The sequence below is a fragment of the Triturus cristatus genome, chromosome 4_2 (genome assembly GCF_964204655.1).
Source record: "Triturus cristatus chromosome 4_2, aTriCri1.1, whole genome shotgun sequence".
In the NCBI taxonomy this organism is placed as follows: Eukaryota; Metazoa; Chordata; class Amphibia; order Caudata; family Salamandridae; genus Triturus; species Triturus cristatus.
Genome location: NC_140586.1, coordinates 136,538,568 through 137,692,000, shown reverse-complemented (window position 1 = coordinate 137,692,000; position 1,153,433 = coordinate 136,538,568). Strand labels below are relative to the sequence as shown.

Genomic DNA, 1,153,433 nt, shown 5'->3' with positions numbered 1-1,153,433 from the left:
CAGGCATTAAAATGACTCTAAACACACTTATTTTAGTTCCAAAAGTGATAATTCACATTCAATAGTCATTTACAGTCAAAAAATTAAACATAAAAAGTTACCATTTCTGACCATCTGGAGAAAGTTCGACAGGTCACGGGTCATTGTTTTTCATCAGAAAATTGATTTTTTGAACTGTAGAAAAATTGATTCAAAATGTCATTTGGATTGTGCCTCATGTCGAATAACTACTTTTTAAAGCCTCAATGTGACCAAAATTGCCATTTTTACTGACTTTTTCTCCTACTCAGAAGCTTCTATTTCGACCAATTGTAGGCATTAAAATGACTCTAAACACACTTATTTTAATTCCAAAAGAGATAATTCACATGCAATAGTCATTTATAGTCAAAAAACTTAAACATTAAAGAATTACCATTTCTGACCATCTCGAGAAAGTTCGACATGTCACGGGTCATCGTTTTTCCTCAGAAAATGTATTCTTTGGACTGTAGAAAAATTGATTCAAAGTGTCATTTGAATTGTGCCTCATGTTGAATTACTACTTTTTAAAGCCTCAATGTGACCAAAATTGCCATTTTTACTGACTTTTTCTCCTACTCAGAAGCTTCTATTTCAACCAATTCCAGGCATTAAAATGACTCTAAACACACTTATTTTAGTTCCAAAAGTGATAACTCACATGCAATAGTCATTTACAGTCAAAAAATTAAACATTAAAAAATGACCATTTCTGACCATCTGGAGAAAGTTCGACAGGTCACGGGTCATTTTTTTTATCAGAAAATTGAGTTTTTGGACTGTAGAAATATTGATTCAAAATGTCATTTGGATTGTGCCTCATGTTGAATAACTACTTTTTAAAACCTCAATGTGACCAAAATTGCCATTTTTACAGCCTTTTTCTCCTACTCAGAAGCTTCTATTTCAACCAATTTCAGGCATTAAAATGACTCTAAACACACTTATTTTAGTTCCAAAAGTGATAATTCACATGCAATAGTCATTTACAGTCAAAAAATTAAACATTAAAAAATTACCATTTCTGACCATCTGGAGAAAGTTCGTCAGGTCACGGGTCATCGTTTTTCCTCAGAAAATAATTTTTTGGACTGTAGAAAAATTGATTCAAACTGTCATTTGGATTGAGCCTCATGTTGAATAACTACTTTTTAAAGCCTCAATGTGACCAAAATTGCCATTTTTACTGACTTTTTCTCCTACTCAGAAGCTTCTATTTCAACCAATTTCAGGCATTAAAATGACTAAACAAACCTATTTTAGTTCCAAAAGTGATAACTCACATGCAATAGTCATTTACAGTCAAAAAATTAAATATTAAAAAATTACCATTTCTGACCATCTGGAGAAAGTTCGACAGGTCACGGGTCAGTGTTTTTCATCAGAAAATTGATTTTTTTGGACTGTAGAAAAATTTATTCAAAATGTCATTTGGATTGAGCCTCATGTTGAATAACTACTTTTTAAAGCCTCAATGTGACCAAAATTGCCATTTTTACTGACTTTTTCTCCTACTCAGAAGCTTCTATGTCAACTAATTTCAGGCATTAAAATGACTCTAAACACACTTATCTTAGTTCCAAAAGTGATAATTCACATGCAGTAGTCATTTACAGTCAAAAAATAAAACATTAAAAAATTACCATTTCTGACCATCTGGAGAAAGTTCGACAGGTCACGGGTCATCGTTTTTCATCAGAAAATTGATTTTTTGGACTGTAGAAAAATTGATTCAAAATGTCAATTGGATTGGGCCTCGTGTTGAATAACTACTTTTTAAAGCCCCAATGTGAGCAAAATTGCCATTTTACAGCCTTTTTCTCCTACTCAGAAGCTTCTATTTCGACAAATTTCAGGCATTAAAATGACTCTAAACACACTTATTTTAGTTCCAACAGTGATAATTCACATGCAGTAGTCATTTACAGTCCAAAAATAAAACATTAAAAAAGAACCATTTCCGACCATCTGGAGAAAGTTTGACAGGTCACGGGTCATCGTTTTTCATCAGAAAATTGATTTTTTGGACTGTAGAAAAATTGATTCAAAATGTTATTTGGATTGTGCCTCGTGTTGAATAGGTACTTTTTAAAGCCTCAATGTGACCAAAATTGCCATTTTTACAGCCTTTTTCAACTACTCAGAAGCTTCTATTTCGACCAATTTCAGGCATTAAAATGACTCTAAACACACTTATTTAAGTTCCAAAAGTGATAATTCACATGCAGTAGTCATTTACAGTCAAAAAATAAAACATTAAAAAATTACCATTTCTGACCATCTGGAGAAAGTTCGACAGGTCACGGGTCATCGTTTTTCATCAGAAAATTGATTTTTTGGACTGTAGAAAAATTGATTCAAAATGTCAATTGGATTGGGCCTTGTGTTGAATAACTACTTTTTAAAGCCCACATGTGACCAAAATTGCCATTTTTACAGCCTTTTTCTCCTACTCAGAAGCTACTATTTCGACCAATTTCAGGCATTAAAATGACTCTAAACACACTTATTTTAGTTCCAAAAGTGATAATTCACATGCAGTAGTCATTTACAGTCCAAAAATAAAACATTAAAAAATTACCATTTCTGACCATCTGGAGAAAGTTTGACAGGTCACGGGTCATCGTTTTTCATCAGAAAATTGATTTTTTGGACTGTAGAAAAATTCATTCAAAATGTCATTTGGATTGTGCCTCATGTTGAATAACTACTTTTTAAAGCCTCAATGTGACCAAAATTGCCATTTTTACAGCCTTTTTCTCCTACTCAGAAGCTTCTATTTCGACCAATTTCAGGCATTAAAATGACTCTAAACACACTTATTTTAGTTCCAAAAGTGATAATTCACATGCAGTAGTCATTTACAGTCAAAAAATAAAACATTAAAAAATTACCATTTCTGACCATCTGGAGAAAGTTCAACAGGTCACGGGTCATCGTTTTTCATCAGAAAATTGAGTTTTTTGGACTGTAGAAAAATTGATTTAAAATGTCAATTGGATTGGGCCTCGTGTTGAATAACTACTTTTTAAAGCCCCAATGTGACCAAAATTGCCATTTTTACAGCCTTTTTCTCCTACTCAGAAGCTTCTATTTCGACCAATTTCAGGCATTAAAATGACTCTAAACACACGTATTTTAGTTCCAAAAGTGATAATTCACATGCAGTAGTCATTTACAGTCCAAAAATAAAACATTAAAAAATTACCATTTCTGACCATCTGGAGAAAGTTTGACAGGTCACGGGTCATCGTTTTTCCTCAGAAAATTTATTTTTTGGACTGTAGAAAAATTGATTCAAAGTCTCATTTGGATTGTGCCTCATGTTGAATTACTACTTTTTAAAGGCTAAATGTGACCAAAATTGCCATTTTTACTGACTTTTTCTCCTACTCAGAAGCTTCTATTTCAACCAATTTCAGGCATTAAAATGACTCTAAACAAACTTATTTTAGTTCCAAAAGTGATAACTCACATGCAATAGTCATTTACAGTCAAAAAACTTAAATATTAAAAAATTACCATTTCTGACCATCTGGAACAAGTTCGACAGGTCACGGGTCAGTGTTTTTCATAAGAAAATTGATTTTTTTGGACTGTAGAAAAATTGATTCAAACTGTCATTTGGATTGAGCCTCATGTTGAATAACTACTTTTTAGAGCCTCAATGTGACCAAAATTGCCATTTTTACTGACTTTTTCTCCTACTCAGAAGCTTCTATTTCAACCAATTTCAGGCATTAAAATGACTCTAAACACACTTATCTTAGTTCCAAAAGTGATAATTCACATGCAGTAGTCATTTACAGTCAAAAAATAAAACATTAAAAAATTACCATTTCTGACCATCTGGAGAAAGTTCGACAGGTCACGGGTCATTGTTTTTCATCAGAAAATTTTTTTTTTTGGACTGTAGAAAAATTGATTCAAAATGTCATTTGGATTGTGCCTCATGTTCAATAACTACTTTTTAAAACCTCAATGTGACCAAAATTGCCATTTTTACAGCCTTTTTCTCCTACTCAGAAGCTTCTATTTCGACCAATTTCAGGCATTAAAATGACTCTAAACACACTTATCTTAGTTTCAAAAGTGATAATTCACATGCAGTAGTCATTTACAGTCAAAAAATAAAACATTAAAAAATTACCATTTCTGACCATCTGGAGAAAGTTCGACAGGTCACGGGTCATCGTTTTTCATCAGAAAATTGATTTTTTGGACTGTAGAAAAATTGATTCAAAATGTCAATTGGATTGGGCCTCGTGTTGAATAACTACTTTTTAAAGCCCCAATGTGAGCAAAATTGCCATTTTACAGCCTTTTTCTCCTACTCAGAAGCTTCTATTTCGACAAATTTCAGGCATTAAAATGACTCTAAACACACTTATTTTAGTTCCAACAGTGATAATTCACATGCAGTAGTCATTTACAGTCCAAAAATAAAACATTAAAAAAGAACCATTTCTGACCATCTGGAGAAAGTTTGACAGGTCACGGGTCATCGTTTTTCATCAGAAAATTTATTTTTTGGACTGTAGAAAAATTGATTCAAAATGTTATTTGGATTGTGCCTCGTGTTGAATAGGTACTTTTTACAGCCTCAATGTGACCAAAATTGCCATTTTTACAGCCTTTTTCAACTACTCAGAAGCTTCTATTTCGACCAATTTTAGGCATTAAAATGACTCTAAACACACTTATTTAAGTTCCAAAAGTGATAATTCACATGCAGTAGTCATTTACAGTCAAAAAATAAAACATTAAAAAATTACCATTTCTGACCATCTGGAGAAAGTTCGACAGGTCACGGGTCATCGTTTTTCATCAGAAAATTGATTTTTTGGACTGTAGAAAAATTGATTCAAAATGTCAATTGGATTGGGCCTTGTGTTGAATAACTACTTTTTAAAGCCCCAATGTGACCAAAATTGCCATTTTTACAGCCTTTTTCTCCTACTCAGAAGCTTCTATTTCGACCAATTTCAGGCATTAAAATGACTCTAAACACACTTATTTTAGTTCCAAAAGTGATAATTCACATGCAGTAGTCATTTACAGTCCAAAAATAAAACATTAAAAAATTACCATTTCTGACCATCTGGAGAAAGTTTGACAGGTCACGGGTCATCGTTTTTCATCAGAAAATTGATTTTTTGGACTGTAGAAAAATTCATTCAAAATGTCATTTGGATTGTGCCTCATGTTGAATAACTACTTTTTAAAGCCTCAATGTGACCAAAATTGCCATTTTTACAGCTTTTTTCTCCCACTCAGAAGCTTCTATTTCGACCAATTTCAGGCATTAAAATGACTCTAAACACACTTATTTTAGTTCCAAAAGTGATAATTCACATGCAGTAGTCATTTACAGTCAAAAAATAAAACATTAAAAAATTACCATTTCTGACCATCTGGAGAAAGTTCAACAGGTCACGGGTCATCGTTTTTCATCAGAAAATTGAGTTTTTTGGACTGTAGAAAAATTGATTTAAAATGTCAATTGGATTGGGCCTCGTGTTGAATAACTACTTTTTAAAGCCCCAATGTGACCAAAATTGCCATTTTTACAGCCTTTTTCTCCTACTCAGAAGCTTCTATTTCGACCAATTTCAGGCATTAAAATGACTCTAAACACACGTATTTTAGTTCCAAAAGTGATAATTCACATGCAGTAGTCATTTACAGTCCAAAAATAAAACATTAAAAAATTACCATTTCTGACCATCTGGAGAAAGTTTGACAGGTCACGGGTCATCGTTTTTCCTCAGAAAATTTATTTTTTGGACTGTAGAAAAATTGATTCAAAGTCTCATTTGGATTGTGCCTCATGTTGAATTACTACTTTTTAAAGCCTAAATGTGACCAAAATTGCCATTTTTACTGACTTTTTCTCCTACTCAGAAGCTTCTATTTCAACCAATTTCAGGCATTAAAATGACTCTAAACAAACTTATTTTAGTTCCAAAAGTGATAACTCACATGCAATAGTCATTTACAGTCAAAAAACTTAAATATTAAAAAATTACCATTTCTGACCATCTGGAACAAGTTCGACAGGTCACGGGTCAGTGTTTTTCATAAGAAAATTGATTTTTTTGGACTGTAGAAAAATTGATTCAAACTGTCATTTGGATTGAGCCTCATGTTGAATAACTACTTTTTAGAGCCTCAATGTGACCAAAATTGCCATTTTTACTGACTTTTTCTCCTACTCAGAAGCTTCTATTTCAACCAATTTCAGGCATTAAAATGACTCTAAACAAACTTATTTTAGTTCCAAAAGTGATAATTCACACGCAATAGTCATTTACAGTCAAAAAATTAAACATTAAAGAATTACCATTTCTGACCATCTGGAAAAAGTTTGACAGGTCACGGGTCATCGTTTTTCCTCAGAAAATTTATTTTTTGGACTGTAGAAAAATTGATTCAAAGTCTCATTTGGATTGTGCCTCATGTTGAATTACTACTTTTTAAAGCCTCAATGTGACCAAAATTGCCATTTTTACTGACTTTTTCTCCTACTCAGAAGCTTCTATTTCAACCAATTTCAGGCATTAAAATGACTCTAAACAAACTTATTTTAGTTCCAAAAGTAATAATTCACACGCAATAGTCATTTACAGTCAAAAAAATAAACATTAAAGAATTACCATTTCTGACCATCTGGAGAAAGTTCGACAGGTCACGGGTCATCGTTTTTCCTCAGAAAATGTATTCTTTGGACTGTAGAAAAATTGATTCAAAGTGTCATTTGAATTGTGCCTCATGTTGAATTACTACTTTTTAAAGCCTCAATGTGACCAAAATTGCCATTTTTACTGACTTTTTCTCCTACTCAGAAGCTTCTATTTCATCCAATTCCAGGCATTAAAATGACTCTACATGAACAAAGCAAACCCAACGACGGACCAAGGTCAAGCACTTGGATTCCAACTATTTTCCTTCCTATTGGAGTACACTATGTCTATGTACGTGGTGCAACAGCTTCCAACATCCGTCCTTGTTAGATGCGGGACAGGACAAAACGTTTTTAACACAAAGGAAGGTGCACTCAAAAAGACAAAGTCCAAAATGGTATATATTCAAAAGAATAGTTCCAAAAGTGATAATTCACATGCAATAGTCATTTACAGTCAAAAAGTAAAACATTAAAAAATTATCATTTCTGACCAGCTCTAGAAAGTTCAACATGTCACGTGCATCGTTTTTCATTAGAAAATTGATTTTTTGGACTGTAGAAAAATTGATTCAAAATGTCATTTGGATTGTGCCTCATGTTGAATAACTACTTTTTAAAGCCTCAATGTGACCAAAATTGCAAATTTTACTGATTTTTTCTCCTACTCAGAAGCTTCTATTTCGAACAATTTCAGGCATTAAAATGACTCTAAACACACTTATTTTAGTTGCAAAAGTGATAATTCACTTGCAATAGTCATTTACAGTCAAAAAATTAAACATTAAAAAATTACAATTTCTGACCATCTGGAGAAAGTTCGACAGGTCACAGGTCATTGTTTTTCATCAGAAAATGTATTTTTTGGAATGTAGAAAAATTGATTCAAAATGTCATTTGAATTGTGCCTCATGTTGAACAACTTCTTTTTAAAGCCTCAATGTGACCAAAATTGCCATTTTTACTAACTTTTTCTCCTACTCAGAGCTTCTACTTCGACCAATTTCAGGCATTAAAATGACTCTAAACACACTTATTTTAGTTCCAAAAGTGATAATTCACATTCAATAGTCATTTACAGTCAAAAAATTAAACATAAAAAGTTACCATTTCTGACCATCTGGAGAAAGTTCGACAGGTCACGGGTCATTGTTTTTCATCAGAAAATTGATTTTTTGGACTGTAGAAAAATTGATTCAAAATGTCATTTGGATTGTGCCTCATGTCGAATAACTACTTTTTAAAGCCTCAATGTGACCAAAATTGCCATTTTTACTGACTTTTTCTCCTACTCAGAAGCGTCTATTTCGACCAATTGTAGGCATTAAAATGACTCTAAACACACTTATTTTAATTCCAAAAGAGATAATTCACATGCAATAGTCATTTACAGTCAAAAAACTTAAACATTAAAGAATTACCATTTCTGACCATCTCGAGAAAGTTCGACATGTCACGGGTCATCGTTTTTCCTCAGAAAATGTATTCTTTGGACTGTAGAAAAATTGATTCAAAGTGTCATTTGAATTGTGCCTCATGTTGAATTACTACTTTTTAAAGCCTCAATGTGACCAAAATTGCCATTTTTACTGACTTTTTCTCCTACTCAGAAGCGTCTATTTCAACCAATTCCAGGCATTAAAATGACTCTAAACACACTTATTTTAGTTCCAAAAGTGATAACTCACATGCAATAGTCATTTACAGTCAAAAAATTAAACATTAAAAAATGACCATTTCTGACCATCTGGAGAAAGTTCGACAGGTCACGGGTCATTTTTTTTATCAGAAAATTGAGTTTTTGGACTGTAGAAATATTGATTCAAAATGTCATTTGGATTGTGCCTCATGTTGAATAACTACTTTTTAAAACCTCAATGTGACCAAAATTGCCATTTTTACAGCCTTTTTCTCCTACTCAGAAGCTTCTATTTCAACCAATTTCAGGCATTAAAATGACTCTAAACACACTTATTTTAGTTCCAAAAGTGATAATTCACATTCAATAGTCATTTACAGTCAAAAAATTAAACATTAAAAAATTACCATTTCTGACCATCTGGAGAAAGTTCGTCAGGTCACGGGTCATCGTTTTTCCTCAGAAAATAATTTTTTGGACTGTAGAAAAATTGATTCAAACTGTCATTTGGATTGAGCCTCATGTTGAATAACTACTTTTTAAAGCCTCAATGTGACCAAAATTGCCATTTTTACTGACTTTTTCTCCTACTCAGAAGCTTCTATTTCGACCAATTTCAGGCATTAAAATGACTCTAAACACACTTATTTAAGTTCCAAAAGTGATAATTCACATGCAGTAGTCATTTACAGTCAAAAAATAAAACATTAAAAAATTACCATTTCTGACCATCTGGAGAAAGTTCAACAGGTCACGGGTCATCGTTTTTCATCAGAAAATTGAGTTTTTTGGACTGTAGAAAAATTGATTTAAAATGTCAATTGGATTGGGCCTCGTGTTGAATAACTACTTTTTAAAGCCTCAATGTGACCAAAATTGCCATTTTTACAGCCTTTTTCTCCTACTCAGAAGCTTCTATTTCGACCAATTTCAGGCATTAAAATGACTCTAAACACACTTATTTTAGTTCCAAAAGTGACAACTCACATGCAATAGTCATTTACAGTCAAAAAATTAAACATAAAAAAATGACCATTTCTGACCATCTGGAGAAAGTTTGACAGGTCACGGGTCATCGTTTTTCCTCAGAAAATTTATTTTTTGGACTGTAGAAAAATTGATTCAAAGTCTCATTTGGATTGTGCCTCATGTTGAATTACTACTTTTTAAAGCCTAAATGTGACCAAAATTGCCATTTTTACTGACTTTTTCTCCTACTCAGAAGCTTCTATTTCAACCAATTTCAGGCATTAAAATGACTCTAAACAAACTTATTTTAGTTCCAAAAGTGATAACTCACATGCAATAGTCATTTACAGTCAAAAAACTTAAATATTAAAAAATTACCATTTCTGACCATCTGGAACAAGTTCGACAGGTCACGGGTCAGTGTTTTTCATAAGAAAATTGATTTTTTTGGACTGTAGAAAAATTGATTCAAACTGTCATTTGGATTGAGCCTCATGTTGAATAACTACTTTTTAGAGCCTCAATGTGACCAAAATTGCCATTTTTACTGACTTTTTCTCCTACTCAGAAGCTTCTATTTCAACCAATTTCAGGCATTAAAATGACTCTAAACAAACTTATTTTAGTTCCAAAAGTGATAATTCACACGCAATAGTCATTTACAGTCAAAAAATTAAACATTAAAGAATTACCATTTCTGACCATCTGGAGAAAGTTTGACAGGTCACGGGTCATCGTTTTTCCTCAGAAAATTTATTTTTTGGACTGTAGAAAAATTGATTCAAAGTCTCATTTGGATTGTGCCTCATGTTGAATTACTACTTTTTAAAGCCTAAATGTGACCAAAATTGCCATTTTTACTGACTTTTTCTCCTACTCAGAAGCTTCTATTTCAACCAATTTCAGGCATTAAAATGACTCTAAACAAACTTATTTTAGTTCCAAAAGTGATAACTCACATGCAATAGTCATTTACAGTCAAAAAATTAAATATTAAAAAATTACCATTTCTGACCATCTGGAGAAAGTTTGACAGGTCACGGGTCATCGTTTTTCCTCAGAAAATTTATTTTTTGGACTGTAGAAAAATTGATTCAAACTGTCATTTGGATTGAGCCTCATGTTGAATAACTACTTTTTAAAGCCTCAATGTGACCAAAATTGCCATTTTTACTGACTTTTTCTCCTACTCAGAAGCTTCTATTTCAACCAATTTCAGGCATTAAAATGACTCTAAACAAACTTATTTTAGTTCCAAAAGTAATAATTCACACGCAATAGTCATTTACAGTCAAAAAATTAAACATTAAAGAATTACCATTTCTGACCATCTGGAGAAAGTTCGACAGGTCACGGGTCATCGTTTTTCCTCAGAAAATGTATTCTTTGGACTGTAGAAAAATTGATCCAAAGTGTCATTTGAATTGTGCCTCATGTTGAATTACTACTTTTTAAAGCCTCAATGTGACCAAAATTGCCATTTTTACTGACTTTTTCTCCTACTCAGAAGCTTCTATTTCATCCAATTCCAGGCATTAAAATGACTCTACATGAACAAAGCAAACCCAACGACGGACCAAGGTCAAGCACTTGGATTCCAACTATTTTCCTTCCTATTGGAGTACACTATGTCTATGTACGTGGTGCAACAGCTTCCAACATCCGTCGTTGTTAGATGCGGGACAGGACAAAACGTTTTTAACACAAAGGAATGTGCACTCAAAAAGACAAAGTCCAAAATGGTATATATTCAAAAGATTAGTTCCAAAAGTGATAATTCACATGCAATAGTCATTTACAGTCAAAAAGTAAAACATTAAAAAATTATCATTTCTGACCAGCTCTAGAAAGTTCAACATGTCACGTGCATCGTTTTTCATTAGAAAATTGATTTTTTGGACTGTAGAAAAATTGATTCAAAATGTCATTTGGATTGTGCCTCATGTTGAATAACTACTTTTTAAAGCCTCAATGTGACCAAAATTGCAAATTTTACTGATTTTTTCTCCTACTCAGAAGCTTCTATTTCGAACAATTTCAGGCATTAAAATGACTCTAAACACACTTATTTTAGTTGCAAAAGTGATAATTCACTTGCAATAGTCATTTACAGTCAAAAAATTAAACATTAAAAAATTACAATTTCTGACCATCTGGAGAAAGTTCGACAGGTCACAGGTCATTGTTTTTCATCAGAAAATTTATTTTTTGGACTGTAGAAAAATTGATTCAAAATGTCATTTGAATTGTGCCTCATGTTGAACAACTTCTTTTTCAAGCCTCAATGTGACCAAAATTGCCATTTTTACTAACTTTTTCTCCTACTCAGAGCTTCTACTTCGACCAATTTCAGGCATTAAAATGACTCTAAACACACTTATTTTTGTTCCAAAAGTGATAATTCACATTCAATAGTCATTTACAGTCAAAAAATTAAACATAAAAAGTTACCATTTCTGACCATCTGGAGAAAGTTCGACAGGTCACGGGTCATTGTTTTTCATCAGAAAATTGATTTTTTTGGACTGTAGAAAAATTGATTCAAAATGTCATTTGGATTGTGCCTCATGTCGAATAACTACTTTTTAAAGCCTCAATGTGACCAAAATTGCCATTTTTACTGACTTTTTCTCCTACTCAGAAGCTTCTATTTCGACCAATTGTAGGCATTAAAATGACTCTAAACACACTTATTTTAATTCCAAAAGAGATAATTCACATGCAACAGTCATTTACAGTCAAAAAACTTAAACATTAAAGAATTACCATTTCTGACCATCTCGAGAAAGTTCGACATGTCACGGGTCATCGTTTTTCCTCAGAAAATGTATTCTTTGGACTGTAGAAAAATTGATTCAAAGTGTCATTTGAATTGTGCCTCATGTTGAATTACTACTTTTTAAAGCCTCAATGTGACCAAAATTGCCATTTTTACTGACTTTTTCTACTACTCAGAAGCTTCTATTTCAACCAATTCCAGGCATTAAAATGACTCTAAACACACTTATTTTAGTTCCAAAAGTGATAACTCACATGCAATAGTCATTTACAGTCAAAAAATTAAACATTAAAAAATGACCATTTCTGACCATCTGGAGAAAGTTCGACAGGTCACGGGTCATTTTTTTTATCAGAAAATTGTGTTTTTGGACTGTAGAAATATTGATTCAAAATGTCATTTGGATTGTGCCTCATGTTGAATAACTACTTTTTAAAACCTCAATGTGACCAAAATTGCCATTTTTACAGCCTTTTTCTCCTACTCAGAAGCTTCTATTTCAACCAATTTCAGGCATTAAAATGACTCTAAACACACTTATTTTAGTTCCAAAAGTGATAATTCACATGCAATAGTCATTTACAGTCAAAAAATTAAACATTAAAAAATTACCATTTCTGACCATCTGGAGAAAGTTCGTCAGGTCACGGGTCATCGTTTTTCCTCAGAAAATAATTTTTTGGACTGTAGAAAAATTGATTCAAACTGTCATTTGGATTGAGCCTCATGTTGAATAACTACTTTTTAAAGCATCAATGTGACCAAAATTGCCATTTTTACTGACTTTTTCTCCTACTCAGAAGCTTCTATTTCGACCAATTTCAGGCATTAAAATGACTCTAAACACACTTATTTTAGTTCCAAAAGTGACAACTCACATGCAATAGTCATTTACAGTCAAAAAATTAAACATAAAAAAATGACCATTTCTGACCATCTGGAGAAAGTTCGACAGGTCACGGGGTCATTGTTTTTCATCAGAAAATTGATTTTTTGGACTGTAGAAAAATTGATTCAAAATGTCATTTGGATTGTGCCTCATGTTGAATAACTACTTTTAAAGCCTCAATGTGATCAAAATTGCCATTTTTACTGACTTTTTCTCCTACTCAGAAGCTTCTATTTCGACCAATTGTAGGCATTAAAATGATTCTAAACACACTTCTTTTAGTTCCAAAAGAGATAATTCACATGCAATAGTCATTTACAGTCAAAAAATTAAACATTAAAAAATTACCATTTCTGACCATCTCGAGAAAGTTCGACATGTCACGGGTCATCGTTTTTCCTCAGAAAATTTATTCTTTGGACTGTAGAAAAATTGATTCAAAGTGTCATTTGAATTGTGCCTCATGTTAAATTACTACTTTTTAAAGCCTCAATGTGACCAAAATTGCCATTTTTGCTGACTTTTTCTCCTACTCAGAAGCTTCTATTTCGACCAATTTCAGGCATTAAAATGACTCCAAACACACTTATTTTAGTTCCAAAAGTGATAATTTATATGCAATAGTCATTTACAGTAAAAAAACATAAACATTAAAAAATTACTATTTCTGACCATCTTGTGAAAGTTCGAAAGGTCACGGGTCATCGTTTTTCATCAGAAAATTTATTTTTTGGACTGTAGAAAAATTGATTCAAAGTGGCATTTGAATTGTGCCTCATGTTGAATAACTACTTTTTAAAGCCTCAATGTGACCAAAATTGCCATTTTTACTGACTTTTTCTCCTACTCAGAGCTTCTATTTCGACCAATTTCAGGCATTAAAATGACTCTAAACACACTTATTTTAGTTCCAAAAGTGATAATTCACATGCAATAGTCATTTACAGTCAAAACATTAAACATTAAAATATTACCATTTCTGACCATCTGGAGAAAGTTCGACAGGTCACAGGTCATCGTTTTTCCTCAGAAAATTTATTTTTTGGACTGTAGAAAAATTGATTCAAAGTGTCATTTGAATTGTGCCTCATGTTGAATTACTACTTTTTAAAGCCCCAATGTCACCAAAATTGCCATTTTTACTGACTTTTTCTCCTACTCAGAAGCTTCTATTTCAACCGATTTCGGGCATTAAAATGACTCTAAACATACTTATTTTAGTTCCAAAAGTGATAACTCACATGCAATAGTCATTTACAGTCAAGAAATTAAATATTAAAAAATTACCATTTCTGACCATCTGGAGAAAGTTCGACAGGTCACGGGTCAGTGTTTTTCATCAGAAAATTGATTTTTTTGGACTGTAGAAAAATTGATTCAAAATGTCATTTGGATTGAGCCTCATGTTGAATAACTACTTTTTAAAGCCTCAATGTGACCAAAATTGCCATTTTTACTGACTTTTTCTCCTACTCAGAAGCTTCTATTTCAACCAATTTCAGGCATTAAAATGACTCTAAACAAACTTATTTTAGTTCCAAAAGTGATAATTCACATTCAATAGTCATTTACAGTCAAAAAATTAAACATTAAAAAATTACCATTTCTGACCATCTGGAGAAAGTTCGACAGGTCACGGGTCATCGTTTTTCCTCAGGAAATTTTTTTTGGGACTGTAGAAAAATTGATTCAAAGTCTCATTTGGATTGTGCCTCATGTTGAATTACTACTTTTTAAAGCCTCAATGTGACCAAAATTGCCATTTTTACTGACTTTTTCTCCTACTCAGAAGCTTCTATTTCAACCAATTTCAGGCATTAAAATGACTCTAAACAAACTTATTTTAGTTCCAAAAGTGATAACTCACATGCAATAGTCATTTACAGTCAAAAAATTAAATATTAAAAAATTACCATTTCTGACCATCTCGAGAAAGTTCGACATGTCACGGGTCATCGTTTTTCCTCAGAAAATGTATTCTTTGGACTGTAGAAAAATTGATTCAAAGTGTCATTTGAATTGTGCCTCATGTTGAATTACTACTTTTTAAAGCCTCAATGTGACCAAAATTGCCATTTTTACTGACTTTTTCTCCTACTCAGAAGCTTCTATTTCAACCAATTCCAGGCATTAAAATGACTCTAAACACACTTATTTTAGTTCCAAAAGTGATAACTCACATGCAATAGTCATTTACAGTCAAAAAATTAAACATTAAAAAATGACCATTTCTGACCATCTGGAGAAAGTTCGACAGGTCACGGGTCATTTTTTTTATCAGAAAATTGAGTTTTTGGACTGTAGAAATATTGATTCAAAATGTCATTTGGATTGTGCCTCATGTTGAATAACTACTTTTTAAAACCTCAATGTGACCAAAATTGCCATTTTTACAGCCTTTTTCTCCTACTCAGAAGCTTCTATTTCAACCAATTTCAGGCATTAAAATGACTCTAAACACACTTATTTTAGTTCCAAAAGTGATAATTCACATGCAATAGTCATTTACAGTCAAAAAATTAAACATTAAAAAATTACCATTTCTGACCATCTGGAGAAAGTTCGTCAGGTCACGGGTCATCGTTTTTCCTCAGAAAATAATTTTTTGGACTGTAGAAAAATTGATTCAAACTGTCATTTGGATTGAGCCTCATGTTGAATAACTACTTTTTAAAGCCTCAATGTGACCAAAATTGCCATTTTTACTGACTTTTTCTCCTACTCAGAAGCTTCTATTTCAACCAATTTCAGGCATTAAAATGACTCTAAACAAACTTATTTTAGTTCCAAAAGTGATAACTCACATGCAATAGTCATTTACAGTCAAAAAATTAAATATTAAAAAATTACCATTTCTGACCATCTGGAGAAAGTTCGACAGGTCACGGGTCAGTGTTTTTCATCAGAAAATTGATTTTTTTGGACTGTAGAAAAATTTATTCAAAATGTCATTTGGATTGAGCCTCATGTTGAATAACTACTTTTTAAAGCCTCAATGTGACCAAAATTGCCATTTTTACTGACTTTTTCTCCTACTCAGAAGCTTCTATTTCGACCAATTTCAGGCATTAAAATGACTCTAAACACACTTATTTTAGTTCAAAAAGTGACAACTCACATGCAATAGTCATTTACAGTCAAAAAATTAAACATAAAAAAATGACCATTTCTGACCATCTGGAGAAAGTTCGACAGGTCACGGGGTCATTGTTTTTCATCAGAAAATTGATTTTTTGGACTGTAGAAAAATTGATTCAAAATGTCATTTGGATTGTGCCTCATGTTGAATAACTACTTTTAAAGCCTCAATGTGATCAAAATTGCCATTTTTACTGACTTTTTCTCCTACTCAGAAGCTTCTATTTCGACCAATTGTAGGCATTAAAATGATTCTAAACACACTTCTTTTAGTTCCAAAAGAGATAATTCACATGCAATAGTCATTTACAGTCAAAAAATTAAACATTAAAAAATTACCATTTCTGACCATCTCGAGAAAGTTCGACATGTCACGGGTCATCGTTTTTCCTCAGAAAATTTATTCTTTGGACTGTAGAAAAATTGATTCAAAGTGTCATTTGAATTGTGCCTCATGTTGAATTACTACTTTTTAAAGCCTCAATGTGACCAAAATTGCCATTTTTACTGACTTTTTCTCCTACTCAGAAGCTTCTATTTCAACCAATTCCAGGCATTAAAATGACTCTAAACACACTTATTTTAGTTCCAAAAGTGATAACTCACATGCAATAGTCATTTACAGTCAAAAAATTAAACATTAAAAAATGACCATTTCTGACCATCTGGAGAAAGTTCGACAGGTCACAGGTCATTTTTTTTATCAGAAAATTGAGTTTTTGGACTGTAGAAATATTGATTCAAAATGTCATTTGGATTGTGCCTCATGTTGAATAACTACTTTTTAAAACCTCAATGTGACCAAAATTGCCATTTTTACAGCCTTTTTCTCCTACTCAGAAGCTTCTATTTCAACCAATTTCAGGCATTAAAATGACTCTAAACACACTTATTTTAGTTCCAAAAGTGATAATTCACATGCAATAGTCATTTACAGTCAAAAAATTAAACATTAAAAAATTACCATTTCTGACCATCTCGAGAAAGTTCGACATGTCACGGGTCATCGTTTTTCCTCAGAAAATGTATTCTTTGGACTGTAGAAAAATTGATTCAAAGTGGCATTTGAATTGTGCCTCATGTTGAATAACTACTTTTTAAAGCCTCAATGTGACCAAAATTGCCATTTTTACTGACTTTTTCTCCTACTCAGAGCTTCTATTTCGACCAATTTCAGGCATTAAAATGACTCTAAACACACTTATTTTAGTTCCAAAAGTGATAATTCACATGCAATAGTCATTTACAGTCAAAACATTAAACATTAAAATATTACCATTTCTGACCATCTGGAGAAAGTTCGACAGGTCACAGGTCATCGTTTTTCCTCAGAAAATTTATTTTTTGGACTGTAGAAAAATTGATTCAAAGTGTCATTTGAATTGTGCCTCATGTTGAATTACTACTTTTTAAAGCCCCAATGTCACCAAAATTGCCATTTTTACTGACTTTTTCTCCTACTCAGAAGCTTCTATTTCAACCGATTTCGGGCATTAAAATGACTCTAAACATACTTATTTTAGTTCCAAAAGTGATAACTCACATGCAATAGTCATTTACAGTCAAGAAATTAAATATTAAAAAATTACCATTTCTGACCATCTGGAGAAAGTTCGACAGGTCACGGGTCAGTGTTTTTCATCAGAAAATTGATTTTTTTGGACTGTAGAAAAATTGATTCAAAATGTCATTTGGATTGAGCCTCATGTTGAATAACTACTTTTTAAAGCCTCAATGTGACCAAAATTGCCATTTTTACTGACTTTTTCTCCTACTCAGAAGCTTCTATTTCAACCAATTTCAGGCATTAAAATGACTCTAAACAAACTTATTTTAGTTCCAAAAGTGATAATTCACATTCAATAGTCATTTACAGTCAAAAAATTAAACATTAAAAAATTACCATTTCTGACCATCTGGAGAAAGTTCGACAGGTCACGGGTCATCGTTTTTCCTCAGGAAATTTTTTTTGGGACTGTAGAAAAATTGATTCAAAGTCTCATTTGGATTGTGCCTCATGTTGAATTACTACTTTTTAAAGCCTCAATGTGACCAAAATTGCCATTTTTACTGACTTTTTCTCCTACTCAGAAGCTTCTATTTCAACCAATTTCAGGCATTAAAATGACTCTAAACAAACTTATTTTAGTTCCAAAAGTGATAACTCACATGCAATAGTCATTTACAGTCAAAAAATTAAATATTAAAAAATTACCATTTCTGACCATCTCGAGAAAGTTCGACATGTCACGGGTCATCGTTTTTCCTCAGAAAATGTATTCTTTGGACTGTAGAAAAATTGATTCAAAGTGTCATTTGAATTGTGCCTCATGTTGAATTACTACTTTTTAAAGCCTCAATGTGACCAAAATTGCCATTTTTACTGACTTTTTCTCCTACTCAGAAGCTTCTATTTCAACCAATTCCAGGCATTAAAATGACTCTAAACACACTTATTTTAGTTCCAAAAGTGATAACTCACATGCAATAGTCATTTACAGTCAAAAAATTAAACATTAAAAAATGACCATTTCTGACCATCTGGAGAAAGTTCGACAGGTCACGGGTCATTTTTTTTATCAGAAAATTGAGTTTTTGGACTGTAGAAATATTGATTCAAAATGTCATTTGGATTGTGCCTCATGTTGAATAACTACTTTTTAAAACCTCAATGTGACCAAAATTGCCATTTTTACAGCCTTTTTCTCCTACTCAGAAGCTTCTATTTCAACCAATTTCAGGCATTAAAATGACTCTAAACACACTTATTTTAGTTCCAAAAGTGATAATTCACATGCAATAGTCATTTACAGTCAAAAAATTAAACATTAAAAAATTACCATTTCTGACCATCTGGAGAAAGTTCGTCAGGTCACGGGTCATCGTTTTTCCTCAGAAAATAATTTTTTGGACTGTAGAAAAATTGATTCAAACTGTCATTTGGATTGAGCCTCATGTTGAATAACTACTTTTTAAAGCCTCAATGTGACCAAAATTGCCATTTTTACTGACTTTTTCTCCTACTCAGAAGCTTCTATTTCAACCAATTTCAGGCATTAAAATGACTCTAAACAAACTTATTTTAGTTCCAAAAGTGATAACTCACATGCAATAGTCATTTACAGTCAAAAAATTAAATATTAAAAAATTACCATTTCTGACCATCTGGAGAAAGTTCGACAGGTCACGGGTCAGTGTTTTTCATCAGAAAATTGATTTTTTTGGACTGTAGAAAAATTTATTCAAAATGTCATTTGGATTGAGCCTCATGTTGAATAACTACTTTTTAAAGCCTCAATGTGACCAAAATTGCCATTTTTACTGACTTTTTCTCCTACTCAGAAGCTTCTATTTCGACCAATTTCAGGCATTAAAATGACTCTAAACACACTTATTTTAGTTCAAAAAGTGACAACTCACATGCAATAGTCATTTACAGTCAAAAAATTAAACATAAAAAAATGACCATTTCTGACCATCTGGAGAAAGTTCGACAGGTCACGGGGTCATTGTTTTTCATCAGAAAATTGATTTTTTGGACTGTAGAAAAATTGATTCAAAATGTCATTTGGATTGTGCCTCATGTTGAATAACTACTTTTAAAGCCTCAATGTGATCAAAATTGCCATTTTTACTGACTTTTTCTCCTACTCAGAAGCTTCTATTTCGACCAATTGTAGGCATTAAAATGATTCTAAACACACTTCTTTTAGTTCCAAAAGAGATAATTCACATGCAATAGTCATTTACAGTCAAAAAATTAAACATTAAAAAATTACCATTTCTGACCATCTCGAGAAAGTTCGACATGTCACGGGTCATCGTTTTTCCTCAGAAAATTTATTCTTTGGACTGTAGAAAAATTGATTCAAAGTGTCATTTGAATTGTGCCTCATGTTGAATTACTACTTTTTAAAGCCTCAATGTGACCAAAATTGCCATTTTTACTGACTTTTTCTCCTACTCAGAAGCTTCTATTTCAACCAATTCCAGGCATTAAAATGACTCTAAACACACTTATTTTAGTTCCAAAAGTGATAACTCACATGCAATAGTCATTTACAGTCAAAAAATTAAACATTAAAAAATGACCATTTCTGACCATCTGGAGAAAGTTCGACAGGTCACAGGTCATTTTTTTTATCAGAAAATTGAGTTTTTGGACTGTAGAAATATTGATTCAAAATGTCATTTGGATTGTGCCTCATGTTGAATAACTACTTTTTAAAACCTCAATGTGACCAAAATTGCCATTTTTACAGCCTTTTTCTCCTACTCAGAAGCTTCTATTTCAACCAATTTCAGGCATTAAAATGACTCTAAACACACTTATTTTAGTTCCAAAAGTGATAATTCACATGCAATAGTCATTTACAGTCAAAAAATTAAACATTAAAAAATTACCATTTCTGACCATCTCGAGAAAGTTCGACATGTCACGGGTCATCGTTTTTCCTCAGAAAATGTATTCTTTGGACTGTAGAAAAATTGATTCAAAGTGGCATTTGAATTGTGCCTCATGTTGAATAACTACTTTTTAAAGCCTCAATGTGACCAAAATTGCCATTTTTACTGACTTTTTCTCCTACTCAGAGCTTCTATTTCGACCAATTTCAGGCATTAAAATGACTCTAAACACACTTATTTTAGTTCCAAAAGTGATAATTCACATGCAATAGTCATTTACAGTCAAAACATTAAACATTAAAATATTACCATTTCTGACCATCTGGAGAAAGTTCGACAGGTCACAGGTCATCGTTTTTCCTCAGAAAATTTATTTTTTGGACTGTAGAAAAATTGATTCAAAGTGTCATTTGAATTGTGCCTCATGTTGAATTACTACTTTTTAAAGCCCCAATGTCACCAAAATTGCCATTTTTACTGACTTTTTCTCCTACTCAGAAGCTTCTATTTCAACCGATTTCGGGCATTAAAATGACTCTAAACATACTTATTTTAGTTCCAAAAGTGATAACTCACATGCAATAGTCATTTACAGTCAAGAAATTAAATATTAAAAAATTACCATTTCTGACCATCTGGAGAAAGTTCGACAGGTCACGGGTCAGTGTTTTTCATCAGAAAATTGATTTTTTTGGACTGTAGAAAAATTGATTCAAAATGTCATTTGGATTGAGCCTCATGTTGAATAACTACTTTTTAAAGCCTCAATGTGACCAAAATTGCCATTTTTACTGACTTTTTCTCCTACTCAGAAGCTTCTATTTCAACCAATTTCAGGCATTAAAATGACTCTAAACAAACTTATTTTAGTTCCAAAAGTGATAATTCACATTCAATAGTCATTTACAGTCAAAAAATTAAACATTAAAAAATTACCATTTCTGACCATCTGGAGAAAGTTCGACAGGTCACGGGTCATCGTTTTTCCTCAGGAAATTTTTTTTGGGACTGTAGAAAAATTGATTCAAAGTCTCATTTGGATTGTGCCTCATGTTGAATTACTACTTTTTAAAGCCTCAATGTGACCAAAATTGCCATTTTTACTGACTTTTTCTCCTACTCAGAAGCTTCTATTTCAACCAATTTCAGGCATTAAAATGACTCTAAACAAACTTATTTTAGTTCCAAAAGTGATAACTCACATGCAATAGTCATTTACAGTCAAAAAATTAAATATTAAAAAATTACCATTTCTGACCATCTCGAGAAAGTTCGACATGTCACGGGTCATCGTTTTTCCTCAGAAAATGTATTCTTTGGACTGTAGAAAAATTGATTCAAAGTGTCATTTGAATTGTGCCTCATGTTGAATTACTACTTTTTAAAGCCTCAATGTGACCAAAATTGCCATTTTTACTGACTTTTTCTCCTACTCAGAAGCTTCTATTTCAACCAATTCCAGGCATTAAAATGACTCTAAACACACTTATTTTAGTTCCAAAAGTGATAACTCACATGCAATAGTCATTTACAGTCAAAAAATTAAACATTAAAAAATGACCATTTCTGACCATCTGGAGAAAGTTCGACAGGTCACGGGTCATTTTTTTTATCAGAAAATTGAGTTTTTGGACTGTAGAAATATTGATTCAAAATGTCATTTGGATTGTGCCTCATGTTGAATAACTACTTTTTAAAACCTCAATGTGACCAAAATTGCCATTTTTACAGCCTTTTTCTCCTACTCAGAAGCTTCTATTTCAACCAATTTCAGGCATTAAAATGACTCTAAACACACTTATTTTAGTTCCAAAAGTGATAATTCACATGCAATAGTCATTTACAGTCAAAAAATTAAACATTAAAAAATTACCATTTCTGACCATCTGGAGAAAGTTCGTCAGGTCACGGGTCATCGTTTTTCCTCAGAAAATAATTTTTTGGACTGTAGAAAAATTGATTCAAACTGTCATTTGGATTGAGCCTCATGTTGAATAACTACTTTTTAAAGCCTCAATGTGACCAAAATTGCCATTTTTACTGACTTTTTCTCCTACTCAGAAGCTTCTATTTCAACCAATTTCAGGCATTAAAATGACTCTAAACAAACTTATTTTAGTTCCAAAAGTGATAACTCACATGCAATAGTCATTTACAGTCAAAAAATTAAATATTAAAAAATTACCATTTCTGACCATCTGGAGAAAGTTCGACAGGTCACGGGTCAGTGTTTTTCATCAGAAAATTGATTTTTTTGGACTGTAGAAAAATTTATTCAAAATGTCATTTGGATTGAGCCTCATGTTGAATAACTACTTTTTAAAGCCTCAATGTGACCAAAATTGCCATTTTTACTGACTTTTTCTCCTACTCAGAAGCTTCTATTTCGACCAATTTCAGGCATTAAAATGACTCTAAACACACTTATTTTAGTTCAAAAAGTGACAACTCACATGCAATAGTCATTTACAGTCAAAAAATTAAACATAAAAAAATGACCATTTCTGACCATCTGGAGAAAGTTCGACAGGTCACGGGGTCATTGTTTTTCATCAGAAAATTGATTTTTTGGACTGTAGAAAAATTGATTCAAAATGTCATTTGGATTGTGCCTCATGTTGAATAACTACTTTTAAAGCCTCAATGTGATCAAAATTGCCATTTTTACTGACTTTTTCTCCTACTCAGAAGCTTCTATTTCGACCAATTGTAGGCATTAAAATGATTCTAAACACACTTCTTTTAGTTCCAAAAGAGATAATTCACATGCAATAGTCATTTACAGTCAAAAAATTAAACATTAAAAAATTACCATTTCTGACCATCTCGAGAAAGTTCGACATGTCACGGGTCATCGTTTTTCCTCAGAAAATTTATTCTTTGGACTGTAGAAAAATTGATTCAAAGTGTCATTTGAATTGTGCCTCATGTTGAATTACTACTTTTTAAAGCCTCAATGTGACCAAAATTGCCATTTTTACTGACTTTTTCTCCTACTCAGAAGCTTCTATTTCAACCAATTCCAGGCATTAAAATGACTCTAAACACACTTATTTTAGTTCCAAAAGTGATAACTCACATGCAATAGTCATTTACAGTCAAAAAATTAAACATTAAAAAATGACCATTTCTGACCATCTGGAGAAAGTTCGACAGGTCACAGGTCATTTTTTTTATCAGAAAATTGAGTTTTTGGACTGTAGAAATATTGATTCAAAATGTCATTTGGATTGTGCCTCATGTTGAATAACTACTTTTTAAAACCTCAATGTGACCAAAATTGCCATTTTTACAGCCTTTTTCTCCTACTCAGAAGCTTCTATTTCAACCAATTTCAGGCATTAAAATGACTCTAAACACACTTATTTTAGTTCCAAAAGTGATAATTCACATGCAATAGTCATTTACAGTCAAAAAATTAAACATTAAAAAATTACCATTTCTGACCATCTGGAGAAAGTTCGTCAGGTCACGGGTCATCGTTTTTCCTCAGAAAATAATTTTTTGGACTGTAGAAAAATTGATTCAAACTGTCATTTGGATTGAGCCTCATGTTGAATAACTACTTTTTAAAGCCTCAATGTGACCAAAATTGCCATTTTTACTGACTTTTTCTCCTACTCAGAAGCTTCTATTTCAACCAATTTCAGGCATTAAAATGACTCTAAACAAACTTATTTTAGTTCCAAAAGTGATAACTCACATGCAATAGTCATTTACAGTCAAAAAATTAAATATTAAAAAATTACCATTTCTGACCATCTGGAGAAAGTTCGACAGGTCACGGGTCAGTGTTTTTCATCAGAAAATTGATTTTTTTGGACTGTAGAAAAATTTATTCAAAATGTCATTTGGATTGAGCCTCATGTTGAATAACTACTTTTTAAAGCCTCAATGTGACCAAAATTGCCATTTTTACTGACTTTTTCTCCTACTCAGAAGCTTCTATTTCGACCAATTTCAGGCATTAAAATGACTCTAAACACACTTATTTTAGTTCAAAAAGTGACAACTCACATGCAATAGTCATTTACAGTCAAAAAATTAAACATAAAAAAATGACCATTTCTGACCATCTGGAGAAAGTTCGACAGGTCACGGGGTCATTGTTTTTCATCAGAAAATTGATTTTTTGGACTGTAGAAAAATTGATTCAAAATGTCATTTGGATTGTGCCTCATGTTGAATAACTACTTTTAAAGCCTCAATGTGATCAAAATTGCCATTTTTACTGACTTTTTCTCCTACTCAGAAGCTTCTATTTCGACCAATTGTAGGCATTAAAATGATTCTAAACACACTTCTTTTAGTTCCAAAAGAGATAATTCACATGCAATAGTCATTTACAGTAAAAAAATTAAACATTAAAAAATTACCATTTCTGACCATCTCGAGAAAGTTCGACATGTCACGGGTCATCGTTTTTCCTCAGAAAATTTATTCTTTGGACTGTAGAAAAATTGATTCAAAGTGTCATTTGAATTGTGCCTCATGTTGAATTACTACTTTTTAAAGCCTCAATGTGACCAAAATTGCCATTTTTACTGACTTTTTCTCCTACTCGGAAGCTTCTATTTCGACCAATTTCAGGCATTAAAATGACTCCAAACAAACTTATTTTAGTTCCAAAAGTGATAATTTATATGCAATAGTCATTTACAGTCAAAAAATTAAACATAAAAAAATTACCATTTCTGACCATCTGGAGAAAGTTCGACAGGTCACGGGTCATTGTTTTTCATCAGAAAATTGATTTTTTGGACTGTAGAAAAATTGATTGAAAATGTCATTTGGATTGTGCCTCATGTTGAATAACTACTTTTTAAAGCCTCAATGTGACCAAAATTGCCATTTTTACTGACTTTTTCTCCTACTCAGAAGCTTCTATTTCGACCAATTTCAGGCATTAAAATGACTCTAAACACACTTATTTTAGTTCCAAAAGAGATAATTCACATGCAATAGTCATTTACAGTCAAAAAAGTAAACATTAAAAAATTACCATTTCTGACCATCTCGAGAAAGTTCGACATGTCACGGGTCATCGTTTTTCCTCAGAAAATGTATTCTTTGGACTGTAGAAAAATTGATTCAAAATGTCATTTGAATTGTGCCTCATGTTGAATAACTGCTTTTTAAAGCCTCAATGTGACCAAAATTGCCAATTTTACTGACTTTTTCTCCTACTCAGAAGCTTCTATTTCGACCAATTTCAGGCATTAAAATGACTCTAAACACACTTATTTTAGTTCCAAAAGTGATAATTTATATGCAATAGTCATTTACAGTAAAAAAACGTAAACATTAAAAAATTACTATTTCTGACCATCTTGTGAAAGTTCGAAAGATCACGGGTCATCGTTTTTCATCAGATAATTTATTTTTTGGACTGTAGAAAAATTGATTCAAAGTGTCATTTGAATTGTGCCTCATGTTGAATTACTACTTGTTAAAGCCTCATTTTTACTGACTTTTTCTCCTACTCAGAATCTTCTTTTTCAACCGATTTCGGGCATTAAAATGACTCTAAACACACTTATTTTAGTTCCAAAAGTGATAACTCACATGCAATAGTCATTTACAGTCAAAAAATTAAACATAAAAAAATTACCATTTCTGACCATCTGGAGAAAGTTCGACAGGTCACGGGTCATTGTTTTTCATCAGAAAATTTTTTTTTTTGGACTGTAGAAAAATTGATTCAAAATGTCATTTGGATTGTGCCTCATGTTGAATAGCTACTTTTTAAAACCTAAATGTGACCAAAATTGCCATTTTTACTGACTTTTTCTCTTACTCGGAAGCTTCTATTTCGACCAATTTCAGGCAATAAAATGACTCTAAACACACTTATTTTAGTTCCAAAAGTGATAATTCACATGCAGTAGTCATTTACAGTCCAAAAATAAAACATTAAAAAATTACCATTTCTGACCATCTGGAGAAAGTTTGACAGGTCACGGGTCATCGTTTTTCATCAGAAAATTGATTTTTTGGACTGTAGAAAAATTCATTCAAAATGTCATTTGAATTGTGCCTCATGTTGAATAACTACTTTTTAAAGCCTCAATGTGACCAAAATTGCCATTTTTACAGCCTTTTTCTCCTACTCAGAAGCTTCTATTTCGACCAATTTCAGGCATTAAAATGACTCTAAACACACTTATCTTAGTTCCAAAAGTGATAATTCACATGCAGTAGTCATTTACAGTCAAAAAATAAAACATTAAAAAATTACCATTTCTGACCATCTGGAGAAAGTTCGACAGGTCACGGGTCATCGTTTTTCATCAGAAAATTGATTTTTTGGACTGTAGAAAAATTGATTCAAAATGTCAATTGGATTGGGCCTCGTGTTGAATAACTACTTTTTAAAGCCCCAATGTGAGCAAAATTGCCATTTTACAGCCTTTTTCTCCTACTCAGAAGCTTCTATTTCGACAAATTTCAGGCATTAAAATGACTCTAAACACACTTATTTTAGTTCCAACAGTGATAATTCACATGCAGTAGTCATTTACAGTCCAAAAATAAAACATTAAAAAATAACCATTTCTGACCATCTGGAGAAAGTTTGACAGGTCACGGGTCATCGTTTTTCATCAGAAAATTGATTTTTTGGACTGTAGAAAAATTGATTCAAAATGTCAATTGGATTGGGCCTTGTGTTGAATAACTACTTTTTAAAGCCCCAATGTGACCAAAATTGCCATTTTTACAGCCTTTTTCTCCTACTCAGAAGCTTCTATTTCGACCAATTTCAGGCATTAAAATGACTCTAAACACACTTATTTTAGTTCCAAAAGTGATAATTCACATGCAGTAGTCATTTACAGTCCAAAAATAAAACATTAAAAAATTACCATTTCTGACCATCTGGAGAAAGTTTGACAGGTCACGAGTCATCGTTTTTCATCAGAAAATTGATTTTTTGGACTGTAGAAAAATTCATTCAAAATGTCATTTGGATTGTGCCTCATGTTGAATAACTACTTTTTAAAGCCTCAATGTGACCAAAATTGGCATTTTTACAGCCTTTTTCTCCTACTCAGAAGCTTCTATTTCGACCAATTTCAGGCATTAAAATGACTCTAAACACACTTATTTTAGTTCCAAAAGTGATAATTCACATGCAGTAGTCATTTACAGTCAAAAAATAAAACATTAAAAAATTACCATTTCTGACCATCTGGAGAAAGTTCAACAGGTCACGGATCATCGTTTTTCATCAGAAAATTGAGTTTTTTGGACTGTAGAAAAATTGATTTAAAATGTCAATTGGATTGGGCCTCGTGTTGAATAACTACTTTTTAAAGCCCCAATGTGACCAAAATTGCCATTTTTACAGCCTTTTTCTCCTACTCAGAAGCTTCTATTTCGACCAATTTCAGGCATTAAAATGACTCTAAACACACGTATTTTAGTTCCAAAAGTGATAATTCACATGCAGTAGTCATTTACAGTCCAAAAATAAAACATTAAAAAATTACCATTTCTGACCATCTGGAGAAAGTTTGACAGGTCACGGGTCATCTTTTTTCCTCAGAAAATTTATTTTTTGGACTGTAGAAAAATTGATTCAAAGTCTCATTTGGATTGTGCCTCATGTTGAATTACTACTTTTTAAAGCCTCAATGTGACCAAAATTGCCATTTTTACAGCCTTTTTCTCCTACTCAGAAGCTTCTATTTCGACCAATTTCAGGTATTAAAATGACTCTAAACACACTTATCTTAGTTCCAAAAGTGATAATTCACATGCAGTAGTCATTTACAGTCAAAAAATAAAACATTAAAAAATTACCATTTCTGACCATCTGGAGAAAGTTCGACAGGTCACGGGTCATCGTTTTTCATCAGAAAATTGATTTTTTGGACTGTAGAAAAATTGATTCAAAATGTCAATTGGATTGGGCCTCGTGTTGAATAACTACTTTTTAAAGCCCCAATGTGAGCAAAATTGCCATTTTACAGCCTTTTTCTCCTACTCAGAAGCTTCTATTTCGACAAATTTCAGGCATTAAAATGACTCTAAACACACTTATTTTAGTTCCAACAGTGATAATTCACATGCAGTAGTCATTTACAGTCCAAAAATAAAACATTAAAAAATAACCATTTCTGACCATCTGGAGAAAGTTTGACAGGTCACGGGTCATCGTTTTTCATCAGAAAATTGATTTTTTGGACTGTAGAAAAATTGATTCAAAATGTTATTTGGATTGTGCCTCGTGTTGAATAGGTACTTTTTAAAGCCTCAATGTGACCAAAACTGCCATTTTTACAGCCTTTTTCAACTACTCAGAAGCTTCTATTTCGACCAATTTCAGGGATTAAAATGACTCTAAACACACTTATTTTAGTTCCAAAAGTGATAATTCACATGCAGTAGTCATTTACAGTCAAAAAATAAAACATTAAAAAATTACCATTTCTGACCATCTGGAGAAAGTTCGACAGGTCACGGGTCATCGTTTTTCATCAGAAAATTTATTTTTTGGACTGTAGAAAAATTGATTCAAAATGTCAATTGGATTGGGCCTTGTGTTGAATAACTACTTTTTAAAGCCCCAATGTGACCAAAATTGCCATTTTTACAGCCTTTTTCTCCTACTCAGAAGCTTCTATTTCGACCAATTTCAGGCATTAAAATGACTCCAAACACACTTATTTTAGTTCCAAAAGTGATAATTCACATGCAGTAGTCATTTACAGTCCAAAAACTAAAACATTAAAAAATTACCATTTCTGACCATCTGGAGAAAGTTTGACAGGTCACGGGTCATCGTTTTTCATCAGAAAATTGATTTTTTGGACTGTAGAAAAATTCATTCAAAATGTCATTTGGATTGTGCCTCATGTTGAATAACTACTTTTTAAAGCCTCAATGTGACCAAAATTGCCATTTTTACAGCCTTTTTCTCCTACTCAGAAGCTTCTATTTCGACCAATTTCAGGCATTAAAATGACTCTAAACACACTTATTTTAGTTCCAAAAGTGATAATTCACATGCAGTAGTCATTTACAGTCAAAAAATAAAACATTAAAAAATTACCATTTCTGACCATCTGGAGAAAGTTCAACAGGTCACGGGTCATCGTTTTTCATCAGAAAATTGAGTTTTTTGGACTGTAGAAAAATTGATTTAAAATGTCAATTGGATTGGGCCTTGTGTTGAATAACTACTTTTTAAAGCCCCAATGTGACCAAAATTGCCATTTTTACAGCCTTTTTCTCCTACTCAGAAGCTTCTATTTCGACCAATTTCAGGCATTAAAATGACTCTAAACACACGTATTTTAGTTCCAAAAGTGATAATTCACATGCAGTAGTCATTTACAGTCCAAAAATAAAACATTAAAAAATTACCATTTCTGACCATCTGGAGAAAGTTTGACAGGTCACGGGTCATCGTTTTTCCTCAGAAAATTTATTTTTTGGACTGTAGAAAAATTGATTCAAAGTCTCATTTGGATTGTGCCTCATGTTGAATTACTACTTTTTAAAGCCTAAATGTGACCAAAATTGCCATTTTTACTGACTTTTTCTCCTACTCAGAAGCTTCTATTTCAACCAATTTCAGGCATTAAAATGACTCTACATGAACAAAGCAAACCCAACGACGGACCAAGGTCAAGCACTTGGATTCCAACTATTTTCCTTCCTATTGGAGTACACTATGTCTATGTACGTGGTGCAACAGCTTCCAACATCCGTCGTTGTTAGATGCGGGACAGGACAAAACGTTTTTAACACAAAGGAAGGTGCACTCAAAAAGACAAAGTCCAAAATGGTATATATTCAAAAGAATAGTTCCAAAAGTGATAATTCACATGCAATAGTCATTTACAGTCAAAAAGTTAAACATTAAAAAATTATCATTTCTGACCAGCTCTAGAAAGTTCAACATGTCACGTGCATCGTTTTTCATTAGAAAATTGATTTTTTGGACTGTAGAAAAATTGATTCAAAATGTCATTTGGATTGTGCCTCATGTTGAATAACTACTTTTTAAAGCCTCAATGTGACCAAAATTGCAAATTTTACTGATTTTTTTTCCTACTCAGAAGCTTCTTTTTCGAACAATTTCAGGCATTAAAATGACTCTAAACACACTTATTTTAGTTGCAAAAGTGATAATTCACTTGCAATAGTCATTTACAGTCAAAAAATTAAACATTAAAAAATTACAATTTCTGACCATCTGGAGAAAGTTCGACAGGTCACAGGTCATTGTTTTTCATCAGAAAATTTATTTTTTGGACTGTAGAAAAATTGATTCAAAATGTCATTTGAATTGTGCCTCATGTTGAACAACTTCTTTTTAAAGCCTCAATGTGACCAAAATTGCCATTTTTACTAACTTTTTCTCCTACTCAGAGCTTCTACTTCGACCAATTTCAGGCATTAAAATGACTCTAAACACACTTATTTTAGTTCCAAAAGTGATAATTCACATTCAATAGTCATTTACAGTCAAAAAATTAAACATAAAAAGTTACCATTTCTGACCATCTGGAGAAAGTTCGACAGGTCACGGGTCATTGTTTTTCATCAGAAAATTGATTTTTTGGACTGTAGAAAAATTGATTCAAAATGTCATTTGGATTGTGCCTCATGTCGAATAACTACTTTTTAAAGCCTCAATGTGACCAAAATTGCCATTTTTACTGACTTTTTCTCCTACTCAGAAGCTTCTATTTCGACCAATTGTAGGCATTAAAATGACTCTAAACACACTTATTTTAGTTCCAAAAGAGATAATTCACATGCAATAGTCATTTACAGTCAAAAAACTTAAACATTAAAGAATTACCATTTCTGACCATCTCGAGAAAGTTCAACATGTCACGGGTCATCGTTTTTCCTCAGAAAATGTATTCTTGGGACTGTAGAAAAATTGATTCAAAGTGTCATTTGAATTGTGCCTCATGTTGAATTACTACTTTTTAAAGCCTCAATGTGACCAAAATTGCCATTTTTACTGACTTTTTCTCCTACTCAGAAGCTTCTATTTCAACCAATTCCAGGCATTAAAATGACTCTAAACACACTTATTTTAGTTCCAAAAGTGATAACTCACATGCAATAGTCATTTACAGTCAAAAAATTAAACATTAAAAAATGACCATTTCTGACCATCTGGAGAAAGTTCAACAGGTCACGGGTCATTTTTTTTATCAGAAAATTGATTTTTTGGACTGTAGAAATATTGATTCAAAATGTCATTTGGATTGTGCCTCATGTTGAATAACTACTTTTTAAAACCTCAATGTGACCAAAATTGCCATTTTTACAGCCTTTTTCTCCTACTCAGAAGCTTCTATTTCAACCAATTTCAGGCATTAAAATGACTCTAAACACACTTATTTTAGTTCCAAAAGTGATAATTCACATGCAATAGTCATTTACAGTCAAAAAATTAAATATTAAAAAATTACCATTTCTGACCATCTGGAGAAAGTTCGACAGGTCACGGGTCAGTGTTTTTCATCAGAAAATTGATTTTTTTGGACTGTAGAAAAATTTATTCAAAATGTCATTTGGATTGAGCCTCATGTTGAATAACTACTTTTTAAAGCCTCAATGTGACCAAAATTGCCATTTTTACTGACTTTTTCTCCTACTCAGAAGCTTCTATTTCGACCAATTTCAGGCATTAAAATGACTCTAAACACACTTATTTTAGTTCCAAAAGTGACAACTCACATGCAATAGTCATTTACAGTCAAAAAATTAAACATAAAAAAATGACCATTTCTGACCATCTGGAGAAAGTTCGACATGTCACGGGTCATCGTTTTTCCTCAGAAAATTTATTCTTTGGACTGTAGAAAAATTGATTCAAAATGTCATTTGAATTGTGCCTCATGTTGAATAACTACTTTTTAAAGCCTCAATGTGACCAAAATTGCCATTTTTACTGACTTTTTCTCCTACTCAGAAGCTTCTATTTCGACCAATTTCAGGCATTAAAATGACTCCAAACACACTTATTTTAGTTCCAAAAGTGATAATTTATATGCAATAGTCATTTACAGTAAAAAAACGTAAACATTAAAAAATTACTATTTCTGACCATCTTGTGAAAGTTCGAAAGGTCACGGGTCATCGTTTTTCATCAGAAAATTTATTTTTTGGACTGTAGAAAAATTGATTCAAAGTGGCATTTGAATTGTGCCTCATGTTGAATAACTACTTTTTAAAGCCTCAATGTGACCAAAATTGCCATTTTTACTGACTTTTTCTCCTACTCAGAGCTTCTATTTCGACCAATTTCAGGCATTAAAATGACTCTAAACACACTTATTTTAGTTCCAAAAGTGATAATTCACATGCAATAGTCATTTACAGTCAAAACATTAAACATTAAAATATTACCATTTCTGACCATCTGGAGAAAGTTCGACAGGTCACAGGTCATCGTTTTTCCTCCGAAAATTTATTTTTTGGACTGTAGAAAAATTGATTCAAAGTGTCATTTGAATTGTGCCTCATGTTGAATTACTACTTTTTAAAGCCCCAATGTCACCAAAATTGCCATTTTTACTGACTTTTTCTCCTACTCAGAAGCTTCTATTTCAACCAATTTCGGACATTAAAATGCCTCTAAACATACTTATTTTAGTTCCAAAAGTGATAACTCACATGCAATAGTCATTTACAGTCAAGAAATTAAATATTAAAAAATTACCATTTCTGACCATCTGGAGAAAGTTCGACAGGTCACGGGTCAGTGTTTTTCATCAGAAAATTGATTTTTTTGGACTGTAGAAAAATTGATTCAAAATGTCATTTGGATTGAGCCTCATGTTGAATAACTACTTTTTAAAGCCTCAATGTGACCAAAATTGCCATTTTTACTGACTTTTTCTCCTACTCAGAAGCTTCTATTTCAACCAATTTCAGGCATTAAAATGACTCTAAACAAACTTATTTTAGTTCCAAAAGTGATAATTCACATTCAATAGTCATTTACAGTCAAACAATTAAACATTAAAAAATTACCATTTCTGACCATCTGGAGAAAGTTCGACAGGTCACGGGTCATCGTTTTTCCTCAGGAAATTTTTTTTTGGGACTGTAGAAAACTTGATTCAAAGTCTCATTTGGATTGTGCCTCATGTTGAATTACTACTTTTTAAAGCCTCAATGTGACCAAAATTGCCATTTTTACTGACTTTTTCTCCTACTCAGAAGCATCTATTTCAACCAATTTCAGGCATTAAAATGACTCTAAACAAACTTATTTTAGTTCCAAAAGTGATAACTCACATGCAATAGTCATTTACAGTCAAAAAATTAAATATTAAAAAATTACCATTTCTGACCATCTGGAGAAAGTTCGACAGGTCACGGGTCAGTGTTTTTCATCAGAAAATTGATTTTTTTGGACTGTAGAAAAATTGATTCAAAATGTCATTTGGATTGAGCCTCATGTTGAATAACTACTTTTTAAAGCCTCAATGTGACCAAAATTGCCATTTTTACTGACTTTTTCTCCTACTCAGAAGCTTCTATTTCGACCAATTTCAGGCATTAGAATGACTCTAAACACACTTATTTTAGTTCCAAAAGTGATAACTCACATGCAATAGTCATTTACAGTCAAAAAATTAAACATAAAAAAATTACCATTTCTGACCATCTGGAGAAAGTTCGACAGGTCACGGGTCATCGTTTTTCCTCAGAAAATGTATTCTTTGGACTGTAGAAAAATTGATTCAAAGTGTCATTTGAATTGTGCCTCATGTTGAATTACTACTTTTTAAAGCCTCAATGTGACCAAAATTGCCATTTTTACTGACTTTTTCTCCTACTCAGAAGCTTCTATTTCAACCAATTCCAGGCATTAAAATGACTCTACATGAACAAAGCAAACCCAACGACGGACCAAGGTCAAGCACTTGGATTCCAACTATTTTCCTTCCTATTGGAGTACACTATGTCTATGTACGTGGTGCAACAGCTTCCAACATCCGTCGTTGTTAGATGCGGGACAGGACAAAACGTTTTTAACACAAAGGAAGGTGCACTCAAAAAGACAAAGTCCAAAATGGTATATATTCAAAAGAATAGTTCCAAAAGTGATAATTCACATGCAATAGTCATTTACAGTCAAAAAGTTAAACATTAAAAAATTATCATTTCTGACCAGCTCTAGAAAGTTCAACATGTCACGTGCATCGTTTTTCATTAGAAAATTGATTTTTTGGACTGTAGAAAAATTGATTCAAAATGTCATTTGGATTGTGCCTCATGTTGAATAACTACTTTTTAAAGCCTCAATGTGACCAAAATTGCAAATTTTACTGATTTTTTCTCCTACTCAGAAGCGTCTATTTCGAACAATTTCAGGCATTAAAATGACTCTAAACACACTTATTTTAGTTGCAAAAGTGATAATTCACTTGCAATAGTCATTTACAGTCAAAAAATTAAACATTAAAAAATTACAATTTCTGACCATCTGGAGAAAGTTCGACAGGTCACAGGTCATTGTTTTTCATCAGAAAATTTATTTTTTGGACTGTAGAAAAATTGATTCAAAATGTCATTTGAATTGTGCCTCATGTTGAACAACTTCTTTTTAAAGCCTCAATGTGACCAAAATTGCCATTTTTACTAACTTTTTCTCCTACTCAGAGCTTCTACTTCGACCAATTTCAGGCATTAAAATGACTCTAAACACACTTATTTTAGTTCCAAAAGTGATAATTCACATTCAATAGTCATTTACAGTCAAAAAATTAAACATAAAAAGTTACCATTTCTGACCATCTGGAGAAAGTTCGACAGGTCACGGGTCATTGTTTTTCATCAGAAAATTGATTTTTTTGGACTGTAGAAAAATTGATTCAAACTGTCATTTGGATTGTGCCTCATGTCGAATAACTACTTTTTAAAGCCTCAATGTGACCAAAATTGCCATTTTTACTGACTTTTTCTCCTACTCAGAAGCTTCTATTTCGACCAATTGTAGGCATTAAAATGACTCTAAACACACTTATTTTAGTTCCAAAAGAGATAATTCACATGCAATAGTCATTTACAGTCAAAAAACTTAAACATTAAAGAATTACCATTTCTGACCATCTCGAGAAAGTTCGACATGTCACGGGTCATCGTTTGTCCTCAGAAAATGTATTCTTTGGACTCTAGAAAAATTGATTCAAAGTGTCATTTGAATTGTGCCTCATGTTGAATTACTACTTTTTAAAGCCTCAATGTGACCAAAATTGCCATTTTTACTGACTTTTTCTCCTACTCAGAAGCTTCTATTTCAACCAATTCCAGGCATTAAAATGACTCTAAACACACTTATTTTAGTTCCAAAAGTGATAACTCACATGCAATAGTCATTTACAGTCAAAAAATTAAACATTAAAATATGACCATTTCTGACCATCTGGAGAAAGTTCGACAGGTCACGGGTCATTTTTTTTATCAGAAAATTGATTTTTTGGACTGATTTCGGGCATTAAAATGACTCTAAACATACTTATTTTAGTTCCAAAAGTGATAACTCACATGCAATAGTCATTTACAGTCAAGAAATTAAATATTAAAAAATTACCATTTCTGACCATCTGGAGAAAGTTCGACAGGTCACGGGTCAGTGTTTTTCATCAGAAAATTGATTTTTTTGGACTGTAGAAAAATTGATTCAAAATGTCATTTGGATTGAGCCTCATGTTGAATAACTACTTTTTAAAGCCTCAATGTGACCAAAATTGCCATTTTTACTGACTTTTTCTCCTACTCAGAAGCTTCTATTTCGACCAATTTCAGGCATTAAAATGACTCTAAACACACTTATTTTAGTTCCAAAAGAGATAATTCACATGCAATAGTCATTTACAGTCAAAAAAGTAAACATTAAAAAATTACCATTTCTGACCATCTCGAGAAAGTTCGACATGTCACGGGTCATCGTTTTTCCTCAGAAAATGTATTCTTTGGACTGTAGAAAAATTGATTCAAAATGTCATTTGAATTGTGCCTCATGTTGAATAACTACTTTTTAAAGCTTCAATGTGACCAAAATTGCCATTTTTACTGACTTTTTCTCCTACTCAGAAGCTTCTATTTCGACCAATTTCAGGCATTAAAATGACTCTAAACACACTTATTTTAGTTCCAAAAGTGATAATTTATATGCAATAGTCATTTACAGTAAAAAAACGTAAACATTAAAAAATTACTATTTCTGACCATCTTGTGAAAGTTCGAAAGATCACGGGTCATCGTTTTTCATCAGATAATTTATTTTTTGGACTGTAGAAAAATTGATTCAAAGTGGCATTTGAATTGTGCCTCATGTTGAATAACTACTTTTTAAAGCCTCAATGTGACCAAAATTGCCATTTTTACTGACTTTTTCTCCTACTCAGAGCTTCTATTTTGACCAATTTCAGGCATTAAAATGACTCTAAACACACTTATTTTAGTTCCAAAAGTGATAATTCACATGCAATAGTCATTTACAGTCAAAAAATTAAACATTAAAATATTACTATTTCTGACCATCTGGAGAAAGTTCGACAGGTCACAGGTCATCGTTTTTCCTCCGAAAATTTATTTTTTGGACTGTAGAAAAATTGATTCAAAGTGTCATTTGAATTGTGCCTCATGTTGAATTACTACTTGTTAAAGCCTCATTTTTACTGACTTTTTCTCCTACTCAGAATCTTCTTTTTCAACCGATTTCGGGCATTAAAATGACTCTAAACACACTTATTTTAGTTCCAAAAGTGATAACTCACATGCAATAGTCACTTACAGTCAAAAAATTAAACATAAAAAAATTACCATTTCTGACCATCTGGAGAAAGTTCGACAGGTCACGGGTCATTGTTTTTCAGCAGAAAATTTTTTTTTTTGGACTGTAGAAAAATTGATTCAAAATGTCATTTGGATTGTGCCTCATGTTGAATAACTACTTTTTAAAACCTCAATGTGACCAAAATTGCCATTTTTACTGACTTTTTCTCTTACTCGGAAGCTTCTATTTCGACCAATTTCAGGCATTAAAATGACTCTAAACACACTTATTTTAGTTCCAAAAGTGATAATTCACATTCAATAGTCATTTACAGTCAAAAAATTAAACATAAAAAGTTACCATTTCTGACCATCTGGAGAAAGTTCGACAGGTCACGGGTCATTGTTTTTCATCAGAAAATTGATTTTTTGGACTGTAGAAAAATTGATTCAAACTGTCATTTGGATTGTGCCTCATGTCGAATAACTACTTTTTAAAGCCTCAATGTGACCAAAATTGCCATTTTTACTGACTTTTTCTCCTACTCAGAAGCTTCTATTTCGACCAATTGTAGGCATTAAAATGACTCTAAACACACTTATTTTAGTTCCAAAAGAGATAATTCACATGCAATAGTCATTTACAGTCAAAAAACTTAAACATTAAAGAATTACCATTTCTGACCATCTCGAGAAAGTTCGACATGTCACGGGTCATCGTTTTTCCTCAGAAAATGTATTCTTTGGACTGTAGAAAAATTGATTCAAAGTGTCATTTGAATTGTGCCTCATGTTGAATTACTACTTTTTAAAGCCTCAATGTGACCAAAATTGCCATTTTTACTGACTTTTTCTCCTACTCAGAAGCTTCTATTTCAACCAATTCCAGGCATTAAAATGACTCTAAACACACTTATTTTAGTTCCAAAAGTGATAACTCACATGCAATAGTCATTTACAGTCAAAAAATTAAACATTAAAAAATGACCATTTCTGACCATCTGGAGAAAGTTCGACAGGTCACGGGTCATTTTTTTTATCAGAAAATTGATTTTTTGGACTGATTTCGGGCATTAAAATGACTCTAAACATACTTATTTTAGTTCCAAAAGTGATAACTCACATGCAATAGTCATTTACAGTCAAGAAATTAAATATAAAAAAAATTACCATTTCTGACCATCTGGAGAAAGTTCGACAGGTCACGGGTCAGTGTTTTTCATCAGAAAATTGATTTTTTTGGACTGTAGAAAAATTGATTCAAAATGTCATTTGGATTGAGCCTCATGTTGAATAACTACTTTTTAAAGCCTCAATGTGACCAAAATTGCCATTTTTACTGACTTTTTCTCCTACTCAGAAGCTTCTATTTCGACCAATTTCAGGCATTAAAATGACTCTAAACACACTTATTTTAGTTCCAAAAGAGATAATTCACATGCAATAGTCATTTACAGTCAAAAAATTAAACATTAAAAAATTACTATTTCTGACCATCTTGTGAAAGTTCGAAAGATCACGGGTCATCGTTTTTCATCAGATAATTTATTTTTTGGACTGTAGAAAAATTGATTCAAAGTGGCATTTGAATTGTGCCTCATGTTGAATAACTACTTTTTAAAGCCTCAATGTGACCAAAATTGCCATTTTTACTGACTTTTTCTCCTACTCAGAGCTTCTATTTTGACCAATTTCAGGCATTAAAATGACTCTAAACACACTTATTTTAGTTCCAAAAGTGATAATTCACACGCAATAGTCATTTACAGTCAAAAAATTAAACATTAAAGAATTACCATTTCTGACCATCTGGAGAAAGTTCGACAGGTCATGGGTCATCGTTTTTCCTCAGAAAATGTATTCTTTGGACTGTAGAAAAATTGATGCAAAGTGTCATTTGAATTGTGCCTCATGTTGAATTACTACTTTTTAAAGCCTCAATGTGACCAAAATTGCCATTTTTACTGACTTTTTCTCCTACTCAGAAGCTTCTATTTCAACCAATTCCAGGCATTAAAATGACTCTACATGAACAAAGCAAACCCAACGACGGACCAAGGTCAAGCACTTGGATTCCAACTATTTTCCTTCCTATTGGAGTACACTATGTCTATGTACGTGGTGCAACAGCTTCCAACATCCGTCGTTGTTAGATGCGGGACAGGACAAAACGTTTTTAACACAAAGGAAGGTGCACTCAAAAAGACAAAGTCCAAAATGGTATATATTCAAAAGAATAGTTCCAAAAGTGATAATTCACATGCAATAGTCATTTACAGTCAAAAAGTTAAACATTAAAAAATTATCATTTCTGACCAGCTCTAGAAAGTTCAACATGTCACGTGCATCGTTTTTCATTAGAAAATTGATTTTTTGGACTGTAGAAAAATTGATTCAAAATGTCATTTGGATTGTGCCTCATGTTGAATAACTACTTTTTAAAGCCTCAATGTGACCAAAATTGCAAATTTTACTGATTTTTTCTCCTACTCAGAAGCGTCTATTTCGAACAATTTCAGGCATTAAAATGACTCTAAACACACTTATTTTAGTTGCAAAAGTGATAATTCACTTGCAATAGTCATTTACAGTCAAAAAATTAAACATTAAAAAATTACAATTTCTGACCATCTGGAGAAAGTTCGACAGGTCACAGGTCATTGTTTTTCATCAGAAAATTTATTTTTTGGACTGTAGAAAAATTGATTCAAAATGTCATTTGAATTGTGCCTCATGTTGAACAACTTCTTTTTAAAGCCTCAATGTGACCAAAATTGCCATTTTTACTAACTTTTTCTCCTACTCAGAGCTTCTACTTCGACCAATTTCAGGCATTAAAATGACTCTAAACACACTTATTTTAGTTCCAAAAGTGATAATTCACATTCAATAGTCATTTACAGTCAAAAAATTAAACATAAAAAGTTACCATTTCTGACCATCTGGAGAAAGTTCGACAGGTCACGGGTCATTGTTTTTCATCAGAAAATTGATTTTTTGGACTGTAGAAAAATTGATTTAAAATGTCAATTGGATTGGGCCTCCTGTTGAATAACTACTTTTTAAAGCCCCAATGTGACCAAAATTGCCATTTTTACAGCCTTTTTCTCCTACTCAGAAGCTTCTATTTCGACCAATTTCAGGAATTAAAATGACTCTAAACACACGTATTTTAGTTCCAAAAGTGATAATTCACATGCAGTAGTCATTTACAGTCCAAAAATAAAACATTAAAAAATTACCATTTCTGACCATCTGGAGAAAGTTTGACAGGTCACGGGTCATCGTTTTTCCTCAGAAAATTTATTTTTTGGACTGTAGAAAAATTGATTCAAAGTCTCATTTGGATTGTGCCTCATGTTGAATTACTACTTTTTAAAGCCTAAATGTGACCAAAATTGCCATTTTTACTGACTTTTTCTCCTACTCAGAAGCTTCTATTTCAACCAATTTCAGGCATTAAAATGACTCTACATGAACAAAGCAAACCCAACGACGGACCAAGGTCAAGCACTTGGATTCCAACTATTTTCCTTCCTATTGGAGTACACTATGTCTATGTACGTGGTGCAACAGCTTCCAACATCCGTCGTTGTTAGATGCGGGACAGGACAAAACGTTTTTAACACAAAGGAAGGTGCACTCAAAAAGACAAAGTCCAAAATGGTATATATTCAAAAGAATAGTTCCAAAAGTGATAATTCACATGCAATAGTCATTTACAGTCAAAAAGTTAAACATTAAAAAATTATCATTTCTGACCAGCTCTAGAAAGTTCAACATGTCACGTGCATCGTTTTTCATTAGAAAATTGATTTTTTGGACTGTAGAAAAATTGATTCAAAATGTCATTTGGATTGTGCCTCATGTTGAATAACTACTTTTTAAAGCCTCAATGTGACCAAAATTGCAAATTTTACTGATTTTTTTTCCTACTCAGAAGCTTCTTTTTCGAACAATTTCAGGCATTAAAATGACTCTAAACACACTTATTTTAGTTGCAAAAGTGATAATTCACTTGCAATAGTCATTTACAGTCAAAAAATTAAACATTAAAAAATTACAATTTCTGACCATCTGGAGAAAGTTCGACAGGTCACAGGTCATTGTTTTTCATCAGAAAATTTATTTTTTGGACTGTAGAAAAATTGATTCAAAATGTCATTTGAATTGTGCCTCATGTTGAACAACTTCTTTTTAAAGCCTCAATGTGACCAAAATTGCCATTTTTACTGACTTTTTCTCTTACTCGGAAGCTTCTATTTTGACCAATTTCAGGCAAAAAATGACTCTAAACACACTTATTTTAGTTCCAAAAGTGATAATTCACATGCAGTAGTCATTTACAGTCCAAAAATAAAACATTAAAAAATTACCATTTCTGACCATCTGGAGAAAGTTTGACAGGTCACGGGTCATCGTTTTTCATCAGAAAATTGATTTTTTGGACTGTAGAAAAATTGATTCAAAATGTCAATTGGATTGGGCCTCGTGTTGAATAACTACTTTTTAAAGCCCGAATGTGAGCAAAATTGCCATTTTACAGCCTTTTTCTCCTACTCAGAAGCTTCTATTTCGACAAATTTCAGGCATTAAAATGACTCTAAACACACTTATTTTAGTTCCAACAGTGATAATTCACATGCAGTAGTCATTTACAGTCCAAAAATAAAACATTAAAAAATAACCATTTCTGACCATCTGGAGAAAGTTTGACAGGTCACGGGTCATAGTTTTTCATCAGAAAATTGATTTTTTGGACTGTAGAAAAATTGATTCAAAATGTTATTTGGATTGTGCCTCGTGTTGAATAGGTACTTTTTAAAGCCTCAATGTGACCAAAATTGCCATTTTTACAGCCTTTTTCAACTACTCAGAAGCTTCTATTTCGACCAATTTCAGGCATTAAAATGACTCTAAACACACTTATTTTAGTTCCAAAAGTGATAATTCACATGCAGTAGTCATTTACAGTCAAAAAATAAAACATTAAAAAATTACCATTTCTGACCATCTGGAGAAAGTTCGACACGTCACGGGTCATCGTTTTTCATCAGAAAATTGATTTTTTGGACTGTAGAAAAATTGATTCAAAATGTCAATTGGATTGGGCCTTGTGTTGAATAACTACTTTTTAAAGCCCCAATGTGACCAAAATTGCCATTTTACAGCCTTTTTCTCCTACTCAGAAGCTTCTATTTCGACCAATTTCAGGCATTAAAATGACTCTAAACACACTTATTTTAGTTCCAAAAGTGATAATTCACATGCAGTAGTCATTTACAGTCCAAAAATAAAACATTAAAAAATTACCATTTCTGACCATCTTGAGAAAGTTTGACAGGTCACGGGTCATCGTTTTTCATCAGAAAATTGATTTTTTTGGACTGTAGAAAAATTCATTCAAAATGTCATTTGGATTGTGCCTCATGTTGAATAACTACTTTTTAAAGCCTCAATGTGACCAAAATTGCCATTTTTACAGCCTTTTTCTCCTACTCAGAAGCTTCTATTTCGACCAATTTCAGGCATTAAAATGACTCTAAACACACTTATCTTAGTTCCAAAAGTGATAATTCACATGCAGTAGTCATTTACAGTCAAAAAATAAAACATTAAAAAATTACCATTTCTGACCATCTGGAGAAAGTTCAACAGGTCACGGGTCATCGTTTTTCATCAGAAAATTGATTTTTTGGACTGTAGAAAAATTGATTTAAAATGTCAATTGGATTGGGCCTCGTGTTGAATAACTACTTTTTAAAGCCCCAATGTGACCAAAATTGCCATTTTTACAGCCTTTTTCTCCTACTCAGAAGCTTCTATTTCGACCAATTTCAGGCATTAAAATGACTCTAAACACACGTATTTTAGTTCCAAAAGTGATAATTCACATGCAGTAGTCATTTACAGTCCAAAAATAAAACATTAAAAAATTACCATTTCTGACCATCTGGAGAAAGTTTGACAGGTCACGGGTCATCGTTTTTCCTCAGAAAATTTATTTTTTGGACTGTAGAAAAATTGATTCAAAGTCTCATTTGGATTGTACCTCATGTTGAATTACTACTTTTTAAAGCCTAAATGTGACCAAAATTGCCATTTTTACTGACTTTTTCTCCTACTCAGAAGCTTCTATTTCAACCAATTTCAGGCATTAAAATGACTCTAAACAAACTTATTTTAGTTCCAAAAGTGATAATTCACACGCAATAGTCATTTACAGTCAAAAAATTAAACATTAAAGAATTACCATTTCTGACCATCTGGAGAAAGTTCGACAGGTCACGGGTCATCGTTTTTCCTCAGAAAATGTATTCTTTGGACTGTAGAAAAATTGATTCAAAGTGTCATTTGAATTGTGCCTCATGTTGAATTACTACTTTTTAAAGCCTCAATGTGACCAAAATTGCCATTTTTACTGACTTTTTCTCCTACTCAGAAGCTTCTATTTCAACCAATTCCAGGCATTAAAATGACTCTACATGAACAAAGCAAACCCAACGACGGACCAAGGTCAAGCACTTGGATTCAAACTATTTTCCTTCCTATTGGAGTACACTATGTCTATGTACGTGGTGCAACAGCTTCCAACATCCGTCGTTGTTAGATGCGGGACAGGACAAAACGTTTTTAACACAAAGGAAGGTGCACTCAAAAAGACAAAGTCCAAAATGGTATATATTCAAAAGAATAGTTCCAAAAGTGATAATTCACATGCAATAGTCATTTACAGTCAAAAAGTTAAACATTAAAAAATTATCATTTCTGACCAGCTCTAGAAAGTTCAACATGTCACGTGCATCGTTTTTCATTAGAAAATTGATTTTTTGGACTGTAGAAAAATTGATTCAAAATGTCATTTGGATTGTGCCTCATGTTGAATAACTACTTTTTAAAGCCTCAATGTGACCAAAATTGCAAATTTTACTGATTTTTTCTCCTACTCAGAAGCGTCTATTTCGAACAATTTCAGGCATTAAAATGACTCTAAACACACTTATTTTAGTTGCAAAAGTGATAATTCACTTGCAATAGTCATTTACAGTCAAAAAATTAAACATTAAAAAATTACAATTTCTGACCATCTGGAGAAAGTTCGACAGGTCACAGGTCATTGTTTTTCATCAGAAAATTTATTTTTTGGACTGTAGAAAAATTGATTCAAAATGTCATTTGAATTGTGCCTCATGTTGAACAACTTCTTTTTAAAGCCTCAATGTGACCAAAATTGCCATTTTTACTAACTTTTTCTCCTACTCAGAGCTTCTACTTCGACCAATTTCAGGCATTAAAATGACTCTAAACACACTTATTTTAGTTCCAAAAGTGATAATTCACATTCAATAGTCATTTACAGTCAAAAAATTAAACATAAAAAGTTACCATTTCTGACCATCTGGAGAAAGTTCGACAGGTCACGGGTCATTGTTTTTCATCAGAAAATTGATTTTTTGGACTGTAGAAAAATTGATTCAAACTGTCATTTGGATTGTGCCTCATGTCGAATAACTACTTTTTAAAGCCTCAATGTGACCAAAATTGCCATTTTTACTGACTTTTTCTCCTACTCAGAAGCTTCTATTTCGACCAATTGTAGGCATTAAAATGACTCTAAACACACTTATTTTAGTTCCAAAAGAGATAATTCACATGCAATAGTCATTTACAGTCAAAAAACTTAAACATTAAAGAATTACCATTTCTGACCATCTCGAGAAAGTTCGACATGTCACGGGTCATCGTTTGTCCTCAGAAAATGTATTCTTTGGACTGTAGAAAAATTGATTCAAAGTGTCATTTGAATTGTGCCTCATGTTGAATTACTACTTTTTAAAGCCTCAATGTGACCAAAATTGCCATTTTTACTGACTTTTTCTCCTACTCAGAAGCTTCTATTTCAACCAATTCCAGGCATTAAAATGACTCTAAACACACTTATTTTAGTTCCAAAAGTGATAACTCACATGCAATAGTCATTTACAGTCAAAAAATTAAACATTAAAATATGACCATTTCTGACCATCTGGAGAAAGTTCGACAGGTCACGGGTCATTTTTTTTATCAGAAAATTGATTTTTTGGACTGATTTCGGGCATTAAAATGACTCTAAACATACTTATTTTAGTTCCAAAAGTGATAACTCACATGCAATAGTCATTTACAGTCAAGAAATTAAATATTAAAAAATTACCATTTCTGACCATCTGGAGAAAGTTCGACAGGTCACGGGTCAGTGTTTTTCATCAGAAAATTGATTTTTTTGGACTGTAGAAAAATTGATTCAAAATGTCATTTGGATTGAGCCTCATGTTGAATAACTACTTTTTAAAGCCTCAATGTGACCAAAATTGCCATTTTTACTGACTTTTTCTCCTACTCAGAAGCTTCTATTTCGACCAATTTCAGGCATTAAAATGACTCTAAACACACTTATTTTAGTTCCAAAAGAGATAATTCACATGCAATAGTCATTTACAGTCAAAAAAGTAAACATTAAAAAATTACCATTTCTGACCATCTCGAGAAAGTTCGACATGTCACGGGTCATCGTTTTTCCTCAGAAAATGTATTCTTTGGACTGTAGAAAAATTGATTCAAAATGTCATTTGAATTGTGCCTCATGTTGAATAACTACTTTTTAAAGCTTCAATGTGACCAAAATTGCCATTTTTACTGACTTTTTCTCCTACTCAGAAGCTTCTATTTCGACCAATTTCAGGCATTAAAATGACTCTAAACACACTTATTTTAGTTCCAAAAGTGATAATTTATATGCAATAGTCATTTACAGTAAAAAAACGTAAACATTAAAAAATTACTATTTCTGACCATCTTGTGAAAGTTCGAAAGATCACGGGTCATCGTTTTTCATCAGATAATTTATTTTTTGGACTGTAGAAAAATTGATTCAAAGTGGCATTTGAATTGTGCCTCATGTTGAATAACTACTTTTTAAAGCCTCAATGTGACCAAAATTGCCATTTTTACTGACTTTTTCTCCTACTCAGAGCTTCTATTTTGACCAATTTCAGGCATTAAAATGACTCTAAACACACTTATTTTAGTTCCAAAAGTGATAATTCACATGCAATAGTCATTTACAGTCAAAAAATTAAACATTAAAATATTACTATTTCTGACCATCTGGAGAAAGTTCGACAGGTCACAGGTCATCGTTTTTCCTCCGAAAATTTATTTTTTGGACTGTAGAAAAATTGATTCAAAGTGTCATTTGAATTGTGCCTCATGTTGAATTACTACTTGTTAAAGCCTCATTTTTACTGACTTTTTCTCCTACTCAGAATCTTCTTTTTCAACCGATTTCGGGCATTAAAATGACTCTAAACACACTTATTTTAGTTCCAAAAGTGATAACTCACATGCAATAGTCACTTACAGTCAAAAAATTAAACATAAAAAAATTACCATTTCTGACCATCTGGAGAAAGTTCGACAGGTCACGGGTCATTGTTTTTCAGCAGAAAATTTTTTTTTTTGGACTGTAGAAAAATTGATTCAAAATGTCATTTGGATTGTGCCTCATGTTGAATAACTACTTTTTAAAACCTCAATGTGACCAAAATTGCCATTTTTACTGACTTTTTCTCTTACTCGGAAGCTTCTATTTCGACCAATTTCAGGCATTAAAATGACTCTAAACACACTTATTTTAGTTCCAAAAGTGATAATTCACATTCAATAGTCATTTACAGTCAAAAAATTAAACATAAAAAGTTACCATTTCTGACCATCTGGAGAAAGTTCGACAGGTCACGGGTCATTGTTTTTCATCAGAAAATTGATTTTTTGGACTGTAGAAAAATTGATTCAAACTGTCATTTGGATTGTGCCTCATGTCGAATAACTACTTTTTAAAGCCTCAATGTGACCAAAATTGCCATTTTTACTGACTTTTTCTCCTACTCAGAAGCTTCTATTTCGACCAATTGTAGGCATTAAAATGACTCTAAACACACTTATTTTAGTTCCAAAAGAGATAATTCACATGCAATAGTCATTTACAGTCAAAAAACTTAAACATTAAAGAATTACCATTTCTGACCATCTCGAGAAAGTTCGACATGTCACGGGTCATCGTTTTTCCTCAGAAAATGTATTCTTTGGACTGTAGAAAAATTGATTCAAAGTGTCATTTGAATTGTGCCTCATGTTGAATTACTACTTTTTAAAGCCTCAATGTGACCAAAATTGCCATTTTTACTGACTTTTTCTCCTACTCAGAAGCTTCTATTTCAACCAATTCCAGGCATTAAAATGACTCTAAACACACTTATTTTAGTTCCAAAAGTGATAACTCACATGCAATAGTCATTTACAGTCAAAAAATTAAACATTAAAAAATGACCATTTCTGACCATCTGGAGAAAGTTCGACAGGTCACGGGTCATTTTTTTTATCAGAAAATTGATTTTTTGGACTGATTTCGGGCATTAAAATGACTCTAAACATACTTATTTTAGTTCCAAAAGTGATAACTCACATGCAATAGTCATTTACAGTCAAGAAATTAAATATTAAAAAATTACCATTTCTGACCATCTGGAGAAAGTTCGACAGGTCACGGGTCAGTGTTTTTCATCAGAAAATTGATTTTTTTGGACTGTAGAAAAATTGATTCAAAATGTCATTTGGATTGAGCCTCATGTTGAATAACTACTTTTTAAAGCCTCAATGTGACCAAAATTGCCATTTTTACTGACTTTTTCTCCTACTCAGAAGCTTCTATTTCGACCAATTTCAGGCATTAAAATGACTCTAAACACACTTATTTTAGTTCCAAAAGAGATAATTCACATGCAATAGTCATTTACAGTCAAAAAATTAAACATTAAAAAATTACTATTTCTGACCATCTTGTGAAAGTTCGAAAGATCACGGGTCATCGTTTTTCATCAGATAATTTATTTTTTGGACTGTAGAAAAATTGATTCAAAGTGGCATTTGAATTGTGCCTCATGTTGAATAACTACTTTTTAAAGCCTCAATGTGACCAAAATTGCCATTTTTACTGACTTTTTCTCCTACTCAGAGCTTCTATTTTGACCAATTTCAGGCATTAAAATGACTCTAAACACACTTATTTTAGTTCCAAAAGTGATAATTCACATGCAATAGTCATTTACAGTCAAAAAATTCAACATTAAAATATTACTATTTCTGACCATCTGGAGAAAGTTCGACAGGTCACAGGTCATCGTTTTTCCTCAGAAAATTTATTTTTTGGATTGTAGAAAAATTGATTCAAAGTGTCATTTGAATTGTGCCTCATGTTGAATTACTACTTGTTAAAGCCTCATTTTTACTGACTTTTTCTCCTACTCAGAATCTTCTTTTTCAACCGATTTCGGGCATTAAAATGACTCTAAACACACTTATTTTAGTTCCAAAAGAGATAATTCACATGCAATAGTCATTTACAGTCAAAAAATTAAACATTAAAAAATTACTATTTCTGACCATCTTGTGAAAGTTCGACAGGTCACGGGTCATTGTTTTTCAGCAGAAAATTTTTTTTTTTGGACTGTAGAAAAATTGATTCAAAATGTCATTTGGATTGTGCCTCATGTTGAATAACTACTTTTTAAAACCTCAATGTGACCAAAATTGCCATTTTTACTGACTTTTTCTCTTACTCGGAAGCTTCTATTTCGACCAATTTCAGGCATTAAAATGACTCTAAACACACTTATTTTAGTTCCAAAAGTGATAATTCACATTCAATAGTCATTTACAGTCAAAAAATTAAACATAAAAAGTTACCATTTCTGACCATCTGGAGAAAGTTCGACAGGTCACGGGTCATTGTTTTTCATCAGAAAATTGATTTTTTGGACTGTAGAAAAATTGATTCAAACTGTCATTTGGATTGTGCCTCATGTCGAATAACTACTTTTTAAAGCCTCAATGTGACCAAAATTGCCATTTTTACTGACTTTTTCTCCTACTCAGAAGCTTCTATTTCGACCAATTGTAGGCATTAAAATGACTCTAAACACACTTATTTTAGTTCCAAAAGAGATAATTCACATGCAATAGTCATTTACAGTCAAAAAACTTAAACATTAAAGAATTACCATTTCTGACCATCTCGAGAAAGTTCGACATGTCACGGGTCATCGTTTTTCCTCAGAAAATGTATTCTTTGGACTGTAGAAAAATTGATTCAAAGTGTCATTTGAATTGTGCCTCATGTTGAATTACTACTTTTTAAAGCCTCAATGTGACCAAAATTGCCATTTTTACTGACTTTTTCTCCTACTCAGAAGCTTCTATTTCAACCAATTCCAGGCATTAAAATGACTCTAAACACACTTATTTTAGTTCCAAAAGTGATAACTCACATGCAATAGTCATTTACAGTCAAAAAATTAAACATTAAAAAATGACCATTTCTGACCATCTGGAGAAAGTTCGACAGGTCACGGGTCATTTTTTTTATCAGAAAATTGATTTTTTGGACTGATTTCGGGCATTAAAATGACTCTAAACATACTTATTTTAGTTCCAAAAGTGATAACTCACATGCAATAGTCATTTACAGTCAAGAAATTAAATATTAACAAATTACCATTTCTGACCATCTGGAGAAAGTTCGACAGGTCACGGGTCAGTGTTTTTCATCAGAAAATTGATTTTTTTGGACTGTAGAAAAATTGATTCGAAATGTCATTTGGATTGAGCCTCATGTTGAATAACTACTTTTTAAAGCCTCAATGTGACCAAAATTGCCATTTTTACTGACTTTTTCTCCTACTCAGAAGCTTCTATTTCGACCAATTTCAGGCATTAAAATGACTCTAAACACACTTATTTTAGTTCCAAAAGAGATAATTCACATGCAATAGTCATTTACAGTCAAAAAATTAAACATTAAAAAATTACTATTTCTGACCATCTTGTGAAAGTTCGAAAGATCACGGGTCATCGTTTTTCATCAGATAATTTATTTTTTGGACTGTAGAAAAATTGATTCAAAGTGGCATTTGAATTGTGCCTCATGTTGAATAACTACTTTTTAAAGCCTCAATGTGACCAAAATTGCCATTTTTACTGACTTTTTCTCCTACTCAGAGCTTCTATTTTGACCAATTTCAGGCATTAAAATGACTCTAAACACACTTATTTTAGTTCCAAAAGTGATAATTCACATGCAATAGTCATTTACAGTCAAAAAATTCAACATTAAAATATTACTATTTCTGACCATCTGGAGAAAGTTCGACAGGTCACAGGTCATCGTTTTTCCTCAGAAAATTTATTTTTTGGATTGTAGAAAAATTGATTCAAAGTGTCATTTGAATTGTGCCTCATGTTGAATTACTACTTGTTAAAGCCTCATTTTTACTGACTTTTTCTCCTACTCAGAATCTTCTTTTTCAACCGATTTCGGGCATTAAAATGACTCTAAACACACTTATTTTAGTTCCAAAAGTGATAACTCACATGCAATAGTCATTTACAGTCAAAAAATTAAACATAAAAAAATTACCATTTCTGACCATCTGGAGAAAGTTCGACAGGTCACGGGTCATTGTTTTTCATCAGAAATTTTTTTTTTTTGGACTGTAGAAAAATTGATTCAAAATGTCATTTGGATTGTGCCTCATGTTGAATAACTACTTTTTAAAACCTCAATGTGACCAAAATTGCCATTTTTACTGACATTTTCTCTTACTCGGAAGCTCTATTTCGACCAATTTCAGGCAATAAAATGACTCTAAACACACTTATTTTAGTTCCAAAAGTGATAATTCACATGCAGTAGTCATTTACAGTCCAAAAATAAAACATTAAAAAATTACCATTTCTGACCATCTGGAGAAAGTTTGACAGGTCACGGGTCATCGTTTTTCATCAGAAAATTGATTTTTTGGACTGTAGAAAAATTCATTCAAAATGTCATTTGAATTGTGCCTCATGTTGAATAATTACTTTTTAAAGCCTCAATGTGACCAAAATTGCCATTTTTACAGCCTTTTTCTCCTACTCAGAAGCTTCTATTTCGACCAATTTCAGGCATTAAAATGATTCTAATCACACTTATCTTAGTTCCAAAAGTGATAATTCACATGCAGTAGTCATTTACAGTCAAAAAATAAAACATTAAAAAATTACCATTTCTGACCATCTGGAGAAAGTTCGACAGGTCATCGTTTTTCATCAGAAAATTGATTTTTTGGACTGTAGAAAAATTGATTCAAAATGTCAATTGGATTGGGCCTCGTGTTGAATAACTACTTTTTAAAGCCCCAATGTGAGCAAAATTGCCATTTTACAGCCTTTTTCTCCTACTCAGAAGCTTCTATTTCGACAAATTTCAGGCATTAAAATGACTCTAAACACACTTATTTTAGTTCCAACAGTGATAATTCACATGCAGTAGTCATTTACAGTCCAAAAATAAAACATTAAAAAATAACCATTTCTGACCATCTGGAGAAAGTTTGACAGGTCACGGGTCATCGTTTTTCATCAGAAAATTGATTTTTTGGACTGTAGAAAAATTGATTCAAAATGTTATTTGGATTGTGCCTCGTGTTGAATAGGTACTTTTTAAAGCCTCAATGTGACCAAAATTGCCATTTTTACAGCCTTTTTCAACTACTCAGAAGCTTCTATTTCGACCAATTTCAGGCATTAAAATGACTCTAAACACACTTATTTTAGTTCCAAAAGTGATAATTCACATGCAATAGTCATTTACAGTCAAAAAATTAAACATTAAAATATTACTATTTCTGACCATCTGGAGAAAGTTCGACAGGTCACAGGTCATCGTTTTTCCTCAGAAAATTTATTTTTTGGACTGTAGAAAAATTGATTCAAAGTGTCATTTGAATTGTGCCTCATGTTGAATTACTACTTGTTAAAGCCTCATTTTTACTGACTTTTTCTCCTACTCAGAATCTTCTTTTTCAACCGATTTCGGGCATTAAAATGACTCTAAACACACTTATTTTAGTTCCAAAAGTGATAACTCACATGCAATAGTCATTTACAGTCAAAAAATTAAACATAAAAAAATTACCATTTCTGACCATCTGGAGAAAGTTCGACAGGTCACGGGTCATTGTTTTTCAGCAGAAATTTTTTTTTTTGGACTGTAGAAAAATTGATTCAAAATGTCATTTGGATTGTGCCTCATGTTGAATAACTACTTTTTAAAACCTCAATGTGACCAAAATTGCCATTTTTACTGACTTTTTCTCTTACTCGGAAGCTTCTATTTCGACCAATTTCAGGCATTAAAATGACTCTAAACACACTTATTTTAGTTCCAAAAGTGATAATTCACATTCAATAGTCATTTACAGTCAAAAAATTAAACATAAAAAGTTACCATTTCTGACCATCTGGAGAAAGTTCGACAGGTCACGGGTCATTGTTTTTCATCAGAAAATTGATTTTTTGGACTGTAGAAAAATTGATTCAAACTGTCATTTGGATTGTGCCTCATGTCGAATAACTACTTTTTAAAGCCTCAATGTGACCAAAATTGCCATTTTTACTGACTTTTTCTCCTACTCAGAAGCTTCTATTTCGACCAATTGTAGGCATTAAAATGACTCTAAACACACTTATTTTAGTTCCAAAAGAGATAATTCACATGCAATAGTCATTTACAGTCAAAAAACTTAAACATTAAAGAATTACCATTTCTGACCATCTCGAGAAAGTTCGACATGTCACGGGTCATCGTTTTTCCCCAGAAAATGTATTCTTTGGACTGTAGAAAAATTGATTCAAAGTGTCATTTGAATTGTGCCTCATGTTGAATTACTACTTTTTAAAGCCTCAATGTGACCAAAATTGCCATTTTTACTGACTTTTTCTCCTACTCAGAAGCTTCTATTTCGACCAATTGTAGGCATTAAAATGATTCTAAACACACTTATTTTAGTTCCAAAAGAGATAATTCACATGCAATAGTCATTTACAGTCAAAAAATTAAACATTAAAAAATTACCATTTCTGACCATCTCGAGAAAGTTCGACATGTCACGGTTCATCGTTTTTCCTCAGAAAATTTATTCTTTGGACTGTAGAAAAATTGATTCAAAGTGTCATTTGAATTGTGCCTCATGTTGAATTACTACTTTTTAAAGCCTCAATGTGACCAAAATTGCCATTTTTACTGACTTTTTCTCCTACTCAGAAGCTTCTATTTCGACCAATTTCAGGCATTAAAATGACTCCAAACACACTTATTTTAGTTCCAAAAGTGATAATTTATATGCAATAGTCATTTACAGTAAAAAAACGTAAACATTAAAAAATTACTATTTCTGACCATCTTGTGAAAGTTCGAAAGGTCACGGGTCATCGTTTTTCATCAGAAAATTTATTTTTTGGACTGTAGAAAAATTGATTCAAAGTGGCATTTGAATTGTGCCTCATGTTGAATAACTACTTTTTAAAGCCTCAATGTGACCAAAATTGCCATTTTTACTGACTTTTTCTCCTACTCAGAGCTTCTATTTCGACCAATTTCAGGCATTAAAATGACTCTAAACACACTTATTTTAGTTCCAAAAGTGATAATTCACATGCAATAGTCATTTACAGTCAAAACATTAAACATTAAAATATTACCATTTCTGACCATCTGGAGAAAGTTCAACAGGTCACAGGTCATCGTTTTTCCTCCGAAAATTTATTTTTTGGACTGTAGAAAAATTGATTCAAAGTGTCATTTGAATTGTGCCTCATGTTGAATTACTACTTTTTAAAGCCCCAATGTCACCAAAATTGCCATTTTTACTGACTTTTTCTCCTACTCAGAAGCTTCTATTTCAACCAATTTCGGACATTAAAATGACTCTAAACATACTTATTTTAGTTCCAAAAGTGATAACTCACATGCAATAGTCATTTACAGTCAAGAAATTAAATATTAAAAAATTACCATTTCTGACCATCTGGAGAAAGTTCAACAGGTCACGGGTCAGTGTTTTTCATCAGAAAATTGATTTTTTTGGACTGTAGAAAAATTGATTCAAAATGTCATTTGGATTGTGCCTCATGTTGAATTACTACTTTTTAAAGCCTCAATGTGACCAAAATTGCCATTTTTACTGACTTTTTCTCCTACTCAGAAGCTTCTATTTCAACCAATTTCAGGCATTAAAATGACTCTAAACAAACTTATTTTAGTTCCAAAAGTGATAACTCACATGCAATAGTCATTTACAGTCAAAAAATTAAATATTAAAAAATTACCATTTCTGACCATCTGGAGAAAGTTCGACAGGTCACGGGTCAGTGTTTTTCATCAGAAAATTGATTTTTTTGGACTGTAGAAAAATTGATTCAAAATGTCATTTGGATTGAGCCTCATGTTGAATAACTACTTTTTAAAGCCTCAATGTGACCAAAATTGCCATTTTTACTGACTTTTTCTCCTACTCAGAAGCTTCTATTTCGACCAATTTCAGGCATTAGAATGACTCTAAACACACTTATTTTAGTTCCAAAAGTGATAACTCACATGCAATAGTCATTTACAGTCAAAAAATTAAACATAAAAAAATTACCATTTCTGACCATCTGGAGAAAGTTCGACAGGTCACGGGTCATTGTTTTTCATCAGAAAATTGATTTTTTGGACTGTAGAAAAATTGATTCAAAATGTCATTTGGATTGTGCCTCATGTTGAATAACTACTTTTTAAAGCCTCAATGTGACCAAAATTGCCATTTTTACTGACTTTTTCTCCTACTCAGAAGCTTCTATTTCGACCAATTTCAGGCATTAAAATGACTCTAAACACACTTATTTTAGTTCCAAAAGAGATAATTCACATGCAATAGTCATTTACAGTCAAAAAATTAAACATTAAAAAATTACCATTTCTGACCATCTCGAGAAAGTTCGACATGTCACGGGTCATCGTTTTTCCTCAGAAAATTTATTCTTTGGACTGTAGAAAAATTGATTCAAAATGTCATTTGAATTGTGCCTCATGTTGAATAACTACTTTTTAAAGCCTCAATGTGACCAAAATTGCCATTTTTACTGACTTTTTCTCCTACTCAGAAGCTTCTATTTCGACCAATTTCAGGCATTAAAATGACTCTAAACACACTTATTTTAGTTCCAAAAGTGATAACTCACATGCAATAGTCATTTACAGTCAAAAAATTAAACATAAAAAAATTACCATTTCTGACCATCTGGAGAAAGTTCGACAGGTCACGGGTCAGTGTTTTTCATCAGAAAATTGATTTTTTGGACTGTAGAAAAATTGATTCAAAATGTCATTTGGATTGTGCCTCATGTTGAATAACTACTTTTTAAAGCCTCAATGTGACCAAAATTGCCATTTTTACTGACTTTTTCTCCTACTCAGAGCTTCTATTTTGACCAATTTCAGGCATTAAAATGACTCTAAACACACTTATTTTAGTTCCAAAAGTGATAATTCACATGCAATAGTCATTTACAGTCAAAAAATTAAACATTAAAATATTACTATTTCTGACCATCTCGAGAAAGTTCGACATGTCACGGGTCATCGTTTTTCCTCAGAAAATGTATTCTTTGGACTGTAGAAAAATTGATTCAAAATGTCATTTGAATTGTGCCTCATGTTGAATAACTACTTTTTAAAGCCTCAACGTGACCAAAATTGCCATTTTTACTGACTTTTTCTCCTACTCAGAAGCTTCTATTTCGACCAATTTCAGGCATTAAAATGACTTTAAACACACTTATTTTAGTTCCAAAAGTGATAATTTATATGCAATAGTCATTTACAGTAAAAAAACGTAAACATTAAAAAAATTACTATTTCTGACCATCTTGTGAAAGTTCGAAAGATCACGGGTCATCGTTTTTCATCAGATAATTTATTTTTTGGACTGTAGAAAAATTGATTCAAAGTGGCATTTGAATTGTGCCTCATGTTGAATAACTACTTTTTAAAGCCTCAATGTGACCAAAATTGCCATTTTTACTGACTTTTTCTCCTACTCAGAGCTTCTATTTTGACCAATTTCAGGCATTAAAATGACTCTAAACACACTTATTTTAGTTCCAAAAGTGATAATTCACATGCAATAGTCATTTACAGTCAAAAAATTAAACATTAAAATATTACTATTTCTGACCATCTGGAGAAAGTTTGACAGGTCACAGGTCATCGTTTTTCCTCAGAAAATCTATTTTTTGGACTGTAGAAAAATTGATTCAAAGTGTCATTTGAATTGTGCCTCATGTTGAATTACTACTTGTTAAAGCCTCAGTTTTTACTGACTTTTTCTCCTACTCAAAATCTTCTTTTTCAACCGATTTCGGGCATTAAAATGACTCTAAACACACTTATTTTAGTTCCAAAAGTGATAACTCACATGCAATAGTCATTTACAGTCAAAAAATTAAACATAAAAAAATTACCATTTCTGACCATCTGGAGAAAGTTCGACAGGTCACGGGTCATTGTTTTTCATCAGAAAATTTTTTTTTTTGGACTGTAGAAAAATTGATTCAAAATGTCATTTGCATTGTGCCTCATGTTGAATAACTACTTTTTAAAACCTAAATGTGACCAAAATTGCCATTTTTACTGACTTTTTCTCTTACTCGGAAGCTTCTATTTTGACCAATTTCAGGCAATAAAATGACTCTAAACACACTTATTTTAGTTCCAAAAGTGATAATTCACATGCAGTAGTCATTTACAGTCCAAAAATAAAACATTAAAAAATTACCATTTCTGACCATCTGGAGAAAGTTTGACAGGTCACGGGTCATCGTTTTTCATCAGAAAATTGATTTTTTGGACTGTAGAAAAATTGATTCAAAATGTCAATTGGATTGGGCCTCGTGTTGAATAACTACTTTTTAAAGCCCGAATGTGAGCAAAATTGCCATTTTACAGCCTTTTTCTCCTACTCAGAAGCTTCTATTTCGACAAATTTCAGGCATTAAAATGACTCTAAACACACTTATTTTAGTTCCAACAGTGATAATTCACATGCAGTAGTCATTTACAGTCCAAAAATAAAACATTAAAAAATAACCATTTCTGACCATCTGGAGAAAGTTTGACAGGTCACGGGTCATAGTTTTTCATCAGAAAATTGATTTTTTGGACTGTAGAAAAATTGATTCAAAATGTTATTTGGATTGTGCCTCGTGTTGAATAGGTACTTTTTAAAGCCTCAATGTGACCAAAATTGCCATTTTTACAGCCTTTTTCAACTACTCAGAAGCTTCTATTTCGACCAATTTCAGGCATTAAAATGACTCTAAACACACTTATTTTAGTTCCAAAAGTGATAATTCACATGCAGTAGTCATTTACAGTCAAAAAATAAAACATTAAAAAATTACCATTTCTGACCATCTGGAGAAAGTTCGACAGGTCACGGGTCATCGTTTTTCATCAGAAAATTGATTTTTTGGACTGTAGAAAAATTGATTCAAAATGTCAATTGGATTGGGCGTTGTGTTGAATAACTACTTTTTAAAGCCCCAATGTGACCAAAATTGCCATTTTACAGCCTTTTTCTCCTACTCAGAAGCTTCTATTTCGACCAATTTCAGGCATTAAAATGACTCTAAACACACTTATTTTAGTTCCAAAAGTGATAATTCACATGCAGTAGTCATTTACAGTCCAAAAATAAAACATTAAAAAATTACCATTTCTGACCATCTTGAGAAAGTTTGACAGGTCACGGGTCATCGTTTTTCATCAGAAAATTGATTTTTTTGGACTGTAGAAAAATTCATTCAAAATGTCATTTGGATTGTGCCTCATGTTGAATAACTACTTTTTAAAGCCTCAATGTGACCAAAATTGCCATTTTTACAGCCTTTTTCTCCTACTCAGAAGCTTCTATTTCGACCAATTTCAGGCATTAAAATGACTCTAAACACACTTATCTTAGTTCCAAAAGTGATAATTCACATGCAGTAGTCATTTACAGTCAAAAAATAAAACATTAAAAAATTACCATTTCTGACCATCTGGAGAAAGTTCAACAGGTCACGGGTCATCGTTTTTCATCAGAAAATTGATTTTTTGGACTGTAGAAAAATTGATTTAAAATGTCAATTGGATTGGGCCTCGTGTTGAATAACTACTTTTTAAAGCCCCAATGTGACCAAAATTGCCATTTTTACAGCCTTTTTCTCCTACTCAGAAGCTTCTATTTCGACCAATTTCAGGCATTAAAATGACTCTAAACACACGTATTTTAGTTCCAAAAGTGATAATTCACATGCAGTAGTCATTTACAGTCCAAAAATAAAACATTAAAAAATTACCATTTCTGACCATCTGGAGAAAGTTTGACAGGTCACGGGTCATCGTTTTTCCTCAGAAAATTTATTTTTTGGACTGTAGAAAAATTGATTCAAAGTCTCATTTGGATTGTACCTCATGTTGAATTACTACTTTTTAAAGCCTAAATGTGACCAAAATTGCCATTTTTACTGACTTTTTCTCCTACTCAGAAGCTTCTATTTCAACCAATTTCAGGCATTAAAATGACTCTAAACAAACTTATTTTAGTTCCAAAAGTGATAACTCACATGCAATAGTCATTTACAGTCAAAAAATTAAATATTAAAAAATGACCATTTCTGACCATCTGGAGAAAGTTCGACAGGTCACGGGTCAGTGTTTTTCATAAGAAAATTGTTTTTTTGGACTGTAGAAAAATTGATTCAAACTGTCATTTGGATTGAGCCTCATGTTGAATAACTACATTTTAAAGCCTCAATGTGACCAAAATTGCCATTTTTACTGACTTTTTCTCCTACTCAGAAGCTTCTATTTCAACCAATTTCAGGCATTAAAATGACTCTAAACAAACTTATTTTAGTTCCAAAAGTGATAATTCACACGCAATAGTCATTTACAGTCAAAAAATTAAACATTAAAGAATTACCATTTCTGACCATCTGGAGAAAGTTCGACAGGTCACGGGTCATCGTTTTTCCTCAGAAAATGTATTCTTTGGACTGTAGAAAAATTGATTCAAAGTGTCATTTGAATTGTGCCTCATGTTGAATTACTACTTTTTAAAGCCTCAATGTGACCAAAATTGCCATTTTTACTGACTTTTTCTCCTACTCAGAAGCTTCCATTTGAACCAATTCCAGGCATTAAAATGACTCTACATGAACAAAGCAAACCCAACGACGGACCAAGGTCAAGCACTTGGATTCCAACTATTTTCCTTCCTATTGGAGTACACTATGTCTATGTACGTGGTGCAACAGCTTCCAACATCCGTCGTTGTTAGATGCGGGACAGGACAAAACGTTTTTAACACAAAGGAAGGTGCACTCAAAAAGACAAAGTCCAAAATGGTATATATTCAAAAGAATAGTTCCAAAAGTGATAATTCACATGCAATAGTCATTTACAGTCAAAAAGTTAAACATTAAAAAATTATCATTTCTGACCAGCTCTAGAAAGTTCAACATGTCACGTGCATCGTTTTTCATTAGAAAATTGATTTTTTGGACTGTAGAAAAATTGATTCAAAATGTCATTTGGATTGTGCCTCATGTTGAATAACTACTTTTTAAAGCCTCAATGTGACCAAAATTGCAAATTTTACTGATTTTTTCTCCTACTCAGAAGCGTCTATTTCGAACAATTTCAGGCATTAAAATGACTCTAAACACACTTATTTTAGTTGCAAAAGTGATAATTCACTTGCAATAGTCATTTACAGTCAAAAAATTAAACATTAAAAAATTACAATTTCTGACCATCTGGAGAAAGTTCGACAGGTCACAGGTCATTGTTTTTCATCAGAAAATTTATTTTTTGGACTGTAGAAAAATTGATTCAAAATGTCATTTGAATTGTGCCTCATGTTGAACAACTTCTTTTTAAAGCCTCAATGTGACCAAAATTGCCATTTTTACTAACTTTTTCTCCTACTCAGAGCTTCTACTTTGACCAATTTCAGGCATTAAAATGACTCTAAACACACTTATTTTAGTTCCAAAAGTGATAATTCACATTCAATAGTCATTTACAGTCAAAAAATTAAACATAAAAAGTTACCATTTCTGACCATCTGGAGAAAGTTCGACAGGTCACGGGTCATTGTTTTTCATCAGAAAATTGATTTTTTGGACTGTAGAAAAATTGATTCAAACTGTCATTTGGATTGTGCCTCATGTCGAATAACTACTTTTTAAAGCCTCAATGTGACCAAAATTGCCATTTTTACTGACTTTTTCTCCTACTCAGAAGCTTCTATTTCGACCAATTGTAGGCATTAAAATGACTCTAAACACACTTATTTTAGTTCCAAAAGAGATAATTCACATGCAATAGTCATTTACAGTCAAAAAACTTAAACATTAAAGAATTACCATTTCTGACCATCTCGAGAAAGTTCGACATGTCACGGGTCATCGTTTTTCCTCAGAAAATGTATTCTTTGGACTGTAGAAAAATTGATTCAAAGTGTCATTTGAATTGTGCCTCATGTTGAATTACTACTTTTTAAAGCCTCAATGTGACCAAAATTGCCATTTTTACTGACTTTTTCTCCTACTCAGAAGCTTCTATTTCAACCAATTCCAGGCATTAAAATGACTCTAAACACACTTATTTTAGTTCCAAAAGTGATAACTCACATGCAATAGTCATTTACAGTCAAAAAATTAAACATTAAAAAATGACCATTTCTGACCATCTGGAGAAAGTTCGACAGGTCACGGGTCATTTTTTTTATCAGAAAATTGATTTTTTGGACTGATTTCGGGCATTAAAATGACTCTAAACATACTTATTTTAGTTCCAAAAGTGATAACTCACATGCAATAGTCATTTATAGTCAAGAAATTAAATATTAAAAAATTACCATTTCTGACCATCTGGAGAAAGTTCGACAGGTCACGGGTCAGTGTTTTTCATCAGAAAATTGATTTTTTTGGACTGTAGAAAAATTGATTCAAAATGTCATTTGGATTGAGCCTCATGTTGAATAACTACTTTTTAAAGCCTCAATGTGACCAAAATTGCCATTTTTACTGACTTTTTCTCCTACTCAGAAGCTTCTATTTCGACCAATTTCAGGCATTAAAATGACTCTAAACACACTTATTTTAGTTCCAAAAGAGATAATTCACATGCAATAGTCATTTACAGTCAAAAAAGTAAACATTAAAAAATTACCATTTCTGACCATCTCGAGAAAGTTCGACATGTCACGGGTCATCGTTTTTCCTCAGAAAATGTATTCTTTGGACTGTAGAAAAATTGATTCAAAATGTCATTTGAATTGTGCCTCATGTTGAATAACTACTTTTTAAAGCTTCAATGTGACCAAAATTGCCATTTTTACTGACTTTTTCTCCTACTCAGAAGCTTCTATTTCGACCAATTTCAGGCATTAAAATGACTCTAAACACACTTATTTTAGTTCCAAAAGTGATAATTTATATGCAATAGTCATTTACAGTAAAAAAACGTAAACATTAAAAAATTACTATTTCTGACCATCTTGTGAAAGTTCGAAAGATCACGGGTCATCGTTTTTCATCAGATAATTTATTTTTTGGACTGTAGAAAAATTGATTCAAAGTGGCATTTGAATTGTGCCTCATGTTGAATAACTACTTTTTAAAGCCTCAATGTGACCAAAATTGCCATTTTTACTGACTTTTTCTCCTACTCAGAAGCTTCTATTTCGACCAATTTCAGGCATTAAAATGACTCTAAACACACTTATTTTAGTTCCAAAAGTGATAATTTATATGCAATAGTCATTTACAGTAAAAAAACGTAAACATTAAAAAATTACTATTTCTGACCATCTTGTGAAAGTTCGAAAGATCACGGGTCATCGTTTTTCATCAGATAATTTATTTTTTGGACTGTAGAAAAATTGATTCAAAGTGGCATTTGAATTGTGCCTCATGTTGAATAACTACTTTTTAAAGCCTCAATGTGACCAAAATTGCCATTTTTACTGACTTTTTCTCCTACTCAGAGCTTCTATTTTGACCAATTTCAGGCATTAAAATGACTCTAAACACACTTATTTTAGTTCCAAAAGTGATAATTCACATGCAATAGTCATTTACAGTCAAAAAATTAAACATTAAAATATTACTATTTCTGACCATCTGGAGAAAGTTCGACAGGTCACAGGTCATCGTTTTTCCTCAGAAAATTTATTTTTTGGACTGTAGAAAAATTGATTCAAAGTGTCATTTGAATTGTGCCTCATGTTGAATTACTACTTGTTAAAGCCTCATTTTTACTGACTTTTTCTCCTACTCAGAATCTTCTTTTTCAACCGATTTCGGGCATTAAAATGACTCTAAACACACTTATTTTAGTTCCAAAAGTGATAACTCACATGCAATAGTCATTTACAGTCAAAAAATTAAACATAAAAAAATTACCATTTCTGACCATCTGGAGAAAGTTCGACAGGTCACGGGTCATTGTTTTTCAGCAGAAAATTTTTTTTTTTGGACTGTAGAAAAATTGATTCAAAATGTCATTTGGATTGTGCCTCATGTTGAATAACTACTTTTTAAAACCTCAATGTGACCAAAATTGCCATTTTTACTGACTTTTTCTCTTACTCGGAAGCTTCTATTTCGACCAATTTCAGGCATTAAAATGACTCTAAACACACTTATTTTAGTTCCAAAAGTGATAATTCACATTCAATAGTCATTTACAGTCAAAAAATTAAACATAAAAAGTTACCATTTCTGACCATCTGGAGAAAGTTCGACAGGTCACGGGTCATTGTTTTTCATCCGAAAATTGATTTTTTGGACTGTAGAAAAATTGATTCAAACTGTCATTTGGATTGTGCCTCATGTCGAATAACTACTTTTTAAAGCCTCAATGTGGCCAAAATTGCCATTTTTACTGACTTTTTCTCCTACTCAGAAGCTTCTATTTCGACCAATTGTAGGCATTAAAATGACTCTAAACACACTTATTTTAGTTCCAAAAGAGATAATTCACATGCAATAGTCATTTACAGTCAAAAAACTTAAACATTAAAGAATTACCATTTCTGACCATCTCGAGAAAGTTCGACATGTCACGGGTCATCGTTTTTCCTCAGAAAATGTATTCTTTGGACTGTAGAAAAATTGATTCAAAGTGTCATTTGAATTGTGCCTCATGTTGAATTACTACTTTTTAAAGCCTCAATGTGACCAAAATTGCCATTTTTACTGACTTTTTCTCCTACTCAGAAGCTTCTATTTCAACCAATTCCAGGCATTAAAATGACTCTAAACACACTTATTTTAGTTCCAAAAGTGATAACTCACATGCAATAGTCATTTACAGTCAAAAAATTAAACATTAAAAAATGACCATTTCTGACCATCTGGAGAAAGTTCGACAGGTCACAAGTCATTTTTTTTATCAGAAAATTGATTTTTTGGACTGATTTCGGGCATTAAAATGACTCTAAACATACTTATTTTAGTTCCAAAAGTGATAACTCACATGCAATAGTCATTTACAGTCAAGAAATTAAATATTAAAAAATTACCATTTCTGACCATCTGGAGAAAGTTCGACAGGTCACGGGTCAGTGTTTTTCATCAGAAAATTGATTTTTTTGGACTGTAGAAAAATTGATTCAAAATGTCATTTGGATTGAGCCTCATGTTGAATAACTACTTTTTAAAGCCTCAATGTGACCAAAATTGCCATTTTTACTGACTTTTTCTCCTACTCAGAAGCTTCTATTTCGACCAATTTCAGGCATTAAAATGACTCTAAACACACTTATTTTAGTTCCAAAAGAGATAATTCACATGCAATAGTCATTTACAGTCAAAAAATTAAACATTAAAAAATTACTATTTCTGACCATCTTGTGAAAGTTCGAAAGATCACGGGTCATCGTTTTTCATCAGATAATTTATTTTTTGGACTGTAGAAAAATTGATTCAAAGTGGCATTTGAATTGTGCCTCGTGTTGAATAACTACTTTTTAAAGCCTCAATGTGACCAAAATTGCCATTTTTACTGACTTTTTCTCCTACTCAGAGCTTCTATTTTGACCAATTTCAGGCATTAAAATGACTCTAAACACACTTATTTTAGTTCCAAAAGTGATAATTCACATGCAATAGTCATTTACAGTCAAAAAATTAAACATTAAAATATTACTATTTCTGACCATCTGGAGAAAGTTCGACAGGTCACAGGTCATCGTTTTTCCTCAGAAAATTTATTTTTTGGACTGTAGAAAAATTGATTCAAAGTGTCATTTGAATTGTGCCTCATGTTGAATTACTACTTGTTAAAGCCTCATTTTTACTGACTTTTTCTCCTACTCAGAATCTTCTTTTTCAACCGATTTCGGGCATTAAAATGACTCTAAACACACTTATTTTAGTTCCAAAAGTGATAACTCACATGCAATAGTCATTTACAGTCAAAAAATTAAACATAAAAAAATGACCATTTCTGACCATCTGGAGAAAGTTCGACAGGTCACGGGTCATTGTTTTTCATCAGAAAATTTTTTTTTTGGACTGTAGAAAAATTGATTCAAAATGTCATTTGGATTGTGCCTCATGTGGAATAACTACTTTTTAAAACCTCAATGTGACCAAAATTGCCATTTTTACTGACTTTTTCTCTTACTCGGAAGCTTCTATTTCGACCAATTTCAGGCAATAAAATGACTCTAAACACACTTATTTTAGTTCCAAAAGTGATAATTCACATGCAGTAGTCATTTACAGTCCAAAAATAAAACATTAAAAAATTACCATTTCTGACCATCTGGAGAAAGTTTGACAGGTCACGGGTCATCGTTTTTCATCAGAAAATTGATTTTTTGGACTGTAGAAAAATTCATTCAAAATGTCATTTGAATTGTGCCTCATGTTGAATAATTACTTTTTAAAGCCTCAATGTGACCAAAATTGCCATTTTTACAGCCTTTTTCTCCTACTCAGAAGCTTCTATTTCGACCAATTTCAGGCATTAAAATGACTCTAAACACACTTATCTTAGTTCCAAAAGTGATAATTCACATGCAGTAGTCATTTACAGTCAAAAAATAAAACATTAAAAAATTACCATTTCTGACCATCTGGAGAAAGTTCGACAAGTCATCGTTTTTCATCAGAAAATTGATTTTTTGGACTGTAGAAAAATTGATTCAAAATGTCAATTGGATTGGGCCTCGTGTTGAATAACTACTTTTTAAAGCCCCAATGTGAGCAAAATTGCCATTTTACAGCCTTTTTCTCCTACTCAGAAGCTTCTATTTCGACAAATTTCAGGCATTAAAATGACTCAAACACACTTATTTTAGTTCCAACAGTGATAATTCACATGCAGTAGTCATTTACAGTCCAAAAATAAAACATTAAAAAATAACCATTTCTGACCATCTGGAGAAAGTTTGACAGGTCACGGGTCATCGTTTTTCATCAGAAAATTGATTTTTTGGACTGTAGAAAAATTGATTCAAAATGTTATTTGGATTGTGCCTCGTGTTGAATAATTACTTTTTAAAGCCTCAATGTGACCAAAATTGCCATTTTTACAGCCTTTTTCTCCTACTCAGAAGCTTCTATTTCGACCAATTTCAGGCATTAAAATGACTCTAAACACACTTATCTTAGTTCCAAAAGTGATAATTCACATGCAGTAGTCATTTACAGTCAAAAAATAAAACATTAAAAAATTACCATTTCTGACCATCTGGAGAAAGTTCGACAAGTCATCGTTTTTCATCAGAAAATTGATTTTTTGGACTGTAGAAAAATTGATTCAAAATGTCAATTGGATTGGGCCTCATGTTGAATAACTACTTTTTAAAGCCCCAATGTGAGCAAAATTGCCATTTTACAGCCTTTTTCTCCTACTCAGAAGCTTCTATTTCGACAAATTTCAGGCATTAAAATGACTCAAACACACTTATTTTAGTTCCAACAGTGATAATTCACATGCAGTAGTCATTTACAGTCCAAAAATAAAACATTAAAAAATAACCATTTCTGACCATCTGGAGAAAGTTTGACAGGTCACGGGTCATCGTTTTTCATCAGAAAATTGATTTTTTGGACTGTAGAAAAATTGATTCAAAATGTTATTTGGATTGTGCCTCGTGTTGAATAGGTACTTTTTAAAGCCTCAATGTGACCAAAATTGCCATTTTTACAGCCTTTTTCAACTACTCAGAAGCTTCTATTTCGACCAATTTCAGGCATTAAAATGACTCTAAACACACTTATTTTAGTTCCAAAAGTGATAATTCACATGCAATAGTCATTTACAGTCAAAAAATTAAACATTAAAATATTACTATTTCTGACCATCTGGAGAAAGTTCGACAGGTCACAGGTCATCGTTTTTCCTCAGAAAATTTATTTTTTGGACTGTAGAAAAATTGATTCAAAGTGTCATTTGAATTGTGCCTCATGTTGAATTACTACTTGTTAAAGCCTCATTTTTACTGACTTTTTCTCCTACTCAGAATCTTCTTTTTCAACAGATTTCGGGCATTAAAATGACTCTAAACACACTTATTTTAGTTCCAAAAGTGATAACTCACATGCAATAGTCATTTACAGTCAAAAAATTAAACATAAAAAAATTACCATTTCTGACCATCTGGAGAAAGTTCGACAGGTCACGAGTCATTCTTTTTCAGCAGAAATTTTTTTTTTTTGGACTGTAGAAAAATTGATTCAAAATGTCATTTGGATTGTGCCTCATGTTGAATAACTACTTTTTAAAACCTCAATGTGACCAAAATTGCCATTTTTACTGACTTTTTCTCTTACTCGGAAGCTTCTATTTCGACCAATTTCAGGCAATAAAATGACTCTAAACACACTTATTTTAGTTCCAAAAGTGATAATTCACATTCAATAGTCATTTACAGTCAAAAAATTAAACATAAAAAGTTACCATTTCTGACCATCTGGAGAAAGTTCGACAGGTCACGGGTCATTGTTTTTCATCAGAAAATTGATTTTTTGGACTGTAGAAAAATTGATTCAAACTGTCATTTGGATTGTGCCTCATGTCGAATAACTACTTTTTAAAGCCTCAATGTGACCAAAATTGCCATTTTTACTGACTTTTTCTCCTACTCAGAAGCTTCTATTTCGACCAATTGTAGGCATTAAAATGACTCTAAACACACTTATTTTAGTTCCAAAAGAGATAATTCACATGCAATAGTCATTTACAGTCAAAAAACTTAAACATTAAAGAATTACCATTTCTGACCATCTCGAGAAAGTTCGACATGTCACGGGTCATCGTTTTTCCTCAGAAAATGTATTCTTTGGACTGTAGAAAAATTGATTCAAAGTGTCATTTGAATTGTGCCTCATGTTGAATTACTACTTTTTAAAGCCTCAATGTGACCAAAATTGCCATTTTTACTGACTTTTTCTCCTACTCAGAAGCTTCTATTTCAACCAATTCCAGGCATTAAAATGACTCTAAACACACTTCTTTTAGTTCCAAAAGTGATAACTCACATGCAATAGTCATTTACAGTCAAAAAATTAAACATTAAAAAATGACCATTTCTGACCATCTGGAGAAAGTTCGACAGGTCACGGGTCATTTTTTTTATCAGAAAATTGATTTTTTGGACTGTAGAAAAATTGATTCAAAATGTCAATTGGATTGGGCCTTGTGTTGAATATCTACTTTTTAAAGCCCCAATGTGACCAAAATTGCCATTTTTACAGCCTTTTTCTCCTACTCAGAAGCTTCTATTTCGACCAATTTCAGGCATTAAAATGACTCTAAACACACTTATTTTAGTTCCAAAAGTGATAATTCACATGCAGTAGTCATTTACAGTCCAAAAATAAAACATTAAAAAATTACCATTTCTGACCATCTCGAGAAAGTTTGACAGGTCACGGGTCATCGTTTTTCATCAGAAAATTGATTTTTTGGACTGTAGAAAAATTCATTCAAAATGTCATTTGGATTGTGCCTCATGTTGAATAACTACTTTTTAAAGCCTCAATGTGACCAAAATTGCCATTTTTACAGCCTTTTTCTTCTACTCAGAAGCTTCTATTTCGACCAATTTCAGGCATTAAAATGACTCTAAACACACGTATTTTAGTTCCAAAAGTGATAATTCACATGCAGTAGTCATTTACAGTCCAAAAATAAAACATTAAAAAATTACCATTTCTGACCATCTGGAGAAAGTTTGACAGGTCACGGGTCATCGTTTTTCCTCAGAAAATTTATTTTTTGGACTGTAGAAAAATTGATTCAAAGTCTCATGTGGATTGTGCCTCATGTTGAATTACTACTTTTTAAAGCCTAAATGTGACCAAAATTGCCATTTTTACTGACTTTTTCTCCTACTCAGAAGCTTCTATTTCAACCAATTTCAGGCATTAAAATGACTCTAAACAAACTTATTTTAGTTCCAAAAGTGATAACTCACATGCAATAGTCATTTACAGTCAAAAAATTAAATATTAAAAAATTACCATTTCTGACCATCTGGAGAAAGTTCGACAGGTCACGGGTCAGTGTTTTTCATAAGAAAATTGATTTTTTTTGGACTGTAGAAAAATTGATTCAAACTGTCATTTGGATTGAGCCTCATGTTGAATAACTACTTTTTAAAGCCTCAATGTGACCAAAATTGCCATTTTTACTGACTTTTTCTCCTACTCAGAAGCTTCTATTTCAACCAATTTCAGGCATTAAAATGACTCTAAACAAACTTATTTTAGTTCCAAAAGTGATAATTCACACGCTATAGTCATTTACAGTCAAAAAATTAAACATTAAAGAATTACCATTTCTGACCATCTGGAGAAAGTTCGACAGGTCACGGGTCATCGTTTTTCCTCAGAAAATGTATTCTTTGGACTGTAGAAAAATTGATTCAAAGTGTCATTTGAATTGTGCCTCATGTTGAATTACTACTTTTTAAAGCCTCAATGTGACCAAAATTGCCATTTTTACTGACTTTTTCTCCTACTCAGAAGCTTCTATTTCAACCAATTCCAGGCATTAAAATGACTCTACATGAACAAAGCAAACCCAACGGCGGACCAAGGTCAAGCACTTGGATTCCAACTATTTTCCTTCCTATTGGAGTACACTATGTCTATGTACGTGGTGCAACAGCTTCCAACATCCGTCGTTGTTAGATGCGGGACAGGACAAAACGTTTTTAACACAAAGGAAGGTGCACTCAAAAAGACAAAGTCCAAAATGGTATATATTCAAAAGAATAGTTCCAAAAGTGATAATTCACATGCAATAGTCATTTACAGTCAAAAAGTTAAACATTAAAAAATTATCATTTCTGACCAGCTCTAGAAAGTTCAGCATGTCACGTGCATCGTTTTTCATCAGAAAATTGATTTTTTGGACTGTAGAAAAATTGATTCAAAATGTCAATTGGATTGGGCCTTGTGTTGAATAACTACTTTTTAAAGCCCCAATGTGACCAAAATTACCATTTTTACAGCCTTTTTCTCCTACTCAGAAGCTTCTATTTCGACCAATTTCAGGCATTAAAATCACTCTAAACACACTTATTTTAGTTCCAAAAGTGATAATTCACATGCAGTAGTCATTTACAGTCCAAAGATAAAACATTAAAAAATTACCATTTCTGACCATCTCGAGAAAGTTTGACAGGTCACGGGTCATCGTTTTTCATTAGAAAATTGATTTTTTGGACTGTAGAAAAATTCATTCAAAATGTCATTTGGATTGTGCCTCATGTTGAATAACTACTTTTTAATACCTCAATGTGACCAAAATTGCCATTTTTACAGCCTTTTTCTCCTACTCAGAAGCTTCTATTTCGACCAATTTCAGGCATTAAAATGACTCTAAACACACTTATTTTAGTTCCAAAAGTGATAATTCACATGCAGTAGTCATTTACAGTCAAAAAATAAAACATTAAAAAATTACCATTTCTGACCATCTGGAGAAAGTTCAACAGGTCACGGGTCATCGTTTTTCATCAGAAAATTGAGTTTTTTGGACTGTAGAAAAATTGATTTAAAATGTCAATTGGATTGGGCCTCGTGTTCAATAACTACTTTTTAAAGCCCCAATGTGACCAAAATTGCCATTTTTACAGCCTTTTTCTCCTACTCAGAAGCTTCTATTTCGACCAATTTCAGGCATTAAAATGACTCTAAACACACGTATTTTAGTTCCAAAAGTGATAATTCACATGCAGTAGTCATTTACAGTCCAAAAATAAAACATTAAAAAATTACCATTTCTGACCATCCGGAGAAAGTTTGACAGGTCACGGGTCATCGTTTTTCCTCAGAAAATTTATTTTTTGGACTGTAGAAAAATTGATTCAAAGTCTCATTTGGATTGTGCCTCATGTTGAATTACTACTTTTTAAAGCCTAAATGTGACCAAAATTGCCATTTTTACTGACTTTTTCTCCTACTCAGAAGCTTCTATTTCAACCAATTTCAGGCATTAAAATGACTCTAAACAAACTTATTTTAGTTCCAAAAGTGATAACTCACATGCAATAGTCATTTACAGTCAAAAAATTAAATATTAAAAAATTACCATTTCTGACCATCTGGAGAAAGTTTGACAGGTCAGGGGTCATCGTTTTTCATCAGAAAATTGATTTTTTGGACTGTAGAAAAATTGATTCAAAATGTTATTTGGATTGTGCCTCGTGTTGAATAGGTACTTTTTAAAGCCTCAATGTGACCAAAATTGCCATTTTTACAGCCTTTTTCAACTACTCAGAAGCTTCTATTTCGACCAATTTCAGGCATTAAAATGACTCTAAACACACTTATTTTAGTTCCAAAAGTGATAATTCACATGCAATAGTCATTTACAGTCAAAAAATTAAACATTAAAATATTACTATTTCTGACCATCTGGAGAAAGTTCGACAGGTCACAGGTCATCGTTTTTCCTCAGAAAATTTATTTTTTGGACTGTAGAAAAATTGATTCAAAGTGTCATTTGAATTGTGCCTCATGTTGAATTACTACTTGTTAAAGCCTCATTTTTACTGACTTTTTCTCCTACTCAGAATCTTCTTTTTCAACCGATTTCGGGCATTAAAAAGACTCTAAACACACTTATTTTAGTTCCAAAAGTGATAACTCACATGCAATAGTCATTTACAGTCAAAAAATTAAACATAAAAAAATTACCATTTCTGACCATCTGGAGAAAGTTCGACAGGTCACGGGTCATTGTTTTTCAGCAGAAATTTTTTTTTTTTGGACTGTAGAAAAATTGATTCAAAATGTCATTTGGATTGTGCCTCATGTTGAATAACTACTTTTTAAAACCTCAATGTGACCAAAATTGCCATTTTTACTGACTTTTTCTCTTACTCGGAAGCTTCTATTTCGACCAATTTCAGGCATTAAAATGACTCTAAACACACTTATTTTAGTTCCAAAAGTGATAATTCACATTCAATAGTCATTTACAGTCAAAAAATTAAACATAAAAAGTTACCATTTCTGACCATCTGGAGAAAGTTCGACAGGTCACGGGTCATTGTTTTTCATCAGAAAATTGATTTTTTGGACTGTAGAAAAATTGATTCAAACTGTCATTTGGATTGTGCCTCATGTCGAATAACTACTTTTTAAAGCCTCAATGTGACCAAAATTGCCATTTTTACTGACTTTTTCTCCTACTCAGAAGCTTCTATTTCGACCAATTTCAGGCATTAAAATGACTCTAAACACACTTATTTTAGTTCCAAAAGAGATAATTCACATGCAATAGTCATTTACAGTCAAAAAACTTAAACATTAAAGAATTACCATTTCTGACCATCTCGAGAAAGTTCGACATGTCACGGGTCATCGTTTTTCCTCAGAAAATGTATTCTTTGGACTGTAGAAAAATTGATTCAAAGTGTCATTTGAATTGTGCCTCATGTTGAATTACTACTTTTTAAAGCCTCAATGTGACCAAAATTGCCATTTTTACTGACTTTTTCTCCTACTCAGAAGCTTCTATTTCAACCAATTCCAGGCATTAAAATGACTCTAAACACACTTATTTTAGTTCCAAAAGTGATAACTCACATGCAATAGTCATTTACAGTCAAAAAATTAAACATTAAAAAATGACCATTTCTGACCATCTGGAGAAAGTTCGACAGGTCACGGGTCATTTTTTTTATCAGAAAATTGATTTTTTGGACTGTAGAAAAATTGATTCAAAATGTCAATTGGATTGGGCCTTGTGTTGAATAACTACTTTTTAAAGCCCCAATGTGACCAAAATTGCCATTTTTACAGCCTTTTTCTCCTACTCAGAAGCTTCTATTTCGACCAATTTCAGGCATTAAAATGACTCTAAACACACTTATTTTAGTTCCAAAAGTGATAATTCACATGCAGTAGTCATTTACAGTCCAAAAATAAAACATTAAAAAATTACCATTTCTGACCATCTCGAGAAAGTTTGACAGGTCACGGGTCATCGTTTTTCATCAGAAAATTGATTTTTTGGACTGTAGAAAAATTCATTCAAAATGTCATTTGGATTGTGCCTCATGTTGAATAACTACTTTTTAAAGCCTCAATGTGACCAAAATTGCCATTTTTACAGCCTTTTTCTCCTACTCAGAAGCTTCTATTTCGACCAATTTCAGGCATTAAAATGACTCTAAACACACGTATTTTAGTTCCAAAAGTGATAATTCACATGCAGTAGTCATTTACAGTCCAAAAATAAAACATTAAAAAATTACCATTTCTGACCATCTGGAGAAAGTTTGACAGGTCACGGGTCATCGTTTTTCCTCAGAAAATTTATTTTTTGGACTGTAGAAAAATTGATTCAAAGTCTTATTTGGATTGTGCCTCATGTTGAATTACTACTTTTTAAAGCCTAAATGTGACCAAAATTGCCATTTTTACTGACTTTTTCTCCTACTCAGAAGCTTCTATTTCAACCAATTTCAGGCATTAAAATGACTCTAAACAAACTTATTTTAGTTCCAAAAGTGATAACTCACATGCAATAGTCATTTACAGTCAAAAAATTAAATATTAAAAAATTACCATTTCTGACCATCTGGAGAAAGTTCGACAGGTCACGGGTCAGTGTTTTTCATAAGAAAATTGATTTTTTTTGGACTGTAGAAAAATTGATTCAAACTGTCATTTGGATTGAGCCTCATGTTGAATAACTACTTTTTAAAGCCTCAATGTGACCAAAATTGCCATTTTTACTGACTTTTTCTCCTACTCAGAAGCTTCTATTTCAACCAATTTCAGGCATTAAAATGACTCTAAACAAACTTATTTTAGTTCCAAAAGTGATAATTCACACGCTATAGTCATTTACAGTCAAAAAATTAAACATTAAAGAATTACCATTTCTGACCATCTGGAGAAAGTTCGACAGGTCACGGGTCATCGTTTTTCCTCAGAAAATGTATTCTTTGGACTGTAGAAAAATTGATTCAAAGTGTCATTTGAATTGTGCCTCATGTTGAATTACTACTTTTTAAAGCCTCAATGTGACCAAAATTGCCATTTTTACTGACTTTTTCTCCTACTCAGAAGCTTCTATTTCAACCAATTCCAGGCATTAAAATGACTCTACATGAACAAAGCAAACCCAACGGCGGACCAAGGTCAAGCACTTGGATTCCAACTATTTTCCTTCCTATTGGAGTACACTATGTCTATGTACGTGGTGCAACAGCTTCCAACATCCGTCGTTGTTAGATGCGGGACAGGACAAAACGTTTTTAACACAAAGGAAGGTGCACTCAAAAAGACAAAGTCCAAAATGGTATATATTCAAAAGAATAGTTCCAAAAGTGATAATTCACATGCAATAGTCATTTACAGTCAAAAAGTTAAACATTAAAAAATTATCATTTCTGACCAGCTCTAGAAAGTTCAGCATGTCACGTGCATCGTTTTTCATCAGAAAATTGATTTTTTGGACTGTAGAAAAATTGATTCAAAATGTCAATTGGATTGGGCCTTGTGTTGAATAACTACTTTTTAAAGCCCCAATGTGACCAAAATTACCATTTTTACAGCCTTTTTCTCCTACTCAGAAGCTTCTATTTCGACCAATTTCAGGCATTAAAATCACTCTAAACACACTTATTTTAGTTCCAAAAGTGATAATTCACATGCAGTAGTCATTTACAGTCCAAAGATAAAACATTAAAAAATTACCATTTCTGACCATCTCGAGAAAGTTTGACAGGTCACGGGTCATCGTTTTTCATCAGAAAATTGATTTTTTGGACTGTAGAAAAATTCATTCAAAATGTCATTTGGATTGTGCCTCATGTTGAATAACTACTTTTTAAGGCCTCAATGTGACCAAAATTGCCATTTTTACAGCCTTTTTCTCCTACTCAGAAGCTTCTATTTCGACCAATTTCAGGCATTAAAATGACTCTAAACACACTTATTTTAGTTCCAAAAGTGATAATTCACATGCAGTAGTCATTTACAGTCAAAAAATAAAACATTAAAAAATTACCATTTCTGACCATCTGGAGAAAGTTCAACAGGTCACGGGTCATCGTTTTTCATCAGAAAATTGAGTTTTTTGGACTGTAGAAAAATTGATTTAAAATGTCAATTGGATTGGGCCTCGTGTTCAATAACTACTTTTTAAAGCCCCAATGTGACCAAAATTGCCATTTTTACAGCCTTTTTCTCCTACTCAGAAGCTTCTATTTCGACCAATTTCAGGCATTAAAATGACTCTAAACACACGTATTTTAGTTCCAAAAGTGATAATTCACATGCAGTAGTCATTTACAGTCCAAAAATAAAACATTAAAAAATTACCATTTCTGACCATCCGGAGAAAGTTTGACAGGTCACGGGTCATCGTTTTTCCTCAGAAAATTTATTTTTTGGACTGTAGAAAAATTGATTCAAAGTCTCATTTGGATTGTGCCTCATGTTGAATTACTACTTTTTAAAGCCTAAATGTGACCAAAATTGCCATTTTTACTGACTTTTTCTCCTACTCAGAAGCTTCTATTTCAACCAATTTCAGGCATTAAAATGACTCTAAACAAACTTATTTTAGTTCCAAAAGTGATAACTCACATGCAATAGTCATTTACAGTCAAAAAATTAAATATTAAAAAATTACCATTTCTGACCATCTGGAGAAAGTTCGACAGGTCACGGGTCAGTGTTTTTCATAAGAAAATTTATTTTTTTGGACTGTAGAAAAATTGATTCAAACTGTCATTTGGATTGAGCCTCATGTTGAATAACTACTTTTTAAAGCCTCAATGTGACCAAAATTGCCATTTTTACTGACTTTTTCTCCTACTCAGAAGCTTCTATTTCGACCAATTTCAGGCATTAGAATGACTCTAAACACACTTATTTTAGTTCCAAAAGTGATAACTCACATGCAATAGTCATTTACAGTCAAAAAATTAAACATAAAAAAATTACCATTTCTGACCATCTGGAGAAAGTTCGACAGGTCACGGGTCATTGTTTTTCATCAGAAAATTGATTTTTTGGACTGTAGAAAAATTGATTCAAAATGTCATTTGGATTGTGCCTCATGTTGAATAACTACTTTTTAAAGCCTCAATGTGACCAAAATTGCCATTTTTACTGACTTTTTCTCCTACTCAGAAGCTTCTATTTCGACCAATTTCAGGCATTAAAATGACTCTAAACACACTTATTTTAGTTCCAAAAGAGATAATTCACATGCAATAGTCATTTACAGTCAAAAAATTAAACATTAAAAAATTACCATTTCTGACCATCTCGAGAAAGTTCGACATGTCACGGGTCATCGTTTTTCCTCAGAAAATGTATTCTTTGGACTGTAGAAAAATTGATTCAAAATGTCATTTGAATTGTGCCTCATGTTGAATAACTACTTTTTAAAGCCTCAATGTGACCAAAATTGCCATTTTTACTGACTTTTTCTCCTACTCAGAAGCTTCTATTTCGACCAATTTCAGGCATTAAAATGACTCTAAACACACTTATTTTAGTTCCAAAAGTGATAACTCACATGCAATAGTCATTTACAGTCAAAAAATTAAACATAAAAAAATTACCATTTCTGACCATCTGGAGAAAGTTCGACAGGTCACGGGTCATTGTTTTTCATCAGAAAATTGATTTTTTGGACTGTAGAAAAATTGATTCAAAATGTCATTTGGATTGTGCCTCATGTTGAATAACTACTTTTTAAAGCCTCAATGTGACCAAAATTGCCATTTTTACTGACTTTTTCTCCTACTCAGAGCTTCTATTTTGACCAATTTCAGGCATTAAAATGACTCTAAACACACTTATTTTAGTTCCAAAACTGATAATTCACATGCAATAGTCATTTACAGTCAAAAAATTAAACATTAAAATATTACTATTTCTGACCATCTCGAGAAAGTTCGACATGTCACGGGTCATCGTTTTTCCTCAGAAAATGTATTCTTTGGACTGTAGAAAAATTGATTCAAAATGTCATTTGAATTGTGCCTCATGTTGAATAACTACTTTTTAAAGCCTCAATGTGACCAAAATTGCCATTTTTACTGACTTTTTCTCCTACTCAGAAGCTTCTATTTCGACCAATTTCAGGCATTAAAATGACTTTAAACACACTTATTTTAGTTCCAAAAGTGATAATTTATATGCAATAGTCATTTACAGTAATAAAACGTAAACATTAAAAAATTACTATTTCTGACCATCTTGTGAAAGTTCGAAAGATCACGGGTCATCGTTTTTCATCAGATAATTTATTTTTTGGACTGTAGAAAAATTGATTCAAAGTGGCATTTGAATTGTGCCACATGTTGAATAACTACTTTTTAAAGCCTCAATGTGACCAAAATTGCCATTTTTACTGACTTTTTCTCCTACTCAGAGCTTCTATTTTGACCAATTTCAGGCATTAAAATGACTCTAAACACACTTATTTTAGTTCCAAAAGTGATAATTCACATGCAATAGTCATTTACAGTCAAAAAATTAAACATTAAAATATTACTATTTCTGACCATCTGGAGAAAGTTCGACAGGTCACAGGTCATCGTTTTTCCTCAGAAAATCTATTTTTTGGACTGTAGAAAAATTGATTCAAAGTGTCATTTGAATTGTGCCTCATGTTGAATTACTACTTGTTAAAGCCTCATTTTTACTGACTTTTTCTCCTACTCAGAATCTTCTTTTTCAACCGATTTCGGGCATTAAAATGACTCTAAACACACTTATTTTAGTTCCAAAAGTGATAACTCACATGCAATAGTCATTTACAGTCAAAAAATTAAACATAAAAAAATTACCATTTCTGACCATCTGGAGAAAGTTCGACAGGTCACGGGTCATTGTTTTTCATCAGAAAATTTTTTTTTTTGGACTGTAGAAAAATTGATTCAAAATGTCATTTGGATTGTGCCTCATGTTGAATAACTACTTTTTAAAACCTAAATGTGACCAAAATTGCCATTTTTACTGACTTTTTCTCTTACTCGGAAGCTTCTATTTTGACCAATTTCAGGCAATAAAATGACTCTAAACACACTTATTTTAGTTCCAAAAGTGATAATTCACATGCAGTAGTCATTTACAGTCCAAAAATAAAACATTAAAAAATTACCATTTCTGACCATCTGGAGAAAGTTTGACAGGTCACGGGTCATCGTTTTTCATCAGAAAATTGATTTTTTGGACTGTAGAAAAATTGATTCAAAATGTCAATTGGATTGGGCCTCGTGTTGAATAACTACTTTTTAAAGCCCCAAAGTGAGCAAAATTGCCATTTTACAGCCTTTTTCTCCTACTCAGAAGCTTCTATTTCGACAAATTTCAGGCATTAAAATGACTCTAAACACACTTATTTTAGTTCCAACAGTGATAATTCACATGCAGTAGTCATTTACAGTCCAAAAATAAAACATTAAAAAATAACCATTTCTGACCATCTGGAGAAAGTTTGACAGGTCACGGGTCATAGTTTTTCATCAGAAAATTGATTTTTTGGACTGTAGAAAAATTGATTCAAAATGTTATTTGGATTGTGCCTCGTGTTGAATAGGTACTTTTTAAAGCCTCAATGTGACCAAAATTGCCATTTTTACAGCCTTTTTCAACTACTCAGAAGCTTCTATTTCGACCAATTTCAGGCATTAAAATGACTCTAAACACACTTATTTTAGTTCCAAAAGTGATAATTCACATGCAGTAGTCATTTACAGTCAAAAAATAAAACATTAAAAAATTACCATTTCTGACCATCTGGAGAAAGTTCGACAGGTCACGGGTCATCGTTTTTCATCAGAAAATTGATTTTTTGGACTGTAGAAAAATTGATTCAAAATGTCAATTGGATTGGGCCTTGTGTTGAATAACTACTTTTTAAAGCCCCAATGTGACCAAAATTGCCATTTTACAGCCTTTTTCTCCTACTCAGAAGCTTCTATTTCGACCAATTTCAGGCATTAAAATGACTCTAAACACACTTATTTTAGTTCCAAAAGTGATAATTCACATGCAGTAGTCATTTACAGTCCAAAAATAAAACATTAAAAAATTACCATTTCTGACCATCTTGAGAAAGTTTGACAGGTCACGGGTCATCGTTTTTCATCAGAAAATTGATTTTTTGGACTGTAGAAAAATTCATTCAAAATGTCATTTGGATTGTGCCTCATGTTGAATAACTACTTTTTAATGCCTCAATGTGACCAAAATTGCCATTTTTACAGCCTTTTTCTCCTACTCAGAAGCTTCTATTTCGACCAATTTCAGGCATTAAAATGACTCTAAACACACTTATTTTAGTTCCAAAAGTGATAATTCACATGCAGTAGTCATTTACAGTCAAAAAATAAAACATTAAAAAATTACCATTTCTGACCATCTGGAGAAAGTTCAACAGGTCACGGGTCATCGTTTTTCCTCAGAAAATTTATTTTTTGGACTGTAGAAAAATTGATTCAAAGTCTCATTTGGATTGTGCCTCATGTTGAATTACTACTTTTTAAAGCCTAAATGTGACCAAAATTGCCATTTTTACTGACTTTTTCTCCTACTCAGAAGCTTCTATTTCAACCAATTTCAGGCATTAAAATGACTCTAAACAAACTTATTTTAGTTCCAAAAGTGATAACTCACATGCAATAGTCATTTACAGTCAAAAAATTAAATATTAAAAAATTACCATTTCTGACCATCTGGAGAAAGTTCGACAGGTCACGGGTCAGTGTTTTTCATAAGAAAATTGATTTTTTTGGACTGTAGAAAAATTGATTCAAACTGTCATTTGGATTGAGCCTCATGTTGAATAACTACTTTTTAAAGCCTCAATGTGACCAAAATTGCCATTTTTACTGACTTTTTCTCCTACTCAGAAGCTTCTATTTCGACCAATTTCAGGCATTAGAATGACTCTAAACACACTTATTTTAGTTCCAAAAGTGATAACTCACATGCAATAGTCATTTACAGTCAAAAAATTAAACATAAAACAATTACCATTTCTGACCATCTGGAGAAAGTTCGACAGGTCACGGGTCATTGTTTTTCATCAGAAAATTGATTTTTTGGACTGTAGAAAAATTGATTCAAAATGTCATTTGGATTGTGCCTCATGTTGAATAACTACTTTTTAAAGCCTCAATGTGACCAAAATTGCCATTTTTACTGACTTTTTCTCCTACTCAGAAGCTTCTATTTCGACCAATTTCAGGCATTAAAATGACTCTAAACACACTTATTTTAGTTCCAAAAGAGATAATTCACATGCAATAGTCATTTACAGTCAAAAAATTAAACATTAAAAAATTACCATTTCTGACCATCTCGAGAAAGTTCGACATGTCACGGGTCATCGTTTTTCCTCAGAAAATTTATTCTTTGGACTGTAGAAAAATTGATTCAAAATGTCATTTGAATTGTGCCTCATGTTGAATAACTACTTTTTAAAGCCTCAATGTGACCAAAATTGCCATTTTTACTGACTTTTTCTCCTACTCAGAAGCTTCTATTTCGACCAATTTCAGGCATTAAAATGACTCTAAACACACTTATTTTAGTTCCAAAAGTGATAACTCACATGCAATAGTCATTTACAGTCAAAAAATTAAACATAAAAAAATTACCATTTCTGACCATCTGGAGAAAGTTCGACAGGTCACGGGTCATTGTTTTTCATCAGAAAATAGATTTTTTGGACTGTAGAAAAATTGATTCAAAATGTCATTTGGATTGTGCCTCATGTTGAATAACTACTTTTTAAAGTCTCAATGTGACCAAAATTGCCATTTTTACTGACTTTTTCTCCTACTCAGAGCTTCTATTTTGACCAATTTCAGGCATTAAAATGACTTTAAACACACTTATTTTAGTTCCAAAAGTGATAATTTATATGCAATAGTCATTTACAGTAATAAAAGGTAAACATTAAAAAATTACTATTTCTGACCATCTTGTGAAAGTTCGAAAGATCACGGGTCATCGTTTTTCATCAGATAATTTATTTTTTGGACTGTAGAAAAATTGATTCAAAGTGGCATTTGAATTGTGCCTCATGTTGAATAACTACTTTTTAAAGCCTCAATGTGACCAAAATTGCCATTTTTACTGACTTTTTCTCCTACTCAGAGCTTCTATTTTGACCAATTTCAGGCATTAAAATGACTCTAAACACACTTATTTTAGTTCCAAAAGTGATAATTCACATGCAATAGTCATTTACAGTCAAAAAATTAAACATTAAAATATTACTATTTCTGACCATCTGGAGAAAGTTCGACAGGTCACAGGTCATCGTTTTTCCTCAGAAAATCTATTTTTTGGACTGTAGAAAAATTGATTCAAAGTGTCATTTGAATTGTGCCTCATGTTGAATTACTACTTGTTAAAGCCTCATTTTTACTGACTTTTTCTCCTACTCAGAATCTTCTTTTTCAACCGATTTCGGGCATTAAAATGACTCTAAACACACTTATTTTAGTTCCAAAAGTGATAACTCACATGCAATAGTCATTTACAGTCAAAAAATTAAACATAAAAAAATTACCATTTCTGACCATCTGGAGAAAGTTCGACAGGTCACGGGTCATTGTTTTTCATCAGAAATTTTTTTTTTTTGGACTGTAGAAAAATTGATTCAAAATGTCATTTGGATTGTGCCTCATGTTGAATAACTACTTTTTAAAACCTAAATGTGACCAAAATTGCCATTTTTACTGACTTTTTCTCTTACTCGGAAGCTTCTATTTTGACCAATTTCAGGCAATAAAATGACTCTAAACACACTTATTTTAGTTCCAAAAGTGATAATTCACATGCAGTAGTCATTTACAGTCCAAAAATAAAACATTAAAAAATTACCATTTCTGACCATCTGGAGAAAGTTTGACAGGTCACGGGTCATCGTTTTTCATCAGAAAATTGATTTTTTGGACTGTAGAAAAATTGATTCAAAATGTCAATTGGATTGGGCCTCGTGTTGAATAACTACTTTTTAAAGCCCCAATGTGAGCAAAATTGCCATTTTACAGCCTTTTTCTCCTACTCAGAAGCTTCTATTTCGACAAATTTCAGGCATTAAAATGACTCTAAACACACTTATTTTAGTTCCAACAGTGATAATTCACATGCAGTAGTCATTTACAGTCCAATAATAAAACATTAAAAAATAACCATTTCTGACCATCTGGAGAAAGTTTGACAGGTCACGGGTCATAGTTTTTCATCAGAAAATTGATTTTTTGGACTGTAGAAAAATTGATTCAAAATGTTATTTGGATTGTGCCTCGTGTTGAATAGGTACTTTTTAAAGCCTCAATGTGACCAAAATTGCCATTTTTACAGCCTTTTTCAACTACTCAGAAGCTTCTATTTCGACCAATTTCAGGCATTAAAATGACTCTAAACACACTTATTTTAGTTCCAAAAGTGATAATTCACATGCAGTAGTCATTTACAGTCAAAAAATAAAACATTAACAAATTACCATTTCTGACCATCTGGAGAAAGTTCGACAGGTCACGGGTCATCGTTTTTCATCAGAAAATTGATTTTTTGGACTGTAGAAAAATTGATTAAAAATGTCAATTGGATTGGGCCTTGTGTTGAATAACTACTTTTTAAAGCCCCAATGTGACCAAAATTGCCATTTTACAGCCTTTTTCTCCTACTCAGAAGCTTCTATTTCGACCAATTTCAGGCATTAAAATGACTCTAAACACACTTATTTTAGTTCCAAAAGTGATAATTCACATGCAGTAGTCATTTACAGTCCAAAAATAAAACATTAAAAAATTACCATTTCTGACCATCTTGAGAAAGTTTGACAGGTCACGGGTCATCGTTTTTCATCAGAAAATTGATTTTTTGGACTGTAGAAAAATTCATTCAAAATGTCATTTGGATTGTGCCTCATGTTGAATAACTACTTTTTAAAGCCTCAATGTGACCAAAATTGCCATTTTTACAGCCTTTTTCTCCTACTCAGAAGCTTCTATTTCGACCAATTTCAGGCATTAAAATGACTCTAAACACACTTATCTTAGTTCCAAAAGTGATAATTCACATGCAGTAGTCATTTACAGTCAAAAAATAAAACATTAAAAAATTACCATTTCTGACCATCTGGAGAAAGTTCAACAGGTCACGGGTCATCGTTTTTCATCAGAAAATTGATTTTTTGGACTGTAGAAAAATTGATTTAAAATGTCAATTGGATTGGGCCTCGTGTTGAATAACTACTTTTTAAAGCCCCAATGTGACCAAAATTGCCATTTTTATAGCCTTTTTCTTCTACTCAGAAGCTTCTACTTCGACCAATTTCAGGCATTAAAATGACTCTAAACACACGTATTTTAGTTCCAAAAGTGATAATTCACATGCAGTAGTCATTTACAGTCCAAAAATAAAACATTAAAAAATTACCATTTCTGACCATCTGGAGAAAGTTTGACAGGTCACGGGTCATCGTTTTTCCTCACAAAATTTATTTTTTGGACTGTAGAAAAATTGATTCAAAGTCTCATTTGGATTGTGCCTCATGTTGAATTACTACTTTTTAAAGCCTAAATGTGACCAAAATTGCCATTTTTACTGACTTTTTCTCCTACTCAGAAGCTTCTATTTCAACCAATTCCAGGCATTAAAATGACTCTACATGAACAAAGCAAACCCAACGACGGACCAAGGTCAAGCACTTGGATTCCAACTATTTTCCTTCCTATTGGAGTACACTATGTCTATGTACGTGGTGCAACAGATTCCAACATCCGTCGTTGTTAGATGCGGGACAGGACAAAACGTTTTTAACACAAAGGAAGGTGCACTCAAAAAGACAAAGTCCAAAATGGTATATATTCAAAAGAATAGTTCCAAAAGTGATAATTCACATGCAATAGTCATTTACAGTCAAAAAGTTAAACATTAAAAAATTATCATTTCTGACCAGCTCTAGAAAGTTCAACATGTCACGTGCATCGTTTTTCATTAGAAAATTGATTTTTTGGACTGTAGAAAAATTGATTCAAAATGTCATTTGGATTGTGCCTCATGTTGAATAACTACTTTTTAAAGCCTCAATGTGACCAAAATTGCAAATTTTACTGATTTTTTCTCCTACTCAGAAGCGTCTATTTCGAACAATTTCAGGCATTAAAATGACTCTAAACACACTTATTTTAGTTGCAAAAGTGATAATTCACTTGCAATAGTCATTTACAGTCAAAAAATTAAACATTAAAAAATTACAATTTCTGACCATCTGGAGAAAGTTCGACAGGTCACCGGTCATTGTTTTTCATCAGAAAATTTATTTTTTGGACTGTAGAAAAATTGATTCAAAATGTCATTTGAATTGTGCCTCATGTTGAACAACTTCTTTTTAAAGCCTCAATGTGACCAAAATTGCCATTTTTACTAACTTTTTCTCCTACTCAGAGCTTCTACTTCGACCAATTTCAGGCATTAAAATGACTCTAAACACACTTATTTTAGTTCCAAAAGTGATAATTCACATTCAATAGTCATTTACAGTCAAAAAATTAAACATAAAAAGTTACCATTTCTGACCATCTGGAGAAAGTTCGACAGGTCACGGGTCATTGTTTTTCATCAGAAAATTGATTTTTTGGACTGTCGAAAAATTGATTCAAACTGTCATTTGGATTGTGCCTCATGTCGAATAACTACTTTTTAAAGCCTCAATGTGACCAAAATTGCCATTTTTACTGACTTTTTCTCCTACTCAGAAGCTTCTATTTCGACCAATTGTAGGCATTAAAATGACTCTAAACACACTTATTTTAGTTCCAAAAGAGATAATTCACATGCAATAGTCATTTACAGTCAAAAAACTTAAACATTAAAGAATTACCATTTCTGACCATCTCGAGAAAGTTCGACATGTCACGGGTCATCGTTTTTCCTCAGAAAATGTATTCTTTGGACTGTAGAAAAATTGATTCAAAGTGTCATTTGAATTGTGCCTCATGTTGAATTACTACTTTTTAAAGCCTCAATGTGACCAAAATTGCCATTTTTACTGACTTTTTCTCCTACTCAGAAGCTTCTATTTCAACCAATTCCAGGCATTAAAATGACTCTAAACACACTTATTTTAGTTCCAAAAGTGATAACTCACATGCAATAGTCATTTACAGTCAAAAAATTAAACATTAAAAAATGACCATTTCTGACCATCTGGAGAAAGTTCGACAGGTCACGGGTCATTTTTTTTATCAGAAAATTGATTTTTTGGACTGATTTCGGGCATTAAAATGACTCTAAACATACTTATTTTAGTTCCAAAAGTGATAACTCACATGCAATAGTCATTTACAGTCAAGAAATTAAATATTAAAAAATTACCATTTCTGACCATCTGGAGAAAGTTCGACAGGTCACGGGTCAGTGTTTTTCATCAGAAAATTGATTTTTTTGGACTGTAGAAAAATTGATTCAAAATGTCATTTGGATTGAGCCTCATGTTGAATAACTACTTTTTAAAGCCTCAATGTGACCAAAATTGCCATTTTTACTGACTTTATCTCCTACTCAGGAGCTTCTATTTCGACCAATTTCAGGCATTAAAATGACTCTAAACACACTTATTTTAGTTCCAAAAGAGATAATTCACATGCAATAGTCATTTACAGTCAAAAAAGTAAACATTAAAAAATTACCATTTCTGACCATCTCGAGAAAGTTCGACATGTCACGGGTCATCGTTTTTCCTCAGAAAATGTATTCTTTGGACTGTAGAAAAATTGATTCAAAATGTCATTTGAATTGTGCCTCATGTTGAATAACTACTTTTTAAAGCTTCAATGTGACCAAAATTGCCATTTTTACTGACTTTTTCTCCTACTCAGAAGCTTCTATTTCGACCAATTTCAGGCATTAAAATGACTCTAAACACACTTATTTTAGTTCCAAAAGAGATAATTCACATGCAATAGTCATTTACAGTCAAAAAATTAAACATTAAAAAATTACTATTTCTGACCATCTTGTGAAAGTTCGAAAGATCACGGGTCATCGTTTTTCATCAGATAATTTATTTTTTGGACTGTAGAAAAATTGATTCAAAGTGGCATTTGAATTGTGCCTCATGTTGAATAACTACTTTTTAAAGCCTCAATGTGACCAAAATTGCCATTTTTACTGACTTTTTCTCCTACTCAGAGCTTCTATTTTGACCAATTTCAGGCATTAAAATGACTCTAAACACACTTATTTTAGTTCCAAAAGTGATAATTCACATGCAATAGTCATTTACAGTCAAAAAATTCAACATTAAAATATTACTATTTCTGACCATCTGGAGAAAGTTCGACAGGTCACAGGTCATCGTTTTTCCTCAGAAAATTTATTTTTTGGATTGTAGAAAAATTGATTCAAAGTGTCATTTGAATTGTGCCTCATGTTGAATTACTACTTGTTAAAGCCTCATTTTTACTGACTTTTTCTCCTACTCAGAATCTTCTTTTTCAACCGATTTCGGGCATTAAAATGACTCTAAACACACTTATTTTAGTTCCAAAAGTGATAACTCACATGCAATAGTCATTTACAGTCAAAAAATTAAACATAAAAAAATTACCATTTCTGACCATCTGGAGAAAGTTCGACAGGTCACGGGTCATTGTTTTTCATCAGAAAATTTTTTTTTTTGGACTGTAGAAAAATTGATTCAAAATGTCATTTGGATTGTGCCTCATGTTGAATAACTACTTTTTAAAACCTCAATGTGACCAAAATTGCCATTTTTACTGACTTTTTCTCTTACTCGGAAGCTTCTATTTCGACCAATTTCAGGCAATAAAATGACTCTAAACACACTTATTTTAGTTCCAAAAGTGATAATTCACATGAAGTAGTCATTTACAGTCCAAAAATAAAACATTAAAAAATTACCATTTCTGACCATCTGGAGAAAGTTTGACAGGTCACGGGTCATCGTTTTTCATCAGAAAATTGATTTTTTGGACTGTAGAAAAATTCATTCAAAATGTCATTTGAATTGTGCCTCATGTTGAATAATTACTTTTTAAAGCCTCAATGTGACCAAAATTGCCATTTTTACAGCCTTTTTCTCCTACTCAGAAGCTTCTATTTCGACCAATTTCAGGCATTAAAATGACTCTAAACACACTTATCTTAGTTCCAAAAGTGATAATTCACATGCAGTAGTCATTTACAGTCAAAAAATAAAACATTAAAAAATTACCATTTCTGACCATCTGGAGAAAGTTCGACAGGTCATCGTTTTTCATCAGAAAATTGATTTTTTGGACTGTAGAAAAATTGATTCAAAATGTCAATTGGATTGGGCCTCGTGTTGAATAACTACTTTTTAAAGCCCCAATGTGAGCAAAATTGCCATTTTACAGCCTTTTTCTCCTACTCAGAAGCTTCTATTTCGACAAATTTCAGGCATTAAAATGACTCTAAACACACTTATTTTAGTTCCAACAGTGATAATTCACATGCAGTAGTCATTTACAGTCCAAAAATAAAACATTAAAAAATAACCATTTCTGACCATCTGGAGAAAGTTTGACAGGTCGTTTTTCATCAGAAAATTGATTTTTTGGACTGTAGAAAAATTGATTCAAAATGTTATTTGGATTGTGCCTCGTGTTGAATAGGTACTTTTTAAAGCCTCAATGTGACCAAAATTGCCATTTTTACAGCCTTTTTCAACTACTCAGAAGCTTCTATTTCGACCAATTTCAGGCATTAAAATGACTCTAAACACACTTATTTTAGTTCCAAAAGTGATAATTCACATGCAGTAGTCATTTACAGTCAAAAAATAAAACATTAAAAAATTACCATTTCTGACCATCTGGAGAAAGTTCGACAGGTCACGGGTCATCGTTTTTCATCAGAAAATTGATTTTTTGGACTGTAGAAAAATTGATTCAAAATGTCAATTGGATTGGGCCTTGTGTTGAATAACTACTTTTTAAAGCCCCAATGTGACCAAAATTGCCATTTTTACAGCCTTTTTCTCCTACTCAGAAGCTTCTATTTCGACCAATTTCAGGCATTAAAATGACTCTAAACACACTTATTTTAGTTCCAAAAGTGATAATTCACATGCAGTAGTCATTTACAGTCCAAAAATAAAACATTAAAAAATTACCATTTCTGACCATCTCGAGAAAGTTTGACAGGTCACGGGTCATCGTTTTTCATCAGAAAATTGATTTTTTGGACTGTAGAAAAATTCATTCAAAATGTCATTTGGATTGTGCCTCATGTTGAATAACTACTTTTTAAAGCCTCAATGTGACCAAAATTGCCATTTTTACAGCCTTTTTCTCCTACTCAGAAGCTTCTATTTCGACCAATTTCAGGCATTAAAATGACTCTAAACACACGTATTTTAGTTCCAAAAGTGATAATTCACATGCAGTAGTCATTTACAGTCCAAAAATAAAACATTAAAAAATTACCATTTCTGACCATCTGGAGAAAGTTTGACAGGTCACGGGTCAGTGTTTTTCATAAGAAAATTGATTTTTTTTGGACTGTAGAAAAATTGATTCAAACTGTCATTTGGATTGAGCCTCATGTTGAATTACTACTTTTTAATGCCTAAATGTGACCAAAATTGCCATTTTTACTGACTTTTTCTCCTACTCAGAAGCTTCTATTTCAACCAATTTCAGGCATTAAAATGACTCTAAACAAACTTATTTTAGTTCCAAAAGTGATAACTCACATGCAATAGTCATTTACAGTCAAAAAATTAAATATTAAAAAATTACCATTTCTGACCATCTGGAGAAAGTTCGACAGGTCACGGGTCAGTGTTTTTCATAAGAAAATTGATTTTTTTTGGACTGTAGAAACATTGATTCAAACTGTCATTTGGATTGAGCCTCGTGTTGAATAACTACTTTTTAAAGCCTCAGTGTGACCAAAATTGGCATTTTTACTGACTTTTTCTCCTACTCAGAAGCTTCTATTTCAACCAATTTCAGGCATTAAAATGACTCTAAACAAACTTATTTTAGTTCCAAAAGTGATAATTCACACGCAATAGTCATTTACAGTCAAAAAATTAAACATTAAAGAATTACCATTTCTGACCATCTGGAGAAAGTTCGACAGGTCACGGGTCATCGTTTTTCCTCAGAAAATGTATTCTTTGGACTGTAGAAAAATTGATTCAAAGTGTCATTTGAATTGTGCCTCATGTTGAATTACTACTTTTTAAAGCCTCAATGTGACCAAAATTGCCATTTTTACTGACTTTTTCTCCTACTCAGAAGCTTCTATTTCAACCAATTCCAGGCATTAAAATGACTCTAAACAAACTTATTTTAGTTCCAAAAGTGATAACTCACATGCAATAGTCATTTACAGTCAAAAAATTAAATATTAAAAAATTACCATTTCTGACCATCTGGAGAAAGTTTGACAGGTCACGGGTCAGTGTTTTTCATAAGAAAATTGATTTTTTTTGGACTGTAGAAAAATTGATTCAAACTGTCATTTGGATTGAGCCTCATGTTGAATTACTACTTTTTAAAGCCTAAATGTGACCAAAATTGCCATTTTTACTGACTTTTTCTCCTACTCAGAAGCTTCTATTTCAACCAATTTCAGGCATTAAAATGACTCTAAACAAACTTATTTTAGTTCCAAAAGTGATAACTCACATGCAATAGTCATTTACAGTCAAAAAATTAAATATTAAAAAATTACCATTTCTGACCATCTGGAGAAAGTTCGACAGGTCACGGGTCAGTGTTTTTCATAAGAAAATTGATTTTTTTTGGACTGTAGAAAAATTGATTCAAACTGTCATTTGGATTGAGCCTCATGTTGAATAACTACTTTTTAAAGCCTCAATGTGACCAAAATTGCCATTTTTACTGACTTTTTCTCCTACTCAGAAGCTTCTATTTCAACCAATTTCAGGCATTAAAATGACTCTAAACAAACTTATTTTAGTTCCAAAAGTGATAATTCACACGCAATAGTCATTTACAGTCAAAAAATTAAACATTAAAGAATTACCATTTCTGACCATCTGGAGAAAGTTCGACAGGTCACGGGTCATCGTTTTTCCTCAGAAAATGTATTCTTTGGACTGTAGAAAAATTGATTCAAAGTGTCATTTGAATTGTGCCTCATGTTGAATTACTACTTTTTAAAGCCTCAATGTGACCAAAATTGCCATTTTTACTGACTTTTTCTCCTACTCAGAAGCTTCTATTTCAACCAATTCCAGGCATTAAAATGACTCTACATGAACAAAGCAAACCCAACGGCGGACCAAGGTCAAGCACTTGGATTCCAACTATTTTCCTTCCTATTGGAGTACACTATGGTGCCGATCACGATCCGGTAAAAAATTCCCCCGTGCGACTCGTATCGGGTCTTATTACCGTACGAATCGTACAAGTGCCGTACGAACTGGCAATCACGATTCGCATGGTAAAAAGTCCATACGAACCGCACTGGGAATCATTCCCCACACGTCCTCGGGTCGGAAAATGTGTCCGACACGTCCTCGGACGATTTACCTTACAAACGTAAAAATCCAAGTCCGACCGAGCAATCACGATCCATCCCGTGCGTCCGAGCGTACAACCGTATGGAAAAAACACCGTCCGCACCGAACACCCATAGCAACCATGGAGACATGTGCCCGCATACGCGCCCAACACTCCCCCCAGCCCCCGTACGTCCGACACGTACCCCCCGTATATGTATACCCCCACCCGTCTAGGTACACCCCAGTACGTTCCAGTCGTACCCCCACCCCAGTACGTGTTGTACCACCGTCAATGTACACCCCCCCACCCCTGTACGTGTCGTACCACCGACTATGTACACCCCAGTACGTTCCAGTCGCACCCCCACCCCAGTACGTGTCGTACCCCCCGTGTACCTACACCCCAGTACGTTCGAGCCACACCCCCACCCCAGTACGTGTCATAGCCCCGTCTACCCACACCCCAGTACGTTCCAGTCGCACCCCCACCCCAGTACGTGTCGTACCACCGTCAATGTACACCCCCCCACCCCTGTACGTGTCGTACCACCGTCAATGTACACCCCCCCACCCCTGTACGTGTCGTACCACCGTCTATGTACACCCCAGTACGTTCCAGTCGCACCCCCACCCCAGTACGTGTCGTACCCCCCGTGTACCTACACCCCAGTACGTTCGAGCCACACCCCCACCCCAGTACGTGTCGTACCACCGTCAATGTACACCCCCCCACCCCAGTACGTGTCGTACCACCGTCAATGTACACCCCCCCACCCCTGTACGTGTCGTACCACCGTCCATGTACACCCCAGTACGTTCCAGTCGCACCCCCACCCCAGTACGTGTCGTACCCCCCGTGTACCTACACCCCAGTACGTTCGAGCCACACCCCCACCCCAGTACGTGTCGTACCACCGTCAATGTACACCCCCCCACCCCTGTACGTGTCGTACCACCGTCTATGTACACCCCCCCACCCCTGTACGTGTCGTACCACCGTCTATGTACACCCCAGTATGTTCGAGCCCCACCCCCACCCCAGTACATGTCATACCCCCGTGTACCTACACCCCAGTACGTTCCAGTCGTACCCCCACCCCAGTACGTGTCGTACCACCGTCAATGTACACCCCCCCTGTACGTGTCGTACCACCGTCAATGTACACCCCCCCACCCCTGTACGTGTCGTACCACCGTCTATGTACACCCCCCCACCCCTGTACGTGTCGTACCACCGTCTATGTACACCCCAGTACGTTCCAGTCGCACCCCCACCCCAGTACGTGTCGTACCCCCGTGTACCTACACCCCAGTACGTTCGAGCCACACCCCCACCCCAGTACGTGTCGTACCACCGTCAATGTACACCCCCCCACCCCAGTACGTGTCGTACCACCGTCAATGTACACCCCCCCACCCCAGTACGTGTCGTACCACCGTCAATGTACACCCCCCCACCCCTGTACGTGTCGTACCACCGTCTATGTACACCCCAGTACGTTCCAGTCGCACCCCCACCCCAGTACGTGTCGTACCCCCCGTGTACCTACACCCCAGTACGTTCGAGCCACACCCCCACCCCAGTACGTGTCGTACCACCGTCAATGTACACCCCCCCACCCCAGTACGTGTCGTACCACCGTCAATGTACACCCCCCCACCCCAGTACGTGTCGTACCACCGTCAATGTACACCCCCCACCCCTGTACGTGTCGTACCACCGTCTATGTACACCCCAGTACGTTCCAGTCGCACCCCCACCCCAGTACGTGTCGTACCCCCCGTGTACCTACACCCCAGTACGTTCGAGCCACACCCCCACCCCAGTACGTGTCGTACCACCGTCAATGTACACCCCCCCACCCCAGTACATGTCGTACCACCGTCAATGTACACCCCCCCACCCCTGTACGTGTCGTACCACCGTCCATGTACACCCCAGTACGTTCCAGTCGCACCCCCACCCCAGTACGTGTCGTACCCCCCGTGTACCTATACCCCAGTACGTTCGAGCCACACCCCCACCCCAGTACGTGTCGTACCACCGTCAATGTACACCCCCCCACCCCTGTACGTGTCGTACCACCGTCTATGTACACCCCCCCACCCCTGTACGTGTCGTACCACCGTCTATGTACACCCCAGTATGTTCGAGCCCCACCCCCACCCCAGTACGTGTCATACCCCCGTGTACCTACACCCCAGTACGTTCCAGTCGTACCCCCACCCCAGTACGTGTCGTACCACCGTCAATGTACACCCCCCCTGTACGTGTCGTACCACCGTCAATGTACACCCCCCCACCCCTGTACGTGTCGTACCACCGTCTATGTACACCCCCCCACCCCTGTACGTGTCGTACCACCGTCTATGTACACCCCAGTACGTTCCAGTCGCACCCCCACCCCAGTACGTGTCGTACCCCCGTGTACCTACACCCCAGTACGTTCGAGCCACACCCCCACCCCAGTACGTGTCGTACCACCGTCAATGTACACCCCCCCACCCCACTACGTGTCGTACCACCATCAATGTACACCCCCCCACCCCAGTACGTGTCGTACCACCGTCAATGTACACCCCCCCACCCCTGTACGTGTCGTACCACCGTCTATGTACACCCCAGTACGTTCCAGTCGCACCCCCACCCCAGTACGTGTCGTACCCCCCGTGTACCTACACCCCAGTACGTTCGAGCCACACCCCCACCCCAGTACGTGTCGTACCACCGTCAATGTACACCCCCCCACCCCAGTACGTGTCGTACCACCGTCAATGTACACCCCCCCACCCCAGTACGTGTCGTACCACCGTCAATGTACACCCCCCCACCCCTGTACGTGTCGTACCACCGTCTATGTACACCCCAGTACGTTCCAGTCGCACCCCCACCCCAGTACGTGTCGTACCCCCTGTGTACCTACACCCCAGTACGTTCGAGCCACACCCCCACCCCAGTACGTGTCGTACCACCGTCAATGTACACCCCCCACCCCAGTACGTGACGTACCACCGTGGACCTACACCCCAGTAGTTCCTGGCGCACCCCCAACACAACCTCCTAAGTACGGAGCGCACCCCATGCCCCAACATCACAACCGCATGTACGAGTCATACAAAGCCACACACAAGGACATAATCGTACAACCAAATGGGCCATGTACACACCGTACACACGCTCAAAACGCACGTACACAACCAGGACAAAATAAAACAACACAAGAATACACCATTCGAAAGGCACACAGCCACTAAACATGGCCAACAACCACTAAAATAACACAATCACTGACCTGCAACTGCCAAAAACAAACAGAGGCCCAATACACCACCACTCCTTATAACACACCCACCCAAAATTCAAAAACTGCCACACCCACCCATGGACCAATAAAAAGGGCCCACACACACAAACCATGAGCCTTTGCAACAGACTCACTGCTGCCAGACACCACAGAACCAGACTACAAGCTACACCACACCTTACACTTTCACACCTTCACACGACCACCCTCACAAACACCCTCTCATCACATTCACACACACACACAACCATCCACACCCCCCCCAACATCCACACACCCCACACACCCACACCATCCCCACCCACACCCCTCACCATGCCCACTACCAAGAATCCAAAGTTCAGTCACCGAGAGTTGGAGGTCCTTGTTGATCAAATCCTCAGAGTCGAGCCACAGATCTTTGGAACATTGGTCAGAAGCACCAGCCAGGCAGCCAAAACAGCCATGTGGCAGACCATCGTCGATGCTGTGAATGCTGTTGCGGACACCAGGAGGACCAAGCAGGATTGCCAGAACAGGTGGTACGATCTGCGGAGGAGGGTCAGAGCCAAGAGGCAGGAGGAACACGACCAGGCCAACGCCACCGGAGGAGGACCCTCCCGCAGAGCCGTACAGTACCATCCCTGGGAGGAGAGGGTGATGGCCATACTGCCGGTGGAGGCAGTTGAAGGAGTAGAAGGACTCCGAGACCCGGGTGAGTACACAAACAACGCACCTCACATGGGGGGAACTGCAACCACAACCAAAATTACTAACAGGCACGCAACCACCACAAGCCATCGCATGACTCAACCACACTCCATGAGCAGGCACATGCCACTGCTGCCACCATGCCCCATGCACCCAGCTGGACAATGTCAAGTCACAGGCCACAGAAGACAACAACACATGACACGGTAACCCGGATGGCGGGAGGCTGGGCACCAAAAATCACATAGTACGACTCCAAAGCAGACAACAATGCCCTCTGCCCATATGGCCTAGGTCACAGCCAGACAAACACTGTGTCCCAACACAGGAATGACTTGCCAGCAAATGGCGGACGCCTTGCATCAACACATGGGGTGAAGGCACTGTTTTGCACATGACAGCAGCTAATGAACAGCCAACATTGTGAAAGAGTGGCAGCACACACCACCACAGCAGCAGCGCACAGACACACAGCAGACAAAATGGGTGCCTGGAGATCAGAAACAAACTCACATCAACAGGCCAAGGGCCACTCAAAGATCTGCTAACAGTGTGTGCCCAGGAAGCTGGGCCAAGGTGACAGAGGGTGACACACGGAGGGAGGGAGAGGGGGACACAGAGGGAGGGAGAGGGGGACTGAGAGGGAGGGAGACGGACAGAGGGAGGAGGCTGACACACGGAGGGAGGGAGGAGGCTGACACACAGAGGGAGGGAGAGGGGGACAGAGAGGGAGGGAGAGGGGGACAGAGAGGGAGGGAGAGGGGGACAGAGAGGGAGGGAGACACAGGAAGACGGACAGAGGGAGGAGGCTGACACACAGAGGGAGGGAGAGGGGGACAGAGAGGGAGGGAGAGGGGGACAGAGAGGGAGGGAGAGGGGGACAGAGAAGGAGGGAGACACAGGGATAGCAAATCAGTCCTTTGGTGTGCGGGAATGTCTGCTCGTCAGCAGATGGACTGCGTGCATGTAGACAAGGGTGGCCAGTGCCAGAACCCCCCCTCTTCATCATGGCAAAACGCAGGGCCATGTCACAACCTGTACACGAGCACAAGGACAGCCACCTGCATCATATAAGTGTGTGGATCCACTCCATGTGCACATGTACAGTGCTACAAGGAAGGCGCAAATGCATGGCTCGCCACACCTGCACACTCCACTGCTGACTGCAGTCACACTTGACGCAGCAAGTAAGACTGTGCCACACATAGTTAAAGGGGCCAAATTGGTGCCCAAGGGACACACCCATGCACAAGTGCACTGTGAGTGGAATGCAAGACAGATCCTAATTCCAAGAGGAAATGTGCCAACTTTGAAACGGATGAAACATGGATGTTGCATGGACCAAAATTAACATTTTCTCTCTCACACACAGGTCAACGTCGTGCTGCACCCCCCAACACTGGGGGGGAACACTCACAGGACCCGGATCTGCAGGAGACCGATCCCACCGGCAGCGACCACTCTCACCACTCTGCGGACGACCCCAACCGACCTGGCCCCTCTGGTGTCCAACCACCTGCAGCACCTGCGTCAGGTACAACCGTGCCAACCACCACCCCCACTCCTGCCACATCCCAGGAGACACCCAGGATCCCTGCCCCAACACCACAATGCAGCTAGGCTCGCCAGGAGGGACACGGTGTCCTGGGCACCCAGGAGGAGGCAGGCGACAACGCCAATGCCACCCCTCAGGGGTCCCGGAGACCCGATGTGCCCACAAGTGCAGGCCAGACGCAAGTGGGCAGGGGTGGTGGGAGTGGAGGACGGCGGAGGCGCGAGCCTGACCAGTTGGCTGGGGATCCGGTATTTTCCCATGTCCGTAACATCCTGGACTCATACCGGCAGGACACCACGGGCATGGCCCAGGTCGTGTCCGTCCTCGAGGGGATCAAGGTCCAGCAGGCCCAGCAACATGCGGAGCTAATAGCCTGTCTACAGCTACACCAACGGAGGATGGAGGACAGACAGGCTGAGCAAGTGACGGCGTCCCAGGGGATTCACGCTGAACTCCGTCGGATGGCCGACACCATGGCCGACCCTCCCTGTGCCAGAAGGCGGAGAACATCACCACCCACAGGGAGGGATCATGAGGAGGAGGAGGAAACATCCGACGGAGCATCCCAGACGTCGTCACGGCGTGCTGCTGAGGTTCCCCGCAGGAAGCCGGGTCGTCCACGGAAAGGACCGTGAGGGTGGCTGCTACATCACCATCTCCCAGGACACCTGGCCTGGCACCTGGCCCACTGGAGCAACAGCATCACAGCATCAAGAGACATTCTCTGCCACATGGCCCTGCTGGTCACTGGCTGACCAATGTTGACAAAGACTGTGGCATGGACTCTGAGGATTTCCAATGGCAAGGACACCAACTCCCCTACTGAACTTTGGATTCCCTAATCCCGGAAAGCCCCTCACTTTGTCCCCCCCCCCCCAATAATAAATCACACTATTAAGAGTAGATGCCTGCTGGTAGCATTATTACCTAACATGTGTCTTGTACAGTCTAAACATGCCTGAGTCATCTGTTCACTTCAACCATCCACACCCTGGGGCCTGAGTCTGGCACAGGACACATGGGTCACAGTTTATTAGGCAAGACAGACATGGAGCACCACACACACCCGTGATGGTCAGAACCAGCTGAGGGGGTGGCCGAACAACCGTGCTGACAGACACATTGAGTACAGCAACAGTCATGCGCAGAGGTCAGGGATCCTGGCCCGTGTCCTGGGGGGCACCCAGGTATGTGTAGACAGGTGGCAGAACCATGTCCTGCAAGCTTGAGTCCGGTGGATGCAGAGAATGGGGTCATGGACAACGTTGGATGCATGGGGATGGCACATGTCACAATACCCACACAGTCATGGACATCATGCCCAATACACAGTCTCAGCACACACACACAGCTTGCATCTTGCCACTCGAAACATTGACACATAGCCACAATCAGGGAATACCATGCCAGACATGCAGGATGCACCGTGCCAACACACCAGCATTGACTGAGAAGAGGCACCTTGGAGGCATAGGGACACCTTTATTAGTCATGTTTTTGGGATTGCAGAGGCAACTTGAAGTACACATGAACACATCATGTGGAGTAACATGTGGCTCCAACACTGGCACCCCCCTTCTGCAGCACAAATGCGTGATAGCCAGGGAACTGGCACACAAGCGTCGGCTAACAGCTAAACACCCACAGCTGCTCACGGAGAGCCTGCCATACACCATACATCCGCTGATGTGGAAGTCCCACGCCATGTCAAGACAATGTTAACCGTATATGTCCGAGGGCAGTGTCACACACATTGATGCCATCATCACAATCCACTATCCCATCACTGATGACGGACAACCAGGCAGCCCATCTATTCAGGTGTACCCAGCTGCATGTCGTGTCCCATGGGGATGCCACATGTCTGCAGAGGAACCAAACCCCGACCGGGCCAGTGTGCACACATCGTGAACAACTGCCACACCCAATACACCCCAGATGCATCCCTTACCCCATGGAGACTTCCAAACGTGTCCGTGCCTGTAACGCTGAGTCAGCCCACGATGTCATATCCATGAGGAATAGCAGTGCCACAACAATGCAACCAGCAAACGGCATGCGCAGGTACCTGGGGAAGAGAGACACACAAGAAGTCAGCCACAAAAAGCACAGCCACTTGCATGTGCAGTTACTCGACACATGTATGGATGACAACATGCTAGGTCACAATTATGACTGGGGAAATACTACCATCACTGCCACCATCACTCCAGTGACACACCCACACACACCTCTGACCCACGTGCCATACATGCAGGTGGAGACACACATCACAACGCATGCCACACGGGGACCAATGCGTGCACACTCAGACCCTGGTACTCACCACTAAGCAAAGAAGTCGCGTATGAGCCGAGTCCGGATGTCCTCTTGCGGCTCCACATCCTCCACATCACTAGCCCCATTGCCAAGCCCTTCGTCCTCCACGGGTGGATGGTCCTCGTCATGTTGATTCAGGATGAGTGGCACAGCTCTTTCAACTGCCATGTTGTGCAGCATGCAGCAGACCATGAAGATCTTGCAGACCTTCGCCGGGGCATAAGGGAGTGCACCGCCGGTCTTGTGGAGGCACCGGAATCGGCTCTTCAGCATGCCAAACGTCCTCTCTATCACTCGCCTTGTCCGGCCATGGGCGGTGTTATAGCGGAGCTGGGCCGGCGTGATGGGGTTGCGGAGAGGTGTCAGCAGCCAAGGCATGTTGGGATAGCCAGCGTCCCCTACATGGGAAGCACATGGACATCGTTAGAACTGGTGTAGCGGTCGTGCTGGTCGGCTATACAGAATACAGGACAGACAGACTGTACCCACCAACAACACATGCCCGTTCGTTGCGCAGCTGCATCATCATATCAGGCATCCCGCTACGCCTCATGATGTAGGCATCGTGTGCTGATCCTGGGAAACGAGCACAGACATGTGAAATCACCATATTGGACAGACACACCACAAGGGCATTGATGGAGTGGTAGTGCTTCCGATTGCGGTACGCCACCTCCCGTGCGTGTGGTGGTACCAAACCTACATGTGTCCCATCTATGGACCCAATGACATGGGGCATCCCTCCCAGGGCATAGAATCCACGCTTGACCTCAGTCATCTGTTCAGGGGTTGGGAACTTGATGAAGTCATCCAGGTGAATCAACATGGCCTCCAAGAAATCATGCAGCACACCGCTGAACATGCTCTGGGACATGCCACCAACATGAGCTATGGTATTTTGGAAGGTACCCGTGGCCAGAAAATGTAGGGCAGCCATTACCTTCAGCTGGGGTGTCAGTGCCGTAGGATACCTGTGCTGCGGTTGCAGGTGTGGTGCCAGTCTCGCCGTCAGCTCCAGAATCAACGGTTGGGTGAAGCGGTAGAGCCGGATCCTGTCATTCTCCTGCATGGTAGCCAAGTCTGGAATTCTTCGGGCAACAGGAGGCGCTCTGCAGTAATTTGGAAGTGACAAGGAAGAGTGAGTGCACTACGAGAACAACTCATGTCTACTGAGCACATGTAAATCTGGCAATACACACATGCCACATAGGGAGTCAGGCATGTGCTACATGCCCAGGACACGTATGGATGCAAGGTGACACTCCTTCCAAGACCCAGCTACACACGGTGATTGAGAACCTCCCCATGCCACGCCATGGGAATAGCTGTGTCCCAGTGCAAGTGCACTGCCCGACGCAAGACAGGAGTGACATACACCCACACATCAGCAGAAGTGTGATGCCGATTGCAGAGACTGGTAGCGGGACACTGGAGCCACAGGTCACATGACATTACACTAGTCCAGCCCACACACCTTGCCATGAAGGTGCACATGTCATGACTCACCACACATTCCTTGTGAGTTTGCTGACATGGCCTTGTCACGCTACTCCGTGTCCCATGCATACATGTGCACCTCACATCCGATAACACATGTGGCATGGTGTTGGGAACAGTGTGCAATGACAATCTACACACAGCCACATGTTGGTTGCAGCAACGGCTGCAGCTTTTGAGGGTGCTACAACATCAACCTGATGTAAATCCAGGACACATATATGACATAGTCACATTGTGCACTGTGGGTAGTGACAAGTCATGTGTCATGACCCCTGTACCGGGCATCATGGGACACTTCCGTGTGTTGGTGTCCGTGCCATGCCAGTGACGCTCACCCCAAGTGCGCAGTCCCACATGCACACATGTCAAAGGAGTCAAGGGCATGCCTGGCACACATTGCACCCTCACACAGTACACATGTACACATCTCATCATACATCTGGTGCCTTCTCCACTCAGGAGGCATGTTCCACATCACAGCCTGTGACACCTGTGCCCCACACATGTAGTAATGCACAGACGATGCCTTGATGTCCATTCCTGGACAAGTATGTCCATCCATGGACAAGTATGTCCGCCCTATTCCTACATGTGTGTCGCCTATCACCACAGTGATGTGTAAAAACCGCCGTACTGCTGCTGAGAGGGCCTGTGCATGTTCCCAAATCACTGTGGGAGTGCTGCCGTATGTGTACCCATCGTGATGGCGAGCGTACAGGCATTTGTACGGTCCGTAGCACTACGGGTACGCATACGCGTGCAGACCCATAGTGATAGTGAGCGTAGATGCGTGTGTACGGCCCTATCACTATGGGTCTGCACGCGTATGCGTACCCGTAGTGGTACGGACCGTACACTCGCATCTACGCTCACTATCACTATGGGTCTGCACGCGTATGCGTACCCGTAGTGGTACGGACCGTACACTCGCATCTACGCTCACTATCACTATGGGTCTGCACGCGTATGCGTACCCGTAGTGGTACGGACCGTACATACGCATGTACGCTCACTATCACTATGGGTCTGCACGCGTATGCGTACCCGTAGTGGTACGGACCGTACACTCGCATGTACGCTCAGTATCACTAGGAGTACGCATACGCGTGCAGACTCATAGTGATAGAGAGCGTACATGCGTGTGTACGGTCCGTAACACTACGGGTACGCATACGCGTGCAGACCCATAGTGATAGAGAGCGTACATGCGTGTGTACGGTCCGTAACACTACGGGTACGCATACGCGTGCAGACCCATAGTGATAGAGAGCGTACATGTGTGTGTACGGTCCGTAACACTACGGGTACGCATACGCGTGCAGACCCATGGTGATAGAGAGCGTACATGCGTGTGTACGGTCCGTAACACTACGGGTACGCATACGCGTGCAGACCCATAGTGATAGAGAGCGTACATGCGTGTGTACGGTCCGTAACACTACGGGTACGCATACGCGTGCAGACCCATAGTGATAGAGAGCGTACATGCGTGTGTACGGTCCGTAACACTACGGGTACGCATACGCGTGCAGACCCATAGTGATAGAGAGCGTACATGCGTGTGTACGGTCCGTAACACTACGGGTACGCATACACGTGCAGACCCATAGTGATAGAGAGCGTACATGCGTGTGTACGGTCCGTACCACTACGGGCACGCATACGCGTGCAGACCCATAGTGATGGAGAGCGTAGGCATGCATGTACGGGCCGTTGCCATGCATTTGGGGTGCCCTAGGGCCCCGAAACGCATCGTACCTGTGTGTGATGCTCCAAATTACATAGGGGACAAGTATTAAGGCCTACATGCATGCTGGTTGTCATGGAGACCAAGTTCAAAATTCGAAATTGTTCTGGAAGGTGCACAGCAGAAGTCAGTTGGAATTCTTCTACTTTGTTGCAATGTGTTTGTGGGGCTGACATCATGCAGGAGAATGAAACCGATAGAGAACCCACAGACTGCTAGGTTTGAAGTGATTGGTGGAAACATAGGATGCAAATGTGAGTGACCAATCACTCTGTACTCCTGTGCATGAGACTGGGCAGAAGGGCACATATAAGGCAGCCAGGTCCCATGAGGGAGCACTTGCCTGCACATCTTTGCATTCGTCGACCCAGCTGCTGCGACTGATTCCCTGGAACCATGTCAAGGGCTGTGGAGAGGACACAGCCATTCACCCTGGAGGAGAACATGGCTCTGCTGGATGTGATCCTCCCACAGTACTCCATGCTGTATGGGCGACCAGGGTATCAGGTGAGTGCATAGGCCACTGCCACAGACTGTCCCTATGTTGTGACTGTGACTTCTGCCATTGCGTCCAGGTGTAACACACATGCCATGTACTGTCGGGGGGGTCCCAGGGGGGGGGTGCCTGATGTCTCCCAGCAGTGCCCTGAGACAGGAGGGGTGGGGGCCTATCACTCCCAGCAGTGCCCTGAGACAGGAGGGGTGGGGGCCTATCACTCCCAGCAGTGCCCTGAGACAGGAGGGGTGGGGGCCTATCACTCCCAGCAGTGCCCTGAGACAGGAGGGGTGGGGGCCTATCACTCCCAGCAGTGCCCTGAGACAGGAGGGGTGGGGGCCTATCACTCACAGCAGTGCCCTGAGACAGGAGGGGTGGGTGTGATGCACAGTGTGAGCCTTGATCATTGATTGTGACATTGCCATCATTCCACCTGTGTACCCACTGTGGCACGTACTGCTTTTTCCCTCACCAGGGGATGATGTCCCTATGACAAAGGTGCAATGCGTTGGCTGCATGACATGCCTTGTTGTAACCAGCTAATTTGTACCCATATGTCTCTCTGTGACATGTGGCTGGTGTATTGATGTGGTGTCACTTGTTCCTCCTCACAGGTAGGCGCCACTGCCAAGGAGCAGATCTGGCTGACCGCCGTCAGTGCCGTGAGGGGTGTGGATGGTCGGAGGCGGAGCCTGCCCCAGGTGAGGAAACGCTGGCAGGATATCCGGTGCTGGACGCGGAGGATTGCACGGCTCCTGCTGGGGGACTCACCTGAGAGCCACAAGAACCGCGGCCGCCGCCGTCTGAGCCACCTCCACAGGCGTGTGCTGCCGGTGGTCTTTCCAGACCTGGAGAGGCGCTTACAGGCGATGCAGCAGCCGGAAGGGGGTAGGTACATGTGTGTTTGTTGTGTGTCACCGGCATTTGTAAGGGCACAGTAGCATGAATTCACTGGCAGGGTTTAAGGGTGCTGTGCAGATCCTGTTTGCCCCAGTATAGCGCTGTGCCCCTGCCACCCTTCCCCTCCTTGCAATGTGCTCCCTGGTCTGTGTGTAGTCACTCCTTCACAAGGTAATGTAGGGTGGCGCTTTGTCCACGAGAACAATGACTGTAGCATCATGTGTGGGGGTGGTGTGTAACAGGTTGTGGGACCTTGCCTGTGCACTGTCAAGTTCACTGCATGTGGGTTCCATGTCAGTTGGCACTGATGCTGACTCCAGACATGGGAGTTGGTCTCTCATGTGTCATGCCTTACAGCGCGCATGTCCTATGTAGTGGCCTGTGACATGATGTGCATGAGTGTGCGATACACATAGTGCAGGGATGGTGACGTGTGTTGCAGTCATTACCATTCAGTAGCATGTAGTTGCGTGCCCACTACTGTCCCCTGGGGCACCTTTTCCTCAGTGGTGTATGTGTCATCATAAACGTGGCCAATCTCAGTGTCTACAGCGTAGGTTGTGCTCTGTGCCATTGTCCCCTGTCACCATGTATATAGACGTGCTATTTTGTACAGGTGTCCACTGTGCAGCCTGACCTGATTGTCCTTCTTCATACTCACAGTTGCCAGTGCCTGTGTGTCTTGTTATACTCATCTGAGGATGGGCACTGGTACCTCATTATTTGTACAGGCGCACCTTGGCTGTTTGGCGTCCAATCTTGCTTTTTGCCTGCCCCTGTGTGTATCACCCAGACTATGAGATGTTGGTGCCACCTGTGTCTCAACAATTTGCCTCGTGTAGGGTCTTGTTGGGGCGGGCAATGCCTATGTGTCAAATCCTGATTTCCACTTGCCGGGTCTGGGCAGTGTGTGATGTGTCTGGACACACACGCAATGTGCAGTGACCGAGTCATGTTGGGCATGTTTTCAGCATTACCTATGCAGCATGTGTCTCAAGTTCATGGATATGGTCCCTGGTCATCGGTATTTTCGCCAACGCTGTGTGGTGCAGATGCAGTGCTGGATTGTCCCCAGGGCCTGGGTGCTATGTCAGACTCCGTTTCCTGTCTTTAGCTATTGTCTCATGCTCTCCATGGTATTTCAGTGGCATGGTGGCTCAACCAACTGTGTGTTTCATGCCCTACATCGGTACCCTGTTCAGTAGATGTTAGGGATCTTCCTTTTCAGGCTATGCAATGTTACCTATGTAGATTGGACTCATGTGACAGATGTGTACAGGTGTCTGATTAATTTCTGTCTCTCCACCCTGCCCACAGCATCGTCGGGGGACACAGAGGGAGACATGGACACAGACCAGGCGGAGGGACCGAGCACCAGTGCCAGCCGTGACATCGGGTCTGGCACATCGAGTGGGACAGAGGCGGAGGAGAGTGTGGCCGAGGACCTGTCGACTGGCACATCAGACTACGAAGCTGACAGGTCCGAGGACGATGTCTCCGAGTGGGCGGAGGCTGCACCAGCAGCTGACAGCGGAACAACACCTCGCACCGCCCCCTCAGTTTCCATCAGCCGCCTCCCACTTGCTCGTGTCCCTTCCCAGCGTGCCCGGTCACAGCATGTCTCCTTCCTGCCAGGCACCGCACCCCCTGCCCCTGTCTCCACTGCTGCCGCCAATGCAGAGTCTGTGGACATCCAGCGGCAACTGCAGGTTGGTCAGGCTGCGATCCTTAATGTCCTCCATGCCCACGGCAAAACCCTCACCAACATCGAGGCTTTCTTGGAGGGCATTCATTCATCGCAGGCTGACCAACGCAACTTGCTGAGGTCCATCGACTCCACACTGACTGCAGCAGTGGGTCTCCTGCAGCGCGACCTCCCCCCACCTACCCCTGCCCCATCCACACTTCCCACTCCCATGCCTGTCCCACGTACACCCAGACGTCGGCATGCACCCACATCAACGGACACGGGCACCACACCAGCAGGGAAGGTCCACCGCACTCCTCCTGACACGCACACACAGGGTGAGGTAGGCACACCCACTGGGTCGGGGGGCAAACGTGTGACACGCAGCCATAGTGGGAGTCCGCATTCCACCCAGTCCACTCCCTCCAAATCCCCTCCCGTCAGCTCTCCTGGCCACATCTCCCCCAAGGACTCCTTCATGGCCGCTCTGTCCCTGAGCCCCACGGTTACACCACCACGCAAGCGGTCAAGGAGGTCCCCGGTCAGGGTGGTTGAGTCTCCCCCCCTGTCTCCACCCTCCCCCAGTGGCGCTGCGACCCATCCCTCTGACCCCCCCCCCCTCCTTGGGGCCTGAGGTCCCTTCGGGTGCAGGGGACTCCCTGGAGGACCTTGCAAAGGTGTGTAGTGCCATCCTGGCCTCCGCCTTTGGCCCTGCCCCACCCCCTGTGGTGGAGTCCTCCATCCCTGCACCCACAACGCCGCCCCTTTGCCCTGATGTCCCTGCGGTGCCTGTTGCTTCCCCCCCCTGATGCCCTCACCAGTGTGGAAGACGATGCCATTTGACTGTGCAGGCAAGGTAGGGGACACGCATCCCACTGTGTCCCCCATCCAGCTGAGAATCATTGACTGCCCTATGGGCTTTGTGAAGATTGAACTGCCTGCGATCCACAGACATTGTGCTCATGCTGAATAAAGCTTACTTTTATTTTCATTATCACACTACTGCTATGCTGGTATTGGTGTTGGTGGGGCTGCTACATGGTTTTGGGTGGTGTGTAAGGGTTTTGGTGTGTGGGATGTGTAGTAGTGTACTGCTCATTGGTGGGACCCTGGGATCTGTGTGCCATCACAAGGTGTTGGCTAACTTTCTTTGTTCATGTAAGCAGTTACTGCATGGTGCACTTGTCCCAGGGTGTATTCCTTCCTCTGTGTACCCAGCTTTCTTCCCTGCAGGGTGTTCCCAATGTTTAGCGCAGAGCTGTGTCTACATGAGCTGTGTGTGTGACGGAGCCCTTCTACTTTGGCCATGCATGCAGGGCCATGTGTCCACCTGCAACAATCGTGGCATCCTTGGTGATCACTGTACTTGTGTGTGGAGTCTGTTGACATGAGTTCATGGGGACATGTTCCCTTGTAGCCAGTATGCATGTGGATAATTCTGGCCTCACACACATGTGTTACACCCCTCCTGTCTCAGGGCACTGCTGGGAGGACTCCACACCCACCCCTCCTGTCTCAGGGCACTGCTGGGAGGACTCTGCACACACCCCTCCTGTCTCAGGGCACTGCTGGGAGGACTCTGCACACACCCCTCCTGTCTCAGGGCACTGCTGGGAGTGATAGGCACCCACCCCTCCTGTCTCAGGGCACTGCTGGGAGTGATAGGCACCCACCCCTCCTGTCTCAGGGCACTGCTGGGAGGACTCTGCACACACCCCTCCTGTCTCAGGGCACTGCTGGGTGGACTCTGCACACACACCTCCGATTTCAGGATATGTACGCTTGGAACATACACGGTGGGGGTACGCTCAATGCATTCGAGGTGAGGGTACGAGTCTACTTACACTGGTGTGGTGGGGGTACGCTCCATGCATACGCGGGTGGGGGTACGGGTCGTACTTACACTGTTGGGCTGGGGGTACGCTCCATGCATACGCGGGTGGGGGTACGGGTCGTACTTACACTGTTGGGCTGGGGGGTACGCTCCATGCATACGCGGGTGGGGGTACGGGTCGTACTTACACTGTTGGGCTGGGGGGTACGCTCCTTGCATACGCGGGTGAGGGTTCGAGTCGTACTTACACTGTTGGGCTGGGGGGTACGCTCCATGCATACGCGGGTGGGGGTACGGGTCGTACTTACACTGTTGGGCTGGGGGGTACGCTCCTTGCATACGGGGTGGGGGTAGGGTCCGTACATATCCGTCCCCACGCTATGTGATGTTTGTGCGGCCCGTACTCAGGCCTTTGCCACGTGGGTGCGATCCGTCCCGCCATTGTTGGGGTGACGTGTGTGGGCGTGGTCCGACTCGTACCCACGCTCTTCAGGCGTGGGTACGGGACGTACCTGTCTGGTTGTGTTGCCGGTTCGCGTGGTGACGGACTTCCGTTGTGGCGGTCGCTGGCTTATCAGGACACGCCCCCACCCCCTCGTGGTGACCAGGGCATGGGAGTCAGGTATGTCCAGGCCATGTGTGGTGTGTGACTTATGTGGTTGTTTTGTGGCCTGCCCTGGTCGTGCCACCCCCACCCCACCCCACTTTCCCCCCTCCCTTAGTTATTCTGACCTTCTGCGGCGTCTGCGTCGTAACCTGTAGAGGAGGTGTACTGCTATGAGGGCAGGGATGACTCGTAGGTTCGGGTCCATGTCTGTCCGTCGCGTACTGGTACTCCTTGCTCGCGTCGTCCTGTCGCGTACGGGTCCTCCTTGATCGCGTCGTCCTGTCGCGTACGGGTCCTCCTTGGTGGCGTCGTCCTGTGTGTCCGTCACGTACTGGTGGTCCTTGTTCGCGTCGTCCTGATTTCCCGGCAGTTTTTGGCTGCCGCAAAATATTCACCGTGCGGTGTGACGTCGGTGCGAATCGTGATTCCTGGGTCGTGAATGGCTGGCTGCGAGCGTCCCGACGTCAGGTCGGAGCTTTCCCGGATCGCATTGGTAGGTGTTTTTTGGTTCGGTCGGGCTTTTTTACGATTCGTACGGTGATGGTGTACCCGTGCGAATCGTAATTCCTTGTTTGTGAAAATTGACGACCGGGTACGCGTCGGGCGGAGATTGTGCTCCGTCCGACGGTTCGTACCCGGTTTTTGCAGGATCGTGATCGGCACCTAAGTCTATGTACGTGGTGCAACAGCTTCCAACATCCGTCGTTGTTAGATGCGGGACAGGACAAAACGTTTTTAACACAAAGGAAGGTGCACTCAAAAAGACAAAGTCCAAAATGGTATATATTCAAAAGAATAGTCCCAAAAGTGATAATTCACATGCAATAGTCATTTACAGTCAAAAAGTTAAACATTAAAAAATTATCATTTCTGACCAGCTCTAGAAAGTTCAGCATGTCACGTGCATCGTTTTTCATCAGAAAATTGATTTTTTGGACTGTAGAAAAATTGATTCAAAATGTCAATTGGATTGGGCCTTGTGTTGAATAACTACTTTTTAAAGCCCCAATGTGACCAAAATTACCATTTTTACAGCCTTTTTCTCCTACTCAGAAGCTTCTATTTCGACCAATTTCAGGCATTAAAATCACTCTAAACACACTTATTTTAGTTCCAAAAGTGATAATTCACATGCAGTAGTCATTTACAGTCCAAAGATAAAACATTAAAAAATTACCATTTCTGACCATCTCGAGAAAGTTTGACAGGTCACGGGTCATCGTTTTTCATCAGAAAATTGATTTTTGGACTGTAGAAAAATTCATTCAAAATGTCATTTGGATTGTGCCTCATGTTGAATAACTACTTTTTAATGCCTCAATGTGACCAAAATTGCCATTTTTACAGCCTTTTTCTCCTACTCAGAAGCTTCTATTTCGACCAATTTCAGGCATTAAAATGACTCTAAACACACTTATTTTAGTTCCAAAAGTGATAATTCACATGCAGTAGTCATTTACAGTCAAAAAATAAAACATTAAAAAATTACCATTTCTGACCATCTGGAGAAAGTTCAACAGGTCACGGGTCATCGTTTTTCATCAGAAAATTGAGTTTTTTGGACTGTAGAAAAATTGATTTAAAATGTCAATTGGATTGGGCCTCGTGTTGAATAACTACTTTTTAAAGCCCCAATGTGACCAAAATTGCCATTTTTACAGCCTTTTTCTCCTACTCAGAAGCTTCTATTTCGACCAATTTCAGGCATTAAAATGACTCTAAACACACGTATTTTAGTTCCAAAAGTGATAATTCACATGCAGTAGTCATTTACAGTCCAAAAATAAAACATGAAAAAATTACCATTTCTGACCATCTGGAGAAAGTTTGACAGGTCACGGGTCAGTGTTTTTCATAAGAAAATTGATTTTTTTGGACTGTAGAAAAATTGATTCAAAGTCTCATTTGGATTGTGCCTCATGTTGAATTACTACTTTTTAAAGCCTAAATGTGACCAAAATTGCCATTTTTACTGACTTTTTCTCCTACTCAGAAGCTTCTATTTCAACCAATTTCAGGCATTAAAATGACTCTAAACAAACTTATTTTAGTTCCAAAAGTGATAACTCACATGCAATAGTCATTTACAGTCAAAAAATTAAATATTAAAAAATTACCATTTCTGACCATCTGGAGAAAGTTCGACAGGTCACGGGTCAGTGTTTTTCATAAGAAAATTGATTTTTTTGGACTGTAGAAAAATTGATTCAAACTGTCATTTGGATTGAGCCTCATGTTGAATAACTACTTTTTAAAGCCTCAATGTGACCAAAATTGCCATTTTTACTGACTTTTTCTCCTACTCAGAAGCTTCTATTTCAACCAATTTCAGGCATTAAAATGACTCTAAACAAACTTATTTTAGTTCCAAAAGTGATAATTCACACGCAATAGTCATTTACAGTCAAAAAATTAAACATTAAAGAATTACCATTTCTGACCATCTGGAGAAAGTTCGACAGGTCACGGGTCATCGTTTTTCCTCAGAAAATGTATTCTTTGGACTGTAGAAAAATTGATTCAAAGTGTCATTTGAATTGTGCCTCATGTTGAATTACTACTTTTTAAAGCCTCAATGTGACCAAAATTGCCATTTTTACTGACTTTTTCTCCTACTCAGAAGCTTCTATTTCAACCAATTCCAGGCATTAAAATGACTCTACATGAACAAAGCAAACCCAACGGCGGACCAAGGTCAAGCACTTGGATTCCAACTATTTTCCTTCCTATTGGAGTACACTATGTCTATGTACGTGGTGCAACAGCTTCCAACATCCGTCGTTGTTAGATGCGGGACAGGACAAAACGTTTTTAACACAAAGGAAGGTGCACTCAAAAAGACAAAGTCAAAAATGGTATATATTCAAAAGAATAGTTCCAAAAGTGATAATTCACATGCAATAGTCATTTACAGTCAAAAAGTTAAACATTAAAAAATTATCATTTCTGACCAGCTCTAGAAAGTTCAGCATGTCACGTGCATCGTTTTTCATTAGAAAATTGATTTTTTGGACTGTAGAAAAATTGATTCAAAATGTCATTTGGATTGTGCCTCATGTTGAATAACTACTTTTTAAAGCCTCAATGTGACCAAAATTGCAAATTTTACAGATTTTTTCTCCTACTCAGAAGCTTCTATTTCGAACAATTTCAGGCATTAAGATGACTCTAAACACACTTATTTTAGTTGCAAAAGTGATAATTCACTTACAATAGTCATTTACAGTCAAAAAATTAAACATTAAAAAATTACAATTTCTGACCATCTGGAGAAAGTTCGACAGGTCACAGGTCATTGTTTTTCATCAGAAAATTTATTTTTTGGACTGTAGAAAAATTGATTCAAAATGTCATTTGAATTGTGCCTCATGTTGAACAACTTCTTTTTAAAGCCTCAATGTGACCAAAATTGCCATTTTTACTAACTTTTTCTCCTACTCAGAGCTTCTACTTCGACCAATTTCAGGCATTAAAATGACTCTAAACACACTTATTTTAGTTCCAAAAGTGATAATTCACATTCAATAGTCATTTACAGTCAAAAAATTAAACATAAAAAGTTACCATTTCTGACCATGTGGAGAAAGTTCGACAGGTCACGGGTCATTGTTTTTCATCAGAAAATTGATTTTTTGGACTGTAGAAAAATTGATTCAAAATGTCATTTGGATTGTGCGTCATGTCGAATAACTACTTTTTAAAGCCTCAATGTGACCAAAATTGCCATTTTTACTGACTTTTTCTCCTACTCAGAAGCTTCTATTTCGACCAATTGTAGGCATTAAAATGACTCTAAACACACTTATTTTAGTTCCAAAAGTGATAACTCACATGCAATAGTCATTTACAGTCAAAAAATTAAACATTAAAAAATGACCATTTCTGACCATCTGGAGAAAGTTCGACAGGTCACGGGTCATTTTTTTTATCAGAAAATTGATTTTTTGGACTGCAGAAATATTGATTCAAAATGTCATTTGGATTGTGCCTCATGTTGAATAACTACTTTTTAAAACCTCAATGTGACCAAAATTGCCATTTTTACAGCCTTTTTCTCCTACTCAGAAGCTTCTATTTCAACCAATTTCAGGCATTAAAATGACTCTAAACACACTTATTTTAGTTCCAAAAGTGATAATTCACATGCAATAGTCTTTTACAGTCAAAAAATTAAACATTAAAAAATTACCATTTCTGACCATCTGGAGAAAGTTCGTCAGGTCAGGGGTCATCGTTTTTCCTCAGAAAATAATTTTTTGGACTGTAGAAAAATTGATTCAAAGTGTCATTTGAATTGTGCCTCATGTTGAATTACTACTTTTTAAAGCCTCAATGTGACCAAAATTGCAATTTTTACTGACTTTTTCTCCTACTCAGAAGCTTCTATTTCAACCAATTCCAGGCATTAAAATGACTCTAAACACACTTATTTTAGTTCCAAAAGTGATAATTCACACGCAATAGTCATTTACAGTCAAAAAATTAAACATTAAAGAATTACCATTTCTGACCATTGGAGAAAGTTCGACAGGTCACGGGTCATCGTTTTTCCTCAGAAAATGTATTCTTTGGACTGTAGAAAACTTGATTCAAAGTGTCATTTGAATTGTGCCTCATGTTGAATTACTACTTTTTAAAGCCTCAATGTGACCAAAATTGCCATTTTTACTGACTTTTTCTCCTACTCAGAAGCTTCTATTTCAACCAATTCCAGGCATTAAAATGACTCTAAACACACTTATTTTAGTTCCAAAAGTGATAATTCACATGCAATAGTCATTTACAGTCAAAAAATTAAACATTAACAAATGACCATTTCTGACCATCTGGAGAAAGTTCGACAGGTCACGGGTCATTTTTTTTATCAGAAAATAATTTTTTGGACTGTAGAAAAATTGATTCAAAGTGTCATTTGAATTGTGCCTCATGTTGAATTACTACTTTTTAAAGCCTCAATGTGACCAAAATTGCCATTTTTACTGACTTTTTCTCCTACTCAGAAGCTTCTATTTCAACCAATTCCAGGCATTAAAATGACTCTAAACACACTTATTTTAGTTCCAAAAGTGATAATTCACACGCAATAGTCATTTACAGTCAAAAAATTAAACATTAAAGAATTACCATTTCTGACCATTGGAGAAAGTTCGACAGGTCACGGGTCATCGTTTTTCCTCAGAAAATGTATTCTTTGGACTGTAGAAAAATTGATTCAAAGTGTCATTTGAATTGTGCCTCATGTTGAATTACTACTTTTTAAAGCCTCAATGTGACCAAAATTGCCATTTTTACTGACTTTTTCTCCTTCTCAGAAGCTTCTATTTCAACCGATTTCAGGCATTAAAATGACTCTAAACACACTTATTTTAGTTCCAAAAGTGATAACTCACATGCAATAGTCATTTACAGTCAAAAAATTAAACATTAAAAAATTACCATTTCTGACCATCTGGAGAAAGTTCGACAGGTCACGGGTCTTTGTTTTTCATCAGAAAATTGTTTTTTTTTGACTGTAGAAAAATTGATTCAAAATGTCATTTGGATTGTGCCTCATGTTGAATAACTACTTTTTAAAGCCTCAATGTGACCAAAATTGCCATTTTTACTGACTTTTTCTCCTACTCAGAAGCTTCTATTTCGACCAATTTCAGGCATTAAAATGACTCTAAACACACTTATTTTAGTTCCAAAAGTGATAATTCACATGCAATAGTCATTTACAGTCAAAAAATTAAATATTAAAAAATTACCATTTCTGACCATCTGGAGAAAGTTCGACAGGTCACGGGTCATCGTTTTTCCTCAGAAAATTAATTTTTTGGACTGTAGAAAAATTGATTCAAAGTGTCATTTGAATTGTGCCTCATGTTGAATTACTACTTTTTAAAGCCTCAATGTGACCAAAATTGCCATTTTTACTGACTTTTTCTCCTACTCAGAAGCTTCTATTTCAACCAATTTCAGGCATTAAAGTGACTCTAAATACACTTATTTTAGTTCCAAAAGTGATAACTCACATGCAATAGTCATTTACAGTCAAAAAATTAAACATTAAAAAATTACCATTTCTGACCATCTGGAGAAAGTTCGACAGGTCACGGGTCATTGTTTTTCATCAGAAAATTGATTTTTTTAGACTGTAGAAAAATTGATTCAAAATGTCATTTGGATTGTGCCTCATTTGAATAACTACTTTTTAAAGCCTCAATGTGACCAAAATTGCCATTTTTACTGACCTTTTTCTCCTACTCAGAAGCTTCTATTTCGACCAATTTCAGGCATTAAAATGACTCTAAACACATTTATTTTAGTTCCAAAAGTGATAATTCACATGCAATAGTCATTTACAGTCAAAAAATTAAACATTAAAAAATTACCATTTCTGACCATCTGGAGAAAGCTCGACAGGTCACGGCCAGGAAAGACCTTATAAGGACTTTCAGACAGTTTTGGTTTTACTGGTTTCCCTCCCAGACTGTCTCTGTCTAATTCCTTATAGGATTTTTCAATTATTCTGGCTAGTTCTTGAGGTTGTTCTGGTGCATCAAATTCCCTTAGTTTCTGGAAGATTGCCACTGATGCTGCTTCTCCTTTAATATTAGATAATATTATTGTTGAGACCTGGTCGAAATGTTTAAGTAACTTCATACCTAAATTTAGAGCAGGCTCTGCCCCATATTCGTTTTGAATCTGTTTCAGGACGTCAGGTATTACCGCCATAGACAGAACACCATGTGTTTTCGTGTAGATTGCAGCAAAGACTGTGCCCCAAGTAGTGCAGTCTTCCAGATGTGGCGTGATCCCCATTGGTAAACAGATTGTTAGAATTCTGTGTTTCTCATAAGGGCAAGTATTCGGAAATACTGCTACGATTTGAGTAATTTTTTGAGCTATCCAGAACGGAATTTGTTCAAATTTAATGGCCATTTTACCCATGACTGCATGTAAAGTCTGTGGAGTGATTTTAGTGTATTCCCCTGATGAGGGGGTGGATTTTGAAATGTTAACCGTGGTTGGACTGTGAAAGTTCTCATGACATATTGAACCAATTGTCTATAAATGTTAATTAGCTCCTTTAGTTGAGCAAGTAATTCTACATCTGACATTTCTTCAATGTCAGGATGAGGTGTGTAGCCGGCTAAAATCGGCCATATTGCTCCTGGTCTACCTAGTGGACCAAGCCTGGTAATGTGATTGTAAACTTTTAGGGCGCCTTTAAACCAGAGCTCATGCTCCTGGTATGTGAGTGGAATTTCAATATCCTTGAAAGGAATATATTCCTCAGGTGGTTCATCTTCTTTGTAGAAGTGAAACAAGTGTGTTACTGGATTTGATTCTGGGAATACTATCCATGAATAGAATACCTCTGTCTGGTGAGATTCAAGTGCCTCTATCACAAAAACTGCTCTACCACCTCTTGGTGTCAGACCATGTTTTATAAGTTTTAGAGTGATGGCTCTCCTTAAATTTAGTGGGATGTGTATAACACCCGCTTCGTTTTCATTAAAACCTGTTACGTCAGCCGCAGCTGTACAGTTTTCAATGACAACATCACCGTGGTCGGACACTGTTTAATGAAAAAATGCAGAACAAGTTTCAAGGGAACAAAGATAAGGTGCACAATATTTTGGAACACTGTATCCTTCAACAATGAACAAAACCAAACAGCTAATACATAGGACTTTCGTCCTACTCAGCTATGGCAGATATTATCCCTACCCACCCCACTCCAGACGTCTTATGGAGTTTAATGAGTAGGGGTCTCTGAGAAAAGTATGACTGAGTTACTTCAGTATCTGGCGTTAAATGAGTGCCTTACCAAACCGTTGGGCGCCATGTAGTGTAGTTCCTATATCTGATAGGCTCTGCGCGTTGGAATAACATACACTATAGATTTGACATAGGACTAAGGTCAGTATGTCTCTATCGACTATATTAAACTAAATTACTTGTGTGTGCCAGCTAACTCAGAGGTCACTAGAAGCTTCTTGAATATCCAAGAAGGGATTAGTCTCTGACAACCGCATAAACATGACAACTTTGTTTCCTTTTAGAATCGGAACAGTCTCAGAATCGTGGAAACAATAGATAACAGTTTCACTCAGTCAATCGTGCGTGCTTCATTTCTACAGAGTTGCACAGAAATAGAGAGACGGGCGTTTCAATAAAAGGGTTTATTGAACAGTCTTATTTTTCATGCAAGAGATATGAATTGCTACAATCGTAAGACACACTGCAAAGTACAATATGTACGAGGTTAGCAGTAAGATAAAATAATACTGCAATAGCATAGTTTGTAGCTATGACATATATTAATCAAAATACATATATAAATAACATAAGCTAAAATGTGATACTCATCTGAGGTTCCTAAATTGTTCTACCCCAGTGTACCTAACCTAAGTGCAGTACGAGGTTTGAAGTAGGTGCCATTTCTAAAGTATAGCTAGCTATATTTTAGTTTAGTCAAGAGTTGACAAAAGTGTCTCTGAGTTCTATTCAGCTCCATACCTTAGAATGAGAGAGGTTGGAATCTCTTTTTTGGACTCGATAGTCTAACCCCTCGCAAGGGAAGTCAGAGAGCACTGGAGCTAGATTCTCTGCGAGGAGGATGGCAGCGTCAGGTCAGTGCATCAGGCTGGAACTCGATCTCCTTCCGAACTTGCCAGGGCGAACCACGTAGTCTGGGTTGGATCAAATCCTCCGGGAACCGCCATTTGCCAGGGCAAGTGCTGGTATATGTATACCTTGAAGGTGTCTAGGAATGCCAGTACTGACGTAAAAGTCGGCCAGAGGAACGTCATGAATGAACCCCTAAGGATAAGATGTTCATGCATACTTAATGAGTTCTTGGAGAAATAAATATTCAAGCTGAGGGAAATTCCTAAAGGCTTAAGGGTCTGGTTTTCCAAGAATTCATTGTGACCTGGATGGACGGATGTAGGTGGCCATGCCTGTATTTGATTTGTACGGACAATGTCTAAATAAGGGCCGGATTTCTATGTCCAAATAAGGGCATAAATCGGGAAACCTATATATGGAATCTAAATCTGCACACAACAGCCCCCCCCTCCCCCCGTAGTGTGTGTTAGCCCGGCCTGAGACAGTTTATACCGGGCTGGCACCCATCTTATCGCAGACGCACCCGAGTACTTCACAGGTCTTTAAAAGACCATTTACTTGTTAACGTGGCTTTGGTGTGTTTACCCCTTCTTAGAGCCCCTGCAGCTCCACTCTGCCTATTGCTGAAAGACTTAGCCCCCCCCCGCCCCCAAAATGTTTATTAGCCCCCGCCGAAGTTTGGCTTTAGTTGCGCCTCTGGCTCAGATTGGAATTTCTTACATTGTAGTTGGCAGGCAAGATCAGCAATAGTGACTCTGAACTGAACGTAGATGATTGGTCCAATTTATAATCTTAATCTAAAATACATTCACTTGATAAGTACTGAAATCAACACGCTGTAACGTTTATCAAAGATTAACGAGGCATAGGTTGAAGATAAAGTAGATATTTATTAATCAACACCTCAGCCATCAGTAAACCACAGTAACTGCCAACAAGAGAATCTCACAGTAGATCTTAGTGTTCCATGTTCTATGGAACTTTGAACAAGGTACAATAGAAAAGGGAATACCACACATCTCCATTCTAACAATAAATACAAACATGAATACAGTTTTATGATGGAAATAACAAATTAACACATATCACACCTCTCCTCTAACAATAAATAAAAGGAAAGATACAAGTTTGTAAAATAACAAAGCATAAACAAACCTTTACATCAAAAATTGCTACTTGATATAATCTTTTAGATATAAAGGCAAAGTAGTTTTCCGTCCACTAGTCCTAGGCTCTGAAGATAACTCAGAATGAGAGACATCTGGCTGAATATTCTTCTCCAAAACTTTGTCTTGATAAGAATTAAGAATGGCAATACGATTAAGTTTCCAAATCCTCCCATCCTGTAATTTCACAGTATTTTTAAAACAATTTATTACACGGTATGGCTTTGTAAATTTAGACCAAGACAATGTTCCAACAGGTGCTTTAACTCTAACAAGATCTCTAATTTTAGCAACAATATTCTTGACACATTTTGTTTCATCAAAACTCATTTTATTTTTTAACTGCAGTCTTCTTTCTCTCTCTCTCCAATTCCCACACTATTATCCTTTATACCTTTGCCCCAAATCATCCAACCTGGACTCAATTTGGTATTAGGTACCCTCCGTTTAAACAGCTCAAAAGGAGATTTCCTGGTTGATGTGTGAGGAGAGAAACGATGAGCTAGAATACATTTCTGTAGCTCCTCTTTCCAATTTAAACAATTGACTCTAGATAATTGAAGATTCTCTTTCATAACTCTATTGAATCTCTCAACTGCCCCATTTGTTTCTGGGTGGTAAATTGATTTTTTTTTATGAAGGATCCCACATGATTCTAAAAATATCTCCATTTGTTTCGAACAAAATTGTGGACCATTATCACTTAAGAAAGTTTTTGGAAAACCTCTTCTGAAAATTAACTGCAAAAATGAAATTACACAATTTGAAGTCACTTCTGACACACTTAAAATTTCTACCCACCTTGAGTACAAATCGATGAGAATTAGCAAATAAGGTGTGGTCACCTGAAAGTGATCCAATTATGTCCATGGCAACATCCTCCCATGGACCATCCGGCAATTTTCGACATACCATTGGTAAGGTTCTGGGAGAAAGAACTTTCTCACTGACTTCACGTTCTATTTCTAAATCCATGCCAGGCCACCAAAAGCTTGCTCTTAACCTTTCCTTAGTCTTGACTATACCAAGATGACCCTGAGGCGCCTTTTCAATTAGTCCCTTTCTTAGCGATGCTGGAGAAATCAACTTATCACCTCTTAGCAAAATACCATTATCTACAGACAATTCATGTGCAATCAAGCCCCAGATTTTCGCTAAAGAACTGTCACATGTTTTACCACACTGAATTATGTTTTTGACTTTCACAAGCTCAGAATCCTTTTCTAGTTCATCTTTCCATTCTTTTTCATTAACAATATCTGAAGTTATTTCACACACCCTCACTTCATTTTTGAAATTCGCATCATAAACTTGATCTTCTTTTCCAATATCAACCAAACGAGATAGACAATCTGCTGTTACATTATCTACACCAGGAAATGTTCAACCTCAAAGTTGAAATTTTGTAAACCAATCACCCAACGTCTAATTTTTTGCTGAAATGAAATCAAGACCTTTCTTCTAAAAGACTTCATTAAGAGGTTTATGATCTGTGCATACTTTGAAATAAGTCCCCCAAATAAAGTTCCTGAACTTATTAAGAGCCCAATAGATGGCTAATGCCTCTTTTTCTATGACAGAAGAATTTAACTCTGCACCCCTCAAACTCCTAGATGCACATATTTACATTAACGTAGAACAAAAATTGGGCAAAATTTTAAAGAATGAGAAGGTAAATGACGTCATGCACAGTATTGCTCTAGCTGCGTTACTGATGGACCAGGAGGGGTGTTAATCCTGTTATGGACGTAGGCTGCCAACCAAGCGTTCATACTAATGGTTGAGCCGAAATCTGAGAAGCCAACGCTTTTGACACTTCAGTAGCAGAAACCGTTTCTCAAAGGCAGGGGAATGCTGCAAGGACTGACTACTACAGAGGTTGGAACATGTCTAGGACCTGTCCCAGCTCCGCCTTCCGCACTAATATCTGCCAGTAGCGTCTATCTGACACGCTTACCAGGACCTTTCCGTCTTGTGCCTTACAGAAGCTAAAAGCAGTGCTTAATTTGAGCCGGGCGTGCCACCGGCACCTATTATTGAGACTGGCACTTATTTCCCGTGTCAGATGTTTACTGGGTGCAAGAAAGGGGAAATATGCACAGTTTGGAAAGACTGAGAGAGGGAAAGGCTGCAAAACCATCACAAAGGGAAAAACTTGTAAGAGCGAGAAACGTGCCTGGGAGTGTGTGGTAGTGGCTGAGACTACCAGCTTTGGTATTCCCAGTGCTTATGTTGAATTCCGCCGGCTTCTGAGCAGAGCTTCGGGTACCGGCACTTTCTTTCACAAATGAAGTACTGCCTAGAAGTATCCCCAGGCTGAAAAGTGTCCTGTTATCACCCTTATCTGTGGCCTCTAAGTGCATGGATAGGGCCTCGTGTGGCACCACCCTGGTACTCTCCGCCCCCTTATTCCCTGGCTGCGCTTTCATCTGTCTGGCGGAGAATCATGGTGCTGGACTTTGCTGACGGGTGCTTATTGCCCCCACCCACCCCTTTCTGATGTCCCAACTACGAACAAGCGCACAGGGCGCCCCCTCTGGGTACTGTATCCCAAGACAGCTGCTGGGCCAGGTGAAGCAGGCCAGGTTTCACTGCCGGAGCAGTGTTCAGAGGCGCCGCCCCTTCCTGCCTCAAGTGGGTACCCTGCACTGTCAACAGGAAGTATGATGTGCACTGCACTGCCTGTCGCTGGCACATTGATGATGCCACATCCACGCAAACACTTGTAGAAGTAGTTTTCGCCTTGGTCTGCAGTTTCTGCTGGTCAGTGCGAGGCACATTGTGTTGTGAAACGTCCACAACTTTCCCCCCTAACCACCATGCAAGCAAACACTACTGGCCAGCTGCTTCCCTCCGCCTCTGTCCATACATCCAGGGTCGGTCTTTGTTCAATAGTGCCCTGGCTTGGCTGGAAGTGTATTTAGCTCCCTCGTTATCGCTGGTGAAGACAATTCGGAAGCAGGGGCCCCCTTTTTATGTCCATAAGGCAGTCTCCCTAGCAGAACAGCGTCAGGCATCTTGACAGACACCATAGCACCTTCCACAACTCTCCTGAATCACCATCTGAATATCTCCATCACCCAGGTGGAGTTTTGGGGCTAATGGGAGGTGAGTGTTGGGGGGAAAGCTGCATGGGGTGGGTGAGCGGGCTAGAAAGGAAACATAAGGCGTTATAAACAGCGCTTGTGGTGTTAATAAGCGATTAGAGCCACTTAACACAGAAGCACTGGAGCTAGGTGAGAATGGCACTGCTTACTGCTTCATGCACCCCTCTGTAGCTTGGTGTTAGAAATGGGGTTTCTGGTTGGTTACGGTATGCATTTAAGCCATGCAGAACCCACCACTCTAGTTAGAGTAAGGGAGTTACACATCCAAGATAACCCCTGCGCACCCCCTTGGTAGCTTTGCGGAGCAATCAGAATTATCCCAGAGGCAATGTGTAAAGAGTCTCTTACTCTTTTTTCTCTCTCTTTCTCTTTTTCTCTCCTTCTCTCTGTCACTCTTCCTCTCTCTTTCACTCTCTCTCATGAGTTCCCTTCTTGTTAATTTAAATAATAGGTCGAGGCAGCAGGGTGAGCGAGACTTGTTACTAGGTCCTGTACTTTGCCAAAAGCTGATTGCTTCTGTAATGGGCTGCTTTTGACAAGTTAATGTTGATTATCCACACAATTCCACACCACACAATTCAACTCCATACATTTCCAATCCACACTGCAAAATGTTACACCAAACCACATAATGCAACTCAACAACACAATTACACAACACACCACATACATCCAATCCACACCACAAACGTTTGCACCAAACTACACAATTCAACTCAACAACACAATTACACAACACACCACATAAATCAAATCCACACCACAAAATTCCACAGCGCACCACAAAATTAAACTACACCACATACCACTCCACAGCACAAAATGCCAATCCACATAATTACACTATATAACACACAATCCCACTCCACATATTTCCAGTACACTCAATACCACACAATTACTATCAACATATTTCCACTGCATACTACGCCACATAATTCCACTACACAAATTCACTTCACACCACAAAAATTTTACACCACACAATTGCCCAACTAATAATTGCTATCCAACCCCCATAATGCCATTACACACCACATACATAACACATAGGTACAAAAAAATTGTCATTTACAGCGCCAATAGCTCTAACTCAAGCAAATGCAAAACATATTGGTATTTCTAATGCTTGTTTAATAGGGTGGGTCAGTTGTACATAATGCCTTCCTGGTTATATATAAGGTCAGAAAAATGCTTCTAACACTTTTCTATTATAACTTTCCAACATGCTGCACAGCAGGCACACTGCTCTACACCATGGCTTAAAGACGTTGGCAAAGCCAATAGCTCCGGCTAAACACTTACAAGGTCCCAAAGGCGAGGCCTATTGGCTATGCCAATGCTTGTTTTAGTACTTGCTGGTTATGTGCTGTGCCAAATTATCCCACGTCTTTTCGTGCCACTCTTAAATGAAAAGTGAAGGCTTGTTTGTGCATACCTGATGTGGCATGTAAATACATGCAGCTGATCTGAAAACAATACCAGTTACTTATGCTGACTATTGCATCTTTGAAGTTCTGCAATATAGTAAAACAGGCCCACTGCGGTGGGAAGCACTGAAGTAGAATTCCTCTTTGCAAGTCATTTTCCCAGCGGACAGGCAATTTACAAGTTGGACTTAGAACATACTTTCCCTGTGCGAGGAAGGCTCCCACCTTGGTCACACCCTGCAGCTTGCACAGAAGCGCTGCTTTATGTAATGGGTTGATGCAGAGTCCAGACCCCCGTTTGTGACCCATCACGGGCGTTGGTAAACCCAGAGGAGGCAGTCCTTTCCTCTGATGCCCCGAGGAACACGAGCCGGCATGGTTGCTCTGTATCTACAACTCACATAGAATGAAACCACAGGCTTCCGAGAAGCAGGCACACTCAATGGTGTGCACGTGTAAGAGCAGTCTCTCAAATACATGCAGTGCACACATGAACACCACTTAGCTTGACTTTGACGTACGGGCTGCACAATACACCAAAGGCTTTGTTAGAATCCAGATTCTCTGGTTGGCACAGGTAGGTACTTGTGCCAAGCAGGGGACCTTTCCTCCAGTCAGGGTAAAGGGTTACACTCTAACAATGACCCCTGCTCACCCTCTAGGTAGCATGGTGCGAGCAGACAAGGCGTTATCTTAGGCGTAATGGTTAAGCATTTGGGACCACATACAACAATTCAATGATATCCCCACAAATGGACTCCACACTGGGTTTATCAATAATAAGTATTTTATGTATAAGCAGATTTAGCACAAGACCCAATAACGTTAAGACGGGCCCACAATACTTTGCAGTTTAAGCGTATTTCAGGAGTTCTGTGCACTTCGTGCGCGTCGTCCGGTTCGTATGACTGGAAGAGACTTGCGAGCGGGTCTCACAAGCGTTTGCAGATGCTCCGGGCGATGCGTACAACTTACGGTGCGAAGGGAGCACAGTACCTTTTATCTTTCAGGAGCTCGTCACGGACGATGCGGTGAATCCCAGCGCGTTTGTACGGCGCGATGTCCTTTCAATTGCGGTGCGAGCTACGGCTCGAAGGGGGCCTCAGTCGCGTTGCTCAGGGGGACAATGCGGATGTAATGGAGCCCTGTTCCTAAGAAATTAGAAACTGCTACAAGACGAACCTCTGCCTGAGGGGAAGGAACCGGGAAAGCTGTAGGAGGAGTACTGTCCCTGACATGGGGGATTGGCCTGCAGTGGTTGCCTTGCTGCTGAAGGAGAGGAGAAAGATTGCTGAGAAACTTTGCTTCAACTTGTGCTGTTTAAGGTCTCCAAGGGCTTGTGCTGAGCTTGCCCCCTGAACGAAGTCCCAGGACCAGTGGACTTCACCCCCTTGAGAACCGCCATTCTCCCTGTGATGCTGACGCTTAGAAAAGTGTGCGCCACTCAACTCGGCGCGTACTTTGGCAAGCCTGTGCCCCCCTGCCCGGCCCGAGCACCGCGACTAAGGCCCCTCGAGCCGTAGCTCACAACGTAAAGGAAGGACTTTGTGACACTTGCTATTTGCCCCTCTCCGCATCGTACCCCTTGTGCGTGCACCCCTACCCTTGCTGAGGGCAGGCTGTAGTGCGTAGAGTGGTTGGTACGCGACTCCCCCCGGGAGTCTACTGCCTGCTTCGCATCGCGCTGAGAACAAAGGCGCCGCTCTCAAGGTACGGCTCAAACACCGCAACGAAGAGCCAGCGCACCGTACACCCGGCATTGTCCCCCTGAGCAATGCGACTGAGGCCCCCTTCGAGCCGTAGCTCGCACCGCAATTGAAAGGACATCGCGCCGTACAAACGCACTGGGATTCACCGCATCGTCCGTGACGAACTCCTGAAAGATAAAGGTACTGTGCTCCCTTCGCACCGTAAGTTGTACGCATCGCCAGGAGCGTCTGCAAACGCTTGTGAGCTCCGCGTAAAAGGGTTTATTGAACAGTCTTATTTTTCATGCAAGAGATATGAATTGCTACAATCGTAAGACAGACTGCAAAGTACAATATGTACGAGATTAGCAGCAAGATAAAATAATACTGCAATAGCATAGTTTGTAGCTATGACATATATTAATCAAAATACATATATAAATAACATAAGCTAAAATGTGATACTCATCTGAGGTTCCTAAATTGTTCTACCCCAGTGTACCTAACCTAAGTGCAGTACGAGGTTTGAAGTAGGTGCCATTTCTAAAGTATAGCTAGCTATATTTTAGTTTAGTCAAGAGTTGACAAAAGTTTCTCTGAGTTCTATTCTGCTCCCTACCTTAGAATGAGAGAGGTTGGAATCTCTTTTTTGGACTCGATAGTCTAACCCCTCGCAAGGGAAGTCAGAGAGCACTGGAGTTAGATTCTCTGCGAGGAGGATGGCAGTGTCAGGTCAGTGCATCAGGCTGGAACTCGATCTCCTTCCGAACTTGCCAGGGCGAACCGCGTAGTCTGGGTTGGATCGAATCCTCCGGGAACCGCCATTTGCCAGGGCAAGTGCTGGTATATGTATACCTTGAAGGTGTCTAGGAATGCCAGTACTGACGTAAAAGTCGGCCAGAGGAACGTCATGAATGAACCCCTAAGGATAAGATGTTCATGCATACTTAATGAGTTCTTGGAGAAATCAATATTCAAGCTGAGGGAAATTCCTAAAGGCTTAAGGGTCTGGTTTTCAAAGAATTCTTTGTGACCTGGATGGAAGGATGTAGGTGGCCATGCCTGTATTTGGTTTGTACGGACAATGTCTAAATAAGGGCTGGATTTCTATGTCCAAATAAGGGCATAAATCGGGAAACCTATATACGGAATCTAAATCTGCACACAACAGCCCCCCCCTCCCCCCCGTAGTGTGTGTTAGCCCGGCCTGAGACAGTTTATACCGGGCTGGCACCCGTCTTATCGCAGACGCACCTGAGTACTTCACAGGTCTTTAAAAGACCATTTACTTGTTAAAGTGGCTTTGGTGTGTTTACCCCTTCTTAGAGCCCCTGCAGCTCCACTCTGCCTATTGCTGAAAGACTTAGCCCCCCCCCGCCCCCGAAATTTTTATTAGCCCCCGCCGAAATTTGGCTTTAGTTGCACCTCTGGCTCAGATTGGAATTTCTTACATGGTAGTTGGCAGGCAAGATCAGCAATAGTGACTCTGAACTGAACGTAGATGATTGGTCCAATTTATAATCTTAATCTAAAATACGTTCACTTGATAAGTACTGAAATCAACACGCTGTAACGTTTATCAAAGATTAACGAGGCATAGGTTGAAGATAAAGTAGATATTTATTAATCAACACCTCAGCCATCAGTAAACCACAGTAACTGCCAACAAGAGAATCTCACAGTAGATCTTAGTGTTCCATGTTCTATGGAACTTTGAACAAAGTATAATAGAAAAGGGAATACCACACATCTCCCTTCTAACAATAAATAAAAACATGAATACAGTTTTATGATGGAAATAACAAATTAACACATATCACACCTCTCCTCTAACAATAAATAAAAGGAAAGATACAAGTTTGTAATATAACAAAGCATAAACAAACCTTTACATCAAAAATTGCTACTTGATATAATCTTTTAGATATAAAGGCAAAGTAGTTTTCCGTCCACTGGTCCTAGGCTCTGAAGATAACTCAGAATGAGAGACATCAGGCTGAATATTCTTCTCCAAAACTTTGTCTTGATAAGAATTAAGAATGGCAATACGATTAAGATTCCAAATCCTCCCATCCTGTAATTTCACAGCATTTTTAAAACAATTTATTACACGGTATGGCTTTGTAAATTTAGACCAAGACAATGTTCCAACAGGTGCTTTAACTCTAACAAGATCTCCAATTTTAGCAACAATATTCTTGACACATTTTGTTTCATCAAAACTCATTTTATTTTTTAACTGCAGTCTTCTTCCTCTCTCTCTCCAATTCCCACACTATTATCCTTTATACCTTTGCCCCAAATCATCCAACCTGGACTCAATTTGGTATTAGGTACCCTCCGTTTAAACAGCTCAAAAGGAGATTTCTTGGTTGATGTGTGAGGGGAGAAACGATGAGCTAGAATACATTTCTGTAGCTCCTCTTTCCAATTTAAACAATTGACTCTAGATAATTGAAGATTCTCTTTCATAACTCTATTGAATCTCTCAACTGCCCCATTTGTTTCTGGGTGGTAAATTGATTTTTTTTTATGAAGGATCCCACATGATTCTAAAAATATCTCCATTTGTTTCGAACAAAATTGCGGACCATTATCACTTAAGAAAGTTTTTGGAAAACCTCTTCTGAAAATTTCCTGCAAAAATGAAATCACACACTTAAAATTTCTACCCACCTTGAGTACAAATCGATGAGAATTAGCAAATAAGGTGTGGTCACCTGAAAGTGATCCAATTATGTCCATAGCAACATCCTCCCATGGACCATCCGGCAATTTTCGACATACCATTGGTAAGGTTCTGGGAGAAAGAACTTTGTCACTGACTTCACGTTCTATTTCTAAATCCATGCCAGGCCACCAAAAGCTTGCTCTTAACCTTTCCTTAGTCTTGACTATACCAAGATGACCCTGAGGCGCCTTTTCAACTAGTCTCTTTCTTAGCGATGCTGGAGAAATCAACTTATCACCTCTTAGCAAAATACCATTATCTACAGACAATTCATGTGCAATCAAGCCCCAGATTTTCGATAAAGAACTGTCACATGTTTTACCACACTGAATTATGTTTTTGACTTTCACAAGCTTAGAATCCTTTTCTAGTTCATCTTTCCATTCTTTTTCATTAACAATATCTGAAGTTATTTCACACACCCTCACTTCATTTTTGAAATTCGCATCATAAACTTGATCTTCTTTTCCAATATCAACCAAACGAGATAGACAATCTGCTGTTACATTATCTACACCAGGAAATGTTCAACCTCAAAGTTGAAATTTTGTAAACCAATCACCCAACGTCTAATTCTTGCTGAAATGAAATCAAGACCTTTCTTCTAAAAGACTTCATTAAGAGGTTTATGATCTGTGCATACTTTGAAATAAGTCCCCCAAATAAAGTTCCTGAACTTATTAAGAGCCCAATAGATGGCTAATGCCTCTTTTTCTATGACAGAATAATTTAACTCTGCACCCCTCAAACTCCTAGATGCACATATTTACATTAACGTAGAACAAAAATTGGGCAACATTTTAAAGAATGAGAAGGTAAATGACGTCATGCACAGTATTGCTCTAGTTGCGTTACTGATGGACCAGGAGGGGTGTTAATCCTGTTAGGGACGTAGGCTGCCAACCAAGCGGTCATACTAATGGTTGAGCCGAAATCTGAGAAGCCAACGCTTTTGACACTTCAGTAGCAGAAACCATTTCTCAAAGGCAGGGGAATGCTGCAAGGACTGACTACTACAGAGGTTGGAACATGTCTAGGACCTGTCCCAGCTCCGCCTGCCGCACTAATATCTGCCAGTAGCGTCTATCTGACACGCTTACCAGGACCTTACCGTCTTGTGCCTTACAGAAGCTAAAAGCAGTGCTTAATTTGAGCCAGGGTGCTACCGGCACTTATCTGACGCGCTTGTTACCAGGATCTTTTCTTCTTGTGCCTTACAGAAGCTAAAAGCAGTGCTTAATTTGAGCCGGGCGTGCCACCGGCACTTATTTTTGAGACTGGCACTTATTTCCCATGTCAGATGTTTACTGGGTGCAAGAACGGGGAAATATGCACAGTTTGGAAATACTGAGAGAGGGAAAGGCTGCAAAACCATCACAAAGGGAAAAACTTGTAAGAGCGAGAAACGTGCCTGGGAGTGTGTGGTAGTGGCTGAGACTACCAGCTTTGGTATTCCCAGTGCCTATGTTGAATTCCGCCAGCTTCTGAGCAGAGCTTTGGGTACCGGCACTTTCCTTCACAAATGAAGTACTGACTAGAAGTATCCCCAGGCTGAAAAGTGTCCTGTTATCACCCTTATCTGGGGCCTCTAAGTGCATGGATGGGGCCTCGTGTGGCACCACCCTGGTACTCTCCGCCCCCTTATTCCCTGGCTGCGCTTTCATCTGTCTGGCGGATAATCATGGTGCTGGACTTTGCTGACGGGTGCTTATTGCCCCCACCCACCCCTTTCTGATGTCCCAACTACGAACAAGAGCACAGGGCGCCCCCTCTGGGTACTGTATCCCAAGACAGCTGCTGGACCAGGTGAAGCAGGCCAGGTTTCACTGCCCGGAGCAGTGTTCAGAGGCGCCGCCCCTTCCTGCCTCAAGTGGGTACCCTGCACTATCACCAGGAAGTATGATGTGCGCTGCACTGCCTGTCGCTGGCACATTGATGATGCCACATCCACGCAAACACTTGTACAAGTAGTTTTCACCTTGGTCTGCAGTTTCTGCTGGTCAGTGCGAGGCACATTGTGTTGTGAAAAGTTCACAACTTTCCCCCCTAACCACCATGCAAGCAAACACCACTGGCCAGCTGCTTCCCTCCGCCTCTGTCCATTCATCCAGGGTCGGTCTTTGTTCAATAGTGCCCTGGCTTGGCTGGAAGTGTATTTAGCTCCCTCGTTATCGCTGGTGAAGACAATTCGGAAGCAGGGGCCCCCTTTTTATGTCCATAAGGCAGTCTCCCTAGCAGAACAGCGTCAGGCATCTTGACAGACACCATAGCACCTTCCACAACTCTCCTGAATCACCATCTGAATATCTCCATCCAGGGGCGGCCTTAGGCATGTGCAAGCTGTGCACCTGCACAGGGCCACCAAACCCCAGGGGCCACCACGAGGAATCGGATACAATACATATTCGTGGCGGCCCCTGGCAGGGATTTGGCGCATGAACGACTGAGGCGTGCTAAATCCAATGTGATGCACGCTGAATGGTTGTTCTTATACTCTTTTCCTTTCTAACCCAGTCTCGTCTTTGTGTGGGGTCGGCCTTGTTTCGGGCTCTTCTGGTAGGTCTTGTGCTTGTTTAGAACTTTTTTTCCAGGAGAATCGAGCTTGTTTTAATAGTCCAGATCTGGCACCTCCGGAGGTTCGCATGCGCGCGCATGTGCAGTGCCCGCGAGTCCTGCAGTGAAGGGGTTACGGAAGCACCACGCATCACTGGCAGCAGGAGGGGTGGCAGCACCCGTGCCCGGCGTGCAGCGAGCAGCACCGAGACCGGCCGAGGCCATGCACAGGCGCGCCTAGAGACCCTGGGCAAGAAAGGCCGCCTTGCAGAGGATAGCATGCCAGTGTGCAACCTTTGGTGCCAGCTGCGAGGTGAGCAGCCCGAGGGTCAGGGCATGGGGAGGGGGAGTGAGGAGGTCAGCGTGTGCCACTGCAGAGTGAACCCGAGTGAAGGTGAGCCATTGGACGAGGGTGTGGTGAGCCCTGGGGAGGAGGGCAGATCAGGCGTAGGAATGTATCCCAGCCCGTGGGGGTGAGGAGCCGGGGGCGTGGGGAAGGTTGGGTGAGGATGTTATTGTAGATGGTGTGTGCTTTGGGTCTGGGTGGAGGTAAGCCATGTGAGGTGGCGAGCTGGAGGTATTCTGGTGGTCATGGGAAGGGAGGGCATGATGAATCGTGAGAGAGAGCCTCTCTCTCACGATTCATCTCTGAGAGGGCGCGGGTCGGAGAGGTGGTCACCGTGCGCCAGGGGTAGGGAGTGGTACAGATCGGCGCTGTATGTCGAGGGAAGAGTGAGTCAGGAGTGCAGGGGCGGTGTTTACTTGTGGCTGAGGGGAGGCATGGTGACTTTTGGAGGTGTAACTTGGGAGGCACGGTCGTATTGGGGGGAAGAGGAGAGCAAGGTACGAGGTGTTAGACGTAATGTTAAGGTTCATTAAAATGATTACAATTACTTATCAACAATCATGAAAACAGAGTATGAAGCTGATACTTGTGATCTAATGAGTGGATCTGCCTGCACAAATCTTTTAAAACATCGAGTGTTGGAATGTACTTGGCATTTGGTTATGTCTGTTTATATGGTGTTGAGGCAGACATGAAATGCAAGCACCTATGGATGGACGCCTGGAATAGAATGGCAGTGCCTACCCATGTTAACTCAATCTAATGACCTTTTGCAGAGACCTTGGTAGGAGACTGGCTTCTTGATCATTTCTTTAATTACATTCCAGTGCTTGTCATGTGACTAGCAGAGAAAACTAGTTTAACTAGTCCTCAGTTTGCAATTGGTGAAGCAGCCTTCTCTGTCCATACTAGGGGCATAGTTACCATTGGTTCAGCAAGTACAGTGGTACTGAGACCCAAAACCCTCAGGGGCCCATTGAACCCTGATAATTGCTATATTTACTTCCTGAGCAGCAGCCAAAGGGGCCATTTTCTTTGCTTATGCCACGGCCCATGGGGTCGTTGGTACGCTGTGCTAGTGATTCGTACGTCTGCTTGAAAGTTGTCTCCTGACTGGATGTTCCTTGCACATTAATTTTGCTTCAGTGAACCTCTAGTGCCTTTTCATAGCCTTAGGACTCACTGTAATTAATCCTTGTTTAATAGGTGCTCTGAAAGCGAGCAGAACTGGTTGCTGGAATATGGCACTATACAAGAAACCTTAATTAAATATATTGTATTTTGTCTTTTGACAATGTGGTAAAGTGGACGAGTCTTTGGTTACCTGTAGGCTGTCTTCAGGATCAGTTAGTGACGTACTGAGACAGGTCTCTGTGTGCCATGATTTCAAGGTAGCTTACTCTCTTCCTGCTAAGGTCACTTCCCAAATAGATCATGAACGATTCTCCAGGCTCTACTGTTCTCAGCGGACTGAGAAAACAGACCTTGTATGCCAAGTCACATGATCTACCCTATAGTTTTATAACACTCTTCAAATAAACCTTCCATATGTGGCTAGTCCTCATAATGTGTCATACAAGTAGTGGTAAGGGTAATTACTATCAATCAGTCAGGGTTTGTAAAGCTCAGCTGCTTCACACAAAAGGGTCTCGAGGCGGTGTGGGATTCATGCTGCTGGATCATGCTGCTTGTTGGTTGAACAGCGAGGTCTTGTGGTCCTTCCTGAACTGCTGGAGCGATGGTGAGGCTCTGAGGTGCAGGGGGAGGGTTTTCAGGTCTTCACTGCCAGGTGGGAGAAGTAGCGGCCTCCACTGTTTTATCAGCGGCTGCATTGGGTGGCTGCTAGGGAGATGGTTCTGGAACATATTTTCCTGGTAGGTTGGTGGAAATTTACTCGTTCATTAAGGTATGTGTGGAAGTAACTCCTCTCTCATGAAGAAGCCATAGACAGGCGTAGGTATTAAATGAGGATTTATTCAGGAGAGAGTACACATAGAGACCCCATCCAGCAGTAAGTTCAAGGCAACTGACACAAGTTCAAAACAAAGCTCAGTAGCCCACATTCTAATCAATCAAGATTCCAGAACCCACTACTGCAAGGACATCAGTAGATTTGCTAAGAACACCACATCACCTCCCCCTTTCACAAATTAAAGATTCGAAACCATAGCAGAGAAAACAAAATAAAGAAAACTACGATAAAAAACAAAACAAAAACAGCAAGGCCATAACATCACTAAGGAAGACAATCTTGTAATCTCAGAGGAACACGTTTCACACGAACAGGTCTGGTTGATCTTTCATTAGAACCAGACTGTGTTGGGGGCACAATAGTACTATCAAAAGAGGTGCCAGGATGAAGTTTCGCAATCCTACTCAGGTTCCAAATTTTGTGATCACTTGTTTTAATTGCATTCTTAAACACCTTGATGACCTGGAAAGGCTTGCTGAACTTGGAGATACCTCCTGTTCTCCTAGGAGATTTGACCTTAACCCAATCACCAAGACCAACAACAGTACTCTTCACAGCTCTTCTCTCATCATACCGAACTTTCCGTTCATCCATTTTCCTTTTCTCTCTTTCTCTCCAACCATCTGTGCTTCCCACATTATCACACACCAAGGATCTTTTATCACACACCCACCATGGGACAGCTTCGGTGTTTGCCATCCTACCCTTAAACAAACGAAAAGAAGCCACCCCAGTGGAAGAATGAGGAGTGAACCTATACTCCCTGACCTTTTTCCTTAAAGCAATCTCCCAATTTTCACCAGCTGACCTTGCTTGTTGCATAGATTCCTTCAATACTTTGATAAATCTCTCTACCACGCCATTGCATTGAGGGTGATATAAAGCAGACCTCTTATGCTTAATTCCTCTTGAAGCCAAAAACTCTTGCATCATTCCTGATGTGAATTGTACACCATTGTCAGACAGCATCGTTTGTGGAAATCCCTCACTTTCAAAAATCTCATCTAAGAATTCAATTACAACACCTGCCTCAACCGAACTGACCACCTTGATCACTGGCCACCGAGAAAAGAGATCCATGCAGACAATGACATATTTATCTTGAGAACTAAACCTTACTGGTCCTAAGATGTCTATCGAGATGTCTGACCAAGGACTGACAGCTTGCTCTCTGACAACCATGGGTTGCGTTCTGCATTTAAGCAATTTGTCACAATCCGCACATTTTACACAATCTCGTACAATCCTTTCCACAAAAACATCCATCGCTGGCCACCAGTAAGCTTCCCTAATTCTTTCTTTGGTCTTAGCAATACCCATATGAGACGCATGAGCATTATCGACCAATTTACTTCTTAGTAAGGTAGCAGGAACAAGCTTGCTTCCACGTAACAAAAGTCCCTCTACCAGAGCCAATTCTTCTTTCACATTCCAAAAACCTTTCAGTTCCTCGCTACAATCTTTCTTTTCACACCAACCATTTTTCCCCATGGTGATGACCCTCTGCAAAACCTCATCACCCACAAGACATTGCCTCTACTCACTCTCGGAGATTATTCCTTCAGTAATCAAACACACATTAACCTCTTCCTCAAAACACTCACCACCAAACCACTCTACATCATCAACATCATCATCACTAACTGACCCAAGTCTCGAAAGACAATCAGCAACAACATTATTTTCACCAGGCAAATAGGAAACATCAAACTCAAATTCCTGAAGAGCTACCACCCATTTACGAATCCGATGAGAGACAAAGTCAATGCCCTTCCTAGTAAAAATTTCTTTCAGAGGCTTGTGATCAGACATAACCCTGAATTCCTTGCCCCACAAAAACTTCCTTAGCTTACGAATAGCCCAGAATACACCAAGAGCCTCTTTCTCCACAACAGAATAATGACTTTCTGCACCCCTCAAAGGTCTGGAGATAAACAAGATTGTCTTTTCTTCCCCATCAACATTCTGTAATAGTACAGCCCCCAGCCCAGTTGAACTTGCATCAGTCATAAGATAGGAAATTTTTGTCGGATCAAAACTACTGAGAGACGGGGCATTACTAAGATCCCTTTTTAAGCCAACAAATTCTTCTTCACAACCTTGCGACCAGACAAATTCGCAACCCTTCTTCAAAAGACACCTCAAAGCTTCAGTTTTTGTAGCAAAGTTCCGAATAAACTTATGATAGTATTCTGCCATCCCCAAAAATTTTACTAATTCTTCTTTGTTTGATGGAGAACGCAAGTCAAGAATGGATTTGACCAAAGCATTTTTTGGTCTGATACCAGTCGCTGAAACCAAATGACCAAGATATTCTATTTCCTCAACTTTGAATTTACACTTCTCAGCCCGAAGCGTAAGTCCAGATTCCTGTAAAAGACCAAGCACACGCCTCAATCTTAAATCATGTTGATTAAGGTCTGCCCCAAAAATAAGAACATCATCCTGATACACCTTAACCCCTTCGAGACCCCTCAGTATACCTTCCATGACTCTCTGAAAGACAGAGGCCGCCGAAACAAGTCCAAAAGGCATCCTGACATATTTAAAGGTCCCAAAGGGAGTCACGAAAGTAGTGAGGTCCTGAGAAGAAGCATGAAGTTTAACCTGGTGGTAAGCCGAGGTTAAATCCAGCGAAGAGAAGTATCTTGCTCCTTCAAGAGAGGACAACATTTCAGTGATGTTAGGCAAGGGATAGTGATCTACAATCACCGCCCTATTAAGCTCCCTCAAGTCCACACATAGCCGGGCCTCACCATTAGCCTTTCGAGCCATAACGACCGGAGAAACCCATTCACTTGCTTCAACTTCTTGAATAATGCCTTTCTCTAAAAGTTTGTCCAACTCACATTTCATGCTGTCACTAGGAGAGGGACATTTCTCACTTTCGCAACTTTTGGTATAACATTTTTCTTTACTAAAATACGATGTACATACTTTTTCAGACAACCCAACTCACTCCTGAAAACAGCAGGAAAGGCCTTGATCCAGTCCTGATTAGAACAATCAACAACACTCACTGGTGTAAACTCTTTCAAGCAGACAGAAGGTTTCTCATTGGGATCGAGATAGATACGAAGGTCTCTCTGGTGAAACCAGCTGATAAGCGAATCACCCTTCATGGAAACATAAATCTTCCCAGGAATGATTCTACCTTTAAAATCAATAGTTCCCCAAAAATATCCTAATAAATCTATCGTGACCCCACCATACCCCTTGGGTTTAATGTCGGGTTTGGTAAGAGACACCTTCCCCAACAAGCTCTTGTCATAAAAGGTTTTTGGTATTAGAGTTATCTTTGCTCCAGAGTCAAAAAGCATATTAACAGGAGCGTCATTGATTAATACAACTTCGTAAGGACCATCAGAAGACTCCCCTAGGATTTGAGAAACCACAATCTCTTCTTCATCATCACTTTCTACGAAGAGATCAACCTCACTGACTTTCTTTTGGCTTCTGTTTGACCTGCAGCATTTAGAGGTATGACCCCTCTTGTTACAAATCTTACAAATAGTCTTCCATCCAGGACAGTCTTTGAAATTGGCCAAATGACCTGAGTCACCACACCTAAAGCACTTCCCCTGAAAACCCTTCTGAGATGTTGTTTTCTGAGGAACAGTATTTTTGGACTTTTGTTTCACAGATTTGTCCTCCGACTTATCCGTGATCACCTTCACATCAGGATTCTCTTTCTTTTCAACAGAAGAGTCCTCCTTAATGACATCAACACAAGCTTTAGAGTGTTCATGGCTCTTAGCTATCGTTATAACTTCTTGAAGTGTAGGATTGTCTTTTTGCCATAATGCATCCCTAGTCTTGTCTTGAACACAACCCAACATGAACTGATCCCTCAAGCGTTCCTCCAAGTTTGCGCCAAAATTACAAGTTGAGGCTAACTTTCGTAGAATGGTGATGTATTGTTGCACCGATTCATCCTCCCTCTGCATTCTCCTACCAAAATGGTAACGCTCCAGAACAGTACTAATTTTAGGCAGATAATGTAGATCAAGCTTTTTTATGCATATCTCGTACTCATTAAGAGATGCCCCTTCACTATCGGATAAATCAGGGAGATGTTCAAACACCTCTTGCCCTTCAGAGCCCAAACAGTGCATGAGAAGAGATGTTTTCCTTTCTGCACTCAAGGAAGTGCCGCAGACTCGTGCATAATGCACAAATACTTTTTTCCATTTTTGCCAAGAAAGAGGTGGATCACCTGGAGTAGTGAGAAAAAACGGTGGTGCTGTGACATTCTGCATTTTGACAGAAAAGGTATAGTAAAGAAGGCAAAGTAATTTAATTACACAGAAATGAATAAAAAAAATAGTCTTCTATTGAGAACTGTGTGCATCAGTGAGATAAAACAGTAAACTGTGCACATCAGCTGTGCACATCAACGTGAAATATGTATGCAGTAGCAAAGACTTCAAAATAATCAAAAATGTATCCAAACTCTCTCAACTGTGCTTTATATTGAGCTGTGTGCATCAGCGCTGTAATCAAAATGTGAAACTGTGCACCATCAGAACACTCAGATCCAACTCTGTTAACTGTGCTTTCTACTAAGCTGTGTGCATCAGCGCTGTGATCAAGATGAGTAACTGTGCACAGAAGAATGGAAGAGACTGTAGACTTTCTCTCTATTGACCCAAGTTGTGAGAATGCATAGACGAAGTGCCTTTCTTCTATACTCCTGCTTGATATAACATTCTCCAACAACGCCAGTGCTCAGTCAGTGTGAAACAACAACTTGAATGCCACGGAAAGTCTCGTACCGACAGTGAGCATGCGCAGGAATAACGCGCTCTCAGTGTTGCAGTTGCGCGTTACGACAACAAGGCAGAAGCTTATAACTCAGACATGCGCATAAGGGGCTCTCAGCGATGCAGTTGCGTGTTACAACAACGAAGCGGACGCTTCCTACTCGAGCATGCGCAAACGAAAGCCTTAAGTCTGAACTTTACGAAGAAAGCGAGGGTGTGGGCTCCTGAATCACATTACAACTGCCGCCGAAGCCCGCGGAAGAGAAGTGAGACGCCACTCAGCAAACAGGTAAAAAGAAAAGATCCTACCGTTTCACGATGTATTTGTTCACATCAATTCGTGGTAGTAGTTCGATTTAGTAGTTCGATTTACACAACTAGTCGCTCTGATCTCTTCGCAATCTTCGAATGTCGAGCAGGGAACGAAGTCTTCTTCTAATAGTTCGCTGTTGAGGTCTCATATGCCTTTAAACGCGTAGGTAAATCGTCGCCAAATTGTGGAAGTAACTCCTCTCTCATGAAGAAGCCATAGACAGGCGTAGGTATTAAATGAGGATTTATTCAGGAGAGAGTACACATAGAGACCCCATCCAGCAGTAAGTTCAAGGCAACTGACACAAGTTCAAAACAAAGCTCAGTAGCCCACATTCTAATCAATCAAGATTCCAGAACCCACTACTGCAAGGACATCAGTAGATTTGCTAAGAACACCACAGTATGCTGGTCCTTCATTGTGTAGTCCAGGGAAGACATGGCTTGGCAGTTCAGGCTGGACTGTTCCCATGAGGCACAGGGTCAAGGCTGATTTGCATATGGCCATGTCTGAACTGGGGTGGTGTGGTGAGCAATAAAACGATGGATTTAGGCCCAGATCTCTGTACTGGGGTGAATGTATGACATTGTTCTGCATTCTGTCCATCAACTGTTGTTTTTGCAAGAAAATAAAAATGACACATCAAAATCTTTCAGCAGCCGCCACTGCTGATTGTCTTCTTTTTTTCCCTACCCACTGCTAGCCTCGCCCGCTGCATTGCAAGCAATATGAAGAGAATTCGAGTACACAAATCCGTTGTTCGAAACGAAAGAGAAAGGTGGCTCAGCAGGCTTTCGTAGTGTCACAGGAAGGAGCAATCCTGAACTTTATCACCCAAGGGAAACCTAAAGATGGAGAATCCTCTGGCCAGAGTACTGCTGATGCACTAGGTAAAACAGGCGCTGACGACCATAAAGAAGAACAAAAAAATGATGATATCCATGAGCAGAATGATACTCATGAGCAGACCAATAAAAATGATCAAGGTGACTCTGAAATTGATACAAACATGCAGCAATTACCAACTCAGGATGAGGATTATTACAAAAGACCCTCAGACAGAGAAACTGAAACATCATTCATCGGTCCATCAACATCTGGCATTCTGAAGGAGGTTCAGAGTTTACAGACGGATGATGCTGGTATTGAAAAGGAAGCCAAAGAGCAAGACCATGTTACAGACCCGTGTTCTGAATATGATTTATGTGATTGGAGGGATCCTACTTTGTGGCCGAACTCTCTTACGGACGCGCAACGTGTTTTTCTTGTTGAAAGGGGTCCCTCCAGAGACCCAGATTCTAAAATAAAGTATCCAAGTGATGAGCACTCAAAAAGTAAACGTTGTTTTTCTGTTACCATGTTACTGGTCATCTAACGCCTTTTCTGGACGTTTTATTAAAACACCTTCCTGAGCTCCGCCCCGCCCGGACCCCCTCTTCCGGGGCCCCCTACCTGCGCTCCCTGCACAGGGCCACCATGAGCCTAGAGCCGCCCCTGATCCATCACCCAGATGGAGTTTTGGGGCTAATGGGAGGTGAGTGTTGGGGGGAAAGCTGCATGGGGTAGGTGAGCGGGCTAGAAAGGAAACGTAAGGTGTTATAAACAGCGCTTGTGGCGTTAATAAGCGATTAGAACCACTTAAAACAGAAGCACTGGAGCTAGGTGAGAATGGCACTGCTTACTGCTTCATGCACCCCTCTGTAGCTTGGTGTTAGAAATGGGGTTTCTGGTTGGTTACGGTATGCACCTAAGCCATGCAGAACCCACCACTCTAGTTAGAGTAAGGGAGTTACACATCCAAGATAACCCCTGCGCACCCCCTTGGTAGCTTTGCGGAGCAATCAGAATTATCCCAGAGGCAATGTGTAAAGAGTCTCTTGCTCCTTTTCTCTCTCTTTCTCTTTTTCTCTCCTTCTCTCTGTCACTCTTCCTCTCTCTTTCACTCTCTCTCATGAGTTCCCTTCTTGTTAATTTAAATAATAGGTCGAGGCAGCAGGGTGAGCGAGACTTGTTACTAGGTCCTGTACTTTGCCAAAAGCTGATTGCTTCTGTGATGGGCTGCTTTTGACAAGTTAATGTTGATTATCCACACAATTCCACACCACACAATTCAACTCCATACATTTCCAATCCACACTGCAAAATGTTACACCAAACCACATAATGCAACTCAACAACACAATTACACAACACACCACATACATCCAATCCACACCACAAACGTTTGCACCAAACCACACAATTCAACTCAACAACACAATTACACAACACACCACATAAATCCAATCCACACCACAAAATTCCACAGCGCACTACATAATTAAACTACACCACATACCACTCCACAGCACAAAATGCCAATCCACATATTTACACTATATAACACACAATCCCACTCCACATATTTCCAGTACACTCAATACCACACAATTACTATCAACATATTTCCACTGCATACTACGCCACATAATTCCACTACATAAATTCACTTCACACCACAAAAAGTTTACACCACACAATTGCCCAACTAATAATTCCTATCCAACCCCCATAATTCCATTACACACCACATACATAACACATAGGTACAAAAAAATTGTCATTTACAGCGCCAATAGCTCTAACTCATTTCTAATGCTTGTTTAATAGGGTGGGTCAGTTGTACATAATGCCTTCCTGGTTATATATAAGGTCAGAAAAATGCTTCTAACCCTTTTCTATTATAACTTTCCAACATGCTGCACAGCAGGCACACTGCTCTACACCATGGCTTAAAGACGTTGGCAAAGCCAATAGCTCCGGCTAAACACTTACAAGGTCCCAAAGGCGAGGCCTATTGGCTATGCCAATGCTTGTTTTAGTACTTGCTGGTTATGTGCTGTGCCAAATTATCCCACGTCTTTTCGTGCCACTCTTAAATGAAAAGTGAAGGGTTGTTTGTGCATACCTGATCTGAAAACAATACCAGTTACTTATGCTGACTATTGCATCTTTGAAGTTCTGCAATATAGTAAAACAGGCCCACTGCTGTGGGAAGCACTGAAGTAGAATTCCTCTTTGCAAGTGATTTTCCCAGCGGACAGGCAATTTACAAGTTGGACTTAGAACATACTTTCCCTGTGCGAGGAAGGCTCCCACCTTGGTCACACCCTGCAGCTTGCACAGAAGCGCTGCTTTATGTAATGGGTTGATGCAGAGTCCAGACCCCCGTTTGTGACCCATCACGGGGGTTGGTAAACCCAGAGGAGGCAGTCCTTTCCTCTGATGCCCCGAGGAACACGAGCCGGCATGGTTGCTCTGTATCTACAACTCACATAGAATGAAACCACAGGCTTCCGAGAAGCAGGCACACTCAATGGTGTGCACGTGTAAGAGCAGTCTCTCAAATACATGCAGTGCACACATGAACACCACTTAGCTTGACTTTGACGTACGGGCTGCACAATACACCAAAGGCTTTGTTAGAATCCAGATTCTCTGGTTGGCACAGGTAGGTACTTGTGCCAAGCAGGGGACCTTTCCTCCAGTCAGGGTAAGGGGTTACACTCTAACAATGACCCCTGCTCACCCTCTAGGTAGCGTGGCGCGAGCAGACAAGGCGTTATCTTAGGCGTAATGGTTAATCATTTGGAACCACATACAACAATTCAATGATACCCCCACAAATGGACTCCACACTGGGTTTATCAATAATAAGTATTTTATGTATAAGCAGATTTAGCACAAGACCCAATAACGTTAAGACGGGCCCACAATACTTTGCAGTTTAAGCGTATTTCAGGAGTTCTGTGCGCTTCGTGCGCGTCGTGCGGTTCGTATGACTGGAAGAGACTTGCGAGCGGGGCTCACAAGCGTTTGCAGATGCTCCGGGAGATGCGTACAACTTACGGTGCGAAGGGAGCACAGTACCTTTTATCTTTCAGGAGTTCGTCACGGACGATGCGGTGAATCCCAGCGCGTTTGTACGGCGCGATGTCCTTTCAATTGCGGTGCGAGCTACGGCTCGAAGGGGGCCTCAGTCGCGTTGCTCAGGGGGACAATGCGGGTGTAATGGAGCCCTGTTCCTAAGAAATTAGATCCTGCTACAAGACGAACCTCTGCCTGAGGGGAAGGAACCGGGAAAACTGTAGGAGGAGTACTGTCCCTGACATGGGGGATTGGCCTGCAGTGGTTGCCTTGCTGCTGAAGGAGAGGAGAAAGATTGCTGAGAAACTTTGCTTCAACTTGTGCTGTTTAAGGTCTCCAAGGGCTTGTGCTGAGCTTGCCCCCTGAACGAAGTCCCAGGACCAGTGGACTTCACCCCCTTGAGAACCGCCATTCTCCCCGTGATGCTGACGCTTAGAAAAGTGTGCGCCACTCAACTCGGCGCGTACTTTGGCAAGCCTGTGCCCCCCTGCCCGGCCCGAGCACCGCGACTAAGGCCCCTCGAGCCGTAGCTCACAACGTAAAGGAAGGACTTCGTGACACTTGCTATTTGCCCCTCTCCGTATCGTACCCCTTGTGCGTGCACCCCTACCCTTGCTGAGGGCAGGCTGTAGTGCGTAGAGTGGTTGGTACGCGACTCCCCCCGGGAGTCTACTGCCTGCTTCGCATCGCGCTGAGAACAAAGGCGCCGCTCTCAAGGTACGGCTCAAACACCGCAACGAAGAGCCAGCGCACCGTACACCCGCATTGTCCCCCTGAGCAACGCGACTGAGGCCCCCTTCGAGCCGTAGCTCGCACCGCAATTGAAAGGACATTGCGCCGTACAAACGCGCTGGGATTCACCGCATCGTCCGTGATGAACTCCTGAAAGATAAAGGTACTGTGCTCCCTTCGCACCGTAAGTTGTACGCATCGCCAGGAGCGTCTGCAAACGCTTGTGAGCTCCGCTCGCAAGTCTCTTCCAGTCATACGAACCGCACGACGCGCACGAAGCGCACAGAACTCCTGAAATACGCTTAAACTCAAGAACTACTTATTGCAAAGTATTGTGGGCCCGTCTTAACGTTATTGGGTCTTGTGCTAAATCTGCTTATACATAAAATACTTATTATTGATAAAACCAGTGTGGAATCCATTTGTGGGGGTATCATTGAATTGTTGTATGTGGTTCCAAATGCTTAACCATTACGCCTAAGATAACGCCTTGTCTGCTCGCGCCACGCTACCTAGAGGGTGAGCAGGGGTCATTGTTAGAGTGTAACCCCTTACCCTGACTGGAGGAAAGGTCCCCTGCTTGGCACAAGTACCTACCTGTGCCAACCAAAGAATCTCGATTCTAACAAAGCCTTTGGTGTATTGTGCAGCCCGTACGTCAAAGTCAAGCTAAGTGGTGTTCATGTGTGCACTGCATGTATTTGAGAGACTGCTCTCCATTGAGTATGCCTGCTTCTCGGAAGCCTGTTGTTTCATTCTATGTGAGTTGTAGACACAGAGCAACCATGCCGGCTCGTGTTCCTCGGGGCATCAGAGGAAAGGACTGCCTCCTCTGGGTTTACCAACCCCCGTGATGGATCGCAAACGGGGGTCTGGACTCTGCATCAACACATTACATAAAGCAGCGCTTCTGTGCAAGCTGCAGGGTGTGACCAAGGGGGGAGCCTTCCTCGCATAGGGAAAGTATGTTCTAAGTCCAACTTGTAAATTGCCTGTCCGCTGGGAAAATCACTTGCAAAGAGGAATTCTATTTCAGTGCTTCCCACAGCAGTGGGCCTGTTTTACTATATTGCAGAACTTCAAAGATGCAATAGTCAGCATAAGTAACTGGTATTGTTTTCAGATCAGCTGCATGTATTTACATGCCACATCAGGTATGCACTAACAACCCTTCAATTTTCATTTAAGAGTGGCACGAAAAGACGTGGGATAATTTGGCACAGCACATAACCAGCAAGTACTAAAACAAGCATTGGCATAGCCAATAGGCCTCGCCTTTGGGACCTTTTAAGTGTTTAGCCGGAGCTATTGGCTTTGCCAATGTCTTTAAGCCATGGTGTAGAGCAGTGTGCCTGCTGTGCAGCATGTTGGAAAGTTATAATAGAAAAGTGTTAGAAGCATTTTTCTGACCTTATATATAACCAGGAAGGCATTATGTACAACTGACCCACCCTATTAAACAAGCATTAGAAATGCAATAGGTTTTGCATTTGCTTGAGTTAGAGCTATTGGCGCTGTAAATGACAATTTTTTTTACCTATGTGTTATGTATGTGGTGTGTAATGGAATTATGTGGGTTGGATAGGAATTATTAGTTGGGCAATTGTGTGGTGTAAAATTTTCGTGGTGTGAAGTGAATTTGTGTAGTGGAATTGTGTGGCGTAGTATGCAGTGGAAATATGTTGATAGTAATTGTGTGGTATTGAGTGTACTGGAAATATGTGGAGTGGGATTGTGTGTTATATAGTGTAATTATGTGGATTGGCATTTTGTGCTGTGGAGTGGTATGTGGTGTACTTTAATTATGTAGTGCGCTGTGGAATTTTGTGGTGTGGATTGGATTTATGTGGTGTGTTGTGTAATTGTGTTGTTGAGTTGAATTGTGTGGTTTGGTGCAAACGTTTGTGGTGTGGATTGGATGTATGTGGTGTGTTGTGTAATTGTGTTGTTGAGTTGCATTATGTGGTTTGGTGTAACATTTTGCTGTGTGGATTGGAATTGTATGGAGTTGAATTGTGTGGTGTGGAATTGTGTGGATAATCAACATTAACTTGTCAAAAGCAGCCCGTCACAGAAGCAATCAGCTTTTGGCAAAGTACAGGACCTAGTAACAAGTCTCGCTCACCCTGCTGCCTCGACCTATTATTTAAATTAACAAGAAGGGAACTCATGAGAGAGAGTGAAAGAGAGAGGAAGAGTGAAAGAGAGAAGGAGAGAAAAAGAGAAATAGAGAGAAAAAAGAGTAAGAGACTCTTTACACATTGCCTCTGGGATAATTCTGATTGCTCCGTAAAGCTACCAAGGGGGTGCGCAGGGGTTATCTTGGATGTGTAACTCCCTTACTCTAACTAGAGTGGTTGATTCTGCATGGCTTAGGTGCATACCGTAACCAACCAGAAACCCCATTTCTAACACCAAGCTACAGAGGGGCGCATGAAGCAGTAAGCAGTGCTATTCTCACCTAGCTCCAGTGCTTCTCTGTTAAGTGGTTCTAATCGCTTATTAACGCCACAAGCGCTGTTTATAACGCCTTACGCCTCCTTTCTAGCCCGCTCACCTACCCCATGCAGCTATCCCCCCAACACTCACCTCCCATTAGCCCCAAAACTCCACCTAGGTGATGGAGATATTCAGTGGGTGATTCAGGAGAGTTGTGGGAGGTGCTATGGTGTCTGTCAAGATGCCTGACGCTGTTCTGCTAGGGAGACTGCCTTATGGACATAAAAAGGGGGCCCCTGCTTCCGAATTGTCTTCACCAGCGATAACGAGGGAGCTAAATACACTTCCAGCCAAGCCAGGGCACTATTGAACAAAGACCGACCCTGGATGTATGGATAGAGGCGGAGGGAAGCAGCTGGCCAGTAGTGTTTGCCTGCATGGTGGTTAGGGGTGAAAGTTGTGGACGTTTCACAACACAATGTGCCTCGCACTGACCAGCAGAATCTGCAGACCAAGGCGAAAATTACTTGTACTAGTGTTTGCGTGGATGTGGCATCATCAATGTGCCAGCGACAGGCAGTGCAGTGCACATCATACTTCCTGGTGACAGTGCAGGGTACCCACTTGAGGCAGGAAGGGGCGGCGCCTCTGAACACTGCTCCAGGCAGTGAAACCTGGCCTGCTTCACCTGGCCCAGCAGCTGTCTTGGGATACAGTACCCAGAGGGGGCGCCCTGTGCTCTTGTTCGTAGTTGGGACATCAGAAAGGGGTGGGTGGGGGCAATAAGCACCCGTCAGCAAGGTCCAGCACCATGATTCTCCGCCAGACAGATGAAAGCGCAGCCAGGGAATAAGGGGGCGGAGAGTACCAGGGTGGTGCCACACGAGGCCCTATCCATGCACTTAGAGGCCACAGATAAGGGTGATAACAGGACACTTTTCAGCCTGGGGATACTTCTAGTCAGTACTTCATTTGTGAAAGAAAGTGCCGGTACCCGAAGCTCTGCTCAGAAGCCGGCGGAATTCAACATAGGCACTGGGAATGCCAAGGCTGGTAGTCTCAGCCACTACCACACACTCCCAGGCATGTTTCTCGCTCTTACAAGTTTTTCCCTTTGTGATGGTTTTGCAGCCTTTCCCTCCCTCAGTCTTTCCGATCTGTGCATATTTCCCCTTTCTTGCACCCAGTAAACATCTGACACAGGAAATAAGTGCCAGTCTCAAAAATAAGTGCCGGTGGCACGCCCGGCTCAAATTAAGCACTGCTTTTAGCTTCTGTAAGGCACAAGAAGAAAAGGTCCTGGTAACAAGCGCGTCAGATAAGTGCCGGTAGGACCCCGGCTCAAATTAAGCACTGCTTTTAGCTTCTATAAGGCACAAGACGGAAAGATCCTGGTAAGCGTGTCAGATAGACGCTACTGGCAGATATTAGTGTGGCAGGCGGAGCTGGGACAGGTCCTAGACATGTTCCAACCTCTGTAGTAGTCAGTCCTTGCAGCATTCCCCTGCCTTTGAGAAACGGTTTCTGCTACTGAAGTGTCAAAAGCGTTGGTTTCTCAGATTTTCGCTCAACCATTAGTATGAACGCTTGGTTGGCAGCCTACGTCCATAACAGGATTAACACCCCTCCTGGTCCATCAGTAACGCAACTAGAGCAATACTGTGCATGACGTCATTTACCTTGTCATTCTTTAAAATTCTGCCCAATTATTGTTCTATGTTAATGTAAATATGTGCATCTAGGAGTTTGAGGGGTGCAGAGTTAAATTATTCTGTCATAGAAAAAGAGGCATTAGCCATCTATTGGGCTCTTAATAAGTTCAGGAACTTTATTTGGGGGACTTATTTCAAAGTATGCACAGATCATAAACCTCTTAATGAAGTCTTTTAGAAGAAAGGTCTTGATTTCATTTCAGCAAGAATTAGACGTTGGGTGATTGGTTTACAGGATTTCAACTTTGAGGTTGAACATTTCCTAGTGTAGATAATGTAACAGCAGATTGTCTATCTTGTTTGGTTGATATTGGAAAAGAAGATCAAGTTTATGATGCGAATTTCGAAAATGAAGTGAGGGTGTGTGAAATAACTTCAGATATTGTTAATGAAAAAGAATGGAAAGATGAACTAGAAAAGGATTCTAAGCTTGTGAAAGTCAAAAACATAATTCAGTGTTGTAAAACATGTGACAGTTCTTTAGCGAAAATCTGGGGCTTGATTGCACATGAATTGTCTGTAGATAATGGTATTTTGCTAAGAGGTGATAAGTTGATTTCTCCAGCATCGCTAAGAAAGAGACTAATTGAAGAGGCGCCTCAGGGTCATCTTGGTATAGTCAAGACTAAGGAAAAGTTAAGAGCAAGCTTTTGGTGGTCTGGTATGGATTTAGAAATAGAACGTGAAGTCAGAGAATGTCTATTATGTAAAGTCAGTGACAAAGTTCTTTCTCCCAGAACCTTACCAATGGTATGTCGAAAATTGCCGGATGGTCCATGGGAGGATGTTGCCATGGACATAATTGGATCACTTTCAGGTGACCACACCTTATTTGCTAATTCTCATCGATTTGTACTCAAGGTGGGTAGAAATTTCAAGTGTGTCAGAAGTGACTTCAAATTGTGTGATTTCATTTTTGCAGGAAATTTTCAGAAGCGGTTTTCCAGAAACTTTCTTAAGTGATAATGGTCCGCAATTTTGTTCGAAACAAATGGAGATATTTTTAGAATGATGTGGGATCCATCATAAAAAAAATTCAATTTACCACCCAGAAACAAATGAGGCAGTTGAGAGATTCAATAGAGTTATAAAAGAGAATATTCAATTTTCTAGAGTCAATTGTCTAAATTGGAAAGAGGAGCTACAGAAATGTATTCTAGCTCATCGTTTCTCTCCTCACACATCAACCAGGAAATCTACTTTTGAGCTGTTTAAAGGGAGGGTACCTAATACCAAATTGAGTAGAGGTTGGATGATTTGGTGCAAAGGTATAAAGGATAATAGTGTGGGAATTGGAGAGAGAGAGAGAAAGAAGACTGCAGTTAAAAAATAAAATGAGTTTTGATGAACAAAATGTGTCAAGAATATTGTTGCTAAAATTGGAGATCTTGTTAGAGTTAAAGCACCTGTTGGAACATTGTCTTGGTCTAAATTTACAAAGCCATACCGTGTAATAAATTGTTTTAAAAATGCTGTGAAATTACAGGATGGGAGGATTTGCAATCTTAATCGTATTGCCATTCTTAATTCTTATCAAGACAAAGTTTTAGAGAAGAATATTCAACCTGATGTCTCTCATTCTGAGTTATCTTCAGAGCCTAGGACTAGTGGACGGAAAACTACTTTGCCTTTATATCTAAAAGATTATATCAAGTAGCAATTTTTGATGTAAAGGTTTGTTTATGCTTTGTTATATTACAAACTTGTACCTTTCCTTTTATTTATTGTTAGAGGAGACGTGTGATATGTTTTAATTTGTTATTTCCATCATAAAACTGTATTCATGTTTTTATTTATTGTTAGAAGGAAGATGTGTGGTATTCCCTTTTCTATTGTACCTTGTTCAAAGTTCCATAGAACATGGAACACTAAGATCTACTGTGAGATTCTCTTGTTGGCAGTTACTGTGGTTTAGTGATTGCTCAGGTGTTGATTAATAAATATCTACTTTATCTTCAACCTATGCCTCGTTAATCTTTGATAAACGTTACAGCGTGTTGATTTCAGTACTTATCAAGTGAACGTATTTTAGATTAAGATTATAAATTGGACCAATCATCTACGTTCAGTTCAGAGTCACTATTGCTGATCTTGCCTGCCAACTACCATGTAAGAAATGCCAATCTGAGCCAGAGGCGAAACTAAAGCCAAATTTCGGCAGGGGCTAATAAAAATTTCGGGGGGGGGGCTAAATCTTTCAGCAATAGGCAGAGTGGAGCTGCAGGGGCTCTAAGAAGGGGTAAACACACCAAAGTCACGTTAACAAGTAAATGGTCTTTTGAAGACCTGTGAAGTACTCAGGTGCGTCTGCGATAAGACGGGTGCCAGCCCGGTATAAACTGTCTCAGGCCGGGCTAACACACACTACGGGGGGAGGGGCTGTTGTGTGCAGATTTAGATTCCGTATATAGGTTTCCCGATTTATGCCCTTATTTGGACATAGAAATCCGGCCCTTATTTAGACATTGTCCGTACAAACCAAATACAGGCATGGCCACCTACATCCTTCCATCCAGGTCACAATGAATTCTTGGAAAACCAGACCCTTAAGCCTTTAGGAATTTCCCTCAGCTTGAATATTGATTTCTCCAAGAACTCATTAAGTATGCATGAACATCTTATCCTTAGGGGTTCATTCATGACGGTCCTCTGGCCGACTTTCACGTCAGTACTGGCATTCCTAGACACCTTCAAGGTATAAATATACCAGCACTTGCCCTGGAAAATTGCGGTTCCCGGAGGATTCGATCCAACCCAGACTACGCGGTTCACCAAGTTCGGAAGGAGATTGAGTTCCAGCCTGATGTACTGACGCTGCCATCCTCCTCGCAGATAATCTAGCTCCAGTGCTCTCTGACTTCCCTTGCGAGGGGTTAGACTATCGAGTCCAGAAAAGAGATTACCACCTCTCTCATTCTAAGGTATGGAGCTGAATAGAACTCAGAGAAACTTTTGGCAACTCTTGACTAAACTAAAATATACCTAGCTATACTTTAGAAATGGCACCTACTTCAAACCTCGTACTGCACTTAGGTTAGGAACACTGGGGTAGAACAATTTAGGAACTCAGATGAGTATCACATTTTAGCTTATGTTATTTATATATGTATTTTGATTAATATATGTCATAGCTACAAACCATGCTATTGCAGTATTATTTTATCTTACTGCTAACCTCGTACATATTGTACTTCGCAGTCTGTCTTACGATTGTAGCAATTCATATCTCTTGCATGAGAAATAAGACTGTTCAATAAACCCTTTTATTGAAACGCCCGTCTCTCAATTTCTGTGCAACTCTGTAGAAACGAAGCAGGCACGATTGATTGAGTGAAACTGTTATCTATTGTTTCCACGATTCTGAGACTGTTCCGATTCTAAAAGGAAACAAAGTTGTCATGTTTATGCGGTTGTCAGAGACTAATCCCTTCTTGGATATTCAAGAAGCTTCTAGTGACCTCTGAGTTAGCTGGCACACACAAGTAATTTAGTTTAATATAGTCGATAGAGACATACTGACCTTAGTCCTATGTCAAATCTATAGTGTATGTTATTCCAACGCGCAGAGCCTATCAGATATAGGAACTACACTACATGGCCCCCAATGGTTTGGTAAGGCACTAATTTAACGCCAGATACTGAAGTAACTCAGTCATACTTTTCTCAGAGACCCCTACTCATTAAACTCCATAAGACGTCTGAAGTGGGGTGGGAAGGGATAATATCTGCCATAGCTGAGTAGGACGAAAGCCCTATGTATTAGCTGTTTGGTTTTGTTCATTGTTGAAGGATACAGTGTTCCAAAATATTGTGCACCTTATCTTTGTTCCCTTGAAACTTGTTCTGCATTTTTTCATTAAACAGTGTCCGACCACGGTGATGTTGTCACTGAAAACGGTACAGCTGCGGCTGAGGTAACAGGTTTTAATGAAAACGAAGCGGGTGTTATACACATCTCACCAAATTTAAGGAGAGCCATCACTCTAAAACGTATAAAACATGGTCTGACACCAAGAGGTGGTAGAGCAGTTTTTGGTGATAGAGGCACATGAATCTCACCAGACAGAGGTATTCTATTCATGGATAGTATTCCCAGAATCAAATCCAGTAACACACTTGTTACACTTCTACAAAGAAGATGAACCACCTGAGGAATATATTCCTTTCAAGGATATTGAAATTCCACTCACATACCAGGACATGAGCTCTGGTTTAAAGGCGCCCTAAAACATTACAATCACATTACCAGGCTTTGTCCACTAGGTAGACCAGGAGCAACATGGCCGATTTTAGCCGGCTACACACCTCATCCTGACATTGAAGAAATGTCAGATGTAGAATTACTTGCTCAACTAAAGGAGCTAATTAACATTTATAGACAATTGGTTCAATATGTCATGAGGACTTTCACAGTCCAACCACCGTTAACAATTCAAAATCCACCCCCTCATCAGGGGAATACACTAAAAATCACTCCACAGACTTTACATGCAGTCATGGGTAAAATGGCCATAAAACTTGAACAAATTCCGTTCTGGATAGCTCAAAAAATTACTCAAATCGTAGCAGTATTTCCGAATACTAGCCCTTATGAGAAACACAGAATTCTAACAATCTGTTTACCAATGGGGATCACGCCACATCTGGAAGACTGCACTACTTGGGGCACAGTCTTTGCTGCAATCTACACGAAAACACATGGTGTTCCGTCTATGGCGGTAATACCTGACATCCTGAAACAGATTCAAAACGAATAAGGGGCAGAGCCTGCTCTAAATTTAGGTATGAAGTTACTTAAACATTTCGACCAGGTCTCAACAATAATATTATCTAATATTAAAGGAGAAGCAGCATCAGTGGCAATCTTCCAGAAACTAAGGGAATTTGATGCACCAGAACAACCTCAAGAGCTAGCCAGAATAATTGAAAAATCCTATGAGGAATTAGACAGAGACAGTCTGGGAGGGAAACCAGTAAAACCAAAACTGTCTGAAAGTCCTTATAAGGTCTTTCCTAAAAACACTCCTACCTCTTCTAAAAAGAAGTGGGAAAATAGCAAACAGAATTCCAAAGAGAAGCGTTCTCATTCCCGAGGCAGGTCTCCTCCACAGAAGAAGCCCTCTGAAAGGAGGTACAACCTCAGGAATAGGGATAATTTGAGAAAACCTGACAGATATCAAGATAATGATACACGTCCCTCTCGTACCTTTCAGATATCGTCACAGAAGTTATCCCAGGTGTGTGAGTCTTGGAAGCCCAGGAATGCAAACAAGTTTTCAATAAGCTTAGTTGGGTTCAGGAGGTGATGTCCTCACATCAAATGGGTTGCACAAGAGGGGTAGCTATGATCATAAGATGTAATATGGGGATCAAGGTGGAGAAATGGGGCACCGATCAATCCGGGAGGTGGATAGTGGCAACTCTCTCTATTTGTGGTATATCAGTAGTATGTGCCGTCTATTATGGGCCTAATGAGGATAATCCGGGCCCTCTTTTGAATCTCCAGGCCAGCTTGTTAAATACATCTGCTCCAGTTATACTTGGAGATTTTAATTTAGTGTTGGATACTCAAATGGATCGCACATCTAAAGTAAAGTATAATGTGCCGTCCAGAACCTTCTCCACACTTAAGACTCTTGTTAAGGAGCTTAGGCTGCTGGATATATGGAGAGTGGATAAAGGGACTACTAGGGAGTACTCCTTCTATAGTAAGAAATATAGACAATATTCAAGAATTGATTACTTCTTAGTAGATCAGAGTCTGCTCTCAGATCTCAAGTCCATAGCCTACATTCCTGCGTCAATATCTGATCATTCCGCAGTTGAGCTGAAGCTTAACCTTAAGCTTAAAGGGTGCCAGAGGAGATGGACTTTAGACAGGACTTTACTATTAGAGGAGAGGGTGAGGGTTGAGCTTAACGCAAAAGCAGAAGAGTTTTTTAGGTTTAACATAGACTCCACGAGCGATCAAATAATGTGGGAGACTTTTAAGGCATAGCTGAGGGGACTTTTGAGTTCCTTAATGATCAATAAAAGCAGAATATCTAAAGAAGCAGATATAGATAGCCTCAGGAAAATTAAGGAAAAGGAGAAAGAACTGCAACAGGCAGCTCTGACTTCCCGAAGCCTTATGCCACAATTAGAAAGGGAGTTGATTTCCTTGCAAGCCGATCTCCAAGCCAGGATTGATAAAACTGTGAAGGATAGATGGGATGCCAGTAACCTACAGCATTTCACCTATGGTGAAAAATGTGGTTCTTTGCTGTCCTGGAAATCTAGAGTAGATAGGGTTAGGAACCATATCAAGAGCCTGGTCCAAAGAGGGTCTGGAGTTCTGCTGCAGGAAGATGATGAGATCAGGGAGGAGGCTAGATCCTTCATGCACGATCTATATAAGGAGGACACTTTATAGACCGGATGCTGTTAAAACATGGCTGAACCTGAGGGATCTCCAAGGTTGTACTTATCAACTAGTATCTCAGAGGGGGAGATCAGAGAACAACTCAAAAAAATGAGCAGGGGTAAAGCTGCGGGGCCAGATGGGCTCCCCGTTGAGATATATTTGGGCATATCAGATAGGGTAGTGCCGGTTCTAAAAACTCTTTTTAACAAAATATATCTATACAGAGAAGCGATCCCCCCCCTCATGGTCGGAAGCAACAGTGTCCTTGATCCTTAAGCAAGATAAGGATCCTCAAAATATTGAGGCATACAGGCCTATTTTGTTACTTAATTCAGACCTTAAGATTTTTTCTGGGATTCTGGCTGCTAGGATGGCAAAAATTATTAAAACTATCATACATCCCGATCGGAGGGGGTTTATACCTGGAAGGCAGCTCAATGAGCTTACCTTTCAAGCCATAGTTGCAATTGATGTTGCAACTGAAAGAAGGTTGCCACTAACGCTTGCTGCAATCGATGCCTCTACGGCGTTTGATCAGGTCAGCTGGAATTATCCCTGGGAGACCATGCGTAGTTTTAGTTTTCCTATGAATTTTATTGAGGCTGTCAAATCTCTTTATTTAACCCCACGATCAAAAGTTTTAGTTAACGGTATTCTATCGAAATGTTTTGGTATCTCAAGAGGTACCAGAAAGGGCTGCCCCCTGTCACCCTTATTGTTTAATTTAAATATTGAACCCTTTGTCTGCTCCCTTAGAGAAGATCCCCTTATTTTGCCTTTTAAGATCGCCGACCTGGAACTTAAGTTTGCTCTTTATGCAGATGACCTTTTAATGTATACATCTGACCATGTAAAAGCCATACCTAGGCTGTTCGAATTAGCTGGGGAATTCGGTAAGGTCTCTGGTTACAAAATTAATAGAGAAAAAACTGAAATAATGAGTTGGAATTGCGCAAATGCAATACCAGGGGCTAAGGGTCGGATGAGATATTTGGGGATCCACTTAGCGCAGAAGCTAATAGATACATCTAAGATCAGCTGGGCGAAGGTTTCTAAGGAGGTGGGCTGCCTATTGTCACGCTGGGCGAATTTACCAATGAACATATACGGGAGGGTGAATCTTGTAAAAATGATGATCTTGCCTAATCGTGCCTTTTCTGTTTAATTCAATCCCACTTTCTTTCAATATCAGAGATCTTGCCACCCTTCAAGGTAAAATCGCGTCATTTATTTGGGCCACAAAAACCCCGAATAGCGTGGAAAAAGCTCAGGAGAGGGCTAAAGATAGGAGGATTGGCCCTACCTGACCTATTTTCTTATTGCCATGCTTTTCATTTAAAACATTTTAGAATGTTAGCAAACAAGGTGGATTCTTCCTCTATGCGCCGTTTGTTTCAGGCATTGTTGCATGATGTTCCACAGGGACAGGAGTTTTTCCTCTATAAATTTGGGGATCCCAAGTTTTACAAAAAAGTTCGACTCAAGATCCTATCAGCTGCACTAAAAAACTGGGGGTATATTAGGAATATATTGCGAATACCATATTACACGTCACAGGCCCCAATCTGGGACTCTCCAGGTACCCCGGAATGCATTCAGGACCAATTGTCACAACCACTTAGATTAGCAAGCATCAGACTGTGGTGAGATCTTCAGAAAGATTCACAACTTATCAGCTGGGACTCAATGTCTAATATAACCAGTGGAACACTGACGAGATTTAAGTTCTATCAATTGTCCGCATGGTGGGCAACACAGTCATGGAGCAATGAAGATTTGAGCACAACCATTGACTCTAATTCTAGAACAGGATCATGGAAAGGTGAAGTGTTCTTTTGGTATGGGGCTTTTATAGATACAGGGGATCGTCTAGATTTAGAGTTGATGAGACGATGGGGCAGTGCTTTCTCCGAAAATGGGGATGACTTACGGAAACTCTGGTGTGACTCCTTTTCTATGTTATAGGCTGTGGTTAAACCAGCTAATCTCAAGAGAAACCATTTATACACCGCTTATAGAGTGTACTGGACTCCGGGTAAATTATCTAAGATGTCTGTAACGATCTACCACTGCCCCAGATGTAAGTATCCAGCTGCTGATGACCTGCATATATTTATGGATTGCCCGAAGATCGGCACCTTTTGGACTGAGGTATGTGGTTTCCTGGAGGATGTGTTGCATATGCAGATTGAAGTGCAAGGCTAATTTTTTTCGGTCTTTTGCCGGACTATTGTTTGAATGCCCCAGCCTCGAAGTTTGCATTCTATGTAGTAATCATTGCTAGGAGGGAAATTTGTAAAGCTTGAAAGCTTGAGGCACCTCCCTCCTTTGTGGACTGCCTAAAGAACATCATCATGACTAGTCAATCTGATATGGCCTGTGACAACTCTATCGCCCAAAAAATCTGGTCTGGAGAGGGAAGTAAGATCAGTCCTATGATTATGCCGGAGGTCTGTCGGTCCGGTCCTCCCCAGTAACAGGTGGTGCCCCAGGTGTTGTGAACGGGAGTGGGACCAGTACACAGCCGTACCTCTGGGAAGACTCTACCTCTCCTTCAGGCCCACCATTAGGGCGGTCTCCAATAAGGGCTTGTTTGAAGGGTGTGGAAATATTCCATCTAGAGCATTTTCCGATGGCATGTATGAGGACTAAAAAAAAAAAAAGATATCGTCACAGACATCCGAAAGACAAGGACGGTCAGAAAACAAGGAAGAACGCGTGAAGTCCAAAGACGTGCAGAAAAATAAAGCAAAACCTCGATTCTCCAAGAAAAAGGTAGCAGGTCTGAAGATCAGACATGCCGAGAATACTGAGAACCCAAATCAAGAACGGAGAATGGGCCCAGACCATGCTGGATAGTGCAGCAGAAGTTACAATAGCTCGCCAGAACCTGAAGGGACTTCTGATGACAGTGGACTTGAATGAAGACATACAAGTTGAGACTGTAGACACCAGGGTTAGTTCTCCACATAGGTTATATGAAATAACACTCCAGATGGTGGGAGACATACCAAGAAAAGTGAAAGCACTCTTTTGGGAGCATCTTTCAAAGGGTTATGATATACTTCTTGCAGAACATGACTGGCCACAAGAGTTTGTCAGGGAGTGCCCACATGGCGAGGACATCATTATGCCTGCCTTCTCCAACCATTTTCCAGTTCATTTAAAATATACATTAGCCAGGAAATGGGCAGTAGCCCAAGCCCCAGCACGGTATAAAAATCATGTAGGATGGGATGAGGACTCACCTCACCATAAAATCCAGTTAAAAAATCAACCGACTGCACAAAGGCAGTACCCTGTTAAGCAAGAAGCTAAAAAACAGGTCAGGGACATTTTAGATCAACTTGAATATCAGGGGGTGATTGAAACATGCACCTCATCAATGAACAATCCTTTGTTTCCTGTCTCCAAACCAGACAATACATATCGTATAGTTTTGGATTTCAGACACTTAAATTCTTGTTGCAAAACATTTGCAGTGCAAAATGCACATAGTACAGCATTAATGAATAACATTGTACGTAAAAAATATAAAACCACATTAGACATTTCAAATGGTTTCTTTTGTCAAAATATTGCGCCAGGGGTTCAAAAACAGCCCGAGGTTATTCTCAGCAAGGGTAACAGAGTTACTACAAACTTATGATGACGAGGCATTGTCATATGTCGATGATATATATCTGACAGACGATGACCTGGATAGGCACTTGAACAGGGTGAGCACCATAATATTGGGCTTCGCCTCAGAAGGTTACAAATTCAACTTTAAAAAGTCAAGAATTGCCCACCTCAACGTCCTGTTCCTAGGATATGAACTATCAAGTGAAGGCAAAAGCCTGGCAGCCAACTTTTTAGAAAAGTGTGTGCTGCTCCAACCGCCAAAAATGCTGAAAAATTTACAGTCGATTCTAGGTTTCCTGAATTTTGGAAGAACTTACATTTTAAATTACGCAGAAAGGGTTAAATCTCTCTACGAATTAATCAAACCTGATTTTAAAATCACACATTGGACACAAACACACACATAAATTTTGCGTTCACTCCAAACAGACAAGTTAGCAACGAAATACTTGCAAACACGCGTAAACGCACGCAACTTAGTAATCCGAATAATTCCGGGTCAATGTGGATTCACCTACTTAACTTTTAACGAAGGTGAAAAAGTACCAATTGCATACAAATCCCACTTGTATACACAAGCAGAAGTGAAATTCACTTCTACAGAAAAAATTCTGACAGCAGTTCAAACCGCTGTAGCAAAAGAAAGAGCCCTAGCACAGGGGAAACGCATTATGGTTGTGACTCCTGTACCAGCCCTAGAGGCAGTTACAAAGGCTAGCATTCCAAATGCAAAAGCTTTACATCCGAGATTGATACAATGGGTTAATTCTCTTGCTGCAACTGATGTTGAATACGTTTTTGATCCATATTTAAAAACACAAGCATTCCTGCAATATGAACACGAATGTCCTCTGCCTACTGAAATTCTCCCTCTTGACCAGTACGAATTTATAATTTATACTGACGGATCTGCACAGCCTGCTACGGGGAGTAAACAAGCTTACAGTGTAGCGTGTGCTATCATTAAAGGTCGCATGCGAGATGGCAAATTCAGACCAATGGTCACAAAAACCCAATCTCTAGGAGATTGTACAGCTCAGCGAGCTGAACTACAAGCATTTAAGATAGCACTTGAAAATACAGATTGTGAATTCCCCACACTGATAGTGTGCGATTCTTTTTACTGTGTTCAATCTTACAATTAATATTTACAGAATTGGATTCAAAATGGTTTCAAAGATGCAAAAGATGGCACAATCAAGCACAAATTGCTTTGGGAACAAGTAGTTCAGTTGCAAAACGGACTGCAGAACACTCACGTGATACACACGCTGAGTCACCAACGTGATGGCGTTCACGTTGAAGGGAATTCATTGGCTGATAAAGCCGCGAAAGGGGCTGGGCAAACGGCTTCCGTAGTTGCAATCACTCGTTCAAAAACGAAAATAGACAGAGAAATAATGCTGGCTGCCAATGTATCAAGCAAAGGCAGCTGTGAGGCATTACCTAACAAGTTTCCACTCAAATACTCATATATGATTGATGTGAATGGCGTTCCGTTTGCTCGAATCCCTGGAGTGGGAATAGAGTAATTCCAAACAGGGAACGTAGAGCAGCTTTGATTTACGAAGCGCATCTGCGAAAGGGTCTGATACATCAGGGGATCTCAAAGACAATTTTAGAGTTAAAAGAGAGGTACTGGTGGCCAGGGATGAATACTCTCATTCACATCTTCATTAATAACTGTATAGCATGCAATATAGATCGCAGTATAGAACCTCACCAGACACCTGACTACAATGTAGCCAGCCCAGTTCAGACACCATTGTTAGATAGCATCAGACTAACGATATACATGTGTCCTCATGAACAAATGCAATCCCAGAAACACTAAGTCTAGGTTCCTATGGATGTGGCCTCAGCGCTCGGCTGACGCTCAAACTGTTATAAAAGATTTGCGAGTCTTTATCGGCACATACGCATTAGGCACACTACATTCTGACCAGGGTCCTGCGTTTAGCTCTAGGGTTTACAAAGAATCCATGGCCAGTCTGGGCGTAGCAGTGCGGTATTCTTTTCCATTCCATCCTGAGGGAAATTCTGTTTTGGAAAGAAAAAACCGGGACAATAAAGCAGTCTATAACAGCTAGGGTATTCGGTTCGGGTGATGGGTGGGTCAAACATTTATATGGGGTCCAGCGCGCAATAAACAACTTGCCAAGAAGTTCTCTACGGGGTGTCACTCCGCATGAGGTCCTGTTTGGGACTAGAATGTTGGTTCCGGACTTAGATATGAAAGGCACAGTGGTGGAAAACAAACTGAGAGACTCATCACCTTTGAAGATTCGACAGTAAGAAATAGAGGAGTAAGCAACAATGCTATGGACCTTGTACCTCTTGAGACCCAAATAACAGTTCGTCCAGATACACCTGTCTACAACGAAGTAACAAGTGATCAACTGGTTCCAGCAATTTCGTCAAATACGGATGCAATTCCAACCATTGACAGAACTGCTTCTGGCTATTTCATGAACTTTGATACGTTTTCTGAGGATCCCAGCGAGCCTGAAACGAAGCTAGTACAAAGAACTTTCAAAGAACAAGCAACAGACTTTTTTCATCTACTGGAAAAAACTTATCTGGTTTCACCATGGATTGAAGTATGGATTGTTTTGGGAATATTCTTCTTTCTACTTTGGTTAGCTCTGGTAATAACTCTGGGTATGCTGATTAATGGAAGATATATTCAAATGGACACAGCAAGTAAAAGAGTGAACTTACTTCTCCAGCCCCACAAATCATCCCATCGTGAAGCAAGAGACTTGTCAGCAGTGAACATCACAACGATTCCTATACCTGATGGTATAGTTTGGGACAAAACCGAATATGACATTTTTGGCCCGTCTGAGCTTTTGAAAAATAATTCCACATTTATTTAAAATTTCATTAAGTGACTTTATTACCTCCAGTACCTTTTCTGATGATTGGGACTTCGAGACTGTTAATAATATGATGTCTGATCTAGAGATGTCAACTGCATTCACTAATAATGAATATTTACAAGGTTCATCAGACTATGAACAACTGTGTTGTTATAACCACTATGGTCATCATTTCTTGCATAAATCTGCAACACCTAGAAATGTATTTATGTATAACCAATGGGAACATTGTCCTACGCCACCAAAGAGTAGCTCAAACATTTGCAATGAATTTTCCATATTTTTCAGGGTTTAATATCTCGAATGCAGAGACACTTTACTTTAAGAATGTCAACAAGACAGGAATTAAAAATATGTTAACGAATACCAAACAGATTTATTCTACAGCCTTTATTGCCCAACTGTCTAGACAGGGTTACGACTTTTGGAAAGACAACATTGAGACGAAAACTGTCTGGGGTACTAAAGATTGGCAAGTACAGGGAATAGAAGCTTTGTTTAGATCCTGTATCATCCCTGAGCAAATTATGTTTTTGAACGACACTGTCCATCAAACATCATGCCTTGGAATAGCCAAAATAAAAGACATGAACACTCCGTCTATACCTGCACCTACAAGTGAAAGCACTACACAGTGGGAAGTCGACGTACATACTATTTTGAAAAATAACAGATCAGATCCTGAATGGAAAACACAAACACAAACACAAACGGACACAAACAACTGTCATGATAGATTCCTGAACAAAACACAAGGTTTTACCTTTCATAGGTTAGACCCACGTTGTGTCCAAAGACAGCATCCGGGGGTAGTAACAACTTACAGTGTAGGGAAACTTTGCCTTGATTGGCTACAGAAAGCTACACTAGAGGATGTAAAACAACACTTAACTTTACTTCAAGAAGGCGCAGACCTTAGGAAATTCTTGCTAGGGCCAAGAAAACTGCGTCAAAATTTTTTCCATATATGCTGGTATCTACGCTGCTTATAATGAAGCATGGAAGGTCACCCAAGCAGAGACTACGGAACAAATATGAGAAATTGATCATATTAATTTAGAGAAATCTCTCTCTGTAGTAGGCAATGGGTTAACGACTCCGTCGTCCAGGATATATTCTTTGGACAGCATTGTGTCCTCTGTCATAGACATCATGGAACAAGACTTGGTCATGTTGCAACATGGTCAGTCTCAGCTACGTTCTATCATGCTATTAGGCTGGACGCCTCAAATCCTGCGCCATGGCTATGTGCCTTGGCGTTTAATCAATACTACGTCACTGTAGTGAACAAGACTTTTTGTGTTCTGACACCCTATGATGACCCTTAACCACCACCATTTTGTACTGACTTTAGAGTGTTCTATTACCCTAGCCTTAACGTAGTATGGCCCTGCATATGTCTGCTTCTCTTCTGTCCTATAATCTTGGTGTCTTTCAGTAGAATAGTCTTGCTAAGAATAGAAGGTATGGGATGTCGAGCTGCAGTGTTGTGGGTGGTGGTGCACACATGTGCTCAATGTTGTATCCTGAGGGATAAAGTCTATAGTGTTATTTGGTTTATGTGAATTATGTGTTGAACTATTGCCTTTGACATGGTTTCATGTCATCCTTGCTTTTCTGATTCCATCTTGCTTTGGGCCTTTCTGTGTGCATGGCTTAACTAACTCCATTTTCATGACTGAAGCTATTTTCTGTGCCTGCACAAAGCTGCAGAGGTGGGGAGGGCATGTTTTGCTGTTCTCCTTTTTGTAGCACTTTACTGCCTAGAGAGAACTGGTTCTTATCAGAGGAATGTACATGGTCTGTCTCGGAGCCATAGCAAAGGCCTGATCAACCGATGCTGTGGCCTTGGAGCAGGTTGGTACGGGCTCTCATGAGAACGAGGGGGCGAGGCTTGCTAGAAGCTTCGTTGTGTTTGAATTTGTATTAAAAAGAGGAGCCTACACTGGCCTGGTGGAAGTTCACGCCATGGAGCAAACGTGTTATCACGGAAGAGTGGGGGCTCGTGTCACCTCTGAGTTTTCACCCGGTTCAAGCAATGGACTCCCCTTGAGAGAAGTGGGGTGAAATGATGAAGCAGTACGTGAGGTGTTTCTGCTACTAACTGTCTCTTGATTCTTTACTGAATTCTTCCCATTCCTTCTTAATTTCTGATTCTTATAGACATGCATATATATTTCTACATATATATATTTGCATTTATTGTGTATTTCAATCGGTTATTTGATATGTGAGAGTCTGCCATGATCAAGATATATATATATTCGGCCTGCCCGAGATTGAAGTATTGTGTTAATAAATTTATATATTCCATATGTTTGAATTCGTCTTTTCCTTGTCGTAGGAGGTGATGAGTGGGCCCTCCTGGCAAGTAATGTGCAAAAATATCTCGCTCTAGAGAAGTGTTGTGTGTGTTACCTTGGTCTAGAGGAGACTCATGTGATATTGTTTTCTTGCCTTGCCTTTGGGGGAGTGTTGAAATTTTGCCCACCTTAGGAAGTGCTGTTTATATGTTATATTCCATAAATTTGGAACTGATATTCTCGCCCTGGGAAAGTGACGGTACATACCTTGGTCCAGGGGAGATCTGAGACCTTTCATTACAGTTACTGTTTGCAGAATTCAATCTCACTGATAGACAGATCAATCTGGCACAACGGGGAGCAGACTATACGGTGCTGAGCATTGAAAACTGGAGAAATTACCATTCACAGTGGCAGAAAAACCAGCTACTGAGTGGATCATACATGGTAAGGTTACTCTGCCTGTTGCGACTTTCCATTTTCAGTATTGCCTAAAAAATATACCAGCAGCAAAATATGAAAGGTTGGGTAAAGAATACATCAAGACAGGCGAGGACATTGTTTTTTTACTTCCCTTAATCTGCAAAATGCCCTGGATGAGCTGACTGGCCACAACTGAAGGTGCGACTTTTCCTGTGTGGGGATATTAACTGTTGGGACTGCGAGGACCAGTGTGCTTTGCCGCATCTCTATTCACCGCACCTGGATCCTCTTCCCGGCTCCTCCTCCCTCCTCCCTCTGCTACATAATGCCTGAGGGCCCCCGCTTCGCAGGGGCAGCTCGCAGGCGAGGACATTGTTTTTTTACTTCCCGTAATCTGCAAAATGCCCTGGATGAGCTGACTGGCCACAACTGAAGGTGCGACTTTTCCTGTGTGGGGATATTAACTGTTGGGACTGCGAGGACCAGTGTGCTTTGCCGCATCTCTATTCACCGCACCTGGGTCCTCTTCCCGGCTCCTCCTCCCTCCTCCCTCGGCTACATAACGCCTCACGGCCCCCGCTTCGCGGGAGCCGCTCGCAGGTGAGGACATTGTTTTTTTACTTCCCGTAATCTGCAAAATGCCCTGGATGAGCTGACTGGCCACAACTGAAGGTGCGACTTTTCCTGTGTGGGGATATTAACTGTTGGGACTGCGAGGACCAGTGTGCTTTGCCGCATCTCTATTCACCGCACCTGGGTCCTCTTCCCGGCTCCTCCTCCCTCCTCCCTCGGCTACATAACGCCTCACGGCCCCCGCTTCGCGGTAGCCGCTCGCAGGCGAGGACATTGTTTTTTTACTTCCCTTAATCTGCAAAATGCCCTGGATGAGCTGACTGGCCACAACTGAAGGTGCGACTTTTCCTGTGTGGGGATATTAACTGTTGGGACTGCGAGGACCAGTGTGCTTTGCCGCATCTCTATTCACCGCACCTGGGTCCTCTTCCCGGCTCCTCTTCCCTCGGCCTCATGTCCACTTAAGTCACGCCTAGACTCGTGCGAGTGGGACGCGTGCGGGGCGCAGTCCGGGGCTAAGCCCGGGCAAAGGGCGGGCCCTCTGTGGCCCTCAGAGGCACGAGGAGACCGGACCGGGCCTAGATATTAACGTATTGCTGTAGATTCCCTGGGTATATATTTTATTTTGTTGTAATATTGCTATGGCTACATTTGTGGATAAACATTTACCGTTAAATGTAGGGGGTAGTAACAAGGGGACACTAGTTGATTATTTTCCTAGGGTTGCTGTAGATAACGGAAGGGAGAGTGTACTTGCAGAGCTCAGGGCGGAACGGCGCCGCTCCATTGAATGTATGAAAAATAGATCGTCTGTGGAATCTTTGCACCAAACTTTGCCCCCTAATGTAAGTTACCCTATTGGAACCCAGGATCTATTATTTACAGATAATGTTCCCATACTTTTACGAGATTCTCCCCCTCCATTTGACATTCTTAACAGTTTGTATATAAATAATAATGCACCCTTCCCTAGCAATCCCACTATGGGAACTGATACGATTATACAACCTCTTTTACCGGTGGTTAAGGTTGCTAAAAAGAAGGTTGGGAAAGCTGTTAAGTCTAAAATCTTAGGACCTCCGCCTACTAAAAGAAGGAAGAGGGTAGGTGTCCCACAAAGATGTAAGATCAACCATTCTGAGTTCGGTTAAACATCAAGGGCCCCTATAACGACTGTACTTACGTCAAAGTCCAGCGTATTAACTACTTCACCTTTATTGGTTCCCTTAGAAACAGCTATAGCCCCAAAAGCTTCAGCAGTAGTCGCATCTCCTTCATCCGGCCCAGCCATTTCTTTACATTGTTCGACTAAGGAAGTATTTCCTGCTGCTGCCCTCGAGAGTATTGAATGTTTAATAAGGTCACTTGTATTACCCATATTAGAGAGGCTAAAAAAGATGGAGCAACGGTTGGGGGACCTAGAATTGGCTATTAGCAATAATGTGGGGTTACTTAAGGACTTTGTAAATTTGGTGCCCCCTTCTGTTGCACCAGTGATCCCACCTATGTTAGATATTCACAATGGCATAAGCAAAAATAGTAATTCTATTACTAGTGCTCAATGTGGAGCTATTTCCCCCAAAATAGTTCAACAACTGGTACAGCCTGACTCTGGTGAAGCTCCAACGGGAAGGAATCGACCTCCTATAGGAATTTTGCAAGATGAGAGGGGAAGCACCAGCCCTGTTAGGGCTGTGGATCACAAGAGGTGCCAAGTTCAACTACCTCCTGAAGCGGTTCCCTATGTGATAGTGCTTACGGGAGTTCCGATATTGGAGAAGGGTAGGAGGGAAGGGTTCTTTCAGTTAAAAAATAAAGTCATGTATTGGCTTAGCCAAAATAGACCCCTTCCTCTTAATGTTAATGGCGAGATTTTGCACGTTCGGCGACTCCCCTGGTTGGGATGCAGAGCCAAAGACATTGAGGGGGACTTAATTGTTATCAACTTTAGAGATCCTAGAGCTGTTAATTACATTTTAAATTATATTCCAGGGAAAACTAGCACTTCAATTCTCCCGTGTGATTTGACACATTTTTATCCGAGACCCCTAGCGACCCCTATGATGTACCCTGGGGCTACAGTGCGTCCGCAGTTATTACTGCCTGCTCCATTTATACCTTTAAATAATTGGCATACAACTTATGCACCCAATCCCGTGCCTATTGAAAATGCACCTGGATGGGATACTGTACCCCCCTGGAGCTATAGATATAGTTCTAGGAGGGCAGACTCTCGGTTACCATTCACCCCGTTGGAAGTTACTAACAGATTTGATGCCTTTTCAGGCTTCGATGATTGCGACTGACAGGGGGGATCCCCTAAGGGTGTGCCGCCCACTACCGAGCATCAGGCTCTGAATGACAAGTCAATCCCTCCAGTGAAAACTTTGTTATTGGAACAATTTATCCATCCTGTAACTGCCCCCTCCCCTACTGACCAACTCTCACTGACTTGTGAGAATGAGCCGGCAATAGAAATTAGTTCTGTAGTGACTAATGATGTTTCTGATTCCTTGGACTATGATCCAATTAGTCCAGGACTGCCGTCTGCTTATGTCAAAATTCTTTCTTGGAACGTGGCGGGACTCAAGAGTAAACTGCCTATTCCTCAGTGGGGCTCTTTTAAGGCCCTACACGACATTTGTATGCTGCAGGAAACTTGGGCATTAAAAAGAAGTATAGCCCAGGGATTTGCTGTGTACGATATTTTGGCAAGTAAGGGTGAGAAGGGCAGACCTATGGGGGGATTGTCTATATGGGTCGGCACGCACTTGGGAGCTAAGGCATCGCAAATTCCAACTAATTCGTTGGATGTCCAGTGCGTATTGCTGACAACTTTAAAAGGGCCAAATCTTGCCTTGATTAATGTATACTCAAGGCCAGTCAGGCGGGGCCTTGTGTCTGAGGCTATTGAAACTTTGCTGACCCTTATCCAGTCAATGGACTCTTCCACTGTGTTAATAGTGGGAGGTGATTTCAATTGCCATTTTGAACCACTTATGGACACGAATTTGGCCGGCCTGGATGATGTTGATTCATTGTGGGTTATCCCCGAGCCATTGACTACTCGGGTTAAGGCTTGGACCCCCTTAGTTTTACAATTACAGTCATTTGCGCTCATCACTTCTTTACGAGCATGTAACGGGAGGGTTGAACCCGATAGACCTGGGAAAGCAAACTGGTCATAGCAATTAAAGACATTTTTTGCACAGAGAGAAGGGAAAATCGGTTACGGACCACGTCCGCTCCGTGGTATAATGCCTCTTGTCGGAACGCCAGAAGGGCACTCTCTAGAGTTTTAAAAATTAATAATAGGGAGGCTGTTAAAACACAAGGCTCTGCGTATAAAAAGGCACTCCTTAAGGCAAAGAGAGAATGGGAGGCCACTAAGTGGGAGAATTTGGGATCCGCACTTACTAATAAGAATCCTAAACTATTCTGGACCCTGGTTGCAACTGGACTTGGCGGGCATGTCTCTGCACCTGTCCCCAATATAGCCCCTTCTGCTTGGGAAAGTCATTTTTGTGCTCTTTATGGCACTTCTGAGTCTGGTGGTACGTTTGTTAACACTATCGAACCCCAGCGATTCCAAAGGGCTAGTGGGGCTGCAGATCCTGGGCGGTCAATTGTTGACCGTCCATGCTTTTCTGCAGATGAATTAATGACCTTGCCCGAGGTAGAGGTAGCATTAGGAACTTTGCTCCCAAACAAGGCTCCAGGCTTGGACAAACTGCCAGTAGACCTGTTTCGCACACAACCAAAAATATGGGCCCCTTATTTGGTTGCTCTTTTCAATGGCATTTTGCAGGGTGACGACTTGCCTCCCACATGGCTAGGAGCAGAAATCGTGCCTATTTTAAAAAAGGGTTGCCCACTAACTCCCTCTAACTATAGACCCATCAGTCTAATTGATACATCGCAAAAGCTGATGGGGAGGGTTATCCTTGATAGGATCCTTGGGTGGATTGAGGAAAAAGGGATTTTATCTACATTCCAGGCAGGATTTAGGTCTGGCACTTCCACCTTAGACCAGATATTCCGCCTGCAGGTCCTTTATTGGAAAACAGCAAAAGTGGAGGGTGGCAGCCTCTACCTTGTGTTTGTGGACCTGCGGGCTGCTTTTGATCTGATCCCGCGTGCAAAACTATGGAAAGTACTGGCAGATTTAAGCCTCCCACCCTACCTGCTAGCTATCCTTTCGAGGCTCCACTTAAATAATTTTGCACGGGTTAGGAGTGGGAGGTATGGTGAACTTACAGACCAATTCCCTGTCCTAAAAGGAGTCCGTCAAGGGTGTGTGTTGGCACCAACTTTGTTTAGCCTCTACATAAATGGCCTAGTAGATCACTTGAATGGTGTGGCAAACAACGATGCCCCTAGATTGGCCACAGGTAGAGTGCCCGCTCTGATGTTCGCAGACGACACTTTTCTGTCTAGAACATCAACGGGCATTCAAAAAATCCTTGATGGTTTTGTGGAATGTTGTGACCTTCGGGGGTTGGAAATCAATATAGGCAAAACAAAGTTTATGATCTTCAACCCCCCCAAAAGGGTGCGTCCAAATCCAGTACTTCATGATGCACCCTTGGAAAGGGTCAAGACATTCACTTATCTGGGTCTTCCTCTAACTGAGAATTTTGGTTGGCACAAGCAGATTGCCAAATCTACGCTTAGGCTATCTCAGCTGGCGGGGGGACTGAGCAAAGTCTTTAAGGAATCTACTTATAGGCCGGTTTCCCCTGTACTTGAAATATACAGTCGCCAAGCAAGAATGGCAGCAATTTATGGGGCTGAATTGTGGGGGCATAAGCAGATTATGGATCTTAAAAAGGTGGAGCAATCTTTTGCTAGAAATTTAGTTGGACTACCGCCTAGCACGCCATTGATCCCTCTCAGATTCGATCTTGGCCTGTCTCCAATAGAGGAGATCATAAGTGCTAGACCAATTTTGTATTGGAAGAGGTTGTGGTCTGTTCCTGAATTAGCTGATTATAGAGCAGAATTCTCTGAGATTTGGCCTATTCTTAAACACAAAACTATTCCATGGCTTCAGTATATTAGTAGAGTTAGTGCCCGGCTCGGTTTCCCTGGACTAGGGGACACTCCTGAGATCTGTTGCACTGGGATATCTAAGAATACACTCCTCTCTCAGTTACGCTCGCTAAACCATCAAACATTAATGAGCTCTACATTATTGGGTAGGTTGACATCTGAGTTCCTCTCTGTAAAACCAGAACCTAAGGCTGAGGAATTCATGGATCTAGTTGAACCCCAGCTGCTCGAAAGCTGTATATTCAGCTAAGGCATGGTACCCTTCCTATAGGGTCCTTTACCTCTAAATGGTCCAAGTCTAGCATTGATACTTGCCCCGCATGCATCCATACAACCGAGAACATCTTTCATGTGTGGTTCTTTTGCCCTGCCTATTCTGCAATCAGGAAACGTTGGCTGATTCCTATCTGCAAGAACTTGGGATTTTTGCATTTTACACAGGCTTGCAGAATATTGATCTATGATACTTATCCTCCTATTGTGTTTGCGGTTTCTCGATATTTGCTTTATATGTGGCGTATGAGGCAGAATTTTTTAAGTTAATTTTTGTGTTCAATGTTTTTTCTAATGTTATGTGTTGTATTAACTTTATGGTGAACTTTTCCTTTTCTTTTTGTTGACACAGTTTATATGTACTTTTTATGGTCTGTTGACCGAAATAAAGTTATTACAACAACAACAACATCAAGACATCCTGGGATTTACCTTACACACACAGATGTTGGAGTGGGGGACGTGAAGTGTTTCTTAGCAGTGAAAACTATGAACTCGCACTAAGCGGTTCTCTCCTTTGTCCGGGTATTAACTAAAACGGGGCCTGTGATGGTTCCACTACAAACTTATCCTGTCACCTGCACGGTTCACCGGCAGCAGTGATTAATCCAATCTTTGGTCAACTTTCAAATGGGAGTTACATTATGTTGAATGACCTCAGCTGCTGTGGCATGCTGCCAGGTATCCCATATCTAGTAACGGTTACATCCAGGGTCACTTGCTGTATGCAAGTCTTGTTTCCCCAAACAGACATAGTCAGGGAGTTGCCTTTATGGCCTTCACTGAATATCTCTTCTATACGAGTTGATACTCTAAGCAGAATGAAAGCCATTCTTTTACAAAAAACTGTGCCTTTGACCTCTGACAAAGAAACCTATAATCTCCATGTCGCAAGGACTTCTGCAGAAATACATACTTTTTTGTATACAAACTGCCCTGTGCATTTCTCAGAAAGTTTAGGTCGTATCTTAAACATGTCTGATACGAGCAGTAGTGAACATATATTTAAGAACGTGTGTGCAGGACTGTTAGCACCTTTTCAAGCAGCCATCGGAATTTTTCCAAACTCCGTGCACTCTGTCTATGGCGGACTGCCGCTCGTTTAAGCACTTGTTGCAGGGATACTATTTTTGCTCCTACTGCTGCGATATGGCAAGCCAAATCACCAGCGACACCCAGTTCACCAACGAAAGAACTCTATTGGAGATGAAGTGTCATGAGCGCATCGTCCAAATTCTGGGTTTACCACGTCTACGAGAATTAAACACCACTTGGTTTCTGTCATTCAGACCAATCTGGCATGATTGCATCTTAACTGTTCTACGCTGCCTGCTATGCGGTGAAGAATGCGTGCTGGACATTTGCTGACACTCCCATCAGTCATGCCTACGAATATCGATACTCTGCTGGACCCGATAACGGCCCATGCTATGTGTTGTCCCCAGCGGCTACAAATCCTGATGGTGGCATTCATTGAGATCTCACAGACGCAACATGCTACTGCTGAGGTACGAGAGGAAACACCAGACGCGCAGGTAACATCCAATCCGGACATTGCTAATGCTTCCCATGCTCAAGGCGATAGTTCGCATCTATGTGCTGTTAATCTTCTACACGAGGTAACCCAACTCTCACCCACAATGGTAGACGACTTGTTGTCTACAGGATTAGAAAATGTTATGTTTTCTCCATCCCCACACACTGACTTTTGATTCAAGCACACAGTGTTCCGGAGAGAGTCTGAATTTGGCCTTCATTCTTTTTCAAACGTGATACTGACTTTGGAACTTTTTCTATGATTATATTTTTCTTTTTTCCCGTCCCAAAATTGTATTTTTCATTTTTTGGCACAGTAATCTGCTTATAGTAGAACTATTCATAGAGAACAGAATTCTTTGGTAACACTTCCAGGGACAGTATGCCACCTTGTCATGAATAACAATTTGACTTGTGTAACCTGATATGAAATGGTTTCAGCTCCTTTTTCTTCTGTATTTACGAGCCATTTCATCACATGTATATATTTTGGTTCATTCATTTAGCATTCCAATGTGATCCTATGCTTAGGACGGAACATTGCCTTTAATATGTACAACACTTTATGCATAGCAATGGTTTTGTAATGTATTTTTAGGACATATGTTTTAGATGTTTTTAGCTTATTTTAGCACCCCATGCGATACTCTGTTTTAAGTAGGGGTGGGCGGAATTTGCGAAATTCACTTTTGCAAATTATCGCGAAAATGTTAAAAATCTCCGCAAACACGCGGAAATATCGCGAAGATGCGGAAGCTTTTTTCCCGCCCGTTCGCGGAATTTTTTGCATGGTCGCGGCTCGCCAACTTACCCATGCGGTTGCTCGCGGGCGCGGCCATCTTGTTTTCACTTGTCTGGCGGTGCATGATCGTGAGAAGAAAGACGTGATCGCGCGACGCATGACGTTACTGCGGGCGCGAACTGTCGCGAGACAGCGCAAATGGCTACCAACAATCCAACATCTCGTGGAGAACGCGACCGGATCGGGAAAACTTGTCGGCGAACGTGGGGATTCAGGTAAGGCAATCGCGCGCACGCGAGAATGTATTATTTTACAGCGCGAGCAAGCAAAAAATTTCCGGTATAATGCGGATTGTGGAAATTTTGACATTTTCGCGCTCTCCGCGGAACGCGAAAATGTCAAATTATCGCAATTTCCGCGAGCGGAACGTTTTTTTAGCCCAGGCCTAGTTTTAAGATATGTTTAGAACGTTTAGGGTTTAGTAACGTCGTTCATATGAAACTGGAGTGTGTGTTGTGTGCAGATTTAGATTCCGCATATAGATTTCCCGATTTATGCCCTAATACAGGTACAATTCACATTGCCCTTATTTAAACATAGAAATCCGGCGCTTATTTAGACATTGTCCGTACTAACCAAACACAGGCATGGCCACCTACATCCATCCATCCACGTCATAACGAATTCTTGGAAAACCAGACCCTTAAGCCTTTAGGAATTTCCCTCAGCTTGAATATTGATTTCTCCAAGAACTCATTAAGTATGCATGAACATCTATTCCTTAGGGTTTCATTCATGACGTTCCTCTGGCCGACTTTTACGTCAATACTGGCATTCCTAGACACCTTCAAGTTATAAATATACCAGCACTTGCCCTGGAAAATTGCTGTACGCGGTTCACCACGGCAAGTTCAGAAGGAGATAGAGTTCCAGCCTGATGCACTGACCTGACGCTGCCATCCTCCTCGCAGAGAATCCAGCTCCAGTGCTCTCTGACTTCCCTTGCGAGGGGTTAGACTATCGAGTCCAGAAAAGAGATTCCAACCTCTCTCATTCTAAGGTATGGAGCTGACTAGAACGTAGAGAAACTTTTGGCAACTCTTGGCTAAACTAAAATATAGCTAGCTATACTTTAGAAATCGCACTTACTTCAAACCTCGTACTGCACTTAGGTTAGGTACACTGGGGTAGAACAATTTAGAAACATCAGATGAGTATCACATTTTAGCTTGTTATTTATGTATGTATTTTGATTAATATATGTCATAGCTACAAACCATGCTATTGCAGTATAATTTTATCTTAATGCTAACCTCGCACATATTGTACTTCGCAGTCTGTCTTACGATTGTAGCAATTCGTATCTCTTGCATGAGAAATAAGACTGTTCAATAAACCCTTTTATTGAAATGCCCGTCTCTCTATTTCTGTGCAACTCTGTAGAAACGAAGCATGCACGATTCACTGAGTGAAACTGTTATCTATTGTTTCCACGATTCTGAGACTGTTCCGATTCTAAAAGGAAACAAAGTTTTCATGTTTATGCGGTTGTCAGAGACTAATCCCTTCTTGTATATTTGTGAAGTTTCTAGTGACCTCTGAGTTAGCTGGCACACACAAGTAATTAAGTTTAATATACTCGATAGAGACATACTGACCTTAGTCCTATGTCAAATCTATAGTGTATGTTATTCCAATGCGCAGAGCCTATCAGGGATATAGGAACTACTCTACAGGGCGAAGCCCTTTGAGCCCAGTGGTCGTTGCGCGCCTGATCTGAGCACGCTGGGGCTTGTACAATGGTGCAAAATTCTGATTTCCGCATTCTGGAAGAGGCACTATTTGCCAGTAAAATCCTCGCCAGATTTTGCCTGCTGAAAGCCTTTGGGATAATAGTATGGGGACTATGCATCCCGGCCCCGCCCCCCGATCCAGCCCCGCTCCCACCTCCAATCTGCTGCTCCCGCTCCCCTCCCCTACATATGGCGACTGCTGAGGGGGAGCGCGCTTGAATCCTTAACCTCTTGGCACAAGGACAGCACTCTCCCCAGCAGCTCAGCCAGTTTCAGCCATCCGCCCCAGCACCTGAGCTCCTTCCCGGCAGGGTTCGAGTCGGCAGCCCGTCCCCGCGCCGCAGGTTTCTCCTTTGCGTTTCTGGGGCATGGCCCCTGCTGTTTTTCATTCTCGTTTAGTTTATTTTGTGGTAATTAATGATTTAGTTAAATTTTTGTTTTTTTGCGGCACCAGTGTCTCCCGGTCACCTTTCCCGCCGCTGCTGCCCCTGCGGCCCCGCCCCCCGATCCATCCCTGCTCCCGCCTCCCTTCAGCTGCTCCCGCCCCCCTCCCCTACATATGGCGACCACTGCGGGGAAGCGCGCATGATTCCTTGACCTCTTGGCACAAGGACAGCTCTCTCCCCAGCAGCTCCACCAATTTCAGCCGACCGCCCCAGCACTTGAGCTAATTTCCAGCAGGGTTCGAGCCGGCAGCCCGTCCCCGTGCCGCAGGTTTCTCCTTTGCGTTTCTGGGGCTTGGCCCCTGCTGTTTTTCACTCTCGTTTAGTTTATTTCGTGGTGATTGGTGATTTAGTTTAATTTTTGGTGTTTTGCGGCACCAGTGTCTCCCCCTCACCTTTCCCGCTGCTGCTGCCCCTGCGGCCCCGTCCCCCGATCCAGCCCCACTCCTGCCTCCATTCTGCTGCTCCCGCCCCCCCTCCCTTACATATGGCGACAGCTATGCGGTCTCGCCGCTAGCGCGCCGCTGGCACGCCTAAGGCAAGCCCGTCCGCGACTCGACCAGCGCCAGAAACCCTGGTTCTCCTAGACCCCACCGCTACGACTCGACCACCCTCCACGCACTCAACCCCGGAAGACACGCCGACTGCGCAAGATCCTCGCCCAACACCACCCTCGGGCCGTTCTCCTGCAAAACCTGCCGCAAATCCTTCACTGTCGACAAAGCTCACGCGACCGCGGACTGCCCTCCCGATGCTAGCACCACAAAGAGCCTGACTTGCATCCTCCTCAACGTGTGCTCCCTGCACTGACATGCCATCGAAATCTGGGACCTGATCTACACCCTCTCACACGACGTCGCCTTCTTCACAGAGACCTGGACCAACTGCTCCTCCAGCCCTGACATCGCCACCATCATCCCCGATGGCTACAAGCTCCAGAAAAAGGACCACCCGCACCGCCCAGGAGGGGGACTCGCCATCGCACACAAGACCGCCCTACGACTCGCCACCTCCAGCTCGAGTGACCACCAGTCCATCGTGGAACACCTCCACTTCCTGGTCCAGACCAGCCCCAGGACCACGCTACGAGGCACCTTCATCTACAGACCGCTGGGACCTCATCCCCAGCCCGCAACAACCATCGCCGAGCTCGCCAAACCGCACGCCAGCACCTCCACAGACTACTTCCTACTCGGGGACCTAAACTTCCACCTCGACAACAGCAACGATCCTGAATCTAGCACTCTCATCGCCATCCTCGCCAACCTAGGACTGAAGCAGCTCGTCAACACACCCATCCTCAGAGCAGGCCACACCCTCGACCCCATTTTCGCAGGAGGAACCAACATCTGCTTCAGCCACACCACCCAGCCCCCCTGGACGGACCACCACTGCTTCCATTTCACCTTCAACATCACCACCGAACACAAGCCAGCCCCACGCCCGCCTCGACGGAACTGGAACAAGTTCAAAGAGGAACTCCTCAACACCACCCTCTGCCAAAACACCCCCGTCGCCACGACTGACACCAACACCGCAGCCAGGGAATTTCCCCGCTGGATCTCCTGCTGCGTGGACAAGCTCGCACCGCTCCGCCTCCCTGACAAACAACGCCCTCTAAAGGCCCCCTGGTTCACCACAGAACTCCAAGAAGCCAGGCACGCCTGTAGACGGCTTGAAAAAACCTGGCGAAACCAGAAAACCACGGAAGCACGGACCAACCACAAGAACGCCCTGAAAGAATACCACCAGCGCATAAGAGACACCAAACCGACCTTCGTGAAAGACAAAGCCCAGACCAACGCCACCGACGCCAGAGAACTATTCAACATCATACAGCAGTTCTCAAGATCCACCTGCGATGCCATGGACATCACTCCTTCCCAGGAACTCTGCGACAAACTCAGCTTCTACTTCCATTGTAAGATCAAAGACCTCTACGACAACTTCAGCGAACCAGCCCCTGACAGCACCCCCTGCCCATCATCGCCGACAAGCCTATCATCACGTCTTGGGATCCCGCTTCCATCTAACTCATCACCAAGACCATGAAGAAAACCCACTCTGGAGCACCTACGGACCCCTGCCCACCGCACATATTCCACAGAGCCGCCGCCGCAATCGCACCCAAACTGGGTCGCGCCATAAACACCTCCCTCACATCCAGCATCTGCCCAGACGATTGGAAAAGGGCTGAGGTAAAACCCCTCCTCAAGAAACCTGCGGCAGACCCCACGGACCTGAAAAACTACCGGCCCATCTCTCTCCTCCCCTTCGCGGCCAAAGTCACAGAGAGACTCGTAAACACCCAGCTGACCACCTTCGTCGAAGATAACTCCATCCTGGATGTCTCCCAATCTGGATTCCACAGAAACCACAGCACCGAGACCGCCCTCCTACTGCCACTGATGACATCTGCATGCTATTGGACCAGGGACACACGCTGGCCCTCATCCTGCTAGACTGCTCCGCGGCTTTCAACACCATTTCACACCGCACTCTCACTGCCAGGCTTCACAAAGCAGGGATCCAAGGAGCCGCCTTCGACTGGATCCAATCCTTCCTCGCCGGGCGAACGCAGAGTATCAGACTCCCTCCCTTCCTCTCGGAACCCACCGACATCAACTGCGTCCCACAGGGATCATCTCTCAGCCCTACGCTCTTCAACATCTACATGGCTCCCCTCGCCGCCATACAACATGGACTCAGCAAAGTATCCTACGCCGACGACACTCAGCTCATCCTTTCCCTCACGAAGAATCCAGAAGACACCAGACTCTGCTTCCAGGAAGGAATGAAGAATGGGGCAGCCTGGATGAGGGACAGTTGTCTGAAGCTCAACTCGGAGAAGACCGAGGTCCTCATCCTCGAACCCTGCTCCCCCGCCTGGGACAACACCTGGTGGCCAACTGCCCTCAAGACCCCACCCACCCCCACCGACCATGCCCAGAACCTTGGCATCATCCTCGACTCTTCCCTCTTCATGAACCGCCAGGTCAACGCCGTCGCCTCCACCAGTTTCAACTGCCTTCGGATCCTCCGTAAGTCCTTCAAATGGATCCCCTCTGACTGCAGAAGGACCGTCACCCACGCACTCATAACCAGCAGACTTGACTACGGCAATGCCCTCTATGCCGGAATCAACAAAACTCTCCTACACAGACTCCAAACCAATGCAGAACGCCGCAGCCAGACGCGTGCTCGGAACTCCACGGCACGAGCACATGACCCAACACCTACGTGGCCTTCACTGGCTCCCAGTCAAGAAAAGAGTCACTTTCAAACTCCTCACCCATGCCTATAAAGACCTAAACAACATCAGACCCAAATACCTCAACGAGAGACTCTCCTTCCACGCACCCAAGAGAAACCTCCGCTCTGCCGACCTCGCACTGGCAGATGTCCCCTGCATCCGCAGAAACAAGACTGGAGGAAGAGCCTTCTCATACATCACAGCAAAGACCTGGAACGAGCTCCCTGTGAACATCAGATGCTCCCCTACCCTGCACACGTTCAGGAAGGACCTCAAGACCTGGCTCTTCGACTGATCTGGAGCCATCTTCTTTTCCCCCGCCAAGCGCCTTGAGACCCTCACGGGTGAGTAGTGTGCTATATAAACCTCCTGATTGATTGATAAACCCCCTGATTGATTGATGCATGGCAAGGAGCACAACTGAGATTAGCACATGGGAAAACTCTGCCCAACTTTGAATCCCGGTTTGGCCGCAAATAGAAGTTTGGACCCTAAATAGAATTAGATGGATAGTTGTTATCAGGGCAAAGGTTTATAGTCTGGGAAGTTCTAATTCACTTGCTCAGTGTACAAAAGAATAGATGGATGATGAGACAATGTACAGCCATGCTAGCTGTTCCTTTCTTTTATAGGGGGACATCCAGTGCGCTGTTGAGATTTCACTGTTAATACGTCAGTGCATGGGCTGGGGATTACGACATTCTTTGGAAGACAGACAGACACAATGTGCAGTGGGTGTTCCTGGCGGAGATGTCCTCACGCTCCCTTACAATTGAGCCATTCTTTTCTGTTGTTCAAGTGCTTAACGTCATCATTGTTTGTGAATTCCAAGGTTTGTTTTACCGTCGCACGGGCGGGGAAGGTTCTAATATAGTTCCAGAGACAGATGGTGAAAAAAATGCAATTAACTGACTCAAAGCGGCACATTCTGATTCCTCCCTGACGAGTCCTTTTCTTTTCGAAAAGTGTGCGCTTTGATGTTAGATGTTCGCTGCTGGTATTTAGCGACAGCATTTTGCTTCCACACTCTTTTTTTTAAATATTTTTTTTGTTTGTCGTCTTGTGTTGTTTTCTGGATGACAATGGTACTCTGTAGTGCTCAAACAGAACTTATGTTGATATACGCTATCAGTACATTTTTCATTTTCACTGCTGGGACGGTGTTTTGTGTTGATACACACTGCCCCCAGTAACAGGCTGCCTAAATAGACATTTTAGTACGCGATGACTAATATATTGGCTAATAAAGATGCTATAAGTAACTCAGCAGCCAGAGTTCGTTGCCGAAGGCGGCCTGCCAGAACAATTCATTCTCCAATTTTCTCACAATTAGAAAGAAGTGCTCGCCATCTGTTTTCATTCAGCCGCTTGTTTATATTTGCATCACGCTTACACTTTCACTGAAAGCGCGATGCAAAAATAAACACGGGGCTGAGTGAATACAGATGGCTGGCCCCCATAAAGATAAGAAATTACTTTGTGACAGCAGCAAAGCAGGCGAACCAGTCGGGATCGGAGGCGAAAGGGCGTCAACAAAAAACCCAAATTTCCAATGGCCACCGTTTAGCATAAACGGTGATGCAAGCCAATGGAAATGAGGGGCGGGGCTTCGATATCCTTTCTGAAAACCCCTCATCCACAAAATCTCTCGCCGAGCGAGCAGCGCTTTGCGCTGCAACGCCAGGCGAGACCTAAAAAGGTTAGCCAACATTTCAAAGACAATGAATTTGACTCATTCCCAAGTTTGCACTTGAAAGAAGGCCACTTAATCCCGCAATAATGCCCACATAATGATCAGTAATTAAATACAAAGTGTATTTTTTCCTTTTGGTCTGTCTGAATAGTTTTTGCTGTCATTACATTTAAAGGCTGACAGTGCCTGCCCTTGTATAGGCCTCTGGTCTTCCTGCAGAAGCTTCTCTTCCTGAATGCTTGCCTGTCACCAGCCTGGAACCTAATTGCGTTCCATTAATCTTTTCCTCCAATAAACTTTGGCATAAATTTAAGTTGGTCTTTTCCTCCAGTAAACTGTGGCATAAGTTTAAGTTGGTCAGCTTTAAACACCGCCCCAACCAGAATCAATCTTGTTCAAAGTAATTTATGCTTGCTGTCCATAGCATTCTTATTGCCTATTTTTACTGAGAAGCAGAAAAAACGTTCAGACAGTTATGAGAAAAATGTTCTGTTTTAGCGAGCCCCCACTTTTTCCATCCCACTAAAACACCTTTCTGCACATATTTCTATATGACTGATTGCAACCAGCAGTTGTGGGTGCTTCCTGAATCCTGGTTAGAGCATTTTCTTTCAAAGTTGATGCTGCATGCAGTGCAAGGTACTGGGCAAGCACACACTTTAAAGGGCTGAAGTTGTTGCACTTTCCAATTTGCACATTACAGTAACTGTTGAAGATTTTAATGCATTAAGATATTGAGCAATTTTCTATTTAATTAATATTTCTAGACTATACGTTCCCACTACTTTATAGACCTTGCTTTCTCACTGCATTCATTTGCTTTAAAATGCACCATTTACCAATACTTTTTCTTGGGAAGAGGACCCAACCTGGACCCCAGTTTCTCCAATAAGCTTGCTCGCTACATAGGTCATGCCCAACTTTTACACCACACCAGTTTCAAACGTCACCAGCCGTCACTGTTGGCAAGTTGTAGAAGGCCCCACCAAGGAGGAGTTCTGTAGGGCACAGAGAGAGTGCCCTACCTTTGAGGGCCTGGGGCAGCAAGCTGAGCCCAAGCAGCCAATGATGAATTCAGGACTCATCACCTTTACTGGGAGACAACCTTCTGTGCAGTGAGTCTAAAACTCCTGGCCAGGGGGCCTATTGGGCCCCGGTGGTCCCCCAGTGTTATAGGGCCTTCCTAATGGAATTTGACCATGACATACCCCTGGTTGGACATTTTGGTCCAGGACAAGACCTTTGCACAACTTGCTCCTCATTTTTATTGGCCCAGACTCATTGTGTCCTCAGATGCATTCTGCAGGACCTGTGTGACCTACTAAGCCAGTGGCAAGGTGGGGTAGAAACATAAAGCTCCCCTTAAACCGTTGCCCATTGTTGACACACCCTTTTAGAGTGTGGGCATTGACATAGTGAGGCATATGGATCCCCAGACGGCCGCAGGGCACAGGTTCATCCTGGTTCGGGTGGATCATGCCACTCGGTCTCTCTGAGGACCACGACAAAACCTGTGGTGGCAAAGACCCTGATGGGGATTTTTACCTGGGTGGGATTCCCCAAAGAGGTGGTGTCTGATAGGGGCACAAACTTCATGTCTGCATACATGCAGGCTATGGGGAAGGAGTAGGGAGGGACATATACGTTCTCCACCACTTAACACCTCCAAACTAATGGGCTTGTGGAGAGATTCAGCAATACCCTGAAAGACATGATCAGAGGCCTGTCAGAGGCCCTGAGGAAAAAGAGGGATGTCTTCTTACCATGCCTGTTATTTGCCTACCTGGAGGTCCCTCAGAAGGGAGTGGGTTTTAGCCCCTTTGAACTTTTATTCGGCACTTGGTCAGGGAACTTGTGTGTTTGGTCTAGAAGGGCTGGGAGCAGCCTCCCAAGAGAACTCCCGGGGATATAGTAAGCTACATGCTGGCCTTCCAAAGCCAAATGACTAAATTGTGGAAGCAAGCATCCCACTACTTAAAAAAACAGTCAGGATGTCATGAAGGAGTGGTATAACAGGAGCGCCACACCTGTGGAGTTAACATCTGGACAGAGTGTGGGTGATGGAGGCTGTGGAGTTAGGGGCCCTATAGGACCAATAAATCAGCCCTATGAGGTGATTTAGAGGAAGGGGGAGACCACCTACCTGGTGGATCTCAAGGCCCCACGGCCGCCCCTACAGATACTGCACATCAATCGCCTCAAGCCACACTTTGAGAGGTCTGAAGTCACCATGCTAATGGTGATGGATGGGAAGGAGGAAGAGTAGGGTGAACCTCTCCCCAACTTCCTGGACTCTAAGGAGATGTAGAAGGTGTGATCCAGCCCCCCACCCTAACTCCTGACCAGCAGATGGACGATCATCAAGTCTTGGGGCAGTTTCCCTTTCTAGTCTCCCTTTTCCAGGGCACTACCCACTTGTGCACCACTGACATGGACACAGGCGACAACCTTCCTGTCAAACGCAGATCATACCAGTTGTTGGATAAGGTGAGGACCAGCTTCATGGGGGCAGTGTCTAAGATACTGGAATTGGGGGTGATAGAGCCCTCTAGCAGCCCCTGGTCCCGTCCAGTGGTTCTGGTGCCAAAAGCCACTACCACAGGCACCACACCTGAACTAAGGTTCTGTGTGAACTATAGGGAGCTAAAATTGGTGACCCGGGTGGCTGCCCATCCTATTCCTCAGGCAGATGAGCTGGTCAACAGGTTGGGCCTGGCCACGTATTTCAGTATCTTCGACATCACCTCCGGATACTGGCAGATTGGCCGCACCGATGGATTCAAGGAGAAAACTGCGCCTCCACCCGGGTAGGGCATTACCAATTGAGGAACATGCCGTTCTGGCTCAAGAATGCCCCAGCCACCTTCCAGGGCTGGTGAACCAGGTCCTTGCTGGTATGAGGCCTTCTCGACTGCATGTCTAGACGACATTGCCTTCTTTAGTAACAGTTGGAAGGATTATCTCTTTCACCTCCAGGAAGTACTTCAGGCCTTGCAGCAAGCAGATCTGATTTATTATCAAGGCCAGTAATTTCCGGATAGGGCAAGGATCGGTGGTGTACTTGGGACACTGGGTGGGCAGGGGTAAGATGCAACCTCTCTAGGGCCACGGTGGAAGCCATCCTGGCAGCCCCACAAAACTCAAACGGGCATCAGAGCTTTCTTGGGCCTCACCGTATATTTTTGGAGGTTCATCAAGGGATATTGCACTATTATAACCCCCTTGACGGAACTGACCTTAAAGAAGCAGCCCCAGGATATAATATGGACCGAGGCTTGCCAAACTGCCCTTGACTCCCTCAAAAAGGCCATGTGCACAGCTCTTGTACTCTGGGCCCCTGACTTCTCTCTGTAATTTATTGTTCAGACAGATGCATCTGAACATGGTATCGGGCAAGGCTGTCTCAGCTGAAAGTTGAGGGCCTAGACCAGCGGGTAGCCTTTATCACCCAGATTTTCTCCCCGGTAACAAAGGTGGCGTGATAGAAAGGATGCCTTCACGGTGGGCTGGGCCCTGGAGAAGTTGAGGTTGTATTTGTTTGGCACCCACTTCTTGGTTCAAACAAGACTACGGACCCCTCACGTGGGTAATGCAGATGAGATGCGAGAATCCAAAGCTGTTGAGGTGGTACATTTCCTTACCGGTGATGGAGTTTTGGGTGGAGCACCGACCAGGAGTTGACCATTCTATCACTGATGGTCTGTCTAGGTTCTTCCGTCTTAGTCAGGATGACTGCTTAGAAGCTGTGTAGAACCCCCCCCCATCTCCCCCTCTTTCGTCAGGGGGTCACATATTAGACCTGCACTCTTCAGGCAGCATTTCCCTAAACCTTTTGCCTCCTGAGTTTTGCTGATTTTCTGGTAGTGGCCTTCATGCTCTGGGCACTTTCCAGCTGTAAATGCAGTGTGAAAGCGCACAACTTTCCTATACATATTAGAAAGTGGCGCTTCACTGATGTTTTCTACACATGTGTCCAACCTGCCACTTCATGCTAGTGTGCGCATTTGCACGTATGGTGTTTCTAAACATGTATCCAGCCTGCCATTGTGGGTCTTTGTGTAATCAGTTTCTGCTCAGGCTGGCCTTCATGAATCAATAGCCAGCCTGAGAGGACTTTCACTACCAGTAGAGCTCCCCCTAGGCTATGTCTTCAGGGGTGAGAGAGTGGTAGGTGAAGGGCAGGGACGCACGGGTGTTCCCTTCCCAGGTAGTAAAGAATACCTATGTGTGTTTTCACTACCTATGAGGTTAGTTCTTCCCATAGGCTAACATGGGGAAAGGGATGAAATTACTTCAGGCTGCAATAGTGGATTGCAGTGGAGCAGTCTCATAATGTTTCACTTCATTGGATTTGCAGTGGCAAACCCTTTCCAATGATAAAGGTGGTTTTGTCATGATTAGCGTAGAAATGCCACTACTAGACAGTGGGCATTTCTCTGCTCCAAAACTCTGTGTGTGTCTTTGTGCTTGGCTCCAGTCCGCACTGGAGGTTGGGGGAGCACAAATTGGTATTCCCTAGCGACAGCTCTCAAACACTTGGTATTACAACTGGAATAACAGATCTCTGCCATTTGCAGGCCTGGCTGGATAGATCAGAGGAAGAGGTTTTGACAGATGTTTTTTGGAGCCAGATCATGGCCCCATTAAAGAATAAGATCTGCATTCCACGGCCTCATAGCAGACAGGACTGAAATTTAAGGAAGACATCTGTGGTTCAAAAGGAGACCCTTTGAACCACCCCAACTTCAAAGATTACTACAGTATAACTACTGGTGCCATACTTCCGCAGGGCAGAAATACGTTTGTGGGGACGTGAAGCCAGGGAAACTGGAACTGTGTGATACACTCTACCAAAGGAATCTGTTGTGCACAAGGAGATAACTGCCATTGAAAGGGACAGCTTGCCCTTCCTGAACAGTAGTTGGCCTGGCCTGACTACCTGCAGCTGTGTGGCACCCTGAAGTGTGCTCTCCAAGGGCTTGGTGGCTTGCTCCTTGTTCTTTTGGAAGTCTCAGGGACACCAAAGATCTCCCCTGTGGGACCACCACTATCTACTTATGACACCTGGAGCGGGGTGCCCTCTTAATGCCCTCATCATCTGCTTAATCCCAACTGGGTGTCTGGTGTGAGCGTGGAACTAAGAATTGTGCCTGGAGACCCACTTGCCTTGTTCAGACCAACAAAAATCTTGTTTGCATCTCAGGTGTGTAGTCCCCACATCTTGCACATATAAGCATTTTTTTGGTGGTGAGCAGATTCACTGGTTGTGGGATCCAGCGTGGCCCACTTCATTGATCGTGCCGCTTCTCTATCGAGTAACATGCAGACTGCATGCTCTTTGCATGCAATTCCGATTCACAAGGTGCGACACTATGAGTTGGTGGGGTAATGGTAGCAGTGTCTGATTCTACCTCGTGAGGTATTGCTGAACTTGCACCTGTGAGTATGACCGGAATTGTCTGGTGCGACCCATATCAACGCACACCAGACATTGTGCTTAATTTCCAGGGATGTATGGATTTTTAACTCTTTGTTGTGTATGATTGAAGTTGTCTGGCGCAACTCATATCCACGCGCATTAGACTTTGTGCCTCATTTCCAGGCTGGTACATAACTTGCAACTCTTCTTTGTGTGTTACCGAAACGGTCTGGGGCCAATGGTATCATCACAAACCAGGTGTTGTGCCCAGATTTCCTGGGTGCGACTCTGATCGACGTGTACCTGACGGAATGCCTTTTTCTCCCAAGAGGCTACCCTGCTTCATTCTCCATTCATCGATTGTTCCCTTTTAGGCCCTCAGTGCAGCGAACCAACTGCCCTCTCCTCACCCGGCCCTCCCCGATGACATTGTGTTGTCAGGTAGTATTGCCCGGCTTGGGGCTGGGTGGTGAGAGTGATGACTGGGAGGGAGGCACGCTTCAGAGAAAGAGCAGAAGCCGGCCAAGAGACTGTGTGACCCCCCTGTGCTTTGTAGAACTTGGCTGGTGCCGGAAGGCCCTTGTGGAACCCTTTGATTTAACTAACTATTGCCCTCAGCCCGTTTCTGCTCCACATCCTGTGGGTGAACTTCTCGAGTGGCTGTCAAACCCCCTTTGATGACTGCCTACTAATTAGTGCTGCTACCTACCCCATCTGCTTCCCTGAGAACTTGACTTAGAGTGACTTCAGCTGGGTGCGGCATAGTGTCTCGGGTGTGGAGGACGGGTTGTCGCCAATCTGTGGGTGTAGACTAGTCGGGGTGAGTTGGGGTCTGCAGTGTGTTATCAATTGACCTGTTGGGTACCAGTGCCCCGCATTAGAATGCTGAATGCATGTTTGTGCAAGTGCATCGCGTACGGACCTGCCTAATATCCAGTGCACAGCATATCAGTGCAGAGTGAATGTGTGTGTGGGAGTACCAGTCTGTGGACCACCTGTGATTCATCACACTGGCCGGTGGTATTACTTTGCACGTTGATTTCTTGCCGAAAGAACACTATGTTTGACATTGATTACCTGTGTGGCCTCAACCCATGGTGCTTCTAAAAAGTTTCATCATTTTTTGTATGTACAGATTTCTGATATCTTTGTGAATCGCTAGGGTGGGCCCGGGGTTGATACTGCATAAGGGTGCTGGGGGGGAGAGGGGGGATAGAATAGAATCAGTTCCAAGTTTGCATATTACTAATGTGATGTCAACACAGTTGCGCCTAGAAATGCTAGTAAAATTGCCAAGTGTGATTTGTGCCCCGAAATACCTCATGTTCACGTTGTGTTGATTATTGTGTGTGCTTAATACAAACGTTATTTACATACATCACTTGTAAAGTCTCTCTTTTGTGACACTCAGTGTATTTATCATGAGTGAATACTGTGCCAGTGCTTTACACATTGCCTCTGTGATAAGCCTGACTGCTCAGTGCCAAGCTACCCAAGGGTGAGCGCAGGTTATACAGTATGTGTAATCACCCGCCCCTGACGGAAGTGGTAGGTACTGCCTAGCTAGGCCATCGCCTCAGCCAACCAGAAAGTGCCAGTTCCAACACTGACCAATCGTTGGCAGCACCATGTTGTGAGAAGTTGGCCTGGTATATGCTGTCCACTAATTATAGTGGGCGACTTGCACCAGTCCAAACAACCCCTTATTGATGATAGGTTAAAGACAACCTTATTTGAAAGCTATCCTAGTGGTAGCTATGGAGAGCAGCCTTCAGGCTAAGTCTTGAAGTAATGTAAAGCAGCTTGTTTTACCAGTCTATAATCTCTTGAATGGCTAAATGAAAGAGAACCACACCAGGTATATATATATATATATATATATAAAATATATGTATTTATTTCTAAGCACACCTTACTAGTCTCTTTATGAGGCTAGAGGTCAAAGCACATATGTTACACTTCAAATATCACAGTAAATTTGCACAATATACGTTAGGCCCTAGGGGCGAACCAAACCATGTAATAAGAAAGTGGTATAAGAACCACGACTTGACTAGACACAAGGCCTAGAGCCTGTAGAATCGCTGGGACCCCAAGGAACCACCCAAGGTAGTGACACAGGGGACCCACGGGGGACGTGTGCAGTGTGAGAACACAGCCGCGAGCTCCCGTTAGCCTCTATGGGGAAACACGCGGTTAGAATTTTAAAGTTTAAGGACACTTAGGAGTGGACTAGGAACAAACCCTTTTGGACTTAGATGGTTCTAGGGCCAACACCCACGGGAGCACTGGAGTACTCGTGTTACCTCAACCAGGTAAGCCAGGTGCATAGGTGTTAAATGATTTTGGGTTGCGTCGTCGTTTTCAATGGCAGGAGACTGAAAAGTGCTGATGCCTTGAAGAGGAGAAGTGTCCGAAGAGATCCAAGCCTGGATCAAAGATGTGAAGAACCTGAAAGCAGAGGGGACAGAGTCTGGTTCACTTGCCAGTGACCAGGGACACGATAGACGAATGCCCACCGATGTCGGGTGCTTCAGGTGAGAAGAGGGGAAGCTTGACTCTCCAGCCACGAGGACCAGGAGGCATCGAGGACAACCAGGAGCTGGATTCGAGCTGACCCACAAAGGATGTCTAGTGCTGCAGCATTGGTGCCCGGATTGGACACAACAAACCTTGGCAACAGCAAACCACGCAGGAAGATGAGAAATGCTGCGGTGCGGTGCGGACCAGCAAGGTCCTGGGGACTCCCCAAGCAAAGGAGAGTCGGGGCACATCTGGGGCAACCATGGAAGCCCAATTAAAGTAAGAGTTGGCTTCACAGGGAGCCACCAGTCAACGGACCAGGGATCGCGAAGGAGCCTCAAGCGAACACACAGGGCGGGCTCACGGAACACTCATGGAGTGTAGGCCAGCAGTCTTCGGTGGAAAAGGTGCTCGGGGTCTGGGCTACAAGTAACCCAATGCACAGCCTCAAAGGACGTTGAGAAGCTGATGCACTTGCAAATGTGCACGGTGTCCAGGGGTTCCGGTTCCACGGTACCCACGAGGGCTACAGGTCTCAGCTTTGCTGGGGACTCGGGTCAGCCTCTGGGAAGTCTGGAAACCCACCTCCTGTGTTGCAAAGTCTTCGGCGTCCGGCGGGAGCTTCGTAGATGCAGACCGGACAGATGCATCTTTGGTGCCTGCCAAGCAGGGGAGTAACTCCTTTACTCAAAGGGAGATTCTTCAGTCATCTGGTTCAAGGTAGATCGTTGAAGTTCCAGGATTCAGTATCAGAGTTTCGTCCAGGTGTAATCTAAAGTCCTGTAGCCAGGGGTTCCTTTCTTATACTCAAGGAAGGGGTTGGACATACTCTGGGAACCCACCTATGGGAGAGTCAGGAAAGAGGGGTGGCTACACCCTTTTCCTTTGTCCAGTTTCGCGCCAGAGCAGGGGCTGGTAGCACCTACAACCGGCTTGAGCTGAACTATGCCCAGGGACTCCAAATGTGCCCCCAGTGCAGGCTTCAAAGCACTCCTGGAGTGCACCCACCCAGCCCTAATCCACTAAGGCCTGTCTGGGAGGTGATTACACCTCCCTGTGACAGGACACCTATTGTCCAGGACTCCCCTGCCAGAGTTTCGGTCAGCAGCATGAGGCCAGACCCGTATCTGTGGCTGGCAGCATCCATTTAGCTGGTACGGGGTATACCGGTGCTGTCATGTCTCTCCCTCTAGAAGGGTGGGATTATACTCCCACAGCAGTTACTGGTGTGGGGGTATGATTCCAAGGTGTTTGACATCAAACACGACATGTTTCCGTGCAGCCATCCCAAAGTTAGCATTTACCGTTTAGTTATAATGCACTTAAGAGTATACGGTCAGGCTGCATCACAGACAACCCCGGAGAAGAGATTCCAAAGGCTGCAGAGGGGCTCTGCTCATGCATGGGCATCCTCTCACTCAAAACCAAGCACTCTGCCTTCAGGATTGATAAGGCCTGCCATAGGGGTGACTAATAGGTTTATATGTCAGCCCCCCGACACCTACAAACCACGCTCACAATCTGGGGTTCATCCTGGACTCAACGCTCACCATGATCCAGCAAGTCAACGCCGTCTCCTCCTCTTGCTTCAACATCCTCCGAATGCTCTGGAAAATCTACAGATGGATCCCCACCGAAACCACGCGGGCCGCCAACGCCAGTTACCAGCCCAGAGCAGGGAGCACAGGGGGACTACAAGCCCCAGTGGCCTTTGCAACAGGCCGACGCCCGTTTCCCACGCCCGGAGGTGCGTAAATACCACTCGCGGCTCCCGCCAATGCCAGTTACCAGCTCTGAGGAGGGAGCAAAGGGGGACTACAAGCCCCAGTGGCCTTTGCAACCGGCCGACACCGGTTTCCTGCGCAGGCGTGCCCGTCAGAGACCGGAAGAGGCTGGGCCTTCCCTCTAACATCAATCATGGGTAAGCGGAAACAATTATGCAGTCGAGACCAGGGGGTCTAACAGCAAAAATTCCAAGAAAGTCTGCGTCTATCATCTCATATTTAACCTCGGCGGTGGGAGCTTTAAATAAGGAGATAGCTAATGCAGAAAAAGAACTGGGTTTGGGGACGAGTGAAGAGTCTGGAGAGGGGATTGTTATAACTGAGTCTGTGACTAAAATACCTGTTCCACTGGAACCAAGGGTGCTGATAAATACACCGATAGCTTTGAGAGAAGCACCGAATCATGATGCTGTCCAGACTGAGGGCATGGATGGTGCAAATTAAGAACCCTTGCCTGACTTGGAAAAGGTATCAAAAGGGCCAACCAGAAAAACTATTAAACGGGACAAAGGCTTGAAATGAGTAACTATATGCAAGGGAATGTTGTGGGTGAGAATACTCAACTAACACTGCGGAAATTGGTGGAGGACATATTCAGCTCGCGATTGGAATCTATACTCACTAGTATTGCTAAAGATATAATTGACACTTTGAATACTTGTGTCGCGGGGATCTTGAAAAAATGTGAGCGTATTGACTCTTTTTTAACAGAACCAAATACTCTGCATGCTACCCCCAGCTTAAATATGCTACCTAAGGCTCAATTAGAGATTAGGCCACATACTGGTAAGATTCACCTGGGTAGTCAACCTCAATTCCAATCATGGGCTAGGTCTAAATCTGGATCCCCGGATAGATCTGTGGTAGTCCAGGGCCCCCATGTAGGGGGGGGACACCCACCTATGCTGTCCGGAGCCTTTTAAACTTGCCAGTTAATGGCACAATTTTGGCTATTAGCGAGACCCCAGCCCTACAAGAGAGGAATATAAAACCCAATTGTTGAAGACTTAATCTCCCCCCAGAAGTCACCCCTCTGGTAGCGGTTCTTGTAGGGGTACCCCCTCTTGGTGATTATGACAACAAAACCACCCTTGCTCTGCTACGAAAAACCAAAAATTGGCGTGATCAACATTGTACTAGCAAAGCCGAAATTTTTTCCAACATTATAATGGCTAGACTGGTGGGGTGGGTTGGTAATTGTTCCAAACAAATCAATGGTGATTGTATTATCGTTAATTTTAACAAACTGAATCTAGCTGATAGGCTGTTATGGGATGCTTCTGAGTTGGAGAAGGGGGGTAGTAGGGCACTGCCGCTGGTTTTTTTTTCTATTCCCCCAGTAAGACGTTTAAATGCACCTGTTAGATCTCTGCTCGAGGCTTCCCAAGGAGGCCTTATCAGTTTTTTAATCACCCCTCACGAATTAAAGACCCTGAGTCACATTCAGAAAGTTTTTGCTGGAGAGACGTAGCAGCCCCACAAATGTTATCCGTGCAAACAGGATCTGAAGGAGATGGTTCAGCTCTATCAAATAGATTCCTCCCACTGTCCCAGCTAGATGAGAATGATTGACTGGAGACACCCAATGATTGTTTACCTGAACCCTGCCACATAGAAATTGCCCCCAATTGTAAGATCATCAGCTGGAACATTGCGGGTCTTAGAACTAAAAGAGATGTCCCAAGCTAGCTGAATTTTATAAAACAATATGACATTATTGCCCTCCAGGAAACGTGGAATAGGGCGAGCAATTTTTGGCTCGATGGGTTTAAAACTTATTGCTCACCTGCACGTCCTGCCCCGGCAGTTAGAGCAAAGGGGGGCCTAGTGCTCCATTTTTCACTATAGCTAAAAGGGTTAACTAAGAGGTTGGAGACGAGCTCTCATAATTGTTTGATAGTAGAATTAAGCACTCCTATCTATTCTAAAATGTTATTAGTTAATTTTTATAACTCTGGGGAAAGTGATTTTATGAATGAACATTTAGGTTACTTGAAATGTTTTTTTAGAAGATTCTAGGTTGAAGCAATCCACTTTTTATTATACTATACTTATGAGCGATTTTAATATTCATTTGTATGATTTGAATTGCCATGTTGATGATCACTTGGGGCCTGCCCACTCAGTGATACCTCACTTTGAGCACACGCAACAGGGGGAGGCTCTGGAGGATATTTTGGCTGGAGCTGACCTCTTCCAACCTACTTTTAATGATCGATCTGAGCGGCTTCCGACGTTTAAGGCCCAGGAGAAGGACACTATTATTGATTATATATTTCTGTCCCCCACGATGTTAGCTAAGGTAGTGTTCTACAATGATAGGTTCTCTCCCTTTAGTGATCACAACTCCGTAATTTTAGAGTTAAACAAGATTGCGGTCTTCTGGGATCAGCGGGTAGGAATATGGGAGCTAATTGTGTGGCAACAAGTGATCAGGGGAGGAGGCTCAAATGGTCCAAGGTAATTCCTGAGTTTTTCTTTGCAGATCTATGTGAGAAGGCCGAAGAAAATATCGCAATATGCGTAGATTACACCCCCCCCCAAGGGTAGAGGTCCTTAGAGCCTTTGAACGTATTTGTTTCCAGAAAGCGTCTGATCTGACTGTTAAAACTAAATCTAGATTAAATACAGGTGAAAGGTGGTTTGACACCAACTGTTCTAGGGCCCACCAAAACCTAGTACAAGCCCTGAAAATTATACCTCGAGACAGGAAACAGATAGCCAGTTTAAGGAAACAGTTTAAACTAGCGGTACATACACGAAAAAATAAGATTAAAGAAGAGGCCTGGAATGCACTTATGTCTGTTGAAGTCTTAAAGGACAGCTCGAGATTCTGGGCTATTGTTAATACACCCTTTTTTCTGGCATAGAGAATGATGCCCTGGAAACTAACATCTCAGAGGGGCAGTGGTTTGCTCAGTTCGAGGCAATTTATGGATCTAGTGAGGTTTTGGACTCCTTCCCTTGTATAGGTTTTTAAAGAGGAGGATATTGAAAGGGCGATAATAGAGACATCTAGTAATAAAGCACCTGGCCCTGACTGTGTCCCTGCAGACCTGTATAAATGTGATCCTAAATTTTGGGCTAAGATATTAACAAACGTTTTTAATGCCTCAGGTGCACAGGGCTTTCCTGCATCCTGGTCCCTGTCAACAATTATACCAGTTTTTAAAAAGGGACAGAGAGGAGACCCACGGTGTTATAGACCAATTGCATTGATTGATTCTGCAGTTAAAGTACTGGGCAAAGTAATCCTGGCTAAAGTCACGGACTGGGTGAATGACAGTGAGGTTTCATCTAATCTACAGTACGGTTTTAGACAAGGCAGAAGCACCATGGATCAGTGCCTTAATTTATATTTATTAATAGGCAAATACACCATAGCCAGAGAAGGTTCTTTGCAGATGGCCTTTATGGACCTTACCTCAGCGTTCTGCTTGATATGGGCATTGATCCTTGCCTAGTTTATTTTTTAGCAGATCTACATCGGGATCTTTCAGCAACAGTCAGGGTTACTCAGGAAGGTAAATGCACAATGCACTTTAAATCTGGTAGAGGCGTACGCCAGGGATGCATTTTGGCACCACTACTTTTTACCCTTTATATTAATGCACTAGATAAAACTTTAGACCAGGCAAGTTTGGACATTCCGCGTGTAGGAGAAAGGACTATTCCGGTTCTCCTATACGCGGATGACGCTGTGTTATTATCCCGTACTGCTATAGGCCTCCAGAGGCTTTTGGATGCCTTTGGGGCCTATTTGAAATCCCTGGACTTGATAGTGAACATCACGAAATCACATGTCATGTCAATGGGCCAAAGAAACAGAAAAGTAAAATCTTTTTTCTGTAATGGAGCAGAGGTGTCCAGGGTGACCTCTCTTTCATATTTGGGGGTCCTATTCGATGATAGATGCTCCTGGGTCCCCCAACACAAGGTTAAAAAAAATGCAGTAGTTAGATCAACGACATCTCTACTAGGGTTTTCACAGCGCTTGGGGGCTAGGCCTTTTGAAGCTATTCTTAATATTTACAGATCCAAATGCCTGGCTATTGCTACGTATGGTTCTGCCATTTGGGGTTATAAACAGTTGATAGGGGTGCAGACGACTGAAAACAGATTTTTACGTACTCTTCTGTGCGTACCCCAATCAACCCCAACTTTTGCTATCCATCAGGATTTGGGGCTGGGTTATGTGACTGATTCGCTGAGAATAGCCCCGTTGGTCTGCTGGCTTAAAACCTGGCTTAATCCAGATATAACCCTGAATCATCAGATTTTGCGGGATTGTGTTACCTTGGATAAAGCCAGCAGCATTCCGTGGTTGTCCTACGTTAAGCTTAGGTTTTTTTAATTGGGGTGTCCCAAACTTTTTAATGTTGCTAAATGGATTAGAAAAGAAGATGTGAAATGGGTTAAATCTCAATTTTTGAACATACTGATGATGGAACGGGAAGAGTTGGAGCTACAAAAGCCCTTGGTCAGGGCTCATTATTTGATAAAAACCTCTCTATTAATTGAGCCTTCTTTGAGATTTGTGACCAAGCCTTTCCATCGTTGGCTCCTGACCAGGTTCCGTTTCAATTTAATTCATTTCTCGCCGGGTAACCTCCCGGGGTGGTGTAAACCAGAAGATACATGCCCGTGCCATTGCGACAACTTCTTACCACAGGACACATTGCACTTTATGATGTTTTGTGACTATTACAAGGAAATTCCGAAGGAGGTTTTTAGTCCCTCTATTGAAGTGAAAGGGCTTTTTACAGGTTAGACCAGCATTAATTTATCTTCAAATGCTTGATAATACACGGAACATTTTTTATATTGCTAGTTTTCTTGTCGCAGCTGTACGCCTTGGGAAAAAAAGATATCCTATGCTTTATGATGCATGAAATCCCCTATTTCATATCCTTTTGAAATTTTGTTTTTATCTTAAACTTCTTTTAGCCCTGATGAATGATAAAACTGTTGCAGATGTTCTTACCCTTTTTTAACATTTCTCATATGTATTTAATGATATTAAGATTTTGTCTATTGTATTGTGTATTGTACTTTTATGATTTTAATTAATCGAATAAAGTGGTTTGACTGACTGACAGTAGCTCCCTTCTCTCTCCCTTCCCCCGCCCTTAGCGCCTTGACACCCGCGCGAGTGAGTAGCGCGCTCTACAAATGGGATGTATGACGTTACAACGCATACATGTACATCGCGGTACACTACATCGCGGTTTTGACAATGCAAGTCGTTACAACGACTTGAGCTAGATGGCGCTCTAGGACAAGGAATAGGACTTAGGAGTAGTATAATTTACTATTCCAACTCCAGTCTACGTACAGTAGGGAAGGTGTTGGATAGTAAATTATACTATTCCTTGTCCTAGAGCGCCATCTAGCGCAAGTCGTTGTAACGACTTGTGTTGTAAAAACCGCGATGTAATGGCATCGCGATGTAATCCCCGTGTTGTAAACGATGTTTCCCCTACAAATGTATTGATTGATTGATTATGTGCAGTGATAGGGTGAGATATAGTGAACCTATATCTCAGTAAGGGGTGCATGCACCACCTTACTCAGGCTACAGTAGCAGTCCTGTGGTGTCATTTAGAAAGGCTTCCCAGGGGTGGTATAATACATGCTGCAGCCCCTGGTAGGCCTCTGGGGTACCTATACCCTGGGTACATAGTATACCATATACTAGGAACTTATAAGGGTACCCCAGAATCCAATCTGGAGTGTACCTAAGGTACATGGAATCAATTTATAAAAGAAAGCAGATAGGCTGGGGACCTGAATAGCAGGTTCCCAGCCAAGCTAAGTAAAAAAAACCATCAAAACACCAGAAAAAAAGTGGGAGCAACCATGTAGTCAGATTCCACCATCCTACACATGTCACATGGAGTCTGCTAGTAAGGCAGAACTCTGCCTTACAATAACAGAACGTCAGAATGTAGGGACTGAGTCTCTACCATACTAGGTTCTGTTGGCCCAAATCCTGGCTTGCTCACAGTGCCTCACCTGAACTGATAAAATTCCCAGAATAACAGGTGATTTTGGCAGCCTAGAACATCACCGTTTAATCCCCAGGGGAACCGTGGAAACAGATCATCACCTTTAATTTCTCGCTCCTGCATGTCCATAGTAAACAAAAGAAAGACATGAAGAAAACTTACAATAGTTATTGAAACTATCCTAGTCTATTATGAAGCAAATGTGCTGCGATAACCATGCAAATACAACTGAGCAACGTAAGAAGCATTACTAGCAGGCTGCATACAATAAACACCCCACCATGGCAAAAGATATATTTGTCCAAGCCTACCCTCACTATGTTAGCATAGGGATATGTTAGTGATCTCTGGGATTAGCAATGGACCCTACACCTGGTATTGTAGTTAGGTACTCCGCATCATAGGTGCAATCTCAGTTTCTACACGGCTGGCTGCGTTCATTCCAGGACCTGCCTCTCTGCTGGAATTCTCCTCTCTACCCCCCTATAGGTATGAGACACATTCTATATGATAAGAACTACTGTGTTGGAAAGCTGCAGCTGTGCTACAATGTTATGCCTAAAACATCAGGAGAAGTTGCTGACCGGGCACAAGAAAACAGTACATCATGTTGTTTGACCTTGTACGAAATTTGCAGACTGAATCCTGAGAACAGTAACTAAATTACAAATAACGTACAACATATTTCTAGAATAACGTCAAGTTACAAAAACAGATATATTATGTGTGGTTGTGCAAAGCAGAGGCAGGTTAAAACATCTATTTTGCAAAACTTAAGGGAGAACCAATGTAGGCCCAGACGAGAAATCACTACAATGCCTGCTTTTCGCCTACAGAAAGGTGCCATAGAAAGGAGTGGGCTTTAGTCCCTTTGAACTTCTGTTCAGCCATCCTGTAAGAGGTCCTCTGAGTCTGGTGAGGGAGACTAGGAGAAGCCTCTCAAAGTGCCTGAACTGGACATAGTGGATTAAGTACTTGGCCTTCGTACCAGGGAGGCTGGGTCCATGGGGGAAGCAAACCACAACTGTGAGGCAAGTCAGAAGCTCCAGCTCCAGAGACATTGGTTTGACCAAAAGGCGGCACTAGTTGAATTTCAACCATGGCAAAAGGTATGGGTTTTGGAGTCAGAGGTACCTAGGGCCCTCCAGGACAAATGGAGTGGGCCCTACCCTATCCTTGAAAGAAAAGGGGAGGTTGCCTACTTGATGAATTAAGCACTCCCAGCAGTCCCCACAGGGTTAGCCATATGAATCGCCTGAAACCCTTTTATGACAGGGATGATGTGACCATGCTCATGGTCACTGATGAGGATCAGGAAGATGAGAATGCACCTCTCCCTGAACTACCCTCTAACAAACCCTAAGGATGGGTGTGTTGAAGAAAATGTAATTCCAGATACCCTCACTGCCCAACAGCAAAATAACTTCAGCAAGTCCTGGGTAAGCATGATGTGCTCTTTTCCTGAACCCCATGTCAGACAACCTGGTGCTCATATAATATGGACACTGGGGACAGTCAACCTGTAAAAAATAAAATCTACAGAGAGTCTGACCAAGTTAAGGAAAGCATCAAAGCTGAGTTCAGTAAGATGATGGAGCTGGAGTGATTGAACCCTCTGAGAGTCACTGGGCCAGCCCAGTGGTCTTAGTCCCCAAACCTCATTCCAAGGGAGATAAACCAGAGCTGAGCTTTTGTGTGGACTACAGAGATCTCAATGCGTTCACCAAAACTAGCGCTTGCCTTATCACAAGAGATGATGAACTAACTGACAGGTTGGGTGCAGCCAAGGTTCTCAGTACTTTTGATTTGGCATCAGGGTACTAGCACGTTTGAGTCACCCCACTGTGATGGCCTTTGGTTTAAAGAATGCCTCTGAAACCTTCCAAAGGCTGATGAGCAAAGTCCTGGCTGGGCTGGAGTATTTTGGTGCTGCATATCTAGATGATATTGATATCTATAGCTCCACTTGGCAGGATCACCAGATCCACCTAAGAAAGATACTTGAGGCTCTGCAGAAGGCAGGACTCACTATCAAGGCAACCAAATGCCAGATAGGACAAGGCTCAGTTGTATACTTGGACCACCTTGTAGATGGAGGCATGTTCAACCCTTACAACCCAAGATCCAGGCTATTCTGGAGTATGAGAGTCCAACCAACCAGACTCATGACTGGGCAATCCTCGGCTTGACTGTGTACTACAGGAGGTTTCAGAAGGGGTATATTACTATTGTGGCACCCCTCACAGAAATTACCTACAAGAAGCAACCAAAGAAGGTAAACTGGACAGTAAGCTGTCAAAGGGCTTTTGACACTCTGAATGAAGCAATATGCTCAACACCCATTCTCAAAGCTCCAGATTATTCGAAGCAAGTTTCAAGTTAATTTTATTATTGCTCAATTAATTAAGGCCATTGCAAATTAATAGAACATATAAAACAGCACAATTAAGATTAATTCCAAATCAAACCATTAAAAATATAATTTGATATGATTTTTAAAATACTGTTTTGAATCCATATCACATGTAAAAAAGTGGATACTAATAATAAAAGCACTGACCAATGATATTGTACAATGTAGCAAAAAATAGGAATGTCTTGTGTGTAGATTAATAGTGATCTATTACTAATCAGAGCCACTAACAATGATATTGCACGCATTATACAAAAGATAGAAGTGACTGTGCATCGATAAAGATGTGATCATTAGCAGAGAGCAAAGTTTTTTCACAAGTTCTGGAGAGACTCACAATGTCCTGTATGCATTCATGTTTTTGAATATCAATCTTATACAGTGCACCTGGTCTTAAAACCTATAGGTCTCAGGGGTGCAGATTGTATTCAACCAGTATTCGGTAGAGTAGCAGTTCTTAGCAGCTTGTCTGTATTGTTTAAGAATTTGACTAAGCCGCAAATAGATTGAGGATGCGCCTTGTAGAGAAAAAAAGTGTTTGTGAGCCTTGTTTAATCCATATTTGACGAAGAAGTTTCCTGCGACCATCGAATAGGACAGGGCAGATGCAGAGAAGGTGAGATATGTACTCCTGAGTTTTTCCACATAGCCGACATTCGGTTTATACTGAACGCTTTGACCATGGTGGTGAAAGATCAAATTATGTAAAGTTTCCCATTCCTATAAGGCAGTACTGAATTTTGTAGTGCTCAGCAAAAGTATCTGTAAGGTATTTGTTAATTTGTCTTACATTATAGCTTTTTAGTATGAGACAAGCATGCTTTCAAGTCTTAAGAGTCCTGCGGTTCATAGTGCAGACAGATGCCTCCAAACATGGGATTGGAGTGGTCCTATCCCAGAAAAACAATGAAGGCCAGAAGCAGCATGTTGCTTTTATTAGCAGGCGGTTATTCCCCAGACAACAGTGTTGGATTGCCATAGAGAGGGAAGCCTTTGCTGTGGTTTGGTCACTGATGAAGTTGTGACCATACGTCTTTGATAGTCACTTCCTTGTTCAAACTGACCACATGCCTGTCAGATGGTTAATGCAAATGAAAGGTGAAAACCCCATACTGTTTAGGTGGTCCATCTCCGTATTGGGAATGGACTTTACAGTGGAACACAGGCCTGGGACTGACCATGTCAATGCAGATGGTCTTTCCAGGTTTTCCCACTTAGATGATGAAGAGTCTCTTGGGAAAGGTTAGACTCATTCTCTTTCATTTGGGGGGCGGCTTTGTAGGAAAGTGCCTCTTTTTGACATGGTCACCCCCACTTTTTACTCACTGGTACGGATGTGAGTTTAGTCCACAGAAAAGAACAGATAGGGTTACAGTGATGCATGTACAGAACTGCAACCACTGCATTTTAAATCTAGTGTGCAGGTCAACATTATGGTTAATTCATTGACTTCATCCATTTTTCACGTCGACACAAAGGAAATGTGGAATACCTCAGATGAGAATATGTAAACTCCAATAAAAACATCTGTGGATCAATTGGGATTTGAAAAAAGAGCGTCTGCGTTGTACAGGAGATGCACAGTGCTTTTGTGGAACACTGCTGTTTTTTATATAACAGCTTCTGGTACAATAATGATGTGAACATAATACATCTGACGCACTGTATATCACAAACCATGGTGTGGGACCTGTTTTTCATACATGTTAACAATAATTGCATTCACAACTTGTGTGCAAGATGTAACTAAGCCCTGGATGTGCAACTCCCTAGGCCTAAAAAGGAAACTAAGAGAAGCCATTGTATATCAATTCTAGCAGCATCACTGGTACTGGACTGACTTTAACTGGGGGCGGAGGGGTATGCGGAGAATGGAGATCCATATCTTTGGGGCACTCCCTGTTAAAGATTGCAAAGTGTTTGACACTTGGAAAGTGGTCTCTCGTGATGGAGAGGGCCAAGCTCACCTGTCACTTAACAAGAATGAGACTTCTGGTGCACTGTTGTTTTCAGAATCACGTATCTCTAGTTTGCTGCTGCTGCAAACGAGAGGCACCTGCCTCTGGTGCACCTCGCAGTGAACTGCGACCCTTCTTCCTTTTATTATCTACAAGGGGTCTTGATTTACTGCAAAACATGGCAATACGTCATTCTTTACTGGCTGATCTCTGTCACCGCATGATTTGATTCCTGATTGAACACACATTGCGGACACCAGCTCCCATTACATTTACATTCTTACCAATCGCCTGGATTCGCCTGATGTATGGTATACACTCTCAATTTTCATCTAGATTGAGCCTTGTTTGAATTCTGCATATAGTCATCAAATGGCAACACTTTGCCCACGTCGACATGCAGGCATTATTCTAAGGCATTATTTGTTGTGTCTTCATGATGATCCCATTATTATGTTAGGGATCGAAATGTCGTCGACCTCAGTATCTTGACACTGACTTTTTTATTTATTTATTCTAAATATGTGCTATGGTGCTATTTATATGCTTGTTGTCTAATTATACATTTTTGATAATTTCTCCGCCAAAATCGCCGGTCTCCTATGGGCAGCCTGACGCTAGTCCATCTGTCTCTTGATAAATTTAACTCCCCTTCCTCAGAGGAGATTATCACCCTGATCAACAATTCTAAATCTGGCCCCTCCTCCCTCCACCCCCAATCCCCTCACTGATCCCTGTCTTTCCAGGTTTCTTTCCCTAGTAGAGTAGACCATTGCTCCTATATTGGCCCATATTTTTCATCTCATGTGCTGTTCCGTTTTTTTTCCATAGGCTTGGAAAAAAGCTTCTGTAACTCCTCTCATCAAGAAGCCTTTTTTGGACTATGCAAATCCAAATAACTATCGACCAATCTCCTTTCTACCTCTGCCCGCCAATCTGATTGAGAAAGTCCTTAAGAAACAACTCATGCACTATGTGCGGGCTAATAACCTTCTCAATGACACTCAATTTAGCTTTCAGGCGGATCATAATACTGAGACTGCACTCATTAAAGCAACAGAATAAATCCAACTCTCACTATATGAGGGGAGCAGAGCTGCCCTCATCTTGCTTGATCTGTCGGCAACCTTCGACACGGTTGATCATGGGCTGCTGATGCATCAACTGAGCAAGCTGGGAGTGACAGGCACCACCTGGATGCTTCTTCATTGTTTTCTTAGTGGAAGGGAACAATCTGTTCGTTTAGGCGATTTTATCTCCGACACCTATTCTGTACTCCCCGGGGTCCCTCAGGAATGCTCGCTCAGTCCTACATTGTTTAATATCTATGTCACTCCTTTGTCATTACTTATAAAATTGTTTGGTTTCTCGCTTATGTCATACCAGACGACATGCAAATTGTAGTCGCATTTGAATCCGATGTCTCAGGAACGGCATCTAATTTCCAGAACTGTTTGCAAGCTGTCAGTTCCTGGATGTCCTCTAACTGTTTGAAGTTAAACTCAAGCAATATGGAGGTCTTGATTTTTGGCTTTTTGCCTTCTTTTTGGTCCCACTCTTGGTGGCCCTCTGATCCAGGTACCCTCCCTACCCCTGTGAGGATGGTCAAAAACCTTGGTGTCATTATTAACGACAAACTATCCTGGGGGCGTGGCCAAGCAACAATGCCGACAGTACACGAACCCTTGAGCTCCCGGCTGGCCTGTCCAGTATCCAGTATCTACAATCTGGAGATCTCCAGGGAGAGTGGGCCATGTGTGTTGCGCACCTCGGCTATAGATCACCGATTTAGGCCAGTTGAGCGTGTATCCTGAGTGTTGTCCATAATAATCTATAGTATGGAACAAGTTGGGTATCGTTATGTCTGGGTGTGTAATATATAGAAGTATGTCACGTGCATACAAGGAGATCTTCTCAACCATATCGTCTTCTGGGGTAATTAGAAATCCCTGTATCCCCGGGTGTTGGCGCACCAGGCAGGCTAGTATTTCTATCATGAGGGCGAATAGTAGTGGTGAGAGCGTGCATCCCTGTCTCATGCCACGTCTTATGGGGAAATCCTCTGATGTTCTTCCGTTTACCTGGACTCTGACCCTGGGGTCTTTGTACATTATTTCCCACCCATTTCCTGAAACTAGGGCCTAGGCCAAATTTAATCAGGGTGGCCTCTAGAAAGGGCCACTGGACTGCATCGAACGCTTTTTCTGCGTCCAAAGATAACAGCAGATGTGGAGTGTCACGGTCCTTAACCTCCGTCATCGTGTGTCCTTCGCAGGTTCAGCCTGGTCGACCCTGGCCTGGTAAGAAACCTGATTGGTCCTGGTGTACCAGGGTCGTGATCACTTGGCGCAGTCTGGTGACCAAAATAGTTGACAATATCTTTACCTCTGTATTAAGCAAGGATACCGGGCGGTAGGAATCACATTTATCCTTAGATTTCCCTGGCTTATGGATAGGTGTAATTGTAGCCATTCGCAAGTCTAACGGAAGGACCCCATCTTCACCTGCTTCTTTAAAAAGATTTAGGAGGTGTGGACCAAGAAGGTCTATGCATTTTTTTTAGAGTTCTGCTGGTATGCCGTTTGGGCCTGGCGTCCTCCCGGGGCATAACTGGACTATAGCTGCTTTCATTTCTTAAATTGTGATTTCCGAGTCAAGCCCCTTCCGGTCCGTGTTGACCAGTTCTGGGGTATCTACTTCCTGCAAATAGGCCACTATGTCTCGGTTTGTCCGTAGGTGGCGGGCCTTATAGAAGTCCGCGTAGTAGGACGCAAAGCTCCGCAGGATCTGCTTGTCTCTGTCTTGTGGTATTCCTAGTGGGTTCATGAGGCAGTCTACCCATCGGGCATCTGTTTCCTTGCGACTAAGCCATGCCATGAGCTTACCAGTGTGAGATGGATTAAGCCACGCCCTATTTACAACACTAAGTTAGCATAACCGAGATCATGGTTAACAAGCAAGCTTGTCGTTTCTGCTGCGCTGCACACGACACTGTTGTTATGTGTTATTCATTTTAGAAATGCTGACTCGACTTTGCCTTACAGGATAACAAACTGTTGTTTCACATTCTTAACCGCAAAATGTGCCCTTGGTCTGTACATCATGCAAAGAACTCATCTGGGTCACTAGAAGGTACAGAGTGTTGTGTTTAGATTGATCGTACCACTTGTTAGACATATCATGCATACAGCTGCCAATATCTGAAGGACAAGCATCTTTAATATTGCAGAACAGTTTGGTTTTACATTCATTCGAACAGAAGAGCTGATGCATGCTGTGAGAGCTGATCCTTTGATGTGATTCTACTAAGCTGATCTAGACGGTATGGGGTCCCCCCTGTTAGCCTAAGAGACCTTCTAATAGTCTAATAATAATAATGTATTAGATTATAGTGAAAGGAGTGTGGCCGTATACCACTGTCATTAATAGTATGATTGCTCCTTTCATTCTATATGGTATTGTAATAATGCTTATGGTTCTGATCTGTACTGTTAGTCTGCTAGTGTTAGCCAAAGTACTGCATCTTAGGACGCGAGGTTTATAAAATAAACTCTTTAAACTTTACCATGTCTGTATTATTATGTTGTGGACTAACAAATAAGTACGAACAGGTATTTCGGAATCCCACCACTCCTGAGAAATATCTAAGTCGCTTGTTCTGGTTTGTCTATACATTGGGACCGCCTAGCTAGATCTAGGCAAACGAATGGGATACTAAGCTAGTCGGATAAGGGGTTCTGGGTTCTGAGGGGAGTTTTCTGGTACACCACAATTCTCTGAGGTCCTGGTCTCCTGCGCATAGTTCTGTGCAAAAGCAGAATCCCTGCAACATGGCGCACCTAACGTTTGGTCTTAAGATCTGAGACGCTTTAGTAGTACTAGTTTTAGTCCACAACTACCCTCACTCTCGTTTCCGGAAAACTTGAGTGACGGTTTAACCTACCTAGGTTTAGACTAAAGGTTCTATCAAGCTTGAAAATTAAAAAGGTTATAATTTTTGAGCCCAAGTGCTACTGTGAATATCGTTGTTACTCTTTAAGGAGTCCTTATGGCGGTTAATATTCCCGCTCATAGTAGGGTTCCTCTGCGCGCTCATTTGAGAGCGTATGGGGTACCTGATGACGGGATGTCCGTAGTCTTTATGGTCAGTGCTGATACCACCTACCCGTATGAGTTGTTTTACTCGTGGGTGACCTTTACGGAGGTGGATACAGACGATAATTTGTTCCACGAATATACAGCCTCGGCTGTACCTGCGGCTTATGCCCCATATCGGACTCTGGAAATTCCTATTTCTGCCTGGCAGCATACAATTTGGTTTAATGGCGCCCTCCCCCATGAGGTCGTATCGGCGAGAATGGGCCCGTTGTCAATTGCAGGGGCTACATGGCCGGTACTGGCCGGATATACTCCACACCCACGCTACCTGACGGTGGGAGTGGGTGATTTACGAACGCTACACACAGCCCTGATTACGGTCCATAGGGCTTTAGTGCAGTATGTGTCACGCACAGTTCAGGTGGGAGCACCTGCGGTTGCTGGACACGGGGCGGATCACCATCACGCGGTGGTGATAAGCCCTGTTATGGTTAACGCGGTTGTCGGCAAGCGCCCCCTCAGTAAGGATGAATTTCCTTCCTGGCTTGCGGAAAAATTTGATTAATTAGAAGCCGTGTTTCCAAACACTACACCTGTGGATAAACACAGGATACTCACCATTACTTTGCCGAAAGACCTGGTCCCTGAACTTGTTGATTGTGACAATTGGGGCAAGGTCTTTGCTGCGACATATTCGAAGTGCTACGGCACTCCGTCTATGGCTGTACTACCCTCCGTCATCAAGAAAGTTCAAGAAAGTCATGGTGCGGAGGCAGCTATTGAGTTGGGATTAAGGCTTGTCGACAGTTTCGATGTGATTTGTTCCATGGTAATGGGCAACCTCAAAGGAGATGCCATGCAGTTCCAAGTTGGTAATATGCTGGAGCTTGTGGCTGATGCAGATAAGCCTAGGGAGTTCGCAAAAATTATTGCGAAAGCCTATAGGATGGTTGGACGTAGTGCCTTAGGTGTGATACCCACCATCAAAATTCCCGATGTAGTGCAACAAACTAAAGTGAGTTCATCTACAAAAGACGAGAAGCCCAACTTTCCTAAACAAAGTTGGCGAGCCAAAAACAAGAGAAGCAGCAACAGAAACAGGTTTGTCGTCCTGCCTCACCAGTTCAGTCGTATAGTGAACGCACTTATGATTTGCGCGATCGTACTCGTATTAAGTCACCTGATAGGTTTCAGGTTTCTGAACAACGCTCTCCTCGTTCTTTACAGGAAACATCGACTTCGCACTCTGGTGGTGGAGAACGTGGAAGAGGACGGGGCACTCAAGGGTGAGACCAGCCCCGCCAGACTGACGGTAAAGGCAAGCAGGAAGACGGTGCCAGACCACGTCCACCGTTTCAGAAAAAGAAAGTTGCTGCTATCTCAGCGAGATATGCCTCAGATGGTCAGGACACAGCTTCGGAACCTGACATGGGCACTAACGCTGCTAGACAGCGCGGCGGAAGTTACAGTAGTGCGGGAAGCATTGCGTCCATTTCTGGAGGCGACAGCAACTGACATTTATGTGACAGTTGAAACTGCTGATACTCTCGTAGCCCCACCGGAAAGATTATTTGAAATAGGTGACATACAACGCAAAATTAAAGTGGTTTTTTGGGATAATCTTACCACCACATATGATATTCTTTTGGCGGAGAAAGATTGGCCTCCGGCTTTCATTTTGGACGCCCCTAGGGGAGAGGAAGTTATACTTCCTTCCTTTGGGCACGTAGTGCCCACAGAGGAGTCTACTAGGTTGGCCGGGGAGTGGGCGCAGGTGCTTGCGCCTGCGTTATATCGTAATCAGGTTGGCTGGGATAAATGTTCTCCTAATCACGAGATTCCATTGCGATCCGATCCCCAGCCTCAACCCCAATATCCCATGCGTCGCGAGGCTAGACCTCACGTCGCGTCAATCCTTGAACAATTGGAATATCAAGGAGTGATTGAGACATGTGTGTCACCCATGAATAATCCTTTATTCACTGTAACGAAGCCTGATGGGTCGTACCGCCTAGTTTTGGATTACCGGCATTTAAACTCACATTGCCGGACGTGTGCGGTACAAAATACTCATAGTTCGGCTCTCGTAGATAGTCTTGTGAGAAAACGTTTCAAAACTAGGCTCGACTTATCCAATGGTTTTTTTTGCCATAATCTGGCCCCTCTTAGTTATGAGTGGACAGCATTCACCTCGGGTGGCAAACAAAAATTGTTCAAGAGGCTCCCGATGGGCTATAAAAACAGCCCTGGAGTTTTTGCCGCTCGCGTGGTCTCTCTCTTGGAGATGGTAGACCCGGAAGCATACTCGTATGTCGATGACATCTATCTGACAGACGGCGAGTTGCTTCCACACCTTGCTCGTGTGGATAACATAGTGACTATGTTTGCAGACTTCGGTTACAAGTTTAACTTTAAAAAGTCGCACATTGCTGAATTTACAGTGTTGTTCTTGGGGTACGAACTCAATAATGAAGGTCGAGGCTTGGCACCGCAGTTCCTTGAGAAATGCGCAAACCTTCGTATCCCTACGACACTGAAAAAACTACAATCCTTACTGGGTTTTCTGAATTTCGGTCGATCCTACATTTCTGATTATGCCCAGCGTATCAAGACACATTATGCCTTGATACAACCAACTTATACCAGATCTTGCTGGCTGCCAGAGCACTCGTTGGCATTATATACTTTGCAAACTGATCTTCTTACAGCTAAATATCTAAAAACTCGTGACAACCACACCAACCTGGTCATTAGAATTGTTCCAGGCGCGGAAGGTTTCACGTACTTAACGTTCAATGAGGGTGACACAGTCCCCATTGCTTACAAATCTCATCTGTACACTTCGGCTGAGCTGCAATTTTCCACTGTTGAAAAAGTCTTGACAGCAGTTCAGATGGCGATCCTGAAAGAACGAGCGCTATCACAAGGAAAACGCATGCTGGTGGTAACACCGTTGCCTGCTCTTGAAGCAGTTACTAAAGCTAGTGTACCAAATTCTAAGGCTTTGCATCCAAGGTGGATACAATGGGCGACCTCCTTAGCTTCGCCTGACGTCGAATACATCTTTGACACGGCGTTGCTGACTCAGGAGAGTTTGGAGTATGAATTCGTTCATCCTGCTCCGCAGTCATTGCGTCCCATCGAGGAATACCATTGTGTCATATACACTGACGGGTCGGCGCAACCCGCAACTGGATCAAGGCACGCTTATTCAGCGGCTTGCGCAATTGTAGTCGGTACTTTCGTGAATGGAGAGTTCAAATATGATGCAGTGATACGCAGTCATTGGGTGATTGTACCGCGCAACTGGTGGAGCTTCGTGCTCTGGTGCTTGCACTTGAGTTTGCTGATCACAGAGTCACTACTCTTATAGTGAGTGACTCTTACTATTGCGTTCAATCTTACAACGACAATTTACTTTTTTGGATTATGAATGGTTTTCGTGATTCCAAAGGTAGCGCAGTGAAGCATAAAACGCTTTGGGCTCGAGTGTCGGAACTCAAAGGGAGTCTGCCACTTGTGGATGTAATTCACACTCTTGGTCACCAACGAGTTGGTGTCCATGCTGTCGGTAACAGTTTGGCTGATGAGGCAGCTAAAACAGCAGTGGCGACATATTTAGTAGCAGCAGTTACAAGATCAAAATCTAAGATAGATGCAGACATCTTGGCAGCTATAGCTGCTTCTGAGACAGGGACAAACTTCCCTAGAGGTTTCCCTTCTCGATACCATTATCACTTAAGTCCTGATAACGTCCCATTAGTGAGGATTAACGACGTTGGTGATAGATTGATTCCCAACGCGGACTGCAGACCAAATCTGATAACAGCTGCCCACGACGGTGTTGCGTCTGCGCATGCTGGAGTGTCAGCAACTGTGTCTCTTTTGCAGCAGCGTTACTGGTGGTACGGTTTGTATAAACAAGCGCGGGCGTATGTACTTAATTGTGACATTTGCCAGCAGATCAAACCTTCTTCTGTTGCGCGTCCACCTCCAACGCAGCTGCATATATCTAATCAACCACTAGCGTGTGTTTATTTAGATCATGGCGGTCCTTTTACCTCTGATACTGCGTACAAGTACATCTTGGTTGCAGTGGATTCGTGCACACGTTTTCTGTGGGTGTGGCCACAAAGGAGTGCTGATGCCAGGACTGTCATCAAAGCATTGCGTGTCATTATAGGGAGTTTTGCGTGTGGTACCCTTCACTCTGATCAGGGCCCGGCGTTCGCCTCTAAGGCTTACAAAGAGGCAATGAGAAGTTTGGGGGTCCAAGTCAAATTTTCGTCTCCATACCGGCCTGAGGGCAATAGTGTTGTGGAACGGATGAACCGTGACCTAAAGCAATCGTTGACAGCCAAGGTGTTAGGTACAGGCCGGAACTGGCTTGCCCACTTGTATGACGTCCAACGTGCACTTAATAATCTCCCTAGAAGGTCTATGGGTGGGCGGACCCCGTACATGATGCTCTTTGGAGTGAGAATGTTTGTTCCGGACCTTGATGGTCTAGACATGGCGGCAGCTGCCGCGCCTTTTGACCTCGATGACCACTGTGCTGTATTACAGAATCTACAAAAAGCAAGAGACACTCTAGCTAAGGAACACGTGCCCTCTACATCTGAAGAAGCGCTCCTGATTCCGGTGGTCAGCTGGCTGCCTCGAGTTGGTGATCTGGTCCGTGAGAAGGTGGAGAACAAGAAGGAGTTTGGCCCCTCTTATCGTGCACCAGTCCCGGTGCTTGGAGTATTGGGTACACGTACAGTTGTTTTACCACCACTTCCTGGTCGCAAGGAAAACAGGTACATTTCAATTGAAAATGTCAAGCTACACAGGGTGGCCGATTCTCCATAGTATGACACCTTCGGTTTCCTGCCCTTCAATGCTGAGGAACTCTGTTGTGTTGCCACCCTCTATCATCGTGCCTGAGGTTTCCGTTGAGATGATTACAGTTACTGATCCGCCACCTACTGCTGGTGGTTTGCCCGCTGATCCTGAGTATGCTTATCCTGCAGAAGTCGCCTTGCCCCTATTACATACAACAACACTTGCCCAGTCCCAGTCTTCCTTTGAAACTGAATCATTGACTTCCACTGCCCCTTCCAAAATTTCTATATTTTTTGCCTGGTTCAAGAGACATTTTTTGGTTGCACCTTGGACTTACATCTGGCTGGTGCTGATTTGTATTTTTTTATTCATGACAATTGGCTTTGTGGTAGTGTTTTTTAGACTTATCAACGGACACTACCTGAATGAGCGTTCTACAATTCAATTAATTGATGGAACTTTGGCCCCCCATTCCTCATCACACATCATGAAAAGAGACCAGACGTTTGTGAACATCACCGCCTGGCCTGTACGTGATGGGATTGCTTGGGATGCGGTGAACTTTCAAATTCTTGGTCCCACCGAAGTTATTAATGTGCCAACTGTTTTTCGTGTTTCTATGGGTGATGTAGTTAAACAAAACATCCGCTCAGATGATTGGGATGTACAAGCAATAGAAGCACTGTTTTCTGATTTAAAATATTATGCTGCATTTGATGCTGAAGATCTGTATTTAAATACTGCAAATTATGATGAGCAGTTTTGTTTTCAACATTATGGCACACATTTCCTACACAGAGCAAATACTTTTAGAAATTTTGTTAATTTCACACAATGGGAACATTGTCCTGTCCCTATGCTCGGCAGCTCTGCCACTTTATTGAAAAAATTCACATACTTTTCGGATTTTAGTGTGTCAAACCCTGAGTCTTTTTATTTTAAGGTAGCGGTAGAACCCACTTCTAAGGTCAGACTGACACACACACAATTATTATATTCCAAATCCTTTATGGAGGAATTGGCTATTGGAGGTTATGACGTATGGAAAGTTACTGTCGATCTTAAATCGGTTTGGGGAACTAACTCATGGCAAGTACAAGGAACAGAAGCTTTGCATCGTGCCTGTCTTATCCCAAACCATATCTTATTTTTAAATTCATCTATTTTTCAGACCACCTGTTTTGGATTGGCTATATCTAAACAATGAATTACCCCCTCGATCCCTGATCTGGGTGCTTATCCTGGTTGGGAAAATCACTCAGATCTGTCCCTTACTATGTTGCAGTCGCTTGTTTCCAATGGCACCTTCAATATTTCGACATTGAATCCTGAGGGTTGGTTGATATGGCAAACAAGCTCAGATTCCTGTCAACGTCGGTTTCTGGATTTGGCTCCAGGATATACACAACTTAGGATTGACCCTCGTTTTACATCTTCACACACAGTGACTACCTACTCTGTAGGTAAATTATGTCAATCATGGCTGCAACATTCCACGTTAACTTCAGTTAAGCTTCATTTATCACGCTTAAATGACAAAATAGATTTAAATGATTTTATTAAGGGTCCTGCAAATGGCAGGTCTAAACGATGGGCTTATGCTATTTACAATGAAATCTGGAAATTGTCGCAAATTGAAGCTGCTTCTAGATTACGTGCTGTTGACCAGGCCAATATGGAAAAAATATTGGCTGTGATAGATAATAGTATTAATATGTTGTCTTCTAGAATTTATACATTAGATAATATTGTTTCTTCTGTCGTAGACATTGTGCAAGATGATGTATCTGTGTTATATCATGGTCAAAATCAGTTGCGTTCAATTATGCAGTTTGCATGGACATTGCAAACGTTAAAGGCAGGGAAAGTCCCTTGGGATTACATGAATATTTCATCATTTTTCCTTCCGTTTAATTTGACTGAAAAACAGCAGTTCATGTCCATGAAAGATGCAACTTATGCATTGCTGCACATTGAAAAATTAGAACCTTTACCTTTTTCTGTAGCTGAGTTAAATTCAGCCGTGTGGTTAATTCACGGATTAGTAACTTTACCGTTCATTTTGTTCAAGTTTAGTTCGTGCATGAAACACTATGCTATCGGCAGATATGAACAACTTGGTGATGCGTTTCTGCATGAAGTTTGGTCACTTTCGTTCACTTACAGATGCGTGAGGGATGGCAAGGAAGTTTACTTAAAAGGTGAAGAATGCAATTCCGCTCCTGATCACTCTGTTGTTTGCAGACATATACAATTACCTGGCGCTTGCAATATACACGCTCCTAATTTAGCTTGTGTCCTAAAGGGGATTCCAATGCCAGTTATAACGTCTTCTTTTAAGCTGCTTGCCAACGGTAGTTATTTGCTTTTAAATAGTGAAGCTTGCTGTGGGATGCTAGTGGGTATTCCTTACTTAGTGACTGTTTCACAAAAAGTAGTTTGCTGTAATAACGTCCTTTTCCCGCCCCCGCAAGGCCGACTCGACATATCCATCTGGCCAGCGATTCCAACCTTGAACGCAGAGTTCAATAGGATGAGTAGAATAAGGGCTCTTTTGTCTAAAAAAGAGGTTGCGTTGACTTCATCCCATGAAACATTTCTTCTTAATGTTGCAAACACACGCACTGAGGTACAAGCTCTTTTAAATACCGACCTCCCCCTCCATTTTGGAACCTTGATTCAAACTATCTTTAATGCTTCGTCTACGACTGGCATTGTTCATTTTTTTTAAATTGTGGGCTCCGGCCTCGTGACATCTTTCCAGACTGTTTTTGGTGTGATCCCCGCATTTTTACATTCTATTTTTTCAAGTGTCTTCGGAGGGTTCCCCTTGCTCCTCGCTTTGGTGGCTGGGATCCTCTTGTTGATTTGCGCACTTCGATATGGCTGCACACCGGGAGTTGCAAGACAGAATGCTGCGCATGCTCCATCTTCGTAGCCGGATGCTTGATTTCTACGGCACCTTACCACTGGCGGTATTAAGCGTCAAGTAGGGATTGTCTTTCCGGTTTCCCTTTTTTACGTGTGTGCAACCTGTTTTTCATTGCCTAGATTGTCCCTTCCAATGGGCTCTGGACTTGTGCCTGTCAAACTTGGCGTCACCTGACCCGGATTTTGATGAACTAATGTGTCCCTTAGTGGCTCATGAATTCGATTGTTCTGGTGTCGGGTTTATGGCTTTGGGTGCTGCACACGGAGTCCTTGGAAACTGGGATATTGGAGAGGCAGCTATTGATTTCCTTGAAAGGAGTTATATTGAGGAGACTGACAGTTGTCCTATCATGGTGCTGGATGCTCCGATAATTGATGAACATGTGTGTTCCTTTCCCTTGCTCAACTGGATGGCAGATACTTTTGCGGAACGCTCCAATGATTTCCTCTTGGAAGCAGTCGCAACTTACGGTGCATATAACTTCATGGATTGACTGATTGACATTTTCAATGCAGCTTACATCCAGAATTGTTAATTTTCTACGAAGGTTTTGCTTATTTTTTACCACATCATTTTTCATTTTCTAAAATGAACATTTTTTTTTATTCTCTGACTTTACACTTACCTTATATGCCCTTGGTTCCGTTCTAAATCACTTGAACTCTGCGTTCTTGATAAGTGTGTCCCTATTGGTTAGTGCTCCGATCATGGGGGGGTGTGAGATGGATTAAGCCACGCCCTATTTACAACACTAAGTTAGCATAACCGAGATCATGGTTAACAAGCAAGCTTGTCGTTTCTGCTGCGCTGCACACAACACTGTTGTTATGTGTTATTCATTTTAGAAATGCTGACTCGACTTTGCCTTACAGGATAACAAACTGTTGTTTCACATTCTTAACCGCGAAATGTGCCCTTGGTCTGTACATCATGCAAAGAACTCGTCTGGGTCACTAGAAGGTACAGAGTGTTGTGTTTAGATTGATCGTACCACTTGTTAGACATATCATGCATACAGCTGCCAATATCTGAAGGACAAGCGTCTTTAATATTGCAGAACAGTTTGGTTTTACATTCATTCGAACAGAAGAGCTGATGCATGCTGTGAGAGCTGATCCTTTGATGTGATTCTACTAAGCTGATCTAGATGGTATGGGGTCCCCCCTGTTAGCCTAAGAGACCTTCTAATAGTCTAATAATAATAATGTATTAGATTATAGTGAAAGGAGTGTGGCCGTATACCACTGTCATTAATAGTATGATTGCTCCTTTCATTCTATATGGTATTGTAATAATGCTTATGGTTCTGATCTGTACTGTTAGTCTGCTAGTGTTAGCCAAAGTACTGCATCTTAGGACGCGAGGTTTATAAAATAAACTCTTTAAACTTTACCATGTCTGTATTATTATGTTGTGGACTAACAAATAAGTACGAACAGGTATTTCGGATTCCCACCACTCCTGAGAAATATCTAAGTCGCTTGTTCTGGTTTGTCTATACATTGGGACCGCCTAGCTAGATCTAGGCTAACAAATGGGATACTAAGCTAGTCGGATAAGGGGTTCTGGGTTCTGAGGGGAGTTTTCTGGTACACCACAATTCTCTGAGGTCCTGGTCTCCTGCGCATAGTTCTGTGCAAAAGCAGAATCCCTGCAACACCAGATTTATCACCCACATCATAAAGTTTGTGCAGAGTCGCTTGGGCCTGTGCTTTAGCCGCCTGGGTTGCCAAATCTTTATGCTGGCGTTGAGTATCACTCAATTGCCTCGAGAGCTGGGGATCTGGGTGCACTATCTTTCGATCTTCAAGGGTTAAAATCTGGGCCTCCAGATGTGTCAGCTCCTCTTTGTCCGTTTTCCTATCCCTTGCTATGCGATTCTGGACTCTATCACGTAGTACAGTTTTATAAGCCTCCCACAGTACAACCCCGGATTGCACTGACCCCATATTTTCTGCGAAGTAAACAGTAGTGTCAGCTCTAATACCGTACAGTATAGATTCACTGTGGAGGTCCCACGCATTTAAGCGCCAACTTATGTTTCGGTCCTGCTGTCTGTCACCTATCCTTATGTACAGCGGGGAGTGATCAGATAGGCCCCTGGCTAAGTATTGTGCTTTGTATATGTCCCGTATTTCACCTTTCGGTAGGAACACATTGTCGAGTCGTGAGTAAGCCTTGTGTGCTCCTGAGTAGTAAGAATATTGTCTCGCATCCAGATGCAGGTGTCTCCAGATATCCACCAACCCTCGAGTCTCAATGAGGCATGTGATCAGTGAGGTATGGGGTGCTTGGGCATGATCTCACGTCCGGTCTATGGGAGCGTGTATTACTTCATTGACGCCCTTCCCCCTATAACGAGTAGGGAGCCCAACATCTCCAGTAATATCTCTGTCAATTTGTTTAGTGTGCGTGCTTGGAGTTTTGGTGGTGCGTAGATTGAAACAAAAGTTACCGTTCTTCTGCCCCATCGCCCGGTCATTCCGGCATATGTACCCTGGGGGTCTAACCATGTTCGGTGTATACAGAAGGGGGGAGACTTTTTAAAGAGGATCACCACTCCCCTGCAGCCGGAGGTGTACCCCGCGTGTGCCAGAACGGTAAAGGCCCCGCGCCAAAAACCCAAATTTTGTACCCCTGAGGTGAGTTTCTTGTAGCATTACCACGTCGGGGTGTCTGCGTTTAATAAAGGATGACACTAGCCCTCTCTTGATTTTGTCCCCAAGGCCATTCACATTCCAGTTTGTTCGGTAAAGGTAGTATTTTCAGAATCTAACATTTGTATCTAGTACCAATGAGCAGTACAAGTCTGTTGCCGCAGGAAGTTGTATCCTGACCAGGTATCTGTATCGGGATACGTTTTGCATGTGAAACCACTGGCTAGGCCGAGACTGATACCTGAACAACAACAACTTTATAACCAATTGAAACCTGCCCCTTGCCCCCCTCTCCCAACCTCCCCTCATCCCCCATCACAGGCTCCTCCAGAGTCTCTCTCTCTGTGTTGTGGACAGGGGTGGGAAAGGTCTGTCGCCCTCCCTACCCAAAAGATACTATACAGGTCCCAGTACCCGGAACATGGTAAAGGACCTTAGAAGAAACAATAGATTAAAGGGATATTGGGGAAGTGTGGCTCAGGGGTTAGAGGCGGCAGACCTGGAAACTGAGATCGGTCCTGGACCAGGGTTCAATTCCCCGCCTCGGCGGGTCTTGGGCTAAAAATTCCACGGACTCGATAATTCTCGCCCCGGTGCCTCCTCGACTCACAGGTTCACACTCTGCGACTCTGGGCAATAGCTTGCTTAATCTCCACAACGGCCCCTCGCGGCGGGATGCCTGACTTTCACCTTGTGGATACCCTGCTATCTCACAGGGGAATACCAGGACGGGTTCCCTAAGCAAGCGCCGGGAAACCCACTGCGGGTAGCTGTGCGCTATATAAGCTCAACTACATTTACATTTACATTTACAAGGAGGAGGGAAAAAAAGGGACAGGGGCAGGGGGAAAGGAAGAAAAGTGACCAGGAAAGGTAGGGATATCGCAATCAGTGTCTCAGGCCTGAAGTGGCCTATCACCTGCTCTTGGTTTCGGGATGTCTGTCTCTATGCAGAGCCAAGAGGTTGCTATCGTTGGGGACGTGAGTGTGTTCATGCCTGGAGCCCCAGGCCGGAAAGTTGCGGTGTGCACTTGTATTTCTTGGTCATAAATTGGAGTCAGGCACTTCATCCTGCATGGCTGTTTTCCCTATCTCGGAGTCTTGTTCCATATCAACTATCTCAGTCAACAAGGGATGTTGCATCGCTTCAATGTCTTCCCTGCCAGAGGTGCTTTCTCTAGTGTCGGTTTCGGTGCCAGGGTCGGTCCGCCCGAAGGGACGGGGTGTGCGTCTACAGTTCTCTGCGAGTCCTGCGATTGCGGAACTCTTCTTCTTAGGCGTCCTGTGCCTTATAACGTGTAGGGTGTTGCCCCCTGTACTCGGAGCCATCAGTGACTTTGAATCTTGACAGTATTCTAGGGGCAGTTGTTCTCTGGGTCTTTTTGTTCCTGTTTTGGGTTGTCTGTTGGGGGTCCTTTAGTTGTCTCGTGATGGGGCGTTCTTCTAGCCAGTACCAGGCCTCTTCAGGTGTCTGGAAGAAGTGGGTTTTCCCCTTAAAGATGATCTTCAACTTCGCCTGGGAATAACAGCGTATATGGTATCCTAAGAGTTCTGAGTTTGGCTTTGACAGAGTCGAAGGTGCGTCGCTGTTTCTGGACCTGCCTACTATAGTCTGGAAAGATCATTATACGCACATTTTCATGATGAATGTCTCTCAATTTCCTGGCTTCTCTGAGAATCAAGTCTCTGTCTAGAAAGTTCAGGAATTTTGCTATAATGGGTCTTGGTGGTGCTCCCGGTGTAGGTCTTGCCGATAGAGCTCTATGTGCACACGCAATGAGAAAGCACATAGAAAATGTGTCTGCGGGGAAGGTCTGTTAGAGCCAGATATATAAGAAGTCTGCTGTGTTTCCTCCTTGGACACCCTCCCTAAAACCCACAAAGCGGAGGTTGTTGCGTAGCGCTTGGTTTTCTGCATCATCGACGTGCCATTGTAGGTCTTTATTCGAGGCCTGTAATTCTGCCAGTCCCCCACCTCCGGGGCGTTCCAGGCGGTGTTTTAGGTTCTTGGCCAGAAATACCCTGAGATAGTGGTGCGCAAGGGTTCCCTTCATGGAGGAACTGCAGATTCAGATGCTCCGTGGGGGGCCCCTGGGGGCAGTCTCCCCACTACGACGTAGGGCCCTCTGCATGGTTGAGGGTTGTACTCCCTTTCTCAGCAGGTCACAGGTCCACCTGATCCATCATTAGGGACTCTCAGAATTCTCCTCACCCCTGCAGGCTGTCCAGGCTGCCTTACCGCTGCATGGGGTGTGATGCGGCGCTCTGTGTCTTCCCAGTTTAGCCTTGCAGAGCACCTCAGGCATGTGGGCAGCGCATGAGCTATCCCCAGGTGCGCACTTCGGAAGCCAGCAAGGGATCCTGCATTGGTAGTCTTCCAATGTGGAGGGGTCAATCAGGGGTTGGGTCCGGACACCGGGCGCCCGGGCCCCAGGTTCTGGTGCGTCGTAGCTGCGGTCCGCTTCACGAACTGCCCGCAGTGCCCTTCAGTCCCCGGGCCCGCCTCTCTCCTCTCCGGTTAGGGTTTACCTTTGTGATGTCGGTGTGCCCCGAAGGGCGTGGCGTTGGTGGCAGCACTGCTGTATCCCAGTGGCAGGGAACCACTGCGATCGTGCTCCGCTCCGCACACGGAGGGCACCGGCTGTCTCCAGCGTCCACAGCCTCTGGGTCCGTCTCTCACCTCCTTCCGCCTGTAAGGGTTTGCCGCTACCATGTCACTGTGCCCCAGGGGGTGCGGCGTCAGCGCTCTTCACTGCTGTGTCTCTGTGGAGGGGGGCTGCCACAGCAGGGGCGCTGCCACATCGCCGCGATGAGGCTGGTGAGGCCGCTCACCCGCTCGGCGCCATATTGTTCAGTGCGCTGCAGGCCCAGGTTGCTCTGTAGCCGCTGCTTTCAGGGTAGTGCCGTTATGTTTCCACACCCCGCGGTGCAGTTCGGGGTGCTGGTGTTGCTTGAGCACAAGATCATACGTTTCGGTCTTCTAAACCGCCTGATTTATGTACGGTACAGTTGGTACAGGACTGTCTGCCCCCTTGCATGGACAGGAGTGCGAAGTCACAGCGAGAGGATTGAAGACGACGGGAGGGATCCCAGCTGACGGAGGACCGACCCAGGCGCCATGGACCAGGATACGTGCACTGGGGGGTCCTTGGCGCTCATAGGATGGGCAAAGATAAGGAACCGTGCTCCGCTGGGGCCAGTACAATCACACAGTACACCACGCAACATCAATCTCCGCAGCCTTTAACAAGACCGACGGGTGCTTGGGAGGAGGGAGAAGATGGTGCAAGTGAAGGACCAACCCTTGCGGAACGCCTGGCAGCCATTCAGGGCTCCAGGAAGGGCCTGGAAAATCAAATTGTGACAGTGTCCATCGACATGAACCTGCTGAGAGCTGACTTGCACAAAGCAACAGCCAAAGGGTCCACAACAGAGGGGGGCATTGTGGACTTAAAGGGAGAAGTGGCAAATCTCAAACAGCAGGTGGCACAGATGACTATGGCCACGAGATCCCTTGAACGTCAGGCTTAAGATATGGAAGGGTGCGTGCGGCGCAGCAATATAAGAGTCCTTAGGGTTCCCCAAGTGTGTTGAGGAGGGCTCGGCAGAGCAATTCTTGGAGCAGTGGATACACACCTAACTATGTCCGCAAGGCCTATCGGAACTCTTTACAGTGGAGAGGGCGCACAGGGCCCCTGTGCTTTTATGTAGCCACTGGAATGTTGATTGGAGTGGTGTTCATGTGGAGCGAGTGTGATGCGAGAGAGGACTGCACATCAAATACAACATCAGTGGGGGCATGGGGGGACTGAATGAGGACACGAGTGAGAAACGCCGAACCAGATATGTCGCCATACTTGAGTAAGGTCGATTTGTGATATAACCCCCCCATGTGGGACATGATGTAACATGATGCTGTATACATGGCGGAAGGTGTTCACATGTACATCATCGATCTTGCTTTACCTCATGATCTTGTTTAATCAATCAATCAAAGCTTTATTTCGATAAAAATTTGTATCATAATAGCAACAACACACATACATAAAAGATACAATTTATCGTGTGGAAAAGGATACTAAACATTGAATAAATACATTTGCCATATGATGTGATATTTACAATCAGATAAAAAAGAATTAAATTTCAATAGTAGTCCCATTGCTTTTGGTTGATGAAAGACAATCGAAAAAAAATAAAATGTAAAGAGACTAAAAGATCGTATCAGAACGAAGAGACTTGAACCTAATTATCCAAGAGCACCTAAGAAATTTGGCCACACCACAAACCAGCACAGCACTAGTATCTGATTGTAAGATTCTGAGGGCTTCACGGTAGTTCGACGTGCCCAGCTGTCTGCAGACCGGACTTAACCACCTGCCTCTTGGGTTTTTATAAGCTGGGCACTCAAACATAAGGTGTGCCGTGCTTTCGACCTTCCCACTGCAGCTCGGGCAAGATGCCGGAGTTCGGTGGGGAGGTTTCCATTTGTTGGTGTACTCTCGAGTTGGTTGTGTGCCTAGTCTGAATTGTATATAGAGTGTTTAATAAAAATAGTTATAAAAAAAAACAACTCAAAAGAAAAGCACCAAGTGGAGTGACACAAAATTAATTTGGACACAATCTCGAAATTGCATTAAAGGTGAACGGTTGCCCCACAAACTGCATTATAGAGAGTGGTGCGTCGATTGATATCATGCCAGTAGAGATGTATAACAGCTTATCTCCTGTACCACACCTTACCCCGTCCAACACAAAGGTATACATGTGGGCTGCTTCTAAAACAATAGAATCATGGGGCATTTACAGCAACCATGAGACACAAAACAACGTCAGTGCAAGTGCTAATTCATGTTCTTCAGGGAACATAATAGAGTATATGCCTACTTAGTTTTGCCACTACTGCTGACATGGGACAGATATCTCTTAACTACAACAGCTGTGCTCAGTCTGAAATAATGAGTCAGTTTCCATCGGCGTTTCATGTCCTAGGAAGACTAGAGACATACTTGTGTGAAGAATACAAGTCATGATTTAAAGGGCAGTAGGGGAAACATGATGGCAGGCTGACGCCCGCCACGGGAGCTCCCGAGAATGAGGAGAAAGAATGGCATGATACAGCGTAATACAGCAGAGGACACGGCGCAAATCAGCTAAAATTTGGTAGATAATACGCAATATACGCAATATATGTAATTTAGAAACTTGTTATAAGTTTGTGACAGACTCATTTACGAAAAATTAACCGAGAGACCTACCCCCTCATGGGAGCTGACGCGGAGCTCTGTGGAGGAACCTTGCGTAGAGCGGCGGTGCGCTGGAGGAGGACGCGGGCTGCTTCCCTGCTAGTCGGGTTCCGGGTCGGCGGAGGCAGAGGCAGTACTAGATGTTGGGAACCCGGGGAAAGGTGTGTGGAACTTGACGGCGTGCTGGAAGAGTTGCCCATCGGTTGGGGAAAGTTAGAGAAGAGCCAGCTGAGTTGCCGAAGGAGCAAGGAGAAGAACCTGAGTGAGGAGTCGAGGGGGAACCCAGTGAAGGTGTTGGCTGGGAGTGGCAGATGGAAGAGGCCCCCCTTAGAGACACTAATTTCGGTGGATGGTGGTGAGGGAATCACTACTATTGATGTGCCAGTAAGTAACTCTTCACCCAGGGAGCTGGATGATTCGCAAAGAGAGGTTGGCGGTTCAGTCACAGAGTGAAAAGTGACTGAGGCAGAAAAACTCCCAAGTAAGGGTAAGGTTGCAAGGTGGGGCGCAAGGCTCACAAGGTAAAAACAGATATCTTCTACGCTCGGTCCCTGAATCTAAAGGAGGTGGACGAGGGGGAAATATTAAAGGGAAGGGAGAAAGTGGAGAGGCCCCGGTCCCAGTCCTAGTCTTGCCAAAGAGAAAAGGGGGAAAATCAGGAGGGATATTAAAGCGGTGTGGCCCTAAGGTGTCACGTACCTCTACAAAACCTCTTCCGTCTCCCACTTCCTATTTCTAGATTATGGAACAGATCATGACACCACAGGGGGGGAGAAACAAGAGCACTCCACCCACAGCAACAATACAGTTGGAGAATAGGTTCTCCGTGCTATCTGAGAGACACATTCAGGATGCCTTGGAGGGAAGCATGAGTGGGGCGGATGGTGGTCTTAGTATCATTCCATCTCCATCCCATCGGGTCTCTCCTCCTATTTCTCAAGGGGGTATTCCAAGCAAAGAGAACCCAGAGAATCCAGAGAGTCGGCCAGGTACAGGCATAGATACATGGTCGAGTATGAGTGCAGAAGGGCCGGTAGAAGAAGCCACAGGAGGAATGGAGAGTCAGATAACAAGGATGTTTTTGAGTTTGAGGCAAGACATTCTGTCAAAGTTTGAGATATCGGAGAGTAACCAGAGAGGGATTCAGGACAAATGCGAGACTTTGGAAGGAAAACTCACAAAATAGCACAGAGAACTGGAATCTTGGAAGAGGAAGTGAAGGGTCTGTCGGAAGTAGTGACTGAGAACTCAAAGGAATTAGAGAAATGAAAAAGGCGGAACAGAACACTAGAGGAAGACATGGAGCGGTTGGAAATGCAAGCTAAACGCAATAATTTGAGAGTTCTCAAAGTACCGGGGGGATCTGAGAAGGACAATATTAAAGCCTTTATGTGCAAACTATTAAGGGACGGTATCTTGAAAGATAGACCAGAAATTGAGTTGGAAAAGGAAATTCAGAGAGTCCACAGGGATCCCTTTGAATTAAATCCAGCCAGGAAGATGCAGAGGAAAATTCTGATAATTTTTCAAAGATACGCAGTAAAGGAATTGGTGCTAGGAAGAGCATTGAAGGAAGGAATAGGATGTTGAATATGTATATCTGCACCGGTTCCTCATTTATTATTTTTCATTTGTAAATATTGGTATTCTTTCCCTTCTGGAATGGGGGGGGACACAAAGGGCGGTTGTAACGCCCAGGGAGTAAAATGGGGGTTTCCCATGGGGATGGGGGGGGGCACAGGGTGTGGGCAGCATAAGAATAAAAAGAAAAAAAAAATTGTCCTAAGGATGCTAAATTTGAAGAGGAAGGAGAAGGCAAAGGTGATTAAATATAACCTTGGTTGCAGGCTAAAGGGGGTGGAAGGCTGCAGAGAAAGTAGAGAAGAGAATGAAAATAAATTCTAAGAAAATACATTTTATAAATTGGAATGTTAATGGGTTAAGGGGAAAAAAAGACGCATAGGGTGTTGGAATACCTAAAGGAAAGCATTGCACAAATCATCCTCCTACAAGAGATACATTTAGAGAGGCAGGAATGTAGAAAGTGTTTTTATAAGTTTGGTTGGGTTCAGGAAGTGCTGTGTTCAGACCAAAGGGGGAGCACTAGAGGAGTGGCCATCATCTTTTAGGAATAATTCAGGAATCAGGGTGGTGAAATATGAGACGGACGATACGGGGAGATGGCTAGTGGCCCCTATTTTGATACAGGATAAGCCTTTGATCTGTGCAGATTATTATGGGCCTAATGAGGATAACCAGGGACCTTTAGTAAAGCTTGAAACCTGCCTATTGGAAACAGAAGCTCCCATAATTTAAGAGGAGATTTCAACTTGGTCTCAAAAAAGGAATTCGATAAACGTCAATTGTGACATATGCTGCCCCCCCAAAGCTTTTGCTAGACTTAAGAACATGATAAAAGAATTTAATTTGGTGGACATTTGGCGTAGTAAGAATGGAGTGATAAGAGAATTCACGTATTATAGCAAAAAGTATAGGCATCATTCCCGCATAGATTACTTCCTCGTAGACCAGTCATGATATGCAGACATAGAAGCAGTATCGCATACTCCAGCAATCTTATCCGATCATTCTGCAGTAGTAATGTCTGTGAACCTCCACCAAAGGGAGGGTCAAAGGAGATGGACGTTAGACAGGACTATTTTACTGGATGAGGAAGTGATAAGAGATTTGGCGGAGAATACTAAGGAATATTTTCAGGCAAATATTGGCTCTGCAAATGAGCAATTGGTCTGGGATGCCTTCAGGGCATATGTAAGGGGAATTTTGAGGTCCATAACAGGGGGAAAAAGAAAGATAGCAAAACAGGATGAGGAGAGTAGAATAAGTGAGATCAAGATGAAAGAGAGGGATCTACAGAAAGCCTCCTTAGAAGGTGCAAACAATCTGTCAACTTTGGTTAAGGATTTAGAGGACTTGCAGGCCAAATTTCAGGCCCAATTGGATAAAAAACTGCTTGAGAAATGGAAGGTAAGTAAGCTTCAACATTTTGCCTATGGTGAAAAATGTAGCTCTCTGTTGGCCTTCAAAGTGAAAGCAGATAGAGCAAGAAACACAATAAAAAGTCTAAAAAGTAGAGAGTCAGGGGAGGTGCTCTATGTGAATGTAGACATATGTCGGGAAGCCAGAGGGTTTATGAGTGGACTTTATAAAGAGACTGTATTTCCAGACCAAGAAAGCATTAATAAGTGGTTACCAGTGTGGCTCAATGGTTAGAGCGGCAGACCCTGAAGCAGAGTTCTAGCCAGGGACCAGGTTCGATTCCCGCCTCGGTGGGGCTCGGGCTCAATTTCCTCGGACCTGTCTATTCTCGCCTCGGTGCCTATTCTAATCATGGGCCCCACGCTGCAACTCTGGGCAATAGCTTGCTTAGCCTCCACACCGGTCCCAACAGCGCTAAGGATGCCTGGCTTCACCCTGGGGGACACTTCACAGGGAAAGCCAGGAGGGGTTCCACAGCGGTATGAGTATCAGCGCCAGGAAGCCACAAAGGCGACACCGCAAGGTGGCCGTCTGGTGACAGTGCGCTCTATAAGTACCTTGACATTTACATTTACATTTAACGCAGGAAAACCTTCCACAGTTGGCTGAAGAACAGAATAGAGTTTTAGGAAGGGAGATAACAGAAGAGGAGGTTAGGATCCAGTGCAGAAGAATGGCCAGGGAAAAATCAGCCGGGCCAGATGGCCTTCCAGTCGAGGTATACTTATGCTTATTAGATATTGTGGTTTACGTAATTGTGCAACAGATTATATAGTCTGGGAGAAAATATTCCCAGCTCATGGTCAGAAGCTACGATTACATTAATATTGAAACCCAATAAAGATCCACAGAAAGTAGACTCCTATAGACCTATATACCTTTTAAACACCGATTATAAGTTCTATTCAGGTATTTTGGCATCACGAGTGGCAAAGGTGATAAAAGAGGTTGTGCACTCTGATCAAAGTGGCTTTATCCCCGGGAGGATATTAAACGAGTTAACGTTTCAGATGATAGGAGTTGTGGATATTGCGGAAGCTCGAAAGATCCCCTTGACAGTAGTAGCAGTAGATGCTGCTAAAGCATTTGATCAAGTTAACTGGAAATATCTGTGGGAGGTTCTCACTGTGTTCAATTTTCCCAAAAATTTGGTGAGGGTGGTGAAAAACCTGTACCAGAGCCCTAGAGCCAAGGTCTTGACCAATGGAGAGTCATCAAATTGGTTCAGCATAACAAGAGGCACAAGACAGGGATGTCCCCTGTGTCCGCTTCTATTTAACTTAGATATAGAGCCTTTGGCTAATTTGATTAGGGCGGATACTATGATTCTCCCCTTTACTTTTAATAGGTTTAAAGTGAAACTGGAACTCTACGCAGATGATCTGATTCTATATACAACTAATCCCCATGAAGCAATACGTAGTTTGATGAGAAAAGCGGAGGGTTTTGGTTCAATCCCTGGCTATAAGGTTAATATAGATAAAACCGAGATTATGCAATGAAACAAAAAAAAAAGCATTCAGAGAGCCAAAATTCGAATGCGTTTTTTGAGGGTGATTATTACACAGAAGTTGGAAGATATTCCAAGAATAAAGTTGGAAGAAAGTAAGTCGGGAGATTTCCTCTACATTGCTGAAATGGGCAAACTTACCGTTAAATATCTATGGTAGGGTAAACCTCATGAAGATGGTTATACTCCTGAAAGTCACTTTCCTTTTTAATTCTATTCCCTTAACTTTTAAAAAGGAGGATATAGCTAAACTACAGAGGAAAATTAGTAGTTTCAGTTGGGCGTCTAAAAGGCCAAGGATAACTTGGAGGAAGCTGAGGAGGAAACTGGGGGCGGGGGGATTGGCATTACCAGACCTGCTTGTTTACTGCTACGCTTTCCACTTCGAAAGTTTTCGTTTGCGAGCAAATAAGCCAGATAGGTCATCACTGGGTGTATTGTTTACAGCAATGCTTGGAGAGGTGAGTCAAGGCCAGCATCACTTTTTAAGTATGGAGACCCAAAGTTTTTTTAAAGGTCAAATTAAAGATTTTAAGCACGGCATTAAGAACATGGACATATGTCCGGAAACAATTGCGAATTCCATATTATTCTATGCGAGCACCAATCTGGGAATCCCCGGGTACTCCCATATGTTTGAATGATCAATTGAGTCAACCACTAAAAGATGGGGGTATTTTCTATTGGGCCGACCTTATGATAGATGGAAGCCTAGTGAGCTGGGAAAGGATTAGCAGCCTAACTAGGGGGAAGTTAACAAGGTTCAAATATTATCAATTGGGCTCCTGGTGGGCAGCACAAGATTGGGTACAGGAGGAGGAAGACCCCAAGCTAGATCAGCTAACAAGAACAGATCACTGGAGGAAAGACATTTCTTACTGGTATTGGGCCTTCGTAGAGGCAGAAGACATGTTAGAGACCGATTTTAGAAAACTATGAAGTGAAGAGCTTAAAGATGAGGAAGCAGGTACCATATGGGTGAATTCTTTCAATTTGCTGCGAGTGGTTGTCAAACCAGCTTCACTTAAGCGTAACCATCTATTCACTGTTCACAGAGTTTATTGGTCTCCGTTGAAGTTGTCAAAGGTTACAGGCAATAAGTATTGCTGCCCAAGATGTAAGAATGAAGGAGCGGACGATATGCATATGTTCCTGGGATGCTTAAAAATTGTGAAATACTGGTTGGAGGTTTTTAACTTCCTGGGAGAAATCTGAGGCAAACAAATTAAGGTAAGCCTGCATCTGGTATTTTTTGGGCTTCCTCAAGATGAAGAGCTGGGGAAGGAGGTTGGTTCCAAGCTTATTTTTTATGTGGTTTTACTTGCGAGGCGTGAGATTTGTAAGAAGTGGAAATCTGAGGATCCCCCATCTTTTGCTGAATGCCTAAAAAGTGTTATGCTAACAAGTGAATCTGATATGGCCTGCGACCAAGCAAGTAGGGATAAGATCTGGACTCTATTGCTCACAAAGCTCTCCACAACACCGGACCAGCGTTCCTTCAACGAACGACTCACCTTCTACACCCCGAACCGCCAGCTTCGCTCTGCTGACCTCTCTCTCGCCACCGTCCCCAGCATCCATCGAGCGACCGTCGGCGGCAGATCGTTCTCCCACCTCGACGCAAAAACCATCTACCTACGACAGACCCAGGGCCTGCTGGCCTTCAGGATACTCCTCAAGACCTGGCTGTTCGAGCAGTAGCAGCACCCCCCCAGCGCCTTTAGACCCTCACGTTGAGTTGTGCACTCTACAAATGGAATGATTGATTGATTGTTGGAATGGAAAGAAAAGCAAGTGAGTCTAATAATTAAGCCAAATGTGCTGGCGGCTCTGATGTCCCCAGAAAGTCCTTCCAAGGGCGGCATAGAGAAATGGGGACGGGTTTCAGAAACGGCACTCTCCATAAGGAGTACTCCTTCCTCTCTCTGATGGTCATCAGACTCAGTATAGAGAGATAGGAAGAGACTCAACATGAGAGTTGGCAAAATGAGGACTAAAAAAAAAATTGTGTTAGGAAGACTTAAGAAAATGAAAGTGAAACTTCATATTAAGGAAGACTTCAGAAAATGAAAGTGAAACTTCATATTAATGAGGACAATCGCCCGTTGACCAACGGCACTGCAGACTCACATGAAGCCGTTGAGCAAGATTTAGAAACACTGTTGAAGCATGACATCATTGAACGCTGCCCCGGTTCTGCGCCATGGGTTTCATCCATAGTCGTGGTGTGAAAAAAGGACAGTGGGGGTGCAGTGCGCATTTGTGTTGATATGTGCCAATCCAACAAAGCAATTGAGAGAGAAAGACATCCTGGTTCCCACATAGAGGCGATGTTCATGCAGTTGAACAGAGCTAAAGTCTTCTACTGTCTTGACCTGAACAAAGGATACCACCAACTCAAGCTGGAAGAGAACTGTAGGTAAATTACTACTTTTTCGAGTCATGTTATTTTTTTCAGATACAAAAGACTGAGTTTTGGAGTATCTTCAGGTACGGAGATGTTTAAGGCTGTTATACTCTGAGTGTTATACCTGGCCCTTTTTTCAGGGTTACCTCCATACTTTTTGCCTTCTTCCTATTTCTCTAAGCTTCCTTTTTTTGGTGTTAGGACTTTGGCCACTTTACCACTGCTAATCGGTACTAAAGTGCATGTGCTGTCCCTCTAAACACGGTATGATTATATTACAACATATTACTATTGGGCCCGCAGCACTGCTTGTGCCACCCACAGAAGTAGCCTTTCAACCTTTCTCAGGCCTGCCACAGAAGGGCCTGTGTGTGCAGTTTACTCTAACTTTGACTTGGCATTTGAAACTACTTGCCAAGCATTAAACTCCCCATTTATTACACATTGGTCACCCTAAGATAGGCTCTATGTAGCCCTATGGTCAGGGTGCTGTGTAAGGACATGTACCTTTATGTTTTGCCTGTCCTGGTAGTGACAAACAGCCTGTTTCATTTGTCACTGTGGTGAGGCCTTCTCCTCTAATAGGCTAGCATTGGGATTTCCCTTATATACTTTTAAATTGTAATTCCTGATCAGAAAGGAGGGGCATTGATATATTCCATATAGGTACCTTATATAGGCGTAGGTAAACATCACAACCTTTCACCTATATTCTTCCCTACATTACATACATAATGGTTCTTCGGCACTGACCTTTTACCTAGATACGACACTGCATTCAGAATGCGGGTTTTTCCCTGGTTCGATACTCATACATTATGCATGAGGCTTCTTGGAAGCACAGCAGGACTCACAGGAGGACGAACATCTACTGTATTACATCTATGTTAAAGTTCAGACCTGACTTTATCCTTTAGGCCGACACAGTAACCAAGCAAGGTAGGACCCCTGGGGAGACCTGTGGGTATATATACATCATGTCTTGCTTAGAAAGACAGAGGAGACCGTGACTTCCGGGCTGACACACTGACCAGAGAAGCTGAGGTTCCTGCATGCAGACGCTCCAGCTAGCAATGGTTTAACATCCCTCGCAGGGTGTCCAACTCGAGACCAGGACGGGGTCCCATATTCTCTCCTTTCTCAGGTAATGGGGTTGACTAGCCCTTAGAGGGATTATTGGCATAACACCTACACAAATGCTTGGTACATTTAGGTACATCTAGTTAGAGAGACATCGTAGGACTACGCACTTTCTTATCATGTGTTTTATGTATTTGTATAAATCACTGATTACTGCAAGATGATAGAACTTTACCATCCCTTTACTTTGGTAGTACTGCTAACCATATATCTTTGCTACTGTCTACTGGTTGTTCTTTTCTACACTAGAATAACAACTGTTCAATAAATCCTTTTTGAAACGTCCAGACTGTTTATTCTGTGTATCTCTGAGACAAACTAAGTGAGCACGAGTGACTGAGCGTAAAGTAGTACATTGTTTCCACGATCCTGAGGGATCAGGGTGGTCATGTTCTGAGGTTGACAGAAACTTTTCTCTCCCCGATAAGAGGATATTCAAGTGGCACTGTGAGCTAGCTAATGCAAACAGGCTAACATATCCGGTGGGGGTGCTCGGAACCAGTCTGCCACTAGAACCACAGTTTATGTCATCCAGAACACGCAGATCCTGTATAGGATATATAGGAACTACACTACAGCGTTGCCATGTTTGGCATGTTTGGAATGGTAGTGATAAATCCTACTTACTGGTTACATTGGATTTTGCATTACTATTTTAGAAATGCCACTTTTAGAAATGAGCATTTCTCTGTCCTTTGCAGCCTGTCAGCAATACACGTCTGGGCTGGGTTTGACAGGGCCTACATCTGCATACTGATAGTTTTCCTAGGCTGGGAGAGGGACAAGTGGCTCACACTTAACTTTGAATAGGTTATGACCTGGCCTCACACAAAGGGCTGAGTGACCCCCTGCTGATTATCTTGAGCCAGGGCGGGGCTGAAAGGGATAGTTGTGCACATCTAAAGGTTCCTTTAAAGTCACCGCTTCATCAAAGGCATTTTTTAGTATAAGTACTGAGTCTCTGACCCCATGTTTTTAGACACTACATGGGACTTGTAACCAGACGCTGCTGGTTCTCCATGTGCACATTGCCAGAGGAGAGCTGTGCTGACAGGAGGAACCACCATTTTACTGACTGCTGCTGTGTTGGACTGCTGAGTGCTGGGCTACAGGAGGGACTGCCACTTTGCAACCTGACATAAATGTGCTGGCCTTCTGCTCCCTGCAAGTGTTCTCCATAGGCTTGTTGGCTTGCCCCCTGTTTTTGCAGTCTCAAGGCCACAAAGGATTACACGGGAACGTCTCTGCTGTGGCACTCTGTCACCTGTGAGTCTGGCAGTAGATTGTTCTGAATCAGGAGCTGGAATAGAGTGTTCCTTGCCTTGCTTTTCTTTACTAGCACGTGTTGAACGCTTTACCTGTGTAAAAGAACCAGCATGTGCTTTATTTTTTCCTGGAGCAGCGCAGACCTCCAGTGTTCCTTTACCTCTAGCACCGCACTCTCCAGTGGTAGAGACACGCCACAGCAGCAAGGGAAGCCCCGGCTTCGTGTTCCGAGGGTGCTGCCTAAGGAGCCCCAAGAAACTCCACTTGCGTCACACTGTGGGTGGTGCTCAGGTGCCAGAGAAAGATCCCTGACCAGCCGAATCCATGCTGCGAGTTGGTGTTGCTTGCAGTTTGTGTCTGAGGAGAAGAGTCCTCCAGCCGCCTGTACAAGTTGACACTACACCTCCTGCTCCTCTTGAGAGCTCCCTGTGTCGCCAGCCACTCCCTGCAGATGCTGGATTAACCAGGTACTGAGGATCGGTAGCTGGACAGCATGCTAGTGGGTAGCTAATTTGAGCGCACAGAAGTGAGTGACCCAGTGAGGTCTCATGTGTACCCTCACCCCCATTTGTAACTTTGTCCAGGACTTGAGGACACCTGTTCTGCTTCTGGCATTGTGGAGTTAAACCTCAGAGGCGGACCCAGTGAGCGGCGTCGTACCTCACCTAGGGACGAAATTACTTAAGGATTCCTGAGAGTATCATGTAAAGTGTAGTAGGCATGCAAGTGCTCCTGCACACTACATTCTTATCTAATGCAATAGTGTCCACAGGGCTCATAGACATTTACTGTATAATGTATAATAGGAGGGCAGGTGTGCTGTGTCCTATATTTCTACTAAAATTTGTTATTTATCCTAACAACCTGAATTATTGGCCGAGTACTTATGTAATTTTCGTCATTTTGGTCTTGTTTGATGTACAATATAGAAATCTATTTTTCACATAATTGTGTGTGGAGTCTCTTTTGTGGTGTATTTTTTGTGTTAATGGGTGTGTGTGTTGCACAAATGCTTTACACGTTGCCTCTGATAAGCCTGCCTGCTCTGCTCCAAGCTACCAGAGGGTGAGCACAGATTATTTTTAGAGTGTAACTGACTTGCCCTGACTATAGTGGTGGGTTTTGCCTGGTTTAGGTGTATACCCTAGCCAACCAGAAACCCCATTTCTAACACTAAGTAATTCAACCTGTTACACATGCTTTCAATTACAGTGATGACATACTGGTATTTGGGACAACACAAAATGAGCATGGTGAGGCTCTTACACAAGTGTGCCAATTGCCTACTGATGCAGGTCTCACTCTGAATGCAGCAAAGTGTGAGTTTCCCAAAACCAAACTTTAAATTCTTTGGGCACATATTCTCTGTTGGGGGAATGACTCCAAAACCCAGATAAAGTCCAGGCATTGTCATCTGCTTGCCCCCAACAAGATGTAACCATGCTACAATCCTTATTAGGAATGGACAGTTATTGCTCAAGATAAATTTGTGACTTTGCTACAGTGAGTGCCCTATTGAAAGACCTAATAAAGCAGAATGTCCCATCCAGATGGTCTCCTGAATGTGATCAACGTTTCAAGGAAATAAAACATGTCATTGGAAATGCAAATTAACTGGCTTCTTTTGATCCCAAGTTACATACTGAGTTCACAGTAGATGCGTTCCTGGTGGGGCTGGGGGCAACTCTTGCCGAACACAATGGCCATTCAAATATTCAGAGACACATTGTGGCCTATGCCAGTAGAAGCCTGTCTGAAACAGAACATACCTATTCTCAGCCAAAAAAGGAGAGTCTGGCTGTAGTTTGGGCCTATAAACAGTTCCATGTGTTTCTATATGGAAAACGCTTCACTGTCATCACTGATCACCAGGCTTAGCTTTCGGGTTTCCAAAAACAGTGAGCAAAGATGACTCCTCGTATCGAGAGGTGGGGGTTGTGGCAGCAAGAATATGGCTGTGTAATTGTACACAAGCTGGGGAAAGATCAAAACCCCGCAGATTAGTTTTCACAAATGTTGCTGCATTGCCACAGTTCAACATCCAAAGCGGCTGAAGAGTATCTCAACTTCATTGTAAGGTTCAGAACTCCAGCAGCTCTATCACTTGAACAGAGTATTGCTGCTACCACTTCAGATCAAGACATGCTCTTCCTCAAAGACATTACGACACAATCTTGGAAACAAAGTAGTATACCCATTGCTCATGATGTTGAATTCCAAACGTTTGAACTGTACAGAATGGGCTGTCTGTCACCCAAGTAGGTATACTATTGAGAGACTTGAGAATCGTCATACCTGCGAGTCTGAGGCAGCAGGGTTATTGAGCTGACTCATGAAGGACATTGTGGCATTGTAGCGGCCAAGAGAGCCCTAAGAGATTGATTGTGGTTCTCTTGTCTAAATAAATGAGTGTTGAGAAAGAGCTTAAAGAGTGCCACCTTTGTCCCACAAGGTGACGCTGAATCGATTGACAAACAGTTACAATGTCATGCCTTCCTGCGCAGGCTTGGGAGAGAGATGCAGTTAATTTCTTTGGGTCTCTAGGAAATGGGCAACATCTCATGGTAATCATTGATAAATATTTGCGTATTCCTTTGTCATTGGAGGAAGACTAATCATCGACAACACAAGTCATTGAGCGGCTTGATGACATATTTGCAGCGTTGGGCATCCCAGTTATTCTCAGATCTGAAAATGGCCCGCCTTTCTATAGCAAAGAGTTTCTTGTTCAACTTAATATGAAGCATCAAAAGAGTACACCTATGGCCCCAAGCCAATGGTGTTCTTGAACGATTCATGGGCCCCCTCAAGAGAGTAATTTAATTAGAATTGATGTAAGGAATCAAGCTAAACCGAGTCTTGTGTCAGCTCTTCGTGCCTATTGATCAACTTCTCACTCCACAACTGGTGAGAGTCCTGCCAGCTTGCTATTTGTGAGAGCCATCCGAACCAAAATACCACATAATGATTGGACCACAGACACTGATAGATAGAGCAAGATGAAAACATATGCCGATCAGCACTGATGCACCCAGGAAACAGTCTTCGACAAAGGGGACAGGGTAATGGTCAAACAGAAAGGAAGCAGAAAACGGACACTCTGTTTGATGCCGACCCTTTGAGGGTTGTAATGTGCAAAACACAAATGCTGACAGTGCATCATCCCGGAAAGTCCATCACAAAGGACTCATTGTAATTTAAACACCTACCTCGATGTTTGTCAGTCCCCGAGATCACGAGTGAGGCAACCCGCCGGGATGTCCAGATCTAGCACCTGACACATGTCATTGGTGCACAATCAAGGTGCACCTAAATTACTTCATATCACCCGATCTGGCAAACAAGTGCGAGCGCCTGGATGATTCTTTGAGGAACTATGATGCTAATGTTGTCTGTACTTTTTATTTAACAAAGGGAGTGATGTAGTGTGGTGATAATATGTGCACTTAGACCTTTGCATTTCTGAGCGGACTCTAAACAGGAATTATGTAATCTGCTGAGAGGTGTTACGGCTAACCCTCTACGCAAAGTGCACTTCGCACTACGCGAGCTACGCGTAGCACTTCGCGAACTGCGTAGTACCCTGTTCGCACTGTGCAAGATGCCGTTTTCAATGATTTCACAGTGTGGACAAGCATCCGGCACTGCAATCATTGAAAATGGCATCTTGCACAGTGCGAGCTGTAGTTTTCTGCCGCTCGAGTAGATTTTTACTCGAGCGGCAGCTTTCTCAACGCGGACTGGTAGTTTCTCATCACGAGCGGTCGCGAGCATACGCGACCACTCGCCATGAGAAACCTGACCTCGCGTTGAGAATCTTGCCGGGATGTTTATTTTCAACGCTCGCGATCGGCAGCTTGATGTTGCTGATCGCGAACAAGGAAAAAGTCTCGGCGGGATGTCATTTTGCTTGCTCGCGGTCGCCAACTTGATGTTGAGGACCGAGAGCAAGCAAAAAATGACCGCTGCACTACGCAACACTACACTACGCATGTTTGCACTGTGCTATGTGCAATTCGCATAGTGCAAAATAGCGCAAACTTTGCAAACTATGCGAGCGTAGCGTAGTGCTTTGCCCAGGCTTAGTTACGGCCTGACGCAGTGCTTGAAGTGTGTGGTTGTATGCTGAGGAATAAAGACGTCTGTTACAGGGCTCCTTGTCTGGTGTGTTCATTTTCATTCTTCCAGGCTGGGGAAGGCACTATATAACTCTCATCACCTTCCTGAGTAAGCCTTGTTCTGCTGTGTTACCTTGAGATCAAGTGCTAAACGGGGAGCACTTGGTTTTCAGTTTGGTACCAACGGTACAGAGGGTTGTATGACAGAACAAATCAGGGAAATACTTTGCATGCCTTTTATGACACATTTTTTACCCCATATTTTTTTAGAATGCAAATTCTTTTACAACGCATGCCTTTACCATGCATTGTTTTTATCTATATCTGTCTGTCTATCTAACTCTCTCTCTCTCTCTCTCTCTCTCTCTCTCTCTCTCTATATATATATATATATATATATATATATATATAGTGTTTGTGGGGGGAGACCCCCCAACCTTACCTTAAAAGCATGGTGAAGGTATGCGTTGTAAAGACATACACAGTGTAAATTCATACGTGTTAAAAAAAGGCGTGTTGTAGGCACAACGTGGTAAAAACCTTGTTGTAAAGGCTGTTTCCGATATCGAGGCTCCAGGACACAGGAGGTAAATCCCTCCAGTTGGTTCAAATGCCCATGGGCCCTCTGCACGTTTCCCAAGAATGTATATGTGCTGCCCTCCGCCCCATCATTTCTCTCCCCACCCACAGTGGCGGCTCCTCAGCTAAGGACGGAGGAGCGCCGCCTCACTGCTTTAGGAGGAGTGCAACAGAAAAATAAAATGATAATAACCTCGGTATTATGATTTTATTTTTCACCACGGGCTGGGTTAGGGAGGTTTGGTGATGTGTATAATGGAATGCAGCTATGTCATGGAATGCCTGTTGGTCACCACGCAAAAACAACAGTTGATGGACAGAATGCAGAACAATGTCATACATTCACCTCAGTAGAGAGAACTGGGCCTAAATCCATCGTTTTTTTGCTCACCATGCCGTTCCAGTTTGAACCCAGCCATATGCAAATCAGTCTTGGCCCTGTGCCTCATGGGTACACTCCAGCCCGAACTGCCAAGCCAGGTCCTCCCTGGACTGGAAACAAGCATCCTAAGACCGGTTTCGTGGTTTCCCCCTCTTCAGCTAGGATAGCTTGATTCCAGTGACATGGAGAGCACGGGACCCACGTCTGGGCATACCCTTCCCACTTGGGGTGACAAATTCAAAAACAACAGTTGATGGACAGAATGCAGAACAATGTCATACATTCACCCCAGTACAGAGATCTGGGCCTAAATCCATTGTTTTTTTGCTCACCATGCCATTCCAGTTTGAACCCAGCCATATGCAAATCAGTCTTGACCCTGTGCCTCATGGGTACAGTCCAGCCCGAACTGCCAAGCCAGATCCTTCCTGGACTGGAAACAGCCGAGTGGGACGGGTATGCTCAGACGTGAGTCCCGTGCTCTCCATGTCACTGGAATCAAGCTATCCTGGCTGAAGAGGGGTGAAACCCCGAAACCGGTCCTAGGATGCTTGTTTCCAGTCCAAGGAGGACCTGGCCTGGCAGTTCGGGCTGGACTGTTCCCATTGGGCACAGGCTCAAGACTGATTTGCATATGGCTGGGTCCAAACTGGAATGGCATGGTGAGCAAAAAAACGATGGATTTAGGCCCAGGTCTCTGTACTGGGGTGAATGTATAACATTGTTCTGCATTCTGTCCATCAATAGTTCTTTTTGTGTTTGTCACCACGGCATTCATGACATAGTTGGTATCTGACCCCTGTTGAGAAAGCCACATCTTCCTATTCTGTAAATAAACATCTTAAGCCCTAAGTCGGTGTTCGTCTCTACTTCAAGATTTCGGCGATGACTTGAACTCTAATCCGTGACATTCCTCTCAGAAGCAACAGGGGCAAGCACAACCATTAGGGCACTCAGCACAATTGCCGAGGACACCCTCTGCATTCTTACCTCTCTCTCTCCTGTCAGCGTTCATTTCGACAAGAGGAACTGCTGCTTCGACCCACTCTGCTCCAAAATCTTTGTGGATTTCAGGTCAGACTTTAATTTTCAGGGGTGTCCAATCAGGTTCGCTCGAGTGCAACAGCTCGAGATTCTGCACAAGTGCGGTTGCCTGGAGTGCCTGACTGATGCGTCTTCATTTCCTGTCACCTCCTTGATGCAAAGCGACGTGCGTGCCCACGTACAGCGTTCATATTTCATTGGACTGTCACTGCTTTCAAAGCGCCTTGCAGCTATCGCTGATGTGCACAGCTGTTCAAAGGCTGTTCAAAGACCGATACTTACGTTTGTAGGCTCCCAACACGGCACAGCAGCCATCGTCACAGTGCCTATCACGTTTCTCACTGATGCGCACAGCTACTTGAAGGGAATTTTATTTTTATTTTTAGCAGCCCTATTACAGTGTACAACTGCTTCCCAGTGCTCATTGTGCTTCTCGCTGATGCGCACAGCTGCAAACCTATTCTCTTGATATCTGAGTGCACATCACATTTTTTCTGATGCACACAGCTATTATTGGAGAAAAACTATAATTGAAAGAAAGCTAACACAATTTCAAGACTTTCGTGGTAAAGCACTACACAGTTATGAATATCCTCTCACTTAGGAAAATATGACAATAAAGATAAAAAATAAAATGTTTTCTTATTCCTATTCAGACCATGATGAGTGTACAACCACCACCACCTTTCTTACAAGACCCCAGTGAGCCACCACTAGAATGGAACTTGTGGCTACGATTTTTCAAAGCTTATATTGGTGCAATTGATGGTCAAAAGTTAAAACCTGAGAAGACAAAACGTGTTTCATCACTTACCTGAGCATGTTCCTGCTGAAGAGGAAGATCTAGACGAATTTGACACAGTATTAGCCCAATGCAATAAGTATTTCACGAAGACTAAAAATATGGTAGTCCACAGGTACAAATTTTTCACTGGAACTCAACAACCCAATGAAACCATAGACACTTACATTACAGCATTGAAAATGTTGGCTGCTAAATGTGAGTTTTATACCTTCACGGCAGAGTTAATCAGAGATCAATTAGCAGCTAGGTGTTTTCAAAAACAAATACAACAATGTCTTATGACTTGCAAAAATCCTTCACTAGATGAAGTAATAGACATAGCCAAAAGCACTGAAGGCTCTTCTAGGGATCCAAAGTTGTTAGAGGAATCTCTAGCCAAGACTACTATCTCTGGACCTGTAGTTAGTTGATCATTCCCAAAAAGAGTCCCCAGTTACATTAAACCGAAAGCCACATTTACAGCTAACACAGCACAAAATTATTTTGGTCATTGCTTCAGATGTGGGTCCTCATCTCATGTTTCATTTTTTAGGTGTTGTCCTGCACAGGGTCAACAAGTAAAAAATATGGAAAAATTTGGCATTTTTTCAGAGTCTGAAGGAAGGTTAAGAACAATAGTGTTCGTTGCATTCTTAACGAGGAAAGTGATGTTAATTTACAAGACAGCTACGAAACATGTCAAGAGTTTCTTTTAGGAGTAAGAAATCTTCATCTGGATGATGGTACGCACTGATGTCAATGTCATCATTGATGGGCATGGTATCAAACTTCTAATTGATACGGGTGCTCGCATCACCATAATTTCTCAAGAAAAATTTGATAAATCTTGGTCTGATAAAATGCTACTTCCCCCGGATATCTAAACAGTGGTGTTTGAAAGGAGCAGAGTGGCCTTAATTGGTTTCTTTTGGGCTGACATCAGTGTCCTAGGTGAATCAATCAAGAAGAAAGTTTATGTAGCCAGAAAGGGCATCAGTGTTCTTGGTTGCGTCCACCAAGCTGAATTTGGCATCACCATTAGACCAGGCTTAGATACACCTGTTTCAATTGCTACAAAATTGGTTAGAATCTGTCTGTGGTTACAAAGAAGCGCGGGTGAGGAAGTTTAGTAATGTCTTCCAAGACAAGCTAGGTAAAATTTCAGATTTCGTTTACACTATTGAAGTTAAGCAAGATGCATCTCCAGTGAAACACAAATTATGCAATATATCTCTTAGTGTGAGAGAGGATCTTTCCGCAACGCTGATAGATATTTGTGAACAGGGTATTATTGAAAAAACCGAGGCTACCCTGAGGTTACCTCCCATCATTTTAGCAAAGAAGAAGTCAGGTAAACTTTGTATGTGTGTGGACTTAAGAAGTGTCATCAGCTCCATATGGGTGGACAATTACCCTTAACCTAGAATTGAGAATTTAGTTATGAAAATTGGCCAAGAAAGTTGGTTTACCAAGCTGGATTTAAGATCAGCCTACCATCAAGTTGAACTTGATAAATGTTTTCTCGATTCAACTGTGTTTGTAACTCCAGATGGGGTATTTCAATTCTGCAGTATGACTTTCGGCAAAGCCTCCGCTGCAGCAGTCTTTCAAAGGTTAATGTCTGACTTGTTTTCAGGTATAGAAAATTTTTCAAGATGACATTTAAATTTTCTCAAACACCGAACAGGAACATGACTATACCTTAAATGAAGTCTTCAGAGCATTGGGTAGAAGGGGTGCAACCTTACGGGAAGACAAAGGCACTCTAAAAAGCAGGGAAATTGAGTACCTTGGACATGTGTTCTCAGATTATGGATACCCCAGCACGAAAAAACAATGCTTTTGACCAAGCTGGGTTTGGGTTTGACACCACAAAGAACAATTGTTGTCCTCCCTAGGTCTTTGTGAATTTTATGCCAAATTTAAGCGTAATTTTGCAAATGTCACAGAATGTTTCAAGGTCTTGCTTAAAAAGGGGGAGGAGTTTGTCTGGTCCGAACAATGTCAGAGTGCATTTGAAAATGTCAAACAACAAATAATCTCAGCACCTGCCTTACAATCGTTTGTGGAAGGGAGAAAAACTGTTGTCACAGTGGATGCATGAAATTATGGGTTGGGAGCGGTACTGACGCAATTAAATGGTAATCGTGAGACCACCATAGGCTTTGCCTCTAGGACTTTGCATCAACCAGAACGCACATATTCTGTTATTGAAAAGAAATTGTTGGCGTGTGTGTGGAAAATTTAGAATTTCAAGCTTAACTGTGGGAAGGCCTTTTGTTTTGCAAACTGGTCATCGTGCCCTGGTCGATATTCTTTCGGGGAGGAAATTGAAATGTTCCATGGCCAGAATTGCCAGGTTGTTTGCCAGACTACTGGAATTCTCGTATTTGGTAAAATACATACCTGGTGGTCGTAACAGTAGGGCTGATTGTCTTTCGAGGCTCCCCATTGAAGACTCTGGTGAGTACGAATGGGAGTCAGAAATTAAGGACTGTTTTATAGCCAATGTTGGTGGTGTTTGTATCTGCAAGAGTGATGAGGAATGGATGAAAGCTGTTGAAGAATATGTGGTTTTGAAAGAAGTCATACACTGGGTCGAGTCTGGTTGGCCAAAAGAGAGAAGTTTATCCGAGGGTTTCCAAGCGTTTTAGAAAGTCTTTGACAAATTATTTTTAGAAGTGGGTAAGTTGATACGAGGTGGTAAACCTATTCCACCTTTGTGCTTTCGCTTAAGAATTTTGGAACTGGCACATTCGGGTCACTTGGGTTCAACTGTGACTAAGAGGGAAGTAAGGGAGGAATTTTGGTGTCAAAGATGGATAGTGAAATTGAAGAGTTTGTGAGATGGTGCTCGAAATGTGTTCTGAGGGACAAAGTCTTGAAGATCTATGGTTTGACTGACTCGATTACACCGTGCCCAAGTAGACCATGGCAGTGCATAGGGATGGATTTCCTGGGACCCTACCACATCCTACCTAATCATTTAAGATATTTCATTGTCATGATTGATCATTTGTCCAGGCAGGTTGAAGTGAAACCGGTTAGCGAACCCACTACCAAGTGCGTTATCACATTTTTTCAGGAAGTCTTCACTAGAGAGGGAATCCCTTGTGAAGCCTTAACTGATAATGGGGTTCAATTTACCTCAGTTGAGATTACATAATTTTCGGACAGATGTGCCATTAAGCACATTAAGACACCCTTATATCACCCCCAAAAGAACGGAAAAGTTGAGTGCTTTAAGAGTTTTGGCGGAGTGTGTTCAATCTACGTATAAATGCAACGTGAATGTAGGTACAGCTATTAAGGAATTAATTTGGTCTTATCACACAACTCCACATGGGGTTACTGGGAAAAGTCCTTTTGAGCTGATGCGTGGAAGGAAAGCTGCAACTGAGATGTTTCCCTTTTGGATGGTCAAACTATTTTGCTCTAATGCTGATGCTTGTAAGAGTTGGATGTCTGCTCAACACAAGTCTGATTTGACTAGCATTAGTAAGAAAGATATTGGGAAAGAAAAAGTTAGCACGGTGAAAGTAGGTGGTTGGGTGCGTGTCAAAAATCCTAATTTTGTGAGCAAAGGGTTTTCGAAATGTAAAGAGCCAAGGCAAGTGTGTGAATTGAGGAATAATTAAGTCAGACTGACAGATGGGAATTGGTGGAGCACTGCTTGCATCACCCAGGATCCCAGCTACAATGAGGATGGTGGTTCACGGAGAAATGGGCCGGGGAGAATTCTAGGGGAGCACAAATGGTAATGCAAGAAAAAGTGTTTGCTTTCGGTATGCTCCCAAGAAAATACAAGATTCTGTCAGCAAGTAAACCTTGCTGTTATTGTGCAGTGTCAAACCTTTTACTTTATGCTTCTTCTATGCAATGTTCATTTATATTGTGTTTTTTTGTTAAGGGACAAGGATGTTCCGTTAAGTGTATGTTTCATCTTTTAGTTGTTGTAACGGCAATGTTTTTGAAATGGGGGAGAAGTGCAGTGATGTGTATATGGAATGCAGCTATGTCGTGGAATGCCTGTTTGTCACCACGGCATTACGACATAGCAGTTGGTATCTGGCCCCTGTTGAGAGAGAAACATCTTCCTTCTCTGTAAATAAACATCTTTAGCCCTATGGCAGTGTTCGTCTCTACTTCAAGATAAATACAATTTTAATAATATGGTTTTTATGATTTTTTTTTTTTTTACCACAGGCTGGGTTAGGAAGGGGCTGGGGTTATGGGGGAGGAGAGGTTTGCCCACTCCAAGTGCGAATGACTGCTTGGCCGGTCCTCTCGGGTCGGCCAAACAGTCCAGCACACTTCACCAGGCTTGCTTTACACAGCCTGGTAAGGCACATGCAAAGCCTCCCAGTCCCCGTCTGAGATCAATCACAACGCTGCATTGCGGTGTTGCGATTGGCTATGGGGAAGGAGCCTGTTTCCTTCCTGCTTCCTTCTGGTAACAGAAGCAGAGGAGAAAGCGGCTGAAGGGACTGAAGGGGAGAGACTGTCAGCAACAAGGTAAGTGGATTTCTTTTTGGCTCCCTTCTCCCCTCCTTCGCCCTCCTGCCCGCCCAACCACTTGTCTCGGGTGAACTTGGTTCACACATGGCTTCACAGAGGTCAGATGGGCACTGACTTTAGTTTTCCTTTAAGACTTCACAAGACTAAGGTACAAGTGCCAAAGTTGGTCATCGGGGATTTAGGGGCATTCATGGTCTTATGTTGTGTAAGCCCAGGCGATTGTTCCATACGACAGAGTGCCGGTGCTAGATCATCTGAAAAGATCAGGGCTACTGGTTGGAGTCACAGCCCGAATGTCTCGACCTTTCCTTCTCGAAACGGGACCAAATTCTATTGGTTTATAATAGCTCCATGTAAAATATTCACTAACGGTGCTATGTATGAACTGGATTGTCATTGCATGTCAGTGTCCCACTGGATAAAAATACCACGCTCCTCCGTGACAACTGCATAAAGTATATTATTTAAAATCAACAGCCGTAAAGAACAACTAGAAACTGCAACAACAGCCGCCGCCCATGGAATGTCACTTTACAGGGTAATTAGAAGGTGGGATGGAAACTGCGCAGTGTGTTCCGACAAAGATAGCAAGAGAAAGACAAAAGAAGGGAACAAAATAGCAACCAAATCAATGTTAAGAAAATCACTGTTTTTATTTGCCTTAAAGTTCACATTACCAATTAGAATTATTAAGTTTGTGCCCAGCTGAGCATAATTCAGCAGGGCCCATCTCGCTTTCATCCCCAGCAACCTCACCATAGGCGCTTAGGTCTTTGACATTCCCAAAAAAACAGCTGACATTGAGCTGACATTGAAAAAAAATAAAATTAACCAGAGAACGAACAGAGTCGGGGTCTTCTCATCTTTTATAAATCTTATATTACATCACTTCATATTTGCAAAATAGTCTCGGCAACAAAACATCTATACAAATAGTTTTCTTTTTTTTTTCTTTTTTGCAGTGTGTCCTGTTAAGTAAGTACTGAGCCGTAAATTCCACGCACTGTGCTTCTGGCCTCTGGGAGCCAGGCACATGCAGCACAGATCTTTCTGTAGAGTTTCGCTTCTCTGCGAGATAGTGTGGCTCGAGTGAGCCAAATTTGTTCATGCTTGTGTTATGAATAGCACAGTGTGGGCTACTGGTACATAATGAATTTGTTTGGTTTCAACAGCTAGCGATGACTTTTCTTTACACTAATAGCGACAAGCTTCAGAAAATGCCATATTTTCAAGCATTTGAGCTTGTCATCTAAGATTCAAACTCCTAGATTTGGGTCTCTGGGCCATGATATTGTAAATTAGTGAGTGGGTGACCTGAAGATATTGGAACTGAGTATTCATTTTTCTTGTGAGTTCAGGCTCGGAGCAGAGCTGTATGAGAAGTCTAGGTTGATGAGCAGAGTAGTGGGTGCACAGGGCTTGCCTCTAATAGATCTAAAGTTCAGAGTCAACCGACTGCTCATGGGAGGAGAGAAAACATGAGCTTCTACAACGTAGAGATTGCATTGGGAACTATTTCTGATCAGTGAAGTCGGCTATATCTCAGTGACAGGAGCAGCCCAGACTGAATGGTTACTGTGTAAAATTCCATTACAAACACACCTGGATCCACTGCAGGACCTCAGTACGTGTTAATCTCCTGATGACTGAATGAAACAAATTGGCTTTGCCTCATAGATTCATTCATACACTCTCCGGTTATCAGCTGCCGTCTCGCTCTTAGGCTGTTGCATCCCTTGATCCTCTGCCTCTCTCTTTCAGCTGACAACCTATTCGCTGTGAAGCAATTGTGAATGTCTGGAAATCTATCAACACAAAGAAAATGGAAATGGCAAAAATTAATTAACATGGAGAAACCACTTGGGAAGGAAAATGGAATTGGGTAAACCGGATGGAACAGTTAATTAAACACTGCCTTTGTGCATCAAAGATGCAGAAGAGGAAGCATGGGTATGATGTGAATTGGGGATAGTACTCCTGCATCTTATGCAGGATCAACTTAAATCAATGGGCTAAATCAGAATAAAATTGGAATTAAATGAAAATGTAATTACGGTATTTGGTGAACAGGTTATAATTTATACTAATAGTCAATATCAGCAAAGCCAGGCCATGGAACATTCTAATGACTCGTATGAGGTACCATTCATGTGACAAATGTTGTTTGCGTTATCGGTCTGTTCATTAGCCAACCTGAAAGGAGTCTGTTAGTAGTGTGATACTTCTCCTTCTGTGTTTTTCAAGCTCTAGTTTCTGCTCTTACATTTTGATGCCTGCAGTATTAACATGTTTAGGGGCAACCTCAAGACTGAGCATCGCTCGCTGTTGTATATCTTTGTTCTAGCGGTTCTAGGTTTCTAGGGTGACTTGCAACTCTAGTGCAGACTGCAATATAATCTGGAGAATCCCCTTCCTCAGTAAGACAGGAGGCAGGAAGGTGGGACTGTGCTACGCCAACAGAGACGGATCTCACATCAGGAAATAGAGAGCATAGTGCATGTAACATAGTACTCACTTAACAGACCACGGAGTTTCTAGAACACAGTTTACTGTACAAGAATAAATCAATATTGAGTCACTGTTACAGGTCTAAATCTTACACTGTTACAATTACTATCCAAGAGAGAGAGGGCAAATGATGCTAGAAAGCACACAATTAGACACACCTCCACGTCCCAGTAAACAACTAAGAGCTCTTTAGCATCAGTTGAGATTGTGGAAAACAGAGCACACTGCTGCTTAGCGGATTCATGATTTTTCCACATAGCATTTGACATATTTAACAGGTAGTACCTTTTACATTCAGAATGCAATGTTCTCTGTGTACAGTACAGGCGAGTACCACAACGCCGCCTTCCATGAACAAAACCCCCTTTCAAGTGACAGCTCCTAAATCAGCCTGGGGCAGCTGTCAATTTTTACCTAGTATGAATCTCTGGGAATAAAGGTTATAATTATTTTTCTGTTGGTGTGTATTCTTCTATACATTAATTGGTCATTAAACCAAGTGTGAAATTTCTTTAAAAATAGGGATTTCTGATAGCAAAGTATTAATCAGCAACTGTTTACTGATAACCGAGCAAGAAATGGATTTCCCCACATTACTGACATGTTACATGTTATCGGACTAGCTTTTGTACTAATCTTGTAAGGGACCCCGATTACATTGTCATTTTTATCACAAAAATAATTTGCGAAAGTTATAACTGCTTTTGATCACCAGTTATATGCCACAATGATGAAACACGAAAATGTAGTTCCAGCTGCCAGTATCATGAATGTAAATCTTACACATATGTGTGATCAGCAGAGATGTCAATAAAATTGCAAGCGTTATCACAAAAAGAGTTATGAAAATCTGTAACATTGAAACAGGAGTAGTTGGTGATAGTGGTTGAAAATATACTGCAGCTTATCCTCCACCAAAAGTAAATGATCAACTGAGAATTTTGTAGATTACGAAATTGAAAGAATTTAACAAACATCTTCAACACACTGTGCAGATTATCCGGAAAGGAGTCACTAAAGAATAACCCATTATGGCTATACAACGAGGGCTGTGTGTGAAAGAGATAATTTTGGGATCCTGATATTGAACTATTATGGCCGTCTAATCACCGGCATGTGGAAATGAATATGCAATAGACTAGCAACTTCAGAAGAGGCAACTGAAACCCATTACCCGGTGGAGATATCTTACGTACTTGGAAACAAATAACTGACTAAAGGTGTTACAGAAATAATGATGATGGTTATTCTACCAGAATATTGTGTTTCAATGATCATTCTACTAAAATATCAGAGCCCACAATATTTTGAAGGTAATATATACAGGTAAATATAGACTTACTTTTCATAAATTCACAGCTTTGTACCTTGAAAGCATAACTTCTTAGGACAGAATAAATTAATTTAACAATAAGGGTCTAAAACCTTCTTTAGTGCTGTTTCTTCATTTGTCTGCGGCTTGATTAAAGTGCCGCATTTTGCTACAAAAATATAGAATTGAGAATATTAACAACTACAATATCCTGAAGGATACTCTATATAGGTAAGTACAAATTTACTATTCTTCAACTTATGTAGATATGGAGTTAAAAGGAAATCTATAGTTGCCTCTATATACTTCCCTTGACGAAATTGTGGTCAATTTTCTATCTGCGATATTTTTCTACTCAATATTCTGATATGCAACATTATGATGGGCTACTAAATTCAGGATATCAGAAAGGGAATCCATGTGGTCTGTCATAAGAAAAAGTATGAGAGAGTAATACATTCTAATTATTACAAATGATCTTTTGCATCACTCCCATTAAATTCAGTGCACCAATAGGTATCCTGTGATCATAAAGATGATAATTTGTGGGGGGACGGACTTTACCAAACACTACAATAAAGTTGTTGCCTGTCTGTTTCTGATCTTAGATTCAAAATATCCTCTATTTCAAAAGTAACTCTGAAACATAAGACATTACGCCAGCTGTTCTACAATGACAACTTTACTTCTTCAAAAACAAATCCCCAAATTTCTACTGAAGACCACACTGTAGGCAACACATGTTCAAGATAAATCACCGAAACCCAACATGATTACGTACAACTTGTATAACTTAGCCGTCAATCTGAATGGCAGAAGAGAGCAATGACAGACTCCTTAGAGGGCCTTGTCGAACAACAAATGAAACCATAAAATCCAAGAATGGTATAAACCAATTACATCACAATTAAATGCTTCTTCTGTGCGTGTTCTTCACTTCAGGCATCAGCTTGGTTAAAGTGCCACACTGCTGTGTTTATGATAAGGAAGATGATACCACTTCAGGAGTTGCAACAAGCCTGGTCTAGAGGTGAGCGTCTCTCACAACAAGCTGGAAGCAAGAGATCAAAGCTCTCCGTTGTTAGGGGTTAGAAGGCGAAAACCTGTGCTGACAGTACATTATGTGCCCGCGTCAAGGCTGTACAACTGTGTCGCTTTCCTTCCCAATAACATCGTAAACAGTTAATATAAATGCATCAACTGCAAGTAAAAAGTGCCGATGGTTGAAAAGCACTCTAGACTCCTCATTATTTTTCGCAGTTATAGGTTGAAAAAGAAGTCTTAATTCTTCCGGGCGAGTAAGTCTACGAGTAGAGAGTCCTCAGTGATTTGATCTATGGAGAAGCTAGTGCTCGAGTGCTTGGTGACAAAGCAATCATTTAATAATCTTTCAAAAAAAGAGGCGTTGCCAGGTAAGTCTATGAATGTCGACCCTACACACAGTAAAATAAAGTGCAGTTTTCAAAACGACCAACAAATCACTGCCAGTACAATTTACTATTTGGTCATTTTTATCATAGCCATTTATTGTGAATTTTTTGAAAACTCGAGTGGATATTACAATCCAGAGGCTCAATTAGCCACGTTCTAGTGTGCTACAGAAAGCAGATCTAGCTATGTTCACCCAGGCTATAGATTCATTGTCTAGACTTGCAAAATCTGACAATTTGTACCCTAGAAATGCCTTTAAATGGACAAGGTAAAACAGGACACATAATTAACCGTTTTATGGGCGTCAGCTAAGACCCTGGGTTGAATCAATTAATGCTACTAGTAAAAGAATGATCGAACTGCTTCTTCCGTAACTCATAAAGAGAAAACAATTGATATGGTTGCCGAAAGTTACACGCTTTGGTAAATGTCTCAGTTCTGAAGGGCAGTTCCACCAAAACAATGGATATATGTGGAAAAAAGGTGTATGCTCACAATATTGCAAGATAAATGTATTGCACTAACTACATCGACTTAACCACTATATCACAAGGGAAGTATAGTGTAATTAGATGCAGGATTGGGAAACTACACTTACCTAGGCAGTGTAGTTGTGATATTTTTGTAGGTCAATTTAACCTATCTCTATATAGTGTCATCCAACTGTTGAAAAAAGGATCTCGGCCTAATGTGGTGTACATTGACAGAAGACTGGTTCACATAGCCATTGTTCTCCTTAAAGCTTGGTTTGTTGCCGTAAATTATTCTATTTAAGTCTGGCCAGTATACACAAAACTAGATGTTGCAGGTGTAAATGCATTTACTACTGAGCAATTGTACACCAAGCAAGGGGTTGGGATCAAGGTGTCTTCGAGAGTTGTTGAGAGCCCACAAACTCATTTGCTTATGAAATTCAGAAGCTTCTCTCTGTCCCTTTCGTAAATCTGGCAATGGTTGAAGATATGCTCTAGCGCTGTGGTTCCCAACCTCTGGTCTTGGGACCTCTGGGGGTCTACGAAGCCTCCTCAGGGGGTCCGCGACTACTTTGAAAATGAAATAATATTAACAGATTAATAAAGTTTTGATAAATTAAGAAGCTAAATGTACAATTGAAAACGTTATTACTTGCTCATAGGTGTTCTACTACGAGTCTAAATGTACAAATTTGTTTTTTGAGTGAATCCGGCCCAGAATGTCCTGCACCCAGGTAGTCGTCGTTTGAGATGTAGATAGTAGGAACTGGGACTAGAGGCATACACCAGTTTGTTAGATTTAAGTAGAAAGAAATTAAATATATAATTGGTCATCGACACCTCCGTAACTTGTGTTTGCCACCAGAAAAAAGCATGAAGCACCTGGAACATGTGCTTTTGACCTCTCTTGCGGGGCATAAATAATGCATCAACAGGAACTGGCAATGGTACAACTTCTGTAGGAAACGCGAGGTTGCCTATTCTAGAAATGGTTTTCTCGTTAATGCTGTTGATACATATAGGAACTTTATGCAATAAATCAGCAACTGATTATTTAAAAGAAAGATATAAAGAGAATAGAATGGGTTTACTTTCTGCATCTGTTCATCATCCGTCTTATGTTTCCTCCAGTACTAATGCTTGCAGTATTGCCTTTTCTTTGATTGAGGAACACACATACTCTGGTTCTACTCTTGACTTGTATAAAGGTATACGAATGGGCAAGAGTATGTAGAGGTGTCCTTTTTGCATTGTCGTACTCCCACACCCAAGAATTAACACTATCTGCGGTGAGCAAACTTTACAAGCATTGCTGAAAACTAGAAGAGGCACAATTGGAGCTGGACTTGCCCTTAGTAGAGAGGTTCATTCTAATTCATCTGGCAGACTGATGATCATTGATATGTGAAGGAATCTGTTAGAATAAAATGGCGTGTGTTAAATGTGCAGACCAGGCCCACAGCAAAGATGGGAACATTTGATGTGTCATAACATGTCACTGGTGTGGGGTGAGCAAAAGATTAACTGATATTTTCCCCAACCATTCAGAGTATAGGATCAACGAGCGATATAGTTCCTAGTGCAATAGGGTGTTACATACTGCAATACAAAATATAAAATGGTAGGATTTCCTACCGATATGGCACAAACATAGTTACATACAAGGCTTGGAAAATTGGGCACGGATGCCCAGTGTCGGCCCTGCTTATCCGTGTTAATGCACCGTCCACTTACTCCACTGGTCACCCACCACATGTGAATCTCACAATACTGGTCCTTATCCAAAACCGAAATACTGGCAGGGAGGGAAATAAAAATAATGACTATTGCAACCAGGAATCCACATACAATATGGAATAACGGATAGCTTGAAAGTGGCAGTCATGCAGAGGGCTACTCACATCTTCCGTGATCCCTCAGCGCGTAGTAACAGTAACTCATTTGCTATTTAGCGCATTCTCTTACCTATATGTACTTCATAAAATAGACTTATTTAACCTGTAAAAGAGTAACTGCAAACAGACATTGTTTTGTAGGCCTATACATTACAATGTAAGTTCATGGGATAAGATTGTAACTCCTAACCCATCGCCCACAAAGTTGAAGCAGCAACTTTGATTTGAGTTTTAAACGCAGAAAGGAATGAACCTACTTTTAAAATATGAACTCAAAATATATCTATATAGTTTACGGCTGAGGCCTGCATTACCTCTCATTATATCATATCATATATATATCTCTCAAGACCTGGCTTTTCGAAGACCCCCAGCACTCAACGGAGCCGTTCCCCCATAGCGCCTTGAGACCCTCGCGGGTGAGTAGCTGCGCTTTACAAATCCCTGATTGAGATTTATGATACTTTGATTCTCACGACTCCAGTGTTGCACTGAGGAAGGACCAATGCCACTGACTGGAAATTGGCACCACAACTAGTGCAGAACGAAGCGCTGTGTGTCGATCTCTACATTTTTCCCACGAAGCGCAAGAGCGTGGCGAGCACTGAGCTTTGGAAATCCTTCAACGCTTCTGTCCGTCCAGGGCGTGCTTGGTAGCAGCCACCAGTCTGCCTACTTCCTCTTGCAAAACCAGGCCTGTGCGGGTGTCCGATGCGATTGTTGCTTACAAGGCCAAGATCTAGTTAAAAATTCAGAAATGGGCGAGGATTGTTGAGTCACTGAAACAATGGCAGCCATTGACCTTGTTTGTCTCTGTTTTCATTTTCTTTTTAATCGGACTCACACCAGTATAGGTTTGCCGCAGGTGGCAGTATCATAACAATTAAAACGCGCAAACCCTACCCGGCTTTTTCTCAATCCTGGCCAAAATTCCAGAAAAGTTCAGGCCCGAAAATCAATCTATTTTTCGTCAATCCAAGCACTCAGAAGAGATGCATTTTACAAGTTGTTTGGTGCAGTGCAGTGCTGTGCCATCTATCAAGCAGCAGCTGCCACGTTTTGCACATGACTTGCTCTATCATTCCGACGCCTGGGGTGGAGTGATAACCAGAGACCCACTACCATCAGTCCTTCGAACAGCACCCCATGAAGCACAGACCTGGCGCCTCTGAAGGTAAGAGTAAGGTGTACACCGTGTAAGGGTGGTGGAAAGTGATATGTGACAAGCGGCTTGTTATTAATGGGACAGGGCTCTTGAAACCCAGAATTCTGAAGAAGCCCCCAGTCTGCTTTTCACGAGCACAAAACTAATATCCAGATTTAGTTTGACCACAGGATGGGATTAGGAGATTGTCATTTCTTGCTTCTGAACTATTATACTGCTCAAACGAAAAGAAAACCGCTATACTTCAAGTAACTTTGGGTGCCAAAATCCACAACAACTCAATCGAAAAAATATAAAAGGGGGCCCAGAGATTCACTTTGATGAGGGAGGCTGTGTTAGGAGTTCGGAGACATTGTCAGTGGGAGAGTTCTGTGCACAGCGGTTCTAACCTCGAATACCTCTAGTTTTCAAAACAACGCTATAAGGACCAAGAAACAAACTTTTCAGATTCGCAGTTAAAGTGCCGAGATAAATCCATCAGATCTGCTTCCCTCGGACCCTCCTATCTGGCAGGGGGTCCAATCTCAGTGCGGCTCTGGCAGCTCAGAGACCAAGATGCTGATTCAGTCAAGGGCGTGTGAGGCAGAAGCCACACCTCGCAGGTTAGGAGGACTCCAGTGAACACGCACGTGCCCTGCCTGTTGGGGCACTTCATTAACAAGCAAAGGAGGTGGAATGTTACAAACTATCGCTTAACCAGCAGGACTTTCTCTGTACCTTGCCCAACGCCCTCGCCTATAGGTTTCTTTCTCTGAACCATGAACTTCTCAAATGGAAGTAAAGAACTGGGCGCGTGCCCTGGGGTGACCAAGCTTGACAGATGCCCCCATGCCACGTAGAAGAGAGGAAAGTGTCCGAAGGCTGGCTTATACCAGTGCAGTCCGACTGTCCGTCAGTCCCATACTTGTGGTGCTGCTCTTCCTCCTGAGGGGGGGAGTGGCAACAGTGCTGAAACCGTCGCTGGGGCAGCCATGTTGCAAGAGAATGTCCACGCACTCCTGGCTTCCGGCTTGCTTGGCGTGATACAGTGCTGTGTGCCCAAAAGCGTCTCGAGCCTTTATGTCAGCGCCGTACTGCGAAATGAAAAATGGAGAAAGGACAGCGAGTTAAGTTAGTTATATTTCAGGGCTGTAATGGTTACCTAATATTACACTAAATAGGCTACAGTTGATCATTTATAGATGGTTTACAGTGGATCAAAATGCACCATTTGGGTGTGTAGACATTGGACTATATAGGTATACAGAAACAAATAAGGCAATATGTACTAGCAAAATAAAAAATGAGACATAATACAAATAGGAACCAACAACCGCTTCCAGGATGCAAATGGCATTTCTCCAAACTATTTTTCAGTGGCTATCTGGAAACCCATATGCAACTAACTAGGTCCAACAGAAACTATTTGTAACTAGTCAGCTTGAACTTTCTTAAGGTTATACAAATCAAATCACTTATAACTAAATTGACATGCATTTGGGCCTTGTTCAGGCTCAGAGACAGAGCTCCATACTCTGTTCTACAGCACTGACACATTCATAGATTTCTTTTTGTCAGAACTCCTTTCAGAGGGCCATGGGGCAAGCAGGAGTTACTGGGCTCAACCATAGGGGTGAAGGCCTTTTACTCATCATGTTCCAGGGCCCGGCCTATTATGGGTCCTGGGTAACTAGACCAAATACTACCTCTCTCAGCAGTTTAAAAAAAAATGATTTATGTGTATTTTTTTGTAATAACTGTCTTACAGTGTCGACTATGTTTTTGATACTTATCTGAGTTGTTCAGAGGTGCGTGCACCAATGTCATATTTCTAGCATCAGCTAATTTGTCTTGGCCGATCATCTAATAAAATAGTTTCCTTAGTTTGAATCACATTATATTCACGTTATGGATTCTACATACAACTTGCTACGGACGACTGTAAAATATACAATACAACATACAGATTGAACTTGTAACTTGAGATACAATAAATAACAACAATAGGGAAAAACAGTGAAAACCTAACTCACAGCTGTAGTTTGAGTCTAATTGGCTAATCCATTTGTCAGACAAGGATGGACAATGACAACTGCATATTGCGGTGCGGGTCACATCTTGTACTTGACATTGGGGACTACTACATTCTACTACCTTTTTCTGCACTTGGCTGTCAGTGGTAGTGTGGGTTTAGCAGCCCAAGTCTCTTCAAGGGGGAGGTAAGTGTGAGTCATATTATCACACAAAAAAGAAGGGGACAGAGGTACTTGTCCTTTTCTATCCTCCCTAAAATAAGCTTTAATATCCACAAAACGAGAAAGGGGCAAGTGTATATAGAGACACACCCCTCTCTGGAAAAACGTAAAGTTCTTTAAAACTGCTCTCACTCACCAGATAGTGGCATGCTTCATCATAGGGCTGCTACAATATCCCTGCTCAGACCAATGCCTGGGATGGAGCAAAGGGAGGGTGAAGACAATACAAACATATACGTGTGAGGTGATCCATGCCATAAGCTATATGTATATACAGACTGTAGGAAAGTAGGATCTGCTTCTTATGGTTACCCCACTTTTTGCTTGATGTGATTCTGTTTTTGACTGGTCAACCTGGGGTCCTGATTAGCAGGATACCAGTCAATCTGTTTTCTCCCTAAACTGTTGTGTTCAGTACCTAAGTACATACTAGATTGGATACCGGGGTACCCTTGTCAGTCCCTAGTATATGGTACCCATGTCCCCAGGGCATAGGACCCCAGAGGTTTCCCATGGGCTGAAGCATGCATTATGCCACCCATGAGAGACCATCCAAAATGGAACTAAAGACCTGCCATTGCAGCCTGTGTAAGTTGGGGCATGCACCACTTACTAAAGATTTAGATTTGCTATATCTAAGGGTGACTGCATTTAAAACCTATAAGTCACCCCTATAGCAGGCCTTTACAATCCTGAGGGCAGGGTGCTTGGTTCTAAGTGAGAGGGTGCCCCTGCATGAGCAGGACACCCTTGCAGCCTTTGGAGTCCACTCTCCCGGGTTTTCAGTGAAGCAGCCATATACTATATAGAGGGGCAACACATAATCACGCGATGACCATGTCGAAAAGGGCTGCAACAAATCCTATCATGTTAGGTATCAAACATGTTTGAATCATACCCCCACACAGTAAACGGTGTAGGGGGTATGATTCCAAGCACTGGAAGAGCCCTCTGTTAGGCTCTTAGTGTTCCCAGTACCAGCCTTCTAGTCCCGGACAGCACAAAATGGTTGCTGCCGACCACAGACACATTTCTGCCCTCCTGCTGCTGAGAACAATAGGCATCCTGTCACAGGGGGATTTAGTGTATTAGGGATGGGTGGGTGCGCTTGCCAGTGCCTGAAAGTGTGTATGAGGGGCACATTTGGTGTCCCTGTGCATAGTCCAGTTCAAACAAGTCCTGGGAGCCATTGGCTTCCGCTCTGGTGCGAAACTGGACGAAGGACATGGGAGTAACCTCCCCCTGTCCAGACCCTACCCTGGGAAGGTCCCCTGAATATTCCCAACCCTTTCCCTAGGGTACTTAAGGGCTTACCTGAGTGTCGGTCCCTAGATTTGTTGTGGGATAAGATTCAGAACTGAAACCACTGCATTTTCTACCGTCTGGGCACTCTGGAAGGGAGACGAAGTCAGGCCCACATGAGGTCCAGTGAAGTCCAGTCTGCTGCATCGTCTGTGACTGTGCATCATACAGGAACCTTCCAAGGCCTGTGAAGCTTCCAGGACAACCAAAGTTGCAAAGGCATGTTGACACTTTGCAAGAAGATCTTCGGGCTCCAAGTAGCCCCAACCTCGAGCACCTGCAGTGACCAGAATCTTCGGCCACACTACATCGTGTGCATCGTGGCGTGCCTCTTTTGGTGAGCTGCTTGAGGTCCTCTCGCAACTACTGTGCCTTCGGCCTGTGGGTCCATTTGAGGGGCACCTTTGTTTTTCTTGGGCTCCCTTGATTGCTCGGGGCCTGCCCTGACTCCCCTGCTTGTGATGAGTCTCCTGGACCATTCTGGTCCCAACCGTGCACCTTCTTGACTTTCTGCGTGGGTTGCATTCGCCAAGGCTTGGTGCTCCCGCCGGACACCAACCCCACAGCACTCAACATCCTTCGTGGGACAGCTTGAATCTGGGTCCTGGTCCTCCTCAGCGTCGCCTGGTCCTCGCAGCTGCAGAGACAAGGTCACCGTCATCTTTCCTGAAGCAGCCGACATCGGAGAGCATCCGTATTCCAAGTCTCCTGGTCACTCCAAAGTGACATAGACTCTGTCCCTTCTGCTTTCAGGTACTCCTCTTCAAGAATCCATGTTTGGATTCCTCCGGACACTTTCTCCTCTTCCAGCAGCAGCACTTTCCTGAAGTCCTTCATTGGGTTCAACGGCGGTTTCCGACGCCACTTCACACCTATGCACCTGGCTTCCATGGGATAGGTAACTTGGGTACCACGATATACATGGGTGGGGTGCCTTCTATCTTCCACAGGGTTTCCTCAGGGTCCACTGGGAAAGGTCCCTAATCTTTAGAGTTCCAACCGAGACTTGCACATGGACTTGTACGGAGCAAACGGTTGTGTTCACACTCTGCACACCTTCTCCGTGGGGTCCCTATCTACTTACCTTGGGTGGTTATGTGGGTCCCCAGCAATTCTACTACCTTACGAAATTGTCCTGACTCGAGTTGTGGTTCTTATACCACTTTCTTAGTATATGGTTTGGTCCCCCCCCCGGGCCCACTGTGTATTAGTGCTATTTACTGTGATCTCTTTGTTTAAATATTGTGTGCCGTGTGTCTATCTCCATGTAGGAGATACTGTAATGTACTTGATAACTGTTATATAATAAATACACATTTTTTAAATACTTTGGGCCTCATGTAGGTAGCCAAATACCGGTCGGTAACGGCCGATTTTCGGTAAATATGCCGTTACCGACCGGTATTCAGACAAGTGAGATGTAGGAGTCCAAAAACCACTTTTCGGTAAATATGAGGCGGTAAATACCGATTCATATTTACCTAATTCTAAAATACCGATTCATATTTACCGAATACATTATTAACGAATCGGTAAATATGAAGTGGTAAATATGAAGTGGTAAAAATTGAAAATGACATGTAGGAGCAGTCGGTAATTAAGAAATCCAGGAAAATCGGTAAATAAGAGTCGGTAATTAACACGGATGGAAAGCAGGTGGTAACCATCAACAATGCATATAAGCAATCCCAAAATGCAACAGCGTGGACAACATGGCCGCTATGTACGTCATTGCAAGGCGCCTACGTCTACAGGCAGCAGGACTGAGGGTGTGGCGACGGGAGGAACAAATCTACAGACAGCGCATCACACTATTCCAGCTGACTGATGCAGAGATACATGAGAGGTACAGGCTACACCCCGAAACCATCATGGACTTAATCAGGGACCTTCACCCACTCCTGGACCAGCCAATAAGAAGGGCGCACGCCATACCCCCACATGTGCAGGTGCTCTGCAGCCTACATCTGTTGGCATCCGGCAGTTATCAGGTGGTGATAGCTGCGGTGGGTGGGGTATCCCAGAGTTGCCTGTCACGTTTCTTCAGGAAGTTCCTGGATGCCATGATGCAGAGAATGCACCACTACATCAGCTTCCCAAACACACAGGCTGCACTGCAGAAAACAAAAACAGACTTTTATCACATGGCACAGTTCCCCCATGTCATCGGCTGTATTGATGGTACACACATCCCAATCTGTCCTCCAGCTGACACAGAGCACATCTACAGGAACAGGAAGTCCACCCACTCCATCAATGTGCAGGTGATCTGTGATGCAGGGAACATCATCACAGATATTGTTGCAAAGTTTCCTGGGAGCACCCACGACTCTTACATCTTCCAGAATAGTGGGATCTACACACGACTGAGAGCCGGAGAATTCGGAGAGGGTTACCTGCTGGGTAAGTAACAGTGACGCCCCTTGAAACCTGCAAATCAGAGTGTATAGAGGCATGTAACTGATGGTTCCCTTTTACTCATCCAGGCGACAGTGCATATGCATGCCGTTCATTCATCCTCACTCCCTACCTACACCCAGCAACCCAGAGTGAGAGACGATACAACGTGGCCCACAAATCTACACGCAATGTGGTGGAGCGCACGTTTGGACTGCTGAAGAGCAGGTTCCGCTGCCTCCACAAGAGCGGAGGCGCACGCCAGTACAAACCCATCACCTGCTGCAAGATAATTGCCACTTGTGCAATGCTGCACAACCTTGCCACGAAAAAAGGTACAGATGTGGAACTAACATATTTTGAGGACAACGAGGATGAGTCAGGCCAGCCAGAGGGCAGCGCAGCTAGAGTGCCAACTGCAATCGATGGGAGAGAGAGACGGGCAGAGATCACATGCAACTATTTCTGAGTAAGTGAGGGGACACAGCGAGTCGTGAGAAGTCATGACGTAGTTTAATGTGGCACCACGCCATGAACACATGAACAGGCCAATCTGGCAATATGCCATCTATACAATGAGTATGTCCAGGGTTACGTCACCCAATGGCAAGTGGATAAGCAGGGCCACATCAATGTTTGCGCATACGCGCTGCAGTGGTGGATTGCACGGCCTGTGCATCCTCACTAGAGCCAACCCCAAGCCGCCTGCTGCTCCTGCGTGCTTCGGGGACGGGGGGTGTGATGCTGCTGCTGGTGTCGATGCTCTCCGCAGCATCCCCTGCAGCAGTTGTCGACGCCTGACTTGTCAATAGCACCCCTAGTGCACTTGTCACCTGCACCATCCCCCGTGACAGGTCGCTGCAGCACTGTGTTAGGCCCTCCTGCATCGTCACAGAGCGCCGGCAAAGTAGGGAAGTCGCAGTTGCCAGACGGTTGAGTGCCCTGCTGGTAGTGTCCCTTCTCTGGCGTTCCCGGCGCCGTGCTTCGATGTCAGCATCTAATTTGCTGCACAACTGCTGGATTGACTGGGACATGTCCCGAATGCCCGCAGCCATGCCGCCAATGTTTGTGTCCATGTTGACTAAGCTTGTCCTCATCACCCGCATGTGCCTCTGGACTGACATTACTGCCTTTGATTGCAGGCGCTGTTGCTTCAACATTTGGCCCTCGAGCCCCAAGAAGACACCATGGCCGTCAGTGGGTGCTGGTGGACTCTGGACACGCGACCTGCGGCGCCCTCTTGCTCCCGTCTGTGCTGCCTGTGATGTTTGGGGCACAGTGGGATGGCTCCCTTCCTGGGGCCCGGTGCGGTCTTCTGGGCCCATGCTGTCGTCTGACGAGGTGTCTAAGGCTCGTAGCCTGGCTGCTGGACGCCTCCTCATTCTCACACCTGCAAGCGGAGATGTGGCCGGTGAATCGAACATGAGTGGCGATGCTGGCTCTGGTGGTGGTGATGCTGGCTCTCGGTGAGGTGATGCTGGCTCTGTGTGCGGCGAGGCTGGCTGCGTAGGTGGTGCGGCTGCAAGTGGGCCTGCTCCCTGGTCTGCACTCGTGCTGGCTAGAGGTGATTTTTGTGGCCGGTGTGCCGTCTCCCCTGCAGCATGCCCTGTACTGCATGATGTCACATCTGTGGACAGAAAAACAACATTGGCTCAGTGTCCCCGAAGGGCTGCATTGCAAGCGTCACAATAAATCATTTCACTTTCCAATCTGTCCTCTGTCTCCTTGTGCCTCGAGTGCGTGACATGCCTTGTTGCCCTGTGACATTTACGTCATGGTTAGTGTTGCCCTGACTACATCTCCCGGAATGCATTGCCTGTCTGCACTGACACGTGTGGACTGCAGTGTGATTCTCGTGTCACAATGGGGGATGTGGGATAGGGGTAGGGGCGGCTACATTGCTGTGCTTTCGTCTTACCTTGGTGTGTTGCGGCTCTGGCAGAGCTGTCGGCGTCCCCAAGACCCACGACGCTCTCTTGCTCGAGTGTGGCCGCCACCAGCTCCTCCAGTTCGGTGAGGGCAGGTGCCCTGTTGGTTCCACCTCCGGTCTGGCTGGCCTCCTTCTGGATGTCGCCCATCTTCCTCTTGGTCACAATCCTCAGGTCATACCAGCGCTTTTTGAGGACCTCAATTTCCCTGTGGGTCACTCCCACAGCATTGACCTGCGCCTGGATGGCCAGCCATATGTTGCGCTTTTCGGCCTCAGGCACTTGCAGGGATTGCCTCCCAAACAGCTTCTGGTGCTGCTTCACCACCTCCTCCACCAGCACCTGGAGTTCCTTGGGGCTGAATTTGAGCTTCCTCCTCCTTTCCCCTCCGTCTTTCTGTGTGCTCTGGCTGGACATGCTGTTCGTTTCCCGCTCGCACATGCAACTGCTCCCTGCCTCTCCTCTGCACTCCGAGCCTCTCCAGGGTCGGCTAATTATGTACACCTGCCTGGGTGTGGCCACTTCGGCTAATTGTGTACACCTGCCTGGGTGTGGGCAGTTCCTGGTTGGGTGGGCTGTCGTTGCACAGGATTAGCTGTTTCGTCAAGTCATGTGATGTTATTTACCGAATCCGTACGTACCGATTCGGTATTTTCCGATTCGGTAGATACCACCTCGGTATTTTCCGAATCGGTAGATACCACCTCGGTATTTTCCGATTCGGTAATTATCACCTCGGTATTTACCGAATCGGTGAATTCCGATTCGTATTTACCGACTGTTACCGAATCGGTAACTGTTACCGAATTTTTACCTACATGTAACTTACCGATTCTAATTTACCGATTCGGTACGGCTCGGTATTTAAGAACCGGTAAAATTTATTTACCTACATGAGGCCCTTTGTGTGGTTCCTTGTAATTAAATCTATACTATAAGATTGCATTCTGATAAAACAAGCTGCTTTACACTCCTTTAAGACTAAGCCTGAAGGCTGCTCTCCCCACCTACCACTTGGATAGCTTTCCAAGGTTGTCTGATACCTCCTAAATCACCATAAGGGTTGTCTGGACTGGTGCAAGATGTCCACTTACATTAGTTGTCATCATATACCAGGCCAGCTTCTCACACAGACAATGATAGGATAAGTGTAAAACTACCTCAAGAATACCCTTCAAACATCTGTCATCTTGGGTTCTCTGAATAGGATTTAAAAATCCATGAAAATGGAGATGGCTTTGGGATAATTAGGACCCCTTTGTCTCTCCTTACTGCATTCTATGTCGAAATGTTTCGGCCACTTTTGCTGCCCTATAGGGGTTGTGTGGCCTTCCTCAGTACACGCAATCCCATTTATTTCCTCTCATCCCCTTTCAGGTGAATGATCTGGTATTCAAAGGGATGTATGCATCAAAATGACGTTTTACATATAATGACCTTGTAGCTACAAGGGGTGGCGAAAGGCATGAGAAAGTGGTATCTTGATGAAAGTGTAACAACAGGGTGATGCTACCGCTTGCACTCCAGTTTGAGTGACTTTACCGATGAAACTTGAAGCACCTGAGAGTGTCTACATAGAAAGTGACAAGCAAGGTCATTATATGTAAAAAGTGGTCAAAACATGTCGACATAGAATGCAGTAAGGAGAGACAAAGAGGTCATAATTATCACCTAGACCATCTCCGTTTTCATAGATTTTTTTGATCCTATCCTAGGAACCCAAGATTAAAGATTTTTTAGGGGTATTCTTGAGGTAGTTTTATACTTTTCCTATCATTTATCTGTCTGTATGTAGTTTACTGTGTGGATCCCCAACACATATATGTTTGTATTGTCTTCCCCCTCCCTTTGCTCCATCTCAAGCGTTGGTCTGCGCAGGCATGTTGTAGCAGCCCTATGATGAAGCATGCCACTATCTAGTGGGTGAGGGCAGTTTTAAATATCTTTTTGTTTTTACAGAGAGGGGTGTGTCTCTATATACACTTATCTCTTCCTCCTTTTCCTCATTTTGTGGATATTGAAGTGTGAGTCATACACAGGCTCAAGACTCAAAAAGCCTCAAAGTGTGCACAGTAATTGATTGTCCAGCCAATACTTGCTTATATGAAAAAAGTCGTATTTTAACATGATCGCATATAGCATAGAATTGAAACACTAAATAATCCCCACAGCCTCTTAAGGTCAGTGTGCGAGTTCTGTCCAGTGTAGAATCCCTGATCCCCTTTGTCCCGTCTACTGGGGCTAGTGTTTTGCTTTAAGATGCATTGCTAAAAGCATTCAGGTGCTAAGTTTGTGCAAGTCCCCAGCAGGCCCTACGGCATGGAACAATCTTACCACACCTGATGGCAGCTGGTAATCTCAGGATGCCGGGTGCACCATCAAGATCTCATGGCCCGCCACCTCTTGCGGTTTTTTTCCATTGATGCGTTGGCTTCCTCAGCCTGCGTCATTGTTGGATATCCTCGACTGGCCCCCATGGCGATCTGTGGCTCCCTTGGCAATCTGTAAGTATTCCACCTGGCTTACTCAGCACAACAAACTAGGGCAATGGCCCTGGCTCATGGTGGTGCCCTTCCTAGTCACACAGTGTGTCACCAATCTCGTCCCACACACAGGCGATGGGCTTGTCTTCATAGTGGCCCGCTTCCTGGTAACATGGAGCTGCTGACTGTCAGTGCCCCGTTCAGAGGGATAGGGGGCAAGCAGGAGCTACTGGCCCCAGCCCTGGGGCTTGAGGCCTTTTACTCATGATGTGCAGAGGTCTGATCTACTATGGGTCTTAAGCTACTGGGCCAAGTACCTCTTTACTTGACCTGGCTACCACTGAGAGTCAAGTACTAGTCTAAGGGGGGACATAGGGGGTGAACACAGCTCACAACTCAAAATAGGCGCAGCAATAAATGATTATTTTTATGAAACAAGCATTTGCAATTCAATCGGTCTTGAATTTGTGAAAGTTTGAGGTATTTGTATTTCAAATGATTTTTTTTTTTAACCTAGACAGCATTTTACCTACAGTAGAGGGGAGTGGTGTGAGTGTTTAATGCTAAAAAAGTGAAACTGAGAGATGGAGCGGAAAATACAGGAATTAGTGAGGACAGGAGGAATTGGGGCATTACATTGTGGGCAGGAAATGGTAAGAGGTAAGCAAAACAAAAAAAGCTGCTAGAAGGGGCTTTGTGGTGGGCAGAAAGGTATGAGATGGAGGAGGAAGGATTAAACAGTGGGTATGAAATGGGTGTCAAAAAGCTAAAATGAGGCAGAGAGAGCAGAAAGATTGGGTTAAGCAGGTTGCGATGCCACTTCCTCTGATGCCATAGGCGATGTCACATGCCATGATGTCACACGCCGTAATGTCACACGCCATGATGTCAATTGCATACTGCCTGACTTGGTTAATCCCCTCACTTCTTTTTTTAGGGCGTGTGCCCTGCCAATAATAATATACACATTACATTTATCACAACATGCTGCCACCAGGTAGTTTCAGACAAAGGGACAAACAGTTGCCAAAAAGAGGGAAAATGCATATTTTTTCCCGTTGTGGGTATTTGGCATCTTTAAGCAAAGCTGAAAAAACAGGATCTGGATACAAAATTGAAGCCATACGCTGCGCTTCTGTCACAAGGCGAAAGATTTGCCAGCCAGCCTCAGCAGCATCTGTGCTGAAGTAATCTTAAAGCAGCCTGGAATGACACTGTACTTCCCCTTCCCGCCTCTTTGGGGGATCTGCTCCTCAGGTGGTGAGTGAGAGGAAAGCAACTGCGCATCCGTGCTGTGTGAGGACTGAGGTGACCACTTCTCAGGGCCAGGTATGTCTGGCAGCCCCTGGGAAGTGTGGCGGTGTACTCGAGCTGCGAGTTTGCTCAGACGGCCGGTGAAGAAGGAGGCGTAGCGATGTCTGTCAGTCCCTGCAGAAGCAACTGTGCTCTGGGCAGAGGGCAGTCTACATCTGTGCACGCGTGAGAAGCAAAGTGTACAGGAACATACAAGTAAGCAGTGCAATGGAATTCAACCAAAGAAATGACACATAAACACTAAATGAAGTACAGGCTTGCGAAATAAAAAAGACGAAAAAAAAACATAAGGACATCTAAACCCTAAAAGAGGATGAAAATCCCTACTGGAGTCTATAGGAACCTGTAAAATGGACTGTACATGTATACCTTGAACAAATTGGAGGCACTCAATTGTCATCAAAAACACAGTATTTCACACCTATTCGACGGACTCTAGAGAACATTGCAATACGAATCTAATGGCCTACAAAAAGCCATTCTGGCGGCTAAAAAATTGCTTTTCTCCAACAAAGTATTAAACAGAAATAATAAAACAAAGATATTTTTAACACAGTAAGGGAGCTATCTAACCCCGATAGTGTGACCCCTTCTAACCCTTCCACACAGAAATGATGTAAGATTTAAATTCTTTTTTTTGGATAAAATAAAATTCAGGAATCCATAGACTCCAACAGTGAGGACATGGAAGAACTGTCAGGAAACACCAACCCGACTCCATGGCTACCTTCTCATGTTTAAGCAGAGAACAGCTTTCGGAACTTCTAAACAAAGCAAAATCAGGCTCACCTAATGATGCCTGTCCCCCTCACATACAAAAATTGTTTTTTTCAGTATTTCCGGAGACTATCCTCTCTCCACTGAATCTATCCTTAATCCAAATGACGGTTCCACAAGCTTTTAAAGAAGCAGTGATTATTCCACTTCAGAAAAAACAAGGTGCTGACCCTCAGAGGCTGGACAACTATAGGCCTATATCCCTTCTCCCCTTCCTGGCCAAAGTACTGGAGACACATGTAGCCAAACTTCTTAACACCTTCATAGAAGACACTCATTTATTAGACTCACATCAGGCAGGGGTCCACTCATCCCACTTTACTGAAGCACAGGTTACTTACCTTCGGTAACGATATATCTGTAAGAAACATTAGTTAGTTAGATTCCTTACCTTAGAATATCCCCAGGCGTCAGCCTGGATCCGGAAAGAGTTTTTGTCAGTGTGAGACCGGCCTCGTGGCGTGGGCCCTCCCGACCAGCAAGTCACACTACAAACACGCCGAACCTCGTGGGCACGGCCTTTCGGCTTCCGTGGACCAACATCCCGAGGGCCGACCAGATCCCCAACACGCATGCCCGGCCGAGGGAGAACGACACCCCCCCCCCCAAACCAGACCGAGAGGCGCCGACTCTGTCACACCTCTGGTCTCTTCCCCGAGGGAGGTTTCGATCGGCCACCAGGCCCCCGGTGAGCAGGCGCCTCTCCTGCTGGGCATCTGGAGTCCCTCCCGGACACATCTGAACAGATCAAGGGGCTGAGCGACAGGAAACCCCGACACACCGCCCCCCAGGCACCAGACCCCTCTCCGCGAGGACTCCGGACTTCAAAGAGGAGGGGGAGTATAACAAGGGGTGCTGAAGGGACGAGAGCAGAGAAGACCTGGACTGACGAGAGCCTGCTGACCTGGTCACGGCTCGATCGCTCACCGAACAGAAGATCGCTATCCGAACTCTGGAACCATCTGAGCCCTGCTGACGCCGTCGCGGCTCCCCGAACCCTGAACCATCTGAGCCCTGCTGACACCGTCGCGGCTCCCCGAACTCTGATCCATCTGAGCCCTGCTGACGCCATCGCGGCTCCCTGAACTAAGACCCTCCGGTGCCTGCGGAGTGACTCGCGGCCCGTTCCTCCAAGAGAATCGGCAGAGATCGCCGAGAGAAGCAACATCCCCTCAGCTCGAGGATTGAGAGCTGTGCGCCGGATAACTCGCAGAGACACTGATTCAAAGACTGTCCCGCTACCCCTTTTCCCTCATCACAAGATCGCTGCCGCTTGTGGCATTCACTTTTGCACCTGCCTGCTGGATCATAAAGATCCCTGACAACTACCGATAAAAACTAATTGCCTGGTAAACGACCTACTGTGTGGTGTCCCTCTATCCGAAGAGAGAGTAAGCGCAGCGCGTGCGATCCTAGGTGCGAGACCCTTCCAGGAAGGGCCTCTCTGCTCTTGCTCGGCCTAATTCTGGGAAAGGTGGGCCTCAGGGTGGTCAGGAACACACTCCGCAGCCTACCCGGGAAACGCCTTCCAACATTTGGTGGCAGACGACGGGATCCGAGCCAACACCTAGAGATCGTGCAGTAGACGGCTGACGCACTACCGAGAAGAATGGAAGGAGAAACTTCCCTAGGTGCCGCAGGCACCAACCCAAGCACGGCATTTCAAAAAGACCAGTTAGAATCTTATACGCACCGAGAACTGAAACAATTTTGCAAAGACTTTGGAATCGCTACCACCGGACTGAGCACGAAAGAGGACTTCCAGGGGGCATTAAAAACCTGGGTCGAGGCAGAAGCTCCCCGGACACAAACAGAAGGAGAGCCCCCCAACGAACCACGAAGCAGCCCGGGGAGGAACGGCGCCCCCGAGGGGGGCCTATCCCCGGAGGAACTAGCGGACCGAGAAAGAGGTCGCAACCACGAACTGGAACTAGCAAAACTAAAAATCGAAGGAGAGATAAAACTGGCTGAGAAAAAACTGGCGGTGGAACAGTTACGCCTACAAGGAGAACTAGAGGAAAAGAAACGACAGAGAGAACACGAAGAAAAGAAACTCCAACTAGAGCACGAACGTAGCCTAAAAGAAATCGAGCTCAAGGCCAAGAGGGCGGAGGCCCGACCCTCGGAAACCCAACCCATCTCCTCCACCATGGAACCGAAGGTCCACATCCCCAAAGATGTGATGAGAGAATATTATAAGAACGACGACATTCAGCAATGGTTCAAGGCCTACGAAGTCGCCATGACCTCCCACCGAGTCCCGCAGAAAGACTGGGGGGCTGGTCTGTGGGGCCGGTTCCTGAGTGAGGGGAGAGATACCCTGCTGGACCTGCCCTCCACGGTAATGAACTCCTACAGTCACATGAAAGAGGCCCTGGTAGCCAGATATGGGCTCACCCCTGAAATGTACCGGCAACGGTTTAGAGACTGCAAAAAGATACCCGGTACCACCTGGGTGGAGTACGTGAACTTTTACAGCCGGGCCTTGGACGGATGGATCAAGGGCAGCAAGGTCTCCACCTTTGAGGAGCTGTTCGACCTAATCGCATGGGAACACTTGGCCGCTAATTGCTTCGTAGAGCTGCGCCAGCACCTCCTGGACAGCAAACTCACAGACCCTCAAAAACTGTCCGTCGAGGCTGACCGGTGGGTGAACACCCGGACCTCCCGGGGCCCCGTGGGAGACTACGGTCGCCACAGTCAGGGACCCCCCCGCCAGAGGGGCGGAGGGAACCAAGGCCGGCCAAGGGAGCTCCCGGGGGGATCCCCGCTCAGCCCTCCCAGAGGACTATCTCCACCCTTTCCAGCTCCACCTCCGGCCAGCACCGGGCCACCCGGGAGGCCGGGGCCCCGAGTGAGGATCACCTGTTTCCGCTGCCAGCAGACCGGACACTATGCCAGTGACCCTCAGTGTCCCCTGTACCAGCGGACCGCCACCACAACCCCGCCGGCTCGACAGATGGCCTCTGTAGCCCTGGGGGAAGAGATGGAAGACTCCGAAGAATGGGAACCAGCCGCCATGGCATTGGTCTCCCTAGGGGACCGGGAGATGGTCCCCGGAACACCCCTGCCCGCCAACACGAAGAAGTACCGACAGCAGGTAACGGTCAACGGTCACCGCATCGAGGGGCTCCGGGACACGGGGGCGAGTGTCACGGCGGTCCATTGTCACCTGATTTCCGAGGACCAGATCCTGCCTGACGCCTTTTGCCCCGTCATATCATCAGACAATTCCGAGAGCCTCTGCCGGATGGCCCTAGTCCCCTTCGAATGGGGGGGGAGTCACCGGCAAGTTAAAAGTAGCGGTCCGAACCTCCCAGCCCGTAGACTGCCTCCTGGGCAACGACCTGGAGAACTCCCCGTGGGGACAAGTGGAACGAAGGGCCCACCTCGAGATGATGGGCCTGCCCGAGTGGGTATGCGCCACCACGCGCTCGATGACTCTCCGGGCGCCTTCCTCCGAGGGGGAGAGGCCAGGCCCCTGAGCACCGCCACTATCCCCGAGAGCCAGAATACACCACCAGAGGCCGGCGACCCCCTTCTGGACGAACCAACCGCTCCCGGCGAAGAATCCGGGCCTTCCGACCCCGAAGCCCTGACCAAACTCGGGGACTTGACAGAACTGGCCCCGTGGCCCTGCGAAGGGGGCCCCTCCCGTGAAGAGTTCTGCCAAGAACAATCCACCTGCCCGTCCCTCATTGGACCCCGACAACAGGCCGAGGCCCAAGCAGCCGGCGACCGGACTGACACCCACTGGGTATACTGGGAGAACGGACTGCTTTACAGCGAACAGAAGTCGGCCGAGTTGGGATCGGCCCGAGTACTAGTAGTACCCCTACGCTTCCGAAGTCTTCTCCTGGGCCTGGCCCATGATGTACCCCTGGCCGGACACTTAGGCCAGGATAAGACCTACCAGCGACTCGTCACCCACTTCTATTGGCCCAAGATGCGAGCAAATGTGGAGGCCCACTGCAAGTCCTGCCCCACGTGCCAGGCCAGCGGAAAGAGTGGGGGCAAGCGCAAGGCTCCGCTCCAACCCTTCCCCGTCGTCAGTACCCCTTTTGAGCGGGTAGGAATCGACATTGTCGGACCCCCGGACCCTAAGACCGCCCAGGGCCACCGATTCATCCTCGTCCTGGTGGACCATGCCACCCGTTACCCCGAAGCCATCCTTCTCCGCACCGTGACGGCCCCCGTGGTGGGCCGGGCCTTGATGGGGATCTTCTCCCGCATGGGGTTCCCCCACGAAGTCGTGAGTGACCGGGGTACAAACTTTATCTCCCGCTATATGAAGTCCCTCTGGCAGCAGTGCGGAGTATCGTACAAATTCATCACCCCGTACCACCCCCAAGGAAACGGCCTAGTCGAGCGCTTTAACAAGACATTGAAAGGGATGATCATGGGCCTCGAGGAACCCCTACGCCGGAGGTGGGACATCCTCCTCCCATGTCTCCTGTTCGCCTACCGGGAGGTTCCCCAAAAATCCCTGGGATTCAGCCCATTCGAACTGTTATACGGACACCCCGTCCGAGGACCCCTGAGCCTGGTCAAAGAGGGATGGGAAGCAACCCCCAGGGGGACCCCTCCGGACGTGTTCCGTTACATCTTGGCGCTCCGCAACCAGACCCGAAAATTCAGGGAACTCGCCGAAGCAAACCTCGAGGCCAGTCAAGAAGAGATGAAGCGCTGGTATGACCAGAATGCTACGCTGGTCGAGTTTCAGCCGGGCCAACAAGTCTGGGTCATGGCCCCGGTGAGACCCTGCGCTCTCCAAGATAAATGGACTGGGCCCTACAAGGTGATCGAGCGGAAGAGCCAAGTCACCTATCTCATCGATGTGCAGTCCCCGCGGAACCCCCTCCGGGTTCTCCACGTGAACCGCCTCAAGCCCCACTTTGTACGGACCGAATTAAGTCTACTCCTAGCCACCGACGATGGGGCCGAAGAAGACACTGAGCCCCTCCCAGACCCCCTGGGGGCGAAGGAAACCGATGGATCCGTGGAAGGAGTGAGACTGTCGACCGCCCTCACAGCCCAACAGACCGACGACTGCCGCCAGCTACTAGGGCAGTTCGCGGATCTCTTCTCCCTGACCCCCGGGGTCACCAGCTGGTGTGTCCACGACGTGGACACCGGAGACAGCCCGCCCGTGAGACATCGGGCCTACCGGGTCCCTGATCGGGTCCAGACCTGCATCCAGACCGAGGTGGCAAAGATGTTAGACCTCGGGGTGATTGAACCCTCCGACAGCCCCTGGGCCAGCCCGGTAGTCCTGGTTCCGAAAGCGACTACCCCGGGTGTTGCCCCCGAGCTGAGATTCTGCGTGGACTACCGAGGCCTCAATGCGGGCAGACGCTCATCCTATCCCCCGTGCCGACGAACTCATTGACCGCCTTGGGGCCGCCTGCTACCTCAGCACCTTCGACCTGACCAGTGGGTACTGGCAGATTGCCCTCACCGAGGGAGCCAAGGAGCGCTCCGCCTTCTCCACTCCGGATGGGCACTACCGCTTTAGAGTGATGCCGTTCGGAATGAAAAATGCCCCGGCCACCTTCCAGCGGCTGGTGAACAGGGTCCTGGCCGGACTAGAGGGGTTCAGCGCAGCATACCTTGACGACATAGCAGTCTTCAGCTCACAATGGACCGAGCACCTCCAGCACCTCCGTCAAGTCCTGCTGGCTCTACGCCGGGCCGGCCTCACCATCAAAGCTAGCAAATGTCAAATTGGGCACGGCTCCGTAACTTATCTGGGGCACCAGGTGGGGAGTGGGCAGGTCGCCCCCCCCTCCAGCCGAAGATCGACGCCATCTTGTCTTGGGAACCCCCTGCAACCCAAACGGAAGTCCGAGCCTTCCTGGGCCTCACCGGCTACTACCGAAGGTTTATTAAAAACTATGGCAGCATCGCCGGCCCTCTCACAGAACTAACCTCCAAAAAACACCCCAAGAAGATACACTGGACTCCCGCCTGCCAGAAGGCGTTCGACACCCTAAAGGCCGCAATGTGCGCGGCTCCAGTACTCAAAGCACCCGACTACGCCCAGGAGTTTGTGGTCCAGACGGACGCCTCGGAACACGGCATCGGGGCAGTCCTCTCACAATATGACGACAAAGGCATAGATCAGCCCATCGCCTTCATCAGCCGAAGGTTACTGCCCCGGGAACAGCGGTGGAGCACAATTGAACGAGAGACGTTCGCCGTAGTCTGGGCCCTCAAAAAGCTACGGCCCTACCTGTTCGGAACACATTTCCGAGTGCAAACGGATCATCGACCCCTGCGGTGGTTGATGCAGATGCGAGGGGAAAACCCCAAGCTGCTACGCTGGTCCATCTCTCTCCAGGGGATGGATTTCACTGTGGAACATCGCCCCGGGACTGACCACGCCAACGCGGACGGCCTGTCCCGATTCTTCCGCTTCAGCGAGGAGAACTCCCAAGTGGATGTAAATGTAAATGTAAATGTAGTTGAGCTTATATAGCGCACAGCTACCCGCAGTGGGTTTCCCGGCGCTTGCTTAGGGAACCCGTCCTGGTATTCCCCTGTGAGATAGCAGGGTATCCACAAGGTGAAAGTCAGGCATCCCGCCACGAGGGGCCGTTGTGGAGATTAAGCAAGCTATTGCCCAGAGTCGCAGAGTGTGAACCTGTGAGTCAAGGAGGCACCGGGGCGAGAATTATCGAGTCCGTGGAATTTTTAGCCCAAGACCCGCCGAGGCGGGGAATTGAACCCTGGTCCAGGACCGATCTCAGCTTCCGGGTCTGCCGCCTCTAACCCCTGAGCCACACGTCTCCGGTGTCCACGTCGTGGACACACCAGCTGGTGACCCCGGGGGTCAGGGAGAAGAGATCCGCGAACTGCCCTAGTAGCTGGCGGCAGTCGTCGGTCTGTTGGGCTGTGAGGGCGGTCGATGGGTAGTTCTCCCCGCCTTTCAGCTGGGGGGGGGAACGTGTGAGACCGGCCTCGTGACGTGGGCCCTCCCGACCAGCAAGTCACACTACAAACACACCGAACCTCGTGGGCACGGCCTTTCGGCTTCCGTGGACCAACATCCCGAGGGCCGACCAGATCCCCAACACGTATGCCCGCCCGAGGGAGAACGACACCCCCCCCCAAACCAGACCGAGAGGCGCCGACTCTGTCACACCTCTGGTCTCTTCCCCGAGGGAGGTTTCGATCGGCCACCAGGCCCCCGGTGAGCGGGCGCCTCTCCTGCTGGGCGTCTGGAGTCCCTCCCGGACACATCTGAACAGATCAAGGGGCTGAGCGACAGGAAACCCCGACACACCGCCCCCCAGGCACCAGACCCCTCTCCGCGAGGACTCCGGACTTCAAAGAGGAGGGGGAGTATAACAAGGGGTGCTGAAGGGACGAGAGCAGAGAAGACCTGGACTGACGAGAGCCTGCTGACCTGGTCGCGGCTCGATCGCTCACCGAACAGAAGATCGCTATCCGAACTCTGGAACCACCTGAGCCCTGCGGACGCTGTCGCGGCTCCCCGAACTCTGAAACCATCTGAGCCCTGCTGACGCCGTCGCGGCTCCCCAAACCCTGAACCATCTGAGCCCTGCTGACGCCGTCGCGGCTCCCCGAACTCTGATCCATCTGAGCCCTGCTGACGCCGTCGCGGCTCCCTGAACTAAGTCCCTCCGGTGCCTGCGGAGTGACTCGCGGCCCGTTCCTCCAAGAGAATCGGCAGAGATCGCCGAGAGAAGCAACATCCCCTCAGCTCGAGGATTGAGAGCTGTGCGCCGGATAACTCGCAGAGACACTGATTCAAAGACTGTCCCGCTACCCCTTTTCCCTCATCACAAGATCGCTGCCGCTTGTGGCATTCACTTTTGCACCTGCCTGCCGGATCATAAAGATCCCTGACAACTACCGATAAAAACTAATTGCCTGGTAAACGACCTACTTTGTGGTGTCCCTCTATCCGAAGAGAGAGTAAGCGCAGCGCGTGCGATCCGAGGTGCGAGACCCTTCCAGGAAGGGCCTCTCTGCTCTTGCTCGGCCTAATTCTGGGAAAGGTGAGCCTCAGGGTGGTCAGGAACACACTCCGCAGCCTCCCCAGGAACGCCTTCCAACAGTCAGCAGTACCCCTGCGCGTCGGTAGGCGTCGCCTGCGACTCCACGTGCGTCGTCGGCGTCTTGATCGCCGGGATGACGTCGTCGGAGTACTTAGACGCAACCCTTGCGCGCTGACGTCAGTTCTGCACATAGCTTTCCACGCCAGGAACGCAGAGCCATGCAAGAAACCAACACTGGTGCCATGAATCTAGGGCCCTGAAAGGGATGACCTTAACCCTAGATATCGGTTCGCAGAACGGGGAGGATGGGTGGGGCGGTATGGAATCTAACTAACTAATGTTTCTTACAGATATATCGTTACCGAAGGTAAGTAACTTGTGCATCTGAAAGAAACACGTTAGTTAGATTCCTTACCTTAGAATAGATACCCCAGCAATACTTGGGTCTGCGAACCAATATCACACCAGGAAGTCCTGGAGAGCGGAACGGCCAAAGAAGCCATCTCTCCGGACTTGGTTGTCCAGGCAGTAATGCTTGGTAAACGTGTGCAGCGAGGCCCACGTAGCTGCCTGACAATGTCCTGCAGAGGGATTCCCCGTCCCAAGGCAGTAGTAGCTGCTGTGGCCCGAGTGGAATGGGCCCTCAGCCCCACAGGAGGATCCTTCTTAGCCAAGGCATAACAGACCTTAATGCACAAAACGACCCACCGAGAGATGATACGCTTGTGCACTGCCCGCCCCTTGTTAGTTCCCACGTAGATAATGAAGAGTTGGTCGTCCACCCGGAACTGTTTTGTGCGATCCAGATAAAAGGAGAGCGCACGTTTTGGATCCAGACGGTGGAGCCTCTCTTCCTCTTTCGAGGGAGGTGGAAAGAAGGTGAGTAAGGTAATGGACTGCCCGATGTGAAAGGCAGTAACCACCTTAGGAAGAAAAGAAGGGCGAGTCCTCAGAACAACCTTGTCCTGATGGACAGAGAGGAAAGGAGGTTTAGAAGAAAGAGCCTGGAGCTCACTCACTCTTCTGGCAGAGGTGATGGCAACCAGGAAAGCAGTCTTGAGAGTCAGAAGACGAAGAGGACAGTTATGAAGTGGCTCAAAGGGAGCGCACATCAGATAAGTTAACACCAGATTCAAGTCCCACTGAGGCATTACAAAGGGAACAGGAGGAAACATGTGAGTAATGCCTTTCAAGAATCTATTGACAACAGGGGACTTGAAAAAAGAAGGCTGATCAGGAAGCCTCAAGAAGGCTGAAACAGCTGAAAGATATCCCTTGATGGTGCCCAGAGCAGAGCCCTGCTGGGCCAGGGAAAGAAGAAAGAGGAGAACCTCAGAAAGAGGGGCGGAAAGGGGATCCACAGCCTTTGCTGTGCACCATGCCACAAATTTGTTCCACCTGCAGGTGTATACCATTTTAGTGGAGGGACGACTGGCTGCCAGAATGACATCACAGACTTCAGGAGGCAAGTCAAATGGCATCAACTGCCGCCGCTCAATCTCCACGCATGGAGGTGGAGGCTGGACAGGTTCGGGTGGAGGACTCGCCTGCTCGCTAGGACCCCCAGTCGGACCTACAGGGCCCGGAGGTGCGCAGTCAGGCCTCGATGGCGGGAAGAGAGTCCTCATGGCCACGAGGAAGTCTCGAATCTTGCTCTGAGTCGCATGAAGCCCAGGGACAGGAGGGTGTGGGGCCGGATGCGGCTCCGGCAGAGCCGCGCAGGTGGTGCCATCCGAACCCTCGGCCGAGTCGCGCGACCGGCGAGGGGAGTCAGAAGAGCGATGTCGCTTCTTCGACTTCTTTTTGCCATGCCTCGACTTACCTGAGTGCGAGGACTTGGATCCCGATGAGCGGTGATGACTGCGGCTCCGCGACCGGTCCCTCAACTTCCTCCTCGATTGGGACATCGAGCGGCGCGGAGCCGACTGCCGGATCTCGAGGAGCTTGCAGGACCGCTCCTGCCTAGCTTTCGACGTCAAGACCCGGCAGTCGGGGCACGACTTGTTATCGTGGTCGGCCCCAAGACAGTAGAGACACCGATGGTGGGGGTTGGTAACCGACATCAGTCGGTGACAGACGTCACATGGCTTGAACCCGGGCATCCCTACCAGCACCAGAAGTCGAAGTCGACTCAAAAAGATAGACAAAATGTCCAAAAAGTTAGTCAAAAAATGACTAAGGGTAGGCTCTTCCCGGATCTGCGCTTACTGGCGCGGAAAAAAGAAGAACTTCCGTCAGCGCGCGAGGGCGGCGTCTAAGTACTCCGATTACGTCATCCCGGCGATCACGACGACGGACGCGGAGCCGCAGATGACGCCTACCGATGTGCAGGGGTACTGCTGACAAAAAATCTTTCTGCATCCAGCCTGACGCCTGGGGATATTCTAAGGTAAGGAATCTAACTAACGTGTTTCTTTCAGATTCTATTATTCTGTCCGTCATGGATGACTTAAAAGGAAAGGCTGATGAAGATAGCACTCAAGCCTTGTTCGATACCCTCAACCATGACATCCTGATGGTACATATTACTGCAGCAGGTCTCAATGGTGCTGCTCTAAATTGGTTCCAATCCTTTCTAGAGGACCGGAAACAATCAGTGTGGCTCTTGCCTTACAAATATGGCATTGTCAACTTGAATTGCAGAGTACCGCAGGGCTCTTCATTGTCCCTGCACCTCTTCAATGTATATATTCGCCCCCCTCATATTCACGCTTCGTCAGATGGGCGCACAGATTTACAACTATGCTGATGATATGCAGTTGATCATTTCCATCAATGACTCTACAAATTCCAAGGAGTTAAACAGTATTACCATGCTGTTCATCAGGAATTGGATGAACAAATACAAAAATCAATTAAACTAAATTCAGAAAAAACTGAAATCATCATCCCCAATAACAAACTCCAGCACTGGACTCCTACCCATTGGCCCGAGGAGTTAGGACCTGCACCTGCCCCTAAGAACTTGATAAAGAGCCTAGGCATACATATCGACTCTGATATCACCATTAACACGCAGATTGGGACGGTCACCTCTGCCTGTTTTTTCCAACTGCAGAAGTTGCGAAAAATCTGAAGGTTTTACTGCAGAGGCCAGCATTCAAATCATCATTACCTTGATCCTATCAAAAATTGATTACGCTTACACAATCTGCCTAGGTCTCCAGCGCAACCAGATACACCGTCTGCAGCTGATACAAAATCAGGCAGCTAGAATTATCTATCAACAAGGTAGATGCTGTCACGTTAAGCCGCTGCTGAAGGAGCTGCACTGGCTTCCAGTGAAGCAGCGTTCTATGTTTAAAATAGGATGCATCCTGTTCAAAGCTATACATGGTACTGGCCTAAAGTACATATCCTCAAAAATTCACAAGTACTCTCCACAGCTCACTTCAAGATCCATGCACATGAATCTATTGGTGGTTCCAGGTTTCAGACATAAAGGAACTGGAGGGTCTCATTTCTCAATACAGGGACCCAAATTTTGGAACACCCTGCCCATGTCATTGAGACTAGAAACAGACCACTTGAGCTTTGGGAAAAAGTTGAAGACCTGGCTTTTTTTCCAAGCTTATGGTTAGACATCAACCTTTTTTAGTGGTGACTCCAAGGAAATATTAGCGCCAAGAGTTGGTGCACGTGCGCTCTACAAATTTTCAATAACATAACATTAGTTCCAGAATCAAGCCAACTATTCTTTCAGTTGCTACGCCCGCAATGCAGCTTGCGGGCTCAGTAATGTCCACATTGCTGTAGCTGAGGATAATTGCGCGTAAGTCCCAGAACCCGGTTACCTACAGCCACACTCCACCACTACACCCAAAAACATACTCTGGAACAATGAGAACGTTTTTATGCCAGACCAATAGTAAGATTTCTGGGCAAGTCCCTTGACTTAGTTTCGCAGGAGTTTTATCCAATCGCTGATCGAGGCTGGTCAACACAAATACATGGAAGAGCAGGCTCCAAAATAAAAGTTGTCCTTTATGTCTTTGGTTTCACGTAGCTGCATGTGCGCACGGATTTTCAAAGTGCCATCTTAAAATCAGGCAAATCGTTTTCTTTGCATTTCATGCTTTAAGGGTAGTTAATGTTCCTTATGACAGCGACCATGCAAACTAAACTACATAACAAATAAGCACTGCTTAGGAATCGGTCACACTTGTGAGGAGACCAACTGAAAGAGAGGAGAATATAAGGACAGATGCAGCCAGAATCAGCAAGGGATTTGCAAGCATTCCCCTTTAATTTGAGGGGATTGCACACCATAAGGAAGATAAGCCGCTAGACTACCACTGTGTTTTAGGGAGCAGTGGTGGCAGCATCTATGTTCACCTTTCTGGTACTCTGGGAAAGGAGTATTCCAAGGGATTTCCTCACCTGCTTCCACACCTGCGCAGAAGGATTAGGGTACACCCATCCTTCCCAGCCATTTAGCCATTTAAACAAGAAGGAACCGCTATTGGTAAAACCAGCATCCCACGAGTGTGGTGTGGGGCTGAAAAATGTGCCTGATCCCACGTGAGAGTTTTGGAAACAGCTTGGAGCCTGAGGCGCTTCCTTTATAGCCTGGCTCTGATGCTTAATTAAAGAGTCTTTGCCTTCTATTCTCAGCATGGCGCCCACTTTGTGCTCACTGAGCTTCATGAAACATGAAGAAGGGCGGCCGTGAAACAGGTGCCGTGCTGATAAAAGCTGCACACCCACCCACAGAAGTGCCCCATGTAAATAATAATACAATTACTCTTTATGAATCTCTTATCGGCTCCACCTCCTGAGAAGTGCTTGGGTCCCTTCCCAGTGACCTCTTTCTGAATCAAAGAGCACTCTTTAAATTGTTTGAAGATCTGGACTCTCCTTTCCCCCAGTGTGTCCCATCCAGCTTACAGGAATGTATCAATACACACATCTGTCTGGGGGGATTCCACTACCTCTTCTCCGCATGTTCATCCATTCAGCCCTGGATCTCCTAAAATGAAACCCAGAGTCTTCCATGTATTGTGTCTTTCACGGGTGCACACACAACCAGCACATGCATACAGCAACACACACTGCACAGCACATTATCCCTGTTTGTACCAATCACAGGCACACATACATCCGGCACTAGCTTTCCACACAGGCACTGCGCAGCACTACACACAAAACCAATGTAGGCACAGGGTAAGTTAAGCACACAACGCTGGAGCTTTAAATGAGTGAGCCTGTAGAGCTCACTCCAGTGACACAGGTAAAAAGGACCTGTTCACTCCTCCTAATCACTACACGGAATGCAGCCACCACCCTGCGCATGTTGATGAACTCCTCGCAAAGGCAGTAGTCTTTCACCACTGTGAGGGTAGCGCTTTGGGCAACCCTACTGGTCCAAAAAGACCACAGTCTGTGATACAGGCCTATGTCATGGCACTCACGCATGATCTGTGTTTGCCCATGAAAACAAAAATCAGCATTAGGGATCCAGACTTTATTACAGTTGGGGCACTTGGGGCAGGGGTGAACCTCCATCACCATGTGAAGGACTTTTCTGTCATAGCACCGACCTTGGCACCTACAGGGATGCGGGCCACCCTTCACTGTGGAGCCCTTTCTGTTGACACAGTGGTCACCAACTTTGGCACTCACACGGGTGATGTCTGCACTTCACCGTAGCCCCCTCCATGGTGACACGGGGCCACTGACTTTGGAAAGTTCAGATGGACACCCCCTTATGCAGATGTCCCAACCGGACTGGGCGTATCACACTGCAGTCCTGGGATCCTTTTGCCAGGATCCCTGCTGTGTCTTGCTCCCTCCAAACGCTCTCCTGCTCCTTGGCAGGCAGGCTGAAGACCCATGCTGTAGGCTCAGGACAAGTGGTCTTGACTTCCTGGGTGATGGCCTCTCAACCAGCAGGCTGAGTAGCAGACCTTGGTTCATAGTCCTGGTTCCAGCTGCTAGAAGTCCTAGTGATCTTCTTTGAACTGCTGAACAATGCTGTTCCAACTCCAGACATAAATGGGATTTAGTGTCTGATCCTTTGAAATTGAGTGCCAGCTCCTTTGAAGTGCTCTCCTCTGCACTAGCCTATGTCAAAGGGACATTCTGCCGCAGCAGGAGTGGCTCCAAAACTGATTGACCCACAACACAGGCCAAGGGAGGAACGGCAGATCACACCTGGCTGTCAGCCTTTACTGAAATATACCTCCTAAAGGTGCAAAGGCCTAAGCCTTCATCTCTATCAAGATTCCCTTGCCCACAATGCCACTCATATCAGTCCCACTATCTCCTTGACCATGAACCAGGCCCCACCAATGAGTAACGCTTCCTGGAATCAAAGAGACCATTGATGTGCACAGAATATGCTCTGATCCCCTTCCTTCAGTGTGTGTTCCCAACCCAGCCCTCAGGAATGGCAGTAATATACATTTATGGTCAGGGGGTTGCAGTGCTCCCCTTTTTTAGCCTCTCCACACCCTGTGTTTCTAAAATAGAGTCCACAGGCCTCCATGTTCTGTATCGTACATAGGCACATGCACAGTCCAGCATGCATACACAAATATCATGCGCTGCCCGCCACTACACAAAATCAATGAAGGTCAAGGATGAGTTAAGTACATAGTCACAGAACTTTACATGAGAGGGCCAGTAAGCACCACTCCCGTGATACAACTAAAAAGGCCTGTTCACTCTACTGATTACACTGAAACATAAAACAGGTATGCTGCTGCCACTGTGTCACTTAACTTCTGGTGAGGGCAATAGTCCTCTAGCATCACAAGGGTAGCGCTTGGTCTACTCCTCCAAGTCCAACAAAACCACATTATCATGAGACAAGCCTAAGTCAAGGCGCACACACATAATCCCTGTCACACCATGACCAAAAATATTTACATGGGGTTCAGATGGCCATGCTAGTGGGGCAGTCAGGGCAGGGTGCATGTCCCTCATAATGCCGGGATCTTTACCGTCCTAACAACTTTCGTTTTTATATTCCTGAAGGCAAGGACTTCTTTGGATGTCCAGAGTGTTTTGAATCCATAACACATAACAATGCTGGAGAGTTGGTTATACAGTCAAGTAACCTTTTATTGTTGTCCATTCATAGTTTGTTTCTGACCTTCCACAGCTAATTTGCACATTCTCAGCTTTAAGCCAAAATTAAGTTGTCATATTATTTTAGGTTTGGGTATGGAAGTTGTTTCACAACAATATGAACAATTTTACCTTCCCCAAACTTTTTTTCATATGCATGGAAATTGAAAGCGCCAAGTGCTTCTGAGGTTGAAATCAGAATAAGCTACTTTACTGATCTTTGGCCTCTCTTGTTGACCACTCGACTGAGAAGAAATTATTTGTGCCTACAAAATTTAAACTGTAGCTTTCGTTTTTAACTGATAGTAATTCCAGCAAAACCACGTAATTTGTGCACAATTGAGCACTTTTAAACAGTGGCCGCTTCCTTTAGTACATCAGATTAGAAGATCTTACAAGTCAAGGAGCAAGAACCAACAAAAGAATATCAACCTATTCTGTGTTTTTAAAGTTGCTTAAGGGGAATTTATCTTTACGTCTAGCATGAATGGCCACACCACTATCTAGAGCAGTGGTCTTCAAACTTTTTAATGCCGCGCCGCCCCAGTGGGAAAAAAACGTAATCGGGCCTCCCTCAGAATTTTTCACAATTATTTTATGACAACGACAATGTTTAAATATGTCGATACATATGAAAGCATTGCAATTACATTCTGTTTCTGTTACTGTTTTAGAAATGCAATCAATTATTATTGATTATTGAAGAATATTTGGTGTCCCTTCCCTTTTGACACCTTCTCCCAGCCAGGAGATAATGACAAAAGATGATACTGATGGCCCATTACAGAGCTGCTTGGTGCACAATTTTTTTCCCAGCTTAAAACAAAGCACAATACTTATTCTAGCCAGAGCCTGGCGCCCCCCTCTCTCCCCCCCACCCCATCCCTTGAGGCCCCTCCGGGGGGGTGGGGGGGCGCCCCCCAGTTTGAAGACCTCTGATCTAGAGGATAATTCAAGCACACCAGCCCTGATGTTTTGTGGGAAACGTTAGCCCTCCCCTTGGGGATGACATACCCAAATCAGCAGCTGCGTGATGACAACGTGTGGCAGTTGGCAGGCCACGTGCAGGGTGGAGCGCTTGTCTTTGTCTCCAGTGCTGAGGTTGATCTGCTCCTTTGTGCTGTGAGCCAGCAGCAGCAGGACAGTCACCACGTCTTTCTCCAGCACTGCCTTGTACAGCTGATTTCCCAGTGGAACATCGGGGTTCTTGAGCGGTGCAAGGAAAAGTCGTTGTTCATACTTGGCACGGATCCAGGATTCCCTCTCTTCTCTGAAATTGAAAAAAGAATACACTTCTAACAAAAGTAGTGCATACAGTACAGCAAAAAGCAAAGCTCTAAAAAAAATAAGTCGAATCTCTACTTTTTAAAACTCTTTTTATTAGTATTTAAACAAAGTCGTAGGAAAGAAAAAATAAAGAAGAGGAAAGCATTTCTAGCGCACCACAGTTCACGTGCACCCGCATATAGTATTGCAGCATAAAAGGTATATGGTCAATCCTCCTTTCAGCCTTTCATCCCTTACATCACTTTCATTTTTAAAAAGTATTTTTATAAATTGATGCATGTTATATCGGACATATGGGTTTATTATAGTTGGGGCCTATCAATTTTGCCAGCATGCAGCCCAGTTGTCAAAGTCTTCAGTTAGTTTCTTGTATGTTGTCCAAGGTTTCATATGTGGTTCATATGCTATAGCTCTTTCCAGCAAGGCTTGTTTACACTGATCGAATTTTGGTCCAATGGGGCTGACGTAATGTATAGCTATTTGCATTTTCAAAAGGCTGTGTCCAATGATCTATGCCTTATTTTCATTTTGTAAGTTCTCTTTTTGGGAAAAATTACCAACAAACATTGTTCTTGTGGGCAACGGCCCTGTCGCTGCACAGAGACTCTCTATCACGGACCTCAGCTACTTTGGAGCAGTTCTACACCATTTGGATAAAGCCAACCCTTGTTGATCTACATTGATCTGTATTATCTGCCTAGATTAATGCTCGTTTTTGGGGAATGTATGTTGTATGTACATAGTGAAAGAGAGTCTGCTCAAACCATGCATTGGGAGAAATCTGTTTGACTTGTTCACAGGCTTTCCTACAGACATAGCCTGTCACGGGGCCTGGGCACATCGGTGGCCACCTTACTCTGGCATGTTCAGCATCCCCTTTCCTATTGTAGTGCTAAGAAGAGATTAGAAATTAATCTCCTACCAGATTAAATTTTTTCTAGCATTATATTTGTTTCTAGGGTCGACTCCTGAAATGTTGTCCAAATTTCTTTAGTGGTATGTGCCAATCTGATATACTAAATTAATTGACAAGGGCCGAAGGCAAAAGTTTTGTATGCCTTTATTAAGTATCAGAAACGTATTGTTTAGGTAAAAGTCTCCCACATTTTGATATCCACTTCTCCCCATTTTACTGTGGACATGTACTGGATTTAGTCTCTAAAATACTTAATGGACTATGAGGAAATATCAGAGGCACATGGAGTTTTTCAAATCTCTCTACTTAACATAAATCTTTGCATTAAGAAGAAATGCCACTTGACACCAGATGAGAGCTGAGATTTGATATATCATCTTTTGATGGTAACCTCTTCTCTATAGCATACCAGGGATATATGAAGTTTACTGTCTGCCAAAGTTCCTTATTATCTAAATATTCTGGCTATCAATAAGATGCAGACAATTCACATATCACTCACACCTCTTCACAAAAAACTCAGATGCTCACTGTGACCATTTCCAAAATCTACTACATGATTAGGATCATCTATAAGAAAATTCATATATTTAACATCGCTGCTAAGTAAGTTTACATGTTCATTGTCCAAAATTCATATTTTCACTATCACCTACTCAAAAGCTCACATTTTAAAATAACGTATTCCAAAACTCACATGTTCACAACCACTTTTCCTCAAAACATGTTCACCATCACCAGCTGCAAAATTCACCTTCTATTCTAAATCTCACACATTCACAATCATCTATCCAAAACTCACAGTGTCACGGTTTCTAGTGGTGGCTGGTGAGATTTGAAAGTGGTGCGGCGTAAAATAATTATTGTACTGCACTGGAGCGAGTTCGCGCAGCGAGCGAGCTCGAACAACCTACGGAGGGTTCAGGGGAGTTCTCCCCCCGAGAAAATTTAGAAAAAAGTGGACAAATGGTGCATTTTCAAGCAAATTACTAGTGACTACGTAGCACACACTAGAATTGTAGATGCTTATGTTTAAATATACTTCTCAAAAGGTGTATTGCTCCACATTTGTGTGGCTGTACTTGATTTCTCCTGATTAAGATGATCTTTAAGTAATAACTTCAAATTAAACTTATTACACCTGTAACAACAACTACAGCGGACAGCATGAGCTAAAAAAAAAAGCACACTATGCAGCAGTGTAATGTAACTGCACTGAGACATACTAACCTGAACTGCACTATGAGGCAGCCATATCTGTACTTCACTATTATGCTTCGTTATCTGAACAATTTATAGTATAAACTGACTGCCCTGTGACCTGCATTGCACTGCAACAAAGCCTAATCTTAACTATTAAACACTAGACTGTCCGGTGGCATCATACAATCTAAACTGTATCATAACAAAGCATAATCTAAACTAGGCCCTGAAATAGCATAAACTGGACTGCTCTAAGACCCGATGTTACAATGTGAAGAACGCCAAAGATAAATGAGAGAACAGTGTCGCTGCCATCCACGTGTGAATAACACAACCGAATCATGGCAGGTGAATAAAAGAGAGCATGACTCATAAACTGTACCATGGCATGAGCACACCTGGGGGACAGTAGTACAGAAGCGAACAAAATAATGCCTGATTAAAATGTCACCACAGGTGTAGCATGACACAGCACATACTTTGAAACTCTTAAAATATTTTAGAACACACCTATTCTGTGATGTAGTACAGCGCTTTACATTAAAACATGAGGTATTGGAAACCATAGATTGACACATGTCACAAAAATACTTGGAGTAAATAGGTAAAGGAATATTAGAGGGTGTTCTGGAGGTGAAACAAGGGCAGGGGAGGGGGTAATATAGTTAACCACATCATAAATGAGAGAACACACATATCATACATTGAGTAACACAATCAAGTATGACACCACATGTCACAAATGTATAATTATATGTACTATAACATTAAAGGGCACAAATGTATCTTGGTATGACCGGTCATGCTCTGTGGTGGTACATACATAATACATCATATGTACATAGCATGATCTAAATATATATTTATTTGTACTGTGGCATAGTGTGAGACAAATATATATACACCATGACACGGAATCAATGAAATTAATCATTTATGACTTATACAATTACAAAAATATATATTTTGTGCCATGAAATAGATTGACTGATATCATTAATGGCAGCATGCTATAAAAGGATACAAATATATTGTAGTGCACCGTGGCATAGAATGCCCTGGGATACCTTACACATACACGGCATGATGTACGGCGGCACGAAAATATTATCCAATTCAAATTTGGAATAACAGACGCAGCATGGCTTGGCCTAGCAAAGCAAGATCCACGTACCTATAGTATTAAAAGGAGACCGTGGTATGGCGTGGAGAATATAAATAACATATTATGTTATAGAAGTGTAAGGAAATGACTAAGAAATAAGGTACAATGCCATATGATAAAACCATATGATGAAAGCCATATATCATAACACAGGACATACATATTTTATAAGTGTGCAGTATACCTACTGCCTTGAAAGCTCAACATACTAAGATGAAATACTTCGTAAGATAACATGACACAAACGTATTACGTGATAAGAAGCAGAACATGACACAATTGCGTTGTGTGATGTAAATGTGCTGCAGCATGGCATGACTTTACATGACATACATATGTCATAAATGTGCGATAACAAGATTATACATACGTCGTATGATTAAAATAGCAAACAAATGCACGAACAGTATAAATTAACATAGATGAAAATAACGTAATAAATATATATACATTTGCTGAAATACACATATAACATGACATAACTTTATTGTATTGTTTCTAGACTACTCCATCATACAAAAAACAGGTATGACTTAAATAGTGTACCATTTGAAACATGGGAAGTGGTAAAATAGAGCAAGGTGCAAGTATAAACTACAACACGACCGAGCATGCAGAAGGTTTAAAACGGCACACCTCGTATAACACTGCAGCCTGAGATAACATGGCGGGAGACTGTCATGTAATAACAAAACCAAGCGTGGCACAGGCCTTATGCATGGCACAGTGTTAGAAGTGGCTGAAATGCACTGTGCATAGCGAAGAACGACAGGAATATATTACTATTAGAATACCGCACCTTGTGGTTAAAGCGGTGTAACAGGTGGAATGTGTCAAGCAAAAAGTCATAACAAGGCATAAAAAAATAATTCAATTAAGTGGAAGTTGCAGCGCATCACCTAACATAAGGTGACATCAACATGACATAATAATACAATTCCAGAAAAAAAATTCAAATATGAAAAGTTAAAAGCAGGATATTGCGTGGCATTGAGTATACTACATCCCAGCGCGAATACAGTACAACAGCACAGTGCGGTGTGGAGCCCTACACCCCACTGCAACACTTCTGTGGCAACGAGTCGTGGCTTAGAAAGAAGGACCCCACCAAATAGCATGCGACATAATGTGGCTGCAACGGATGTGATCGCGATTACAGGTCACACACATAATCGCAGCCGGTGGAACATGGCAGTCGCGGGTAGGGGACTCGCGGGTAGGGGTCACGGAGGCGGGGGGGTTATAATTAAAAAAATAAAAACATACCTTACTGGGTCCTGAGTCCCGTGCCGTCTCAGCTCCTGGCAGTGGCCGGGTCCTGTGTTTAACTTTTCCCAATAGGAAGCAGTCTCCCTCCCTTCCCCAGAGCCAATCACAATGCTGCAATGGCAGCGTTGTGATTGGTGAGGCGCAGAGGAGAGCGCTCCAGCCAGGCCATTTTCTCTATGTAGGCTGCATGCAGCAGCCTACATAGAGAAAAAGGGAGAGTGCGCTTGACTGGGTTGGTCGGAGTCAGTACCCACAACAGTGGGCAAGCCACTCTCCCCCTGCCTTTAAGCAGGACCGATCACCCGCCCGCCCCCAACCAGGCACTCCAGGCACTTTTGCTTTCTCGCAGTACGAAAAACAGAAACATAAAATGGTAGTTTTACCATTTTATGTTACTGCTTCTTGCACTGCGAGAAAGCAGTGGGGCGACGCCCCTATGGAGGAGCCTCCACTGACTGTTTCCACTTTCAATACTTGCATATTCGCCATATCACCTACTATATCACTTGTTAATAACACGTTTCAAAAAACAAAACAAAAAAAGTTGTAATATCTTACAGCCCAATCCAAAACTCAGATTTCTTACTTTCACACTTTTTTTTATTGCTTTCAAACAATAACCTAAATGAGTGCACAATGTATTCTAGATACAGTAAAAAGTCTAATTGAACAACATTCTTAATTGTAAATCAGTCAACAGTCATCTGCAGTACTGCACCACAATCCCACCAAAGTGAACAACAAACAATGTAACAGAAAGAAAGCAAGACAAAGAGAGAAGGGGAAGCGAGAGTGATACGTTGATATAGTTGCATCATGTGTAATATTGAGTTTGTGCAATGGTGTTCCCTTGTCATATGAGCATGTGTTTGAGGCTCACAACAGCTAACAAGCACTGGCAATGTCAAGAGGTATGTTATATAAATACAAGTGCATCTTCAGATACCTCTGAGTATAGGCACTCAATAACTCATTATACATGAGAGTCTGTAACTCGTCCTTGCATGGATAGATTAATTAATCTACCTGATGACTCATTCTTGTATTCACCTACTCACCCAACCATAATAAAACATACACACAAACTCAATAAGTATATGCAAAGATGAATTAAACAAATACAGACATAAAAAGTAAATAATGCTCCCTAATAAAAATGGAAAGCATGTGTTTGCAGTAAAAATGAGTACCAAGTAACACCTATGAGTGGGTGGCCATTTTAAAATGGTATTTTGCCTAGTTTGTCATTGTTTCAAAGTTCCTGTATGGATGCTACGTTTAGAAGCAATTTATCAGCTATCTTGTAAAACAGTGAAACGCTATATGCAATATAGCTCTGAGATACCCGCAAACTCAACATGGCTCTGTGTGGCCCTCTGAGAATTGTATTGTGCCTAGTTTATCACTGTAGTCCTAATCCAAGATTGCTGATTTGTTTCTTATAAATGCGCCAGACCTCTTGCAGTGGTAAAACAATGACAAGACAATGGACAATACCAAACCCGTTTAGAAGCAGTGGTGGTCGGGAGAAGACACTGCAAAAGAAATGAGGGGTAGGAAATGTTTTGAGACTCTGTGGAAAGGTAAAACAAGCATTGGCATAGCCAATAGGTCTCACTTTTGGGACCTTTTAAGTATTTAGTTATGCAGCACAATATCCTTGGTGCAACCACATCAACTATTGCATGGCTAAACACTTATAAGGTCCCAAAGGCGTGACCTATTGGCTATGCCAATGCTTGGTGTGGTTGTGTGTGTGGTTGTGTGTGTATGTGTGGTTGGTTGTGTGTGTATGTGGTTGTGTGTGTGTGTGGTTGTGTGTGTGGTTGTGGGTGCGGTTGTGGGTGCGGTTGTGTGTGTGTGTGTGGATGTGTGGTTTGGTGTGGTGTGGGTGGTTGTGTGTGTGGTTGTGTGTGTTGTGTGTGTGGTTGTGTGTGGTTGTGTGTGTGTGGTTGGGTGTGGTTGTGTGTGTGTGTGCTTGTGTGTGTGGTTGTGTGTGGTTGTGTGTGTGTGGTTGTGGGTGGTTGTGTGTGTGGTTGTGTGTGTGGTTGTGTGTGTGTGTGTGGTTGTGTGTGTGTAGTTGTGTGTGTGGTTGTGTGTTCGTGCGGTTGTGTGTGGTTGTGTGTGTGTGCTTATGTGGTTGTGGTTGTGTGTGGCTGTGGTTGTGGTTGTGTGTGCTTGTGTGTGTGCTTGTGGTTGTGTGTGTGGTTGTGTGTGGTTGTGTGTGTGTGGTTGTGTGTGGTTATGTGTGTGGTTGTGTGTGTGTGGTTGTGTGTGTGGGTGTGGTTATGTGTGTGTGGGTGTGGTTGTGTGTGTGTGGTTGTGGGTGTGGTTGTGTGTGTGTGGGTGTGTGTGTGTGGTTGTGTGTGTGGGGTTGTGTGTGGTTGTGTGTGGTTGTGTGTGTGGTTGGGTGTGGCTGTGTGTGGTTGTGTGTGTGTGGTTGTGTGTGTGTGGTTGTGTGTGGTTGTGTGTAGTTGTGTGTGTGTGTGGTTGTGGATGTGTGTGTGTGTGGTTGTGTGGTAGTGCATGTGGTTGTGTGTGTGTGTGGTTGTGTGTGTGGTTGTGGTTGTGTGTGTGACAGTAATACTAAAAGCATCTCAAAATAAAGGAACACAAACATCGAGTTTGTGGAAACAGAAAGCACTGTTGTAAGTCAAACGGGCGCAGCAAAACATTAACACAACAACAAAAAGAACAAGATCACTTAGCGAAGACTGAGTGCTGATAATGGATACACACAGCCCATTATCTTAAGAGTTCGATTGCAGCCAATGTGCACTCAAACCTGCCCCCTCCTTGTGAGTTGCACCCCATATTTCATGAGTTGTAACTGCTGCACCCACCATAGCGCTTTGAGATCTAAAGCGCTACATAGGTCTAATCGATTAACCAGTCGCCAACATGCTGTGCTTTTAAAGAGAATGTGCCAAAAGTTTCCAGCTTCCTCATCATGTCCTCATGAAAGCGCCAACGAAAGGACTCCCTGAATGGTGCAACGGACATGAAGCAGCCGCTGTGATCAGAAATAAACACTGTGAACACTGTCCAGTTTCACAGTAACATTTTCTTAATGTTCTTTAAGTCACAAAACAGTAATACTAAAAGCATCTCAAAATAAAGGAACACAAACATCAAGTTTGTGGAAAGAGAAAGCACATTGTAAGTCAAATGGGCACATTAAAGCATTAACACAACAACATGTTCTTTGATGTTTGATGTTCTGTGAACGAGAACATCAAAGGGGTGCCGCGAAAGTGATCGCGGGCGAAAGTGAAAGTGATCGCGGGCGCTTAATGAGCATGACGAGGTTTGCCAGCCTCTGCTCCTAAGCGCACCCGCGCACATGCACTGTAGCTCTAGGCTGGCCATGGTAGCATTTTTTGAGCCCTCACAAAAAGTCTCGCCAGCCCAGCGCATGAGCTGGGTCAGGCGAGACCTAAAAAAGAACACAAAAAGGAGGAGGAAAACAATTGAAGGGGACCAATACAAGGAAAAAAACTGAATACTTAAGGACTAGCCCACAAGCCATAGCACGTAAGCGCTTTTAATTACAGATTGATGTGCACATGTGATCTGATAGACACATCTAGCCGCAGATTCCTTACTTCAGAATCCTCCCCTTGGCACGATACTGGATCTGGAATCCTTTTCCACAGCACATCCGTGCGCTGGAGGAGGGCGCCGCTCGACTACATATCAACATCACTACACAATGCGATCTCGACAGAGTCCATATGACCCCCTCACCGACAAGCTGACCTCAGTTCCTTCTTTTCGACACTTGCAATGCGAATCCGGTGCAATGAGGGGGCTGTTTTTCAGGCCCAGCTCGCATTTGATGAGAGAAAAGTGTGTTTTTTGCAATGTCGTCTGGGCTTAAACCCTGTGGATCTTGTGACAGACAGATGTCGGTCACGAATCTGCATACCATCTGTTTGTGGTGCCTTGGAGAGCCCAATCACTCCAAGGAGTGTGTTTCCTGTCAGCATCTTCGGCCAAAGGTGTTGAGAGAGCGTTGGATGAAACTTCTGGCGGCGCATTTATCCGAGAAACCGTGTCATCATCAGTCCTCATCGAAGTCCAGAGACTGGTCAAGGAGCCGTTAGGGTGACGGGCTGCCTCCGTCAACATCGAGGGAGACTCCAAAGCACAAACCGGTGGTATGTATGTCCGTCTCTGAGACTGTCTCCCAACCTTCAGTCACAGAGCATTCACAGGATTCCACCCCTTGCCTCCCTAAATATCCTGGAGCCGACTCTAGCCCAAATGTGTGAATATTATCTTTCCCTGCTTAAGGTTTTTGGGCCTCAGTGTCCCTCTGGTGCGCTTTCTGGCCCCCAAGAGGTAGGAGGTGCCCTGATTGGATCCTCACCGGAGGGTTCACCCTCGGTGACAGTTGGGCCCCCTGAATCTGTTATTGGATTTGAGGCAGCGCCGGAGAACAGCCCTTCAGGTTTCTCACTTTCGGCGTTGGGGTCAAGTCAGCCATTGACATGGCGGTGCCGGTTGACACGATCCCATTACTCTTTCTGACGTCGATACAATACCACAAATTAATGGACAGCACCGATGGAGCCGTCTGTTTTGGGCAACTCTCCATCTGGCCATATTCGTCATGTTCCTATTTTTCTACCGGAATGCACAGCTTAGCAGGTGAAGGATGCTAAGCCTCCTTTGGAAAATTGACTGACTGAACAGGTGGAGGCTCGTGGATTACAGTCCTCTCCAGTTTCAGATTTACTTTCTCCACCTGGTATGTCAACGGTGGAAAGTTCTTCTTTTGCGGAGGTATTGAGGAGGGCAGCTGTAGTCCTGGCCTGCCAGCTTCCCTTAATGGAATTATCCACAGACCCTTTGGTGAATGTTCTTCATCAAGGTGAGACAGAAGTGGAGCTTTTACTCCCTTATAATGAGTCTCTGTTTGACCGTTTGTTATGTCTGGGCAAGACCTGTTCAGGAGATCCAGATGACAGGTGGTAGGCCATGGGCATCAGCCCACCCCTGGGGACCCACTTTGTCTCCTGCAACATACCACCACAAAAGGGCTGGTGGTTCAAGCTGCTACGGTTTCGCCGGACCCTAGTGTCCTTCCCTTGGTTCCACCACATAAAGAGTCCAGATGGCTAGAACATTGTTGGAGGAATATATCCTCTTTCATCAGTTTGGCATTGAGGTTGTTAAATATGGCATGAGTTTAGGGCAGATTATCTCATGCATTATGGGACTCTGTGACACAGCAACTGCCTTCTCTTTTAGAGAAAGCCAAAAGTGAGCTCCTGCAGGTGGTGCAAGATGGAGGGGAAGCAGCAAATTTCACCCAAAAATGTGGTATGGACACCACCGATTCCGTGGGCAGTGTAATGGCTCAGTCAGTTGCACTGCGCAGACATGCATGGTTGCATCAGTCTGGGTTTTCAGACCCTTTACAGGGAAGCCTCTAAGATGTGCCCTTCGATGGTGTTCATCTATTTGGTGAACGTGCGGATTCTGCTTTAAGGCGTTTCAAAGCTGGTCGATGTGATGAGACCACCTGATTTGTCTTTGACAACTTTGGTTGTATTCTTCTTTCTGACCTGTGAGAATGAAGTGTTTATGCATGACTGAGTTACTATATATACCTCATCTGGTTCCGACCAGTGTAGTGTTTCTGCTTAATGCAAGGGTTTGTTTGTTTCAATACCCTTGCGGTCTTTTCCTGTGTTTTCTTCTCCCTTAATCCCGGTCAGATGGGATTGTGAAAGTTGTATTCCACGATTAGTGGCTTTCTTGCTTCTTCTGCTGGGTGCAAAAGTGGTGGTTTTATCCTTCAGCTCTGCCCATGACAGTTTCACAGCTCTTTATCTCTGTTTGTGTTTTTTTCCATTGATACCTGATATGCAGATCTTATGGTTTGCTTTACTCTGAAGGAGAGCTCGGGCTCAAGAGTTGATGCCTTTTTGGTATGTACCTTACTCTATGTTGAGTATCTTTTGTTTGCTACCGTAGCATTTTTTACCATATATGTGGTGATCTAGGTTTGCTCAGATACGGCACTATTAAACTCTTTTTTGGTAACTACTTGTTTTCCAGTCAGATCAAATACATTTCAATTGGTTGATTGTAAAAGTTCTCTACTTTTGCTAGATTATAAACATTCTTAACCAAAGTTTATCATTTTGTTAGCCTCACAGCAGTCTGTGTTTTGCTCTTCAGATTCTATCTTATAGCCACTGCTATTTGATTGTCTCTTCAACCCCTTCATGTAAACATGGTTGCGTATGACCATTGGTCAAGATTGTTGTTTTCCTGGGTTTATGTCATGTTCTTATAGGTCTCAGGAGGACACAGTCTCTCGGTCTAATTAATTCCTTCTACTATAGGATACTTAATATTCTTTGCTCTTTTGGGTTATTATAAAGCCTTCTGTTATTACTACATATTTTCTTATACGTAGCCTATGAGGGAGTAGGCGCTTAGCTCATAGCTTCTAATTTTTGTAGATGGCTTTTATTCTTCTCTTATAGCTAGGTGCTTGTAGTTGGGTTCAAACGTAGCAAAGTGTGACTCATAGATGACATGTACACATTGCTGTTTATTTTATAGATTGATTGGATGCCTTTCTTTCTATATTTAAGGATCCTTGTTCTTCAAGGGGACAACTATTTTCACAATTTACCTGACTCTATTGTTTGTAGTTTGAGTACACACTTTGCGGAGTGTTGTTTCTAGATTGAATATACATAATCAAGCCAGATTATTAAAAAAAATATATATATATTTTTTTATTCTATAATAAAAGAACATTTGGTCTACCTACGGGTGGCCCTTTCTGGATAATTTTAAATGGGTCTCTATTCATAAAGTAAGGATGCATACTAAATTGGCTTCCACTGAGCTTTCAACGTTTCTTTTATGTACTTTATATTTTCTTCAACGTGCACTACTATTGCTGGATAATGATGTCTCAGTTCACTTGCATTTCGCTGATGTTTTGAATGGCTGTTTCTTTCCTAAGTGGTATTATGCCCACTATGGTTTCCATACTTTTGTGTCAGTGTTCGACTGATTAGTTAGCTATATTTTCTATCTATCTGTTATACTTTTCTCCTGTCATTGACATAGGAGCAAAATAAATAATAACCTATGTAGTGTATATCTTGAAGATGTCCTAGAGATATTGGTTTATCTGTAGTAGATTTTAAGAAGTAAATTCTGGTCGGTGCTAATAGTTCTTATTGCCGCAGGTGGCTTTGTCATCTGATGCGTTCCCTTTAGGGGCCTGTGTTGGCCCTTCTGGTCACAGGTTCAACTCTCAGCGGGTCCACTCAGCCTTTCATCCTCGTGAAATGAGTAACTTTGAGTTGGGTAACACTAATCATCTGTTATTCAACACCAACATACCCATTTCACGTATTGTGCACTTTACGCATACACAGGTTATGTTGTGTTGTCTTTGACTTTTATTATAGAGAATTAATTATGCTTTCCCACGGGTGAGGGTCCTTTTTCTGTGTTTACGGAGAAGGTCTGGTACAGATAGAATTGTCTATGGAGAGGTACTGCTCCATGCCTGGCCTACTAATCTGTGTGTTGCATGTCGAATACACTGCTCAAGTCTAGTTTTGTGCACAGATAGCTTTATATTATGGGGTCATTTGGCACAATTCTCCTTCTGTCATGGGTATCGATATTTCCATGCTTTCAGGGTCTTTATGACCTTTCTGGCTGCAGTTCTGTTCACAGGCAGTATGCAGTGATGCATGAATGGGTTTGGATCCCCTAATGGGTGCGAATAGTTTTCTATTCATATTATTATTTGGCTACTACCATATTTTGTTAGGTCAACAGGGATGTTTTATTCCTATGCTTTTTAACATCTTCTGACTCTATTTACCAGTGGTTCTTTCCACAGATTTTTCATTTATGGAGTGCATATTTGCTCATCTGAACTCTTTAGGATACCCGGTCTTTTCCTAGGCTGATTTTATTCTAGCGAGACATTCTTTAAGGTTCTTAATTTGCAGACCCTCCTCCGAGTATGGTATGCTTTGGTATCTGATTCTAAAGTAAGGAATTTGTAGCTAAAAGTCTCGATCAAATGAACAAGTTACTTACCTTCGGTAACGCTGTTTCTGGTAGAAACAGGATCTAGCTGCAGATTCCTTACGCACCTCTGCGAACTGAGTCCTCTTTGGGCTCTATACTTATGAGACTTCACATCTACCTAATAACTCACTGTCTATTAAGACCAAGTCCTCTTTCATCTACATGTTTTCGGTATTATATCCACATACTTCTTTTTTTGAAACAATGATGTCTTTCCTTTTAGCAAACGGTTTTAATAGGTAGTTTCTATATGTTGCTCCACATTTTGAGCACGGAAAATAGTCACGGAAGAAACTGACATCAGTGCATCGGCGAAGGTTTTATATGGGCTCTGTCGTCTTCAGATTTCGTAGGGATGTCAATATGGAGTCGAGCAGCACCCTCTTCCAGTGAGCAGACGTGCTGTGGAAAAAGTTTCCAGATCCAGTCTCGCAACTGGGGGAGCATTGTAAAGTAAGGAATCTGCGGCTAGAGCCTGTCAATACCAGATATAGTGTTACCGAAGGTAAGTAACTTGTTTATCAGGCAAAATGCTGTCACTCACAGTGCAACAACACCAAGAGGGCTGACTGTCCCACGCTGCATGATGTCATGGGCAGAAAAACAACGGTATTGATGCTTGAATGGCTGAAGAGGGATGCACCAAAGCTCCTTCAGGTATGCAAATGTATGAAGGTATTCTTATTACTTTGTTTGAATACTAGAGCCTGGCAAACAGTTAAAGCTATCAAGCCATATACAAAATATACATCTGATAGAGACTTCTAGCTACAGATCCCTTACCTTTGAATTTCCCTGACATCAGGCTGGGTCCAGAAACTTTTTGCTGAGCAAAACCCAATGCGCGCGACATCGGGTGGCTCCATTCGGCTCCACATGGCGGCATCGTTAGCGTCGGTTATGACGTTGCAGTGCCTATATAGGCGCCACCCAGGAGTGTGCATGTCAGTTCTTTTCTTTCCACGCCAGTTAAGCGCTGATCCGGGAAGAGCTACCCCTAACTCATTTTTTGGCAGGCCTTTTCTCGACTTTTGTCGACATTTTTGGATTCCGACTTCTTGTGCGAGGAATGTCTTAGAGGAACACAGGTTTCAAGCCATGCGGGACTTGTTCTCGCATAATGTCATTCACCATTCCCCACCGCATATGTCTGTGTGTCTTTCGCTCGACCACGATACGAAGTAATGTTCAGACTGTCAGGCGATGGCCCTGAAGGCTTTGAGGGAGCGGGCGATACAGTTACTCCCAGCCCAGTAGTCAACATCGTCAAGCGAGACTCTGAGGAGGTCATGGTCCCGATCGAAGAAGAGGTGGTCGCTGGACTGCTCGAGGAGCCCTAAGTCCTCTTCCTCCCATTCGAGTTCCTCGGGACACTTGGGGAAGAGGTAGAGGAAGAAGAAGAAGTCCAAGCAGACTTTGTCTTCACCTCAACTGGCATCTGTCACCGAGAGAGGTAAGGAGCACCGACGCTCTAGGCATGGTTCTGCAGAGCCAAAGTCAAATTCGCGTCTCCCACCCTTTCCAGGAGCCGGAGCAACTCCCACTCAGATAAAAGAGTTTTACGAGGCCATGCACCATGTATTTGAGTGGAACGACCCGCTGGTGTGCCTTCGGGCTCCACGGAGTCGGAAGAGGCCCCACTGGGTTTGCCGCTGTCAGCTCCGGTCACAAAGCCGGAGGGGCCCCAGGGATCCCATCTCAGATCCTGTTCAAAGCTGGTCGTGCCAACGCGACCTTCCACAACGTCGCATCCGTAGTCGGTGCCTACGACGTCACCGATGCCCGTCAGTAGCACAAGCCCCATCCTCATCCCGACTATACGGAGGCGGAACGGCGTTGACCAACGTCCACAGAACCCAGAGGTTCTATGTTGTCGACTGAGCACTTTGAGGATGTGCTAGGCTCGGGAGAGGAATGGGAGGGGTCTGAGGACCCTTTTGAAACCCAGGATGTCTCTGAGGAGAATTTGGACTGATATGGGGAACATGGGAAGGCCAGTGGACTAGATACTTCTCCAGATACTGGCAAGCTCTCTCCGCCAAAAGTGGCTACAGAGGAGGGGGTATCCTATGCCATGGTGGTGAAGAGGGCAGCTGAGGTCTTTGGCCTGGAGCTGCCCTCGGAGCAGGTCAGGACTAATCTCCTGACTGTAGTACTTTAACCTGGGGCTTCCACTTCCAAACCCTTGTTGCCCTATAATGAATGAGGCACTTATGGACGTCCTTCTGGGAACATGGTCCAAACCTGGCACAGGGGCTCCTGTGAATAGGATGATTGCACGCCACCATCGCCCAGCACTGGGGGCGACCCTAGGTTTCTCAGCCAACATCCCACCCCAGAGAGTTTGGTGGCGCAGGCCTCTACATCTCAAGGTGCATTCCCTTCCGCTCCTCTGGATAGGGAATATAGGAGGTTGGATGTATTTAGGAAGAAGATGTTTTCTTCCTCCAGCCTGGCATTGCGGTCGGTGAATACCATGTGCTTTTTGGGCCATTGTTTTCATTCCCTTTGGGAAACAGTTGTGCAAGTGCTGCCACAAGTCCTGGAGGAGGTCTGAGCTGTCCTCACACAAGCTGTCAAGGATGGGAGAGATGCAGCAAAATTCACCATACAGTGTGGCCTAGACACAGCCGATTCGCTGGGTAGGTCGATTTCAATGAAGGTGGCTTTGAGGCGCCACACATGGCTTTGTACAACTGGCTTCTCGGTCAATGTCCAAGCCAATTTGATGGACATGCCAGTTGATGGAACTCGCATTTTTGGAGAAAAGGCAGACTCAGCCCTTGTCAGTTTCAAGGACTCTTGAGCTACGGCTAGATTATGTGAATGGAAGGGGTTTCCAGCCACGTCAACCCTATCCTAGTCACTGTCCTTCACAGACTGTCAAAGCTGTGCGAGGACGTGGACGCAGTGCATTCCGAGCTCGGAATGGAGGCCAGAAATCGTCGGCCACAATGCCCCCAGCAGCCGCAGCCTCCAAGCACTCCTAGGCTGATTCTGTAGGACCACACTACTCCAGTTGGTGAGAGAATTTGTCATCATCTCCCCCACTAGAGATCCATAACATCGGACAAGTGGGTCTTGCAGATCGTCTAGGAGGGCTATTCTCTACCTTTCCTTTCCTTTCCTCCTCTCTTTCTGCCAAATAAGGAACAGCTGATGGAGGTTTATTTAAAGTTGCTCCAAGAGGAGGTTACAGCTCTCTTGGCCAAGGTAGCTATAAAGAGGGTCCCGGTTTAAGAAGTAGGCAGTGGTTGTTATTCCCGCTACTTTCTGATTCCCAAGAAGAACAAGGGGCTACGGCCCCTTTTAGATCTTCGGACCTTCAATCTCTTCCTCATTCAAAATGTTTACTCTGGCATAGGTTTTGTCTGCCCTAGACCAAGTAGACTGGATGGTAGCATTGGACCTGCAGGATGCGTATTATCACATTCCTCAAAATAACCTTCTTGGTGGCGATCACATCTGCCCGGAGGGTGAGTGAGTTGCAGGTGTTATCTTGCTCCCCTCCTTACCTTATGTCCTTTCCGGACAAGGTGGTGCTTCTTTCCAGAGCTTCCTTTTTGCCAAAGGTTGTGACCCCATTCCATCGAGGTCAACCCATCACTTGGCCCACCTTCTTTGCTCCCCCGCATCCCTCTAAGGAAGAGGAGCATCTCCACCAACTGGACCCAAAAAGAGCGTTGTCGTTCTACCTTGACCGCACAAAAGAGTACCTGGTGGATGACCAACTCTTTGTGGGTACATCGGAGCAAAGAAGGGAATGGCAGTGCAGAAAAGGACCATCTCTGGCTGGGTAGTTCTCTGCTTCAAAATCTGTTATGCCTTGGCAAAGAAGCAGCCCCCTGAAGGATTAAGAGCCTATTCCACCAGGGGAAAGGCAGCGACTATGGTCCTGGCTCGGGGTGTCCCAGTCCAAGACATCTGTCAGGCAGAGACGTGGGCTTCCTTGCGCACGTTCACAAAACATTACTGCCTTGATGGTTAAGTAAAGAGGGATGGGCATTTTGCATGGTCAGTCCTGCAAGACTTCTTAGTTTAGGGTGTGAGTCCATAACCCACCGCCTTGATGGTATGGCTCAGGTATCTATTTCAAAGGTAAGGAATCTGCAGCTAGAAGTCTCTAACAAGTTACTTATCTTCAGTAAGGCATTATCTGCTGGAGACTCTATCTAGCGGCAGATTTCTTACAGCCCCGCCCATACCTCCCCGCTTTGCGGACGGATATTATAGGACTAGGGCTATTTCCCATCTTTCAGGGCCCTAGTTTTGCACCGACTACGTCAGTTACTTCATGGCTCTGTGCTTCAGGTGTGAAAATACGAAAAGTACAGATTTCCGCGCGCCTGTATGGCGCCTGTATAGGCACAGCGACGCCATAACCGACGCTAATGACGCCAACAATGTCACGTGGAGCCGAATGGAGCCACCCAACGTCGCACGCAAGGGGTATTGCTCAGCAAAAGTTTACGGATACAGCCTGACGATGGGGAAATTCAAAGGTAAGGAATCTGCAGCTAGATAGAGTCTCTACTAGATAATGCGTTACCGAAAGTTAGTAACTTGTTTTTTAATTAACCCAAAGCTAAATACTATGCATCAAATTACAAATATATACAAAATTATGGCTGGCAAAACCATGCAATAAAACAATCTGCAAGCCTTCCCAAGAGTGCTCAGCAAGTATTATTACATTACAAATTGTCTATGCCCATAGTTTGTTAGAGGAGGCAACCAACACCAAGACTATTGTAATCTGTGAGGTTTTGTGTTACATAATGGTTATCTACAGGATTAAATGTGGTATAATAGCAATCCACCTATAAAGGCCTATTGGATTTAAAATATATATTTTACTGAAAGCCAGCCCAACTGTCTTTGTCAGAATTTACCATAATAGGAAGATCAGACCAATGACATCTGACATAACATTTTCAAAAGAAGCAATATATCCTATAACCTTTATTCGCTAGTCCCTAAAACACGCTCAAACCTATTGTATTCCGCACAGCTGCTTTCACAAAGCATTCATCTGGCATATAGTCATAAATGTACAAATATCTGCAAAATACATTTGGGTTACTATTAATTGCCCTCTTGATGATGGCCTAAAAAGAGTTCTCACATTGAAAATCTTCTACCCCCTAAGGGTTGTGAGAGTGGTAAACAACACCAAACCTGCCTACAGGCTACACATCATCCTGTTAATAATCTTCTCGTCAAGACCTATTTTCTAAAACATATGCTTTTGACAATAACAATGTAAGACCTACAGTTTTTGTCATAACTTTTCATAATAAACAGGTCAAACATCTGCAGCCTACTTTTTCCCAAGCTGTTGGGGTTTCTCACCTTTACCTTCAGTGAGTAAGTAAGCAAAGTAAGTACTTACCTACTTTATCTTCTGTTTATCACTGTATTGAAATGCCTCTTTTTACATGATCACCCCCAAAATTGTGGACTGATGCTGGTGGTTTTTCAACTCTGGGAGTGCGCTGAGACCTTATAACCAGACCTCAATGCCAGTGCTCTCACGTTTAAAAGTGTATTTTAATTGTCTTATATCCAATTGGCATACATTAAATTACTTATAAGTCCCTATTGTATGGTACCAGGGGTACCCAGGGCCTTTAAGTTAAAGTGTCCCTTATGGGCTGCAGCATTTATTGTGCACCCTTGAGTGTGATAAGGTAAAACATGTCTCCCAGCCTGTCTCTACAGTCAGGTAGTGAAGTTTTGAACTGCTAATTCAACTTTGCCATTGAAACTAATGACAAAGTTCTAACCTTATTTTGTGTGTATATATATATATATATATATATATATATATATATATTATCTACTGGCGGTCGCCAGTAGATAGTTATAGTGCTGGAGCAGGGTTTTCTACTTAAACCCAAGCATCAGTTTATATTTTTGTATGTCATAATTAAAATTACTAATGATTAATTATTAAGTACTACGTTTTGTTGAGTTTTTTTATTAACCAACCTTATTAATGAAAGAATTATATGTGGGAATGCAATTGCATGGCTAAATTAATAAGTGAACTAAGTTGGTGAGCAAATTAATTAAATAAGTGTGGCTTATGTGATATTTGTTCTGTGATTGCGCTTTAAAATAATATGCTTTAATGCCTTTTTATGTTGCAAATGGCTAGATAAATACATACACATAAGGGTATTAGTGGGAATTAACACTGTATAATCAATACAATGTAGTAACGTTGTTTTGTGTTTCTTTTTAATTAAGTTGTCCGTTGTGGCCTGTTAAGAAAATGGCCGACATCTACAGCCTGCATTTGAGTAGATGAAATATGAAGAGAGGCTTCGCTGATTGTGACCCTGGCCTCTGCCTGAACTAAAAAGCTTTGAAAAAAAAATGACAACTCTGGGATGACCGCCAGTTATCCTTGGTAGAGAACATTTGTCACAAATGAACATTTTTGATAAACTTGTGGTTGCTTCACTGCGAGTGATACAATTCTGGAGAAAGACATCCGTGGATGTTACAAATTAGTTTTGGACTTCCTATTTCCTTGTTTTGAATTTCGAGATATCCGAGAGCGGAGATTCTTCTAATGTTGCAAGATGAAATCTTTTCCTGCTTAACGGATGTTTTAGAGCTTTGTTTGTAACTTTTAGTATGTAAATTTTAGTATAAATAGACTAGAGAGGGTCTGTGGCTACTTCTTCCTGAACTTATGATCAAGAGGACCGATGCTGACTGAGAGGACGGTGACTCTACATGACAGCTCGAGAGACTTTAATTCTTTGCTGAGAGACCTGGCAAGACTTAGAGAATGACATTTAGCCAGAATAGGTAAATATGAGAATAATGATCTTGCAAATTGAATGGTTTTCCATATGAATTAATTTAGATAAATAATTCTTGTTTGAATTACAGTGTCGGGTGATTATTTCTTTGTCATGTTATTGAGATCTCAGATGTGTTTAATTGTTTTTATCAAGACTCAAGATAATTCAATTTGGTTGCATTGACCTCAAATTAGGTGCAGATTGATTAAAGAGTTCTCTCTTATATTCAGTGTGGATAGAGTAATAGAATGAATGTTGGTGTAATGGGCCCCACCAGCGTATGATGAGTGTATGTGCGCATGACTGTGAAATTACTTTGTCCGTGGAAGTAGGGAGAATTTATAAGCTTTGATCTGCAGCAATAGTTACAACCTAGTTTCCATAGGAAATCTCAAAATTCTATTTTGAATAACTTTGGCGCCGGTTGACGAATCCTCGCGCAATTTTCAAAACTAATGGGGCGCTCCGTTCAGCTCCTACCCTGAAAGTCTCGGGGTGATTCGTCAAGCGGGAGCCGAGAAAAAAGGGGGGTCCCAAAACGCGTTTTCCCCATGCATTTTTCCATAGGACCTTTAGACACAGCTACAGCCAGAACGGCTGAACAGAATTACTTGAAATTTGGCAAAGAGGTAGTCCTCAGGTCAGGCATGTGCCTTTTGCATATATGGTGTAAATCCGTTCAGTAGTTCCTGAGAAAATCAAAAGTAAAATCATATACATATCTGGGCGGAGCCTAACCACACATCTCATTGTGAGATCTGATTGGCTGTCAGCACTTCATCCAAGAAGTGTTGGCAGCCATCTTGGGATCAATATACATGATAGCACCTCATTAAAAAGCATTGCAGTTAATAGAAGGTTTTAAGACCTTAGTTACATTATAAATCATTTGTTGATGGTACCATACTCATTTTAGGAATTGTAGTATGTTCTAAGGTGATTTTACCATGTGAAAAAGCCTTCTGCTGGGATATCATGAATCATGTTTGAGAGAAAACTATTTTCACATGCTCTTCCCACAGAGGTTTGGAAGGTGATCTATAAGCTAAACTGAGAGCATATTTTCTGTAAATTCACATTATCTTTCTCAGTCATGTGAGAATGAAGTCTGACATTCTCAGTAAAACATGTACATCCAACAAGGGCATCCAACAAGGGCAGAGACTGTCAGTTGATTCCTTTGTGTTCTACTGCAGCTTCCCAGAGTGTTCCAAAGAACAACTAGAGCGCTAACAGTCTTACTTATGACAAAGGTATGGCACACCTGAAGCCATCTTGATTGGAATAAAGTGGTAACATTTAAAACATTTAATTTAAAAAGGAACAAAATGAGAGGGTTCATTTTGCCATAGAATGTATGATTAGTGCTGCAGAAAGAAAAATTAGGGCACATTTTGAGTGACTTCTCAAATCCTCTTCTATTTCATTAAAGAATTCTGACATGCAGACTGAAACATGCACTTTCAATACCAGCAGCAGACTTCCCTGGTGAGCAGTAGCTTTACTACAGTGATCTAATGAGCAACTAGAGTGCTAACATTCTGAATGTATGGCAAATGTGTGACACATCTGAATGCCTTCTTCATTGAATCAAAGTAAAAAACTGACAGTATGCCTACTGAGGAGACTGCAGTAAATGAGGAAATTAGGAAACTTCATAACAAGTCTCCCAAGATGGCCACCAGAGACAAAAGAGCCCACATGTAGCACAAATATCACGAGATGTAGCCCAAGTATAGCCCAATGACAGAAATCCCAGAGTGTTTTAAAGAACAACTAGAGCGCTAACAGTCTTACTTATGACAAAAGTATGGCACACCTGCAGCCATCTTGATTGGAATAAAGTGGTAACATTTAAAACATTTAATTTGCAAAGGAACACAATGAGGGGGTTCATTTTACCATACAAATTATGGCTAGTGCTGCAGAAAGAAAACTTAGGGCACATTTTTACTTCTCAAATCCTCTTCTATTTCATTAAAAAGTTCTGACATGCAGACTGAAACATGCACTTTGAATACCAGCAGCAGACTTCCCTGGTGAGCAGTAGCTTTACTACAGTGATCTAATGAGGAACTAGAGTGCTACCATTCAGAATTTATGGCAAATGTGTCACATCTGAATGCCTTCTTGATGGAACCAAAGTAAACAAGCATTGAAAATGCAATAGGTCTCGCCCTCGTTTAAGTTAAAGCAATTCTGTTTGTAATTAGGTGGCTTTTTAGCTTTGCTTTTATTAGTGTTTTTCAAAATTTCATGTAAATAGGATGCATATCTGTATATGTATGCATGCATTTATATTTGTATTTATATAGATATGCAGATTATATATATGTTTATATATGTATGTATATACATATATATACACATACATATATATAAATGCATATATGTGCATATGTGTGCGTGTAGAGAGAGGTAGAGAGAGGTAGAGAGGTAGAGAGGTAGAGGTAGAGAGGTAGAGGTAGAGAGGTAGAGAGTAGTAGAGAGAGAGGTAGAGAAAGGTAGAGAGGTAGAGAGTAGAGGATGAGTAATAGAGAGTAGAGAGAGAGTAGTAGAGAGAGTAGTAGAGAGAGTAGCAGAGAGTGAGTAGGAGTGAGTAGTAGAGAGTGAGTAGTAGAGAGTAGTAGTGAGTGAGAAGTAGAGAGTAGTAGAGAGTGAGTAGTAGAGGGAGTAGTAGAGAGTAGTAGAGAGTGAGTAGTAGAGGGAGTAGTAGAGAGTGAGTATTAGAGAGTGAGTAGTAGAGAGTGAGTAGTGGAGACTGAGTAGCAGAGAGAGAGTAGTAGAGAATGAGTAGTAGAGAATGAGTAGTAGAGTGAGTAGTAGAGAGTAGTAGAGAGTGAGTAGTAGAGAGTAGTAGAGAGTGAGTAGTAGAGAGTAGTAGCGAGTAGTAGAGAGAGAGTAGTAGAGAGTGAGTAGTAGAGAGTGAGTAGTAGAGAGAGAGTAGTAGAGAGAGTGAGTAGTAGAGAGTAGTACAGAGTGAGTAGTAGAGAGTGATTAGTAGAGAGTAGTGGAGAAGTAGAGAGTGATTAGTAGAGAGTAGTGGAGAAGTAGAGAGTGAGTAGTAGAGAGTAGTAGAGAGTGAGTAGTAGAGTGAGTAGTAGGGAGTAGTAGAGAGTAGTAGAGAGTGAGTAGTAGAGTGAGTAGTAGAGGGTGAGTAGTAGAGAGTGAGTAGTAGAGAGAGTAGTAGAGAGTAGTAGAGTAGTAGAGAGTGAGTAGTAGAGAGTGAGTAGTAGAGAGTGAGTAGTAGAGAGTGGGTAGTAGAAAGTGAGTAGCAGAGAGAGTAGCAGAGAGTAGTAGAGAGTAGTAGAGTGAGTAGTAGAGAGTGAGTAGTAGAGAGAGAGAGTAGTAGAGAGTGAGTGGTAGAGAGTAGTAGAGTGAGTAGTAGAGTGAGTAGTAGAGAGAGTAGTAGAGTGAGTAGTTGAGAGTGAGTAGTAGAGAGTAGTAGAGAGTGAGTAGTAGAGAGTGAGTAGTAGAGAGAGTAGTAGAGAGGGAGTAGTAGAGAGAGAGAGTAGTAGAGAGAGGGTAGTAGAGTGAGTAGTAGAGTAGTAGAGAGTGAGTGGTAGAGAGTAGTAGAGAGTAGTAGAGAGTGAGTAGTAGAGAGTGAGTAGTAGAGAGTAGTAGAGTAGTAGAGAGTAGTAGAAAGTGAGTAGTAGAGAGTGAGTAGTAGAAAGTAGTAGCGAGTGAGTAGTAGAGAGTGAGTAGTTTAATTTAAAAGGAACACAATGAGGAGGTTCATTTTGCCATAGAAATTATGATTAGTGAGGAAAAAAGAAAAATTGGGGCACATTTTGAGTGACTTATCAAATCCTCTTCTATTTCATTAAAAAATTCTGACATGCAGACTGAAACATGCACTTTCAATATCAGCAGCAGACTTCCCTGGAGAGCAGTAGCTTTACTACAGTGATCTAATGAGCAACTAGAGTGCTACCATTCAGAATTTATGGAAAATGTGGGACACATCTGAATGCCTTCTTGATGGAATCAAAGTAAACAAGCATTGAAAATGCAATAGGTCTCGCCCTCGTTTAAGTTATAGCAATTCTGTTTGTAAGTAGGTGGCTTTTTAGCTTTGCTTGTATTAGAGTTTTTCAAACTTTCATGTACATACCATGCATATGTATGCATATATGTATATGTTTGCATGAATTTATATTTATATAGATATGCAGATTATATTTATATGTTTATATATTCACTGAAAAAACCATAGGTTTCACACACGTTATAGTTACGAATTAGCATTTAAAAAACCTTGCAAATTCACTTAAAAAACCATAGGTTTCACACATGTTATAGTTAGCTGGACATTTCACTCGTAAAAAACCAATGAAATTTCCCCGTTATAGTTAGTGCAGGCAACTATAACTCACGCGACCGCAATCCTCTGCTGATGACGTCAGATATTACATCACTGTATTTAGACACTTATTTACCCATGTCTTCTTCCATTAATCTTTAGCTATACATATATTACAAATATTTATTTTTCATAAAGACACATATGTCATCAGTGATGTAATATCTGACGTCATCAGCAGAGGATTGCGGTCGCGTGAGTTATAGTTGCCTGCACTAACTATAACGGGGGAACTTCATTGGTTTTTTACGAGTGAAATGTCCAGCTAACTATAACATGTGTGAAACCTATGGTTTTTTAAGTGAATATATATATATATATATATATATATATATATATATATATATATATATATATATATATATATATATATTACCTACTGGCAGTCGCCAGTAGGTAGATATAGTTAGGACCTATTTTCCATAGGAAATCCGCAACATTCTATTTGGAATAACTTTGGCGCCGATTGACGAATCTTCGTGAAATTTTCCAAACTTTTGGCCAGCTTTGGTCCGCTCCTATACTGAAAGTTTCACGGTGATTCATCACGCGGGGGCCGAGAAAAAAGGGGGGTCCCAAAACGCGTCTTCCCCATGCAATTTCCTATAGGACCTTTAGCTGCAGCTACAGCCTGAACTGCTGAACGGAATTACACCAAATTTGGCAAAGAGGTAGTCCTTAGTTCAGACTCGTGCCTTTTGCTTAAATGGTGTAAATCCGTTCAGTAGTTCCTGAAAAAATGACATTTAAATCTACATATATATCTATGGCCTCGGAGGATCCGTGCACCCTATGCACCCAGCGTGCACCCTGCCGTGCTCGAGATGTATTCTAATTGGCTGTCAACACTCCAAATCAGGAAGTGTTGGCAGCCATCTTGTTCCTCGGTAGAACCGAGGCACAAGGAACCTAAAAAACAAATGTGAAAAACGCAAAAAGGGGGCAGGGTAGAAACGCCCTGACCCCCTAGGCCTGCTCAGGGGGTCCCACAAGGACCCCCAGGGCCAAAAAAAGCAATAAAAAAAACCCAAAATTGTCGAGATTCGCGCACTCAGTGTGAATTTCGGCCCAAATATTTATACAAATTCAGCGCGGGCTCTAGGGGCTCATGGCCCCCCCCCCCGCAGCCCCGGGGACCACCACCCCCGGGGCTTCTTGAAAATGGGTGGGGGGCTCTCAGCCCCCCCCAGTCCCGGTGACCGCCACCCCCCGGGGCTTGAAAAAATTTGGTGTGGGGGGCTCTCAGGCCCCGCCAGCCCCCGGGACCACCACCCCCGGGGAAATTTTAAAATGTTGGAGGGGGGCAGCGCGGCCCCACTCCTGGAACCTTGTACAGGCCCTGGGGACCGCCACCCCCCAGGGCCGGCTCCTGCAGTGTCCCGGGGTGCCTACCCCCGGGACACTGCTGTTTGCAATGGCAGGGTGGGAGCCTTGCGGCTCCCACCCTGCCATTGCAAACTGCTTTGCTTCATTGAAGCGAGAGCAGGGAAACCTGCTCTCGCTTCATGAAGCAAAGCAGATTGCTTTTCCACATGGGGAGCAGCATGTTAGCTGCTCCCCATGTGGAAAAGCAATGCCGGCTCCGGCAGGATGCGGGGAGCTGGCTGGGACCGTGGGGGATTGGGGACCCCCCCACAGCCCCCAATGAAGAGGGCCAGACCCGGGGGATGAGGTCGCCGGGGCTAGTAGATAAATAAACAAACAAAAAAAAAAGGGCTCTGGGGGATGGGGTCCCCGGGGCCAAAAGGGACCACAGGAGGGGGGCAAGGCAGCCCCCCTCCAAAATACAAAAATTCAAAAACGAAAGGACCATGCCCCGGGGGATGGGGTCCACGGGGCAAATTATGGCCTCGGGAGGGGGGCCACGCGACCCCCTTCCCGATTTTTGTTTTTTTATAAAAAACTAAAATTGGGTGTAGGCCCTGGGGGATGGGGTCCCCAGGGCCAATAAATTAGAAAAAGAAGGGGGGCCACACAGCCCCCCTTCTTAAAAAATTAAAATAAATAAAAGACCGGCATCTCGCCGGAGGCCACGCCCCGTCCTTGCAGCACTCTGCAAATGAGCACCCTGGCGAGTTGTAAGTTGGGGAATTAATTCCTCTTCAATACTGAGGGTCCCTGAGGGCCAACTAGCCCAACAGGTATCTCCAGTATGCGCCTGGGAGCTGCGTTGCAGACAGGTGTTCTGAGGCCACGCCCCTTTTTACACTTCTCTGCAACGCAGCTCTGTGGCGCTTACTGGAGGTACCTAGTGGGCTAGTTTGACACTAGGGACCCTTAGGATTCAAGGGGACTTAATCTCTCAACTTAGAACGGCCACAGGGCGCGTTTACACAGTGGTGAAGGGAGGGGACGGGGCCTGAGCTGATGTGTGCAAACACACCCTGTGGCACGTTTTAAGTTGGGGAAATAATTCCCTTTCAATCCTGAGGGACCCTGGGGGCCAACTAGCCCACCAGGTGCTTCCAGTAAGCGCCACTGCGCTGCGTTGCAGAGAGGTGGTGCAGGCCGTGCCCCTTTTTACACCTCTCTGCAATGGCGCTTACTGGACGTACCTAGTGGGCTATTTTGCCCCTAGGGACCCTCAGGATTCAAGGGGACTTAATCTCCCAACTACACAGTGGGTAAGGGAGGGGACGGGGCCTGAGGTGACGTGTGCAAACACGCCTTGTGGCGCGTTTTAAGAGGTAGTTTTAATACCCCTGCCTTATTATATATTAGGGGCTTACAGAGGAGGACCCCAACGCATAGTGTTCCCTAGTGTATGTAGGTGTTTTCACTGTATTCTAACTGTCTTTTAACATAGCACAAGCTCTAGGACTGGTTAGTCAGACTCAGTTACAACCAGTATCCGTCTGAAAAAGTTGAGGGTACAGGATGATTTTGCAACAAGGCTTCTTTCTGCTCTTCTGTTTGTTCTTTCTGCACGTTATCCTTCTTCCTGCACTTTTCTTCGTCTTTGAGGACTTGTGTTGCTTCTTTCTGCATTTCTTTTTCTTTCTTTCTGTGCGTTTTTTCTTCTTTCTTCACATGTCCTATCTCTGTAGGCATAGTTAGAAATTAGCATTTAAAAAACCTTTGAAATTCACTGAAAAAACCATAGGTTTCAGGCACGTTATAGTTAGGAATTAGCATTTAAAAAACCTTAGAAATTCACTGAAAAAACCAAAGGTTTCAGGGGCGTTATAGTTAGCTGGACTTTTCACTTGTACAAAACCATTGAAATTCCCCCGTTATAGTTAGTTCAGCTAACTATAACTCGCGCGCCCGCAATGCACTGCTGATGATGTCACATATTACATCACTCATGACATGGTCAGTGACAGCACTCATGACATCACTGATGACATCTCAAATGACATCACTGATGACATCATCCTTGTGATGGAGTGGGAGACCTCCTCTCACCCTAATATAACCTTTGATACACACATTCAAAAATAGAAACTAAAATTTTCAAAACAATGGACATACCAATACCAGTTACAACAACCTATTCAGTAATTCTAAGATCCACATACACATCCACTCATTCACCAACAGTCCTATACAGTCATTCATACATGTACTCACTCATCATATGTACTTGTACACCTATACATCATGTTACACAACGCCACTCATCCATATAGTTACGCACACACATAGTCACTCATGCTAATAAAGAATAAAATATCCATGTACTTACATATACAGTTATACACACACCACCACACTTACTTCTACAGAAACTTACACATACTTAGTCTTTTAAACAATCACTTATAGAAACACATACTTATTCATACAGGAACTCTTCCAATCTCTCACTCTCACATATACTCACTGACATACACCAATAGTCACATATACTAGTTTAAAACATATGTAGTTATTCATAGACACTATTGAGACAGTCATTCACTCACTAACACACCCATACACACACTCATCCACCCATACAGTCCTGCACACATGCTGTCTTCAACACATACAAACAGTGAGTCACTCATTCATGCATCTATGCACTACGTAATACCCCCCACCAAACCATACAGACACTCAGACACTCATACTGATACTCAAAAAAACAACTAATAACCTATATAGACACTCATGTAGCTACTCACCAACTCATGCAGCCACTTATACACAAAGTGAGAGACTGATACAGATATTTACATATTTAAACATTACTCACTAAGCCATGTGTTCACTAAGATACACTTACAATCAACTTTTCAAAAACAAATCATCCATTTAGACACTTATATACCCATTTATTCTTCCATCGACCTTGAGATATACATATATAAAACATATTTAATTTTCAGAAAAACACACATTCACTGGATGATGTCATCAGTGATGTCATTTGAGATGTCATCAGTGATGTCACTGACCATGTCATGAGTGATGTAATATGTGATGTCATCAGCAGTGCATTGCGGGCGCGCAAGTTATAGTTAGCTGAACTAACTATAACGGGGGAATTTCAATGGTTTTGTACGAGTGAAAAGTCTAGCTAACCATAACGCCCGTGAAACCTATGGTTATATATATACCAATGGGAGAGCGGCAGGAGATTTAAAGGTGGGGATGGAGTTGGAGCATGTTTTTGACGGCATCTGAGGAAGGCGAAATGTCGCCGAAATGCATTATGCCTGCATCCCATTAAAGACTTCTGCAAGATATTCCCCGTGTGGCCTTCTGCTTCTCAAAACTGGAGGGGTTTGTTATGATATGTTTAGCACGCTAGCCAGTTGCGTGCTGAGGAGGCCCTGTTCCGTCATGTGGCCGGAGTCAACACTGGTGCAGCTGTCGCTGATGTTTTGTGGACCAAGGGATTGGTATGCTCCGGCCCGCCTCGGACTGTGGAGAAAAGATAGGGCTGCTGCCTAGAGCAGCTCGCCATGGTACGAGGAGCCGGGAATCATTGTATCCCGACTCGCGCCCCCCTTGGAATCTACATGAGAGGCTGGAACGTAAGTGGGGACCCGACGAAGTCTGGGGACAGTAATCGAACACATGGCCAACCATCGCAACAACACTCACCTTTCCCCGATGATTTGAACATTGAGTTTTGTTTCCCCAAAGCACTGCCTGTTTCATTTTGATGGATTGTGGGAATTGTAGGCAAGAACATCAAACCACAGCAGGTGTGCATAATAAGGACTGTGGGGTGGAGCTCTAACACCAATGGGAGAGCGGCAGGAGATTTAAAGGTGGGGATGGAGTTGGAGCATGTTTTTGACGGCATCTGAGGAAGGCGAAATGTCGCCGAAATGCATTATGCCTGCATCCCATTAAGGACTTCTGCAAGATATTCCCCGTGTGGCCTTCTGCTTCTCAAAACTGGAGGGGTTTGTTATGATATGTTTAGCACGCTAGCCAGTTGCGTGCTGAGGAGGCCCTGTTCCGTCATGTGGCCGGAGTCAACACTGGTGCAGCTGTCGCTGATGTTTTGTGGACCAAGGGATTGGTATGCTCCGGCCCGCCTCGGACTGTGAAGAAAAGATAGGGCTGCTGCCTAGAGCAGCTCGTCATGGTACGAAGAGCCGGGAATCATTGTATCCCGACTCGCGCCCCCCCTTGGAATCTACATGAGAGGCTGGAACGTAAGCGGGGACCCGACGAAGTCTGGGGACAGTAATCTAACACATGGCCAACCATCGCAACAACACTCACCTTTCCCCGATGATTTGAACATTGAGTTTTGTTTCCCCAAAGCACTTTGTGGGAATTGTAGGCAAGAACATCAAACCACAGCAGGTTTGCATAATAAGGACTGTGGGGTGGAGCTCTAACACCAATGGGAGAGCGGCAGGAGATTTAAAGGTGGGGATGGAGTTGGAGCATGTTTTTGACGGCATCTGAGGAAGGCGAAATGTCGCCGGAATGCATTATGCCTGCATCCCATTAAAGACTTCTGCAAGATATTCCCCGTGTGGCCTTCTGCTTCTCAAAACTGGAGGGGTTTGTTATGATATATATATATATATATATGAAGAAAACCCTCTCAGCGAGAAGGAAATGAGCCGCACACATCTCGAAAGAACTGGCAGGTTTTTTTTTTTTTTTTTGGAGATCCTTTATTACAGTTTCAGAGACATACAAATATGGGCCTACAACCAACAGGCCGGCCGCTAACGCGCAGTGTAAACCTAGGCACAGCTTTACATTCACATCGATGAAGCAACAAAAGAGCTACTGGGGTGCTAATCAACTCCGCCGGCCGCAGCCGTAGTCCATAAATAAGCAAAGAAAGGTTTCATATTTTGAAAAAACATCACACACACAAGGCAGAGGGGGTTAATGGCAATAACATGTGCTCCCCACATCGAAGGAGTAAACAAACCCAAGGAGACAGAGGGGGGGGGGGGGGCAGGCAGAAGAAACCAAAGTCGCAGGAGCATATAGGAATGCGCGGGCTAGGGAGACAGAGCAGCATCCATCTCACGCGTCTGGGGCGGGGCGCAAATACCTCCACGATAGGAGTTCCAGGGACCCCACACCTTAATCCACTTCCCAGGCTTGCCTCTCGCCACATACACCGTTTTCTCTCTGAACATACACCAGTCCATGTGTTCCTTCCACGCTGAGACCGTTGGTGGCCTCTGGGAGCCCCACAGTTGTGCAATGTCACGCTTCGCTACCATATAGCCCAGAGTCACCCACTGCGTCTGCATCACATTGTAATCAGTCGGCTCCCAGACATTCAGCAAACATCTCCGTGCCTCCGGCAACAAGGCAACATGCGTGACTTCTTCTAACACCGCATGCACTCTACACCAAAACCGAGTCACTTCCGGACATTCCCACAGGATATGGAGGAAAGTCCCCAGTAGTCCACAGCCTCGCTTACACAGACCATCCACCGAGTACCCCATACGCATCAAACCAGGCCCCGTGACGTACACTCTGTGAAGTATCTTAAGCTGGACGAAACGCAAACGGGCCGGGATAGCCACCTCTTTCGGGGAGGCCACCGCTGACACCCAATCCTCATCGTCAAGTTCCAAGCCGTCGGCAGTCCATGTCTCTCACAATGAGGTCAGCAAACCCATTCGATCATTGATAAGCTTCTTATAAATCAGCGAAATGGTGCTATCCGGCACATAGCCGTCCAATACTCTGTCTTCCAACGGGGAATACTCTGGAATAGCCGCCACGTCCGGGAACACGGAACACAAGGCATGGTGAACCTGAGCATACCGAAAGTATTCCCTATCGTTCAGCTGATATTCAGTTTTCAGCATGTCGAACGTCTTAAATTTCCCTTTCCTCCAGAGATCCCCTACCTTGCTGATACCAATCATATCCCATTTCTCAAAGCCTTTCGTAGTACACAGATAACCCAAACGCTGGGAAGCGTACAATGGCGTTGCCCGAGTCAAGCGATCCCTCCACCCCATCGCCGCATTTGCTGCATGCCACACCTGCACCGCGACCCGCGTCGGGCCAGTCAACCGCGCATCAAGAGACCCCGAGTATAGTGCTCGATTATAATCCCCGCTTGGCAATAACAATTTGTCCATCTCAAAAGCCGGGTTCAAAGCAGGCCCATATATCCCGTGATTGAGAGCAGCCAACTGCGAGGCCCAATAATATCGTTTAATGTCAGGGAGAGCGACCCCCCCATCATACCACGGTAGGGTTAGTTTAGCGAGAGCAATCCGCGGCCGCCCATCCCAGAACAATCGACGCTGAAGACACTCCACCTCCCGAAAATAGCGGGCCGGCACTATGTCCATAGTGTTCTGCAGGGCGTACAAAAAGCGCGGCAGCGACATCATTTTGAACAACGCCGCCCGGCCGAGCGGCGAGAGCGGCAGCCGCCGCCAACCCGCCACATCCGCCCTGAGGCGCTGAAGGGGGAGGAGAAGATTCCGTTCATACCGGGCCACCGGGTCCAGGGTTATAAAGATTCCCAGATACGTGAACCCCGACTGCGCAACCTGGATAGGGCACCCCCGCGGAAGGGGGGGGGCCTCCCCGGAGAGAACGTACACACAAGACTTAGCCCAGTTAATGACCAATCCGGAGTTGCGACCAAAGGAGCTCAACACATCCACCAATACAATAAGCGATTTGCGCGGGGATGCAAGATACAAGAGGATATCGTCCGCATATAGGGAGACACGATCCTCGTATTCCGGCGTCCATCGAAGGCCACGCATCGAGGGGTGCCACCGCAGCCACTCCGCAAGGGGCTCCAAACAAAGCGCAAAGAGAAGAGGCGACAGCGGACATCCCTGTCGGGTGCCCCTACCCAAAACAAAGGGAGCCGACACCCGTCCGTTGACCACCACCTGTGCCAGTGGGTTATCATAAAGCAATTTCACCCAACCGATAAACCCCGGGCCAAACCCAAACTTCGCCAATGCCGCCCAAATATACGGCCATTCCAAGGTGTCAAACGCCATGGTAGCGTCAAGGAACGCCAAAATGGCTGGCTCACGGATGAATGGCGCTCTAGCGAGGACGCCATGCAGTCGCCGCAGGTTCAAAGCGGTATTGCGATGGGGTATAAAACCGGATTGATCTTGATGAATCACGTCGCCCACAACCCGGATCAGGCGATTGGCCAGTACCTTGGCAAGGATTTTGGGCTCCGCGTTTAACAAAGAGATAGGCCTGTAAGAAGTACACCGATCCCGCGGCTTCCCTTCCTTATGGATAACAACAATAGTAGCAAGACGTTGGTCAGGGGGGAGGGAACCCGCCGCCAGAGCCTCAAGGAACATGTCCCGGAGATACGGCGCAATCTTATCTGGGCGCAACTTATATAATTCGATGGGAAGGCCATTAGGACCCATGGCCTTACCAGAGGCAATAGAGCGAATGGCCAAAGCAATCTCATCCGGCAACGGGGCCGCATCCATCAATAATTTATCCTCATCAGATAGAGATGGCAGAGCAATGTCTCGAAGCAGTAGTCGAGAGTCTTCCTCTGATCGCTCTGAGACCGGAGAGTAAACCCCGTGAAAATACTCCGCAAAGCAATCAACAATATCACCGGGGTCCGTCACCCGCACACCATCCACCCTCTCAACATCCGGCACCACTCGACTCGCTCTCTTCCTCTTATCCAACCAGGCAATCAACTTCCCGGCCTTATCACCCATATCGTACAAACGCCCCTGTTGCTCCCTGCTCATACTCCTAGCAGATTCGGTAACCAGCGCCTTGTAGTCGGCCTAGAACTGGCAGGTTTAATTGCACATTCAAAGCACTGGCATTGTAGTCCCTGATGCATTTCGGTCTCTTAGACCTTTTTCATATATATATATAAATTCACTGAAAAAACTATAGGTTTCACACATGTTATAGTTAGCTGGACATTTCACTCGTACAAAACCATTGAAATTCCCCCGTTATAGTCAGTTCAGCTAACTATAACTCGCGCGCCCGCAATCCACTGCTGATGACGTCACATATTACATCACTCATGACATGGTCAGTGACATCACTCATGACATCACTGATGACATCTCAAATGACATCACTGATGACATCACTGATGACATCATCCATTGAGTATGTGTTTCTGAACAATTTTAATATGTTTAATATATATAGGGAAAGGCCTGTTGAAGAATAAGTGGGTGTACAAGTGTGTAAATGGATGATTTTCTGTGGTGCGTAACTGACTCTATAAGTGAGTCATTAAATGTATCTTACTGCAGACTAGTGACTAAACTGTGTAAATGTTTGTATGTGTCTGTATGTTGGTGTATAAGTGGCTGCATGGTTTTGTGAATACCTATATAAGTGTCTATATGAGTTATTGATTGCTTGTCTCAGTATCTGTATGGGTTCCTGAGTGTTTGTGTGGGTAGGGTGTGTGTGACTCTATGCATAGATGTGTGAGTGGGTGATTCTATGGGTGCATGGTTTTAAGAGTGCATCTGTATTCGACTGTATGGTTGCGTGAGTGTATGTATGGGTGTGTTAGGGATTGAATGTATATCTCAGTGGTACATTTGTGACTAACTACATATGTGAAAGGCAGTATATATGCGTGTAAGAGTATATAAGTGGGTAGATGTGAGAGTGTGTGATTGTGAGAGTGACTGTATGGATGAGTGTGTGCTTGTATCAATGATTCTATAAGAGCGTAAGAATGTGATACTATTTTTATGAGTAAGTGAACTTGAGTGTGTATAACCACATAGGTGAGTAAATGGGAGTGTGATTATTTGCATGACCGACTAGGTGTGAGAGTACCTCTATGGATGATTGGTAGTGTGTGAGTGTCTATATAGGTGTATAAATGCATATGATAGTTTTGTATGGAGTGACTGTAAGTATGAGTGACTGTACAGGTGAATGAGTGTAGGTGTATGTAGACCTAAGAGTTAATAAGTGGGTATGTAGTTATTGGTATTGCAGTATGAATGGTTTTGAGAATGGAACTCTGAAATTTTGAGTCGGTGTATGAAAGGTTATATTAGGGTGTGAGAAGATGTGGTAATTTATCACATGGATGACGTCATCAGTGATGTCATTTGAGATGTCATCAGTGATGTCATGAGTGATGTCACTGACCATGTCATGAGTGATGTAATATGTGACATCATCAGCAGCGGATTGCGGGCGCGCAAGTTATAGTTAGCTGAACTAACTATAACGGGGGAATTTCAATGGTTTTGTACGAGTGAAATGTCCAGCTAACTATAACATGTGTGAAACCTATGGTTTTTTCAGTGAATTTGCAAGGTTTTTTAAATGCTAATTCCTAACTATAACTTGTGTGAAACCTATGGTTTTGTCAGTGAATTTGCAAGGTTTTTTAAATGCTAATTCCTAACTATAACGTGTGTGAAACCTATGGTTTTTTCAGTGAATTTGCAAGGTTTTTTAAATGCTAATTCCTAACTATAACGTGTGTGAAACCTATGGTTTTTTAAGTGAATTTGCAAGGTTTTTTTAAATGCTAATTTATGAATGTATTATTAATATTTTTTAAATATTTATTTTACAATAAGCTACCTATATATATAGTTATAGATTAACTTTATCCTGTAATATGGAATGGCTCAGCTTTTTTTTTTTTTTTAATTTGGTTAAGTTGAACAGCATAGTTAATATCTTCTATAAACTTATAAACACTTTAAAATGTGTAGTTTTTTTTAAGGGTCTTTGACCATGCGCGCACGGTGCGCGTATGCGTATGTGCTCCGTGTGCGCATGCGTTCGTGCTCCACGTGCACATGCGTATGACGTGCGTGCTCCATACGCGCGTGCTCCGTACGCGCATGTGCGCGTGCTCTGTACGCGCATGCGCGCATGCTCCGTACGCGCGTGCTCCGTACGCGCATGCAGGTGTGCTCTGTATGCGCATGCGTGCGCGCACGGCAAGTCATGTGATTTAGAAACAACACTTTTCATTGGTTTATAGTAGTTTCAGGTCATGTGATTAAGAAACAACACTTTTCATTGGTTTATAGTAGTTTCAGTTCCAGAAACTTCCAACACCACACCCACTCCCCTCATTATTACTTCTGATTCCCTGGGAGAAGGAGCTGAGCAGCTTTTCCAGTACTCCAGTACTTGAGAATGGCAGAGCAGCAGTCCTCTTCTGGGAGTGAGCAGGAGACCCTTGTACCACAGAGGCAGAGGAAACAGAAAAACTCTTTTATATGGCAATTTTACACTTTTCCAGAGGGGCAGAAGAAGGTGAATGCTCCAAAAGTCACCTGCACTATTTGTGGTGGTTCCTTATCAAGAGGAGATCCTAAAAAGAAATACTCTTTTAGTATCTTCACTATGATCAGGCACGTTAGAGAAGTACATCCTGTGGCTTATGCTCGAGCTGCTAGAGAAAACCCTCCAGCAGCTCAGCCGAGCACATCCGCAGCAGCTCAGCCCCCCAGCAGCTGGTAAAACCATTCGGTCGCATTTGCTGCGATGGGGAGAGAGGAGGCAGCATCTAATGCCTGAACAAGGGGACGACAGGAGGCTTTTATTTTCATCCAACTGGGCACTCAAGCTGGACTGTAGCTCAGGCCCAACGAGTTGGGGGCATCACATGGTGTTGGAGTGACCCTGCCACTGTGCAGACATCCATCTGGACTACGTCACCCAGCATGCATCTGCCTGGGAGGATGTTCGCGTGATGCAGGTACACCTTTAATTGGAGGAGGGGTCGAATATCACCTGACTGGGAGTGGTCAACTTATCAACTGCACTTTGCCTGACCCCCAGAGAGACAATGGAGTCCGTGAGACCGGCACTGAGGAAAGCCAAGAATGGCTGAAACGCGTCTGCCAAAGCGTTTCAGGGACTACCAGAAGCACGCAATTGTCATTTTAATAAAGCCCTTTTGAGAGACCCCGGAGTGTGCCGAGCCTTTACTTACCTGGGAGAAGGCAGTGGTCGTTATATATATATATATATATACATATATATATATATATAATAAACACACATATATATATTTCTTTCATCCATGTCACTGACTAAGGTAGGCCTGCCGAGCCCTAATGCAGGGTGCTATTTATTAAAAAGTGGGACATTTACTTCTATATGTCCTAACAATAGTTAAAAAAACAAGTCGTCATTTTTACTGTAGGAAGCCTAGTAGCCCCATTGGCAATTGCAGTTGACAACTCAGCTGTGCTAATTTCTGAATGGGGCTACTAAAGTACGTACTTCAAGGTATCAAACAAATCGTTACATTAAACCTGACTTGATGCCCAAGTCAAATCTAATGTAACTTTTGAGTAAAAGGAAACTTTAAAAAGTTGCCACTCTGTTGCCCAAGTTTCCCAGAGCCATTTGCAGATGGTGGGCCCAAGACAGACTTCTGTCTTCCTAGATAGAGGTGTCAACTGACACAATTGAGGCCTGCCATTGAGAGAGGTGTTACCTTTCCCTGGCTGGAAACCAAACAGGGTGTGAGCTTAAAAGATGAGCATCAGAGGGGAAGCCAACTTTGAAGGGCAAATGGTGAACACACACAAGAGGGGCTGCTCTTTTGTTCGGTAGACAGGTTGGCATTGAGGACAGAGAGGAGAAACAGTTGCCAAACCAGTTTTCCAGTGAGCGTAGAGCCCTCAGGTAGCCACACCTCTAGAGTGGACTACCAAGCTTAACACACCAAGAGAAGGGTTCTTCCATCTTGGGAGTGAGGAGAATATTGCATTTAGGGATAGCTAGATGCTGCACTTTGCAGGAAGTCATCATGAGGAGGGAGTGGACCAGGTAGTCCATTGTCTGGTAGTCACAGTATACCCAGAGGGCAAGTTGTGAGCATAAAAGTGGCACTGCTGGCAACCAGATCTCAGATCACATATGTACTGGAGAGTGGACCAAGAAGGACTGCCCTGCTGTCCCAAGGACCTGGCAAAGAGAGACTACACCAAAGACTGGACAGCACCTGCTGCTCCTAGGCTAGCACAGAGAGGACTGTGCTTATGGTGCACTGCTCAAGGAAAAGTCATCCCCTGAGCCTCAGATAGAAGAGGTGAACTACAAGAGCCAGTTGGTTGACTTCTTGTTACAGACCCTAGGCCACAAAGGCTGATGAAGCCACCTTGGAAAGTTGGTAGCCACAATAGCTTAGTTGCCGCTTACTGACCAAGCGCAGCCCAAGAGACTGAGCCCCAGCACTGAAGAATTGTATCAAGTCTACTGGACCTGGGAGAGTCATTGAAGTGCACTTTGGTCATCCAAGATGGACATTAGCCGCAGTTCAAGGTAATCGCTGGTTTCGCTGCAATCAGAGACCAGTAGACAGTAACAACAGGTTTTTGGCCTTGTTTTCGAGGTACAGTGATCTCTGTGGCCAAAGCTGCCCTACCGTGTTCATTGACCGGGGGGTGGCCCCAGGAAAAACCCTGTCGACCAGAGCAGCATCCTCAGAATCTTCAGCATCCTGTATTCCTTTCATCAGGATCAGTCCGTTGATGTCTATGGCGATTTGCCCATAGAGCCTAGAACTGGACTGGAGATTGCTTTGACTGCAGGGTACCTGTTTTTCTCGGCCTTATTGGCCCCTTTCACGTGCCTCCTGCTGGGGTTAGTCACCCGCCACAGTAGCCGAACACAACTTCACAAAAAAATTCAAAGTAACAGCTAACCATGGTAGTCGCCATTGCTTGACTGCATTTTGATAAGTAATGATGTATGATTGTCTTAATAAGTTTTATCTCCCGAACCTTCTGGTAGTTTGTGTTCATTTTAGCGTCTAAAATTCATAAAATAAGAACTATTTTAATAAATTGGTGTTGGATTTTCTTTGTGTTGTGTTTCATTCTTATTCAGTTGTTTTGGTGCTTCTAGATGCTTTGCTCTTTTTAAAGCCTGACAGCTCATTGCTACAGCTATCCAGGCTTGAGCTAAGGTTTTACAAGCGAGCCTGACTTGAGCCAAGACGGATTAGCGAGTTTATTATAAGATGAAGTTGTACAACCACACAATATAATAACCCGCCTTTCCTCACAATCACGCTAATCATCAGCCATACTATATTGAGAATTAGCTTTTCCACAAGGAAATCACTGAGCAAAATTAATGTTGGTAAAACACTAACCAGTTCCTACTTAAAGGGCCTAACAACGATTCTCACCCGGTATATCGTCTACACTTGGGTTTTGCCAACAGGCATAACTAACAACAAAACGGGAGACATCGTTTACTACGAATGCGCTACAACGCATTTCATTACAACGCGGTTGTTACAACGACTGCATTGTTTCAATGCAAACTATTACATCACAAGTCGTTACAACAACTTGCTGTAGGGGGCGCACTGGTGTTGGATTTACAATCCAACACCTTCCCTGCTGTTGCACAAACTTGAGTAGGAATAGTAAATAATACTATTCCTACGTCCAGCACACCCCCTACAGCAAGTCGTTGTAATGTCTTGCGATGTAATGGTTCCGTAGCTTGGAGATAGCAAATGCATTTCTCTTGGTACCTTGGGTATAGGAGGGGTAACTTTGTTTTTCTGAGAAACGTTCTGAAGTTTAGACCAAGAAAGAATGCTATTGTTTCAATCTTTTTAGGTGGTACTAAACCAGTTACAATGCTTTTGAACAGGCCTGTGAAAGCAACTTGTTGTCCTCAACAACATGTACCTTGGCATCAACACTTTTTATGTTTTGTATACTTGACAGCTATATGACTTCATGTTAGATGTCTTGATGTTGAATACATTAGTATCAAATGCTGTACGTTTGGGTGCCTCGTTACAATTTTAATGGTGAACACTCAGGTATGAAGTTAAGTGACTCAAAGATGACCATGCTGCCTGTCATTGTATACTAATATATATAACAATATTTTTGTCTCTTGTCAGAATTCCTTCATGGGGCCCTGTAGCAAGCAGGAGCTACTGGGCCCAACCTTGTATGTCGAGGCCTTTTACTCCTGATGTCCCAGGGCCCGGCTCAGAGCAGATACCGCTCTAGAGGATATGGTATAACAAGAGGAGACACAATCTCAGAATCTAAATGCAGCATGGTAACTGAAACTTCACAAATCATCAACAGTGTGCTAAGGATGATACATGAAGTTAATGCTGCCCTTCGGACACTACTGTAATTATCAGTAGCATTCAACATAATAGATCATGAGACCCTCCAAAATATACTCCACACTAGTAAAACAGTGGACTGTTCTAGCTTAAATTATTAAGGTTCTTCTTCACCTCTAGATCACAATTTCTTAAAATGGACAGTTTCAGATCACTTCATTCACCATTAACATGTGACGTGCCTCAAGGTTTCTAGCCTCTCCCCGCCCTCCTATTCAAGCTTTATATGGAGCATGTAAGACTAATGTTGCAAACAGAAGCGATAACAATACACCAGTATAATGCCAACACCCACATTTATCTTAAAAAAGAGAATCCAACCGACATCTCCAGGACAATCTTTCAAAATGGATGAATAGATTCTCCCTGAACCCCTAACTCAACTACACCAGTATTCCTCCTCTTCCACTCACAAATCTCTCCACCTCCAGTCCATAACTGACTTCTAAGATTCACTAACCTAGGCATCACTGACACCATGGTCGCTAATGCACAATCCCTACGAGTTACCATTGGCTAAAATATCACCATCACCTCACACATCACTAAACCAGGTAAAACAGAATAACTCCAGCTCCAAACATACCAATGCTTATCATCCCATTTAGAGATAGCTCCATGGCTACACCTATATGCCAGAATCTTTATTTTAGTTGGTCTGTATCACTCATGTAGCAATACACCTTGGAATACCCTCCTACTTAAAAGACAAACTCTTTATCACCCAAAGGATTAGAAGCACCAAAAACAAATCAAGAAATTGCAATTAAAGAAGGCCATAACGTCAATGTATTTTCTGGTTACCTGTACAGCACTCTGGGGCCCATGTGGCTATGTCCACTCTAATAATTACAACAAATAAATACATAAATACATTTTAAAAAAGGTCTTCAATGAGAAAATCCTCATCAAGGGTTTCAACAGTAAGATGATATCACCATAGAGCCATAAATCAAAGATCGTTGGCGCTAATAAAAATTTGAAATTATACAGATTTCCCATTAGTATTAAACTTAATAGAATCAACAATGGAGACATCATTTGCATTGTCTACAATGATATTGGCAGCACCATATCTTGTGAAGGTCCCTTATCTCAAATAGGGATGCTCAAGCAAACTTATTGAGGTTGTCTCCCATTGAAAGCTCCTTTTAAAAAAATGCTGGAAGATAGATGAGGTTGGGAGGAAGATTTGTGGCACATCTTCAGTGAAGAAGAAAGTTGCTGTTTGCACTTGGGTACTTTCTAGTGTGTAAAAAGAAACCAGAGACTAAAGTCAGACTTATTTTAGTTCTTAAAACAGTGAACAAGTGAGTGCATTTAAAATTCTGTCCTGCAACAGGCTTGGATGTGTGCCATATTTTCACATACCAATCTTACAAAAACACAAAACATTTGTGAGATTTGTGGTGATCGGTGCACATTCATGTGCAAAGTCCTCTAAATATATCTGGATTGACAGTTGAAAGTCAGTTAGTGCAGCAAAATACTGCTAGGATTTTTTACAGCTGCAACATACTTTCTAAAGCTGAATCTGCATATTCGACACATCAGTGTACGTTCAGTTACAGAGTACAGCTTTAAGAGACAGAAACAAAGCAAGAGTGCATCCTTCAGAAGAGAGGTGGCTTCAGATCAAATGTTGATTTCTTACTTTAATGCTTTATTGAAGGAATCTTCAGTCTTGGCTGAATTGTGTGCTGTATCTTCATAGTTCTGAGTGGGAAGTTTCTAATGAAATCACTATAGTGGAGTCAATGCTCAAAGTGCTGGTATGAAAAACTGACTTTATTGATGTCAGATTTATGATCATTCCATTGGTGGAAAAAGAATGAGAAATTAGAAAATGGGTTCTATTATAATATCGACTCCCATTTCAGTGCAGCATAGTAACAGAAGCCTGCCTGGTTGGATTAGGAAACTCACTTCTACAATTTCTCATTCCAAAAGTATTGGCCCAGAAAGAGTCTTTGTACTGCATAGACATGCTGGAGCTGAGAGAAGTTCACTTCCTTCTGGAAATCTTTGTAAAAGAACTGAAGGACACGTCTGTGTTAATTCAAGGGAACAAAACAACAGATCCAAAGGAGTGATACTTTTGAAGACCTCCTCAAGGGAGGTTCAAACTCTACAGCGTTGACTATTGCTTGTAGCATCTCCATAATGCTCACTCATATTCCAGGAGTACAGAATTGGCAAGCTAACACCTTAAGCAGAATATTAGAAACTAATGCATATGACATCCACATCAATGTTCTAGGTCAAGGCCTCAGAAATCAGCAGATAGATTAATTCCTTTGCTTTTAGGTGCATGCTTCGCCTGTAAATGATTGGACACTAACAGTGACCTTCAAACTAAAAAGTGCAGACAACAGTGAGGTTGCTCATACCAGAACAGCCTCACTGACAGAAATGCATGTTGGTCCTCATTAGGTGGGCCCAGACTCGGCCATCTGTGACCAAAACAACCTTAACATTGTGTTGTTTCACGTCTTGACTCTGTCATTGCTTATGTAGCACTTTAGATAGAATGGAGCCAGCTGTAACTTTTATATATCATATGTAGCACTTTAGTAAAAAAGGAAACCAGCTGATCCTTTGTTTTAGTCAGACTTTAGCTTGGTTGTTATGTAGCTTTTGAGTGAAAGTCGGTCTAGGGGTATTACTCATTATTTTGGAGACTCATGAGTTGGAGATTAGCTGTGTTTCTGTTCACCTCTTTTCTGATTTCTACCCTGTCCTGACTGTGGTTGTCCTTAAGTCTTTCTCCCATTCTCCAGTTCCTTTCAAAGCAGAGTTCAAGAGTGGAGGCTTGGCAAGGTCATGTGAAATCCCCACACTCAAGCCAGACCTCACTACCTTATTTAGCATCTTCCCTCAGGTTATCATGTCTTGGTGTCCAGGTGAAGGAAGGTTATGGCTGTTGTTCCTGTTCCTGTGTCCATGTTTGGGCCTGGTAGTGCCAAGAAAGGGTATAAGGCCAGAAACTCTGCCACTCTTCCTCCATAAGATTACCTACTGCCGAGGGAATCCCATCAAAATGGCTTTTTCCCCACAGGTCCCGAACTGTATTCACTCACCAGTAGATTTTCCCCTCTGCGCTATTGAGTGCACCTATAGACATAACATTTCAAGTACCTTCTGTAGGCCTTCTACTGTGATGTCTGAAGACTATCCTGGGTTTCTATAAATCTATTCCTGGGTGAACCCCGAAAACGTACTACTATGGTGTCAGTTATTTTTACAACACACCCCTCCAACTTTGATCCTGGTTGGACCCCATAAACCTAAAGTGTGACAACAACTTTTTTTCTGGTCCTCTGCAGACCTGCTACTAAACTGCCTAAGTTTTAGCCTGCATACCTCCAAACTCGCTTCTGAGTGAAGCCCATCAATCTATTACTGTCTCTTTGGTATTTTTACTCTGCATCCAACCAATGTGGCTTGTGGGTGGGCTCTAGAGACCCCCATAAATCTGCTACTGCAACATCTGTGGTGTATCCCGGTTTTTCCTGATGTTGACTGCATCCTCCAAGTTCTGGTACTTTTCCGGTTATTCTTGGGGCCCCAATTCCAATTCTGCTCATGGGTTATCACCAGAGATCTACTACTATGGTGTAAGGAAGTCCAACCTGACTTTGGGGCAGACTTCATAAATAAATATTCATTTTAAAGGAATCAGACCAATACCTAGGACCTCCAGCGCACCTAAGACTGGCTGCTAAGCTTACTCTACTCCATACTAAATACCTACCAGCAAAAACCCTACATATTAAAACTCAGAGGCTCCAGAAAGGTGTAACTGACTGCCCCATCCAAGCAAAACCTTTACTACACTTGCCTCTTGCATTCCAATCAAACCCACTGAAGTAACTAATTTGAATGATACCACTTCCCCTGGGATCACAGCTTACTGGACTTTGGACGCAGCTCTGACTCGTCTACCGGTTTATGTCCCCGTCACCCTCCCCCTCCTCTTTCCATGCTGTGTCTCTCACCCTCCCCTCCTCTTTCCCTCCTCCATTCTCTGTCTACTTCCCCTGCTCTCACCCCCCCTCCCCTGAATCTCTCCCCTTGCCTGCTTTCTCCCTTACGTATATGTCCCTTTTGTTTGTCTCGACCTTACTTGGCACTATGTTGCCAGGCTCTAATAACTGTGTAACCTTTGTAACGATGTAACCTGCAATTATGATCTGATACTCATGTAAAGCGCTCTGATACCTCTGGGTCTAGCCAGCGCTATACAAAACCTTTAAAATAAATAAATAAATAATTAAAATTAATTTGCATTCGGAAGTGAATCTAAGGACCTTTATCAAGACCTCACTCATTCCCTCAGCTACTTACCTGCAACAAACGGAGCAACAACTAGAACAATCTTTAGACCATTCACTGGAACAACCAACTAAAACTTAGCCAACTAAGGCATAGCAAACAACTATGGTTTCTCCATCACTCCTTAAATGCACTCTTCCATGCTACACCTACTTTCAATATCCCACTGGCAGCCAAACTACGCAGAGTTCACGAGTGCCCAACAGAAGGATCCATTACCCCTGATTAACTAAACAAACTGATCTGAAAATGGCAATAAAAAAGCAGGTGCTAGAACAGCAGCAAAGACACCCCTCTAAATCCATTAATCAGATGAGAGGAGCCAAAAACCCTATCCCTGCAGCTAGATCGATGAGAGGAATCAGAGAAAGACATATCGACCTATATTCTAAGAAAGCACCAGGAAATATCAAAATCGAGAACCTGATCTCATCCTGACCACAATGCCATTTGAAGGAAGCAAAATACCAAATTTCAGATTTCTTACACAAGAAGTCCTGATTGCCTACTTCCTCTACACCAACAGCAAGCTTTAGTATCAATTAACCAACAATATGTCACTATTGCCTGTCATTTGTCATATTAATGCCTGATTACTAAATAGAAATCACCTCTGTGACCTGCTAGTGAACTTAACTCAGACCTTGGCTTTATCACACAAACACGGCTAAATCATGGTACTGCTTTCATACTTTGAGGCAGTCTTTGATGGGTACCTATCTCTCTACAGAAATCAACAAAAGGAGAGGAATACTGGAGGGATAGCAGTGACACACAAAAATACCTCCTCATCATTAAGGACTACATGGTCTCCGAATGCGAATCATTCCTTGGCTGCCACTCATCTTAAACATCTTATCCTGCCTATTTTTTTTATGTGCATGGACATCCGGTAAGCAACTGAAATATTGCACATAGTGTTCTGGACTCAATGCTAGATATTACCGTGAACCATCCAAATCTATGTTACTTAGGAGATCTCAACACTAGGTGAATCATAACCAATACAAAGGCAGACCTCCTGATTACTCACTAAAATTGTAACACTTGGTTTTCGTCAGTTGGTAAATGGAACTACCCACTCAGGAGGCCACACTCTGAATCATAACTTCACCCCAATGTGGCCAATCACCCGAACTTTAAATAAACCCACTACATAAAGCGACTACTGCATCATTCATTTCAATCTCAATCTGGCCATGAAATTCCAGTTGTCAGCCAACCTCACCACAGGCATATCTAACTAGACTAGGAAGAACTTAAACTCTTTTTAATCTGAAGGTATAACCTCTCTTCCCTTGTACCTGGCGATGTCATAAAATCCTTCTTCCGAGGGTGCAGGATATTATGATATGGTGCCCGCCTTTACAACAACGTGGCTCACAGATTGAAAGCTGGATGGTTGCATTTGGACGTGAATCTTTAAAAATGGAAACCAGATGCCTTTGTAAGGCAACAGAGGAATATGTGCAGTGCCAGTCATGTAAAACTGTTTCAGAGACAGTACAGAATGTAAACAGCTTCCATCAAAAAAGCTGAGAGATCGTACTACTCTGCTAGTAATGAGTACTGTTGAACTTGTTCAACCCCCAAAGCCCCATCCCAATGCAAGCAATGTGTAATCGCTTACCCACAGAGCCTGGTTACATGGGAAGACGAGACATCAGTCTGTAGCATGGCACACAGCACCCTAGAGAAATTGGCCATTGTGACAAGTAGCAGTGTACTCAGCTAGAGACTCAAAGAAACACCAACAGAATCCAAAAAGATGAAAGCCACAATCAAGTACACTCTGCCTTTATGATGCCGGTCACATAGTTGGCCCTGGCCTTTCTCTTACACACCCAGCTATTGGTAGTGACCCAAATTATTATCCAGGGAAAGGCCTTTAAAAGGTACATCTACAGAAGGTCAGTATCTGAGAAACTTCCTTAGTATGAGATTCGACCTGTGGACCAGAGCTATTCCTGCTTTCCTGCCTTGACATCTTAGGTATTCAGACTTTTCACTGACCTTTTTCCAGTTCCTGCGTCTTCAAAGCCACTCATGAGGGCTCATCTTTCTAAAGCTGCCAGAACCGGGCGTACTGCCAATGCATCTTTAATGCTACATGCCCAACAAAAGAGCTCTTCAAAATAGATACGAAATTCAAAAACAGAGGGAGTACTTAGATTAATTTACAATACTAGGATAAACTCCAAGGCACTCTAGCAAAAGGCTTCATTGAACAAGCTGATATCCTTAAATCTCACTTTCTCGTGCAAAGCAAAAAAGCTGTGCACTGCCAAACCAGAGCAAAGCAGACCAACCGCATCACACCATAAATGTATGCTGCTTGAACCTGTTGACAGGTAAATAAATCATGGATCTACTTAAGGGTATCAACACTGCAAAGTCTCCACTAGACCATTATCTGCCTCCATACTAGTGTGATAATTAACGCCTCCTTATAAGCTGGGACATGCACTAGTGACCCGAAAACATCTTATCAAACATATGCTAAAAAAAAGCACTGGACCAAGTTGAACCAGCAAACTAGACGAATTGCAAATTAACCGTTCTTAGCTAAACTCATCAAAAATACAGTGTCCTCACAGGTCACAATCTTCATTCAAAAAAACAAATTTCTATCTGACAGACAGGATTCAGACCTGGAGGAAGCATTGAATCAGCACTAATCTCCATTTAGAATAACCGGAAGAACGCTCTTGATGCTAATGGATTCACCACCCTGCTCCTAATGGAGCAAGGACTCGTAGAAAAGAGACTTGCTCGGAAGCAATCCTCTCATTTAACTCATAACCTTGTATTAACTATGTATTGTGTAAATTAATACGCATCACACTCGACATAAAAGAAAAAGAAGCTTGCCTACGTGTCTTATTAATAAGTAACTTGAATGAAATCTAAAATGACTGCTAACGCGGGAAACTGTATTGCGCATGCGTCAACTGCATCTACGTAGTATGACGTTCTGTCGCTTGGAGGGAATTTCTTGCGCTTGCACAGACGCTTTTAAAATGGTCACTTGAAAGCTCACATGCTAAGCATCTGCTTTGCTGAAACTAAACCGAAGCTGTTTTACTAATACCAATTGCGGGGAAAGCATTTATAAGTAAATGGGGTTAGAGTAGAGATAGGTGGTATACAGTGTAACCATTTTATTTTGAAATTAATATTTGTTCTCTTTGATTTTTCTATTAGTATACATTTGGGCCTCTTGTAAGAATCCGGAGTCTGTGACCCACGTGATCTCCACACATGCGTGGTGCAAAAGAGCTGGAAGAAGTGATGTGACACTTGAACGCCGTCCAAGGACTAAAATGTTACATACCCTGGGAACCAGTAATAAAGTTCTCTGGAAACGAATGGGAACATATTAAGTTGATACATTTGTGTCAATTAAGATGTGAATACGGGTGGGAATAAAAATTTGTGAATAAAAATTAAGGGGTGGGATCATTGAACAATAAACTGAAAGACTAAATTGAAAAATAAGCATGGAGTGATGATCATCCCCCTTGCCTGTCCAATCAGAGTTAGTAATTTTGTCATATTGAAACATTAATGGGTGGTACATGAGCATAGAAGGGCATAATTGAGGTAGCCTTAGTTAGTTAGCGCGAGAGAGGCTGAATGCTGCAGAGCTGGGGAAGCTGTCGGAGTAATGAGCGAAGCTGATGAAGAATCGATTTGCAGAACCATCAACTTAAACTTAATCAAATTAGAAGAAGATCGCGGAAGAATCTCGAGGAGGAAGAGAGTGTCAGCGAGGGGTTCAACTAATGGTCCATTAACCAGAGGAAAGAACTCTTTGATCAGTGAAAGATTAGTTAGGAATGACAGGTAACTAATCTTGTAATAAGGAACAACACAAACCTTGACTCCAGCGGTTTTACTGGCCTGTGCGTGCGCATGTGTGTCTAATGGGTCCAGGTGAGGGTATGGTATTGGAGTATTTGTTGCTGGTTTCACCGCTGGATCAGTTTTCTGGTAGCAGAGCTATGGTTATTATTGACTAGTTTGGTGTTAAGTATTGATTATTGATTTATGTTTAACAAAAGGAGTTAGCATCTTGTTTTATGTTGTCTGTAAAATTCCCGGGGATTGAATAGTGGGTGGTAAATGGAAGCCACACTGCAGTGAGGTTACTCATCTGTTGGAATAGCACTGAGAAGCTACGTAGGGCTGGCAGTGCAAAATTAGAACTATTTTCGTATAAAAGTGAGAGTGATTGATAGCAGAGAGCTTGTTGGTGAAACTTTAGTCTTATATCACCTATTAAGGGTAACACCGAAGGAGTAACAGGTTCTTCCGAGCTTGAATGAAGGGTAAGCGGAAGGTTTTACTTGCAGTGTATGAAGAGTAAGCGGAAGGTTTGATTCGCAGTGGACAGAAATAATCTATCCTTTGGTTTAGTGGAACAGACAGAGTAGCGAATGTTTAATGGGAGAATTTTGCAGAATTTAAGAATGGCGATGAATGATTTAGATCCGAGACCCAGGATGACTCAATATGAGGCATTAGAAGAATGGGAGACTGAATCATATGAACAAGAGAAAAACAGGAGCGGAAGATACATGGGTCCTTTTCCTAGGTATTTGCGTGAGTCACGTGAGGGTCAGATGAAGCAGTGGTGAAAAGCGAAGGTGTCAGAAGGATTATATTCAGTATTGATGGCTGAAGAACAGTCAGGGGGCAAGTGTAAAGAGAAAACTAAACACATGACAATGACAAGTTATGGTGAATCAGAAGATGCATTTATGGAGGACATGTTAACTAAAAACCCTCCACCGTATCAGGAAGGACCCAGTAGAGTCACTCCAAGTGCACCAGTCCTGGGAACACCCTTGATTCCACAGATTTTACATGATCCAACAGTGAATAGGGTACTTCAGGATAAAGAAAAAGAAGCGTTGGATAAAAATAGAGAGGAACTAATACAGAAAATAACCCAAATGAATATAAATCCTGAAGCATTGACAATACCCGTAACTATAGGTCCAGTTGTTACATTATATGGAGACAAGGTAAATTGTCCAAAACCACCAGTTGTAACAACTCCGTTGAATAATCCTAGGAAAGAAATTGTGATAATTGATGATCAAGCCAGTGAGTGAGATTCAGTAATTTCATCAATGGATCTGCCAATAAGAGCACAAGTAAATGAAACCCAGAAAAGACTTACACCCAATTGTTCAAAAGAAGGAAGGTCAGTGACATCCTCAGGAGTCAGAAGTGCAACAGTGGTAACCCCAAAAGATCTGGAAAGATGGGCACAATGAATAGAAAAACAAAGCTCACCTCCAAAGATTTTAGACATTTACAAATTAAAAGTGGAATTGGAAGAAATGATAGCTGGAAATGTTGGAATAGATAGATTAAATACCTACAATGAAGAAGAGTTGTTGTTTATATGTAGGAGCATAACTAGAAATGGAAGATTATTTCATGAGAAATTAACAGAACTAGCCTCTGAAATGGGGATAGACATAGGGAGATCAAAAGTACTCCAGAAACCATAACAAGTGGAATTTACTGACAAAGATTTAGAAAATATGAATGTGTCTGGGAAGAAGTTACAAGTAAAGGAGTTGATGAACATTTTGCAAAAATGGGGAGACATTGACAAGTGGAGAATTAGGTGGACAAAGAAAAAGGAAGAAGCACAGGCTAAAAAGGTGTCTAATGCATATATGTTGAAAGAGTCAGGGAAAGTAGAAAGATTGTGTCCCATGAGAGAAGTACAATTTCCCTAAGCTGAGAGAGAAACCAGTTGAATGGTACAAACAGGTTGAAAGGTTTGTGAAAGACTTAGATGGTCTGTTTGACATAGTGGTACCTGCTGATTTATGGACAGAATGTAAGATCACAGTTGATTGGCCTAGTGATGAGTATCCAAGAGACTAGAAAACAGGTGCACCCTCAGATGATGTGATGAAGAAATATCACCAAGTAATTACTGTATTGAAAGGGAAAATTCCTCCTAAAGAAACAGATTGGTAAAAATAGATAGTACAATCCAAGAGCCGAATGAGTCTGTTCCTGCATATTATGAACGACTGTTGCAGGTGTTTAAACAGTATAGTGGATTTGACAACATTGGAGATAAAGATATGGGTCATTTTGTGTATCGATTTGTGTATGGTCTGAAACCAGAAATTAGTCAGATGATTCAGCAGCATATATTGTGTTGGCAGGGAAAACCCATAGATGATATTTTAAAATACACCAAGTACTGTGGGTATGATATTGAGGCAAGGCATAAAAAGCTGAAAGAGAAAATGATGTGGGCACAAGTGAAACTGGCAGAACAACAAGAACTTAAATTAAACAGTCAGGCTGATGATCAGATGAAAGAACAGGGTGAGAGTGATAATGCAGTGAGTGGTGGTAAATCAAGAGGATGAATGAGTAAAGAGGATGCGAAAAAGAAGTTTCCTTGTCATGGGTGCGGGAAGCTTGGACATTGGAAAAACGAGTGTAAGAATATTCAGAATAATAATGGCCCAAACCAAAATTGAAATCCACAGACGCAGAATGAGGTGCTTATGAATCAACCTCAGCAGGTTGTTAATCAGCAGTATCAGGTGCCACCTGCCCCTGTGCCAAATTTTGTGAACAAGCCAAAATACAGTGCGGACGCCGGATTTCAAGGAGGAAGTGGTAAGAAAAACTCTGTGATTTCACAATATTTTTGGCAAAGTGACAGTGACAGTGAGAAAGAACAATGACGGTGACTAAGGGGGGAGGAAGAGGAGTGCGTACTTGGCGAATCCTTGCCGGTAGATCATTCAGGTCCGTTTATTGATGGGAAAGTGGAAGGCAATGATATCACTTTTCTGTTGGACACTGGTGCTACCCGTTCTACTGTGAGAACAGCGGACATCCCAAACCTACCCCTCTCGGGAGAAGCCATCCAAGTAGTAGGTGTATCTAATAAGCAGATTGGAACCCCAATAACAAAGCCTATGGAGGTACGCATCGGAAATTTTAGAGATATGCACAAATTCGTGGTGTGCGACTCCAGTCCAGTGAATTTCCTAGGAAGAGATTTATTGTGCAAGATGAACTGCACAATTTATTGCACACCGGATGATGTTGCTATTCAGACCCCTGATGAAGATATTGTTTACAAGATAATGCTTGCAAATCAAGGCACAGAAGTAGATGCAATGTATTCATTGATGTCAAAAGATGATTTACCAGAAGAGTTGAGAACAACTGTGAATCCAGAAGTATGGGATTTCACTGGAAAAGAAATAGGGCTAATGGCAAATGTAGACCCAGTAAAAGTGACTGTGAAAGAAGGTGCAGTTTACCCTGACACCCGACAATATAAAATGAGCCCCGAAGTAAAAGCAGGAGTAGCTTCTAAAATTGATTGAATGATTAAACAAGGCATTTTAAAAGAAAAAATTAGCAGTCCTTGTAATTCACATATGATAGGTCTTAAAAGAGCCTAGTGGGAAAATACCGAATAGTGCAGGATTTAAGAAAGATTAGTAAGATTGTAGTGCCTTGTTGTCCTGTAGTGCCAAATCCAGCAGTGATTCTGTATCAGATACCCTGGAACGCAGGAGGGTTTACTGTAATTGAATTATGTTAAGCATTTTTCTCCATTCCTTTACACCCAGACAGCCAGTGTCTTTTTTCTTTTAAATTTGAAGACCGTTTTTTGGCAGGGATCAGAGTTCCTCAAGGGTATACAGAAAGTCCTTAAATTTTCAATCAGATTTTGAAAAAGTGTCTAGAGAAGTGAGTTATGCCCAGAAATTCAGTCTTAGTACAGTACATCGATGACTTACTTGAGGCATCAAAATCCCGAGATGACTGTGTTACTGATTCAATAGCATTACTGAATCATTTGGTTTACGGAGGACACAAGGTGTCACCAGAAAAATTGCAATTCTGTCGAACAGGAGTTACACATTTGGGTTACCAAATAGAAAGAGGAGTGAGGAAGGTGACCCTGAAAGAACTCGGGCTCAGAGAGAGATTAGAATGTTTCTTGGAGTAGTGGGATACTGTGGACAGTGGATTGTAGGATTTTCTTACTAGCAAAACCATTAATTCAGATGACATGGAAAAAAGTGAAAGATCCAATAGTTTGGGATGATGAAAGTGTGGAAGTATTTGTAAAATTGTGAAATTGTCTGTGTGAGGCCCCTGCCCTAGGTATGTCTGACTATACGAAATAATGTGCACTATTCTGTTGTGAGAGAGAGGGTTGTGCACTCTCAGTCTTGACCCAGAGACATGGATTAAGCCGACATCCAGGAGCATATTTCTCTGCTACTATGGAACCTGTGGCTTCAGCATAACCTGGCTGCTTAAAAGCAGTAGCTCCTACCTGTATGAGTCTGGAACAAAGTGAGTCAATTGTGATGGAACATCCAGTAAAAGTATATGTGCCACATTCAGTCGAGATTCTTTTAACAAGAACTCGAACACAGCATCTTACCCCTAGCTGGATGACTAAGTACGAAAGAATAATTTTGGGAGCAGAGAATGTGACAGTGATCAGGCACACAGTGGTAAATCCAGCAACTCTATTGCGAGATGCACGTTGTGAAGAAGTGAAAGATGAAGTAGACCACTATTGCTTAGACGTGATAGAATTGTGTACTAAGCCCCACCCTGATATACAGGAAGAGCCTCTGAAAGAGCCTGACCATGAACTTTTTGTCGATGGCTCTTGTTTGAGACTTGAAGGAGGAGGACTGAGTGCAGCTTATGCTGTTTGCAAAATATCTGGAGTCATTGAAGCATCCTGTTTACTGGGAGTCAAGTCTGGACAAGTAGCCGAATTGATAGCTTTAATAAAAGCATGCAAAATTGAGATTAATTGGAAAGTGGCCATATTTACTGATAGCCAATATGGTTATGGGGTTGTGCATGACTTTGGCAGCTTTGGATGCAGAGGGGATTTCTGACTTCTTCAGGATCACCTATTAGAAATGGACAATTTGTGAAAGAACTGTTAGAAGCAATACAATTGCCAAAGGAACTAGCAGTGGTCAAGTGTGCTGCTCACCAGTCAGGAAATGACTATGTGGCGGCTGGTAATCAATACGCTCACCAGATTGTTCAATACTGTGCAAGAAATAATATGTCATTAAACAAAAGGTTGAAACATATGGAATCAGCTGCCAACTTATGCTATTCTCAGCTTTAGAAACATGGGATGAGGTGAGACAACTGCAGGATGAGGTGGAAGTGAGTGAAAAGGAGAACTGGATAAAGTCAGGTTGTTTAAGAAGGGAAGAAGACGATGTGTGGGTTTATCCAGATGGCTGACCAGTCATGCCAGACTGCTTGCTCTCACAAATGGCCAAAATGTACCATGGAGACACGCATGTAGGCAGTGACGCCATGATCAGACTTTTCAAACAAGATTGGCATAATCCAGGATTTAGGGTAGTCGCAGAGAGCCTTTGCCAGCGATGTTTAATTTGTCAACAAATAAATCCAGGCAGGAAAACAGTGGTCAGTTGGGGAAAAATCGGAAACGCAGAAGGGCCATTCCTAAGATCACAATTAGACTTTATATCACTACCACCATGTAGGAGAATGAAGTACGTCTTTGTCATAGTATGTTTGTTTTCACGGTGTGTGGAGGCATATCCTACTAGGAGAAATGATAGTATAACTTTTGCCAAATCGTTGTTGAAAGAGTTGATTCCGCGTTTTGGTTTTCCAGTAACTTTGGAATCAGATAGAGGACCTCATTTTAATAATGAAATAATTTGGTTAATCTGTGAAGCATTTAAAATTGAGCAGAAACTGCACTGTGCATACCGCCCATAGGCTTCTGGAGTGGTGGAGCAATTGAATGGCACAATCAAGTCAAGACTGGCAGAGGTGTGTGCATCCACATCACTGAGCTCGCCAGACGCATTGCCTCTTGTTCTGATGGGACTCAGAAGTATTCTGGACAGGAACACAGGATTGAGTCCCCATGAGATTCTCATAGGAAGAGCAATGAGACAAGCATTTATACCAGGACATAAATTGCTGAATATATCTGATGATCTGGTATTAGACTATTGCAAAAGATTGGCTGACCTACTGCATTCTGTCTCTCACCAGGTTGGAGAAGAGGCACTTGCCAGGCAGCCGGATCAAGCACATGATCTGAATCCCGGAGATTGGGTGGTAGTGAAGAATCACACCAGAGAGTCGTGTCTAGCACCCAGGTGGGATGATCCACGACAGGTTATACTGGTCACTACAACAGCAGTGAAGTGTGCAGGTTTGCCTAATTGGATTCACGCCAGCCATACAAAACGGGTTCCAGCCCCTGAGGAAGAGAGACCGCAACTGACTCAAACAGTTGAGGCTGCTGAAGGTTGTGCAGCCGAAGAATCTAGAGTAACAGATTCTGGAGAGGCTGACAAAGAACAACTGAGCACAAGTCAAAAGCTAAAAGGGTCAGAAAAGGTGATAACTGGCCAGGTGGAGTCAAAAGGTTAAAATATCTTTAAGAAAAGCAAGTGAGAACCCTGAACAAGTGAATGAAGTTACTAGTCAGTCTGGGCAGCCGACTGTGAAAACTAGTTGAAGAAGCCAAATGCTGAGAATCTTAAACAATAATTGATTCTTGAAGAACTAGAGAATCTAGATTTAAATGAAGAAAGTGATGAGGAAGTAAATGTAGAACAGATGGACCAAGGGGAAGTCAGGCCTCCTTAAAAACAAAAGAAAAAAAAATTCATAAAGCAAAGTAAAGAAAAGAAGAGAAATATTCTTAGACTAAAATGGTTGCTGTTAGACCAAAGCGAATTTGTGCAAAGAGATGCTGTAGGATTTGTATATGTAGCATTTTATTAGTGGTCATAGTATGGCTATTTCTAACAGTAGCAGTTTGTTACCTTATGATAACAGACAAGAAGAATGACACAGACACTAATGAAAAGATAGCTAACATGAAGGGAGATAGAGTAGAACTAGAAGCATCAGATGAGACAGATTTACGTCACACAGTGACAGATAATGACACTTCTTTAAATGTATTCACAAAATTATTGTTTCAATACGTAGATACTTTGGAGATTAGTGATTGTTATGTTTCTATGAAATTACCAGCTTCAGTAGCAGAGGGAGTCACTTAACATCATTTACCATTAACATATGGTATTTCATGTAGCATACCACAAGTCTATTTTATAGAACAGGAAAACTTCAATATTATTATTTGAACTTAGATGTAATATTTTCAGAGATTCCTATTTGAAAGAATATTTATCCAGTGCTTAGTAGTCCAGCTGCACAGTTTATGGGTGAATTTTTCTTAACTATGAAGTCAATAGATATAGCAAAGGCACATAAAAACAATTGAACATGCTCATTACGTGAAGAAGAAAAAGTGTTTTTGAATTTAGTTGAAGAAAGGAGACAGGATTTCCTAAGAAAGGCTACCGAACAGAAAACCCATATTCCACCATGGGCTGAGAAAGAGGGAATTTATACAGCTGGCAAGACTCATGCGGCGATGCCCCTAGACTTTGTAAAGACAGGGAAAACCTGCCTCCATAGATTAAAGACAGACTATAACAATGTATTTATTGGTTCCAGTGAGAGTGAACAGAACTTCCTAATTCTGGGAGGTTGGGTACTAAAAGGGGGAACAGATCCAGTATTTCCTGGTGTTTACTACGTGTGTGGGAATAATGCTTATTATAAGCTGCCTGCACGGTGGAATGGGAGTTGCTACTTTGGAATAGTATTTCCGAAGATTTATCATGTAAAAGGAATCACTGGAAGCAATGAAAACACTAATAAACTAAAACGAAGAAAGAGATCTAGTTTGTCAGAAATAATAGGTGATATATTTAGTGCATTGATACCTTCAGTGGGAGTAATTCTAAATTCACGTAGAATGTGTCAATTGTCAACAGTAGTTGACCGTCTCTCGACTGATACTGCTGGAGGTTTCCTGATGATTAATTCAGAAATGGTTGCAATTAGGTCTATGGTTTTACAAAATCGACTTGTGCTTGATATATTATTAGCAAAAGAAGGCAGAGTCTGTAAAATGTTGAAAGTGCAACATTATTGAACTTACATACCGGATAAAAGCACAGGAATTAGAGGATATATTAAGAATATTACGAAACTTGAAGAAGAATTAAAACCACTGGAGGTTGACAGCGTATGGGAAAGACTAACAAAAAGTGTTTCTTCAATAGGGACATGGATTTCTAATGTTGGGAAAGGCATTATAGGTCAAATAGTCTTACCATTAGTTGATATAACAATAATAGTCTTAACAATAATGATATGGTGCACATATTGTAGAAAGGGAAGGAAATATGAAGTAAATGGAAAGGGAAAGAAATGAAAATATGAAGAGATACAGCTAGAAGAGATGAAAGGAGAGTTGTACAAAAGGATGAAAAAATTGATAATTAAAGATTAAGATAAGAACGAAAAGACTGGAAAGGGAATTGAGATGTGCTGATGTTGGCATCTGGTTGGGATGGGTGATTTTGTGATGGCTCAAAAATGCCATCAGAGAGGGGATTGATGGAGAAAGGACTTGTAGAAAAGAGACTTGCTCGGAAGCAATCCTCTCATTTAACTCAAACCTTGTATTAACTATGTATTGTGTAAATTAATATGCATCACACTCCACATAAAAGAAAGAGAAACTTTCCTATGTGTCATATTAAAAAGTAACTCAAATAAAATCTAAAATGGCTGCTAACGCGGGAAACTGTATTGCGCATGCGTGTACTGCATCTACATAGTATGACGTTCTGTCGCTTGGAGGGAATTTCTTGCGCTTGCACAGACGCTTTTAAAATGGCCGCTTGAAAGCTCATATGCTAAGCAACTGCTTTGCTGAAACTAAACCAAAGCTGTTTTACTAATACTAATGTGGGGAAAGCATTTATAAGTAAATGGGGTTAGAGTAGAAATAGGTGGTATACAGTGAAACCATTTTATTTTTAAATAAATATTTGTTTTCTTTGACTTTTCCGTTAGTATACATTTGGGCCTCTTGTAAGAATCCGGAGTTTGTAACCCACGTGATCTCCACACATGCGTGGTGCAAAAGAGCCGGAAGAAGTGATGTGACACTTGAATGCAGTCCAAGGACGAAAATGTTACATACCCTGGGAACCAGTACTAAAGTTCTCTGGAAACGAATGGGAACATATGAAGTTTATATTTTTGTGTCAATTAAGATGTGAATACGGGTGGGAATAAAGATTTGTGAATAAAAATGAAGGGGTGGGATCATTGAACAATAAACTGAAAGACAAGATTGAAAAATAAGCATGGTGTGATGATCATCCCCCTTGCCTGTCCAATCAGAGTTAGTCATTTTGTCATATTGAAACATTAATGGGTGGTACATGAGCATAGAAGGGTATAATTGAGGTAGCCTTAGTTAGTTAGTTAGCGCAAGAGATGCTGGATGCTGCAGAGCTGGGGAAGCTGTCGGAGTAACGAGCTAATGTTGATGAAGAATCGATTTGCAGAACCATCAACTTAAACATAATCAAATTAGAAGAAGATCGTGGAAGAATCTCGTGGAGGACGAGAGTGTCAGAGAGGGGTGCTACTCAAGCGTCTGTGCTAGAGAGGTCATCTATTCTGTCCTGATTCCTGTCCTGAAGCCTTTGTCGCCTGATCTTTCCCGGGGGACCGTTCCCGGCTCCTTGGCCAGGGGGTTGGTTTTCACACCATCCTAGGTAAATATATTTTCGTGAATGTGCAGATGTGCTTTTCTCTCTATCCTCTCCTTTCTGAGCAGCGTTAAGTATGATATTTGATTGATTGATTGATTGATTAATTGAATCTTCCTTCCTGTGAGAGACGGAGATTGTACTGTACTTTGAAAATGGTTCACATGAAATTAATTTAGATAAAGTCTTTAAAATGTTACCGAGTCTGTGATCATTTCATTGCAAAGAGAATCAATTTGTGTCATTTCACCATCAACTAGTTCAACTAATGGTACATTGACCAGAGGAAAGAACTCTTTGATCAGTGAAAGATTAGTTAGGAATGACAGGTAACTAATCTTGTAATAAGGAACAACACAAACCTTGACTCCAGCGGTTTTACTGGCCTGTGCGTGTGCATGTGTTTCTAATGGGCCAAGGTGAGTATATGGTATTGGAGTATCTGTTGCTGGTTTCACCGCTGAATCACTCCTATTCGAATTGTCATCGCAGTTTGAAACTGCAGACTACTAATTATGAGCTCAAAGACTAATGAACACAGGGATCCAGGACATTTTCCTTAGCTGAATAAATTAAAACCCGACAATAACCAGATTCAAAAGTGTCACATTAGCTCATTTAAAATTCTCGCTTTTCAATTGGTCGAATAGCATCCCATCGGTTAATGTCCTTGAGGTAACAAATACGCCTGTCTAGTTCAGTGTATACTTATCCTTCATTCCTGATCTATTGAATATCTTCAGCCTTACCTACTGTATTTATGCTGATGACACTCAGAGCACCCTAAAACGCAAAAGACTCATGAAGATCAAGACAGCGAGACTTGGCAAAGGCCTACAGGAAATGGATGTCAAATAATCTTAAAGATAAAACCTCCAATTTTAAAATACTCACCTCTAGATTCTGGCAGAGTCATGATCTTAAATTCTCCTGCCCTCAGAAGACATAAACATCCCCAATCGCATCTACTGAGATGACAGCCATCAGTGTGAACTTGAATTCCAATCTCTCTCCAAACCCAAAACAAAAAAGTGACAAGAGGCTGATTTTCCAACTGAGAATACTTTTACGGATCTTCCCATACTTCGGTCTCTCTCACAGGACTCCAGCATCACTAGCTCTTGTAATATCCAATTATTCAAAAAGGATCTTCATCAAACTCTCAACTAATCTGCAAGCCACAAGTATACATAACTCTGCAGCCAGGCAAGTCATGTACCTGAGCAGACAATAAGACAGTAATTCTGCACTGAATGCTCTTTATTGACCATCGGTTTTATGAAGAATATCCTTCTAGCCATCTTCATTGAATAAGTGGTGGCCCATGTGATAGGGTCAATTATTCTACAAGATTTAAAAAGATTTAGAAAATCTCCACTCCTGAAATTTCCCCTTTGAAAAAATTGTGCGGGTGGGCGTTCCTTCTCAGTACAGACATGCAAGCTCTGGAACAGGCCACTGAAGAGAATATGGACCATCAACAATCATTTAAACTTTTGAAAGAAATTAAGACCCTTCCTTGCCATTCCATATGTAAGATGCTCAGACATACCCCTACACCAAATCTGAAGCATGCTCTCTGAGTCACTCACAACACTAAAACTCACTGCTAATGGCACTGCAGCCTACACCTTTCACTCACCCTTCTACTAAAAGATTTGGCAACAACCATTTTGAGAGAGATTTGGTGCCCTGCAAAAGGCAATAAAGTGCTATACAATACTTTCAGGAAAGTCGCAGCAAATTACCATGAAGGCCAGATCTCTTATCTAGCACACAAGACTGAATTCTGCACCACAATATACAGTTGCTGAGCTCGGGATCCTGGGTTCTGATTTGCTCATGTATAGAGATTTTAATTTTCCATCAAATAGTATGATATTGATAGAAGTAAAATGTCCTTCCAAAAGAATCATAAATAAACGAAGATTGCTTCCTCTAGTATTTCTGGTGGAGATCCATTGTCCCAAAACTGTGTTAAAGAAAAACTCAATCTCACATTTTTGTAAAGAATTAGCTTACACATTTTCTTCCCCAAACATTCATTTGGTGGCTGTATGTAAATATGAGCTAAGGTGTTTGTAAGTTCTCCTTTATGGTTACTATTTACCAAAATGCTTATGTCATTTGGTTTTTCTAAAGAAATGTCTGTTTCTGCAGTTGTTTCATTGTGAAGCCTTTCACCTTGATTTTGGTATGGTTGTGCTGTGGACAAAATGCAAATAAATAAGTGCTTCCTTGTCTTAGTGATATAGTATTTTCTGGAGTGTTGAAGAATGGTTTTCTTCCAAGCAGTGATTCTGATCTCCCAGGGCATAATGAATACAGTCTTGTTGAGGCTTTTGAACCGATTCACAAACCATGTTTGCAGCAGTTTTCTCATAACTTCGGTGTCCTGTGGCATTCGCGTTAGTACATAAGGTTAGTCAGGCATACATGTGTGCTGCAATGAGCCTTGCACACAACTTCACAGGAATAAGGTTGTTTTGAGAACTCACCCATCTTTCTTTCTTCAAGTGAAACTGGATTTCTATGGAAATCAAAGGATATTAAAACTTTAAGTATGTTTCCAGCTCGCTTCCATACTTGCCTTCTCAGGAATGTGTTCTATTTATTGGTATTTATGATGTGAAAAGGGCCAAGCAGTATTACTCAGAGAACACAGAGGAGATAAGGACAGCTATTTGTTAGTTATGGCCCTACTCATAAATGGTTGGCAACATCCAGTCTGTAGTCCATGGTATTGAATCCGGTATGGCTATTTGTTACCAAAGGACCTTCAAGTCCCATTCTTCAAAGTCATGGGCCCACTCTTCAAAGGGAGAGGTGGCTGCTACAGATGTTCTTGGGAACGTTTCTTTTACTGATATTCATTGAGTAGACATCATTTAATATATGCCTGAAGGACACCACTGTTGAGGCTCTACTTACAGATCATGTGACCAAGTTAGCCAACTTTCTTACCATAACCTATTTGGCTAATTGGCAGTAACGTTGCTTTTCAAGTCAGTGTTCATGGATATCAGTGATGATTCTGTTATGAAGAACAGAATAGACTTCATTTTAATCTGAATTACAAGTTTACAAATTATGTTTATGCAGCACATTGGAATGCTGTAAATATGCTGAGAAGGCAGTAATGTTTTCTGAAGACATTAATCCGATATGAGTTATGAATATTCTTTTATAAAATCTTAAAATCTCAGAAATTACAATAATGCATTTGCTGTATTGTAATTCCTGCCATAGACTTGCAGTTAAAAAACCTAAAGTTCCATAGTTTGGTCGCCTTAGAATTATTCAGAGTTTGAGTCGGTATTGCTGGGATTGTAAAATGTCAATAACCGCAGCAGCAAACTCGTTAAATTCACCAAGTTACTTATCTTTACTGGACGACCATTCTAGGTGAGACAATCCCTGCAAACATTTTGTTGAGGAGTTAAATTCTTAGAGGCCTCTACAATTATTAATTGCATGCCACACACCAGTCACTTGCAGCTTGTTTAACAGACATTACTTACACTCAACTCCATGATACTTATTTTAGAAACCTGAGAAGGACAAGACGCCATCCTGAAACACATTGATTATTTACTTTTAGCGAGATGATGGCTACCAGTTTGTCTCTACCTGGATGAGTCGGAGGTGGGCTTGGTGCGGCCTTGCGTATTCTTCTCCCAGATGCTGTTGGCCATCTCGTTGCCAATAGATGTTAGAACGAGAGTCAGTTCCAGAGGCCAGTCATCGAGGTCAAGTGACCGAACCCGTGAGAGATGGGTTCCCAGGTTTCGATGAATTCCGGAGCATTCAATGCAGATCAAGGCACCCAAGTTTAAGCTTGCCCAGGTTGGATCTAGGTGGCAGAAAAAGAACACAGTTTTTCATATGTTAATTCCACAGCGACTGTAACATGCAACACCTGTTTGAGATACCAAAGAGTGAGTAAGTAAACACACTTGATAGACATTCTTTAAATCATTTTTTTTTATATGTTTTATTATTGTAGGACTTGGCCCTTTTTCCCTCATTTGTTTTCATTTTTCATGTTGATGCAGATTCAGGGAGCCATTTTAGCTACCCCTGAAACTTCTGTCTGAGGGCCTGAAGCACAAAATGGTGGCCACCTGTGACATCACCAGCATCCACTGGAACCTGCTAGCACCTTCCAGAACATTCCAGAACCCTGTGACCGTTGGAGGCGGTTTAGAATGTTGGGGAGTTAAGACAGAGAGTTGGCAGTTGGAGCTGGCAGTTGGCACCTGACTGGTGAGGAGTGAGCAGCAAAAACGTGAAGGAGGAAGGAGTGAAGCAGCAGGGGTGGAAACTTGTGCCTGGAGTGGGGTCCATAAACCCACCCTTGATACTAGTCCCTACTGACGGAGCCCAGCCTAGAGCCCTGTGTGGGAAGAAGTCAGAAAAACCATCCTGAGGACCTGGACAGCAGGAACAGGCCTTAGAAACAAGAGAACAGCAAGATCCTGACCTGGAAGCTGGTTTCCCTGAAGTCCGACGTCGAGTAGCCTAAGACCTGGAGCCCGAGGTGGAGAAGCGGCGCTGACTGGAAAAGCAGACGTCGTACCCGGAGCCGCCAGAGGTCGAGAGAGGGCGCCGTCAGAGGTCGTGAGGAATACCAGAGGTCGAGGAGGAAGTCACCCGAGGTCGAGTGAGCGGCGTCATCGGAGGAGTGAAGTCCGCCCTCCGGAGTCGTCGGAGACCGAGGTGAAGGGTAACGGAGGTCGGGAGTGAGGATCGCACTCCGGAGTCGCCGGAACCTGTGAGAATCGTGCCGGAGGTCGGGAGTGGAGGTCGCACTCCGGAGTCGCCGGAAACATGTGAGGAGCACCGGAGGTCGGGAGTGAGGATCGCACTCCGGAGCCGCCGGAAGTCGACATCGAGGCAAGGCCGGCCGACGTCATCGAAGCCGAGGTCGCCATCGGACCGGAGCCGCCCGAAGTCAACATCGAGTAAGACTGCCCGACGCCATCGAATCGGAGGTCGAGATCGAACCGAGGCCGCTGACATCGAGACCGGATCCGCCTGCCGGCGTCGTCAAAGAACTGACATTGTGCCGAGGCCGCCGACATCGAACCGGAACCGCCTCACGGCATCGATACGACTCCAGCGGCGTCGGAGCATCAGAAAAAGGGCAGTGAGTGGAGTAGAGGGCGCCTAAGGCCCTGTGGAGACCTGAGAGACTGCTCTAAGGGGCTAGGGAGGTGCTGGAACCAACCTGACTGTGCCAAGGGTGAACTGGGACTAATCTAGAGAAGTTGTGTGGAGAGAGAGAGCCAGGTCTCTGGTATTTTCCCCCTTTATCTACCTCAGTTTAGGCCTCAGCCTTGACCAAGCCAGGGAGTAGACACCCCCAAGCCTTCCACATCCCCCCAAGCTGTGCCTGGGCCAAATCAGCCCTTAGGAATTCAAAAGTGATCTGATTCCATGAGTGTCACTGTCAGCTTTTAAGTATTTATTAGGGGCACTGTATTTATTGTATTTAACCTATTTATTGTTCCACTGTATTTATTGGTCCACAGTATTTATTGATGCACAATATTTATTGGTTACAGTATTTATTGCCTCAGAATATTTAATTGCCTGTCTGTATTGCACTTTTATTTATGCCTTCAGTATTTATGATCACCCCTATTTATTGAATCATTAAGCCAGTATTTATTTGTCCTGCACTTTCTAAAAAGTTTGTATATTGTGATTGTTATTTATTTTCTCCAATCAGCAACTAAGAGAAAAAGAAGATAAAGAAAGTTATTTTCATAATTTTTACGGTGTAGAGTCGTTTTTGGAACGGATGCACGCATGGTTATTGTTTGGGTATGTTGTATGCTTAGCACGGAGCCTGATTCCTGACCACTCGAGCCAAGCTACCACAGTGTGTCCGGAAGACCACCACCACCCCTTCTAGTGTGGGAGTGGTTTTCCAACAATTATTTTTCCTACAATTCAAATAGATATGTTTACATAAGTCACATTATATTATACAAGCACAGCAATATTATATCGGTTCACGTATACAACAGATACCAATGTTGTCTGAAATTTGTTGATACCACATTTCCACAGTCCGCATTTTCCTCCTCCCCAGATGTATCACAAGCTTATTCTAATCTGTCGGCTCACTTGTCATAGCATACCTCACATAATACGTTATCAGCATTTTCTACTGGTGTTACCAGCTTCCTACAGGATCAAGGAAGCTGACGTGGAATGGTTACATCAGATGCATATCTATATTATACCACAACTGAGTGCTGTATTGAAAATAAGTAGAACAAAAGCACAACAATTCTTAATGCATCTGTGATCATGTGTTAAGACGTGTTTTTCCTTAGTAGTACATAATTTTAGAGCATTCGCTTTAAGGCTGAACGGCTAATGTCTTTCAGTGTCGCTATTTGTAGCATCAAACAATAAGGTAATGGAAGGAATGTGTTCTACACTGATTCGACTTCCAGAGTGTCCATCAAGCATTTTTACCACAATTTCATAAATATCTCATGATTTTCCATTGACATTGTCAACCCTTGTTCTGCTAAACTCTCAATAGCGATGTTATGCAATAAAACCCCCTGGTCTTTGCCAGAGACAACTTCTCAACACATATTGCTATTAAGTAGGAGTCAGATCCTTTTTTCCATTATCTACACGGTAACTGCCCCCATGCCTCTGAGTCAAATAGTGGTGGCTGGGATATGCAGGCTGTAGTCATGGTTAGACTAAAATTTAAATAATAATCTAAAATAATGAACTAATATAAAATACCAGACAAAATATTAAAATATATCTAACGACATAAATGCATTTTAAGTATTTTGATTTAATTGTACAGTTTGTAGTTTAGAAATCGCATAAGAAAATTGTTGAAATAACTGTACTTCATTGAAGTACAAATCTTCTACAGACTGTCGAGAAATGTCTCCTCTGTCATTTAAACACCTCCTAAGTGTAGTTACTCCAAAAACTGACTGCCAAGAGAACCAGATTACAAACATGCAAGTATATTTGACAACTGGTACAGGAGATGACAAACCCATGCTTATTCAAAATGCGATGCTCAGCGAAGGTTGGGTAAGATGTTTAGGGAGTAATGTGCGCTGTTTCATAACAGCCTAGCAGAAATAAAAATGTTCCTTTGTAAGCGCACACAGAACCCACCTGGCCAAATCAAGATGGCAGCCGACCTGAACAGTCACTAGTTTGGGCAGCGTCACCTGCAAGTATTTGCGTGAGGCACGCATGTTTGAATGGCTGGTCCACGGTGGCCAAGGCAATGTGACTTTAATTCACTACCCGTAGTCTGTATGTTCAACGAGGACACTTCAAGCCAACGTGAGATGTAGTAGCTAGTATCTGAGTGAGATGTTGCAGCTGCTCGAGGATATGCTGGTGAGATACCCTTGAGCACAGGTAGGGGTGTGGAATTTCAAATGACCACAGGCCAGTTAACGATCAGTGAGGTGACATTAAAAAAAAAACTGTCTCCTATTGAAAGTATACTATTGGTCCATTACTACTTCAATTGCTGTTCTTTTTTTGGTACAAACCAGTCCCTTCCTTCACAGAGATTCCCACCAGGCCTTGAAATGTTCAGCAGAGGTGGTACAATACCTAGGGTGACCAGATCTTGCGACCCAAAACCCGGGACATTTCGTAAAAATAGAGGAAGGACTACAATTTTACATCAACCAAGTGGCAAAGAATAACAGCCCTCATCAACATAGAAAAGCAAAAGGGGTATGAAGCAAATAAATAAAATGTATTTTTTAAAACCAGCATCATACCTGTTAATAAAAGAGCTTACTTATAACAGCTGCTAGCTAGCCCTGGTTTGGACCACCTAAAAAAGTGCCTCTCAATATTTTCAGTCTACGCCCTCCAAAAACCGGGACATGATCAAATATGCCAGGACAGCTGTTGAAAACCGGGACTGTCCTGTCATATCCGGGACACCTGTTCACGCTAGCAATGCCTGTCCCTTGTGCCTGCTCCACTCATCACCAAAAGTGTTACCCTCCTCCAAAATCAAGCATACACCGAAGAAGAAGTCAAGGCGTGAATGCTGTGCAGGTGATCCACCATGAACCAGGCAGCAGGGCAGATGTCTTCAACTAACCTGTTGTATTCCTACAGTTAACATCAAACACACAAAAGGTGATGGGAGGAATATTTGCAATAAGTCTAACCCCTGGCAATTGCTTGGAGTAGCATCCCAACCCATTATTCTTTTGCCAACAATACCACCCGGTCTTGGATTGCTTGTGTTCCGGTACAGGGAGGTCACGACCTGGCGGGTCGGGCTGGACTGTTCCCACTGGAGCAGGGTCAAGACTGATGTGCATATGGCTGGTTCCAAACTGAGGTAGCATGGTGAAAAAAAGAATGATGGGTTGAAATGCTACCCTGAGCTTTTGCCAGTGTTAAGATAAATTGCATGCATTCCTCCCATAAACCTTTTGTGTGTCTGCTATTCCTATAAGTGCCACCTGCATTAAAAAAAACACAGAGAGGTACCAGGGTCTCTTTACCTTGATACATAACAAGAACACTTTCTTTGAATTAATCTCAGCCACTGGTGGTTAATTAGGGACCACATTCTAGTCCACCATTTTTCGACCACTTTGCCACCCTAGACAGACACCTGCCATATGTAAATCAGTCTTGCTCCTGCTCCAGGATAAACAGACCAGCCTGAACTGCTAGGCCATGTCCCCTCCATGCAGGAACACTAAAGTATGCCACAGTGAAGCGAGAGGGTTGTGGAGGGCATGGAAAGAGAGGGGGGAGAAAAGGTTCCATCTGACTGTCAGTTTGGTTTCCCTTGTTCAATTGCCGTTCTTACTCAACCGTTTCAGCAACTCCATTTGTCATATAATATCCATCCCATTATTGAGTGACTATTATATGACTCCTAACTTACAGATCTAAAATGTGTATCAAAATGGTCTCTCATCATCACCACCACATGTTCTCATCTCTGATACAGTTCAGGTAATCTATTGTAATTATTCGCAATCTATAACAGTCTGTAAGAATTTGTCCCAAACCTCAACTACTGCTTCTCTCCTGACTCCTCTTTCCTTTTCCCTTCTATCCCAGCCAAGTGTGTAGCTTGTGCTTTTTTCCAATGTGCTATGTTAGGAGCCTCGTTCGGCAATCAATAAATTGATTATTCCTCCTGACTAATACTAATATGAGACCGACACATGTTTTACCAATCTTTCTCCTTTTCTCTTTTTTGGATACAGCATTAGCCTGATATGCATATTTTGGGTTTCCAGAGCCTTCCTCAGTCCTTAATATTGTGTGTGTGTCGGCACTTTCTGGTTGGCTGAAAGGATGTCCCCAGCCAGGCAGAAGCTACTGCTCCCATAAAGGGTGGGTGATTACACACTCAGTACAACCTGCGCTCATCCGTGGTGGCTTGGCACTGAGCAATCAGGCTAAATTCAGAGCCAATGGGTAAAGCAAAGGCATAGCAGACAGTCGCAATAAATACACTGAGTATCACAAAAGAGACACCACACAAGATGTTTGTAAAAGCATTTGTATTAAACACACATATCCAATCTTTATAACATGAACATCACGTTCTTTTGGGCACAAAACACATTGGGAATTATTACTAGCAATACTAGGCCCACTCGTATAATTATGATGTCAACAGTATGTACGTGGAGACAATCCCTAATCGAATCATGCCCCACAGAGGGAGCACCCATATGTGGTGCGTCATGCTGCCCACCTCAGGCCCACCCTGGCAACCCAGATAATACAGTCCCACACTGTTATATGGTACACCCCATGTCACAACGATATCAACAATATGTACATGCATGCAACAAGAACACTTTTTTCGCAACACCGCAAGCCAGAGCAACGCAGGAAAAGTCAATGCCTCATGTGCTGTGCTGTTGGCACCAAATAAACGTAAGATGCAGCACTGCCGGCCAGAGTCACAGGCGGTCTGCACACTATCACTCCCACTCGCACACACTCATTACACACTGCTCTACAGTATGATAGATAACCAGCGTAGTCCATATGGAACACACTTGCACACATGCGCACTCAGCCCCCTAATGAAGTGCCACTGGTACCCAGCAAGTCAATGGATAACACGGTCTCCAGACTCCATGGCCCCAGCCTCCCTCCACCCTCCAGTTCACCCCAATTGCCCTAAACCCCGTATGGTAAATAACCAACCCTGCCTCTCAGACACAAGGTCGCAAGTGACCAAAGTCACTTAGGCTGGGTCTTTGGGAAGCAGGTGGGAATATGTAGCAAGTTTAATTAACAGGTAGACTTAAACAAGGGGAGTTTAGCAGCATCTCAGGTAGTTCCTCCACAGGCCTCAAAACACAATGGAGTCACGCAGTCTCTTGACCCACTTCCGAACTGTCTCGGAAGAGTTCCTTCGATCCAGTCAATCTCTCTCGCTACTACCCAGCACCAAGATGTCGTTGGAAGGGGCCAGGTGAGGAAAGGGCTGATGTTCCGTCGCCGTTAGGGTCAACAAGGGAACAACCAATGAATGGGGAGTAACACAGGGGAGCCTATCGATAGGATGAGGCACCCCGACAGGTACACGATGATAATGGACATTACCAGCAAATCCAGGCACAGTGGCTGGTGCACGTTGGACTGAGTCGTACCAAGCACTTCAGATATCAATCACAATGAATTACAAATTCCTAACCTCCCTGGAAATGAGGCACTATGTCCAGTTCACAATGTTTAGGTTACATCAGACCCGTCTGGTCACAAACACAGGTGCAAGTTCAGCCGAGCCACACGAGTTAGAATGCAGCACTACTACGGGTACACCTCCACCTTCAAGGGTCGCACCCTGTGACTCGCACACCCCACGCAATAAGGATGCAGTTGGCATGTCACACGAGAGAGATGCGGCACGATCGACGAAGCAGGTCAGTTGGGATCCTGAAACCGGTGAATCCACTCACCAGCAACAAGATGCTTATGAGTGCCAGGGTTTCTGCATTTCTGAAACCACATGGCTTAGATGCAGGCAAGATTTCTGGGCTCCACACTAGACAGTCCGGTCTCCAGCCACAAGTCTTACTTCATCGCTCACATCACACTCCCCTTTGGGATTTAGTAGCCGATGTGGGCACTTGAGAGATCACCGTTCTCCAGATGTAAGGTAGATGGTGTAAATCCCTAGCGGGAGATCTTTGATGGCCCTGAGATTCCCGAGAGAACAGGAGGCCTGCAGATGGGCCTTTGGAGAGCCCACTTCAAGGTCCCACACTTCAGCAGGTCTCAGCCCAGGCCAGCCACTATTCCGAAAGGACATTCTGCCCTCTTTGTGGGCAGTAATTCTCCATGTGCACAACACAGTCCTATGGCAATGTGCACGATGCACTCCTGTTCTCCGGTCCTATGTCCCCATAAGCGTATCTCACCCTTTGCTGAAGAATGGCACATATAGATATACTATTGTGTGCCTTTGAAGTTAGAGGGCCGTGTAGGGTTTTTCCTTCGAACTCAAGATATCTCTCCTAAATTGTAGGCCCTGTCTGCCATAGGGCCGTGGAACGTAGATCTTAATCTTTAGTGGGGCCATGATATGGGCCATGAGGCCAAGTGTCATACACCTTGCTCTCCTATCTTTTCTCTCCAACCCTCAAATGGCAGATGTCTGTTGTTCCTATTGCATGCCATGGTTTATGGGTGTTGCTGAGGAATGCACAGATGTGCTCCCCTGACCCCAGCGTCCACTGGAACTAGGCACCACAGCATACAGGACTCTGAGAGCATAGAAATACCCATATGCCATAAGTGGCATCTCTAAGTGATCTATGCCAACATCACCTTTACGATTGAATAGGGTTTGGTAAAGCCAATGCATTGATATGAAACATCATGAGGCTGCTCCACTGCAATCCACCCTTTCAACCTGAAGAAATGTCAATCACTTCCCCATGTCAACTTATGAGAAGAGCAAGTCTCATTGGTAGTGAAAACACACACAGATATTCCTCACCATCTGGGCGCACGTGCACTATTGCTCACACTACCTGCAATGGCAGGTTGGACACATGGTCTCCAGCAGCAGAGGTGCAAGAGTGCCCACACCGGTCTGCAACGACAAACTGGACATGGGTTTAATTAAGATGAGGGTCAGTGCGAACGCACGCCTGCGATGGTGGGCTTCACACTCGATCACGGGCACCACAGGTGCGGGTGCGCACACACAGTGGCATACACTAACAGGCTGCTGCTGAGTTTACTCAGCACAGATGCTAGCTCGCACCCACCAATCTGGGCTGGCAGACAGGCCCCTGTTAGTGACTATTATGTCTGAGCCACTTCCCCAATGGGGTAGGAAGGTGCACGCACTTTCACACTGCATTTACAGTTGGAAAGTGCTCAGAGCAAAGAGGCCACATATGAGAATCAGCTAAACCCCGGTGGAAAAAGCAAAACGTTTAGGGAAATGCTACCTGATGAGTATCAGGTCCAACATTGTGACTTTAACCACTTTTTCCAGTATGTCCTTATTTCTGAGTCCTTATTTCTGAGCAGTCTTTTTTCATGCAGTAGATCTCCCCCTCACATTATTCACATCTAGGACTCTGAGGGTTAGAGCTCTGGGTACATCTCCCTAGGAGTTCTGTACATGGTATTCGTTTCTGAGACATTGAAGGATAGTACTCTGGGTACATCTTCCTAGGGGTCATGTCCACAGTGTTCACATCCAAGACACTGAGGGTCAGCGCTCCGGGTACATCTTCTGAGGGGTTCTGTAATCAGCATACACATTTAGGACATTTATGGATAGAGCTCCGGGTACATCTTCCTAGGGATTCTTGACACAGTGTAGCTTCTAGGACATTGAGGGTTAGAGCTTGGAGTACATCTTCCTATGGATTCCGTACACAGTGTTTACATCTAGGACATTTAGAGTTAGAGTTCAGTGTACATCTTTTTAGGGGGTATGTACACAGTGCTCACATCTAGGACACTGAGGGTTAGAGCTCAAGGTACATCTTCAACCAGGGTTCTGCACACAATGTTCGTATTTGGGACATTGATAGTTAGGGCCTGATTTAGATGCTGGCGGAGGATAATACTACGTCACAAGCGTGACGGATATCCCGTCCGTTGTATTACAATCCCATTAAATCCTATGAAGATCATAAGGCGGACTGGATATCTGTCACCTTTGTGACGGAGTATTCCATCCTCCAAGATCTAAATTAGGCCCTTAGAGTTCTGGGTACATCTTCCTAGGGGTTCTGTACACAGTGCTCACATCTAGGACATTAAGAATTAGCGCTCCGGGTACATCTTCCTAGAGATTATCTACAGTGTTCACATTTACACATTGAGGGTTAGAGCTCTTGGTTCATCTTCCTAAAGATTCGGTACATAGGACATTGAGGGTTAGAGCTCCAGGTGCATCTTCCTAAGCGTTTTGTACATAGGACATTATGGATTAGAGCTCCAGGTACATCTTCCTAAGGGCACGTTCTGTACATAGGACATTGAGGGTTAGAGCTCCAGGTACATCTTACTAAGGGTACTGTACATAGGACATTAAGGGTTAGAGCTCTAGGTACATCTTCCTAAAGGTTCTGTACACAGGACATTGAGGGTTAAAGCTATGGGTACATCTTCCTAGGGGTTCTAAACACAGTGCTCACATCTAGGACATTAAGAGTTAGCGCTCCAGATACATCTTCCTAGGGGTTATGTACAGTGTTCACATGTAGGACAATGAGAGTTAGAGCTCTAGGTACATCTTCCTAAAGGTTCTATACATAGGATAGTGAGGGTTAGAGCTCCAGGTACATCTTACTAAGGGTTCTATAAATAGGACATTGAGGGTTAGAGCTCCGGGTACATCTTTTCAAGGGTTCTGTACTCAATGTACACATCTAGGACATTGGGGGTTATAGCTCCAGGTACATCTTCATAGGGATTCTGTACACAGTGTCGCTTCTAGGACATTGAGGGTTAGAGCTCTGGGTAGTTCTTCCTAGGGGTCCTGTACTCAGTTTACACATCTAGGACCTTGATGGTTAGCGCTCCAGGGACATCATCCTAAAGGTTCTGTACATAGGACATTGAGGGTTAGCACTCCGGCTACATCTTTTTAGGGGTTATGTACGGAATTTTCACATCAAGGACATTGAGGGTTAAAACTCAGGGTACATCTTTACAGGGATTCTGTACAAAGCGTTCGTATCTGGTACATTGAGAGTTAGAGCTCTGGGTACATCCTCCTAGGGGTTCTGTACACAGTGTTGTCATCTGGGACATTCAGAGTTAGAGCTCCATTGACATCTCCCTTGGGGGTTATGTATGCCTCCTGTGTGAAAATTTACATTCTAATAGTCTGAAATTTATATTTCTAGAAACCTGCAGTGAAAGTCTCAATATAAGATACTACTCCTCTTCTCTAATCTCCTGGTCGCTTGCTCTTCTTTAAATAATACTGAACATAATCAGTAATAAAATGTCATTTTCAGAATTAGTACTTTACAGCACTACAAGTGCAAGGTAGGTGCACAACGCAGCTGCACAGGACATTTGCTGCATGGTTTTCATAAGTGCTGTGTCCACACGTGGTAAGCTTATACTAGAAAAGCATGATCGTACAATATTGAGCAAAGGATTATTTGGCAGATACATGCCTGTGCAGAGCCGGCTTCATGGCTATGCAACCTGTGCAAAGCTTGGGGATGGGGAGGGAGGCTGTTTTTAGAAATAACTTATGGGTTTAAAAGTCTCTGCTGCAGAGCTCCTTATGTGTCCAGCAGTTTTCAGACAACAATAGAAATGCCAAGATAACTCTAATGATTAATGTTTCTGCTGGAGAGAGATGGCATTTGTCTAGTGGCACTTTTGACTCATCATTAAATAGCGCAAAGGTTTAATATTCCTTCTGCAAAGAATGCAGATCACAGGAGTGTATTTTATGTGGATAGGCCAGGGGGTTACTGCTTTTGTCAGCGAGATACCTTTGTTACGTGCAGTTCATAAGTTACAATCCTAATATAGCACAGTGGCCTATGAACTGTCATCAAAGAGCTGCATGCAAACTGCACAGTATAGGTTAGAAAGTTATGTTTTTCTTCCCAGTCTCATTATCATAATGTTGCTAAAAAGGATTCGTTAGGGTAAAGCTGCATTCCAATTAGTAAAGCCGGCCCCAACCACTGTGGTACATTTTAAATCCTGAGTTTCTGCTTCTCCAGGCCAAACACTTTTAAAACATACTGCCTGTTTATGTTTATGTAGGTGATTTATAAAATGCGGATGTTACTCCGAGGAGTGTCCTGGTGCTACAGCTAGGGAGCAGTCTGCATGCCGGGAAGGGAAGAGCCTAAGCTGAGGAAAAAAGCCAAGTCTTAAGTTTTTTCTGGAAGATAAATATTTCCTTTATGGCCCTAATTGGCAATGGCAGTTCATTCCAGAAAGAGGGGCCAAGAAATTAGAATGATCTTCCCCCCACACTCGCCTTCTTAATCCGAGGGACTATGGCCAGACAAAGATTTCCAGAGCGAAGGTTCCTCTAGGGAGAGAAAGGGCTTGATTTTATCTTGAAGATACCCAGGACCTGTCCCGTAAAGTGCTTTCTGGGTTAAAAGCATTATTTTAAAAGTGATCCTCTTCCTAACTGGAAGCCAGCGTAGGCCATGAAGGAGAACGGTGACATGTGAGTGGCGCGGAAGCCCAAAGATGGTACGTGCTGCTGTGTTCTGAACTAACTGTAGCCTGTCTATCGGGTATTTTGGCAGCCCTGCATACAGGCTGTTTCCATAGTCCAGTCTTGAGGTAATCAAGGCCTGGGTCACATGTTGTCTAGTCTAAAAAGAGAGGAGAGAAAAAAAATTCCTAAGGACCCGAAGGAGGGCAAAGCCCATACCCACCACAGAGTTGATTTGAGTGTGAAATGAAAGTTGCACAATGAATTTAAAGCCCAGGTTTTTAACCGCAAGACTTGTTAATAGTGTCTGCCTGTAAGTATGGATGACATATTATTCCTACACCTAGTAATCTTCATTGTTTTATGTAACATTTTCTATAGACTGATTTACACATGTATGATTCCTTATCTCTGTATAATGTGTATGGTACACCGTACACTAGTTTGAGTAGTGTTTTAAAAAATATGAAAGGCATGTGAGAGGGGGACTGTGGAGAGATGAGGGACGTTCCTGGAGGGCGGTAGGGAGGGAATCCATGGAGAAGGAAGTCATTGGCGGAGGTGTCAATAAAAATTGTCCCACCAGGGCTAAAGCCACCCTTTCCTCTGTGAGTCCTTGCTTCGCCATGAGTAGTGTACTACTATGTTCAGAACTCCTTTCGAAGGTTCTGTGAAACTCTAGAGCGCTTAGGCCCATCAAAACGTTGTTATCGTTTGACTAAATGAGGGTTCTGCCAGAGCTCAGTCTGGTGAAAGTACTTTCTCAGCACACAGTACTAGGCAGAGTAAAGCACTAGCAGCAGTTGACAAACTGCTGTATTGCGTTGCAATGAAACTCAATGAATTCAATATCAAACATATAATCAAATATATCATATTTTATTTAAAAAACTATTCTAAAAAAAAAATCGTATGTTCTTAAAGTGCAAATACGGTCATTGATACATAAATTTTGTTTTCATTATACACATCATAGAGAAAACAATATATATTAAAAAAGAAGAGATTAAAAATACACAAAATACTGTCGAAGCGGCGTTTTGGTGGAAGCTTGATAGATCATCACCTTTTTCATGACAAAAATTGCAATGTTGTTTGTTTCAAGACCCTCAAGAAAGTCGTCTAACGGTTGGAATGACGTAGCACTCAGAAGAAAACAACTGTTTTCTTCACAACCGTGATATAATTACAATGGGTTTCAATGTAGTCTCTTATTGATCTGGGAAAACTCGAATCATTGTTGATGAATCACAGCCGTTTATAATCTATAATAGAAAGTCAGTGAAACTGCTTTATTAGGTGATTTGCTACCCGCAATAAAATGACAATCACTTTCTTCAATTATAGCATTCCCCAGCAATCCAATCGGTATTTCCGTATTAATACTTTGCTTTTGCGTATTGCAATATGTTTGAGTAAGAGAGAGCAGGATCGAGTTGTTGATGAACTCGTACTAAAGCTTTAATGACTGTCAGTATCTCTGGTTGAAGTTCGAGTGCGTTTACTTTTTCTGTCACCTCGTTTGCTTTCTGGTCTATTGGAAAGGGATCTTTTTACTTTGTGAGTGCGGAATGAGGCCGCTCCCTCCAATCAGGGCACTGCGCTCATGGTATGAGAGCAGCACCAGGATTGGTCAAGGGAGTTTCTAGGTGGCCGGGCTGCAGGTGAAGAAAGAAGAGGAAGACATCCAGAGCGTCGCGGTGTTTCATTTTATTATTTTATTTAAGCCCCACCCCCCTCCCTTTAGATGCCAGTCGCCACTGGTTGAACGTCCTAAACATTCATCATTGTTGGTGCAGCCGAGCTGGGTATCTCTAGAAATGTGTTTCAGGATATCTGTCCTTCTTCAGCATAGATTAACACCTTAAATTTTGGGGTGTTGACAATGCTGCTTACAGTCTTCTCTGGTTACTGTACCACTTCCAGAGCGCTGGGGCATTTTCCAATAACCTTACCAGCCCAATAAGTGAAAGGAGCCAATCACAAAAGGGGGCAGGGAGCGTACTGTCCAGAGTATCAGCACACAATTTACCCGGGTACATTGTGATAAATGCAGTGAATACATTCAGAATGAAGGGCAGTTCGCAACCCAGTCACGGTGCAATTATCACCTCCTAGTTTGCGAACTGTCCATCATATAAATTGGGCCCCGATGCTTCTGGTGTCATCGGGGGCTGCGGGTGATGGGGGTATATACATGTTCAATACAGCTCTGTAGCGACTGGAAGAGTTGCCAACGTTTGCCTTGGTGTGATGTGTTGTGTGCATTTTGCTGAAACAAGTTAAAAGTTCACAAGTTACAATGGCAGACACGTGCATGTAGGCACAGAAGATAACAATGCAGCGCTAAAGCATTGGCACGTTAACAACACAAGACGACAAACACTTTGACGACCTACTTGGAGCATCGCAGTCCACGCAGAATGCATTGCCTCTGGCGTTGCGGATAGCTTGGATAGCAACAGCCTCGCTCTGACTGTCCATGCGCGCCTACAGTGGAGAGGAAGCAATAAACGGAACTGGTTAAAATGGTTCGTAAAAGTCACCAGAACCAGAAATCTGATTTTAATCCAGATATTCCCACTCAAATACACTGTACAAGGGTACACTTCTGCTTTCACACATGGTACTTAAAGTGGTAGCGCGCGCAAACCTGCCTCACGCGCCTGATTCCAAGAATAACGCAGCGGCCTGTTGGGCTGCCACGCGCTGACGCACGGTATCTGAGTGGGACAGCAGAGGCCCACAGCCGCATCCTTCCACATGCTAGAGGTGACCTAACCATAAGAAGGGGAACAACAGACCCCCTCTATAAGGCCTTCCTCGTGATGCACAGGCGCAAACCCGGCTGAAGAGACATTGGCGGCACTGGATGGATTTCAGGTGCGCAACGCCTAGTGGACTCAAAGCGCTTCAGCAGCTCCCCCCCCCCCCCCCCCCCCCCTCGTGTGTGGCTCCACTCTGCATATTACTGGAAGAGTCAGCCCCCCCCCGAAATTTTTCGTAGCTCCCCCGGAAATTTGGCTCTAGTTGCACCTCTGATAGATTTTGTGTTTGTTTCCACCAGCCTAGTATTGGACACTGGAAGGGGCCGTCCTCCTCTACTGTTAGAAGTGGGCCATGTGAGTCATTGTGCTTTTTATATGACCGGGCCCAAAACGCCTCCCCCAAATTGCTTTAGAAATGTGTGCTACCTAAAGTGTGTGGGAAATTTAGTGTTGCTTGAGGGCCATTTACTTGAACATGCTTCTGTAATGGGAACATGAAAAAGGAGGTAATTGACTTCTTCGTTTCAGCGGGCAAGGCCCTATAATGTTGGCTTAGATAGCTAAACACTGACAAAGGAGTCATTGCTCGCAGCGAAAAATTACACCTGAATCATGATTCATATTATTGTCAGTATCAAACCCGAATTGAATTTAAAAAAGAAAACCCTAAAATTATAATTCGTACATGCTATCTGATGTGTGTATGTGTACTTGAGAGCTAAAAAGTATAGTCTTATCAATGAGCAACAGCTGTAAAGGGGGGGCAGTGTCTTCCTAGTAAAAATTAAATGAAGATCGTCCTTATTACAGTGCACATGCATTTGACCCTACCCTGACACCAACGCTAAAGGGTGGGAGACGGTTTTCCCAAATAGATACCTTACCTTATTTTTACTGCTTTCGCAGCACTGAAGGCTTGCAAGGATCTGGCTTTCGATGGCCTGCACCCAGGAGTCTCTCTCTTCGAAGCTGCTGGCCTCAAAATGCCAAGTCTGTCCCGTGCTGGACACTATGATGAACTCAAAGTTCTCCTCTTCTGAAAAAAATGGTCACTGACTGTTATCACAAAACACAAACACCAATATAGGGCTCTTAAAGGAAGGTGTCTCTCATGCTACATTACAAAGGGCACGGATAGTAGAGATAAAGAGAGAAGGTTTCTGCAAGGCACTAGTCTGGCCACTGTGAGAATATTATATTTAATATGGGCACCATACTTTTGACAAAGGATATTCATTTATTGGAAAAGCTTGAAAAACGGACCAAATGAATTGAGCGATGACTGATCCTCTAGATACGTTTTTAGGAGGCAGAGAGATGCTCTCATTCTGCATTACTAGAATCCTGACAATGGTTTAAGTATAATACTGAAAGTAACAAAACATAGATACTAACATACCCAAAGAATTTTTAAATTATACAAAACATAAAAAAAGAAGTAAAAACCAACATAATTTCTCATAAACAGTAAGAAAGGGGTGCCCAAATACTGTTTAGATAAACGATACTCATGTATAAATTATCTCATTACATAAAAAATGTATTAAGAAAAGATAGAAAATCAAGACAGTAATATAATGATAATGGGCTCAACAAGTTACACAAACAACAATAAAAATACAAACAATTCAATGTGTAATCAAAAGGTGGCTGAGGAAAAAATTGTACAAATGAGAAGTTCAGGGCAAAACAGAAACAACACAGGCCAGAAATTGGTGTTGATCCCTGCTTAACTTGAAGAAACAGAATAGTTAATTGTTTAGCTGCTTGGTGACAGTCTCTCGTGATTCGCCTGTATCGAGATATTTAGACCTATGCCTTTTGATATGCCACATACCGTGCTGGATAAGGCGAAACCTTAATTGTACAGAAAAGCTTCCGGACTTCTTATGAATGAAATTCATTAATTTTTTTGCTGTGGACCTACTTTAGGAATAGATGCTTTATTGAACTTCCTTGGATGCTCCAATAGTTATTGTTTTGTCCTGATGATAACCATCTAATTTCAATATGGTCGAAATGCCGTCGACACCTACATGTGGCCTTAATTTAAGAGGACGCTGTGTGTTGTTTCTGTTTTGTCCTGAACTTCTCATTTGTACAATTTTTTCCTCAGCCACCTTTAGATTACACATTGTATTGTTTGTATTTTTTTTGTTGTTTGTGTAACTTGTTGAGCGCCATTATCATTATAATACTGTCTTGATTTTCTATCTTTTGTTAATACATTTTCTATGTAATGAGATAATTTATACATGAGTATCATTTATCTAAACAGTATTTGGGCACCCCTTTCTTACTGTTTATGAGAAATTATGTTGGTTTTTCCTTCTTTCTTTTCTTCTTTTTTGTATAACTTAAAAATTCTTTGGGTACGTTATTAGGTATGTTTTGTTACTTTAAGCATTATACTTGAACCATTGTCAGGATTCTAGTATTTACTTTGCCCCAGGTTCAGGTCTTAGGGCTGCCCCTGTTGTCGATAACTCATTCTGCATTAGACAATAAATTTGTCACAGAGGAGAAGAAAGAAATGGCAGAATAGCCACACTGGTTGGAAGGCAAACCCATAACATTGTGTTAACAGTTTTGGCAGTCTCTTAGAAGTGCGACGTGTGCCGCTTGCTTCTTGTAAAATCTCGGTTGGTACCTCATTTTCATGGTTAGGGTTCCTCATTTTTATGCAGTACGAATTCTTCATAAGTGCTGGTGCAACCTGCTGTATTTAAGTCAAGGTTGGATGTGTTGATGGAACTGCTTAGCATTTGTGGGGTAGATGTTTTGGATAGGGTTAGAACTCAGCAGTCCTCACAGTGTAAGAGGGGAGATGCCTCCAACAACCTGGAATAACTAATTCCCACAGTGACGAACAAAATACAGATGTATGCAAATCAGAGATTCTTTGGGACGTATCTTGTGATAAATAAGATGTTATTTAGAAGAGTAATCAGAGTAGTACCACTACGTTTGTTGACTTCAGGTCAGTATTCCAAGGGCCCTCTAGCTTAGAGGAAATCTTTCTGTTATGTAAGGGAATCCAGGGCTACACCTTTGCTGCAGCCACAGTTGGAAACAGGGTCACACTATCCCTGCACAAAGCAGGGAACTCCTGATAGGATACAGAATTATTCCACACATGAGTGCTAACTGTGTGTATCAGTGGTGTTAAATGTCCTCATACTCTGTGCAGGTGAAATGAGCAATACCCCAATCCATTTACTAATGTAAAGACTAGTCATGTATTCATTGTGCCAAACCTACCCAACCACAATATGCTTTAGGTGCATGAAAAGACAAATTCTCCAGCGTAATTCAGAATTTAACAGCACCATAGGTTTTAGTCCTTACCAGTCTATGTAAGGGGAACGGTGAAGGACCCAAAGAGACACATTGTGGTTCTCTTGGCTCAATATATAAAAAAATCTGTTTGCACAGTTTATGTCCTACCTGTAGGTGGTGCTGTTTCTGTTGATTGGGGATAGGAGGAAATCGGATACACGAGAACCATATTAACCCTTGCTTGCTGTGCCACTGGATCCAAGCAAGCCTGGCTGATGAGGGGTGATACCCCAAAACCGGTCCCGGATGCTTGTTTCTGGTCCAGGGAGGACCTGGCCTGGCAGTGAGGGCTGGCCTGTTCCCATGAGGATCAGGATCAAGACTGATTTGCATATGGCTGGGTCCAAACTGGGGTGGCATAGTGAGCAAAGGAACGATGGACTAAACCTAGATATCTTGACTGGGGGTGAGTGGTTGAAAAGTTACAGCACTCCATACATCGTCTTGTTAGGTTTGGTATGTTTGCTCTAACTGGTCAAGGATATAGACGGGTGTCCCTTGCTCGCTGTGCCACTGGATTCAAGCTAGCCTGGCTGATGAGGTATTGTTTCATCTTTACATCTAGGAGCCAAATTAAATAAAGTGGCTTGGGTTGAGGTATTTTTTGTTTTCGGTCTGTGCTAATTTGCATCCATGTGCTGTTCAACACAATATTATATATGTGGATGTGTGTTCCATTTTTTTGGTGTCAGCTGGTGCTGTTTTGCAACAGTAACAATCCATGTGCACACATTTATTAACAATGTGAAGACTTATTTTGAGGCCTCTAACAAGCACTGACCACACTAAGAATGAAATGTTACAAAATAGCTCACCACTTGTAGTATAGCATTATTGTACAAAATAACACATATGGGCCTGATTTAGATCTTGGTAAACAGGTTACTTCATCACAACAATGTCGGATAATCTGTCTGCCGAAATATAAATCCCATTATATGTTATGGGATTTATATTTAAGTAAACGTGTTATCCGTCACTGTTGTGACTGAGTAACTCGTCCGCCGAGATCTAAATCAGGCCCATAGTAAATGAGTCCAGGACAGGGGTAGTAGACCGAATGTTTTTGCATATCTTGCTAACAGTGGTGAAGTATCATGCATGCTCTGAAGATTGCTTTTAGATCAAAGAAAGCTCACATTTGAATATCTGCAGCTACTATATGAACATTGGAGTACAAAAGACTCACAGTACAGAACAAGTCCAACAACAAAAACATCAAGACATCCCACGATGGTTATCCGTTTCATGCATGAGTGAGGGGGTCACAAGATCACGTCACATGGAGATGTCTGGCCGAGCCATTTACCTGTTTTATATATATTTCTTAAACTACCAAAGGTTTTTAATTTCCACATTTTACGCTTGGCTGTCGGGGAGGTTCCGGGAAGCAGGAAGACGAAGAAGAGAATAAAGGCAAAGAATTACAAACAAAAAAGCTGAGAATTAAAGCAGACAGTGAAGGGAAGTAAAAGGAGGAACTCTATCACGGAAAAGCGAGCACCATGGAAGAGTTCCAGGGAAATTACTAAGCAACGTTGGCTCAGGATCCATGTACTAACAAGTGAATTTCAGAACTAAATAGAAAAAACAACTAATACAGTGTAGGGAACAGGAGCACGCCATAAGTATACTGATACAATAAAAACGTACTCCTCATTCATCAAAAACTAGACTTTCAGAAGTTTGAACAGAGTAAATGAGAGGTAGTTGCTTATTTAACAATCAACATTTAAGAAGCATACACATAGAGAAGAGATAATTCCTGTTGAAATTGACTCTTTTATTGTTCATGTGTCTATGCAAATCTTACATTTGCGTGCCAACGGAGACGGCGGGACTATCTCAAGTACTCTATGCTTTTGATGGATACTTCACAAATTCCTCACCTCGTGAATTTCCCCCCAGCATCAGACTAGATCACGAAAACTCAAAAGCAGGGCTCCTGTGTGCAGGTAGGTGGCTGTCCAGAAATGACAAACGTAGTTGCGTATAAGTGTCACCCATGTATGCTAAGATCAGTTTCTTTCTTTCCCCACCTTCAGATGTAGATCCAGAGCTCTGGCCCTTCTTACTTCTAGAGTTAACTCTAACAAGTTACCAATCACACTCCTTGGCAGGGAGTCAAATGAGTGGACACATTTGGAAAGTGTATGTTTCCCTCAACCAGCTCCGCTTTGAGGTAAGTCAGTGAAAGTTGTTTGCTAGGTCACTATTTTCATGCACTATGGGGCATGGTGTGTGAGATCTTACCTATGTTCCCTCAACACCTATGGGCTTTCTCAGTCCGAACAATTCGTTATGTGTCCAAATTTGTCATCCGCTTGGGCCTGGACACCATAGACCATCTAAGTAGGGCGGTGGGAACCAACATGGTGCTTCAACACTAAATCTGGATGGATGAGGTCCATTTGCTTCTCGCGAGATGTCCAGGAATACTTGATAGAAAGACTTTCGACTGTCTCTTGTCTGTTTGGTGAGAAGGCAGATTCGGCACTAGAGCGTTTTAAAGAAAGGCTGGCCATTGCATGTTCCTTGAACCTTTCAGCTCCAGACAGGCAATCCCCTCAACAATCTCATCCTTTTCAGGGATATGTCAGGGGTTTAGCCTATCAGTAACTTTGTGCTGCACTGCCCACACAACAGGCCTCCCATTCCTTTTGAGGTTTGGCTGCAGGCCCAACAGACAATGACCTGACAACCAGGGGCAGTAACCATCTCAATCTTCTGCCCCTTTGGGAACAACCTCCAAGCCCCTTCAGGGCACCCTTACTGGCACACAGCCATCCAACAGAGGTCAGGATCAGCTACTTCCTGTAGGAGTGGCAACAAATTACATCCAACAGAATGGTCCTGCAAATTATCCAGCGGGGCTACACCCTTCCGTTCCTTTTCTACCCACCACACCTGCACCTTACTTCAGATCACTTCTCAGAGGACCATATGTTTATTTTGTGCCAGGAAGTGCAGGTTCTTTTTGACAAAAGAGCCATAGAGGTGGTATGTGCCTGGGAATTAGAAACTGGGTGCTCTTCTCACTATTTTTTTGTGCAGAAGAAAGACAGAGGACTCCGTCCTAGTTTGGATCTTCACCCTCTCAATGCCTTTCTGCAAAACGTCAAATTCGAAATGCTCATGCTGGCCCAGGTTCTTTGACCTGGATCCCACTGACTGGATGGTGTTGTTGTAACTGTAGGAGACCTATTTTCACATCCTCCTGTGCTCTTTTGTGGCCTCCCCAGTGCCTCTCAGGGGATGACAAAGGTTATGGTGGGTCGCTTGCCCATCTTCAGAGGTCAGGGATACAACCAACATCGAAAATGTGTTGTTCAAGGTCTACCCTTTGTTCAAGCTCCATGTCACAACCAACTTCACCCTAAATTACACTCTTATCTACACACCACTTGGAACACGCACTGACTTCACCAACACAATCATGGACATCGTCGCACCACTAGCCCTCAACGCTAGCAATACATCCTACTTGTTAACTTGAACTTTAACCTGGAAGACCATGCTGATGTAAACTGAAAAGCATTAATTGAAGACCCTGGAAGCCTGGGCCTCACCCAATGAATAATGGGACCTACCTATGTCACTGGACCCTATTTTCCACCTTCTTTGGCAACATCCAAGTCGAGAGTCCACACCCGTCGCCTGGACAGACCCCGCCCTCATCAAGTTCAGCATCAACGTCCCTCACCCGATGCACATGCATCACAGCTAGACTAGCCCACCGAAAGTGGAGCAGCATCACCAACAAGGACTTGAGCACAACTGTCAACACCCCTCGACCCACAAGCAGAAAAGCCACCCCAAAGCCAAAAATTCACAATTGAATCACCTCCAGTGTTGACTCACTGTCCCTCCTCAAACTCAGTAATACAAAATGGTCTAAACACCAGGCCAGTTGGTACATGGAGGAACTCAGACTGATGAAACACATTGCAAACAACTGGAGCACAAATTGAAAATGAAACAGGATAATGCAGACAGGAGCAGTTTCAAATCTCCCTAGAGATGCTACCACCAAATTATCAGGCCCCCAATACATGCCACTCTGGAAGACCACATTGATGCCAGCAACAACAGAAACAAAGAATTCTTGGCCATTGTGAACGATTTCACTTCACCAGGTGCTGCCTCCAACAAAATCACCCGCTGGCAGGTCCTCTACAACAATCTCTCTAAATTCGTCAGCAACATATTTATCGCCATGTTCAGCAACCTAAACCTGCAACCAGACCTGACAAACCTTGCCAAAGTCCTCCTGATCTAATTCAATGAACCAATGCTAACCACATGGCCCAAAATCAGGCCAGAAGAAATCATCACCGCCATGAATCCCACTCACTCAGGGACTCCATTGGACCTGTGCTTCCACCACGCCTACTTCAGAGGACAGCAATCCCATCACCGCCATGCTTGCCCCTATTCTGATTACATCTACCTCTTCTGTGACCTTCCCAGATGCTTGGGAACACACAAATGTCTTCCCATTGCTGAAGAAACCTTCCCTAGACATTTTAAAGATTGCCGATTACAGACCGATCTCCCTCCTACCATCCCCTGCCAAGATCTTATAGAAAATCATCAACAGACGCCTCACAGAATACCTCAATGATCACCAACTTCTCAACACCACTCAGTTTGTTTTCAGACCCAACCACAGCATGGAAACTGCCCTCACTGCCTCCACGGATGACATTTGCATCAATTTGAAGGGCCCTCATCCTTTAGGACCTATCTGCAGTGTTTGACATGGTCTCCCATTGGAATCCAAGGTCACGCACCCAGGTGATCTGATCCTTCCTGACTGGAAGGCCCCAGTCATTAACCTGGCATCATATGCCCTGGATACCCATGACTTCATCTGCAGAGTTCCTCAAGGATCCTCCCTGAGCCAGACCCTCTTTGATGTTATCATGATCCCTCTAGCCAGAATCATCCGCTTCCATGACATCAACATCCAAACCTATGCTAACGGAACACAGCTCATTCTCTCTCTCACAGACAAGACACCCAGTACCTGGATCAATTTGAATGCCTGCATGACTGAAATTGCCCACTGGATGAAGACCAACACTAATCAGAAGCTGAACACCGACAAGACCGAAATTGTGATCTTCAGGAAGAGCATTTAACCATGGGCCTCCACCTGGTGGCCAAAAGAGCTAGGACCGACATACACCTTCACGCCAAGAACCTCGGGATCCTCATGGACAGCAAACCTAACAAGACTGCCCATGTTAACGCTGTCACTGCATCATGCTTCCGTACCCTGAAGATGCTGAGGGGGATTTTCACATGGCTTCCAGTCAGCACCCAGAAACCCATCACGCATGCCCTAGTCACAAGCAAGCTGGACTTTGTGAACACCTTCTATGCCTCGATTAATAAAAACTCACTTGAAGTCTGCAGACCAATCATAACACAGCTGCCAGATTCACTCTCAACGCCTCACGCCACACTCATATCACACCACACCTGAAGGAGCTCCACTGGCTCCCCATTCACAAACAAGCAAAATTCAAACTCCTCAGACGCATTTTCAAGGCACTAAATAACACTAGCCCAGCATACCTCATCAATTGCATCTGCTTTCACATATATTCCAAGCACCTCCGCTCGGCTGAACCTCTCCTTACACACATCCCATGCATACAGAAAACCAGAACCTGCCTTCTCCTACATCACACATATAAAGCATGGAACGACCTGCAGTTACACATACGAGCCTTTTCACTTTTTTTGAAGACCACAAGAAGCTTAGTCCTTGGCTTTTCGAGTATTCCGACTAGACTATAGTGTTGACTAGAGTCACATCTGGTGAGTGTCAGGATTATCTCACAGGTGATAGGGTGCTCTACAAATCTGCATAGCATAGCATAATATGACATACTAGTCTTCCTCTACCTCAATGACTGGCTGTTGAAGGCAGGCTTGTCGTAGGTAGTTGTGTACCACCTTCAGACGATGGTGAACCTTTGACATATTTGGGATTCTTAATCAGTCTGCCAAAATCACAGCTGACTTCATCGCTGAGGATCCCCTTCATCAGAACAGTCCTGGACACTGCGATTTTGAGCTTTTCATCCGGGCGAATGAGTCCAAGACATTCAGGCTATGATCCCAATGTTTCAGCCCCTGTTCTGGTCCTCAGTGAGGATGGCTCTAACGCTTCTGAGCCTACTAGCCTCCTGTATCCTGCTTGTTTAGCACATCAGGTGGCACATGCAAGCTTTGTAGATGGACTTGAAGTCTCAGGCGTCCCATCACCAAGGGAACCTGTCAGATTCAATCCAGGTGTCGAAGGAGACTGAAAAACACCTACAGTGGTGGCTGCTTGACCACAATTGGAACACCTGTAGATCACTCTCCTTTCCCAACCCAGAGTTGACAGTGATGACAGATGCATTGCTCCTGGGTTCGGGAGGTCATCTGGGAGAGGTGGAGATCTGCGGACGCTGGCCTACAGCAGAGTCTTGCCTCCATATGAACTTGGTGGAGTTGCAGGAGATTCACTTTGCATTGAAGGCCTTCCTGCCCTCCATCAAGGGGAAGCTGGTGCAGGTTCTCACATACAACACTGCTGCCATATGGTACTCCAACAAGCAGGGTAATGTAGAGTCCTGGGTCCTGTGCCAAGAGGCGCTGCACCTCTGGAGCATGCTGAATCTTCAGGGTTTTTATCTGGTGGTACTCTACCTAGTAGGATCTTTAAATGCCAAGGCAGATGAACTCAGCCGGCAGTGCCCAGTGGATCACAAATTGCAGTTATCCCCGGAGGTGGCTTAAAGCAGTTTCCTGGCTCTGTCTCTTTGTCACTGCGGATAACGCACAATTTTAGCACTTTGGCTCTCTCTCGGAGATGCATTCTGCCTCGCCTGGATGACAGGACTCCTGCATACCTTCCAGACACTACCTCTCCTACCCTGAGTTCAGAAGTAGACAAAGAACGACCAGGTCCAAGTCATGTTAGTGGCTCAGGATTGGGCCAGGAAAGTATGCCACCCGGAACATCTGGGCTTAAGCATCCATCCTCCAATCAGGATGCCACTTTGCAAAGACTTCCTGTTCCAGTAGCAGGGCAGGGTTCTGCACCCGGGTCTGTGCTGCGTCTCCATGTATGGAGATTAAGTTGTGACAGTTCATCACTTTTGATCCTCCTGAGGTGGTTGAGATCATTCTAGCAGCTGGGAGTCCTTCAATTAAATCTGTGTATGCAGCACTCTGAAGCAAGTTTGTGATCTGGGGCAGGACCAATCAGTTGGACCCGCTGCAAGCAAAACTTTCAGATGTGTTGTTGTTTATTTCGTTTTTAACCCGGCATGGTCTTGCTCTTGTCGGCCTTTTCAACTTTTTTATGCTTGCAGAACCAGCTTCTTTTATTCAAATCACCAGCTGTGATGTGTTTCCTAAAACGTTTACAGCACTTGATTCTATCTAACCCCTCCTTAACGCCATATTAAGACTTAAATCTGGTTGGCATGTTTCTAATGTTTACTCCTTTTGAACCAATGCACAGTTGTCAATTACACCTACTCATCCTAAAATGGTCTTCCTGGTTTCGATAACATCTGCATAATGGGTGAGCTTGAGCTACTTTCCTACCAAAGGTGGTGATGCTTTTTCATGTTGGACAAGCCATCAAGCTTCTGACATTCTTTGCTCTGTCACAGCTCTCGAAAGAGCAAGAGAGACTCCATCGGATGGACTCCAAGAGAGCCCTCAGTTTTTACTTTTACATTGACAAGAACACCTGGTGTATTATCAGCTCTTTTTGGGGTTCTTTGGGGCGCATGATGGCACACAAACAGACCATCCATCGAAATATAGTTCTCTGCTTTAAGATCTGCTACAAGTTTGTTAAGAAACAGTCTCCAGAAGGCCTCAAGACTCACTCCACCAGAGCCAAAGCTACTACCACTGCATTGGCACAGACAGTGCCCACCTGGATACCTGTCAGGCGGCAACAAGGGAATGCGTGCACACGTTCATGAAGTGAAGCACTAGTGCCACCACAGTGAGGTCCATCGAGATTAACATGTGGACTGCTCGATCCTGTGGGACCCTTTAGTCTGAGCCATTCCACAGACTCATCACCTTGAAAGGTACAGCTTCGGTATCTGTTCACAAGGTGAGATTCTGCAGTTACAAGTATCCATCAGATGAACAAGGTACATACCTTTGGAACCACTTTCTGGTAGATAATCTATCTAACTGCAAATCCCTCACTGCCCTCCCACCTCCACGTTCTGCACATATGCAAACATGTTCGTTCAATATGCCGATGAACTCTGCATCTGAGGGCATGGAAGGATTCATGAATGAAACTAACATCAGCATGCATGAGTGAAACTCATATGCTTCTCTGTTTATCACTTCTGGACAGCGGTGGCTCCTCCGCAGTTGTGGAGGAGTGTCAGCCAGCCTCTTCAGTCAGTGAAGCTTGCTTTCGTAGTCTACCAACAGGGTGTTATTTGCCCCTACGCAAGCAGGCTCTTGGAGTTCAACAAACACTCACTGGTGTTGCATTGGACCGGTTGTACTAGTCCCTCCACAACTGGGCCTGTTAAAGCCATGAAGCTTGCACCCAGTGGTGGTATACCTACCAGGCTGTACAAGTGCCTTCACTGACAGACGCCTGGACCCCGTTAAGCTTGCACCCAGTGGCGGTGTACTGGGGGGGGGGGGGGGTACTAGCACCTTGAAACCCAGGCCCCTGAGTCCGTGAAGCTTGCACCCAGTCGTGGTATACCAGGTGGGCAGTACTAGCATTTCTGCAACCGGTTTACAATAGTCCATGACGCTTGCACATGGTTGTGTGGTACCTGTCGGGCCATACTAGCCCCTCTGCACCTGGGCCACTTGAGTCCACGAAGCACGCACTCACATCCAGTGGTGGTGTACTATGTGGCAGTACTTTTGCCTCCATAGCTGGGCCTCTTGAGTCTGTAAAACTTGTACCTGCTCGCAGTTTACCAGGAGAGTGGTAATAAGACCTCCAGAGCTGAGCCCTTTGTGTCTGTGAAGTTTGCACTCATGTTGCTGTACCAGGATGGCTTTAATAGCTCCCATGCAGTCAGGACCCTTGAGTCTGTGAAGCATGTTCCCAGCAGTTATGAACTGGATGGGCAGTGCTAGCACCATGAAGCTTTCAAACAGATGAAGGTGTACCAGTGGTGACACAGCCAAGCTCCTTGAGCCTGTGAATCTTGCACCTGGTGTAGGAGTACCAAATGGTCGATACTAGTGCCTCTACTGCCAGGCCCCTTGAGTACTCTAAGCGGTACTAGCCACACGGCAGCCAGGCCAACTGAGTCCTTGAAATAGAAACCAGGTGGTGTGCTGGGTGGGCGGTACAAGCACCTTCGGAGCTGGGCCCATAAGTCTGTGATGACTGCACTTCTGGTTTCCAGAGCAGGTGTTAGAAGCCCCGCTGCAGTTTGGCACATTGAGTCTGTGAATCTTGCAGCAGCTGGTGGGGCTCAGCGCAGGTGGTACTAGTGCCTCTGCAGCCAGGCTCCTTGAGTCATTGACGCTTGCACATGGTTCTGGTATGCTGGGTGGATGGAAATAGTGCAAATGGTCCACTATAGTCGGTAGAGCTTGCAAACCTCAGTGGTGTGCCTGGTTACAAATACTAGCCCCTCAGCACCCTGGCTACTTAATTTCATGAAGCTTGTATCTGGTGGTGGTGTACTGGGTGGGCGGTACCTTCACAGCTGGGACTCTTGCATCTGTAATGCCTGCACTCCATGCTTCAAGAGCAGGTGCTTCTAGCCTCTCTGCAGTTGGGCCTTTTGGGCCCCTGAAGTTTGCACCCGGTGGAGCTGTACTGAGCAGGCAGTACTAAAACCTACACAGCCAGACCTCTTGAGACTTGAAGCTTGCACCCGCTGATAGCGTACCGACCGGGCACTATTAGCACCTCCACAGCCTGTGAATCTTGCACCAGGTGGAGGTGTACCAAACAGTTGTTACTAACACCTCTCCTGCCAGGCCCCTTGACTATGTGAAGCCTCCACTCTTGGTGGTACTAGCCTCATGGCAGCCAGGCCTCTTGAGTCCGTAAAGCTTAAACCCGCTGGTGGTGTACTGGGTGGGTGATACTAGCGCCTTTGGAGCCAGGCCCCTCGAGTCTGTGATGCCTGCACTCCTGGCTCCCAAAGCAGCTAGGCCCATTGAGACAATAAATCTTGCACCCGGTGGTGGGCTTATGGGCAGCTGTACTAGTGCCTCCACAGCAAGGTTTCTTGAGTGCATGAATCTTATACATGGTTATGTTATAGTGGGTGGGTGGTACTAGAGCCTCTGCGAATGGACCGCTGTATTCTGTGCACGCAATAATGGTGTACCTAGTGGTCCCTACTAGCCCCTCTGTACCCTGGCCACTTCAGTCCGTGAAGTACCCTGTGGTGGTGTACTAGGTGGCCGATACAAGACCTTTTGCAGCTGGGCCTCTTGCATCTGTAATGCCTGCACCCCTTGTTTCAAGAGCAGGTGCTGGGCCCTCTGGAGCTGGGCCCATGAGTCCATGGGAGATTGCACCCAGTGGAGGTGTACTGAGCAGATGGTGCTAGGGCCTTCACAGCCACACCCCTTGAGTCAGTGAAGCATGTACCCATTTGTGGTGAGAGCTAGTGCCTCACAGACGGGCCATTAAAGTCCGTAAATCTTGCACCTAGTGGTGGTGAACCAGCCGGAAGTACTATCCCATCCACAGCCAGGACCCTAGAGTCCATGAAGCTTCCACCAGTGGTGAAATACTGGACAGCAGTACTAGTGCCTCCACAGACAAACCCCTTGAGACATGAAGCTTGCACCCACTGATGATGTACGGGGTGGACAGTACTAGGGCCTCTGCCACTGGGCCCCTGGAGTCTGTCAAGCATGCATCCGGTGGTCTTGTACCTGGCGGTTGGTCCTGGTGTCTCCACAGCTGAGCCCCTTGAGTCTGAAACTTGCACCTATTGATGATGTGGCGAGCAGGTGGTACTAGTACCTAGACAGCCAAGCCCTATGAGTCCGTGAAGCTTTCACTCAGTGGTGGTGAACTAACCAGGAGGTACTAGTGCTTCGTAGCTGGGCCCCTTGGGTCGATTAAGCTTGCAACTGGTGGTGGTGTACTGGGCAGACAGTACTAGTGTCTTGGCAGCCGAGATCCTTGAGTCTGTGAAGTTTGTCTCTGCTGGTGTTGTAGCAAGCAACAATACTAGTGCCTCTGCATGTGAGCTCCTTGAGCCTGTGAAGCTTGTAACCAGTGGTGGAGTACTGGGTGGGCAGTGAAATGGCATCCACAGCCAAGCTCCTTGAGAACATGAGCTGGCACTTGGTTGTGTACCAAATGGGCAATCCTAGCTTCTTGCAGCTGGGCACCTTAGTGTTGTACCAACAGGTTATGTTATGTTAACTATATTTCTTAAGCATGCAAATGCCCGGGGCTGTCAATGCACCTGCTCTATCAGCAGGATAACGACTGGGAGCTGGATGCAAGGTTGGGCAAAAAGCCACATTTTTAGTGCATGTCTGAATGCCAGGAGGCTAGGCAAGGCTCAGATACACAGGGATAGTTCATTCAAAAGTTTTTCTGCGCCCCGTACAAATCTTTGGCCTCCCCAATTGGTCTAGAAATTATTTGCTCCCGCTTACTGCAGGTGTCTGGGCGGCTCATATTTGTTAAAACTATATTTCAATAAAGCAGCTCCACTGCCATTCAAGGCCTTGAAAGCAACTGAAAGAGCTTTGAATTGTGTCTGCTGTTTGATCGGGAGCCAGCGAAGCTGACGAATTGTCTGAGAAGCCGACTTACATTTGGGAATTTTCATAAGTAGCCTAGCCACTGAATTTTGCAGTGTTTGCAAGTTATGCAAATATTGTTTTTTGTATATTTAGGCAGAGACCATTTCAGTATTTAGTTTTTGATAATACTGGAGCTGTGACTACCCTCCTTTTGGTTTCTTCAGGTAAATGAGGGAGGAGTTTCTTGATGGTTCTTAAGGATTCAAATGCTGAAGACAGCACTGAATTCACCTGTTCCTTTAAAGGTGAGTTTATTGTTCATCATGACTCCCACATTTTTGGCCTTATTGACTGAGACAGGGAGGGAGCCAAGTTCCTCTGGCCACCAGGATGGTGCCGAAAATGCGGGCTGATTCCCAAACAGGACAACTCAGTTTTGGCTGAGTTGAGCTATAGACCGTTTGTATCCATCCAACTGCTGATTTGTAGCATGCAGCCTACAAATCTTTCTCCTATGCCCGTGTCAGTAGCTGCCACCGACACTACTATCTGTGTATCATCCACACAAGGGCCAAACCATATGATTTAATCAGTGGTGCAAGAGGCGTAACATAAATGTTTAATAGCATCGGGCTGATGGAAGAACCCTGTGTAAGCCCACAGGGAAGAGAAAAGACGTCAGACTCAAAAGGATCTAGCACGACTGCCTGTGTCTGCTCTGCTAGGAAGAATTTTAGAAGACCAAGTGCAAGCCCTTTGATGCCTGTGTCCTGCAGCTGGTCAGCCAACATATAGTGGTTAACCGTGTCAAAAGCGGCAGATAGGTCAAGCAAAATCAGAGCGCCCTTGCCACCTCTATCTATGACCATCCTAATTTCCTTGGTAGTTATTATTAAGGCTGACTCGGTGCTATGGCCTGATCTGAAACCATATTGTGAAACGTCCAGCGACTCATTGCTGTTTATGAACTGTGCTAGCTGTCTATTCATTTCCTTTTCTATTAATTTGACTGGGTGGCAACCGAGAGATGGGTCGAAAATTGGCCGGATCAGAAGGGTTTAAATGAGATTTTTTTCAACAAAGGCAGAACAGAGGCCCTCTTCTATTATTCGGAAAGTAGCCGGAAAATAAACATGATGTTAAAAATGTCAGTTAGCTATGATGCACTGGTACCTGCAGCTAATTTTATTAGATCAGGAGGGCAGAGGAGATCCCAATTTAGCACTGTGAATTAGAGACAGTACCTGTAAAGTATTCATTGAAGAGAACTCTGATAAAGTAGCTTTTTCATTCTCCTTAGAAAGCTGGGCGTAGTCAGATTGTCTTTATGATTGTGCTCAAACTTAAAGCAGATCTGCTCCACTTTTTCTTTGAAGAAGTTTGTGAATGTGTTACAGAAGCTTTGGCCATTATCAGATTTCTTATTTCCTGGAATTGTGACAAGCTTATTAATTGCTCTGAATAATTCATTGGTTAAGTTTTTGGCTGATTCGATAGTTCTAATAAAGTATGTGGATTTTTCCTTAAAAGTTAGTGATTTGTATTGACTAATGAGCCTTTTATATTTCGTTTTTTCTGTCTCACAGTACGCCTTCCTCCACTTACTTTATTGTCTTCCACAGGTTTGCCTCATCAATCCAAGTTCTTCCCAAAACCAGGGTGCAGAGGGTTTGTCCCTTTCTATGTGGATGGTCATCAATCGGGCTGCCTGGTCTATGGCTGAGGATAACTACTCCTCATAAGCGGTAACAGTGGAGTTAAGGTCATCGGTGCTGCCAGGCATGATGTTTTACTATCCTGTTGGAATTGTGTCCCGATATGGGAACGGGTTGTACTATGACCTCAAGAAAGACTGCTTGATGGTCAGTCCATGTCAATGGTTGACGTTCCAACGTGGCTATAGAGGATTGTTTCAGAAAAGCGCATCAAGCATGTGTCCTGCCTTGTGCGTAGGGCCATCTATAAGCTGGGATAAACCAAAGAAAGTAAGTGGGCTGTTAAGTTCCCCTGTGTCTTTATCATCTGTGATTTCCCTGAGTAGTGAACCAGATTGACAGTACTAGTGCCACTGCTGCTGGGCCCCTTGACTGTGAAGCTTGCACCCTGCCCTTAAAGCTTGCAGCTATGATGTAAGAATTGGGCTGAACTAGCCTCTGCGCTCCTAGTGTGCAGGAAGCTTGCACCTGATAATGGTGCTTCCTGTGGGGAGTACTAGTCCCTCTGCAGGCTGTACTAGCACTTCCACAGCAATGCCCCTTGAATCTGTTGAACAAGTGGTGGTGTACCAAGCTGGTGGTACTATCACCTCTATAGCCAGGTGCCTTGCGTTCTTGAAGCTTGCATTGGGTGGCGGTTCACCAGGTAGAAAGTAGTAGCGAAACCACTGCCGGTCCCCTTGAGTCACTGAAACTCGCATCTGGTGTGTACAGATCAGCTAGTACTATCCCCTGTACAGCCAGCACCTGTGAGTCCATTAAGCTTGTAGCCATTCACGGTGTACCAGGTGGGAGATATTAGTGCCTTTGCAGCATTGAACCGTGGGTCTGTGAAGCTTGCACTCATTGGTGTTGTACAGGGCAGGCGGTACTAGCTCCTCTACAGCCGAGCGTCTTGAGTCTTTCAAGCATGTACCTGGTGGTGGTGTACTGGGTGAGCCGTACTGCAATCTCTGCAGCTTGACAGCTTGAATTCATGAAGCTTGCACCTGGTGGTGGGTGTACTGGCGGGCCGGTACTAATGCTTTTGCTTTCAGGCAGCTAGACTCTGTGAAGCTTGCACCTGATGATGCCGTACCGAGCAGGTGATACAAGCCTTCGCACCTGGTCTTCTTGAGTCCAAGAAGCTTGCATTCTTGGTAGTGTATTGGGTGGTTGGTACTTTCATTTAGAAAACCGGGCCCCTTGAGTCCATAAAACATTCACTCATGGTGTACCAAGCAGGCAGTATTACCCCTTTCATAGACTGGACTCATGAATCCGTAAAGCTTTCAACCAGGGTTAGCGCACCGGGTGTGCAGTTCTAACACCTCCGAAGCCAGCACCTTGAGTCTGTGAAACCTGCACCCAGTGGTTGTGTACCAGACTACACGACTGTCACTGGGCTCCTTGTGTCTGTGAAGCTTGCATTCATTGGTGATGGACCAAACAGCTGGTATTGACACCTCTGCAGTTGGACCCCTTGAGTCCATGAAGCTTGCATCCATTAGATTGTGCCAGGCTGGAGTTACTAGCGCCTCCACAACAGAGTCCTTTTGCTCTGTGAATCTCGCACCTGGTGGTGGTATACTGGGCTGGTAATTTGAGTGCCCCAGCAGGTGGCCCCTAGGCTCCATAAAGCTTGCATCCGGTGGTATTTTACCAGACAGGTGGGACCGACACTTCTGCAGTTGGGGCCCTTGCGTCTACGAACCTTGCATCCAGTGATGGATTACAGGGACGGCAGTACTAGCATCTCCACAGCCAGGTCCCATGGCTACATGAATCTTGCACCCCGTGCAAGTGTCCTGGTGGGACAGTACTAGTGCAGCTGCTTCCTAGGCCTTTGAGACTGTGAAGCTTGCACCCTGTTGTAGTTTACTGGGCAGCGATACGAGCACCTCTGCAGTCAGTCCCACCGCACATGGCCTGTGCTTTGGCAGGACCCTTCGTGTTTTTAATAATTAGTTTCGGATTTTCGAATTAGGGGGCCTAGCTGGGATCCGTAAACCTTGTTGATGGATCTATAGTTCTCACACCAGAATTTGTTTTAATTACATTTTAACACAGTGGGGCCTCTTAACATGGGCTTAGGGGTCAGGGTGTGCTCAATCTGCCACCTAAAGTGCCTTTTTAGTTTTTGTGCCACTACATTAGCTTTCAATGCTGCAGCAAATTAGATCCCTTCCGAGCCAGGGATCCAAAATGTAGAAAAGCTTCCTTTGCAAATATGTTTATCTTTTGAATTTTGAGATTTAAGGGTCCTCAGTTGTCAAGATATCTCAAACAATTTCGTACATTCAGCCCTTCATGCCCAAACCTCTCTTTAAACGCTAATATTTCAAAAACTACTGAATGGATTTACATCAAATCAACAAAGAACAATCCTTTGTTAAAGTTCTAACTTTGTGTCATGTATTGTGTACTTCTGTTCTACTCTTTGTTTCTGTTTCTTTATGCAAAACGTCCTATGGGAACTAAAATAGCAAATCACACCCTGTCCCTTTCTATAGCCCTGCTATATGGCTTCCTCATGGACATTTTCTATGAAGGAACCAAAGTGGGTATACTTTTTTTGTGAAAACCTTTTATTAATTTTGTGTTCTGAAAACTATAACATACCTACAAGATCATGACACCAGCAGAGCACAGCCCTGGTAAGTCAAAGAAAGGTTACATGATCAAAACATACAGACTTCGGGTTAGCCCAGAGTGCCAGTCCAGTTCTCTGTATTCCACCCGTGGACCCCAACTCAAAGTTCTGGGGGCATTCCCTGGCCTTGTAGGCTGTGCATTTGGCATGTAGACACCAGTCAATGTCTTATCTCCACTGTGAGGCGGATGGTCGCTCCCCACTTCCTCACTTCCCCACACTCTGCAATGCCTCTCTTGTTCACCATGAGCCTGAGATTACAAAACAGTATGGTGTATTTTGGTATGGTTTGATCATCCCATATTCCTAGTGTAGCCATTTTTGGCATCAACACCACGGGGTCCCCTGTGACTGTCGAAAAGGCACCGACCCAGTTGTGTTCAGAAAGGCTGCAACTGTGGGCAGTCACAGAGGGTGTGAAACAGTGTTCCCTTTCGGTTACAACCCAGTAAGCATCTGTCTAATTCTTCCCCAATCAGAGTAATCTGGTTTTAGTGTAGTAGGCCTGAAGCAAAATTGTTAGTTGATCTAACTGGTACCCAGATCTAATGACCACTTCTCTTAGGACTCGTCATGCCTTCCCACAGTCCTCGTCTATCAGCACGCCAAAGTTCACTTCCCATCTGCCTCCCAGTGCTGCCAGAGTTGGCTGGCAGTTGGTGATCTGTGTCCGGTATATCTGGGAGACTGCATGTTTGTATAGGGGGGCTGCCAGAAGGCAAAATTCCAATGGAGTCTCATCCACTACCTTTTGTAGTAGTTCCATGCATCCTTTGAGAGCGTGCTGGACCTGTAAGAAGTGAAAGTGTTGGGTAGATGACATGTTGTACTGTTCCTGCAGTTCAGCAAAGGAGAGGAGTCCAAATGGGGCCCAAATGTAGCCCACTGTTGTTATCTTGATCTTGCCCCACTGTGTCCCACAGTTCAACCTCCCAAGATTTGCAAGGGTATCAGAATATCACAGGGGTTCTCCAGGGTTAGCCAACCCTTCCAGCTCATTTTCGGTGGCCTTCTTCCAAGTTTTAATGACCAGGTCTGTCAGGGAGGGATGCCGGGGCGGTCTGCGGCCGTCATGCAGTCTACTCAGGTACCCACATGGGGGTATGAGATGTCTGTCTGACCATAAGGAGGTTCCCCTAGTGGAGCATATGTTCATTTGTTAACAACCAATTGCTGTGTTCCACCATCGTAGGGGTTTCTGGTCAGATTCTGTAGCGCAATACATGGGGCCACCATCCCAAACAGCGACTTGTTACAGTGTATACCGCCCTGAAAAACTCCCCAGGAACCTCGTACTGTGTGTTTTTGAGTAGGTAGAGGAAGTTAAGCAGGCAGCACAATCATTTCATACAAGGAAGTCTTCCCATCAGGGATATCAGAAGTGTACACCAGTGACCCACATCTTTCCTGTACTCGTCAAGTCATGACCCCATATTGTCCGTCATGATGTCCCCAGGATCCCTAGTCACTTAGAGCACCAGGTCCTAGATACCCCCTGGGACCCAGTGTTGAGGGCGTGTTCAGTCTGCCAGAGGGCTCCAGTCAGTCAGCGGGTAAGCTACCGATTTGTGCCAATTAATATGGGCCCCCAAGTACCTCTCAAATCTGTCCAGGATCCCAAGAACGCTGGGAACAGAGACCAAGGGGCCAACTAAATACAGCAATATGTCAAGTGGGTGAAATATTTCTTGGAATGTTTAGTGCAGATCTGTCAAACTGCGCCAAAGTTTTAAGAATATAAAAAATGCCTTTTCTATGCATTTTCTAACATAAGGTCTAAAACCAGGCCACATGGAGCCATCAATAGAGATCCTTTATACGATCTTAGAGAATCAGATAGTTAACAGTTTTAAAAGCTGATGAGAGGTATAACAAAATCAATGCAGCTGTGATATCATGGTCTGCACACTGCCTTAATTCGTCAAGGGAAGCCACAACAACTCTGTGCTGCCACCTGCATGAATACCTACTTGCAAAGGAGGAAGCAAACTGTTCCCATTCAAATAATCTGTTGTCTGGAGAAATACTGTTATCTCTGGCAGCTTTCTCAAATAGGACAACTGTGAAATTGGGTAATAATTTGGAAAATCCTTAGGGTATAAAAAAGATTGCTCTAGTAACAGCGTTACTGAGGCTGAAATTGAAATAATCTACTATTCAATTTCACTTCGCTTCAGACCTCTCAATAGCTTGTACAGGAGGCGAGTCTCTTAGCTCCCTGATTTAGGAGTAGACAGTGCTGAATTTGAGCAGGTGGTTTCCGGTGCTCGGCATTGACACTCACATTTGAACACCGGCACTTATGACAGTCTTCCACATGGTGGTGCTGTTTGTCTAATTTAGAGATGATTACCACAACAGTTGTTAATTCCACATACACAAAAAATGACTAATTCCTGCCACCCAAACCATTCTTATAGCTTTGGGGGCCTGGATTAGTCTGAATTGTCACACTTGAATGAGTGTCATAGTTAACAGTTGTGTTGGTACTGTCATTAGCAGCAGCAATGGGTGGTGCAAGCAGTGGCGGCTCGTCAAGGGAGTGCGGTGAGGCGGGGGAGGGGCAGGGGCGGGGGGGGGGGTAGTAGAGTCCGACATACGACAGACAGTAGTAAGGTAAGTAATTAAAGAAATAAAACAATTTAACTTGCGCACGCTGCATCGCCGTGTTGGGGATGCTGCGCGCGCAATGTAAATAGTTTTATTTATTTAATTACTTACCTTACTCCCGTCCGTGGTATGTCGGACTCTTCTACACCCCCAACCTGCTCCTTCTCTGCCCCACCTCACTGCCCTGCAGCACTCCCTCGGCGAGCCGCCACTGGGTGCAAGCTGAAGCGGCCTCCTTAAAAGAAACCTGGCACTTATGTTTTTACAAATTAAGCACTGGATATAGATAGCACCTGCTAAATTTGTGGATGAAAACATACGTTGACAGAAAAAATGCGCTTTGGTTTAATGTACGGAGTGTTACTAATGGCAGTTTAATTTCTGCCACTTAACCCTTGGCGATGAGGTCATGATATCGCCACTAACATTCCACTACACATAATCATGGCGCATGGAAGCAAACTCTTTCATATACCAATTTCACAATGGCCGGGAAGATTTACATTTCCTTTAAGGGAGCCGTCTGTTCAAGGGCTGAATTGAGCTGGCTGTAGTAAAATCTTAAATTTTTCTGTGAGTAGCTGTCATCTACATTACTAACCTTGTGTAAGAATATGTTAATGAAGCTCCTGACACCGAGTTACAATTATGTGAATTTGCCAGCCAGATCCGGTTATTGTGCATATAAAAAGGGGAGTGGTCCATCCAAGCAAGGAGGGAGCGGAAAAAAATATAAAACAATTAGAATTTAAGAAAGCATTATATAATGTGTGACCATTAATATGAGAGGGAAATGGCATGAAAGAAGAACTTTACTCAAAATGTGCTTTCGTTGGTTTGGTCTAAATCTGTTCTGCAGTTTTTGAGATATTCGCGTTTGAAAAGGCGGCAGGTGTGCTTGAATGGGTTAACGCTTTTGCAAATCTTGACAGCTAAAAGGCATTTTATTGATTTGCTTATAACTTCAGCACTATTAGAGGAATATGCATGAAGTATGGCAGACGCTTAGTATGTTAAGTTTACTCTTGTTGTTTTCAAATTCATGCAGATCCATCAAGTGGGGCCGAGTTCGAAAGTGGGGGCATACAAGTTCAAGCAATCAATCAATCAGGGGGTTTATAAAGTGCGCTACTCACCCGTGAGGGTCTCAAGGCACTGGGGGGAGGGGGAGGTGCAGCTCTGGTTGAGTCGAAGAGCCAGGTCTTGAGGTTCTTCCTGAAGGTGTGCTGGGTGGGGGAGCGTCTGATGTTGACTGGGAGCTTGTTCCAGGCCTTGGCTGCAACGTAGGAGAAGGGGGTCTCTGCGAGGGTGAGGGCGGCAGAGCGGAGGTTCCATTTGGGTGCGTGGAAGGAGACTCTCTCGTTGAGGTATTTGGGTCCGATGTTGTGGAGGGATTTGTAGGCGTGGGTGAGCAGCTTGAAGGTTACTCTCTTCTTGACGGGGAGCCAATGGAGGTCTCGTAGGTGCTAGGTCATGTGTTTGTGCCGTTGGGTTCCGCGGATGAGTCTGGCTGCTGTGTTCTGGATGGTTTGGAGCTTGTGTAGGAGGGTTCTGTTGATTCCGGCGTAGAGAGTGTTGCAGTAGTTCAGTCTGCTGGTTATGAGCGGGTGGGTGATGGTTTTTCTGCATTCGGGGGGTATCCATTTGAAGGTCTTGCGGGGGATGCGAAGGCAGTGGAAGCTGGTGGAAGGGATGGAGTTGATCTGGCGGGTCATGGTGAGGGAGGAGTCGAGAATGATGCAGAGGTTCCGTGCATGGTCAGTAGGGGTGGGGGGGCTCCCGAGGGTGGAAGACCACCAGGTGTGTTTTCCCAGGCGGAGGTGAAGGGTCAGAGGATGAGGACCTCGGTCTTCTCTGAGTTGAGCTTCAGGCAGCTGTTCTTCATCCAAGCTGCGACATCCTTCATTCCTTCCTGGAATCAGAGTTTGGAGTCTTTTGGGTTTTTTCGTGAGGGAAAGGATGAGCTGGGTGTCGTCGGCGTATGATACAATGGAGAGCCCATGCTGTCTGACGATGGCGTCGAGGTGGGCCATGTAGATGTTGAAGAGCGTGGAGCTGAGCGAAGATCCATGGGGTACTCCGCAGTTGATATCTGTGGGTTCAGAGAGGAAGGAGGGAGTCTGACCCTCTGGGTTCTGCCAGAGAGAAAGGAACAGATCCAGTTGAGGGCAGTTCCTCGTATCCCTGTGCTGTGGAGTCTGGCTGCGAGAGTGCAATGAGAGATGGTGTTGAAAGCTGCGGAGAGGTCTAGTAGGATGAGGGCCGCAGTGTGTCCCTGGTCGAGCAGCATTCGGATATCATCTGTAGCGGTGAGGAGGGCGGTCTCGGCGCTGTAGTTGCTGCGGAATCCGGACTGGAGGTGTCTAGGATGGAGTTTTCTTCAATAAAGGTTGTTAGTGGAGTGTTTACTAGTCTCTTGGTGACTTTGGCAGCGAAGGGGTGGAGAGAGATGGGCTGGTAGTTTTTCACGTCCGTAGGGTCGGCCGTGGGCTTCTTGAGGAGGGGTTTTACCTCCTCCCGCTTCCAGTCGTCTGGGAAGATGCCGGATTCTAAGGAGTTATTGATGGTTCGACCTAATTCGGGGGCGATGGTGGCGGCGGCCCTGTGGTAGATGTGAGATGGGCAGGGATCCGTGGGGGCTCCCGAGTGGGTGTTCCTCATGGTCACGGTGGTGAGTTCGCTGGTGGCAGGATTCCAGGATGTGATAGTCGGCTCTTTGTCGGTGGTGGGGGGGGGCTGATGTCCGGTGTCTGTTCGCTGAAGTTGACATAGTGGTACTTGATTTTCAGATGGAAGTAGGCACTGAGCTTGTTGCAGAGTTCCTGGAGTGGTGTGACGTCCGTGGCTTCATTGGGGGGTTTGGTGAATTGCTGTATTACGTTGAAGAGTTCTTTAGAGTTGGTTGCGTTGGTGTGGATTTTATTTCTGATAAAAGTCCACTTGGTGTCTCTTATGTGCTGGTGGTATTCCTTCAGGGCGTGCCTGTATCTGTTCAGGTCTTCCATTGTTTTCTGGTTTCGCCAGGTTTTCTCAAGGCATCTGCAGTGAACCAGGCGGCTTTCAGGGGGCGTTGTTTGACGGGGTGACGGAGGGATGCGAGCTTGTCGGCGCAACTGGAGATCCAGCGGTGAAGTTCTTTAGCTGCGGAGTTGGCATTGGTCTCGGCGCGCCATGGATCTAGGAGGAGGGCGGTGTTTAGGTGCTCCTCTGTGATGTTGCTCCAGTTCTTACGTGGAGAGCGAGGGACAGGTTTGGGTCGGGAGGTGGTGTTGAAGGTGAAGTGTACGCAGTGGTGGTCCATCCAGAGGGGCTGCGAGGTGTGGCTGAAGTCGATGTTAGTCCCTCCTGCGAGGATGGGGTCAAGGGTGTGCCCATCTCTGTGAGTGGGGGTGGTGACAAGCTGCTTCAGTCCGAAATTGGAGAGGGTGATGGAGTTGGGGTCGCTGTGGTTGTCAAGGTGGAAGTTCAGGTCTCCGAGTAGGATGTAGTCCGTGGAAGTGATGGTGTGGGATGCGACGAGATCGGCAATGATAGCAGCGGACCTGGTGTGAGGTCCGGGGGGGTCTGTATGCGAGGCTGCCTCGTAGCGTGTTCTTGGGGGTGGTCTGGATCTAGAAGTGGAGGTGTTCTGTGTTGGAATGAGGGTCGCTTTGGCTGGAGGTGTAGAGTCGGAAGGAGGTCTTGTGTGCGATGGCAAGCCCTCCTCCTGGGTGGTGGGGGCGGTCCTTGCTCTGGATCCTCTGGATCTTGTATCCATCGGATTGGCGGTGGCGATGTCGGAGCCAAAGGTGGCGTTGGTCCAGGTTTCCGTGAAGAAGGCGATGACTGGCGAGAGGGTGTCGATCAGGTCCCAGATCTCTATGGCATGTCTGTGTAGGGAGCGTACGTTGAGGAGGATGCATGTCAGGGCTCCAGCGGAGCGGGCATCCCGCGAGGCTTCGGCGGTCGGGTAGATGGTGAAGGATCGTCGGCAGTGTCTGCAGGAGAACTGTCCGTGGGTGTTGTTGGGTATGGAACTTTGGCAGTCGGTGTGTCTTCCGGGGTTGAGTGCGAGGAGGGTGGCGTGATCGTATCGGCGAGGTCTCGGAGGTCTAGGGTTCCTGGCGCTGGCCACGGTCAGGCCGCGGATGGCGCAGCGGCTGCCATTAAGTAGGGGGAGGGGCATGCGGCTGGGAGGCGGGAGCAGGGGGGAACGGTGGGAAAAAGACATGCAGGGAAAAACAATGTCTGGGCACAAGTAAGGTCACCAATGTGGGCAGCGACGGTAAAAACAGAACTGAGGCCCAAACTAAGGCACAATATACACAAAGGGCAACAAGACAGAAAGGGGGTAGCAATACAGAGGCAATTAGCAATTAAGGAGCAGAGGCAGTTACCGGCCCAGTGCAGGCTCGAACTCAACCAGGGGGGTCTCACGGTCCGCAGCGCGGCAGAGCACAGCGGAGCTGCTGGGGAGAAGAGCGGGCCTCGGACCAGGGTTGGAGGTCCTGCTCGCGCTCCCCGGCAGCGGCCACCATTAAGTAGGGGGAGGGGCGTGCGGCTGGGCGGCGGGGGCAAAAGTTTTGCTAATAACTTTGCCACTGCACGAAGACTATGCATTAAATTTGGTAAAAGTTTGGAAGATTTCGTTTTATATTAGTATGTCGTGTTTTGTGATAATCCATCAAGGTGGGGGACAAAATAAACGGATAGCAGTAAAATGGCATTTTCTAATAACATTTGCACTGTTTGATGAATCTACATGAGATGTGGCAGGTACTTAGCAAGATACACCCAGAGCAGGTATTTCATATTTAATGCACTGTGAACTACAGTTATAAGCGTTCCACACACAATTTTTCTCCAAACGCATTTTTCAGCCTCGAGTTTGGGAAGTGACGGAAGTTATAAGCCTGAGGCGTTTAAAACATTTTTTGGCACTGTTTGATAAATTGCACAAAATTTGGAAGATATTTGGCATATTTAGGTGTTGTTCTCAATTTCATGCAGGCCCATCAAGGTTGGCTCCTTTACAGGGTTGGGGCAAAGAAGTATTTTGTTTGCTAATAAATTTGGCACCATTTGATGAATGCAAATGAAATGTGGCGGTAATGTAGCTGGATTAGCTTCTGTTCGTATGTCAAGTTTCGACCAGATCTTTTTAAAGTATGGCAAAGATAAACAGAGGGCAATAGAATTTTATTTTCACAAATCACTTTGGTGCTGTGTGAGGAATCTGCATGAAATTTGGCTTGAAAGCAAATTAAGCCCAGTGCAGGAACATCAGGCTTCATGGAGATCAGATAGGGAGCAAAGTTAAGGGGGGGTCAAAAAGCCCTCCAGCCATTCCATCACTTTCTCCGTATAGCCCAATACATGTGCAGCAGGGATTCTCTGCCCACAGGGGTTGGGGGTCACACCTGGTATGCATGGCTAGAGATTGCTCTTATATAGGAATGGGTACATGGCAAGTGAAAGCCATGCAATTTTTTCAGGTTAGTGTTGACTGAACTGTTTATTTAGTGAATATATATATAACAAGTTATTTAGAACAACTGTAGTAATAAACGCACATTCACACATCTCTTACTACAGTGCCAGAGTCAAATGCCAGTTTAGTGCCACAGGTAACCAAATTGACATGAGAAAAACACTTTTCTGCCTTAGAGAGTGCATATTACAATTATGTGATACGTCACCCCCACTGCCATTTATTCCCGAGCTCCAAGGGGGCTCACTCATCAGAAGTGGTAGGTGGTGGGCCAGGGAGGGCGGGCCCCCTCTGTGTCACTGTCACTGTTCAGTGGTTTTTCATTTTGATTCATAACTATTAATGTACTTTAACTGTGTTTAGGTGAATTCAGAGTTTTTTTTAAAGCATAGGTTGTTGTGTTAAAACCAGTCTTTAATCAGAACTACACCACTTTAACTGTATCAGCGGATTAGTGTTTGTTTTTGACAATATACTACATTAAACTTATTTGAAATGATTCCCTTCACTGATGCACACCGTCCTTTAGCCAGAGCCTTTACCAATCCCCCACTGCGCACAGGTGACAGTTTTGTGTGTGTGTGTGCGCGCACGCGCGTGTGCAGGTGTGTATACAGAGAGAGAATATATATGGAGATACAGAGAGTGTTATATGGTATTCATTAATATTGTTGAGTGTGGGACGGGGTTGTGACTCATGGAAAGTGAAGCCTCGAGTGAGTCATAATACCCCTTTCTCCCTCAAAAAATGGTAATAAATAGCATATTATACTGTGCACATACACATTTATTTATTCTATATTTTTTAATTCAGATTTATATAGCGCGAACTCAACTCGAAGGTATTGGAGCGCTTTACATGAGCACCGGTTACATTACACACACATTCATTTTTTTTTGGCAGGCAGGGGGAGATAAAGTGATTTGCCCAGAATCACAGGATGTGGACGCGACCCCGAGGCTCGAACCCTGTTTTCCAGTTCCAAAGTCGGCAGTCTAGCCGTCAGACCACATCCTCTCCCCAATGCTATGGTATGTTTTTTTCCTGTGTAAAAATCTCAAAAACACACAAAGGGGGGCCCAGGAAGATTTTAAGACCAGCGGGAATTCACTCCCTAACCATCGACACTAAACGCAAAACAATCCTGGGGTCTAAGAAAAAAGAGATTACTTGAAACCTAAGATGTCATTAAGTATTCCTTTAATAGGATGAAAACCCTCACCCACCAAAGGTGGCCTGTTTCATCATAGGATTTCTCCTCACACCGCAACAGTGAGCCACTGCGTGGGATACAACTCCCACATTCATTGGGAGCAGCTCTTCAGATGTTTTGCAATGTTACGAGATAACCCTAGGGAGTCAGTTGTGAGATGATAGTGGGAGAGTGAAGAAAGGGCTGGGATACTAAGAGAGATATATAAAGGGCATGATTAAAACTGACTGCAAGATAGAAGTTATGCTTTATTGTTGTCTCTCTGGGTCAGGTTAAAAAAATGAGTGAATACGCAGAGAAGCAATTTTTTTGATGCGATCTGTGAGGCTGCAAAAATTGTTTTCCTGTTCTGTGGCAATAAACTTGAATTCAAACTGTGGTAACAGCTGTGTGAATATGTGTTTATTAGTAGAACTGCCATAAATAACATGTGTTATTGGGCTCAACTTGTTTTCTCCTTGTATAACTCATTTTTGTTTTTGGAGGAGCGACATTTATTTTTGTAGAAGAAGCGAACAGGAGGGGATTATTTAATAGTCATCCTGTATTTCTTATGGACGTCCTTTAAATGTCTGAACAACTTAGCAGCTAATGAATAATTTCTACCGCGTTGAGTAGTACCACAAAAACTGCTCGGGTGTGAAAATTACTACTTTACCTTACTATGGGCCGGATTTGGGTGTGTCGGTGGGCACTCCTTCACAAACGTTATCAATATCCCGTCCGCCTTATTACTAGTGCATTATATCCTAATACACTAGTAATTAGGCAGATGGGATATCTGTCACATTTGTGACGAAGAACCTGCCACTGTATTGTGACTAAGGCCCTATATTTGTCTGAGATGTCAGTCTGTGAATTTGAGCCTTGTTTTTATCCAACAGTCACTTTTCACAATCATAACAGGGCTTCATCCAGAGTTTGGCATAGCAGAATCCATATTGTAAATCGTTAGTGCTTCCATCACCAAACAAGCAGTGTCTATAGATTCAGGGGACTCACTGTATTTACAGTGGCATAACCCTTTCTGACCCATGCCAATGTAAACCTCTGCCCTTCTGCTAAAAAGCCACCAGGTCAGTGACGGCCACTCCACCCTACCATGGGTAAGGTCGAATATGCTACTTACCAATATGCATCTGTTCTTGGCATGTAGGGCTGCTGACATTCATATCTGTGCATAGATCGCCACCTAGTGTTGGGTCCGGATGATTGCACATTGTTGTCCTGGAAGAGTCTTCGAAGTATCACGAGATAGGTGGCTCCTCCCCTGGACTATAGTGCGCATGGGCATCCCCTCCATCCTTAGATTGTTTTTCGCCATTGTGGCATAGATGGAGTGTAATACAGTGAACGATGACCATGCTAACTAGTAATTACTGAATGCTACAGCTGATACAGGTGCCGGGGAGGAGGGTGGGCGATATGAATGTCAGCAGCCCCTCATGCCAAGAACAGATGCATACTGGTAAGTAGCATATTCGGTTCGAGGCATGTGGGCTGCTGAATTCATATCTGTGCATAGATTATGTAGCAGTCCCTCCATTTAGCGGCGGCTTCCCATGCCAGCTGCAGCAGTCTGAAAAAGAGTTTTGAGAACAGCCTGTCCTACAGCTGCCTGCTGTCTTGAGTGTACATCTACACAGTAGTGCTTGGTAAATGTATGTATAGTGGACCATGTGGCTGCTCTACATATCTCCTCTAAAGGAATATTTCCCAGGGAAGCCATGGAGGCCCCTAACTTCCGTGTGGAGTGGGCTCTTGGAGGAATTGTTAGTGTGCGCTTAGCTTTTTCATAGCAAATCTTTATACACTTAACGATCCACCGAGCTATTCCTGCTTTGGAAATGGGGTTGCCCTTGTACTGTGGAGAAAAGGCAACAAACAGTTGTTTTGTTTTCCTGAAATTTTGTGTTCTGTCAATATAGTACAGGAGAGCTCTTTTGATATCAAGTGTGTGGAGCATTCTCTCTGCTACATTCTCAGGATTAGGATAAAACACTGGCAGTTCTATGGATTGGTTCATATGGAACTGCGAAATTACCTTGGGCATGAAAGTAGGGTTGGTGCGTAGTACGACCCTGTTAGCATGAACCTGTAAAAATGGCTCTTGAATGGTTAGTGCCTGAAGTTCACTAACTTTTCTTAGAGAAGTAATGGCAACTAGGAAAGCTACTTTCCATGTTAGAAATTGAATCTCACAAGAGTGTAGAGGTTCAAAAGGTGGTCCCATCAGTCTGGTGAGGACCACATTTAGGTTCCAGACTGGTGAAGGAGGGTGTCTTGGAGGAATCACACGTTTGAGTCCCTCCAAGAAAGCTCTGATGGCAGGCACTTTGAACAGTGAGAGGTGCTGCCTGTTCTGAAGGTAAGCTGCCAGTGCGGTTAAATGTATACGGATGGAATTGTATGCTAGATTGCATCGGTATAAGTGTAATAGATAACAGATAATGTTTTGCGTTGATGCATCCAGTGGATTGATGTCATTATTTTTACAATAAATGACAAATCTTTTTCACTTAGCCGCATAGCAGGCTCTGGTAGTGTGTCTCCGTGCCTCCTTGATGATATTCATACATTCTGGAGGCAAGTTTAGGTAGCCAAATTCTAAGATCTCAGGAGCCAGATCGCCAGGTTCAGCTGTTGCGGATCTGGGTGCTGAATCTCGCCATGGCTCTGCGTTAAAAGCGTGGGTGTTAGCAGCAGTCGTTGATGCGGTACCACGGAGAGTTCCAGAAACGTGGTGTACCATGGTTGGCGTGCCCACGTTGGAGCAACCAGGATGAGCGTCATTGAGTGTTGCCTCAGTTTGCGTGCCACCAGCGGTATTAATGGTGCCGGGGGAAAAGCGTACGCAAATCTGCCTGACCAGTTCATCCATATTGCATTGCCCTGCGACTGTGGATGTGGGAACCTGGCGGCAAAGTTTTGGCATTTTGCGTTTTCCCTTGTGGCGAATAGGTCTATCTCTGGATGACCCCACCGTTGGAAGTATGGTTGGAGTACTGATGGATGTATCTCCCACTCGTGTATTTGGTGGCTGTGTCTGCTGAGCAGATCCGCCATCTGGTTGTCCTTGCCCGGGAGGTGTTCCGCCATGAGGAAGATGTTCCTCTGAATGGCCCACTTTCACATGCTCTGAGCCAGATGAGACAACTGTGGGGAGTGTGTCCCTCCCTGCTTTTGTATGTAGTACATGGCAGTCATGTTGTCCGTCCGGATCAACACGACTTTGTTGCACAAGTGTACTTTGAATGCCTTCATTGCAAGGAAGATTGCCATGAGTTCCAGAAGGTTGATGTGCATCCTCCTTTGTTGTGTCGTCCATAGTCCCTGCACTGTGTAATTGAGTATATGAGCTCCCCATCCCTGGAGAGACGCGTCCGCCGTCAGTATGATTTGTGGGACAGGCTCTCGGTACGGTCAGCCCTTGCAAAGGTTTTGTGGATTCCACCAATGCAGAGAGTTGTATGCCCGACCGCTCACCAACACTAGGTCCTTCAAGTGTCCGTGAGCCTGATTCCACTGACGTGCCAAGCACTCCTGAAGCGGGCGCATATGTAACCTTGCGTGCGGGACTATGAAGATGCAGGAGGCCATCATGCCTATCAACTGCATAAACACTCGTGCCGGTAGTGAGTGTTGAGGTTTGAACTTTGTTATGAGCAACTGCATGCTGTTGATCCTTACTGAATTGGGCTGTGCCTTGGCTGCCAGAGTGTCTATGGTCACGCCTAGGTACTGCTGTACGTGGGTGGGTTGAAGGTGGGACTTTGGATAATTCAGGGAGAAGCCAAGGCTGCGAAGAAGGTGAATGGTGTGGGTTACGTGGTTGGCACACTGCTGGGCCGACCTTCCCTGGATAAGCCAGTCGTCCAGATAAGGATAGACATGTATGTGCTGTCTCCTTAAGTGCGCCGCCACTGTTGCCAGGCACTTGGTGAACACTCTGGGTGCCGTTGTTACTCCGAAAGGGAGGACTTAGAACTGGTAATGTTGGTTGAGAACAGTGAACCTGAGATATTTTCGGTGTGAGGGGTGTATGGGTATATGGAAATACGCATCTTTGAGATCTAGTGTCGCGAGAAAGTCTCCCTGTTTGAGCAACGGCAGCACCTGTTGCAAGGTGAGCATGTGAAAATGCTCTGACAGAATGTAACGGTTTAGAGGTCGTAAGGCCAATATGGGTCTGAGAGACCCGTCCTTTTTGGGGATCAGAAAATACAGTGAGTACACTCCTGATCCCTGTTCTTCTGCTGGCACGAGTTCTATGGCTCCTTTTTGAAGCATACTGAGAACTTCCTGGTGGAATAAGTGCAAGTGCTCTGCGGACATAGGACGGTGTCTTGGTGGTATGTTTGGTGGAGTGGATGTGAGCTCCAGATAATAACCGTACTGGACAATGTCTCTCACCCACCTGTCTGTAGTGATGGACTTCCAGACCGGCAGGAACTCCTGGAGTCTCCCCCCGACAGGTGTTACGTGGTCGGGGGGCAGTGACAAGGCGTCACTGTTTGTTGGTTGCGGAGGACCTGGAGCTGTTGTTTCCTCGGCCTCTGCCCTTGACGTTGTTTCCACGGTATCCACCTCTGTTATTCTTATTATAGGTGGTCTGTGTACCTTGTTTAGTGTAATGCGACTGTTGGGAGTTCTGGCCTCTAGATGGTCCTCTGTTGCTAAAGCGACGAAAGGACCCACTCCTAAACTGCTGTGATTGCAGAGCCCCCATAGACTTTGCAGTCTCTGTATCTTTTTTGATCTTTTCTAGGGTGGTGTCAACTTCGGGGCCAAAAAGGGAGTCAGGGTTGACAGGTTGATTGAGTATCGTTGTCTGTATCTCTGGTTTGAATCCTGAGATTCTCAACCAAGCATGCCTTCTTAACATGACGCTGGTGTTAATAGCCCTAGCTGCAGTGTCCGCTACGTCAAGAGCGCACTTAATGGAAGCGTTGCTTATGAGCTTCCCTTCTGTAATAAGCGACTCTGCTCCTTCCTTAAACTGATCTGGGAGGTGCTGTAGCAGTGTCTCTAGGGTATCATAATGCGCCCTGTCGTATCGAGCCAGAAGTGCCTGAGTGTTGGCAATTCTCCAGATGTTAGCTGCCTGTGCAGCAACTCTTTTTCCCAAAGTTTCCAAGACCTTAGACTCCTTGTCAGGGGGAGGAGCATCACCTGTTGTCTGTGAATTGGCTCTCTTCCGAGCATTGGACACCACCAACGAGTCCAAAGGCAACTGGCCTCTTATGTAGGTAGGGTCCACAGGAGCTGGCCTATATTTTTTGTCAATCCTAGGGTTTAGTACTCTCGCCCTTGTGGTACCCTTAAAAATGTCATTAGCCGGTTTTAGGACCCCCTTCAGCATGGGCAGAGTCTTAAAAGATCTTTCTGAGGTAGAGAAGGTATCCATCAGAAAATCATCCTCAATAGGATCAGTGTGGAGCTGTACATCATGATTTTTAGCTGCTCTCTCAATTAAGGCATTGAAAGCAGCAGTATCCTCAGTAGGAGATGATTTTACCACATATGCCTGTGTGTCTGGAGCAGTATGTGGGTCCCCTGTACCAATATCGTCCATCCAAGGTTGGTTTTGATCTTCAGGGTCAGTGTCCACAGGATAAGTGTCCTCAAAATCACCAGCATCCCCTGCATCCACATCAAATTGTGTGGGTGAGAATGACTGAGGCTCCTGGTCATCATATTGAACATGTTCTACTAGAACTGGTGACGTGGTCCTCTTCTTCTTCAATGGAATTTTGTATGTCTCCATTGATTTCTCTGGCAGTATCTTTCTTTTATATATTGACAGCCTACCAGTCTCCGCATCGATAAACTGCCTCGGCTCCTCATCTCCCTGAGGTACTTCGACAGCTCTCTGTCCCATTGGCATTCCTGTTGGTGCTTCAACAGGTTTCTTCGGGTCGACCCCTTTTTGCGGCTCGAGACCCTTCTTTGCGTCGAACATCTTCGGTCGTACCGCCGGTGGTAGTCCGAATTTTATGTGCGTCGACGCGATGTGAACTGTGCTGACCGTCTTCGGCTGCGGGGGTGCTTTGGCGCCGAGCATGGAAGCCGTGTCGTGGATGCGGAGTAACGACTCCGACACCTTCTTCTTTAGGAAGGGAGACGGTGTTGTTGAGTCGACACGTTCCGTCGATACCCTTTTGGACGTGGTATCTAACCCCGAACCAGACGCCGTGTTCTCGACACGAGGACCGGGATGGGTTGGCCGTCGCGAGGCGCTCTGTATTTTTGTGTCGACGATCCTCGGCGCCGACTTCTTCGGGTCGTCAACCTTGACCTTGGTTGGTGGCGCCGCCTTCGGCTCGACGTCCCCATGAAGTCTCTGTGCGTCGACGGCCTTCTTTTGTTTGTTCGGCTCCGAGGGCTTCGAGGCCTTGTTGCCGATGAGAGACTCTTTCACTTTCGGTTTCGAGGTAGGTGCCTGTGCCTTCAGTTTCGATTTCGTTTGATCGAATGATGGCGCTTTCGATACCGAGGGCTCTTTAGGGTAGTTCATAGCCTTTATGCGGGGCTGTAGAACGAGAGGAATGATCTTGGGTAAGGCCTTGTGGCGATCCCTCGACCTGAGCCTTATCGAGTGCCTCTCTGGGCCCTGTACCGACATGTGGGCCTAGCTCATCTTCTGAGCCATCCTCTTCGGCCCCAAGGGCCTCCTCGTCGTCTCCTACCTCTTCGACGACACCATCTTCCTGTTCGTCTACTATACGCTCGTCTTCGGCATCATAGTCGGATTCTTGCTCCGAAGCCGTATCCGAGAGCTCCCCCCGAACTTCAAGGTCCACGACCTCCTCATCTTCTGTCCCGAAGATGTTGTCCGGGTTCGGCGTTGCTTTCTGCGCCTCGAGCCGAGCTGCTCGACGAATGCGAAGGGTCTTCTTCAATCGAAACCTGGAACATGCCATACAGGTGGCTTCGTCGTGGTTTGGAGATAGGCACTTGTTGCACACCGAGTGCACGTCGAAGCGAGCATACTTAGCGTTGCAAAGAGGGCAACGCTTAAAGGGGCTATTCGATGTCTTTGGTTCCATCGTTGATCTACTCGAGAATGGCCTCAACAAATATGCTTGGCGCCGAACGAAAACAATACCGACGAATGTAAAGGCCTAAATACTCAAAGAGCTAAGATTAGGACATCCGAACCCAATGGTGGAAAAAAACAATCTAATGTTGGAGGGGATGCCCATGCGCACTGTAGTCCAGGGGAGGAGCCACCTATCTCGTGATACTTCGAAGACTCTTCCAGGACAACAATGTGCAATCATCCGGACCCAACACTAGGCGGCGATCTATGCACAGATATGAATTCAGCAGCCCACATGCCTCGAACCAGCATCATTAATTGCATCTGTCTATGACCACGCTGCCCAGACCGTGGCAGGGGAAATTAAAACAGGCCCCCTTGAGCAGGGATAAAAGTCCTAGTGTGTCATGCCCATTGTATTTTGTGTTTATGGACAACATCTCCCACAATGGAAGTTTGTTTTCCCTAAAAACAAAATAAACTGTAGTACTGTGAAGGGGGCCACGGAAGTCTCTTTTATTGTATAGAGATCCACGTCAGGCAGGCATGGGTCTCTAAAGAGCAGTACAACCTTCTACCAAGGTAGCAAAAGTAGGGACCTCTGCCCCTCCGCTGGACGACCGATGGACAAGCCGCCAGGGTCTGGTCACCCTCTGTGGTTCATCAAACTAGATGTTGGGAGGGGGGTATTATTTTATAAACATTTTATAATTGGGCTTTTTTCTACATATGAATGTGAGGCACTAGCGAGTGCAAATATGAGACTCTTGCAAATATGAGAAACTTTAGTTTTTTGGCTGTTTAAGTCCAGGTGTCAGCCTGCTCCCTCTCCTGTTTATGTCTGTTTGATAGTACATATATATCTTGTAGGATATTTCCTAGCAACTTACACACCCGCAGGGTATGCTAAGCCCCAATGCTTGGCATTTCAGGACTGCCAGTCTTACCTTCGGCCTGTCCCGCTGCCGCCTCAGTTTTTGAAGTGGTCATGCTCTTCTTCCGGCGATGCTTCTTTCTCTCCACCATAGGGGAAGGAATTGGCTCTTTAGTGCTGGATGGGCTGGGGGCAGCCTCTGCAGCAGGGCTGGTTTCTACCATGGGACACAAACCAGACATTCAGCACCGTGATTCAAAGGCAAGAAAGAATGTGCTAACTCAAATGAAAGGAATGCCTCTTCAAAATAGTTTTTTTCCGGTTTTAGTCTTACAGTTCCGGGTCTGTGCACTTAGAGATATCTTTCCAGAATCCCAACACTACAAATTCGTCATCCTTCTTATCAAGCCTTTTCTTCCACCAGTTTAGGCGAAAGAAAATCTGGTATATGGCTTAGTATGTCAAAGAAACCCGACTAAGGACAAACATCCCCGACACAACAAAGACTTCTTCTCATGTTCTCCCTAGTTCTACTCAATTCACCATTCACTGCACCCATCTCAAAGCAGCATAGTAGCTGCAGGACAGACAAAGGCTTTGGGTAATGTTCACTAAGAATGACGTAGTCACCTGATGATAGTGAACACTACAGTAAGTGCACCTCCAAGGTGCCTCTTCTCCTGAAATTAGCACTTCTGTGATTACACTGACCCCAGATAAAAGACCTTAAGTAGCGATCTAAGTATAAACATTTTCAGGGTCTTCTACAAAGGTCAATCTTCTCAGATGTTTGACAATCCGACCATGTTCTGTCAGGCACTTCGTCTGTACATTGTTTATGTCCTCTTCTCTGAATGTAAACAATGTCTTTGTAAGCAGGAAGTGAGAAATTATATGAAATGGAGTGATTTCAAGACTTACATTCGATACATTTCAAAACAGTACGGAATACCTTGCTTCTGTATTTTGTAAATTGTGGTTATGGAAATATATGATAAACTTGTCCATTTATATTTATCTATTTGTTGGTTAGCAATAGAAGCTAGGATGTGATTTATATTCTATTGTCAAACTCGTACAGGGATGTACCTGCTTCACTAACTCAGAACCACGCTGCGGCATAGTTCAATCGGTACAGACATCCAGGTACCTTAAGCTGTCCCATGTCATGTCTGAAATCTTCAAACCCTCTTGCCTTTTTACTTAACATTGCTTAACATTTTTAGTAATTGCAGGTGCGATTTTCTTATTATGAATGGTGTACTATATGTATTACAGTAATGGTATGATATAAAAAGCTAGGATCTGCTCCACATGTCACATTACACACCCACACTCTCTCTCTTTCTCTCTCTCTCCGTCTCCATGCCTCCCCGAATTTCCTGGAGTCAGAGCGACCCCCACCCAACTCCGTCAGTTTTATGAGGCAATGCACCTGTATTTGGGTGGCCCGTCCCTACTGGCACACCCTCAGGCCCGTGGCTCCGGGAAGGGCCCCTACTGGTCTTCCGCCAGCGAGCTTGCCCCTGGCACCATTCGGGCCCCTTGGATCAATGGACTAATCTGGACCATCACCGGTTGGACCAAATATCCAGTGCCGACCCCATTGCTGAGATCCTCAGTGCCGGTGGCGCTGTCCTCATTCTTATCCCTGACTCCAACACGGAGCCGGATGGGCATTGTCTGACTCCGGCACCAACAGGAGGCATTCCTTTCAGGCCGGAGCCGTGCCAAATTCCTATGGGCTAGCACTTGGGGATGATTGGAAGGGGCCAGTGGACTCTTATGAATACCAGCCCCAAGATGTCACCAAGGACATTTGATGTGAGGATTTGGCAGATGCCAATAGTCTCCACTTGATCTAGTCTCATCTGTCTGTGTTGTACGTTCCAGTCTAAGTCTGATATGGATTTCGCAAAGTCTTGATGGAGGGCATTCATTTCCACTTTACATTTCTTAATGAGGAGTAGGATATCATCCTAAGTGGCAAGGGCTTAGGTCGCTGAGGCGTCCATCACTGACTTCATCAGTTGGCCATCGAGGAGGTTTTAAATTCTGTCTGATCTCTCTTCCTTCTGCTATTGCATCATATCTTTAATGGACAGAGTCTTGGGTGCCTTTTGTTTGGAGGTGGCCATGGCAGGCTCCCATGTGCATGCAGTAGGAAAGGCTGGTCTAAAATTGTGGCTACACGTTCCAGTCAGATACTATTCATCAATGTTCCTGGAAACAATATTTTTTGGGTAAAGACGGCTTCAGTCCACTCATTTGTTGCCAGCAGTCTCAGCTCCCCCATCAAGTGATCTAGTGGGTGACCACTGTTTCTATCACAGCAATCAGCTCTCACCACCTAGAAGGGGTTTTGATGGCTCCAAAAGTCACAAGCATTCTGAAGCCAGAGGAGTGAGGTCGAACAGGAGAGACCCTTCAATCTCAGTCAAAGTGGGCTATAGGTACACAAGAGGCATACTTCTGGTCTCACCCACAAACACTCTCCAGACACTGAAAGATAGTCCAGGCCCTGGGCTGCTGGCAACTATCCATCGCTGCCCCCCTCACCTTTTATGCCCAGCAGCCAGCCTCATCATGGGCTCATGGAGGAAGAGAGAACAGCTGCTTTGGTTCTCCTCATGTTTTTCACACTAGGTCAAAGAATCTATCCAGGTCATGTAACCTGGTGGGAGAACGAACCACAAGACTCCTCAGCAGCCTTGAACCACACCTTCTCTCATGTCACTCCCTGGGTCATGAGATGAAAGTAGGGAGGCACTACCCCCCGGTTGCTGAACATTTGATGGCTGAGTCCCTAGGCACCGCTGCTTCTAGTTGTTTGTGGTGGGCTCCACTTTTTTCTTGCGTTGATTGTGATGCTGCCTGTAGATCAACTCCTCTATGTCGCAGTCACCATGGCCACTGCCAGGGGCATAAGCCCGACATGCCTCAGATTCAAGCCCCTGCTCTCTGCAGCTCGGGCTCCATGGCACTCAGTAGGCCCCCAGCCAACAGCCACACACGGCAAAGCTAGAATGCATGCTGCTGGGTCCTCTTTTTGGCCACCCTCAGCCTCAAAAGCTGTTCGGATTGTATCATCAAGGGTCCTGTTGTCCAGCCCACCTACTGAAAATTACCTAAGATCAGTCAAATGAAGCTACCTCCAATGTTATGTTTTTACTGCCTATGGAGGAGATTTACTGACTCTTCACATGAGGTTGTAGGCTCAGAAACAATACAAAAATGGTTCTGTATGAGTTGGCAGACCTGTGTGTGAGGCCGTTTTTTGCCTGTTTGTTGGCCTGTCTTATGGTCTGAGGAAGTTTTTATGGTTGATATCCCTGATACTTCCACAAACATTTCTGTGCGTTTCTGGTGCTTCAGAAGTAGAGGCATCTGTGAGGAGCAGCAGCTGTGGTTGCAACTGAGTGGAAGGGTATAGTTTGAAACAAGCGGGGCAGCCACAGGACACTGTTGTTGGGGCCCGTGGGTCTCCATCAGGACCACCTCATGGTGTCCTTGCCAGTGACCAAGTGTTTCGGAGGACTGGCTACCCGGCTGTTCTAATGTTCCTGGCAAAGGCAGTGTTAAAGACTGCGCCCCGTTGTTGCTGTTGTAGTCATGTAGATGTGTAAACTGTTTCCCAATATAACACCCTGGTGACCGTGCGAACAGTCATTGCAGGCTATCACAGCCCTCGCAAACTCCTTGGCCCATGAGGTCCCAAGTTTCAACATGCACATGCAGGAGTACGACCTTCGCACTCCCGGATCAATCAAGAAGATCTTCAGGTACAATCCTGTGTGTTGATCTGCGCTACATGTTGTGGGCTCTGCCAGAGTTAGGGCCCTGCCAGAATTTACGGGCCTGCATACGAACAGTAGACCAGGCGGCTGATATGTGAAGTGTATAAAAACCGGCAGGCAGAGGGCCAAGTATTTGTGCATCTGACCTCTGGAACTCATTGCTTGCAAGAATCCTATGGAAAGAACCAGTGAAACAGAAGATATGCAGAAGCTGAAGTAAAGCAGAGGAGGCCACGGCTAGGGTGCTCGTGCAGCGCCTGGAGTGTTTGCTAGGTTCTGTAGGAGGTTTAGAAGCCAGAAATATACTAATCCTGGCCCCATTCCCTTGAGGAGCTCCTCGTGGCAAAGGTCACAGGTGAGCCCGGGAGGGCAGTGATCGGGGAGGTCCAGAGGGGCGGCGTGGCAAGTGCAGTGAGAACTCCTCAAGTAGCCGGGTAGTCACAGGCAGCTGCAGAACTTTTTGCGGCTTGAAGTCTGCTAGGCTCTGGGGTTCTGACCCACATGAAGTGAGAAAAGTAAGATCTGGAGAACTTATTCCATAACCATGTATACAGCTGTTGAGAACTTTCACTTGCTCCATGGCCAGATGGGAAAACCTCAAAGTCAGAAAGGACTGACATGTCACCTTGGAGTCACGGAATAACATGGATTGTAACATAAGTAAGGCAAGTGCAATGACAACGATTGTACACCTTTGAGATCCCTGAGGACAAGGGGAATAAAATCTAAGCGGCTGAAAAAAAGAGAGAGCGCCTGAATAAAGATTAGCCTAACAGCGATTGTGTAAAATAACTTGTATCCATGTGGGCAGAGAGCAAGAAAGAGACAATCATTGAACTTAGTTAACAGTTGCAGGAAGCTAATAACATCGGAATGTCCAAACAGCAGAGAAAGCCCTCATAATGGATCCTACATTAAAAATAAGGACATCCGATACTTTTATAATATTGATATTCATAAAAGAAAAAAGCAATCGAAGACGCAGCTGCCTCCTCCCCTACAGGGAATGTAGCAGCAGATCTTATATTACAGTGTTTGTCTGGGAACAGTCACCCCAGTAGCCTTGATAGAGTGAAAAATATAACAAGTCAAATGGGTGAGTCAACAAGGGACTATATAATACCAATATTGGGATCAAATAGAAAATTAAATAAATCTAGGTCCAGCAAGACCCTACCACAAAAGAGAACATGCATAGGACTCCAAATATGAGATGCCAAGTCTATAACAGGCCTTGGAGCAAAGCCGGGCCAAAACACTATATATGACATCCTACAAAAAGGAGGAATTTGACTGTGAATCAGTGAGCCAAAGATAAGGAATAGTGCTACAACGCATCCAATATGCCTCCGCCTGACTGATCGTCCACGTCCCTCGCCGCAGCCACATCACCCCCCACCTGAGAGACCTACACTGGCTCCCCGTCGACAAGAGGATCACCTTCAAGCTCCTCACCCATGCACACAAAGCACTCCACAACGCCGGACCAGCCTACCTGAACAGCAGACTCAGCTTCCACACCCCCACCCGCCAGCTCCGCTAGCCTCGCCCTCGCAGCTGTCCCCCGCGTCCAACGAACGACCTCCGGTGGCAGATCCTTCTCCTACCTCACCACCAATACCTGGAACACCCTCCCTATCCACCTACGGCAGACCCAAGACCTACTCGCCTTCAGAAGACTCCTCAAGACCTGGCTCTTCAAGCAGTAGCAGCAGCCCCCCCCCACCCCCTCAGCGCTTTGAGACCATCATGGGTAAGTAGCGCGCTTTACAAGTACAAGATTGATTGCTGGCTCAAATTAATCTTCAGCCAGTTAAACAAGGGCTGTAGTGGGAACCTAAAATATGTATACATGCAGAAGTGGAGCCTTGTAAAATAAGGAATGCAACGAGTGAAAATACAAAAAAAGCTGTCTAAAAACTGAAGGATTACATGAAAAAGGGACAATAAATAGGGAGGACAGAACTGGGGACTTGGTAGTGGGTTCGATTAACCCCCAGGACGAAATCACAGGATGCTCTGCGACAATCGGAACATTAACACCACCTAAGTACACTATAGTTAGTAATAAATCAATATTGGAAGGGCCTTTAGGAGATTGTATTCAGAAGGATAATGGGGAAATGCTGCTCTGCTGTATGCTCTCTGATAAGTTAGAACTATGTACGTCTACAATCACTTCAAGGGTATCCCTTCTCATGATCTCTGTCTGGCAAATACAAATCCATTAAAGGATAGTTGGTATTCTTTATCATGCCTTACTGACTCCTCAACTGAGAATGGGACCTTTTTTAAGGAAGAAGGCATGATTTTCACCGGTAAAGAAACATCCTGGAAAGAAAGCCCACCAAGTCCAATGGAAATAGCACCATCAAAAAAGACCAATTTAAGATCAAAGTTGAGCATCTTTTAACTGAAAATAGGTTCACAAGCTGCTTTCATTGTGCAGAAACGGAAGTTAGGGTAAATATACAAACTGATAAATTGGTACAAACAGCAACCCCTCAAGGAGATAAAAGTGTACAAGTAGAACTAAGTCAAAGTATATCCAAATGCACAGATACTATGCAGCATTTTGGGTTAAAGAGCCCACCTTTTATTATTGAAGCATGCAACAGTGTGGCAAATGAAGAGGATCGGCTGAAAGCTGTTGAAGTAGTTTCACCAAATGGAGCCCTAACAAAAGATGATAATAAAGTAGAAGAACTAGATGACGTTAAAGAGGTATCCTCAAATTTTAAAAACAATAAATGCCAGAGAGGCTTAAGCAAGACAAACAAAAAGAGTAAAAACAATAAGAAAACTTGCAGTAAATGGTGCTTCCTTGTCCTTCAGGATAATATCCTACAAGACCCCGCTGAAGACATAAATGGCTTTTACAAACTGAATGTTGCTACCCCTGAGGGTTTTTGGTATCTGTTTAGGGGTAATCCTAGTGAGATAGTTGTAAATTTAGACAAGCAAGAGAGGATCATAGAAATAAAATCTAACAATTCTAGAGGGTAGAAATACTGAACCAGCCTCGGCTCACAATAACAAGTGGAAAGGCCAAGACTTCAACTCGAATAAACCAAAATATTCAGGGGCTTTGCCAAATCCTGACTAAGTAACCCTGGCAAAAGAATCATTTGCATTGCAAGCTGTGGATATTTTTGGCAACGGGGAATCTAATTAATTTATGAATCGATCTAAAATCCTAACAATCTTTCATTTCATCCCTAAGCTAGCAAATATTGCTTCCAATGATATCACCTGTTCCACCTCCTGCAAAAGCAAAGGAACATGTAGAAATGGTCAATTACTACAATTGAATTTTGGTCAAGAATAATCATTGAGTTAGTTCTTAATTCCATTGATGAGTTAAGATTTTATGGTTTGACTTGTACAAACCCGCTTGTAAGGACAAGGAAATGAGAAGTGGAATTTGCATGGACATACAGCACTGTAAGAACCTATGGAGTAAAAGGGCATGGCCAGGCAATGTGGGCAAAGGTAAAGAGAGATTCGAGCCCCATAACAGCATGGCAGATCCTATAGTGATAATCAAAACAGGATTAGAGATATGTACGAAACCACTGCACAAAGTAGAAACACAGGGAAATCCTAAGGATTGGAATTGAATTGCTTCAGCGATCACCCCAGAGGGGGTTGTTACCGAGCCTCATCGCTCCTGAAAAAAAAAAATAATTCTAATCTCACGGATCATTGCTGGCTTAAAAAGGAACTGGAAATATCTGAAGCATATCTTAAATAAAAACAAAATTAAAGTGGTAGCATTACAAGCAAGCTAGGGGACTAGGATACACTGGTAGAAATCAAAAAATGTCAGGTAAAAACAGTAATCCACGGGAGAGTCATTACAGAATATCTGCGTGGCAGTGTGGTACCGGGTGGTCTGATTGTCACTAATGAGCCCAGAATTTTTTGATTGATGAAGAATTCAGGAAGGACTGGTTGCTCATTGCATGGAAGTGCACACATGATTGGCTGATCCTCATCATAAAAACGGCAAAGAGTTTGTCTGATCCCCTAGTGATTAAAATAAAGGCTATTTAAACAACTTAAAGGCAGGTCTCACCATCACCACCTTTAAGAAGAAACTTGAGGAATCCAACAAAGTAATCTAGGAGTCCAGGGAGTACCCCAGCAAAATATTGTTAAATTAAAAAAAGATCTTAAGAAATGTGCGCATGAGATTACGTCCCAAAATCCTCCTCTAACTTGGATACTTCTTCAAAAAGTAGAACCTCCTCTGACTCTGATAGATACTATCGGGGAGAGGGACGTCAAAGAAGAGAGAGAAGATGGAAACAACGTGGATTTTTTAACCTTAAAGTTCCCCTTTGGTCCACCTCCACACCAGAATGAGAACGCCTGGGGTTGGGCAACAAATTATGGGGTCCCTCCGAACTAGGGAGTACCCATGTATCTGCCTGTAGTGCTAGAGGCACTCTTGTGGTCTGACACCCTGTGATGACCTCTGACTAACATTATTTTAATTGACTTTAGTGTGTTATTTTACCCTAGCCTGAATGTACGATGTCCTGCATATGCCTGTTTTACTTAAAAGTTTCTTTCTTGTAATCTTGCAGTCTTTCAGTGGGAGCTGTCACAGAGTAAGACAGCCTTGCCAAGAACAGAAGGTGTGGGACGTGCATTTGAAAGCATGAGAGGGAGAGAGAGTTGTGGAATGTACTTTTTGGACTCGAAGTGCAGTGATGAACACATGTGCTCGGTGTTGTACATTGAGAGATAAAGTATCTGATGCTATAGGACATTGAGAGATGAAGTATGTGAATCTATAAGCAGATGTGCACAATTGTGCATTGTGTTGTACATTGATGAGAATTATGAAGTTCTTACTATTGGTTTTGACATGGCCTCAAGTCATCCTGAATTCGGACTCTGCCTTCAATCAATCAATCAATCAATACATTTGTAGAGCGCGCTACTCACCCGTGAGGGTCTCAAGGCGCTGAAGGGAGGGGGGGGTGCCGCTATTGCTCGTATAACCAGGTCTTGAGGTGTTTCCTGAATGTGAGATGGTCCTGGGTCAGTCGTAGGTGTGCGGAGAGGGAGTTCCATGTCTTGGCTGCCAGGTAGGAGAACGATCTTCCTCCGGTGGTGGTTCTTCGAATCCGTAGGACGGTGGCGAGGGCGAGGCTGGTGGAGCGGAGCTGGCGTGTGGGGGTGTAGAACGAGAGGCGGTTGTTGAGGTATTCGGGCCCATGTTGTGGAGCGCTTTGTGTGCGTGGGTGAGCAGCCTGAACGTGATCCTCTTGCTGATGGGGAGCCAGTGCAGGTTTCTCAAGTGGGCGGATATGTGGTTGTGGCGAGGGATGTCGAGGATGAGTCGTGCGGAGGCGTTCTGTATGCGCTGAATACATTTCTGAAGTTTGGCTGTGGTTCCTGCGTATAGGGCGTTCCTGTAGTCCAGTCGGCTGGTGACGAGGGCCTGGGTGACCGTCTTTCTGGTTTCGGTGGGGATCCACCGGAAGATCTTTCGGAGCATGCGCAGGGTGTTGAAACATGAGGACGAGACTGCGTTGACTTGCTTGGTCATCGTGAGGGAGGAGTCCAGGATGAATCCCAGGTTGCGTGCGTGGTCCGTGGGTGTCGGTGCGGTGCCCAGCGTCGTGGGCCACCAGGAGTCGTCCCAGGCGGATGGGGATTGTTCGAGGATGAGGACCTCCGTCTTGTCCGAGTTGAGCTTCAGACGGCTGTGCTTCATCCAGTCTGCAACATCTTTCATTCCGTCCTGGAGGTTGGTTTTGGCTTTGGATGGGTCTTTGGTGAGGGAGAGTATCAGTTGGGTATCGTCGGCGTAGGAGATGATGTTGATGTTTTGTTTGCGTGCGATGGTGGCGAGGGGGCTCATTCAGATATTGAAGAGGGTTGGGCCTTGGGGTACGCCGCAGATGATCTTGGTGGCCGCGGAGCGGAAGCGAGGGAGACGGACTCTCTGGGTTCTGTCGGAGAGGAACGATGTGATCCAGTCCAGGGCCTTTCCTTGGATCCCAGTGTTGTAGAGGCGGGTTATTAGGGTGCGGTGGCAGACGGTATCAAAGGCTGCCGAGAGGTCCAGGAGGATGAGAGCGGCTGTCTTTCCGTTGTCCATCAGGGTCCTGATGTCATCAGTGGCTGCGATGAGGGCGGTCTCGGTGCTGTGGTTGGCTCGAAATCCAGACTGGGATGGGTTGAGCGAGTTGTTTGCTTCGAGGAATGCAGTCAGCTGTTTATTGACGGTCTTCTCGATGACTTTAGCCGGGAAGGGGAGAAGAGAGATGGGGCGGAAGTTCTTGAGGTCTTTGGGGTCCGCTGTGGGTTTCTTCAGAAGGGTGTTGATTTCTGCGTGTTTCCAGCTTTCAGGGAAGGTGGCTGACGTGAAGGAGCTGTTTATGACGTTCCGGAGGTGGGGTGCGATGATGGTGTCGGCTTTGTTGAAGATATGATGAGGGCATGGGTCAGAGGGGGAGCCAGAGTGGATGGTGTTCATGACGTGGGTGGTGTCTTCAGTGCTGATGGGGGTCCATGCGCTGAGGGTGGTGGTGGGGGTCGTTGGTTTGTGGCTGGAGGCGGAGTCTGGGGTCCGAAGCTGTCGTGTATATCTGCGATCTTGCGGTGGAAGAATGTGGCGAGGGAATTGCAGAGGTCATGCGACGGTGTGATGTCGTTGTTGCTGGCGCTGGGGTTGGAGAGCTCTTTGACGATGCTGAAGAGTTCCTTGCTGTTGTGGGTGTTGTTGTCCAGCCGCTCTTTGAACGATGTCCTTTTGGTGGTGCGGATCATCTGGTGGTATTCGCGGGTGGCGCTCTTGAGGGCTGTCATGTTTTCTGATGTCCGTTTGTGGCGCCAAGCTTTTTCGAGGGTTCGGCATGATTTCTTTGCGACTTTGAGGGCGTCTGTGAACCATGAGGTTTTTCTGTTGCCAGTCTTGCCAGGGGGTTTCTTCAGTGGAGCGAGGTCGTCGGCGCAGTTGGTGATCCACTGTGCGAGATTGTGTGCTACGTCGTTGGTGTCAGGGGTGTCGACAGGTGGGTTCTGGCTCAGCGATGTGGTCAGCTGGTCTGTGGTGACTTTGCTACAGCATCTGCGGGGGATCTGTAGCGTGTGGTGGTGGGATGTAGTCTTCTTGAAGGTGAAGTGGATGCAGCTGTGTTCGGTCCAGTGTAGTCTGGTGGAGTGGCTGAAGGAGACGTGGTTGCTGGCGAAGAAGATGGGGTCGAGCGTGTGGCCAGCGAGGTGGGTGATTAACACAACAAGCGTACTGCCAATGCTGCACTGGATTTAAAGAAGATGCTTTTGACCATGGACTGAACAAAACAGTTCCACTATAAACCACTTTTTCCGTTTGATTTTAATCAATAATTGAATTCAGTGCTACATTAACTCATTATTTAGCACGGTTTCATTTCGACAAGTAGAACAAATTCGACAAAATAGTAGAAAAAATACATCGTTAATATTTACATTACATAGACATATGCACACGACACTACCACTGACATACAAAAATCAATCAAACCACACATACACACTACTCAATCATCCTGTGAGACACTTCAAACAAATATTCAATGACAATTTGGAATGACAATTTTGAAAAGGAGGTTATCAAAAAATGGTTTGCAACAGAATAGTAGTAGTTGAAAGTCATTGAATTAGATTGTTAAATGTACGATTAGCCCAAAACGAAGAGGTCTACGCGTTTCGAATCCCTCAAGTTGTGGGGATTCTCATCAGGACCAAACGCTCTCTGTCAACCAATGACAACCAAAGAGAGACTTGAAAATATTGAGAATCGACCTTTCAAAAAAACTTGTCAGCCTAACGTAGTGTAATCGTCATGTATCTCTCTGCCGGCGGGAGGGGTTAAGTACGTCCGGAAAAAGTCTCGGCTATTTCAGATGATGATGTGTTCTAACTTCGGAAGGAGCTCAGTTGTGGTCTTCCGGTATGATTGGTAAAGTTTTACGGGGAACCCTCAGTCCATGCGTGTTGCGCCATTGCAGGTATTGTTCCAGCGAGGTGGGTGGGCGTGTCCACCAGTTGCTTGAGTCCGAGGTTGTCGAGCAGGGTGGTGGTGTTGTTGTCGTTGCCTTGCTTCAGCTTTTTCTGCATGCACAACAGCGCTTGCCAGTTGTTTGCGTTAATCACGTTCAAGGACTTTTTGGTTTTGTAAGAGATTGTTTAATGTACTTTCGTGAGCTTCGTCAAGATAAAGGCTGGTACAAGCGAGGGAACGTGAGAACTCCTTCCTGCCATGGAATGCTTGCCTGGAAGTTGGCCAGTTTCAGGAGGGTTCCTGGCGTGGAGGGAAAACTCTTGAACCTTCTAGTGTGTGTTTTGTGATTATAAAGCTGAGGGTTGTTGACTTAGAAACCAGGAGTTAGGAATCCGAACGGGGACGGATGCGTCTACTTCGGAGCGGGGGACCATGGTTGCTGAAGCTCTCAACCACGGCTGTTTAACTTCCCCAGTCAGGAGTGGGCTGAGATGCAGCGTTTGCACCAGGTGAAGTATTGAGTTTTGACTAGTGCCATTGTGATGCGTGGTTCCAGTGGCTGTGGTCATTTGAAGTGTTGAGTTTTGGTTATTGCCATTGTGATGTTTGGCCAGTGGCTCTGATCATTTGATGTGTTTTCTTTGTGATGTGTGAGTTGAGTTGAGGTGCACATCCAAAGTAATCATTTGATGTATATATATCTTTCTGATCTCTTGTAGGACGTCCTAGTATATTTGCTTGAGTCTTATCTCATATTATTTGCTGCTTTTTTATTCATGGGATTATTCATGCATATGACTGCTATTGTTTGCATATAAACATATATATACATATTTGTGTATTTTAATGTTGTGCATTTGCCATCTGGGAAAGCCTTTCTGTTAGAGAGTATTGTGTAAAATAAAACCCCAAGCCTTATTCTAAAAGAGAGAGTCCTTGCATTTTGTGAAATAAAACCCTTTTCTAAAGGTGTTGTTTGTTTTGTGCTAAGTCTTTTGCTTCGCCGAGTGTTGAGCCATCGTGTGGGAGCTGTATTATCTGATAGGCGAAAGCAAGACACTGCCCCTACAGAACATGCCATTGTTCTACCCAAAAAGCCCTTCTTTTTTAGAGAGATGTCGAGGAAGAGGCAAAAGAAAAGGGGTGTTATGGCAGAAAATGAACACCCAACAGGAACCCACTACATCTGGAGACGCATCCCCGAGCAGAACCTAGATTTCTCCCCAAAAATTCTGATCAACTATAGCAATTGTGTACTGAATGAGGCGGAGACTACGGTTTTGAACAAAGATCTGGGCTATGTTCGAACCCCCAAAGATAACATCTTCAAACTGAAAATAGAGACAGCAGAGTACCGACGAAAAATAAGATTGAGAGTGTTTTTTCAGGACAAACCTTGCCCCGGAACAGAAAATGAATACCGGACTACGTCCAAAGTCTCCTTTCATTCCTCCCTCTTTCAAGATTCCACCAGAGGTGTTGCCATTCGAAAAAGCTGTGAACAGAGAGATCAATAACATGGGGATGCATCACCCTAATCACTTTGTAAGAGCAGCAAAGTAGAGATGGAGGCACTGAACGCACTAGTATCTGATAATTCCATCGGAATAAAACCTGCCAATAAGGGCGGGGCAATAGTGATCCTCCCAAAGGCTATGTATAGAGACGAGTGCATCAAACTTTTTTTTATGGCACTCAGAACTACAAGCATCTGACTAAAGTTCTCACACCTGAAGTACAGGAAGAAGTGGCCTTTTTAGTAACTAAAGCCCAGGCTAACGGGTGGATCACAAAACATGAGTCTGATTTTTTGATCCAAAAACATCCTAGGGTACCCTACTCTACACACTCCTGAAGATCCATAAAAAAAAGTTTACCCCATCTGGAACACCGATTGTTTTGGGAGTTGGGGCTATCCTAGAACCCATGTCACAATTTTGTGACATTTTCTTTTGCCCTTTGTGAAGAAAATGCCTACATTTTTGCAATATACGAAAGATGTCCTCAATTTGATAAGAGATTTACCCTTCGACAATAGGAGTGATTTTCTGATCAGTTTGGACGTGGAGTCCTTGTATACTAACATTCCCATTCCACAGGGAGCAACCATGAAAGTTGTAGACAAGATCCTGAATGACATAGAATGGGAGCACATGACCCAATAGGATTTTGTACTTGATCTGGCCCACTTTGCATTGACAGACAACTTCTTTGAATTTGAGGTGGGTTATTTCCTTTAAATACATGGGACTTCCGTGGTGAGCATGCTTGCTCCCAGTTTGGCATGCCTCTGCGTGCATTTGTTTGAATCTGAGTATGTCCTAATTCATCTGAATTCCTTGAGGTACAATATACAGATGTGGAACTCATAATCTGGACAGGCACCAGGGAAGAAGCTGGTGAATTGGTTGAATGCATTGAATCCTTTTCTGCGCTTCACAGCCACCGTGGGAGGCAATGATCTACCTTTCCTTGATCTTCTGATTAAGGAGTAAAATGGACACCTCAAGACTGAGGCCTTCTACAAACCAACCGATTGTAACAATCTGCTCTGTTTCGAAAGATTCCACCGACATGTGTTGCGAATGGGGAAGAAACTCAAGCTCAGGTGCATCTATGCAATCTATAATTTACTGTGTGATGATTCAGTGTACTTTTGTGATGTAAAATTGTCTTGCAAGCTTTCAATACAATCACTCTATAGGAAGTGAGTGGCTTGATAGACCAAACAGGCAACAGCATGTAGTGAGAGAATCCCAACCTGGGCGGAACAAAGGACCACTCAATGTGCACTTTAAAGAACGAATAATAGGTCCTACAGAAATAAAAATCTAACGTTGAAGAACTAGTCTTTCACTCTGTACAGTTGCTGGGCCTGAATTTGCATTTACAGAAGCCATGTGGCAGTGCAAGCCTCAGAAGTAATTACCAATCACAGGTTTGGAAAGAGGGTTAAAAATTTCACCACCAAAGACATACAGTTTTAACACCCCCAACGTACACGTCTGGTTGATGTCAAACTCTCCTATATCTTAGAACATGGTCGTTACTACACTACAGACCTTTCTAGGTCTCTAGTCAGCCCTAAGTGATTTTTGCAATGTGTAGAAAAACCAAGTGCGTCTTCACAAAACCATCCTGTGCGTTTCTGTTAAACTGACTAATTTTTCAAAACTGTAACAGCAAAATTTAATACACTAGACAATTAGTGTGTACAAGATTGTTGGCATCGAGTTGGGAAAGCTTGACTTATTTTCTTTCTACCCTATATTATAGCTTGGGAGTGATTTTAATGGTATTCATTTCGATGTAATATTTTATTCAGCATGGAAAGGTTTTTGATCTCATGGGAAATGTTTTTAAAAGTGATATTAACTGTGATGTTTGTTTTGCCCAAAAGGCAATTTATGAAACAATAAAATAAACTTTAAACATTCCCTCGGCAAGCAGAAATGCATGCAGTCTCCCATAGTTTGCAAAGCACTAACACTCTTCCTCTTTACAAGTTCAAAAATGTCCCGATTTGCAAAAATGGGCTACTTTTCAGCTACCTAATTTGCTAATGGGGGCCATTATTTTTGGTACCCAAGCTTATTTTCTGTTCCAGTCCGATCCTGTTAATTAGTAGATCTGTGGCTGAGGCAGATTAAACTGATACCAGGCATTAGAGGTATCTTATACAATGAGATGCATATGAGTAACGTTCCACATAATATTATCGGTCTGGTGAATTTACTATTTAAACTCCAATTGTTGAATTTTTATTGGGAATTGGATAACACATGTTCTGTGCAAAAGCAAGAAAGGGACCAATGTGACAGTCTCTTTATGTCACAAACTATCTCCTCCATGCCTGTGATCAATCTTCAGCCAATCCATGTGTCTCTTTTCTAGATGTAGTGTCTCTTTTAACCATGACTCTCACACTAAATAAACAAAGGAAAGATCATGTGATCTGTTATGTCAAAGGCTTCTCCGTAGACCAGCACTTTCAACATGTTAAAGCAGGTGATTACCATGAATGATTGGATGTTATTTAATGATCTAAACCTTATTAATGGAGAAGCCCAGTAAGTCAAGTGTAACCAGCATGTACAATGATCCAGAGAAGGTAGAAGTAAAGTTCTTGTCTCAGACAACTTCTGGCCTCTCCTTGGTGTGCTGAGCAAAATTATGGCTGTAAGGATGGAAGAGCCCATGGATGAAGTGTAACAGAATTTATATGCATTTTTGATATTCAAAGGATACCATTATTCTTCAGTACCAACTTGGTCCAGAAACAGTACATTTTTGCATACACTAGCTGACTATTTAGAAAACGGTGAGAGCCTGAAAAATAGAGGAATTAGACTCCCGGAAAAACTACAAAGAGGTTTCTAAGGAGAGGGGTTTGTGACCTAACAGCTAGAGCGGCCGACCTTGAAGCTGGGGAATGGAGTTCAGTTCTTGGCGGGGACGCTTAACATCCTAAGATTCTGGACAAATCACTCAATCTCCCGGTGCCAAACAAAAATTATTGTGTCTGTCCGTAACATAACTGGTGCTCATGTAACACGCTTTGATACCTTCGGGTCAAGTTCACACTATATAAAACTCGAAAAAAATATAAAAGAAAAACTAGCAAAGTAAAGAGATATACGGTTTGTGGCCCAGATAAATAGTAAAGGATCAGGTAAAATTAAGTTGCATGTTGATTGAAGAGATAATATCTGGGTGTGATGCTATCAAGAACAACAGAACTTCAGAAGTGAAGTGAGTGTAATGTCTTCTCTGTATTACTTTTATTTTCTCCTTAAAAGGAAAGGGTCCCATGTTTTCCTAAAACAGCTGTATGCATATGGTACTGAAATACTTTTGTAAGCATTCGTAGGGATGATGGACAAGGTATGAAATATTATTCTATTCTGATAAACTCATTGCAATGTTGATCAGGAATGTAATACTATTCCTATCTGTTATATAAAATGGTCAGAAGAATATATATGATATATACATGGTTGAAGCTTGAAATCATACCAGCTAATCACCACTTCGTTAAGTCCCCAACATTGTGGTTGACCTCAAGAGGAGAGAAAAGCGCTTTCATCCTAATCTCAGAACATGCCACTGTTTAAAAAGCAAAGGTAGCTACATTGTTCTCCTTTTGGTATAGGGTCAAGACAGAGCTCTGCTGGTAAGGCTCTTTGCTGTATTCATGCACAGCAACTAGAAACAGCATTGTGTTGTATGACCATGCTACGCAAGTGTAGTTAGTTATCCAGTCAACCTCTGAATAAAAACATAGCCTTATTAGCTCTTTAGAGCCAAGGAAAATGCAATGGAATATTATTCATACCTGCTACTATGCAATATGTTCAATTGATTGAATAATATTGATATCAGTTACTTGGCATTATAAATATTCAATAAATTGCTATTTATATCAAAGCATCTGAATTAAGAGCATTAGATTAAATACTACACTTATCTGTCACTATGAATTATGGAAAGGTGGTGTAATGATCTATGTTCCATTTAGAGATTGATAATTTCAGATATCAATACTACCAGTTGCTTGAAATTAAGATAACAGATGAATTGCTATTCCTACCAACACCAAAGCCTTATGGACAATGAAGGAAATTATATACCTCCCAGTTCCTCAGCATCACAGATAACCTATGAAATGCCAAAACTGGCAGCTCCTTAAAATCTATATACAAGTTATGAAATGTAGTTCCAATAAGCACCTTTAAAATTAAATAATTCCATATTTAAATAAGTGCTATTCATGTCTGCTTTTAAGCAATGCGGAAGTCGATTAATTGTCTTTGCTCTCAACTCATCGGAACAATGTGTAATGATGAAGAATATACACCCTTCATTTTCTAATACAGTGAAATGTTATCACGTTACTAATGTCCTGATATAGAATTTAGTGGAGAGGGTTCTTGGTCGCAACGGCGATGGAGTACCCTCTTTGCCAAACTGAATTTCCGCCTGCTTCATTTAGAGCAGGGCAGAGCTTCAGTATGTCAGCGACAGAGACTACTCCATCTCTGCAGCTGACATACACCTCCGACGGCACGATGGAGTTGGGGGTCGTCAGAGATTTGACCATTTTACCACCTGCCTGATTTAAAGTGGGTGGTCAATGGCCAGTTTTCACTGTCTGTCACTTAAAAAATGACTCCCGCACCATGGGAGAGAACTCCCATGGTGAAGGAGTCATTCATTTTTTATATTTTGAAAAACAAAATCCTGCTCTGGGATTTGGTTTTGAAAATAAAACACCAGGTTTAAAGTTTGATGGACGGTACTGGCATTTAGAAGGAGTCGTCTATCAAATTTTCAATACATTGACAAGAACTGCTGAGACGGTGGTTCCTGGCAATGTAAGAGATATCCAAAGGGCCGGCAGACATTTCTAGATTCAGAGGATGGGTACTCTGTCAGGGTGACAGAGTATTTTGCTCTGTTGCCCTCACAGAGTAAAGGTTATTCTCTATGGTCTAAACCAGGCCCTCTATGTGCCCAGGAATCATGATCATTATTTTCTCTTTACATCTTTTGTGAGTGATGGAGGTAAAATGGAATGACACTATTACTAAAACCTTCTTGAGACAGGCATGGAAGTTCACAGACAGCAATGAGTCTCACTTCAAGTGATATTGAACACTTACTTGTGGTGTCGGTGAGCTGCACTCCACTCACATCCTTCACTAGGCCGTTAATGCTGGTGGACGGGCCACAGGCAGATATGGCACGGGGTGGCCTTTTCCCCGGGACTTTCACTGTTGTTCTGAGAAGATCCATCTCTTTCCCGTGGCTGCTGTGTATGTAATCCTTCACATAAAGGAAAAACAAGTTATTTGTTTCGCCGGGTATGGGAGGGGGACAGTCGAGAGATGGTAAACACTTAAAAATATATTGTAGGAAATCTAAACAAAATATTAAGTTTTAAGACTAGTACTAAGTTATGATTACTTCCTACACTTCTTTCAGGTTGTCTGCATGATTCTAGATGTCTGACACCACTCACAAAACTGTTCACTGCAAAGCAAAATATTAGAATACGGTGACTGAGAAAGTTTGATTTTGATAAAAGCAAGACTTGATATTCTTAAATGGAACTAAAAGGCTGAAAGTCACATGGGACAATTCAATGAATTTATACTGACTTTCAGTGATACCTACAATGCAGTCCCAGGAGATAAAGAGATAGACAATATGAGAGAACATAACCTCATGAAGTGATACAATCCAGGGATGAGTAGCTACCTCGTTCTCCAGGATTCGTTCTTTCAGAGACTCACATGCTTGAATCATTCCCTGTTGTTGAGTTGGAAGTCCCATTTTCACTTTAAACTGGAGTATGAGGATGCAAAATGCATGAGAATTCTTAAACTGAGCAACTTTAGTACCAAACTCCCCTCACTAAAAAGAAACCAAACTCCAACCAATTGCAAAGAGTGGGCACCAAAATCCACTATCCCTAAAGGCCATATAAGTTACGATTTCCAGCACAAATTTACCAGTACAGTAAGACAAAGTTAAACATCTATTAGTTGAGGGAAGGCCATATGGAAATCTATGAACAGTGTCAATGCTGGATCACTGTAGCTACAGAGGAGTAACTTTTTCCTTCGCCAGCATTTCATAGGTTCACAGGCTTGAATCAGATTAGCAAGAAGTATCAATGAGCAGTATAACAGCATAATTCACAGCTCTAAGGACAGCAAAGTCAACAGCAGCCACCACGCCGAGAACAACCACAGCAGATACAACTTTCAACAAAGCAAGGAAAACAGCAGTGAAAATAGCTGCCAGCAGAAAAGGGATCACAGTGACAACAGCTGCTACAACAGTGTGAACCGCAGCAGCAACCACAGGTGTAACTTCAGCATGGACATGGCAGCCACAAGATCTGCTAGCACAGCAGGAACAACAGCAGCGACAACTGTAGCAACAGCAGTGACCATACCTGCTGCAAATGTAGTACCCAAAGCAACATCAACAGCAGCTGCTAGTAAGGCAGGGACAATAGAATTTACCACAATGGTAAGCAGAGTAGGGACAACAACAATTGCCACACAGCAGAAACCACAACAGTATCAAAAGCTGCCACCATCAGGGAGGAGCCTAGCGCGTGACCAAGATGGCCGCGTGAGCCTGGAGCTCCTGAGACCCGCGCTCCCTCCGACAAATATCCTGTGACGAATCCTGTCTCTCACACCCGGAATATTGAAGGCGAACCGTTGCTGAGGTGATTGTTGCTGTCCGGACTGAAATCGCCCACCGGACGCCGAAGTTGTGCCACACGGAAGGTCGCGGCCTGCTCCCCGGAAGATGCCCGGGGCTTGCGCTGGCACGGTGCCCGGACACTAATTGAACAACAGCGGCTGAGTGTGGGGCGAGCCATCGGACGGACGGTGTCATCACTTTCACTTTCACTTTCCTGATTTCATCGCGCCCTGGCTTGGGAGTGCGCCGCGCCGGCCATTTGTCGCACTGTCTTCTCTGGATGGGCAAGGGTATTGCTCTCGGCTGCAGATCACGATGTCAACCAAATCGGACGCCGAAAAACAGAAGCCCAAGAGCACCAGGCGGGGAGGGTACACCCAAACCAACAACATGGACCGTTATGCCCATCAGAAGGAGTCGCCGGGCGGCTCGGGTCGGACACTGGAAGCCCTGAAGGACGGTCTACCCCCCGCTACGGAACCAACCCTCCAGGACGTTATGGGTGCCATCGAGGGAATGCAGGCCTCTATCGGGCGGCAATTCGAGACCTTGGCACACAAAGTGGACACCATCTCGATCGACGTTAACTTGATTCGGGCAGACCTGGGGAAAACCAATGAACGGGTTCAATCCCTGGACCTTAAAACTTCTGGCCTCCTGGGTGATGTCTCCGACCTGCAGCTGGAAGTCCGCAATTTGAGGTCCGCGAACGACCTCTTTGCCCGACGGTTGGAGGACTTTGAAGGCCGGGCACGGCGCAATAACGTGCGCATTATTGGGGTCCCGGAAAACTCGGAGGAACAGTCTGTGGACCTGTTCGTGGAGGACTTGGTGGTTAACCATCTGGCGCCCAAAGGCCTCAGTAAGTTCTTTACTGTTGAACGGGCCCACAGAGTCCCTGGTGGGAGGCCCAAGGTGGGGGCCCCTCCGAGGCCGATTGTCGCAAGGATCTTTAATTTCAGGGACCGGGACGCCATTCTACAGGCTTCAAGAGTGTCCGGCCCGACGGCCTTCCAGAACACCACCGTGAACTTTTACCCCGACTTTACTCAGGCGGTGCAGAAGCAGAGGCAGAGCTTCCTGGCGGTTAAGAGAAAGCTTAGAGGGATGGAATTGAAGTACGCCATGCTCTTCCCGGCCAGACTGCGCGTGGTGTATGAAGAGCGGACTTTCTTTTTTGATTCACCGGACATGGCTGGAGAATGGCTGGACACATTGCACCAGCGACGGGCCGGCGGGGAGCATGCTGGTGGAGCAGAAGGTGGTGGTGTGGATCAGGAATGAGGACTCTGGTGCAAGATTATTTTGACTTTGCCCCGGACAGTGACTCGCAGTTTTTGGTTTCTCCGGGAGTGTAGTAACCCGGGGGGTGGCGGGGGTATGAAGGGAGCTTTCTCCTCCCCTGGGTTTCTTTTTGTAGATTAGTCTTAGAATAGGGCGACAGGCACACTGCAAGTTGGGGGGGCTTTTCAAGCTTACGCAGGGGTGCAGGGTGGGGGGTGGACTGGGACTGTTGGGATGGTTGTTGTTGGTTTTTGTTTTGCAAGGCGTAGTGATGCAAGCTACTGTAGCTCAAGTGCGGTTCTTCGGGGGAGGTGGTGGTCTCCTTACATTTCGGGATGGGGGGTAGGGGCTTAAAGGTACTCAGTTGGAATGTTAATGGCTTAGGGGATCGCATTAAGCGAGCGATCGTTCTGCAATTCTTGAAGCGATGTTCCCCTGATATAGTTCTACTGCAAGAGACGCACTTGATAGGCAACATGTGCTACGCGCTCAACAGGAAGGGCTATAAATTTGTCGCGCACTCGGGGTTCTCCTCGGGCTCCAGAGGGGCTGGAATACTTGTCAGGGCCTCACTGCCGTTTGAGGTTGATTCCACCACTGTTGATGAAAGGGGGCGATTTGCGGCTGTGGCGGGGAGGTGGGAGGGCAGGACGCTGGTCCTGGTCTCTGTGTATGTCCCTCCTGGGCTGCAGCCCTCCACGTTTGAGGACCTGGGGAGGGCTCTGCTGGATCTTCCAGAAGGGATGTTGGTGGTGGGTGGAGATTTTAATGCGGTTGGCTCCGGATTGCTTGATAGACACCCGCCTAGGAGCACTGGGGGGGGCGCAGAAATGGCTTACGGATTTCGTGGATACCCTTGGTCTGGTTGACTGTTGGAGACTGCTGCATCCCACTCAGCGACAATACACCTTTCACTCAGGGGCGCACGGCAGTCTCTCCAGAATTGATTATGTACTTACTTTGGCTGCACATGCCTCCTTTGTGTCTGAGGCTAGGCACATGGCTAGGGGTATTTCGGACCATTCGCCGGTGTGGATCTGTATGGATGTTGGTCGAGAGATGGGGGGTAGGGTGGCCCCGATTAACCCCTGGTATCTCCGTGACCCTAGGACTCGTAGCGCTGTGCTGAAGGCGGTCGATCGCTACTTCCAGGAAAACCTAGGCTCGGTCGCGTCTGCGGTGTCCTTGTGGGAAGCGTTCAAAACTGTGCTGAGGGGAGAGGCCCTTTCCTTGATAACGGCGGCCAAGCGTCGGAGGGATGCGGAGGTCATACAGCTCGAGGCGGAGATAGCGGCTCTAGAGTTGGCCTTGGAGGGGGAAGTTCTGGCAACAACGCTGCACAAATTGAGTCTTAAGCAGTCGGAGTATAAGGCCCTGGTGACGGACGCGGCCAAAGCCCTGAGTAGGGAGCAGCAGGGGCGACTGTACGATGTTGGGGACAAGGCCGGGAAATTAATAGCGTGGCTGGATAAAAAAGAGCGGGTTAATCGTGTTGTGCCAGAACTTGTTACAGAGGGTGGCGTTAGTGTTACTGAGCCGGATGGCATAGTTCAGTGCTTCGCGGATTATTTCCGTACGGTCTACACCTCGGTATTGGACAGGCCGGTTGAGGACTCGTGTGAGCTTCTGCGCGATCTGGCTCTCCCTTGCCTCTCTGATATAGACAGGGACGATTTGGATGGTGACATCACAGCTGACGAAGTTGCGGGTGCTATCCGTTCACTGCGCCCGGGCAAGGCCTCGGGCCCGAACGGTCTGCCAATTGAGTTCTAAAAACTCCGTCCGGACAAGATTGCTCCGCATCTGCGAGCTATGTTTGTGGAGGCGCGGGAAATGGGATGCCTTCCCTTTGACCAACGTCTGGCGACAATTGTGGTCATACACAAAGACGGCAAGCCCAGAAATAAATGCAGCTCCTATAGGCCGATTTCGCTACTTAATGCCGAGCCGAAAATCCTTGCTAAAATACTGGCCAACCGCTTGATTAGGGTCATTGGGGACCTGATTCACCCGGACCAATCCGGTTTCATCCCGCATCGTAACAGTGCGTTGAACCTTAGGCGCATCCACAGCGTGCTCGCGCGGACGGGGACGCTGCAGGAGTCGACCGTTGTGGCTGCACTCGACGCCACGATGGCCTTTGACACGGTAGAGTGGGCATATCTGTGGGCGGCACTTGCAAAATTCGGCTTTGGGCCTGGCTTTGTTGGCTGGGTGAGATTACTATATGAAGGACCCTTGGCCAAAGTCGCGGTCAATGGTAGGGCGTCCTGTCCGTTCGAGCTGGGGAGGGGCACCAGGCAGGGTTGTCCCCTGTCGCCGTTGTTGTTTGCTCTTGCCCTTGAACCGCTGGCGGCATGGATAAGATGGCACCGGACATAAGGGGGATCCGATGGTCACCAGATCATGAGGACCGCATCTCTCTTTATGCCGACGACATTTTGCTATACCTCACCTCCCCTAGGAAGTCTCTCATAGTAGTCTGTGACGTTTTGGCCTCTTTTGGTAGGAACTCGGGTCTCACCATTAACTGGGGTAAGTCGTACCTGTACGCCCTGTGTGGAGACGTCCCTGTTCTCCCGCGGAATTGTTCGATCCAGATCGCCCGGGATGGCTTTTTGTATCTAGGGATCTATATCTCCGCCGATCCGATTGTTCGGTATGAGAGAAACCTGCTCCCTCCATTGACGCACTTGCGGCGGGATGTGGCGGGTTGGCGGCGGCTGCCGCTTTCCCTCCTGGGCCGGGCCGCGCTGTTCAAAATGATGTCTCTTCCCCGCTTTCTTTATGCCCTGCAGAATACTCTGGAGCTGGTCCCGGCCAGCTATTTTCGGGAGGTTGAGAGCCTCCAGCGCTCGCTGCTGTGGGAGGGCCGACCGCGTATAGCTATCGCAAAACTGACCCTTCCGTGGTACGATGGGGGTATCGCGCTTCCCGACATCAGGCGATACTACTGGGCCACCCAGTTAAGTGCTATCAACCATGGCGTCTACGGACCGGCGCTGAGCCCCGGCTTTGCTATGGACCGATGGTTGCTGCGCGGGGGTAATTACTTTAGAGCACTCTACTCCAGGTCGATGGATGGGTCCCTCACGGGACCGACCAAGACAGCGGTACACGTGTGGAAGGCTGTTACGAACTCATTGGGTTGGAAGGATAGGCTCACCCGCGCCACTCCGTTGTTTGATTCCGATGTGTTGGGGAAACTTTGGCACACGAAGGGGTTTGAGAAATGGGACCTGATTGGGATTTCCAGAGTGGGGGATCTTCTTGTTAAGGGACGAGTGAAATCGTTTGATGAGCTACGGACGGAGTACGATCTGGAGGCTACGGAATATTACCGGTACGCACAGGTGCGCCACGCTCTGCGGTCCGTCCTCGTCGAGGGGGAGGCTGTGCCCGAGTCCTCTCCTTTGGAGGATTGGATTCTGGATGGCCATATGCCGGAGAGTACAATCTCCTTAATCTATAAGAAGCTTGTTAACGTCCGGACCGACCTCCTCCTCGGGGTGCGTGATCAGTGGACTAGGGACGGTCTTGAACTGGATGATGAGGACTGGCAGTATGCCATTTCCTCTCCTAAGGAGGTCGCGATCCCGGCACGGCTAAGGCTAGTGCAGCTTAAGATACTTCATAGAGTCTATGTCACGGGCCCCCGACTGATTCATATGGGTTTCTCCGAGGATGGTTTGTGTAAGAGGGGCTGCGGGATGGTGGGCACCTTCTTACATATCATATGGGAATGTGGTGTGATTGCGGAGTTCTGGAAGCGAATTCATGTAGTGATGCAGGAGGTCACGGGCTTTGCACTGTTGCCAGAGGCACGGCGCTGTCTTTTGAATGTCTGGGGTCCTACTGACTATGATGCAGCGCAGACTCAATGGGTGACCCTGGGAAATATGGTGGCGAAGCGCGATATTGCGCGACTGTGGGGCTCTCAGAGACCTCCCGCTGTGGAAGCATGGATGGAAAATATGGACTGGAGCATGTTTAGGGAGAAGACGGCGTACTGTGCCCGGGGGCGGCCTAAGAAATGGCATAAGATATGGGGGCGATGGAACCAGTATAGGGGGGATATATGTCTGCCCCCGGCCACTGAACCGTTGGAGGAGCACCTTTCCCCCTAGCCTTACTTCCAACTTGGGATTACTATGAGGATATTACGTTAGATTGCTAGTGCCTCTGCTTCTCCCTCACCCGCCCGATCGGTGGTTTTGTTCTGTGTTTGAGAATGGGGCTGCGCTCCCACCGGGAACTTGCACGTGTTTATTGGGTACACTGCCTTGCTTGTGTTATTTATTTTAGGTTGTTCTAAAAAAGGAACCTTTGTCTTTTCCTGCACCAGAGCTATGGACACTTCCATGTGTTTTCCTTACTTGGCTGCCGAACCTCCGGGATGTCGGTTGAATAGCTGTGTTCCAGACTGATATAAATAAAGGTTTTAAAAAAAAAAAAAAAAAGCTGCCACCATTGCAGGAACCACGGTGACTGCCAGCAAGGCGGAGGCCACAGCAGCAACCAATGTTGAAATCCCTCAAAACGAAAATATAATGAGTAGAATGTGTGAATTTTTCTTAGTCACTGGATCACTCTGCCCTCAATTGTGTTTTTGCTCACTGTGCCACTATACACAGAGACTGACCATATGCAAGTCAGCCTTGGTTCTTGTCCAAGATGACCAGTCCAACCAGACCATCTAAGCCATGTCCTCTCTAAAAGGTAACATACAAAACCTCTGTTAAGCTTCTGTCTGCTGTGCTTAATCTGTGAGCAGCAGATTGAATTATGTGGCACTTACATATAAGTATAGCCTATGTATTTGGGGTGTCTCATTGAGAAAAACCAACACGCATTGATAAAGAAAACCAGTCTGACTTTAATGTGCTAATGTATATAAATAAAAAAGAGCACAAACGTTCAAAGACCATTTGATGGTGGCTGCAACATTTATTCTACCTATCACCTGGGTCTTTCCTAAGGTTTGACTAACTAAGTGGGTGTTCTTTACTCTTCGGTGCATGAGAGTAAATACCTAGCCATAAGTGGAATGTTGCTGGGCAGGAGTCTGCTTAAGTGTGAACTGAATTTGACAAGTGCCGCAGAGATATTTGTTTTGTTTCTAATGTTTATGATATTTAATTTCCTCTAACTTGCTTATTTTCTCCTGTCTAGGTTAAGCATACAAGATTTATTTTGGTTTATTAGTGTGCATGTTTTCAGAAAGGCTGTGCAATTGTTTTCCTATGCATGGAAAAGCTGTGCTGTGATTGGTTAGTCTGCCAAGGAGTTGCACTGGAATTGGTGAGATAGAGTTATGCTATCCTTGGTTGGTTGCTGTGAAAGTTGTGCTCTGATTGGTTGACCTTTGGCAAAGTCATGCTAGGATTGCTTGTTCGTTGCAGGTTTGTTGAGTGTGTTTTTTTTGTCTATTTTGAGCAAGAATAATGTGTGCTGTGTTGAAAAAGCTTAAAGCCCCTAGTGTTCCTCCAATGGAGGAACAGAGAGTTCGCCAGCATACGAGATGCTGACGAATGTTGAGCTCTAAGCATGTACTTGGATTCTTGATTATCATGACTACACCTCAGGTGATAAGGGCTTACAATGTCCTTTAGAGGGAACCCTTAACATTAGGAAGCTAGATTTTTTGAGGCAGAAAAGGAATGAAGAAAGCCTTTACGTAAACCTACACAATTTGAGGCATTGAACAAATGGCATCGGATGGCCACTGAGAAAGAGAGAAAAATCATTTAGAAGCAGGTGAGATATAAACAGCGGTTGGAATGCAAGTGGGAAAATCAGGAGAGATGCTAGAGAGAAGATATGGTAGAAGAAGTGAGAGTTTTCCCTGTAATAGTCAAAGAGACGGCAGACAAAAAGAAAGTCGAAGAGGGAGATAGAGAGAAGCATAAAAACAACAGGATTCAGATGAGGAGGATAACATTTTAAATGCTCTTATGAAATCCAGACCTCCTCCATACACAGATGGGATGCAGAGACAGGTGTAGGTTTCCACTGAACCTGATATGGGTGCAGCAGAAGAGGGTACACATTTACAGACACAGGGATTCTTATTCCTTGCAGTTTGGGTCCATTAGTGAGTGCCCCATCTGAGAATACTTTGATACCTTTGCCAAGTACTAACAGTGATACTACTGTTGTCTCTCCAGTTTCAATTGACATGTCTGCTACTATTCCTGCTGAGCCACCCAAAGAGAGGGAAATTATTATAAGACTTTTAATGATTGAATTTGGAGAGATTTTGCAGGCAACAGTTGATTTAAAAAAGCTGATTACACTGCAGATGAAATGAGATACTTGATTTGAGAAGCAGGAAGCTGTGCGAATGGAGCACATGATAAACTTATGGAGTTGGGCTAATGCAAGGTTGACAATAGTAGAATGAGGAATGTACAGAGAAATTATCAAATAGATTCAACTAAAAACTAGATACAAGAATTAGTTTTGGTGACTTTTCAAACTCACGTTAAGGATATAGTTGAGAAAATTAAAGACTTGAGAGATATGAAGAAGTATCAATAAAGGTGGAAAATGAAAGTTACTAAGAAGAAAATTACAGTGACTAGAAATAAAACAAAGGGTCTATTCATGATTCAGAACTAGAAACACTTTCAGAATTTCCCCTGAGAGAAGTACATGGAGGGAATTATGTACATGTACCTTGGACTAGAGGAGTTCTTTCTGCATTTATGACTATTTTTCCAAAACTGAGAGAGGAACGTGACAGGTGATGCAAGGAAGCTCATAGATGAACGACGACTTTGAAAATGCTTTGGACTGATTTAGATACGCTATTTGAGATTACTGTTCGTAGTGATCTGTGGACTGAGGTTAAAGCTGCTGTTGCTTGACTGACTGAGGGACCAGATCGAGCTGTGGCTAATAATGCTTCATCAAAGGTGGTTGCTCCAAATATAAAGTGGTGAAAGAGCATTTGAAAATAAAGGTACCAGAGATGACAAGTAACTGGGCAAAGATTTTTAGAGCTACCCCAGAGCGAGTTGAAGGAGTCAGTGCATGCTCACTATGAGAGGCTTATGCAGATTTATAAAAGCACAGCGGAGTTGAAGATTCTAACAAAGCAGGTGTTTGTGGTTGTGTATCTTCTTTCGTAATGGGTTTCTGTCCTGAGCTTAGTTCATATTTTCAGCAGAGTGTGATGGTTAGCAGACTAAGGGTTAATGATGTGACCTTGAACCATGCCAAGTACCTTAGTAATTGGTTTTATGTGAAGCAGAAGAGGATTAAAGAGAAGTTGATGATTACGTAGAAAAAGCAGATTCAGAGAAGGGGTAGAAATCAGATGATGGGTTTAGATTTGGATTTTGTATCGCCTGACAGTTCTGGAATGAATGGAGCACATCTCATGCAAGAAGTGAGAGTGGCAAATAAGATGGTGTAGATGCATGGTAGAGGAGTTGTGAATAATTCTTGACTGAATGCAAATGTTAATTTGCTGAAGAGGAGCACTGTGTTTCACTTCTGTGGTAAAATCAGCCAGGGAGTGCAGACTGAATCCAGAACGAATTCAGAATGATTGTGTTTCCCACGTGCAGCAAAATGCAAATCAGATGCAGCTGCAGTCAGTAACCCCAGCCCAAACAGCTCCTTTGCAGAGTGTGCAGAATCAAGGGCAGTTCCATATGAACATGGCTTAAGTTCCAGTGGTGCTGCAAAACATGTGAAACAAAATGCCTTGCAATTTACAGTACCAGTAGGCTTCATTGATTCTGAATAATGATTTTCTCTATTCCCCCCCAAAATACTAATTCCCAATGACAGTTTCTGAGAGGGGAGGAGGATTTCATGCTTGATGCAATCCTGGAGGTAGACTTTAGTAGCCCTCATGTAGAGGGCGAGGTGAATGGCCACCCTGTATCATTTTTCATAGCACTGATGCCACCCGCTCCATATTTCTTTTCAGTAAGAGAAGTCCAAGTTGTAGACATTAGCAATTAACAGATTGTTAACCAGGTAACAGCAGATATTCCTGTTAAAATAGAACCAATGGAGAATAAACGTCAGCTCATATTGTGTGATTCAAGTCCTGTTAATTTACTAGTCAGAGACTTGCTTTGAAAGATGAACTGTGTGATCTATTGCATAACAGATAGTGTTGCAATTGAAACAAAAAGTGAAGACTCATTGTTTAAAACCAAAACAAGATTCAAGAATTCAGTTGTTCCTAATTCTTACTAAAGATAATTTGCCTCTGGATATACAACATACTGTCAAAACAGGGGAGATAGGATTGATACAAAGTGCAAAACCTGTTCTAGTTAATGTTAGGCCAAATGCAATATTCCCTAGAATTAGCCAGTACAGACTTTCAAAAGATGCAGAAGAGGGAATGAAGCTCATTATTGAACATATAATAGAACAAGGCATTCTGAAAGAGGTGTTTGGTATTCTTCACAACTCACCGATAACGGCAATTAAAAATCTGAGTGGTGAATTGAGAATAGTACAGGTCCATAACAAAATAAATAAAATAGTCATTCCATGTTGTCCTGTGGTTCGAAGCCTGCAGTAATATCGTTTGGCATTCCAGCAGTTGCAGAATAGTATACAGTCATATATTTATGCAAAGCATTCTTCTCTATTCCTCTACATGAGGATAGTCAATTTCAGCTTCCATCCCATTTCCTAAATAGTTTTAGTTTGGTGTATACTGAATGTCCTTCAATTTTTAGTCAGATTCTAAAGAAATATTTGGGGAACCTGCCGTTGCCAGGAACATCAGTTCTGGTCCAGTATATTGATGACCTATTGGTGAAATCAAAGACAAAAGAGGACTGTAATCTAGACACAATTTCACTTTTAAGTCATTTAGCTGACAATGGTTCCAATGTTTCACCACAAAGATGCAGTACTGTAAAAGAGAAGTAATTTACCTTGGTCATCACATTGAAGAAGGGGCAAGAAAAGTCTCAAAAGAAAACAGTTCTGCAATTCTGAAGATGGGTCCTCCAGCCACCCAGAAGGAGGTGAGGATGTTTCTCGGATTTGTTGGCTAATGTTGTTAGTGAATTTAAAACTTTCCCCTGAATGCGAAGCCTTTAATAAGGCTAACTCACAGTTATATCAAAGATCTGGTATAATTTGATAACAAATGTATGAAGGCATTCCAAAATTAAAAGAATAATTATGTAAAGCACACAGCCTTGGAATGCCTGATTACGATATGGAGTTTTATCTCTTTTGTTATGAAAAAGACGGGTGTGTATTATCAGTTCTAACCCAAAAACATGGGGGTATGAGGCTAGTTGTATACCTAACTGTTATGTTAGATCCAGTAGCTGTAGCTCTACGTGGCTGCCTGAAATTGATTGCAGCTTTTTGTATTGCAATTGAACAAAATGAAGGAATTGTGATTGGGCATCCGTCATTTGTATTTATTCCATATTCAGCTGACATTTTTCAGACCTGCACCAGGACTCGGCACATGAGGAACAATCGCTTTACCAGATATGAGCAAGTCTTTATAGAAGCTGACAACATCTCTATCAGAAGATTTAATTATCCGAACCCTGCAACGCTTGTGCCTGTCTCAGACAGCAATGAAGACAGAGATGGAAATCATGACAATGATGATGACAGTGAGCACGATATGCGTGAGTGCCACAGAATTATGTACCAAACCAAACCTAGACATCAAAGAAATTCCACTTAAAATAGCTTATCTGATTTTGTTTGTAGCTGGTTCTTGTTTGAGAGACTATCATGGGGCATTGAATGATTCTTATGCAGAATGTTCTGTTTCTGAAATTGTTGAAGCATCATACCTGCCTAACGTAACTTCAGCGCAAGTGTCAGAGATGATTGCTCTGACAGGAACTTGTTGCCTTGCAAACAATGTGAATGTGATGATTTATACAGACATTCAGTGTGATTTTGGAGCAGTCTATAATTTAGGATAGTTGTGGTCACAAAGGGGTTTATAACATCCTCTGGTATACATGTCAGGAACAGTTTCTATATTCTTGATTTGTTAGAAGCAATAAAAGAGCCAAAATTAATGCAGTCATCAATCAAGTGTGCTGCCTATAAGGCTGGTAATAATTTAGTCAAACTGTGTGACAAATATGCTGACCAGGTGGTGAGATACTGTGCACTTAAGAATTAAACTCTGAGATCAAATGAGCTGATGAAATACAAGAAAAAGATTAACATGAATCAAATGGAAGTTTGGATGTTAATTCAGAAAATGTAAATTGTTTCTTGTTGAACCAAATACAGACTCCATTGAGTGAACTGAGGGAACTCCAGGAGGAGGTACCAAAGGATGAGAGAAAGAAGTGGGAAAAAGCAGGATGCAAAATAAAATATCCTCGTGTTAAGTTTTCTCCTGAAAACAAAAATGGACTTCCAGATAACATGTAGTGTTCTATGGCCGGTATCTGCCTGGTCAGGCACATGTGGGCAGGGGTGCAATGACATAGATATTTAGGAAATATTGGTTTAATCCAAAATTCACAAATGTTGCAGAAGTTCTCTTGCCAGAGACATGTTATTTCTCTGAAAAATAATCAGGGAAAAATGCTGGTGGTGCTTATGAGTCATATTGGCAAATCATAGGGCTCAAGCAGACTTCATTGAGATGCTGGTTTACAATGGCCTTTAGTATATTCTCATGCTCGGCTGCCTATTCTCTAAATGTGTTGAAGCCTACTCCCCCCGAGATCAGACAGCATGACAATTGCCAAACATCTGTTAAGGGAATGAATTCATCTGTTGACTTACTGACCTATATGGAGACTGAACATGAGGCTAATTCTAAAAATTAGATTCTCTATTTAATCTGTAGAGCTCTCCAGATTATTCAAAGGTGCCATTGTGGTTATGATCCTGAATCATCTGGTCTAGTGAAGAGGATGGATGGACCCATCAAAAACATGTTGGCTAAAATGTGTGCATCCATTAATATGAATTGGCCAGACGCTTCTCCTCTTGTTGTCATGAGCATGAGAAGTACCCGAGGCAAAAAGACTGGTTGCTCGCCCCATGAAGTACCTACGGATAGAACAATGAGATTGGTCCACATTACTTTAGCTACACTTGTGCCAATAACTGATGACAATGTACTAAATTACTGCAAAGGTCTGGCTTATGTAGTGAAATATGTTTCTCATCAGGCAAGTTTGGAAACAGCACTAGCAAAAAAACTCATTGTCACCCACTGCAGCCAGGTGATTGGATTGTTATGAAGAAGCATGTCCTGAAGAACTAGCTTGAAGAATGGTGGAAATGGTGGAAAGGTTGTACTTGTGACTAACACTGCTGTGCAATATGCCGGAGTTTCGCTGTGGATCCACACTGCTCATCTGAGAAGAATGAAAGTGGTGGAGGAAGAGGTGATGACAACAACCACTAATTCACAGAGTCAAGCTCAAGTTTGCAGCATGGATCCAGAGGTGAAGAATACAGTGTTGAAACTGGTGAAGTTGATGAAAGTGAATGTGAAGATCCTGTTGAAGGTACGAGTGGCCAGTCTCAAATTGAGGCTCAGAGTGAAGAGCTCTTGCAAAGAAACGACTGGCAGGAAGAAGAAGTAGTCTCTGTTCCGTCCAGTGAAAGGCTCAAGTTCAAAATTCAAGTTTTGAGAATTCCCAGAGGGAAAAAGTGTAACACAGTGAGTCAAGCCCCTGATGCAGATTAAAGAGCAAGTTCATCAGTGAATGAAGAAGACTCACAGTAGGCACAATTGAAGGTGCAAGAACTTCAATACCAAATGCCCTAAGAGAATGAGAGTGAGAGTTAGAATTGATCAAGGAAGAACCAGCAGTAGTTGACGTTATGGGGATTAAGATTTGCATCATGTATAATTTTGTTTCTTCTTCTGCAGTTGTATAGTTTGAGTAAAGAAATAACATGTATTTATTAAGGAATATAATGAGTGGAGAGTTAAAAGTGTGAGAGATTGAAAAGATGAGAAGAAAATCAGAGCTCAGATTAAGACTGAAGAAGAATTTAGGTTTTCAAATTTGCATCCCATAATGAGAATGTAGCAAAAGAGATTGGGTGAACTGAGTTAGGTTAATAGAATATGTGGGTGAGATTGAGGTGCCAATTACGATCCTGTAAAAACCGGGTACGAACCGTCGGACGGAGCATATTCTCCGTCCGACGCGTATCCGGTCGTCAAAATATACAAACATGGAATTACGATTCGCACGGGAACACCATTTCCGTACGAATCGTAAAAAACCCCGACCGAACAAAATAAACCTACAAATTCGATCCGGGAAAGCGCCGACCTGACGTCGGGACGCTCGCAGCCTGCCATTCACGAACCAGGAATCACGATTCGCACCAACGTCATCCCGCACGGTGAATATTTTCCGGCTGCCAAAAACTGCCGGGAAATCAGGACGACGCGAACAAGGACTACCAGTACGCGACGGACAGACAGGACGAGGCGAACAAGGAGGACCAGTACGCGACGGACAGACAGGACGACGCGAACAAGGAGTACCAGTACGCGACGGACAGACAGGACGACGCGACCAAGGAGGACCAGTGCGCGATGGACAGACAGGACGACGCGAACAAGGAGGACCCGTACGCGACGGACAGACATGGACCCGAACCTACGTGTCATCCCGGCCCTCATAGCAGTCGACCTCCTCTACAGGTTCGGACACAGACGCCGCAGAAGGTCAGAACAACTAAGGGAGGGGGGAAAGTGGGGTGGGGTGGGGGTGGCAGGACCAGGGCAGGCCACAAACCCCCCACCAAAGTCACACAGCACACATGCCCTGGACATACCTGACTCCCATGCCCTGGTCACTACGAGGGGGTGGGGGCGTGTCCAGCTAACCCAGCGACCGCCACAACGGAAGTCCGTCACGACGCGAACCGGCAACACAACCAGACAGGTACGTCCCGTACCCACGCCTGAACAGCGTGAGTACGAGTCGTACCACGCCCACACCCACGTCACCCCAACAATGGCAGGACGGCTCGTACCCACGTGGCAAAGGCCTGGGTACGGGCCGCAAAAGCATCACATATGCATGGAGCGTACCCCCACCCCATCAGTGTAAGTACGACCCGTACCCTCACCACGAATGCATGGAGCGTACCCCCACCCCAACAGTGTAAGTACGACACGTACCCCCACCCGGGTACGTATGGAGCGTACCCCCACCCCAACAGTGTAAGTACGACCCGTACCCCCACCCGCGTACGTATGGAGCGTACCCCACCCCAACAGTGTAAGTACGACCCGTACCCCCACCCGCGTACGTATGGAGCGTACCCCCAACCCCAACAGTGTAAGTACGACCCGTACCCACACCCGCGGACGTATGGAGCGTACCCCCAACCCTAACAGTGTAAGTACGACCCGTACCCTCACCCGCGTACGTATGGAGCGTACCCCCAACCCCAACAGTGTAAGTACGACCCGTACCCACACCCTCGTACATATGGAGCGTACCCCCAACCCCAACAGTGTAAGTACGACCTGTACCCACACCCGCGTACGTATGGAGCGTACCCCCAACCCCAACAGTGTAAGTACCACCCGTATCCTCACCCGCGTACGTATGGAGCGTACCCCCAACCCCAACAGTGTAAGTACGACCCGTACCCCCACCCGCGTATGTATGGAGCGTACCCCCAACCCCAACAATGTAAGTACGACCCGTACCCACACCCGCGGACGTATGGAGCGTACCCCCAACCCCAACAGTGTAAGTACGACACGTACCCCCACCTCGAATGCATGGAGCGTACCCACATCCGTGTATGCCATGAGCGTACATATTGTGAAATAGGAGGGGTGTGTGCAGAGTCCTCCCAGCAGTGCCCTGAGACAGGAGGGGTGGGGGCCTATAACTCCCAGCAGTGCCCTGAGACAGGAGGGGTGTGTGCAGAGTCCTCCCAGCAGTGCCCTGAGACAGGAGGGGTGGGTGCAGAGTCCTCCCAGCAGTGCCCTGAGACAGGAGGGGTGGGGGCCTATCACTCCCAGCAGTGCCCTGAGACAGGAGGGGTGTGTGCAGAGTCCTCCCAGCAGTGCCCTGAGACAGGAGGGGTGGGGGCCTATCACTCCCAGCAGTGCCCAGAGACAGGAGGGGTGTGTGCAGAGTCCTCCCAGCAGTGCCCTGAGACAGGAGGGGTGGGGGCCTATCACTCCCAGCAGTGCCCTGAGACAGGAGGGGTGTGTGCAGAGTCCTCCCAGCAGTGCCCTGAGACAGGAGGGGTGGGGGCCTATCACTCCCAGCAGTGCCCTGAGACAGGAGGGGTGGGGGCCTATCACTCCCAGCAGTGCCCTGAGACAGGAGGGGTGTGTGCAGAGTCCTCCCAGCAGTGCCCTGAGACAGGAGGGGTGGGGGCCTATCACTCCCAGCAGTGCCCTGAGACAGGAGGGGTGTGTGCAGAGTCCTCCCAGCAGTGCCCTGAGACAGGAGGGGTGGGGGCCTATCACTCCCAGCAGTGCCCTGAGACAGGAGGGGTGGGGGCCTATCACTCCCAGCAGTGCCCTGAGACAGGAGGGGTGTGTGCAGAGTCCTCCCAGCAGTGCCCTGAGACAGGAGGGGTGGGGGCCTATCACTCCCAGCAGTGCCCTGAGACAGGAGGGGTGTGTGCAGAGTCCTCCCAGCAGTGCCCTGAGACAGGAGGGGTGGGGGCCTATCACTCCCAGCAGTGCCCTGAGACAGGAGGGGTGTGTGCAGAGTCCTCCCAGCAGTGCCCTGAGACAGGAGGGGTGGGGGCCTATCACTCCCAGCAGTGCCCTGAGACAGGAGGGGTGGGGGCCTATCACTCCCAGCAGTGCCCTGAGACAGGAGGGGTGGGTGCAGAGTCCTCCCAGCAGTGCCCATGGAACGCAAAGGGTGGAGTAGCCACAGATACCGTGCCTACAAAAGTCAGTCAGGTGCACAAAGACCCTGCAGTACATGTACCACATGTGTGCGAGGCTGGGAGTATACGCATGCATAGCGCACAAAAGAAAACATGTACACATGAAGTCATGTCAATAGTCCACATACACAAGTACAATGACTACCAAGGATGCCACGAATGATGCAGGTGGAGACATCGCTCAGCATGCATGTGCAAAGGTGAAGGACTACGTCACACACCCAGCTAGTGGACACACAGCTCTGTGCTAAAGTCAGGGGACACCCTGCAGGGAAGAAGTCAGGGTACACAGAGGAAGGAATACACCTTTGGACAATTGCAACATGCAGCAACTGCTTACATGAATGGAGAAAGGTAGCTAACACCGTGTGATGGCACACAGATCCCAGGGTCCCCCCTATGAGCAGCACACTACTACATTTCCCACACACCCAACACATGACCAACACCCACAACCATGTAGCAGCCCCACCAACAGCAATGCCAGCAATGCAGGAGTGTTCCAAGGGCTAAAAATAAATAACTTTATTCAGCATGAGCAAAAAACTAGTATGACAAAAGTCCAATATTAACAAAGGCCATAGGGCAGTCCAGGAGTCCCAGCTGGATGGGGGACACAGTGGGATGCGTGTCCCCTAGCTTGCCTGCACAGTTACAATCCGTTGTCTTCCACAGGGGTGAGGGCATCATGTGGGGGGGAAGAAACAGGCACCGCAGGGACAGGAGGGTGTAGGGTAGGCGTTGTGGGTGCAGGGATGGAGGACTTCACCACAGGGGGTGGGGCAGGGCCAAAGGCGGAGGCCAGGATCTCGCTGCACACCTTAGCAAGGTCCTCCAGGGACTCCCCTGCACCCGAAGGAACCACAGGCCCCAAGGAGGGGGGGGGGGGGGTCAGAGGGATGAGTCGCAGCGCCACTGGGGGAGGGTGTGGACGGGGGGGGGGGGCTCAAGCACCCTGACCGGGGACCTCCTTGACCGCTTGCGGGGTGGTGTCACTGTGGGGCTCAGGGACAAAGCGGCCATGAAGGAGTCTTTGGGGGAGATGTGGCCAGGAGAGCTGAGGGGAGGGGATTTGGAGGGAGTGGATTGGGTGGAATGCGGACTCCCACTCTGGCTGCGTGTCACACGTTTGTCCCCCGACCCAGTGGGTGTGCCTACTGCACCCTGTGTGTGCGTGTCAGGAGGTGTGCGGCGGACCTTCCCTGCTGGTGTGGTGCCTGTGTCTGTTGTGGTGGGTGCATGCTTACGTCTGGGTGTATGTGGGACAGGCATGGGAGTGGGAATTGTGGAAGGAGCAGGGGTAGGGGGTGGGACGTAGCGCTGCAGGAGACCCACTGCTGCAGTCAGTGTGGAGTCTATGGACCTCAGCAAGTTGCGTTGGTCAGCCTGCGATGAATGAATGCCCTCCAAGTATGCCTCCATGTTGTTGAGGACCTGGCTGTGGCCATGGAGGACATTAAGGATCGCAGTCTGACCAATCTGCAACTGCCGCTGGATGTCCACAGACTCAGCATTGGCGGCAGCAGTGGAGACAGGGGCAGGGGGTGCGGTGCCTGGCAGGAAGGAGACATGTGGTGACCGGGCACGTTGGGAAGGGACACGAGCACGTGGGAGGCGGCTGATGCCAATGGAGGGGGCGGTGCCAGATGTAGGGCTGCTGTCAGATGGTGGTGCAGCCACCGCCCACTCGGAGATCATCCTCGGACCCGTCAGCTTCATACTCTGTTGTGCCAGTTGACAGGTCCCCGGGTTCACTCTCCTCCGCCTCAGTCCCACTCGAAGTGCCAGCCCCGATGTCACCGCTGGCACTGGTGCTCGGTCCCTCCGCGCCGGCTGTGTCCATGTCTCCCTCCGTGTCCCCCGACGATGCTGTGGGCAGGGTGAAGAGACAGAAAGTAATCATACACCTGTATACATATGTCACATGAGTACAATCTACGTAGGTTACAGTGCATAGCCTGAAACAAAGGATGAGTTACAACTACAAAACAAGGTACATACGTAGGCCCTGCAAGACACAGTTGTGTGACCCACCATGCCATGGAAAAACTATGGAGAGCATGACACAATAGCAAATGAGATGACATGGTATTCTGACTGAGGAGCAAGGCCCTGGGGACAATCCAGCACTGCATCTGCACCACACAGCGTGGCAGGAAATTGGGATGAGCAGGGACCAAATCCAGGAACTAGAGGCACATGCAGCATAGGTAATACTGAGAACATGCCCACCCTGACTGGCACGCTGCACCTTGAGTGTATGTCCAGACAAACATCACACACTGGCCAGTCCGAGCAAGGAGATGACAGGTCTTGACATGTAGGCCATGGCCGCCCCACCCACCCCCTACATGAGACAAATCTGTGGAGACACAGGAAGCACTTACATCTCTTAGTCTGGGTGAAATACACATGGGATGCAATCATTCAAGATTGCACACCAAATACCCAAGGTGCGCCTGTCCAAAGAATCATGTACAAATGGGCATCATCAGATGATTGCTACAAGACACACAGGCAATGGCCACCGTGAGTATGTACTTGGAAAATCAGGTCAGGCTGGACAGTGGACACTTGTAATACATCTCACGTCAATAAACATGGTGCCAGGGGACAATGGCACAGAGCACAACCTATGCTGTAGACACAGAGATTGTCGACATTCTCGGATTACACACATGATACCTAGGAAAAGATGCCCCTGGGGACAGTAGTGGCCACACAACTCCATGCTCCTGAATGGGAATGACTGCAACACACGCTAACATCCCTGCACTATGCGTAACGCACACTCATGCACATCATGTCACAGGCCACCACATGGGACATGCCTGCTGGAAGGCCTGGCACTCAAGAGATTAACTCCCATGTCTGGAATCAGCATTAGTGCCAACTTACATGGAACCCAAAAGTCCAGAACTGGACAGGGCACAGGCAAGGTCACTAAACCTGTTACACACCACCCCCACACCGGATGCTGCTGGCATTGTACACTTGGAGAAGGTGTCAGGCTACATAACTTTGTGATGGAGTGACTACACAGAGACCAGGGAACACATTGCAAGGTGGGGAAGGGAGGCAGGAGAGGCCTGCAACACTGTGGGTAACAGGATCTGCACAGCACCATAAACCCTGGAAGTGTATCCATGGAACAGTGCCCTTACAAATGCTGGTGAAACACAACAAACACACACATGTACCTACCCCCTTCCGGCTGCTGCATCTCCTGTAGGCGCCTGTCCAAGTCAGGAAAGACCACCGCCAGCACATGTTTCTGGATGTGGGAGAGACGGCGGCGCCCGCGGTTCTTATGGCTCTCAGGTGAGTCCCCCAGCAGGACCCGTGCGATCCTCCGCGTCCAGCACCGGATATCCTGCCAGCGTTTCCTCACCTGGGGCAGGCGCCGCTTCCGACCATCTGCACTCCTCACGGCGCTGACGGCGTCCAGCCATATCTTCTCCTTGGCAGAGGCGTCTACCTGTGAGGATGGACAAGTGACACTACCTCAATACACCTGGCACATGTCACAGGGACACAGATCATAACACATTTGCTGTTTCCAACAAGGCATAGTATGCATCCAACGCATTGCACCTTTGTCATAGGGACATGATCCTCTGGGGGAAGGCCAAAAGCAGTACGTGCCATTTAAAGGACACAGGTGGAATGAGGGCAACTACACAAGCAATGCTCCAGGCTCACACTGTTCATCACACCCACCCCTCCTGTCTCTGGGCACTGCTGGGAGTGATAGGCCCCCACCCCTCCTGTCTCAGAGCACTGCTGGGAGTGATGGGCCCCCACCCCTCCTGTCTCAGGGCACTGCTGGGAGGACTCTGCACACACCCCTCCTGTCTCAGGGCACTGCTGGGAGGACTCTGCACACACCCCTCCCGTCTCAGGGCACTGCTGGGAGTGATGGGCCCCCACCCCTCCTGTCTCAGGGCACTGCTGGGAGGACTCTGCACACACCCCTCCTGTCTCAGGGCACTGCTGGGAGAGATAGGCCCCCACCCCTCCTGTCTCAGGGCACTGCTGGGAGTGATAGGCCCCCACCCCTCCTGTCTCAGGGCACTGCTGGGAGTGATAGGCCCCTACCCCTCCTGTCTCAGGGCACTGCTGGGAGTGATGGGCCCCCACCCCTCCTGTCTCAGGGCACTGCTGGGAGTGATAGGCCCCCACCCCTCCTGTCTCAGGGCACTGCTGGGAGTGATGGGCCCCCACCCCTCCTGTCTCAGGGCACTGCTGGGAGACATCAGGCATTCCCCCCCCTGGGACCCCCCCTACAGTACATAGCATGTGTGTCACACCTGGACACAATGGCAGAAGTCACAGTCACAAAAAAGGGACACAGTCTGTGCCAGTGGACACTGAACTCACCTGATAACCTGGTCGCCCATACAGCATGGGGTACCATGGGAGGATCACATCCACCAAAGCCATGTTCTCCTCCAGGGTGAATGGCTGTGACCTATCCACAGCCCTTGACATGGTTCCAGGGAATCAGTAGCAGCAGCTGGGTCGTGGAATACAAAGATGTGCAGGCAAGTGCTCCCTCATGGGACCTGGCTGCCTTATATCTGCCTTGCTGGCCCATCTCATGCACAGGAGTACAGAGTGATTGGTCACTCACATTTGCATCCTATGTTTCCTCCAATCCCTTCAAACCTAGCAGTCTGTGGGTTCTCAATCAGTTTTTTTCTCCTGCATGATGTCAGCCTCACAAACACATTGCAACAATGTAGATTCATTCCAACTGACTTCTGCTGTGCACCTTCCTGAACAAAATAAATTTTTGAACTTGGTCCCCATGACAACCAGCATGCATGTAGGCCTTAATACTTGTCCCTCAAGTGTCCCCTATGTAATTTGGAGCTTCACACATAGGTACGGTGCGTTCCGGGGCCCTAGGGCACACCAAATGCATAGCAATGGCCCGTACACGCGTGCCTATGTTCACTATCACTATGGGTGTCCTCGCGTATGCGTACTCGTAGTGGTACGGGCCGTACACACGCCTGTACGCTCACTATCACTACGTGTAGGCATATGCGAGGACACCCATAGTGATAGTGAGCGTACAGGCGTGTGTACGGCCCGTACCACTATGGGTGTTCTTGCGTATGCGTACTCGTAGTGGTACGGGCCGTACACACGCCTGTACGCTCACTATCACTATGGGTGTCCTCGCGTATGCCTACACGTAGTGATAGTGAGCGTACAGGCGTGTGTACGGCCCGTACCACTATGGGTGTTCTTGCGTATGCGTACTCGTAGTGGTACGGACCGTACACATGCCTGTATGCTCGCCATCACGATGGGTACGCATACGGCAGCACTCCCATAGTGATATGGGAACGTACACAGGCCCTCTTAGCAGCAGTAATGGTTTTCACACATCACAGTGGTGACAGGCAGCACACAGGAAGGAATAGGGCGGACATACTTGTCCATGGATGGACATACTTGTCCATGAATGGACATCAAGGCATTGTCTGTGCATTACTACATGTGTGGGGCACAGGTGTGACAGGCTGTGATGTGGCACATTACTCCTGAGTCGAGAAGGCACCAGATGTATGATGAGATGTGTACAGATGTAATGTGTGACTGTGCAATGTGTGCCAGGCATGCCCTTGACTCCTTGGACATGTGTGCATGTCGTACTGCACACTTGGGATGAGCGTCACTGGCATGGCACGGACACCAACACACGCAAGTGTCCCCTGATGGCCGGAACAGGGGTTACCACACATGACTTGTCACTACCCACGGTGCACGATGTGACTATGTCATGTATGTGTGGGGGCTTCCCATTTGGTTGATGTTGGAGCACCCTCAAAAGCTGCAGCTGTTGCAGCAACCAACATGTGTCTGTGTGTAGATTGACATCGCACACTGTTCCGCACACCATGCCACATGTGGTTTCGGATGTGAGGTGCGCATGTATGCATGGGACACGGAGTAGCGTGACAAGGACATGTCTGCATCCTCTCAATGAATGTGTGGTGAGTCATGTCATGTGCACCTTCATGGCAAGGTGTGTGGGCTGTCCTAGTGTAATGTCATGTGACCTGTGGCTCTAGTGTTCCGCTACCAGTCCCTGCAATCTGCCTCCTACTTCTGCTGATGTGTGGGTGTATGTCACTCCTGTCTTGCGTCTGGCTGTTCACTTGCACTGGGACACAGCTAATCCCATGGCATGGCATGTGGAGGTTCACAATCTCCGTGTGTAGCTGGGTCTTGGTAGGAGTGTCACCTGGCAGGCATACGTGTCCAGGACATGTGGCACATACCTCACTCTGTATGTAGCATATGTGTATAGACAGAATAACATGTGCTCAGTACAAATGATTTGTTGTTGTGGTGCACTCACTCTTCCGTGTCACTTCCAAATTACTGCAGAGCGCCGCCTCTTCCCCGAGCAATGCCGGACTTGGCTGACATGCGGGAGAATGACCGGATCCGATGCTACCGCTTCCCCCAACTGTTGATTCTGGAGTTGACGGCGAGACTGGCACCACACCTGCAACCGCTGCACAGGTATCCTACGGCACTGACACCCAAGCTGAAGGTAATGGCAGCCCTACATTTTCTAGCCACGGGTACCTTTCAATATACCATAGCTCATGTTGGTGGCATGTCCCAGAGCATGTTCTGCCGTGTGCTGCATGATTTCTTGGAGGCCATGTTGATTCACCTGGATGACTTCATCAAGTTCCCAACCCCTGAACAGATGACTGGGGTCAAGCGTGGATTCTATGCCCTGGGAGGGATGCCCCACGTCATTGGGTCCATAGATGGGACACATGTAGCTTTGGTACCACCACACGCACGGGAGGTAGCGTACCGCAATCGGAAGCACTACCACTCCATCAATGCCCTTGTGGTGTGTCTGTCCAACATGGTGATTTCACATGTCTGTGCTCGTTTTCCAGGATCAGCACACGATGCCTACATCATGAGGCGTAGCAGGATGCCTGAAATGATGATGCAGCTGCGCAACGAACGAGCATGTGTTGTTGGTGGGTACAGTCTGTCTGTCCTGTATTTTGCGTAGACTTCCAGCACGACCGCTTCTCCTGTTCTAACGATGTCCATGTGCTTCCCATGTAGGGGACGCTGGCTATCCCAACATGCCATGGCTGCTCACACCTCTCCGCAACCCCATCACGCCGGCCCAGCTCCGCTACAACACCGCCCATGGCCGGACAAGGCGAGTGATAGAGAGGACGTTTGGCCTGCTGAAGAGCCGCTTTCGGTGCCTCCACAAGACCGGCGGCGCCCTCCCATATGCCCCTGCGAAGGTCTGCAAAATCTTCATGGTCTGCTGTATGCTGCACAACATGGCAGTTGAGAAAGCTGTGCCACTCATCCTGGATCAAGATGACGAGGACCATCCACCCGTGGAGGACGAAGGGCTTGGCAATGGGGCTAGTGATGTGGAGGATGTGGAGCCGCAAGAGGACATCCGGACTCGGCTCATACGTGACTTCTTTGCTTAGTGGTGAGTACCAATGTCTGAGTGTGCACGCATTGGTCCCCGTGTGGCATGTGTTGTGATGTGTGTCTCCACCTGCATGAATGGCACGTGAGTCAGAGGTGTGTGTGGGTGTGTCACTGGAGTGATGGTGCCAGTGATGGTTGTATTTCCCCAGTCATAATTGTGACCTAGCATGTTGTCATCCATACATGTGTCGAGTACATGCACATGCAAGTGGCTGTGGTTTTTGTGGCTGACTTCTTGTGTGTCACTCTTCCCCAGGTACTTGCGCATGCCGTCTGCTGCTTGCATTGTTGTGGCACTGCTATTCCTCATGGACACGTCATCGTGGGCTGACTCAGCGTTACAGGCACGGACACGTTTGGAAGTCTCCTTAGGGTAAGGGATGCATCAGGGGTGTATTGGGTGTGGCAGTTGTTCACGATGTATGCACACTGCCCCTGTCGATGTTTGGTTCCTCTGCAGCCATGTAGCGTCACCATGGGACACGACATGCAGCTGTGTACACCTGAATAGATGGTCTGACTGGTTGACAGTCATCAGTGATGGGATAGTGGATTGTGATGATGGCATCAATGTGTGTGACACTGCCCTCGGACACATACGGTTAGCATTGGCTTGACATTGTGTGTGACTTCCACATCAGCGGATCAATGGTGTATGGCAGTCTCTCCGTGAGCAGCTGTGGGTGTTTAGCTGTTAGCCGTCAATTGTGTGCCAGTTCCATGGCTATCACGCATTTGTGCTGCAGAAGGGGGGTGCCAGTGTTGGACCCACATGTTACTCCACAAGATGTGTTCATGTGTACTTCAAGTTGCCTCTGCAATCCCGAAAACATGACTAATAAAGGTGTCCCTATGCCTCCAAGGTGCCTCTTCTCAGTCAATGCTGGTGTGTTGCCACGGTGCATCCAGCATGTCTGGCATGGTTTTCCCGGATAGTGGCTATGTGTTGATGTGTCGAGTAGCAAGATGCAAGCTGTGTGTGTGGGCTGAGACTGTGTATTGGGCATGATGTCCATGACTGTGTGGGTATTGTGACATGTGCCGTCCCCATGCATCCACCGTTGGCCAGGCCCCCATTCTCTGCATCCACCGGACTCAAGCTTGCAGGACATGGTTCTGCCACCTGTCTACACATACCTGGGTGCCCCCAGGACACTCCACATGATCCCTGACCTCTGAGCATGACTGTTTCTGTACTCAATGTGTCTGTCAGCACGGTTGTGCGGCCACCCCCTCAGCTGGTTGGGCCCATCACGGGTGTGTATGGTGCTCCATGTCTGTCTTGCCTAATACACTGTGACCCGTGTGTCCTGTGCCAGACTCAGGCCCCAGGGTGTGGATGGTTGTAGTCAAAAGAGAACTCAGGCATGTTTAGACTTTACAACACACATGTAAGGTAACAATGCAACCAGCAGGCATCTTCTCTTCATGGTGTGATATTTTATTTGGTGGGGGAGGGGGGGGGGGGGGGATAAAGTGAGGGGCTTTCCGGGAGTTTGGAATCCAAAGTTCAGTAGGGGAGTTGGTGTCCTTGCCATTTGAAATCCTCAGAGTCCATGCCACAGTCTTTGTCAACATTGGTCAGACAGTGACCAGCAGGGCCATGTGGCAGGGAATGTCTCTTGATGCTGTGATGCTGTTGCTCCAGTGGGCCAGGTGCCAGGCCAGGTGTCCTGGGAGATGGTGATGTAGCGCCGACCCTCACGGTCTTTTCCGTGGACGACCCGCCCTCCTACGGGGACCCTCAGAAGCAGGCCGTGACGACGTCTGGGATGCTCCATCGGATGTTTCCTCCTCCTCCTCCTGCTCCCTCCCTGTGGGTGGTGATGTTCTCCGCCTTCTGGCACAGGGAGGGTCGGCCATGTTGTCGGCCATCCGACGGAGTGTATCGTGAATTCCCGTGTACGCCGTCACGAGCTCAGCCTGTCCGTCCTCCATCCTCCGTTGGTGTTGCAGTAGACAGGCATGTAGCTCCGCATGTTGCTGGGCCTGCTGGGTCTTGATCCCCTCGAGGACAGACACAACCTGGGCCTGGCCCGTGGTGTCCTGCCGGTATGTGTCCAGGATGTTACGGACATGGGAAAATACCGGTTCCCCAGCCAACTGGTCAGGCTCGCGCCTCCGCCGTCCTCCACTCCCACCACCCCTGCCCACTTGCACCTGGCCTGCCCTTGTGGGTACATCGGGTCTACGGGACCCCTGAGGGGTGGCATTGGCGTTGTCGCCTGCCTCCTCCTGGGTGCCCGGGACACCGTGTCCCTCCTGGCCAGCCTGGCTGCATTGTGGTGGTTGGGCAGGGATCCTGGGTGTCTCCTGGGATGTGGCAGGAGTGGGGGTGCTGGTTGGCACAGTTGTACCTGACGCAGGTGCTGCAGGTGGTTGGACACCAGAGGGGCCAGGTCGGTCGGGCTCGTCCACAGAGTGGTGAGAGTGGTCGCTGCCGGTGGGATTGGGCTCCTGCAGATCCGGGTCCTGTGAGTCTTCCCCCCCAGTGTTGGGGGGTGAACCACGACGTTGACCTGTGTGTGAGAGAGACAATGTTAATTTTGGTCCATGCAACATCCATGTTTCATCAGTTTCAAAGTTGGCACATTTCCTCTTGGAATTAGGATCTGTCTTGCATTCCACTCACAGTGCCCTTGTGCATGGGTGTGTCCCTTGTGCAGCACTTTGGCCCCTTTAACTATGTGTGGCACAGTCTTACTTGCTGCGTCAAGTGTGACTGCAATCAGCAGTGGAGTGGGCAGGTGTGGCGAGCCATGCATTGGCGCCTTCCGTGTAGCACTGTACATGTGCACATGGAGTGGATCTACACACTTATATAATGCAGGTAGCTGTCGTTGTGCTCGTGAACAGGTTGTGACATGGCCCTGTGTTTTGCCATGGGGAAGAGGGGGGGTTCTTGCACTGGCCACCCTTGGCTACATGCACGCGGTCTACCTGCTGACGAGCAGACATTCCCACACACCACACAGCTGATTTGCTCTCCCTGTGTCTCCCTCCCTCTCTGTCCCCCTCTCCCTCCCTCTCTGTCCCCCTCTCCCTCCCTCCATGTGTCAGCCTCCTCCCTCTGTCCGTGTCCCTGTGTCTCCCTCCCTCTCTGTCCCCCTCTCCCTCCCTCCATGTGTCAGCCTCCTCCCTCTGTCCGTGTCCCTGTGTCTCCCTCCCTCTCTGTCCCCCTCTCCCTCCCTCTCTGTCCCCCTCTCCCTCCCTCCGTGTGTCAGCCTCCTCCCTCTGTCCGTGTCCCTGTGTCTCCCTCCCTCTCTGTCCCCCTCTCCCTCCCTCTCTGTCCCCCTCTCCCTCCCTCTCTGTCCCCCTCTCCCTCCCTCTGTGTGTCACCCTCTGTCACCTCAGCCCAGCTTCCTGGCCACACACTGTTAGCAGATCTTTGAATGGCCCTTGGCTTGTTGATGTGCGTTTGTTTCTGATCTCCAGGCACCCATTGGGTGTAGTGTGCGTCTGTGCGCTGCTGCTGTGGTGGTGTGTGCTGCCACTCTTTCACAATGTTGGCTGTTCATTAGCTGCTGTCATGTGCAAAACAGTGCCTTCACCCCCATGTGTTGATGCAAGGCGTCCGCCATTTGCTGGAATGTCTTTCCTGTGTGGGTACACACTGTTTGTCTGGCTGTGACCTAGGCCATATGGGCAGAGGGCATTGTTGTCTGCTTCTGAGTTGCACTATGTGATTTTTGGGGCCCACCCTCCCGCCATCCGGGTTACCGTGTCATGTGTTGGTGTCTTCTGTGGCCTGTGACTTGATATTGTCCAGCTGGGTGCATGGGGCATGGTGGCGGCAGTGGCATGTGCGTGTTCATGGAGTGTGGTTGAGTCATGCGATAGGTTGGGGTGGTTGCGTGCCTGTTAGTGATTTTGGTTGTGGATGTCGTTCCCCCCATGTGAGGTGCGTTGTTTGTGTACTCACCCGGGTCTCGGAGTCCTCCTAATCCTTCGACTGCCTCCACCGGCTGTATGGCCATCACCCTCTCCTCCCAGGGCTGGTAGTGTACGGGTCTGCGGGAGGGCCCTCCTCCAGTGGCGTTGGCCTGGTTGTGTTCCTCCAGCATCTTGGCTCGGACCCTCCTCCGCAGATCGTACCACCTGGATTGGCATTCCTGCCTGGTCCTTCTGGTGTCCGCAACAGCATTCACGGCATCGACGATGGTCTGCCACATGGCTGTTTTTGCTGCCATGCTGGTCTGTCTGACCAATGTTCCAAAGAGCTGGGGCTCGACTCTGAGGATTTCATCAACAAGGACCTCCAACTCTCGGTTACTGAACTTTGGATTCTTGTTAGTGGGCATGGTGAGGGGTGTGGGTGTGGATGGTGGGGGGGGTGTGTGGATGGTTGTGGGTGTGTGGGTGTGGTTGTGCAGGTGTGTGTGTGTGAATGTGATGAGGGGGTGTTTGTGAAGGTGGTTGTGTGAAGGTGTGCAAGTGTAAGGTGTGGTGTAGCTTGTAGTATGGTTCTGTGGTGTCTGGCAGCAGTGAGTCTGTTGCAAAGGCTCATGGTTTGTGTGTGTGGGCCCTTTTTATTGGTCCATGGGTGGGTGTGGCTGTGTTTGAAGTTTGGGTGGGTGTGTTATAAGGAGTGGTGGTGTATTGGGCCTCTGTTTGTTTTTGGCAGTTGCAGGTCAGTGACTGTGTTATTTTAGTGGTTGTTGGACATGTTTAGTGGCTTTGTGCCATTCTAATGGTGTATTATTGTGTTGTTTTGTTTTGTCCTGGTTGTGTACGTGCGTTTTTAGCGTGTGTACGGTGTGTACATGGGCCATTTGGTTGTACGGTGCTGTCCTTGTGTGTGGCTTGGTACGACTCGTACATGCGGTCGTGATGTTGGGGCATGGGGTGCGCTCCGTACTTAGGAGGTTGTGGGGGGGGGTGCGACTCGAACGTACTGGGGTGTCCATACAGGGGGGTACGACTCGTACAGGGGTGGGGGTTCGACTCGAACATACTGGGGTGTCCATACAGGGGGGTACGACTCGTACAGGGGTGGGGGTTCGACTCGAACGTACTGGGGTGTCCATACACGGTGGTACGACTCGTACAGGGGTGGGGGTTCGACTCGAACGTACTGGGGTGTCCGTTCAGGGGGGTACGACTCGTACAGGGGTGGGGGTTCGACTCGAACGTACTGGGGTGTCCATACACGGTGGTACGACACGTACAGGGTTGGGGGTTCGACTCGAACGTACTGGGGTGTCCATACACGGTGGTACGACTCGTACAGGGGTGGGGGTTCGACTCGAACGTACTGGGGTGTCCATACACGGTGGTACGACTCGTACAGGGGTGGGGGTTCGACTCGAACATACTGGGGTGTCCATACACGGTGGTACGACTCGTACAGGGGTGGGGGTTCGACTCAAACGTACTGGGGTGTCCATACACGGTGGTACGACTCGTACAGGGGTGGGGGTTCGACTCGAACGTAAGGTGTGGTGTAGCTTGTAGTATGGTTCTGTGGTGTCTGGCAGCAGTGAGTCTGTTGCAAAGGCTCATGGTTTGTGTGTGTGGGCCCTTTTTATTGGTCCATGGGTGGGTGTGGCTATGTTTGAAGTTTGGGTGGGTGTGTTATAAGGAGTGGTGGTGTATTGGGCCTCTGTTTGTTTTTGGCAGTTGCAGGTCAGTGACTGTGTTATTTTAGTGGTTGTTGGACATGTTTAGTGGCTTTGTGCCATTCGAATGGTGTATTATTGTGTTGTTTTGTTTTGTCCTGGTTGTGTACGTGCGTTTTTAGCGTGTGTACGGTGTGTACATGGGCCATTTGGTTGTACGGTGCTGTCCTTGTGTGTGGCTTGGTATGACTCGTACATGCGGTCGTGATGTTGGGGCATGGGGTGCGCTCCGTACTTAGGAGGTTGTGGGGGGGGTGCGACTCGAACCTACTGGGGTGTCCATACAGGGGGGTACGACTCGTACAGGGGTGGGGGTTCGACTCGAACGTACTGGGGTGTCCGTTCAGGGGGGTACGACTCGTACAGGGGTGGGGGTTCGACTCGAACGTACTGGGGTGTCCATACAGGGGGGTACGACACGTACAGGGGTGGGGGTTCGACTCGAACGTACTGGGGTGTCCATACACGGTGGTACGACTCGTACAGGGGTGGGGGTTCGACTCGAACGTACTGGGGTGTCCATACACGGTGGTACGACTCGTACAGGGGTGGGGGTTCGACTCGAACGTACTGGGGTGTCCATACACGGTGGTACGACTCGTACAGGGGTGGGGGTTTGACTCGAACGTACTGGGGTGTCCGTTCAGGGGGTACGACACGTACAGGGGTGGGGGTTCGACTCGAACGTACTGGGGTGTCCATACACGGTGGTACGACTCGTACAGGGGTGGGGGTTCGACTCGAACGTACTGGGGTGTCCATACACGGTGGTACGACTCGTACAGGGGTGGGGGTTCGACTCAAACGTACTGGGGTGTCCGTTCAGGGGGGTACGACTCGTACAGGGGTGGGGGTTCGACTCGAACGTACTGGGGTGTCCATACAGGGGGGTACGACACGTACAGGGGTGGGGGTTCGACTCGAACGTACTGGGGTGTCCATACATGGTGGTACGACTCGTACAGGGGTGGGGGTTCGACTCGAACGTACTGGGGTGTCCATACACGGTGGTACGACTCGTACAGGGGTGGGGGTTTGACTCAAACGTACTGGGGTGTCCATACACGGTGGTACGACTCGTACAGGGGTGGGGGTTCGACTCAAACGTACTGGGGTGTCCGTTCAGGGGGATACGACATGTACAGTGGTGGGGGTTCGACTCGAACGTACTGGGGTGTCCATTCAGGGGGGTACGACACGTACAGGGGTGGGGGTTCGACTCGAACGTACTGGGGTGTCCATACAGGGGGGTACAACACGTACAGGGGTGGGGGTTCGACTCGAACGTACTGGGGTGTCCATACAGGGGGGTACGACACGTACAGGGGTGGGGGTTTGACTCGAACGTACTGGGGTGTCCATTCAGGGGGGTACGACACGTACAGGGGTGGGGGTTCGACTCAAACGTACTGGGGTGTCCATACAGGGGGGTACGACTCGTGCAGGGGTTGGGGTGGGACTCGAACGTACAGGGGTGTGGGTACACGGGTGGGGGTTCGACAAGTACACAGGTGTACATTTAGGGGGGGTGTACATTTACGGGGAGTACGACTCGAACGTATGGGTGCTGGGGGAGTGTTGGGCGCGTATGCGGGCACATGTCTCCATGGTTGCAATGGGAGTTCGGTGCGGACGGTGTTTTTACCATACGGTTGTGTGATCGGACGCACGGGTGGGATCGTGATTCCTCGGCCGGACTTCACTTTTCACATTTGTACGGTGAATCGTCCGAGGACGTGTCGGACACATTTTCCGACCCGAGGACGTGTGGGGAATTATTCCCAATGCGGTTCGTATGGACTTTTTCCCATGCGAATCGTAATTGGCAGTTTGTACGGCACTTGTACGATTCGTACGGGAAAAAGACCGGATACGAGTCGTACGGGCTTTTTTTTTACCGGATCGGGATCGGCACCTGAGTGTGTAGGAAGTAATATTGTTACCTGTGATTCCCTTATTGGTGAACAACCTATATTTATAGGGATCTATTATTTGTGTGGCAAGACTAATTATTCCAACTTGCCTCTAAATGGTTGGGGTCTTGTTACTTAGCTTTAGTGTTTCCCGTAGTCTATCATGTAGATGAGATGAAAGATACTGTTGGCAGACCCGAAGATCTACTGGCCCATCTCCCAGCACCCCTTTCCAGTGAAGGTTCACAAGAAGGCAATCAACCAGCAACTCACAAACACCTGGAACACAACAACCCCTTGGACCCATCTCAATCTAAATTCTGGGCCAAACACAGCACCAAGACAGCCCTGATCACAGACACTGACAACATCAGGGCCCTCCTCGACTGTGGCAGAATGACAGCCCTCATCCTCCTGGACCTGTCAGCCACCTTCGACACCGTCTCCCATCACATCTTGATCAACAGACTCCACCAGAATCCAGGGAGATGCTTTTAAATGGATCACCTCATACCTCACTGGCAGAACCCAGAGAATCCATCTCCCACCATACACTTCCGAACATAAGAAGATCATCTGTGGTATCTCTTAAGGATCGTCCCTCAGGCCCACCCTCTTGAACACGTACATGACCCCACTGGCCAACACTGTCAGATCATAGGGACTCAACATCATCTCTATGCCGACGACACCCAGCTCATTCTCACGCTGTCAGAAGACCCCTCCACTACCAGAGCTAACTTTCACAAGGTATGTTGAAAGTCGTCAACTGGATGAAGGACAACTGTCTCAAGCTCAACTTGGGCAAGATGGAAGTCCTCATCTTCGGGAACAACACCTCGTCATGGACTGACCCACGGTGGCCTGCTGAACTCGGCCCATCTATCGCCCCGAAGAACCACGTTGCCACATTGTCATTATCTTGGACAGCAAGCTATCTATGGAAAGACAGGTAAACACAGTATCATCTGCCTGCTTCCACACCCTACGTATGCTCATCAAGATCTTGAGATGGCTCCCACTCAACACCAGAAGGACCGTCACACAGGCCTTGTCACAAACAGGCTGTAATATGGGAAAACACTCTACGCAGCAATCACCACATGCCTCCTTAAGAGACCGCACATCATACAAAACTCAGCAGCAAGACTCATCCTCAACCTCCTCAGACAGACCCACACCACACTGCACCTCAAGAACCTACATTGGCTCCCTATCCAGAAGTGATGACAGCTCAAGATGTTAACCCACACACTCTTGAGGCTTGAGCCGAGAGTGAGAGGGAAGTGCTCACTGCTTTGCCGGTGAATCTTTCCAGCGTTTTATATATCACAGATAGCGTTTTTTAACATTGTACTTTTTCATTGTGGTTTTAATCCTGACTTGGGACTTGGGGCTATAGCAAACGGGGCTTTTTAACTACTTTTATTTCGCTCCCTGGTTTTAATCTGATCTTATTCCAGTGAGTTGTGCCGCTAATACTAAGGCTTACCTGCTTTCACCTGTTTCTTTCCCGTCGCGGCCGCCATCTTGGGTGTAGTGTAGGGAGCAGTTCTAGCGTCTGTCTCCCTCGTGCTATATCTAGGGCGATGGCGCGAACGCGCCGGTGGCGCGCCAAAGGCAAGCCCGTCTGCGCCCGTCCGCGGCCGAACGGGGCCCGGGGCCATACCCCCTGGCTCTCCTGCCCCCCGGGACACCCCGGCAGCCCACAGACAGGAGTTACATTACACTAAACAAGAACTATTATCTGTACGCCCAACACCTAAAGATAGCTGCTTCCATACAGCGCAAGCGGACGCTTTACCCCTCGTCTGCGAAACCTGCAAATGTACCCTCCAACTCTCGATAAAGGAAAAGCGGGCGACAGCTAAGCTAAAAATGTTGCTACTAAACTGCAGATCTCTGAAGAAACATAAAATGGAAATACATGATCTATTGACGGAGAGCTGCCCGGAAGTTCTATTTCTTACCGAGACGTGGCTTGACGAAACTTCGTCGCCCGAAATTCTCGAAGCCACCCCCGCTGGCTACTGCATACTCAGATTAGACAGACAGAAACAGAGAGGTGGGGGGCTTGCTCTATTGCATAAAACAGATTTAGAATGCACCCTATTAAAGGCTTCGCTACCTAATAGCGAGGGAGGTTTTTTTACAATAAAAGCAGGGACCAAAAATATCATTAACGGGCTACTTATATACCTGCTCGCCTGGAGGGGTATCTCAGTTTGGCGACCAACTCATAGAACTGATCACCCAGCCAGCACTTCGTTATAAAACATTTCTCATTTTAGGTGATCTAAACCTCCATTTCGATACTGTGGATTGTAGGCAGGCACAAGATGTGGCAGAAGCACTGAAAGCCCTAGAACTCAACCTACAATCCAATTCCCCCACGCACCAATTAGGCCATCTTCTCGATCCTATCTTTGCCAATTGGGAGGGTGTTAAGGTCTCTCCCCCGATCAGAACTATCTGGTCAGATCACTTTATAGTCCCATTTAAAATAGAAAGTACTTTTTCAGAATCCAGATCTAACAAACCCCTATCCCAGAAACGTAGAGACTGGAAAAATTTTTATCAGGAGACATTTAAACTTGCCCTACTTGAAAAGCCTCCACCCCCTAGCAATACCTTACAGGAGGCATGGAATAGCTATGAAACATGGATGTCCAACGCGTTAGATACGGTAGCACCCTGGACACACAAACTGCCCGCAAGACATACCAAAACTGCCCCCTGGTTCTCCGAGGAACTTAAAATAGCCAAAGTTAAATGCAAAAATTTGGAAAGACAATGGAGGAAAAATTACAACCATAAAAGCAAATCACTTTATAGAACAGAACTAAACAAATATCACAAACTTATAAGAACAGTGAAAGGCGCCCACTTTAAGAGTAGAATAGAATCCGCTGACAATCCCACCAGAGAACTCTTTACCATCTATAAAGAGCTAACGGTCCCTACTAGACTTGAAGCGCAAGACACCTACTCCAGTGAGTTATGTGACTCTATAGCTGATCATTTTGTTGGCAAGGTTGATAAAATACATGCCACTTTTACAAACAATATTGACGCCTCTAGCAAACAAGTGGCAGCCTTAGGCAACTCTACCATCATACCCTGTCTGACACACTTCAAAGTACCCGAAAGACAGGAATTGCTGAACATTGCTTACAGCATACAATCTGGCTCCCCCTGTGACGTGTGCCCCCCCAAACGCTGTAAGGGAGTCTTGGAATGCATGATTGATCAGATCATTCACATTGCTAGCCTCTCCTTTCAAGAATGCCATGTGCTTGATGCATGGAAAACAGCCCAGGTCATACCATTGAAAAAAAAAACAATACCCACATTTCCCAACTTCCAAATCTTCGTCCCATCTCCCTTCTTCCTTTTTGCTCGAAAATTTTGGAAAAAGTGGTCAACGGCCAACTCATGACCTATCTTGAGGAGGAATCCCTTCTTCACCCCACCCAATCGGGGTTTAGAGCTGGCTACTCGACGGAATCAGTCGTCCTCTACTCCACCGAATGCCTTAGACAGATGGTGGATGAAGGACAGACAGCAGCGTTGGTTCTACTTGACCTAAGTGCAGCTTTTGACACTGTGATGCACACAACGCTGCTGTCTCGCCTCTCTGTCATGGGAGTGAAGGGATCCGCCCTTGCCTGGATAAAATCTTTCCTAGACAACAGGAGTTTTCAAATGCACTGCCCCCCTTTTAAATCTTCCCTCTGCAAGCTGACCCATGGGGTTCCACAAGGCTCCAGTTTAATCCCCACTCTGTTCAACCTTTATATGGAACCCCTGGCCCACATTGTCGAAGCCTTCGGGGTGGATATTGTCACCTATGCTGACGATACCCAACTGATGATCAAGTTGACGCCTGACCACACGGAAGATGCCACTAATTTCTCCAAATGCCTGTCATCTGTGGCAACATGGATGAATAACAACTGCTTGCGCCTTAATGGCGATAAAACTGAACTTTTAATCGTTGGTAAATCCCCAAATGCCTGGACGCACATGTGGTGGCCTGCGGAATTGGGAAATCTTCCCATTCCCGCCGAATCTGTCAGAAACCTCGGAGTTATGATCGACTCCGACCTCTCCTTCAGGTCTCAGGTTAGCAAAGTTACGGGTAGGTGCTTCAGTACACTAAAAACACTCCGTAAAGACCTTGACCTGCTCCCCATCAACGCCAGAAAAATACTCATCCATGCCTTAGTCACACCCCATCTTGACTACGGCAACATTCTGCTCTTAGGTTTAAGTAAAACAGGCTTACATCGCCTTCAATGCGTACAAAACGCTGCTGCCCGCCTGGTACTTAACCTGCCTCGTAGAGCATCTGGGAAAAATGCTCTAACTAAGCTTCACTGGCTTCCGATCAGGGAACGCATCAAATCCAAAGCCCTATGCTTCGCACACCGCATCGCCCATGGCAAAGGTCCTAGATACTTGCAAAAGCTCCTCACTATTCACCGCCCCATCCGGAATTTAAGGTCATCCGGAGCGATGTTGTTTAAACTTCCTCGTACTCGCAGAGCCAGAATGGGAGGATGCTCTTTTAGGTACCTGGCCCCAAGGCACTGGAATGAACTTCCGCTTGACCTCCGTATGGAACCTTCAGAATCCACATTCCGTGCCAAACTCAAAACCCACCTGTTTCCACCCAACTAACTTCTTTCTCTCCTTCTCCTTTCCTCGCTCTCTCTAACTCGATGCCTCTTGTGACACAGCAACATTCCAGCGCGGGGACACACTATTGTTAGTGCAGCCAGGCGCTTTAGAAATGGCTTTATTATTATTATTATACAAAGCCCAGCACAATAAAGGACCAGCATACATCAACAACCACATGAACTTTCACCAACTGACACCTCTGTTCCACCACCCTCTTTTTCACAGACACACCCTGATCTGCCGAAGAAAAATCAAAGGACTCTCCTTCTCACATCTGGCGGCCAAAGGTTGTAACGACCTTCTCCTGCACCGCAAAACCGCCTCATCGCTCCTGGGTTTCCGGAAAGGACTCAAGACCTGGCTATTCAGAGCACCACGAAGCAGCAAGCAACTTCAGCGGCTTGAGACCCTCACAGGTGATTTGCTGCACTTTTTTTAATCCTGATTGATTGATTGATGATTGGTTTCAAGATAGTGAAGCTTCTTTTTGGACACATAGAATTAGCTATATTAGGAGCTATGCTTTCATCATAGGCATGGCTATGAATGATTTGAGAACTAGGAGATTATGGATGCTTGTGGACTGGCTTGCTTCTAACACTGCCGAAGACCTAAACCAGATTAGTTCTGAGTTTATAGCAGTGTGTGCAATGATAATGCAAAACCGCTTAGAGCTAGATATCCTTCTCACAAAGGAAGGGAGTGTTTGCAGAGTTTTGAAGGTTAGAGACTGGTGTAACTTCATTGTCAATAACAGCAGGTTTATTAATGGATATTGCCAAACATCACAAACATTTGTTGTGAAGTCCAAGCTTTAGAAGAGGATGGCTTGTGGGAAGCAGTAGGTTCATGGGTTAGTGACACAGTAAAAGGATTTAGTAAGGTTGGTGAATAGATCAATAGTTTGGGAGGTGGTACGTTTAGTACATTACTAACCCCTGTAATTCTTATGTTGATTTGTGTAAGTATTCTGTGTCTGTTGTTCAAATTTGTTAAATGATGATTATACATTATGGGTGTAAGTAGAAAGGAGGTTAGTCTAATGGGAAGCGACATGAGCTGGATCTGGAGGATGCCAGGGATCGGGCTTATAGTCAACTGAAACTGCTGGAAGAATCGAATTGCAAGAAGCAGAAAGTGATGCAGACTGCTTTAAAGCTGTTAGATTATTGTGAGTTTAGTGATTATAGGAGAATCAGAGCAAGGATGTTGTTAAAGCTTTTGTACATTTCAGAATTTTATACATTATTAACAACATGCAGAATGTGGATTTACTCTTGATTTTACATGTACACGCCGATAGAGTACTAATGCATTTGAAACTATTTTGTTATGACATATAGAAGTGGGTTTTTCAGGCTTATGTTAACTAGGCCTCAGTTTAGGGACAAACACCATATTGTTCGATATGGATACCTCCCCTTGTGCTTTTCACTGTTTATTATTTCTGCAGCATGCAATCAAGCAGAGTCATGTTTGTTTATTTCCATTGACATTGTACTTGATGTTCTCAATCAAAATTACCAGCATAGTCATGATAATGCATCAAGGACCTTCCTTTAGCTTATTGTACCCCATTCATTCATAATAATTTGCTGTTGTTCACGTAGCGACTTTATCCTGCCATCTCCGCATGACATTTGCATAGAGAATCAATATTGATAAAGTGGGATTCATTCCGCTGATCTAGAATTCAATTAGTGCGGGAGGCCTTATCCTAATTGGCTGTATTTTGACATGTTAGGAGGTTCAACACTATTTTGGGTATAGAGTTTAAGGGGGCCTACAAAATTTACACTCATATTCAGCTTGCTCTAGATCGACACCCCTGATGTCCTGCCTATTATAAACCATCCCTCTCAATTAAGAATCATGTTATTGTTATATCTTAGCAACTGTACCTTAGTTACCTTGTTGTTGGATGACATGTTCACTGGATTCTGGATTGTAGAATCCAGGTGACACAGGTCAGATGAGCAGTTACTGAGGGAAGAAGAACCTCTTTGCCCAGGGGTTGTATACCACAAATAAACTACTTTATACCTGCATAAATCCTCCTGTGAACTTTAAAAGTGGTGACGAGGATGGGATACCATTGTTGAGGCTTTATATCAAGGAAGAAGATGACAAGAAGAATTGTTTTTTAATGGAAAACCACCCCTGAAGCGTGTCGCAACTTTCACTTCCTTTTCTACTAGTATTTTGAATGTCTACACAATTTGCTGAGGTAAAGTTTGACCATTTCTATGTAGAATTGAACCTTCAGTTATGCGACCGTTAATACTAAATATTTTTAGAGGTGGATGCGTGTTACTCTTTACTTTGTCCGGAATTCCACATGCTTAAAATCTTTGTATGCCTGGAATTCGATGTGCCATACTGTTTAAGTATTTATGTGCCAGGCAGCTGAGAACTGATTTGAAGTTTGTGATTGAAATTGACGGAGTGCCCGGAATTCGATGTGCTTAAAAAAAGTGTGCCATACTGTTTAAATATTTACGTGCCAGACTGTGGAGAGCTGATTTGAAAACCTTGATTGAAATTTACGGAATGATCGGAAACGGAAAAAGGAAACTGTTCGCTGCTTGTTGTTCTTTGAAAGCCTTTCTTTGAAAGCCACTGACGGAGCGATCGGAAACAGAAAAAGGACACCGTTCGCTGCTTGTTGTTCTTTGAAAGCCTTTCTTTGAAAGCCACTGCTTGCTGGATTCTTACTGTCATTTTCTTAGAGCTTTGTGGCGTCAGGTGCGAATCTTCCTCTGCTTCGTCCTCCATTACGCTAGCGGCGCTGAAGAAGAATTGCACTGTGGGAGTGTGTGCGTCATTCCGCTTACGTTTTGATCACGCTGGGGCAGCGCGTTTCGTCATCACCATGGATACCATGATGCATTGAAACAACGTTCAGCAAAATCATCTTCATTTGCCGAAAACACGCATAAAACGAACCACAGCTGCAGATCAAGGAAACTACTCCAGTCAAGTTGTAATTGCCTGCACTCTACTGTTGATTTTGACAACGGTGACTACTTCTCTTATTTTATTTTATTTTATTGTGTTGTCAAAAACTAACACTTTTAGGAGAATAGTCGATAGACAACGGTGAATTTTGGCATTTTTGAGTTTATAGATAACACTGACAATTCATTGCTATTATATTTCAAATGCAATGTATGTGATAAGGTAGATAACGTATTGGGTTACAGTAAGTTCAAGTATAATTTAACAGACTATGGATTCCACATCGTCTGTATTGCCCCCACCTAAATTTTTACAAGGGCCTGGACTTCCTGTCATGATATGGGAAGATTGGTGTGAATCCTTCGATACCTCGCTTGATGCTATAGGTGGAGAAGCTTTCTTACCATCTAGGAAACTCGCAAACGTTGCAATTGACATATGTGGTCCTTTTTATGTCACTGGTATCGACAACAAATATGCCATTGTTTTAATGGATTATTTTACCAAGTGGCCAGAAGTTGCATTTGTAAAGGATATCAAGGCTTTCAATGTAATTGAATTCTGCGAAGAAGTGTTTGGTAGGGAAGGCTATCCTAATTCCATTTCAACTGACAATGGACCACAATTTATAGCTGATGAATTTGCTATATACTTAGAAGACGTGTGTGTTAAACATCTCACCGCAGCAGTTTATAATCCTAGAGAAAACGGTCTCGTGGAAAGGTTTAACATAACATAACATATGTAATTCTAAAGCGCACGTTCACCACTACGGGTATCTTGGCGCTGAATAACAGATGTTTGTTGTTACCCAACTCAATGGTACTCATTTTATTGACCTCAGGTGGATGAAAGGCTGAGTGGACCCACCGGGATTTGAACCTGTGACCATGAGGTCGAACACAGGCCCCTGCAGTAGACGCATTATTCTACTGAGCCAGCAGACCCGGCTAACCTATTTAACCGAGTATTAAAGGAGTATGTACAGTTAGCTAATGCAAATGGTGATGATTGCAAAAATGCTGTAAAGGAGATGTTATGGTGCTATCGAAATACACCTCATACTGCTACTGGTGAATCCCCTTTCAGTCTTCTTAAAGGTAGTGTGGCATGTACTTAAAGTGAAGCCTGCATGGATGTGCAGTACTGACTTGAAAAAAATAACTAGGGGAGATGTTTTGTGCAGAGTACAAGATTATCAAAGTAAGTATGTACACAGACACAATGACAGAATTAAGGAAAGTACGAGAAAATGTACTATTGATGAATGGGTACGAACACATCTATATGGCAATCAAAGAACAAGTTTATCAAGATGGTCCAAACCCAAACAGATCAGGAAGGTTGAAGGAAACAGTGTGTGGTTGAGTGATGGAAAGCGGTGGAATGTGAGGGGTGTGACCAAATAGAATGTAAAATGTTGAAACGTGATAGGTCCAAACCTGTTTGGATGAAGGATTAAGTTTGTACTTAGCTGCAATTTTTTTATTTTTTTATTTTTCTTAGTTATGTTATTATTAGTTTTGGTTTGCTTTTATTTTTGCAGAAAGGAAGATATGCTGTATCTTAGCAACTGTACCTTAGTTACCTTGTTGTTGGCTGACATGTTCACAGGATTCTGGATTGTAGAATCCAGGGGACACAGAGCAGATGAGCAGTTACTGAGTGAAGAAGGACCACTGTGCCCAGGGGATGTATACCACAAATAAACTACTTTATACCTGCATAAAGCCTCCTGTGAACTTTAAAAGTTATGATTCTGAATATTAACCCATTGTGTTGCCTGGTCTCAAATGCTGTTTCAAAATTCAAATCAATATCATTCACTTTATATCTTACTTCCACACACTGTCGGCTAACTTCACACAAAAACTATCACTCATAAATAAATCCTAATTCGCAAATGCTTACTCCAAATCTCCTCAGCATGCTCCTACATAATATGTAGAATTATAGATGGGGAACTATGAATTACAAGGATGTTTTTCACCAAGGGGTTTTGTGTGTCATCACTACCTTCCCTGGTTTTCTTTCCCTTCCTGCAGCTGTGCTTTCTGCTTTCAGTCAAAGCAGACAAGCAGTGCTGTGGTCACAGCTTACAGAGAGCCCTGTCAGCCTGGCCTGGAAGGCCTTTATGATTTACCAACAGTGGGTGACAACGAGTTTTGTTGTCAACCAACTGCTGCTACATCATAGCAGTAGGTTTTGTTACAAACCAAATGTTGCTACATCACAGCAGTAAGTTACCAGGTGTAGAATCTGGTGGAAACTATTGAGGCTTTTATATGATTCATACATAACAAAGAATAATCTATCAGATATGCTACATTACAAGAATGTTATAGGCCATGCAGTGATGTGATATGTATTGGTAGTCAACTCTGGTCTAGCTTATATTTCCCTAACAATACTTGATTGCAGTACACTGTTCCATACAATACAAAAACAGAAATGGATATTCTCATTTCAAACTATTTAAGGTATTCTGGATGCTAAGAAGTCTGCCTCAGTATTTAGAAAGCATGTCTTTTTGGTTTTGTGAAGCTAGGCGGCGGTTTAACAGTAAAATGATTTTCTCAGTGTGGATAATTGGCCTCTAAAGGCTGTAGTTGTCCCAATTTACCACGTCTGAGCAGGCAGTGGGATGGCCAATACAGGTTTCAGGGCATTTGTAGGGCATACTGGATGTCAGATGTCAGGATAGGCTCGCCTGTGGATGAGGGAAGCCTTCCATTTTCCCACTCTAATGAAGGAAGGGGTGAGATGAGGCAGGACCGGGTCCACAGACCCTGCCGCAGGGTCCAAGGTAGGTTCACCAGCTGCAGAAACGAGCAATTAAATTTTGGCCATGTTTTCCCATATCCAGTCATTTCAATTGGGCAGAGCATACCACTCCAGCAGACTTATAATTGGAGAATAGGTGTCGGGGTTTGACAAATACTATAGGTTCTAGCAGCCAGTGATGGCAGCCCCTTCTGTAATGTTTTGCTTTTTAGATAGTAAACATCAACTTGAACTTACGTTAATGCTAGGGTGGTAAAATAGGACACCGTTACTCGACAGAGTGACATACTTCTTCTTCCACTCCTTATTCAGAGAATTACCACTCCGTTTCAGCAAGAAGCTCTGCAGAAAGATTAAAAAAGAGGTTAATATATCATTTTCTTTTACCAAAGCATGTGTCTGACACCTTCTGGACTCAGTCTATAGGACAAGATCTAGGTGGCATGAAATTAGCACACAGATCATGTACAAGGGTAGGAAAATTGAGGAAAAAACAACCACCAGTCTTGACAAAGTGGGCAGAAATATGCTGCAGTTCTTCCACAATGCATAAAAAATACAGAACGTTTGGTAGGCCACAGTCCAGATAAGACAGTTATGGCAGAGTTTAGGAGTGCGCTTTGCCTTGCCTTTATGTTGCTGCTGGGTAAGTTCGAGTATTTTCCTCAGCGTGGCATAGTATTTGCATTGATTAGAAACAGAGATTACTATACAAAAGAGTTCCTGCATCACACTGAACTCATCTATATAATAAAACATGTTACAAATTCTGAAATTAAAAAATGAATCTCACACCTGCCAACTCACACGGTGCCACTGTGTGACACATGATATCGGCTCCCATCATACGGTGTCCTGGTGAGTAGCGGGTTTCACACGGTGGCAAGGAAAACGAGCTGAAAACCACTATTCCGAGGCTTTGAACTGCTCACGTACATTAAGGGGTGTCAAAACACCAAAGGACATAGGCACAAGCCTCACCAAACTTTTTTTTTGGGGGGCTTGGGTATAGGTGGGGTTCAAAAGTGCCTTGTAGGTATTTCTGAGCACGAGCCCCCAATCCTTTCAAGGCCCCTCCCCCTCCTCACACAGTGAGATTGTTCTTCAATTTGGCAGGTATGAAATCTTGGGATAAAATAACAGATATCAAGGAATGTAGTTATGTTGATGAATAAACACGCCCTGAATTGTGAGGAACAATGGATTACCCCATCTTCCTTGTCCCTCCTCACAGTTCTTACAGAACGCAGATGAGCCTGTCCCACAGTCTTTGCAAAATCAATATCCTTTACATTGTATATATAAACTTTGGGCCATATGTAGGTATTTTCTGTTCGCCAAAACACCGTCGCAAATTGGGCCCCAACGATTTGAAAATGGAAAGGAATTCGACCTACCTCATTGATATTCATGAGGCTGGTGTACATTACGGCCCACTATGATTAGCTAGATCCATAGGCATGGTGACCTGCTGGGGTCAGCAGACCACCATGTTCATGATTGTTTCTAAATAAAGCAATCTGTTTTTTTCAAATGCTGCCCTAAAAGGGGAAAGGGATGTGTTTAAAAAAAAACAAATGAAAAGTTAAACAAAAATTTTTTAGGAGTAGGCAGTGGTTGCATGGATCACTGCCTATTCCTGAAAAAAGCTTCTGTTGACACTCACAAAGTGTTCACCTGGGTACCCTTACCGGTTTACAAATGGCTTACCATCAATTTTGAACTGATGGTAAAATAATGTTTTGGAATCGGATTTTGGTTGCAAAATATTAATACAAACATCAAGAAACGGGTACATGTAAGGGACTCCCTTAACATGCCCTTTCTAAATAGTGATTCATTTAAGTTTACTGAACTCATTAAATGATTTGGAAAACCTTTTCTGAATCATTAATTGGGTTTAAAACTTTATAATAAGTGTTCTAGCGATCAAAAAAACCTTAGATTTACCAAATCTGATGTTTTTTCGCCGTTAAAACACTTTGTACTTAATGCCCATTTTCAAGCAGTCTCTCATCTGTGCCAACAAAGGCTGCAACTCCTCAATCATCTACATTCTGTACTCAATGTGAGGTGGACCACTATATTGGGAATTTACGTGCTTGTCAGATAAATATCACAAGTTTATTCTTGATACCGAACTGCTACATGTGCGTTTCAGTTTGTCGTGGACTGAAGCGTTGATCTCACTCATCAGCTGGCAAAGCTTGTTTTCTGGAACAGGGCTCTGGGGTGCACTCACTTTGTGGCGATGAGTTGCTTCTATGAATATTAGCTGCAGCATGGTGTCTTATAAAGTTAGTTAAATGGAGGTCATTCTGTGCCACTGAGTTCTGGAATGAGAACTCCAGAGCAGAAATTGTAGAGGTCATTTAAAGCTGATCCTCTCTGAAGATAAATGTTACATTGTGGAATTAAATTCTTCAACATTGCAACATTGCAACTGCTGCCATTGCACTTCTTTTCAGTCTCCCTTAAAAAATCCAGGGTTGTTCTAAGCACCATTCCTAAAAGTGGATGCACCACACCTCTTCCTTCTCATCGATTAGGACAATGCTTTTACTCGTCTCTTCTCTCTCTATTGTACTTCCAACTCCCCATAAGAAAACTTGCCCAGAACTTGGACAGCCTGTTGTACCTGATGACCTGGTGCTGAGCATGAGAATAGACACCCCATCTCTTGTGAATAGATTCAGGCCACTCAACTGGCTGAGTAAGGAAGGACCAGAAGTTTAAAACCCAGTGATAAAATTATTTCATAAATGTTGGCTTTGGGTTTCATAAAGCCATACAATACATGATAATCTATTGATTGAGTGATTATAAATTTATATTGCACGTGATAACCAAAGAAGTCATGAGGTGAAATGTTCCCACAAAATTACATGGATGTGAAAAAGAGTAACACACATTTAATTCCAAAGTAGTGCCGGCAATACATATTCTAGACAGCTTTCCCAGCCAGGGTGTAGATGGATTCCATGGTTCTATATCTTACTGGTCAGCCTTTAATTGCAGCAGTAAAAACATCATTGGTGGATTCGGCATGGAAACAAAATACAGATGGTGCAAGTAAAGAAATATTTTGCTGCAGTGCAGTTGGGGTTAGTAGAAGGAACTTATGAAGCCTATGAATACCAATCCCTGGTCAAATCTTACGAAGCTTTAAGCGTCATCCAGGACCTTCTGAAAATGATAGTGATTTCCTGCGGTCATCTGCCTCAGCACCACATTCATATTCATAAGTCTTAACCCCTGAACATCTATGGCTTCACTCCTCAAAAGCCAAGGCACACACCTACGAACTAACTGCTTCACCTTCCCTTCAAAAAGCTCTTTGGAATGGCTCAATCAAACTTTATGAAGCAGGGCTAGGATGATCAGAACTTCGATCTCCCATTAAAAAACAGTCAGGAATTCTTTAAGTTCAGATGCTCAGCCTAGTTTAGGAGGGATGAAGGTCATTTCGTGATGTAGGACGAGGTAGGGAGCAACATTTAGCACTAAGACAGAGGCTACAGAGTCTCTTCAAAACAGGAAGTGCCTGCAAAGGGTTTTGTTTACAACACTTAGTCCAGGCCTGGCATGCTTCTAAAAGAACAGTGGTGGCTGGATGTGGTCAAAAGAAGTTATCCAATTGAAATTCAGAAGCAACCCTGGACTCTGGGACACATTCTACCAAATGCACCAAGAACAGAGAAGAATGATTGGCCCCAGTGAACAGAGCGGAGGATCTGCTACAAACGAAAAGATCAACCTGACTTTTCCTCTGGTGGAACTTTTTTAATACTTTGTTTCTTGTTTGCAAGCCTTCTGGAGACCACCGTCAAGTGATGGTTTTGAAGAAGAATTACATGTGCTTTTCTGTTCATTGAAAATGACAGAGATGCAGTGAACTGACTTCTTACTGAGCTACAACTATTATCTGGCTGCCGTTACCCTGCAAGATACATGTCTGTATATTCCCTTCCTCATACCTAACAGCTCTTGAATTTTTAGGCAGGCACCCAATGTTTTCAATTTACGTTGTTTCCCTTTAGGATGGCATCCCCACTATACATTTTTATCAAAAGTTTAGTGGTGGGTTACCTGCACTGCAGATGAATCAAGGTTGATCCAGCGATCATCCTCCAGAAAGTGGAAGAAATTTGTGTGGTCATTGTGCTTCATTCCACAAGAACCTGATTTGGATTTTAATCGAGATATATCTTGACTCCTTCCAGCCTAGACATTGATTTCCAAAGACAAGCTCACCCATACGCTGAACGGAAAAGGGTTTTGTCGCAGGACATGAAAGACAAGCTTCAGTAACAGCTCGAGGATCTTGTTCATATGCCCCAAGCTTCAGTTCGAGAATGGTCATGTTACAGTGACCTATGGCAAGAGTTATTGCAGTAGTTCCCTGGTTACATCTCTAACTGTTGATTCAACACCTTCAGCAATGGTGGTCTCTGGCCCTTAAGGGAGTAGACCAATAGGCACTACTCTTACCGCAAGTATGGACGGAGATGGACTGACAGCTTTCCTGGACCATCTGTGCAACAAAATAGACCTTTACATTCCACCTGCACTTGCATAATGGTGGGTGCCAGTTACTGAAGAATAGGTATATTCTGGACTGCCTCTGCGTTCACAACCATTGGCTGTTAGGAAAGGCACATCGCTCATGCTATTGAATGTAGCTGGCAAAATCCTTTTAGTATAATGTACTCCTCTCACATTCTTCAGAGGGCAGTTCTATTGTAAATTAACAATTGGATAGAAAACACAAACACCAGCCAACAGGGATAGACCCAGTCTAGATCTCCGGGGGCCCTTGTGAGGCAGAGATACCTTCTGGCAAAAAACACATATCTCTACTGCATTACTGCAAAGTATATGTGGGAAATTGGGAATGTGCTGGGAGAATGACTGAGCCACAGCTTTATATCATCAGTATACCTCTATTGTTATCTTTAGACAGTTTTGTGATTTCTCTACAACTTGGGACTCCATTCTTCAATGGGTTTTGGAGTTCTGGACTTGCTATTTTTGTGATTGTGACAATCCATTGGTCAATACAAACAGCCGCCACATTGCGTCTCAGAATTTGAAGCACAATTTCTATAAGGTAACCACAGATGGGGTGCCTCTTCCTTCTGAGATCCAGGGCTATTTATGGGGACGTCAGGTTCATAGAGCCCTGTCTGGGCTTCACCAGTACTTTTTATTCAACACGTCTTGGAATTCAGGTTCTGCTTCATTGTGAATAAATCCTGGCTTTTGCAGACAACGAATTATTTCAAGACTTTCTTCTCTGATCAGGATTGAGACAAGTAGGAGGCTGCTGGGGCGACAAAGGTTTCAGCACAGTAACAGACGTGCACCTCTGCCCTGAGTGGCCAACTATAATGATGTCTGGAGCCCTAATACTGATTTCTGTGATCATAGGCAAACACAGATCATGGGTGTGTGTCATGACATAGGCCTGTCTCACGGTCTGCATTCTTGTTAGACTGGGAAGGGCGCCCAAAGTGCTACCCTCATAGTGGTGGAAGGCTACTGCCTTCACTAGGAGTTAAGCAGCACAAGTGCTGTGGTGGCAGCATACCGTGTAGTGATCAGATGGAGTGAACAAGTCATTTTTAGGTCTCGCGCCTAGCGTTCTAGTGTGCAGCATTGCTCGCGCAGCGCGAGACCTCATGTACGGGGTTCTGAAAGCTAACCACACGCTTGTGCATGTGGTTTTGCTTTTGCCGTCTGCAATTGGATTTAGCGTGTTTTTTTTTTTTAAAAAGGCACGCAATTGGACAAAGGCGGGCGCATGTCCTGCCTTTGCTCCGCCCATACCCATCAGTGTCTATTACAGGCAGCAGCACGCATTCGCCTCGCTGCCACGCTCCCTCGCCCCTGCTCCTCTGTGGTGCATGCGCACCACTGGTTTCGATTCCCGCCCCCGCTCCTCTGTGGTGCGCGCGCACCACTGGTTTCGATTCCGTGCTTGGATTAAATGTACTTGATGGCCTCCCTTGCCCATTTCTGTGTCCCGCTATGGAGTTGCTGCCACGGAGTTTGCAGGTGTTCGCCTCAGCTCAATACTGGGAGCGATTTTTCCGTCGTCGTGGTACACGCGCCTTCGAGTGGTATGGAGGCTACACTGAGCTTTGCGTGGGGCTGCACAAGTACTTCAAAATGAGGGACAAGGTGTGTTCCTAACCCCAGAGAATTTTGCTTGTCTTCTGGTGCTGCCATTTCTATTAAAAACCAGGATAATACTATGAAAACGCTACTCACTTTTCCTTCCATGACATGGTGCTGTTGACACATTTTTTCCCGTCAGTTGTTTGTATGATCTCCCTCAAACCCAACAGTCCTTTCTGGCTTAATACATAGTGCTATGCGCTGCCTCAAGGTTTACTTCAGTGCGCTGTACAGTTAAAAATGAAAATCCAGATTTTTGAAGCATGAATCAAGTCACTTGTGCGGCCGGATCCCCCTGCCTGATGTTTCTTACTCTCTACCATCAGTTCTGTGGGCTAGTCAAAGGCTGGCCTGAATAAATCCTTTTTAGGTCGATCGTTACAGAAAGTACAACTGTCTGTCAGGTTTCAAAAGGCATATTGTAGCGGACTTACCAAGAATATACAGGGGCTTGGAGGCTGCTCAATGCTTACCATTAGTTGGCTTCCCAGTCTCTCTCGTTTGCCTGCCCGAGTGGCCACAAATCAAACACACATGCAAGGCTTCCTCTGACGCAGCTGCTGCGACGCACAACTCTGCCGTTTCAGGGAACACTTGTACTCTCTACCCTCTACCTTGTGGCAGGAAGCGCCGGGTTGCGGATGCTCGTGACAGCACAAGGACCTGCAGGTTCCCCCTCTGCATCCCTCAATTACGCCGAGGATGGTGGTTATGGTCGTTGTAGTTGAGCGTGGGGCAAAATAGTAGTGCATGTAATGTGCTCCTTTCTTTACAGCCTGGTTCGTTTTTTTCAGTGTTTTGGTTGTCTGGCACGATCTGCCGTGTATTTTATATTTTTACTGAGGACCGTAGTTCTTGCCTGGTGGTCTTGAAGGCGGTCATGGTAGTGTCTTAGTTAAAAAAGTATTTGCCCTCCCACCCCCAAAGTGTAGTCAATGTCTGTCTTGAATTACAGCATTCTAACTAGCGAGTCAAAACATTCCCGTAACCTGGCACCTTAGCCGTCTCAGGTAAGAAGTCTTCTTAGTGTTTTCAGTAACTTCTGATCTGCCTAAACTAGAAAAAAAAAATTTGCACACTGTTCAGCAGATGGTGGATTATGTGGCATGTGTGGAAAATGCAGATGCCGCAGAATTACATAACACGAGGGTTTCTGCCAATATTTACGAACAATGTCCTTAGAGTGATATGTAATGAACTGGACAGGCAGCTACATTTGTAGTAGCAAAATACACGCATTGTAGCTGGAGATCTCCTTCGAGATTTTTGAAGGTGTGACATTTATGTCGTGTTTCCCACGTGACTCAGTGAAACTGCTATTGTGTCAAATATCGAAAACGGAACTTTACAAACATTTTGGTTGCTGTGTGTTAATGTGCTGACACTGACGCCTCTAATGTCTGTTCTCTTTTATCCTTTTTATCTCGTCTCCGTGCCAGGTTCTAACCCGGTTATTGTATAATTTAATAATTTGTGTATTGCATATCGTATGTAAACCATTTTTATTGAACATGCATGTGTCACGGATAATTCTAAATACACTTTTGCCTTTTAAAATCTTACTATAAGATAGAGTAACTCTTGGTGGGGATCGGCATGCGGCGTAATGATGACAGTTGATGTTCAGCATGCCGGTGTCACGGCGCGCGCCACACACGTGTGCACGCGTGCCCAGTCATTTAAGTTTTATAACAGAATGGGCGGCCCCCGGACACCATTCAGCACTTTGTCTGTGCACCGCCACGAACAGTCTCGTTTCGAGAAGGAACTGAAAAGTTAACTTTTCCCCACGTTACCAAGCAACAAGTTGCCAAGCATCCTGAATGAAACTGTTAAAGAATCATGTTTTATGATTATTACTAATTAAGTATCACGTGAGCAGCATCACACGCACGCTGAACTGCAACAAGAGCAGGTGGTGCACGGCCATGTACCATTCTCCTTGCACCAAGCAACTTTGGGGTAAATTTAGCATTTTCTGATGATGATGGTGGCGATCTATCAGCATCATCTACTTATACTTACGGGTGTTATCATTATTACTGTTAATATTGATAATAGAAACAGGTATAGTAAAAGCCAAGTGGGGTGTGTTTTCAGGTAGGTGGCTGAGGCCTCGTCAGGAGGGTCCAGAACGGCAAAGAGCCTGTGTAATTAGAGTAATACAGTCAAGAAGCTTACTAAACCCAACCATTCTGTCCTCTCTCTTTCCAAATATTAACCAGTGAGTAGATTACATAGGAGCAACCAAGAAAGAGAAAAGAAGAACAAGCTTTTGCAATGCAATAGGTCTCGCATTACTAAATGTTTCAGTTATTGGCGATGCATTATTATCAGCAAAGCTAATAGCTCAAACTTTTACTAATGCGAGACCTATTGCATTGCAAATGCTTGTTAACCTGTGTCACTGTTGAGAGGCCTACAGGCTCACTCACTTTTAATATTCAGCTGCTGTGTGCTTAACTCACTCTTGGCCTACATCAAACAACTTGGTGTGGAGTGCTGCGCAGTGCAGATGTGGTGTATCTGCGCTGGATGTATGTGTGCCTGGGCAGGGTGTAATACAGGCATAGTGCATTGCGTTGATGGTGTATGCATGTGCTGGATGTAGTGTTGTGCAGTGCTGAAGGATAAATGCGTTTGCTGTGTGTATATGGGCCTGTGAGTGGTACAATAGATGAAGGGTACAATGCTTGCATGGCAAATGCATATGCTGGTTGTATGCGCTTGTAAGTGGAGCAGTACATGAAGGGTACAGTGCGTGCATTTTAAGTGCATGTGTTGGACGTATGTGTGTCTGTGTGTGATACAATACATAAAGGATACAGTGTTTAGCAGTGCGTGAATGTTCAGTTCAAGTGCTGGATGTATGTGTGCCTGTGAGCTGTACAGTACATGGAGGACACAGTACTGTACAGTGTGTGTATGCTGAATATATACACTGGGTGTATGTGTGCCTGTGAATGGTACAATACATGGTAGGCCCTGGGTTCCGATTTGGGGAGACCCAGGCCTGCATGGTGAAACATGAAGAGGAGGCAGAGCATCCCCACACAGGTTTGTGTATGCTGCATTCCTGTAAGCTGGGTGAGACACACTGGGTAGGGGAGGGCCAGGCCTCCCCTGTGCCCTTTGATTCTGTGAGAAGTTACAAGGAAGGGGCCTAGCCACATCTCAGGAAGGAGATGGGGCAAATTTGAGAAACATAAAGGGACAGATGTACGACCCTAAATTGCGGTCACAAACGGACAATCAGCCCGTTTGCTACCGTAATTTAGGGCATGGCCATGTATAAACCTCATTTTGCAAATTGGTACATTTTACTGTTTCGTAAAATGAGGTTTAAGACTCGCGATTAGAAATGGGCGTGCCAACTGACCCCAGCAGGCCACCATCCCTGTGAGTGCTAGTCATTCCTAGTGGGGTCACATATTGCTCCTGCCTCATTAATTTTAATGAGGCATACAATTTGCGACCCCTTTAGGAATCGCAAACAGTATCTGAGACACTGTTGTACATCCCAATTTGCGAAACACAAATTGCGAGTCGCAAATACAACGCAATATGCGAGTCGCAAATTGGTGAGTCGTGCATCTGGCCCAAAGAGTAGGGCCAAAAGTCCTTGGCTAACTGTTTGATGCACATATCACTGTGGCTGACATCAGGTGTGAACTCTTGTGGCTTCCATGGCCATGTGTTGTGGGACTATCAGCTTTGGAGGCACTTCTGCTGTGACAGACTGCTTTTCCAGTAGAAGACGGAGCAGAGTAGTTGACACTTCATAAGAAACAGAAACCCAGCAAAAAACGTCAAAGACTCAGACCCTAAATCACATTTGGTGTCTGGAGATGGACTATAAAAAGTGGAAGTTTAGACCCCATAAATTGTTAATCCAATACCACCTGCCCCGCAGTCTGGAGCACCAGCGCCTGGATGCTTGCCAAGACCAGGAGGGACAGCTAGAGAAAGACTGCCGTGCGGAAAGGGACTATAAACTGTGCTGCGGGGAAGCGGCGACCCTATATGCCAGGAGGGGCAAGGGAGAAAGACTGCCATGAGAATAGGGAATGCAGCCTTGTGCTGTAGCGAAACGGCAACCCCATAGGATAGGAACGGCAGTGGTTGAGAGTATTAATGTGCTGTTTGGGCTGAAGCTCATGGACTTTGAGTTGTGATGACCCCATATGCCAGAGGGAGTCACTGGGAGCACCAAGAACTGTGACTTGTTCTGCCCCGCTGGAGAAGTGAGGACTCTGTGGGAGCAGTGTCACCCAGGCGAGGGACCCATGACAGGATCGTCGTAGCCACCCACTTCTGGAGCTGAATGAACACTCACCTCGCAGGAGGAGCCTTTGAAAGTCTCCAGTTGCTTCAGGAGTGCAACCACGAGTGATGGACTCTGAACTCACTGAATGCAGCTGCTTCGGCCACCTTATCTGAACTCGGGTGCAGCTGCTGTGAGTGCCTGTGGAGGGGTGTACTCAGGAACTCTGAACGCTTGACACCTGCCGGTGCGGGTAAGGCTGGTTTCGAGCCTCTCAGCCCTGGGAAAACTCGGTGCAAGTAGTGCTACAGCGCTAGAACACTGTTGACTTTAACTGAAAGCCTAAGTGGACTCTTGAGACTCGGACTGCTATTAGGGCATATCTTGGATATTACCAATAGTGAATGGGGAATAACCACTATTGTTAACACAAAAAGAGAGTGGGACAGAGAAACACTAGTGCCCCAACCTCAAGGAGAATTGTGTGATTGTTTGTGAATGTCATATTTTTCCTTTGTTTGGGTAGAGATAGAAATAAAATACTTCCCTTTCTTAATAAAAGTGAGTATTTGGCTGGGCAATCAATATTGCTGCTGCTGCTCGCATTTTGAGTTGTCAGCCTGTGTTCACTCCCCTGTATCAGCCCCCCCCCCCCCCCCCATTTACTTAACCCACCCCGAGTGAGCCTTGGACTTATCGGACCACGCAACCATAAGAGTCAAGTGCAAAAGGGGTACTTGGCCCAGTTACTCAGAATCTCTAAGAGGTCGGGCCCCAGGACATCAGGAGTAAAAGGACTCAACCCCCGCAGTTGAGCCCAGTAGCCGCTGCGTGCTCCATGACCCTCTGAAAGGGGTTCTGACAAGGGAAAAACTCCTAAATCCTGAAGTACTTAAAGATAATCTGTATTACACTAAATCCTATATGTACTCGTCCTCTTCACAACCTTAGTTACCTTTCCAGCCCTCTCCGATTGACTCAGAGAGACACTGCTTGATAGTTCAGGATGATTGAAGGAGGTTAAGCACTTTTCAGGCGAGATATTGTAATAAATGATTTAAAAAGATGTATGTTGGTTTCCAAGACTCCAGGCATAAGCTCTTGCACCATTCTGTTAGCACTGTGACGAGAAAGTCGAGAAGACTGTGTGATGAAGTTTACTAGTAAGAAATCCAGAAACTGCAACAAGGTGTGTGATAAGTCCGAATTTCTCAGGTGGGTCCCGAACAGCCGACATGGACTTCAAAAGCTGTATCTACTGCCTATTGGAGCAGATGCTGTTCATTTTCCTTCTTATAATGTCATTTTCTGGCACATTAGGATCAAAAAGGCAAAAAGATGGAAACAAATTCTCGTCTTATGGGTCAATTAACACCTTACAAGCCCACTCCAGAGCTGTACTCTCACTTCCATAGGACAGTGATGCAAAGAAGGTAAGAAAGCAAAGTGTACACGCAAAATCTTTGTGGGGGCTTTGTTTTTTCACTTGTATATACTAATTAATGGCCTCTGCGCCGATCGTTGGCACCCTTAGACTATACACCGGCAGAGGTTAGACAAAAGACAAGCTAATCCTTTCTGCTTCTTTTTCGGCAGGTAATGAAGCAAATTGACCGGCTCCCAGTAATTAGGTATGCCTTCAGTAGAATACAATAATCCTGCATTCTGAATACACTTGCCGCTTGCGTAGGCGACACCGGCCCTACCACGAGCACCCCACCCACGGAGCCCAGGAATGAAAAGCGCAGTGAATACGTATCCAGCTATGGCAAAGCTACGTGATATTCCCACTCATTAATGCGACCAATTATGTGTTTGTGTGATACATTAACGTGGGTACATAGCAGTTAGAGTTCTGCAGGGGTTCAACTTTAGCTCGGCTTCAGGCATTGTTCAAATGTTCAGTTGCACTTTGCTGACTGGAAGTAAAGGAAAAAAAAACTATTAACTGAAAAACGAGGGAATCTACCAGTCACCCATGCACGACTCAGTTTGTTGTTTTAGATAAACTTTGTTAAAATATTCACTTTCCAAAATTCCTTTGCTTGTGCTCCGATCTTACATTTCCTTCCCTTTGTCCAAGCCCGTCTCTTTGGCGGATCACGTCCTTGTCTCTAAATGCTCAAGAAGCGGTGGACTCTCTCAATCGTTCTAAGAGAGGGCCAAGGACCAGCAGGATGTGGCGCAGTGGATTCAGATGCAGGAGCTACGAGCACCGCCAATGCATGAAGCAACTGGAAGGGGGCCGCCCGGGGCGACTTGCCATAGCTTGCTGGTGCTAGTGCCCTGAAGAACAGAGCAGCAGGGTGTGAAGGGTGAAAAGTCCATAACTCGATCGAGTTTTCAGTAGGCCTGGGCGAAATTTTTATTACAGCCGAGTAATTGGAGTAATTTCAGAACTTACGCAATAATCTTGTGATGAGACATAACAGAATGTATGCAATGAAGGCAGCTTTATTAATTAAGTCTCATTTTGGGGCAAGTATCCTCCAGCAGGAGCAAAGGAACAATGAATTAAGAGAGAGTGAGCGGCTGCTGGCTTCTGAGGTTCGTGTCCTGTTGCATTTAGTGCTAAATTCTTAGCGCAAAATGTATCCTCGGGTCCTTTTTAGAAGCGAGGCTGCATTTTGTAATAAGTATTATGCATAATTCTGAGGCCTTTGGTAGTAATTACGAGTAAATATGCTAGAGAGAATGACGCTGTTATGCCCACCCCTCGTTTTCAGAGGAATAGAGACTTGGCCAGTAAAAACAAACTCTAAGCTTTGCAAGATTCAAAGCTGTTATATGAAGATTGTCTACTCTAAGTTGTTCCACAACATCAGCTATTCTTTTACGCATGAATATTATTTGTTTACTCTGAATTTTCTTTCATGGTAGTGAGTTATTTCATTTGATGTGTACGTGTTGCTTATATAAATGGGGGTGTTTGGTCTCAGTAAACTTCTCTAATCAATATTGATTGAATGAATAACGCATCTGACGCATTGTGAATATTTGATGCGTGTGATGTTGGTCAAGCATCCTAGAAGTATTTGTCTTTTAGGACTCCGGACACACAGCCTAACTTCTAAGCTCTTTCAATGACCTACTTTTTTGGGATGAAGATATTGCAGAGAAAGAACTCCGCCGACCCCCATGCCACCACCACCTCGTGGGTCCATTGAACACATTAAGAGACCCTGGGAAAGCATGCTCCAAACGATATCGGGACTATGAGTGAGTAATGGTTAGCAAATTATAACATCATTATTGTAGTTTGGAAGTAATGTCCTCACGTTCCTTCATGATATGCTCATGCCGAGCACAGCAATCTGAATATTTTCAAGCAATTTTAGAAAAACATTCCTAGACACAAAAGCACAAACTGGCAGTGACCAACTTCATGTTAGTTTCTATCAAGCCACAATTTACCTGTTCTTAACATTAATGGTCTCCATCAGTGGATCGACCACGGATTGGCATCACACAGTAGATGTATGTTGGGACGGAAAAGCCCTCTGCATGGTAAACGATGTGCACCTCTGCTCTGAGTGGACAATTGGCCTGTTGTCTGGATCCCTAATGCAGATTTTTGTGTCATAGGCAAACATGGATCATGCCTGTGCGCCATGACATAAGCCAGTCTCATGGATTGCGGTCTTGTTAGACCAAGAGAGGCACCCAAAGCACTACTCTCATGGTGGTGGATGGCTACTGCCTTCACTAGTAGTTAAGCAGCACAAGCGCGGTGGTGGCAGCATACCATGTAGTGATCAGTAGTAGTGAAGAGGAGCTTTTTACCTTGGGTCACTGGAATGAGGCCTACAGACTCACTCACCTTTTTAAAAGTTCTGCTGCTGTGTGCTTAACTTACCCTTGGCCTACATCAGGTAGATGTGGAGTGCTGCGTATCGTAGGATTAGTGACTCTGCACTGGATGTATGTGCATGGGAAGAGTACGGAACAGATGTAGAGAAGTACTGTGTAGTGTATGTGTGGTTAATGCATGTACTGAGTATATGTATGCCTGCTGGGAATACATGACATGAGTGATGCAGAGCTGTTGACACCGTGCGCAATGGAAGCATGTGCTAAGTGTTTGAGTGCTTGCGTGAAGTACAATACATGAAGGGTGGAAGTGTTGTGCAGCACGCACGTACTGAGTGAGTGTGTGCTGGCAGACTGTGTTTGTAAACAGCACATCTTGGTACAAAACAGAAAAGCTACAGCAATGAGCAGTACACTCAGACTGAATGTGCGTGCTGTATACATGTGTGTCTGTAGTGGCACACTGCATGGAGATTAAATGTGTGGTGAAAGTACACTGAGTGCAAGTGAGCCTACAATGGTACATTACATGGAGGACCCTGGGTTCCATTTTGGGAAGGCCCAGCCTGCCTGGTGAAGACATGAGGAGGACAGGAATACCCAGAGACAGATTTGTGTATTGCAGCCTTCCTGTGAGCTGGGTGGGAAATGCACTGGAGGCAGGGAGGAAGATACTCTTGCGTTACGCTTTAAAAGGTTGCTCTTTGATTCAGGGATAGATCACAAGAAAGGGGCCTGGACACATCTCAGGAAAGGAGATGGGTGCTGATAAGGGAATCGTAAAGAGTAGGGCTTGATGCCTTTTGGTGACATTCAGACATGAACTCTTGTCACTCCCATGAATTGTGTTGTTGGGGCAATCTTCTTCAAAGTCTTGCCTGATGAGACAGACATGCTTTTAGAAGGAAAGAAGAATAATGTACTTCAAAAAAAGCAGAACTCCAACATAAAACTTCAAAGACTCAGACCCTAAATCTCGTTTGGTGTCTGGAAAAGGGGAAGGTGAGACTCCCACATTTGTTATCTGCCAAGTACCATGCAGGCTTGTGAGGAGGGGAAGCTATGCAAGACTTCTGCCTGGGACCAGAACCGTGGGCCAGGGCCTTCTAGTCTCCCTGCTGGGTGAGGGGACATCACCCAAGGAAAACTGGGATCACCGACCCTAGAGCCTGGAGCACTAGAGTCTGTCTGTTTGCCAAGACCAGTGTGTCCTATGAGAAAAAGGAGAGCATTTGAGGGGGTTAGGTCCAGTGGGGAGCCCTACTGTCAGCACTCTCTGTGCGAGGTGTGAGGATTTGGCTTTGCACCAATCGGGTCCTAGCCTGTGTTGACCCCCAGATGTCAGGAGAGGGCCATTATAGACTAAGCCGTTCAATGAAAACTATGCGGTGAGTGCCAAGCCCTTACCACCCTGTAGCGGTGATGCCGTATACCAGAAGGGGCCACTGTGAAAATAATTATGTGACTAACAAATCAGGACTTGTCTACGCCTTAGCAGTGACCTCATGTACCAGGAGAGGCCACTGTGGTGTAGACGACTGCACCGGAGGAGTCTACATTGTGTCTAGAAGTACTGCAGCAGCCCTGTATGCCAGGAGGGGCTGCCAGTACTAAGCTGCCATGGATTTCGGGCCGTCACCTGGGACTATAGTGAGGCTGTGACCAATGGGTCGAGTTCGTCCAACGTGATCTGCTCTGACTCCAGAGGACTAGGAGGATGCTGAGGAGGATGTTGTGCCCTCGCTGGACTCCAGTCAGGGGCCGAAGGACTGAATTCTCCCTACTGGTTAGAAACTGACTTACTGTGTCGTCATGAGTTGGAACCTGCTCCGATCACTGGGGAAACTGACTGCACCACTCAGAATAGTGAGCCTGCATCTGCCAGGTGCTGCTGCATGTACCGCATGCAGCATGGCTTCTCTGAGCAGGAACTGAACTCAAGAGTGCCCATGCTCAGGGCACCCACTCTAACACCGAACACTTCTGTGCTGCAGGAGTTAGTAAGACCTGAACTCAGCCTGTGGGCCCGGGGGATCCACTACTGAACGTGTGGCAGCACAGATGCAGCCACCAGTGAAATGGGAAATAACCCCGAACATGTTATGAGCAAGAGGGTGGGACAGGGATTTGCCAGACAATTACTAGAGCCCCGACCTCTGTAGATTGTGTTATTGCACATGAATATCATTATTCCTGTGAATGTGTAGGGTTAGAAATAAAATAGTTATTTTTCTTATAAAAGTATGTATTGGTCTGGACACTGATTTATCGTTTGTACTGTGTGCACTTTGAGTAATGACTTATGTTCTCTGACCTGTATTTACACCCCCAACCCCAACCCCACCCCAAGGGAACCTTTCACTGCTCGTTCACAGCTACCACTGATAGTCAAGTGCAGAAGGGGTAGTTTGCTCAGTTGCTCAGCATCCATTGTATGTCAGGCCCAGGGAAATCATGAATAAAAGGCTTTAACCACCACCATTGGACTCAGCCACCCCTGCGTGCCCCATGGCCTTCTAAAAGGAGTTCTAACAATGCATGAAAAGAATTGTTCTTTATCCACATGCGAAGGCACTCTGCGGATGTGGTTGTATAAAGGATTTTTATGTTTGTAGTCAGCAATTAATGGAAGTATGCAAACTGGAAAAGTTAAGGATGCTTCGAAGTTTACAGAATACCATTATCTGCGACTCTTGTAGGGCAGAAGGATGCATGTATCAAAGGCATTGATACATGAAGTTTGAAGTAATGGTAATATGGACAAGTCAGAGCTTATGTTACAGAGAGGGAGGCAAGGAAGGCAGTAGCACGTAAGCACTGTGTGAGTGAAGTGTTTAAGAGCAAGGCAAGTGCAAACAGATTACGGAAGTAAAGCTGGAAGAAGGGGCAAAGCATGTTTTATTAGGTCTTCCCAAGCCTTATTTCCCACTCACTAAGGTTTCGTAGGCAAAGCTCTTGATGTATCAACTTTGATGGTTTTGAACTCTTGAAATGACCTTGAATACCCAGCTTTAGGGCTAAACATTTGTCAAGTGTGGCCTTTACTGCTGGGATGAAATAGGATCCTGCACTTGGGTGGCACTGGGTAAGCTTGGTTTTATGATACCTTGAAGATGTTTTTCAATGGATTATTAGGTCCTCTTCTATTGAGCACTGATGAAGTAATAAAATAGTGAGGAATCTCTAAAAAGCCTTAGGGAAGAGCAATGGTTAAATAAGGGGTTGTAGAGCATCAAATCACTCCGCTAGAACACACATTTATACAGTTGTAGATACTGTATGGAACTCCATAGATTAACTATTTACTCTCACCTGGTAAGAGTTAAATGGAACTAAGGAAGTTTGGAAAATAGTCCATCTCAGGGGCCCTACACAAGATTTATTTTGCTTATTTCTTGTATTTTCTTATACATTGGAAAAAATAACACAAAAAAGAGCATAAGAACACTATTTGTGTTGGTAATTGAGTGAAACGCTAATCACTGTTGTCTACTGTGATCTGTGGATCATAAGTCTGGATCCCAGCAAAAACTCTTTAGCTATATGAATTGCCTCCAGATGAGTAACATGAGGAATGGAATTATGATCACAGCAGCAAAAGGCCTCTGGCACCAGTGAATAACTCCAGAAATACATCTCTACACCTTAGCCTAAATTTGCTTTCAAATATGAGTTTTGGATGTAGTTTGCAAATGCAGCCATTTAGTCTTCAAATGTCACCATAACAGGTTCATAATGTGTACACAAATTGCTATATAAAAAAAATGTTCCCTTTTGGGAGGCAATCCCGAGGTATCCAAATAAAAGCTTGTCTTTTGTCAAAAAAATATTGTTTTGCCTTGAGTTACTGTTGAAGTGAGATGCAAGGCTGGATAGAGTAAATTCAATTCTCATTTATTCTCACAACAGCCTCTACGAAGACAGGGCAACCGTCAACGCTAACTGGCACATGGAACGTTGATAACTCGCAAGCCGACACGCGGCCGGGATGTAGGGTGAACCCATAAGGAGGTGGGTAAGAGGGGAAGGAAACAAGTGGGACAAAGTGCAAATTTAAGGGTGAACATAGGAACAAAGACCCTACAACACATCTCCCTCCTATTAAAACAGGATAAAATGAGATAATGATACAGAATACGTTGAACACCCAGAATTCATCCAGTTATTACAATGGTACATGCATTACTTGACAGAATTAACCAACTAATAGCAATAGCACATGCAATGCAATATGACAAAACAATACACCATAGAAAAACTCCCCCATCCACAAAGAACACTCAACTAGTAGAACAGTGGTTGTGCAGTCCTGAAAGAACATGGGCAAAGTTTTAATAAGAGATTCACTCGAACATGAAACTGCTGATTATCATGGAACATAATCACTGTGCCACCCCGGAGCTCTATGTGGTCTCGTACTCCTACGATCATAACTAGACTTAGAGTCACCCCTTGGACCCACCACATGTTTGTCCTTTACAAGGGAAGGGTGACACACAGACAACCTATCCATGCTCCATCATTCAAAGAAACCACATTCCTGCTCACCTCAATGACTTTCATGGGTTTTGAAAACGTACTCCCTCCATTTTGACGGGTATTGGTAATTTGACAAGCACAGTGTCGCCCACCTTCCATCTGCCCTCCACCGCACCCTGCTTTGCGGTCATATTTCCTTTTGTAGCTATTTTAGTGAAGTTCTCTTAGCTGAATCATCTCATCCCTTCCACCCACTTGGGCTTTCCTCCACCCAACCAGTTGTCGTGAAAGAGCCACTCTTGTGGTTTGGCACCCTATGATGACCTTCGACTACCACCATTTTAACTGACTTTAGTGTGTTATTTTACCCTAGCAGTAATGTAGGATGGTCCTGCATATGCCTGCTTCTCTTCTTTCTTGTAATCTTGCTGTCTTTCAGTGGGAGCTGTCACGGAGTAGAATAGTCTTGCCAAGAATAGAAGGTGTAGGATGTGCATTTGAAAGTGTGAGATGGAGAGAGAGGTGTGGAATGCACTCTTTGGTTTCGAAGTGCAGTGTTGTGGGCAGTGATGCACACATGTGCATTGTGTTGTACATTGGTGAGAATTATGAGCTCTTACTATTGGCTTTGACATGGACTCATGTCATCTTGTTTTCTGACTTTGACTATTGGCTTTCACATGGCCTCATATCATCTTGTTTTCTGACTTTGACTATTGGCTTTGACATGGCCTCATGTCTGGCTCTGCCTTGCTGCTCGCACGTAGCTGCAAAGTGAGGAGGGCAGGTTTCTGCACTTCACTTGTTTTTCGCTCCTCACTGACCAGAGTGAGCTGAGTTGGCAAGGATGATGCAAATTCTATCGGTGAGGTATTCCAAACCATTTTGTATATATTTTCTACTCTTTGCTATTTGTATATATACTGCATTTTATTTAAATTGTTCATTTAATTGTTCATTGTAGTTAATTGATACTTGGAAATCTGCACTTACTGATATATTCAGCCTGTATTTTTAAACATTGCATTAATAAACTTGTGTGTGTTATTTTGCAAAGCACCTGAAGTTTTCTTTTTGCCTCCAGAGTGGGAGTGCTGTTCAAACGTGTATTATTTAAAGGTGCAGTGGTAAATTTGCCTCCCAGGTGGGAGTGCAGGGTTTGGGTGTGTCCTTTTAGTGAAAAGCACATTCATTACATCTTGGCGTCACTTTCACAGGATTCGAGCATTGAATTTTAAAAGGGGAAAATGCTCTCTAAAATGCTTACAGAGTCCCATATGCCAAGTGAGTTATTTCAAAGGGAGCTGGTCCCTCTCAAAGAAGGAAAACAATTTGGTATTTCTGACACAGATAGTGGTGTCATCTTCAATGGGTGGGTGACCTTTTCTACGCGGCCACTACTTCGGATTGCCCTTACTTCGGATCGTTAGTGCGCAGAAACCATTACTTCGCATGGTTTTACTGCGCATGACCGTTACTTTGCAGGATATCCACATCATTGTGTTTATTTAGGCGCTTCCGTTTCTAAAAAACATAGTACAGCTCTGAGGACGCAGGAAGCTGGAGCAGTGGAAGGTGATCCACGAGGAGAGAGAGGTAAGTGAAGCTGTTTGTACGGTTGTGTAGGTGTAGTGTAAAGTAGTGTATTTGGGTGTAGTGTATTGTATGGGGTCGGAAATGGTAGTGTTTGGGAGTAGGGAACGGACTGGGGTAGGGGTAGGGTCGTGCTGGGGTTAGTGTTTTAGGGTTTAGGGTAGTGTTGTGGGGTTAGTGAAGTGTAGGGTAGTGATTTAGGGTTTAGTGTAGTGTCGGGGGGTTGCGATGGGTAGTGAATGAGTGTAGGGACAGGAGATGGGGAATGTGTATGTTCGTGCAGGGGGTAGTGCTTTAGGGTTTAGGGTAGTGTAGTGGTGTTTCAGTAGTATAGGGTAGTGTAGTGTTTTAATGTATTGGTAGTGTTTTAGTGTTTTAGAGGTGTAAGGTAGTATGACACGTTATTCCGCATACCATTCTTATTACTAGGTAAGTTTTTACTTCGCATATATTAACACTTTCATTGTAATGGTATGCGAAGTATAAACTTGCGTAGTAACGGTTATTGCTAAGCAATAACCGCGTAATAATAGCATGCGAAGTAATGGCATGCGAAATAACGTCTCATATTCTCTTCAATGCGTTGTTTAGCATGTATTAAAAATTTGAACATGTAGAACAAGAATGTAGTGAGCTGAAAAAAGAGTTGGCTGATGTTCAATTTGAAAATAAGTCTTTGAAAACAGAATTACACATGTACCAGGCTCTGGAGCCGTTTGCTTTGACCAAGCGATGAGTCATATGTGAAAAATGTGAACTTAGAGATCGTGCCAGTTAATCTGCAGGCTTCACAGACGGTCTTAATTAATTATTTTGAGGAGGTTATTCAGCCAGAAAGGAATGTGCAGGGAGATAGACTGTCCAGTCTGTTAGCGATCGCTGGTTCCAGGTATAAATCAGACATAGCAGTGAATGATGAATCTTGCTTTACATGGGAAAATGCTATTTTGAAAAGAGAAATGGGAGGAAGCCAATGTTATAAAATGGCATATACAGACAGAGACTGCAGTTTTGCATGAACAGTTTGCGCAGGTCCCAATAGAATTTCCAGGGGTGGAGTTTGAGACCCAAGATTCCCCAGTGAAGTGGCAGATTGTACTGCAAAGCGCAGCTACTGTGCATGACAGAACATTTAATTCCCTTGCAGATGAAAAGGCTAAAATCTTGGAGACAGAGGTGGTGACACACGATTCAGATTTGGTGTGCATAACTAAATACGAGCACCTAGGAGATAAGGACCATACAAACGGGTGGGCAGAAAATGAAGGGATCCATATTCCTCTAGATTTACAAAGAACTGTGATTCTTTTGTGTCAGAATGCACAAGCCAGACCAGTCTCACAGAAGGTGAAGGGCGAGTTGAAGAAAGGAAAATTATCAGAGCAGACATAGCAGCTGGATTGCCTTGGGCTTCTGCCAATTGATAAAGGGAGCACGTATCCAGCAGTGAGTGGAGAAATAGTTAGGAAGGAGACTGCCCCAGTCCTTCTTACTGTACAGGGAAAAAAAAGAGTTTCATCCCAATACCAAGAATTAAGAGGCTGAAGCGTAGGTAGAATTCTCAGACAATTCCCCAGAGCCAGCAGTGAACCGTGCAGACAGGAAAGATAATATTGTGCCTTCAGACTTAAAATAGGGACAGGAAAACGTGCACTTTTTGAAAAATGTATTTTGCAAGAAGAATGATGCTTGTTTCTTTTCCAGGTCATCATACTGCGATGTGTCCCGTGTCCTCATATGAGTGGGACCCCTCCCCTTCTCTCCCCTCCTCAAGTTTGTAGTGATCACCGGATAATGCAAGCTAATATTCTGTGGCTAAACGAACCAGACGGGGACCTACTTTGCCAAGACCAATACACTGATTTAATGGAGATGAAGTTAAATGTGAGAAGGCTGTGTGTCTTTCACACAGAAGGACTGTGTGTTTAAAGAGAAAACAGAACAACGAAAATGTGCTGCAATTGAAACTGTTTTATAAACATGAAGTTAAAACAAAATGCGAGAAGGCTGTGTGTCTTTCACACAGAAGGACTGTTTGTTTAAAAAGAAGGAGAACAACAAAAACGTTTTTTTTAATTATAGATGAACAGATGATAATGATGACATGCTTTAAAATGCAATCATAGTTGTGTCTTTCAGTTACATTGCCTTTATTTTTTAGCACAAAATATATAAGTTTGGCTGCTTCAGCAGTAGAAGTTCCAGTATTATCCATTTGAGACATTGGGAGCATTACTGAGTTCATATGCTTGCATCATTTATTTTGTGTTTTTCTTGCTGAATATCTAGATATGCTTGAGTTGTTTCTGCATGCTTGAAAATGATTATTACATGCTTTTATGATTTCACAGTATTATATTTGTGCTTTCAGTTCAGCACATGAATTACAGCTTCAACATTTATTTAGGAAACGTAGTTCTTTACTCACAGTTGTGTTTTTCAGTTATGAAATGCAGTTTTTCAATCATGGCTGTGTTTTCAGTTAAGACTTGATTTGAAGTGATTATCACATGCTTTTATGAGTTCAGTGTTTTGTAGTTGTGTTTTTCAGTTAAGAAATGCAGTGCTTCAATCATAGTTGTGTTTTTCAGTTAAGACATGCTTTGAAGCGATTATCAAATGCTTTTATGATTTCAGTGTTTTTCAAACACAGTTGTGCCTTTAGTTAAGAGATTCAGTTTTTGATATATGTGAATGATGATAGTCAAAGGTCATGGGGTGGAATGTAGTGAAAGAGCCACTCTTGTGGTTTGGCACCCTATGATAACCTCCGACTACCACCATTTAAACTGACTTTAGTGTGTTATTTTAAACTAGCCTTAATGTAGGATGGTCCTGCATATGCTTGCTTCTCTTCTTTCTTGTAATCTTGCTGTCTTTCAGTGGGAGCTGTCACGAAGTAGAATAGTCTTGCCAAGAATAGAAGGTGTGGGATGTGCATTTGAAAGCATGAGAGGGAAAGAGAGGTGTGGAATGTACTCTTTGGTTTCGAAGTGCAGTGTTGTGGGCAGTGATGCACACATGTGCATTGTGTTGTACATTGGTGAGAATTATGAGCTCTTACTATTGGCTTTGACACGGTTTCATGTCATCTTGTTTTCTGACTTTGACTATTGGCTTTGACATGGTTTCCTGTCATCTTGTTTTCTGACTTTGACTATTGGCTTTGACATGGCCTCATGTCATCTTGTTTTCTGACTTTGACTACTGGCTTTGGCATGGCCTCATGTCATCTTGTTTTCTGACTTTGACTATTGACTTTGACATGGCCTCCTGTCTGGCTATGCCTTTGTGCTCACACGTAGCTGCAAAGTGGGGAGGGCAGGTTTCTGCTCTTTACTTGTTTTTCGCTCCTCACTGACCAGAGTGAACTGGAATATGTTGTGGGAAGTGTCTGTAGAATGTACAACTCTGCCTCGGAGTCAAAATACGGGAGCTTGGCCAGCCTCCGTCTTGGCCTTGACGCAGACGGGTACAGCCAGCTCGTTTTTTTCTAATGAGAAGGGGGCGAGGTTTTCTAGAAGCTTCGCCTCACGTTGAGTAATGGTATTAAAGCTGGGAGCCTTCGGGGGCCAGGTGGAAGTTCACCACAGAATAGACGTATTGCTGTGGAGGTGACGGAACTTGAGTCCTGATTGAAACTCCTTCCTGGGCTTTGATGGGCTTCCCAAGCTTGAGTTGGCAAGGATGATGCAAATTCAATCGGTGAGGTGTTCCTAACCATTTTGTATATATTTTCTACTCTTTGCTATTTGGATATATACTGCATTTTATTTTAATTGTTCATTTAATTGTTCATTGTAGTTAATTGATACTTGGGAATCTGCATTTACTGATATATTCAGCCTGCATTAATAAACGTGTGTGTGTTATTTTGAAAAGCACCTGAATTTGTCTTTTTGCCTCCAGAGTGGGAGTGCTGTGCAAACGTGTATTATATAAAGGTGCAGCGGTAAATTTGCCTCCCAGGTGGGAGTGCAGGGTTTGGGTGTGTCCTTTTAGTGAACAGCACATTCATTACACCAGTTAGGTTACAACTTTGTACCAGGAAATCTCCCTTTTAATGCCAGGAACGGAGAAATATTGGTAACCAAATTAGGTGTTGTATGATAGGACCACAGCATGCGTTTAAGAGCCCAATCTGCAGGTTTACCTGACAAAAGAGACAATTGCAAACAACCCTTTCAACCGACTTGTTTGCCCTTGGGCAGTATACGGCTGTCTTGGAATGACAAATTAACCAATTCTTGAGGAACTCACGCATCTCATCAAATGTAAACTGTACCCCATTGTCAGTGATGAGAGTGCTGGGAATCCCTTCCAACATGAACATTTCCTTGAGAAAACTAATGAGGGACCTTGTGTTAATACAATTCACCACCTTCGTCACTATCCAATGGGAGTGATATTCCACCAAAACTAGCATAAACTTCCCTTTCCACATGGGTACTTTAAGAGGCCCAATTATGTCTAAACCAAGCTCATACCATGGTTTGGAAGGGACAACAACAGTAGACAGGGTCGCTTTCCGAGTGGACCTCGATTTGTCGCTAAGGGCACAGTATAAGCAATCTCTGACCATCTCTTCCGCTACTGAATCCATTCTGGGGGACCAATGAGTGGCTCTGACCCTAGTCTTGGTTATGCTTCTGCACAAGTGCCCCTCGTGAGCAATCGCTGCAATCCGAGCCCACAATTTCTCAGGAGGAACCAACCTGTCTCCTCTCAAGACCTTATTGTTAATTCATGTCACACAATGCAAAAATCCTTGAGACCATCACTTAAAGTACCAGGTTTGAAGGGCCAATCCTCAATAAACTTACTCTTGACTTGTTTCAAGGTCTCATCTTTTTACATCCCTGATTACCACTCTTCCTCGGAAATTCCTGGAACTTCCACGAATGCCAAGATCTCACCACTCCGAGAATTTGCAACACTATCACTTTGTTTGCAAGGTAACCGTGAGAGACAATCTGCTACCCGATTCCTTTTGCCAGGCACACATTCCATGGTAAAATTAAACCCTTCTAGACTCAGGAGCCACTTGGAAACCCTGGGGGTCGTGGTGAGTTCCTTTGATAGAGAACATGAACATCAAAGGTTTGTGGTCTGTGCGTACCGTAAAAGGAAGTGCCCACAAGAAAAAATTAAAATGATCAATAGCCCAAGCACAGACCAAGGCTTCCCTCTCTACCGTAGAGTAAATACGCGGAGTTTCTCTCAAAGCCCTAGATGCAAAAGCCACAACCACTTTCTATACCTCAACTATTTGCATCAATGCCGCACCAACACCGATTCCACTCACATCTGTGGTCAAAATCGTTTTACGTTTGGTATCAAAACAGCCCAAGGAAGGGGCATTCGCTATAGCATCTTCAATAGCCACAAATGAGTACTGAGAACCCTGTTCCCAGTGAAAAGAAACACCTTTTTTAACAGATTCCTTAAGGGAGCTGTTACGTCCGCAAAATTCCTGACGTACTTGGTCATATATTCTGCCAATCCCAAAAACCTCAACTCATCCTTATTCCTTGAAGGGGGAGCTTCTCTCAAAACTTGGACCAGATCCAGCTTGGGTTTGACCCCATGCCTAGAAATGGTATGCCCTAAGTAGTCCACCGAATCAACCCCAATCCTGTACTTAGCCTTACTCACTGTGAACCCAGCTTCTTGTCGCCAATGGCGAAGTGAGACGCAATGCTGGCTAAGATAAGTTTAATTCTCATTTATTCTCACAACAGCCTCCACCACCATGGCGGCTACGAAGACAGGGTAACAGTCAATGCTCACTGGCACATGGAACGTTGGTAGCTCGTGAGCCCGACACGCGGCTGGGATGTTGGGGAGAATCCATAAGGAGGTGGGTAAGAGGGAAAGGAGACAAGTGGGATAAAGTGAAAGTTTAAGGGTGACATAGGAACAAAGACTTTACAACAGTTACCAGATTGCATGTTTTGTCAATACAAGTTTGGTCACAAAACATCTGCTTGTGATTTGTTAAAAGCCTTCTGTCATACATGCACAGAATCTGTCTCACATGCTTATATTACCATCACATCTCAAAGATAGGCATCATAATGCCATCAATGCCACCATTGTGGTATTGCTGGACACCATAAAAACAAGAATGCCTACAAAATGTCCTGTTTCACCGCATACATGCCAGGAGTGGATGCAATTAGGCCAAGAAGGTCCAAAGTATGTTCCAAAGGATCACCATTATGCCAAGGATGGCCACCATTTTGCTCAGAGTTGCTTTGGTTGTTCCAGACATGACACTGCTGTGCCAGAAGGGCCCCCAGGTGCCACTGATAGATCCAGATGGCAGCAACTGTGGCTATTTGCCAGAGAAAGACACTAAGCAAGGAACCCACACACTTATTCCCACACATGTATACTGATACATGTGAATGTACACACTCACATGTGCACATAACCTCACACATCTGCACAGACTTCACACCAAGCCCCACACATAAAGTGAGGAACAGAACCTCCATCCTCATAGTCCTTTAGAGGCAATGGACCTGAGTCTGGCAATCATTGTGCAGATCAGAAAGGGCATCTGCCCTCAATTCCTCTTCCCCTGCTACAGTGGTTATTAAACCACTTCAGTTTACCCTGAGTGGAAGATTTCCAACTAGTGGAGGGCAGGATAAAGGACTTCCTACCAGGTCGTCGATCCATCACAGCAGACAGATGGGTCCTCAAACCATTCAAAATGGCTCTGCTGTACTTTTTCATTCTGCACCATCCAGTAATTCTCCAGAGTAGATTCCTGTTACAAGAGGTGCAGCTGTTGCTGTCCAAACATCAGTAGGGTTCACAATCAAGGACCCAAAGTCCCACCTGACTCCTTCACAAAGGCTTGATTTAAATCATATACGCTAGCGCACTCCGCGCTGCTGGGCCTATGGCTTTACTTATGTTAGCGGAGCATGGATTGTGCACTTGTGGAATTTATCCACATTGTCTGCATCGGTACCTGCACCTCGGGACCGGCTTTCTATTCTTTGGGACCTAGGCATCTTGCACTAGGGACTCCTCCTCGTGGAGCATGTGTAGTGCTAGAGGCACTCTTGTGGTTTGACACCTAATGATGACCTTTGACTACCATTTTTTAACTGACTTCAGTGTATTATTTCATCCTAGCCTGGATGTACAAGGCGGTCCGGCATATGCCTTGCTTCTCTTCTTTCTTGTAATCTTGCTGACTTTCAGAGTAAGACAGCCTTGCCAAGAACAGAACGTGTGGGATGTGCATTTGAAAGCGTGGAAGGGAGAGAGAGTTGTGGAACGTTCTCTTTGGTCTCGAAGTGCAGTGTTGTGGGCAGTGATGCACACATGTGCTCGGTGTTGTACATTGAGAGATGCAGTTTTGCACAGTTGTGCATTGTGTTGTACATTAATGAGAATTATGAAGTGCTTACTATTGGCTTTCACATGGCCTCATGTCATCCTTTTTTCCTGGCTTTGCCTTGCTTCAGCTTTTCTGCATGCACAGCAGCGCTTGCAAGTTGCTTGGGTTATTCACGTTCAAGGTCTTTCTGTTTTTGTGAGTAGGGGTTGTTTATGTACTCTAAAAGGCTTTTGTGAGCTTTGTCAATATAGAGGCTGGAACATGAAAGATTTAGCGAGGGGGACTTGAGAGCTCCTTTATGCCGTGGGAATGCTTGCTTGGAACCTGGCCAGTTCTGGTAAGATTCCTCTGGCCCATGGGGAGGTCTTTCTCGAACCTTCTAGTGTGTTTAAAGCTGAGGATTGTGGACTTTGAAACCAGGAGTTTGGAATCCGAGCGAGGACGGACTCGTCTATCTCAGAGTGTGATCCCTGGTTGCTGAGGCTCTCAATCACAGCTGTTTACTTCCCCAGTCTGAGATGTGGTGTTTGCACCAGGTGATGTATTGAGTTTTGGTTATTACCATTGTGATGTGAGCCAGTGGCTGTGATCATTTGATGTGTAAGTGAGTGTGTTTTCTTTGTGATGTGTGTGTGAGTCAAAGTGCACCTCCAAAGTACTCATCTGATGTATATATAGCTTTCTGATCTCTTGCAGGATCTCTTGCAGGACACGTAAATATCGCCTGCACAGCGGATCAACTATTTCACTTGAGATTCCATCGACTCGATACATGCGTGCGCAGTGCTTCAATAATACAAAGGTTTTAGTCCATAAACACATCTCGCTCCGAATATTCCTTGCCTACAATCTTGACATAACACATTCAGAGGGAGAGTGGGTTGGCATCTACATCCCACCCTACCTCCCTAAATTGTGATTAAACCAAGATGTCATTCATCAAGGCTTCCTGATGAAGGCTGTAGAGTCGAAACGCGCATAGGTCGCTATCGGGAAAAATCTACTAGCCATGTTGTATGCACATCAACCCAACTAGTAGAGCTGAATTGAATCCATTCCATCTCATTGTTGCAAGCCATGAAGAACTACAATGTTTGGCCAGTGATATATAATTAAATAAATGTGATCTCAACTGGGCCACTACAATATAATCTATTAGAAAGGGATTTGGTACATATCACTGTTTATTAAAAAAATTTAGATGTAGATACACACTCCAAGGGTTTGTTTTCTTTACAAATTAGGAAACCCCTTGTATCTATTGTAGTAGGATCAATGTGGATTGTGACTGAATACTCAGGCTTGTTCTATCATTTTTCAGATGGAGGAATACATTGCTCTTTTAAACTATTTATATCCATGAAGAATTTTTTGGGGATTATGTAATTATCTAATGTACATTGATCATGTTTTTGTATAACTTGTCTCTTTGATGCTATTAAATTGTTTTTGATATAGATCTTGAGCTGGGTTTTCGTCTTTCCATTTGTTTTACCCCATTTTCAACATTTGTCTAAATAGTTATATTTACATTTGTTGTTTAATCCCTGATTTAGGAACGCATCCAGGTACAGGGGTACCCTCTTTTTTGTACAATTGTTTCCTTCACAAAGGCTACCATTCATTGGAGTAATCCTAGATATGGCGGGGTTAAGGGCTTTCCCTCCGTTGCAACAAACCTACGACACATGTGCTATAATCCCAATGTTTCTGGCTCAATCCTGGATCATGATGGGGCAAAGTTCTGAGGCTTCTTGGCATTTTAGTCTCCTGTATCCTCCTCATCATCTATGCCATGTGGCACATACTGGCTCTGCATCGGAACTTCCAGTGGCCATCATCAAGGACATCTGACCAATGTTATCCAGGTTTCAGAGGAGATGCTCGAAATATGCAGTGAAAGCCACTCAAATGCAGTTGGTCCAGCAGCAGCATCCTCACCCTTCCCCACCTAGAGATAATTGTGGTGATGAGAACGTCTCCTCTGTGTTCTTCTGGAGGAGGGGGAGATCAGGGACTCTGGTCTTTGGCAGAGTGCTGACTCCATATCAATCATCTGGAGCTGCAGCCATTCATCTGGTTATGATGGCCTTCCTGTCATCCATAAAAGGGGGGAGGGCAGCTGGTGTAGGTTCTCACTGACAACACCACTCCCATATGGTACTGTGACAAACTGGGTGGAGTTGGGGCCTTGGTCCTATGTAGGAAGACTGCGCTTCGAGAAGTAGTTGGAGCCTGAGGTTTTTTTGCTGATTACGTACCACATGGGAAGGTCCCTGAATGCCAGAACAAACTACCTGAGCAAGCGGCGTCTGGCAGATCATAAGTGGTGTCCACATCCCAAGATAGTACATGGCATCTTCCACTATTGGGGTGAACCATGGCTAGATCTTATTGTCGCCGTCGAGAATGAGCAGTGTCTAATGTTTTGGGAATTAAAGTTTCTAAAAGAACACTTGTTAGGAGACTCTTTCTGGCTGGAAGGGAATGTGGGACATCACTATGTCTTTCTGCCCTTGCCTCTCCTGCCCAAGATCTGAAGAAGATTCAAGAAAGAACAGATCTAGGTCATAAATGTAAATGTAATGTAAATGACCTCCTGTCTTAGTAACAGGGTAATGCCCTCTACCGAAATCTGCACAATCTACCCTACATTCGAGAACACTGAGCGTTGGCAACTGTCTGCATCTGATGTGGTGCTTGAAGTGGCAGATGCCATCTTGGCCGATAGGTGCTCTTCCACAAAATTTATTTATGCCAGATGCTGTGGTAAATTTGTGGCCTTGTATTGTGTTTGCAAGACTGACTGCTTACAAGCGAAGCTTTCGGACATTCTTTTGTTTGTTTTATCTATGTCCCAGTTTGGTTTTGCAGTGGACACTAAAAAGGAATATGCTACTTACCAGTATGCATCTGTTCTTGGCATGTAGAGCTGCAGAGTTGTACACTTAGCATAGATCGCCATCTGGTGTTGGGCCCGGATGTTTGCAGTTTGTTTTTCTTCTTGGACAGTCTTTGGAAGTCACGAGTTCGGTGACTCCTCCCTCGGTCCGTACTGCGCATGGGCTTCGGCTCCATCCTCAGATTGTTTTTCGCCAACAGGGAAATGATGGAGCGTAGTAATAACAGTGAGAAACCCATGTGTGTTGTATCTAAATAAGATGTACTGGAACGGATACAGGTAGCCGGGGAGGCGGTGGGCGTGTACAACTCTGCAGCTCTACATGCCAAGAACAGATGCATACTGGTAAGTAGCATATTCCGTTCGAGGCATATGAGCTGCAGATTGTACACTTAGCATAGATTATATATCAGTACCCAACCTTAGCGGCGACCACCGGTATCCGTTGCAGTGGTTTGAAAAAGTGTCTTTAGTACAGCCTGGCCCACCCTAGCTTGCTGCTTGGAATGCACATCTACACAGTAATGTTTTGTGAAGGTGTGCGGTGTAGACCATGTGGCTGCTTTGCAGATGTCATCTAAGGGTATATTCCCTAGAAAAGCCATAGAAGCCCCTAACTTTCTTGTAGAGTGGGCTTTAGGCGGAACAGATAATGTTCTTTTTGCCTTTTGATAGCAAATTTGTGTGCACTTTACAATCCACCTAGCTATCCCTGATTTAGAAATGGGGTTGCCTTTATGTGGTGGAGAGAAGGAAACGAACAGTTGTTTAGTCTTCCTGAAGGGTTGCGTTCTTTGTATGTAGTACAGCAAAGCCCTTTTCACATTGAGTGTGTGTAAGGCCCTTTCTGCAACAGATTGAGGTTGCGAGAAGAAGACAGGTAATTCCACCGATTGATTGAGATGGAAGGGGGAAATGACCTTGGGCAGAAACTTCGGATTTGTGCGAAGTATGACCTTGCTGTGATGTATTTGTATGAAGGGTTCCTGTATAGTGAACGCTTGTATTTCACCAACCCTTCTAAGGGAAGTGATAGCTACGAGAAAAGCTGTTTTCCAGGTGAGAAACTGTAGCTCGCATTTATGCATTGGTTCGAAGGGCGGACCCATTAGTCGTGTAAGAACTAAATTTAGATTCCATACAGGGGAAGGTGGTGCCCTGGGAGGAATTACTCGTTTAAGGTCTTCCATGAAGGCTTTAATAGCGGGCACTCTGAAGAGTGATAAATGCTGTCTGTTTTGTAGATAAGCAGCGATCGCTGCTAGGTGTAGGCGTATGGATGAATATGCCAGGTTACACCTGTGAAGATGGAGCAGATAGCATATAATGTGCTGTATGGATGCATCTAAAGGGTTGATTGTATTGTTACGGCAGTAAATTACAAATCTTTTCCACTTTGCGGCATAGCATGCTCTAGTGGTAGGACGTCTGGCTTCCATGATGATGTTCATGCAATCAGGGGGAAGGTTAAGGTATCCGAATTCTAAGATTTCAGGAGCCAGATCGCCAGGTTGAGCTGAGCTGGGTCCGGGTGCCTGATTTCTCCATGGTTCTGGGTTAGGAGGCATGGGGATAGGTGCAGTTTTTGATGTGGTACCACTGACAGTTGTAGTAGCGTGGTGTACCACGGCTGCCTGGCCCACGTCGGAGCTACTAGAATGAGTGTGAGGGAGTGTTGTTGTAGCTTCCTTACCACTAATGGAATTAGTGGGAGAGGTGGAAAGGCGTATGCAAATCTGCCTGACCAGTTCATCCATATCGCATTGCCCTTGGACAATGGGTGTGGGTATCTGGCGGCGAAGCTTGGGCATTTTTTGTTTTCGTGGGTGGCGAAGAGGTCTATCTGAGGATGCCCCCACTGTTGGAAGAATGGGTGAAGAACTTGTGGATGCAGTTCCCATTCGTGTAGTTGTTGCTTTTGTCTGCTGAGCAGATCTGCCATGGTGTTTTGTACGCCTGGAACGTGCTGTGCCAGGAGAAAGATGTTTTGGGGAATTGCCCATCTCCATATGCTCTGGGCTAAGCGGGAGAGCTGGGGAGAGTGTGTCCCCCCCTGTTTTTGGATATAATACATTGCAGTCATGTTGTCTGTGCGAATGAGGACTGCTTTGCCCGAAATCTGTTTTTGGAAAGATTTTAGGGCTAGAAAGATCGCCAAGAGCTCCAGATGGTTGATGTGGAGCGATTTTTGCTGTGGCGTCCATAGACCTTGCATTGTGAGGTGTAGGAGGTGCGCTCCCCAGCCAGAGAGCGATGCGTCCGCTGTTAGAATCACCTGAGGAACCGGGTCCAGGAACGGCCGCCCTTTGGAAAGGTTTGTGGTGTTCCACCACTGCAGAGAGTGATGTGTGCGGCCATCCACCAACACCAGATCCGTCAGCTGACCCTGGGCCTGGTTCCACTGTTGTGCTAGGCACTCTTGAAGTGGACGCATGTGGAGTCTTGCATGGGGCACTATGAAGATGCAAGACGCCATCATTCCTATGAGCTTCATAAACACTCTTGCTGGAAGAGAGTGTTGGGGAAGGAATGTTTTGCGTAAGGCTTGAATGCTTGTGATTCTGGCTGAGTTTGGATAGGCAATACCTTTGGAGGTGTCTATAGTGGCCCCGAGATATTGCTTTGTGTGAGATGGTATGAGGTGGGACTTTTGGTAGTTCACCGTGAAGCCTAGCTGGTGGAGCAGTTGGATGGTGCTGTTTGTATGTTGCACACATTGGTGGTAGGACGCGGCTTTTATCAGCCAGTCGTCTAAGTAAGGGAAGACGTGAATATGTTGACGTCTGAGGTGTGCTGCTACTACCGCTAGGCATTTGGTAAACACCCGTGGTGCGGTGGTGACCCCGAAGGGGAGAACCGTGAATTGGTAATGTTGCCCGTCCACCACGAACCTGAGGTATTTCCTGTGAGAGGGGTGTATTGGAATGTGAAAGTATGCGTCTTTCAGATCCAAGGTTGTGAGAAAGTCTCCCTGACAGAGGAGCGGGAGGACTTGTTGTAGGGTGACCATGTGGAAATGGTCTGAATGTATGTAGGCATTTAGAGGCCGGAGGTCCAGAATGGGCCTGAGGGTCCCGTCTTTCTTTGGTATTAAGAAATATAGGGAGTAGACCCCTAGATTTTGCTGATCGACGGGGACCTGCTCTATAGCGTGTTTTTGGAGGAGGGAGAGTACCTCCTGTTTGAGCAGTGTGGAATGTTCTTGAGACATTGGACGGTGCCTTGGTGGGATATTGGGTGGGGTAGATGTTAGCTCGAGACAGTACCCTGACCGAATGATTTGGGTCACCCATTTGTCCGATGTTATGGACTCCCATGCGTGGATAAAGTTTTGTAGTCTGCCCCCGACCGGAGTGGGATGGTCTGGGGGGAGCGGAGGGAAGTCATTATGTGGGCGGGGTGGCAGAACGGGTGGTGTTAGTTTTGCCCCTGCCCTTATTGTTGTTGCCTCTGTAACCACCCCTTTGGTTGCCCTTTGAAAAGGTATTTTGAGGAGGGGACTTGTAGGAGGTAGAGGCGCTATCGGTGGAGAAGCCTCTGCCTGTGCCACGAAAGGAGGAGCGTCGAAAGGAACGTTTAGAGGCTTGTGTTTGGAGTGCCCCCATAGACTTTGCTGTGTCTGTGTCCTTTTTCATCTTTTCCAACGCTTCGTCTACCTTTGGCCCAAAGAGAGTTTGTTGGTCAAAGGGGTGATTGAGTATGGACGCCTGGACTTCAGGCTTGAACCCTGAGATCCTGAGCCAGGCATGGCGACGAAGCAGGACACTGGTATTTATGGCTCTAGAAGCAGTGTCGGCTGCATCGAGGGCACACTTAATGGAGGTGTTTGTAATTAGTTTACCCTCCTGTATTAGTTCATGAGCCCTACGCTTGTGTTTCTCGGGAAGGTGCTGCATAAGAGCCTCAAGTTCGTCGTAGTGTGCTCTGTCATAGTGCGCAAGTAGCGCTTGTGTGTTTGCAATGCGCCACATGTTTGCAGCTTGAGAGGCGGTGCGTTTGCCAGATGCGTCTAGGAGTTTGGATTCCTTGTCTGGCGGTGGGGCTTCTCCTGAGGACTGGGAGTTAGCCCGCTTTCTAGCTGTAGAGACAACTAGGGAATCTAAGGGAGCAGGGCCCTTAATGTATGCAGGGTCTGTGGGTGCCGCCTTGTACTTTTTCTCTATTCTAGGGTTTAGTACCCTGGCCCTGACAGGGTCTTTGAACACCTCTGCGGCATGCTTGGTGACACCCTTAAGCATGGGTAAAATAGATGTGGATTTGTCCTGTATGTCAAATGTGTCCAGTAAGAAGTCGTCTTCCACTGGTTCACTGTGCATGTCCACCCCATGGTAGTGTGCTGTTTTCTGCACTAAATGATGAAACCCTAAGGAGTCCTCTGGAGGAGACGGCCTGGATGGGTATAGGTCGTCCTGAGGCATATCGGGTATATCAGGGTTATTGTAATCCTCCCATGGGTCTGGGGTCCCCGGTGGAGTGGGATCCATTGGGGCGTCCGCCGGGTAATTGTCCGGGTCCCCGTCGTCCGGATCTGGGGACGGGGTCGGAGAGTAATGAGGTAAAGGTGGCGGAGACCTGGGAGGGGGAGGGGGTGGAAGAGGTGGAGGAGGCAGGGGAGGAGGTAGTGGGGAGGGCACTCTGAGGGGAGAAGTAGCAGAATCCTTCCGTTTGGGCGGTGGAGGAGGAGCCGGAGTATCAAGGCGTCTTTTCTTGATGATTAAAGTCAATAGCCCAGTCTTTGGATCTTTGGACAGAGTCTTTTGTAAAGGGTCTGGTGTAAACAGAGCCAATGGTGCCGAATCGTCCGTCGGCACCGATGATTTCGGAACCGAGGGCTTCGATGGTTTCTGTGCGCCATGCTTTTTTGGGGCCTCCGTTTTTTTCGGCGTCGAGGGAGTTTTCGGCGCCAGAGCGTCGGTGCCGACTGATTTGTGTTTGTGTTTGGTCGGCGCCGAGAGTCCAGGCTTCGGCACCGGTGGCTTCGGAGTCGAGCTGGATATTACTTTCTTCGGTGCCGGATGCTGTTTTTCGGCACCGGGCGTCGGCTGGCTCGATCCCGAGCTGCCGTGAGACTTTGGAGGCTTCGGCACCGGGCCCGAAGGTGGGGTGATAGAAGCTTTGGTCTTGGTTTTGCCCGGGCCAGCAGGCGAGGGTGTAACCTGAGTCTCTTTGGTTTTGGGCGCGGGGGTGGGAGGGGGCACAGTACTCACGACCCGCTGCGCCGGTGTGATGTCCTCCACGTCGGAGTCGTCGGCCTCGGAAGCGCTGACGACGTCTTCCTCCTGCTCGGTGTGTGTTTGCCCCGAAGCTTCGGCGCCGTCTCCGAAGATGTCCGGTGGAGCTGCAGACGATGAGTGCGCCATGGTGCGTCGATCTCTTCGATCCCGGATGGTCTTCTTCGATCGAAAAGACTTACAGGCGGGGCAGTCTCTGGCCTCGTGTTCTGGAGAGAGGCAAAGATTACACACCTGATGGAGGTCGGTGTGGGGAAATTTAGACCCACATTTTGGGCACTTTTTGAAAGGAGTCCTTTCCATCGGCCGGGACCGGAGTCGAGGAGGGCCCGAAGGCCGGTGCCGATGTACGGGATGGAGAAAGTGCCGCTTCGAGATATGAAGATGATGATGAAGAAACTCGAAGAAACAAGGATTTTCCGTCGAGGCTGGAACCGTAGAAGTTCGAAGCCGGAGCACGAAGTATCACATCCGAGCCCGATGGCGGAAAAAAACAATCTGAGGATGGAGCCGAAGCCCATGCGCAGTACGGACCGAGGGAGGAGTCACCGAACTCGTGACTTCCAAAGACTGTCCAAGAAGAAAAACAAACTGCAAACATCCGGGCCCAACACTAGATGGCGATCTATGCTAAGTGTACAATCTGCAGCTCATATGCCTCGAACATGTATTTGTCTGTCATTTCAGCCTCACTACATTTGCCGGACCGAACATCTTAGTTTAAATTACCTGTGTGATGAGATTTATTAAAGATTTGGCACTCATGCTCACCTCCAAACTGTTTGTAATCCACAGCTGTACCTTGTTGGTCTTGACGTTTCTCATGTAAACAACCTTGGAGCCAATGCATAGCTGCTTGCTGTGTTACCTGACATTCAACACCGTTTTCCTCACTGCAGACCCATCAGCTGGTTGTGTGAGTGAATTTCAGGCATGTTCAGAGCAACTGCTCTGGACGACCATCTTCCCAAAAGTTGGTGATGAGGACTTGAGCTGTGTTTTTGCAAAAGACATGTCTCCCTTCAATTTTGGGAAGTACTTAATATTCCCACATTATTTGCTCCCCTCACCTATCGAAAGAGGAGGAGAGGCTCCATCTGCTAGAGCTAGACCCTAAAGGGCAGTAAGCTTTTACATTGATCACAGCCATGACGGTCAAGTGGACGATTTGAGGGGTTCTCCACAGCAAAGCAAGGGAAGACTACACAGAAGACCCTGATGAGGTGGATAGCGCTGTCCATTAAGATCTGCTACAAACTGGCCACGAAGCAGCCTCTAGAAGATTTGATCATTCCTTCTGACAGGGCTAAGGCTAATACACTGTATTTCCATGTGGAGTGCCTGTGCTTGAGATCTGCCAGGCTGTGATGAAAGAGTCAGTGCACACCTTCAAGAAGCACTACCGCCATGAAAAGCAGGCCCGGCTGTAAGGGTCTTTTGCCTGTTTGGTCCTGTTAGACTTTTTGGTCTGAGTCCACTCCATAGACTATCCACCTGGGAAGGTACTGCTTTGGCATCAATTCTAAGGTCAGGAATCTGCCCTTAGAAGTATCCAACAAAAGAACAAGTTATTTACCTGTGATTACACTCTTTCTGGAGATACTCCATTTAACCACAGATTCCTCACTGCCTTCTCACTTCTCAGCTCTGTGGTGTGTCCGCTATAAGGTCTAAAAAGGTCCCAAGTTAGAATTCAGCATGCTGGTGCCAACAATTGTCAACGCTCCGGGTCTGCGGGTACAGAAAGGAAACATACAAGAAACACAGGGGCGGCGTTTATATGCAGCTCCACTCATCACTTCCGGGGTGGTGGGAAGTCTGCATACAGCAGCACTGTGCTACTGAGCAGTGTGCAGGAACACCAACTGGAGAAAAGATTTTCTGAACCAGTCTGGCACCCGGGGAATATTCCAAGGTGACGAACCTGCAGTTAGATGAGTGTCTACCAGAAAGAACATTACCAAAGTTAAGTAACTTGTTCATCTGTACCCCTCCTCCTGGGGCCCTACTGTGCAACAGAGTTGAATGTTGTCAGCATACATTTGGAAGTTGGGGTTGAATCTCTCATCAGGTGTACTAAACATATTAGGTAGACATTGAACAGGTGGATGCAGACTACGGTATGAGTTATCAGAGGACAATGTTGTTAGTGTTGTAGGTTAAGTTGGGAATTTTTCTGCCAGCAGAAGTTATGTTTGCCTGCACAGCTGACCTGAGTTTGCTTTAGCAACATACCTTCGATGCAAGCACCTGATGACACACTGCCCAAGAGGGCATTTTGTTCAAGGTGTCAAGAGCTACTGAGAGTTCTAGAATACCAAGTCTTGTGCATATTCTGGTTAACAGTCGATTTCGCGATGCAAGGTGTTTCTAAGAAAAGAGGCAAAAACTGAGTGGAACTGATAAATCATCTTTTGCCTTTAATGTGACCAACATTGCATTGGCCTGTTTAAATACAATTTGAGAAAGAACAGTATCAAAGAATCAAACTGTTTAAGAAGAAAACACAAAACCACCCCGAGACAACATTTGAACTACAACAACTTTGTCAAATTCTCTGCGTGGAACACTACTTCCCAATTACAGATGGCAGGAGCGGCTCCTCCTCAGGAGGAGAGGAGCATTGCCCCACCGTGCTGCGAGTGCAGCAGGCAAACACAGATAAATAAAATGGCATTGAGACTTTATTTATTTGCCCCCACACGGCTCGCGTACAGCCATCCTATGCGACATGCACAGTGTAGACCCAGCAATCCAAAGGCTGTGAAACCGCCTGGGGATTGGTGGCACAGGCCCCCAGCCTCAGAATGAGCGCGGGGTGAGCCTACTCCCACTAATTCTGGAGTTGCTTGCACAGCAGGAAAGCAGCTCCAGGATTGGTTGGCGTTCCGCTCAACAAGCACAAAGGAAGTCCTTCCTTTTCCTGCTTGTGGAAGGGAGAAGTGCTGCAGCGGTCGTACTCCAGCTCGAGTTTATGGTGAATAGCGCCTTCGCGCCCTATTATTTTTTATTGAAGTCAGCTGCCACTGCTGAGCATGGAACATCCAGGCTAAACTCACACCCAACCATGTCACTGAAAATAAACCTACTGTGTTAAGCGCACATGTGAATGAACTCTGTCTTATAAAATGAAAACAGTAAATTGTTACCTGCTTAATTGGGATTGAACGGCCACTGCCAGTGTTGTCTCCCCTGCTGTCCAAACTCCTCTTTTCAGAATCACTTCCTCTACGATTCTACAAAAGAATTGGATGTGAATTAAAGAAACTTATTCAAGGGGATGGGCCCTTGTGATTCAGAGCTGATTTATCATCATGTTAGAAGAGCTATGCCCTTCTGGAACTTTTAAAGTACTGAATTTGCATACTTCCATTTCTTAATTTTGAAAAATACAAGTCCCAGGGCCCGAGCCATGTCCAGGAGGCCACCGCGATTGGTGCTGCCCACTGTCTTTTCCAGCACTGCCAACCATCACAGACTACAAGAGGGACATTTTGATTGCTTCAGGGCACCTGCTGCTTTCAATTATTTCGTAAAGTATATTGAACACTCACTGAACACTATCAACATGTTGATGAGCTATGCTCAAAAATAAATAGACAGTGCCACCATGCGGTGGGCTGTCATAGATAAGTGTCTAGAAATACCCAAACACCTGTACAAATTAAGCACTGCACACTCCCCGCAGGCTTGGAGTGAGATGAGCTTTTGGACACAGCTCATTAACCCTACAAGAGAGACCAGTTTTATCATCAGACTATCCTTCGCCCTTAATGTTCTCAGTTAAATTACAAGGCTTATAGAACAGGGGACACATCGCGATCTCCACCTTGTATGTTCTTAGTTTCACTGAGAATCTTTCAAGTTGATGTATTTTACTTCATCTGACTGAAGGGTTGTTAGGAGGCTGCAGCTAATGATTGTAGAATTATAAATTCACTTCTTAACTTAGTTTCATAAGATTGATTGCATGCTGCAAATTCCATTTGAACACCACTCTTACCTCCACTGTAGGAAGTCATAAATATAACAAGGGATCCCAGGAGAATTCCACTCTCATTACAAATGTTTCTAAATTGATCTCCCAAACCCTAAAGACATCGCCATCACCATTACATGGTCTATTCCAGGAATGTACTGAGGCAGGAAGGGAAGTTAGTAATTTAGAAATATTGATATAAGTTGTGAAATATCGATGGTATATTGTACCAAAATTCAAAGCCATGCTCCTCACCTCTGTACCATGCCTATTACTCTCTAGATTTCTATGGAAACGATTCAAATAAAGTGGAACACATTTATTTTGGGCACTCAGTCACAAGAAAGAGAAAAGCGGAGTTAAAATGTCTTTTTCCTGTTCCTGTTCAGATTCAGACTCAAGCGAGTACATTAAAAAGTCTAATCAGCTATTTTTGTGTGGGTATGTGGTCATGTTTAGTCTGAAATAGGTGAATAGGTGTCCACAGCAAAGTCATTCTCCATAGCACAACATCTAGTGAATTGCGTAACTCACCTGTCAGTCCATGGAGCTGAGAGGACACCATACTTAATTCAAAGAAAGCGTAATATCCAACACATTAGTCTTAAGGTTGGACATGATTTCGGAAAAAAAAAACATGAAACCTATACAAATAGGAATAATAACTCTGGGAAGCCATTTCACCTAAACTGTTTAATAGAAATTTTTAAGATGGAAATTTTCCAGATTAATAAAATTTACTATTTGGTAGAAGCCCACTCAAGGGCTACCTTTTGCATGTTACAAACTTTTATGAGGTGTAATTGGCAACAATCTTGAAAATACACTTTTTCCACTGGGTTTGCATAGATCTGCTTAACCTTCACCCCCTTCTGCTTCCACATTCTGTCCATGGGTCAAGTGCTGTTCCTGGGGGGGCTGCCTTCAAACCAACTTGTTTTCTGTGCCCCGTGATTGCATTCATTATCCTTCCCTCCTTATTTGCCTTCACCGTTCCCATTTGTTTTTTGGGGGGTGACAACAAACTGTTCATTTTTGCCTTTTTTCCATGCTGTTCCCGTTCTTTGTAGCGATGCTTTCCACTAGCCTTCAGCGCCATCATTCTTTCGTTTAACCGTTTTGCCAACCTTCCTCCCTTTGCCTTTTCTCCTTACTTCCATAGTTTCCACTTTCATTTTCAAACTATGTTCTCTAAGGAGATTTACTATGGCACATCGACAATTTTTCTTGAAAACTGTACTTTTGTTGTTTAAAAAAAAAAGTAATATTAATCGATTGTTATGCTTTTTCCCTCACATTGTATTTTTTCTAAATTTGTTTTCTCCAGTAAGGCCCTGATCACTTAATAATAGGGAACCAAATTAACACATGCGTTTATGCATTAATGCCATTCCTCATAATTATAAGATGTTTGGTTTTTCCTCACCCGATCTCACCGGGCGTGGGAGAACCAAACATGATTTTCCAGCAGATAATTCTGGACGGAAAATCGCATGAGGAGGCTTTGAATACAGAAGCAGACAAGTTGTATTCCTTCTCTTTTTTCTAACAGAGGGGAGTGTTCAATGCTGCTGCAGGTAGAACAAATCTCCTTCCCTCCTCTACTCCCCATCACCACCCACCCCAACAACACTCCCCTCACACTTTTACCACCTGCTGTATGTTGTGCAATCCCTTGCAATACCAGATTCAGTGTGATTTTACGACCTAAAATATTGGCCCCACATTGTAATTCCCCATTCCATTGGGCCTTACTACCAAACTGAATGGGACTGGGCGGTTTTACCTGGCAGTAATGGCAGCAGCCCCAAGTCTTTGAATTTGGCTGTCTGAAATGGCTTTGGGCTGTTTTATTTTTGCATGATTTACATTTCACAGAATTTTAAATAAGGCAATAGCGCAGAAACGTGCATGTGGCACTCGGATATCTCTCCCTCTCATACATTCAAGTGTTTTTTTCAGCTGAGTAAAGGTTTTTGCAATATGTGACAATGACACTTCTATTCAACGCGACCTTTCCTGTGGAACCACCATGGCTGCCTGTAGCACTGGGACCCCCAAGCATGTTTGTTTATGTTTATGGGATTGATAGCGCACGCGGCTACTTAATAGAGTGTCCCAGCGCGAGCCAAAGCATCAGAGGGAACCAGAGCAGAGTGTGAAAAAAACCCAGTCTAGTTGAACAAGAAGGTTTTTAGTTTTTTTCTAAACTGAGAGGGATTCTTCAGATTGCGTAGATCCAGGGGAAGACAGCAGGATCATATTCGAGGAGCGAAGACACCAGCCAGGGGTGTAAAACTGAAAACTTTTCCTAAAATAGGCAGGGCCATACTCATAAGGTGCAGCGTGAGCAATGGTAATAGCCTTAAACTTTATCCTAGTTTTTACTGGCAGCCAGTGTAAATTGCGCAAGTGATGCATAACACTGGAATGCTTAGGAAGATCCAGTAGGAGAAGAGTGGCGGCATTCTGAACCACCTGAAGTCTTTCCAGAAGGTAACCTGGCAAACCAGCATAGAGTGCATTCGCATAATCTATGCGAGAGGTGACTAGAGCACGAGTTTCTTTAGCAGAGAGAGGCAAAAGTGTCAAAAATGTACGAAGAAGTTTTAAAATACCAAAGCAAGTGCCAAAAAGTTTGCCAATCTGGTTACTAATACTTAGTTTCTCATCAAACCAGATGCCAAGGTTTTTAACAGGATAGCCAGAAGGGCAGGGGCAGGGGGACTCAGCCGATCAGAAGTAATGCCAAAACAAAGGGGGAAACTCCCCTAAGAAGAGAATCTCAGTTTACATTTTAACTGAGCCAACTCAAGCAAGCTGAACACGGCAGACAAGCAAGCCTTGACATGAGATGTGTCAGCCTCGTGTTTCTTCCAGGTAAACCAGAGTTGCGTATCGTCAGCATAAGCAACTACTTTGGCACCCAGATCCTCAGCCAGCTGAATAAGAGGAGTCATGTGAAGATTAAATAACAAGGGACTAAGAATATACCCCTGCGGCACTCCTGTGAGCACATCTTGAGAAGATGACACAAAAGGGGGAATCCAGACTTCTTGAGTTCTCTTTTCCAGGAAGGATTTCAACCACTCCCAAGCAGTTCCGATAATGCCAAGCTTATGTAGACGGGCAAGGAGAAGTGAATGGGGTACAGTATCAAAAGCGGGCGAAAGGTCAAGCAAGACTAAGACGGCCCTGCCACCAGCATCCAAAGTCTCACGAATAGCCTCTGCTACTTCCACGAGGGCCGATTCAGTACTGTAAGTGGCCCTGAAACCTGATTGTGCAGGGTGGAGAAGGCCATGCTGTTCAGTAAAAAATGTAAGCTGCTTGTTAACCATTTTTTCACAGACTTTAGCAATTGCAGGGAGCAAAGAGATAGGGCGATAGCTGCAAGGGAGATGGGGGTCAAGAGTGTTTTTTTTTATAAGGGGAACAAGCAGCGCCTGTTTCCAGTCAATAGGAACAAACGCAAGAGAAAGTGAGGTGTTAATCAACTGGTTTACAAAGGGATTAACAACAACAGCAGCAGTGGCCATAAGTTTTGCAGGGCATGGATCATGCGGGGAGCCAGATTTAAGGCAAGATAAAGCAGCCAGAGAGTCTGGCAGAGAAACAGGTTCAAATGTAGAAAAGGTAACACCGGTATTGGAGCCAGTCAAATAGTCAGGGGACAGCAAAGAGATCTGGCTGTTGGAGTTTTGAAAATGTGACTGCAGTGCCCTGACCTTATTTATAAAAAAGGTGGAAAGTTCTTCGCACCATTCGAGAGAAGGGGTGTGGCCACATTCATTGCTTTAGGAGAAGTGAAGTTTTTTACAATGTTAAACAACTCTTTAACATTATTACTAGACTGGGCAATACGGTCAGTGTAATAAGTCCGCTTGGCCAGTCTAATGGTCGCATAATAAGCCTTTTGGGCCAATTTCAACGTGATCTTGGCCCCAGGGTCATAATCTTGTCTCCATTTTCTTTCCAGTTTTTTGCAATGTTGCTTCAGTATTTTAAGCTGGGGCAAGAACCAAGGTTTAGGCAGTGGGGCACTATTGTGTCTAGGTTTGACTTGTGGGTGAAAGATTATTCACTACTTTCTCAATCCATTTATTAAAATAGGCAAGAGCAAGACCAAGATCCTCGGGAAGCGACAGCGGACATTCAGATAAAGATAGACAGAAGACCGCAGGCTCTATTTTAGGAGGTATCCTACCCTGGCCATTGAAGCGAGGCCTGAGAGAGGGATGACCTTTAGATATCTGCCAAGAAAAAGGAATCAGGTAATGGTCGGACCAGGTGACTGGTAGAGGGGGAGACCACCAGAGGCAAGCTGGAGCAAATTACATCGAGCGTGTGACCACCGCAATGAGTCGGAGCAGTCACATATTGCTGGAGTGAGGATGATTGTGTCACAGCTAGAAAATCGTGTGTGTCATTCCCATTGCTGTTATTGATCTGTCACCAAGAAGAAGAAAATGAGAATATCGCAAGGTCCTAGGCATGGTCCAGTCGGCAAGCAATTTTGGAAAAGGACTGACAGGTCCAGGAGGACGATATAACAGTATCCCGCCCAAGCAGTAATGGGGGGACACTTTGATGGAGAAGTGAAGGGCTTCAATGTCAGAGGAATCAGTCAGTTCACTGCATTGGCAGTCCCATTCTTCCCTCACAATCAATGCAACATCCCCGCCCCGCCCAACTTTGCGGTCAGCTCTAAATATCTTAAACCCGTTGGGGATAGCCATTTCTACAGCTGGATTGGAGGAGGGGTTAAACCATGTTTCAGTAACAAAGAGCAGGTCAAGAGACTGATCAATCAACAGATCAAAAATATTCTGATAGTGCTTAGGGATGGAACGGGCATTGATAAGAACAGCCTTAACATTCTGTACCTCTATTCTACCCATCGTCTTACCTATGGAAGTAGGGGGGAGCCGGGGGAGATTGAGTCTGCACTTATCACAGATGTACTTATGATCAACCGCAACCTCCCATCTCCTGCATACGCCACAGCTGTAAGAGTTTAAGGATAATAGCTCAGAACCATCATACCTCAGCGCTTCTGCCTTGGTATCCGCCCGGGCTACGGCATGATGACTGGCGCCTGGCGCTTCCAGGACGCTGACGGGCGCAGACAAGCTTGCCTTAGGCGCGCCAGCGGTGCACCCGCTGCAGCACGCATTTTAAGCCCCAGCCCCCTGGAAGTACAAGAGTACGCACTGAGCAAGATGGCGTCTCTAGTTTGGCACAACCAGGAAGTGAGAGCCCCAAAGGAGGTGAAAGCCGCGCAAGAAGCAGCCGAAAATGCCCAATTTAGTAAGTTAGATACCCCGCTTTTTAAGTTCATTTAACACAATAAAATCACCAATATTCAAGATTAAAACAGATATTAACACAGTAAATACAGGTTTAAAAAATAGCAGCACGGTCACTCGGTAAAAGTGCAAGGTGCAATGAGCTTTTAGGCGAGAGACTCTCGCGCAGCACACATTTTAAGACCCAGCCCCCTGGAAGCACTAGAGCACACACTGAGCAAGATGGCGTCTCTAGTTTGGCACAACCAGGAAGTGAGAGCCCCAGAGGAGGTGAAAGCGGTGCGAGAAGCAGCCGGAAATGCCCAATTTAGTAAGTTAGATTCCCCGTTTTTCTAATTCATTTAACACAATAAAATCACCAATATTCAAGATTAAAACAGATATTAACACAGTAAATACAGGTTTAAAAAATAGCAGCACGGTCACTCGGTAAAAGTGCAAGGTGCAATGAGCTTTTAGGCGAGAGACTCTCGCGCAGCACACATTTTAAGACCCAGCCCCCTGGAAGCACTAGAGCACACACTGAGCAAGATGGCGTCTCTAGTTTGGCACAACCAGGAAGTGAGAGCCCCAGAGGAGGTGAAAGCGGTGCAAGAAGCAGCCGGAAATGCCCAATTTAGTAAGTTAGATTCCCCGTTTTTCTAATTCATTTAACACAATAAAATCACCAATATTCAATATTAAAACAATGCACTCTGCCCTACTCACTGTGAAAAGGCTGGTCCTGCGCTTCGCTCCCCGGTGGAGGGAGCTGGGTGTGCCGAGGCCCAGGGACAGTTCACTCCGTAGTTCCCGGTGGCTGATGTTTGGCGTGGAGGGAAGGGACGAGGAGTAGTCACTGGTGTGGCCCCCGTTGCTCGCCTGCACAAATTGAATCGATAGAGAGACAGTCAGTGATGCCGAAGTGGACACTACCTGCTGTGTTTACACTACTTGTGGCATGTAACGTTACTATCATGTCAACCAGAACAAGCCAAACCACATCACACCGGTTGGATACTCTGTTGTAAACACCGGGGCATTACTCTGCGTGAAAGGGGCGTTCCACGGGTGTTGCTGTGGTGTTCCCACGCAACATCCATGGACCCTGACACATTCCCAAATTTACAACATTTTTTAAACCTGGGAATGTGTCAGATTCTTACGCCTCCCCAGGAGAGAGGTAGGAGTGGCACAGCAAGGAGAAATGCTTTTATTTCTCCTCGCATTTTCCTCTTTTCACGCATATGAAGAGGAAAATAACATCAATATTTGTTTTTGTGCAGGAAGGTTTCCCTTCCTGCACAAAAACAAGCATCCCCTAGAGTAGATACCCTTGCAAAATGCCGCAAGGGTGTCTGCGTTGTTGCACGGCTGCTGTTTGTGCGGGGAGAAGGACAGGAATGCGCTATATCTTGTAGATACAAAGCAAAAACCAAAGGAAATGATGGACGGAGTGTTGAACATTGCAAGCACTCACCCCCAGTCAACTGATCTGGGTTTAATCCATCACTGTTCTTTAGCCCACTCTGCCACCCCAGTTCAGAAACCGGTCCTAGGATGCTTGGTTCCAGTCAAGGGAGGACCTGGCTTGGCAGTTCGGGCTGGACTGTTCCCATGAGGCACATGGTCAAGACTGATTTGCATATGGCTGGGTTCAAACTGGAATGGCATGGTGAGCAAAAAAAACGATGGATTTAGGCCCAGATCTCTGTACTGGGGTGAATGTATGACATTGTTCTGCATTCTGTCCATCAACTGTTGTTTTTGCATTTGTCACCCCGAGTGGGACGGGTATGCTCAGACGTGAGTCCCGTGCTCTCCATGCCACTGGAATCAAGCTATCCTGGCTGAAGAGGGGTGAGACCCCGAAACCGGTCCTAGGATGCTTGGTTCCAGTCCAGGGAGGACCTGGCTTGGCAGTTCGGGCTGGACTGTTCCCATGAGGCACAGGGTCAAGACTGATTTGCATATGGCTGGGTTCAAACTGGAATGGCATGGTGAGCAAAAAAACGATGGATTTAGGCCCAGATCTCTGTACTGGGGTGAATGTATGACATTGTTCTGCATTCTGTCAATCAACTGTTGTTTTTGCATTTGTCACCCTGAGTGGGACGGGTATGCTCAGATGTGAGTCCCGTGCTCTCCATGCCACTGGAATCAAGCTATCCTGGCTGAAGAGGGGTGAAACCCCGAAACCGGTCCTAGGATGCTTGGTTCCAGTCCAGGGAGGACCTGGCTTGGCAGTTCGGGCTGGACTGTTCCCATGAGGCACAGGGTCAAGACTGATTTGCATATGGCTGGGTTCAAACTGGAATGGCACGGTGAGCAAAAAAACGATGGATTTAGGCCCAGATCTCTGTACTGGGGTGAATGTATGACATTGTTCTGCATTCTGTCCATCAACTGTTGTTTTTGCATATCTTGTATATACAGCGCATTCCTGCCCTCTTATTTTGGCACACGGCAGCACAGCAGGACGGCTGGCTGCACTGCTGTGCAACAAAATATAGTGAATGAGGCCCTACAACTTCAGCGATGGGGGCGGGGCTTGGTGCCTCTGAGCAGTTCTGCATTACCTAAAACATGTCCATTGTTGTTTTTGGCTCCTTTGATTTTGAGCTAGTATATCTATACTACAAATAAATGCTTTTATATAGCGGTATGTGCTGTATGTTTCTGTTTGCGTATGGTGGTTATGTGGGGAAGAGCCAATTCTTGAGTAGTTTTCTGAAGATAAGGGGGTTATCCAAGGATGTTATGTTGGGGTTAAAGAGTTCCATAGTTTGACTGCTTGAAGAATGTGCCACCAATGGTTTTTACCTTTTACGTTGGGATTTTGAGGCGCGGTGCCACTATAGAGTGGAGGTTCCTTTATTGAAAATGTGTGGTGATTTTATTCCTGATGAAGAGTGGTCCTGTTCCATGTATCGCTTCGTGGGTGATACAAAGCAGCTTGAATGTGGATCCTGTGGCAACAGGTAACCAATGCAGGGATTTCAAGGCAGGGGAGATGTGGTCTTGCGGTTTTATATGTAGAAGTAGTCTGGCAGCCGAGTTCTGAATCCGTTGTAGTCTTTTCATGGTAGTTAAAGGTGATCAGTGGTAGGGGTTATTGGCGTAATCGAGTTTGGACAGAAAAAGGGAGATGGTTGCCTGGACCGTGTGTGGAAATCCCAAATGGGGAAAGATTTGTCGCAGAGTTTTTATAGTAACAAAGCTTGATCTTGCTAATTTGTCCACTTGGGCATTCATTGATAGCTTGGAGTCAATTGTCATTACGAGGTTTCTTACTTACTTACTTACTTCCATACTTTACGTAGTGTGCCCAGATCATCAGGCCACGCGGCGAGCGGGTCATAATGTATCCAATCCCTGTATGTGAGTATTTCCGTTTTGGAAGCATTCAATTTGAGATGGTAAAGCACTTATTCTTTTTTTAAGTCTTGCATTTCCCCTCATTTTCCCACAGAGTGATGTTGTGTAAATAACCATTCTAAATGGGAGTCCCTAAGTATCTGTCCTAGATTTACCTGACTGCAGGTACGAAGTGAGAGGTAAGGTTTTTAAGCACAAGCTCCATTTAGCCTCATGAATACTTCTTTCCCGAGTCTTTCAGGCTTTACATTGAAATTTGCAGGTGAAACCCCCATGCTTGAAGGCCGGCGAGTGAATGTGCATTCCAGGGGCAGACTCTGTGGTGATGGTGGTGCAGTTCGACAGAAGGTTGGCAGGTTGGGTCAGATCTTGTTTGGCGAAGATGGAAGAAAGCAATGTGGGAGTCCCTTGGATTGGAGTGGCACTTTCACCTACAATTTGTTATTGCTGACCATCACACTGTCTAACTACAGAATAGAGTCTAACTGCTTCCCTACCTCCAGTACACACGCCTGTGACAAAACATTGGCCACACACTGGGCCAGGAATTGAGTGAAGATCTTCAGTGCTCCTGGCAAAATATACTGAGAAAGTCAGTTTCAACTATTTTTCAGTAAATTTGTGCCATCAGTAGATGGCAACCCAAGGATGTTGTGTAATTTCCTATAATGGATGTGTCTGCCTGAGCCCTAGGTCCTAAGTCAGTAGGGCCCAAGAGAATCGCATCCTGTCCATTGTGGGTGCAGAGAACAATTGAGCATGGGGTGGATGAAGGTGTTCATCAGATTCAGTAGCTGCTGGAATGAATAAGACGAGTGCAGATAGTCTAGAGAAAATGGAATGTAGTTTAGAAGTACTGGAATGTACAAGAAGATAAGAGGTAACATGTTCCAAACTCCTGTGGTGGCTCAAGGAGGACAAGTCCTAGAAAACAAACTAGTCCTAGTAAGAGAATTAGGTCTCATCAGCATTCAAGGGTCTCCAGATGAGGTATGTTTTCCTCAGACTACTAAATCAGAGTTTATGGTGGAAAACCCCTAAGACAATTCAAGGCTGTCGACAAAATTGAACTGGAAAACAATAGGGTTGGGGGACAGGGTGGTGGTATAAGAAGTGTGGCAATAATGTCCCTGCGTTCAGTTGTAGTTCTTATAACGATTAAGCTTGGCTTCAGTTACATACGATGAATCTAACAGGTATCAGCACCTCCCAGAAGTGGCCTTGTGTGCTATGGAAGTTGTGCGGCTCCTCAGACTTAAGTCTAGGCTTGGCTTTGGGATGCACTGCTACCCTGCCCTTGTATGTTTCTAGACAGCCCTGTGCAATTTTCTCTCAGCATGTTTGTTAATCCTGCATGCCCACAGACAAAACGTAAATTTTTTAGTTATGAAAGCTCAGAATGGAATTCTGATGTTGAAGGGGCACACAAAGTGCAACGCTTTTCGCATTGGTGGCTAATATCCCCTCACCCCAGGTACTGAGAGATGACAGTGGTCACAGCTTTATCTATAGTCTGGGGATACAGTCCTTTTGACTTTTGCCATTTTAACAGTGGCTCCAACTGGTTCCTTTCATATAAAGTTCTTCGGTCCCGTACAACTTGATTCTGTTGCCTTCATGATGGCTCAGACATGCATGGGTTTGGCCTATACATGTATGTATATGGTGCATGTGGTGTAATATGGATGCTGACCGAGTAAGTGGTGGAGTCCACTGAACTCCACTTACAAGTGTGTGCCCCACTGGATGGTTTGTGAAAGGCTTCCCTTGGTCCATTCCAAAGATAGGAGCCACCACATACATACACGACCCCTTGCTTGACTCCCATAAACATTGGTCTTGGTGGTGAGTAGCCCACCAACCCAAGTATTCAAATTTCCTCTGCTAGAGTGAAACCACGCCTGCTCCCTTCCTGGTATAAATCAAACTTTCTTTACGGAATGTACTCCTACAGGCCAATACCTATTTCACCTGAGCCATTTATGTTATGTTATGTTAAGAGGGTATTTGTGGAGCGCACAGCTACTCAAAAGAGTGTCCAGGCGCTGAGTGGGAGTGGCAGATCAGACTAAGATGACGCAGAGGCTATTGCTGGAACAACCACGTTTTCAGGGACTTCCTGAAAGAGAGAAGGTCATGCATCTGTCTTAGAGTTGGTGGCATACAGTTCCAGCGTTTGGCCACTCCAGTTCAGGAGGAGCAGCATGGCCTGTTTAGTCTGAGAATGAGGCTATCACATTAAGGATATAGCCTTCCCATAGACCTCTCACATTCTCTCATGAAAAGATCCTGCCTTCTGCTCATTAGTTAGTTTCATCATAATTAACAGTTTCATTCATGTGCTCACATTTCCTCTGACTTGTATTAAGACAGAACTGAAAAAAGTGTGAGGAAAACATATAGCTTTTAACATTATATGGTCCAGATTTTGGTCCATTTAAGCGACAACTGTCATGCATTGTTTTGCTTGTATACTAGCAATTTGTGTATTAAGTGCATGTTAGACTTTTAGGCTTTCAGAAGTGTTTTTATAGATTCATTTCATGTGGAAACCATCTACGCTCCATGAATGGAAGAGTGCTGGACTGGACTCCACACAACGACCCCAAGTGCCAGAAGTATGGGTGACATTTCTCCTGGTGGACTGAGGTGTAGCACGGCCCAACACTAGACATAGTGATTTGGCTGGGCAGCATAAGCATGTTGATCCAAATTTAGGTAAATCTAACTGCACTTACCCTATTTTACTTGCTTGCTTGAATGGCCTGTATTGTTTTACGCTTTCCTGCTATCTGTTTAAAGTGCACAAACAATTGTTGTGTCGACTGGGTAGAAGACGATAGGATACTAGACTGGTTGGTAGGTAGGAGTGGAGGAAATCCAAAGAACAGAAAGTGTGTATGTGTGAACTAGAAATAGTTCGGAAGTGGGAAAGAGCAGCAGGAGCACCAGGACCCAAAGCACAGCCCCTTGAATGATGAATGCATGAAGAAAACTGACCCTCTAATCTAGCTGCAATGGATCCCTCAATAGCCCATCATTGAGCCAAACTAAATGTCAGTTTAACGCAAGGAGATCTTTGGGTGTGAGTGCCCAATACCTCTTCCCCCTCCATGAGGACAATTAGAGAGATAACTGAGGGAACCCTTACCCTGTCTCCCATTTCCTTTTCACCCTCCCTCCACAGGATGAGCTGGAAGCACAAGGTCGGCCGACCCTTTCCTGGTAACTCATGTGTGCATGAATGACAGAAACAAATCATGGAGTCCAGAAAATCTAAACATAGCAAGCTTCCGCCGAGGTGAATCTTGTCCATAATATGTATCACAACTACGGTAAAGGCATGTGCAAGTATTTAAAGGAGTGGGTGGGACTCTCTAATGAGGATGGAAAGAAGTACTCTCCTGAACATGGTACCTTTACACAGAAAAAGATTTGGGAATTTACCAAAGAAACCAAAGGATCCAAAACAAAGAAGACTCTGTTCAATAGCCGCTCTTCTTGCAATGGCTTGAGGAGGCCCATAAATGTAAGTGTGAATTCCAAGTACGTGTATGAAAAATATCCAGGAGAAAATGGAGGGCAAAATCAACCTTCATAGTGACAGAGTTAGGGCTTGTATTCTGACTGCACTACCTCCACCCTATGTATTAACTCAGATCACTTAACCACAAGAATAGGAGAAAGAGATCGAGAACAACAAGGGGAAGCTTCTTCTGGATACTTTTACCATGACAGCTGAGGAGACCGGGTTGCAGTTGCACTTGGAAATAGATTAGCGCCTACTGGACCACTGGCGACTGGACCACAGGGTAACACATACAACAGTGATGATGCTGACTGACAGCAAAGCACCGGATAGAAATATGTAAAAGACTAAACAGGATGCAGATTCCACTACTGTGTATCAATATAGAGTATGAATGCAGTCTGTTACCACAGGGCTCAGAGACCCCTGAGAGAGCAGACCCACTATTACAAGGGAAAACTCTAAGACGGACAGAGGACCAATTGGCTAGGAGATGTTTTCCCTCGCTCCATTGTAGCGATGCTGATGTCAAGGAGTCTGCCCCTTTTGCCCAGTCCAGACACCCTTTTCATTTCAAAGACAATCCATGGCCAGGATCAGCATTATGGTCCATGTTCCCTGGACACCCTCTGACCCAATGAGTATCAAGAAGCAATTTTGAAGCATTAGCGAAAACCCTATCCAGCTCTGAAAGAAGTTGAAAAATGTGTTTCAAGTATGAAGACCAAACTGGGCAGATGGGAATCAGTGATTGAGATTAGTGGTGCCATTTGAATTGAGAGACCAATTGGAAAAAAAGTCAGTGTGGCCAAGGATAGATCCTGGCATTGACAGAGAGTTGAATGCTACAAAGGATGTATTGTTGAATGTGGCTGCGGATGTGTGCCTGGAGACAACCAAATTGACTAAGATCTCAAACAGAAAGCAGAGAATGGCTGTAGTGCCCACAGATTATATGGCCAGACTTAAAGATGTGTTTTAAAGATACTTGGACGTAGCCCGTCTGATGGAGATGCCTCAGGAAGATGTAGGTGGAGGTACTGTTACCAAATGTGAGAAGTCAGCTTACAACAATTTGTACTCGATGGCAAACAAAGAAATTGGCAGAATTAGTAACTATTGCAAACCACTGTGTGGTTACGCAATATAGAAAGAAAGAGAATGTTGAATCGAAACTGATATTGTTGAAGGGAGACAATGAATGGAAGGGGAAGGGAGGACAAGGCAGTGAAAGAGCAAAGGTAGAAAACAGGAGGGGCAGAGGGGAAGAGACAGGAGCTTCTTGTTTTGCCAGTGACTACCTAGGACATTGGGAAGTGGAATTGTTCTAACACGGTGGCTAAAGTACAAGGTCTCATGGACCAACCAAAGTGTCATCAGCTTACTCAAAATTCCTACCCTAAATTGTAGGACAGCCGAGAGGTTATGACTGTATCATAAATACCCAAATGTCAGTAGACAACAAAGGCCTTTATGTACGTTGCCTTATTAATGATCAAAGGACCACTTGCCTCATTTATACTAGTGCTAGTCATTCTGCCTTAAAATCTACTCACTACCAGTTTGTTGGCATTACTAAATAAAATGTGTTCCTCATCACATTTCTGATCCAGTCTCTATATCCTTGGTAGCTATCAATGGCAAACATTATTTTTCACTCATCTCTTGTGCAAATCTGTTAGGGCGGGATATGCTGTATAAGCTTAACTGTACTGTCTTCTGTACCCCTGATTGAGTGTATTTGAATATACCCCAACAGCATGAAAATAAGGTCCGTGCTCTCTTTTTTGAGATACTAATTGTCAGTCAAGTGAGAAATAAACTGCCATGTCTCGAGATTTAACCCATTGTTTTTCTTAAGTGCCACCTGCATTGCAGTCAACATGGGCCAATGATGTGGGGTTCATATCAGTGATGGAGCTATTGAAAATCAAGGTTGGCCAGCAGAAAAAGATGGTTCGGGAAAAAGAGACCCAGAATACCTCTGAACCCATTTAAACCTGAAGCAGAGGCAGGAATCTGTCCTGTGAATGTTGACCTGACTAAGGAAGGGGCTTTAGCGCAATTGTAAGCAGGTTTAACACCCTGATTTTGCCAATAGGCAGAGCGGGTAAAGTGAATGTGAAAAGATGTGTGCAAGATCTTAGGGGGATTAATAATGTGGTTATTAGGCCTGAGCGGTGAACTCTGCTCCGTTCGCGGAGTTTTCTGAACTCCGGGCTCCGCGGAGCTCTCGGAGTGCAGAAAACTGCACTCCGTGTAGTGTAGCAGACTTTTTTCCTCGCTTGCGTTCGCCAACGGTAGGTTGGCGAGCGCCAGCTGCCGCTTGGGTAGAATTTCTACTCGAGCAGCAGGAAGATCAGCACAAACTGAAGTTTGCACTGCACTCTGCCACTTGCAGAACTCCACTAAATTCTTTTTTCACGCGGAACCCCCGCGAACTCTGCCCAGGCCTAGTGGTTATCCCAAGTTTCCCTGTGGTTCCTAAACCCACAGGCACCCTTTCCTTCATTGGTGCAAATGCTTAGTGGTTTACTGTGGTAAACCTCTGTTCGGCCTTCGTCTCTATACCTATACAGGAAGAGAGCACATACCTTTTTGCATTCTTCAGAGGGTCTCAATTTGCATGGCAAAGACTCCCTCAAAGATTTATGAAGTTTCTGTCAATCTTGTCTCAAGTGTTAAAGAAAGATCTGGACATGGTAGTCTTCCCTCAGGGTTCTACTTTTATTCAATATGCTGGCGATCTGCTATTGGTGTCTGTTACTCTCGATCACTGCAAGATGTACTACATCTACCGCCTTACTGATTTGGCTAAAATGGAATACTAGCCTTCAAGAGAGAAACTGCAATTTTGCATTCCCCGAGTACTGTTCTTTAGACATGAAATTTCTTCTGGCAAGCACCACTCTCTCTCTCGCCTGAACAAGTCGAAGCCATTCCTAAGGTGCCCTGCCCCATAAATGTTTCCCAGATATGTACTTTTCTGGGTATGTTCAGATAATGTAGAGAATGGATTATGGGCTATGCTGTAATGGCAAAACTCTTGCAAGACAATGAGACTGATTTAGATTTTGGTGGACCGGTTACTCCATGACAACAGTGACAGATCTCCGGTCTGCCAAAATATAAATCCCATGATATCCTATGGGATTTATATTTTGGCGAGCGGGATATCTGTCACTGTTGTGATGGAGTAGCCTATCTGCCAAGATCTAAATCAGACTCATAGTCAGAAAAGACACCCCTGAACCCTTGAAGTGGTCTTGGGAAACCAAGAATGTATTTGTTCAAATTAAACAAGCATTGACTTCTGCGCCCACCTTAGGACTTCCTGGTTATGTTAAACCCTTTACCTTGTACTTTCATGAACGTATTGGGTTTACCCTCGAGGTGCAGGTCAAGAACCATAGTTATCATTACAGGGATCAGAAAAAGCCTGTAGCCTATTATTCTGCAGCCTTGGATCCAGCCACGGCTGGGCTCCTGCTATGGCTACGCCCCATGGCTGCCACTGCAAATATTATTAAATCCTGCGAAAATATTGTATTATCCTCATCAAAAAACATAGCACATCTATACTGCCCAGCTGCCCTGAAAAGTAGTTTCTATTGTTGTCTGCTTGTCACATTACCCTTCCCCTATGACCCACTCTGAGGCCCTCCTCTAATGCGCACACAACAGATGGGTAAGCCTCAAAGTTGTTTAATTAGTATTGCGCATGTCACCAAGCCCCATTTGATTTGACCGATGTTCCTATACCTAACTATAAGGTAATGTAGTTTGTTGATCGATCCTTTCTCAAAAGTGATAAAGGTTTCCTGGTTGCAGGAAACCTGTATGTACTGTATATCAAGTTGTGGAAACTTATTACATACCAAATGTAAGGTCTGCCCAAGTGGCTGAGCTTGTTGCCCCATCCCATCCATCCATTCTAGCTAAAGAGAAAAGTTTGAATGTGCACACCCAAAGGGTGTCATATGACTTTGGTCTCCTTTGGATGTAACTGGAGATCTTTTAAAATTAGCAGGAACCCCCACTAAAAAGGGACAATATGTCCAAAATCTTCTCAGTGTGTTGCGGTTGCCAAAGCAGGTGGCAGTGGTTAAATACGCTGCTCACCAATATCTAAATCATAAGCGGGGCTATTCACAAAGGTAAATTACACTTGTGAGTCAGTTACACATGTAAGTTTTCTCTTACACTATAGTCACTTTACTACTTTTGGTTATTCTCCTTTTATGAGTTTAAAGTTAGTCAACAGTGTACACTTACATGGCTCCACTCCCTGAAGCAAGGAGTAGAGCAAAATGTAAGAGTGTAAGCTACTACTGGCAAAAAAGAGCAACAGGAACTCTAGCACTATGCCATAGCCAACCACTGATGCTGCAACACCCTTCCATAGAAAATAGTTGTGGTAGAGACATAAAATAGATCACCAAAGGAAATAATGTTTTGCTTCTTTTGAAATATATATCTATATCTCTGTGTAGATAGATAGATAGATAGATAGATAGATAGATAGATAGATAGATAGATAGATAGATAGATAGATAGATAGATAGATAGATAGATAGATAGATAGATAGATAGATAGATAGATAGATAGATAGATATTAATATTTAATATGTTAATACCTTTTTCTAATTTAGTAATAAAGTATTAACAATATAATTTCATTATTTTAAATTGATTATATACCTAACTTTTTGTTATTTTTAATAGATAGAATCAATATAAACATTTTACTTTTACTGTTTTTTTTAAAAAAAAAATCTTAAAAAACAATCTTACCTTGTATATATTTAAAATAATTAAATATATAACTCAAAATTAAGTTAATAGTGCTGCAGCATGTCCGAGTTTTCTCTATGTTCTTTCCTAGAACTCCCATAGTACAACAACCTCCTAAGCTATTACCAACCTAGTGTCATTCATCTTGCTATGTCAAAACATGAGATGGTTTGTGAGCGACGCAAACCAAGCAATCAAAGTGTTTGTGGTTCATAGGAAAAGTGACACTGTGGTAGAGAACACAAAAATATAGCCAACCAAAAGTAATCAAAAGGAACAGGATGATTCATCCAGAATACAGAAGCCCATACTAAAAACCACAAAGTGTTTTAAAAAGACTCCCACATATATTTTGTGGTATGCCTCATCATAGAGTCCTACATCGAGAGTTACAATCCACTTGGCTGGGCTCGACCTTGAATGAAGCACTTGATATTACAAGTATGAGGGATCTACCCAGGAATAAAACTACCTAATAGGAAACCCCAATAATGTCTTTATTGGCGAGGTCCTCTGATAAGGTTAAAAAGAGAAGTGACGCCTATGGCTCCATAGGACTGGAGGCTATAGCCATCCTTGTAGTCAAACTTGCATTAAGAGATGCAACGGCTTGCTGCACCTGAGAGGTTCCCACCCCAGCGTATGGATACAGTGCCTACCCTACCAGGAATAAAACCCTGATTTAGTCTATCTGGAGAACTTATGTCCACATGAGTGTGTGCATGTTATAAGTGTTCCTTCACAGTAGTGACATGCTCAATTAATTTGGGATTGTATATTAAAGAACGAAAAAAGTGACGGATGCAACGCATAAATTAATCTCAACCACTGGTAATTCCTCGAGCTGCTTCCCAGTCCATCATTATTTTGCACACCAGGTCGCCTCAGTTTGTACCCAGCCATGTGCAAATCAGGCTTGACCCAGCTCCAGTGGGAACAGTCCAGCCCGAACTGCTAAGTTAGGCCCTCTCTGAAGTGGAACACAAGCAACACAGGAATAGTTTTGCCCTTTTTAGAGCTCCTCAGTGGGCTATAGCTTCTTTCCAGTAACACAATGTGTAAGGGGCCCACGTCTGGGCATACCCGTTCTACTTAGGGCGTCACACTGAAGTATACAAATAAGTGAAGGATGGAATGCTTGAATTTCAGCAGTTAGTATTGTACATTAGGCAGAGATTTCTGGCATTATGAAGGCCATATGCCTGTAACAAGCAACTAAAATCGGCTGTAACGTGCAAACCTAGAGACTTAGGATGCTGTAGTAATTATGATCTCTATGTGACACCTCTCTTTTTAACCTTATCAGAGTACCCCACCAATAACAACTATCGGGGATTCCATGCTCCTACAGAATACAATGGCCTTTGACTACCTCTTGGTATCATCTGTGCTATAGTAGGGATCGAATGCTGCACATATCTTCCCGTGGCGTAGTGAGCAAAAGAACAATGGATCTAACCCAGATCTCTTGAATGGAGGTGAATGTTTGATTCATGCAGCATTCCGCCCATCATTTGTTGCTGCAGCTCATATCTCCACAGCACCTCACTCAGCATTCATTACCATATAGACCACATTAAGGATAATGTAAGGAAACTACATGAAGTGCAGAACAAATTAGATTTCTACAAAAGTGGCATCTAAGCTTAGCTATCAGGGATATTAATAAATAGCGGGAAGAACATATGGATATTGCTGTCTTTCTAAAAGTGGTGACTCTATATGTTTTAATAAAATGAATAATGTGCATCTTCCTTCGCACTGCTTTCTGATTACAATCATCCACTTGCTACATTCTAGGATGACGATAGTGATAATGAGGATGTAAAAGCCTAGATCATACGACTGTATAACATTGAATTATTGTTAAGGGTTTTGCCTCCCGGCAAAAGAGAGGGAACTGAGAAAGCAGTATCATTTATTTCTGTGCCTCATTGCCAGTACTTTGTTATGAAAACACCAATGCTTCTTGTGAAGGAGGGGAACGTCAAAGAACACAGGAAACTCTTCAAGATGAATTCAGACTACTATTTAATTGTAGTAGTACACAGGAGATGGAGCCCACGGTATATGCAGTTGCAGGAGCAGGAATCAAACGGCAACTGACTAAGCAAACACAGAGTGAACCATGACATAACAGCATTCTAATGTATAAGGTTCTAAATAATTAAAGTAACAGTAAAAGTAACAGTAAAAGCCCCAAAAGGCGTTACAAAAGCAGTAAGTGCTTGACAGTTTGGGGAAAGTTGAATCTGGTGGTAAGCAGAATGTAAGTCTATGGTGGAAAAAAACGTTGACTTCGCAAGGTTGGCTAGCATTTCATGTATGAAGGGTAAAGGATGGCAATCAACAAGGATGTTTTGATTTAGTGATCTTAAATCCACACAGAGCCTCAAGTCCCCAGTCTTTTTTTCCGTAAAACAACCGGAGAAATCCATTCTGATGAATCTATAGGAGAAATGATACCTTGATTTTGGAGATCAGTAAGTAATGACTTCAAATCCTCTCTGATGCTAAGAGGTACTGGTCACACCTTATGTATTATCGGAACAGCTTTTTCTTTTAACATAATGGTGTGCTCATAACCTTTGACAGTGCCAACAGTATTTTTGAATACATTAGGGAAAGATTTTAACAGATCTTCAACAACCGAGTCTGCTTGGCTGATAGATAGAATACTAGAAGGTAGATCACCTAAAATTATTGGAGGACCTTGGTCAGGACGTAGAATGATACCCAAAAGAGCAAGGTCTTTCCAGCCAATAATGTCTCTTCCTTTGATGGGTATATAAATTTTGGTTTTAACAGATCTGCCAAGATACTCCAATTTATCCTAAAAATAACCCAGGAGATCAATATCTTGTTCCCCGAAGGCTTTGGGGTTAATATCTGGAGTAAGAAGAGTCATACTGTTAGGCCAAAATTTGTAAAAAGTTTTATCTGCTAGAATAGTAACCGGAGATCCTGAATCAGCCATAGCTAAAATGATTCTACCGTTAATGGAAATGTAAACTAAAGGTTCTTTAATGGGTTTGTCTGAAGATTCAGGAACTTCGACAGTAACTACTATGTTAGCAAATTGAGAGGCACAATCTTGGACATCAGGATTGTCCAAAGAAATGTTTGAAACTTTAACTCTGTTGGATAATGTAGAATACATACCACTCCTACATACTCCTTGAAAATGTCCAAATTTCTGGCATTTGGGACATTTTTTCCCTAAAGCAGGACAGCTGGGATTGTTTCCTATGTGATTCCTAGAGCCACATCTAAAACAAACAAGTTGGCTTTTTTGCGGTTGATTTTTATCAGGTCTTTTGTTAAAAATGTGTTTGTTATTTATAGCACACACAGTATTATCATCAGAAACCAAATTCACATTGGACGGAACAGAAGATTGAGTGGGAGTAAGTGTGGTTTGATTGGAATGAGTAGATAATACTTTAGATGTTACAATTGATCTTTCAATGTTTTTGGCGATATCAATTGTTTCAGCTAAAGTGGGATTAGGAGAAGTAAGAAGACGCTCTTGAATCTTCTTAGAGTGGCAATAGAAAACAAACTGATCTCTTATGTCGATATCCACATTAGCACCAAAATCCCATTTCTCTGCTAAAACTCTTAGAGATGCTATATAATCTTCCACAGACTCCTCAGAAGATTGCTTACACATAGCAAAGTTAAATCTTTCTAAAAGAACACTTGTAGAGTCAGAATACTGTTTGCCCATGCGTAGTTTGGCTTCAATGAAAACATTCCACACAGCATCTTCAGCTATAGGGGAAGGATAGCATGGTACATTGTCATAAACTCTGCGACCAGCTGTGCCAAGATGATTTATAAGTAGGGCTAACTTCCTTGAATGGGAGTTACCATATGTGTCAATAGCAGTAAGATAGTTTTCAAAGTCTCTCAGCCATTAAGCCCACTTTAAATCAGGCTCGCCTGGTTTTGATAAGAAAGGTGCTGGCTGAATGACTCCTTGGCTGGATGCCATTATAGAAGAAGTAAATCACAGAAGAGAATAAGTCGCTATCTGTAAATATTTGAAAATGTGCCAGTCAAATGTATAAATTAGCTCAGTAAAATGAAGTATGAGACATACTTACCCTTACAACGAAGTAATGATGAAATGAAATATAGTAAAGTAATGTAAATGAGCGTTGCAGTATAAGAGCTTACGGTAGAGAACTGATGTGCGAATCACCGAAAGTAGTGTTGCACAAGTGAAAGTAAATATTCGTTGTAAATATGGTGTGCGGATCACGGTCTCGCACACAGCTGTGGCAATTTCCGTAGTAAATGTGTTGTGCGAATCATCGATCGCGGTCTTTACCCAGCTGATGAAAGTGACATCAACTGGAAGCTTAAGGTAACCCAGTAGAGCAATTCAACCGATCCAAGATGGCCGCCGGAGAGCGTATGACGTCAGGAAGTTCTCCCAGCATGCATCGTGGCAGTATGATGATGGTAGGTGCAGAAACAGCAGGAAGAACGGGATGTCAGGTAAAGTTCCAAGGCTTGGAACGAAGCAGGAACAGAAGGAGCGAGCCAGGTAAGCGACTTTTGAAACTCTCGCGCGCCTCAACAGTCAGGAAATTTTCACAAAGGAAGATTAAATGAAACTAAAAAAAATGAACATTTCCGACCGACCTGAGTGAAGTTCAAAGGTTATGAAGCAGTAATATTCGGAACGTAGAAATAGCAGTCCCGTGGGATCCAATCCAGAAGAATGCAGGAAAGGCGAATAAAGATTACCCCACTCCTGGTACCAATATGTGAAGGAGGGGAACGCCAAAGAACACAGGAAACTCTGTAAGATGAATTCAGACTACTATTTAGTTGTAGTAGTACACAGGAGATGGAGCCCACGGTATATGCAGTTGCAGGAGCAGGAATCAAACGGCAACTGACTAAGCAAACACAGAGTGAACCATGACATAACAGCATTCTAATGTATAAGGTTCTAAATAATTAAAGTAACAGTAAAAGTAACAGTAAAAGCCCCAAAAGGCGTTACAAAAGCAGTAAGTGCTTGACAGTTTGGGGAAAGTTGAATCTGGTGGTAAGCAGAATGTAAGTCTATGGTGGAAAAAAACGTTGACTTCGCAAGGTTGGCTAGCATTTCATGTATGAAGGGTAAAGGATGGCAATCAACAAGGATGTTTTGATTTAGTGATCTTAAATCCACACAGAGCCTCAAGTCCCCAGTCTTTTTTCCCGTAAAACAACCGGAGAAATCCATTCTGATGAATCTATAGGAGAAATGATACCTTGATTTTGGAGATCAGTAAGTAATGACTTCAAATCCTCTCTGATGCTAAGAGGTACTGGTCACACCTTATGTATTATCGGAACAGCTTTTTCTTTTAACATAATGGTGTGCTCATAACCTTTGACAGTGCCAACAGTATTTTTGAATACATTAGGGAAAGATTTTAACAGATCTTCAACAACCGAGTCTGCTTGGCTGATAGATAGAATACTAGAAGGTAGATCACCTAAAATTATTGGAGGACCTTGGTCAGGACGTAGAATGATACCCAAAAGAGCAAGGTCTTTCCAGCCAATAATGTCTCTTCCTTTGATGGGTATATAAATTTTGGTTTTAACAGATCTGCCAAGATACTCCAATTTATCCTAAAAATAACCCAGGAGATCAATATCTTGTTCCCCGAAGGCTTTGGGGTTAATATCTGGAGTAAGAAGAGTCATACTGTTAGGCCAAAATTTGTAAAAAGTTTTATCTGCTAGAATAGTAACCGGAGATCCTGAATCAGCCATAGCTAAAATGATTCTACCGTTAATGGAAATGTAAACTAAAGGTTCTTTAATGGGTTTGTCTGAAGATTCAGGAACTTCGACAGTAACTACTATGTTAGCAAATTGAGAGGCACAATCTTGGACATCAGGATTGTCCAAAGAAATGTTTGAAACTTTAACTCTGTTGGATAATGTAGAATACATACCACTCCTACATACTCCTTGAAAATGTCCAAATTTCTGGCATTTGGGACATTTTTTCCCTAAAGCAGGACAGCTGGGATTGTTTCCTATGTGATTCCTAGAGCCACATCTAAAACAAACAAGTTGGCTTTTTTGCGGTTGATTTTTATCAGGTCTTTTGTTAAAAATGTGTTTGTTATTTATAGCACACACAGTATTATCATCAGAAACCAAATTCACATTGGACGGAACAGAAGATTGAGTGGGAGTAAGTGTGGTTTGATTGGAATGAGTAGATAATACTTTAGATGTTACAATTGATCTTTCAATGTTTTTGGCGATATCAATTATTTCAGCTAAAGTGGGATTAGGAGAAGTAAGAAGACGCTCTTGAATCTTCTTAGAGTGGCAATAGAAAACAAACTGATCTCTTATGTCGATATCCACATTAGCACCAAAATCCCATTTCTCTGCTAAAACTCTTAGAGATGCTATATAATCTTCCACAGACTCCTCAGAAGATTGCTTACACATAGCAAAGTTAAATCGTTCTAAAAGAACACTTGTAGAGTCAGAATACTGTTTGCCCATGCGTAGTTTGGCTTCAATGAAAACATTCCACACAGCATCTTCAGCTATAGGGGAAGGATAGCATGGTACATTGTCATAAACTCTGCGACCAGCTGTGCCAAGATGATTTATAAGTAGGGCTAACTTCCTTGAATGGGAGTTACCATATGTGTCAATAGCAGTAAGATAGTTTTCAAAGTCTCTCAGCCATTAAGCCCACTTTAAATCAGGCTCGCCTGGTTTTGATAAGAAAGGTGCTGGCTGAATGACTCCTTGGCTGGATGCCATTATAGAAGAAGTAAATCACAGAAGAGAATAAGTCGCTATCTGTAAATATTTGAAAAAGTGCAAGTCAAATGTATAAATTAGCTCAGTAAAATGAAGTATGAGACATACTTACCCTTACAACGAAGTAATGATGAAATGAAATATAGTAAAGTAATGTAAATGAGCGTTGCAGTATAAGAGCTTACGGTAGAGAACTGATGTGCGAATCACCGAAAGTAGTGTTGCACAAGTGAAAGTAAATATTCGTTGTAAATATGGTGTGCGGATCACGGTCTCGCACACAGCTGTGGCAATTTCCGTAGTAAATGTGTTGTGCGAATCATCGATCGCGGTCTTTACCCAGCTGATGAAAGTGACATCAACTGGAAGCTTAAGGTAACCCAGTAGAGCAATTCAACCGATCCAAGATGGCCGCCGGAGAGCGTATGACGTCAGGAAGTTCTCCCAGCATGCATCGTGGCAGTATGATGATGGTAGGTGCAGAAACAGCAGGAAGAACGGTATGTCAGGTAAAGTTCCAAGGCTTGGAACGAAGCAGGAACAGAAGGAGCGAGCCAGGTAAGCGACTTTTGAAACTCTCGCGCGCCTCAACAGTCAGGAAATTTTCACAAAGGAAGATTAAATGAAACTAAAAAAAATGAACATTTCCGACCGACCTGAGTGAAGTTCAAAGGTTATGAAGCAGTAATATTCGGAACGTAGAAATAGCAGTCCCGTGGGATCCAATCCAGAAGAATGCAGGAAAGGCGAATAAAGATTACCCCACTCCTGGTACCAATATGTGAAGGAGGGGAACGCCAAAGAACACAGGAAACTCTGTAAGATGAATTCAGACTACTATTTAATTGTAGTAGTACACAGGAGATGGAGCCCATGGTATATGCAGTTACAGGAGCAGGAATCAAACGGCAACTGACTAAGCAAACACAGAGTGAACCATGACATAACAGCATTCTAATGTATAAGGTTCTAAATAATTAAAGTAACAGTAAGACTACATACCATACTTCTGTATACCTTAACACGTAGTGATATGTTTCATGACTATATATATATATGAAAAAGTGCTTCAACGCCTCGTCTGGGGTAGTAAGCGCTACATAAATGCAATTACAATACAATATTGCAATATCCTTTTTATATTACAACTCATTGCACATTACCTTGAATATGTCTGCAACGTTTCACGTATTTCTAAGGACTAGAAGCCATAGCATTCAGTGTTATACAACTGCACATTTTCTACACTGTGTATTAAGCGTAGCCTCGTTTTGGGGATTAGTATACGAAAGCTCAAATTAGTGAAAGTAGTGCAGTCAGTGCTTATTTATGTTCTTGTTTTTAATCTTTAAGAACTTCTCACATTCTTTCTTACGAGACGATCCTGCCTTCTGAGCATTAGTTGGTTTCATCTGAAGTAACAGCTTAATTTACATGCTCACATTTCCATTGACCCGTAATGTTAAAAAAAATATATATAAAAGTATGTGTTAAACACATGGATTTTAGCATTGTATGCTCCAACTGAATTTGGGGTGAAACTTCAGGTTTCTGGTCCATTGAAACAACAATTATTGTGCACTGATTTTCTTGCATACTGGCTATTTTTGCGTTCAAACTGTTAGACAGTTTGGCTTCCTGAAGTGCTGTCTTTTATTTTTAATATGTAAGGCAAATCGCTGCACCTGATTCCCCAGAACCATGACTTTAGTCTTTACAGAGTAGGTCTGTATGTAAATGTTTCTCCATTTTGCCAAAAGTAACCCTGTTATTTTGGTTCAAGTAGAACTACCTCGGGCAGCACAAACCCTTTTTCAAAGAGATAGCCATTAGGCCCAATATTAAATTGAATGTTAGTACTTACAAGCTAGAAAAATATGTGGTGTTGGGTATAAGGTACAGAAGGTCCTAGGTTCTTCTGGTTTTTGGTACATATCTTAATTCTATGTGTATTCTATGTGTATTTGATAGAAATTGAGGTCTCTAGTTGGCAGGTTATTAACCTGTCCAAGTAGGGACCCTACCTCCTCATCAGGATAAGGGAGTTACACTTCCAAAATATCCCCTGCTCACCCCCTTGGTAGCTTAGTGCAAGCAGTCAAGCTTATCTTAGTGTCAATGTGTAAAGCATTTGAACATAACGTACAGTAATACAGTGGAAACACTACAAAAGGACAACACACCAGTTTTAGAAAATAGCCAGTATCTATCTGTGTAAAACAAGAACAAAACTATTCAAATCCAACATACAGTTACCAAGATATGAATAATGCAAATATAGACTTTAAATACAGTTACATGAAGTTGATAGCTCTATCCGGGCCCTCGTGAACAAAATCAAATCCAAATCCAGCGATTCAGGTCGGCCGCGAAGTCGTGCAAAACAATACCTTTAGAAATGAAGGGAGTCTGGGTCCTCGCAATGAGCTCCAAAGAGCTGGCATCTGTCCTAGAGGTCGTTGCAGGAGTCATCAGGCCCTTGAAGCCACACGCTCTGCAGGTTGAACTCCATGAGGCTGAAGTCAGGAGCGCCAGCATCAGCAGGGGCCGAGGCAGCAGTGTGAAGTGGAGCGGTGCGGCGTGCCGTGCCCTCAGATCGCGGTGCAGGCAGTGGTTTGGTGACGGTCGTGCACTGGTGTTGGTGATACCAGGGCTGTCGTGCGAAGTGGGGCAGTGCTGGCAGGTCACAGTGCAAGCAGTGGAGTCTTTGTTGTTGAAGTGCTGTCGTCGGTAGACCCAACGCTGCAGTGCGAGACGGGGCAATGCAAGGTTCAGGGCCCACAGGTCACAGTGCTGGCGTCGGTGGGTCAAGACTGCGGCATGGGCGGGGGGCAGTGCATCATGCAACCTACAAGTGGTGACCCCAAACTACGGTGCAGGCAGTGGTGTCCATGTCAGCTTGCAGCGACGTCATCGGTGATACCATGGTGGAAGTGTGAAGGGGGGCGGTGCAGAGTGAGGTGCCCACAGGTCGCGGTGCAAGCAGCGGCTCGGTGGCGGAGCCAGTTGGCATAGTTGGTGAGACCAGGGTTGCAGTGCGAAGTGCGTTGGTGGCCTCGATGGTGCCTTCTGGTCATGGAGCCGGAAGTGGCGCCGTTGACTGTGTCAGGTTGCTTTTTACCTCTGTGGCAGCTGAAACACACAGTTCCAGATGCAGGTACCCAGAAGAAGGTGAAGTCTTTGCTGTTCCTGAGCCCTCTTGAACATGGGGCAAGCTCTACCTCAAGCACTTGAAGATACTCAGAAAAAGAAGCTGTGAAAAGTCCAATCCAGTCCTTACACTGCCCAAAACAAAAGCAGCCACTGTACACCAACACAGCAAAGCACTCAGCAAAGTGGAAGTCTCTCCTCACAGCTTCTCCAGCTCTTTTTTTGGCAGGTTCCTTAGTCACAAAGAGTTCTAAAGTTCTGGGGCAGGGCCCCGATATTTATACCACATTTCCCTTTGAAGTTGGTACCACAAAGTTCCTCTGGCATACTTAGACCAGTTCTGCCTGGCTCAGGCCAGGTTCACTCCACGAGGGGAGAGACAGCTTTGTGAGAGGCAACAACAGTCCATTCACGTGCAAGCGACAACTCCTCTCAATACTATAGGCAGGACACACCTCAACCTCCTCTTTTTGTCCGTCTAGTGTGAATGCACATCCCCAGTTCCTGTCACTTTTAGCCCAGAAGTTGAATACACAAACAGGCAAAGGCACACAGGATGGTTAAGCAAGAAAATGCCCACTTTCTAAAAGTGGCATTTTCAAGCAAACAATATAAAAATCATCTGCACTAAAAGATGTATTTTTATAGCATATGGAACAGACAGCCTTTCAATAGTGAACAGCAAAATACCAGTATTTCACCATCAGGACATGTAATACACACCATTACATGTCCTACCTTTCACATACACTGCACTCTGACCATGGGATTACCTTGGACATACATGAGGGGTGCCTTACATGTAAGAAAAGGGAAGGTTAGGACTGGCAAGTGGGTGCACTTGTCAGGTTGACATGGGAGTAAAAGCTGTGTGTAGACACTGCAGTAGCAGGTCTGAGGCGCATTTGAAAGGCTACGTGTGTGGGTGGCACAACCAGTGCTGTAATCCTACTAGTAGCATTTGATTTACACACCCTAGGCACACAGTGCACTGTACTAGGGACTTACTAGTAAATCAAATATCCTAATCATGGAAAACCAATCATAAAACAGTTTACAGTAGGAACACTTTCATTTTAGCAAGTGAAAATATGCGCAGATACACTACACCAGCAAAAATGAAGTCAAATATACCATCAAAAGCAGGGGGTCAGTAGGCAAAAAGACAGGGGAAACATGACAAATGATGCCAAGTCTAACAGTAATATATTACTCTTATTTGTGATTAAAGTTCTTCTCTTTTTAAAGTAAACAGAGAGAATGTTGTCCTTATTAACTGCTAGCATTGTGTAATCTGTATTCTGATGTCTAACCGCACATCAACCTCTTGAGTAAGCCTTGGCAGCTGGATAGCGTTACCCTGCGAGAGTCAAGTCTAAAAGGGGAGTACTTGGTCAATCAGTTGCAGTGCATTAGTATTGTGGCTTAAAGACATTAATAGTAAACAACCTAATTTCTTGCAGTGTGGCCTAGACCCCTGATGACTCTGGGACTCCAAGAAAAGATCTCACAGTGATCCTGCATATCTTGAGAATTAAAGTGGGTAACTGCCATTTATGATGACATTGGATCTTATCCATTGTGGCTCTTCCTGAAGAAGCTACTGCTGTGCCGAAACGCGTGTAGAACACTACCCTGGGTATCAGCCACGTAGTGACACAGATACCTACCGGATATAAATTGAATAGCCTTTATTAATGGCTTACTAGGAATGAATATCCCAGCCATAACTAATGTTTTGGAAGCACAATGTTATATATGAATATGAAAAGTCTGTATACGCTTGCTTCGTGTGTTTCTGTGTGAGTGATGAGTATGAATGATGATATAGATGAGATGTGTATGTAGACTGTTTTAAAGTTTTTGTTTAATAGACACATTTTCTAAATTGTGAATACAATTTATTTGTTGTATTTTTGTAAGAAATTGTTATTGTTTGTGTCTCTCCTTATCCTAAACAGAATGTTTATAATTGTATTGGAGTTGCTCTAGGAACTTACATTGATGTATTATTTCCCTGCCTAGAGGAACTCCTCATTAGTAGCAGGGGGCCCTTTCCACCTTACGCTCAGCGAAAATATATACAGAACGAATTACTGTATGGAAAATCTAATTGGAAAATGGTATTGTTTTACCTGTCTCACCTGTTGGAATTCTGATATCACTGTGATAACAGGTAGTTTCCACCAAGTCAATGTATTTTAACTTGTAGGCACCAAAATATCTCAGGCCTCACACTTCATGTGACGTTTTGAAATGGCCATATATCCTTGCTCAGGGCCTTTGTGCTGCTAAAAATTCATCCTCCATCCCCTCCCTTTAAGCTGGTCCTTGGAAATGGGGTTTGGACACATCTAACAATGTACCAAGAGGAAAAGTTTGGGTATGGAGTTACACAGCCCATCCAATCTGGCCTGTTAATAGTCCTGGTCCCCCTGTTTAATTAGAAGATATATCTGCACATGGTCAGTGCTGGAAATGGCCCTTTTTGCAGGGTTATCCCTAAACTATTTGCTTTTTCCTCCTACTTTTACCTGACTTGTTTGTGTTGATTGTAGGACTCTGGGCACTTTACCACTGCTAATCAGTGCTAAAGTGCATATGCTCTCTGTGTAAATTGTGTTATGGATTGGTGTTTCCATGATTGGATATTTGATTTACCTGTTAGCCCCTAGTAAAGTGCACTGCGTGTGCCAAGGCCAGTGAATCGAATGCTCCTCGGGGGCCTGCAGCACTGGTTGTGCCACCCCCGTGAGTAGCACTGAAACCGATAACTCAGACCTGCCATTGCAGAGTCTGCGCGCAGTTTGTAACTGCCATGTCGACTTGGCCAGTACACACACTGGCCGGTCCCTAACCTTCCCTTTTTCTTACATGTCAGACACCCCTCAGGTAGGCCCAAGGTACCCCTGTGGGCAGGGTGCAATGTATGTGAAAGGTAGGACATGCCCTGGTGTGCGTGGCATGTCCTTATAGTGAATTACAGCCAATTTCGTTTTTCACTATTGCAAGGCTACCAGTTCCCCATAGGACAGAATGGGAGGTTTGTTTATAACATCTTATAAACATAACTTGCCCAGGGAATTCGGTAAGAAAATAAAATTTAGTATGCCTGAACTCAGAATCTAAAGATGCATCTTTTAGTGAAGGTGATTTTTACATTCTGCGTTTGAAAATACCACTTTTAGAAAGTGGGTATTTTCTTGCTCAGTCATCCCGTGGGCCTCTGCTGGAATGTGGATTGCCTGTCTGGGTTTTGGATGACAGAAGGCTGGGGGGCCAGAGGGGCTCCAGATAGTCTAGGTAGGGATGAATAGACCTAGGCTGCGATGGGGGAAGGGGGAGGAGATTTCCTTGCACCTCAAAAGGCCTGGTCTGCCTCTGACAATGACGTCCCCACCTGCTGCCAGGAAATCACAGCAGAGAAGGAAGAACTGGTTCTGGCTGGGCACAGACACCCTCTGCCTGAAAGTTCAAAGGATTTTTAGATACAAATACTGGATCCCAGACCCCTGAACTTTAAAACTCATCTGGAACAAGAAGGCTGCCAAGAAGAAGAGCCGGAGAAGCTGCGAAAGGGAGCGACTGCTTTGCTGGGTGCTTTGCTGGGCTGACCTGCAGTGTCTGCTTCTGTCTTGGGCAGTGAAAGGCCTGGACTGGACTTTCTGCAAACTAATTTGTGAGTCTCTCCAAGGACTTGAGGTCGAGCTTGCCCCCTGTTCAAGAAGTCTCAGGAACAGCAAAGACTTCAAGTTCTTCGACCCGCAGCACTGGGGACTGTGTGTTTTGTGCTGCAACCTGAAGAACACCAACTCGACGTCTACGATGCCGCTGCCGACTCCGTGACCTTAAGGCACCGCACCACAACCCTGGTCACACCGACGACGCCTGTTGACGCTGCCACCGAGCCGCTGCTTGCACCGTGACCTGTGGGCACTGCACTCCGCACCGCCTTGCTTCACGCCGAAGCTTTGGCACTGCAGAGGGCGCCGCCACACTGCAACCCTGGTCTCACCAACGACGCCTGTTGATGCCGCCACAAAGCCGCTGCTTGCACCGCGACCTGTGGGCACCGCACTTCGCACCGACTCGCTTCATGACGAAGCTTTGGCACCGCAGAGGGCACCGCCGCAACACCACACTACAACCCTGGTCTCATCAATGACGCCTGTTGATGCCGCCACCAAGCCGCTGCTTGCACCGTGACCTATGGGCACCGCACTCCGCACCGCCTCGCTTCACGCCAAATCTTTGGCACCGCAAAGAGCACCGCCACCATCCTGCACCGCGACCCTGGTCTCACCGACAATGCCTGTTGACGACGCTACCGAGCCGCTGCTCACACTGCGACCTGTGGGCACCGCATTCCGCACCGTCTTGCTGGACGAGGACGCCTGGGCCTTCCTGATAACGCCACTTCCCGTTGAGATTGACGCCCCTGCTTGCACCGTGGTTCGGGGGGCACCGCTCGTAAGTTACACGATGCCCCACCCTCATCCCACACCGCAGCCTTGGCCCACCGACACCTGCACCATCGACTCCCGTTCATCAGCCGACGACAGCACTTCAGCAACGATGACGACGCTGCTTACACCGCGATCTGCTAGCACCGTGACGAGCACCGCCTTCATCTCGCACCGCGACCCTGGTCTCACCAGCGACGTCATCTTATGCCTCCACCGAGCCGCTGCTCGCTCCGCGACCTAGGGGCACCGCACGCCGCACCGCTGCCCTTCGCATCGCAGCACCCGACGCCTGTTGGCGCCAGCGCTCCTGATCCCATTAGAAAGAAGCTCGACCTGCAACGTGAGTGACTTCAAGGGCCCCATCGCCCTGCATCTCTAAAAGGTATTGTTTGCGGGTCTTCCCGACACCGTAGCTGGCCTGCGATACCGCTTTCAGCCAGAACCATTTTTGGATTTGTGTGTTCACGACGCTGTGGTAGCCCGGACAGAGCTATCCACAGAAGGAACTCTTTTTAATCAACGTATTTTTGAACTGTGAACTTTTAAGTACAGTTTTGTGGATTTTTATCGTTTTTGGTCTTGTTTTAATGATATAAAAATATTGGATATTTTTCTAAACTGGTGTGGTATCCTTTTGTAGTGCGTACACTGTATTACTGTTGGTTATGTGCAAATGCTTTACACACTGCCTCTAAGATAAGCCTGGCTTCTCGTGCCAAGCTACCAAGGGGGTGAGCAGGGGTTATTTTAGACGTGTAACTCTCTTATCCTGACTAGAGTGGTGGTTTTTGCCTGGCTTTGGCCCACGCCCTAGCCTACCCAAAATCCCATTTCTAACAGTCAGCAAAGGCACTAATTTTTGGGAACCATGAATATTTTGACATCATCAGACTTTGACCCAGAGCAAGACTGAAGAGTAGAGAAAGACAGAAATACAGTGACCAAGAGAGAAAGCAGAGCTGATAAACAACCAGCAATATGGAGATAAAGGGACAGGAAGAATGGTGAAGCAGGAGTTATGTGGTGCAGTCAAGATTAGGCAGCCGTGATATTCAGCAAACCCAGAAGTGCCAGTGTCAGGCTCCTCAGAAAAAATTTGAAAAAGAAAAAGTACATTTATTACACACATTACTAAATACTACACATTAATTTACAAATATATACATCAGGCTGATGGAAAATACTTTTAGTGGCATTCTGAAGATGCAATGGGCCCTTAATTGGTCATGACCCCGAAAAATCACAGCCCCCACCTTTACTAAAAAGAACATCGCAATATAAGGGGGCGTCATTATAAAGGAAGCAGGTCTCTTGGCTTTGTCAAGCGGTCACCACCTTTACAGATAAGGCAGGCCTACTGGCATTGTCAAAGGGTCACCACATCAACCTATGAGGCAAACCTATTGGCTTTGTCAACGGATTACTATATGACAAGACCAATAACCCAATGTTAAAAAGCACCATCTTATCATTGGAATCAGTAACCATGTGTAAATGCAATCAATATTGTCAATAAAGCATTGCAAAGATTACCAAAACCACTGTCAGCAATATACTTTAGATAAATAATTGAAAATCATCATAAAGTGTCTGAGTTTTTCCTTTACATATGTGGGCCACATAAAATGCAGTCAAAGAACCAACCACAAGAGGTTGCTGCACTACCGGTGTGTGTAGAGCAAACGTTGCAGCCTTAGGAATGCTTAATGTGAAGGTTAAACAAGCTGGGAGTCATGCATTTTATTGCCTTAGCAACTTAGAGGAACTTTGCAAATACTTGGGGGGGTTATGCAGCACCTCCTGCAACCCCCCCACAATACCTTAGTCAAATGTTGGGAGTGTCCCTGCCCAGACTAGGGCACCCGCAAGCAGAGAGAACACATCCAAATCAGCCCTCGCTGGGCATTTTAGGACGCTTTCAGGCTGAAAGCCATGAATATATGCTGAGCCAGTTTTTGGTTGCGGTAAGGCAACCTTGCTCCACACGTTTCTTTCTCTTTGTTTATTTCAGATTGGGTGCCCCAGTCCCAATCAGGGCATCCACAGCCATCATCTCACTTTGAGCCAGCACAGGTTGCCTACTCCTGCCCTGCCTGGCTAGCTCCCTCAAGCAGCCTCCGTCCTCTGGGGTCTTTGTGCAGCCAGCAGTACTTGCTTGGTGCTCCTGCCGGGCGAAGGCGGCCTTTCCTCAGACTCCCACCAATGGCGAGATCTGTGTTGATACTCCGGGCACGTGAGGCGAGCGAGCATGGTCGTCTGTGACAAGCCCTCTTCTCCTTATTTCTATGGGGTCTCGGGCCCCACTCAGTGTTGCCTTGGGCTGGTCTCGTTTTGTATAATGAGTCAGCCCTAGACCCTGACCCATAGCTCACCACATATCTCATTCATCTTGTATCATCATCATCTTAACTAAAATATACTTAAAAAAGATTAATAGTATCCTCTCTTAAATCACAACATCGAGAGATTGCTTCCTAACCATCCCTACACTTCCTTGAAACATCCCCTATAGTTCCTCAATTTTAAAAATGACCCATCATTCATTCACCTCATCATTTTCTAAGCCCTTCTCACTCCCAGACCATGCACTGTCAGTAAAAGCCATATCGCTAATCCACAATTTAATCACTCTCAAATTAAAACTCAGTAAAGCAGCATTGGAAAGAACCACGCATGCTACAATGTGAGAGATACAGAACTATAAGATGTAGACTGTGGTATTCCTGAATCAGAATATCCCCAAACTGGGCACTATGGAACTATTTGTAGATTAATGATATACTCTTTGGGGAAATATAACTTTGCTTCTCAAACCGTGAAAGGTTGAGGCAGACTCTGACATCAAATGTTATATGCTATTTACCGTATTTTAATCTCTTTTTTTATTTGAGTGTTTTTCTAAGACACATTTCAATTATGTTGAATATTAATATTTTAACTTTTCATTAACTTTTATCATTTATCTTTTCTATTTTCTTTCTCTGAGTACTATCCGTAACATACACATGAATTATATCTAATATTTGTTGCACATTTTATTCTTTGTTTTATTTCCCTATGTTGTCTATATTTTATCCCGTGTCTTTTTTGTGTTTTTAATCTAATAAGGTTTTGATGTTAATGTAAGCTCATAAATATTATTTAATATCGCATCTCAATTCAAAATAGATCCACTAGAAAGAGGTTCGATGGATTTCATGAGCACAACCTTTACGTCAGTGCTACCTGTCTGAAGATGAACTGCACTAACACTGAGGTTTTGATTGAGGAAGGACTGATCCTCTCAACTCCATATTTTTACCTGAAGTCCTTGTGGATAAATGAATTAATTAATAGCTTTCGTATAGCGCTCGGCTACTCGGAGAGTGTCCTGGCGCTCGGCATAGAAAAGCAGGTGAGGGTGAGGTTGGTCAGTCCGGTACCACACATTCCCAAAAGACAGGGGCAGCTCCTTTATTTGAGAGGAGGAGCGTCGCCCCACATGTTAGAGTTGAAAAATAAAATGGTAATAAACTTTATTTATTACCATTTTATTTTTCAGCAACCAACCCGTCCTGAAAGGAATGACAGGAAGGGGTGGGGCCAGTGCTGCCGAGTGGCAGCATCAGCGAGCTGTGCACTTTAAAATGCGCATGTCTCTTTGGCGGGCTGTCTTGGTATGGCCAGAGCCAGACTTGCGCATTTTAAAGTTCTCTAACCTATCTGTCTTAGACAGCTGGATTAGAGAAAGCACAGGCCTCTAGTGCTCTTGAGAGTGCTGAGTGAGGCCGCTCCAACTAATCCTGGCGCTGCTCTCATGATGGTCAGAGCAGCGCCAGGATTGGTTAGTGCAGTTCCTTGGGTCCAGGAGCCTGCCTGGGAGAGCGATGACGGTGGAGGAGGACATCGCATCGTACCTAAAGGTAAGTGTTTAGTATTTTTTTTTGCATTTCTTTCCACTGCCCACCCCCCTCCGAACATGGCAGCTGCCACTGCCCAAAGATTGAATATGTTTCGGATGTTGTTACTTTGTTCCTGCAATAAGTACCCTGAGGATTATTTCTGAGCAGAAGCTTTCACTGGAAGCTTTGCTTAACTTTCAGTTTGGATGGGAATGTTCTTTGTAATGTAATGGTTTTGGCACATGTCATAAATGGCCAGGAGACAAGGTGGTGCAGAATGAACGCTAGTTGATTGACACCCATCTGTTTAACTTTTTATTTTAAAAATGTGTTTATTCTGCCCATTCTGTAGTCCGACATCTTGTACAAGACTTCTTTGCCACATATGTGAGCAGTCTTAGATGTCAAGCATCTTAACAGGCAGTCTATTGAAATAAATAAATAAATAAATAAATACATAAATAAATAAATAACAAAATAAGTACCTGATCCTGCGGCAGCCTCGCACTCTAATGTTCCTCTGTGCTCCTGCTGCTTCCGGATGTCTCTGGGACAGACTCCCCATCCAATCCAGATGCTGCTCTCATAGTAATAGAGCAGCACCGGGATTGGCCTGAGAGCGCTGGTTTGACATTGTGCTCGGGCGCATGGAGTCTGTGCCATTTCTCCACCCAGCTGTAGAATACAACTAGGTTAGAGAAACCTAAGTGTACATGTCTTTTTGGCAACAGACATGCACACTTAGAAGTACACATAGCATCTCATTCCTCCTTCCTCCCATGCCCCGGCCCGCCCCTCCCTACACCCTCTGGCTCAACCAGCAGCTGAAAAATAAAGCAATAATAAAATATTGTTTTATTTTTCAGCTACTGGCTCTGAGCCAGTGGGGCAACACTCCTCCTCCATTGCAGAGGAGCCGCCGCTGGTCAACCCTTTGTCCACTGCTCCCCCTCAGTCCATCTATTAATGCATTTATTGTTTAATTTCAAACAACCAAGGATCCACTAATTTTCAAAATATGGATCTCCACTCTTATATGTCTGACCTCTACATGTATTATGTGCACAACAATGATTTCATATGTATGTCTTCTCTTAAATTCTGCCTAAAGTGCTTAATTGGTGTTTGCACTGCCTGCTAATTTTGATGGTTAAGTATTTGTAATTCTTATTCTCTTAATAGTACTATTAACTCAATCCAGGGATTGTGGATACATAAATAAAAAATACTTCAAGTCAGAAGAATGTTATATGGCATGATAGTTAACTGCAAAATCCAAAACAGATTTGAAAGGGTACGGAGCATCCTGCGTAACAGCATGGTTAGCATTCTGTGAAAAGGTTGCTGAAATCAGTGGAAATGCTATGAAACCTTGCCTTCATTCAGTTGCCTCTATGTACCTCTCTCCCTGTTTCCTGGGAGCAAGACCTGGTTGTCAGGTGAGATCAGTGCTTAATTTGAGCCGGTGCTTTCCGGTGCTGAGCACCGGCACTTAATTGGTTTCTGGTGCTCGGCACCAGCACCTAATTGTCAACACCATTCTTAGGGCAGTCTGCCACAAGGTGGTGCTGCTCATGTAATTTTGAAATGAGCAGTATAACAGTTGTTTAAGAAAACAATATACATTAAAAAATTGCTAATACCTGCCTCCCAGATATTCCTTTAGCTTTGGGGACCTGGAATATTCTGAACTGTCGCATTTACATGCAAGATAGATGGTTAATAGTTTGTTTTGCCAGTGATGACAGGGGCGATGGGTGGTGCAAGCTGCAGTGGCCTCCTGGTCAGAGCACTGGCACTTAATATTTTACAAATTAAGCACTGGGGGAGATACTACCTACCTACGCCTTCCTGCCGTCCATTGTGGTTGAGACAGTGTTTTCTGCAGCATTCCAGCCCCCGTGTGCTGACTCCGACCCCTCGCCCACTCCATCAAATATTCAATGGCCTTCCCTCAATGGAAAGTTCATAATACTGACAGTGACTCATGCTGCTTAGCAATGACTCACCGCCAAGTGTTTTCAGAGCTTCCCTATTGTGCAGTAGCAATGCCGAAGCAGCTCTTATGCTCCCTTTGTGTTCCCATGACGAGGGAGCTTCTGCTGAATCTCTGTCCATTTTTCTTTCTTGCAGATTTATATAGCACTAACTCGACCCGAAGGTATTGGAGCGCTTTACATGAGCACCAGTTACATTCCACAAGGACACACTCATTTTTTGGTATGGGTGGGAGATGATTTGCCCAGAATCACAGGATGCTGAGCCGACGCCTAGGCTCGAACCCGGTTTTCCCGCTCCAAGGTCAGCTGCTCTAGCCGTGAGGCCACATCCTCTCCTTGACCGGTGTTAGCACTCTCTTTTATAATTATCAGGTTCCACCACTATATCCAGTTGAAATCAATCCTTAGCACACGTAATGATTCTGAACAGCTGGTACGTATAGTATGTTAACACAAATAGACTTATACATAGAGCAGAAATTAGTCCTTTCTTCTTGTCAGTAGTTCTTTTATTTATATGCGCTTCTCCTTAGTCAGTCTGTTTCAGCCACAAGCCAACACGTGTTTCGTCGCATGAGGGAAAAGTAGTCCCGCGACTTTTTCAAGGCTGTTTTACATGAAATAAAATAAAGAAACACAATAATATTTGTAATATTCAACGTTGTGTACTATAAACAGAAAGTTCACAGTACCCAAGTGATGGAAATACAACCTTATAACCAGGTGGGATGTGTAAGATTATAACTTGTCATGTTGCAAACAGTTTTCCAAATTGTTAGGGTAGAACGACAAAGCACACGTTGAAATACCATGAACAAGTAAATACGATCTATGATCCTAATAGAGATGGAGAGAGCTGGTAGTAGTGGTTGTGAAGTGAGGTATTGTGTTCTAAGCGTCATTTGGAGTGATGAGTAGTGAGTCATTTAAGGTAACACTACCGGGTGAAGTGCCACATTTATATGTGTATAAATGGCCCGAAGTGAGTTACTAAACAAATATAGTCCCATTGATTGTGCAACACATAATAAAAATGGATATATATCTACCTAATTTCAGATTTAATGAATCATCTGAAATCATAAGAAGCACAAAAAGGAAAACCGTAAGTAGAGAAATACTATAGGTATCATCTGTCTTTATATAGGATGGTGTTGATATCTAAAAGTTCACATACTTAGTAAGCGGTGATACTTCCAAACCGCAGATGGTTTCAGTAATCTCGGCGTTTCTTTATAATGCTCACGTCGTCTTCACTCAGTGCTAAGAATAAACACAAAGAGACGGCCCATTTGTAGAGTAATATAAGGCATATCTGCGTGAGAAACTATAAATTCCAAATGGGCAGGTGCTCATACTTCGTAAATTATGTTCATAAAGAAGGTGGTGTTTTGACCACCGTCCGTGAGGACAGATTAATATTCCGATAATAGTAAGAATATTTGGATAATATACCGTTCTGTTGGCTATATCCTGATTAACAAGTCGTTATGTAAATAACACATAACGGAACGACCCAGGTCTCCCTCATGACATATAATAGTAACTCCCATAGTTCGTTGAGCTAATAAAAGAGCCCCACACGTAATACCTCAGTCAGCATAAGTTAACTTGTCTACTCTCTACAACTTTAGTGAATAGGAGGTGAAATCTAACAGGGTGCTTACCTTATTCCACCGCAGTGCAAGATTATTCTTAACGCCCGTAGATAATGCCCGTAGTCGAGTACGCTAGTATGCGCTTGGCAGTCTCCGTATTTCAAGTTAGAAACAAGATCTTGTCGTCTCGCTTATGTAAAATCCCGTTGTTTGCTTGCTAGTAAGAGCAAAAAGGGACTACGAGTATCTAGCGTTAATTTGGCCGCCACCTTGGAACGTATACTGAATGAGTGAAAATATCGATATTTAGATATTCTACAATGATAAAGATCCAGTGTAACACTACTATCGGTGCCGTGAATAGAATACTTAAATCGACCAGTCTCTCCATCGATTAGATTCATTACAAAACGAACTTTAACATTATCATGCTGTATTAGTAATTAAAATCTACTCGTCGTATCTTAATCATGTAACCTTGAAAGTTACACTGGATCTTTATCATTGTAGAATATCTAAATATTGATATTTTCACTCATTCAGTATACGTTCCAAGATGGCGGCCAAATTAACGCTAGATACTCGTAGTCCCTTTTTGCTCTTACTAGCAAGCAAACAACGGGATTTTACATAAGCGAGACGACAAGATCTCGTTTCTAACTTGAAATACGGAGACTGCCAAGCGCATACTAGCGTACTCGACTACGGGCATTATCTACGGGCGTTAAGAATAATCTTGCACTGCGGTGGAATAAGGTAAGCACCCTGTTAGATTTCACCTCCTATTCACTAAAGTCGTAGAGAGTAGACAAGTTAACTTATGCTGACTGAGGTATTACGTGTGGGGCTCTTTTATTAGCTCAACGAACTATGGGAGTTACTATTATATGCCATGAGGGAGACCTGGGTCGTTCCGTTATGTGTTATTTACATAACGACTTGTTAATCAGGATATAGCCAACAGAACGGTATATTATCCAAATATTCTTACTATTATCGGAATATTAATCTGTCCTCACGGACGGTGGTCAAAACACCACCTTCTTTATGAACATAATTTACGAAGTATGAGCACCTGCCCATTTGGAATTTATAGTTTCTCACGCAGATATGCCTTATATTACTCTACAAATGGGCCGTCTCTTTGTGTTTATTCTTAGCACTGAGTGAAGACGACGTGAGCATTATAAAGAAACGCCGAGATTACTGAAACCATCTGCGGTTTGGAAGTATCACCGCTTACTAAGTATGTGAACTTTTAGATATCAACACCATCCTATATAAAGACAGATGATACCTATAGTATTTCTCTACTTACGGTTTTCCTTTTTGTGCTTCTTATGATTTCAGATGATTCATTAAATCTGAAACTAGGTAGATATATATCCATTTTTATTATGTGTTGCACAATCAATGGGAAGGATAGTCTCACTTGACTATATTTGTTTAGTAACTCACTTCGGGCCATTTATACACATACATAAATGTGGCACTTCACCCGGTAGTGTTACCTTAAATGACTCACTACTCATCACTCCAAATGACGCTTAGAACACAATACCTCACTTCACAACCACTACTACCAGCTCTCTCCATCTCTATTAGGATCATAGACCGTATTTACTTGTTCATGGTATTTCAACGTGTGCTTTGTCGTTCTACCCTAACAATTTGGAAAACTGTTTGCAACATGACAAGTTATAATCTTACACATCCCACCTGGTTATAAGGTTGTATTTCCATCACTTGGGTACTGTGAACTTTCTGTTTATAGTACACAACGTTGAATATTACAAATATTATTTTGTTTCTTTATTTTATTTCATGTAAAACAGCCTTGAAAAAGTGGCGGGACTACTTTTCCCTCATGCGACGAAACACGTGTTGGCTTGTGGCTGAAACAGACTGACTAAGGAGAAGCGCATATAAATAAAAGAACTACTGACAAGAAGAAAGGACTAATTTCTGCTCTATGTATATGTCTATTTGTGTTAACATACTATACGTACCAGCTGTTCAGAATCATTACGTGTGCTAAGGATTGATTTCTATTGTTCAGGGCTTTGCCCATAATTCTAGGAAGTCTGGTGGTTCTTCCTACCTTTTAGCACCGTTAGAATAAGTAACTCAGATTACCATACATGTGAATTTTCTCTTGGCGCCATATACCTATAACCAATTCCACCAAACAGGTTCTAAACTATATCCAGTTGTTTATAGGCCCCTATCCATCAGCCTGCATTATTGTCACTTACAGCGCTTAGATATCTTCAGCAAGGCACACAAAAATTCTAACCTATTAGGGTCAACTGTTAGTCCTGGACATACATGTCCAAATAGATCACAGCAATCAATACCATGGCCCACGGGTACTGAGCCGTGGTGATGGCGACAACAAGGAGCTCATCACAGTGGTCACCATCGGTGGGGCTAAATGGCATTTATTGATCACCTAGTGAAACAACCTTCAAACAGATCACGTGATGACTCAGAGTAATGGCCTTCTCCAGCCACTGGAAGCAAACTATAGTGTTCTACCAGACCTCGTGCCACATGAAGTGCCCTTTTAGGAATCCTCTACCTGTTCGGCCTTGATTGCTATAACAGCTAATTCTTCAAACATCCCCGTCCCCTCATATGGCATGAACAACCTATTGCACTCAAAGATAATTTGAGGCTAATCGGCCCAGCAACCTGAACCCCTCCTGCCGTTCATGCCAAGATTTGGCACTTTGGAAGAGCATTTTTCCGCTTTGGCAGCAAACAAATGGCCAGTGAACTCCTCCCAGCGCCAATAGACCCACTTTTGTTTTTGGCTTGTTGCGTACTACAAAAGCCTTGTGGTTCGGGTAGGTTTTGGAAAGCACAGCCAAAACACTTCTGTACTACACCTCCAGAGAAGTGTCAAAATATGAGGCTTGGAGTGTACTGGAAATATACGTGAATGGCATAAAGTAGGATTATGCTCAGGGGAATAAATGCAGAAACCTCAGCCTGTACTTTTCATTTACCCATGACTATTCAATTCAATTCAGCTGAGCTTGTATAGTGCATTGCTACCCAACCGGGCCCCCAGCGCTTGAAGCACAACAACCCCTCCATGAAACAGAGATGAAACATTTCCTAAAGCCATATAAAAAAAAACAAGTTGGCTTTTTAGTATCTTCCTGAAACAGGCTTCGGATGGCTGACTTTTAAGGGAATCCGGAAGAACATTCAAGAGCCTGAAGGTGAGGAAAAGGAAAGTGTGGCCTCCACGTGCTCTTTTGATCTTGGGCACCACCAGAAGTCCCTGGTTGCTAGAGCGAAGGGCCCTTCCTGGAGTTATGGGGGTAAGCAGGGATCGAATGATAGGTGGGCCTTTTCCAGGGATGGCCTGATGTGAGATACAGAGAGCCTGGAAATGAATTCTTTTTTAGGTCTCGCCTGACCCAGCGCATGCGCTGGTGTGGCGAGACTTGTTGAGAGGGCTCCAAAAAGTGCTACCAAGCCAGCCTAGAGCTACAGTGCATGTGCGCGGGCGCGTGCGCCGCGCTTGGTCGTGATTACTTTCACTTTCGCGGCCACATGGCCGCTTTGATGTTTGATCGCGATCACTTTCACTTTCGCGGCCGCACGGCCGCTTGGCATAGCCAATAGGTCTCGCTTTTGGGACCTTATAAGTATTTAGTTATGCAACTGTTGCATGGCTAAACACTTATAAGGCCCCAAAGGCGAGACCTATTGGCTATGCCAATTCTTGTTTGAACTAGAAGCCAGTTCAGGGCTACGAGGGCCGGTCTGGCTGATTGATGCTTCCGTAGTTTTTGAAAAATTCTCGCGACAGCATTTTGTCCCACTTTGCAGCCTTTGGCTCACATATTTCGGGCTCCCAAGATACAGGAAGTTGCAGTAATCAAGGCGAGAGTTTATAAGACTGGAGCCATCTCGCCTCATACAGATTGAATCTCACCTGTCCTCTTCCATTCTCTGGCATGGTTATCTTTTGCCAATTACATTTTTGCTATTCACATTCCCTCTAGAGCATGCCCTGATTTCAGTGGTTCAAGGTGGCACTTATATGGAAACAACATCATTTCTGGTGATTTCGGGGCAGCTCGGTGGCTGGAGTTGTGTAGTGCCATCTGACACCTATGCTTGAAATTTGATATTTTATTTCGACCCAGTCTGATGCCTGGCGTTATTTTAATAGGTAATAAATCTTTGAAAATATAGTTTCCATTAAAAAAAAACATTACTAACACTGAGCAACTGAGTTATTTAGGAAGCCCAGGCCTTGCACAGACTTTCTAATAGAACAGGTTCAATTTGCAAATTTGGCCTTATCTAGTAGCAGTGTTGTGATCGATGGACTGCTCAGTAGGGCTGACAGGTTTTTGATAAAATACACCCAGCGTCAGTTAGCTGAAATATGTCAGGAAAGTGGGGATGTCGTTGAATTGTGAACGCTACATATGAGGCAGGCAACGGAGCGGAGAATGACTTTGATAGAGCGAAAGTTGTTTTAGAAAAGCCAACGTAAAATGCATTGCCACTGTCACCAAAGACGACAACAGGGGGTGAGACCACCTCACAAGCGTCCATAACAGTGGTCAAGGGTTTGAGGTTCCTGAGAAAAACCAAGTTGAGCTAGCGTTGATCTCAATGGGTTTTTGGAGGTTAAAATGCAGTCCTAGTTTAATGCACAAGGATGTACATGCTGAGGAAAGTTTAAGGTAGCTTAGCCGGACTGACCTTCACAACCATGGAACACATCAAATTTTCGGGTGTCGGAGGAGGCAAGAATTTGATTTGGAAATGTCTCGTAACAGGCGACCCTACGGAGAAGAAGTTGGCTGCGCATTATTTAGCTTCTTGAAGAGTTTTATACTAATATATTAATATTAATTACTTGCAGATAGGTCTGCCGTGTTACAAATATATTGTAAGCAGCCAACTACGTATTTTGTGGACATGAAACCATAATACAAAACTAAAGGAACTTTACTTCTAAACATCAAACGGGAGAAATGTGAGTGGTAATATTAATTAACTCATCTTGACTAAGTGATCTAGGTATACAGTAAGAAAAATACAAGAGGATGCTGACATGCGATGGAAGAGTGGACAGTATAGACAAGCATTGGCAAAGCCAAAAGGTTTCGCCTATGTTAAATCTATTGGCTTTGGCAAAGTTTTTTTACATGTTGCATAGCAGTTGAGTTTCTGTGTAACATGGCTTAAAGTAAAAAAAGAAAGAGCTATGATGCAGTCACCATTGACTGCATCATAGCGCTTTTTTTTTTTACTTGAAGCCATGTTGCACAGCAGCTCAATTGCTGTGTACCATGCAAGAAAACTGACACAAATGTAATAGATTTTCTATAGGCGAAACCTCCTTGTTGTGGATGGTCGGAAGTGGGCTAGGGGTTCCTCGAGCAGCCTGTCAGGACTCGGCTGCAGCTCAATTTTAAAAAACACACAACACCACACACTCTTGCACGCTGTAAATGTGAGATGTGCCTGCAAGTAGCCATTGTTTGTTTACATGCTGCAAATGAGACAGTTTTGTTCACAAGCTCGCTGTAATACAGCGTATATTTTTTGTCATGCTAATAATGAGAAATGTGATCACTTGCTGCAAGGTGGCCCTAAACCAGTAACGGACCAGCCCACTGTCTTTTAACTTAGCCCATCGAACAGCAATCACACGTCGATGGTCATGGCCAGTCCGTGCCCTGTTCCAAATGCGGTGTTTTGCAGTATTTTCGTTATTCGTGTCACATGGGAAGCATGGGGGAGGGCAAACAAGGTCAGCGTTAGTCAACAAGAGCATACAGCTGTGCACAAAGACTCACCAACAGGTTACGGTAGCACACAAGAACGAGCTCACAAATAAAACAAGGATAAAAGCTTTTCGAACTTACCATGGCGAGCCCTTCCTGGCTGCTTTTTACTCACGGGCGCTACATGATCTACACGCTTACTTAGTGCTTATGCATGCGTGGGGGCTAGTACAGGCAACGACATCGAGGAGGATGCTCTGGATGCAAGGAACAACGAGGAAAGGATGCTTTGGAGGAGGGAAACCCATCAAAAAAACATGCACTCTTTATAGAGTGCTAGAACCTAACTTAAAACAAGCATTTACAAAGCAATAGGTCTCGCAGTGACATTGTTTAAAGCTTTTAGCATTGTAAAATATATTGTTTTTTATATTGTTTTTTTTCTAAGGGTAAACGTAGACTATAAGACACTTTTTATAAATTGATAAAAAGGTTTAATAAATCGCAACACGTGTGGTAAAGAACATAAGACTTTTGTTTTAGCTGCTAAATTGTGGTAAAGAAAAGATGGCTTAAACCAACAGAAGACACTGTTCCAAAGGAAGGGTGCTATATAGCCCCTACCAGAAAGCAAAAAGGGGGAGAAAGTCCTAGGTATAGGATGGGACCCGGCACAAAGGATAAAGAACAAAGCTTGTCCCCTGTTGCCCTCACACACCCGAAGGTGTCATGCTTCATCATCGGGCATTTGCTCCTCGTTGGGCCCGGCGCTGCAATGCCCTACGGGTCCCCCGAAGGGTCACTTTAGCGGAGATCTTTTGGGGAAATGCCGGATGGTGCATGTGGGTGTGTGGGGTGCGGGTCCCTAAAAGAGGGTAAAACAGAGTGCGTGCAAGATAAGTAAAAAATTGTATTCCGGGGTTACTAAATCGAAAAGCTCAAGCAAGGATATTGCCCAAATAAAATAGATTAGCACCCCTCGGGTATAAAGTTACCCCAGCAGGCATATTATGCCTGTCGTAGATCAACATGTTTCGCGCCCCTATTGCCACCAGGGTCGTTGGCGCTTCTTCAGGATCAAAAAACAGGTGTAGTGAAGTGCACGTGAGGTGAATAATTAAAAGTAAATACCCTCATAGTTAGTCAGGGCGGGCTACCATATTGTTTCCCAATCGGGTAGTAAGAATTTGTAGATGCTCCTGATAAGTAACCTAGGAGAGAAACACAAAATAGAGGACACACAGTATGAGCATCAGTAAAACTTGGTGCATCAATACGTGCCACAATCGTGTGCACGACCTGCCACAATCAAAAAGACACACAAAACCAGAAAATAGGGAACACATAGTATACCCCTAATGTCACCATCGCCCCCAGACTAGGGCCCATGTATGCTTGCCCATAAATTATAAATTCTCAAAGTTGTCAATCTAAGGGGCCTGGGGTGTCCCCGATAATGTCGGGTAAGGCCGTTCTTTAGATACTGTCATCTTCGTGCACATGCCCAATGACTATCCATGCATGCGAAGTCTCCTGATTTTGTGTACTCCTTTGCACTGGTTTTAGCCTATACATCCACACCCTATGTGTTCAATGTCTGTAGGGATTGTGATGAAGGATAGTGTCAACTAATATGGACACCCCAGGTATACTATGTGTTTCCTATTTTCTGGTTTTGTGTGTCTTTTTGATTGTGGCAGGTCGTGCACACGATTGTGGCACGTATTGATGCACCAAGTTTTACTGATGCTCATACTGTGTGTCCTCTATTTTGTGTTTCTCTCCTAGGTTACTTATCAGGAGCGTCTACAAATTCTTACTACCCGATTGGGAAACAATATGGTAGCCCGCCCTGACTAACTATGAGGGTATTTACTTTTAATTATTCACCTCACGTGCACTTCACTACACCTGTTTTTTGATCCTGAAGAAGCGCCAACGACCCTGGTGGCAATAGGGGCGCGAAACATGTTGATCTACGACAGGCATAATATGCCTGCTGGGGTAACTTTATACCCGAGGGGTGCTAATCTATTTTATTTGGGCAATATCCTTGCTTGAGCTTTTCGATTTAGTAACCCCGGAATACAATTTTTTACTTATCTTGCACGCACTCTGTTTTACCCTCTTTTAGGGACCCGCACCCCACACACCCACATGCACCATCCGGCATTTCCCCAAAAGATCTCCGCTAAAGTGACCCTTCGGGGGACCCGTAGGGCATTGCAGCGCCGGGCCCGACGAGGAGCAAATGCCCGATGATGAAGCATGACACCTTCGGGTGTGTGAGGGCAACAGGGGACAAGCTTTGTTCTTTATCCTTTGTGCCGGGTCCCATCCTATACCTAGGACTTTCTCCCCCTTTTTGCTTTCTGGTAGGGGCTATTTAGCACCCTTCCTTTGGAACAGTGTCTTCTGTTGGTTTAAGTATCATGTTAGAGGAGCGCAGACACTGGACCATAATTTGCTCCTCGGTCCCCCCCTCTCTTTTGTTGATTCAAAGAAAAGATGGCGACATAGATTATATTAAAAATCTTGCCGAACGCAAAGATAACAAATTGCTGAAAGGGATGTGTTTATTTTGTAAAAAGTTATATCACGACGCTCTTTTGTTTGCGGTAAAGAGCTAAAAAAACTCATAGCACGTGTGTTGAAAAACAAAGCACTTTGCTTTTAAGTGCTAATGTTTTAGTAGAGAAAGATGGCAACACAGATTACATTGAAAGACATCCGCAAGACACAGACTTAACAAATTGCTGTAAGGCATGCGTCTGCCCCATACGAAGTATCTGTTTAAACAGATGTTTAACAGATGGTGCTAATTCCTTAGTAACAAAAGATGGTGACATAGATTAGATAAAACCACTTGCCAAGGAGACAATAAACAAATTGCTGCAAGGCATGTCTGTGTCCTGTAGAAAGTATCTCACACAAATGTTTAACAAATAAAATGGCATGGAGCCGATACGGTTATACTTTTATTTGAGCATTTTTAGACGTGTTGGGCATATTCCTGAAGTACAGCCAGTCATTAAGCAGGGCTGCTAAAGTTGAAATTATCATTCATGGCAAAAATCCCCCTAATGCACAGCCCCACAGTCTGCCGCAATCCCCTGTCCTCCCCGTGATGCAGGCTGCATTGTGGCGCTTTAGGTAAAACACACTTCTAAAAACATCATATCACGCACTGCTTTAAGTGGGCCGGGTCCTGCCGGTGCTCACCACCCGCAGTTGTTAAAAGCAGGAGCCGAGACAGGTCCGTATCGGGCTCTATATTTTAGTCCTCAGTCTGAGAATAGAAAAAAAATCTTAACTCTGCAGCAGTTCACTATTTTTGATGTAACTTTTTTTTTTTTTGCAGTTTTGTATTGCTAAACTGGAACTGCTTTACATAAGCACCGACAACCACATCTTCATTTAATTTTTGGAAGGCACGGAGGATTAAGTGATTTGCCCAGTAACTTCATTTAGTTTTTGGTAGGCACGGAGGATTAAGTGATTTGCACAGAAATACAGGATATGAAACCCACGCTAAAACTGGAACCTGCTTCTTGAGCTCCAAATTTGGCAGCTGTAGCCATTACGCCACAACCTCGGGGTGGGGGCTCCTTTTATTGAAAAATGAAATATGAGCCATACAACATGTTTTTAGAAAGCCCCTGTGCACAAGCACGCCTGGGTTTATGCCCCCTGCCATACAGAACAGGAGCTGGCTGTTTTATTTCTCCAACGGTTTTTCTGTGCTAACTGCTCCGGGCTGAGGCGATTCTGTGTTATAGTTGCTGTTTGTTTCGCTCTCCAGCCCACAAAGCTTTTAGGCCTCGGAGCCGATACGGTTATACTCTTATTTGAGCGTTTTTAAACGTGTTGGGCATATTCCTGAAGTACAGCCAGTCATTAAGCAGGACCGCTAAAGTTGAAATTATCATTTATGGCAAGAATCCCCTGATGCACAGCCCCACAGTCTGCTGGAATACCCCTGTCCTCCCCGTGATGCAGGCTGCATTGTGGTGCTTTAGGTAAAACACACCTTTAAAAACAGCATATCACGCAGGGCTTTAAATGGGCCGGGTCCTGCCGGTGCTCACCACCGGCAGTTGTTAAAAGCAGGAGCCGAGACAGGTCCGTATCGGGCTCTCTATTTTCGATCTCAGTCTGAGAATAGAAAAAAATCTTAACTCTGCAGCAGTTCACTATTTTTGATGTAACTTATATTTTTTTGCAGTTCTGTATTGCTAAACTGAACAACTACATCTTCATTTAATTTTAGGTAGACATGGAGGATTAAGTGATTTGCCCAGAAACTTCATTTTATTTTTGGTAGGCACGGACGAGTTATACTCTTATTTGAGCGTTTTTAGATGTGTTGGGCATATTCCTGAAGTACAGTCAGTCATTAAGCAGGGCCGCTAAAGTTGAAATTATCATTCATGGCAACGTTATTACCAGAGCTGATGCACATCTAGCGCCTCGTGCAGCCCACAGAGCTACGCTATTGTGTGCACTCATTAAGTCTGTGTGACATCACGTTCTTAATGCCCCATATGTAGCCAGGTCTGGTAGTTCATTGGCTGAATGCAGCCACTTCCAGAAAATGTGTTAGACCTCGCCGTCTCAGGTTCGAATTCCGGCAGGTTCTATCAGCTGTCCATCCTTCTGAGGGTGATAAGATGCGTACCACTGCGTTGAGTAACAATAAATACCTTCTAACCTATTGATAGCGCCAAGAGGCCTGCTTCCACAAATATGCACATTATTACCCAAGCTTATGCACATCTAGCGGCTCGTGCAGCCCAAAGAGCTACTCTATTTTGCGCTCTGGTTGAGTGTGTGTGACATCACGTTCTTAATGTCCCATATGTAGCCAGGTCTGGTAGTTGATTGGCTGAATGCAGCCACTTTCAGAAAATGTGTTAGACCTCGCCGTCTCAGGTTCGAATCCCGGCAGGTTCAATCAGCCGTCCTTCCTTCTCAGGGTAATAAGATGCGTACCACTGCGTTGGGTAACAATAAATACCTTCTAGCCTATCGATAGTGCCAAGAGGCCTGCTTCCACAAATATGCACGTTATTACCCAAGCTTATGCACATCTAGCGCCTCGTGCAGCCCATAGAGTTATCACCTAATTAGCCATCCTTATTTGGGGCCACTAGCCAGTGATTTACAACAGCCTTGTCAGCAGCTAAACAGAAAACTCAAGGAGCTATTAACAAGTAGTAATTTGTATGCTCAAAACACTGCTATGTAGAGAAGTAAAAGGGCACCTCAGCAGGCGCGCAACCCAATGAGCTATCTTATCAGCACTATATGCATTCCAGTGTTTACGGACTGCCTATATTAGTGACGGAACAGTATAGTATATTCAGCAGGCAGACGCCCTACTCATTAAACCATCACCCAGTATGCATCTTTATTCTCAAGGCCACCGCTGTGTAGAAAGGAGTAACATTACCCCATTCATGCTTTTAGTGCATTGATACAGTGTGTGCAGTGAAGGGGTCCTGAGAGCATTGTGGGATCGAAGAGAGCTGCGTTACTCCCTGCTTACCTCTTCCCATATAAAGGAGCCAGCGCTGTCTCTGCTCCTTGTCCCGGGATTTTAAACAAGCTGTTGCCGGTGTGTCCCACACAGCACTTGAGGAAGGGGGAGGAACAGCTGAGAGAGTAGGGTGGGGATGGAGGAGGGAGGGGACGCCTGGAAAGCGGATGACTTGGTGAACTCTGCCTGAACCTCAGCTTAGCACGCCTCCTCAGATAACTGAATAACCCTAAAACTGAAATAAGCCGTAGACTCGGTGTCCCAAGGGCGTGTAAAAAAAGCCACAGGGCGGTAACCAAAAACCCTGCAGGGCAATGAGAACACAGGGTTTTAAATAACTATTGACATTGCCCAATAGAAAGCATGGGCGGGATTACAAGTCGCTCTCCTAAAATACTTTTACCCCAATATGTCTCGCTACGCGGGCAGCGCATGCACGCTGCAACGTTAGGCAAAACCTAAAAAAGTACCTCAAGAAGCATGCGGCCTATGGATGGACACTGGCTGCTGACTGGAAACTGTACTTGGGACAAGCTTCTGGGAACAGCCCAACGTCAGAAATAAGAAAGAGGAAGTGAAACTTGATGACGTTACCCTGATGCTGCTGACCCAATTAGAAGCAAGAAAATGGGAGTGACCGCCCAGCCTACCAACGGTAAGTAATGGGCGAACTGTAAGCCCCTGTTAAGATTTGTTTTTTGTTACAAGAGATTTTGCAAGCGCTGTGCAGTCGAAACCTAAAAAGGAGTGTGTGGTGCCTCTGCATAAAGTATTGATGAGGAATAATTTAAATAAATAGGGGTTCTCTAGAATTTGTTAGTCAACAATCTTCATTTCATGCATCCCATAATCTTACCTTACATGTAAAAAAAGAGAGGTGTTTTAAGGCAGCCTTCTTTTCCTTTTCTGATAGTGTTTGTCAAGTTAACAATTCTTGGATGTGGCAGAAACTTTTAACCTGGGTGTTTTTTTATCAGTTTTAATCATAGTTAAAAATTCCATGAAGGGTGGGTATAAAGTGAAGCAACTAGTGCTGACTACACAGCACACAATTTCTTATAAAGTCTTGAACAATATATACAAGTTTGCAATGACATAAAAATACAAAGCCCAGGCTGAATTCAATATGCCTGGAAAGTTTAATGCTGAAAATTACCACCATGCCATAACTCAAGAAATACATTCTACGTTAGGCAGTAGGGGTATTCGATGGCGTTTCAACCATTAACTTGCATCCACCGGACATCATCAGAACCACAAAAATGTTTTTTCCCTTTAAGCATATGCTACAGAAAAAACGTCAGGACGAAGTTGCAGTGGCAGTCTGAGTGAGAAACTCTCATAGGCCTGCATGAAATTTGCCAGCCCTCAAAGCTGTAGGAATTGAAGAAAGGAAAGGGCAATGTGTTTCTGAGTGCTAATAACAGATTTATGTTTGTGACTACCTCTTCCAAAGAATGATGACAGATGGGATTGAATCCAAAGAAGGCTGCTAAGACCAGTACATGGCCTGATGAGGACCCCCCCCCCCCCCATGAGAATGTGCAGGAGGCATCCTCAACCATCACATACTACCATTCAAAGAAAGCAGGCAGTGTGGCTGAGTATGGGCGTTAGTTGTATGGTGCTTCATGAGCTAGGAGAAGGAGCAGCTTGTGTGCTTCCTTTCCACCCTCCAAAGCACACATTGCTTTAGGATGCACCCTAAAAAAGGCAATGGTTAAGGATCTCCCGGGCTTGGCATCTCCGTTCGGCGTAAATCACCGGAGAAGCCCCCTCCATCAAGCAAATGCCCCCCTAGAACAGAAGGCAGTGATCTTGCGATCCTGCACAGCTGAAAGCAGCTGTGGACGGAGCCAAGAACGGCGTCCAGGGCGACACAGTAATATGTCAAGGATTGGGGTCAAGACCGAGCTGCAGTGAAAAAGCCCAGGAGAATTTCCCTGCTGAGTGCCTGTGGAGAGCTTCCCTGAAGTCCCACTGCAGCCAGTTCACTCTCTGAAGAACGGCAACCCGAGCCTGAAACCTTGCCCAACAGCAGGCTCCCCTGATGCTGCACTAGTTGCTCCCCTGCCCGCCTACAACTTGCCGGAGCGGGGGATAAAGAGAATGAGGCAGCAATGATGTTCCCATTGCCGCACTCCTCAGCTACCAGCCTCCTGTGGCACTGACCTGGCCTACGGCATCGTAAACCGTTCTCAAGGTCCCAGGAGCATTGAGGCAACCAGGACAACAAGCGTGGGGGACATCTGACCCCATTCAGAGTGCCCGGATCAGCGAGGTGGCGAGTAAGTGGAAAAGTGTGGGGAGTGGAGGATCAAGAGGGGAGCCCTATCTGCCCTCCTCCATCTTGGAGACTGGTGCATCTCGATTGAAGGAGCCAACAGTGTTCCCCAAGGTGACCGTGCCGCTCATCTACAGTTGAGTTGGTTTATCAGGGCTGTCTCTCCTGCTGCATGCCACTGACATTATCGGCTACCCACCCCGCCTGTTCACGCTGCCCAAGTCTCTCTGCATTACCGTCTCTGTCAAGCGGCGCACTTCAGACTGGCCGGTTCCCACTACTCGAGTCTGTCTCCCACGGGAAATAGCCTTTATTACGCAACCGTTACAACGCATGCCATTACATCGCATGCCGTTGCAACGAAAAAGGTGTGCAGCAGTTGGTAGCAGGTGTTGGATTTAACTCCAACACCTTCCCTACTGTTGCACACACTAGAGTTGGAATAGAAAATTAATCTATTCCAATTTCCAGCGCTCCCCTGAAAGAAAGTCAGAGTAAAGGTTGGAGTTGCAATGGCATGCAATGTAATGGCATGCGTTGTAATGTCACATATTCGTCTCCCACAGCACGGTAGTCCTGCGAATCAATGACTACCTCCCCTCCATAAACAAATTGCCCTACGCCATCTATGGAGCCTTCATGCCCTACAACGCCTAGCTGCCCCTGTTCCTGTAGCTGGCGCCCAGTTTGAGCTCAAGAACAGTCCCGGGGTCCAACACACCGCTTTCACACGCTACCACCCACCCTTCTACCCCTACAGCCAGTAACAGTTCGGGGATCCCTCCAGGCCCAAGAATACTGCCCATGAGAGCAACACCACCCTGAAGGCATGGCTGAATGAGCACCTCAAGAACCCTTGCAATGGCGAGAAGATCATGCTCTGTAAATATGTAATATATATTTGCCCAACCCTTATCGCTTCAACTTTTCTTAATATGTAATCTTGAGTGAATTTGCAACTGGTATATCTGTAACTCTAACCAGTAGCTGTTGTAGACATACGTATTGTCACTTACTAACATTCTTTTTGAGTTTTGACTTTATCTATTCCGTATCTTTTATGTAATTCATGTACTATGAAGTCCTTATGTATTGTGACTGGTTCTATTTTAAAGTGCTCTGACACCTTTGGGTAAAGTATGCGCTATATAAAAACGCATAAATAAAATGAATTGCTGCTTATTGGAATTCAGCGGTGTTAGCCTATCACACTTGTCTTTATCGCTATTCTGAATTCACGCCCATTAAACTCATAAACAAACACCCATGGCCACATTTTGCAGTTTCCAAGCTCCTTTCTTTTGGTGGACTGCTTGTGCAATCGCTTGTACAAATATTGGCATTTTATATACGCCCTTCACAGTACCACGCTAGCGTCTCATCTTCTCAAGAGATCTGAGAAGTGCCACCCTCTCCGTAGGTGTCACGTATGAGCATCAGCTCCTCCGCTCACAGCATGCAAGGCATCTTCCACCCTGGACTCAAGGAAAGGATGCTCTCAAGCCTGTTTGACAGGTCTGATTACAGACTGGGGCACTCTTCCCGCCCTTGGACTGCTCGTCTCCCACTCCTCGTGATCTGTCACTAAGTATAAATGTATACTCCAGTCTGTGCAGTAAACTCCCCACGCTAGTGACTCACTGCGCCCCATAAAAGTGAGAATGGAAGTGTTCATTTTACTGATATCCTAAAACCAGTACCTCAAAGGGATCTCTGCAGTGCCCTTCTTTTCTATTAGCTTAGAAGACATAGTCCTACTCACTTTAAGCAGTGTTTAAATGTAAATATCGAAGTGCAGGTGCTCCTGAGAGGTGCTGGTACTGTCCCAAAAAATGTATTGCAGTAGGGCTGAGAAGGGCAGGTAATCTCCCATTCAAATTAAAGCAGTGCAGGTACAGTCCCATTAAAATCATTGCAGCAGGGTTTAGAAGTGCAGGTACTGTGCCATTAAAATGCATTGCAGTGGGGTTTAGAAGTGCAGGTACTGTCACATTAAATGTATTGCAGAAGGGCTGAGAAGGGTAGGTTATCTCCCATTCAAATTAAAGAAGTGCAGGTACTGTCCCATTAAATATAGTGCAGCTGGGCTTAGAAGTGCAGGTACTAACCCAGTACATTTATTGCAGCAGGGCTTAGAAGTGCAGGTACTTTCCCATTAAATGTAGTGCAGCGGGGCTTAAATGTTCAGGTATTCTCCTATTCAAATGAAAGAAATGCAGGTCCTGTCCCATTAAATGTATTGAAGCAGGGCTCAGAAGTGCAGGTACTGTCCTGTTAAATGTATTGCAGTTGGGCTTAGAAGTGTAGGTACTGTCCCATTAAATGTAGTGCAGCGGGGCTTAGACGTTAAGGCATTCTCCCATTCAAATTGAGGACGTGCAGGTAGTGCCCCATTAAATGTATTTCAGCAGGGCTTAGAAGTGCAGATACTTTCCCATAAAATGTATTGCAGCAGGGCTTAGAAGTGCAGGTATTGTCCTATTACATATATTGCAACAGGGTTTAGAGTGCAGGAACTCTCCCATTCAAAAGAAAGACGTAAGGGTATTTGGCAGAGGACAGCGCATGCCCGTTTACAGGACTGACAGTGACTGCACACAAACGAGGGCCTGCTCCTTTAATGCAACCCACAGCCCTCTGCAGGGCCGCTCTCCGCACTCGCATTCTGCAGAAAGGCATACATTTTGTACCTTTATTTTGTTGTGATTCACTTAGTTGTATTTGAAGTATACTTTTTATTGTGGTGGGAGACGGGCCAACAAGAGAGTCCAGTGAGTTAAGGCACGAGCGGCGAGTGACAGCGAGTGTAAGGGACTACCCTCGGTTTGACAAATAACAGCACCTTTATTTGTCGCGCTTGGATGCCCAGGAAAGGGGTTAGTATTACCAATATATGGGGCATATTTACGTGCCCCTAACGACACCGTAGTGTCACGCTTTCTGACTCTCCCTGGGTGTTGCGCCCTTCCCCATATTCACAAGGAAGCGCTAAGCCACTTACTGTGGCTTAAATCCACCTTGTAAATATGCCCCTTCCGCAAAGGGGCATGCAATCGGTGTTAAAGTGCGCCTTCCGCCGCAACATTTATTGCTTTTTGACACTGCCCCAGTGGCGGCTGGTGACATTTGAAAGTTGTGCGGCAAAAATGATGCCGACCACATTGTTAAACAGCCTATTTGTTAGAAGCTGTTTCTGCACCATTTTTAAATAAGGATTGGTAGGAATATCTTCCATTTTCACTTTACTGCACTGCACTGTTTATATATCATTTCGGTATATACCTGCACATCTTGCCTTAGCTAGTGGCTTGGCTGTCTTCTTTCCTTCCCCCTTCCCGGGCCTTATTCAGGTGCTCTGGTTAACAACACACCACGAATAACACTCCAGGATGGAGTGATTTACAGTGGTGGGAAGGCTGGATATCCAGATGATGACACCTACCAATCACTGGTTATTGATGGAAATCCTATATAACCATTCAGCACTCTAAGGTTCTTTTTCATACTCCACGTTTATCTCTATCGCCTTGGTGACTGTGCCCAATTTCTAGACTGACAGACTCCTTGTTGTATTATTCACTGAATAGGGGATTGAGTCTGTCTAGGTCTTTAAACTTTCCCTCGGACCCTTCCTTCCTTTTTTCTGATTAATGTGCAGCTGATGGCTGCGGGTCCTGTTCGAACATGAATATCTTGCTGATCTAACTAGCCAAGGGCAGTCTATAATCAGACAAGAACCCGCACTGTTTGCTCTGTTGTTGACTTCCTCTTTTAGAGTAGACATACACTTTATTGTCCCGTATCATGGCAGAACTTAGCGGTCTAGCTTATGATGACTCCACTCTCCAATCCATATTGGAAAGCACACCTAGTATATTGGACAACACATTTGTTATACCTGGCACTAATATTGATGACTGGAGCCAGATATTAACATTGAAGAAATCACATACACGGACAACGATACATGGTGCCATTATGGCTGAATACTTACGGGGAAATTGTGCCCCCACATGCTTAATCGTTACCAACGCCCCTCGCCTATTTCTACAAGACAAAAGATTTTTGAAAGATTGGTCCCTCATAGCGTGGCGCTGCACGCGTGATTGGCTCATTTTAATTATCAGCACAGCCAAACGCATTGCAGACACCATCCTTCTTGAGATACAGGTCTTAGAGGCCCAAATTAAAGTCACTGTCACAGCAACACTCTTTAAAAAGAACCAGGATGAAGCAAATAAAAGTAATAAGGAACTCAAAGATTCAATATTGATCACCAAAATAGAAAAGTTTAAAAAAGACCTAGCTAAATTTAAACACGAGGTGATATATCCTTATACCAGTGACTCCTATGTAGCACCCCAGTTTAACAACAAAGGACGCCGATATGGGTCTAATTACTCAGGGAGCAGGCCACAATATAGAGGCCGAGGTAACAGAAGGAACTGGAGGGGACAATACACACCCCATTTCCAACAATGGTGGCCTCCGACACCTTGGGGATACCCCCCTCCCCCACAACCGTTCCAGCCCTTTCAACCTAACCCGTTCCCAATACAGCAACAGGACCCTAGTTTCCAGCCTTTTTTAGGGTCAGGCCGAGGGAGGTCCAGAGGAAAAAGAAGAGGGCAACAACCACAGGTACACTGCAACCTGTCGACATCAATGCCTCAACAAATGAGCACACGCAGCCAAACCAAGAGGGGACAACCACAACCAGGAACGAGTACCGAGACGACTTAGTACTGAACCTGAGCAAGAAGATCTTGACACCTGAAGAGACATCTATCCTTAACAAAGGACTTGGTTTTGTGACTACTACACATGGAGACGATTTCCAAGTACAGTGTGATTTGGCTAAATTTTTCCGCAAAATAAGATTACATTTTTACTTTACGAACAAAGATATGTCCCTGGTCACACCTAGGGAAATCAACACTGGTCTGAAAGATAGGTCGACTTTCAATCCACCTCTACACGAGGTACCGCCACAAGTTTTAACTTTTGAACAAGCGGTTACCGAAGAAATTACAAATTTATGTAAGAACAAGACAAAATCAGATCAATATTGTAATCTACCTAAGGAAGAACGCTTGGCTTTGAAAGGACTTATGGAAGACCAGACAATCGTAATAAAGCCAGCTGACAAGGGCGGAGCAGTAGTCATTCAGGATACTGAAATATATCGTCAAGAGTGCATTAGACAACTGGCAGACAGGAGATTTTATGAACCTCTCCAACAAGATCCTACCATGAGGATTCAGAGAGCCATCACCGAAGCAGTGGAAGAAGCGTCAGCAAATGGCTGGATTACTTCACAAGAAGCATCATTCCTGCATACTCCTCATCCTGTGATGCCTTACTTCTACACTCTACCCAAAGTTCACAAAACCCAACGGCCACCACCAGGAAGACCCATTATATCGGGACAAGGGTCATTACTAGAACCCCTATCCACTTTTGTCGATCATTTCCTGAGGCCTCTGGTTAAAGATATGCCAACATACCTACAAGATACTAAAGATGTCCTACGTCTACTGCCCACAGTTGATTTCGATCCTGACAGAGACCTTTTAGTATCATTTGATGTAGAATCATTATACACATCTATCCCTCAGGACGAGACACTTGAAACCATCTTCTCAATCCTGAACAATACACACTTGGATACCATCACTCCGGTACATTTCATCATGACGCTTGCACATTTGGCTATGAAAGAAAAAAATTTCAAATTCAAAGACACCATATACCTGCAGGTCTCCGGGACCAGCATGGGGAGCATTTTTGCTCCCAGTCTAGCCAATCTTTATGTGCACTCCTTTGAACAGACCCATGTGCTCAATGATGACAATCCTTTCAGTGACTCCATCAGACTATGGAAGCGCTACATTGATGACATCTTTGTAATCTGGTGTGGAGATTCGTCTTCAATTTCCCCCTTTTTACATTGGTTGAACACCAGAAATAACTTCTTGAGGTTCACAGTGGAAGCACACAAAGAGAGACTAGCCTTTCTAGATCTTTCCATCTTCAGCACCCCTACTGGATTAGAAAGTGAACTGTACAAAAAACCGATGTCTCGAAATTCCCTCCTGAGATATGACAGTCAACATCCGAAATCACTGAGAGACAACCTTCCTTACGGACAGTTTTTGCGTGTAAGACGCAACTGCTCCACATCTGACAAATATCAGATGCATGCGAAGAACCTCACAGAACAACTAATTGTCAAGCAATATCCGAAATCTCTGATTAAGAAAGCGTTTAAACGCGCCTCTAACAACAACAGAGAAGCATTGATTGAGCCTCCCGTTGCCAAACCACCGCTGGAACGGTTAACTTTCGTCCATACTTTCAGCACCCTAACCAACGGGATCCAGAAGAGTGTGAAAAAACATTGGCGCCTCTTGAATTTGTGTAAAGAAAAGATACAACTACCCTTATTTTCACTCAAGCGAGGAAGCAACCTCAGAGATAAACTGGTCCATACAAGACCTCGTGAAGAAAGACCACGCTCTATTGGCACCTTATGGGACCTACCTGCAGTACAGGGACACCACCCATGCGGTACTTGTTCAATATGCCCACAAACTAGTCATTCCAGAACATTGGACATAGGCACAAATACACCATGGGAACAAAGAACTTTCACTAATTGCAACAGCGACAATCTAATTTACATGATCGAATGTCCCTGTAAACTTCGATATGTAGGAATGACCACCCGAAAAGTCAGACTGCGGATGCTAGAACATAAGAGCACTTTCCGCTGCAAAAAGACCAACACAAGACTCACACGCCACTTTGAAGAGGCTAAACACCAAGCCAACGATTTCTGGTGGACAGTTTTAGAAAAACCTTTCATCCCATCCCATGTCAGCGACATATCTCGCTATTTGTTTCTAAAAGAACAACGATGGGTTTTTAGAACTTGCAGTGATCGAAAAGGTTTAAATGATGACATTCCTTGGGTCTCATTGTAATACATATAGTTCACTAGCCATCCGTACCAGTCCATGATCAGACAGTGATCTGTTTTCAGTTCCAGCCTTCATGCTGTCCCGCACCCATATGAACACTGGACACGAATAGCTACTCCACTCAGCTGTATGTACCCCAACTGACAAAACTAGGCTATTTATTAGCGGTTCATAGATACAAGGTGGATGTTAACTAGCATGTCTACTTACGACATTGTTAAATGTCCATGTAACGGTGATTGATAAAGCTTGCTCACGGCCCGTAAAAACACAAAACATAAAAACACAGAACTACGGCTTCCGTGCACATCGACGTCATTTTGTAGTCATTTTGCAGTTCCGCGCGATCAGACAGTGATTTGTTTTCCGTTCCAGCCTTCATGCTGTCCCGTACCCATATGAACACGGGACACTAATAGCTACTCCACTCAGTTGTATGTACCCCAACTGATAAAACTAGGCTATTGATTAGCGGTTTATAGATACAAGGTGGATGTTAACTAGCATGTCTACTTACGACATTGTTAAATGTCCATGTAACGATTGATAAAGCTTGCTCACGGCCCGTAAAAACACTGAACTACGGCTTCCGTGCACATCGATGTCATTTTGTAGTCATTTTGCAGTCCCGCGAGATGCCGGGCATTGATTGGCTTAACCACGAGCGAGTATAACTTTAACAATGTAACCGATTGGTTCCGGATTGACGAATCACGATGTGATTTCACACATCCATGTTTTTTAACACAGCAGACCTGAGTTGCCGGTTACCTCCCAAACGGCTCAGAACTACTTCGAGGTACCGACGGAGAGGTAAGGAATCGCTTTGCCTTACTACTATACCTAAACTGGCGAAATCGCGCATCGCTAGTTCCATCTACACTGGAACACTTGCGCAGCCGCCATTACACTAACAATCGAGATTTTACCTTCGGTGTTGTTATACCTATCAGGGGAAGTCATTATAGAGGTCATAACAGAGCGTATGTAGGACATTCTGAGTAGTGTCTAATTTTTAATCGTGAACCATCTACCTTAGGGTTCACAGTTTTTCAATTTCCCTGCACTTTCTCTAATTCTTCAGGGCGGGGCCTCCTTCAAACCTGAGTCGATTCCGGGTGAGGTGAGGTTTACTTCTTGTGCTAACCAGGTAAGCACTAGAGATTTGGTCACAGTTTTTCTTGTGAGAGTATGTTCAATGTTTTTACCTTACTCTGTTGTCCTTGGTTTTTTCCGTATTTCCACAGATTTACTTTTATAGACTGAGTGCACGAAGGAGTTGTACACCGCAAAAGGTCGTATTTTTTTAACATACTCACTGTTCCTTTTTTCACTATTCATTGTTGCAGTAGCAATAAATAATTTGAAGGTCCTGACGAAAGCCATTTGACCATTTGGTCAAGCAGGCTGAAACATGTCGACCACATTGTTAAACAGCCTATTTGTTAGAAGCTGTTTCTGCACCATTTTTAAATAAGGATTGGTAGGAATATCTTCCATTAAACTATTATTTTCTTCCTCCAACTCCTTTTTTAACATTTTCACTTTACTGCACTGCACTGTTTATATATCATTTCGGTATATACCTGCACATCTTGCCTTAGCTAGTGGCTTGGCTGTCTTCTTTCCTTCCCCCTTCCCGGGCCTTATTCAGGTGCTCTGGTTAACAACACACCACGAATAACACTCCAGGATGGAGTGATTTACAGTGGTGGGAAGGCTGGATATCCAGATGATGACACCTACCAATCACTGGTTATTGATGGAAATCCTATATAACCATTCAGCACGCTAAGGTTCTTTTTCATACTCCACGTTTATCTCTATCGCCTTGGTGACTGTGCCCAATTTCTAGACTGACAGACTCCTTGTTGTATTATTCACTGAATAGGGGATTGAGTCTGTCTAGGTCTTTAAACTTTCCCTCGGACCCTTCCTTCCTTTTTTCCGGCAAAAATGATTGACATACTGCACTGCAGCGAGCGAGCGTAGCGAGCGAGCGAGACCAAACAACCTAAAGGGGTTTCGGGGGGTTCTCCCCCCAGGAAAATTTTGAAAAAAAGTGGACAAATGGTTCATTTTCAAGCATATTTGAGAAAGCAGGAAGGTTAATAAAGCAATTGGGAAAGTGCAGTTATTACATTAATACAGAGATGTCATATAACATAGATAGCTGCTTATTCAAGCTTTCTTTCACCCCATAGTACAGCAGGGTCTTGATACAAGACAGATAAGAGAAAAAGCAGTGTGGTCCTCGACCAGGAAGACACTCATATATCGTTGGTAAGAAATCAAAAGATTGGTCAAATTGAAAACCTGAAATGCAATACGCAATCCAACAATTTGTAAGTACATCTCATCTATGTTCAACAAGCCAGGTTTTACCCATGATTGGAATTGTGAATCACCGAATAAACTGAGCCACTGCAATCAAAATCAACCAAAACTGTGGCTCAAGGTTACATATTGGCAGAAACAGTGTAAAACAGAAACACAGTCTAAATAACTATGAAAGTGACGCATAAATATTGACCATGCAACTCAAACTCAGTAATTCCAGATCCAATTCACTGCCAAAGCAGGCCTCCCACGTGTCATTTCATGTGGGCTAAGTGCAGCCTACAATGCATGACTTGCCAAAGCAAATTAACATTCTCTCATGTGTAAAAATTCCAGTAGCAGACAACATTTTAAGTTACCTCAAAGCGGGACAAGATTTTACATTCCAACATTCAATAGTCTGTTCCAGTGTCTGATTATAGTAGAGATAACTGTGTATGTATGCTCATACCTGTATCTGTCTTACTTCCTATGTCCCTCTTTTTCTATCTCTAGCTCAACATACTCGTTATACCCCTCTCTCTTTCTGCCACACTCTCTCATTCTGGATCTGCTTAGCTCCATCTCTCTCTGTTTCTCTCATTGTAAAAAGTGCAAAATAAAGTGACAAAGGAAAAGCAAAGCCATTGTGATCAGGAAGCCAAGCTTTGTCCCCACACAGAAGGTAACAGAAAGTAGAGTAGCCAGCAACTCACTCCCCCTTGCATAGAAATTGATGGTGGTCATTTGGCATCAATTCATTTTCCTAGCCCAGTATTAATGCTTTCGTCTCATATAAGAAATCAAATCATAGATACGCCTGACATTACTGGGATGTGCAAATTTTCAGGCAGTGATGATGGGGTTGATTACGCTAGATAAAAAAAAATGTGAAGCACCCTCGAGTTATGCATATTTCAAGAATACCCCTTAAAAATGTGCTGCCGCTAATTGTATGTGCTTTACATTGAAGCATCTTGGAGTGCGTGAGTTGTGTGAGGGGAGGGGCTGTTCTGTTTTCTTTCCTATGATCTAAACCTCCCATCCTTAAGTTGGCTCCAGCCTGCCATGCTCCCTAAAGGAACATACTTTGCTTTTCATCAGATAATATGCGTTTGTTTTCTTAGTATATACAAGCACTATATACTGGTAGCTTTAAAGCGCAAAGACAAAGGGGGACTAGTACCACCCCTGGCAACTACTGGTAGCCTGGTGTCTTCGAATTGGATAATTCTGGCTCTTGACCCCCTGGGTCAGGTCTCACCGGGAGCAGCTTCTCATCCAGTCTGAGTCAGGGACAGGCAAGAGCAGAGCCTGGCACCCACTCACTGCCCACAGCACCACAGGAGAGCAGACAGAGGTCCCCGACCTACCACAAACCCTCCTGTCCTGACCACATACTCTGACAACATGCCCCACACCCTGCCCCCAAGAGCCTCCCCGCTGACCTCTTCAGCCTGTTTTAAGTGGGCAAAAAACGTCAACAGATTTGTCTCCGGATTCAGGGGAAAAACCACCGGAAACCACCCAGTATTCTTGGATCCAACTGGTTATTCCTAATTCCAAACATTATTAAATTTTGATCCAGAGATGCCAGCTGGATCAGAGATTCCAGCATTCATATCCTTGCATCCAAATCCAGTAAATTCACAATGAAGGCCTAAATTGGATCTATAAGGTGACAGCAGGCAAGAAGACGGGAAATATAATTAGGTTTGCACAGCCTTATCTGACCTTGAATAGTTGTTTAGTGATCCCTCTTTATATATAGTAATTATAACACAGGAGCAAAGACAGAGCTGGGGTTTTAAATAGTGATGTAAAGAATAGAAAAAGGAGGGAGAGAAAGAGAGAGTGGAAGAGAAAAGAAAGAGAGTGGGAGAGAGAGAGGGGGAGAGACCGAGAGAGAGACACACACACGTTCGCACACAAACACACACACACGTATATAAGGTGTATTCATAGTGAGAGGACAAAGCCAGCCAGGGCTTGCAACTGCAGATAGTGTTTTTGAAGGCAGGAAGAAAATTTGACTAAGTAGGCAGCTACATGCACAATCACAGACACACAAGCACACACTGTTCTGTACATACAGTATCATTGTAGTGCTAGACCAAACAACGTCAAAACAAAGACAGAGTAAAGTCTATTGAGTCATAGCAGGTAAGAAAATTGGGAAACAAGGTGGCCCCAGTGACTCCCTATTTTTGACTAATACATATATATTTAGCTTTGTTCATTTCCCTATATCATCAACACACAAGCACAAAACCGATTTGAACATGCTGGACATACTGGCAGCATCAGGAGCAAAGAGAGATACTGTGACTATGTAAGGATTTGTGGTCAAACAAGGTGGGAAGATGGACGGATCTGATGAGCCCAACAGTCCTCACGTCTCATTAATCTACGTGTACATCGCTGTGTAATGAAATAATAGCATTTACAGAGACAGTGGAAAGCTAGCGTGGGTATCTAACTAATATGCACATGCCCATCATGAATACGGTGCTAAATGTGTGGAGGTAGCCAATGAACAAGGACCTATACGATATACCTGCGATCACGGATATTTTGGGACCAGCCATTCTTTACCGAGGTAAAGCATGTAACAATCCTTCTAGGCAAACAGTGAAAACTTTGACTTTGTGCAAATGAGGTAAAATCCCTAGAATTCACCCACTATGTTTCGTTCCAAAGATGAAAAACTCGGAATGATGCACAAATCGCGCACTGAGTAACGACCATTCTCTGTGCAATCTTTAATTACTAGTGCACAATTTTCGCCTTTAATGTTGCGCATATTAAAATAATGGCATTCATTAGGTGTTTTAAGAACACGCCACTCTGCCTATGAATGTGGATTTTCTATCAAGCGATTGTGAAGACGATATACACTGAAGAGTAAATACATTGATGATAGGCTGCCGACGGGGCTTTCACGATTCCCCCTGTTTTTCCCAAATATAGGTAGGGTGCAGTGGCACAACAGAAACATGTGGGGCCACAGCTGAATGCCATGAGAAGACTTTTGGTTTCCCGTATTTCACAGATACTTATTGCTTTGGGATGAATGACCCCTCCCTTCTGAGGTGTTGGGGTCCCCCCTGCATGGGCCTTCGTTAAGACCCCAGTATGGTGTCTGAAAATACAAGACCCTTGAAGCAGTAGGAACTTCCGGTGCTGAGTGCAGCGGCGCGGCTGCTCGCGATCTGGAACCCATGAATCGCCCGGTGTGCATGTGACTCCTCCCTGACTTCTTGGAATATGAATTTGAGCCAACACATAGAGGCCTATTCACGTCCAGGGCTGACTTAAAGATTGTTTGGGTACCAACCTGTCAACCCTGGTGCCAATCACAGGGCTGATTCCTTGCTGTAACCTGGAAAGAAAGACTTCCAGCCACAGCCGTAGTCGTGGAACCCAGAATATGACACCATCCATTACAACAACAATCCTTCATTCATGTGGAGCTTTGATTCAGATCTGAAATGCAACTTTCACTCGAGCAGTCTATTTTGGCTCCGATCACTTTCGCGGCTCACGTGGTTGTGTCGCACGGGGGTGGGGGAGTTTTAAAATAAAAAAAATTAAAAATCCTACCTGACCAGGTCAGCGCCGCCTCGGGTCCGTTGGCGCCTACAGGAACAGCAGCAGCATCACTGCTGGCAAGTGGCAACCCCTCTCAGCCAATCCTGGCGCTGCTCCAGAGGCACCAGGATTGACTTAGAGCAGGGTTACTCGCCGCCCGCCTGCCCATTAGGAGACCGAGGTTTGAGCCTTTGCTCGACCCTCGCTCTCCTAATGGGCATGCGCCAGCCTGAGCAGACACTAGTGCGCATGACTGGGCATGCCGGAAAAATTTGCCGACCTTCACAAGTCATGCGCACTTGTGCTGCTGGCTGCCTGCCCCTGGTCTGACAATGCCTGTCAGTCAACATGACGCCGGACCGCCCACCCCCTTCAGACTCTGAAGGTGGTTGGCGGTCCGAAGTCATGCTGACTGACATGATTGTCAGTTCTCCCTCCGCGTCTCTGAACTTAAGTAAACTGAGAGTTTACTTAAGTTCAGAGACGCCGAGGGAGCTGCGGGTGCGGGCGGCTTGTGCGGCAACGTCCCAGCGCCTTAATGGATGCACCGCCACTGCACTGCCCCAGATTTACAAGGCTGAGGCAGCACCAAAAACCAAGACCAGGGAATACCTGGTCTTAGACTGGCGATAGGTGGAGAAATTATTAGTTATTGCTCGTTTTTGTTCTTTTCATGTGTGCTGCATTCTGCACCACACATAGAAAGAGAAAATCACCTTTCAAGGTTGTTTATGCGGAGGAAGGTGCCACTTCCTGAACATAAACAATCGTCCCTGCAGCGCAGGCGCCATTGGTACAGAGTGCAGGCAAGGGTGCCTGCGCAGGTGCTAGCCAACTTTATTTGTGTCAGCGGAAGCACAATGGTGCGCTGTATTTTTATAAATACGGCGCATCTCTGCGTTTTAAAAATGGAGCGTGGCGTTACCAATTTCGGCATAACACTGCGCTCCTACATTTTGTTATAAATATCCCCCTGTAATTGTTGTGGGGTAGAAGAATATGAAGTGATGACTGAACAGATCTCTTTAAGAAAGAGAAATTAAGGAATGCTAACTTTTTAAATTAGTATTGGAGAACTATTAATGAGTGCAAATTAAAATTCTCCTACGGAAATAAACCACACAAGGAAGGTAAGAAGATAAATGAAGGGGTAACTTGTACTTTAAATGCTGCCTATTCTGGCCTTTTACATTGGAGCTTGTTAGCTGGATTGGTGAAACAGTGGCACAGCTATTAAGCTGCACAGTGACCGTTATTCAGTGTTTAGAGCGTCCATATGTTTTTGTTTTATATATTTGCTTTCTACTTTATACACTATGGAGAAATCATGACGACAGGTTCCAGAATACATAGAAAATGCATGGTCCAGATGGACTACTAGCATTTGAAAAGGCCTAACGTGAAACTTCCGAACTAGCTAGAAAATAAAATAAAAAACACAAGAGAATGTGAAAACAGTGGCCCAAGTCAATGTGCCCCTTCCCGATAACGAGGGCTTGAATTGTATGCGCCAAGATGCTAGGTTGTGGCATGAGTGCGCCATGCAGGGAAATCCAGGTCACCATGAGGGACCGATTGCAAGTGCACGAGATGGAAGGTTGGCCTGGTGACCTCATCTACGGATGCCTGCGGGCCACGCGCCCTGGTGATGCTGGTGAATGGTCCAGAGGAGCACGCGGGGTTTGCAGACAATGCAAACCATGCGTTTTCTTTCTATCAGCCCGGGGCATGTTGCTTCTCTTACATGCCGATATTTACTGTGTTCATGCCGCATTTAACTTTGTACATTTCACCTGCCATTATAAGGCTTTCATAGAAACACAAAAGCGGCTCTGCGAGGGGAAGGCATCCGTGGAGATGGATTGCCATGGCAATGGAGAGGCAGAACATGTTTCTAGGGCAACAAAGTTCTAAGAGTGCTACAGCAGAGGCAGAAATACGCATTTATTTTAACCCGTGCTTGGATGGAGCGCCATCTGCGCTGCAATATTATGATTGTACTTCGGATTATTTTAGAGTGTATGTTGTAGACTAGAGAGTTCTCCGCTTCCCCCGGGGCAGGACTGACAGGCTGCTATTTCTCTCAGTTCAGGTCCCTAAAGGGTTAAGCCTCTGAATGGGCTATATTAACACAGAGGGAGAACTCTGAGGATCGACACCATGCACCATGTCGACATAAGACGGAAAATCATAAAAGGGGCAGTGGAGATAAGGGGAATCATCTATTAAGTCGTCCTATGAATGTCCTAGGCACAGCTGGTAAGCCAGCCTTATTGGATGGATAAAGCCCCACCCACCTGATATGGCATGCTTCTTCATTGGCACTGCTGAACCCACCCGGGTAAGCTGATACTACCAGGGTGGACTGAACCTCAGATGTGCGCTTGATAAAGATTATGACTGGGTAGTACTGAGAGCCATAGACAGCTAAAAATACCTGAGGGTAAACCTAAAGGAATAACCTTTATTATTAGGTATGGGTAAAAAGTCTAATGGGAAGATTTGTGTACAATGCATCCTTTAACTAGCCAACATGTTTATGCCCCCTGCACATGTAGTGCCTCCAGAAGACCTTGTGTAGGAACAGGCAGTACACCTTGAAATTGACGAACTTCATAGAGTAACACACAAGGGGTTTCAAAACATTAGGAGAGAAGAGAAAGATGCCTTAAATGACTCTCACGGATGAATTCTTCATAATACACTCAGGTGGTGCCACAGTTATTTTACTTAAAATAATATTTAATGAAAAATGTCTTAAGCTTCTTAATGATGCCAGAGATGACAAACGCTTAAAAAAAGATTCCACTCTAGATGTGATTAAAGAAATCATATTCCTAGTGAATAAAGGGGCCGAGAATAACTGGATTAGTAAATCAGAAACAGAATTTCTGATGGATCATTATACCTGCAGATCCCTCACCTGTAGAGCAACCCTAGGCCTCAGACTGGATTTGGCAAAAATCAAAGTCAAGGTGTTTGTAGAGGGTGCTGGTCTCAGTTGGCGCAGGAAGTGATGTCATACAACGCCACTGAGGCCATAAGTCACCTGCCCCGGCGCATCAATGTCACTTCTCTTTTTGTCGCACCTTGATGCAAATTCATAGATTTATTCTCTGAGAAAATTCCTAACACAAATTTACATAAAAGCAGTAACATGTCACCTCCTAAAAAGTTGGGGTTTTAAACCCTTTAAGGATTGTGAGGGGCAGATGTCCATCACAGACCCCCACTCAGTTTACTTGTGGTGTCTAGGGTCTGCCAATGATTCCAAGGCCTGTTCCACCTTGCCTTGCCTCAGCATGAACCCTATGGCCATCAAGGAGCGGTAAACCAAGATTTTTATGGACAGGGAAAGGACGACAGCAGGTATCAAAATGATTCTCGACATTGTTCACGTTCTCCATCTTCCTTCTCCACCAAGCAGAGAAAACACCATGAAAAGGAAAGGAAGCACTTGAGAGGTAAGTCTCCCAGGCGCTCTCCAACACCCACAGGACGGTCATCCTCAGAACCGGAGTTTGTCAAGTTACCAATTGAAGATCAACCACACAGGCCTGTTCCATCATAGGGACCAACTCTTGATAGACCTCCACAATGTCCACAGCCATCAGTGCTTACAGCCTTGCTTGAGCCTCTGATATTGCATTTTCCTGAATTCCTAGCTCCGGATTTGGATCTAGTGGCATTTCTCAACACCATGTTCAGCATCTTTGCCAAAACATCAATGCCTTACTGAGCCCTTTCAAGCCCATTGGCTACATCATGGCTTCCGCTGTTCTTGCAGTTTCAACTGATGCCAGTCGGCGCTGGGCCTTCAGACCTGATGCCGATGCTTCCCTGTATTGATCTGGTGCATCGCTTCTCAGAGCCACAAACGACTCCATGGACGGCGCCGCCCTACCACTGCCACCACTTCGACCGCCACCTCCACCACCACCTCCAGATAAGGTGCCACCAGCGCTGCAAACCAACATCAATCCTCGGATCCAGTCCAGCAGGGAGGTACAACCCTTTTTCAAAGAGGAGGCTTACAGGACATGCCTCCATTAAAACTTTGATGATGAACACTAATGGAGGAGGGCTGGGAGCAGTTAAGCTGAGCCTGTAGTAGGTAAACAATTGAAGTGCTAGAACTGCCCTTCTATTTAAGCTTCCATATTAATCTGGAATACACATTTAGAGAGCGTGAAACAAAATGTGTCAGAAGAATAACTTCATTATTTTGTTTGATTAAATCAATATTTTATTAATCTGATTTATAGGTCTTTATAACCTTCCTGTTGCCCAAGGGGCTGAATATTTAGAAAAAATAATTAATAGTATATTTACAACATTTGTACATTCAATCCTGACATATCACATACACATCTCATGCACTCACATCCATTCCTACTATCACACAGACTTAATTCACATTGAAGTACAATTTAAACAATCAAAAGACCACAGAGTTAATTAGTAGAACGCCAAGTTTGACTTCTAACACTTCTTAGTTTTCGGTATTTTTAGCCTCTTGTGGTCACAGAATAAGGTCTACGCGTTTCGAGACCCATGGATCATCGGGTCTCTCTTCAGGACCTGTAAAGTGATAGAAAACCTAAATCAATTTGGGAACTTCCCATTACCCTCTCTCATAAGTCTTTGTGAAGGAGCTGAATTGATTTACCTTGTGTCAGATGGAGACGGACGGGATTTGTCTAAAGAAAGAAGAAATAGTGAAGGAGTGTCAGGACAACCATGCCTAATTTAGGAAAAGAAGAGCATTCAGAAACTGAGTAAATTCGAAATTGACTTACAGTTGAGTGGGTTTGCTAAACCCACGTGAGGAAGTTTGATTGTTTAACAGGAAGGCAGCTGGTTGGGCTGAACCTGGTTGAGACAATGGGGGAGCAACAAACATGGCATCAGATCGAGCTTAATGCTTTGGAGGGAACATTAGGGTACGTCGCGTGTGAGAGCCAGGATTTACCTTAAGAGGAAGTATCTTGTGGTTGTAATTGAGTTCGCTGCGGGGGCGCCGCTTTGCATCAGAATGGTGATGATCAACTCTGTGAGAAGACGGTTGGATATTAGGAGTATTAGAAACCGGGATGGGGGAATGAAAGGCTGAAGGGACGTAGTCTCAATCTGGTAGCGTTTCATACCTGTCGAAGTCAGAGGGTTTGCGCAAGGTGTCCGTTCGTTTCCGTGTTTTAGTCTGCCGATTTTCGTCGCGATGATGGTCCCTTGTTGCTTACGTTTTAAGCGTCTGGTGGCTGATTGGAGGAGGGATTAGGCATAGAAACAGGACTGGTCATGGCGGATCGTGTGTGATAGAATGTAATTTGTGTCCTTCATGGGATAGCGTTTCCCACGGAGTGGGAAAGTTATCAAAAAGCGGTGATTCACATTTTATTAGTTGCGTTTGGTTTCGGTCTCCACAGAATGGTGGTGAAACTTATGTACTGGATTCCAAGGGATTCAAAAAGTTGCAATACAACGTGGTCCGTGACGTTAATGGTCCTTAAGTAAATATTTCAGGTTTAATGTTCAAAAAAAAAAGGGGGGGGGGAGAGCAAGATCAATATCGTTTATCTCATCGGGTGGTACGGTTGAAGGGTAAACGGCCCAGTGCAGGTGGAGAGATGATTCCTATGGTGGAAATAGGCTCAAGAGTGCTAATTCCATGAGAAAGGGGGGGGGAAGATGAACTAGTTCGACTCGTGTGACATGATGTGTCAGTCCGTGGGTATTGGTTGTAGTAGTGTGTGTTGTTACATGCAGGTTGGTTGTCCTTTTGACACTCATTCTTTCAAGGTGGCGGATGGTACTTTAATTTAGGAGTAATCCAGTGCTGGTATTCAGACCATGTACTAAGTTAGGTTGTATAATTCAGAAAGTTCATTCAGGCCTTTGGTGGCAGAGTTGAATTTGAGAATAAGCATGGCTTCTGTTCTAGAGAGTTTCTGCTCCAGATCGCCACCTCTTGTGTCTCTATTTACTTTGGCGATTACTGTCCATTTGAGATCTTTGATTTGGTGGCTGTTGGTTCGCCAATGGTTTACCAAAGGGGCTGATATAACATTGTTGTTGATTCGAGACTTATGTTGTGACATTCGGATTCGAATTTCTTGGCTAGTTTTGCCTATATAGACTAAATCACACGGACATCGTATGGCATATATCACTGATTTACTTCGACAGTTGGTAAATGATTCGTGTTTCCAGTAGATCTGGTTGTGTTCAAAGAGGTCGCCTTCGATAGTCGTGTCACAGCATGCACATGAGCCACATTTGCGATGGCCCTGAATGGGTTGTAATCCTACAAAATCCCGCACTGTCGGTGTTTTTCTTGGTGGCATGGCTGCTCGGATGATTTGATTGGCAATATTGCGATCTTTTTTGAATGCAAATAAAGGATTTTGCTTTAGTGATACGTCTAGATTTTTTATTAGATGCCAGTTCTGTATAATGCATTTTCTCATTAGATTGGAGTTAGGACAGAATGTCGAAACGCAGACGATCCTTTCTAGTGGATGGCTCTCTCTCTTTTTTAGTAAATCTTCTCGAGGTGACCACCAAGCTCTTTTCATTGATCGTTTTAGAAGTTTCATGGGATATCCTCTCTTCCTTAGATTGTCACATAGTGTAGTAGCGTGGGCCATGTATTCATCCTTGAATTGACAGTTCCTTCGAATCCGTAGAAATTGTCCGAGAGGTAAATTGTCTCGTAAATTTCTCGGATGATAGCTGGAATAGTGCAGGGTCTTGTTCCTGTCTGTTTTCTTTTTGAACAAGGTAGTGGCCAAGCTGTTGTCAGAGGGATAGATTTCTACGTCAAGAAACGCAATTTTGGTTTGAGAATGGTTAAGAGTGGTTTCTGAATGCTCTTCTTTTCCTAAATTAGGCATGGTTGTCCTGACACTCCTTCACTATTTCTTCTTTCTTTAGACAAATCCCGTCCGTCTCCATCTGACACAAGGTAAATCAATTCAGCTCCTTCACAAAGACTTATGAGAGAGGGTAATGGGAAGTTCCCAAATTGATTTAGGTTTTCTATCACTTTACAGGTCCTGAAGAGAGACCCGATGATCCATGGGTCTCGAAACGCGTAGACCTTATTCTGTGACCACAAGAGGCTAAAAATACCGAAAACTAAGAAGTGTTAGAAGTCAAACTTGGCGTTCTACTAATTAACTCTGTGGTCTTTTGATTGTTTAAATTGTACTTCAATGTGAATTAAGTCTGTGTGATAGTAGGAATGGATGTGAGTGCATGAGATGTGTATGTGATATGTCAGGATTGAATGTACAAATGTTGTAAATATACTATTAATTATTTTTTCTAAATATTCAGCCCCTTGGGCAACAGGAAGGTTATAAAGACCTATAAATCAGATTAATAAAATATTGATTTAATCAAACAAAATAATGAAGTTATTCTTCTGACACATTTTGTTTCACGCTCTCTAAATGTGTATTCCAGATTAATATGGAAGCTTAAATAGAAGGGCAGTTCTAGCACTTCAATTGTTTACCTATCCATTAAAACTTTGGCACAGGTTCAGACCCTGTGGAGTTTCTGCCCTGTGAAAACCCAGACCAAGACTCCATACATAAAGTTCAAGGCCTGTCATCAGCAAGTGGCCTGGCTACCTCACGGGAACTGTCCATGGAATTCCCAAATGGACCACCAACACCTGAGGTGGTGTCTCTCCATAAGATAATGCTAAAGACTGCAGAATCCTTGGATTTGCAGCTCCCTTCAGCAGAGACAAAGACCAACATTCTAACTGAGGTCCTCTTGCTATCATCAGCTACAGCAGAATCTTTGTTGCCCTTCCATGAGGCCTCATTGACATCTGACTTTGGAAAAGCCATGACTGGTGGCCCGCCACTACTGTTCAGCACCAGACAACTCCCATTTCTCTTCAGGCACCCACTGCCAGAGAACCTGGTTATTCAAAAATCTTTCGACAGGGAGCATGGCCCTGAAAAGCATTAAGTGCCAACTGCCTGCTCGCCCGTTATGTCCATGCCTTATGGGACATGGCACAAATGATAATGCTACACATTCTGCAGACATGATGGAGCATTTTCAGGAAGTCATCGCAAATCGTTAGAATGCTTCTCACTATATCATTAAATCCGGACTTACACAGCTGACTCTGTCACCGACGTGCCATGGGCACTTCTATTTCCCTCCATCACCACGCTTGGCTCCGGACGTCCAATTTCGTTTTGGACATCCAATCCTATCTGATGGACCTTCCCTATGATCGGGTATGCCTCTTCGGCAATAAAGCAGATTCGGCTCTGGAGAGATTTAAGACTTTGAAAGCCACTGCATAATCACAGGGCCTCCAGCTTCCGCCACTATCCAAAGACTTCTGGTTCTTTTGCTGCTTTGGTGGTTTCAGCAGAGGTTTCTCCTTTCATCCGAGGCAGCACCAGACACCCCAGAAGCAACCAAACGCAATAATTTGACAAAACAGGGGCTGTTCACGAGAACAGTACATTGGATCCACATTGCAACCTCCCACCTCCTTCTCTTCCTCCTCCCCCATGCCTCCAGGAAAACTGGCCTTGTTTTATCTCTTACCCAACATAGGACCTGTAAGAGGGAGGGTGTCTCATTTTCTTCTGGCCTAGAATGCAATTCAAGTCAAGTCAAGTCAAATATACTTTATTTCGGAGAATATCTCCATAAAAGATGCATAGAATTATATTATTATAAAAATATTTAAAAACATGCATAAAATTAGTTAAAAAGTGGTTTAAAATATTTAAAACATTTAAAAGACCAGGACATCTATATGGCCGCTCATTACAACAGTCATATACAGTTTAAACCAGTACAAATTGAATCAGGTGAGCGTTTTCAGGTACCGTCTCCTTGTATGCCAGAAAGCCCCCAGAAATTTGGCCACCGCAAACACAATATGGGCAGCCATTTCACTCTTGAGGATTCTAAAGGCTTCATGACACCTAGTGAAACCCAAGTTCCTGCAAATGGGGATGATCCATTTTCTCCGCGCCTCACTATAGCCCGGACAAAAGAATATTATATGCAGTTCAGTTTCATCACTTACTCTGCATGCCGGGCAAGTGCTAGGTGCAGACTCAATCCAGTGACTAGTGAGTGCACGGATTGGCAAGGACCCATGCCTCCATTGCAGATACAGCTTCCTTATTAGTACTGGGTGTATATTGTCCAGGGCTGGTTCCAGGCTATAAACATTTTTAATACAAATAAATTGCTCCGTGAGGGTCCCAGGGGTTGTGCAGGGGTAGAATGTGGGAGCCTTGGAGTCATAGTACATTTTAGTGAGGGCCTTTTTTGGAAGCCTGGGGCAAGCATCTAGAGGATCATTCCATAGGGTGTCAAGGCCTAGACCCACCAGACTACTCCTTACAAATTTGAGCCAACCAATGTTCCCCGAATTCGGAAGGCTAAGGACTTCCTGCAAGCCCTGCCTATAATGGATCAATTCGGGCACCGCCCACAATCTGTGCCAGTAGATCAGAGGGCGGAGCGCCAGATCTTCTTCCAGGGGTCTAATACCTAAGTCAAGTCTTAGTGGCACTAAAGGTGTGCTTGGAGGGAGGGCTACTAAGCACCTGAGAAACCTGTTCTCCTCCTTTGCCAAGCAAGACGAGACTTTGTGGCCCCATAATTCACTGCCATAAATAACGGCTCCTCTGGCTTGCGCCCTATAAATGTGGAGCGGAGGGCCTATAGGTTTAAGAGTTGACCTATTCTTCCCCAACAGCCTTAATATCCCACCAACATGTTGTACTAGTTTTAGCTTTGCTTTCTCCTGATGCGGACCCCACCCCATTTTCTCATTGAGGGTTACACCAAGATATTCAAAGGTGTTAACCCGTTCTAACGTATTGTTCCCTATACGGGGAATGCAGTGGAACCTAGGCGGGGGATTGAAGGCCATAAATTTGGTCTTCGTAGTATTAATCTCCAGTCCGTGCTCTCTACAGAAGTCCACAAAGCCATCCAGAACACGCTGGATTCCCATCGGCGACTTGGAGAGGAGGAGGGTATCATCCGCAAACATAATTGCCGGAACCCTCCTTCCTGCCAGCTTTGGGACGTCAGATTTAGGGACCCCGTTGAGGTGGTCAATGACCCCATTGACAAAGAGGCAGAACAGGGTCGGTGCAAGTACGCACCCCTGTCTTACCCCTCTGCCAACGGGAAACTTATTGGATAGGGTGCCCTGCTTACCACACCTCACTTGAGCATAGGTGTTGGTGTGAAGTCGAATAATCATCGACAATAGATCACTTGGTACCCCCATTCTAGCCAGCACTTCCCACAGCTTACCACGTGGAACCAGGTCAAAGGCCGCCCTCAGGTCCACAAATACAGTGTAGAGGCTGCCACCCTCCAATTGTATTGTTTTCCAGTATATGAGGGACAGCCTGAAGACCTGGTCTATGGTAGAGACCTTTTGTCGAAACCCAGCCTGGAGGGGGCTCAAGATTTCCCTATCTTCGATCCAGTCCGAAAGCCGATCCAACAGAAGCCTTGCGAAAAGCTTCTGGGGGACGTCTATCAGACTGATTGGTCTGTAATTGGCTGGAAGCAGAGGTGAACCCCTTTTAAATATAGGGACAATCTCTGCCCCCAGCCAAGTAGAGGGAACCGCCATGCCGTGGACAATAGCATTAAAAAGTACGAGGAAGTAGGGGGCCCAGATTCTAACCTCATGTTTTAAGAGGTCGCCTGGGAGCTTGTCAAGTCCTGGTGCTTTTCCCGAGGAAAGGCGAGCAATCGCCGTTTCCAAATCCTCCAAGTTAAAATCTTCTATCATGGAGGAATTACCAGTGGTTAGGGACACTATCTCTCCAGCCTCGGTTCCCAGGTGATCCAGCCCAGCTACACTATAGAGGGATGAAAAATGTTCCTCCCACGCTTCGGGCGCAATATTAGCCTCTATAGCCAGAGCAGGCTCAGCAGAGCCATGTTTCACTATTTGCCAGAACTTCCTGGGATCTCTGACTTTGAGAGCAGATGTCATTTCTGACCAGTTCTCCCAGTCCCAATCTATTTTGGCATTTTCAAGGAGGAGCTTATAAGCGGCCCGCTTTTCCCTAATAACCAGATGGTCCTCCCTGTTTTTGAATGCAATTACTTTCTTCAAGTTCTTCAAGCCCTCCATCCCACCTCCTCCTGCTCACCCACCTCCCAATCATTTGGCCATTTTGCAGCATGAAGGGGGAGGGGGGTTGAAGTTAGTGCCAAACAAGAAAATATGCCAAGGTTGCTACATGTGTTACTTCCTCATGCCCAAGAAGGATGGTGGACTGCATCCCTTTCTAGATCTCAGGAGCCCGACCTTCTTGCTCAAAAAGGAATAGTTCAGGATGCTGATCGTAGCTTAAGTTCTACCGGCGTTGGAGATTGGACTGGATGAAGTCACTAGTACTTGCATTATGTGTACTTCCAAATTCCTATCCTTCAGTCCCATCTGAAGTACTTGCAATTTGTGGTGGGTTCTAAGCACTACCAATTTGCAGTACTTCTCTTTGGTTTGATGTCGGCACCTCGAGGCTTCACCAAAGTGACTGCAGTGGTTGTAGCCCATCTCAGATGGTTGGCAGTACCGATTTTCGGGTACTTGGACAAATGGCTCCTCACAACCACATCACCAGATTAGGTGTCGCGTAATGAGAAGTCGATGGCATCTCTGCTATTTGAGCTGAGCTTTTCGCTCAACAAGTCCAAATCTCACCTGTGGCCCTCCCAACAAATCCAGTTCAGAGGGTCAATAGTGGACACCACCACGCCTTTCTTCCTCCACAGAGAATGAGATGCATCCAGGAGATGATTCCACTCTTCTAACAAGGTGCGACAGTTCCAGTCCTAAGGGTGTTGCAATTACTAGGTGTGATGGCTTACTACATTCTCCTGGATGCATGTTTGCACATGAGGGCCCTGTAGTGGAGGCTCCAGTATGGGAGAGACCTGTAAGACAATATCAACAAATGGAAACCAGGGTCAAAATTTAGGAGCCAATACTTTCTATATAAGCATCTTCAAAGTCAGGAAAAAAGCACAAACGTAAACAGTATCATTGATATTGAATCCCATCAGCCACTAAAAGTAGCGCACATCATCATTTGGGATTCAACCATACACTCAACTCCAGTTCAGGAGAATCATGTAGTGTATGAACAAAGAGGAAGAAATAAAATTCACAACCCCAGATCTACTATGATGTCGCTAAGATGCAATTAGATGTGGTTGATGGTGTTGAAGCAGTGCAGAAAAACAAAATCAGTGAGTGCAAATGTTAAAAACATCTACTGGGTCAGTACAACCATTTTATTCATAACTGACCAAGTGATGAGACTAAAAAACTGTGCAAAAGCAGTTTGAAAGAATAACTGCTAGTGTCCTAGAGTTGGTCTACATGTTTCAGCCTATCAATTGAGTGCCAATCAGGCTTTCGTCAGGACCAGAATAAACATGCTACTGCTGTATGGTGTAAATATCTAAAAAAGAAATGAAAATACAAAACCTACTTGAGTGCAGGTTCTGAAGCACTCCCGAGTATTCGTGGAGTAATACTCAAATCCTGAAAATAACAAAAGAGGATTATAATAGAAATATCAATGATGTTCACAGGCTTTTTTTCACAACATTATCTCAGAAAAAATAGACGCTTACAAGGCTCCACTTAGTTAATAATAATGTCTTTCATTTAACTTAAATAGACAAATCTGTAGAAAATTATGCTGAATTCAAAAATTGTTTAGCCAAAATGAAAACTGTTTTGGTAGAACGCTTACCCCTCAATGTAGGGGGTCTCTCCTCACCCCACCTGGCATCCGCTCAGATGAATGAGGCCCGCTCTGTATTTAAAATAAACGGGTGTGACAATTTGTGTGCCAAGCAAAGTTTGCTGTCAATATTAAAAATCACTACGCGCTTGTCCTAGCTACAGGAACATGGAGAACAGAACAGCGAACCATCCACGAGCCTGCCTTCTCATATATTGTCTCAAGTATGGATATAACGACAGAGACAGGCTGGAAAGAATAACATTACTTATATTGTCTAGATGGCTATCTATGAGGCTGCTGCCACGACGAACCAGTCTCAGTAACTTGGGATTAAAAATGTAAGCAAAACATTATCTAAAACGCTCACCTATCCGTCGGTACCTCCGGCTGTGTAGAGCTGGACGGGGAGGCACCGACGCGTGCAACTGACGCGTATAAATAAACACGTGTCATCGTAACAGGTGCGTCAACGGCGAAGGAGACTTCTGGGAGTTGAAGTCTTGCAGCAGAGGCTTAAACATTATCAAGTACCAAGTTGTACTCGAAAACGGTAACAAAAACATAGCATGGAGTATTACCCATTTAGAAGCAATAAGGGTCGATAGCACAACGTTGTTGAAAAGTAGCTTGATGTTAAAATGTAAATGAGCATGCAGACAAACATTACGAAAGTGGTGTAAGAAGCTGCTCATAATTGTAAGGCAGGAACATTATATTATAAAAACGACAATATAATGATATCGTTAAAGAAACGTCAGAACCCAGTTTGACTAAATGTACTCCGCTCCCATCAAGAGGAGAAAGGACTAAAAGATAGTATAAGTCATATAGCCACGGAGAAATTTGCATCATGAACTCAGAGGCTAGTGCAAGGTATATCGTCGTTTAACCCTTGTGTGTCGCTAAGGAGCAAATAAATCCATTTCTGTTCCTTTTTGAATAGGAAGCGGGTAATGTCACTGACATGTGACGGAACGAACGGTTGTTCTAATACCGTCCATTGTAATTCCTCTGCCTTATGTTGAAAGGTGAGGAAGTGCTGAGTCAATTTAGTCGCCTGTTTCTTGCACCGGATGGTACTTTTGTGTTCATTGATGCGCAGCTTTATTTTGCGTGTCGTCATCCTGACATATCTCAATGAACAGGGGCAAGTAATGAGGTATATAACTCTTTCAGAGTTGCAGTTAGTATGATTTTTGATTACCCAGGGTTTCTGTGTCCCAATATCAACCTCTTTAGTTGGTGTGGTCTGTGGACAAGCTGTACATGTACCACAGGGAAAATGTCCTTGAACCCTCGGTAAATCCCAGAATGTGTTGATTTTGACAGGTGAGACAGTTTTTGGTCTGGTATGTACAAGGGTGTCTCGCAAATTAGTACCTCTTTTATAAGAAAAAAGGGGCCTAGGTAGGGTGTCCTGCACAATATTTAGAATCGACCAGTGTCTGCGTATGCTCTTGTGAACCTTGTTTGTCTGAGTACAAAAAGTGTGTACAAATGTAAGTCTCGACAATGGTGGTTTAGTTACAGGTGGCTCAAGCAGAGCATCTCGATTAGTGTTCAGCGCTCTCTTCATTGCCTTCTTCACTAAATGTGAGGGGTATTGACGCTGTTGTAGCTGAACAGAAAGATTCTGGGCATGCTTACGAAAATTCTCCGTGTCCGAACAATTTCTGCGGAGTCGCAAAAACTGTCCCACCGGCAAATTCTCTCGCAATGCTCTGGGGTGGTAACTTTGAAAAGTAAGCAAAGAGTTTCTGGCCATAGGTTTTTTGTATAATTCGCAGCCTAGACCATCATTTACAGGGTATATACATATATCCAGAAAAGGTCATTTCTCTTTGCTGTACTCCAAGGTGAATTTTAAAAAGGAATTTTGGTTGTTCAACCAATCATAGAATTCCGAGACAGCTTGGGTGGTGCCTCTGAAGATGACAAAAATGTCATCAATATAGCGTTTCCACACTCTTATTTGCTCACGGAATGGATTATCCACGTTGAGTACATGGTTCTGTTCAAACACATGAAAATACAGATTGGCTAACGAAGGGGCAAAAATACTCCCCATCGAAGTTCCTGAGACTTGAAGGTACATCTTCTCTTCGAACTTGAAAAATGTTTCCGTCATTGCCAATCTTGCACATTCCATAATGAATGGAATGGGTGTAATGGTTTCTGGATTTTGAGGAGTGATTTCCAGTAGTTCACGTATTGCCTCCAGAGTTTCCAATTGCGGAATGGCTGTATACAGTGATACGATAGAGCGGGGCCTCATTCATCTGAGCGGATGCCAGGTGGGGTGAGGAGAGACCCCCTACGTTGAGGGGTAAGCGTTCTACCTAATAAGTTTTCATTTTGACTAAACAATTTTTGAATTCAGCATAATTTGCTACAGATTTGTCTATTTAAGTTAAATGAAAGACATTATTATTAACTAAGTGGAGCCTTCTAATCGTCTATTTTTTCTGAGATAGTGTTGAACATGTACAGCTTGTCCACCGACCACACCAACTAAAGAGGTTGATATTGGGACACAGAAACCCTGGGTGATCAAAAAACATACTAACTGCAACTCTGAAAGAGTTATATACCTCATTACTTGCCCCTGTTCATTGAGATATGTCGGGATGACGCCACGCAAAATAAAGCTGCGCATCAATGAACACAAAAGTACCATCCGGTGCAAGAAACAGGCGACTAAATTGGCTCAGCACTTCCTCACCTTTCAACATAAGGCAGAGGAATTACAATGGACGGTATTAGAACAACCGTTCATTCCGTCACATGTCAGTGACATTACCCGCTTCCTATTCAAAAAGGAACAGATATGGATTTATTTGCTCCATAGCGACACACAAGGGTTAAACGACGATATACCTTGGACTAGCCTCTGAGTTCATGATGCAAATTTCTCCGTGGCTATATGACTTATACTATCTTTTAGTCCTTTCTCTTCTTGATGGGAGCGGAGTACATTTAGTCAAACTGGGTTCTGACGTTTCTTTAACGATATCATTATATTGTCGTTTTTATAATATAATGTTCCTGCCTTACATTCATGAGCAGCTTCTTACACCACTTTCGTAATGTTTGTCTGCATGCTCATTTACATTTTAACATCAAGCTACTTTTCAACAACGTTGTGCTATCGACCCTTATTGCTTCTAAATGGGTAATACTCCATGCTATGTTTTTGTTACCGTTTTCGAGTACAACTTGGTACTTGATAATGTTTAAGCCTCTGCTGCAAGACTTCAACTCCCAGAAGTCTCCTTCGCCGTTGACGCACCTGTTACGATGACACGTGTTTATTTATACGCGTCAGTTGTACGCGTCGGTGCCTCCCCGTCCAGCTCTACACAGCCGGAGGTACCGACGGATAGGTGAGCGTTTTAGATAATGTTTCGCTTACATTTTTAATCCCAAGTTACTGAGACTGGTTCGTCGCGGCAGCAGCCTCATAGATAGCCATCTAGACAATATAAGTAATGTTATTCTTTCCAGCCTGTCTCTGTCGTTATATCCATACTTGAGACAATATTTGAGAAGGCAGGCTCGTGGATGGTTCGCTTTTCTGTTCTCCATGTTCCTGTAGCTAGGACAAGCGCGTAGTGATTTTTAATATTGACAGCAAACTTTGCTTGGCACACAAATTGCCACACCCGTTTATTTTAAATACAGAGCGGGGCCTCATTCATCTGAGCGGATGCCAGGTGGGGTGAGGAGAGACCCCCTACATTGAGGGGTAAGCGTTCTACCAAAACAGTTTTCATTTTGGCTAAACAATTTTTGAATTCAGCATAATTTGCTACAGATTTGTCTATTTAAGTTAAATGAAAGACATTATTATTAACTAAGTGGAGCCTTGTAAGCGTCCATTTTTTCTGAGATAATGTTGTGAAAAAAAGCCTGTGAACATCATTGATATTTCTATTATAATCCTCTTTTGTTATTTTCAGGATTTGAGTATTACTCCACGAATACTCGGGAGTGCTTCAGAACCTGCACTCAAGTAGGTTTTGTATTTTCATTTCTTTTTTGGATATTTACACCATACAGCAGTAGCATGTTTATTCTGGTCCTGACGAAAGCCTGATTGGCACTCAATCGATAGGCTGAAACATGTAGACCAACTCTAGGACACTAGCAGTTATTCTTTCAAACTGCTTTTGCACTGTTTTTTAGTCTCATCACTTGGTCAGTTATGAATAAAATGGTTGTACTGACCCAGTAGATGTTTTTAACATTTGCACTCACTGATTTTGTTTTTCTGCACTGCTTCAACACCATCAACCACATCTAATTGCATCTTAGCGACATCATAGTAGATCTGGGGTTGTGAATTTTATTTCTTCCTCTTTGTTCATACACTACATGATTCTCCTGAACTGGAGTTGAGTGTATGGTTGAATCCCAAATGATGATGTGCGCTACTTTTAGTGGCTGATGGGATTCAATATCAATGATACTGTTCACGTTTGTGCTTTTTTTCTGACTTTGAAGATGCTTATATAGAAAGTATTGGCTCCTAAATTTTGACCCTGGTTTCCGTTTGTTGATATTGCATTAAGGTAAAGGGATTGGTCACCACAGGGTCGGTAAATAATTTTCCCTTTGACCCCCCGTTCAAAATTTATTGTTGTTATAGAGACCTGTAAGACTCAGAACAGGTTAGATGGGGGACCAAGGCAAAACTGGACACACAGGATGGCCTTCACTCCCCCTCCAGCCAATACTACAATAGTGACAGATGGCTCCACCCTAGTGATGATCAGAGGTCTCTGGTCTCTGGAAGAGCAAGTTCCTCTTGTCTAGGCCTGCTCTCTCCCCAGCAGCTCCGCTGTGCCGCTGTCAGACCTCCAAATCCCACCTGGGAGGTTCGAGGCTGCTGTCTGCCGCTGCCTCCACCCCGCACCTCGCCCGCTGCCATAGTAGGATTCTTGGTTGGATTATTATTCACTTTCACTTGTGGCCATTCTGCGCTTAGTTTTGTCTTTTGTGCCAGTCTTGTTGTGTCCCCAGCCTCAGTTTTGGATTTAATATTTACTTTTTTGCGATTCTGTGCTTAGTTTGTATTTTGTGCCAGTCTTGTTGTGTCCCCAGCCTCCGTTTTCCCACTGCTGCTGTCCCTGCGGCCCCGCCCCCAAACAGTCCCCGCTCCCTCCTCCCACCTGCATGTCCTTCCCCCCTTCCCTATATAATGGTGGCCGCTGCGGGGGAGAGCGAGCAGGACCTTTGACCTCTGGTCTAGGCCGGCACTCTCCCCAGCAGCTCCGCTGTGCTGCTGTCAGACCTCCAACCCCCACCAGGGAGGTTTGAGGCTGCTGTCTGCCACTGCCTCCACGCCGCACCTAACCTGCTGCCATAGTAGGATTCTTGGTTGGATTATTTCTCACTGTGCCAGTTTTGTTGTGTCCCCAGCCTACGTTTTGGATTGATTATTTCTCTTTCACTTTTTTGCTATTCTGCACTTAGTTTGTTTTTTCTGCCAGTCTTGTTGTGTCCCCAGCCTCTGTTTTCCTGCCACTGCTGCCCCTGCGGCCCCGCCCCCGAACAGTCCCCGCTCCCGCCTCTCAGCTGCACCTCCCTCCCCACTTCACTATATAATGGTGGCCACTGTGTGGTCGCGCTGCTGGCGCGCTGCTGGCACGCCTAAGGCATGCCCGTCTGCGCCTGTCCAAGAGCCGACCGCGGCCAGCGCCAGGAACCCTGGATCTCTGCCTGACCATCGCTACAGCACTACCACCCTCCTCGCACTCAATCCCGAAAGACTCAGACACTGCCAACAGGCCTCGCCGAACACTACTCACAGCCCATTCTCCTGCCTCCACTGCTGCCAGACCTTCACCACCACCCCGGCCTCAAACACCACCGATGCCAGCTCCGACGACACCCTAAAATGCATCCTCCTCAACGTGCGCTCCATAAACAAACACGCCGTGGAAATCTGGAATCTCCTCAACTCTCTCTCGCCCGACATTGCCTTCTTCACGCAGACCTGGACCAACTCCTCCTCTGCCCCCAACATCAACACCGCCATCCCAGACAGATACAAGATCCAGAGGAAGGACCTCCCCAACCACCCAGGAGGGTACCTCCCCATCGCCTACAAGAGCTCCCTTCGCCTCATCACTTCCAGCGAAACCTTCCCCTCCGCCGAACACCTGCACTTCCAGATCCAGAACAGCCCCAACGCCACACTCCGAGGAACCCTCGTCTACAGACCCCCCTTGGCCACCCTTCACCACCACCATCACCGACTTCATCGCGCCCCACGCCATCGCCTCAATGAACTACATACTCATTGGAGACCTGAACTTCCATCTCAACAACCCCAGCGCCCCCAACTCCACCATCGTCCGTGACAACCTCGCCAGCATCGTACTTAAACAACTCGTCGCCACACCAACCCACAGAGAAGGACACACCCTCGACCCCATCTTCGCGGCAGGAAACAGCGTTCACTTCAGCCACACAACGCAACCACCATGGACCGACCACCACTGCGTACACTTCACCATCGACAAACTCAAGGCACCCAAACCAGCCCCACGCCCACCACGAAGAAACTGGGGCAAGGTTACCGACGAGCAACTAAACTCCACCCTTACCCGAAACACCCACACCTGGGGACCCGACGCAAACATCGCAGCCAGAGGACTCCACACCTGGATCTCCAACTGCGCAGACAAAGCTTGCCCCGCTATGCAACCCTGACAATCAATGCCCCAGGAAAGTCGCCTGGTTCACCACCGACCTCCAAAAAGCTAGGTGTACCTGCAGACGCCTGGAGAAGAACTGGAGAAACACTAAGACAACCAAAAACTACTCCACCTACAAGGATGCCATGATGGACTACCACAACCAAATCAGAACCACCAAGAATCACCCCGTCCCAAGAACTCTGCGACAAACTTAGAACCTACTTCCACCTCAAGATCAACAACCTCTACGACAACTTCATCGACCTTCAGACGCCCCCCTGCTCTCCAGAATCGCCAGCCAGCCCACCATCTCCAACTGGACACCGATCATGACTGAAGACACCACCTTGACCACGAAAGGCATCCACTCGGGAGGCCCCATGGACCCCTGCTCTCCTCACATCTACCACAGATCCGCAGCTGTCATGCACCCAAACTACAACGCACCATCAACACCACCTTCGAAACAGGCACCTTCCCAGATGATTGGAAGCACTCTGAAGTCAGGCCTCTGCTCAAGAAGCCCACAGCTGACCTAACCGACCTCAAGATCTACCGGCCCATCTCGCTCCCCTCCTTCGCAGCCAAAGTTGCAGAGAAAACAGTCAACAGGGAGCTGACTCGATTCATCGAAGAGAACGCCGTCCTCAACCCGTCCCATTCTGGTTTCCGAAGCAACCACAGCACCAAGACCGCCCTACTTGTCGCCACAGACGACATCCGCACCCTCCTGGACCAAGGCCACTCCGCAGCCCTCATCCTACTCGATCTATCAGCGACCTTTGACACCGTCTCCCACCGCACACTAGTCGCCAGACTACACGACGCCGGCATACAAGGAACAGCCCTGGACTGAATCCGATCTTTCGTCACCGGAAGAAGCCAAAGGGTCAGACTACCACCCTTCCTCTCCGATCCCACGAAAATCACCTGCGGAGTCCCACAGGGGTCATCACAGAGCGCAACCCTCTTCAACATCTACATGGCCTCTCTCGCAGCCATAGTCCGACAACACGGTTTCAACATTGTATCCTACGCCGACGACACCCAGCTCATCCTCTCCCTCACCAAAGACCCCAGAACACCAAACTCAACATCCAGAAAGGAATGCAAGACACCTCAGTCTGGATGACTAACAGCTACCTGAAGCTCAACGCCAAAAAGACAGAAGTCCTCGTCCTAGGGACCACCCCCTCAGCATGGCACAGCACCTGGTGGTCGACCGCCCTCGGAAGCTCACCTACCCCCTCAGACCACAGCAAAAACGTCGGCATCGTACTCGACTCATCACCCACCATGAACAGACAGGTCAACGCCATCACTTCCAGCTGTTTCAACACCCACCGCATCCTCCACAAGACCTTCAAATAGACCCCCCCCTGAGTCAAGGAAGACAGTCACCCACACACTCGTCACCGCAGAATGGACTATGGAAATGCAGTCTATGCTGGCATCAACAAGTCCCTACTCTGCAAACACCAGACAATACAGAACACCGCCGCCAGACTCGTCCTCGGCATTCCCCGGCACAAATACATCAGCCAGTACCTATGCTGACTCTACTGGCTCCCCGTGGAGAAAAGGGTCACCATCAAAATCCTCACGCATACAAATGCCTACACAACAACGGACCCAAATACCTCAACAACAGAATCAACTTCCACATACCCAAAAGAAACCTCCGATCTGCCAACCTCGTACTGGCTGAAACCCTGCGCATCCACAGAGCCAGAGCAGGTGGAAGATCCTTCTCCAACATTGCAGCCAAGACCTGGAACGAGCTACCAGCAGACATCAGACGCGCCCACTCTCTGAACACCTTCAGGAAGACCCTCAAGACCTGGCTCTTCAGCTAAACAGTCCTGCTGACCCCCCCCCCCCCCCCACCAGTGCCTTGAGACCCTCAGGGGTGAGTATCGCACTTACAATTCCCCTGATTGATTGAATAAGTGATTGATTCACATCAATCAGCTAGAACTGCGGGCTATTCAGCTGGTGCTCAAGGCCTTCCTCCCCTCCATTATTGGTCAGTGTGTCCAGAGCTTGACGGACAACACAACTGCAATGTGGTATGTGAACAAACAAGGGGGAGTAGGGTCTCAGCTCCTTTGTCTGGAAGCACTGAGACTGTTGTCTTGGGCACATCTAAAGCGGTCTCTGAATATCAGAGCCAACAGCTTGAGTTTGTGTTATCTTGCTGATCACGAGTGGTGTCTTCTACCAGAGTTAGCCCAGGACGTCTTCGCCCAATGGAGCACTCCTCAGGTAGACATATATGTCTCAAGTCATTCTCTTATCCCCGAATTGACCAGGAAGGCTGTGGTATGCAGACTTCCTGCTCTTCTCCATGTATCCTCCGCTCCACCAGCCTTTCAGGTTGGATCTTCTCTCCCAGTCATGGGGAATGGTTCTGCCCACCCCACCCCAATCTCCGAGGCCTCCAGTTACATGCTTGGAGATTGAGCTGGGACAACTGAGCTCCTTTCAGCTATCACTGTTAATCTTATCTGCGCTTCACCACTCTACTAAGTCGTCTATTTCAGCAGATGGAGCAACTGTGCTACATGGTGTGTGCACAATGTTGTGGATCCCTTGCAGGCCAAATTATCTCATGTGATGCAGTTTGTGCTTTCCCAAGTGTGGAAGGGATGTGCCATTGTGCTGTAAGAGGTCGCCTTGTCTGCCTTCCGTGGTCTGCTGGATCACCGGTCCCTGTTTACATCTGCTATTGCCATGCATTTTCCTAAGGGCCTGATCAACCTTTTTCCACCCACTACCTTTATGGCTTCTTAACTGGATTTGAATTTGGGTCTAAAAGTTTTAATGGAGACTCTGTTTGAGCCCCTGTACAGTTGTACCCTTTACATGTTGACATAAAATCTATGTTTTTGGTTGCCTTCACCTCTGGTGTCAGTGAGTTGGAGGCCCTTAGTTTTATTTTTTTATTTTACAGAGTTTTATATAGCGCAAACTTGACCCGAATCGGGTATCAGAGCGCTTTACATAGTTGCATTACATGAGGACACATTCATTTTTGTTAGGCACGGGGGGATTAAGTGATTTGCCCAGAATCACAGGATGTTCAGCGTCATTGTCGAGACTCGAACCCAGTTCCCCAGATTCTAGGTCGACCCCCCCTAGCCGTTAGGCCAACTCCTCTCCCCAACCCCCGTTCACTACCTTCTTCCCAGACAAGCTGGTGTTGCGAACCAAGGTTCCTTTTCTTCCTAAGGCGTTGTGTAGTTTCCACGAATCAGTAGGATCTGCACGTTTATGGACGACATAAAGTTAGGATGGTGCCAGACTGATTCCATGCACCCCTGCAGGATATGTTGACCCTAAGACCAGCTAGCTTACTGTGCCACCATAAGCCCCCCTAACCTAGACAGGTAGCGAACAGTTCGAGCAACCACTGAACATGACAACCCTGTTCCCTCAGGAACCATAGTGACAGACCTAGATCCTTTCGTTCAGACACCCGCGCACTCATTTTCCCTGAGAAATATACAAAGAATACACAAAGGACGTTTACACTGTTTATTGAACCAAAGTGATTCTTGTATAGAAAATATGTGCTGCAATGATCAATAAACAGAAACAAGTGTCAGTACAATGAACAGGACAAAGAGTTTCACCATCTTGTTGAGACAATGTATGTATGCAAGCATATATAACACTATAACAATTTAGCGTACTCCTACTATGCAACTCCTAACCAATGTGTGTGTTCTACCGTGAAACCCCCTACAGGATGATCTATCCCTGTTACCTGGTGAGTAAGATTGTAGGAGCCCGTCTTGGTCATGAACTGGACACCCCTTACGGAAATGTCAGTCAGCTGCTAGGCGAAAGCTTCAGCATGCAGGGACCCCTCAAAGTCAGCTGAAGTGCATCCTCGGATTATGCTCTGAAACAAAAGATTATATATAGAAAACGGCATCCTTGCCGTGGGCTGGGATTGTGATCAGGCTGCCATTGTTTGTATTCCACAGATAGCTGTGTCACCATATGAACGTAAATTACAAACACATTTGCACAACACACATGAGGGCCTTGTACACAACGCCAAGGAAATGTGATAGTGGCCAAGAGAACTTTATTGGTGTTAGCAAGATCGGTGTTTCCAAGAAACTAACCCAAGTGTCACAAATGCAAAAGTGTGTCAAAAGTCGATGTGGCAAAGTGAAGGCAACTTTAGGAAAAAACTATGTACATGTAAAAATAGCAACAAATCTTACTAGGCCTAATTGGGACACATGATAAAGGCGATATATCTCTCTTTCACTTGATCCAGTGCATTACCCTTCAGACCTTCTATCGTCCACCTCATCTTGTGAAGGAGGTGGAACAGTTACATCTGTTGGATATCAGGAGGACGGTTAATTATTACCTGGACTTCACCAAGGACGACCATCTCTTTGTTGGCTAATGTGGAGCCAAGAAGAAGAAGAAGAAGGCCCAGAAGAGGACCTTATTCCTATGGATCATCCTCTGTATTAAGATATGCTATGTTTTAGCCAAGAAAGAGCCGCCTGATGGAATCAGGGCCCATTTCACTAGGGCTAAATCCACCACTGTCCCAGTTGCAGAAATCTGTAAGGAAACAACATGGGCTTCCTTGCACACCTTTGTGAAGCACTGTTGCCTTGATGCACAGATGCACCAGGCTGGACACTTTGCTAGATCTTTTTTGTAGAATCTTTTGGTCTGAATTATCAATCAACACTCCTCCTGGGCAGGGTATTGCTGTGAAATCTGTTCTACAGGTGAGGAATCTGCAGGTAGAAGAATCCATCAGAAGAAAAAGTTACTTAGCTATGGTAAAGATCTTTCTGGTGGATACTTCACCTGCAGATTCATCAATGACCGGCCTGCCCCTCCATTTAATGGATGACTTATAGGGAAGTTAGTAAGATCTTAGATTGAAAATATGTTAGTGCAGCGATTTCTCTTGATTTTAATCTGTCTCTCATACTTTGAAAAAATAGAGAGAAACTGATGTCGATGTGCCGTGGGCGGGTGCTTTATAGCCTCGGTGGCATTGCCTGATGTCGCTTCCGGTGCTGACTGAGTCCAGCACCCTCTACTGGTGACATCGCGACTTTGACTTTTTCCATTTCCAGTCTGACGCCTGGGATTGGTCTACAGGTGAAGAACCTGTGGGTAGATGGAGCATCCACCAGAAAGATTGTTACCGCAAGTAAATAACTTTTTCTTTTGGCAAATAATCTTAGATTTTCTATTTCTATATCTTCGCTAAGGTGCAACAACAAACACCCCACTCCTGCGCGGCCACTTGTCTCTTGTATTGGGCCAGCCCTCAAACCACTATCTCACTACTGTGATTTCTTCTTAAGACCGTTGGTATTAGCAATGCCCTCATACCTTAAGGAGAACAAAGATATACTTAATAATCTTAGGGAACTTAAGTTCAGTCCAGACAAGGAGATATTGATCAGTATGGAAGTGGAATTGTTATATACCTGGCAACGACAATATGGGATTATATCACAGCGCAATATTTCATACTTGACTGTGCACACATTGTCCTGACTCGTAATGACTCATAATTACTTTGAGTATGATGGAGACTTCTTCCTACAGACACATCCATGGGGAGCACATTTGCTCCCTGCTTAGCACGTCTGTGTGTGCAAGCCTTTGAGACTGAGTACATTTTCCATGACAGCAAGACACTCAGACCACAGATCATTCTCTGGAAGAGGTACGCAGATGATATATTTCTCATTTGGAAAAGCACATTTGAAGAGGCAAAGACTTTTGGGGTCTGGCTTATCTATTTACGCAATTCCTTAGGTTCACCCCTACTATAAGCAAGCAGGAATTAGCCTTCCTTGACCTTTAAATGTATCCCAAGAATGGTGTTCTCAAAGCTGAAGTCTATCATAAATCAACCGATAAAAACCATTTTCTTCAGTCTGAAAGCTTTCATCCATGCTCAGTAAGGAAAAACTTTAATGTGGGCCAATTCCTATGTCTCTGGTGTAACTGCACAGATATCATCATATATGAGAAAACAAAGGATGGAACTAACTGATAAACTTGAAGAGAACCATTATCTTGGTAGTATTTTTCAGAAATGTCAGAAAAGGAGTGCCCATAATAACAGGGACCAACGTTTGGGCACCCAAGAGAAAAAAGAGAGTGATAGACCAATATGCATTGCTACTTTCAGTACCTCTCTTGTGTTAGTGGGCCAACTACCCATGACAGGGAAAGGCCCAAAACGTATTGTGGAGACATCAAGAGTGGCTATCACAAAACGACCTGGTTTTGTAAGGGGGTCACCTGCATTTTTGGGTCAACCTCAGAAGCCATCTAAGGAAAACTCCCAAACCCAGACAGTTCTGAAAACTAGACACTCAGGGGAGTCCATGGAGGTGGCAGAAAGACTGTCCAATTTGTATTTGAGGGGGTGAGGGCATTGGCATGCTCATTTTGGGCAGCCCACACCACTTCATATAAAAATAAAACAATCCCTGGTGCCTCGTGGGCTTTCCGCCCCCCCCCCCCCCCCAGAGGGCAGATCAGGGGCTAAACCCCCCCAACTGCACCCGGGGGAGCAGAAATTCTAAGTTTGCCCCAAAAAAGCAAACGTCCTTGCTGCTCCCTCCTCTCTGGTGTCTAGTAGTGGATTCTTGCTTGGATATCACCCTTCTGCCCAAGCAAGGAAAGGGGAGATTCCCATCTCCCATCTGCCTACATCCCCGGTGGGCTGAGATAGCCCCACGAGCACATAGGCAGTGAAAGTGAAATGGGCCGATCGGCTCATTTCACTTTAGTTTTCAGTGAAATGGCGTAATTGCGCTGAGCGAGCTGATTATTATTTTACTGAAAAGCCAGAACAGCCTCAGGAACTGGGGGAGCTATTCCCCATCTCCCCATGCTCTTTTGGAAGAAAGAAAATCCCTCTAAAGCCCGCACCAAAGGGATTTCCAGTGCCATGTGTGCGGACACCTGGGAGCTGTCTGGCCCACACGAGCACAGTTGCTTCGGACGCAAGTCCAACAAATGGAACTGGTAAAAATGCAGCCATTAAGAAAGCCAAGATATCCCAATACTTCCTTCACATCTCAAATGTGACATGTTTAAACAAACAGACATTCAAAGTGGTTGCTCAATTACATAACCCAGACTTCACTTTAACAAGCACAAAATACTTGCAAACACAACAGCCTCACATTGCCAACAACTACAAAGTGGGCAACTTCCACTGTATAAGATAACTGTGTTCCATCAGCCTATTAAAAAACATATACCACAGAATAAATGAAGTATAAATGACTAAGACTTGCTAGCTTATATACCTTCCAGACAGTTTCAAAATGATTTTCCTAGAATCCTTGGACAACATTTAAGTGATAAAAGTCACCAATTCCTCCCTATTCCTCTGTAGGAACCAGGGAGTTTCTGAGTGACCTGTAAACATTTTCATTAAACAAAGCAGGGGCTGGAATGGTGAGGTCTGAAAAACTACATACTACTATCCCATGAACCATTCATAGGTAAACTCATTGTAAAGGTAGGTTTTCCCAGATGTCTATCTTTCCTGAGCAAAAGAAACCCTTGACAGACAGGATGCACCTGGAAGACGTACTGAACTAGCATTAATCTTTATCTGGGATGATTTCAAGAACTCCGCTGATGCTAATGGAGTTTGTCACACTACTCATCCTTTCATCAGAATTTGTCAGACTGTAGACCACCAACTATTGCCCCTCATACTCTATGACATGGGAGTCGAAGGTGATGTCCCCAACCACATAAAATGCACTTGGACTGGGTGAAGGACAGAGCTGGGAGGTGAGAGCATCTGACTTTATAATATTACCAAGTTGGGTAAAGATCCACAGTAGTCAGAAGTTTGTATGCTTCTATTACTATTGTTCAAATACTCCAGAATATTGCTTCCAGAGTAGAACAGAAAGACAGCCAACATGTGTTTCCCCCCTCTCTGCGGACAGGCCTGGGGCTTTCTCAATGTATAATTACAAGGTGTTTGAAATTGGTAAATGAATGACAGCATCAACAAGGTCACGATTATGTAATCTGATAAGCAAAGCTCGAGTCTGTGGTAACAGTGTGGGCAGTGAGTACGCTGCTCCGTCAGAGCAAGGAATATCCAGCGGTCCAGAGAGTTCTTGGCTTAGAATTAGGAGATGAAGCGCGATCGGTCCATAAGATAGGTCACGGTGGTCGTAACAGCCTGTTGATGCTGTCATTCATTTAGCAATTTCAACTACCTTGTAATACCTACACCTTGCTCTCATTGCTTGGTTCTTATTCAATGGCTTGCCTTCCTCTTGTGTTTGCCCCTACCTTGAAGCATAGCCTCTTGGAAGGGCCAGCTGCTGAACTCCCTCAGCAGGCCTCTGCGGCAGTAGGTGTACTTAGTATGACACTTCTCCTGGAGGTGACATGGCGTTTGGACAAAATATTGTTTTCAAAATATCGGGAGACAGAAATATCAGAAATTAAATATTGTGACACACAAATATTGTGAAGCAAAAATACCGTTGACAAGAATATTGTTTTTTGAAGTACGTATTATAGTTGTAAATACTATTGATGTTTTTTATTTTGTTTTCACTAATCTAATGATTAAATATTGATGTTTAATTATTATAATGTGTTTTTTTTGCTATATTAATTTTTTTGTGTTGCTAGTGTTTTATAAATGTTATTGTTGTTAAAATGAAGCTTGTAATTTTAAGGGATTTCTAATGTTTCTTAATCTTTAATAGTCATTTATAGTTTCATAGCAGGTTGTTAGGTTTATTATGTAAGTCATGTAATACTGATTTATTTTTGTTATATGCTATTTGGGGGCTGTTAATTTTGTAGGGGTATAGGGTGGGACGTTAATTAAGTAATGATTAATTAACAATGAGTAATAAATGATCAATTATTTGATTGATATTTAATTATCTAATTTATATAATAATACTTTTTTTAATTTATATTTTAGTTGTGGGCTGCTAGGTAGTTAATTAAGTAGCAATTATATAAAAATGTATTATTAATTGTTAATTATTTAATTGAGTTTTACTTATGTAAAATATGGAATAGTGATTTATTTTAGTTGCAGGATGCTCGATTTGTAGGGGTATAGGGTGGGAAGTTAGTTAAGTAATAATTATTAATTAATATTTGTAAATTATTTATTCAATTGAATTTTAAATATGTAAATTTTGGAATACTTATTTAAATTAGTTTTATTTGCATTGAGAGATGCTAGTTTTGTAGGGGTCTAGGATGGTAAGTTAACTAAGTAATAATTAAAAATAGTTATTAATGGTTAATTATGCAATTTATTTTCAATTTGTAAGTTATGGACTAGTTATTTTTTCAGTTATATGTTAAGTGCGGTCTGGAAGGTTTGTAGGAGAACAGGATGGGAAGTTGATTAATAACTAAGGACTTGATTACGATCTTTGCAGAAGGGATACCCTGCCACAAACGTGATGGATATCCCGTCCACCATATTACAATGCCATTATACTCTATAGAACTTGTAATACTTGAATAGTAATTATGTAAATTAATTATTTTAAGGTTTTTAAATACATTTAAATATATTATATATATATATATATATATATATATATATATATATATATATATATATATATATTATCTACTGGCGGTCGCCAGTAGATAGTTATAGTTAGGACCGTGTTTCCATAGGAAATCCGCAACATTTTATTTGGAATAACTTTGGCGCCGGTTGACGAATCCTCGCGAAATTTTCAAAATAGGTGGGGCGCTCCGCTCCGCTCCTACCCTGAAAGTTTCGGGTGGATTCGTCAAGCGGGGGCTGAGAAAAAAGGGGGGTCCCAAAACGCGTTTTCCCCATGCAATTTTCCATAGGGACCTTTAGTCCAAGGTACAGCCCGAACGGCTGAACAGAATTACTTGAAATTTGGCAGAGAGGTAGTCCTCAGCTCAGGGATTTGCCTTTTGCAGGTCTGGTGTCAATCTGTTCAGTAGTTCCTGAGAAAACCACAAGTAAAATCATATATATATGTGGGCGGAGCCTAACCACACATCTCATCCTGAGATCTGATTGGCTGTCAGCACTTCATCCAAGAAGTGTTGGCAGCCATCTTGGGACCAATATACATGATAGCACCTCATTAAAAAGCATTGCAGTTAATAGAAGGTTTTAAGACTTTAGTTACATTATAAATCATTTGTTGATGGTACCATACTCATTTTAAGAATTGTGGTATGTTCTAAGGTGATTTCACCATGTGAAAAAGCCTTCTGCTGGGATATCATGATTGAGAGAAAAATATTTTCTCATGCTTTTCCCACAGAGGTTTGGAAGGTGATCTATAAGCTAAACTGAGAGCTTATTTTCTATAAATTCACATTATCTTTCTCAGTCATGTGAGAATGAAGTCTGACATTCTCAGTAAAACATGTACATCCAACAAGGGCAGAGACTGTCAGTTGATTCCTTTGTGTTCTACTGCAGCTTCCCAGAGTGTTCCAAAGAACAACTAGAGCGCGAAAAGTCCTACTTATGATAAACGTATGGCACACCTGAAGCCATCTTGCTTGGATTAAAGTGGTAACTCTTAAAACATTTAATTTAAAAAGGAACAAAATGAGGGGGTTCATTTTTCCATAAAAAGTATGATTAGTGCTGCAGAAAGAAAAATTAGGGCACATTTTGAGTGACTTCTCAAATCCTCTTCTATTTCATTAAAAAATTCTGACATGCAGACTGAAACATGCACTTTCAATACCAGCAGCAGTTTTCCCTGGTGAGCAGTAGCTTTACTACAATGATCTAATGAGCAAAAAGAGTGCTAACATTCTGAATTTATGGCAAATGTGTGACACATCTGAATGCCTTCTTGATGGAATCAAAGTAAAAAACTGAAAGTATTTCCTACTGAGGAGACTGCAGTAAATGAGGAAATTAGGAAACTTCATAACAAATAAGTCTCCCAAGATGGCCACCAGAGACAAAAGAGCCCAAATGTAGCCCAAATATCACCAAGATGTAGCCCAAGTATAGCCCAATGACAGAATGTCCCAGAGTGTTCTTAAAAACAACTAGAGCGCTTACTGTCTTCATTATGACAAAAGTATGGCACACCTGAAGCCATCTTGATTGGAATAAACTGGTAACACTTAAAACATGTAATTTAAAAAGGAACACAATGAGGGGGTTCATTTTGCCATAGAAATTATGATTAATGATGAAGAAAGAAAATGAGGGCACATTTTGAGTGACTTCTCAAATCCTCTTCTATTTCATTAAAAAATTCTGACATGCAGACTGAAACATGCACTTTTAATACCAGGAGCAGACTTCCATGGTGAACAGTAGTTTTACTACAGTGATCTAATGAGCAACTAGAGTGCTAACATTCAGAATTTATGGCAAATGTGTGACATATCTGAATACCTTCATGATGGAATCAAAGTAAAAAACTGAAAGCATTTCCTACTGAGGAGACTGCAGTACATGAGGAAATTAGGAAACTTCATAACAAATAAATCTCCCAAGATATCCACCGGAGACAAAGGAGCCCAAATGTAGCCCAAAATCACCCAGATGTAGCCCAAATATAGCCCAATGACAGAAGTGTGCAAAACACTTATTATTTTGTGTTTTTGCAGTGTTATATAGTGCAGACTTGTCAGGTATTGGAGTGCTTTACATGAGCATTGGTTACATCACACAAGAACAAATTCATTTTGGTTGTAGACATGGGGAGACTAAGTGATTTGACCAGAATCACAGAATGTCGAGCTGAAGCAGAAACTCCAACCTGGTTCCCCAGTTGCAAAGTCTGCAGTTCTGGAAGTAACACCACATCCTCTCCCCTAAGTGCAACATTTAATCAAGTGGTCAACTGGATAAAAAAACATAAAGATAACAAATAATTTAAAAGTGCTTTGTCGCTATTTGAAAACTTTTAGAGCACTAACCATAATTTTGATGCCAATAAGACGCTCTCATATATGTAATTTCTAAAGGAAATGCTCTAGGTATTACAGTTTTGATTACATCAAGATGACGTCAGGCGTTCCACACTTTTGTAATAAATATAGAATGTTAGCAATCTAGTTGTTCATTAGGATACTGTTGAGAGGCAGAGGCCAGGGGCACGGACTCTGAAAATTGAAGGCAGGTAGGAGGGTGCAAAGGCAACAATTTAACCACACTGAGCAGGCAGAAGGGGCCGTGGCAGCACAACAGACTATGGAGGGCAGTGGAAAGGGGGGCAGGGGCAACAAACCAACAATACAGGACTTGCAAGAGAGGCTGTGGCAATGTAATAGACCATTGTGGGCAGAAGGAAGAGGCAATGGTAGTACAACTGCTGGAGCAGAGTTTTCTGTTTGAAAATTCGTTGGGTTTTGAAGCTCTGGCATGTCTATTTGTCATATTAATTTATTAATTACTAATAATTAATTATTTGTCTTGTGCAAGTGTGTTTATATTAATCAATCCGTTTGTCCTAATAAGAGAGAGTTACACGTGGGTACGCATAAATGTGCTGTTTAATAATAACGTGCGTGTTTTCATGTTTAAACGTTGCTATGTGCTGTTTATTTTTGAGCACAAAACGCTTTTCGAATTAATGCTTTTCTATGTTGCAAGTGCTAGATAGATACATACACATAAGGGTATTAGTGGGATTAGCACTGTTTAATCACTATGCTGTGGTAACGTTGTTTTTGTTTCTTTTAATTAAGATGGTCTATTGTGGCCTATGGTGGCCTAGACAAAGATGGCCGATTTTGTAAGCCTGGCCTCGATTTGAAAGTAGAAAACCGTGATGGGAGAGAGCCCTGCTGAATATGGTCCTGAAGTCAGCTGACCACAGTCCTTGCTTGCCTTGTTAAAATTTCCGTGAGGACAGCAGCAGCCTGGGTAATCTCCAAGTGAAATGGAACGTCCTTGGCAGCCTTGGGAAACAAAGGAGCCTTAGAGAAAGACTCTGAACTATGGTCTCATTGCCGAGGAGAAGTAGAACTAACAAGATACATTTATGTTTCTTGGTTCCTGTTCCGTAGTCTTTATTTTGTGATTTTTCCTGAGCGGAGATTTTCAAATGTAGCAATGTTACATCCTTTCCTTCTCGCTCTGCTCAGCGGTCCAGCGGACATTACAACTTTTCTATGTATCTTTCCTTTGTTCGATTCATTATAAGAATTGTTAGCCTAGAGAGGCCACTTGCCACTTGCCATTTGCCTTTGCCGCGTACCGAATCTGCGTTGCTGAGGATTGATGCTGAAGGGACTTCGTCTTGAGAGACTTTACCGAGAGACTTGTCCTGACCCGTTCTGACATTTAGCTAGAATAGGTAACTATGAGAAAAATGATTTATTCTGATTGATTTCCATTTTGACTAATTTTAGATAAAGCAATATAATTTGAACATGGTGTTGGATATTATTTCTTGTCAATTATTGTGTATTATATTTTGATTATTGCCGTATAGGTTGTTTAGATTATGTTTAAGGGCAGTCTCAATAACCAGGTCTTATCGACCTCGATATAGATGCAGGGTGACTAGGAGTTTTCTTTCCACAGGTTTATTGCTGGTAGAGTATTTGAGCGTATGTTAGTGAAATGGGCCCTAGCGTATGATGAATGTATGTGCGTGTAACTGTGAGATTACTCTATCTGTGGTAGTGGGAATATTATACACACCCTGATCTCTATCAATTTCCTGGTAGCAGAGTAGGATGGTTATTGATGATTGTCTTGATCTGATAAGATTGCTTGTACATTAGCTTATTGATTATTGATTATTGGTTGATGTTGGTATATGTACTAATACTATATGTTGGAGTCGTAATGTTGAGTTATATGTAGTGCTTCTGGAACTTGGGAGCTGGTAGCAGTTCCGTAGTAGGGCAGAGGGAAGTATATGCTGCTCTCGGGAAAGACGGAATTGTAAGGAATAACGTGTGACAATTGAAGTTGCGCGTCACATTGTCTGGGTTCGGAATCAGTGACATTGTCGTATGTTACTATTAGATATTTCTGGTATATAAGGAGTGTGTATGATAGTGAAGGCTATCTGTGAAACTCTGGTCTTAAGTCCCAGGGATCCGTAAGGATTACCGTTAAAGCTTATCGCGGGAGAAGTAATAGGTATTCTCTGAGCTTGTTTGAGAAACTGGGCAGAGGAAAGCTGTTTAGTTGATGTATGTTATAATTCTGTAGTGGGACAGATTGTTCGCTGTCCTCGGGAAGCAGGATTCTGTGTGTATGTACTATATATTTTTCTTGTATGAATGTGCGTAAATGTATATACATTTAATTGATTGTAAGACTCTTTGGACAAGTCCTAGAGGAAACAGTTAAGAGATGTATGAAAGTTTGTTGACTCTTGAGGAATAGACTCTCTTTTACTATTCTGTGGTTAGCGAAGCAGACAATGGAGATGTTTTTATGTTGTAACTAATAGATTTTGTAGAAATTTTGACACAAAGTCTACTGAAAAGATTTTGTAAAGGAGGGGTAGACGAGTGACAGAAGACAGGAGACAACCGACTGCAGCGACTGTTGACGTCAGAAAGACCGCGCTCTGATTGGATAGTGGATCAGAATAGTGTTCGCGCTAGGATTGGTGCGTTGGTGTGAGCCGCGCAAGGATTGGAAGAGCTATTTAGTGACGTAGACGCTCCAGGATTGGTGCGTTGGTGTGAGTCGCGCTGCTATTGGTTGAAAATTCGTATTGTATATTTATAATACGGAAAGAGTAGAGAGTTTTTGGTAAACGCTAAAATGTATTACCAAGAAGAGAAAAAGAAGAAAACATTCTTTGGAAAAATTAAAAAGTGGTTTAACAAGGATAAAGATGTTAAAACGAGAGAGGGTGAGTTGTTACCTCCAACGAAAACACCTGCATCCTTCATGGCTGCAAAATATGGGTTTCATACCTGTATATGGTTGGAGAATTGGGTTAGGTATACTAAAGAAGATGGTGTTCTAGCATTTCCAGAACATGGTTCATTTAATCTGGCCGTGTTGAGAAATTTACGGGAAAAGATGTTATGTCTAGACCCGAAACCAAGACCTACACAGTTCGAGGCTTTAGTGGAATGGGAAGAGGAAGTACATGAGCGAGAAAAACAGAGATCTGGAGGGTACTACAGGTATATGTTTGGGAGGAGACATGATCGTGAGACTCATCATGATCGAATGAAAAGGTGGCGAGATGTTAGTATGACAGAGGGATTATATCCGATGAGAACAGTTGAAGGAGGAGCAGAAAGGGTTCCTGAGTCAGAAATGAGAAAATATGGAGTTAATGAGTATGAGGATGAGGTCTTGAATGACATGATTTACAAGAGACCACCTCCATATAGACCAGAACCGGATAAGAGTACACCAGTTGTTTCTCCGATAAGAGATACAGTTTGTGTCAATGAGACAGAAAATGAGACACCTGAGTTAGAAAGTGATCACTACCTTGATGAGAATGCCAGACAATTAGCCAGAACTACAACAGAGTTGACTGAGAAGATTAGGGAGTTAACGAAGAATCTGGAAGCTGTTACGGTGCCTGCAACTATAGGTCCGGTTATGCCTGTGTTTGACAAACAGAGGACAGGTGAAAATGGACTGGTGATTCCATATGTTGGAAATAATTTGACAAATTCAGTTGGTCCTTCAGGAGATTCAGGCAAAAGAGCAGAAAGAACTGACCTGAGACAATCAAGACATGACATATGTAGTGAAATACTGGATGCTAGTGAAGCTAGTTGTTCAGGGATGCCAATTTTAGAACCGCAGAAGAGAGTGGTTCCAGTGAGAAAAACTGCTGAAATAACAGTTGAAGATTTGAATGATTGGATGAAAGTTCTACAGAAAAAAGATAAAGATTCACAAGTAAATGACGTGGCTAGGTTACGTGTAGAACTAGAAGAGCTTGTTACAGGAACAGTTCCAACAGAAATTCTGAAGAGTCATCATGATGGTGAATTAATGTTTATGTGCAAGAACATTACCTGGAGAGCAAGAAATACACATGACAGGCTAAGAGCAATAGCGAATGAGCAGGGAGTTGACATTGATAAAGTGAAAGCTTTACAAAAAACCTACAGGATGGATTTTACAGAGAAGGATATTGAAAATTTGAATGCTACTGGTAGAACAGGACAGATTAAGGAAATGGTAGCATTATTGCGAAGATGGGGTGATGTAGAAAAGTGGAAGGATAGGTGGTATAAGAAAAGAGAGGAAGCTGAAGATAGAACAACTTATTCAGCATTTCCAGTGAGAGAAAAAGAGAAACCGGTGGATAATTATCCTATGAGAGAAATACCTGGAGGAGGATATGTACATGTTCCATGGACCAGACAGGATATTTTATCATTTACGAATGATTTCCCTCGATTGAGAGAAAAGCCCGTCGAGTGGTATAGGCAGGTAGATAGGTTTGTGAAATTGTCAAAAGTGCTGTGGGTTGACCTGAATAGTCTGTTTGATATAATTGTTCCAGCAGACTTGTGGACAGAGTGTAAAATAGTTGTGAGTTGGCCTACTGAGGAATATCCAAGAGACCCAAGAACAGGGGCACCAGATCCAGAGGTAATGAGAAAGTATGATCAGGTGATGGTATACCTGAAGAGTAAAGTTCCTGCAAAAGAGACAGACTGGGTAAAGATAGATCGAACACAACAGGCAGCGAAAGAATCAGTTCATGCTTTTTACGAGAGGCTGATACTAGCATTTAAACAATTCAGTGGAGATGAACACCTGGGTGACAAAGATTTGAGTCATTTTGTATACAGATTTGTATATGGCCTTAGACCTGAAATTGGTGAGAGAATTCGTGAGCATACAGTGGATTGGCAGAGTAAGAAAGTAGATGAGATTCTGAGACATGCGAAATACTTCAGTGATGAAATTGAAGCAAAACAAAGAAAGCTGAAAGAGAAAGCAATGTGGGCACAAGTGAAAGTTGCGGAAAGACAGGAAGCACAGTTAGTGGAACAGGCGAATAATCCAGGAAACAATGCAGGGAATAGACCTAGATATGCAGGGAAAGGAAAAGGAAGTCTTGAGGAGGCGAAAAAAAAGTTTCCTTGTCACAACTGTGGCCAATTGGGGCATTGGAGATCAGAATGTCCTAATCCACCATTAGTGAGTAATGAGAATAAATCCTTAAATCAACAGGTGCAGAATGAAGGAAATAATCAACAGCAGCAACAACAGAAAGTTGTGAGACAGCAGAGTCAAGAGCCAAAACCGCCCTTGCCGCAGAATAAAGGGTTACAAAAGTATAATCAGGATTCAGGATTCTACAATGATGAACAGGTAAACAAACCAAGACGTTCAAACAAGGTACAACAGTACTTGTTAAAGAGTGAAGGGAGTGAATCTGAGGGTGATTATTGACGGTGCCGAGGAGAGGAAGAAGAGTGCATACCTGGTGCAACTCTAGAAATAGACCAGGCAGGACCATTTGTGGATGGGAAAATAAATGAGGAGAGTGTTACTTTTTTGGTAGACACAGGTGCGACAAGATCAACTGTCAGGTCAACAGATGTTAGAAATCTTCCTCTCTCGGATGAAGCAATCCAAGTAGTTGGTGTAGCCAATACGCAAATCAGAACACGTCTTACTGAACCAGTAAGAGTACAGATAGCGAAATTTTCAGACATGCACAGATTCATTGTCTGTGACACGAGTCCAGTGAACCTGTTAGGTAGGGACTTGTTGTGCAAGATGAACTGCACAATTTTTTGTACATCGGATGGAATAGCCTTTGAGACACCAGATGAGGATGTTTTGTACCGAGTGACTCTAGAGAATAGAGAAAGTGAGTTAATTGGTGCATTTGCTGTGTTTAATCCGGAGGATTTGCCTCGAGAGCTGAGAGACACAGTGAAAAGGACAGTTTGGGATTTTACTGGAGAGGATGTGGGATTGATGAATAATGTAGATCCAGTAAAAATTGCAGTGAAAGAGGGAATTACATATCCTAACATTCCTCAATACAAAATGACACCAGAAATAATTGAAGGGATAACTCCTATAATTGAGAAAATGATTCAGCAGGGAGTCCTGAGAGAACTACTGAGTAGTCCGTGTAATTCACCGATAATGGGACTAAAAAAGCCTAATGGGAAATTTAGGATCGTACAGGATTTGAGGAAAGTTAATCAAATTGTGGTGGCATGTTGTCCTATTGTGCCAAATCCATCAGTGATCCTGTATCAAATTCCACATGATGCTGAGTGGTATACAGTGATTGATTTGTGTCATGCGTTCTTTTCAATTCCATTGCATCATGATAGCCAGCCGATTTTTGCATTTAGGTTTGGCCAGCGTATTTTAGCATGGTGTCGTATCCCACAGGGGTATACGGAGAGTCCTTCAATATTCAATCAGTTATTGAAGAAATCGTTGGAGAGTTTGATCATGTCTGAGAGCTCAGTACTAGTGCAGTATATTGATGACCTACTTGTGGCATCAAAGACACGTGAAGCTTGTGAAGTAGATACCATAGCTTTACTGAATCATCTGGCCGATGGAGGGTTAAAGGTATCTCCAGCCAAATTGCAATTTTGCAAGAAAGAGGTGCATTATCTTGGACACAATATTGAAAAGGGTCTGAGAAAAGTGACGGATGACAGGATCAGAATAATCAGAGAAATGAAAGCCCCAAAAACTCAGAGGGAAGTGAGAATGTTCCTGGGTATGGTGGGTTATTGTCGTCAGTGGATAATTAATTTTTCTTTGATAGCAAAGCCACTGATTAAACTGACAAAAAGTGAGATGACAGACCCATTGGATCTAGATGCAGAACAAATGGCAGCATTTGAAGAGCTCAAAAGTAAAATGTGTGAGGCTCCAGCTTTGGGTATGCCTGACTACGAAAAGGAGTTTGAGTTGTACTGCAGTGAGAGAAATGGATGTGCACTTTCAGTGTTAATTCAGAAGCATGGATTACTGAGAAGGCCTATTGCGTACTTCTCATCGACACTTGACCCCGTAGCTGTGGGTTTACCAGGTTGTCTGAAATCTGTGGCTGCAACATGCAGAAGTCTGGAACAAAGTGAGGGAATCATAATGGGATATCCTGTAAGGGTATTCGTACCTCACAATGTGGCAATTCTTTTGACAAGAAGCAGAACCCAGTACATGTCACATAGTCGGTTGACTAAATATGAAAAAGTGATTCTAGGAGCATCAAATGTGACTCTTGAAAGATGTGTGAATGTGAATCCAGCGACACTCTTGCCGGATATTGAAAACGTGGGTGTAAAGATGGAAGATGATCATGATTGTTTGGATGTGCTTGAATATTGTACAAAACCGAGACCAGACATAAGGGATCTTCCCTTGCATGAGAGTGATCATGTGTTGTTTGTGGATGGATCATGCCTGAGAAATGATAATGGTGTGCTATGTGCAGCATATGCGGTGTGCAAAGTTTCAGAGGTCATGGAAGCATCACCATTGAAAGGAGTGAAATCTGCGCAAGTTGCGGAATTGATGGCATTGACAAAAGCTTGCGAAATTGGGAAAGATTTGAGGACAACTGTGATGACTGATAGTCAGTATGGATTTGGAGTTGTGCATGATTTTGGCCAGCTTTGGCTACAAAGAGGTTTCTTGACATCGAGTGGAACTCCGATAAAGAATGCTGAAATGATTGGTAAATTGCTTGAGGCGATACAGCTGCCTAAGGAGTTAGCAGTTGTAAAATGTGCTGCCTATGGACAAGGAGAAGATTTTATCACGGTCGGAAACCGTTACGCGAATGATGTTGCGCAATACTGCGCCAAAACAAATCAGTCCATTAATCGGGACCGAGAGGGGGAAATGTCTTTTCTCTCTGTGATGTTTACTAATGTCTTAGAAACATGGGATGAAGTGAAACAGTTGCAAGATGAGGCAGGAGAGGAAGAGAAAAAAGATTGGATTAAAGCAGGATGTGCTCCAAGAGAAACAGACCATGTTTGGGTCTACAGAGATGGCAGACCAGTAATGCCTAACTCCATTTTGTCGTCAATGGCAAGAATGTATCATGGCCAGGGACATTTGGGGAGGGATGCGATGGTTAGGTCATTTAAACAAACCTGGTACAATGCAAAGTTCAGGACAATTGCAGAAAGCATCTGTCAAAGGTGTTTGGTTTGTCAGCAATTTAACACTGGGAAAAAGACAGTGGTGAGTCTGGGAACAATAGGCAGAGAAGGAGGTCCTTTTACAAGAATGCAGATTGATTTCATTGAAATGCCCCAAGTAAACAGACTGAGGTATGTTCTAGTGGTAGTCTGTTTGTTTTCAAGGTGGGTGGAAGCTTACCCGACTAGAAGAAATGATGGAATAACAGTGGCAAAGTTACTGTTAAGGGAGTTGATTCCTAGGTACGGGTTTCCAGTAACAGTTGAGTCTGATAGAGGTGGACACTTTCAAAATGAACTCATGGGTTTGATTTGTGAAGCATTGAAAATACAGCAGAAGCTCCATTGTGCATACCGACCAGAGGCTTCTGGTGTGGTTGGGCAGATTAATGGCACAATCAAGAACAGGATTGGAAAAATGTGCTTAGCCACTGGCATGAAATGGCCAGATGTTTTACCTCTAGTGCTGATGACTATTAGATCTACTCCAGATAGAACTACTGGCTTGAGTCCGCACGAAATAATCATGGGACGTGCAATGCGCCATGCATTTGTGCCTGTCAATAAGTTGGTGACAATAACTGATGACATGATTTTGGATTACTGTAAAGGCCTGGCTGACGCAGTTCATTCTGTGTTTCACCAGGTTGGAGAAGAAGCTACCACGCTTGAGAAGAAGCAAGCCCATGATCTGAGTCCAGGAGACTGGGTGAGGATTAAGGTACACAGAAGAAGAAATTGCTTGGTTCCAAGGTGGGGAAGGCCGAGACAAGTTATTCTGACTACGACAACTGCAGTAAAGTGTGCTGGAGTGAAACACTGGGTACATGCAAGTCCTACTCTGAGAGTTCCAAACCCAAAAGAAGGGACTGGTAAAGAGTATTTTGAAGAGTCAGATTCCAGTGATGATGAAGATACAGAATCAGTGGGGAAAGAAGTAGGAAAAGCTTCGAATGAACCACTGCGAGTATCAGAGAAAAGATCAGATTCTGTAAGAAAGCCTGAAGTTTCAAAAAGCAGTGAAGGAAAAAGAAAAGAAAAGAGAAATTTCACAGAGACTACTCCTGAATCAGAAGAGGAGGAGATTGAGGAACCACTTGAGATTATACTTGAAGAAGTAGGGTCAGAAGAAGATAGAGAGGGAAAGATTGCGGAAGACCCCCGAGGAGGTGTAGGGAACATTCTTGATGAGCTAGGTGAAGGGACAAGTAGACAGCAAGAAGATTGCGTGTTGGAGACTCGAGGAGGGACAGAAGTAGGGAAATCTCAAACAGTGGTGAAAGAATCTGTGGAAAAGAAGAAAACTGCTAGAAAACGAAAACAGAAGGCACTTGAAGCAGAATTGGATGATGAGAATGAACAAACAGAGGGTCGAGTTCTGAGAAAGAGAACTTGGATTGGAGAAAGAAGTAATAAAGAAATAAAGCCGAAAAAGGTGATAAAAGGAGATCGTTGGCCTAACAACAGAGTTAAGAGGCTGAGATACAGAATAATAAGAGCAAATACATCAAAAGCTGAACAAGTGAATGAAGTATCGAGTCAAAGTTCAAAAGCTGAAGGAGAAGAATCAAAGGAATCAAAAGAACCAGTAGAAATAAAAAGAGTAAGAAGACCCAACCAAAAGTACAGATCACCGGAATGGTCTTATGTGGCACTGTCTGAAGAAGGAAAAGAAGAAGCAGTGACTCGAGATAATCCGGAAGAGATCTTGAGAGAAGTGGTTGAGGAAGATACTGGTGAAATTCTGAAAGTACTCTTGACTGACATTGGAGAAGAGTCAAATACTGAGGATTTTGATGTTGGAGATCTAATACAATTTGATGTTGAAGAAATTGAAGTGAAGAATGACAAGTATCCAAACTGAATAAAGGAAGGATTCACTTGGATTAAGTGAACGAAAGGATCATTTGGAAAGACTGAAGAAAAAATTTGAAAAGAATTGTTGAAGAATTTAAGAGTTCCAATTTCAGTAGTGGAGTAGTAGAGGCTAAATTAAAGTAATAAAATGGCTAACATAGAGGATAATCGAAATAGATGTGCCTTCTTTAAAAGGTGGTGTAGAATGTGCTGCTGCTGTACTGGATTATTAATGCTTCTATGGGGTGTTTTAGTTTTATTAGTTACTTTTAAAGTTGAGTTTGAGATGCATACAGAGAATGTGACAAATGTAGAGAAGAATTCGCAAAAAGTAGTTCCGATTAGAATTAGTAATACTTACATACACAAAGATAGGTCAATTAATAACTTTTCTAGTAATGTTTTTTCAAAATTGTTATATGAATATGTGAAAACAATGGAAGTGAGGGATTGCTACGTTTGTATGCAATTACCTGCATCCGTTTCAGAGGGTGTTACTTATCATCATTTACCAGCTACATATGGTATTTCTTGTAGTATTTTAGGTAGTGTTTTTTATTTGTTAGAGAAAGTAGATTATAAGATGTCTAACAGAGATAGTATTTTTGGGCATTTGCCAATGAACAAGGAGCTGAATCCAGCTAAAGAAGCTAACACTTTTGGTGAAATTTTTATTGAAGAAAAAGGATTAACATTAGATTACATTTTTAAGAATAATTTAACTTGCAGTCTGAAAGGAGAGGAGAAAGCTTTCCTGGATATGGTAGAGGAAAGGAGATTGAACATGCAGGAGAAAGCAGGAAAATATAAAGTAAGTGAGACAATTTGGGACATTGAGATGGGAAAAGAGTTGAAGAATGGGGCTAGTCCAACTTTAGCTTTAGATGCACCACAGAAGGGTAAACTTTGCATTACAAGAAGGAAATCCCAATATGATACATATTTTGTTGGGACTAGTGAGTGCCATGATACATACTTCATTGCAACAGGTTGGGGTTTCGGAGGTGGAGAAGATACAATTTTTCCAGGAGTATATTATGTTTGTGGGAACAAGGCTTATTACAAGTTGCCTGACCATTGGTATGGCACGTGTTATGTGGGCCTGGTTTTTCCAAAGATTTTTCATATAGATAAAATAAGAGATGTGGAACATATTAATTTACTAATGCGTTTTAAGAGAGAAACTTGGTCTGAAATAGTGGGTGATATTTTTGGAGTTTTGATTCCAGCAGTGGGAATTTCTTTGAATGCTTATGGAATTCGTAAACTGTCCACAGTGGTTGATCGCTTATCGACAAATACCGCTGGAGGGTTTCTTTTGGTGAATACGGAATTAAGTGCCGTACGTGCCATATCTATGCAAAATCGACTTGCCCTTGATATTCTATTGGCCAAGGAGGGTGGAGTCTGTGGAATGCTGAAAGTTCAACATTGTTGCACTTACATTCCAGACGAAAGCAAAGACCTGAAGGTCTATATCAAAAATATTACTGATTTGCATGAAGAATTAGTACCACTTGAAGCTGAGAATTTATGGACTAAAATAGCTAATAAAATGATAGCTGTTAAGGATTTTATTGCAAAAATAGGTAGTACTATTATAGGTAGAATATTGTTTCCTTTAACTTGTATAATTGTTGCTTTATTGATACTGAGATTAGTGTGTGTGTGTTGTAAAAACAGGGGAGGGAAGAAGAAATTGAATAAAGAGAAGAAAAACAAGAGGTTGAAAAGAGAACCGCAAGAAATTGAATTGGAAGAATTGGGGGAGAGTGTTTACTTAGAGACAAAAAGGGATGATGAAAGAGTGACTGGTGTGTAATGTTGTGTAAGGGGAAAAAAACATTTCCGATTTCTCCTAAAATGGGACTAAATTTTCACAAATTTTTTTTGTGGGTTTATTTGGTGATAAAATCACCAAAGGGGGGATTGCTGGAGCAGAGTTTTCTGTTTGAATATTCGTTGGGTTTTGAAGCTTTGGCATGTCTATTTGTCATATTAATTTATTAATTACTAATAATTAATTATTTGTCTTGTGCAAGTGTGTTTATATTAATCAATCCGTTTGTCCTAATAAGAGAGAGTTACACGTGGGTACGCATAAATGTGCTGTTTAATAATAACGTGCGTGTTTTCATGTTTAAACGTTGCTATGTGCTGTTTATTTTGGAGCACAAAACGCTTTTCGAATTAATGCTTTTCTATGTTGCAAGTGCTAGATAGATACATACACATAAGGGTATTAGTGGGATTAGCACTGTTTAATCACTATGCTGTGGTAACGTTGTTTTTGTTTCTTTTAATTAAGATGGTCTATTGTGGCCTATGGTGGCCTAGACAAAGATGGCCGATTTTGTAAGCCTGGCCTCGATTTGAAAGTAGAAAACCGTGATGGGAGAGAGCCCTGCTGAATATGGTCCTGAAGTCAGCTGACCACAGTCCTTGCTTGCCTTGTTAAAATTTCCGTGAGGACAGCAGCAGCCTGGGTAATCTCCAAGTGAAATGGAACGTCCTTGGCAGCCTTGGGAAACAAAGGAGCCATAGAGAAAGACTCTGAACTATGGTCTCATTGCCGAGGAGAAGTAGAACTAACAAGATACATTTATGTTTCTTGGTTCCTGTTCCGTAGTCTTTATTTTGTGATTTTTCCTGAGCGGAGATTTTCAAATGTAGCAATGTTACATCCTTTCCTTCTCGCTCTGCTCAGCGGTCCAGCGGACATTACAACTTTTCTATGTATCTTTCCTTTGTTCGATTCATTATAAGAATTGTTAGCCTAGAGAGGCCACTTGCCACTTGCCATTTGCCTTTGCCGCGTACCGAATCTGCGTTGCTGAGGATTGATGCTGAAGGGACTTCGTCTTGAGAGACTTTACCGAGAGACTTGTCCTGACCCGTTCTGACATTTAGCTAGAATAGGTAACTATGAGAAAAATGATCTATTCTGATTGATTTCCATTTTGACTAATTTTAGATAAAGCAATATAATTTGAACATGGTGTTGGATATTATTTCTTGTCAATTATTGTGTATTATATTTTGATTATTGCCGTATAGGTTGTTTAGATTATGTTTAAGGGCAGTCTCAATAACCAGGTCTTATCGACCTCGATATAGATGCAGGGTGACTAGGAGTTTTCTTTCCACAGGTTTATTGCTGGTAGAGTATTTGAGCGTATGTTAGTGAAATGGGCCCTAGCGTATGATGAATGTATGTGCGTGTAACTGTGAGATTACTCTATCTGTGGTAGTGGGAATATTATACACACCCTGATCTCTATCACAACCATACATGCCAACGGACCCGATTCAGCCAGGAAACGTCCAATGTTTTTAAGCTCAAATGGGCTTTATTTGATCTGTCTCCTGTCTACAATCTCCTCTTTTTCAATGTAACTCAAAGGGGAAAATCAATACCCCAGTTTTTTTTCAAAATCTCCCTCTTACCAAGTTCAAAATGTTCGCAAGTATGGTACATTGGATCATGGAAGGAAATGGGGTAGGGACATGGACTTGGATAACAGAGGACAGGAGGGACATGGAGAGGTGCACCAAACTGACCCTGCAGGGCAGGCATCAGGGTTTGCAGCAGCACAATACACCACACAGGGCATGCGGGACGGGAGTGCAGCACAACAATCCATAAAAAGCAAGAGGGAGGGGACAGGACCATGCACATGGACAACAGAGAACAGAGGGGCAAGAGGCAATGGTAGCTAGCTGACCATAATGGACAGACAGGAGAGAAAGCTGCAGCATAACAGACCATAAAGGGTAGGAGGGACGGATCAGGGGCATTACAATGGAACAGACAAGCCAGGAGGGAGGGAGTAGGGGTCTGCACATGTGAACAGAGGGCTGGGGGCAAGGGGGCAGGGCAGGAGCAGCAAGATAGCCATGGAGGTCAGGCAGGATGGGCACTAGAAGCAAGACACACCATGAAGAGCAACAGTGAGACTGTGATGGAATACACACAGACCATGGAGGGAAGGTGGGAGGGGGTCAGGGGCAGCTAACTGACCACACAGGGAAGGTGGGAGGGGCCATGGCAGCACAGAAGACCATGCATGGCAAGTGGGAGGGTTAGTGGCAGCACAATGGCTATGATGGGCAAGCAGGAGGGTGCAGGGGCATGCACAAAGGGCGATGGAGGATAGAAGGGAGGGTCAGGACCTGTGCACAGACAAGAAAGTTCAGGGGAAGGGGCCTCACAACAGACCGCACGGGGCAGGCAGGAGGAGCAGTTGCAGCACAACAGACCAGGGAGGGCAGAAGGGTGTGGCAGTACAATGGACCATGTAGGACAGGAGGAAGAGGATAGGGGAATGGCATGTGGACAGGCAGGGTGGAGGTGGCAAGGACAGGTTACAGTCATTTGACAATGCTAGGCAGGTGGGAGGGGAGTGGCAGCTCAACAGAACACTCAGAGTAGATAGGAGTGGCAGGTCCATGGAACATGGTGGGCAAAAAGGATGGAGCAGGGGCATGCACAAAGACATCGGAGGGCAGGGGGAAGGAGAATAGGGGCAGCAAGCTAAGCACAGAGTTTAAGCAGGAGGTCAATGATGGGGCATAGAATTGGGCAATGGAGGGCAGGAGGAGTGGACTGGTACATCATACTAAATTAAGGGCAGTGGCAGCACATCAGACCATGCATGGCAGGAGGGAGGAGGCTAGTCCATGGATTCACACAACAGAGGATAGGGAGGAGGGGGATGGGGCAGCAAGCTAACTGTTCAGAGAAGGCGGGTATTAGGAACTTTATTGTTTTTAAAACGTGTGTCTGTGCGAACTACTTAACATATGAACAAGTATGCAGCATAATCTCACTTTTATTCAGGAAGAAGAGGACGTTTGTGACTGTGACTCCGGGCTCACTTGGCAGAAACACCCCCTGACCCTCCACCCCCTATCGCAAAATGTAATGCCCCTGAAAAGGGTAGGTGAACACAGTGTTATATAGAACATAGTCCTGAGAACACGATTGAAAATGAAAACTAGATATAGTGTATGGTATAAACTATGCACCAAAAAGTGTGATATAAGATGAACCGGGCGTGAAATATAATATGCAATACATTGTGCACAATGGCAGATTCATTGGAGAGCGCGACATAGCACAGGCACTAGCGCGTGCTATGCGATATGCGCCTTGGAGTGTAATATGCACAGGGCAGTGTTGTGTAACCTAACTAGTCTCTAAAGTTGTAATATAAAATATGTGCTGGGGAGTGTAACGTTGCATATGCACTGTGACAAAGATATGGATCCCAGATTGTAATATGTATGGCATAGCACTGTGAGTTATAACATAGGCATCGAGGAAGGCACGTTAGATGGGGCAATATAACCCGTGCGAAGACAAGTGTGGCATGACATATTCACGGGGTGGTGTTACAGTGCACATGGGCTAGAGAGTGTCATAGCATATGCACTAGCTGGTGGAATACAACACAGAGGTGTGTGGCACTCAGCAGGCAATGGTGAGTGTAACACAGCATTGGGCTCTGCCAGGAGCGCGCTGTGACTCTCAAGTGATGTTCGTCCCCTTTCCAGAGAGTAAAATAAAAAGTATTACACATCCGGCAGTGGATATGTTTTTTATTAACCGTGAGGGGGGTTTCTTGCATAGTTTTGGTCGAATTTTTGTCGAATCCCCTTTGAATGGCTTGGTGTGCATGTGTATTAAATGTGCCCGTCAATAGCTACCCATGTTTGTATAAATAAACGACAAGGGTGTCTACCGGGATTAGGCACGGTAGGGCATCAGACATGTCAGAGCTTCACTAGTGGTGTAAATACATTCCAAGTGGATTCATTGTATGCATAGTCGCCTTTTAATGAATATCACGCAAATCGTCACGGTGATAGGTACGTACGGTTTGTCCAGCATGTCCTAGGTGTGTCTATAAATATATATTTTTAAAAAATAATAAAAAACAGTGGCCGGCCCTGGGGATTGGGGTCCAACAAATATAATTAGGAGACAGGCCCTGGGGGATGGGGTCATCAGGGCCAATAAATTAGAATAAGAAGGGGAACCACACAGCCCCCCTTCTTAAAAAATTAAAATAAATAAAAGACTGGCATCGTGCCGGAGGCCGCGCCCCCTCCTTGCAGCACTCTGCAAACGCGCCCCCTGGCGAGTTGTAAGTTAGGGAATTAATTCCTCTTCAATACTGAGGGTCCCTGAGGGCCAACTTGCCCAACAGGCATCTCCAGTATGCGCCAGGGAGCTGCGCTGCAGACAGGTGTTCTGAGGCCAAGCCCCTTTTTACACCTCTCTGCAACGCAGCTCTGTGGCGCTTACTGGAGGTACCTAGTGGTCTAGTTTGACCCTAGGGACCCTTAGGATTCAAGGGGACTTAATCTCTCAACTTAGAACAGCCACAGGCGCGTTTTAAATTGGGGATATAATTTCCCTTCAATACTGAGGGCCCCTGGGGGCTAACTAGCCCACCAAGTGCTTCCAGTAAGCGCCACTGCTGCATTGCAGAGAGGTGGTCCAGGCCGTGCCCCTTTTTACACCTCTCTGCAACGCAGCTCTGTGGCACTTACTGGAGGTACCTAGTGGGCTAGTTGGACCCTAGGGACCCTCAGGATTCAAATGAACTTAATCTCCCAACTAAAAACGGACACAGGGCGTGTTTACACAGTGGTGAAGGGAGGGGAGGGGGCCTGAGTTAACGTGTGCAAAAACGCCCTGTGGCCTGTTTTAAGAGGTAGTTTTAATCCCCCTGCCCTATTATATACTAGGGGCTTACAGAGGAGGTCATGCTAATCACAGGGGGACCCCAACGCATAATGTTCCCTAGTGTATGTAGGTGTTTTGACTGTATTCTAAGTGTCTTTTAACATAGCACTGGCTCTAGGACTGGTTAGTCAGACTCAGTTACCACCAGTATCCGTCTGAAAAAGTTGAGGGTACAGGTTGATTTTGCAACAAGACTTCTTTCTGCTCTTCTTTTTGTTCTTTCTGCATGTTATCCTTCTTCCTGTACTTTTCTTCGTCTTTGAGGACTTCTGTTGCTTCTTTCTGCACTTCTTTTTTTTCTTTCTGTGCATTTTTTCTTCTTTCTTCACATGTCCTATCTCTGTAGGCATAGTTAGAAATTAGCATTAAAAAAACCTTTGAAATTCACAGAAAAAACCATAGGTTTCAGGCACGTTATAGTTAGGAATTAGCATTTAAAAAACCTCAGAAATTCACTGAAAAAACCATAGGTTTCAGGGGTTTTACAAAACCATTGAAATTCCCCCGTTATAGTTAGTTCAGCTAACTATAACTCGTGCGCCCGCAATGCACTGCTGATGACGTCACATATTACATCACTCATGACATGGTCAGTGACATCACTCATGACATCACTGATGACATCTCAAATGACATCACTGATGACATCATCCTTGTGATAGAGTGGCAGACCTCCTCTCACCCTAATATAACCTTTGATACACACATTCAAAAATAGAGACTAAAATTTTCAAAACAATGGACATACCAATACCAGTTACAACAACCTCTTCAGTAATTCTAAGATCCACATACACATCCACTCATTCACCAACAGTCCTATACAGTCACTCATACATGTACTCACTCGTCATATGTACTCATACACCTATACATCCTGTTACACAATGCCACTCATCCATAGAGTTACTCACACACATAGTCACTCATGCTAATAAAGAATCAAACATACATTTACTTGCATATACAGTTATACACACACCACCACACTTACTTCTATGGAAACTTACACATACTTAGTCTTTTAAACAATCACACATAGAAACACATACTTATTCATACAGGAACTCTTTCAATCTCTCACTCTCACATATACTCACTTATATACACCAATAGTCACATATACTAGTTTAAAACATATGTAGTTACTCATAAAGACACTATTGAGACAGTCATTCACTCACTAACACACCCATACACACACTCATCCACCCATACAGTCCTGCACACATGCTGTCTTCAACACATACAAACAGTGAGTCACTCATTCATGCACCTATGCACTATGTAATACCCCCCACCGAACCATGCAAACACTCAGACTGATACTCAAAAAACCAACTAATAACCTATATAGACACCCATGTAGCTACTCACCAACCCATGCAACCACTTATACACAAAGTGAGAGACTGATACAGATATTTACATATTTAAACATTACTCACTAAGCCATGTATTCACTATGATACACTTAATCAGTCAGTTACACAATCAATTTTTCAAAAACAAATCATCCATTTAGACACTTATATACCCATTTATTCTTCCATCGACCTTGAGATATACATATATAAAACATATTTAATTTTCAGAAAAACACACATTCACTGGATGATGTCATCAGTGATGTCGTTTGAGATGTCATCAGTGATGTCATGAGTGATATCACTGACCATGTCATGAGTGATGTAATATGTGACGTCATCAGCAGTGCATTGCGGGCGCACGAGTTATAGTTAGCTGAACTAACTATAACGGGGGAATTTCAATGGTTTCTACAAGTGAAAAGTCTAGCTAACTATAAAACCCCTGAAACCTATGGTTTTTTCAGTGAATTTCTGAGTTTTTTTAATGCTAATTCCTAACTATAACGTGCCTGAAACCTATGGTTTTTTCTGTGAATATATATATATATATATATACACATACGTATATATATGTATATTTTAATGTTAATCTTGTTTTCGGCATTCATCAGGTTACTCATATATGTCATAGAATGATCCTATAAGACAATGAAATTTTTAAATTATATACAATTGTTGGATCTTCTGATTATGAAATGTGTATATATATATATATATATATATATATATATATATATATATATATAATTAATTAATTTTTTTTACCACGTGTAAATATTTGTATATGTTGAGATATAACATTAGAGTACTGCTTTGTAATGAATTTGAATAACTCTGGAACAGGTTCAGAGATGGCCGCCATGCACTCTACATTAAGTAGTGACTATACAGAGCCATCTTTTATTTCTATGCTTTTTTTTTAATTCACGTTATGTACGTTAAGCTCTTTAAAAATGGTGTCTTGCACTTGGTCACACAGACATCGAGAAAGGCAGATTGCCGAAACGCGTCTGTCAGTGCGGGGGGGGGGGGGGGAGAGGTGTCTGCATAAATAAAGTAACTCTATGCAAGGACCTGCGAGTGCTTTCCTGTTTTATGCTACCGAAATTGCTGGGCATGTGGAAGAATAAATATATACATATATATGTATATTCTAATGTTAATCTTTTTTCGGCATTCATCAGGTTACTCATATATGTAATGTTTGAAGTGAAGTATTTTTTCTATTAATGCTTCGACTGCAGTTTGAATCGGAAAATGAACTCTTCACAGTTGAACACTTTACCTTCTGTTGAACCTTTTGGAGTGGGAATAGTAATATCACTCCTTTGAAATCCAACACCTTCCCTACTGGTTCAGAGACTGGAGTGAGAATAGTACATTTTACCCCTCCAAAGTACAACACTTCCCCTTACTGTTGCACTGACTGGAGTAAAAATAGTAAACTCCACCACTCCGAAATCCAACGGTTTCCCTACTGTTGCACAGATTGGAGTGGGAAAAGTGATTTTTACCCCTACAAGGTCCACACTTTCACTATTGTTGCTCTGTTTGGAGTGGAAGTTGTAAATGTTACCCCTTGAAACCCAACGCTTTCCCTACTTTTGCCCTGTTTGGAGTGACAATAGTAAATTTCACTCCGAAACGCAACACTTTCCCTACTGTTGCACTGATTGGAGTGAGAATAGTACATTTTACCTTTCCATAATCCAATGCTTTCCCTACCGTTGCCCTGTTTGGAGTAAGTAAATATCACCCCTCCGAAGTCCCTACTGTTGCACAGATTGGAGAAAGAAAAGTAAATTGTACCCCTCAAGTATAACACTTTCCCTACTGTTGGGGCTGTTTGCATGATATTGTGGTAAAGAATATTTTTGACACAATATGATATTTTTGACACAATATTTTTGTCAACTATATTGTTTACTGCAATATTTTGTCAGTGATCCCACACACATATCTGCTTCTTGAGCTGAGCCCTGTGGAAAGTAATTTAGGCCTTGGCAAGCGTTTCCCTTTAAGTTCTGACACTGCCTTGTTTTTTTCAATTCTGTTCAGAGTTTGCTAAGAGAAAAGTATTTTCTTTAAAAAAAAAAAGCATGCTATTTATAAAATCCTCACACATAGAATTCAATGTACAGTAATGAGATTACGTAGGGTATTTGTTTGCTTTTTCACAGTACTGCGCAATGTTTAATTTACCAACATTGGCAATGCCAATAGATCTTCACTCCTATTAGATTGGTTCTACCAATGCTTGTTGAAAGTGTTTCTATGATGTGAAATTAATATATACGAAAACGTTGCCTGCCAGCACATATGCAGCTTTCGAATCAATGCAATTGTTGTGCATAAGAAAAAAAAAGAGTGCCCTTGTTCATGGAAATTCAGATAGTGAGGCAGCATTTGCTGTGACAGCTGTAAAACGCAGTAGCTATGCAATATTTAGTAACTCTGTCTCTTAGTGGGTAACTGTAATCTGATCTAATGGAGAACCATGTTCACATGAAAACTCCCCCACCTCTGCACAAAAAGACAGGATAAGATCCATTTTCGCTTTTTTTCCCTCACTTTTAATTTTTTTCCTTTAAACCTGTATTTAAGTTCCTGTTTATCATTCACCACAAGGTGGTTTCTAATTGCTTCCATGCTGCTTGGTACATATAGATGGCATATATGTCCTCTTCTTTAGAAGAGGTGTATATGCTGCGCACCTGCTATTTGTGTTGCCTCGAAAGAAAATTCAACTATTGCAATTTTTTGAAGCCCGTTCTGTAAAGCTTTTAGACAAAAAGAAATAGCTTTTTTGACAATCTTTTGAAAAAGCAAGTATTCTTGTAAAGCCAGTTAACGCCCTCACTATTAACAACGTTCAAATTATAACAGGGTGCAAGTGGGCAGTTTGCAATGCGTCCACAACAGCTAATGCCATTTCTTAACACTTGACCTTCTGAACTTTAATATTCGTCCATGCGTTTTTAACATTTAAGAGAATATACATGTTAGGAGCCAGGTTGCCAAATTGAATATGCTTAAATTCGCATTTTTATTTTTTTACCCTTAATCACCAGAATTTGTGAACTATTCCCCAAGGCAGTCGTTCTTAACCTTTTGACTTTCGTAGACCCCCACTTAATGATTCCTAGAATCCAGGGACTCCCACTGAATCATTATTGGAATTCAGAGACCCCAAGTGAGTCATTATTGGAATGCGGGAAGCAGTAAGCAATTTCGATAACTTGAACTTCAAACCAATACAGAAACAAGTATTCATCAAACAAATAAATAAATGATTAAATGTTTTATTTAATTCACAAGAAAATCAACATTTGAATTTTAATGGGAATATTGGAGTTTTCTAAATTCAATTCAGACCACCTATTGCCTATATTATTTCCTGTTTGATGCACTTGCACTGCTACCACAAATCAGTCTGAAGAAACCAACTTAATTTTTAGCCCCAATTTTTAAATGACTTCACATTTACAGAACACTTTCAATTTTAATTGTGCCTCTTTATTTATATACCTTTTTTAATCTGTTAATATTATTTAATTTTCTAAACAATCGCGGACCCACTGAGTAGCCAAGGTGGACTCCCAGGGGTTCCCAGACCACAGGTGGTTAAGAGCTACTGTTCTACAGCATCCACTTTAAGCGGTTGTATGACAGAGGCATGCATGGCTAAACCACATGTGCCTCTAATGCGTGGACCCAACAACAAACGCGTCTAAACATGCATGCCTTTACTACACATGTCTATACCACGGATGCCTTTACCATGCAATTTTGTGGTAAAGACATGACAGGTAAAGGAATGCGTTGTAAAGATCACACCCCAACCCCCCTGCCCTGAGCCCTAAACACTACCACGACATCCCTGAGCCCCAAACATTACCCGACCCTCTGAGCCCTAAAAAAGACCCCAACCCCCGATCCTAAACACTAGCCGACCCCCCTGAACCCTAAACACTACCCCGACCCCAGAGCCCTAACACTACCCCAACCTCCTCGAGCCCTAAAAACTACCCCCTCCCCCAGCCCTAAAACTACCCTGACCTCCCAGAGCCCTAAAAACTACCCTGACTCCCCCGGTCCTAAAACTACCCTAACCCCGAGCCCTAAACATTACCCCGACACCCCTAAGCCCTAAAGATTGCCCGACCACCAAGCCCTAAAAACAACCCCAAACCCTGATCCTAAACACTACCCGACCCTCTGAACCCTAAACACTACCCCGAGCCCTAAACACTACTGCAACCCCCCCCCCCGAGCCCTAAAAACTACCCCTCTCCCCCCAGCCCTAAAACTACCCCAAGCCCCCTGAGCCCTAAAAACAACCCCAACCCCGATCCTAAACACTACTCGACCCCACGCAACCCTAAACACTAACCCAATCCCCGAGTCCTAAAAAGGACCCCACTACCCTCAGCCCTAAAACTACCCCAACCCCCCTGAGCCCTCAAAACTACTCCAAACCTTAAAAACTACCAATCATCCCCCTCCCCCCGAAACCTGAACCCAACCCCACTTACTTCACCACGCCCTTTCCTGAGCCTTCCTGTTCCTGGACCCACCCATCCCACCATATAGACTGCGCACTGCCTTAACCATGCATATACGTGGTTAAGGCGTGTGGTTGAGCTTGCAGGGGAAATAGCTTGTGTGGCTCTGCCCATGTTGTAAAGGCCATTTCGCACTTTAAGCATATTTTATCTCAATATTTAGCAATCTGAGCCAAAGCCAGTGCAACTCAAAACCTGATTTATTTTCAATATTATTGATGATGGTCTAAGGTGCAGCTGTTGATAATCCAACATAGACCTGTGAGTTATGAACAAAGTGAAACTTCTTTCACGTGGTGGTCACTTGTACTATGCCGCAGCATGATAAGCATTCCCGGAAAACACTCTCAAAATGGATGAGGCACTGATTAGCGCAGTAAAACTTACAGAGCAGGATCATTCTAAGGATGTAGGATTGGTTCAAGACTTAAAATTGTGGAAACATCTTTGCAAAGAGAGAAACTGTCAAGAATTGTAGGTGTATTTCATAGAACCTTTGTTTCTTTCTGAGGAAATGTGTATTATCCTCTTTTTTGGGCACTTTACCTGTCCTGCGTGGATCCCAGATACGGGGGTAGAGCCTGTTGAATGACTCGGGGAACTGGGAAGCGATTTGCACGAGGCCAGCAGTTGCTGCTGCTTTTTCATCGTCACTATTTTTTGAGCGACTGTAAGAAAAAAGAAAGTCAAGTCAGGCATGTGGATAAAGAAATACCAAGGTGCTGTACATGTTTATTTACTCCATTTGTAAAATGCTTATAGATAATTGAAGTGTATTGTGTCGCACAACATTGGAGACAGTGGTAGCAGGTAGAGTTCTCAAGGAGATAACACAAGATACTGCATGCAAGGTCCATTCATTCAAGTCCAAATAAATAGAATATCCAGTGCTGTCAAACATAGGAACCATCCACCTAGTGAGCAAAATTAAAAGATGATTAGTTCTCTATATGGTGAAAAAAGTGCAGACTGCTATAAATGTGCAAAAAACTCCACATTCTGGCCTAAGCCACTAGACCACCATAGAACCAGTAGAGTTCTGGAGGAAACCTAGTAAACATCCCCATTTAGAGACCGTGATATGAACAGACAGCGGCAGTAGATATTATGAAAAAATCCTATTTTAGACCAAGAAGCTCAAGCATCAGCTGAACGAGGTGTGTCTGAACCAAGCCCTCCTGCCGGACTAAGGTACGTAAGCTATGTTACGAGGAATGGGAATTTCTTAGTTAAAAGGATGAGTGAAAGAAGTGAGTATTAAGGCATTGTCGGTACTTTCAAGGGTGTTTCTCAAGTCTTGGGCAAAACATTCCACAACGAGAATTCCTATGTGTTGAGAGTTCTGACCCCAGACTGTGAAAATGAATGTCTTGAACTTAACTAAGCTAGGTACTTCAGCAATGCTTACATCTAAATGCAGGTCGCCTACTTTACTATTTCCCAATACCATACTTAACCAGTATATCAAATGTCCCGAAACTTGAAAACATGACTCTTTCCAGTCTTATCTATGCGGATGACCTGGTCTTAAAAAGCCAAACGCCAATCGGACTACATTATCTACTGGACACTACCCAAGACTTCTCACAAGTGAATGCTCTACAAATCAACCTCAGCGAAATGAAAACAATGGCAATAAATGACACCCTCCAAAACAAAATAACACTGGCATCTGGATGCGCACCGCCCACAACCAGTAACTGAGTATAGATATCTTGGATTCCTACTAGACAGCAATTGCTCCTACAAACCCCAGATGGAGGCTTTGCGATGGAAAGGCACCACAACAACACTAGTCATGAAACCTCTAAAAAAATAATTACCAGGCCTGGTCTTGGATCCTATTCTCCAGGTCCTCCAGCCAAAATTACTCCTAATGCTGACCTATGGAAGCAAGCCAGTGCGAGGGAGGGGCGCAATCGTTCTTGATAAAATCCTCACCAGTGCCTAGAGAACGATCTTCCACCTCCCCAACTATCCTTCCCCAGCACAAATATGGCTAGAATTCGGCCTTCAGAAACAGAACACGGCTAGAAGGGGGCGTTCATAAAAAGCTGGCATAAGATCAGAGGAGTAGAGCAAGGCTCACTGAATTCACACCTCTGGGTTGAACTGTCATCCCGGAAAATCTCACCAGCCAAAGAGTACCTTCTAGACTCCCTATTGAAACTAGGCCTGTTTCATCTATGGAAGACCCCTGCAACCCACTCCAGGTTCAAAAAGTAATAACGAAAGCCACAAAAATAACATCTCTAATTGAAGACAAAGCAACACTGGCAAAAGGTAATTTGTACTTTGGCCTGTGCGTGGGGGTTCGGCTATGGGAACCTGGATGGCGGAGGTGACAGTGGCTATGACCGGTCTGAAATATCTTGGTGTATATGTTTAGGACACACAATCGATATCATGGGATAAAAATATCGCCCCTATTTGGACACGCACACAGGCGGAGATGGAGGCGTGGTCGCGTATGCGCCTCTCTATACTGGACAGGTCCGCAATATTTAAAATGGTGTCCCTCCCTCGTTTCCTATACGAACTACAGAATCACCCCTTTCAGTTCGCACCTTCCTGGTTCCTACAGCTAAACTCCAGGCTGAGCCACTTTTTGTGGCACGACCAGGTCGCTAGGGTGTCCCTCAGAACGTGCTTCCAGTCAACCTTTTGTGGGGGTATAGCGATCCCTAATCTCCAATCGTATCACGCGGCATCCCACCTTATGGTTTTAAATGATTGGTGGTACGGCATTAGCAACGACCCAGCATATCGAGTGGAGAAATGGCTGATGGGAGATATGTTGCCACACAGACTGCTCTGTGTGCCAAGAGAGCAGCGTAAGCTGCCGCCAGCTACTCAGGTTGTCTTCGGTGTGTGGACAGACTCACTGCGCCGGGTGGGGTGGTTGCAGCGGTTGACGAGGGAGACCCCACTCTGGCAGAGTGGCCTTATGCCACACGTGACTGCGTTAGCAGGATTTAAACAATGGGACGCCATTGGTATATCTATGTTGGGCAATATTATACGTGGCACTACGATGAAATCTTTTCAGGACCTCAGGCTTGAATATGACATGCCACATGCTCAGTTCTACAAATACCCGCAATTGAGACATGCCTTATCTCCGTATATTTCACACCTAGACTCCCTTCCCGAATTCAACCCTATTGAGGCGAAAGTCTTTATGGGGGAGTTGGGCGATCATAAAACCGCAAATATATACCAAACGTTATTGACAAATCTATCCACGACTTTAGATCCCCTCCGGGATGAATGGCAGACGGACTTGGTTCCCTTGGACAGCGATGATTGGCAAGAAGCCCTGGAATCCCCGAGATACGTGACAATTGCCTCCCGTCTCAGGCTTATTCAATTGAAATACCTGCACAGCACATATTTTACTACGTATCGGCTTCAAAAGGGCAGAGATTATAGGCTTCCCCATGTGCCTTAGATGTGATAGAGAGGACGGTACATTACTCCACACAACCTGGAGCTGTGCACCGTTGGGCCGGTTCTGGAGAGGGGTCATTTGCTGTCTATCTGAAGAATTAGCTTGGGTTGTACCTCATTCTCCTAGGCTTGTTCTTTTGCATATCACAGATGAGATAGGGGGCAATATTTACAAAAGGCATCTACTGTTCTTGGGTCTCACCCTAGTTAAAAGGGATATTGCAAGGGCATGGAAGAATCCGTCTCCACCCAAATTGAGCGCTTGGAGGGCTGGTCTCGACTGGTGTATGGGTCAGGAGCAACCTATTGTTAAAGCAAGAGGGTGCCCTCAGTAACATTATAAAATATGGAAACGGTGGGCAGATTTTAGGGGCCTTGTTCTGGAGCCACCTCCTCCGCACCCTGCGGACGTTGAAACCCTATAGAGGTGTAGCACGGGGCCATATGGCTGTTCCGATGGACTTGAGGTATGTCGTTGTGCGTGCAGGGCATAACCGGGGTTTTGTTTTTATGTGGCACAGTGTGTTAAAATGTGTGGAGCTGTCGTTCACGGTCCCGAATTGTTTATTTTCTTGTTTTATAATTACTATATAATAGTCACCTGCTCGGTATTCAATATATGGAAGATTGTTTGTTTTCATTGCTTTGTACTGCTTACAAACACTATATCAGCTGACTAAATAAAAAGAGTTTTGAAAAAAAAAACACCGGCAAAAAGGTGACACAGCTAGTCTGTTCTTAACTAATACACAGCTGTCAAACCACAACCATACCTGAGTGCAGGATTCAACATAACGATGAAGGAGACATTTTTAAGATACTGTCTGGGAATACTCCCGATTCTTCCTCGCTTACCTCCCGGGAAACGGAAACCTGGAGAGCTTACATGCCGACTTTGCGGCAACGGAAGTGAGGATCTTGTGCATATAATCAGCATCTGCCAAGCCCACTGGACGTCAGACGCTCAATGTTCGCCCCATTTTTAATCAAAAAGGCATTTGGTCTTGTAGACAGGCAGTGAAGTCCTGCTTCAACCCAACTGCCACTCAACTAAACTGCTGCCTTACAGGATTCATCAACATAGCAGAAAGGAGAGTGGCCCAATTGTCACCACTCAATGAAACAACAGGCGAGTAAAACAATAACTGGGCCAAGCACAACCTTAACAACAACTGCCTACTCTCCTAATATGGACAAGTCAGGCTGCTACAAACATTTTCAAATTTCGTGAATTTTTTCACACTATGAAATATGCACATCGCCCAACAAACTACACAATGCAGACAAACCCGGTAAACCAAACAATCCTCTACTAATCACAAATTCACACAAAAACCTAACCAAAGGACTATTTGCCACAGCAAACTTTGCACAACAAACTTCTCGGACCATCCAAGGCCCCAGTTGATCCTCAGCAGCCTGGAAGCTGCAACCTCATCACGATTTCTGCTCAAGACCGGACAGTCAAGAACAACACTAAAAATGAATGGCTGTCAATCCTTCCCCTGAGAACTGGATGCAAACGGGACCGCAATGCACTTCATGATGCCAAAGCTCTGAACCAACTGCTCGAAACCTCAAGAGTCCCTCAATCAGCCGGCATTTTATGACGGTTTTATCCATCTTTCTCTTTTTTAAAACCTATTTTGTGAATGCAAATGAATTAGAAAAATTACATGTGTATGCATGGTTTTAATTAATCAAGCATAATAAACTTCTGTGCACCTCACAGTACCATAATTAACTGGGTGTGTCCACATCTCCATTCCACTAGACTATAAGCAAGTACATTATCGTTTCAAATTTACAATGCTTCACTCACTGACAGAGGCTTTTTTTTATTTTACAGGGTATCGGGTATCAGAGCGCTTTACACGATCACCAGTTGCGCTACATGAGGACGCATTCATTTTTGTTAGGCACGGGGAGATTACGTGATTTGCCCAGAATCACAGGATGTTGAGCGTCTTTGCTGAGACTTGAACCTGCTTTCCCAGCTTCGAGGTCGACCGCCCTAGCCGTTAGGCCAACTCCTCTCCCCTAGTGTCGAAAAGAGACCATGCACATATTCATCCAAAGTCAACAAGCCTTTGTCCATGCATGGCATCATCTAATCCCATCCCAACCGTTTTGGCCATCAGTGGTTTCATATCAACTAGATTAGATTATCAAACAATATACCTTTCTTTAAACTGGCTTAAATCATTTGCCTTCTACCGGCTAGAGATGTCACGTAACCTGAAAGAACATTAAGAGCTAACGGCATCTTGTAGTCATTCTCTGAGGAGTTTCATTGCCTTCCATGCTTCACACGTAATGCAAGGTGGCCATTTTGTTGTAACATAAAGCTCTCTGGTAAGGTTGCATTTCGGCCTAAAGATCTTTGTTTTAAAGTGATCACAAGCAATATGCCCTACAAGAGACTTGAGATTCTTGGTCTTGGGTGCATGCATCATACATGTGTCAAGTCAAGCCATACATATGTCCTCTGTGAAACTCTCATCAAAATTGTGAACAGAATAGGTGGGCAATATAGTAAGCGCTAAAAATGTATCAGCAGGATATTGTGCCTGTTGTAAAGATAACCTAGAGGTTATGGTTGAATGAATGCGGGGCAAAATCAAACGTTTATCATCCTGTTGTTGCTAAAACGAGTGACAACGGGAGCAGGAAGCAGGCATAGTTCCTGGATAAACATACCACACACAGCCATGCTGTAATTTACTTAACCTAGAGTCAAACAGGAAAACGAAAAGTATTTTTTTCACAACGCCTGCAAATTTCAATTGGTATAAACCTTTTAAAAGTAAATGTCAGGCCAAGAAAGTACACAAAAAGAGAAAATCTAAAAACATTTGCTTACAAAAATGCCTTTGTTTTAATTCATCACTTGGAACAAATTCAACGCCGTATAAATGCAAATCGGAGAGAATTGTTTCTTTTAAATCAGTCCTCCATTTGACTATTGCTGCTGTCCTAGGGCCGCTCCGGCGAGGCAGCCCTGGAAAGGATCGCGGCCGTTTGTGCAGAACAATAAAGTGAGCTTTCAAAGGACTGGGAGCTGCTGATGGGCTTTCAATGTGCCCACACAGTGCCCGCATTGTACAGAACAAAACAGTTTTATTGCTGTATCTAGTTTATAGACCAACAATAGACTTTCTAAACCCATCTCATGCTGCTATCGTGCTGTCAAAAAGGGGTGCTGCTTATAATGCACCAGGGAGATAAAGGCGATTGTCTGCCTAAGATGTGCTCCGCGTGGCTCTGAGTCTTCAGCGGGGTACTCTACCTCGCGACAGGATTGCTTAGGTACCTGCTGAAGTTAAAGAACTGGAGAACCAGTTGGTAGAGGTCTTGTAGCAGGTGTGATGCAGCATTTATAGGGTTGCAGGGTGAGGTCCATAAAGCAGCCAGGCCAGCCCCAGTACTCTTCTTGGAGAGGTAACTAATGGATACTAATGAACATGGGGTGGTGTGGCTCACTGGTTAGAGGCGGCAGACCCGGAAACAGAGGTCGGCCCGGGACCAGGGTTCGATTTCCGACGCGGCAGGGTCTTGGGCCAGGGTCAGCGGACTCGATAATTCTCGCCTCGGTGCCTACTCTAACCATGGATCCCACTCAGCAACTCTGGGCAATAGCTTGCTTAATCTCCACTTACGGCCCCATCAGCGCCGGGGATGCTTGTCTTCACCTTGGAGATGCACTAAGAAGGGGGACCCCTGAGAAATGATACGGGCAGGACTACCAGGGGAATCATCAAGTTACAAAGGAAAGAAAGAGTACCTGCCACGGGTTGATCACAATGAGGCCCTAAATCAGGGTCCAGATACTAAGGGACCACAACCAATAGGCAAACCGAACCAAGATAGAATGGAATGGAGACAAACAGACAGAGTCTAAAATAATTTGAGTATTTTTAAAGAAAAGTCTTTTTTATTTTATTTCATCATTAGTGTTTGTGTTAGATATGAAAATCATTTGTTTTATAAAGATTGTAAAAAATTAGACAGAATAAATCAGAGAAAGTAATCAAACAAAATATCCAACAAATACAATTTCAATGTAGCGAATTACTAAACAGTCCCACAAATGCTCCTTCAAACGGACAATCATTCATACTATCACATATCCGACAACAACATCAAACGACATGTAACATTAATACATATTCGTAAAAACACATAACAGGTTGAAATAGTCGTTTAACAACTGAAGTTTAAGGAATGGACTTGGTCCATGCGGCTAAAAGGCACCAATGAGCACGTTTATGGTAGCCGGGAGTGCGGTTACAGAATGCCAACGCGCGTTTCGGTGAACAAGCCCCAACGGGGGCTGCACCTTCATCAGGGCGAAGGAGAGCATGGATGGTGGGACAGACACACCTATAAACAAACAAAAATTGTAAACAATAGGCAAAAAATGAGACAGTTCAGAGTAACATAATATCTAAACACAATGGTGTAGCTACAAATGTAAACATGATAGAAGTTACAGCATTGAATGAGGAATACAATTTATAGATCTGATTAAAGTTCAATCAGAGGTTGAACCTGACATAATTAATATAATCTAAATCCGGTGGATTAGCAATCATCAAAGCGGTTTGCCACAGGTCGAAGCAAAAAAATATAGATTTACAAGAAATGAAATAGGAAAATTGGAATAAGGTGCAGCATAGATAACAAACATCAATTTAGAAATATAATTGTTTTTAAAATAGGAACAGGTAAACAATATAAACAGATGTTTCAACATGTATTCAATAAATAGAGAAATGAAGAATAGCTATCTAAAATAGACAGAGAATAGATGTGTGTTCAGCCAACAAAACATAAAGGGTGAGTAAGATGTAGATCATAAGGATTTATAGTCCTATATCCCTTCTTATCGATAAGGATCAGAATGACCAGAGAATGACGAAACAGAGAAAGTTGAATGTGCTCCAAGTTGGAAAGTTAGCAAAAGCATATACTCATATATACTATATGTTGGATTGAAGTAATTTAGGATTATGTAAGAACAGTTCAATGATTGGTGGAATGAGAAAGCTACATTTCGGATTCTACTGTGAAATTAAACCGTTTCTAATCTGTGAATACTTGAAAAACTCCTCATAAAGAATTGCAGACTAATTCTATATTTACATATAGCTCTTGAATCCAGCAGTGCTGTTAACATTGATAAGCGAGTTGAAGATCGCTCTTACCTGAGATGCTATGACTCATTAGGACTTAATTAGAGCAGGTGGTTTCCGGTGCTCAGCAATGGCACTTAATCATCAACACCGGCGCTATAGTTTCATGAGCATCAGTTAAGGAAACACTCATTTTTGGTAGGCAGTGGGAGATTAAGTGATTTGCCCAGAATCACAGGATGTTGCGCCAATGCAGAGACTCGAACCTGGTTCCCCAGCTCTGAAGTTGGCAGCTCTGCCCATTAGGCCACATCCTCTCCTCACTTCCTATTTAGTAGTGGTTCTGTTTTATGGAAAATTACAGGAGAAATCGGCTGGTGGAAGCTGCCTCCTGAGAGAGCCCCGACAATTATTTATTTAGCAAATTAACCACTGTGTTACTTCAAAGAATGATAAAGTGCAGGATTACGCTTTAGTGCTCCTTCACCAGGTATCCTGGGCCCACTGGAACCTCAGTAGCTCTTTCCCAAATTCTAACTATTGTTACTATGGTTTTATAGCAACAGTGTCATGCAAAGTTCAGGGATTTGAAATCATAATAAAAAATATTGTTAAGTGTTTGCAAAAAACAGACTTCATACAACCGTGTGTGGAAAAAGATATTACACCTCAGTATAAGAGATAAGCTATGTTCGTTCAACTTGTAATTAACAGCCACCCTACACAAAGGAACCAATAGTCAAGATTACCTGGTTGAAGAAGATATTAGGAAAATAAACAGATACATCTTTAAAAAGATATGAGATTTAGGCAACATAGGCATTTTAATAAACCATGTTGGCTGTGCTCGGCACTTATGTAGGTAAATTCTCACTTTTTTCTTGACACCCACCAATTACCTCCAGGCTTCATAGACATTTACTCAAAAAAGAGGTGTTGATAGTCATTTGTACCACTTCTAAATTTCTTGCTTGGTAAGTAATTGGGGATTTTAGCTTTGCGTTGCGTCGCTGTAGCAACTGATCAATAGGAATATAATTCTGTACTTTGTGATTGAATAGAAGGAACTGTAAAACTCGATTTTAATATGTATTTTAGTGAATCTTTAATAAAATCCAGATTTTCTACCCACCAGGGTGTGAACAATCTAAATGTTATGGCATGACATGGAGGTGTTCTAGGGTGGTCTACTGTGTAGATTTACAGTAATAATCTGCGTCTTTTTAGCATGAAATTTGTATTGTAATACTACACCAAACTGCGTTGCTGAGTCTTCTGTCTCTATGGTTGATTGGGAAGGGCTGCCGGGACAGACCAGCATGTGATCAACAAATGCCATTAACTGTCTTAAGAAACCTTCGATTATAACAGGAGGAATAATCACTAATCATACTGTATATATTTGAGAGGCTTAGAGAAAAATAGTTCAGATTCTCAGCTTTGAAGGATGCTGTCTTCCAACTGACTAAACATTAAAGCATAACTTGCAATATGTCCACCATATACTTGAAAGTAATCAAGAGCAGGGTTATAAAAAAGGGTTATCACATTCAAATCAATCAATTTATTATTGAAGATAACCATCATAATATTAAAAACGCAACTTATAAAATAATCATATCTCAAAATACAAAATTATAACCCAAAAGTTAATGTATTACAGTCCTAAAACCATGCTTGTAACTCCTGTCATTAAAATACATATTAAAATAGAGTTTTACAGTTCTTTCTATTCCTTCACAAAGTACAGAATTATATTCCTATTGATCAGTTGCTACAGCGACGCTAAAATCCATATATTTGTAAAGGAATGACATTTTTGCAAGAGCAGACTGACGTGCCCTACTTTCAGTCGAATGGCGAAGGGCTAGGGCCTCACTAACCGCCCTTGTTTCCCTCTCAGAAAAAGTGGTCTGATCATTGCTTTCTTAGAAAATCACAAAAGTAAGTAAACAAAAAGTGCCAGTCCCTTTCATGGGTTAGATTTTGCCATTGTGTCATCTTCGGTGGAAAGGATTTTTTACGCCAGGCGGTTAGGGATGCCAGGGGAAGTAACATCAACCCCAGCAGCATCTCCAGCCTTTTCACTGGTGGGGGCATCTCTTCAAGTACACCCTCTGTCTCCATCCCTCATGGCACCCAACCAGTAGATCCCAGGCTGATGATAGATGCTTTCAAAACAGCAAAAAGACCTACTTCTCCCAGTATGCAGACCCCATGATGGCAATTTCGAGCTTAGCTTCATGTTCCAATGCGTTCTGCAGCCAGCTCAAGTCAAGATCGCTAAGATTGTTCATCTAGAAATCATTGCATCATGGATAAGTAAAATGTTATGTACCATCGAATGCGTCATAGGTATGACTTAGCGCAAGTTGTCCATTCAGTGCTAGTTCAATCCCGATAGTTGTTGGCTCACCTGAGCCTAGTTGAAGAAAAAGTCTGAAGGAAAGTATTCTCTTCCATGGCTAAAATGTCACTCTTCCCATGCCCCCACATTATGGGGAGGTAGGTGGCAGGTGCATCAGATACAGGGCCTGATTTAGATCGCGGGGGACAGGTTACTCTGTCACAACGGGGACGGATATCCCGTCCACCAAAATATAAATACCATAGGATATAATAGGATTTATATTTCGGCAGACGGGATATTTCTGTCACAGTTGTGACGGAGTAACCTGTCCCCCGCGATCTAAATCAGGCCCATAGTCTGAAAGGCCAGAAAGGCATTTGAAATTCATTGCCCCCAAAAAGGTGATTTCATGTTTTTATTACTTTCTGTTAATGGCCTCCAAAAAATATTAAATAGCAGTTCCATATAAACGTACAAATAATGAACATCAAGCTTAAATTAAAAGTGCAAAAGTTAATTAAATTATTATATGACATTACTGAGCAACACTACGGTATGCAAAGGTGATAGGAGAAATCTACGGGTTATAGCCTAGCCTGTACCATGCATGTTCTTATATGTAGAACTCGTTTATCAGCGGGCCCCGCAAAAGGTGGTAGAAGATGAATATAGACAAGGAAAATGTGATGGGGAAATTAACAAAAACGAATTGCATCAAGTCTTGTACAATGTGTAACTCACTATATATAATGTTCAAGAAACTTTTCTATACATTCTCAAATATATAGCTTGTTCCATTTTTATTTAAAAGGTTCCAGCCCTAATGAATACCATATATCAATTTTCAGAAGTAGCAGGATAATCCCTTAATAAGGACAAATCCGCCGTTTTGGTGATAAAAGTATCCTAGGTTCATCAGGCCTCACCTGGCAACAGGACTCTATCAAATGTCTAGGACTAGAGTTCACAAACAAACTAATCACTAATTTACATACTAACAAAAAAATACTGTCCAAACAAATAGGCTCCCTTCTAGATAACTGGTCTCATAAATATTTATCGAGTCGAGACACTAAAGATGATGATCACACCTCTTATCAACTATCTTATTAGCATGCTGCCCATAAACCGAACCAAAGAATTTTTAAAAAACATTGACAAGACCTTTAGTAAATTCCTATGGCAGGGCAAAAAGCCCAGAATCTCTATGAAAAAGCTCAAGCTGGCCAAGGACAAAGGGGGCCTATCCCTACTCATTTTCAGAAACTATCAAACGGCCTTTCTATACAAGCAGGGTGCCAATTGGTTCATTGATAATCCGTCTTATGAACCCCCTTGGATGGTGATAGAAAAGTCCCTCATACAGAATACCCCTCTCGTTTCATTAGCCATGATGGACACAACTCATCTACCACACTCTAGAAACATTATGCAGAACACCAAAAGAGCCTTCCTGAACCTTGATTCACGTCTGGAGGTCAAGTTACAACATTCCTTCCTGTCCTCTCTATGGTATAATGCTACTCTCAAAACCGACGGTTCCCCATTTTTCTGGTCAGACTGGTCACATAAAGGCATTAACCTAGTGCAAGACATCTTCGAAGGAACTTCTCCTCTAACATTCTCATCTTTGCAAAATCCGTTCAAACTCGAAAATCTCGATTTTTATAAATTCCTGCAGCTTAAAGTAAGACTTACTAAAAAGAATCTCTCGGGTGCCAATCCTTCTCACACTACCCTTCTGAGCTGCCTACTCAAAGTAGGACACCTGGTCTCTGGCATATACAAAATTCTCCGGCCAAACCAAAATAAAACTAACATGTAATCAGCGAAAATGGGAAGCTGAATCGAATAAGAAAGACACAGCCTTTGACTGGATCGCCATCAACAAATCCCCCTTCTCTCATAAAATGTCACTTATCTTATCACAAACTTATAATAAATAAGACATACTGGACCCCCGCCAGCATCTTTAAGGTTGGACTCAAACAAGATCCCAACTGCTGGTGCTGTTATAAACAAGAGGGCTCCCTAGCACACATGCTATTCAAATGCCCCCTCCACCAAGACTTCTGGAATAAAGTTTCAGACTGCATAAAGTATACCCTAAATATTCTTCCCACAAAAGAGTTCTCATACATTATTCTGTGCCCCTTGAACCCCCAACTCAAGAAGGACAACAACCGTTTTTTACTAGATCTAATGTTCACTCTTGCCTGCAAGCTAATACTAAACAACTGGAAAAACGTTAAAACGATCTCTTTCTCTATGTGGCAAGAGTGGTTAACTTTTCTCAGGGGTGCTGATAACATTGCACTTCAGCTATCCCCATGGAGAGCCTTGTGTTTTTCAATATGGAACACCCTAGATGCAAGATCCTTTATCCACAAGCCAAGCTCCTTTCACGTAATAAAAAAAAACACTTCCGCCAGTATTATACTAATACCCAAGGTCACCCTTACCGCCATCTTCCCTCATTCACGTGAGACCATCACTTTTTATTCACACCTGTGCACATCTTATATATACACTGGATTCCTTCTGGAACTATAACACCGTATAATCACATTGGTGCAATCTGTTTCAAGCGGAATACGTACCTAAGTAAGGATAAGATCCTCGGTGATTTATAGACGTCAAGGTGTATAAATCAGACTGCATCTTTTGATCAGTCCCACTAAAAGTGTTTCACATGCATGTATATATGACTCATTTGAAAAAGTAAAGTCCTTTTACAAAAATATATGTAGTTACCCTTGCTATTCAGATATCACTGATTCATTGTAATATTTATGCCTAATTGTATCTGTACTTATTCACACGCAAAGAAGTGATCTATATCAATTGCAAAATTGTATAATGTATCAACTTATGCACAGCCTTTTCCTCTCCCCCTCAATGTAACCCGCCTCTCTCACTGTATATTTCTTTCTTTCACCACTGTCTGTCTCTGGTTGCAAAACTTAATAAAATATATTGAACACAAAAAAAAGGTGGAAGTAAAAAGTGCTTGGTGTACATAGAGTTAAAACCACAAAAGAATAAAAAGTGCATTGCGGATTGCCCTGATCACTTTTCACAAGAACAATGTGTCAAATCCAGATATCTTTGGAAACCCAAAGGGAAGCATAATAAGTATGTAATTGTTCCAGAGCTATGGCGAAACAATAAACTGTGAGTTATTCTATTTGATTATCACACCCCCTGTGATCAATGATTTATAGCTTGTTACTTGGAAAACTGATGACATCCTATTAAAGTTAATTCTCCAAAATGTCTTTACTGTTTTGCATGCATTGTTCGTATATATTAAATGCAAATTGTTAATTCTATTAGTTCACAGTAGCCCATGCTAGCTTTCCATTTCCAAAGGTTTGGCGCATTTTGGCCATCTCAAGTCCTGTCAAATATCTTGCATGACAGGATCAACCTCAGTCCCAGAAATCTCCTTAAGACCTAGTTCTTTCAAGATCAGTCAATTGCACTATCTGCTTAGTCAACCTAATGCTCCTGACAAGCACCACAGTTAGCATGGGAGTCATTTCTCTCCAATAAGATGGATCAAACCCTCACCTCCCTCCATTACCCAGGCAGACAGGTGAGGAGTCCCTTTTCGTGCCACAGAGCCTTAGCCTGGTGAAGTAGACCCGGTGTAAACATTTAAATTGTATGAGATGAATCCTTATTGATAAGGCAATGTCGCTGGGTGCTGTAATGGTTCGTTGCCATTCAGTGTCCTCTAGAGTACCACAATCATTCTCCCCTGTAAGTCAGAGGGTATGAAAGGTGCTCGGAGTGTGCATGATTAATGATCTAGTTTCTGGAGATTTTTTATGCCACAGCAGCTCTGATGGGGTCGCTCTCACCTCAAATGGAGTGTGAGAATGTTTCTACATTTGTAAAGTATGACTTGAGGGCATGTCTAAGATATATGTTTCTGAAAAACTAATTTTGAAAAAGCCCGAATGAAATCCAATGGACTTCAAGGCATTTTGGTTAGGTACTATACCAAGGCTGAATATTCCCAATCCGACCAATCCCTAAAATCCCTTTAGTGCAGCAACCTGAGTGACTTGTGTACCTACCCCCAATAGGGTCTTAGTAAGTTTGTCATTCCGCCCCAAGTGTAGCAACGTCCATTTCAATGGCTCAAACACCAGCTTGATAGCAGGACTGATCCCCTTGGGGAGGGAGGCCGCATATAGAAATGCAGTGGCAATTTGTCCTTAAGTGCGCATAAGACTGTGATGTCTGAACTAGGTCCATAAAGCCAGCCATTAACTCCTACTATATCTGCTTCTATGTTAGATGAGATCTAAGCGGCCGTCCCAAAGCTTCCATCATAGGAAAATTTGTAGCATTTAGCTGTGGACACCCTCGGTGTCCCTTTATACCACAGGAAAGACTGTAACAGTAAATCTACATGCTTTATGAAGGGCAGGGAGATCTGATAGGAGTAATGCGAAGAATATCTAACTGCATCTCTTCCTCCAAGCCACAAGTACCTCTATATGAACCGTTAAACAGTAGACACTAATAATGAATAAATTAATAATAAATAAAATAACTAATAACCCTTTTTACAGATAGGAACAATTACAGCACCTCTCCAAGTATCAGAGAGGGGAGTGTTGGACTTGGCCCTTCTGGCAGGTTCACCCCTGAACTTTTGTGATTTTTACTGGTGACTTGGTGTGGTGATTGTTTGGTTTCTGCGCACTTTCCCTGTGTCCCAGGGTAAAGTGCGTGCGTGCTCTGAGTGCATGTGGTGAGATAGGCCTGCCCTCCCATAGGAATGCATGGGGAATGTATGTGTCCCTAGTAGTTCCTGATGCGTGGGGTGTGCAGGCCCGAGTTTGGTATGTGCGGACTCGTGGGAGTGAATGCTGCGCGATGATGTGTGCGGCGTGTATGTACCTAGTGTGGAAGTGCCACTTCTAGAAGTGGGCACTTCTGTGTGCAGTGTGTCTGTCGCGTGATTGGCTGGTCATGTCATGTGACGGGCTAGGGATTCCCCAGTGTCAGGATGAGTCACCCAGTGGTGAATGGGGAGATCAGCAGCTAGATGGGTGGGAGGAGTCCACCTGGGTCCTGAATAGGACAGGGTTTTCCAAACACAATGCTGGCCCCGCCCCCTGTGGTGCGACTGACGACCCTAGCCCTTCCAGTGAATAGAGTGAGGGGCTGAGCACATCAAGGGTGCTCCCCAACCAGCTGCGACTGGTTTTCCCCCTCACCCTGAACCCAGAACAAAGGGTTTGCCTGTATAAAAATGGGGCTGTGTCCCCACAGAAACTGTTCTTTGCCAGGATCCTGCCTGAGGGGGGCTGCTGCTGCTGCTGGACCAGAGGACCGCCACTTGGACTACCTCCCTGCCTGGAGGCCCAGTGAGCTGGCTCTGGGTCCAGCCTTGCCCCCACCCCTGCCTTGCTGTGTGCAGGGGAGACCTTTGCTGGACTTTGTTGTTATCCTTCTTAAAGCGCTGGGAACGCTTTATTTGCATCCCTAAGCGCCTGGAAGCGCTTTTCTTTCCCCCACAGCGTTTGGATCTGCCTAAGCGCTGGGAGCGCTTTATTTGTGTCCTTCAAGTGCCTGGAAGCGCTTTTATTTGCCTTCAGCGCTCGGAGCGCTTTATTGCTGAAAGCCGGTGCCCACCCGGCGTTTGCCCCGTCTTTGCCGATTCTGACGTCCCCTGGCAGGTGCCCACCCTGCCAGGGACCTTGCAGTGGCCGTTGGCGGGTGCCACCCCGCTTATTTGTCTTAAATCCCCCGGCGGGTGCCCACCCCGCCGTATATTTCCGATCGCGAGGGAGCCTACTCCTCGTTGCCGCTGTAAGAATCACCGCCGCAGCCGGGCTTCAGCCGGAAGTCAGGCAGCCTTCGTTGGGACGGGGGCGGGACTTGAATAGGAAGCGGACGGGAGCCTACCCCGCGCTCCTACCACCGGACGAGGAAGAAGAAGCAAGGAGTCCGGAGCGGCCGTCTCCGATCCGAGTCCCGGGTCCCAGGAGGGGGCCCGGGTAAAGGGAGGCCCGCGCCGCGGAGGAGACACCCGAGGAAGGAGACGCCGCCTCGTAAACACACGGTGAGTGCGGCCGTCCCCGTGGGTTCCTCTCCCCGCCTCGCGCTGGGTCTCCAACGTCGCAGGGGCATTTCTGTGGTGCCTGAGACAGGCACCAAGGCACTACAGGTATCGGGCGGCCCCGGAAGGCAGTGGGCCGCCCCCACGTGGTTAGTGCTCATGATTCAGAGCCCTGTGAAGGCTCCAACCCCGGGGGCATTGGTTGGTTCCGAGCGCTAGTGCGCTCCAACGAGGCATTTTGTTAAAGAGCCGTGAAGGCTCCAACGAACGGGCGCATTATTTTAAGAGTCCAAAGGGACTCCAAGGCTCAGGGGGCATTTATTGATTAGAGCCTGCGAGGCTCAGGGGGCATTCATTGATTAGAGCCTGCGAGGCTCAGGGGGCATTCATTGATTAGAGCCTGCGAGGCTCAGGGGGCCACCAGAGTTTTGTTAGAGCCCCAAGGGGCCCCACGTGACTGTGATTGTGTTCAAAGGGCACAGTGGTGCCCACGCTCCGTTTCCCAGCTGCCCAGCACTTCGTGGGCAGCTGCAACGTTTAGGTTGTGCCTTGTGCGCCGGGCTTGCGCAGCCTGCGCAGTCGCGCCCTGACATTCTTGTATATTGGGTATTTCTGCATCCGGAGAGGCCAGTTGGCCTGCGGACAGTTATCTTGTGTTGTGCCCTCCCCTAGGGCACTTGGTGATTTTCATACATGTACTTTTTGCGCCTGCGCAATGCCTTCATGATATTTTCTGTCCTGAATTGTGTTTACACCTCTAAATGTATTTTATGCATCCTGTGTTTATGTGCTTAGACCCCTACAGGTAGAGTGATACTTAGGTGGCTGTTTTCTCCTTCGTACAGGTGGTACTAGTGAGGTCCTAGTTCCCTGCGTGGTATTCCTAAAGGTGGTTAGGGTTGCGTAGGTGGTACGTTCTGATACCAGTAGTTACTGGTTGTGTGCTACATGTTCTATTTTTAGTGCTACAGTGATTGTGTGCTATGTTCTCAAATATTATTCCTACGTTCTAAGTGCTATTCCTACAAAGTGCTAATTCCTGACAGTGGTCCATGTGGCCCTGTCCCCTGTATATATAATCCCTTGTAAATTCTGCCCGTGCCTGTTGGCACATTGTAAAGTGTGTGTTTTTATCTAATGTGTTGTGTATAATACAAAGGTTATTTTTATATAATACCTTGTGTGGAGTTTCCTTTGTGGTGGGCCTTGGGTGTTGTTGCTGGGTGCGCGCGCAAACGCTTTACACATCGCCTCAGGGATAAGCCTGTCTGCTCGTGCCAAGCTACCAAGGGGGTGAGCAGGGGTTATCTTTGGCGTGTAACTTCCTTGCCCTGACCAGAGTGGTGGTTTCTGCCTGACTTTGGCGCAAGCCTTAGCCAGCCAGAAATCCTATTTCTAACATTGGTGATCAGCGGTGGGATTTGGACTTGCGTTTGCGCTGTACCGCAGCGGCAACTGGCCGCACTACAAAACTCTGCATTTAGATAAATCACATGGTATAGGGATTATTGTTTTAAAATTGTTTTTAATTGTCATTTCTTTGGAAATGTGTTTTTGTGCACTGTGAGTTAGGTGTCCCTAGCTCGGGAGGGTAGATCATCCCCCTTAGTGCATTGTGTTTTCTGGATTCACCAGAGGGTGGGATCCAGTGGTGGCAGCGTAATAGTGTCCTGTACATTTGTCCCCCGCCCTGCGCCCAGAGTTGGTACCTGTGTCACGTGGTGGTCAGGTTGAGGAATCAGGGGTGGTAGAAACTGCCTTACCAGTCCGAGGGGAGGGTTGTGTGTGGATGAGTGGTGAGTGGCACTAGGCAAGTGAGTGTGAGTTCTCTGGGTTAGAGAGCTTGCTGAATCTTTTTGTGAATTGTGTACTCCTGTTAAACTCAGACCCCTAGGTTCCCTGTGTGATCTTTTCTCTAGAACGTCTGCCAGAATGGAGCCTGCTTTTGATCTCAGTGATCTAGTTTATTACAGTATGCAGGAGTTGGAAAGGTTCTGTAGAGAAAGAAACATAGGGGTGAGAGAGTCAGACACTGTGTACGAATTGAGGAACTACATGATTGGATGGCAAGCAGATGAATGGAAACGTGAGCGCAGTGAGGAAGAAAGGGCCCGGGCCTCACACCTGGAGGGTGGTGGGTCTGTGGGGAGCCCTGAAGACTCAGAAGAAGATGACAGTACCTGGACGCCAGTAGAGAGTGAGGACCCCGTAGGTAGGGAGTCCCTTGCTGGGTCCAGCGTAGAAGATAGCGCCTCACCCCTTTCCCTGTCCCCTGAGCGCAGTGGTAGTTTTCTGGATTCCCCAGTGAGGGTGGAGTCCAGGGGGGGCAGCAATATAAAGTGCAGTATAGAGAGTCCCAGTCCCAGTTCCCCGAGTGTGGTACCTTGTTCCCGAGAGGAGGAATGTAGGTTGAAGTTCAGGGGCAGTAAGAAGCTGTCTCACCAGTCTTGGGAGGAGGCTGTGGAGGAATGTCATGATGCCCTGGTGGACTGGTTGGTGTTTAACCCGGAGCAGGATTTGGATGGAGTACTAAATATGATTATCAAGGAGCAGATGCTCAGTAGTTGTTCTCCAGGGTTGCGCCAACACCTGTTGAGGTATAACTCTTTTTGTCCATGGAAACTTGCAGAGGAAGCAGAGCGCTGGGAAAGGGCCAGAGGTTCTCTAGTGTCATTAGTGAGTGATTCCAACAATAGTGGGTCAGAGATCCTCCAGCCCAGCGTGGTGGAGGAGGCTCAGTGTAGCCCAGCTAGGTCCCAGGATAGCGAGGAGGGTGTAGGGGCTCGCTGCCTGGCTCAGTGGAGCAGGAGTGAGGGGGTGACCGAGGGTCCCCAGACGCCCGAAACCCTGCCTCAGGACTTGGATGGTTTCATGAGGGAACACCAAGTTGGGGACCTAGGCTGTCCTGTTAGTCCACTTGAGGAAGATCTCTTAGTGAGTGGAGGACCTGGGGCACCTGTAACCAGGGCTCCTGTGGTTCTGGAGTCTGGCGGTACCGCTCCGGTAGGGAGGGTACAGGAGTCCAGCGTGAGTGATTGGGGGATGAGTTCCCCAGTGGAAGAGCCGGTGGGTCAGGGACTTCCCAGTTGGGCTAGGTTCCCGTGTAGTGACCAGGGTGACACCACTTCTGTTCTGGGGGATCTCCGCGCACTGTCAGGTGGACAGGGGACGGGAGATCAGCGCCAGACAGACAGTCGCTCGACATACGTGTCATTTGATAGCCTCAGGGGGATGGAGTGGAGATCCCCAGAAGTCCTGGAGTGCCAGGCAATTATTCCACCAAAGGTTCTAGGCCGGAGGTTGGAAGGCCAGGTTCGGGATCAGCCTGACCTGAAGGGTGGGACGTCTGTAATCAGCGTCCCGACCAGTTCTTCTTCCAGAGGTACCGCCCCAGTTGGTAGGGAGCAGGGTTCTGGAAGGGGGTGCAGAGGGTGGGAGAGCCCACCTCTGCCCCCGGTACAACCTGAGGGGTTAAACCCTGGGTTGGAATGGCGTTCTAGGTGTACCCCCTCGCCAGAGGAGGAGGAACCCTAGGAGAAGAGGTAGGGGGAGGAGAGCCTTCCCTGAGACTCCTGGTCCGCCTGAGGGTGTAGACCCTAGGCTGGAGAACCAGTGGCAGTCTAGTCCTGTCTTTCAGAGAGGAAGAGTGGAGAATGGCCGCTATGTGCCAGGGGTTACTACCCCCCACTCTGTGGTTAGGCAAAGACCAGTGGCACCTGGGTGGCCTAGGGCCTGGTCTTGGCCGCGGACAACTTGGGAGTACCAGTGGGGTAGCCCAGTTGGTCCAGACAGTGGTGTTAGAAAGAATTCCATGGGTTCGCCGTGGCGTAGAACCGGAGGGTGTCCCTGCAGTTGCGGGCCCGCGTCCGTGTTCTATCGCCCCAAGCAGGGAAGTCCATCACGGTGGTGATTGGGCTGCCCTGCGTTTTGGCTGGAAGGGGGTTGTGTTGGACTTGGCCCTTCTGGCAGGTTCACCCCTGAACTTTTGTGATTTTTACTGGTGACTTGGTGTGGTGATTGTTTGGTTTCTGCGCACTTTCCCTGTGTCCCAGGGTAAAGTGCGTGCGTGCTCTGAGTGCATGTGGTGAGATAGGCCTGCCCTCCCATAGGAATGCATGGGGAATGTATGTGTCCCTAGTAGTTCCTGATGCGTGGGGTGTGCAGGCCCGAGTTTGGTATGTGCGGACTCGTGGGAGTGAATGCTGCGCGATGATGTGTGTGGCGTGTATGTACCTAGTGTGGAAGTGCCACTTCTAGAAGTGGGCACTTCTGTGTGCAGTGTGTCTGTCGCGTGATTGGCTGGTCATGTCATGTGACGGGCTAGGGATTCCCCAGTGTCAGGATGAGTCACCCAGTGGTGAATGGGGAGATCAGCAGCTAGATGGGTGGGAGGAGTCCACCTGGGTCCTGAATAGGACAGGGTTTTCCAAACACAATGCTGGCCCCGCCCCCTGTGGTGCGACTGACGACCCTAGCCCTTCCAGTGAATAGAGTGAGGGGCTGAGCACATCAAGGGTGCTCCCCAACCAGCTGCGACTGGTTTTCCCCCTCACCCTGAACCCAGAACAAAGGGTTTGCCTGTATAAAAATGGGGCTGTGTCCCCACAGAAACTGTTCTTTGCCAGGATCCTGCCTGAGGGGGGCTGCTGCTGCTGCTGGACCAGAGGACCGCCACTTGGACTACCTCCCTGCCTGGAGGCCCAGTGAGCTGGCTCTGGGTCCAGCCTTGCCCCCACCCCTGCCTTGCTGTGTGCAGGGGAGACCTTTGCTGGACTTTGTTGTTATCCTTCTTAAAGCGCTGGGAACGCTTTATTTGCATCCCTAAGCGCCTGGAAGCGCTTTTCTTTCCCCCACAGCGTTTGGATCTGCCTAAGCGCTGGGAGCGCTTTATTTGTGTCCTTCAAGTGCCTGGAAGCGCTTTTATTTGCCTTCAGCGCTCGGAGCGCTTTATTGCTGAAAGCCGGTGCCCACCCGGCGTTTGCCCCGTCTTTGCCGATTCTGACGTCCCCTGGCAGGTGCCCACCCTGCCAGGGACCTTGCAGTGGCCGTTGGCGGGTGCCACCCCGCTTATTTGTCTTAAATCCCCCGGCGGGTGCCCACCCCGCCGTATATTTCCGATCGCGAGGGAGCCTACTCCTCGTTGCCGCTGTAAGAATCACCGCCGCAGCCGGGCTTCAGCCGGAAGTCAGGCAGCCTTCGTTGGGACGGGGGCGGGACTTGAATAGGAAGCGGACGGGAGCCTACCCCGCGCTCCTACCACCGGACGAGGAAGAAGAAGCAAGGAGTCCGGAGCGGCCGTCTCCGATCCGAGTCCCGGGTCCCAGGAGGGGGCCCGGGTAAAGGGAGGCCCGCGCCGCGGAGGAGACACCCGAGGAAGGAGACGCCGCCTCGTAAACACACGGTGAGTGCGGCCGTCCCCGTGGGTTCCTCTCCCCGCCTCGCGCTGGGTCTCCAACGTCGCAGGGGCATTTCTGTGGTGCCTGAGACAGGCACCAAGGCACTACAGGTATCGGGCGGCCCCGGAAGGCAGTGGGCCGCCCCCACGTGGTTAGTGCTCATGATTCAGAGCCCTGTGAAGGCTCCAACCCCGGGGGCATTGGTTGGTTCCGAGCGCTAGTGCGCTCCAACGAGGCATTTTGTTAAAGAGCCGTGAAGGCTCCAACGAACGGGGCGCATTATTTTAAGAGTCCAAAGGGACTCCAAGGCTCAGGGGGCATTTATTGATTAGAGCCTGCGAGGCTCAGGGGGCATTCATTGATTAGAGCCTGCGAGGCTCAGGGGGCATTCATTGATTAGAGCCTGCGAGGCTCAGGGGGCCACCAGAGTTTTGTTAGAGCCCCAAGGGGCCCCACGTGACTGTGATTGTGTTCAAAGGGCACAGTGGTGCCCACGCTCCGTTTCCCAGCTGCCCAGCACTTCGTGGGCAGCTGCAACGTTTAGGTTGTGCCTTGTGCGCCGGGCTTGCGCAGCCTGCGCAGTCGCGCCCTGACATTCTTGTATATTGGGTATTTCTGCATCCGGAGAGGCCAGTTGGCCTGCGGACAGTTATCTTGTGTTGTGCCCTCCCCTAGGGCACTTGGTGATTTTCATACATGTACTTTTTGCGCCTGCGCAATGCCTTCATGATATTTTCTGTCCTGAATTGTGTTTACACCTCTAAATGTATTTTATGCATCCTGTGTTTATGTGCTTAGACCCCTACAGGTAGAGTGATACTTAGGTGGTTGTTTTCTCCTTAGTACAGGTGGTACTAGTGAGGTCCTAGTTCCCTGCGTGGTATTCCTAAAGGTGGTTAGGGTTGCGTAGGTGGTACGTTCTGATACCAGTAGTTACTGGTTGTGTGCTACATGTTCTATTTTTAGTGCTACAGTGATTGTGTGCTATGTTCTCAAATATTATTCCTACGTTCTAAGTGCTATTCCTACAAAGTGCTAATTCCTGACAGTGGTCCATGTGGCCCTGTCCCCTGTATATATAATCCCTTGTAAATTCTGCCCGTGCCTGTTGGCACATTGTAAAGTGTGTGTTTTTATCTAATGTGTTGTGTATAATACAAAGGTTATTTTTATATAATACCTTGTGTGGAGTTTCCTTTGTGGTGGGCCTTGGGTGTTGTTGCTGGGTGCGCGCGCAAACGCTTTACACATCGCCTCAGGGATAAGCCTGTCTGCTCGTGCCAAGCTACCAAGGGGGTGAGCAGGGGTTATCTTTGGCGTGTAACTTCCTTGCCCTGACCAGAGTGGTGGTTTCTGCCTGACTTTGGCGCAAGCCTTAGCCAGCCAGAAATCCCATTTCTAACAGGGAGCAACAGACATTACATGATTAGACAGAATTTTAATGTACAGGCACTACATTTCTATGTCTGAGCTGTACAGGTCTCCCGAAATTAAATTGAGGCTTGGAGCTTTACCAGGCTTCACGAACATTATTGCTTCTCTGGTATCATTCAGTGAGAAAAAACTACTGGTCAGGCACAGCAAGGCTACTATTAGCCGTGGTGCATGGATTGAAAACACAAGACATATTGTCAGAGGGAAAAGTAGAATAAAGGTTAGAAAAGTGCTGAACCCATGCCTGCTGTTGAATATGGTGGACGGTTGGAGTGCGACCTTCAAGACTACCAAGGGTGATTATTTGCCAGAACGAAGATATATCGTTCCTTCGGAGGGCTTTGAGTAAGTCCTGCCAGTTAGTATCATCGGCACTCATGGATCCATGTAGGGCCCAAGGGCTTTATAGTGCTTAACAAGAAAGTTTTTGCCTGTCTGCATTCCCATGTAATCCAAGGAGAAGACTTAGAAAGAGCTCACTGAAAGCGCTAGCTCCCACTTCGACCTCAAAAAAGTGTCTTAGATAATCAAAAAGATGACCATGGTTGTCAACAATAGGGATTGCATACAAAGAATCATCCTCATAGGGAGAAAGAGCTGAAACAAAGCGATCATATATTAAAGTGAGACTCTGGGAAAGAGCATAGTTTCGGCCACTTGAGAACCCTCTTGGAATTTCCATCAATAACATTCTCATATCCACTGGCCAACTCGGACACATCTAATAACCCCTCTTTCAATGTTAAATTCAAATTATTATTGTCTATCTGATCTTTTAATTAAACAAAAGTCGACCATCCAGCACCAAAATCTAAGGGACTGCATTAAATAGTCAAGTCTGCTCCTTGATGGGCCCCTGCAAAACGTGAAGGCCCTGTCCGCATCAGAAACGGATCTTCCATCAGAGTAACTGGAACAGCTAATCCTGCAGGGGAGAAGCGTGTAAAGCTCCTTCATTAAAGTCTTGTCTTTTTTTATGTAGGTCAGAGCCTCCAACCTTGCCTCATTCACTATTGAAATGGCCCCAGTGAAGGCTACCTGGGATGTTCTTTTTTTCATATTGCCAGGTCTTATTAGATTGGTGTTGGACTCTGCAGTGTCTGATTGCCTCTCTTGTTTGACCCAGTGTTGCAACAAAGTTCCAGCTACAGTTCAATGTAAGGGATCTGGGCTTGTTGATGGGAATGCAAGTAGCTGCCATCTGTGCAGTGATTCCCTGGCCTACCCAGGTCCAGGTATCCAATGCATCTTTAGTTTCCCTGTGCCATCTATGGTTGAGGTTTCTGTGGTATCTGGACTGAGTCAAAAAGACTGTTCCATCAAAATCAGGCCGCTTTTCTGCCCAGCCTTGGGCTGCCTCTAGGGTGCCAATGAAGAAAGTCTTGAACTGGCAGGGTATTGCAGCATGTGGTAGGCACCCTGAACTGTTACTGCACCATTCATAGAGTCCTGAAAACTTAGGATGCCCTGGGATTCATACTCATCTAGCCCTCTCGCCACCCTAAATACCTTGTCCTTATCTCTGTAATTTAAAAACTGTGCTATCCTAGGTTGTGTTCCATGTGGAGGCCTCTGGGAGGTAGCCCGGTGTACTTGTTCTATTACAAAGCAGTGTGAGAGATGATCTGCGGAATTATCTCAAGGAAGAGCTTTGGGCTGGGCTCCTCAACCTGGAACAACAGTGTCTGTATTTATCAATTTTTTCCTGATTGGGGGTGTGCCCTGTCTTGTCTTTTACCACTGTGTTGCCTAGTGCCTTTTCTCCATGGTGTGATATGTTTGATGCTGGGCTGGATGGGTTCCACAAGCCAATATCCCCAGGATCTGTCCCACCAGGGTTCAGGAATTGCATCCATTGGGCCCTCTGGGGGCGAGGGGGAACAAAAGGGTTGACTACAATAAGGTCTGAGTGGCGGACACCGGTTTGGTGCTCTAGTTGTTCCTGCATTCTGTGCCCCACGGGGAATCAGTGAGTGCTCAAGTCTGGGACTGAGGAGTCAGTTCCCCAACCACAGGGTACCTGTCAGTTAATTGCCCTTGCTGAAAGGCTAATATTTAACCACAAGTCTTTGTCCTAGGTACCCCTTTGCCAGGAGGTGTGTGAGTGGGGGTTTAGATGAAGAAAATCAGTCACACCTGGGAAGGTCTTCCTCCCCCTGCCTCTTTCCTAAATATTCTCTTCATGACTTCTCCAGCCACAGCACTCCCAATAAAATGGGCTAGCCCGCGTATCCCCCATGGCCAGCCACCACTCTTTATCTTGTTGATGGGGACAGTAAGAGCAGGCACTTTTCAAATAACACAGGAGTACCCCAGTCTGGGTACCCCCCAGCTTTCAAAGGCATCGCGCTTTCACGTTTTCACCTCCTCTCTCCACCGAAGGCCCCCTGGGAGGCTCCCTCCACGTTCAGGGAGAGAAGGGCCATCCAATGGCAGCCAATTACACACTGTCTTAATCTCTATTGCATAACTGCTGAAGCTGTCCCCTCTTTTGCTCTGCCACCCACAAAATGCCTGCTCCGGAAGCACGAATGCATTGTGCCCCATGCAGGAGAGCCAATTGGGATAGCATGTCATTGTTGCGGGCTCAGCAGAGTCGCACTGGTCGCAGCATCCTGTAGTACACTGGTGCTGCCTGCTTCCTGTCCATGTGGCCTATACTACTGCTAGCGTGTAGAAGTGTGCAATTCCAGGCGGGATCACCTCACCTGCCCCCCACCTCAGGGAGAACAGAATGAGGTACAGAATCAACCTGTCAACAAGTAGCGTGAGCAGGATGCTTCAGGGTTGCTGCTCGGGTTAAGGTGCGTCCACCATCTTGGCTTGATGTTATTGTTGCTGGGATCTTTGTGCTGATGCGGGTCCATAGTTATATTTATGGTTAAATAGCATGTTGAGTTATGCATCTGCTTCAAACAAACTTGTGGGTTCCAACTCTAGATTGTGTTCTTATGAGGTTGGTTAAAGTGGGTTCTTAGGTAGTAATAAACACTTATGATCAATGTCAAAGATTCAGTTTGCTAATTAAATGCACACATGTGGATGCATAGACTTCCGCAGAAGTATACCTGGAAACCTGTGACTGTGTGCACGTCTTAGGTGCACAGTTGAAATGTTTTGTGATATCCTAAAAAGTATAAAAGTACATTCAAGAGTAACAGGAAACCTCTGAATGTACTTTTACAATTTTGTTTCTATATGAGACCCATTAACATTGTTGTGACTAGATAGCACTCCAGTGACTTCAGGTCAAGTTTGTTGGAAGTGTTGGCTGCCCAAAAGCTATCATGTTTATTCACAAATGTATTCATTGGATTTATAAGCACACCCCACCAACGAAAGATTGTCTAGAAGCATCATATGTGGTAGAAAAAAGAAATTGGAGGAGTATAGAAGTAGGGAAAAAGATAAGATGAAGGGGGTTGATGCTAAACGTTAGTTACTTCGAGAGCTCGGGAATGACCTCAGAGAAACTTCTGTTTTTTGGGAACGAATCTGTACATGGACAAGCTTGTGGGTGACTGAGGACGCTCATCTAAGAGGAGCATAAGTCCCAATTAAAATCATAAGGCAGAGCTGGCCTGCTCATGCCCAGCATTTGTGGATTTTGAACTTGTCTTGTGCATAAAGGGGAGCCTAGGGAGACTTTGGTGGGAGCAGAAGGTCTTTTTTTATTCAATAGGTGGTCCCCGTACCGAAGGGCATATTGAACTTTTTGCTGCGATCAAGCCAGTAGTCAGGGAGACCACATGATTGAGCTGTCATGTAGACCAATTTATCATTCATCAAGGAATGCTCAGACATTTGTTGTAGATTGGTGATGCATAAAAACAATCACTTAAATGTGCAAAGCATAAAGAAGCCACTCTGCTAGATTATTCTCTGAGCTATGTTTCGTAACTTTTCCATAAATCAGCTAGATTGTGATTTAGCAAATAAGGACTTGCTGCTCATGCAGATAAGAGTGAGGTGAGACTGGCAAGGGCATGAGCAAGAGGGGAGAGTGGCAGGGGAAATCTTCATGGAAGATGTACCCAAAGAGATTATGGAAATGGATTTTGCATCTAGAGAAATTAAACAATTTATATGCCTGCAGAATTGCTCACACAAGAATATCTTTGTACCACCTTAAGCCAATGATCAGGAGAAGAGCTTTAATTCAGTTTATGATATGTATCTGCTCTAGCCACTAATGTGACATCTCCATATACTGTTGAAAGGGAAGAAGGCAGTCATGAAACTACCTTTTTGGTGTCCCCATCGAACCATGCCTTTGGACTTCGAGAAGGATAAACTAACCCAGAAAGAAAAACACAAGCATGTCAAGATAACTGAAACAGGTTTAAAACTATAGGAGATTTTATGATCCTAGGTTCCGTGCCCTCGTAAGACTTTTTGTGGACTCCAGCAAAAACTACTTTGCCCCCCCCCCCCTTCAGAAATACATTGAATGTTTACTCATGATGCCAAATAATATAGAATTATATTATAGACTTCCAGAAATGAGAAAACGGAAAAACAGCGGAAATCTTAAGCTGCTCAGCATTCTCCCTTCAAATAGTACCAAAGAAAGCTTGAACAAGCATTGGTAGAGCTACTTCTTTTTGCATTTCAATATATTTTTTTGTTTCGCAACAAATAAGGGCAACTCAGTAAATCTTTAGTGCTTAGTATCACAATTTAACAAATGTATTTAGTGTTCAATTGCCGGATATTCGTAATCACAAATAAATCCCTTTTTACAACTAGCCTTCTCACTAGAACTGTGAAAATGAAAGCACTGCTCCATGGATTTCTACTATATTGGGTGAAATTGTATATTTTTGTTGTAATTCTCATCCTGTGCCTTGTCACTCCTCTCCTCTTTCTATGTGTACACTCGCAGGGCTAGACAGAGACCTGCGGCTGAGCGGAAGAAATAGGGATAACGGGGGAGGGGGACAGGAGACAGTTGAAAAATAATGAGGTTAAGAGAATGATATAGTGAGATAGATAAAGTAGATGGAGAGGGGAAGCAGAAACATAAATTATGCCACATCTGCTTGTATCATGTATCAAAAATACTTTTGTTTCGTTATTGATATCATTTAACCCCTCTTTATTATAATAAGCCTGATATTATCTCAAACTGTTGGGCTTGCTACATAATTAGTTTGTTGGCCTCAGCAGTCGATCGTAGAATCAGTGCCTCTGCTTTGGGTGGTTTTGGATGTGTGGTTTGGTTGTGTTCTTCAGTTGTTTGTTCTTCAATTAGGTTACAATTTGCAGATGCCACATGATTTTACAAATAATGGTTTCAGATTTAAACTTTATCATGCATTCCTGCTTCTGAGTGTATCTGGGACATGTGTATATTTTGCATATCATTTTCCAACATTTTATCTCTTTGTGGCCCTATGATTAGCCTTTTGGATAAGCTTGGGTATATCACATTATCATACTCATACACCTCTCACCGGGTGCCATATAGGGCACTCACATATTTCACTCACTCACTCACTCACTCACTCAGAACGGAACAGTCATTGTCTAAACTTAATATGGCCTTTAGCACTTTGGTTTACCAAAGCTCATAACGTATGCTTCATAGCTCCACCTCCAGGTTCTACTATCAGGGGAAAATTTGGTTAAGCATGAGATCTGTTTCCATATACTTTTTCTTTAAAAACAATCTCTTATTAGCTATTGTAAAACACAATGCAATTCTCCATCAATAGAATCTGGAATTTGTAATTATTTTAGGACTGGAACTTCTTTTAATTCTTATTGAGTTAGAAAGCTTTCTTTTTGCCCTCCTAATTTTAGAAACCCATTTCTGCTTTCCTTCATGCAGGTTAGATTTGAGAAGATTTGTAGCTTTTTTGTCTGGTATACTGGGAATTACTATTTGCATTTTTCTTTCTATAAGGTTCTATTACTATTAATGAACTTCAGTGCAATATTAGTTTCTTAGCCAAACGTTTCTACTCTCTTTCTTTGAGTTTCCTAGCTGGTAACTGTTTCTAGTTTCCATCATATTTTCATCAGCATTTTCAAGACGCCTTCCAAAATTGAATTTTTACGTAACAATGATGTTTTTCACATCCTGTTTCTGAAATATTATATTCCGATCAGAAGCTCTAGGGTTCCAAAAACAATCTTGCTTATCATGTCAATTCGAAGGATATAACACATTATAATAATGAAACAACATAATTCAGCAACAATTTAGAATATTCACAGATTTTTAAATTAAGGATGCTATTATCAAACACAAATAAAGGGGAAAAACAGGCATACTCCCCCAAGTCCTACCTTCTAACATAGGTGCTGTGATGGTAGGCTGCTCGCAGTCTCTATCTGCAGCTTAAACCGACATTAAAAGTTCACCGCATCACTTCTATCTCTTGCAGTCCAGATGCTGTACAAACAATTTCTAAACCTCAACTTCCCAAATTGTTGCTCTTTATTTTGCACATTAGAAAACTCCCCTCAACTCCAAACATCCCCTCCACGTCTCTTCCCTTCCTGCTCTCACTATGTTTTATACAAATCATTTTGGCTAAGACAGTAGGGTATTGCTTGTTCTGTATTTTGCACCAGTGAACGTTGTGCCATAAGCAGGACATCTCATTGTGGATTGCTCTTCAAAGGCAGGGCAATAGGACCAATTTGTTTCATGTTCTCACATGTTAACTGACTGAGGTAAACTGGAACGGCGGTACGCACACATACACACATCTGTTATATGTGTCCATAAATACATGCATAAACGACCAAATATACAAAACCATTAAGATCTATCACAGCAAGCCATCAACGAATGAACCCCTATTCAGCATCTGTATTCTGTGATGTCCATTTATCCCTTCCTGCCTTTCACACTATAATGTGATCTCTGGTTAGGTCCTATATTGTGCATCAATTCAGCCTAGAGTTCACCTATCCGGGATGGGACCGTGAGGGGGAGGAGTCAAGAAAAAAATTTGTTGAACCTTTTTGTAACATGTTTCCTTTTTAAAAACAAAATTTCATCCACACCACTTAAGCCAAATGTTCCTAGTACAGAAAAGTGGCATTTCTATTTGTTTTATGGAATTGTAGATAGTTTCGTCATTTTTTCGGACTATGATAAACTACTGTAGACCCAGTATATTTTTTGACCAAGGTTTTGGAGAGGATTTTAGGGTGCTATATTTTAGATTGGACTCATATTAGGTATTTTGATTTGCTCCTTTTTAAAAATACCACGATTGGTTTTACAACACCCTCTCTCTCACTGAAATCTGGAAATAAACATATAAAAACACCTATGGGACCTTGATCCAGAAAAAGATTCCAGTCCTTGGTCTTAGCATAAATGAAAAAGACACTGGCCTTCGGTCTTAGCATAAACTAATAAGACACAGGTCTTTGCTCTTAGCATAATTGAAAAAACATTGGTCTTTGCTCTTAGCATAAATAAAAAAACACCGGTCCTTGGTCTTAGCATAAATGAAAAAGACACAGACCTTTGGTCTTAGCATACATAAATAAGACACAGGTCTTTGCTCTTAGCATAAATGAAAAAAACACAGGTCTTTGCTCTTAGCAAAATGAAAAAGACACCAGTCCTTGGTCTTAGCATGAATGAAAAAGACACAGGCCTTAGCATAAATGAAAAGACACCGGTCCTTGGTCTTAGCATAAATGAAAAAGACACAGGCCTTTGGTCTTAGCATAAATTAATAAGACACAGGTGTTTGCTCTTAGCATAAATGAAAAAACACCGGTCTTTGCTCTTAGCATAAATGAAAAAACACTGGTCCTTGGTCTTAGCATAAATAAAAACGACACCGCTCCTTGGTCTTAGCATAAATGAAGGAGACACAGGCCTTTGGTCTTAGCATAAATGAAGAATACACAGGCCTTTGGTCTTAGCATAAATGAAAAAACACTGGTCCTTGGTCTTGGCATAAATGAATAAGACACAGGTCTCTGGTCTTAGCATAAGTGAAAAAAACACCGGTCCTTGGTCTTAGCATAAATGAAAAAGAAACCGGTCCTTGGTCTTAGCATAAATGAAAAAGACACAGATCTTTGCTCTTAGCATAAATGAAAAAACACCTGTCCTTGGTCTTAGTATAAATGAAAAAAACACCGGTCCTTGGTCTTAGAATAAATGAAAAAGACACCGGCCTTTGGCCTTAGCATAAATTAATAAGACACAGATCTTTGCTCTTAGCATAAATGAAAAAAACACCTGTCCTTGGTCTTAGAATAAATGAAAAAGAAACCAGTCCTTGGTGGTAGCATAAATGAAAAAGAAACCGGTCCTTGGTCTTAGCATAAATGAAAAAGACACAGGCCTTTGCTCTTAGCATAAATGAAAAAACACCGGTCCTTGGTCTTAGCATAAATGAATAAGACACAGGCCTTTGGTCTGAGCATAAATGAATAAGACACAGGCCTTTGGTCTTAGCATAAATGAAGAAAACACCGGTCCTTGGTCTTAGCATAAATGAAAAAACACCAGTCCTTGGACTTAGCATCAATGAATAAGACACAGGCCTTTGCTCTTAGCATAAATGAAAAAACACCGGCCCTTGGTCTTAGCATAAATGAAAAAGAAACCGGTCCTTGGTCTTAGCATAAATGAATAAGACACAGGCCTTTGGTCTTAGCATAAATGAAAAAACACCGGTCCTTGGTCTTAGCATAAATGAAAAAGATACAGGCCTTTGCTCTTAGCATAAATGAAAAAACATCGGTCCTTGGTCTTAGCATAAATAAAAAAGAAACCGGTCCTTGGTCTTAGCATAAATGTAAAAGACACAGATCTTTGCTCTTAGCATAAATGAAAAAACACCTGTCCTTGGTCTTAGTATAAATGAAAAAAACATCGGTCCTTGGTCTTAAATGTAAAAGACACAGATCTTTGCTCTTAGCATAAATGAAAAAACACCTGTCCTTGGTCTTAGTATAAATGAAAAAAACATCGGTCCTTGGTCTTAGCATAAATGAATAAGACACAGGTCTTTGGTCTTAGCATATGAAAAAACACCGGTCCTTGGTGTTAGCATAAATGAAAAAGAAACCGGTCCTTGGTCTTAGCATAAATGTAAAAGACACATGCCTTTGCTCTTAGCATAAATGAATAAGACACCGGTCCTTGGTCTTAGCATAAATGAAAAATGAAAAAGGGCAGGTGCAGCACATATTCCTGTGTCGGAAATGTCACACTAAGGGAGTTCAGGAGGATAGGCCTGGGATGCATCTCCGCTTTATATAGAAAAGCTCAGAAGCTCCAAGAAGAAATGTACACAGAAGCCTCCGCAGCTTGAATGCGCAGCAGAGAGTTAGGACACTGCCCGCCTTATTCTGGGTGCCGCATGAATACTGCGATCGAGTGTGATCCTGTTTGCACTTGATATTCTGAATTGTACGGTCAATTTGCATTCCACAGTTTTCCCGTCACTAATGTCCCCACAGTGAGGGGGGTTGGGGGGGGGGTGTTTGGGGGCGTGGTTTTCCAATGGAGTAAAAAACACACCACATTTTCCCTTTCCTTCTACCCTCCGGAGATGGTAATTCAGGGGTAAAACTGACCTGGGATGAGTGCGGCTGAATTACTAATTACAGTAGGGTATGTCCCTGGGTATTCATAGCTCCTGAAGTTTCCACCACTGTTGGAACGCGGGGCAGTATATCATTGTCCATTGAGCCCTATAGCCATTAGGACTTCTAAGGGCGGATGATGCTGGATTTGTCGCTCCTTGTTCACTGGCTTCAGATTCTACCAGGCTACTGAATTTCCTTAGAGAGCCCACATGCATGGTTGCGTCTTTTCCACCCGCTCTCAGCCACTTTGGCATTCACTGCCTCTTGATCTAAGTTCATTTCTAATTGGCGTACGCTTTGAAAACTCTCTGTATGAATCTATACTCAGACTCAATTACAGCATCAAGAAACATTAGGTTCTTCAGCTATAAAAATAAGAACTATTTAGAAGAAAACACGTATTAAACCAGTTAGATACATGCAGGGTTGAGCACCCATGTGTGCTGAAATTGTGATTCACAGGTTTCCGTCCTGAAATGTCGGTTAAAGGCTTCACCCTTGTGCGGTATATAAACAAGTACCAATTAGCACCTGCCAGACAAGCTCCAAGAAACATATAGAGTTACAGATGGGTAACAGTCAATCAACGGGGATGTTTTTCATTGGGGGGTTCTGCGTGATATCAAATAGTCAAGAGTGAAGCTCGAGTTGTCTTTGGTGGGATTCAGAACCGCCGATTCTGAGATCTCTCGTCAAATCGCATCATTCGAACAGACAACTCAGATCAGACTCCCTATCCCTGGCCAGCGTCCCCAGAATAAGAAAGACCCGTTCTGGGGGACGACTGTCTTCTTACAATGCTCCAAAGCTGTGGAACTCCCTCCCACTCTCCATTCGAAGAGAACACAACCTACTTGCCTTTCGTAGGCAACTAAAAACGTGGCTCTTCCCATAACCCATCACTACTACTCTCCCCCCCCCCCCCCCCCCCCGAAGCTACTGGTTGACTGTCAGTGCTGGGACGCCCTAGGGTAGCTATGCGCTTTACAAATCTGCATTCAAATTCAAATTCAAGAACGCTGACGTGAAAATAAATCTCCATTATTCACACATCTATAAGTTTATGTTATGTGTGTCCCTGGAAATCATCTAACCCTGCTTTCAGCTGCTTCCTAGGGGCAGGGGATCCATTGGAGAGACACACAGAACATGGCCTCTCCTTCCTACCCCCATCCAAGCTCAACACCCACTGTACTTTCCCTTCCCCTCCCTGCCTGAAGCTGTTCTCTGTGCTTTCCATCAGAGCAGAGAGCCAGTGCAGTGATGAAAGGCTCTCAGAAAAGGAATTCATGTATAGCACAGAAACAGTGGGAAACAACTTTTCTTTTTAACAGAATATCCAGATTTAGACTCTTGTGTTCACGGTAGTGGTGCTCAGCGACAGCCAGACACAACAATCCAGTTTGCGTAATGCTTTTTAACAGTCTACTCTACAGCATGTTAAGGCTCATGAAGGATTTCCAGGCCAAAGCAGTTCATGTGTGGAGTTCAAAAGTCTCACTTGTGAGTAGAAAACCCAACATTCAAAAAATTCCCCTGATTGTGTTTCGAAAACCTTACTTCTACTTTTTATCACTGAAACTTGTCTTTTACGGATCTGTGGCTGAATTAGTCATCCAGCTCAGTTAGTCATTGCCACATCATAAGTGGTGGTTGTAGGCCAGAGAAAATCTCCCAGGGGTTCTTCTAGTAATGTATCTGATTATCAGTGGTTCCATAAAGAAAAACAAGCGTCAGAATCTGTGAAAAAAACATTTTATTACGGTGTGGAAAAGTACTTCAGCCTAGAACGACTCAGCCTTTCACTGTAGATGTAACGTAGTTAATGTGAACCACCAGCTGTGTGTACACTATCACTACCATAACACTCAGAAGAGGGAGTTCCACCTTTCTAAAAGGGCTAGTACAAAAGATGGTGGCACCCCGTGTCTTGTTCTGGCCTTTTGTAAAGGTAAATATGTGCTACTGTGAGCTGAGAAAGAAAGGGCCAGAAGAGACAAAGCGTAGAAACACATAAACAGAGCAAAAAAAAAGCACAACTAGGCAACAATTCCAATGTAAGTAATGGTGTGTTGTAGTGTGATGCTGCCTCTGTTTGCATGTAAACCTAACACCACAGACTGCTCAGTCCTTGAGTGTGTCACAGCCCAAGAGTCGCCTGCATGTCCTACCTTCGTTGAAGACCCGGTCCACGTTCAGCCCATAGGTGGCACACGTCTCGTAGTACATACACCGCTTCATGTCCGCACACAGGGCTCGGGCCCGCGCGTCATCCACCACCCGCTTGTTGTTGGAGTTGATTTTGTCTACAAGACAGAACAAATTAGCTTTTAAACTCAAAAAGATCAGCTTGACCTACATCTCAAGCTACTTCAACGCTCATTTTGACCACATGCACAAACACAGTTTAAGATGATTTTATTGTCACATATTTTTCTCTCTGAATCTTTAAATGATTGCTCCAGCCTAATGCTGATTTGCTGGCCGTGTTCCTGTATGTTTTTTTTTTATCAACCCCGGGATTTCAAGTTTTTTGGGGGAGACACACAATTTAAGCTGTTCCATTCGTGGAAGTACTCAGCACCATGTTTTGCCACAAGCAGCACTCATCAATTCAAATACTGGTTGAATGTAGCGGTCATGCCAAGGGTGGGCACATGGCATGCTAATATTATTGTTGAAGCCGAGCTCACGTGTAGTCAATATCAACTGTTTATGGTGAAACAGAGGTTAATCAGGATCATATGAATGTTGACTTCCAATCTACCCATCAATGGCACCATCCAACTATTAGCACACTGTGCTGGCCTCAGTGTAACACCTAAACTGCCTTCACTGGTATCTTCACTGCGGCCATCATACTGTGCTGCCACTCATACCTGAAACTCCTTCTTAACGCGCAGTGGTGCTCTTTAGGTCTTCATCTCCTGCTGCACGCAGGGGGAGGTGTCCAGCTCATTGTTAATGCCCTTTGCAGACGTCCATTGTGTCGTGTCACCGTTACCACGCTGTCTTTCCCTCAGTGATGTCACCTAACTTTTCTTAATACGCTGCATGGAATCATGTCACCAGCATCACATACTCTGTGTTCGATCGCGGCATTTTCTTTTCCAGAATCAATTCAACTCCTTGTGAACATACAGTGCTGCAATGAGTGGTTTCATCTCATTTTTATCCACACGTGCTTCCCCTAAAGGATTTGTCTCATTCCACGCATGGTCTTGCCCTCAATGGTGCCATCTCACCGTGAACTGCTTGTGATGCCCTAAATTAACTCCACTGGGGACATTGTCACCCGTGTATTGTGTCATTGCTAATACACCATGCTTCAATGCTGCCATCATTTTGCTAACACACTGTGCTGCCGTCAGTGGTGTTGTGTCATTGCCACTAGGCTGTGTAGCCCCAGTGCTGTACTCTCTTTGTTTCTATCCAGTGCGACCCCTCATGATTTCACCTCAATGTTGACCTGGGGCCTATTCAAAAAAGCATTTTAGAGACCCTAAAGTGTAAGAATGAATTTAAATCTGTAGAAGTACTCACATATGAATGTACCTTTGTTAATTGACCACCAAGAGTGGCCAGAGCACTGTAGTTGTAATGCAGTCTCTCATGCAGCTTAATGCAAGCACTCGAGTGGAGTTGAAAGATACACTGACACTGCCAATAACATTAGGTGAGAGATGAGGGCCTCCCATTGGGCAGAGCTAAGACCCAAATGAAAAAGTCTCAAACCAATGGCAGAAAAAGACTGGTTGAAAATAAGCAGCGGGTGAAAGGGGTAGGCATTAAGTTCCCTCTATGTATACTCTATGGAATAGGTTTGTATGACATCTGCGCTGGATGCACCTTTCAGCAGGGGTGTCATGGATAAAACCAGCCTCAGATGTCAACAGGCTCTAGGGGGCACAGAAGTAGAGGGGTGGCCCTGATGACTTTGCATCAGTTAACTTATCGCAGTCAATGTACTTTTATTTTTTGTTTGCAGTTTTATGTAGCATAAAATTGGCCAAAGGGTGTTAGAGCGCTCAACATGAGAACGAGATTGCTCACCTACTTTTAAGCACAGGGAGATTAAATGAATTGCCTAGAATCACAAGATGCTGAGCCGACGCCGAGACTCGGACCGAGTTCTCCAGTACCAGAGCAAGCAGTCTGGCTGTAATGCGTGTGGCATATGCGTCCTCCCATGTGGAAATGGAAATCGTTCATTAAAATCAGTGTAAACGTGCCCTTACCTTGGGTCCCAACCAGGGCGATGACGATGTCGGGCACGGCGCGATAGTTGGCCAGCAGGGAGTAGTACTGGAATATGTCTTGGAAACTCGCCTCGTTTTCTAGACTGAACACGAAGATCACCGCATCCACCCAGCTCGCGAACTGCACGACAATGACAAGAGAGGAGGAAGTGAATGTCCAAACCGGCCCTAGGAAGAGAGTTAAAAGCACACACGCACACACACAAAGAAGCGCAGGCCGGCTCGAGTTACAGCGCAGTAATCTCCTGTCTGTGCGCGCGGAGGGACGCTCAATAATTCATGACGCGTCTGTGCGTGCCCGGGTCCGGACCAGACACTGAGCTCAACGGACACGGGCCTCTTCCACATCAAATCTGCATCCTCGCCCACCTGTCCTTTTAGATATTCACACTCTGAATGCAAAGTCAGCGATACCGACTGTAGTGATGGCTCAAACCATTATCCCAAACGGAAAACATCAGGGGCAGACAGGAAATAAAAAAAAACAAGCATTGGCATAGCCAATAGGTCTCGCCTTTGGGACCTTATAAGTGTTTAGCCATGCAACAGTTGCATAACTAAATACTTATAAGGTCACAAAAGCGAGACCTATTAGCTATGCCAAGCGGCCGTGTGGCCGTGAAAGTGAAAGCGATCACGATCAAACATCAAAGCGGTGAAAGTAATCGGGTAAAGCGCGGCGCGTGCGCCGCGCACATGCACTGGAGCTCTAGGCTGGCCTGGTAGCACTTTTTGGAGCCCTCTCAATAAGTCTCGCCAGACCAGCGCATGCGCTGGGTCAGACGAGACCTAAAAAACGCCAAAAAGGTTCAAACCAGTACCAGGCTGCAATATTCCGATCAGCCCTTTAGCCTGCAGCCTACCAGTGACAGTAACCCCCGTCCGGCCTGAAAGCCTTTTTGTAATCAGTCTATTAATTTCGAACTGTTTCTAACGTCCCGTCCGGCCTGAAAGCCTTTTTGTAATCAGTCTATTAATTTCGAACTGTTTCTAACGTGCCTGGAGGGACATCACATATTTTGAGGGGTGTTTTAATGTCCTCATGCACTTACCCATCTGGTCTTTTTAGTCAGATAGGCAGAAAGTTACTGTAAAATGTTTTCGAAACGCAAGGCTGCACCATATTTACAAGAATGTGGTGCAGCCTCGCGTTTCCCCCTGCGATGGCACTAAGTTTAACAACTTAGCACCAACACAGGCACCCTTGCACCATGGTGTAAGGGTGTCTGCGTGCAGGGAAGGATTGGTTATATGTAGGAAGGTGTCCCTTCCTGCACATAAACAATCCAAAAATGCCATTTGGTAACTTTCATGTGTGCTGCTTCATGCAGGACACATGAAAGTTACAAAACTGCATTTTTAAAAAAAGGTTTGTTTATGTACAGGAAGGGATACCTTCCTGTACATAAACTAAGCATGGCATTTTGCTTTTTCCATGTACGCTGCGCAAGGCAGCACACATGGAAAAAGCAAAAACAAAGAGAAATAATGCATTTCTCCTCTTTCCCCTAACTTCAGATCAGGAGTTTCCTGGTCTTAATTTTGGCGCTGCCACCCTTGTACATAGGGGCAGTGTCAAATACAATGGGTGTTGCAGTGGAACGCCCACCGAATACTTTGTGTATTGCAAGATACCATCGACTGTGTATTTTAACATTGGAATAATGCACTTGATATAGTTTGTAATGGCAGTGTAACTCTGGTTTTATAAAGTAGTGTCATCTCTTTTAAAACAGCAGTTTTTCTTATTTAGAACGGAGTGCAACGCATTGTAAAGATTTGGATACTTTAAAAATGTTAAAAACAAGTGCATTAATGGTCCAAAATGTACGAGTATGCGATGTAATTTGAATAAATTGCGGATTTTGACTAATGAGAAACTCTAAAGCACATATATTAATATAGATATATGTATCCTTTGTGTAGTGAATTAGCTGCTGTTCTTATAATAATTGTGAAAATTCCTACCCGTCTCAATGCATTGATTGCACCATTGATCATACTGTAGGTAGCGCTAACAACTGAGATCCCGGTGGTGCAGCCCTCAACAGAGAAGGCCAACTGAAGTGCATTTCCTACCACACCACGAGATAGTAAACCCAAAAGGCTGGACATCTTTGGGAAGCACCTTTTTTCCTCCACCAGCCTTGCCCAGCAGTCGGGCAACACTGCATGTCTCTTGGGCTGATACTCCCACACATTGTGGGATTCGTTGTACAGCTGCTTCGGATGCTAACCGATCATGGCCACATGATCCTCAACCAATCTCTGGTGGATGGCAGGGATGCAGTGAAGGTCGCCACCCGTGGATACTGCAGACCCCCTGGGTAGAGCAATGGCTTTTACCATAGTTCTGCGTCTCCACTCCTGTTTAAGGTACACTGGGTTCAGGGTATGTCCCGTCTTTATTGATAGACATGCCTTTCAATGGCTTCTGCATCTATTTGGCAACAAGGCTGATGTGGCATTTGAGCTAGAGCATGGTCACTGCCAGGTCCCTTAGCACTTCCCTCTTGACCTGTACACAACAGCAGTCCTTTTGCACCTACCACAGCTGTGGCAGGGGAAATTGTGCCTGCAGTACCAGCCACATCCGGTCCAGCAACCTGCCCAGCCCTTTTGAGGATGGGCCTGTGGAGCCTGAAAGAATGAGGGAGACAGCCCTGGGGTGCTGTCCAGTCCCGCGCCCCTCCATCAGCCTGAGCCTCAAAACCCCTTTAGTGTGCCCTTCTCATGTTGGTGGCAGAACCTGTCACCACCTGCCCCGATGTTTGAGAATAACATCCGACAAGTGGGTGCCTCGGATCGCGCTGAAGACTTATGTCCCGCCATTTTTGAAAACACCTTCAACCCTCCCACCACCCCAAGAATGTCTGACGGAAGACCATCTAGTCTTGGTTCAGTGCAATCTCTTTAGGCCAAAGTAACCATATAGAGGGTGCCCGCACCCAAGGAGGGGCATGAATGTTTTTCCTGCTACTTCCTGGTGCTGAAGAATGACAGAGGCTTCTACTCTATACTAGACCTGTGCCCTATCAACTACTTCCTGAAAAAAAGAGAAATTCAAGGTGCTCATATTAGCTCAGGTCATGTGTGCTCTGGATCCTGAGGGCTGGATTTTGGCACTGGACCTGCAGGATGCATATTTCTACATTGCCTTCCTGCATGCCCACAGACATTACCTGTGCTTCACCATGAGCCACTAGCATTTTCACTTCACTGTGCTCCCCTATGGCCTCACCAGCACCCCTCGGGTGTTCATAAAAGTGATGGCGGTTGCAGCCCATTTGCTGAGATTAGGGGTGCCAGTCTCCCCCTATCACGATGACTGGCTGTTGAATATAGTCTCATCTCTGATAATCATGGCCCACATCCGGACTATGGTGGACCTTCTGCCTTTGTTGAGGTTCACTATTGTTAGACCTGGCATCCATTGGCGTGGGCTCCCCAGTCATTTTGCTTCTGGCCTCCTGTTTTTGATAGTGTGCTGAACTTTGCTGGTTTTAGGACTCTGGGCACTTTACCACTGCTGACCAGTGCTAAAGTGCATATTATCTGTGTCTAAAATGTAATGGCATTTGGTTTCTCTGTGATTGGCATATCTGATTTACTAATAAGTCCCTACGCACTGTGTGTGCCCAGGGCCTGTAAATCAAATGCTACTAGTGGGCCTGCAGCACTGGTTGTGCCAACCACACGAGTAGCCCTCTAAACATGTCTCGGGCCTGCCACTGCAGAGCATGTGTACGAAGTTTTTAACTGCCATGCCGACCTGGCACGTACACCTACTTGCCAGGCTCAAACCTTCCCTTTTATTAGATGTAAGGCTCCCCTACGTTAAGTCTTAGGTAGCCCAATAGGCATGGGTACAGTGTATTTAAAAGGTAGGACATGTGGTTTTCAGTTTTAAATGTCCTTGTAGTGAATAACTGCAAAATTTGTTTTTCACTACAGCAAGGCCTATCTCGCTCATAGGTTATCATTAGAACGGCTTTGTAACACTTAGCAAAAGTATCTTTCAATTGGGACCTGATAGAAAATTGGAGTTTGGTGTCTCTGGACTCACAATTTAAAAACACATATTTTTGCGATTTTTCTTTTTTTTAAATTATAGGTCTGAAAATACTACTTTTAGAAAGTTAATAGAACTACACAAGGTTCGGCCCATAATTAGTAAGGCTAGGCCCTAGTAATAAGAAGAACAACATAAATTAGAATATAAGAAATATTTGGAGAAAAAAAATTGCTGTGGATCATAACGTGTGGGATCTCATGAGTGAATGATTTTATGAAAATGTATCAGTTTTGTCATTTGTGTTGTTGTTCTTCTTCTTACTTTTAGAAAGTTGTCATTTTCCTACTTTAACCATTCTGTGCCACTGACTTTCCCTAGAATACACATCTGGGTTGGATGATAGCTGAGCTTTGTGAATTCACTATAGACAGTCACACACAAAGGGAGTAGATGTGTGCCCTGCATATGCTGATAGATACAAAATTGATGGACGGAATGCAGAACAAATCAAAACATTCAACCCCAGTCAAGAGTTCTGGGTTAAATCCATCATTCTTTTGCTCACCATGCCACCCCAGTTTAGACCTGGCTATATGCAAATCAGTCTTGACCCTGACACATCACCAGGCTGATGGGTCTTACTTAGCTAGAGTGGTGGGAGGAGTTGACACTTAAACCTGAATAGGTCTGTGCCTGTCCACACACAAAGAGCTGCATACCCCCTGTAGTGTGTCTGGAGCCAGGGCGAAGAAAGGTCAGGGTCTTGTGCACTACAAAGACCTTTCTTTGAAGTCTCCCTACTTGAAAGGCTAAAATTGGTATACGTACTGGTCCTCTGACACTATATACTCAGAACACTTCTGGACTGAAGCATTCTGCCAAGAAGTAGAGCTGTTGTGCTGCCAGGAGGGACTGCCAGTTTGAAGCTGGCTTTTCTGTGTTGGCTTCCTGCTTGCTGCTTCTGTCTTGGTAGTGAGAGGACGGGACTTTTCTCTCTGCATCCTACTTTCCAAAGGTTCTCCAAGGGCTTGAGTTGAGCTTGCCTACTGTTGGTAGTCTTAGGGCTATCAAAGACTTCACCACCAGCACCTGGGCTCCTCTGTTGAGAGCCCTTCTCTGCCAAGGGGTGCCAAATCCATTTCCCGGGCCATTGGAAGTGAGTTGCAGCGCTAAAAGAAAGCAATGACTTTAAACGCCTCTCTGGAAACGGCGCCACACGCTGACACCGTGCCACTGCCAGCACCGGAGCAGTGGTCTTCGCTGAACGCAACGAGCATGCCTCTGAAGAAATCGCCACAGAGGAAGTCCCAAGTACTGAGTCACCGAAGTCTGCAGCACCCGTCTCTGACCCACTGCCACACCAGTGACCTTGTGGTGTGACATCGATACTGTGAACTCAACACCTTGCAGCTTGACCCTCGATGCTTCATTGGCAATGCACCGCTAGCAGAACTGATATCCGCAACACCTACCCCCTCCTCGTATCATCCCCAGGCATCAGTGGCTCAATGACTCTACACCACCTCCAGGAACCGATGCCTCACTTGATTCAGTGACGCCTTACCCCCATTGTGCAAAGCATCATCCCCGAGCGCCGAAGCATCAACGACGTACATCGCAGTTTGGAACAAACACCACACCTGCCTACACAACAACCCACCTTCCTGGCATCCTGCACCCTCTGATTCTCAATGTTTCTAAGGTACTGTACTGGGGGGGGTCCTTTTCGGTTGGCCTTAATTTGTGGATTCGACTCTGTCATGCACGTCGAGATAGCCCTGACCGGAGCTATTGTGTTTCTGAGCTCTATAACTGCATTTAACTGAAAAATCCACATCTTGACTTGATAATTTCGGATTTTTGTTGTTTTACTCAGATTAATAGAGGCTATTTTTCTGGAGTACTTTTGTGGTGTTTTCACTGTGTGTGTGTGTGCACAAATACTTTACACATTGCCTCTTTAGTTTAGCTTGACTGCTCTGAGCCAAGCTATCAGAGAGTGAACACAGGTAAACTTAGTGTATACTACACTTACCCTGACTAGGATTGTGGGGCCCTACTTGGACAGGGTACATAGATCTGCCCACTGGAGATCCCATTTATAACAACTATCAATATGCAAAAGTTGCACCTGACTACCCTTCAGACACTCCCTTTCATCAGAGCCATTCTGGAAACAGTGCTTCTTCCACGCCTATCCTACGGAATGGAGAGTCCGGGATATTCAAGCTGTGAGTCCGATGTTTCAGCCTATATCCTGAATTTTTGTGCGACTGACACCACTGGGTCTCATGGCCTCCTGTATCCTGCTGGTGAAGCATGCACACTGGCATGTGCAGACTCTGCCATGGGACCTGAAATCCCAGTGGATGCATCATAAGGGGAGTCTCTCTGAGATGGTCCAGATATTGAAGGGAACGGCAAAAGATCTGCAGTGGTAGCTGATGAACCACGATTGGGATAGTGGAAGATCACTCTTACTTCCCCACCCAGAGTTCACAGTAGTGACAAATGCATCACTCCTAGGTTGGGGCAGCCAACTGGGAGAGGTGGAGATCATAAAACTTTGGTCCCTAGCAGAGTCCCATCTCTACATTAATCTTCTGGAGCTGAGGGCGATTCTCTTGGTATATCAAAGGAAAGCTGGTTCAGTTGTTCTTGGACAACACAACCGCCATATGATACTGCAACAAACAGGGCGGGGTGGGGTCGTGGATCCTGTGCAAGGAGGCTCTGTGTCTCTGTACGTAGCTGAAACTCAGGATATTTTCCTGGTCGTACAACACTGTAGTGAATGAGCCACTTTTGTGGTCTGACTCCCTATGATGACCCTCATCCACCACCATTTTGTACTGACTTAAGTGTGTTATGTTACCCTAGCCTTAATGTAGGATGGGTTTGCATATGCCTGCCTCTCTTCTGTCCTGTAAACGGTACATACCTTGGTCCAGGGGAGATCTGAGCATTACAAACACCAGGAGGAATCTCGAAATGCCAGGGCATATGAGCTCAGCTGTGTTGCAGATCACAAATGGCGTCTGTGCAAGGTCTCTTTTGAGACTGGGGAGAACCTTGGTTAAATCTATTTGCCACTGCCGAGAATGGGCAATGTCAACATTTCTGCACGCTGGAGTTTAGATAACGGCGCTCACTCAGAGACGCGTTCAGCCTTGAGTGGGACTCAGAACACCAGTATGCCTTTCTGCTGATACCACTATTGCCCTGGGTTCTCAAGAACATCAGGAGTGACCAGGCCCAAGTCATACTAGTGGCTGTGGATTGGGCATGGAGAGTATGATATCCCGAACTTCTGAGCATGAGCATCTTTCCTCCAGTCAGGTTGCTTCTTCGGGAGAATCTCCTGTTGGAACAATAGGGCAGGGTCCTGCTCCCAAACCTGCACAGGCCCTACCTGCATGCATGGAGATTGAGCAGTGACAGTTGAGGGTTTTCAATATCCTTCCCAAAGTTTGTGATGCCATCTTGGCAGCCAGGCATCCTTCCACTAAAACTGTCTATGCCTGCCTTTGTGATACATTTGTGGCTTGGTGCTCCTTACTCCATGTACACCCCCTTTTTGCACCTCTTGCTGAGTTTTTGTTTGTTCTTCTTTTGCCCGACAAGACCCTGCTCTGGGAGACGTTAAAGGTTATTTGTTAGAAATCTTGGCTTTGTTGCAGCAGCCAGACCAACCCTCCCTATTTAAGTCACCCATTATGACTCCATTTTTGTAAGGTTTGCAACATTTTTTCCCTCTTACTCCTTTTATGATGCCCCAATGGGACCTCAATGTTGCCCTTGCCTTTCTTAAGTGTTCTGCCTTTGAACCCCTGCTTAGCTGCCCACTGTGGCTCTTGACTCTGAAAACAGTGTTCCTGGCGACCATTACATCGTCCAAAAGGGTAAATGAACTTCAGGCTGTGTCAGTCCAGCTTTCAAACACCAGCTTCTTTCCTGACAAACTGGTCCTTCAGAGGTGTGCCTCTTTTCTTCCGAAGGTGGTCACCTCTTTTCACATTGGCCAGAGCATTACTCTGTATGCCTTTTATGCTTTGCCTTATCTGTCCAAAGAGGACGAGAAACTCCATTGTTTGGATTCAAAAGGACTCTGTCATTCTATAACTATCACACCAAAGATCACCGGTATGAACAGTTCTTCGTTTGCTTCGCTGTAGCAAAGAAGGGCAAGGTTGTGCAGAAACGAGCCATCTCCAGATGGATAATACTCTGCACAAAAATCTGCTACACACCTACAAAGAAGCAACCTCCCCCGAAAGTCTGCGGGCTGACTCCACCAGGGCCAAGGCTGCCACTACCTCGTTAGTACGCGAGGTACCTGCCCATAGCAGCTGCCAAACTGCCAATTGGACTTCCCTCCACACATGTATGGAGCACTACTGCTTTGGCAGTCATGTCCATAGTAAAGGGGGTTCTGGCCATTTGGTCCTCCAGTGCCTTTTGGTCTAAGTGAGTTTGTATACCCACCTCCTGGAGTGTATCATTTGGGTATCTATTCAAAAGTGAGGAATCATCAGTTAGAAGTCTCTATCAGAAGAACAAGTTACTTAACTTCAGTAATGCCGTTTCTAGTAGACTCTATTTTACCGCAGATTCCTCACTGACCTTCTCATCCTCTCTATTCTTTGAACTGGGCTCTTTTTCCTAAAAAGAACCCTTAGAAACTGCATACGGGTCAAAACAGTTACATTGCTTTTTTTTTACATGGCTCAGCATTTTTGGCGTGGGATTAGTCACTAAAAAAATTTATGTCAGCTTACCGAGGTGGCACCTGTACAGGCACCACAACGTCACTTCCAATGCAGACAACGGAGACACGGAGTGTTCTGCTCCGCATAAGTATTGCTCAAGATTTTCTTGATCCAGTCTGTTGCCTGGGGAATATTCTACAGTGAGGAATCCACGGTTAGATAGAGTCTCCACCAGAAAAGGCGCTACCAAAGGTAAGTAACATGTTCTTTACTGTACACCTCCATGCTTAAATGTTAATATGTGCCTATTTAATGTGATAAAATGTGTATTCTGGGCATGTCATATGTTTCCTAAAATGCTAAGCAAGCTGTGATACAGTAGTTGTGCATGGTGAATAATATACTAGTCATTTGTGGTGAAACAAGTTAAATGATGACCATGTTACAATTGTCTCATTACACAGCTGTCTGATAAGGGAGAAGTAGTGAAGGATCCATGCCAGATTCTCAAAAAAACACTGGCTAAATCAACGGTTTACACTTTATGTTAATATCTCCCTAGTGGTTACCTAAAAGTCTCACTCAGCTGTGGTACACATTGTCCTACTTTATACAACCTACCTTACTATATAACCAGCACCATCACTGGCAGTTCAGGAAGGAGTTAGGTGGCAGCTTACTCATAGATTGCTTTGTGTGGTGAACAATAGATACCAATTTGAAAGCATCAAGGATACATTTATGTAAGAAAAGCATGCCATTTTCTTGTGGTTCTGCACACTATCTGTAGCTGAGTGGAGGCCCTCAATGCTGCCTTGGTATTAGGAGTTTACCTTTGCATCAGGAGCTTCCCCTTCTTCTCGGATCAACAAGAGATGACTTTGCCCATCCACCACTACTTCCTTCTTGAACTGTGCACCTTCAACGAAAAGGAATAAGCAAAAACAAAGGTCACTCCTGGTGAATATGTGCCCAACAGAGATGACCAGGCAATCCACCATATTCTCAATAGTTTGATTCCTATTCTTTCTTTGGTTTGGTGGGTAACAGGTTATATCACATAATCACTTTCTATGCAAATAATTGAATAGCTAGACCGATAGAACCTATTGCCACTGATCGATTATCAGTGTTCAGCAACCGCACTACAGAACTCCGCTGATTTACAGCTTGAATCATGCTATGTTTATCCAATTAATTGAAGTGAATAAAAACTCTGGGGTAGAAGTAACATTAAATGATAGTGCTGCCAGAATGGATCTCATCCAAAACAGTGCCTTACAACTCATGACAACTTCCCAAATTCCACCTAAGTTTGGGAAATAAATAGTAGACTATACAAAAGGTCTTTGGCAGAGAAATGCTGTATCAGTCTCACCTGCAAAAATCAGCAAAGGAGTAGCAAACTCAGTCAGAAATCCCTCTTGGCTCTGAAAGGTTGTTAGGGCTCGGACAGCTAGCGACATGTGAGGTAGGAAGGGGTAGAGCCGGGAATGGGTGTTATCATTAAAAAGAAGGTAGGACTTTTGGGCACAGGCCACGAAATACTGGAATCAACGTAAATTCTTCTACATATTTTGTCCAGCATCAAACCAATGTCAATAGGAGTTTTGCTGATTTGATTTGTGCCTGTCAGTGGCACTAGGCCAAATCACACAATTGGAGTTGCATTTTCATAAGAACAAGTGGGGAAATGCTGGGTGGTAGAAATATTGTGGATTCCTGCTGATTCTGAAAGTTTATGTCACAGAAATGCAAGGAAAATGTGCGATTTTAGGCAACGTTTGAGGTTTGCAGGACATTGCTGGTGAGAAAGTGTTGTGGTATCCACCCAAGGCACACCACCCTGGGCTCCCCTGGATGTCTAGTTTTCAGAACTATCAAGGTGTGGTAGCATTCCCTGTGTGGCTGCCGAGCCTGGGTCCAAACACTGGAGCTACCTCTATTGGCAATTTCTCCACATTGCGTTTTGGGGCCTTTTGTATCATGGACGCTAGGACCGGCCACACAGGTAGGGTAACATTTGTAATTGTCAAAAGTGGGGGAAGGCAGGGTGGTAGGAATTTTGTGGATCCCTGAAGATTCCGGATGATTGTATCACAGAGAAGCAAGAAAAAGGTACAACTTTAGTCAAAATTTGAGATCTGCAGGGCATTGTGTGGAAGAACATGTCATGGGATCCACACAAGGCACACCATCTTGGACTGCCTCTGGTGTTTTGTTTTCAGAAATGCCTGGATTTAGTAGGTTTCCCCAGGTGGCATCTGACCTGAGCCTTAAAAGTGCAGCCATTCAACATTGAAATAGGATAATGCTAAGACTTATCCCAACTCTGCTACCCATATGTACAAAAAAAAGCATCCAAAAATGAATTATCCATTCTTGTCGAAAAGATGGGGATCCTTAACCCCCAGGGGGACAGAAAGACTGTTTGGGTCATATTGGAGGTGGAGACTAGGCCCAATGTGTGGATGTGTGGGCACGCTAACTCCCTGCTATCTAGTGGGCTTTACGCCCCTCCTAACGGGGCAAATTGAAGTTAAAGACCTCTTATCTGTTACTTGGGAGGGGGCAGAAAGACTGTTGCGGGGCATTTGTGGGGTGGGGTTAGGCCAAATGCCTAAGTGGGCTACCCCACCCATTTATTTGCAACAAAAAAAATAACCCTGGTGTCTGGCTTTCTTCCCAACCCCCCTCCCCTCTCCCCCCAGAGGGCAGAAAGACTTTTGGGCCTAGGGGCAGAGAGGAGCATTAGCCCATTTCCAGGGAGGGCGCCTCCCCCTCTAAATACACTGCCTAGTGGTGTAGTAGGCTGTTTGACCTCCAATGGGACAGATTGGAGTAATACATCTCCCAGGGTGGCAGAAATACTTCTGGGGGTTATAGGGTGGGTGAGGGCTACGCCGAATGCCTGGGAGGGCCACCCCACTGATTTATCCATAAAATAAATCCCTGGTATCTAGTGGGCTTTCTGCTGCCCTGGTGGAAAGGGCAGAAATTCTTTTGGGCCTCAGGAGGGAAGCACTAGTCCACTGCCAGAGGGGTTGCTCCCCCTCCAAATATAATCCCTGGTGGTCTAGTGGGCTTTGTGCCCCCGCCAGGGGTAGATTGGAGGAAAACACCTCCTATCTGCCCCCCTTCTGGGTGGGGGCTAGACCCAATGCCTGAAAGGGCCACCCATTTTGCTGTAAAAGAAATCTCTGGTGTCTAGTGGTCTTTTTGCCTCCCCACCCCTAGGAGGTGCAGATTGGAGGTACAAACCTCCAATTTGGACCTGGGGTTGACTGGAAAGACCTTTAGGCCTGAGGAGGGGTGAGCGCTAGCCTATTGCCATAGGCTCCCCCTTCCAAATATAATAGCTGGTGGTCTAGTGGGCTTTCTGCCCCACACCGGGAGCAGGTTGGAGGAAAATGCCTCCTATCTGCCGCCAACGGGAGGCAGAAGGAATGCTATTTTGCCTTTAATAGAAATCCCTGGTGTCCAGGGGCAGAAATACCGTTGGGTCTGGGATAGGGGAAAGCACTAGCCCAGCTCGAGGGAGCAGCTCCTCCTCAAAAAAATAGTCCCTGGTGTTTAGTGAAGTGTATCTCTGATTAGGGATCGCCCTCCTGCAGCGATCTCCAAACAGTGATCCACTAGGAAAAGGTACCACTGTAAAGAGGAGAATTTCCCATTGCCAAAGATACCTCTCCCATTTGCTTCGCAGCTTGGGGGCTGAGATATGCCCCCGAGCACAGAAGCAGTGAATGTGAAATGAGCCAGTCGGCTCATTTTCTTTCACTTTCTCCAAAAATACGTCAGCATGCCTCGTGCGCCAATCCTCATTTCAGAAAAGATAACAAATTAGCCTGGGGGCTCCTGCGGCTAAAATAAATGAGGGATTTCCTGGCTCGGGTGCCAGGATGTGCTGGAGCCGTCCTCAGCACCTGAGCACTGGTGTGGAGGATGGCTCCAGCACATCAATAGAATGTGAGGGGTTAAACATATCTTACTATAATATATTGCTTAGTGGGTTGTGGGGTGGTTTTCTAACTGCTTTTCAGCCAGATTGGTTGATTAGGTTCTTAGTGCCAGCGAGTCTAGAAAAACAAATTCTAGACTGTGTTCTAGAGGAATTTTCTAGAAAATGTATCAACTATGAATCTATAGTTTTATTTTTATTTAAGTTGTATACTGTGAATGACTGGAATGAAGTGGGGCATTTTCTGGCTCTCTTCTTCCTCCGTTAGGAATAGTGGGCAGTGATGCTGACAGAGGGCTAGGCTTCTGACATGAACCTTGTGAGAAACAAAGGGAGCACATTGGCACTAGAGTCCTTCCTAGATCACTCTCAACCAGTTTGCTTTGGCCTGGATGTTCCACAACCACATGGAGCACACTGGGCCTTGCTCTTCCTGAATAGTCTCTCCCCTTGCAGGGCCAGGTAGACTCATTGCCTCTATCAGCAGGCAAGCAGACGTGTAGTTGCTTCAGGGCAGGTACACAGCGTCTCATCCATAAAGTCCAGACTTCAGATGGGAGGGTGGCTGTTAGGCATACACCAGTTGTGGTTGTTTAGCTGTCCTCTGAGCTTTCTGTGTAGCACTCCCTTACTTGGTCATAAAGGACATGGAACTGGAACTAAGTTAGGTGGTGTTGGTCTCATTTTTATACACAACTTTTAGTTATGGAATATGCTCTGCTTTCTCGAATTGTGCAAACAGTTTGGGGTGGTTCTCATTTCGCGTGCCCTCTTCAGGCTGTTTTCCAGATACAGACTTTGTATAGAGCAGACTTCTCCAACGAGTAGCTTGTGAGCCACTGTAGCTCTTTATCTACCTGTGGGCAGCTCTCCTCTGTTCAGCCTAGCCTATAAAATTAGAAGCTAATGCTTCATTGAATTAATTTACGTACCAAACTTGAAAAGCATGTATGTGAGACGAAAATGTGTGCATTTTTAGACCTCAAAAGCGGAGGCTGGAGAAAAATGGTTGCATTTACAAAATATATTTAAAACTGATATTTGAGTATGAAATCATGCAGCATTGGGGAGACTTGTAATCAATATTATTACTTTGGTGCAAAGGGCATTGCTGTTATGGCTGTTCTGTATTACCCTCATAGAGGAATTCCAAATTGACGCCATTTTTTACAGTGCTGTTTGAAACCCGCACCAAGGTGATCCTTGCTAGTAATCTTGCATGGGGTGGCCATTAATGTAATCTATTCTGATAGGCTCACTATTAAAACACTAATAATATAAGTGGCTTGGGATGATTTTCATTTAACATGAGTAGCTCTTATGGTAGAAAATGTTGGATACCCCTGGTATACAGTGATGCCAGTCAAAGCAGGTGGTTTTTTCCACCCTGGAGCACCCAAAACATGGGCACAAAGAGGAAAGAGGTGTGCAGGTTCTGAATCTGGCTGTCATCAGCACTCCTGTAGAAGTAATCATGGAAAGGCATCACCTAGGGACTGCCTCATCCGTCACAACAGAGTCTGCAGTCCCACCCATCTCATCCATCATATGACTGTGTTCAAGAAGACTAAGCAGCAGCTACTTGTTTACCAAAAGGCCCATAGAATTTCTAAAAATAGCCTCTCTTTTTCCCCAGCAGTGAGTGTTCTTCCACGGTCTTCACCCATTGTGTGTTAAGCCATGCCAAAGGAATCCAAACTGGATCCCACTGACTTCCATTGCTCTAGTTCATCCACGCATATGCTATATTCACTAAACATATAGACATGCACAGAGAATGTCAGCCCAAGGCCTGAGTACACACATACGAGTGAACTTTACACAGTAGACCTCAACTTAAGTGACCCAGATAAAAAGGTCAGGTCACAATATAGATTTCTCCTAACCGCAGTATGCTGCCACTACTGTTCAATGCATATAATATAACACGGACAGTGGTTCACTGTCGTGACTGTGGGTACTCTAGGTGCACCTATCAACTTGCAGCACCTTTTATAGCATATGACCAGGTTAGGCATCTGTGGACACGCTTAGATTAGCGTGATACCGGGGCAAAAATAGAAAGTTAAGCTACAGATATAAATGGAGTTGGCTACTTGGGGCAGGTAATTGTGCCTTTATGCCATGCACGGACATTTCCATCCCAACAGTGTAGAAGGAGAGTGCTCTGCAAAACCTGATGGAAGACAACTAAGTAGTCCATCAGGTAACATATAATATGTCGCAAAAGACAATACCTTAAAAGCATACTTTTCTGAAAACCTGAAATAAGGCATCCGACCACCAGACGCTTTTAAACTCAGTTGAAGCAGAATGATATGACAAGGATTCCATTAAATACGTGCCATGGAGAATAGGTGACTCTTTAAGTATTTTTGAGCGTGAAAACGTTGTCCTCAAGACTCAGATATTGGGGTAGAGAGTTCCTCCAGGAGAAGCCCTACTCATGGAAGGTTCAGCTGCCATATCGCTAGTATCTGACCATGCAGGTGGTCAAGTGACCTCTATTAACAGATCTGAGGCTACTGGTCCGATGGTTGGGGACGGACACTTATGTGAAATAATTAAGTGTTTGGCCTTAGGTCACCTTATGTACTAGACAGAGTGTCTTAAAGGGCCCTCTTTCTTTTACAGGATGCCAATGGAAGGATTTCAGACCGGTGTGATGTAATCATGTCATTTAAAACCAAAGAACAGGCACCCAGTATAGTTTCAAACTCCCTGGAGTTTAGGGAGCCACATTTAAAAGGCTCTATGCCAGCTGTTCAATAGTCTATGCAGGACATGACCATGGTGAGGATTCGTTTTTCTGGGAGAAGAATTCCTTTGCTCCTGCATAAACTTGGGAGAAATTATTTGCTTTTAAAGTAGCCATCTTGGCTTATCTAATTTAATAGCTACTGCTAATGCATTTCTTGAAACGTCATTGACTTGATTTCTCTAGGTTAGATTGTAATGTAAAGAGAACCTATTTTTGATGACATTACAGTCTGCGGTGTGGGTTCCTTGGATCATGAGTGTAAGCACCCTTGAAACTTTTCAGACAAGTCCAGTCAATGCAAGAACATTTTTGACAGTAAAGCCAAGTCTTAGCCTCTACGTAAATCTTAGATGTCCATTAATACTACTCCTTAGGGCTTAGACGCTGTTGGAGAGCGTTTCACATTTTAGGTGCCCGGTGGCCCTATTTCCAGACTACAGAGTATCAGAATGTCAGAAAGAGTTTTGGGTCTCTTAGTGAACAGGACACATGGATAATAAGTGTTGGGTGTTGATCAGCCACGCAACGCCCATTGGGCTCAAAGAGCTTCAGCCCCCCCCCCCCCCCCCACCCTCGTGTGTGTCAGACCAGCTGAGACAGCTTCCCGGGCACACACACAGTCGCACCCGAGCACTTCTCAGGTCTTTAAAAGACCATTTGCTTGCTAATGAGACTTTGCTGTTTTTCACCCCTTCTTAGAGCCCCAGTTTCTCCACTCTGCCTATTGCTGGAAGAATTAGCCACCCCTGAAATTTTTTCTTAGCCCCGCCCCAAAATTTGGCTGTAGTTGCGCCTCTGGTGTTGATCGCCTGTTCCAGAGAGAGTCAATACAGCAGTCAGAGGCTTGGTAAGATACTGTAACATTGCCATATCAGCAAGAGTTGGGTTCTCACATTGTTCTTTTTCTGAAGCCTTGAAACTCCAAACTTTGGGCAGCCAGGGTATGCATACTTTTTGCAACAGCCATATGCTATGAAGACCATCACTTGGTGAGGTCTCCTCAAAGCGCGGGGCCAGCTGGACACCATGATGGTGGAATAAGTGAGAAGCAGTGTGCTGCTAGGCTGGGTGCTTCTCGCTCTACACTTGTAACCGGAAGCAGCATCAGATACCACAGAGGTCTAGGCGGGATGTTCGGTGACAAGCAGCCCGTTGCAAACATCTTGAACCAGAGGGGGAAACAAATATGTTTGGAAGGAGATGGGTTGGAGAACGGGGTTTTTGTTAACATAAGTAAGATGTTTCAGCACCAAAAAAACCTGAATAATTTAAAAGATCCCCTACATTCACACTTGTAACTCTTCTATTTGAAATTACGTTATAATAACTTCATGTAGTCGCCCTGCCTCCCACACCAGCGAAGTGTGACTTTGTTCCAATTGGCTGGGGATGTTACCGAGCAGGAACGGGGAGCAAATGTTGCGTTTGTTTTCTTTTCTCCATAAAGCCGGAAAGGAAATGCCTCCGTTCGATGACTCACTTTTCAGAACAGTTTGAAAGCAAATTAATTGCCCGCATTGGGTTCTTTTCATCGCACAAAATCAGATTGCAGTGCGCAGAGAGGGCTCTCACTGGGGGAACAGGCCCCGCCTGTCGTATTGCGGCACTACGACTCTGTGCTTTCAAGCTGACAGGAACAGTGCTTTTCATCCCTGCCACCCGAGTTAACAGGCAAAATAATACCCTTTGTGCTGCGGCATCAAACAACCAAACCTAGAGGGCGTGAATAAACAACACATGTGCAGTGCAGTAACAAAAGTCCCCGCAGTCCACGTGGTGCGGGGAGGCCCCAGAGGTTCGGCCCCCGCGCTCCAGCCCCCCACCTCCCCACCTCAGGCACAGTGCACGGGTTTCGGCTGAGAGCTCATGACTGCGTCCGGAGCACGGGTACCCCCTCTGGAGTGTCTTCGGCCCTAGGCCTACATACAGCACAAATGACCACAGCAGTAGTTAGGTACTTGAACTGGCCTAGGGCACGTGCGCCTGGCCCATTTTATTTGCAGGGTCACCTGACAGGTGACGCCTGTGATGGGTGGGTGTATGGTGTGGGGTGCAAACAGACAGAACACTAGAACGTGTCCAGCAGGATACTACATCCCTCCCAAATTTTAATGAAAAAGATACAAACGAAAAGTCCAATCTATGAAGAAAAACAAACAACACTACACAGCACCAATGAGTCCCTTCAGGCCATCTGCTGCGTGGTGCTTGAGCTCTGGACCGCATGGTCAGGATGCTTTAGTCCACCTCGGCGATGTAGTTCAGACCGACCTGGTCTCGCGGTGTCAAAGTCTATTTACACAGTTCCAATAACGGTGCATCTGAAGCGGGGGTGGAGTCCACTTTGGGGATCTTGCAGGCGCTCAGGCTCTGGTGGACAGCCAACCTGCAAATGCAGAGTTTGACCTTGGTGGATGAGGGCTTTCCTTGGAGGTGATGACTCTTTCTAGTTCTCGATAGCCGAGCAGCTTCAGACTTGCCTCTCTCTTGCCTGGACTCCCCTCTCACAGGAGTCTTCTGGAGTGCCTTCCTGCCGGGCTACCATGGGACCATGTGGACTGTGCGGGCCTTGTGTAGCCCACGCGAAGGCGTCGCTAAGGAACTGACAACAGGACCACAGCCAAGTCGCTTATGCAGCCCAAGGGATGGGGTCTCAGAGTCTGTGTGTTCTCGCCGTAAGGACTCCGGTTCTCTGCCTTCCTCAGATGGTCTTTTGGTGACCAGTCTCCATCTGCGACCTCCATGCTTCTTGGTGCCTGTCGTGGAGCTGCTGCTGACGCATCTCTCTGATTTGGATTCCCCTCTCACAGGAACTCCGTTGAGGCCCTTGCCACTGGATTGCCACATGACTGCGTGGACTGTGCCAGCCTTTCGTAGGCCGCGCAGAGGGGTCGCTGCAGAACTCCCAACAGGGCCATGGCCAAACCTCGTATAACCACATGGGTGGATGGTCCAATGATCGGGTATGCTCTTCTTCGGCAGGCTTCAGGTTTACGGAGGCAAACGGAAGGTTCCAGGGTGGCTAGCCTTGTTGATCTCCGGATGTCTTGAGTGTTTGGATCCCCTCTGGTGGTGCGATGCTCCACAGATGGACTTGGTGATGATGCACCAGTATGATGGATACAATAATTTTCTTTCGGTTGAGCAACAGGCGGCGATCTCTTGCTTTCTGTGACCTCGTGAAGTGAGGAGGACAGGTGGGACTTCGAGCCCACTTACGGTTGTCTTCTGGCAAGTGCACTTGCTAGATGTGGTGCCATCGATGTCAAGCAGCCGGTGACAGGTGAGTAGACGGTCGCACTGTGAAGCGTGGGGCCTGTATGCAGATCACGCTTGCAAGCCGCTTACGGTTGGTCCTCCCGCGAGGCTGTCTCCAGTGATGTCTCTGCACCCCGTGGCTGGCTTGTGCTGATGAACACCTTCTCCAGTGCTGGCATGAGTCCGCCGTCCTGCTGCTCTTGTATTTTTCCCTCTTGCACGCCTGTGGTGGTTGATTGACCTGTTCCATCAATGTCACTCTCCTTTCCTTCTTCGCAGAGTGGCGTCATACCACTCTCTTCTCCTTCTTCCGACCAGGTTTGTCACTCAGATGTGGCGTCCTGCCACATGTCTCCTGTTTGTGCCACATGGACATCTTGCTTGTCATGTCCGGTTCTTGGGACGATCTTTACTTTGCTGCTCACCTGTCACAGGTCTGTCCTGTTGCTAGGACATGCTTCTTCTCCTTGAGGATCTCTTGCAGGCCCCTTACCCTCCTCAGGGGTTTCATGACGCTCCTCTGCTCTTCACTCTAGAGCGTTGTGCTTGCGCCTTGAGTCTGCGCCGTCATGGCGCCTGATCCTGCCTCCATTCAGGCATGCTTGGCAGGGTTGGTCCCTTCGAGTGACATGCTCCTTGATTGCGGTGCGAATGTGGCATCCGGCCATGTGTTGCATGTCCTTGGAGCACATGTTGCGGTGGCAGCTTGCCAAGTGGAGTGTGCGACTCTCCTCTTGCCTGTCTTGGGTCACTGGCGACTCTGTCTTGAGGCAGTGTGAGGCAGGACACTGTGCTGTCTTTGGCCCACTGCGGGGCATCGCAAACACAGTGGAGATGTGGATGCTCTTCTTGCTGCTTTCAGCATTGCTTCTTTTCTGTGGAGATGTCTCTATCTCCTGGGCGCCAGCCTGTGCTGTCGCTCTTCTGGGTGTAAGCGTCAGCACACCTCGGACTCCGCGCTCTTGGTTCTCCTTCATGGGTGCCCTCTTCTGTTGGTCGGCGTGTTTGCTCTTCTTTCATGCTTTCGGTGGTGTCCGACGGCCACAGGGGCTTGAATGCTCAGCGCACTCCCTTCTTGTGTTTTTCGTGGGGCTTGCTTGGTGTTTTGCTACCTCTAGTTCGATTCCCTCTGCTGGACCTTATTTAGGCATGTGTCGCTCCCCTTGGAGGCACTGCCGAGGACACCTTTAACCGCACGTTTCCCTCGTGCTCAGTGTAAGGCTTGTGCAGCTGACATCTTCATCAGGCACATCAGCGGTCCTGCTGGCAGTGCTGACTTTCCTTGTTTGCAATACTGACTTATAGATGTGTGTCTCCCATCGGAACGACTTCCCCTTACTTCATTCACCACATAACCTTTTGCATGCAGGTGGCATGTGACCTTTATACCAGGTAGTGTCTGTGGTGCCTTGTGTGCTTTCCCTGTGGCATTGGAAATTTGCTTCAGGCGGTGGCTGGCTATTTCCAATACCAAATGAGATGCAGTGAGGCACCAGCAGGTGGTGCTGCATCTACAATTCACAAGCCCCAACAGCTTTGTAAGGCCACAGGCCTGCAGCTTTCACGGGCAAGAATGGAGCTCATCTTTGCTGCAGTGGGCTTTAGTAGAGGTATGTGCGAGCAATGCGTGCTCCACGGTGGACAGCAGGGCCTTTGAAAGTCGCCTGATTGGACTGTAGTGTTTAGGTCACCTGGAGCTGCTCACCGGGCTGTGCACTGTGCATCGAAACATACTGCAGCGCTGAAAAGTCTCAGCGGTCTTTCTTCACGTTGGGAGCAGCCCGGGATGTGGGAGGCCGGTGCGAGGATTTAGCCAAGTAAGTGTTGCGGCTGCTTTAATGATGCCGGTCAGCTTATTTGTGGATGGAGGCTCATCTGCATGCTTGTCACTTTTACTCTGGTGCTAGCTCTGGTCGGGGCCTTTGCATGTGAGTTGCTCGGTGCTTCCTCTATGCGTCTATCATTGGGGAACTCTCGAAAGTAGACCGGTCTCCGTATACCGGCCGCAGTGGGCGCAGGGAGGCATCGGGGCCCGCTCCTCTCCCTCTACAGCCCTTCCCTCTTCTCTGGGGCGCAATAGCCAGGTAAGCAGAGGCCTGTGCAGGGCTTGCCTCGGGGTTGACATGGGCACAGTCTTATATCACCCACTGATGTCGAGTACCGGTGCACCATTCATTACTTGCTGGACTCACTAGTGTCTAATATGCGCCTTATTAGTGACGCGATCCACTCCCCTTCTCCACTGGACAGAATGGGGACAGGCCGGGGCAACTTGCGGGCGCCTCAGTATATGAGGGCATAGCCAGACCTAGGCATTGTCGTACCCCGAGGAGCAGTCAAGGCTCGTCCACTCGTTGGCGTGGGGCCCTCCTTGTCATGCTGTCCTGTGCATGCCGCGACTCACTAGGTGGGTGGCAACAGCAGCACCGGCCTGAGGGAGACGACCAGCCTCTTCTCTCCCACCGCAGGGCCGGTCAGAGTAGCAGGCTGCTGCAGGGGCATGCACTCGCCCGCGTGCCCTCCTTATTGGAATGCCTGTCGACAGATGGGGCAGCTTGCGGGCACTTCAGGGCATGGGTTAATCCCGCTGCTTGTGAGCATGCATTCCACTCTTTGAAGGTGCTTCTCAGTGTGCTTGTTGACATCACACCTCCTACGTAAATGCCTTTTACCTGTTGCTGGATGCAGTTTTCTCACTCCACGCGGGCATTGGCAGGGAGGTCACTCAGTGGTGTGGGGGCATTTCACTCCTGCTTATCTTGCTGCTGGGCCATCGATATGGCAGGGCTGTAGTAGCTCAGCACGCAGGTGGGCAGATGCAGTGGTAACTCTGTGGACACGTCTCCAGGCGTGCCACAGCAGCAGGTCCGGGAGTGCATTAGATACTCCTACGCTTCTCCCCTCACAATGCACTGGAGGACTGCTGTTGTATGCGGGGGGATCGACCCACTCATCACCATTGTAGTGTCTTGGGCCATACGCTCACATACTGTACAAATGACCACACGGACACGCAGTAGTTAGGTACTGGAACTGGCCCAGGGCACATGCGCCCGGCCCCTTTTATTTGCAGGGTCACCTGACTGGTGACACCTGTGATGGGTGGATGTATGGTGTGGGGGGCAAACAGGCAGAACACTAGAACGTGTCCAGCAGGACACTACACCCTCAATGCACTTTGCAGGGGTGCCCCCTCGAGTTTCGTTATGCCACTGCACATATGTTGATGTCAAACGGGGCACTTTTAACTACAGCCAATTTAAAGTTTGACTCTATAGCTTGCAAGGTTTATGAACAAGGCCACTGGGACTATGGGCCAGGGGAACACCATATTATGCTGCATGGTTCGCCATGCAGCAAGACAATGCAAATTAGGTGGCGTAATGCGGCAAGTTTTGTGTTAGTATTACCTCATTAGTTTGGCATTTTTACACGTTAACACTATGTCGGCAACTGCTATACCTCATTAGTACCACTTTGATACCCAAATACAGAAATAAACAAAAAAGGTGTCTAGTTAACCTTTTTGACTAGCCTTTCATTGTGCAACAAGATGTATTGCCATGTTTTAGTAACTTTTAATCTATTTGAGCTAGAAACCTTTTTTTCTGCTGAAATATGCAGAATATGCAGCAGAAGATGGATTGTGTAGCAAATGCGGCAAATCCATGATCATGCTGAAAACGTAGCTGCTGCAAAATCACATAAATCCAGTGTTGTGACTTATGAGTAACGAAAACACAAGGTTTTCTAAATTCGAGGTTCTAGGGGTTTCGAACACCCACCAAATCGCCACCATGCCAACTCTCACTTGTTGGAGTTGTGTGCAATGCCTATAATGCATCCTTTGTTATGTCTGGATGGAGTACACTGTCATGGAAACCTATCAAGTATGGTGAACTTATGGGCACTCACTCCATGACTTCAATGCACTCATCCTACACCACAACGTGAAGCACTGGCCAGAGAATGGACGGTCCACATTGGAAGACATGTTTGAGCACACGATGCTGCTCACATTCTCGGAGGTGACCGAGAAATACGGACTTGGCCTTGGCCACTACCTGACGTACAATGCACTGGCGTATGTCATCAAGAAGACATGGGACCAGGACCCGGCCAAACCGCACACCTCCAAAAGGCTTGGACTCTTGCTAGAATGCGGCGGGTTAAGAAGGCGGTAAGTTTGTTATATAACCTGCTCCTTGTGTCTCACCTTACTGAGTACCCTGGTCTTCGGGGTAATTGGGATGACATTGTAGGGCAGGAGTTGATGGATGAGCAGAGCAGTGGGAAAGGGCGTTGAGGCAGGTAAAACCAGTGTAGAGGAACCCGAGAATTAACTATACCCAGTCCAACTACTTCCACCATACATATCTTACTCCTGCGTGGTTCAACCACTTGTTCCTGGGAGTACAGCCCCCATGCCGTAGATGCCCCTCAGAGACAGAGGATTTCCAACACATGCTTTGGTTTTGCACCGAAATAGCAAGGTGCTGGAGGGATGTGGTAGCGACCATGACTGAGCTTATGAACAAACCCCTTGAACAAACCCCCTAAGCAATGCCTATTGGTGCTGATACACATATGAAAAAGACAAAGCATGTCACGAAATTCATAGCATACGCTCTAGCTAAATGGAGTATTACAATGGCCTGAAAATCACCGGGGGCACTACAGCAGCGATGGTGGCGAAATGATCTCCTTAAATGGGGGACTGCAGATAGGAAAGCATGGTATGAACTATGTACACAGAGCCTTAGAAGGTCCTTCTGCGGATACATGGGGCGATTAACTGACCGCTCTAAAATCCAAAACAGATGATAAACCTCCTTGAATGAAGGACAGGGGAGGATTTGAAGACTCTATGTCGTCATCCCGCCGTCTTTTTCCCCGCAGGCAATCTCAACGCGGTCGTTACAACGACCACGTTGTTATGTTATGTTATGTTATGTTATGTTATATTCCATTTGTAACACGCTCGGCTACTCACGAGTAACCCGGCGCGAAACCTGAGGGCAAACAGAGACAATCAAACAAAGAGAAATGTTTTCAGCTTCCTTTTAAAAACTGCAAGCTCCTGGGTAAGACGAAGAACAAGGGGAAGGGCATTCCAGGCCCTACTGGCTCTGACCACCAGAGAGCAGCCTCCAATCCTCTAAAGTCTAAATCTCGGAATCAAGGCCAAGCCTAGAGAAGCCAAGCGCAGGGCCCGCGCGGGGACATAGAAAGAAAAGCGCCTCTGAAGATAGAGAGGACCCTGACCATGGAGAGCACGATGGGCCAGAACCAGAGATTTATATTTGATTCTGGCCACAACTGGTAAACAATGGAGGGAAACCAGATGAGAAGTGACACTCATCCTCGAAGAGAGGCCCAGTAGCAGCCTAGCCGCAGTATTCTGGACTACCTGCAATTTCTTAATTAGGTAACCAGGAGACCCGCTATAGAGAGAGTTTGCATAGTCCAGCCGAGAAAGGATCAAAGCGCAAGTGACTGTAACTCTGGCTGCCTGCGGAAGGAGAGGAAAAAACTTCCTCAAGGTTTTAATAAGTCCAAAGCAGCAGCCAGCAGTGTTCTTGATATGGGTGGAGAACAGCAGATTCTCCTCGAACCAGACGCCCAAGTTCTTGGTGGGCTGTCCCTCGGATGAGGGGAGAGGAAGCTCCTGTGGCCACAGCTGATGACGGAAATCAGACGGAAAAGTGCCAAAAAGCAGGATCTCAGATTTTTGCTCATTACACTTGAGCTGAGCGCCTGCCAGCCAAGTGAAGATGGAGCGAAGGCACTGTTGGGCCGCAAGGACCGAGCTGGAGGCCTTATCCCAGGTGAAAAGCAGCTGAGTGTCGTCTGCATAGGCCAAAACCTTAGCACCAAGAGCTTCAGCCAGATGGATCAAAGCTGTAACATAAATGTTAAAGAGCAAAGGGCTAAGGGAGGAACCCTGCGGGACACCCGTGGTGACCACGCGGGGGGAGGAGTAGAATGGAGGGAGCCAAATCTGCTCAACCCTTTCCTCCAAAAAGGACCTAAGCCAGCCCCACACGGCCCCCGACACGCCAATCTCAGCAAGACGGATCAGCAGAAGATCGTGCGGGACCATATCAAAAGCCGCCGAGAGGTCCAACAAAATCAGAGCGGCCCTACCCCCAGCGTCGAGACACGTCCGGATGGCCTCCACAACCTCGACAAGGACCATCTCCGTACAATGGCCCGACCGAAACCCTGATTGCGATGGGTGAAGGAGAGCCTCTGACTACACAAAATCAGACAGTTGTTTATGCACCACCTTTTCACAAACCTTTGCAATAGCTGGCAAGAGAGAGATGGGGCGGTAGTTGGCTGGATTAAGCGGGTCCAAGGATGGTTTTTTAAGCAGTGGCAGAATCTTAGCCTCCTTCCAGACCTGAGGTACCGCCTTGAACTGTAAGGAGAGATTGACAATCTGGTTGACTTCCAGATAAATGCTTTCTGCTACAGCTGCCAGTAGTCTAGCCGGGCAGGCATCTGCCGGGACCCCGATTTAAGTCCTCTGAGGATTTTAAGACTTTCCAGAGGGTGAACCGGGATAAAGGCAGACAACAGAGTAGAAGGAACCGGCCGCACAAGCTGCGACCCTGGCAGAACACGCAAGTCAGGAGAGAAGGAGGCCTGAATGGCCGTAATTTTATCGCTGAAGGACCCAGCCAAGATATTGCACCGGTCAAACGAGGAAGTGTGATTCCACATACCATTACTCCGCAAGTCAGAACAACGACTTGCGGAGGGGGGGCGCTGGATGTTGGAATAGTATAATTTACTATTCCAGCCCCAGTCTGTGTGGACACTAGGGAAGGTGTTGGATTTTAAATCCAACACCTCCCCCTCCCTCCGCAAGTCGTTGTTCCGACTTGCGGAGTAATGGTATGCGGAATCACAACGCGGTCGTTGTAACGACCGCGTTGTGATTCCCTGCGGGGAAAAAGTTTTGTGGTAAACGTTGTTTACCAACTGGAACATATATAATAAGAGACTAGCATATCTAACAAGGCAGGAAATAGCAGGGGCAGTGCTCAGGCTCACTAGGAAGGGGCAGTGTTTGAGATTGCGACAGTGACAAACACCCGGCTTCATAGTTCAGATCCCCTGATGAGGGAGAGTTGTAAGGGTTCTCTGTTCTTGTCTTGTCCTTCATGCAGGCCTAAGGGCCATCCAGTATCTCCTGACCAAAGAAGATTGCATGGATACGGACTATCCTAAGTGTACACCCTATAAGACGAGGAGATATCACACACCTCATTCGTTGCCAGCACTTGAGCGGAATTGTTTTTCTATTGAGCGTATAAATGTAATGTCTGTGAATATGCTTGAGTGCTTCTACAAACAGTACACACCTCTTATGACCCTGTCTGAAAATGTATAAAGAGATATTGAAGAAAAAAGAGTATGGTGAACCGGAGCAAACCATTTGTAATGCCATGTTGGAGAGTGATACAGTGGTCTCCAAGCCAAGCATTTGTCATTCTGGAATGGCACAAAGTGGTCTCCAAATTAACCAGTCAGCATATGCACATTGGCTTCATAGTGGCAAGTGAAAATGGAAGTGGTATTTTTCATCCTAAATAAAAACAAGCTTTGACCCTCTTCCCCATCAATGGGCTCCTGGAAACCATACAGCATATGTTACTGAGCTATACAATTCAATAGGAAATATGTACTTCTGGGCCCATCCGATCTGCTTAGCACTGACATACCGAATGTAGTCTCCGGATTTACTTGTTGATATTGGCACCTATGTTTGACTTTTGAAATGCACCTACAGTTTATTTATCCACTACTTCTGCTTGGAGGGTGCTCCAGGCATTCCCCGCTCTTTCTAGGAAAAGGAATTCCTACTGTTAGTATTGAGCCTGCTCTGTCACCACAAATGGTGACCTCTGGTTCTCTGAGTTGTCTTCCAGTGAACAATTTACTCACTTTTACTGTGCTTCTTCCATTTTATTCTCTCTTTATAAGTAAACACCACGGTCTAGAACTGGGCACAACGCTCCAGATGAGGCATTCAGAACTGAGTAGAATACAGCCAGTGTGATCTTCTGAACAGGAAAGCCGTATCTGAGATAGAGCCTTACTGATAATGCCTACAAGACTGACAGAAGTTACATTGGTTAGTAGCAGAGTGACTATTTAATCCTTTTTTTAAATTCCTGTATGAGATGAAAGGTGTTGTTGCAGGTGCACCGCAGAGAGTTAAAGCGTTGATTCAAGAAGAGATCTATTAACTTCTGCAGAACATCTACAATGTGAGTAGGCTAGGTTAAAATTGCATGATAAATCACAAGTGATGATTGGCAGAGGGCCTGTGGTAAATTAATTGACTGATGTGCCTTGTGGTAAATTACATCTGATTGGCTCAGTTCCCTGGTTTAAGTGACTAAAGACTGGCAGAGGATCCCGGGATAAATTGATATTATTAGGCGACTGTGTTGATTGGCCGGGGTGCCTGGGGTAAGTTGGGTGATGATTATATGGTGTTTTGAGATCAACAGTGTAAGAAGCACTTGCACGGCAATGCTGAGTAAGACAGTGAACATATCTGACATTCTGGAATTGATTTACCAGATTGGGGAATGACAGCTATCCCTCATTGACCACCTCAACTGCTTCTGGTCTGATGCCTCTTATGAATAGAGTCCCTGTCTCCTGTGAGATAGGACTCGCACTGTACCTTACTTACGAGCTTCCGGTAGGTCAAAACCAATATGGGGGTGTTTGTGTTCATGTTCGGAGGGAACAAGGCGTTGAGGTTCGGGTCGGTTCAAGGCTGAGTTGTATCTAGCTTATTCCTGTCTGTGGTGCATGATGGGCAAAAACGAAATGATGTACTGGAATACAGCCTTTATTAATTACCTGTGGCTGGCATTAATTCAAGCATTCCTCCTAAACGTTTGTGTTCTCCTCAGAGCAATGCCCTAAATGCTATGGGTATGCGGTATGATGGGCAAAAATGGGTGAGAAGCATTCCACCCATCACCATTTTTATTTTTAGCAGTCTCTCTTATTAGGAGACTGGCACCAAGGCCAATACTTAATAAATCAAATAACACTCTCAAGAGATAGATACCATGTACATGCATATGGCATGTGAATCCTGTATACGTTCACCTTTATCAATGCACAATTGTGCCAACAAACTAGAATGAAACATCCTCACTGACACGTTACATTAGCATCCTCACCTTCAAATGCTTGCAACCAGTGCATTCTGGGGAATATATCATATTACACACAAAACACTACACTCATCCCCTTCAGGTAGGTCCTAAAACATGCATGTTCATGCGCGCCATTAAACAGTCCTGCCTGGTGTGAGGACAGAAGGAAAAAGGATGGGAGAGGCATGCTTTGAGATGATTATGTATCTAGTGTATATGATGAAAATTGCAACGACATAGATTAATATAGTGATTCATCACCATAATTTTCTTTCATGGATTATTTTGAAAATTGCCTTTGCCTAAGATCAGCCTCATTGGAAGGGATGAATGGCTTGTTGTCCCCAGCTGCTGTCCGAGGAAGTAATTCTCTCCCACAGCACTAGCAAGGCAACCAGTGCTGCATACTTTGCTCGTTTGCTAATTAGACTCTGAAATTACTGAGAAATTAGAACACAGTGGAGGTGTCACACATGATGAAGTGTAGAGGAGAAAGATGGCCTCCTGAGGTCCTTAGAGCAGGAAATATTGCTCTGCTCTGCAGTTACCAGGGCATGCTTCCGGTGTGGTACTAGGAAAGTTTCCTCATTCAAAAAACTACTACAGAGCCTACCAAGATATTTTCTACAGTATCCCGTGTTGTGGCAGAATTGCACATCTGAAAGGAGTCCTTCACAACTGCTAAACTCTTAGCACTAAGGATTGTGAGGGAGTCTGAAAGGAATACGGACATCTGTTTGTAGTTTGGACTCCTATGCGCGAGATGTGCCTCCAATAACATGTTCTTTCATTCAGTTGCTTGGCCCTTCCCTGATTCCACGTGCCACTATTTTGGGCACTCAGGTGAGGTATATTGAGGTGTATATTTCACTCACCAAACACGCAAAAGGTGGTTGGAGGAATGCTTGCATCAAGTCTAATCACTGTCAATCACTTGGGGTAGCATTCCAACCCATCGCTCATTTGCCCCACCATTCAACCTCAGTTAAGACCCATGCGTATGCACCTCAGTCTTGACCCTGATCTAGTAGGAACAGTCCTACCCGCACTGCCAGGCCAGGTCCTCCCTGAATCGAAATACAATCAACGCAAGACCGGTTTCCCCCTGACTGGGGCTCATTAGTCAGGTGTAGCAAAAAAACGATGGGTTTGACTGCTACACAGAGCGATTGCCATTGGTTAGACCTGTTGCAAGAATTCCTCTCATCACCTTTTGTGTGTTTGATGTAATGCCCTAAGTGGCAAGGTTATGCCCAGAGGGGGGCACCTTGCTCACTATGCTACTGGAACCAAGCTACGCCCTACTGAAGAGCCCCAATCAGGGAGAAAACAATCTTTGGTTACTTGTGTTGAGGTTCAGGGAGGACCTGGCCTGGCAGGTTTGGTTGGACTGTTCCTATTGGAGCAGGGTCTAAACTGATTTCCGTCTAACTGGGTCCACAATGAGGTGGCATGATGGGCAAAAGAACAATGCGTTGAAATGCTACCCCAAGTGGTTGCCGGTGGTTAGACTTGCTGCTAGTATTCCTCCCATCACCTTTTGTGTGTTTGATATATTCCACTCACCCCAGTTTTATTGGTTATATGTATACCCTGACTCAACACACAAAATATTCCCATCAATTCAGCAAATTAGTGCTTTTTATATCTTCGATTATGCATGTTGCCCTAGGTATATTGAAGTTAGTGTTTGAATGTTTTTTCTTCTTTAGCCATACATAGTGTTTTTACATCTAATAACCACGTGTCCACCTATCTCTGTCTTTGGCCATGAATACGGCCTGTCACCGCCACTTTCTTGTGCTCATTTTTAATTCTTCATGGGTTACCTGTTTATTCCCTGTTTCCATTATTCATCTCCGCCATCTCCTCTGCATCCTTAACTCTCAGTGCCTATTTCCATCTTTCTTCTTTTGGCTTAGGTTTATGGCTCTGGCAACACTGAAGTCCCTAATACCACCTACATTTTTTTAATTCTTGGTATGACTTGTTGCCCTGATACCTCTTTCAAACGTCATGAGTCCTTTCTCTTTTCACAAGTAGGTTGTCGTGGCACCTCAGACACTGTGTCCATTATTGATTCATCTTTTGCAATGCACGTATTTTTGTATTATCCGTCATACCAGTGCTATCACCTCTCTTCTTTTTAAGTATATCATATAGTTTTTTCTTCTTGAAGGAGGTACATAGCCTTCACACTTCTCCAGTTCTTGCATTTCTCTTGGAGCAGGCATGTGATCTGGCCATCTCTTCCAGGATAATCCTGTGTGCATTTTTTTTCTCCTTCCTTGGTCAGGCCTGTAATCATGGCACGTCTTCCTTCGCGAGTCCAACCGTCTTCATCTTTTTGGGAAAAGCATATAGTAGGGCACAGTCTCTAGTCACTGTGTCCACATGAATTCTGTTTGGCTCTCCAGCTTCGGTACGTTTTTTAAGTCACCATGTCCATCTGTCTAGTTTTCATCGCTAAAGCCAACTCCTTCATTTCATCTCGTTCAATTTTCTCTTCAGTGCTAGGACCAAACATGAGAGCTCCTATCTGTTCAGGCTCCTCGCCCTTCTCTCTTTGTCTTCTTGCATTAGACATGGGGCATGCTTACTTCTCCAATCACCAAGTAGACACTTCTTTTTCTTGGTTCATGCTCATTTTCCTGGAATACTATCCATCTCCCTTCTTCACACTTTTGGGGTCAAAATGTCTGCCTGCATTCTCTGTTTAGATTAGTTGCATTACTCACAACATGCTCACTTTTCCATGCGGTGCATCTCAATAGAGGAATTGCTTTCTTTCAAAAGGAATTCAGGTAAGCTTCTGATCGTAGACTTGCAACAATAATTCAAGTGTCATCAGTAATAGGTGATTGATTACTTTTTTCGAAAAACAAAACGGAACAAAGTAAATGCATTGTATATTTGGTGCAGGGAAAGATGATCTATCATGTAATGATTTGTTTTTCTTAAAAAAAAAAGTCACCTTAAGAACATCTAAGATCCCTACACACTGGAAAGTAGCATCTTCTAAGGTATGTATCATCAGGGCGTGGTATGACACCATACAAATTAAAGACAGTTTCTGTGATGGAAAATCAGCATAAATATCAAGATGGCTGCATAGAACTATGGTGAAGAGGCTGAGGCGTGGCTTGTAGACGCCAAGTACGTTACCAACACCGCTGGCCCTTCCTGCTGGCAAACGAAACAGGGATCTACAGATATCGAAAGTGGCTCAGAAGTTGTGGGGAAGTGGGAAATACATTTTCAAACCCCACATTTTCATTACTTACTCTCTGATGATTCAACCCCCACGTAGGACCCGGTCACGAAGCGATGGACAAGGGCTGACTTGGCGCTCTTGATGTTGCCTACCACACCCTGAAACCAGAAGCGAACATGGGGGAGTTAGAAGGGTGAATTATGAAACAAAGACAGAAGTGCTGAAAGGAACAGTGGGTGGCTACGAGGGAGGAAAGGAAGAACAGAAGTAGGAAGGGAAGTATGGAGGAAGAGCAGAGAGAGGAAGGACAATTGGAGGGTGGGTGGGAGGAATGAAGAATGGAAGTCAGAAGGTTAGAGAAAGAGAGGAGGAAAGGACGGAAGGAATACAGGGGAAGCAGAAAGAGAAAAGGCTGAATAAAGATAGGAAAGAAATCAGTGATTGATTTGTAAAAACATTAGTGCCAAGGCTATGGTCAGGAGGCCACTGCAGCTTGCACCACACATTGCCCCTGCCATGCTGTCAATGATGGTAACAACACAACTACTAACCATCACACTCCTACACGTGTGACATTTTGGGCTATTTCAGGTCCCCAAAACTATAAGAATGGAGTGTGCTGTGTGTAATAGTAATTTTTGAGGTATATTGAATTTATTTATTTATTTATATAAAGTTTTGTATAGCGCGAACAAGACCCCGAAGGGTATCAGAGCGCTTCACAGTAGAGGGTGGAGGAACAAAGTAAGGGGACGTTGAAGAGAGGGTAGGGAAGGTTAGCAAGATGAACTAATAAAATTGTACAAAGAGGTGAACAAAACGTTACATAATAAGGTTAGGCAGAGAAACATAGACATTGCAATAGTAAGGAGAGAGAATAAACAAAATACATTTCGCAACCAGACAGGCCATGATCCAATTAAGGCAGGAACTTGTTCATTAGGAATGTTTTTATTTCAAGTTTGAATGCCGCCATGTAGGGGATACTGCGAAGTTCAGGTGGGAGAGAGTTCCAGATCTTTGGAGCCAATAATTAATTGTTGTTTTGGCCATCTCTAAATTAGCCAGACAGCGCCACCTTGAGGCAGACTGTCACAAGCGCCGGTGTTGACAATGAAGTGCTGGTGCTGAGCACCGGAAACCACCGGTTCAAACTAAGTACTGAAAGAAATGCAAAAGAGCAAGCGAAAGAGATGACTCAACAAAACGAGTGGTGAAGCAGAAACGGGGAGGGAATGGACAGTAAGGAAGGAAGCAAGAAAAGCGGTGCAGCTGGGAATGAAGAATGGAAGTGAGGACGAGTGGAAGGAAAGGGAGTCATGAAAGTATGAAATTTAGGAATAGAGTGACCGACAAAGAGACAGAGATGGCATGGAGGAGGTACGTATGAAAGAGATCAAAAAACAGATCAGTGGAATGGAAGGCACAGGGAAGGGAACTAAGTGGATAGCAGAAGAATGGCTGAACAAGGAACGCAGAAGGACAGAAGGGAGGTGGCAGGAATGAAATGAGGATGGAAAGAACAGGCGAAGTGTTGATGGACAGCAGGAAGTGGAAAGGGAGGTAAGTAGGAAGACAAGGAAGGAAACCAAAGAATCAGAATATTATGGGTGTAAATCTCTTACTTCCCATTCCATTCTTCCTAAATATATTCTAACATCAAAATATCATAATACTCAAATATCACGCTTTTATTGTGAATTGGGCAATTAAAGGCTGTGAATGCTTTCAGCATAATTATTATTGACTCTTACCAATAATGATTCACCATCATTGGCTGTATTTTGCCACCTCCACTGGTGTCCGAAGCCCCCCCGTAAAAATGTGGCTGTGACAGGAAACTGTCATGGAAAGCACCCCCTTCTTAAGGTAGCACACCCAGCCTAGAATGGAAACAATAGGAAACAACCTACCACTCTCAGCTCTGGGACGGAGCGGCTGAGGGCCCATTCCTGACTGGTTGCCACAGACTCTAAACAGCAAAGGAAGAAGAAATAAGCATCATGTTTCTTTTCAAAACTTGACGGCTCAATATAAAAAATGCATAGCCGCAGCTTCAAGGTTTGTAAATGTCACTAGAACCCCTGGGTAGCAAAGTATATACCCGCATTACACCGTTACCCGTTATGTATTTTTTTCCTCTCTCTCTCTCTCTCCCCCCCACTCCCAATTAAAGGGGCCAAGGGGCTTGAAATCATGCCAAGTCTTTGAAGTGGGACAGCAGCTTTTAGGATTGAAAACTAACTTGCACTCTGAGGCCCATCAGAGGGCTGCGAATATTGGTTGATAACAGCTCGAGGGACAAAGCACCCATTTGGGTATGGATTTATTCTGACACACACTACAAGTCCCAGAACGCAATGCAGAATTACTCACCTGAGTGGCCCATTAGAGGGCGCTTAGTTATTTATTCATAGGTGTGTCAACAACAATGTGTGTCGAGCCTTTGAAGAAGGAGCAGGAGCTCCGAAACACGTCAGGCTGAAATTGCCATCTGAATACAGGCTTTCATTGTTCCTTAAAATAAAGGCTTTTCAAAGTCAGGTGCTGTTCGAGTGCGTCCTTGCTCTTGGGGCACTTGTTGGAAACACGCACGCGCTCACACACACACACACACCACTGCAGTCCAAAATTTCATATATCTTCCTTTACTAACGCATTAGGGGCTATGACGCGTTTCAGCAGGGTCCCCTGCCTTGATCACACCACATAAACTTCCAGTCCAAATGAAGCGCACACTCAGGCTGGTAGCAGATTAGGAAGATTAAATCTTCCTAGTCTGCTACCAGCCTGAGTGTGCGCTTCGTTTGGATTGGATTTTTGTACTGAAGGTCCGGTGGGTCCCGACGGCGCAGAAGGGACATGCCGTTTGTGGATACATTTTACTATGTATGTATGTATGTGTGTATGTGTATATATATATATATACTCAATATACATATCTCCCAATAGCTTTCGCAGCAATGGATATTTATAGAAACAATGATGTAAGTAACTAGCTGACCCCTGATAATACTGAATTTAGTCACTGGATGGAAGTCTCTTTGAACAAACTCATTGACATTTTAATTTTTCTTACTTTTTGTCATTTGATATCATGAATATTAAGCACTAGCACTTCTCGTTCACTCAAAAGGGATACCTACAAAAAGTAGCTTTTTTAACCACATTTTATATAAATTTTTATCACAATTCTGTGTTATTTATTTATTCATAAATTGTGAATGTTACGCATTAAGCACTTTATAAATTTGGTAAACCTATACCTAAAGAGCACATTTTGCACAAAATTTGCACGAGACACTTTCTCTTATAAACTACGAATAGGTACTGTGAAAAACAGCACTATGCTGGTATCATGCAGTTTGGAAAACAAAACGCATTGAAGCAGTTATATGTTTTTCCAATGGCAGACATTTGCACAGAATACTGTTGAAAATATTTTTTCGTCATGGTGAATTAATGTGTATATTTTAACTATTTATACATATTTATTTATTATTGAAAATGTAATGTTTCTTTGTATGTTTTATACATTTTAAATTATTTATGTATAATTCACACTATGACGATTGTTTTTATCACCGATATATGTGATTTACAATATAACAGAATCTGTTTTCCAATACCATGAATGTTTAAGTAAGCATTGGAGCACATAAACTAAAAAAAGAAAGTGTTTCTTCACTGTTTAGCACCATAGGGGTGTGTTCTTTCCCATTTAGTACATATATAAAGACGACGTACTATAAGCTCTGTATGTGATCAAGGGCACTTGATGCCCGAAACGCGTCATGAAATGAGGAATTGAAAATAAAAAGAAGAAAATTTTGCCACTAACTTGTCCTGGTGGTCCGTTTCTGTCAGTTCGCCGCAAAGGAAGTGCTGAGAGGTGTTTAAGTGCATATATATATATATATATATATATATATATATATATATATACTGAAAAGTAATGTGATGTACATTTCATGGTGCAATTTCGGCAATATTTTGATCCTGTTCTTACGTCTCCCTTTTGCAATGCAAAATATGGAGTTTGCGCCATATGTACAATCGTATTGACGTAGAACTTTATGTTTTTTCCCCAAAGATATTGCTCGATCTAGCAGCAGAGCAGTTTCTTTGGCGGTTGCATGTCTAAGGGCGCCGCGTGGTATATAGGCTTACCATGTGGGGCAGTCTTGTTTTTAGAGCCAGTGGGGTAGGTTTAGAGCGGCCCGCCCTCCATAATTAGAGATCCCCATAGGAAAGGCAGGGATCTGAGTCTCTGCAACACAGAAGGCGGGCCGAATGGGACCCAACCATGTTTAATGCGCAGTAGCGGTCCGTGGAGGGAGTTCCGTGCAAAGCAGCGCGCGCAACAAATTTTGTTTTATTTATTTAATTGTTTACTTACCTCCTTTTATGCATATTCCAGTGTTCACCACCCCCCACCCTGACCCTCCCCCACCAACCCTCACCACCCCACAGAACTCCCTCCACAGGCCGCTACTGCTTAAACAGAGGAAACAGTAAATTTGGTAGGTGGAGCACCTGTCACTTTATGCCACTTTTCGGCAGATGTGCCACATCTGCCAAACTCGAAGTGGCCCTCAATATCTCTCTTTTCCATCTCCATACTTCATTCACTCCAAAATTCAAAGCCGTGTCAGAGGAATAATACATTCCGTCTCAGTGAGGACACGGTATAATTAAAATGGATATCTGTTGTGGGCTATCAAAGTAGCTTTTAAACCCACAAGAATTCTCTACCTCTCTTTTTGCACCCCCACTCTCTTTGTTTCCCGATTAATCACTTGACTCCAAATCACAAATTCATTCTAAGTTAAATTGACTGATATTTAAATAGCCTGTTATTAGAATGTTTGTATCCTAAAAGAACCAGCAGAAATCTCTACTTAGCTCTGATTTTGTGTCACAGCCTCCAGTCCCCCTGTTGCCAAACATTGCTTGTACGTGCCATTTTGTTGATTGTCTGAGAATCATGAGTTAGCTTAGAAATAAAACCAACATCTAAAACCGGCATGAACTTGTGTCAAAAGTTTTATAACACCTGTGTAACATTTATATGTGAAAAATATCCCACAGCACTACCATTACTTCTTTGAAAAGTCTACAGCAATTGTGCATTTTGTTATGCATAAATGGATTCAAACCAAGGCTATAGGCCTTAATATAGAAAGGTTATAGGCCCTATGATAGAAAGTGCCCCGGATGCACATTGAACATGTGTGCCCACTTTTTCCATCCCTGAGGCCCTTTGGTATTACAGAAGGGGCTTCAGATGACTGTGTGTCTGTAATACAGATCACATCAGCATTAAATATTCACTGGCACCATGTCAAGGAGGTGCTGCGTCATTTCCATGGCTATGTGGCCCCTTGCAAATGAAGGAATCCTTTGTTTGTGTATCCATCTTATATTACAGATGCAGGGCAGTCACTCACTGCGCCCGCATGCAGTAGGTTTTCGGCCTCCCTCTGTAAATGCAGGATGGGTTGCCATCTCAATTGGAAGACGGAGAAGGGGCTACAAACAGCTGGTCCTTCTTTCACTAATGCACTATTCCCAGTAAAACCAGTCTCACATAAGGCCCTTTGGGTGTTTTACAGTGCTTCATTTTAGCAGGTGGTTGCAGGGGCCCACCGGCACTCATTTTTGGGGACCGGCACCTATATTTCCTCAACAAGCTTTGTTCCAGCGCACAAGAGAGAAAAACACAAAAGGGGGGGAAAAGGAGGAATAGAAATAAACGCAGTGACAAATAGAAAAAAAATAGGGATGTAAAAGAACCTGATAGAGTGAGATAAAGAGGAGAGGAGTGTCTGGTGGTAGATGAACCCGCCATAAGGTGGAATCAGTGCTTAACTTGTAAAAGAAAGAGAGTCGTACCCAGGGCTGTGCACAAAAGCCTGCTGCTGGTGCAATTGCATATTGGCTTGTCAAAGTGCAAGGCTGTGTATTCCTAAATCTATCTCACGCCTCTTTAATCCACTGGCAGACACTCCCAGCCCGTTTATTTCACTTTTGATTTTTTCCTGTGCTATGGTTTTTCCCTCTTTCTCTTCCTCAGCCTTCCCTTCTGAATGTTTTTTTCTTGTCTTCCTCTCGGGAAATGTTTGATGAGGAAAAATAAGTGCTGGTTTCCATAAATGAGTGCTGGTTTCCATAAATGAGTGCTGGTGGCTCAAATTAAGCATTGGGTGGAATTTACACTATGCAGCCTTGGTATTCGGCACCCCGGGCTCCACTAGTGCCAGGCGTGGGCTTCTGAACAAAACTTTGGGCCTTCGGCACTTACACTTTTACACATTAAGTATTCACTGATGTTTTGTCATACAAGGGATGATTAAATGCTCGTTCTGGTGCTGGAAAATTAAATAGCATTAGTTGAAAATAAGTATTGATTTTTATAATTTGTCATACTCTTCAAGAAATACTAGTAGACGATTTCTAGTTGTGTTAACACAACATGCAGAAGATGCAACGCAAATCCTCCAAATTATAGAAACAGGTAATCTAATCATTCCAATCCCCAAGGCTTGTGGAATCTGGCTGTCTATACTACTCATAATGAGGGTCTTATGCTATCACGTTCATATCTCAAAAATTGGCATTTATGCGACACCTACCTAAGTTCTTACTAGCTTCGCGCGACTCCTAGCAACAATGATACACACAATCAGCACGTGCATTGCACAGCTGCAGGCACCAGAGAGCACCATCCTATGCCTGCATCCTCATTAGTAAGAGAGGAGGTCTTGTGCTTCCCTCTTCTGCAGAATCCAGAGATGAGACTGACAAGGACTGACAGCCTTTTTATATTATGGAAAGCAGGGAGGAAAATATTCACTTAATCATTTTTCCAACAGCAATGTCATGCATAAGTTACATGTCACCAAACCTGGATGTGTAGCAGAAACATGAACCTGGTCTCTACTATTATCATATCCGTGCAATATAGGGAACTCATTTGGTCTTTACTGAGATCTGTGCCCAGATGTCAGCATCCACGTGACAGCAGAAACTCCATTCGAGCAGTCTGACACTAGTGACCTTCTACAAGCTTGCCTTCTCAACGAATCATCCAAGCTCCTCTTTGGTTCAATCCAAAAGATTTCATTTCATACAGACAGGCCTGGATTTGAGCCTGGAAAAGGCCTTCTCTCGCTCCGAGAGGGTACCGGCCATCAGACAGAAAGTCCCAAAGTCATTGACCAACATGGCTGTGACAACTTAGTGGTTCCAGATGTTCCTGGGATTCAAAGTGTTCAGTGTAATGATGGGGCCAAATGCTAAGTTTTACCTGGATTCCCTGCAACTCAGTCTCGCTGAGCACTTTGGCCATGGGTTCAACCAATCGAAGCTCATCCTAATCCATCCTTGGGCCTGGGCTTGGAATGGTTGGGGCATGCCTCCAACCTCCTGGTGAGATGGCTCACTTGCCTCTGCAGCTCTCAGCCACCACCGATTCTTCAAACTACAAATGGGGGGCACATTGCGGGAAACTCTCCATCAATGCCTTGTGGGACAAATTAGATAGACTCCTCCTTATTAATGTGTTGAAACTAAAAGGATGCTCAATACAATGTGTTGTTTGTGCACACAGACAGCACCACTACCCTCTTCTACACGGAAAATAAGAGAGCAATCAATCACCACAGTTATGCCAGATGGCTATCTGTGGAAGAGGCATTGCAAGAAGGTATGTTTTTGCTGGTCTCCCACATATCAGGGACTGACTTCACCACAGTGGACAGTCTCAACCCATTCCTTCTATGAGAGATTCTCAATGAAGTCTTTAAACGCTTCATCAAAAGTAATCTACCCATAGATACTTCTGCAACTTAACTCCAATAGTACCGATCCCTAGGGGACAGCCTGATGTTAGTCTGTGTATAGTTTATCCAAACCCTGATTCACAGGGTCATTTGGATCAGGGATAGCTAAGGTGCTCTGACGTCCTAGTGTCTACGGCTTGGCCCCTCCAGATCTGGTGCATGTTCCTCCTCCACCTACTTTACAAGGGCCACACGTTCCTCACTATGGGGACACTCCTCTCTACTATGGCTCACTTGAGCACTTGCCTTCTGAGGAATAGACTTTTCAACATCTAGGCCTCTTCTCAAGAAGTTGAAAATCAGAAAACACAACTGGGTGATTGTTTTTTGTTGTTGAAGGGAAACGATGAGTGCGTTCATAAACAGATGGATGAGCACATGCCACGTATATTGTGTGCTTGAGTATATGACACAGCTATGCAATAAAAACAAGCATTGGCATAGCCAATAGGTCTCGCCTTTGGGACCTTATAAGTGTTTAGCCATGCAACAGTTGATGCTGTTGTACCAATGATATTGTGCTGCAAAACTAAATACTTATAAGGTCCCAAAGGCGAGACCTATTGGCTATGCCAATGCTTGTTTTCTTTGGTGCCCTGGCCTATTTTCTGTCTCAGTCCGAACCTGATACTCAGCTTGTCACAGAATGCTGGACGTACAGAGTAGGCGCCATGGATCAGATCACAGACCACTTTGTCCTGCTTTACGGTGCCTTCTCCGTAAAGGGCAATGTTGAGAACAAACAGCTGTACTGGTGATTACTTAGTGCAATGGAAATGGGAGAAGTGTGGCAAAATGGTTAGAGCGGCAGACCCTGATGCAGAGGTCTGGCCCGGGACCAGGGTTCAATTCCCGCCTCGGCGGGTCTTGGGCTCAATTTCCTAGGACCTGTTAATTCTCGCCTCAGTGCCTATTCTAATCATGGGTCCCACTCTGCAACTCTGGGCAATAGCTTGCTTAATCTCCACAACGGCCCCAACATCGCTGGGATACCTGGCTTCACCTTGGGGGTTCCCAGGAGTGGACGTTTCACAGGGAAAAGCCAGGAAGGGTTCCACAGCGGTATGAGTACAGCGCCAGGACACCCTAGGGTAACAGTGAGCTATACAAGTACAACACACATTTACATTGTGCCGCGGTGGGTAGGGGAGGAGGAGGAGTGTTTGAGGGAGGCAGGTTTCTGAATGTGTGTTTTCAGAGAGACTGCTGATGTTTTTCCACCTCTGTTCTGTTTTCTTTCATCTGCTCCACATTCCCACGGGAGGGGGTGCCTGTAAGAGTTTCGGAGACTGGTATAGCAAAGCACAGAACCTAAGAAGTGCCAATTCCCTACCACTGAGGCTCTGCGAAATTAAACGCTTGAAAAACTAATGCAATGTCACTTCAGGACACAAGATTAAATATCAGCTGCATTTAATATACGTTTAGTGCTTATGAAAGCTAAGGCAGTGGCACAGAGGACATAAAAGGCCTAAAAACTCTGAATTAGCGTGTAATGTAAGCTAGTTAACTTATGTCCCAATGTATTTAGCCATTTGTTTCCCCAAGCAGTAAGGACATACCGCAAAATATCTAGAAAACAACAGGCATGCTAGTGTGAATGACCTCCAAAGTGCAAAAGTGCACTGGTAATCACTGCATCACGTTCTATGCAAACAGAAAAGCATTGGTTTTTTTTACATTTTTTATTTATACGATTTGTTTTTACAAAACCAAAATATTAAACCTAAAATTACATTGTGTCCGTTTTTTCAAAATAATCTACCCACTAAACCCGAGTAGGTAACACAAATCTAGGTGCAGGTAGTAAACTTGGTAGATGAGAAGACAGCCAACACCCAATGCATAGCGTCATTAATGTAGAGTATACGACAATAGCTTGTCACAGCTTCCTCGTGCTACTACGAATTATCAGCATATCAAGGAATTAGCTTTAATCATATTAACGCTAATCGCCCGCATTAGCTCCCGTGGCAGTAACGGGGAAACCCCCCGAAATTCCAGACATCTAGAAAATTAAATACAAAAATTAGTGGACGCACCCGCTGCTACTATCTCACAGCCACTATTCCGGTGGAAATGACGACTGCCAACTACACAACGGTTTCCAGACACAGAAAGGAGGCCGCCTTCAAGGGCACTTAACAGAACAGCAGCGCTATATTGCTATGAATGGAGTGATATATACATCAGGTACATTAAGCAAGCCAACCTATCAAGTAAGTGATCGCGACCGAGTTGTGTGTGCGCGCGCGCGCAAAAAGAAAATAAATAAAAATCACGTGAAAAGAAAAAGAAAAGTGATTGCGAGCAAGAAGTTCGGCCGCAACCGGGAGTTGTGTGCGCGCGCAAAAAGTAAATAAAACGAGGCGGAGAGAGGCACGCAAGGCTTAATGAACCTTGACAGAAACCCATATCGCGGCTGCGCGCGCGCACGCTCGCATGAACGCAAGCGCTAGGCCACCAAAAGCCTGTGGCAGCACTTTGAAAACCCACACACTAAATTTCTCGCAGAGCAGCGCATGCGCTGGCTCAGTGAGACCTAAAAATCACTCTCTGGCTCCCTCTACTGGATGTCAAAAGGCTAGTCACAGGTTGGTAATGGGAAAGAGTGTATGTACTAAGAGTAACAGAATCGCCAAAAAGACCGCAGAAATGTTAACATACATTCTCCTACTTTAACTCAGGCAATCCGAGCCCCTAAGAAGCTGTTCAGACCATCAATTCACGAGGCTGATATGAGGACTGCAAGAGGAGCACTTCATTTCTGTCACAAAATTTGTACGAGAGTAGGGATATATCAGGCAATGTACTTTTGTAAAGCGCTCTGATATCCTTCGGGATCTTGTTCGCGCTATATAAAACTTTATAAATAAATAACTAAATGAAAAATAAATAAATTTAACGTTGTAAAATTAAATATGTAGCAGTTTTAGAGGCTGGCTCATAAGGAGGTATAGTTCTGAAGAACGGACTTGATTAATTGCGTTTTAATGTTTTTTTCCTTCTAATTAAGTACCAATGTCCTTCTGTTTAGTTCAGTTTAGTGTCTCTACACGGGGAGGGGTATTTTGTGATCTATCTTCTCTCTTACAGGAGGCGATTCTTCTCAATATTTCAAATATGTATTTGAATGATTTGTTCGATGGTGGGTTGTTTTTATTTTTATGTGTTAGTTGTTTACAAATCAATCAAAAGCCCTGTGTTCAGTGAGTCAGCAGGCATTATTGGCTAATGAGCTTTTGCTTTCTGTATATTCGGGACCAGTGCTAGTTGTCGCTGGAGAAGAGCGAGAGTGTGTTTGTTGTGTGTGTGTTGTGTGTGTGTACCTGCCTGTCCATATGCTGTACAGGCTCCATGTGAGGGATGTCCTGCCTCCTCTTGAGGCACAGGATGTGCTGGAAGACTTTCACCTGTCCAGCCTTCTATACAAGAGAAGGCCTGGAGCAGTGTAGGCCTCCACACGGAGCTTGTTTAGTGGACTAACCAGGTTAGGCAGTATGCAAGTGAAATCATGACTCATAACATCACAGCGCACAATGTCACGATGCGTGACATTACACATGACATCACAGGAAGTGACCTCACTTGAAGTGACTTCACTAGAAGTAACATCAGATATTAAGACCTCACACATGTTTATCAGGTATATCATGAGTACATTTAAGCGCATTATGATATTTAACAAATAAGATTTGGTGTCTGGGTTGTTCCTAAAAAGTGGCACAATCCCGATGCAAAAGCTGGGCCTCAACTAATACATTTAATTTATTAAACCCTTCCACAAAGAAACTGGCAATAAGGAGATGCATGGTTGTAGATCTGTTCTGTATACATTTTTTAAAAACTTTATTTACCATTTTGCAGCATACAATATGAAGAAACATGGACGCTCACTGTCGCAGTCATGACAACATGGCGGTAGTCCGAACGGAAATAGAATATGATCAAAAACATTTACGTGCATGTACAGTCATCACAGATATATACTGAAATCTACCCCAGAAGGTGCTTGCAGCTGTCCCAACACCTCCCCAATCCCCACACCGACATACAACATAACCAGAGTGTCTCAGGTACGCAGAGCGGCAGACCCACCACCAGATGTCCAAACAAAGGTATCCTGGCTAGTCCAACAGCGTTGTTAACCCACCCCGGTAGGGACTCTACCCTGCTCAATTGGTAAGCATTCCGTGGCCACATAGCTCTTGAGTGGGCCCCAGATGTCTTTTGGCAGTGAGGAGCATGGCAAAGTGCTGGCACATACATCACTATTGGTGTTGCAGTGTGTGAGGCTGTTCAGCCAATTCTTAAATGTAGGAGCAGCTTTACGTCCCCAATTAATGGCAATTTCTCTCTTCGCGAGCAGAAGGATAATGGCGACAAATTTCTGAATGTTTTTAGGAAAATTGGCCACATAACCCAATAAGGCCACATCCAGCCTGGGAACCACATCTAGATCCACCATATCCCCGACTGTCTTGTGCACTGCCTCCCAGTAAGCTCGTAGTCCAAGTGAGGTGTGCAAAGTCTGCCTGCAGGGCCCCGCACTATAAGCAGTTGTGTGGTCTGGTCGGGTCAAGCCTGTATGATTTCGCTGGAGTCACATACAGTCTACGTAAGAATTTGAAATTAATTAGTTTATGGCGGCTGTTAAGGGAAGCAGTTTTCGTTAGGGAACAGTATTTAACCCACTGGTCGTCAAGAATGGGATGTCACAGGTCCTCCTCCCAGGCCCTACGAATGATCTGTTCTGTATAATTGGTTGCAAAGTCTACATTTTGAAATATTTGATTGGATTAAGGCATCTGCTGTAAAGATGCCCAGTAAATAATGGTGGGATAATTCAGGAGGTAATTGCGTTTGTTGGAGAGATCTGTGTTTGTGAAGTCCCAGATTTCAATCAAAGTAGTATCAGGTTAATGCGTCTCCTGCAAAGCACATCATGTAACACGCAGATGACAGGTTTTTATTTTATGTAGATAGTAAAGTGGGTTACTGCTTTTAACAGCGAGATCATTTTGTTACTTGCAGTTCATAAATTGTAATCCTTGTAATATAGCACAGTGAGCTATGAAGTCCATGTGACTCTTGCACCTTGTAACCCTCCTTGTCTTATTTAACTTATCTTGTCCATTGATTTACACATGTACATGATTTATGGCCAATGTATAATGTGTATGTTATTTAAAGAGCTCTGACACCCTGCATTGGGTTGAGTAGCACTAAAAAAGAAATAAAAAATAATGCTATTGAAATTATTTGTGTAAATACTGGGACAGACCAACACACCTGACATTCTTACAGTGCATGCATCGCTTATACAGGCACTGAACAAATGCAAAAGCATGCCTTTCTTAAGTACCTGTGAAGAGATAACAAGCTGTGTGCCTATGTTTCCCTCCATGGCATTTACTTTTAAGTGTGAGGTTCCAGGCCGCCTCCAGTCAGGATATTCAAACAAAAGGAGGCCTGATGGCCCCTTAACTTCGGCCCAGCTGGTGGTGAAAAAAAGCACTCCCTCACTGCCTGCACTCTGCTGCTGGGAATGGAAAGCAGACAATGAACAGGTGCTGCTGAGCGTGTCCCCGTATCTAAAAATTACACCGGGACAAGTTCAGCATATTTCTGTGGGACCCAACTTCTTGGCAGGGGGGACTGTGTTGACCCTGTGAAATAGAGGGTGGATGTTGTGTACCTGCATGTACCCCTGCCGTGCCTATTTATATAGCGCTGGGTTGCTCTCGGAAGTATTATAAAATCTGGGGGAGATGAGTGGTTTATCGTGGAATACTCCTGGAACCATGCCCCAGACAAAGGAAGTTGCTTGAAGCAGAAATCAGAACCTTCACTGCATGAATGCACTTTCGGGGTGACGGGGGCGGGCGGATCGGGAGGCGTGGGGGATGTGGGACACTACATAATGTGTTTCAACCATGCTGTTGTGTTAATAGTGGGTGTTTTTTTACTTTTTTTTGGTCCCACCACCCAAATTAACAGATGAGAAGTTTGTTATTGTTGGTCATGGGGCAATACCTGTCAACTTCCATGATCCGTAGTTTATGAATCTACATGCTACTACTCCGTTCGGTGGCCAGATGTTGATGTATGGTTTTGTTTGTTTAAAAAAACCTAATAAAAGTATTTGAAAAAAATAATAGTAAGAGATTCCTAGTAGGTCGAGGAGGTGCAATAACAAGCAAACAGCAACCATTCAAATACATCCACCGTACATGAAAGTGCCTCGGCGTTCTATGAACAGAGGCGTTATTGTCCACCTCGACGATGCCTATGTTACCGACCTCAGAAACTGGTAGCCTTCATTGACCTGTCAGGTTTTTTATCTTTTACATATGAGCTATGCACAGGCACCTGCAAAACCTACTCATTCTCAACCTACTGAACTGTGTTACCAGTTTAATAAATAACAACATTGTTTACAAATGGATAATTTTCCTGAAAAGTGTCAGCGTCAAACTATAAGGATATGATGGACCGTATTAAGACCAAACTAGCTCCAATATTTGAACATCAGAAAAGGAACGGATCCATCAGACCTCGATGGCAAAAAAACCTTTTAAAGTACTAGCCCTCCTTTCTTGTTCCCAAGTCCCTCGAACTGAACTGGAGTATTGACCTGGAAAAGCAGACCTCCAGAAAGCTTGCCTATTTAGTGGCTCATTAGGTCCCCCGCAGTAATTAGAAATACTGCATAGGGCTGTGCTTCCCAAACTTTTTAGATCCATGACCCAATTTTTAGAACAACAAACTTGCGTAACCCACCTAGCTTTAACGGACACGAGAAGGGGGTATTTTTTAATGTAATAGTAAAAATGCTTACAAAATACTATGAATTTACCAAAATGACATACTCTTTACAATTTTGTGCGTTCCTCTCTAACAGCAATTGTTAGCAAATGTTACGATCTTAACCACGCTCATCAATATGTCTTTGTACTGTGGCCTAGATATTGATCTGCTCTTAAAGGTGGCAGATGGTGAACAGCACTGGAGCTGTAACAGTTTTCAGAGTGGGGTGCTGGCCTGTGGCATCTGTTCACTAAAACCACAAGGCTTCTAAAAAATTTGGTGTTGATACAAGCAGGGGTGGAATGCAGGCCCCCACAGACCCTGTGGTGGGAGGTGGTGGGAGGGGGCGGGAGCTGCTGGCAGGGGTGGATCCTCCATATGAGCAGAGGAGCGTCGCCCCAGAGCTGAAAAATAAAACGGCAATAATGTTTATTTATTACCGTTTTATTTTTCAGCAACCCATCCTGAACTGATAGAATGGGGCGGGGCCAGCGCTGCTGAGTGGCAGCAGCAGAGAGCTGTGCAGTGCGCTTTAAAATGCACATGTCTGTTTGGCCCGCCGTCTTGGAATGGCCAGTCAGACATGCGCATTTTTAGGTTCTCTAAACTAGCTGTTTTAGACAGCTGGGTTAGAGAAAGCGCAGGCCTCTAGTGCTCTTAGGAGCGCTGGGAGAGCCTGCTCTATCCAACCGCTGCTTTCATGCTGTGAAAGCCGTACCAGGATTGGATGGTGCAGTTTCCTCCATTGGGAGCTTCCTGGAAGACACCTGAGGGAGGAGGAAGTCACGCTGTGGAGGTAATTGAATTAATTATTTTTTTGTGCCCCCCCCCAGTACCCCACCCCATCACCCTCGGTACAAGCCAGCCACCCCTGGCTGCTGGTCAGGTGGGGGAGCCCCCTCAGAGTCAGCACTTATGAGTCATGTGACTCTTGGCCACAGCACGTCACCTCAGTCACTCAGCATCACCCCTACTATACTAATATATTGGGCCTACTCTAGTTTCCTTGGGCCCCTGCCTCCTGGTCATATGTGAAGATGTGGTTCAGCATTGCAGATCACCCCAGTAAAGTTTCCTATATAAATTTCATATACAATGAACCGAACCAAGCTTGCAGACTTGAAGGAAGCGAGGTTCATATGGGCCTCGGACGGCGCCTGGCCTGGGTGTCTGGTTTAGTTCAGAGCAGGCCATGGGCAGGGCAGGCCATGTCACGCACACTGTAACTGCATGTGTGAGCAGGGCCGGCTCTATGGTGGTGCGATCGGTGCGACCACACCGGGCGTTGACTCAGGGTGGGGGCGTCATTTTTGAAAATTTATAATATCAATTTCAAAGCACCTGCTGCCAGGTTCCTGGCCTGTAGCAATTTTCAGACATCAATAAAAATGTCAAGATAACTTTAGGGATTAATCATCTTCCTAGAAAGAGACCGGAGGTTTCTCTAGTGGAAGTTTTGACTCATCCTAAGGTAGTGCAGAGGGTTAAAATGCCTGCTGCTAAGAACGTGCACCATGCAGATAACGAAGTGCATATAATGTAAATAGGTCAGTGGGTTACTGCTTCTGTAAGAGAGCTCCTTTTGTTACTTGTCGTTTATATGTCAAAATCCTAATATAAAACATTGAGCTATTTATTAACTGTCATCCTAGAGCTGAATGCAAACTGCAAGGTATATGTTAGAGCTATATGTTTTTTTGCCCAGTTTTTCATCATCCTAATCTTGTGAAAAGGGTTCATTTGGGTACAAAGCAATTCTTATTATGAAAGAGAACCCCTAACAATGACTCTTAAACTATATTGCCTACCAGTATCGATGACATGTCACTCCTATACTACACCTTGTAGTCCTGTCTGATTTCCTATACACTGATTTACACACATATGATTGTCTCTGCGCAATGTGTGTGTGATGTAAAGTGCTCTGACACCTTACACTCGTATGAGTGGTGCTATAAAACTGAATGAATCTGAGAGATAGTGGTTATCGAGACTTGTGAGGCACTGTGAAAGGGTGCTAGTGAGGGAATCCATGGCAGAGGTGGTCATTGGGGGGCACCAACAGACATTGTCACACAGGGCACCACCAGCGCTGAGCCATTCACACTGAGGAAGCCACAGCCACAGCAAGTGGCAGTAAGTTGCGCTGTTGTGGCACACTACTCACTCCACACACTTTTTCCCATGCATGCAATGCATGTGATGCCCAGAGCCCTGCCTAACTGGCACTGCCCCTGCTTAGTGATTGGCTGACGCCTTAAGCATGGTATGCACAGGTGAGACAGTTCACCACAAAAACACGATTGTCTTGCACAAAGGTCCAGGGGGGGGGGGGTGCATCGCATCTGCTCTTCTTGTTCTCTTCCTTTTTCACCACCTGTCAAAGCCATTCCTTTAAAGTGATACTTTTCAAAACTTAACTTGGAAACATTTCATGCCCTCGATGCCCATACTGTGAATAGTTAGCCAGTTGGTCCAGCAATTTTTCAAAGAACTACATAAAAATGAAAACAAAAATATAATTCACACGTGTGCTACACACTACGGTCTGCACCACGCCCATCAACTCGCTGTGCTGACTGAGCTCTGTAATGCTAAATCAACAGTGTGACCAGAGGGCCAGCTTCTTCCAGCGGTCATGCCACTGTTTAACTCTTGTCAGCCATGTTTGTCACCACTCATGAATATATAAATACATTCCCTCTTCATCCATACAAATATTATTAGTATTGAACCCTAAAACTTAAAGGACGCATGTCGACATTGCTTTTGGCCCATTCTTCATATGACCCATAAATTATGCCTGGCAGCTGAAATTCGGCTAATCAGGACCCCAGTCTATCTGCTTCCACCCTAAACTGTTGTGTTCAGTACCTAGGTACATCCCAGATTGGAAACTGGGTTAACCTTGTGAGTTCCTAGTATATGGTACCCATGTACCCAGGGCATAGGTACCCTAGAGATCTGCCATGGGCTGAAGCATGCATTATGCCAACCATGAGAGACCATTCAAAATGGAACTACAGGCCTGCCATTGCAGCCTGTGTAAGTTGGCGCATGCACCACTTACTAAAGATATAGGTTTACTATATCTAAGGGTCACCGCACTTAAAACTTACAAGTCACCCCTATAGCAGGCCTTTAAAATCCCGAGGGCAGGGTGCTTGGTTCTAAGTGACAGGGTGCCCCTGCATGAGTAGGACACCCCTGCAGCCTAAGGAGTCCATTCTCCCGGGTTGTTGGTGAAGCAGCCATATACTATATAGACGGCATCACATAATCGGGTGATGACCATCTCGAAAACGACTGCAACGAATCCTATCATGTTTGGTATCCAACATGTTGAAATCATATCTCCCACACCATAAATGGTGTGGGAGGTGTGATTCCAAGCAACAGGAGAGCCCTCCTTTAGGCTCTCAGTGTTCCTGGTTCCAGACTTCTAGTCCCGGACAGCACACAATGGTTGCTGCCAACCAGAGACACATTTCTGCCCTCCTGCTGTTGAGCCAAGCTCGAGCAGGGGAACAATAGGCATCCTGTGACAGGGAGGTGTGACCACCTCCCAGACAGGATTTAGTGTATTAGGGCTGGGTGGGTGCGCTTGGCAGTGCCTGAAAGTCTGCATGAGGAGCACATTTGGTGTCCCTGTGCATAGTCCAGTTCCAACCAGTCCTGGGAGCCATTGGCTCGCAGCTGCAGAGTCACTGTCACCATCATCCTTCCCGAAGCACCAAACATCAGAGGGCATTCGTCTTCCAAGTCTCCTGGTCACACGTAAGTGACATAGACTCTGTCCCCTCTGCTTTCAGGTACTCCTCGTCACAGAATTCCTCAGGACACTTCCTCCTCTTCCAGCAGCGGCACTTTTCTGAAGTCCTCCATTGGGTTCGACTGCGGTTTCCGACACCACTTCACACCTACGGACCCGGCTTCCCTGGGATAGGTAACTTAGGTACCACTGTGTCCACGGGTAGAGTGGCTCTCCAACATTCTGTCTTCCACTGCATTTCTTCTGGGTCCACTGGGAAGGGTCCCTATTCTTTAGAATTCCAACCGTGACTTGCACATAGACTTGTACGGAGCATGCAGTCATGTTCACACACTGCATACGCTCTCTGTGGGGCCCCTAACTACTTACCATGGGTTGTTCTGTGGGTCCCCAACAATTCTGTGTCCTCTCGACAATGTCTTGACTCGAGTTGTGGTTCTTATACCACTTTCTTAGTATATGATTTGGTCCCCACTGGAGCCCACTGTGTATTAGTGCTATTTACTGCGATTTATTTGCTAAAGTATTGTGTGCTTTGTGTCTATCAACGTGTACGAGATACTGTAACATACTAAAGAGTGTTATAAAATAAATACATATTTTTATAAATACTTTGTGTAGTTCTTTTTCATTTAATCTATACTATAAGATTGCATTCTGGCAAAACAACCTGCTTTACACTCCTTCAAGACTAAGCCTGAAGGCTGCTCTCCACAGCTACCACTTGGATAGCTTTCTAAAGTTGTCTGAGACCTCCAAAATCACCATAAGGGTTTTCTGGACTGGTGGACAGCATATACCAGGCCAGCTTCTCACAATAAATACATGTAAAAACCGATCCAAAAGTTTTTAGTGCTTTAAATTATTTTGCTAAATGAATATAAAAGCGATCAGTGACATAATTTTTATTTTAATAAAGAAAACAGGCAACGTATTAGTAAAGTTTGTTCATGCACCGGTTTGTGGCCCCTTTCTAACATCAAAACGTGCATACATTGGCTTTGTGTAGTGCAGAGCTATCCGGTAGAAAGCGTTGTACTTGTATTACATTTTACTTGATTCCTGGCATGTTATATTTTACAAAAAGCCACTTCTTTTTGGCCCAAGGACATTGCGTGATGGGATCCGAGAGTCAAATGATTTCCAGCGAAATGCCACAGGAGGGATTAGAACTGAGGTCCACCAATTATCTCCTTAGGAAGTAGGCCACATAGTCTCCCACAATATTGTATCAGCAACTGATTGCCGCTAGTTCTTAGTAGGTACTTGGTAGCCACTGGGGGCAACCAATCTGACACTCATCTGTAGAACCCATTCACTCTCCGTATCCCTGACCCACACAGTTAAGCACACGCTTCCAGCATCTTGAAGGTGCAAAGTGCTACATTAATGAGCAATACCTCCAGACTTCAAATGGGACCACCTAGCAATAATATACACTGTGCGTGATAATAAAGCTTCCTTTTCTTAGGAAAGGGGATTTGACCACCAATGTTGTGGTTTTCTAAGTCCTTCAAACACCAGGGGCCCTATTATGTAAAGAGCGCACTTTCCCTGTTTGCGCCTGGTGCACCTTAAAACAGGTGCGCCAGGCTCAAACAGGGAAAGTGCACCCTATTTCATAGAATGCACTGCCCCCGGGGAAGCCACAAACTCCTGCTACCCTGAGGGCAGCGCATTCAAGTGAAATACTGAGAGGCTTTAAAGCCGCCGCTCCAAGTTTCACACAGTGCAGGCGGCAACCCCCTGCACTTTTAAAGGGGATGTCTGGGGGGTCCACTGACAGTGCGCCACCTTTGAGGTGCCTCCTGAGAACTTCTTTGCATCTGCACCCACGTCTGTAATACGGCACGGGCGCAGATGCAAAGGGATTCCCTCATTTGCATGGGGCCACACTCTCTTGCAAATGAGGGAACACCCTCTTGAGAAAGCGCTGGCGCTGTATGTGTGCCAGCGCTTTCAGTATTATAGATAGGTCCGCCAAAGTGTCTGCAGCCCTTTCTGTAAGACCGAAGTGCCTGGGGGTGGGCAAAGCGGGTGAAAGCGTCTGTTGAGCCCCCGGGGCACCTTCTGTAATATGGCCCCAGGGGCTCTATTGTGTAAAGGGCACACTTTCCCTGTTTGTGCCCGTAACACCGTAAAACCCTATTGCATAGAAAGCGCTGCCCCCAAGGCATTCAAAAACTTGTGCTGCCCTGGGGCAGCACATTCAAGTAAAACACTGAGCAGCTTTGAAGCAGCCGTTCTGTGTTTCACAATGCAGGTGGCAACACACCTGCACCTTTAAAGGGGATCAGAGAACCCCTTGCAGGTCTGCAAGGGAATGTCTGGGGGCTCCATGGGACCCCCCCTTTACTCCCCCAGAGGGCTGCAATCAGCGGGCACATGGTCAGTACGCCTCCTGAGAGCTTCTGTGCCTTTGCACCCGCGTCTGTAAAATGGCACAGGCACAGAGGCAAAGGGATTCCTTCCTTTGCATGAGGCCACACCCCCATGCAAATGAGGGATCACCTTCTTGAGAAAACGCTAGGGCTATGTGCGCCTGCGCTTTCAGTAGTACAGAAGGGGCCGCAGAAGTTTCTGCAGCCCTTTCTGTAATATCAAAGGGCTCAGGCAGCAGGCAAATGGGCCCTATTATGTAAAGGGCGCACTCTCCCTGTTTGCGCCGGGCGCACCTTAAAACAGAGAAAGCGTGCCTGATTACATAGAATATGCTGCCCCCAGGACAGCCGTGAACTCTTGATGCCCTGGGGGAAGCGCATTCAAATGAAATTCGGAGCAGCTTTAAAGCAGCTGCTCCGTGTTTCAAAGTGCAGGCGGCAGCCCGCTTGCACTTGTGTAAGGGAGTTAGAGATCCCCTTGCAGGCGGGTGCAGTCACTGATTGCACCCCCATACAAGGGAATGTCTGGGGGGGTCCATGGGACCTCATTTCCCCCCGCCAGAGGGCAGCAATCAGGGGGCGCACTGACAAAGTGCCACCTTTGAGGTGGCGCACTATCAGTGCGCCTCCTGAGAGCTTCTTTGCCTCTGCACCCGAGTCTGTAATACTGCATGGGCGCAGAGACAAAGGGAATCCCTCATTTGCATGGGGCCACACTCCCATGCAAATGGGGGAACGCCCTCTTGGGAAAGTGCTGTATGTGCCCCTGCGCTTTCAGTATTACAGAAGGGGGCCGCAGAAGTGTCTGCGGGCCCTTCTGTAATACCAAAGTGCCACGGGGGCGCGCAAAGCGGGCACATAGGCCCATTGTTCCCCCGGGGCAGCCCCAGAGTTGCATGCGCTGAAACATTGCTGCAGCTCCAGAGAAGCGTTCTTTTGGTTCGTTGCGCTGAGTAATTATATATCTTTCCCAAGAGTAAATTGTGTTAAATGGGGAACTCTTTGCCAAGCTGATCTCGGGAACTGTCAGTCCCCCACATTAGTTTATTCACATCTGTTATTTAACACACACAGAAGGGTGGTTTGTAGCGCTATACAAAAGAAAAAGTTATGATTATTATTATTATTAACATCTGATCGCAGCCTTATTTTTTGTTAAAAGGCCATGTCTTCCTTTTTTTTGTTTGTGTTCGCTTTACTTGGACCCAGCTTTTGTTGCATGAAAAGTGAGGACTACGTACTGTCTGCTAAAAACCACAACTCCCCATGTACATACGTTTTGTGGAGGATCAGTGAACGGCCAGTGCAGAGACTTCTGCCAAGACACTAAATCATTACTTGCTTAAAGAGGCCAATTACTGATTCTTGTGTCTTTGCTAATCATGGATAGTGGCAGTGTGCAGGGACCACAAGGCATGTTCCGCCTGTTCGTGCCCCTGGCTGGTGCGGCACATAGGCATGGATGTCCTTTAGGAGTCTCCAGGGGTTGCAGCAGCATGCCCTAGTTTGCCCCTTGCAACCCCTGGCCCTGCCTCTGCGACCCTTGGCCTCGGAGGTGGCAAAATCAGTGCCAGAAACTCAAGGGCAGCTCCTCCTTATGGACGTCATTTGGGGAATCACTTTCCTTGTATTCTGTCAATTTTTTATTACACTAATGGTGAACAAAAGGTTATTATTCACTATTAGTGTAATAAAGAATGGATTACAATTAGCTGAAATGACTTTCCCTGGCAGCTGAAATAAGCAAAAAATGCTTTTAAATGTATGTTGTGTTGTGAGAGCAAGTCTGTGAATTTGTGTGTATTCGTACGCATGGTGTGTGTCAGTGAAAGCAAGGTTTAAATGGAGCGTGATGTCACTTCTGCTACCCCAGGCATTTTGGTGAATTGACGTTCATGCACATAGGGCCTGATTTCGATCTTGTCGGACATGTTACTCCATCACAGCGGTGGCGAATATCCCATAGAGTATAATAGGAGGTATTATTCAGGGGACAGGATATCCATCACCGTTGTGGCGGAGTAACCTGTCGGCCAAGATCTAATTCAGGCCGATAGTCGATGCCTGTCCTACAGCTCAGTCTCTGGTCTTGAGTGTGATTTAAGTGCCCAGTTCTAAATTCAGATTTAAAGACTATCACTTTTACTGCAGTGATATAGTCCAATGCACTAAAGTGAAATGCTTCTGTATGTTAAAGGGATACACTTTTTTTTTTTAAATTGAAAAGGTTTTTATTATATTTTACATGATGGTTATTGCGCGATGCACTTTATGAACATTTTTATGGCGGAGTTCATGCACAGGATTTTAGAAAAAAGACATATTCTGACTTGGCTCTGGTTAACTTGGTTGCCCACCCAACTGTAATCCTAACTCAAAATGGACAGGCCTCTCAGAGGCACCGGTTTGCTGTGAAAAGACAAGTGTATGCTTCTACCACAGCCTCACAGGCTCCTATGCTAAACTTTGTAGCCTTTCAAAGGGACCTCATCTGGACCAGCTTTGCCCAGTGCTTAATTTGAGCAGATGGTTTCCAGTGTCAGCACCAGCATTTAATTGTCAACACCGGCACTAATGACAGCTGCCACATGGTGGTGCTGTCTGTCTAATTTTGAGATGAGCAGAACAACAGTTTATTATTAATATAATATATATATTAAAATGACTAATAGCTACTTCCCAAGCCAATCTTATAGGTTTGGGTCCTGGAATAGTCTGAATTGTCATTGGCAGCGCTAGCAGGGGCCATGAGTGGAGTAAGCTGCAGCGGCCTTCTGAAGAGGCCCTCTGCACTTATTTCTTTTTTTACAAATTAAGCACTGGTGCACCCTGCACCGGCAGCTAAAGAAATGTTCCTTGTGCCCTGACTGTACTTACCAACAAAGCTCAGGCAAAAGAGCAGGCTTCCCAGGTACAGATAAAGCCGCAGTGACAGGCACTCCACACCCATGGCCTACCCCACATGTTCTTGAGGAGGTCGCCTGCTTTTTAGCCTTACAATAACATTAAGGGGTGTCAAGGCCCTTGAACTACCTGCATTTCCACACTGAGCCGCCCTCGCTGCTGTGCTCCTAACTTCAAAGACCAGACTGTGAGTGACAGGCCCATATACCCAGATAAAGGGAGCTGAGCAGGTGAGTGGGCTCCTCTGGTGAGGGCTATTTGTTCTGGCCACCAGGCCCAAAATAATTAACTGCTCATTAGCTTTTTTGCCACTTCAAACTTGATTGATTTGAAAGGAAAAAATGCATTGAGCACTATTCAGGGAGGTCTATTGTCTCTGCCTCTTCACCACGTTGTTCTTCTTTCGGTCCCTTAAAGGTCCGAGTTGCAGAGGGAGAGATTTTAGGGGACACTCATCCTAAAACAGATCACTCCACTTTGTTTTCACATACCCCATTTAATATTAGGACTAAACCTGTCTTCACACAATTAAAATGTCTGTGCATCATTCAAATGAATATAACATGTTAGCACAGTATCACAGACTTTGGTAAGGCATAGGATCTGGGGTTAGAAGTTCTGTCACCTGGTGCCACAGCTGACAATTTACCCAATAGACATCATCGCTCACAGTGAACAAAGTGCCACTATTCTGTTAACTAAGCAACATAAAATGGTGAAAAAGGTGCACAGGAGTAAAATGTGATCTTACTTTCTTCCCCCTGGAAGGAAATTATTTATCTCATGACGAATAGGTGACCATAGGGTCAAAATAACAAATGGCAAGTGCAAAAAGCTGGAAGAAAAGACTAATCATAAGCCACAGGTTGGGCACTGTGGCAATCAAAACAAGCATTGGCATAGCCAACAGGTCTCGCCTTTGGGACCTTATAAGTGTTTAGCCATGCAACAGTTGAATAACTAAATAATTATAAGGTCCCAAAAGCGAGACCTATTGGCTATGCCAAGCAGCCTTGCGGCCGCGAAAGTGTAAGTGATCGCGATTGCGATCAAACATCAAAGCGGCCTTACGGCTGCGAAAGTGAAAGTAATCGCAGTAAAACGCGGCGCGCGCGCCCGCGCACATGCACTGAAGCTCTAGGCTGGCCTGGTAGCACTTTTTGGAGCCCTCTCAATAAGTCTCGCCAGACCAGCGCATGCGCTGGGTCAGGCGAGACCTAAAAAAGGAGAGGATGAAATCCAATCATTGTAAGTATCAGGTACTTCTTAGGATCTGAAATAAATAAGAGAGTAATAAAGGGGGCAACCAGAAAAATAAACTACCCCACACATTTAACCATGTGTGAGGTAGTTAATTGTTCTGGTTGCTCTCTTTATTACTGCCTTGTAGCAGTAGCCCCTCTGCAGTTATAGTTATGGTCACCAGAGATTGGGATTTTTAAAAAATGTTGGTCACTTAATAACATTGCACCCGTTTGCTGAATGTCCTGTTACACCCATTTCATTGTCAGAGGACTGAAAGTTTTGTGGTGTTTGATCAAGGAGATACAATGAAAAAAAGGGGGTCCCAAAACACAAAGTTTCTGAGTTACTACATGAACAATGAAAGACCCATGTATGGTCACATGCTAATGGAAACCTATAAGCAAATACATAACAAACAGAATACATCTTAATCTACCCAAGTTCTCTTTGCATGCTCTCTGGCTCACAAAATAAAAGTGACCCAAAAACCAAACAAAAACCATCTTTCTTATGCACCTCTGTGCAACAAAATGACAAATTGTCCTAGCAGGGAGCCACACAAACTACTGTTTGGAGGACATGATAATTGGCCACTAAGAAAAAAATAATGATTTCAATTTTCATAAGAATAACAATGATTGCTTTTTATCCACTTTGGCTTTCATATGTAGCAAAATCCTACTAAAAGTACCAAGGAAGCCCAAAAAATAAACTAGACTGTATATGTAAAGTTTCATATTTTACTACATGTACAACTAAAAGACACATTTATTGTCACATGATTATGTAAACTAATAAAAAAAATACATAACAAATACAATAGATGAAAAGGAAGAAATCACATTAAAACTGATTGCCACTCTGTAGCTATAGTTAGTATTAACCCTGGGCGTAGTGGGCGTAGTGGGGCTACGTGGAGCATCGTGTACTGTGGTCAAATCTACGCACACTCGCACACTCTGCGTAGCCCCACTACGCGCCGCCAACCTCCCGCCCGCCCTCATTTAAAAATAAATTAAAGTATTTAAAAGTAAGAAAATGTCTTACCGGAGGTGCGGCGTCCCGGGGCTCCCTCTTCCTCCTTCAGCGGCAACTTCTTCCTCACAAATGTGCATGCACGGACGCCCGCGCATGCGCATTTGTGAGGAAGAAGTTGCCGCTGACGGAGGAACTGGGAGCCCCGGGACGCCGCACCTCCGGTAAGACATTTTCTTACTTTTAAATACTTAAATTTATTTTAAAATGAGGGCGGGCGGGAGGTTGGCGGCGCGTAGTGGGGCTACACAGAGTGTGCGAGTGTGAGTAGATTTGACCACACTACACGATGCTCCACGTAGCCCCACTACGCCCAGGGTTAATACTAACTATAGCTACAGAGTAGATAGATAGATAGATAGATAGATAGATAGATAGATAGATAGATAGATAGATAGATAGATAGATAGATAGATAGATAGATAGATAGATAGATAGATAGATAGATAGATAGATAGATAGATAGATAGATAGATAGATAGATAGATAGATAGATAGATAGATAGATATGAAAAGTCCTCTGATGGTAATGGACATGCATTCCTGCCCTGAGTGCCCCAACTGTACTGATTTATGGATCCTTCAATTTTGTTGTCACCGGCAAGCATGGATTTTGCGTGTGCCCATGACATAGGCCTGTCTCAAGGATTGCAGTCTTTTTGGACTGGGATGGGTGCCTAAATCGCTGCTCTTATAGCGTTACTTCCTTTACTGATGTTACTATAATAACCACTGAAGGAACCCATATTCCTAGGGATAATCGTATACAGTAATCGTAAAGCAACAAATCTCCTTTTAGGTTTCATTTGACAACATAAATAATGTAAAATTCCTTGATTGTCAATTAATTCAATCACAAGAAAATGAATGTCAACAGAGACCCATATCCAGTACACACGTCCTTTATATGCAGAAGATGTCAAAAGAGTCAAATTCATATACTGTACAAAAAAGATCTATGAGGAACAACAATAATGCTGTGCAAGGTAAAGTGATCACACAGTGCAAGTGAGTGCAGTGATAGGAAAAACATGAAAGGGGAGCATGAAATAGACAATAGACAATGCAATATTCCAACTACAGGACTAATACAATAATTGATTGGATTTAGAAACAAAGATAATCCTTCAATTTTCTTGTAAGCTCCTAGTGGGCCAATTTATGAATACATTGTACTTATGCCCCCTACTTTCTACGACGTTTCGACCCAGAAGGTTCTCGGAGGGTCATTAGGACAGTAACCAAATTATAGAGTGTAAGTATCCCCCAAGATGGCCGACAGGTGAGGAGCTCCGGCCGGGAGTTCCTGGCTAGGGATCCCCTTTTTGGCTTTAATCCCCGGATATCTACCCCTCCATGGACCCTTTTTACATACCTGGGGTCATGTTGGTCTGCGGTCCTCGCCTCTCTAATCTCCTCCATTTGGGTTTGAGTCCTTCTGAGGAATCGTGATCGGTGTTCTAGCCGCAGAGCCCGAGGAACATGGCCAATGCCCGGTGGAGCTGCCCCGACAGCTATAGAGGAGATTGGCTCAGGTTCGCCTCAGCTGTCACCTACCCAGCGGACTTCGGGCACAGTTCTCCATGTCTCTCCACAGGTTCTCCTTTCTTCCCTCGCCATCCAGACTCCGTGGGTCTGCCAGTTGCTGTTCCTCTATGTCGCTGCCGATGCCCGACTTAGCTGTCCTGGTGGCCCCTTCGATCAATGTCTGCCTTTCCAGACCTGTGTTGCGGTTGCCTGACATCCTGTGCTGCCTCTCCGGGGCAGCAGCTGAGACGTGTTGGTCTTGCCTCCCTGATGGAATAACCTACAGAGTGCGGCTACGCCGGTGCCCTTTTCACTGAGCTTGTCCTTCCCTTTCTTTGTCTCCGCACCCTCCTGACCCAGCTGCTGCCTTCCCTTCCGGGGCAACTGCCTCGGTGCCTGTGCTCACTTTTCCTCGGACTATTGATGACCCGCGTGAGATCGATGACCTCCAGCCCTTCTGCCTTCCAGATCTTGCGTCTGCCCTCCCCATTCAGCCCTGCGCTTGGATGTACGGAGAAGAATGCAGCGTGATTGCAATGTCACTGCTGCCCTGTTCAATCAAGCTAGTTTTTCTTCCTTTGCGTTTCTCTTTGTGAGCGCGTCCTCTTGACCCCTCAGCTACCCCCCCTCTTCCTGGGCTTCCGCCTGGACACTCGAGCAGACTTCCCCTACCAACATAGCATATTCTAACAGCAATAATGTTGCCCTTGTTGCCCCAATTGTTTGCCTGTGACGAACTGAGACAGATCGGGTTTCGCCAGCCTCTCCACCTTCTGCTCTTGTGGCTCCTTGGGGTCGATCTCCTTTGTGACTTTTCCAAACTGATTATTGCCTATTCTGCAACACCGACATTTTGCTGTAATGTTACTGGGTCTCTAACCTGATCCGACATCATGGCGGCTTTGAGGGATTTCCTGGCTCCGATGGATTTATTGGTCAGTGCATGCCCATGAACTGCGTTTTTTTACCCCCCCCCCCCCACCCACCCAACCTGTTTTTCCATGTCCTAGAACTTCTGATGCAGCGATTGAGCCCGACTATGGACGTTTCGATTACTGGTCCTCAGCTGGTTCATTGACTCCCACCCTGACTTTTTGGTTTAGGTTCTTTTACCCTTGCCGGTCTGCCTATTCCCAACTACATTCCAACCCTTTTTTCCTTACCCCCCTTCCTCCTATGCCCCATTCGTCTTGGTGTCTTGTACCTAAGTAACATTGCTTCTTTTCCTATGTAATGCTATGCTTCAGTAACTGTTTGTAACCATGTGATCTCGCCAATCCTTATGTAAAGCGCTCTGATACCTCCGGGTCTAGCCAGCGCTATATAAAACTTCTCAAATAATTAAATAAATAAATAAAGTAGATCTTAAGAAAAAGGATATAGTACTAGTGATACAATTTAAAATGAATAAAAGGCCAGACTAAGACCAGGGGGCATATGTATCAACATCACCATTTGCGATTCTCAAATAGCGATTTTTAAAGAATCGCTATTTGAGAATTGCAAAACAGGATGTATTTAAAAAATTGCAAACTTTTTGCGATTTCTTAAAATTCCTTAATTGCGATTAGCAAATTGCGAAATCGCAATTAAGGAATACCTGCCCATTCATTTCTATGGGCCAGGAGACCCATAGGAATGAATGGGAAGTAATTCTCAAATAGCGAATCGCAATTTGCTAATCGCAATTTGAGAATAATTTCAAAGGTGCAAGGATGTCATGATGACACCCTAATGCACCCCTGAAATGAGCATGTGTGTGCATATGGCGCACATACATGCCCTAAGGGCATGTATGAGCGCCACGTGGCACTTTGTAAAATTCAAAAAAGTGCATTTTGAAAGGAAATCGCAAATTACCACCAACTGGAAGTTGGTGGTAATTTGCGATTTCTTAAGGATAATTCGCACAACTTGGGTGCTTTTTACATATCATTTAAGAAATCGCAATTTGCGATTTCTTAAATGCTTACGCAAAATTAAGAAATCGCTAAATTAGCAATTCCTTAATTTTGCGATGGGATTTGGCTCATACATCCCGATTACCGATTTTTTAATCGCAAATGCTGTTATTTTGCGAATCGCAGCGTTTGCGATTAAAAAATCGTTTGATACATATGCCCCTAGGTCTCTAGGGAAACCGATATTTGCAGAAGTAATTTGGCAGTAAGAATCCCTGAAACAGATTAATGAAGGCATAATAAGTGGATTATAAAAAACATAGGTGACAGCCAAGTGAATGTGAGGAGAGCCCAAAAAAGTCCTTCGTCTGAAAGTAAATGATTACTGCCCTCTAACTGAAATAGTGGAATGAGTTAAACTTACAAACGACGAAGCCTAAATAGGATTAAGGAGTAAGATGACGGCACCAATCTACATTTGCTGGCAGGAGTAAATTAGTTGAGGAGCTTTAAAACGTGGCAAAGACTAAGAACTAAAATTTCTCAGAATGATAAAATAGACATTAAAGAAGGACCGCTTAATATATTTTATGCTTAGTCAAAATCCAAAGGGGACTGCCGGAGTGAGTATCCGATGCATCCAGGGAATAGAGTCACCGACGCAAATGGCTTAACCAAGCCGGTGCCACGTGTATGAGTACACAAGCGAAAGACAATTAAAGAATTCTCAAAGCATTAAAGAAATATACATTATTCATGTTGTTAAATGAAACCATTTGTTGATTAATGTTTACCAGGATTTAAGCAGCACGAGCATACCGTGTAGTGATGAGTTGGAGTGAACAAGTCTTCTTTGACATGTGTCACTGGAGTACTTAGCTCACCCCTTGGCCTACATCAGGTTGTTGTGAAGTGCTGCGCTGCACAGGAGTGTTGTATCTGCGCTGGGTGTATGTATACCTGGGACGGGTACAATACAGGGATAATGCAGTACTGTGCAGTGTGTGCATGGTAGATGCATGTGCTGGGTCTATGAGTACCTGTGAATGGTACAATACATGAAGTATGTAGTGCTGTGCAGTGTGTGCATAGTAAATGCATGTGCTGCATGTGTGTGTGCCTGTGAATGGCACAATACATGGCAGCCTATAGTTTCCATTTTGGGAGACTCAGGCCTGCACAGTGAAACTTGAGTAGGTAGAAGAATCCCCCCAGAGAGATTTGTGTATTGCTGAAATCCTGTAAGATGGGTGTGACACAATGGAGAGGGGAGAGCCAGGCTTCCCCTGTACACTTCAAAGGGTGCTCTTGGATGCAGCACAAGGTCACGAGGAAGGGGCCTAGACATATCTAAGGAAGGAGTTGGGGCTGATAAGTGAATCTTAAAGAGTAGGACTGAGGCCCTGGGTGTACCTTTTGAAGCACATATCACTTTGAATGAGATCCAGGCGTGAACTCCAGTCACTCTCATGGCCTGTGTTGTGGGGCTATCAGCTTTAGAGTCACCCCTGCTGTGACAGACTGTTTTCAAGAGGAAGAGAGGGCTGAGTAGTGGGCATTTCAAAAGGTAGCAGACCCCCTACATAAACTTCAAAGAAGCACACTTTAAATCACATTTGGTGTCTGGAAATGGGCTATTAGAAGAGGAGCTTGAGACCCCAAAAAGTGTCATCTGTAAAGCAGCCAGTAGGGCTGTGTGAGGAGGAGAAGCTCTGCAAGACTTCTGGCTCTGACCAGGACTGGGGGCCAAGGCCTGCTAATGTCCCTGTTGGGTGAAGGGGTATCAGCCAGGGAATCCAAGACCACCTGCCCTAAAGCGTGTAGCACCAGTGACTGCTTGCTTGCCAAGACCAGTGTGCACTGTGAGGAAGAGGAGTGCTTTGGAGGGACGAGCTCCCTCCAAACCGAGGTCCAGTGCAGAATCCTGTCAAGAGGATTCCCTGTGTGAGGTATGCAGAACGGCTACTGCACTGTTTGCGGCGTTGCCTATGAGCAGGATAAAGTCGGTGACCCTCTGATGCTAGGGGGTGCCACCGTGAAGTAATCGTGGAAATCGCTGGGCCAATTTCGCAGGAGCCCTTGTGCAGTGAGGCATCAGCAACCCCATATATCAAAGAAGGCTGCCGAAGAGTGAACTACCCTTACAGCTGTGCTGATTGTGCTGAAGCTCTGTGAAGTGAGGGTTCAGCAACTCCGTATGCCAGAAGGGGTCGACGGGGATGGATTGTCCTGCGGAGCAGGTAATTGCCAAAGCACAGTTAGGTGCAGAATGGGTCAGTTCCCATGTATGGAAGAGGTGTGGTGATCCCACATCCCAGTGGGCATCACTGGAACTAACAAGAAGTGTGACCTGACTGGCATGTGTCTGGAGGAGTGATGCTGTCACTGGACCCGCCATGCAGTGACATTGGGATGTGGTGACCAGCATCAGGAACTTCGCATCACCTTCTCTCAATCGCGGAACACACTAAGAAACTTACCCTGCGAGGAGTAGCCACGTGAAACCTCTGGTTGCTGCTGCAGTGTGACTGCATGCAAGGAACTTTGGTATCCTAGAGTGCAGCCCACCTGCAGTTAACTCACCTGGACCAGAGGCTTCAGCTCCGGCAGCTTCAGAGAGGGCGCTCTCAAGAACTCTGGATGCTCTGATCCTGCAGGTGCGATTGGGACTGCATTCGGGTCAATTTGGCACCAGGGAAACTTGCTTGCTAGATAGCGCTTCGGCGCTGGAACACTTTTGACTTTACCATAGAGTTGGATTGGACTCTTGAGCCTCGGACTACTCGTGGGGCTTTTCCTGGATGTTGCCTAAAGTGAATGGGGAATAACCACAATCGCTACAGTGAGGAAGGAGTGGAAGACAGAGAACTGCCTATGAAACGCTAGAGCCCTGACCTTAGGGGGTACTGTGTAGTTGTGTGTGAATGTCATATCTACCTGTGTTGATAGTGGTGAAAAATACTTCTCTTTTTTCATAAAAGTGAGCATTTGGCTGGACAATAATGTATTGCTGCTGCTGCGTGTATTTTGAGTTGTGAGCCTGTGTTTGCATCCTATATCTACCTCCCCCCAAGGGAGCTTTGGATTGCTTGGACCACACTATTTCTGAGACTCAAGTGCAGAAGGAGTACTTAGCCCTGTTGCCCAGGATCCATAATAGGTTGGGCCCTGAGACATCAGGAGTAAATATAGTAGTTGCATATTGAATGAACACTGCCCAAGGGCATTGGAGCACTTTAAATAAGAACCAGATTATTTATTATAAGGTCGGATTCATTTTATTTTAATTATGGGAGATTAAGTGATTTGTCCAGAGCCAACACCAAGACTCAAATCTGGATCCCCAGTTAGGCCACATCCATATTTCCCAATTTATGTGTGAAAGTCATACACAAGTGGGGTGATGGTGCATGATCACCTATAGTAGGCACATTCTCTGTTGAAGTGGCTTTGTGAAATAAAAGAAACAGCAGCAACAAATACCAGAAGGTTCACCCAGAACCCTAGCACAGGGAATTGTCAATACCATGAGGTTCAGTTTTTAGAGGGTGCAGTACTACCACATCATTTTGAGTTTTTCACCTTAGAATGGAGAAGAAAGCGGTAATACCAAGTCTTTTACCTATTTGGTGGTTAGAAACGCAGAAGGATGCAGGGAAAAATCAACAAGCCCTCTGAACGACATCCCACAATAGCAGACCATCTGAGTCTCACTGAGCCCGTCATCTGAAAAACGCAGTAACTGTGCTAAAAGTCAGGTAAAAACTGCACGTACAATAGATCTGATCCCATTATAAAAGCCCTCTTTGACTATAAAGACATGGGAACTTAAAACGGAATTTAAAATTTGTGTCTGTCAAAAGAACAAAAAGTCCTTTTTATCACAAAGTGTGATGCACTCTATTCATCGATTGCTGTTGCATCCTCATGGCAATTGTCATTACAGAGGAACTTGGACTCATTATCGCTGACAAGGGGCGTTCAACCCTGGACTCCCGAAGGGCAGCCTAGCTGTGCCGCGACAATATGGCGAGGGAGGAAGCCTTCAAAGTGGCCATTTTGGATCTGGAAAATACAATAGGTGAAATCACTGGGGTGTGCAAGAAGCAAGAGCTTATGGGACAGAGGGTAAGAGAAATGGAGGACGATACCTGCCTGCCAGGTTCCTTCTGATGTGAGAATTTACATTTCTTTAATTCAAGAAAACAGAAACCCATTCTCTGCTCCTTACGCACACGTTGTATGTGTGGGGACTTCTGACATGTTCGCCTTTCAACGTCAATGAACTGTCTTCTAACGTAAGGGTGAAATTACTGAACTGTAAAATTGATGGGGAGTGATAAAGAGAGATTGAGTGGTAGACAGAGAGATACATAGGGGGAAAGAACAGCAACAGAGTGGAGTACATTAGACAGAGATGGCAAAGTAAAGGGCATGAAAAGAGAACAAAACAGGAATAAACAATGAAGAGAAATGAAAGAAACAGCATGCATAGGGATTGAGAACATTGGAGACCGAGGGGCAAGTGAGTGGAAAATCGCCAGGCTGGAAGAGAGTGGAAGACCTAGGTGCCTGCACGTGTGATGATTATTCAGGTCAGGACACCATGCACTTTATTTTCTTCTGCAAACACCTTACTGGTATCAGGAAGCGTTTTATCTTGCCAATCTTAGTTAATAAGGGCTTTGTGCAAGCCAAGCCAGCATTCCTGTACCTGCAGTTATTGTCGAATACATGGGAAATTTTTAATGTTTCTAGTTTTCTTTCTGCGGCTGTAAAAATTTTAAGGAAAATTAGCAAAACCTGAATTGCCTAAATGTTTTAGGAAAAATATAATTAATTGACTTTGTTGCTGTGGCTTTTGCTATGCTTTTAATGTTTTTATATGTTAATCAAGGTTTTAAATTTTTATTGACATACATGTCTTTTTTTTTAGTATGCTTTTATGGTTTGTTTATAAACCGAATAAAGTAAATTTGATGATGATGATGAGTGGAGCTCTCTGCGAAAGAATGTGCTCCTTGGCTCTCTCAGCAGATTGTAATTGCGTGAAATGACCATACCATAGAAATGGAGCCCAGAAACACAGATAGGATGCCATTTAAGTACATCAATCGTTGTAAAGAACCGTAAAAGTTATCATAGGTAGGGCATTCCTATTTCTGCGAGCTATGTAATATCAAAAGCATGATGCTAGCACAGCCTATATCACCCATCTCCTGTGATGATGTATTTGTGTATTGTTTTCACTAACATATTAAGCCCACCAGAGTTCACGTTTTTCTACTATAGTGGCAAAATACATAAATAAAATAAATAGACCTACCCATTAACGCATTTGTACACCAGGGATTCCATGTTGAAGTCTGCTTCCCTAAAGTCACCCGGATACTTAACACCCTTTTAAAGCTGGCAGACTCCTGAGAGAATGTAGATGTGGGCCAGATCGAATCAATGTTATTTAAGGGGGCCCACAACTAAAATCCCTGACTTTGGGACTGGTTCAGCCCATCCAAGGTTTGCAGCGGAAGACTCTTGTTCATGAAAGGAACGTGAGCATGCCTGCCTGACACATAGAAGCAAACATGCAAAGCATGAGTATATTTACTGGATATATCAGTGTGAACCGATTCCAGGTGGCATGAAAGCTCTTCACGAACAGTCTACGTGAAATGCAAAATATGAAAATAATACATCCAGAGAGGGAATCCTTGCTGAGGAAAGTCTTGAAAATTTGAGTTTTCGGTGCCCTCAATATCTTCAGAAGAGACTAGTCCGGTATGACCCAACCTTCTGTGTTTTATTTTTCTTTACAATGAGGATTTCAAGCAATAATGTATGTTTTCTTCTTTTTAGGTTTTAAAAGATAATTAATTGAATATCAAAATGCACATATTAGCAAAATATTATAATCTCTAAATAGAACGCAGTGCACAAATATCATAAACAGGGGAAAGAAACAGAAAATGAAGAGGAGGGGGTAGAAAGGGGAAGGGAAGAATACATCAAATGGTACAACAGAACTATGCATTTAAAATGTAACAGTTGGTATAAATAGAAATCCTCTAATAAAAACTTATACAGTTACCAAGAGATAGAATACAGTAGATAATAAACAATCATTATTAACTTCAAGGAGGTTTGGAATCTTCTTCAGTGCAAGGGGTATGTAAAGGTACAGACTGAGCAGATATGGTCAAGAAATTGGTAATGGGTAACCATAATAAATCTCGTTTAATAGCAAGCGTAATGGGATAAACCTAAGCCCTGTCTAGTCTGTGTTTATAACAAACTCTGTACCACCATGCTTGAAAGGAGACGTTTGAGGTATCCTTCTAAGACTTAGTAATTTGTTGGAACACTACAGCTATAAGTAAATTAACAATGGATGTGTTAATAGTGGAGGAGGACCATATCTCTGAAAGACTGCCTAGAAAAATATGTGAAAAAGTAAAAGGGAATTGTGTAGAATTTTTTTTATTAACTTGTTGCCACACTCTGGTCCAAAAGATGTGAATCATTGGGCAAGTAAATAGCATATGTTTAAGATCTGCTAACTCTGCCGAACAGGACCAGCAGGTAGAAGGAATAGAGGGATCAATTTTATGTAATTTGGCAGGAGTAATCAAAAGCCTATTATATATAAAAATTAATGTTTGAGTTGTGTTTGCTGCTCTAGAGGATTTCCTTATTTTAGATCAAATTTTGTGCCAAGTTAAAATAGAAAACGATTCCTCTAAGTCCATTTCCCAGTCCTTTTCTACTTTAGATTTATCCCGGGTATTAGAGGTATCACGTAATTTTTTATAAATTTGGGATGCGAAGACTGAAGAATGTAAAAAAGGGAGAGTGAAGGGAGAAGAATTGACATGTGTAATGGAGAGTGTAAGGGCGTCATAGCTGTTTTGAGCAGCTGTACTTAATAGCCTATACTTGGGGTAGAAGGATAGAGGCAGAGAAAAGTGGGCTTGAAGTTCAGAGAAGAGGATACAAGTACCTTCTTGAAAAAGTTAAAAAGGTAAGTCCAATTAAGACCAAGATCTTTCCACTCTTTCCAAAAAAGGGCCTTATTCCTGATTTTAATAAGCGTATTATGTATATTTACTTCTAGAATGGTGGGAGTTTGAAACAATTGTCAATTTTTCTTGGAGGTAAAACAGTTAAGTGGGAAGACCTGATGTGTAGGTGAAATAGCTCATTAAATGAGCTCTTGCTTCCTGCGGGAACCAATGTACATTGATCATACAAGCGCTATGTGGCCATCTACGGGCATGTGGCTGAATACGAGTGTGAAAAATATTGAAGCGGCTTGAAGACCAAGGCGAGCCTTGTGTTATCCCGCATGGGATGTGAGGAGGCAGTAAGGTCTAATGGCACCGTCTCAGGGCTCTGCTTCTCATTCCCAACTCTTGCCCCTATTTCTTTTGCCCCAGAAGATAACCCCCAATTGCACGTGCAAGTCAGGTGCAGTATCACGCCTCCCACCCACAACCCCACTTGTCGAATGATGATTGGGCCTTGAACTATAGACTGTTACATACAGGCTTCTTATGAACTACACTTGCTCCTTTGATCTCAGAAGAGGGGATGTGTGCCCTGGGCCGTCTTAACAGCATTATAGGCCCCGGGCAAAGCAGTGCACTGGTCCCTGTCTACACAACCACTCACAGGAATAAAAGTGTTTAACGGAAAATGAGTGTTAAACTCTACTCTGCATGGGACCCCTATGCTCCTGGGGCCCCCAGGCAACTGCCCAGCGTGCCCGTAAGCTAACACGGCACTGAATGCCCTCGGCAGCTGCTTCACGCACTCCAGCAGTCAGTCACGGCTGGCATGTCTTGCGGGTGGGAGGGGCAGGGGAGTCAAAGAGGGAGGGGGGAATCGTGGGGGGAGGAGGGGTTGGTACAGGAAGCAGGCAGCTAGGCTCTCTCCCCTAAGCCAATCACAACGCTGCAAGCAGCCTTGTAATTGGAGGGGATGCCGCCCAGCCAGGGGCCTACGGGGAGGCCATGTTCTCCATGCAGGCTGCATTGCAGCCTGCATGGAGAAGATCAGAGTGCGCATGACTGGTTTGGGCGCCCCAAATGGCCGACCAAACAGTCATTGTGCCCTCAGGAATGGGCACACGACTCGTTCCCTGCCCTGGCTGCTCAAAGAGCAGCCCGCCCGCAACCAAGCATAAAATGTTAATAACTTCAAGTTATTACCATTTTATGTTTCTGCTTCTCACACAGCGAGAAAGCAGTGGGGCAACGCTCCTACCCTAGTGGAGGAGCCGCCCCTGCCAGCAGTGCAGAATAGAGAGCTGCTCACTGCACCTCCCTGTCAAAGGCCACAGACGCAGGAAAGATGTACAAGGTTTTCATACACAGCGGTAGCCATCATTCAAAGAAACAATGCCCCAGACGGGTAATGGAGGCTACTTTTAGGTCAAAGGTCATATATGTCACAAAGCTCAACACCAGTAGTGGCCGGCATGACTCGCGGGTAGGGGGGTCGTGGTTGGGGGGGTCGCGCATGGGTTCGCACGAGGGTGGAGTTAATTTAATTAAATTATAAAAACGTACCTTCTCAGCTCCTGGCTGGGTCCCGTGGTTTCCTGGAACAGGAAGCAGACAGCCTCCCTCCACTCCCCTAAGCCAATAACAACTCTGCAATGGCAGCGTTGTGATTGGTGGGGGAAGCTGACCAGCCAGGCATCAATGGGGAGGCCATTTTCTCTGTGTAGGCTGCATGCAGCCTACATGGAGAAAAGGAAGAATGCGCATGACTGGTTTGGTCGGCCCCAAAGGGCTGACCAAACAGTCAGGGCCTGCAGCATTTGGCAAGCCACTCCTCCCCTGCCCTCGAGCAGAGCCGCCCACCTGCCCGCCCCCAACCAAACCCTTCTGCTTTCTCGCAGTGCGAGAAGCAGAAAGATAAAATGGTAGTTTTACCATTTTATGTGTCTTCTTCTTGCAGTGCGAGAAAGCAGTGAGGTGACGCTCCTCCGCCCTAATGGAGGAGCTGCCCCTGCTCAATACCCGTTCACCATGTGCCTGTTACTAAGAAACTCATTCAACCTGGTAATAACAGTTGGAGTTTCAAAGCCCAGGCCTGAGTCCATTGGGCAGAGGTTCAATCTAGTAGCTCCTAATGCAAGGAGTTCCAAAAAACCTTGTGGTAGACATTTTAGAATGCATTCATTATAAAGAAAGTCAATAATAAAAATAAGCAAATAGAATAATATATATTACACGTCAAATTGGAAGGAATTCTATACCCAAAACAACCCAATAATTTCTGTTTAGTCATGTGGTGCGAAGTGTATCTTCGAGTTAGGGCACCAAAACCAACTCAGAGATAATTCCAGCTTTACTCTGATGTGAACCCTTAAGAATAACAGCTGTGTGATGGAGCACCAAGGCCCAGCTCAACGTCAAGTCTCTCCCATATGTATGTGGTGCAGTCGTATATAGACAAAACACTGGCAAGTGTCCATTCGAGGTCCTGCCAGGCCCCTCGCTGATCATTTCACGCATGAAGTGTCCATGCAAGTCCTTTTTTAGGTTGCACAAGGTGGACCTTCTTATTCTTACTGAGAGGCTTTAAGGGGTGGTTCCCAACACCGTCCTCAGTCTAAATGTAACATCAGTATGCACCTGTGCGCTCACAGTCTGCGAAGCTTCACTGTGAAATACACAACTGCTTTGTTTGTAATCAGTTCCTGGGTTTCTGCCGCCCTGAGGGTATATCTTATCAAAAGAATGTCTGTGCCTAATACCAAGACATACCCGGAGCATCTCGGTGTGACTTTACTGCAGAATCATGCCATGATTTCTAAATAATACAGTTCCTCAGTACCTTGCTGACGTCAAATTACACCACTCAACTTCCAGTAACTTAAAATTCTGATCTACTCCTAGCTAGTTCCACCTTCTCTTTTGTGCTAGCCCTGTGTCTCAGCACTACTCTAGGTGTACCCAAACACCAGTCCAGGACAAGTAACAACAGGAAGTTAGACCCCTTGTTCAACGGTGAGATAAGCCGCATTGATGCTTCAGACTCCACCTCCCTGGGGAAGTCATTTGGAGGTGAACTCATACATCATGTCGGAAAGGAAAGAAAAGAGTAAAAGGTGTGACGATTAAAGAGCCTCTATCTATCGCACAGACACACACACTCTCTCTTTCTCCTTTATGCATCACGCTTTACTGCTTTACTTTGGAGGATTCCAAGCTGAGTATGGCTGAAGGCAAGTAATTAGTTTAACCTGGTATATCTCGTTTTGGTGTTGACCTCATGTGAATACATTTGTTTCTGCTCATGTCCTTGTGGTGGGTTCTCTAGGGTTCCACTAGGACCTTCATGCTGACTCTTCCGCCCTCTTGGTTCCGCCCTCTAATACTGGCCATTGGCCAGACCTAACACCGACCGCCCCGTTATAATTGTGCTGCTACATGCTCTCGTTTTCTGCTGAGCTACATGCAGAGGGAGTGAGGTTGTTGGGCAAGTGAGGATGTCTGTCTTCATGATGCTTCATTAGCTGGCGTGCTTTCTGCACAATTCAGTGAGTCACAATCTGTCCCTGAGAATAGTCCGCCTCATGCAGAGACAAGGCTGATTCAGGAGCTTGCATGAGTGAAAGATGTTCACACATGTGGCTTTCGCCGACATACTCTATGCCCAAGAGTGTGCCCCGCTGTGACTTCACTGCCTTGTTAAGATTTTCTATCCCCCTTCCCCTTTCCCTACATACTTTCTTTTTTGTATGTTTGGTACTCTTCTGTAATGTGTCGGGAAAGTGTTTTTCTGTTTTGGGGACGACAGGGGCCATCCGGATATGACTCAGGGCTTCCACAATCCACCACCTTCTGTTCTTTATATGGGAGAATCCCCTCTTGCCTCTGCTTATATTTTTCTTTTTGAGGTTTGCACCATACCATCTCCGGCCCCATGATATTTTCCCATCTGCAATTGTTGCATTGTTTATTTATGCTGTGCAGGCGGTGAAATGTCTGCCTAACGGAGTATGGATATCAAAGATGGGGCCAGCAGGTCCAAGCAGAGTTTCACAACATATTGCTGAAGTTGACATGTTGTCTCTTTTTTCAGTTATTTTGGAAACCCAGGTGGCTAACTTAACCCCTTGAGCACTAATGCTTCATTAAGAGCACCTTATTTGGGGGAACAGCCTTTTCCACAAAGGCTGAACAACAAAGAGCATTTACAATGAAGGCTGAACTACGCAAGCCCTACCGCGCATATGCCTTAACCACACAAGTGAGTGGTTAAGGCATATGCGTGGTAGGGCTTGCAGACGGATGGAAGCAGGAAGACATAGCGTTGCGGTAAGTTGGGCTGGAGGGTGGGTTGGGGTTATTTTGAGTGGGGGTGGTTGGGGTTGTTTTGTGGGGGTTGTTTCAAGTGGGGCTGGGGGGTGGGTCAGGGTTATTAAAAGTTGGGTTGGGTCAGGGTACTTTTGTGGGCTGGGGGGTCTGGTTTCTTTTGTGGGCTGTGGGGTGGGTCTGGGTTATTTGAAGTGGGGCAGAGGGGTGGTTCGGGGTTGTTTTGTGGGCTGATGGTGGATCGGGGTAGTTTTCTGTGCTGGGGTGAGTCGGGGGAAGTTTTTGGGCTGGGGGTAGGTCGAGGAAGTTTTCAGGGCTGGGGGGCAGTTTGGGGTAGTTTTCATTGCTGGGGGTTTCAGGGTAGATTTTAGGGCTGGGACGTTTGGGGTAGTTTTCAGGGCATAGGGGCCGTTTTAGGGCTCAGGGCGGGGGCAGGGATCGTAGTTCTTCTTAGGACTTAGGGGGGGCAAAGTCGTTTTTACGGCTTAGGGGATAGTTTTTAGGGCTATGGGGAGGTTGGGGTGAAAAAGTTAGTAGGGCGGAGTGAGTGGTGTTGTTTAAGAACTCAGGCCAGGAGCAGGAGTCGGGGTTTAAGGCTTACCTGTGAATTCTTAACCATGGATATGTGTTTACCATATATGCCTTAACAAAGCATGATTCGTTGTAAAAGCATGCGCGGTAAAGGCATATTCGTGGTTAAAAATGTCCTTGTTCAGCCTGCGTGGAACCTGCATGCATGGTAAACGCATGCATGGTTCCATCATACAACCCCTTATTTGATGTCGCCCATTGTCAAAGCATTGACCTGGTTATATATATTTGAAGAATCGTTGATACAGGCACCCCCTGCTGTAAGGTCCTCTCTGCCTTGGCAGCAGTGCTTGCTCACATGGCACGGTAGGAGGAAGGCAATATCTATACTGAGACACATGGCTTGTGCATTTCCAATACCGACGTAAGCGTACCAGCAAGTACTTGGGGCAAATTATTTTACAAAAGAGGTTGTGTAAACATTTTCATGTTCTTCTTCTCTGTTTTCTTAGTTATCAAACAACTAAAATTTCTTAAACACATGGACAGACCATTTCTTTTTCCAGTTTCTCACTTGAACAAGTCACTAATAAAATCAGTGACAAGGTCCACACATACAATTGCCGGTTTGTTTACTCATAATGATCCCTCAATTTATTTTCAAACTGATGCTTTTTGTTGAGAAGTCTCTTTCTCTTATCTATCCTTAAAATATTTTTTAGAAGCTCTAAAAGTGTGAGTCTTTTTGCTCCTAATTTCCAGGGTTTCAACAACTTGAATTGTAATTTGCTTGTGCTAAGATTAGGGGGATGCAGTGCTGCATTAGAAAAAAACCAGAGAGGCTCAAACTTGCCAAAGTGGAGCCTTCATATAGTGATATACCATCAGGAAAGCTATCACAGTCATAAATTAGAATGTTTTCCCTAGTGACAATGTTCTTCAGAAATAACCAAATTAGTTGGACAGTTAATTTCGCAAATTGCTTTTTTCCAACAATCCATCTTTTAAAGATAGTCCCCTAATTTTGACAGAAGGACATAAACGAGAATATTTAACAGCGACTTCTATAGCAGCATTTACCTATTATGAGCCTAAGGTAAATTGATATCCTGTGCAATATAATCTATAAGTAAAATAAATTATGCAGTGTAAATTTGGTAGAATGATTATTACATCACAACCCTCATCATTATGCTGATTCACCACACACTGTTCAGAAATATTTCACAGCTAGAGGATATCTTGCTATTGTAAGAAAAATGGCACAAATGCGCACCACATAGTTGCAGAGCCTCTCACTATAGGCTTTGAGGTATTAATTGTGACCCAAACTTGTTTTTTCCATAAAACCACCAGGATAAATCGGCATTTACTGCACTGGTAAGTATTATAATCTGGTTTACTTCAGTTTCCCCTTGGTAGGTTCCTCATCACATAATTAATTTGTGTGAAATTAATTGTTTCCTTGTGGGGAGAGATATGTTGTAATACCCCATTTTTTATACGGGTCTCAATTTAGCCTACCATAATTGTATTTGTTGTGCCTCTTCTTAGTCTTGGTGTTTCCCACCCTTTACTCCTTTTCCCTTGGTTCTTCCCATGGAATGTTCTTCTCATGTCAGCTTTGTGACAGGACAGGTGTGACCGTAGGTGGCTGATGGATGGAAACTGAATAAATTTACTGTCTCTTCACATGAGCCCGATTGTGTTCATGATATCACTGGCGACGAGGATGAGATACAAACAGACACATGCAAAGCACAATAGATCAGAAATCCACTATTGCAAATCCAAGCAGAGACCGAGGATTTAGTATTGTTCAAACTCTGTTGTCAACCATTTCATAGTATGTTAGCCTGCCCAGTGGCACTTGTAAGTTCAAATGGCAAAGTTCACTCAGTTGAGAATCAAGCTTGTGTCCTAGCATGGTCCATAGATCTTCGCAACACACGCATTACCCACTGAGCTACCTGACCAGTTGTTCTACCATTAGATCAGGACAGTACTGAAAGCTCTCTTATGAAATAAGCGGAAACTCTGGACTTCCTATTATGGAGTTCCATAACCAAATTTACTTCTTGTGCCTTGGTCTGCGATGAAAAACTAAGACATGCAGAATTTGTCATCGATCAAAAGTCTCAAAATCGACTGTATCTGTGAACAAGTCAGAGCCAGCTCCAGAAAAGCTGAGAAGCTGCTCCTGCACAAATCTTCTTCACCTCAATCCCACAAGAAAATATTGCAGATGATATTGTGTTCTGGAAATGTGGAGAAACAAAGCACTCTGCATGGTGTGGCGGTAGAGCGTGTCGCCAGCAAACATCCACAGTGTAACCGCTGCCCGGGTAGTGCACTTAGAGTCATTACTGCCATTACTTTATATTAAAGCGCGGCTCCCAGATACATCAAGCTGAAGGAAGTCACGACCCCCGGGAGCGCGGGACCAGCACGCTCTTATTAACAGCAGCTGAGCGGATGAGGTTGCAGTGATGTGCAGCCATGGCTGCTATGGTTAGAGGGCTCTAGACTGTAAGATCATAGACTATCTGCTGCCCCACTACCTAACGCTCACCGCCTCCTCTGCCATCCTCTCCAGCTGGAACCAATCTCCATGCCACTCCCAACCGCAACTTTGCAGTCCACTTCAAAAGAATGGCTCGATCTTTTTAGGTCGCCGCCCATCATGTCTGGTTATGTGAAAGACAACTTGGCATCTTTCAGAAAGTTGACCTAGGAATGCATTCTGCCTGTGGCTTGCTATTTGCTTTGTGAACTCACGTTTTCTGCCTTTCAATTTGCTGGCTTTATTTGCTTTAGGGTGTGCAGCTTGAGTTACTACCTCTCCATGCTAAAGCTGTGCTTAAAGTATTCTTCCACAGACTTGTTTTTTGTAATAAGCAGGCCTTTAAATCTTGTTCTTATGATGTCACATTTGCTGGACATTTAAAGACCGAGTTCAAATGTCAAGCTGTTTTTTCCTGGGAACCTGGTGTTTATTTTATTTTCCGCTGACTTCAAAGTGAGAGCGTTTACAGGAAGGAGGAATGCAGCATACTTTCTCCATGGAGCCTTCTTGGGCCCATTTAAAAAAATATTTTAGACATAACCATCTTGAAAGGTATTTCGTTCTTCAGCTGCACAAAATATTTGCACGGTTTTTTGCAAAATTCCATATTTTTGGTGAGTCTATTCAATTTATGAAACTGACTTTTTAAAACAAAGTACAGAGTTGGCCTAACGGCTAGGGCTGTTGACCTCAAATCTGGGGAACCGGGTTTGAGTCTCGGCAAGGACGCGCTACATTCTGTGATTCTGGGCAATCACTTAAGCTCCCCGTGCCTAACAAAAAAAAAAGGATTTGTCCTCATGTAACACAACTGGTGCTCATGTAAAGCGCTCTGATACCCGATACCTTTGGGTCAAGTTTGCGCTATATAAAACTCTGTTAAAAAAAAAACATTTCAATCTCATCATCAACCTAAAATATGGTGATCTTGGGCAATTTACACTGTTTATTGCCCATTCACTGTCAAGTACAGGATAAGATCTTTTCACAGGAAAGAGCCAGCCACATTGTAACACAATTTAACAATGTTTGTTTTTCACTTTGATGTATAAAGCATATGTTTGATTTATGACAATGGTGGCAACTCATTTTGGAGCACTGGATGAGTTTAAAGGCACTTTTTGATGAAAGCTTTTGTGTTTATGTTTAGCTACTCAATAAATATGTATTCCGTGTGTAACTGAGCTTTTTTCAGAACACATATATTACTGGAAAAAACGATTTCCTCTTTTGCCCTTGGAGGCAATAGGTTCATGATATCACTAGTGCAGCAGGTGCAGTTGCACAGGGGCCACAAGGTTTAGGAAAGCCACTGAGCACTGATTATTACGATATTTTACTACCATGCATGCAGTCACAAGTGCAGTCACCTTGCAGGCACTAGGGCCATGATTTGAATGGTGCAGCAGGTGCAGTGGCACAGGCACCAAACGGTCTAGGAAACCCACTGAACACTGATTATTGCTTTATTGTACTACTAAACAAGCATTCACATGTGCAGTCACCTTGCAGGCACTAGGGTCATGGTTTGAGTGGTGCACCAGGTGCAGTGGCATAGGGGCCAAACACTCTAGGAAACCCACTGAACAACGATTATTGCTATATTCTAATGCTAAACAAGCAGTCACAATTGCAATTACCTTGCAGGCACTAGGTTCGTGGTTTGAGTTGGGCAGCAGGTGCAGTGGCAAAGGGGTCAAACGTTCTAGGAAATCCACTGAACAGCGACTATTGCTATATGTTATTACTAAACAAGCAGTCACCAGTGCAATTACCTTGCAGGCACCAGGGCCATGATTTGAATGGTGAGGCAGGTGCAGTGCACAGGCGCCAAAAGGGCTAGGAAACCCACTGAACACCGTTTATTGCTATGTTTTACTATTAATCAAGCAGTCACAAGTGCAGTTACCTTGCAGGTACTAGGGTCATTAATTTGCATCCCATACCAAGTATTGGCAAAGCCAATAGGTCTCACCTATGTGAGATCTATTGGTTTTGTCAATGTTTTTTAATCCAAGTAAAAACTGCATTACTCATTGAGACTTTCTAACGTTAAATCACTTCAGAAACATGGATTGTATATTTCCCGCAATAACAGCGGAGGGATCAAGGACATGGATACGAGACTAACCAAACCCTCTTTCCCTCTCATTCACAGCGTCCAATCAAAAGCCAACTATGACTTTAAATAGTACCGTCATACATCTGTTGTTTGATTTCATGCGAACTGGAAGAATGCAGAAAACCGAAACGCGTCCTCGCTAATAAATGGACTAAATGAACCCCGTGAGTGCTGTGTGTGTTTTCAGGATACTGGCAGACGCCAGTAGGTAGTTATAGTTAGGACCTATTTTCCATAGGAAATACGCAGCATTCTATTCCCAATAACTTTGGTGCCGATTGACGAATCTTCGCGAAATTTTCTAAACTTTTGGCCAGCTCCGGTCCGCTCCTATCCTGAAAGTCTCGGGATGATTCGTGTAGCATGGGGGTCCCAAAACGTGTTTTCTCCATGCAATTTCCCATAGGACCTTTAGCCGCAGCTACAGCCCGAACTGCTGAACGGAATTACACCAAATTTGGCAGAAAGGTAGTCCTCAGTTTAGACTCGTGCCTTTTGCTTAAATGGTGTAAATCCGTTCAGTAGTTCCTGAGAAAATCAAAAGTAAAATCACATATATATCTGGGCGGAGCCTAACCACACATCTCATCGTGAGATCTGATTGGCTGTCAGCACTTCACCCAAGAAGTGTTGGCAGCCATCTTGGGACCAATATACATTATATCACCTCATTAAAAACCATTGCAGTTAATAGAAGGTTTTAAGACTTTAGTTACATTATAAATCATTTGTTGATGGTACCATACTCATTTTAGGAATTGTGGTATGTTCTAAGGTGATTTTACCATGTGAAAAAGCCTTCTGCTGGGATATCATGAATCATGTTTGAGAGAAAACTATTTTCTCATGCTTTTCCCACAGAGGTTTGGAAGGTGATCTATAAGCTAAACTGAGAGCATATTTTCTGTAAATTCACATTATCTTTCTAAGTCATGTGAGAATGAAGTCTGACATTCTCAGTAACACATGTACATCCAACAAGGGCAGAGACTGTCAGTTGATTCCTTTGTGTTCTACTGCAGCTTCCCAGAGTGTTCCAAAGAACAACTAGAGCGCTAACAGTCCTACTTATGATAAACGAAAGGCACACCTGAAGCCATCTTGATTGGAATAAAGTGGTAACTCTTAAAACATTTAATTTAAAAAGGAACAAAATGAGGGGGTTCATTTTGCCATAGAAAGTATAATTAGTGCTGCAGAAAGAAAAATTAGGGCACATTTTGAGTGACTTCTCAAATCCTCTTCTATTTCATTAAAACATTCTGACATGCAGACTGAAACATGCACTTTCAGTACCAGCAGCAGACTTCCCTGGTGAGCAGTAGCTTTACTACAGTGATCTAATGAGCAACTAGAGTGCTACCATTCAGAATTTATCTCAAGTGTGTGACACATCTGAATGCCTTCTTGATGGAACCAAAGTAAACAAGCATTGAAAATGCAATAGGTCTCGCCCTCGTTTAAGTTAAAGCAATTCTGTTTGTAATTAGGTGGCTTTTTAGCTTTGCTTGTATTAGTGTTTTTCAAACTTTCATGTACATAACATGCATATGTATGCATATATGTATATGTATGCATGCATTCATATTTGTATTTATATAGATATGCAGATTATATATATGTTTATATATGTATGTATATATATATATTCACTGAAAAAACCATAGGTTTCAGAGACGTTATAGTTAGAAATTAGCATTTAAAAAACCTTAGAAATTCACAGAAAAAAACATAGGTTTCAGGGGTGTTATAGTTAGCTGGCCATTTCACTCGTACAAAACCATAGAAATTCCTCCGTTATAGTTAGTTCTGCTAACTATAACTTGCGCGATGACAGTGATGTCATCAGTGATGTCACTGTCCATGTCATGAATGATGCAATATGTGACATCATCAGCAGTGCATTGCGGGCACGCAAGTTATAGTTAGCAGAACTAACTATAACAGAGGAATTTCTATGGTTTTGTACGAGTGAAATGGCCAGCGAACTATAACACCACTGAAACCTATGTATTTTTCTGTGAATATATATATATATATTTCATGCTCCCAGGTTGCCCATCGTTAAGAAGCACTCTAACCACGGTGTAAAGCTGTTAGCTTTTATTTGGTATGGTCACGGTCTGTCACGCAGATCTCCTTCAAACAGCTACTCCGTATACCTGACGCGTTTCAAAGACCAAGCTTCTTCCTCAGAGGCTTAACGGAGATGGTACGTGCTGTTCTGGTCACTCCCCTTATTTAAATGTTCATAGCATGCCCGTGATGGGCTGTTCAAATGACTGCCGTGCTGAGGCATTATGGGGATTGAAGTGTCCATAAATAAAACTCCTACTCCAACAAAGAAGAGGCACGTACTCGAGGTATGTAGGTATAGGGCTTATTTAATATTTCTCAGGTCTCCCACGACCCTGCAACAAGAGAGAGAAGCGTTTCGCCTGCATCAATACATCAATATGTATATATATATATATATATATATATATATATATATATATATTACCTACTGGCGGTCGCCAGTAGGTAGTTATAGTTAGGACCCCTTTTCCATAGGAAATCCGCAACATTCTATTTTGAATAACTTTGGCGCCGGTCGACGAATCCTCGCGAATTTCTCAAAATAGGTGGGGCGCTACGCTCCGCTCCTACCCTGAAAGTCTCGGGGGGATTCGTCAAGCGGGGGCTGAGATAAAAGGGGGGTCCCAAAACGCGTTTTTCCCATGCATTTTTCCATAGGACCTTTAGACAGGGCTACAGCCCGAACGGCTGAACAGAATTACTAGAAATTTGGCAGAGAGGTAGTCCTCAGGTCAAGGAAGTGCCTTTTGTAGGTTTGGTGTAAATCTGTTCAGTAGATTCTGAGAAAATAGCCTTTAAATCAATATATATATCTGAGCCAGCTTACGGTACGCTTACCGTAAGCTTACCGTACGCGTACGGTGGCGTGCGCGAGCGCGATTCTGATTGGCTGTTACATCTAAGTAAACATTCGAATCGGTCGAAACCAGGAAGCGGCGGCCGCCATTTTCTCTCTCGCACTCTGAGGGGGGGGCTGTAAATAAAGGCAAAAAACATATAAAGGGGCTGTTTAGACAGCGCCCATGCACATAGCCATGTTAGTTGAGTCCTCAAAGGCCAAAAACGGTAAATTTTTATTTTTTGAAAATTTCGCCGATTACGCTTACCGTACGCGTACGGTGCGCTTACGCTAAAAATTTTAATAAAAAAAAAAAAACACTCTCTGTGCATGGCATATTATTGTCATCACTTACAAATTAAATTTAACAGATTACCTATCACAAGGAAGCGCATAATATGTCCTCCATGTGCGCACGGTGCGTAACGTGGGCACGCGGTGCGCGTAGCGCACTGCGTGCCCACCTTGCGTGTATGGCACTAACTGCGTAAAGTGGGTGCGCGGTGCGCGAAGCGCACCGCGTGCTCACCGTGCGCGCCCGGTGCGCGAAGCGCACCGTGCGCGCACGGAACGAACTGCGTTAAGTGGGCGTGCACGCCACGAATGGCGTAAAGTAACTTAGCATTTAAAAAACCGTACAAATTCACTGAAAAAACCATAGGTTTCACACACGTTATAGTTAGGAATTAGCATTTAAAAAACCTTGCAAATTCACTGAAAAAACCATAGGTTTCAGACATGTTATAGTTAGCGGATATTTTACTGATAAAAAACCAATGAAATTCCCCCGTTATAGTTAGTGCAGGCAACTATAACTCACGCGACCGCAATCTTCTGCTGATGACATAAGTGTCTTTATGAAAAAAAAAAATTTCTAATATATGTATAGCAAAAAATTTATGGAAGAAGACATGGGCAAATAAGTGTCTAAATACAGTATTAGCATCAGCAGAAGATTGCGGTCGCGTGAGTTATAGTTGCCTGCACTAACTATAACGGGGGAATTTCATTGGTTTTTTATCAGTAAAATTTCCGCTAACTATAACATGTCTGAAACCTATGGTTTTTTCAGTGAATTTGCAAGGTTTTTTATATATATATATATATATATATATATATATATATATATATATATGGAGGGGGCATCAGTATGGCCCCCCTTCACAGCCCATTTGGGCACCAGGGACTCCATCACCCAGGGCGGGCATATGGTGGGATAGGGTCCCCTGGGCTGATTTTGTGAAAAAAAGGGAGTAGAAGCAGTGTGGCCCCTCCCCATCCTCTTGCAGATGATTTTTTTTAATGGAGGGGGCCACATGGTCCCTTTCCCTGAGCCTCACCAGGGCCGAAATGTAAAAAGGACAGGGGGCCATGTGACCCCCCTCCCAAGCCTTGAAAAAGGCCCCGGGGATCCGTTTCCCAAGGGCAGTAACTGGAATTAAAATAAAGGGGGGCATGCAGCCCCTCTCCTTGAGCCTTCAATGGTCCCTGGTACCCATGCCCCGGGGCTTGTTCTCTAACTGTGTCCTGGGGAGCCCACCCCAGAACACTACTGTATTTGCTCCCATCTGGGGGGAGCCTTTTTTAATCTCCCGCCAAACAGGAGCAAACACTAATTCTGCTCCCAAACGGTGGAAGATTTAAAAATGCTCCTGCCAGCTGGGAGCAGACTTGTAGTCTCTTTCCCTGTCCGCACTGATGCGGACAAGGAGACAGAACACATATGCTCCCGCCCGGAGGGAGCAGCAAAATTGCTGCTCCCTTCAAGCGAGAGCAATGCCGAATACCACACCATACGGAGAACAGTTCGAACCCCATGGGCCCTGGGTGCTGTTGGTGGGCATCAGGGCACCCTCCTATTATTAATACCCTCCTATTATTAATGGAGGCCCAAGAGGATGGGGTCTACGAGGCCATAATAGGCTTGGAGAGGTGGGCCTTGTGGTCCTCCTCTCCTTTTTAATAAAATATGATGCCAGCGGATGGGGTCCCAGGGGCCCATGAATGCTTGGGGAGGGGGGTCACGTGGCACCCCTCTCCTTTTTTATTGTATTTTGCCCCAGGGAATAGAGTGCCTGTGGACTATTAGGGCTGAAAGAGTGGTGCTACTCACCCCCCTTCCCCTTCTTAGAATGTTAACTGTTGAGTTTCAGTGTTTTTTTCTGTATAAAATGTTGCGATTAAACTGACATTTTACTTATAACGTCACTGTAACCTTTGTTTTTTTCAATGAGTTTCTGATTTTTTTAAATGTAAGGTAAGATAGTATTGCCATAACTAACTATAACAGCCCCTTAACCTCTGTTTTTACAGTGACTTTCTTTTTTTTTAACCTGAATTAATATTTTATTACCATATATAAGGCCGACACCCGCCGTTCTCTGTGCGCCGCGTGGAGTTGGCCACAGGGCCTGTTCTGCAGACAGGCCCTTCATTCAACCCCCACGGCCAGCCAACCACCGTGGGCAGCCAACACCCCCGTGGGCAGCCAACACCCCTGCCTGTTCATGACAACCTACAGCAGACACTCAGACCAGCTCCTTTTTAAAAAAAATTGATTACGGATCCCTTTGGTATCCCGCAGGAGCCAGAGCGGTCCTCTGCACTCCAGTAGGACTCTTGCAGGAGTCCAGGGGATACGCTGGCTCCTATGGGACACCTGCGGGATTGCAGCAACCCAAAATACATATATATATTTTTTATTTGGCCCACAAGGTCCAAGGGGTCAGATTATCCCTACCCTGCCCACTTATACCTTTTTTAAAAAAAAATATCTGGACACTGAGACAAGTCCCCTTGTCCTGAAAGGGCAGCCGCAACATTTCTTCTCATGTTGCAGCCAGCGAATCAAGAGTGCAAGCTCCCTCAGGAGTTCACAGGAGCCTATCACTCCAACAGGAGTGAGGTGGCCAGTGGGAAAAAAAAGCCGCCTGGCCAATCAGATCACTCTATTATTGCCTCATCGAGGGACTCTCTGGAGCCTCCTTCGAACTCAACAATCCAGATATACAAAGTGTTTGAACCTTAATTTCATAAAAACTACTGAAAGGATTTACACCAAATCACAAAAAGCACACTTTCTGGACCAAGATATAGTTTTCTACCAAATTTCGTGTAATTCCGTTCAGCCGTTTTTGCTGTATCGCTGTTCAATAATTTTCCCAAGGAAAATTGCTTGGGAAAATTGTGTTTTGGGTTTGCCCTTTTTGCCTTGGCCCCTCACTTGACTTATCAGCCTGAAACCTTCATGAAGGAACTGAAGTGGATGAACTTTTGTTCTGGAAAGTTTCATGAAAATTCGTCAAATGGCGCCAAAGTTATTAGGAAACAAAAAAGTACTCTTCCCATCGTAACTAAGTCCTAACTATACCTGCATAGTGGTTATAAATATATATGCTTACACACACATAAGAAAAACTTTAGAGGACTGCTATGGAGCCATAGTGAAGTCTGTGCCAAAAGCCAAGAACAGTGGTAAATGTTCCCTTAATTTACAACGCAGTCCTTCACAAAAGATTAAACCAGCATAAAGGCACATACTGGTCGACACATAATGGTCACCAGTAGTGTTGATTAATTACAAACACTGCAGCCATATTGATGTATTTCAGCATGGATTGCCTTAATCACGATATGGTCATGTGATGTAAGACCTAATTTTTAAATACAAATAATATATCACAGTGAATCAGCTCATAAAAGTACTACATTCAATTAGGATAATTATTTACATGTCTCCACTTCATGGTACATTATGTCTGAAAAGTTTTGGGGTACTGTTTAACTAGAAGAGTTGGGGGGACACAGGGTGATAGTTATTTTGTGGGTCCCCACAGATTACAGTACTTTTCCTCACAGAAATGTGAAGAAATTCTGTGATTTTAGTCAAGATTTGACTTTTGACACCCTCGAGGGGTCCACAAAGTTTACACCACCCTGTACTCACTAAGTGTCTAGTTTCCAGAAATGTCTGGTTTTGGTAAGTTTTCCTGGGTACTGACAGAGCGCGGGCCAATATACGGCAGCTAAGCACATTGCCAGAATGGGTTATTATAAAAGAAAAACCATGATAGTTCCTTGTTGCATTTTGACGGTGTTGTTGTGAATGAAAAGCTCATTTAGACAAGTGGGCTACAGTTTTTATCTGTAGAAATATGGGAACACTGGGCAGCAGGAATTTTGTGGAACCTCGCAGATTTTGGAACTTTCCTTCACTTAAATATGAGGAAAATATGTGATTTTTGCCAAAGTTCAAGTTTGCAGAGCAGTCTACATAGGAACCATAGAGGGATCCGTACAAGTCACACCACTCTGCATTTCCCTGATTTTCTAGTTTTTGGAAATGTTCGGTTTCAGTCCTTTTCGCTTGGCAAAGTTTAACAACTACACTCATTGTCAGAATGGTTCAATTTGAAAGGGAGAATCTTGACATTTCCTTGTTTTGTTTTGAGGCTGTTTCTGTTGCAGGTGATAAGCCCAGTCACAAAAGTGGGATACTTTTTAGGTCTCGCCTGACCCAGCGCATGCGCTGGTCTGGCGAGACATTTTGTGAGGGCTCCAAAAAGTGCTACCAGGACAGCCTAGAGCTACAGTGCATGTGCGCGGGCGCGCGCATCGCGCTTTACCGCGATTACTTTCACTTTAGCGGCCGCACGGCCGCTTTGATGTTTGATCCCGATCACTTTTACTTTCGAGGCCGCACAGCCGCTTTCCATAGCCAATAGGTCTCGCTTTTGGGACCTTATAAGTATTTAGTTATGCAACTGTTGCATGGCTAAACACATAAGTTCCCAAAGGCGAGACCTATTGGCTGTGCCAATGCTTGTTTTTATTGTGAGCAGTGTGGTGAAGTACTGGAATGCAGAGTAGAACATTTGCTATTATCAATTTACTTTTTCTCAATTGTGTGCTTCCAAATGTAAGTCAGTGTGAAAGAAAGAACACATCTGGCAAACCCTCTGAACCACATGTTATTGCGGATATCTCCAAATTCATAGTAGGACAAGTACCCACTATTCATAAACTTATGGTACATTTAAAAAACGCATAGGTTTACTTCACCCCTATTTTTCATTCATTATATTTTACCATACTAACTGATGCATGGTTTATTCACAATGAAAAATCATTATAAGCTGCAGCCTCGTTTGCTGGCTCTGGGTATCACACGCTTGTCGACAACCAACAAACACCATATTTCCCTGCAACCAAAAGAGTGTGACGAGCGCAATGATATATTACTTTTGTAAATCAGCTATTGGGGCAAAAAATTACCCAGAACGTTGTCACCTATTTCTGTTTCCCCATACTTATTTTCATTTTTTTTTTTTCAATGATTTGTTTCTTTGGAAATCTAAGAACGAGCTACTCAAATTACCCTTGCAGAGTTTTGACTACTTTTCAGAAATGTATAGCTTTCTGGTTTCACCCATGGGTTTTATATTTGTTTCCAGCACATACTGCAAGTAGAAATCACAAAAAATGGGAAACACGAGCTACCACTTAGAACATTGCAAAAATGTAAAGATGTTTTACAATTCTGCCTGCTCTTGGAAGCTGGGAAGATGTTGATCTAGGCACAGCAAACCATTTGTTGATGTCATTTTTAGCAAAAACACACTGCTTCTTGCACAGCAATTTTTCAAAAAAATCTCCAACATTTAGCTACACTTTGCCTATTTTGTTGGATCCCTCAGAAGGAATCCACAAGCCCTTTTTTAGAATCCCCACCACATTGGAAAAAAGAACACAATTGTAACTTGAGTAACTTTTGTGGAAATAAAGTTATGAAGGCTTAAAAACACACTGCCCCAAACATTAAAAAAAAAGGCTCAGCAATGGGGGTGGTTGGCTGGCTGGTGGGGTTAAAGGGGTGAAGTCTCAGCACTTACAGACTTAAGTGAATGTTGTTAGTTTTTTTAAACATGTGTTAAAAAGAGTTATAACCACAGGTGAATATAACCTCACATTAATCTTTCATTTTTCACTGAATATTTGTGTACACACATGTGCGCGCGCGTGCGCACACACACACACATTCACACACACACACACATTCACACACACACACACACACACACACACACACACACACACACACACACCCCACATCAGTGACACAGAGAGTGAGTAGTTTAGTGTTTAGGACATGAGGTGAGCAACCAATGGATCAATGAAAACAAGAGGAGTCGAGAAACCGCTGAACAGGTGGTCACATGGATTTTCATTTTATCTTTGTTCTAAAGAGAAAACAATTTAGGTTTCTTTCAGCTTACAGTGAAATAATTAGCTTCTAATGCAGTGTGAAGTAAAATTATAAAATTAAACGAGACATTCTGTAACTCCAAAAATATTTTATATGAAATATTTAATAGTAATTAATGTAATTAAGGTAATGAATGTCTTGCTAGCTAGACTCTCGCTTCGACGTCTGAGTAGGCATTACTGATCAGCCTCCTTGTGGAAATGCATTGCTGTCTAAATGGAAAGTGAATTTGATTATGTAATTGAACTTATAAAATAGGAGTATTTCAGAAACAAAAATCTCCCTTTCCTCTTGATTGTAAAGTCGGCAGAGGTACTTGGGCCTAAGTCCCGATGAGCACCCAGTCACCTGGCCCAATCACGGAACCCCGGGCCTTCCTTGTCCATCTCGCCTGATCGTTGGTCATTTTCCACCATTTTTGGGTTTCTGAAATGCTCAAAGTAGCAGGCTGCCAGTTAGGCCCTGGTAGAAGGCTGTCTTGCATACGTCTCCCTCACATAAGTACCATGGGGGAGCACTTGGCGGTGCTCCCACTATATAGTGTTGTGGTTTTTTTTAAAGTACAGGTGGAGACTCTAATTCCTCCCCTTGACACACCCCTATCCGGAGGGGTTTACTGAAGGTATCAAGAAGAGGTCTCCGTCACCTTTGGCTTGTGGCCACTAGGGCATTATCATGTGTTGGTTGATCCCCAGATGTTCCAAGTACTCATAAATTCTGTCTATTGGAATGGAGGCCCAATGTCGGTTCTATTCTCCATTGGTTGACCTAACGTGGTAAACAGGTGCTCGGGCCTAAGCCCATAGAGCACCAATATAAAGGCCCTGTACATAGGATGTACAGTCTGGGAGTGAGCCCAAACAGCCCAACACAGGGGCGTGCAACGCCCAGAGCCTCTGTTGTAGGGGTCTGGTGGCTACCTTGGATCTGTCACAGTAAATGACAAAAAAGACATAGGGGCTCATTTAGAGATTGGTTTGGAGAGTGCTCAGTTGCAATGATTTACAGACGGAGAGACCTGAAGTATGTCAGCGATGGAGACTACTCCGTCTTCATCACTGACACACTCCTCCAATGGCTTGCCCGAGTAAGGGCTGTTGGAGGTTTTGCAATTCAACCGCTCACCCGATTTAGAGTGGGAGGTTGAATGGCTAGTTTTCGCTGACACTTACTGCTAGGTGAAACCCAGTGGTAACGGGCACTGAAAACTACATAATGACCACACTCACCATAGGAGACAACTCTCATGGTGTGGTGGGCACTAGTTTGTATTTCCTACTTTGGGATTTTGTTTTGAAACTACAAAAATGTGTTAAAAGTTTGACGATGGTGCCATCATATTGCTGTGTATCATTGACATTGTGGTTGTTCACCAACAGGTTGCTCACCAGGCTGATATCCAGCTGCAAGTTACTCACAATGTATCTGTTGGGCTGCTGGTCACCTGTGATGATGCTGTGGTCACTCCGGGTGCTGTGAGTCAATCAAAATGCGGTGTGTCACTCAAAATGCTGCTGATTGGATGCATATTTCTCACATTGTCACAATTAAGCTGTAGATTACCCACCATGCTGCTTCTGGACTATAGGTCACTGTCTTTTCTGGTGTTTGGTCACTTGCTCTGCTGCCTACGCAGTACTGCCGTTCAGGCTTGACGCTGTTTTTAGCTGCAGTTCATTCATAAGGTTGCACATTGGTCTGCTCATGGTCCGACTGAGACAGAGAATTTGCTATAAGAAAGCTTTTTTGGTAGGCTCAGAGATTGGCCTTCATCTATGTTATACATAAGATTTTTCGGGCAGACTGGTGACTACTAACCTGGGATTTTATTCACATGCGTGAAGAGCCTTTGAATGGCAATTTAGGGGCACACGCATCAAGCATTTTACCGGTCGCAAACGGGCCGATTCGCAGAATCGGCTGGTTTGCGACTGGAAAAATGCCTTTTCCGATGCATGTACCTTTTTGCATGCGCAATATAGGTAATCACAATTTTTTGAGATTACCTAAATTGCGAATTCATTAAGGGAATCGCAATTTATGATTCCCTATTTGAGATGCATGTAGCATTTCCTAAATGTAACTGTGCATTTAGGAAACGCTAATTACCATCAACTTCAATTTGATGGTAATTTGTGCATGCATTTAAAAATGCACAAAAGATGCATTATTCAATGCGCTGTGTAGCGAAGGGCATGTGTGTGCTACACATGTGCATACTTACCTTTTTTGGGGGGTGCCTCGGGAGGCCTTAGGCCCCCAGGCACCCTTGGATTTGCATTTGCCAATTGCGATTACCAATTTGGTAATCGCAAATTGCGAATGCATTCCCATGGGCCGACAGGCGAATCGCTATTAGGGAATGTTAAAGATTCGCAAGATTATGTACAAAACCTCATGCATAGGCATTTGCGATTCCCAAATAGCGAATCCTTGAAATGCCATATTTGGTAATCGCAAATGATTACCTTGATGCATGTGCCCCTTAGAGTTTAAAAAAAGGCATAGTAACAGCAGAAGGCGTGAAACTCCTGCCCGGCAGACATAGGCTCCTTTGTAGTGGCCAAAGCTTTTTAAAATTAGTTCTAAGAGTATAAACGTGTTCCTACCATTTTCCGTACACATGCCTCGCCAAGACACTATCGTGTAGGCTGATGGCGAGTTGAGGCTTTATGTTTGTCCTGTTGGCTTGTTTAATAAAGAAGTTCTCGTAGGATGACCGTGCAAGGGGGATTTTTGGGAAAAGTCCCAGGCACCAGTGCTTCTGGCTTTAAAATATGCAGAAGTACTGAAAAGTGTGTTTCTTTGAAATGACAGCCAAACCAAAAATAGACTCGCCACGAAGGCTCCTCATCTTCACAGAATACATTTGTGCTCGTTTAAAGGAAAAGCAAATAACGCTTTCTTCCTGTCAATCTGCCATTTTAGGTCCTGACAACGTGTAGGGCACCTGGATCACTACCACCGAAGGGTATGAAGGGGTACGATGTGCATCAGCCTTTGTTTTTTTGGTTGTATATTTATATAGCGTGAACTCGACCCGAAGGTATTGGAGCGCTTTACATGAGCACCGTATTTACATTACACAATCAGGCACGGAGAGATTAAGTGATTTGCCCAGAATCACAGGATGTGGACGAGACCTCGAGGCTCGAACCCTGGTTTCTTGCGCCAAAGTCGGCAGCGCAGCCGACGGACCACATCCTCTCCCCTCTCCAGCCAAAGCGTGAACGTCAGCATGGTAGGTTCAGCGCGGAAAGGATTAAATAAATAACATTCTTCTAAGATTACAACAAGTTTTAAGATTACAAGTCGGATATTTTGTATTCTAAAAATGAAACCAAAGTAAATCAGTCAACTTCATCGGACTATGGCACCAGGTAATGAACGCTGCATGGACCCTTGAGGGAGACCATCCATTCTGCAGGCAACTGCCTCAAATCTATCGCTTCTGCAGAAAAGTTCAGAGAGATTTCCCCTTCTGGTGGAAACCTAAACAACATTCTCTTCCTGCAAGACTGCATCTTCTGTTGATCACTTCAGTCAGTCCTTCCATTCTGCAGATAGCTTCAGAAAGACTGTCCCTTCTGCAGAAAGATCTACTGAGACTATCCGTCCTGCAGACAGCACCAGCAAATCTATCCTTTGTTCAGATAGCTCTAGTAAGTCTATACCTTTTACAGATAACTTCAGCAAGTCTACCCCTTCTGCACAGTCGCGGCTGCTACTTAGAAGCAGCCGTGTGGCGGGTATGGGTGAAGGGGCGGAGGGAGAGGGAATTCGGGTATAAAAAAAATCAATTACCTCCCAGCCGGCCGGTAGGCCGGCCGCCGCCACCTCTCCTGTGTCCCATCCCGTCATTTTCATGGCTTCTTGTGAGAAACAGGAAGCAGGAAGCACCAGGGCTCCCACACTCCCCGCAGCCAATCACAACGCTGCAATGCAGCGTTGTGATTGGTCTGAGCGCCGTGAGACGACACTCAGCCAGGAGTGGAGAGGTGGGCATGTTCTCCATGCAGGCTTTAATGCAGCCTGCTTGGAGAACAGGGGAAGTATGCATGACTGTTTTGGGGGTCCCGAAAGGGCCGAACAAAGTCATTGCGCACTTAGGAGTGTTGTACCACTCTTCCCCAGCTGTGCAGCCCCGCTCTGCACCCTCAAGCACGCTGCCGCAGCAAGAAGCTAAAATAAAATGATAATAACATTACGTTATCATTTTTTTTTTCCTTTCTTTTGCTGCTTCATGGCAGTGGGGCGAGGCCACTGCTTCTGCAGATAACTTCAGTGGCACTTTACATTCTGTAGATGGCTCCAGTGAGACTAACCTGTCTTAAGATAACTTCAGTGAGACTTTCCCTTCTGCAGATAACTTTAGGGATGCTTTCCATCCTGCAGATATCTGCAGTGAGGCTATGACTTGAGCAGTTAGTCAAACTCATCTACAGATAATTTCAGTGAGACTTTTCCTTCTGCAGATGACTACAGAGTCATTCTTTCTGCGGCCAGCTCCAGTGAGACTATCTCTTCTGCAAATAGCTCCAGCGAAGCCAACTCATCTGAAGATTACTTCAATGAGACTTTTACTTCTGAAGATACATTCAGCAAGATTATCTCTTCTGCAGATAGCTCTTACCAGACGACCCTACCTACAGATATCTCAGGCAAGACTATCCCGTCTACAGATAGCTCCAGTGAGCCTATTCCTTCTGCAGATAGCACAATTTAGCGTATTCCAGTGACACAATCCCTTCTGCAGATAGCTCCAGTGAGACAATCCCTTCTGTAGATAGCTCTGGCTAGTCTACTCCTGGAGATCGCACCAGTGAGACAATCCCTTCTGCAGATAGCTCCAGCCAGTCTGCTCCTGCAGATAGCTCCACTGAGACAATCCCTTCTGCAGATAGCTCCAACTAGTCTACTCCTGCAGATAGCTCCAGTGAGACGATCCCTTCTGCAGATAGCTCCAGCTAGTCTACTCCTGCAGATGGCACCAGTGAGACGATCCCTTCTGCAGATAGCTCCAGCTAGTCTACTCCTGGAGGTAGCTCCAGTAAGACGATCCCTTCTGCAGATAGTGCCAGTGAGACAATCCCTTCTGCAGATAGCTCCAGCTAGTCTACTCCTGCAGATAGCACCAGTGAGACAATCCCTTCTGCGGATAGCTCCAGCTAGTCTACTCCTGCAGATAGCTCCAGTGAGACAATCCCCCTGGAGATAGCTCCAGTGAGACAATCCCTTCTGCAGATAGCTCCAGCCAGTCTGCTCCAGCAGATAGCTCCAGTGAGACGATCCCTTCTGCAGATAGCTCCAGCTAGTCTACTCCTGGAGGTAGCTCCAGTGAGACAATCCCTTCTGAAGACAGCGCCAGCTAGTCTACTCCTGGAGGTAGCTCCAGTGAGACAATTCCTTCTGAAGATATCTCCAGTGAGCCTATTCCTGCAGATAGCAACAGTGAGACAAACCTTTCTGCAGATAGCTCCAGCTAGTCTACTCCTGGAGGTAGCTCCAGTGAGACAATTCCTTCTGCAGATATCTCCAGTGAGCCTATTCCTGCAGATAGCAACAGTGAGACAAACCTTTCTGCAGATAGCTCCAGCTAGTCTACTCCTGCAGATAGCACCAGCGAGACAATCCCCCTGGAGATAGCTTCAGTGAGACAATCCCTTCTGCAGACAGCTCCAGTGAGACAATCCCGTCTGCAGATATCTCCAGAGAGCCTACTCCTGCAGATAGCACCAGTGAGACAATCCCTTCTGCAGATAGCTCCAGCTAGTCTACTCCTGCAGTTAGCACCAGTGAGACAATCGCTTCTGCAGAGAGCTCCAGCTAGTCTACTCCTGCAGATAGCACCAGTGAGACAATCGCTTCTGCAGAGAGCTCCAGCTAGTCTACTCCTGCAGATAGCACCAGTGAGACAATCGCTTCTGCAGATAGCTCCAGCTAGTCTACTCCTGCAGATAGCTCCAGTGAGACAATCCCTTCTGAAGATAGCTCCAGTGAGACAATCCCTTCTGCAGATAGCTCCAGCCAGTCTGCTCCTGCAGATAGCTCCAGTGAGACGATCCCTTCTGCAGATAGCTCCAGCTAGTCTACTCCTGGAGGTAGCTCCAGTGAGACAATCCCTTCTGAAGACAGCGCCAGCTAGTCTACTCCTGGAGGTAGCTCCAGTGAGACAATTCCTTCTGAAGATATCTCCAGTGAGCCTATTCCTGCAGATAGCAACAGTGAGACAAACCTTTCTGCAGATAGCTCCAGCTAGTCTACTCCTGGAGGTAGCTCCAGTGAGACAATTCCTTCTGCAGATATCTCCAGTGAGCCTATTCCTGCAGATAGCAACAGTGAGACAAACCTTTCTGCAGATAGCTCCAGCTAGTCTACTCCTGCAGATAGCACCAGCGAGACAATCCCCCTGGAGATAGCTTCAGTGAGACAATCCCTTCTGCAGACAGCTCCAGTGAGACAATCCCGTCTGCAGATATCTCCAGAGAGCCTACTCCTGCAGATAGCACCAGTGAGACAATCCCTTCTGCAGATAGCTCCAGCTAGTGTACTCCTGCAGTTAGCACCAGTGAGACAATCGCTTCTGCAGAGAGCTCCAGCTAGTCTACTCCTGCAGATAGCACCAGTGAGACAATCGCTTCTGCAGAGAGCTCCAGCTAGTCTACTCCTGCAGATAGCACCAGTGAGACAATCGCTTCTGCAGATAGCTCCAGCTAGTCTACTCCTGCAGATAGCTCCAGTGAGACAATCCCTTCTGAAGATAGCTCCAGTGAGACAATCGCTTCTGCAGAGAGCTCCAGCTAGTCTACTCCTGCAGATAGCACCAGTGAGACAATCGCTTCTGCAGAGAGCTCCAGCTAGTCTACTCCTGCAGATAGCACCAGTGAGACAATCGCTTCTGCAGATAGCTCCAGCTAGTCTACTCCTGCAGATAGCTCCAGTGAGACAATCCCTTCTGAAGATAGCTCCAGTGAGACAATCCCTTCTGCAGAACGCTCCAGCTAGTCTGCTCCTGCAGATAGCTCCAGTGAGACGATCCCTTCTGCAGATATCTCCAGTGAGCCTATTCCTGCAGATAGCAACAGTGAGACAAACCTTTCTGCAGATAGCTCCAGTGAGACAATCCCCCTGGAGATAGCTTCAGTGAGACAATCCCTTCTGCAGATAGCTCCAGCGAGACAATCCCTTCTGCAGATATCTCCAGAGAGCCTACTCCTGCAGATAGCACCAGCGAGACAATTCCTCTGGAGATAGCTCCAATGAGACAATCCCTTCTGCAGATAGCACCAGTAAGACAATCTCTTTTGCCTATTGTTTCAGTGAGACATTCCCTTCCGGAGATAGCTGCAGCCAGACTATCTCCTTTGCAAATAGCTCTGGTAGCTCTGGCAAGGCTACCCATTCTGCACATGGCTCCAGCAGGACTATCCCTTCTGCAGTTTGCTTCAAACAGACTATCCCTTCTGAAAACAGCTCCCGCGAGACTATTTCTTCTACAGGAAGTTCCAGTGAAGTTATCCCTTCTGCAGATTGCTCCAGCGAATCTATCTCAACTAGAGGAAACTCCAGCAGATCTCTCCCTTCTGCATATATCGTTAGCCAAAGTAAGCTTTTTACAGGAAACCTCAGCAAGATTATCCCCTCGGCTAATAATCCCAGCAAGATTATCCTTTCTGGAGATAACGCCAGCAAGAATCTTCCCTCTGCTGGAAACCTCAAGGAATACGCTTCAACCTGCGGACACCTTGAAATATGTAATCTTCCCCTTGCTGAAGATAAACACTAATGAAAGAATATCATAAATGATCTCACATCTACAGTAAATCTCCCTGGAGAGTCTCTCTATTGCAGGGAACCAAAACAATATTATTGCTTCTTCAGTTAACCTTATATGCAGTGCTTGAAAAGGAAAAATAGAAGTGCAGGTATTCTGTACCAGAGTACCTGCTTGTTTCTGAGAAGTGCCGGTACTCTCCAATTAAAAGTATAGCATTTCTCTTGAGAAGTGCCGGTCCGCTCCCTCTCAAAATAACGAAGTGCTGGCACTCCGTACAGGACAGTACCGGCCCTTTTAAAGCACTGCTTATATGTTACTCTCCCCTCAATGGGGATCTTCAGGCAGTTGATGCCTGTGAGAATCTCTGCCTGCCACTGAGCGAAGCCCACAAACACACCAGAGGACTCACCAGACCATAAAGCTTTTGATCATTGTTTTGTTGAGCCTCCTGAGACTCTACAGGCAGAACATGCTTTCCGATGGCACTCGCCAAAAAAGAACACTTTAGCAAAGATTTACTGAGATTTTTTAATGAAACAAAAAGATGCAACATGACGCAGTGCGATGCAAAGTGGCACATTGATATTTACTTTCCAGCGCAAAAGGTACTTTGCACCGGTAATATTCTTTTCCCTCAGCACAAAAAGCACCTTGCACTGATTTGTGTAGCTTTGCATCAATGAGGAATTACTGAGGCGCAGCTTGGGCGGATCAGCCAATACACCCATCGGTTTTGATGCAAATCCCAATCTACTACCAGACCAGATTTTGCGTCAAAAACTAATGAAGGAGAAATGTTTTAATTTCTCAAAAAAAACACTCATTGCACATATGGTGAAGTGCACAGAAGATATCCACTGCATGGGATCCTTCTGAAAGGCGAATAGGCATAGGAATTTGTACTGGGAGGGTATGGTTTCTGTACAAGTGATATGCTAGACACCGCACTTTTACCTTTACACCATGGTGTGAGACTGTGCATCACATCAGGGGTTGTCAGGAGCAGCAGGGAAATCTATGTAACTATGACTCTGCATTTTATTTTGTTTAGTGCAAGGTAGTTAAGCAAGTTTGGGTGTTACACCATTTTGCATGGAAAATGAGTAAATCTTCTATTTCATTTCTTGTAGTCAGAGCTATAAGTGGGGCGACCTTGAAATGGGTCCTGGGCTATATTTATGTCCTTAACTTTACTTGTAAAAACACTTTTTGGGGGCATATCAACAAGGGCTTTATCTCTGCTTTTACTAGCACCCTTTCAACAACAGGGTGCTAACATGCAAATTTGCATGTTAGCACCCTTTTACTCTACGCTTCCCCTTGCATCTCTAATGAGATGCAAAGGGGGAGTTCCAGACTAAAATAATAGGAGAAATGTCGCTAAGCAACATTTCTCCTATTATCAAGAATATCGCTAACCCTGTTAGAGACAAAAAAAGCAGCACTAACCGCGGTTAACGCTGCTTTTTTACGTCTGGTATTTTTCTGACTTAGCCATGAAATCCTATGGAAGGAGGATATCATGGCTAAGTTTGTCTGTCCCTATCAACAAGCTAACGTGAGATTATTGCTGGGTTTCCAGCGATAATCTCACGTTAGCCACTTAGCGTGAGGATTTTTATCGCTATTGAGATAAGCGTTGCTAATAGCACGCTATCTCAGCGATAAAAATCAACGCTAGCCGGCGATAATTATACTAGCGCTAAGTGCGCTTAGCGATAAATATCGCCGGTTGTTGTTGATATGCCCCTTAGTTTCTTAAAAATTACAGTAAAAAACATTCAGTTATTCATTCCATATCGGAAATGCAATCCCAGTATACAATTGACATGCATTACTTCATCTTAAATCCATTACGAGTCTCTGCTATTTTCAAGATCTTGTGTTTTCGTATTTTTTTCATGTAAAGTATGAATCTTGTGTAGCACTCACTGTGAACTGAGTCGCCTCCAAGTGTCCGAATTAATTTAGGTTGTGGGTGCGTGCTGATGGCAGTGCACGATTGAAAGCTCTGAAGTTAAGGCTGAAGGTAGTGTGAGTTCCTCACAGTGGCCGTCAGTGGGTCAAAAAGGTTAGTGGACTACATGCACATCCGATCTTTGGCCTCTCAACTTGTTGCACAGAGTCACGGTGGCATCTGCGCCAATTGTAATTGTGGGAAAGTGTTTGGAGGAGGTACATACCTGTTGAAATATGGACAATGGCAGAGAAAATGAAAGAGGTGCTTACAGCTGAATAGGCAGTTCTCTGGTTGGGAGCAGGGAGTGGTGAAGTGAAAGAAATGAAAGCAACTAAATACAGAAGGAGCGAATGAAAAGACAGTGCTGAGATGACGTGTGAGATATGTGGATAAAGGATTTCACAAAGACATGGGAAGCAAAAGGATTTAAGTGGCCAACTGACTATGAGACCACAGAAGAAAGTGATAGGAAGAGGAGAACTGGAGTGAACAGGAGACTGAAACATTTCGAAGGCACTACGCCTTCCCACGTACATTATTTATGATTAATTCACTGAATCATATTTTCAGAATTTAAACATTTTCAACTTGAATTATTCGGAACAAAATCATTGATATTTATATATTTGCTGCTGCAAACAGGCATTGGCAAAGCCAACAGGCCTGGCTTATTTTATGTATATGTGTTGGTTGCCGTGTGATATGTCTGGATGCAATAAACAAAGAGGCATCTAGATACTGGTCAGATGATAAGTGTATGAAGCACAGGATTTTAGTATCTATGTTTTAAGCCATGCTCTTAATTGCATAGGCCAAGCCTCTTTGAAAAGGATCCCTCGTTACTCTTCTTAGGCCGCATTCCTTTTAGAGAACCCTCATCTTATCCATCCCCCTTAAAGCACTGCTTGTGGTTTGTGATAAAAATTATTGCCCCTGAAGTAGGGTTCAGTCATTGATGAGGTTCTTCCTTTGCAGATGCTTACTAGCTCAAAAATAAAACTATGAAATGTTCCAAGTGCATTAGCACCTGTGCAGTTGGTAGATCTGGGGCAGAGCAAGTCACATATTGATCAAGTGAGCCTAGAGTGTGACAGATTTTGCCCAGTCCTACCTGCCTTTCAGAGGCATCGGCCCTTGAGTCTACTGCACAATCTATGTTATTACCATCCATGCTGTTTACGTGAATTACTTTTCTGCTGTTATTGTATTCTTAACCCGACATTGCAAGACACATGGTCCACGTTTTAAAGGCACTCTCCCAGAATGCTAGGCATGCCTGGATTTTGCCTGCCTTGCCACCTTCTGCCTTAGGTGAGGGAGCTCGATCCAGAGTTTGGTGATGTGGGCAGCTGGCAATGAAGTGCTGAGCGACTTCACGCATGTACACTAGACGGGGTCCACAAGGCTTATTCCCCATATTCCATCAGTGTAAGCTGGACATTGTCCATGAGGCCCATCTTCAGATTCATGTAAGCTGGACGTGGTCTGTGATACGTATCCTCAGATTCCACTCATGTGAGATGGACGTGGTCTGTGACAAGTATCCTAAGATTCCACTCAGGCAACCTGGACATTGTCTGTGATGCGTATCCTCATGTGAGCTGGACGTGGGGTGTGATGCGTATCCTCAGATTCCACTCATGTGAGCTGGACGTTGTCTGTGATGCGTATCCTCAGATTCCACTCATGTAAACTGAAAGTGATCTGTGACACATATCCTTAGATTCCACTCATGTGAGCTGGACGTGGTCTGTGACAAGTATCATAAGATTTCACTCAGGCAACCTGGACGTTGTCTGTGATGCGTATCCTCATTGTTCCCTCATGTGAGCTGGACGTGGGGTGTGATGCGTATCCTCGGATTCCAGTCATGTGGGCTAGACATTGTCTTTGATGCATATCCTCAGATTCCACTCATGTAAGCTGGACGTGGTCTGTGATGCGTATCCTCACATTCCATATGTGCAAGAACACTTTAAGAAATTTAGTACAAAGTGGACCAAGAAAATGTCAATACAAATATATCACTGACCAGATGTAAGTTATTATCAAAAAAAATTATATTTATTCTAACGTTTTTTCTTTATTTTTTTTAGACATATAAAAAAACCAATATCAATATATTATATACACATTCAAAAAATTCCCATATAATTCAATGCATACCACTAAATTGGTATGAATCTATAATTGTTCTTATTTCATCCTAATTCAAGCATACTCCCACATGCATCCACTGCCTATCTTTTCATGTATATAATACACATTGGATGCATAAATTGCAAACATGCATTACACTTTAGGCAAAAAACAATATTTTTCCATGATTTTTGTTGCACATAGCCTCTTGGCTTATGTAGACCTTTTTATCATATGGGGTATTTGCACTTCAATGACGATGTAGTATAACCAATTAGGGCAAAGCATATATTTCAGTCAAGAAGAGCATTCATATTGGTCATGGCTAAGTTGAGTTTTGTCCTACGCGCGTTTCGGCTATGAGTCTTCATCAGGAAGCCATGCTTGATATGAATCCTAAAAACAGGTAAAAAACATCTGGTTTACACTTGGTGGGTCCCACTTAATAATATATTAAAAACATGGTGTGCCACAAAAAAAGGATAAGAAGAGTATCTCCTCCGTTCCTTAACCCTTAAAGGTACAGAAGAAAAGTGCTTAATAGTCCACCATAGAGTGCTCACAATCAAAAAAGGAGAGAAGAAAATCCGAAAAAATCTGTGTGAAGTAAGTTTGTTAAAAAACTGATTCTCTCCCTATAAGTTGCATGCAGTGGATACCGCATGTAGATTTATTAGTATAAGAAGATGAAAAATACAAGGTCCTGTTCCCTAGTGTGATATATAGCGTGCTTGAAGATTATAACACACTAATACCTTATGACTTGAAGTTCAGCTAGTATTCTTAATGATGAAAGTAGACTAGTTGGTATTTTGAATCTGTCTGTAAAATCTGACAGAAAGCAAAAAACTGAGTAGTACCATACCGTATTCAATATTTAACACTTACAGGCTAAAGCTTAGAAAGATGCTTACCGCTCTAAATAGTGGAAGGAAGCTTAGGGTCCAGGAAAAAGGGGCGCAAACTTGTGTCACCTATAAAAGAAAAGTAGGTAAATAATATTTAGCAAGCTCGTTCTATATTTACCTATGAGGACATAATTGAAGTCTCTAATGTCCAGTGCTTACAAGAAAAAGGTAGCGAGCCTGAGTCCTACCTATAAAACACCTGGCCGCTAATGCTAACAATGAGGTGGGAACCATTGAGATTCGAGGCTTCTTACCCGATTTACTACTTGCTTCATTCAAAAAGATGGGGTCTGTAGTTAGCAACACGACAGGAAGCTGTAAATCGCTCCGGAGTGAAAAGTCCTTGTCTTTTTTTTCCTATATTGCACGCTATCGCAGTTAGATGCTGAGGATGAAAGCTGGCGTGTGGTTCCTCTAGTCACCGGCCTGTATAGACCCGTCTACCGATCGGATGGCGTGCACACGCCCTTGACGGGACATGTGTTATTTCAAGCCAGGGCAAGTTCCCTGATTGGCTGGCATACATCAATCTCGTCATAATGACGCTTATGGGTCTTCCGGTTTAGGTATTCACAATGGCGACTAGGGTGACCAACCGTCCGTAAATTTCACGGACAGTCCGTAATTTCGGCCGTCTGTCCGTTGTCCGTGAAGGATTCTTTAACGGACGCATTTGTCCGTAATTTTAACCGGGCACCGATCGCACCACCCTAAAGCCGGCACAGGTTCCACCCTCTTCCCTGCTTGACTCCGATGCTTTTGAGGTCAGGTGTATCAGACTCCGATGCAGTACCAAAACTCACATACCCAGCAGCATTGGAGAGGCACAGCGGGATGGCAACCCTCACACCTTCCGCTCTTGATGAGCTGTTAAGAGGTGTTTGAAGGTGACTGAGAGGGAGGGGCTGCAGCTTCAGTGGCAGGGGCATCTATTCAGATGCATACAGCCCTGAATGCGTCATGTTTCTGCAATTTACAGGGGCCTCACACTTTCCCTTTCTGCCCAGGGCCCCAAAAATCGTAGAACCGACCTGATTACACCGAGGCAGCACATGGTTCTCTTCACAGAGCTTAATTACTGTTACTAAATTGTAAGCAAATCTTGGTTCTTCAAACATGCAGTCTATAATGTAATAAAATAAAGAAATGGCACAATCGCGCCCACGCTGATTAACAAAGTATGGAAGACAATCAGTTAAATCAGTTCTCTTAGAGTATCTCCTTCAAGTACTGCACATCACAGTGGGGGATGGCAAAACTAACATTTTAGAAAGAGAGCCTGTCGTCTCGTTGTCTTGTCCAGGAGGGGGTGAGGAGCCCTACCCCACCCTGGAAGAGACCAAGATGATACTAGAATACTGCATGCCCACCACTGTGCCCACCCTGGTGGAGCCTGTTCCCCCTCCTGTGATGGCTCCTGCCCCCCCCAGTGATGACTCCCGTTCCCCCATGTGGTGGCTCCTGTTCCCCCCCTGTGATGGCTCCTGTCCCCCCCTCCCCCCCCCTGTGGTGGATCCTGTCTCCGCCCTGGGTGGTTTCTGTCCCAGTAATGGAATGGCTCCTGCAGGGAGGGTGAAGTTCTTGATGGGCCTCTTCTCAAAAAGGCTCAGCTCAAAATTAATATGAAAAGGTGAGTGAGTGAGTGAGTGAGTAAGTGAAGGGATGGGTGGATGGTTGGATGAATTAGTAAAAGGGTGAATGGAAGAATGAAAGATTTAATCGATGGATAATGAGAGAGTATGGATGGATTGATGAGTGAGTGGAAGGATGGATGAGAGAAAAGGTAAATAGCTGGATGTATGGGTCAAAGGGTAGCTAGATGGGAAAAGGGTTGATGGATGAGTGAAAGGATGGATGAGTGAAAAGGTGGATGATGAGAGTGGGTGGATGGATGAGTGAAATGATGGCTGGATTGATGAATTGATAAGTGCAAGGGTGAATGGATGGACGGATGAGTGAAAGGGTGGATGTAAGGATGGATGAGTGAGTGAAAGGGAGGGTAGGTGGACAAAAGGATGAATAGATGAGTGAAGGAGTGAAATGATAAATGGATGAGAGAAAGGATGGATGAGTGATAGAGTCAATGGATGGATTCATGAGTGGATGAGTAGATGGGTGGGTGGATGGATGGAAGGAAGGGTGGCTAAGTGAAAGGGTCGATGGAGAGAGAAAGGGAGGATGGATGGATGACTGAAAGGGTGGATGGGTGGAAGGATGAGTGACTGGGTGGATGGATGAGTAAGTGAAAGGATGGCTGGATGGGTGAAAGGGTAAATGGCTGGATGGATGAGTGAATGGATGGATGGGTAGAAGAGTGGATGGATAATGGATGGATGAGTGAAAGGATGGATGAAGGTATGGATGAGTGAAATGATAGATGGAAGGATACATGATGGATAGGTTTGCAAATCGTTGAATATGTTTGGATAAAGCTGGACTTACTTATATACTATTGCGCAACCTCCTCTGATGTGTTTGTAAAACTTACCTATTGTCCTGAAGTTTTGTCCTGAATTTTGACCTCCTGTCCTGAATTTGTGTCCTGAATTTTGACCCTTTGTCCTGAATTTTTACACTCACCGTCCTGAATTTGCACCAATATCAGTTGGTCACCCTAATGGCGACTATCTTAACGTGGGTATTAAAGTATTGGAAAGCCTCTAAAGTTTAGACTTAGATGGAAATATTGCATAGTTGACAGCCTGTTTTATCGTTTTAAGGTATATGTGATTGGACAATAAAGGAAAAAGAAGATTTAAATATAATATTGCTAATGCGGACCTGGACAAAAAATCCCAATTGATTTGTTGCATGTGTGTGAATTAAAGATGCATTTATGAATAGTAATGCGCAATGGCGGCCATCTTATCATGATAGTTTAAGGTTAGGTAGCCTCTGGAGTCTCGAGATACATAAAAAATACCACATGGCTAACAATTCAACCTTAGATCTTAAAGTATGTATGATTGGAAGATAGTGATATATGGATTACGAAGTTCATTTGTCCCCATAGGGTTTCTCTATAAATGACACAGGCCAATGGGATTCCAAAAATACGTGAAATGAAGGTGGAACCAGAAAAAAAGATTTCCATTCAGAGAGATAGAGTGCCGGATAACATATCCATGATCACTACGAATTATGGCAGTACATTATGGATGTGGGGTCAAGTTCTGTATATTATGATTGCTACATGTATTTCATAAGTGCAATTCGTGCAGGATACCATGGATGATCTAAAACACAGACCTAAGTTGGCCAACCTCTGACATCTTAATTAGGGTGTTGGGGAATAACGATGTAGAATCGCTACCAGATTATATTCTATTTCAGATCATAGCTGTGCATACTGGATGACTATAATTCTATTATGGAATATGTGTATGCGACCTGGTTGTCCCAGATCTGACCATAAAAAGACCTAAAAGTATCAAATGTTTAGGTGCTGTTATATTTGATAACCTGATCCCATGGGATTTCGTTGTTCATCCCATTTTTATATGTGGCTAACATGAATACCCAGTAGACCTCGCTCCGTTTCCGTATTTCTCTGCTTACACTTACTGCATTAATATGTATTTTTTCAAGGATCAGCCATCTTATATATTGTGTGGTATGTTGTGCCTCCATAAAGTGCTTAACTAATGGTGCATTCACTTTTTTTGTATGAATGGCTGACCTGTGTTCTGTGAGTCTGGTTGTCATGGAACGTGAGGTCCCCCCACATATCCCTAGTTGCAGGGACACAAAATTAAATATACAATATTGGTAGTTTTACAATTAGTCATAGTTTTAAGTGAGAAATGTGTACCATTAAGAGTATAGGCCTGAGTTTCTATGGCAAATTGGCATGCAACGCATTTATAAAATGCGATGCAGCGCGCGCTACGAAATTCGTTTTATTTATTTAATTGTTTACTTACCTCCAATTATCCATATTCCGGTTTTTAGTACCCCCCACCCTGCCCTCCCCCGCCCTGCCTTTCCACCCCACGGAACTCCCTCCACGGGCCGCGGCTGCTCAGAGTTCCCTCATGTTAGCTGGACGTGGTCTGTGATGTGTATTCTCAGATTCCATTCACGTGAGCTGGACGTGGTCTGTGATGCGTATCCTCAGATTTCACTCATGTAAGCTGGTTGTGGTCTGTGATGCGTATCCTCAGATTCCACTCGTGAGCTGGACGTGGTCTGTTATACGTATCCTCAGATTCCACTCATGTAAGCTGGACATGGTTTGTGATGCGTACCCTCAGATTCCTCTTATGTGAGCTGGACGTGGCCCGTGATGCGTATCCTCAGATGCCACTCAAGCGAGGACGTGGTCCGTGATACGTATCCTCAGATTCCACTCATGAGAGCTGGACGTGATCCGTGATACGTATCCTCAGATTCCGCTCAAGTATCCTGGACGTGGTCTGTGATGCATATCCTCAGATTCCACTCATGCAAGCGGGACGTGGTCTGTGATGAGTATCCTCAGATTCCACTCATGTGAGCTGGACGTGGTCTGTGATACGTATCCTCAGATTCCACTCATGTAAGCTGCACGTGGTCTGTGATGCGTATCCTCAGATTCCACTCAAGTGAGCTGGACGTGGTCCGTGATACGTATCCTCAAATTCCACTCATGTGAGCTGGACGTGATCCGTGATACGTATCCTCAGATTCCGCTCAAGTATCCTGGACGTGGTCTGTGATGTGTACCCTCAGATTCCACTCATGTAAGCTGGATGCGGTCCTCAGGGCCAAGCCTCACATTTCACTCGTCTAAGCTAGACGTGGTCATGAGGCCTATCGTCAGTCCGACAGGGTCACAATTGGGTGCGCTGGTGACAGCGTAATAGGAACGGGCCATTGGTGTTGACATTAGAGTATCCGGCTGTTTGCCACTAAGGCCTTCATGCTGGAATACTATTAATTGCACTCTCATCCCATTCACAGAGGGATGTGTGTGTCCCAGCCCTCGCTCATGTTTGTGTGTACCCCGCGTGCATGTCGGGGTCCCTATACGTTAGACACAGCCTCCGTTCATCGAATGGAATATTTTTCTTGCTGCAGAATAGTCCTTCTGTTGCTTATGTCCGGCTGTGATTTTCTTAACTGTGCCACTTTGTCACAAACATAAGCCTTTCGTTACCTCACAGAAGCATGCCCAGTGAATATTCCTTTTATTTCATTAACTGCGGTCACCCATCAGTTATGCGACACAGGCGGGACCAGCATGCTCACCAGCATAGAACATGCGAAGGGAGCCGCCTCGCCAACAGCGGGCCACGATGACAGAGTGTGGCAGGAAGCAGGTGTGTGCGGCCACAGTGCCGCGTCCAAGACTGCCTCTAAAAGCAGGATCACGCCAACAGAGGGTCTACCGTCACAGCTGAGCAGCCCGCCTGAAAGGCATAAGCAGTTGCACAGAGCGTGGCACAGCCGGGAGCAACCTGCAACGCTCCCCGGTACTGAGAAGCTCTAGTTGCGAGCACCGCTGCTGCTTTTATTTTGTTACAGGGGGCCGATATTGCAGCACTGCTGCAAAACCTATTGCTGCAAAACTGGCCTACCCCTCCGGCCCGCCGGGGAACGCTCGGTGCCGGCTACGGACAGTCCGGCCCTGCGTAGGAATGAAACAGGTGACACTGGTTACTTTCTCTATTTCTGCTGTGAGGACGGGACCCTGAGGCTTTTATTGCACACCCATACACGTCATGGCTAATAACATTCCCGCCATGCGTGACGGGGTCGCGTGACGGGATTATTCAAGCAATCCCCTCCCTCACTTCACAAGTCGGGATGTTCCAATCCCAACATAATGCTGAGTGTCAGCTGAAGACAACAGGAATGGCTGAAAGTGACAGCCATGACATGGGGCCTGTTAACTACATCAAGTCCTAGTGTGTAGTAGAAAATTACTGCGGAGGTTCGCGTAATTAGAACTTCGCCCCGCCCTTTTTACAGTCTCAAATATCAGTGACCCTTTATTCTAGCCACAGAGTTCCACGTGTCCGCCGGAGAAGGGCTGTGAAGAAGTCGGCCGATCGGATACGCATCAAGAAAGATCCCCTCTGCAGTCACCGAGCATGAAGGCTCGAGCAGTGACCCGCTGCGTTCCTTTGACAAGGCGCACTCCTCGTCAGCGGCCCCGCAAAACGCAATTTATTTCTGGCACCTCTGACTTAATGCATACGGTTTCGGAGAGACAGAGGGTGCCGTTGCTAGGCGACGTCCCTCCGCTGACACACGCGCACACAATGCTTTTTTTTTTTTACCTTGTACACCAGGTAAGCCTGGCAGTGCGCGCGCTGCTTAGATGTGGCTGAAGACTGCAATGTAGACGACCGGCCTTTGAGAGCATTACACTTCTAAGGAAGGTTTAAGCCGCACCAATCCGGAATACATAACATGTTCCATGAAAATGTCACATTTTGAAAACAAACATTGGTGCGCAGATTCCTGCCAACCCCTTCTCCCTTCGATAAATAACACTTCGCTTATGTTATATTTTAGGTTTATTCATCTAATCTTAAAGACAAAGGACGCTTCGCTTTGAGAGCCTAGAACTGCCTGCACGAAAGTGCAAAAGCCCACTCTACCAAAAAAAGATTTCTGTCTCACATGTTTCATATTTTTAAAGATTTTATAACAACGAGCACGCATTTGTTAGGTTTCTTGGTGTTCAGTGAAAACGTTAGAACTTTTTTTGTGCCCTACCGGGTGCATGATTAAAAACTGTGAAGGATTCAAGCTGCACTTCACTGACGCAGTGCAACAAGGCTGAAACTGGCCGGGGCTGCTTGTGTTATCGCTCAGACATGACCCGCTATTAGAAGGCCCAAGACTGGTTTGTATATGGTCGACCAGTTAACCAGATAAGTTACCCAATGGGTTGGTCTACACTGCGCATGGGCCAGTGGCTGATCCTTTGTAAGTGTTCCCCCATCGCCTGTTGTTTATCTGCAGGGGACATAATGATGGGCATTATTGAGAACATGGCTGCAGTATACTAGTCTAGCAGGGAGCTCAGTTCATGAACTCCACAAGCCTGGCGGAGGACCATCCGTCCACCCTGGCCGAGATCTTCGTGCTGTGAAGGGGTCTGCCACGACAGCGGCTCCATTTATAGCACTCAAGGTTTTGCAAGCAGGCGCCATCATTTTCTTTCCCTGAACAAAAAAAATGGATAGATGCGTAGGGAGTTTTCTTCCTGCACGTGGCGGCCATTTAACCTGTTTTCCAGTCTGTGTCTGCCATGCAGAGAAAGACACAGATCGGAAAAATGAGTGATGCTCGCTTTGTCCTCAATAGAATGGGGCAGCCGCCCATATGCCCTAGTGGTCCTCTGGCTGTGGGGCGACTGGGTCAGATGTTACCATTGGCGGAGCCAGGGTTTGTTTACCAATAGCAGGCCCTGTGTGTACCGTCAGTAGAGCATTTCCCCACTCTAAGCATGGAGGAGGAACTTCATGATTGGCGGGGTCGGAAGACTCCTGGTTTACCGTGTTCATTGCATTCTGAAGCCCAGTCTTCGCTTGAAACAAGGAACGACAACGCCAATTGGAGAGCAAACAGATGTTCATGTCTTAGGGAATGGTCAAGGTAGGAAAAGAAAACCTCCTACCACTGGTTCTTGAAAGAGTAGAGCCACCAGGATTGAGACTGGGTGAATGGTGGGATAAGCTATGGCTGTAAGATCTCAGCTTCTCTCTCAAGAAAGAAGAACTGTTCCATATGCTGATTGGTTGGCCATGACATGAACCTTGAAAGAAATAGGCTACTGTTTACGGAGCAGGTTCCCAATGATTCAAAGCCTCCAGCTCGAACTTCTAAATTCACATAAACTGCTGACCTGTGAAGCTGTGTTAACTAGAATTTTGGGAGAGTCCAAATAAAGATAATTACTACAATCCAGGTGTGATCTTATGTAAACCCAGAGGTGTAAATCAAGGATGAATTATATGCAATTTTCATAACTGTCCAAAAATAAAGCAGAGACAATGGCACCACCGAGAGTTCAAGGTAAAATCTCCTCTGTGTTAGCAGCATTTAGTTCAGCCAATGGCAGCTCATCCATCCAGTCAAGAACTTCCAAAGATATGTGCTCTTGTGATGCGAGACATGCGATTGGTTTGAAAGAGGAATTTTTCAATTAGAAGGCCAGACAGAACCCAGCAAGAAAGTTTAATGTGTTAACTCTTGCCACTTGTACCTGCAGTTGTGTGCATGTCACTAGTTCAAATATAGGCGTGGTAGGCTTATCCATCTATCTTTGTAAGGATTGTAAATTGAGCACCATGAAATAGGGAAGTATTACCATCAGTTACTTGCAGTGCTTAGATAGGGCACAAGTGCGACATGTAACAGTACGTAAATCAAATTAATATTAAACAAGTTATTAAAGTAAATTATTGAAACAAACAAACAGGGAATATAAAAATATTTCCAAGCTGTATTCAAGAAGACAAATCATCTTTTCTTTTGCTGTGCTCCAAATGAGTATTGATTTAACTTAGCTTTAGGTGAACTTGGCTAAAAGAGGCAACTTGGAGTATGACTAGTTCCACAGCCACTGGTAGGTTCCTCTCTCGGGCTTCTGAACAATGCAGAGAAGCTAATGGATGACCTGCTTAGACTATCCACAAAGATGGTCATGACGGTCTGATACGCACTGATCTTTCAGCAGACTACCGTGCCGTCGACCACCAGGCAGAATTGGTGGAGAGAACTAGTGAAAGCTTGGATGGACTTTTGCAACACAATCTACATCATCATTCCCTTAAAACTATTTAGCGTACTTCAGCAGATTCTAACCCAGTCTGCCAGACTGATCTTAGACGCCAGAATACAGACGCGCACCAAACCACATGATGAGCTCGCTGGCTTTCGGTGCTTACAGGATCTCATGTCAAACTGTGTTGGAGCAGAAGGCCAGAAAACTTTCTATAACTGGTATTGCATATTGTTAATGATTTTTATTGCTGTATCTTTTATGACCTATAATGGTCGAAATAAAGAATTTTTGGATTGGTATTGCATTACATTACAAAGCTTGCAGACTAGCAAATTCTCACACCATCATTCTGCAAACATTCAACCGACTGAAGCAGAATAGCAGACTGGTAAACTGAACATTCTTATCTCAGGATGGAGAGCAGAACCCAACCGTCTCTTTTTCTGGATAATCAATTAATCAGAGCTAACCCTAGCTACATCCACCGACTGTAGATCAACCGTGCTCTGACCCATGAACGATGACACATGGATTCATTCCAGACTCAATTGGCAGTGAAGGAAGAATTAAACTACCTCTCAAGCAACCCTGCCACAAGAGTAATGCCCAAACACTGCTAGTCCTACTCAACGGAAATGGACTGCTAAGTGCAAAGAAGAGAGTCGCTGTGGGAGATCTCCAGCAAGAAAGCAGTAACCCTGTGGATATTGCGCCATTTTAAACAGCAAGCATTATGAAGTGGCGGAAAGACAACATTACTAGACTCCTATAAACACTGAAGTAAATGAAAACATGTATATTGAAAAAGTGGGCATAAAGAAGTAAGAAGAAGTGGTTTATAAGGCAGTGTCTTCATTGAGAAGCATTTGGGATGAACTGAGATGAATGATCATTCTTAAAAAATACATGGTGGGCGTGCAATGGAAAATTTGATTAAATGTGCGGAAATTCTAACTCGACTGACACACTCTTTGGAACTGATGTGTTGAAGTGGTATTTTCACCCGGATGTCCAGTGCGTGGATCCCTTACTAGTTTGTGCCAAGGTGGGTTCGATAGGAAATTAAAAATCATCCTTCTTCCTTTAAGACAATAAACTTTTTGGAGCCTGGGCATTGACTTCAGTTGATACCGATCCCGGAACATCACCAAATAATTTGTTGGCGGAGGAGGGGGGCTACACTGCAGGATTCAAATGTTTATTTTCTACAGGTTCAGAATATGTATTATTATTCGAACATGTCAAATAAAGGCCTGTTGTAAAGATGTTTAGTTTGTTTTGCACAATTTTCTAAATGTACTTTTAGAAAGTACCCCAGTATCTCTGTGTTTTTGTTTTTTTAGATAATATTTTAGCATGCAGCATTCCAAATCGCCTGTAGGAGTGGAGGTGGAATTCACTGAAAAATATGTAATAAATTCTTTGAGGAGGGTGCAGCCAAAAAGGGAGAGTTGTACAAGTGGTCAGACACACGCCTGGGCATAGCCAAAGGGTAGCTGGTGTCCAGAAGGAAGATGGTGAGAGCATCTGTGATACGAATTGCCCAATGATGCTGAACTCAAGGACCAGTGCATTGTTTCACTAAAGTAAGACATGTCCAAAGCTGAGCAACTCTACCTTTTACAATAACCTCGTTACCAACGAGTAACACACACATAAAGTCTGTTACTGCTCTGCAAGCTACAACGTTAGCCAACATTTCTCTGCTTGCCACAGCTGAATTACACAATGTGACACACAGAGACACGCTTTGCCAGCATGGTTTTTCCCTGCCCTGAGCATAGTGGGGAAAGAGCATATGGTGGTAGTCGAATTGCAACCGAGGGATGTGGGTGAAGTGAGGCAAAGTCCAGCATTGCCAAGTGGACTATGTCCCATCCTCTCAGTTTTTGATGTTCGCAGGATAGGAGGTTACATAAAAGTGTTTAGGCTGACCAGTGTATAATTGTATTGTATTGTAATTGCATTTATATAGCGCTTACTACCCCAGACGAGGCGTCGAAGCATTTTTTCGGCAAGTAGCACGCTACTCCGGAACCCAAGAAGGATTAGTGTTGAATTAGTACAGTGACATATGAAAGTAATTTGAGTGGTGGATTGGTCAGTCAGTTATTTGGATTCAGAAGGATAGCGGAGGGTTAGAAGAGGGAATAACGTTTGCATTTATATAGCGCTTGTTACACCTGGTGGGGTGTTAAAGCGCTTTTTTGGGTGAGTTGCATGCTACTCCGGAACCCGTAAAGGATTAGTGGTGAATTAGTATAGTGAAATATGAAAGCAATTTGAGTGGTGGATATTAGTCAGTTAATTAGATTGAGAAGGATAGCGGAGGGATTTAATCTATTATCTATACCCTCATAGCTACCCCTTAGTCGTTGCCCAAAACATACATCCACCATCTCCTTGTATGAGAAGGGAAATGCACACCTGTGCCAAGGTGGGGCATGCTGTCATTTGACCTACACCCTCTTGAGTTTGACCAAATCCGCAAACGTCTATTAACTAGCTGAGGAAGCAGTTTTCAGACCTGCCAATAGACGACAGGGTGACAAAGGTTTGGTAAAGGGGAAAGAATCTACGCACCACGAGTATTAAAAATCTAATTTCAGTTACTTTGTATGCTACCATCAACCACTAAGTTGCTGCGTCCCACAATCTTTACCGATAGTTATGCTTGAGATGTGCAATAAAAAAACACACTGATGTTATCACTTTGGGGTTAGTAAGCTTAAGGCAATGCCGGCGGCCTGACAGCCAGGAAACCATTCATTCCCTACATGCTCGTCCACCTCAAACGCGTCTCCTCTCCAAATCACCTACTGATTAACTGCAAAGGCCATTGTAGGTTCTTATTCAGTGATGGTAAATACCTCGCTATACTGGAGGGGGATGACAAGTCGGTACTTCCTGTTCGGAAAGGCCCTGCCTGCTGTCCAGCCAGTAGACCTGCTGTCAAGGGAGAGAGGGTAGTATTGAAGGTTAAAGGTCAATGCCTACCTTCCAGCCAGTAGGCCTACTGTCAGGGGAGGCGGGGCTCTTCCAAAGGATAAAGGCCTACCAGTGGCCAGTCTGTAGACCTGCCATCAAGGAAGAGAGGTCTGTTCTGAAGATAAAAGGCCCAGCCCGCTGTACAGCTTGAAAACCTTCCCAAGGGAAGAAGGGCTGCCCAGGCTAAAGGCCCTGCCAGCTGTCCAGGCTTTAGGTCAGTTTTCAAAGGTGGGAGGTTTGTTCGAAGGTTAAAATCCCCACCCACTGTGCAGCCTGTAGGCCTGTGGTAAAGGGAGGAAGGGCCGGCGGGAAGGGTAAAGGCCCTGCCCACTGTCCATCTTGTGGGCCAGCTGTTAATGGAGGTAGTGTTGTTCTGAGGGTTACAGGCCCTCCCAGCTCAGTTCTTGGACACCAAGCCTTCCTCACCTGATGCGTCTGCCACACTCTTCTACATTTTGCAAACAACGCATGTTGAGGATGGAGCTAAGCTTCGTTTTTCAGACGTCACACTGGCTGACAATGGAAGTAGACATGGGATGACAGCTAAGCCCGGGAGCCGGTATTACATAAGACATGCCCTCGGGTTCTGTAAGACCCGAAGGTCACGAGAGCGAGCAGTGATGTCACTTCAACACACTGCCAAATTTGGGCACCATCAGCAAACCTTCTTACGGGCAACAACCAATTCTGGCAGCCGAAGCATTAATGCAAAAGGAGGTGACTTGTATCCAGCACATAATGTCGCTCACATGTGCTCTGGACGAGTTAGCTTGTCGTCCAGTTTAGTGAGACCAGCGACCCCTCGTGGCACAAACAGCCTAGGAGAGTCTGTGCGGTGGAGCCCTTCATAAGGCCTTGCAGCGCGAACCCTCCTAGATATAAAAAGTGCTATTTTTAAAACAAATTGATATTTAAAAAGACAGCATAAAAGAAGATATTTAAAGGAGACAATATGTAGGACAGTAGAGAAAATAGTTCTATTGAGCAAGGTAAATGTGCCGGCAACAAGATATCTAAGGGCGGCTGCAAAGCGCCACCATAAAGGGGCAGCCACACCTGATCAGTCGTCTAGATGACAAAGCCTGTACTCTTTCCAAATTTTAAACACAGGGCAGAAGTCGAAGGTACACGTGGATAGACGGCGTCTACCCACTCTCTTCCCAGGGTGGACGCCGTCTACTCTGCCAAAGGTTTGGCCCCACAGAAATATGCTGAAATCATCCCACCAAGACACATTCAGCATCGCCTGCACGTTGTGTGCTTTTGTTCCCAGCAGTAAAGTGTAGGTGGGGAAGGGGCTTATCAGATTCTAGCTGGGCCCATCCGGCCTCCTTTTGTTGGAGTATCCTGGCTGGGAGCCACCCAGCACAAGACTCATACCTACATGCAATGGAGGGGAAACAAAGGCACACGGCACACCTTATCACTTCACAGGTACCTAGGAGAGGCTTGCCTTTGACTTTGTTCAGTCCCTGTGCATAAGAGCTATCCATTGAAGGTAAGAATGTCAGATGTGTTAGTGTGTCCCACTATTTACACAAATAACAGTTTAAATACCACTATTTTCTTTTATTTCTTTTATAGTGCTGTAGCACTACTCATCCCAGTGCAGGGTGTCCTAGCGCTTCACATCACACGTACATATTATACGTTGAAAATAAATAGTATGTGTGTAAATCAATGTGTGTGTTACATAAGACAGTGAGGGTTACAAGGTGTAGGAGTCAAATGTCTTTCATAGCTCACAGTGCTATAATAGAAGGATTACAATTTATAAACTGCAAGTAAATAAAGGATCTCTGTGTTAAAAGTAGTAACCCACTTACCCATTTACATAAAATAAAAATTTGTCATCTGCATATTACATAATGTGCTTTGTAGGAGACATATTCACCCTTTCTGCTTCTTGGATTCAAAACTGGGATTAAACGAAACACAGATCTCACCAGCAAATACGTTAACCACCAGAGTTATCTTACCATTATTATTATTACCTGCGATTTAGTTGGCACACAAAGATCACTGCAGCAGGTGCCGTAACCCCATGAGATATTTTAAAATGCAGACTTTGCCATCAATTAAGCAGAACAGATTCAATGCCACGTTTCTCTTTGTTGCCAGTTACTTTGTGACAAGGTTTTAATAAATAAATGTATAAGTTGAGGCCTAGATTTTGCGTCGGGCTGCATCACTTTTCTGGCACAACCCTGAAGCAAAATCTAATTTGTTCAATATTGTAATACACTCAAATAAACTCATGCAGACCTGCTAAACATATGTGTGAAGTCTTAAGATTTTGTTATTTTACACTACAATGGTCCTTACGGAAATAGAGATAACCGCACATGAGTCAATATAGACCCAATCAGTACTATATTGGTTAAACTTGTCTTGCCGGACAGAGGTCTAATATTTAATATTTTTGCAATTCTTTGAGATGTATACAAACGAAAATACTGAGAGTGGGGCACAAGCCTTCATCCTACTACAGAAACAAAAACAAACAGTTAGGGAACATTTAAGGGAGGCTCAGGCAACGCTCACAGTTTGTTATAGAAAAAAATCTCAATAAAATAAACAAATCACAAGGAACACCTTTACATAGTCAATGATAGCATTACACGTGTTGTATAAGGTGTTTTATGGTGTCGACGGCGTTTCGATCCATGTGAACAATGCGTGGATCATCATCAGGACATTTAATTAAGCAGGCCTGTGTATTAGGGCCTTAGATTACTGTAATCAATCACATTTGGAGGAAGAAGAAAAAGGGGGGAAAACAGAAATAATGGGTTAAGAGGAGGTATGTCACGGTTACGCAACCTCACCAAGAATGACAAGCTAGTCAGAGTAAATCCTTCTCACAAGAACGGGCCTACCCTTACCTGAACAAAGACTTCTACATAAACAGGGCCTAGAATAACCCTCAAAACTCCAGACCTTGGGGCCGTTTTAATAGACGGAATAACCTAGTTGGATTCTCGGACACCTCAGCCGAGTCCTCAGATAACTCGAACACAGGAGAGGGTAGTAGCACCAGCACGAGAAACCCCAACACCCATTTTTTAGGGCGAGGCCAATCAGAGCCACAACAAAGAGGACGTGTCAAACAGCAATCACGTTGACACAACCCCCCCCAGGGGAACGCCAGACACGCCAGAAGTTCTATCAATGGTAACCCCCACGATGGAAGCCAACCACCTCAGCAATAATCTTACTATCCCCATTTTCAATCTTTCCACACACCAACTGTCAGATCATGAAATGTCAATACTGAGCAAGGGACTGTCATTTGTTCCTACTACCTACCCCAACCTCTTAGACTTGCAAACGGAACTTAGACGTTTTTTTCGCAAGATAAGATTACACAGTTATTTTTTAAAGAACCCGTGCCCCATCAACACCCCCAACACACCGTTACGCCCTCCATCTACCTTCTCACCTTTCTCTAACATGATCCCCAGTGAGATCATTACTTTTGAAAAATTGGTCCTTAAAGAGGACGCTCAATTAGAAAGCTTGCACCGATACATCCCCTACAACATTACCAGAGCAGAAAAGACTGCCATCACTACCTTACGCCATAATGAAAAACTTGTGATTAAACCGGCCGACAAGGGCAGAGGCATAGTACTCCAAGAGATCAATACATATAGAGATGTAATCAACCGACAATTGTCTAACACAGACCATTATTGTAAATTACCAACCAATCCCACTAAAGAACTACAAACATTGATTCTGCAAATTACCAATGATGGCCTTGAACAAGGTTTTCTCAGCAAACACGAGCACCGATTTCTTAACATCAAATCACCACATACGCCATTGATTCACACCTTGCCCAAGGTGCATAAAAATCTGGAAAATCACCCCGGCCGTCCGATTGTCTCAGGCTGTGGCTCAATCTTAGAGCCACTAGGACAATATGTCGACTTTTTCATAAGAGATTTTGTCCCACTTATTGAATGTTATATACGTGACAGCATGTCCATGATTAACATGGTTGAAAACCATCCTTTCGACCCCGTCACCGACACTTTGTGTACTTTGGACGTAGAGTCCTTATACACAAATATCCCACAAATAGATTCTTTACTAGTGATGGAAAATGTCCTTAACAAAAGACCACAATCTCATTCGGTTCCCACAAACTTTATACTTCAACTCCTAGAGGTTTGTCTGACTAGGAACTTCTTCCTATTTGAGGATCAGTTCTACCAACAAGTGAAGGGAACGTCCATGGGGGCCGTTTTTACCCCCAACTTGGCCATACTGTACATGGACTCACTTGAGACAATCATATTCTGTCCCCCACCAATCCTTACATCACCGGCATTAAACAATGGAAGAGGTACATAGATGACATCTTCATGATCTGGCAGGACACTGACACCAACTTAGAGTCATTTCTTCACTGGCTCAATAACAATTGTGGTGGGCTTAGATTCACATTGACACACGATAAAGTATCCATCCCATTTCTTGACCTCAACATTATGCACAAAGATGGGATTCTTATCACCAGTCTATTCCGCAAACCAGCTGAACGTAATACCTTACTCAGATATGACAGTCACCACCCCCGGGCACTCCGTGACTCACTACCATATTCCCAGTTCCTTCGTATTAGGAGGAACTGTTCCATGAAGGAGGACTATTTCCATGAGGCAAAAATACTACGTAACAAGCTAACTAGCAGAGGATACCCCCGTAGACTCGTGCATAATGCCATGAAAAGAGCATGGTATTGCCCCCGTGAGGTCCTACAGGAAGCTAAAACCAAACCATGCCAGAATCGCTTGGTATGCGTCACTACCTTCTCCCCAGTTTCATATACAGTACGCAAAACCATTCTAAAGAACTGGGATGTTCTAAATGCCGGCACTCTCAATCTTGAACGCCCCATGTTCGCATTCAAGAAGAACAAAAATATCAAAGATCACCTTGTGCGTGCAGCCATACCCACTAAAAAAACACCCAGTACTTTGAACGATCACTGTGGGCTACCACACTCACGGGCCACGCTAAATGTGGAAAATGTATTGTATGTGATCTCACGATTTAATGCAAAGAATTTTGTTTTGAAAATATACGAATTGAACTAAAATCATTCACAAACTGTAACTCATGCAATGTTGTCTATGCAATCTTGTGCCCTTGCAACAGAATATATATCGGACAAACTACCTAAAAAATACGCATTCGAATATGTCAACTCCGGAGCAAAATAAGATGCAAGACACCTAATGCCCCCTTGGTGGAACACTTTTCAAAGACTGGACATTCCGAGTACGACATTCGTTGGACTGTCATAAGTGTGGTCAAACTACCTCATGTAACCTTCTTTCTCAAATCTCATTACTGATGAAATTCCGACTGCATTTATGGCCTTCTACTCTCCATCAACCACCCCCTTGTGCCAAAATAAGGGTATGCCTCGTTTTCACCATTACTTCGTTTTTAACTCACTCAATATGGCCATCACACTTTTCACCCCGTGAGATTCACTCCACTCCAATATGGCCGCCACTACCACCTCCTGGGCCGTCTTCACTGTCCTGCACTCACCATCCATCACATGATTATCCCAGCCAATCGCGGCCCACCTTTTTGTATTTAGACAGAGCTCCTTCACTGTTCCTCCTCCCGCATCGATGGAAGCTGACCCCCTGCACAACTCCGCGAGGACAACAGAACTAGGTAAGCGCGCTGCCACCTTACAGATTGGCTCTACTGATCCCCAGCTCCTGACTCTCTCCTTGACCCTCTAATTCCTTTTCAGGCCATTGCACCGCCTGAGCACACGTCTGTGGCTCCCACCTCACCCCGAATTATGCTTATTAAAGAACCAAAGGAATTCCACGCACGTAGGTGAGTTACTACAAGGAACCTCACACTTGGGCGCAATGGATCCCATCTACTGTCCCTCGCCTTGACCCTCTTATTCCTTTCCAGGCCATTGCGCCACCGGAGCACACATCTGTGGCTCCCTCCTCGCCCCCGAATTCTGCCTCTTCAGCAATCGAAGGAAATTCACGCACTTAGGCGTTCCTGTGACCACTCGAGTGTGGCACCTACAGCACTTTATCCAATCCTGCCACTACTGGTAAGCCATATTGCCCCTCTCTCGCGAACACTCTTAGTCTACGGACCACGAGAACCTTGACCAACCCCGTTCTCTTTCGTCTTCCAGGACCACCACTTAGTTGAACCTGGCTCACATTCCCTTAACTTGGTCAACCACATTGATCTTCAAGTAAGGGCTCCTGATGTTTGTACTTCCTAGCGATGCACTTGCCACACACGCTAGCACCTATCACGACGCTCACTAGCATGATATCAGCGTTTAAATAGCCACGCATGCTTTACTTCAACACGGATACACTCACCCTTCTCACCTTGGCCGATTCCCAACTGTTTTTAACCTCATTCAATTCCCATGTCACCGCGCCTTTATGCACCATGACCAGTACGTATATGTCTTTAATTACACACAGAGAAGTCCTTGTTGTAGCATATGGCGTATATAAATTCTCTTGACCGCGTAGTCACTGCGTCGTAAACCGTCCCAAATGGTATGCCAGTTTATATATTCCTTTTGACCACCAAGTCACTGCGCCAAAAGTTGTCTTTTGACCACCAAGTCACTGCGCCGAAAGTTGTCTTTACCACTATGCCAATTTTGATTAATTCCGCACACGTAACTCTGTGGTACATGACGCAAATATCTACATGGTGCGCCTATAGTTTACTCTGACTAGCTTGTCATTTTTAGTGAGGTTGCGTAACCGTGACATACCTCCTCTTAACCCCTTATTTCTGTTTTTTTCCCCCTTTTTTCTTCTTCCTCCAAATGTGATTGATTACAGTAATCTAAGGCACTAATACACAGGCATGCTTAATTAAATGTCCTGATGATGATCCACACATTGTTCACATGGATCGAAACGCCGTCAACACCATAAAACACCTTATACAACACCTGTAATGCTATCATTGACTATGTAAAGGTGTTCCTTGTGATTTGTTTATTTTATTGGGAATTGTTTCCATAACAAACCGTGAACGTTGCCTGAGACTCCCTTAAATGTTCCCTAACTGTTTGTTTTTGTTTCTGTAGTAGGATGCAGGCTTGTGTCCCACTCTCAGTATTTTCGTTTGTATACATCTCAAAGAATTGCTAAAATATTAAATATTAGACCTCTGTCTGGCTGGACAAGCTCAACCAATAAAGTACGTATTGGGTCTATTCACTTATGTACGGTTATCCCTATTTCCCTAGGGACCATTGTAGTGTCAAATAATTGAATCCAGAGGTCCCTGGCTGACTTTACTTCGGTCCCCTTGTTGTTTCAAAATATGTCTTAAGATTTTGTGTCACTTCTTGCGATGTCACTTCCTGTGAGGTCATGGGTTATGATCCCACGTGTGATGGTATGCGCTGCGATGTCACGCACCATGATGTCGCTTGCATACTGCCTAACTTGGTTAGTGCCACTTCTTTTTTAGGACTTGTGTCCTGGTTAATCAGACACAAACCACTCACTGGCGTCTTTTTTATCACAATCGTATTGGTAGAGGAAGTGACATCACACGGCCTCTGACCGTAGAGGGCATAGGAGGAAGTGGCCCTGATAATAGTCTATCGCATGTTGTTTTAAAACAATTGTAATTGAAATATCAAATGATGCGATTGTATATAAGCACTGATTGATATGCATGCCTTGCTTTAAATGGCGGACAGAATTACAGGAGTTATACTTTGTATATCTATATGTAACCTAAGTACTCATCGAGTCCATCACAATAGGGTGGGGGAAATGTTCTGTCTGTGACAACTACAGGACAAATGCCCTGCCGCACTAACCACCAAGAATGGAATGTAGTACATTCTGCTTTTTTAATTTTTCAGGCAGTGTAGCTATGAGTCGTGCAGCAGGTGCAGTGGCACTGGAAACCAGGACTGCGATGGGCTCACTACACCTGTATTCTACTACCCAACTTGGTGAAAAGAGGAAGCCATTTTCCTCCCTTGCATTAGGACTTCTGGCACCTTACCAACCACTTAAGATTCACCCAAAACTACCTCTGTAAAAGGGATGACTGAGTGCCTCCTCTGGTAAGGAGAGGCTAGGGAGAACCAAATATATGTGTGTGTGTATGTGGTTTCTCCACAGGGAAACGCACTCTCCATGTACAGAAACAACATATAATTGTGCAAATTAATATTTCCAAATCATTTATGTCTGTAAAGTTTTCCACATATTAATACTTCTGCACATGGCAACCTTGATGCTCTGTAGTAGTGGAGGAAATCTACGACTTGTGAATTATGGAGGCGTGCTCGTGGGAATCGGTCAGAAATCTACCCCAAACTTAAGAGTAATTTATTCTCTACTTGATATCTGATGTTTAAAAAGCTAGCTTTGTGAATCAGGCCATTTTATTTGTTTATTATCCTAGTTAAATACCGCAGGGTTTTAAAATTCCCATCTATTCCAATGAGCAGTGGGACTTCCAAAACTTGAAGCCTGCCAAAACCTTATGGTTTTACAGCGCAGTACATTCTGTGATGCAGCTTGTGGCAAAATAATAAACAACTCATCGCAAAAATGCCGAAGAAGGATTATTACAGTGAAAATCTTCTATTCCTAGGGTTTGTCAGGGGGACTGATCCGCCTATGCTAATCTGAGATTTAATCAGGGCCGAACTGGCATCTTATTCCATTGTGCATTTCCCCAGTCCGCTGAGAGCCCACAGTCACTGCTGGTGCCTCTGTTTTGTTCCCCAGCTCCCCCAGATTAACTGGAGCAGGCCGACATTTTTTGCCAAATCTGGTGTAATTACTTTGAGCTTTTTTTCTGTATCAGAAAGCAGAGTTTCCTGTGGTAATTAACGTGAGAAATAGCACTTTAGGAACTGCCCCTTTTTCTTGGCATGGCTTGACAGATTAGCATGAAACTTGCAATGAGGGAGCTGGTGGATGAAATTGCTCATTTGTTTAATTGTTAAGTGGTGTCAAAGTTATCAGTGAAACAAAAATGCACGTGTGTGTGTGTGTGTTCACCTCAAATGGCTGTTTTCTTGCACAGTTTTCAAGCATAGGCTTGGAATAGTGCTAATGAGGCTGAGCTAGACAAGTGACAAAGTATCTTGCATTTTTGCATCTAAGTCTTTAAGCATAGCATTAGCTAGTGCCATTTTTTTTTTTTTATATAGCGCGAACTCGACCCGAAGGTATTGGAGCGCTTTACATAGCACCGTATTTACATTACACATTCAGGCACGGGGAGATTAAGTGATTTGCCCAGAATCACAGGATGTGGACGCGACCTCGAGGCTCGAACCCTGGTTTCCTGCACCAGAGGCGGCAGCGCAGCCGATGGACCACATCCTCTCCCCATCATGCCATACTGAAAAATTACAAAAGCCTTTTAACGCCCCAGGCACACCATTACAGGTTTGGTTTGGTAAAATACCATCCAATCCAACCTGTAAAGAATAAAAGCAGCCCCTGACATTTGTTCGCTGTCTTTAGGGATTATCACAGGGACATAGCTTTGTCCAGGCACAGGGGAGCACTCAGAACGAGTCGAAGCAATAGAGGGGAGCAGTTTTGGAGTGGTGGTGGTGTTGTAGACTTATCCAAATAAAAGAGGTGGTCTCCACCTAAAATTTAAGAACTACCCAGGATTCCCTACTTCTTTTTCATCCACCTCAGGTCCTTCATGGAAAGTTTCGGGGTGATCCTTCAAGTGTGGGCTGAGAAAAAGCAGGGAATCCAAGAACTCCATTTCCCCAGGCAAAGTTCCATTGGAAAATTGAACGATACCATGCAAATGGCTGAACAAAATTAAACTAAATTGGGTAGAAATTAGGATCTTGGTCCAGAAAACATACTTTTTGTGTTTTGGTGTAATTCCACTCAAAACATTTTGAGAAATTAATGCAAAAAAAAATTGTTTATCTGGACTCTGGGTAGGAGGCTTGCGAAAGTCCCACGAACATGCACCCGCGATCATGCCACTTTAAATAGCAGAGCGATCTAATTGGCGGAAGTGGCTTTTTTCCACTTTGGCCGCCAGGAGTGAAAAGCCCCATGTACTCAAGCAGAGCTTGCTATCTGATTGGCTAGCTCCAGCATGAAGAGAAATGTTGCAGCCACCATTTCAGGAAACCAGGACTCAGTTCAAACCCTGAACCCCTGGAATTGTGGGGGACACCCTGGGCTGAATTATAAACAATATATTTTTTGGTGGATGCTGTGATCCCCAGGGTGTCCCGCGGAAGCCAGCGTGGACCCCTGGATTCGCAAGGAAGTCTCACCAAGTGCATGGGCTGCACTTGGTCTTACCAGTGATCAGAGAAAAAAGGTTTTAAAAAGGGGTCAAGTTTGAGTGTCTGTAGTGGAGTGCTGTGAATAGGTGACAATCATGCCCGGCTGGGTGGGTTGGATGCCCGCAGTGGATCAGATGAAGCGCCTAGCCACACAGGGTGTTGGTTGGATGCAGGGCATGACCGTAGGCCTGGCCAAGCGGCCAATCTTCTGCCATGCATGGTCGAATGGCATGTGTTTAATAATGTGTGATTGATGGCAGCACCCCCACTTTGAAAATAGTTCCTTTCAGCACCACAAGTGCATGGTGGGGGTGTGAGTTATAGTTACGTGAAATAACTATACCTGTAAAATTTCATTGGATTTTTTTTTGTTTAAAACATTTCAGAACTATAATGTCAGTTTAACCTTTGTTGTTATATATATATATATATATCCAGCTCGTAACACCTCGTAATTGCTTTGCACTTGAATGACGAGTGCAGACCTCCAATGGTGCAAAATTATTTTATTTTTCTTAGTCCTCTGCCATAATGCATTTCGGACGTTCAGGCGGCCTTGATCATATATATATATATATATAAAAGTAAGTTAAAAAAATGATTGCGATCTGGAAAACATGTATATATATATATATATATATATATATTTATATCTATATATATATATATATATATTACCAAGGTTTCAGCCCACAGTGCGTACGCTGGCGTGCTCCTCGGGGGTGCTGCGTAACCTTCCGGCAGGGACACGCCGGTAAATATAGAACAATTTTCACCTTGCAGCAAATAATGGTCGCACTCGCTTGATTCTCAAGTTGTATGGCGATTTATTCAATTAGCCAAACACTGCCATGCCCAACGCGTTTCTGTCCTCCCCACTCGGACCTTGATCAAGGTCCGAGTGGGGAGGACCGAAACGCGTCATAGGTTTCACACACGTTATAGTTAGGAATTATCATTTACAAAACCTTGCAAATTCACTTAAAAAACCATAGGTTTCACACATGTTATAGTTAGCTGTACATTTCACTCGTAAAAAACCAATGAAATTCCACGTTATAGTTAGATCAGGTAACTATAACTTGCGCGCCCACAATAAACTGCTGATGACGTCACATAGTACATCACTCATGACATGGTCAGTGACATCACTCATGACATCAATGATGACATCTGAAATTACACATTGTGGATTGCGGTCGCGCAAGTTATAGTTACCTGATAACCACCGAGCGCCCACGTTGCGCAGTCCATGCCGTGCGCGCCTCGCCTTTTTTTACGCAGTAACATATTTGTTTTTTTCTCCCTTGTGGGTCCTTTAATTTATTTAATAAATGTGATTGTTACTTCTTTATTTTTATTTTTTTATTTTTTTTGCCGTGCGCGTACGGTAAGCTTACCATACGCGTACCCCGCGATTTTTAAAAAAAATTATTAAATTTATTTTTCGTACTTTTGGGTCCTTCTTGGACCCCCTGACAAACACTAGGGGGTCTGTAACTCTCTTCGTTGCCCCCGTTTCACGTTCCCCACCTTTGTTTCTCAGTGCGAGAGACAGAAAATGGCGGCCGACACTTCCTGATTTCGACCGATTCGAATGTTTACAGTCATGTAACCACCAATCAGAATTGAGCTCGCGCACGGCACCGTACGCGTACGGTAAGCTTACGGTAAGCGCACGGAGCGCGCTTACAGATATATATATTGATTTAAATGCTATTTTCTCAGGACCTACTGAACAGATTTACACCAGACCTACAAAAGGCACATCCTTGACCTGAGGACTACCTCTCTGCCAAATTTCAAGTAATTCTGTTCAGCCGTTCGGGCTGTAGCTGTGTCTAAAGGTCCTATGGAAAAATGCATGGGGAAAACACATTTTGGGACCCCCCTTTTTTCTCAGCCCCCGCTTGACGAATCCCCCCGAGACTTTCAGGGTAGGAGCGGAGCGTAGCGCCCCATTAGTTTTGAAAATTTCGCGAGGATTCGTCGACCGGCGCCAAAGTTATTCCAAATAGAATGTTGCGGATTTCCTATGGAAACACGGTCCTAACTATAACTATCTACTGGCGACCGCCAGTAGATATATATATATATATATATATATATATATATATATATATATATATATATATATATATATATATATATATATATATATATATATATATATATATATATATGTTCGCATTCATTTTTTTAACTTACATTTTCTCTACCCAAGGTTTACTTTCATTTTTACATAACAAAATGTCCTTAAATATTGTTATTATTGATATTAATATTCTTTGAATGTGTGTTTTTTTAAGACGATTCTATTTTAAATGTATCTTGTTTTTGTTGTAAACATTTATTTTGTGTGTTATGTATATATCAGTGTAAAAGGTTAAGTACATTCAGTTTCATTATACTTACTAGTACTTAGCTTGAAAGCAGTGACTCCTGATGTGTCGCAAAAAGTACCTGGGCGCATATTATGCACATGCCGCATTTTTATTGTTTGCACCAGGTGAACCTTTTAAAGGGTACACCCAGTGCAAATAATGAAAATGCGCTGCATTATGGTGAATGCGCTGCCGCCGGGGCAGCCTCTAACTTGCGCTGCCCTGGGGCAGCACATTCCTGTAAAATACAGAGCGGCTGCTTTGAAGCCGCTCCGTATTTTCACAGTGCAGGCGGCAAGCCACCTGCACTTTGAAGGGGGAATATAGAGCCCCTTGCAGGCGGGTGTAGTGAGTGACTGCACCAGTCGCGGCTCGCATGACTCGTGGGTGGGGGGTAGTGGGGGTTCGCGCTGGTGTTTGTGCTGGTGTTTGCTCAGGGGGGAGGAGGGATTTAAAAATAAGTTTCAAAATGTAACTTACTGGGTCCCGTGCTGACTCCACTCCTTGCCGGGTCTTGCGTCAGGAAACAGGCATTCTCCCTCCCCTAAGCCAATCACAATGCTGCAATGGCAGCGTTGTGATGGGTGCGGATGTCGCCCAGCCGGGCGCCTGTAGGGAGGCCATTTTCTCTCTGTAGGCTGCATGCAGCCTACATAGAGATAATGAAGAGTGCGTATGACTGGTTTTTAGGGCCCACAGCATTGGGCAAGCCACTCCTCCCCAACCCGGCCATCCACCCGCCCCCAACTAGGCATACCATTCTGCTTTCTCGCAGCGAGAGAAGCAGAAACATAAAATGGTATTTAAAATACCAGTTTGTTTCTGCTTCTCGTACTGCGAGAAAGCAGTGAGCCGACACTCCTCCGCCCTAATGGAGGAGCCGCCCCTGGACTGCACCTGCCTGCAAGGGGCTGTGTGTGGGTGGGTCCATGGGACCCCCTTTCCCCTCCAGAGGGCTGCCATCAGGGGGCACACTGACATTATGCCACCTTTTAGGTGGTGCACTGTTAGTGGGCCTCCTGACGGCTTCTTTGCCTCTGCACCTGCATCTAAAATACGGCACGGGTGCAGAGGCGAAGGGATTCGCTAATTTGCATGGGGCCACGCCACCATGCAAATGAGGGAACGCCCTCTAAAGATAGCGCTGGCTCTTTATGTGCACCAGCGCCGTCGGTATTACAGAAGATGCCTCACAAGCATCTGTGGCCCCTTCTGTAATAACAAGCGCGCAAATACCCGTTGTGCCCCTGTGGCACCTGTATAATATGGCCCCTGTTTTGTAAAGACTTTGGATATACTTGCTGGCGATGTAATGACTCCCAATGTACTGCCTACGATGTAAAGGTAGCATACTATACAGAAATTGTGAGAGATTACAGATGAGTCATGGCCTTTTAACAGTTGGAGACAACAGAGTGTGATTACAATGGTTGTCAGCACACAGCAATGGCAAGCTAGAAAGACTTGAAAGGAAAAACTGATTTCTATCGGCTCCCATCTTGGTGATATTATATATAACCTTTAGAACAGAAAGGAGACACCCAGGAGAGGCTTAAACGTAATGAATTAATAAAATATCCATCCAATTCAAGGTATAATGATAATCAAAAGGTTAACAGCACTAAACAGCTTAGGGAGTTTAACGTTATAATGATAAACTAAAGTTTTCACTTAGTTATAGTGATATGGACAACTGTAGCTTATCAATGAATCGATGATTCCCACAATTACAGACAGTGAGATTTAATGCACCTTTCTATAATAATATTATATATACACACACACACACATATATATATATGCTCCTGAAGAAGTGTCTTACATGAAACGCGTTGGGCTGGGAATCAAATGCCTGCTGACATGCCTGAAGTCTCTACAAATGCTTCCTCTCAATAATCGAGTTGGCGAATACTTACCTGTTGTGGGCTATTCGTAGCAGGTGACTCTGTTTGGTGGAATGTTACGGCTTGCCTGAGCCGTGGAAGTAAGCCCCAGTGCCGTCTCGGCACCCCTGCAGTTGCGCCAAACTGCGTGACTGTTGAAGGAACAGGTGCCACATTTGGAGGAGTTATAAGCTATTGTGAAGCCTCAGGATTTTGTCGCACTCCACTGGGATTTTATTATGCACCATTACAGTTTCAGACACAGTAGCTCACTGCAGCAATCCGGCGAAAACTACGACGACCAGAAGGCCATTGAGTTGGTTACGCCCACTGAGGCGGGACGTTGCAAGTATTTTAGTTGCCGCCAAAATTACTGTATCTGTTGACTATTTCTCCCAAAGCTCCTGAAGAAGTTTCTTACATGAAACGTGTCGGGCTGGGAATCAAATGCCTGCTGACATGCCTGAAATCTCTACAAATGCTTCCTCTCAATAAACGAGTTGGCGAATACTTACCTGTTGTGGGCTCTTCCGTAACAGGTTACTTTGTTTGGTGGAATGTTACGGCTTGCCTGAGCCGTGGAAGTAAGCCCCGGTGTCGTCTCGGCACCCCTGCGGTGACTCTGTTTATTGGAATGTTACGGCTTGCCTGAGCCGTGGAAGTAAGCCCCGGTGCCGTCTCGGCACCCCTGCAGTTGCGCCAAACTGCATGATTGTTGAAGGAATAGGTGCCACATTTGGAGGAGTTATAAGCTATTGTGAAGCCTCAGGATTTTGTCGCACTCCACTGGGATTTTATTATGCACCATTACAGTTTCAGACACAGTAGCTCACTGCAGCAATCCGGCAAAAACTACGACGACCAGAAGGCCATTGAGTTGGTTACGCCCACTGAGACGGGACGTTGCAAGTATTTTAGTTGCCACCAAATTCACTGTATCTGTTGACTATTTCTCCCAAAGCTCCTGAAGAAGTGTCTTACATCAAACGCGTCGGGCTGGGAATCAAATGCCTGCTGACATGCCTGAAGTCTCTACAAATGCTTCCTCTCAATAAACGAGTTGGCGAATACTTACCTGTTGTGGGCTCTTCCGTAGCAGGTGACTCTGTTTGGTGGAATATATATATATATATATATATATATATATATATATATATATATATATATATATATTCCAACAAACAAAGTTGCCCAAAAATGGAAACGTCACTCACGGTGAGTATTAAACATCTTTAATCCAAGACCTCAATGGTGCAGTCTCCTTATCAGCATCTCAATTCAAATCTCCACAGCCCTACGCGTTTCAAACACAAAGTGTCCTTGTTCACGGGCAGAGAAAATGCAGGGGCAGCGGTTAGCATGCAAAGAGAACACCTGATATTAAGCCAAGTCCCGCCCCCAGTGGGCGTATGCACAATTGCATGATGGTACTTGTTATTCTCTTTAGTTTCACCAAGTGGTTGCTGCCACTGTCCCAAACTCACTGCAGTCTTACCCAAGTGGGTTGATGAAGGTTCAGGAGAAACCGCCACATTGTTCATTCCTTGTCTTGAGACACGAACCACACCGTTCCTTTTGGCATATTGGGGTTCCAATCGCCGGATCTGACAGAGTACAGCGGGGCGTTTCCGCGGTTAAGGCGAACCGCTAACATTCCAACAAACAAAGTTGCCCAAAAATGGAAACGCCACTCACGGTGAGTATTAAACATCTTTAATCCAAGACCTCAATAGTGCAGTCTCCTTATCAGCATCTCAATTCAAATTTCCACAGCCCTACGCGTTTCAAAATCAGGCCCGTTCTCATGCTATACCATAGCGGGCATGGACAGAGTAACTTTGAGGTAGAGATAACATGTACCCGATCCCAGAAGCGTAACTCATCTTCACTGTCTCCTTTGTTAGCATGCTCCAACTGGAATTTTCCAGTTGTGGGCGGGTCTTGCTGGGCACTGGAAATGTATAACAACTGATGTAATATTGGGGAGGGACAGTCCCCTCGGTAGCATCTTAGGAGGCTAGTCAGACTGGACTCCGCTCGAGCGAAAACTAATAAATAACCTGATTTGTATTCTCTACTGTCTGACCGACTCTTCATTTGTGTGGAAGGCTGAGAGGTGGTCGTGAGTGACCCGGGTGTCCTTAATTGGGTCACTTCTTTCAAGAGGCAAAGAGATTCTCTCATTTGCATGGGGTCACACCCCCATGCAAATGAGGGAATGCCCTCTTGAGAAAGCGCTGGTGCTGTATGTGCGCCAGCCCTTCCAGTATTACAGAGGGGGCCTTACAAGGGTCTAAGGGCCCTTCTGTGATATCAAAGTGCCCCGGGGACACGCAAAGCAGGCTCCAACGCCTGTTGCGTCCCAAGGGCACTATGAGTAATATGGCCCCTGGAGGTCATCCTTAACAAGCTACCTAACACTCCAGGGTCCTGCATGCGTATTGGTCAATTCAATGGAACCTTGGCCTTCACTTCCGTTTTGGGTAATGAAGTCCCAAATTTTAGCAATCTGTTAATATTTGTAATTAAATGGCATTGGAGGCTCATCAGCTATGGCGGAGGAGCGTCACCCCCCCCCCCCACAATGCTTTTAAGCTGTGCAAAGAAGAAGCATAAAATTATAATAACTTTAAGTTAGTATCATTTTATGATTTGTGCTGCTTAGAGGGCAGCTGTGCGGGCTGCTCTGCTCTCTGAGCAGGGAAGGAGTGGTTTGCACACTCCTAAGTGCGCAATGACTGTTTGGTCGGCCGCCCAAACCAGTCATGCACACTTTCCCCGTTCTCCATTAAGGCTGCATTACAGCCTGCATGGAAAACAAGCCCATGCTCCCGTTCCCTGGTTGAGAATTGGACACCTATACGCTCAAAACCAATCACAAAGCTGTATTGCAGCGTTGTGATTGGTATGGGGAGCCTGGGTGCCTACCAATTACAACGCTGTATTGCAGCATTGTGATTGGTTAGTGGGGCCTGGCTGTGCTTCTGTCCGGAGAAGAGTAGCAAGAAAGACGCTGGACCCAGCGCAATGGTAAGCGTATTTTACTAATTTATTTTAAATATGAGTGACCCCCTGCGCGACCCACCCGCCTCACCACCCGCGATTCTTGACGGCGCCATTGTTAAATGGGATTGTACAAGTCATGTGAAATTCAAGGACTGAAAGCTTTCTAAAAACAAAAACATCAAAACAGCATCATGTAATAGGAAAATACAAAGCTATGAACTTTTTGGGGGCTCCTGAGATGGCAGTTTGGGTCTCTGGTGCTATTTGCAAGTTCTATCAGACCCACATCATATCACGTCACCAGAAGTGGTCAGTGGTAGCGTGGGGGTGTGTTACATGGTTACTGGTTGTGAATCGCTGTAAGTCAGCGTATTTTGTTCCTATGAAATAGTCTCACGCATCATTAATGGCGCGGTTCACTGTGTCGAGTGTGACAATTTCCTAGGTACAGCGGACTGGAAAATCTATATTGTATTAAAAGCAAACGAAGAAACAAAGGAACAATCTGATTGGCCGCTGTAAGCACTCTGAGGAAGCGGCAGGAGTGCCCACAGTTCACTGGGAGGGGCGCGCGCCTCATTCCAGCGGTGGAGCCAGGGCCGGACTGGCCGTAGCAGGCACCGGGCAATCCCCCGGTGCGCCGCACGGTTGGGGGCCTGTTTTGGGCCCCTGGGGGCCGTTTTTGTTACAGGGCCGTTTTTGCAGCATAGCTGCAAAATCGTCCCTGTAACAAAATCGGCCTTAAACCAGCCCTGGCAAAGAGCTCGGCGGCACCCCCAAGCCCCGTGGGGGGCCAGCCGAGCACTTTGCCAGGGCCGGTTTTGGTTCCCAGTCCGGCCCTGGGTTGAGCGGTCCCGGGCAGTGTCATGCGCCCGCGTGGCCTCGCCTGGACGGCTCTTCGTCGCATCTGCCCTGCTTTCAAAACCAGCCACTGGGCCTGCAAGAGCGCGTGCTGGGCCCTGAAGACGCTGTAGCGTTTTACTTTATGCTGATTAGCATATTAGCGCACTCGCGCTAAATAACCACAGGAGCCGGTGATTTGCGTTTCACACGCGGGTCCGACTGACTCGCCGAGGCCACGCCTCTTTATTTTATATACGCGCGCGTCTGATGTCACGCGTCAGTGCTAGCGCACCCCGGCAGCGCGGAAGGCTAGAACGCCTCGCCGCGCACCGGACATTACAGACACCTCTGACAGGCTCGGGACGCCCGCGCTTTCCAGAGATTAGGAGGGGCCCTTCCAGCGCTTGTTGCACTCTATCCAACTGTCAGGATATTTACTTTACCAAATGTCCGACCAGACGCGCTTCTTTTATGCCTAAAATGTGTCCGTGTAACATATTACGTGTGTTGATAAAGAAATATTTGCCTACAGCTGCTTCTTCCCCCTCAGTGCTCCCCTCCATTGGAAGCAGCAGGTGTCCCCGATCCAAGACGCTCGGAATGTAATGGAAATGCGTAAACTATAAAAGAGAGGGGCCGCGCCTGCCAATCGTCATCCTAATATTCAATTAAAAAAAGAAAATAACACTTGCACACCGTTCCCGCTGATCTTCATCTCCGCCCCGTGGTATGCGCTTCAGGTGAATCTACCTGAAGTCACTTAAAACATCCCGTCAGGACAAGATCCTTCATCCGGACAAATAACGCCCAGGAACTGTTAGGGGGATGGGAGGCAAGTCACTGCTAAAGGAAAAACCCGCATTATTTTTCAGTTGAATGCAGATGTAAAAAAAAGTAGAAGCTGTTTAAAAACAGCGCAGGCAGTCGCATAACATGCATAGACTGTGGCTGGTGCTCCCGCGGCGCTGCCGAGGGGCGCTCCAGCTTGTGTGACAGAAGTAGTCATCTTTGGGGTTTCAACCGCCTGCGCCCTGTAGTCTGGGGCTTGTAATAAGATGTTCCTTATATTTCTTTTTATGAATCGAATATTTATTTTACTATGTTATCATCAAGTGCAGATCGATGGTCTACAAACACAGTGCAAAGCAAACAAGAGGATATACATCGTATGGTAAAGCGGATTTGCCATCAGTTAATTCTATTCCTTTTTATGGCGTGTTATTCACCAAACTTGTCCCCGTCTGCCATAGCGAGTATGATATCCAGCCTCATCCCCCTCACGCGCTGGAGCAGCCCTTGTGGCGCGTGCTGCATCCTGCCTGCAAAGCTTATAACAAGAATAACTATAGGGAGAATAACACGGACAATAACAACAGTAATGTTTTTTTTTTATCCAGTGCAATTGACAAGTGGTTGTTTTATGTACAACTATTTTACGTAACCCCAAAAATTATATTTAAAGCACTTTCATGAGTTTATCGGCATTTTACAAAACAAGCCAATATAAACAAAAACAGCCTGGCCTATCCTCCAAATGGGCAATTTCTCACCAAGCTAGTCGACCTGCCAATAATTGCCGCGGCAAAATTGCTATTTCAGGACAGGTGCCTGTTGGGCAATTCCCGTTTCTCAGTGGGCATGATCGCCTCTGAGTCGACCAAAGAACTCTTCACTCCATGTCAGGCTTTTAGGGAAACCTTGCCACAATGTAGCCAGTTCCTGCAGGGACCGGGATCGGGGGTAACCACGTGCACCAGGCCTGGCATCGTGGCTCGGATGTTGCACAAAGATGCAGCAGTATTGACTGAGTGGAGTGATGGCGAGATTGCAATGGCTGGAGGGGGGAATTTCACAGCTGACCGCTCTCCCAGCCGGCGCCTGCAGCTCGCGACCGTCTCTGGCGGGTCCCTGCGCCGCTCGCGCGCGGCAGCACTTGACAATGCCTGGCTAGCTGCCTGAGGTGTGTCACAGCAAATTACGTTTCCTTGTGCACAGAAAGCGTCTCTCTTCCATGTTCCTTCTTAATTAAAGGAGAAAGCTGCGGACATTATTAATAGCGGGCCCTCAGGTGCTGCCACCGCGATGGCCGGGTTTCTTAAATAACTCCCTCTCAGGGGAGGGGAGATCTTGGCTTTTTGTACATCAGAATGAGTTCAAATTAGCTGTCAGTCCAAGAAACAATCCCTGCCTCTCTATGCGCTGCTCTACAGCTGGTGGCAGGGGAAGAGGGGTGACGTAGACCGCTCCATTATATATAGGGCTCCCGGTTGTATGGTATTTATTTTTTGGCCATGTCCGTCTGTATTTATCCATATTTGTTTTTGGGCCATTTTATCTGTATTTATCCATATTTATTTTGTGTTTTGTGTATAAATGAAGTTGTATATCTGTACATTTCCATATCTATTTAACTGATAGACGCACACTCATACTTTGATGTCTGTCGTATTTGAGCTATGTAAGCTGCCAAATATTACATAACAATACATCCACTGGTAAATACTAACATTATACCATAAATGTATGTTGACATATGCCGTTATTTTAAGAAATTTACTCATGGTTTTTAATTTCCCATGCTGTCCATATGCTCAGCTGCTGGCCTATAATTCAGGAAAGACAGCACGGAGAGTCACTTTTTTCTGTATTTATCCACTTTTAAAAATAAATGCAGATAGAAAACACATTGTTTTCTGTCTGTATTTATCTGTAAAAATTCGTAAAAACAGAAAACCGGGAGCCTTAATTATATATTTCATGGCTACCTGGCAGGATGAACCATCCAGGACTCACTACATTCAATGTAGGAAGCTGTAACAACGACTCACCGAAGGCCTCCCATTCTAAGTGAGCAGCTTTAACATTTCAGGACACAGAGCATCAAAGATTTAAGAAAAAATTTGCTGTTTTCATCGAACAATACAAGTAACCAGGGAGGCAGACTTTATTCTGATGGATACTTCTAACAGCCCTGGCCTGTGCATGTAAGAGCGGTGGGGCCAGGTGAGGGGGGATTTTGAAGGACGATTGTTAAAAATCTGGTTTGCGATGTCAACATAATCGGCGCCATCTTGTCCCCTCTCAGACCCGCATGATCCCTCAAACAGTAGCCATTTTTGAAAGCGCCATGGCCCCTCTGCCCCTCGCCGATCACCAGCGCGTTCCCTAGGCGCTGCAAACACCCCCCCCCCCCCCGTGCGCCGGCCACCCCCGCTCTCTCATACATGGGCCATAAAACCCTCTCCTTCTGCGCGACCCTGCCATGGAACCACATCCCACGCCTGACCAACATCCCTTACATGGTCATTCATCCTTTTGATAACCCCCTTCCTCTGCACCCGATTGTCCGGACTGATCCCAGGCCATCACCTAGCCCTGCGGACGCAGTTTTATTGCCCCTACTGTAAAGGAAACACCCCACATCAAAGGGATTACAGTAGATCAAGGCCCCCCCCACCCCCTGAGACCCGACCAGTCGCACACACCCCCGGGAATTGGCGGAATGTCCAGCTGTGTGATAGCCATCTCCTACCGTGTGTGGGGTGGGGACTTCCACTGTAGATATGTGTGGGAACGAGCTTGAAGTGGGGATTCCGAGGATGTTCTTTCATGTATCAAAGCGATCTCAAGAATGTGCCATGTATGATAAACCTGCAATAAAGTCATAAACCTGTGTATAAGAGGCCAGGCCTCAGAGATGTGGTTAGAGCACCTCGTGACGATACCTTGCAGTCTGATCTGATGTGTTCTCCTCCGGAGAGAATAAAACTTTGTTTCCTGCCTTCCAGTCTCCGGCGCCTGCCTCTTTTTGTTGGTTAATCAACGAATGGTATAAAAGGCGATTACCGCCGGGCAATACTTGAAAGGTTATCAACTGCCGCTACCATTTAACAATTGGCGACCCAAGCGTGGGGCCCATCAGCGACACGTGGATCCAGTGAGAGAGGTCCCAACGACAGAGTGAACGACTGCAGCGATCGGGAGAGCTCCTGCCTGATAGACCCTCGTCTGGCAGCCGATCATCCGAACTTCACTGGTTCCGAACAGACCTCTCTCGAGTGATCTACGGTCCTGACTGGGAACCGTCAGGAGTGCCGCGGCAAATACGAAGAGTAGAGGACGATCGGGCGCTGGAGGCGGAAGACGAGAAACTGTCCATGCGGTCCGGGTAAGGTCGTGAAACGCGACAAATTGCGAAACGATTGATTGAAAATACTAGTATTGCTTATTGATTGTTCTCCTTGAGATATTCGCTGTCTACAAACGGAGAAGAGTAGAAATACTCTCTCTTCCTTTGCAGATAGTGAAGGGTAGGTAACGCAGACTTTTGTCCCAATTGTAACCCGTCGTGCCTATTTTTTATCTCCCCATTGATTGATTGTCCGAACATTGATTGTTTTTGAAGAATAGTACTTCTTGAGATATTCTCTGTTTTCAAACAACGTAGAATAGAAATATTTTGTCTAGTGTTTGCAGACAGTGAAGGATAAGTAACGCAGACTTTTGTCCCCCATTGTAACCCGTCGTGCTTATCTCTTTCTCACCATTGATTGATTGATTGTCCGAACACTAGTTGTTGGATATTGGTTCTTTGGAGGTATTCTCTGCTTACAAATAACGTGGAATAGAGATATTCTATCTAGTCTTTGCAAGCAGTGAAAAGATAGGTAGTGCTGACTTTTGTCCCCGTTGTAACCCGTCATGCCTATCTTCTCCCCATTGATTGGTAGTTGGTTCTGCCCGGACCGCTTATTAGAGGTGAACCATCCAGCTCCTCTGGAAGACACCCCTAATAAGGACACATTTTCTAAATATGGATTAGTCGCCGTAGCTTACAGCAAATTAGGGCATAAAGATCGCTATATAGAAACAAGAATAATCAAGCGAGACCAGTAGACCGATGACGGGATCCTTTTGACCCTGCAAAAATAAGAAACGTTAGGAAATAGCCCTTTTGCGAGGAATATGAAACCAGGGTAAGGACCCAAGCTCACGGTTGAGGTAGCCACGAGGTAGCTCGGCTCCGTCGCTCTCGCTGTCTAAACATGTCTGCCCTACTGCCCACCCCGCCCAGTAAACACGACAAAATCCTGCACAAACGGAAGCCTGCTGATACCCACCATCGACGTCACCGAACTGGGCTAGATCGCGCACAATTGGGCTATGTCATTTTCCGGTTACGCAGTAATATCCTCGTGCTCGTTGCCAGATTGCAAATATGTACAACACTCCAACAAAGTAGTATAATTATAACATTTTAATAACTTATAGGTATAACAACACGCCAACAGGGTAAACACATTAAAACACGTTTTTAAACAACTATTTACATGACAGTCCTCGCCCCTCCTTCTTCGAAGTAGCAACATTGGCCTGTTGTGGGCGGTCCTTTTAGTTGGCTTTGGGCTATAAAAGACCTGCAAAATCCATCGGCCCGTGAGGCGGCATCAGTGGCGGACGATTGTGCGAATAGGCCGGAGGCTACACGCAGCGCCGAGGCCTTGGCAGCGCCGAGGTGGAGTCCACCACGTTGTACTGGTCTTCCCATTCTCTGCCGAGGCCTTGGCAGCGCCGAGGTGGAGTCCACCACGTTGTACTGGTCTTCCCATTCTCTGCCGAGGCCTTGGCAGCGCCGAGGTGGAGTCCACCACGTTGTACTGGTCTTCCCATTCTCTGCTTCAATCGACAGCGAAGGGTGCCCTGGTGGGGGGGAGGCGACGCGGACGGGCCTCCCCCGCCTCCCCAGGTGGAGGCTCGCCAGCTGAGAGGGCACCCCTGCTGTTTCACTCATCGGCCAGCTGCAGCAGGACCGCCATTTACGTCTTGCCTGCCGGACAACCACTCAGGCGCGGGTTCACCTAGATTGCCATTAACGTTTGATGCAAGAAGTGGGCCCCCGCAGCCGAGTGATCGGGGGACCCACCCCAGTGGCTGTAACGAAGAGCTGCTGCTGCTGCTGCCACTGGACTCTTGAAATGGCGGTTGGCTCTTCAGATTCAGGCCTGGCCCACTAAAAAGACGGCTCTGGGCTACTTTGAACCTCGGAAGCTTGCCTGCTCGGGCGTGGGCCCCGGCAACAGCCACCTTGCCTCCGCCTGATGCAGTGAAAAAGACTGATTCAAGGCGTCGTCAGCGAGACCCGCCTGCTGTCCCGCCCTGAGGACGGATCACGGCATCACTGCGAGACCGTGGTGACGTCATGCTGACGCAAGCTCCTGTTTGAATTATCAGAAGACACTGTAGCCTATCCGCTCGCATCGGCTCCGGTGGAACCTCAACATGACCCGGTAGGAACAAAAACTGTGCCCATCCCCGAATCACGATTTATGCGGTCTGTTCTTTTCCATTGATACCAAACGACAGTTCTCGAACTACCGAAAGGCATTCTGGTCCGACAGCTAATTCATGGAAAGACTTAGACTGTACACTGGCCCGACCTCGCCCCAAAATGGCGCCGATGTAGGAAAGGCCTACAACTCCTTATGGCGTCTCAGTTATTTGACATTTATGTTAAAAGGATATCAATGCAATGTTTTCACACATGACGGGCGGAGGGACGGGGAGGGTACTGATCGGGCATACGAACAACTTTATTGATGCTGGTCTTCCCATTTTCTGATTCTTTTCATTTTTCGTGTTAAGGTAGTGTTGCTCATGATACTCGACGCCTCTCACACTGTGGCCGGCCTGTACGGTCGTAGGCCCGTATTTGTATACTGACATTGTTTTCAATAAAGAGGTTTTTGAAGGAATTACGGAATTAGCGTCATAACTGATCACCTAGGTTGGTAAAGGTTTTGAATAAATGATTGTTACTCCCAAGCAATAGAAAGCAGATAATGCAGACCCTTTTTCCTGAATTTTTGATTGACGGAATTTGTACCCGTCACGCCTGTCTTTTTCCAAGAGTCGTCAGAAAATGGTCGACTGTAGCTTAAGGTATATGCCGAATGCAAGGTACGGTATCTTGCACCATAATATACGACCGATTGAGAAATAAATGCACGACCAGGGAACCCGAATTTAGGAGGTGAATGAAATGGAGCATCTTTGTATAGTCGAAAGGAAGAATAATAGGTCTGTGGTATTACCCACTCCTGCGGCTAGCCTGGTACGTGGTAAGTAGAACTTTTTCGTGTCTATGCGTGCTAATGTACTTTGAATGCTGCGCACCCCCCCCCCCCTTCTTCTCTTCCCTATAGGTCACATCGGAATTACGACTGGAGAATGGAGTGAACATGGACCGCACCGTGCTCAATGTAGGGAAAAACATAGACAAACGTTGTGGGATGGTGCGTGAAGCACAGACCACCACTGGGAACGTGAAAAACTGTATGGTATGACTGTGCGTATGTGCCCTGATAGTACGGTATGAATGTGTATGCATTACACATGCTTGGGTCGCTGGAAGAGAACGTCATCGTATGACTGAAGTGCTTGTCTATCGATCAAAGGGAGGGGAGAAAAAAAAGTCCGACACCCCCCCCAAAATGAATTACGGAAAATACTAAAAATACGCAGCATGCATAGGAAAGAGGACAGGAAAGGAGAGGTCCCCTTACTCAACGTAGCCCTGTGTCTCCGTCTTAAGTTTCTGCGCTTGTTGCATGTACTGTTACGCCCTATCCGGTATTTGTGTGTACGTGAACGCTGAGTTCATGTTTTTCCCCGCTTGTGTTTTCTTATGAAGAACTGACCCATGCTACTCCATGTTGTGTGTACACCAAGTAGCCTATTATCGTACACGTCTCTCTCTCGTTTTATGTCGTACGTATACCAAATAGCCTACTTGATGCACTCTCTCTCTCTCTCTCTCTCTCTCACTCTCTCTCTCTCTCTCTCCCCCCTCGCTGAAGGCTCTCTTGCCCTCTTTTTGAATAAATTAACGACCCTATACCTCCTCAGCATGTGTATAATTGGCCTAAAACACGGCGGTGTTCGAACAAATTGACAGAAACAAAAACGACCGTACTTTACCACGTTACTACCTCTCCCTTCTGCAAAATGTTGAACTTAATTGGCTGAGAAAGAAGGGACAGGTAAGACGACTGATGTCTCCCAATCTGGCCCTCATCACGGGCACTATATGTCAGTGGTTTTCGTTTTTAGAGCTCTAACGACATCATCTCCACCGCCCAGAATTGCCCCCGCCCAATTGCTCCGAACTAGAATGTCTAAGCACCCCGTCCTCCCAGAATCACCCCAGCTCTGTACTAGCCGTCCCAGAGTATTTCGAACAAAACAGCTGATGACTTTATTTTCTAAAGGTACATCGCCTAAGCTGATGAGGGTTACCTATTGTCTCCAGCAAGAAAAATGTTTAGCTTGTGTCCCTCCCCGAAATAGATATCTGTGAATCCATGACAGTAGCACCTCGCACTTTTTCATAAACTTAGCAGTCCTCGGAGGAAAATGTGTATTAACAGAACTTGTGTTAAGAAGAACGAGTCTCTACCGGAGAAGCCGGTTCGAATTTTGATAGACCAGAGAGTTGACAGATGTCAGGCTTCCTGCCACGATTATAGGGTACAGGAATCGACACCTAGCAGGCCAGACGATGGAAATTCACAGGAACACCCACAGAAACCTGCACCACAGCAATGATTAATAAATTAGTAACACACACCGACATAAGAGTTAATAGACGTCAATCATACAGCGACCGATAAAAGCATTTCCCCGACTACTCGGTGGTTGGGAGAGAGAACGAAGTGTGTAAATGTCTTCTCTACCAACTTTCTAAGATTTTGTTTTTCTTGTGCTCATTCAAAGATAACATGCGGTCATCGGAAGAGAGGGGTCGGAAGTGACGCACAGCCTGGCTGCGGACCATGGAACATCTATGGCGTCGACCAAGGGGGAGCCACGAAGCAAAAGGATGCGGGACGAGGCACCATTCTCAGCATAGAAAGCAATAGAACGAAGGGCTATCCCGAAGCCCCCTGCTCGCTGATCAGCTCATGCCTGAAGTCCCAACCCGTCAGGCCCAATTGGTGGGCCCAGTGCTGAAAGATTCTGCTCTCCTTGGTCCACTTTTGATCCGATCCCACTCCACCCCCTCTTCCCTTGGCCTCCCAAAGCACCCCTATTTTTGACATTGACTTTACAAAAGAAAAATGAGAAGCGGGTACCCCGTCTCAAGGTACCTATGATAAGACCAGTCAAGGGACAGGACAGAACTGAACTGTGATCCAAGAGCAAAGGGTGATCACACCCTGCAACGCGAAAAATCTGGATTTGAGCTGGACCTTAGCTCCACCGCCGGTGCTCAACAGTGCCAACGAAAGAAGAAGAGAGAGCTTACCAGTGATGGCTCACTGCAATAAGACACTGGAAAGAAGAACCCCCCCCCCCCCCCCCCCTTGACTGTAACTCATGTTGAGTTGTATTCCTCTCCCAACCACTTTTTGATTTGACTATCTCCCAATCAAGTTTCCAAGATCTTTTATCGGTCGCTTCCAACTGCACACTAAATAAACGAGGAAACATTAGCTTATTATAAATGACAATTGTATAGCATCAACCGTACACATGACTATGCTGTTTAGCTTGATCCACACGAAGTCTAGGCCTTAAGTAATGAGCGTAATTATCCCTTGTTTTACCGAACCTTTTTCAAGTATCGAGTTTGTGTTCAAGCAAGTTTCCCTCCACCTATCTCCGTGTCTGATATATGACGCAGCTGATGTAATTCTGTATACGCTACCTCCTCGACTGTCTGCAACCACATGTAACTATGTACAATTGTGTCAGATTGCTCCCGCCCGTCCTAAGACTCTGTACTTTTAAAACAGGAACGCATGAAAACATTTACGATATTATGGCTAAAAAGTTAACGAAGGTGAATGTCGGCCAGACAAGCTGGCTAGATATGTTGAAAAGGGAGGACTGTTAAAAATCTGGTTTGCGATGTCAACATAATCGGCGCCATCTTGTCCCCTCTCAGACCCGCATGTTCCCTCAAACAGTAGCCATTTTTGAAAGCGCCATGGCCCCTCTGCCCCTCGCCGATCACCAGCGCGTTCCCTAGGCGCTGCAAAGACACCCCCCCCCGCGCGCCGGCCACCCCCGCTCTCTCATACATGGGCCATAAAACCCTCTCCTTCTGCGCGACCCTGCCATGGAACCACATCCCACGCCTGACCGACATCCCTTACATGGTCATTCATCCTTTTGATAACCCCCTTCCTCTGCACCCGATTGTCCGGACTGATCCCAGGCCATCACCTAGCCCTGCGGACGCAGTTTTATTGCCCCTACTGTAAAGGAAACACCCCACATCAAAGGGATTACAGTAGATCAAGGCCCCCCCACCCCCTGAGACCCGACCAGTCGCACACACCCCCGGGAATTGGCGGAATGTCCAGCTGTGTGATAGCCATCTCCTACCGTGTGTGGGGTGGGGACTTCCACTGTAGATATGTGTGGGAACGAGCTTGAAGTGGGGATTCCGAGGATGTTCTTTCATGTATCAAAGCTATCTCAAGAATGTGCCATGTATGATAAACCTGCAATAAAGTCATAAACCTGTGTATAAGAGGCCAGGCCTCAGAGATGTGGTTAGAGCACCTTGTGACGATACCTTGCTGTCTGATCTGATGTGTTCTCCTCCGGAGAGAATAAAACTTTGTTTCCTGCCTTCCAGTCTCCGGCGCCTGCCTCTTTTTGTTGGTTAATCAACGAATGGTATAAAAGGCGATTACCGCCGGGCAATACTTGAAAGGTTATCAACTGCCGTTACCATTTAACACGATGACGAGGGAAAATGAAATAAATAATACATTTTCCCTTGCCATCGTCCGTTGAAATCCCCCCCAACCTGGCCCCACCGCTCTTATCTGCATGGGCTGCGGCTGACTTCTAATACCGGATTCCTCACCTTAGAATACTCCCCAGGCACCAGACTGTATCTGGAAAACTTTCCCATAGCAGTGCTCCCACATGTCACAAGCTGATGTTGTGTGGCTCTGTGTAACTCCACACTACCCCCAAAGTAACAAAGCACAAATGGTCATTATGTAACTTAATTCTGACCCAGTGCCTCTGCCACGTCACACCAACCCACAGAGGCTCTATTATCTCTTTGGTTCTGACTCCGATCCTATGCCAGAGCAGGGTGCACCCCAAGATTTGGATCATAATAGTGTTGGAGATGGCTTCCTCCCTCCTCACTACACTGATGATGCCTTATACATTGATTTCCAAACTATCAGCTGGATTGACACTTCTCTGAGACTGAGTTTGACTTGCCACTAGGGCCACGAGCGCAAGAGAGTGACTCATTTCCAGTGGTGGTCCAAAAGACAGCAGAGGTGCTATAATAGCACCTACCCTCAGTTGAGACAAAAACAAATGGTCTAACAGAGATTTTTCAGCCTGGGCCATCAACTTCTGAGTCCTTGCTTCCCTTGACAATGCCCTCACATGTACTTTGTTGGCCACTTGGTCAAAGTCTTCTTCTTGTCTACCTGTAAACGTGCTTGTGGCCAGACATCATAGGTCAGTGTCTGGAGACCTGGATTTCCTCACAAAGCACCCACTCCAGAGATTCTCATTGTACAAGCCTCGACCAGTAAGGGGAACCCTAACTAATTTCCAACCACTCATCCGGATAGGAATTCAAAGTGGATAGATTCTTTTGGCAAGCATATGTTATCTTCTGCCAGTTTAGCACTATGCTCTGTAAATACCACTACACACATGCTAGTAGGGACATGGCTATTGTGATTTTACCAGCTGTCCTGGACGATCTTAGGACCTCTTTGGTCTGATGATCCGTGATGGACAGGACGTGGTCAAATATAGTATGCATACAGATCGGGATACTGAGGACTGTCTGGGGAGGGCAGTCAACACGATTGCTCTCCTTTGTCGACACACATGGATGCATGCCATAGGATTCTCTAGCGATGTGCAGGCCTCCCTCATGCATATGCCTTTTGAAGAGTTCACCTTTTGGAGGGAAGGCAGACTCTGTGTTAGTGTTCTTTAAGGATAGTACAGCTACAGCGCACACCTTGGGCTGTTGACCTCAGCCAAACAATTCTTGCATCAAATCAGCAAGTTTATAGGCTATTCCAGAGGGCCGGCGAATAGACTGAGACAGCCTCCCCGACCTGTGATGCAGAAGACACCCCAGTCCTTTAGAGGGCATAGAGGTAGGTCTGGCAGGCATTGTGTTGGCCAGCTGGGCCATCCTTTCTCCACTTCTTCTTCCCCCTTACAACGGATACCAAACGACTTTTGTTTACACTTAGCAGCACATGCCCAACCAGTGGTTGGCAGGAGCCAACATTTCATCTCAGGTTGGCGATCCAACATGTTCTACAGATAAGTGTTGCCAATCATTCAAAATGTATATGTACTGCCTTCCCTTTCAGCCCCACCCATTATTCCTCCCACACCAAAATGAATTTCAGATGGGCATCTGTCCTTTCTGTTACAGGAGGTACGGTTGTTGCTCTCTAAGGGTCTAGTGAGAGGGCTCCAGACTCGAGAAGAGGAAGGGCATGTAACTCTTGCTATTACTTCGTTCCAAAGAAGGAGGAGGCAGTTGCCTTAATAAGGACCTTTGGCCACTAAATGCCTTTTAGAGGAAGGAACAATTCAAAATGCTTACGCTGGCCCAGATTCTGTCAGCTCTGGACCCAGGTGACATGATTATGGCCATGTACCTGCAGTACTCATATTTTCATATACCTATACTGCAGTTCCATAGATGCTATTTGCAGTTCAGGGTAGGCCAGGAGCATTTTCATTATGCTATGCTGCCTTTCAGCCTCACCTGTGCCCCTCTGGTGTTCATGAAAGTGATGGAGATGGTCTCTGTCCCTCTTCAAAGAGCGTGGACACCAGTATTTTTGTGCCTCAGTGACTGGCTCTTAAAGGCGGGCCGTAGACCATCTCCGGCTGATAGTGAAACCTGTGACATCATTGGGATTTACTGTCAATGAGTCGAAGTCCCACCTGACTCCTTTGCAGAGGCTTCCATGCATTCAAGCTATCCTAGAAACAGTGGAGTTCAGGGCTTTCCCTTTGCTGCAACGAGTCCAGGACATTTGGGCTATGACCGTGATACCCCAGGCTCCATCTTGGATCATTGTGAGAGGAGCTACGAGGCTTCTTGGCCTCTTGCATCATCCTCGTCAGCTATGCCAGCTATTTCAAGGCATTTTGACCAATGTCATCCAGGGCTCCGAAGTGATGGGTCATGATTTACAATGGTGGCTGCTCGACCACAAATGGTCCAGCCGCAGAAACCCCTATCCCTTCTCCAACCAGAGACGGTGGTGACGGATGCTTTGCTGATGGGCTGGGAAGTTCATCTGGAGGAAGTGGAGATCAGGGTACTCTGACAGATGGCCGTCTCTACATCAATCTTGCATGTCAACAAACTGGTTTTTAAAGCCTTGCTGCGGTCCATCAAAGGGAGCCTGGTACAGGTTATTACGCACAACACTTATGGTACTGTACCAAGCATGGCGGAGTGGGGTTCTGTGTTCGGAAGCTCTGTGCCTCTGAGGGTGGTTGGAGAGCCAATAAAACACAATCCAGTGGGTATTACATTATCCTGGGGTTAGTTTCCTTTGCGTTTACATTCACATTATTGTTAACTTAACATTCACATGTGAAGTTAGTTTGTTTACGTCAATGACTGTGTCTTCCTAGGGCAATAATTAGAGGCCTTCCCACATACAGCTTACTTGACTTCTTTACAAGTTGATGTAACAGGGTCTACTGATGAGCACCAGAATAGAAAATGAAAAGTTAAGGTAGAAATAAGAAACCACTTTTTGCAAAAGTAGGGATTATATTAAATCCACAAGAACTTCTACGCATTATTGTGGCATCGCGCAGGGACACTCATGAGTAGCTGTGCGCGTTATAAGTGGATGTAACATAACATAACATAACATAACATAACATAACATTATGGCTTTTATACGATTCCTGGTATCAGTATTTGGTGGATTTCTGCTTGGTTTTAGCAATACTAACAGAATTAAAGGCAGCTGCTTTGCAACCCTGTCTCATTGGAATGGGTCACAATATGTTTCATACAAAGCTGTACGCAATGCATACAACCGACTCATCAGGTATTATGACTTGATATTCACATTTCCAGTGGGAAACTATAGGCCTGTCTGCATCGAATATGGCTCGTTCAATGTGTGATTTCATTGCGCGCTCTGAAACGCCAAATGCGTTTTAGCGCGCAATGAAATTCGTTTTATTTACTTATTACTTACATTACTTTGGTCGGCCTTGAGCCGGAGTTTACAACCACCCGCCCCACGGCACTCCCTCCATGGGCCGCTACTGCTTATTAGTACTGCACCTCGAGCGGCTAGGACCAGGGGCAGCAACATGGACGAGGAAGTCTTCCTGAGCTGAGAACCCTCAGAGGAGTTTAGGGTGGGCTGGCATTCATTAGGGGAGAGGATGTTGTCTGACAGCTAGAGGTGCCGACTTTGGTGCTGGAAACCAGGGTTCATAACTTGGGGTCACGTCCACATTCTGGGCAAATCACTGCCTGAATGTGTCCTTTTGTAACGTAACTGGTGCTCTTGTAAAGCGCTCCAATACCTTCGGGTAGAGTACGCCTATATAAATCTGCAAACAAAACAAAAAAAAAATCATAGTCCAGGCATCACAGAGCCGCTCTCCCTTGACTTTCCGGTCTGTCTCGCTGCAAAGGCAGCCGTCGTCGTGTGCAGGTGCCGTGCCGAGGCCCTGTGACTAGGCCTGGGCGGTAAATTCCGTTCCGTTCGCGGAAATTGCGATAATTTGTCATTTTCGCGTTCTGCGGAAAGCGCAAAAATGTCAAAATTTCCGCATTCCGCAGCTTAGCGAAAATTTGTTACTTGCTCGCGCTGTAAAATAATACATTCTCGCGTGCGCTCGATCGCCTTACCTGAAACCCCGCGTTCGCCGACAAGTTTTCCCGATCCGGTCGCGTTCTCCACGAGATGTTGGATTGTTGGTAGCCATTTGCACTGTCTCGCGACAGTTCGCGCCCGCAGTAACGTCATGCGTCGCGCGATTACGTCTTTCTTCTCGCGATCATGCACCGCGAGACAAGTGAAAACAAGATGGCCGCGCCCGCGAGCAACCGCATGGGTAAGTTGGCGAGCCGCGACCACGCAGAAAACACAGCGAACGGGCGGGAAAAAAACTTCCGCATCTTCGCGATATTTCCGCGTGTTTGTGGAGATTTGTAACATTTTCGCGATAATTTGCTAAAGTAAATTTCGCAAATTCCGCCCACCCCTACCTGTGACTCGAGTGTATGGGGGCAGCCACCAGCCCCGCAGACCACTCCACACCCAAAGAATGGGAGAGCCTCGCCGACAGAACTGAAGGCGCAAGCTATCTTTGTACCAAACAGCTTCTATATCATGAGAAAAACGTATTCGGGCACCTTTAGAAGATGGACCACCCACGCCAACACTCAAGTGCAACTGGACTAAGGGGCTCGTTTAGTGACAGAATATTAACTCTTGAGATGTAAATCCCAAAACTGAGACCTTTAAAAGGAAGTATACTTGGAAATGGAGCTGCATTTAGTTGCTGCTGCCGGCGCCTGTCATCAGCCCTTGACTGTCTTCAACTAAGGATGTGTAAAATAATGCACAATGGAATCCGATTTACTTTTTTTTAATTAACACATTTAAGATTTATAGAATCAGTTGGAATGAGGCATCATACGCTTTAAAGGAAGGCTAAACAGTAAGGTATAGGAGGACCTGTAAAAAACAGGATACAAGGTTTTATAAAAGAACAGAATCCCCTTTAAAGGGCCTGTGACGCCCTAACATAACAGCATGGGGTTAGTAGGCACTGCTATCATTTTGGCAAAGGCACACATATTTGTAGTGAACTTCCTCATGCCTCTACGAAGGGGTGTGCACCCGAGAGGCACACTTAGGGATACCTTGCTCCCTTTAGATCATCTTGGAGGGTGCACCCAGGAAGTAAGCTCTTATGCTTACTTGAAGATGGTGGATTTTCTTGGCTGAGATAATCATTTACTAATGACCGCGAGAAGAGCGGATGCTGGTTATGGTGTCAGGCAAAGAGGGGAGGAGGGAAACAGTTGGGGTAGCTGGGACCAATGCAGACGTGCCACTGGTGAAAAGCTTCCTGATGGAAAATACAACTGAATACCCCAGAGAAGACAAACATGTCCCATTTCCGGCAAATGAAAAGTGGCCTATAGCAAAAGTGCCTGAGGTGTTGCGTTCATTTAGTAAACTCTGAGGGTGATCCCTGCAGTGCTTAATTTGTTTAGGTGTTTGCCTTGCTCAGCACCGGCACCTTTTTTGTAACATTGGCACATATTTATAGCGGTTCACCACATGGTGGCGCTGTCAGACTATTTGTTCCTAAAAAGCACATGAGCAAAGTATTTAACAATATGAATAAAAGATAACAGTGGCGGCTTGCCAAGGGAGTGCTGTGAGGCGGTGCGTGGTGTGGAGAGGGGCAGTGTGGGGGTAGTAAACTCCGGCATATGGCGGAACGGAGTTAAGTAAATAAATAAATAATTTACATTGCGTGTGCTGCATCGCCGAGTTGGCGTTGCGGCGCACACAATGTAAATTGTATTTATTTATTTATGTTCCGCAGTATGCCGGAGTTTATTACCCCCATCCTGCCCCTCCCCCACCCTACCCCACCGCCCCGCAGCACTCCCTCGGCGAGCCGCCACTGAAAGATAATAATATCAGGCTGCTCAGGCCATTCTTGCAGCTCTGGTTCACCTAGCACAGTCCAAATTGTAACATTTATAGGACTGTCATGGCAATTGAATGTTGTTGATGCCGGTATTTGGCAGTGCTGGCAGGGACCGCAGGTGGTGAAAGCTGCAGTGGCCTCCTCAGAAATATCTTGGGCCCTGGAACTTATTATTTTACAAATTAAGCACTGGTCCCATCCATTTCATGACCTGTTCAAAAGCCAAGACCCACCAAATCAAGGGAATATTATTGTTTCATTCTCTGTTGGTATGAAGCTTCTCCATGAGCGCAGGGCATCCAGTGTAGAGCCATATTTCCAAGATATTGACATAAGCTATATTTATCTACAATGAAACGTAATGTAACTCATTTGCATAGTTGTTGGTTATCCTGAATGCCTGAATTGATCCATCCCTGGTTGCCCTACATGGAGCACCCCTGAGGTGTGGGTGACCTACTGTAAGAGAAAATACATAAGGGTGATCAGAACCTCAGAACACACGGAAGGGCCTATTTGCCGTCTCTTTATACGAACAGCATCTCTAAGAGCCCTGGAACTAAATTACTTTTTTACCATCAAAAACAGCTACCTAAAATACTTCATTCAAATAATGCTTCCAAAAATTGCTTTATATCAAACTAGCTCAGTGAAAAACAGTTTATTGAGAAATAGCACCCACATTCCATAGTGGAGACAGGTAGGCGAGCAGGCACCCACCCAATCAATGCACTTAGAAGGAGGATTCATTTTCCACTGTTTTCCTATCAGACGTAGCAGAGACGGCTGCTGCGGAGACCTACGCGGTAATGCTGATGTGACAGACAAGACCGCGACAATGGGTAGTCGTTAATGTGGAAACTTCTCTTGCAAAGGAGACAATCAAGTATTGCTCTAGGCTGAAAGAAAGTTCATTCGAAGCCCATCAAATAGAGGCAGATACTATGCACACTTAATGGACAACATGGCTTTTTAAAGAAAAAAAAAATTGAGTAAAGAAAAGGCTTGAAATAATTCGGTTGGATGTGATCCACTGCATATCCGCATAACGCACTTTTTGAAGACATCGCTGGTCATATCCAAAGTGTGGTTTCGCCGAGCGGGGCAACTTGTTCGTAAAGCTGTATGGCATAAGGGCAACATTTGCATACTGCGTACAAGGATACAGAAAACTCCAGAGCCAAGCAATCATGGGGCAGGCGGATATGACGCCCAAGTCCCCGAATCTGGCAAAAGTCCTGCTGTTTTCCCCAACCCTGGCTACTGTGTATCCTGAATACATTGATGCAAATGCAGTCACTCATTTAGTACGAATTCATGGTACTTGAGGCATATTCCTCTTACAGACAATATTTACTTTCCCATTTACTATTTCGGTGCCAGGGAGCATAGTTTTGAACTGAACAAACCACATGCAGTCCTCATCGAATTCACATAAAATTAGAATAGCCATATGCTGCAACCCTATCCAAATATAATGGTCAGGTCACAGCACCAACCCCTTTGTCAAAGTCCTCCTCAGAAATAATCAACCTATTTTACCTAAAATTAACCCACTGGCTCCAAAAGCAACCTGCAGTGAAAACGTTTCTTTTTGTAATATTTATTTTACTGATTTTCATTGACACCCATAATCCACAAGCATTTTTTTAATAAACAATAGGAACTCCACCATATAGAGTTTCCTGTTTATCAAAAATATATTATGTATATATTCATGTAAATAAACAACAATGTTCAAATTATACAACGAAATCTGGATGTTAGCTCTCAGCGGTGGCGTCCATCCTTTCCTTGGTCTTTCTACTGTGGTCTTCATCCCAATATGCTGCTCTAGATTGGTCAGGGCCACATCCCAGGTCAGAGTTCTGCCGCCCCCTGGTGGTGTGGCAGATGTCTTCGCCCCCCACCACATTTTGCCATTGTCTATTTAACCAGAGCTAGTTCCCATGATTTAAACCCCGGCGCTACTTCTCTCTTCCACTATATTGCAATTCTCTTTTTTTCAGCGTCAGCACATTTAGCCATTAATCGGTCCCTTTTTTTGCGTGGGCCTAATTTGAGTAAGAACGGGCCCCCATTCGTCACAAAAACGATTCCAGTCTGTTTTGTATCATCACTTGCCAAAATCTTTGTATTCCCCTCGAATCCCACCACATGTGTTAGTAAGTACCAATGTTTGTTATGCATTTGGGGCAGGTGGCACCATAAGCCGAATAAATTCTATTCATGAGTTTGGGAGTCATGTATATGTTTGCATTTGTAGTCAATCAATTTACATATAGCATTTCTAGTTATCTTCCTGCAATTCATGTAAATCCTATGCCAATCCTATGCCCTGATCTCCTCACCTAAGATGGCATTCCACACTCTCCCTCTTCAAGAGAGACACCTGTGAGCAGGTAGACATTCTATACCGTTGAGACAAGTTTACCTCCTATCCCAGATCCAGAATTGTTTGTTTCTATGTATTTCCAGTTCCTTTGGAAAATCCGACGAAATATTTTGGATTGTGTTGACTATCCCTCTCATAAGTGAGAAAACTGTCATTGCTGATATCTCATCGCCGAGGCCAGGGCGACTGACTCTGTAATCTGGGGATTACAGTTCGATCCCCGGCGGCAGATTAGCCCAGCACCATGTGACTCTGGTCAATAGCTTGCTTAATCTTCCCGACGGCCCCAGCGCCTAGAGACCCATACAGGTGATTGTTCGCGCTTTACAAATGTGGATATTATTATTATTATTACTATTGGATATTATTACTGGCGCAGAAGTCTGCAAACCCGAGCAACAGTCCCTTAATATATACATGGTCCAGTCATGGGGGTTACACTCTGCTTTTGGTTCTCGTTACAAATGGTGGCAAGGCTGGGCTCACTTCAGGGCTCCATGAAGTCAATTGTGGCATACGCCTGTAACTGTATCCCTCACACCTAACGGCTGTGGCCCCGGTGGTGCATATCGTTTGTACGATTAAGGGAATAGATAGGACCGCTTTGAGCAATGGTGGCGCACTCAAAGGTGCACCATTAGCTGAATGGATTTACTGGCCAGGTCACAGCTATCCCCTGCAAACCAAGGGCTCCTGGAAAATGTACCCTAGTCTGTCTCTAACGTGTCATTCTCCTACCACAGGTCTTGAACAAGGTTCTTGCTTTGCAATCCTCCCAGTACGAACTTCCAACCATCGAGTCTAGTTGCCGGAAGCATGACTCCAGGATCTTCATTGGCATGTACTAGCGCACATACAGCACCTGGACAGTCATTATTATCTTACTCATTGCTATCCGCCCCATTGACAACTTTGGAAATCATATCCATTTATCGGCACGACTCTCAGGTGATCGAAGTAGTGCATCATATGCATTTTCGGGGACATGGCCTATATACACACCCAGATACTTGAACGATGTTGATTGTGCCATTGATTGGAAGGCTTCAAGATTATATCAGTCCACGCTAGCCATTGGTACAGGATAGATTTCATAAAGTTTATCTTAAATCCAAGCAGCGACCCAACTTGTTTCAAAGTAGCTCTAATGCCGCATAACGCCTCTACTGTGTTTGTGACAGTCAACCAAAATATCATCAGCATATAGAGAAATTATTTGGCATGTGTTCCTCACTGACACCCCAACCCTGCATATCTGGACCCTACCATTTGAAACAATGGATCAGTCACTACTTCCAAAACCAGCAGGGGCCTGAGACATCCCTGCCCTGTGCCTCGACTCGCACTCTGCAGTGAAAGCCTTCTCAGCCCTCAGTTTAATTTCATTCCCATTGCCCTCTGCAGAATGAGCCGTTCTGATGCGAAGCCGGAGGCGATATGGCCCTGGGGGTAGAGCTTCTGACTTTGAAACATGGGGAACCAGGTTCAAATCCTGGCTTGAGCTCAACATCCTGTATTCTAAGCACATCACTCAATCTCTCTGTGTCTAAAAAGCGAACAACATGTTTTAAATAGTCTTTTTCTGTTGTAAAGTGCTCTTATGCCAAAGGGCCAGGTTTGTGCTATAAAAAACACTGCCAAAAAAGCACCTCTTCAACTGCACAAATGTCTAAAATTGTGTTTTCAGAAACTAATTACGAGCAAAAACATAATCCTCTATGCAGCTGGCCGATGGTGCTTCACAACTGTTAATTCTGAACGATGACTAACCAGAATTAGAGAAAAAATCAAATTGCACTCGCTGTCCAAAACAATTTGGAAGCCCAAACTACTTTCCTCACACAGGAGGCACTCAAAGCAACAAGAGGAAAAAACTCCGTTATTCAATCGGTTGATCAAGCTCCAAGGAGCAGTTCAAGTCCTCTGGCTCATTGGAAAGAGAGAGAGAAGTATCGCTTGTGGTACTTTTTTCGATACAAAGTGGCCAATGCAGAGAAGCATATGAACAAAAAACAACCGTATTCCGTTTACAAAGGCGATGTCCATACTGACCTCAATCACAATTCTACTTGAATTAAGTTCTGAATGGATACAAACCAGCAATGTTTTTTCCTAAACCGAATTCAACTTGGAGACTAGTACATTGCTGGAGTCCCACCAAAAAGCAATAGGTGCAGAACTCCAAGAACGCACTTGTGTGGCAAGTCACTCCAAGCCTAGACGAAGAAAGAATCAGCCATTTGTGTAACTTAAAACGACAATACTAAAAGCATTTGAATACTGAGAATTGATTGCCTTTTACCCAATGAAACTGGACCACACATCCCAAAATGCAAAGTGCTAATTGGCTGAAAATACTTTGGTATTTGAAATCTTGACATGATGGTAAGTGTGAGTCTGAATACCTAGGAAGAAGGATCTAGATTACGGGAACACAGGGAAGGGTTCTTTCTGTGTGGTTATATGTCAGAATGCAATTATAAGCAGTATTGTGTGAAAACATATTGTGTCCTAAGTACTATTTACAAAAATATAGTCCAATTGGTTGTATATTTTCTATTAGTAATTCCAATGTGGGGACATTTGAGCAAATCATATTTAGGACACAATAAGAAAACAACGTTGGTTTAGGTGATATCTTAAAAACAATATGCTGGTATCATACCTCCTGGGGCGTCATCTGGAAATATGAAAACCTACTTAGGGGCATGATATCTTGCCAACATGGCTACCATCTTAGCTAGAGAAGAGAGCTTCAAAGGACTGTCCCACAATAGCCAGTCAAAGTAGCTAAGAAAGGGGTGTTGTCAAAAAACTGTCCCACAATAGCCAGTCAAAGTAGCTAAGAAAGGGGTGTTGTAAGAGAATGCAGCGTTTGAGGCCTCAAAAAATAGAATTCCTGTAGTCTTAGTGTGATAACAAAAGCCCTTTTGCTATTGTTCCAAAGTTATCAACTGGGAAGTTCTTACATTTTTTAGTAGCACAAAGCTGAATATTGCTGTTTACTATGCCTTGGAGCGATTAAAATTGTGGAACGTGACTTGCAGGTCTCAATATTCTTACGGCAGAGAAAGCCAAAGCAATGTAAATTAGGCCAGACACTCACATATCATGTTATTTGATGGTAGGAGACCAAATTAGCAGACAATGGATCTCCTGCTGCCCCGTACATATGTCACATAATATGGTGACAGGGCAGAGCTTTGGGATGGACCAGAGATCAGTGAAAAGAGTTGGTTATAGATGTACAAACTGAGCTAAGTGAGGGCCAAATCAAACTTTCATGTTTCTGAGGTTGATGAAATGAAAAGTATTTTGATGGGAGAGGTAATGATAGACACATGATGTGATCTTCATTAACGTTTAACAATTTTAGAATGAATTTAATAAATAGTTGTAAGGTTTTTTTTTAAAGTTGAATTTCGACACATTCTGTACAGGCCCTCAATGAAATGTACAGATATGGCCCAGAAACTGTGTTAAATGGTTTATCCATCACAAGATAAATCAAATTCAGCTAATTCAGCTTTGACCATTACAGGTCTGCATAGGTATGTGCCTTTCCAAAGCAATATGAAGCCCAAAGACTCATAGACAATGTTTGTTACTGGCAGGATTCATACAAATTCAAACGATGCCCAGTCATATCAGCTCTTGCTGTGTTGTCCCAAATCCTCACCTTTTCAACTAGGAAGTGTGACTTTGTGCCTCATTGGTTCATAAGCTTGATTGGAGTGGCAGGCGTAATCATGGGCAGAAGGAAGATAAACTATACATTAGTAACCCATTGCATCCTCCTCCATTATGTACTGTTTGCATTGCATTGTGGTGTGGTAGACAGGGCCGGACTGGAAACCAAAACCGGCCCTGGCAAAGTGCTTGGCCCGCCCCCATGGGGGTTGGGGATGCAGCCGAGCTGTTTGCCAGGGCCGGTTTTGGCCGATTTTGTTACAGGGGCCGATGGTGCAGCCATGTAACAAAAACGGCCCCCAGGGGCCCAAAACCGGCCCCCACCCTGGCGGCCTACCAGGGAAATGCCCGGTGCCTGCTATGGCCAGTCCAGCCCTGGTGGTAGACGTTCATGCACGTAGTTCTTGTCATGTAGTTCATTACTTTTCAGTATAGATTTGATCATCAGACCTAGTACTTCTATTGTGCATGACCAGCAGCTCACTACTGGGAGCCTTCACGTTTTTAATCATACACTCATTTTGCAACTGATATCCTAGATCTATCACCTCCAAATTTAGAATGTGTAGAAAGTCTTTTTCCACATTCTTTACAGCAACTGGATTGGTAAGTGTAAAAAGGCATTGTGGTACCTGTTCAAATGCTAAACCTAGTAGAGATCAACTGTTGGCTTTGTTTTTTTTTTTAAACCGATGTCTTAAAGACACCAAGTTTAGTTTCATTTCATGAGATTGTAACCCTATTACAAATAAAGAGAACAGTTTGTAATCGAGTTTCAGCGTAATGGAAGAGACAGTTGACTTCCTTAGCATATAATGCCAAGAAGAAGGTCAAAAAGAAGAATTGTGTCACAAGTGGCATTTGAAGATCATTTCTTATAAAGAGAAATGAAACATTTGGTTTTGTCCATACGAAATCCCCCAACAAAATCAATTGTGAACATAGCTTTCATCGAGATACCATAGAGATGACTACCAGGTCAATTGTCTGGTCTATAAATTCTCTACATGCTTCTTTAAAGATCAGTGATTGAGAAATGTGAATTATTCTAGACTCTCATAGACAATAGACGAAGGAAAGCAGACGTGTTACATCAATGCAAAAAGAGAAATATATGTGGAAGGGAAAACACTATGCTTGACAAGAATCCTGGAACAGAAACTTTAAATCGAGGTTCACACGGCTCCTTGCAGACCAGCTGCCAGGTATCTTGTTGTACTGATAAAGCTGTGGTCCATCTTTTGTAGAAATTGGTAATATACTCTGTAGTGATGGTTTTTCAAATGAAGGTATCTCTATAATTAGGAAATTGTCTTCTTTTTCATATACACAATGTTTTCTTCGCTCTGTAGATCATAAAATCATAGCCTGAATGCTGCCAGTCAGATAACATTTATGGACTAAATGACACATTACTGAATGTAGGTTTTCTTAGCAGCTTGGCTCGACTTAACACCGCTTGATGTCAAAAGTAATTTGACCTAGTTGAATGGAAATAGTTGGAAGATGGGTTAAAGCATTTTGGATGAGGGGAAACATGTAGAATTGGGTATACAATCTATCTATGTGTCTCATTTACAACCAGAAAATGAATAGGCCAGACTCTTTCTGGCTCTACTTTGTAACAAGGATGCTGTATGTAAGACTGCCTCCTCTTACTTCTCTCAATTCTCCTTGAACTGTTTTTTCTTCTGAACGCCAGATCAGCCCTTTCCCAAAGTTTGAGGATCAGAGGCCAGAACAACACCTAACTCCACAAAGTAGGCACCAATCTTCTCTAGTGGGTCAAATTATAATAAAACATAGGTCAGCGAGGATGTTAATCCATGTGACGCACTGCAAACTAAACGGTGCTTGCTGCTCTTAGGAACACTGAGACTTGTCGTAAAAGCACGCAAAAGCATGCCACTTGCACACCTGTCTTCCAAGCGCTACAAAGGTAGGCTTCTGGCAATTTCCATTGCTGGCGTCAAAGATTTCTCAACAAAATGAGCATCTGAAGTAGCCAGTAATGGAAGAGCAATGTCTCCTTCATCATTTGATTTTATGGAAAACCTAAAGCCCTCATAATCAAGGAGACGCGCTTGTTACTATTCAAGGCGAGCAAACTGCAGAATGCGTCATATTCACAAAAAAGCCATAACTGTCAACCGACTTAAAAAAATATGTCTGACAAACTCTAATTATTGCTGCAATGCGCTGGCAGAAAGGCTATGCTAATGCGATCGGTACATGAAAAGGAATACAGGCTTAATTGCCTTCTTTTGTGGGCATCAACTTCTCTTTTAAACTGATAGGCATTAAATAAACAGCAGTCTTCTGTCATTGTGTTCCTCTTTGGTACACTGTGAACTTCTTCCTCTTAACCCATCCATAATGAATATGTGATGCCTTTTGATGTATTTGTTCTTGCACCTGGTTGCCACCTTCACTTCTGTACTTGAAGATTAACTCTTTCATAGTTGGATTGGTCCAGAAAAGAACTGGGCGTTTCGAAAACAGGTGGGTTCGTTTGAGGAGCTACAAGGGCTGGAGCCAAGGCAGTCGGCATGTAAGATCATTGTTGTATGTAGACACTGTTGCCTTTATTGGCTTCAAACAACGTTGCTGAAGTGTGTTTTACACATTTTAATACACAAAACCTAGAATTCAAGGATGCACAGCCCTGTGAGTCTGAGGAGCAGGGTGGGTTGGAGGCGTAAATTGAATTAATTGATCTGGAGCATAAAAGAGAAACCCAGAAAATGTTGTCGGCTATTGGGAATCTTTAATGGTTCTTAGTAAGGAGAAGCTGGTCATTCAAAGCGCCTTTGGAAATGGATATTAACAAAACAGACTGTACCTCGAAACCTGTCCAACACGACTCATTATTGAAGAGAAAAGAAGGAGGACAAATAGGACAGGAAATAGCTAGAGACTGAAACAGGCTGGTAGGACATTGGAGCGAAATCAGAAAGAGGCTCACTCTCTCAAGTCGCTGATCGGAATATTTGTACTCAACCACAATCTAGATGTAATAAGAACAAAATCATGGGAAATTAGCACTTTCACCTCTTGATGGATTGATGCTTTTCCTTTGTGGAACATGTGCAAAGTGCAAAGACTGTTAAGCTCCAACGTGCAACCGCTGACCTCTGCTGCAGTCAGGTCGTACGTTTCATAATAATGGGTTCTGTCCACTTCTATCAGCTCAGAACCTAAAGGTACTGTCCACATCTTTGCATCCAAGTTTTTGGGCTGTAAGAAATCCCCATCCACAGATCCTCCATAGCATTGATACTCAAAGCACAGCCCGGGGGCCGCATGAGGCCCTCCTGACCTTTACTTGCGGGCCCCTGCTCAGCAGCAGCACTGGTTTGCTGTTTACTCTTCTCAGCACTCAACATAAAAAATATGTTAAATAAACAGGCAAGCATTTATTTAAAAGTTAATTGATGTCGAAGAAAGGAAGTAACTAGGGAGTCCTGCACCACTTAACTTTAGGAACTCCTTAATATTGCAATACATCTTGCAGCAAAAGTGTAAAAATATGATCGTCTCTTCAAAATTAAAAAAGTGTATTTCATTAATATGCAGAACTGTTTGACCGGACTACATCAAATTGTATCAGAGCTTTGAAAAGTAAATTTCTTGAAAAGTGATAGTTTTCAAACCTGAATTTAGAAACATTCATTTCCCCTCTCACCCTGATAACAGAGCTAATAGTGAAATAAGAGTCAAGTCAGTTGTTATGCGCACTATTTGGGTGGCCTGGGTTCCTATTCTACATGAACAACGTTGTACTTTATTAAATCAAACACAGGAGACGTTTTTGTACAGCACATATCCTGAAGTCATGTATTTCGGTGACCTCTTAAATATGATAATGAGGAAAAAGGAGGGAAAGTGAAATTAAACAGTTGCCTACAATCACACAATTTAGTAAAGTGGGGAAGCCAGGATTGGTCCCAGGTGTTCTGGTTTGTTATTGGGCAACTCAGCTACTAGATGCATATGCTTCACTTCCTCTACACCCACCTGCCCTCACCCACCCACCACTGTTGACATCAATGTGGCCCTCGGTCAAATCACAGACCAAACTTTTTGGCCCCTAGGAAAACGTTTGCGAGTACCCATGCTCCATAGAATGTATGGAAGTTGCAGCTAGTACTATGCTAGTAATGTGCGGTGTCCTCACAATGATGGCTGCTCTGGACCTTAGTGCATCAAGGCGCAGTCCGTATTCTTGGACTCCTTTCATTACAGTGTCATCAATGGAACCATTTTCCCATTGACTGACCGCCCGTCGGCTCACAGCAATGAACACTGTATCAACATGATCTCTTTATCTGCTGCTAACTCCTGCGACCTCTAACCTGATGTGTCAAACTCTCATGGCTGTTGCTACTTTGCGCTGAGTCCCTGACTATAATGTCCCTGAGTACAGGAAAATGTATTCTTTAGAGTGGCCTGTTGAGTGTGACATCCCTCAACATCAAAAACTGAGTGAGCAGTCTTCTGTCAGGAACCTTAAAGCTTTCTGTCATTCCTCCAAAACACTAATTGAACCGCTCAGACTAAATCCCTTCCCTTCAAATGGACAGATTTAAAGTTAGCAAATCTTGGATACTGGTGAAATAAAGAAAAATAAAAAAAGGGAGCTATAACATCTGCTTATTGAAACGATCTTCCACGTAAAAACTCACTTCCTCTCATACCAAAGTCAAGTGTGAAATCTCCAACTACGTCCTTTAATGTGAGTTCAGCGAATTGCCAGCAAACTGCAAATCCTTTCTGATGGAAGTTCTATGTAATTTAGACTGACTTGTCTAAATCCCTAACTGATACCAGCGGTAAGAATATTTTAGATTAAGGTCACATTTGAATTTGTCTGACTTTCAGCAACTAATTACTTTTCACTCTGGTATAATTATCCAGTAGGCATTTAACAAAGTGCTAAAAATAAGATATACTCACTCCTGACTGTACTGAGTTTTTATGGTAGTACGTTGTGCCATGCGGCACCGATTGTTTAGGACTGAGCAATCCTTTACCCATCTTCTCTCCATCTAGCAGAAGACTACAGACCTACAGACCACACTAGGAAAGAGAGGGTTGCTTACGGAAGTATTCCTTAAAGCAAATGAGCTCTGTAACTTTTGTGTTCATTATCCAATTTGTTTGGCTTAATGTCGATCCTGTTTTGTTACGTTGTTGGCACTTAAGAAGCATATAGTTTGCCACCAGTATGCCTTCGTAGCTCAGTCGGCTGTCTGCCGGTAGCTCAGTGTGAGCTATCCTGTGATAACCTGTGCACCGTATTCTGATCTGTCACTGGTTTGTCGGTAGTTTTGTGATCAATGGACTGTAGCGGTTTGATTCTGGACTGTGAATTGTTGAGGACATGTACCAGTTGCTTATACAACTCATAGGGATGTAAGATGGCCTTTGACCAGTGATTAGAGATAACGCATGCCTGGTTTTACTGACACGCTTGGAGCTTATCGAAGGTGTGTCCTGGTTGAAAGTGCTGTTGGGTGCAACGTGATGATCCACTTTAGGGAATCCTGATTGTTAAACAATTTTATTGGGTTTTATCAACTGTAGACAAAAGAAATTGTTGCTGCATATGACATTAACAAATTATCAACTGTAGATGATAACAATTCTAGCAGGATGAGACATTAACAAATGACAGGAGTGAATTGCACTGGCTCACACTGAGGGATGAGGGAGAGCCAATAAATAATAGTGTTGGGCTACAAAACTTGAAAAAAGGAGCTAGAGGGTGCACGAGTGAAAACAGTGTAATGCTGTGGAAAAGAATTTGAGGGGTTCGTGGAGCGGTTGTGAACTCGGATGTATTGCAATGGAGAGAGAGGGTGACCTGATGCCTAAACATTTAACAAGTACGGGAGGGGGATTCTCTACAGCCAATTCCTTATACTGTATAAGCACAGTATCCCAAGCAGCAGCAATAGGGAACCGGCACATACGACGGGCCTCCTCCCAATGCGGTGCAGAGGTTCCTGCTTCTCTCCATCTAAGTAGTGCCTTACGCCACAGGGAGAGAGCCGTGGGATGTTGTTCCTTCCAGTGCATAGTTAGTAGACGCTTGGCCAACAGGAGGGAGAGATTGGCGAACAGCATCCAAACCCTGATTTTTTGTCTTTAGAAAATACCTAGGGCAGTAGCCTCCCATGAAATCAATGTGGTGAGTTCTGTGATTGTGCTCAATGGAGCATGTATTCCATGATAAAAACTTGCTATTCTGGGGCATTACCAACGCATGTGCCGGTAGTCAGCAACCTAGGTGAGACATCTAGTACAAATGAAATTGGCTCCTGTTATGTTTGTATATGGAGTGTCACACTACTGCACACCGTAGTAAATTCATACAGAGCACTACACAGAGCAAACCACCTCTGTGCTTGGCACAACCATTCACCTGGGAACTGAAGTCCAGGGAGAAGCCAAAGAAAATATATTTGAACTTTTGTTGCACAAGGCAAGACAGGACTGTAAGAAAGAAATGAAATCGGCAGAAATTGGGGCAGGACAAATAAATTAACAACTATTTTTCCTCAACTGAAAATATCTGGAACCTTGGAAAAGGAATTAGCCAAATCTTTGTTCTTGCTCTAACAACCCCAGCTTAACTTGTTGATAATGTAGAATTGTTTCCAGCGGTGAGTTCTGATGGATATCCTTACAAGAAAAAAGTCAGCTCATCACAGCAATGGCAGCCTGACCAGGTCAATGTCATATCAATGATTAACTCCCCTTTGTCAGACATTCAAAGAAGCTAATAGAAGAACGTTTTAATCAAAAGTATTCTAGAATAACAAATCAGATTTGTATTAAGAGGTGACAGCTTAGGTTTCTTGATGGGTGCCTAAACTCTCCCCACCCTAACATTATAGACAAAGGGGCCTATTCACAAAGGTAAATATACATTCACAATAGTATCTATACTCATATGTTTATTTTCTACACTTTGTTGCTGTTCACCATTTTCAAGTGTAGATTTACATCTAGGTGTATATATTACATGCCTCAATCCTCCCAACTAAGGCGGCAGAGCATCCTACACAAGTATTTCCGATTTAAACTTACTACTAGTAAATGGGTGGAGCTCTCCCGATGGGAATGTAGAGGAAAAATATTAAACTTTATTATCCTGTATTAAAAATATTTTAATGCTAAATATAAAAGTAGAATCATTTTAAATATTTAATTTTAACCTGGAACTAATAAAATAAAATGCTACAGCACTTGAATACATCACGTTGAAAGTATACTAAATAATTATTTTTAAAACGTCAATTTATTTTATAAATAATCATGTTTTGACATTTTGTTTTCAAAACTTTCACTCTCCCTAATAATTTTATTTTTGTTTAATTTGTGGAACATTTTGTAAAAAAATATGGGCCTTATTCACAAAGGGCCACCGCACTTGGGCGGAGACCCTGCAGTCATGGCGTGGGGCCCGCAGTTGTGGCAGGAGGGCCCAAAGTTGTGGTGGGACTTACACGAGTAACTGCAATGCAGAGGTCCCACCACCCTCAAAATTGCTCCATCACCACTGAGCACAGCATTCGAATAATGAAACAACTGCCCAAAAAAGCCCTAAAAGACATCAATGGATGAACCACACACAGGCATGGACACCACAAAAACCTAAAATGCACAAAGGCTACCTACCAAAAAAGAAACATACAATAAAGTTTAGAAATAAACGTCACAACACACAAAAACAGACAATGGTTATTTTACAAATGGAGCTTTATACTGAGAGAATCTAGTATGGAAAGTTAAAACTCGTTATAAATATACCTGACAAACAAGGCAGAGAAAACTTAAAAGTGGTCAGTACATATAATTGAACACACCTTCCAGATCACAATCAACACACATGGGTACGTTCATTTACAGAAACTATACAAAAATCACAGCCCATACAATTACCCCCTACTCCAATAATCCCTCTAGTGAAAAGACAAAGTTGCAGGCAATACAATATGCCATGATAGAGAATCCATGAAAAGAGCTCATGTAAATGCAGTTCAGCCTGTCCTGCTTAATCCTGTGAAAACTTTGAGATAGGAAATAGGAAAGTCAGCTCAGTGAAGTGGGAAGTTCAGGCACCATCGGGGGATTACACGATCAGACATGAATTGAGGGATTTCCAAAACACAGAATGGCAGCAAGGTTATTAAAAAACTGCACCACCAAGTCTAGTCACTGGAGTATTCCGGCACATGTATTGCCCACCTCAAATGACCAGCTGCCACATGGCCACAGATAAAATGCAAAAGAGGAAGTGACAGGGAGCTGTCCCTTAGACAACTTGAAGCTAGGTGGATATATGCTTTACGATCTGCCACAGAGGGTGTTAATGTGGACAATGAAATGCACTTTTTTCTATGAATGTATAGTTAGCTCTCATAAAATAGTGGGGCATAATTGTGTCGTTATCCTGCGATTATTGATGGCTGCTCCCACTATACCTTACCTGTAATTCCATTGAGTGGAGCACATCAATCTGATTATTTAAGTGGTCCAAATGGGCGCTTTAACCTATCAGCCCTTATCATGACCAATGTTACCACCTTTATGTGTTCATGCTCTCGAACACTGTTTTAGCTGTTTGTATACATTTGGTTTGTGATATAGACTGTGATTACCAGATTGTAGGGATGCTTTATGTCCAAAGATTTTGTCAGGCCATGATAAGACTGTACAAATAGATACGTGCAAGAAATGTATTTTTATACGAGGACTCGTTCACTCTGTCCCCATTTCAAAGTTTTTAATTGTTTGTTTTCTCCTCCGCATTCTTGGAACTTATAGGTCTATGGCATTTATCTCCCGGCACTATGCCTTTTGGACGGCTGACTTCTATAGGCAACAACATTTGAACCACTTGTGGGATCTAGCAATATTAGTACTCTTACTGACGATATGCCCTCTTTATTCTACATCACTCGCTGACTACATAAGTTGGCGACAATGGCTCATGGTTTGTGCTGACGCTATACGGACAGCATAAGCACGTATAACTGCCCCGACAATTCCGTTATGGACACGGAAGTGATTCGGCGGGTTGCTTTTCTCATGGGACTACAGGTTAGCAGTCTAGCCTTCACACGCATTAGATCTGGCGCACGTTAGGTGTTACCGCCCCTCACCCGGAAGTGAGGCGATGACATACTTATCTTTGGCATTGAAGGTTAGCCTCTTAGCTTTTGCACACACGGGACCGCACAAGTCTCTAATTGCAACCCCTATTTAACTTGGTGAAGGTATGAAATGGTGTAGCAAACGTTGGACCGTACATGGGAGACAACTCATCGAAACTGTGAAGGTTTTTTTTATTTCTTTCACGACTTCTCACGGCGGGTTTTTCTTTCTCTTCTCTTTCTATACTTGAGAATTTTGGATTTGGGAATCTTTTCCCAGTTCAGCATGGTCTTTGGTACAGGTTTTTTTCCATTTCTTTCACAACTTCTCACAGCTGGTTCTTCTTTCTTTTCTCTTTTTATACTTGAGTAACACTAGTAGCACAAGTCGTTTTTAAAAAAACCTTTAAAAAAAATTCTGTAAAACATTTCATGTTTAGAAGTAAATGCGATCTCTCAAATAAGTTACATTGTATGCACTTACAGCCCTGAAGAAGCCGTTTTAGAGTGAAAAGCGTTGGCTGAACGTAACTGTGAAAAGGATATAAGAAATAAAGAAATTGCAACGCACAACCAAGAAAACCTGTGAAGAAATCATTATTGTCTATGGACTTGTTTCTGTACTGATTTGCATTGCCGCTCATCACTCTGTTCAAAATGAATTTAGGGATTCTGTTTAAAGAAGGACACCATTAACAACTTTCCAGAAATCATGTCACCTACCCCAAATGGAAGAGAAAAGCCCCAGGCTTGACAATAGAGACTAATTTGCTATGTGTACCTCTTTACTGCACAAGCAGAATGATAGAGAGAGTCACCATACTCACAAGCATCATCTCACGACTGTCTGAAACCATGTGCCACATCACAAATGTAGTCAAGCCAAGTAAAGTCACTTCCTTGGCATCAATTATTTCGCCTTCGGCATCGTGATTGTGTATGACACCAACATGACCATGCAATGTCCACAGCAACTCCTTCATTACCATCAATCGCAAAGGTTACACTACGCTCAATATAAAGGTGGTGCCACCTTCTGCCAAACTTCTCTTGGCTGCATAGTACACTTTTTATGTTATGGCATAACATTGCCATCCTCAATGCTTGTACAGTCTCCTGAAGAATGCAGAGAGATACACCACAAGTGTGAACTGCTAGGAAAGTAAAACATGCAAACATCACACTTCTCTTCAACGCTTTCCTCTTACTACTCATGAGCAGGAATTCCACCATCAGGTGAGACTTCTATCTATCTAGGAGATTTATAGAGCGCCCAGATCAATATGAAGGAGAGAAAAGTGGAGATTCATTCAGCTTCCAATGTTGATAGGCTCATAATCATAGGATAATGACTCACTAGTGTCAATGAACCAGAGTCTAACATGTGTTGTATCAGAGACCTTCACAGTGTACGGTATATATTTTTTACTATTGTGTGGGCAGGTGGATAGTGTCATCGTCGGGTCTTAATCATTCGAGGGTTCGGTTCTCCAAGTGATTAACCATCCTCCACCAGGAGGGAGACTGTCTGGGTGGTTCCCAGTTGTGAAGCGTGCTTAGTGATTAAGAATATCTCCTATCCTGTACAGAGAAGTGTTAATTGATCAGGATATGGACATGATTAGAAGAAAAGGTGGTGTGTAAGTGGATTTGTAATTGTTCCACAGCACCTAGTGGGGAGTCGACATGTTCTGGCCTAGGGGTTGCTCTTGCAAGTCAGGTGGTCTTCTTCAGGACCGTGGTGTGTGAGGTGGTCTTTAATTTTCAGATCACCTTTGTTTCAGAGAAGACCAGTACATTCACTTACCCTTCTTCGTAAGTGAGCGCAATGGCTCACAGCTTACGTTGTCATAGGTGCAGTCTTTACCTATGACTTTTTGAAAGAGGCTTGTATCGGGAATTTTGGGATTGGGAGAAACTGCAGCAACGCCTGGTGAGACTGTCCATAATCAAGGAATGCCAGTTTCTCCTGCGTCCTTAGGAAGACTCAAACCTCTTTTCAAAAAGTCATAGGTAAAGAGTACACCTATGACAACGTAAGCCGTTAAACTTAATTGTCGCAGTTTTCTGTTCTGTGTTATCTTCAGTTCTGTTGTTTAGACTGACTGCCTTATACATAAAAATCAACACTGCTTTATTGAATGCCTTCACTTCACAAATTCTATATTTTATCTATTGGAAGCTATACATTTCTTCACTGCACTCCAAATATCAGCAGCAGTTATATTTCTAGAGGTTTGAAAAGACTTTTGACTTGGTGATCTGGGCTTTAATTTGCAGCACTGCAGTAGATGAACTTCCCTCCCCCATCCATGAGATTGATATCCTCGTTTGACAAAAATTCCTAGATCCACATAATTGTTAACTAAATTGAATCCACATAAATAAAGGTTTCTCAGGCACCCATAAAGAGAGTTTCATTCCACCTATATTATTGGTTATTCTCATAGAACCTATAACCATACATATTTATTGCTCTATTTACTATGTGGTTCACACATTAAATTTTAAAATAAATGCCAATGCCATTGCATCAAAGCATTGCCCTTACTATTAAGGTATGGATATCATTAAGTGCCAAAAAGATGTTTAGTAATATGGGTACCATAAGATCGTGATGGATCAACAATCTTAACTATATTCCAATACTCAACAAGTTGAAACAGTTGTTTGTTTATGTTAGTTGCTACAGTGACCATTTATGAATAAGGTAGACTTAATAAAGGTGCCCGCTCCCTTTCATTATCTTATTATTTACAAGTGCCTCCTGTTAGATTCTATCCAATGTGGATGGAAGGAATGTTTTCTATTTTTTTCGGTGGGTTGGCACACCCGCACTTGTAAACAATGTCTTTATCTTGCACTAGCGTAAGGTGGGTAGGTTATTTTCATTAGTTAACATCTTTGGCTTACAGTTCACCAACATTTTATCTTTTCTAACCCATCCCATTTTAATGATAACATGTTAATCCAAAATATGGTGAGTCGTAATAATATTCTAGATTTGCATCATGTATTACGTACACCATGCAGCCCCAAACAGGTACGATTTAGGATTCTAGATATAAGTTGAGATGACAGCTTGCATTCTTCCAATATTTCCAGATACCTGCTTTCTGCTCACAGGTTGAGTTAACTGATTACTCCAATTTGTTTTCAAATTTGGATCCTCAGTACACACTGAATAGGAAATCAATAAACTACAAACTATCTATAAAAATGTAGAACATTGGTGCCTTGTTTTAATGCAAGTCATATCTAATCATGAGAAGGTCTGTGGTGGCTATGATTTAACGCTTATCAATTTGTTCACAAATGTGGACTGCACTGTGAACCATGTCCGGCAATATATGGAACGTGAAACATATGACATATCTATTTTTGGGCTGCCCAAAACTAAATTAGATTGGAGAATGGTATACCTAACTAAGCAGAGACAGCCAGACTTGATTTCGCCCGTTCACTTCCAGTAGAAAAGCGCGGCAGTGACTAAATCCATCCACCAGAGAACGTTAACAAACCTGTCTGTGTGACAGAAATGTGCCCCCGAGCTAATCTGTGGCACATGCAATTGCATGACTCGGGATGACTTAGGGGCATGCTTACAGTTGGAGGCTTTTTGGCACTCTGTTCTACCCCCGTTGACAAGTGCCGGTCAATGCTCAATTATGTTATCACCAACAGTATCTATGTTTGGTGTTCCTTCAGATAATGATTAATGTCCAGCTTCAGGCAAAAGGATGGTGTATATGACTACTCTAGAAGCACGCTCCCACTGAATATCTTCTCAACCTGCATCTTATTGTGACTGAGTGAGCAAAATGATTAGACACTGTCAGCTTGAACAGCCTTATCCCATAAAAAACAATGCAGTTCTGAAACTGAGATGAAGTAGACAAAAATACTGAAAATGTAAAGACTCAGTTTACTGCAAGTTCAACTTCGATTAATTTGTACAGGTGCTTGTTTTAAGTCAATTTATGATGTATTGGCTGCTTTTTATGGTGGCAAAAGTTAAACCTTTTAGATAACAGTTGGAGTTGACCCTATCTGTAGGGTCATCCCCAAACTGTTTGCCTTCACCCTCCTGTTGTCTGAACCCGTTTTTGTTGCCTTTTAGGACTCTGTGCAATATACCACTGCTTCCCAGTGCTAAAGTACTAGTGCTCTCTCCTTTAAACACTGTAAAATTGGCTATACCTAATTGGCACATTTAATTTACTTGTAAGTTCCTAGTATAGTGGTATTACATGTACCACTGGCCTGTAAATAAAATGCTATTAGTTGGCCTGCAACAATTATTGTGCCACCCACTAGAGTAGCCTGGTCTAACCTTTCTCAGGCCTGTCATTGCAGCCTGTGTGTGCACTTTTAAACTGACATTTCGACCTGGCAAAATAAATGTTTTGCAAGGCATACCTCTTCCTTTTTAATACATATGTCACACCTAAGGTAGGCTCTAAACAGCCCATAGTACAGGGTGAAGTGTATTTAAAAAGTTAGACGTGTACTTTCAACTTTCACATGCCCTGGGAGTGAAAAACTCTTACATTCGTTTTACACTACTGGAAGGCCTGCCTCTCCCCTAGGATAACATTGGGTTACCTTATTGTATTTAATAGGTAATAACTTGGGAGCAGCTAGCAATGTTGAGTTTGAGCTCTAAAGAATTGTAATCTAAAACTCTCTTTAATGGTGAAATTGAAGTTTAAGTCATAATTTTGGAAAGGCCACTTTTTGAAAGCGGGCATTTTCTTGTTCTAACAATTTGATGCCTGTATCCTGGGTCACATGACTAGGACCTGGATCACATCCAGTAGGAGTAGATATTGCATCACATCTAGTCCAGCACATATTTCATTACCATGCAATGGAAGCGGGGTATTGACATTGCATTTGAGGTGATGAAACTTTGTGAGTGTGGTATAGGTCTATGTCTTGTGTCTTGCTCAAGGTAATCTTCCCCGCAAGGTCTGGTTGGTTATCAACCAGCTAGTGGGTTTCCTTGTATGGGTGCAGACTGTCCTGGCCAGCTAGCTGGTTTCCTGTGCTCTAGATGCAGAGGAGAAGGCCTGCTACTGACTGGTTGTCATCCGTCATTGGTGCAGACTTGTAACGATTTAGCTGACAGTTTTTCCTACTCACTGACAAAGACTGTGGGTTTGATGTTACATCCCGTCATCAGTTCAAGATGTGCTCCCAATAAAGAGAGGAAGTGGTCATGGTCCCTACTTTCAGGATCATCTGTGTCTTCGCTTGCTTTTTCATCTGCTCTGTGTGAGTCACTTGTGGAGAAGCAGCAAATGACACTCATTAGGTCTATGTTGGGTATTAGTAGATATGTATATGCAGTATTTGTAAAGAACTCAAAGGTTACTCTTGGTCTGTTCAATGATGGCCAAACTACATTCCCTTAGCACCCAATACACTTATCCCATTTATGACAGTTTGGACCTTTGGCTCACATATTTTGAACATTAATTATGGAACACCACTATTAGAAATGGGATTTCTTGTTGGCTAGGGCAAGCGCCTCAGTCAGGCAAAAACCACCACTCTAGTCAGGGCAAGGGGGTTACACACCGAAGATAACCCCTGCTCAGCCCCTTGGTGGACAGCAGTGATAAGGTGCCCAGAGTGCTAAAACCACCCCCACCAGGTCAGAAAAAATACTAGGAGGAAGTCAAAAAGTTCAGTGATGACCCTGCAAAAAGTCCAACAAGCACTATCCATGTTTCCAGGCAAGATTTATGTTATGCAGATTTGTGAAGAGCAGGGGGGTCCTTCCTCCTCAAGTCACACACCCTTCACCCCTTCAGGCCCTTCCATCTGCTTTTGAGGACTTCCACATATCTCTTTAGTGGAGCAGTGACACAGGTTTTATCAAGGCGCTAACCCAGAGGTATGGAAATTGGCCTTTCCAGGACTCTTTTTCTCTACCTCTTTAGTGATTTTCACCAGCCAGTGCACTGGAAACGTTGACCTCTTTAACCTGCCGGCCATGGGTATTGTCTGAGGCATCAATGCACAAATGGTTAAATGGGAGGGTGATCTGGGTAGGCTGGAAAATTATGACTGGGGCGGCCTGTAGATCTCCTCAGAAGAAGATTTCCGGGCCCATTTTCAACTGGTACAACTGAAACTATTCCATAGAGCCCAATCATGACTGTTCCAAATGGACAAGAAAGGATCAGACAGATGTATGAGAGGCTGTAGGCAAAGGGGAACCCTACTCTACACTGTATGGGAATGCCTCCTCCTCTGCAAGTATTGGTGGGGAATAAGAAGGCAGCTCTTGGAGGTCCTGCACTGCACAATCAAACTGACCCTCCAACTGATAGCCCTGGGCATATGGAGCGACCAGTTTCTAGACAGATGCACCCTGCTCTTCTGTAACGTGACTTTAATGGTGGCCAAGGGAGTTGTTATCAGAATGTGTTGGAGTAGCGAGGTACTGAAGCAGAGGAGCTGGGAGGCAAACGTACTGGGGCATTCGTGTTTGTCCTAAGGAATTTAATAAGGTGTTGGGACCTTGGAGACAAGCCATGGAGGACATGCCCTGAGGAAAAGTTGTGGTCAGGGACACCGGGTGAGTTAGGATGGCATCCGAGCTATATAGTCAATTAATGCAGCACTGATTCGATGTCCTATAAAGAGGTTTATGAGATTCGGTGCACTCCCCTCAGCAACCTTGACAGCTGGATATGACTGGATGGTTTTTATGGTTTCTAACTGGTGAAAACACTTTGTTTTCACTTTCCGACGTCTAGATTTTGGGCTTTTGCTGTGTGGTTATTATCCATCATGGTGTTTCACCTACTCTAAGATCTGTCAACTATTACTATGATTAAAGGTTGTCTTTTCAGATTTGATCTCTGTAAACTAATAAAACATAGATACAAGCCAAAAAATTATAGGACACATTTTTAAAACAACAAAAACATTTTGTACAATCAGATTTACATCCACAATTTATAAAACATCTCTTAACTGAATTAAAAATATCTGATACTATCAATTATTGGTTTCAAAAAGTTTTTCCTTTCCTGACTAACAACTGGGCATAGCGGCATGAAGTTAGCTAAATGATGGGGAAAGCAAGAGTGGCAAATACAAGTGAACGAGAGAATTGCACTACACATTCTGTGTCGGTTGAGGAACAACCCCAGCTGAAACTACAACTGTTGCAGCAAATTTGCATTTAGTAGATTTAACAGTTCAGGGGGGGGCCACCAGTGACTCCTTATTCCTATTAAAGTGCACCAGGGACTTCTTTTGAGCAATATAGATTATCTGCTTCAAAGTCTTCTTAATCATGCTAAGAGCTTTGCCCTGTAGAGATGCACGGTGTATTTGCATGCCATGCTTTCCTTGAAGCGACTTCATTTTCTGTCTCATATTAAAGGCAACAATACTCAATGCACTCCTGCAAAGATGCTTCAGGCAGTCAGGCAGCCACTGAGGAATTATCTCCTCTAGTTGATGACTCAATAAAATGTATGCCAGCTACCTCATTTTACAACCCTAGTGAACATATTCCCAGTGCGAGGTACAAAACTTCAATGCCAACCCCTGTAAGTAAACACGGTGCCTTCTTGAGTACATTTCCCAACTTTATGATGTGTCTCTTTAAGTCCAGGGAGACCAGACGTGCTACTACATTGGCCAGGTAGGAACATTAGCAATTAACTCACAAAGAACCCTCCAGATTGTTGGTTGAAGCAACACAGTCACAACATGATAGTCATGCCAGAAGAGAAATTCTGCTCTGCGTGATCCTTAAAATATATTCTGTGATTTAAAACAACACCTGGATACTTATAGGAGGTACCAGTCTGCAAGGTTACATTATTCATACTCCATATATGTGTGTGATATTTTCTCCCTATTTGCTTCACCTGAGTTTTTTTAATGTTAGTGACTGGCCTGTTTAGTTTGCATTGGGTATCTAAGGCCTTCAACTGCCTCTGCAGCCCTACAAACTGCACACTACTAAGGTGTTTACATAAAGTAATGTGTTAACACCAGATCTATTTATTCGAGTTTGGTTCCCTATTGTACTCTTTAGGCAAGCCAACAAATCACATATCAAGAGAGTGAACAGCCTTACTAAAGCCAATTCTTCAACCCTTCCTGTTCTAACCCCATCCAGACCTGTAGACACCTGTGCCCAAGAATCTGTGTGCAATGCAATAAACAGGGCCCATAAGCGGTTTGTAATCCCCATTGCCGCCACTTTCAACCATAGTAACTTGCGACTGACTACATCAAATGTAATTTATCATTAAAAAGCACATGGTTAAGGTGTCCATGAATGTTTTATGTGTGATGTAGTCAAGTGCAAATCAATGATCTAAAGCTGACTGGCCCAGACTAAACCCGGCTAGTTCTTCAGGATTCAATTTTGACCTTTTACCAAGTCTTCGACTTCTTTCAGCAATATTCATGCAAAGATTGTTGAAACGTCAAGGGCAGAAATTAAATAGGCAGAAGGGTCCTCAAAATTACCCCTTTTGAAAACAGATATAACCAAAAAGCTGCCTGGGACAAGGCTTGAGTGTTACATATAATTAAAGTAGGGGCATAAAATGTAAGCTCAAAACAATAGGGATTTCTTCTATATTACATGCCTAATTCTGTCTGCTTATGTTCACCTTTTCTATTACTGTGATGATGTCACTAAGGCTTAAAGAATACTTCGCCTCCCTCATCTGGTAAGTCTAACCACTCAACTCAGTCACCCATTGCAGGGAGTGTAGGGATGACCTAGATGCTTCTCCCACTGTTCTTTGTTATCCTCAGCTCTATTTGTCGACGCGAAAGAGCAATTCCATTCATCACCATTTTCTAAATCTGGAGTCTGGATTGGATGGTCCATGTCCTCCAAGGCAATAGACTTTTGCTGCTTTTCTTATCCTCGTTGTAATTCAAATGTATTCTTCACACAAGATCCTATAGCATTCTCAGGTGCTCTCCTTCGTACCTCTCACATAGGCCTGCAATGACTTTGAAGTCATTGTGCGATTAACCTCTTCTGTGCCCATGACGAGATAGTCTCGTCATGGAGCACGGTCGCGCTGTGCCCATGACGAGACTATCTCGTCATGAACCCCACCCACTAATGTAACGCCCGGCACAGGAGGGGGAAAGGGCGTGGCACAGAAGGGGTTAAACATCCATTATATCTAACTCAAGTTTTAAGCACCTCCTCTCCTTCTCCTTCGTTCTTATCTAGAGTCATCGCTTCTTACTCACCCAACAAGTGAACTCCATCTGTCCTTGCAGCCACAGCCTTTCCTTTCAGCAAATCAGCTGACAACAGCCAATTGCCAATCTCCTCACTGCCAAAAAAGAGTTTGTTTGGTCTCTTCAGCTTGTTTAAAGTCCCTATCTAATACTCGATAATTAGATTGTCTTATTATTGACAGGGCAAGGCTTGAAATATTAAAATATGCCTAGAAGAAACTCAATAAAACCATTACATATAGTCAATTGGGTCGTTAATGGCTCCTCCTATAAATGTCTCATCTCCGAACTGGTTGCAGGAAATAACTGTTCAACATCTTCAACCGAAGACTTCGGAGACAATTATCAAAACTTCTGCCACACTTAGATTTAGTACCAGTAACATCAATCAGGCCAGAAGTCATGGATCTGTCAAACAAAATAGACCCATTACTTTTAACAGGACCACAGTATTTGCGTCTACCATATTAGTATTTCAATCCCCCCAATATTATAAAGCCAGGGAACCCCATTTTGAGATATTCTACGTTCCCACTAACGATTCTTGTGAATTGATTGAGATCAACTTCTGTGTTGAGATAGATATTAATGCTTGCCTCCTTTATCCCAGGGAAGGTTTCTGCAAACTCAGTCAGTAACGTCATGATTGTTTCCTGGGTGCAGTTACAGTTAATTCTATTCTATTTTGTTCTGTTAACAAACGCGACCCACCAGGGCACGACCACGACAACCAGGTAATGCTGTCTGTCAGAAGTCATTAAAGCCTGTCATATATAAACTATTTGGCTTTTAAGACTCCTTCTACGTAAATATGTGGCAACCTACACTCATATCGCCTCGTTTTAAATTGCAGCACCACTAGTTGAACTGAAATACCACAGATACATCCACATTTGTTTAACTTCCACATTGGATCAGGAGAAAGCATTGCACTGTTTAGAAGCTATTTGACTAAAACATGCTGAAACACCAAGCACCACTCCAGTCTGCCTGTAGGACCACTGGATAATGAAATCCAGTGATCTTTATTCTGAGCCCACCGTCGTGGCTAACAACAGTGAATAAATTCCTCTGGTTGCTTACCTCCCCATACTTGGTTTTTTTACGAAATTTTATACAGGGCAAACTTGACCCAAAGGTATCAGGTATCAGAGCGCTTTACAGGAGCACCACTTGCGTTAGATGAGGACACATTCATTTTTGTTAGTCACAGGGAGATTAAGTGATTTGCCAAGAATCACAGGATGTTCAGCATCATTGCCGAGACTCAAACCCGGTTCCCCAGATTCAAAGTCGACCGCCCTAGCCATTAGGCCAACCTCTCTCCCCTTTACATTAGAGCGTTTACTCATTATGAACAACCCACGATCAGCGGGCCTCAGTTCTGTAATGGTTTATTCATGTTTTGCTCTCTGACTTCAACTCTACCAACAACCGTATTTATGCTAAGAGCTCATAGGCGCTGCACTACCTACTTAACAGCACTACATATCTATCTCGAATAAAGCCTAACTTGTGTCTGTGCTTGTCCCTGCTCATCTAGAACAAACCCAGCATTGTTTTACATCCTCTTTTCACAAATCTCTCAACTTTGGTATGATTACCAGAAATGAAAGAACAACTTATTCCAATTTAATTTAATATTGGGTTATTAGTCAATATAACTCAGCTCAGCCAATTTGCTGTTGAGAGATTATCTGTGTAAACTTGACCTGGTGTTTCCAAATACTTTTTTCCCCTCTCACCTCCCTTCGCATTTTTAGTTGATGGATTAACTCTAGAGCAAAATTTCTCGAACCATGGCTTTTGTCTAAGTCTTCCCTAGCCTAGACTGGGATCGACACAGAATGAATTTCCTACCTAAGATACTGGTTCAGACACAGTCCTCCTCTCTATTTTATTGCTTGCAGAACACCTCCTTCGTGTTTTTGTCGCCTTTGCTGGGCTTCAACATTGCTGTAAAGGCTTTTATTTCGTGAACAAGAACAGGACTTTTGTTCTTGGCCATTACGCTGACCAGTTTCAGTTGTGACGTGTGTGTTGCACCCTCGTGGTGGCTCTCTACTTGAGATGTACGGGTCAGTTTCAGGACACTCTTTTTACAACACTTTCCAGGCTGATAGGGTGTTCATAATTCTGTCTGAAACACATGAATAATTAACATTATCCATTTAACGGAGTCTCTGTTTCCAGGTGCAGTACTGACTGTTGGATATACAGTGGCTTTAATAAATCAAGAAAGAAAGACCCGTGATTACTCCTATCTTTGCTTTAAAAAAGGACATTGTGAAGGCCACTTTCACAGAGGAGGCACCTGTTTTGTGAAGTGTTCAGCAGCAGTCAGTGGCTATTGGAGTATATATATATATATATATATATATATATATATATATATATATATATATATATATATATATATATATATATATATATATATATATATATATATATATATATATATATATATTTCAACATATATGACTATTTCAACACAGAAGTTGATCTCAATCAATTCCCAAGAATCGTTAATGGGAACGTAAAATGGGGTTCCCTGGCTTTATAATAATGGAGGAATTGAAATACTAATATGGTAGACGCAAATACTGTGGTCCTGCTAAAAGGTAATGGGTCAATTTTGTTTGACAGATCCATGACTTGTGACTTGGCTGTTGTTTTCCTACTGCCCTGCGTGGTTATCTTGTAGCCCTACCCACCTCCTCCCTGCCATCTGCTGGCAGAGTCCATGCACCTGCTGGCTCTCTCCTGCCCTGCATGGTCCAATGTGCTGCCGCTGCCTTCCATGGTTAGCTTACTGTCCCTGCCCATTTCTCCTGCCCTCCATTGCCTGAGTCTATGCTACTGTCACTGCCCTGCTGCTTAGCCTCTGAGGTTAGCTTGCTTGCTGCCCCTACCCTGGCTCCACTTGCCCTCTGTTGTCTGTGTGCAAGCCCCTGCCCCTGCTCCCTCTCCTTTGCCCACCATGTTCCAATGCGCTGCCACTGCCTCTCTTGTCTACTCTGAGTGTTCAGCTGCACTGCCACTGCCCTCCTGCCTGCCCAGCATGGTTAGATTGCTGCCCTTACCCTATACCCTTTACCTTCTGTTCTCCACGTTCCGGTCCCTGAACCCTACCTCCATGGTCCATGGTACTGCCACTGCCCCTTCTGCCTGCCTTGTATGATTAGCATGTTGCCCCTGCCTTCTCTTGCCCTCAGTTCTCAGACTCTGTGCCACATCCCCTCCCTCCTGCCTTCCATAGTCCGTTGGTGTGCCCCTGCCCCCTCTCTCCTGTTCTCCATGATCCGTTGTGCTGCAACTGCACCTCCTGCTTGCCCTGTGTGGTCATCTTGCTGCCCTTGCCTCCTTCCCCCCACCCTCTGTTGTCTGTGTGCATGCTCCTGTCCGCTGTCTATTGCTTTCCTTTGTGAGGTATTGCTCTCCAGTTCGCCTTGTGTGGTGTATTTTGCTGCAGCTACCCCTGGCGCCTGCCCTGTAAGATCAGTTTTGAGCCCCTGCCTGTCATTGGGCAATGTTTGGGTAATATTTGGGCTACATTTGGTCTCTCTCTTCCCTGGTGGCCATCTTGGAAGACTTTTTTGTTATGATGCTCTTTCATGTCTGCATTTACTCCAATAAGCTCAGCGGAAAATGCATTCAGTTTTCCACTTCGATTACATCAATTTAGTGATCAGATGTGTCACACTTTGTTATAAATACAGAATGTTAGCACTCTAGTTTGCTGATTAGAACACAGTGGTAAAGCTGCAATTAATTACCAGGGAGTTAACTGTCAGTATGCTGCTGGTGTTAAAAGTACACGTTTCACGTTTCAGTCGGCATGTCAGAATATTTTAATGAAATAGATAATGAAGATATTTGAGAACTCATTTAAAATTAGTCCTAAATTTTCTTTCTTCAGCAGTAAACATAATTTCTATGACAAAAGGAACACCCTCATTTTGTTCCTTTCAAAATGTTTTAAGCTTTACTGGATGATTCAATCAAGATGGCTTCAGCACTACCACATTTTGGTCATGAATGTGACGGGGAACAACCTTTACAACGCAACTTTTACAACGCACTACACTTACAACGCATTTTTTACAACGCACAATCCATTACAACGCATGACTTTACAACGCATGACATTACAACGCATTTTTAAAAACTACCTTTACAACGCATTCCATTACAACGCATACTACCATTACAACGCATAACATTACAACGCATAATATTACACAACACTATCCAACACTTACCCTACTGTTGCACCCCCTGGAGTTAGAATAGTAATTTTTACCCCTATACTATCCAACACTTACCCTACTGTTGCACACCCTGGAGTTAGAATAGTAATTTTAACCCCTATACTATCCAACACTTACCCTACTGTTGCACCCCCTGGAGTTAGAATAGTAATTTTAACCCCTATACTATCCAACACTTTCCCTACTGTTGCACCCCCTGGAGTTAGAATAGTAATTTTTACACCTATACTATCCAACACTTTCCCTACTGTTGCACCCCCTGGAGTTAGAATAGTAATTTTTACCCCTATAGTATCCAACACTTTCCCTACTGTTGCACCCCCTGGAGTTAGAATAGTAATTTTTACCCCTATACTATCCAACACTTTCCCTACTGTTGCACCCCCTGGAGTTAGAATAGTAATTTTTACCCCTATACTATCCAACACTTTCCCTACTGTTGCACCCCCTGGAGTTAGAATAGTAATTTTTACCCCTATACTATCCAACACTTTCCCTACTGTTGCACCCCCTGGAGTTAGAATAGTAATTTTTACCCCTATACTATCCAACACTTTCCCTACTGTTGCACCCCCTGGATTTAGAATAGTAATTTTTACCCCTATACTATCCAACACTTACCCTACTGTTGCACCCCCTGGAGTTAGAAAAGTAATTTTTACCCCTATACTATCTAATACTTACCTTAAATGCAATTTAATATTATGCGTTGTAATGGTATGCGTTGTAATGGTAGTATGCGTTGTAATGGAATGCGTTGTAAAGGTAGTTTTTAAAAATGCGTTGTAATGTCATGCATTGTAAAGTCATGCGTTGTAATGGATTGTGCGTTGTAAAAAATGCGTTGTAAGTGCATGCGTTGTAAAAGTGTGCGTTGTAACGACATACATCCGAATGTGACTGTTAGCGCTCTAGTTGTTCTTTAGAACACTCTGAAAGGCTGCAGTAAAACACAGGGGAATCAACTGACAGGCTGCCTTGCTGCTGAAAGTACATGTTTTACTCACAATGTCAGACTTTATCCTCACATGGATGAGAAAGATAGTGTGAATTTACAGAAAATATTCTCTCATCATGAGAGAAAACAATTTTTTCTCAAACACGGTTTGTGAAATCCCAGTAGAAGGTCAGCATTTTTGACACGGTAAAACCATCTAACAACACACCACAATTCCTAAAATTAGTACGGTTCCACCAATAAATGATTTATATTGTAACAACATTTTTTTATCACCCTTTATATGTGCTCCTTTTTGTGGCCTTCAAAACCTGCCATTCACTATAATGCATTTCAAAGGTGACCATGTCCCAGAGTCCTGTAATGGCTGCCACAACATGTTCTTGTCTGCCAATAATGATGGATGCTTTTGGGACTTCCCTCCCCACATGCCCTTTAGTGTTTGGGTGTGCACACCATCTTCTCTGGTATATTTTTGTAATTCATTTTCAGGACACAGGGACCAAGGCCCTGAGTCTTGTAGTAGCTGCCAAAACATATTGTTCAGGTTGCCACCAAATAATCAGGATTGACTAGTCCCTTGTAAATTGTCCATTCAGAGTATATCAGGACAGCAACTATCCAGATATCTATAAAATGTGGACATTAATTTCTCAATAACTATTGAACAGTTTTACACCAATTCACAAGCAGCACACTTTCTGGGCCAAGATCTAGCTTCCTGCCAAATTTGGGGTAATTCTGTTCAGCTTGTTTTGCACTAGTGCTCCTTAAAAAGTCTATAGAACATTTATGGGGATTTTATACTCTGGGATCCCCCCTTTTTCTGAGCTCCCGCATGACAGGTTACCCAGAAAATTTCCATGCACAAACTAGGCAAAAAGAGCGCTTTTATGGAAAGTTTGAGTAGATTCGTCAAATGGTGCCATAGTAATTAGCAAAACAAAAAAAGCATTACCTATAGCAATGCTGACCTAACTATAACTACCCAGTGGCGACTGAGTATATATATAAATATTAAATATATAATTAGAATTGTATGCATGCTATTTAGCTTTGTGTACATTAAAGTACTTTTCCGTTTTAAAAGTAAAATCACTGACAGGACAATGATTTATTAAGTGTTATTATGTGTGCTAATGACTTCTGAGTTTCCAACCAACATGAGGGAGACTTGGACTGCTCTGCTCTCGCTACCTTCAGAGTCAAGTGGTTTTCAGCTTGGATTAACAATAGTGCCAGTGGTGAATGACCTCAGTTGACACAATTGAGGTGCAATAACCCCTGGGTGCCAATGGGCCCCCAATAAGGTCCTCACAATCGTCCATTCTGCTAGTGCTATAAATTGCTCACGTTTATGATATTATTCTGTGAACATGCACATTGCTCGTTACTGTGCGGCAAGATACTTCATCTGTATATAAGTGCTACTACATATTCAGACGTTGTTACCCCGTGTGGTTGGGATAAGAATGTACGTAAAGATGGATGGATGTAGAAGGCCATTAACCGGCAGCTCACCCAAGACCTGGTGAGAAACAACCTGCTAAATGCTTCCTGATCCGGTTTTCACACCAGCCACAGCATGGAGACCACCCTGATCGTTGCCACGGACGACATCCTCACCCTACTCGATGGGGGAGAATCGGTGGCCCTGATCCTCCTCGACCTCTCTGTTGCTTTCAATACCATATCAATACCATATCCCACAACATATGCATCAAGAAACTGCACCAGTTCAGGATCAAGGGATTCGCACTCAGATGGATTGCATTATTCCTCATTGGACAAACGTAAAGAATCCTCCTACCCCCTTCACCTCGGAATCCACAAGCACCATCTGCGGCATTACTCAAAGTTCATTCCTCAGCCCCACCCTCTTCAACACGTACATGAAGCCTGTAGCTGATAACGTCAGAACCCACGTTCTCAACACCATAAACTGCACTCACGATACCAAGCTCATCTTCTCACTCTCAGTAGACCAAACCACCATTAAGACCAACTTCCACAACTGCATGACGAATGTCGCAGATTGGATGAAGGCCAACAGTCTGAAGCTCATCACAGACAATGTCGAAATGCTGATCTTTGGTAACCATGCCTCCCTCTGGAACGACAACTGGTGGCCCGCCGAACTCTGACCCACTCCCACACCAAAAGACCATGCCTGCAACCTCTTCATCATCCTGGCCAGAAAACCTACCATGAAGCGACAGATTAACACAGTCTCCTCCGCCTGCTACCACACTCTTTGCATGCTTCGACGAATATTCAAATGGCTCCCCATCAGCACGAGAGAAATAGTCATACAAGCCTTGATTACCAGCTGGCTGGACTACCACATCGCGCTGTAGGCAAGAACCACCACCAAACACATGAGAAGACTCCCGACAATACAGAGCTCGGCAGCCAGAATGATCTTCAACCGGCCAAAACGATCCAACATCACCCAACACCTGAGGAACTTCCACTGGCTCCCCGTCCAGAAAAGATGTCAATTCAAGATACTGAAATGCGCCTACAAAGCCCAGGGCTGGACTGACCATAGCGGGCACCGGGCGTTTCCCCGGTGGTCCACCAGGGTGGGGGCTGGTTTTCAGCCCCTTGGGGGCCGTTTTTGTTACGGGGGCCGGTTATATTGGCCCCCTGTAACAAAATCGGCAGAAATCGGCCCTTGCAAACAGCTCGAGCGCACCCCTCCCACCCCACAGGGGGGCCGGCCGAGCAGTTTGCCAGGGCCGATTTCGGCTTTCAGTCCGGCCCTGACAAAGCCCTTCACAACCAAAGACCAGTATACATGAACCACCGCCTGAATTTCTACCAACCATCCAGAAACCTTTGCTCCGCCTCCCTTGCTCTTGAATCGACACCATGCATCTGCCGTAGCCACAGCGGAGGCAGTTTCTTCTCTCAGCTTGCCTCCTTCCCCCTCCACCTCCGAACCTCACCCTGGCTAAGGAACTTCAGGAATAGACCTAGGACCCAGCTTTTCGATCAACCCAGCAACCCATCGCCTGGATACCCTCACGGGTGATAAGCTTCACTTTACAAGTACTCATTGATTGATTGGTGTACCCTTAATTACAGACCCCAGTGGAGTGGAGAGATCAAAAATGTAGGCAGCACACTGACAGAAGACTGTGCAGTGATACAATTAGTTCACTGGACATTTCCCAGCGGCACACTGAGAATATCTAAACGAGGCAACGATGATCACCAACATGGAGCGATCTGGAAATGGTGCAGGAAAACCGAAGCTATGCGTTCTGCTTTAATAAGTGATGCTGGCTTATAAACCAGGAGTTATGTGCTATGCAATTACACCGGGATTATCGTATTTCCTATTTTCAGTTGAAGGGAGTTGAATTTATTAATAAGGAGGAAATACGGATAGATAAACGTGACAAAACATCACAGAAGTCATTTCACCGAAATGTCAGTCAGGGGTGCGGAAGAGACGTCGCACTCTTATCACCGCCGCTGTGAAAGTCCCCACACAGAGGCTAAGCCATAAAGAGACAAACGGACATTTTATTTGAGGATGTGCCCTGCACCGTAGTGAGAGCTGTTTGATTTGCTACACATGCTAAGATGGCTGCTGCCGGGAAGCCCTCACTCTGATAACTCACGGATATCTACAAAAGAGCAACCTTTAATTTAGGAGTTCAAAGTCTGGAGCTCCGCCAGGTGCACAGGAGAAAGGTTTTCTTTTGACTCGACTCTGGAACGTGGCCTTAATAATTACGATTCCTGCTCTGTGAATTACCGCGCATTAGCATCTGATTGAAAATTATTCCTTGTACGAGAAGACTAATATTTCCATCTCTCTGGCGAACGAGACCTTCTGTTTCTTTTGTCCTCAATTAGTATGGTGGTGGGTGCCCAGAACTGAGACCGAATATTCCCGTCAGAAAATCGTAAAAATACCTGTTCTTTCCAATAAGATGCATCTCACCCACAGTTATAAGATGACGAGGGCTATTATTCATCGTTTATATCTTATCAACCACAGAGCAAGCGCTTTGAAGCCGCCCTAGGGTGATATGTCCACTGCTATACAGTAAGGGAAATAATTAAGAATACAAGGTTGAGTCCTTTCGACCGGTGCCCTGAGATGTATACACAGATCTATGCCACGGAAGTTCAAAGCACTGGGCTGTCTTACCGACAGTTTAAATGCTAAAACTATTAAATATGAACAGATTTGTTGCTGGCAATCCCAGTCTCTTTGTACTTTGTACGTTTTTGCCTTTTCCCAGTGATTACCCAGTAGCTTTGTTGACTACTGGTCAGTGCGCCAGGAAACAACATGGCCGCCACCTCCGCCATTGTCAGAGCAAACACTTTGCCGTTGCGCCCCGCCAACTTGAACACTAACATTAATAACCCTCAGTGCATCATTTTCTTCTTCACCTCGCCCGCCATCCAAGCTTTGTGTACCTCTCACACTAATCTCCAGGCAAATCGTGTTAATTACATATTTCCCTGATCATTAACTGCCATCCCGCCCACAAACGACACCAGCTGCCGGCGCAATCCAGAGGGAGCCCTCGAAGGAGCTTGTTAGCGTTTTCATAAAGCTCAAGGCCTCTCGGTCTTCAGATTTCCCAGATGGGAGCTGCTTGTATGTAGTTCCTGTGTTCCTACAGGGAATCAAACTCTAAGGAGTGGTGGACTGAAGGCCTGATCATCTGACTGGTAATGACTTACAACTACAAGAACAAGCATTTCCAAAGCCAAAAGTACACAACCACCCTAATACTGTAAGAAGCAAAATACACAATTTTCAGGTACAGCTCTAAAATTAGTTTTCTTCATTCCAATAGGTGCTCAAGATAATGTGGAGCAAACATTCCCGCCAACTGCCGGAGTCTTTAGTTTACACGAAGGCCCGTCTCCAACTAACAACAACAGCGGCAGTTCACACAGAACATTCACTTACACAGCATTCTGCACATGATCAGCTCATTAACTTCAGTGCTCACATTTAAACAGAATATTCCCTCTTAATTTTCAGTGAGATATGCCCAGAACAATTTTTCCTTGCTCTCCTCAGAGCCTTGTGAACAGCCCCTGCCCCTCTCATGTCATGCTGTCTCTATGTTGCTTAGACTCTAATTTTTTTCAGGTGCGTCACCAGAAAGGACAAAAGCACCAAAGTTTCAGTATTTGAAGAATCTTAGCTGCTAGGGAGAGGCCATGGCATGAGGTAAGACATGCATCTGTAGATTTCTCACCAGGGGGATATGTTCAGGGGTGGTTGTAGCAAGACGCAGTTCAACCCGACAGGTTGGTAATTGAAGATTTATTGAACTGTATACTTCGCCCATGACGTGTAGCGACAGATCCACTCGGATCCCCGCAACAACTAACTGCTGACGCTGGAATCCTTGCACACCGTCCTAGCATGGACGCACAAGGTCAACTTAAGCACAGACATAACCACTACATCATAATACCATGCACAATACAATACACCACATCACCTTCCCTCCTAAAAGAAAAGAAAATAAATTAAACAATACCTGTTTCCAAGTTAATGCATTACAAAAGGTTTAAACTTGTAAGGAACTTTCACTTAGCGAGACCTAACAGATCTCGATGAAGTCATATGAAGGGCTGGAGTTACACCATCGCTAACAGAAGCATCAACCTCTGTATCACCATTTCCCTACTGTGTCTGTGGTTAAACCACAGGTTGCATCCACTGTGCCCAATCAAGCTCATTTTTTTATTTATGATACTAGCTTGTTGTAGTGTCAGTCTCACCAATTGCCTCTTAATCCACCACCCCTTGTGGTGCTCCTTGACTGACTACATACTTTCGCTGGTGATGAAAACACTGATTTGCCTTTTCTTGACTTCAATGGGACTCTTGATTAACACATAATCACCAACTGTTATATCTTTGTTATTCACATGTTGTCTCCTGTCAAAATCATTTTTGATCTTAATATGCTTTGACACCACCTTAGAAACAATCCCCACCACATCATGTGCTACATTGCTTTCTTCCACTTCCACTTTTTCTTTTAGCCAAGCAGGAAATAAAGCTGTATGGTCCTTTCTGCCTCTCAACAAGAAAAACAAGCATTGGCATAGCCAATAGGTCTCGCCTTTGGGACCTTATAAGTGTTTAGCTATGCAACAGTTGCATAACTAAATACTTATAAGGTCCCAAAAGCGAGACCTATTGGGTATGCAAAGCGGCCCAATAGGTCTCGCCGCGAAAGTGAAAGTGATCACGATCTCGATCACGATCAAACATCAAAGCGGCCGCGCGGCAGCGAAAGTGAAAGTAATCGCGGTAAAGCGCGGCGCGCGCGCCCGCGCACATGCACTGTAGCTCTAGGCTGGCCTGGTAGCACTTTTTGGAGCCCTCTCAATAAGTCTCGCCAAACCAGCGCATGCGCTGGGTCAGGCGAGACCTAATGAAGTAACACCAGTGGTGCAATGTGGTGCTGTGTTGTAATTCTACACTTTTTGCTTGAGAACATTGTTAATGTCAAGGCCTAAAGCAACAGCAGTTTGTATTTCTTCTTTAATTATTTTAATTCCCCTTTCCACTAAACCGTTCAAGCAGGGTGCATATAGAGCTACTTGCAAATGTTTAACATCATGACTGAGCAATAATTCACGCATCTTTTTTGTTGAACCTTCTATGAAAACGCCTGTTCTAGAAAACTCACAGCAGCATCGGTACTTGGTGACTCAACAAAAGAGAAGTACTTCAGTTCTGAGTGCAGATACATAACCCCCCACCCCTTCCTCTGTTAATTGCTTACATTTTAAGAAATGATGTCTCTCCAGCATGATGCTGGGTTCGTCCGAAAATTGCTTACGCAATCTCTCTAGACATTCCAAGGGATATCTTCAGACTGACTTGCTGAGCAGTCTAGCCTGAACTGTCAAATAAAAACACCCATTTTCGTTCTGGGGTATAGGCGCCAGCATCAATTGCCACTCAGTAGTTTTCAAACAGTCTATATCATTGAGACTATTAATAGTTGGTTTATCTGGGCGCCCCAAAAATGGAGGAGGTTGTGTAATTTGTTGGGTTTCAATTATCCTCAAAGCACCGTCGCTGTGATCGTGCGGTCACAAGTCCTTCCCTGCACTTCTCATTCTGACATTGGTTGTGGAGCACTTCATGTCTCAGTAGGATGCTACTGCACTTTAAAAAAGCCCAGTGGCACCCGGAAACTCAAGTGATCAAATCACTTGTTGGAAAGTCCTTTGTATGATAAGTGGTCACTGGTTTGAATCGGAAAAATATTTTTTTGGGGGGGGGCTCAGTGAGAGAGAGAGAGAGAGAGAGAGAGAGAGGGAGATTATAATTTTAGGGACAAGCAGTTATCTAGCTCATCTTCGGGATAAATGGCAAATCTCATCATTTGTCATTGAATAATGGATAATAATGGTTTGTCCAGGTCGAAGATAATTGTGTGTTTGTGCTGTTGGCAAAGCTCCTAGTTTGTCACAATAGCATGGTGTGTGTGGGTGTGTCTGTGCCTAGCAGTGGCTAGAGGTCAGGTTGCATTGGCAAAGCTCTGTTTGGCACTTAACACTTCCCCCTCCACCTCCACCTGCCATAATGCCTGAAGTGTTCTGATGGTGTGGAATAACAGGGACTGCCTTGTTCAGACGCGAGTGTGTCAGCAGTTCAGTGTGTGTGTGTGTGTGTGTGTGTGTCAGGAGCTGGAGCAATGGAGAACACTTGGGGTTTCCACGCTTAACGAGTAGTTGTACAGACAATACATACAACATGTCTTAAATAGAGCAGCGTGGATCTAGACTCAATTTCTTTGGTATAGTTGGGTGCTGTTTCAATGATCTGCAGGGGTATTTCCTGACTGAGCTGTATTTATCTCAATCGGGAAATTGACAGGATCTAAGACAGGAAGAGTGTGTGTGTGAGAGAGAGTAAACTTCCGGATTCCATAGAAAGACTGAACAGTTGTTTGGTCTGTGCTCTTCAAGTGGCCATTTTTTTAAAGTGAGACCTACTTTTAAATATCCTTTTTTTTTAAATGCACAGTTCAGTGACCCAAGCCTAGCACACACATTGCTGCTCAAGTGGCATACTGCCATATCTTGTGTTCATAGATACCAGTGTGTATCAAGTGAATCTGGCATTGCATTGTGCCACTTTGTAAAACCAGAATTGTGACACATGCTTGGCTTGTAAAATGTATTTCTTATACAACCAGGCCTTATGGCTTGGGAAAGGATGTAAGAAGAGTTTGCTATCACTAGCTTAGGGATCTGTGTTTAAAAACAAGTTACTAAGGATGTTACTTTGTTTGCCCATCACCCTTTCCACTTGTCTGTCCAGCCTGCCTCTGTCGTTTTTAATAGGGGCACCTTATTGCTTGTTGGGAATTCTCCTACTCACACCCCTCTATTATTACTGCCTGAGCTACACCGCTGTTTCCCACTTAAGGCCAAGATCGGCGGAAGGACCCCCTTGATAAACATGGATTATATTTTATCAACAATTGTACCATGGAGGTTGCTGCCAAACTGCAATCATTGCATTGTTTTTATCCAGTGCTTAATTTGTGCCGGTGGTTTCCGGTGCTCAGCACCGGCACATAATTGCCAACACTGGCACTTATGACAGTCTGCACATGGTGGCAATGTTTGTTTTATTTAGAGATGAACACAACAATAGTTGTTTATTAATTCAATATACATTAAAAATGACTAATACATGCTGCCCAAGCCATTCTTTTAGCTTTGGGGGCCTGGAATAGTCTGAAGTGCCACACTTGTAGGAGTGTGATGACAGCAGGTGTGTTTGTACTGTCACCGAGAGTGCTGGCTCGGACACTGGGTGGTGCAAGATCCAGTGGCCTCCTGACGAGGACCCTGGCACAGGTTTTTTTTACAAATTAAGCACAGTTTTAGCCTTTATTTTTCTAGACATATACTCAGGCTGCAAACGTATTATGACAGAACACCATTACACGAGAATAAAGGGCTTTCAGGCATGTTTCTAGAATTGAATATCCATTTTCTTTCTGATGTACCATAGCAGTATTTTCAGTATCATATGCTTAGAGTAGGAAAGCGCACACAGTGTTTACAGTGCACTGTATGTTTCAGGGGCTTAATGCTGGGCATATGCTTAATTTGTAAATAAAAAAATAAGCATAGGTGCCCAAAGTTTTTTGTATGGGCCTACTGCCTGTACAGAAGAATGTCAACGTTGCAGAAAACCAATGCTGTCCAGTCTTGATTCCACTTCCTGCCTCTACTTTCCACTGCCTACACTGTCTCTTTATCTCACTATTGCAGATTCTTTTTCATCCCTGATGTATCCCTTTGTCATTGTTTTCCTCTCCTTTTCTTCCTTTATTATTCTCCACACATACACACTGTCATAGGTCTAAGTGTATACATAACCACAGACTTGTAAACACAGAAGTATTTAAAGAGACCAGATGTATGTATGCGTGTTTGTATGTATGTGGTGTGTGGTAAACAAGCCAAAAGGGAAGCAGAGCACTGTACAGGCAGCGAGAGGTAAGAGAAATATCTGGTTATTAGTACTGCATTGCCATGTAGTTTTTTCTAAACAGGTGTGTTCTCAACTCTTTCCTAAACTGAAGCATCATTTGGACAGTCTTATGAATACAGGGGGTTGCTTTTCCAGTTTTAGGGTGCACAGGTGGAAAACGCCTGCCGCCTTGTTATTTTCTTTTTTACATTTTTATGTCTCCAATCTAGAGGAGGCCTGGCTGCGGGTGCATCAAGAGCTTCTTCGAAAGATAAGTGGGGTAGAACAAGGATTGTAATATGTCTATTTGTATCAAGTGCTTGGTGTAGGATGATCCTCACAAGAAGGAATCCAACACAAAAGTCTTCCTGGTATGTGAAATCTTGTCTTTCAAAATATCCTTTCACTTAATTGTATACCTTCTGTATATCTACTGAGCTAAACAATTTTCCAACCCAGTGATGTACATACTGGTTGGAACAGCACCTTTGCAGGCCAGTTAGCATATCAGCACATGGTTGGATGCACACACACCTTCACCACATCTGCCACTGCCAAGGACCCCGGAAAACTGAGTTTTTGAGGTGTGTGAGGGAACTCCTCCTACTGAAAGCGTCATTGTTTCACAGGACGGAAATTACGTCACCACTGTGAGACATAGGTTGGATTGAACTATCCCGTTTTTCAAATTGTTCTGGAACAAATATTTTAGTATCTGAGAGGAAAGACTGCAGAATATTTTTTTGTAAACCATAGCATCTACACACAACACAACACATCTGTGTCTGAGAGGTTTGTTGTACTGGGTGTGGACTCAAGGAATTGAATTGCAGTCTGTAGAAGGAGTTTCCACAATAAATTTAGCCTGTTTGAATGCACCAGAAGCAGGGGCTCAGCTTCAGGGCGGTGTTTGGGGTATTACACCCTCCCCCATAGGTGTATTTTCTGATAAATAGTTGGGTACAGATGCTTTCAGTCGGGTCTGGTGCGATGTCTGTTGGATTTCATTAGGTATTCTTACAAACACAGAGACAAAAAGACACACACACTATCTCCCTCTCTGTTTTGAGACTCTTCAACAATGTTGGTTATTTTGCGCATTATTGTGTTTTCTCTCACTTAGTAACCCTACCAATCCGAATTAGTCTCCCTTTTCACTGCCCCTTCAGTCCCTCTTAGGCACCCTGCTTGTTGCATAATGTATTTAACATTATATGCCAGCCTGATTGTTGGAAAATCTGAAGCCCCCCCCCCAAATATTACTTACCAAGCTGCGCCCCTGACCAGAAGGTCTATTTTGGAATACAATGAAGTTGGATGACAAAACGAAAAAAGTAACGCAGCTCAGCAGGATACTGCATGAGCTGCAAGTTTCTCTGTGGTTGCCTGCAGCCAACTGTGCACAGTCTCTGAGGGTTGAGGAAATGAGGACATTGTTGTGCATAAACAATCCGTATTATATAAGCGCCAAGACCCAGATACTATTTGGCAGCGTCATCAATAGCACCCCTTTATCCTTCACCGCCTTCGCATAGTAGCAGTTAGACGGGCTTGCAGCTTGAAGGGCGTGAATAAGATGCATTATTATAACCTTGATAACTATGTATTATTTCTTGGTTGTCGCCTTCAGATAGTTCTCACAGCACAACACTGCTCTAAGAAATAGTCGTGCTCTATTAGAAACACAGTTTACCATGGTAACATTTCTGTGCTGCCATTTAATTACAGCCCTTGTTAAGCCATCTGCAACCATGCATTTAAACCTACAGCGCTGGGGAGAGTGCGGATTGAATTGGGGCAGGAAGTGAATTCAATCTTCGTTTAAGTTGTATCATAAACTCTCTTTCAGTTTAAAGAACTTGAGGCCATATTTCGATGTTGGGCGGACATGCGTCTGCTGATACCGTTGCGGATATGGGTCCGACTGACCTCCGGTCAGCGGTCCCTACCGTTGAATTTTGATGCAACCGCACATGTTGTGGTCGCAAGCTCCCTTTTCTGTATGGGAGCTTGTGCAGCGGTCAGAAACTGGGCGCATCGCAAGCTCCCATACAGAAAAGGGAGTTTGTGTTTATCCCTGCACTGCTTAGCTGGCACCTCTTGGTACCTGCCACACGGTGCAGTGATAAACAGGGCCCCCTCGGTACCCCAACATGAGGCCGCTGGCTGAAGGAGGCTCTGCTAGGGTCCCCAAAGTCGCTTTCCGATAGGGTTTCCATGTCGGAAAGCCCGGCATGGAAACCCTGTTGGAAATCGACATCGTAATCCGGACAGCGTAAAATGTCATCCATAGGGATTAAATGCTGGTTCCAATTCTGCTTACCCAACTCTGCATCATGAACTGTCACCATCAGTAGACATTTTAGTCTGTACCTTTGTTTGATGACGCCAGCTTAAGTTTTCATTCATGGGAGGGTACCTTCAAGTAAGTGTACTCTAGTATATTAAACATGTACCCATAAGTAGAGTTAAAATAACATTTGTTTTTAAAAGTGGCACATGACAATGCATTATACGTTGTGTGCTTTAGAAACAATCACTACCATTGTAAGTCTTGCTATTATTTTAGGTATCAGTAATTATTGTCAGCAATTCAGGGTCTGACCAAAAGGAGAGCACTTATAATAAGAGGGAAGGGCAACTAACAACTATTAGAACTTCAGAATTTTGTGACCTTCAATGAACATAATAGAGTGCTCCGGGCTTCCAGTGGCCGGTAGAAGCCCCAAGCTCCAACATTCTAATGTTTGTTCACAGCTGTTGCTGTGAACAAACACCTCACGGAGCCCGAGGCGATTACAATCCCCTCAGGTTTCATGAGGCCTTTGTTTTACAAATTAGAACATTCTGCCCTCTAGTGGCGGAATGTTCTAATAGTCTTAAAGCCCTCCTTAAAGGGCTCTACAAGCCATTAAAGGCCCACTCCCTTGTTAAAGCCCCTCTCACACAACTCGGGCCTTTAATGCTGGAGCGGGACAATAATGGCTGGTGGAGCCCACTTCAGCGGGCTCTAAGGCTACATTACAGCCCAGCAACACAAAGGCAACAAGGTCATTTTCACCCACCATAACATAAATCTCAACGTACAGCCACACATATCCAACTGTGCCTCTGATTTCCTTTACCACATCACGCTTACAAGCCTTCTGATTGGTTCGGCCAAACTCAGAATTCCATAAAGAGTGATGATGTATTGCAACTTATACATCTAATTATTGAATTATTCGTTTTTATTTAAAAAAAGAAGAAAAAGGAAATCAACAAACCTTCCCACCATTGTCTGCTCCTCCATACCATAAAACATCTATATTTAGTATAATTTGGTATTCCCAAAATATTTTATTGTCTAGTACAATCATGAAGGGCTCTGTGGCATTTACAAAACGATTCAGTTTTGCAGAATGATATAGGGCTAGTAAGTGAGTTGCTGAAGACCTCTGTTCTAATCATGGCTTCCATCCTTGACCCCATTATATGAGATGCCCAAATTACTTTATTTCCCTAGGCATCTGTCCACTAATCAACAAAAATTGTAAATGTGCAGAGAGAACTTATGTGCTTATGTAAAGTGTTTTATAAATAAACATACATCTACATTGTTGAATAGCATTTAAATAAACAATCATTGGCAAAGGCAATAGGGCTGGTCATGGGAAACCTAAGGATTTTTTTCATGTAGTTATGCAAACATATACAATATGCATTAAAGATTCCAAATTAATGAAAAGTACAAATGACATCTTGCGGAAAAAAGTAGAAAATTACCTATTGGAAAAGAAAAAATAATTCAATCAGTTGAAAAATAAAAGCAGATATTGGATTACAAGCCCTACCTGTGAGGCAGGCTAAATTTAATGAAGATGTGCACTGATGACTAACATTGCCTAACCCATTGATCCATGCTGGGGCAGATATATATATATATATTTTTTCCCTCATTTTCCCTTTTCCTGATTCTCATCCCATCTACATAAACAAAGTTTTATAGATGGTCATGTAAATTTACCTATTGGGTTGTAAACTTGAATTTGCACAAATGTTATATTGCACAGGGTTGCACAATTTTGCACTTATTTGCCGTTTTTGCACAGTCAGACTTAACCATGCTGCTAGAGATTTCTCAAATTTTTATCAATGATATGGTTTTAACATGTTTTTATATTGCTCTGATTTTATATGTGCAGTCTATTTATGTATTTATACAAATATAAATGCACTTTACAATATGTGAGCCAATAGCTCGATATTTTTAAATCTGGAGCCATGAGACTAAATTCCTGTTATGTATTTTACAGTTACAACAATCCAAATTGATAAGAATTGGCGCATAAAAAACGCTTAAACCATGGTTGTATTTTGTCTATGTCTATGGCAATCAACAATGCACTGTCACTTTAAAAATGGGAGAAATGCAAGGGGCACGTCATGTGATCAAGGGCTGTTGAGCCCGAAACGCGTCATGGCGGCATAGCGCACAAACAAAAATAAAACAAATTGGGTACAAATCAAGTGGAGTCCGTCCCCTTCTTGATCCATGGCAAAGAGAATCGCTTGAAGAAAGGTTTACTGTGATATATATATATATATATATATATATATATATATATATATATATATATATATTTTTTCATTTTTTTTTCATCGATGTGGTTCCATCTGGAGCGCGCAGCAGCGGGTGCAAGCGTTGGGCCAAACCAGTGGCCAAATTATTTTTTTTTAACACAAAGGACGCCGCACTCTGTAGTATTGTGCTGTATCTTTTAATATGGATACAGAGCCAGTCTGTCTCACCGACGCGTTTCGGCCAACCCGGCCTTTCTCATGGTAGGGGGCCCTACTTTCATCTCTGTATATATGTCATTTCCTGTGAGCCCAACTCCCATGGATTTCTGGGAGTTGTAGTTAAATTAAAAAGACAATGCTAAATCCCTATTTGACAGACTTAATACATGTAAATTTTTGATTTCACACCTAACCCATGCTTTACATTCAAGGTGAAAGTACCATTTTTTTCGGCTTAGTGGCCATTATTGTCATGTGACATCCTTTTTCCCAAAAAGTTTTTTACAATTGTGTTGGGTTTAGTGCCCTACTTATCATCATCAATTTTTACCAACTTTCTGTTACAGTTGATTCTCAATGTTCCAAAAATAACATGCAGTGTCCAAACAATATATTTTCTTTATTAATTAACTCAGTTCTTATAAGTGCACATAATATTCCTCATCAAAGTTCATTCCACTTTTGGAATCTTAGTTCGAAGCCTGATGATATATTTTGATTCTAATTGAATCAATTTCTTCTTTCGATCACCTAGTCTTTCATTTATTTCAACAGTATCTATGCCAAAGAAGTTCATGTTTCGCCATTCCCCATTTTGACATATTTGTAGATGTTTGGCTGTCGCGTAGGATAGGTCTTGATTTTTGACCGCACGAATATGCTCCAATATCCGTTTTTTAAGAATGCACACTGTGTTCCCTATATACATGTGGCCACAGTTACACTGGATGGCATATACCACATATCTCTTATTTCATTTTTGTTGATCCCTATTTTACAGGCTTTACAACTCTGGCATTTTTTGAACCCAGTCTGTTGTTTTTCAAGCCAATTTGATTTTTGGCCGGTACTTGTTTGGAAATGGCTTCTTACTATTGAATCCTTAAGTGATGGAGCCTTTCTGAAAGTAATCGATGGCTGATTACCAATAGTTTTTGCAATATCCTTGTCTTGTAGAAGCAGAGGCAAGTATTTTTGGGTTACTTTGGGTCGGATTTTGTGTGCCTCCTTACAGTAAGTTAGTATAAGTCTTGGAGCTGCTTGTTCTAACTGGGATAGTTTCTCTTTTTTGGACTTATGCTTTGCTGTTTTTTTTACTAAAATTTCTGTTCGAGTTAATTTTTCAATTTTCTTTAGATTTGCATTTAAATCTCTTTCCATGTATCCACTTCTTTTGAGTCTTTCCGTGCAATTTGCTATTTCTTTTTCAGCTTCATTGTCTTCCGAACAGTTACGGCGCATTCTGATAAATTCTCCAAAAGGAATGCTTTTCAAAAGAGGCTTTGGATGGAAACTGTCTGCATGTAAAATGCTATTGTTGCTGTCTTTTTCCTATGAAGTGTAGTTTGTATTTGTGAGTTCTCAATATAGACTGTAATATCTAAAAAGTCTATTTTGCTCTGGCTTACTGAACAAGTAAATGATAGACCAACATTGTTGTTATTGAGACTGTTGAAGTATTCCATGAATTCCTCTTTTTTACCGTTCCAAATGAGAAAGAGATCATCTATGTAGCGTGTCCATAGTATAATTTTGTCCAGGGCTTGATGGATTTCTGAGCTCCAGGCAATTTCCTTCTCCCACCAACCCATAGTGATGTTATCATAGTTTGGGGAGAAAGAAATGCCCATGGCACACCCACATAGTTTTTGGTATAATTCGTGATCGAAAAAAAAGATGTTATTTGACAAACAGGTTTCGATCATAGATAGTAACATTGCTGAATGTTCTAGTTCACTGATGTTCCATTGTCTGAGAAAGTATGCACAGGCCTGTAAACCTATTGTGTGGTTTATGGAAGTATATAAAGATACTACATCAATTGTAGCCATTATGTATGATGGATTCCATGCTGTATCTGATAGTATGCGCAGAAAATACCCTGTGTCCTGAATATAAGAGGTCAGATTTTGAACAATTGGAGCAAGATAATGATCTACATAGGATGAGATATTTTCATACAATGAGTCAAATGACGGCACAATTGGTCTTCCCGGTGGGTTGATTAATGTTTTATGAATTTTGGGTAAGAAATATATTGTCGGGATTGTGGGATTTTCTTTTAGTAGAAAAGAATATTCCTCATCATTAATCAATTTGTGTTGATGCAAATTATCCAAATCTTTTTTAATGTTATTGATCATTTTGGTGATAGGATTGTGTGAGAGTTTTTGGTATTTCTCTGGATCTTGAAGCTGACGATATGTTTCTTTCTTGTAATCTGTTATGTTTTGGATTACAATATCTCCGCCTTTGTCCGCAGATTTTATTATTATTTTTGAGTTTGTAGCCAAGTCTTTTATTGCATAGTTTTCTTGTGCTGTCAAATTTTCTCTTTGTTTGTTATTCCTAATCCTATTAATTTTATCAATTTCATTCATTACACCTCCAGAAAATGTATCTATTTTGTTTCGAGGTGATAGTTGTGGACAATAGCGGGATTTGTTCTTAAAGCCGCTTGCTTTGTGTTTTTTTGTTTCTATGTCCAAATCCTGTAGCATTTCTAGCTCAGTAGTTGTCTTTTCTTGGATTTCATTGGCTAGATCGTACAAAGTTTTTAGATGTGGAATTTCCGCTAGAGTGAGCTCATCATTCATGTTTTTTCGTGCTCTGTGCCTTTTTCTTGAGTCATCTTATTTTCATTATTGGCCGATATTCTGGCTGCATGTATTTTTGTAAGTTTAAATTTCCGCACATATTTGTAGATGTCAATTTTCGTATCAGTGTAATTGAAATGTTTTTCAGGACTGAATGAAAGGTCTTTGTTTAATACCTTATGCTCCACAGGTGTCAAAGTGTAATCTGATAGATTGATGATCAAATTCTCCTCTATTAATTTTTCTTGGTTCTGTTTCTCAGGGGACATTGCCTTTTTGTGCTTGGATCTTCGTGTTTTCCTTGTCCTTCTAAAGACTTTGAACTGTTTCTTTCATACCCTCTGCCTCTGCCCCGACCCTGACCTTGGTTCTGATTTCATGACAGGTTCTCGTCCAGGTTCACGAGGCGCATTTCCTCTAAAAAAGAGATAGTATTTGGTACAGTTTTGCGGGCAGTCATCTCTGCTTCATTGCCACTTATGTCTGATTCACTTTCTGTTTCGCACGTTGGTTTCGAACTTTTGTGTACATAACTTGTCTTAAGTGCATCAAAGCGCTTAGCAAATGTTAAGATTTGACCTTGTTTATAATCTGTTTCATCTCTGGTGTATTTCCTTTGCTTGCGCTGTTGAATTTCATTCTCATACTTTTCCAGGCGGTCATCCATTTATTTGCGTAATTTCAGTGTTTCATCTATGTCACAGAGACCAATTTTGGCCTCAAGATCTTTTATAGCTGAATGAATGTCCACTAGATCAATTTCCGCATATTTGATAAGAATCCGCATCATGTTTTTACTGCATTCCATATTATTTGCACCCCATTCTTCTAGCATGTCAGTGCGTGTATCAGGGTGTGTTGGCATAGTAAATAGTCTGAGCCCACGTGGGACTCTATCCACTTCCAGGTATATTTGGAGTGCCAGAATCTCCCAACTTTTGCTTATTTCTTTTTTGCATTGTTTTTCCACCTGAAAGATTAACTGTTTCAATGTTGGATTTGATTCCTCTGAGGGCATGTTTTTAGTTTGCCCTGACGTTGTCGCTTGACTGCCAGCTTGAAACATTGTAGCTATTTTCTGGGCACGTTTAGCTTTGCGTTGTTTCATCCTACCTGCTGGATGGCGCTGTACTAATGACTTTAATTGCAGTTTCTTCACTGTCTTGGTGCAGTGCTTGGTTGATTCTTATTTTTGCAGAGTTAATTATGTGATGTAATATTCAGTGGTTCTCTGTAATTTTTTCCCCAACTTGGTTTTGTAAACGTAATTTAGCAGGAATTTGATTTGGAAATCCGTTCATACAAGCCCTTATCAGGGTGTTATGTCCGCGTGATTCTGGCAGTGATTCCTGTTAGCAGAAATGCAGTGATTTCAATTTGAGTGGCGTTAGAACTGCCAGTTACTTGAAAGCGTTTCTGTTCAGTTTGTAATTAGAATGTCACTTTTCTCCCCGAAATATTTACATCAATGTTCATTCGTTGGTGTTCGTACCAAATATTTGGAAGTTTATCCAATTATTTCGAACGATAACAATACAATATTTTACAACCATATAATTCTTAAGATGATATCGATCTCTTTACCCAAACGTGAAGCAGTTTTGATGCGAGTTTGACTTTGTTTGCACTCAACGATGTTTTATGTCCCGTTTTGTTTTTAGCTGTTTGAATAAAGCATCGGTGATTTGTTGAAATAAATGAAACACTAGGTGATCGAAAGAAGAAATTGAGACAATTAGAATCAAAATATATCATCAGGCTTCGAACCAAGATTCCAAAAGGAATGAACTTTGATGAGGAATATTATGTGCATTTATAAGAGTTAAATAACAAAGAAAATATATTGTTTGGACACTGCATGTTGTTTTTGGAACATTGAAAATCAACTGTAACAGAAAGTTGGTAAAAATTGATGATGATGAGTAGGGCACTAAACCCAACACAATTGTAAAAAACTTTTTGGGAAAAAGGATGTCACATGACAATAATGGCTACTAAGCTGAAAAAAATGTTATTTTCACCTTGAATGTAAAGCATGGGTTACGTGTAAAATCAAAAATGTACATGTATTATGTCTGTGAAATAGGGATTTAGCATTGTCTTTTTAATTTAACTACAACTCCCAGAAATCCATGGGAGTTGGGCTCACAGGAGATGACATATATACAGAGATGAAAGTAGTATATATATATATATATATATATATATATATATTCACTGAAAAAACCATAGGTTTCACACATGTTATAGTTAGCTGGACATTTCACTCGTAAGAAACCAACGAAATTCCCCCGTTATAGTTAGTTCAGCTAACTATAACTCGCGCGCCCGCAATCCACTGCTGATGACGTCACATATTACATCACTCATGACATGGTCAGTGACATCACTCATGACATCACTGATGACATCTCAAATGACATCACTGATGACATCATCCATTGAGTATGTGTTTCTTAACAATTTTATTTTTGTTTAATATATATAGGGAAAGGCCTGTTGAAGAATGAGTGGGTGTACAAGTGTATAAATGGATGATTTTCTGTGGTGCGTAACTAACTCTATAAGTGAGTCATTAAATATATCTTACTGCAGACTAGTGACTAAACTGTGTAAATGTCTGTATGTTTCTGTATGTTGGTGTATAAGTGGCTGCATGGTTTTGTGAATACCTTTATGAGTGTCTATATGAGTTATTGATTGCTTGTCTGAGTATCTGTATGGGTTCCTGAGTGTTTGTGTGGGTAGGGTGTGTGTGACTCTATGCATAGATGTGTGAGTGGTTGATTCTATGGGTGCATGGTTTTCAGAGTGCATCTGTGATGGACTGAATGGTTGAGTGAGTGTATGTATGGGTGTGTTAGGGATTGAATGTATATCTCAGTGGTACATTTGTGACTAACTACATATGTGAAAGGCAGTATATGTGCGTGTAAGAGTATATAAGTGGGTAGATGTGAGAGTGTGTGATTGACTGTATGAATGAGTGTGTGCTTGCATCAATGATTCTATAAGAGCGTAAGAATGTGATACTATTTTTATGAGTAAGTGAACTTGAGTGTGTATAACCACATAGGTGAGTAAATGGGAGTGTGATTATTTGCATGACTGAGTAGGTGTGAGAGTACCTCTATGGATGATTGGTAGTGTGTGAGTGTCTATATAGGTGTATAAATGCATATGATAGTTTTGTATGTTGTGACTGTAAGTATGAGTGACTGTACAGGTGAATGAGTGGAGGTGTATGTAGACCTAAGAGTTAATAAGTGGGTATGTAGTTATTGGTATTGCAGTATGTATGGTTTTGAGAATGGAACTCTTAAATTTTGAGTCGGTGTATCAAAGGTTATATTAGGGTGTGAGAAGATGTGGTAATTTATCACATGGATGACGTCATCAGTGATGTCATCAGTGATGTCATTTGAGATGTCATCAGTGATATCATGAGTGATGTCACTGACCATGTCATGAGTGATGTAATATGTGATGTCATCAGCAGTGGATTGCAGGCGCGCGAGTTATAGTTAGCTGAACTAACTATAACGGGGGAATTTCATTGGCTTTTTACGAGTGAAATGTCCAGCTAACTATAACATGTGTGAAACCTATGGTTTTTTCAGTGAATTTGCAGGGTTTTTTAAATGCTAATTTATGAATGTATTTTTATATTTTTTAAATATTTATTTTACAATAAGCTACCTATATATATAGTTATAGACTAACTTTATCCTGTAATATGGAATGGCTCAGTTTTTTTTTTATTTGGATAGAGTTGAACAGCATAGTTAATATCTTCTATAAACTTATAAACACTTTTTTTAAGGGTTTTTGTCTGTGCGCGCACGGTGCGCGCATGCGTACGTACTCCGTGTGCGCATGCGTACGTGCTCCACGTGCACATGGGTACATTGTGCGTGCTCCGTACGAGCGTGTCCGTGCGTACGCGCATGCTCCGTACGTGCATGCGTGCGTGCTCCGTGCGCGCACCATGCGCGCACATTGCACGCACGGCAAGTCATGTGATTTAGAAACAACACTTTTCATTGGTTTATAGTAGTTTCAGTTCCAGAAACGTCCAACACCACACCCACTCCCCTCATTATTACTTCTGACTCCCTGGGAGAAGGAGCTGAGAAGCTTTTCCAGTACTCCGGTACTTGAGAATGGCAGAGCAGCAGTCATCTTCTGGGAGTGAGCAGGAGACCCTTGTGAGACAGAGACAGAGGAAACAGAAAGACTCTTTTATATGGCAATTTTTTACATTTCCACAGGGGCAGAAGAAGGTGAATGCTCCAAAAGTCACCTGCACTCTTTGTGATCGTGTCTTATCAAGAGGAGATCCTAAAAAGAAATACTCTTTTAGTATCTTCACTATGATCAGTCACATTAGAGATGTACATCCTGTGGCTTATGCTCGAGCTGCTAGAGAAAACCCTCCAGCAGCTCAGCCGAGCACATCCGCAGCAGCTCAGCCGAGCAAATCATCGGCAGCTCAGCCGAGCACTTCATCTGCGGCGGCAGCTTCACCTTCTTCGGTTCCTCTGGATATACACCCTCTGTTTAAGAGGGTGCATATACTGTGCAATGCGTGCAATGCTCTTCTCTCTTATGCGGACACCAGCATTCCGCTAATAGAGAGCAAGATACAGCAGCACACGTGCGGCACCCTATAATTTTTTCCATATCTTTTTTTCCCTCTGTCCCTCAATTAACACAACGGCTCTTTTTAGAGCCACCTAACATCTAAACACTTAAATTTGATTTTTAATTCTATTTTTTTTATGATTCCGGCGTGCGCGCACCGTGCGCGCACCTCGCGACGGTGCGCGTACAGTGCGCGCACCTCGCAACGGTGCGCGCAATGAACGCGCACCCTGCGATTTTTTAACAAAAAAATAAAATGTTTTTTTCACCCTTCATGGTCCTTCAGGGACACCCTGACAAAAGCTAGGGGGTCAAGAACTCTGTACCCTGCCCCCCTTTCACGTTCTCCACCTTTCTTTTTCACTGTCACACACAAAATGGCGGTCGACACTTCCTGATTTCAACCGATTCGAATGTTGACTGACATGAATCCACCAATCAGAATTACGCTCGCGCACGGCACCGTGCGCGTACCGTGCGCGCACGGTGCGCGGCTATCGATATTTATGTGCTTTTAACTGCAATTTTCTCAGGAACTACTGAACAGATTGACACCATATATGCAAAAGGCACATGCCTGACCTGAGGACTACCTCTTTGCCAATTTTCAAGTAATTCTGTTCAGCCGTTAAGGCTGTACCTTCGACTAAAGGTCCTATGGGAAAATGCATGGGGAAAACGTGTTTTGGGACCCCCCTTTTTTCTCAGCCCCCGCTTGACGAATCACCCCGAGACTTTCAGGGTAGGAGCTGAGCGGAGTGCCCCATTAGTTTTGAAAATTTCACGAGGATTCGTCAACCGGCGCCAAAGTTATTCAAAATAGAATTTTCAGATTTCCTATGGAAACACGGTCCTAACTATAACTATCTACTGGCGACCGCCAGTAGATAATATCCTTGTTACCGCGTCGTGAATTCGGCAATCATCCGGACATCCACAAACAGGTACACGGACCTCTTTAAGTGCAAATTATACTTTATTGCAAAAAGCAACAGCCATAACGTTTCGGCTCCTCCGAGCCTTGCTCACATGAAAAAAAACATAGTTTTCAGGGACGTTATAGTTAGAAATTGGCATTTAAAAACCCTTTAAAATTCACTGAAAAATCCTTAGGTTTCAGAGACTTTATAGTTAGTTGGACATTTCACTCATACAAAAACCTACGAAATTCAGCCGTTATAGTTAGTTGAGCTAACTATAAATCGCGCCCCCGCAATGCACTGCTGATGACGTCACATATTACATCACTCATGACATGGTCCGTGAAATCACTAATGACATCTCAAATTACAATTTCCGTTTGTTGTGACGCTAATTTAAGTTTCTCAACAGTTTTTTGTTTTGAGGGAATTAAGGGTGGGCGTTTTTTAACCTAAACAACATAAGGACATCTGTCTTCAAAGGTGGTTTCCATGACTTTTATAGCAAGCGGCAGGACGGAAATTATTTTTTTATTTTTTAGGAATTAAGCGATCGACCTTTACTGTGCACATGGTCCATCCTATGTACAGTCATTTCCTGTCCACAGATAACATACACAGTCACCGGCCACCACTCAAGTGTGCTGACCTGACAAACAAGGTGGGTGGTCGAAGGCCCACCACAATACACTCTGCACAGACAGTCCAATCATTGACCAGACCTCACGGGTTGCAAGTCCCATCAGCTTGTGGAGTTCATGGGCAGGGAAAACTCTACATCTCATTCCACCCCACATTTACTCACTCGGCCAGGGCATGTCTATTGGCATCATATCCCCCATGGAACACTGCCCCATGGGCAAACCCACAACCACAAACAAGCTCTGCAACATGGCGCTAAGAGACCGAGCAATTATGAGCGTGCATTATACCAAAAGACATTTAACATTACATGAATAATTACTGAACCCGTTAAAGGCCAGGAAAAAGCTTTAGTTAAGGGATGATACTGTTCCCTACTTACTATACAACAATACAGCATCAATGAAAAGAGCCTTGCAAAGTCTATGAAAACATTTCACTTCAATGGATGCTATTGTTGCCACTCAAAACCACAGAAGTGAACATATTACAGTGAGCTCGCAACCTGCACTCCTCTCACCTTGCGCTGATCATGACCTCTCACGTGACAGCACAGACGACATGACATGGCTGCTGAAGTTAAGACTGTTTCACTCCCCTCAGCATGTGCGGCTCATTACCACACATGTGACAGCACAAATGATTGACATGGCTGCTGAAGTTAAGACTGGTTCTCTCCCCTCAACATTCTCTGCTATTAAGACTGGTTCACTCCCCTCAAAATTCTCTGCTATTAAGGACTGGTTCACTCCCCTCAGCATTCTCTGATTTTAAGACTGGTTCACTCCCTTCAGTGTGCACTTCTAGTTAAGACTAGTTCATTCTCAGCACAAATCAGAGCGAATGGCGTAATAACTGAAGCTATTGACATTACGAGGGGCACCAGGCAGGATTGCCCCTTGTCGCCATTGTTATACGCGCTAGAGGCCATGCTACTGGCTAACGCACTATGTGAATACCATGCACATCTGGGATCCGCTTTACCCACTACAACTGATTATCTCTGCATAAGCTGATGATACCCTCTGTATGTCCGGAATCCCAAACACAATCTGCCTCCTGTTCTCCGTGAGGTGGTGCTATTCGGAGGACATTCTGGCCTATGCATTAATTGGGACAAGTCCCTAGTATTCCCTCTTACGGCAGCCACTGCACCAGTGCAGCTGGAATATCTGTTACAGTGGACCACAGACTCCATGTGTTACTTGGGCATGCATGTCTATACAGACCCAGTGGTGGTATTGTTGGAAAATGAGGGTACTGCCATCCAGCAACGTACAGGGGCTATTGATAGATAGATCAGGCACCAGCTATCGCTTGTTGGGCATATTAACATCACAAAGATGGTGGTGCTACCCCGCTTCCAATTCTTATTCATGAACATCACAATCCTACTTAAGGAGTCTGTTTTTGGCAACTCACAGACATTGCTGATACACCTGGCCTGTGCAGGCAAGCAGCCACGTGTATGCTGGGAGGTTGACTCTCCCTCATGATGGGGGGACTGACCTGGAATTTGACTACAGGGTGGCGCAGTGCATGTTTGCCCATTATTCACTGTAAAGCCTGTGTGGTCTCCCCCATTTAGGGATAGAAAAAGATACTGCAGCCCCACTCTAAGTTCCTGAGAAGTTACCTGTGGATTGGTGTATGTGGTTTCCTTTGGAGCAAGGGGAGGGAGCAGTGGGTGAATTCTGGGGGCATGCAATTGCAAAGTATGAGTGACTTTTTCAGGATGGAGCAATGTGTAGCTGGGACCAAACGTGCGCAGAGCGACTCCCACAATATGTTTCAGTACTTTCAGGCTCGCCACACGCTGTGTGATCTCTTTGGGAGGGTCTAAAGGAGTCTCTTGAGCTGCTGGCGCTGACTTTTCTGCTACAGATTGTCACTCCTCAACATCTCATTGTGAAAGTGTATGCTTATTCGCAGGGTGCGAGACGATCCGGAGTCCCTAATGCTCAGTTGGAATGGCAGACAGAGTTGGGAGTGGTTATCAGTGATCAGCCATGGACCTATTGTCCTTCCGTTATCAAGAAGATATCCTTGTACAGTCAGCATCCCCTGATACAATTTAAGTATATTAACAGAGTGTATTACACACCTATTCACTTATTCCTCTGTGGGCTGCAGGACAAGTCTAGATACACCAGGTGGGGCGGGGAGGAGGAGGGTATGGGGCCTGTGGCGTGGTTTTGCTCTGGTATACAGCGATATTGAGACGCAGTTTTGGGAGTACTGTGCAAGATAGCAGGGGAGAAAATGTTGCTGCCTCCTCTTTTGGCGCTTCTTGACTGTGACAATGACCTCCCGAAGTCCATCAGATGCTTGGTGGCTTTGGAGCTACTACTGGTAACGCATGAATAGCAATGCGCTGGGACCCCTCCCCACCGTAAGGGAATCACACTCAGATATGGTATATTGCAACACCCAGTCTGATGCATACAGTGAGCTCACGCTGATTCGCAACAGGCCGGAAGATATATGGAGGCCATACTAAGCAAACCTGGCACGAAAGGCGAATTCGGGTGCTGGGTATGTTGTAGAAGGTGTAGTGTAACTGGTGATTCTGCAGGGGAGAGTGCTGGTCAGGGTTTTGTTACATCTACGGCGCGCAGAGTCTACTATTGCCTCGCCTGAGAGCGGGAGCTCTGCATGTGTGGTGGGGCGTTTGGCTTCATAACTGGACATTACGGATGTTGCTGCTGGCATCCCCCATAGTACGTGCAGTGGGACCCTTAGGAGTTGGCTACAGAGGATGCGCATGACTACTGACCTATCCTCGGCTATCTTACATAGCAACCTTGTGGGTACGCAGAGTATTTGTACCTTATACTGTCTCCAATGAGTCATACGTGTCCACGTTTTTGTATAACTTTCAACTGTATACTGTATGGTTGTTAAAAATGGAAATAAAGTGTTAAAAAAGACTGGTGCACTCCCCTCAGCATGCGCTGCTCATGACCTCACACGTGACCCCACCGATGACAAGGCTGCTGAAGGTAAGACAGGTTACTCAGACTAGTCCAGTATTTTGTTTGAATCTAGATATTAACAGCAGCTTCCCAGTTAACTTTCGGTTTAAACTTCATTATTTAATTGTATGGGCTATAAGTACAGCGCCCTTCACTGGTCTACATGAAAACTGTCAATAGAATTTTGGGGGGGGGACTAAAAGTTCTTATGCTCATTTTTCAACATATGTCATGAGTTTAGGCAACGGTTTATGGAGATATCAAGCTAGAAAGCAAAAACGGATAAAAGGAATTTCACTAACTCAGTGGCTGGACAAAGGCTTCTGAGTGATTATTTTAAGAGGGATCATTTCTGTCAGCGTATATTTAAGAAAACCCCTAAATATGGCAAAAATGAGTGCAACTCTGGTGCACACAGCATTTTACACATAGCTACACGAAAGGCAGAAGGTAGCTGAAGACAGGGGCGTGTGTGCGTCACAGTGCAGGGATGAAGCACGTGCCCAGTAAAGCGCGCTCTTTTATACCGAGTGCAATACAGCTGAGCAGTAGGCAGCAGGCACTGTGTGATACACATCGAAGCACGGCATTCCGCGCATCAGAATGTACTACACAGTGCATGGCTGAAGCATGGGCCTTCTAAAGCTCACTTGTATGTACCGCATGCGTTCGTTTTAGGCACGTGTCATGTAAATATAGCAAAGTGTAGCGTTCCATGCTCAGAACGTACTGTCATAACTGCCAACTTGAAGAACAATCTCAGTGTGAGGAGGGGGCGGGGCCTCAAGCCAAGAAGTACCTACAAGGCACTTTTGAACCCCACCCCGCCACCAAACACCCCCCCCCCCCCCAGAAAAAAAAAAGCTTGATGAGGCTGGTGCTGACGTCCTGTGGTGTTTCTCAAGCCCCTCAATGGACGTCGGCAGTTCAAAGCTTTGGAAAATGAGCTGGAAAACTACTATTTAGAGGGGTTTTCAGCTTGTTTTCCCTGCCACCATTTGGTACTGGCTCCTCACCGGGAGACCGTGTGATGGGAGCCAATATCGTATGTCACACGGTGGCACCGTGTGAGTTGACAGGTATGTACTGTACAGTGGCTAACTGAAGTATACATTAGCGTAGCTAAGCACTTTGCTGCCCGTGGCGGTTTTTGCCTTTACTGCTGCCGCGGCCGCATGGAAGAGCGGGGGACGGGGAGGGTGTGCTGGCGAGTCCTGCATTTGCCGATCTGCGGTAAACACATGTAAGAGCGCGGTTGGGGTGCTGGCGAGTCCTGCTTTTGCCACACCATGGCAAACGCTTGTAAGAGCCGCCCCTAAAACTCGTCCCGCCTGGGGCAGACCGCCCCCCTCCCCCGGCCCCCCTCTTGCTACGCCACTGAAAGTATAAATACTGCATCACCTACTTTGTTGCACTACATTAACTACTTGTAGGCACTGTATGATTGATACTGAAGCGAATTGTTCCATGGATCCAAGTCTATGGCACAGTGCATGGCTAAATAGTCAACACTGCACATGCCCTTGCACTATGCACAATTGCACACTACTGCTAGCCTCTGTGAGGAAAATAGTATTTATGGCTGTGTACATTACATTTCCAAAAACTGTGCACTAAGTACCTTTCACCCTTACTCCCAGAGACCACTTTCATGATACCTGGTTGTGAGGGGAGGGCACTCTGCAGCCTAGGGCTCGTAGCTATGTTCCCAGGGGCGTAGGTTGGTCCGTAAGATTGGGGCGGGGGTGAACTTCAGATTTCCCAACAGTATAATATTAAAATACATTATACCACAAGCAGGACGCATGCGAGGGTCTTAAGGGGGAATAAAAAGGGAGGGGAATGCGAATTGGTTGGCTTACTAAGTGAGAGAAATCACAATACTTTGTAAAATAAGCAACATTTTTGAAGACTTTCAAAACAGAGACAGAGAGAGTGTGTGTGTGTTTTTGTCTGTGTATATATAAAAAAGTCCTGGTGAAATCCGACAGACATCTCACCATACCCAACTGAAAACACCTGTACCCAACTATTTACCAGAAAATATATTTATTAGGGGTCTGGAACACCCCAAACACCCCCTGAAGCCACGCCCCTGTATGTTCCGCGCATGACCATGTACTGACCAGTTCAGGCCCAAGGTCTGTGCACTGTATATTCACTCCCTCGTATTGAGTGCAGCGTTTCAAGGCGCTGGTGATACAATTCAGATGCCACGGGCTGCCGACTGCTCTGTGCATTGTGGCTGCGTAACCCTCGGTGGAAAACAAATTGCGTATTAAGTAGGCGAACGAGTCGACATTGCCACCTTTCACATAGAAACATTTCGATAAAAAGGTTTCTATCGGTATTATCTCGAATGTTCTCTGGACGATGGTTTCCTCTGCCTTTGTATGTATGCACATAAAATTATATTCAGTGTTGCATTCAAGTGTCTTGTCAATCAAAGTGTGCAGAGGCGTTTGCACGGATCCCTCCGAAGCTGTCACTGAAAATCCAGATAGATTCAAGAAGCTGCTGATAATTTGCAAGTTCTCCGCTGTGAAATCCAGGCACCCTTGTGACAGAATTTGGCCCTGGGTTTCCATAAAGCTCAAAAGTCTTAAATTAATACCAGCAGGCGCTTCATCAGACAAAACAACTGCGAGAATGAAACAGAATCCTGGGAAAACAGGTTGTGCATGTGTGAATATTACGTTGTAATCTTCTAAACCTTGACCAAGGCATGTGCTTGCCTTTAGTCCGACGCCAGTGTACTGATCTATAGACTACCAGAGTGCTGGATCACCTAAACGTCGAAGCAGACACGTGAGCAGGATCCAACAAGCCTTCTGAGGAGAATACAAGGCTTTAATTGGTCAGCAGCTGTATTTGCGTCATTGATGAAGGACTGCTATCTGCCCATTGGCACACAAGATGGCTATCCAAAATATTGTTCCCTCTCGCTACAGCATCCAATTGACCATCCTCTTCACGGACACCCCACCTTCACCCGCACTCGCCGTGGCCCCACCATCCTCGAGCCACAACCCCGTGCTGTCTACGCTGCCATGAATCACCAATGTTTCACCATCATCCACCCACGTTCGAAAGGAGGGCCACAGTCAACAATTTAAATCTCTCTTTCTCATTGAAAAAATCACCAACAGCAATGAACGAACTGGGATAAACACACCAAGGACAATGAACAAGAAATATAAAGCACACGCAAAAAGCATAAAACGTCAACAAGTAACCACCACAAAATGGCGCCTGGACAGAATGAGCTGTTTCAATATGAACAAATTGTGACCACGACAAGGAACCTTGAATTAAAAAATAAGCGTCGCTCATTCAAAAAACTAAACACATCTTTACAGTTCCCCATCTTACAAAAGAACTAGAAAGAATAACGAGCCAGAAAATTACTACTCTTCACTGGTGGTGAAAACCAAAAGCTAGGGGAAAAAAATGTTTTTCAAATGAATACTTAAATGATTAACATTTTTATAAATAAAGACAGAAAAACATCTCTTTTCCTGTCTGTATTTATTTTTAAACGTGGTGATAACGAAAAAGGCTCATTTTAAGGAATGTTAATGTGCAGTGACAACTAGGAGAGTTAAAACAAGTTTTCAAAAGAAGATTAAACAGTTACAGATATGAACGTGTGTGAGCTGCGATGTGCATGTTTTCATATGCATGTATTGATTTATCATATAAGGGACTAACATAAAAACTCATCATGTATTCAAGCTAGAATGTACATTTGTCCACTGAATATATGCAGAAATATACTAGTTGCAGCTTGATTTTTTCACAAACCCCAAAATAAATATGTGTAATTACAAACAGAAAAGTCCAAAAATAAATCATGGAGCTGAGAGCCCTAATTGTAACTGAATTGATGATCCCTAGTGTATTATGAAAGCAATACTGACCTCGCTTAGAATCTTGATCGATTCATTTATGCATGAAAATTACTCAGGTGGTCATTGTATCCGGCAGGTACAATGATGAAGTGGGCCATATTAATACCCATTATTGGCAGTGCTTCTATGACCAATAAATGCTCCACTGACAGCCATAACGAAGACATGGTACAGTCCACTCTACATGGAATTAGGCTGAGGTCTCCCAAAGACTTGAGTTTAAGTGGAGGCGAAGGTGGCCCAATTGTGCTAATTCTTTATAACACTTTGTGGAAGTGGATTGGGCTTGGGCGCAGGGGGTGGAGCCAGCAAGACCCTTCCGGTCTCCAGCCACTCAGGTGATTTGACATAATTCGAAGCAAGAGGCAGAGTTCCGTAACAATGGTCAGGTGGACACCAGGCTTCAATACCTCAGACCCAGAAGGAAGATGAGTGTGATTCCTCCCCTTGAGTCTTGTATGCCCACTGTGCCCGCATGCCCACTCTAGACCATCCTGAAGCACTGCAGTTTGTAAAGAAGCCTGTGCTGATGGTATAGTCAGACAATATACCCTGTATTTGTAAACCTTACGTTCACCCCTAGGCATCTTGGTACTCAATAACAGATGTTTATTGTTACTCAACTCAATGGTACTCATTTTATCGACCTCAGATAGATGAAAGGCTGAGTGGACACGCTGAAATTTGAACCTGTGACCATAAGATCGAACAAAAGCCCCTGCAGTGGGCGCATTAGTCCACTCAGCCACCAGACCCGGCAATGCCTGGCACATCAAGGTCACAAACTTGCAAAAATATTGGGTGCTCTCTGGGTTACCCTAAGAGAAGTCCCTCTAAACCACTACCTTCCGCACAGCACACAGGTCTCAGCATTGGGGCCACTCTACAAGCTGAAGTAATTTCTTTACGGGAGGAATATGGCCAAGGCATTGTAATTTCTTAATAGGATCTGGCCCAGTCTAAGCTTCTTGAAAAGTCCTGCTCAAGTCTTCAATTTGCATTGAAACCCACCTGCGATCCATACAACTTGGCATCCCTTTTAAATACCCTCCTCTAGATAAGCCTAAGCAAGCTGTGACGCTCCAGGCAACACGCCAAGACACTTTTATTTTATATATAGCCATCATTTGATGACAACGATGAATGATCTTTTATGCAGCTCTAAATCACCCCACCCTGAGCTCTCACACCAGGTTTTACTGTTTACTACCTGAAAGAGTTTCATTTTATTGACTGCAGGAAATAAAATAGAGAATTAGGCCAGCTTGGATTTCCCTCTCTGTCCTTCAGGCTACACGAAACCCTCTGCTGCGGTTTGATAAACCCTCTTGCATCACTTACCCTCAAATATTATGCTACCCCAAAAAGCAGTAATACTTAAACCACTGTAGTAAGCACCTGCTGAGCATACAAAGGAAGCATAGAAATGACTTCTATTTTAGGCTGAGAAAACCCAAACGCTGTGCGCATGAACATTAGATTTTTTATGAGATATCTGCTTTTCAAAGAAAGTTATATCTAGAAATGGATGCAGCACATAAGAGTATAGATGTAATTATTGAAGAATTTTATGCAGTGCTGCGCTTCTTTCTGGTATATTTCAGAGTGCTTAAGTGATGGTGACAAACATAGTCCTAGAGTGAGTTTGGGATGTTAGAACCCAAACTCACTCTAGATAACCATGTCCAAAATCCTTCGATCAGCACCCCTCATCTGCCTTGAGGTCAGTTAAAGAGAATGCTTCAGTGTTCCCACATAGTTGGGTTCAGATCTCAGGCTTTCCAGGGTCTATTTCTTTTGATGTCTAATGATCTTCCTCCATGTTTCACCCCGTTGAATGAGTGCTGGACAGACACTGACCGTAGTGCTCTGGCTGGGACATCGGGAGGTGCCAGTTTCTACAGGGTTACTAGGCTTTACGCCAAGTAAGCATTGCGGCTGGTGATTCAGGTCTCCAGTAGGAAGTCTTAAGGGCAGGGCTGATTCGGTCCCACTTTCAAAGCCTAGGCTAGGTCAGGGTACTCAGTCCTGGGTACTCAGTCCAGCGTTGAACTGGCTGTTTGTGCTGTCTGTCAATGCCAGATGGACCAACTTAAAATGAACAATGTGTGGACGATTTTATTTGCTCTCGTGAGCTGTTGGGACCAAAAAAAACCAGCCTACACACTGGCCTTTTCAAGATGGCCCATCTGACCGTGCCAGGCTGCAGAAAAAGCCCGTTCAACATTGCTGAAGATGTTGGAGTCTGACCATGAGTTTTTGAGGAGGCCAGAGTAGACGATATTGCACTTGTGAATCATGTCAGTTTGACTGTGCGAATCATGTGCCCCGTGCCCCGAACATATTTATGAAGAAGCTGAAGACATTTCTCTTTAGATAAGTTCTCCTGAGCTGTTAGTCAACCTCCTAGGCACAGGCCGGGACACTCTGTGGGGTAGCTGTGCGCGTTATGAGTGCCAATAACATAACATGTGGAGGTTTGGGATGATTTCCCAAAGTAGATATAGCTGCACGTTTATACCCTTTGCCACATTGTTTATTTGGAGAGCTAATGCTAGGTCGGAATCAAAAATAATCACCAGCTTCCTATGGGTGAAATGGCGGGGAGGGTTCAGTCGTAAGGTCATTCATGCCCAGGGGCTCTCCTTCATCTGCTGGATCACATGGTGCTGGCACGATGGATGGTTTTCTGATCTGTTTACCTAGCAGAAGTGGTTTTGTGTGTTGTTAGTACACAAACCTTCTGGATTGTGTAGATGAAAATATCCAGTTACAGCCAAAGAACAGAGTGTAAAAGTGATCTTGGGCTGCAGAGCAGATATGGATGCAGGAGTCTCAGTCGCCCAGTACACGCATTGAAAAAGAATATAGAGAAAGTGTTTCTTGAAAAGCATCTCATCTAGGAAACCCTAACTGAGCAGCGGAAGTTGGGGCGAACAAGACTGCCTTTCTTCCGATCTGTGTGTGTGGGTACTGTCTCAAACAGCCCATCTATCGCCAGATCCTCCACAAAGACTGCAGTACAAGCTTCCCACACATGCAAGTAGCGGACGTGCCATGAATATGATAAATGGGGATATTTTCCGATAAGCTAATGAATGAAGACGGGACAGAGTCAGGCACAGCTCGGGCATTCGACACTATTTCCGCTCCCAGCCTGCACCACAACAGACCCAGCTTCCACATTTCACCAAATCATGCCACCTCCAAATGCCTCAGTTCCTTTGACTGGCAAAAAGTTGGCAGCATTGACTAGCATGCTAAGGCACCCAGCGGTGAGCTCCACAGGAAAAGAGACCAGGTATTGCACAATAGGTGTATTTACTGAAAATCGAAGGCTGCAAACACGTCAGTACACAGGACTGGACATAAAATCAAAATCAGCCCTGAGCAAATATGTTCAAACCAGCGCCAGACTGCAGGAGGCATCCACTAGCAGCAAGCTCGGATCGTGACAGCTTATCCTGTGCTGATGGCTGCCCCTCCGATCAGCAGCCTATAGGGGAAATGCCAGGGTGGCAGAATGGCCTGTCTAGCCTGGGTCAGTACTGGTGCTTTATAACCCATCTTCAATCATTTCTTTCGTCCTATTCCACCTATGTTTTTCTGTGTGTTGTCAAATGCCGCCCGGCTCCTCCTTTCTTTTAAAAGGACTATTTTTTTTTTTTTGCTTTAACCAACGATTGCTTTGCTATTGACATGCGAATCAAGGCGATCTATTTTTGAAATCGAAAATGCTCCTGTATGAATTATGGAATACAACGAAGCATATCATAGATAGTACACGGATAGCAATGATCAACACAGCTGCGAATAGCCTTTATTTAGGGCTGCCGATGGGCCAATCACATGTACTCGCGGCAAACAGGCAGTGCAGACTGCGCAAGAGAACGGCGGAAGCTACGTCTGATGTCGTCATAGGGGAAAGACCGGGGCAGAACTTGTTCGAAGCCGGAAACGACTGCTGTGAGTTCGTCGGCCAGCTGAGGTGGCAGAAATGGTCCATGGAGAAGCGTGCACCCCGGTGTGACTGGCTGAGCTGAGGAAGCTCACAGCCTGCCGAGTTCATTGGCACCAACCAGGCCTCCTTCGCACTTTCCCGCCTTAAGACGCTGAGTCAAGATTCCCGATTTCTCCTACGGGGTGTGCACCATGGAATGTGGGGACGGAAGAATGACCAGCGGTGAACTTATTTCACTACCTTTTCAAGTCTCGCTGACCTCAGGGCCACAAATTTGGAACCGTGTGGTAATTTGATTACTTAGTTTCTGCAACTAAATGTTGCACTTTTTTCTATTATCATACAGCGAATAGTCATTTGCACTATTATCACAATACAAGTTTACATGTTGAAAATAAATAAATAGAAAAATAAAATAAACGTGCGTGCATATATCTATATTTATATTTACAAAACTGTATTAAAATATCAAGTTTGCATGGTTGGTCTATCCATGCAAAGCCTGGTTGTGAGGGAGTGTTAGTGAACCAGTTCTCCTTCGGTCTCGTTGCCAGAAAATTCTGGTTATGTCACATATTTAAGATTCACAATAGGAAATGATTCATTATAAAAGTAAATAAGGCACAATTGATTCAGTGTTTTAAAAAAAGAAGTTGCTCTTGTGAAACTGGAGGAATTCCCAGTAGCCTGGCGCCTGTACAAGACCAGTTGGACGAAACACATCGAGTCACACAACTTGCACCTCCCCTCCCCCCCCCCCCAATCAGAGTCACCGGCTAGCAGGGAACTCTCCCGAGGTACAAATAGGCACATTCAACACTTTGAACAAGAAAAAAAGGATTACAGTTGCAAACAGTACTCACTTAAAGGGGTGCTCTTGCTCTCCTCTCCGAGCTCTCTTTGACATAACCCAACAGGTGAAGAGGCCACCGAGGCTGTGTTCTTGGCAAATATTCCACTGATAAACTTCAGCATCTTGCGGTCTCTGGTGGAGGCTCTGCCCTTCTCTAGCGTCCCCCCGCCACCTCCAAGGACAGTCCCACCACCGCTTTCCCTTCCCCGTTTCAGATCCTCCGACAGAACATGGAGATCGCTGTTGTCCAGGGTCTTGCTCTTACCACCCTTGCGGAAGCCTTTGGGGTCACAAGAAGAAGGAGATAAGCTGGCCTTGGGGGCCACAGGAGCAGGCATAAAGCCCTCACACTGGGAGTTGTCCCTTGCTGCTGCCGCCGCCCTCGCCTTGGCCTTCCGCTCACTTTCATGCCAAGAGCGGCGGCTGGAGCCCTTGGCACTGAGTCCCTTCTCCCTCCGGGTCTCTGTCACAATTATCTGGGGTTCCACTCTTGGGCCCTTGACGCTGCCAGGCAGCCTCGGAATGCGGCTGCTCTTCTCCGTAGAGGAATGAGGGGAGGGCACCTCTCCTTTTCCAGCTGATGTGGGGGTCCCATGCTCACTGCCATCTTTACATTCAGGGCTCTGGGCCTGTGCGGTGGCAGAAGGAACAGTGGACCTTGTCTTCGGGGTTTGGCTTGCGGCTTTAGGGCTCTGGGACCTCCCTGTGGCAGTCATAGGAGCAGCAGGCTTCGGTTCAGCACTTCTGGCTAGAGTTATGGCAGTGGGTGTCTGTGCCCTGGCTGGAGTAGTTGGGGTCTGTGCTCTAGATGTAACAGTAGGAGTTTGTGACCTGGGAGTAGGTGTCTGTGCCCTAGTTACATTAGTAGGAGTCTGGGATGTTACAGTAGAGGGATGGGTGTGGGTGCTGGCAGAAGAGGTTGGGGCATTGGCTGCTACGGTAGGGGAGCGTGAGTGCGCTGTGACCGTAGACATCAGGGCTTGTGGTGGGGTACTAGGGGAACGGGAGTGGGTGACGACTGCAGGAGGCAGGACCTGTGCTATGACTGTTGGCGAACGAGAGTGTGCAGTGGCGGTAGCACTTGAGGCCTGGGATGTGATACAGGGGGAACGGGAATGGGTGGTAACTGCAGGAGTTGTGGTCTGGGCTGTGACAGCAGTGGTTCGACTCTGAGCTGTCCACGTCGCCGCCCATGTCTTCAGTTCAGGACTCGACGCTTGGGTGATTAGAGGGGGAGGGTGAGATTGGGCTCCTGGAGTGAATGTTGTTGCCTTTTGTCCAAAAGTGTGAAAACCAGAGTTAGAGGTGGAATTCTTGGAATCTGGACCATGAGCTTGGGTGAGGTCAGAACAGATGTAGGCCAGGGCAGGTACAGTGGCAGTAGGACTCTGAGTTTGGCCTACGACAGTAGGGCCCAAAGAAGGCACTGGTCCTTGGTGGCCAAATGATTGCACAGAACCTGCTTGGGAGGTGCATGGAATATTCCTAAATGTATGTGCTTTTCCATACAAAGAGGCTCTGGAAGGCCTCTCAGGTATCCGGGGGGCCTCCTTCTTGACCTCTGGAGGCCTGGGTGTCTCCTTTTTCAATTCTGGAGCCCACAGAATATCCTTTACCTCTGCAGACTTCGGTCTCACAACCTCTGTAGCTCTTGGTTTTTCAGCCTCAGGAGTCCATGGTTTCTCCACATCAGGTGGTCGGGGCCGCTCCTTCACTTCTGGAGGTCGGGGACGCTCCTTCACCTCAGGAGGCCGTGGTCTCTCCTTTACCTCTGGAGGCCGTGGTCTCTCTTTCACCTCTGGGGGCTGGGCTCGCTCTACTTCCAGAGGTCTGGGCTTCTCTTTCACATCAGGGGGGCGTGGTTTTTCCTTAATCTGAGGAGGCCTAGGGCCCTCTTTTACCCCTACCACCCTAGCTTCCTTCACGACAACTGGAGGAGCTGGAACAGCATTAGCTTCTTTAGGCCCGGCTTGTGCAGTCTCAAACATGGATGACCCCCACTGCCCCTGTGTCCCGACCACTCCGGCAAACGAAAGGGGTCGAGTTGTTGCAAAGAACTGTGGGCTGACAGATTGAGGTGAGGGATGTCCAGTTGTTGATGTGGAACCCCCACTGCTGCTCTTCCTCCCTCCCACAGAGCCCGGAGAACTCTGCAGAAAGCAATCAGAGGTGACACTGGTGCTAATCCACATGGCATCCTGGCGCTGGAAGGACCTCTCCTGTCGCTTGCTTGGACATTGGCCCCCTTCAGCCAAGGAGCAGAAGACATCTTCCTCCCCATCATCCCCCACCTGAGGCTCTGATGGTGTCAGCTGGGAAAACGTTGCCTGTTCACCAATTCCATGGCCCATGCCACCAGCGGAGTCTCCCGGCCTAGGAGGGCTGAAAGGAGTGGGAGCCACTCGCCCTCCTTTGGACTCACCAGGGCCCTCATGGCCTGAGCGCGGACCCCAGGGATCCTCAGGTCCTGGGTCAGATGCCCGTTTGCTCTTCTCCTGGCTGACAGCTTCTAGTTTAACTAGGGTCAGGGAAATGAGGTAGGTGGTGGTCCTTCTCTGGAGGGTAGCGCCTCTGCTCATGGGGCCCCCTTATTAGAAAAGCCTCAAAGTACTGTTTGCAGTGAGATGGCACACTTCCACATTTACACAGGGTATATCATATCCTGTGCATTTCCAGAACAAATCACTTCAGAAACAAAGTCTGTGGGGTCAGAATGGTCGTGTGTGATCAAAGAATGATTCTGCTGTCAAGCTTCAGGGTGAGCACCTTGGACCAAGAAATTGATGATGGATACAGGGCCCAGCAAAAAAGGATTCTCATGTGAACAACAGATGAAAGATTCTCATTGGTGCTAGAAACTAATAACTCTAATGGAGACCAAAGACCTCTGGTGTTTCTGGGACCCATAAAAAAGGATGTTCACTGAAACTATAAAAGAGCAATTCTCACAGTGACCACAAAAGAAGGTTAGTCACTGATACAGAGATGAAGGGTACTTGTGGAACCCAAAGTTTAAGGGTTGGCACTTCGACAAGGCATACATCACAGGCAGGATAATCACAGGACTTAGAGTAGAATTATTGTGGGTACCAAAAAATGATGTATGATCATGAGGACCAAGTTTAGTGCTAGAGATCAAGGACTCTTATGGGGTCCAGAGGTGAAGGGTAGTTCTGGTGACCAGAGAAGAAGAGCCTCACAGGGACCAGATACAAAGGATTCTAATGGGAGGTATGGAAGGGAGTTCCTCATTGGGACCAGAGATTAAATATGCTGATTGAGATCAGAGAAAGAAATATTAATGGTAGGAACAGATGAACGATGTCTGGGATGGCAGATAAAGGATTCTTGTGGGCACCAAAGTTGAAGGATGAACTTGGGTACCAAGATGAAGGATACTCATGGACGTCAGCGCTTGCTATTTCTCCAGTAAACCCTCTTTGAAGCATGCTCCTGCAGATCAGCCTTGTGATAAATTCCTTGGGCTGTTAATAGGAGATGCTCAAGGGGGCCAGTGATGAGGTTTGTTGTGGGGGCCACAGATGAACAGCACTCTAGAATCACAGACACAACACACTTGTGTATAGAAGTGGTGGTAGTTGATCCTCTGAGTAGAATAGGTTTGGAAGGCTGCCTTGTGTTTGGGGTTAAATGATAATGTGAGGGATCACGTGTGGAGTGTTAAGCGTGTCAGGATGTTCTTTGGAATAAGCTAAAGAACTCTTATGGGGAAGGCGAATTAGGAATGGTCCTTCAGACAATGATTTAAGTATGTTCCAGAGGGCATGGATCCTGGGATGCTTCGGGTGACTCTGATTCAGGAGACTTGCCGACTGCGATTCAGAAGAGCCTGATTTGGGCAGACTATTAAATGATAACCGGGGATGCCCCAGGGCTCTGGGATGAGTGATGTTCCTATGAAGACTGATACAGAGGTTTCACTTCGGAACCCGGGTGAAGGGAGATGCTCTTGAAGTCACAGCAAGTGACCTGGGTTCTAGGCTGTTTCTATGACTGGGATTTAGGGACCTAACTGAGCCCTGGTTTCAAGGCGTGTCTTGATATCACAATTTAGGGGTGCAAGTGGGATCCTGGATTCAGAACTGCTTTTGATATCAGAGTTCAGGGGTGCAACTGGGATCCTGAGTTCACAAAGAACCTTAGTATCATTCATTAATGGAGGCAAGTGGGATCTAAGTTCAAGGATGTTTTTGAAACCATAATCCAGATTTGTAACTGGTGACCTGGGTTCAGGACTTCTCCGGGGACTCCGATTATGGGGCACAAGTCAAGACCCGATTTGCACACAAGGAGGAACCTGTATTCGGGGGGACACAAATATGGACCAGTGTTTAGGGTTCTTTTAGGCCTGGGAATTAGTGGCACTACCGGGCCCTGGCTTCAAGAGTTCCCTTACTACAGGGGGGTGAAGGGTTATACCACAAATAAATGATTCTATTGGGAGAAAAAGGGAGAGAGACGCTCTTTAGGCGCCTGAGGTGAAGTAGAAACCTTGAATGGCGGGGAATGTAAATGTTGTTCTTGACAGGCTTCTGGGAGCGTAGATCGCGTAGATCCAGCTGGGTTCAGCTTTGAAACTTGTACCTGGAGAGCCACATTGGCCCGTAGCGTGCTATTGGAAGCTGGCTATGGACTACCCCTGCTGGACCAGGGCTGCAGAGTACACCTCGCGTTGCCGTGTTCTTCCAGAGCCACGGATAGAGGTGTTACAGAAGGAGCAAGGCGACCCCTAAAACCAGCGTGGAAAGGTGGCCTCGAAGGCCTGTGCTGCCAATGTCATCCTGGAGGTCCGTGTGACCCATACCTCAGTCCACCACTGCGCCCTAAGGTGAGTTTCCACAGACCCCAAACACGGAACGAAGCTCTCTCCTTCTAGAAGACCCTCCCGCGCAGGCTGCAGAACTGACTTCAATCCCAGCAGAGGCCCGGAAGAAATGATAACGGACACCTCCAGATATCTCTTCCGATGGGAGCCCAGCGCCGGTGCGCGCGCTCCTTCCAGCCGAATGAATTTCCTCCGCGACACCTGAGCCTCCTTCGAATAATTATTTCCAACAGCTTTTGGAGAGCGGAGCAAAAAATGGAATTTCCACTGATGAGGTAAAATCGGGAGGGGGGTGGGGGGGGGAGGGTTAAAGGAGCAGACCAAGCAAATGCCTTTAGACCAGAAAGGTAAAAAAAATTAGAAGGTTGCGAGTGTGAAAGAGAAATGAGAAAAGGGTAGGCCTCCCCCGGTGCCTTGGGACAGCAGTGCAGGGAATATTTAGCAGTGCACCGGAACACGCTTCTTCTCCTCGCTGTCCTTGGTGCTCACGGATGCTTGAACCAGCACCTCAAGGTTGCCCTCGTGCTGCAGGGGCCCCATATTCTCGTGCCGAGGGGGAAGGTGACCGGCAGGGTCCCATGACACCAGAAGCCCCCCCGTGTCCTCGCCAAGCGCCGAGAAAAGCCCGCTCAGCGCCTCCGGTGCCGCAAGAGCATCTCTGGTCCAGGGGCGGAAGATGCAGCATCTGGCAGAGATGCCGTTACCGTAGCAATGGGGCGCTGCACGCTAGCGACCTCGCGCATCCAGCGGCACCTGCAGAAAGAGAAGGGAGGGGGGCCTCGCCTTAGCCCCCGCCAGCCTGTTGAAGGGCCTCCCCCAGATCTATTGGGAGGGAGTTAGGTGTTAAAAGGAGCGAGGCAGAGCACGGGAAGCCCTGCAGCATCCAAGCCCCTGCCGGCTCCTGCGATCCCACCGAGCGAAAAGGCGAAGCTTGGAAGGACACCGAGGACTGTTCGCGAACACGTTCCGCATCCGCCCCACGCGCCGCAAGGAGAGCGAAGACCGGAGAGTTCACACATTCAGAAATTCACATCCAAGAAACCAGCTTTTTCTACAGGGGCATGTGCGAAAACCCGGACTGGAGCAGCTCGGTGCCACCGGAGCCTTCTCGTTTCCAATGCCGTTTCTTTGCTTAATTTGTTTACGTCATATACAGCGCGCGCACTATGAACTCTAATGTCTCCAGGGTTTTTAATCATACTCGTGTAAGTGTTTAATATTTTTCACAGCATCGGCTTTCACTACAACCTACCGCCGTATTTTTCCTCCTAGCGATCCACCGGCGCAGAGAGACCAGAGGCACGCTAATTAAACAAAAAAACATACAAAATCGCACTAACCTTGGGCATGTTTTAAGTCTAGCCAGACTGGTGGCAGTGCTGAATTATTTACGAACATTAAACACTTGATACATTATTTATCGTGTAAATTACACAGGGTGGCATCCTCCCAGGAAGGCAGGCATCCGTCCTTCGCTGCTCGAGTTTACTGAAAGAACACACCATGGTCCAGATGTACCCTGAATTGAAGCAAAAAGTGGTTGTAAATTGCGCACTGACTTTTTGCGAACCGATTCTGATTTTGCGAACTGACATATGCGCTAACTGACGGTGGCAGTTGGTAAAGTGTTAAACTAGTGGGGCGTAAAGTTACTCCTTTTATTCTAAGTGAGTGAGGCTATTTTGTTCCAGATTAAGGTAAGGCTAAAAACGCATGCGCATGCCACGGTCTTGAAAAGCGTGATTCTCAAAGAAAAACATCTTTAGCCTGTCCTCGAGCTGCAAAAATCATGCTTTCTTGCCTCCACACTTTAATACTTCACCAGCCACCACTTTTAATAGGTCAGTTTACTAGATTCCCATTCGATATGGGTCACAATCCGACCTACCTCATGAATATTAAGGAGGTAGGTCTCTAATTGCAATTCATTCTGTTTGGAGGCTATTACAGGGATAGTGGGCTTCTAGGGTCCACAGACCACCATGTCTGGGACAGTCTTTAAATAAAGTGAACTTTTGTTTTTTTTAAATGAAGCTTGTTTTCCTTAAAGGAACCAGAATTGTATTTAATAAATAAAAAAACTTTCAAAGAAAGTTTGTCCTGTGGACCACTACCAACTCCCCAACAAATGTTTTTGAGCTTTCACAAAGGGGGAAAGGGTTCCTAAAAGACTCCTTCCTTTTTACAAATGAGTTCCCACCTCTTTTTGCAGTGCCTGTAACTTGTTGATGGTTTGTGACCATTAGGGTGGCAGCACATTATTACATTAGATACCAAATCACAATTGGGAAGGGACAACCTAAATACGCCCTTTTGGAACCCATTTGTAAACCTATTCTGTGCTTCAGTAAGTCAATGGCAGCTCCTCCGTTATGGTGCGGGAGCGTCGCCCCCACTGCTCAAAGCCAGCAGAAGGCAACAACATAAATAAAATGATAGTAAAAAGTTTTTATTATCATTTTATTTTGCGTCCTGCAGGCTGCCTGCCAGCCAAGCCAAGGGAGGGGCGGGGACGGCCACAGTGATGCTGCAGCACCAAGGAGGAGGGGGGAGTTGTGGGCACTGCTAAATGCATTTGATGGTTAGCCAACCCCAGAGGGCCGGCCACACTGTCATGCCCACTTGGCCTTTCTTGACCTAGCTGTGTTGTACAGCTGGGTGGAGAAACCAACACAGGCCCCCAGTCTATGTCTGAGCGCCGAACTGAGGCGCTCAGACCAATTCCCAGCAAGTGAGCAGCGATTGGGATTGCATGCTGGGAGCCTGCACAGTGTGCACCAGGTTCCTGACAAGGACAGGAGGATCGATTGGAAGGCGGCGGCCATTGGAGCAGGTAAGTGCAATTTTATCTATTTTTTAACTGTCTTTTTTTAGTGTTCCCCTGCCTACCACTTCACAGTACGAGCGGCCGCTCCTGCCTGTAAAAAAATCGCAAAATGGGTTTAGTGAATACCAAAAAGTAATTTTGAAGTGGCAAAACCCTTACGTTTTGCAACCACATAATGGCTTAGTACATCTGGTACAAAAGGGGGTGGTGATGGACGGAGCATCAGAACCAATCAAACACTCACACCCAGTCAACAAATCTGGGTTTGATCCATCACCGTTCTTTAGCCCACTCTGCCACCCCAGATCAGACATGGCCATATGCAAATCAGTCTGACCCTGTGCCTCATGGGAACAGTCCAGCCCGAACTGCCAAGCCATGCCTTCCCTGGACCGGAAACAAGCTTCCTAGGACCGGTTTCTGGCATTTCAGCCGTCTTCAGCCAGGCTTGCTTGAATACAGTGGCAAAGTGAGCAAGGGACTCACGTCTGAGCATACCCTGACGGCTGAAATGCCAGAAACCGGTCCTAGGAAGCTTGTTTCCGGTCCAGGGAAGGCATGGCTTGGCAGTTCGGGCTGGACTGTTCCCATGAGGCACAGGGTCAGACTGATTTGCATATGGCCATGTCTGAACTGGGGTGGCAGAGTGGGCTAAAGAACGGTGATGGATCAAACCCAGATCTGTTGACTGGGTGTGAGTGTTTGATTGGTTCTGATGCTCCGTCCATCACCACCCCCTTTTGTACCGCTTAGTACATCTGGCCCAATATTCCTTCTTTGACAACTGTAGCAGATCGTCAGGAGGTGTAGTGAGTTAATGAAGTTTGCAATATCCATAGGGCAGCGGACAGGGTGTATTTACATATTTCATCTTTTTCTACAGTGCCATTGTGTCACCATTAGGCTACTTCAGAACACTTTGAAATAGTACAAAGATACAAGGGAATGGAGGTGGAGAATTGAATTATTGAGCAAATGAGGTTGAGCTGCAAAGATATGGAGAGGGAGAGAAGGGGAACAAGTGGAGGAAAGAAGTAAAGATGGGGTGAGGCAGAAAAGGGTCCAGGGGAGGAAAGCAAGTAAACGTGCACAGAAGGTGGAGTGGGGTAAATATGCACAGAGAAGAAAGCAGGGCAGGATATATATGATGGTAGTAAAGATAAGAGCATGAAGATTGGACAGTAGAAGAGGGATAAAAGTAAAACAGTTGATCCTTTACCATGACCTGTACCTAATGGAACTGACCCTGTAACCATCTATCCTGGATTGACACAACACCCTCCTCACAGGTCTCACGAAGAATCTCCTAGCCCACTAAAAGCAGCACAACATGGAGCAGCCTGACAGATTCTGGACAGAACCATTCAACGGCATCGCCTCACTGCTGATCTTGCTTTGTTGGCTTCCGACTGCATTTTCAAAGTGAATATCGTAACCTACTAAGTGGACAGCTTCCTGGCTGACAAACTCTAAAGCTTGTTGTCAGTGAGGTTGGCATCATTATAGGTTGAAAGCTTGGAAGAGCTCCACCAGAACATCCCAATGTTTGAGAAGCTTGAAATCCTAAAAACATCCTTCTCAGGCATTGTCCTGAGAATCTGTAACTCACTCAAAAGCAGTGACCCAGTCCACGCTAATAAAGTTCATAGTTCACAAATTGTTGAAAGTGAGCATTATTTCTGAGCATGGCAAGGACAGCCATTTTCTCAGCTGGTCAGGATGTACGGCAAAAATGTTTTCTCATAGACAAATAAACCTATATTCTATGTGGCAATTCCCATAACATTGTAACCAGAATCCATACATATGGAAGGATAACACAGCATTATTGCTTTTCAATGGGAAAACAACAAAAACATATTTGGAAGCTTGAAATTAAAAAGAAGCAAAGATGGAATCAAGAATATTGGAATTAGAGAACAAAGATTTGTAAGTTAAAGCAACAGGCAGGGCATGTCAAAGATGGCGGCCGAATAAGACGCAACTCTCGGAGCTCCGCTGGACGCCTAGGCCTTACACTGCTATAGCCGCAGAGGAAGTGCTTTTAAGACAGCATCGACTTTGATCTGCATGCAGGATACGAGCGGCACCCCGGCGGCAGCACTTTCCAGACAGACAGAGCATGGCTGGACGATGTTTGTGGCTGCGTGGCCCTGAAGCACGTAGGGCCGGTGCTGGGTGGCTGAAGGGGGCAGCAGAGGGATCAGAGCTCGTCTCCAGCCAGCCAGTCCCATGGAACGTGCCCGATGATGGATGGTGGTCCACCCCTACCCTCCCCCTGGACGCTGTGCTGGTGAGTCTTTGTGCTCGGTGTCGGTGGAGGTGGGAAGTCATGGTGTGCCGTCACACGTTTGGATGACCATAGCGGGACTGCAATCCGGACCTGCAGGAAGCCACCGTGTTGTGCCCGAAGGGGGGAGCCAGGGTTGCAGCCCCTCAACGACTGGGCCCATCATTAACGAGGGTGGTGCGGTGCTGGAGGCCCCATTTGGGCGTCTTTCTGGGGACTGGATAGTGGCATAGCGGGCCACGATTAAGCTGCAGGAGGTCCGTGAGGCAATTGGCGCACCCTGATTTGCACGGCTCCTTTCGCTCCCTTGCTGGTGGGGGAGGACGCGGGATGTGGATCGACATTAGCGCTCTTCTGCGGCCTGTGAGTAGTGGGCCAGCCCGCCCTGTCGGCCAGGCCACCCCCTCCCCTCCATTGCGGACTGAAGTATGGCACCTAGAGCTACAGAGTTGCTTGGGCGCTGCCTTCTGCGGACACCTGACCTTGCCGGTGTGGCAACCTGGTGTGACTTCTGAATGGCAATAGGACCACCCGCTCCAGGTGGATTTCCAGTTCTGGGCCTTGGTGTGGTGCTTGGGCAGCAAACAAAGGGGAAACTGAGAGGCCCGCTGTGGGCAGTGGAAGTGGAGGTCCAGGCCTAGCTGACCCCCACTGCCCTCTACAAGTACAGGGACTGACACAAGACGAGGGCTAGCAGATTGAGGCCTTCTGCGATCCACTGGTGGTGGTCTGGCCTGTCTTGGTGGGGCTTCCCCCCGCTCTCTCCTCTCTATGGTAATCTAGCAGTGGAAGTGGCACCCCTGGGAGGCAAGTGAATGAACCTTCTCTGCACAGACCTCCTGTGACTCCCTGCAGTGATGGACCCTTTGAATTTCAGGATCTACCCGTAGCTGGGAGACCTTCTGAGGCAGAGTGGAACCTGAAGGCTAGTCACCCTGGACAAGCGATACCTGAGGCGGTGCCAGAGATGGGGACGGTCTTGAGAACCCCACTGCTATGCCTCATTTACTAGGGAGAGGACTGGGTGTAAGGCGTATATCCACAGTGAAATATCCTATTATCACAGAGGTCCACGGTCTGAGTGGGGCACTTTGCTGGCGCCTACAAGACTCCTGTGGATGCAGTCATGACCTCCCATTGCGTGACAAATAAAGACCTATCAGTGAAAGGCATGTTTACTAAAATCAATATGAAGAGGACAGAGGCGGCACCAGATGTAAGGGAACCAGAAACATCCATGGATACTATTTGCGACCGGGATGCCTCCAGAGATGACTCCCCAATTACCAACAGCTGTGTGGGTCTCTGCAAAATGATTCTGCAGGGCTTAAGGGTGATATTACCTCTGATATCAAAGGGATCCGACAGGATATTGAAGCCATGCACCAAAGTATGACATTACTGGAAAATAAGAAAGTCACAGGGAGAAGAAGCTGGAGGGTCATCGTCAGGAACTGCGTGACCAGAATTCAGAGCTTCAATATCAGATAGAGGATCTGGAGAATAGATCCAGACGCTCCAACATTTGAATCAAAGGCACCCCAATGTAGGCCATTTCAGGCAGTCTGGAGTAACCGTGGGCAATAAACTCCGCTCCGCTAGCAGAGGTTGCAGAGATTTGTTAACTGCGCATTACATTGAAAACACGGAATTCATGCAAAAACTCTGACTCCACCACGTAGCGGAGTTAGCTACTGCACCCGCAATCCTTTGATAAAACAACTTTACCTTTACATGCTAAAAAGCATATAACCAATTCACAAAAGTGAACTTTAAAAAATATCAGGCAATGAGAGTGGGAGGACCAAGCAGATGCATTGAACACAAAGAGCATAGCATGCTGAACGATTCGGTGGAGATCCCATCCACCTAGGACCACACAAAGCAAAGTTATGGGCAAAATACAATGTCAACCAAAGGCCCAGCAAAGCATTATGGGGCGAGATTCTAGAGTGCAGTGAATATTATAGTATTAGCTCTCAGCTGAGCCGAGACAGCCTGCCCCTTGAGGAATGTTTTGATATTGGATACTATAATATTCACTGCACTCTAGAATCTCGTCCCATAATGCCGAATCGTTCAGCATGATGTGCTCTTTGTGTTCAAGGCATCTGCTTGGTTCTCTCCCGAGGTTAGGGAGGACACCAAAATCATCACCTCTCTCACTGCTTGCTATATTTTCATTTTCACTTTTGTGAGATGACTATATGCATTTTAGTATGTAAATATAGAGTTACTTGTTGTTTTACTAAAGGTATGTGAGGTTTCTGTTTAATTAATTGGGATGAGATGAGGGAAGTTTCACATGGGTTGTGGAGATTTACTAACTACAACTACGCGGAATTCATGCAAGTCTCTGGAATTAGCTACTGCATCCACACTCCTTTGATAAAAGAACTTTACCTTCATGTGCTAAAAAGCATATAACCAATTCACAAAACTGAGCATTGAAAAATATCAGGCAATGACAGAGGTGATGATTTTGGGGTCCCCCCTAACCTAGGGAGAGGACCAAGCAGATGCCTTGAACACAAAGAGCATATCATGCGCAACGATTGTGGTGGTCCCATCCTCCTAGGACCCCCCAAGCAAAGTTATGGGCAAAAATACAATGCCAACCAAAGGCTCAGCAAAGCATTATGGTGCGAGATTCTAGAGTGCAGTGAATATTATAGTATTAGCTCTCAGCTGAGCCGAGCTTGAGAAATGTTTTGATATTGGATACTATAATATTCACTGCACTCTAGAATCTCGTGCTCTTTGTGTTCAAGGTGCTAGGTTAGGGAGGACCCCTAAATCATCACCTCTCTCACTGCTTGCGGTATTTTCATTTTCACTTTTGAGAGATGACTATATGCCTTTTAGCTTGTAAAGATAGAGTTACTTGTTGTTTTACCAAAGGTATTTGAGGTTTCTGTTTTATTAATTGAGATGAGATGGAACGGAGTTACGGAACAGAGTTCACAGAGTTTTTGTTCAATTCTGCAGAATTCCGCGTAGTGGTAGTCCACCAACTTCGCCCATTCTTAGTCTGGAGGACTTTGTTATCCAACTCTTTATGCATGTGGCACCCTCCTTGAGTGACCAGTAGATCGTCCTCGACTGCACGCATCGAGCCAGGAGACCGGCTACAACACCGGGCCAACCTCAAGACATACTTACCTGCTTGCATTACTGTTGGCAGAAGGAGCTTATTATGACAGCAACGCTGGTGTTGAAAGTCATTGAATTTGAGGGCATTCGGTTATGGCTCTACCAGGACCTCTCCCCAATTACATGACAAAGTCGCAGATCCCTCAAACCTCTCACGGATTCTCTACAAGCCCAAAAAGTCACCCCTGCCGCCTCCAGTTTGTGTGGTGAGATTAGGTCCGGATGATACGCACCCTTGATATTCCAGACCTCCGACATGCAGTGTGTTTGGGGTTGCTGAACCGAGAGCCTATGAGTGTGGGACTTGGTTTGTGTCACTCTTCTCGGTGGAAGAAGAAAACACTGAGTAAGCCTACAGAGGCAGACAGCCGTGAGGAGCGATCGCAGCTACTCCAGCAATTGCAGCAGGAGGGGAACCGAACAGATCCAACTGGTAACTACTGATGAATGAAAGAAAATAAATCGGTCTCTACTGGTCCTCCGGTTCCCCCTGACTAACTGGATGGCGGATGTTATGGATATCTTGACCGCACACCTCCTCTGTGTCAAATTGATGGCTCATCTGGCAGAGCTCCACCTCGAAGGCGCTGCCCTACGGTTGTGTTCGCCAATGACCTGGACCCAATTCTTGTTTTTTGAGTGTTACCCGGCGGGGAACGTTTTTTGATATATTATCCTTCTATTACTCTAGCACCCTCCTTCTTTGCATCTCTTCTTTCACTACCCACTTGTTTCCTCCAACCCCACACGTCCCTACCGGGAGGATGGGTGGACCTATGTCGCAACTGGTTGGGCAGATGTCACCCCATATGGGTATTAATGGTGGTGCCCCTGCTTAGCCTCAATGTTTGGGCATTAATGCTCCTGCTAAGCGGCGGGCAGTTCTTGCATTACTTAAAGATTCAAAATGCAACATCCGTATGCTGCAAGAAACCCACCTGCTTCAGAGTGGCTGGTGGAGACTACATTCCCGCTGGTTTGACTGGCAATATTTCTCCTCCGGGGCTGCCAAGAAAGCAGAGGTGACGATTTTATTTGCTACACACTTCACGGGTAAGGTGGAGTGGGTTTTTATGGAGATTCCGGTTTGACTATTAGGGTTGCATGTCTTAATACAGGGAATCAGGGAATCAGAGACACACTGGGATGATTGCTATCCTCTCAAGACAAGGAATTAGTGGCGGGGAGATTTCAGCATCACAATGGACACGGGAAAGGACAGGTCTGCGTTCAGGCGGGACACGATGGGGGACTCACACCAGGCACCAGACAAGGGATGAGCGAGGCGGGTTTGACGAATATATGGAGGCATACACACCCCACAGAAATAGACTACAGGTTCTTCTTAGCAGCTCAGCAGACGTACGCACGCATTGACTATTTTTTTCACAACCCCAAGGGTTACTCGGGACATGCTATCAGTATATATTGGAGTGGCAGCTCTCTCCGATCATTCTCCAATCATCTTTCAATTCAACCCCGGTGGGCAATCACCAGCTCCCTCATGCTGGCGACTCAATACAAAACATCTCACCTATGACAAAGTACGGTTAGACACACTGACGATATTGAACACCTTGCTGGAACTCAATGACACCTCTGAGATCGCTATCTCTGTATTGGGGGAAACATTAAAGGTATCATTAGAGGACACTTTATCGGTATAACCACAGGCTACAACAGGGAAAGGTGAGAAAAGCGCTGCCGGATGAGAACACAGACCAAGGATTTGGAGACTGCCCATGCCTGGTCAGGCCCGGTGGCAATCCGCCGCCAGTTGACAGTCACAGGGAAGCAACTGCAAGCGATCGATATGGGATGGGTGGAATAAGTCCTTCTCAGATAATGCTCGAAATACTACCCTGGGGGTAAAAAAGTGGGCCGCATGCTGGCCCACCGCCTCTGGGCCCAGGCGGTGGATCGAAGGATCCCTGAGATACGGGGTGCGGAGGGTTTGCATGTGCCTTAAAGATGGTATATAGTAAACCCAGCAGTATCATAAATTTTGCAAGGCTCGACAGGCTGAAATCAGAGAATTTCAAAAGCAAGGGTTACAATTGTTAAGCATGCAAGATACTTTCATAACTCCCTCATGAGAACAGACGAGAAAGAGCTGTTATTCACGCTCTCAGCCTTTTACCCCACTCCCTCCATGGGCACAGCACAAGGTCAGTAGACACCTTGGTGGCGAGTGAGGGCGTAGTTAGTGAAATGGGGGCAACGAAATCGAAAACAAGAATAAGCCCCAGGTAATAGGGCTCCTGCTCATGTGATGTACCACCAGTATGGCAAAAGCACATGCCGGTCTATGAAACAGCGGGTTTGGCTCCCTAACAAGGATGGGGAAAGTTGTTTCCATCTAGCACCTCTGACAAAAGATTGAAAGAACCTAAAGGTAAAGAAGATGCTGACCAATGGCAAGGCTTCTTATAAGTGTAATGAAAGTCAACAAACACACTCTCAGATATGCCATCCTTGGTGTGATTTCCCCCAAACTTTTTTCGTTCCATCCTCCTGTTTTTTCTGACTTGCTTTTTGCTGGCTTAAGCGTGAAGTGGAAGCAGGAATCAGACCTGTTATTAGTGCTTTACTGTGAAACCAGTAATATTAGTGACTATGTAAGTTTGTAGAACACAACTTACAGATCAAAAAGTGTGGGTAAGACACACACAGATTTGTGCAAGGCCTATTGATGTTGTTGTGAAACCAAGTTGGCCTGTTCTTCCTAACCCAGAACTTTACTATCTTGAATTTCAGCCACTGCAAATGCTTCTCTACCTCTAACATGTAAAGTCTCACTCTCATGACTGGCATAGTAAATTTGAAATTCTGAAACAGCACACTCAGCTCTGAAAGTTTACATTTTTGTATCAGTTTGATGGCCGACTTGGTGCTATCCCACGATTTCAGTTTCTGCACCTGCGCAGCTTTTTTGTTTCACGTTTGGCCACATGATGTCCAGCAAAGCCCTCTGTATGAAAACATATGTTCGCTTTCTGTACTGTGTGTTGTAACTTTATAATCATGGTGTGCCAGGGGATTCCCCTTATTGCCAGGCTCTGTGACTTGCAGACTATTTTTAATTTTGCTAATAAACATTTTCAAACTCCAAATTTGGTTGAGCGCGGGTTTCTTTCACAGGTATATGACAAGTTGAGCCTTCTCCGTAGTACTGTGTTATTGGTAAATGGGGTGGAATTTTAACATAAAAAGAGAAAAGGAGCCATCCACTGTGTAAACAAGCATTGGCATAGCCAATAGGTCTCGCCTTTGGGACCTTATAAGTGTTTAGCCATGCAACAGTTGCATAACTAAATACTTATAAGGTCCCAAAAGCGAGACCTATTGGCTATGCCAAGCGGCCGTGCAGCCGTGAAAGTGATCACGATCGTGAAAGTGAAAGTAATCGCGGAAAAGCGCGGCGCGTGCGCCCGCGCACTTGCACTGTAGCTCTAGGCTGGCCTGGTAGCACTTTTTGGAGCCCTTGGAATCTTTAAAGTCATGGAATATAGGGTTCTCAGTCTCAGGATGAAAACTCATCTCTAGTCTGAAAGGACTGGAACGAGGAAGACTAAGATTTTGAGCTTGGTGAATGGGTTATTCCATCAGGAATATGACTGACTTCCTGTCCGCTATTTTACAAGCGCCGTAGGCTATAGTGTACTTGTAAAAAAGGTGGGCGGGCAATCCGCCACACTTATGATTGAGTAACCCGTCCACCAAACTCTAAATCAGGCCCCAAGACTTGAGTAAAAATGATTACAAGTAAGTAAATGACATTATCACGAATATATTTTCATTTTTATGTTTTGCCTACATCCTTGCATAGTTCTCAGACTTTGCCGATACTTGGTTTATGCTTTAGAAAATTACAAAAGTAGTGAAGGAGGAGGTGGCACAAGGGGATGGGAGTAATACTGTGAAGTGCAGGAGTTAGGTGTACAGGTGAATGAATGGAAGTAAAGATGGGAAGTTTGGCAGGAGGAGCAGAGGGAGAAGAATGGAGTAAAGATAGTGGGAGTTGTTGTAGGAGACAACGTTGCAATAAAGATTCACAGAAGGCCCATGATGGCCATTGGCGACACTCCAGAATACAAAACAACTCATGCATGCTCGCAGTTCAGCTTCTTCAATAGAGATGTTTTTTCATTGGACTTTCTTTCATTGGTCGTCAAAGAGAGGGTGGTGTGTGGTGACTACCAGGTGAGACCCTGGCGAGATCAGCAAAGCTTGCGCATAAGACATGTCCACAAATCGTAAACAATATGCAATGACTGCCCCAACGGGCTTTGTCTCAACTTCATTTGGTGTACATGCCAAGAACGCAACACGCTTCATCACATCCACCCTAAACTAACAAGAAACAAAACTGTAACCTCCTGCAGTTAAGTTCTATGGTCAAAATCAAGGTAATGCTAAACAGTCAGTTAGGCACCTAGGTCATGTAATGGATCTGGTCACAAAGGCATGTAAGTGTAGGGAAAATAATACTCTTGTAGTATTGTTTTACTTACTTTGTGATTTGGTACCAAAACAAATAAAATGAGAATAAAACAGGACTATTCTAAGAATATTTATATAAATGAGTACTAATAGAAAGGACTATGCCCTCTTTGCACTTTTACTAGTAGGGAATTAAGTGATTTAGTATAATTCACAACGGCAAGGGGAGTACATATGATAGTATTTATGCAGTATTACTTCTGGTACTCATAAATGCTTTTGTCATTCAGCCTCTATGAGTCTTTGAATTGCACCCCAGCTCCACGTAAGTACTTGAGGTTGCTTATGTTTTAGCCCCAGACTGACCGACTGCTGTTGCAGGTGTCATATATGTATTTGGCGTCTCAGGTCCAGGGGCGTAACATAGGCCCCCGCAGCCCCCGCAGTGCGGGGGGCCCCGAGCAGCAGGGGGCCCCCTCAGCACAGTACTCTGTGGCTGCTCGGAGTTCCTGCGTGTCAGTGCTTAATTTGTGAAAGCACGTTCTGGTCAGAAGCGTGTCACTCGAATTGCACTCCGAAGGAGAAATTAATCAAGCGAGGGTCGTTTTCTGTATTTCATTGATTTATTCAATTTCCATAAATTTAGTCGCTCCTTTGAAAGGTATAATTTTCACTGAAATTTAAACATCACAAACGAGTATATTGAGATTCATAACTCGATGTAGCCCAATGCATTTCGGGCCAATGTGGCCCTTCGTCAGGGGCAGCACTATAAAGGGAGGATACAAGGAAACAGCTTTACTCAATACAATAGTATAATGAGTCAATCAATCTAGAGAGCAGTATACAAGAAACATAATTCAATACTTTCAGAATTAACGGATTGAATATAAATGAAACAGGCGTGGATGTAAGCAAGGTTGTGATGGTGTTGTTTCAACAAAACAGTATTAAATGGACAGATGAATCAAGTTGTGACAAAGTTTGAACAGTGAACTGAAATCACAAGCGTGGGTGGTGAATCCTGAAGAACGAGTGAGGTGTTTTGAAATTAAATACATGCGAAAATAAAAATAAAGCCGTGTTTGTCGAAGTTAGATAGCGTGAAGAAAGAGCGTTACAAGTGTGCGTAATCAAAATTAAGAGTAATGAAAAAATGGGCAAACAATACGTGAAATGTCAAAAATGAAAGTCGAAAATAAAAGTAATAATGAAAGTTAGGTGCCGGGTGAAAAAAGGGTCAGGGGTGTGTAAATTGACAAAGTAAGCGCAGAACAAACCAGTTATTAAAGAGCGAGGCGGTGTAGGGGATGACGCAAAACACTTACGTGATGCTAGGAGGTTCAAATCGATCGAGACTGAGCAGTCAAAAGTGCCGGCATGTCAGCAAGTCGGTAAACTGTGAAACGCGCGTAGTTTTTAAAGGGTATCAGGTGATCGTCATCGCAAATCAGGTTAACTGAAGGCCTCGTAGCCAATCATGTGAGTTTGTACTGGTCAATGTGTCGTCCAACGTGTGAAGGACGGGTAGGTTCGTCATAAAACTGTAGAACCCAATCAAAAAGGGAAAATACAAGTCTGATACAAGGTAACGGGGGCTGTGCGACTGTGTACAAAAGATTACGTCAATAGTGAGAAGAGTGTACGGGTTCGATACGAGGTATGCAAAAAGTCAAAGGATGTATTCAAAACAACGATGCGGAAAAAACGCAAGTAAACAAACAAACGTGAACTAGGATACGGAAAAGAAAGTGAAGCCGTCGTGGCGGAATAAGTAATTGCAGTGTGCTGATGTGACTGGAAGTAAAGTGATTTGGAGTGAACATGTAAAAGGTGTGTGCGGGGTAAATGTGGGAACAGAGCGAAAAAGTATGGGTGTGTTGTTAACAGGGTGATACAATACAATAAGACAATAAAGGAGATAACAAAGCACGTAATACAATGGTCAACAGGAGCACACAACATTCCTAGAAGGGATAAAGAATGCTAGTAAACAGTACATGTTGATGGTAAAATCAAATACGATAAGTGGCTAGCAAAATGAATGACAATGGTAGAACATCAGGGAATACAAGGTTATGGGGTCCCTGGTCTCATGTGTATGTACCCATATACTTCATACCAAGGTGTATTCTGAAAACTGAAGGTCAGGTGAGAATCAAAGAACATTACAAAAAACAACCAAGATCATAACGATCATTAAGTCCTTTAGGGTGAATCGAATCTAGTTTGTTTATCCAAAAAACTTCACGTTGTAATAGATATTGTGTGTTGTTTCGTCCTTTTATGATCGGTACTTGTTCGAGAATCAAGAAGCGTAGTTGACAAATGTTATGTTGTAAAAGATCGAAATGGTTAGCAATAGGAGATTTTGTCTGATGAGTACGTATGTTGCTCTTGTGTTCATTAAGTCGAATACGTATTTTTCTCTCTGTCTTGCCAACATAAACAAGCCCACAGGGGCATTTGAGTAAGTAGATGACGTTCTGAGTGTTACACGTGGCTGTTACTGTTAGATTTATGGGAAATCCTTTGTGAGGGTGTGCAATCTTGTTGCCCTTGATAATAGAATTGCAGTTTCCGCAGTTCAAGCAGGGGATGGTGCCTTTAAAATCAATGGTGTGGAGATTTTTAGGCGTGGATAAGAGTTGTTTCAAATTTTGAGATCTTTGGTAGGCAAATCTAGGTTGTAAATCAAAGATGTGTCGAAAGTCTGGTTCATTACTCAGTTCGGCCAGTACCTTAACACAATTTTTTTGATTTGGTGGCTTCTCGTTGAGAATTTAGAGATGAACACAGATCTGGTTTCTTGTTGTGCCTGTGGTTTAGGTTGAAGCAAATCCTGTCTGGTGGGAATGTCAGCTTTGGTAATTGCGCTTTCCAGAATAGTAAGAGGATAATTGCGTTTTTTGAATTTGTCAATACAAGCGGTTTTACTAGATTCATAGAGATCATCTGAACTGGCAATTCTTTTGAGTCGTAACAATTGGGAGTACGGTAGATGTTTTTTTAGAGAAGGCTGATGAAAACTGTCATAATGTAGTAGATTGTTCCTATCAGTCGGTTTGGTGTATACTTGTGTGGCAAGTTGATCTCCAGTGTTGGTAACAAGGGTATCTAAAAAAGTTACTGACTCATGGCTGATGTTATGGGTGAATTCGATTCGGTGATCCACTGTGTTGAGTGTTTCGATAAGTTGATCCAGTAAGGTAGTCGGTCCTTTCCAAATGATGAAAATATCATCTATGTATCTTTTGTAAAGGATCAAGTTATTTGTCCAGTCAACATTACTGAGGATGTGATCAAGTTCGAAACGGTACATGTAGAGATTGGCATACGTGGGCGCAGCACAATTGCCCATAGATGTGCCCGAGCATTGCATATAATACGTTCCGGACCATTCAAAATAACTGTGGTAGAGTGAAAAATGAATGAGTTCCATGAGGAATATATTCAGGTTATTGGGTTTGTCTGTCTGAAGTAAAAAAGATTCAATGGCTTCGAGTCCTTTGTCGTGAGGAATTGATGTATACAATGACTTTACATCGATAGTAGCCAGTGTGATATCAGGGGTGATTTGATTTTGTATTGATTGTATGATGTTTAGAAAGTCGGTGGTATCCTTAATGTAGGTTGACATGGATTGTACTAGTGGTTGCAAATGTTTATCCAAGTATCTTCCCACAGGTTCATGAATTGAGTTTATTGTCGATACAATGGGTCTGAACGGAGGTTTGGTTGCATGTTTGTGGATTTTGGGTAACATGTATATATATGGAATAGCCGGATCTTCCTTGATGAGAAATTTTTTGTCTTCATCTTTGATGGTACCATTTTCATGAGCGTTGTTAAAAATGATCTTAAGAATATTTGTGAATTCCTTGGTAGGATCTGATGTTATTGGCATGTAGATATCAGAATTTTGAACATGCTCATTGACATTATCGTGGTAAAAGGTGGAATCCATAATTACCAGGGCGCCCCCTTAATTTGTGCCAGTGGTTTCCGGTGCTAAGCAGCTCCGGCACTTCATTTTCAGGGCCGGCTCTACACTCGATATTGACTGCTCATTAAATTCACTCGGGTCTCACCGGGGAAGAACTGGTCTCGCACGTGATTGTGTGTAAACTATCACAACTTGGACGCTGCAGCAGCCCGCCTTATGAGGCACACACTGAGAAACTGCCAGGGTCCCTGCCCCATTGTAAATTACAGGTCACTCCAATTAAGAGCTACCAATGATGACCGCTTACAAACTATATTATTAGCCCACTCCGTCCCTACTTGGCAAATCAGCAAGTGTGTGTTCTGAGTCGGACCAATGGGATCAGTATTTTCGCCACGCCCGCCCAAGCCTACTGTGGAGCCGCAGCTCTTTTCAAGCAATGACATGAAGAAAGCAGCGTGTTTCGCAGCAGACCTCAGAATAATTAAAACTAAAAGGCAGTCCCAGTAAGCAGCGATTTTGTAACATGGTGATAGTAGTAGTGTTTGTGAACTGTGAAGGCGAAGCAAGTATGGAATGGCCCTACGTTGCATGTCACATCATTGTGCACTAGGTGGGGACTCACCATATATTTGCTTGGAAATTCCCAGGACAGTCACAGAGTTTTTTGCACATTGTGTGTATTATTTATTCGGCCCTCCCTCCGTTTTAAGTATCTCCTCGCACACCACCTCTGCACTGAAACGATAACACTACATGGTCCTCTAGCAGGTGCCAGCCGTGGGCACTAGCTGCTCGCCTTCTCTCTTGAGGTTGAATCAAAGAGACGTGCGCTTATTTTGTAGGTAATGTTCTCCGCACACCCTCCTTTCTGTCTGCTTTCCCCTCTGTCATCCAGAGGCAGTCGCCCATCTGGGGAAATATGGCACCTTCCCAACAAGCCTCTGAAAGGCTAGAAGATCTGGGAAGGAGTCAGTCTGGTATTACATCTGTGGTCACAAAACTCAATACTGATTTTATGTGTCTCATCAGGGGGCAAGCCCTCAGTGACAGGACTACAGGATGTCACCTCATGTTACATAGGATTGGCGGAACCCTACTGCAAGGTCATTAACCTCAAATATTAGTGAGAGAGCCCTACGGTTAATGCCTGGCTAAAATGTTATTTTTCCCGCTAAGCTACAAGGGTTTCCTATCACCTCACTTGAAAGCCTCATTATGCAGAAAGCAAAGGCCAACCTTCACTGCCTCAGGCCCAGATGGGGATGTGTGAAGAGAACAGTCAAGCTCCGCCACGGAACCACAAGTCTTCCTGTGGCTGAATAAAGCCACATGTCATGCAGCCATAGTCATAGGTAGAATGCAGCAACAACAGATCTGTGTATAAAGTCATGGCTGATACGAACTAAACACATTTTGTTTGCAAACCCAGTGTAAGAAATGCAGACTTTACGGGCCTCCGGTTGTCAAACTTGATTGAGGAGCACTGACTGTTGGATATATTGTGCCTCAGGTAACAGTCTATCAAATGTGTTGCACTTTAAAATGTTCTGTTTCACGCAGCCCATGGAGCCCGTCTCGGTAAACAATCAGCGCTCTGCCATTTTTCCTCTCTGTCGTGGCACAAGGCAGGGTTGCCCGCTGTCGACGCTCCTCTTTGCTATGGTGCTGGAGCCACTCGCTGTATGGATCAGGGGAGATTCGGGTATAAGAGGCATCAAATGGACGACTGACCATGAGGACCGTATATCGCTCTATGCGGATGATATTTTGCTCTATCGGCCTCTCCAGCACGCTCGCTACGAAGGGTATTACACATCTTCCATATATTTGGAGCGCATTCAGGGTACCAGATAAATTGGTCCAAATCCCAAGTCCACTCTGGGGAGAGCCCCCAAATAGTCCTCGTGGTTATGACATTCCAGTAGAGCGTCAGGGTTTCCGATATCTGAGTATTTTTATTACATCCAACGCTAAACTCTCTTTCGAACGGAATCTGATGGGGCCCCTACAGCGGTTTAGATCAGATGTTACGCACTGGCGATCATTGCCTCTTACTCTCTTGGGACGAACATCCCTGTTTAAAATGCTCGTCCTGCCACACTTTCTCTACGCCTTGCAAAACGCTCCCAATCCGGTTCCGGAGTCCTAGTTTTTGCAAATTGAAGGGGTGGTGCGGGGATTGCTGTGGGAGAATCGATCGGCCAGGATTGCCATGAACAACTTACCATGAGATGGTACGACAGAGGTATAGGGTTGCCGGACATGCGCCTCTATTATCAGGCATCGCAGTTGATGGCCATTAACAGATAGGCGTTCGGACCGCATGATGATCTTAGTTTTCGGACGGACCATTGGCTAATGGGTAAAGGCGGCTACAATAGGGCTCTATATTCAAAACACCAGAAACTGCAATTGACTGGCCCCACGGCATGTACAGTGGAAGTGTGGCATGGAGTCCAGCGTAGGATGGGGTGGTATTGGCGCCTGACTAGGGCAACCCCCTTGTGGGAACCCGACATTTTGGGCCACCTCAGTACCTGTCCGGGCTTTGATGAACGGGACACGATTGGGATCTTGACAGTGGGGGAGATGTGGGTGAAAGGGAAGAAAGCAACGTTTGCGGACCTTCAAACTAAGTATCAACTCGCATCTTCAGAGGCTTTTCGATATCTCCAAATTAGTCATGCCATTGATTCGCCCTCCCGAGGGGTACCCCCCTACCGGATTCCTCCCCGTTGGAGGACAGACTATTGCTGGACCCAATGGATCGCAAGGCCATTTCCCTCACGTATAAGAAATTAGTGAATAACCGAATTGACCCAATGCTGAAACTGCGGTCGAACTGGGAGACGGATCTGGGGGAGATGGCCGACGAGGACTGGAGAGAGGCGCTGGCCTTTCCCCGTGAGGTGGCGGTTCCTATGCGACTTCGGCTGGTCCAGCTCAAGATTCTTCATAGGGTCTATTTTGACTCCAAATTGTTATTTAGATTGGGTAGGAGACCTGATCCGCTCTGTCTCTGGCGGTGCAATCAGACTGGCACATTCACACATATTCTCTGGGACTGCCCTCACATACAACAGTACTGGAAGGACGTGACCCGACAACTGGCTAGAGCTTGTGACAAACTCATTCAACCATCTCCCAAACTTTGCCTCCTTAATATCTGGGAGGCTACTGACATCTCACAGGCGGAGCAATCATGGGCCACGATGGGTTGGACTATCGCCAAACGCAATATCGCCCAGAAATGGGGGGTGGACACAACACCACACGTAAGGGACTGGGCGAAAGACAAAGACCATGCCATGATTGCGGAAAAAACGGTGTTCAGAGGGAGGGGGTGTCCTCGAACATGGGACCATAAGTGGGGTAAGTGGAACAAATATAGGGGTGAGATTTGCATTTCTCCTACGGTGGAATTGAGGAGGGAGAGACAAACATTGTTGGAAAGAGAGGGTGAGACGATGGTAGCCCCCACACCAGGCGGCCGAGGATAAGATGTTATAGCAGATGGACCAGTTGATGATTTTCTCACAGTTTTGTCCCGGGTACACTGCTGTAAAGATGGAAGAAGGTATGCCTTTTGAAGATAGTGGATTTATGTATTCCTGATCCTGAAAATGTTGTGAAACTATACTGAGATCTTGTGTAACCTTGCCAAAGATGAGTGTATAATGCCTTGCACTGCTGCATTTTGTTATAAAAAAAAAACAGTTTAAAAATAAATAAATGTTCTTTTCCCTAAGGTGGACTGCCCTGCATGCAAATCGAAAGATTTTGTGATAGATCAAAATGGAACAAGACAGAAAAACTCTGACAAGGGGAAAAAAGCAGGGATGAGAAGGAACCTGCAAGAGTGAGAAAAAGTAGTAGGGAGAGTTTTGAGGGTGGATTAAAAAGGCATACGGTGGATTCAAGCGTATGCAGCCTTCATATTCAGCCTTTGAACTTGTAAAAAAAGTTATATAAGTACTCTTCAAGCTATGTAATTTGGCATGGATTTGAGCTTGCTGCAGATAATGTTTGTTTCAATACCAGGGAAATCAACAGGAAAAATCCATCCCAATAGACCATAAAACACTCCACAAACAGCCAAAATAAATGGGCCACACACTGACCTGTCTGACCAGCCCATCGGTCACTACCTACTTACCCTGTAGGCTAGTCCGACCCTAGTAGACTTGGCATTCTGCACGCTGACATTCAGTAGCACCGGCCATACTCTTCTAAGTAAAACTTTGAGCCTTGGCACTTACTTTTTACAAATTGTAAGTAAACAATATCTGTATAACAGTGTCAATTGATTTGACTATGCAGTACTTGTATTACATTTCCAAAGTGCCTGTGAACATTGAAAGCTTAATGGGCCAAGGCTGCAGTCGGTACAGCACACACAGTAGCCGGCTGCAAAGGGGCAAATCAAAGTAACAGGGTCTCTGGGGCTTAATTGTCAGGGAGTGGGGGTGCAGGTTATTGGAGAAGTCTGGGTCTGTGGACGAGCGAGGGTCCCGAGGACCTTGTGGTTACAGAGGACGATGACGTGTGAGACACTGTGGAACAGTGAGGGTTATAAGAGCAGCCCTTTGTAAAGGGGCATGTGCTGCCTACCCTTAACGCAGAGGCCACTCACCTTCCTCAAATGCAGAGATGGTGTCAAGTGTCCTTACTGCACACATTGTGCTGGTTTTCCATAATACTGAATGGTGGCAGACTACTCTTTGCTACACAGAGTGAGCTACTTGCCCTTAATGTAAAGACTGCCCTGTTCCCTTTAGCACAGACCTCCATCTGTCCTTAATACATGATCTACATCAAGGCCGGTCAAGCCGTACCGGGAGGGTGGAGGGCTGGGGGGCCACTTTTATAGCAGTGCAGCACTTTTAAAGCACTGCAGAGTTCCTTGTATATCCAACAGTTTTCAGGCAACAATACATGTGCCAAGATAACTCAGTGGAATGCTGCTTATGTCACAGAGACCCTTTTGTTACTGTGCAATTAATAAGATACAGTCATGATCTAGTACAGTGAGCTATGAACTGCCATCAAAGCGCAAGATGTTACCAGCATGGTACAGGTTAGAAAGTTAGAAGTCTCCATTGCTGAAATTCAGATCGGGTATTACATTTGGGTTTCAGCAGTGCCAGTTGAGGATGTGGGTGGAGCCAATAGAGTAAGTGGGTGGAGCCAGTGGAGGAAGTGGATGGAGCTGGGAGAAATGGGTGTGGGCTCCTGGACTTAATATTTTACAAATTAAGCACTGTTGCGTGTACGCTAACTGTTCAGCTTGGGCCATCGGCGAAGACAGTGGTTTATTTATCAAAGAGGCTCTGTTGATGAATTGATTGTGTCAGTTTCCAGAAATAAGCACGCAGACAGCCCACATGACAGGCGATGCTGGTTTTTGTTAGTGTGAAGATTAAGTGCTAACAACCATGCTCTGTGCTAACAACCATGCTCTGTAGGACCAGTTATTTTATGTTTTTTGTTAGTAAAACACGTCTCTAATTAAATGCTTTTAAAATTAATAGTTATACACCTCAGATTTTTAAGAGTCGTGTGTAATTTATCGTTCTTGTTAAAACATGATGTTCATCAGCTGCCGAGTCTGGGATCTTTGAATGTCCTGCATACCAAGACTTGACTCAATTAAGAAAATAGATAAGCAACTGCCAGGAGATTTCATTCAAACTGCCGCATAAATGACACAGGTGGTCAGTGCCTAGCAAGGGTGCATACGGCCCGAATGCAAGTAAGGAAAACCATCCTCCTGCTTACAGGTTGAGTAGTCAAATGCAGCCATTGTACAGTTCAGTGGGCCCCTCACACCCCTGGGCACTAGTTCCACTACACCGGCTCCACCAATGATAGCTGTGCCCCTGAGCCTGGTTAAGTCCTCTAGCGCTCTTACAGCCGGCATCGCATACTGCTTGTTTAAAGATGGCTCAGGCCTTCGATACATTTTTGGAAGGTCACTCCATGTCAACAGGAATGCAGTTTTCCACCTTTAATGTTTGATTTAACGACCTAAGCAATTCCTAGCGTTTTCTTTTATCACATCAATTGACGCTGAAAAAAATGATCTGTATACACTACAGGTGCATTGTGTGCTTTCTGACAGGGGATCAACTAGTAACTTTACCCTTTTGTGAAATTCTGATAAAGTTTGTAGGTAGTCATAGGTTGGCATTCAAAGAAGCATCCTGCATTTTGCGTTTTTTGCTGTTTTAGGACCTTTCTTCAATATGTGTCGTCTACTGTTACATGGCCATTCTTTTGGGGAAGCTGGTTTGATTTGAGGAGTGTAACATCAGATTATCATATATAGATACAGATTCTCTATGGGTAAGTGGAGTAATGATAGCCCCTGCAGTCCCCGCGGTGCAGGGGGGTCCCCTGCGTTCCAGGTGCCCCCCTCCGGCACTGTGGTCCGGAGCATGGGGGCCCCCTCCATGTAACTTGCAGGGGGGGGGCCCTCAAGTTTCGTTACGCCACTGCTCAGGTCAGTCAACTCTTGATTGAAAGTTTTCTTCATCCACTGTTTCTGGCATGGTGTTCGCCTCTTCATTACCCTGGTCCACATAGGGGTAAGTATTTTTGCTGTGTATGAGCTGTCATTCACACACTTTCTGTGTCTGTCAAGCTATTTTCTACCTTCATGAAATGTGAGATGTTACATGAGATTCTTTGACCGTCTACCTCTGCTGTAGTCATTGTCCCTTGTTTCCTTTAAACTAACTGTGGCTTTGGGTCAAATGGTAGTTGTTATCTGTCAATATACCCTTCCTAGGCAACCATACCATGTCTCTGACTCATCTTTTGTTGCTGTTCTTCTTTATAATGAGTTGTTTGATTTTTTTCTTCAGCATCATGTAGTCCTTATTCATTAGTTTTTTTCTTTGTTGCACTACCACATATGGAATTCTGGATGTCATTGACTTTCCAACAGTGACGGCCCTTGTAGGGCGTTTTACCGGGGCAGTGACGTGGCGCAGAGGAGGGGCAGGGTGGGGGGTTGCAAAATGCGGCAAACGGCCGATTTCAGGTAAGTTATGAAAAAAATTAATAAAACGATGCGCTTTATCGCATTTGGTGATGCAGCGCGCGCAACGAAATTCGTTTTATTAATTTTTTTCGTAACTTACCTGAACTCGGCCGTATGCCGCATTTTGCAACCCCCACCCTGCCCCTCCTCTGCGCCACGTCACCGCCCCGGTAAAACGCCCTGCACGGGCCGTCACTGCTTTCCAAGGAAAAGTTGTTCTGACGGCATTCTGGCTAAGCAGTGTGGTGATGTGAGTATGTGCTCAAAAGTGAATTAACAGTATGTTACAGTGGTTCTCCAGTGTGTTGTGCGATGCAGAGCATGTTTTGATGATTATCATCAAGCGCTCTACTTTCCCATTTGCTTGAGGCCAATAGGGAATGGTTCATGCGTGCTCAATACCAATGCACTGAGTGTATTCTTGGTACTGCTGACTGTAAAAACCCTGACTACTGTCTGATATTATCTGTTTTGGTATTCTGTTATTGTGAATATTGTGTCCAACTTTGTGATGGTTTCCGTAGTAACGTTACTTGTAATTTCTGTGAATAGGTACCTTAGATGATCATCCATGTGATCGCCCATTGGTAAATTTTAAATTTACCATTTCACCCACAATCTTTTGAGATTCCACAATATTATTATTGGAGCTTACTGCGGTGGCTTGGTGCCAGATCCAATTATTTACTTCTTCTTCCACCATAATGTCCATGTCTGGGAGCCAGACTTTCTCTTGAAGTAAGCCTTTGGTTTTTCTTGTTCCTAGGTGACTCTTGCGAGCGAGCTTCACTAGATCTGTCCAGAAAATGTTTGCCTTTTTGGAATTTTTATATATATATATATTGACCCTCTATTTTTTTTTTTATAAACAATTTTATTGGTTTTCAAACAAAGACCAGCAATAGTCAAATACAGTATACCACAACATTCATCTGACAGATCCATTCTACATATATGAAGGAGAAAGGTGTGCAGTACACTGATCCATAGCTCCCTGCACAGTGTACACAGTTCAAAAGAAGACATGTTTATTCTATCTGCCCCAGTCATTTGCCCCAAACCTTCCGATATTTAGCTGGACACCATCTGGCCTCAAACAACAGTTTCTCTTGTGCTGGGCACCAGTCTACACCTCTGCGTCATTTAGTTACGCCAGGGGGTATCAGATTTATCCAACTAGCCGCAATATCCCACTTAGCCACCATTTTGCCGGTAGTAAGAAATTGTTTGTCGGCTCAGGAGCCATCTAGCCCATCTGTAATTCCCAGGAGTATATTTAGGGGGTTATGTGAGACTTCCCATCCCAGGACCTCTGTGAGCTGTTTTTCTAGGGAGTAGCAATAGTGTGCAATGACAGGGCAGGCCCATACCATGTGAAAGAAGTCTGCTTGATCGTGATTGCAGCGTGCGCAAGAAGCATTTGCCTTCATACCAGCATGAAAGAGGCGCTTGGGTATTAGGTATGCGGCGTGTAAGTAGTATAGCTGGACCAGATGCAGTGGTGGCTGGTGACATTTGAAAGTGGTGGGGCGTAAAAAAAGGGTCTAAATGTGTTTTGTGTCATAGCGAGCCTGATTGACTAAAGGGGAACTGCAGGACCCTCACGCCAAGGAAATTTTGAAGAACAAAAAAAAAAGGCCCAAAGGATGCAGGTTAAACCACATTTCAGAAAGCAAGAATATTTATAAAAGTAGGTAGGATATGTAGACTTGAAATAATTAAACACATTTAAAACTGTCCCATATCGTGCTTCATTCCTGCTTGCACCCGTGCCATCCATTTAGCCTGACTGCATTATTTTAAAAGAAAAGGGAACATTGGCGTTAGCCGCCTGACCTTATTGCCAAAGAAAGATGAACTATATGTCACCTCAGGTCTCCATTATGGCCAAAGATTGGGTGGCGAAAACAGTGACCAAGTCTCCATAACCACACTCTCTCAGATGCATTGAATTAGTTATATAGCGCCACTCATACCAGTGCAGGGTGTCAGAGCACTTTGCATCACACGCATATTACACACAGACATTCAATCATTCATGTGTAAATCACTGTGTAGGAAATGTTACGTAAGCCAAAGGACTAAAAGTGTAGGAGTCACATGTCATCCATACTGGTAGGCAGCATAGTTTAAGAGTGCTTGGTGTGGAGAAGCACAAACTCAGAGTCGAAAAAGAAACAGCATAGTTGGGAGTTTTCTTTAATAATAAGAATCGATTTCTAGCCAAATTAACCCTTTTTGCAACATTGATCAATGTTCTGTACTTTGCAGCGTGTATGCAGTTCTAGGATGAAAGTTAATACCTCACTATTCTATATTAGGACTAAGGACTTTAAATTATACATTGCAAGTAACCTGCTGATCTGTTTACATCTGTAATCTACATGGTACACGTTCTCTGCAGCAGGCATATTAACCCTCTGCACTAACTTCACCTAAGTCAAAACCACAACTATACAAAATGCTGATCTCTCTCTCCAGGAAGATAATTAATCACACGATATTCTCAGAGAAGAAAAGGTCTATTGGTGTGTGTATGAGGTGACGTAGACGCCTTCACGCGCGCACCGCTCCTCGGCTGCAGCCTTTTCCATCCGCCAATACAAGCGACACAACTTCCACACAGAGCTGAAATTATGAGAAATGAACCTTTGTTTCCATCAGAAGAACGCGCCATCACTCTGGCAGTTTTTTCCAAAAAGCTTCCATTTACAATTCTTTGTTATCGAAACGGAATGGCTTGATGAGAATTAGAAGCAATGGCGGCACGAGTTATCTTGACATTTATGTGAGGCCTGGTAATTGCGGGGTGAAAGAAACGCTGCAGCAGGTGCTTCAAAGGCATAATAAACTTTCAAACACGGCGCCCCCAGGATTCCAGCACCCGGTGCGGTGGCACCGATCGCACCGCCCTAAAGCCGGCCCTGACTGGCATTGATACGGCACCGGAGGGTCTAAAATAGTAATGAATGTACATAACTATTTTAGGCCTAAGGAGGGCCTAAAATAGTTTTGTACATTCATAACTTCACAGTAACGGCCGGCATGATGGGGGTGGGGGTCGTCACGGGGGGTGGAGGCGGGTGGGAAAGAATATTATAAAACTTACCATCCTCGTCCTGCAACATCTTCTGGATGCGTTCCAACTCCCGCTCCGTCCTGCAAGACCGCAGCTTCTGGATGCCTCCAAACTGCCGCTCCCGCCGTCCTGAAGCTCTCGTCGTCATGTCGTCATGAATGAAAGGCAGCCTACCTCCCTCCGCTCTGCCAATCACAACGCTGAGGCGCAGTAGAGAGCGCCCCAGCCGGGACCATTTTCGCTATGTAGAGTGGGCGCCGTGGGCGGTGCTGCTCGAGGGCATGGGGGGAGTGGCTTGCCCAGTGTTGTGCATACGGACTGTTTGATCGGCCCCAGGGCCGGCCAAACAGTCCCTATGCACAACACTGGGCAAGCCACTCCCCCCTGCCCTCAAGCAGGACCGCCCACCCCCGATCAGGCACTTCTGCTTTCTCGCAGTGCGAGAAGGCAGAAACATAAATGGTAGTTATTACCATTTATGTTTCTGCCTTCTCGCACTGCGAGAAAGCAGGGGGGCGGCGCCCAAACGCCCGTATGGAGGAGCCGCCACTGACCAGATGGAGCCTGGCGGAGGTAGTAACTGTCTTGGGTTACATTAAAGCGTCTCTCCAGTCCTCCTCTTCAAGTGGTCACACCCATTGCTCCCATAAATTTCTTAACCGGTCTAAAGTGTTGGGTGTGTTGTTGGTGAGGGAGCGGTAGATACAAGAGACACCCCCATCCCATGTTGCCTGTCTTTATTTGCGCCTCCGGGGGCTATATTCTGGGAGGGATGTGCCCTGCGGTATGTGTATGTAGAGGGCGTGACGTAACTGCAGGTATCTATAAAATTGCGAGGGGTGCAGGGAGTAGCGGGTTTTTAGGTCTTGGAAGGTGTGCAAATGATCACTCGTCCACACATCTCCAAGCTGCGAGATACCAATGAGGTCCCATGGCCGGAATCCCTCCAGGCCACTGACCTCATGAAGCCATGCTCCCAGCCAAAGTGGTGTGTATTGAGTCAGTCTGTTCGTCCATTGGGTGTGGCGCAGGGAGGCGTGCCAGGCTAAGAGAACCATTTGCATCACTTTTGGCATTGCCTTGGGGATAGTTCCTCCGCACATCATCATCTGGATCCTGGGTAGGCCTAGATCACCCAGTTCCAGTCTGAATGCTGGATCCGACCATCCCCCATTGAACCAGTCATGCAGCATGAGCAAGCGGGTAGCCAGATAGTACAAATATAGGTTGCTCATGCCCATCCCACCATCAAAGGACGGAATCCGGCAATGAGATAGGGCTAGGTGGGGTCTCCGTCCGCCCCAAAGGAATTTAGTGGTCAGACTGTCAAGCTCTGTAAACCAGGACCATGGGAATTGAAATGGGGTATTTTGGATCATGTAGAGGAACCTGGGGAGTATCATTTTGAAGAGGGCAATTCTACCCAGGGGATTAAGCGGCAGCATTTGCCATCTGTGGAGATCTGCTCAGACTTTCTTCATCAGTGGGGTGATATTTAGTGACCAGGCGAGTTCAGGGAGTAAGGTCACCCAAATTCCTAGATACTTGAATGACTGCCTTCTGATGGGTATCGTGGATTGCCAATCAAAACAGTCTCTAGATAGGTGGAGAGGGACAAGGACGGATTTGCTGGGATTCAGCTTCAGACCAGAGACTTGCCCAAAGAGGTGTGGAGCCCGAAGGCAGCGGGGGCCGGATTGGGCCGGTTCGGCCAAGAAGAGCGGGACATCATCCACGTATAACGCGATTTTGTCTTCCACAGAATTTGGCCATCTCCACCCTTGAGTGCGATCGTCGGATCGCACCAGGCATGCCAGGGGCTCCATAACCACGGTCAAAAGGAGCAGTGAAAGGGGGCAGCCCTGTCTCGTTCCCCGTTTGATGCAGAATAGCTCCGAGAGTGCCCCGTTGACAAGTACTCGTGCGTGTGGTCGGAAGTATAGTACTTTGACCAGGCTACAGAAGTGCTGGCCGAAGCTCATCTCGATAAGGACATCTTCGAGATATCGCCAGTCTACAGAATCAAATGCCTTTCCAAGTCAAGGAGAAGAAGCACCAAGTAGAGGGTTAGTGATTGACGGTGAGCCAAGGCAACTTGGAGGCATCTGAGGCAATGTCTAGTGCCCCAAGACTGCATAAATCCACATTGGTCGGGGTGGACCAATTTGGAAAGATATGGTTTAAGTCGGTGGGCTAGGATTGAGGCAAAGATTTTGACCTCCATGTTTATGAGAGAAATTGGGCGATAGTCGGTGCAATGTAATGAGGGAGGTCGCGTTTTGGGGATTACCACAATGGTGGTGGCATCTGTTTGAGGTAGAAAGGAGCCTCTCTCAGCGCTTCAGCATAGATGTCTAACAAGTGTGGAACGAGTGTATCTTGGTAGCCGGCGTCGTATTCCTGAGGGAAACCATCTAAACCCAGGGTTTTACCAGGAGCGGAGCGTGAGATGGCATCGCTGATTTCTTTCCGGGTGATGAGAAGGTCTAAGTCCAGTGCCTTGGCCTGGCTTAAGGGAGGGAGTTGAAGATGTGTTTGGGTGATCAAGCTTGAAAGAGAAAGCTCAGGTTGCTGTCTCGGGTAAAGTTTGGAATAATAGACGGCAAAGGTCTGGGCTATCGCCGAGGGTACGTTATGAGTGGCACCTTCCTGGTCTTTGATCTCTGGGATGTTACGAGTGGCAATTGGATATGTGGCAAGCTGATGTAAGAGTTTCCCATTTTTGTCCCACCAGCTGTACACCCTGGCTACAGAGGACCTCGAAAGTGTTTTGGCTGCTTCCAAGGAGATTTGTTTGATTTCTTCTCATAGGAGCATAAGTTGCCTCTCATGTGTATCCTCCAGCTGAGCGGGTGTCCGACTTTTGAGGAGAGTCGCTTGGGCCTCCGAGACAGTGATCCGAGCATCTTGGGAGGAGCGCTTGAGTTTGAGTTGGCCCTTACCCTTAACGAAGCCACGGATAGTGGCTTTACCCGCTTGCCATAGAGTATCCGGGGATGGGACCGAATCATGATTAGTAAGAAAATATTGCTAGAGTTCTGTTCCCACAGCCTTTTAAAGTTTTTTGTCCTGGAGGAACCATGCATTGAACCTCCAAATCGGATGAAGTGTGTCGGGGGTGCCCTACCCTCAGGAGGATAGGCGAGTGTTCAGATATGTCCATGGGAAGGATAGAGATGTGTCTGACTTTCTGGCAGTCTAGCGTGGGCATAAAGATATGGTCGATGCGCAAGTGTGTATGATGCGCTGCAGATGTGTGAGTGTATTGCCTGGTCTGAGGGAGCCAAATTCTCCAGGTGTCCCACAGGGCGAGTGTGCTTGCCCAGTTGGTGGGAAGATGCGCCTGGGTGGATCTTGTGGTGGATTGTGAGCTCGTTCTGTCGAGGTTTGGGCGCATAACTGCGTTGAAGTCTCTACCAATGATCGTCAGCCCAGGGGGTAGCGAGACGACAAGGTCTGTGGTGCATTTTAGGGTCGTGGTGAGCAATGATGGGGGGAATATATGAAGAGGAGGTTGAAGGCAGTACCTCCCACGGATCCCCTAAAAGCAATGAAGCATCCCTGAGGGGCGTTAGTGGTTGTCGTCGGTGTGAAGGGGAGATTATGGCGCATGAGGATTGCTACCCCCCACGAACCTTGGGTGAACCCAGAGTGCCAGGCTCTATCATAACCATAGCGCGCTAGGAAGGGGCAGTTAGTGCCCATAAGGTGAGTTTCTTGAAGTAACAATATGTCGGCTGCCTGACGTTGGGCATATCGCAGGACTGCTGTTCGTTTAACCTTGTATAATAATCCATTAACATTCCATGACTGTATGCGGAGAGAGTTCCTGCCATTATGTGTATTTGTCATGGTGAATATTGGCACATATGGAGGTCTGCATGGCAAAAACGGGGCGTGGAGTTTCCTACACTGTGGGCAGATTGTGGAATCGTGAGCGCCCTCTTGGGCCGTTTGCAGGGCCTGAGGTCGATCTGTTGTTGCGGAAGTTGCTGGTGTTGTGAACAGAACGTAAAAACTGAAACATGGGACAACCCTCCCCCCACCCTATACTTCAGGAACAGAAGCATCTGTCGCCCCAAATTAAACTAACGGAAGAGAACCAAACTAAAACGCTTGGGTATGGGTTTGAGTTCATCGCTGCATTATGAGAGAAACAATACTTTACGGCGAAAGTCATCTTCTCCAGAAGCTTCTTCAGCAGAGCTTCTCTGAACGGCATGAAGGCAGCTCAGGTGTTCATTCCAGAAGAGCTAGGCGTCGAGTGAGGTCTGAATCGACTGAGTCCAGATGAAGATCTTTGGAAGAGCCATCGTCAGGTTCTGAGCAGGCCACAGATTCGGATCTTGGAAGGCAGCGGGAGTCGCTTTGCGGTGCATGGGCGCTACGGTGCTGCCCGAGGCTCACGGGTGAGTCTGATCTGGCTCGGCACATTCCTTGTCCTCTGCGGGAGCGAGTGCGAATACCACTTGGCTTGAGCGACCTCTCCTGGATGTCTCCATCTCTGGTTCCGTGGTGTGGAGTCAAGGCATTTGCAAGTGGTCATTACTCAGTAAGCCAAGTCCAGGCCGCCTCAGGGGAATCAAAGAAGAGGGATTTGTTTTGAAACACAATTCGGAGGCGTGCTGGGAATAGCAGTCGATACTGAAGGGCCAGAGCACGCAATTTCAGTTTCACCTCAGTGAAGGATCACCTTTGGGCTTGAACTTCCAGTGTGTAGTCTGGGAAGATCATTATTGGCTGCCCTTGAAACGATAAAGATTTTTGGTTGTGTGCCTCACTGAGGATAAGGTCCCTATCTTTAAAATTGAAGATCCTGGTGATGATGGACCTGTGTGGCGTTCCTGGTGGGGGTCGTGGGGCCAGAGACCAATGGGCGCGTTCAACCGCACACCATGCGGAGAGAGAGCCTTCTGGCATCCAGGATTGTAGCCATTGTTCGATGAAATTACACAATGGCCGTGTTCCGAGCCCTTCAGAAAACCGACCAGGTGGAAATTATTACGTCTCGATCGATTTTCAGCATCTTCTGCACTTCTGTGCAGTTCTTTGGTGTGGGCTTGCAGACGCATGACTTGCTCCTTCAGTTGGCTGACGTCATCTTCGACTGTGGAGATGCGAGATTCAGTCTCCGCAATCCGGTCCATCGCATTACGGAGGTCTTGTCGAATGAGAGCCATATCAACCCGGACTTCACCAATTTTGCTCTTGACTGAGGCTTGAGAGGCACTGATTGCCTGTAATATCGTGATGAGATCTGCGGTCCCAGGGGGTGGTTTCTCCGTGGGTCCGCCTGCCACCTCGGGATCACTAGTTGTGAATTGATCCATCTTGGTTTGCGTTGGAGGCGGTTTGGGGCCTCGGTCTCTCCCCATTTTGGTGAGGAGGTGCGTGCCTTACATGTGGTTATCGCCACAGAAAATCGCTTGGTGTGCCTCAGAGGAATGGAAGTGCCTCCGCTACTTTGGTCTTGGGCAGAGTAGGAGAGCGCTAGGTAAGTCTGTACGGGGCTCGCATCGTTGTGCTCAGTAAATAGTGGTGTCAGGAAAGAATGGCCTAGCACGCCTTAGTAGATTACTTAGCTCCAGGTTCGTCAGGCGTTGCTAAGCCAGGGTATTCTTGCAGGTCTGAGTAGTGGGTCTCGATCCAGCTCAGGGTTTAGTTCTCTTCAAAGCAGACGCCCGCCCCTCTCGCTCCACTTTCTCTGGAGGAGGTAGTGGCAATTGCGATGTAAAGCCAGGTGGGTGCTGAGTCGGGCCGGGCCGCTATGGGCCTCAGTCGCATGTGGGAAGGCTTCTGGCAGGCCACGGGTGTTCCTGAGTAGTAGTGACTGCCCTCCACTGCTCTGTCCACTGCCTGCCCTACGACTAGGGGGTGCAGCGAGGAAGGGGGTCCCAGAAGAATGTCTGTAGTCGCACAGGGTTGAAGGAGATCAGGAGTCCCCCGGGGGCCCTGCAGACAACAGGTGAAGGTGGTTGGTGCTGTGGAGGTTGGAGAGAATTCACAGATCCTATGGGGCCAGCCCCCCCAACAGCTTACCGGATCATCAAAGAAGAAGTTGTTGTTCATTGAGGCTTCCTCCCGGTGCTTAAAGTGGGTCTCAAGTAGGCTTCACCATCTGGTCACCTAGCTTGCCGCTGTCACATGGGATCCAGGGCCATTTGCAGCAGGCACTTGAGCACTCTTTCTCCGGCCGCCAACCCCCACACGCTTCGAGTCCAGGCCGGGTGAGGCGGACACCGCAGGCTGCTAGGTGTTACCTCAGGCCGGGCTCCAAGCCCGCGTTTCAGCCTCCCCGGCACGAGTCCGCTGCAGCAATGAAGACCACTTTGGGTGGGGAGCCAGCCACAGTGCACCTCAGAGGAACTGTCCTCCCCGTCCGGACTGCTACCAATGGCTCGGGACCTCCCAAGCCGCCAACGCGGCGTGCACAGTTTTTGGGAGTTGGGTGCAGGTTCCGGTAGTTAATCCAGGGCCCAGGGGTCTAGGACATTGTAGGTCGGGCCGTATTCAAACCTCGCCACAGTAGGCCGGCGTGTTCCGGTCCGGATGTGGCTGGTGCCTACTTCGGTGCCAATCACCATCCGGCACCACTCTGCAGGAAGGTCGCAATGGGCCTGATGTCCCAACAGAGGCCGCGTCTCCGCCCTTATTTCAATTCATCCCTGGGCAGCCCGGTTAGGCAATCCACAGCCCCATGAGGAGTTGCACTGACTCAAGCGGCATATGTGTCAATGCGGTTGACCCAACTCACTGCTAATAGCCACAGTCAGCTAGGTCGCTGGGAGTCACTCCCCAAGCCCCACCGCCATCTTGTGCAGGCCGTCAGGTCGGTCTCCGAAGGGCGGCCTTCTCGACCTTCCAGAGGCAGCACCGCTTGCCAGGACGTCAGCAACCGGTCTAGGAGGACATCGCTGGCATCTGCGTCAGTGCGTTTGGCTGAACTCACTGCTGTTAGCCACTCTCAGCTAGCTCTCTGGGAGTCACTCCGCAGGCCCCACCCCCATCTTGTGTGGGCTGCAGATCGGTCTCCAAAGGGCAGCTTTCTCGACCTCCCAGCGGCAGCACCGCTTGCCAGAATGTCCGCAGCCGGTTCATTTATTTGCAGCGATGTATACAGATGGCTGAGCAGATGACGGAGGGGTCCAGAGAACTTTTAGAGTGTGACCACCATGTTGACGCTCCAAGCCACACCCCCTCTATGGTTTTTCAACAAATGTTTTAGCTTGTGGTGAAGGCACTCACACCTGTTTGCCTGTTTGACTTATTTTGGTTGCCTTTTTCTTCACCACCTTGGTGTCTGTTACAAAGATCATCTTTTCTCTTAATTGATCAGTTTGCGGCTAGTAGATTGCTTTATGAGAGAATAGCTGTCTCTTGTTGGCATGTGTGGTAACCACCTGAGCTTCAAGGGACCGGCAGATATTGCGATGAAAAGACAACTCCACATAGAGTAAGCGGCACACAATGACTGTCCCGAAAATGGTAGGCTGCTTCTCAGCTTTATTAGGTGTGCATACACTAGGACGCAGCATGCTCTGTCATACTGACACAGTCCTGAATGCGATAGGTATACAGACAACATTGATAATACTGAGGGGAAGAGCTTGCATGGTGTCCTCATGTAAATGCTCCGTGAGTTTGTAGGCATAGAAAAGCAAGTGATCTGACTGGAACGCGAACAAGTAGGCCAGCTCTGATCTGCATTTTGAGTGCAAGATCAGACTGGGACCGAAAATAGGCTACGGCACCAAAATTAAAGTGGCATCTATTAATGAATCAGATAGCTCAAAAGTGGCTCATATTTGCAAATTGTAAAGGCATGATGTATTTGTGCTATCTGCAAGCATATATTGTATTAGTATCAGGGAAATCAACTGTAAAAACTGGCTCACCAGACCATACATCAAGCCCACAAACAGCCAAAACCCAACTCACACATTGACGTGTCAGACCTGCCCTTCTGACATGGCCAGATCAGATCCTCCTATAAGCCAGTCTGGTCCTGTTGGAGTGGCATAGGTTGGTCTGAGAAGGAGATGGATGAGAAACTAAAACAGAGCCGCAACCTCTCCCACCACCCCCTGTACACCAAATGATGAGGGGCCTATAGGTAGATGCAAATGGAAGGGAGTAAGCGGGGGGAAATGTTAATACAAGGATATCTGTAACAAAAGCATTAAGCCACTAAAGCTATCTTAATTAGACTACAAATCTGAGGGCTAATATTATATGTCAGGGAATGCAGATCCGGTATCTGATACTTTCCACATATCCAACGGGATTCAGAGAGAGGAAAGCTAATGCTGTAGCCAGGAGCATATAATGTAAGAGACAACTTCAACTGCTAAAACACTGTGTACCAAGTTTGCAAATACCACTCATAAGACCTGAGAGGGGCGTGAAGCTCCAACGCTGTGCCTTGACAGGATCAGTGTGGTCATCATCCCAGGCAGCCAGTGATTTAAGTGAGAAGAAAATCTGTCGAGTCTCTAAAAGGAGCATTGACAAAGAAGTGTAATGAGGAAACAATTCCAATCATCTTGGCCAACCTAATTATGGGTGTGACTTAAAACACGAAAACTAAAAACCTGTCCTTTACATAACATTCAACCTGGCCAGTATTTTGGTGCCTCTCTGTGAGTGTTATGTTATTGCCTACAGAATGCTGAAAAAAGAAAGCTTTATGCTGAGTTTTGCTTCCAAATTTATGTTTAGTACCTTTGGTATTTTATTTTGCTTTCCATAAATAATCCAGAAAAGTGAAAATTACTTTTGAAAAAAGAACAGAAACTTTGGCCTTGATGTGCATGGAGTTTTCTCCCTGCACTTGGGACTTGTCAGGAATCCGGTTCCTTGTTTTCATGACTCTGATTGCTGAGCTTGCATTGCAGGAGTTTGAAGTTCCTCTCCGTGATGGAGGAAGGAGTAGTGGAGGTGGTGGATCATCTTCACTCGGCCAGCCTGACTTCCAGATACCACACTGGTTCTGCCATTATTCCTGCAAAGGTGCTTTTACGATGCCCCTTCTTTTCCCTAAAAGCTTGGCAACTGAGCGTTGTTTTGCACCTTTCCACAGGACATTTTAGTTTTGCTCAATGGCCTCTCGAATCTCTCCAATTTTGGTCCCCTTAGGCTTGTGAGTTCCTTAACCCCTGGGTCTCCCTCTGCTCCAAAGCTTTCGTCTGTGTTTGCCGCTATCGTTGGCTCCTGGCTTTCTGGCATGGTCCCACAGCGACTTCGGTGGTGTAGCACACGCCTCTGCGGTGCGGGGAAGGGAAATCCATCAAGCAGGGCCTAATCCTTTAGGGGAATCCCTCCTTCTCAAGGCCAATGAATTCTAGTGAAATATGGAAGGCGTTAGGGTCACTCATCAAGTTCTGCAGGGGGGACCCCATCTTTTTGCGTTTCCCCACTGAGCAACTTTGTATAGGTCCATGGAAGGTGTCTCATGGAAAGCAAATAGCAGCTGATTTCAGCACCGGCGCTAGGGAAAGGGGAGGAGACTAGGGAACCCCAGCTGACTCTCCACTATTGGAAACCCTATATTTCCCCCACCTCTATATAAGATGCGGGATCCGGGAGTTTGTCTCACACACACAATAAATTATGCCCATAGTTCCATATTTCTCATAACAAAATTTCCATATTTCGTTCATATTATTTAGACACAATACAGTAATGTAGTGAAAGAGCCACTCTTGTGGTTTGGCACCCTATGATGACCTTCAACTACCACCATCTTAACTGACTTTAGTGTGTTATTTTACCCTAGCCTGGATATATGAGATGGTCCTGCATATGCCTGCCTCTCTTCTATCTTGTAATCTTGCTGTCTTTCAGTGGGAGCTGTCACGGAGTAGAATAGTCTTGCCAAGAATAGAAGGTGTAGGATGTGCATTTGAAAGTGTGAGAGGGAGAGAGGGGTGTGGAATGTACTCTTTGGTCTCGAAGTGCAGTGTTGTGAGCGGTGGTGCACACATGTGCATTGTGTTGTACATTGGTGAGAATTATGAGTTCTGACTATTGGCTTTGACATGGCCTCATGTCATCTTGTTTTCTGACTTTGCCTTGTTTATAAGTGTTTACTATTGGCTTTGACATGGTTTCATGTCATCTTGTTTTCTGACTTTGACTATTGGCTTTGACACACATTCAAGGTCTTTCTGTTTTTCTAGCGATTGTTTTTGTTTAATGGTCTCTGGAAGGCCTTGTGGGAGCTTTATCAAGAAAGAGGCTGGAAGATGTGAGAATGGAGGAAGGGACGTGAGAGCTCCTTACTGCCATGGGGATGCTTGCTTGGAACTTGGCCAGTTCTGGTAAAATTCCTCTGGCGCTGGGAGGAGGTATTTCGCAAATCTTCTCGTGTGTTTAAAGCTGAGGGTTGCAGACTGAGAAACTGGGAGTTTGGAATCCGAGCGAGGGCAGACTTGTCTATCTTGGATTATGAACCCTGGTGCTGAGCTCTGACCCCGGCTGTTAACTTCCCCGGTCAGAAGTGGGCTAAGGTGCAGATGTAGTGTTTGCATCAGGTGATGTATTAAGTTTTGGTTATTGCCATTGTGATGTTTAGCCTGTGGCTTTGATCATTGAGTTGTGGTTATTGCCATTGTGATGTTTAGCCAGTGGCTTTGATATATATATATATCTTTCTGCTCTCTTGCAGGACGTCCAGTGTGTCTTATCTTATATCAGTTGCTGCTTGGTTATTAATCAGTATTATTCATGCATTTAGATTATAGTTTGCTACATATATTTGAATCTTGTGCATTTGGCATTTGAGACAGCCTTTGTTTAGAGAGCATTGTGTAATAAACCCAAAGCTTTATTCTAAAAAAGAGAGAGTCGCTGCATTCTGTTAAATAAAACCCCTTTTCAAAAGGTGCTGTTTGTGTTGAAGTCTTTGCTGCGCCAGGGGTGGGAAGCCATTCATTACATCTTAGCGTCACTAACACCTGAATTTGCTTTATTGCCTCCAGAGTGGGAGAACAGGGTTTGGGTGTGTCCTTTTTGCGAAAAGCACATTCATAACAAGTAGAAAGGGAACTTACTAATTCTTACTTTTTCCTCGATTTCATTCAGCTTTCGTCTCACATTCTTTTTTACTTTTTTCACTACCTGATCTTGGCAATGCTTTTATTGGAATGTGAAGGTTCCGCTTTCTCTGCTGCTCCTTTCACGGATTTCCTCTCTACAAATAAGTAATTCCCTACCAGTGCTTTCAGTCATTTAGCCTCAGCGAGGCAATACTGGTTTCATCACTACTATAGCCACCCTGGCCTATTGTCTCAAGAAGAAGCCTCCCATCTAATTATCTAGTTAACGAAAACAGAGATTTCACGGAGTCGGGACATTAAACCCACCTAGAGTTGGTGTCAGAAAGAATTTGAAAATCTATGAAAATAGCGGTAAGATGTTTTCTTGGTATGTGCTGGTGAATGTCGTCTGAAGTGAGCACAGGGCCATTTAAAGACAAAGTCTCGGCCTGCCTTGGGTGTCAGCCATCTAATAAGTATCGAGTGACCAGCTGTGCAATGCATAGCCATATCACCCGACCCCTGAGAGGCCGGTCCATATCACTGGAGCCGGAGGCAGGCCACAATCCTCCAGATGTGGTCTCCAGTACTGGACTATGATCTAGAGGCCTCCACACCTAGTCACAAAACTCTAGTTGTTGAATCCAGCCTGGACTGTGATCCAGTAGAGACCTCCAGGACCAGAAACAAAACTCCGACTGTGACTTTCAGGACACAACAATAGTCAAGAATCCCTCCTAGAACTTAATGTCGCGAACAAGGACTACTAAAATTTACTCCATAACAGAGAACAACAGAATGGATGTAGTACTCCAAAGGAGTTCTTCAAAACAGATGTGGCTCCAGAACCAGACATGCTACTTCAGATAAGACCTACAAAGCTGAACATAATGTTCGGGGTCTTTACAAACAGAGACAGAGTGCATATCAATGCCACGTCTGCATTTGATGTCATGGCATCAAAGCAGCAATTCCACCCTCAACTAGCAAAAAATGAAACTGGGCATTTGTTTTCTCCTGACTTCACTGGCTCCTCTTTTGTGTTAGCCTGGTGTCCTAAATCTATTTTAGCAATTCTGATATGTGCCAGGCCATCAAATGCGTGCTGTGCAGACGCCATCTTGGCGAAGCTGTGGCGAAAGAAGGACTGGCTAATGGGGCAAGTGGAAGGTTTTCTGACATGCAGTGCAGGTGAAAGAACAGGCCGAACTGGTGGTGAAGGCCACCGGGCTGTGGCAGTCACAGGTTGGGGAACTTCTACGAAAGGCCAGTAGGGCTGGAGTCGTGGCAGTCACACGCCAGGAGAGTCCTCTGAAAGGCCAATGGGGTAGGCTACTATTTTGTACATGCCTGGTGAAAGCCTCTGGAAGGCCGGTGACGGAGGGGGTGGGGCCAGTGAGGGTCTGGTGTCTCGGAAAGGTAGAGTAGTGGCTGTCAGTCACGTGACAGGCTTCCGCCGGAAATGTAAATGATTCTGCCCCTACAATTATTGTCTCGCACAGCTGCTTCTTGTTGGCAACTGTGAGGGTCTCTGTTTCTCCACAGGTCTCCCCGCCTCCCAATATCTTTGCGGGCTGTCGACTACTAATATCTGTGGTACTGAAGAGCAGTTGATTTCGTAGGGTGCCACAAAAAATGGCAATTGGCCTTCCTTTGTGAAAGCCCCTTATAAAAAAATGTAACTGACTTTTTTTTTTATTAAATCGTTATTCTGTTGCCATAGCAACTGCAGCCAAAAAGGGATGCAGAACAACAGAATCAATTAAGCAGCGTGGTGTAATGAGTGCAAAGTGGAAAAAAAATTGCACTCACCCGCCCCCAAATCGCGAAACCCAGGAAGCCCATGCAGAGGGTGACGTCAGCTACAGACCACCACGTCCAGTCTTCCAGTTCGCGGGTTAATCCACGAGCATAGCGCATAGCGCACAGGCCCAGCTTCCTCTTCAACTTTGCCCTCGTTTCCCAAAAGGTCAGCAAGCTGAAACACCAAGCAAGCACTGTGCTCTGCATTCCCCTTACACCCCGCTTTCCACAGAAGAATAAAACAAATAGATGATGAATAACTGGTGGATGTGAATTATGTACCTATGATGTCACTCAATGAGCTTTTGCAATACATTTCAGGTTTGTATTTCACAAGTACCTAACGTTTATTTGTATGCGTTTGCTTTCGGATGACGCACTATATGTGCCTTTGTTACACGCTAGAAAGCGTTTATTGCCGTAGCAGGTCGAATATTGAAGATGGGCACTGTAAAACAGGCGTAAAAATGTTTTTACGCGCAGTGCTGTCTGTGGGTGCGGTTCTCATCGTTATTAAAGAAATTCGTTTTCTTATGAACGTTGGTGGTTTAAACGGATGGATGCTAGCAGCAGTACATGATTTTGACAGCTGATGTTAAAATATCGAGCCGCATATGTGCATCGTGAGTCGTGACTGACTTATTTATCGTTTAATCAAAGTATCGTCGAGGTAAACGTCGATTTACTATTACTGGCTCTGTTGTGCTGATGGATTGGAATCGACAGTAGGGTCGATCGACAGTGTAACGGCAGGTAGATGTTCTGTCGGTGATATTGTGGTGCAACACCCATTCAACCTGAACACGCTCATTGACTAGAGAGGAGTGAAGCCAGACGAAGATGACTGCTGGAATGCATAGTGCCAATATCGGCAACACTCCCCATCCCTCCCACAGCAATCACTTAGAGAAATAATCAGACGAGACACATTTTAAGCGGAGAGAATTGCTGCAGGTTTATTTGCATAACAGATATGCCAACATGGTGGGTTATCTTACGGGCGATCCCAGGGCAGGCGTCCAGGCAGAAGAAGAAAGAGGGCGATCAGTGGGCGGGAGAGGTATAAGTACCTCTCCCCGAGGTATAAGTACCTGTCCCCCCACCCCCTCCTGCCCGGAAGTGACGTGGGCACGGGGGACCCTCGAGGGTTCCAAACGCTGGGAGGCTGACCCGTCGTGTGCCATCCTGTGGCACTAAGGGGGGCCACCCTCTTAGGAGGGCCCCCTGCGTGGGCCCGGGGCAGCCCTGCAATACATTTAGGAGTGAGGAGTTGAGCCACTCTTAACAAGGAACTGTCCTTTCTGGGCCTTTTTGAGGACTGGCTTGACAGCACAGCTGTACCCGGCCTTATCTGATCAACAGAAAAAGAGCTTTCAGAGCTAGGGTGACCAGATTTTGAAAACCAATAACTGGGACATTTAGCAAACATAGAAGAAGGACAACACTTTTACAACAGGGGAGTGGCACAAAATGGCTTAAATGACAGCGCGTGTCAACATAGAAACACAGCCAAGTAGGTACTAAGAAACTAAATGAAAAGCAACATTTAAAGCCCAGCCTAATAATGGCTGTTAATTAAATTGTATTCCGATTAGAGCTGCTACTCTTCAAGTCTTTCAGCACATAAAAAAACGCATCGCTCTGTTTTCAATTTTCTCTAAAAAAAATAAAAAAATAAGGACATGAGCTAAATTCATCAAAATCTACTGGGATTGTGCCCGCAAATCCAGGATGCCCGGTCACCCTATTCAGAGCACTGCTGGAAGATGGAAGTGGGGCTAAGACTCCACCTGCATGTTGGTTTCCATTAGTTCAGTATTCGAGTTGGCTGAAGCTGAGTGTTTCTACTGAAGAGAGTGCATGCATTGAGCCTTTTGGTTTGTGGCAAAGCCTATACTCCATAAAACAAGACTAAGGGCCGATTCACAGAATCAAATCTGAGATAAAATCCTAAACTTACTACTTTTGGTATTCACAGAAGGCATTTAGTTGTAGTAAAGTTAGGACTCCTAACTTTGCTACTAAACGTCTTTTGTGAATACCGAAAGTCGTAAAGTTAGGATTTTGTCTCAGTTTAGTAGTAGTAAAGTTAGGAGTCCTAACTTTACTACAACTAAATGCCTTCTGTGCATACCAAAAGTAGTAAGTTCAGGATTTTATCTCAGATTAGTTCTGTGAAATGGCCCCATAGTTGGTTATGCTGGCAAGCCATTGATCATGGCTATAGGCCTGATGTGTTAATTATGAAAAGATGCACAAAAGTCAGTAGGCTTGACCTATTTATCGGGAAAAGCTTATGTTAACATCATTCCATTTAAGGAAGGAGTGATATTAGTCAGTTTGGAAGTCAGCGGAGAAGAATTCTGTTACATGGAATCTCATGGATTACTTTAGTAGTCAAGGGTTTTGGTCTCAGTTACCTCCTCTAACATACAGTGCATTCAGAAGACTTGCTCTCTGAGAATCCTCGTTAGGCTCTTGAGAGAGAGAGTATTTTGCTTCGCCAAATATAATTTTGTATACCTTTGTAATTTTATGAGTGTGTGGGTGATGATTGCCTTGTGTGAAATCTGATGCTCAATACTGTATGCCTGAGTTGGTTATTGTGACAAGCTGTGGGCCTGTTCTGTGCCCTGGAAAAAGTTATGTCTGATGCCACTGGTCTGACCTGCTTATTGCGAAAAATAATGACAAATGCAGTAGGCCTCGCTTATTTATTGTTAAATGCATTTGTTAAATCCAGTAGGCCTTTAACAGACAGTTATCACAGTGTGTTACAGGATATAGACAGGTTTTTTCCTATATGACCCAGTAGGCCTTTAACAGACAGTTATCACAGTGCGTTACAGGATATAGACAGGTTTTTTCCACTATGACCCAGTAGGCCTTTAACAGACAGTTATCGCAGTGTGTTACAGGATATGGACAGGTTTTTCCCTATATGATCCAGTAGGCCTTTAACAGACAGTTATCACAGTGTGTTACAGGATATAGACAGGTTTTTCCCATATGACCCAGTAGGCCTTTAACAGACAGTTATCACAGTGTGTTACAGGATATAGACAGGTTTTTCCCATATGACCCAGTAGGCCTTTAACAGACAGTTATCACAGTGTGTTACAGGATATAGACAGGTTTTTTCCTATATGATGTAATCTCATAGCTTTCTGAAGTAAGCAAGCATTTTGGTGTTGGTTACACACTCTTAAAAATGCTGGGAGTTTTCACTTTCATGATTCCTGTTAGTACCTACTGAGAGGGGTTGCATATTGTTTTGATAATTGTATTTTTCTACAAAGGCCCTCATTACGAAGCCCGGTCGGATGAGGATCCGACTGACATCGTGACGGGAATGGGACCGCCCGACAAGGAGTAGGAGGTCCCTCCCGTTGAATTAGAATGCGACCGCCAGCATGGCAGTCGGAAACATACCCTTTACTATTGTGGCCTGTGCTGCCAGACGGAAAAGGGCCGCAGCATAAGCCGCAATAGTAAAGGGTATGTTTACAAACATCCATGCACTCTGTGCTAGGCATCATGTGGGACCTGGCACATGGGGTATAGATGTTTGTGGGGCTACCACATATGCCCCCCACCCAGGCCCATAGACAAGGGCCACAAGTGACGTGGGCCCTGCTAGGGGCCCCAAAAGATCCATTTCATCTGCCTTCACATGGCAGTCCTACTGCCATGTAAAGGCAAAGAGAAAAGGCCTCTGTAGGCAACGCCCCCGTTGTCGCGTATTACACTTTGACCGATGCTCTGATGGGCTCCTTGATCCTGTCAGAGGTATCAGTCGGTCCCTTAACCCGCTGCCTCCGATCGCGGCCCCAAATGTCAGACGGATCACCACCGATGACCTGTCAGGGGAGGTCCGTTCAACATTGTAATTGGGCCCATAGTTGTAATTGTATAACGGTATGCATGATTGTTGCCAGTTTATGTGCGCTTGAACAGATCTGTGTAGCTTATGGTGTCAAGCCAGTGGTAAAGGCTGTGGGCTTTAACAGTTCTCTTGTAAAAGTTACGCTAGATTTTATAGGTTTGATCTGTTTATTATGAAATGCTATGACTAAGCCACTAGGCCTGACTGACAGTTTTTTGTAAAGCATCCATTAAAGGCTATAGGCTTTTAAGGATGGATTGTACTACACAGTGATAAACCTGCAGGCAGACAATTTTGAACATTTTTGTGATTTTATGACGCTATTCCAGGTGGCTGGCTTGTGGGAAAGCTAATGGGTAAACAAGATGGCCGCAGTTTGTTACATAGATAAGCCAACAGTAACAGTTATGACTTGTGCACTGAGAAAAGTTATGCCATAGTTCTAGCCTCTCTATTATTCATGTTTTGTATTGGTATGAAGAATGCAGCAGGCCTGGCTTTTTTGTTTTTTGTTAAAGCCGCTAGACCTTAACAGTGAATTGTTATTGCACTATGTTACAGGCTGTAGACAGGTATGTTGTGACATGTAATGTCACAGATTACAATTGTAAACACAGATTTTGGTGTTGGTTACCCAATCCGACAAACCCAGGGAGTAGAAGATGTGCGAGGATTCTTGTTAGGTCCTAGTGAGAGGAGTTGTATATCGCCATCTATAATTTTGTGCTTTTTTGTAATTTTACTACTGCATGCAGTATGGTTGCCAGCTTATGCACGCGTCAGTAGGCCTGTATTGATTATAGTGTCATGCCAATAGTAAAGACTAAAGGTGTTATGGGTTCATTGGGAAGCATTATGTCAGATTCCTTAGGTGTGATCTGTGTATAATGGAACGTTAGGACTGTACTTTGATCTTTGGACTATAAGTGATGACTCTGTGTAGTTTGAATAGTGGTGCGGTAGGCAGAGCTAAAATGGGGAAGGAGAAGGAGGTCAGGGCATTTGAGTTTTCCCCATATGTTGGTGTTTTAATGTATTTATGCAGATTTATCCTTCGTTATCAGAGTGCATATTAATTAAGAGGATGTTCTAGTATGTTGATATATTGATCAATGTATTGACGTACAGAGCATTAGGTGTTGGAAACACATTTTTGTGTGTTCATGTGTATTTTCGAAATTCTAATAAAAGGTTATTTCAAAAAGTTATGATAAAGCAAGTGGGTCTGACTGTCTTATTGTGAAAAGACTGTGTTAATGGCAATAGGCTTTTAAGGCTGGGTTGCTATTACACTGTGCTAAAACCTGTGGGAAGGTATTTTGTTACACAGAATCTTGCAAATTACCACATTAAGCAAGGGTTTGTTGTGGGTGACTGTGGGATATAACATTTGCACAATGGCAATTCGTAGTAGGCTCTATTAGGAGGGATTTTGTATTGTTTGACAACTGTTATTTTATACATATTTCTCATTTACTATGGTATACTTGATGGTTGCCTTGTGATAAAAGGTACGCCAATGAAGTATGTTTGAGTTGGTTATGGTGGCAAACCAATGATGAAGGTTATAGGTCTGATTGTTTATTATGAAAATGTATGATGAAGACAGTAGGCCTGACAAATCGATTGTGAAAAGCATATGTTATAGTCAATATGCTTGTACGTTTGGATTGTTATTACACTGTATAAAACCTACAGATAGGTATCTTGTTACATGGAATCTCACAGCTCACAAGTGTAGGCAATGGTTTTTGTGTTGGTTACACCCTCTGTTAAACTGTGGGCATTGCGGTTTTGCACTGTGATAATCCTTGTTAGACCCTCTTGGAAACAGATAGTATTTTGCTTTGTCAACTGTAATTTTATATACTTTTGTATGTTTAGGTCTGTATTCAGGATGGTTGCCTTGTTTGGAAGGGTAGGCTCAATACAGTAGATCTGAGTAGTTTATGGTGAAAACCCAAAGATAACAGCTGGAGGCCTGATTGGTTCACTAGGAAAAGGTATTTCGGATGCCATTGGTCTGATCTGTTTACTATGAAAAGTTACGATAAAGGAAGTAGATCTGATTTATTTACTATGACACACATATGTTAAAGCCAAAAGGCCTTTAAGGATGGATTGCTTTTGCACCACGTTAAAACATGAAGTCAGGTATTTTGTTCACAGATTGCCTTAGTCGGGAAGGATATAGTGGTTGGTTGTTTCCTGTGATAAACCCTAGGGGAAGATACTTGCATTGTAATAATTCTTGCTAGAATCTCTTCGGAAGATCTTATAGGCTAAATCATTAAATAATACATTTATCCATTTATGTAGAAGTGTGTGTACAAGGCAGTGGGTTAGACAGCGATAGAAGGTGATGGCCCCACAGGAGTGTAAGCTTTTACACTTTGTGACAATGTACACTAGACCTCTTGCTCAATCAGGTATTCAACTTCTTCCCTTGCAACACCAGCAAAGCAGGCAAGTGGTTTATTGGGTTTTCATGATGTTGGCATGCCATGTCATAGATGTGGTATAGTAGTGCATCCTCATCGGTGGATTGGGAATCTGGAGTTTTAACCCCAACTTTCTCCCTTGACAAATGTATGGGTTCCTGGCCAAAGCACTGTATCACCCATGCCTCAGTCTCAACAGTGAGGGCTGCTTGGGAACAGAATAAACCCCCTTTATTAAAACCCATTTGAAAAAACAACGACAAAACAACGATGTAACTGTCAATTTGGGAATTTGCATGATTTTTTATTTGTTTTATTTGGAGTTTCTGGAAAGCCCTTTATGCCACTTTAGGCCTCTGCGTGTTTTAGATGTGGAAGAATACTGGAGATGAATGGAGAAGATCAAACATACATACTCAAATCCTAAAGGTGGAAGGACCAGGCAGGAAGGATCGAATCTTGAAGAAACATCACTCATCAAAATAGCTTCACAAGTGGTGACAAGGCTTGAGGATGCAAAAGCGCCCTCATGAGCCAGTGGCGGTGGTGGCAGGCCAGCCAAGGTATCTGATTAGACAGGACGATGGGAAGCAAATTAAAGGGAGGCATCTGTGGCAAGTAAAGGAGAACTAGCCATAAGCCAGGGCAAAGAGATGGGTCCTAAGGGATTTTCTAAATATGAATGAATAATTTTCCAGTCTTAGATGTAATTGTTGATAGTTTCCCAGGGAAGAGCCATTCGCATGCTCAGATCAATCAATCGACCACCACAGCCTTTGATAGCGTGATGGTTGAGTAGTCAGAAGATGCTGATGGCACACCTGAGGCATCTGGCTGGAAGGTAGATGACAAACCGTTTACGCTCAGTGAGCTTCCATAGAGCACTTTATGGATGAGACAAAGGGTTTTAAAAATGGATCATTCTTTTACTGGATACCAGAGACACGACTGTGCCTATTGAATCCAAAAAGCAGGGTAACTGTGTAGCATAAACTCCGGGGAATTTTAAGAGTAATTTGTTAGGAAGACCAGTATGTCAGTTGTTGGAGTAATCCAACCGTGAGTTTTCCACCTCAAGGATGCTGTTTTTTTAGGATGATATGAAGCAGTGAGACAAATAAGCAGATGTAAGTGGTGGAATGCTGTTTTCAAGACCATATTCATTTGGGGGAAGCAACTGAAGTATAGATCACGGTCAAAGCCCACTCCCACTTGCTCAACACTTGTGATGGTACGGGTCAATAAGTTGGGAAAGAATTTGGAATAACCGCAAACTCGAGTCTGATATAAAGTAGCGCACTCTTCAGAGATTGGTACTCAACATACGGGTGATTGGTTGGTTCTATAATCTGGCTATCCTTGCACGCATGCATCATCTTTGACACTTGCGGCTTCACCAGCAAGAAAAATACACTTTTGTAACTGGACAATGAAGTAACCAACGTTACAATAGAAGCCACTGTAGACTCGAGCTGAAAAGTCACCAAGTGCAGAAATGAAAAGACCATAAGGTAAATGGTTGCAACCCAAGCACCAAGAATGTGTCCAACACTCCTGCACATCTGAAAGAACTGAAAACTCACATCTTCTATGAGCGCCACCAAGATATCCAACCCCTCTAGTCAAAAGTCTAAACCTTGAGAGACTTCCCTACACACAACTCCCTCCTCTTTATGTTCTTTTCTCATATGTACACAATCACAAATGTAACGTTTATTGTATAATTAATTGAAATCTTCACAATGTAATTGCATCGCAGGTAAAAAATTTAAATACAACACTTTTAAAAGAAGTAAAAGAAAAAACATTCTATATAACAGCCTCCCACTCATTTCGAGCATTAATGCAGATTTACAGGATGAGAAATACAGTGTAAGTGACACATTACAGGTAGGGACACTCAGAAGGCCTTTGCGCTTTCGCCGCGTACCGACTGTTCAAAAGGCTTTATACATCTGCTGGACCAACTGTGATTTCATTTAATGCATTAAAACAGCGTATTGTGCAAACGATGCTTTCAATAAAGCTTGATGCCAGTGCAAGTTCGCAAAAAGTCGAACATGCTATGTGAGCGGCGCATTCCAGGGAAATAACAATCCATAGCATCAGCTTTGAGTTCGTTTCAAAATGTCGGTGCAGGTGCAAATTTGCGAAAAAGTGCAACGTGCAATACAAACATCTCACATGGTGCAAATAACTATCCATGGTAATAGCATTGAGGTCATTTCAAACGTTGATGCGAGTGCAAATTCGCTAAAATGCAACGAGCAAGGCAAATGTATCAATTCATACTTTTAGATGTCACAAGTCACAAACGATATTTCCAGGGAAGCTTGATACAAATAACATTTTGCGGAAAGTGCAGCGCGGGCTGCAAGTGGCATATTCCATGGAGAAAAGAAATCCTTGTGTTGAGTTTGTTTCAAGAGTTGGTGCCAGGGCAAATTTGCAACGTGCAATACAAACGACTCATACTGGGATGGGAACCCAAAAGCGCGGTAAGCCCTCTCCCCGTGCCATCACATCTGTACGCTCCATATACCCATGAGTACAACAAGTCCTATGTTGAGAGTGACATTTGGTACAAAGTGAAATAGTTTCCCCTACTTAATTTAAAGTGCACAGATGCTAGTAAGGAGGCCAAGTTTTACCAGCCGTGCTTCCTCACCAACTTTCCTGTTATGGCGGACAATTTGGCAATTCTTGCTCGCTCTTTGGGCTCCTTGCACATATAGACATGGGTCACAGCCTCTTTCGAAGTTCAAGGCTATGCTGCAGGAATATTGGCCTTAAGAAGAGATGCCTGTAGGACAAAAGAGCTGGGCAGCAACACAGTAGGTGGCTCACCGATTCCTAGGCATAGGAGCGGAGTCTACGCGGCTAGTGCCCTATTTGTTTTATTTACCAGTGCGCAGGGAATTCCCATATTGGCAAGTTCAGAAGGCTAGTGAGTAGGATGTTACTTAGGGCTTGCCTCCCCATGGTGGCCTTCAAGTATGGCTGGCAGACAACATCCTCATGTGATGTATGTTGACCCAAGGCACCTGGTGTTAGCCTATGTTCAGATCTTGCTCTTTCGACAATTGCTTTCCTTGTTTTGTTCATAATACTCTCTAAATGGGGCTGTGTCAAGGATGGTTCTTTCAGGTTTTCAGCTTTGAGGTTTAAAGTGACAGAGGTGCTGTGGAGATATCTTCAAGGGGCTTCTTACATCGTTAAAGATTGTTTGCAAGGCCACTTCCATGAAGTCATCCTTGGACCTGATGACTTGGTGATACTATTTTACTAGGTCCCTTTCGCATTCTAGATCTATATTCACCAGCCCAAACTCCAAGCGTAACAATGTCCTTCTTGTTGTTTTTGGGAAGCCAAAAATGTTTTTCCAGGCTGCAGTGTAACAATACTCTAGTGTGTTTGTGAGCATTACAGTATAGGCAAGATTCCCATAGTTTATGGTAGGTAGTAGTTTAGCCCAAATTACTGTTCGGATCCCCTCAGCTGTTGTGCTCTGTAAATTATGGAGGACTTTTGCTAGAGGGGAATGATGCTTTACCAGCCTTTTCCTCAATTCCCCTTGCCTTTAAAAAGGCTTCACCAGTATCCGACAGCCAGACGCCTAAGTAGTTGATTTACAGACCATTGATATATTTAGGGAGCCCAGGTTGCATATCAAATAATATTTTTGGCTTTCTGTTCAAAGATTAATACCTCTGTTTTTGAGGCATTAGCATTTAATATGTATTTATGCAAAATGCCCATTGCCCTCTTCATCCCAATACGTGTGTGGTCTGATATTACCAGGTCATCTGCATATTGTATAATGGATAACTTATGGGCCCCGATTCTTGGTGGGAAAAGCTTCCCTTTAATCAGGCCTAAGTCCGCAGTATAGAAGTTGAACAGCATTGGGGCAATGACACATCCTTGCTTCAGGCCTATGCATGGGCTTGAGTTAGCTTTACTTGGACCCAGGTGTCTGTATGCAGTGCAGTTATCGCCACCTGTAGATTTTCCGGATCCCCCATGCAACGAGCTTAGCCCATAGGGTTCTTCGGTGAATTTCATCAGAGGCCGCTTAATAGTCTATAAAACACGCATAAAGCAAGCTCGAGGTTTTTTTTACTGCCTTGTGAACTAAGTACGAAAGGGAACTCAAATTGTCCATTGTAGATGCTGTTTGGTAATATGTGATGCACACGATCATGAACACCTCCTTATATACTGAAAAGGTCCCTGATGTCATTTGATTGGTTCTTGGTCCATAAATACCTTGACATACTTCATACACACGGTCAAATCCTGGTGTAACTGACTTAGCCTTCCACTGTTCCCATGTTGTGTCAACAAGATGGGCAATATCAGAACTTTTTAACTCAAAGAGGCAGCACAGTTTATGGGTATCTCCAGACGCGCAACGCCCATTGGGCTCAAAGGACCCCCCGTCGTGTGTGTTAGCCCAGCTGAGACACGTTCCCGGGCATACACACTGCCGCACCCGAGTACTTCACAGGTCTTTAAAAGACCATTCACATGCTAACAAGGCTTTGTTGTGTTTTCACCCCTTCTTAGAGCCTCTGCATCTCTACTCTGCATATTGCTGGAAGAATCAGCCCCCCCCCACCCGAAATTTGGCTTTAGGTGCGCCTCTGGCTTTCTCTATTGACATTTGGTATAGAGGTCAAATTTCGTTTATAGGCAAGGATGCTACAAAGAAACAGTGAAATAACCACAGCTCTAAAACAACTGTACAACATAAGAGCAAATATGGTAGTAATGCCCGGAAGATGGGAAGACGGAAATGGATTCTCATGATCAACGAACAGTGAGTCAGAAGAAAGAACACCTTTTATGTTATTCGAGGCTGCTCTGAGAAGAAGACTCGCCAAAAGCGAAATTTTTAAAGATTGCTTATGTTCCCATTCAGAGTAGAGGTGATATATCGATAAAGGCTGACTGATTTGCCTATGGTTGGCCACCTTTAATAATGGTACAGATGGGCTAAAAAAAAGTGGAATGGAATGGTCCTGAGATGAATGCCCAGAAACTAAGAATGCTTAAAGCAATTCTTTTCATCACTTCTTTTTCTCTCTATAGGGAAATTAGGAAATATGCCCAAATGGTAAGTGGGGATGAGTCTGATTCAGTCCCGTATCAGAAGGTAGCCGGTCTAGACTAATTTCATAGACATATTAATACTGATGACATCAGTACTTCCACGCCCATTTAGTCCCCTGTCTCCTTGCAAGCTAAAGTTTTGTAACCAGTATTTACTCAGGAGGGACTTAATTTTTGCTTTCTAACTTACTTGTGTCCTGTGTCATCCCTGCCACTGCTGAAAGGGCTTCCTTGCATTAACCAGTCTTTTTGTAAAGATCTTTCTTCTGTTACTCCTGAGACTCATATCACTATTCTGATTTTAGTGCCTCAGAACTCACCTGGAATATTCTTGTCTACTCTACTGTGCCTATATGCTCTAGATGTAGGTCTAAAGGGCCCAATCATCTTTATCTTCCAAGCAGTTCACATCAAGGGTCTTATGCACAAAGACTTGAGTCGCAATGCAGTTGTTGTTTCTGTGCAGTGACTTGTTTGCAATCCGATGCATATTTTCTGCTGATGTGGATTTCCTGATCAATCACAGCACAAAATGGCTTCTCAGAAGGATGTGCAGAATCCTTTCCCATTAATATTAAAGTGGCAGAATTTTATGTGCAAATCCTACTGAATGGGTTGATAATGCAGGGATGGGGGGCTGTAAGGGACAGCACATGGCAATTTATGTTTTGATGGCAGCCCCTGTCCTTTGAAGATCCAGATGATTAAGACAGAAAAAACACAGGCATTACCAAAACTAATAGGTCTTGGTAGTCAAGTCTATTGACTTTGCCAATGCTTTTAATGCCCTAGATGGCTGCAGAGAATGTATGATTGTGGGCAGAGGCGCAACTAGAGCCACATTTCGGGGGGGGACTAAGAAAAAATTTCGGGGGGGGCTGAATCTTTTAAGCCATAGGCAGAGTGGAGCTGCAGGGGCTCTTAGAAGGGGTGAAACAACAGCGAGGCCTCGTTAACATGCAAATGGTCTTTTAAAGACCTGTGAAGTGCTCGGGTGCGACTGTGTGTACGCCGGGAAGCTGTCTCATCCCGGGCTGCCACACACGACGGGGGGAGGTGGGGGGGGGGGCTGAAGTCCTGTGAGTCCAATGGGTGTTGCGCGCCTGATTGTGGGAGAAGTTTGCTGGTGCCTGATCCTTTCTGGGTACTGCCAAATCCCTGAATAAGGTGGCAGGATGCTCAATTCCGGACCACTTCATGCATATCTTTGATGTCACTAATGCCACTAACCATATATCAGATTGGCTTGACAGGGAGTACCTAGCCCCTCCTAATTCCATCCAAGGCTGGAGTGGGCAGGCGTGGCTACAGGAGGGCCTAAGGGCAACTAGTACTGCTCACAGCCACTCCCCAGTCTGAGACACTTTTCCTGTTGGGATAGAGGGATGTGGAAGAGAGGACGGAAAGATCAGCCCAGCGCCTTACACTCTTCCTCCCAGCCCATCAACTGAAGAAATGAACCAGGAGCTGGGCAATCAGAAGGGAATGGACTTAAGTTGTTCCTAGCCACACCCCTTCCAATCTCCATTTACCAATTCTGTTTTAGGCAGCTCCCGTATCTCTCAATGCTTTTGAGGGAGGGGACGGAGCTGTGTTTCTGTTCCCCAACATGAAACCAGATGCAATTTAGATGTTTTTTGTCTATAAGCAGATCAAACAATGTCTGACTCCTTTGCCCAAACACGGATCCTGTGTTCACTATGCCATAGGATTCAAGCAGCATCATACCGATGAGGCTCAATTGTCCGAAAAACAGTCTGGGGTTCCTTGTGTTGCCTTTCAGATGGGACCTACTCTGGCAGTTCACATTGGATCAACCCCACAGAAGGTAATGGGAGGGATGTTTGCAAAAAATCTAATCAGTGGCAATCACTCAGCGTAACATTTGAACCTATTTCTTGCGCATCATTCCACACCAGTGTGGTCATATCTACATGAAAATCAGTCTTGACTCTGCTCGAATAGGTCCTGTCCAGCCCTAACTGCCAAGCCAGGTCCTCCCTGAATCGCAACACAAGCAACGCAAGGCCAGAAGTGCCCTAATCGGGGCTTGTCAGTCAGGTGTAGCTGGCTTCCAGTGGCACAGTGGGCACGGGACCCCTTGTTTGGGATCTCCCTTGTCACTTAGTGCGTTAAATCAAAAATGCAAAAGGTGATGAGAGAAATACTCGCGGCACCACTGGCAATTGCTCGAGTAGCATTTAAACTCATCATTCTTTTGCCACCATGCCACCTAAGTTTCGCCTGGCCATATACAAATCAGTCTTGACTCTGGTCCAATAGGAACCGTCTAGCCTGAGCTGCCAGGTCAGGTCCTTCCTGAACTGGAACACAAGGAACCCAAGACCGGTTTTGCCCTGATTGGGGCTCATCAGTCTGGTATAGCTTGGTTCCTGTGGTACAATGAGCAAAGACCCCAATCTGGGCATACCCTTGCCACTTAGAGCACTAAAGCAAACAAACAAAAGGTGATGGGAAGAATGTGTGCAATAAGTGTAACCACTGGCAATCACTCAGGTAGCATTTCAACACATCGTTCGTTTGCCCACCATGCCATCACTATTTGGACACAGCCATTTGCAAATCAGTTTTGACAGCCCTCCAATTGGAAAAGTCCAAACCGAGCTGCCAGGCCTGAACTATAACAAAAGCAAACCAAGACCAGTTTCACCCTGATCGGGGCTCATCAGTTGAGGTAGCTTGGTTCCAGTGGCAGAGTAAGCACGAGACTCACATCTGGGCAGGCCAAGGCAGATTTGCATATGACTCGTTCCTCTCTGCGGAGGCATGATGGGCAAAGACATTATAGATTTGATTACCGCTCAGAGTATCTACGAGTAGTTAAGATTAATTCAAGCAATCCATCGTTCATTTTAGGAAATTTTCCTCAGTCTGGTTCATTGCTGGAATACAGAAACATGTTGAAGCAAGAAGTTTGGCAACTTTATGGATTTTTTTCTTATCCTCAAAAACAATTTGCATGGCACTTGGCTTCGTGTTGGGGTGTAGACAAAAATACACATCTAAACCCCAGCATGGAGCCTGGAGAGTGTTTTTTTTTTCTTACTCTCAGAAAATATCCACTAGCTCCTTACTGGGACACGGAAGCACAAGCTTGGGCCTGAAACCATCTGGCACCTTAGGAAATGTACCAGACATTTCTGAATACAAGATACCTGGAGCAGTCTTGGTTGGTGTGGCTTACAAATATACTCCCTTTTCCTACCCAGATTTTCTGGTACAGGTCAAATTTTGGTTAAAATGGATTACCTTGTATTTCCCTGATGGGAATTCCAGAATAATTTGGGAACAGCAAACCTCCTGCCACCCAGCATTCCTATACTTCTACCAATACAGTAACTCACACATTTTGGTGGGCCTATAGTAACTGATAGAACAGGCCATGTATGTCAGTGTGTGAAGTCAGTATAGTGTCAATGTGGTAGTAACATAGTCACAATGTTGGTCTATTACTCATCCATACAAAAGTCATAGCCACACATGTGGGGGTCATTTTATCATATTGAGAGAAGTATGGAAACATTCAGTGGTAGGACTTTTGCTATTTGCCTGAAGTTCTGGAGACTTCTGTCAGAGAAAAATAATTGTGTTTTTTACATATATACTGACATTTGCAGGACGTTCTGGTTAATAAAATTTGAGTTTACAAACGACATTCCCTTACAAAAACCCACAAAAATGTCGAATTGCCGGACTCAAGACATCCAGGGCAACATTTCCATGATTAACATTATAGGAATTACTTTGAGATGCAACAAAATATTGAGCAAATATGTTAGAAGAATGAAAATAATGAAAATATCTCCACATTTCTCATTATATCTTCACTCTACAACGAGGCATTGAAGCAGGGCTTGCACCAATCCATAGCACTGGATATGCACAAAAAATCATATGATTTGTATGGATGAACAACGACACCAAAGAGGTACATGTGCTTGAGCAACCTTATGACGATTTTTGAAAAAGCTCTGACAGGTGTGCAAACACCCCGTCAGCGAAATAGTTGAGAAATCCCATTTGGAGGTGGCACTTGCTCCTGGATGGGCGACCACCTTAGAATGTTTAATAAGAAAATTAAGATGGCTGCCTGCTGATAGAGTGGTGGGTGGTGCAGAAAGTGCAAACAGCGTGGGGGTGACAGTGGCTGCAGACGATGGTTAACAAAGCGAGGGTGCAAACGAGAGGAGTGCCTAATAAAGAGGGGGAAAGAGGAATAAGCAGTGAGAGAGGGAGAGATAATAGGCCCTCCCAATGCATTGCAATGCAAAGTCTGACATCAGCAGTAGAAGGATCCATGCTATCCCATTGAAGCACAGAGAGACGGAGAAGCCTATGGGCGGTACAAACGTAAGAATAGGGCGAACATCCATTGAATCAAGTGCAGGGAAGTTAAACTGCCAAGAAAGTAATCAGATCAGGAGTAAGGGCTGACCTTAAGTCACTCTATGCACTGTAGTGGTCACAGTAGGTCTTCGACAAGACAGGATGTGGGTGAGACCTAGAAATCGCCTTGACGAGAAGGGCTTTAGAGGGAGGATGCTTCCGAATGTCCAAAGCTCGCAATCACAGAGTGGAAGTTGTCTACCCTCACGGAACTTTAAAGGATCCAACATTTTGCAGTTCAGAGTTGCACGGCTGAAGAAATTTAACAAGTACCCGATGTCAAAAAAAGCCCTACACTAGTTGCTGTTAGGCAGAGCTTTTAGGTGCTCTACATAACGTAAAGTTCTATGAGCTGGGACATTCATGTTTTTGGTTCTTGGTGCAGCACATCTAGACTCTTGTGTTCCAATTTACTTTTGTTGTTGAAGATCCCTCAGATAATTTAACGTCGTATGGGAGCTCACTTGCTTATTTTTGAGCCCTAAACTTTGGAACAACCACTCCCTTCTGATCAGCTTGATCCACAGTAGTCTTGTATTTAAGGAGGTGATAAGGCCCTTTTTTGTATTGATAATCCTTCATTTTTGTTCAGTGATATCATTGATTTGGTTTTACTCTACTGACTGTTCTTCTAGCGTTTGTTTAGAGCCAACATGCATTACTAGGTGAATGCTGGCCTTTATAGGCATAAATACAATACACTGCTTATGGGTGTCTGTGGTAATAGGCACACCATCTGCAACATAGACATCAGTTTTTTCTATTTTGTCCTCCTCAGTCCTCCCTTATCTGTCAGCTAATGCGACTATGCTAGTTGACAGCGATAGCCACAGACCAATACCCCATTTGGATAAAAAACTTTACTATTACTTTAGATGACCCTGGTACCTCACTGGTCCCCATCATGGTGCTTCGAGTCCCTTGCCTGCTTTCCTGCATGGTTCTCAAAGCCTCTCCCTACCCCTCTCGTAGTCATGTAACCTCTATCTCCTCGCTACTGAAACTCATGATATCTTGAGTCCGTCACTAGTTCCAGTCCCGAAGTGTCTTTACCCTCTCAGGTGACAGCCACTGAGACTCTCCACCGTCTCTGTTCAGTCATGGGGTCTCTAATCCTTCTCTGCCCCCAGCCGCAGTCTCACTAGTAACATTTTGCTCACAGCCGTGGTCTCTATTCCCCGCTCTCTGCCTAGCCTGCTGTCCCTCTCTGCTCTCAGTTATGCACTCTCCATTCATACTCTGCTGTCAATCATGCAGTTTGTGTTCCCTCTCTGATCCCAGTTATGCAGTCTCAGTTTCCTCTTTGCTCCCAGGTATAATGTCTCCTCTGGTCCATCTCTTTTTCAGCCCTGTAGATTGTGTTCTCTCTCTGCCGTCAGTCGTGGAGTCTCGGTTCCCTCTATGCTCTCAGTCGTGCAGTCTCGGTTCCCTCACTGCCCTCTGTTGTGTTGTCTCGGTTCCCTCTCTGCCCTTAGTCATGCAGTCTCTGTTCCCTCTCTGTCCTTAGTCGTGCAGTCTGAGTTTCCTCTCTGCCCTTAGTTGTGCAGTCTTTGTTCCTTCTCTGCCCTTAGTCGTGCAGTCTCAGTTCCCTCTCTGCCTTCAGTCGTGCAGTCTCAGTTTCATCTCTGCTCTCAGTTGTGCAGACTCTGTTCGCTCTCTGCTCTCAGTCGTGCAGTCTCAGTTTCTTCTCTGCCCTCAGTTGTGTAGTCTCGGTTCCCTATCTGCCCTCAGTAGTGCAGTGTTGGTTGCTTCTCTGCCCTCATTCGTGCAGTCTCGGGTTCCTCTCTGCGCTCAGTCGTGCAGTCTCTGTTCCCTCTCTGCCTTCAGTTGTTCAGTCTCTATTCCCTATCTGCTCTGAGTCACGGAGTCTCTGTTCCCTCTCTGCCTTCAGTCGTGCAGTCTCAGTTCCCTCTCTGCTCATAGACCCAGAGTCTCTGTTCCCTCTCTGCCCTCAGTCGTGCAGTCTCTGTTCCCTCTCTGCTTTTAGACCCAGAGTCTCTGTTCCCTCTCTGCTAGCAGTTGTGCAATCTCGGTTTCCTCTCTGCCCTCAGTTGAGTAGTCTCTGTTCCCTCTCTGTCCTCAGTCATGTAGTCTCAATTCTCTATCTGCCCTCAATCATGCAGTCTCGTTCCCTCTCTGCCCTTAGTCGTGCCGTCTCTGTTCCCTTTCTGCTCCGAGTCACAGAGTCTCTGTTCTCTCTCTGCCCTCAGTCGTGCAGTCTCGATTCCCTCTCTGTCCTCATTCGTGCAGCCTCTGTTCCGTCTCTGCTCCGAGTCATGCAGTCTCCTTTCCCTCTCTTCCCTCAGTCATGCAGTTTCTGTTTCCTCTCTGTTCTGAGTCATGGAGTCTATGTTCCTTCTCTGCCCTCAGTCGTGCCGTCTCGGTTTCCCCTCTGCCCCCAAGTCATTGAGTCTCTGTTCCCTCTATGCCCTCAGTCGTGCAGTCTCGGTTTCCTCTCTGCCCTCAGTCATGCAGTTTATGTTCCCTTTCTGCTCTCAGTCGTGCAGTCTCTGCAGTCTCTCTGCTCTGAATTTTGGAGTCTCTGTTCCCTCTCTGCCCTCAGTCGTGCAGTCTCTGCTCTGAGTCATGGAGACTGCATTCCTTCTCCGCTCAGAGCCAGGGTGTCTCGAGTCCCGTCCCTCCCAGGCCTGGGTTCCCTCTCTGCTCGTGACGTCTGTAGTCCCCCTCAGTCACGGTGCCTCTGGCCCTCCTTTGCTCACAGTCATCGTGTCTCTAGTCTCCGGGTTCGGGCGTCGTGCGCCTCGTGGTTGCTGGTGGCTTTGAACCCCTCATGGGCAGGTTAGACCTGCATAACAAGAGGAAAAGGGACGAAAGGAACACAGAACTGAAGCAATCATCTCCGCCATGCCCCAGCCATTGGTATTTACAAGCCACCAGTGCGCCTCAGAGCTGCTGAGAGGAGACCACGGAAGCATTAAGCTGGCCGTATCTGCTGCTGGGGGATTTATAAAGTGCTGTGTTCAGGATGTTATTGTTAGCTAACAATAAACCGGCTGAATAAACAATCATAAAGAAGACGAACATGTGCTAAAAAAGCGTCAGCACTTGAGTGCGTCTTTAAGAAGCCCTTAGATTCAGGGCAGCCATCTGTGCCTGTACGGATCCCGCTGCCGCCTTCCGCCCCCGGTGTAGCGACAGCTTACTCAGCCAATGCCAGCAGAAGAGCGGCAAAACCCCGACTGTTGGGGGCGACCATGAGCCCAGTGGCGGCACCTCCGCTATGGCGGAGCGCAGCCCCCTCAAAAACGTCAGGAATTCAAAAAATAAAACCACAATCGTTTGATTTCTCCTTACCTGCCGAGTCTTGGGGGCGGGGCCTGGGGGTTGACAGCAGTGAGGGGAGTTGTAGTGCACTCCCTTCACTATGCATGAATGTTTGACTGCCCATCTCAGGCTGGCCAAACCTTCATGCGCAGTGAAGCTCTCTCACACCGCAGCTGCATTGCTGGGGTTGGAGAGAGCAGGCACAGACTCCCAGTCTGTCCTGGAGCGTAAATCGAGGGTGTCCAGGCCAATCCTAAGCGTTACAACAAACAAATGATGGACGGAATGCTGACAATGCAGACATTCTCCCCCAGTCAAGAGATCTGGGTTAAATCCATCGTTCTTTTGCCCACTACGCCACCCCAGTTTAGACATGGCCATATGCAAATCAGTCTTGACCCTGTGCCTCATGGGAACAGTCCAGCCCGAACTGCCAAGCCATGTCTTCCCTGGACCGGAATCAAGCATCCTAGGACCGGTTTCTGGCTATCAGCCGTCATCAGCCAGGATAGCTTGACTCCAGTGGCGTAGTGAGCACGGGACCCACGTCTGGGCATACCCATCCCACTTAGGGCGAAAAGCGTTACAACAAACAAATGATGGACGGAATGCTGACAATGCAGACATTCTCCCCCAGTCAAGAGATCTGGGTTAAATCCATCGTTCGTTTGCCCACTACGCCACCCCAGTTTAGACATGGCCATATGCAAATCAGTCTTGACCCTGTGCCTCATGGGAACAGTCCAGCCCAAACTGCCAAGCCATGTCTTCCCTGGACCGGAATCAAGCATCCTAGGACCGGTTTCTGGCTATCAGCCGTCATCAGCCAGGATAGCTTGACTCCAGTGGCGTAGTGAGCATGGGTCCCACGTCTGGGAATACCCATCCCACTTAGGGCGAAAAGCGTTACAACAAACAAATGATGGACGGAATGCTGAACGTTTGTTGTAACGCTTTTCGCCCTAAGTGGGATGGGTATGCCCAGACGTGGGTCCCGTGCTCACTACACCACTGGAGTCAAGCTATCCTGGCTGATGACGGCTGATAGCCAGAAACCGGTCCTAGGATGCTTGATTCCGGTCCAGGGAAGACATGGCTTGGCAGTTCGGGCTGGACTGTTCCCATGAGGCACAGGGTCAAGACTGATTTGCATATGGCCATGTCTGAACTGGGGTGGCGTAGTGGGCAAAAGAACGATGGATTTAACCCAGATCTCTTGAGTGGGGGAGAATGTCTGCATTGTCAGCATTCCGTCCATCGTTTGTTTGTTGTAACGCTTTTCGCCCTAAGTGGGATGGGTATGCCCAGACGTGGGTCCTGTGCTCACTACGCCACTGGAGTCAAGCTATCCTGGCTGATGACGGCTGATAGCCAGAAACCGGTCCTAGGATGCTTGATTCCGGTCCAGGGAAGACATGGCTTGGCAGTTCGGGCTGGACTGTTCCCATGAGGCACAGGGTCAAGACTGATTTGCATATGGCCATGTCTGAACTGGGGTGGCGTAGTGGGCAAAAGAACGATGGATTTAACCCAGATCTCTTGACTGGGGGAGAATGTCTGCATTGTCAGCATTCCGTCCATCGTTTGTTTGTTGTAACGCTTTTCGCCCTAAGTGGGATGGGTATGCCCAGACGTGGGTCCCGTGCTCACTACGCCACTGGAGTCAAGCTATCCTGGCTGATGACGGCTGATAGCCAGAAACCGGTCCTAGGATGCTTGATTCCGGTCCAGGGAAGACATGGCTTGGCAGTTCGGGCTGGACTGTTCCCATGAGGCACAGGGTCAAGACTGATTTGCATATGGCCATGTCTGAACTGGGGTGGCGTAGTGGGCAAAAGAACGATGGATTTAACCCAGATCTCTTGACTGGGGGAGAATGTCTGCATTGTCAGCATTCCGTCCATCGTTTGTTTGTTGTAACGCAGGCCAATCCTAAAGCAGCTCTCACATGAGAGCAGCTCAGGATTGGCTGAATGGCATCTGGGAGCCCGTGCCGAAGAAGAGGAGCGCAACGCGGCCAGCTGAAGGTGAGTTTTTTAAATTATAATTTTTATTTTATTTTGCCCCCTCCCTTTGCGGCCCCAATCCCTCCTCTCTCTCCCTATCTACCTGCCCGCCTGCCCGCTCGACTGCCCTGCCACTCATCACAATCCTCAGCCACTCCTGCATGAGCCTGGTGTGCAGCTATCAAAGGCGGGGGCTTCGGCTACAGGGAAGTGCAGGATGGAGAGCGTGGCTTGCGTTGGCGCAGCAGGTGCAGTGACTCATCTCTGCATTTCCCTATCACGTTTCTAGTTTGCCCACCTCTACTCAGCAGGCATGCTTCCACCATTATATAGGTTTTGGAATGGCTGTCAGATTCCTTCTGATTATGGCCTTTTTTAGAAGGAAATCTCCTCCTACTTTCACTTCATAGTTAATCAGAGAATCTGATACCCATTTAATCATGCCAGACCAAACATTTGGGGATCCAAGGACCCTGCTTACTTCGGAAACTGAACTGAAAGCTACTGACTGACAATTCAATTGTAGTACACACTACCCCATTGGCAGGGTTTCTGGAGACAACCTGCCGATGACAGAGCCTGGAGCTCCCCGTTCCATTTGGTGGAGGACCGCTCTGGCCAATTGAAAGGAATAAAGTTCAACATCGTTGCCATTTGGATCGAAAACGATGTCTCATCTTAAACAGTAAGTCTGATATTGGAAATCTTGACTTGTGTTAAATTGGTAGAGGTGGAAACTAGAGCAGATCAGATGGGAGTACCTTTCTTGCATATAGCTGCAACATATCTCATGTACTTGTGTCCATTAGGGGTCCATAGAAGCAAAGGTGCTATGTCACACAGCTTGCTAGATGTAGAATGCCACCCGACCTCTACTATACATGTGTTGCAGCATGCACTCTGAGGGCTGGGTGCCGCCTGAGGAGATAAATAAAAGGACTAGTGGTCGCTCCAAGCCACTGCTGACACCCATGCACCATGTTCATGTCTACTTGTTGCATAAGGCGCGATACAGCTTCACTAGGCCGACCCCGTGTTCACCACGCCGAGGACACGACACTGGCGATGAGGATGGCAGCTGCCCTTGCATGCTGGGGATCCCGCTGTTCCGCAACAGTCTGACTCTCATGGTGTGGGCTTAGGAGTTTGCTGCCCAGAGGCTACGGAGCTGCGAAATGTTCCGACAGCTGGCCAGCATCGAGTGTGTGCCCACATGTCTGTGTGGGGGTATCCTGACCAGCCCAGTGGCCGCATCTGTTATGGCCCGGTGCCTCACATTCGTTGGCAGTATTCCTGGCCAGCTGTGTGAGCGGCAGCACTGCTACGGGGAGGCATTGCAGCAGCTCCACCTAGCGACCCTTTCCTCGCACCACGTCTGGTGCAAACTGACCGCCAGCAAAGAGTTCGGCCAAGGAGAACCAAAGCGACATGTGCCTGCGGGGCTCCGAGAGGCCGCATGTTCTGCTTGCTGGTAAGGCCGGAAGAAGCCCAGCACGTTGTTGACTTGTGAACTGGTTGTGGAGCTCAGGTCGTTTTCACTGGAGGGTGAGGCCTCACTATGAGGAGATGGTGTGAGCACTGGAATCATCACCATTTCAACACTGATCATACAACCAAAAAAAAAAAAAAAAGAGGAAAAAAGGGAAAAGGTGTGAGGATAAGTGAGAGAGCAGCAGAACAGGGATACTGCCTGAATGGCTTACCTGGGCTGAAGCACAGGAGAAACACTATCTCCAGAAGATAAAGAGGTACCTAGCAGAAACAATTCACAGCTAAATAGATTGCATCTGAGCACGTCACGATGATGGACCAACAATAAGGCCCAGTGCCACAGGCCTCTGCACCACCACCCCATACCCCATATGGCCAGGCCTCTGTAGTGGCACTACTTCCATTCACTGAGTTGGCTGACCCCACCATGGCAGCACCGGATGGCACTCCTGGGTCAGACACTTACAACACTATTTTCATGCCGCCCGTGAGACAGATGGGGCTGTCAAGAGGTCACTCTTGTTGCATTTTGGTGGGGCAGAACTCTGTGATCAGTTCATGAACATGCCTAATACGGTGGGGGATGACGATTTCGATGCCGCAGTGGCAGCCCTCAATAGACATTTTGATCCACATTTCAACCCTGACTATGAGCGCTTCAAATTACGCCAACCTCGGCAGGAGGATGATGAATCCGTGGACATGTTCAACACGCAGCTACGGAAACTGTTGTGCACATGCATGAGCGTCGATCAGACACAAGAAATTCGCACCCTGATCATTCAGGGCTGCAAATCGGCGGTGCTCCTGTGCCTTATGCTCTGGCAGCCCGGTATCTCCCTAGACGAGATCTTGGTCCTGGCCCGCTCCCATGACCTGTTGAACAGCAGGGCAGAAGACATGGAGGTAGCCATAGGCAAAGACACGGCCCTAGGAGGGCCACCAAAAAGTGTGAGGTCGAAGAAAGAGCCTATCAACGAAAGCCAAAGACAACCAGTGCCGTGCTGCCAGCAGGGCACATCGAGACAGTCAAGTGACCGGTGTGGAAACTGTGGCCCGGCGAGAGGGTGTGCTTGTTCGAAGTGTGGCAAAACCAATCACTTTGCAAAGGTGTGTCAAAGCAAAAGACAAGGCCCCAGGTCAGAATACCCGAGGAAGACAACCGTTGCCTTGTGACAACTGTCCCTAGATGAGGGGGAGTCTGACTATGTACCAAGCGGAGGCGGGCAAGGCCCACACCTAGGCGATGAAGAAGATGAAGTGTTCGTAATATTGTTCGCTGGCAGAAAAGGTAACAGAAAGAGGCTGTCCCCCATTTGCACGGTAGAAATAAGTGCATCAGTCATTACAGCCTTATCAATATACGCGCCTCTGTGAATGTCATGGACTCTCTGCAATTCTACACACTCACTCCGTGTACCGCTCTGTCTGCCACCAAGGCGCAAATCTACACATATTAAGGCACTGAGCCTCTGCCTCTCAAGGGCACAATGGAAGTCGATGTTACAAGCAAAGGCTGATTGACCAGGGCACAGTTCCATGTCACCAAAGGAAATACTGGTACCCTGCTAGGTTGTCAGACCGCCAACGATATGGAACTAGTGTTTTTAGCAAAACAAGTGCACGAGTCCTATGCTGCGGCCATGATGAAAGACTTTCCCCAACTGTTCACTAGTCTGGGCCGGCTGAAAGGGAAAAAGATCTGGCTGTCTATCGACAAGGCAGTGTGGCCTGCAGCGATATGCCATTGAAGGGTTGCTTTTTACTTATGGCCGCAAGTGGAAAAAGAACTGTAAAACTTTGAACAGAAGGAGATCATAGAGGTTAGCAGCCCTACACTGTTAGTTATCACACCGAAACAGCCCAGCGCCATCCGGCTGTGTGCCGACATGAGACTTCCAAACAAAGCAATGAAATGGAGCGGCACATTATGCGAACCATGGATGACATTGTGGCTTACCTGAATGCTAGCCAATGGTTCTCAAAACTAAAATTAAATGCCGGTTATCAACAGCTGGAATTCAAACCTGCCAGTAGGTACATTAAAACATTTTCTGCGCACATTTGCCTTAGGACAAAATTGGAGGCTCAATTTCGGCATCTCATCAGTAAATACGTAAAGGAAACCCTCTCAGGGCTGATTGGGGTGCTAAATATAAGCGATAATATCCTAGTATTCTCAGAGAACCTGGAAAAGCACATGTGCACAGGGGGGCACATTGAAGCAACTGGCCAAGTGCTGTTTGACACTGCACTCACAAAAATGCTCATTCTACAGTACCTTAGTAGAGTTTTTTGGCTACATCTTCTCATGAGGTGGCCGGAGTGTGGACCCCAAGAAGGTTGAGACCATCAGGAGTGCGTCCGTACCACAGAACACAAAGGATGTAAGGAGCTTCCTGTGTATGGCAACATACTACAGGAGGTTCATCCCGAACCTAGCTACCCTATCAGAGCCACTGAGGACACTCATAATAGCGGATGCCTCGTAGGAGTGGGGACCAAAAGCAGACAAGGCGTTCCGGCAAGTGATAGGGGCCCTCCTGGACAACACCACATTGGCATACTTCAGCCCTCAGCAAACAACGGAATGATAGTTGCTGCTAGCCAGGTGGGGCTAGGAGCAGTGCTCCTACAGGAAAAGTCAGAAGGATCATGGGTATCCATTGCCTACATGAGTAGAGCACTCTCTGACACTTTTACCTTTATCTGTGTGGTTGATAGTGCCGGGTTGTCACTGAGCACAAGCTGTTGGTCCTGCTGTTTTCTGGGTTTACCAGTTTGGTGTCCCGAGAATAGAGAGGTGTACCGTGCAGCTGCAACTGTACTCCTTTGAGGTGCCGTACCATCTGGCGGACTACCTGCCAAGGTACCCGTCACCTCCAGAAGGTAGAGACCAGACAGACAACGACAAAGGAACCATGGACTTTGTTCGAATGGTTGCGCACAAAACATGTCCAAAGGTGCTAACATTCCAGATCTCCAGGAAGAGACTGAGGGAGAAAAGAGCAAATCCAAGGTGAAGGAAGTCCTCGCTACAAGACAATGTAAGCATTTCCTTGATGACCCTAGGTCGCTGACACTCATAGAGCAGACAAAAAGAAGCCAGTTGTGGCGAGTGCAGAACCAGCTGAGTGCAAGTTAGGAGGGGTTGTTGCTCAGAGGTCAGCAGATTGTGGTGCCATGGAGCCTATGGGCCAGGGTGGTTGACCAGGTGCATTTGGGCCACCAGGGTGTGGTCAAGACAAAGGCGAGGTTCTGGGACACGGTGTGGTTCCCAAGATGGACACTCAAGTAGATGAGAAGGTGTAAAATTGTCATTCTGTTACATCACCAGTGAAGACTCACCCCCATCCCCTGTAATAACAGAAGAACCATGTCATGGTCAAAAAAGAGTATGGACTTCAGGAGTTTCCCGGATGGCCACCTCACGGCAGTCCTGATAGAGTCGCACACCAAATTTCCAATAGTCTAGCTGATAAAGTCCACTGCATTTGCAAAAGTCAAGCCTGTCTTGGAAAAGACATTTGCACTAGTCGGCCTCCCCTAAGATCTAAAGACTGATAATGGTCCCCTGTTTCAGGGGCAGGAGTTCCAGGAGTACTTGACATCCCTGGCAATGCGACACAGGAAGGTGACACCCCATTGGTCCCAGGAAAACGGGAAGGTTGAATGGTTCATGAGGACTCTGAACTGAGCACTGAGAATAGGGGTAGAACAAGGCGAGGACTGCAAGTGCTGTTTGCATCATTTCCTGAGTGCCTACAGATGGACCCCGCGCAGTACCACTAGCTGTGCCCCAGTTGACCTATTGTTCCACAGACCAATGAGGGACAACGTCACTGCAGGCCTGGAGTGGCAGCCGGCAGTACTAGACGTCCAGGCCACCCAGGAGAAGAGACAGGCCACCAACGATTGTGCCAATCAAGGGAGAAGGGCAATGGCTCCGAGCCTCCAGGTGGGGGATAGTGTCATCATGGGAGACAGCCACCCAGGGCGGAAGTTCTGCACCCCCATTGAGGCCGAAACCTGCAAGTGGTAAACATCAACAGAACGATGGTCACTGTCCAGTGGGGGCACCACACCGTAGTGTGAAAAGTGTTGTGGTTCAAGAAGGTGAACAGGGCACCATAAAGATCTGATGAGAGGCTGCGCTACAATGATGATGCCAGTCAAAAAGGACTATTCATGCCAAACTCTCCAAGTGGAGACACTGCAGTGGGAGCTCCAGACTACACCACCCATTCTCAGGGCTGCAATCCGCCGTCTCCCAATGTCGACCTACCACCTTGTGCCCTGGAAAGTGACGGCAGAAATGCTCACCATCCGGCAAACAGGAGTGAAGAATGGGCCCGGAGTCAGAGGTATGATCTCCAGCCCAACCCCGTGCCTGGTCAAAAACTGAGGGGCTATGTGTGTCTTTTGTGGATGGCCAAGACACCAAGCTCATCTGAGTAAAAGATGGAAGGGATGTAGAGTGCTACCCGGCCTCTACTTTACATTTGTTGCAGCATACACTCCAAAGGCCGTGCACGGCCCACAGTGATAAATAAAAGGGCTAGTGGCCGCTCCAGGCCACTGCTGCCACCCATGCACCGTGCATGTCTACTTATTGCATGAGGCACGATCCGACTGCACTAGGACGACCCCTTGTGCATCAGACCGAGGAAAAAACATTAGTGATCGAATCTGGATATGGGGTCAGACCTGGTTTGCTGAAACATCACATTACCACACACAAACGTTTCTGTGTGCTATCACTATTAGAAGGTGTGTGTGAGTCTTTTGCATCCCAGGATTGTGCAATAGCTTTACATGTGCTTCTTTTTGATTGGCAGAGAGCTCATGTAAGACCATTCCTTTCAAAGTCGTGGTCTGTGAACTTTACTTCCAGTGGTAGAAAGTTAGTCATAAATACGTTGTTAGGCTTAACGATTTCCTATATCTAATGTGATGCGTGGAGGATTTTATAAGGCAATGTGTTGGGTAGGTTGAATGATGGGTACCGTCTGCTTCGACTAGTTCCTCAAGCACACAGTGTACGGTGAGGGCATCCATGCATTAATCGAGAATTTCATTTCACCACAGTATTAGGCATCATTTCTAAAACACCAGTGGTTTGAGCGTAAAGAGCCGTAAACCACTATTTTCCGTCGCTGGGTGGTGATTCCTGAACCTCACTGCATCGGGTGAAAAGTTTATTTTTCCCAATTGTGTTGTGTAAACGCTGGGGCATAGTTTCAGGGGGGTAAGGGGTGTTACACCCTACAAATGTATTCTGTAGTAAATAGTTGAGTACAGGGCTCGGAGTCGGGTATGGTATGTCTCTGTCTGATTTAATGTGGATTTTTAAAAACACACAGATGAAAACACACAATCTTTCTCTCTTTCTTTCTATCTCTCTCCCTACCTCCCTTCCTCTCACCCACCCCATCTGTTTATATGATCTTTGAGAATGTTGGTTGTTTTGCAAAGTATTGTGTTTCTTCCCACACTGCGCTCTCTCACAACTTCCCCTTAAGGCCCATCATGCCATGCTTGTCGCATAATGTATTTTGACTGGATATGCCAGCGTCCTTTTTGATAATCTGAAGGTCACCCCATACCCCAATATTTCTAAACAAGATACGCCCCTGTATATGTAATCCATAACTCATCTAGTTCACACTGAGTATGGAGGGTGGTTGGTGTTCTGTAATTCCACTGCATTAAGTGGTGATTCTGTAACCACACTGTGTTCGATGGACTTTCCAATAACCTCAATGTATCGGGTGTTCATTCCGTAATTACACTAACGTTTGCGTATTTCATAACGCAGGTGCGGTGTTAGGCAGGAATTCCAATATCCCACTGTATTGGGTATAAGATTCATAAGAGTACTGTATTTGTCCACAACTCCACTATGCGCTGAATAGTGGTTCAAAAACCCGCTGAACTAAGGGGTATCCCCCTCAAGCAATGTTTTTTTTTGAGGATCCATGACCCATCTGTTTTGGGTGTTTAACCCCAAAGCCTTGTGTCCATAGCTCCAATGTGATTGTTGGTGGTTCGATAACCCCATTACATTAAGCAGGCCTTTCCTAACTGGCTATGTTGGCTTTATAACCCCACTGTGATTGTTGGCGACTCCAAAGCTGCACTATATTGGTTAAGCCTTCCGTAATGACACTTTGTTGGACCCTATACCCATTGCATCGGCTACTAGCTCGACTGTTTCACAGTCTGGCTTATATGCATTATGTTGGATTCATGATCCCACTGCGTTGAATGGAAGCCCCCGGGATGACGACGCGAGAGGGTATTTTCCACTTTATAGATGGTATTAATTCCCCCACACAGACGAGAGCGAGGGATTAATACTGCAGAGCTGAACGCACCTGTGCAGTGTACGCCCAGCTCTAGAAAGGTTATCCATTTATGTTACATAAAAGCAGCCTGGGCTCCCCCGCAGTGGCATCTAAATTTAGCGCAGCTTTAGTCTTGCCTGAATAAGAGAGAAGAAAAGAGTTCCTGTTTTTAATGAATTGATCGTGATTGCAGCGTTTCCAGTACTGTAGGAACTGAACAGGAGTGTGGCTGTTCCAATTCTGCAATCGCTGGCGTGTTTCAACCTCTTTTAGGAGGCCCCGCTCTATCAGCCACCACAACATAACGCAGGAGCAATGCCAAGGAAGTGAATTCCCAGTTTCATCACTGCAGGCTGAGCACAGAATGTTTCTAAAGGTACACAGGTACACAGTTTGGTTCTTAGAAGACCTTACAGGGGGAAAAAAAGTGTCCAGTGGTTACAGGTTCTCCATACAGGTCTTGTTGCTAGAAGGAACCACTTCTGAGGGCCTGATCATACTAATATGTCTACCTTTTGATGTAGTACACAATACACTTCCGCTATAGATGTTGGCAGATCAGGCCCATTAATCATGGGGGAATTAAGTGATTGGCCTGGAATCACACAGGGAGACATCACAATTTTGCTACCGGTGTCCTGGCTCCACAGTCGAACATAATGCATGAATTTGCACATGAAGTTGCAGAGGACTCCAGACCCAGAAATAGATTCTTAGGCAACTTGGGCATTTCAGATGAAAGGAGTGTTGGCAGACTTCTCCTACCTCGGATGAGAGTGCCAATGATTTGCCCACCTGTAGGAGGATGCCAGGGCAAGAGACTGTCATTCCAGATCTGATCAACGTGGTTCAGCAAAAGGTCATTCTGACTAATCAATCACTTAACACTCACAAGTAGGGCCGCCCAGCTGACCTTGGGCAGACAAGTATTCTTCCTGTTTTCATAGCCAGCCGGGTATCTCCAGAGGGCAATTGTGAAGGGTGGTAGAGCGGGCGTAGGACCAGGCTCGGATTAGGAATCCAATTAGGCCTGGGCAGTCCCAAAAAAAGAGGCCCACATTCGTGGATCATGCCTTTTCATGAAACATCATTTGGTTAGTCTCATTGAACTCATTTGTAGAGAAATGTTTGGTAACCTAAGCATTTTAGAGCCTATAGAATCAGTAAGATTGGTGAAAACTAGAAGCACTGCATTTTGGCCAGGTGGGCAAAGTGAAATGAAATGTCCCTAGGGCTACAATACCTCAACTGGCTAGTGTTGCCACCTGCCTGTTGTTTTACCAACATGACCTGTATTTTAATATCACTGCTGGTGCGAAAATAAAGAAAATCACTGAAAGTATGTATTTTTTCCTCTGATCAGTATGTTTTTTAGACAGTCAACATAAGGTGAAAGCACTTTAAAATGTGTTCTAAAGCTGCTTTACTCATCCGTGACTAATAGCTAAATGAAATAAAGACAGAAAAGCCATGTTAAAAAATATTATGAATATTTTTCTATAAAGAGTGCTCTCTATATCATGCTCTGGTCTGAGAACATGAATAAATTATAGTTTTTTCCTATTTGAAAAAAAATAGTTTTACATATGGTGAACTCCGCGCTAAGACATTTGAGTGCTTTACATGATCACCCGTTACCCTACACAAAATCAAATTCATTTTTACTTCCCACGCCGGGATTGGAACCTGGATTCCCACTTCCAAAGCCAGCAGGTTTGGCTGTAACACCACCTCCTCTGTAGTTTAATAAAAGCTTAATAAAGATGGCCTCACAGCGAGGTCAATGCAAATACACACACCCTCCAGGAAGGCTTCTCATACTTCACTCCTTCCCCAGCCCTCCATTGGCTCAGGGCGATGGCACTGCAGTTAAGGGGTCAAGAAAAAGGACACAGCTACTGCTGCTCCAGTGGGGGCTGAGGTGTAGATGGCTCATAGCCATACAATTCTGCCCCCCCCCCCAGCAAGGCCCCTGTATAATCCCACCATCCCCACCCACCATTGCTTGAATGTGATGGCCTGACAGGGGAGGGGTCAGGGGCAAGACACTGCGTCTGGGCCAAGCCGGCCCCACGCGGGCCGAGGTAAGAATGGCCCAACAAATGGAGCAACACCTGGCGCCCCGAAAGGTTCATTGTCACACTTAACACCCTTGCCCGCCCACAGTAGCCTGAAGTGCGATGGCCTGGCAGGGCAGGAATGAAGCAGAGACCCTAAACAAACGGGCCCACATATCACCCAATGCCCAACTGCGCACCTTCCCAATCCGACCCTGCGTATGACGTCATAGCAACAGCATCACAGTCTGCTGTCTGTGTAGAGCTCTCGACTCTTGGAGACTGTTGTAGTGCACTAAGGAAGGAAGCTTGTAGAATGCAGATGAATGATGTTCCATTCGGGTCAGTAGTGGTCAGTGGTGACTTGCTGTGGTTGGTTGGTTATAGTATGAGTAAAACATATTTTACATCTTGGCATGTAAAATTATCACTGATTGCACGCGAAGCAGGACTCGGTAAAGAGATTGGTTCTTTACAGCACCGGATGGCCCCTTTAAGGCTCCTTGTCCGTTCACTCCGTGGTCTGTCCACCGACACGGTCAGTCTGCCCCCCTGCCCCAAAAACCAAGACGCATTAGGGTTTCTTAGGGCAATGGGTGGCAGTGGATCTGCAGAGAGGAGGGTTTGGAGTGTGGGATCTACACAAAGGGTTCAAGAGATGCGCCCTCTGGAGATATCCATTGATGTCTTCCGCTCTCACGGGCTCTATAGGTAATAAGAACGCCTCTTAAACACACAATCAGAGCGTTCTACAGTTAATTCTTCTTTTCAGGATGTAACCGCTATCAAAAAACACACACTCGAACACCCGTCGCCAAACATATGCATTCCGTTAAAGGTTTAAGCTCCATGGCAACCAGAACATGGTTCACGGAAACGGAAGGCCTGATTTGCATACATCTCAGCAACCTGTCGATCTGTCATGTTAACAATAATTTGCTCTTTTGATTGGAGAAAATGTTCTCTGCGCGCTAAAAAAGCCGCGCGCCACTGTCCCCTCGTCGCCATGTCAGCTGCTGGCCCCCGGCTGCCTTCCGCACACATCTCGAAGGCGTGGGCCCGAACAATGAACGCTAAAATTATAGGGCACAGCCACGCAGCTGGAGCAGCGTGTATTCCAACAGGCCGTGCCCCCCGGGAACTCGGCAACCATTGCTGGCAATCCCGGTTTTTCAAAAGACATTACCAAAAATGCGTGTAACTGGGGTTACCGCGAAAAGGTGGGACAAGGCGACGGATATTAAAAGTATTCAACGCAGCATATAGCGTTTTGGGGTTTATGTAGTTGGAACGTGAACTACTTTTCCTGATAGAAGGCCAGCCAAGTCGAGGAGGGAATGATCAAGCAGCTGGTTTTCTGGGCCTCACAGCGACGTCACGCAGTACAAGATATCCGCCAATGAATGCATAAGGTAAAGCTCAATTACATATACAATTTGGTGACCAGATAATTGTCAGTGCAAGTCTATCTAAATCACAACAAAGAGTTCGACAAGTCTTTACAGCCCTTCAACGGGGGCTCAGTAACAATGAGGCACAGCCCTCAGAAGCTCCCCAAACAGGGAGAGGAAACCCCCGAAAGCTCGAGTGCAGTTGCGAGTACTCTCAAAGTATCACTAGAGACTCATCATAGTTTGTCACACAAATACTTCTTTAATTCGAAAGTTTTTCTTGCAGAGCAAGTTCTAGCCAGCCAGCCAGCACGTGTTTGTCACATGGAAGCATCCCAATGCCTACATCAGTCCTTATTCAGAGTCAGTCACAAAATGTAGGTAAGTAAATCCGCCCTCTCCGCTGTGCAGTGGACAATCAAACGCTGGTATTTCATAAGATAAACGAATTTCGGGGTATGTAGTGCAGGGCTCACAGTTGGTATAGTGTCCGGTCCCTCGTCATTGAGTACTGTGTGTCTTGTGACCATACACTCCAATGTGAGCCTTGTACTACGTATCATATGAATCTGATAGAGGCTTCCTTCTAGCCACCGATCCCTTACCTTAGAATTATCCCCAGGCGCCAGACTGGAACTGAATTTTTTTTCGTGAGCAATACCTCTGCGCAATGGTAGGTGGTGGTGTTCGGCTCCACGTAGCATCGTTGTCACTGCCGCAAGTGACGTGCGCCGTGCCTATATAGATGCTAACCCCAGCGCACTCACGTTAGTTCTTTTCTTTCCGTGCCAGTCAGTGCAGAGCTACCCCCCAGTCACTTTTTGACTGACCCTATTTTTAACCTTTTGTGGAAGATTTTTTGAGACATTGTTTCCTAGTGTGGCAGGGATGGCCGTGAGGAAGCCTGGTTTTAAGTCCTGTGGTGTCTGTCACAAGTGAATGTCGGTGATGGGCCCACACTTCATCTGTCTCTCATGCCTCGGGTGCGACTACAATTCCAGGATGTGTATCGATTGTCACACCATGCACTGCAAGGCCTTGAGGGACTGGTCCCTCAAGCTGCTTGCCGTTCGACGTATGACGCAGCGACTACTGCGATCCCGGTTGAGAGGAAGGCCCCATGATTGCTCGCCGTTGCACTCAAAATTAGCCGGGCATTCGAGTAAGTCCCACAATTACAAAAAGAGCAAGAAGTTGCAGATGTCTTCGACTTCACCCCATCCATCGAAGTCATCCGAAAAGATGAGGGAGTGTTGGCATTCGAGGCTTGGCTATGTGGTTGAGCCTGCACTGGGCTGTCTCCATGCCTCCCTGAGTTTTCAGGAGCCGGAGCAACCCCAGCCTAACTCCAAGAATTTTATGAGGCCATGCACCTTTTATTTGGGCTGTCCGTCAATCTCCATGGGTCTATGGGTTCGGCGGGGGCCCTACTGGTCTTCTGCTGGCAAGTTTGCCTCGGTGCCAGTCGGGCCCCTTGGATCCATGGACACATCTGGGCCGGCGCCGGTCGAGCCACCTTGACCTACCTTGGTGCCGGCCCCACTGCCAGAGTCTACCGGCGGTGCCGCCCCATTCTCATCCCCAACACCAACACAGACCTGGATGGGCGTCATCTGATGCTGACTCCAGTGCCTACAGGAGGCATTCCATCCAGGCTGGAGCCTATGCCCTATTCCTATGGGTTAGGATTTGGGGATGAATAGTAGGGGGCACCAGACCCTGAAGAATACCAGCCCCTAGATCCCACTGAGGGCTGGTGTGAGATTTTTAGCTGATGCCAGTGGAGTGGACACCTCCCCAAATACAGGCTTGGTCTCTCCTCCTACCATGGCTACAGAGTAGGGAGCCTCATTTGCAATGGTGGTGAAGAGGGGGACCAAGATCATGGACCTTTAACTTCCCTCTGTGGCTGTCAAGACGAACATCTTGATGAGGGTGCTTCAGCCAGGAGTCACCCCTTCCAAACCACTTCTCCTTTTTAATGATGCCCTCCTGGACGTCCTATTCAGAGCATGGTCCAAGCCCTGCACAGGGGCTCCTGTGAATAGGACAATTGCCTACAGCCATCACCCTGCCCCAGGGGACCTCAACTTTATCACCTTAAATCCCACAACAGAGAGCTTGGTGGTCCAAGCCGCTACTTTCAAACTAAATCCTGGCACATTTCCTACCACTCCACTGGACAGGGAATCCAACTGGCTGGCTACCTTGGGAAAGAATATGTTTTCTTCCACCAGCCTGGCACTACAGTCGGTGAATACAGCGTTCCTTTTGGGCCGATACTCCCACTCGCTCTGGGACTCGGTTGCGCAGGTGCTGCTGTATGGTCTTGGAGGAGGCCCGAGCCACACTTTCCCAAGCTATTGCTGACAAGAAGGACGCAGCTTAGTTCACTATATACTGTGGACTGGATACGACCGACTCACTAGGAAGAGCGGTTTAATTGTTGATGGCCCTTAGGCGCCATGCCTGGTTGAGAACCACTGTCTTTTCAGGGGTGTCCAAGCCTCGCTCATGATCATACCTTTTGATAGCTCCCGTTTCTTTGGAGACCAGGCGTATTCAGGGCTAGAGCACTTCAAGGAAAACAGGGCTACAACAAGGTCCTTAGGCCATTCCATGACCTCTTGCCATCTCCAGTCCAACTTTCGCTCCTTTTGTGGCCACAGAAGGGGCTTCCAGCCTTGTCCCTACCAACCCAGTCACCACGGGACGCAAGCTCCCCACCCCCTGTGTGGCTGAGGATGCGTTGCCTACAGACCCTACAGGTCAGGTAGCTCAAGGTCAGGCCAGTACAACCATCCTGAGCCAGCCACATTCTCCAAGTCTCTTTAGTTTGCCCTCCGACCATCTTGGGCACCTAGTGGGAGGCAGCATACGCCATCGCCTGCACCACTAGAGGTCATTCGACCGCTGGTTTCTCCAGATTGTCCGAAGGGGCTACTCCTTCCCCTTCATGACTACCATCCTCATCCAACAGGCTGATGGAGGACCATATCTGTTTAGTTTGTCTGGAAGTGGCGGCTCTCTTGGCCAATGGAACCATAGTGAGGGTGCTGGCATCAGAAGTAGGTTGTGGTTGCTATTTCCACTACTTTCTGGTGTCCAAGAAGGATGGAGGCCTTTGTCCTATACTAGACCAGTGCTCTCTCAATTTCTTCCTGAAAAAAAAAAGAAATTCATAATGCTCACGCTCACTCAAGTCCTGTCTGTCCTGGGCACACAAGACTGAATGGTAGCATTGGACTTGCAGAACGCATACTTCCACATCCCCATTCTGCTTACCCACAGGTGTTTCCTGCGGTTCGGGGTTGGTCATGAGCACTTTCAGTTCACCATGCTTTCCTTTGGCCTTACCAGCGCCCCTGGGGTGTTCACCAAGGTGATGATGTTGGTTGTAGCTCATCTGCGGAGATCAGGGGTGCCAGTCTTCCCCTATCTCGACGACTGGCTATTGAAGGTGGGCTCATCCCATGCAGTCGTCTCCCACCTCCAGACTACTGCGGATCTTCTGCACTCGCTTGGGTTCACTATCAACGTGCCAAAGTCACACCTGATCCCTTTTCAGATTCTCCTTTCATCTGAGCTGTTCTGGACTCAGTGCAGTTTCCGGTTTATCCTCCCAAACGGAGCGTCAAGGATATTCAGGCTATGGCACCAATGTTTCAGACTCTCTCCTGGATAACGGTGAGACTGACTCTGAGGCTGTTGGGCCTCATGACCTCCTGCTTGAAACACATGCCTGCTGGCATATGTGGGCTCTGCAGTGGGACCTGAAGTTCCAGTGGGTGTGAGTCCCTCCGACATGATCCAGAACTCAGCGGGCACTGCAAAAGATCTGCAGTCATGGTTAACAAGCAGCGATAGGGTCAACGGCAGCCTTCTCCCTTCCCCAACCAGATTTGCCAGTAGTGAAAGATTTGTCAATTCTGGGCTGGGGTGGCCATCTGGGAAAGGTGGAGATCAGAGGCCTCTAGTCTTTGGCAGAATCCAGACTCCACATTAACCTGTTGGAGCTCTGAGTGATCTTAAACTGAAAGCCTTTCTACCGTCCGACAAGGGGCGGCTAGTACAGCTGTTTAAAGAACACCACCGCCATGTGGTACTTCAACAAACAGGGCGGGTGGGTCGTGGACCCTTTGTCAAGAGGCACTATGCCTCCGGACATGGCTGGAATGTGAGAGTATTTCCCTGGTGGTTCAACACATGGCGGGCTCTCTGAACGCCAGAGCGACAAACTCTTCCCAAGACTCCTTGCAGATCATGAATAGCATCGCCATCCAAAATGGGTGCAAGGTCTCATTCAGCAGTGCGAAGAATCTTGGCTAAATCTGTTCACCAGTGCAGAGAATGCACAATGTCAGCAGTTCTGTGTACTGTAGTGTCCAAGGCATTCTCGCTTGGAGGAGCTTTTTATCTCGAGTGGAACTCAGGCATACTGCATGCCTTTCCGCCCAAACCACTCCTGCCCAGAGTTCTCAAGAAGATCAGGAACGACCTGACCCAAGTCATTCTTGTGGCTCCAGATTGGGCTCAGAGAATCTGGTATCTCGAACTGTTGAGCATGGCCATCCGTCCTCCAATCAGGTTGCCCTATCGCGAGGATCTTCTGTTGCAGCAGCAGAGGAGGGTTCTCCACCAGAACCTGTCAATGCTCCACCTTCATGTGTGGAGATTGAGCGACAACAGTTGACAGCTTTTGACCTTCTGCCCAAACTCTGTAAAGTCATCTTGGCAGCCAGGTAGCCCTCCACCAAGACAGTATACATCTGCCGTTGGAGCAAGTTTGTGGCTTAGTGTGCAGAAAAACAGGTTGATCCCATTTCTGTTCCTCTTTCTCAGGTCCTTTATTCTTTCATTTGCCCAGCAGGGCTCTCCTTTGGGCACCTTAAAAGGCTATCTTTCTGCCATCTCTGCATTTCTGCAGTTGCCAGATCAGCCATCTCTTTTCAAGTCCTCTATTGTACATAGGTTTCTGAAAGGTCTCCAACACTTGTTTCCACATTCACCCTTCGTCATGCCTCAGTGGGACCTAAATTTAGTCTTAACTTTTCTAATGTGTGCTCCCTTCGGGCCACTACACAACTGTCCTATCAGGCTCCTTACTATCAAGACAACATTTTTAGTGGCAATGACATCTACCCAGAGGGTTAGTGAGCTTCAGGCTTTGTCATTTAAGCCTCATCTTCCGAGACAAGCTGGTTCTTCAAAGTAGAACTTCCTACCTACTGAAGATGGTCACTTCCTTTCATGTAGGCCAGTCCATCAACCTGCCTACCTTTTACACTCCATCTCATCCCTCGAAAGAAGAAGAGCATCTCCACTGGCTGGACTAAAAAAGAGCGTTGTTATTGTACCTTGACCGCACAAAAGAGTTCCAGGTGGACAACCAACTCTTCGTGGGGTATTTTGGAGCCCAGAAAGGCAAGGCAGCACAGAAACAAGCCAATATCAGCTACACCTCGGCCAGGAAGCAACCCCCTGAGGCTTTGTGTGCTCATTCCACCAGAGCCAAGGCTGCAACTACTACGTCAGCATGCGAAGTCCCCATTCTAGATATCTGTCAGGCAGCTAAGTGTGCATCTCTGCACACGTTTACCAAGCACTACTGCCTGGATAGACAGGTCTGAAGAGACAGGCACTTTGCCCGCTCAGTCCTGCAGGACTTTTTAGTGTGAAATCGTTTTGCAGACCTTCCTTCGGGGAAGTATTTCTTGGGTATCTATTCTAAGGTGAGGAATCTGCAGCTAGAAGTCTCCATCAAATGAACAAGTCACTTAACTTTGGTAATGGCTTATTTGGTAGAGACCCTATCTAGCCGCAGATTTCTTACCAACCCTCCCATCTCCCAAACTGATTTATAGACTTAGGGTTTTATTCCCTTTTCAGGGCCATAGTTTTCACATACCAGTAGTCAGTACTTCATGGCTCCGCACTTCTGGCGTGGAAAGGCACAAAAAGACACTGGCATCAGTGCGTTGTGGTGGCGCCTATCTAGGCACTGCGACTGGCACTTCCAGCGTGTACAATGCCACGTGAAGCTGAGCGATGTCACCTACCAGCGTGCAAGGATACTTCTCCCCAAAAAAATTACCGGATCCAGTCTGATGCTTGGGTATAATTGTAAGGTAAGGAATCTGCGGCTACATAGAGCCTCTACCATATAAGGAGTTACCGAAGGTAAGTGACTTGTTCAACAACAGCGTTTGATTGTCCACCGCACCCCGGACCAGTGGATTTACTTTCTTACATTTTGTGACTGATTCTAAATAAGCCCTGATGAAGTCATTGGGTTACTTACAAATGACAAAACACATGTGAGCTGTCTAAGAACTTGTTCTGCAAAAAAACTTAGAATTAAATTAGGAATTAGTGTGATGGGCTTTGATGACTCTTTGGTGATATTCCTGGAGTGCTCACAACTACAGCTACAGTTCAATTATATTAAAAGGTGGGATTTACACTGAGATGCTTAGGAAAGAGTAGGCATGTTTTATGGTGCTTAACAATGACACCTTCTTTAAAAAAATTGTGTTCCTGTGACCAGCAGCTTGACATTTTTTCAAATTTCACCAACAAGTTAAGATGCATCAGGTTCACAGAGGTATCAACACCACACTATTAAACTAGCAATCACCAAATGAAATCTTATTTTTAAATGACCAGTCATCAGATGGATATCAAAGCAGTATGCAGAGGTTACAAGCAGCAACACAGAGCTAGCACTGGAAACCCATACATATGGGCTGATCAAGAAAAATGAAATTGACTGAGAATGTTGCTAAATCTAAGTCAAGATGTTAAGGTTTTAGGTAAATACCTCATATGAAATGAGCAAAGTGTAAACACAAAAAACTGTTGCTTGTGTTATAAATATATAATGCATTCCTGAAAAACACTACCCTTGAAATAAATTTCTTGGATTTTGCTTGGTGATTGTGGACCCATGGTCATTGGTGGAGCATCAGAAGGGTTGATGTCACTCTACTCCATGGACCAATCAAGAAGGTTCTCTTTAAAGAGAAAGCAATATGCACCCTCCCTCCTGGAGTGCACTACCGATTGAGGGCCGGCTTTGAAAAACTTCTTTTACACTTCCTTGCCTCGGGATCCTGATAGACTTGTTGTGGTAGAGGTACCTCCACAGTCTGTGGACTGCGCTCTGTGCTGTAATAAATGGCTCTCTCCTGGAGAATGAATCTTCCCTTCCAGAACTGAATTCTGTGCTGAAGTCAGAATGGTGTACCCCACTAAACTTGAGAATTTCTGCCCTTTCAAGTGTGGTGCTGCAGGACGATTAGCAGCATCCTGGGGATCTGAATGTGGACCTGTACTTCCCGCCTCAGGGGGAGCAGAAGACTTTGTGGGAGCAGGGGACTCCGTGAGGCAGTTAGGTATTTCCTCAATGGTGGAAGACGGCCTTTATAGAACCTCGCACAAATGCAAGGAGGTCAGGATCACAGCTGGCAGCGCCTTGGTGGGATTCACCAAAGGCACCCGCAGTCATGATTCCCAACGTGGGAAATGATACAAGAAGAGTTCTTCTGTACATAGTTTTTCCCAATGTCCTTGCCCTTATTTGTTTTAATAGGCGCAATTAACACATTTCCCCTGGCTTTCCTTTAAATACAGCCCTTTATTTAATAACTTTATACACAAATAAAAGGATATATAAGGGGGAAGTGCCAGTTTCGAGTCCAGTAGTGGAATGGTTAAATGTGGCTGCTTAGAATAACCACTGGAGGAGGTACATATTGTGCCCCTCTGATAGTATAAAGCTCGTACAAGTTAAATCTAATAAAATGGCTTTGGCAACCATGATGGCCATCACTTGATGTCACAGTGTCAATTGAGGAAAAGTCTAAATTCTGGACACTGGCAGGGTTGCAGGCCCTCAGTTTCCTCAGTCTATCAGCAGACAAAGAACCAATCAGTACTTGTTGAGCACGGCTACTCACCCGTGAGGGTCTCAAGGCTGTGGGGTGCGGGGGGGGGGGGGGGGTTGTTGCAGGTCAGGCTGGGCGCTGAGGTTCATTCGAAGAGCCAGGAACCAAAACATTCTTGTTACAGTCGCTGATGGACACATTATGAAATTATCAAAGTATGAGATATTCCCTGTTTGAGATGGTCCAATATGAGACGAATGTAGTAAGAAACACGCTCGGTATGAAACGAGCACAGTATGAAATGATCACAGCCTGAGACAGGTACAATATGAGCTGGACACAGCAGAAATTGAGAAACAACCTTTACTGATTTCAACTGAAGTTGATAAAACGTAGAACTAGTTGTATGGAAACTGAATATAAAATGGAATTAGGCTACACATAATTTAAAATAAAAGTGCTGTAAAATAAACATCAAGATGATTTGACAATTTACATCGTTTTGGCATGGTTTTTTTAGGTATAAGATTTGTTACTGGATCATTCACAAATAATGCACTCAATTAACCGTGGGACATACCCATACATTTTGCATGGAAGGATGGATGGGTGGACGGACGGACTAATGGATGGGGCAGGCGAAAGGCAGTTTCGGGTGTGTCAGTTTCGGTAGAGGGACTGATGGCTGATGAAACCTCCTTCTTGCAATCCAATAGGTGGCAGGCAAGCTTGTCTCCTATTCAGAAACAAGAGAAGAGTCTCTATTCTCTATAGTTCCACCGAGCAAAGAAAATGGTCCATATTTGGGTACGTGGTTGACTTCAGGGGGGCCAATGGAGTCGCAACCCCTGAGCATTTAACAAGTGGTTTCTAGTCACAGTCCAGACAACGGACTCCATAACTTTCTGTTCTCAGGTACATTCTAGTGAGAAAATACCCATCAACAGAAGCTATTGTTGGTGAACCTGGGTGACCATTTGCCATTGCCGGGTGATTCAACTGGGAGTTACCTCCTTAGAATTAGCTCGCTGTTGCAGTGCAGGCGCAACCTGCCCATTGGATGCCAGCCTCTCAGGCAGTCCATAGGTTTGCACTGACAATGGTGCTATTCTCTAAGCCCACACTCTACCTGGCCTGAGCATTCACGCCTCTCTCAGTGGCGATTCAATGCCTGGCTAGGCTCGTGGCTGGTCTCAGACAGATCGCGAGCCAACTCCACGTCCTGGCAGTTGCCTTAGTCAATTGGCCAAAACAAACCAATAGTATCAGGGTGGGTAGACCGGTGATCCAGGACTAGCAGGTGTGTTCTCTGTAATAACTGCGGGGACCAGGAAACTCTGAAAAATCCAAACTTTTCAGAGACAATCTGCTGTGCCAGGATATCATATTTGCATCTCTGTGCTTTCTCTCACTCTCTCTCACCCTCTCTCTTTTTTTTTATTTTTTTTAACAAAAGAGAATACACTCTGGCAGTTGAGGTTTTAACTACCCCTCAGTTTAGCCAATTAGACTGAAGTACCAGTTTATTGATTTATAAGGGGAAATTCTGCATAGGACTCGCAACATGGCATCGAGGTTACTCTAGTTCAGGCTGTGAACCTAATTGTCATCTCCTAATTTATCTGTAGGTACTAAACAAGCATTGGCATAGCCAATAGGTCTCGCCTTTGGGACCTTAGAAGTGTTTAGCCATGCAACACTTGATGTTGTTGCACCAAGGATATTGTACTGGATAACTAAACACTTATAAGGTCCCAAAGGGGAGACCTATTGGCCATGCCAATGCTTGTTTTTATTTTGTTAAAGGGCAAGCAGTGCTATCAGGCTCCGGCTGCCACTTAGTCCACCGCATCCCACGTAGACACTGCAGCTATCTTTGAAAGAGGTAGAGAGGTAGAGAGAGGTAGAAAGAGGTAGAGAGAGGTAGAGAGGGAGGTAGAGAGAGATGTAGAGAGGTAGAGAAAGGTAGAGAGAGTTAGAGAGAGGTAGAGAGGGGTAGAGAGGTAGAGAGGTAGAGAGAGGTAGAGAGGTGTAGAGAGGTAGAGAGGTGTAGAGAGGTAGATAGAGGTAGAGAGAGGTAGAGAGAGAGGTAGAGAGAGAGAGGTAGAGAGGGGTAGAGAGGTAGAGAGAGGTAGAGAGCTAGAGAGAGGTAGAGAGAGGTAAAGAGTTAGAGAGAGAGAGAGAGAGAGAGAGAGAGAGAGGTAGAGAGAGAGAGGTAGAGAGAGGTAAAGAGTTAGAGAGAGAGAGAGGTAGAGAGAGAGGTAGAGAGGTAGAGAGAGAGAGGTAGAGAGAGAGAGGTAGAGAGAGGTAGAGAGGTAGAGAGAGAGAGGTAGAGAGAGAGAGGTAGGTGGGTGCATGCATCGGCCGGGGTGCTCGAGGGCCCTCGCCGTGGGGGGGGGGTTAGAGTAGGGCCCAGCTTGTAAAGCACAGCATCACAACGTGCAAATAACTGGATGTAATCTAAGTGACATCACTAAAGGGTCTGAAAACGTATCTTTGTGCGAACAGCAATACAAGCTGGGTGCGTGTCTAGTGTAGATCAGAGCATTGTACACAACAACATCGAACGGTGCGTGGAAACTAAACCCCTTTCTACCCGAGCACCCGACAGAGGTTCGAACAGAAGGCCGTGGGTGTGAACAGCAGCCTGGGAGGTTAATAACAGCACAAGCCACGAGTCACGTGGTGCCCTCGAGTATGCACACATCGAGTAAACAAGTCTTTCCTTGAAAGGGTTTCTCAGCATGTCCTCTACACAGGCCCCGCCCACAGGCAGGTAAAAAATCACCTTGCATTGTGATGTTTGTGTACCCAGCTGGTGGTTGACAACCTTGCCAGGGGTCACATGACCGACGTCTAGGCTTCTAGTGAAATCACAGAATCACAGCGGTGCAGGCCTGACACGAAACACAGCTGTGGGTGTGAGGGAGGGAAGACGAGGCCTCAACAGAGGCACCACAGACCCACTGCTCCGTGCTTCCCGCCACAGCCGCCTCCAGGGCAGGCTGGCAGCCTGGGGGCCCACAGCTATTATACTAGCCGCAAAGTATGCATGTGTTTATGTCTTCTGTACAGAATTTACCAGCACTTTGCAGCGGTGTTGAAAATCATTTACCAGCACTTTGCAGCTATGTTGAAAATCTAGCAGTGGACTGAGATTTTCACCTGGAAATGACGTAGATCGTCAGTGGACTGAAGATTATCCCCAGGAAATGACCTAGACCCTGGTACTGCGAGAGCGGCAAAGGTCCAGTTTTCTCATTTATACACACACATGTCTGCAGAGGAGCAAACAGTGGCACAAGATATTAGGCGTTTCGCCCAAGATCATACACTTTGGCCAAGTGCCGCACTGCTATGGCATCACATAAACGGACAGAGAAAATGAGAAGACTCTTAAGTGGCAGAACACAACTTTCACTGCCACACAGAATATAGAAACAAACACTGCCAAAGCCAACAGATCTGGCTTTCTATCAGGGTAAATGTTTGCTAATAACCAGGCAATTTTGTGTTGCAACTAGCTGACCAAAAAAGGAAACCCCATAGTGAACGGATATCTTGGGATGTAATATGGAAGCTGGGAAAAGGGTGCCTTTGTTGAACAGACGGCATTTGTAGGGTCAGATCCCCTCTCTCCCCCCCCCCCCAAAAAAAAAAACAAGCGCGAGAGTGAGCAGCCCATCTGTTTTCAATTATCACGCCCGTGTCTGGGCACGGTAATTCAAAACAGATGCCGGCCATGCGGGTAACCGCAAGCATTAGGCTGTGGGCATCAACATTGGGACAAAAAGGTGGGACAAAAAGACGCCTTTGGCCAATTGCGTGCTGTCTTTTTACAAAGACACACGCAAAGGCCAATGGAATGTCAGGACTTCAAGCATGAGCTTGCTCTCTCATGCGCGAAGTGCTGGTCAGCTCCAAGAGGTCGTATCCTTAGTGCAGAGCATGCGCGCTGCACTAAGGCTCGACCTAAAAAGACCTTGAGTCCTGTCCTGTCATCCCAACAATAAACACTGGATAATCGAATAAGTCCAAAACTGAAAAGTTGGTGCTATGGTTATTTTTCTTTTTTCATTGCAAGTAAATGCCACAAAAAGAAAAAAGAAAGCAAGCTGCCTAAATTCGCAAGCCATTGCTTCCATATCTTTTTAGGTCTCGCCTGGCATTAGCAGCGCGCATGCCTTTGCAGTCGCTACGCTTTGAGAAGGGGACTTTAAGCCATGCCCTTCTTTTTAATTGGCTTGTGTCAGCGTTTATGTTAAATGCTGGCGCGTGATTGGCAATTGGGCTTACTTGTTTCTGCCTGGTCCTCTTTTAGTACGGCCCATTTCAACAGGCCAACGCCATGTTTGTTTCTGTGACGTAGGGTGAGTGGCAGCTGTGGGTGCTCTCTGCCGACCCCTGTCTCTGACATTCTTTACGGTTTGGCTTGTTACCATTTTGTATCTCTCGTTTTCACTTGGTGACCGGTTTGCGGCCGAGAATGACTACCCCTACTTAGCGATAACCTCCTCTCCACTAATTCAATTTCTTTTGAGACAGCTCGTCCCAAGCTGCAGGTGTTATTGAAGCGCTTTATAGAGCGACTGCAGTTGCGGGAGGCGGCTGCTGATGGGCCCTTTCTTCTCTGGGGCCCAAGATGTCTAGTAGACATTGCTCTTCCATGCAGTCAACAACAGGGATCATCCCCCAGCACTTAACGTCCCACGCCACTGGAGTCATCAAACCGCTTTATAGCTCGACCTCAATTGCAGGAGGCGGCTGTTGACAGCAACAATGTCCTCGCAGGTGGCTTGCTGGCCCATCCCTAGGCGACACAAAAATTTCCCAATCAGAATTAGCAGCAGGGTGGCTGGAACGACTGATGTTCCCGACATTCGGTGGCACAGCTGATCGCAATTGCTACCGTGTGTTGAAGATGGGCTTATTGCTCAGCAGGCCTCACCCCTCCCTCATGCCCCGGCGTTACGTCTCTCCAGACTTCCCTACACATTGGCGGACTGACACCCAAGTCCCTAACGCCACAGTCAACCAGCTCTGTCACTCAAGTAGGAGAACTATACAATGCAGGCATTCTAATGAGCTTCCAAAAACTGAGAGAATGGTACGGCATGCATGAAGGGCAGTTCATGAAATATGAATGGATCTGAGCAGAGCTAGGCACTCAGTGGCAAGGAGCCCCAACTAAACCACCAACACATAAACTTTTGCATACCTTCGGCTGGTGTCGTAAGCTTGCCCACTGGCTGTACCAAGCCCAACTACAACCAGTTGATGCAGAATTGCTCAAGACCAGTGGGAAACAGACATATGCGTAGCATTTAATGATCGAGAATGGTGAAAAGTGGTCTAATACTCCTACAGAATACCACGAAACTTCAGATTTAAATTAATATAGCTCTACGCTCTCCACAGAGCATACCTTATGGAACAAGCTCACTAAACAATTTCAGGCCCACATTAAAAATTACAATAAACCTCACTGAGAGCCTACCATACAGCAAACAGAATGTCCACAATACACACAACACTTCCGCTCAACCCTGACTGAAAGCTCAGGTGCATGCACCCAGCGGTCTGACTGCCCCTGCCTTTCCAGCAGACAATGTCAGCAGCATGTAAGAGCACTGAGGGGACAGACAGTCCATTTCTTCCTCTCCTGCCCTTATTGTATCTCTCCTTCCCATGCCCTGGGTGTGAATCCACATGACAACACATATCTACTACTAGTTTATAGGAGTGACGTCAAACGAAGTGTTCTCTAACTGTTACGTTTCATATAGTGGGGACACCCAGTTGGTTTCACTGGTTTTTAGGTCTTGCCTGGTGTTAGCAGCGTGCATGCACTGCTCTCGCTATGTGAGGGCTTTTGCAATCGATACGCTTTGAGAAAGGGACTTTAAGCCACGCCCTTCTTTTTAATTGGCTCGCGTCAGCGTTTATGTTAAACGCTGGCGCATGATTGGCAATTGGGCTTACTTTTTTTGTTCACAGGAACTCTGCAATATTTAAAGGGACATGTATTCGCAAATTTAGCTGGGAAGCTTTTATTAAACAAGCATTTGCAATGCAATAGGTCTCGCATTTTCAAAACTTTGACCTGTTGGTATTATAAATGACAATGCCTTTTATTAGTACAGGTTTTTTAAACAATAATAGAAAGCATTGTCATTTACAATGCCAATAGCTCAAAATCTCCCAAAGACGAGATCTATTGCATTGCAAATGCTTGTTTTATTTTTCATTAATGTTAGAATATATGTCTTTTGCAAGCAGAAGGGGTGCTTCCTAAAGGGTATAAATAGAAACCTTTTTAATTTTAATACACATCAGAAGCTAGTATGGTTATTATAGACGTGAAGAAAATGAACCCCATCACAGATTTAGTGATCGGGGCTGACAGCTCTGCAACAGGGCTGCGAGGCTTGGGGAGCATAGGGATGGAGGAGGTGGGCAACACTGGAGAACCTGCTGGGGAGCGGGGGAGGGGCTGGACATGCCTCTGGGTTACGCTGAACAAAGGGGAAGCCCAAGTGGTGTAAATAAAAAACAAAAATTGGTGTTATTTTTCCTAAAATGGGGATCAGGTATTCAAAAATCAGAACAGGTCAGGACCCCCAGGGTGCATCCTGCGAAGCACAAGCTCCGCCCCTCCTGTGGCTCTAGAGTGATTTCTGTTGCTTGTGGCCACCCTCGCCCCTGGACGGTATCTCCCAGCCTCAGCCTCTGTCCCCACCGCAGGAATAACAGTCCCACAGAGAGTCTTCTGAAGGACCAGGTCCCATCTTCGGCACAGTGTTGAAACAAGAGTTTTACGTCTTGGTCAAGGTAAATCATCTCTGGGTTATTTATACAATCTCCTTCCCAGAGAGACATCCTAAGAGCCACGTGCGCCCCATAACCCCAAACCCCTGAAGTCACCTGGAGTCTCTTCAGGGGTGCACTCGATGGGATCTGGGGATGGGTCAGTGCCGAAACAAACTCCAATTTTTTTTAGCTCAACTTAAGAAGGATGGGTACCCGTACCCCAGAGACTATACATGGGTCGAAGACCCTAAACACTGCGCTGTCATGGCCCCCAATTGTCGAAGGTCAGATCTCCCTCCATCCTTGCCACCCACGAAAATGTCAGATGAGATACGTTCCATAAAATGCTTGGCAGAAAGAAATGTAAAGGGGCCCCCAACAGGGCCCCTGGCCGAATCGCCCCATGAGGGTGCATGGGAGGGCACATTATGTACCCTCCCAAAAGTGCACGATCGTGCGTGCACTGTGTGGCATGCACAACATTGTGCATGCCACACCGTGCACGGATGACCTGGAGGCGCTGTATGCTTGTATGCCACACCGTGCATGAATGACCTGGAGGCGCTGTATGCTTGTAAGGCTCTCCTATGGGCCAAACATATCACTGCCGTGACACCACCGCCACCGTACCGCAGTCCCGAATTACACTGGTAATCCAGCGAGTGAGAGACAGCGGGCTTGTATGTCTTCCTCGGACTGCCGCATCAGCGGTCCAATGGGAAAACCGACAAACTCGTAGTTGGGCCCTAAATGTGCGATCCTGGGCAAGTCACTTTCCAGGCTGCTTTACCGATACAGCCTTTGTATAGTGATGCCCCTCACAGCAGTGTAGTGTCCTGGTTTGAGCTTCCAAGATAGAGAGACACAAAGAGGTGTGAGGTGTATATACTTGGCTGTCAGTCATCAGCCCACTTGAAAGTGTGATCAAAGAAGACGAAAGGCTAGGCCGCACTTAGAGGGTCTCCTTAACTTACCACAATAGAGTCTGCAGCTCCACCCCTCGCCCCCTACCATCTACCAAAGGGCTGCGCTTCAGGAAGTCTAGAAAGCCCCTTGATAACAAAAAAGTCTTCGATTTTTTAAATGGAACGTAACCATGCTCCTCATCTCAGTGTCTGGATCTCCACCCTCTTGACACAGGAGTGCAGGTAATACACTTCCACTGCCTGGAAAAGCTGTCCTCGCCCTCCATCTTGTGCAATGCCAAACCAGAGACTTTCAAAACAGGCCACACTTTGCTTCATAATTAAACTTGAGAGTGCCAAACTTGAGGCTGAACATCAGAAGACATCGGCTCCAGCATTAATAGACTCTCCTTTCAATGTTTATGCCCAGCCATTACTCTACTCTTCCAACCCGAGCCAGTGGTAGAATGGAAAATGATGGGGCCCCCTGCAGAATGTGATGAGCGGCCTCTGAGTCTTTCATATCTGACAAATACTATTTGGTCTTGGAATGAATGGGGGCTCCCTGAAAGCATGGAGCCTCGTGAAGGGTTGTGGGGGCCTTGTTAAATCCCTGTCCTAAGCTGATGAGCACTCCTTACTGGGTGGTGGTCTAGTGGTAGCCCCAGTTGGACAGGCAGTTCACCTGACCATAGTGCCTATCGAACATAACTAATATCGCACTATCATCACATTGCATCATCAAGTTCAATGATATCTCAGAAAAGTCCTCTATATACTGACTTTTTTTTTAAAGCCTCTCAATATTGCCTCTACTTTTTTTCTTTAAAGTGGCCCTCTTTTACCCTTCTCTGCTGCCTCCTCCCTTTGAGCACAATTTCTTTAAGTCACATGCATTTTATGTCCTTTAATGGCTTTCTTCAAATTGACCGCAGGTCATTACAAAGACCACGCCTCTTGTTTTTTTAAAGTCATACCACTGATAACTAACAAGTTCTAATAACCATTAGCTCATCTAGTAACCGACCAAACATCTGCATCAATTCTCTTACCCATCCCTTACAATTAATGGCACCGAACTCCTATTAGTTTAATCGACTAAAAAGAAGGGGAAGTGAATGCATGTAATGGTTTGCTTGAATGCAGAAGTCTAATTGCAACAACCAACATTAACCAATAACAGAGGACCAACCACTGAGACTGGGTTCCGAAGCAGCACGCTGCCGCTGTAAAGTGCTTCAACACCTTGTCAGGGGTGGTAAACGATATATAAATGCATTTACAATACAAATGATTTTCAGTAGAGGTGGGCGAGCCAACAAATTCACAGGGAGAGCCTCGCTAGAATGGAGGCGTTAGCTGTACAGCACATGCCATACACAAATATGATAAAGATTCTTCAGAAATTCAAAAAAGTGTTTTTCCGTAAGTTGCAGAAGCGTTTCAATATAGTACATCAAATTGAGAGCTATTTATTCAAAATAAAAGTTTATAAACATGAGCTTAAAATTATACATCCACCCACTGCCATAACAACACCATCAGTGAATTAAGATGCAAGTCAGTTTTAATGCGCATCCTATATGTAGCCTAGATTCTAACATGCAGCAACATTATAGTCTATTTAACCCCTTCGCCGCGGCACGAATTTTGCCGCGGCGCTGGGGGGGTTTGGGGTGTTAGCGGCCATGCTCGTGACGGAACCACTCCGTCATGAGCCACGGGCGCGCTGTGCTTATGACGGAGTGGTTCCGTCACGACTCCGCCCACTTGCATTGTTCGCCCGCACAGGCGGGGAATCAGTGCCGCGTGGGCAGAGCGGCCGCCAACGGCCGCAGCATGACAGAACCACTCCGTCATGAGCACACGGCGCCCGTGGCTCATGACGGAGTGGTTCCGTCATGAGCAGGCAAGGGGTTAAATCAGGCATAAGAGAGGCAATTGTGTAGCATATACGTTGAACTCACATATTTCAAAGTGCTCTCAAATGCAATAAGGAACAAGCATTGGCAAAGCCAGTAGGTTTTGTCTATGCAAGATCTCTTGGATTTCTCAATGCAGTTTTTGACATATTGCACAGCAGCGCAGGCTGCTGCGCGGCATGGCTTAAAGTAGAGGAAAAAAGCACTGTGAAGTGGCCAGTGCTGACCACATTATAGTGCATTTTTTTCTTTAAGCCATTTTGCACAGCAGACCGCGCGGCTGTGCAATATGCCTAAGAAACATTGACAAAGCCCCTCTCAGGGTCCGTTCTGAATTTGTGGTTCGCTGGTCCCAAGCAGCGTTGGCAGCGTGTGGGCACCTCGAGCGTTGAGGGCCCACAGTGCTGGCTGCGGCATAGTGCCCTCTTTACCAGGTCTGGTCGGTGTGTTGGCTCACAGCTGGCAAGCTGTTGCAAAGTCCTTAGCAGACAGGCACCATCATCCCAGCTCATCGGGAAGCCATGGGATTGTCTTGTCCTGCCACTGACGCTGCTGTGCAAGCAGTAGGAGTGGGGGGGCCTCGGGCTAGACTTCCCTCACGGGGCACAGCAGAGCGGCAGCCAGCAGGCACACGGGGTCAGACCCCCTCGTCGCCATTGTGAAGTTGTGGGCCCTAGACCCACATGCTACAGAAAAAATGACACAGACACTGTGGTAATGCATGGTCAACTGGTCATGATCACGTGCACTCAGGCCCTTTTATTAACAGGCCCGCGTCACGTGGTGACGCCTGTGGTGAGTGGATGGGTGTGGGCGGGTGTGTGGCCAGCAATCGAGGGAGTGGCTGGTAAAACTGGTGCCTACTGAGACACTAGAACGTGTCCAGCAGGACACTACAATGGGGTAACCAGATCATGTGACCGAAAAAAACGGAACATTTTCTAAAAATAGAGGAAAGACTACACATTTACATCAATAAAGTGGCAAAGAATGAAAGTCCTCATAGAAACACATAAGAGGCACTAAAAAAATAAAATGTAATTTTTAAAACCAGCATCATATCTAATAATTAAATTGCTTACTCATAACAGCTCCTTACTAGCCCAGCTTTGGAACACCTAACAAAGTGTTTTCAGTTTCCCCTCTCAACAAGCATTAACAATGCAACGGTCTCGGCATTTTTAAAGTTAGAGCTATTGGCATTGCTCATGACAATGCCGTTTCTTTAAATGTTTTAAAAACAAAAACATAAACAAAAATAATGTCATGAGCAATGCCACTAGCTCTAACTTTACCAATGCCGAGACCATTGCATTGTAAATGCTTGTTAAATCTCGGAGCTAGACTGCGCAAGCGCAGCCTTCGCAGCCGAGACATAAAAAGTACTCTGGAATCGTATACATTGAGGTTCAAGGTGTGTCAGCATAAAGGGGGGGGGGGGGAGTCACGAGGGGCGCAGTCTGATAGTCTAGTCAATATACATTTATCTAATAAAAAAAACTGCAACACAAAAATTTGTAAGGAAGACAACAAATGTGACAGTAAATCTGTTCTGGTTTACTTAATTGCTTACAAACAGGCTGCATTTTAAAATAGCGTATCGGGTTAAGGAACCTGCTGAAGAAAGGTTAGTGTACCCTGCTATTTCCAGGGTATAGAAACAGTATGATATCTTTGGTGGATAACTCACTAGCTGGAGAGATCTGTGTGGTTGTAGTGCAGGTTTGACTCACCCCAAAACAGTATAAGGACAATGTGCAACATGCAGGACAGTGATTTGTATTTTATGTAGATAGCTACGGGGTTACACCTTTTGTCACAGAGTCCCTTGTGTTAACTAGATTTTTAAATGTGCTATCCTTGTATTATATTTAGCACACTGAGCTATGAACAGACATCAGTGAGCTAAAAGGAAACTGCAAGCAAGAACTGTACTTTTTTCGAAATCTTTCATTACTCCGAATTGCAAAAAAGGGCGGCTCTGAGTATTAATATAGATTTTAGTATAGGCACTCGCAATCTCTATAGTCTGTAGAACCCACAGACGTTCTAAATCCTAACTTTGTGTTTCTCCTATGCATTGCCTCCTAACATGCATGAGACGAGACTCCTACACCGTGACCCTCGTTGTCTTACAGTGCAGGTATACCTCTTACATGTACACGGAGGGTTGGAAAAGTTAAAACCCGGACTCTCACTCAATCATAGTTTGTCTCTTAAGCCCTTGTGAAGAGACAGCAGGTTGAGTGTCTGTGCTTTCCTCCTAGACACTGGCATCAAGACACAAGGCACCAGCTAGCTCCTAGCCTAAAGGACCAAGAGGAGTACAGGTGGCCATGTAAGTGAGACATTTGCGTTGCAACCAGTTCAAAATGAAATAAGAAACCTCTCTCATCCACTGTGGGTTGCTGGTGTGCCCATACTTTGTGCGGTCGCTGCTGAATCTGTTCCAGTGTCTTCCAGTTACACCGGGACAACGTTTGCACATTTCCCTGTGACCGGACTGAATCCCGGATCCGGATGAATAATAGCAGCTGAGCAGGCAGGATTCTCTTATTGCATGCACTCACGGCCGCAGCGGAGAAACCAAACAAGTTTAAAGGAGTGGGGTGAAGGTGAGGGAAGATAGGTGCGTGCGCAAATGCAACGCCGGGAACGTGCCATGGTGGGCGCCTCATGCTCTAACTTATGAGAAAATAAGAAAATGCATGCCCGGCAGGCAGTGCGCGCTGTGCGGACACCAGACATCCTGTGGCAAAACACCGGTGTCGTCAGGTACAGACTCCTGCCATGCACAGCCGCGGAAAATAAAACACCGCGAGGCTGAGAAAATAACAGTCATTGTAAAGCGAGACAGAGATGGTCCTGCGGGCAGAGGACCCGCTGCCACTTGTGTGCCGGCGCTCGTGCAGGCAGGCGTCCCGGAGAGGGTGCAGTTTACTGGCAGCGCGGTGACAAGTGCACGGAGCTCCGGCTGTGTGTACAGACTGTCTAGCGCGCTCATCATCACACAGACCATCATCCTCCACCCGGAATGTGTCTGCGAGGGGGCGCTTCACCTGCGAATGTCATCATAGCTTCAAGCCAGCTTTTCTTTCTCGCAGCCGGTGTGCCAATATCCACCCACAAGTGTGTCTCGCGCCGGAGCTCGCCTCTCACTGGCAAAGGGGCAGATTTTGTAAACAACGAAGCTACTTTGGGAATGCGATCAGGTGTCTTTAAAGAGATTAGCCGTATAAATGCATGCTTCTTCCCACGCCCTGGCTCCTGTCCCACCATGCACTGGATCCCGTCCACCACCACCCCCCGGCTCCCGCTCCCTCCATACCCGTACCTCTTCCTCCTCCGGCGTGTCCAAGTCCTCTCGGCCCCCGTGTCTGCCGTTCAGCTCCATGGCTTCGGTGTGAGAGCCCATTCTCCCGGCGGGATCCCTTCTGCCGCTGGCTGGAGCAGGGAGGGCGTGAGGCCTGGGCAGGCGTGGGAAGCAGCGGGCTGCAGTAGGAGGGGACGCCGCTCTGCGGGAGGGGGCGGGGGTACAGAGCAGCTGATGCCCGCGCGGCGCTGGCTGTAGTAAAAAACAGAACATCCCTAAACCACGTCTATTCCTTAAAACGGGGTTTAAAATGCATAGGGACGGAGTGCCGTACTTGCTTGATCGGAAAGCACGTCCTCAACTTGAAGCCATGTGTGCTGTGCAGTTTTTTTACGAACATTTCTCTCCAAGATTAAGTGGCGTAATGTACAATGAGTTAGGAGCTGCAAGTCCCGTCAATCAATTTAAGGTGAGGGAGCAACGCCGGGACACCACCGCCTTTCTCCGAGGCAGAGAAGAACTGCCTCGGAGAAACGCAGCCTCGGTTTCGGATTCGGGGGCGTGTTTCTTTTTCTCTCCTCTTGCCATTGGCTGGAGGAGAGAAAAACACGCCCTGCGAAAAGCAACGAAAAAACACGCCCCCCGATCCGAAAAAGACGGGGCTTCAACGGAGTGACTGGACCTCTTCTCCAGTGGCTGGCCAGCATTTAAGAGGCCAGCCAATGGAGAACAGGAGCGAAGAGGGGCGGGTGCAAGCCCCTCTTCTCAATGACATTAAATCTCCGGACTTCCGGTCTGCCGACCGGATGGTCCCGAGACCTAAAAACCGGGACGAGAGCCAATTTTACCAAACTCTGCCGGGCCAACTGTTGAAAAACAGGGACGGTTCGGGCAAATCCGGGAAGCCTGGTCACCCTAACCTCAATTCTATCGGTAACGAAGTGCAAGACTTGTATGAACTCACTACAAAGGTAGTGTCGGTCCAGCCGAGTGGCTTTTCACGCTCACGTGGGCAGCGTGGGGCACAGACTCCCAGGAAGAGAGAAGTCCCGCCAAGAATGACAGTGTCTCTGCTGCGTCCTCTCAGCGCGCGCTCTGCCGCTTCACCATACTCGAGCCGCCCCGGGCTGCAGGGAGAACTTGACTTGCAAATGAGACAACGGACAGACTGTTTAAAGTGGTGGCAGCGATTAGGGTCTTCACACTGCGGGACTAAAAATATCTCGCCGTCTGAGGTGGCACAACTGCACTCACATTTACACATCATTGGAACTCTCACGCCTCCGGGACGTGCTCTCTCTGGGGGAGGAAAGCGCTTTAGCCCTGCAAGGCGCTGCAGCCACGTGCTGCGGTTTACAAAGGGGCTCGTGCCTTCTCATGGAAGACTACCTTAATGCCATGGCAGCATCTGCTATTGTTTAAAGACATTCCTTCTTCACCAAAGTTAGATTTTTTTTGGACCTGTCAAGGATGATAAATTAAACACTGGCTGCTAAAATCTGTGTCAGTGGTTTGAATCACAGCGGGTTGGTCGAATCGTTTATCTTTCTGAGGTCGTTAACATGAGTTCATTTTGGCATCCGCTGTCAGTATAGCACCATATTGTCAAGGCCTCTTCAATGGCTTCCTTCGGAATTTCAAATTGTATTAAAAACGTGTGTCTTATTTTTCAGATTCAGGGTACTTTTCCAAGACTCGGTACAGAATGTTAAAACTCTTGTCCTCTTTAGCGGCAGTCGGTTACCAGAGGTCTGCGCACAGGCTTCGATGCCTCGCACTTGCCTAGAACATCAGTTATGAAAATATATTTTTTGTAGTTTTACCTCCGCTTTGTTAAGTGTGTTTAACATTGGACAAAAAAAACTGATTTTACATTTGGGATCAATGTTAGCGATATTGATTTACAAATATCTGAGAGCAGGGCTTTAAGTGGGATGAAAAAACTGGGGGGTCTCTCAAAGGGGCGTGGCCAATGTAATTAAGGGCGTGGCTTAAAACACATTAGCTAAAAATCTGTGTTTAGCATCAGTGTGCCGTCCGACTTGTATTTTGCTGTTTCTGTCATTGCATCCAGATATATGATACAACAAGTAACATCGTACCTACAACAAGGCAAGACTATTGGTTTGTCAATGGTTGTTAGTTGCATAAGATAAATAAGCAGCAACTATGGCTTGTATATAATATTGAAAAAGCTTCTACTTAAAGCCCCGGTGACACCACGACAATGTTGCTGCTCCTGAGGTTCAAAAAAGAGAAGGGAAATCCAGAGAGAAAATGACTCTCTTTAAAGGATTTCCCTTCCCCTACAACGCTCACCTGGCATGATGTCATACCGTAACGTCTCCCCTAGTGAGAAGTGAGCAGTGTAAGCATGCGCACATCAATGTGCCTGTCACTGCATTCCGGAAAAAAAACGGACCGCCTGTGCCAGGGCACAAAATAGAGCCCGATAGAGACCCGTTTCGAGGTCCCCTTTAAAAAACTGCCAGGGCTCAGCAGCGGTGAGACCCGGCCCACTTAAAGCCCTGTCTGAGAGATTAATTATGCTGGGTCTTTACTTTTCTCTTTACCGCTTGGTGTGTTGTGTGGTCACTGTTGCATTTGTGCATGTGTAGCCAATGTGACTGCTTCACAATTCTCCGGGGAAGGGACCAATATATGTCAGGCTTCACGCGGTGCCTTACCTCTAAACAATTTCACATGACCCTGTGCTGAAGCAAACCCAGTGAATATCTAAGCATGGGAAATGCAACGCGAGAGTCGAAGCAGGGGACATTCCCAGCACAGCTGACAAAGATCCTGGTAGATTACTGGATTTCTTTGTTCATACAAAATACATAGAGCATTTTATTTTTTTATTTATTTAAATGGTTTTATATACCGCTGGCTAGACCCAAGGGTATCAGTGCGCTTTACAGGGGATGTAAGTGGAAACACTATGCGGTATTACATTTGTACAAAAAGGAAAAGCAAAATATATGAGAAAAATGTAAAGAACAATAAATACATAGACAAGGAAATAAGAAGTAACATTTAGTCCATAACCAGGCATTGGATATCAGTGCAAGCATGTGTTTTTTTACACACTGGTGTTATGAAGAGTCCCTATTTTTGAATATAATCTTGCATAGAAAATGAGCAGGGAAAATTATCTTTGGTTGATAAAACAAATTATGTATTTACCACTGAAATGAAAGATGGGGAAGTGTGTAAGAACACCAGGATTTGGAGGAAAACCTAGGGTATATAAAGTGTGACCCACTAGGAAGTACTGGCCGCAGTGAAAACTCACAAATCTCTGGGCAAAATGATAGGAGGTGTAATAAATTAGGTCAATTTGCATATATCCCTAACGATGCACTTCATTAAACAAGGAAACAAGCATCAATGAGCATCATTGAATGAATGCAGTGGAGAAGACTTGGTATACATTTCTGTTGTGCCACCGACCAAACTTATGCTTCTTCCTGCCATTTTAGAGGTGAGGAACCGCTGGGTTTCTAATGGCGGAGCTTCTACTGGCTGTGCGATCAAAACATCCTTACCTACCAGCCCTTCCATCACATGTACACCACGCCACCGAGACAGCAGCCTCGCCCTATTTAGAATGGGACAAGAACTACTGACATTTTCCAGGGCTGGCACTGCCATGCAAGACATCAGGGCCAGGCATGACAATGCAAAACTATCCCTGTCATGCCAAGAGAAAACTCCCTGCAAGTTTGGGACATTTTTCTCATGCTTAAGAGCACCATCCCCCACTTAGGGGTTTGTTGCTGAAAAGCAAAAGAGAATGCAGAGCATGCCACATCAACATGGCGGTCCTGTTGGCATTCACCAGTGATGAAGTGAATCAGTCTCCATGGCAAATGCACTTTTGCCCCACTTTTAGCACCCTCGCTAGAGATCCGTTCCTGCCATATTGGTATGTATTTCCAGATTGGGTGAGTGGTCCTCTCTGGGTAGGCTTACATGCTGTATCTGAATACGTCTCTCTGAATACTCTCTATAACCCGCTTTAGCTCCTAAATAACTTTAATAAATATTTGTTTCACAGGAATATAGTGAGGTCACAGTTGTCAAAATCAATCGCACATCCCTCATCTTTATATTCTGGTTAGTATGTTGCGACAACTGTAGAATATCCCTTTGATGTAAGTTTAAGTGGTACTGACAGTGTCCGACACCCTGCTACTCATAAGGAGTCACATACATTGTTACCTCAAGATGGCTTACAATCAAATCCAAAATGACAATGCGACACCAGAGCACTACAATACAGTAAATGTAAACAATAGCAATTCTTGTCTTCAATACATATTCCACAAATTCATGTCTTCTTCTCTGTTTATGTCCAGGGAGTCCAGTTTTCCAAATAAGTACACACATCCAACAGTCAACACCTGTTTTACCTGGTACAGACCTTTTCAAGGCTGTAACAAATTCAAAACATATAATGTTTTTCTTTTTTTTTTTAAATGATTCATACCTAAATGCACCTCTCAAGAAAACAGTGCCCATCTAGTTCAGCCAGGAAATCAAAAGGAAAGCAAAATGTTCCCAGAAAGAAAAACACCAAGTGCTTGTTCCTCACCAAAACAAATGCCAAGTGTAGGCTCCTAGTAGAAAATAATAATATCCCTGCAGGTGAATATAATGGCAACTGCTACATGTGATGCACGTATTGCATCTGACCAATGTGTTTCATGCACTAACTGTCCAGTATGTTACATGCCATTCCGTCACCGACATGCCAGCGACGTATAACAAAGTTATTGCGGTTCTAAAAAACAAAAATAGGTGCGCATAAAACATGCAGCTACCAATATCATCAGTTTTGTGCAGATGCCAGAAGTAATTGAACGAAGTGTTGTCCAGTTATCCTAAGTTAATCCGATGATAAAAGGTCGAGGAGTCCAAATTATGCAACGAACGAGAAGAGGAATTTCCTAGTCCAAATAAGATCAAGTCATAATCCTCATGTGGCTTACCCGGTATCAAAATGAAAAAAGAATTATTACAGCCATGCAGTAGTCATCCCTCTTAGTAAGGTGTATTGATGTCATAACAGACAAAGTTATAGCCGATTACTCATCGCGTGAGGCGTCCAGCCATGATGAGCTGAAAGTAAAAAAAAAAAAAAAAAAACAATGGTCTGGTGTAGCCGCACTCTATTGTACTTCCACAGATCTACATCCCCTATGTATACAGGTTTTCTACCCCAGTCTGACCTGAAATATGTCGACCGGCTCCCGAAGGTTTTGTGTTATGTAGCTGGCCCCACGGAACAGACGCTTAAAGTCTTATAGTCCTAAACCAGTGGTTCCCAAACGGTGCGCCGTGGCTCCCTGGGGAGCTGTGAAACCTAGCCAGGGGAGCCTCACACCAAGCCCTTTAATGCCTTTAATATTGAAGGGTCTGCTGGCTTTAGTTAAACTAATTCGACTTAAACACATGATGTTGATGATTTGTAAGTGACATGCCTAAAGCTGTAAACTTAGTGCTTAATTGATGGCATGTTGAGGGAGATGACCCCCATATTCTACTGGATCCCTCGTTCCAACACTCCCAAAGTAAGTGGAAGATGCCTTATTTATTTTGTTACACTCGTTAATAGTTTCATTTTTTTCCCAAATGCATTTTACACCAATGCAAATTATCAGGAAAGTACTGTTGTCCTGTCTATTAAACACAATAAGTATTATTAAGTATTGACATTTGTATTTGAATCATAGTTACTTCTAGTACACATTTCTTTCAGTAAACACACATTTCCAGACAGACCGGCTCTCCCCTTGAGAACAGGGAAGTAAAACACCATATACGGCAAAATGCCAACATCTGGAAGCAAGAAAGTGACGTTTAAAAAAAAATAATTTGGAGAACTTTTAGGGAGGAGACAGCAAAAATAAAGCTGTATGTGTTTAAAAAATCATGGGTAACAGTAACAGTGGGGAGCCACGGGCAATGGTCAATGGGTCAAGGGAGCCACGGGTCGAAAAAGTTTGGGAACCACTGTCCTAAATAATGGAAGAATGACTAGTGGTAATGTGGCATATGCTGATAAAGGTGTCAGCCACATTGAAATGGTGGTTATTAATCATTTGGTCAGTGGAATGAAATTCTGTGTCATGAAGTATATCTGATTGGTTCAACAAAAAATTATGAAATACACTTACATAGTTCATGAGAGGAAAACATCAGTGTCTCTCCTAGTTCAAAATGCATAAAAAATCCACACGACTCATAGAATTAACGGCAGGAGAAAAAGGACTCATTCCAAATGTATAGGTGGAGGAAAGTGCGGCTTGACTGCCATATTGGAATAGTGTCAATTCCCTAGTCAAAATACCGGCATATAAGTATAAACAAACTATTAATACAGTTGTAAAAGTCAAAAGAAAAGGAATTTGTGGCCTGAAAAAGTAATTGTACTTCTTCTGGAAATGTTTCCATGACCCTTTAAAAATTAATATTGATAGGTCCCTGATGGATACCCCCTTGATTGTTTCATGCAATGTTGGTGCAGGGACCTCGTAAGCGTAGTTGAGGATAATCTACGACAGCTATAGTAAATTGTCAAAGGAAGAACAAAGACTCTGAGTGGGAGAAGTTTCACTAAATATCATTCAGTAACAGACATGATTGACCTGCGAGCAACTAAACCGCCCAGTCATATATTAATTTATTATTTCTTATGTACAATGTTCCTCCTATTTATGACAGTTTGAGGCACTCAGCATTGTTCTATAGTGTCACAGACTCTATTGTTCTGTTGCATAACACAAGGTCACTCATAAAGCACAAACACAAATCTGCGGACCTCATGGAGCAAGAAAATTCCGACGTCTCTTTTTAAATGAGACATGGGCAGATAAGACACCTGACCCTGATTTTAAAACAGCTATTCCTGAAGGTTATGACCTAATCAGGGTTGATAGACTAAATGAGCAGGGAGGCAGAATTGTGATCATTTATGGCAACCACCTCAACGTCACTTTGAAGACCCTCTGGCATCTTAACTGTGAAGCCCTTATGTTCAATATAAAAATTCACAATACCTATTCTTTTTAACAGTCTCCTGCTTTATTGCCTCCAGGTCCAAGGGAAAATGTTGCCCAATAACTGCTAGGATTCAGCGAATCCTGTGTAAAATACCACACTTTTATAATTCTAAGGGATTGAAAGTTTTATTTAGAATGTATACATGACAAGGACACAGAGCATTTGATGGATAACCTACAGAGCTTTGAACTCTTACAGATAGTGAGACTTCCAACCCATGAAGCCAATCATACGCTTGACTGCATTTTCACCAATAATCCTGACCTAGTAGTTAAGAAAGTTGTGCCACTGGCTTGGACAGACTACATGGCCATTGTGTTCAAATCAGTTATTCATCGATAAAGTCCTCTACTTCCAATGTATCGGCAACGATCAAATACCGCCCCTGGAAGAAAATTGACAATTTGATACTTAATAATCTGGTGTGTAAATCTAAGCCCGTTATTAATGAGGTCACTGATATTGCGCAAGCATCTGCCAACTATGCCGACTGGATAGATGTAGTAGTTACCCAATTAGCTACTCTAAAAACTAGGCCAAACTATAGGTCAACCACCTCTGCGCTGTGGTATTCTCAGCAGCTTAGAGAACTGAAACAAAAATGTAGACGACAGGAGCAGCTCTGGAGGTTGAACTATAGTCTAGATGAAAAAATAAAGTATAAAACACTGATAAAAGAATACAAAAGCTGTATAGGTGTAACCCCCCCCAAAACCTTTTAATGGGAAAATAAAAGCAGCCCGGAATTCCACTAAGGAGCTCTTCAATACAGTGATGTCACTATCCAGCTTCTGTAATACACACACAATCACTCCAGATCAACAACTTTGTGGCAAAATAGCAGATTTTTTCCAGACTAAACTAAACAATATTTTCTTGGAATTTATGACCACCTCGGTAAAACTCAGAGTCTTCACCAATGACAGAGATGGTTCAGGAAACCAACTCTGATGAGTCAAGTCAATGTTCCTCCACTTTGGCAACCGTTACCCCACGCACTGAAGAGACAGCCTCTAAATCAGGTACCTCCTTGGACCCCTGCCCTCCTCAGGTTATCCACCCAATATCAAAGACCATTTCAGTTCATCTTACTGTGCTCCTTAATAAGATACTTACTTCTGGATGCTTTCCAGCCATGTGGAAAAAGGCATCCATCCTACTCCCTTTTAAAAAAAAAACTATCTTGACCCACTTGATGTGAAGAATTACAGGCCAATTTCTTGCCTCCCCCTACTGGCCAATATCCTAGAAAAGGCCAGGAACCAAGAGATCATGACCTTTCTTGAAACTGCCAACCTTCTTGAACCTTCAATACACGTGTTCTGACCAAATCAATGCATGGAATCCTCCCTAGTGGCGGCCATGGAATAATTCAGAAGTATCGTAAATGGAGGGGAAAAAGCGGTTTTCATACTGTTGGGTCTTTTGGCCACATTTGATACAGGTGACCATTCCCTGTCAACCATCTCAATAGTATTAGTATTAAAGGTACTGCATTAAAACTGATTGACCCTTTTTTGACCAATAGAAAGCAAGCGGGTACTCTGGATGGTTTGACCTCTGACCCGTCCCACCCCTTTTAATACCTACATAACCCCTTTGATCAAACTCATCTGATCATGTGTCTTTTCCGTTTAGTCTTATGTCGACAACACCCAAATTGTGGTGTCTGTATCCTCTGTACCTGAAAATGTGGCCAAGCAATTCAACATCTACATGGGTAGCATTGCAGACTGGATGCAGAAGAATTGTTTTAAACTGAATACTGACACAACAGAGATACTGCTCTTTAGCCATGATACCTCCTATTGGAATTCTACATGGTGGCCATCCAACCATGGGTCCCTCCCACTGCGAGTCTAGAAAGCAAGAATCTTGGGTGTCATTTTTGACGCTAAGCTAGCATTCACGGACCACATAAATTAGATAACGTCCTCCTGTTTTCTCACTCTAAAAACATTTAAAAGAATTCTTCCCTACCTCACAAAAGAGTAAAGAAAATCAGTTATAAGAGCTCTAGCAGCCTCTAAACTAGACTATTGTAGTGCCTTGTATGTAGGCTCTCAATCTCGCTTGCAAAATAAATTGCAGACTCTTCAGAATGCAGCAGTCTGGGTTCTGATGAACCTTCCAAACTTTTGCTCAGTCACCCAAACCATTGAGGAACTGCACTGGCTACCAATCAGGGCACAAATCAAGTCCAAAGCCTTATGTTGGGCACACAAGGCTGTGCACCAGGCTGGTGCACTCTTTTACCGACAAATCTTTAAATGTACGTACCTACACATACCCTGTGGTCCTGCGCAGCGAGACAGGTAATCCCTCCCAGAATTAAAAAAGGGCACTGGGGAGAAAGTAGTTACTCATACTCTACTTGCAAATGGTGGAACTCTATGCCAGACCATCTCAGGGCACAACCTAATCATCTGAAATTTAGGAAACAATGAAAAATGTGGCTGTTCTGCTCCTGCTCTTCCATTTGAATTTCCTTCCCCATCTGTTAGATGACAATCAGATCTCACACTAGCACTAAGACGCCATTTGGTATTCGTGTACTATACAAAATGATTAACATAACACAATGTCACATGACATTACATAGTATCACATGCTTGACCTTATATTTCATATTGTCATGCAATTGACCTGCAAGTAACTTAAATGCCTGGTCGTATATTAATTTACTCATTCTTACGCTATACATCATAATTATGGCAGTTTGATACACCCAGCATAGTTACATTGTGTCACCGACAGCTGTTCTAGTCCTGTACATTGAAAATACACCATGATAATACAATAAACTGCGGCCTATAACATTCTCAGCAACATTTTAGCAGACAGACGACTTCAACACCTGTAAGACCTCATCCACTTAGATCAAAATAAGTCCCCCCCCGCCCCCCCCCCCCGGACCACTACCCTCAAATTTTGACAGTTAGTTCAGCTGATGTAGGCAGCTGAGGTGACTTGACCATACTCCGCCTGTCTTGAGCTTCACTTGGAACAAGTGTTCAACACCAGTTCTGTTAGTTTGGCCTTATATACAAGTAGTAAAAAACCTTGGAGAATGGTTTGACGATCAACTCTGCTTCTCAGATCACATAAATAAGAATACTTCTTCCTGTTTCCATCTCCTCAGGATTTTGAGGGAGGTGTTTCCTTTCATTATGACAGATTTGCAGAAGATGGTTATTGTTGCATTGATTCTGTCAAGGATAGACTACTTCAATGCTCTCTATCTTGGCATCCAAAACAAGTATCAGGTGAAGCTTCAATCACTTCAGAACACTGCTGCTCGTCTGATTTTATAAACCCCAAGTTCAGCTCAATCTCTAAGAGCATTTGGGACCTTCATTGGTTACCAGTAACCGAGAGTGTCAAATTCAAGGCCCTTTGCATTGCTCATAAAGCCTTGAATTCTGGTGGTCCTGCTTAATTTCAACAGCATATTTCCTGGCATGTACCAAATCGCAACTTAAGATTCAGCGCTGTTAAGTTAGTAGTGATCCCCAAAATCAAGAGGTGCAAATGGGGAGGAAGAAGTTTCTCGTTTTTAGCTTGCAGGTTGCGAACCTCCCTACTCATTGCATTGAGGTCGCAATCTAATATGTCTATGTTCACAAAAAAGTTAAAGACATGGCTTTTCTCTATCCATTACTAGTAGACCTTCTCACTTTTATTCCAGCAGGAACGCTTAGCGCTAAGACGCCTCTGGCAATTGTGTGCTTTATAAAACTATTGAAATGAAAATGAAATGAAATATTCAATCTGCAGCCAATCCACTGGGCAGACCCTCACTTTTCTCAAACCCCCCAAAATCTAACCCTCGAGGACAAAGGATGCTTAAAGTGAACTTTGCCCTCAGGAGGGAGGCTGTGGAATTAGCCAAGGGTATCAACCGTGAGCATCTCAGTATCTGCATGACAGCAGGTGCCGAAGCCTATTTGGGTATGGCTACCAACAGTTTGGAAAGGTCCCTCCTCACCAAATTTAGATGCAGTATTATATGTTGTTTTTTCTGCTGCTCCTTGGGGCAGAAGGATCGGTCGTTCATTTTGATCTTGATTTGTGATGAATTCCCCATCCAAAATGTATTGCACTTTAATTTTTACGTCACATTCACTAAGTGCTTTTTAATTCCTATTTTGAGAAGCTCAGGCTTTGTTACATGTAGACCCACACTGCCTTTCCTTCAGCAACTTAGCTTACCCTTAGTGGGCTCCTGCGTAAATTCCTTTTTATAATATACCCTGTGTCATAGGGACAAATTGCTGTTTTAACAACTTATCTGGACTGTCTTTAAAGCTTTACAAATTGCACTAAACATTATAAAGGCTGTTGATGTCACTAATGTTATGTCCTACCTGTACGGGGATTGTAGAAAATGTTCATGAGCGTTTTTTACGTGTAATGTCTGAGCTTTAATGTTGTGATGTGCTGACAATCTTAGATGGGTTCATAAGTTTTTCTCTGTGATATATTAGATGTGGAATTTATTGTAAGTTTTTAATTGTGTGCTTTGATGGGGTTTTTTTAAAAACCGAATAAAGCTTGTTGAGTGATTGATTGCATGTTTATTTAAAGGTAGTTTGCTTGGACACCCTTTCTTCAAAGTGCAGCTGAAATTGACCATTGGTTAGAATTAGACGGTTTAACTTGTGTTTCCTTTCATGAATAAAGTGTTTTCAATAAACAATGGTGAGGTCGAGTGGATTCATGCAATTCTGTAGCTGCGTTGTGTTTACTGCATAATTATGGATTTACTGCATTTGCCAATTAATATGAGGAGTTCACAAAAAATGTAATTCTAGCTCAAATGGATGAAAATATGACTGCCAGAAAGTGTCCTACATATTTTGCCTTTTTCTGTAGATTTTAAGTAACTTTGCCACACAATCTGGTCTACCATGATGCATGATTGTAGTAGCCTTGGCAATGGTAAAGCTCTACAGTGATTTGGGGGCTGTCATTATAGAGAGACAAACTTATTTTACACTTTGCACTTAACTTAAACTGAATTACCCCAGATCTTGTATATACACAAATCATTGGCAATCTTTTTGATTTGCATACAGTGTTGTAAGTCATCATGATAGCTTTACATTTTCACTATTTTATTTAAACACAAGCTCAGGGACTTACCATATATCTTTCCACTTGTAAGACTCAGTTGATTTCGGCAGAACTTAAATGTTTTAGTGAAGATGCAACTCTTTTTCATATCGTGGGTAAGTAAGTACCAGATGTATTTTTAGGTCTTACTTAGGCAGTGTTTGTGCTGTCTCTTCAAGACATGCGGCATTCAGGATATGGGCATTCAACACGCCCAGGGCTTCTGGTTGATTAGATGGCTTGCCTTTCTAATTTCCTTCACTCAGGTTGTTCAATACTGTCCCATGTGTCCCGCCTTTGTGTGCTTGGTTCCCTCCCTGCGGACATCACCAATTGTTAATCTTTGGTTGGCCATCTCTGGCCATCTGTTGCATTCGGAGAGCGCCTGCTTAGTGCACTTTCCCCTCGAGCTTACAAGCACACACACCATTTGCATTTCATCAGAGGCATTCGGAGTACACCTGTTCCGTGCACTTCCTCCTCCCCTCCTGCTTGTTTTCTTTTGCTCCTGCATGGTTTGTTTCGCGTCGCGCAGCATGTAAGATCTCCAAGTTGAATCCCGATTTTGAGTTCATATGCCTGTACCGCAGATTTAGTTCAGATTAAAAATAATAATCTATTTGAAAGTGTTTTCGTTTACGCTCTTTTTGGAAGGACAACTGCCCACTTCAGCCTCGAGCTATCCCTCCCATCAAAGCCTCTTCTTTAAATGTATTTGTTTCACCACACAAACCCCTAGCAGACTTCACAAACAAACCAAACACACTAACACAGAAGTGACTTTTGGGGCCCATAGCAGGGACCCTTCCCCCCTAGCCCTCCGCTATGGGGCATGGAGACATCCCTGCACATTGTGGCAGACACCGCATGGTGCCTGCCACACGGTGCAGCACGTTCAAACTCTGCATTTTTTCCATGCAGCTTGTACTGCGAGCGGCAGCACAAGCCACAATGGAATTAATACAGGATCCGACTGCCAACACGGCAGTCAGATCATAATCTAGGAAACAGGACCTCCTCTTGTCAGGCAATCCCACTTCTGCTACGATGCCGGTCGGACGCGCATCTGACCGGCATCGTAAGGAGCCCCTTAGTCTCCTAAAACACGAATTTTCAAAATGTACGCACAAATGCATGCAAGCAGCCTTCCACACATACAAGCATGCTTACACACATGCCCCTGACATAAAAGAAACACTACACACACACACCCAATAAACTTCCACTGACAACCTATACACCTTGGCACATCCTGTTATGCAAACACACACACCAGCACCCATCTACACACAGTCACAATTTTCACACAAGTACTCTTACACGCGCACACAAAAAACACAGAACTATGCATACAAACACCATTAACTCGCTATATAGAAATTCAAGCACACATACACACACTCCCTAAATAGATACCAAAACAGACACACACAGTCTTCCTATCTAGACACCATAACACACATTCACAGAAGCACAAACACGCACAGGCAAACTCCCTATAAACATCCAAACATGCACGACTCCCCACAGAGACACCTAAGCAAATACACACAACCTTCCTGTAGACACCTAAACGCACACACACACCACGGCACATACGTGAACTCCCTTACAGACACCAAAGCCCGTAGCCACACGCGTGCACGCACACACACAAACACAATCACTACTAGTGGTTTTGATTTACTTCTGGCTGCTTCCTTCTGAAGGGGTTCGCTGCTGTAGTGCAGCGGGCATGAATAATTTGCATTTTTAGCACTTCAGCAAACACTGCCTTCTTTCTTATAGGATCACGTCCTCCAAGGACAAGTATTTTGGAGAAGTACTCTGTACTGACCGCTTTTAATATCTTTATCAAATTCTCCAAGTATAAATTCAGCAACAGTCTCAGGAGAGTAATTGTAACTCCCAAATTCATTAATTTGTACCTCAGTATTACTCTATCGAACTTATTGATGGCATTGCTAAAATCAACAAATGCCACATAAAGCTATGATTTCCTTTGTTTGACGTATTTTTCAGAAATCATCATCAAACATAAAATGTTGCCCACAGTAGCACATCCTTTCTGAAACCACGCTGTTCTATTAGTAAACGGTCAGTTGAATTTGCTCAAGATGTTAAACTTTTGTGAAACTCATTTGGCAAAAATCTTCATCTAATATGGCCATCGAACATTAACTTTCGCCAAGATTACAATCTTTCTTTTCAAGCAACATAATGATGTTACTTCCGTTCCAAAAGTTATGTATTGATCCAGATATTACACAGAAATCAAACAATTGTTTAAGATAATTAGCACCTGCATTAGGACACAATTTTACTATGTCAATGGGAATTTTGTCAGGACTCAATGCTCTTGAGTTTTTAAGGTTCAGAATTCTTTTTTGTTTTCCCTCACTTGAGCTATTATTGCATGAAGTATTATGAGTTGGAATGTTTATCTATGATGTAGGCCTGAGCGGAGTTCCCGGAGTTCTGCATGAAATGATCCAAAAACTCTTGCACGCTGCATGGAATTCCGCACGCTGTGAAGTACATAGGATTGCGCTATTCGCGCTGATTTTTAGTATCAGGTTTTTTTCCCATGCTGTAAAATCAGTGTGAACAACACCATGCGCAGTGCAAGAGGTCACTGCTTCTTTCTGCCGCTCTGGTAGAATTCCTACCCGAGCGACAGCTTCCTCAAAGCGAACGGATGGCTTCTCAACGCAGGCGGTCACGTTGAGAAATCTCGCTGGGAGGTGGTCTTGTGTTGGATTTGACTCGCTCGCACTAGCCAACTTACCGTTGGCGAGTGCGAGCGAGAAATAACCTCTGCGTGCTCTGCATAGCGCGTAGTGCGGAAAACTCTGCAAAATCCACGACCGGAGCAGAGCTCACAGGCCAGGCCTACGATAATGATGGTGATTTATTTCAGACAAAGCATACAAATTCTCAAAATGTTTACGTCAGTGACGTTCATCTATTGGAATTGGCTTGTTAGTACAATCCTTGCCTAAACATTTTGCTTCAAGATACTAAAATGTACGTTTGGCTCTTGTACTAAGCACTTTGTAGAGACCACCATAGTTTTGCTATCTTATTTTCCTTTAGTTGGTTCCTCAATACTTTGGAAAAAAGATTTTTCCCTTGCAGCCATAATTGCTCGTTCAACTTAGCATCTGGGTAGGGTTCATCGATCGAAAAGTACATTTTGTACAGAGGATACAAGTTCCTCAAAAGTGATAACATTTATGCTTTCCCATAGAGCGGTCGAAAGCAGATTGTAATTGTGATACTGTTGCATCATCTAACTCGTTTTTCTCCTACAGATTATATTTTCTCGAATTTTCAATTACCCAGTGCACCCTAAACATTCTTTCAAGACGTTGTCCTGTACATAGATACATATGTTCAGCTGACGATAATCATCCATATGTTTGAACTTATTTCAAATTTAGATACAGTCTTTGTATCTGTATAGTGAACACAAGCATAATATATCAAGGGTCTTGAAAGCCTCCTTGCCATGAAAAATGTATTGATACCAGATCTTTAAATTTTACATTTATTAATGTTAGATTTAAATCCAGTTCTCATGGTAATAATGGGGTTGTGCTTTTGTCCTTTTGCTTATTTGCTGAAATTGGATTTGGTAAATTCCATGTCAGATCTAAATGTTTAAACCTGTCATTCTTATAAGAATTCAACGATACATTCGTATTAAAATCCCTAGCCACCATTAAGACTTCATTAGAAAAGAAACCTTCCAGCTTTAATACAGCATTCTGAGTTCCAACAAGGATATTTCATTATTTCAGGGAGGTGACAGATAAATATTGCAAAGGAGATATTGCAACAGGATGCCCCTTGAGCCATAGATCCAACAATAAATGATCGACACAATGTTTGCAGAAAATACCACATGAGTTTCACTCCATTAGACAAAACTTCAATTGAATGCATAAACTGCCCTTTCATGTATTTAGTAGAAGGTAATGTAGGCGCTGAGAAAACAATAAAATGATCAACCTTGAAACCATCCTATATCCATGTCTCCTGTAAGCAAACGACCGATGGTCCTACAAAACACGTTTTTACATTTTTTTTACACACAAAGATTCGTATAGCTAGTCACAGTCCATCTACACAAAGACCAAATCACACTGTACACATCACGTGAAGTTTAAAATTCTGGGAAGCCATGACCTAGATTTATATTCTAAAAATCACTATGAGTTGTGTTTTTATATTTCTCAATAACTTTTCTGCATCCATTTTGCTGTGGGACAGTAAAGTTTGCTGCCTGAGATTTAAAGTTTAGTGGAAGAGTGCAGTGGGACATCAGTCTGTGGGTATTATAGAATTCAAAACCAAAAATACGAGAGCTTCGGAGTAGAAATTAACTCTAGATTCTCGCTTTTCCTGTCAATCTGCTGTGTTCGAGAGCAGTTCGACTAATTCGATGTCCTTTGATATAATTAATTGATGCTATAAAACAGTTTCAGAATTTTCTGATGATTCAGAGAATAATGATCGCCATGTGCAGGAAACAATTCTGTAAATATTATAGTATTGTGATGTGGCTGTAAATTCTGAATATTATTTGAGCAAGATTTCCAGTTCATTAATACAGAATGTTCATGCATATAGTTCATGCATATAGACCGCAGATTGATCAAATGCATTTTCTTCTAGATTTAATAAAAGGATTTCCTTGACTTCAGAACATTCTGTTAAAGGCGGTAGATCCTGCCAACTAAATACAGGTTTGTTGTCAACATTAGCAACTGAAGTGGTCGGCCTAGATTTCTACTTGAGCACGATTTCTTTGTCCAAATGTTAATTGCTTGAGATATTTATCTCTTATCGGAGGGCACCATCTTGATAAATTATGACAATTTGTGGGTGATCCTGAAATGCAATTTCTCTTGATGGTTTCTTCTTTATTCTTTGTAGTTTGGTAAGGTTTTTCCTGTTTAGAGGTAAGCTTTTACAACCCTCTTTTACTGAGTCAGTGGTATAACAATTCTTATTCATTAATTTTTTAGGTCTCGCCTGACCCAGCGCATGCGCTGGTCTGGCGAGACTTATTGAGAGGGCTCCAAAAAGTGCTACCAGGCCAGACTAGAGCTACAGTGCATGTGCGCGGGCGCGGGCTCCACTTTTACCGCGATTACTTTCACTTTAGCGGCCGCACGGCCGCTTTGATGTTTGATCGCTATCGCGATCACTTTCACTTTTGCGGCCGCACGGCCGCTTGGCATAGCCAATAGGTCTCGCTTTTGGGACCGTATAAGTGTTTAGTTATGCAAGTGTTGCATGGCTAAACACTTATAAGGTCCCAAAGGCGAGACCTATTGGCTATGCCAATGCTTGTTCTTTTTGCCCTTGTTGCCAGTAAACAATGTATTTAATGACCTCTCTACTGTTTTTAAAGGTGTCTCAGCCACATCTAAATCTTTAATTGCTACTGGGCATATTTCCATTCCATCTGATTTTTTGATAATAACCTTGGGGAACACATGAGGTCTTTTGAATTTGATTTCATGCCCTACATACTTCGATTTACCAAACCATGTACTCTGTCAAGAACTGCATGAGGCATACTGTATAAAGATTCTTTTATCCTTGGTGCATTTCAGTTCCTTAAATCGGCAATAGAATCTTTCTCCTGTGTCCAAGCTTGAGTTGCTAAAGCCGTTAAGTTTAATGTGAGCATTGATCAAGGTTGTTCTTGCACTATTAACTGTTTATTTGTTATTTTTAATAAGGAAGGGAAAACTGCATGTGTGGATGACATCCCGCTAGATATAGGTGGATCAACAATTTGCAGTGGAGGAACATTATCTCCTGTTTGTGATGAAGAAGATCTTTGTTCCATCACTGAAGCACATTTGATTAGAAGTTGGCCAGCTGTGAGGGATTCTTCTCGTGATAGTTTAGTCATGTCTTCATTTATCATCAGGGATAGTCACTCCTTCAAACATTCAAGTCATTCAAAAAGGCCATACTCCCTGTAATTAAACTAATTTGTGGAGGTATAGAATTGACCATGGTCCCCTCTGGCATACTTTCTCCTTCTAAGATCTGTCTTTCTGGAGAAGACACTTTCAGAACATACTTTGTAGCCACTTCTCCTTCAGGGAGAGAACGAGATTGAAAAAATGTCTTGTTATTAATATGTTCTCCTTCCAAGGAGAGGAAGTAATCCAACATTGTGGTTTTTTTTATGAGTGGAAATCCTCCTTTGTGGTAGCACTTGTCGAGTGGCTTGTACAGCATTCAAATCTGCCATTAAGGGGGTTTGATATACAATTGTCCGATGGCGAAGTTCTTTTGCATGCAAAGAGATTTTTTCAGTAAAGCACTCCTATCAGATTATTAGGTACCCAATAAGGAAATACACGAGTTCTTAACTGACAACTCTAGAATAGTGAGTGGGGAGTGGTGGAATAATAATAAATCTTAGATCATAATTCTGAGAATAACAAATAACTATAATATATTCCACTCTTTTAGCATAAGCCGTGTATTCAGTCGTAGTCTCCAAAGACAAACTGTGGTTTTTCTTACAAGTAACTCAATAATATAATAGGATTGGTTCTTACTGTAAACAACCTTATTATCCAGATGTGCGCTCCTAAACAACCTTAGGCTCCCGACGAAAGAGGAGAAGCCTCCACATGACTCAATTGTCAGCGATAGCTGTTGAAAATAAATGGAGCGAGCGAATAACATGGAAAAAGTGTTCCGAATTTCTGGCCAATTACTAGTAAGCAAATTGTTCTCCCGCTCAGAAAGCATCTCACTGCTTCTCAGATGTCTGCGTACTGCTATATAAATTATTCATAGCTCCCATTCTACCTCTCCTTCCTCATTTTTCATAAGCAGAGACATATACAGAGGTTACCTTGGCCTCAAGCCGCACCAGGGCCGACTTCATTGGGGTTGGTGGAGTTTACGGTCTCTTAGCTCAATCAAGTATGCTGCAACCAAACACAGCGATGTCTCTTACCACAGATTCTTGAATCAGCTCTCTAACTCAGAAGGCTGATGGTAGCCCTGGGTAGATAAGCGGCAGCAGCAGCACTCTTCACTGCGTTCTTCCAACCGAGGCCGCGCGACTCTCCATTCGTGCTTGTCCATCCGTGAGTGCATGCACCCTCCAATCCAATCCAAACCAATTCAGAAAGCCGAAAAACCATGTATTCTTTAGCATTTTATTCAATAAATGAATCTTTCTACAGCTGCTTTAGACGTCACCACGTTTCATCCAAGGACAGTCTTGCTCAAGGCAACATGTCATTCATGTATTTTTATGGTCTTATATATTCTAGTGTTCCTTTTGCACTTACCAGCTCCTTTCTGTCTCATTGCAGCTAACTCTGCACACCCTTATACAAAGCTTAGACACTCAACCACATATTTATTCAATCTTTGATTCACATCTGTGTTGCAATTCCCACAACTGATGGCGCAAGTTAAGGTTACGATACTACCTTAACTTGGAAATTTCTTTTTAGTTTTGTGCTGTAGCTACTATTTCACCCTATCAACATTAGCTCTCCTTTAACTTTAGTTTATTTGTGGGATATTTATATATTATTATTATTTACCGATTTAGAATAAGGCCCTAAAATAGACACAAAAATTAAATTTACAGTTATAAAAACAACTCAATAAAATATATAACTATTAAAAACGATACAGTTGCAAATTGTAATTCGTTTTTAAATGTAAACAAAAGTTTTCTAAACCAAGTGCAGCATCTACATATTCGCAGCAACATCCCAACTGCATGAGAACGAAAACGCACCATTTAAAAAAAGTACAAGCACCAAGTATATATGCATTTATAACTTTATGACCATAACAGACATGGCACTCTAGTGTACCTTCATGTAGTGTGCAGTCATATATCCGTTTTTACCACTAAGGCGCTATGGCATACGCCATTTTCTAAGCACTATAAAAAGCCGACTCCCAGTCTGAGTGCGGGAGCTGCGAAGATCCGCCACGTCTCGCGGAAAGGACCTGCAGCTTGTGGCCACGTGCCCGCGATACAGGTCTCTAATTGGATTCCGGCTGCACCGCCATTGATCCAGGCTTACACTAAACTGCTGGAGACGGATGGACAGCAGGGAGGTGGCGGAGCGTGAGATGGCTGCGCATGGGGTGACGTCATCATAGCGACAGGAGCCCGCTGTCATGAGATGGATTCATATCACGACCGATCCTCTTACTGGGGCCGTGGGATGGCAGTGTGTGAGTGAGCCTACAAATCCAAAAAAAACAACAACAAAAACAGGGATGGACGGGGTTCCTCATTCCAAAGAGAATCCGCATAGATAAATTAAGAATCCGATTTGGAAATGTGTCATTTCGGCAGATCAGGAACAGTTTTTAAAAGCGCAATTTAATCACTTCAGATATTCCCTTTGATTTTTTAAGTTATTAAACTTAACATTCTTTTAAAGATTTTCTTCTAATTTTACAAGGTTTGTGTAAGGACAGGCGCAACACATTACACGCCCAAATTATATGTGACGATCCTAAAATGAAAAAAAAGTAGCAACAATTGGTCAACAGATACATAGATATGCAGAAGATGAGATTAGGAAAGGACAATTTGGCCTAGGAATCTGCCGTGTAACTTCTTGCAGAACCCTTTGATTTTTTATTTTAACCTAGCTCTTTCATCCTGCTTATATAATGAGTAGATTCCTTTGAAAACCTGTAATGAATTCGAAGCAAAACATTAAGTATTCATGAAAAAAATTTATGCGTGGTTCTTAAAAAAGTCAACTTGATTTTTTAATTCAGGTGCAGGGTGTAGTATTTTTGAAAAAAGAATCAAGGACTCTTCTTAAAACTATGTATAAATGCACACTTTGGGAAATTTACAGTACAAATCCATCTAGCACGCAAATGATTGCTGAACATAGCTCCTTGATGACAGCACTATGCATGTGGAGGGGAAAGGAGGTAGTTTGTGCTATTCCCTAGAACTGATGTATGAAGAACCAGGCCCGGCTCTAGAATTTTTCCTTTGGGAGGGCCGTAGAGAAGCATGGGTGGGCCATGAAGATGAGTGGATACTGGCCAAAAAACAACAAAGTGTTTAACCTCTTCAGTGCCACGCCCTTTCCCCCTCCAGTGCCGGGCGTTTCATTAGTGGGTGGGGTTCATGACGAGATAGTCTCGTCATGGGCACAGCGCGACCGTGCTCCATGACGAGACTATCTCGTCATGGGCACAGAAGAGGTTAATCGTTCTGGCATTTTAGGCATTGGCATCTGTTCGTGTTTGACATTTTTGTCACAATAATCAGCCCCCAAAGACCAACACACATCACTTTCTTCTTTGACGTGTTTCCCGCTTTGGGAAAGGGGCAGGGATGCTACTTGTCAAATCTTTAAGATGCAGAATTTTAAGACTGCAGCATGCTCCTGGTCATGTGCAGCAGCAGAAATGCGAAGGCGAAACCGGACTCGGGCACGCCGCAGGTATGGCAGTTTGTTTTGGTCCTCACGATGGCAGTGGTCGTGGCCGGGCATCGCTTGCTGATGTCGTAGTCGGCGCCCGGCCTCGCCTATGTGCCTGATTGGGTGCAGTGTTTGGTGACCCGGAAGCAGTTATATGCTTTCGGGTCAAAATGTAGCAGATATGAGTGAGGAAGCCGGATCTAGCCGGCTTTCGTTTCCCATCATTATAAAAGGGGGCTGTGGAGCGGCGATCAGTCTCTCTATTTGCCGCCCCACAGCTGCAGACAATGGAGGACGGCTGCCAGTCCAGACCTCTGGGAACTGGGCCCCATGCGGAAGACACTCCGGTAGGAGGGTAGGCCATAACACCAATTTGGGACCAGTCATTTGACCTTGCCATAGGCTCAAAAGGGATACAGAGAAAAGGATTTATTTTGATTGTGTGAACATGTTAGCTAAAGATTGGAATGGCTACGTATTAGAAGCATGTTAAGGATAGCCAACCAAAACACTGTACACAATCAATAACTGTATCATATCAATGTAATGTGATGGACTGGACGTTTCTGCGTATTGTAAATATTGAAATTAATGTTTGTTATGTTTATAATAAAATACGGCTGGGGTTTTTAGGACCCCTAATCCAAGCCACGGTATGTTGACCTTCCATTTCAAAATGATTTAACACAGAGGGGTGACAGGTCAAGGTAGATGTGGGGACTTGGCACATGCCTGGCGATATGTTTCTTCTGCCATACAGAGCCACTTTACAGATTTTCATGTTTTTAACTGACTGTGGCAGCTTTTTACTTTGCAAAGCATTGGAGTTTAAAAATACGATGCAATAAAACCAAAATCATAATTCATTTTTCAGGATATCCATGCAGGTCGTTTGTGCATCATAGCACCTAATAAACCTCTGTTGACTTCACACCTCTCCTTAGACCTGAAAGTAGCCTATGTCAATGGTGTTAATCATTAAAATAAATGATAAGGGAAAACCCACAGGGCTGCATGCACTGTCAAACATTAAGGTGAAAAACGTTTGTTTTACAGTTCTGATTGTCCTTGGGTAGGCCAGGGCGTGGCTTGGGTGGGCCTGGCCTACCTGGCCCACCCTCTAGAACCGGGCTTGGAAGGAACCATGCAAGCCCTTACCACGCATGGCTTTACAACGTGGTCATTACAACGACTGCAACACTACAACGCAAGTCTTTATCATGCATATGCCTTTACCGCATATGCCTTTACCACAAAATTTGCGTTGTTAAGGCATGTATGGTAAAGGTATATGCGTGACAAAAACTTACCAGGTAAGTAGAACTCAATAGTGTAGCAAGAGGTGATGCACCAGAAGCTAAAGCAGGGGCCACATCCCGGAAGCACAGGTTATTGGCAGCCATCTCCCATTGCATATGAAGCCACACTTCAACCATCCAACAGCAAAGACAAATAGGACACCAGCTTCAGCTTCCTGTGCTTAGTAAGGAACACAGGTATTCTCAACATAATAGTTCAGACCAAGACCCCTGCTAAGAGAGCGATGGACATCTTCTCTCGCTGAAACTGAAGGTCAAAAGAAACATATGGCTTCAAACCCATGCAGTGGCCTTGCTGGACAGAGAGGGGTCATAAGCTTAAGATCCTCCCCAGATCGTTAAATCCACCAACTGAGAGCAAAGAGCTTGGCCGTAATTAAAGGTAAATAAAGTAGCAATGCCTTTTGTGAGTCTGCACCCTTCCAAGCGCGTGTTTGGGTGTGACTACATACCACCACTGAAGTGCCAAAAGCATCTGCCGCTGCACAGCGACAGTCCAAAAACGTCCAAGAGGAAACAGACCATTGTTCCGTGATGGCAAGGAGAGCTGTGCAGTCCTCCCAACGAGGCAGAATGAGGGGTTTGTTCCCGGCACCTGTTTTCCAGGAAAACTTATGACGTTAACTTTTTTAACAATCGTTGCTCTGCCTAACTATTGATGAGGCGTGACTTGAACCCAAATTGGGTTGGTCCTATGATTTGTATTATTAAGGTACCTCATTGAAAGGTCATCAGAGTGATTGGTTCATTTTCCATAACCAACCACCTGTGTAGATAGTGCATCAAGATAGGTCCTGAAGAATTGCCGAGTGATTTACACACATAATGCAAAAAACATGTTGACCATGACTACACACATATAGACACCTCCGACCATTATAATCGGTGGTGTCCCTTTACTTGAGATGAGTGGGCTCGCAGATTAAAATTCATTTTGGAGCACCACCTCACCTCATTTTATTTCTCCTCACATCAGCTCACATATACACCACTAGGCCCCTCACACGCACCTCACCTAGACGGCTTGGGAAAAAGATCTCCGACAAAGATCCCCTCATAGGGTGCTGACGAGGAGCAAGCCCTATGATGAAGCATGACACCCAAATGGGTGTGTGAGTGTCCCAAATTGGGAGACACCCACACTTCACTACTGAGTAAGGTGTTGACCAATCTAGCCTTCTTCTCTTCTTTCCCCACCCTGCAGGAACTGCATACTCCTTCGGTGCTACAGTCCTCACATTGGGCCATCTCTCTAGCCTAAGCATGGAAGTTCCTGAACAGTGACTGAACAGTGTAGGTGGCATAGGCATTGGCCTGAAATACAAAACGATAGTTGGAAAAAAAGTGAATGAGTGTCTCTTCAACCTTCTTATTACTGCATTGACAAGTAATGCATCTTTAGAAATGATGGGATGGACTGGGTTCCTGGAAAGACCTTTCAGTCATTAGAGAATCCAGGTTGGCCACTTGGAGCATCATCCCCGGAAGAGAACGTAACATAGACGGAGAGAGGTTTCCTTGAAGAATAATTCATGTAATAGAGGCATGATGACGTATTGGTGGTTGGAGGGGCACTCCTGATCTACTAAGTTTTAAGCTAAATTAAAAAATTGGTGCTACAACACTACACTTGCTGACTGACCAAGTGTGAAGGAATCAAGAAACTGTTACAAGTACATGGACTTGTCGGTGCTATGCACTGTTCACTGGGTATGCATGCCCAAGTCTCAAAAGAGACAAAACATCAAACTATAAAAAACATTAATCCATTGGTACATCTGCATATCTAATTTGTATTTTCAAACATAAATCATAATAATAACACATAATTATGCATAGACTCTATACGTATTTCAATTCATGAATATCCATAAGTCCATAACAATTATTTCCAATTGGTGGTTATACACAAATCAATCCATTAACATGAAATAAACTTTGTTTTCATAGATGCCCGATGCATTTCGGGACGGAACAAGTCCCTTCGTCAGGGGACAACCTATAAAGAAATACAATTTATTATGTTCATATAAAAAACTCATATTAGCTGTTAAACATGTAAGGCTTCAAAACCCAACGTGTCTCAGTATTGTTGTGCATGTTTATATCATGCACACGCGTGTTAGCCCTAGGTGGGTTCAGGTGCAAATATGTAGATATTCAGTGCCAATCAAAATCCCCCGTAACATTCTAAATGAGACCTGTTCAAAACTATGAGTGACACCACACGTTAGTGAGCCCAAAAGTGCACAACAAAATCCCTACTAGTAGAGGTAAGGAACTGGGTGTGAGAGAGTGTTGTTCGTGTAAAACTGTGAACCCAATAATGATAATATACCGGCGGTACAAGGAAAAGCATGCTAATGCCTTGAAGGTGAAATCTCGCTCACCTATGTTGATACAATATACTCATGCCTCCCTGTCGAAAGGCTGCGATCAAAGAATGATAAAAGAAGGTGAGGCATCTGTTACACGTGACCCGTTATAGATAGAAACTGTCAAGCATACTGAGACGCTTACCTAAACACAGTAGCTGATAGAAAACAACTGATGTATTGGTGTGCTTAGCCGTACCTGTCAGGATGGAATTATTTTTAAAATGTGTAGTAACGAAGCTAAGTGCTCTGAATATAAATGAAAGACAGAGGGATTATCACCCACTTACTCGAAAAATCGTGTAAAGAGACGCGTCTCGGTTCCGCGGGTTGTTTGTTGCTGAAACGACAAAAGTAACCGTCAGATCAACAGACGGTACTAAAAGTAACGCATATAAGAAATAACGCTCACGCTGTAATACAGCAACAGTTTTAAACCAATGATGACTGTTCTTACCGGTGGTACTGTGTCGATGAGCAAAAATAATTGTCGTGTCAGGATCTTAAACAACAAAACGCGGCGGCGGTGGTTTAAAAGCCCCATGTAATGCCCATAGAAAGAGGACTCCCGAGTAGCTGAAGTGAGCGCCATGTTAGCCCTGTGTAAAGGATAACGGTAAACAAACATGACTGCAGTCTGAATAAATCTCCACAACGGAGTATGTAAAAATCCCGTATGACATAATATACACGGACGCATATCTAATGAAATGACAAGTAAACCTGTCAATTCAAATATATAGAACAGTTGCCTGAAGTGAAATATACAAGAAAATCCTTGGTATAGTAGTCACTGGGGAACCAATCAAGACAACCAGTGTCCGGTGCGATAAATATATAAAGATATGGCTAAGAATAGAGAGTCATAAAAAGAATATAAGTTGTACAGAAATATGCTGACTCTGAAAAAAACTTAATGAAACCAAAAGAAAACATCATGTGAGGAATAAACTGTGGATAGACCCCTACTTGTGTACGGACCCCATAGTGGTGGGTTAGGTGATTGTGAACCATATGTATGATGTCCTAAACTGCCAAATTTGACCAAGAGGATGTGACTGTCACATTTCCATCAATTTTAAAGAAAGCAATTCATATCCAGACGGTCATTGAGACCTGAAGGTATCATAGTACCCACATGTTTGATCCAGAATACCTCTCTGCGAAGTAACTGTTTGGTTATGTCCATACCTGCACGGGGTGTTACTTTTTCTATGATCTGAAATAGAGGCATGATGAGACATATCACAACTGCTCACTTCGCCAACCCCAGCGCCTCTGCTCCCTTCTAACCCACAACAGCATTCTGTGTGACATAGTCCGATTCCAGGCCGGGCGAGGCCAGGATGGAATCTTCCAAGAGCCACCACACCACTGCTGGGACATACGCCTCAAAGTTGGGCAGAGATTACTGTTTTGGCTGGAGCCACAGAAAAATAAGGTGTTCCATCAAGCGCACAGCTCTGCGGAGAGGAAGACCATCAGAATCCCCTGGTGGTAATGCTGGAAACTGCTTCTTTGTCTCTCTGGGATAGGAAAAGCATGATTGCTTTGCAGGTGCGTTACAACAAACAAATGATGGACGGAATGCTGACAATGCAGACATTCTCCCCCAGTCAAAAGATCTGGGTTAAATCCATCGTTCTTTTGCCCACTACGCCACCCCAGTTTAGACATGGCCATATGCAAATCAGTCTTGACCCTGTGCCTCATGGGAACAGTCCAGCCCGAACTGCCAACCCATGTCTTCCCTGGACCGGAATCAAGCATCCTAGGACCGGTTTCTGGCTATCAGCCGTCATCAGCCAGGATAGCTGGAATCCAGTGGCGTAGTGAGCACGGGTCCCACGTCTGGGAATACCCATCCCACTTAGGGCGAAAAGCGTTACAACAAACAAATGATGGACGGAATGCTGACAATGCAGACATTCTCCCCCAGTCAAAAGATCTGGGTTAAATCCATTGTTCTTTTGCCCACTACGCCACCCCAGTTTAGACATGGCCATATGCAAATCAGTCTTGACCCTGTGCCTCATGGGAACACTCCAGCCTGAACTGCCAAGCCATGTCTTCCCTGGACCGGAATCAAGCATCCTAGGACCGGTTTCTGGCTATCAGCCGTCATCAGCCAGGATAGCTTGAATCCAGTGGCGTAGTGAGCACGGGTCCCACGTCTGGGAATACCCATCCCACTTAGGGCGAAAAGCGTTACAACAAACAAATGATGGACGGAATGCTGACAATGCAGACATTCTCCCCCAGTCAAAAGATCTGGGTTAAATCCATCGTTCTTTTGCCCACTACGCCACCCCAGTTTAGACATGGCCATATGCAAATCAGTCTTGACCCTGTGCCTCATGGGAACAGTCCAGCCCGAACTGCCAAGCCATGTCTTCCCTGGACCGGAATCAAGCATCCTAGGACCGGTTTCTGGCTATCAGCTGTCATCAGCCAGGATAGCTTGAATCCAGTGGCGTAGTGAGCACGGGTCCCACGTCTGGGAATACCCATCCCACTTAGGGCGAAAAGCGTTACAACAAACAAATGATGGACGGAATGCTGACAATGCAGACATTCTCCCCCTGTCAAAAGATCTGGGTTAAATCCATCGTTCTTTTGCCCACTACGCCACCCCAGTTTAGACATGGCCATATGCAAATCAGTCTTGACCCTGTGCCTCATGGGAACAGTCCAGCCCGAACTGCCAAGCCATGTCTTCCCTGGACCGGAATCAAGCATCCTAGGACCGGTTTCTGGCTATCATCCGTCATCAGCCAGGATAGCTTGAATCCAGTGGCGTAGTGAGCACGGGTCCCACGTCTGGGAATACCCATCCCACTTAGGGCAAAAAGCGTTACAACAAACAAATGATGGACGGAATGCTGACAATGCAGACATTCTCCCCCAGTCCATCGTTCTTTTGCCCACTACGCCACCCCAGTTTAGACATGGCCATATGCAAATCAGTCTTGACCGTCCATCATTTGTTTGTTGTAATGCTTTGCAGGTGCGGCAGAACCTCTGGTAAATTAGCACCCTAGGCCTAGTCACTGCGCTAGTCCTGTTCCTCATCAGCAGCAGCATTAGCATCATGCCCCAGTGAACTGCTCTATTTTGGCTGGGTGGTCAGACGGGGCTCTCAGGTGACGGCAATGCGTCATCCACTGCCTAGGCAAGCAACTGTTATTGGGGACCTGCAGAGGGGATATGCCTGCTTTGAAGCAGAGTTTTCAGGGGAGCAATGTCTGCTCATGAAATACCAACACCTAGTGGAGCACTTGCAAGGCTCTACTGGATCCATCAATAGTCCCAAATAATCCCCCTTTGTTTTCCACCAGTCCAATCTCAAGCACACCTCTTGGTACAAACAGGAACACAGGAATCATTATTGTGTTCTCAATTTAATAATTGTATCATCTTAGATCAAGCAAAGGGACGGCGTCCACAGGTTAGGTGGATCGTACGCAGGAGCGAGAGCACATCTGAGCTGTGCAAGAAGCATGGGAAGGAGAGGACCTTACTATGACCTGCCAGCGTGCATGGTCCCAACCCTGTGCACCGCGCAAATATTAAAATTCCTCAGGATAGACCTCAACGACTGTCCAGCCATGCATCTGCAAACTAAAGGTGAAATCTCACCGAACCACAGGTTCCAGCGCACCAGAGGAGGTGGTCCTGAGAGCAGGAGAAAGCATTGACGTCTGTTGAAGCAGGACCATCTCTGCATAACACGTACATTAACTGCACAATGCCCTCTGTGATGGCTACAGCACAGCTGCAGTGGTTGTACAGAGTCAAAGAAAAACATAATACACTATCTTTAGTGAAATAGGCGTAATATCTGGCAAGACAGAAAAACAAGACTTTCTGTGAGGACAGCATCTTTTGATGCCCCACAAGTAGGGAAGGGGGCCATGTAAGGACTAGGTAGCTTTGAACATACTTTTGGTTTAGTTCAATATTTAATATATAGATATATATATATATTACCTACTGGCGGTCGCCAGAAGGTTGTTATAGTTAGGACCTATTTTCCATAGGAAATCCGCAAAATTCTATTTGGAATAACTTTGGGGCCTGTTGACGAATCTTCGCGAAATTTTAAAAACTTTTGGCCAGCTCCGGTCCGCTCCTATCCTGAAAGTCTCGGGATGATTCGTGTAGCGGGGGCTGAGAAAAAAGGGGGGTCCCAAAACGTGTTTTCCCCATGCAATTTCCCATAGAACCTTTAGCCGCAGCTACAGCCCGAACTGCTGAACGGAATTACACCAAATTTATCAGAAAGGTAGACCTTTGTTCAGAGTCATGCCTTTTGCTTAAATTGTGTAAATCCGTTCAGTAGTTCCTGAGAACATCAAAAGTAAAATCACATATATATCTGGGCGGAGCCTAACCACACATCTCATCGTGAGATCTGATTGGCTGTCAGCACTTCATCCAAGAAGTGTTGGCAGCCATCTTGGGACTAATATACATGATAGCACCTCATTAAAAAGCATTGCAGTTAATAGAAGGTTTTAAGACTTTAGTTACATTATAAATAATTTGTTGATGGTACCATACTCATTTTATGAATTGTGGTATGTTCTAAGGTGATTTTACCATGTGAAAAAGCCTTCTGCTGGGATATCATAAATCATGTTTGAGAGAAAACTATTTTCTCATGCTTTTACCACAGAGGTTTGGAAGGTGATCTATAAGCTAAACTGAGAGCATATTTTCTGTAAATTCACATTATCTTTCTCAGTCATGTGAGAATGAAGTCTGACATTCTCAGTAAAACATGTACATCCAACAAGGGCAGAGACTGTCAGTTGATTCCTTTGTGTTCTACTTCCAGCTTCCCAGAGTGTTACAAAGAACAAATAGAGCGCTAACACTCCTACTTATGATAAACGTATGGTACACCTGAAGCCATCTTGATTGGAATAAAGTGGTAACTCTTAAAACATTTAATTTAAAAAGGAACAAAATGAGGGGGTCCATTTTGCCATAGAAAGTATGATCAGTGTTGTAGAAAGAAAAAATAGGGCACATTTTGAGTGACTTCTCAAATCCTCTTCTATTTCATTAAAAGATTCTGACATGCAGACTGAAACATGCACTTTCAATACCAGCAGCAGACTTCCCTGGTGAGCAGTAGCTTTACTACAGTGATCAAATGAGGAACTAGAGTGCTACCATTCAGAATTTATGGCAAATGTGTGACACATCTGAATGCCTTCTTGATGGAACCAAAGTAAAAAACGGAATGTATTTCCTACTGAGGAGGCTGCAGTAAATGAGGAAATTAGGACACTTCATAACAAATAAGTCTCCCAAGATGGCCACCAGAGACAAAAGAGCCCAAATGTAGCCCAAATATCACCCAGATGTAGCCCAAGTATAGCCCAATGACAGAATGTCCCAGAGTGTTCTTAAGAACAACTAGAGCGCTTACTGTCTTACTTATGACAAAAGTATGGCACACCTGAGGCCATCTTGATTGAAATAAACTGGTAACACTTAAAACATTTAATTTAAAAAGGAACACAATGAGGGGGTTCATTTTGCCATAGAAATTATGATGTGATGAAGAAAAAAAATTAGGGCACATTTTGAGTGACTTCTCAAATCCTCTTCTATTTCATAAAAAAATTCTGACATGCAGACTGAAACATGCACTTTTAATACCAGCAGCAGACTTCTGTGGTGAGCAGTAGCTTTACTACAGTGATCTAATGAGCAACTAGAGTGCTAACATTCAGAATTTATGGCAAATGTGTGGCATATCTGAATACCTTCTTGATGGAATCAAAGTAAAAAACTGAAAGCATTTCCTACTGAGAAGACTGCAGTAAATGAGGAAATTAGGAAACTTCATAACAAATAAATCTCCCAAGATGGCCACCAGAGACAAAAGAACCCAAATGTAGCCCAAATATCACCCAGATGTAGCCTAAGTATAGCTCAATAACAGAAGTGTGCAAAACACTTATTTTTTGTGTTTTTGCAGTTTTATATAGTGCAGACTTGTCAGGTATTGGAGTGCTTTACATGAGCATTGGTTACATCACACAAGAACAAATTCATTTTGGTTGTAGACATGGGGAGATTAAGTGATTTGAGCAGAATCACAGAATGTTGAGCTGAAGCAGAAACTCCAACCTGGTTCCCCAGTTGCAAAGTCTGCAGCTCTGGAAGTAACACCACATCCTCTCCCCTAAGTGCAACATTTAATCAAGTGGTCAACTGGATAAAAAAACATAAAGATAACAAATAATTTAAAAGTGCTTTGTCGCTATTTGAAAACTCAGAAAATATGTCCTCATTTTAGTTTTTTAGAGCACTAACCATAATTTTGATGCAAATAAGACCCTCTCATATATGTAATTTCTAAAGGAAATGCTCTAGGTATTACAGTTTTGATTACATCAAGATGACGTCAGGCGTTCCGCACTTTTGTAATAAATATAGAATGTTAGCAATCTAGTTGTTCATTAGGATACTGATGAGAGGCAGAGGCCAGGGGCACTGACTCTGAAAATTTGGAGGCAGGTAGGAGGGTGCAGAGGCAACAATTTGACCACACTGGGCAGGCAGGAAGGGCCGTGGCAGCACAACAGACTATGGAGGGCAGTGGAAAGGGGGGCAGGGGCAACAAACCAACAATACAGGACTGGCAAGAGAGGCTGTGGCAATATAATAGACCATTGTGGGCAGAAGGAAGAGGCAGTGGTAGTACAACCATACATGCCAACAGACCCGATTCAGCCAGGAAACGTCCAATGTTTTTAAGCTCAAATGGGCTTTATTTGGTCTGTCTCCTGTCTACAATCTCCTCTTTTTCAATGTAACTCAAAGGGGAAAATCAATACCCCAGTTTTTTTCCAAAATCTCCCTCTTACCAAGTTCAAAATGTTCGCAAGTATGGTACATTGGATCATGGAAGGCAGGAGGAATTGGGGTAGGGACAACGACTTGGATAACAGAGGACAGGAGGGACATGGAGAGGTGCACCAAACTGACCCTGCAGGGCAGGCATCAGGGTTTGCAGCAGCACAATATACCACACAGGGCATGCAGGACGGGAGAGCAGCACAACAATCCATAGAAAGCAATAGGGAGGGGACAGGACCATGCACATGGACAACAGAGAACAGAGGGGAAAGAGGCAATGGTAGCTAGCTGACCATAATGAACAGACAGGAGAGAAAGCTGCAGCATAACAGACCATAAAGGGCAGGAGGGACGGATCAGGGGCATTACAATGAAACAGACAAGCCAGGAGGGAGGGAATAGGGGTCTGCACATGGAAACAGAGGGCTGGGGGCAAGGGAGCAGGGCAGGAGCAGCTAGATGACCATGGAGGTCAGGCAGGATGGGCACTAGAAGCAAGACACACCATGGAGAGCAACAGTGAGACTATGATGGCATACACACAGACCATGGAGGGAGCATGCACAAAGGACCATGGAGGATAGAAGGGAGGGTCAGGACCTGGGCACAGACAAGAGAGTTCAGGGGAAGGGGCCTCACAACAGACCGCGCGGGGCAGGCAGGAGGAGCAGTTGCAGCACAACAGACGAGGGAGGGCAGAAGGGTGTGGCAGTAAAATGGACCATGGAGGACAGGAGGAAGGGGATAGGGGCATGGCATGTGGACAGGCAAGGTGGAGGTGGCAGAGACAGGTTACAGTCATCTGACAATGCTAGGCAGGTGGAAGGGGAGTGGCAGCTCAACAGAACACTCAGAGTAGATAGGAGTGGCAGGTCCATGGAACATGGTGGGCAAAAAGGATAGAGCAGGGGCATGCACAAAGACATCGGAGGGCAGGGGGAAGGAGAATAGGGGCAGCAAGCTAAGCACAGAGGCTAAGCAGGAAGTTATTAATGGGGCATGGCATTGGGCAATGGAGGGCAGGAGGAGTGGAATGGTACATCATGCTAAATGGAGGGCAGTGGCAGCACACCAGACCATGCATGGCAGGAGGGTGGAGGCTAGTCTATGGATTCAGAAAACAGAGGATCGGGAGAAGGGGGATGGGACAGCAAGCTAACTGTTCAGAGAAGGTGGGTATTGGGAACTTTATTGTTTTTAAAATGTGTGTCTGTGCGAACTACTTAAAATATGAACATGTATGCAGCATAATCTCACATTTATTCAGGAATAAGAGGATGTTTGTGACTGTAACTCCACGCTCACTTGGCAGCAACACCCCCTGGCCACACAGCCCACCTTCTTAAAATAATAAAATAAATAAAAGACTGTCATCGCGACTGAGGCCACGCCCCCTCCTTGCAGCACTCTGCAAACGCGCCCCCTGGCGAGTTGTAAGTTGGGGAATTAATTCCCCTTCAATACTGAGGGTCCCTGAGGGCCAACTAGCACAACAGGTATCTCCAGTATGCGCCAGGGAGGTGTGTTGCAGACAGGTGTTCTGAGGCCACACCCCTTTTTACACCTCTCTACAACGTAGCTCTGTGGCGCTTACTGGAGGTACCTAGTGGGCTAGTTTGACCCTAGGGACTCTTAGGATTCAAGGGGACTTAATCTCTCAACTTAGAATGGCCTCAGGGCGCGTTTACACAGTGGTGAAGGGAGGGGACGGGGCCTGAGGTGACGTGTGCAAACACCCCCTGTGGCGCGTTTTAAGTTGGGGAAATAATTCCCCTTCAATCCTGAGGGACCCTGGGGGCCAACTAGCCCACCAGGTGCTTCCAGTAAGCACCACTGCACTGCGTTGCAGAGAGGTGGTGCAGGCCGTGCCCCTTTTTACACCTCTCTGCAATGGCGCTTACTGGACGTACCTAGTGGGCTATTTTGCCCCTAGGGACCCTCAGGATTCAAGGGGACTTAATCTCTCAACTTAGAATGGCCACAGGGCGTGTTTACACAGTGGGGAAGGGAGGGGACGGGGCCTGAGGTGACGTGTGCAAACACGCCCTATGGCACGTTTTAAGTTGGGGATATAATTCCCCTTCAATCCTGAGGGCCCCTGGGGGCTAACTATCCCACCAGGTGCTTCCAGTAAGCGCCACTGAGCTGCATTGCAGAGAGGTGGTCCAGGCCGTGCCACTTTTTACACCTCTCTGCAACGCAGCTCTGTGGCGCTTACTGGAGGTACCTAGTGGGCTAGTTGGACCCTAGGGACCCTCAGGATTCAAATGAACTTAATCTCCCAACTAAAAACGGCCACAGGGTGTGTTTACACAGTGGTGAAGGGAGGGGACGGGGCCTGAGTTAACGTGTGCAAACACGCCCTGTGGCGCGTTTTAAGTTGGGGAAATAATTCACCTTCAATCCTGAGGGACCCTGGGGGCCAACTAGCCCACCAGGTGCTTCCAGTAAGCTCCACTGCACTGCGTTGCAGAGAGGTGGTCTAGGCCGTGCCCCTTTTTACATCTCTCTGCAACGCAGCTCTGTGGCGCTTACTGGAGGTACCTAGTGGTCTAGTTGGACCCTAGGGACCCTCACGATTCAAGGGGACTTAATCTCCCAACTTAAAATGGCCACAGGGCGTGTTTACACAGTGGGGAAGGGAGGGGACGGAGCCTGAGGTGACGTGTGCAAACACGCCCTGTGGCGCGTTTTAAGAGGTAGTTTTAATTCCCCTGCCCTATTATATCCTAGGGGCTTACAGAGGAGGTCATGATAATCACAGGGGGACCTCAACGCATAGTGTTCCTAGTGTATGTAGGTGTTTTCACTGTATTCTAAGTGTCTTTTAACATAGCACTGGCTCTAGGACTGGTTAGTCAGACTCAGTTACCACCAGTATCCGCCTGAAAAAGTTGAGGGCACAGGGTGATTTTGCAACAAGGATTCTTTCTGCTCTTCTGTTTGTTCTTTCTGCACGTTATCCTTCTTCCTGCACTTTTCTTCATCTTTGAGGACTTCTGTTGCTTCTTTCTGCATTTCTTTTTTTTCTTTCTGTGCATTTTTCTTCTTTCTTCACATGTCCTATCTCTGTAGGCATAGTTAGAAATTAGCATTTAAAAAACCTTCGAAATTGACTGAAAAAACCATAGGTTTCAGGGGCGCAATGCACTGCTGATGACGTCACATATTACATCACTCATGACATGGTCAGTGACATCACTCATGACATCACTGATGACATCTCAAATAACATCACTGATGACATCATCCTTGTGATAGAGTGGCAGACCTCTCACCCTGATATAACCTTTGATACACACATTCAAAAATAGAAACTAAAATTTTCAAAACAATGGACATGCCAATACCAGTTACAACAACCTATTCAGTAATTCTAAGATCCACATACACATCCCCTCATTCACCAACAGTCCTATACAGTCACTCATACATGTACTCACTCACCTATACATCCTGTTACACAATGCCACTCATCCATAGAGCTACTCACACACATAGTCACTCATGCTAATAAAGAATCAAACATCCATTTACTTGCATATATAGTTATACACACACCACCACACTTACTTCTACAGAAACGTACACATACTTAGTCTTTTAAACAATCACTTATAGAAACACCTAATTATTCATACAGGAACTCTTCCAATCTCTCACTCTCACATATACTCACTTATATACACCAATTGTCACATATATTAGTTTAAAACATATGTAGTTACTCATAAAGACACTATTGAGACAGTCATTCACTCACTAACACACCCATGCACACACTCATCCACCCATACAGTCCTGCACACATGCTGTCTTCAACACATACAAACAGCGAGTCACTCATTCATGCACCTATGCACTACGTAATACCCCCCACCGAACCATACAGACACTCAGACACTCATACTGATACTCAAAAAACCAACTAATAACCTATATAGACACTCATGTAGCTACTCACCAACCCATGCAGCCACTTATATACAAAGTGAGAGCCTGATACAGATATTTACATATTTAAACATTACTCACTAAGCCATGTATTCACTAAGATACACTTAATCAGTCAGTTATACAATCAATTTTTCAAAAACAAATCATCCATTTAGACACTTATATACCCATTTATTCTTCCATCGACCTTGAGATATACATATATAAAACATTTTTAATTTTCAGAAAAACACACATTCACTGGATGATGTCATCAGTGATGTAATCAGTGATGTCATCAGTGATGTCATTTGAGATGTCATCAGTGATGTCACGAGTGATGTCACTGACCATGTCATGAGTGATGTAATATGTGACGTCATCAGCAGTGTATTGCGGGCGCACGAGTTATAGTTAGCTGAACTAACTATAACGGGGGAATTTCAATGGTTTTGTACGAGTGAAAAGTCCAGCTAACTATAACGCCCCTGAAACCAATGGTTTTTTCAGTGAATTTCTAAGGTTTTTTAAATGCTAATTCCTAACTATAACGTGCCTGAAACCTATGGTTTTTTCAGTGAATATATATATATATGATAGCTTAATCTTGACTACTGATAAGGCAAAGTTCTCTTAGAAAGGAATGGGACAAGAACAATGGACAAGGAGGTAATCATGATTGCCTTGTCCTTTTCAGTGTTAGGGTATAAGCTTGCAAAAAGTGATTTGTTATAATTTAAGTTAAAACCGAATGGTGATACACTTAAATATTTGCAAAAATACCCTAAAAAGGCCCCAGTTGATAAAATATATCCTGGCTGGTTTCATTTGAGTGAGAATACATCAGTATTCCAGAATTCGGATGAAAAAAGACATTCTGGTGCAAAGCATGATTGGTTAAAAAGTAAACTTCCTGAAACAAGTTCCTAGTTTTTTGTGTATCCCCATCATACAACTCACAACACCATTCCACATTTCATTCCACTCCTCATAATACTACACCACCCGATGACAATACGTAACATACCAAACAAAACCAACATCTACCTCATAGCTAGCCTGGTTTAAAGAAAAATGGTGACATATTAATCCCAGTTACCCGAGGCACTTACTTCATGCCTTAGAGTGCATACCAATACTGCGAGATGGCACATACCCACATTGTTGAAAACCTCCAGCAACAGACACCAGACAACATTATTACAACAAACATGCAGCCAACCATACACAAAAGCAGTATAATAGCCAGTGCTTAATTTGAGCAGGAGCTCTCAGTTGCTCAGAACCGGCACTTAATTGGTTTCCCGTGCTCGGCACTGGCACCTAATTGTCAACACCATACTTACAACAGTCTACCACATGGTGGCGTTGCTCATCTAAGTTAGGGTGCCGCTCGTAGGCTCAGGACTCTGTACCACGCATCGGATGGGCAAGAACTCCTTCTCCTAAAGAATCCCGGCGAGGACAGCACGCTGATATTTTTAAAGGCACGGGGCTTTTAACTCACAACCTTTTCTCTTACGGGACTGCGAGGACCAGGGTGCTTTTCTCAATTGCTGATTTCCTGCACCTGGTTCCTCTTCCCGACTCCTCCCCCGGCCACTACAACACGCCTCGCGGCCCCCGCTCGCGGGAGCCGCTCGTAGGCTCAGGACTCTGTACCACGCATCGGATGTGCAAGAACTCCTTCTCCTAAAGGATCCCGGCGAGAACAGCACGCTGATATTTTTAAAGGCACGGGGCTTTTAACTCACAACCTTTTCTCTTACGGGACTGCGAGGACCAGGGTGCTTTTCTCAATTGCTGATTTCCTGCACCTGGTTCCTCTTCCCGACTCCTCCCCCAGCCACTACAACACGCCTCGCGGCCCCCGCTTCGCGGGAGCCGCTTGTAGGCTCAGGACTCTGTACCACGCATCGGATGGGCAAGAACTCCTTCTCCTAAAGGATCCCGGCGAGGACAGCACGCTGATATTTTTAAAGGCACGGGGCTTTTAACTCACAACCTTTTCTCTTACGGGACTGCGAGGACCAGGGTGCTTTTCTCAATTGCTGATTTCCTGCACCTGGTTCCTCTTCCCGACTCCTCCCCCGGCCACTACAACACGCCTCGCGGCCCCCGCTCGTGGGTGCCGCTCGTAGGCTCAGGACTCTGTACCACGCATCGGATGGGCAAGAACTCCTTCTCCTAAAGGATCCCGGCGAGGACAGCACGCTGATATTTTTAAAGGCACGGGGCTTTTAACTCACAACCTTTTCTCTTACGGGACTGCGAGGACCAGGGTGCTTTTCTCAATTGCTGATTTCCTGCACCTGGTTCCTCTTCCCGACTCCTCCCCCGGCCACTACAACACGCCTCGCGGCCCCCGCTCGCGGGAGCCGCTCGTAGGCTCAGGACTCTGTACCACGCATCGGATGGGCAAGAACTGCTTCTCCTAAAGGATCCTGGCGAGGACAGCACGCTGATATTTTTAAAGGCACAGGGCTTTTAACTCACAACCTTTTCTCTTACGGGACTGCGAGGACCAGGGTGCTTTTCTCAATTGCTGATTTCCTGCACCTGGTTCCTCTTCCCGACTCCTCCCCCGGCCACTACAACACGCCTCGTGGCCCCCGCTTTGCGGGTGCCGCTCGTAGGCTCAGGACTCTGTACCACGCATCGGATGGGCAAGAACTCCTTCTCCTAAAGGATCCCGCCGAGGACAGCACGCTGATATTTTTAAAGGCACGGGGCTTTTAACTCACAACCTTTTCTCTTACGGGACTGCGAGGACCAGGGTGCTTTTCTCAATTGCTGATTTCCTGCACCTGGTTCCTCTTCCCGACTCCTCCCCCGGCCACTACAACACGCCTCGCGGCCCCCGCTCGTGGGTGCCGCTCGTAGGCTCAGGACTCTGTACCACGCATCGGATGGGCAAGAACTCCTTCTCCTAAAGGATCCCGGCGAGGACAGCACGCTGATATTTTTAAAGGCACGGGGCTTTTAACTCACAACCTTTTCTCTTACGGGACTGCGAGGACCAGGGTGCTTTTCTCAATTGCTGATTTCCTGCACCTGGTTCCTCTTCCCGACTCCTCCCCTTGCCTATTTAACTCTTACCTGCTCTCGCGTGAGCGGGACGCGTGCGGGGCGCAGTCCGGGCGAAGCCCGGGCCAAGGGCGGGCCCGTTTAAGCCCGTTCAAGCACGGTCACGACCGGACCGGGCCCTGTCTATTGGATTTGTATTTTGGTGATTAATCTTGGAATAAGACCATTACTACTATGGATACTCGAGGTAAATGTATAAGAGCACAACCGTTTGTAGCCGGCACTTTGGACAGTTTTATTATAAGGGCGAACTCTGTTGTAGAAGGTGAATTGAATATGTTAGAAAGGCGCCTATCTGATGGGATCAACAGTACTAGGAGGTCTTCGTTGGGCTTACTTGCTTCTGTTAGATCCCCATCGAACTTGGATGATTCACATACAGCACTTTTGGATTCCATCGACCAAACAATTGAATCCGTCATACATGACCTTAGGTCCAGTACTTCCTCAGGCAGAGATAAACTCCAATCTATTCCGAAGTGCATACCCCCCCCCTTAGGCTCGAAATACCATCTGATTTAAATTTGAGCAATACCCATGTGACACATCAGGGAGCAGTCCCTAAAAGGAAACGTGAGGGGAAGTTGAAACAAGGGAAAAAACCAAGATTGGACCGCTTCCATAACAACGCCGCTAACATGATGATGAAAACCCCTATTAGGCTAGCTACAAATAATAGGGTGACATCCACCATACCCCCGGTGACAACCCTCCCCCATTCCGAACCCCTCCTTGCTCCTTTAGACAGGGACGATGGTCCCGATCAGGGGAATGCCTGCTTTAGTGATACCTTAAACAACATTCTTAAGGGATTTTTCACCCCAATGATGGCTAGGTTCGACGCTATTGAGGCAAGGCTTAAAGAAATAGAAAGGGCAATTCTAGACACAGCTAACCTACGAGGGAGTGGAGGTACAACCTTTAGTGCATCTGTGAATAACTTGAGAGATCCCCAACCCTCTTCCCTTTCTACACTTGCAGCCTCGACAACTCCTCCTTCCAGGACGGAACCTATTTCATCTGGTGCATCACCTCCTACACTTAATTCTCTTCCTTCTTCCATTGCCATTCCTTTACCCGTCCAAACTCAATCATCTATTATAACTAGAACTCCCTCTGGAGTTTCTAAACTAAACCATATAGATGAACCTGGAACCTCTAGAGATCTTGGTAACCGCACCTGTGAAGAGGTGCCTAGTCTGAGCTGGAAAAATGTGATAAATCTTCCCCCTGAAGCATCGCCCTATGTTATTGTTTTAACTGGCGTCCCAGAGCTCACTAAGACTGAACTAGAGACTTATGCTTCTCTTAAAAATAAAGTGATTAGCTGGCTCAACACACACAGACCTCTCCCTCCTAATGTAAGTTCTGAGGTTTTAATGGTTAGGAGGGCTTCTTGGTTGGGAACTACTATAAAGAAAATCAAGGGCGATTGCATTTTGGTGAATTTTAGAAATCCCCAGACTGTTTCTTATATTTCCAATTGGTCTGGTAATATTGGAGCTACCATTATTAAATCCTTACCATTGTCCTTCTTTTATCCGCCAATTACTACTTTCTCCCACTCTGAGATCGACGGAAATTGGACTAGGGTTGGTCCCTCTCCTCTTAGAGGAAGACAGAGGCACATTTGTTTTGATGCGCCTATACGAGGTAATTACTTATGTAACAACAGATACGCGTGTCTTGAAGAGGTTGACTGACTGAGCCCAGAGGTTGTTATTCCCAATTCCCCTACTGCTCTGTTGATACCCCCTAAGCAACATTACATCTACACTCCCTTCTTTGTTACCTCCCCAATTGTTTCCCTGACTCCGAATGAACCCTCCACGTGCAAAAAACCAGATCCTATTCCAATTTCATTAGCCACACATAAAATCCTCTTGTGGAATATAGCTGGTCTAGCTAGTAAACTTGATTGCCCTATGTGGGGCTCCTTTATAGATTCTCATCATATATGTTGTTTCCAAGAGACTTGGGCAAGGCAAGAATGTTTTCGATTGGGCTTTGCTTCTTTTTCTATCCCGGCTGTGTGGGGGGGCAGAGGCTGCCCTTCTGGCGGCCTAACTATCTGGGTTGCCACCCACCTGGGCTGTAGTGCTACGACTCTGGAAACTGGGTCTGAGGATGTCCTTTGCTTGTTACTAGATTGGTCGCAAGGCACAAAGCTGGCAGTGATTAATGTATATTCCAGGCCCACGAATGTGTGTGCGGAATCTGGGGTGATTGATGTTGTATCTAATGTTTTAGCCAAGATCCCTGAGGGTACAATGTTTATTTTAGCCGGTGATTTAAATTGCCATTTTGAACCTCTTCAGGGGCTGGTGGATCAAGCAAATCATGATGAGGATGAAATATGGCACATTCCACAGGTTGCGGGCCCAATGGCTCGGTCTTGGGCCCCTCTGGCCCTCCAAATTACCTCTTTGGTGATGACCCATTCAATTAGGGCTTGTAACGGCCGAACAAATTCGGATAATCCCTCTAGGCCTACGTTCAATAAACCTGAGCGGAAGGCCAGACTTGATTATATTTTTGTCCGATGCAAGGAGTGGCATAGAGTTGTTGATTTTAAGGTCCTCTCTAGGGGTGAGAGTGACCACAATCCATTGGTCCTGGAAGCATCTCTAGCGGGTGTGTGTCCCGGTGACTTACACTCAGTACCTAAATCTCCAACACTGAGCAAAGCTACCTTGACAAATAACAAACGTAGACTTAAATGGGCGAAATTGGCTGTTAATCAAGGCAAACTCTCCCAAGTCTATGCGAGGGTTGGTTGTGCACTGGATGATGTAATAAATATTATGGATCAGTCCTATTCCCCGGATTTTTATTGTCGAAAATTGGCTGATGTCAACAAAGAACTATTTTCCACTTTAGCTGATACATTTAATCCACCTGCCCGCTGTACTAAAAGGATCTGTAGAGGGTCCAAATGGTATAATAGGGCTTGTAGATCGGCTAAAACGGATTTGCTGGACGCAATAAAAAAGAAAGCCCACAGGGAGGACATACAACAAAAGAGACGTATCTATAAGAATCTAATTCATCACGCCAAACTTGAGTGGGCATCAGAAAATTGGGACAAATTAACATCTGCCCTTCAATGTAGAGACTCACGGAGATTTTGGCTGATTGTCTCTACCGGTGCAACCGAATCCGTTTCAGCTGTGAACCCAAATATTGCCCCTGAAGTTTGGGAAGAACATTTTAGTGCCCTATATAGGGGGGTCTACTCCCCACCCCTCCCTATTCAGCTCACTGATGTCCATGTCTATTTTACCCTGAGTGAGGTCCAACTTGCTATATCGATGCTTCCTCCGGGAAAAGCTCCCGGTTTGGACGGGGTTCCGGGCGACCTGTACAAACACGAACCAAGAGTTTGGGCACCATACCTTACTGCATTATTTAATGCTATTCTTGGGGGTATGCCAGTTCCCCACACTTGGCTCGGCGCTGAAGTCGTCCCTATTTTCAAAAAAGGGTCCCCTCTACTCCCTGGTAATTACAGGCCTATCAGTCTGATAGATGTTGCCCAAAAACTCTTTTCAAGGCTGATCCTAAATCATCTTTTGGATTGGATGGAGGAGTTTGAGATCCTGAGCCCCTATCAGGCAGGATTTAGAAAGAGCGTTTCAACAACTGATCAGATCTTTAGATTATGTATGCTCTTTTGGAAGACAGTTAGGGTGGAGGGGGGCTCCCTCTATACAGTCTTTGTTGATTTACGTGCGGCTTTTGATTTGGTTCCACGCACAAAACTTTGGGCAGTGTTGCGGGATTTGGGCCTCCCAGCACCCCTTTTGCAGATTATAGTGCGTCTCCACACTAATAACTTTGCAAAGGTCAGATGTGGGAGTGACGGAGGTTTATCAGCTAGCTTCCCCGTTGAAAGGGGGGTAAGGCAGGGTTGTGTCTTGGCACCAATCCTGTTTTGCCTCTATGTAAATGGACTCATCTCCCACCTGAACGAAGTACCAAATCGAGACGCTCCACGACTCGCTGGCACAGGTATCTCAGCTATTATGTTTGCTGATGATACCTTGCTACTCGCTAAGACTCCTATGGGTGTCCAGCGTGTCTTGGATGGTTTCGTCTCTTTCTGTGCTGATCGGGGGCTTGAGATTAACACGGCCAAAACCAAATTCATGATCTTTAATCCTCCTAGGTCATCCCGTCCTAATCCTGTTATCCATGGTATCAGCTTAGAAAGAGTCCATACGTTTGAGTATCTGGGATTGACCCTGAATGAAAAGATGTCATGGTCCCACCATCAGATAAAATCAAATATAAAGTTAACCCAAAAGGTGGGGGGTATTTTGAATTTATGGAAAGAATCCATGACACATCCTATTGGTTCGCCATTAGAAATTTATAAATTGCAGGCACGTGGGGCAGTAATATACGGTGGTGAATTGTGGGGCAACAATTGTGCCCCTGATCTTGTCGTAACGAAAAACAAGTTCCTACGGAACTTGGCCGCTCTCCCACCGAGCACTCCACTTCTACCACTTAGGCTTGATATGGGTCTAAGATCAATAAAGGAAGAACTAGGTGTGAAGCCCCTAACTTTCTGGAGGCGACTCTGGACTACACCCGAACTCCTGAGCTATCGTTGTGAATTCATGGAGCTATACCAACACGCAGCCCTACGCAAAATCCCTTGGCTCAAGTACATAAAGGATGAGTTATCGGTGCTGGGTCTACAGCCTCTATGGACAAATCCACATGAGGCATGTAGTACTATAACCCGTACAAACTTGGTCGCCTTGTACTACGAGCGCAATCTAACCATGTCCCTAACATCTACTATACAGGGGCCTATGTCTTCCACCTTCTTAATAGTGAAGGATTATTACAAGCTGGAGACAGTCTTGGATGACATAAACCCCATCGGTCTTAGGAAATTATTCCTTCAATGGAGACACAACGCATTACCTATTAGAGCCCTTACCAGCAGCTGACACCCACCCACTCCTAAAAATTGTCCAGCTTGTACAAACGAGCTGGAAAAGGATATTCATTTAATGTTTTTCTGTTCATCTTATTTGAAACCCAGGAAAAAGTGGATCCTTCCCATCTGCAGAAATTGGGGTTTTAGGAATCACTTGGATGCTTATCGTTTGCTGAAATCTGACCTATCCCCTCCTACTGTATTTGCTGTCAGCAAGTATTTAGCAGCTGTATGGAACATTAGAAGAGCTTCTTTGACGATTTGAAACCATAATTGTATTATAAGAAGTTCTTATATCTGTGCAGATGATGTAATCCCTTTTTATTCTGGGTGTTCGCTTATTGTGTAATATTTGTTGTATATGTTTTGTTTCTCTTTTATGACTCTACAAAGTCGAAATAAAGATTAAAGAAAGAAAGAAAGTTAGAGAACAGCAGAACAAGGGTTGTTTAGGAATACAATATACATTAAAATTACTAATACCTGCCTCCCCAGCCATTTCTTTAGCTTTGGGGACCTGGAATAATCTGTACTGTCGCATTAACATGCGAGAGAGATGGTTAGTAGTTGTTTTGGCAGCGATGACAAGGGTGGTGTATGGTGCAAGCTGCAGTGGACTCCTTGTCAGAGCCCTGGCACCTAATGATTTACAAATTAAGCACTGATAATAGCCACACCCACACTACTAACAATCCATCTAAATCAGATGTATGACGGAATCACTGAGACCAGATAATGAAGGGAAACACGCTCCACTAGCTCCGGGAGGCCCTAGCATTTGCTGGTGTACTGTGAAAGCAAACTTTAAATGTAAGGTCGTCTGCAGTGGCCAAAAAGTGTACTGGGGGAAATGCCAGCCTAACAACCAGGAATCTGCTCTGACCAATCACTCACTGCGGCATCCAACGTTCCTTCAACCAGCTTAAACTCACAGGTACATCCTTTGTGGTCTAAGGCCAGAGAGCTGAAACAAGGGGCATGCATTTCAGAAAACAGTTGAACACTCAACTGTTCAATCCTACCTACTCTTGAGTTTGTATGCGGCAATGGGTTTGGCTAACTATTAGGAAATTGCTTATCTTTAAGATGTGCTACCTTACCTAAAACAGACTCAGATACTATCATCAGACTAGAGTGCTGAGATACACAGACAAAGCTCTACTTAAAAATCCACAGATTCATACCTCCAAATTCGGTGGGAGGTCTTTCTCCTACCTGGCCCCCTTTTACTGGAATAAAAGTTCCGTACCAATTAGCATGTGTAAAGAGCTGGGAAAGTTAAAAATAACTCCTGAAAATATGGCTGTTTTAGTTAGTTTTGCTAGTCCTATACTTCAGCCGAAGCGCAGAGATATTTCTCCAGGGATGATTGGCTGCGCTTTATTAAGTGATGCAGAACCACGTGTGCCGTAAGAGTGCAAGCATTACCACGCTTTTTCATGCATATGCCTTTACCACGCATATTCCTTTAGCACACATGCCTTTACAACGATTTTCGTTGTAAAAGCAGTAAAGGCATATGCCTAGTAAAAGGAGTTAGTGCTGTAGAATTGGAGCAAATGGGTGAGGGGTGGGAGATATTAGCGTTTTTTTGCCCTGACTTCCTGCTTCCTTCCTTCCTTCCTGCCTGTGGCTTGGTGAGTAGTTTTTAGGGCAGGGTTGGAGGTCGGGGTAGTTTTCAGGGCTGGAGGCTGACTTTAGAGTGTAGGGTGGGAGGAGGGTAATTTGTAGGGCTGGGGCCGGTTTTGGGGCTCAGGGCGGGAGGTAGGGTGCTTTTAGGTGCTCAGGGCAGGGGCCGGGGTAGTTGTTAGCGCTAGGGGCCTGTTTTAGGGCTCAGGGTGGAAGGTAGGGTGCTTTTAGGGCTGGGCCTGGGTCGTTTTCAGGGCTGGGGGCAATTTTTTGGCTCAGGGCAGGGGACTAGGGTGTTTTAAGGGCTGAAGTCGGGTCGTTTTAAGGGCTGGGGGCTGTGGGCTGGGGTATAACCGTTACCACTCATTTACCTTTACCAATCATGCCTTTACATCCAAATCAGTTGTGTGAGACCGGCCTCACGGCGTATGCCCTCCCGATCATCCAGCCAACCTGCAACCACCCCCAAGACGCGGCATCTCTGACTCCGGCCGCCCCAGCCACACAGACCCGAGGGCCGGCCAGAGCCCCCGACAGACTCGACACCCTACCACGCATGTCCGACCGAGGGAGCGGGAACCCCCGAGCCAGACCAAGAGGCGCCAGCCCAATCACACCTCGGGTCGCCTTCCCCCGGGAGGACTCGATCGGCCACCAGGCCCCTGGGGAGCAGGCGCCTCGCCTGCCGAGCGTCTGGGGTCCCTCCCAGACCCACCTGAAAAGACCAAAGAAACGAGCGGCAGGAAATCCCGCCGAACCCCCTCAGTCACCCAAGGCCCTCTCTGCGAGGACTCCGGACTTCAAAGGGCAGGGGGAGTATAATAAGGGGTGCCGGAGGAACGTATGGCAGAGAAGACCTGGAACTATCGAAGCCTGCTGACGCTGTCGCGGCTCCCGAATACCGAACCACCTGGGCCTGCTGAGTGACTCGCGGCCCCCAGCCATTGAACCATCTGAGCCCTGCTGACGAGATCGCGGCTCCCGAACTCCGAACCACCTGGGCCTGCTGAGTGACTCGCGGCCCCCCAGCCATTGAAACATCTGAGCCCTGCTGACAAGATCGCGGCTCCCGAACTCCGACTACCTGTGCCTGCTGAGTGACTCGCGGCTCTCCCCTCGAGGACGAATTGGCTCGAGATCGCCCAGAGAAACGACACCCTCCAGCTCGAGGATTGTGGGCTATCCGCCGGGTACTTTGCAGAGACACTACCTTCCAAGACTGTCCCGCTACCCCCATTCCCCTACCACCGATTTGTAGACTCTTGTGCCGCTGATGTACCCCTTACACCTTGGATCATAAAGATCCCTTGAAACCTTCGATAAAAGAACCTATCGTCTTACAAAGAATACGTGTGGTGTCACTCTGTTCGTAGTGTCAGCTCAGGGTGTGCGCGCCTGGTTCGGCCTACTTGGGAGAGGTGGGTCAAAGGGGTGGGCAAGACGTGCATCGAACCCTCCTCCGGCGAACGCCTTTCCAACATTTGGTGGCAGACGACGGGATCCGAGCCGACACCGAAAGAGAGCGTGCAGTGAACGACTGACGCACTACCAAACAGAGATGGAAGGAGAAACCTCCCTGGGTGCCGCAGGTACCGAAATGAGCTCGACGTTCCGAGAGGATCAATTGGACTATTATACGCATAGAGAATTAAAACAATTTTGCAAAGACCTTGGAATCGCTACTACCGGATTAAGCACAAAGGAAGACTTCCAAAAAGTATTGAAGACCTGGGTCGAGACGGGGGCGCCCCCGACCCAAACGGAAGGAGACTCCGCCCATGAACCACAAAGCATCCCGGTGAGAAACAGCGGGCCAGAGGGGATCCTGTCCCCCGAGGAACTAGCAGACCGAGAGAGAGGCCGCAACCACGAACTTGAACTGGCCAAGCTGAAAATCGAGGGAGAACTAAAACTGGCCGAGAAAAAGTTAGCCGTCGAGCAGTTACGGCTACAAGGGGAACTCGAGGAAAAGAGACGCCAAAGAGAGCACGACGAAAAGAAACTCCAGCTGGAACATGAACGCAGCCTGAAAGAGATCGAGTTGAGGGCTAAAAGCGAAGAGTCACGACCTTCCGGGAATCTACCATCCACTCCCACCGTGGAAGCCAAAGTCCACATCCCCAAGGATGTGGTAAAGGAGTATTACAAAAATGACGATATCCAGCAGTGGTTTAAGGCCTACGAAGTCGCCATGACCTCTCACCGAGTCCCGCAGAAGGATTGGGGGGCTGGGCTATGGGGCCGGTTCTTAAGCGAAGGAAGAGATACCCTGCTGGATCTGCCCTCCACGGTCATGAACTCCTATAGCCAGATGAAAGAAGCCCTTGTGGGCCGGTATGGACTCACCCCCGAGATGTACCGGCAACGGTTCCGAGATTGCAAAAAGATACCGGGCACCACATGGGTAGAATACGTGAACTTTTACAGCCGGGCCTTGGACGGGTGGATCAAGGGCAGCAAGGTCTCCACCTTCGAAGAGCTGTTTGATCTGATCGCCTGGGAACATTTAGCGGCCAATTGCTTTGTAGAACTGCGCCAACATCTCCTGGACAGTAAACTCACCGACCCTCGAAAGCTGGCCGCCGAGGCTGACCGTTGGGTGAACACCCGGGCCACCCGAGGCCCCGTGGGAGACTACGGTCGCCACAGTCAAGGACCCCCCCGCCAGAGGGGCGGAGGAAACCACGGCCGACCGAGAGACTTCCCAGGGGGGCCCCCGCACAGCCCTCCCAGCAGCCCACCAGCGGCAGGTCCAGCCCCGTCCCCAGCCAGCACCGGAGCCCCGGGGCGGCTAGGGCCACGAACCAGGATCACCTGCTTCCGCTGCCAACAGCCCGGACACTACGCCAATGACCCTCAGTGTCCCCAGTATCAACGACCCGCAACGACCAACCCCCCGGCCCGGCAGATGGCCTCCGTGGCCCTAGGGGAAGAGATCGAGGACTCCGAAGAGTGGGAACCAGCTGCCATGGCCCTGGTCTCCCTTGGTGATCGAGAAATGGTCCCCGGGACACCCTTGCCCGCCAACACGAAGAAGTACCGACAGCAGGTGACCATCAACGGCCACCGAGTCGAGGGCCTCTGCGATACCGGGGCAAGTGTCACCGCGGTCCACCGCAACCTAATCTCTGAAGACCAGATCCTACCCGGTGCCCTCTGTCCGGTCATACCCTCCGACAATTCCGAGAGCCTCTGCCAGATGGCTCTGGTGCCTTTCGAGTGGGGAGGAGTCTCCGGAGAATTGAAGGTAGCCGTCCGAACATCCCAGCCCGTAGACTGCCTCCTGGGCAACGACCTTGAGAGTTCCCCGTGGGGGCAAGTGGAACGAAGAGCCCATCTCGAGATGATGGGCCTACCCGAATGGGTATGCGCCACCACACGCTCCATGACCGCGCGATTGCCCCTCTCCGAGGGCGGGGAGGCCCTCCCACCGAACACTGTCCCCGAGAACCGGGGCACCCTACCAGAAACGGACAACCCTCCTTCGGAAGGAGGAGAAGACCCTAACCCGGGAGAAGGGCCGGAACCTTCCGCCCCTGAGGCACTGACTGAGCTTGGAGAACTGCCCGAGATGGCCCAGTGGCGCTGTGAGGGAGGTCCCTCCCGTGAAGAGTTCTGCCAGGAACAGGCCACCTGCCCTTCCCTCGTGGGACTCCGACAACAAGCAGAAGCACAGACTGCCGGTGACCGGACCGGAAACCACTGGGTCTATTGGGACAATGGCCTCCTATACAGCGAACAAAAGTCAGCCGAGCTAGGCGCAGCCCGAGTACTGGTAGTACCCCTGCGCTTCCGAAGCCTCCTCCTGGGCCTGGCCCACGATGTACCCTTGGCAGGACACTTAGGCCAAGACAAGACATATCAGCGATTAGTTACCCATTTCTATTGGCCCAAGATGCGAGCAAATGTAGAAGTCCACTGTAAATCCTGCCTCACGTGCCAGGGCAGTGGGAAGAGTGGCAGAAAGCGCAAGGCTCCATTGCAACCCTTTCCCGTTGTGAGTACCCCGTTTGAGCGGGTCGGCATCGACATCGTGGGACCCCTGGATCCGAAGACCGCCCAGGGCCACAGATTCATCCTCGTCCTGGTGGACCATGCCACCCGCTACCCCGAGGCCATTCCCCTCCGCACCGTGACGGCTCCCGTTGTGGGCCGGGCTCTCATGGGGATCTTCTCCCGTGTCGGATTCCCTCGCGAGGTGGTGAGTGATCGCGGCACTAACTTCATATCCCGCTACATGAAGTCCCTGTGGCAGCAGTGCGGAGTAACATATAAGTTCACGACCCCCTACCACCCCCAGGGCAACGGCCTGGTGGAACGCTTCAACCGAACCCTGAAGGGGATGATCCTGGGCCTCGAGGAGCCCCTGCGCCGAAGGTGGGACGTCCTCCTCCCTTGCCTCCTGTTCGCGTACCGGGAAGTTCCCCAAAAGTCCCTGGGGTTCAGCCCATTCGAACTACTATACGGACACCCCGTCCGGGGGCCCCTGAGCCTGGTCAAAGAGGGCTGGGAGACAAGCCCCCAGGGGACCCCTCCTGATGTGTTCCGCTACATCCTGGCGCTCCGCAACCAGACCCGGAAGTTCCGAGAACTCGCAGAGGCTAACCTCGAGGCCAGCCAAGAAGAGATGAAGCGCTGGTATGACCAGAACGCAACTCTGGTCGAGTTCCAGCCGGGCCAGCAGGTTTGGGTCATGGCCCCGGTGAGACCCTGCGCCCTACAGGACAAATGGACTGGCCCCTTCAAGGTGATCGAGCGGAAGAGTCAGGTCACGTACCTGATCGATGTACAGTCCCCACGGAACCCCCTCCGGGTTCTCCACGTGAACCGTCTCAAGCCCCACTTTGTGAGAACGGAGTTGAGTTTGCTACTGGCCACCGATGATGGGGCGGAAGAAGACACTGAACCCCTACCCGACCCCCTGTGCGCTAAAGAACTGGATGGTTCCGTGGAGGGAGTGAAACTGTCGACCACCCTCACTCCCCAACAGTCCGACGACTGTCGCCAGCTGCTCAGACAATTCGCAGACCTCTTCTCCCTCATCCCAAGAGTAACCGACTGGTGTGTCCACGACGTGGACACCAGCGACAGCCCACCTGTGAGACACCGAGCCTACCGGGTGCCTGACCGGGTCCGCACCTGCATCAAGACCGAAGTACAGAAGATGTTAACCCTTGGAGTGATCGAACCCTCCGATAGCCCCTGGGCCAGCCCGGTAGTCCTGGTCCCGAAAGCGGCCGCCCCTGGGGTCGCTCCCGAACTAAGATTCTGTGTGGACTACCGGGGGCTCAATGCGGTCACCCGAGCGGACGCTCATCCTATCCCCCGCGCCGACGAGCTCATCGACCGCCTTGGGGCCGCTCGTTTCCTCAGCACCTTCGACCTGACCTGCGGTTACTGGCAGATTGCGCTCACGGAGGGAGCAAAAGAACGCTCCGCCTTCTCCACACCCGATGGACACTACCGCTTCAGGGTCATGCCGTTCGGGATGAAAAATGCCCCGGCCACCTTCCAGCGGTTGGTAAACAAGGTCCTGGCCGGGCTCGAGGAGTTCAGCGCAGCGTACCTTGACGACATAGCCGTATTCAGCTCTCAATGGCACGAGCATCTCCAGCACCTCCGGCAAGTACTGCTGGCCCTGCGCCAAGCCGGCCTAACAGTGAAGGCCAGCAAATGCCAGCTCGGGCAAGGCTCTGTGGTCTACCTGGGGCATCAGGTGGGCAGCGGGCAGGTCGCCCCCCTCCAACCAAAGATCGACGCCATCAAGTCCTGGGAGCCCCCCACCACTCAGACGGAAGTCCGGGCCTTCCTGGGCCTCACAGGATACTACCGGAGGTTCATTAAAAACTATGGTAGCCTCGCAGGGCCTCTCACGGAGTTGACCTCCAAAAAACTCCCGAAGAAGGTGCAGTGGACCCCCCCGTGCCAGCAGGCGTTCGACGCCTTGAAAACCGCCATGTGCACCGCCCCAGTACTCAAGGCCCCCGACTACTCCCAAGTGTTTGTAGTCCAGACCGACGCATCCGAACACGGCATCGGAGCCGTCCTCTCGCAGTTCAACGACAAGGGTATAGATCAGCCCATAGCCTTCATCAGCCGAAGGCTGCTGCCTCGAGAACAGCATTGGAGTACCATAGAACGAGAGACCTTCGCCGTAGTCTGGGCCCTCAAGAAACTACGGCCCTACTTGTTCGAACCCACTTCCGAGTGCAGACGGACCACCGGCCCTTGCGGTGGCTGATGCAGATGAGGGGAGAGAACCCCAAGCTATTACGATGGTCAATCTCCCTCCAAGGGATGGACTTCACTGTCGAGCATCGCCCCGGAACGGATCATGCCAACGCCGACGGCCTGTCCCGGTTCATCCGCTTCGGCGAGGAGAACCCCCCAGTGGATGGGTAGTTCTCCACGCCTTTCAGCTGGGGGGGACGCGTGTGAGACCGGCCTCACGGCGTATGCCCTCCCGATCATCCAGCCAACCTGCAACCACCCCCAAGACGCGGCATCTCCGACTCCGGCCGCCCCAGCCACACAGACCCGAGGGCCGGCCAGAGCCCCCGACAGACTCGACACCCTACCACGCATGTCCGACCGAGGGAGCGGGAACCCCCGAGCCAGACCAAGAGGCGCCAGCCCAATCACACCTCGTGTCGCCTTCCCCCGGGAGGACTCGATCGGCCACCAGGCCCCTGGGGAGCAGGCGCCTCGCCTGCCGAGCGTCTGGGGTCCCTCCCAGACCCACCTGAAAAGACCAAAGAAACGAGCGGCAGGAAATCCCGCCGAACCCCCTCAGTCACCCAAGGCCCTCTCTGCGAGGACTCCGGACTTCAAAGGGCAGGGGGAGTATAATAAGGGGTGCCGGAGGAACGTATGGCAGAGAAGACCTGGAACTATCGAAGCCTTCCGACGCTGTCGCGGCTCCCGAATACCGAACCACCTGGGCCTGCTGAGTGACTCGCGGCCCCCAGCCATTGAACCATCTGAGCCCTGCTGACGAGATCGCGGCTCCCGAACTCCGAACCACCTGGGCCTGCTGAGTGACTCGCGGCCCCCCAGTCATTGAAACATCTGAGCCCTGCTGACAAGATCGCGGCTCCCGAACTCCGACTACCTGTGCCTGCTGAGTGACTCGCGGCTCTCCCCTCGAGGACGAATTGGCTCGAGATCGCCCAGAGAAACGACACCCTCCAGCTCGAGGATTGTGGGCTATCCGCCGGGTACTTTGCAGAGACACTACCTTCCAAGACTGTCCCGCTACCCCCATTCCCCTACCACCGATTTGTAGACTCTTGTGCCGCTGATGTACCCCTTACACCTTGGATCATAAAGATCCCTTGAAACCTTCGATAAAAGAACCTATCGTCCTACAAAGAATACGTGTGGTGTCACTCTGTTCGTAGTGTCAGCTCAGGGTGTGCGCGCCTGGTTCGGCCTACTTGGGAGAGGTGGGTCAAAGGGGTGGGCAAGACGTGCATCGAACCCCCCTCCGGCGAACGCCTTTCCAACAAGTTGTAAAGGCACATGTGGAGAAGACGCGGTCATACTAAAGACCACGTTGTTAAGGCATGCGAGTAACCGCATGCGTGGTTCCGTCATACAACCATACATTAACATAAAATAGCATTGTCCATCTTTACTCTACAGGAGGCGCTCTTTGGTCGGATCAGAGCTGTACTGAGGCTGATCGGGTAATCGGGTGATTGTCCCGTCACTTCTGGCCCACCTTATCGTGGTGTGGCCTCTGAAATGGTTTAGTAAGGTGTTAATCATACCTTGGATTCTCTCTTTCTTCTAAAGAGGGGTACCTATCTCCATGATATTAATTCCTGCTGAAACAAGTTTGTGCAAATTCTTCTTACAAACCTACCCACCGCGGATACTCCGAGGCTGATACTTGTTGAGAGTGCCCGGTTTCTTGCCTTCATGCCCTGAAGAAGTCCTTTACTGGACGAAACGCGTCGGCTGTGTTTTAAAAAAAACAAGATTATTGTGAATAAAAGAAGAGACTAAAAGAAAAACTCTATGGATACAGACCAGTTATTTCTTGTTTTACTGTTAAGGAGTGCACCTTTGCGTTGTGTTTGAAAATTGTTATAATCCTGTATTGGATTGCACCGTGGCAGTGGGTGCATTAACAGTGTGCACACATGAGTGATGGAGGATTCCCATTGAATATTGTTAGAAATGGGATTTCTGGTTGGCTAGGGCTTGCGCCAAAGCCAGGCAGAAACCACCACTCTAGTCAGGGCTGGGGAGTTACACGCCAAAGATAACCCCTGCTCACCCCCTTGGTAGCTTGGCACGAGCAGTCAGGCTTATCTCGGAGGCGATGTGTAAAGCGTTTGCGCGCGCACCCAGCAACAACACCCAAGGCCCACCACAAAAGAAACTCCACACAAGGTATTATATAAAAATAGCCTTTGTATTACCAAAACACATTAGATAAAAACACACACTTTACAATGTGCCAACAGGCACGGGCAGAGTTTACAAGGGATTATATGTACAGGGGACAGGGCCACCTGGACCACTGTCAGGAATTAGCACTTTGTAGAAATTAGCACTTAGAACATAGAAATAATACTGTAGTACAAAATAGCAGATGTAGCACACAACCAGTAATTACTGGTAACCGGTAAGTACCACCTACGCAACCCTAACCACCTTAGGAAAATGTCACGCAGGGAACCAGGACCTCACTAGCACCACCTGTACTAGGAGAAAACAACCACCTAAGTATCACAATACCTGTAGGGGTAAACGCACATTACACATGATGCATCACATTCAGAGGTGTAGGGAAGGAAAACACATGATGCATAAAATACATTCAGCGGTGTAAAACAAGGCACATGACGCATAAAAACACATTCAGAGGTGCAGGTTAGGAACAATAGCGCAAAACTCACATTAACCACTATCTGTGGCAGTCCCTAGGCCAACTGGCCTTGTAGGGGGCTAGGACGCCCTGTGTCCAGCAGAGTCAGGGCGCGCCTGCGCAGGCTGCGCAAACCAGGGCGCACAAGGCACAACCTACACGTTGCAGCTGCCCACTAAGTGCTGGGCAGCTGAGAAAAATGAGCGTGGGCACCACTGTGCCTTTAAAACCAATCTGTCGCCCCTGGAGCCTCTCTGGGCTCTAAACAAATGAAATGCCCCCTAGAGCCTGTCAGGGCTCTAAACAACTTTGTGGGGCAAGGGGGGAGCGGCCCGCTGCCATCGGGGGCTGCTCTACCACAGAAGAAATGCCCCCTGAGCCTCGTAGGCTCTAAACAATAGTGCGCTCCTTTGTTGGAGCCTCTTGCTCTGGAAATACGTAGCCCCTCTGGGCTCCCACTGGGGCACTTTAAACCACATACGGCAATAACGTGAGCGGACTGGCGCCTAAAACAAAACATGCCTGCCTAGTTGGAGCGGCCCGCTCTCTGGCGGGTCCGCTCGGAAACTGGACACCGATACTGGTCAGTGGAGCTCCGCTCGGGGGGAAACATCATTTACAACGCAGGCATTACATCGCGATGCCATTACATCACGGTCTTTACAACGCAAGTCGTTACAACGACTTGCGCTAGATGGCGCTCTAGGACAAGGAATAGTATAATTTACTATCCAACACCTTCCCTACTGTACGTAGACTGGAGTTGGAATAGTAAATTATACTACTCCTAAGTCCTATTCCTTGTCCTAGAGCGCCACCTAGCGCAAGTCGTTGTAACGACTTGCGTTGTAAAAACCGCGATGTAATGTACCGCGATGTAAATGTATGCGTTGTAACGTCATACATCCCCGCTCGGGGCTCCTGGAATCAACTGGCCTTCTCCCACTGACGCCAGAGTGGCCCGCAAACAAGGCACCATCAAAAAGGGAAGCCCTTACTCACCGGGCTCCTTCTCTCCTCAAGGCGGCTCCTGACGGCTCTCCCTCACACGGGAAACCTGCCGCGTCGCGCACAGTGCTTCGCCCCGTCCCTCTCCTGGGACCGGGGCTTCGATGTAGAGCCTGCTGCACTACGCTTCACCCGGGCCCCCTCCTGGGACCCGGGACTCGTCCTCACTTCTCGGGGAGGCGGGGTGGGCACCCGTCCTCCCCCTTGGCACACCGGGGCTCCCCTTGCCTCATGGGAGCCCCGCATCGATAACTTCCGGTCCGGCCGCCGGCCCCGCCCAGAAGCAGGCGATCCTGGCCTGGCTTCCGGGTCGGCGGCCATTACTCGGGTCGCGGCGGTGATTTTCCTTCAATAATCGCGGGGTGGGCACCCGCAATAAAACAAAGGCACAAGCGGGGTGGGCACCCGCCAAACCCGGGAAATCGCGGGTTAGGCACCCGTGCACCATAAACAATCACAAGCGGCAACATGCGGGGTGGGCACCCGCCTCTCTCCACTCCTTCAGGGGGGGATCCCTACGTCGGGACTCCCCAGGGAAAGGTTGCAGCGACGCGCTGCGGAGCCCCCGTGCTCCTCCTTAGCTGGGCCATTTACGAGCAAAGCTCAAGCACTCCTCCCCTGGATCGCTAAGCGCTCCCCAGACTCTGGGAGGCTCCATCAAGCCTTGGCAAAGGGAAAGCAAAGGAAAAAGGTCCAGGAAGTCCATCAGGTATTCAGGGGCTGGGCAGGGCCCAGGGAGGCAAGCCTTCCCCTGGGCCCCAGCAGCAGCGCACCCCTGGCAGATTCAAGTCAAAACAAGAACATTTTCATGGGGTCACAGCCCCTCTTTTATACACCAAATCCCTTTGTTTCCAAGGGTGCAGGGGAGGGGCGAACCAGATACAACTGGTTCCTGAGCACTTTGTTTTGCTCAGCCCCTCTCCCTATTCACAGCACAGGCCAGGGTCATCAGTCGCACCACAGGGTGCGGAGCCAGCATTGTGTGGGGAAAGCCCAGCCCTATTCAGGACCCAGGTGTACTCCTCCCACCCACCTAGCTGCTGATCTCCCTATTCACCACTGGGTGACTCCTCCTGACTCTGGGGATTCCCTAGCCCGTCACCTGACCTCAGCCAGCCAATCACGCGACACGCAGTCACTGCACATTTATGCCAGTGTCTAGAAGTGGCACTTCCACACTAGACACAGCCACGCCGCACACATCATCGCGCAGTATTTAATCACACGAGTCCGCACATACCAAACTCGGCCCTGCACTCCCCACGCATCAGGAACTAACATGGTCACTCAGATCCCCCATGCATACCTATGGGAGGGCAGGTCAGTCTCACCAAGCCATACATACAGCGCACGCGCTTTCCACTGGGACACAGTGTGAAAGCGCCTAGAGGCCTAAATCCACTAATACACCGTAGGGAAAAAGCTAATATACTGCAAAAAGTTCTGGGGGTGAACTTGCCAGAAGGGCCAAGTCCAACACAACCCCCTTCCAGCCAAAACGCAGGGCAGACCAATCACCACCGTGATGGTCTTCCCTGCTTGGGGCGATAGAACACGGACGCAGGCCCGCACTGTAGGGACACTCTCCGGTTCTACGCCATTCTCAATCAACATGGTTCCATCTGGAAAAAAAACAACCGAAAAGAACTCAGGCCCAACTAGGCTACCCCACTGATACTACCTAGTTGTCCACGGCCAGGACCAGGCCCTAGGCCACCCAGATACCACTGGTCCTTGCCAAACCCAGAGTGGGGGGTAGTAACCCCTGGCATACAAGCCATTCTCCACTCTCCCTCTCAGTGTAGTTTCCAACTACCACTGATCCTTCAACCTAGGGTCCGCACCCTCAGGCTGACCAGAGGTCACGGGCAAGAATGCCCCACCCTACCTCTACTTCTGGGGTTCCGCACCCTCCCAGGGAAGCACCCACCAGAACACAACTCTCCCACCAGTTCAGGACCTCTCTCCACCAACTGGTCTACCACCTGGGATCCAAGGGGTCAGAGGCGAGGACTCCCTCCCTCTGCACCCCCTTCCACTGTAGAGCAGGGTCTCTTCACTTAAGATGAGCCCCACCTGCCCTCAGGACTACAGCCGCCCTTACGTCCAGATCCGGAAACACCGACTACTGGCTCCCCAACCGAGGGACGTACCCTTTGGTCAGATGCCTTGCGAACCAGGACTTAACGAGGGTGACACATAACTAATGGGTCGTGTGACAGTCTGCCTGGCGCTGATCTCACGACCTCCTGACCATCTGACAGTGCGTGCAGACCCCCCAGGACAGAAGTGGCGACACCACTGTCACTCAGTGGCGACTCAGCCATCCCGGCTGGTCCCTGACCTACTGGTTCCCACTGGGGAATCCCTCCCCCTCTCACCCCTCCCTCTGGACTTTCGCACCTTCCCAACTGGAGCGGTACCGCCAGACACCAGGACTACTGGAGCTCCGATTACAGACACTCCACGTCCTCTACACACTGGGAGATCCTCCTCAAATGACCTATTGGTACAGCCTAGGCCCCCAACCTGATGTTCCCTAAAAAAACCATCCAGGCCCTGAGACTGGGTTTCGGGCACCTGGAGACATGCAGTCCCACCCACTCCTTCTCCGCAGAGACAGGCCGTGAGCCCCTACACCGAGACCTAGCTGGGCTACTCTGAAGTTCTTCCACCACGCGGGGCTGGAAGACACCTCAGCCACTACTTTTGTAATCACTCCCCAATGCAAGCTCCCTATCCCAGAGAACTCACACTCAATCAACCAGCAAGCTCCTTATTTCAGAGAACTCACACCAATCATCCACACACACACCCCCAGACTAGTAAGACAGTTTCTACCGCCCCTGATTTCTCAACCTGACCACCACGTGACACAGGTACTATTACTCCGGGAACTGGGAATGGGACGTTCACATTCATCCAGCGCATTACACATTCATCCCCAAACCCCTCCCAAGACTGGTAAGACAGTTTCTACCGCCCCTGATTTCTCAACCTGACCACCACGTGACACAGGTACCACTACCCCGGGAACTGGGAATGGGAATACATGCACTGGACACACATCTGCTGCCACCACTGGATCCCACCCTTACTGGTGAATCCAGAAACACATTTCCACGGAAATGACAAAAACAAACTTAGCACAATAATCCCTATACCATGTGATTATCTAAATGCAGAGTTTTGTGGTGCAGCCAGTTGCCGCTGCGGTACAGCGCAAACGCAAGTCCAAATCCCACCGCTGATCACCAATGTTAGAAATGGGATTTCTGGTTGGCTAGGGCTTGCGCCAAAGCCAGGCAGAAACCACCACTCTAGTCAGGGCTGGGGAGTTACACGCCAAAGATAACCCCTGCTCACCCCCTTGGTAGCTTGGCACGAGCAGTCAGGCTTATCCCGGAGGCGATGTGTAAAGCGTTTGCGCGCGCACCCAGCAACAACACCCAAGGCCCACCACAAAAGAAACTCCACACAAGGTATTATATAAAAATAGCCTTTGTATTACCAAAACACATTAGATAAAAACACACACTTTACAATGTGCCAACAGGCACGGGCAGAGTTTACAAGGGATTATATGTACAGGGGACAGGGCCACCTGGACCACTGTCAGGAATTAGCACTTTGTAGAAATTAGCACTTAGAACATAGAAATAATACTGTAGTACAAAATAGCAGCTGTAGCACACAACCAGTAATTACTGGTAACCGGTAAGTACCACCTACGCAACCCTAACCACCTTAGGAAAATGTCACGCAGGGAACCAGGACCTCACTAGCACCACCTGTACTAGGAGAAAACAACCACCTAAGTATCACAATACCTGTAGGGGTAAACGCACATTACACATGATGCATCACATTCAGAGGTGTAGGGAAGAAAAACACATGATGCATAAAATACATTCAGCGGTGTAAAACAAGGCACATGACGCATAAAAACACATTCAGAGGTGCAGGTTAGGAACAATAGCGCAAAACTCACATTAACCACTATCTGTGGCAGTCCCCAGGCCAACTGGCCTTGTAGGGGGCTAGGACGCCCTGTGTCCAGCAGAGTCAGGGCGCGCCTGCGCAGGCTGCGCAAACCAGGGCGCACAAGGCACAACCTACACGTTGCAGCTGCCCACTAAGTGCTGGGCAGCTGGGAAAGATGAGCGTGGGCACCACTGTGCCTTTAAAACCAATCTGTCGCCCCTGGAGCATCTCTGGGCTCTAAACAAATGCAATGCCCCCTAGAGCCTGTCAGGGCTCTAAACAACTTTGTGGGGCAAGGGGGGAGCGGCCCGCTGCCATCGGGGGCCGCTCTACCACGGAAGAAATGCCCCCTGAGCCTCGCAGGCTCTAAACAATAATGCGCTCCTTCGTTGGAGCCTCTTGCTCTGGAAATACATAGCCCCTCTGGGCTCCCACTGGGGCACTTTAAACCACATATTGCAATAACGTGAGCGGACTGGTGCCTAAAACAAAACATGCCTGCCTAGTTGGAGCGGCCCGCTCTCTGGCGGGTCCGCTCGGAAACTGGACACCGATACTGGTCAGTGGAGCTCCGCTCGGGGCTCCTGGAATCAACTGGCCTTCTCCCACTGACGCCAGAGTGGCCCGCAAACAAGGCACCATCAAAAAGGGAAGCCCTTACTCACCGGGCTCCTTCTCTCCTCAAGGCGGCTCCTGACGGCTCTCCCTCACATGGGAAACCTGCCGCGTCGCGCACAGTGCTTCGCCCGGTCCCTCTCCTGGGACCGGGGCTTCGATGTAGAGCCCACTGCACTACGCTTCACCCGGGCCCCCTCCTGGGACCCGGGACTCGTCCTCACTTCTCGGGGAGGCGGGGTGGGCACCCGTCCTCCCCCTTGGCACACCGGGCCTCCCCTTGCCTCAGGGGAGCCCCGCATCGATAACTTCCGGTCCGGCCGCCGGCCCCGCCCAGAAGCAGGCGATCCTGGCCTGGCTTCTGGGTCGGCGGCCATTACTCGGGTCGCGGCGGTGATTTTCCTTCAATAATCGCGGGGTGGGCACCCGCAATAAAACAAAGGCACAAGCGGGGTGGGCACCCGCCAAACCCGGGAAATCGCGGGGTAGGCACCCGCGCACCATAAACAATCACAAGCGGCAACATGCGGGGTGGACACCCGCCTCTCTCCACTCCATCAGGGGGGGGGATCCCTACGTCGGGACTCCCCAGGGAAAGGTTGCAGCGCTTTGCTGCGGAGCCCCCGTGCTCCTCCTCAGATGGGCCATTTATGAGCAAAGATCAAGCACTCCTCCCCTGGATCGCTAAGCGCTCCCCAGACGCTGGGAGGCTCCATCAAGCCTTGGCAAAGGGAAAGCAAAGGAAAAAGGTCCAGGAAGTCCATCAGGTATTCAGGGGCTGGGCAGGGCCCAGGGAGGCAAGCCTTCCCCTGGGCCCCAGCAGCAGCGCGCCCCTGGCAGATTCAAGTCAGAACAAGAACATTTTCATGGGGTCACAGCCCCTCTTTTATACACCAAATCCCTTTGTTTCCAAGGGTGCAGGGGAGGGGCGAACCAGATACAACTGGTTCCTGAGCACTTTGTTTTGCTCAGCCCCTCTCCCTATTCACAGCACAGGCCAGGGTCATCAGTCGCACCACAGGGTGCGGAGCCAGCATTGTGTGGGGAAAGCCCAGCCCTATTCAGGACCCAGGTGTACTCCTCCCACCCACCTAGCTGCTGATCTCCCTATTCACCACTGGGTGACTCCTCCTGACTCTGGGGATTCCCTAGCCCGTCACCTGACCTCAGCCAGCCAATCACGCGACACGCAGTCACTGCACATTTATGCCAGTGTCTAGAAGTGGCACTTCCACACTAGACACAGCCACGCCGCACACATCATCGCGCAGCATTTAATCACACGAGTCCGCACATACCAAACTCGGCCCTGCACTCCCCACGCATCAGGAACTAACATGGTCACTCAGATCCCCCATGCATACCTATGGGAGGGCAGGTCAGTCTCACCAAGCCATACATACAGCGCACGCGCTTTCCACTGGGACACAGTGTGAAAGCGCCTAGAGGCCTAAATCCACTAATACACCATAGGGAAAAAGCTAATATACTGCAAAAAGTTCTGGGGGTGAACTTGCCAGAAGGGCCAAGTCCAACACAACCCCCTTCCAGCCAAAACGCAGGGCAGACCAATCACCACCGTGATGGTCTTCCCTGCTTGGGGCGATAGAACACGGACGCAGGCCCGCACTGTAGGGACACTCTCCGGTTCTACGCCATTCTCAATCAACATGGTTCCATCTGGAAAAAAAACAACCGAAAAGAACTCAGGCCCAACTAGGCTACCCCACTGATACTACCTAGTTGTCCACGGCCAGGACCAGGCCCTAGGCCACCCAGATACCACTGGTCCTTGCCAAACCCAGAGTGGGGGGTAGTAACCCCTGGCATACAAGCCATTCTCCACTCTCCCTCTCAGTGTAGTTTCCAACTACCACTGATCCTTCAACCTAGGGTCCGCACCCTCAGGCTGACCAGAGGTCACGGGCAAGAATGCCCCACCCTACCTCTACTTCTGGGGTTCCGCACCCTCCCAGGGAAGCACCCACCAGAACACAACTCTCCCACCAGTTCAGGACCTCTCTCCACCAACTGGTCTACCACCTGGGATCCAAGGGGTCAGAGGCGAGGACTCCCTCCCTCTGCACCCCCTTCCACTGTAGAGCAGGGTCTCTTCACTTAAGATGAGCCCCACCTGCCCTCAGGACTACAGCCGCCCTTACGTCCAGATCCGGAAACACCGACTACTGGCTCCCCAACCGAGGGACGTACCCTTTGGTCAGATGCCTTGCGAACCAGGACTTAACGAGGGTGACACATAACTAATGGGTCGTGTGACAGTCTGCCTGGCGCTGATCTCACGACCTCCTGACAATCTGACAGTGCGTGCAGACCCCCCAGGACAGAAGTGGCGACACCACTGTCACTCAGTGGCGACTCAGCCATCCCGGCTGGTCCCTGACCTACTGGTTCCCACTGGGGAATCCCTCCCCCTCTCACCCCTCCCTCTGGACTTTCGCACCTTCCCAACTGGAGCGGTACCGCCAGACACCAGGACTACTGGAGCTCCGATTACAGACACTCCACGTCCTCTACACACTGGGAGATCCTCCTCAAATGACCTATTGGTACAGCCTAGGCCCCCAACCTGATGTTCCCTAAAGAAACCATCCAGGCCCTGAGACTGGGTTTCGGGCACCTGGAGACATGCAGTCCCACCCACTCCTTCTCCGCAGAGACAGGCCGTGAGCCCCTACACCGAGACCTAGCTGGGCTACTCTGAAGTTCTTCCACCACGCGGGGCTGGAAGACACCTCAGCCACTACTTTTGTAATCACTCCCCAATGCAAGCTCCCTATCCCAGAGAACTCACACTCAATCAACCAGCAAGCTCCTTATTTCAGAGAACTCACACCAATCATCCACACACACACCCCCCAGACTAGTAAGACAGTTTCTACCGCCCCTGATTTCTCAACCTGACCACCACGTGACACAGGTACTATTACTCCGGGAACTGGGAATGGGACGTTCACATTCATCCAGCGCATTACACATTCATCCCCAAACCCCTCCCAAGACTGGTAAGACAGTTTCTACCGCCCCTGATTTCTCAACCTGACCACCACGTGACACAGGTACCACTACCCCGGGAACTGGGAATGGGAATACATGCACTGGACACACATCTGCTGCCACCACTGGATCCCACCCTTACTGGTGAATCCAGAAACACATTTCCACGGAAATGACAAAAACAAACTTAGCACAATAATCCCTATACCATGTGATTATCTAAATGCAGAGTTTTGTGGTGCAGCCAGTTGCCGCTGCGGTACAGCGCAAACGCAAGTCCAAATCCCACCGCTGATCACCAATGTTAGAAATGGGATTTCTGGTTGGCTAGGGCTTGCGCCAAAGCCAGGCAGAAACCACCACTCTAGTCAGGGCTGGGGAGTTACACGCCAAAGATAACCCCTGCTCACCCCCTTGGTAGCTTGGCACGAGCAGTCAGGCTTATCCCGGAGGCGATGTGTAAAGCGTTTGCGCGCGCACCCAGCAACAACACCCAAGGCCCACCACAAAAGAAACTCCACACAAGGTATTATATAAAAATAGCCTTTGTATTACCAAAACACATTAGATAAAAACACACACTTTACAATGTGCCAACAGGCACGGGCAGAGTTTACAAGGGATTATATGTACAGGGGACAGGGCCACCTGGACCACTGTCAGGAATTAGCACTTTGTAGAAATTAGCACTTAGAACATAGAAATAATACTGTAGTACAAAATAGCAGATGTAGCACACAACCAGTAATTACTGGTAACCGGTAAGTACCACCTACGCAACCCTAACCACCTTAGGAAAATGTCACGCAGGGAACCAGGACCTCACTAGCACCACCTGTACTAGGAGAAAACAACCACCTAAGTATCACAATACCTGTAGGGGTAAACGCACATTACACATGATGCATCACATTCAGAGGTGTAGGGAAGAAAAACACATGATGCATAAAATACATTCAGCGGTGTAAAACAAGGCACATGACGCATAAAAACACATTCAGAGGTGCAGGTTAGGAACAATAGCGCAAAACTCACATTAACCACTATCTGTGGCAGTCCCCAGGCCAACTGGCCTTGTAGGGGGCTAGGACGCCCTGTGTCCAGCAGAGTCAGGGCGCGCCTGCGCAGGCTGCGCAAACCAGGGCGCACAAGGCACAACCTACACGTTGCAGCTGCCCACTAAGTGCTGGGCAGCTGGGAAAGATGAGCGTGGGCACCACTGTGCCTTTAAAACCAATCTGTCGCCCCTGGAGCCTCTCTGGGCTCTAAACAAATGCAATGCCCCCTAGAGCCTGTCAGGGCTCTAAACAACTTTGTGGGGCAAGGGGGGAGCGGCCCGCTGCCATCGGGGGCCGCTCTACCACGGAAGAAATACCCCCTGAGCCTCGCAGGCTCTAAACAATAATGCGCTCCTTCGTTGGAGCCTCTTGCTCTGGAAATACATAGCCCCTCTGGGCTCCCACTGGGGCACTTTAAACCACATATTGCAATAACGTGAGCGGACTGGTGCCTAAAACAAAACATGCCTGCCTAGTTGGAGCGGCCCGCTCTCTGGCGGGTCCGCTCGGAAACTGGACACCGATACTGGTCAGTGGAGCTCCGCTCGGGGCTCCTGGAATCAACTGGCCTTCTCCCACTGACGCCAGAGTGGCCCGCAAACAAGGCACCATCAAAAAGGGAAGCCCTTACTCACCGGGCTCCTTCTCTCCTCAAGGCGGCTCCTGACGGCTCTCCCTCACACGGGAAACCTGCCGCGTCGCGCACAGTGCTTCGCCCGGTCCCTCTCCTGGGACCGGGGCTTCGATGTAGAGCCCGCTGCACTACGCTTCACCCGGGACTCGTCCTCACTTCTCGGGGAGGCGGGGTGGGCACCCGTCCTCCCCCTTGGCACACCGGGGCTCCCCTTGCCTCAGGGGAGCCTCGCATCGATAACTTCCGGTCCAGCCGCCGGCCCCGCCCAGAAGCAGGCGATCCTGGCCTGGCTTCCGGGTCGGCGGCCATTACTCAGGTCGCGGCGGTGATTTTCCTTCAATAATCGCGGGGTGGGCACCCGCAATAAAACAAAGGCACAAGCGGGGTGGGCACCCGCCAAACCCGGGAAATCGCGGGGTAGGCACCCGCGCACCATAAACAATCACAAGCGGCAACATGCGGGGTGGACACCCACCTCTCTCCACTCCATCAGGGGGGGGGGATCCCTACGTCGGGACTCCCCAGGGAAAGGTTGCAGCGCCGCGCTGCGGAGCCCCCGTGCTCCTCCTCAGATGGGCCATTTATGAGCAAAGATCAAGCACTCCTCCCCTGGATCGCTAAGCGCTCCCCAGACGCTGGGAGGCTCCATCAAGCCTTGGCAAAGGGAAAACAAAGGAAAAAGGTCCAGGAAGTCCATCAGGTATTCAGGGGCTGGGCAGGGCCCAGGGAGGCAAGCCTTCCCCTGGGCCCCAGCAGCAGCGCGCCCCTGGCAGATTCAAGTCAGAACAAGAACATTTTCATGGGGTCACAGCCCCTCTTTTATACACCAAATCCCTTTGTTTCCAAGGGTGCAGGGGAGGGGCGAACCAGATACAACTGGTTCCTGAGCACTTTGTTTTGCTCAGCCCCTCTCCCTATTCACAGCACAGGCCAGGGTCATCAGTCGTACCACAGGGTGCGGAGCCAGCATTGTGTGGGGAAAGCCCAGCCCTATTCAGGACCCAGGTGTACTCCTCCCACCCACCTAGCTGCTGATCTCCCTATTCACCACTGGGTGACTCCTCCTGACTCTGGGGATTCCCTAGCCCGTCACCTGACCTCAGCCAGCCAATCACGCGACAGGCAGTCACTGCACATTTATGCCAGTGTCTAGAAGTGGCACTTCCACACTAGACACAGCCACGCTGCACACATCATCGCGCAGCATTTAATCACACGAGTCCGCACATACCAAACTCGGCCCTGCACTCCCCACGCATCAGGAACTAACATGGTCACTCAGATCCCCCATGCATTCCTATGGGAGGGCAGGTCAGTCTCACCAAACCATACATAGAGCGCACGCGCTTTCCACTGGGACACAGGGTGAAAGAGCCTAGAGGCCTAAATCCACTAATACACCATAGGGAAAAAGCTAATATACTGCAAAAAGTTCTGGGGGTGAACTTGCCAGAAGGGCCAAGTCCAACAAATATATAGTAATTAGGGATAGCGGGTCATGTGCTAGGCCTTTACAGGGTACACTGTGAAGAGCTTGTTCTTTAAACATAAAATAGCACTTTTCAATGACCTCTCTATTGACCAAGGATGTTGCAGCGCTTTGAAGTAACTGAAAGGAGACACACAGCGGCCCACAAAACATTTTATCAAATAAAGTATTATGCAAACCTCTATAACATAACTATTTAGCCGATTACTTGCACCAGTGAGCACTCAGTACTAAAATCATGCCAGCTGTAACGAGCATGAACTTTCTCTTCTACTGCCATCTGGCCAGGCTTTCCAATAAGGCCCAATCAAAGCACACCTCGTGTCTTAGACCTTGGCTCTGATCCTGCCACCACCAGTGGCATAGCCTGTGCCATGGGCCCTAGTTCAAGGAAGGAAATTGTCCCTCCCTGGCTACTGTTTAAATAGCAAAATACATTATTAATCAGAGTTTAATTGGCCCTTCATGCCTCTGGGTCCCAGCGCCTCTGCATCTGGTGCATCAATGGAAGATATGCACCGGGCCACCAACCCACCCCTGGGCCTTCTCTCACTGGCCATTGGTCATCTTGAGATGGGACTTAAAGAAGAGACTTTGGGTGATTGCCCCATGGCACATCTGGAGCTTGGGGGCATATTGAGGGCATATTGAGGTATCATGACAGCATACTGCTCTTTCAGGTTTTTAATGAACATTAGAACATTGGAATGTTGGAAGCTCCATTGAAAACAATGGAGTGCTCCGGACTTATAATGGCTGGTATAAGCCCGGAGCTCCAACATTCCAATGCTTCTTTGTTCACAGCTCTGGCTGTGAACAAAGGCTGCAGGAAGCCTGAGGGGATTTGAATCCCTTCACGCTCCCAGAAGGCTTTGTTTTATTTGTTAGAACATTCTGCCCTCTAGTGGCAAAATGTTCTAATAGCCTTATAGCCCTTCGTAGCAGGGCTATACCGGCTTTTAAAGTCCCTCTGCTTTGTTAAAGTCCCTCGCCTTCGGCTCGGACCTTTAACCCTGCAGCTGGCCTTTAATAGCGATATAGCCCGCTATGGCGGGCTATAAGGCTATAGTATTTATTGCACACACCATGGTTAACTGTATGTATTACATTTACACATTAGGGTAAGTGTAAAGATTAGGCTTTTGAATTTACACGTGGTCCATCTCTTAACGGCTGAACTTTCCTCCCACTTGTCCAACCAATTCGATCCAATCAGAGTTGAAGAAGGTCTGGGGAATTGCAGCTGCTCACAGAGGCCTAGTAAAGGGCGGGCGGCAAAATCAGGAATCAATCGCCAGCACCCCCCGCTCTTAAGGCTGCCATGGGCCACAGTGTGGCAAAAGGCCTAGCTATGCCACTGCCTGCTCCTCCGACCCCTTCCCCCCAGGGGTCTCCTCATGATGGGGCTCTATCTGGAGATGGGTGCTCCAACCCCTTCCCATGACAACCGTTCTTAACCTCTCCATCCATGGATTCCCTCCCAGACGCCCATATAAAGGGCAAATAGGTTAAGGGTGAGGCACTGTGGCAACTTCCCTGTTTGAGTCTGCACAAGACACATAGACTCTAGGGTTATGGCCAGACCCCTACCCAGTTACCTAGTTATTTCATGCTCTTGGACCCTCCCTCTTCTCAGTGACATAAAGGCTTTTCCTCCACTAAGTCACTGTCTGCACCCACCCAGAATGTGTTCATAGGAGAATAATTGTGCATACCCACAAGGTTTTCAGGGCACCCCAGCCATTTAGCACGAATGCGATAAAGTGGGGTTTACTTTTGTGCAATGTTGCACGTTCACATCGTAAATCGAGCTATTTGCACCTGTAGGTTGAACATTCGGGCGAAAATAGCTTTGAAAATTGTGCTTTTTGTCAATAGAATCAACCCCACATTCAAAGCTCTTTTGCTCTCTTCCTAAAATCCAACCTTGTTCTTATGCACACAACTATCTTCTTTCTTTCATCACAATCAAACTTTGGTGGGATCGTATAAAGATAGTGCAGCCCTAAAATGGCTGACTAAGGTCACACTCTCGAAGGCTGTCTTCCATATTACACTACACACAGGAGCTCTTGCCCTGCCTGCACATACTTGGGGTGCTCTCATTTACATAGCTGTGTCCCACAGTGATGGGGGGGCTTGACCATTGAAAAGTGGGCAGTCACTATTGGTCCTTGTGCATTCGTTTTGATCACCCAACTCCCCACATATTCTTGTTTTTCATCATCAGTCTTGAGCCCAGAGCATGAAAGAGAAACTAAGAAAAGGGAGAAAGAAGCTAAATAAAGACGCACAAAGGGAGAACGAAGTAAAAGGGAAATAGAAAGGCAGGAAGCACAGAGTGGTGGAAGAAACCATCAGAAAGTGGAATGAAGACTGTGCCCCCTGGCCAGTCAGTGACCCTACCATTGGGCAGCTCCAGTGGCAGGCTCCAAAGGACCCCACTGAGTCTCTGTACTTGTGTTGTTTACACATTAATCACTGCTCCATCTACAGGCGGTTGCCCTTTTTGCAATCCTGGGGAAGCCCAGTGATAGGGGCCATTATGTGGATCTGGTAGAAGGCGATAGGTTAATTTATTAGGGACATTACTTGCCCAGGGACAGATGAATTGTGTTTATTTCCCTTATTTAGAACAAAGAGTAGATAGGCATATGTGCGGAAACAACAGATGGAATTAATAATAAAAATAGCTTTAAAAAGTTTAAATTTCTTGTACTTTATTTGGTGAATCCAAATGTTTGAAGCTGGTTGACACTTCATGTTTTATAGCCTCTAAAATGCAGGGAGTCTGGCCAAGTGCACTTATGGAGTACATTCATCAGAAGCAGAAAGTTCAGGCACTCATTCAAGACAGGAAGGGTCAGTTTTTAGGCAAGACTAGGCGGTTACCTAGAATAAGGTGGCATCTGCTTGCAGAAAGAGGCCAGGCTGTAAAGTGGATAAAGAAGTCCAAGGAAGGTGGCTTAGGTGAACAGAGTAAAGAGGAGTGTTGCCCCTTGGGAAAGAGAACTTTCTCTATCACTATATCACCGTAGTCTATTTCTATACCTCAGACTCCGTTCTTCTTTCTGCCTACCTCTCACTCCTACTCTTTCTCTGCCCAGTGTCATCTTAAGGATTTTGAGGGTTCCCGTAAAGACATATCTCGATTGCTTTTGTCTGAAAGTTTGTTCGGTACCATGTGGGCTTGAATTAGTAGAAAAAGGGCCATCAAGTTATACATTTTCAGAACAGGGGGCCACAAAACGTGTCTTGCTTGGGCCCCAAAAATCCCTAAGATGACAGCGGTAAGCGAAATGTGGATACAGTCAAGCAGTTAGAAGCCCTGAATGGTACAGCTCAACTGGGAGAAGGCAGGGTGATCTCAACTTTCAATGAGTGTAGGGTGTGAAGAATAAATAAAGAAACGACTGGTCCATCTAGAGTCCGAAACTCAATATGTGCCTCAATGGGTCAATAGGGAGATCGCAGGTGATCTTTGGAGACATGATCTCTTTTAATCACTGGTAGGGCTGGGTGATCACCAGTGTCTGGTGTCTTGGAAATTGACTAAGCAGTATTAAGGTAGTGGAGTTTGAAGTTGCCTCCGTAGCCAACTACTACTTTCCTGTTTGCAGAGATGAGATACAAGATGTCTCTTAGTGGCTGTATTTCAAAATATCAAGGGTTATAATATCGACCCGCATTCATATCAACTCCAGAATATTGACTACCAACATATGGTCAAGGTAAATATACATAAGGAAGAACAGATTAACTATTCATAACTGGATATTATAGACTAATGTTATATACTTTTGACTCCATGAAACAGACACATAGAAGTAGGTAGTGGAGGGGCAACGCGTGAGCGAGTTGATCAAAGGCGCCTCAACAGTTACTTGATGCAAGTTTGTCTCAAAGGTTTTTACGGACTGGATCCACTTATGTGTGAAGGTGGTAGTGACAACCACAGGTGTGTGATGTTTTTTGATAGAGGCTGTAAGTACTCTTAAAAGACAAATATGGTATCAATAGTTTTAGCTAGTTTCCTACTATAAGCCTCTTGTTTGCCCAGTGGTCAACACGCTTGATGGGTATAGTTTTGTTGACCATATAGGGTTGCGAAATGATAAATTTCCATTGCTATAACCTGGCCACTTCAACTGAAGAGAAAATGACTCCAGCCCCCATAATGCAGTAGGTAAGAGAGTGCTGTTGCAGACCCTGGGAGCACGCTCAGGGGGACTACGACTGCTTAGAAAATTAAATAATATTAACAGTTTAATGAAATATATATTAATAAAGTTTCAAAATATAAATTAGAAAATTTTAAAACATTCTATAAATGTAAAGGATTTGAAATTGAAGCTAAAAATGAAGTGTAAGTGCATCAAACAGGATATATTTTGGAGGATGGGCGTCTACATGGAGTTTAGAGAAGCTCCAATCCTCCCATTAAAATTAAAATTGTGCTTTTTTTTATTTGTTCGCTAATTAAATTTTTAAAAAACTCATCATTTTTGTATTAATTTGATGAATGCTTATTCCTGTATTTTTGTGTACTATTTGTTGATTTAAATCATCAAAATTGCTTATGCAGGTGTCCGTGGGTTGCAATAATGACTCAGTGGGGAACCCCAGATCCCAATAATGATTCAGTGGGGAGCCCCAGATCACAGTAATGATTAAGTGGGGTCCACAGAAGTCAAAAGTCTAAGATCCGCTGACTAGGTTGTTAAGCCAAATGGTCAAGCAAAGGTGCCTTGGGCCTTAATTCGGCAAAGGAATATGTGCTGCTTACTTCCTTATTGGATATTAAAAAACATAATTGCGCTCCGTGGTTGCATCACACCCCTAGGTTTTCGTGCAATTCCACCGCCTGCAGTTATACATGCAAACACCCCTGTTATGACAGCCTGACAAGTGTCCATCTTTGTCCCAGCCCTACAGTCCTTTGGGAGGCACCAAACTGCTAGTATATTTCCAGACTACCCAATAGGCAAGTACTCTTTTTATGCAGAGCAGAATTTGGTCAGTTTCGCACAGCAGCCATGAGGCTTCAGCTACCTGAACAGGCGCCATAAACAGGCAGTGTGCGCTTTTTGAAAAGAAAGTAAAATAAGAGTCCCTGCATAACTGTCAGAGGCAGCCCAGGAACCTTAGAGACCCATCTCGTGACATTCACAAGAGAAGGCAGTAACCACAGAAAGCCAAGCGACTGTCTCAGGAAAACCGCACAGCAAGCTGGACGGCTGATACAACAGACAGAAGAGCACTTTACCGTGCCTCTTTGCACATAACAGAACCAAGCTGGTAAAATAGCACAGTGGACTGAGCGCCTGCTGCAGAGATACATGTGTTTGTTTGTGCACGTGCAAACAGTATGTAAAGTGTTTCCACTGAGAATTAATTCCGATACATTTATTTCATGTGGCTATCCTGAAAATATGGTTAACTTCCAGGGGTGTAGCTTCGGGGTGTTAAGGGGAGGGCAGGGATGGACTGTGGCACCCCCAAATAAATACATAATTGGCTTGGTGGTTGTGTCTGGGGGCCCTGAGTCGGGACTGCTATATCTGTGTCGTTTTTCTTATCATCCTGATTTCACAAAGAGATTTTAACTAGCTCATTTTTTGGAGCAGGAACTTAAATGTATTTAGATGCAGATTTACAAAGATTTTATGTCTGGTTTGCCTCACGTTTTTGACACATCCCCACGCAATTAACGTTGTTGTATTTACAAAGCCACGCAAAGATTTATTTGTGTGGCTTTGTAGGAAAAGTAATGCACAACATCGTATTTCATTGACTTGCATAACTTTACTTCAGGTAGGTGTATCTGATAGACATCTAGCCGCAAATTCCTTACCTTTGAACTTCCAGGTGTCAGGCTGGATCCGGAAGATTGTTCTTAGCAGTACCCCTGTGTGCTGATAGGTGGCATCGGTCAACTCCACGTGACTTTGTCAGCGTCGTGTTCATCGTCATCGTGATGTACGCATCATTAATATAACTGTCACTCCTGCCCGGTGACATAAATTGTTTTCTTTCAACGCCAGCCAGCGCTGATCTGTTGAAGAGAGCTACCCCCTGTCAATTTTTGACAGACTTTTTTCGACTTTTGTCGACTCCTTTTAATACGTAGGATGTCGTCCAAGAAGACCTCGGGGTTCAAGCTGTGTGGCGCCTGTCACTGCGCCATGTCGGTCATGGACCCCCACTTGGTGTGTCTTTGGTGCCTGGAGCGTGAACACGACTGGAAGTCGTGCTCTGACTGCCGGGCCATGGCGCCGAAAGCTTTGAGAGAATGGTCCCTAAAGCTGCTTGCTGCCCAGTGTCCGGCACCAATGGCAGCGCCTCGTCAGTCCTGATCCGGGTTTTGGTTGGGAGGAAGGTCCGAGCGCCGTCACGGCGAATCGAAGTCCTCTTCATCATAATTGTCGAAGTCAGGTAAGTCGCACCAAAAAAAAGGCACAATAAGTTGAAGCTTGCTTCGACTTCATCCCGACCGTCTCGTGGTGAGGCGGAGAAACCTCGGCGTTCGAGGCTCCGCAGAGTGGGTGCCTGGGTCGGTTCACATTTTCCTCCCTTTCCGGGTTCTGGAGCGACTCCCTTCCAGCTTAAAGAGTTTTACTAAGCCATGTGCGCTGTATTTGGCGGTCTGACCCTGCCAGGGTGCCTTCGTGCACCGCGGGCTTGGATAATGGAGGAGTCCCTGTGGATTTTGCAGCTCCAGCCCTGGCGCCACAGCCTCCGACTGGACCCGTTCCTGGGCCTGGCCCAGCACAGGTCGCACCTTCACAGTGACCTTACCCGTCACAGCATCCAGCGCTGAGGTCCTCGACGTTGTTGGCGCCCACCGACGGCGCCTCCCCAATCCTCATTCCTGATGACACGTAGCCGGCTGGGAATCCCCCGATGCTGAGACCGGGGCCGATGGAGCCGTACGGTGCCATGTCCTTCAACCTTACCTTTTCTGAAGGAGGACACCTCCCCAGACTCTGGCATGCTGTCTCCACCTACTCTGGCTATGGAGGAGGGGGCATCAGTTGCCATGGTGGTGCGTAAGGCTCCAGAGGTCCTGCACCTGCAGCTCCTACAGTGGCAGTCAAGACTAATGACTTGACAGAGGTCCTGCAGCCTGGGGTCTCCAGCTTGGAACCCTTACTGCCTTTTAATGAGGCCTTGACGGAAGCCCTCCTGGGTACCTGGTCCAAACCCCTGGACAGGGGCTTCTGTGAATAGGACGATTGTCCACCGCCATTGCCCTGCACTGGGCGACCCACTTTTCCTCATCACCCACCCCACAAAGCTTGGTGGTCCCATGGCGCATTCCATTCCGAACTTCCAGAAAGAGAATCCAAGAGACTAGAGAACTTTGGAAAGACATTTTTTCTTCCACCAGTCTTGCATTGTAGTCGGTGAACACTGCATGCCTTTTGTGCCGTTACTCCCATTCTATATGGGACACGATTGCACATGTGCTGCCCGGGGTCTCAGAGGAGGACCGAGCTCTACTCCTAAGTTATTTCTCCTGGGAGAGACGCAGCAAAGTTCGCAATCAAATGTGGCTTGGATATGACAGACTTGCTGGGCAGAGCAATATCCGCGATGGTGGCCATCTGTCACCACGCCTAGCTGAGAACGTCTGGCTTCTCGGGACATGACCAAGCTAACCTCATGGATATGCCCTTCGATGGCTTCCATATCTTCAAGACAAGGCAGATGCCGCCCTTAAGCGCTTCAAGGACTCGCGGGCCACGACCAAGTCCTTGGGCCTCTTCACCGCCTCTTGGCCGGCATCTGCTTTTCATTCCTTTCATGGCTGCAGAAGGGGCTACCAATCGCGCCAACCCTTTCCCAGCCAGAGGGCCCCCCAACCTCAGTAGCCAATGCGGGGCTGGGGACGCAGTTCACCCCGACCCCATGGGTCGGGAGGCCAGAGGTCGAGCCAGGCCCCAATCCCCTCCACCACCACAAAACCTTCCTAGTCCGATCCGCCAGGATCATCTAAAGCCAGTTGGTTGCAGAGTATGCCATCATCTCCACCACTGGCAGGCTATCAGGTGGGTGTTGCAAATAGTCCAAAGGGGTTACTGCCTTCCCTTCGAGACTACCCCTCCATCTATGCCTCCAGTTTACGATGGTCTGATGGAGGATCACCTTGCTCTACTCCGCGAGGAAGTCGAGACTCTCTTGGCTAAGAATGCTTGTTGGAAACGGGTAGCGTGGTGCAGAGCGGGTGGGCCAAACTCCGGAGGAAATGTGTAAAGCATCCACGCAGTACACACAGGCGACACGCAAGGCACACTACAAAAAGAGACACTACACAAGTTTCTGTAAGAATAACTTCTGTATTGTCAAAACACAAAGTATTATTAGTAATCTCTATACTGCGCCAACTGGCGCTCGGTCAAAATTTACAGGGGGGAATTATATACATGGCAGGGCCAATCGGGCCCCTGCCGGAACCATTGCGACATACAGATAAAATAAATGTACGTGAGGGATAAAGGTACAGTCCATCGGCCTCAATCCTGCAATAAAACACATCAGTGCATAACATTAGGCGTTAGTCCGGAACACCATCCTGGTATCACCATATACCTGAACATCATATCCCCTGAGGCAGGAAAGCTGTAAGGGGAAAACATTAGGCAATCACCTGTGGCTTAAACATGTAAACATTTGACCTACTTCACATGAGGAACACATCATGCAGAACACCAACGCTGTAGCCCTAGGGGATAAAAGTTACCATTAGCCTAGGGCACTACACAGCCTATGCAGTAGGTACAACAACATATGTCCTGCCCCTCTCTTGGGGGGCTAAACACAGGAGGCATACACCTCGGCGCTAGGCACCAACATGGCCTATCAACGCAGTGACTTAGGGCATGAAAACCATATCTTTAGTGTCCCCACACATTATGCATAAACAGTAGATGCAGAACCACCAACCCTAAATGCATTACAGCCAGGAGCTGCTGGTGATTAACAAACTTCGCATCAGCACATTAGCATCCCCAACATTAACAATGGGGCATAGTTATAGCAGGACGGCCACTAGGCGCAATCAGATTAGCGGGGGTGCAGGCGGCACCAAGCCATCAGCATAGATGCAATAGAGAGCAGCGGCGCATATCCGAAGTGCCCCCAACGCTGCAACTGCCCACTGTCCCGCAGGGCAGTTGTGTCCAACCAAGTCAGTGCCACTTGCGGTTGCCTCTGGGGCCTCACGCTGGGACTCCTGGGCGCAAAATGCCTCCTACTTCGTTGCCGCTACCCTCTGTCAGGCGGGGTAGCGGGGAGGATCAGTCCAGGCACCGGGGGCGGGCACCGGAAATGTGCCCCGACACACCCCCCTACCACACGACATATGAGCCCCCAAAAGAACACTGGGCAAGCTGGAGCCCCCCTCTCTATGGGGCTCTGAAACCAGGAATGCCCCTTCGTTGCAGCTGCCGCTTCAGCGATGCAGCTGTGTCAGGCCCAAGAAGGAACTGTCCCCAAACAAGTACGGTTCCATGGGGCCCTTTGTGCAGGTACCAGGGGCAGGCACCGACTGTGTACCCCGACTTCACCCCCACCAACCATCAATAAGCTGAGCCCCACTCACCAGGCTCACTGAGGGACTCCTTCTAGCAGGGGACAGGCACGGATATGTGCCTCAACAGTCCCCTGCTCCTCCAGAACTCTGGCCAACTTCCTCTTCCTCTGGCAACCGGTGCGGGTACACGCGGGGCTCTCCCACGTTCCACGGGAAGCCCCGCCGACGTCGGCACACCTGGCTTCACCCGGGCCCCCTCCTGGGACCCGGGACTTCGATCTGGAGCCTGCGAGGCTCTGGGCGGCACGGGCTTCGCGCGGGGCTCTCCCCTGCTCACGGAGAGCCCCGCCAACGTCGACTCCGTGCTGGGCTTCACCCGGGCCCCCTCCTGGGACCCGGGACTTGGACAACGCTCCCGCTTCCTCGCGGGCTTCAGGCCCGGCCGCAGGCGGTGCTCTCTGCACCTCCTACGCGCCCCACCTCCAGAAGCGCTTCGCCGGCCAGCCCCACTCACTGGCTCTCTGAAGGACTTCACCCGGGCCCCCTCCGGGGACCCGGGACTTCTCTGGGCCGTTTCGCGGGGCTCCCCTCACTGCATGGGAGCCCTGCGGGAGTGCCGACGTCCTCTGGCTGCCGTCCAGCGCGGGGTAGGCTCCCGCCTGGTTTCTTCCTCCGGTCAGCTTCCGGCTGCGCTTGGGCTCTCCCGGACTCACGGGAGTCCCACACAGCAATGTTAGTACTTCCTGCCTAGGCCCCGCCCACGCCAGGCAGTCTACACACCTTCCGGGTCGCCGCGAGCAGCGCGGCGGCTCTTCTCTTTCCGTTGGCCCCGGGCTGCGGCGGTGATGTTAGCGGCTCTGAAGTGCGGGGTAGGCTCCCGCCAGTTTTAAACATCCTAAGGTGGCACACACGCGGGGTGGGCTCCCGCTACTTCCACACTCATACAGGGGGGAAGGCACCCGCTAAAGGCGGCATCACGCGGGGTGGGCTCCCGCTCTGATTTAAATAATCTCCCAGGTGCCAGAACCATGGGGTGGGCTCCCGCTGGCTTCCATATACCAAAAATACCGCTACAGCACAGGAAAAGCGGAATGCAGCGCCCACCAGGCGCTAGGGAGCAGGCAGCTGGGATTGCAGCACTCACCAGCAGAGCACAGTCCAGTCAAAGGTAGCGCCCACCGAATATAGCGCTCTCCTTCCGCAGGCAGCTTGAATATAGCGCTCTCTTCCCACAGGCAGCTTGAATATAGCTCTCTCTTTCCGCAGGGAATGCAGGCAGGGTCCCACGAGGCGCTTGCTGGTTCTGGCGCCCTTAGTAGTTTTGTTCCTTGGGGGGGGGGTAGATTGAGTTGGTGACTGGAGAGAGTTCTCAGTCAGGCTTGGTAGGTTGTCCCTGGGTTCCCCTCCCGCTGGGCCAGATCAGTGGGCTAGTTCAGGATCCCTCACTCAACTTAAAAGGCAGCACCTAAGCCCTGTCACTTTCAGTGGCATAGGTCCCTGACTAGGCCCTACCGCCTAAAACTCCTGCGTAGGTTCCTCCAGGTTAGCATCGCCCCAAGTATAGTTTCCCCTCGCCCTGTGGACAGTAGGGGGGTGTAGGTAAGCTCAGGGCTCAGCACACAGGCCCATGTGGCGGTAACCCCTGGCAGCAGGTCCCCTCTCTCTCAGGTCCACCCTCTGACTGAGCACATGGCAGCCCAGCTCCGCCCTTTATACGCCCCTCACCCCACCTACCAGACAGTGCCAGAAGCTTCTAGAAGCGTATGGGGAAACTGGTTCTAACTGGCCTAAGGGGAGGGGTAGAGCACTCTGGGTGCCAGACTTCCCTCCAAAAGCTGGGGTTGCTGGGAAATAACCACTAGACTGTTAACCCAGCTCAGTCAGACGGCACAACCACACAGCCATGGCATCCATTTTAAAAGTTACATGTTTAAAATGGGGAAACTCAGTCTGCGTACACCATCGCACAGCATTCAATATGTGCATTTATATAACATGGAGTTTACCAAAAAAGCGAAAAAAGTCCGGGAAAAGGGCCAAGTCCAACAATGCTATAGACAGAGATCCCGGGCCGGAAGTGGGCTGTGGTTGTTATTTCTGCTACTTTCTGCTCCCAAAGAAGGACGGAGGCCTTCGTCCTATCCTAGATCTCAGAGCCGTCAACTACTTCCTCAAAAAGGAGGAGCTCAAGATACTATCCCTAGCTCAGGTCCTGTCTGCTTTGGACCTAGGAGACTGGATGGTAGCGTTGGACTTGCAGGACGCATATTTTCATATACCCGTCCTGCCTTTCCATCGTCGCTACATGCGGTTTACGGTGGGCCATGAGCAGTTTCAATTTGCAGTGCTCCCCTTCAGCCTCACCAGCACAGCTCGGGTGTTCACAAAGGTGATGGCGGTGGTCGCAGCCCATCTGTGGAGATCAGGGGTTCCAGTGTTCCCATATCTCGACGACTGGTTGTTGAAGGCAGGCTCACCCCCAAACAGTTGTCTCCTGCCTCCAGACTATGGCGAGCCTCCTGCATTCATTGGGGTTCACTATCAACATGCCAAAGTCCCTCCTGACCCCTCTCAGAGGCTCCCTTTCATTGGAGTTGTTCTGGACATGGTGCAGTTTCGAGCCTATCCTCCCGAAAGACGAGTCCAGGATAGTCAAGCTATGATACCGATGTTTTGGCCTCTAGCCTGGATTTCGAGGAGAATGACTCTGAGGCTGTTGGGCCTCATTGCCTTCCGCATTCTGCTAGTGATCCATGCACGGTGGCACATATGAGCTCTGCAGTGGAGCCTGAAGTTACAATGGGCAGAGCATTGAGGAAATCTCACCGACCTTGGTCAGATTTCAGAGGGCACTGTGAATGACCTGCATTGGTGGCTAACAGACCGCGATTCGTTTAAGGGCAGACTCCTCTCCCTTCCCCACCCAGATCTCACAGTAGTGACAAATACGTCTCTTCTGAACTAGGTTGGCCATGTGGGGGATGTGGAGATCAGAGGACTCTGGTCTCCGGCGGAAGCCAAGCTCCATATCAATATGTTGGAGCTTTGGGCGATTCGACTGTCACTCAAAGCCTTTTTGCCATCAATAAAGGGAAGGTTCGCGCAGGTGTTCATGGACAACAATCAGGGTAGAGTGGGGTGATAGACTCTTTGTCAAGAGGCCCTGCGTCTTTCGACTCGACTGGAACAACAGGGCATTTCCCTGGTGGTTCAACACCTGACCGGTTCTCTGAACGCCAGGGCGGACAAGCTCAATTGATGGTGCCTCGCAGATCACGAATGACGTCTCCAGCCGTAGGTGGCACAAGGTCTCTTTCAGCGGTGGGGAGAGCCTTGGTTAGATCTGTTCACCGCCAAAGAGAACGCTCAATGTCAACAGTTTTGCGCGTTGGAGTTTGCAAGGTGGCTCTCACTCGGCGACGCTTTTCGCCCCGAGTGGAGCTTAGGCCTCCTATACGCCTTTCCGTCCATACCACTCCTGTCCAAAGTGCTCAAGAAGATCAGGAGCAACCGGACACAAGTTATTCTTGTAGCTCCAGACTGGGCATGTAGAGTTTGGTATCTCAAGCTTCTAGACATGAGCATCGATCCTCCGATCAAGTTACCCCTTCTGAAGGATCTTCTATCGCAGAAGCAGGGGAGGGTTCTCCACCCGAACCTGCCCACTCTCCACCTCCTTGTGTGGAGATTGAATGGCGACAGTTGACCGCTTTTGACCTTCCGCCCGATGTCTGTGAGGTTATTTTGGCAGCCAGGCATCCCTCCACAAATTCAGTATACGCCTGCCTATGGAACACGTTTTGTAAATATTGTGCAGACCAGTCTATTGGCCCCCTATCTGCTCCTTTATCTGAAGTCCTTCTGTTTATACTTTCCTTGGCCCAGCAGAGCTCTGCTCTGGGCACATTGAAGGGCAATCTTTCGGCCCTTTCCTCTTTTCTTTGGCTGCCTGACCAGCCTTCTCTTTTCAGATCACCTCTGGTTCAGATATTCTTAAAGGGGTTAACCCACTTGTTTCCTCCTTCACCTTTTATTATGCCACAATGGGACTTTAATTTGGTTCTCACTTTTCTGATGTGTGCACTGTTTGAGCCACTGCACAACTGCCCTGTGCGGTTGCTCACAATCAAAACAGCTTTTTTGGTGGCAATAACCTCTGCCAGGTGGGTAAGTGAACTGCAGGCACTATCTTCACAGCCTCCTTACTCGACGGTCTTTCCAGACAAAGTGGTGCTCTGCACAAGGGCACCTTTTCTGCCTAAGGTGGTAAACCCCTTTCATATGGGGAAGTTGGTTACTGTACCCACCTTCTATGCACCTCCACATCCTTCCAAGGAAGAAGAGCATCTCCATCATCTGGACTCAAAAAGAGCGTTATCGTTCTACCTCGATAGAACCAAAGAGTTCAAGGTGGATGACCAACTCTTTATAGGGTACGTGGGTGTAAAGAAAGGGCGTGCTGTCCAAAAGAGGACTATATCCCGCTGGGTTATCCTCTGTATAAAAATCTGTTATGCCTTAGGGAAGAAAAACCCTTCTGAAGGGCTTAGAGCCCATTCCACCAGGGCAAAAGCACCCACCACAGCTCTTCAGCATGGTGTTCCTAACATGGGCATCACTGCACACGTTCGCCAGACACTACTGCCTGAATTCCCAGGTTTGCAAAGAAAGCCTGTTCGGTCGCTTTGTTTTGCAGGATTTTCTGGTCTAAACCTCTCCGCAGTCCCTCCTCCAGCGATGGCATTGCTTCGGTATCTGTTCAAAGGTAAGGAATCTGCAGCTAGATGTCTCTATCAGATGGACAAGTTACTTATCTTCGGTAATGTCTTATCCGGTTAAGACATGATTTAGCCGCAGATTCCTTACCGACTCACCCATTCTCCCCGTACTGCTGAACTGTTTTTAAGTGTTAGGGATGTTCCCCTTCAGGGTCCTTGCTGTTCATTTTTTAGCACACCATGGTCAGCTACTTCATGGCTTCGCGCTTCTGGTGTGGAAAGTCATGGAAAGCACATGGAAGTACTGATTTCAGCGTGCCGGAGTGGCGGTTATATTGATGATGTTGACGTCATGATGACGACACTGACAATGTCACACAGAGTCGACTGACACCACTTACCGGCGTACAGGGGTACTGCTAAGAAAAATCTTCCAGATCCAGTCCGACACCTGGAAGTTCAAAGGTAAGGAATCTGTGGCTAGATCATGTCTCTACCAGATGAGGCATTACCGAAGGTAAATAAATTGTCCTTCATGGGTGGTGCCTGGGGATGCCCGTGCATCCACCCATGGTTTTTGATGCAAACCCATATTTATAAAGCATTTTAGATATGGGTTTGCGCCAAAATGGTATGCTCCCTGAGGTTAGTGTAACACACAGAAATATCTTTATTTCTCCTTGATATTTCCTTTTTGCATATGTGCAGAGTGCAGCACACATGCAAAGAGGAAAAAGCATCCAAGGATAGCTATTGTGCATGAATGTACACCTCATCCTGCACAAAAATGATCCAGGTCATAATACGGACACCCTTGCACTATGTTGCAAGGGTATCTATGTCGGCGCTAGGCAGCCCAAAGTGCACCAGTGCAAGGAGAGAGCATATCTGTGCCATTTGAAGGGGTGTTGAGTTATGCCCTCTTCAGGTAATACAACATAGGGCAGCAACTTCGCTTGCTGCTCTGCATTGTGCCACTACTTTGTAAATGTGACCCTTAGTGGCAAATTTATTTAAAAAGTACCCAATCTGCACCCACAGCAGTACTGCTTGAATGGATGCAAATGTACTACTTTTTGGAATTCACAAACATTGGCAGTAGTAGGCTTGGAATGCTACGCCAATCTTAGGTTTCCAGGCATACTGCTGGCAATGAAACACAGGAAAGGTGATGGGACAAATGATTGCAAATAGTTTAACCGCTGGCAAGCCCTTGAAGTAGCATTCCAAACATTGTTTTTCGCCTACTGTGGCACTCTAGATAGAGGCACTGATTTACGATTTAGCAGTCCGAGTAAAAGCAGGCACTGGTGGAGGACTTAACTGCCTTTTGCTTCGCCCACCAAATTTAGAGATGTCCGCAAGCTTGGCGGGCATCCCTATGCATTGGCAGGAACCCCCATCATGGAGGTTCCTGTCAAGGTAGTAAAAAGTGAATGGGTGGCTCCATCAAACATGACGGCTGGCCATCAAACTTTCCCAAAGTTTTTTAGGTTTCAAAAACAAACTCCCAAAGTTGAAGTTTGTTTTTGTAAAATAAAAAATAAAAAATAAATGAAATCACACCAATTTTCTCCCATGGTGTGGGGGTATTTTTTCTTTTTTTTTTACTATCTGTTACTGTAGTAACGAGGCATGTTGTTAGGTGATAACTTGTAGATTTATTCGTAAATATAGCAGCCACAATGCTCGTGGGCGTGTGATTAACCAGTCTCTCTTACCTTCCACGTCTGGTCGAACAACACATATTTTCTAGACCCCACATTCATAGAACATTCTAAGACCAATGAATGTCGTAAACACAACACACCTTCCCTCCTTTAGAAAGAAAAGAATCTATATACAATAATATAAATGTCAATAACTATAATGAGTAGCACAGGAAAATAAAAGCTCACACTAAGGATAAAACTTAAAACATTAAAAAATCAGAATACTTTGATGGACATTTTTTTTCTCTTTTCCATTTTTAACCACATTAATTCCATCACACTGCCAAGGCTCTAAGAGCAGATGCATACTCTTCATTGCTTTCTTCATGTCTTTGAGCCCTAGAATAGAATTTGAATCTTTCCATTACAGTTTTAATTTTCTTTCCGTACCTTCCTGAAAGTTGTTTCACAGCTATCTTAAACACATCCAAATCACCTGGATTTTCAAGAGGAGGTAATGTCATAAACTCTTTAAGACCCACCCCTCCTAACGTGTATTTTAATAGAAATCCTTTGAGGATTACAATCCTCCCCTTCCAGCACATCAACATAAGCTAGCAATACAGAAAACAATAACTCCCATTCCATAGAAGGATCCCCTTTGCATTGCAAGAATGAAGGAGGTGGGTCAATTCTGGACATGATGACACCGCCAAACGCTAACTTCTTAGAATGTATGGAGAATATAATAGGTGAAAATAGACTAGAGACCCAACTTGCAAGAACAAGTTACTCACTTATAGCACATGTAAAAACAAAACAAGAATGCAAAATGTATGCATTCATATAAATGCTAGTCCTTACTCAATAGAGAGTTACAGACTAAATGGAACCAAAACCCACACTGGTGAGCCTATCACCATATAATTGAAGTTGAAACATCTTGACAGGAAGAAAATCACCGTGTGGGTGTGCCCACAGCGAACACACTGTAAGAAGTGTGTGTATCACAGTGCCGACTGTAACCATGCAGCTAAATTCGAGTTAAACACATAATATGATGATGAGCTTATCATCGTGAGGAGCAAATGAATGCCTTTGAAATGGTGAGTGTATACTGTGGCAATGTTAAACGACGTGACGGAAGAACACATTTTAAATGGTGAGCGTATGAAATGAAATGAAATGAAAAGGCAACTTATAAAGCGCGAACATTCAACCCAAAGGTGTCAAAGCGCTAGCTCATCAACTGAAATTAACTGGACGATTCATGGCCCCGTCAGAGGTTAAACAGTCAGGTCTTCAAGGCCTTCCTGAAGGCCAGCAGGTGTTTTTCTTGTTTTAACCTTAGAGGAAGGGCGTTCCAAAGTCTGGTCGAACCGACCAGAAAACATCTTCCACCCCAGGAGGATTTTTTAAACCTGGGAATTATCAGGTTGTGGGAATGGGAAGAACGAAGATTGTGAACAGGTACATAAGGCTGTAGATTATGTTTAAAAAAGCCCGGCCCAATATCATGCATGGCCTTAAACGATATGCAGAGAGCCTTAAACTCAATCCTCTTCCTCACCGGCAACCAGTGTAGTTCCTTAAGCACTGGTAAGACAGATTTATGTCTTGTAATATTCAGCAGAAGACGTGCAGCGGCATTTTGCACAATCTGTCATTTGGACAGGCATTTCTTCCGGAGGTTGATAAATAAACCATTACAATAATCAGCTCTGGATAGCACCAGAGCCGCAACCACTAACTTCCACAGCTTAACCGGGATGAATGGAAGAATCCTTCTCAGTAATTTTAGTGTGAAAAAAGAAAGAGCTGTGACCTGATTGACATGATTTTCAAACGAAAGCATAGAATCAAATATGACTCCCAAGTTTCTCACCTTATTTGTGGGCGTTGGTAATGGGTCCAATTCTGACGGCCACAATGTAGGGCACCAGAAATTAGTATGGCTGCCAAAAAGTAGGACTTCAGTCTTACTGGAGCTCAGTTTCAAGCAATTGGCGGCCATCCAATCCCCAACCTGACGAAGACAGGTGTGAAACTGTACAGCAGTGTCATCAGGGGAGCCGGTCACAGAGACTACAATCTGGGTGTCGTCGGCATAAGAAATAGCCTAGAAACCCAGGGACCTAATTAGCCTTGCCAGTGGTGAGACGTATATATTAAAAAGGGTTGAGCTTAACGACGACTCCTGAGGCACTCCGCATGGCAATGTAAAATTTGGTGACTTAAACTCACCAAGAGCCACAAATTGTTCCCGATCAGATAAAAAAGATGCAAGTAAAGCAAACGCTTGCTCTTTAATCCCAATCCCTTTCAAAACTTCCAGTAACTTTAGATGGTTCACCGTATTGAATGCAGCAGAGAGGTCAAGCAGCACAAGTGCTGCATTGCCTCCTGCATCAACGGTCTTCCTAATCAATTCGGAAGCTGTGATCAGTGCCAATTCGGTGCTATGATGCTTTCTGAACCCAAACTGGGTTGCATCCAAGAAAGCGTGCTTCTCTATATATTCTGATAAAGCGCCATTCATGGCTTTCTCTACCATCTTAGCAGGCAGAGGAAGTCTGGAAATTGGACGATAATTATTAGGATCTGCCACCTCCAAATTTGGCTTCTTCAACAGGGGGAGAACAGACGCCAGTTTCCAGCTTGTGGGGAATATGTCCGTCGAGAACATTTGATTAAAAATAAGAGACATCTGTTGGGCAAATATTTCTAGTAGGAGATGGAAAATTTTAGGGGGGCAAGGGTCCATTGGGGAGCTAGATTTAGTGGCCTGCAAAAGGTTGATAACCTCATCAGTAGTCAGTGAGGGGGGGGTCACTGAGGTCTAGGGGGACTGAGGGAATTTCGCTGAATACACCAGATGCAGCTAACTTCCCCTACGGTGATGAGTTTCCTCGAGCAGGGAGACCAGAAAAACCACTGTAGACTGCCTTGACTTTATCTTGGAAAAATGTGGCCAAAGTGTTACAGAAAGTCTAATATTTAGGTCATTCTCTTACCTCGGGGCATTTGGCCAACTTTTTTTACCGTAGAAAAAAGTTCCTTCGAGGAATGTTTAGCAGATAAAATGGCTGTGGTAAAATAGTGAGTTTTTCACTGTGGCAACTTTAAACAAATGTGACGGATGAACGCCTTTGAAATTGTGAGCGTATCAACATGGCAACTTTAAACCAACGTACGGTCACCTGATCGGTGTGCCATACACCATCTTGACATATCCTCCCTCCTGTGCGTGATGTGCGCACAAGACCACCAGTGCTGGAAATGCCACAAATGCCCAAAAATTGCTGGTCTGCCCAGACGTAGGAAACACGCACTCTCACTGCAGCGGCGAACAAGTATTGATACTCCGTCAAACTTGCTGTGATGCATCACCCACCCGCTCGCAGGAGAAGGTCGATGAACAATGAAGCTGTGACTGCCTCTCCCAGTCATCGCCAACAGAATGTAGTAGCAAGGCACGCTGGTAAGTAAAAACTTGGAGATTTATTCGTAAATATAGCAGCCACAACACACACAGGCGTGTGATTAACTGGTCTCTCTAACCATCCAAGTCCCGCCGAACGACACATACATTCTAGACCGCACATTCATAGAACATTCTAAGACTGATGAATGACGTAAACGCAACACTCACCATCAGGATATACTAGCAGTGATGGTCAGCAGAAAAACAACCTATCTGATTTAGTCACTCTAAATAGGGCGGCTAGTCGAATGGCTTACTTCTGATGGTACGTACTCTGTCAGGCCGTCTAAGGAAGTTTTACACTGACGGAGCATACTGAACTTGAGTACGGCAGACTGGGCATTTAATCGCCAGTGCAAGAGTACCTGTCTTCTAATCTCTAGGGGAGAGGAGTTGGCCTAACGGCTAGGGCGGTCGACCTCGAATCTGGGGAACCAGGTTCGAGTCTCTGTAATGACGCTGAAGAATCCTGTGATTCTGGGCAAGTCACTTAATCTCCCAGTGCCTAATAAAAGTGAATGTGTCCTCATGTAACGCAACTGGTGCTATGCAAGCGCTCTGATACCCGATACCGTTGGGTCACGTTCGTGCTATATAAAACTCCATAAAATAAATGAGCCCCAGAGGCCCACCTAATGCAAATCAGTACTGACCCTACTTCTCATGGGAACAGTCCATCCTGAACCTTGGTCACCATGTGGCTCACTACTTTTCTGGTTGGGAAATTGGAGAGTCACACCCCGTGAATCTCACCAACTAAGCTACGCCCCAGCTTACTTCTGACCCTTGCTTACTTCTGACCCTTCTTATCTATATCAGAAACCACAAGTGTAGCTCTTCATGATTGTCTGAAAAAAATCATTAGCTTGAATTGGCTAATAACAATACCTAAGAAGTGAATCAAAAACAGGCTTTATGACTATGTAAATTATATTTTTGATAATTATACTTCAATAGAAATCGACATTCAGAAAGAGGGTCAAAGAGACATCCGCCTTACATTAAACACAGGGACATGGAAGACTCACAACCCTAGATACTGGCACAACTGCACCTGCTGCAGTAATAAAAGCAAATACCTCTTCTAGGACAGCCTAACGTGCCCATCTTTTTCCCAGCCCTACAGACTCTGGGTAATTATGTTTTTGAACTGCTTTTAGTAAGTAAGCTAAATGTTCTAGGTGTATTTTTCAACATTAAACTTGCTGTTAATGCATGTTTTGTTTCCTCATAGTGCTATTTATCCAACTCCAAAGCACAAAAGTGCTTCACATCTCCAGTTGGGTAAGCAATTGAAGGGTTAACAGTGTCTGTTCCTCAGGTAAGAGATATAACACATCCCCCTCTTGTGTTATTATGGAAAATAAAATGGGGTGCTGCCAGAGAGATGGTGGTTTTACAAACATACTGAGGCCCGGTTAAACGCTTACAGTGTTTGAAAATGCAAGCCGCTGCAGAGATGGACGAGTCAGTGGCATCTCTCAGCCTCGGGCTAAGTGGAACGGTGTCCCTTCTCTCAAAATAGTGGAGGGACTGACTGTTTGTTATTGAAAAACCTCTTGTGGACCAGAACAAAAACTCTCATTCCCTTGTCACTCTCATTTGCATCCTTCTTACTCAACAGCTTTCTGTTCTCTTTTTGTGTTTGTCCCTCCCACGGAGCATAACTTCTTTTTCATCTTTTTGATTGGATGACTTGTATTCTTCCACTGCTTACATTAGTGGAACTACTTTTTCTTCACTACATGTAAGTGCATGTGTTGTCTTGCTCTCTCTCTCTCTCTCTCTCTCTATATCATGTGCTGCTTCCTCCCCTCAAATCCCTGCCCGCTCTCTATTCCTGTTGCTCTGCGCCCAGCTCATCCATTGCCGACACTCTTCACTGTCTGATTTTTATTTTTTAAATCCCCCAAGCTTCTTATTGCTCTCCAGCTCATTGGCATCAAGCAAACTGATGGGACCCCTGAAAAATATAATGTGGGGCTCCTTAGTCGCTCATAGCACACAGATATTCATTTGCCACTGAAAGGTTGGGGGCCCCCTGCACTGCAGAGTCTTGCATTACGCCCCTGCCCATGACAGGCTACAAGCAGCTGTGAAGATGAGCAGCGGCGGCTCTCGACTAAGGCAGATGAGCGTCGCCGCACTGCTTTTGAGCAGTGAAAAATGAAATGACATTAACAAAAGTTATTATTATATTATTTTTCCTCGCTTACTTCCTGCAGTGAGCAAAGGGCGGGCCTTCTATTCCCACCGACATAGCCGCTGGAAGAAGGAGGAGTGGTGGCACTGCTTCATGTAAGCATGACGGTTTGGCCGGCCGTTTAGGGCCAGCCAAACCGTCATGCGCACTTAGATCTCTCCACCTGAGTCGTGCTTTACATCCGAGTGGAGAACAAGCCGTGGGTCATAGTCCCTTAATGAGTGCCAAACAATGGCGCTCACAGCAATCATGGCGCTGCTCTCAAGCTGGGTTTTACTATCATGAGAGCAGCATCTGAAATTGGCATAAGGGACCATATGCATGCCGGGAGTCGAGGAGCAGAGGCCATAATAGCACCAATGCTGCAGAGTGCAGGTAAGCATTATTTTTAAATTATTCCCCCCTGGGCTGCCCCCCTTCACCGCTGCCCTCCCCCGCGCTTCCTCACAACTTAAATACCACAGCAGCCGCCACTGTAGAAGAATGTCCAGCCCTGTCTCCTTGATCAGCTCAGCTAGGCAGCTGGAGTACTGCAGCATTTTAAAATGTGGTTTGCAACCTGGGTCCCAGCAAGTTTCCTCCTCCCATGGGGCCCTTCAGGGTCCCGGCCTCGGCCCTGCATCTCTCTGTCTTTCTCTCTCTCTGTGACAGTGAGAGCCAAGGTGCACCTTTGTGCTGGATCCCTCTTAACTAGCAACATGTAATCAGAAATTCTGAAAGTTTGTAACTTTCTGCTCAGGGAAAACACTGTGCTGTTTCTGGAGCGTTTTACTGTAACTGCCAACGTTTTCCAGAAAACACTGCAGGGGTGAGGCGTATCGTTCTGGACGCGAACGCCTAGGGGCCCGCCACCCCACAGGGGCTGTGGGGCCCTGTGTTACATCCCTGCTCAAGTTACATTTTGCTCCCAAATGCGACAGAACCTCTCCTCCTTCTCCCCCTACCCACTCCTCTGTTGGCCCACCCTCTCCAGCTGCGCTGCCTTCTCTCGACATCCCTCCGCATTGCGTACTTTATGTTTTTTGAAAGCTTTATTTCTCCTTTTTAGGAATGCAGCTGCAAAATGAGTGACTGCTCTTTTTTCGAAAACCTGATTTGGGGTATTTTTTAAATTTACTACTCCAAGATTGGTGTCCGCCGCCTTAGGTTGATAAATAAAAAAAAACAACAGCCGCATCATGGGCCTCATGTAGGTAGCCAAATACCGGTCGGTAACCGCCGATTTTCGGTAACTATACCGTTACCGACCGGTATTTTGGCTATTGGTATGTAGGGGGACAATTATTGGTTTCGGAATTTACCGAATCGGTAAAATTACCGATTCGGTAATAATACCGAATCGGTAATGTTACCGAATCGGTAACTTTTCCGAATCGGTAATTTTACCGATTCGGTAAATTCCGAAACCAAAATCGAGATGTAGGGGGAGTGTGTGGGTGTGTTTAAGAGTCGGTATTTACCACCAACTTATAGTTGGTGGTAAATAATCAATGTATGTGTTTATGCATTTTTACGCGCGTAGCAGTGTGCAATGTGGCATACATACATGCCCTTAGGGCATGTATGTGTGCCACATGTGTACACATGGCCGAATCAGGGGTGCAACAGGGTGTCAATGTGACACCCTGCCACCCTTGCATGTGTTCACCACATTACCGAATCGGTATTTACCGATTCGGTAATGAGGCATACCTTCCCATCAATGGGAAGGTATGCCTCATTACCGAATCGGTAAATACCGATTCGGTAATTACCGAATTGTAACGAATCGGTAAAAAATACCGACTCATTACCTACATACGAGTTACCACTTCTAAAATACCGATTCGGTATCGTTCGGTATTTTAGAAGTGGTAACTGGTATGCTACCTACATGAGGCCCCATGACACTTATGTGTTATCGCACCTTTTTTATTTTGCCAATGCTGCACAGTCTATACAAAAAACTTTTGTCCCCTTTTTACTGTTGCTGAACATCAATGGTTAAAAGGCATCGGCAAAGCCATAAGGTATATATTAGCAGTCAAAAGGTAATACTTGTTGGCTTTGCCAATACTTCTTTTGACGTGAGTCTTTCTAAAAAAATAACGATTTGTTAAAACGTTTTTAATGCTATCCTTCCTATAACACTCATCACAGGCCACCTTTTTAGATCACCAGATTTCTTTACTCTCAGCCCTCTTCCATCCCTTTAGTGCTTTGAAGTGGAATAGAGCGACAAATGTAGTTTAGAAGCAAACAATTACATCATGTGAAATTCTGAGGCTAGTACATAGACACAGCGGGAACCACACTGACATTAGAAAACTGAACAGGGTACCAAAAATCACACAGGGTATCAACACTGGCACAGTACCAAAGGAGCATCAACACTAACATGGAGACATTGACATGAGTATAGTGACAAAGGGGCACTGGCATAGGGCCATTAACAGGAAGTCGCCGACCCAGGTTTCGGCACACTTGTTGTGTTTGCTATGCTCGCCCTAAGTGGGATGGGTATGCCCAGATGTGGGTCCCTTGCTGTCTGTGCCACTGGATTCAAGCTAGCCTGGCTGATTGGGGGGGTTATACCCCAAAACCGTTCGCAGGATGCTTGTTTCCGGTCCATGGAAGACCTGGCCTGGCAGTTCGGCTGTACTGTTCCCTTGGGGAGCAGGGTCAAGACTGATTTGCATGTGGCTGGGTCGAAAGTGGAATGGCATGGGGAGCAAAAAAAAGATGGATTTAGGCCCAGATCTCTGTACTGGGGGGTGAATGTTTGACAATGAGCAGCTTTCATCCATCATCTTTTTGTGTTGTTATAGATAAGTAAATGGGGACACTGACATTCATATTTTAAAACTCACAAGAGGAAACAAAAGGGCAGTGACACATAGGTACTAACATTAGCATAGGGACACTGACCCCAAAACATTGACATACCCGCATTCACCAATGCGGAAATACTGACACAAGGACACCAGCATTGGGATGCGGACAGAGGGACACAGGGATGCTATGGCACATGGATTCTGATACCAGCACTTGGAACTGACACATAACAAGGGCACCAGCAATAGAGGCACTGGCGTTCAGGCGCTGGCACTAGTGCTCCAACACTAACACAGGTTAACATCCAGGGTGGACCTCAAAAACTCTCACATGAATGCTGCTAGAGGCACACTGACACAAGGTTATTGACACTGGGGCACTGAAAAACCCACTGATAAGGAGCACAGAGAAATCGAACTGACACTGGTACGCTAGCACGGACACTAGGAAGCCCATTCCTGCCACTGGGGCACAGCCGCATTTACAATTAGAATTACACTTGGACAGGTAAACAAATTTATAGGGGATGCTGATATTGGAATGATGAGACTGAGATAATGACAGAGACAGTGAGATGGGAATATTGGCACAGGACCACTGAAGCTTGCAAAGGGACACACATGGCCATGGGGACATCAACACTGATGTGGGAGCCTTGAGATTTAGACACTGATATGGAAGCACTAAGACAAGGATATTGTGATTGACACTGACATTTAGAGACTGTCACTGCAACACTGACACTGTGACACTGACATGCAGAGACAAAGGGCCATTGACATGACCACTGAACTTACACAAGGTCCCTGACACTGAGACAAGAGGCCAGGTGGACATTAATATGTAGAGACAAATACTAGGCTAAGGAACGGGCGGCGATATCATGGACACTTGGATTAGAGACATAGGAACAAGCAAGTCTGTAGTTCCAACTAAACAGTGTTCTTTTAGAAGTCCTCAGAACAGAGTGGATAAACGCTGCTCATCAGCAATGCTGCCTAACCTTTATTCTAGAGACAGTAAGGCAGCCTATAATCTTCCACACACCATGAACCCTCGGAGCTGCCCAAAATAACCCAAAACCCTGCCTCAGTCAATTTGAGTTCCGAGAAAAAACCTTTTTGGTTCTCAGTACTGCGTGACGGCCACATGCTTTTTGCTGTCACGGGACAGAAAAGGCAGCTTCAATCAGGCTGGGCCTTACTCATGTGGAGGAGATGGAGTATTTTTTCCTCATTGGGCCGTCTTCAAAATTGACACGCCTCTGATGGAGGTTTGTCCTGTCTATTTGCAGGGGCGGCTCCTCCATTTAAGCATAGGAGCAGCACCCCACAAAGAAAAGCCCCAGGCCAGTGCTGAAAAATAAAATCATAATAAAGTTTATTTATTACCATTTTTATTTTTCAGCAAACGAGCCTTCCCGAACTGAGTGTCAGGATGGGGCGGGACCACTGCTGCTGTGTGGCATCATGGAGCTGTCCGCTTAAGTTTAAACTGCGCATGACTCTTCGGCCCACCATTTTGCAACAACCAGCCAGAAAGTGCATTTTAAGCCTCTCTAACTCAGCTGTCAAACACAGCTGAGGTAGGGAAAGCGCAGGCCTCAGCTGCCCTCGAGAACACCGAGAGAGCCCACTCCCTCCAATCCTGGTCCTTCTCTCATGCTGGTGAGAGAAGCACCAGGACTGGTTAGAGGAATTGGCTGGGTCCCGCGTTGGAGCCTGCCTCGAAGAGAGAAGACCTATCGAGTAGGATATTGACTCGCGCAGCATGATAAGTATATATATATAAATATTTTTTTTATCTGTGTCATCCACCTCACCACCCTCGGTACATGCCAGCTGCTACTGTCTATTTGGAAACATTGTGAAGGCAGCCACCGATAGAGAAACAGAACAGTGGGATGAGTTGTGGGCCAAAAAAAATATATAATCCCCACTCACTGTCAGTGGCTTAGGATCCAGGCAGTGATTAATTTGGGAAGGAAAAAATTGCAGGGGCCCAATGTTGTTCATAGGAGGCTGAATGCCAGTGAATACCACAGTTGTGTAGGCCTTGCTTTCCTGAATTGTAACTTTTTTAGTCTGTTTATCTTCCTCTTTCTCTCTATTCTGCCTCTCTACATTTTGGTCTGGGTCAGACTCTGATGATGAAGAATACGTTTTAGTCACCAAAAGGAGAGCAGGTGCCCACCACCTGCAACCCCTTCCACATGTAAGCAATGGGTCCAAAGCTCCAGAACGAATGCTAGGCAGCTGCTTAGTTCTTGCTCGTTTGACTAGTGGAAGTGGTCTAGCTCTGAATTGTGCCATGGCTCCCCAAAGCCCTATGCTCCCTTTGTCTATCTGTCCTGAAAAATGTACACTGAGGTCTTATCCACAGGAGCTAGTTACAGTCACTGCTGTGCTAACTGACAGTGGTACAGTGTGTGCATGCCACATATCTGTGTACTCATAACTTTGGGCCAAAGTGTTTAGAACTGCCTTCAAAATTCCATCAAGTATTAGCAATGGTAATTAGTCAAATGTGGCTAGAAATGTAATATAGCACTTGTAACACATAGGGGAGGCTACCGCCAATCTAAAGTGGAGGGGCGGCCAAGGGGAAGGACAAGGGTTGAGGGTGGGTTAGGGGAATACAAATAAATATATAAAGACTTACCTGCCTCGCTGCTCCTCTCCAGCTGTCCTCCGACCTCCCAGCAGTCCATGGACCTCAGCACAGGCTCCCCACCCAATCCAGATGCTGCTCTCATGCTAGCATGAGAGAAGCACCTGGATTGGCCTGAGCAAGCTAACCTGATTCTCGCACAGACACAGTGGCTTTTCTCCAACCTGGTTAGAGAAATAAAAGTGCGCATGTCTGTTTGGCCGGCCTAAGACAGCCGACGAAACTGACATGTGCACTTTGAGCGTCCAGTCAGTCACTGCTTCAGTCCTCTGTTGCCATTGGCAGCAGAGGACAGGCCCCCTTTTTTCCTGCCTCAGGCAGGCTGGGGGCTACGGCACTCCATAGTAAAAAATAAAATGGCAATGAAATAATTTCACTGCCATTTTATTTTTCACGTTTAGCGCCCTAATAAAGAAACCCCATCTGGTAACATACTTCTCCAGAGGTTCCTGGGGGCTGACTGCACAACCCCATTTATAATTGTCTTTATTTTCCATGTACCTTTCATTGATCTGACTGGTCAGTGGTGCTTTCAAAACACCATTTGCAACACATTTCCAGAATAATTAATTCCCCATGTTTCTAGCTTACCGTGTTTTAAAAGGCACAATTGTGTACTCGTTATTACAAATAGCTGTAACTGGAGAATAGTGGGAATACTTTCCAAAATACCCCAAATATATTGCGTCTTTTAAAATCTCAGTACATTGTACCTATCCCTTGAAAGATATTAGAGGGGGAAACCTCGCTCTTGTGCAACCTGAGATGCTTTTATAATAGAGTTGTTGCTGGAGACCCTCCTCCCCCCTCCATGGGCCTGAGAAGAGGAAAGTTTAGAGGAGAATTGTCAGCCCATTCATGGTTGCCACCTCTTCCCTGAATGCATCATTTTTGTTGGAACTGCAGCATGAATACAGTCCTGAGGAACTGCATTCACTTTGATTCACCATAGACATTAACGAGCAGTATAAGCATTCCACGCAGGGGTCTAACCATTAGCGATTACATTGTTTCATCCGGCAATAGTAATCTGTGTGTTCGACATTCATTTCTTATTTCTTCCTGGGACAATGGCTAACACAGGCTCTTGTAGTACCTATGGTGCAGGGAAGCCCCCAAACCTTCAAGGCATCCCGAACCCTTCAGAAAGGCGCCATTATGTCCACAGCCAATGAATACCTTTGGATATGGGAGACTCAGAGAGCCCTCTACATTCTGCAGGGGGGGCCATCATTTTGTGTTACTCCAATGTCCTGGGAGCTGCAAAGAGAGATTTTAAGGTCCCTGAGGGGGCCATTTTGGACCACACATGACCATGGGCCACCTCTTTTCTAATGAAGAACTTGTATGCGCAGGTGTGAAAGTGTGCCAAGCACATGGTTTTGTATGTATGAAATGACACTAGTGTTGTGTTTTGTTTAGGCTGATCACCTGTGCTGTGATCCAGGCATTTCCATTTAACCACAACTGGATCACTCTGTACCTGATTCACAACTCCATAGGACTACAAAATGGAAATTTACTTCTGCAGGAAATACATTTTGACTTTGACAGATTGACCTGAAGCCCTTGCTCTACTTTACCCTATGACTTTCATAGAGTTCCAGGAGTACTCACATTCATTAGTTTCACGCTCTCAGAATAACAGCCTAGTGAGATTCCCCACACACTCATCTTTGTTATGTTTTTCTCTCCATGGTATCGTTTTTTCCATGTGGAGAATACCCATTACTGCTTTTATTTTTGATCCACTATAATGACAGACTTTCTGTTGTTTTAAATTCACTTTGTGTGGGTAACATTTTTAATATGTGAATTTGTCTTTGCAAATTGATTTGCGATCATATTTGAGTTTCAAAGTTTCTTCACGTTACACATTTAACCACTATGTGCCTCAGTTCTTATATCAGAAAAGCCCAATGTACTTAAAACAGGGAGGTATAATATATACCGGAACATGTAAATGCACATTTACATTAATTGTTGGTACTCTCGGGTGGCTAGGGGGTGGGTTTTGAAATTTCTGTGAAGGTATGACACCTACTGATAGGCAGATAGTATTTAATGAGAAAACACAGCATTTCTCAGCAGTGCTCAGGTATGCTTTATGGAACAGCAATGGCAGGTCTCAGAAAGGCTGCAACTGTCCCTTCATTGTTGGCAGTCACTGTAGGAGAGTAGGATCTGCTTCACATGTTTACCCCCAGTTTTTGCTGGTGTTTCACTGTTTTTCGACTTTAGTCTGGCTGGGACCCTGCTAATCAGGGCCCCAGCCCAGCTGCTTCCTCTCTAAAATGATTCCATGTACTTTAGGTACATTACCAGTTGGATCTGAGGTGCCCTTGTAAGCCCCTAGTATATGGTATACTATGTAACCAGGGCATAGGTACCCCAGAGGCCTACCAGGGGATGAAGCATGTATTATGCCACCCCTGGAAAGCCGCCCAAAATGACACCACAGGTCTGCTACTGCAGCCTGGGTAAGGTGGTGCATGCACCCCTTACTATGATATAGGCTACCTATATCACTATATATATATTCACACATATAAACCTATAAGTCACTTCTATGGCAGGCCTTATCAATCTTGAAGGCAAAGTGCTTGGTTCTTATGTGAGAGGGTGCCCCTGCATGAGCAGAGCCCCTCTGCAGCGTCGGAGACCCTTCCCTGATGCTGTTTGTAGTGCAGCCTGACCATATACTCTTAAGTGCATTATAACCAAACGGTAAATGTAAATGTAAATGTTTTAGACTTGTAAAGCGCACAGCTGCCCCAGCAACGGGGCATCCCGGCGCTGTAGTCTGCTGGGGAACCCGTCCTGGCTATCCCTGTGAGATGGTCCCTTTCTGGGTATCTCCAAGGTGAAACCAGGCATCCCCGGCGTCTGTGGGGGGCCGTTGTAGAGATGAGGCAAGCTTAATGCCCAGTGTTGCCGAGTGTGTTCCTGGTTAGAGTAGGTACCTAGGCGAGAATTATCGAGTCCGTTTTGACCCTGGTCCATGACCCTGCCGCATCGGGAATTGAACCCTGGTCCTTGGCCGATTCTCTGCTTACGGGTCTGCCGCCTCTAACCAGTGAGCCACACCTCTCCACAAATGCAAACTTTGGACTGGATGCACGAAAACATGTCGTGTTTGGTGTCAAACACCTTGGAATCATACCCCCACACCAGTAACTGGTGTGGGAGTATGATCCCACCCTTCTAGAGGGAGAGACATGACAGCACTGGTATACCCGGTAGAAACTTAATAGAGCCCTGGCCTCACAAAATGGATGCTGCAGCCACAGACACGGGTCTGGCCTCCTGCTGCTGACCGAAACTCCGGCAGGGGAAGCCTGGACAATAGGTTTCCTGTCACAGGGAGGTGTAACCACCTCCCAGACAGGATTATGTGTATTGGGGCTGGGTGGGAGCACTCTCTGAGTGCTTTGAAGTCCTGCACTGGGGGCACATTTGGTGTCCCTGTGCATAGTCCAGCTCAGACCGGTTCAGGGGCTTCCAGCCCCTGCTCTGGCACGAAAATGGTCAAAGGAAATGGGTGTAGCCACCCCTTTTTCCAAACCCTCCCATAGGTGGGTCCCCAGAGCTAGTCCAACCCCTTCCTTAGGTATAAGTAAGGAACCTCTGTAACCAGAACTTTAGATTACTCTGAACGAAACTCTGAAGCTGAATCCTGGACCTTCGACACTCTGCTCAAGACCAGAGGACTGAAGAAATCTCCCTTGGGGTCAAAGAGTGACTCCCCTGCTTGGCAGGCACCAACAAAGCAATTTGCCGGTCTGCATTAGCGAAGCTCCCACCGGAATCCAAAGTATTCTCAACCTGTTTATGCGCCATTTTGGTGCTTCTTTTAAAGTTCACATAATACTAAAAATAGAGGATGCACTTCCTTCCACAGTGATAAGGTATGCACTTGTATGCGGGGATATTATAATTATATGAATACTCGAACTTATCTGCAATGAATTAAAGGAAATCACAACTAAGTAATGTCCTGCAAGCGCCCTTGCTTCGAGATTATTTAGTAGCTGTGTTTGAAAAAGATATGTCCATCAGTTGGTTTTTTATCTTAAAAAGTCCCATCATGCATTTTCATGTTGCCTGCAAAACCTGGACTGGATTTATTAAAGTCCTTAAACTGTGGAACAGCATCACAACAAAGTCTTAATTTAAAACCAAAAAGTCACGCATTTCTGTAAATTTAGACAAAATTACTTTCAGCTTTGACGCTCTCTGTGTAGTTTTCTTTGCTCCTTCCACATACCTGCGTTTCCGATAACAGCTTGCTTTCTCACGCAGAGACGACTCATTTATGGATATCAAATATCCCAATATAAGGAAGGAGAACTCACTGTGTCGACTTCTTGCTGTTTTAAATTCGTGTGTCTGATGTAACTGGTTCCGATAAGCAGTAGTAGGATCCCATGACACCACCGCTGCCTCGGTCAGTACCGTTTGCGGTGCCCAGCTCCATCGCAAGGGTGGTAATATATATATAGTACTTATATTGCTCAGCAGGAATGCCATACGTTTTATGAAATAGTGCATCGGTTATCGGACAGGCTTCAATACTGTTAGCATTGTGCAGGCACTTTTCTGCAGATCATTCCTACTTGCTTTGAACAGTCACACCGCTGTAGAACTGCTTTTGATGCTCACAGTTAAGGTACGTCTTAGCAGGACATGACAAGCTTTCAGTTGGAAGTCATGCCAGGTCTTAACAGGACTGTCACACCTACCTAGATCCTAGAGGGATGCTATGGAATCATTCAACCTCTATCCAGGCAGAGGAATCCTAATTTTCATAGTAGAGTACTGGCACGTCTCTGTACGGCTGCTATGTTTTCCATGTAGCAGTAACAGCGTTTCTCAGCAGGGTAGCCATAAAGATATCCTACATGGTTTATCATGCCCCTGCCCTGGGCACCTACTGGAAAAATAGCTTCTCTTTGGATAACTAAATAGTGTCTGGTGGAGGTTCCAATGCCCTGAGCCCCTCCACTGGATCAGGAGGTGTTGCAGAGCTGGATCAGTCCTGGAGAAAGAGGGGGTGCATAGTTAAATCAGTCTCTTACAGTTGATGCTGCATTAGAGACCTTTCCTGGATATAGGAAAGCTGCATCTATTACTGTATCAAAGGCCTCTTCTGGGTAGAAAGAGGCCACATATCATTATTTGTCACTACCAACATGTTTTGCAGCTTTATGTTTCTGCACCCATAAGAGGGAGCGTTATTTTCTCTCTGCTGCACTTGATAAACAATGGAGACACATTTTCCTTTTGGTATTGTGTCTTGCAGTTGCGGCTGCTGGCAATAAAAAGTGTGGGGGGGCAGCAGCAGAGGGGAAGGAATTTATCATCTTTTTTTAAACATACCTGATGCTGCTGGTAGCCTCGCGCCTCTGTGCTACTCTGCTTCCTGTTCCCAGCAGTCCCTGGGACCCCATCAGAGACTCCCCATCCAATCCCCACGTTGCTCTCATGCTGCATGAGAGCAGCGTGGGGATTGGCCTGAGCGGGTTGGATCAACGCTCGCTCAGGCACATGGAGTCTGTGCCGTTTCTCCACCCAGCTCTGGAATACAGCTAGAATGGAGAAACCTAACTGCGCATGTCTGTCTGGCCATATTATGACGACCGGCCAAACTGATATGCACACTTATAAGTGCACTCCACTCCTCCTCCCTCCTATGGCCTGTCCCCACCCCTCCATGCACACGCTTGGCTCAGCCAGCAGCTGAAAAATAAAACGATAATAAACTATCGTTTTATTTTTCAGCTGCTGGCTCTGAGCCAGTGAGGCAACGCTCCTCCGCCATTGCAGAAGAGCCGCCACTTGTGTCCTGTGAGTACTCATTTATGGATACACTCATTAGATACAATGTCTGCAAAACATGCTCATTGCATGCCAGTGGTCAGTATGTTTAGAAGTACGGCCCAGCTAGAGCCTGTATGAAATGTTGTGCTGCAACAGATAGTAACATATTACTAACATTATTGATGATGGTTACTACTGTCATGCCTTTCCCAAAGTTTCTTGTTTACTCTGCTGTACATCAATTACTTTATCATAATATTTACTGAGTCATGTAATGCCCCCACCCCGCTTTCCTGCATGCCCGGAGTCTAAAGTTAGTGTCTATATTGTCAGCAGCTGTCTCCAGCAAACAGTCTTGGCTTGCCCCATTCCAGATGTTAGGGTCTTTTATACTTCTTTTATCTATGGAGCAAGTAGGGGCCCTTTTCCACGTGGACCTTCATTTGTTACACCAGACAGAAGAAAATACTCTTATAAGTTTTTAGGAAAAATACAGAAGCTACAGGGCTGTATCTTTCTGTTTCCAATGGCACAAAACTTGCACAAGGGTTTCTGGCTACCATACAGCAAACCATTTCTGACTGTTACAACATGAGCAACAAACATTTTGTGATATTTTAGCCATAGAAGCTAAGCTAGCTTGCAAAAGAAATCAAGCTAGGAAACTCACATTCATAGAGGCCCCACAGACACCAGCATTAGACCTAGCAGGTCTATGTTCAATGACTTACTCACTGAAATCCTTTCTATGTACAACCAATAAGTATGTTAACATGCATCGATGCCTGTGACAAATGTGACATTGTCAGACATGTAGGACTAGTGTGCTCACTTATGATGCTATAGTTCAAAACATTTCTCTTAGGAATGTCTTCAAGTCTGATTCTCACTCAAAGAACAACACCACACTGCTGTATTACTTGAACAAGTAAGGAGAAACAGCGTCCCGAACCCTCTCGAGGGAAGCTTCGGAGATCTGGTTGGGGCCGATTGTAAGGAGTCGAAGAGCAGAGCAGTCCACCTTCCAGGTGTCAACAATGCCAAGCCAGGCGAGCTTAGCAGAACACTCCTAAGAAGAGAGTAGTACTATTCAGGCCGGCCGGGGTGAGGCAACCTCTCCTAGATCCTTTTGCACAAGCAGGAACAGTGGGTGCATAGATTACAGGTCTGGATTTTCAGAACAGATCTTGGAAGAGTAAGTCATTTAGGCCTTTTTCTTCCATTCCCTTAATCCAAATGGTGATCACCAAGCAGAAGCCCTGAAAAACAGGGACGATCCTATTCACCCCAGATTTGGCTCCTTAACTGTGCTGTCTGAATCTGCTTCCACTGTCAGAGACAACAATAGAATTTGCACTTAAGGCCGGATCTTGTCCACAGAATGCAGGGCCAGCTTTAGGGCAGTGCTACCGGTGCGGCCGCACTGGGTACTGGCCTGTAGAGGGGCGGTGAGGGAGCTGAGTTTAGCAATAATTTATGATTGGAGGGATGAAAGGCACTTTTTACCGGTGAAAGTGAAGGGTATCGTAGGAGGGGGTCATGGGGTGTGAGGGAGCCAAAAATGATTGTCGGACCGGGCGCCACCAGCGCTAAAGCCGGCCCTTACAGAATGACACAATCCTCCACCACAGACTATCTTTGTTTAACTTTATTGCCCAGACCTTGAGTTCATGCAATTCTGCCATATGTTCTGTTCAAACTGCATGACTATTTTGAGGGATGCCAGTATCCAGCCACAATATTCTATCTACTATTTACATTTTTTAGATGTTCTGTATCTGGTGCCTGAAGAAAGGATTGGAACCAAAGACATCTCAAGAATCAACCGTATTTCTTTATTTTGTGAATCGAGTAAAATTCAGTCTGCAAATTTCAATTAAGATAAACTTGCCAGCTGTTATAGTGTACAGGATATGCTGCTGTCAATCAACTTTCGTCATAATATCTGTGTTCAATGATTTAGAAGGGCTAAAAAGTCTTCTCCTCTGAGAATGCAGCCTCCTCCTTGGGAACTACTGGCCAGATTTATTAAAACGTGATGCAAACCAATAAGAAGTGTTGATTTGGACACTTGTTTTGAGCTGGAATGTTGCCTAAACGTAACACAAAGTGGCGCTCCTTGCTACATCGCGCTCCTTTGCATCAAGCGGATGCACCATGGGTGCTACATGGACATTCCCAGGCAACCACCCATGGATTTTGATGCAAAGCCCCGCCTGCCATCATTTGTACACAGGGCTCTGAGCCATACAAATATGCCTGGTTGAGGCATGTGCAAAGTGGAAGGAAACGTTTATTTTTCCCAAACGTTTTCCATTGTGCATGTGTGTTGCACTGTACAGCACACATACAAATTAGCAACAAATCTAAAAGTAGTCTAATCATAGTGTTTTGTATGCAAAGGCTACCCTTCCAGTACAACGCCAATGCTAGACTGATGGACACACCTTTTCACTAGGAAGCAAAGGTCTGTGCATGGCACAAGCCAGCCACAAGTGTGCCAACACTTGGGAAGAGAGAAGCAGCTCCATATCTTAATCAATATAGTGTTGTCCTGCTCTCTTTCTCTCTCACAATGCAGCACAGCAACTTAGATTGCTGAAGTGGATTGCATGAGGTATTATTAAATCTAGTCCTACATTTAGCCCTCTCCAAATTAGGAGGTCCTCTGTTTGAAGCACTGCATGAATAACACCCTTCCACACCTCCTCTGGATAGCAGCACTTTCATGAGCCACTACATCAGCCAGGAAGTATATTGAGATATAAAATGTATGCTCCCACATATCTACTGATTTCCATACTCTGAATAACTACATAGAACATTTCCTTGAGAACATGCTTTCCAGACAAAAAGGATTTCCGGATTCCACATTACTCAAACTCTTTCTCTCACTTGATGTTCTTCTGCAGACTAAACATTTCTTCATATGTAAGGCATCAAACAAGATCTTAAACATTACCTGAAAAATCCCAAAGAGGTAAGTAAGGCAGCTACCAGCGCTCTGATGGGAATTGTTTCTTCCAATGTAAGCTGCAGAACAGCTACCCGGAAGTCCGACATTCTTTAGCTCGGTATACTTGTTTGACTCCGGAAGTGATACTGAAGCGGGTCAAGATTTGGTGCATAGCATTTAGTTCATTATCTGACTTCATGTTTCTCTTTGTTATCACATACCTAACCCCCACTCACGAATGTGCTAGCTATTCTATTCTACATGTATGAATATCAAAGAAGAACCCATGATGGAAAATGTAAGCTCCCAGCATGTGATCCAGATTCCCAGCCCTGGGTATCTATAAATTAGGAAGTGGACAACGCTCCTACCTGATAAACCAGAAGGCCAGCTGTGACTAGGGGACTTGTTTACGCACACGCTTTACGGCATGAGGGCAGCTTTTACAAGAGCCACATGATACCTGGCCCTACTTTTAGGATACATTACAGCTAAATGCATCAAGCGGAGAAACAAATGCGCAGAAGTGGGTCTTTCAAATGTGTGTTTATGATTTACTAGCCCAAACTCAATGCCTCAGTGGGCACCTAGAATTCTGCTTTTATCAACTGCAGGCAAAATCCAACTGTCAAGTAACCATGCATAATACTGACTTAGGCGTCTTAAAATGTGTAATACACATATGTGTACAGTGCTTGTGATTTAGAAAGAGAGCTTTACATGCATGCTTTTTACACATATGTTCATGGCATCCATACATTACACAAAGACAATCTCAACACAGGTGCAGAAAAGCTAGGGTTCTCAGAGCCATCACTGATGCCGTGCAGTGCAAATTTGGTGCCCACTACTTGATGTATTTGATAGGACGTTCCTAAATGTTTATGAACGTACTGGTAACCCTAATTGGAGCGCACAGCTCATACCTAAATGGACCTTTGCGTAGGTTCTGCTGAAAGTGCAGAAAAGCGCGTCCATCAATCTAGTCTTTACAAGGTATGCGTAGATGCATGGAATAATTACTTATATTGGAAGTAAGAATAAGTTACATAATAAATTATAAAAATCGAGGTATTTGTAATGTGCACATTTATGTGGTGGCATAAAACAGACAAAGGGCAACGACAGATCTGAAATCTACCAAGCGAATGTATTTTGGGCATTGCTTAAACATGCATTGTACGTGAAGTAAAAAAAAGTGGTAATTTATCTTTATACTTAAACAAATTTACGTATTATGTGGATTCTGCAGCTAATGTTTTCCTCATGAATCAGCCCTCATGAGATCCCATTCAAATACTGCGTCTACGCTCTCAACATAGACAGCTGTTCATACAACCTACCCACTCATTTTCTTATGAATAATTAGTGTGTTTAACCATTTATCAGCAGTTTAAATGAGCTAACCATCTTAAGCAAAGTTTAGTCAAATGTTTCATGAAGCAAGTGAATAAGGTAGTGTGGTATGTAACATTAGATACAGCATGCAGTGCACACTGGAGTGTATCCTGTGCAAGCATATTGCTTTGCACCCACGAAATCTAACCATGACAGGTTAGCTAAAAACAGTAGTCCTCTTTTCGAGGTGAGCTTTCCAAATATGTTTTACTAACGCTTATGTTACAAGCATGCTACATAATACCAAAGTACTTTATTGCGGATATGATCACCGGGCATGTTCGTAGTCCCAAAATGTCAAGAGAGTTGCACTGGCTAGCCACTCAAGCCAGGATCAAATTCAAAGCAATTCATGGAAAGAACCAGCCCTATCAAACTAATATTAAGCAGATAATACAACTCAAAAGCTAAAAGGACCTTTACCTGGAAACACTAAGCATTCAAATTTCCAAATCTAAAAAATCTAGCCTTTACTGATGTGGCACCAACAATATAGAGCTCTTAACGCACTGCCACCCATAATCAGGACCAACCCCTAAACGACCTCCTTTAAAAAGTAATGAAAAGGCTTTTGATGAACATTTTCTGTAAAAGCAACCCTGAGTAACGCAGATGCATGATTCGCAAGTAGATGGCTCCAGATCATGAATCTTCGTATCCGTTGGTTACTTTTTACAGTTTTTCTAGTCTTATTTATAACCGATTGCTTCATATTTTATATGTATGACTTGTCTGCTATTTGTTCAGCACTCTGATACCCTCACGGGTCATGTTCGCGTTTTATAAAACTTGTCAAATAAATAATGAAGTAAATAAATAGTGGATGATTTGAGAACGCAATCAATTCTCCTCTCTGCAAGGAAAAAAGTTCCTAGTCCAAGCTCTCCAACATAACTTGTGCCTATTACCTTTATTATTCGGATGATTTATCCTGTTACGTGTTTGTGATATGATATGTTGTTTTACGTAAAGTTCACTGATATTAACCACTGTAAGAAAAACCATTGAACGAAACAAAACAAATTAGTGTGATAAAAAGTGAACATATTTTATTCCTTCAATGCTGGTTTGGCTGCTGTATCACCCACCGCACCCAGCGGAATGCCAGAAAACATGTAAAGTCCTTAACCATAAAAAGATAGTAGCACTGTTAATTCATGTCCTAAGCACTAAAAGGCAAAGCATCCTAATTTAGTTTCCAAAATGGAATTTTCAAGACAGTGATGAATTTGGAAGAGTTGTGGACAATCCCCACACTTTTCGTGCTCCAAAGTTGAATGTGCTTGAAAATAGGCAAATGTTGGTCTCATGAAAACCACTGCACAATGAAAACTAGAATCTCTTGTGCCCTTATGAAAATATTGTGAATGAGGGTTTGTGTTGAATTAAGGCTCATTAGGAAGTACAAAGTATGTGCCATTTACTTTCAGGAATTGGATCAAACAGTGTTTTTAAATGGTTGCTGGTTTTATTTACTGTTTAAAGTTTTTTTTTAAATATTATTGGCTGTGCTTTTTTATAGTTGTTTACGATAGTTTTTATTATAGTTTATAATGTGTATAAACCAAATAAAAATGAGAAATAAAATGGACTGAATTCAGAAATTGATAATGAAATGAATTAAACTTATACAAATACATGGTCCTCTTAAAGTCAATTATACAGTACATAATTCTTTAAAACGCCTGGGCTAATACAAAACCAGTAAGAGCAGCATTTATTAGGCGACCAGATTCTAAAATACAAATACAATAAGAAGATATAAAAATGTACAAAACTTATTACCAAAAAAAATTGACTGACTAAACAGAAAAAAGGATAAGCACCTGATCAAATTATCGGATACTACCTTCTTGTATACACTGCCAACTAAGGAACTACTTCCCACAGGAAACTATCAGTACTTCAATAACTCACTAAAGATAGAAAAAAACATGAAACATTCTGTTTTAAAACCATGACCACCAGCCAGACACAGCATGTCCACCAAGTCACAAATGTGGCAAAGCTTTCCATTGCAAAATGACAGTACAGTATTAGGGTACTTTCAGTCAGCTGAGCATCTCTAAAAAAGATACAAGCTTCAAGTCTGAGAGCGCACAAAATAAAGCAACCCTTAAAATCTTCCCCACATGGATCAAGATTGCCTTAATTAGACAATTAAAGAATATTTTGGTATATCTGCAGAGTATCCAAAAACTAGGTAAGTATGGAAGATTCCGTTAAAATATGGCCATGTCACTGAGCGTGAGCTTCAGTTGTGCACTACTAATTATGACCTAATGCACACCACACTCAGCCATTTTGGGCTAGAGTAAAATGGAGACTGCTTGCAGATCTGGTTACATTTTCACCACTGCCTTTTAATATTGTCAAATAGAAACTAAGGTCCATATGTACTAACACATTTTCCCACAGACACAGAATGGGTAAAACCCCTTGATACATCAGGCCCTTAAATATGAAAGATTGCCCTATTAAGTATGTAATTTACCACAGGTGTCACTGCACTGTTCCCATTGGGCTAAAAGATTTCTCTGGATCTCAGCTGGAATATAAGACAGGGTCCACCGGGCAGAGAGCGAAGGGAACTACAGATTATGCATGGCCAGGCGTAGTGGGAGCGAGAAATCACTGGAAATGGCTCGAGCGTGGGTGGCACTTGTGGAACTGGCTAAGCACCCGATTGCAGAAGACGAGAACACACTTGACGGGGGGAGGACACACAGGCCACTTGAGTGGCCCCCGTCTGAGGGAGGAAGGGCATGATGAGACCAATAGGAGCCTGACAGGGACTTTCCCCCAGTGTTCCTGATCTGCCCTAGGCTGCGACCTGTGAGACAGAGATTCTGATGGGTGGTGCGAGAGCTTTGATGGACTCCCTGAGCATTTTAGTGACCGGCTGCATGTTTGGGAGGGTGGTTGGGGTGGGGGGGCTTTGTTGAGGTGTTTAAGAATCGGGAGGAAGGGATGGGGTTTGGGAGTTCTTTATTTTGAAGTACAATATCGGACTGGACCATGCACAGAAACGAACTGAGCAGTATGTCGGGCTACCTGTGGGGGGATGGATGGAAATCAGTAGTGTGCTCCTGAGATCCCTTGTAGAGATCTTTCGATTGCAGCCAGCTCTGGGAGGACCACAAGTTTGCTAATGTATACTATTGTACTGCATATCGCCTTCCCAACTAGTTTTTCATGATGCCCAAGGGGCTGTATGTATGCCTTTGAAAATCAATAAAAGTCTGTTTTAAAAAATAAATAAAATAAGACAGGGTCCACCGTTGGGAAAACAACCTCTACCTAAAGGGCTTAGTGGTAAGTCACAGTAAAAAGTGTAAACATGAACATGGATCCTAGCCTAGAGGCAGTATTCTCAACTGATGGGGTTGAAGATGGTCGTTACCCATTAAGTTGATGTCTTCCTCAACTGAGCCACATACTGAACGGTCGGGATCTTGCTACTACAAGTCCTTCCTTAAACCTGTGTGGACCTTTACTACTAATAATATTTGTGTTTTGAATTTGAGTTATGCTTACTGCCATACCATGTTGAGACATATCCTCATTCACAATTGGATACCTCATCTTAACTTCTTTTTAATTGCCTATGCCTGAATAATGATTAGCCTTGAAAAAGTCACGTAGACGAAATACGTGTCAGCTGTACACATCTTTTTCCAACTGTACAAACATCGAACAATACAAATGAATGGCCGGATGTATATACTCTCTCACAACTGTTTAAGTACTGAGCCACACTAATGGCCAACTACATGGGAGAATATCTTCACAATGTGTATTAACAGTTGGATATAGCTGGTATCTATTGCACATTAACTTTATTATACATATAGTTGTGTTAACTCTGGAACACTGGGCTTCTTTTTAACCTTTTCGGTGCTCATGACGGAACGGTTCCGTCATGAGCGTCGGTTGAGCTGTGCTCATGACGGAACCGTTCCGTCATGACCACGCCCGCGCAAGAAACGGTCAGCGCTGAGCGGGAATCTGCGCCGCATCGAAGAGGTTAAATACAGTTTATAAATAAAAAGTTTCAAATGCACTACAAATATATACATGCTGTGTTCCTACTATGCACCATTTGGATTCTAATATTGCACTTGGTGTGCTCCTGGTCATTTTACAATCAAGTAAATATCTTACCAGTTTCTAAGCAAAAATAATGTTCTTGATGTATATTGTATACCTGGTCTAACCACAATTATGCAGTGAACTAGAAGCACAAATACAGGATCACATTATATAGTCCCCAGTCTTCAGAGACGACATCAGCCCCTGCAAACAAGTTATACAAGAAGGATGGAAACATTTCAAAGCACCAGACATTCATAAAGCAAACTTGGTAGCTGGGCATTATCCTTCTGACATAATGGTGCATTGTGTAGCGGTGTTCTCCATCATGGAACTTTCAGTGTATACAATTAAAACTCATGTCTCTGTTCAGTATGCAAAGCCAACTCCATACATCCCAATAGAGAGCCTGTGGCAATACATGGCCAAGCTTTGTTTTCATCTCCGAAGCATAGTTTGGTCAGTAAAGCAGCCACAGAGATGTTCCATTAGATTGGAGTGAGTGAGAGAGAATGGCGTTAGGGTGGTATAATCTGGATCATGGAGAAAAACATGCACACCTGTTTCCATGTCTGTGCATCAATAAAAAATATCACATTCGCATATACTTTATGGTGCTTGGAGGCTTGCAACTTCCGATGGAGTCTCATAGACGTCATGAAGGCTGAGGTAGTAGAGTCAGATAGGAGTTGGAAGTACATCTTATGAGGTCAATACTGTAGCCCTAGGTAAAATCTCATGTTCCGCATTGGAGTTGTAAATTGCAACGTCAGATGGGTCTTCAGTACATTGTGAGGGTCTCATATTGTAACTTCAATAAAGTATCATGTACATTATCTGGGTTGGTAGAGAAGCAACGTCAGATTGAGTATTGCATACATTGTAAGGCTTTCCGATTGTAACCTCAAAGGAGTCTTGTGTAAAGCATAGAGGGTGGTGGTAGCAGTGTGAGCTGGTTCTCTCCTACATTCGGAGAATGTGAAACTGTAACCTCAAAAAAAGTCTCACACATGCCATGATGGTTGGAAGTGGTGGCCTTAGAAATTGCCTCATGTACTCCATGAACGCAGGATGCTGGAGCCTCCAATGAAGGTTCATTCATATCACTGTCAGGGACAGGATGTAGAGGACGGATGTCTACCTTTTTAAAGTAAGGACAATCCCTTCCAGGAGTCAGACTGACTTTAGCAATAGCAGAGGGTTACAGAAGGATGCCCTTTGGAGAGTATTGCCTCATAGCACCAGCAGCAAATACTTAAAAACAATCCTGCTGCAAGTCCTTGTCACTGTATCATTGCTTTTGGTGGAATGTTCAAAGTAAGGACAATCCCTTCCAGGAGTCAGACTGACTTTAGCAATAGCAGAAGGTTACAGAAGGATGCCCTTTGGAGAGTATTACCTCATAGCACCAGCAGCAAATACTTAAAAACAATCCTGCTGCAAGTCCTTGTCACTGTATCATTGCTTTTGGTGGAATGTTCAAAGTAAGGACAATCCCTTCCAGGAGTCAGACTGACTTTAGCAATAGCAGAAGGTTACCGAAGGATGCCCTTTGGAGAGTATTGCCTCATAGCACCAGCAGCAAATACTTAAAAACAATCCTGCTGCAAGTCCTTGTCACTGTATCATTGCTTTTGGTGGAATGTTCAAAGTAAGGACAATCCCTTCCAGGAGTCAGACTGACTTTAGCAATAGCAGAAGGTTACAGAAGGATGCCCTTTGGAGAGTATTGCCTCATAGCACCAGCAGCAAATACTTTAAAACAATCCTGCTGCAAGTCCTTGTCACTGTATCATTGCTTTTGGTGGAATGTTCATGCTTGTATACAGGTAGATGCGTGATATACAGGTTTATGAATGTTGAGCGGTAATTGAAGCACAAAAGCTTCCAAATCTGTTATTCGAAGTTGTGAGGATTACAGTAGTAGATGTGTGATGGAGCTAAAAGAGAGATCTTGGAGTGGTCAGGGGAGGAGACTTGATACGCTATTCCACAATAACGGAGCATGTTGATGACCGATTATATCCGCCTGATGCAGGAAACACCTGAATGGAGGAGGAGGATGAATTCAAAGTTGACATCTGCACTATCTGGAGAAACAACATGATTGTCTACTGAAAGGGTGGTACCTTCACTGATGAAGAAATACACTCTAGAAACAACCACCATCTTGAGGAACCATTTACAAACGCACTGTTGTCGTGTCACCACAGGCAAGATCCACCAGTAAGTAGAAGTGCAAAGAAAGACGCAGGTCAACAGCGGGAGTATGCCGTCAGCAGCATGTATGCCGGTGCTAGCCAGTGGAGTATGGTACCGGAATATCATAACAAAACTATTATCTGACTGACATATCATGTCCTAAATATCATTCACAAACATATGGCCACATTGGAGTAAATGAAAGAAAATCGACACCCTACAGGACGATATTTTCGTAAACAATATTCAGGACACAATACTGTCTGACATTATTTTTGTTAACAGTATTCTGACAAACAATCAGGGGGCGGGTGTCCCAAGTATCATGGCTTCTCTGCCTGTTGGCGCAATTACTCTGTGACGGTACATGCGTGCGTTCTTGAAGCTACACAATTGCTGTCCAGATGAACCTGAGGGCTTACATCTGAAAATTTACTAGCCAGAAAAGGCAATTATCCCAGAAACTTTCACCGTCAGAATGTCGAACCCGGCGACCAAACCAGGCAGAGCCCATGACAAGCTAGAACAATCATGACGCATGCATGAGGTGGGGATCCTAGTCTTAGTTTGTGGAGATAGTGAGGATGGTCGTGTCAGACGACCTTTCAGGTTCAGCATCAGGGGCGCGTCTGGAAGGTTCCATCGCGGATGGGGCGTTGCATTCACACAGTACATATGACAGTTGGGTGAGTCCGCCTCCAGTGGCCAATGAGAGCTGGGATGAGTCATCCTCCAGTGGCCTCGTGTGTACCTCGCGTGGGTCCTGGTGCAGCCAGGGTTGCCAGATTGGGCTATTTCTCGCACAATTGGGCGATATTTTTCCCGATTGTGCGAGAAAAAATCGTGTTGGGCGGGCTGCTGAAATTTGGGCTAGAATCCGCCGAGTGTGCGGCGGATTCAAAGCTTTGTGCGGCGCCGCCCTGCCCACGCTGCAGCCGATGTTTGCCTTCCTCATCACACCCCTTTCTGACCTTTAGGTGTCTGTGCCCTGCGGCCCCTGCCCACAAGTAACACCTGCAGGGCCGTATCTCTTTGCAGGCGGGAAGCTGCTTCCAATGAGGGTCCTGCTATACCAGCAGCGACTTCCCGACCTGCCCCCAAGAGTGTGCTGACCTGCCCTGGGGTTCCTGTGACCCAATCGTGGGTCAGATTATTTACTCAGTGGTGTTGTGGTGGGCGCGTCAGGTAGGGTACTGGCCCGCCCCATACCTTTGCCCTTTATCTTTGGGATCCCCCCCCCCCACCACTTCCTCTTTTTCAACTTCGGAGCTGAGCCTGCGACTACGAGGGACTTCGACTTGTAGCAGCCTCAGCCTGCCCTGCAGTCAGCTGCTCCTCCCGGCCCCATCCCCTCCTCTCCTGTGAACTCTGCAGATTGCACCGGCGGCCCTCCCCAGCAAGTTTAAAGGTGAGGCAGGTGTGTCATTTTAAATGTATGCGTGCCAGTGGTCGAAGTGGGCGGGATAGGCAGGGCACAGCGTGCCCCTACTTTATTTGTATAGATTCCATTATTGGCAACCCTCCCGATTCAGGCGGGAGACTACCGATTTCAAGGCTAGTCTCCCTCCTCGGGCTTGGTATTGTGTAATGTAAATTCTTCCAGCAATAGAGAGTGGCGATGCAGGGGCTCTAGGAGGGGTGAAAAACCAACAAAGCCCCATTAACAATCAGTTTCAGCCCGGGCTGGGGGGGGGGGGGGGGGTGTACGCACTGCCAGCAACCTGCCAGGGTTCACAACCCTTGACCCCCCTCTCTCTGCCTGCCATTGTGCTCCATGCTTCAGAAAGGTAGGGGAAACACCGTGCATTTGCGTTTCAAATGTCCGATCCTGCAGCAGCCTCGGAAATAAAAAGCTTCAAAATATGAAATCAATAATGAAATCAAGGAAGACGGAGTGTTCTTAAAGTGGGCAGATTTTTTATTCAAACCACAAAAACAGCGTCATTTTACCGAGTTTGCCAGTGAAGCGCTGTTCCCCGCCCCCCCTGGCGAAGTGCGTCAAACCTGGAGGTATTGCATTTTAAAAATGTGTAGGGCGGCTTTGTGTTCACGAATGTGGGGCCATATTAGCAAGTAACGGCGATAACATTATCGCCGTTCCTTGATAATATGCCCCGTGGTATTTTTAAACAATACTGCTTACGTTTTGTGAGCATATAAGCAGTGGACATTGAAATGGGTCCTTTCTGGGCCCTGTAGTATTCAGGCAAAAATACTCGTTGATTTCTGCATAAATGTAAAAGCGTTAAGTTCACCATGTTGTTCCTGCTTACCTTTCACATGCTTTATTTAATCTTTCATTCCCTATGAGTGTTTGCTTTTTCCAGGGTGTTGTTACTATTTCCCCCCAAGCCTTTGATTATCCTAATGTTGCAAAAAGTGTTCATTTGGATAGAAATCAATAATGATTATTAAAGAGAACCCCCAGTCATGGTATTAAGTTGTAAATTGTAAGTTTGTGTTTCTCCAGATCAATCACTATTAAACTATACTGCCTACTAATATGACAGAGCGCAGGTCCATTTTTAAGAAAAGTGTTTTTCCCCAAAATGGCAGCATCTCAGTAGCCAAGTGTTCCGCCCAAACTGGACAAGACTGGATAAAATGTAAACAGCTCGCTAAGAGCGTAGCAGTCATGTAAATTCTAAATTAATGTTGTTGATGTTTTTTGTTCCGGTTAGTATTATTTTTTGTAGTTATTATTGTTTTATTTTACCATTGTGTTGCAACTAGCATAAATGGTGAAAGAATCCATCATCGTAATACAATCCTCATATTCACTTATTATCTAAGGTGTATTTCCTTTCTTTCCTCCACTAACAAGGCATGGCAGATTATATTCTTGGCTTCCTCCAGCAGCCTGTGGCCCTGTAAATTATTAGGTAATGCCATTTGTTCAACCACCTGCCAGCCCCATCCTTTAGGGGAAGATGTGACAGACTCCATAGAAGACCAAATAGTAGCTGTCACTGATAACCACCTCGGTGGTTGCGTGTGTTTTATGTATTTATTTTTTTTCACCACAAATGGATAAACGGGTACACTTGTAAAGCAGATGCCCTAAGACATTGGTCTGTTTTGGGAAGTGATGCTGGTGACATGGGTATCTATCTATCATGATAGTTTTTAAAACAGCCCTTGTTTTCTTTCTTCTTACCTGGGGTTCCAGAAGACACTTAAAAAAGTATTCATATGGGCCACTACCTAACAAACTTTTTAATTTGGCTTAATAGCTGTAGAAAAGATTCCTTTGTAGAAGTGCCTCTTGGGACAGGACATTTTATATAGATAGTATGAGTGCGCAATGCACACGACAAACTGAATCATTAAGAGGTGCTATTATCAAAAAACCAAGGGTAAGCTTTTCATGAACCTAAAGAGTTGATGTGGACCTGCCTGAATGCGGGCTTGCAGAGTACACATTATTGTCCACAAGCGCTCAACCTACTGGGTTATCTGTCTCACCTACTGTTCTAGGTGGTGGAACAGCAGAGACGTGGCCTGAGAGTGGACCAGTGGTGCTCAGTGTAGTGGACCTGCACTCGGCAGTGCAGTTACCCCGAGAGCAGCACAGCCTTACAGGATAGGAGGGAAGAGCAAAAGTAACATAGCCGGCTCTGAATGTGAATAGAAGGCATGGAGCGAACCAGGAATTTGTTCCTTGAAGCTGTTCAGATTTTCATGAACAGGAAGCAGTCTCCTTCACTGCTAACAAACCTTCCGGAAGCTGAATATGACCCAACGTGTCCTTGACATGAGCACAGTTATCCCAGTGCCACCTTTACATTATTTCACATGGTCCCACCATTGCCTGTAGTCTTCCTCCTGTGTGTGCATCTTGGTGCAACTTAGTTTTGTAAAGTTATTATTACTATTTGGTGTTCATTCAAACGGCATGATGAACCATACATTTCTATAGATGACAAGATTGTACCACACCGCGTGGTTCATGCAGTCAGTTACAAAATGCATCCTGTTAAAGTTCATAATATCTGAATTCCCACCGTCCCTAACAGCATAAAAGACAAGAATAATGAAGTGGTTAAATTACTTTATAGTTATGTAATATTTGGCTGGATAATCAAGCAAAGGGTGACATATGGATTCAGGCTCTATTGATAATAGTGGCTGTTTTTGAAACCCATTCCATGTCTAAAGTATTCCACAGTCTTAAGTACCAATTTCAAGCAAGGGCATTTTTCCTTATCCAAAGAAGCTGCCAGAGTGTTTACCACCAATGCCAAGCAATTGCACATCAGTGCTCCGCCGGCCTCTGTTTGATGTTTCAACAGAGGGGTCTCTGCCCAAATTAGACGCCTATCTTCCTTGGGAGTGGGTTTCTTAATATTGTTTTCATGGCAGTTGTTGTTTTGTTTTAGAAGGGTTGTATTTGTGGGCAAATTAATTGTGTGCTCATGATTTATATGGCTGTAGATACCAGTTGTCCAGTGCCTTATAATTAGGGCTCCCGGTTTTATGGTATTTATATTTGTGTCATGTCTGTATTTATCCATATGTAATTTTTGCAACTTTTACCTGTATTTATCCATATTTATTTTAGGTTTTGTGAAATTCCGATGAAATGTGTATACCCTATATTTGTTAACCCCCTTGCCTGTCAATCCGCACAGCTATTGGCCTGGCAGTCATGATTGACAGCATTTAGAATCACTAAATTTCCGTTTTTATCCACATTTAAAAATAAATACAGACAGGAAAATAAATGGTTCTCTGTCTGTATTTATCTGTAAAAATCCAGTAAAAGCGGAAAACAGGGAGCCTTACTCATAATGGGCATCTCTCCCCTCCTCTAGAATCTGTATCTTTAGTATCTCTACAGTATGTTCGAGGTGTTGCCTAATATTTACCCATTCAAAGTGGAGCAGTGGTTCTGAAATGGATGGGGCGTCATCTTAGTAGCTCAGAGATATAGTGTTCCTGGTGCCTGCAAACATTAATTTGACGTTGTGTAATGAAACTGGTGCTCATGTAAAGTGTTTCAATACCTTCTGTGCCAGTTCACACTATACAAAACCGTCCCAAAATACAGAGGTACAAAGTGAAACCAGAATGCCTGGCTAAATCTTGGCTTCCTGCTTAAAGTGTGCGATCTTAGGCAAATATTTTTTTGCACAAACTTTCTTTATTGTCTTGTATGCAGGTACTTTTGTATACGATTTCTGAATATTTGTTGTATGAAAACTTATTGTGTTTAATGTAATAGACTATAATGTGTCTCTATAATAATCTGGGCCACCTACATCGTGTACATCACTCTCTTGCCTCTCAATTCCCTAAAGAGACTTTGGTTCTGTTAATATTTTGGCAGCTTTATAGCACCATGACACACTTTCATATATAATCACAATTGGCACTTGCAACCATTGGTCTTTGCACTCTGCAGAGAGACAAAATAATCTAAACCCCGCAATGGCTCACATATTTGAATTGTGTCCCATTGGGAAACACCAGCCCACAATCTGAACTCTGAGATACCTGCGAGCAGCAAGGTCACAGCACTAGATTAATGCACAGTATGAAAAAAAACTACAGACGACAAGCAATGTGGTGGCTAAACAAAAAGAAATGCTATTAGGGAAGCAAATTAAGTCAAATGTGAACATCATCTTTCGCACACGACTTGCATAACTTATTAATATTCTTGCTCTATGGCCCTATTTTCCCTGGCCCAGAAGAAGAAGTTTGTGCACCTTTACCAGTCAGAACAATTTTGCCCACCTCAACCTGCCACTGCCAGACTCTGTGATGCTGCTATTCTTGGCAGTGCCACTGCCAGACTCTGAGATGGTGCTAGCCTTCACCATGCCACTGCCAGACTATGGGCTGCTGCTAATCTTGGCAGTGCCTGGCCCAGAAGAAGACGTTTGTGCACCTTTACCAGTCAGAACAATTTTGCCCACCTCAACCTGTCACTGCCAGACTCTGTGATGCTGCTATTCTTGGCAGTGCCACTGCCAGACTCTGAGATGCTGCTAGCCTTCACCATGCCACTGCCAGACTATGGGCTGCTGCTTATCTTGGCAGTGCCTGGCCCAGAAGAAGAAGTTTGTGCACCTTAACCAGTCAGAACAATGTTACCCACCTCAACCTGCCACTGCCAAACCCTGAAGGATGCTGCTACATTCTGCACTGCCTGGAGCATTTTCCACACCTCACCCTGCCACTCCCTGAAGGATGCTGCTATTTTTGGCAGTGCCACTGCCAGACCCTGAAGGATGCTGTTAATCTTGGCAGAACCACAGACTGAGATGCAGCTAGCCATCACCATGCCACTGCCAGACTATGGGCTGCTGCTTATCTTGCCAGTGCCTGGCCCATAAGAACTCTTTGGCACAATTGAACTTTCCACTGTCTGAACAAGGATCTACCATACTGTTGCCTGGCAAAAAACAGGAGATGGCGCTTGTGTGAGTCTGCAGAATGCACTTGCACTTTATCAGGTATCAGCTCATGGGAACGTCAAGCAGCAAGCCCTGCACCCCATGCCTCGAACTGCTCTCTTCTGATGAGTACCACAAAGTACGAAACATACGTAATTTGCGTATGTAAAGAGATGTTCAGCGTTGCTTTGGGAGAATTCAAAGAAGTGTGAAATAACATGAAGCATTGGCCTATATTGCCGTTATTCTGGGGGGGGGCCTGACGTGAGTATGAAAGCTGAAGAGAGCACCTTTCCCAAGAAGAACGTTTCCGCACTTGCAGTCCCCCAAATTGAACCCAGAATATTTTGGCCCGGCTTGCTCCACACCATGCGATATCAAGTGAGTGACAGTTTTCCTGACAGACCAACTTTGATTTCAGTGTACAAAATGTAAGTTATCTTATTAATGTGGGAGGTAAACATATAATCCATGAAATAGAAGTATATTTGTGAACGTTGTAGTCAGGCTACACGTAAGTTAATGGAGTGGCAAAATTGGGCTACTTTTTGCTACTTTGGGCTACCGTTTCGTTGCTTTTGGGCTTGAAAGTTGTGAAAAAATCTGGCAACACTGGGTGCAGCCTCGGGTGGAGTTTCAAGTGTAGCAGGAGGGTAGGGTGCTGTGTCCTCTAGCGAAGTCTCGTGTTCCCGTTTATTATAAACCGTTGCCGTGGATTTAATGAGGGTTTATAGCTGTCATGAGAGTGTTGTGTTGAAGAGTCGTGTGCTAACTCATATAATAACAGCGGGGGGTGTTGGTCCCGTTTATATTTTGGTATAGAGGCGTTGTGGAAGGCGTAGGTTTGCTGCATTCTCCGAAATGCCACCATTCCTCTCCTATAATTACTGCGCACGTCCCGAAACGTCCGCCTTCTCCGGGAGTCCGGGTGAAGCCGCGGCAGGAGTGGGCGTGGAAACAGCAGGAATCCGGTCAGAAAATGACAAGCCGGTAAAGAAAAACAGAAAAGCGTGATCCGCAAGGCCCGGTTACCATGGAAACCCATCTCTGGTTTGAAACCTACTCGGATGTCAATGGATTAATGAGGCATCTCTTCAGTGAGCTGCCAGCCTGGCAGGGTGGGTGGGACCGTGTCAGGGTGGGCCGCAGCATGCACCCCTGCAGGCTGACCCGGAGAGGACTGCATTATCAGTAACCAAAATATGGAGGTGGGAGGGAGGAGAAAAGATGACCACATGCATATATATGGGAGAGAATAGAGAGCGAGCGCGTGTGTGCGTAGGTAGCATGAGGAAAGAAGGGAGCTAGAAACGAGAAATGAAGGAAGTAAGGGAGAGTTCAAGAAGTAACATATAGATCAGGTGTAGGAACTCGGAAGATACACGTTTTGAGGGAGATAAAAAAAGAGTAAAGGAGAGGGAGACGAAAGAGTAGATATAGAGAGGGGAAGAAAGAAGTGGACATTCAGAGACTGAAATGATATAGATATTTCTCTATCTATAGGGAGAGACCTGCAAGCTTAAAGAGAGAAACGAGAGGGCAGGGAATGAGACTGAGAGACATCACAAAGAGAACAAGCAATGGCAAAGCCAGTAGGCTTTACTTTTTGGAACTATCGGCTCTGCAGTTGCAATTTGCGAATGCTGCACAGCTCTGGCAAAAGCAAAATGCTTAGTGATGGTGCTGCACATCATTCGCAAGAACAGAAAGGCACAATGATATGACCTCTGTTGCTGGGCGTTTCCTTCTGTAGGCATGCACATGCATCACCACACATGCACACCCTACAAAATGACTTGCCACCATTTTCCTTTTGTTTGTTCAACAGTCCAAGACGTTGGACAACGTTTGGGGCTAGATGTACAAAGTATTGATTACCAAATTGCTTTTTTTTGCGAATCGCTACTTAGGTAATCGCTATTACCAATGTGCAAAAGTAATATCTGGCTCATTAACGATTCGTAGTGGGTCGCAAATAAACCAACCTCATGAACATTGATGAGACAGGTCACAGTTTGTGACCTAATAGGATTCGCTGCCATCACAGGGATAGTGGCTTGCTGGGGTGAGCAGACCACCATGTCCATGACTACTTATAAATAAAGCAATAATTTATTAATAATGCAGACCGTTTTCCTTAAAGGAAAATGGGATGAATTTAAAAATAAAAAATGAAAAGTTAAATTTTTATTTTTTAAGAGTAGGCAGTGGTCTGTGGAACCACTCACTGCCTGCTCTTAAATTTTTTTTTACACTCTAAAGGGGGAAGGGGTTTCAAGATGACCCATTCCCAATTGTGAATTAGATGAGACCAACTATGAGTTAGTGGTAAAGTGCAAATGTTTTGCAACCGCATTTTGGTCACAAAACATTCATATATTCCATTCTGATTCAGTATTTGGAAGGGACGTCCTAAACACGCCCCTTTCAAATACGGTATCTGTATCTATTTGTAATTCCAAATTGAGATTCAATAACATGTTACCGATTTGCAATTTGAGATTAATATATACCAAGATGCTTTTTAGTGGTTTAAACTGCCCGACTCTGTGAATCGGGCCATTTGTGACTGCAAAAATGCATCGTACATCTAATACTTGGATTGGTATATTAAGAAATGCATATTTAAGAGCAAAATTGCAAAACAAAATTTAAAAAAGGACCATGGGGGTGAGGGAGGACAATGGAAGAGTGGGTGGGGGAAGCGGGGGAAACGGAGCACATAAGTGAGAGAGCAACAGAGGCGTGGAGGAGGGGTACATGATGGAGAGAACAAAGAGTGGGGGTGCTGGCAGCAGAGAAGCACATGAGTGTGAGTGAGCAATACAACACAAGAGAGAGTGCAACATGGCAGAAAGAAGAAGCACGTGTGGGAGAGAGCTTGAAAACACATGCTCTTTCAAGGAGTGCCTAACTAAAATGAAAACAGTTATTCCCTAAAAGTGAGAAGTGGAAGGATACAAGTCCGCCAATCAAAAGGATGGTAAAAAATGTATGCTCCAAGGGAGAGACAAACACAGGGGAAGGCAAACCATCTTATATGAATGATGCAAATGACGGAGACAATTAAGCGTACTCATGGTAAGCAATGGGCAGACTGTAATCACATTGTAAATTTGCAATAAGTCATTAGCAGCCAGACAACTTGTACTGTGGATAGGCAAGACATAAAAAGTGAGCGAGATAGTGGTGGGGCACCAAACGGAGAATGAGGAAAATCAGAGAGAAATGAGAGAGTAGCACAAAGTCCAAAGAGGAAGCGAGAGCTAACAGTAAGAGAGAAAGAAAAACTCTGAAGCTGAACTTTGGTCCCATTCCCATCCTGCCCACCATATGCAAGATCATGGTACGGTGGCGGTGCCTTAAGTACATCAACTCATTGCCACTCACTGCGGCTCCCATGCCTACAATGCTGTTTCTAGTAAAAACGGATCTATTATAAATAGTCTACAACTTACTAAAGTTTCAATGGGCTGATCAAAGCTTGTAAGGAATCATTGTATTGACATGGGAGGAATGGCTAGGTCAATGCTTGCAGGTTGTGTCTTTCAGCTTTCTGGTTCGAATCAAAGTAAGACTGAATAATCCCTTCATTGTTTCAATGTAATTTAAAAAGGGATCCGAGTTGGGTAATATCAGCTTGTGTTATATGCACAGATAAATCATTTGGTCTGTGACATGTGGCACAAAAATGGTCTCTGAGAAGATGTTTATCTGTGAGACTAATATTCTAAAATATATCCACAAGTATGAGAGGCAACACAAAAACAAAAGTGTTAATTGGTTTCAAAATAAACAACTAAATGTCAAGTCCACACAGCAGTTGAATATTTGCTTGTATTCTTTTATTCCAAAATTCAGTGCGACCAGATCCGCAGCCAACGCGTTTCGCCCAAACATGGGCTTTTTCAAGGCTAACTAGGTAAAAAGGCGGTAACTGTCGAGCGTCCGTTTGGGTGTATACCATAGAATAGTCCATGTAACCAAGTTTCTAACTGGTCAGTGTGTACGAAACAAAGTGTGAAGAGATCAGCCGAAGTCCGAGGCACGATGAATACCGTCGTGTTGAAACGGATACCGGGGTATCCGTTTCAACACGACGGTATTCATCGTGCCTCGGACTTCGGCTGATCTCTTCACACTTTGTTTCGTACACACTGACCAGTTAGAAACTTGGTTACATGGACTATGTATCTAGTTAGCCTTGAAAAAGCCCATGTTTGGGCGAAACGCGTTGGCTGCGGATCTGGTCGCACTGAATTTTGGAATAAAAGAATACAAGCAAATATTCAACTGCTGTGTGGACTCGACATTTAGTTGTTTATTTTGAAACCAATTAACACTTTTGTTTTTGTGTTGCCTCTCATACTTGTGGATATATGTTATATTTGTGGTCATTTAAGCAGCTGGCCATTTGAGGTGGGCAATACTTTCATTACTGATTAGTGACAAGTCCAGGCTGTGCACTCAGTTAAAACCCTGCTGCTTTATTCTTTAAACTTCCTAATATTCTAAAATATACTGGATGGCTCACGGTATCAAAGGACTCGCTGTCAAGAGTACAGCGGGTGTGAGACGAATAACTCCTACGTCAGCACCGAGGCCTTTGCGTTGCAGCACAGATATTTGGCAGGCACCAAGCACTTCTAATGGCCGCCTTGGATTCAGAGGAGGCTTTGCCATCTGTTCCATCACTAATTATTCAAGCAAGAAAGGCGCCTCATACAAAATTCTATGAGCCCAGTGACTGAGAGGCGACATCACACTATGTTCTCCGCACAAATGAGGCAGACGGTGGATTTTGCTTTGCACGTGTACTGTATGCATGTCGCATGTGCACTGTGTGGCCCAGTGAATGCGAGCTGAGTTTTCAATTATGTGGTCTATGAATAAGGGAATCCCCCAGTTCAGAGGAGCAAATTTGGGGCTGCGGTTCCTGGGGTCTGCAATACCCCACCTTGTGTCTCCCAACACTTTGGTCACCTTGGATGTGAGGACAGAGGCAGGTCTCCTTGCTGTCCCAGGCTCTGCTGGGTTGGGTACCTCTCCCAACACCACCTGCGAGACCGTAAGTGAAGCGTGGCATGCGATGGCGACGTCGGGTTTTGGAGTGATCCTGGGAATAGAGACTTTACATTGTTGGACCAAAGTTTGTTCGGTCTTTTTCTACCACACTTCTTCCAGCACCTGATGTCCCCACCAGTACCGCTCACCCTCCCAACCCTGTACTTTGGTTTGTATAGGTTTAGGCTAAACATGGGAGAGCGAGCTGTGGAGAGAATTCAGTTTTCAACAATGTCTGTAATGCAAGTTGAGAAAGTTATCTAGCTTTAGATAGCACTGCAGTGTCAATGCTCATTTGCACTTTGTATCAGTCTCTTTCACAGAGTGGCCTCATGTCTAGAGACAGTGTGTGGCAGTGTATTGTAGGGAATTCAGAACCTGCCCATTAGAGTGAATTCCTCAAATCTGGTAGTTTTGTGGGTTGTGAGCTCAAGACTGGTACCTGTGTCGGCGCTTTGGTCCTGTGATCACTTCCCATGAACTTGGGTGGTTTTGCCCATGTGAAGGTTGGATGGAGTGGGAATGTGGAGAGCACATCATATAGTGCTGTGGTTATGTTTCTTGTAAATAGTGTTGTTCAGTAACATTTCTTCTTTTAGATTAGGTATTCTGGTGGTAGATTAGATAAGAGCTAAATCAATGGCTGTCATTTTGTTTTGTTCCTAAGGTTTCCAGTGTTGTATGCATGTGTAATAGTTTTTTATTTGCTGTATTTTGTAATAAATACAACCTGTGAGTACACCCAAGATAGAACAAGAATTTGCAATGGTCATGGTCGCATCCCCCACGTGCAGAGTATTGTTATAAATGGTATCAGTGAGGTTATTAATGATGTCACAGAACATATCATGAGTGATGTAACATGTACGATTATTAGCAGTGCTTCGAGAGGGGGCGAGTTATAGTAACTTTAGAGCACGAGCTACAGCTTATTGAGATAACTATAAATAATGAATTTCAGTGGTTTGATTTGTTTAAAAATGGTATATGTTAAGTGACATTCCACCTAACTATGAGAAATCTCACCTGCCGGCATCCATCCTGGGTGCAGCAGGAGCCCGCATTTCTCCCACTTGACTGCAGCATGTTTTCTTTTTGCTACCGCCAGGAGGGAGCAGTTCTACGTTTCCCTGCATGCACGGGCAGGGAAAAACTACTGTTCTCCTAATTGGCAGGAGCCTTTCTGCTACTGCCGGGTGGAAGAATTGGAGGCTTCCTGTCTGCACTCTTGCAAACAAGGAAGCAACAGTGCCCTGGGGAATGGAGTTCCCGAGACATTGGAACTGAGTGAGTTCCAGGAGATGGGGTATCTGGAACACAGCAAATGCTTGAGGAGGTTGGGTGTGCACTTCGCTCCCCTTTATATTTGTATCGACCCCTGGGATGGGGGTCCCCAAAGCCCAGCCAAGGCTTTGGGTCGGGGAGCCATGCACCCCTGCCACCAATTATATTTATCTCCTGGAGAATGGGATCCCTGGGGCCTCTTAGAGGCCCGGGAAGGAGGACCGCACACCCCTCCCCAATTTTAAAACTGGCCTACGGATGGGGTCCCTATGGACTCAAGGAAGCTTGGGAAGGGGGGTTACATGCACCCTCAACCCAATTTTAAAATCATCCCCAGAGGCGTCAATGAGGCTCGGTAGGGGGCTGAATGTCCCCAACTCCTATTAAATACATTTCTCTGACCCCCCCCCCCAGGTCCTGGCCCACCATGTTTTTTGTTTTTTGTTTTTTCTTTAAAGCGCAGGAGCCAGTGTTTTTTAACATTTTGTTGCAAATCCTCTCCAAATTCACAGTAAACGATTAACAAAACAATGTGTTTTTGGGCCGCTGGGTCCTCAACCCCACCAGTTCTAGGGAGCAGGCTATCCCTACCCTGCCCCTATATTCCTTTTTAAAAAGTTTTGTCAGGATAGGGGACTAAGTTATCGGGTTTTAAAATGGCTGTCACCACATCTTTGTTTATGTGGTGGCAGCCAGTCAGATCTTATCTGTGGATCCTCCGCAGCGTGAAATATACAACATTTTTGAACATTTATTTTTCAAAAATAACTCTCTCAAAAACTACTCCAAATCCCAAAAAGCACTCTTTCTGGACCAAGTTCTGGTTTTCTGCCTAATTTGATGAAAAAACTGATGCAATTTTGTTCAGCAGTTTTTGCAGTATTGCTGTTCAATTTTCCTTTGGACAACGGAATGGGGAAAACTCATTTTGGGACCTCCACTTTTTCTCTGCCCCCACTTGATGGATCATCTGAAACTTTCCAGTAAGGAGCTGAGGTGGGTGAAACCTTTTTTTGAAAAGATCCGTTAAGATCCGTCAAACGGTACCAAAGTTATTGCCAAAGCAAAAAATCAATTTTCAGTGGAAACATGGTACCCAACTGCCCAGTGGAAACTGCCACTGGATAATATACATATTATTACAAAAAGTGACTCTGAAGTGGCACAAATACTACATAGGATTGTAGAAGTAAAAAGGTGACAGCCAGGAATGCTATTAAAATAAAATCTGCAAAACTAAAAAGAGACATGCTGAGATTTCATATGCCTCCTCTTCCCACTCACAGCTTCATAAATCATTCTGCTTTTGAAGATTTTCTTGTCAGAGTAAGTACTGTGAGTAAACAGTATATAAAACTGAAGGTTTATAAGCCAAAAAGACTGTATAGAATCAGCCAGCTACCACCCTTCCAGACACAGTAATTGACTTAACTGGACAGCTCTTATCACCGGGTGAATTGAACCTCTAAAGCAAAGGCCTCTATTTCTGTCCTGTACCTAAGGACCATAATACGGCCAACATGATGAGAGACCTAAAAACCTTAGAGAGAAGATGTAGACTTGCAGAATACTTTAACAATAATTGTAGGGGGCGCTAGAGGGCGCCAGACCAACATGGCCGCACCTGTGTGAGGCTCTCACCGGCCGGGCGCTTCGAACCTTCATCAGCCCATCCTAATGTACAAGGAACACTAACCTGACTGGCTCTACTGGACGGGCAGAGGACGACGCACAGCTCCACCGAGTTGGGGCCCGATCTTGCCGTTGGTTCGCCTGCTACGACCGCCGATTTCCCCCGCGGCCGCTGCGGCTGTTCGGCTGGTGCGCGGAGGCCGGCCGCTGTGCACACGCTGCAGCGGGGACTTGCTGTGCACGCTAGGCCGCAGAGCGCGGCCGAGGCGGAGGGCGATTGCTGACGTCGGACGCTCCTGAAGTGGCTTCCCCTGCCCATCGCTAACAATAATTGTAATGTTGATCTGCCAAGCTATCTTCAACGACCAATTAAAGAAGTTATGCCATCCCAAATCATGGACTTCTCAAGGTGGTAGAAATAGTGTTCTTGATACATACATTTTATCCATCAACAAACTTATCAAGGATTCAACACCTGAAAGGATTTTTGATAACATTACCTTAGAAATAAAAAGCTCTCCACTAACTTCAACATAGAATGGATGTCATTATAAAGCCAACATATAAAGGTGGTGACATGGTTGCCATGAAAGTAAGTGATTATATTGACATTTAATAGACGCCAAAACTTACATACCTTTAGAAACTGATCCCATAGAAGACTTGAAGAAAGAAATTAAGAACATAGTTGCAAAGTGTAAGAGCTTAAACCTCATTGATGAAACAACAGCAGATATACTTCTTCATCTCAAACCACAATCTGAGATTTTATATGCTTCCCAAAATTCACAAAATGAACAATCCTGGCCATCTCATCATCTCTGGCAATGAAACAGCCACTGAGAGACTGTCTTTATTTGTGAACCTGCACCTCCAGCCCATTGTACTGGAGCTTGCATCATTTAAGTATACCAGTCACTTACTTCAGATTACTGAAAAATGTAACCAAACCTACACATTTGATGATGACACTCTTCTGACTACATTTGATGTTCCATCATTATACACCTATATACCACATGAGGATGGAGTTATGACGTTATCTGAAGCTCCTAATAAAAGAACAGTTAAAAGCTATCAACAAACGTGCTCACCAACATTGCAAGAGTTATCCTTAAATCCAACAATTTTACCTTCAATGGTAAACACTATCTGCAGATACAAGGGACTTTCAGGGGCACTCAGATGGCTCCATCCTATGCAAATATCTTCATGGGGAAACTAGGGGATTAAATACTTGCTACTCCTAGCATCAAACTATTGGTATGACTACAATATATTAATGACATATTTATAATATGGAATGTAGGAAGTAGAACATTGGAACAATTTACAGCTTATATCACGAGTATCCTACATCAAATTCACCAAATGCAATACTAAACAGAAGCATTTATCACTGATCTGTACCACAAGCCTATAGATGCTCATATGTATCCAAACTGGACTTCGTGTCACCCACACCACACTAAACACAGCATCATCTACAGCCAAGCACTCAGAATATGATGCATCTGTAGCAATGATGATACATGTAAAGACCATCTACAGGAGCTTCCTACATTATGTAAAAAGCAAGCCTATCCTCTGCATTTCATACAGCAACAAATTGGCAAGTCTCTGCAGATACCCAGGGAAGCACTTATTTGGAATACTAACAACAGAAACAAAAGTGACAGAATTCCATTTGTTGTTGACTATCATCCATCAGCTCCCAACTCCAGTAATATAATGCAAAAACATTTCCCTTACTGTCAACTTGTGGAAAACTGCAAAAGGTTTTTCCAAAACCGCCAGTCATTGCTACCACAGAGCTCCCAATTTACGATCTCTTATTGTGAGAGGTGAACTCAAGCAAGCTGTAACAAATGCAGGGGTTGATTGCTGTGACTCAAAGGTGCATCACATGTGAATCCCATTTACAGATATCATAAGTGACTAATTCTGTTATGAGAAGGGCCTATGGAATAAGACAGCATCTCAACATGTAATATTTATGTGATTCAATGCCAACCCCAAAGCTGTAAAAAGCAAGTTGTAGGCCAAACTGTGAATGACCTCTGTACATGATTCAGGAACCACAAACCAGCAATAATTCATTAGAAACTTGACCAGCCTGTAGCCAATCATTTTAGCCTTGTGAATCATTTACTATCAGATTTGAAGATTGTGGAAAATGTCTAAAAGGAAGAACTACTGGACTCCAGAAAAAAATTCTTTAAGTAACATTTAATGGACTGAATATCACTGACAATACCGCCAGATTGCTGAATTTCTCAAGAGATCTCAGGATTGTACTGATTCCACATTCCAAATGGAATCTTCACTCATTTTTTGAATGATGCTTGATAAGTTGATTAGATAATATTTCAATTTATTAATGAAATATGTTTGTGTTTATGGACATCGAGTGGAATTTGATGTAAAACCCACTCTAAAATGGCGCTCATCGTTAATTTGAGGAAAGTGTACCTAAATCCGATTTCTACTTTCATGACCAAATGCATATGCGCATGCGTGAATATATGATAAAATGGTGCGTTGTTTTCGGTAAAAATTGTGGTAGAGGAAGGCGTAAGCCGAAACGCGTCCCGCCTTTGTGATTAAATAAATTGATGAATTCACCCGTGAGTGCGGCACCTTCTTTTCCTTGGATTTAGAAGTACGAGCTGACATTTATTCGTGGACCCGCCACCGTAACTCTGTATGCAGGCGAAAGTTGTCATCTTGTGTTCATTATGTTCCACACAAGTTTTTTGGTACTCCAGAAAAAGTTTCCCGCAGGGCAAAGATTCTACATGATACATACTAACTATTGTAAGCAGCCTTGAGTTATTATTCCAAATTGTCTCTTTTTGACAATTTCTGCATAACAGAAGACTGGGCGCACCAGGTACTAACCAATGTCATGTGCTTGATTTGCTTCAGAAGATGGGTTACCTGTAACGTTTTCACCACAGTATGAAAGCTGCAGGTAGCATTAACACTTGCAGATCTTGGTTATTTTAAGTGACTAGGGGCCATATGTAGATAATTTTTATTTACCGATTCATAAATACCGAATTTTACCGATTCGGTATTTATGAATCTGTAAATAGAATGTAGGTAAACATTCGGTAATTATTACCGAATCGGTAATGTTCGGTATTACTGATTCGGTATTTACCGAATCGGTAATAATGCATCCCTTCCAATTCATTCCTATGGGACTGGAGGCCCATAGGAATGAATGGGAAGCCATTCACTATTACCGATTCGGTAAATACCGAATCGGTAATAGGGGGAGCATATTCATGGGTGGCAGGGTGTCACATTGACACCCTGTTGCACCCCTGAATCGTGCATGTGTGCACATGTGGCGCACATACATGCCCTAAGGGCATGTATGTCTGCCACATGGCACTTTTCAAAAAGCACAAAATTGCTTTTTAAAAGGTATTCGTTATTTACCATCAACTTGTAGTTGGTGGTAAATAACGAATCCAGAAACCAAAAATGCACTCACTTGAGTGCCCCCTACATAGGATTTCAGGATTCGGTAATTTACCGAATCGGTATTTTACCGATGTCTTAAAATTCCGATTCGGTAAATTACCGAATCCTGAAATCCAGCCACCTACATCTCAATTGCCTAAATACCGGTCGGTAACGGGATATTTACCGATTTTCGTCCGTTACCGAAAAGTCTCCTAAAAATGTAAAAAGTGTATTTCATCAATATGCAGAACTGGTTCACCTTAGAACATCAGATTATATCAGTACAATAAGTATTGTTTTTTAAAGATGGTTTTTAAAAATGAATGTAGAAACATTAATTCTTCTCCGCACCCTAACAACAATGCCTATAGTGAACTAAGAGTCATGTCACTTGTTATGTGCACTCTTTGAGTAGACTAGGTTCCTAATATACATGAACAATATTACAGTTTATTAAATCAAACAGAGGACACAGCTTTATACAGCGCACATCCTAACGTCATGTATGTCAAGGTCAATACAATTACCTAGGATCAGACAATTTGGTTAAGTGGGCAAGCTGGGATTAATCCCATGTTTTCTGGATTCACATGGTGCAAGTCAGCCACTAGATGTATATGCTTGGCTTGGCTTCCACCCACCTTACTGCCAACCGTCCACCCCCTCAGATGTCACCTTGCTAGCATCAATGAGGCCCACGGTAACATCACAGACCACACTTTATGCCCCTGGGAAAATGTTTGTGAGTACCCATGTTTTTGAAGCATGTTTTCGGTCTTATTTAATTATTTTATAAACTATAGAGAATTAGGAAATATCAAAATCATATTTGATATTTTGGCTACTTTCGATCCTTTCACTGATAGATAAAATGACTGGCATCATAAGAATCTTTCTCAATATGTACCATCACATTTACCCACAGACAGAGAATGGGTGAAACCCTTTGATACATCAGCCCCCTTTTCTAGCGAGTCAGTATTGATAGTAGGTGAGTTGCCAAATACCCCAGGCTTTAAACATTCAATGCAAGGTGTATTGACAGGTTTATGTGAAAAGAGTGCTGTTACAAAGCATCTGGGATAGTGGTGAAACCATGACACCAGACTTTTGGAAAACATGGAACGCAGTGTCACTTGGAATGCTGCTGCTAAAAGTTCTTACCAGGTTCAACAAAGATGTGAGTGATCTTGTATATATACCTATATATTTGAAGTGATTCAGCTACGTATATGAAAAAGTTGTGTGACGACCTGTCTCTCAAGCCTAAAGTTGGAACTTTCATGTTTCCTTAAATAATTACACAATTTCATACATTTCAAGCATAGTTAGGTTCCAGTTGCAACTCACTGGAACAAGACTAAACATACCATTGCTCAGATACGTTTCACAATCATACAGGTAGTGATAAACAACCAGACAGGGATTCGACTAAGTTATTAATACAACGCGAATTTTATTGGATACGTTTCCTTGACACTCTCAACACTAAAGGTCTGAATGATAAGTTGGAACTTTCATGTTTCCTTTTATAATTACGCCATTTCTAGCATAGTTAGGTCCCCCATCACCAACTGTTCTGACATATGCTTTGTAATAGTTTTCATATTATGTCTGTGTTCACACCTTTGCTCTGTAGTCCCTTGTGATAGCTTTGATTCGCCTTTTTTTCAAATACATGGTCACTCAAGTTGATTTTGTTGCTGTTCTTCTGAGAAGTGTCCGTTATTATACATTTTTTTATGATATCCCTCACGATGTCTTCTCTATTTTTGTTACATTAGATCATCACCACTTATGTATTTGTTATTAGGACGAGAAACATATTTTATGTTATCTGTGATGTATTTATCAATTGTTACATCAACACTCTGTTTACATTGAATCAATGCAGTGTGTACTACGATCCTTATAAATTGAGAATTTGGTTATACAATTAGCCACTTTTTGTCATCATGTTTGTGCATTTCAAATCACTTTGAGTTGTGCTACCCCACAGAGTGGACTTTCCTACCAAGCATTTAATGTAATTGTTAACCCTGTTTGCTAGGTTTTTTTGAACACTAAACTGGATAAAAGCAACCATCAGAAGACACTCTTGATTTTGTTACTTTTTTCACTCAACCTTTTTTCACCTTACTTTCTTGTTTGTTTGTTCGTTTTGAAAGGCAGGATTCTTTTCTCTCTTTCGGTTGCATGGTTTTCCTTTAAGATGCTACTCGGTACATGCTTCTCATACCAAACTAACAACACCACAGCTCACACGAGACCCTAGCTTTCAGAGGATACACTTTTGAAAACATTCAGGTAAGATTTCTGATAGGGAATAAGCCTGCATGCACTATGTTTTATTTTCCATCCTCACTGCTTTGTTGGGCGCAGTCCTTAGCGTCTCGTTTCTTTTTTTGTTTCTCAGCAGTTGAACTCCGGCTCTTAATCATTTTGTGGAGCACGCCCGTTTAGGATTCTGTTAAGGTTAATTTTTATTGGGCGCTAGAAGGTGGTTGAAGCTTTCATAATTTCTTATAGCTTTTTGATTATGCTTTGTATCTCCCTATCTGTTTGTAGAAGTGGGGTCAGACTTTTTCAGCTACTGAATTTGCCGACGGTTTGACTTGCTGCCATTTCAGCAGCGATTGGATATTGATGAGGTAGTTTTTCACAACTTCGACCTAAGCATTAATCATGTAGCTTGCATTTTGGAAACTGTAGCCTTTTTCCTTTTCTCTCATTTTTGCATGTATTTCTAGATGGACTTTTTGATGTTTGGAGATCTTCTCACGTCTATATACATTTAAATTCTTTTTCATAAAGTGTTTTCTGTATTTTTTTCGATTGAGTTGACTGCTATCGGTGTACAAGAGGTATTTGATTGGGAAATTACTTTTCAGCTGTAAAGCTGATCAAAACTGCTAACAAAATGGCTCTTTTCAGAGCTACCCTCTTCTTTTATGATCTATGTTTTTAGCACTATGTTTCCCTTTTTTTCCCCCTTCTTAAAACCTCTTACGAGAGCCGGAATAGAGTACCAGAATCGGTGGCTCTCACAAGAGTTCGCAAGATCTTGTGAAAGCCAGAGAGGCTATCCTCACATTCTGGCGAGCCTCTCACGAGATTATACTTTTTATAATGGAATTTGCATTTACACTGAATATATCCTGATGTAGTATGTACAATTTATATACATCAGAATACTTAGTGTTTAATTTCATGAAATGCAATCCATTATATAATTGTGGGGAAAAATAAATCTCTTAGATTTATGATAAAAACACGTTTTATGTGCATGAGACCAACACTGCACACATTGATGCTCATTTATTTGTTTAAAGTTCATTTATTATTTTTTTGGGATAAAGTTCAATCATTAAATAGTGGTAATACCTGGTAGGCCACATAACGAGAATGAAAATGAACTATAATATTTTTGTGTCTATTTATATCTACATACGTTTCTAAATATTGTTTCTTCTAGAACGTTGGTTGTAGAAATGTGTTAGGAATTTGGAAATTTCCAGGGTAATCTCTGCTTTACTGTAGGAGAAGCATCATCATACTCAGTCCGGCCAGATGAACTTTTAAGGCAGTCTATGTAGTGACCATGGTTGATTGAGCGCCCATGATGGAAAACAATACCCACAGTAGTGTACGTTATCCTATGAATTGCTATCTGTTCAGCTTTAAAGTTGATTATATCAGTATTGATTTTGCTACCATCAGCTCTGCATCTTTGTAACATGAGAATTAGATATTTAGAACTGTGTCTTACAACCAATGCAGACAACAGTTCTGATTTGCAGTTTGGACAGGAGTTGTTCTGTTCAGCTTCCAGAAATAGTTTTTCAAAAGTCACTGATTTGCAATCTGGTACTGTAAATTACGCAAATTGCACTGACTGAATGTCTGTTTTGCCTGAATAGCGATAATTTGCACATTCATAGTTCCATGAATAGTTTGTTGTAAAGAATTCATTATTTGCAGTTCCCTCATTTTCTAACACATTAAGCACTTTTTTTGCATTTTCGAAGTGACGTGTGTACAACCATTACAGTGGACAACCATTTCAAGTATAAATACAGTAGAATTATATGTGTGTTTTTCAGTATGCACTACATTGAAAAGAGGTGTCAAAGCTTGACATAAGATTTCTCTTTGTATTGAACAATGTTTTCAACCACAGGCTGTAGGTGGTATAGAACATAAACTACTACATTACAGTTACATTAAACTTTAGAAGTGGTAGAAAATGGAAAACCTGTTACAATGTTGACTTCATTAGATTTTAGCTGTTTTGAAGTCTTTGTAGATTCTTCACTTTGTTTTGAAACTTTTGAAAAATCTACAATCTCAACATTTTTATCACTTTCTGTAAGTTGGATGCTTTTCAACAATGAGATATAAACTTAGATGACAAGCACAGATCCCTTGCAAGTGATTGTACTCACACATGACAAGTCAGCATCAACTCTGCTCTCATCAAAATCAAGAAGGTCCAACCCTGACAATGTTCTCACCAGTGATAAAGCAACATAAGACATTCCTTCTAAAGACTGTGTGACCTATATTTATCATAGCTACATCCAAACTTATTCCTTGAGATGTGTGAATCATGACAGCATAGGCCACAGATAAAGGAAACTGTTGTCTTTTGTATTTTCACATACCGACCTTTTACCAGGAGAAATCTGGCAGTGCACCTTCCTATTTTTTTCCTTTCTCAATGTGATCAAATTTTGACAGAACATATTCATACTCTGATCTGTTGGGATATGTAATGAAGTCTATGACATTTCCCACTTTCACAGGATCGCAACACAATTGTAGGGAAATAGTAGTATATTGGAAGCACCTGCCACTCCACTGAGAACCCTCTGTTGGATAGTGGGTGTGCACACTGGAGTATGACAGAGGTCTACACTCTGCTTTCAAACCTCTCTCTCAAATAGCAAGTATGCATGGTAGGGCATGGGCAGGGACCGGCCTCTCAGCTGAGACCCCTCTCTTGCATAAAGGGAGTACATAGTACAGTGTGTTGTGGAACTGGCCTCTCCTTTCAGACTTCTCTCTTAGATAACGGGTGCATAGTAGTCAGTGGGGAGTGATTGGCCTCTCCTTTCAGGCCTCTCTCTCAGATGACAGGAATGCGTAGTAAGTTGTGTGGATGAAATAAACTCTCCTTTGAGACTTCTCTCTCAAATGATGGGTGTGCATAATAGCGTATGAGGAGGGACTGGCTTTTCCTTTAAAACCTCTCTCTCAGATGACGGTTATGCATAGTAGGGTGTGGTATAGAGTCTGGCCTCTCCTCTCAGATGACGGATATGACTGGTACTGCTTGGGTAGGGACTTGCCTGTCCTGTCAGACCTCCCTCTCAAATGATGGCTGTATGTAGTGAGGTGTGGGGAGAGACTACCCTCTCCTTTCAGATCTCTCTGTCAGATGATGGTTGAGCGTGGTAGGGTGTGTGGAGAGAGACTGGCCTCTCCACTGAGACCGCTCTCTTAGATGACGGGTGTGTGTAATAGGGTGTGTGAATGTACTGGCCTTTCCTTTCAGACCTCTCACTGAGATGACAGGTGTGCATAGTAGCGTGTGGATAATACCAGACCTGTCCTTTCTCCCCTTTCTCTCCGATGACAGGTGTCCGTTGTTAGTTGTATGGTGAGAGACTGGCCTCTCCACTGAGACTGCTCTCTCAAATGATGAGTGTGCAGAGTAGGGTGTGTGCATGGACTGGCCTCTCCTTTGAGACCCCTCTCTCAGATGGCGGGTGTGTGTAGTAGGATGTATGCATAGACTAGTCTTTCCACTCAGATTTCTGGCTCAGAACACAGGTGAGCGTAGTAGGGTGTGGGAAGAGAGACTGGCCTCCCTGCTGAGGCATCTCTCTTAGATGACAGGTGTGCATAGTAGTGAGTGGAGAGGGACTGCCCTTTCCTCTATGAGAAGATGGATGTGCGTAGTAGTGAGTGGAGAGGGACAGCCTTCTACTTCCAGACCTCTCCTACAGGTGACGGGTGTGCCTGGAAGAGTGTGTGGAGAGAGACTAGCCTCTCTGTCTAAACCTCTCTCTCAGATGGCGGTGTGTGAAGTAAGGTGTTATGGATGGACTGGCCTTTTCTTTGAGACGTCCATCTCGGATGGTGGGTGTTTGTAGCAGTATGTGGAGGATAACAGACCTGTCCTTTCACACCTCTCTCTCTCTCTCTCTCTCTCTGATGGCAGGTGTGTATAGTAGGGCGTGGGGAGGGACTGGTCTCTCCTGTAAGACCTCTGTCTCAGATGATGGATGTGCATAGTAGGGCATGGGGAGGGATTTGCTCCTCCTTTCAGACCTCGCTCTCAGATGACATGTGCGCATAGTAGGGTGTTTTGAGAGACTGTCCTCTCCACTCACACCTCTCTCTCAGATGACAGGTGTTTGTAGTAGGGAATGGAGAGAGACTGTCTTCTCTGCTAACACCCCTGTCACTGATAATAGGTGTGCATAGTAGGGTGTGGGAAAAGACTGTGCTCTACTCACAACTCTTACCAAGCCAATGGGTGTAAATAGTAGACTCTGATAAACACCATTACCAGTTTTACTCCTTCTTTCAGTAGCAAGTGTGCATTCTACAGTGTATCCAAAGATCACCTACTCCTTTTAACTTTTCATGATCCTGTGAGAGTCTCACAAGATCGTAACATTTTTTGAAAATAAGAATTAACTATTAGCTTATCACAGAAATTAACTTTTACACACTTCCTCTCAACAACAAGGACCACCATATGCATTCCTACTAATAGAGTATATTGAGAACCCACCTACTCCATTTTACTATTCACAATCCCGCGAGAGTCCCACCAGATTGTAAAAATTGGTTAAAAACAATATGCATTTATTATCTTCACAATAGTTATCCCTTAGATACCTCTTCTCTACAACTAGATGGACAGCATGCCTTTATGCTGCTACCTTACATAACTTTTTTTCTCATTACCACAACACTTCTAATTTTTAACAGTAAACAGTAAAGGTGGGCATTTCATTTCTAACATTCGAACAGCAAGCCAATCAGAGCACTTGCGGGACTCACGGAAGCCTCTCACTTCTGAAGGCTTATGGGTAAAACGGGCCTCTCAACCAATCACAGGGCTCCATTTTTGTTTTTGTGCTCTTGCAGGAAGCTCACGGACTCTCGTGATCCCAACTGCCAAAATATACAATTATTTTTCACCCTTAAATTCTCAAAATGTACTGAACGGATTTATACCAAATCACATAAAGCAGAATCTGCGGGGCAAGATCTAGCTTTCTGCCGAATTTTGTGTAACTCCATTCAGCAGGTTTTGCTCTAGCCCTGCCTAAAGAAGTCTATGGTGAATGCATGGGGATTTTATGTTTTGGGACCCCCTTTTTTCTTGGTCGCCACTTGACAGATCACCCCTAAACTTTCTAGGAAGCAGCTGAGGTAGATGAGCCCTGTTTTGGATAGTTTCATGAAGATTGCTTTTAAATAACCCCCGAGTGGGCCAGGTCCCAGTGCATATCATAAATATAGGAGGGAAGTGCATGCCCCCCCCCCCCCCCCAGGGCTTATCAAAGCCCCGGGGACCGCCACCTCCCCGGGGCACTTTTTATTATGTATACGGGCAAGCTCACTGAGCCGGCCCACAGCCCTGGGGGCTGGCACCTCCCCGTGGCTATTTACAATAATATGGGGGTGGCCTCACAGACCCCCTTGCCCTGGAGACCACCACCTCCCCAGGTCTTTTTATATTTGCCTTGGGGAGGCTCATGGACCCCCGGGCCCCAGGGACCACCACCTCCCCGTGGCCAAACTCTAAAAGGGGAGGGGGCTGTGCGGCCCCTCCTCCTGAGCCATTCTCCGCCCTGGGGACCGCCACCTCCATGGGGTAGGCCCTAAAAGAAGAAAGGAAGGGCCACCTCCTGGAGCCATACATGGTACTGGGGACCACCACCCCTCAGGGCCGGTTCCAGTAAGGTCCCGGGTGTGCCCAGCCCGGGGACATTGCCGTTGACTATGGCTTCTCCCGCCAAGTCATAGCAAACAGTGCTCCTCTTTGAGAAAATGAGAGAATTTTGCTCTCGCTTGCTCAAAGCAGAACACACGTTGCTTTTAAACACAGGGTGCTGCATGTTAGCAGCTCCTTATGTGTAAAAGCAAAGTCGGCTTCAGCAGGAGACAGGGAATCAGCAGGGACCACGGGGCCTACAGGCCCCCCATGTGGTCCCCAACATGAGAAACGGGTTGCCCTGGTTGGACCGTGGCACCCAGTACTGAGGCTAGGCCCCAGCAAAATCAGCCCGGGTGGGTGGCTGCACAGCCTCCCTCCTCTTAAAAAAAATGAAAAAAATAAGGGGCAGACCCCAGGGGATGGGGTCCCTGGGGCTGAAGTAGGCCCAGAGGGGGCACTGCACGCCCCATCCCTTCAATAATTAAAAAAAAAAAGGCTGGTCCCCAGGGGTTGGAGTCCCTGGGGCCAAAATTGGCCCAGGGAGGGGAGCTGCATGGCACCCCTCCCAATTTCATGATGGACTGGCCCCGGGGATAGGGTCCTCCGGGGCCGAAATCAGCCCAGAGAAGCCCCCCTTCCCTAAAAAAAGAAAAATGTTTGGCAACTCGCTGGAGGCCAGGCCATGCTCCCTTTCTCTAGCACTCTGCAAACACACCTCCTGGGGTGCTGCTGGTTGAAGGATGAGGTCCCCTTGGCTCCTGAGGGCCTTAGGACTAAAGTGGACTTCTTCCCCCAACCACTAGTGCACCAGGAGACGCATCTGCAGAGTGGTAAAGAAAGGGGGCGTGGCCTCTGATGACCTCTCAGCAATTGAGTTGTGTGGGTATTACTGGAGGTTACAGGAGGGGTACTTGGCCCCCAAGGACCCTCTGGAGCCAAGTTGACTTCATCCCCTGAGATCCCCTTCTGTTACCTCCAGTAAGTCCCACACAGTGGCATTGCTAAGAGGTCTTCGGAGGCCAAGCCCCCCTTTTTCTCCACTCTAGAAACGCTTCTCCTGGCGCACTGCTGGTTGGGGGATGAAGTACACTTAATTCCTGAAGGAACTTGGAGGCCAAAAAGCCCACCTGTTACCTCCTGTAAGTCCTACACAGCAGAATTCTTGAGAGCTGGTCAGAGGCCCAGTCCGCTTTCTCCACCACTCTGCCAACCTGACTACTACTTAAAAAATCATAGAGATTAATTGAAAAAAACAGGCTACAAGGATGTTATAGTTAGGAATTAGCATTTTAAAAGCCTGAGAAATGCACAGAAAAAAACAAAGGTTACAGGGATGTTATAGTTAGGAATTAGCATTTTAAAAAATCTAAGAAATTCACCGAACAAAATAAAGGTTACAAGGACATTATAGTTAGGCTCAGATTTTGCTAGAACAAAACCAGTGAAATTCAGCGGGTATAGTTAGTGAAGCTAACTATAGCTCGCGCCCCCATAATGCACTGCTTATGACCTCACATATCACATCACTTATCACATGGTCAGTGACATCACTGATGACATCTCAAATGACATCACTGATGACATCATCCATAGAATCTTTGACGCACCCACTCACACCCCATGGATCCTTTCATACACCCACTCTCATCAACCATTCACAAACCCATTCACAGACCCATACCAGTACTTACACACCCACTCACTCATTCATACATCTACACACTCACCCATACAGCTACTCATACACCCACTTAGTCACTAATACAGCCACTGACATATCCACTCATACACCGATACAGTCAATCACACACTGAGTCAGTCACCCATAGAGCTACTCACACACCTAGTCACTCACCCATAGAGTCAATCACACAGCCACTTACTCACCCATACAGATACACACACACCCACTCACTTACTCATACAGATACTAACACACACTCACTCACCTATACAGTCACTGACACAAGCACACACTCACCCATACAGCCACTCTCACATTCACTCACTCACCCATACAGTGACTCATATACCCCATCACTCACCTATACAGCCTTTCACATACCCAGTTACTCACCCATATACCACTGACATATCCGCTTACTCACCCACACAGCCATACACACACTCACCCACACAGCCATATGCACTCTCACCCATACAGCCCCTCACACGCATTTACTAACCCATACATCCACTGACTCACATACAGGTAGTCACACTTACCCTCACCCACCCACACAGACACTTAAGACAACCATACAGATACTCAGAATACCAACCACTCACCAGTACAGACACTCAAGAATCCACTCACACACCTATACAGCCACTTCGATACCAACTGACTGATTGATACAGACATTCACACAACCAGCCACTCACCCATACATTTTGTAAATAAACAAGTGAGCAATTTTAAAATAATAAAATAACGAAGCATTGAGGGACCTCACATCTAAAGAAATTATGGGTTAGGCTGTAATAATGCATTGTTACTGAATACATAATGTGTACATGGTAGGGGTGTGGCACTCTTGACAAAGGGTCTTGAATGGTCTTCAACTATCCACACTCAAGGTCACAAAACAAGTGAAACATTAAAAATCAATATGCTGCAAAATGATGTTGGAAGCTCATGGCTGTTTGTTTCCTCCAACGTTTTGTTATTTAGTGGTTTAGTCAGTGCCTAATTTTAGCCGGTGGTTGTCGGTAGCGGCTCCCGACAATTGTTTTTGGAGACCGGCATTCATTTATCCTCATCAGATGTTTGCGAGAGCCATAGAGGGAAAACACAAAAAATGTAAAGACGGAGAACGAGAAAGACGGATAAACCATCAGAAAGTGAGTAACCAGGAACCTTCAAGAGCGAGGTAAGGGGCAGGGAGTGTCTGGTAGTGAATTAAGACTGTGTAGCAAGAGCAAGATGGAGAAAAACACAAACGGAAAAGAAAGAAGAAGAGAAAGATAGAAAACCCGTCAGAGAGAAAGCAGAGACCTACAGGAGTGAGGTAAAGGGGCAAGCAGTCTCTAGCAATAGATTAAAGAGGCCTGAGGTCTATTCCAGAATATGTAGCCATGGTATTTGTCGTATTAAATAGTACTGACGGGGCTTCTTGGCAGCTCTTTGGGCAACAGCACTCAGTATATAACAAATTTAGCACTGGTTGCAGTCACTAGATGGACATATATCTGTGGTGCATGATGAAGATAGCACGTATGACCCAGATGTGGTGCAAAGAATTCCTCTATCCTCTCCCACCACTTCGGGCTAGCCTACAAAGATTGCTCTTATTGCATTGCAATGATTCAATACTTGTAACATTGTCAGTGACCCTATCTGAAAGTTTGCAGTAGGGGCTGCTCCTTCGTAATGGTGGAGGAACGTCGACCCACAGCCCAGCGACAGCAAATGATGAATAAAATAATAATAGCACAATGTTATTATCATTTTATTTATGCTGTCTGAGCTGCGCAATGAGAATTTGGTGTGCACTTAAAAGTCGGTATGTTGGTTTGGCTGGCCATCTTAGACCGGCCAAACAGACATGCACCCTTATGTTTCTACAACCCGCTGTGTTGCACAGCCGGGTTGGAGAAATGCCACAGGCTTGAATGCACTGTCTAAAGTGGCGTAAGTACAAAACTGGAGGGGGCCCCCTCTGATGTCACTCAGGAGCTCTCAAGCCAGGGTACTGGGATGAGGGGCCCCCCTGGAACTCAAGGCCCCCCAGCGCTGCAGGGGCCTTTGTCATGCCACTGACTGTCTGAGTGACAAACGAGGCCATTCAGACCAATCCTGGTGCTGCTCTCATAGCATGAGAGATGCGTCTGGATTGGGTGGGGCACCTGTGCCTTGAAGGCCCATCCCCTTCCAGCCTGACGAGAGGAGCAGTGAAGTGGCAGTTAGAGTCAGCGGGAGCTGAGCAGCAAGTAGGTCTTTTTTTCCCATTATTTCTTCCCCTCCCCAACACTCCCCCCCCCCCCCCCAGCGGTGGCCCTACTACTTTAGATAGACGGCAGCCATCACTGGTGTGCATTACTGCTGTTGCAACTAAAAACAGCGCATCAAAGAGGCATCACCTCTGTTCATGCACTTGGTGCTCAGCATTCTGGCTCTATGACGTCTTAAACACCATAGATGGTCTTGCCGTGTAATTTATGCTTTTTTCATTGCCTTTTAGAGGTACTGACCACCCGAAGCAAATTGGTGGCTGTCTTATAATAGTGAATGTTCCAACAACAAAAGAAACAATCGCATTTGAAGAGCTGTCAGCAAGCCCCACTTTAGCACCAAAGTATGCACACTCTGTAGCTATGAAAACTAGGATATTGCTCCCTCCTGTCCAAGCTTTGCAGGGTGTCTAGATTCATTTCAAGTGGGCCTCTCAGATCATGCTATTGACCCAAAAAGCTAACCCCGCGTCAGATGTGTCACTTTCGAACAGTCCTGACTTGATAGGCAACAGCTCTTTATATACTCAGTACCATGGAAGTCATCTCTAGGTCGCCATACAAAAATCGCACTGTTGCCTCCAAAACTTGTTTATAGCACACCAGATGTGAGAAAACCCTTCAGCTGTGGTCCTTCTGAACTGGACCCAATAAGTCCAACATGAGCTCAAGCAAGTAACATCAGACACCTGAGGAGGTCTCAAGAACATAGCATTTCAGACTGACCACCAGAAATTAACACATCACTTTGAGTGTAACTCTCAGAGGTGAATGCAATACACCAGAAGTGGCCTTCAAAAACTTACAGAATGCACCAAGTGTAGCCCCCCACAATTGGTCTTGCTATTTCAGATGTGTCCTCTATAATAGGACACAATACAACAAAGGTGACCTCTGAAAATATTTGTGCTATTCCAAGTAAGGCACTAAGAGCTGCACCATATTACCTGGATGGGACATCAGTGTCATGGCACGTTCCTTCAAAACTTGTCGCAACATTACAAGTAGAGCCTTTAGAACATGAAACTATATGACAGAGGTGGTATCCAGAACTAGGCATGACATTGCAGATATGACCTCCAGAACAGAATCCAACATTCAAGACGTGGCCTAAGTGGACCCAGCAGGGCAGATAAGGATTCTAATACTGGACACAGTGCACCTCAGGTGTCCTCCAGAACTAGATGCCAGAGGTGGCCTTTGAGTCTGGACACAATACCACTGATGACTGCGAAGATAACTATATGATACGCAGAGAGGATTTCCACAGAACTTTACTCAGATACGCATAACACATCCACCAGGGTGGCAATCTGAACAGCAACTGCCATCTAATAGAATGTACCCCTTCCAGACACCCTGTGAATTCTAGAATCTAGAACAAAGAACTCGAAAACCACATACTCCCTTCCTTGCCATAGATGGGCATTTTGAGCAGAAAAGTGAACCCATAACTTCCATCAATAACAATGACAAAAGTACAGAACAACAAAACCAAAAGGATAGGAAGAACACACAAGAACAAAACTGAGAGATGGTTTATAAAGCGGCATTATAAGCAGGAACGTTACACTATTACAAAATCTCTGCAACATCATAGTAAGGTTGCAATTCGTAACCACAAAACACGACCAAAAGGCACAACACCCTTGCTCTCTTCAAAACTCTGCATATCAGTACTGAATTCGCTCAATTCAAATGCAGACTTCTTCTCTGGGACTACAGAAATGCTGTGCTTACTCTACACTCTCCCATCATTCAACACCGCCACCACATTCTTTCTCACCCCCTCACTTTCGCTGTAGCAGAAAATTGGGCCAAACCCTTGTGAACATGGAGAGTTTTTTTTATTGTAAACCCATTCACAAACCTTAACATGCAATTCTCTCTTTGCGCAATCTTGCTTTAATCGTAATCGGTCTTGAACATTTCTCCTCACATTGACAACCATATTAAATTTGGACTCATCAACACACCGATGACTCAGACACTCTCTACTGAGAATAGAACTTGCCACATGGCCTCCCGAGTAAAAGGTGAGATCCCAGTGCTAATATGTACATGGAACAAATTGCCCATTATAGGTCTCTGGTTACCCCTCTCCAGTTACCGCCATTAACTAAGGCTAACTGCAACTGTTCTTTGATAACATGATTCATCCTCTCCACCAAACCATTACTTCTAGGGTGGTATAAGGAGATTCAAGTATGCCGAATATCTGACAAATACAAGAAGTTCTTTATCTTAACAGATACCAATTGTGTCCCATTTTCAGTAACCAGGTCAGCAAGAAAACCTTACCTAATTAAAACTTCTTCCAAGAAACCAATAGCGGAGTGCGTATTGACTTGGTCCACATATTCAACCTCTGGACATTTAGACATATAATCAACTAGGACCAATCCATATTTAGGAAAACTTCCAAAAACATTAAGTGGTTCTGAATCATTGAATGCAGGCTTCAACCAAGGAGTAAAGGGTGAAAGGATGGGAGTTATAGGTGAGGCCACCATTACTTAATTTTTATCTCTTAGTGCACAAGCTGACATTATCTCTCAAAATGTTCAGCTAAAACATTTTCTCTATTCATGCATCTCAGAGCCCGTATTCCACCATGTATCTCATGAGATAAATCAAGAGCTTTACTTTGAGCTTTCCTTAGAAGCTCTTCATAAACCACCAACAACCCTCCACGCACCAGCACATCATCCTCAATAGTTAACTCATTCAAAGCTCATTTAAACAGAGTGAAATCATTGCATTTATTCTTGCTTTATGACCAAACACCCACAACACTCTTACAAACCACCTGCAAAAGGTTATTGTATTCTAATCTCGGCTTTCATTCCAATTCCTCCAATGCCCTGCTCAATACTGAGCATAGTTGGCTTTCTACAATTTCCTCACTCTCCACTCCATGTTCACTCTCTCCCAGTCATGAAGTTGGAATGGGTGGCGTCAGAGAAGGGTATTCTCAGCTGGAGGTCAGTCATTGGCTGGCAAGAGAAATGCTAGCAGAGGTTGGTTGACCATGTGGCTCTAACCAGTATGGGGGTGGGGGTGGCTCCCTTCTGCTGTAAAATCCCAGCTCATACATGAGAAGGTTTTATTCCAAGAGCCCCAGTGCTGCATCATCTGGGTGCTCAAGCAGGCCTTGAGTTCCACTCATCAGAGAAGAAGAGGAGTCCTTCTCCCTTCCTAAAACTTTGTGCCACCGCTGTACGAGAGTAGGATCTGTTTCTTATAGTTACCCCACTTTTTGCTGATGTTTCACTGTTTTTTGACTTTAGTCTGGCTGGGGCCCTGCTAACCAAGACCCCAGCCTAGCTGCTTCCTCTCTAAATTGATTACCAGTACTTTAGGTACACTCCAGATTGGATTCTGGGGTACCCTTATAAGTCCCTAGTATATGGTATACTATGTACGCAGGGCATAGGTACCCCAGAGGCCTACCAGGGGCTGCAGCATGTATTGTGCCACCCCTGGGAAGCCTTCCAAAATGACACCACAGGTCTGCTACTGCAGCCTGGGTAAGGTGGTGTATGCACCCCTTACTGAGATATAGGTTACCTATATCTCTCCATATCACTGCACATGTAAACCTATCAGTCACCCCTATGGCAGGCCTTAACCATCCTGAAGACAGGGTGCTGGGTTTCATGTGAGAGGGTGCCCATGCATGAGCAGAGCCCCTCTCCAGCTTTCGGAACCTTTATTCCGGGGTTGTTTGTGATGCAGCCAAACCATATACTCTTAAGTGCATTAAAACCTTGCGGTAAATGCTTACTTTGGAATGGCTGCATGGAAACATGTTGTGTTTGGTGTCAAACACCTTGGAATCATACCCCCACACCAGTAACTGGTGTGGGAGTATGATACCACCCTTCTAGAGGGAGAGACATGACAGCACCGGTATACCCGGTACCAGCTAACAGAGCCCTGGCATCACAAAATGGATGCTGCCAGCCACAGACACAAGTCTGCCCTCCTGCTGCTGGATGAAACTCCGTCAGGGGAGGCCTAGACAATAGGTTTCCTGTCACAGGGAGGTGTGACCACCTCCCAGACAGGCTTTAGTGTATTGGGGCTGGGTGGGTGCACTCCAAGGAGTGCTTTGAAGTCTGCACTGGGGGCACATTTGGTGTCCCTGTGCATAGTCCAGCTCAAACCGGTTGCAGGGGCTACCAGCCCCTGCTCTGGCGTGAAACTGGACAAAGGAAATGGGTATAGCCACCCCTCTTTCATGACCCTCCCATAGGTGGGTCCCTAGAGTTTGTCCCACCCCTTCCTTGGGTATAAGATAGGAACCCCTGGCTACAGGACTTTAGATTTACCTGGACGAAACTCTGATACATAATCCTGCAACTTTGACGATCTACAAGGCGCTAGAAGACTGAAGAATTTCCCTTGGAGGAAAGGAGTTACTCCCCTGCAAGGCAGGCACCTAAGATGCATCTAACCGGTTTTCATCTCCGAAGCTCCCGCCGGACTCCGAAGATTTTGCAACACAGGAGGTGGGTTCCCAGACTTCCCAGAAGCCGACCCGATCTCCCAGCAAAGCTGAGACCTGTAGCCCTCGTGGGGACCGTGGAACATTTGCAAGTGCATATGCTTCTCGTTGATCCTGCTGTGGGAGAAAATAGGAGCGCTTCTAAGGAGGGCACCTGCAATGAGGCGTGGCACTACTACCGCGTCTTGTCACTTGTCACCAGGGCTGCAGCCAATGGAATGGAAAATAATGATGGGCAGTGCTTAGTTTGTAAAAAGAAAAATGGTAGGACTCGCGTCAGGAGGCCACTGCAGCTTGCCCCACACATTGCCCCAACATGCTGCTAGTGATAGTAACAACACAACTACTAACCATCCCACTCCTACAGGTGTGACAATTCAGACTATTTCAGGCCCCCAAAGCTATAAGAATGGCTAGAGCGACAGGTAATAGTCATTTGTAATGTGTATTGAATTAAAAATTGATTGCGGTTGCGGTCATCTCTAAATGTACCTGACATAGCCACCTTGTTGGAAATGAAGTACCGGTGCTGAGCACCGGAAACCACTGGCTCAAATTAAGCACAGTCATGAGTCCCAGGAAGACGCCTGCTCTGCTGTGGGAAAGCATCTGCATATTCAGCAGTGATCTTGGCAGGCACTAGACTGGGTCACATCGCTTCTAGCAGAATGGAGACCAATTCTGGCTAATCCTCCTTATCCCGCCACGGAAAAAAAAAGTAGTTGTGGAGCGCCACGCAGTTCTGTGCCATCCCCAATGCTACTTTATACATAAAAATGCTCTCCGCCCTGGGAATACCCCGTTATAGGCATGTGGATGACACACAAGTGGTTCTCCACCTCTCCGATGTTGTGTCCGCTGCCCCAAAGGAGCGATTCCGGTTATTTCATCTTTGTTCACTATGCACCGGTGGATGGCGACAGCTGCACGAAACCTAGCCCATATCAAACAGGGATGCTAGTAGTGTCACCAAAAAGGTCTCGTTAGTCTCCTGTCTGTGTCTTGAAATCACAGGGACCTGTGGTACCCACGCCAATAGAGCGACACCTGGGCAGGTCAATTGACACAGCCTGCCGTTAAAGTATAAGTGACCCATGTCACCAACATCTGGATTTGGCAACTGCAGGTGTTAAGACCTCTTTTATCAGTAGCTGATCCAGTCTTTCATGCTAGCGTCATACACCCCACGCTCCAATCTGTGTTGGACCATGCACACTCCACCTGCTTGGCAGCTCCAGGGTCTGCTCTGGACCACCCTCAGTTGGGACCAAGTGCAGCAGCTAGGCTATTAACCAACTCTCCTAGAAAGTCAGCAATTCACCCGCTCTGCCTCCGCCCCACTGACTTCCAGTGAGAAGCAGGATTCTTTTCAAAGCAGCCAACACTGTGCATAGGGCAGTGTATTAGCAATCCCTGGAGCTTTTAGCAAATTAATGAATTATTCATCCACCTCTAAGGCACTATGCTCAGTGAATGTGCATCTAGGTAAAGGCTTATATACTCTGCGCCATGTAGCAAGTTCATTTTAAATTCAGGACAGCATTAAAAACACATCTAATTTAAGTCTGCTGAATACGGCTAAGTTAGTATGTTTGCTACCTACTCCCATGATGCTTCGGCTAATAAGTATTGATCATAGGCAATTCTTTTGATTAGATTACATCATCACTTCTCAAAATGGACTTAAATGCTATGGGGCAGATTTACAAGAAAGTGCTGCAGCGCGGCACCGCAAGCCCTTTGGCTGTGCCACACTGTGGCACTTTCAGAGCACAGGAATGCGACATATTTACAAATATATTTGGCATTCCTGTGCTCTCCCCTGCGCTGGCGCACAAACAACTGCTGTGTGCCGGCACAGGCACCTTTGCACCATGGTGCAAGGTGCCTGCGTCATGGGAAGATTGTTTCTGTGCAGGAAGGGGACCCTTCCTGCCCAAAAACAATCACTACAGTCATTTTCCGCTTTCAATGCGTGCTATAGAATGCAGCACGCATTGAAAGAGGAAAAAAATGAGGATAAATGAAAACATTTCTCCTCGTTGTGCCTCTCTACGCCATTCCTAGGGTGGTGTAGCCTACTGACGCATTTCCAGGTTGACGATTCCTGGTAAAACTGGAAATGTGTCTTGTTTCATGGGTGTTTTGTGGGAACAGCAACACCCATGGAACCCCCCTTTCACGCAAAGTGATGCGTGTAAAGGGGCTGTATTTACAAGGACAGGAAAAGCCACGCAGGGTGGCTTTTCCTGTCCTTGTAAATATGGGGCAGAGAAATGCGCTGCCAGTGCATCACAAAAAGTGATGTACTGGCAGCGCAAGGTACTTGTAAATCTGCCCCTATATGTTTGGTAGGAAAGTACCAGCAAGTCCCAGAAGCGCTCCTACGCTTTTTGTGAGGCAGTACCAGCACTTACTGCAGCTGCATCCTGGATCACAGGTTTAATTTATTTAGTGTTTTTATAAGGAGCTACAAACCACTGGTCATATTCGCAGAGCACTTGGTCCAATACTGCATCACAATCAATTAAAGAAATATACAGTGGAGCCAAAATGTAACAGTTATCCAGTGTTTAAATTGTGCCGGTGTTTGACGATGCTTAGCACCGGTGCCTATTTCTAAACACCTGTACTTATTGATCAGAATCTACCGCATTGTGGCACTGTCTACCCTATTCTTTGAGCAGAGCACATTAGTAGTGCCTTTAACATATCAATATACTTTTCAAAAATATAATAGTGCTAGCACACCCAGGCCATCCATACTGATTAAGCAGACCTGGAATAGTCTAAAATGTCACCCTTGTAGCAGTTTGGGAGTTAGGAAGCTAATGTTGGCACTGGCATTCGGCAGCAGTGGCAGGAGCTGTGGATGGTGCCAGCTGCAGTGGAACACTGCGAAATACCTAGGGCCCTGGCCCCTAATATTTTATGTTTTTTTTCTTTTTTTTCTTTTTTTAACAAATTAAGCGCAGCAAGGTGGCAAAGCCTCAGAAGGGGGTGTATAGGGCCTGAAGATTTGGCCTGGGGGGGCCCGGCGCAGACGGGCTTACCTTTGGCGCGCCTTCGGCGCACAATCGGCGCGCCCGCTGCGCGTGACCGCTGCGCGTTCGCACGGTCGCCATATAAGGCGAAGTGCGCGGGTGGGCGGGGCAGCTGGGAGGCGGGAGCGGGGAGGGAACAGAAAGGAAAAAGGGGCGTGGTCAGCGGTGGTGGCGGGAAGCGGGGAGCGGGGAGGGAAGGCGGAGGGCGGCGAGGTAGGCGGGCAGACAGGCAGGAGAACGCAAAGGGCTGAAACTGACTAGAAAAAAATACAGGCACAAAAGTCAGACAAAAGCTGCTAACACGGGAGGAAAATGCAGTTCAAACAAGCACAAATGCTAGACAAAACAAGCACAAAAGTCAGACAAAAGCTGCTAACACGGGAGGAAAATGCAGAAACTGACTAGAAAAAATACAGGCACAAAAGTCAGACAAAAGCTGCTAACACGGGAGGAAAATGCAGTTCAAACAAGCACAAGTGCTAGACAAAACAAGCAAAAACAGACGCCAGCGGCGTCAGCCGGCAGCGAGGCAGGCAGCGAGGCAGAGGGCAAGGCGAGGGGGCACACACAGCAGCTGGTGGCCGTGCGGCGCGGGGGTGTCCCACAAGTGGGTCCACAAGGTAAGCCCGTCTGCGCCCGTCCGCGACCGGACCGCGCCCAACGCCAGGACCCCTGGCCAACGAAGATCCCGACCGACCCGCCTGACGTACTCCGCCGCCACCCTCACCGCACTCAACACCGGCCGACTCCCAGAATGCCATCAAGCCACTCCACGACGTACCCACGGACCTTTCAGCTGCCACGCCTGCAAGTTCACCTGCATCCGGACCAGCCTCGCACCAGCACCCACCAAGTCGAACACCAGCAGCACCCACCTCAAGTGCATCCTGCTCAACACCCGCTCCGTCCACAGACACGCCATCGAACTCTGGAACCTTCTAGACGCCACAGCCCCTGACGTCGCCTTCCTCACGGAGACCTGGATGAACGCCTCTTCAGCTCCCGACATCGCCATCGCTATCCCAGAGGGCTACAAGGTCGTCCGGAGGGACCGAAACGCCAACCAGATGGGAGGAGGCATCGCCATCATCCACAGGAACACCATCCGTCTCACGACCAGCACCGACAACACCCTGACCAGCGCCGAACACCTGCATTTCCAGATCCACACCAACCCGAACACCACCCTCAGAGGCACCCTGATCTACCGACCCCCTGGACCACGCACACAATTCAGCGAGGACATCGCCGACTTAGTCAGCCCGCATGCCCTCCCCTCCGCCGACTACATCCTCCTGGGAGACCTCAACTTCCATCTGGAGAACAACAACGACCGCAACACCAGCACCCTGCTCGACAACCTCGCCAACCTGGGACTCAAGCAACTGGTGTCCACCCCCACCCACCTCGCCGGACACACACTCGACGCAGTCTTCTCATCCAGCACAGACATAGACTTCAGCCACGCCACAGAGCTTCAATGGACGGACCACAGCTGCGTCCACTTCACCTTCAAGAGAACGACGACCCACCAACACCAGCAACAGGCAGCCCGCAGAAGCTGGAACAAGATCACAGCAGACCAGCTCGCCACCTCCCTGAACCAGCACCCTCCTGCCAGCTCAGCGAACCCCAGCCAAGCCGCCGACAACCTCACGAAGTGGATCAGCAACTGCGCGGACGAACTCGCCCCACTGAGGACCCCGCCTAGCAGACCCGGCAGCAAGAAGGCCCCATGGTTCACCGACGAACTCAAGAGCTCCAAGAAGAACTGCCGAGCCCTCGAGAAAGTCTGGAGAAGGGAACCGACACCAGACAACAGGACCTCCTTCAAACTTGCCACCCGGAAACACCACCAGCTGATCCGAGCAGCCAAGAAAACAGCATTCAAAGACCGGTTGGACAACAACGCACACAACTGCAAGGAACTCTTCAACATCGTGAAAGAGCTTTCCAACCCCGGCGCAGGAAACAACGACATCACACCATCGCAAGACCTCTGCAACTCCCTCGCTTCATACTTCCACAACAAGATCGCGGACATACATAACAGCTTCAACAACCAACCAACGCACACCATGACCGAACAACCACCCCCCACCACCACCCTCCACGCCTGGACCCCGATCAGCACCGAAGACACCATCCGCACGATGAACTCCATCCACTCCGGATCACCGACCGACCCCTGCCCTCACCACGTCTTCAACAAGGCCGACGCTGTCATCGCACCCCACCTGCGAGACATCATCAACACTTCCTTCGACACCACCATCTTCCCTGAGAGCTGGAAGCACGCCGAACTCAGCGCCCTACTAAAGAAACCTACGGCGGACCCCACCGACCTCAAGAATTACCGCCCCATCTCGCTCCTCCCGTTTCCAGCCAAAGTCATCGAGAAGACCGTCAACAAGCAGATGGCCGCCTTCCTCGAGACAAACGGATCCCTCGACCCCTCACAGTCCGGCTTCCGAGCCAATCACAGCACCGAGACCGCCCTCATCGCCGCCACCGATGACATCCGAGCCCTGATGGACAATGGAGAAACAGCGGCCCTCATCCTCCTAGACCTCTCTGCGGCATTCGACACGGTCTGCCACCGCACCCTAGTACGGCGCCTCAGCAACATCGGAATCCAGGACAAGGCGCTGGACTGGATCATCTCCTTCCTCGACGGAAGAACACAGAGAGTCCGCCTACCACCGTACAAGTCAGAGGCCTCCGAAGTCACCTGCGGCGTCCCTCAAGGATCATCTCTGAGCCCCACCCTCTTCAACGTCTACATGAGCCCCCTCGCGGCCATCGTACGCAAACACAACCTCAGCATAGTCTCCTACGCCGACGACACCCAACTGATCCTCTCCCTGACCAACGACCCCGCCGCCGCCAGATCCAACCTGCACGAAGGGATGAAAGAGGTAGCCGAGTGGATGACGACCAGCCACCTGAAACTGAACTCGGACAAGACGGAGGTCCTCATCCTGGGCTCCTCACCCTCCGCCTGGGACGACTCCTGGTGGCCTCCCGCCCTGGGCACCGCACCCAAACCGACAGACCATGCACGCAACCTGGGCTTCCTCCTGGACTCCTCCCTCTCCATGACCAGGCAAGTCAACAACGTCTCCTCGGCGTGCTTCAACATCCTACGCATGCTACGGAAGATCTTCTGGTGGATCCCCACCGAGACCAGGAAGACCGTCACCCAGGCCCTCGTCACCAGCCGACTGGACTACGGCAACGCCCTCTACGCCGGTACCACCGCCAAGCTCCAGAAGAGACTCCAGCGGATCCAGAACACCTCAGCCAGACTCATCCTCGACATCCCACGAACCAGCCACATCTCCAGACATCTGAGAGACCTTCACTGGCTCCCCGTCAACAAAAGAATCACCTTCCACCTCCTCACCCACGCACACAAAGCCCTACACGACCAAGGCCCGAGCTACCTCAACAGCCGAGTCAACTTCCACGCTCCCAAACGCCACCTCCGATCAGCCAACCACGCCCTCGCCGCCGTCCCCCGCATCCGAAGAGCGACTACAGGAGGAAGGTCCTTCTCCTACCTGGCCGCCAAGACCTGGAACTCCCTCCCGACCGACCTGCGCCTGACCCAAGACCACCTCTCCTTCAGGAAGAAGCTGAAGACCTGGCTGTTCGAGCAGTAGCGGCACCCCCCCCCCTCCCCCCCCCCCCAGCGCCTTGAGACCCTACGGGTATGTAGCGCGCTTTACAAGTGTCACTGATTGATTGATTGATTGGGGTAGAAAACTGCTATTAGGTGCCTGACCAGCGAGCCTGGGGCATAGCATTGGCTGTAGCAGTTATGACACCAGTGGTGTAACTAGGGCTTTGAGTGGGCTAGGTCTCACCAGTGCTGAGCACCGGCAGTTTTTTAAATGGGGCCTCGAAACGGGTCTATATTGGGCTCTGTTTTGTGCCCCAGCACAGGCGGTTCGTTTTTTTCCGGACTCCAGTTACAGCAGGCACATTGATGTGCGCGTGTTCACACTGCCCACTTCTCACTAGTGGAGAAGTTACAGCATGACGTCATGCCAGGTGAGCGTTGTAGGGGAAGGGAAATCCTTTAAAGAGAGTCATTTTCTCTCTGGATGTCCCACCGCTTTTTGAAACTCAGGAGCAGCATCAGGGCACGAGTCGGGGGTACACGCGGGTACACGGCGTCCACCCACTATTTTCACTGGGTGGATGCTGTCCTCCCTGCCAAGATGTTGGGCCCCACAGAAATATATTGAACTTGTCCCAGTGTAATTTTGAGACACCGGGACACGTTTAGCAACTCCTGCATGTTGTCTGCTTTCCATTCCCAGCAGCAACGTGGGGGCAACGAGGGGGATTTTTTTACACCTCCAGCTGGGCAAAGTTAAAGACAGTAGTTAAGGGGTCATCAGGCCTCCTTTTGATCCAGTATCGGACTGGAGGTGTCCTGGAATCTCACAAATGCAAATGCACCAGCAAGGAAACAAAAGCAATCAGCTTTTTATCTCTTCACAGGTACTTAAGAGATGCATGCCGTTGTATGTAAGTGCATGCACTGTAAGAATGTCAGATGGGTTGGTCTGTCCCAATATTTACACAAATAACCGTTTAAATAGCACAATTTTATTTCTTTTATAGCGCTACTCATCCCAATGCAGAGTATTATTTACATAGCCTAGACATTATCCATTCCAAATAAATTATGTAAGTGTGTAAATAAATGTACAAGATGTGTTACATGAGACAGTCAGGGTTACAAGGTGTAGGAGTCAAATGCCCTTCATTGATCACTATGGTCTACTAGAAGAATTACAATTTATTAACTGCAAGTAACAAAAGGATCTCTGTGTTCAAAGCAGTAATCCACTTACCTATCTACATAAACTAAAAATCTGTGATCTGTATGTCACATGATATGCTTTGCAGGAGATAACTTTTTTAAAAACATATTTTATTGCATTTTCAGTTGGCACGTTATAACATACACATATCAGAACATCCCTTCCAGTGGGGTTACTTCCTGTGATGCCACGTGGAATGTCACGCGTTGTGATGTCATGTGCTTTGATGGCACGCGTCATGATGTCACTTGCCTACTGACTAACTTGGTCAGTCCTTCCACTTACTTTTTTAGGACTTGTGCCCTGAGCAGCAACATTGTCATGGTGTCACCAGAGCTATAAGTGGAAGCTTTTTCAATATTATATAAAAGCCATAGCTGTTGCTTATTTATCTTATGCAACTAGCAACCATTGCCAAAGCCAATAGTCCTGATTTGTAGGTATGATGTTACTTGTTGTCTCATGTATATGGATGCAATGACAGAAACAGCAAAAGTCGGTGGCACACTATGCTAAACGCAGATTTTTAGCATATATGGTTTTAAGCCATGCCTTTAATTACATTGGCCACGCCCCTCTGAGAGACCCCCCAGTTTTTTTATCCCACTTAAAGCCCTGGGCGTAACAATAGCCCTCTAGCCCTAGTGATGCAGCGGAGCCCGAGCACGAAGGGGGGCCTTCTCCATCAGTGTGTACGTGGGGCCTGAGAGCTCCTGAGTGGGTCTGGCGCATGGGGGGGTCCTCCATGCACTTTGCAGGGGGGCCCACGCAAGTTTTGTAACGCCACTGTATGACACACTCCGGTGTCCACTGTCAAAATGTACAGACATATAGACTGGGGGTCATAGAGGGACTCGGACTGTGGAAGACGAGGGCCCCAGACACAGGGAGACAGTGACACAGGTGTACCCCGAGCAGTGCAGACACAGGGGTTGAGAGCCCTAGCCACATGGAAGCACACACAGAGCCCTTGAGAGACGTGGAGAGACCCGCATGCTGAAAGACACCTTGAAAAGAAGCCAATGGCGACATAAAGTCGGACACTGGGAAGAGACTGGGAGGCATGGGAGGACACTACAGAGGCAGCGCCAAACACGGGTCACTGCAAGCACCATGCAGGGAGACACACTCTGAGCTGATGTGTTGTGGAGTCATGAACACACGGAATAATGGGGCATACACTGTGAGGGTGCACTTTGACAAAAGGAGACATGAGGAGAAACAAGTCCAGGGAAGACTAGAGCATGGGTGGCACTGGAACACTCAGACACAAAGAGACATGCAGAAACACTCAGACACATAGCAAGAGACAAGCAGGAACTCTCAGACACAAGAGACAAGCTGCACGCCAAACACTGGGCAACATGGTCAGGGCAAGAAACTGTCACTGGGAGACAAAGAGGTAAGAACACACAGGAAGACATATAGAAATGGACCATGGTCACTGAGGAGAGACAAATACAGGTGGAAACAGACAGGGAAAGGTCATTCTAAAGTGTGTTCTTGAAATTTGGCACCAACTACTGGTGGAGACCTTAGAACTTACGTAACCTTATGAAAGCATCTGCCTTGAAGATATAGACACAGCACTACCGCATGTGCTGGCTGCAATGTAACGGTAGCACATCACACAAGCCCAGAGCTTTAATTTGGCCGGGTCTCACCGGTGCTGAGCACCGGCAGTTTTTTTAAAGGGGGCCTCGAAACAGGTCTCTATCAGGCTCTATTTGTGCCCTGGCACAGGCGGTCCGTTGTTTTCCGGACTGCAGTGACAGCAGGCACATCAATGTGCTCGTGCTCGCACTACTCTTTTCTCACTAGTGGAGAAGTTACGGCATGACGTCATGGCGGGTGAGCGCGTTGTAGGCGAAGGGAAATCCTTTAAAGAGAGTCATTTTCTCCCTGGATTTCCCTTCTCTTATTGAAACTCAGGAGCAGCAACATTGTTGTGATGTCACCAGGGCTTTAAGTGGAAGCTTTTTCAGTATTATATACAAGCCATAGTTGCTGATTATTTAACTTATACAACTAACAACCATTGACAAAGCCAATAGTTCTGACTTGTTGTAGGTATGATGTTACTTGTTGTATCATATATCTGGATGCAATGACAGAAGCAGCAAAATACAAGTCGGGTGGAACACTATGCTAAGCACAGATTTTTAGCTTAAGTGTTTTAACCCACGCCCTTAATTATATTGGCCACGCCCCTTTGAGAGACCCCTCAGTTATTTCATTCCACTTAAAGCCCTGAACAAGACACTGGGGAAAAACAGACGCAGGGCACAAGTTGACTGTACACACGCCGTCCACCCTGCCAAAAAGTTGAGCACCTCTGAAAAATGCTGAATAAGTCCCGGTGCAATTTTCGGACACCCGGACACATTCCGCAGCACCTGCACGTTGTCTGCTTTCGTTCCGAGCAGCAGGCGGAGAGGAAGCTTTGCTGTTTCTGACTCCAGCTGGCCTGGGACCATATCAAAGGCCGAATTTAAGGGACCATCGGGTCCTCTTTAGTTCATTGTATCCTGGCTGGGAGCTATCTGGAGCCTCATACCAATATGCAAATGCAATGACAGGGCAAGAAACCCACAAGCTTGCTATCACTTCACAGGTACTTGAGAGGCACGCTTTGACTTTGTTCAGTCCCTGTATGTAAGAGATATGCATGCACTGTAGGAATGTCAGATGTGGTGGTCTCTCCAAGGATTTACACTAATAACAATTTAAATACCACGGTTTAGTTGTATTTCTTTTATAGCGCTACTCATCCCAATGTAGGGTGTCAGAGTGTTTTACATCAGAAGTACACATCATACACGGACAATAAATCATACAAATGTGTAAATCAATTAACAAAATGTGTTACATAAGACAATAAGGATTACAAGATGTAGGACTCACATGTCCTTCATAACTCACTGTGCTATAGTCAGGGCCGCTGGAATTATGCGGCAGGAGAAGGTCAAATTATGCGGCAGGGTTGAGTAAATAATGCAGCAAGAAAAGGCAACTTATGTGGCACCATTTGTGATAGTATTACTTCATTATTTTGTAATTTTTAAACTTGACACTGTCTGGGCTTTCATTGCACCTCATTAGTACTAGTTTCACACAAATATAGCAATAAGCTGCTGAAAGGTGACCAGTCAACCTTTGCAAAGGGCCTTCCACTGTGCGGTAACACGTGTCGCTGCGTTTTTACTAACCATTGAACCGTTTGAGCTAGAAACAATTTTTTTGTTCAAATCTGCAGATTATGTGGCAGATGATGGATTATGTGGCAAATGTGGCAAATCTACAATAATGCGAAAATCGGCGCGGCCGCACAATCGCAAAATTTCAATGGCCCTAGCTACAGTAGAAGGATTCCAATTTAAGAACTGCAAGTAACCAGAGGACCTCCATGTTAAAAACAGTAATCCACTTACCTATTGACATAAAATAAAAATATGTCCTCTGCATGTTAAATGATGTGTTTTGCAGAGGACACATCAACCCTCTAACTTTGAGTCAAAACTGGGACTAAAAAAAACAAAGATCTGTCCAGCAAATGCATTGACCAACAGAGTTATCTTACCTTATTATTATTGCTTGAGAATTACTGGGCATACAAATATCTCTTCAGCAGGTGCCTTAACCCCCATAAGATATTTTAAAATGTAGACTTTGCAACCAATTAGGCAGAACAGATGTACTGTTGCATTTCTCCTTGTTGCCAATTTCTTTGTGGCAGAGTTTTAAAAATAAAATGTGGAGAATTGAGGCCCAGATTCTGCATCGGATTGCCTCACCTTTTTGGCACAACCCTGATGCACAATCTATTTTGGGATTTACAGTGCCACACAAATCCTGTTTGTGTGGCATTGTACAAAAACACACAAAAAACACGAACGCAAGGCGGCACCTTGTGCTGCCTTGCATTAGCTCTCGTCACGAGTGGTGCATGGGTGTTCCAGTGCATCCACCCATGTGTTTTGAGTACAAATAATGCACACAGTCTTTTTACGGCAGGCACACTAGCATTCCCTGGGACAGCTCTCGAGTCCCACTTCCCTGTCCAAGGATCATGTTTATTCCTCATTAACATGAGGCCACATTCCAGCTAGGCCTTGCTAGTGAGTTCAAGTCTTAGAAGTTCCAAGACTGGCTTTGAGACAGTTAAAATATCTCTGCGCCGTAGCGTGCCAGTCAGAGCAAGTTGGCCCCGAAGCCTGGTGGCCCAGTATTCAGTCTTACCTGCTCTCGCTAGAGTGGCAGTTCAGAGTGCCCTGGCATGTGTCTGTGGCCCGGTGGTGAGTAGAAGTCTGGAGATGCTACAGAAGAGGCAGCAGGAGTCCACAAACTCCTCTGGATACGTGGCGAGCCTTCCTGAATCCAGCAGCAGGTCTTGGGTCCTCCTAGATTGTTGGGTAACGGAATCATTGCTCTTCCTCCATGGGTCATGGCCTACTTCTCCTTCATGTCTGCACGATACTTCAGGGCGACAGCCCTCTCATTTCACCTGGCCCTTTCCTGGCATACTGGGGTTGTAACAGCGCATACAGGGCAACAGTCCCTTTAGGTCATAGCACTAATCAGGGCGATTGCCCTCTTCTCAATACAGTGATGCACCAGGGCAACAGCCGTCAATCTTCACTGCAGCCCCCACAAGGCATATAGGGGTCTTGGGCAGCACAAAGGTTTTCTGCTTTCACTTTGTGCAATTCAGATTAGATGAACATCTTTTCATTTTTCACCAATTTCACATCAAAGGTTAATGTTTTGTTTTTAATTCTTGGAGCATGAGGTTATAGTGTGGCTGGCAGGCAGAATCCACATGAAAGCCAAGAGTTAAGTGCAACCTGCATGTGCGCTAGGTTCTTATTAAACATGGTGCAACACAATAGCCTATTAAATCAAATACAAGAGAGAGATTTGCCTAAGATCACACAATTTGGTCAAGCTAGAAAGCTGGGATCGATCCTAGGTTTTCTGCTTTCACATTGTTCATTTCAGCTACTAGATGGACATCTCTTTATTTCTCCTGTTTTACATCAAAGGCTAATGCTTTGCCTATAATTCTTGGCACATGAGGTTTTCGCATGGGTGGATGGCAGAAGTCAGATGCAAGCCAACTGTCATGTGCACCCTATTAATGACCTTGATTCTTATTACACATCAAACAGTATAGTTGATTAAATCACACAAAAGAGTTATATGCCTACCCCTCATAGCTAAGCCCCAGTCAACTTCCACTTATTGCTGTACATTTATTGAAGTGCATAGACAGTTGTTTGTATGGTTTACTTGGCAACTTGACCCGATCATTTCATGTCTGGTCAGTACCATAGACTGAGGCACACTTTTCTGCCAACTTTTAGAAATCGCGTGTTCACTTCTCCTGTTGTTCACGCTGCAACTGTGCATTTTTCACTTCACATAAGAGTTGCCCCGCATAATCCTGCTTGCTCCTCCATGACCCAAATATTTATATTTTGTGCAGAAGTATCTAAATCCATCACATCACAACAAAAGATGATTTTCCAACCATTTGAAATAATGTGCTTTCTTTACCAGTTTCAATCAATAAATATTGAAGAGCTATTTTCCTTGAAAGTAAAACTAGCTGATTTTTTTGTAGCTCTGGACATTCGAGAGCGCTGGATATGACTGTGTTAAAGTTTGCCTAGTTTTTTACCCTGCAGGGTTAAGGCTGGTTTTGTTCTTTGCCCTTCCCACGCCTACCTACTGCAGCAAAGCAGCTATTTGTGCGATGATCTGTATTATGGCACAATAACACAGGGTAGCTTTGTTGTTACGTAGCTCTTAGGTCTGACAGACTGATCTAATTTAAATTATGGTATGTATGAATATATGAGATGAAAGATCATGTGTGCTTACATAGGCTGGCTCCTTCTGGATGGGGGTTACAGTGAATAGGCAAGCTCACAGGCCAGTGTTACTGTAAACAAGTAGGCCTTCTCCAGTGCACCATGTAGGCAGCGTGACATGTCTCGGATGTGCAAAGTTCTTATTAGTGAATATATTCTAGTGTCGATTCCGATTACTGGCCCTAGTTTGTTTTGTCTCTCACTGTTCCTACATCTCTTTACCTGGGTTTTTTTCCTGCAAATTAGCAATATTTTCTTGTGAAAGCCAATATTTTCTTGAAAGTGCTATTTGGGACTGTGATTGCATGAGCCCTATTCTTGTCAGTTAACTTCATTTCCTGCTCAACTTTGGATACTGGGTGGCTTACATTTATCTTGATGTGAAGCTGATATCTCTTACTGTGAAATGTATGTTCCATTCTTTGGTGCTTTGTGAGGGTATATTCTGGTTGTGCTGATGCCAGGATGAATTGTCAGGTTGCGCTGGTGAATGTATGTGAGGGTGGTTTATAATTAGATATACCAACAATAAGAACATGAGATGTCTGCTGCTAAATATGGAGGTGGAATTTGTGGGGGGGGGTTTAATTTGTAAAAATACAAATGGAGAGACCCACACTTTTTCTTAGGGTCCCATTGCTGAATGCCAGGGCTGCCCTAACTTTTTTCTTTCACTGCCCTACACTTTCATATTCATGCAGATTGTTTTTTCATCCATTTTCTGCCTTCATTATTGTCTTCCAATTTCTCTTTCTCCTCTCTTCTCTTTCTAACTTTCTCTCTTGCTTTGGGTCATGGTCTGTTGGCGAAAAAAGAACCACAATCTACACAAATGAGTGCTGGTGCCCACCAAAGGCACATTAAGTGGGGTGTAGGGCTGAGTAAGCATACTTCACATAGATGAGTGGTCTCACCTCTAGAGAGCGCAGGCAGGTAAAGCAAACATATCTGCATGGAAATGTTCTGCATATGGAATATTATGCCTGGTGACTGCCTGCGGAGTTAGTTTGTTCAATCCTTGGGTGAACAAAGCTTTACGCTGACGAAAGGCTAAATTGTTTTACGTGTAGTTTACAAGAGCATGCATCTTCTGTCTAAATCAGAAGTGTTTACATATATCCTTCTCGACCCTTGGCTTCATAATCCATTTCACAATCTCTGCAAGAATGCTGGAGTATTTCCAAACAGGGCAAGGATGGAGCTCACTTTGTGTCCCATGCCTTGGCCACTGATCTGTCTGACAAGTTTCAGCACCACTTTATGCAGTAACTAGGTTTTCCCTTCAGTCAATGTACCTACCTCATAACTTTAGATCCAATCACATGAAATTTCCCCATTAGTGAAAGTTCGAGATGGTGCGGCTGTGATCCAAACAAATCTGCATGGTACACATAGGTTTCTGCAGTAGTAGACTTTTAACTCAAACAGCTAACAGCTCAGAGCCTAGTCAGATTTAATAGGGACACCCAAATGTTCTCTCATGTAAGAAAGGGAAGAGCCAACCCTTCCTTATCCACTATTCACCCTCTAGGGCCAGGCAGAACAGAGATGCCCAAATCAACATCATCCACTCCATGTGTGGACCAGAGGCTGAGGAAAATGGAGAACCCAACAAATCTTGTTTGGGGATCCTCTAAAATACTCCGTCATTAGGGACATCCAATGGACTCTAGATAGTCCATTAGATCCTCTTTACCTCTCTGCAGGATGAAGCCATCCTCACTTTCTTATAGGAGTGCTTCCCCTCCATCATGCAAAAAGGAAGCAACTTGGAAGTTTTATATTTCAACAATACCCTCCAAATAGGCAACACTCGTGTGTGTTCTGTGTTAAGCCAGTAGAGAAACTCTTTGTGAGCCGCCTGATCACCTGGCCACTTTCTGGTGATAACATCCAGTGTGCTCAACCTATCTCGTCTTAGAGCGATGTATAAGTGTTCATATGACGCAGCCCATACCAAGCTATCCTCCGCACATGGAATCAGCCAGTAGGATGGGTTGCGCTACCTCCTCCTACACTGTGGTTGTCCGACAGGAGGTGAAAACAAAAATCCATCAGCAAACTGGAGTATGACGATCAAAGAGCTGCACCCAACCACAAGCCTGGCAAGGAATCAAGAGCAGCCTTCCTGAAGTGCTGGCCACACCCCTCTACCGCTAAAGGCAGCGAGCCTCCCATCCGCTGAAGGAAAGGACCAAAAAGGTACATCGCAGAGTTTGCAAGGCAGACCAAAAAAGAGGACAATTGTTTGGGGTTGGACTCTTTATGATAGCATTAAGGGAGGAGTAAACTCGCACCTTTTATCTTTTTGAAGACGTTTTAGGATATGGAGAGAATGTAGCCAATTGCATTACTTCTTTTCTTACCCAAGCTATGAGGAAAATTCAAAATATATAACTAAAACAGTATAATACATTTCACCTTTTTCTTTCCTCAAATTATCGTATTATCTGACAAAACTGGAAGAATTGAGAAATGTCAAAGACTAATGCAGAGTGGGAGGCAGATTTACAAAATCACTTACATTCCCGATGTTTTCTCTAATTATTTCTCTCACACTCTCAAAGGCAGTCTTGATTCATTGTTGTTAATTAATCCTTTCTACCCAGCCAAGAATCCTCAGGTCCAGGAAAGCTGGAGACGCCGGTGCAACAGTAGCTGGAATCTCTCCAGTTACTGCCATCTAGCATCCGGGACAGGCAGAAGGAAACAAAAACTGATAAACTCAACTCAGTTCTACTGAGAAAAGATATTTTCTCAGTAGGCCTGCAGCAGCGTCACAAGATATAAAACTCAAAGGTTGTGCTTCATTTGACTTACCAAGCTATTGAAGTGAGGGTTTTATTTTTCACTAGGAACAGTATATGAAATTAATGAGACATACAAATGAATGCAGTCTCAAACTAACAATGACAGATCATCATATTCCTAATGGTTCATCAAAAAATACAAAAAACAGATTATGTATAAAACATGAATACTTTGTCCGCCCCACCCCAATAAATACCACCAATAGCCATAAAAGCCAACATTTTGGAAGACGACAGTGGGAGATTTTTTTCAAAATAATCGGGCGAATGTATTTCTCCCACTGACTTCTATTGTGGCCTGTGTCTGGTCTATCGGCATGCACAGGACTTGCAAGCGTGCTGCTGCAGGATCGGATATTAGAAATTAAAATATATGTTTTTTTCCAAACCGGTCAGGAGCACAGAGAAATCCCTACGGCAGGCAGAGAAAGTGTGACACAAATGTTGTGCAAGCAGGGGCAGGCTACTGTCGGTGAATAATGTGAGTCACGTAAAACCAGCCCCTGCCATTTTAAGCCCGCCGAGGAATCGGGTTATTGCATGTAGGTATCAGGGGCAGGAGACTAGCCTTAAAATCAGTAGTCTCCCGCCTGAATCGGGAGGGTTGGCATGTATGCACCACCTTACACATCATCTCATGGAATCAGAGTCCTCTGTACGAAGAGCATCTTTAAAGATGATGGACAGAGCACCCTAATGGAAGAGCATCTCAAAGAGTTGCACGCTCATCCTCTAGGAGAGCAACTTCAAGAGGTGAGGACGCCTCACCTCCATCCGAGCTGCTCTCAGAGATAATGACCACTTATCAGAACATTTTATCCAGGATTAAGTGTCAGACACCCTCTAGAAGAGTGCATGCGACAGCCACAGAGTCATCTGGAACAAGGGCATTTCTATGAATGATGGAATGATAAAGCTGATGGAGGAGAAGGCTAAAGAGTCATGAACATCTTCCAGGATAAATGCTGAAGGGTGATTAACCCCCATCTCCTGTTAAGCAGGTCGCCGAGTTAAAAAGTCATCTGACATAAGAGTGATCTAAGAACAATGGCTAGATATTTCTAACTGACCAGCATCTCTAACCACTGATGACCACTGATTAGTCAGTAGAGAACACCGAAAGCCGATTACCCCTTGTCTTCCAAATTAGCATATTCATAAGTACAGTCTGAAAGGAAAGCTGCTCTTGGAGTGGTCACTGTGGAGGACCAGCATCTCCATGAGTTAATAATTACTCATTAGCCCAGATAAAGTCTTCAAGAGGCGATGCCTTCCATCTATTTTTTTTTTTTTTAAGAGTTTTATACAGCGCTAACTTGACCCGAATCCAATCAGGTATCAGAGCGCTTTACATAGCACCAGTTACGTTACATGGGGACACACATTCATTATTTTTTGTTAGGCACAGGGAGATTAAGTGATTTGCCCAGAATCACAGGATGTTTAGCGTCATTACCGAGACTCGAACCCAAGGTCCGGGGTCGAGCGCCCTAGCCGTTAGGCCAACTCCTCTCCCTAGAAATATAAATACAACTGGAAAGGCATCTCTGAACATCATCGGCTCACACGTGCATCCCCTTGAAAGTGCCATCATTTTAATAGAAGAGGATTATCAGCGAAAACTGCCTTCATCATGAAAGACACATCATCCTCGTGGATGTGGAGCTCCATCTCTAAGAACCATTGATGCAATTAACTGATTATCAAGAGATCTAATAGCAATTGCTACCATTAGCTCCTTCATACACTTTTGCCCACACTAACTGAGGAAACACATAAGCAGCTTGCGACAGTCCTCCGACCTCGTGCGCTAAAATAAGTACGACTGGTATACTACACCTCCATGACACTAAATCAGACTCTGCTCTGAGATGGCAACTTTCGAAAGTTATTTAGGGTTGTATGACAGAATATGGAAAACAAAGTATTGTGGCCTAAATAAATGAGTACTAAAATATTGTGCAAGTAAGGGCCTACAGGTAAGTATAGTTTTACTATTCTTATCCCCACATCTGAGTTCCTTTAACATATATATTGTCAAGGTACATATATGTGAAGTTAAGTATAGTAAAACTATGGATACCTAAATAAACTTACCTTCATGATATTTTGGTCCTTCATAATTTTGCCACAATATGTTGGCCCCATGATATTTCATAGTCGATACTCTGGTGGAATACTGCCATCTAGAATGTCACACTACAGATTACATTGTAATGTCATACTAATAGTACTTTGTGTGATGCAAAAGTGCTAATCAAAGATAACAATAACATCAATTGGATAACACAAGTATCTCCTTGAAAGGTCCATCATTCTAGTGGAAAGCCTCTGTAGAACAATGAAAGAAGCATTAAGCACCAGTACACTTGTGTTAAAAGTCAGGCATTCATCGTTAAGTGAAACTCTGAGACTCAAGGATTCTTCATCTAAAACAACATCAACTATTACAGAAGGAAATGTCATTCTACTGGAAGGGCATCATTGAGCATGGAAAGCATCCCCACAAAAAATATAAAATCATAAAGGAAATTTAGTCTAAGAATTCTCAGCTCAAACAAGCATTCTTGTGAAAATTATATGTACAGCACAATACAGGTGAACATACAGTTGCGCTGACCTTTGATTTGTCACCAGTTTCTCAAGATGAGATCTGCCATACCATTATGGCAGAGAATGCACCTTCTCGTTCAGTAGATCTCTGCCCCTTCAAGCACAAGCAATGCACTGGCCTCCAAGAGTTGTGAGTGAAGTGGGAGTCCGAGCTAGGGATACGCTGTAAGGCCCTCTACTCTCATCCTTTACTGTTGCGTTATGCAGTGAGTATCCTTGCCCCACTGTCAAAGCTGAGATACTGTTTAGTTCTACTCCACACATTCTGTATGGTTCATAGATCCCTGAAACAGGGGCCTATGAGCCTTGATAATTGACCATAGAAAGAAATATAGGTGCACTCAGACAATCCGGATGTGACCTCCTGTTCCGACACGTGTGTGTGAGAAAGTCAGACAGACAGAAAGAGAGAGACTGCACCTGCACACAGACCAATATGTCCCAATGTTTGCTGTGTGCATTGTGCTCATCAGTACTGCTTTTGCAGAGGTGGAGTGTACTGAACAGAACACTGTTGTAGAACACATGAGATACTATCTAAAATCATTGTGAAGTGTTGGAATTCCTGACCTAACCTGAATGTCTGTAGTCTGCACTATGGGCAAACGAGGCCAAAAGCAAAACATAATATTCTTTGATTCTAGGAGACCACTAAAAGCCATGAAAAAAAGCAAAGGCAAAATGCAGGGACATCAGCCAGCTGTGGCGGTGACCCTGATGTTAAGCTTTTGCTGCTTGATATATAAAAAGAAAATTCTCTACACCACTGATTGGAAAAATGCATTGATTGACTGTGCGGAGAGATCATATGAAAAAGAGACTGGATAAACAAGCTATCATCATAAACACGGCAAAGAGCCATTTATCTGGCACAAAAGACAATGATAACACCCGTTATGGAAATGATGCTCAAGGTAATCACGCCAAAAATGAAGATATTGAATCTAGATCCTGATGCAAGAATGTGTGCATAACAGGGGTACCAGAGTACTCCAAAAGGAACAGTTCTTGCAGGATCTAGTGTTTGTTCTGTTCGAAGTTCTTGACAGTGTTTGTAGATGAGGAAGCACCATGCACTAAGTCACTGAGTCCAGTCTCAGTAGCGCCCTGAAGCCATCAGTAGGTCGCCTAGTCGACTATTGAATCAAGATCCCTCCCATGGACTGGCTAGAGTGAAAGCAGAAGTCATCTTTAAGAGCTTGAAACTTTGATTTCAACCTATTGGTACAAAAAGCGAGCAGGTCATTTGTCAGTATTAAAGAAAATCTGCCACAACAACAAAAATTAGCTACGCCATGTTATACCCAACTCATCTGGAAGTCACATTTGAAGGGAAGGCACACATATTTGGTGAGTTGGGAGCATCTAGTCTGCTGATGTATCCTGGTCTCTTGACGATGATGAATGGATCGTTCCCTGCTGGACAGGCTCTGTACTAACATGCTGATATGACTTCAGCTTTTATGAATGAATGTGTGGCACCTTACTGAAGGTGCACTGTGGTTACACAGGCCATGGCGTGCAAATCAAGAGCTCGTTGTAAAGAAATTGAACCGCACATTTAATTGCCACCCACTGTGTCACAACTGTGAGGCTTATCACCCTGAACCCATCATTGATACATACGATGAACATGGTGCAGACTATTATATAAGGTAACAGAGCTACTTCGAGCTGCTGACGAGGCCTTTCTCTGCAGTATATAAATGGGCTCACTTGGTTCGAGAATGCTAGCTAATGAGGCAACATAAGGTCTAATTGGCTTAATTGTACACACTGATGAGATGCGGGCGCTGCCTGTTGTATCACCCATGGCTTGCCAAAGGGGCTCACCGCGGAACTGTACAATCACCTACTATGATTCTGTTGAATGCTCCAGTTGTCACCCCCAGGGTGGAGGTCAATGTACCCAAATAGAAGTGAAACATATGATGGGGCGGGCCTATTAGGCCTCAAATGGTTGTGGTTGACTATATCCTATATGGACTGTAAGGGAGAATTCTGGAGACCGTGAGGGATTTCTGAACCCCAGTGAATTTTTATCCTAAGGTGGGTTCGAGGTGGACTGTGTTTGATATCGTTCCACTGGCATAGTCTCACATTCATGGGTCTGCTCAATTTGACACCGGTAAACGGCTAATATTCCTTGATCCTAAATGGGATGGTGCATTGAAGTGATACAGAAGCTAGTACCGGCTAAATAGTTTCGAATAATCGTTCAGTTTACTACGTTTCCCCATCCCGGTTTTTTGAGGTGAGGGATTTCACTGAGGGTTGGGGATCTCAGTGCGGGAAGGAAGCAGGGGGTGGGGGGCTTTGGGTACTATATGCAATGATGTGTGATGCATATTTTGCACTAGGAGGAACATATTGAGGAACTGAAATGCGCATATCTGTACAAGACTCGATGTCTGAATCCAGGGAAGTGACCAACAAAAATGCAGATGAGACTTGCCGAACATGGTGACACCCTCTTAGAAACCAATGCCATACCCTAAGACTCGAAATATTAGAGGACTCATGATGCATGCAAAGCACGATGGGTACTAGTTTACGTGAACAGACACTGGATTCATATTTCATTCCTGCAGGAGATAAATGTATCCCCTAGTCGAGGTGTGGGGTTCGTTTGTGCTAGGGGATCCCACATATATAGCTCCCCCAATAGCTCACACTCCTGTGGAGTAGCCATACTTACCCGTAGCGGGCCGCCATTTAAGCATCTTCAAACGAGGGCAGATAGTGAAGGGCGATACCTGATAGTCCAAGGATTGTTATATGATACACGTCACTTTCTTTAATGAATGCCCAAGTTCATAAGGTGGATGACCCAGCCTTCTTTGCAAGGGTGATGGCTATGTGCATGGCAATCACGCATTACTCCTCGGGTAACCATATGGTTTCTCGCATTAGCTATACACTATCTGACTATTTGCTGGTAACTGAAACATTGGCCCTCAATATGCATGGGTCCCAGAATAAACCTGTATGTGGTATTTAAAGCCGGGATCAGGGAGGCCATCCAGGAATATTTCCAGCAGAACGCCGTGTCTGGGTTTTGGCCAGATGAAGGCTGAAAGACTGATGGCTAATGTTAGAGGTAGACATGCAGGGATACACAGCTGGATACATGAAGGGTTGTTAGGATGGACAGTAATATCCCTGAACAACAAGAGGAAGTTGCAATATTACGCAGAGGGGCAGCCCTGCGAAAGTGATTGAGAAATTGTTGGAAATTCGGGAGGTAGTCAAATGTGCAACCAAATTTCTCAACGTGTATACTAATGGCCGTTGTTTTGGTGAAGATGAGCGTCCTGGTAAGGCCCTTGGGAGGAGTCTATGGACATAGTGGAAATCCTAGGAGACACCCCGGTTTCCTGAGGTATTTACACAACACTATTCCCGCTCCGCTGATCCTGATCAGGGAGTGTGAAGGCTGATATCTCAGCCTTGTTTGACAAATTAGTTATGGCCCAGCTAGAAGGCGGTGAGAGAGCGAGCCACTAGGACAGGCTATCACAGAGAAAGAGATGCCAAATGTAATGTGACCCATGCCCAGCAGAAATGCTGCCAATCGACTCTTACAAAGAATATGGGACGCTTTCAGCCTCGCATCTTCAGGCCATGAATGAGGGAGAGGGTGCAGCGAGGTGAGATGTTACCCCTAGTGCTGCAGGAGGCAGTTATCATCTCTTTGTTTAAGTCAGTCCAAAAACTGTCTATTTGTGTATCATGTAGAGCACTCTCTATAACAAACATTGATACCAGGCTAATGGGCAAACATCATAGTGACTAGACTCCTCCCATGCATGCCTGGACTGGGCCTTCCGGGCCACACAGAGTTTGTTCCTTTTCACACAACTGCAAAGTCTTCGCACCCTTTTGTGATTTTGCATCAACTACACCCAGAAATTGAAGTTGGACAGTTTTCTTAGATGGTGTGAAGTCTTTGACTCGCTAGAGTGGATGTTCAAATTTTTGGCTCTCCAAGGAGTCTCCTGAGGAACATTTTATATATTGGATAAACTTACGATACTCTCACCCAAAGCCTGTATTAAAATAAATGACGTCCTATCGCCCTTCATTCCAATATCTAGAGGTGCGCACCAGAGCTGCCCCACAGGAGACCAAGGATTTTTTTCAATTTTAGTGGGGGGTGTATATACAGAGAATGGTGGGGCGGATGGGTGGCAGGAGGCCGGTTATTTTTTTATATATGATTCAAAAGTTGGTCGCACTCTGCTCGTCACACCAGCAAGTTGCCCCAAGGAACTGTGGTAGATGTAGTGGCGACGGCGAGTACGCCTATGCCACGATGTATGAAGAAAAGTATGTGTTGCATTAGCCATCCCTGGACACGTGTTTCGAGGTAGTTGCCTCTCGTCAGCAGGGAGCAGGTCAGTGTGCTCCCATCCCTCTTCTATTTTTTTATATATATTTGGGCTGATGGGGTTAAGAGGCAGTTGGGAGAGTGTAAGAGCAGGTGCTGTGGGACCAGGCACAGGTGTGTTTTTTCAATGTTAGGGGGGAGGGTAAATATAGAGGGTTGTAGGTGTGGGTGGCAGGAAGCCAGTTATTTTTTTAATCTTTGGTAGAAGAGGCCATGTTGAGTGGCACCCCATTGCTCCTCTGCCCCCCTTTAAAGAGGGGGTAAATGATTTGAGATGGTAATACGTGACATAAAATTAAAAAAGAGTCAATAACTGGGATATTTTTCACCTTGGAGTTCTGATTGACACCTTGGACAACGAGGGCTTTGATTTTATTGTCTATTTGATGTTAATCGTGGCCATTTGTTGTAATACGTCCCAATTATCCATTGTTACCCATCTAAAATTCTGTATTCTGCCCTCTGACTCTCAAGTACAGTAGTGTGCTGTAAGTTCAAGTAAGTACTTTTTCTTTTAAGTAGAAGCACTGGCTGAACAATAGTTACTATATGTCACATTGAATTTGAACCCTCTACTGCGTATGAACTCCCTGAGTAGGCCTGTGACTGCTCAAATTTGCCAGGACACCAATGGTAATATTGCTACAGTTTCACTCTAGTAACCCTGTTTGCCCAGAGATTCCTGGAAATGTCCCTACAACTACATGTGTGGTACCCCAGGGGCCGCTCTTTTCCCCAATCCTGTTGAATGCTGTTATGCAGCTTTTATACATCGGTCCATCTGTTGCTGGAGAAGAAAGGGAATGAGCTTATGGCGATACGATCAGAGCATTTCCAGTTGAAAGTTACCAATGCTTTGAAATCCAGTGCATTAAAAGCTAGACCGCAAAAAAGCTGCAGTTTACGTGTGGCCCGCTATGGCCCATTGAAATCAGGTTGATACTGTCACTGAGAGCTGCAGCTATCATAGGCACATCATGAGAGGTGTGGGGCAGAGGCTAGAGCTGCTGACTCCGGAGCACAGGCTTACGGGTCGATCCCCAGCGGCAGCTCAGCGCATCATCATGTGACTCTAGGCTATAGCTCACATGATCTCCCCAACGTCCCCCCAACGCCTGGATACCCTTAGGGGTGATAACTTTGCACTTTACAAATGTGGAATTACTTATTATTATTATTATATATGAATAATATGAGACCATTGTTAGATGATAAAGCAGGCGTAACCCCAGCAAGAGCAATCATCGACTCGCGAAGTGACAATGGCCGTCTCTGTTCACGGAACAGACCCGACACACTGGACAAGCTCAGTGCTTTGGTATTCCCCCAATACGAACACCTGTGACGGGCTGGGACTAACCTGACTACTAACCACCATTCAAAACATCTGCTTTTAGATGCAAAACCAATAATGACCGACAGCTCTCACTGATGTACCTCACAACCTTAGGGCATTCGATTAATCGTCAATTTAGCTCCACTCAGAGCAAATCTAAAGGTTGATCTATATTCCACTGACTAAACACTTCCGCTGCTCAAACACTTACATACCTTCAGATTCACAGCACTGTTTAAAGATCTTAAAGGCAGCTTGAGGAAACATTGGCTATAATGAGCCACTACATAAAAGATACATCATTGTAATCAAACGTGCCTATACGGATGATGAAATTATAATTAAATATATATGCCCCATGGGTAAAACATTAGTCATCCAACTAAACAAAAATTATCCAAAAATCAAGCAATCATGGCCTGAAACAAGATAATTAATGAATGAAGGAAGCATAATTTGATTTGAAGAGTATCTCGAATATCATCAGATAACATATGCATCTTAGAGAAAAATAAATTGCCCAGATGTAAGAGTATATTGATGAAGCATCAGTTAAAATGAACATCCTTTTAAAAAGATACATCATCCTAATGAAACTCTCCAAGTTAGCTAACCCAAGAATCTCCATAAATTATCTATATAGATATATATTCCCACTTTGTTGTATTCGTAGAACGAAAGCACGCACACTCAGGGAATGGGTTTCCATCAACACACGCATAGATGTAAACGTGCTTCGGCCTTCCTGGCCTTGATTAGGCATCAAGAACGTAACATCATACACCTATTTAAGTGCAAAGACATGGTCATGGAAACAGGACAATGCATACAATGTACTACACAAAAGGTATATATGTCCTTCTGTGGCCACCATCTTGGAATGTATACTTGCACAGTAATTTGCTATTACAGTGATTTTACATTGGGTGTGTGTAAATTGTGATATCCTACTTTGGTGTATTTATGAGTGTGCTGAACAGACAGACTCCTTATGTGTATTTAATAGATTGTTTTGTATGTATTACTTACGAGATATCTATGAATCTACTCCATTGTACATGATAGTGATGCTTTCACTGTAATAGCAACTGGCTTTGCAGGTATACATTCCAAGATGGCGGCCACATAGAGACATATACACCTTTTGTGCAGTACATTGTATGCATTGTCCTGTTTCATGCCCAAATATTTGCACTTAAATGGGTGTATGATTTTACGCTCTTGATACGTGATCAAGGCCAGGAAGGCCGAAATGCATAGCATCTATGTTGGTGTTTTGATTGATTAAACACTCTTGAAACCCATTTCCTGAGTGTGCGTTATTAATTTGGTTCTATGGATATGACAAAGTGGGGATATTGATATAGGGTCCGCTGCTGATTAACATGCAATGCCCCCTTGGGGAGCTCCTGCCCCCAGTTCAGCATCTCCCAGCCTAAAGAACTACTCATGTTCTATGGGAGTATCTTTGATAATTAAAGACCAGTGCCCTTCCAACTATTCATTTCCATGACCACTTGACCACCTGGAGTAATACTCCAAGAGTCGACCTTCACTCAGTCAGCAAAATAAAATCTCAAAGTGTCAAAGAAGACGAATTATCCTCACATGTATTGGCAATTGTTTTGAGGGTATCACACATCATTTATCATCCAGTAAAAACCAACTGGGACATCAAGGAACGTTTATGCAGCTCCAAGAAAATATTTCAAAGGGTTTAATATTGCTAATTCCCCAGAAGAGCATCAGTCACTGACCACTCCAGAAAGTTTATTCTGCAGCCAGTAATTACTTATCCTCCAGAGGAGCTTCTCCAAGACTCAGTGACTACCCATCCTTCAGATCTTCAATTCCAAAAGACAAAGACCACTGATCCGGCAGGAGAGCAACTCCAAGACTCAGCGACTACTTTTCCTTCAGAAGAGCATATCCAAAGTCCATGGGGAAGCTTCTGCAAGCCAGCTTCTTCAGCAATCAGCACTCATCCTCCAGAACAGCACCTCCTACAGTCAAAGAATATTCTTGCTAGAAAGCTTCTCCAGCAGTCAATACTCAGCTGACCATGAATCCTCACTAAGACTCAACAGCTACTTATTACCCAGGAGAACACATCCAAGAGAGGAGGACCACTCATTTTCCAGAAGACCATCTGCTACAGTCATTGAGTATTCTTGTAAGAACGCTTCCCCAGCAGTCAATATTCATCCTGCAGCACAGCCTCTCCATAACTCAATAAGTATTCACCCTCCAGAAGACCATATCCAAGAAACGGAGGTGCGGTCCCCGCGTTATTTCAAGAAAAAGAAGGACCCTTGATGCAATAATCCCGAAATTCAAAGGGACGAGGTAACTGAATTTTGAGGACCGTAACCATCTGTATGATAGTGGAAAATCAGAGTTTACAGACATTTGCCATATAGAAGAGAGGTGCTGACCCCTCCATTTGTTATCATTACTAGCACAGGGTGTCATCTTTAAAATATACAGATTTTAAACTTTACATTGGGACACTGGACCAGAGAAATTCGGTCATATGTCTCTAGAATCCATAGAGTGCACAGAAAACACTCAGGAGCTGCGTGCTTCAGAAATAAACCTGGAAAGATTAAACAATTGATAGCTGGGAGAAATCGACAATCCTGAAGAAGGTGGTTTTATTAGACTGCTATCAACCGAAACGCGACGATGCTTTTTATGTATAGCTACTCGATTGCTAGGATATATGCGAGTTAATGAAAAAGATTATGTAAAGTATTTCAACTATGACAGATAATCTAATAGCTACTGGTTTTTCTGTGAAATAATATGAACTCTTTTGTCTATTGTTTTCTCCAACTTTTGTGCATAAATATTGTGAAACTGTATATGTGTTCTCTTTATGTTTTTCGTTTGATCTAATATAAGTGTTTTCTTTTGTATGTATAACAATTGAGTATATATAAAGATTTCATCAGGCTTTTTTAACATAAATATGTTTTAATTAAATAGTTTTATGATATTAATAAATATTGCTCTAAGCATTTGAGATTTTGTACATTTATGCTCTGATGATGCGGTATGAATATATTGTGTGCTTGTAATTGAGTTGTCTGACTGTGCCAAAGAGGATATTTGTTTTTTGACTTAAGTTTATTTGGTGCTCTACCTCTTTTGGTCTTAAGGAGCCCTTTTCACTTGTTGAGACCATATCCAAGAGCCAATAATCCCTCATCTTCCAGAAGACCATCTCCTAAAATCATTGAGTGTTCTTGTTAAAACACTTCTCCATCAGCCAATGAGCTTGCATCCTATAGAAGAGAAAGAAAGTTTCTCCGGAATTCAATACTCTTGCCATAGAGCCTCTCCAAGACACAAGAACTACACATTGTCTAGGAGAGCACATCAAAGAGCCATGGATCGCTCATTCTACAAAAGAAAATCTCCTACCGTCAAAGAGAGTTTTTGCAGGAAAGCTTCTCCTGCAGTCGAAACTTAGCCTGCAATAGATCCTCTCCAAGACACAACAGCTACTTATCATCACGGATAGCATATACAACACCCCAGGACTACTCATCCTCAAGAAGACTATCTCCTACAGTCACTGGGTGTTCCTGCAGAAAAGCTTCTCAGTCAGTCAGTACTCATCTCAAGTGGAGTTTCTCCAAAACTCAGTGAATATTCACTCATCCTCCAGGAGAGTGTATCTAAGAGTTAAGAACCACTCATCTTCAAGTAGAACACTAGAAAGGCAGAAGGGACTGCAATGCAACAGCAATCTCTGAAAATCCAGGGGGTATCTATCAAGCATACCAAATTTCCAAAACTCACAGACACATTATTATTTCGATGATAGAGGCATTGATGCACATGAAAACTACTGAAATCTGCATAGAATCTCAGTGACTACAGGCATCTTTAATATTAATTGATATCTGTACCAAAGACCACGTTTAACCCCTTCAGCGCGGCGCGGATTTCCGCGCCGTGCTGAAGGTTCCGTGCGCGGGCGGGGCCGTGACGGAGCGGTTCCGTCATGCGCACAGCGCGACCGTCGCGCATGACGGAACCGCTCCGTCACAAGCATCGAAGGGGTTAAAGATGAAGTATTCCTCTTCAGGCAGGAAAGCTTACTGACTAGACAGAATTCACCCTACTCAAGTATAGATTTCCAAGAGTCAAGGATTTGCTTTCCAGAAATAGGTCTCGCATTAATCAAGGAATTACCACTCAATATGGTAGTGACTATTCGAACTCAGGAAACAGTTGGTAGTCTACAATGCTTCCTTTTCGAAATATGTTGCTACGTTGCAGAATCAGCCCAGTTCTGCAGTGGAAAGAGGCAAAGGGCCTTTTTTAGAGTTTGATGGGTGGCTACTCTGCCACAAAAGTTACAGATATACTGGCTGCCTCATTGCACGAAGCATAGGATATAACAAGTTTGTAATAAAGTAGACAGGATATCCACCATGTTGTGACAAAGTAACCCGTCCACCAAACTCTAAATCAGGTCCTATTTTTTTCAAGTATATTTTTGGAAGTTATGTGATGTTATGTCATGTCATGTTATGTCATATGATGTTATGTTTTGTTGATTTGTAAATTGCACTATTACCCAGAAGGGCAATCTGGCACTGTGCGATTGATAGTTGAGCCTTGCCTACGGCAGATTGAGGAGGTATTTAAAGAACCAGGTCTTAAGCTTCTTGCAGAACTCAAGAAGTGAGGAGGAGGCTCTGATGTGAAGCTAGAGGAGCAATACAGGAGAAGGCTTGATCCCCGGATCTGGTTTTCTATATGCGTGGGATGTGTGCCAGTTGGAGTCTGGCCAAGCGGAGGTGTCTGGAACGTTTGTGGAAGTAGATGCGATTGATGAGGTACGCAGGTCCAGAGTTATGATGTGCCTTGAGGGTGTGGGTCAGAAGTTTGAATTGTGCTCATTTGTGTATGGGTAGCCAGGGTAGCTCCTTGAAAGGAGGTGCAGTGTGTGTTCGTTCAGGGAGGTTGTAAGTGATTCTGGCTACCGAGTTCTGAGGGGTCTGCAGCATCCTGAGGTGTTGCTTGTTGGTCCTGACATAGAAGGTGTTCCCTTAGTCCAGCTTGCTAGTGACGAGGATGTGGGTGACGGTTGTCCAGGTGTTGATAGGGAGCCACTTGAACATTTTCCCCATCGTCTTCAGGGTATGGAAGCATGAGGTAGTCACATCGCTGACTTGGGGGGTCCTGTTGAGTTTGCTTGCATAGAGAGGTGGGTGTGTGTAGGCCCTAGCTTTGTCATCAACCAAGTAGAGACCCATGGTGCGGAGCTTTTCCCGAAGATCACACCTTTGGTCTTGTCGTTAGTGAGCTTCAGACTGTTGGACTTCATACAGTAGCCGATTTTGGTCATGCATGCCATGAAGTTGTTCCAGGGTCTGGGTGTCTTGTTCATGAGGGAGAAGATAAGTTACGTGTCATCAGCGTATAGGAACACATTGAGGTCATCACAGCATACGATGCTGGCCAGCGGGATCGTGTAAGCGTTACAGAGTGTCGGGCTCAGGGAGGATCCTTGCAGGAATCTGCAGCTGAGATCACAGACGTCCAAGGTGAATGGAGCCAGGCTGACTGACTGAGTGTCTCACCAGTCAGGAAGGAGAAAGTCCAGCAGAGCGTGGCCTTTGGACTCCCATGTCTTGCAGGCACTGGATGTGGATTGATTGGAAGAAAGTGTCTAATGCTGCAGAGAGGTCCAGCAGAATGAGGGTGCTGTGTCTCCTCTGTCTAGGATACTGTGGATGCTGTCTGTGGTGGTGATGAGAGCAGTTTATGTGCTTTAGTTGGATCTGAATCTGGACTGAGAGGGGCCCAAGAGTTGATGGTCACTGAGGAATTCTATGAGACATTTGTTTATGATTTTCTATAATTCCATGGCCAGGTACAGGAGCTGAGAGGTCAGTCTGTAGTTAGTCAGTGTAGCAGGATCCTCAGAGGGTTCTTCCAGCAAGTGGAGGACTGTGGCGTGTTTCTAAGAATCTAAAAATATTGCTGAGGAGATGGAGGTGTTCAGGATGGGTGTGAGCATGGTGCTGATGGGTAGGGGTCCCCTGGAGTAGGCGTGGTGGGGGCAGTCGTCCAACAGGGCCCTGGAGTGGATTGACTTCATGGTAGTGGCAGTTTCATCCAGGGTGATGGTGAGCCACGAGGTGAGTGTAGGTTTTTTGGATGAGGTCAGAGGTTGATTGCTGAGGTCAGTCGGTTCCAGTTACAGATGGAAGTTGCTGTAGATGGTGTTGGTTTTGTTCTTGAAGAATAGGGAGAGTTTGTTGCAGATGTCCTTTGAGGGGGCGATCAAGATGGAGGTAGCTGCTGGGGAAGTGAAAATCCTTTATGATGATTGATGATTTCCTTGCTTCTGTTGGTACTGGTGTCGATGCGGTCCACCAAGGCGGTACTATTGATGGTCTGGATCAGTTGGTTATAGCGCCTCAAGGCTGACTTGAAGGTGCCTCTATCTCTTGATACCTGGTACCCAAGGTTCTCCTGGCTGAATAGTGAGGCAAAGGAAGGAAGATGTTCTTGCACCTTGAAGCCGTTCTCAGTATTTGGCTATAATAATAAAAATACTAATAATAAAAAAAAACACCAGCTCCACAGCAGAACATACATGCAGATTTGGGCCAGCCGCATGTCAGTTCAAGAGGTGCCTGCTCTGATGTTCGCGGATGACACACTGTTGTTATCGCGAACATCAACAGGCATCCAGAGGGTTCTGGATGGATTTGTAACATTCTGCGCTCTGAGGGGACTTGAAATTAACTTAGATAAGACAAAGTATATGATTTTCGGCCCACCAAAGCGCACCCGCCCCTGCCCATCTCTGAACGGCATCCCACTTGAAAGGGTCAGAACTTTTGTTTACCTGGGTGTTACCCTGACCGAAGACTTCGGCTGGGGGCCCCAGGTGGCCAAATCTGCCCTAAAGCTAACGCAGATAGCGGGCGGCATTAATAAGTTCCATAGGAAAACACAATTTAAACCAGTTTCTCCAGCCCTTGAAATGTATAGGGTTCAACCTGCCGCTACATACGGCGCAGAACTTTGGGGCCACACCCCTCTCAAAGGCCGAACACATATTCGCCAGAAATCTGTTAGGGCTTCCCCAGAGTACACCTCTTATACCTATGAGGTTAGACCTAGATCTGGAACCCATTTCTGAATTCTTATCAAACCGACCCCTTCTATATTGGAGAAGGTTATGGACAGTACCCGAGCTCAATGACTATAGAGCTGAATTTTTAGCAATCTGGGACCAATTGAAGGCTAAAAACATACCCTGGCTATCTCATATCAAAGCCTTAATCCATCCGATAGGCCTGCCACAACTTTGGGAGACCCCAGGAGTGAGCTGCATAGCGGTACAGAAGAAGGAGTTGCTAGCTTTACTTAGACAGTATAAACTAGCTCTGTTATACCGCTCACAGTCCGTGGGTAGGTTGACCACAGACTTCCTGCAAGTTAAGCTGGTACCCAGCAGGGAGGAGTTCTTAGACCAAATTCAGCCCCCTATTGCTAAAAAGTTATATATTCAGCTAAGGTATGGCTGCCTTCCAATCGGGGACCTGACCTGCAAATGGTCAGGGAGAAGTGAGGGACTTTGCCCGGGTTGTAACGAACTTAAAGAAGATTTAGCCCACATTTTATTCTTCTGTCCTGCCTACAAAGAAATACGCAGATCTTGGCTTGTGCCACTATGTAGAAATTTAGGCTTAAAACATTGTGCACAAGCATGCAGGATATTACGCTATGATACCTCACCCCCAATTGTGTTCACTGTTTCCCGATTTTTACATAGTATGTGGCGGAGGAGGTCCGCCCTTATTAATTAAATTAATGATGTGTAAACTTCATCTTTGATAACTACTGTTTAATAACTTTTTACTTGTATGTATAATTATTTATGTTTTATCTTGTATGTACATATTTTACCTGTGCTTTTATGGTCAACGACCGAAATAAAGCTATCAAAGAAGAAGTTCAAGAGGGGACAAACCCCTCACTGTGCACATAAGTCTGAGACCCAAAAAAGAAAAAGGCGTGCGAGAAATGCCTGGTTATATACTGCCTCGTTTAACATAATATGGCTAACTGGTCTACAATACCAGATTACAATCATTTATAAAAGAAGCCCCAGATTGGGAACAGGTGTCCTGTGGATAGGAAGACCTATATTCACCCTAATTAAGCTCTTCAAAACAGCCCAAACCCTGTAAAATAAATCGACAATGGCACTTTGTATAGAGCACATTAAATGTTAAGAATATCCCTCTAAATTACTAAGGTAGCTAATACTTTCTATGACTAACATTACAACAGGTATTAGGCAACAGAGCTTTGCATGCTGGGACATTTAGGCTCCAAATCGCAACTGGAAGGATTAAGATTCAGAACCCTATACACTGTTGGTGAAAATCCAACGCTGCCTAAAGGTGCCTCACATGTACAGAGGCCGCAAGCCGCCTTGCATCTCTATGTAGGTCATGGAGACCACTGCCGCTAGTTCATCTACCATGCGGCTTATGTTCTTCCTGCTATGGCAAAGGCTGACAGCCTCAACAGAAAGTGTTGTTCTAGCAACTTAATAAGGAGATGGGTGAGTCGTCAACCTTGCCTCTAAGACCCAAAGGATGAGCTGAGCCATCAAAATATTTGACTTGTAAATCATGCAACACAGGTCCTATAAAAATCTGGAAAATACTCTTTATAATACAAAAAAAGGCATATTCCTTTAACATGCGGGACAGTTTCACTTTATTACACTCGAATATATCAATGCATTCAACTGCATTTATTAGGAGAGATTGTTTTTAAACATTAACTTAGAAACATTCATTAACGCCCCGCTCCTCGAAGAAGCCATGAGTGACCCTAGAGACAAATCAGTGTTCCTGTGCCCATGAGATATTGTCTATATTGTTATTGAAGACAGAGCAAAATTACCATCTATCAGAGTCGATAGAAGAGAGGATTTTATACATCACGCTTCCTGAACTGAATTATTATCAGAGAAAAGGAGGCATAATCAAGTAAAGTAAATGACCAGTGTCACACAATTTACAACAGGACAGACCAACGGCGGACTTGCAGAGCCGCACTATACTGCTCTGTTCCTTTCGTTATGGTTTGTTAAAGAGTCTATAGGCATGTGCATATACAACTCTTGCACCTACCGTTGTTGGGTGCAAACTGCAAGACAGATCAAGAAATGGATGAGAGTGGAGAGGTGCACCACTAGATTGTCTTTTTAAAAGATGTAAGGGGATAAAGTTCCTTAGTATTTGAATTCCTTTATTTCAACAATGTCATAGCATAGGCTCCAGCCAACGCGTTTCGTTCAGACGAGACCGAACTTCATCAGGGTTTGAATAATATATAAAAGCAGTAGATGTTCCAATGATGGGGTGTCGAGATTAACGATAAACAGGTATGAGTCAACTGTAGAATGCACTATCACCCCAGAGTTCCATACGTGGGAACAGTAACTGTTATTTACAGAACTGCGGATGTACCATGATGGGGCTCACAAATAAGTGCCCAGCATCAATACCTACATATTTTGAAAAGACAATCTAGTGGTGCACCTCTCCACTCTCATCCAGTCTCACACACTTTGATCAGGCAATTAAGCCAGAGCTAAACTCAGGTTTCCTGAACACAAATTGTGCATTTCAGTCACTGGATGGATATTGCCTCTAAGACTTGCTGAACGGCATCCCCAAGACTGTGCAGCATGACTAATGAAAATAAACTTTAAAAAAAGTACTATGAGGCATGCATTTTTTTTTTTATATTGCGTAGGGGTGGGACTAGCAATCACGGACGGAAGAGAGGCAAATGAAAAAAACAACTGAAACACACATGCGCTCTGGTGAGTGCTTAAACACAAGGAAAAAGTAGGTCCCTAAATGTGAGCAGTGAAATGACTCAAGTGGAAAGGCAATGCTCCAGGGGCAGGGCAAATACAAGATGGACAAGATGAGCTATTAAATAAGAAGGAACCACACTGAGAGTGACAGTAAAGACAACCAATGGTAAACAATGGGCGGGCTCTAAGAACCTAAGGTACTTGGGAAGCCCACAATATGTCTCGCAACAGATAGCGCACAGCAGTATATTGGGCTCCACCTAAAAAGTGCCAAGTTTATTTTAATATTGTGACCTCCCCGGTCGTAAAAAGAATGACCTCGGAAGGTGCTCAACAGCTTAGTAGAGGTAATTACCCGAATTAGGAAATAAAAGGTATTATAATAGGACAATACAAAACCACCAGTCCCAGAATGCAAAGCGAATAAAAACGTGTGGGTGAGAATAAATCACAAGAGACTCAAGGACAACGTATGTCTAGAAAGACGGGCAGTTCCTCCCTCGAGCCTCTGTGGTAACGCGCAACGAGAGCAGACAGGATGCACCTCGGCAGCAGGGGAAGTCATTTGCATGCAAACAAAACATTAGCATCTCATGCAAGTAACGGTTCTTGAGTCATACTAAGAGTCTCTACAGGGAGGTCTTGTGACCGTCTGACAAACGTGGGGGGCATAACTCCGTTTTTAAACTGGGCCACGTCCGCTGCGCCAGATAATCCAGGCTGTTTATGCGTTGGGCTGCATAGAGGCCTGCCTTTGTAAGGCATAGGCACACTGAAGACCGTGAAAAGGAACCCCCTTGACTGGGTGAGCTGCTTAGAGCTCGCACAGAACAGCGCGTGCGCATCTAGCTTGTGTCTCTTTTATTATGGCGTGACCCCCACGACTGCATGTCACATAAATGCATGCAGAGCTATGTACGCTGATCACAGCACACATGGGCTAGCTTGGCATTTTTAACAAGTCTGCGTGTCACAGAGTCCAAAGTGCTGATGGCTGAAAGGTCACAGTCCACTGAGATGGCACACAGGACAAGGGCCCTTCCATGTCTGCAGGGGGAGTAGGATTCTTTAGGCATCACAATGCAAAGTAGTGCAAGCTTAAAAAACATCCCTCGCAGAGGTATAGCGTCGCTAGAGCTGAATGGATGGCTATGAAAACATGAACAAATGCGTGACCTGTGTCAAACAGCCGAGACTGGCACATTGCAACAGACAAGGATTGGTGCTATATGTCACCTATCAGTGCAAGACCACAAGTACCAGAATGCAATGTGATTAGAGGTAAAAAGATGCCTACCCAGGGTATCTTGGCAGCTATGAATGCAGGAAGACCCACTGAGCCCTCCATTTCTAAGAGACCACAACAAGAAAAAAACACAGCGGCGAAGGAGAGCAAAAATAAGGTCATTTCATTATTGTGTTTAACACGGACATGGCAATGGGACCTTTCAGTAACTGCTCACCTGCTGACAAGCACTTAACACCATTTTAAAATGTCATTTTGAGAAGTTGAGCATCTTTCCAATAATGCAGATTTATATATACTGGGCTACTAATAATGGCCAGGGCTATAGCACACAACAGAAAATGTTATCCTGCTTAGACGAATGACAGCTTTAGTTCATTTTGCAGGGTCGCATTTGTACCATACGTACATTTTAGCATTAGGTGTAAAATGAAATGTGATCTCACGCGCCAGCAATGTGACCTGTGACCCACACCTGAATATCTGCAGCAACCCACTGAGCAACCTTCTATGACTCAAACCAGTAACCTGCAGATTATACACAAGGCACTTTGACAGATACATTAAGCTCTGAGGGATTTTACAAGTATAGCTTGAATCCACATCTCTTCAGCAGGTGTCGTAACCCACTGAGCTGCATTATTAAATGCACTTGGGCGCGTAGGTCCTGATCTCAAAGATGACAACCGAACAGTGACTGTTAATAATGTAATTGCGTGGCACGTCATACATTTTACACGTACTATGTCTGTTGTCCTACAGCTATAGGCCTGGGACAAGGGTGACATAAAAAGGTAAAAATGATGATGCTTACAGAGTCCAGAGATTCTCCTTGTAAACAAAGGCTTAATTTCTGAATTTGTAAGGTTCAGGATTCCAATCCACATTGTGGGGCACTGTCAGTTCCGTAAGCCCCCCCCCCTCTTTAAAAAGGGCGTGATGGGGTCACTCACCCAACAGAGCCCACATACCTTTTTCATCCACTTGCAGCACTGAGTACCACACAGATTTAAATATAGCAGTACAAAATCCCAGAATACAACGTGATGTGGGTTAAAAAGCCAAGTCTGTGACACTGAACCTCTCACAAGAACCCAGTGCAGGGTGAAACGAGTTAAGAGGCCAGTCTGTGACATAGAGCCGCCGGGGAGGGTGACGACAGGATTACAAACACAGTACAAGTGATGCAAGCAGCAAAGGCAGGACCGGCCTCCATCCATCCATCTCCCTGGGACAGCTGCCAGCAGCAGGTGCACTCACCTCGCACGCCGTGCAGCGAGCTCTTCAGGGCCACCTTGAGCTGCGGGTCCCCCACCCGCTCCACCAGCCGGAAGAGCCGGCTGAGGTGCGCCTTGAGGCCCTCGTGGCGCCGCACCTCGGCCCGGATGGCGGCCGAGCTCTGCTGCTTCTGGGCGTTCATCCCGCCGGCGAGGGCATCGCTGTCCCTGGTGTCAGGGCCTGCCCGCCGGTGCCCCGGGGCCCGCCAGAGCGCACCTCTCCATCCGGACGGCAGGAACCGGAAACGCCGCGAACGAGGCCCCGAAAGTTTCAGATGCTGTCAGAGCCCCGAGAGATGATACTGTCTACTTATCTCTCTGTGTGCTGCTGTCTCTCGTCTCTTCGCCGCACTTCCTGACTGAGTGTCAAGTTTCAAGGAGCCTGCCGCTGTGCCGCCGCCGTCTCCCTTTACCTGACAGTGACACCAGGGCGCGGGAGCGGCTGTCCAGGAGTGTGTGCACCCAGCAAGAGGGAATGTGTGTCGGCTCTTTAAAAGGACCAGTCTTGCCAGTTGCCCTAACCCCTTCCCTTGCCAGGGGCGCCGAGCCTCGAGAGAACACACCAGTTGTGCAAAAACACAGATGGCGCGGGATCTTCTTGCACCTGGAGAAGGGACCAGCCAGCATGTTCTCCAAACCTATTGTCAGTTTTGCCATCTTTGCGCGTCTGGTGAAATGGGTCCCAAACTACAGGGCTCTGAAATAGGAAGGCTTGTTTGGGGGGAAATCAGGTGCTGCGAAGAATGCGACCTTTCTCTGGCCCCTTAAAATTATGAAAGGAATCTCTGTGGGTTCAGCGCCCGCCGGCACCAACCTGCCTGTAACAAGAATATTGCATGTTTGAATAGTGTTTTGGCCAAAAAACCTGATCAATCTACTCTCTTTTTGTGAATGAATGCAGGCTCTTTCTCTCTAGAAGGTTGATGAGGAGTGAGGGGGTAATTAGGCCCTCTTTCACCCAATTTTTTCCATAAGAGTGGGCTCTGGATTTTGTGTCACCCAACCTTTTCTCTCGCTTCTCTTTCTCGCTACAGTCGACAGTAGAATGTAGGGCCTTGTTTCTGATATAATGAGATGTGTTGACCATGGAATTATAAAACCTATATTCTAATCTCGGCTTTCCCCTTTGACTAAATTGTGTGATCCTTGGGCAATCGTGTTTTTTTTTTAATAACACATTTTTTTGATTTTAGTCAGGAGCATCATATAACATGCGTTAGATATCATGTATATACAGCATATGAATATACAAATGAAATGAGTACAATCTCTTGATATCATGTATATACAGCATATGAATATACAAATGAAATGAGTACAATCTCTATTACATAGGTAGTGGTGCTCTATTCCTGAGTACAGGAAAATAATTGTTACAGACAATATCTTATAACTGTATGTACAGTTGTAACATTCTTAACGGTCACTGACTGTGATAGTATGTCCTTATGATTTGATTGATTTTGATTTTGATATTTATATAGCACAACAATCACTCGAGGGCATCAAGGCACTAGAGAAAGACCTTCAGAAAAACTCCCCCCACCCCCCATGAGTTAACTAACTGGGCAACAATAATCACATTTGTTTGTGCGTGAATCCAGGGCACATCTTCCTATTATTAGAGTTTCTTGTCCCCACTGAGCACACTTCGGTGTAATGCATGGGATCGCAACAGGAGGCGCTGGGCTCCACCCAAGCCCCTTCTGCATTAGTGACACAGACCCCAATGCCAGTTGTCCATGTACATATAGTTGGCATGATTAATTGTCTGATAGCGCTGTCGGTACATTGGTTGTACCTCTATTCTGTTCGCCCCACTCCCGGGCTTTGAAGGCCCCCATTAATATATCCCAGGACATAGCGATGGGTATTTTTCGTAACCCTGGCTTTTCTTCTCTCCGAATCACCCCGTTTTCGGCCAGGCCCCAGTGTTCTGCTTCCTCCCTCCAGGTAGCGAGTGTTGGTGGCCCTGCTGCCTTCCATCGTCTAGTTATTAGTCTTTTCGCAATTATAAGTGCTAGATCTGTGAAGCGCGCCTGTAGCATAATAGGTCACTGTTCCATCTGATAGGAAGCTTTACCATCAGTTTAGAGAGGGTACACTTCATGTAAAGGCGTTCCCTGTGAAATGGAAGTGTGCATCCAGTGAGGATTGTCCATTTTGCGAAGGCCGAAAAAGAGACCATCCTGCACATGCTATTTGCATGTCCTCTGTATACTAAGCTTTGCTCTTTTTGGATTGCACCGGTGTGCAGGCAGCTCGGCACCCCTAGCTACCCGGTAGCATTAAGAATATTTTGCACTGACCCACTTCCAATGCATGTATGCGCAGTTGCAAAATTCTTGGGCCTGCTGTGGGTAAAAAGGAGGGCCACTATTGCTGCTGTGTGATTCTAGGGGTTTTATCTTTTCTAACATGCAGTGAATATTTTTATATTCACATTTAAATTATATTTTTTTGTCTAAATGCTTCTTTTTAGTGCTTTTTATTGCAAGGGAACATTGATTCTTGCAAAATAGGGCGCTGGAAACAGAGATGTGGGATTGTTTTTTAAACGCCACATATAAATATGTACGGCAACGTAGAAGATTAATTTTGGCATGAAAAAATCAAGCAAATGAATGTCTTGCCGAAGATTTAGCAGCAAACCACTTTGAGGTAAAACAAAAAAATCAATAGTAAGCAGAAACTCAAAAAGCAGATGAACGTCATCATCACAAGGTCCAGCTTTTCCACTCTGCACAATTTCTCCATGTTTCTATGGTTAACCAGTCCTGGGCTACTTTTCTGTCTTCCTGACACACCTACGTCACTGGACTGTACGAATAACCCAGAAACCGGGGTGAACAGGGATAGGCCCGAGACATGACACACGTGCGAAATTCCTGCAGAGCGAGTTTTTAGAGTGAGTTAGTTTTTCTTAATTGGTTTTGTGTGGGAGAAGGGAAATTGTGCTGGCCTCTTTTACTGCACTGGAAACCTACGCGCGCCAAGATTGACAAAGAGTCCATTCACTGAGGCGCGAGGGCCACTACGGAAGCCCTCGTGCTGGTCTTTGCTGCCCTGGGTGATAGGTTTTGTTTCAGATCTCTTGCATAAGAAGCGTTTCATAACTACACCTTTGCTAGCCGGGGCTACATCGGGTAAACAAAAAAAAATCAATCTGTTGGCACACCTGTACAATTGCGAAGCAAATTACTATTTGGTTTGTTGCTACCGGCCTCCCCCCCCCCCCCCCCCCACCCATGGCCTTGATACCCTCATGGGTGAGTAGTCGCGCTTTACAAGTCCTTGATTGATTGAATGGTTATTATTGGTCGTTGGTTGGTTGGTTAATGATTATTATATGTTATTGGTATTGGTCTTGTGCTTTCAAGGAAACCCATTCCGCCATATAAACTACGCAAATGAGGTCTCAAGGTGACATCTGAGTGTTTTCGGTGCAGCAGATCTCAGGCAGGCCCTACGCATATCAGTGCTGCTTGTAACACCTTTGTTCCATATTGGGATAGAAGTCTTTGATTTAATCAATCAATTTCTGCAGACCTGTATTCGTCTGGAGCCTACAATAATGCTGGGCTCTGTATCCAGTGCACAGTTAGTGTGGTAGGGGTCTTTCTTCTTGCTATAACTTCTGCCAGGGTCTTTAATCCCCACACATGGCTTCAAAAAGATGCCCCGAATCCCATTGCTCGGAGTTAAGAATTTGTCTTTCTTTGCAGGTTGGAAATGGCAGTAATACAAAATGTATTAAAACAACAGGAGAGGGAGGGCGAGACTCACACCCTTAATCCCCCTAGGGCTTGTATAAGTAAAAAACAAAAGAGCGCAACTAAACTAAAAGAGTGCAAGCAGCAGCAAAAAAAAAAAAAAATTGTAAAAAAAAACCTCACTCACCAACCTAGTTGGTGACATGCTTCATCATTGGGTTCCCACCAGAGAGGCCGAGTGCCTCCCTGGTGTGCTACAACGCCTGTTTACAGCGGAGCGGGTTATTTTGTAATGAAGGAGTGCAATAATAGTGAGTGCAAACAAAAGAGAGTGTAATTTTAAATGTAATTTAAAAATGCTGCATCTTTATCCCCAAAAACTTTAATGGTGGAAAATCCGGCAAGAATAAAAGAGGTATATAACTCTGAGTAAATTATATCAGTTATATCCTACAGGGAAAGTGAAATGGTGGTCAACATGTTTCTGCCTTTCTTGAATATTCACCAGGCATTCATCGGGACCAAGCCAACCCGGTGGTGTGCACACGCTAAGGCGCACCCTACCGTTGGTGGAAACAAAAAAGGGACCGTAATAACGCATGTTTTTTTCGACAAGTCTTCAGGATTTCTAAAGCTGTGTGTTTATGAAGCTATATTTGGCCTCACAACATAGGTCCAAGGGGGGGACGCTCACTTGTAGTCACACATTCGTCAAAGTGGCGCGCCCGCAGTAGAACCTACTGCTCCCATCACGAGGACCTCGAAGATCCTGATGAATGCCTGGTGAATATTCAAGAAAGGCAGAAACATGTTGACCACCATTTCACTTTCACTGTAGGATATAAGTGATATAATTTCCTCAGAGTTATATACCTCTTTTATTCTTGCCGGATTTTCCACCATTACATCTTTTTTGGATAAAGTTATGGCATTTTTAAATTACATTTTAAATTACACTCTTTTTTGTTTGCACTCACTATTATTGCACTCTTTCATCACAATATGACCCGCTCTGCTGTAAACAGGCGTTGTAGCACACCAGGGAGGCACTCGGCCTCTCTGGTGGGAACCCAATGATGAAGCATGTCACCAACTAGGTTGGTGAGTGAGGGTTCTTTTTACAATTTTGTTTGATTTTTTGCTGCTAACTAGTAATACAAAATGGCCCTTGACGTAGACGGTTGCAGAAGATGTGGGAACCAGTTAGACGGGGTTTGCCAGATCTCACACCTGGTTACGTGCTGTAGATATGATGTTTCACTTTTTTTGCAGTAGCAATGTGTTTTTCCTGTTCTCATCTCGATTTTCTATCTCACGTTTAGTTTTTTTTAACCTATGCATAATGCCTTTATTCTATATTTTTTGTGCCAAATTTGGTTCATCTTTATGAGATGCTATTTTGTACTTATTTGCCAGATTTGCAAATACCATGATGCAATGTTTTTTGATATCTGATATTTTGCCAATAAAAAGGAATACCATTTAATGCATTTGCTCCAGTTTCTATGTGGTGGTTTAAGTTAATGGGAGTTAGATTGATGTATGTGGGTGCATGTGCTTTCATGCACATGGTCTGTGGGATGAACGGATAGGCATGAGGATATTGGGGCATTGTTGGGTCGCAGGGATAAAATTACAAAGATGGAGGTTGTGATCTGTAGGGTGATGACAATATGCAGAAGTTAGGTCACAGGGATAAAATTACAAAGATGGAGGTTGTGATCTGCAGGGTGAGGACAATTTGAAGACATTCACTAGCAGAACGTAGACATGTGGCTTAGATCAGGCTACCCTCAGAGAGAGGAAGTTACGCTGAGGATGGAGGTTAAGGAAAGAGTCATTCAATGAAAAGGAATATTTAAAGGTAATATTTTCATGAATGATTTTAGAATTATAGGGGATACCTTTAAAAATATCATGCAGAGGGCGTGGCCTAGCAGCGCATGGGTTGAGACATGCCTCGTGGAGTCTTCATGCCCCTGCGGCTTTCTAAAGCCATACATATAGCATTGGTTCACTGCTCCCCCCCTCTTGTGGGTTCCCTACATATCGGAAGGGGCAGAGAATAGCCTGGGGGCTCCTCAAGTGCTCTCCGAGGACCATTGCGACCCTGGGAGTAGAAACTCACCATCGGGCAGAGTCCGCCATCTTGGGGACTGCAGCGGGGCTGCTGTGCTTAGTGTGGCCCCAGAGGCCCCTTGCGCTGACCCAGGCTGATTCTGGGCCGCTTTGACACGACCAGGTAGAGGGGATGACTGGAGCCTGGCCGTGTCTTGGGTGGCTGAGTGCCGGGAGCGGAGCTGCCGAGACGGGGTGGAGAGGCTCCCTGCGGGCAGTCTGGATGCAGAGCTGTCTGAAGGAGAGGAATGGAAACTGTGGCCCGGAGCGGCCTGCATGGCCCAGAGAGTAACACAGCGGCACGCCACACGATTGCGTGCCTGGGGACATGGCCTGGTCCGAGTGTGGCTGGTGGTGAGGCAGCCCGTACATCTGCTGACCTGTTGTTCCGGCCTGAGGGCCTTTGCTGACGCCGCCATCCCTTGAGTAGTGGCTGCCCCTTTGCTGGGCGCCCGCTGAGTTCCGGCCCCTAGGTGCCACCTCCAACATCTCCTGTGGAATTTGCAGAAGACATGGTCCTGCTCCCTCCACGGCTTGATCGGCAAGATTCCCCCGGCCCGTGGACCACATCGAACTGCCCCCTGGGGGCTAAAGTCCACCACTGGGCCCCGGATGGCGCCCTGAGAGGAGCTTGACTGGGTGGCCCTGGCTGAGGACTGCTTGAAATTGGACGGCGGAGAGCTGATTACATTTGAGTGGTAAGGGCTGTGGGTTCATGCAGTGGGATCAGCTACCTGCCCCAGCCTTTGAACTGTCTCATACCATCCTTGATCCATCTTTGGGTTTGCTTGCCTGGAGCCCTCGTTGGTTATTGATTGGGTGCTGATCGTATCTTGGGACACGGGGGTGATCGACTGTGGGATCACATAGTGGGCACCGCTCCCCCTCCCTTTTGCTCCTGGAACGCCGCCTGGCCCCACCATCTAATAAGACTGTGACCTGATCTCCCTTCTAGCTTCCAGGACATTGTAGGGGACCACACCTAGACCTGGCCCATTCTACACTCCTCTATCCCCTTGCTTTGCGCACTGTTGACCTCAAACGTATATCTTCCACCGCTCTGTGGCCCTGCCTAGCCACTAGTAGTGGGAGTCCTTGTGAACATCAACTCCTCTTTATTTAGCGCTGTAACAAGCCTTACAAGGGGCGTTGGATTCACTATTACTGCTCGCTACAGTCCCTGAGAGCCCTCACGCCTCCACCGGGGGTGGAAATGTTTATACCTACAGGAGTCAAACCGATGCATAGCACTTCATTTTGAGTTGTATAATCGCCTAGTCAGAGGTGACTGGGGCCATCGCAGCATTTGGCCGCTACCTACGCAAGTGTCTGACTCTGCTTGAGGATTGTGCTTGTCACTGGCTACCTGGGTCCTGGGGAACTGAGACGGGGACTCCTGGAGACAGGGAATCTCGGCTGCCAACCAGTAGCACTCTGTGGGGGGCACCTTTCCAGGATTATGCCACGGACCAAATTGGGGAAAGAAAGTACGGCAAGTCTGTCCAGGGATAATCCGGTTGCATCCTTATGGCTCAAGTCTGGCCCTTCGACTCCTGCCCCTATGAATCCCTTACCGGAGGTGGCGGCTGAGCCACTTACGTAGGCCTATATGAACACTTTCCTCGAAGAAATTAAATCGGAGATTGGTTCTCTCAAAACTGAATTTAAGTCACGCCTCAAAAACCTGAAGCGAGATATCACAGAGATTGGGGGATGGGTAGACGACCTCGAGCGCACAGTAGACACCCGGACAGAAGAACAAGAGAACCTTTGGCAGAGAATGGCAGCTCTTGAGGACCAGCACATTGATCTTCAGATAAAACAGGAGGATTTGGAAAACAAAAGCAGAAGGAATAACTCCGAATCAGAGGTGTGCCTAGAGGAGGTGAGGGCCCAGACATTATGACTTTCATAGCAGAACTGCTCCATGAAATCAGAGGAGTCGATGATGCCTCCCTGCACGCCCTAGACAGAGCCCACTGAGATGCCACGGCTCCTGGGCGCCCGTTCTTCATGGCAGATATCCTTACACGGGTACACTTTTTCATTGAGAAAGAAGCCATCTTGAAGGCCTCACAAAGTAAGACAGAATTAATTCATAAGGGGTACACTAGTAAACTCTCGCAAGATATTGCTCCAGTAACGTTGTGATGTCGTAGAGACTTCAAACCAATCACAGACAAGTTGCAAGAACTGGACATTTAATATCAATGGGGTCATCCTTTTGCCTTGCTTTTCACATGGGAAGGCAGGCGCCAAGTAGTGCTGACCAAGCAGCTCTTATACCTTCCAATACCCTCTCGGGAAGCTAGCCCCTCTCCTCCACTTTCCTCATCTAGGGATCCCACACGCACGGAGTGGTCCACGGTATCCAGGCCGCAGTGAGAGGCCCGAACAAGGGGGCAATCGTCCACCAAGCCAAGCAAGATATCATACAGCGCCTCCGGTCCATGGACAGCGGGCGGTCTCTCGCCCATTCTCAGGCGGGTTCTGAGCGACACTACTCATCCTCTGACTTGCCTGGGACACGGAACGTACATCTGCTCCTAGCGTACCCTAATCTAGTATATCTGCTCTATGCCTGGAGAAACAACACTATGAACTTATGCATTCAGGAAAGACTATCCAAATGGAGTGAACATTTACGTTTCAACATTTTTCACTGCTGGCAACCCCGTCTATATCTGGAGGCTCGCAGTGAACATGGAACAGGACGAAGTGAGGGGACTCTTCCCTTGACCTGACGTGGGCTGGCCGCGAGAGCTGAGGGTCATGAATGGAGATGACTTCTTCTCTTTCAGCCCACCCTGGCCAATCCTACCACTTGGAGAGTGACATCTTTGGAATGGCCCATGCCTCTGCTATGGGGCTATTCCGGGACTGGAACTGAATTTATTGGCCCCGTTGGCCTCTCATTGTTGATGATTTCTTTTAATTTTTCTATCCTCTCCTTTCTCAACCCCATCATGGGGGTGGGGGTGGAAGATAAGCTTAGCTAGGGAAGCTCTATGGCTAGAGGTGGGTTTTGTGTGGGGGCTAATATGACCGTTGTCTGTTGTTACTAGCTTAGGCATTTGCTCACTCGGGCCTGTCTTGTCCTTCTCCCTCTACAAACACCTTGGGAACGTCATGCCATATATACCATTGACAACCCTGTGACGGTGACATCTGACTTTCGGAGATGGCCCTTTTACAAGCCAATTCCACACCATTAACAATCCCTCTCACCCCTGATAATGGGTACCAACCCTTGTATCAAAATCCTTTCTCTCAATGTAAAAGGTCTCAATTCCCCCAGCAAAAGGAGCAAGGTATGGAGCTATTTGCTCATACACAACCCGGATATTATCGTCCTACAGGAGACACATCTCTTGATATCAGACATGCATCGCATGGCCCGTCCCAAATACCCGATACAATACTGGGCATCCTCCCTGACAAAGACTGCCGGAGTAGCAATCCTATGGAAGGCTGGGACATGTCGAGGGAAACCAGGGGGGTAAGAAACAGGGAGCACTGGTTCATAAAAGTTGAAATCTAACGTGGGGCACGACCTATTACCATCCTCAATATATATGCACCCAACCAGGCACAAGTCCTCTTTCTTAGAAACCTATTGACAGACCAAGTGGCTCAGGAGAGAAACCAACTAATACTGGGGGGAAACTTTAACTTGGTGTGGGACCCAGATTTGGACCGTAGCTCTAGCTCCTTTCAGGGCACTGGAGCGATGTGTGCAGCATTGAAGTGAGTCCTCACCGACTTAGGCATTATAGATGCCTGGCGCTATCACTTTCCAGATGCACAAGATTATTCTTACTATTCACATGTACACCACTCATATTCCCGCATTGACTACCTTTTCTTTTCCCACTCACTCGTGCGGGACATGAAATCCACCTGGATCTCAGATATCTCAATCTCTGACCATGCCCACCTGGAAATACTGCTGCATGGACATGCTAACTCGGCCCGCCTCAGACCTCGATGGCGGTTGCCCCTCCACATCCTGTATGACCCAGTGGATGTGGCAGAGATACAGAAAGAGATCTCGGCCTACTTCACAACCATTGACCTCACTGAAACCCCCTGCTCTGTCCTGTGGGATGCCTTCAAGGCAACAACCAGGGGTGTTATCACATCAATTGCGATAGTGCGCAGGAGGCCCGGTTAGTAGTGGCTGGCTTGGCCAGTGACATTAAAGCCCTGGAGTGACTAGATCACATGACACCCTCTAGATCTCATAAACGGCGCCTCACTGTGCTTCGGGGACAACTGAGTGCACATAGGACAAATAGGGTTGAGCGAGCACTGTTGGCACTAAAACAGAGGTACTATGAGTGGGATACAAGGTGGGGTCCGTTCTGGCGCGTAGGCTGCGGCGACGAGAGGCAAAGGCTCATATTGCAAAAGTAAAAAACACAGAGGCTACTTGGGCCATAATGGAACAAGACAAACTACACGCCTTTCACACTAATTATACAGCTCCAAACGACAGAGGCCCCTCTCCTCCGGGTGGGACTTTCTGTCTTCTCTCAACCTGCCCATTGCCTCCCATAGATGAGCAATACTCACAGCTTCTTGAAGAGCCAATCACATTAACCGAGTTTTAACAAGCATTAAAGGACTTGCCAGTAGGCAAAACACCGGATAGACTTCCGGTGGGAAGTAGGTGCCAGTAGGAAAAACACCGGATAGACTTCCGGTCCAATTTTATCGCATGTTTTTACCGCAAATACAGGAACAGCTGCTATGACATTTTAACTCATTCACTGACAATACTGGTCTTACTCCTACAATGGCAATGGACGAGATAGCCCTCATCCCCAAAGCCTGGTAAGGATAATACGCTATGTTCGTTATACCGCCCTACTGCACTCCTTAACACAGACGCAAAAATCTACACTAAACTTTAGCTATCCGACTAGAGTCCTACCTCCCCGGCTTGATTGATCCGGATCAGGTGGGGTTTATTCACCAGCACCAAGGGGCAGACAACAGTGGGTAAATATGATGTGTCCATGTTGTGTTTCCTGTCGCGGAACCTAGGTCTACCCAAACATGTGAGATATCATTTTTATCAGAAGACTTGGGCAAATGCTGGGTGGAAGAAAATTTGTGGCTCCCCTCAGATTCTAGAACTTTCCATCACAGAAAGTTGAGGAAAATTAATTTTTGACAAATTTTGAGGTTCGCAAGAGATTCTGGGTAATAGAACACAGTAAGAGCCACAAAAGTCACCCCATCTTGGATTTCCCTAGGTATCTAGTTTTCAAAAATGTATAGGTTTACTAGGTCTCCCTAGGTGCTGGTTGAGCTAGGGCCCAAAATGCACAGCTAGGCACATTGCAAAAAAGGGACCGTTTTCAATGGAAAAATGTGATGTGTCTACGTTGCGTTCTGGGCCATTTTCTGTCTCGGGCACTAGCCCTACACACACAGGTGAGATGCCATTTTTATTGGGTAGACTTAGGGGAACACAGAATAGTAGAACAAGTGCTATGAGGAGTTGTCTTTCTCTGCGTTTGTGCCTTCCAAATGTAAGACAGTGTGTAAGAAAGAAGTCCTTTTGAGAAATGACCCCTAAATTCCTGGGTACCCTCAGATGCAGAGATGTGCAAATAACCACTGCTTCCAAACACCATCCTTTGTGCCCATTTCGGAAATACATAGGTGCCCTTGATATCTATTTTTCACTCTTTATATGTGCCTAAAGTAATTGCTGTATACCCGGTACACAATGAAAAACCATTGCAAGGTTCAGCTCAGTTATTGGGATCTGGGTACCTTGGGTTCTTGGTGAACCTACAAGCCCTAAATATCCCGCTACCAATAGGGTCCAGTGGATGTAATGGTACATTGCTTTTAAAATCTCCCATAGTAAAAAGAAGTTACAGATTAAAACATAGACACAAATGGCTGTTTTTTCAACTCAATTTCAATATTTACTTTTTATAGGAAAACCTTGAAGGAGCTACACAAAATGACCTCTTGCTTAATTCAAAATGTTGTCCGCTTTTCAGAAATGTAAAGCTTTCTGGGATCACCATGGGTTTCACATCCATTTTGACCACTAATTGAAAGGAGGTTGAAAGAACAAAAAATAGCAAAGTGGTCTACCTCCCAGTAAAATGCCAAAACTGTGTTGAAAATTTTGTTTTTCTAATAAGTCTGCCTGTTCCTGCAAGCTAGCAAGATGGTGATTTTAACACTGCAACCCCTTAGTTGATGCCGTTTTCAGGAGAAAAAAAACGACGCTTTCTTCTACAGCACTTTTTGTCCCCAAACCCCCACATTTAGCTGTATTTTGGCTAAATTCTCAAGCCCCTCTAGGGGAATTTGCAAGCCCTAGGTACCTTAAGAATCCTTAGGATGTTGGTAAAAAAAGATGCAAATTTGGTGTGGGTATCTTTGGTGGACAAAAAGTTATGAAGGCCTAAGCACCAACTACCCCAAATAGCCCAAAAAAGGCTTAGCATGTTGGGGGGGAGGCCAAACAGCGAAGGGGTTAAAGAGTTGCCATTATACCTAAATAACACTTCAGCTGGACATTGTGTCTTTGCTGAGTCTTTTACATCTAAGCTATACTGTTTATAAGCTTAATTTTCATGCTTCATCCTGTTAACCTACAAGTTGACTGGTCATTCAGTTCACCATCCGTGACTCAAGGAGGCTCTGGAGGCCAAATTAGCTTCTAAAACCAAGTTCAGATCATCTTGTGCAATAGAAAACACATTTTGAGTTTGATATTGTATTAGAAAATAGCAGTTTATAAACAGAATTACAATCTTATATAATGATTGATTGCAAAACATTTCATAAAAAGGTAAACCTTTAAGCATTTTATATAAGAAAAGAAAAAAAACTGAAAAAAGAGTCAGAAGATGATAGAGAAAGGAAAAGGCAAGAAGAATTGAAAAGGTAAAGAGAAAAGGAATTACTAAGATATAGTAACAGGGAAAATGTTAGTTTGAGTACAAAGAAAGAATAATAGTGACAGGTAACAAAATAGATAACATTTAATTGTTATTGAATGCTAAGGGAAGAGACAGTATGTATTCTGTGTTCATCACACATATTTCCACTAAGCAAGAACAGATAGTTTGGAAATGTTTTTCCAACAGGATAAGATTACTTAACAAGCATTGGCATAGCCAATAGGTCTCGCTTTTGGGACCTTCTAAGTATTTAGTTATGCAGCACAATATCCTTGGTGCAACCACATCAACTGTTGCGTGGCTAAACACTTATAAGGTCCCAAAGGCGAGACCTATTGGCTATGCCAATGCTTGGTGTGGTTGTGTGTGTGGTTGTGTGTGGTTGTGTGTGTGGTTGTGTGTGGTTGCGTGTGTGTGTGGTTGTGTGTGGTTGTGTGTGTGGATGGGTGTGTGGTTGTGTGTGTGTGGTTGGGTACTGCCTGGGAAGCTGACTCAGCCTGGGCTGACACACACAACAGGGGGGTGCTGACGCCCTTTGAGCATTGCGCGCCTGACTACCCTTGTGTCTGCACTCAGCAACGAGGCCACATGTGTGGTTGTGGGTGTGTGGATGTGTGGTTGAGTGTGGTTGTGTGTGTGTAGTTGTGTGTGTGTGGTTGTGTGTGGTTGTGTGTGTGTGTGGTTGTGTGTAGTTGTGTGTGTGTGGTTTTGTGTGTGTGGTTGTGTGTGTGTGGTTGTGTGTGTGCGGTTGTGTGTGTGGTTGGGTACTGCCTGGGAAGCTGACTCAGCCTGGGCTGACACACACGATGGGGGGCTGATGCCCTTTGAGCCCTATGGGCATTGCGCGCCTGACTACCCTCATGTCAATGCTCAGCAATGAGCCGCACGTGGGCCGCACCAGTGCTTACTTTGTTAAAATGTAAGTGCCAGGGCCCGAGGTCTTCACACCAGCTGGCACTACCCACAGTTCCTGCTACCACTGCTGAGGAATGCCAGTGCCAACTTTACTTATCACACCAAACCAGTGGGAAATTTTGGACAATTTCAGGTCAGCGGGAAGACCTGGAAGTGCTAGTTCTGTATCCCTGTGGTGTAATCTTATAAGTGCTGGTACTGAAAAATAAGTGCAGGCGATTGAGCTTGCTAGAGCCAAGATTCAAAGGGAAGGAAAAACAGTAAACTTTGAAAATAAATTCATAAAGCATGTTTCATATGTAAGAAAAGGGGGGACGCTCAGGGGCACATCAGATTTGGAGTGCACCACCTGTGCCTTTTTAAAAATGCAGCACAAATTTGGAAACTAACGTCTCCTGCGCGGGGACCACAGGCAAAAGAAGTGTTTGACTTAGATTGAAAGAACCTATTGTGGCCTCACCTGTGGGAAGGTGCCACGTCGTATAAAGAAACTCTTATGGAAATATTCAATACAATGCTTACATCCCAGATACGTCTCTCCCGTTCTGCTCCGTATAGTTGACAACTAACTTTAGATGTTCAGGTCTTTCCTTGGAGCTTTGACCTTCATGCAGTGAGTGAGCAGTGAGCTGGCCCTTGGAAGCCCTCCTACTGGCTACTCCTGGCATGGACGGTTTATTAGAGCTCTCAAGCGCTTAGATGCCACTCTTTCTTGAAACAAGCGATATCAGGGTAACTTTTGAAAGGGCAGTAGGTGTGTTACTGCTCATGCCTAATGGAAAGCTATTTACTGGCCCAAGTAAACAGTCACTTCCAATAGTAGTGAAACGTCACTCCTACCCTGCAATATGGTGCAGTTCTGTCACTGATACATAACTTTCATAGTTAGCTTCATTTTATTAAATGTGTAGGGCGCCTTCTCCAGTGTCACATCGAATTATACAATGCATAAAACTGTGAAGCAGCAGCATTGAACTTGAAGATGGAAAGAAAGAAGAGAGATTTGTCCTTTAGGAGGGAACAGAGTGAGTAAAGAGACTGAGGGCTGGTGCCTTCATGAGGAGAAGTAAAGCAGCAGCTTTAGTGCCCCCCCGTGCCGGCACCAAGTCACAGGAAATGGACATGAAAATGATTTTACGTTGGTGAATGGGGAGCGCTCCAGCTGGAAAATTCTAATTTGCCCGGAGAATTGCCAATAGGTGGACAGCGCGAGACAGGAGAGGCAAGGTGGCGCTGGCACATGGAATGGAGATTACAGCCAAGAGTAAAGGCCGCCAAAACTGAAGACAAGTCAAAGCTCAAGAGCACCGGTGCATTTAAATGTGGTGCAGAGGATCCAACAGAGAAGCAAGAGTGGGCGAGGGGGCCAGCGACAAGGAGAAGGAGAAAGGAGTAGCAGGAGGTAAACAGATAAGAATGTCAACAAAACGATAGAACTAGACCTAAGTGTGGCAAGAGTATGAGCAGTGAGTATAAGAATGACGTGGCTGTGATATATATGCATTTAATGTCGATCCACACCCAGGCACTGATGGAATCCTCATAACAAGCGGCAACGTAGATGGTCTCATGGAGGAGCCGGGGCTTTAGGTCTGTTGGTGGGGGGGCGGGGGGGGTGTGGGGAAACATACACAAAGGTGACAAAGCAAGATCAAGCAACAACGGGCGGGTGGGGGATTGTGATAATGCCAGTGCCCGGGTTAAAGTGAAAGCAGGGCGTCCAAGTGCTGCCTGCAGTAAGAACAAGCATTGGCCATGCGAGAATAAGCATCGCGACATCGGCGTTTTACTTTGAACATTAAAAGTAAAGCGCGGGTGCTGCGATTATAGCAAAAGTAAAGCAATAGATGTTTTTTTCTATTTCTTTACTTTTGCGAAAGTGAAAGTCATCACGGCTCTAATGACCCCTGAAAGACTGCTGGCGGGCGGCTGCGCGCGTGCACGTTCGCGTGAACGCAAGCGCTAGGCCAGCCAGCAGCACTTTGAAAACTCATTTACAAAATGTCTCTCCGTGCAGCGCATGCGCGCTGACTCAGCGAGACCTAAAAAGCAATTGCAATTAAAAGATACAACAAAATAGGCATACTAGTAGAACCATCGAAATCAGGTGATAAAGATCCTATAAAAACATTAGAGAGAAAGGGATGTATAAAATGTTTACATTTTTAAACACTAAGATCCGAAAAAGTTTAATAGCAAGTCAATTATATAACATGATTTAAAGAGCCAGTGTCATTAGAACAAGACCATCAAAAAGATAAAGCAGAATAATCAAAATTAATAATGTGCACTGAAGTAACTATATCTATATTATAAAAAAAGAAAAGTGGTGGAGTAATTTTCGCTGCCCTGGAGGTTTGAAATAATTTCAACCATATATTGTCCCATTACTGAACAGAAAAAGAAACAATTAAATCTTCTTCCCAGAGTAGCTCAATATCACTTTTAGTTTTAGTTAGAATCAGGGCCACTGAAATTATATGATTATGCAGCCGCTGCAATTTTCGCATAATAGTATATTTGCCACATAATCCATCACCTGCACATAATCTGTATTTTTTTTTTATATGTGTGTTTTAACTCAAGTGGTTCACATGTTAATAAAAATGCTGCAACACGTGTTGCTGCGCAGCGGAAGGATCTTTGCAAAGGTTGACAGGTCACCTTTCTGTAGCTAATTGCTATATTTTGGTGTTAAACTGGTACTAATGAGGTGCAATTAATGCACTGACAGTGTTAACAAGTTAAACAAGCATTGGCAAAGCCAATAGCCCTCACCTATGGGTGAGCTGTTGGCTTTGGGAAACAGGTATAGGTGCACAACTGGAGTCACCAGGACAGTAAGTATGTGAAATAAAAGAAGTAATATGAAGCAGCCAGTGCTGGGCGCATCATAGCACTTTTTTTCCTTGCAGAAACACAGACGAGAGGTGGGAGAGGGAGAAGCCAAACACACTGGCTGCTTCATAGGGCTTTCTTTTGGTTTAAATATTTACCACCCCAGTGACTCTAGTTGTGCACTTCTACTCAGTTGCCTAAGCAATAGCTTGCTCATACACAAGACCTGTTGACTTTGCCAATGCTTGATAAGGCCTATCAACAACGTCCCTGTATGAGATTGAGGAGTTACACATGATTTCTAGCATGCATACAAAATTATTGTGAGCAGAGCGCGAGAAGCAAAGGAAAACAGGAACAACACGTGAACATATAGGCAGTAGTCTCCAGTGTATGTCTCCAGTTGCTATTTGAGGCCACTGCTTTTGATAAGAAACCTATGAATCTCCTCTAGTTTGCCATCGTTCATATAAAGATAAGCAGCAGAGATCACATGATGTTAATAATACTGGTAATGAGGCTACCAGTTGCTGGAAACAACATGGATGGGAGATGGGAAGAAGCCACCCGGACCTGATGCAGTTAAAAGGTACATATAATGTCATATTAACATCAGCCACAAGAGGTCAGCAAAGAACATTAAATTCTTTCTCCGCTCCCGTTTTCGAGTGCACACGAGGTAAGTTGGAACAAGCATAAGAGGCAGGAAAACAGTTAAAATCATTAAAAAAAAATCCTCAATCACAACGCGAACAGCAGAAAGACGACCACTGGGGCAGCAACATGGATAAGTAGTGGGTGGAAGGAGGAAAAGAGGTAAAACGAGCTAACATGTTAAAACAAAGTACCTGAATTGCTGTGCGAGCAGCGGAGAGACACTACTTAATGAGGAATCAGTTCGTGCTTGGTCCATGCGCTTAAGAAGAAACCAGAAGTGACGCCTGGCCTGCGCTGTCCAATTTGGAGGCAGCAAAAAATGAAGTGACACTGAAGGCTATGATTCGTAAGCAATGGGCAGGCTCCAAGCCCTTTTTGTAAACATAAGTGTCTCCCAAGCAAGACGCATGCGCTAGCGCATTCTTCACAGGCCTGAACAGGGGCGGCTCCTCCACGTTCTCGCACTGCGAGAAAGCAGAAGGCAGGGTTTGGTTGGGGGCGGGTGGGTGGGCCTTCCTGCTCCATGCAGGCGAGGAGTGGCTTGCCCATTGTTGTGGTCGCTGACTGTTTGGTCGGTGCCAGAGCCGACCAAACCAGTCATGCACACACTGCATTTTCCCTATGTAGGCTGCATGCAGCCTTCATGGAGAAAATGCCCTCCCCGTGGACGCCTGTGGGGTTGGCGTCCTAGCCAATCACAATGCTGCCATCGCAGCCGTGTGATTGGCTTAGGGGAGGGGAGGGAGGCTGCCTGCTTCCTGTATGGGGAGGAGAGAGGAGACGCAACACGACGTGACGCGGGACCGGAGGAGATGATAAGTTTAAGGTTGAACATTTTTTTTCAATTAGCACCTCCCCGAGCGACCCCCTACCCGCGCGACCCCCTGCCCCCCCACCCGAGAGTTATGCCAGCCGCGACTGGGCCTGACCCTAAACATGACAAAATAATGAAGTCATGCTATCATAAAATGTGCTGAATAATGGTGCATAATTTGCCTTTTCTTGCTGCATAATTTACTCAACCATGCTGCATAATTTGACCTATCCCTGCCACATAATTCCAGTGTCCCTGGTTATGGCATGAGATAATAGAGTTCTATATATAGGCGCAGCTCTTGGAAGAGATCCATTCCAAATATTATCAATATTGACATTCGGTAAAGGTAATGAAGCGTCATAAGGTGCTCTTGATCTGGAGATGTATAATAGGCATACTGGCTGTTATGTACTGTTCAAAAATTCAGAATAATAATAATAAAAACAAATAAGGGTCTCTTGATCAAAGTCTGATGGAAAATAAGTCCTAGTCCCCAAAATTGACTGTTGGGCCCATGTCATGCAACCGTCAGCACAAATTAAGCAGTGCTTTGCTCATATTGCTCCAGACTCTGCCACCAAGTCTGCTTATGTATAAGTCTGCCTCTCGTGGCCTACCAAAGCATCACCACCAAGCTGAAGAGTTGATTGGGTTACAGCACATCAGCTCTCTGTCCTTGAGTTGATGGAAGCAGAATGTGTGACACAGATTGCAGGTTTTGGCATTTTTACTGTAACTCTAGTACTGGTGACATCAAGGCTTAAAAAACATACCCTTCCATGCAAATATTACCGACCACATAGACACCA

At 44.5% G+C, this 1,153,433-nt stretch overlaps 1 protein-coding gene across 7 annotated transcripts; it reads right to left on the bottom strand.

The window, feature by feature from the left end:
• Nucleotides 1-237,199: 237,199 nt before the first annotated feature.
• On the bottom strand, nt 237,200-1,135,125 carry AGAP2 (ArfGAP with GTPase domain, ankyrin repeat and PH domain 2). Of its 7 annotated transcripts, none has more exons than XM_085600812.1 (18): nt 855,260-861,075; nt 677,813-677,871; nt 675,970-676,057; nt 654,345-654,430; nt 644,767-644,908; nt 642,700-642,834; nt 607,649-607,770; nt 493,570-493,722; nt 486,723-486,809; nt 447,992-448,096; nt 404,559-404,721; nt 386,168-386,311; nt 354,102-354,161; nt 350,338-350,489; nt 349,085-349,175; nt 334,625-334,847; nt 273,345-273,600; nt 237,200-245,873 (listed from the first exon to the last, which is right to left on the bottom strand). In XM_085600812.1, exons 1-18 carry the CDS (start codon nt 857,826-857,828, stop codon nt 245,667-245,669), a joined length of 4,842 nt encoding a protein of 1,613 aa, XP_085456938.1. In that variant the 5' UTR covers nt 857,829-861,075; the 3' UTR covers nt 237,200-245,666. The 7 variants fall into 7 exon arrangements, with proteins under 7 accessions (XP_085456938.1, XP_085456939.1, XP_085456944.1 ...); XM_085600813.1 differs by having other exon boundaries at nt 350,338-350,486; XM_085600818.1 differs by lacking the exons at nt 354,102-354,161; nt 855,260-861,075 and adding an exon at nt 1,134,612-1,135,125.
• Between the last annotated feature and the right edge of the window lie 18,308 nt (nt 1,135,126-1,153,433).

Coding starts and splice junctions, on each gene's coding strand:
- AGAP2 (XM_085600812.1), bottom strand. CDS start 857,828: ATGAGCAGAGGCGCTACCCTCCAGAGAAGGACCACCACCTACCTCATT. Junction 644,909..654,344: donor GGGAAGCTCCTGATGCAAAG/GTAAACTCCTAA, acceptor ATTGTCGTGCAG/TTCGCGAGCTGGGTGGATGC. Junction 354,162..386,167: donor GGCAGCGGGACAGGCCGAAG/GTAAGACTGGCA, acceptor CCTCCCCGACAG/CCAAGCGTAAAATGTGGAAA.